Source organism: Molothrus aeneus, chromosome 7 (genome assembly GCF_037042795.1).
Source record: "Molothrus aeneus isolate 106 chromosome 7, BPBGC_Maene_1.0, whole genome shotgun sequence".
In the NCBI taxonomy this organism is placed as follows: Eukaryota; Metazoa; Chordata; class Aves; order Passeriformes; family Icteridae; genus Molothrus; species Molothrus aeneus.
This window is the reverse complement of record NC_089652.1, coordinates 4191048-5309304: the sequence shown is the minus strand read 5'-3', so window position 1 is coordinate 5309304 and position 1118257 is coordinate 4191048. Positions and strand designations below refer to the sequence as shown.

The following is a 1118257-nucleotide window of genomic DNA, read 5'->3' as shown; positions in this document are numbered from 1 at the left end:
TTCCCCTTTTCCCCCATGCCTGTGTAGTACTCCAGGAGGATTCAGTTTCAAACAGTAATTTTGACTTTCATGGCTGGGGAGATCATATTTTTCCAACCCCATTAGCTTCTCTCTTTACAGCCCTTCTCTCCCCCTCTGCTTCCTTTTTGTTCAAGGAAGTGTTGCTCAAGCAAAGGCTCTGAGTGTTTAAAAATAAAGCAGACAAGTACAGAAAACACTGCAGTACCTTCAGCCAAGGCATCTCTCCCTGACCTGACCCTGGGTGTCTTTCAGCTGTTCTTACTTTTCCTTTCCATCACATTAAGACTGTGTTTAAAACTGAAAACTGCTTCCTTTAATCTTTTTCTTTGATCTTCTTTTTCCTCTCCTAGGGTTAAGCTGTGCCCTAATGGAACAGAGATCAGCTGGATGTTATCTTCCCACACTGAAAGGTTTCCCTTTGTAATGTATTTATTACTGTAAACTAGCCATCAGGCAATGGAGGCAATTCTGTTTTCACCTGTTTCACCTGCTATTCTCAGTCCCTTGTTTATCTTTCTACCCCTCCTGGATGTCCCTGCTCTCCATGCTCTCCAAGAGACACAGCTTTCAGGAGAAGGTGGCTTTTATGTTTTCAATAGACTTTTTCCATGACAGCAAAACAGCTTCTAACTCTTTAAACTTGATGATTTCCCTGAGTCCATATGATTGGGATTTTCCACAGAAAAATCCTGGAGCACTGATTGTTCCTCCCTTACTAGCAATCCCTCTCCTATTTACTCCACAGACTCCTGAAGTTTTGTGCTAATAAGTGCAAGGCTTTTGATGGGGCCCATGTTTCTGTCTCATGAACTATAGGTAGAGTGTTTTGTACTTAGAAGTTAAAAGCTTGAAGGCCTGGACATCCAAAATCTGGCAGGATATCCAAGCACTTTCCTTTTCAATTAATGTGGTTTTTTAGTAAGTTTACCTTCCTAGGTAAACTTACCAAAAATATGCATACCAAGAGGAGGGATGGAGAGTGGCTAAAGGTGTACTCTCATGTAGGATCATGCTCAGATCTCTTCTTTGCTGCAGCCCATGACCTTGAGCAAGGGACTTGTTGGAAGTTCAGTCATCCCTTTTGAATCAGTAGTCCTGTACTGATGGATATAATTTGAAGTCTTGGCTTAGTCTCTGCTTTAGGGAGCACAGATTTAGGAAGGGCTTTATTTCCCATTTCTCTGCCTTTAAGCCTGTAATATATAAGCTCTGCTGGCTGCCTCCAAGATGCTTTATGGAGGGATTCCTACCCTGCTAAACTGTTTGGGAAAGTGTTAGCATGGACTCTGCACTGCTGCTGACAAGCAGGAGCCTGTGGGCATCTCTAGTGATTCTGATGTTTTACATTGCACAAACCAAACTTCTGTGAATCCACCAGTACAATGAATTCCAGAGGTGTAACTTGGATGGAAATAGTCTAAACAAGTTTTATGCATCACTGCACCTGTGAGAACTTTCATTGCAAGAAAGAATTGGTGATAATCTAATAATTTCTATGATCACCTGTGATTTGCAATAAAATAAGCCCCAAAGCCAGCACCAAATATATTTTTTAAAGGAAGAAAGGATTTCAGGAATAAAGAACAAGTTTAATGGCTTAGTGGGTTTTTTGCACAATTGTGGCCTCTGTAATAATGCAGATGTGTCTGGATATGCTTCATTCTGCCAGTAAAGGTGATTTTGTGATGTTCTGACCCAAAATAATTGTATATTGATTGGATGAGAAGATAAGACAGGTATGGGGGAGGAGGAGGATAGCAAGTCCTTATTTCAATTGCTGGGTTAAGGATTTGGATCCAGTCAGTTCTATGTGTTGGGACAGGACACCACAGGTTTATCTGCTTGGCAAGCTTGGATGTGTCCCAAGACATTTCTGGGAACACATCAGCTATCTCCCTAGGGAGCAAAGTCATTCCAGGTGATGCAGAGATGTGTTCCTGTGGCATGCAGCTGTGTCAGGAGAGGATTAGGTTGGGTGTTAGGAAAAGGATTTTCATTCAGGGGGTGGTCAAGCACTGGCACAGGCTCCCCAGGGGAGGGGTCACAGCACCCCTACCCACAGAGCTCAAGAAATGTTTGGCCAACGCTCTTGGGCACAGGGTGTGATTCTGTGCAGAGCCAGGAGTTGGACTCAGTGATCTTTGTGCATCCCTTCCAACTCAGGATATTCTGTGATTCTGTGATCTGGCATGGGAGCTGAGGTTTGCAGTTCTCTGGCAGTGCTGTGCCATCTCACCCTAGGCTGTGGGTTCCAGGGGGCTGCAGCAGGAAGGCTCCTTTTTCACTTTTAGCAGGCACTTTTTGCAAGCAGGATTGCCAGAGCAAAATCCAGAGTCTCCCTTGTGCTTGCTAGGACTTGCCAAGATCCATGTCCCAGGGAAAGCAGCAGCAGCTGGGAATGAGAATTCATGGGCATCTGCCTTCTTGGGTGCCCAGCTCCTGGGCAGTGCAGGGATGCTGCTCTCCCACAGAGGAGCTCATGTTGAGGGGAATGAACAGTGATGAAGCTTCAGCTTTCCCAAAATTCAGTAGTGAGAAAGGTGTTGGGTGGAAGCCGTGTCCTGTTAGCCCTGCCACTCACTGACACAGGGGGCTTGCTTGGGGCTTGCCTGGTTTTTATTGGCTTAATTGATGAGGATGCAGTTCTGGCCAATGCAAAACTTCTATCCATTTGGGCTGGATTTAGTTGAACTAACATAAGGGAAGTATGTTTTACATCCAGATCATTGAAGTGATTCATTCTGACACTTCTCAAGTGGAATGTGTTCCTTTTGTCAGGCTAAAGTCACAGAGAGGTGGTATCAATTGCAGCACCAGAATGGAAATGGGAATACCTGGGCTGCACTCCCTGTGTGCTTGCTCTGAGATCTCTGTCTTTCTGGTCCAGTTTTAAAAGGAGAGCTCTGTTTTGGGCTTCCTGTAGCCCAGGGAGTCAGGCCCCTCTTCAGGAGGAGGGAGCTGATGGCTTAAATGCATACTGTGAAGCAGAAGGAAAGATGTTCTGTATTTCAGGGGACTGTGCAAACCCTGGAGCTGTTGGAAGAAAAGGTGAGTGCTGTTGCTTCTGCTCTGCTTCATAATGAACTCCCATTTGAGACTTTTGCCTTTTGCTGTCTAAAACACCTGAAAATGCAATTAACTTCTATTTGTTTAGTGGAATTGTTAGTGAGTTCATGGCAGTATACCAGATTAAGCACCCCAGGAAGTGTTGGTTGCTCTGATGGGAGTTTGCTTTCAGACAAGATGTGAGAATACAGACTATTTACAAACACCTAAGTGCAGTCAGCATATTCCACTCTTTTCCTGGAGATTTTCTCCTGTCCCATGCACACTTACTGGCTATAATTTCAGCTAATGTGTTTTCTCTTTCCTGTGATCAGCTCCTATCTGACACCTGTTGCTGTTAAATATTTGCTGTGTTCCTCTTCTGAAGGCTGGGTGCCTGCAATGTCAGCAGGAAAAATTACAAGTGTACATGAACCATTTGGCAGGCAGCAATCTCAGAAAGATTGCAGCGGTCTGGAGCTGTCCCATGGCACAAACACATATTTGATTCAGCCCATAAGTGAGAAGTGGTCTCATTTTCCAATGTAAATAGAAAGATATTCATGGAAGAGCCTACTGAACACAAACAAGGGAGGTTCAGTGAAATTTAACATTAATACATGCAAATGGTATTTTTTTCCAACACCAATTTAATTGTATACCTTGGAAGACTGTTTGAAGCCAAGAACCTAATAAAATCCAGGAAGGAACTGGGTATTTAGGCAGTTATCAGGAATGTATGACTTACCATAATTCACAAAAGATTTTGAAAGAATATATAATCCATTTTACTGTGCTTGAGCAGTTCTTGACCTGATAGAGACTGGGTGCATTTTTCCACACCAAGATGCTGCAGAGTTCCTTGCGCTCTCTTCAATGTGTGATTTTTGCCATGAGAGAGAGGGACTGCTTGTCTGGTTTCATTCTTGCATGTTTCATCACTGGCTTTAAGTATTAAGCCAGGGATCCACTTCCAGCAAATTTTAAGGTCTCAGCTTTAGCTGTAATGCTGGCTGTGTGCCTAATTAATCTGCTAATGATTTGGCTTTCCAGTGCTCACAGCATGGAAACCACTTTCAATAAAATAGCAAAGCCTTTTGCTATCCAGGATGCTCAGAGCTGCAGAACATCCTAATAAGATGTAGAAACTTGTGTAGAAGAGAGTCAAGCCTGGAAAATTGCCTGGTCAGCATGTTTTACAGATCCTGGTCACAGGAGCCTGTCAGGAAGGTGAGCTGGGAGCAGCATGGGAGGAGATCTTGAGCTGACTGCACGGTTGTGCCCAGCAGACAGCCAGGAGCAGCCCCAGGGGATTTGCAGGTGGTGGGAAACAGGGCAGTGATGGGTAAGCGCTGCACACAGCTTTATAGAATGGCACAAAGATTGGATTGCATGGACAAAGGAAGGGCTCTGTTGGCTCCAGGGAAGGTTCGCCTCTTGGCTCCTTTGGGTGCTACGTAAGGTGTTGCTAGCCTGAATGCAGCCAGGGGCACGTAGCAGTCACAGGGCAGTGCAGGCTGAAGTCAAACCTTGCTGAAGGAGCAGGCAGAGGAATGAGCACCTAAAGAAGGGGAAAGAAGGCACCAACTGGTGAGCCACATATAGCACATGGCTGACTTAGCACTTGTGTCCTTCTGCTCAAGGTTTTCTAATTCTGTCCCAGACGATGTCAGCGTCCCCCAGCAACTGGCAGCAGCACATACAAGGCGTTCCCTGGAGAGCTGGGGAGTGGCTGTCGCTCCCACCCTGCCCCGGGACTGTGCCTGCAGGGGGAGGGAGCAGCGTCCTGGGGGTGTGGCTGCTTCTCAGCCTTGCCCAGGTGACTTGGGAGCTCCCTTCAGCCTCACCTGTGGGCAGCTCACCTTCTTCATGCCATCGTTCCCTGTGGAAGAAAGTGTCACCCGAGTGCTCTTTGCTTTCCACTGTCCTGTAAAGCTTCCAGACATTTTCTTGGCACCTCGGGTTCCTCGGCATGAGCACCAGCTTATGGATCACTGAGCAACCAGGCTCTGAAATGCCAGTGCCTGGCTAAATGTAACAACAGTGTGCATGGAGGCAGAATGTGAGCATCCAATCCCACCAGGAAGGACTCTCCACCAAGGAGAGCACTAGCTGGCAGGCCTGGAGGGTGCTGTGTACTCTGAAACAAAACCATCAGGCACTGGATAAGATGTTAAATTCTGCATGCTATCTCACACTGCACAGGATAAAATTCCCTTGGTGCTGCTTTGGGCAACTGGGATTCCTGTGTCTTCAGAGCTCCACAGCCTACATGTGAGCTGCAGAGATTCCCTTGCCTTTTCCCTCCTCTCTTTTCCCTGGAGCATGCAGCAGAGGATTTAAATTACTGCCATTTAGAACGATCTGTCTTTCTTGGATCCCATATTACTCTACTAGGAGATGGAGTGACTTTAGTCTTGCAAAGATGGCTCAGTGTCTGGGCCAGGCTACCCACATACCTGCACTGCCTGGAAGGTTTCATTGTGACTTATGGGGCATCAGCCTCTTTTCTTTCACTTTTTTTCTTCTCCCTTGCTTTTGACGTGAAGTGCTCCAGGTCTTGAGTCAGACCAGGAACTAAAGGACTGACTGGCTTAATGTGATGTGGTTTAAGTTTTGCTGATTTCTGTTAGGGATCAACTGAGCTTGAAATCTAATAAAACTCAAAGGTAATATCTGTTTTTAGGAAATCTGGTGCTTTCACAATCTAGACCACATTTTCACTTCAGTCTCAATGAGGTATGGATAGCTTTCAAAACAAGGAGCTTGGAGATATGAGCATCATTCTCTGAGTTCATATGTTCTCTGTCCTTCTCACTGGAATCCTGTCTTTGCCAAGCACACAGCCTGCATTTGCTTAAATACTGCTAAAAGCCCAGACACTCCAAAATGTGTTTAGTACACTGGAACAACCTGTTTTCTAATTACCTTCATGATTCTTACTGTTGTGTTAGAATTTAAGTGGTATATAGCTCAGTCTTATACAAACTTTGAGATGGCCCAGCAAGAACAAAGCTGTAGAAACCAATTTTTTTCAGCTATTTCCATGTTTAGCAGTAAGTACTTTGTATTTATGAAACCTGTGTAGGTTTCAGGTAATATCTGGCATTTTGAATCATACCCATGAAGATGATCGTCTTTGGGGAGAGATGGCCATAACTACATTATCATATAATCATTCACATTATACATATCTCAGAAAACTGTTTTAAGAATATAAGTAGCACTGTCAAGGCTTATGAAGCCCTGATAGAGGTCCCCACAAATATCTAGAATGTATCTGTACCACAGTTGTCTGAGAAGACACAAATGAACATAAAGCATTTGATGAGCTCCCCTTTTCTCATGAATCACTATGATAATGTTGCTAAGCATCCTGTGTAAAAAGTGTCCGTATTTAGAGAATGGACATGGAAAGATGGAGCTGACGGTTTGGTTTGGGGGTTTGGGAGTTTGAGGTTATTGTGTCTGGTGGCAGCATTCCCTGTGGCACTCCCAGCTGTGGCATCCCTCTATAATTGTTGCTGTTCCTTTGGTCCAGCCTCCCAGCCATCCCAAGTCAATGCTCTGAACTGACATTGTTCTGTACCATTAACAGGTTCTTTCTGGTGGCACTGTACCCTCTTGTCCCAGCAGGATTCATTCCCAGTGCTAAGCCCATGGCTGGAGAGATGTCTTCCACCCAGCAGGCAAAGGAGGCTGCAGGCAGGGCCTGGCAGGCTTTTCTTGCACTTCTCCAACCAGTCAGAAGCAAAGAGCCTCCTCTCAAAAATGTGACAAGATGACAATGTGGGTCCCTTAGTGCTTTTAGTGGGAGAGGGGAGACTCAGAAACCAGTCATGCTGCAGTCCAGGGTGAGAGAGCACACAGGAAGGTCTCACTGCAGCCAGCCATACAATGGATGAACCTGGCCAAGCTGTTTAAAACCAGCTGTGATGGAGCTTGGCCACTTGTGCTGTGCTCTCAATGTTTGTGTGTTCGCTCTGTGCGTGAAAACAAACTTGGTGAAGCACTGCAAAATCTTCCCAATGAAGCTGCTCCTCAGTGCAAGCCTGCTTTTCAGGGAGCAGTGATGTAGATGTAAGAAATGTCTCTCCTTCAGGGTCTGTCAAGAAGCTGTGCTGGCTCTAAATAGACTGCTGCCACTGCACTCCTAATTTAGCTGGAGGCAGGCAAGTGACATGGTAAAGCTCAAGAAGTCACTTTGCTTCTTGTGTGACCTATGAGATCAGAGGTTTTTAGGAGATACACAGTGACTCTTGCTGAAAGTGCTGCTGGATACAGGAGGTGGAAATCGTGTGGGACTGGGCAAAATGTCAGAACATAAGGGATAAAGGATCCCCTGGGAGGGTTTCTGGCTGTAGGGAGTGACAGCACCTTGAAAACCCTATAAAAACTTTGTGCTGCCTGGAGTTTGGCAGCCAGTGCAGGCTGCCTATGCCTCTGCCTGCAGCCCTTGCAGTTATTACCTCTAAAGTTGCAATTTCATATAAGACACGTGTAATCAGTGTTTGGTGGTCTCCTAGCATGCAATATAAATCAGGCTTATATATCAGCCACTTCTGTTTGAATAGCTAGCCCTGAGAGCTTTTCTCCTGCTTGTTAAACTTCTGTCAGAGTCAGATATTTGCAATATGAGATGCTTCAGAGCTGCCACCACGAGGCTGATGACATATTTTAGAAGACTGTTACTCCCAAAAGTAGCTCAAAAATGCCTGGTATTGTTATTGAATACTTTTCCCCAAACTCATCATCCCAAGCAACTCCATTAAGCTGATAGAACTGCAGCAGTTGGCTGTGGGTTGCTCTGTGTGTCTGTGCAGGTTTTCAACACTTTGTTTAGGAGGTTACCTCTACCTTTCTGCTTGAGAGATATAGGTCCTAGAAGTGGGAACAGTAAGTGCAGCTGAACACTAAGTGCCAAAGCTGATTTGGGTGATTGTTTATAGCAAAGACAGTTTAAGTCCCAGTGGTAAATACAGTGGAAGGCAGCTTCACTTCTGTAGTTTTAGAGGCTGTAGAATAGGTGGGAGATGGGGTCCTGAAAGGTTATGCTGCCATGCAAGAGTTGTCTAGCACAAAACACAATGTCATGGCTTCTTTAAATTAGTTGTGCTGCAGTGAATGCAAGCCAGTTTATCTCCTTCAGAATAATCTGTGAAATTGTTTCATGTGTGTTCATTTTTGATTTGTCCTTGTGAATGTTGCATACAGCTAATGACTGATTAGGTTCTTTTATTAATTTTTATTGTGTTTAAGTGAGTTGGCAGGGACAAAGGTGATTGGTTGGATTTAAATTGCAAGCTTTTGGGGACTTAGTATCTGTACAGGAGTTTTAAAAAGATACCATCTTCTAGTTTCAATGCTGTTCCTTGCAATGAGTGTGCAGGTTTCTTATTACAGTAAATTCATATTGAGATAATTGGGGGATGTGAGAATCAATCTGGTAATGTGGCTGTGGCTATCTAACTTTTCCCTTGTTGGATGTGTCTTCCAAATGATGGGAAGTATTGTAATGTTAGCAGCCTCCTGCCAGTGCGTCTCTTCTTCCTCTTCCTGGGTTGAGTGTCAGTTTAGCACAGCCTTTATAAGGTACCTTGAAGTGGGGGCTGTTCTACATTTAATAATGGCATAATAACCAGCCTGAGAGGCGTGAGGCTGGAATATCACATTTGTGCCTGCTGTTGTTGGGGATATCTGTCTTCCAGTTGTGGCTTTTATGATCTGAAAGGAATTGAGACTCTCAGTCTCTTGTAAAATTAGATGGACCTTATGTTTCTTCAGAGCATCACTGTAGTCTCTTCCATTTTCTCTTTGCATCACCTTTTCCTCTTATTTTCTGTTTTTTAACCTTCTTGCAGTTGTAGTTCCCTTTTGTTGCCATTATGGAGGCAGATTTTTTATCTATCCCTTTGAAAGGATATTTGCAATTTTTACAAAGATTTTTTTCTAGTGTTTTTATAATTTTAGCAGTAATTCTAGAACCATAATCAACTCTGTCTGCTGTGGGTTTTAGACTTAATACAAGTATGCTGGTAATCCTGGCTAGCGTGTTTGCTTCTCTGTCTGAGGGTGGTGAATGCTGAAAAGCACTTTGCCCCCACTCCCAGTGCATGAAATTTAGCAGATCTGCTTGCTTCACAGCAGAGTTCAAAACTAACATTCCTCAGTCCCTAATTAACTTGACAAGTCTTTCTCACCCCACAGTCCTGTCCTTTCAAAAGGAAGGAGAAACCTGAAGACACATCACAGTTGTGAACCCTTGTGCTCTGTCTGCTGCTGGGAGGGGAGGAGCAATGTGTTTGCTGCAGAGGGATTAAACAGCTGAAGAAAACAGCCCAGCAGAAAGTGGCAGGGGCAGCTCCTGGGAGAAGATATCTGCCAGGAGGAATGTGTTGTTGGCAGCTTCAGCCACTGAAGGTCTGTTTTCCCTCTGATGCAGAGCTTCTTTCCCCGACAGCCTTTGCTCAGTAATGAGGATGGTAATTGTTATTTATTGGACAAGGATTCCAGCAGTCATGAGTGATTTTGAGAGACTTTGTCTTAGGCTTTCAAAAAGTGATGCACCCTTTCCTCTTAAAAACAAGCCAAACCACCCTGTGGCCTCCTTTCATGGATTTTTAAGGTGAGCATCCTCCAAATCAAAATGTCTCAACTCATGTCATTTTGAAAATCAGTTACTACAGATGGATTTCTAAAGAGCAAGGGATGGCTAAGTCTGTTTCTAATAACATGTCTGGAGCCCCAAGAAAATGAATTATGCTGTACATTGTGTGTTGCATGATTAGGATTTAAACTAAGGAGGAAAGGATCCTAATGGGAAACAGTGCTAAGAGGAGGTTACAAGCAGACACAAATACAGGCAGGCAGTCTGGTAAGTGGGCTCAAGGGAGATGTGTAAACACAGACTTTTGGTATCCAGTACCTTGAAATTGTGTCATCTGCAAATACTGGCTGCTGAATTGATGGGAACAGTTAAACAAGGGTCTGGCACAACTTATTCTGTTCTGAGTTTTGGGGGCAATTTAAGTCTGCACAGTGGCCAGATCATGGGGCCTGAATCCCCAACCCCAATCTCCTGCAAGCTTCCAGGGCTGGGCATTGCTGCTTGGGAGCCCTGAGGTTTTCTACCCAGCCTTCTCCCTCTAGCTGCACTGGCAGGCCTGGCCAGAGGCAAGGAGAGAAGGGTTCTAAAGGGCTGGCTGAAGTTCTAAAGGCTGGCCAGCTAAAGGGCTGGCAGCTGTTTGAGATTCACAGAATTCACAGAATGACTGGGTTGGAAGAGACCTCCAGGATCATTGAGTCCAACCCAGCCCCAATACCTCAACTAAACCCTGGCACCCAGTGCCACATCCAGGCTTTGTTGAACACACCCAGGGATGGTGATTCCACCACCTCCCTGGGCAGAACATTCCAGAACTTTATGAACCTTTCTGTAAAAAACTTTTTCCTGATATCCAACCTATATTTCTCTTGGCACAGCTTGAGGCTGTGTCCTCTGGTTCTGTCAGTGCTGCCTGGAGGAAGAGACCAACCCCACCTGACTACAACCACCTTTCAGGGAGCTGTAGAGAGTGATGAGGTCACCCCTGAGTCTCCTTTTCTTCAGGCTAAACAACCCCAGCTTGTGGGGTTCCCCCAGAGATGTGGGATTCTACCTTCTTCCTGAGCCCTGTGAATCCAGCCAGAGCTCGTCTTCTTGCCATGGTAGTACTTTCCTGACTTTATTAGAGGGAATAATCAATGGTAGAGCATGATGATAATGGGTTAATCAGATGAGAAATTATTCACACATTTCTTCATTTGGGAAATGAAGCACTTTTGTGAAGACTTTTAGTTTCCCAGACTCTCTTTCACATGACTCAGAAAGGCATAATATTGGAATCATACCATTAATTTTGCATTGCTTTGTTCTATATTTCTGTATTTGGAGTTTTAGGTACTGATTTCTTCCTCAGCAGCTTTTAAGCATTTTCTAAGTGTAGTAAAAATGTTACTCTTTGCAGTGTGACAAATGGAAAAGAAGCATCTTCAGATTTCAAGCTCTATTTGGTATCTCTCTGTGGTGTGCCACATCCAGAAATAATGAGAAACTCTGCATCAGAGATGCTGGAAAATGAGCAAAAGAAATGAGAGAAAACCAGAACAGAGAGCAGCCAAATGACTCATTGGAAGAGCCCCAGCTTGGCTCTTCTGCTCATTTGCAGAAGGCAGAGGAAGGAGACTTGTCTGCTGAGTCCAAGGCAAGGCTGCCTCATCTGGGCACCTTTCAAGCCACCTCCAGACCTCTAAGCCTAAGAACTAAGTCTAAGTCTAAGAACTTCTCTAAGTTTCTTTCCTTTTGATGAAATGTCAATGTTTAGGGAATTGTCAGAGTGCTATGTAGAGATGTTATAAGCTTCAGTCTAACCTTCAGTGGGTTAGACCTCCCTCAGCCCTAAGTGGATGGAGGCTTTCTCCTAGTTCCTAGTGGAGTTCTCAAAGCTGCCTTCAAAAGTGCTGTGGGGGCACTGTCTTGAGCTGACTGGACAGAGGAGACAGTAGGATCCCATCTGGAAATGATGTGTCTGCATGGGGATTTTGATCAACTTGGTCTAGTGGAAGGTGTCCCTGCCCATGGAAGGGGGTGGAACAAGATGAGCTTTAAGGTCCCTTCCAACCCAAACCATGCTGGCATTCTGTGACCTTCCTCTCAGACCAGAAGTGGTGGCAGGATGGCACGTGAAACTTCCATCAGCTGAAATCATTAAAGGACTCAGCTCTGCATGGGGACAGCATGAGCCATTTACAGTTGAAAATGTGTTGAGGGTAGTAATGTAGGACAGATTTCTTTTTTCCAAATGGTGCAATTCATTGGGGAATTTGTCCATCACCTATCTAAGGAAGATCCAAGCAGCTTGTGAATTGTTAAAGAGTTTTGTTCTGGTATATCTAATCTATTTTCTAACTGAATACTTTAACTGCAACCTCCATAGTCAGAGTAATGTGATTCACTCTTCTTGGCCTGGTTTCCTAAGAAGGTGAGTCTTGTCCATATTTCTGTATTCTCTCAGTGATATCTCTTACTACCTTTTTTTTTGGTGGGTTTTTTTTTTTTGGTGTTTTTTTTGTTTGTTTGTTTGTTTTGTTTTTTTGTTTTTCTCTAGATCCAGCAAAAAATAGAAAGGAGGGAAATTTGTAGGAAGTTGATTGTCTTCCTTATAGGTTTTGTGACAATTGCAGCTGGGAAGAGTCCCATATCAGGCCCTCTTGCAGTAAAATAGCTATAATATTTAAACCACAAAAAGCATGTCAGACTATATTTCTGTTATTAAAGAGAAAGTCTATTTCCCCCTTGCTGACACCGCCTGTCCCAAATCTGGGGTATAGGGAGTAATACTAATATCATTCTCCCGGGGTTTCCAAGGTAGCAGTAATTCCACACTTGAATGCACAGACTGTTCAGTGGAAGGCTAAGTGATTATTGGAATGAGTCAATGAGATTACTGCTGCTGAAAACCAGGGAACTGGTGCTGTGAATATAATAAAAGAGGATGATGAATGATGTTCTGTTTTAAAAAGTGTGTTCCCAAACCCCAGATTCATGTGTACTCATTTGGGATCCCTACATTAAAGTGTCTTCTCCATAGGCTTGTAAAGCCTGGGGTCAGCCCTGCTGAAACAGGGTATTTCTCAGCCTTTGGGGGGTATAAACACCTTGGAGTTTATCCCCTGTGATGATGAACCACCAGAGCTTCCCAAAAGCTTCCACTGGCAACTTCCCCCTTCCAGTCTGGAGCCCAGCTTCTTGCAGATGAATTTGTCAGGCTTGCAGGTATTAACACTGCAGTCTAATGGGGTGGTGAGCCCAATTCTGGGAACTGCTGTGCTGGTTTTGGATGTGGCTGTCACCCAGGTGGGGTTTGTCCTCTTTCCCACGGTGATAAATGAGCTTTGAATTCCCAACAAAGGTATCCCTGGATTTAGGATATAATTCTATTCAAAGTTTGTATTTTATGGTGATTTTCTTGGAGTGTCTTAAAGTTTGTCTCTGGAGGTGTGTGTCTCTCTTTATTTTTTCAGACACTCATAAAAATCTGATCAATCTGTTGCTGTCCACTACTGGGAGTGTCAGGTTGGAGGCAGAACACCTCATTTACAAAGAAAACTGTCTGTTCCAAATTTCTTCTGGGAATAGGGGAAACCCCTGCAATTAAAGGCTGCTTTGCCTGTCTGCTGTGAGGAAGCTGTTTGGCACCTCTGTGGTCTCCCCCTCACCACTTAGGGGTATCCTTCAAGAGGAGGATCTATAATAAAACTTGACAAAATGGTGGAAATATGATCCACTCCTCAGTGTGATTAAGGCCAGCAGTCATTATGTGGAACATTTGCTCTTGCCTTGTATGCAGCTCTACACTACAGTGCAACTATTTATGGGCCTGGCTCCAATGGGATTTATGGAAAGCAAAATCCTCCCAGTGGATTCGATTACAGCCTGCCAACACTGCAAATGCTGCAGCAAATTGCAACTGCTGCAAAATGAGCTTTCCACAAGGGCTGCCTGACACGTGTCCTGCTAGCAAGAAATTCCCCAGCCATGAGGAGATGGAGTTAAATGGCTCCCCACAGTCCTGCTCTTTTTTCCCTTCTTAAGGCTTACAAGTTGGTTTTAGTGCTGCCTGTGTGCCTTCTCCATTGCTGTCTGTCTTCCTTGACACAGAGCAAGCAGAGCAGTGTACTGTCATACCCATGGTCAGTCATTAGAGGGTCTATTGTACTTTTTTGGCCAAATTTATCATCTTTCACCCTCTGGGGAAAATGAAGGCATTGCAGGGCATCTGAGGGTGAAGGGTGGCTGCAAGTTGTCCTGTCCAGAAAAGAGGGTGGCAAAATCAAATGGCTTTTGTGACTCTGAAGTTGAGGGATACATGAAAAAGAACTTCATTCTCTCCTTTCCTTGCTGCTGGTACTCTTAGCATCCAGAATGTCCAAATACTGGGAATGGGGTTGTTCTTGGGAGGTCCTGGACTTCCTCCCTGTGAGCTGAAGGAGGGTTCAGGTTTCCTTGAATTAAGGAAGGAAGGGTTCAGTTTCCTTGTGTTTCCTTGGTTTTGCCTTCCCCCTCACACTGCGTTTTGCCTTCCCCTTGCTGTGCTGCTGTACACTGGATTTGTGAAATGATCCAAAGTAAAAGCTACCACCCTTGCTCCCCAAAAGTGGCAGCATGGAGACAGAAACAAGTGGGTGACTGAGGTAGGGAGAGAGGTAAAGCAGAAGTGTCAGCAGCAGAAGGGAGTGGCAGGGACCACCATGCTAAGGGTGACAGCTGGCTTGGGGAACACTTGGGAATACAAAGCTTTGGGGGTGAGGCAATAGCAGACTGTCTTGAATCAGCAGCTCTATTGAGAATTTTTGTTTTGTTCTGCTTTTGAGGGAGTGGGTTTGATACTGACCCAGGAAAAATCCTGCAGGATTCAAAGATACACCAGTTCTCTCTGGGTCTGGTTCTCTCAGAGCTGCCATGCATTGTACCTACCCAGGAGACAGTGCTTTGTGCTCATCCCCTGTTTGAAAGGTTAATTGTTCCAGTGGGGTGGCATGAGGGTGAAGGGCAATGCTCATCCCCAGACTCCAGATGTCATGTTTGCAGTAGTGCCAGCAGCCTTTATGGGCTTGCAGAGCATTCCCCAAGCCAAGCAACATCCCTGATCCTTCCTCCAGAGCTGGGAAGGAGCTCTCTGAAGCCCAGCTGGTATGTTGTGATATATTGTAATCTTTGGCAAAGACAGGGAGTGTAGAAGGAATGTAAATACATTTGTCCTAAAGGGAGAGTGCTGATGTATCTGTTTCCAGTTCATGGTAAGGGGATGTTTGATCAGCTGCATTCTCACTCTTGGAAGAGTTTGCTTGTTCTTTTAAAAAACCACAAACAAACCCTCTCCCCACCCCCAACCCAAACAAATAATAAAAAAAAGAAGCAACAAAAATCTACCTGTCAGATATTGCTGGGATCCAACCAAGACTTGGTTTTAAGGTCAGGCACAAAGAAGTTTATTAGCTATGTCTGAAATTTGACCAACTGTTTGAAGTTAAATAATTCCCCTCACTCCTCTGTTCAGCTGTTGCAGAGGGGCTGGATCCTAAACTGCCCTCAATCAGTTGCAGCTCCAGAACTGGCCCACATAAAGGTAAAAAATACCTTTTGCCAAGGCAAGCAGCAGCTGAAGGGGGACCGAGGTTGCTCTGATCAATCCCTTGCTATCCACTACTGGGAGTGTCACATAGAGGTGGAACACCTCATTTACAGAGAAAACTGTTCCAAATCTCTTCTGGGAATAGGGGAAACCCCTGCAATGAAGGGCTGCTTTGCCTGTCCCCTGTGAGGAAGCTCTTTGGCACCACTGTGCCAAACTCTGTACCAAAAGTCTGGCCTGTTGGGCAGAGAGATAGCACTGCAAGCCCATTTACAGGAGTTTCAGCTCTACCTTAGCTGGGTTTTTCCCTTGACAAATACCCCAGTGGTGAGCCTTGGTACCCTTACACATATGTCCAGTTGGATTTTCTTGATGGTCTTGCCCTTCTGGGATGTCCCAGTCCCTCTGGCATTCTAAGGGGAGGTATGTTTGGTGCAGCAGACTTCAGAGTGAAGGGCAGCCTGTGGAAAAGGGACTATTTGGCTCTCTATTCCCTGCAGGCTGGGAGTTGGTGGCAGGGCTTGTGTAATGTCTGTAAAGCTGATGTGGGGAGATAAAGTATTGTCACTCAGTATGTGCAGGTTTCCTTGATAACCTGAGCATGAGCTGTCCTCCCCTATGGGAAGCTTGTGTGGCTTCAGGCAGGACTGGGAAAGATTTCCTAATTGTTTTTTTTCTTTTCCCCAGGGGTGTATATGACTCAGAGGCCGTGCATTTCAGAAGGGCTTTCCTGATTCTCACACGTCTCATCCCCCACAGTGCACAAATACAGTACACAAATACAGCCTGTCTCGTGTGGGCTTTTTTGTGAGTGCCTTTCCCAGGAGCCGAACCCGAGCTCTCCCGAGGTAGGAGCGAGCAGCTGAGGAGTGCGGTGTGTGCTACAAGTGACAGGGTGGCCGCTGCTGTCAGGCTGCATTGCCACCTGCTGGGGACACCAACGCCCTTCTGCGAGGGGTCCCCTGGGGCATTCACATCCTCTGAACAGAGACATAATTCTCTCTCCTAAGATTTTTCTTGGGGAAGGTAGTGAGAACCTCAGAGATAAGGGAAAACAATTCTTATCTCTATTCACTACTCTTGTCGTTTTACACATGTAGAATGTGCAAAGCTGTGTCTGACTGTCTGGAGACAGTCACGGATTTTTCTTTAGTATATTTTTAGTATGGAATTTAGTATAGCATTAGTGTAATATAATACAGCTTAAAAAACCATTTTTTCAGCCTTTCTGAATCATGGAGCACATTATTCCCTGCACTGGGGTTGGCCTGCATTGATAGTCCACAGGCTAGCACCCTACAGGGGTGGGTCTGGCTGGGCTCCAGCCTTTTTCCTCAGGTGCTTATTTTGAGCTCATCTGCTGCCTCTTGGTTTGCTGGAGTTTGTCTTCAGGCATGAATAACGAGCAAGTTGTAACTTGGGGGTTCAGGTTTCTTTCACAGGTGCAGCCAAAGGAATGCAGGGGACACTTTGACCAAAGGATTTGGACCTTCTGGGCAGGAACAGGTGAGGAACCTGTGCTGTTCTTCTCAATGTGAAAAAAGTAATATGTATTTTTAAAAAGCCCAAAAACTCTTGCTACAAGTTATCTGTATATGCTGGGAACTGGCCTGGAGCAGGACTTTGGGACTTGTTGGGACCCAGACACGTTCCCTTGGGTGTTGCCATCAAAGAATCCCACTCAGATTTGGCCAAGCTATTACACTGAGGTGCAAAAACAGGGACAAAAAAAAAAAAAAAAATAGGGGAATTAAGAAAGATGAGATAGTGGTGCAGTGAGGTCTGGCTGCATAACTCAGGTAAGCCAGCAGCTTTGGGGCCCACTGGCTGCTTCTCCCAGAGCTGCTTTTGTGTACTGGATGTGGGATGTGCCACCCTTACTCTCCACCTGGCTCAGCTCCAAGCCTGTCAGGTAGAAGCAGTCTGTTCTGGGGCAGGGGAACGAGCTGAATGTTGTGGAGGCTGAGATCTCTTCTGCTGTGCTTTTCCCCTATTAACTCTAGGAGAGCATCTGCCAAGACAAGCCAGCAGCCTGCTCCAAAGTGGTTTCAAAGGGTGCATCAAATCCCTGCAGTGGGAGTTCATAAATGGATTTATCAGCTCAGTGTGTCTGACTGCTAAGGCTACAGGGGCTGAGGACAGCTCATGGCAGGATTTTTTGGCAAAATCTTTAAATAATGGTAGTCACTGATTTAGTGTCTGTGCTGATAGCTGTTAGTGGGCATTTAAAAAGTTAATATGTAGGAATGAGAAATGAAGTAATTCAGGCAGACACAGCACTACCTGTTGCTCTCTTGCACTGCCTCTCTGTCACATCTTTGATAGCTGAGGCTGCTGTCAGCTCCTGAGAGCTGAAACCACGCTGGGCTCTCATGGGACATGCACACATACACATGGCATTTGGTTAACAGTCTTGGGGATGTTTTTCATCTTGCTGATCACACTTGCATACACAGGAGGTGAACACAAACAGATGATAAAGCATTCAAAATATGTTTTTACTTGTTTCTTGGGAATATAGGTTTTTTTATATGTTTTTTAGTTTTGGTTTTTTAAACAGACCACCACCATGGACAAACACAACCAGCAACAAGTGTCAAATATCTCTACACTTCTGATAAAGTCCCTCTCAGGTGGCTTGTTGAAACAGGACCAGTTGAGTTTTCAAACTTGGTCCTGCTCCCTCCCCTTGGCACAAAGGTGAGTGGAAATGGGCAGCACCACACCAAACCCCTGTATGAGAAAGGGTAACCAGAGAAACTGCACTATGCTGTTTCCTCATCCTCACTGCTTGACTCCCTTTCTCAAGACCTTTACCACAAACCTGAATAGAAACTATAGAAAACCAGGTTGTGTAGGATCTCAAGCAACTTAATATATGCTTGTGCTGGAGGGCAGGATCATCTCTATCCATCCCATTCCTGACAGCTTGATCTTAAATTAGCCTCTGCTGCTAGACAGCCTCCCTGAGGTGCCCTGTTCCTCCTTTCACTGAGCAGGAGGTGCTTTTTTAGGAGGATCCACCTCTTCCTTTTGGTGGCCAGCACTGCAAACAGGTGTATTTTGGTGCAACCAACAGTAACCTGCAGGACTCTGGTCTCCAATCGAAGCCACAGAGGCAGGGTACAGCCTTGGATGGAGACACCAGTGCAAAAGGATGCCCTGGGATGAAAGCACAGCCTGCAAGGTAAAGCCCAGGACTGGCCTTGATGGACTGGAGATGAGGGAAAAAAGTGAAATATACTTAACACTCAAGGTGGGTGGAAGGCCACTGAACCTCCAGGAGCTCCCAGCAGAGCACAGCTGTTGTGGGACATGTTGATCCCTTCAGACATGAATCCTGGTCACAAAGCAAGGGGTAGAAATAACCCAAAGCTTGGTTGTTTCAGCATTTTTATTAGACAAGTGCTCCACTCAACAGTTGTACACATGGCCCTGATGCTCCCCTGATCAGTGCACAAACCTTGGGACATTATGCTCTCATGCCACTCTGACCCAGGCTGCACAAACCATCTCCTTTTACAGAAGTGGTGCCCAGGAGAAACCCAGGCTCAGAGCAGTGTCCCTGTACTGCCAGCACACCAGCCAAGCTGGGAGGTAACTTCAAGTGCTGTTTGATTAGGCAACTCCTCTCTGCTTCCCAGTCACCTCCCTGTGCTGCTCAGGTCCTGTGAATGACAGGGGATGCTTGCTGCTGTGTCCACATGAGCCTGAGCCTTCTGACAGGGATGCCCACCCTCAAGGAGATGAGCTTTTCTGCAGTTCAGGCTGTCTTCTGATGGACTTTCAGAAACCTATGAGGGCAGCAGGAGTGTGGGCTTTGAGGAAACAAATCAGCATTCCAGGGCTAGTTTCTGCTCCTTGCCTACCCAGGAGGTTCTTGTGGAGCTCCCTGTGCCACTGGGGCTAAGCTGCCCTGCATTCAGGCACGTGTGAGTGTAACCCTGCCAGCTTTGGTGGCCCTGATTTGCCACTGCTGGCCCAGGAGAGTGGCTGTGCTGCCCTGCTATTTCTCCCCTGCCCTTCTGGGACTTGAGGCCCTCAGCAGCTCAGCCCCTGAAAGATGAAAACCCACAGCCACATTGGGCAGGCTGAGGAGCTGCTCTCAAACAGCACAAAGCTGTGTGGCTGCATCAGTAAACTTCCCTGAGCTCAGTGTTTAGCTCATGCTCAGTGCTAAGAAAGTGGTTTACAGAGCCAGGCCCCAAATTTCTGTGAACTGGTGCAGCATCAGCTAAGGATGGAAAAGCACATCTACTCCCTGCAAGTACCTGATCTGCCTGACACATCAAAGCCAGTTAAGCCAGTGCAGATTTTCCAGGTGGGTAGATGAGTGGTTGCAAATCAAACTACAACAAGCAGTAGCAAGGCAAACAAGTGACTCAAATTATCCAGGTTTGGGAAAGCTTATAAAAGAAAACATGTAAATAACATCCATACAGCCAATAGCTTAAGCACTGTCAGATCTCAGTGGCTTACATTTCTTTTCCCTTGTTCCTGCTGGTGGGCCCCTGGCACCACCTAATACACACATTTAAATAAAGACTGCAAAATAAACACTCAAAGCTAACAAGAAGAGACCACAAAAGCAAGCATGCTTAGCTCACTTTTGGACTGGAGTTTGCCATTGGATGACCAATGGAATAGCAAGGTTTAATGTAAGATGGCAGTGGATTACTTGTCTGTCACTGGAACAAATGCACAGAAGAGCTATATATAGCCTTTGCCTTTAGAGCAGATAGGTGCAAACTCAGGACAAGCCTTTGGCATGTCAGTCCCAGCTCTGCCAGTTGCAATATGATATTAAAAATATACATAAGACTCCACAGTCCATCACATTCACTTCACGTGGCACAGCCCAGATACTGAACCATCTGCTCTCTGGGTGCTCAGAAAGAAAACACTTGAAAACAACTTCCAGGGCAATAGTCTCAGTTTTCCATCTGTTGTTCTCCAAAGGCAGCTAAATTCCTGCAACTATTTGTTAGCACAAAAAGAAAATAAATAGCCCAGGTTACATTCAATAGAAAACTTCTTCCCAGGAAATGGGATACAGGAAATAGCAAAACTCTGTAGCCAACAAAATACTCTACAGTTCTCCCTGCTCCCACCTGCAGCCCTGAGTTTTTAAGGGACACCAGCAAAATCTGCATTCTGTCTTTTAAACTAAACAATGTAATGAGATAACTAGAAATGTCAGAGAACTCAGCATGCCCCCAGGAGGATGGATTTACGTTCAGTTAGGCGAACAACAGTGAGTCTGGAAAAAGGAAAAAGCAGCCTTGAACTGCATTTCCAAGTGCAGAAGGACAAAGGGCAGCAAACTGCCAAGCAGGATTCAGATTCAGAGTTCAAATGCAGGGAACTTGGCCTTGGTAGGCACCAGCAGGTCAGCAAGAAAGTAAATTGTTCCAGCCATTCCTGAGGATGAAAAAAAACACACTGTGCTTCAGAGAAATTCCCTTTAGGCACCATTTTTCTCAGTTATCCAGGGAGGGAATGAGTTATGAAGACAGGAGAAAAGGTCCTAAATACTTTTCAAGGTCTGAGCCCAGGTTTCCCAAGCAACTTTGGTACCTCAGTGTGGAAAAGCATTTTGAAATTAATCAAATGTTGAAAAACACCTGGCAAAATGCCATGGGTCTTTTCTCCACTCCAGCTCCCTCTCTTCTGCTTTACCCATTCACAAGTTCAACACTGGACAGCTTTGTCAAACTCTTGACAAAGTCCTTGAGACACTGCTGCCCAAGGTCCTGACTGATGGAACTTTTCCTGTCCCTTGGCCTGCAGCAGCCTGGGGAGATCAGGGCAAGCTGGGGGGCTGGTTCCTTCAGCAAATACCTGCTGATGGCACATTTGGGGGGAGCTGTTAGCAGGAGGCACAAAGTGCCATAGGAGCCACCAAGGCCCATAACAGCAGCTCCATTTGTTCCTCACCTTTAGAATCGAACTCATGAAGGATTTCAATCCTTAAAAATGTACAGAAAAGAGAGAAGCCTGGCTACAAATACCCAAAAAGAGCCATGAAAGAACTCTCCTTGAGATCTGTGTGTAAATCTGTGTGGGAGGCCTGAGAGGACAGACAAGATGCTCCACCTAAGACATTATCCTGTGCTACAGGGAGACTGCTTCTGGGCAAGGGTAGAAAAACCCAGTGGGCACAATTTTCTTTCCATCCTCTACACTGAGTTTTGCAAAGACTCCAGTGGAGCTTGTATTCTGTTTTCCTTGGTGCTAGAACAGCTTAGATCCAGGAGCAAAACACAAGGATATAGACTGAGATTACCTTCAAAGAGAGAGAATGGTGTGTCTGGAGTCCGGCACCCATGCTGCCCATAGCTTAAACACCACTCTGCAAACTGAGAAAAGAGGTACAAAAAGTGTCCAAATTTCATTAAAGGCAAGTCTTGAGAAGAAAATTCTATCCCTTGTCCCCACACTACCCCTTGCAGAGCAAGGCTTCTGAGGGAAATCCCTTCTGTACAGGCTGTAAGACAGTGACTGCACTGTTGAAGAATTACTCTGGTGCAGCTGGTCAGATCTAGCTGCATGTCTGCCCCACTAGAAATTGGGTTGCAAAGGCAAAGGCAGTGATGTAGAAGGCACACACACTCTTACCTTGCAGGCCCTGTAGAGGTATTTCATGTTCTGAGTGAGGTTGTACAGTGCCAGGAAGGCATAAGCATTGCCAGCTGTGCCATGGCACAGCCCATAGCCTTTCTTCAGTAACCCATACTGCCAGATCACTTCTGCACACTGCAGGGCATCATTCAGGTACTGCTGCTCCCCAAAGACCTGTGGAGACAAGAAACTGTTGTCCTTGCTGAGGCAATGTCCTCCAAACAAAGAGCATCCCTGTGGGATGCAGAGGCTTGGGTGTCCTGCTGAAGTGACTCTGCTGTTTACTTTTTAAGGAGGGTATTTTTGATATCATGAGTGGGGATGTAAGACCATTACTTCACACACAACTAGCTGTCACCATCCATCACCTGCAGCAGGGCAGCCCACACAACTGATGGGTATTTTCAGAAATGTTTTCTTAAAAGATTAATTTCTATATCAGAGGTTAGTGTGGGGTGATTTCACTGTAACAAGCCATCCTACTTCCAAGCAAAGGGGGTGTCCCAGCATCTTCTCCAGAGGAAGTTTCACATGTAGGGGTCTCTGAAGGGTCTTTGCAAGGTGTCTGGTACCTTGTATGCCTGGAGAAGCATGTAGATTACACCTGGTGCTCCATGGCACCAGTGCACGAGGAGGTCTCTGGTGTCACCGATGCAGGGAGGGTAATTGCCAGATGGGAACTTGAGCTGGCAGACATAGTCCACACTGGGCTTGACTGTGTTGTGCAGCTTTACTTGGCTCACTCCAAAGCCAGGCTAAGAGACAGAAAACATTTAAATCAGGGAGAATTACCATTCTGTCTGTCCCCAAGAGACCCAAGGTCTGCCCAAAAGGTGGAAACAAAGTCAACTATGGCTACATTCCCTCTTGCTCCTTGTAAATTAAGTAATTTCTTTGGTTTGGCCTTTCATACTTCACAATTACCTACTCAGTCACTGGTTGTTCTGCCTTTTGGCAAGAACTTATTTCTAGTCCTACCCTTGCATCCCAGAAACAAAGACTGTTCCTAGCATGTCACCTGGTCCTCTAAGCAAGAGAGCTTGCTGCTGCTTTTCCTAAAGATGAGCAGAAATAGCTTCAGGTACCCAGAGCTAAAGTAAAGCACTAACAGTCTAAAATCAGTATTAAGGATGATTCCTTGCACCTAGAGCATCTCAGCCCTTAGCTGCTGGGCCAGCCCAGCTGGCAGGCTGCAATTCTGAATCTTCACAGATGCTGCTGGGTGATTTCAAGAGGCTGACTTCACTGCTGACCTCAGATGAATGCAAGGGAGTGGCTTCAGTGTCCCAAAGACACTGCCCCACATGAAATCTGTGCAGCTCTAATTTCCCATGGCAGACTGCAATGAACACTCTCATCTAAGGATCACACTGTTCTCAGGCTGGGAACTGGAAAATGAAAAATCAATACTTGTGCTGTAAAACCATTAGAGATGAAAGATGTTTTCCTCTCCATATTTCACATTCTTGCTTCTTCCAAGGCTTTTTGTGCATCATGCTTGGCTGATCCAGGCTCCTTTTACTTCATATAGCAGAGAAGCATAAAGCCTATGCAGTATTTTATGGGAAACTAAAATTTAAACAGCCACTTGGGAACAAGCTCAGGGACTTGGTACAAATTGAGGCTCACAGCACATTGCTGTCTCCCCTGCTCTTAGCTTGCTATTCTGTGCTTCTGGGCAATAACCACCTTGCATCCCCCTCCTGCCAAATCTTCTAAATCTAATCTTCTTAAAAACCATCAACCACCTCTTCCTCCCTGAGCAACAGAAAAGTTATATTCACAGGACTTCTACTGATCCTGTATATGGACTTTAACTTTGACTGAAGGAAAGCTCAAATCCTTGAAAGCTGGTGGCTTCCTTTTCCACCTGCTCTCAGAGTTATATCTAATAAAATATTACAGACTATTTCTACACCAAAATAATTTGTGTTGCTCATGGGTGCTCTTAATGCTTTAAGAATTCAACGTTATTTTTGCTGTTATTTTTCTGAGTGCTTGAGCACTGTAAATATATGCACAAAGGGACCCACACAGGGGAATTATCACCCTCATTTTTTTCAGAGCCAGTACAGGGAATATTGACAGAACTCAGTGAGTTGTGCAAAATAGTGAGAAAGCACCAAAGCAAAGGGGTACTGCATCTCCCAGCTTCTTGTCTCGCTCTGCCTGCTTCAGGCACTGCAGAACTCAGTTCCTTTATGAAAGTCCCACCTCTTTCAAACTTAGAAGCAGGTTCTGCTTTGGATACAAAGGCATTTCCCACTTTCCTACTATGAGCACAATTTTTTTCACCATGCTTTTCTCTCAGAGATTCTCACTCTAATGATCTGACACTGCTCCAAGTAACCACCTCAGAAAATGCAGGGAGCCAACAGATACCAACAAATGTGAATAATTTAGAAGCAATTTACATTAACATAAGGGAGAAACTCAGACCCAGCTGAGCTACAGGCCTCCATTATGTGACACTGCTGGTTAATGCAGGTCACGTTTCTCCACAGATCTCCAAGGTCAGAGATTCAATCTTAGATTTGAAGAAAACCTTTACAATTGGAACCTAGCATGATAATCACATGGCTAGGTCCATCAGACAAGGTATCTTTCCCAGTTTGACATTACCAAGAGCCAATTCAAAGGCTGTTCCTTGTTCAAAGAAATGTGAAACAGTGCTAAGGGCCCATCCCCTCATGTTTCTTACCTGCATGAGATAGTAGTAGATCCCAGCCAAACCATGGGCTGCTCCTACATAGTACTCCTGGTACCACTCAAACATCAGTGGGCTCTTTGCTGTGAAGTTCCTCTTTTTGGCTAAGTTCTCTCCTGAGGCTACAACTGCTTCACAAACCTGTGAAGGGATGAGAACAAATGTGGGTGAGGGAAATGTTGCTGTCCTGGACACAGCACAGTGAGTATTGTGACACAGAACAAGATTTGTTTTTCTGCCCAAGCAGAGGGTGGAATGAAATGTATGCCAGTCCAGTACTGCCTATGGATTTACATGGACAGCAGTGCTTTGTCCCTTTGGAAGAAAAGCAGGTATACCATGATGTGGTTTCTCCCTTATTGCCAGAGTTCTTTACATCTAGCATTGATTTTTACCTGCCCCAAGATGAGTTGCATGGGAAGAGACAGACAAGAAATCAGCAAAAGGCACAGTACCTGCTGAATGTGACTCTGAGGGATCTTTTCCTCTCCGAAGTGCTTGTTCACAAATATCAGTGCAGAGAGATAGCCCATGCGCCCGTAGAGGAGCTCATCTGGCACTCGGGGGTCAGCCTTGTGCAGGTGCAGCAAACTGCAATGGAACATCCCCATAGGGGAGATGAGAGGGAAATGCACTCAAACATTACACTCAAAGCCATAGACAAGCACTAAGGCTGGAGCTCAAAACTCAAACCCATGGTTTGTTCCTTCATGCTGCTGTATCGGAAATCAAAGCGACCCTCGTGGCAGGGAGAAAGACAAGGAGGACTCCATCTTGGCAGAAGGCTAATTAATTACTTTATTATACTATCTTATTCTGCACTATGTTACACTATAATATACATTACATCTAAACTGAATCTGCACAAGCACCCAACTCAACTCAACTGCCCAGAATCTTGTGACTGCCTGCTGACCAACAGTCTGGACACACGCTTGTCCCTGATAGGCCAAGGAAACAAATCACCATCCCTCTGGGTAAACAATCTCCATATTGCATTCTGCTTTGGCACAACACAGGCACTGCAAATGAGGTAAGAATTGTTTTGATCATTCTTTTCTCTGTTTCTCTCACTGCTCCTCTCAGGTTCAGAGAATGTGAATCCCACACTGCTGTGCCCTAGGAGCTGTCAGGCCGGGCTCTGGCTCTCAGCCTTCCACTGCACGAGGTGTGGAATCACCTCTCCCCTTCTGCCTTTTGTTTGGCTGATTGCTTCAGTCTGCTCTGCTCTTCACTCATACTATGTGCTTGGGTTTTAGAGCACCAGCTTGGAAAGCTACAGGAGGGGGAAACCTGGGCTGAAAGAAATGGTCAGCATAAAGCTGCTGACTGCTCAGGAAAGACTGCCCACCATTATCTCCTTGTGATGTTATTGGCAAGGGGGACATTGCCAAAAATCACCACTTTCAAATTATAGGGCTATCCTTTTAATTTGGCTGCCTAAGGAATATTTGAAAGTCAAACTAGTGCTAATGGTATGTGGAAAAATCTCACCCCTAATGCTCTCAAGTCCTGATAGAGAAGCCCCTTGCTCTCCATGCCTACAAATAGCCTGGGCTATGCTGTCAGGTGAGAAAGAGGTGTCTCCATGAGCTAAAAATTTAGGACGTGGAGCTACACATGTTGTTTAACATCAAGCTGCTGTGGCACATGGAAGAAATATCCTCTAGGGAGAACTGAGCAGCAGTGAGGACAGCTTAGCAAAGTGGAAGTGCTGGGGCTGGCTGAGGACAGCTTGCCTGGCACCAGGCTTTAGCCCACAAGTGCAGAGTGAGGTCTGCTGCAGTCAAGTATTTTCTTTGCCACTTTTGTATTATGATATTGCAAAGCTGGTGATGTTCCTGTGGTGCTAACAGAGATTGACAGCACTTCACACTGGTGCTTTGTAGCCCAATTCACCCTTGATGCAATTTTTCCTTTGTTTTGTCTCTCATCACACTTCCAGAAAGACTGGATGTCCTTTCCTGTCAGGGCAGCAGGTAGCAGTGTGTTTGGATTTGGCTTTATCTTTCTGTTCACCTGTAAGACAGCAATCTGAAAAGTGCCATCACTTTTAAAATATCAGTGTAAGTGGCTTTAAGGCTATTCCCTGACTGTTTCCAGCTGTGAAACCAGCCAGGAAAAGCTTTGTGTGTGCTGATGTTCCCTGCCACAGAAGAACAGAAAAGGTGCCTTGACAGCCTTGGCTCCCTGGGCTCCAGGGACTTTGCAACACTGAGTTGCAAAGAAGGAACCAAATGCCTCAAGTAGAGAGGATGCTGGGCTGTTACTCCTCATGGCAGGAGACTTTTATCCCCTTGGCACTGGACTCAAAGTGAGCAGGGATTTTGAAGGAGAAAGGAGGGAGCAGTGTCTCAAGGTGGATGGGCTCTTGTACCACTTGACATGTGGACTGCTCCATGGAGGAAGTTTCTTTAAACCCAAGAGACAGACTTTACACTCAAGGCATGGGTTCTTCTCTCAGCTGCAGGAGCTGAAAGGAAAGGCCTTGTGGCACCTGTTGCAGAGTCTAAGCAAGGCAGATGAAGAGGGTTTCCAAGGAGCTATCTGGACAAACAGACTCTGCCTAGCAGCAGGCTGGCCAGAAGGGAAGCTGGCTGGTGATGTTGTTCAGCTCTGAGATGTCAGGAAATGTCAGGTGACAAAGAAGGAATGGATGGATGTGTAATTTTAATACCAATGTTAGGGATTTTCTCAGTTCTGGATGTGATATCTTCTTTTTATGGGGAAATCTGGAGCAACTGGACCACTTTTCTTGTTCTTTGTGCATTACTGCTTTACCTCTAACTGCTTTTCCAGCAGGATCATCAGGAGAGGAAGCCTGCCAGGAGTTTCTGCTGTTTTTGAGAAAGAGATGCCTGGGATGCTGCTGGACTGATTGCATGCAGAATACATTTCTCAGGTGTGTGGGGTAAGTTGTGGTCTCTGAAAGAAAGAGCCACTCCTATCCACATCATCAGCCTATCACCTCAACTGTCAACAATCAGTGGTTTCTGCACAGAGGGAAATCAAGGCAGCTGTACAGCAAAATGGGATTTTTGTACACCATTGGCTCTGAAAGCAAAGCTTTGACCTTCTGAATTGGTGGGAAGTGCCAGGAAAAAGAGGGCTCCTAGAACATGGCTCAGATTTTCACAGGCTCTTGGAAAATAGGCTGCCCTGAAACATTAGTGTCTCTAGAGCATAAAAGCATATTTTTTGGTCATGAACTCATTTAGGAAAAAGCAAGCTTCTCTCTGTTCCACTGTAGGTAAAACCTGGCTGATGGATTCTCTCCACTGGCTCTGTAAAGATGAGGTGCTTTAAAGGATAGAGGACAAAATGCAGAGAGGCCCTTCTTCTCCAAGAGCTCTGATGAAAGTGCTCTTTCTGTGCACTTGCACTGCACAGCTTAGCAATTGCTCTGTAACTAAACAGCATACTCAAAAACCATTTAAGAGTTTTGATTCAGGGAGCTACTTCTCAAAGAAATACTCTATTTTAAAGGAGCATGGTCAGGCTAACTGCTCTGGGAATTGGTGGCAGAGTAAGGACAGTAGAACTGTACATTTGAGAAAGCCACATTTTTCTGTTTTCCTCTTGCAGGTGTATGAAGAAACCAATTTCCAGTGTTCTGACTTTATTATACCATTAGATGGCAGTGCAAAATCAATCACGAGATTCCATTCTGCCACCAAACCACAAGCAAAACAAGAGGGATATGGGGAGGGGAGACCTCAGCAAGAAAACATGAATTAGGGACTGTTTTTACAACCTGGAACTTATGCACTGACCACAACTGACCAGTACTGTTTGATAGATTAATTCCCTTTTTGTTAACAAATATGTTCATCTCAGTGAGACTTACCACTCTGTCAAAGTAAAATCTAACCCACAGATTATTACCAGAACAAAGAAAGAGTTCTGTCCTCAGACAGAGGACGTTGTATCTACATATGTGATTGTATCTGCATAAACCAGAAGCTATTCTTAGTTAACGGAGTGGAACTTGGTGTCCAAACCATACAGACACCTCTGATTCCCACCTGTGGCTTTTTTAATTGCTATTATGCATCACTTTCTCATGGCTGTTTAAGGGCAGTCAGTGCTCTGAAGCATCAGGGGTTTTGTCTATCTTTGTGCTGATCAGGTAGAAGTGGAAACTCTCTACAGGGCTGTTTCTCTCCTTCTTAAAACCCATCTCCCTTAACTAAGAAATGCTTGCAAATACATCTCCTTAACTATTTTCCTTCTTCTGCCACATGCTGATCTATGACAGCTTGTTTGTCCTTTTCTTGTCTTAAGTACCCAACAAAAATGCATCTGAAAACAGTCGAGGAAAGACAGGAAATAGAAATAAATGAATCATAACCAGCTGCATTCTGCAGTTGAAAGGGATGCTGTCAATCTTAGGTTTAAGTCAAAGACAACTAATAAACAGCAAGTGGAAGCAAGTACCAAAATTAAATCTAATAATCTTACCACATTTTTCCTTTTCATCAAAATGACTGCAAAGCTAAATTAAAATGTTCTCAAAAACCACCAAACCCCACCTTCTGGGGTTTTTTTTGTTTTTAATTTTGGCACTTTTTTTCTTCCTGTGTTTATCAGAATTATTTTTAAGATGGCAGTAGCAGCTGAACAATAGAGGCTTGCAGGCTGCCATGCAAACATCTTTGTCCTTAAACCACCTCTTTCACCAGGGCAGGAAAAGTTTGTGCTGCCTTGCTAACTGACTGGACTATTTCTCACACAAGACTGCAACAAAATGTCATCACATTTGTCAGAGAGTGCCTCATCCAAGCCCAGAGCAGCTCTGTGAGCAAGAGGAAGGTCAGGACAGAGACATAAGCAAGGCTTTTACCGGATGATGCAGTCTTCTGCCTGCTTCTGGTTCTGCAGCTTGTGGTAGACAACAGCAGCCACTGCCAGGGGCCCAGCATCACCACACAGGAATGTGATGGATCTCCTGGTCAGGCACCTCAGGCTCTTCTTCACGTACTCATGGGCCACCTGAAGGTAGGCTGGGTCTCCATACACATCAAACAGGTGCAAATACAGCAAAGCAATGCCTGCAGAAGGAACAGAAAGGTTGCATCCACTAGAAATGTTTGCTCTGTTACTTCAGTGAAGCTAAAAGTCTGGCCTGGCCCTCATCTAGGGTATAAGCCTGACAGGCTTCTCAGGGACTCAGCTTCCTTTCCTTGTAACTTGCTGCTGCTTGTGAGTGGATGGCAGGTCAAGACAACAGCAGGGTCTGACCCAGGAAGGCCTGCAGAACAGAATTGCATAAAATTTTATATACAATTACATACAATTTTCATATACAATTACATATATATGTAATATTGCATATTTTAATATACAATATACATACAATTTCATATACAATTCCTTTATACCCAACTACATAGAATTTTCACAGCAAGGAGCAAAAGATGAGACTTAGACAAACCCACCTAAATCCATACACTGTACCTGTGACTTTTGCTCAACAGTGAAAGGGGAAAAAAAATCATCTTTGGGAAGATAGTATTTGTGAGAGAGCAGAACTGAGTTGTCACCTCTCCATCTCTTCCCCATGCTTAGGGGGTAAAGGGTTGGGTCACTTAGCTTGGACTGGATTTTAAAAAAGTGACACACCATCAGCACTGAGAAACAGCATCCTTAGGACATCCAGACATCCTACTTGACTCTTTTTTAAAATTTCCTTCTATTATTCTTTTAAAATTCCTTTCCACTGGGAAGCACCAGCAAGGTTGTTGCAGTTCCCTGGACATCATCTCCTTCTGTTGAGCACGTCCCAAGCCCTAAAGCAAGGACTGGTGCATCCTAGAAAAAAGGGACTGCCCAATTCTCCTCTGCAGCAATCACTCATGAGATCAGCCCTTGTCTGAAACACAAACAGCTGCCTGGAATACTGGAAAAGGCTGCATGGTCCTCACTAGAGGTTTCCAATGGACTGGCCAGCTACAGAAACGGTTCTGCTACTGAGCAGTGTCATCAATTGCTGCCCTTTGCCTCTGTGTGCCTTGTCTTCAGCCAGCTCTTGAAGCTTTCATTTGGTGAATGAGGAGCTCTCAGTAAGTCTGTGCCTGACAGGTCTGTCACACTTGAACCCTACTTCTGATCTGGGAGCCATCCTCAAACCTGCACTTAAGAAAGCTACTGGCCTACATCACTTTGAGAAGAGCTTATTTCTCCCCTTCACAATAACCATTTCTAAGAAGACTCAGGTCCTGCATTAAGCCTAAATTAATAGAGCCAATCTCTGCAGATTTTGATGTGTTAAGGTCAAGGGGGCAAGCGTGCTGCAGAATTACAGTCCAAGGTACTGAGGACAATTTCAAACTTGGATAATTTTCTCATTTTGCATGGGTACTCTCCAAAGCTTCATGCTACAGACAATTCAATTCCACATGTACATTATGTATAAAATTTCCATTTCCTGCTGAAGCTAATAACCTTGTTCTCTCTCTAAGCAATTCAGTGCCAGCAATTCTAGAGAGAGCTCAGCTGTACAGTGGCATCACTCAAGTCTGTAAGGATGTGGATATGAAGCCCTTCTTTAAAGGGAAACCCTTCTTTTCCAGCTACAAAATGTCAAGTGACTCTCCTTGATTTATTTAGTACCCAGCACATCTTCTAGACTCTTATTAGCCTGATAGCTGTCTGAGCACAACTTGCACTCTTGACTTATCTGCTTTAATACAGAACTTTTAGCTTTGTAAGTAGTTTCTATTCCCACTGCCATTATACCACCCTAATTATGCACATAAGTATCCTGCCAAGACCACTGCAAGGATTGAATTCTTAGAAAGTAAATCTCAGCATTGTTTTCCTCTGATTTCTTTGCCTCTCCTCTTTTATAACATTTCTCAGCCCTTATCCTCTCAGGCCCAAGCATCTTTGGAAAGACTCCAAAAAACCAATGACCTGTGCTAAAGGATGAAGCTGCTTTCCCAAAACATTCACTTTTCCTTTTTATTTAAAACTGTAAGATCTTATAAACTGCATCTAAAGCCAGTTTTCTCAATTTATTCCTGCTGTCATTTGATACTGGCAATAATCCAGGTACCCATGAAAGCTGTTTGCTTACCCTGTTCTGTTACAGTTGGGCAGAGAAGAGGAGAAAAAAATTAACAAAGGGCTCATGGGATGACATAAGGATTGGGAGAAAAAAACACTCTAAGGGAAAAACAGGTTCAAATTTAAAGGTATAAAGTAAATTTATTATTAACAGAGTTAGAGGAGGATAATGAGAAGTAAAATAAGCCTTTAAAATACTTTTTTCTCCCCCAGGCCCTCCCTCCTTCCCACTGACAGCAGAGGGAGACAGGGCATGAGGGTTTTGGTCAGTTCATCACTCGAGATCTTCTTCTGTTTGCTCAGGGAAAAGAGTCTTTCCTCTGCCATGGGGTCTCTCCCATGGGCAAAGTCACTCCAAAACTGTTGTGGCAGGGGTCACTTGTCCACGGGGTACAGTCTTTTAAGGACAGGCTGCTTTAGTCTGGAAGCAAGGGCTGTCTCTCTATCTCTGGAAGCAGGAGCCCTCTTGCTCTATTTGGGTCTCCCACTGGATCACAGCTTGCTCTGGCATCCACCCTCTCCAGCATGAGCGCTTCTCTCACTGGCTGTGAGTGGATCTATGCATCCCCTGTGGACTTCATGCATTACAGGGGCACAGCTGCTTCCCCATGGTTCTCACCACGGCCTGCAGAGGAATCTCTGCTCTGGTGCTCAGAGCACCTTCTCGCTCTTTCTTTCCACTGCCCTTGGTGCTGCCATGTTTTTGCCCACATGTCCTCACTTCCTCCTCCTTCCTGACTAGAAGACAAACTGCTACTTGTAGTACCACTGTCAACAACTCCCACCAATTCAAAGACTCCTGCAGGATTCTGTAGCACTGAGAAGTTGATCTCATCTAGGTTCCATGCCAGGGAATTGCCCATCCTGTTTCTGTGCTGGCCAGGCAGTCCTGACACCATCGTGTGGGCAGTGGCAGCCGCTGGTGCTGTTTAATGCCTCTCATGTGGAGAGGTGTTAAAAATAAACTCAAGGTGTGCAGGTCCCACAGGTACATAAGGTGTGATCTGCAGTCTCTCTGGCTCATGTCTCCGTACATGTGGGGTGCAGGGAAGGAGAGGCTGCCAGCCCAGCCCTACCCTTTCAGCCACAGTGTATTGCCACAGGCTGTGCCAGCATGGCGGCGGCCACGGGGCCTCCCCATCCCTGGGGAACAAACTGCTCTCTTTTGATCTTCCTCTTAACTATGTCATCATAGAGATGTTACCACCCTCAGCATGTCCATCTTCAGAGCCATCAAAGATTGGCTCTGTAGAACATGGTAGAAGCTTCCAGCAGCTTCTCACAGAAGGTACCCCTGTGGCCCTCCCCTGCTACCAAAAATCAGGCTATGCCAAATCAACACAATTCCTCAAGGAACTCCTTCCTCCCAAACTGATCAGAAGGGTGCAAGCAGTGCTGCCTTCAGCATTCTGGACACTCTGTTGCCACCTGTGAGCCCCAGAGGGGACAAGGCAGCAGAGGAGGGCAAGCACAAGCATGAAGAGGCAATGTTGACAGGCGTATGTAGAGGGATACAAAACAAAGTCAGCTGGGTGGGGATATCTGGTGTTAACCTGTGTGCCAAGGTGCAGGCAGAGCATTTCAGAGGCAATGCAGGTCAGAGACAAGAGTATCCAGGCAGTGAACTTGGTTCAGTTAAGGCAGCGTTGCTCTGCAGAAGCTCTTCCACAGCTCTGCCCCACTCCCTCTCCAATGCCCTCCTCACCCCAACTGACTGGGTAGGTTTGTGACTGACTGGGTGTTTGTTTGGCATGCTTTAAGTGGTATACAAACACAGCATCACCAGACACATGGAGCTAGGTAGGCTGTGGATCTGCTCCATTTCTGTGCGCCTTGGAGGTCTGGTGTTCAGTGTTCCACTTGGAAATGTGATCTAATTTTGTGACCTCTGACTGTTTCCAAGCAGAATGCCATACAGTGGCTGCCTGTGGCCTGCTACTGCCAAAGAGGTCTGGGCTTTGTTCTGTTGATTTTTTACTACTGGACCTTTTTCTCTGTAGTTTCTCAGATGTCCATTTTTTTTTGCTTCTAGCCCCTGCTGCAGATCTGAATGAGATGGGGAATGCATCAGGGAGTCCTTGATGGTACAGGGCTGCACTGAACACGTGCTGCTGAAGGACCAACAGGGCTCTGCTTACTGAAACAGCCACTCCAGCATGCAGAAAGCCAGTACACAGGAGCTGAGTGTCAATGCTTGCTCACCGCAGGAAATCAGAAGGCCAAAGTCAATCCTGTGTGCCTCACAAAGCCTGCTTAGTCAACACCTTCAGAAGGACAGTAAACAGCACCTCTCTCCTCTCACCCTCCTGCAGGGTAGGTAGAGAGTTTTGCATTAGAGATTTCTTTAGAGTGAGGCAGTGGAGTTACAGACTATTGTGCCAGTTACAGCCAGTTTGTGCTGATGCCCTGACTTCAGCAACCATTGCTTTCAACAGAGCAGGCACTGCTGGAAATATCAGGGAAGGTCTTGCTTGTGAGCTGAAGCTCTGCAGTAGGCAGAAATGTGAGCTGAAGCTCTGCAGTAGGCAGAAAGAGAATCTCATCCATATGATCATTCTGTTGATCAAAGAGAAGCTGTGCCTCAACTTCTCTGCAAGTTTAGACTTGCTCTTTTGTTGGCCTGCAAGCAGTTTGCTTTGCAAGCAAGTTATGCCCTTAGACAGTTCTGAACATGCCTCCTTACCCAGCAGGAGCTGAGCTGAGCTTCTTCTACCAAGGAAAGGAGGTTGCCACAAGAGGATATTTTGTTCCAAACCGACCAACTTGAGTTTTAAAGATATCAGAGATCTTGCATTGACCCAGGGCAGTAAATCAGCCAGCAGCCTCAAAACAGGAAGTCAAACACAGAGGAAGAAGCAGAGTCCTTTCTCTGCACAGTGATGAAGCCCGATGGTTTCTAGTGAGACAGCTGATGTAATTTTATTAAGTCAGGCATGGGGCAAAAGAGCAGGGATGCCCAGCTTTACTGCCCAGCTCAAAGGATAATTAGCATTTCTCCTGGTGCAGACACATGGGATGCTACCTTGCACTCCTAAATGCATGCCAAAGCCACACTGCATGCAACAGTGAGACATCTCTAGAAGTCCATGTTCAGAACTGGCTGGGGAGTCAGTTTGCAGCTTCTCTTCTGACTGCATGATTGATTATCCAGGACACCTAAGCATTTATCCTGCCTTAAAACCTGGGTAACAGAGCTTCTTCTGGTAAACTTTTTACCCCATCACAAAATCCTACAACAGGTTAGGTTAGCAGGGATCAGTGGTGATGTGCTCCAACCCTCTGAAAGGAAGGTCAAGCTCAAATTTGCATGCCATTGCTCTGGGCCTTGTCCAGTCAAACACTGACTATCTCCAAGAACAGAAAATTCACAAAAACTACCTGCCAAGCATTTGGCAGGAATGTGGTTTATGTGAGTGACCCAAGGCACTCTATTATCTCTCAGCAAATGCAGCCTCACTTTCTCTTGTTCTGTAGGGATTATCTGAGGATTTCCATTATTCTGAACAGGACTAAAAGGGACATAAGTTCTCTGGGTTCTGGGTTAAAATGAACATATTGCACTAAAGTGAATGAAAAGTGTTTTTCCAGAAGTTTTTCTGAACTGGTTCAGCTGTAATTTCATTCTTACATGGCTTTCCTTTCGAAAGACAACTGAGCCCTGCTCCTTGTCCCTACTTGCCAGTGGGCCAGCTAAAAACTATGGATGGGGCAGGCCAGCTGAACTCACTGGGAAGTTTCAGAGGCCCTCTGTGACTAAGACATTGCCAGAGAAGGGGATGCTTGCATGGGAAACTAATTCCAAATGAACTACCACAGTGTGGAGGAAGGTGAATCTCTCCCTTATATACCTCATCACCCTGGAAGGATGCAATAGTCCAGTAAGCACTGGACTCAGGAGCATCCTGGCTTCTGCAGTCACTTGGTGACAGGAGTGAACTCCTTCCACTCCCTTTCCATCAGTTATGCTCCCAGTCAAGACAGTCTTTGGAGCAAGAGCAGGGCCTTTTGCATTATCACAAACACCAAAAGGCATCCAGGTATCCCTCAGTGTCCTCAGGCTAATCTGTCTGGAAATGGATGAGGCTGCTGTGCTTCTACCAGGATTTGAAATATTTCTGATTCAGAATTAGCTTAGAGCAGTTCAGCTTCCCTCAGTCAACACCATGATACCAGTGAAACAGATTAGGGAAAAACCTCTTCCCCTAAGCTGATGAAAAGCCAAAGTAGAACACAACAGCTGAGGCTGGTCTGTACCTAGGCATGTACCAGGGGCTGCCTATGGGGCCCTGATCTCCATGGGGAACTGAATGAGAATGTAACAAGCTGATTCAAATATGTTTTGAGGGCATTCAGCCATTCACTGGATAATCTTGATCCAAAGTGTGTTTTCAGTGCCTCTGAGCTGAAAACCTGAGTCCTTCCTTCCCTCAGCTCCAACTTCATGTGCCAAGAAGCTGTGGCTTCCCTGGCACGAGTGCACACTGGGGGAACAGGGCTTTGTCAAGTGTGGTGGGAAAGAAAAGAGCCCCAAAGTAAAATGCCAGCATATGCTGTGTATTACTGAATGCAGTGTAGTACACTCAAGCACGTTACATTTCACAGAGTTTGTGCCAAGAGAGCCATATTTCAAATCTCCCTTATTAGCGGCCACGAGAGTGAGGGTTGATTTCAGACTGCTGGGCAATGATTCACATGAGGAGATACTCAACAAGCCTTTCCTACACAAGCAATTACAGGAAAAAGCTGCTGTCTTGGCCCAATTAATTTTGTCTCTGGAAACCAGCTCTGAATAAATTAATATAGCTAGAATTGGAAAAGAATAGGGTGACAAAGTTATAGTGTAACATCTGCAAACTTCACCATGCTGGCTGTGACTTCCAGGAAATCTGCCCATGGATTTTTTTCTATTAGCCAAGGCAAGAAGGCTGTATGCCCATTGAGGAATGATCTCTGGGAAGAAAAAAGAAGAATCCCTCTTGAGAAACTCCCTTCCAAGTGAAAGCAAGCTGAAATCCTGAACCAGAGCTCTCAGCCACTGCTTCATAACTGCAGTCTCTTTCCAACACAAAGTACCTTAGGAGCACCTTCAGAAAAGGAACACGGCCTCTGGGGAAAAGTGTTTTCCTTCTCCCCAAGAGCAATCCTCACATGAGTACTCCTAACATCAACTATCCTCCTGCTTTGTCTCCTGAATTTTCTGGCCAGAGGCAGACTCTGCAATCATCACTGAAGACCACCCTTACCATAGCAGTGCTTCTCATCAGAGGGGACCCCAGCGCAGGGTCACACAAACTGGAAAACTGAACATGTCTGCCAAGGTGAAATCAGCCAGCACTCAGCAGAAATGTATAAATTCACTGGCAGCAGCAGCAGAGTGCTGCCAAGACAGCAGCTGATGAAATCGATGTTCTCCCACGCTGGAATTTAATACTGGCATCCTAGCATTTCTTATGAACTGCTCTTCAGTGCTCTCAGTGCCTGTCTGCCTTACTAAAATTTTGAAACAGGCATTTCTAGCACTGCTGTCATCAAGCTGCAACGTTAGTTTAGCACCAACACACTGAACACCACTCTCATAAGCAAACTGTTGGCATTAAGTTCCACAGCACCCACACACAAGCCAGCCACACCCAGATTGTACTGTAGAAAGTTGCCATTTATGATTGCAGTATACTGCAAAAAGAAAAGCAGCAGCACCAAAAAAATCTTGCAGCAAGCATGAGATTGATTTCAACTACCCTAGGGTCTCTGAATAGGGCCTGGCACAGCACAGAAGGCAGGAAAGATGTGAAAGCACACAGCAGCAGCTGATGTTGGGGCACACAGAAAGGTGTGTCCTCCCTGGCACCAGTGGGCAGAGACAGGGAGGCAAAGGCAGGGCACACTTCCAAGGAAGAAAACCAGGCTGAAAATGCAGAATAGGAGAAAGACAAGCTCTTGGAAGCTTTGCAAACAAGTTAGTATGAGGAAGGCTTCCACACCTTGTTATACTCACATTAGTATTTCTGCTCCTTCTGGCAGGAACTGGAGCAAAGCTAGCGCTCACTAAGTGGAGTGGCACTACCTGGGGAATAGGAATGGAGCAATCTTCCAATCAGACAAGGTCATCAGATAAATTACAGCCCGAACAAAAAAGACAGACATTATCTCAGGCCATTAAGCTCACTGCTGCCAGATGCAAGGGCTCCTTGCAGGTAAATGACTTAGCGTGTACACCTGCCTACTTCATGGAGCAGTGGATGAAGCACTGGTTTTGTGGTCATCATCGCCACCATGGCTAGATTTGGAGCATGTCCCTTTGAAGGCTCCCATGCCTACTCTCAAACAAGTGCTGGCTTTCTCCGTGGTGTAAGTCCAGTGCTATTAACCGAGACTAGACCCAGTCCTGCCCTGTGACAATGTGATCTTCCCTCTGCAGCACAAAACCTTCCTCAAAAATGGGGAGTCCAAAGAAAGACATCCCCTTGTTCTAATGGACTAAAACATGCAGAACAAGAGCCATTCTTGACGTGGATCTACCGTGACCATTCCAGTGGCCAAAAGCCAGGGTCTGCCAGGACCTGATCTAGAGGTGACCTCCAGGCAGCTCCTGCTCCATGGGTCCGACCCTACCTGTCCAGCCAGTGTACGCGGTGCAGTCATGCGGGTCGGCGGACTTGAGGCCCTTCTCCATCTGCTGCAGCAGCTCCCTGATTTTGTTATTCAGCCGCTGCGTGAATTCGGGGGTCAGCTGTGGAGACAAAACCCACCAAACATGAAGGCAACGCGGGTGGGCATCGGTACACCGGGCAGCCCCGGGGAACCGCGTTTGGAACCAGACAGGTGTCAGCTCTACACGGCCTGGGGGCAGATCCCCGCGGCAGAGCCTCCTCATCCCAGCCCCGCTCACCCGCCCGGCCGCGTCGAAGTAGCCGGTGGCCAAGGACTTGTCATAGTCCGCGTAGGGGTTCGGCAGTGCCCGCTGCGCCATCATCGTCCCGCTCGGCTCGGCTCGGCCCGGCCAGGCCCGCCCCAGCTCCGCCCCGGAAGGCGCCGCTGCCGCCGCTCGCTCCTTCCCGCGCCAGGGGCGGGCTCGGGGCCCGCGGCTGCTGCCGCCGGCGCTGAGGGGGCTGGGGGTGCAGTCCGGCCGATGCTATGGGGTCACAGCTTGTTGCCCCAGGTTGTGTCTGTTTTAGAGAGCCCTGTGGAGCTGAGGTCCCTTGCAGCTGATCATGCAGGGTTTCATGCAGCTGATCATCGAGGGGCCGAGTGCAGCTGGCCCTGTGGGGTTAGGGTCCCTCTGCTGCTGGGTCTCTGTGCTTTAGGCAGCCCTTCGGAATGTAAGGTCGCTCGCAGCTGGTCTTGTGGGGCTTGGGACATTGTAGGGCTGAGGGTATTTGTCACTGTCTGGCTTTGGGAGCCCTGTGAGATTTTGGGCCCCTTACAGGTGGCCCTGTCGTGTTTAAGTCCCATTCAGGGGTCCCTGTGGGGTTTGGTTCAGTTGGCTGTGTGGAGCTTGGAGGCCCTGTGGGATGAGGGGCCCCTCACACCAGCCTGGCGTGCATGGGCACCACATGGATTTGGGGCTAAGGTGGTGCTGACAGAGGGTCAGCCCAAGGAAAATGAGCTGAGCAGGATTTCCTCACTTGGGGTGGACCCAGCCTGGATGGGGGACAGGGGCTCTTCTTTGTTGTACCTTGCTGAGCTGCTGCATCTCATCTGTGCTGGCTGAGCTACATCTTCCTCATGAAGAGGTTAGGTCCCCATGAGTCCTTAGCACTCCTTAGACCTGAGGAGTGCTTTTCCTCCCAAGTGCAGCATAACTGTGCTGCCATGCTGCTGGGGGTCTCCTTGGTGTTGTCATGGGGCAGTGTGCCCCTGTGCAGCCACCCATGAACAATGTCCTTTGTGCTGCCAGGTAGCATTCATTGGGCTCACATGTCCTTGTGTGCTGTGTTCCTCAATCCAGGCCTTGGTGTAACACTGTGCCCAGCTCCCTTTCTTCTGACCCCGTGGACCTGGGATGAGTTGTGATGTCCCTGCTTGAGGTGTGGTTTGCTGAAGTGTGTGACAGGTGCAGCTTTGGGGGTCCCCAGCACTTCTAGAACTGCAGGTTTGCATGTGTGTCTCTGTTAGGGAAGCACAAAGGGATGTGGCTGAGCTTGAAGCTTTTAGTGGCTTGTCAAGGTCTAAGTGTAGTTGACACTGCCCCTTGTAGGAGCTGAATCCATCTGGGTGGGTTTAGGGGAAACTGTTGCTCTAAGAGTTTACACACTGGTGACTGCAAACATCCTGAGAATCTATTAGGCTGCTGCATTCATGTCTGTGACAGTTGTATTATGTAAGGATTCTAGTTTTCTGTCCATATGTCCATTCTTTATTACAATCAATAAAATTAGACCTTAAAGAAAAAAAGTAAATTATTTCACGATATGGCAAGAAACAAGCATAAAAGAGGGAATTGCAATTATGTTTGCTTTCAGTTCGTTTTTCACTCAGCTGTTGCTTGTTTAGTGAATTTCAATCACGTAAACATTGCCTTGCATTCAAGGCAGGGAGATGGACTGCAGTTTTAGTATTCAGGGAGGTGCCTCTAGCATCAGCAAAAAATAATGTGGAGTCTTCTGCTTAAGGCCAAATCCACAGCCCTATATTATGGTCTTCCATCTGCAGGTCAAAGCAGTATTCACTGCCCTCCTTCCCTCAGGCACAGTTCAGTATTAACTTCCAGCATAAAGCACAGCACTTCAGCTTCTGAATCTTTCTTTGATTCCTCACATTATTTTTTTTTCCTGATCACTTAAAGACAAAGATGATTCTCCCAAAATTATCCTGCCAGGGAGTTATGTTTCAGTGTATTATTTTCTAATTGGTCATGGTCACTTTGGCTTTGATGCTGCCCAGGATGAACTCAGAAATCCAGGCTGCAGCTGTCACTCAGAGCCCAAGGAAGAGACTCATGATTCATCCTTAGTAACCTGCCCGTGCAGAATGGGGAATGAAAGAAGGGAGTGATCTTGAGAGGAAAGCTGCTCCTGTGTTCTTGTAATCCCAGTCCCTTTGGGCTGTTTGGTGGGCCTGGTTGTTTGCTTTGTCTGGAAAGGGTCACGCTGCGTTCTCTGAAAAAACCAAAAAATTAAAAGCTGTTACTGCAGACCTGTTCAGAACACATCTAGAGAGGAATTGTGTGTGGATGCAGCTGTGAGAGCACAGGGAAAATGGTGAGAAAAAAATCTCTAGTAGCCTTCCTGGCAGTCCCATCACAGTTAGCCCCACAAAATCTGTCTCTGAAGTGACTTGCAATCAGTGGTTGAATAGATGTCCCCACATCTTTCTACAAAACTAAAGGATATAATACTTTCTGCTCCACAACATTGTCTAAAAGACAAATCCTTACTAACTTTTAGCAACATAAGAATCCTGGCTGTTGGTGGTCCCAACTGTAGCATATCTGTGGATTATGTGAATGAAATGGATGTTTCACAGTCCTCATTGAAGAAAACCTCAGCGTGCCTGGGTGTCTGCTCCCTCCTCATTCCAGCGAGGATATGAAACCAAAATCTCTGACAGATGTTACAGCTGCTTGCATACTACATGGCATCCTGCCTGAGGGCATACAGAAACATCTTCCTGAGAGGAGCTGTCTCCTGCTGGAGACTGTCCTTCCCTGCCTCTAGGCATCCATCAGTTCTGTAATCTCACCTGCAGCGAATCTCCATGCAGCAGGTGCCCAGTGTGGGCAGAGTGGATGCAGACTTACAAGTGGCCTTTCCAAAATGGTGCTTTGCCATCTGCCCTGCCTCCACAGCCTCCTCTCAGGGTCAGAGCAGCCTCACGCAGCAGGCTCCATGCTGTGAGCCAGATGGGCTTGGCATGGTAACCCCACAATAGCAAACGTGAGGGTTGCTTGTTCTCCTTTGCAGTTGCATGCTGTATGTCAGGGAGGGCAGTCAGCAAGGGTACAGTGTCCTTTGTAGCCTTGTCAGCTAGAAAAAGGAATTTGAGAGGCTGTGTGGAAGTGCTCCACAAAGCATGGCTATCCTCAAGGAGTGTGAGAATGTCCTGGGAAAATGTGCTGGCAAAGTACTTGGGCGGTGAGAGGGGTTTCATCTGCTGAAAAATTGCCCAAGGGATGTCTCAGCAGAATACTACCTCACAGAACTACTGCAAGACAAGATTTTTGTGGACATTTAAGAGATGTAATCCAAGTTGTGGCATTTATCTCCCCATCTCTGCTTTGGTTTGTTTCTTTTTGGTGTTGGCTTCTTTGTGTTTCTCTTTCAGACAGCACAGAGTAAAAGTGAGAAGCTTCCCAGCTGTATTCATTAGCCTCTCTTACACATTATTTATTCAGCAGCAGCAGCATGGCTGAAGATACTGTATACCTAAGATTGATGTCCAAAGTGTCCTAGGACATACAAAAGATCAAAATCAAAGATGCCCTTTTCTTCATTTTAAATAACAGTTTTGAATATCAGATGTTGTTTCTGCCATGGTGCTCTGTGTAAACTAGAGATAACTCTGGAAACTTTGCCATTCTTTAATATTAGAGCCACAGCTCCCCATATTCAATCTCAGTAAAAATGCAAACTTACATCAAGAAATTGAAGATCTTAATGCCATTCTGAAGCTAAGTAGCTTGGATTTGGAAGGTGTGGCAAGTGTTATATCTTAGCATTATGAGTGGATTTTTTTTTTCCTTTCAGAGGGATATCCAGGAGAAGGGAAAAGTGTTTTATTTTACTGTATTTTTTCCTCTTTACGGATGGCATTGGTAGTTTTTCTTTTAGCAGCTTGTGTGAAGAGATCAAAGGCTAAGTGTTGGTCACAGAATTTGACCTATTCTAGTTGATTCTATTGATAGTATTTCTGGGGAGCAGAGCTTACCTGTATCCTGCCTGCAGTTATTGTGGCCAGGTTATTAAGCCAGGCATTCAGTACAGAGAATTCTGACTCCATGCACAAACACAGTGGGGAGCTTTGAGCTAGTGGTTCCCACTCAGAGCTGTGTAGGTATTTCTGTGAAAACACTGCTCACAAGGCAAAAGAAAAAAAATTAAAAGCGGGAAGGGAGGGGAAGGGAAAAGAGCACAAAACTAGGAATGCTGTTAGATGTGTCTGTGGCTCACCTGCATCTCACATACTGTGTTATGTCCTGATCTCACCTCAAACAAGACAGAAAACTAGAAGCATGAGGTACAAGTCGTAGGACTAACAAGGCCAAAAGAGAGATCATTGCCTGTGTGCAATGACTTAGGTGCAAGGACTGAGTAGCTAGGCCAGGACTATTCAGGCTGGAAAAGAGGTACCTGGAAAGGGCTGTAGTGGGTGTCTGTAAAGCCTGGAACAGTGCCATGAGTATGAGCAGGGTTCAGTGACCCACAGGCTCTCAAAGCTAGCAGACACCAGCTGCAGCAGCTCTCAGAGGTGAAGGTTATCCATGGAGCTACGCTGTTGGAGGCCGTCAAGCACAAAGGCACAGGGAGGGGCCGAGCCTCACTCCCACTCCTGGAGAGTTTGGCAGCTGTGTGTGTGTGTTCCCTAGCACACTGCCTGGGCATCCAGCACAGCCTGGCCTCTGGGAGGGCTTGCTCTGGAATACTGGGCCTGGTGCCATGTGTTTATATTTTGCTTTATGCGAACCTGGGCAGAGCAGCTAGCAGCCGAACAGCTTTGTAGCAACCTGTCTGCGTGTCGGCACCAGCGGCAGCATCCCACTGCAGCTACAAACACATCCTTGATCGGAGGGTGGCGGCTTTCGCCGAGCTTTCAGCGCTCAGCCACTAGGTGCCTCTGTCCCACAAGGAAGGAGCCGGAGGAGCCGGCTGTGCCTGTGCCCTCCGCCTGGCACATCGGGAACGCATCCATGCCCTGCTCAGGGTGGGACGGGAGGTGTTACTTGCTGTGTAGAGACCAGTGGTTCTGCACGTAGCAATCCTCTGTGACATTTTAGCATTTTCTCCTCCTTGTGGACCATAAGATATCGATATCCCCCAAAGCAGTGGGAATCCATTCTATTTTAGCAAATGAAAGAGAGAAGTTGGAGAGCAGAGTTGACTGAGAAGAAGTAATCAGTAAGGGTACATATGGTCAGGAGCAAAGAAAACCACTCAGGAAACTGCTGAAAACTGAACAAAGAACTTTGTTTTGGTGATGAGATAATTTGGAAGACAGTAGGGATTGTTGAGACTGATAGAATTTGGTCCCTGGATAGGACTGACATCAAGTCAGATTTCTTTTGCTTTGCTATAATGACTAAAGCAGTTCTGTGTAGGGCACTTTCATTCTGAAACCTCTCTTTAAAGTTCAGTGAGAGGGTTGGATGTGATTGCCAGTGAGTGGATACCACTGATTGCTCACCCTGACTCTGTGCTTGACATCTGTCTGAACCTCCATTCACCTTTGCATATGTACAGGATGAGCTGTGGTAAATATGACTGCAGACTTGTTTGCTTAGCTGTGTGAACAGTTTGGGGTGGCAGTGACCAGAGTCTCTGTGACACTGAGCAATGCAGTTAGGCTCTACAGGTGCTCTAAGGACTCTGAGGGGCACTGAGAGGACCTTATTTTTCATTTGGTACCTTTTACCCCTTCTTTAGAGTGGAACCTGCTGTTGCTCAGAGTGTACAATTCTTTTTTGTGGAAAACTTTTGAGTGTCATGTTTTTAAAGGACCTTCAATCCCAAGTGTCTATACTATCAACAATGGGACACCCAGGCAGCATTGCAAAGTCTGATCTGATCCAGCAATGATTTGGCACCTGTGCCAGTATCTTGATATTTATTATCCACATCCACCTTTATAATAATAGTTTTGTCTAGGTTTGTCTTGGTCAGTAAATATGTGCCATTAGGTCCTGGGTTTGCCATGCTGGTAGGTTTAAGGTATCTGCTATTTCTCAGAGATCCTGTTAGGCAATTCTCAGAAGATCACTCCTCCTGGATTTTCCATTGAGTTTGCTCACCTTGGTTCCTGTCCCTTGCTCCTGCTAAGCTTTGTCTGACTGTTGTTTCTGTGGCCCTTCCCATCACTGGAGAGGCAATTGGTTGATGGCTCTGAGGAGGAACTTATTCAGAGCTTCTCATCTCCTTCAGGGACATCACAGAATCACAGAATAAGCTGAATTGGAAGAGACCCACCATGATCATCAAGTTCCACTCCTTGAGAGCCACACCATCTGCCCAAGGGTATTGTCCAGACACTTCTTCGGCTCTGTCAGGCTTGGTGCCCTACCCAGAATTTTCAGCCTTTAGGTCCCAATGAGGAAGGCAGCTGGTGAGGAAACAGAGACTCATTCTGATGCAAAGCCAGTCACAGCAGGGAATCCACAGTCTCCAGCTTCTCAGAGATTGGCTATGATAAAATCTGTGGCTCAATTTCAGCCCAAAGTGTTTTCTGGCAACTGGTGTCCTAGAAGTCTTCCTGTAGCTTACAGTTCCCCTTCCAACCACTCTCCCCTCCTGCAGGTAGTCAGTGAGTCACACACCTACAAGGCACAGGTATACATTCATTAGCATCATCTAGCACAGCCCCTGTGCTGCTAATAGCTGTAATTAACAGTGTCAGTGCTCAGATGCCCCCTGACACCTAAATAAATGACTTTAAATCCTGCCCCCATAAATGTGTGATGCCATGTAATCAGTCCAATTTCTTATAGACTCCTGTCTCTTGTGGAATAGAGGCTGTAAACTTATGCTGAACCCTCACATGGTTCAGATGTTCAGAACTGCTCTTTGCAAAGACTTGGGGTGTCTGCAATGCCTCAGAGGCAGTTGTTGCTTCTTGGAGTGAAGATGGGTTTGGAGTTACCTTGAAAGCAGAGGATGGATCAGACTGTCCTTTCTGACACAGTTTTAATTGTGTTGATAGTTTTATGACTGAGCAGGGACTGGAGAGTTAAGAGTTATTAACATGAGAAAGCTGAAGTGGTGGTAAAGAACCTTTGTGGGTATCTCAACAGGCAGCTGTGGTGAAGGTCCTTTTCTTCAGCTGTGGTGCTGGGTTTGGTGCTGCTGTATGCTCTTTAGGCACAGCACAAAAAGAAAATGGATCAGCAGGGTTTTTCCCAGATGACCCTCAGAGAGCTCTGCTGAGACCAGACTTCACTGACCCTGTCAAAAGAACTGCCCCTGACTAAAACACTACAGAAAAGCAGGCTTGGATATGCACCTGAGAATATTATTTCATACATCAGATGTGCCCCTGACCCCACAGGATTAATTTTTCTCTTTAAAAAGCTAGCTGCTGTGCAAAGGCTTTTGAAAAGAGGGCTCATCCCACCTGGCACAGGGCCAGCACAGCTGCCTGTCACTCAGCCACAAGCCATGCTGGCCCTGCCAGGACACAGCACCGCTCTTTCTTCTCTGGGAAGTGACATCTCTTGATGGGTCACTGCCTGGAACACAGGAACAGAGCTTGCTCTGTGTCAGGGAGCTTCCTGCTCTTCTTACATCTGAGCTATTTTGCCCTGGTTTTGATTTCAGAAGGGCTTTTTAAAGCGTAGCCATTAGGGATTGAAAATATTTTTCCAGCTCATAATGTTGCTTAAAGCAAAGGGGCAGTTTCTTCACTACATTCTCAGCCTCATGGTTTCCTACCTTCCCTATGCACAATTATAGGTACATGGAGGGGGGGATAAGGGAATGCAGAACACAATAGCATTTCCAGTGTGGTGAGCTCGAAAACTGGCAACTGTCAAAACATATAGAGTTTATCATTCCTTATTTTGCTTGGATGATTTTTAGTTATTGCTTATTTGCCCTTTGGAGAAATCTAAAAGGGGTTCATTGTGACTTTTCCTGGGGGATGCAGGCAATGAAAATATGAAATTTAATCTCAGTTCCCCACATGATCCTTTGCAGATTTGGAAAGATTATATGGTAGCTGACTGGCAGTATGGATAGAAATGTTGTTAGGGACCTTTATTAGAGAGAACTGTGGCTGATGCTATCAAAGTGGGTCCTGTCCCATCAAAAGGGACATCATAGCTTGAAACAGATTTATTTATGTCTTTAGTTGCATCTCTTGGAACCCATTTCCCTGGAAAAAAGGCAGAACTGGCCTAATGCTTAAACATAGGTCTCCATATTTCTTCCACAACATTCTGCCTTTATTTTCCCCTCTGGGTTCTCAGCAGCCTTTTCTGCCTCTCCCACCCAGTTCCTGACTCTTCTTGTGCCTGTAAAATTACAGTCCATCTGTTGCAGGAAGCTGATAATGAGAGGATGGTGGTAAACAGAAAACTGGAAGCATTCACAATGTGTCAACACTGCTGTTCTACCTGCTGGATTGCACAGGTAACTGTATTAGGGTCAGAGTCTGATGAAAAAAACTGCATTGGACTGGGTAAAGTGATGTGGTAATGGTCAGGAGAGGAGAAGGGCTAGGGCAAAGCCAGAAATTTGTATGGATAAAGGCTTTAAGCTTCACAGGAATCAACAGAATAAAAAGTTTGAATCTTTTTCAAAGCCTTTTCCAAAGTCATGGCTCGAGACCAATTTCTTCTGCTGTTGATGCTGGAAATCAGACCCAAGCTGCCCAAAATGAGCATCTAAACTCTTCAAAGCACACTCCTGAGTGTGCCACAGCTGCAGGGGATTGTTAAGGGGCAGAGGGGAAGGAGAGGGAGAATTCAGCTCTCTGGAAATGTTAATGTTAAATGTGATTGCAGGAGTGTGTGACTGGCTGACTCTCTGGCTGGAAGAGGAAAGACATAATGCTTGGGTAAAGCATTCTTGGGGTCTGTGTCCCTGTAACATTTCCACTCACCCTTTTTACCAGCCAATATTTGCTTTCCACTATACCAGTATTCTGTGTTTTTCAAGCCATATTTCCTCCCTCAGGTCAGAAAGGACAAACTAAAGCTCTTCTTGACCATTTATGGCCTATATAAATTAGGGTTGTGGTAGTTTATGGTTGCTTTGGTTACAATGGATTGTAGTGTGATGGAATCCATAGGAAGAAGAAATAAATTAATTTATTTTTGTTTATTTATGTCAGTGGATAAAGATGGAAAAGTGAGTGTTTAAATTACTTTATTCAGTATAGGAAAGTGAACAAGCTACCTTTGCACCACTCTGCTTTACAATTTGATTTCTCATTTTACTAAAATCTGGTATAATTCCAACCACATCTGTTCATGGAGTAAACTATCTGAAACTATCTGAAAACTAAACCCTGTGTTTATGGGTTAAGACCCTCTTAGTCAAAGTTGGCTCAAAACCTCCCACATATATTTGATATATTCAGGTCCCAGCTTTGACTGTTGTGGGGCTGAGTCAAATCCACAGATGTGCACGTTTGGGGTTTTTTTCTGATACTCCTGTACCATGTTGACACTCCTGACTCTGGCAGTGCAAGGAACTTGATCCAGGAAGTTCAGAGGGCAGTTGTCAGAGCATTACCCAGACAGGCCTTTCTGTGCTCAGTTCCTGTGCTCCTTGAGGTGGAGGTCTGCACGCTTAGAGGAGAAAGGAAAAGCCTCCCTTGGCCTTTTCAGTGTGAACTACAGCTCCCTAGTTTTCCTCAGTGATCACCTGCTTTGTCTTTACTGAAGCTGAAAGAGACAAAACTGTTCAGTATTTGAGATCCGGTCTTCTTCAAATGAATGAAGAATTAGGACCTGCTGCATTGGGATCTAGAGTGATGCCGTGGGTTGGTTGATTTAAATCTTGCTGAACATTTTTAGGTGTCAGAGTGAAATGCATGACAGGGACAATACAGTGTAGAATATCTTCAGGGAAGGGACAGCCTAACTGCATCTAAAACCTCAGCACTGCTCCTACTCACATATCAGCCAGTGCTTTGTGCCCTCTTGTAAGATGTGCAATGAGAGCCCTCACTCAAAAGCACAGATTCTCTTTGAGCCAGCTGGTTATTGTGGGGAGGAGACTGTTCCTAGGGATTTTGCTAAGGAAAATGCTGTGTTTCTGAAAGAACAGCAGTATTTATTAACCCCATGCACCTCTACATGTAGGCACAGAGTTTGTGGTGATTGGGAGTGGGGCTGGCCCAGCCTCATCCCCAGTGGGCACAGCTGTGCAGGACAGGTGAATGCTATTGAAGGGAACGAGCCATGGAGTGCCCAGGGGCACTGAGCAACCACCAAAGGGAACAGAGGGCACACAGGTGCAGGGCATCAACAGGAGGGGATAAAAGGTTGGGCTGAAGAACAAGAAGGGTAGATGCTTGCAGCCTGCTGAAGAGGTGAGGTGTTGCTGTGTGTGGGTTGAAGCTTTCTGAAATTGTGTAGTGATTCTCTGTGTATGGTGGCTGTCTCAACTGCTGTATGTGCTGTGACATTTACAGGCTAGAAATCAGCTCTGTGGAGAAGGACCTGAGTGTCCTGGTGAATATCAAGCTGTCCATGAGACAGCAGTGTGCCCCTGTGGCTAAGAAGGCCTCAGGAATCCTGGGATGCATTGGGAAGAGCATTGCCAGCAGGTTGAGAGAGATGATCCTGCCCTTCTACTCAGCTCTGGTGAGGTACATCTGGAGTATCCAGTTCTCAGCTTCTTGGTACAAGAGGGGACAGGTAACTCCTGGAGTGGATCCAGTGGAGGCTGCAGAGATGAAGGGGAGGGCCTGGAGCATCTCCTGGACAAGGCAAGGCTGAGGGAACTGGGGATGTTCAAACTCAAGAGGGGCCTTCATCCCTGTGTGCAGGGAGGGCTCAGAGCAGGGCCCAGGCTCTGCTCTGTGGAGCCCAGAAATGGCACACAAGGAATGGGCAGGGACTGATGCCTGGGAAGCTCTACTTGGAGAGGAGGGGGAAGAACTTTTCAGAGACCAGAGATGTGTGGAGTCTCCCTCACCAGGCATATTCCAGACCCATCTGGACACAATCCTGTGCTCTGGTTGACCCTGCCTGAGCAGGCAAGTGGGACCAGATGAGCCACTGTGGTCCCTTCCAGCCCGACCATCCTGGGATTCTGTGTCTTGCTGGGTACAAAACTTTATCTAATGTCTGCCATCCCCATGGAGCATGATACAGTCTTATGGCTGACTAGCTCCTAAAGCTGCCTTGCTATTACAGCAATGCTATCTGGATAGACCATGCTGGAGTTCTGAGGTTGAAATCCTGAACACTTACCTGACAGCATCAATTACTTCTTCAAACCTCATTGCTCTCCAGCCCTAAAAATGTTTTTAATCAGCTAAAATCATATCCCTTCTCAAATGACATTACAGATCCATATAGCAAGACTTTGCTGTGCTGTTTGAAGAGAGATCTGTATCCTCAGGTGTGTATCTGCCTAATGCCTGTATCTATGTGTAAGTTAAAGAAAATGCTTCAGTGCATAGCCCTGTGTGCAACAGTCAAAGCTTTTTATCTTTTCTCCCCAGGGTATCCACAGGAAGAAAAAAAAAGTAGGAGTGAGGAAAAGATTGAGACAAACAAATTTTGCAAATCCTTCCAACCTGGAGCACCAGGCATGAAGCAACAAGGAAAATGCTGATTGATCACAGATTCTGTATATAAGGTGAGAGGCCAAGGCCATATGAAGTAACTCCTATGAAATGTTAACTCTCTCTCTCAGAACTAGTACAGCTAGTACTGCATAGGTACTAAAGGGTAAGAAACTGGACTGGAGAGAGATGTTGTGTATATCCTTTCCAAAGGGTAAATATTTTTATACTGGAGGGATGATTAATTCATTTTTGATTCTCAGGAAATTAGGGAAGAAGCTTTCTGTAGAAAACTTTGTTTCCTCTTATATGGCATATTTCAGTTGGGAGGGACCTACAAGGATTGTCCAGTCCAACTGCCTGACCACTACAGGGCTGGCCAGAAGTTATAGTGTTGTAAGGGCCTTGTCCAAGTGCCTTTTAAACACTGACAGGCTTGGGGCATCAGCCACCTCTAGGAAGCCTGTTCCAGTGTTTGACCACCCTCTCAGTAAAGAAAGGCTTGCTTAATGTCCTTGCTGAATCTCCCCAGAGGCAGCTGTAAGCCTTTCCTGTCACTGGGTATGACATCTGTTGTGGTAAAAGATGTTAGGACATGTTATTAAGAGAGTATTTCTTGCTCAGACAAGGCTAGGAGAGGACACTTCACCCAGACACTTGAGGTACAAGCCCATAAATTAATCATTGAGGCTGATCATGTGTTACACCATTTGAGTGGAGCTGCTTTGCTTTTTTTTCCTTAAATTGAGGGCAGCTTTAGGCCTGACCCACTAATGTGCTGGGAAGAAGAAGCCTGTTTTATCTGGGTTTTGTTGTAGTCCAAGCAGCAGCTGTCCTACCAGTGGCAGTTCCTATGAATCCCACTTCAGAATGCTGTGAATACCTCTTGTTCTAGGAAATATAAATGTCTATAACACACATTTCTGTTGTGGTGCTTGTATCTTCTGATGGATGCTTTCTCTCTCTCTACTCATTTCCTTATTTCTCTTCTGGGTTGCCCTGGTCGTAGACCCAAGATCACAGATCACAGGGTTATGTGTGATGGGGCTGGCCACAATTTTCTGTACATGCCCACCAAGAAGGCTGGACCAAGGGGTTCCAGGTCAAAATATCCATGAAAATGGTTCAGTCATAGAATTTTTTTATTCAGGTCAAAATACCCATGAAAATGGTTCAGTCATAGAACTTTTTTATTTTATTTGGGGAAAGGATGATGATCAAGTCAAAGAAAAAAGACAAAACTGCCCAATGAACACTGTGTGTGCCTATGCAAATGCACATAAACAGTTATATGCATAAATTAGCAGCTTGGGGACAGTGTATATTAGGCTTTTATCTAGGAGGAAGGCTATATCTATTTATAATATAATCAACAGCAAGTCAATTTTGTTTTTCTTTGATACACCAAACACACTGGGGTATGATTACTATCACATATTCACCCATGACAGGGCTGCTGCAGAAGGAAGCAAGTGTAACAGGAGTGTTGAGCAAATGTAGCTAATCTTGTATTGTAAGATCATGTTATTTTTAGACTCTGTAAAGAATGTTTAGCATGGGGGAGACTGGATTTGTGTAAGCTTTTCCTAAAGCCATTTTGGCCTTTTTAATGATCCACAGTAACAAGCCAGTGAAATGTCTGAGCCTCTAGAATCACAGGGGAAAAAGGATGACTGCCAATCCTGGCCCCTGTTTGGAAAGTGTCTATTTAGAAAATGTCCGGGAATGAGAATTATTGCTCCTTACGTCTTCTAGTAAATGGAATTCAGCTCCAGCCTGCAGTCAAACACTGCAGACACCTTCTGGGTATCTCTCAGATTCCACCAGCCTCCCTTGGTGGCATCACCATGGAAATAGGAGCTGTGTCCAAGGCATGGTGCTCCTTGTGGCTCTGGGAGCAAACTGCACTTTGTGTTTTCCTTATCACCCTCCAGCAGTGCTCTCCTGCCAGCTCTGGGCTTTTGCTGGCTAAGGACTTTGTGAAATCGACCTGTTGGAGTAATGTCAGTCATTTCCAGACACTGCAAGGGTTTTCTCTGTTTCTTCCAAGTCAGCTGATCTAAGAGGAGCTGCTAATCTCAGCAGCTATGAAATTTGACCCGTTTTCAAGATGTTGATTCTTCTTCTCTTGCTGAAGATAAGAGCCTTATCTTTGTCAAGTTTGGGTGAAGCATGGGCTCTGTATCCCAGACAGAGGAGTGTACCCATGGCTCTTCAAGCCTTAATAAAAAGTGTAATCTCCTTGAAAATAATTTTTTCTCTAATGTGGGAATAGTTATTGTCAACCCTTTTATAAACTTCCTTTACTAATCAAAATGCTGTCTTGGTTTTTTGCTTAAAGACAAAATTTGGAAGAGAAGGGATGTGCTAAGTTAGGCAATTCAGAATTAGCAAGAAATTTTCTATTTTTTTCTTTTTAGAAAGCTCTTTCACATGGTATTGATTTGAGATTTTCAATGATGTTGTTGCATTATTTTTCCTTACAAAATGAAAAATCTTTTTTAGCTTTTAAAACTATCATATAGGATGTTAATTGAAACTGTCACAGGGCCTGTTGACTGTGAACATGTTTTTATCCTGAATTCCTGTGGGATTTGCTGCCACCCCTGGATACTTTGGTTGTTTTGAGGCATGTTTCTTTCATTTTATGAAACTGTGAATAGGGCATGAGGGTCTGTTTCCAGAACAAACTATTTACCTCACAGAACTGAATTGCTCTTAGCTGTCAGCTAGACTGAACTAATGTTTTTGAAGGAAGATGACACGGCATCTCAGTTTGATTCTGATGCTTTTTGACATTTCAATTAATATATCAAAATGATACTTCACTTATTGTACTAACTGAAACTTGCTTTTAGGTTTGTTTTGGAAAGTTTGTTAAAAAACAAAGAGAAGGAATTTTTTTAATTTAAAAGAGTAATAATAGTATCTCTCTAAAAAAAAGTTCTTCTGTAGTAGTGAAAATAACTACTTTCAGTACTTAATAAAATCAGATTTTGAGCAACTCAATTTAAAACATTTCTTTATACTTCTTTGTTTGTTTGGACTCCCAAACAAAAAGTGCGATTCAATCAGAGTTAGGAAGATGTTTTGAGTTATAGGTACTGTGTTTTCCATCCCTAACTATGAATGAATCCATGTTTTCTTCAGACTGGGCCTCTGTCAGCCAAAGATCACGAGGAGGACAGCCTGAATTTTGGAATTATTTTCTTAGGCCCTCACTAACATGAAGTTTGCATGTCCTCTTCAAAGCACCTTGTGTTTTTGATAAATTTGCATTGGCTCAGGGCTCAGCTTTGTGTGTTCTCCTTTACCCAGAAACACCTGTTTTCTACAAATGAGGGCTGCAAGGTTGGGACTTAGGAATAAGGTTTAAATTGTGCTATTATAACAGATTTCATACTGATTTTCATATGGATTATTGCCTTCTGCAGGAAATAGTTAAGGTTTTGTAGGATTCTTGCTATTTCTTGGCTTCTGTCCTGTGAAATGTACTCAAGGGACAGCAGCTCTAGAGAGTCACACCAAAGAGCTGGGAGACTGTTACTCATGCAGAGAAACTGTGGAAGGAAGCAAAGAGCAAAAAGTCAGGGGTAGAAAGGACTTTGGACTGAAGAGAACTGAGCACTTTGTATCTCAGGGAGGCACTGAGTTGGATGGAAAACAAGCTAACAAGCTGCAAGCATGAGTACAGTGGGCAGCTAGGAGTAGTCCCTTTTTAGTTACTATTCTTGCCTTGTCACTTGGAATTGTTTCCATCTGAAAAAAAAATTCATCTGAGTTTATATTGAATCATTCCTGGCACAATCATGTGAGTTAGTAAGACTGAATCAAAAAGCAGCACCTGAATCTGAAGATCTGCTAAGAACCTCTCTTGTTAAAATTTAAAATACTTTTTTCTCCAGACCTCCTCTTGATGCCTTGTGAAAGCTGACCCAGAACAGAGGCCAGACAGAGCTAAAGAATAAAGCAGGGATTTATTAAAAGGCCTCAATGGATGCACCTTGGGCAGCACAAGAGCCCAGCCAGGGCTGCACCCAAGATGAACCCAAAATGAACACCTGGTCACAGGGTCTCTCACTTTTATAAGTTCTGGTCCATTTGCATATTGGAGTTCATTGTCCAATTATAGCTTTAGGTTACCAAGTCCCATCCTTCTTGTTTTTCTCTCTTCAGTCCACATTGTTTATGCTCTTGGGCCTGAGATTTGGATCATTTGTCCTTGGTCCCCAGCTAGAGAAGGAATTGTTTTGTCTCCCTGCTCTGTGCAGAGAGCTCACCATCCCCTAATATGAAGCTCAGAAATACACACTAAAGCAGCACAGAATGTGAAAACTATAAAAGCTAAAACCTGAGGCATCACTCTGAAATAGAGTAAACCATGGAAAAAATCCCCTGTTCTGGCTGTGGCTTTAAACTACAGAATTCAGGAGAGCTGAGGGATAAGACTTGTTCCTGGTTCTTATTCCTTTTGGTTTCTGTCTGTATACACAGGTGAAGATCAGCCTTAGTTTTGAAATTCTCACCTTGTGTTGTTTTGCCATTTTCCATACATTGTAGGGTTTTCTTGAAATGCTTCATTTGTTCTGAGACAGGATCAAAGCAGCTTTCTCTCCTGCAGCAATCCAGGAGGACTGGGAGATGGGGCATATCTGGATGCTGTTACTTCATTTGCATGTGAACAAGAGAACTTTGTTTATTCCCCCACTATATACTGCAGAAAAAGTAAGTTATTGTCTCTGAGGTAATGGGGTTTGATCAAAAATTGCTACCTAGGTCTGCAGTGATCTCTCTTGATAAACTAACACCTGATTAGGAAATAGATCGGAAATCTCAATATTTTCAGGTGCTTTCAAAACTCTTCATTATAAGTTCCTTGGGAAGCAAGTGTAGCTTGCCTTGAAATGGAAGAGAGAGTTTCAAAATCACTTTAACGGATTTTGTGTGAGCTGTAGAGGTAGAGGAGAATATTTGTTTTCTTCCCAGTGGTGGCAGAGAATTGCGATTTTGCTGGAACTTTCAACTATTCTGCTTTTCCAGTCAATATTTTCAAATGTAATTTAGTGGAGACAAGACAGGGTGGTCAGGTATTAGACATAATCTGAAATATGGCAGGAGAGAGTTCCAAAAGTATCTGAAGGACATATGGAGAGAAAAAGCTTTTCTCTGGTTTCACCCATAAGAAATAAGAGTCCAATCAATTTATGTGGGCTGCTTGTTACATTTGTCCCAATTCAGGGGAGACTTATGCCACTTGAAGCTCCACTGAGCTGGAGGCAATTACTTGGGACTTGCACTGATGTGAATCTGGCCCAACATGCTCACAGATTTGCCCTGATCTCTTGTCTCTCAAGCAAGACTGGAACTATCTTGTGCTTTTTACAGAAAACTTGAAAATGAAAAACCTTGCTTAGCTTGGTTGCTTAAAGTAGAGCTTCCCAGCTGTGACAAAGGGCTTTAGGTGCTCCCATTTTGGGGCACCTCTTCTGGGGCATCTAAGCAGGGCCCCATCTCCTCTGAGCACTTCTCAAGATCAAGCACTTTGTTTTAAACCTCTCAAAATGTAGGCACTTGCCATTCTTTGAATCTGTTGTCCCTGGGGATTTGCAAAGCCACAGACCACTGATTTTGTTTCATTTTTAATGGTCCAGTGGGGCTGTGTGATGAATTTTGTTTCTGGGGTTTTCCACTTGTAAATAATAACAAAAAGTTCCTTATTTTACTGAGCCTTTTGCTCTCCTTCCCCCAGTCTCTCTCTCTGTACAATAGTGTAACTGAATATGAAGCAAAAGGCACTCTGCCTTCCTGTGAGACAGAATTGCAATTTCCCACCTTTCTCCCCCAGTACCTGAACTATTCTTGTCTGAGTGAATCTTCTGCCATTCCTGATTTCTCTGATTGACATCCTTCTTCCAGAAACTTTCTGTAGGGGTGCTACAATTGGAAGTCATGTCCTGGCTGGCAAGTTCTAAGCTTAGGCAGTGTGATTGCATTTTCATAAAACCATGGGTCTCTGCTCTTTTTCCACTATTCCTTAGTTGTTTTTTATTTTTGTTTTTTTCCCTTATTGATTCCATCTCCTAGTGATTCTGCCTTTTCTGGTCTTTAAAAGTGCATACTTTAAAATCTATCCATATCACAGGAGGTTTGTTTGTGTGTTAACAGGTTTTCCAGAGCTGAGGCTTCTTTAGGGAATGTATATAAACTTTCTGGCCTTAAGGTGTCAATAGTTTGTGACCTTTTTTTAGCATGTTGGCAGGGAGACAAATAGCTTGGATGTTTTCTTTTGGTTTTGGCAGAGGGAAATTCCTTTATCATGGAGGAGGCTTTAAAAATCTTATACTGGAGTTATAACCTTCTTCAACTCAGAAGGTCTGAGGTGGATTTAATCAATTTTGATAATAAAATAGGGAAGACAGCAGGGTCAAATATAGAGCAGTAATCAGTGGAATATCCTTGCTCTGTAGGTGATAAAGGAAACTCTTTTTTCCCCAGTGGTTCACCCATATAACATTTAATCCTTATCATACAGCTGCCACATGAGGTGTGTATGTGTCCAGCAGATCCCTGGCACACTGAATACAGGGTGCATGTGGTTATGCAGCTGCACAGTGCCACTCTGCCAAAAGGTATGGTCCATTTTCTGATCATTCCTGATGCCCTGTGCTCATCAATGGCCTCGTGGTGGAAGGAAGGGGTGAGTTTTTATGTGGATCCAGCAGCTTCGTGGTGCAGCCTCACTGCAGCACCCATGGTGGGAGAGGGAAGTTAGGAATTAGCAGTTAGGGTGCTGAAACTGTCAGCATGGTTTGGTTCTGGTTCAAACATGTATCCCAGGGTCCAAAGTCACTCCCTGATGTTGGCAGAGAGTAAAATGGAGTGTGGAATTTCCTGTTCAGCACAGCCATAACAAAAAACCTTCCAAATGCTGTGTATTGTACTCCTGGCAGTTTAAAGCTAGCATAATGTGACTTTGGAAGAAAGCTGAGCTGCATGTGTGAGCTCACATGAGTTTGGATATTAAGATGACCTTTCTTGTTCAAAGTAGAGGTTTTTGCAGTCCAGTCACCTATAGGCATGGCTTTGGCTTCTGGATCACTACAGACTAGAGCCAAGCAAATGCAGGAAGAGCTAGCAAATACATTTTCCAGTCCCCTGTATTTATTTGGTTTTGTTTGCAAAAAGTAAAATCTGTGCCTTTCAAGCTCCTTCAACAAATCAGAATGGTTGCCAGATATCTTCTTATAGAAAAAATTATGTCCTAAACCACAGTTATCAGGAATTACTGTTGGCTTGGCTCTCCTGGCCCTGCACACCTGCAAAATGTTGAAGCAGTGAGCTTCTCTACACCCAGGCTGTTTTCTGCCCTATTTCTGTCTATCTTTTTCAATCATCTGGATTTGGGCCTTTTCTATGTGTTTCTCTTTCAAATATGCAAAAAGCTTTTCATGTGATGCAGGGTACCCAAACCCTTTCCCCTCTCTTCTATCTTTTATGCTGTTCATGACTGTTCAGCCTGGTGAATATATAATGAGCTGCACAGGAAATATTTTTGTGTGGTACTGGTGTCAATTTAGACTAATCTCAAACCACTGCATAAAAAGAAGTCATGACTATTAATGCCACTGACTAAGTCACCTAAATCCTTTGCAGAATCCTTTACAGCAGAATGTGTCCAGCTGCACAAAGAAATTTGGGTGTATATTGCTTTGAGCCAATTAAGACTTTGATCACCTGGGCTTCAAAAGATGCCTCTTCTTTTTAGTTCCTGAAGAATAATAAATGGGCATACTTCTCTCCCAGCTTTTGTCTTAATGAGGCATTTTCATCTCTGGCTAATGAGGAGTATTATTCTTTATGAAGAGTGAAGTGTTATAGGCAAAATATTATAGTCACAAAGATCTATAGTTGGGGAATAACATGTGGAAAATTTCACCTTTTTTCATGTGTTGACCCGTTGAAATGTTACCAAAAGATGTTCTTCTTTTGCAACCATTTATTTATTTGTTGTGAAAAATTTTTTATTTATTTGAGGACAGACAGCACTTTGGAACCTGGAACAAACACAGCATAAAGATTTCATCTTTCCATGGGATTTTGTCTGCCTGCTTCACATCTCTGTGGCAGCCACAGGCTGTCCCACAGCCAGTGTGCAGACCCCACACTGAGAGCTCTCAAAACCACACTGTGCACAGCCTGTGCTGTTCAGCATCATAGAATGGTTTGAGTTGGAAGGGGATGTTGAAGATCATCCAGTGCCACCCCCTGCCATGGGCAAGGACACCTTTCACTATCCCAGGTTGTTCCAAGCCCTGTCCAATGTGGCCTTGGACATTGCCAGGGATGGGGCAGCCACAGCTTCTCTGGGCAAGCTGTGCCAGGGCCTCCCCACCCTCAAAGGGAAAAATTCCTTCCTAATATTTAATCCAAACCTGCTCTCTCTGTTTGAACCCACTCCCCCTTGTCCTGCCACTACATGCTCTTGTATTCTTGGGGTGATTTCTCTTTCAGGCTTTGCTATCTTCCAGGTGGGGTTAAAACCCCTGTGACAGTGCTCAGAGAGCAGCCTGAGGAGGAGAAGTGTTGCAAGGGTGCCTAAGCAGCAAGCACCCCTCTGAGGAGGGCTGGGAGGAGGTGGGGCTGCACCTGGGACTTTTAATGGCAGAATAAATGGGAGGTGGAGGGCAGTGCTGTACAGTCACTTCAGTGCTCCTGCTGTGCCTCTGTGCTCTTCCCCTGTGATCTACAGGAGTATATTGTCAGCACCAATTCTTGAAGAAATCCATACAAGCAGATTTTTGTTTTCTCTTCTGTGCTTTAAACTTTAGTTACCCATCAGCAGCTTTCAAGATGACAAGAATTTTGACAGCTTGCAAAGTGGTGAAGACTTTGAAAGGCAGATTGAAGTTTTGCAATGTGTCTGCTGATCACTGGAGTTTCTCAAGGACAGGTACCAGACTGTTGAGCATCAAGGTAACAGTGAACTTCTGTTGTTTAATAGATGTGTTTGGCATGCAGAGATAACTTGCCTGCAGATAACAGGGCTTACCTAGAGACATGAACCAGAGGAAATTTGTCTGAACCCTAAGCAAGGGGGTTGCTTGGCTAAATGGTCTTATTAGCTAAGCAAACACACTTTTTGTCTAGTCTGGAATGGAAGTTATGGGGCAAATTACACCAAAAGGTGTAAGTTCAAGGTTTCAGTTAATTATTATATGGTGTTTTCTTTAGAAACACCTCACCCTTCTACAGGACTGATAGCTAACAACAGATGTTTCAGTCCATATGAGAATGAACTGGCTGAATATTCAAAATTGTGCATCACTTGAGGCATAAAATTCTACTGAATCCATACAGAATCCATTTTCAATGTATTAGAAACTACAGTGGCTCTGAGGTTAATTGCAGAGGTAGACAACTCTTGTGAAGGCATCAGCGTATCAACTCTGGATTTACTGGGGCTGGACCACTCAGTTGATTCCCCCAGCTTTCTAGTGCTTTTTGCTACAGGAGCTGGAATAAATGGGTGAAATGGGACTTTGTGTGGCAGTTCTGTAGCACTGAAGTGCTGGGTGAGTTCTCTCAGCATGCACTTTGCATGGAAGAGGCACTTTTGCAGAGGTGTTGTGTTGAATGAACAGTGCAATAGAATTAGCGCCTGGAGGAGTGGTGTTTCAGAGTGGTAGGGAAGAGCACAGAGAGACTTGGACTGCAGGTGCTGCCTTACCTGGCAGGGTGGTCTAGGGGGCTGATCAGTATCACTTCTGTGCACTGGGGTTTCTCTTACCTGCCCCACAGCCACTCATTAATCAGGAGTCCTCTGACCTCCTTGCAACAGACCAGTTATTTGACAGGACAAAGGGGGAATGGATTCAAACTGACAGAGAATGTTTAGATTAGATATTAGCAATAAATTCTTTATTGCAAAGGTGGTGAGGCACTGGAAACAGGCTGCACAGAGAATCCAGTGGAAGGTGGCTCTGCTCATGGCAGGGGATTGGAACACAGTGATCTTTAAGGTCCCTTCCAACTCAAACTAGTCTATGATACTTTTAAAACAAAAATTCCTCTTCAGTGGAATTCAGGGTAAGGCAAGAAGTGTTCCTGCTAATACACCTTCCTTCAGCATGTGAGTTCCCAGTTTCTTTGCATCAGAGTGTGGAAGTTAAGTCTAGTTGTGAGCAAAGTGAGCAAGCAGTGACCTGTGGCTGGGTTTGGTGTTCCAACCAGCCCTGAAGATAATGGGTGTTTTTGAGGAATTTGAGGAAAGAGTGAAATGTAATGTAAGCATGCTGGAGTTAAAGAAACATTTGCATAACACTCTCAGGCACATGATGGGATTCTTGGGGTTGTCCTGTGCAGGGACAGGAGTTAGATGAACTTGATGAGCCTTGTGGATCCTTTCCAACTCAGGACATTCTATGATCCATGGTGCTGTGTATGGACTAATGGCAGTATTAGGTAATGGTCTCATTCTTCCATTGTTGCAGGCTTAAATGAGCATTTAGTTGCCTTTAATTACTTTCTCTTGCTGGGCTATTTTAGGAAACATAACAAAATACAATGAAAACATCTAACCTGTATGTAAGTTAAGTATTAGACAGCATGAGGGAGAGGTGGTAGTTTTAGAGAAATGCTTCTCCCAAGTTTGTATTCTGTCCAGTTTAAACTCACCCTGTGTGGGGAAACACCATTGTAGGTGAGTAGTGTTAGATGTGGGGACTCACATGTCCATATTTCTCTCTTACATCCCATCCTTCCATTCTAAAGAAGAGATGGGCATCCATGAGTGAAAGAGGAGCAGGGAGCAGAGCAGAGACCCCGCAGGGCTCTCAGTAGGGATGCTTAACATCACTGGTTTCAGGTTAATCAAGCTTGTTTAAAATTCAGGAGAGGCAGAGAGTCTGCTGGCTGAAGTTCTTATTGTTTAATGCTCTTCTGAGGCCAATGTAGTTAAATGGGCATGTAAAGGTAGTGTGAGCAATAAATAGGTGGCTTGTAACAGTACAGCTGGCTCAGTAAGGAGAGGTTTGGGAGAGCTATAAAAACCACCAGGAATGAGCTAAAATGTAGTCAGAAATGAGGAAAATTTTGTAGAGTGCTGGCTTTAGAAACTATTTCACATTACTGCAAAAGGACTCTTCAAATGCATTTGAGGCAGGTGGAAAGAAATGGGACAGTGACTGCAAGGAGAGTAGAGAGGTGGGTGAGGAAGCCAAAGATGAGTCACAAGGTACTGCACTCCTTGTTTTGGAGATGAAGGGGATGTAAAATGGGGCCCATTCCCATCTAGATGGGGGAACTTTGTGAATTGTTACTGTGGGGGAGAAAAGGGGTGCCCATTTCCATGGGTCCTCAGCAACTTGTGCTAGGTACCTCATCTGGCTTGGTTCACTCTTCTCCTTTGAGTTTTGTGATGGACAAATATTTGTGGCATTGCTATGAACAGCCTTGAGAACAGTTCAAGTTGTAGAAACTGTGGCTTTGTCTTGGATTATAAAGGAATTAATCCAGTGCTTCTCCCCAAAAAATATTCTAAGTGTGAAGTTTCTTTGGTGTATCCCAAAACACTCATCTTGATTCATTCTTTTTTATTTCCCTGTCTTCTTGTCTCAATGTTAGCCAGGAACAAATGTGCCAGAGCAAAATCAGATAGATACAGATAGTTATACACAGGGTTGGCAAAGAAAGTCTTGACTGTTAGCCATGCCCAGATAGATTTCCAGCCTGTGATGGCATAGTACTCACAAGAAGAGTGAGAATCAGTTTGATTTTTCTATCAAAGAGAAAATTACTCCTTTTTTGCTGGCTATTGGTCTTGGGAGAGTGAAATGTAGCTCAGTCCTGGCACTAGCTTTTTATTGTAGAAGGAATCTTGGAGATCTTGGATTCTTCTCTGCTTCTGATATGCCAGCTGTTCTGTAGCCAGCCAGGTGTGAGCCAAGAAATGTGGCAGAGAAGCTGGGCTGTGTGGAATTGTACTGAAGATTTTTTGAGATTTTGCAGATCTTTATCATCCACTTTTTAGATAGGAAGGGCTGCTCCAGCAGGGAACTAATTTCATCTGCTTTCTTACTTTCTTACTGGGTTTAGATTTGTTTTTATTTTAACTTCTTAAGTGCTTTCTTTACTTGATGTATGAAGTGGGACCTGAACTAGTTGACTCTTCAAGCTGCTTTGACAAAATACACAAAATCTGTCAATGTGACATCAACATGACCCTGTTAGCCATCTTCATCCTCAAAGCTCTTGAAGAGTTCTGCAGCCTCTCTAGAGCACAAGCCCTTTTGCTAAAGGTGAAGCTACTGATGTGTAGGAAGAGGAAATCGGATTGCAAGTGGCATATCTTATATTGGGTGGGTGTGGTAGAAACAATTTAGTTGAAATTACAACAGAGATTTATCTGAGGCTATGTGGGGATGCTTTTGAGAAGAGTGAAGACAAAAGGACCTGATGGAAGCTCTGGGGGGCTGTTTATTTCTTGCTTGTTCTTTTTTTGAAAGGAAGTATTTCTCCCAACTGATCCCTGATTGAGCCAAGAGGCTTTCTCTGTAGCCTGTAAATCACATTTCACCTTAAAAACAAAACTGAGAAAACAAGGTAGGCTGGCAGCTTAGGGATAAGGTAACACCTCCACTGGAAATGTAAGCAAGAATAATTGCTTTGAGAATGCTCAATGAACCAACCACTTAATTAAGAATAATAAATCAAGGAAGGGAGGGAAACACTTGAACATCTATTCCCTGCTATAGCTGAACTTGCAGGCAGGTTATGGTTGCTCAGGGACATTTTTCCCCATTACCTGAACACTGTGTAGGGGCTCTACTAGTATAATAAGGGCTTCTGTTCAACAGAAATGATTTCTGTGCTCTCTGGTTTAGAAGGGAGATGGGCAGTGGTGGGAGGAAGGCCATGCAGAACTTTAGTGAGGGTGAGGCTCTGAAGCTCACAGTGATTGCTCTGGGGTTTGGCCTTCAGCACTTGGATGAATCTTAAATTTTCTGGTCATTCCACCATTGTGGACTTTGTTTCCTGAAGGATTCTGCCAGGCTTGGTGGCAGTTAGGACCACAATTGAGGTAACTGCCCCAAGGTGTGCCCAGTGGTGGGAAGCCCACAACCTCATTTTAATTTGGTCTAAACCTAGGGGATTTAGCCACAAAAATTGTGTTTATAACTGGGGAGGGAGGAGATTTTTGTGTTGCTGACTAAACTGTCCAGTGGTGTGGGATGGTTCCAAAAGTTATGGCTAAATCTTTGGAGAATGACTGGGTGTTTGACATTAATGAGGAAAAAATGGCAAGGCTAAAAGCATCCCAGATGCACAGAATTCAATTACTTGGCATCTCAGTTTGATTTTTAGTGTATTTTGCAGTACATTAGTAATTGATCTGTGTGGTATTTGTAACTGCAGAGGGGCTGTAAATGAATGTTTGGCATGATGGTTACAAAATGTTCAATACTGAGAATGAAATTTCTCCTTGCTGTGATTGTTCATCTGATTTACAGCTAATGGGAAGTAGCTCTCCAGCTCCTTTCTGCAGCAAATTGATCTTGATTTTTCTTTTAAAAATCCCAGTAAGAGGAATAGTTCTGTAAAAGAAACCAATATGAAGCTAAATCATGGTGAGAGCTGCTTCCTGTGGACATGCTTGGCACATTTCCTGTGGCACAAACCACTGGGATTTTTGCACTGGTGGTCACTCTGCCTGTGCCTAGGAGACAGCTGTGCTTGCCTTCCAGAGGTGGAGGTTTATCAGGGCCCTGGAAGTTCATAGTCAAAGTTCTTTTAAGCCAGGAATTCATTGGCAAATTTATTTACAGCTTTGCTTACCCTTTCTCCTCCTCTGCATGTCACCAGTGATCCTGCTGAGGGAACTCCCAACTCATTTTGTCATTTCTGCTGTGCATGTAGTCATTATTTATTTGTCAGAAGTTGGAGTTCTCTGGTGGTTTCCCATCCAGTGCCTGGACAGAGTAAGAAAGCTTTAGTTTCCAAGTGGGACCAAAGAGGGTGGTACATTTAGTCTGATATGTGCAAAGACCCAGTTGTGACAATGAATCTCTTAAGGACTTCTGTAAAACTCACTCTGTCCCACTTGCCTGGCTGTAAAATAGTGATGAAGCCTGTAAGGGATCCCTCAGTTAGTGTGGGACTCAGTTCTGCTGAACCCTCTCTGGAAGGGGTATGGTTTCCTCTAGGCTGCTTGTTTCATAGCTGCTTCTTCTGGCACAATTTATGCCTGTCCCTGAGGTAACTGAGACCATGAGCATCCATCTATGATCTATGAGTTCCTCTGGTCCAGTGTCCTACAGCAGAATACACTGCTATTTTGAATTTTGCTGTCTGACACCAGTTCACTAAGCACACACACCTATTTTAGTGGCGTTGCTGTATGGTTGCACCAGAAGTTAAGCACCTATCAAAGGTCAGAGCTGGATGAGAGCCAGCAGAGTCAGCAGCAGGCCTTGAGCAAACATTGAGGAGGGAAGTGATCCTTTCCCTGCAGGGTTATGATGTTGGTAAATTACAAGATGTCATATGTAGAAAAAATGAGCTAAGGCATGGGAAAGGGTGATCCCACAGTAAAAGCAGCACATGCTCTGCTTGCAGGGAGGTTTGCCAGCTCATTAGGATAACAATGTTTCCTAAGAGTCAGAAAGAAAAAAGGCATCAGGCTGGTAGAAGAGGTAATGTCTTGGCAACTGGGAGTGGGAGAAGGGCAGGAGTACCTAACAGTGCTAGGCATGAAAGGCAGGTATCCTGGGTGCTGCCTGTATAAACATCAAGCCTTTCCTCCTGTGTTTGAGTCTCTTCATGTGCCTTTCTCTAGGTGCAGACAGCAAACTTGGTGCTGGAAGATGGGATGAAGATGAAGGGCTATTCTTTTGGTTATCCATCCTCCACAGCAGGAGAAGTCGTGTTCAACACGGGGCTCTCTGGGTAAGGCAACAGCAAATGGCATCCGGGCATCAGGACTTCTCTGGAAGCTTGTTGAAGTGTGAAAGCTGCTTTTTCCAAGCTTGTAGGGTTCTGATCCAAGCAGGTGGTTTTCTATATTTATTATATTATATTATTATATTTATTTTTCTATATATTCAATATGTATTACATTGTAGTCCAGAGGTACAGAGAGAGATAGAATTAATGAAGATGTTTCAGGCAGACCCCTTGTGCCAAAGCATTTGTGGTGATAAGCACCTTAAAGACTGATCTAATGATGATAATGAGATACATAGGGTTCTGATCACTTCCTACTGAATTGCTGAGTCAGAGCAGAGAAGCTGTCTGTTCTCCCTCTAGTGCCCAGATCAACTATAGAGGTTTGAAGCATGTGCAGCCTTCTTGGTAATGGAAGTTGGCTTCTGAGTGCAAAATTTTTAAACCCCAGGTTGGTCACCTTTATGACCCATCTCTTATGTAATTTGTTGGCTCACACCACAGGTAAGGATGTTTTTGCGTTCTGTGCCTTTGCAGCTAAAAGGCAGGATCAGATTGATGCCTAACCTAGCATGATTTTCTCTCTTCTCAAGTGGTAGAAACCTATGGCTGACTTAGGTTGGCAGCCAAATGCTGCCAGTGCTTTTGTTGGACTGCTTGAGCAGAGGAATGGGGCTTTTGGTAAGGACAGGGAAATGTCCTTGGGGATTTAAGACATCTATGGAGTTGTTAATGCTTGAGCTGCTTCTGCAGTCATTCATAGCTGTCTTTGCTCATCTGCTTTGTGCTCCCCACATTATGCTGTCCTTTGGAGATCTCAGTACTCACAGGTTGAGTTTTAAAATGATACCTTTGGTGAGAATGTTAAATTGCTGCAGAGGGGAATCAGTTTGCAGAGTTTTGCGTTAGGAGACAATTATTTAAGCATTTTGACAGCACTAATTACTGGCTGTGTTAATATACCTGCCAACAAGCCACTGTTTAATATAGATCAGAATGATGGAGGGCACCAGAGTTCTCTTCTCATTGATAGATTATGGGCCATAAATCTTGGCACATGACAAAAGTCAAGTAGGACCTGAAGGATTAATTTCCTCTCCATGTGTTACTGTGGCAGTAGAAGTTGTGTTTGCTCATTGTCTAATCATTTGGAGAGGATGCTGTGACAGAGATCTCTTCTGTGCTGGGCAGCATATGGGCATGGAGAAAACACTAAAAATGTAAGGAAGTATCTTCAGAGCCCCCTGTACAGAACGTGACCTTGATTGATTCAGAGAAATGGAAAACAAGAGTTTGCAGCATTGTTGCAGAACATAAAGGTGGCAGATTCCCCTACCAGTCCAGGGATTGCTGTCTATTGAAAGGAACCCTGTAACTGTACCTCCTGCTCCTGATCCCAGAGATCAAGATCTGGGTATCCAGAGGAACCCAGCTGTCCCTTCTCCCTGACACAGGAAGAGGCTGTGCCAGGGTGAGGGAGGTGCCAGGCTGCTGGGGCACGGAGCAGTTTGTCATGATAGGGAGCAAGAGGTGAGTGCAGGGGTGCTGATAAGCCTCAGACCTGCTTTTTGTGAAGTGGGTGTTTCTGGGTGCTGAGTGGGGTCAGCATGGGCTCTCTCTGGGGTGATTAATAGGCTGCTCTGCACTTTATCTCCTCATCTGGACCCCCATGTTCTGATTCATGGTATAGAAATGGGAGGCAAAGCACTTTATGTGCATACAGCTCTCAGGCCTGAAGTAGCTGAAGCTCGCTGAAATGTCGACGTGTTGCTCTGGACTAGAAGGCCAAGAGCACTCTTTCAGGGATGAAATGTTGAATTTTTGATAGAAAAGCAAGAGGATGAACTTTTCAGAAGCATTTGCTGAAAAAAAACTAAGCCTACTGTTGCAGCTGTATGTTTGGCATAGAAACAAAAAGAGGAGGTTTCTCATTAAGAAAGAAGATTTACAACCCATGAAATGTCCCATGTTTGAAATGGCTCCATAAAGGTGTTTGTCTCTAATAAATGTGTGTTTCCCATGATGTTTTAGTGAGAGAATGGGTTGACAGGAGTTTACTGAAATTAGGCAGACCTCTGGGCAGGCACAGCAAGGGTTAGACCTTGCAGCACGTTTGGAGCTGGTGTTTCCATCTGCTCCTCTGTGCTCCACACAGCATTGTTCCTGCTTAAAGGGCATTGTCTGAGCTCTGCCTGCACACCCCACCCAGAGCCATGGCTCTCTGTCCTTGTTTGCTGGTCACAAATGACATCAAAGGTCAATGACATTAGCTTTGTCAGTAACAAGTAGTTTTTTGGAGGCATAACCAATAAGCTCAGAAGGAGAGAACAGTGCCCAGCATGCCCATGCCATGTGCCTCGTACCTGCTGCAGTTTTGGGATCACACTGCACTTTGTGTGGTTGCTTACCTGCAGCTGCAAATACAGATTTGAACATCAGGAGAGGCTTACCTGAAAATATTTCCTGGCCAGTGTTTATTCAACCTGTCATTTCTCAGTGCTGGCTGGTGTGCTGTGTTTATATCTGCCAGCAGCCAGTCCTGCTTTTGTGAAGATTTTCCCAATGTTTGACAATTAATCTTCTGGCAGTAAGTCTGGTGTTCCATAAAAATGTCTCTTGTGACTTGCTGATATCTGGTAGATGACTGGAGTTGCCAATTAGGTACTGTTTAAACAATAATGACAAGAATTTATTATATTTTGTACAGGGCAGATTCATCCCAAAGTCTCTTTATGTGTTTGGCTCAATATTTGTGGGGATAACTTCATCTGTTGCTAAATTGCAGCTGCTTTTGGGTTGAAAGACAATAATTGTTTAAGGGAGATTTGCATGAGTATACTATAGAAGAAGGGAAAAAGTGAGGGGCTGTTTGTTAATTTGGAGCTGAAGAACAGGAGCATATAGACCACATTTACCCTGTCCCCCTATATATGGTTGAAAGTGGGACTGGACCTACTAGTTGCAGAGATGGTACTTTGTGGAGTCCTAGTTTTGCTCTTCTGCTGCAGAAGAATGTTCCAGTGTGCTTTTAGCACTGTCCTTGCTGAGAAGGGCATTCAGGTGCTTCACAAACTGCCAGGCTTCTGCTTTGGGGCTATGACAGGACATGTTTTGGGGCTGTGTGACCAGGGGTGCAATGCTGAATCCCAAAGCTTTGTCTTGAACTTTTCTTCTGCAGGAGTACACCAGCCAGCTTCCAAGCACTTAGGAGTCTTGTCAGGTGAAATGGATGGTGCTCTGTGGCTGGGAACATGGAGAATGCCAGGGAGAAACTTCAGAAGTGGGACCATGGCAGGGTTGGTGGCAGAGAAGGACCCAGAGCAGTGAGGAGGAAACCCAAAGACTTGTCTGTCCTCTCCCACAAAAAGAGCAATTACAGCCCTGAGCATCCCAAGACAAGCTCCAGAGTGTGGAAGGGACAAAACCTGGGCAAAACCAGCTCTGTTGTCTGATGGTTTTTCAGTTGGAGCTTTCTGCTGCCGCTAAGAGGGGAGAGCTCCTACAGCACATGGAGGGCAAAGCACTGCCCAGGGATGTGCCCAGGGAGAGGCCAGGCCAAGCTGTTATCAGTGATACTCTGTGCAGGGCTGAGATCTGCCTGCACTCCCTGTACTTGATTCTCATGTTAAATCAAAGGACTCTGAGTTTGTTGATGTGCTTTCCTTCAATGAAACATGAGAAGCCAAAGCATTTCCTTGTTCTCCATGTCAAATGTTTAACCACAAATGGCAAAGTCTGGGTATATTCACAGAGGTGTTTGCTTTTATTCTGAGAATATCTTCACATGAACATCATCTGTCTTTTTGGGAATTCAGACCTGTCTTGTTTTCACTGGTTCTGTTGTGTTACTTTTGACTCCAGACCTATGTACTTTCCTTCTACTGTTTCTTCACCTAGATACACTGAAGCCTTGACAGATCCCAGCTACAAAGGGCAGATTCTTACCCTGGCTAACCCCATAGTTGGGAATGGTGGAGTGCCTGACACGGCTGCTTTGGATGAAATAGGCCTCAGGAGATTTCTGGAGTCTGATGGGATCAAGGTAATGGTGGGAGAAGCAGTGCTGATCAAAGGGTTGTGCCCAGTAGCCTGAGTAAGAGTTTACTGGCTCCCTCATAGAAGAAATCAGTGATACTCAACCTTTCTTTTTCTTCTTCTGGTATTTTCCTGTGAAGGAGTGGTAGCAAAAAATACTCCATCTTGATTTCTGTACTAAGCCATGTGCCTTCTGGAAGTATCTGTTCTGAGGTGAAATAACTATTTTACACACTAACTCCATTGAAAAATTGAGCTGACTTTTGAAATGAAAGGTTACTTAAAAGTGATAAGTTTTCTTACAAAAAAAAAAAATTTTCTTGTCCTAAATTTCCATTTTCTTTCTTTTGACAAGAAGTGTTTTGTCAGCTCAGTGCAATTTGCAGCTTTGGTTACCAAGGCACATTCTTCTGTGGATTTCCTGGTAAAAATGCCCAGGTACAGCAATGAGCTAGCCTGAAGTCTGCCCATGATATGGTTTATGGTGAGTGCAAGTTGAAGGTACAGGGTAAATACAAAAGTGATCCTCCAGTGCAAAATGATGTTTCTTCTCTCTACAGGTTTCAGGTTTACTGGTGCAGGATTATAGCAATGAGTACAGCCACTGGCAGGCTACTAGGAGCCTGGGAGAGTGGTTGCATGAAGAACAGGTGAGCAATACTAGATGTAACAGCACAATGAGAACTGACCTGGATGGAAAGATGAGCTCTTTATTGTTCCAGAACATAAAGGTGGCAGATTCCCTACCAGTCCAGGGGTTGCTGTCCATTGAGAGGAACCCTGTAGCTGCACCTCCTGATCACAGAGATCAAGATCTGTGTATCCAGAGGATCCCAGCTGTCCCACTGTGCTTTTTGGAGCAGAAACTAGATTTGAGCATCTTAGCTAATTATGAGTGGGAACAGGGAGGAGAAGTGAAGAGCTGCAGTGAGGCAGCCTTGTAAGACTGCTGCTGAGAGCCTGAGCTCCTAACACAGGGCCAGGCTGGATGGGGCTGTGAGCAGCCTGCTCTAGTGGAAGGTGTCCCTGTCCCTGGCAGGGGTTGGAATGAGATGAGCTTTAAAATCTGCCAAACCAAACTGTTCTATGATTCTGTGACATGTTCTCATAAAGGTGATCTGGGTGCTGTCTTCCTCCAGTTTTTTAGCTGCTTATTCTCTAACTTGTCCTTGGATTTTCTTCAGGTGCCTGCACTGTATGGGATTGATACCAGGATGTTGTCCAAATTAATTCGTGACAAGGTATGATCTGCTTCCCTTGATCCAGTTGCATTAACCTTGCTGGGCCCTTTCCAAACCTGGAGTAGCAATGGTACTGCTGGGCTGTCTTGACTTCAGATCAGATCCATGTGCTCTTCCAAAGGCTTCTGTGCTGCTGGGCAATGCTCTAATCCCAAGGAGCCCCCTCTCCCTGGCTCTGCTCTGGGTTTCCTGTCCTGCACAAGTGAGCCAGCCCAAGGTGATGAAAATGAAAGGCCTCGGGTAGTGTCAGACACAACAGGTTTCAAACACATCTTAACTCAGAAACAGTCAGAGAGAGCAACAAGCCTGTGAGATATTGTGGATATTCGTTCACAGACAGTGGCACCTTTGGTCAGTGGAAATTGTCCTGCCCCTCTGAGACAGAGGAATGCCTACAGTCATCCAAGATGTATTCCTAACCTGGTTTCTTTTGGCTGAAGCCTGCTATTATTTTCAATAGTTATTACTTTTCTCTGTTTTCCAAGAGCTGACAATTGAAGGTCATGGGTAGGATTATGTTATGGAGTGAAGGTTAATGTGAAGGTACACTTCACACTGGCTGAAATGGTGATCAAAGCCAGTCTGAATGTAAATTTGCCTTGGAGGGCTTTCTTTCCTAATGGATTATTTGAAGCTGCTCTTTTCTTTAGATGATCAATTTTCAGTCTGCAGCCCAACCCTATGCCCCCTTTCATTCCACAGCACAAAACAGGAATGGGCCATCTTGAATAAAGGAATATTTGTAGAAATGAATTCTATTAGGAAGATGTGGCATTGTCCTGCTCTTACAGATAGCATACAAGTACAATTTAATAGAAAATGGCAATGTATTTTCTGCTTTCTTAAGACATAATAGATCACCATTCCTTTTATCCAAAGTTAATACTTTCAGTGTTTGTCCTGCAATTTAGCAGTGTATGGTAGTGAGTCCCATTATACCATGACTTTGAATGGTATTGGTGTATAGCTCTTAAAGTGCATAATGTCACCTCTTCACCCAGTTCTCTCAGGCTGAAAAAAACCTACTTAGTATTTCACTCCCTGTCTCTGTAAAAACTGGGGGTGAGAACAGGGCCTCCTTATGGTACATGCAGAAATAAGCAATGACTTGTTAAACTGGACTGAAAGTAAATGCAGGGCCTCTCAAGTACCACTCAGGGGCCTCATTTCCAAGAATAGGACTTGCTGAAGATGATGATTTTTTTTTTTCCATGTAAAGCAGCTTGGAGCAGCTTTTGGTGTAAGAAAGAAGACATAGAATGTCAGCCACTGTTAAGGGCAAAACTGTCCTCAAAACTTGCCCTTATTAGTGTGCATGGCAGTGCAAGATATTGGCTGTTGCTTGCCCTAGAGAAATGGCAAGGCTACTTCAGGTATGGCAAGCCAGGGCAGTATCTAAAAGGAGAATCACTGAATCCAAGGAGCAATCCCAGTGTGAATACTGGTGTCATAGCCAGAGGAAGCTGAGTTTAACATGTTTGATCATGAAAACGGGATGTGATAAATTTACCACAAAACCTTCTCTGTTTTACTTCCCCTTTCCATCCTTGAAAAGTTCTGTAGTGCACACTTTGTTCCCATGCTGAGAAGAGCATAACCCTAGATTAATCCCACTAACTTCAGGAGTGGGGCAAAGCCAAAGCAGGGATTCTTTTTCCAATGAGAAGAACAAGAGTGTCCTAGCTTCTGCCAGGTGGTAACAGCAACACAGAGCAGGGCTTGCTGGAGGTGATTTTTATTTTTAACAGTTTATTCAGAAAACAGCTGGGCTGACCTGCCTCCTACATAGCTTTGCCTTACACCAGTTCTGCTGCCTTGTAGCTGTGCACAGGAGGCAGCTGAAAACCTCACAGTGGGTTTCCAAAACCAAAAAATCTTCAAACTGCTTTGTGGGTTACTCCCAGATCTATGTGACAGTTACGTGGGGATCTGAATTCTGATCTTCTTGGAAGACAACTCAATTTCATGTCACAACACAGCTTGCCAGACTGCCTATTAACAAATATTACTGCTGATAATGTCTCTCCCCTGAAGGAAGGGGTTTAAACAGATTTTTTTATACTGAGGAAGGCTCATAAACTTCTGAAAATGCTAAAAATGGTTATAAACTGCCAAAACCCCATATTTAAACAGCTGTTCTGGTTGCTGGGCCTGTCAACACCTCGTCCCAGTTTTCACAGCTTCTCCTTTGCTCATGCTTTGTTTTTTATGGTGTATTTCCACAGGGCACAGTACTTGGGAAGATTGAGTTTGAAGGTCAACCTGTGGAGTTTGTAGACCCAAATAAGCAAAACTTAATTGCAGAAGTTTCAACAAAGGTGAGAACAACTTCTATAGTACACACCAGGTAGGGTGGACACACCTGCTAGTAACTGCTCCTCATTTGCTCTGGGGATCAACCAGTTTTTCTAAACAAACAATTTGGAGATGTTTTTTAAACCATGCACCTTTCTAGATATTTGATGGACTGTTTTCTCAATATCCCTGTGGCTCCTTAGGTGCAGTGTTGGAGATAAAAAATGGTTTGTGTTGAGCTGAATGTGGTCTGAACCACACTCTGATCAGAGGACTGTGTGTTACAAAGACAGAGAAATATTGGGGATACAGTTAGACCTGGTATGTGGTGGATGTTTTCAAACATAAAAAGAATTTACAAAAAGAATAGTTGCTTTCCTTAAAAAAATTTAGGAAACAAACTCACAATAGCGTTTGATAATCTGTGATGGGGTGTAATTTTGTTGGGGTGATTCCGGAAGAGATTTCTAGATGTCAAAACCAGACCACATTAGGAATCCTCTATATCTAACGTTTCTGGAATTAGCTGCTGTGTCCATAGATCTGAACAGACTGCAGGTGAAGTTTTTACTTTGGTAGCTGGGCATGCGAACAGTGTTCAACTACAAGCTGAGAAGAATGTTAGAAATCATGGGGATGTGCAGGCACACAGTTTGTGGTGATTGGGAGTGGGGCTGTGGCTGAGCCTCATCCTCAATGGGCACAGCTATGAAAAGCAGGTGAGCAGCACTGACAGCAATGAGCCATGGAGTGCCCAGGGGCACTGAGCAACCACCAAAGGGAACAGAGGGCACACAGGTGCAGTGCATCAACAGGAGGGGATAAAAGGCTGGGCTGAAGAACAAGAAGGGCAGATGCTTGCAGCCTGCTGAAGGGGTGAGGTGTTAACTCTGTATGGGTTGAAGCTTTCTGAAATTGTGTGGTGATACTCTGTGTATGGTGGCTGCCTCAACTGTGACATGGATGTAGGGAAACCAGGCTCATACTAAAAATAGTAACTATTCTTGTACCAATGCAACTCCCAATGTCTTAAACTGTGGCCCCTTTGGGGGTTTAACTGGGGGATAAGGAGTGCCCTGGATGCTTAATTCCATTAAGAAGTGAGAACTGAGTATATGAGTCCCTTTTGCAAATTCCATGCTTGTTATGGTGTTTGCACTTCCCTCAAGATCAGTGAGGCTCTGGAAGAGCTCTGCAAATAGCTGCTTGTGTACTGTTCTGTACACAAGCCAGTGCATTCATGGTGTGGGTGAAAAGCAGCCCTGAGCTGAATGGTCAGGAAGCAAGGGGGAGCTTGAAGCACTCTCCATCTCCAAATCTTGGGTTTACAGTAGTAACTGGCATCCTGGGATGCCACTGCAATACAAAGGCTGCCCTGCAAATCTCACCCTGGGGGATCTCCCCAGCTCATCCAGCACCTCCACTGTGTTTTGAGTCATGGCCTTGGTGCTACACAGAAGGATGGGAATTGCTTACTGAGGTTGTGATCTAGGATTGCAAGGTACAGGGGGAGCCATTTTGTGTCAGTAAATCTCAGAAACAGGTAAGATTGCTGATGCTAAACTCTGCAATTACTGAGACAGAACTACTGTAAAGATGCTGAAAATAGCTTCTTAAAGGGAGATAGAATAAGATTAACAGCACTTTGGCAGTCTTGTTATGTTTATAACTTCATTTTATAGGCTTAAAAAACAACATCACATATAAAGCTGTAAATGAGGTAAGCTGTTTAATGTTGGTAATTACTGGACATGATAATCCATCTGTTGCCAAATGGTGATTTTCATGTAAATCAGCATACAGTATGATCTGGACTCTGCTTATCTATTGTACACTAGGAGTGATTGATTTTCTTATTATATCTCACCCACCCCCTGCCACCTTGATTAAATGCTAGTGATACAGACTGTGCTTGCTAACATTGTCTACCCAGGGCAAGGAATGTAGAGAACTGCCAGTGTTCTGCAAGCACTCTTGTTGGAGATTTTTTTTTTTGGTGCATGTGATCATCAGGGTTGCAGAGCAGATGAGATAGGTAACCAGTCCAAGCTAAGAGGTCATATCTCTCCACACATGCAGGTCCATGTACTGCTTTTGTTCTCAGCACTAGTACCAGCAGGAGCTTGTATTCTCCCTAACCACTGGTTTGCATCCCTCTCACATAATCCTTTCAGACTGGGACAGTTTTTTATGGGCTGTGCTGCCAACAGATGAGGGAAATCCTCTGGCTTTAGAAGGAATGGATTTTAACAGTTCTCTGATCCAGCTCCCAGTCTAGTTTCTTGCCCAGATGCAGGGGACAGGTCAGGTCTCTGCAGGACAGAGTGTGACAAATGGGTTGTGGAGACAGCAATATCTAAAATCAGTCTTGCTGCTGAAGGAAGTGTTGTAACAACTCATAGCTAATTAATTTGAGCAGGAAGAGTTTTGAAAGTAAGGGTAATTAAAGTACTTGAAGTAGTGTTGCCCCACAACTCTCTCTGGTCATGAGAACAACTGAGGAGAACCTTTGAAAGAGATCTTTGCTTCATAATATTTTGTTGTTTGTGTTTTTTTTTTTAAGTATGGATTTTGTGAGAAATTGAGGGATCTTCAAGAGCCCCTTTTGAAAAGGACAGTGACTTTTTCTTAGGGGTCTCTGACACAGGACACTAAACTCGTTTCTGTGAGAACTGAACACCTTAATATTCTTGGGATTTTTGAAACCCATCACCCAGAAGCTTGAAGGACAGCATGTAGAGGACCCTTAAAATCCCTGTGGAGTGATACAGTTCCACTGTGGACTGTTGGAACCCGAGTCTGATTATGTGCAACTCACTTTTATTTATACTTTTCAGGGTGTGAGGCAGTAAGGTGTCCTTGAGTTACAGGCCTAGAGAGGAATTGTTTTGTCTGAATAAAACAGGAGAACAGTAGCTGACAGGCTATGGAGTTTTAGAGTTAAACACTAAAGCAGTACAGGATCTGAAAAATAGAAAAGCTGAATCCTAAGGCATCACTAGAAACCTCTGCATTTCAATCTCTGCAAAGATAAAAGTTCAAACAAGAACTGAGTTAGTGTAACACATGGGGAGGAGTTGGAATATTCTGTTAACAAACTTCATCTTGAATTATCTGCTGAGAGGATGTCTTTCCTTCTGGCTAACCATATTTCTCCTTTTAAAAAATTCAGTTTGTCACCCTGCACCAGCCATATTGGACATGGATTTTAGTATCTTCTCATCAGGAGGTCCAGATGTGAGATACAGATGCCAGGGAAGTTGATTAAAAGGGAAGTACTTGGTGTAAAAGAGGAAAAAAAATTGTTTTTTTCCATGATGCCCAAGAGAAAAGCCACTTTGGGCAAAATACATTTGTCAATATCAGCTTTCAGAAGCTGAGTGTTACTGAAGGTAAGCACAGAGTTTGTTTTTAGGAGGAGAAGGCAGCCTTATGTGCTTATTGATGAATAACATCAATAACTGCTGCCTCTGGTCATGTAGCAAGTAAAATAATTCAGCAAGCTTCAGAAAGAAGCTGTCCATAAATAACTTTACATTAGTGCTAGAGCTGTCTGACAATGGCACAGTACCAAGGCCATATAACATAGATTGGTTTGACTTCACTTTTTTCCATTCTGGCTGTGACCAGTGGATAACTGGGTGTACAAAGCATGATGGTCCAGATTTGGAACTGCTGACAATTTATTTTGTGGAATGGGTTAAGGAGCAGCAGCTGGAAGAGAAGGTGTGAGATAAAACTGCCAGGTCCATATGAACATAGGTGCCATTGTGCACAGAAGGTCACTCCCAGCTGTCCCCAGCTGTGCTGTGCTTTGCTCTGACTGGGACTGGAGGGCTGGTGTGGTGTTTCATGTGATGGAGCTGTGGCTTTGCTCCCCTGGCATCAGCAGGATAACTGCACTTCAGCTGAAAATCTCTCACTGGGTGTCTGGCCTGTTTCTCTTGAGTTGCAATAATCTGTGAGAACTGGCTTTTTGCTGCACTGCTAATGAGGTGACACACAGGAAAAAAGCTTGTCATGAGCTGTGGAAACAAGTGATTGCTTAGGAATTGCATTACTGCTGTTGATGCCTTAACGAGCTGGAACAGAGGCTAGACAGAGTTAAGAGGAATAAAGGGGACATTTATTGAAGTGCCTTCAAAGGCCACACCCTGGCACACTGCCCAGTAGGCTACAAGATGGAAGCAAAAGAGGGCTTGGTCATGAGATCTCACATTTTTATCAGTTTTAGTCAATTTGCATACAGGAGTTAACTTTCCAATTAATAGCTTCAAATGAAGAAGTTTCATCCTCCTTGCTTGCTTGCCTGCCCTCCTCTTTTCACCTTTTTTGTGCTTTGGACCTGAAGTTTGAAGAGATTTTCCTTGAGTCTCCAGCTAGAATAGGATTGTTTTGTCTTCACCACCCTGTGGAAAGATCCTAGTAACACTTAATATAAAACTAAAAGTGTGCACCAAAACAACAAAAAAAACTTAAAGGTATCACTGCAATCAACAGTATATAAAGCAGCATTCTAACTTTTACTTTCACAGAAAGATAAAGGAAGCACTAATGTCTGCAGTACTCCTGGAGATTTCCACATAAATTAAGTACCAGTTGCTGCACATTGGTGAAAAGTTATTCTGCCTATCTTCTCTGTGTTTTGGGGACATCTGTCATTTACAACATGGTTTGTCTTTTTATAGGAAGTCAAGATTTATGGCAGAGGGAATCCAATTAAAGTTGTAGCTGTTGACTGTGGGTTGAAGCACAACATTATCCGTCTGCTGGTAAAGGTGGGTCAGTGCTTGATGTTCCTTGTCACTTGTTTGGCTTTGGCAAGAGCCTCAGCTGTGCTCACAAGCCTTCCTTCCACCTGGACACTCATGCATTTTAATGTTAGTTGCCCTCCTGAAGTGAGGCACAATTTTTAGGATGATTTTTATGCACTGGGAGGTGTTTTCTGCACTTGGTATAGTGTATTGAGGGGATAAGGAAGAGAACCTGTACAGCAGCCTCTCAGCCATGGGAAGAACCCCCAAAGATGAGTTTTTAAAAAATGAGGCAAAACTTCTGTAAAGAACAATGGAGGAAGGTCAACCCAACATTGTTAAAAATAAATAAATGAGGGGGAAAAATGCAGTGATGGTGGTGAATGGTTGAAACAGGCCCCAAGTACCTGTGGAATGTTCATCTTTGAAGATATTAAAAACACAGCTTCCCAAGGCTCTCAGCAACCTGCCTTAAAGTGGAAATTACCCCTGCTTTGGTCAGGGATTGGACCTGATGGCCTCATGAGGCTCATGAATCCCAAGTTGTTGTTTGATTCTAGAATTCTGTGAAAAACTTCTCCTGTTTTTAGCACAGTGATGGAGCAGTTCTTGCTTCTTTAGCCACATAGGAGGACAGAAGGCAATGTCCTCATATTCTCTAGATACACAGGGTTTCCCTGATTGATTTTTTAAATTAGTGTGGATGTTTATCTCAGTTTTGATGTGTAGGACTGCTTCTGGCATGCCATAGAGTAAGGATGTGAAGCCCTAATTTAGCATTAGGATGAATGCACTGTGTAAAAGTGAACATATGTTACATGTTTACATACACACTTATTTTGCTTTCCATCAGTAAATTTTGATCTCATCAGTGAATTTTGGAGTCACTTGACAAACACTGAGGTGGCTCCAAGGGGCCAAGTCTGTCAGTTTTGTGAAGGTAGTATGGTCAGATAGTGGAGAGAAGCTGATAATGGGAAAAGGAGATGACTGAAATACAAGCTCAGGCTCTGGGACATGAGAGCATAGGAAGAACCTCCTTACAAAAATTTGTTTCCCTCTTCCCTTCATTTCTGACTCCCTTACTTGTTTTTTGTTTGGTGTTTTTTAGCGAGGTGCAGAAGTGCATTTGGTTCCATGGGACCATGATTTCACTGGCATGGATTATGATGGACTCATAATTTCTGGAGGTCCAGGGGATCCTATGAAGGCCCAGGAAGTGATTCAGAATGTCAGAAAGGTACAGTGCAATGCCTATAGGCTGATTATACTTTTTAATTTGCCTTTTTTTCAAGTGCTTGAAGTAGAAGTTGGTTGTATTAACCTGTCATGGGCCAAATGTTACTCAGCCATTTCAGCTGCCTGGAATATTCCTCATCTTGGTCTGGTGGGATTTGTCTCCAGCCCAATAGTTACAACAAGGCTTTATAGACCTTGGTGAACAATACATGGCAAACATGGTGACCACAATTACCATACCAGTGCCTTGAAGTACCCTGGGCTCTTTCAGGTCCTCTGTGACCTTAGGAAAGAACAGCACTGATTTCAGAGCTCCCACTTGGAATAATGTCACTAAATGTCTGTAATGCAGTGTCATTGCTTATTCTCTGTGAGTAGTCTGACACCAGGCTGTGCTCTGAGGCTTCTCTCTGAACCAGAGGAAAGGAGGAAACTTTCCTTCATAGGCTGCTGCCACTCTGGCATTGAGCTTTTTCCCAAGTCTGTGAGGGAACTGGCATGGTTTATGCTGGAATTGCTGGACAGAGACACTCCAATATCCGTTGAAAACCTTTTCATTTTAGGTCCTGGAGAGCAATCGCCCAGAGCCCCTGTTTGGAATTAGTATGGGGCATTTAATCACTGGAATAGCAGCTGGAGCTACCTCCTACAAGATGCAGATGGCCAACAGGTGAGGCTCTTCTTGCCAGACAGAGCAGCTCAGCACTGGAAAGGGCTATGGAACAGCAGTGCTCTGCTGCTGAGCTGCCTTAGGAGCAGCTGGCATCTCAGTAAGATTGCTCCTTCCTCCCAGCCATTCTCCTTGCCTTTCATTTAAACTGCTGTCTTGGTTTGAAAAGACAGGTGTCTGCTAAGGAAGGCAGGAACCTCCCCTGAAATGGAAAATGTAAACCCCCTCCCTCTGAATTATTATAATTTTTGAAATTAAGAGGCTCTCAGGCAAAGATATGGGAATAGGAATAACAGCTCTTTACTAGGAAAAATAAAAATATAAATGCAATAATACAAAACACCACTGCCAGAGTCAGAACAGGAGCTGACCCCCTGTGTGTCAGGGTGGTGGCACAGTCCCATTCCATGGTGGCTCAGCCCTCCTGCAGTGCCAGCTGTGGTTCTGCTGGAGCAGGGATCCTGCACAAGGGGGGAGTTTTCCTCTGAAGCTTCAGGGTGCTGGAGATGGGCCTGGTGTCCCTCTGGGAATGCAGGGGAGAAGAAAGCTGCTCCTCTGGGAGTGCAGGGGAGCAGAAAGCTGCTCCTCTGGGAGTGCAGGGGAGCAGAAAGCTGCTCCTCTGGGAGTGCAGGGGAGCAGAAAGCTGCTCCTCTGGGAGTGCAGGGGAGCAGGAAGCTGCTCCTCTGGGAGTGCAGGGGAGAAGAAAGCTGCTCCTCTGGGAATGCAGGGGAGAAAAAAGCTGCTCCTCTGGGAGTGCAGGGGAGCAGAAAGCTGCTCCTCTGGGAATGCAGTGGGCAAAGGCTGCTGTGGTGTTCCCAGGGTCAGATTGTATCCAGGTAGGAATGCTTGGCTCCTCCCCTGGGTGGAGCATCTCCCAGTGGGATGATGGAATTTGATCAGCCATGCAGGGACACTCAGTGGCCATGAACAGAGGAGATCTCCTGGAGGGAGGATGGGTTGTGGAAGAGATAAAGAGAACTGCCCCATGAACAGAAAAGACCTGCCCCACCTCTGACAGATGAGAAGTAGATTACACACATTGTCTTTCAATCCAGGACAACTACCATGTGATGCTCTGCTTTTTTGAGTGTTTTTGAAAGTATTTGCTGTAATCTATCCCTATCAAGTGGAAGAATATCAAAGTTTCTCCTAGGATTTATAATTTTGAGATTGGCTGCCAATATTTTACTGCTACTATTGAACTGTTATGTATAGTCCCACAGTTACCAGCTCCTCGTAATTGTGGCACTTGAACACATTTGGCACTTGTGTCCTCTGATCCCTTTTTCTTGCAGAGGCCAGAACCAGCCTGTCCTGAATGCAGTGAGTGGCCAGGCTGTGATCACTGCTCAGAACCACAGCTATGCCATCGATGGCTCCTCCCTCCCTCCTGGCTGGAAGCCTCTCTTTGTGAATGCCAATGACCACACCAATGAGGTGAGCTCTGCACAGAGAAGCTTTATCTCACCTCCTGTGAGCCTGCTCTCACAATATCAAGGCCAAATTTGTTGATTTGGTCATCTGCTTTACTTGGAGCCCTGCTTTACAGCCAGGGTAAGATGAGTACCCCACTGTACCAGCCCCACTGCACTGGATTGCAGCAGTGACTTTAGAATTTCCCCAAACAGAAGCCTTATTCATTTCCATGATTTCCCCACTGCTGGTGGTGCTCACTTAATTACCATTCGTGGTATTTTTGGGGTCCCCTGTCGTGGTGAGGAAAGATGACTCTGACTCCATGTTCTTAGGGGGCTAATTTATTATTTTATGATATTATATTAAAGAATATATTTAATATACTAAAACGATACTATATTAAAACTATACTAAAGAATAGAGAGAGGATACAGACAGAAGGCTTAGCTAGATACTAATGAAAAACCTGTGACTCTCTCCAGAGTCCTGACACAGTCTGACTGTGATTGGTCATAAAGTAAGAACAATTCACATGTTGGATAAACAATCTCCAACCACATTCCAAAGCAGCAAAACACAGGAGAAGCAAATGAGATAATACTGTTGTCCTTTTTCTCTGAGGCTTCTCAGCTTCCCAGGAGAAGAAACCCTGGTGAAGGGATTTTTCCAGAAATTGAGAGTTGACAACCATTCTCTTAGGGTTTGTGCCACAGCTGTGCGCCCCCTGTCACCAGTTTGTTGTGTTGTTTCTGTGCTGCCCAGCACAGAAAAGGGATAGCATTGTTATCTGATTTGATCTGTTATTGTAAATATAATTCCAGTTACTGAAGTCATGAGGAAGAGGGGCTGCCCCTAGAGAATAGCTTACATGATCTAAGATAAAAGTCCAATGTCAAGTAACATCCATGTTTGTGATCTCAGGTTTCTCATTGCCCACATCAAATCTTTTCCATGATGCCCAGTGTTGTGCAAGTTTGTAACTTCTTGTTAGTTATCAGGAAATCAATGAGAAGAAGGTATTTTCAAAAGCAGTTTCCCTCATGGAAATATGCCTTTCTCTCTCTTGTTTTGAGAGTTGAATGCTCACTATCAAGTCTGGCAGATTGAACAGTGCTGTACTGAGCTACCCATCTGATGATTTTAGAATAGGTTTGGTTTGTCATTTGGTGTTTTCTTTATCCTTACAGAAGGATATCTAAACACAGAAAGGTATCTAAACATAGACAAATTTTACCAAACAAAACATTGATGCAAAAAATTTACAGCTGTTCAACTCAATTTTTGAAATGAGTTTATTTTCACTGTCTTGACAAACTAAACCCATTCCTTCCCAGGCCTTTCATGTTTGCCTTAGCTGGAATTTGGAGACAAAGGTGATAGGGTTGGACAGAAATCTTATGGATCTAGTAGAACGATGTTCTTTCATGTGAGCTAAAAAACCATTTCTGTGAGCCCCAAAGCAGCAACAGTCTCCTAAACCTTCATAGATGGGGAGGGACAAGGACTGTGTTGGTTTAGCATGCAAAAACAAGGTCAGGGCTGGGATACTTTGTCATGTGGAGTCTGTTGCATTCCTCAGCTTGGAAAAGAAAGCATTTTTTGGGTCTGACCTGACCTATCACAGCTGGACAGGGCCAGCACAAGTTTCCAAATACTGACAAGGCATGGAGTGAAGACTTTTAGAAGTTTTTAAATATATTTTTTACATTTTTACATTTAAAAAAAGATTTTTCATACATTTATATGTAAATACAAGGAACATGAGCATTTAGGGAAAATGTGACAGACTGATGAAATTCTTTACTCTGCGAGCAGAAACTCATGGCATAATGTTGTGGTCAGTAGCTCAACTCTCATCCCTGTCCTATCCTGGCATCCCAGCCTGAAGCTCTGGATGGCACTGTGGCTCTATGTGAGACTGTTTGGGCTCCTTTGTCCATTTCTAAGGGGAGCAGGTTGGATCAGGGCTGCTTTTCCCTGACTTTCCTCTTGAGGGACTTCTCTACCCCTGTCTGGAATTGGGGCTCATGAGCAGTGACACCTATGGGATGTTCTCCCAGTGGATCTTGCTTCTTGGTGCTATCAGGCCACTCAAATGAGAAATCATTTTTTCCTGGCTCCAGCTGAAACTACAAACACAGTCTCTAAACTCAGTTTAGGTCCTTCATAGCTGTTGTTTGTCCACAACAGTGGTCCTGTTCATCACTCTGCCCAACCCTGTGTCAGCATTTAAAATTAATTATGGAAATCAGGAGTGTGACCAAAATTTTTCAATGACAGAACCAATCAGCTTGGCATGGTTAAACCATTCATTGTCCCAGGTGATCTTTTCTTGCCAGGTATGTTTTTCTTCTCTGCCCTGTGTGTGCAGGGAGCCTTGTGTAGCTGCTCTGTCAGATGCTTACAGCCTATCAGTGTTTGGTGTTGCAGTGAAAGCTCCATCTCAACTGTGCCCCCCAGTCCATGGACAGCTGAGCCTTGCACAGCCCCTGCAGGGTTAACAGCAGAGCAGGAGGCTGGGAATGAAATGGGTGTCAATTTGACAGCCCCTAGAAACACATCAGTCCTTTGGCCTTCAGTGCTTGCAGAGATAAGGTGTGGCTTTCTGTTCACTTGCTTGTCAGGAGGCGTCTAAGAGAGTCCCTTTTATTCCTGCAGGGAATTATGCATGAGAGCAGATCGATTTTCACAGTGCAGTTCTATCCAGATGCAAATCCTGGGCCCAGGGACACAGAGGTAATGTATGGGGATGATCTGGGCTTGCTTTCTGAAGGCCTTGTGAGTGCAGATGTTTATCAGCTGCTGTACCAGTTGGTGGTGGCCCTAAATCTTGGGTCTGGAAGTGTCAGCATCCCAGTCATGCATGGGCTTGTGTCTGCTTAGCTTGATCTGGAGCTAATTACAATCAGCAGCAAGAGCTCTATTGACTTCTTAGTGCTTTGGATCAGTGATTCCATTCATATCATGTGTATGTATTGAGTCCTGCTGGGATTATCTGTGTTGGGAGTTACTAAAGTGTTTAAGCCTTTGCAGGATCAGGCTAAAATCTCTTGCAAAAGAGACTGCAAAAGGAATAGGATTTTATCTTAAATGTAAAAAAATACTAGCCAGATGCTTTGTAATAAAATCATTAGCTTTCTAATATACTTTAGTTCCACTTTCAAATTTTATAATTACTGTAGAGTTATGTAAATGGATTCATACTTCCTCACTCTGGTTCTCCTAAGTGAAATGAAATTTTAATCCCCCATCTGTGACTTCACACAAATTTTGTAACAACTGGTTGCATAGTCACAGAATATGACTAAGCAGCATCAGGGGATGTGGAAGGCAGAGGAAGCATGTCTGAACATAAATAAACTATTTAGCATTTCCTGAGAGACAAAGATGGAAGAATACCTAGAAATGCTTATGTTAATCTTAATTTGATGATGTTGATTAAATCTGCAAGTAAATCTCTTGATATCAGGAACTTTTATAGCAATCTGATTGACTAGTGTATATCAGAGAACTCCAAAACTCAGCTGTGTGTCTTCTCCAAGTCTGTGCTCTCCCACTGCTGGGATGGTTTGATGAGATAGAGCCTGTCCTGACAGGCTTGCAGGATCCATACATACTCCTTCCACAGGTAATTCCCAGCAGTCAGGCAGCCTCAGGGCTGTGTGGCAGAAACCTGGCAGGCATGGGGTGAGTGGGAAGCCAGTCCCACTGCTGTAAGTGGCTGATCCCACTGAGAGCCCTGCTGCCTGCCCTGCCTGCTTGGAGAGCCCTTTTCTGGCACCTCCTCTGGAAGGACAACACTGATTTTGCACAACTGATGTTTAGCTGTCTCTGCTCTGTAGTAGGCACCCTTCCAGATGGTTCCCTGAGCTGGTTCAGTGTGTGCTCCTCTGTGTTTTAGCTTTTGGTTCCCTGAGCTAGTTCAGTGTGTGCTCCTCTGTGTTTTAGCTTTTGGTGCAAGTTCACTCCTTGCACCGGCAGCCACAGAGAAGCAGAGCACACAGACATGATTGATGTGTGTTTTCTTCCTGATTATGACCTCACTTTCTTGAATGCAGCTTTGTCAGATATGTCAAAATTGTTATATAAATTTCAAATAATGATTTCCTCTCTGAGATGGTGTAAATCTGCCTGCTGAAGGCAGCAGAGCAGAGCTGATTGCATTAATTCACAAATGGCCTGGTTTTTTCCTTCTTTGCTTGGTATATATTGAGTTCAGCTTTGACAGTAAATACATGTGTTTGTTTTTCCTAGTTCCTATTTGATTCATTTATTTCCCTGGTTAAGAGAGGGAAAGGCACCACCATTCCCTCGGTCCTCCCCAAGGCTGGAGTGACAGCTTCTAGAGTGGAGGTCAGTGTACAGATATTTTCATGCCTGTCAGTGAGCCTGGGAGCAAGTTAATTCCTACTGAACTGAATGAAATAGCACATGGAAGTCAAAGGAGGCTTCTCTTAGAAAAGTCCTGACAGCTGCTTATCTCACAGTCATCTGGCCTCTCTTGTGTTATTAACTCTCTTTTCTTTGAAAGAGTTTTAAGTTCTGATGTTTCATGTATTTTCTTTGCAGTTCTCCTGAGAGAGGTGCTCTCATAGCAGTATAATGAGGTGCCCTGGGATAATCTGGCCATGAGATTTCATGCCAGCAGTATAATGTTGGTGCTTGGTTGCTTAGCAAATAAGTCTGAAATTCCTAACGCGAGCTGAATTTCATACAGTTTTTGCTGTCTTAGAGCCAGCAGGATTTTGTGGGTAGCCAAAGTGAGGCATTGTTGTCTATAAGCACATGATACAAGTAAAATGTTTATTGTATGCTCTATCCATGAGTCACACGTTTCTCCAAATGGAGATTTATGGGCGAATTCCAGTAGAAATACTCCAAAAAGTAAAACTGGGGTGATTTTGAAAGCAACTTCTTTTCTTTTGAAAATGTATGTTCTGTAGTTTAAGACTGTTCAGTGCTGCACAGTGTCTGTTCATTTCAACATCCACCACACTGGGACTGATTGTTTTCATGCCATTTGCCACTTGCAGGTCTCCAAAGTTCTCATTCTAGGATCTGGGGGTCTGTCAATTGGCCAGGCAGGGGAATTTGATTACTCTGGATCACAGGCTGTGAAAGCCTTGAAGGTAAGGAGATACTGTGAAAATACACAGAGTTCTGTATGTTTATAACCTCATCTTTTCCTTCTCACAGCCAAGCTGATTCCTCCAACTGTGGATCTGAAGCTAGTGAGGATAAATGACTATAGGAAAAATAAGCAATTTTTGTTGGTGAACTTGCTGGTTAGTGATGTGAGCTAACCACTCAGAATTTTCTTCCAAAAAGAGATGCTCATGGGGTTTCCAACACAGTCTTAAAGCAGTTTGTTATTTGTGATGTGTGCCTGGTTGCTCCAGGCTTGTCAAACTGAATGGAAATGGAGGAGGAGGAATATGGTCAGATGTACCTGAGCTGAAAACCTGGAACTTTTGTGGTCTGTCAACACACTGCAGGGCAGACAACCAACAACAGCTGAACAGTTGGCTACTGCCATACAAAAGAACCCCTCATCAAGGCAGGTTTTCTAAACAGTATTTCTTTTAAATGGGATGAATTTTTTAAAGGTCATTTATGCCAAGTTTTGCTTCCAGAACAGGTCCTAGAAAGGTTACTGGGGGAAAAGCTCATGCTAGGAGAAGGTGTAGAAGGGTAGAATGTCCTGTGATGGGGTTATTACTGGTAATGTAAGAGTTACCTGGGTCCTGAGTTCATGTCTAACCTCGGGAAGAGGGAGCCCTGACAGAGTCACAGCAGAAGTAGTAGCTGCCTTCAGATGAGATGTGATGGTTGTGAGCAGTTCTGAGGCTGTCCTGATGCCACAAACATTCTATTCCTGTGCTGGCCCTGGAATGAAGGAACAAAAAAATCAGTTTTAGTAATGTCAAATATAATCTGGGCTGCTCTGGTTTATCCCCATGTTGCAACACCTCTTGTATTGCATGTGTGTTGTTTGTGTACTGTATTGCTATTGCTGGCTACTGGTTCAAACTGACCACATCATCAAGAGACAATTACAGGCCAGGAGTGGAGGATCCCAGAGTTGGGGAGTGTCAATATGACCCATTTGGAAAAGAGATATCTCCTTTATTTTAATGTTTGGGTTGTTGTTTTTTTTTTTTTTTTTTTTTTTTTTTTTTTTTTGTTGTTGTTTTTGTTTTTGGGGGTTTTTTTTGGTTTTTTTTTTGGTTTTTTTTTTTTCCCTCTTTGGCCTTTCAACTCAGTTGGGGTTGTGCAAGAAAGTAGGTTTTTTAGTGATAAACCTCCCCAGCTTGACTTCCCCTTCACATGGCCACCCAAGAGCTGCTGTGATCTGTGGGCTGATCCAGAGGCAGAGCTTGCCCTTCCTGACCTTGCATCTGGCAGAGGCATTCAGGGCTGCATGGGAGAGAGGAGTGGCTGGTTAGTCCTGCCAGGGAAAGCTGCAGAACATGGCTGGGAGAGAACATCCAATTAACAGGATGAAATTTATTTTCCCTTAGACTTCTTCATTTTGTTTGATTTTTTTTTTGTTATGAATCAGCACTGATTCTCAGCGCTGATGTTCTGATTCATTCTGCTGTGTCTGCTGCTCTGGCTTGGCTCTTGGATGCTCATTCATTATAAGAAGGTGCTGATACTGATATTTAGTTCTGGACAGTTAAATGGGTGCTTCTTTTAAAGACTAAAAAGTCTTGAGGAGATGGGACTTCCACAGTCAGTAAATGTGTATCTGAAAAAATATTCATCAAAGGCAAGAACTTCCCCTGAAGAGCAAGGCCTGGAAGCATCTGTGGACAACAGACTGGCTTGTGGTCACCTGGAAAATCTTCTGGAAAACTTTCTGTGGGGATTATCCCAACTCAGCTGAATACAGGTGGATATTACACAAAAAGAGAAATGGAGCCCTCCTGGAGTATTAATAATCCATTGCTTTTAATTAAGTTGTAACAAATGTCTCCATCAGGGTGGGTGGCCGTGACACAGAGTTCTGTATGTTTACAAAAAACTAAAAAAGGCAGAAGTTGAAGGAAAGGGTTGCAAGAGGAAACAGCATGTGGATTAAAATCCAACATCCCAAGCAATTGGGCCAGAATGATGTGCTATCAATGAAATTTGTCTCTCAGCACAGGGAGAGACATTAATTCTCTCATTAATTCTCTTCATCATCACTGCTAGTTGATCTTTAAGATACCTTGTCCCAGATAAGGGATGTGCAGATAGTCCAGCTTGTTGAAAAGTGATAAACTTTTCCCATTTGTTTCAACAGAACTGTAGCCATGAATTTCTGAATACATTTATTAGTATAGAATTTATTAGAAGAATAATTTGGTTTATTAGAAGAATATTTTGATCTTTTCCCTCACCATCACCATGAAAACTACGCAGTTAAGCATCATTTGTCTAAATCCAAAATATTTTCCATACAGATTTTATATGTTCTTTCCCTCCCCTGTTCCACACATTTCCAAGGAAAGTGTGCTTCAGTGAAAAAAAATCCAACTTGTCACAGGGAAAAAAAGCCAGCAGAAATTTACAGCCAATCTTTAAGGCAGTATTTTAAGTTATCAAAGAAAGGAGAGGAAATGTTATCCAACACCCGAACCCTGAGAGCTCTGAGTGAGAATCCTGCTGCTCCAGGTGAGTTATATTTTTGTACCCCCAAAGCAGTGAGACAAACAATCACAAATTTTAAACAAACACAGAAAATCCTGTGGCATTTTCATGCCTATTGTGAGCTGAGGGAAAATAGCACTTTGTCTACTGATCCTAGCAACACTTCCATAGCATTTTTTTCCAGTTTGTTTCTTTATAATATTTTTAAAATATTGTTACTCTTCCTCTTTTCAATGGGAATTGCAGTTTTTTAACCTTTTAACAACTTCCATATATATATTCAGAATTACATTTTGATTTGTAATTTGTATCTATAACTAGCATTTTTTGAAAATTATGTTTGTTTGTAGTTTTTCACCCTTACATGAATTTGATGGAGATTAGAATGAGCTCCTGTAAAAATGAGGCTACACCCTTTGCACTTTACAGTCTATCTTTGCAACAAAGCAATAGAACAATTTTCTCTATCTGCAGGTCTACTACATGTGGTTGATGTGGGGTTTTTTAAGCTTGGCCACACATCTTTAGCAAAACTTGGTTTCCTCATTAGGTGCTGATATTTCAAGAATGAGGGGGATTGATCTGCCCAGCTCTGACTCAGAATTTTCTATTAATGAGCAAACTTAGTGCATTTCTGTCTGTAGCTAAAGAGTAGCAAGACTGTTAGACCAGGAAACAGATAAACTTCATTATCTATTATTACTCTATCTCAGTTTCTCATCTGTGACAGAGAGCAGTGTAAAATTTTGGCTAACCTTCATCTTGCATAGAAAGGCAGTTTGTCTTTTAATATGTACAGTATCAAATGCAAAAAGTTATGGGATGAGATTTTTAAACTGATAATACCAGGACAATAAGGTATTTCTATGGAAAGTCAAAAAAATGTGGTTTTGTTACTATTACTAGTTGGTACAAAAATCTGAGAACTTCAAAGACCTACTGCTTGGCAAGAAAATATTAGCTTTTGATTAAATTTTTTGCTTTGTCACCTTTAATCTGACTTCCAAAGGCAGACAGACATGAGTGAGTATGCTGCGGTTTGTAGCTGTCTCTCCTATTAACTCCTAAATATGTTAAACAGTTTCAATCAAATTTCTGAGTCGTAGGAATCTCCATTCCCTCAAGATTCACAGGCACAAAAGTAAAGAATTGGCATTGGCTCAGCCTTCAGACCAGAAGTCTCTTATAGGACAATACATAATTTTTAAAATTCTGCTGTTGGTAAACTGCTTGTTGATGAATCCCATCTCTTCTTGCTGGTGCTGCTGCTGCTGTTAACTTTTTTCCCCACATGTGCTTATTTTTAACACAGATTTTAATTTTTCAGGAAGAAAATGTGAAAATTGTCCTCATGAATCCCAATATTGCTTCAGTGCAGACCAATGAGACTGGCTTAAAGCAGGCTGATGCTGTCTACTTCCTCCCCATCACTCCTCAGTTTGTCATTGAGGTCATCAAGGCAGAGCATCCTGATGGATTGATCCTGGGCATGGGTGGCCAGACTGCTCTCAACTGTGGTGAGTGTGGTACAGGTGCCTTGGCACTCCATGAAGGCTAAATCATGGTTTTTACCACATTAGAAGTACACTAATAAGGGACAGGACCAGAGGAAATCACCTCCAGTTGCACCAGGGGAGGTTTAGATTGATATATGGAGAAATTTCTTCACTGAAAGGATGGTCGGGCATTGAATCAGTCTGGAAGTGCTCAAAAGATGTGTGGTTGTGGCACTTGGGGACATGATTTAATGGTGTGCATAGTGCTGCTAGGTTAACATTGGACTTGTTGATCTTAGAGGTCTTTTCCAACCTGGATGATTCTATGACTCTACCACATGTTCTGCAGGTTTTATTTCTGCAGGCATCCAAACCTCACACATTGGCCAGGCTACTGGGGGACAGAGGCAGAGATTCCAACCATGGGGGTGTCAGTCATTCCTAAGCTGTGAACTTAACATTTAATTGCTGGGTTTGGTACTTGAAAGTCATTCATATGTCCTGCTTTTCATCCTGAATCTTAGTTATCATAGTTGGATTTGGGATGTTTTGACCACCTTGAGGCAGAGATCAAAAGGAAATGTTACCTTCATATAACTTCTTGCTCCAATATTCATCTGTGCTGCTTTGCTCTGTGTTGCAGGTGGTGGCTAACTGGTAACTGTAGTATTATCCCAGGTTTCATGGATTTGAGGATGGAAAATTTCATGTTATGGTTATGAGTTCTGACAAAAATAATAAAATTACCTGTGGATGAGGCCAGACAAGTTGTCAGCTAATCAGATATCTTTTGAATACTATCTTTGTTCTAAATTTTCTAAATTCTTCTCAGTGAGGGTGGTGAGGCCCTGGCACAGGGTGCCCATGGAAGCTGTGGCTGCCCTTGGATCCCAGGAAGTGTCCAAAGCCAGGCTGGATGGGGCCTGGAGCAACCTGGGGTAGTGGAAGCTGTCCCTGCCCATGGCAGGGGGTGGAATGAGATGAACTTTATGGTTCCTTCCAACCCAAACCATTCTGTCCTCCTGTAATTCTATGATTCTTCCTTTACTCTCAGTCCTCAGAGCTGTGTCTTGGTTTCCTCTGCAGGAGTGGAACTCTTCAAGCAAGGAGTACTGCAGCAGTATGGTGTGAAGGTCCTTGGTACCTCAGTAGAATCCATCATGGCTACAGAGGATAGAAAGCTTTTTTCTGACAAACTAACTGAGCTAAATGAAAAGATTGCTCCCAGCCTTGCAGTGGAATCGGTAAATCAGATAAATTTGAAGATGTGATTGCTATTATTGCTGCCCATTTGACTTAGTAAAAATATTTATTATTTTGTAGAGTGAAAGCTGAATGCAACTGTGGATGCTGGAGTGTGTACAGCACTCCTTGGTGATTAATGCTCGGTCACCATGATTTAAAATGAGTGAAAATGCAGTTAAGCACTGCAAAAACCTAACCTAATTTACCAATTGGCATGAAAAGTAAATTATATTGGGGTGACTCCTGTGCTGCAGCACAAAAGTATGTGGCATGTCAGGGGTACTTTTCTTAAATCATATACAAGACATTTAGAATTAGGATTGGACATCCCCAAAATCAGCATGATTGAAATCTTTCTTGAGGATGGGAGTATGAAAACATAAAATTCAGTTTGGTGGAAAGGTCTGTTCAAGTTTGGAGGAAACCAAACAGGTTTTAAACTGGGATGCCTTTAGGAGGAGGGGTTATTTCATGCTGGAGTCTCTGTAGACAGATGATGTAAGGACATTGTCCATGCAGGTCAGCAAGGAAGTCCACATACAGCTAAGGGCAGAAATCACCTCCTTGAGTGCATGTTCCAGTTTTCTGCTATTTGGCAGAAAAAGGGAATATTATAAAGTGAACTTCTATTATTTTAATTTTATCTTCAGACAGTTTAGTGTCTTACTGATGGGATTTCCAGTTAACCTTGTAACCAGAGTTGAAGGCTTTATTTATCTGAATTGCTATCTCTTTCTGAAATGCATTCCCCTCTCCTGTAAGGTTGAAGATGCTCTGAAGGCAGCTGAAAAGATTTGCTACCCTGTCATGATACGTTCTGCCTATGCCCTTGGTGGGCTGGGGTCTGGAATTTGTCCTGATAAGGAAAGTTTGCTGGACCTTGGTACAAAGGTATGTCTGGAACTGCAAACTTGGGGAATATCTGAAGATCTGATTTTCTTAAATATTATTCTAATGTCATAGACACTGGGATTGTACATACCTTACCTTTCATCTTATCTGTAAAATGTTGCCCTGTAGGAACTGCCCTCTTTTCATCATTCCTGCTGACAGGTAATGAAAATAGCTCAATGACAGATCTTTTAAATTCAAGACAAGACATAATTTGAGCAAGTTTTTCAGCAGTTTTGGTCTTAAAGGAAGTACCTTGGTCTATATTCACCTACTTCCAAGAGTAAATTATTATGAACTGTGTCAAGGAAGTGGAAGCATTTGAAGTGCTGTGTGATAATGTGGTCTTAGGGACCGAAAGCTGGAAGGCTTGGGCCTCTTCTGTGTTTTTGTCAGAAGATGGTAATTCTCCTAGGTCAAAAGCTCATTTAGCAGGATGACACTTCATAATTTGACAACAACCAGCTGTCTCTGGCTAGGAAGACAGGTCTTTTTCTCTAGACAATCCGGGATTGTTTAAACATTGCTGTGAAAAGTTAACAGATAATTGGGGAAAACAAATCAAAAGCTTTTTTTCCTTGTCAAAAATGCAGAATTTCATGAATTAGAACTATCTCTAAGGGTCTCCAGAATTCTTGGGTTTGTCTTTCCCTGGTTTGCTGAGCCTCTTAATCTTTCACTGATCTCTAGAAAGAAATACTGCAGATGTCACTAAGAGCTGTATGTGCAAATGACTTCTTTGTGTTCCCCACCTCTGCTGTCATGCAAACAGATCCTGGGTCTGGTGTGCTCAGTGCTGAACAAACACTGCTTGGGTAGGGTCAGCTCTGGGGGGCTCAGGGGGCAGGACTGGCACATGTGGGGGAGGCAGGAGGGGCAGGAATTCCACCTTGCAGATCCATGGTGAGGCTGGAAACATGTCACTTGCTCAGGCTCACTCATGGGCTGTGTTTAGAGGAAGCAGAAATTCACCCATAAACACTGGGAGTGCAGCTGTCTGACAGATTTATATCAAAACCTTTTTCAGCAGGAAAACCTGATTTTGATCACCACATTGTGGTTGTTTATTTTATTTTTTTTAAGTAAGCCTGCTGCCTACCAGCACCCTCAGGTTCCTGCCTGCAGGGCTGTTCCCAGTTACTACTTCTGCCAGGTTGTGCTTCATTCTAAGTTTGAAGTCTGGCATTTCTACTTGTTAAATGTCATCCCATTAATCATGGCTTAATGCTAAAATTGATCTGGATCTCTCTGCAAGGCCTCCTGTCCCTCAGAGAGTTTACACCACCTCCCACTTCAGTATTGATATTTCAAAATTTACAGTGAAAAGCAATTTGGGTCTTGTTGAATTAACTCGAATTTGGATGCTCATTTCCAGCCTAGCAGTTATGATTTGTAGTAATTCAGTGAACTGGACTTTCAGGCACTGGAATGAACTGTTTATAACTCAGATAACTGAGCACTGGGTGTTTGACAGCACAGCTAGTTCAGCTAACCTGGGCCTTGAGGTTGTGTCTCCTGAGTCTGCTCATTGAGTGGGAGAAGGATACAGGAGCATCCAGGGCTGGTTTGCAGCAGTGGTTGGGTGCTCCTGCTACATCCCCACCAGGTCAGTGTCTGCTTAAGCCAGTGTGAAGTGCCATTCCAATAACCTTTTTTCTTTTTTTATGTGTGAATTTGGCACCTGAGCTAAGGGCAGGGTTTAAGTAACAGCTTGAGTTAAGGACAGATGGGAACAGACTGAAGAGCCAATTCATGGGCAGCATTATAACAAGAAGCTTTGCTAAAGGATGGATTGATAATGTGCCCATCACTTTCTAGGGTTTTAAGCAAGTATTGATTAATGTTTTCTATCTGCTAATATTAAAGCCATGTATTCACTAGATTATGCTCATTTACCAACAAACTGTATTCTTCATTTTTGCCTCATGTGCTTGAGGAATACTTTCAAGATTAGTTCAAGAATAAATCATGACCCTTGCCTCTGGTTAGTATGCCAATGACAAGCAGCATTATTAATGCTATTAATTACATACTGTTTGCTGGCACCTACACTCCCATCACTGTCATTTTGCTTTTTGCAGTGCTCTCCTATTGAAGTCCTTGGGGCTGCCCACATAAAAGTGTGTCTGTTGCATGATTGAAGCCTTAAATATTCTTATATTCATATTTGTTATTTATATACTGTTGCAGGCACACACGCCCAGCCCTTTTTTCCCCATTGTATCACATACATATTTTCAAATGTGCCTTTCAAATAACAGTAAAGCAATTTTTAAGAAAGAGAGAAATAGAAAGTGCTTGTTCTCAATGTTATGAACTTATTTTCATCTTTCATTTGGTCTGGGATGTCTGGAGAGAAGTCTTAAATGTGCAATATAGTCTAATAAGGGGTTTGGTGCAGGCTTTTGGGGTAGTTGTGTGGTTTTTTTTGTGTTTATTTTCCCTAACCTATTCCCAGGCATTTGCAATGACTAACCAAATTCTGGTGGAAAAGTCAGTTGTTGGCTGGAAGGAGATAGAGTATGAAGTTGTGAGAGATGCTGCTGATAACTGTATTGCTGTCTGCAACATGGAAAACATTGATGCTATGGGAGTCCACACAGGTAGGCTTGGGCAAGGGTTGGCTCAGTGACTTTTTATATGCAGTCCTGTTCTGCCTGGTGTTATTGACAGAGCTTTGGGATTGTCAAGTGGGCTAGAAAAATACTGCTCAGGTCCTGAATACAGCCAGATAGGATTTGAAACAGATTAAACCTACACCTGTGATTGTGTTTTGCATAAGATTCCCTAGCCTGTCTCCAGCTCTGGGCTTCTGACTAGCTGTGCTTTTCATCAGCTGTGCATGCACAAGTGGTAATCTCTGGTAATGTCATTACTGGTAGTGGGTTGGTAGAGACAGTGACTTGTGTGGCCACAATTTCTTCTCATTTTCCTTCTCTGCTACCTTGTGACAAACAGGAGATTCTGTTGTGGTGGCTCCAAGCCAGACACTCAATAATGAGGAGTTTCAGATGCTGAGGGATCGTGCCATCAAAGTTGTCCGACATTTGGGCATTGTGGGAGAATGTAACATCCAGTTTGCTCTGCATCCAACTTCCCTGGAGTACTACATCATTGAAGTTAATGCCAGACTCTCCAGAAGTTCAGCTTTGGCCTCCAAGGCAACAGGGTAAGATTATTTAAAAAAAACCAAAATGTTCCAGAACAAACAAATAAATAAACAGAAAAACTGAGGGGAGCAGAACAGAAAGAGAGAAGAAGGGATTTGGATCAATATATTATTTAAATAAGTAGGTGACAGCTACCAGGAAAAATAGCTGCAGCATCTGCCTTCCATGTAGTTAAAACATGGAGTTGTAGCCACATTTTCATCAAGGAAGACTGAAGTTGGCTGTTAGAGAGAACTCTGGAGCAGTCAGGTCAGTAAGGTGCAGATTTCAGCATGGGAAGCTTCTAAGAACAGCTCTTGTCAGCATCTATTATGTTTGACCCTTGGAGAACTGGTCCTGCTGGGAGATGGAGGGGTGGGGTTAGTGAGCCCTCCAGGTCATTCCAGCCTGCTGATGCTGTTACTACAAATGGGGAAGCTCCCAGGAGGCATGTGTGTGGGAGCCTAATCCTTGCAAAGCACATCCACTGCATCCATATGTTGGCTGCAAATCATCTCTGGGACCCAGAGGGCAGAGTTATTAATGAGCTGTCTGTCAGATTGATGCAAATGGCATTGCTAGCTGCCTTTGTTTTGTTGGCTAATCATAAACTAATCAAGATAAGGATGGTCAAAGCAGGCTGTTTAAAAATTGGCTTCTTAATTGCACTTTGCAGATGCTGTTGAGAGGCACAAATTAATCTCTAATTTGCAGTTCTCAACAACTCTTATGGTTATTTAAGACCCATAGCAGGCTGGAGATAAGCAGTGTTGTTGGACAGTGGGCGTTTGATTGTTTTCTTTCTCGATGACAGCCTTGCAGCTAAACATCTGTTAGAGTGGGCTCACAGTGGATGTGACAGCTACTGAAAGGGGTGGCATGGTGGATAAAAAAAGCAAGTCCCAGAACTAGGGAGGTAGCTCTGCAATGTGTTGAGGTAGGAGGCTGGGTGGGTCCTGCTGTGCTTGAGCACGGGAGCCTTCCCTTGTGTTGAGGAGGGATGGTCACCTCACGTCTGTTTAACTGGATCCACCCCTGGGATTTGCAAACACAAAGTTCTTTCCACTCTACTGTTCTCTGCTTCTCCTGTCTGACAGGTATCCATTAGCATTCATTGCTGCCAAAATTGCCTTGGGCATTCCCTTGCCAGAAATCAAGAATGTGGTGACAGGAAAAACCTCTGCTTGCTTTGAGCCCAGCCTGGATTACGTTGTGACCAAGATACCCCGCTGGGACCTGGACCGTTTCCAGCACACTTCCAACCGCATCGGGAGCTCCATGAAGAGTGTGGGAGAGGCAAGTGCCATGCTCTCCCCTTCCATTCCACCACTTGGGAAAGCCATTTCTCTTACTTGGAAACCCTCAGAGTGTTTATCTTCAAAGACCTAATGAATTGGAGGATATATATTAAGCTCAAATTATTTTTACCCAGTACGATAATTAATGGTAATTAGTTAGGACTGTGTGATGTTGGATATCATGGTATGGTTTGACTCCTAAAGGAAGAGATCACTATGAGTCTTTTGGGGTTGACTTCATTCCTAACACTCACTCCAGGGCTCTGAGAGTTATTTTTTTTTTAGTTTGAGGTTCTGTAGTGGTGGTTAATTACAGTACAATTTCAGAAGTAGTAGTATGTTAAGATTTTCATTGGTGCCCGTGAGCCACAGCTTTCAGTTCTTCCTGAATTATTTGTTCTCTGTGTTAAAACTGTGTGCTAGATCTCAGCCTTGAAATCCAAACACAAATTGTCATCTTGCTCTCAAGTTTTGCCTTCTTTTAGAGATGAAGTCTCTTACATCAGATTTTAAGATGTCTGGACAGTAGCACTATTTTCAGACCATGTTTTAAGAAGGGGGAACGAGACAAAATCATTTAAATTACCCACTTAATAAGTTAATTAAATATCAGCTACCAAAGAAAAATAATTGTGTCTTTTTTCAGTTGTCTTTTCAAATAGTTGTTTTATTAAATTATTTTGACATGCAAGATGTTCTTAATATCATTGTTGTCATTGAGCAAGAAGCCTTCATCAGAACTGGAAAAATTAATTTGATCTTCCATTGGCAGGTTTGGCTTTTAATGGTAATGAGGTGGGTTTTTTGTTTTCAGTGAGATGATATTAACCCTCTCTGCTTAGGGGTTTTGGGGCTGTTCTGTAGAACTGGAGTTCCTAAATACAGTTGCACCATCAGCTGTGGAACTTCCTGGCCATACACATTTGCAGAAGGAGATGTTGAGTCTTTCCAGTGTTCATTTGTCACAGAAGAGCCTGAATCTGTGTCCTTTTCCAGGCAGGACAGAAATACAGGGAGAGTCAGTGCTCTAACAGGGCAGGTGAGCTGAAGCAGGGATGGAGAAGCCCAAGGGATGCAGTTTGCAGCTGGTGGGGGAACTGAGCAAGAATGTTAATCTGCAGGACCTGTGGGTAGGAGATGGAGTCTTTGAAGCACAGAGTTTCTTACCCCTGTGTCTCTATTAGTATGGAGCAGTCATCTCCCCAGGCCTGAACTTGAAGCCAGATTGCAGCACCTACTGCATTTTTATTAATTGAACAGTGTGGCCTGGCTCTTTCTGAGCTCTGTTGTGCTGGGCAGTGGGCCTGGAGCTGTGAGAAAAGAGAAAGCGATGTTATTTTTTCTTTTGACATTTTTCAGCATTGTGTTTGAGAAGACTTTTATGCTGTTAAGGTATCACTGCACTGGGAAATAAAAATGTAAAAGTTTGAGAAGGAACTCTGTTACCTCGCAGATTTCTAGACAGAAAAGCTTGTTTTCTTATTAGATATGTTGTCAAGACTGAAGGAGGGAAACCCCTTCAGTGCTGCTATGCCAAGGAGGAGGAATCATTTAAGAGAACCCTCACAGGGGAGAGTTACTGTTAAATGTAATTTAAAGGAAGCAGGAGAAGGTTTCTCTTGAACTTTAAAATTCACACTGTGAATTTCTATCTCTAACAGGCTGTTAAACAGAAATATTCTTTTATATTACTATACCCATGCTGCTGCATAATGTTTCCCTCGACCAGAGTGCTTCCCTTAAAGCAGTTTACAGAGGAGAGCAGATTCTCCTGTGTGTTACAGACAGGGAAATGGAAACCAAAATTGCAGTCCACCAAAACCAAAAAACCAACCAGTCACTTGTCTGGAACTCCCCATTGATACCATGAGCACAGTCAGATCTAGAAGTGGGGTTACCAAGGCTCAGACAGCAGGACTATCCTAGGGAGGAGTCCCAAGGCTGCCATATCTGTGTGTGCTTGTGTTTGTGGCTGGAATTCTCCCCACCCTGTTGCTCAGGGCACAGCCAGGCTTGGCTCAGTGTGGCTCATGTGGATGTGCTCTCCCTTTCAGGTCATGGCTATCGGCCGCACGTTCGAGGAGAGCTTCCAAAAGGCCCTGAGGATGTGCCACCCCTCAGTGGATGGCTTTGTTTCACAGCTGCCTATGAATAAAGCCTGGCCAGCCACTGTGGATCTCCAGAAGGAGCTCTCTGAGCCATCCAGCACTCGGATATATGCAATAGCCAAGGTAACAAAAGATAGAAAGACCTGACATACTGTCTTGGTTTGAAAAGACAGGTGTCTGCTAAGGAAGGCAGGAGCCTCCCTTGAAACGGAAAATGTAAACCTCCTCCCTCTGAATTGTTATGATTTTGAAATTAAGGGGTTCTCAGGCAAAGATATGGGAATAGGAATAACAGTTTTTATTAGGAAAATAAAAATATAAATGCAATAGTACAAAAAAGAAAACAAACCATTGACAGAGTCAGAACATGCCCTGACCCTCTGTGTGTCAGGGGGGTGGCACAGTCCCATCCCATGGTGGCTCAGCCCTCCTGCAGTGCCAGCTGTGGTTCTGCTGGAGCAGGGATCCTGCACAAGGGGGGAGTTTTCCTCTGAAGGTCCGGGGGTGCTGGAGATGGGCCTGGTGTCCCTCTGGGAATGCAGGGGAGAAGAAAGCTGCTCCTCTGGGAATGCAGGGGAGAAGAAAGCTGCTCCTCTGGGAATGCAGGGGAGAAGAAAGCTGCTCCTCTGGGAATGCAGGGGAGAAGAAAGCTGCTCCTCTGGGAATGCAGGGGAGAAGAAAGCTGCTCCTCTGGGAATGCAGGGGAGAAGAAAGCTGCTCCTCTGGGAATGCAGGGAAGCAGAAAGCTGCTCCTCTGGGAATGCAGGGGAGAAGAAAGCTGCTCCTCTGGGAATGCAGGGGAGAAGAAAGCTGCTCCTCTGGGAATGCAGGGGGCAAAGGCTGCTGTGGTGTTCCCAGGGTCAGATTGTATCCAGGCAGGAATGCTTGGCTCCTCCCCTGGGCAGAGCATCTCCCAGTGGGATGATGGAATTTGATCAGCCATGCAGGGACACTCATTGGCCATGAACAGAAGAGATCTCCTGGAGGGAGGATGGGTTGTGGAAGAGATAAAGAAAACTGCCCCATGAACAGAAAAGAACTGCCCCACCTCTGACAGATGGCAAATAGAATACACACTCCCACCAACATCTTTCAGCCTAAGATACCTATATCCCTTGAATTTGAGCTACAGGATTGGGTCTCCTGAGGTGACAGAGGCTGAGTATTCTTCATTTCCTTGCTTCCCTCTGTCAAGCTCACTGGGACCACTTTGAGTAGGATTCTTGCTTTTGCTTTCTGCATCTTCCATGGTCAGGCAATGTGTTTGCCTTTTGGTGGTACAATTTGAGCCTGTGCTCACTGCATTCAGTATCAGGGGCATTCTGGTGTCCTGTTACTTTAGTTCATATCTAGGTGCTGGTGGGCACCTGGATCACTTTCCTCTTCTATGAGATTGAATTTGTCTGCTAAACATTGGCTAGCGTTCAGCCCTGATTTATACCAGTGTAAGTGCCAAAATAGGTCAGTTTTGCAGATTAGAAAGGAATAAATGAAGATCCTTTTGAGAACTGAAACCAAGGATAAAGAATGGCAAACTGCAGTGTGTGAGAGCAGTCTCATTACAAGTCTTGTCTACTTGCAATGGTTGCATTGGTATGGGTTTGAAACGAAAAGAATTACATAACTGTATGTTAAATTTCACAGACAAGAAAACCCCTGTTCTTCTAAACCAGCTTAGCTTCCTGTAGCATTCTTTTGACCCCTCTCCTGTCACACTGGTCAAATCACTTCAGCCTTGAACGTGCCTGTGTAACAGGGAGTGTTATTATAAGGGGACTTGGGTACAAATTTATTTCTACTTTCATCTTCTCAGCGTTTGCCTGTGTAAATAATGTGGTAAATGTGGGGTTAGTTACTTTAGAAGGTAGGTGCAATTTAACACTTTGGTTTTGCTGCAGGTCACATGTCCATCTGTCTATACCCTCTACGAAGAGAAGGGCACAGCTGTGTTTTACAGCTCCTGCTTACCTGGATAGCTTGATTTTTATTTTTTTTTTAAGATTGCAAACCTTCCTGGCAGGGAATGCCCAATTGCTTTTTTATGCCCCAACTTTGTGTAGTGGAGTCTTTAAGACCTTTGTGCTCATGTGTGGGTACATCTTGTTACACCTCCACATGAGTGAGGAGCTGAGCCTGTGCTGTGTTAGTTAAAAGGTTTTCACTTGCTGTTCCTCTTATAAATGGCCTGAAGAAAAATCAGAAAGTGTTTTATAAATGTGTGGCTTGTCCAGCTGTTCCCTCTTGTTTTTCAAGCTGGGAAGTGCATGTCTTCATCCTTCAGCAGCTGTGTTTGGTCTTTATTACAGCCTTTTTCTTGTGACTGAGAGAAAAATCTTACTTCTTGAGTCTCTGAGTGGTTCAGAGAGATTTTATGAAAGATTAAAATTAGACTCCTGTTAACCTAGGGCATCTGGGGAGATGAAGGTGAGCTTGGGTCCCACTGAACACTGGGTGTTCCCAGCTGCTGGTATTTTCACTGGGATCTGTTGGAAAAAGCAAGAAAAACTCTTTAGTCCTGCCTTTATAAAGAGTTGCCTCTGCCCAACACAAATTCATCCCCATTAATAACTGAGGCAAGCAGTACAAGTAAGAGGTGCTTCTGGCACCTGGGGCTGTCTGCATGGAAATCCCTTCCCAGCTCGTTGACCTTTAAAAACCAACAGTAAGTCCCCATTAGCCATCAGCTCCATTTGAAACAGGATGGACCTTTGTTATATTTTACATGTTTTCTCCTCTCCTCCCCACTAGTCAGCCCTCCAAGGCTTTTTGCTTTTTTTACTTTTTCTCTCTCCTTTGCCTGTTGGATGATGACAACAGCAAGTGTTCAGGTGCAAGGAGAGGGAGTTCAGCTGCCATTCAGAGCTATTGCTGCTGTAATGGGGCTCCCTGTTGTCATGTAAAAGAAGGCACAGGAGAGAGGCTGACATAGATGAGACTTGTTCCTTGGCTAGAGTGGGAGTGCTGCAAGGATGGAACAGCCTGATGAGCAGGGATGCTCAGGTTGTGTCAGGTGTTTTCTGCTGCTCTTAACTTTATGTACAAGTGGCCTCAGAAGGCTTAGGCTGTGGAGTTGGTGCAGGCTCTGTTTCACACCAGGGCCCTGGTCTCCAAACTGTCCACACTACAGATGTGCAGTTTGCACTTGTGTTGCTGTCCACAGGCAGCTAAATATTCCTTTGGTGAGAAGCCAGGGTGGAACTGAAGCAACAAAGGTGCTGACCTGAGAGAAAGCATAGGCAGCTGAGCTGCCCTTCATTGCTTGGTCTGGAGGCCAGGCTTGCTCCATGGCTCCTGGTGGGAAGGCAGTCCTGTAAACCTCAGTCCCTGCTGGATGGGATGCTCTGGATGTTGAGCAGGGCTCCAAAGTCCCACTGTCCTGCTGGGTTTCTCCCCTCCTGCTTCCATGGTGTGTTTTGGCTGTACTCCTTCATGTTGGTTTGAAGAGAGGAAAGCCATTGGAGTTCAGGGCCTCCCTGAGCAAATTCTACACAGTTGCCTGGAAACCTGATTTGCCCTTGGAGTGTGGTGATAGGGAGCAAGAAACGTCTGCAAACTCACTCTTCTCTCCCAGTCTCCAGATTTATGCATCAGGGATGAAGATGATTAATTTTCTCTGCCCCTCCTCTGACAAATGAGTGGAAGGGATACATTATTTTTCAATTTCCTTTGAAGATCCCTGGGACTTTATTAAAAAAGTGTCCTAACCAGCTTAAGAATATATGGTCATGCTACCTGTGTGTGTATGTGTGGCTCAGGGACCATTGACTGAGAATTGGAGATCCTGAAGATGTGCAAGTCTGCATGTGTTTTGTAAAAATAGATGGACCTAAAAGGAAAAAAGATCTGCTCAGATACCACTAGTGTGGCAATGTGACCTCAAGCACTAAAGAATCAGGATGGGAAGGACTCCTTACCACTTGCCTCATACCAATAGTGTACTGAAGACTTGGTATGTGCCTGGGTACTCTAAAGGAGCAAAGCATGTGTTTAGAGGCTTTCCCCACTGCTTGGGAGCAGAAAGGAAATCCCAGTGAGCCGTTGTTACCTCTCAGAACAAGAAGATAATTGCAAGAGCTGGCTGGAGTTCTTTAGGAAATGCAGAGGGTGGTGTCAGTATTTTGCAGAGAGATGCCACCCATCCCTTGTCCACTTGGTGGACAAAAGGTCTCCCCATTGCTGAAGCCCATGGTGATGGTGCCAACATTGTGCCCTCCAAGTTTTGTAACTTGGAGGAATAATGCTGGGGTGCAGTGGACCAAGCTTTTTCCTGGATTAATTCTGGAATTTTTTTCAATGGCATTGCTCTGGCTTTGTTCCAGGGATGCTGCCCTACAAGAAAACAATTAAACATGGTAAGAAATTAATGAACCTGATTACTTTAGCTCAGCAAAGATACCGTGCTGGCATTATCATTATGGTTGATTATAGTTGCTTTGTCAGGAGAGTTGTAACTGTACACTACTGGTGAGACCCAAGAAATTGCATTGATAGAAAATACATCATATTGAGGGCTCTCTGAGGTGCTGGGTTTTTTAATATTACAATGTTTTGTAACCCATTGTCTTATGTGAGTAATATCTCTGTGGGGTTCTTTTTTACCTCATAGCTGTAAATAATTGATTTTTAAAAAGCGCATCAATAACCCCAGCAAGAAAGAAGGGAGATTTGAATGGTCTTGGTCTTGGAAATTTGAATATCTTGAGGCAGAGTGAGAGAAGCTAGAGCTGTGCTGTAGCTGCAAGCATCACCCAGGACCTGACTTTGCCTTGCTTCAGAGGTAATGCAAGGCCACACACTTTGATTCAGCCCTGTATTTCAAGGCTATATCAAAATCTATGCTCCAAAGCAAAATGTTCCCTCACATCTGAGAATCCAGAGCTTCTTGTTTTACATTTGCAGTTAGGATGTTGGCAGTGGGTTTGAGATTTAGGCAACCTGAATGGTAAGAGGTGCAGATGGAGGATTGGTCGCTGCGGCCTGAATGTGGCTCCCTGTAGTTAGCTGAGCATGTTCTCAGTGGCCACCCAGCCTAGGTGCCATCAGCTTGCCTGGCTGCTGGCTCTGTGAAAAGCAAATTGCCTCTCTCACTGAAACAGAGGCCAGCTTTTGGAACCAGAGCACAGGGAGAAGTGGCTGGAGCCTTCCTGCCCTCCTCATGGGGCACAGTTACTGTTGCTGCAGGAGATGGGAGGTAGATGAACATTTGATTGGTACAGCTTGATCTAATAACTTCTTTCTGCTAGCTGTTTTCAGACTAGATGTGTATTTGTGCAGTGTGTTAAAGGAGCTGTTTGGTGCTGTCCTGTTTTTGGCAGGCCTTGGAGGATGAAGTCCCTGTAGATGTCGTTCACCAGCTCACAGCCATTGACAAGTGGTTCCTGTACAAGATGCGCAGCATTGCCAACATGGAGAAGATCCTCAAGGAAGAGAACAGGTAAGAAAGCCTTGTACTAGGACACAACAATTCTCCTAGGAATCCTGCTCAGAAACCTATGGTAAGCACAGATGCAGTCCATGCTGAGAAGTTTATTCAAGTGCTTGGAATAAATGATGGTGTCTTAAAACTCAGTTCACTGTCTCAGTCAGCAGAAATTTTGGAGCACACTCTTTTTGGTAAAATAGCTCCTTGGATTATGGAAGTTTTGGTTTATTATGGAAAATCCTCAGTATCTCTGAGGCTAAGACTGGGAAGGTGGATGGCCCGTGATGAGTAACTCATGTACCTAGGACAGAGTTACCTTTCAAACTCAACACTGAACTTGTCCTGACTTACTGCACCTGAGGGTCACATACACTGCATTTTATTTCCCGCCTGGACTATTGATTTTTAAGCTTTTCTGCTTTGCTGTGATCATGCAGCATGTGAGAGTATTGCTTTTGTACCACTCTTTCAAACACTTATGGTTCCAGACCTATTTAAATATAAATCTTCTTCCGTCAAGAAAAATGACCATATAAAATCCAACAGGAAAGATAGCAGTAAATTGAAGAAGTGGGCTATATTTCAGTTCAGACTCTTGCTGACTTGAGCTTTCCCTTCATGTTTTACGAGGCTGGGAGAACCTCCTTGCTGAGTTATTGGCCGAGTGTTGTTGGCTTTTGTGCCTCGGGTACCCGTTGTGCTCACTGGTGTCACCACACGATGGCACTGGGAGCGCAGCGGAGGCAGCGAGCTCTGAGCCGCTCCTCGCTTCACCTGTGACATCTCTGCTTTTAATTGAGCAGCTCTTGCCTTCCCTTGCACCCGGAGCAAGCGGCATCTGGAGCCAAACAAAAATAAATGTGGAGAGAGAGGTGGAAGAAAAGGAATAACGTGATTATTTGCAGAAATCTGTTGTTCGGCTGCAGGAGTTTTTGTCCTCTAACATCTATGTCACATGGCATTTCTATCTGGCCTTTTAAACATGTGTGCAGCTCCTGAGGGGAAAAAACCAACATATCCACAATCAGTTTGTCACCATTGAAGTGGCATGCTCTGGAATGAAGCCCCAGAGGTTGGCTGCATCCTCAGCTGCTATAAATCCACATTTATATATATGTATATATATAGATAAATAATATATATATATATATATATATATATATATGTATATAAATCCTCCACAGAGGCTAATCTTCCTGAACCCTCCTATATCCCTGAGCTTGCTTTCCCTTTCTCTGCCATGGGTGGCAGGTGATTGTGTGACCAGTGAGCAGTAGGTGGTACCACCCTACCCTTTTTTCATCCTCGTGGTGCACAGGCAGCCTGCTACAGAGAGCCCTTGGACAGTATCCAGCCTTGCATTTTTATCAGACATGAGCAATGTTGTGTCCCTTGGAAGTGGATTCTTGCAATTCAAATCAGATTGTGGGTGGTATCATGGAATCACAGAATGGTTTGGGTTGGAAGGGTCCTTAAAGATCATCTAGTTCTAACACCTTCCACTACACCAGGTTGCTCCAAGCCATGTGCAGCCTGGCCTTGGGCACTTCCAGGGATCCACGGGCAGCCACAGCTTCTCTGGGCAACAATGCCAGGGCCTCACCACCCTCACAGGGAAGAATTTTTTTTAATAGCTAATCTAAATCTTCTCTCTGGCAGTGTGAACCTGTTCCCCCTCGTCCTGTTGATGCCTTTTTTGCCCTAAAACCATGAGCCAGACATAGTTAGGGTGATAAAAGGGGTTATCTTTATAAGGATCCTTAGGTGCACAATTTCCCAGGTGGAAAACACCGAAGATGCACATGTAGCATAACATATATACAATTTATATAGGTTTTGCAAATTAGCATCTGACAAGAATCCACAATTAGAGATATAAGTAGTAAGGTTATTCCCCCTGGTTCAATTCTCTTTGAATTCTCCCTCTTTTAGATAGGAATTAAACTTTGTTGATGAAGATGTCTCAGCAATACTTTCACCTGTGGCTTTGCAGAGAATCTAACCTTGGCCACACAGCTTGGAGCTGCTGGGGAATTTATTTTGTCTTATTGTCTAATAGAGTAGGTAAAACACTAGCTACAAATACTATGATAGGCTACAGAGCTACAAATAAATATATGAAGAATATAGATAATATGTAAAAGAAAAAAAGGCAAAAATCAAGTTGGCATCACTGCCATTCCATGCTCTTTAAAATAGTCTCTATCTTTCTTGTTGGCTCCCTTCAGGTGTTGGAAGGCTGCAGCTAGGTCACCCTGAATCCTTCTTTCTTCCAGGCTCAACATATAAATTATCTTACCCTCATTCACTTACCAGTGCAGATTTTCACTCCACTATCAGTACAGATTTTCACTGCTCAAGAATTGCTCACACTTTTGCAGGAAACCTGTCTTTCCTCCCAGCCAGCACAGGAGGGAGGGGATGGACTGTCCAGCTGCATTACATTGAAGGCACAAAGGCAAAGAGCCAGGGAAGAACACTTGGGACTTGAACTAAGAGGCCAGTCCAGTGAGGCACATCAGGACCAGATCTCTGCCATAGCCAGGGGAAAGCTAATTGAGTGATGCAGATGAGACTTGGCACACATGTGCTCTTCCTGCAGCCAGCTGTTTCTAGTCCCCAGCATGCCTGGCATGAGTTCTACCTGTGCTACAGAATAATTTCCAACAGAAAAGAATGGGGTTTGATGCCATCAGTGCTTTAAATCTTTCTGTTAGGGTACAGTTCCCAGAAGCAGAATGCCCTGTTCCTGGGCATTGCTGCTGGTTACAGGCTGTTTGGATGGATCCACCCCTTCCTGTCTCTGTGTTGGTTTGGGGGCTCTTTGCAGAGAGGTTTTGGATGCAGTTGGAGTAACAAAAGTCTTGATTTGGTACCTGCAGAGCTGTTGAAGAGACTGGTAACAAGGAGCTGGTCTCTGCCAAGAGGAAATGAAGAGCTAGGACAAGTGGGGGTGAGACACACAGATGGGGAAGGGGGATCAGAGGCAGGGGGAGGCCTTTGAGAGCAGTTCAGGAAGCAGCTCTCACACACCACATGCTGCCTTTGCATCCTTGCCACATGCAGGGATTCGGTGGTGAGCAGAAAACCTCACTGATCCATGCAATGGATCTGCTTACCACCTGTGAGAGGCTCTGTGGGATAATGCAGTGCTGAGGGGAAAACTTCTGCCCTGCAAATGTTTGTAAGCATAAATTGAGGCAAACAAATTGTCTCTGTGGTGTAGAGGCAAGGACAGCCATTTACAGGCACAGTAGGGACTGGGAAGGGCACCCTCTGCCTCATTTACTTTTGTCCCATTGAACTTTCTTCTAAAGAAGATTGGGCCTGGTGCTGGATGGGACTGTATAGCTCTGTCATGCTGCAGCAGTGGTTCCATTTCTGCCTCTGGGCCCTCTAGGATGGAGAAAGAGTTGTTTCAGATATGTGATGTGGCTGCAGGAAAGCAAATGGCCTGAGTTGAACTGGGAAAAGAAAGCCATTTTGAGTGTACTTGTGAGAATAACAAGTAATATCACATGTCAAACATGTGCCTCTGCTGGTTCTCCTGTGCCCTTACATATTTTTTATTTTGGAATCTTACATTTGAGGGGGTTATTGTTGGTGTTTTAACTTCAGCCTTCCCCACCATGCACATAAACAAATAAACCCACTTGTGCACACTCACATGGAAGGAGCAAGCACCATGCCATGCTGTCAGTGCATTACAGGTGATGCTGTATGAAGCAGCGGCAGTGCAGTAGGATGTGCTATTATGTGGGAAGTATTTCCCTAGATTTGGCCTTGCCAGTCCTGTGAATGAAAATGGCAAAAAGGGCCTGGAGAGACCCCACTGGCTTTTCATCACACTGAGAGCTCATGTAGGAGGTGGGAGTTTGGACAGACCATGCTCAGCTGTCTGAGGCAGCAAGGAGTGAGATGTCACTTTTAGGCCATGGTTGTGGACCCAGTCCTGAGCAAGTCAGATTTGAAGGAGGGTCCAGTGATACCAAGCATCCCCAGGAGGACAGCTGAAACCCAGGCTTAGAAATAACATCTAAGGCATACTGGACTAGGCAAAGAAAACCCTCTTTTGGAATCTACATCTATTCTTTGACTGTTTGTAGTGAAGATTTGTTTGCATGTAGCCACGATTATTTTTATTTGTTCCTCACTTTGGGATCCTTGAAAACACTGGCTGTGTGCAAGGAGAATGTGCAAACAACATGATTAAATAGAGGTAAAGAGGTAGGCAGCCATGGTGAAATCATCACTTAGGCCCAAGTGACATGGGGACAAAAGCCTTGTTGAAAATCAATAGGACTTGTATTCCTAAGTCATTTAGGTATCTCTGTAGCAATGGAACCTGCAATTAATTGTATTTGCCATCACTTCAGAGCTCCTGGAGATGGGGGAAAAGTAGAGGTAGTGGAGTCATGTTCACTGCTGGAGAACATCCAAGTAAAACCCAGGAAAGCCATCTTGCAGCAGACAGAATGTGAGTATATTGCCCAAAGAGGAACATTTCAATATTGATTAAAGGCTGTAAAGTAGAATTCAACTGAGGAAAGAGGAGCATTGTAAACCACCATTGTGAAGAGCAAAGCACGGAGATGGTGAGCTTGCCCAAAGTCTCAAAGACAGTCTGGCTGTGCAGTGACTTGAACTCTGTCACCTGAAATCTCAACTCTTCAAATTAACCTTAATGGAAACAGCAAATCACCTTTTTGGCAGATACTGAACTAGCCAGCCTGCTAACAGGGGCAAATTATGGCACTAATCATATTTTGATAATTTTATGCTTTGGAGCTTTGCTTTGAAGGAAGAATATGTCCTTGCTCTGTGGGTGTTGTGAGAAAACACCTCCTGGCCTGTTGTGTGCTTGAAAGGAGGAGATGGAGTCCTGACTATCACTAACCCAAAAAGACTTGGGTTAATAAAGGGGAAAGACAGAAGTGGGAGGGTGCAGACCCACTTTAGCTCAGCATTTGTAGCTGGGTGCTCTGCTCAGTTATCCATGGGAGAATTGTTTATTGCAAAGGCCTTTTGGGAGCCCATGTCCCTGAGTGGGTACCTGCAAGCTGTGCTTTGAAAGCTATTTGTTGGAAGCATGACTGTGGTGGAGTAGGCACAGAAATTACAGGTGCTGGAATGAGCACCCTGCACCTGCAGGTGAGCTGGGAAGCACTGCAGGGAGGGAAACTCAGATAGGCCATCGATAACCTGGGCTCTTCAACAGGGTCTTCTGCATCCCCACTTTTCTCAGCAGCAGTTTCTGCTGACCCATGTGCTTTGGGGACAGGTCAGTGTGGCACACAGGACTTGTGTGGACATCAAGCAGAGCAGGTGCAGTGATTGGAAATGAGGCTGTGCTGGTTTATGCAGTTTGAGGAGTTGCCACTGACATGTTTGTAGTGCTCCTCTCTAGCTAACTGGAAAGATTACTTTTGTCTTCTTTGTCAACTCTAGGGCAGGAAGGGCTTGGGAACAAGTTCAGAATGCAGTACATGAGGATAATAAAATACAAGCAGCTATTCGGCACTGCTGTTTGTGCTTTGTGTGGATCTAACATAAGATACTTTCTATTTGTCTTGTAGAGCCACTGGTAATAACTTCACAGCTGTATTTTCTTCCAAAACAACTGAATGCTTGTGAAAATGCAATATGTATGTATTCCTTGATGCAGGGGATATCCAGACATTGCCTTAAAAAGCCATTGGGGAGCCTCTGTAACCAGTATGTGCAATGCTAGGAGCAGGGCAGTCTGTACTGTGGCATCCCAGCAAAGACCTCAAAGCTCCCTTTTACCAGGGATGGAAAATAGGCTTTCAGGAAACATCTACAGCCCATTTCTTGGCTGTGTTTTGGTGCAAGCTGCTGCTTTAGCTCACTTAATCTTGTGAGTGAGTCATTCAGGTCTTAGGGCACAGTGTGAGGCTCATGTTACTTAAATCAAGATGTCCACAATGAGATTTATTAGCCCAGGGACCAGGATGTTAAAGGTGCAGAGAGCTGGAGTGACAATTGCTCTGTGAGTGAGATTTGTTGGTTTGCAGCTCCTGCTTCCTTAAACACTCCTTTGACATCTTTTTGTGAGTCATCTCATGAGTTTTGTAGGAGGGGAAAACTGGTAACAATCTGTCTCCTTGAGAAGAGAAGCAGGGAGAGAATTTATATTGTGATCTCATTATTTTAATTGTAACATGTTCAAAATCTTGTAAAACATCAGAAGTAATCAAGGAAACCACTAGGATCCTTGAAGCAGAGCAGGACAGTGAGGAAATGAGAAAGAATATGCTTTTGTATATAACTCAGCCTGAAATTCAGCAGGTTTTTGAAACCTTCAGGCCTATGACTACTGAGAAAGGAAGAGCTCTCTCAGGACTGGGTATGATGCACTTTAGTCCGCTCTGCTTGCTATAGCAAAACTGGGCTTAAAGTTTAGTCCGGGCTTAAATCAATTCAAATTTGGGAGGAGCTGAGTGCAAGACCTGTGGGCTGAGCTGCTCACCTGTGCAGCTCCTCTGTGCATATCCAAGCCACATTTGTAGCTCCTGAGATGAGGCAGGGAGGAGTCTGTGAGCTTACAGGGCTCATGGTTAACTGGGACACAGCTCACAGAAGTCATACCCCAAATGCTCCCAGCTCAGGCTGTGGCTCTCAGCTCACAAAATATTCCTTATCCTTTTGATCCATACCCATTTACATGGGCCTAAGTAATGTGTGGATGGGCATAAACTTGACAATATACCTGAAAAGACTCAGAGGCTGATTTGGGAGACAAAAAGAGTGTTTCTTCTGCTGGCATCTTTATTAGTGGGTCAGGTGAAAGCTGGTCAAGTGGAAGAGAGGGCTCTGCTGAAGTGAGCAGGGTCTCCTGACAATTTCAGTGCTGTCATTGTTCCTCCAGTCAGTTAATAGATTTCTCCAGGTTCTCTGTGCCAGGTGAAAATTTCCTCATTAAGCAGAATTTATTCCATTTTCTCTTATTGTTTGTTGTCAAAGAAGTGAGTGGATGGAATTCCAAAGATGACAGGGTGGAATTTTCAATTAAAAGCAACTACAAATCAACACTGGAGGCTGAAACAGTCACAAGCGAGGTTGGAGAAAAGCTTATTTTGTTTATAAACTGCAAAATGAGCAGAGGCCTACAGCTTTCTGAGGAGGTGAACAACCATTTAATAATCATGGCAATGCACAAAAGTCTAATTGTCTGGATTTGAAGCTCTAAAACTCCTGTCTGTTATTTTGCAAAGGCAAATGTTAGGAAGAGGAGCATTATAGATGTCTGAAATTATGGTCACTTCGTCTTCCCTCATTTCAGAATTGATTCTAAGCCTGTGAGGGGGTTTAATCTTTGGAAGACTTTTTGCTCTGTGTAGGAAAAGGGAGTGATGCTCCAGGGCAAAGTGGGAGGGAGTGATGTAAGACTGGGTCATGTGATTTGGTGTATCCAGGACTGAGAATTTTTGTCTTTTCTTTTAGTGCTGGATTTCTGATGAGCTTGAAGGGTTATTTGCTGTTCAATATTCAGAGAGATCAGCCTGATTCTGCTCTTGCTGACTTTAGTGTCTCTACCTTGTCTAAAGGGCTGTCTCTGAGCAAAGGGGGAATTGCTCCTTAAAAATTGTCACCCCTTAACCCCTCTGCATGTCTGTTTTGCTATCTGCAAGATAAGCATAACCCTACCATAGTGTTTGCATGTTTCTTTATATCATTTCCATGAAAGTTGAGACAGAAATGCTAAAAATTACCATGATTAGTAAATGGAAGTTATTCAGTTATGAAAATGTGTGTCCAGTACATGTAGAGAGGCAGCCTGATTTCCATAGCAGTGCTGAGGATTTGCAATTCTCTGATTCAGTTCCCATTAAACATGATTGACCAATTCTGCTGGTTTCTTCTATCATGCTTTAGGAGCACCAGAAGAAAAAGTGCATGGAAAAAATGCATAGTTCCATTTCCCCTCTAGGAACTTGTCTTTTCTCTTTTGCATGCTGGTTTTCCTGTAAAAAACTAGTTACCTTTCTGCATGGATTAGTGAGTGGCCTAACCTAATTTAAGCTGCTAGCCCAAGGCAAATGAATCATGGTGCAAAATAATCACTGCTTTTGTTCTACCCTCCCAGCTGGGAGGGAGGGTGACAGTGAATGATATTCTTATAATGAGATACAAGAAATGGAATGAAAACAAGCTGCAAATGAAGGCAATTTGCTGTCTCTGACAGTAATCAAATGACAGCCAGCTATGTGTGTTCCTGAGGCAGAAGGGAGGGAGGGCAAAGGAGTAAACTGCTCAGAAAGAGGCTCATTTTCTTGGGGTCATCAGGTCTACTCACTCATTCTAAGGAGGCTGGGTCCTTAATAGCCAGTGACTGCTAGCATCAGTTTTGACAGAGAATTGGTGGAGTTTGCTGTGTTTGCTTCTGTAAAAGGCACATCTGTGCCCTCAGTTCTGGTGTTCATGATCTGTGCAGGAAGTCTTGCCTCTGAGCTGAGATCAGCAAGCAGAATGGGCTGAGAAGTGGAGTAGTTTCTGGTAGAAGTATTGGAGCATGGAAACCGTTTTTCATACAGTGGGGTGCCACAAAGTGGATCTCACTTTGGGAAATCCAAACCTGGAAAGCTCAGCCTGCTGGATTGGGCAGGACTTTTTCACTGAATCATAGAATGGTTTGGGTTAAAAGAGATCTTAAAGCTCATCTCATTCCACCCTCTGCCATGGGCAGGGACACTTCCCACCTGCCCAGGTTGCTCTGAGCCCCATCCATCCTTCTCTTGAACACTTCCAGGAGCGGGGCAGCCACAATTTCCCTTCTGACCCTAAGGAAGAGGAGGCTTTGCTGGGGTAAGAACAGTGATGTGGTGCAGGTTGTAGAGGAGATCCAGGGTGTAGATGCTGCTCTTGCCTGGAGTCCCCTGAGGGCAGAGCAAGCTGTTTGTGAGGCTAAGCTGGGCACTGTGTGGAGGAGAGGAATTACTGTAAATGCTTCTTTCCTGCAAATGTTCACCAGCTTTCCCTTTCTCCTGTGCTGGTTGCAGGAAGCTGGAGTGCTCTCTTTGCATACTCCAGGGCAAGGAGAGAGGTGGCATTGGGAAAATGGACAAATCCTATCTATCCAGGGATCTGAACCCAAGAGTTTCTGGTTCCCAGTGCTGCTCTCAGAACAGCTGGTTTGACACTTGTGTGACTCTCTTCTGTTTCACACTAGCCTGACTTTACTGAGGGAAGCAGAGCTGCTCCATGCCTAAGCCAGAGTGGAAAATCCAGTCCAATGACTTTTTTTCATGCTTCAGCTTCCTGACATGTTCCAATAAAATGGTCTTACCAGTTTTCTCCCACACAAATAAAATAATAGTATTTATTTTAAAATACTGTCAAGCAAAGGACATAATTCAAAAACTCTGATTTAGGAAAATTGCTTGTTTGTTAATCATTCCATTTTCCTTATTCAGAACTTGCTTGCTTGTAAAATATTGATTTATTGGGCAGGCAAGAATGCTCTTGGCATGAAGGTGTAAAGAAGTAGTGCTGATAAAAATACAGGCTTTTTTATGTTTTTGCAAAAGCTAAGCTTAGAAAAGGTAGCTTAGAAAGAGAGGGAGGCAGAAACTATAAGGGTGGAGTCAAAACAAAGTGGGATGAAGAGTAGAAGAGAAAAGAGTAGAGTAAATGAAGAGGGAATGGAGAAGATGAAAAAAATGAAGAGCAAAATGGACAGGTAAATGTTGATTTCAGAAATGGCAGGGGGGAAGCAATGTGTTTCAAATAAACAGCAAAACCAGGACTTCTGAAAAGCAAAACCAGGAGAACAAAAATGTATGGAAGTATTGAGAGACCCTGGTTGTAAATATGAAATCAAAAAGGTACCCCTGCTTTACCTGGTCAATGCCCTCTCCATTTGCCTAATGCAAGAAGCAACACTAAGATATGGAAAAGGGTTTATTGAGACTGTTACAAGAAAAAAAACCTACCTTGTGTGTGAGCATCTAAAGGGTATTTCTGCTGCCCATGTCTGAGGTGAGATGCTTTTTGGCCATTTCAGAAGGTAGGCACAACATCTTCAACAACAGAAAAAAAACTTGGTTGGGATAAATTGTGTTTCCCAGCTCAGCACCATGGTCACAGGGTCAGGGCACAGTTGTGCCTCTAAATGGCTCCATCCCATCCCAGAGCTTCAGGAATTTCATGCCTTTGAGTGGAGTGGGCAGCTGCAATGAGAGGCAGGAGGTGGAAGCACATACATAATGATTGGTCCAGCCCAGTCTGGTCAGGCCTAGGTTTAAAATTTAGACTAAGAGGATGTAAGGGAGATATTAAGTTAAGGTTTGGGCACTGATTCCAGTCTCAAAAATGCCAGGAAAGTAAATGTTTTACTTCCTACTGCTTGCAGTCTGCCTGCAGACTTTACCACAGAGGTGTTTGTGTGGGGCACCAAGGGCAAAAAAGATGTTTTATGTTGGGTCTTCTTCCTTTTCTTGCCTTCACATGCATGATCCTATGGCAACTTTATGCAGTGTAGAGACAAAAGCTCTCATGTATCTTCTAGTTATTGCTGTAAAGCCTCATTTTCTTATTTAATCCCAGCAAAACAATTCCAGAGGAGACACTGAGGAGAGCCAAGCAGATGGGGTTCTCTGACAAGCAGATTGGGAAGTGCCTGAGGCTGACTGAAGTCCAGTGCCGTGAGCTGAGGCTGAGGAAGGATATAGTGCCCTGGGTGAAACAGGTATGTGAGCAACATCACTGGCCCTGCTGGGGGCTTCCAAGAGTGACAGGGGGACCTCTCTGTCTTTAGAAACCCCTGGTTCTGTTAACATCCTCAGGAGTTCAGGTGTTGATGTGAGGAGAGCACAGTTCACCCATGTAACTGCTCCTTCTGCACTGCAGGCATCAGTGTAATGCCATGAACATTCCCAAGGAGGCACTCAGAATATTCTTGTTCAAATTCTTTGTGGCTGAGGGGGAAATACATGTGGCTTCAGCAAAAGGCTGAAAATGCTGGCCCACCATGGCAGGACCATGGAGAGCATATCTCTTCTCTCTTGGTAGTAAATTTTTACAGGCTAATACTTTATTTGAAGTGTGCTATTGTTATGGGTTCATTTGCTATTCATTGTGATAGCATGAGCCTAATGAGCTCATCTGGTATTCATGGCAGTGTCACTAGGTGCTGGCTGCTGCATTTAAGGTATGCTGGTATTGAACTGTCACCAGCTGGTTTTCTGTCCTTAAAGATGGTAAAAAAAAACAAACCCAAACTACTGAACGTTTCTGAAAGAGTTCATTTGTATCCTCAGGCCCAGTTCGAGGTGCCAAGTCTTTTTCTGTTCTCCAGCTGCTGTTTTTCTTCTGTGGCTCACCTGGCCACAGAAACTGCCTGGTCTTACACTGTGTTCTTTCTGCTGCATATGGCACTGCAGTGCTGGATTGATTTTTGTGCCAAGGTTCACTTAATAAGGTCATTCTACTTGTGCCTGCCTGTGTGCCTTCAAAGCATATGGAGCCATGAAGTACAAGTCACAGTATTAGCAACAGTAATGAGCAGCAGACACCTGGTGCTAATGATGTAAGGTCACATTCTCCATGATTCACAAGGCTTTGGACAGGCAGTGGGGATTCCTGGAACTGCTTGAAGTTTGGATAGATTTTTAAATGGTATAGCACATAAAAATTCATGTCAAGACTGCTTTCATATTTTTCCCTGTTCAGTATTCTCTGTAGAAATGTTTCAGATGTTCATTCAGGAAACTTCAGCGGTTGCTGGTGACCCAGATGGACTGGGTACCAAGTATAACATGCCATGAGTAGTTGACACAAATAGTTTGTGAACTGCCTCATGGGCAAAATATTCTTCTACGTTCTCTTGTGACTAATTACATAAGAAATTGTTGATAAATATATATAAAAGGTGGCTTAAAATCACTCTTGCTTTGTGTACCATTTAATTAGTCTACATATACATTTAAAGTATACATATGCACATAAAGCATGGTTTAAAATCACTCTTGCTTTGTGTACCATTTAATTATCAAAGCATGAGTTATATTGTAACATAAACACACAGTAATTGTGCTGCTGCTCCACAAGATTTCCAAGTGACATTGTGTGTGTGTTTGTGTGGGAGTCAGATGGGGTCAAGAGTAGTCTGAAGATTCCAGACAGTCTAGTTATAAAGGGCAGAAAACCTGGTGGAATCTTTGTAATCTGCTGCACAAACTAAAGAATGAGGGCCTTGGCAAGCAGGGGAGAGTTCCTGGGCTGTGTAGGTGTTTCACCCAGGAGGTGCAGAGCTAAAACTGCAGCTTAGAAAGAGAAGGTTGTGTTGAGTGAACTGTAGGGTTGGGGCAAGGCAAAGCATAGGCTGTGTTAACAGCACAGGACAGTTCAGGTCAACTCCTTTTGAGAAAAGATATGATGGGAAAATAATAGGAGTGAAACAACAGTAGGAAGGGAAAGAGGCAAGAAAAGGACCCAAAAATCTGCATTTAGGAAAGATCTTGCACTGGCCAAATCACAATCCCCCTTTGTTTCCTGTACAGATTGACACCCTGGCAGCAGAGTACCCAGCAGTGACTAATTACCTCTATGTCACCTACAATGGGCAGGTAGGCACCCTCAGAAACAACAGCCTCATTGCTGTTTGCTCTGATCTTCTTTCCCTATTCCATGTTATTTCTGGAAATCTTGCAGATACCTCGGTCTCCATAGCAATTCTTTTGGATGGTTTTACATAAAATCCCCTTCCAGCAGGCCTGGAACTTGCTCTGGCTCCAATCCTGATCCAGTGCATTTACTGTTAATGCCACTGTGTTGTTAAGAGCCTGTTATTTATCACCTGTACATGCACAGGTAGGTGCTGGGAATGCAGAAGTCCTATTTCCCTCATCTCATCCTAACATTATTTTTATATGAAGCTTCTCAGGTCCTTAGGTAGCTTCAACAGCCATATTAGAGGTGCTGTTTGTCTTCTGGTCTGGGTGCAGCACTACTAATTCCAGGAGAGATGCACTTGATTTACACTGCAGTGAGCAAGATCACACTGGAGCCCTGAAGGATCAGATTGCTGGATTTGGACAGAACCCCAGAAACTGTTTATTCTGAAAAGCACAGAGTTAGGTGCTGTGGAGTACAGATCCTAATGACTCTTTTGTCTCCCTCCCCAGGAACATGATGTAAAATTTGATGACTGTGGAGTGATGGTGTTGGGCTGTGGACCATACCACATAGGTAAATCTTCCTTACAACTCCTCTGTTCTCCTTGTCCCCTCAAGCCTTCTTCAGGTATTCTTGTGGTTCCTTTGTTCCTCTTTTCATATGGTGAAAAAAACCTCCAGAGCACAGTGCACAGGACAGCAATTCCTAACAGAAGGTTTGTATTTTATACTTGGAGATTTTATTTCACACCCTGAAGAAAGAAGGAGAATTTTATTACTTTTCACTTGGTACTTAGTTGTGATTTCCACAAAATTTTACAGAATTTTTTAAATCTCACTTTTTCACATGTTGAGGTCTTGAGAAGCTCATACCTTGTATAGAAGCTTGTTGCTCCCAAACCTATCTTATATGTTTACTGCCAGCTCATGGTGATATTGTGACTATGCATTTTACAGCTGTAAGTGTAGGTGACTCTGAAAATATTTTTATATCTTCAGCTGCTTTTGTGTGAGCAATTCTCTGTATGTTGTTTTTTCTTCCAACCCACTCAGATCATTATACAGAGTAACAGTTTCCTCGTGGCTGTGAGTATTGGGTAGACAGACTCCTGAATTCTCTATGTGATGACTTTCACTTTTTCTTTCCATGGATCTCTCCAAATAGCTTGCAATTATTGACAAGGAAAAAATTGCTTGTTATTCAGAAATATTTCTGCTCTGCATCTCCCAGAACTGGTGATGGGTTATGAAAGCTGGAATTGAAAACTCCATCCATTTGCTTGGCTTGGCTTGGAGAGGTCACATGCTGCACTCCTGTTGCTGTTTGTAGGACATGTCTTTTTGAACTCCTTTTCCAGCATGAATGTTGAGATGACTGAAATCAGGAGCAACACTCCATGATTAGGCTTATTTTTTGTGAATGATTCTGCTGTTCAGCAGGCTGGGCGGCATGGCTACAAAAAAATGAAAAGGATGGCAGTGGTATTTCACAAGTTGATAGAATGTATGTGAATACATTTTGCACTGCTCACCTCAAACTCCTCATTGCTTAGAATAGACATGCAGGTCTGTTCTCATCTGCTCTGCAGCTTTGATTAGATCCATCAAGACCATCTTTGGAAGAAGTTGTAGCTAAATAAAGACTGCTAGAGGAAACCATTACTTGTAGCTGTAAAATATTTCCTAGATGCAATAGCCAAGTTGTTTTTTTGGATTTTTTTCACTTTTTTATCCTTTGAAGGCAAGTAAGTGTGGCAGTGTTCACAGGGGTCCCAGGACGAGGGAAGAGATGAGAATCTTGACTCCACGTTTCAGAAGGCTGTTTTATTATTTTATGATATATATTATATTAAAAGAAAATGATATATTAAAACTATACTAAAAGAGTAGAAGAAAGGATTTCATCAGAAGGCTTGAAAGGAATAGAAAGGAATGGAATAACAAAAGCTTATGACTCTCAGAGAGTCTGAGACAGCTGGACTGTGATTGGCCATTAATTAGAAACAACCAACATGGACCAATCACAGATCCACCTGTTGCATTCCACAGCAGGAGATAATAATTGCTTTTCTTTTTCTCTGAGGTTTCTCAGCTTCTCAGGAGAAAAATCCTGGCAAAAGGATTTTTTATAAAATATCATGGTGACAAGTAAACAGTGTGCTTTTCCTTTATGCTTTCAGTATTGTAATCAGAATTCAGTGGGATCAACTCAATGTTCTCTTCCAGGTTAGAAGAGGCTAAATTATTTGGAATGCAGGTATTGATGTAGCAGTTGTGTCCTGAGGAGCAGTGTCTGGTTATGTTACAACAGTCATTACTAGTATTACTATTTATTTTCTGTCTCCCTTCTTCCCATGTTTGGGTATGATCATTACCATTACTGGCTGTGCCTGGAATACACTTAACAGCTGTTCAGCTGTTTTCCCAGGTTGTCTCTGAAGCAGTCAGATGAGGGCTCCAGATGACCATTGTGTTCCTAAGCTGTGGTTTCTTATACCTATAAAAATACCTGTGTAATGGAAGTGGAATACAAATTCTGAATGAGCATCTGGTGTCCTGTCTTGGAAACATCCAGGTTCAGATTTGATTTTCCTTTTTTTTAATGTGGAGTTTAACTGAAGGCATGTTTTGAGGTTCTTGTTTGACTGAAGTGAGGAAACAACTCATGTGCCTGTCAGAGAGTGACCTGTGCCAGCCATCAGTTTGTGACTAGGTGGTGGGGGCAGCAATTAAGCACAGACTGAATTTCTAACATATCTTGTCACACAATTAAATATAAAAGTAATATCAGTAGTTAACAATCATGTAATAAATGAATGCAGCACGATGAGGCCAAGGTTTTCTTGTAGACTGTGAGCACAACCATTTAATGATGTTCTTTATGCATCATTCTCTATTTGTGGTACCTGTTTTAGATGTTTGAGCACAGAAATGTGTGGGGCAGTAGCTGTTTGCACAAGTCTTGATTCAAGTGTTCCCTGGAGCCTGCAGCACTGCCCAAGTCCTGAGAGCTGCAGCTTGCCCAAGGCCAGGCACCAAGTCCTGGTGCTCACCCAGGCCCCCTCTGTGCCTCTTTCCTTTCAAGATGGTCACAGTGCCCACTCAGGGTTTGGGACAGTAGGATGGTCACAGACCATCTTTTCCTTTCAAGATGGTCACTCGGGGTTTGGGACATTAGGATGTGCTTGTCCCACAGTGTTGCCACAGTCACTGTAGCCTTTAAAGCAAGATCCAGGGATCACAGAGTGGCTGTGGAAGTGTTGTTCTTCTCATCTGCCTTACCTGGAGTCACTGTACAGGAATGTCAAACCCACTGAGATGTAATTATTTTCTTGTTGGTTTGGCTCTTCTGGAAGAGTAAAAACCACCTCAGTCCTCTGTTCTTCACATATGCTTTGTGTTTCATGGAATAAGCAGTTCTGTGTTATAATAACAGGAGCTCAGTTTATCCCAGTTTATCTTTATCATGGAGTGCATTGGTTGGGAAACAGCAGTGATTGGATGGAAAGCAAGAGCACATTGAAGTGCTTATGAGCACAGGATGATAGACATGTTGGAGAGGTCTGTCACTCCTGAGCAGCTGAGCCAACTTACCTGTTGTGCTTGGAGCTTCACGTTTTGTGGATGATTAATTTCCACGGGAGGACAATTACATTTCTGACTCTGAGCTGACAGGAGGCATTGCTGGCTTATTTTTTTCTTCTTTAAGCTGGAGTGCTGAGAATATCTATTTATGTTTTCTTCTCTGCATCCTTCTTTTCCTTGCCCCCTTTTCTGTCTCCTGGCAGGCAGCAGTGTGGAGTTTGATTGGTGTGCTGTCTCCAGTATCCGCACACTGCGTCAGCTTGGCAACAAGACCGTGGTCGTGAATTGCAACCCAGAGACAGTGAGCACGGATTTTGATGAGTGTGACAGACTGTACTTTGAGGAGTTGTCACTGGAAAGGATCCTGGACATCTACCAAAATGAGGTAAAGAAAAGCAGAAGCACTATAAAAAGCCATGAAGCAACCCAAACTTTTCAAAATTCCTGTCACTAGCTTGCGAAGCAGCTGGGGGTGAGGGAAGAGAGCAAAAGCTGTTTGCTTTGGATCCCAGTGTTGCATTTTACACATCACTGATGCTCCTAGCAGGCTGCTCAATAAAGAATGCCAAATAAATATGAAATTATTTTGCAAGATGCCATATTGTGCAATATTTACAAGCAGGCTTAATTTGCTGCACAGACATTTATTGCACAAACTGTTCTGCCCTTGCACTGCTGGGCCTTAGCAGTTAAGCACACCCTTGATTTGAAGCACAAGTCCTCCACCTGGAGCAGTTGAGGGAGTTCTGTGCATCACAACATTGTGGGCTCAAGAGTTTGTAGGCTTGGCTTTGCAGTGCAGTTGGCAAGTGGATGTGGTCCAGCATACAGGCAGGCAGACCAGGGAGGGGCATTGGAATTGCCATCAAACCAGAAAATGTTCCAGCTCTTGATCTGGACTTTGCACTGGTCTTTCAGCAATTTTCAAGTGTCCAGAAATGCTGATCTAAGAGATGGAGTACTGTATTTGCAGGGAAGCCCTGACGAAGGCAGGACTGATGCATCTGACTCCATGTTCTCAGAAGGCTAATTTATTACTTTATGATACTATATTATATTAAAGAATACTGTACTATACTAAAGAATACAGAAAAGATACTTAAGAATGCTAAAAAGATAATAATGAAAACTTGTGACTCTCTCCAGAGTCCCAACACAGCTTGGCACTGACTGGCCAATGAGTGAAAACAACTCACACCAGAATGCAATGAAACAGTCACCTGTGGGTAAACAATCTCCAAACACATTCCACATGAGCACAACACAGGAGAAGCAAATGAGATAAGAATTGTTTTCCTTTTCTCTGAGGCCTCTCAGCTTCCCAGGAGAAAAATCCTGGGTGAAAGAATTTTTTCAGAGAATGTGAATGCCACAATGGAGGAGAGTCCCAGACATATGTGATGATGTGGGGTGTATAATGTAAACAGTTGGCCCCAATATTGAAAATGTTGATTTCTAGCAGATAACACAGTCATCTTGGATTTGTTGCTGAGGCTTTTAAAGGTGCTTTCAGGAACTTCATCTACACTGAAATTCAGCATCAGTTGGCCATGTAACTTGCTGAAGCAACTTTGCAGAACTTGCTGAAGAACTTTCCAGAAATGTCTGGAATCTTCTCTAGATCATGTTAAACTTGTGATTTTTCTTGACTCTTTTTCCTGGTATATGAGGATCTGAGCTCATCTCCTTTGTGAATGGGTGCAAATTTCTAAAATGGTTTCACAATCTGGCCATGTTTTGATCATTCCCAGGTTTGGAACCAGGCCAAAGCATAGCAGAAATTAAGTTCCAGTCTCTAGGCTCTGTTCTTCAGCCATTTGCAAATTACTGTCTATGACCATTTTTAGATTGCATGTTCATACTTTCCTGTTTGTACAGGTTGTTTTAAATTTTTGTAAAAACAGAGACTGCTACTGGAAAATATAGATTTTTCAAGAGGCCAAAGAGTCTGGTGGCTCTCTGGACTCTTAAAGGCTGATTTTTGGATGCTTTAGGATTTTCCATGAGGCTCGGCCCTAAAAGCACTGAACTCTTGTTTACTTAACAGAACTGAACTCCTGAGCAGGGGCATGGAGGAAACTGGTGTGACAGTTTGTCAGACAAATAACACTGATGAAATACAACATCTAATTACTTCAGGATCAAAGAGAAGGTAGAGATAGGTGATGAGGGAGCTCATTTCCACATGGAGTGCTAGTAATTAGCAGGTTGGGTAAGAAAAATATGTGCAAAGAATACTGAATACATATTGAAACTTGCATTATCCTGCTTGTCAGAGCAAGGCTTGGCCAGTTTGATGGGGGGCAATGCAGATCTCCAGGTCTAATAACAGCAGCATCATCCTGTCATACCCAGGGTTTGCAGAGGACTTTGCTACTCTGGTGTGGGTGTCAAAACAACCAACTTGATGTTTGTGCTGGAGGTGTGAAAGCCATCAGAGTATGAGCCTAAACATCCAAAATCGGTGTTGTTCTGTCTAATAATTCCAAAGGTGGATAGGAAATACAAATAGTAAAACCACTTTTCTTCAGCAGTAACATAAGGTAATGGTATGATTATGCCTAATTTGCAAGTAGGGAGACTGAGGAGTAGATAGGCCTGCACAGAGTAATGCAAAAGAACCTGGGCAGAGCTGGGGACAGAGCCCAAACCTCCAGGCAGTGTAGTCTAAGATACATTTTTTGTTATATGTCATTTCTTTAGAAAAATGAATAAGCCAAATGCTAATGTGCTGTTAAGAGAATACTTCCTCAGGCAAATGCAGTTGGAATTCAGCCCCTGGGGAAAAGATCAAGTTAAAAATGAATCAGATTCTGAGATCCTTCACCAATCCTGTAGGTAGCCATCTCTCCCATCTTCACATAGAGTATGAACAGTGTCATGATTTCAGACTGTTCTTTTAACCTCTCCTGGTCATTGCCTCCTCTGGTGTTCCAATGGACAATGAACTGTTGGAAATGACTGAAAAGTCATGGATCATTGGCAAACTGCATCTAAAACCATCAGCAAACAGTGGACACAGCCCTGAGCCCTTTGTAGAGATGATTTTCAGCTCCCTAAACATTGTTAGGATTAGCAGCAGAGCTTGGGCAGCTGTTAAGGCCAAGTGATTAGGTGCACTGATTTGTCCCTGCTTTTCTGATCAGATAAATTAGGCTGCTTCAAGGAGAGAGTTTACCAACAGCACTGAGACAGCTGCAAGCTGCCCACCAAGAAATGCTCACAGCTCCACACAGCCCTCTCCCAGGGATGTGCTCAGCTGTCCCCCCTCTTTCTCTTCCTTGTGTCCTCTTTAACCTCCAGGTGACATTCCAGCTGCAGTGACTCACCAGTCTGAGCTCTGCATAACAGAGCTGTTCATTGGAGGAAAGTTTAATTTACTGCAAGCATGCAGAGTTAGGTGGTAGTCTGTGAGGACAATAATTTTAAAAAATAAATAAAATTCCTTCCCTCAGATTTATTGGCTTTTTGTTTCCAGAGAAGATGTTCCCTTTTTATTTTAATATCTATCTGCTTGAGGGCCTCTACTGATTCTTTTTTCTGTTTTGGAGATTATTCTGAAACAATTCATAAAAGTAAAGGAGGCTCCTAGGTACAATTTTAATGGTCTAATTTGTTTTCAAACTCAGGGAAAAAGAAACCCCAGCTCTATTACTAATGACATAACAGCAAGGTAGTAATAAAAAGAGTGATTTTTGTTATAAAGGAGAAAATAATTCTCTCTAGGCTTCTCTCACTAGATTATGTATTGCGTGTATTTTAACGATATCTCATGGCAAGGATGTTATTAATTTTCTTTATAATTAAAATATGGCTGATGACAAAGTGATAAGCAGTGGGGTCCCTTTCTGCCTGCCCACATTTCTCAGTGGAGCAGTCGTGTTCCCTGTCAGGACAGTGGTTGCTCTTTGGGTGGGAACATGCTTTGGGAAACAGCAGCAGAATTTTAAAGTAAAGAAGTAAGCAGCAGCTAGATTCAATTTATGGTTCTCCTTGAGTAAAAATGAGTATATGATTCTTTGCTATCTGCTTGAAAAAGGAATCTCCTGTGTCTCCTTAGGGCTGAAGTCCCTAATTCTATCCCAACTTTGATGTAGGCAGTATTTGCATTTTAGATGTGCACTTACTAGAATTGTTTTAAAGGCAGAAATGAGCAGCAGCTGAGGAGAAGCTGTTAGCTGGGACACTTCACTTTTCACATATGTCGAAAATAGATTAAGATGTTGGTTAACCTTGGAAGCAAAGCTACTTTGACTTGTTACTCTCCTTCCAAGCTGCAAGGAGGGGTTTGCTTATTCACACTCTGGTTCTTATCCTTGTGGGATAAAGGGGTCAGGGACTAGAGGGAGTTACTCTGGTTTGGATGGGTCTGGAAGCACTAAGGCATGGATTTCTCTTCCAAGCTGGAGGTGGTGAGCTCTGATGTCATGAGACAACTGCTTTTGGGCACAAAACAGCCCCTGTCCTTTTTCACTGCCTGTCCTAAGCTCTTTCACATGGTTGCTGTTGGCCAGCAGCATCATGGCATCCCATGAGTGACTGCATAGGAAAAGGGGAAAAAAAAGAAAAGAAAAAAATAATCATCTTATGCTGTGTATTAGCCTGCTGAGCAAATAACCTTGGGCTAGTAAGTGCTGCTTAAATGCCAGCCTGTTGGATCTTTATTATGGTAGGAAATTGTCACATCAAAGCTGAGTGGGGACTGTACTATCATTTACCATCTATTTTTGCCCAGTCACTTATAGTCCATTCTGCTCTCAGTTTACAGTTTTGCCACTCCAAATCCATTTAAATCCCTGAAGGAATGCCTCTTCCAGGAAGGCCAGTGAAGCTGACCTGCTTCAGGAAAAACACACTTGTTAATTAAAAGAACACTGTTCCTCTATCTTTTAGTGCCAAACCATGGATCACTTGCTTTATGTTTCTCATTTGTTAGAAGTAAAGGATAAAACTTCTAAGTTTTTGTTAGGGTAAAACTATAAAACACATTTGGTTCAAAAGAGTACTTCACTGGAGCTGTTCTGTGGGCCAGATTGTCCTTTGGGCAAAGTTTCACCATCTTTAATTTGAAAGTAATGTGCTCTTTGTTGTAGGTACTCTAAGGCCTGTTCTTCTACTGAAAATTTTCACACCTGACTAGATTCTGCTTGAAAGCATTAGGGATTCTATGGAAAAAGAAGCCCATATTTGCACCTGTGGAAAGGTGTGTGTTAGCAAGCAAGATCACCTGTCTCTTGTTATTTACTGTTTATTATTTTCTCACTTAAAATGCAAAGCTGCCCAGTGACAGACATGAAATGCTCCACTGTGGCTGGAGGATGCTGTGCCACCTGTTCTGCCCCTTCTACCTCTGGAATTGGAGTGTTTACAAATAACCTGTGTGGAAATGAACACCCAGGACAGTTTGCTGAAATACTTGCTACTATCCAGGGCACTGCCAGAAATGAGAAGCTAGTCAGGAATAAGGAGCATTAATTAAAACAAAGGGCTAAGTGTATAGCTTTGCATAGCTTTGCAGACTGTATGAAGAGTTGGGCTCTGATTTATGCTCTGCTTAGCTTTGTTACCCTCCTTAAAGCCTGGCTTCTGGGGCTAGCAAAGGTGCTTTGCTTATTGAGTAGCAGTGCTGGCAAGAAAAATATCCAGTAATTCCAGTTGTTTCCCATTGCCTCTGTGCTGGAGGTTACTGCCTTGCATCTCTGGAGTAAAAAAGATTTTGCATGAATGTCTGCTCCTCTGGAAATCTCTGACCATGAGCATGGAAGAGGCTGTTTTTTCCAAGAGTTAGATTGAAAAATAGAGACCTCAGCATCTTGTTTGTTTGTGCTGCTGGGTGCAAAGGCTACAGCAAGGAGGGAGGGTTAGGCTCAGTTGTAGTGAGAATTTCCATGTCTACATGGGTAGGAGCACATGGGAAGGAAACCTGACCCCACAGGGCAGAGTGCTGGGGTTTGTTGGTGTGCAAAGCATGTTCCTAGTGCAGTGCCTTTCCCCTGGAAAGCAAGGCAATGTGTGTCAGCTCAGTGCTTTGTCCCCACTGAAAAGCAGAAGCACCTAAACCTGACACACAGACAGAGTAACAGCCTATGGTTCAAGCAGAACTTAGGGAATCATGGGTTGATGGGAAAGCTGCAAATTTCCCTGGTTCTCTAGGGAATTTGACCTCCAGTTTTTGCTGGGTTTTGAGTGATATTGAGGAGGGAATTTCTGGTTTAGGGAGGATACACACTGCAAATCACACTTTGCTGCAGCCTGGGTGCCACTGGATCAGCACAATTATGATAAAATCATAGAATGACTTGAGTTGGAAGGGACCTTAAAGATCATCTTGTTCCACCTCCCTGCCATGGGCAGGGAGACCTTCCACTATCCCAGGTTGCTCCAAGCCCTGTCCAGCCTGGCCTTGGGCACTTCCAGGGATGGGGCAGCCACAGCTGCTCTGGGAACCCTGTGCCAGGGCCTCAGCACCCTCAGAGAAGAGAATTTCTTCCTAACATCTAACCTAAATCTCTCCTCCTCCAGTTTAGAACCATTTTTCCTTGTCCTATCACTATCTATACATGTAAGAAGTTCCTCTCCTCTTTTTTAATAAATTCTCTTTAGGTTCTAGAAGGTCTTCCTGGAGCTTCTCTTCTCCTGCAATAAGGTCTGAAATAAGATCTTCCTGGAGCTTCTCTTCTCCAGCCTGAACAACCCCATGTCTCTCAGCTTGTCTTCACAGGAGAGGTGCTTCAGCTCTCTGATCATCTTTTTGGCCCTATGATCTGTCTTTGTTCACAGCAACCTGAAAAGGGACATAATCTAAATATTGGAATTTTGTTGTGGCAGCTCTTCCTATTAAGATAACTCGCACATGACTGTGCTCCTTTCTGCCTTCCAACAGGGATGCAGTGGCTGCATTATTTCTGTAGGTGGGCAGATTCCCAACAACCTGGCAGTGCCACTGCACCAGAGTGGAGTGAAGATTCTTGGCACAGATCCTTTAAAGATTGACCAGGCAGAAGATCGTTCCGTGTTCTCAGCTGTCCTGGATGAGCTGCACGTGGCCCAGGCTCCCTGGAAGGCAGTCAGCACACTGGTAAGTTGGGATGTGCACCTGGGAAATGCTGAAGCAGCTGGGGGTTGGGATGTGCATCTGCTCATCTTGATACATTTCACAATTTTGAAGGCATTGGACAGTTTTCTACTGCCCTTGTTGAAGAACTTTTTGATCCCTGGAAAGTGATGCTGCAGCAGCACTGGCAGAGGATGGAAACTGGAAGGGAAATGTCTTTAAAGCACCTCAACAACCTGTGGTAAATACCCAGCAGAAGTTAGCACCACTGACAGGCTGGTCTAGGCATCCTGCTGGGCTTGAGGAGCAGGATAGAGATTGCAAAGGAATAGAGATGTGTTGGCATTGCTCTTTTTGCCCAGTGAAGCTCTGTGGACAAGGGAGGTCTGAAGGTGCCAGCTCTGAAACCAGGGAGTTTCATTCAGTGTAATGTGTGTTAGATTCAGCGCAGGCTGCAGCCTCCAGCTTCTTTCCCCTCATCTTTACTTTGCTAGTAAAGTGTAAATGCAGTTAGAATTGGAATTTTGGAATGACTTTAAAATATTTTCTTGTTCACAGCATGTTTTTCCTCCCTTTCTTTAGAGAGATGCAGTTGAATTTGCAAGGTCTGTGAGTTATCCCTGCTTGCTGAGGCCCTCCTATGTTCTGAGGTAAGGCTCAGCTGTCAGAGCTCAGCAATGTGGGGTAAAAACTCCAAAAACCTCTCTGAGACAAGGCAGAACAACTTCAGGGAATGTGTGGGAAACTCTGTGCTAGGTGTAAGTGGCATCAAGTTGCCCATGAGACACTTGCTCCAACCAATTAATAAAGCCAATGGAGCCCTGAAGTCCATCAGGCACAGATCAGAGGTAGAACATAATAATAAAAATCTCTGTTCAGCTGTATTACCTTTTGCATATCTCAAGGCCAAAACCACAAACCATCTGGGATATTCTTTCAGGTTCCTGAGATTGTTACCTTTACAATTAAGTCAGAAGATTGTTTGCCACCAGGAAAAAGAGAAGGGAACCTGCTGAGGCTGTTTATTGAGATGGGCATCTGTTTTCAGAAAATGACAGTGCATCTTTTGAGTTCAGCTTCTTATTTGCCAAGCTTCTCTGCTTACAGGCATGTTTTATGTCCCTCCCCTGTGGCAGCTGCTTCTCATTAAACAGACATTGTAGAGAGTCCCTCATTTCCAGCAGCCAGACAGACTTTTTGAGGAGGTTACACCAGCACATGCACACAGCAAACTCACAAATTCTGAATGATTGCTGTTCTCTGTGAGAAGTTTCTTCATAGCTGGGTGACTCAGTGCAGAGAGCAGTTTGCTGGGCACAGTTTACAAGTGAAAATAAATTGGAGACAGGATCCTTTTCATGTGAAAGACACACATATCAAAATGAAGCACTTAATATCAGTTTTCAGGGCTGGGGGACAAGCACATTTTTTATTTTAAAAGAAGAAAAGGAGAAGGGTTTATTTGGCCCTGAAGGAAATATCCTTTAGAAGCAACTCCTGAGTGTGACTTTTCTATCTGGTATCTAAGACTTGCAGTAGGGTTTCAAGAGAGGTCGAAAACAGCTCTCCTGTCAGGAGTAAAGTTGGGTATAGTCAAGTATAAGGTAACAACTGCTCCTGATGTCATTCTGCAGATATTAAGGAACACTTCTTTTAGCCTGTTGTTTCCATCTGTATTAAAGCCATTATAGGCCCCTTCTGTGTTAAGTATTTGCTAATGTGTGTTAGTGCAGGGTAGGGGGACTCCAGGGAGAAAGATGAAACTTGGAGGATGTAAAACTTGAGGAACAAGAGTGTGAAAAGTCCTAGCACAGCCCTCTGCCTGGCCTCTGTCTGCAGAACAGCAGCAGTCCACAGCTAGATTTCTTCATTTTCTGAGCAGATATGACTAATATTGGCCAGTTCCCCTGGAAAACTGAATGCCTTTCCCCACCAGTTAGGTACTGTGTACACCAGCTCATGTCCTCAGTGGTACTATTGACACAAATTCATGGATTTATTGAACTCAATTGATTTACATCAGCCCAAGAGGTAAATATAATCACCTAGGTACCTGTGTCTATTTATCTTAGGATAAAGTGACTGATTTGTGGCATAGATCCTTCTTCCACTTTTCCCCCACAGCCTCTGTGGACTTGCCCAACAAAGCAAAGGGGAGGCTCAGCATCAATGGTAGAAATGGGAAAAAACATTTTTTTAAAATAAGATTCTTGTCTTTAAAAAGGACTTGAATCATACTCTGGACCCATGTTCTCCTAGATCCCCTTCTCTGATAATTCTGGCAGTTACAATGAAAGCAGCTTTTAGGTATCTGCTGTACTGTGCTCACTCCCTTAAAGAATGAGACGTTAGGGGAGGAGCACAGTGAAATGGCCAGCAAGGAACAGCCTTGAATCTGGATTTACACTGTCACAACCACTGCCAGTGACCCATGCAAGCTTCACTTCATGTGTCCCTGAGGAGCAATTGGGCTGAAATCAGCCAACTGTGTTTGGCCTGAGCTCCTGGGGAAAGTCTGGGCCTTACTGGGGCTGGATGGCTCAGGAGCCATCTCCCCAACTTAGGGGCACCTTCAAGGGCTTGGCTCAGGAAGGGCATTTGGCAGCAGTGCTAAGGCTATGAAAACACAGTTCTTGCTTTATTTCTCCACTGTGCTTCTGGAGATCTCCTGTCTCCTCTGGGAAGGATAGTGGAAGGTAATTGGGTACCACCTCTGCCTCTCTCTGAGTCAAGAGCAGGGCAAGTGGCTGGAGCCAGGAGCTTCCTTGGCCAGTCTGCCATGCAGAGGTGGTTGGTAACCTTGTGAGCCCTGTGCCCTGGTGCCCCACACTGATCTCTCCCTAGAATTGACAAGGGAGGCTGACCTGGCTTCTCTTCTGTTGAGTTTGTGAGGTCCCCAGGACAAGATGAGAGATGAGGAATCTGATTCCTTGCTCTAAGAAGGCTGATTTATTATTTTATGTACTTATATTGAAGAATGCTATACTAAAACTATACTAAAGAAAGAGAAAGGATACATCAGAAGGCTTAACAAGAATGAATAATAAAAACTCGTGACTGACTCCTCAGAGTCCAACACAGCTGATGGTGATTGGTCATTAAGTAAAAACAATTCAGATGAAACCAATCAAACATGCACCTGTTGGTAAACAATGTCCAGACCACATTACAAAGCAGCGAACACAGGAGCAGCAATCAGATAATTATTATTTACATTTTTCTCTGAGACTTCTCAAGGTCCCAGGAGAAGAAATCCTGGCAAAGGGTTTTTTCAGAAAATGTGACAGTGACTCTCTTCTTTCCTATTCTCACAGTGGGTCTGCAATGAATGTTGTATTCACTGAAGACGAAATGAAGAAATTCTTAGCAGAAGCTACCAGAGTCTCCCAGGTACCTCTTTGTGCTGCAGTTCCTTTTGTGTTCCCCTTATTTGTTTCATCTCTACTGTGGTTTATCTCTTTGTTTTCTTTATTGTGTTTATCACTCTTTCCCTTCCTTGCCTGGGGAGGAGACAGTTGGACTCCTCAGTTTGTTCCCTGACAGATGATATCAAATATCCTTACTGACCCCACCAGGATGCCTGCATGGAGTAGGAAGAGCTGTTTTACCTGCATGTACATTTCTGACCAGTTAATTATGTAAATGGATGTAGTCCTGTGAGCTGGGACCCTTCCAGGCTTGCCAGTGGCAGGTTATGCCAACCAGCATAGAAATGGCAGCATCTTTTGCTTACTTTTTCAATTGTTTTGCCTGGCTTCCTTGAACAACTAAATACTTCATCTTGGCATCTCTTCTGAAGGTTTTTTCTTCTTCTTCTTCTTTGTTTTTTTTAATGGTCACTGTTCAGAACAGGGCTGTGACACCATAAACACTGCTAAAAAAAAGTAGTTAAAATAAATGAATTAAAGATGAGCTCCCTGAAAACACAACTGGCTGGGGAAGTCAGACATATTGCTGCTTTCTCAGGATTCTTAGGTGGTTAAAGCTTGAACAAGAATTAAACCATGAGGTCTTTAAGTGTATGAGGCAAATGGTGCAAGTTTAACTTTTCAGCAAGGAATGGTGGCATGAAAAGAAGATACCTTTCACAATAATAATATCCTGAAGGATAGGTTGGTGTGGAGGCAAGGAGACCACTTATTACCATCTTGGACCAAGTTTTAGAGGGATAGTGCAGCTGTTACTTCTATCAGAAGGAATTCTTTCACTATTCTCAGAAGACTATGGGGTCATCCTGTGGTAGTGTGCAGGTTCTTAGCAGAACCTGCTGAGAACCTCCCCAAATGGGATTTTTGGGCCTCCCAAAATGCCAAACTTCCCTTTGTACTTCATCTGAAGCACTCTGCTTTGTGTTTACACTCATAGAAGCAGAGCAGGCAGCAGCCTTAAGCCCCACTCAGTGGGACACATCACTTTTTGGGTGCTGGGTGGCTTTGTGGTGGCCCTAGAGGAGGCTGTAGCCCACCAAAGACCCCATGTCACTTCATTTGTCACAGCTTGGCTGACTTGAATTGGGCAGTGCTGTTCTTTGGTTCTGAGATATCTCATCCCTGGTGCAGGAGACATTTCTGGGAGTTGCATTTGTTGAGCCTAGCCAATACATGACACATTCCTAGGGGAAAGAGAGGGTGTTCCCATGGGATCCTTATGCTATCCAGTTCTGCTGCACACACAGGGCACTGCTGCTGACTGCATAATGACCAGTTGCACACCAGGAGGTTTTGGGTACTCTGGTTCTCATCTTGAAGAGACTTACCCTAGATTTACATGCTGGTTTTTAGTCAGACTGCCAAGGGAAGAATTTCTTCCTTCATCCAGTGTTGTGTATTGACAAAAACTATGCTATAGTTGAAGCCAAGCTAGCAAAAAGCAAACCAGAACAAAATTAGAGTGTTCTGCTTCTACATTAGGGAGGATTTTTCAGTCTGGCCAAGGCTTTGTGGCCTGTGAGTGGTTCCACAGAAGCTCCCAGTGTTAATAGAGCTCCTTTGTGGGACATAGGCTCAGTTTTTCTGGTTCCAAAGCCTTACCTAGTTCTGCTTCATCCAGCAGAACTCCACCAGTTCTTGTTCTGTTGTTTTAATGACTTTGCTGTTTCAGTGCTGTGTCATTTTGACATTTATGTTGTCAATAATGTTCAAAACTTCTAATGCAGGTTCAGACAGATTGAAGTAAACAAGGTTGTGTGCACATATAAAATCTTCAGGTGAAAAACTGCAGCAAGACAGAAAGGAACAGGACACAAGCCACTAAATTTATGAAACAGTGTAGGCTTCAGCATTGTCCTTGCCTGTGAATTTACCCTTGCACTGATAAATGGAAGGAATTGTGTCTTGTAACTTCTGGAGTTGCTTGGATTTTTTCAAGAGGAGCCTTTAAAACATGCACAAACTGTCATTTATTTCATTTTATTCTCTAATAAATAATAGGCAGTTAATAGTGGATGGGACAGGTAAAATGTTGAGATACAAAGCTGGCCAGGAAGAATGTAGATTAGAGTTTTTTTGGAGAAAGTGTCTGGCAGGAGAAAGTATTAGAGGAGAGTGGAGGTGTGTGCTAGCCATCCCAGAGACAGGCAGGAAGAAGAGGAAGGAAAACAACTACCAGAGAAGGTAGTGAGGGTCAAGGCCAGGTTGTTCCTGGCCAGCTATAATTAGTGACAGCCTCTCCCTGGGAGACTTAGGAACCAGGCAGAGAAACTAGAAAGGAATGGATTGGTTGCATAAAATATATGACTCAAAAATAGCAACCAACCACTCTAGAAAGTCATTGAGAATGGCCAGGACCAGTTCCTCTGTGAAGCACCATGTGCAGTGAGGTGGTTGGGAGGCTCAGAGCAAGGAAGAATTGAAAACCTTGGAGTTAAGGGCTGTCTTTAGGAGATGGGATTAGAGGTCAACCATGAGTTTCTTGCTGTCTTCTTTGTGCCATAATCTCTGTGGTTTTGCCCCAAATTTCCCTGTCCTGGTGTTATAGAGAGCTCAAACTTTTTTGCATCAGTGGTTTTGGGGAAATTGTGCCAAGTTTCCTGCACTATATCTTTACAAAGTTCACTTATCTGTGTAAATGAGGATATTAATAGATTGTTCTTCTTGTCTTTTGCTTCCAAAGGGTCCTAGGTGGTCTACAAATACTCTCTTACAAAACCTTTTTAATTTTTTCTTGTCTTGATGGCAGGATTACCCTGTGGTACTCACTAAATTTATTGAAGATGCCCGTGAGGTGGAAATGGACGCTGTAGCCAAGGCAGGAAGAGTAAGTACTTTGCTTTTCTTTAATATTAAACTTGTTTTTTCGGGATCTGAGATCTGCAGAAATGTGTAATTTGAATGATTTACTACAGAGCCATGGATTCATGCTGAGGAGAGTAAAGAAACAAGAAGAATTCATCTTAGGCTGAAAAATGTGCTTGAAAAGCTCCACCTCTCTGATTGTATACATCTAACCAGTTATTTTTTAAGCATTGCTTATCCATGCAAATGAATCCTTTTGAATATATTTTTACCAGATTTGCAAATCACTACCTTCAGAAATTACTTTCTTCAGAACTTTATCATGGGTTATGGAATTATCACAGTTATTCAATTTTTTCTTTTTTTTTTTTTTTTTTGCAATTTTGTCTTGCCTTTCATTACTCAGCAAAGGCAAAAAAACCCACAAAGTTCACAATTAACAGAAAATTTTTTTTTTTTCAATTTTAATTTTTAAACAGCAGACACAATCACTTTTTTGGTATTGAGGTTTTATGCCTTGATGCAGTTAAGTCAATTTAAATCCTTAGGCCTGGATTTCCTCTGTTTGCTTAGAACACCACAAAAGAGGGGGAATAAAATGATATACCAGTGATGTTATTTCATGCTTGTTGTTTGTGTTCTGGCAAGCAGAACTTTAAAAACGTGGTTTAAAGCCTCCTTAGCTTTTACCTTCTGAGCCCACATGTGTTAGAGAGAGGAAGGAAGCCCCAGGATCTCCAGGCTGTGGCAGGTTTTATCATATTCATGATTTGCTTAACCATGATAGCAAAGACTCTGATGTGGTCTCCTCGTTCATATGCCCAGTGTCTGCTTCAGGCATATTCTCCCCAAAATTTTAGGAAATTCACTTTTTGTTCCTCCTCCATCTGTATCCTTTTTCAGTTCTGCTCAGGAGGCCGGGCTGTGCTGGGGAGGAAGGAGCAGTTTCTGAGAGGGTGAAGTGACCAATTCTTGTATTTGCAGGGTGCTCTGATGAAGGCAGGAATGATGAATCTGATTCCATATTCTCAGAAGGCTATTTTATTATTTTATTATACTATATTATATTTAAAAATACTATACTATACTAAAGAATACAGAAAGCATACTTACAGAATGCTAAAAGGATAATAATGAGAACTCCTGACTTTTTCCAGAGTCCTGACACAGCTTGGCCCTCATTGGCCAAAGAACACATTCCACATGAGCACAACACAGGAGAAGCAAATGAGATAAGAATTGTTTTCCTTTTTCTCTGAGGCTTCTCAGCTTCCCAGGAGAAAGATCCTGGGTGAAGAGATTTTTCCAGAGAATGTGAATGTGACAACCAATGAGTGCTCTCTCCTTGCTGTGTGCAGGTCATAGCCCACGCTGTTTCAGAGCATGTGGAGGATGCAGGGGTTCACTCAGGAGATGCCACCCTCATGTTCCCCGCACAGAGCATCAGCCAGGAAGCCTTGCAGAAGGTGTGTGTTTTTCTAGCTCTGAAAAGAGAAAAGGAAATGAGGATTTCCTTTCCCTGCACCAACAGTGGAGAAATCAAATCAGCAATGATTTTTTAAGGCCAGTGTGCTATGTGCAAGTGAAGGATGTCAGTGTTCCTGTGATTGGCTTCATTATCTGAACTGTATCCCAGTAATTTAAACAGTGCACACTTTTAGACCCATAGGATTTTTTGTTTCCTTGGTTTAGAACCAGCTTCTGTAGCAGTAAATTATTGCCTAATTTATACATAAGCCATGGTTCTCTTTCCACTTCCTTTTCTCCCACAATACGTAAAGTGATTTTGTCAGATGTATGACTTTCTAGCTGCCTGCTTTTCCAAAAATAATATCAGGATGAATGAACCTCACCTAATCTTGACTTTTTCCCCTTTCAAGAATAAACCTTGTGATACAGAGTTAGTTGTTAGGATGAATTTTTTTTAAATGAAATGTGCCATGCTCCTTTATGTCATCCTGTTAGGGGTTTGCTTGGAAGCCAGCAAAAGCTGTAATGCAATAATCTGTGCTCCAGCTCTGTTTCCAAGAATGTCCAAAGTCTTGTTTCTGAAAATAGCCATCTCCTGGAGCAAAGCTATTCAAACCCTTGTATTGACACACCTGGGAAATAAAGCTTTCTTCCCACTGTGTTCCTACTCAGACACCTCCCTCTGATCTGTGATGGCACAGGCATGTTGGTGAAAGATTTTCAGGACACTCCCAAAACTGATTAGTTATTCTCAAATAATAAACCGTTATTCATTCTATCACCAAGAAAGGTATAAAGACTCCAGAGTAGGAATTACTACAGGGCAAGGCTTTGATTCTTTGTTTTTCTCCTTTTCCCCTCTGCTTTCTCACACACACAAAAACCTGGTTTTTACTTCTGCCCTCAAATACACTTCAGGCTCTAAGTTACTAGGGAAATTAAACATGTTTGCTTCTGAAATAGTGCTATTGCCAAAATGTGGGTATAGAGAAAAAAACAAGGCAGAGAGAGATGATGTTTAAAGAAATCTACCAGTCTAGTGATTTATTGCCATGACCCTCTCTATTTTGTGGAATTTAATTGTTTATTCTATATACACACATTAACACTTTCTAAATTTGGTTTTTTATAGGTAAAAGCTGCTACAAAAAAGATTGCAAAGGCTTTTGCCATCTCGGGTCCATTCAATATCCAGTTCTTGGTGCAAGGCAGCAATGTGCTGGTAAGAGCTGCTGTGAGTGTGGCAGGGCCTGTGCTGAGCTCTGTGGGTCCTGCACCTCTGCTGGGGACATGGTGGCAGTGGCACCAAACCTGCCCTGGCAGAGGGTGTGGGCTGGTGCCACCCTTGGTCACACAGCTCTCCCTGCCTGTGTGGCAGAGAGAATCCTCCCCTGCCTTCACACTGAGGGTGAAGAGAGTCTGCTTGCTTTGTCTGTCAGCTTTGTTTCATTCTGGGCTGCTGTCCTTCCCAAAATTGCCAGTTTGGAATAGGATGGGCAGCACTGGGACCTGCACCTCATCCCATGTACTGGGTAGCATGGCTTTTAGAGCTCCAATATCTTCTCTCATCTTTAACTCTCAACATCATCTTGATGTTGAATTAAGCCTTCAAAGGGATTGAAAAGAAAGCAAGACAGTGTAAGTGTTAAACCTTTACTCTAAGCTATTAGGAAGGTTATCTGAATAGTCCTAGTAGCTATTAGCAGCAGAAGTACAGCAATGTCTGACCCCTTCTGGGTAACAGTTGGCTTTCTCTTGCTAATGGAAGGAGGTCAGAGGAATGTGAGCAGAGAATGACTGAGGATACAGTGGATAGGAAAAAAATCTGACAGGAAACAGAAGAGATGCAATATTGGTGAAAATTTCTGTTTGGGCTATGAGTTGAGTAAAATGTACTTACTGTTCACCTTTTCTCTGTTTCACACATGGTTATTCAGAAACTCCCCAGAGACAGAGAACAGAGTTTTCCCTTCCTTGCTTTCCCACAGTGGTGCCTTTGTACAGCCCCTGCTTTTACTTGTACCTTCACTATTCTCACCCCCTTTCACTCCACTTCTTTCTCACTTCCAGCAATTCCTCTTCTGCTCTTGAGCTCCAAGAGAAGAACTTCTGCAGAACTTCTGTGGTACTTCCCTGCCTGGCTGAATGCCTGCCACATGTGGGTGGGGGAGGTCAGCAAGGACAGTCTGGCATTCAGGAAGTGCCATCACCATGGGAAAAGAACAGGTTGGACCTCTGGAGGTTGTTCCTAATGCCTGTGCATGTGTTCCTCTTGCACATTAATTTAGGATATAGTAAAGCACATTTTCTGAGTGAGGTCTGGCTCCCCTCAGCTCTGATATTCAGACAGTAGAGATGGACCTCAGCTGCTTGTATCTCAGGGTGGCCATTCCCCACCCCTCTTCCCTCTTTTAATAATGATCACAATTTCTATGTTTCCTATTTGACAGTCTGAAGAATATATCTGCCAAGAGGACTCAGGGCTGCTTTCAAAAAATGTGAATCAATGTAATTTTTCCCTGCACAGTGCCTGACCCTGCTGTTTCTCTTTTTTTGATCCCACCAGGTGATAGAGTGCAACTTGAGGGCCTCACGCTCCTTCCCCTTTGTATCCAAGACTCTGGGGGTGGACTTCATTGATGTGGCCACTAAAGTGATGATTGGGAAACAGGTTAATGAGTCATCCCTCCCCACAATGGAACATCCCATTTTCCCATCCAGATATGTTGGGATTAAGGTATGGTTTCCAAAAGAACCACAGGAATCCCACCACAGAGCCAGCACACAACACATTAATTTACAATTAGTACTTTAATGCCCAGAGAGAATAATTTACTCATTGGCCAAAGGTCAAATTGACCTTTTGTAATTTTTGTCAAGATAATCTGTTTGGAAACTTTAGAGAAAAATCAGAGGAAAATTATCCAATGAAACCAAGTCTTCATTTATTTTTAGCATCTAACCTACTCTGAATCCTGTTTATGAACTGCATAATAAATTTACACTTGCAGAGTTGAAGTACAGGCTATTTCATGATACTATATAATACACATGTGGACATGCAGAACTTTGTGTTGTGGGTTCCCCCCACATTTTATCTGCAGGACCTGCGATGTGGGCTGTGAAATCCACATCATCCCCTTTATATACACCAGTGGTTAAAATAGGGGTGGTAGCCTTGCATCCTTTGATTTCTGTAAGGCCAAGGTTTTACTTTCCATAATTGCTAAGCTTATATAGGACCCAACAGAATAAAATGGATGGTAGATATTTTTGAATGCTTAATGGAAGAAAAAAATAATGTCGTCATAAAAAAATCTAAAGCAGTGGTGCAGAAAATCCAAAGGATAATGAGAATTGTTTGTACAGAAACTTTCAAGCTCAAATAGTTTCCATATAAAGTGAAAACTGAGGAAGCAGAAAACACCTAACATCTTTCTAATAATAAAATGCTCAGAACTATTAAAATGCAAGTCAAATTTGTGTCCCAAGCTAGCCAGTATAGATATATCTTTACATTTCATTTTGATGCCACAGATAGGCATTATCCAAAATTCAAAATTGAGACTTTTTTTTTTTTGTGAGCCTAATTTATTTTTGTACATTCCTACTATTTAGACCTGGGGCTTCTGCACTGTTGTTAGCTGAACTGCCAAGAGTTTTGTCTCTCCTGGGAATGCTGGCTACAGAGCAGAAAACCCAGCTTTATTCTTGAAAACTTCCCTACAAAGCTTTTTATACTGCTTGCATCCTGAGTGGATTTGTCAAATATAAAAACCTGCTAACACCTTTGGAAATGCTAAACTTTGAAAAACATCCCAGTTTAGCCTCTTTGTTGTTATTCATGCATCATATTTCCTATCCTCTTACAATTTATTGCTAGTAGTATTTGCATGGACACAGGATCTTTTTTCCTTAGCAGTTCTTAAGAGAAAATATAAAACTCTTTTCTTCTTTGTCAACATAGCTGCTCCTTTGTGGATCTGAGTACCACTGTTTAGGCTTTAGTGACTGAAATACTGTCTTGCCATGTTTGCTCCCAGACTGGTGCAAGTATCAGGGCCTGACCAAGATTAAATCCTGGGTAGAAAATGACTAATTTTTAAATAGGGTTTAGTTGCAGTACCAGAGTCTGCTCCTGAGGATGCATTTTCATGTTCATGGCAGATAAAAATTAGGGAGGTGGTGGGAGGCTTTGCTGCTTGTTAGCTTGCAAGACAATGTACTATATTAATCCATGTATTAAATTTATTAAAACAATCCATTTTGACTGCCATATCTCTGCTTGAGTTGGCCACTGTAAACATTTTCTCTTTACTTAAAGTGGAAACAAAACTGATCTAAAAGTCTCAAAGAGACACAACATTTTTTGAGAAGCCTTTTGAACTTCTCCTGTCTCATTTTAACTGGTCACTGTTAGGAGTCATGAAGCAGCAGCTGTATTATCTTCAGTGTTACCCTTGGGGACCTCCAGGGACAGAATTATGGCTTCAAATTTTAAAATAGATTTGTTTCTTAGCAGAAATCTTGCTGCCTTTATGCAAATGCCATTAGTAGTTTAAGATGTGGAGAAGCTCTCCAGAAAATTTCTTGGTAGTAAGAAATTTATTCAATGTTTGTTACATGTGGTCATTGGTTCTTTAACAGAGACTTTCTTTTCCTCTCTCCCCTCCCTGTTTCTTATCTTAAGATTAAATGAGACAAGAGAACTCAGTGCTGTGATCTAAGTCCTCAGATGATGATGATAATGATAACAGTGATCAGGGGGCTTAATATTAGCATATAAAGAGAAAAAAATTACAAATGGATATTTCTGGATGGGGAGGGGGAAAATACAAAAATAATTTGCAAAGTTTCATCTTGTTTGCACCAAAAAAAGGGTATTCTTATGGAATAGTTTTATTTCTGCAAATGAAACATTTAATGGAGAGCAGCATTCTCTGGAAAACCAAGTGGATTCAGATAGTGTCTCTCCTTGTTCCATGAATTAAGTGCTTCACGGCCTTTCTGTTTAAAAATGTGTCCTTAAAACCATACTGATAGTGGGCTACCACTGATTGAAAATCTACCACTGGAATGTGAGCAGGATGCCAGAGTTGGATGATTGATTTATTGGTGGAATAGATGGGCATTTTTTTCCACTCCATCATCAAGATGCCAAGGGAATTATTTTACCAAATAGTTCTTTGCTTATGAGCCTCCACCACTGCTTTTTTTGGATAAATTCATGTCTCTTTCTGTCACTCCTAAGTGTAGCTGGAATTTTTATATTTTTTTAAATGATCCAGTTTTTATTCTTTCTCCCTCCTGCCTCTTTCTTTCACCAGGCCCCAATGTTTTCCTGGTCCAGGCTGAGAGATGCTGACCCTGTTCTCCGGTGTGAAATGGCCTCTACTGGGGAGGTATGTTTTAGATTTACTTTTTTTTTTTTAAACCAAGTTGACTTTAAACATCATGAATCTTTGAAAGTGATCTTATTACTGCCTGAATCATGATGGCATCTGTTGCTTCTTCAGAAAATTGAAAACATCTTTCTTAGCTGCAAAACCCACAATGACCTGGAAAAACCAGTTTTTTCAGCCACTGGATGTCCCTGTTTACCTGCATGTCAGCTCCCTGAGTAGGACCTGGTTGGTGTGATAGCCTGAAATGAGTTTATCTGAGAGTTGTTGGGTTCTGGGTGGCTGTTTTATGACTCATGAGCTTCTGAAAAACAAGTGGTGACAGCTCCCAAGTCCCATGGACACTTGCTGCAGCACCAACGTGGAGACCCCTGGGCATGAGTGGCTGATCTTGGGATGTGTCAGTTGCTTAAAGGCAACAAAAATGTGTGGTGTTTTCTTGTTGCCTGATAAAAAAGTGAAAGAAAGAGACAATAAGATGTGGTGGCGGCAGGGGCTGTGGGCAGGATGAGCCTGGGCAGCTTTGCCCACTCATTCTCTGTGCAGCCAGGCTGTGAGGTGCTGCTGGAATATCTCCTGGTGTGGTTATGGCATGCTGTGAGGGCACAGGGCTGGGCCAGGTTCAGCATCCTCACCCTCACAGGCACAGGTTTCCATCCATATCACCTGCCTCACATAGAAAAAAAGGTTTCTTCATGAATTATTGCTGAGCTGTCAAGGGTGTCCATAGGTACACCCAAGTGGTCTTTAAATTCCATGTGTTCTGTTACTTCTAGAATGAGTTGCAATAGCAAAAAACTTATTCTGGGCCAGAAAACCCTCTTGGAAAATGATTAAACACTCAGACAATTTGATCAGGCTTAAGTCTGCTGCACCATCACTGGGCAGGTGGCAGATCCTGGGCTGCTCTCTTGGATGTGAACTTGGGTATGTCCAAAGGAAACATTTACCATTTTAGAATGGAAAAGTACCCAGATACAAAGTAAGAATAGCCTCAGGTCTCCTACACCTCTCCAGAATGACTTTATTTTACTCTTCATAATGTGCTGGAAATCAGTATTGCAGAAGATTTCCTTTCTGTGTAGTTAATGGGCAGAAAAAAATCAAGTGACTTCTGTGACTTCCTGATTTTCAGAACAAAATAGGATATAGAGACAACCTCCTCACCAAAAAAAAGCATAAAAATGTAACTAGGGACAAGAATTATTTTTCTGGGCTTTATACAGAGTTAGAGATTATCATGGTCATAAAGGAGGCATTATTAACTTTTATGAGTTGGAAAGATCCATATTCACAAATGCCATAAAGTGTGACAGTTATGAAAGTCTTCCTTATAGTGAAGTAAGGATAATAACTTGCTTTGGGTAAAAAGCTCAGTTATTCCTCACAGACATTTTTCACACACATGGCTTGATCTGGGCTTGAATTTGTCACATCTGTCTGGCAGAGATTTATTTTGCTGGAAGCCATGGTTCCCACAATAGGAAAAGACAGTGCTGGGGTCCCTTTGAGTATTGTGGCTGTGGACCATGCCATAATGATAAACCTCTCCTGACAGGCTGGGAGCCTACAAGGGAGGGTCTGTCTGTCACCCTGAAAAGTCCAGGAATATAGAACACATAGAAACATATAGAAAACATAGATTATATCATGTTGTCATGACTTTTTTTATCCCTTCCCTTGTGGGATTTTTGTTTGTTTAGTTTTTCTTTTCTTTACTTCAGTAGATCTGGCAAATCATAATTTATTTTTAGTGAAGTACTGTTTTCTGCTCACCATGGTGAGATCAGGAATGTGAGGGCTCACTCTGAGATGGGAAGGACCATAAGTGAAAAATGGGAGAGCAATTCTCAATCAGCTCTTTAATCCCATCTGTATATGTTGGTAGATTTGTTATTTCACAGAAAAATCAGCGACAGTTTCTGCTTCTGATTGTTTTTCAACAAGTGTGGAGCTGACCAGAAAAAGTGTAGGTTGGTTGGTTGGTTTTTATCTTTTTGAACTTTCACAAAAGCTCACTCATTCCTCTTTTTGTCACCAGAATTTGAAATTTTGGTTAGGAATGCTGTTGATCTCTTTCAGAAGATTGTTATCATACAACAGTCTGTCAGCAACCGAGCTCCACATCCAGTTCTGAGTGCTGGAGAGCTGCTAAATGATTCTTACTGGTTTCTTTTTCTTTAAAATTATAATTTATCTCAAATTATTATTAATTGTCCTGGTTGCTTTTTTCTTAAGTAAATACTAAAATTTACTTGAATTTTGTTAATCTGTGGACTTTTAGTGGAAAAGCATCTTTATATCCTCTGATTTTCCTTCACAAGCAATGCCAGGAGTACATGGGAGCACAAACCCTGCCTTACCCTGCTTTGCAGGCACACAGAGGAACATGCCTGTGTGCACAGCTCTCACTGGTATCTAAGCCTTCTCTAATGTTAAATAATTTGCAGTGCAATCCCAAACACTGGAGCAGAGGCTGTGTACAGCATCCCAATAACTTAGCAGAATCAATTGTTACTCCCCAGTGTGCTGTTTGAAACTAAAGCATTGCTTATTCCTCCATTATTGCTTCAGTCAAATGATGAGATTTGTCTGCAATGATTTTCTGATTTATTCTGTTCCCCATGCCTGCAGTCTCCATGCAGAGCAGTCTGTCTTCTTCACACAGAAGCAAAAGATCCTGTTTGAAAATGTCATTCCTGTTTCTTTTTAAAGCACTGGTTTTGGGTTGGTTTTGGTTTTCTCCTCATGCATTCTTTGTGCCTTTCTGCAGGTTGCATGCTTTGGGGAGGATGTGTACTCTGCCTTCCAGAAGGCTCTGCTTGCCACAGGGTTTACATTTCCTCAGAAAGGAATTTTGCTTGGAATCCAGGTGAGTCCTAAAAATCAAAGCTTAGAAAGGGCCAACACAGAGGAACTCGGTAGCTTTTGCCTTGCTTTCATTCGTGTGGCTTTATGGCTTAAATGTGTTTCTCTGCATTTCATCCTGAAGTGCAGTGGGACAGTGAGGAGCAAACAGCATGGGGAGATCTTTACTGCATTCAGCAAGGCTGGTCTGGTGGGGTTTCCCTCTATCTATAACTATCAGGGTCTCCTGGCAACTACAGAAGTTTTTTCTGTCACACAGAGCAACTTTCAGTGGTGACAGCAAGAGATGAAACCCTAAAATCCAAGCTCTAGTGTAGCATGGAGTCAGGGCATCTGCAGAGTCTGCATCCAAGAGGCAATCCCTTTGAGGAGGTAGAAAAACCAGAAGTTTGTGAGCCAGAAAAGAAGAGCCAATGCCAAATTTTAGTAGTGATGTTTCTGGTTTCCACACTTTGTCAGAACTACCTTCTCAAAGGGATTGCCTCCTGGATGTAGACCCTGACTCCATCCTAGGCTTGAGCTTGGATTTTTGGGTTTCACCTCTTGCTGTCATCACTGAAAGTTGCTCAGTGTGACAGAAAGTTCAAATGATGTTGTGATGGGAATGCTCTCCAGTGCAATGGGTTCTGCAAAGAGCCTTTACATGAGGAAATTCCTGATGAGTTTTCCTTAGGAACAGCCCTGCCCTTTTCACAGGCCTGGGTCAGCAAGGAGGGTGTGTGTTTCAGGATGAAAACGCACAGAAAAGGAAAAAAAGGTCTTGGTTCTTTATCAAGGAATAGTTACTGACGGCATAAGGCGCTGAAATCAGAGACACTTGTAAACTTTAGGATGTTCCTGAAAAATTCATGCACTTCCAATGCATCTAGAACATTCTTGGACCCCAGAAAACCATCTGATTGCTTCCTGCCATTTTCACATTGTGCTTGCAATAAGCTGATGCTCTACATGATTGCATAAAGCTGATAAAACAAAAACCAAAGAGATGAATTTTCCTGTCAGACAACTGGGGTGTGAAAAATGTCTTTGGCTGCTTGTGCCAGCAGAGGATGTGAGGGAAGTGTGTGAAAAGTGGCCAGAAAGGAACATGACTTCTGCTAACAAGGATTACTGCTGAGTCCTTAAATGTCAACATATATACACACATCTGGGGATGGAAACAGTTGCTTTAAGTTATCTCTAATTAGCAGAAAAATTGCTTGCTTCCTAGGTAAAGTTTAAAAGTTCAGTATGAAAATCTGGGAAGTTGGTACTGTAGGTCTGCTGTATATACTGCATATTTTAAACAGCATTTATGAAAGGAGAAAAGCAAAGACAGGAGGAGCAAAAAGGAGAGAGAGCACTGTTTAAAATTTAAGTGTGTTTTCCAGATAGCAGCTAAAGGGGAATGGGCAGAAAAAGAAGTCATTTTAGCTATAGAAAGCATTTATGTAAGTTCTGTGTCAGTAGCTGTTAAACTGAGCCAAATGTTCTTTGTACAAAGCTTTTAAGAAGAAAAAAAAGAAGGGAAAAAGAAAAGATAAAACAAAGCCCAAACCTCAACTCCACAAACCTTTTAAAAATAATAAGATTCTGTCTTTTTAATGAGTGGTTTACAGTTTATTTTCTTGCAAAAGAAACTTAAAAACAACAGATCAATCGCTTAAAGATCTCTCTGCATCTCAGCATATTTATTCTATAATTAAACTCCAAATCAAGAGGTGTAAATTTGATTCTGAGAACCAGGCATTGCCCCCTCCCCAGTCTGGAGATTGTCACCTATGTACTTTTTAATGGTCTGCTTTGAAACAGAGGGGCAATAAAGCCCTGTGGGAAGGGAAGGTTGAAATGTTGACCTTCACCTGACATGTGGACTGTAAATGATCTTTGAGTATTTGGCTGGAAAAAAGGAGACCCCCTCACTGCAGAAATAAGAGGCACGAGGAATGAGGCATCAGGCAGGCTGTGAACACCAGCACTCTTGTTTCATTCACAAACATGAACCCACCTGCCTCATACAGGCAAAATTATTGGGGTATCATCACAGGGAAACACAGCCTCAGAAGGACAGATAGCACATAGCCTCTCTCAACCACCACTGAGTGTTTTCAAATGCCAGGATGGTTTCTGCAAACTGTTCTGGTGCACAGAGCACACACACAAGCTCCCCTGGTTGTCTCTGAGGAAGGTGCTGTGATTCACCTGCAGTAAATGGTGAGCTCCAAGCACACCCCAATTTTGAAGGCTTCATTGCTTCATGATTAGCACCTTACTCTGATTTTTAGAATGAATTTTTATCTCTTGCAGAGAGAGAAATAAGAAGCAAAGTGGTCTTGAATTCTGCTTCTCTCCAAAGCAGCTAGGCTCATATTTCAGTGATTTGGTATGCTGCACATTTATACCTTTGCTATTAATCATGTTGAGGTTAGAGGACACTGCTTCTTGAAGGTAAAAGTCAAATGGATATAGTTACCAGGAGGAGAGAGGGAGATCTTGGTTTCCTTGCAAATGTTTCTGGGGTGTTTTGCAAATCAAGATCAAATGGTGCTGCTGTGATCTGCAGTCCAAACTGAGCCCAGTGTGCCCAGGCAAGGAACCCTCCTTGCTGGGAGCTGCCAGGCTGGTGTGCAGTTCCAGAGGTCACCTCCTGTACCATGCTGAGCTGGGGATAGCGCAGTTACCACCCAAGCTCAGGCAGGGAGTGCTCCTTGGCATGCAGGGCACAGCACAAGGCAGGTTGGGCAGCTGCTGGGGACTGTGAGCCTGCTGGGATGTCCTTTAGCTGAGAGCACTCAGTGACACTGCCCAGGGCAGGGGTCCCCAGGATCTGAGAGGTGTGGTGCTCTCCCAGGGGAGATGGAGTATGACTTCCATGGTAGACCAATTAAATTCTGCCAGCTTATGTCAGCTGTTAACCTACCTCTTCCCAGAGTCTGGAGAAATCTGTGATGCTGAAACCCTGACTCAGCCATTAAATTATTTATATTTTATGCAAAAAAGTTCAAAAGCTAGTTTTTTTCTTTCCTGATTGGGCTATTCAATGATATCTCGGGGATGGAGTGCATCTGTCTTACACACAAGATGCAGAAAGCATTAATAGAGTATTTTATTTTTAAATCCTGGCACTCCAAGTCTGTTGTCTCAAGGTAACCTTCTGGCTTGGTTTCTTACCAGAATTTTTGCATCCTCCACTGTGGTTTGGATACAGATCCCAGATTCTCACAGGAGATGGGTTGGCTTCATTTTGAGCTGGATCTCAGTGAGAACTGATGTAACTGTATTGAATGAGCTAAGGATGTGGTCCTTTACAAACAGCAAGGCTTGCTGGAAAACATGAGGCGTTATAAGAAATGGAACTTTTCAGATAAAGGAAAAAAAATGCAATTCTCCTACAATAAATACCTTCCACTAAGTAAATCTGCTTGTACTTTTCACCTTTAGTAACTAATGCTTTCTTACACAGGTTATTTCAGCCAGCTTGTAAATCTGAGGCTGCTCCAATGCAAGCTGACAGCTGTAATTTCTTTTCATAGAGAGGCTGTTTTATGTGTCACAAGTGTTCAGTACTTGTTTGATAGAAGTTTATAATACTGTTGTGAAAACCAACACCCCTGACCAGAAGGCAGAACCACTCTCTCTGACTGGGAAGCTGCCAACCCTGTCACACTGTATATTTATATTTTCTAGCTAATGTACAGAATGAGATGGCTTTCAGAATGAGTGCTCAGAAAAAAAAAACAAAAACAACCCTGTTTAGTCCTTTTCTTCTTAGGAAATTGTTGACCCTTCAGGATATTGCTCTCTCATCCATAAAGGTTAAGCCATCAGTAGCTCCAGCAGGAACAAGGGAGCTTGTAATAATCTTACTTGCAAATGTGTGTAAGACCAGAGCAGGCTAAAGTTAAAAGCAAGGTTTGGCTTGCCTTGGGAGTGAGGAAGGCATGTGTTGCATGTGATATTTGCATTGCTGTACCTTCAACACCCCAGAAATACTTAGGCTGATACTGTCTCTCACCTGTTACTCTTTAAACAGCTTGTTCAAGTGGAGATGTCTGCAGGAGGTGGTTGTACCTTTCTACATGATGTTGAGGCTGGAAATGCATTATAAGACAATCTTTCAGAGATGCTGTAAGTCAGGCATTCAGGTCCTCCTGGGAATGTGGCATCCCAGCCTCCTGACTCCATTTCCATATTCCCATAGGACTTAGAAATGCACTCACACATGCACAAGCTCTTATTTGTGTGAATGTGCAAACAGAGCACTCAAAGGCAGCTCAAAACCATCCATATATCTTATCTGCCAGAAGTGAAAGCAAATGTTTGAGCAATGATTGAAAATATCTTTAATTAAGAACCGAGGAGACTCTAGTTGGTGTATTTGAGAAGGAAATTGCCCAGATATTTAATATAAAGTAGCAAATCTTTAGTGGTTGCAGTCTGACTTAGTATGGGAACAATTACTCTGGTGTAACACAATATGTCTCAGTTCACAGTCACTTGGGCTTCAGGATCCAGACAGTTTTCTTGGGAATGGTGCTGTACATGCACATGCAGACATTTCTGTCCATGCACACACTCAGCACAGAAAGGTGAATTTGTCTCTTAGCACGGTGTGGATGAGCTACATGTTGCCCAAAAATGTACTGTTCCAAATCCTACCTTTGGTGCTATATCTAAAAAATGTCCTTTTTCAGGAGTCCTTCCGCCCCAGGTTCCTCAGTGTAGCAGAACTGCTGCATGAGCAAGGCTTCAAGGTAGGTGGTTCCACTTAGTTAAAGCTGGAGAGCTTTCAAAATCTCACATGTCCCCAGCCTGCTACAGGAACGTTGGAATTCCTTTGGAGATAGAGGAAAAAAGGGTGTTTTCAATGTACAACAGGGATTTTTAGCTGAGTGATCCATAAAGTTAGCAGGTACCACCCATTAGAAGTTTTCATGTTTGTTTAATTGAGAATATTGTTGTGAGGGAAGGAAAGAGCTTGGCTCTGCAGCCAAAATGACATTATACACTCCCCCAGCTTCTCCAGGAAATAAAAATGCCAATGGGATGCCATGTGTAGCAGGAGACAAGGAAGGAAAACCTTTTGTATGGAATATATCTGTACAGTGCTGCATTTTCAGTGACACTCAGGTTGCAGATACATGAACTTTGTGGTGTTTACATCCCTCTTGTAACTCCTCTGTATTATTTTGCACCCATATATCTATGGAAAAAAAGCAGCACAGCCACAGAAGACTGGTGAGAGTTCTGCTTTTCAAAACTTAGCACTAGGCATTAAAAAGAAAATAAACATGGCAAAAAAAAATTACAAGTGATTGAACTTAAGCCCTATTGAAAGTCACAGGGATTTAGGTTTTCCTAAGCCGCTTCACTGCTCTGGAAGTGCTACAAGCATTCACTATCATCCATCAAGAAATCACAGATAACAGAGAGTTGGGAAGGTTGTTCTGTTCCCTGTGTGTCTCTCTATATGGGGAGACACCCGTTTTATGAAAAATGCCCTTCAAAATCAGCTCTGACAACAAGGCTGTGTGTTGGGGCCGGCCCACATGAGTTCAGTGAAGAGTTTTGGTATTTGAAGTACATAGTAAATATCCCTTTTTCCCCCTGGGACAGCTTTATGCCACAGAAGCAACCTCAGCCTGGCTCAATGCTAATGGCATCCCAGCAAATCCTGTGGCATGGCCATCACAGGAGAGCCAGAATCCCAGCCTCCCTTCAGTCAGGAGGTAAGAGACCAACCCACCTTGTCCAATGTGTGTTTACAATCCAGGACAGCAAATGCAAGGGGCAACTTGATGGTCCTCTTGAGATCAATAGTAGGGATTTAATGGGGCTTTGAATTCAATCCAAAAGTTTTGGTTTATCTGATTCTGTCTGGAGTTGCCACAGCAGGGAGGTTTCAGCTTAATGAGCATCTCATTGCACAGTCCTGTTTAGTATGGCTTACATGTATTGCTCCATGTTATATTTTCATACAGGTATACATGAAATCTGAATATTTAGCCTTTTAATGACAGTCAGTCATGCCTTTAACTGAGGTCATGCCTAAACATCCCAGTTGTGCTGAGCTGTATCAAGGCTGAATACTGCTTTGCATTGCTGACTAGAACTGAAATAAATCCAAAATCCTAAATAAAGCTTAGTGCCTTAACCCCTCCACCCTCATTTCTTGAGCAAAGACTAAGCTCAAAGGGCATTTTTCAGGGTTGTTCAGCTGCTTGCCTGTGCTATTAATTTGAGGTTTTTATTAGGAAGGACACATTGTCACACTGTCTTGTGCCTTGTCTCTTCAGGCTGCTGAGGGATGGGAAAGTAGATCTGGTGATTAACCTGCCCAACAGCAGCACCAGGTTTGTCCATGATAATTATGTGATCAGGAGGATGGCTATTGACACTGGGACTGCTCTGCTCACCAACTTCAAGGTACTTCCCATATTGTTCTTTCTCCTCTTAGACATAAGATCCTTCAGAGCTTCCAAGCCCTTGTGACCAGTCTGTTTGGACCCTCATTGCCTCTGACAAATAATGTATCTGAAAATCATGACAGCACAGTGGTTTAAATATATCTTCTTTTTGCTACCATATAAAATGACACCAATGACAACCCAACCAAATCAAACCAAACAAAAAAATATAAATTCTGAAGTCCTGAGTCCTGCACTGTGCAGCTGAAATTGTTGCTGCATCATTTTCACTTCAAAGCAAATATCTCACACAGGGTTGTGTGTAACATCTTTGAATTAGGCATGGGAAGTGCTTTTTAGTGGAATATTATCCTGGTATGGTCCTTAAACCTTACAGCAGGATGTAGCTGTGCTTTCTTGAGTGATCCTTGGGGCAGTCCAGTTCAGAAGTGCCATCCAGGTGGAATTGCTGCTTGTCCTGTTGCAGTCCCAGTTCCAGTCACTGTGGGTTTTATGTAGCTCCTGACAAAGCCCTTCACACACTGATGGGGAATAAATATTAGGTAATGCAAGGTGGGACTCCTGCTGCCAGCAGTACCTTGCCTTCCTTTGCAAGGGGCTTTGACTGTCACAGAAGAGCCTCATCTGGCTCTCATTAAGCACAGCAGCCAAACTCCTTCTGATTTTGGTGGGCACTGACATGGAGCCCAGTGCCTTGAACTGGTGTCCAGCTGTTCAAAAGCTTCTGCTGTGGATGGAGTGAATGGAGGCAGGTAGAATAACAAGCTGAAGGTTCACAGGATGATGGCCAGGCATGGCTAGCAGGAATGGGGAATTGAAGATGCATCCTTTGCCTACTAGCAAAACACCTTCTGACAGCCACAAGGGTCCCCAGCCAAAATTTATTACCACACCTGCTTGATGCCTTTCACTGAACTGTTTGGATTGTAGAGTTTTAATCTCTGAGTTTGAGAGAAGAAAACAAGCCTGGTTCTCTTTACATTTGAGCTGTAAACAACAGCTCTCATGGGACAGAGCTGTCTTGCAAAGGAAGCCTGGGCATATCTGCATCTCTGCAGCTGGACACACAGGCTCCAGAGGGCTGCTGTGCCCAGCCACCTTGAAATTGCTATTGATTTGGATGAACTCAAGGACTGGACCTGCAGCAGGAAGTTTCAGGGTGGCAGAGCAGAAGTGTGGAGCCTGCTCTGTCATGCAGCCTTTGCAATGCTCAGTCCTCCTCTGCTTTGTATTGACAGGTGACAAAGCTTTTTGCTGAAGCTCTCAAATACTCTGGAAAATTGGACTCCAGGAGTCTCTTCCACTACAGACAGACTGACAATGGGAACACTGCATAGAACTCTCTCCAGCCTGCAATCTTACTGCTTCTGGTGCCTCAAAAGAGAGTGGATTTCAGATCATGCCCCTAACCATCTTTCCATGTATCTTGCTTTTGTTTGGTCTTTTTCAGCCTGCACATTTGATGGGAGAAAAAGGCTGCATGTGTGTGTCCTAGAATTGCTCCCAAGTTCTGCTCAGTCCTTCAGGCTATTATCATTACTATTTTTCACATTCTCATTCAATATTGTGAATTCAGGTGGCTCTCCCTGTATCATAAAGACTCTTTCTCAGCCTTGTTTCTTCCTTCAAAAGGGGAGAACTCCCCAAAGACTTCCCATATGTTGCTGTCCAACACTTTGTGCCATGATTGTGGGCATTAAAATCAAATCTTTTGAAAATGAAGTGAAAGTGTTGCAGTGCTTTACCCCCTCCCAGTTCAATGACCCTTTCATTTCCATTCTACCTTCTCTGCTCCTTTTTCAGCTCTGGCAGCACCTTCAGTCTGTGGAGCAGATCCCTGCTGTAGCATGTGGGGTGTGTTATCCTTGGCTGTCTGCAGGGCAGAAGATCTCAGCAGCTCTGTGGCCAGCAGCACATGCAGGAGGGCCTTCTCTAAACCTGGAGCAGCCAGGAACATGGGCCTGCCATGCTTGGCCTGCAGGGTGCACACAGCACACCCAGGAGCTGGGAGCATTCAAAGCTGGACAATTGCTCTGACACTTGCTAGAGTAAGCTGAAGTGGAATGCTTTCTTCCAGCCACACTCTGCCTGCCTGGGATTCCAAATCCAAGGCACTGCTGGCCTTAGGTACCTACCTCTTACACACATCCCTCGATGCCTGCAGGCCCTGCCAAGAACTGCTGCTGCCTCTGGTGCTGGGGATCTGGTGGTGGAGCTGGCTGCCACCTAGCAGGGCTTTTTGAAGCTGCAGATAGTGCATTGAGGGTGGTGTGGGTGAGATCAGCAAACCTGAGATGACACACACCTTGTGTCTGCTCCCAAGTTCCCTTCAGTCCCAAGAAGCTTTGAGTGTGGAGGAGAATCAAGGTGAAGAGATTTTCTGTTTCTTTGTTTGGTTTTTTTTTTTTAATTAATGCTGAAACCATCAGGAAGGATATAAAATCTGATGAGAGCTGTTCCTGATAGGAGCAGAGTCTGTGATTGCCTTTAGTTACCAAGGGACTCTCTGAACACTCGGTGTCAACTGCCAGGACCAAATTTTGAGCCAGACTTTATTTGTAGTTGCCATCCCAAGTGCTCATTTCATGATATTTCTTCAGTACTGTATTTTGTGATGAACACAACCCTGCCTGCTGTGCACAGGGAGAGCTTTGCACTTTTGAGTAGAGATGTTATTAGAAAAACTCACAACAACAACATAAACCCTCAAACCAACCAAAACTCCAGAAGAGCCCAAAGGCATCAATTGTTCACCCATTCAGTTGTGAAATGGGTGACTAATGGTGGTTAATGAAGCAGCCCTCCAAAGGCAACCTGTGCATGTTTTTTCAGTGGCAAAAATCCCATTAACAGCTGGTGTCATCTCACATCCACCCACCCTGCTTTCACCCCTAGTAGAGAAAAAAGCAATATCTTAAAACATCTGTATTCTCTTGTTCTTCTGCTTTTGTTTTGTCACTCACCTTATGAGTTGAAAATGAAATAAATGCCTGGATTGTGACAGCTACTCATTCTTAAATTCTGCATGGCCAGGATTCTGCCCTTTTTTTTGAGTGTTCTTTTTAAAGCATTGCTGAGCACTGGTGTGTTAGGAAACCATCATTCTTATGTGTGACAGTGACCACATCATTTAGTGCAGAGCTTCTGAAATGCCTCAGAGGTGAGGAGGTGCTGGGAAAAGAGCAGGAGGACAAGGACTCCAGCTGTGTGTGTTCCAGAGAAGGGAGAAGCCATGATCCCCTGAGACAGACCTGTGAAATACAAGTGAGGAGACACAGGATAGAGCAGTGGGCTAACAAATATTGGAGAGATGGGAACTTTTATAAAGGGGCTGCCAGTTCTGGAAAAATAGGGAAACTTTGCTGTTAATTCAACTTTGTGAAGCAGTGTTGCTGTGCCAGTTAGCTGACAGTGTGGCTGTATCCATGTGTACTTGTACACACATTCCTGTGGCTGCAGCACCTGCAGGTACTTCATCCACAGCTCCTTTAGTGTCCACACAATTGGAGTGGAATCCTGAAAAACACACCAGGGCTGAATACACTCTGAGTACTGTGTAATTATGCAGTAATGTTAATGTTTTGCTGCTGGTGCTAAACTCTGAGCCCTTTCCCTCCCTCTATCCACACCAACCCCTTTGCTGCCTTTGCTCCATTTCTTTTTGGTGTCTCCTCCCCTCCCTCCCCATTGCTCTGACTGATGCAGAATGAAACTCCAACTTCTGTCATGGTCAGAAGGAGTCAAGAAATCATCCTCCAGCTTACTTCAGGCCGACAGTGATGCTTGGCTGAACTTTTTTCTTGATGTGCCTTTCTTTTTTTGTGCGGACACTATAGGAAAAGATTTTTAAGTATCTACAGCTGTTGGGATCAATGCAGAGCTAAAAAAAAGTTACAATTAGTATCCTTTGTACCAAGCTCATCTCTGCTCTCAACAGATTCTCTCTTACAAATGTCTTTTTCTTATTATTCTTGGGGAGGTTGACAATGACAGATAAAAGAGGAGGCTGTTCAGAGTTAAGAAATATCCTAATCTATGAGCACTCAAATAATTTTACTCTTTTTTACTGTCTTAAAAGAGAGCTGATAAAAGAGATTCATGAAGGTATAAGAGACAGTACAAAGCACAACTTTTGAGATAAGCACAAGAAATGGTGACAAGAGCCCTGATGAAATATAAAGGGAACTAATTTTTAGGAACAGTGGGTTTTTTTTTCTCAGTAGTCAGTCTGCTGAGCACACTTTGGAGGATAGCTCTCCAAGAGTGCTGAATGATGGGAAGCTCTGGAGGCTTGATTTCCCAGGAGACACTGTTGAATATTGAAGTCAGGCTCTTTCTCCAGTTGATCACCTTCCTGACTTTACTCTTCTGAAGTTAGCACCCTTTAAATCACTTGGGAATTGCTCAGGCAGCCCATGCACAGGTTAGTAGCAAGGCTGGGATAGTTCAGCTTGGTGAAAGCAAAAAGAAAAGAATGTAAGAGATTGGACAATTCAGCACTACCTCTTTCTGCTTTTCTGTAGAGCTCTTAAAACACAGCAAGATGAAGTTGTATTATTTATATAAATAAAAGAAAAATTCTTCTGAAAAACTTTAGGAAAGCTCTTTGCTCTGAGACCATTTAAAACAGTCAAAGTCAGGTTTGTGACAGTCCTAGGAAACAACCAAGTAGAAATGACTCCATGGTCTGAAAGAGCTCTGGGCAGTGAGCAGAGAAATGAGTCTTGCTTGACTTGCAGGTTGCTGGATTTCCTGGACTGGATGTTGCCACCAGCCTTGAAGGCATCTTCTTCTCCTTCCCCCACACACCACGTATATTTTGCACTCCCAAGGTTTAAAAGTCTATTTGTGCTTGCATCAGAGACATCTAGGAGTCTGTCTGGGGCCTCAGCATCTCTGTATCTTTGTAATAAAGGGCTCTATAACGGTAGGGAAGGATTGGAAGTTGTCACAGTACCAAGTCCCACAACTGCAGCATGGGCTGTGCTGAGTCTCGATGCACACCTGCTGCCTGTGTGCCAGTCTGATGCCAGCAAACACTGGCAGGAGGGTGGGCTCATGCCACAGCCCACATGAGGGGGTCAATGAGAGAGGACCTCTGGCTCCTGCTGTTGACAGTGTTTCTAATTCCAAGCCATAGTCAGAGCAGCCTGGACCTTGGGAAGCTTCCATCCCATGGTGCTGCCGCTGCCATCTCTGCATGGGCAGGAGGTGCTGCCATGCCATGTGAAGCATATGAACACTACTGCATTAGCCATCTGCAGGACATGGAAATCTGCTCTGCTGCACCAGTCAGCTGCCAAACAGCTCCCAAACCCTCTGTTTTTCTTCCTTCTGCATCCCAATGTCTACCACTGCATCATGTATTTTATAAGGAATAATCTAGTGTCGCCACATTTCTCTTCACTGAGAAAAGCAAGGCACAATTCTTCCCAAGAATATTTCTGGGTTTCACATTCTCCGAACCTCAGAGAAAGGAAAAACAATTCTTATTTGCTGTGCCTGTGTTTGTGCCAAAGTAGAATGCAATATGGAGATTGTTTACCCAAAGTGATGGTGTTTTGTTTCCTTGGCCTGTCAGGACCAAGTGTGTGTTGGGACTGTCAGCAGGCAGTCACAAGATTCTGTGCAGTGTGTGCAGAGATGAGTGCTTGGCAGATTCAGTTTAGATGTAATGTAATATAGTGTAACATAGTATAGAATAATACAGTATAATAAAGTAATTAATTAGCCTTCTGATAAGATGGAGTCAGATGCATCATTCTCTCCCCCTCATCAGGGATTTCATATAGCATAACTAGATTTCAATAATCTAGTTATGCTATAACATTTATTTCACCTTTACATTGAAGAGAATTTAAATATGAACCTTTTGATGTGGCCTAATTAAATGGAGAACATTTTGTCATTATCTAGGAAGGCTCAACTCTCACTCATCCTCATAATTAAAATATATTGAATTCTGCAGGCTGATAGTACCACTTGAGATAAACCCTTTTAATTTAGGGAAGTTTGTAACGATGAAACTGAAAGACAAAAGCATTTGTTGCAAATCATGTTCAAGCTTTATGATAATGAACTTTTGGGAAACAATGAATAATTGCTAGGGAGTAATGCGAGTGCTTTGGGATTACCGTAATCTTGGATGAATGCTCTGGATTGTCTGAAACAATATCCAAGGGTGGCAAGTGCAGCTGATTTGCAAGGAGCTGCAAGGAGTGCCAAGGGTTTGCAGTTCTGTCAGAATTCATCCTTCCAGGGAATGTTTCCTGTTATTAAAAACCAGGTTTTTTACTCATATACTATTGTATTAGCAGGGGATGCCCTAACGAAGGCAGGAATGATGCATCTGACTCCATGTTCTCAGAAGGCTCATTTATTACTTCATTATACTATGTTATATTTAAGAATACTGTACTATACTATATTTAAAAATACAGAAAAAATACTTACTGAATGCTAAATAGATTATAATGAAAACTCCTGACTCTTTCCAGAGTCCCGACACAGCTTGGCCCTGATTGGCCAAAGATTCAAAACCACTCACAGCACAATCCAATGAAACAATCACCTGTGGGTAAAAAATCTCGAAACACATTCCAGACAAGCACAACACAGGAGAAGCAAATGAGGTTAAAATTGTTTTCTTTTTCTCTGAGGTCTCTCAGCTTCCCAGGAGAAAAATCCTGGGCGAAGGAATTTTTTCAGAGAATGTGAATGCCACAATATACTGTGAAGTTTCCTATGGATATGGGATTTCAGTAGTCTCTATGGAGTTGCTTGCACTAGTGCAAAGCCAGCATAATATTGCTGTGCTCATTTTACACTACTTTTAGCCTCTGGGGTGAATGATCACCCAAGATATTAATATGGAGAATTCAGTAGTCTCTATGGAGTTGCTTGCACTAGTGCAAAGCCAGCATAATATTGCTGTGCTCATTTTACACTACTTTTAGCCTCTGGGGTGAATGATCACCCAAGATATTAATATGGAGAATCAGGTGCCTTTTCAGGAAAAATATTTCCTCTTCCAGCTCTAGATAATCTTGTTCTTTTTTCTGACTTCCTGAGCATTACTAAATGCTGCCAAGCTCTTCTCCTTCAAGATCTCTTCTACTAATGAGACCTCATTCTAGCTTAAAGTGTCCCTCTGCTATTCACTGTCTTTGAGAGGCATTACAATCCATCCCCTTCTGACAGAAGCATTGGGAACAACTCTTAGAAAAGTGGGTTATGTTCTGACTAAGCATCGCGGGGCATGGCCTGAAGTGTTTGCTGCCTCTCAAGATTCATGGGAGGCAAAATGGTGGAGGTGAAGTGGTCAAAATGTGACCTTTTCTGAGGGTCAAACCTGAGCCTATGGTTAAATTTTGAATTCATTGATGTAGCCAGCTGAAAGGACATAAATAGTGTGTTCTTACTGCCAGCAGGGCTGATTTCCTAGTATATCCTGAAACAGGCACTGAGGTTTTTTTTAGTGCTTTTCCTAGAACGATAAAGATGCCAGAATTTATCTGGTTTGCAGCTTTGCTTATTTGGATCCCCAAGCACCTGGTGCCTCAGGAGCAGTGCTGTGTGAGGAGCATCCCTGTGCAGTTTTCATACAGAAAATAAAACATGGCTGTGAGCTTAGCAGGGTAAGCAAAGAGGTGCTGCCATGGTGCTGGGGAGGAGGTGTAGGCCTGTGTTATCCTAGACACCAGTGACACACAGAATAGTAATGCCATTCACCATCTGATACAGAAAAAGCAGACCCTGAGGACTTGGGCACGAGCCCCAGAGGGCACAGAGTCTGCAGGGGAAGATGGATTGACATTAAACTCATTAGGGAAATTCTAAATTTTTTAGCTTATGTTTCCAGTAAAGGCTTTTCAGTAACTCCTTGTAGAGAGGATTGCCCCACATCCTGTTAGATTTTGAGGGGGTTGGAAGCTACTTCAGGTGCAAGAGCAGTTGTGCTCTGTAGCTAGTTGGGAGAGAAACAGATGAGCAGGACATCAAAATGAGAAATACCAGGGATGGTCCTTCTCCAGCCTCATGCTGTCCTCATGTAGCTCAGCCTGGCTGAGACAGGCTGCTAGACTGAAGGAGAGTAGATATTTTTCTGTTTGAAATTGAAGCAGCACCTGGTGTAGGAAGAAAGTGGATGTGGGCCACAGCTACATTGACACAGAGCAGGAGTCACCTGTTTGGCTGTGGTCTGGGCCACACCTGGTACTCCTCACCTAAACAGCACCTAAATGTTTGCATGGCAAAACAAACACTTGTAACTTCCATTCTTACTACCAAGAATGTGCCTGAATTGAAGCTGGAGATATCCAGCTGTTCTGAGCTGAAAGAAACCCTGAACAGATAATAAAGATCTGAGACCTCAGCAGAGAGGAGAATGCCAATTATATAAAAGCACATTGAGGAGTTCCTTGAAGATTGTTTTTCTGTCTTGTGGGATCTCAACTTAGCACAATAGCTCTGGTTTATATATTAATGTAAGCCTAGGCATACATTGATAACTGAAAGCTGTTTTTTTAAAAAAATTAACTGCAGGAAAACCAGCCTCAACAAATTCTGCTCCCTATCTGCCATCAAGGAAAGCCTATTAAGAATAATTGTTGGGTTTTTAGTTTTCAAAGAACCCATAATTAAATTTTATTGTCTGGTAAGTGATTAGAATTAATTGCTTTCACAATAGCTCTGGTGCTCATTATCTACTTTAAATTGGGAGTGGCTTTTCAGCAGAATTCCTTCGTTTACCACAATTCCTTTCTGTTACATTCCTCGCCAGAGAAAATCCATCACAAAGGCTGTTCCCTTTGAGAAATTACTGAAAACTCACAGGTGTTGATTTAATGTATCATCTTCAGCAGATCAGGATTAACTCAAAAGAAGGGTTTCTCCCAGTATTGAAACAGAAATGTGAGGCTAGAGAAAGCCACTTCCACACTGGTTAGATATTCAAACCCATGTAATAATGGGCAGTACTGTATATAAATTTTTAAAATGGTTTTCTGGTGCCAATCTGAGAACTCATTCTGTGTAGAGGGGAGGAGATATTACAGATTTCCCCAGTCAATAATGGTAGTTGTCTTTAGCTGCTGTTATGCTGGTTGAAGACCCTTTTCTGACTCATTTGCCTGGCTTGAGTTTGATTATCCAGTCATTTTAGCTGTGACTTATATTAGGCTTGATTTGGAAGCATTGGGTTGATGCTTGGAATTCCTACAGAATTAAAAAGCCAAAGTACACCTTCCTGGAGACCAGCCACCCCTCATTCTCTGTCTACAGCCATCCCTTGCCAGTGGCATCTCCCCAAGCAAAGCTCCTGATCTCTAGACTTGCAGTATCATACCTCCCTTAAACAAATGTTTTCTCCAAGGGCCTTTCTGAAGCTTCCAGGACCTGCAGAGCTGTGCTCAGCAGCACTGCCCCTGGGGCTCAGCTGAAGAGTAAAGCTCATTGCCTCATGGCTCTTTGTGGGTCATTCTCTGAAACAAATCCTGCAGCCTTTCCATGCCATGCACACTGTTTGGTTTTTCATCTCTGAATTAACCCAGAGCAATGGGCAGCAGCATAAAATCCACTTATGCAGAGAACCTAATCCAAATCCTGCATTTCCACTCATGTGTGGCTGTCCACTGGTGAGAGGATGACTTAGAGGATGCCTGAGTCCTTCAAGGGCACTGCCTAAAGCATCTGCTGAATGGGGTTGCATAAATACTGTATAAAATAGAAAATTATGGTTGTGACTTCACTTTTAGGCTGTATTTTTAGATTGTTAGAGTGCTTCAGAGGATGTATTTATAATAAGATGTTGTCTCTCAATGCAGGATGCTGCTCTGAGAGGAAAAATCCTATACAATTTTCATACACTTGTCATTATATAAATTATATAGAGTATTAGGCCCTGTGGAAGTTCAGCTGACAAAGACTTCCTCCTTCTGAATTCTGATAACTTCTGGAACTGAATGGATTTAATTGAATTATCTGTTCCACAGAAAGTTATCACTGTCTATTCAGTTCCAGGGCATAGCAGAAGGTAGGAGTAATTTGCTCTGTAGAAATGGAAGAATTAAAATATAAGGAGTGTAGTAACAGGTGACTTACATGGACAGTTTCCAGTCCAGCTGAATTACTATATTAATATAATGGGTTTCATTAAAATGTGCTAATAGCACAAGAAATGCCCTCAGTTGCTCAGTTCACTCTGTAATAGGTGCTTGGGGAAGGAAGAACCTTGTCAAGACCAAAGTTTTGCTCTGTGGTGAACCTTGAAAGCTTCACTGTGTTAGAATCCATAGTTAGAGCATTCTGTGATAAGCAGCACCATGCATCACTTTGATCTGGGCTGGAGAGGGTGGCAGCCTGGAGCTCCTCCTCCAGGATGTGTTACCCCCTCTGCAGGGCAAGCCTCAGGGGAAGCTGGGCAACCAGCCTGGCCCATCGACCCAAAACAGCTGCCCAGCACTTTCCTCACATGGCCCCTGTGGTGGTTTGACAGGAAATGTGTTTTTTTGAGATGCTGTGTTTTTGGCCAATGGATATTCAGACTTTAATATTGGCATTTAACCTGACCATTGAGACATGGACACGCCTCTGAGAACACGGGGTTAAAAGCAGAGCTCTCCCCTGGGAGGGCTCTCTTGGGTTTCCAGTGGGAAAGAGTTCGGGTCTCTCCCCCGGCCCAGCTGCTGGCTGGGCAGGGGGAGGGGAAAGCCATGAGGCCGAGAGAGGTAGGCCTGAGCCCCGGGGTGGAAGGGTGGAAGAGAGAGAAAGAGAGAGAGACACCGGGAGCCATCGGGCAGCCCCCCCTGAGAGACACAGAGAGAGAGAGAGGGAGAGCCGCTGCCTGGGACTGTAACCTTGAAGCTTGATAAACATGGGCCTGCGCCGGCAGCACGGCTGGGACGGAGAAGAGGGGGGGGTTCAGCCGGCCGCTTGTAGGAGCTTTTAACCCCTTTTTGGAGAATGAGAACTTTACAGAACATTGACCTTTTCTAGAAGATAGAGTGGAAGATGAGGAAGGAAATGGGCCAGTGTGAGAGAAGTCTGGGCGAGTGAGAGATAGTAGAAGAATAGAGAAGAATCCTAGTGGGAAGAGATGATGGAGTGGCTTTTGCTGGACTCTTTTTGTATAGCCATGGACAGAACCATGTTCCTTGTGATACAGAGACTGCATTCTAGGGGGAGGCAATGGCCTCAGAACCAAGAGGGTTCAGTGTTGATGCCCCTCGGCCCCAGGGGGTGAAAATATGGGGGGGACAGGTGTCCCAAAGGAGAGATTGTGGGGACAGGTGTCCCAAAGGAGAGACTGTGCCTTTTTGGAACGGAACAGAGCATCCTTAAAAAAGACAACCCTAGAAGCAGTTCTGGTCCATGTTCAGTGGTGAGAGCACTGGACATGAAAGGAAGAGGTCACGACGGCAGATGCACTCCGGGCGGTGCCACGAGTGACACAGAAACACACGAGGCTTCAGCTGTGTTTCCAGGGGAAGCCCATGGTACAAGAAGGACTCCTCTCCTCTTGATGAACTGAGGATTGATTGTCTAAAAGGTGGTGCTGGACCGAGAGTTGGTGATTTGAGGAACCAAATGTATTGTGTTGGAAATTTGGTGGGGGGGAGGAGGGAATGCACTTGTGAAGTTTTCATTTTCCCTGTGTGTGTGTTCCTTTTTATCTGTAGTTGTAGAGTAGTTAATAAAGTTCTGGTTCTTTTTCCCTAAGTAGGAGCCTGCTTTGCTTATTCCTGGTCACATCTCACAGCAGAAACCAGGGAGAAGGTATCTTCATGGGGGCACTGGCATTGTGCCAGTGTCAAACCATGACAGCCCCCAAGCACAGGCACTGCTTTGTACCCTAAGGAAGGATTATTTCTTTTTGTCAGGGATGTAAATTGTGCCACTAGTAGTGATTCACCTTCCCTGCAAACCCTGCCCTGGGCTAAGGGCTGCTGGCAGTGTCTTGTAGGCACAGAGTTTGTGGTGATTTGGAGTGGGACTGGCCCAGCCTCATCCCCAGTGGGCACAGCTGTGCAGGACAGGTGAATGCTATTGAAGGGAACGAGCCATGGAGTGCCCAGGGGCACTGAGCAACCACCAAAGGGAACAGAGGGCACACAGGTGCAGGGCATCAACAGGAGGGGATAAAAGGCTGGGCTGAAGAACAAGAAGGGCAATGCTTGCAGTCTTCTGATAGTGTGTGGTGCTACTCTGTGTATTGTGGCTGTCTCAGCTGTGACATGTACTGTATGGTGACCCTGACATGATTTGGGGGTGAGGTACAGCCAGTGATGGAGCCCAGCGTAGCATTGAGAGCAGCAAGGAGACACTGCCTGGTCTGGACCAGACTGATTTTGACACCTGGGGTACAGGTGAGCTGCTGGGGACATAATGGAATAATGGGAAATAACTTAAGTGAAGAACAGGGTGTAATTTTTTTACTCTGTGTATTGTGGCCAGCTCAGCTGTGGCATGTGCTGTGACAGTGTCTGAAGGAGTGATTTGCTGTAATCGTACATTTACTGCAGTAAGTGTACCCTAGGCTTGGGTGCTAATGAGGGGTAATCTCTTTGATGATCTGGCTGCCTTAGTGAGGTCAATGGTCGAAATTAGTACCTGCAGTCAAAGGGATTTTTGTTACTCTAGATAAGGATCCAAGACTAAAGCTGCTGAGAATTGTTGCTGGCTGGTTCCCAGGTGCCCTGGGCCCATCTCTTTACCACCTCCTCCAGGCTGCAGTACTGGATTGCCTCACTGAGAACTTGATAAGGAAAAGTATTTCCACAAAGAGACCTCCTTCCTTTCTTTATTTAAGTGCTTCTTTTTTTTAAATGAAGCAAGTTAAGAGAGAAAATAACTTTGGTCATCTTTTCAGGACCATTTTTGTTTATGCTTGTGTTAAAAAACATAAAGGAAAAGCTTCTAAAACCAGACTCTTCACAGTAAAATGAGTAGTGAATAGTGCCACTTCGGTAAATGTTACCATTCATTTTTCAATAAATTACCAATTTATCCTTCTGAATGTAGCAATAAAAAGAGATAAAAGGACAGAAGGAGGAGGAAAACTTAGGAGGTTTATGTTTATGGCCAAGCATTTGGTTTTATGTTTACCTCATGGGAAGTAACTCCATATATCATAATAATTGACTTCACCAAGTACCTTTGAAAAAACAGACTTTGCTACAAAAAAGCATCTTGTTTCAGAGAAGCCTGTGCATGGTTTTCCACTAAGGAAATCATTCCTTTTTGAATCAGTGGTTTAAGCTTTTTACAATGTTTATATGTAGTGGTTCATTTGCTCAGTTGGTGGCTGAGAACAAGCAAGATCATGGCATAAATATAAGGAAAAGATTTATAGTTTGCTTAAACCCTAAACAAATAATCACTTATCCACCATCACTCCAGACTGATTCCTAAGAACTTCCTGTAGTGAAGGCTTCTCCCTGCCCTACACACTTGCAGATATTTGCTTGTTACCATTTTGACCCCAGTGATTCATGGGCAGCTCTTCCACAAACCTGAGCAGGGATTTTGATCTGCCAGACTTCTGAGGGGTCACTGGATTTTTCCTTGGCATTCTGGCACAGGAAACAAGGACTCTCAAGCTGCTGAGCTGCTGAATTTTTCCATCATTTAACACAACAGAAGCAAGTTTTGTTGCTGATCTGTTTAGGAAACAATATTTGTGGCAGTTCCTCCCTGAGTCAGAGAGCAGAGGACTGGATTGTGGTGGGCAATAAAAAACCCTGGTGTTCCTATAAGGACTTTAATTACTCAGCTTGTTACAAGTGAGACCAAGGGAGGTTGGTGGCAATGCCAGTTTCAGAACAGCTGCAAAGGATTTATTTTTCCTTGGTGATGAGTGGAAAAGGCTGTAAAAATACTGTACAAGGTTGGCTAATAAACTGTATTTTATTAGCCATTCTTATTATGAGTGTTTACAAGCTAGTGTGCTGATAGGCATTTTGATGAGATAGTATTCCTTAACTGTAATCATTCTGGAATTAAAAAATAAAGGACAGAAAGCTGGAAAACATGGCATATGCATATGTCAGACCCAGATTTATAGCCAGACAGTGAGAAGCTGGCTTGGCAGCAGGTTACTTTGGATGGTAACAGTGCTGGCCTGGCCAAGTCCCTTGTGGCTTGCTCGAAGTAGAGAGATAGTGTGATTTGTGGATGTTTCCTTGGAACATCCCAGGCCCCTGAGGTGTGAAAACAGACCAGCAAGCTGATGGCACCCCTGTCTTCTGCCCCTTGTTCCCCTTGGTGTCTGGGGTGGGCACAGAGAATGAACAAAAAGGCCTGGGCAGCCTCCCCAGCCTGTCTCACAGAACGAGCCCTTTGCAAAGTCAAGACTTAATCCTGGGGATTTGAGTCCCATTCTATCACCACTGAGCTCCATCATGGTGTTCTTTGTGTGCAGTTAGGATGCAATTTCCTGCTCCCAAAGTGGCCTCTTCCAGGCTGGAGCTGTTTTCTAGCATGCTTCCTTCCAGTAGGAGCAGTGCATTCCCAGGAATGCTGCCTGGCCAGGGCTGTGATGCACTTGTGTGTTGGCAGCATTACACCTCAGGCTGTGATGCACCAGCAGTAACAGTCCCATAATCACAGTAATGACAAGCTAGTGGGAAATTGAGTTTAACCTGGGAAGAGGCTCTGTGAAAATGTCCTTGTGGTTATTGTCTCTGGCTTTCTGTTTATTGCTGTTCAGTCACACAGCCAAAAACGTGCTCTGCTTGCAAGAAGAAAGGTTTCACTGTCTGTTTTTTCACTGTGCTTCACTTCTGCCCTCCTCTTCTGCTGGCAGTCCTGCAAATCTACCCTGGGTTGCCAAGGTCCTGCTGGTTTCTTTACTTTTTATGCCTAATCTCCAATAATAATTGCTCTGGAGGAAAGCCCCAGTCTTGGTGGCAATTGTGAGTCTGCTGTGGGCAGCTGGTGTGCCCTGGGGCATCTGTGTGACCCTGGTGCCTCAGCTATGGTGATCTGCTGGTCCTGTCACCTAAACAGGAAAAGGAGCTGTGCAAAGCAGGTAGCAGTCAGAGCAGCAGTCACCTAGGGTCAGATTTTTTAGGAAATTAAATACATAAAGTTGCAGGTCTGGCAGAGTTTCATGGCTGTGTGTTTTTGTGAGTCATACTTTGTACCAGTGGTTATTCCAGGTCTTGATCAAATTCAAACCTTGCCTGTTATCTCAGTTCCTCCCTGAAACAAAGGAAATATGCCCTGCTCTGTTAGAGTACTGTAAAAATACACCTGTGAATATCTGTGATGGGGATGGAGTTTCTGACTTGAAGCTCAATCCTCTTGGGAGACCTTCCATTAATTTCTTTGGGGTTTTGAAGATCCCAGAGGATTATTTCCCCAGATATTAAAGGATCAAAGAGATTTGTAGCTTATCCTCATCTCTCCACGGACTGATTCCCTTTTCACTGTTTGCATCTGGGAAAAGAAACAAGAACACATATATCCTAATATTTTAGGAAGCAAGCAATGGCTGCCAGCTGTCATGGGAATGTGATGCATTCACGAATGGCACAGTAGGTGCTCTGTGTGTTTTGCTAAGAACCAAGTAGCACTGGTGAAGCAGGCATCCAGTTAAAGATGTGGCCATACCACCAGACATCTCCTTGCTAATACAGGACAAACAGCACCCCATTTCTTGAGGTTTAGGTGGTGGGGAACTTTGTACAGAGTGTATTATGCTAAGCAGATTTTTAGCAGAATGCTTCAGCATCCACATGGCCAGATAGATGTGTTCTGAGATTGGGTTTTTTTGATGTAGTTCTGGCAACATCTTAGAAATTGCACATGACTATTCTTCTATTTTGAAAAGAAACTGCTGATCTCGTTTAACTTCAAGAAGGTTCTTCAAAATGGTTTTGTTTTTTCAAATACAGCAGAAAGGCCCTCAAATCTCTGAGTGCTGTGAGAGTGTTTGTTAAAAAAAAAAAGACCATTTTTAAAGCTGGTAAATTAAAGACAATTTTAAACAGCTTTATAAAGATAATTTCCTTTGTGCTCAGTGCTTTGGCATCAGATTGTCAAACAATACAAATAGGCAGAAGAGCTGGACCATGTCACTGTCACCTTTCCAAAACCAATCTCCAGCCAACTGCAGAACTGGATGTTGCTTACCATTAACCCTGAAAGGAAAGGAGACACTTTATTCAAAGCCTATCTTTTCCTTAAATATCACCTATCTAAATATTGAGCAACTACAACCTTATGTAATTGTGGGGCAGCTGGAAGATTTTTTTTTTATAGAACAATGCATAAAATAAAGCACTCAATTCCTAATGAACAATCCATGTGCTTCTTTTTTCAGGGAGTCCAATGTTCATTTGTCCATCTGAACAGAGAAGAAAAATTATCAGGGAAACTAGCATCAGTTGTGTCAATCTGTGAGTACTTTAAAGCTGAAAGTTAGGAGCAAGTTGGTCTTGTGTGTTTGAAGAACATGATGAATATAGTGGCCATATGTGACAGCACCTGCACTGGAAGATGGAGGAGTAATCATGCTGCAGGAACAAGGCTTGAACAAACACAATCATCTCCTTGCATATGCTCTGTGTAGCACTGCAGGTGACCATTATGATGTGGGAAGGGCCTGTGATCTATGAGGAAGAATCTTCCCAGATCTTAAATTTGAGGCTTGAGTTTAGGAGCAGGAAAAGATTGAAGGTAAACCCCAGAAGGTGTATAGCTATCCTGCAAGCAGAAGTGGGAGCTCCACAGTCACTGAGCTGGTGTCAGTAAATAGCTGTGTTTGCAGAAGATGCTGTACTGCCTCTTGTGCGTGTTTGCAATCTTAACAATGAGGGAGAAGGGAAAGTCTCCCCTTTGGGGAGACAAAGGACTGAAACTTGTGCATTTAAAATTCTTCTCCAATATAATTCTAAAGCTAACTCTGCTCTGCCATTAATTGCAGACCCACTTTTTGAACTGGATTTATAGAGGGGCTTGACATCACAGAAGCTTTCTTATGCCTTAGAGCTTTGTGAACTCAGATTTGAGCATTCATCCTGCTTAATTTTTGCTGTCTAGAAGTCACACATCTTGTGGAGAAAAAGAAACTTTCACAGCTTGCTTATCTGAAATGTCTGTCTTGGGAAGATACCAGTCTCCCTTTGGAGGAGCCTGTCTCTGTTCTGGTGGTACAGAGTTCTTCAGGGTAGGGGATGAAGCCTGTGAACATCTTCAGGAGAGGCAGTGACTGAGTAGTGAAGTGTGAGGTACAACACAGTGTAACATGATGCCTTTAAGAAAAAAAGAAACCTAAGATCTTGCTGGAAACAGTGGGCTTTGACCTGTCCATTACCAATGGAGAGATGAGGGCTGCAATGGAAAAGTGTCATGAAAATATGGGCCAATGCCTAGCAAAAACCTCAAAATCGTGGCAGGATTGGGAAAGCAGTAGGGGTCATCTCTCAGTGAAGGTGTACAAATCCATGGATGGCCCACACAGTGAAGCCTCTAGGCAGTTCTCATCTCTACATCAGATAAAGCATGTAGGAGATAGGAAAAGGACACAAGGCTTATCAAGAGTTAGTTTTCATAGACTGAATAAGCTAGAAAGCTCTGATTCTCTGTGGTGGAGTTTAAAAACCTGTGTGGGGAAAGAGAGAAGGAATGGGCATCAGATGGTCATCACAAGATTATACATACTAAAGGAGACTTGGAACATGCTCATGAAAACGAAATCCACTGCATTATAAATGCAGATGCATCACTTCAGGTGTGTATGACCTGCTTGGTAGCAAATGTGTGAGGATAAGATTTACCTGTGAGAAATGAAATGGTCGAATGCCAAAGGGCAGGGGATGCACTGCTATAAACACTGTGAGTTTGCAGAAAGTCTAAATCAGGTCTGAACCTGGCCCTGGGCTGCAGCAGCCTTCTCCCTGCTTGTACTCCTAATTTCACACTGGGTTTGGGACTGCTTAGAAATGTAAAAACGGATGTTTTGGTTAGATTTGAAATACCCCTCCCCCCAGCACTATCCCTGCTTAAAATTCCTAGCTATCAAACAGCTACTTCCTCACAGATTATTGGCTTTTCATGTTGCTCAAGTGCAGCCTTTTCATCAGACCGCATATGTTCTGATCACTTTCTGGCAATTTTTCTTATTGTAAATAAAGCCCATTCAGGCACAGTTTATATAACCACTATCTGGATAATACCCTCCTAATGACCAACTTTCTCTGGAGAAACACAATCATATCTCTTTCCCCATTTCTGCCAACTGCATTTGAGCTGGCCACAGAGCCAAGCGTGGCCCTGCTATTGTATTAGTGCAGATGGGTGGGAGTCACAAAAGCCTGAATTGGAAAATTCCCAACCTGTGGGCAAGAGCTTTGGTTTACTTCTTTCTGTTGTAGAGGTTCCCACTGATTGAGTTGGATAGAAGTTTTCTGTACTTTGAGGCTTTTTCACAGGGCTTTTGAAGCTTGAGGCTTTTGAAGGGACATGCTTTCAAAAGGCTTGTGGAAAATGAGAAGGATTGTGTTTGGGTAGGATTGCAAACAGGAAATATACCTCATCTCTTGTCTGATGGAGTGTTGTCTGCACGTAATTCCATGGGCCCCCTCTTGCCATAGGTGTGCACTCTTCTCTTGTAAGATGATTGGGGTCCATTTAAGCTGCTCCAAGTTCAGGCAGCCTGGGGATCCAGGGCAGGGGAGTGCTGGAGGACAAGTGAGAGGTTCTCACAAGGTGCAGCCAAGAGCTTTGCCACCAGCTGGCAGGCAGTAGCCAATTGTGTAGGCAAACATAGCAGCAGCTTGCATTGTAAGAATTGCCAAAATCCTGCTAAATTAGATGGTATTTGGAAGTGCTGTGTTCCCAAAACCTAGCTCTGACCCCAGTGCAGCTGGAGTGAGGAGGGGTGCTGAACATGGTGCAGCTGGCAGTTGCCTTCTGCAGGTATTGATCCCAAAGCTAACATGTGCTAAGCAAAGACTTCCTCTTTCTCGAGCTCTTTGTGTGAGTAATTTGGTCGGCTGTGTTTGCCTGACCTTTTAAGCTGAGCCTGGCAGGGAAAGGGGCAAGAATGTTCTTGTTACTGCTTTTCTTCAGGCTTCCCTGAGCTCTGTGACATGTGGAGATCTCAGGGAAAGAGTTACAAGACCACAGATGCCAAATGAGCTGTGTAGCTCCAAGCCAGGAGGCCAGTATCAACCCTCTCCACTGTCTCATCTTGTGTCAGCTGAGGCCAGTGAGGAATAGGTCTGATGTGCCTGGAATTTATTTTGGGTCAGGGAAGCAAGGCAAATTGTGCATTTTTTTTTCCTTCACAAATAACTTAGGCACACCCCAGAAAGGAAACCAGCTGGTGAAATGCCAAGACATGCTTTCAGATTCAGCAGAACAGAAAGAAAAAGCGGAAACAAAACATCTTTCACACACCTTCATGTGAATCAGACAGACAGAAAATTACTTTTCCATGTGTCTTTTCTAGTAAAACCAGCATCATTTGTTGTCCTTTATTGGGAAACTCCATCCCCTTTGCAGCCCCCCTCGTTGTCCATGCTAGGAGAGCAGTTTGCTCATTTTGTTTGGAAGCACAGTGGCAAGGTGGAGCTCCTTGGCTCAGACTGGATGCATGGCCCAAGGCTCACAGTTTAGCCAGGGACCCTGTGTGCAGCATGGACTGACAGCCTGGCTGGAAGTAATTCATGGCAGAGGTTTCCCTGAGGCAATGAAAGGGAGAAAGGGAATCAGTTCTTGATGTCTCCAGTGCCTCTGTTCATCATGAAAGCCCACCCTTGCATTGCTCTTTCTCATGTTTTTTTCCCAGCATCCATTATCTGCAATAAGCCCAATGCCTAAGCATCAGGGGTGGGTTGTGGGCCAGGAATCTGTTGGGCTACATGCCCTACATGGACCCCAAAGAAAACCATCACTGTCCACAGCACTTGGGCAATGACACAACTTGATAAATGTACCCCAAAACTGAGGAAAATTAATCACTCATCAACTGCATTATGCTACATCAGGACGTTTGCAAATTGTTAGCAGAGAATTTGAATGTAAAATATTTATAAATTCTTTTCTATTTTTAATATTCTGTGAAGATTTGGCTGATATAGCAATTCTTGAAATTGCACAGAAATATGATATACAGCATACTGCAGAATATATCACCATGTCTTTCCAGATCCCTGCCAGCATACTGGGGATGATTTCAAGGTATGTCTGGATGAGAAAATCACTGCTGGCTCAGTGATTAAGCAGCAATGCCAAGTCCTGTGACTTTGGATCTCAGCTTTCATTGCTTCCAAAAGGCCTGATTCTGCTCTGTTATAGTGCCAGTGATGCCCCTGTGAACAGAAATCGAGTCCAGAGCTCATACTTGGGCCAGATGGCCTCTCAAACCTGCAGGTCAGGCTGCAATCTCACTGACAGGAGGCTGGATCTACCTCAGAGTCACATCACCTTTCATCTTGCTGGAATCACTCTGGTCTGATGTGGGTAAGGGGCAGAGAGCCCTGGGTTTGCCTGAATGATCAACAAGGCCTTTGTGGCTGGCTGCAAATTTTTAAATGCCTCTGTGGGTCTTGCAGTGGATAAAACTGGCAGAAATTAGCTCCAAATGTGGCTGGCTCAGATAAAGGAGTCAGCAGTACTCAGACTCAGAGGAATCAGTAGCAGCTTTTTGGCCCAGAAGAGAAAGGGAAAGTGAACCCCAGGATTCAAAATAAGAATCTGGCAGATAAAATATAACCCAAAGAGCAACTGACTTAAGCAGATGAGCTGATTTTGCTGCTCTCTCGTGTTGGTGCCATCTACCTATTGCTTTATTTTTTTATTTGTAAGGAAGGGATTTGCAAAATAATGGCTGAGCTGTAGAAACTCCCAAAACCTGCTCACAGCAATGGGTCCCAGCAGCTGGATGAGACAGAGGAGCACTGGAGCAGGATCTGCCCTCGTGTTGGCTGCCTGCAGAGTGTAACATGTGGCTCAGGGATGCAGGGCAGACTCTCACTCCTTAATGCTCGTTGCTGCATGAGTGCTTGTGAAACCTTCACACAGCGTCTCTCACAGGATCTGTCCCTAGTTTTGGTTCTAAAAAGATGCAGTGAGAAATTCTGAGTCCTAATATTGCTGGAGAAACTCCCACTGGCCAGATCTATCCCTATACAGGTGATTTGAACAGAGCCATTGGTTAGCACAGTGACACTCTGGAGTCAGACAGAAGATGCCATGGAGTGTTTTCTGATCATCTCCAGAGGTGAGAGAGCCTCTTCTGTACACACATATCCCCATGGCAAAGGAGGTGTGTCTGCACCTCCCCTTCAGGCATTCTCAAGCCAGCTCTAAGTTCCAAATTCAGGCATTGCTGCAGGTTAACACTGCAGCCCTGTAACTGCCTGAATGAGGTTTAACCTTGATTTACCCTTTATTTTACAAAGTTTAGCCCTTTTTCAGAGTACAGGTCCCTGAGTACAATACCTCCAATCAATCCTGTTTAAGATAGGCACCTCTTCTGAGCCCAGCTCTGGCTGTAAGAGAAATGGGTAATGATGAAGCCTTGTGTTTGTTCAACTCTGTTTGGAATTTACAGCGCTTTGTAAATGATTTATTGCAGTCATAGTAATTGATGCCTCTGCAAATGGATTCCCGTCAACAATACATTCAGACCCAGGCCTTCATTTCAGGCTCATGGGGACAATATACATTTAATGGGAAAACTGGTCTGGTTGCTTTTGGCTCTTATTTATGTACTACAATGAAGTGCTTATCTGCCTGGTGGTGGTTCTTGTTTCTGTAAAAGGAAAACTGTGGAGGGAGCAGGCCCATCATGTGCAGGAGCTGGGATACACGTCCTACCTGTGAACAGGAAAGATAGATCAAAGACAGATCTTTACCTCTCACTCTTCCCTTCCCCTCAACCCAAGATGGAGACTCCTCCTTGCTGTTCTTGTCGAGACTTCTAGAGACCATGTAGTTTCTTCCTTGAACTCCTTTATGGCCGTATGTTTGATGCTAAAGAGATAGGAGAAACCTCTTCCACCATGCAGGTCACTTTGAGGTTTTCCATTAGATTTCCCCTTTCTTTTTTACTGGCTGGCTATGAAAGTTTCTGGGTGAGAGTCCTTGTCTTGCAGGTCCTGTTGCCCTCTTGTTAGGTTTATTCTCATGTGCTTCCACCAGTGCAAAGAGCTTTTCTATTGATAGGCACTAAGTGCTCCCTGCCTCTGTGAACACAGGGCACTTTGGGATTGTGGAGAAACTGTCAGTTTCCTTGTAGCTGCAAATGCAGGGAAAATATCCGTGTGGAAAACACCAGCACAGAAAATATAGGGATATTGCTGTTACTCAGTAGTGTCTGTGAACATACCACCACCATTGAACTGACTTGGAAAGGAGGAATTCAAGGAAGAAATGGTTCCTTTAGCAAGACCTGCTGAGTATGTTGTCCATGTCCATTGACTCCACTCTTGGAGTGTTGATATCTCCACTCTTGGAGTGTTGATATTCTATCACTTCAGCCACAGTCACCTGTGGTCTCAGCTGTGACAGGGAATGTCATTCTCCAAATCACACTGCTTATGTATTTTTGAAGTAAGGATAAAAGCCCTGTATGGATTTGTGAATAAATACAAGAGAAATATAATTCAGCTCATCGTTTAGAGTCAGTAATCCCAAATAGCCAGAGATTTGTGTTTCACCTAGTGCCTGATTACTCCTTTCAGTCATCTCATTAAGTGCCTCATTTCAGGGTGGCTACAACACAGTATCTCCATGGGGTTCAGCACAGAAGAGTAATTGAGACCTTGAGATCCTACTGTCACAAGTATCAGCAGAAAGGAGGAAAAAACTGGTATTTTTTTAAACAAGGTACTTCAAAGCAAGGAATTGCCTTCCAAAAATAGTAGCCAGCACTTTCAGAAGTCAGTTGTGGTTTTAAGGTGTTAGCTGCTCTTTGGTACATCTTTAGGACTGCAGGTTTTGGAGAAGTGATGTCTGTCTTCACTGTACTGAGTCATGTACAGGGACTGAAGAACAGTGCATGGGGAAAAGATTTCCAACTCCTATTAGAAAGGCTGAGCTGAGGAGGGATGGAGTCTTTTCTAGGTATGACCCATGGGTGTGGTGAGCTGGCCTAATCCTCTAAGATAGCCCCATATCATGTCTGGAGTTCCCTGGAACAAGGTGGGACAGACTTGATGTTCCAGATGGCTTTTTTGCTCTTATATACTGGTCAAGTATTTTTCCTGGTCTTTTTGCTTGTGGAGCAAAGACACATTAGAGGCTGTGGCATAAGTGATAGAATAGTTTGGATTGGAAGGGAGTTCATCTATGCCAACACCTTCCATTAGTGAATCAGCTGAGATGTGTTTGACTGGGGCTCTTTTCCAAACTAACTCTACCTTTGGGTAGTCTTCTGGTTGATCAAGATCCAATTTTCATTATCTTCTGTCACAAATTGTGCTGGTGGTTTTTGTTGTGATTGCAAGCAGTCTTTGCTCCCACAAGGAAGAAAAGCTGAGAGAATTGGGATTGTTCAGCCTGAGAAAGAGAAGGCTCTGGGATGTCCTAACTGTGGCCCTCCAGTACATGGTGGAACTACAAGAAAGTTGGAGAGGGCCTATTTACAGGAGCGTGTAGCCACAGCACAAGTGGGAATGGAGTCAAACTTAGATATGAGGAAAAAAATTCTTCCCTGTGAGGCTGGTGAGGCACCATCCTGGAGGAGCCATGGATGCCTCATTCCTGGAAGTGTTTAAGGCCAGGCTGAACCAGGCTCTGAGCAACTTGGTCCAGTGGAAGGTATCCCTGCCCATGGTGGGGGTTGGGACAAATGAGGTTTATTTTCCCTTCTAGCCCAAACCAATCTCTGATTCTATGACTGAGACATCAAGATATGCTGCTAAAGTCTTAAAATGCACTCGTATTTCAGAGACCACACAGTAATTTAATTAGACTTCATCTCATGTAGTTTGGTTCTGTCTCTGCAGGCAGGAAATGTTGGGGGCATTGGCAAGGCAGTGCAGCAGTAATTCCAACCTGACGTCAGCAGGGATCACCTTCCATGCAGTGTCTTGGCACCAGCACCAGCTCTCCCCCTTAACTCCCTCCTTCCCAGTGAAATAAAAAGAGACATATTGGCTCCTCTCTCCTCCAGCAAACACCCTGACAATGGAGGAAGGTTTTCCCTTCCCTTCCTCTTTCCTATTCTTTTGCCTGGCATAAGAAGCACTGGCAAATCCAATTTCTTTATCAATTTTTCATTCCTGGTGGTGTGTTTGAAGCAATAACTGGTGCCATGGGAAATGAGCTGTGGTAGAAGCCCACAGGGAGGCAGGGTTGCACAGACACTGATGGATTGTGCAAGTCAAGAGAGTAAAGGAGCTGCTCTGTTCATATTTAAGGCTACCACATAACAGACTGCCCAGGATGACTACACCCTCAGGGGTTTCTTGTTAGAGACACATTTGTCTATGTTACCAATATTCACATCTCCTTGTTTTGAAAAAGCCTTGCAAGTTATTTAAGAACGGGGTAAAAGAATTTCACTATTCATTTAAACACTTGTTTCATGCATATTAATTTAAACACATTAGTTTAAATGTTTGCTCTAAATCCACATTTTCCAACTCAGGACTGCACTTAGCTTTACCCACTTCTAGGTCATGGTTGTGTTGTTGTTTGGTTTTTGTTTTGTTTATTAATTTCTAGCCAATTAGCCTCTTCCTTTTCCTTCTAGCCTGGAGATACTGACCTTGTATGATAATCTTTTTCATGTTGTTTGTTAAACACTACTGTCTTGGTTTGAAAGACAGGTGTCTGCCAAGGAAGGAATGGAAAGCATGACCCCCTTCCCTTCAAATTATAATCACTTTGAAATTACAGGGCTTTCATGCAAAGATGTGGGGAAGGGAATAACAGATCATTACTAGCAAGCATTTGTATTACGAGAGAAACAAAAAAAGCAGCAACGAGCAGGAGCACAAACCCCAAACCGGCTCCTCGTGCCCTTCAGGTGCAGTTCCTGTCACGGCCAGCAGGGGCGCTGCTGGCTGCCAGCCGGGCAGGGCGGTGCGGTGATTCCCGCCCAGCAGGGGGCGCCGTGCAGCGGGCCCTGAGGCGACCGGGCTTGAGGGGCGCCCGGGTGGCAGCTGCTGGCAATGGCCGGGCTCCTGCTGAGGTGGCCGCTACGGGGACACCCCACATGTCAGCTCTGAGCCCCCCAAATGGCCGGGAAACAAAAAAAGAACCAGCAGAGAAAGCACAGCAGAGTGGGATCTTTGCAGGGGCTGCACTGGCGCCTCATGGACAGAGGGCCCGGCAGAGCCGATCCTGGCGCCTCACGGGCACAGGGCCCAGCAGAGCCAATCTTGGCATTTCGGTGCCTCACAGACACAAGGCCTGGCAGAGCCTATCCCAGTGTTTTGGTGCCTCACAGACACAGGGCCTGGCAGGGCCGATCCCAGTGTTTCAGTGCCTCACAGACACAGGGCCTGGCAGATCCTATCCCAGTGTTTCAGTGCCTCACAGACACAGGGCCTGGCAGAGCCTATCCCAGTGTTTTGGTGCCTCACAGACACAGGGCCTGGCAGGGCCGATCCCAGTGTTTCAGTGCCTCACAGACACAGGGCCTGGCAGATCCTATCCCAGTGTTTCAGTGCCTCACAGACACAGGGCCTGGCAGGGCCGATCCCAGTGTTTCAGTGCCTCACAGACACAGGGCCTGGCAGGGCCGATCCCAGTGTTTCAGTGCCTCACAGACACAGGGCCTGGCAGGGCCGATCCCAGTGTTTCAGTGCCTCACAGACACAGGGCCTGGCAGGGCCGATCCCAGCGCCTCACGGACACAGGGCCCAGCAGAGCCAATCTGGGCACCTCACGGGCACAGGGCCCGGCAGAGCCCATCCCGGCGTTTTGGCGTCCTGAGCTCCGAGCGACAGGGAAGCAGGTAAACGGCTCCTCTGTCCCCTGATCCCAGAAATGGGACTGAGCAAAACCCAGCCAAGCCTCCAGGGGAGCCCCCTCATCTTTTTCATGCCCCCAGCCAGGGGGAATTTCAATGGAAGGTTGTAGCACCCAGCTACATCTTCTGTTACCCAATTGTCCCATTTGTCTCTCAGGCAATGCCATCCCACCCCTGTATTGTCCTTCCCAGTAGCAAATGGGAGAAAAATTCACTGAAAAAACCAAGCCCAGAACAACTATTTTTGAAGCAAGACACTTATGACACAGGTTATTAAACCTCACATTTGAGGATATGAGGTGATTGTTGGCAGACTCTGGATGGTTTTGTTCTCTCCCTGCCTCCACTCTCCCTGGCCATTGTGGTGCACAGGTACCAAGGGCCAGTGTGAGGGTAGTGTCACCTTGCTCTGGAGCAGTGCCCCTTATGAGAAAGACAAGGGCTGTCAGGGACCAAGACACACCCCTGCCCTGTCCCCATGTGCCAGACTTCTGGGTTTCCTGAAATCTCAGTCTGAGTTCTTGTGTTCAAGATGATGTGCAGTTTAAAAATTTTTTATGTAACTTTAATCAGTTTTCACATAATCACAGAATGAACTAGGTTGGTGAGACCTTTGAGACCATGAATCTATGTTTGCCTTTGCATAGGGGGAAAGGATCTGAAATTTCTTTCCAGGGTATTGTTCCATGAGGTGAAGCCTGATGAGCTTGAGGTCTCAGCAGACTGGGAGTAGCTCAGAAGATACACAAAAGATAAAGACCATCAACTCCAAACATCATCCCTGGCATGGTGGGGGACACCTGGTCTGGGAAAAGAGTTAAGAATGAGGACCTAATTAGCGCCTAATTAGCATCAGAGGTGAAGAAATCCAAATCCAATAAAAAACCAAATACTAAGAACTGTGTAACTTGGGATCAATGAACACTGAACCAAATAATTTCTGTGGGGTTTGACTGGGTAAATATCTGAAACACCTAGTAAAATCCATGTGTTGTGGAATGATTTTCTCTGCACACCTGGGCTATGTATGAATGAAATTATTTCTGTTGCACATCCTGGCCAGAGCAGCATCCTGGGCAGAATAAGTAATGCCTTGATTCTATAACACAAAAAACGTTGTTGGAGGGTTTTGTTGCTTTTTGTTTTTTTGTAGTTTTGGTGACACTGGCAAGGGGATGCTTCTACCTGGAGTGAGTTCCATATGCTTAACTGCCAAGAATCATCTTGAACAGGCCCTTGAAATTAAAGGGTTGGTTTTCCTGTGTGAACATTAGGAGTCATGAGGAAATCCGCATTAGCTGGAAGGGTCTTGGCCAAATTAATGTTGCTCCCAGATAGCACTTGACCTTGATGTGTGGTTGGATCTGCTCCTTCCTTTCCTCATCCTGCATAGACATATAGTAGGCCCTGACATGTCCCAGAAGCAGCCATGCACAGATCAGGGATCAGCTGTGACTTTGCTACCTAGACCAGAGAGGTGACAGTGGTGAGAACTTTTGAAAAACCTCACTCTGGAGCTTCTGTATTCTACCCTCATTGTTCTGAAATGAGAAAGAGGAGTTCCCATTTTAAAATATTGCTTAATAAGTGGGTAGACATCAATTCTTATCCCACCAAAGGTATAACTCCAGTGGAAGCAAACAGCAAGCTGTTCATTAGCTGTTAGAGATATGGTAAGTTGCTTCCTGCAGAAAGCAATAAATTTGTTTTCTTGCACATTGGCACACTTTCCTCCTACCTTCTGCTCTCCTTCCCCAGACAGTAAAGACTGTTTAAGGGCAATTTCTGTCACCCAGGCATGTCACTGCCCTTTGCTGGCATGACCTGATAAGCCCAATGCAGCATATAATGCAATGGCTGATTTTTGCCAACTTCAGAGCACCACCACTGCACTTGTGGGGTACCTGTATAAAGAGGACATTATCTGTAGCATCATTTAATTGTTCAAAGCAAAGAGAAAAGCATGGAAACAAAAAAACAAGGGGAAAGATACAGTGTAGATAAGCTTATGTTTTCTATTCTGAACAATAGATGAGAGACCTGATATAAGAAAGACATCAGCATTTATTGTATCTCTGGCCCAAAAGCTGCCTGATAAATTCTACCTAATTTCAGACTTGGTTTAGAACAAAGTAGCAATCTCTTCTGAGCCTCCTTTATATGCCCATTTTTATTGTAAAGCTCTGGAGTGATTTTATTTTTTTTTTTATGATTTGCCTTTTAATGTCCTCCAGCATTGTGCCTTTGCTCATCCATTAGCTCCAGCATGGGCTGACATACTGCAGCCCTCTTAACACCAAAAGGCAGCTCCTTTCCTGTGAGTGGCTGGAGAGGCTCAGGCTCTGGGGTGAACTGTCTCACCACAGTGTGCACAGCTTTGTTCAGCAGGTCCTTAGCAGCACTGATAACAGACTTTCCTTGGCAAAGCCCTTCAGGCCATACCTCCAAAGATACAGCCTGGAGTGGGAATTTATGTACCCTGTGTAGTGTGCATCTCCTGGACTGAGTTCTGCCCTAACTAAAGCTGCTAGGCACTGTCCTCATAAGGACTCAATAATATTGTCTAATAAAAAGAGCTGCAGTTCCATCTTGTCATTATTTCATTACAAGTGCTTGCAGCAAGTATTTTTAGACCATTCCCATAGTTTGTTATAAATTTTTGCTTTTAACTCTTGTAATGTATTTTCTTAAATTATTTTGACTTTCACATTTATATGACCTATGTATTTGGATTGATATTATGATTTCAGCCAACAATTCTTTACCAAACCCTGTGTTTTTATTGTGAGCCTTGTGTCAATTCCCAGATTCAGGAGCCAAGTGACTTGGAGTGTTGCAGCATAAGTGATAAAGTTCCAGAAGCTTCCAGTTTGGCATCCACCCTCTTTTTTTTTCTGATTTTCTATGAGAAACCCCACTAGGAGCCCCCAGTCTGAGCAGAGACCAAAAAGGGGACTTCCCTGGGAGCAGAAGTACCAGCTCAGCATAGTGCTGACTTCTTTCAGGGAAAGGATAGTGATTTTGGCTGCCTAACAGTGCCCTCAAGAGTGGGAAATGCAGGGACAAAAATTAGAGCCCACTGGAATGAACCAATGAATTATGGTCTTTCTAAACCCCAAGCCTGCAAGCTGGTTGTTGGCACTGTTGTGTCAGACATTTCCAAAAGGCTGCCATCTAAAATGTAAAATATGTTCTCCTCCCCTCTATGCCCACACAATCACCAAATACTTTCACAGGGGAAAGCAGAAAAAATAGAATAAAAAGATGAGCCCTTTCAAGGTCTCTGTAAATGTTCCAGGGACTGAGCTATATCCCAGGAGAGGGAGCTGTCTGTCTTATACAAGAGCTGCTGGAAAAGCACATGTACCCAGGAACATGTTCATTATGATTCCATTAAGCTCTTCGGTGATATGCTTAAAGATATGGACAGAGTCAGGCTAATCATGATCTCTCTCCCTTTCTTCCCTCCATCCTATATTTCAACAGTCTTGTGGCCAGGTCTCTCAAGTAAAAATATATCTCTAGAAAACACTTTTCTTCCTCTCATTGTCCTGCTTGTTAATATTCATAGCAAATGGAGATGCAATTTGAAATCATTTAGGCTGTTATGCCATCATCAGTGGTGGCTATTTTAGACTGGATATTAGGAAAAATTTCTTCACTGAAAGGATTATCAAGCCCTGACACAGTGTTGGTGTAACCACCTCTGGAGGGGTTTAAAAGCTGTTTTCCTGTGGCACATGTGGGAAATGGTTCAGTGGTGGACTTGGCAATGCTGGGGGAACTGTTGGACTTGATGGCCTTAGAGGTTTTTTGCGGCCTAAATGGTTCTATGTTTCTATGACAGTAAAATGGCACATGGTTGAGGAAATCTTCTCTTTTGTAACATGGGCTTTGGTCTCTAAGTTCAGGAAGGTAAGGCCAACTCACTGGCTAGCTCTGTGTGTTGTGTGCATTTGGAAGAGGAATCACTGGTGTGGTATTTCTGATGGAAGCCTTTAGCTATGGATAGGTAAGGAAAGGACAGGATGAGGCCTCAGCTTTGGGGGATGCAATTTTGCTTCAGGCCAAAGCTTTGTGTGTTGCCTGAAGCAGACTTACGACCAAGTCTCACCCAACTGAAACCTCCCTCTGCCTTAGCAACCTCCTTCCCCTCCTGGGAATGATGGATGCAGTAATCTGTGGTGTGGTGCTGCTGGCTAGAAGGCTGTAAATCGCATGCATGTGCTTCCAGAAATATGAGATCCCACGGCGTCTTTTACAGAGCTGCTGCTCCAGGGACACTGATGGAAGGTGCCCCTCGCAGGGGCTGCGCGCTGAAGCGCAGCCCGTGCCCAGACAGGCCCATGCATCACTGGGGGATGAGCACAGCACCCAGCAGCAGCTGCTTCCCTTCGGGGCTGCTGAGCCCAGGGAAATAGCTCTTCCCAACGTGTTTTGTGGGAGCTTGGCATGTAACTGTACGTGAGCTATTGCTGGAGCGATTGCAGGAAACCAGGAGCCATTTAGAAACAAAATGAGAATGAAACAAATCATAGAAGAAAAACCCTTTCTGATGCAAAATGATGCCTCTGTCCCTCAGCCCTGGCAATGCTGTGGGTTGGGTCAGTAGCTGGTATTGTTGTCCCTCTTTGCAGCAGGTGATGCCGGTTTGTACCAGGTCAGATATTCACATCAGCACACGACAGAAGTCACAATGCAAGAGCAGCAGACACACTATTATCATCTTCAACACCTGCCTGCCAAGGAATGGGCTGTGGCTCTGAGTCTGTGCTTTGTGCTGATGCTGGCTTGCTCTGGCAGTAAAAGTGATGTTTGCTGCCTCCTGCTTGTTGTTACCTGAGTAATTGTTGGGGCTACACTTTCCAGTCAGTGCCATGAGAAGGGTTGCACTTTCACAGGCTTGGTGGTTTTCTGATTTTCACAGAATTCACAGAATGACTAGGTTGGAAGAGACCTTCAAGATCATCGGTCCAACCCATGCCCCAACACCTCAACTAAACCATGGCACTGAGTGCCACATCCAGTCTTTTTTTAAACACATTTTGTGGGATTTTACTGTCATAGAAGCATAGAATAATTTAGGTTACAAAAAACCGCTAAGGCCATCAAGTACAACCATTTTGTTTTGTTTCAGTGTTCTGGCTAAAGCAAAGCTTTGCAAACTCTTGTACTGGTACAGCTTGGGGGTACAGGGATGGGTGTGCCATGTCCTCCAGTGGCCTGATGCCAAGAAGAGAACAAATTATTGACTTGTGCCCAAAGGGTAAGGACAAAATCTGTCTCTCCCTGTAAACCTGGGTCCTTGGATTGCAGTGTGCAGTGGCTGTAGGTTGCCTTGCATTAGCCCACATGAAAATGCTTGCATATGAAATAAGCTCCTCCTTTATAGTCTCCCATTTGAGTTGCTTATTCATGGCTGTAGCATATTATATCCTTCTTCTTGGTCTGTTGTGTGCTAAACACCATGTATTGCCCACCTGCTCAAAGACTAGCTGGGGCCAAATTCATATTTCAGAGGGAAAGGCAGCAGAAACCCAAAAGTGCATTTACAAGGTGGGATGTGATTGCGCTCCTCTTGAGCTGATGGAACTGTGTCTGAGAGCTGCTCATCTCAAATAGAGCCAATTTTGGAGTAATGATTCTGATTTTGCTGGAGAAGGTGTTTAGGACTGACAGCTGTAGCACTGTCAGCTGTGTGATGGCAAGGGGAAAAGTTCCTCCTGGCATTTATTTCTGAAGAAAGTGCTGCAGGGCTCTTCAAAATGAAAAATAAAGTCGTAGCTTGAGCAGAGATTGGCTCTAGTCTAGCTCACAGTCACCCCAAAACTGTTTGTAACCAAGCTGCAGCTTAGAGAAGGCAGTAGGACCTGGACTAATGGGAAGAGGAGGAAACTGCATACTCTGGGGATTGGGACCATCGTTTCTATCTGCTCGGGACATGAGGTTGAACTTCACCTCTCCCCTTGGGAATGGCTCTGCTGGGAAGCGAGAGCCCCGGGTGGAGGCTGAGCGAGCTCTGCTGCAGGCTGGCTGCCAGCTCTCCCCCGCCCCCTGCTGCCCCTTCAGTCCCGTGCAGAATAGCCAAGCAGCCTGGCAAATGCCGGTTTTGCAACACAGCCCAGAGGGGCTTGAGGGAGTCCAAGAGATTCCCTGTTTGCATCAGCAATGCAATGAGAGCGTGGCACCAACCCCACTGAGCAGCTCCTGCTGCTGCCCTGTGCCTGGCTGCTCTGCACAGCCACTGCCTGCTCCATCCAGCCCAGAGAAGCTGCCTGAGCACTGCTACAGGGAGAAGTGACAAAACTGCAATATAAATGTGGCTCTTTGAAGCTCTGTGAGTGACAGAGAACACCTGACACACTGTGTTGGGGAACGCTGCCTTTTTCTTGGTGTAGTCTTGACAGGGGCATTAAAATGTATTTATATAACAGCTGGGGATGGCTTGCCCTGAGGAGTGAACTTAATTCTTAGTCTGCCAGGCACTCCTTTGTGAGTGACAGTGATTTGTCCCCTGTGTGTTCATTCTCCTTTTTGCCCTCTTGCTTTCCCTGTGCATTTTGTAGAGCTGTATTTGACAGTCTAATTTCATATAACTAATAACATTATGTAGTGAAATGAGCTCAAATGTCCGTTTATCTCTCCAGTGCTGAATTATTTGGTAAACACTCCTTTTCCCATCTCTCCTCTTGAGCCTCTGCCATGGTTCAGTTTTCTAGTCTCCCCTTAAACAAACATTTTCAGGAGAGAAGTGCTGCCACATCTATGTTCCACGTGACTAAGCCAAGGAAGGGCTTTATACAGCCAAGAGAGGCTCTTTGGTGACAGGATGACACAAGTTACTAAACAAAAAGCTAACCTGAAATTGGCTATTTTAATTCCTCCAGTAAAACTCTTGACAACACATTTCTACACTTCCCCTCATGTTGACATTGAAACAAAATGAATGCAGAAATCCCAGCTCTGCCAAAATCAGGGAGAGTGTCTGTGCTGACTTTGACAGCATCAGTCTTTGCTCCTGCAGCTTCTGTTTTCTGCCATTCCCCCTTGATCTTCAGCCACAGAGATTTGTGTTGTTTTGCCCAGCTGAGAAGAAGCTTTCATGTAGAGAGGACTTGGGCACACATTTTACAGCCCCCTCTGTGGGGGATGGTGGGTGCAGCCCTGGAAGTGCAGTGCTGCAGGTCAGCACAGGACATGTGACAAATGACATCTCTGGGTGCCTAATTAGAGGGATTTCTTTAGTAAGATTCACCTCAGGATTTGTAGCTGAAGTTACATGTTGCTGTGAGTGCACACAGGCTGCAATCACCCACAGAAGTGTCAATAGGTTTTGCCACATCTTCCTAAAAAGTTTCTGCCATTGGCCTCCAAAAGATCTTGGGGCAATCCACTCCACTGGGTAAATCCATTGGGAGAATCTTTGGAGCAGGCAGGTGCATCTCCTGGGTATTGGTTGGAAAAGGGGCAAAGAAGAACCTATGTGCCATCATCAACTTCTTTATTCTACACTGGATCTTCAAAATCTTGTTATCTGCTTATTGTCCCCTTCGTGTATCCCATCTGCATCCCCTGTTCCTACAAGGAAGAATCAGATGCAGGTCACTTTGAAAAGTCAAAGTTCCCAGACCTGTTTCAAAACTAATACTTTTAATCCCTTTTTTCCCCCTGAATATTTGCCTTTTCCATCATGTTACACCTACAAATAATTTGGTTTAGTCAAATCTCCTTTAGCCAGGTGCAGCACACCCCTCTGATTGAAAATGGCACATTTTACAGCGAGGCCCCTGGCCTCATCTTTTCCCATCCATGAGTCAGCCTTGGTTTCTGATGTTTGCATGGACTTTTGTGGAAAATAAATTCTCAGTTAAGGGAAGGGTAGGGGGCAGGCACAGCTCAGATCCGGAAGCTTCCCATACCTCATCCATTCAATAGAGCTGCACAAACGAATCTGCCTGTTACCTGCTTTGTGGAATATCACAGTACTTCCTCCCAAAATGGGAGAAACTGATATTTTCCTACTCATTACCTGCACTCCCACATCCCCTGTGGGAATGGGACAGGCAAGGCTGGTGATGGAGCAGCAGAGCCTGCTCTCTGCATGTACACTCTGTGTCCTTAGATAACAGGTATGGACAAGGTAGCTCAGATCTAGGGCTGCATCCAGCACACAATAAAACCAGTTAAGTGTGGAGGCAGCTCCCTCAGGCAGTGGGGCCACCCCAGCAGCAAACCTGCTTGCTCTCTGCCTTGGTCTTTGCTCTTTGTCCACGTGGAGACACCTGCTCCTGGTGAATTATAACTTCGGGATAAAAAGGAGAAGACATTTCCTCTGTTTATGGTGAGGAAGCAGAATGCTTGAGACAGTAAATGAGTATGGACAAAGCAGTGGCTCAGTGACATATTTTGACTCAGCTGTTAGAGTGCTGGATCCTCCACAGGTCTTTCAACTTGTGTTTTGCCTTTTCTGTTCCTTACTGTGCCATGAAAACAGAAACCAAACCAGGAACTGTGATTCTCCTTCAGGATATAGGAAGAGGGAGAACATCACATGGATATCAAGTGGGCATTCCTCTATCTCTCAGTTCATATGGAGCGCAAACTCAGTTCTGAAGAAGCCAGAAAAGTATTTAATATTTTATTTTTAACAAGAAATATGGCCATGTGGAGCAATTAAAAAGATGGCAAGTGCTAGACTGTACAGGAGTTGCTTTCTGCTGTTTCCATTGACATCTGTTCTTCTGGCTGGCCTCAAAACCACAGTTGATATGCCCTAAATTAGCAGAACTGAGCTTCAAAACTGAGCAAAGCTGCAGATCTTTATTTTTTCCTCTGTTTTAACATTCTCTACAAAGTTGGCTCAATGGGTTTTTTCCTCTCATATTTATTAATATACATTTTAAATGCTTAATTTAGAAACGACCACAGTCCTTGATCACCTTCCTGTTTACATTTTGATGTTGTACTCAGAGCAAAGGGACCCCTCTTGTACTTCTTCTCCCTCCTCCACTCTCCAAGCTTTGTCCCTCTCCTTTGGGATCTCTTTTCAAAAGATCAAGAGGAGAGAAAAGGCTTCAGATGCCATAAATATTGCAGGAACCAGTGTTCATCAGAGAATGGCCTCCTTTAAGATCAATATGTCTTCCTGAGGGGGCATTCAGTCCTTCAAAGTAAACAAGCTGGGAACATTAATTCAAATGCTTTTATACTAAATACATATACATGAATTAGACCGTGTGGCTGTGATAAATAAGCCTTATATAAGTAAGGTTTAAAGCAAACCACACATCCAAAAAAAAAAAAAAAAAAGAGCAAACTCTGCAAATTTGCAAGGAATGAACCGATGCCTGCTGCTGATCTTGTGATGACCGAGATAATTTTGTTAAAGGGCTAAAAGGAAGTTCTCTTCACCTTTGTGAATAGATTGATCTGGGCAATCAGAATCTTTTCCTGAGAGGAGGAGTACCATTATGCTGATGTGTAAGTCAAGATATATTTGAAAATGTGCTGAATCTACATTTTGCAGTCTGTCATTGCCTGGGTTTGGAAATGTGGTGTTTTCTTGGTGGGGAGAGAGACAGAGACAGCGTTACCTCCATCACAAGGAGGGAAGGTGAAAGCAGTGTGTCTTCATTTCTTTCCTTGTCAGACACTGAAAACTGGATCAGGCTGCTGTCAGGTGTTTTGAGTGGGTTTATAACCTGCCCTCCTCTTAGAAAGGGGCAAGTAGCAAAGCTGTGGCTTGTACTGGAGATGGAGAATACCCACCTCATCTTTTATGCTTCTGATACCAGCTTCCCTCCTTACAGTGCCACAGGGTACCAGGACAAATGAAATATTCTGGAGTTTCATTTGGAAACTGAGGACAATTGGGATTTTTGTGAGTGAACTATTTGGCACTGTTCATGTTCAGGATAGCCCCTCTCCCCCAGTGAAATCAGAATCTCCTGCAACCCTGGAGGAGGTAAGTGTTCATAAGAACATTTGAGTCTCTAGTTTATTAGATCTGGACAACAGTTCTAGAGAAACCCTTCCCTTACAAAGCATAACAAGGCAAAGAAGATAGCAAAAAAACCCCAACTTGGTGGGAGCATAGGAGAGGTCAGTCACAGAGAAAATGCTACTAATTGTGACACATTTGAAAAACATATCAGAATAACCAAGTGGAAGGAAGGGTAAGGAGAAAGAATCTAAATGAGTAAGGGAATTAGCACAAAAATATCCATGTGGTAATTTTTTCATGTCTGGCACAGCTGGACATTCAAAAGAATCTCTTCATACATTGGCCAACTGGTGGCTAAAGCTTGGAGTAAGGTGGGTGCTTGTGTCTTCTTTCACACTGCTGTGGTCTGGGCCTTTTGTGTACTTAGACAACTGGAGCATTTCCTCTTAACCCATAAGTTCTCTAACTCAGCATGATGGAAAAAATCAGAGACTTCAGCATGATTTTGCCAAACCCGGTGATTGTGCCAGTCACTGAGACAGCAAAAATATTATCTGGAGCCTTGCAGACTTGGAGTGTTGCAGACATGATACAGTATCAGGACCTTGATGTCAGTGAAAGTAGGTACATTTTCATCCTTTAAAAGAGTTTAGGCTGTCTAAATAGTTGATCAATTAGCTTTTATACACTACTTAATTCCCTTTCTGCCAGGTTGTTATGTCCAGAGTCTCTGATCTGGGGTGGTGGTGAGTGAGAGGATTTATATCATGGCATGGTGTGTTGAGCTGCTCTGACACCAGGACTTTTTTCTGAGCAGTTTCCTTCTGAATCACAAAGTCTTCATGTCACAGCCCTGGGTGCTGTGAGTGAGACTTGTGAGGAGACCATCCCCAGGACTGTGTTCAGGGCAGGCAGTAGGAGAGAGCTTTGGGAGGTGAGAGTCACAGCAGGCAGCTGAAAGCTCACAGCTGAGAGGCAGTCCTGCTATTCTCTGTGCTCTGGGCGTTGAAGGATGAACTCCATCTCTTTATTGCAGAAGGACAGGGTTGTAAATAATTCTGGTAAATGACACTGCCTGCTCACAGGTCCTGAGGCACCCCCAGTTAGCCACTGAAAGGGAGTTTCCATTCATCTTACTCCTTACCTTTAAAATAATGGGCTGGAATCTCCAAGCAGTTGCTTCTGATCTTTCCAGCTTGGGGCCATAATGGTCTGAAAGGAAGACGAAGTGGGTGCAAAACTACCAGCCAGGAGGGTCAGTTTTCATATGGGCAGCCTGGTGCTGACATTCAGGAGATACAATTTAAAGGAATGTTATATAGGATGGATGGAGAAACACACGGTAAACCCAGCAAGTCTGGGAAGGGTCCTGTGAGTTATTCTCTGACCTTAGGTAGCTCCACAATATTTATGTTCATTTTGTTCATGGCCTTCCATCTCACAGATTCATCTTTGCTGCTGTAATGGGGATAATAAAGACTCCTGAGACATTTCTCAGGATCTCTGATACAAAACATACAAAATCCTCTCCATTACCCTCATTCAACACTGTTAGAATTCGTCTGTTTGTTTAGGACTCTGCTCACTCCGTGTTCTTCTGAAAGTGTTTGAGATTGTATTCCTCTGATGAGTGTGAAAACATGTGTGCAAATTATGTGGAGCATCAATTAAGACTAAAATCAGTATGAATGTATATATTTAATCAATATTTGTAGCATTGTAAATAATTGGGAGGTGATGTTTGACTGGAATTTGGACTTACTGGTTGGACACATTTTCCACGTATGTAGATGTCCTGAATTTATGTTATTCTCCTTCAAATGAACTTTGACAGGAATCAGAGTTAATCAAAAATATCCAAACAACCTGGAAGGGAGGTGCCTCCTGCACAACACATTGTGCAGGGTAAATGTGTGTATCTCCTTGAGCAGTGCAGCATAACTTGTCCTTTCATTATCTCTAGCTCTAGAGCCCGAGTCATTGTTTCACTTCAGAGAAAAAAGTCTTGATAGGTGCAATTCTCCCCCTTCTTCCCAAATCAAATTGGGATTCAAAGTTTCCTCTAGGCACTGCAAAGATTCTCATTGACTTCAAGTTGTTTTTTTTTTTTTTTTTCCAATCAGACTTTATTCTTTTTAGGCAGAGAGAAATGCAGTTACAACTTCTCCATTCCAATTGTCACCTATTTTTTCTCTGGGCATCTGCAGGTTCTTTACTGGTGTGAATTTTTCTTTCTAAATGTGGGATTCCCTGTGCTCCATACCATATGGACCATATGTCCATATGGTCAGTGTCAACACAGGAAGCCAACTCTCTGCCTGAGGAATGGACTAATGTAATAAACCCCACCTGTCTAGAAGTTGTGAAACAGGTTGGGGTGGGCTGTGCTCAAGTGATTTAATTTGCTGCTAAAAATCTGTTCCTCAGGCTTAGCAGAGCACTGGGGTACTGGTGCCAGTCAAGCAGAGAGCACATCAGCCAACTGGAGTTATGCAAAATGAGGCTTTGGTGTCCCTGGGAGCTTGATGAGAACAGGTCAAATACCTGCCTGGGTTAGCTCTGTGCAATGCTTCCCTCAAAACAGCTTTGTCTTCTACAGCTTGGGATTTCCAAACTCTAGGGAGCTGGGCTCACCAAACCCTCTGAGGCCATGTGAGTCAGGCTGCTGCTCCACAAACCTGGGAAATAAATTACAACAAAGACTTTCTGGAACTTCTCATTCTGTTGTAGTTCTGGTTTATTTAATTTGTCTCCTGACACATCTAAAGGTGAGGGAGACATGAGGCAAGCAGTATGAAAGGGTAGCTCCAGAGAGGGCTGAGGGAGGTGAACAAACAGAAGCTGACACTAAAAAAGGTCAGCTGTTTAAATGGCCTGATTTAACCAAGGCACGTGTCAGGCTGCATGCCCCCAGAGGAGATTCCTTGTGTGCCTTTATGAACTCTGGGAAAGGGGCCAACTTAGCTCTAATTATATTTTATTTAATCAGCTATTTAAATACTGAACTGTTTTCTTGGCTCCCTTCCCCATCGAGATCACATCTTTATACTCTTGACCTTTTTATTTTATGCAAGAGGCTCTCTCTTTGGTTTGGACTGAAGTAACTCAGCTGCACTTAGCTTGTTCTTGCATCACCCCTCTTCTTGGAAGACAGAAAGCCCAAGGTTATTTATTTCCCAGGTTTTCAATATGAAGGAAATACAGAAGTTAATTTTTTCCATTTTCACTATGCAAACTTAAGAAGACCCTCTGAAATAAGGGGAAGTATATTTAGTGATGTAGCATAAGTAGATTTCTAGACAATACCAGGAATATTTTGTAGTTTTGCTTTGAGAAGTGTTTGGAGAAAAACACAGCTCAGCTATCTTGAACACATCTATTACTCTCCTCTTCTAAAGCTTCATTTTCTGTAAAAAAATGACAGAAGTGCAGGGGAATGAACTCTCTGAGACAAGTATGCAGTGTGTTTCAGAGCAGTGTTCACCACAAATAATGACTTCTCTTAAAATTCCACAGGATTTGTACATATATTGGTCGAAGAATAGAAGACTGAAATGATGCTCATGCCTTTCTGTGCTGGTTTTGCACAGCCTGGTTTTTGATAGTGGAGGGGGCACAGAGGTGGTTTCTGTGAGAAGCTGCTGGAAGCTTCCACCATGTCTGACAGAGCCAATCAAAGATGGACCTGCTGCTGGCCAAAACTGGGCCAATTAGAGAGGCTGGTAACACCTTTGTGAAAACATATCTAAAAAGAAAATCAAAACAAAGTGGGGCACAGTTTTTCTTCTAGTCAGAGAAGAGGAGGAAGTGAGAACATGGGAGAGAAACAACCTGGAGACACCAAGGGCAGTGCAGAAGGAGGGGCAGGAGGTGCTCCAGGGGCCAGAGCTGAGATTCCTCTGCAGGCTGTGGTGAGCCCAGGGTGAAGCAGCTGTGCCCCTGCAGCCCCTGGGGATCCAGGGGGGATGCAGAGATCCAGCCCCTGGGGATCCAGGGGGGATGCAGAGATCCAGCCCCTGGGGATCCAGGGGGATGCAGAGATCCAGCCCCTGGGGATCCAGGGGGGATCCAGGGGGATGCAGAGATCCAGCCCCTGGGGATCCAGGGGGGATGCAGAGATCCAGCCCCTGGGGATCCAGGGGGGATGCAGAGATCCAGTCCCTGGGCATCCAGGGGGGATGCAGAGATCCAGCCCCTGGGCATCCAGGGGGCATGCAGAGATCCAGCCCCTGGGGATCCAGGGGGGATGCAGAGATCCAGCCCCTGGGGATCCAGGGGGGATGCAGAGATCCAGCCCCTGGGGATCCAGGGGGGATGCAGAGATCCAGTCCCTGGCGATCCAGGGGGATGCAGAGATCCAGCCCTGGGGATCCAGGGGGGATGCAGAGATCCAGTCCCTGGGGATCCAGGGGGGATCCAGGGGGGATGCAGTGATCCAGCCCCTGGGGATCCAGAGGGGATGCAGAGATCCAGTCCCTGGGGATCCAGGGGGATGCAGAGATCCAGTCCCTGGGGATCCAGGGGGATGCAGAGATCCAGCCCCAGCCCTGGGGAGGGGCCCATGTGGAGCAGGTGATGCCTGTGCTCCAGTGGCAGCCCCAGTGGAGCGGGGGCCCTGCTCCCAGGCTGGAGCAGCCTGTCCTTGGAGCACTGCACCCCGTGGCAGTGTGGGGAGGAGTGTGTGCCGTGGGAGGGACTCACACTGCAGCAGTTTGGGCAGGACTGCTGCTCATCAGAGTGGATCCAGGCTGGAGAAGTTCATGGGGAACTGTCTCCCATGGCAGGGCCCCCACGGTCTCACAGGGGAAGGACTCCTCTCCAGAGCAGCAGAAGAAAACCTCAGTGATGAACTGACCAAATCCCCCCTGCCCTGTCTCCCTGAGCTGTCAGTTGGAAGGAGGCAGGGGCTGGGGGAAGAAAAGGTGTTTCTAAGGGCTTATTTTACTCCCCATTATCTTCCTCTGATTTTGTTAGCAATACTTTTTACCTTTGAGTTGAGCCTGTTTTGCCCTTGGAGTGTTTTCTCCCACTCCTTATTTCAACTCACAAATCCTTCATTAATTTTTTTCCTCTCCTCTGCCCAGCTGTGGCAGGGAGGGTGAATGAGTGACTGTTGTGGGTGCCTGGTGTTTGGCCAGTGTCAAACCATGACACTTTCCCATCTTTCAGTTTGCAACAGAGTGCGATCTGAGCCATGTAGACCCTCCTTCCTGAAGAGGTCATATCAGGAAGCCACCTGCTGGGAAACCTGATGGAAATATGTGTATTACCTTTGCAAGAGGGAGACAGCCATATCAATTATTGTTGTAATTTCCTTGGATTATTTATAAGCATTTCAGTTACTTCTCAAGAACTTAGAAAAGAATTTATTCACGGTAGTGGATTTAACATGAACAAGATGCTATGGAAGAGCAGCTTGTGGATTTTGATGAGGAACATGCTGGCCTTACAGTTTATCTTGTAGCTAGACTCTGGCTTCCCAAGTGGACATGGAAGTTTAGGAGCAGTAGCCTCATTTGCCTTGGCTGGGAGCAGCTCTTTTAGCTTTCTCCCTTTAATTTAAAAGGAGCATCCTCATATTTCAGTCCCTGAACTAGCCCTCTCCAAGAAAGGTCTCTGCTTTCTCACCTCCACTATTGTGTGTTTATGGCTAAAGAAGTTTTGCAACTAGGTTTGTCACAAAAAGGGCCATTGGTGCTGTGGAAACCTGTCTGATTGGACCCTGCTCCCTCTCTCCCTGTTTCCCTCTCTGCACAGATCAGGTGCCAGGCTCCTCTCTGTGATGGGCACAGTTCAGATTGCCATGCTCCAGCCTTGAGCTCCTCTCTGGACTCAGTACATCCTGTGGGATGATCCTCTCTGGAGTGCTGGCAGGAGGTTGAGGGGTTGGTTTTGTCTTTGCTCTCATAGCAGGATGGGATTCTGCTTGCTCAGAGCAGGAGCATGGGTCAGATGGCTCAGGTGTACACCGAGCTGATCCATGGGCTGAGAAATACCCAGGCTTTCAAAGATGCTTTCAAAGCATCCCCATTTCACTGCTGAAACACTGATGTGCTTCTGGTGCAAATTCTGCTTTCTCCCTACTCCTCCTCTTGTGCACCCAGGAGTGCTGTTTCAAGGGAAGCTAATGTTTCTGCAGTGCTGGTAAAGGCAATTTTTCTAAAGGGAGGAGGCCTATATTTTTTGGCACCAGGTGCATCTATCCCCTCACCCTTACACAGCTCACTTACTCTCTGGTCCAGAGGAAACAGGCAGACTGAGTTTTAATGGCAAACAGGCACCCAGATTTCCTTGGCACAACTTGGCTTTAGGAGGAACATCTGATAAAAAAGGCAACTTTTGTCAAAGAGGTCCCTGTGCATGGCAGGGAATATCAGTAAAACCATGTGCTTTTGAAAACAACAGAATTCCCCCTCTGCTGTGTATTTCCTTTCAATGCCTCTGTCTCCCAGAGGGAAACAGCTCCACGCATCTGAGATTGTGAGAGGCTAAAGGAGTCAGATGTCCCTTTCCTTCTCAATAAGGTAGGGCAAGCTCCAGGATTTGTTATGCATCTGATTTTGTATCTCTAATAAACTAAATGTAATTAAAAAATAGAGCAGGGCCATTGCATTTTAACAGCTTGAAGCTTTCCCTGTAGAAGGATCATCAAACAGGGAAAGAAGATGAAGATTCAGCTCCCCAGCACCTGCTGGGCAGCCTCTGTCAAGATTAACGGCATCTCACCAGGTTATTAAAGTGAACATGAATACTTTGGGGGCTCTGTGGGTAGTTATGGTATCACATTTTATTATCTTCCACTGAAATGAAATTACTTATTGTAATTGCTTGTCAGTCACAGACCAACAAATCTGACAAAGAAAAGCTTTTTTGCTGCTAACGGGGAGCAGGAAGAGAAGGGAGTGGACAGACTGAGCAAAATTCTGCTTTGATGCTTCTAGGGGGAAGGTAGAGGAAATGAACCAGAGAGGGAGGGAGAGAAAGGGCTTCAGCTTTGCACAGTGCCTTGAGACAGCCAATTCTGGCCAAATGACCTAAAGTGAGTGAGCATCTTTCAGAGCTGCAAAGGGAGTAAGCAGCTGATCCAGGGTAGTGTGTTAGGCTGGGTGGAAGTGACTGCTTTACAGGCAGTGTATCAGACACAGCAGCTCAGCAGTTTCTTGATAACACCAACCATTAAATCTCTTGGAGATACTGCTGAGGTTTTATGCCTGGGGTCCACCAGTCAGCAGGAGGTGTGAGCTTTGCACAGTGCAAAGATCTGATTCAGACAAGAAAATGATCCATTTGGGTTGTTTACTTTTGGGCATCTCAGCCTTTTCAGTCAGATATAAAGGAAGAAGAATAGCACCTGGGAATGAGGGTGCTGGGAGCAAAGGGCACAGCAAGGGATCTCTGCAGGTATTTGGAAGTGAAGATTGCTGTACCAGATATGCTCCTCTGAGAGCACCTCAGGAAGTGCAGCTGGCAGGACTCAGCAATCAGAATTGCATAACCTGTCTGGTGGAGATGAGCTGTGCTTATTTTACCTGTGGGCAGGCAGCAGTTCCAGCCCTGTGAGGAGAGCAGAGCTGGCTGCAGCTGTCGAGGCAGGGGTTGCCTTTTCCATCTTATGAGGATCTCTCATAATTACACCTTGATAATTACACCTTGAGCTTTGCAGCAGCAGAAGGCAAAGGGCTCAAGGTGTAATTAAAATGGAAGCACACCACAGACAAGGCAACCGGTCTTGGTTTTGCCATTTGACATGCAGTTATATGTGTCCACCAAGTAACCCTGCTACTCCATTTGAAAACCCTGTAGCAAGCCCTCTTAGCACTGACTGTAGAGGTCACTGTAGGTTTTCCTGAGAGAGGAAAAAGAAAAAAAGACAGGTGCAATCTCAGAATCTCCAATTAAAAGAAGAGCCTTGAAAGGACTGTCTCATGTGCAGCCATAGCCAGCCTCAGGCAACAGGAATGGGAAAGACTGGATGAACAAGAAAATCATTCCCTATTTCCTCAGATTTTATGCTGTGTTCTGACATTTGCAGTTCCAATTTCCAACTCAGTAGAGTTTTATTTCCTTTTGCACCCATGATGCTGGTATGTCTTCACTTTTGGAATCACTGTATTTTGTAGCATTTGCAACTTTTTGCAGTATTTGAAGTAAGTAACTTCATGTATTCTGAGCTTGTCACTTCCTGTCTTCATTTGATGCCACCTCACTGCTGCTTGAGAAGAGACTGTGAACAGCTGCTGTTTATGCTCTGGCTCATCCTACTCACAAAATGCTGACTCAGGGACCAGTTAAACCAAACCAGTTATGAGAAAAGCTTGGGAAATAGCAGCCTCTAGCTTCGCCAGGGGAGTAGAAGTAAGCCATGGCAGTGAACATCACAGGTCAGGCTGGAATGAAGTCCCACATCACAGAGCTCACCAGCCCCAATGGCTCATCCATGTCACAGCTGAGGGATACAATCCTGTATTACACACCTGTAAATGTACTAGAACTTGTTAGAGAACCAAGTATGTTCAGCTCTTTAATTATTGTTTTGTCTACTGTATCTAGTTTCCTAGTAGATGAATCCCTGTCTTGAGATAGTTTTTGTTATGTAATTGGTGTTAACGATTAGTGTTCAGCATTAATTAAACAGATTGGTTTTCATTCTCAGACATTTCACTTAAGATGCCTTCAGGCTACTAGACTGGGAGGGAGTTCTTTTTTTTTAAAGCATGTCTTCATTAGTGCTTATGTCTCTTTTATCTGCAGATGAGGATTCTCTGCTTCCTTTGTACTGCAACATCAACCAGGGTACTATCAGCTTTTCCTCCTCTCAGCAGCAGCTAAGCTCCAGTACTTTATTAGAGGCATAAAGGATGCCTAGTGATACAATTACAGCTCGTACCTTTTGTTATTTTGGTTCCTGTTCTCCTGGCTGGTTTTTGAATCATGAATGATAGATAGTATGATATTTACATACCAATTTTACAGCTTAATTTTTATTCTAGCTGCATGTCGTGTACTAGTGATTTCAGCTGAGCTCCAGGGTTTAGCAATATCATTTCCTTTTTAAAAGTTTATTCTATGATAAAGTATCCAAATGTGGACAGGTAACAACTGCAAATTTTGTTAACAGTAAAGGCAGGAGGAATCATTGCCATTGTTTGGACATCATGTAAAACACAAAGTGGAAAATGTCATTTAATAACTACTGCTTTTCTACTGCCTTATGTGTGAGATACAGTAAACCATTGGGAAAGTCATCCAGAGGAGGTGAATCTATCACCTTCCTGTGGTTAATTGTCTTCATAACCACAAATGTGAATCCTGTTTTGCATTAGAGCCTTCGCATTTTCAGGTTTTAGCCCCTGAATCCTGTAATTTTTCTGCCTCATCTATGTAAAGTGCCCTAATCTAATGGAAATCTTCACTTCCATAAAGACAATTACAGGTGCCCAACTGTTATGCCTATTTTAAATTTCAGAATGGAACTGATTAAAACTCTGGTAATTATTAGTGAGAAAGATTAAACTGTTCTAGATTTCCATGGGTTTAGAAGGTAGGATGCTTTTGTAACAAGTTAATCAATATCCTTCCCTAAGAGGTAGCAGTTGGTTTGTGGGTCTCTGATCAGAAGATCTACCCAAATGAGCAGGGTCAGGTAGATTTCTGTGCACCAATGCTGGTTAGAGTGAAAGAAGTGCCATACTTTTCCAGGAAGGGAGTCTTCTGTTATTGCTGCTTGTTACCTTCATTTCCTATCTGGTTTTGGATTACAGATGATGAAGTTTGATGGGTCATTTTGCACTGGGTAAAGTATATAGCAATACAGAATTCTTGTGAATGACAGGCACTCCTTTCTGAGGTGATCTGATCTTCAGAGAACTGACCTCTCAGCTGTACTGTGCCTGCCATTTAGAACCATGGGCTTAATTCCCTCTTAAGAGCTTGGGTGGGACTGAGAGTGTAGAAAAGGGTCCAGATTTTCTGCATTTAGCAGCAACAACTCTTCAGAGTTCCCCAGCTGACACCTATTACCCCAAAAAGTGCCTTAGGTCTCGAGGCCCAGAAGTTAATGAGGAAGGAACAACATAAAAGCAGCCACAAAGTATAACCTTGCCTTGGTTTTCTCAGTATCAGGTGACAAGAGGCCAGGAAGAAAAAAAATAAAAGAGCTGGCAAAATACTCCTGATGCCATCGTTCAGCCATTTTCAAAAATGAAGAATTCTCCTCAGCACGGCATACTTGTAAGTGTTTCATATGCTCTTGGATCTCTGTAAATGCTATAACAAATTATTCCAGCTCTTTATTGTTAACTTAAGCACAAATGACAATCTCTATTTTTTTTGGTTTCAGCCCTGCTATGACACACACACCTTGGTCACAGAGTGGGGTTCTGCTAAACACTGGTGTTTACTTGTAGCTGTTTGTCAGTTTGAACCTTCTTTTTAACATCTCCTTGGGCTTCTGGTCCTGACCTCTTTGAGGAGATCATACCAGTCCAAGGTAAATGTTTGGTTTGGTTTTGTGTACATGGAACAAACTGCAAGGCTGGGTTACAATTTCACCTCTTTCATAAATATCAGTCTTCACGTTCACACCTTCTTCTATTAGCAAACAAAGGTGTGATACAATAAAATGGAGAAAGAGTCAGGCTGAGGTTCTGGTCCTTGCTCTGCCCAAACTCTGTGTCCTGGGCAGCCTTCACCTCCACATCCAGCACCAGGGGCCTTTTCTAAGGCTCAGCTGAGTCAGCTGGGACCATTGATTTAAAATGATAAATAGACTTTTCATTGCTCATGTGGGAAGGTGATTCATCTGCTTTGAAAAATAAAGTCCTCTGGATGGAGGAAATGGCCAGGAGATGTAATCCCTTCCTGATTGCCCAGTATATCTCTCCTTATTTGAAACTATTTATGTGTTTTGTTTTTTTTTTTTAAATATAATTTCTCTCAGAAATGAAATTGTAACTAAATACATTGTGGTGCAGATTTCAAAGCTCATTTCCTTGGTGGATAATCTTAAATTTATATTGGTCTAACGTTTTAACACTTTCAGAGTCAGTAGATTACAATTTGGTGACAGCAGTTTTTGCTCAAATATTTTTCCCTCTGTAAGGTGTCCTCCTAACAACGGGTCTGCAATAATATTATAATTGTGTGGTATTTTAAACTGACTGTTTAAATGTGCTTTACCTCATATTAAAGTCAGTTGATATAAAGAGTGTTCTTTCAAATGCTGCTTAAAAGGACATATTTAAAGCTTCTAGAAGTACAGCTGGTTTATTTTTCCCTACCTAATCAGATTAAATATAATTTACAATGCCTTTCTGTAAAGGAAAGTAGAAGACACTTTGCCTTAATTTAAATACTGCCTGTAGCAGTATTTAAAAAAAATTAATTAGAAGTTGTTCACTTTAGAGGAGTCAGCCTGAAGCATAGATCCTCCTACATGGGTTTACATTTCTAAAGCCTGCCTGGCAGACAAATATGTACTTCTTCAAGATGCTCCCATCCAACTCCTTCACCCTGGCAGTTTATGGTGTTGGCTAAGTAGCCCAGAAGAGCAGTGAGGGACTGGGAACACTCCAGAGTTACTGGTTTGATATTTATGATAATGCTCCAGCCTATTTTCCATCTTGGATCAGGAAACTTCATCTAGAAAAGTGTGAGCATTTTAATGCCACATATCATGTGGGGCTCCAGGTGTTTGTTATATCATCCCAGCAAATGCACAGCAGATCAGGCAGAGTGGAGAGAAAAAGGCCACACCACAGAGCAAGGTGAGTTGCTGTATCTGAAAATCCAGAGGGAATTTGAGGGCCTGCATTGCTTGTCTCAGTGCTTTTGGACAAGGGCAGAGGATTTGCTCTCACTGCTTTGAGTGATGCCTGCCTGTCTCCCTGAAGGTAATGAGGAAACACTGCTATCCTGTCAGCTGAGCTGGAAAAAAAGGGAAACAAAACAAGTAATTCTTAAAAGTGGAAAAGGAAATACTGCTCTTGCAGGCAGCAGGTGGTGATTAAGAAACAGAGCCTGTGTTTTTTAAGGACTCTATACTCTTTACTTGCCTGAAGACTTTTTTCCATTTTTTTAAAATTTTTTTTTCCTTTTTCTTTTTGCAGTGTGAGATTGTGTGGTTAAGAATGCCTGACATCTCACTGCTGAGCATGAGGGGCAAAAGCTGTGTCTGGGCCATGTTTTCAAGCAGACAATGCAAGGAATGGATGAAATGAGAGAAATCAAACAGCTGCTCCATCAAAACTCTCTTGGTCTAGTGGGGGATCCTGCATGGATGGAAGGGAGCAGAGTAAGGGCCAAAGTAGTCAAGCAGCCTTGGAATTGCTCCATACTCTTCCTGTTCCTGAGCCTGGGGACAATACATTTACACCAAATGGTGTTCTCGCTAAAGGAAAACTAAATGGGCTGTGAAGAACAATTCAAGTCCCTGGGGAAATACAAGGAAACTAAATCAGATTGAGCATGTCAAAACCATCTCAGGTGATAGAATTATAGGAGAACAAGGAAGGATGTAGACAAATATGGGAAGGAAAAGTAGGTGCTGAGTGCTTTGAAGCCTCCTGCATCAATCCAGCTGGGACCAAGGGCATCCTGACCTTCTCAGGAAGCTGCTCAAGAGATTTGTCCTCAGGGTCTTCAGAAACCAAAGCTGAAAAAGAGCTAGACAGTAAAAATAAGGGTTGAGTTATTCTGACTGCATACTAAATGATGCTCCTAGCCCAGAATTTGGTGAAAAAGCAGATGTCATGTTCCACTATGGGAAAGGTGATGAGTTCTTTTAAATGATCCAGAACTGAGATCACCATCATTTGTAGCCCTGACTGGGAGCAAATGGAACTAAACAACTGTAAGAAATGAATTGTCAGTGAATTGCGTCCCCTTTTAGTGGAGTGTCTCAAGATCTACGTATATTTAAAGTACCACTTCTTTTGTGGTCTTAGCACTGGTGCAAATTTTCTAACAGAGCCAGCTTTATTATAATTCAGAAAAAAAAATGTTTTCTGGGGAATGCCACAGAAGCCAAATACAGGGAGTAAGAGTTAGAGAAAATAGATGAAAATAGTGGGGTAAGGTAATGCTAAAGTATCCCAAGGGACACTATTAATGCTAACTTTTGGAGATGTGAATGGAAGGAAGAAAAGGAAGCTAGTCTCTCCTTGGGAAGCTACTTAGAGATGATATTTTGAAGAAGATTGCCTATAATTGAAAGAGACATGAAGAAAATGAGCGTGAAAAAGGAGCATCCTGTAGGTGTAACCAAGCAGGTGTAAAATGAAAGTGGCAAAACTCCCAGTCTCTCCTCAGTTTCCTCCAGCTGCAGATCAGTTACAGGATAAATTGTTTAGAAGGGAATTACAGACGTGAGGCATTAAAACAAAGTAACAAATACTAGAAACACAATGCATGGGACAGAAAATGAATCCAAAATACACCTGACTCCTGCTGTGTGAAGATCAAGATCTGTCATCTAATTACACTCTCCTGTGCTGTGGAGAAGGCATGGTACTGGAGGTGACTCCCCAAGTTTTCAGCCTGGTGTCTGTGTTCAGAGCTGATAATCATCTCTTGCAGCCAAGAGCATCTGTGAGTGTATGTGGGACAGATAATCTTTTCTTTTCCATATGTATTTGAATAAATTGTATGAACTATTATTAGAATAGGGGGGATTTGCAGAAAAGAGAAATCGTTTAACCTGAACTGCAGGGAGAGTCCACAGCTTTTATGGGTCACTTTCTCTTCTGTGGCTCTAGACCGTATGTGAGCAAACCTTCTCCAGATTAATCAAAAGGTTGTCACAGGAAAGCGAAAAATAATTTTAAGCAGTTACATTTGGAAAACAAACAAACAAAAGAATAAATTGAAATAAGGCAGGAGAAGCTCTTCATTCCTGAGCAGTCTTGGCCATTTTTTCTATTCAAACTCAAGGCAAGAGAAGTTCAAAATCCAGGGAAGAAAAGATTGGTTTTCTCTGTTCAGGACCCAGCATGCAAAACCTACAAGAAAGGCAGAGAATACATATGATCCCTGCAGGATAAAGGTCTTGTCTTGGTCAACATTTATTCTCTGGATGAAGGAGATGAAATCATCCCAAATGTACACAGTGCTGTTTCTCTTCTTTATCCTCATTACCTGAGGTGCAATCTGAGGTGTTCCAAGCTGCAGTGGTGGAACAGGATTTCCCTGTGTTTCCTTCTCCAGCAGAGAATCTAGGCACAGAATTTCCCTGTGTTTCCTTCCCCAGCAGAGAACAGCAGGCCATCAAGTAGGTTGTTTCAAACACACATGAGCTCCATAATATCCACACCTAATGCTGCTGAAAAGGGACTCAGAAGACAGTGAATCCTTTGCTTATATTCTTTGTCCCAGATGGGACAAATTGATTTATGAACATGGGAAATCACAAGTCCCCCCAGTGACAGCCCAACAAGTAGTTTGTTTGGTTAAAAATAGAAGAAGCTCAAAATTACCAGTCTTCATGTTTATAGGGATTTTTTTTTGTTAAATATTTATGTCAGATATGTTATCCCCTTCTAGAAAAAAAATCAGCTGTCAGTGTGATTGAAAATAGCAGGGGACTCTTGCTTTTAACTGTCAATTTGGTTAAGCAAATTCAGCAGTAATTTTTTTCTAAGATGTCAGCTTTTCATTAAAAATGGCAAGTAAAGGGTGATGAAATCCTGCAGAACTTGTCCCTGGCTTAGCTGCTGCATTGCTTTTTTTCTGCAAATTGAAACAAAAAACTCTTTTGGAGCCCTCCAGCCAGAGTGCCTGTGTGTGTCTATGTTCTTCTGGAGCGCTTGGCTAGGAGAACTACTGGACTGAAAGCCATGACAGCATGGTTAGAAGAAATTAAGTTTTATATGTTTGCCATAAATCAATGAACCAAACATCCTTTCAAGTACTGTCAGGGTGTTTTAATGCTCCTCCATTGCATTTGCAGGTGCAGAGCAGTACCTTGCAGCTTCTCTATTGCTGTGCCTGGCCTGAAGGCAGGGTTAAATCCAGCACAACCCTTTGGCAGTGTGTTGGGATGTTGCTCGTGTCCAGGAAGAGAGAGCAAACATTGCTTTCAGAAGGGTTCCTGAGGCTGTGTTGATTACATATATTTCAGGCCAGTTCCCCATCTAAAGGCCCAAGGTACATGATGTCTGTAAAGCATTTTCCATTTTTTGGACTGTGACTCCAGCTGTGCCCAGTCTGCTGCCCTGGGTGCTTAGTAGTTTAAATCATTGTACTCTGGAGAGAAAACGTGTTTCAGCAAAGGCTGTGGTTTTCTTAAGAGCCTTGGAATTACATGTTTAGTCCTTTCAAATCTCAGTGAGACTTTGAATACTTGCAGATGCATTTCAAAACACCCCCCAAAACCTCTGTCTGAATAATTCCCAGGTTTGCTGCTCCCCCCTGGTCTGTCTACCTGTATCTGCACCTGCCTGCACACCATTGTATTTATTCTAGGAGCTCTTCAGGCTTTATCCAGAAAGAATGTGTCCAGAAAAAGCTGAAATATTTTGGAAAATGTGCTGAGACGTTCAAATTAGGATGAACCAGACCAGGCAATAGAAGTTACTTACAAAAGATGGCTGCTGTCTATGCTGAGATCACTCAGACAGTGAATTTGGAAGTAATGAGGTAATAGTGAAATTTATTCAGAATTAATGTGTTCATCTAAATATTCTACAGTAAATTATTTGCCAAATAACATTCATTACTTTGCAGCAGAGGTCATATAATTGAGAAAATGTATTTGTGAATAAATTATTCAACAATTAATGTAAGATGTAGCTGCTAAATTATTCACAGAGACTAATTCACCCAGTTCTAATTAATTTCCACTCTGAAAGTGTTTTTGGGTACATGTGCATTTGTCCCTGCCCATGGCAGGGGGTTGGATTAGATGACCTTTAATGGCTCCCTCCAACCCAAACATTTTAGGGTTTCTGTGATATGAGGGCATGGCTCCTGCAGCCAGCAGTAAACACCATTTACTGTCTCCCTCTGCAGCTGCAGTTACTGAATTTCATCCTGTGTGGAGCCTCACCTACAGAAATCCATAAAAATGCTTCTTTTTGTCTCAAATTAACCTATTGCTTGCCTGGATCATTTCTCTCATTGTTGACTACATTGGTATTAGAAAAAAAGAATACCAGACATGCAAATGATTTTTAAATTGAATTTGATTTCAAGACCAGCATCACTGGAAGTCATTATGCCACATCCCACCAGCCCAAAGTTTTTTTTAAGAACCCAAACCCTCTAAGGTTACAGATCTTAACATTCTTTTTCTGTGAAAGAAGTGGTTTGACCTCCAATCAGCTTCAACCTGTAAGATCATGATGTGATCCCTCAAATCATGGAACTGGAACTCTGGTTTGTTCAGGCTGAGGGCAAGCAGAGCTCCATGAGCTTTTTGATTGCTAGATTGACTAATATCAAGAACCTGGTGCAGCAGCATTGCTTCTTCTCACCAGCATGTGCTTTTCTTTTCTCTGAGGTAGAGAGGATCAGCACCACTTTGTGATGGCCCTGAAATCTGTCCCTTTGTGGAGGGCCCCCATCTCAGGGTGGGCTTGCTGGGCTCACAGGGCAGCCCCAGTGTCAGAGCTCCAGATGCTGCTTGCAGGACAGGGAAAAGGCTGGGGATTCTCTGTGGCTGCTGCAGTGCCAGACAAGTTAATCAAAGTGCAGGAGGGAGATAAGAATTATTACATGTGTATTAAGGAGGTTAAGACATGACAGAAAAGACGAGATTAAAAAATGTCATTTTTTGTAGCTAATTGTAGTCTAGGGTAACAAAAAATAGTGTGCTTCCTGAAGTAAAATGTGACTGCAGAGAAACACCAGAGACAAGCATAATAAATGCACATAATTCAAGCCCTCATGTTTCCTCTGTTTGAGTGAGGGAGCTGCTTTGCCAGCCATGCTCACCAACTGCTCCAGAAACATGGAGTGGGCTCCTTTAGGGAACAGCCAGGGCTCCTTTAGGTGACAGGCAGCTGGGGAGTGATTCCATCCTTGGCAGAGGCATCCCATGGCACACAGGGGTCACTGATGTTCCCTAGTTATGTACCTTGGGGATGGCTTTTTCTTGGATTTCTGGGTGCATGTGCAGGGGTGTGATGAGCTGCAGGTGCAGTCTTTGCCATTGGCTGTTTTGCCCAGCTGGTCTCAGGTGTGCTCCCCTCCTGCCCAGCCCTCAGCCCTTCCAGCAGCTCTTTCCCAGCCAGGATGTGTCCATTGGAGGAGGTAAAATCTCTCACTTTTGAGTGGTTTCCTACCTGAAGCAGCAAAGTGGATGTTGGATGCTTTGCTATCAGCAAACTTCATTTTTCTTCCAAGCTATGTTTGAATCAGTCTTCTTGAAAGTGGAGGGGAAATGTCCTCCCCCAGAAAAAACATTTTAACCCAGCCATTTTTCCTAAGAGCCAGATCTGCATGTTTAGGAATATTTGGGAATCAGACTCTTGGTAAATTTACAGCCCCTGATGAGGTGTTAGGGGCAATTTAAGAGCAGCTTCAGTGCAAATGGGATATGACAAGGCACATCAAAAATACATGGACTTCCAGAAGCTGAACCTATGGTGTTTAGCTTCTGGATTTAAATCTACTTTTGGAAGTTTAACATAGTCTTTATTTGATAGAGTGGAAATCTAACCTAAAGTGAGAGGACTTTTTTGTTTTATTCTCTATTTCAAGGACATATTATTTTAAGATAGCTGTTGTCTGTAATACTCCTTACTTTATTTAACATTTTCTCCCATATATCACGACCAGAAATTTGGAACAGATCACTTGTTCCATTGACACAATTTCTTATTCCCACTGAACCAGAATGCCCAAATTTGCAGTATGCATTTACAATTTCATTCTGTGCTGCTGAAGTGTAATGAATACATAGATGCCTCAGTAGGAGACCCTGATGCCTTGCAAAATAATCATAAAAATTAACCAGCCCGAGCATAAAATGTACTCTTGCCCTTACCATGATCATATTGGTATTAACCAGAAGGAAAAGAAGCTATTTACTGAGTCACAAAGACTATGAAAGAAATTACTCATTTGCAGTGAGTGAAATGCTTGAGTTTTCACAACAAAACTTTCTTATGCTCTCCACAATCACCATGGTTGCAGCTGCCCAACTTGTACCTGCCTGTGAAAGCTTTTTGACAGGCAGGGCTGGGCTTGGTGGCTTGGTCCTCAGCAGTTTTTGCCCCCAGAACTGTCTCAGGATGTGCTGCTTTGCCCTGTGTTTTTGTGTGAAATTTAGCAACAAGTTCTGCATGAAGGAAGCATGTTAGGCTCTGGAACATGTCACACTGCATCTCTCTGTGGTCTCCCTGAACTAAATGTGCTTTGTTTTTATGGTTGGTGGCAGGAGCAGCTGCTGATGTGTCTGGTGCTACAGCAACGAAACACCCAAATCGTGTGCTGAGAGAAAGGAGATCTGGCTCGACAGAGCTCAGGCTCAAAGGTGGGTTAGTGCAGCTTAATGAATTATCCTGTGTTAGCTGAACAGCGTGTGCCTGTGCCCAAAGGTGAGTCCAAGGCAGGTCAAAAGACCTCTCTGACAATCTGGTTCCACACAGCTGAGTGTGTGCCTGGCAGGAGATCAGGAGGTGGCAGTGTTCCTGTGCCACAGCACTCTTCCTGCTGCTGCCTCTTCATTCCCTGCTCTGTCTGACAGGAGGGCGTTCTGACTACACAGAAATATACTTTTTATAATCACCTCTAAGAATATTATGACAGGCGATTAATAATCTGACAGCAAAGTGACTATTTTTAATGGCTTTAAATGAAGGCTTTAAAGCAATCCTCACTGTAATCCCATTACTGCAGGAGACGTTTGGGTAGCTCAATATGTGCTGCCTTTGCTCTGCCTTGGTGAGACCTGGGCTACCACAAGCAACACAAAAGCTTCAGGGCAGAATTGACCTGCTAGGGCATGTAAGTGTGACAGCAACTTGGTTATAAAATGTAGGTGAAGAAGAAGGGATTAAAAGTGACCTCACCCTGATAAGTCACAGCTGTACTGATTACCAAAGAAGAGCAGCCCTCAATGGGTTGCAGCTGTGACTAATAAAGTCTGATAAAAGGGGTGGGTTGGCCGGCCAGGGAGAGCTTTGACAAAGAGGACCTTGGGAAGAGGACCTTGAGGAAGAAGGAATGATCCAGAGAGACACAAAGAAGAACAAAACAAGGGAGAGAGTTGCTGCTTGGTAAGATCAGCTGTGAGGTCAGCCTGGGTCTGATGAAGCTCCAGCTGCTGTTGGAGCCTGCAGTCACAGCTGAGCCAGGTAAAAGCCTGTGGTCAGAGGCAGCAGGGAAATACTTGCAGTCATATTCCAGCAGGAATAGCCAGCAGTCAGGGTCTGTCAGAGAAGCCAACAGCAGGAGTTTGCTGTTGTCAGAGTAAGGATGGCTAAGCTGTAAAGGAAAGTTAACCAGGACCCTTTTCATGTTGCTAGATGAGAGTCTGTGTCTTGGCTTATTTCTACCCCTAACAAGAGGTCTACTGCAACAATGAAGCATCTCAATTAGCCCCAAAGGAGTGTCTGTTTGTAGACAGAATATTATGGGTCTGAGGATAGACACCTGGTTTTTAAAGGAAGACACTGAGGTGTGTGTGGCATACTACAATACTGATTTTCCTGTTACACAACATAAGGTTTCATCCAGCTTCTGCTGAAAACTGAGTTAAAATAGTCTGCAAGGTGAAATTGGAGCATTCCCAGCAATATTTGGGAGCTTTAGATGAGATTTTGCACAGGTGACAGTGCTTGTTTGTACAGAGGCATCCTTGGTAAGACCTAGCCTGATCATAGGTACAGGCTTCCTTACTATGGGATTTCACCTCCTTCAGTTTTCATTTGAGAATCTAAAACCTGCTGTTACTAAAGCCCAGGGGAAAATGTGCCTTAGTCTTAGATGGAGCTTTTGAAAAATAATAAATAAAGTGCCTCCTTGCCTTTTAAAGCTGTTTAGCTTTCAGCTAAAATCGTAGTGCTTTAGCAAGATACTGAACAGTACAATAAACTGTTTTTTCCTGTGGTGTGTGCCAACACACAATGTGTGTATTTAAAAGAGGTTTATTAAAATATTTTGAATGATCATTGGTAAATGTTACATTGTACGTGGCTTAGGTCCAGGCTGTGACAGATGCTGCAGCTGGCTGTGATTCAGGTAAGGAACATGAATGATTCACAAGGTTGGTGGAAGTGGAGTAAGTAATTCTTTCATCTTGATAATTTCCTCCCTGAAGCAAAGTATCTCACGTGCAGTGACAGCTTTGTATAATAGTGTGATGGCCAATAAGGATGAGGGAGCTCAGAAAAGACCTGCTAACGCAGATTTGATTTGATATAAAGGATGGAGCCTATCTCTCTGTCTTTTTAAAGTTTGGGGTTTTTTGGTTTTTTATTTTCCTCTTTCTCTCTGTGTATGTAGAGAACTGTTAGGAATGAAAAGTAGCTGGTCCAGTACACTAATATATCTGCTTTAATAATTCTGAGAGCTGTTTTATTCAGGAAGAGGATGCAAAGATTTAGAAGAATGTACTTACTCGAGTAATTTGAAAACCTTGGAAAAAATCCTGAGGGGCGATAGCCTGAGGAACAAATGCAGTTTACTTGTCTGGGAAAATATAGCCAGATATAGCTTTTATGTAGCTTTCTGATGTGGCTTTATTATAAAATACCCATGTAGTTTGTTTTCAGTTGGCTGTTTTCCAGATAGAGGAGCCCTGAAATGCACTTAGCATGTTTCAACTGCTGCTGTCTGGGACCTTCTCACTTGCTTTAACAGTGTCCACAGAGATTCTAATCTCAGAATCTGGTAGGGGTGGGATGCAATCTGTGGAGGCATCCTTGCAGCTGGCTGGAGGAGGAAGAGGAATCACTTGTGCTGCTGAGCACAGGTAGAATTCATTGGCAGAAGCTGCATCTTGCCAAAGATAAAAAAGGAGGACAGTCCCTCTGCCAGGCATAGCAAAAATGGTCAGAAGCTCCTGGTTTCTATGACCATGATCACCTCAAAATTGCTGCCAGGCTAGGTACTCTTGACAGAATGATTTAACATAGAATTGACTTCAGTCTCTGTTTCTACCTTCTTTTTCTCTGCTTCTCTTTGTCAGTTGGTTCTCGAGATATTAATCCTTCCTTGTTTTATTTTTCCTTTCTTCTCCTGTCCCCCTGCTCTCCTGAGGCCTAACTGCAGGACATCAGCACAGTGCTTTGTGAGCCTGTAGGCTCACAGTTTTGCATTTATTTATCAAAATGCTGCTCATGTGTTTTATGAAGATGGTCAGAAACTCGGGTTTTATTTTGTACAGGGGAAGAAGTAGAAGAGAGACACTGGCCTTTAAGGTTATCTTAGTCTATCCTTCTTATTGTCTGTAATCATAGAGCTTTGTGAACTGGGGTGAAAGCCAGCCTTACTGGAGAGAAAACAATGTTGCTCAGCAAATCCACTTGCAAGAAAGCTCAAAAGCAATTACACTAGGTAAACAAGAAAGGATGTGGTAGATCTTGTCCCTTTTTCTAGCTGGGTACTAAATATAAAGCTGATGGGATTATTTGATTTCACATTCCCAAATCCTACTGTGTGTTATCTTTGCCAAATGACTTTCATGTAATCTTTAGTGTGCATAAGTACGTGTTAACAAAAAAAAAAAAAAGGCAATGAAAGCAAAAAACATAAAAATTAAAGTATCACCATGTGAACATTGTGATATCAGGTTTGCCATTTGTTGTGTTTTGTTGTGTTGGGATTTTTTTTCCTGTGAAATGTGAGCCTATTGTCTTGGATACTGTAGGAACTCCTTATGTTTTTTCTCCAGAGTGCAAATTCCTAAAATACCTGATGTGGTATGGAAGCTGAACATATCTTATTTGTTAAAGGAATGAAAAAAGCTTTGTGTAGTGGTTTTCACCTGAGCTAGTTGCATTTGTTTTTGCATTTATTGGTTTCTATCAGATACCAATAAATTGGAGCAAAATGGAGGGATTCCCTCTTTTGGAGATTCACCTGTTTTCTGATATCTTTTTGTCCTTCTGAGTTTTGTCAGCATAGACCGTAAATCTCCCTGTCCCTCCCCTGTTTTAGAGGGCATGGTGAGCACTTCAGCTTGCCACCTTGTCTTCAGTGGGTTTCTGAGCAATCAGCAGTAGAGAAGAAATTGTACAGAGCTGTGTAACAACCATAATGATTCTTCATTTCACTGCAGCTGCCATCCAGGGGGGCTGTTGTCCCTAAATTCACAGCCCAGATGGTGCTGTGGCTTCTGTCCTGAAGTTTTAAGGCTCTTTAGCACTCAAAGCTATTTCTGAAGGAAGTAAATTACATCCTTTGTAATCAAATGTACAAGAGGAAATCAACTAGATCATTTCTCCTTTCTGTGTTTCAGGGAAAGCAAAGTACTCCAAGAATTTTAAAAAGAGTTAGAAGCACTGATTTCATGCTGGCTGTCTGGTGTGTTGTCTATTGAATATGCCATGCTGTGTGTCCAGCTTGTGCCTGTGACCTGCACTGTAACACAGTGGACATGAAATCACTTCAAAACTCTGTTGTTCACATACCAGCCTGGCCTCATCTCCCCTGTCTGAAGACCCAGGGAGCAAGAGCATCTACTTTGATGATGTGAAATTAGGGATTTTAGATTATGCCTTGCATTTCTGATTGCAAATTTGCTTATGTTTGTTAAATATATTGAGGTTTAAAGGCTTGCAAAACTCCCTCTTGTCCAGATTTGATTGCACATTCATTGCTCATTACCTACTGGCATGCTGCTTGCTCTGCAGTGGTGCTATCAGTAATATCCAGTGAAATAAGCGCTCCAAGAGAGGAGCTCTGGAATCAGGCCACACAAGTCCAATTCTACACCTTGGAAATGATGAGAAGGAAAATGGCACATGCCTGAAACAATGTCACCTTAGGCTTGGACAGTTTTCTAAGGGTTGCCATGATGGCCATTCTGCTGTAGGAATGGGTGGGGACTGCAGGTTCATCTTCTACCCTTACAGCCAGGAAAAAACAGGAGTATCTCAGTGCAGGAATGGCATCTCCATGGGCAGCACTCCTACCATTCATAACTGTGCTGTGCAATTGCATTTCCATTCAGTCCTGCCTGACATTTAGGCTTTTTGCAATAGGAAATTCCATAAGATGCCCACGTGCTGTGTGAAGTGGCACCTTTCATTTATTTGACACTGGCGTGCTGGTAATTTCATTGCTCAAACTCCTGTTCTCATATTATGAATCAGTAGAAAAAGGAGACATGGATCATTTTCATATTATGCCCTCCACAATCATAAATAGCTTCATAAAATTGCTTCTAACTGTACTGTAAAGTGAGAATGCAGATTTAATAGTGTTCTATGAAAGAAAAAAAACCTGTGTCTTTTTGTTTTAAGTCCTTTAGGATGGTTACAGAAGAGGCGAAAGGATTGGAGATGCAGTACTTCTTAACTTAATTGTAGTTGGAATGAAGTTAGAGAGAACACTGTAGGTAAAGTAGCTATTCAGTCAAAATGTTATTTTATCAAAGCTGGAGGGTTCTGTACAGGCATATTTATTTCTGGGATCTTCTTGCTGGGGACTCTTGGGTCTGCGGCAGAAAGCAGTGTTTTACACGCTGACCTCTGCTGCAAAGAACTCATGTTAAAGTCCTTTTTTCAGATAAGAGAAAGCAAGAAAAGGAAAAAAATGCCTTAGAATTTGTAGTCCTTGGGACTTTGCACACTGCAGATCTTCATATATGTTCTTATAGAAAAAATGTGCAAATGTATCTCTTCTACATTTGGCAGGAAGGCAAATTTTGTCATCTTGGCTTTTACCTTGAAAAAAAAATTGTTGCTTTCTGCTTAGAGTATTTCATCTTCTCTGACCTTGCTGGGGAAGTCTAGGGAGCCCTGGGGAATATCTGCAGCACATTCCTGGTACCTGGCTGGGAGGAGGGGGGGACGGGGGGAAGGATGTTCAGCCAATTATTAGGAAATATTTGTATTGGTATTTGTTTTAAAGAATCACCTAGGGAACCAGTCACAGCTTGGATTGCAACATAGAGGGGTTCCCTTTTTCTGAGGAATCAGGCTTGTAAAGTAGGTGAGGTAGAAAGTGCATGGGAGGAGGGAAATGCTCTTGTGGGTTTATGGGCGGGGGGGGAAAGGGATGTGAACTGATCTAGATCTTGATGGGAGCCTGCAGTAGAATTAGAGCTGTAGGTTAAAGACTGCCCAAGGTGCAGAGGAGTCCTTTGGCCTCTCCTCAAGCCTGGGGGGCTCCTCTGCCTCCCCCTGTCCCAGGGACAGCCAGGAGGTGCCTAGCAGTGAGCCAAGTCAGGTGATGGGTATAGGAAATACTCCTTGTGTGTTCAATAATGTGTTTGCTTATGCCAAGTGAGGTGAGCAATGCTGGCTCTCATAAAGCTCCTAATAAAATACATGGGTGATAATTGTGGTCTTTGTGCCTCATAAACCCTCCCAAGCACCAAGGCCTTGTTTTACTGGGTGCTGTGCAAATGAAAAGCTCGATCTTACAACTGCCCCAGCTGAAGATGCTTTCTGAGCACCTTCTTCCTCAGGAGAGGACGAGGAAACATGTGCAGTGATCCAAAACTATGAAATGAAAAAGTCTTAGCTTGCACCAATTCCTGGTAGTATTCCACCTCTTGCACCAATTTCTGGTAGTATTTTGTAGACACTTGCCAGACATTGGAAATGAATGCAGAAGGATGGTGTTAGTATGACAGTAAGCTATGAATATTATGCAAATATAGTTCATATATAAACAACTCCTACAATAGAAGGTAAAGACTCATTCATAAATCCCCAGCCCCTTTTTTACCCCCAAATAATGGCATACTTAGGTTCTTCCACCAGGAAACACCCCCTTTCCTCTCTCACATTCCTTGGTGTGGAATTTTGTTCTGCTGCAGTTAGTGAGACTGTCAGTGCTGATGCTGAGATTTCACCCCTGGTGCTTTCAGGGTGACTGAGATGGTTTCTGTGCAGAGACCTGAAAGAACTGAGAGCTGGGAGGAAAGTCTGCAACCTGCTTCCCTTCCCTCCTTTCTATGGGGTGTGAGAGAAACTGCTCCTTCTCAAAATACCAACTCTTCAGATTCATTGGTGCTTTGCTTAACATGAAATAGTCTTGACTTAAGGGATATTGAAGCAGCTGGAGTCAGGTGGTTTTTAGACCTAACTGAATTGTTTCTTAAATGTAATGTAAGTTGCAGTGAGAAATTTACAGCAGTATGAGAACAGGCATTTCAAAATGTCAGGTTGTGTCTGTAAATTGCCATGCCTGGTAATAAACCTGCCTGTCAAGTAACTGGCAATCTCAGCCTGCTGGTGAATCTGATTTTGCTGTGTGCTTTCTCCCAAGTGAATCACAGAGAGAGAAAAACTGGTGATTCTTTCTTATGCTCTTAACTTTTTTTTTTAAAATCAGATGAAAGCTAACATGAACTGTGAAGTTAAGTGAAACCAGTTGAACGCAACTCAAGAAGATAAAATTTTTAAGCTGTAATAACGTTAAGTGTTTAAATCAGGAATTCTTTAAACTTGGATTTGTTCTTCAAATCAGCTCCTTAACATGGTTGTATGCATAAGAAAGAGTAACCTGAAGAAATCTTCCTTTAAATATTTGGTTCACCATATATTGGGTATTATCCCTAATGAACATTTTGAGCAGACATATGGTATGATGTCTGATGGGCTTTAATTCTTCTAGCTCAGCCATCTGATCTGAAGAAGGAAGCAAAATTATAGCCATAAAACTGTACCCTCTGATTCACCTTCCTGTTCTATTTATGATTTTTGCAGCCAGGATGCATAAACTCCACAGTCAGCATTCAGATGGGTGGGTATATAGTTAGCTCATTTCTCTACACGTGTCCTCAGAACGGAATAATAAATCTGGTTATTTTTGAGAACACTGTTCTGTAATGGTGTAATTATAATTCTTTTGGCATTTTTGTATTTAAATGTGGTATATGAGAGGAATGAGACCATGTTCTTGGAGTGCTATCCCTGAAGGTCAATACACATCAGTTGTATTAAAACACTGAAAAGATACTAGGGGTGTAAAGCCTCTGATTGGCACTTATCCAAAATTCTTTGCCCATTGTCTGTTATTGCTTATTCTTCCTCTTACCAGCACACACAGAAAGTTGTAGCAAGGAGAATTTACAATGGGGTGTGTTTTTAATAAATACTTGTCTTCCAAAGTGCTTGACTTTAGGAAAGTACATGCCTGCCTCTCTGCTTTAATGGTTGCTGAAACATATTCAACTAAATTGCAAAAAAGATACACTTTGATGTTGTAGGCACACAGTTTGTGGTGATTGAGAGTGGGGCTGGCCCAGCCTCATCCCCAGTGGGCACAGCTGTGCAGGACAGGTGAATGCTATTGAAGGGAACGAGCCATGGAGTGCCCAAGGGCACTGACCAACCACCAAAGGGAACAGAGGGCACACAGGTGCAGTGCATCAACAGGAGGGGATAAAAGGTTGGGCTGAAGAGCAAGACGGGCAGATTTTGCAGCCTTCTGAAGTGCTATGATGTTCCTCTGCATGGGCAGGTGCCTGAAGCCTTCTGAAGAGGTGAGGTGTTACTGCGTGTGGGTTGGAGCTTTCTGAAATTGTGTGGTGATGCTCTGTGTATTGTGGTTGTCTCAATTGCACCATACCAGCATGAGGAAAGATGATTCAGAGCGTCATATCCAAGGTCTAAAGGAACATGAGGTTCCTTCTGAAGCACAACCAAAGGCAACTAAAGAACCAGCAGCCAGAAAACAGAAGTTCCTGTGAGCTTTGCTGTCACTGGGGTTCAAGGGGTTGCACAGGGCACATTTCCCTGACCATAATGTTGGACATGCAGACCATGCAAGTTTGTGGGGAAGAGGGGGTGGCTTTGAACCAAAGACATTGGGATATCCCATTGTTTGTAGGCACCAAGTTTATGGTGATTTGGAGTGGGGCTGGGCCCAGCCTCATCCTTAATGGGCTGCAGCTGTGCAGGACAGGTGAATGCTATTGAAGGGAACGAGCCATGGAGTGCCCAGGGGCACTGAGCAACCACCAAAGGGAACAGAGGGCACACAGGTGCAGGGCATCAACAGGAGGGGATAAAAGGCTGGGCTGAAGAACAAGAAGGGCACATGCTTGAAGTCTTCTTTGGTGGTGGTTGTGGCTCTACTGTTGTCCTGAAACTTTGACCCTGAAATTGTGCTGGCATCCTAAAATGTATTTGATATACAACTTCCCCAGTAAGGTGAGCATTTGTTTGGCAGCTGAATTCTTGGTAGTTTTTAATATTTTTTTTTTTTACTGAATTTATTTTCATGCATGTTCAAGCTCAGGCTAGAACAGTTTTGGTATCTCTTCTCTGCAAGGAAAACCAGTGCAGAACCTGTCCGTAGCTGGGACTCCCAATAGCTGTGCTTTGGGTAAGAGGAGCTAGAGAGGGTTAGCAACATAGTGTGGTGGCTTCCCTGTGCTTGGTGACTCTGATGGTGTGTGTTAATTATGTGGTGGGGAATGGTTCAGTCTCTGATATGCAAGGCTCTGTGTTCTCGTAAGTATTTTGGTTTCAGCATGTTCAGTCCTGGACAGTTTTCAAAAAATTGTGTGACACTTAGGGAATAATTAATTTTAGCCTCCAACTACCCCTAGTTATGGGTGGTGATTGTTTCAAGGGGTCTTCAAATTTCTATTAGTATTTCCGTTAGTATTTCCACAGTAAAATATTGCTCTGTGGTCATATCTCTGTATAAGTAAGGAGAAAAAATTTGGGGTCTTTTTTCAAACCCTTTGCAGCTAATTTGGTAAAGAGTCTCAATGTTTAACTGTGCTTTAGGTAAACTTATCTTCCCCACCCAAGCTGAGGCAGATGTTACAGTGCTGCAAATATCTCTTGTGCAGTGGGATGAGGGTACCTGAGTACAGGCAGATCAGGGATGGTGCAGAGACTTGATCCCAGGTCACCAAGAAACAAGCTAGATGTCAACCCTGTTTGGGTGGCTACCAAAAAGGATGCTCATTTGGGCAGAAGAAACATCAAGAATGTGGCAAACACAGAAAACAGGGGCTGGGGGATATAAGCAGATAGTATCTTGTATAATCACTAATTACAGTACATCTATGGCCTAATAAACATCCAGATTGAGCAGGACTGGGAGAGGTGCCAGCTTGGGGCAGTGCCAGAAATCAGCCTGGCATTTTAAACCCCTTTCTGGTCATTCTTTTCCACACGACAAAGCACGTCTGCAAATGTTTATGAAATGCTTTGTTGCTGTGGGGTGTTACTTGCCCTTGGTACATCCCTCTCTTCCCTCCTGTGGCTAGTGCTTAACCTGGCTTGGTGTATAGCAGAACAGCTTTAGCCCTGGTGTGTTGCTGCCAAAGGGGTAAATCTGATTTCCTCGGGAGTGTTATGAAAGCACAGAGGACATAGAAGACATTCCCGAAGCTCAGGAATTTGCACAAATGTATTTGGGATATTTATCAAGTATTCTCTTATGTCCTCTTGCTCCATCTCTTTTCAAATGTTACTTGTCCCAGGCCACCCTTGTTGTTAGAATTTACAAAAGAAAATTGATTTTTTTCCCTCTTCATGATAAAGCCTGATGATCCAAGTCACCTGAGGAATGCCTATAAAATCACATAAGCTCCAGACATCTGAAGTTGCTCAGGTTTTCCTGAGAATGCAAAATACTCTTGTGAAGCTGTTTTAGTTGCTCTAAGAGATTAATTTGATTAGGTGAGAAATGGCTGATATATGTTTGTAATGGGCCATGTTGCCATTTCCTATAGGAAACCTCATGGGCAAGGGACACAGGAGAGGGATTCTTTCAGGAAGTTCCTCTAGGAAAGCTGCTGGTCCACAAACTAATAATGTCCCTTGTTCATTAGCCTGACAGAATACTCTGAGTTAGGAAGTCACAGGACTGCTGGGAAATGGTCACTGTACCAGAAATGATCATGGAGAGTGTCCTAATTCTGAGAGGGTGCATTAGGCAGTGCCTCTCCTGAGAGCCACAGAGTGCCCCTGTCAGACACACCACTAGCTGGGGTGTGCAGGATGATACTGAGTGCATGTTGACAGAGTTGTTAGAGATTCAGGCTGGTGTGGATACACAATAAAACAGATAATTTCTTTAAGCTGTTTTTATCAGTAAAGAATGAAATAGCTTTTCCTCTTTTGAGTGACTCCACTTTAATCCAGTTAAGAAACAATGCCAGGCTTTATTGGTGTAAAGGGACTTGCTTTGCTCTCTGCATGAATTGTTACTGTGCTACAAATCAAAAAGAACCTGCAATATTTGTGACATCCCAAAATCCTCTCTACAAAAGCTCACTCTGGTAAAAAATACATGAAAATTCCCTCCACTTGGTCTATTAGAGCCTTCAGCTGGGAAATGTCAGCAAAAGACAGCTCAGCTGAAACATGACCTGCGGTTTTTCTTGAATGGATGAGACATTGGTGATGCAAACTATTGATGTCCTCAGAAAAGTGCAGTTAAAGAGCATTTTTATTTATTTTACAGCATCAACCTCTGTTTCCACAAATGAAGTCATCATTTACAAATAACTTTAACACAGAAAAAACCAGCTCCTGCAGCAATTTTTACCTCTAAGAGCTGGAGAAGGTCTGTGTTACTCTCCACTGGAGTAGCTCCAGGAAAGAAAATGGGAGGTTTCTTTGATTGGGTTTTACAGGTACAAAGCTGGATTTACTAATCACTGCCATGTGCTCTTTTAAGATTTTTGTTTTGTCATATTCTATGTCTATTACCTCATTCCTTCTTTAATTGTGTAAATTAATATTAACTGGTGTCAATTCTACTTTTTATTGAGACATACCCAGAAAAGAAAGGGGTGGCAGAAACCCCTTAATTCTGTGCTTGACTTAGCCCATTATTTCTAATATTGTAAAGTAGTTTTACTCCTAGATCAGATTCAGCAAGCAGCATGTGAAACATGGCTATTGCAGAAGAGAGGCATAATATTCCTGATTGTTCTTTTTGCATATAGTGTGGCATCTCAATTAAACAGGATGGTGGGTTTTTTTTCAAAAGCTGCTGAACAGACTATTTTTAGATGAAGAATCTGGCACAACCCACTAATGAGAAGTTTATTCTTTGCTGCTGCTAGCCACAGTCTTTTTTTTTTCACCCTTGACTTTGTTTAAAAGCCAAATAAGTAAATATTGCTGGGCTCTTGCCTTTTAAATCTGAAGATCAAATCATTCCCATGAGGAGCTTCTGTCTCTTCTTGTACAGCTGTACTCCTTCATAATCAAGGGCCAGCATTTTAAAGTGGCTGATAAATATTGAGTGCTTTAAATTCTGGGTGCTCAGTTTGATATGTTCAAAAGGGCTGATTTTCAGAAAGTCCCCTGACACGCACTATTAAAATCTCAGTATTTTCTAGCTGGCTACACAGAATTCCTGGCCAAACACCAGTACTTTGTAGTGGTATTTTAAAGCAAGAATCTTTATCAGGATGAGTGGTGTCTTGTGGAAACAGTGCCATGGGTTTGAATTTACCTTTAGGCTGAAAAGTAATATGGGAGCTCAAATCCAGGATGGATCCACAGGATCCATCTCCTGTGGATCTGCCTCCTTGATGCCAGGTGCAGGTGAGGGGAGGGTGACCCAGAGACAGGGCTGAAGGCAGTGGCTGTTGGTGGCAGCACAGAGACAGGAAAGGATCCTGAAGGGTCCTGCAGAAATCAGAGTCAAGCTTGGTTAAAGGCAGCTTTGCTCCTCTTATTTAGGTCTGCTTGCTCTCTCCTCAAGCAGATGAATCACATAAACTTGCATGTGTGTTTGTTTACTGCTCTGCTGCTGTTCTTCCAGAAGCTGGAGGAAGTTAATCACAAACTGCCACTCAGCAAGAGGTGGTCTCAAACAAAACTTCTTTCTGAAAGCAGAGCACGCAGGTCTGTGCCAGTCACTGCCTGCTTTGCCATCAGCTGCTGGGGCACATGGCAGAGATTTCAGTGGAAGAAATTTGGTTTTAGCCAGCTGACATTCTTCTTCCTGGGCACCTCTCTTTGCAATGCTAAAGACATCTCTTCCAACAAGATCTTCACCTGTACTTCCATGAAAGTTAGCTGAGCTGTGATTAATGCCAGCTGAGCATCTGACCTTAGTAGTCCAACTTGCTGAATTCCCTGGCAGCTCCTCAATCCTCAGGGGGCATTCTGCAGCTGCAGAAGATGAAGGATATTGCTTATGGTCTGTCATAAAGAGTTCAAACCTTTCCAGGGGAAAGTCCTTCATTTCAAACATCTCATAATGGAGGCAGCCTCTCACAGGTGAGGCTGTCTTCTAGTCTCTTGCCATGCCGATCTAAGGAACGTGGCTCTTAAAAAGAGGCTTCTCCTATTATGCCTTGATGATTTTTCAGCCTGGATGTGATATGATGAACACCTTTTAATTTGTCATGGAAATTAGTAATTTAAAATACATTTTTTCATAGCTAAGTGGACTAACTCAGTGTGAGTCACTGCCTGAAAAGCTTTGTTTTGTGCACCGTGTGAATCTGGAGCAACACTCATCAACATCAGTAAACTTAATTTAAATAGAATAAATCTAGTGTGAATGAATCTGAAATCATGTCCCACGTCTTCAGACATCTGTGGTAGTTTCAGGCCCTGCAGGAAGCTGTTGAGAGACTGCCCCTGGGTGATTTAATGCCCCCCAGGAGGGTGCCTCTATGATGGAGTGGCACTACTCATTAGCTGCAGGCTCTGAAGGTGAAATAGATAAACCAAGAGCAAGAGAAAGAAAGCAGGTCTGCCAGCTGTTAGCAGGACACATGTGCCTGCACAGCTGAGGGTGAGAAAGCAGCCTCTGAATTTTCTGTGTGCAGACAGTGTCAGGGTGCTGTGTGTGCACAACCGCCCTGCAGGCATGGGAGGACAACACTTTCAGATCCTATACAGCATGGCTTTTAAAGGCAGTTGAGTGATGCTGGATGACAAGCTGGCATTTCAAGTAGATTAAGTGATCTATGTGTTGTGCATAATTTTTTGTGTTTCCTCTGGACTTTTGGGTCAGTCCCCATTGCCTCAGAGTCCAGCACTGGCAGTAGTGGGGTTTAAGTTTCCTGATCAGTGCATTATAGCTGGAGAGTGCTCCTGTTATGTGGCCAGGATTGGTGACCTCCAACATCTGTGGGGGCCTTTGATACTTATTAAATATATAACTTTCAGATTTCCAGATTCCCTACAATACTCATGCCAAAGGAGATTTTCCAGTTACTCCACACTGAGTAGGGAGATGGCCCTGCCCTGGGCTCATCCCTTGGAGGATTTATGAGGATGTCCTTGGGGATTCTGCTGAAGTGCAAGGGCCCAGCTTACTAAGGGCTGTGAAGGAAGTGAGAAAAGTAGCTGGTTATCCAGACAAGAGCATGCAAACTTCAAAAATTTGCACATGAGTTTGAAAACATTTTCTATCCCTTTATCTCTGCATAGTTTCTTAGCTGTTGCTTGGCCAGACGGCAAGTTGATTAATAGCCCAAGCAGCTCTCGTGCCAAGAGCTTGCTGGAGAAGTGGTGATGTGGATCTGTGCTCCTTTTTACCTGCCTCTGCCAGGTGCAGCAGTGAAAAGCTGACAGCAAAGCAAAGCATGTGCATATGTCCCATGCAGAGCCCTCAAACTCTGAGGTTGAGGTAAAAAAAAGAAAATGCTGGGTGTACATTTCTCTGCTCTGGATGCTGGTGATGAGACTGTTAACCCTCAGCACTGCTGAGTTAATGACAGGTTTCTGCAGAGTGAAGTTTGCATGTTTTACTGTTCTTTGGTGACCCTCTTTCAGAACTAAAGTGGCAAAGATAGTTGTCTTCTCCTCAAACATGGCTGTCTCTCAGCATGAACAGTCGACCTTGGTTTGCTTGGGTGATTTCAGCAAGCAGTGAGAGTCAGCTTTTGACCCTGGATCTTGCACCGGTTTTTCTCTGTTTCCATGTTCAATTCCAGGGCTAAGGCAAGAGCTCTAGGGAGAATCAACTTTTCTTGATTTTCATCCCCCTCTGTTAAAAAATTAAAAGGCTCTTGAAGCTTATGATCCTGTAAATGAGAGCACTGCTGGGAATTTGAGTGCACTATAGGCTTTATTAGAGCTAGTGATGAAAGTAAATTTGCTTAGGTGTGGTAGTGTTTGTGTGAACCTCCATGCAGGGGGAGAGGCCTTCCCAAGTATTTTGATAGATAGGAAAGAGCCCATAAATGCACCTTTAAGCCAATTAGAAGCTTGTAATTTTTCTTTAGTGTTAGCACACCTTCAGAAGAGTGAATTTCCTGTGCACTGTGTCTGACAACACTTAATTCTGAATCCAGTTAAAGGCAGCTGGGAGGAGCTGGCTGAAAATTTCAGCTCACAAACTGCATATGTTCCTTTCTGTCTGGATATTGCTGACATAAATATGGATCATCAGAGTCTCTACAGCTGTCAGTGTATTTACCCCAGTGCTAAAGCAGTGTGATAAGGCTGCATCTGGTGTCTGTCATGAGTCATATTGCTTTGCTTTTTCATGTCAGTACTTTTTTCTCTTTTTTCAGTTTGGTATGACAAACATTTTAACATATGTAATTTATTTTTAAAAAACCCCAAGCCTTGGATGATGAAGACTTAGGTGATTCTGAAGTCTGAGATACAGCAAAACCAGGGTTAACTGATGCCTAAGATACTTCTGATTCTTCTGGGTCATTGTGTTATTGGGAGTTACACGTGTGCTGAAATAACACAGGTGTTTAATTCATTTTTACAAAGAAATGACAGCTTTAGTCTATAAATACAGTGCAATTTATAATCTAAACAAAGCTGTGAATGGGAGAGTTGGCCAAAAAAAGAAGCGGGTTGACTTCTGCAGCTCAGTTTGTGGATGTTATTTACCTAGACTTTAGTAAAGCCTTTGACACTGTGTCACATGGAATTCTCCTGGAGAAACTGACTGCTCCTGGCTTTGACAGGTGCATTGTTTGCTGCTTGAAAAACTGGCTGGGTGTCTGGGACCAGAGTGGTGGGAATGGTGTCACACCAGTTCATGGCCAGTCCCTGGTGCTCTTCTTCAGAGCTTAGCTCTGAGGATCAGTGAAGATCCTCTTAAATTTTGAAGAAAAGGGTTTAACTTAAACTGTGTTGGGCAGCTTGGCAGTCACTTGTCCACTGTGTTTAGGCAACAGGGAGAGGAGATACAAAGCTCAGCTTTAAGGAAGAAGCAACTGTTTGTGTTGGGTTCATGGGTCTGTTCTGAGGAGTCAGCAGAAGTTTGTGCCCTTCATGTGACCCAACTGGTTCAGTCATCCTTGAAATACTGATGTGGCTTCATGCAGGAGAAACCACTCTGAGCTGCTCACAGGTTTCCTGATCTATTGCCAGGGAACTCAGTGCATGTAAAAATCAATCACTTAATGTGAGAATTCACTTGTGGGGAATTTGGGGAGGAATTTGAGATGGGACCTCTGAATTGTTTTTGGTGATGTGATTTATTTTTCTTATCTTCTACATAGGCAGGAAGGGTGAATTTGGCTCACGTCTTCACTGCATGGTTCAGAAGGTCACAAGACCTGTAGTTACAAGACCATTTAAGGAGTTATTGACTAATAAAACACTGCCAACAAGGATATTTATGTTTTTGACCCAATTCTTAAATGTTTCATCTTATGGACTCATGTTACAGTGTAAGCTTTCTTAGGTGATCACGTTATGACACACAAACCTACAGCACTGCAGTCTACACTTCTTGTTTACCTTTGTAACTACTTTTATTTTTTCATATCTTAAACTCTAAACTTTCTTCCACGTAACATGTCTCTGCTTTAACCTGTAAATCCACATTTTTGCTTCTAGCACCTAAGTTTGGAAGCCTTTCCCAAGGTCTCAGATCAAATCCCGTGTTTAATTCTAAACTTTGGCTTACAGACCCAAAGTTCTGAAAGTTCCTTGCTTTTCAAATTCCAACAACTTAAGATAATTATTGAGCTTCTGGGGAAGACAAGAGCTGAGATCTTACTTGGATCCTGCAGTGAGAATACATGGCATGAACTCAACAAGGCTCTCTGGTAAAGATGGGTGTTATGGGCAGCAAGAATGCCTGTGACAGGTATTTCCAGTCCTCCATTCAAGGGGGGAAAAAAAACCCAAAACTTTTTAGAAATGTTGTTCTTGGAGTTTATCCATATTTGGGTTCTTTACATGACTTTGTACCTTGCTGTGGTTTTGCCTGTCTTTTTTGCCGAGTGGTTGAGGTTCAAGTCCAGCCACCATCTGAATGAGGCAGTGAGGAATGGAGGGACCTGCTTATGGGCCAGAAAGAACACAGCTCTCTAGCAGGGTGCAGTGATCAAAAGAGGGATGTTTCAGATCCTGGCACCTGGTCCATCCCCTGAGCACTGCGGTGATTTTCTTCCTAGTACAGTAAACTAAGAGGATTTCAGGCACACTATTCTCTTATCTGCAGAGGGGGCATTTTTATGCAGTGGGTATTGTCAGTCAGTTCTCTCCCTCTTGTCTACAGTTTGTCTTTACCTCATGAATTTTCTTTCACTTTCACATAGCATCTTCAAAGTGTAAATACGATTTCTTCTTGGTCATGGTTTTTCCTCTCCTTTCCTCTTCCTTTGATAAAACTACGATAAAAATACGATGGCTTCTGGGTTGAATCCTTTGTTTGAGTCTGTGAGCTTAAGACTCAGGGTTGAATTAAGACACTCAGTTGAATCTTTTGTTAGAGTCTGTGAGTTTAAGGCTCTTGTTACTCCACAAATGCCAAAATCATTACTTTTGTGCAACTGGAAACAGAATCAAGCTTCTTATCTATTGCTGGATTATGGGACACCTGTCAAAACAATCTGATTATTTTTTAATATATTGCTATTCAGGGACAAATTCTGGGAGTTTTTGGGTTTTGTTACTTTCTCTCTTGACGACCCCAGGGACAGAGGGTTCTGACTGTGCAGAGCATCTCAAAATGGTGCTGTGGGGTGAGTGGCTCCTGCCTACACTGGTGCTGTGCTTGTGGAGAACACTCTCAGCAGCCTTCACAGAACAGAGCTGAGCAGGTGGATGTTCATGTGAGGCCATGCCTGCCTCCCTTTCAGCTCTTTGTTGCTGGGCTTTACTCCAAGGATGTTTCCTGTCATTTTCCCTACACTCTGACCAAGTGTTAAATGGTGTTCCTTTGCCTTTTTTCTTTTAATAGCCACTTTTCCTTTCATCAGTGCTGCCTGAGGCTGGGCAAAATAGCTACCCTGAGAACTGTTAATATGAGGAGGTATTACAGCTCCAAAATTATTTTCCAACATTAGTTAATATATTTTAACCTCATTCTAATTTAGTTCCATCTTCCTCCTCCTTGCCTTCCCTCCCATCAGCTCTCTTTTTACAATCTCTGATATTTCCAATACACAGCAGAATGTGTGTGATCTCGTCATAGAACCTATATCTTATTTTTGCACAGTAGAGTATTAACTTTTCCCTCTATATCTGCAATAGTAACATAATTAGATAAAGTAATAATTCTGACTTTTACTGTGCTATTATGATGGTCATTGCTAGTGTAATCACCATGAAAAATTCTCTTGTTAGTAGTAAATATTTGCAGTTAGCACCACGCTCTTGTTTTTTCCAGGGTTTTTTGTTTTGTTTTCCCATTCCATGTTACTACTTTTTTCTTTTACTTTTTAAATTTTATTTTATAAGAAAGAGTCTCCAGAAAATTTTAACTTCATGTTGCCCACTCTACTCACCCCCTGAAAATTAAATTCCAGTCCTGTTCTCTCTGTCTGTCATGCTTGCTGACTGTTCTTGGACCTCTGTCATGGGAGTGTTTGGGAATTCACCACTGAAATTTGTAATGAACAGCTTTTACCTGTGGATGTCCTGGACGATTGTCTCTCACCAGAAGGCTGGAGCCATTTGTGGTTCATATGCTCCTCAGGGGACAATTGTGTGTCTGCCTAGGTCTGATTTCCAAAGATGGTGGCTGTAAAGGTTTCCAGCAGTGCTTTCCATGGGTGCTTTAGTGGCTTAAAAGCCTTTCTGAAATCATCAACAGCCCATGTTTCTGTCCCATTTTGCAGGAGAGATGAACTGCAGGATGGGAAGGGAGTGTTTCAGTGGGATGGTGGGAACAGGCAACAGGAGCCCAAGCAGCTTCCTGCCACCCCCCTTTCTCTGTCCCCAGCCCTCCATCTGAGTGCCAGGGCTGTGGAAGCAGCAGTCTGGCCTGTAATTAAACCTCAGCTAGTGTGCAGTGTTCAGGAGCACATCCTCCCAGCCCATCAAGAACCCATCACTCAAGGGAGATGCTGTTAATTGCCCGTGGAGATAAGCAAGAGGCAATTGCAGCAAGGCGTGTCGAGCTTGCTGCTCCCAGCCCACCAAAATTTGCTTTCCGAGGGCTGTGTTTAGTCAAGCACTTGTGAGGGGCCCGCTGTAATTTGCCCCTCCTCGCATGATTCGAAGGTAATGGGATGAGATGTTGTGGCAGGGTATTGACCTCGCACTGCCACAGTTGCTCTGGCACGGGGAGTAAACAAATGTTACGGTGGGGGCGGTGATTCTCTTGGAAACAGAGAACAGGGATGCTCAGATGCTGTTTCTGACAGTGAATAGCTCACACTGAAAACAACAGATGCTGATTTCAGGAAAATAATAGCATTTTCAGGCAATGGTTTTCTGCGAATTCAAAGAGCTTGGTAGGCTAGAATTAATAAGCTGGTGTTACTGTGAGATGTTGGTGCACAGCAATAGACCTGTTTCATTTTCAGCTAAGCCCCTGTTCTTCAGTTAAGAGTAAATTGTTTTTGTACAGAAGTATATTAAAAAATGTAGGACTGGCTTTTATGAATGGGCAAAGCTTCGAATGATGAGAGGTTTGTGGTTCATTTATCTTACCAGTTACTCAGTAACCTGCCTGGTGGACAGCCCAGTGTGGGGCCAAGCATAATATACTTATCTGCAATTAATAGAGAGGTCTTTTTCAAGCCCTTGCAGTTAGAGAACACTGACTGTTCCAGCCCTCTGGCTCAATCTGTAATCTCAGCACTGCTTTCAGCTGGGTGAATTTGTGTACTGAAATGTTTCCCTACCCTGATTCACTATTCCAAGATCTCTGAATCTCGGGCATTCCCTGAAGAGCAACGAAAAGCTGAAATGCAAAATTGAACAGGACAGTGGACAGTAGAATACAAAATGAATATATATATATTTTTTCCTGATAACAACATGGCAGCAGATGTATTTTTCTATTAAGACAGGAAAGAAACAGAAGACCCGTTCTTGTGGAGTTAGGCTCTAAATACACTGCTGGCTGGAAAACTGTTTGGTAATTAGGTTGGAACAAAAACCTGGTGGAAGACAAATATTTTAAAGCTGTGTGTTAGCGCAGGAAAAAAGCACGTCAGTAAATATCTCCTGGTCCGTGCTCATGGTGTGGAAGCCATGTAGCTAGTTATTTTCCAATGCTAATACTGCCTAGTAAGTGAATCTCCCCTTTCCAGGGAATGCCTTCTCCTCCCAAATCTCTTCTATGATGCAAACATTGCATGTAAAAAGATAGAGAACTCATGAAGATGTTTTGGGTCACCAAATAGAGATTTTTGTTAATACAAGCCCTGTGTTTTGCAGTCCCTCCTCCAGGAGGTTTCTGATTTGACCCTCTCTGGGAGGCCATTCCAGATCCTTGTTGCTTCAACCCCAGAGATGTTTTCCCCTTTTTAACTGACAAGTGCCATGTCCTGCCTTCCCTAAATGATGATGATGTGACTTATCAGATGATCTGAGATCAAAATTAACTCCTTCCTCTCACTTCAGTGCTTTGAAAGATCTCTTTCTGCTTGGTGTAGTGACACCTCTCTTATCTTACTTTTGCTGCTCAAAGAGTTTTATCAGCTGTAGTAATTTCCTTCAGAAGATGTGACCTGCTTTATTTGTTGGGCAGTGCATAGGGGGAGTGCTCTTTCACCACTCCTCCACGGCAGCAACTGTTTTACTGCTTTTCAAATAAACGAGAGTCGTGAGTGCTTTCCGAGCCCTGCAGATGGCACTGCCTTCCTGGGCTTACCCGAGTGCCCGATGCATGCCCCTCTGGTGGGCTCCGTGCAGTCTTCAGCTGGAACAGCTCTTCTTGCAGCTGAATAAATAGTTCAAAAGTTCTGGCTCTGAGATGGTTTTAGTGAACAATGAAAAATAATATGGAAATTGCTCAGACCCTTTCCCTTTACTCCTCTTTAGGTGGTTTTGTTTTCTGGACATATGTTCTTTTTGAGATTTATCTTCAAAGGGCTTTCAACACCTTCACTGTACAGCCATTTTTTTCTCTCTCTGATACCTCCCCATGCCAGTTAGGTACTGAATTGGCTGCAGAGATAATTGCCATTTCCTAGGAAGACACTAGTGGAGAGAGAGGGAGGGAACAAGGTTTCAGTGTTCTCTTGGGGCAGACATGCCCCCCTTGTAAGGAAATGGCAGCATCGATGACACAGTGGTAGAGATTCATCTCACAGTGTTGTTGCCCCTTTCCCACTGCAGTAGGAGGGATTTTTGCATATACTCTTCAGTTCCCAAGGCTTTTCCTTAGGGTTTGCCAGGTGTTTGGGATGTACCTGCCCTGTTCTGCAAAGGTGGAGCACTGCTGGCCATGTGCTCACAGCTCCCCAGTCTGCTGGGGCACTGATGGGAGATGTTTGTTTTCTGGGGTGTCTGCACAACCCTTGGGAACCTACTGCCTGCAGCCACCAGGGGCTGCTTGTCCAGTCCCTCTAGGACTCTTATCTTAGGCCTTCCAGATCATTTTTATTTCATCTTGTGTCCTATACCAGCTACAACACAGAGAAATGACTCATTCAGAGCCTGATGATATTGCATATCACTGACAATTAAATGGAGATCTATTTTTTTATGGCTGTTCTCTCTGGGTTTTCACAGCAGGCCAAACAATTTGTTTGCTGTTGCAGCATTAAATGGAGGCAGCAGCTATCATATGTGAGGGATCTGCTGCATTTTCAAAGAGTCAAAATAAAATTCAGCCATGGTGAGGTGTTCTGGGTTGCTTCCTGTCCATAAATCCTCAGCTCCTTGCCTTCAAGGTCAGTTGGGTATTTCATGCCTCAGACTGGGTAGCAATGCTGCCCAGACATATTAAATCTCTTGATTTCACTGCTTATATTTCATCTGTATGGAAACATTGGAATTGTGGTTTGCATCATTGCCTGTGTGACTAATCCCACGTGCACCAGGAGATCTGGATAGGCTCTCAGAGGATAATGGCTCTGCCACCCTTGGTAGGGCTAAGATATTTTGTGTCCAGCTGCCCAGGGTGGAATGGATGACTGGAATGCACCATGTCCTGGGGATCTGTTAGCACTCACCTCTTGGAGTATTTGAAACCAAAGTGTTGTGTCTCTGTTGCCAAAAAACTTGGCTAAACTGGCTTTTATGTTGAGACATTTAATCTGCAGCTGTATGGGAAAGCTGATGCTTCAATAGTTTTCTTTATGCATAAGTATATTTTTAGAGTGGTTTTGTACATTCATACGTGCAAAGTCTTGTTAGAGACATTTTTGTGCATCCCAGCTCCCAGAGACAAGTGATCAACATTCAAACTTCAGGCTGGGAACAAAAGGAAACAAAATCTCTGGGCTACAAAGAAAAGCCTGACAGCCACTGAATAGTTAAAAGTCCAAAAGGTAGTCAGGTGTAAATTCAGAAACATATTTTAGTCTGAGTGCTATTCTCCTGATGGCAGGTTTTACATGGTTGTGACTGCATATTGCAGCTCAGTGAGGACTGGTTGAGGAAACACACACTCTGAGCTCCTGTCTTTGGGCTTTAGCAAATTAAGCTCTCCATCAAATGTTTGAGATGAGATTAATTAGGCACAGCCATCATTCATGTTACAGTATCAGTAGCATAAAATGATTTAAAATATTGCTGTTGGACATGGGTCTCTTATGTAGCTACTTAGTTTTTTTTATTAGAGTTGGTCAGGAATTAGAAGTTAGATTGCTCTGAAATCACTGTGCTTTATTTCTAAAACTTCACCTATTTTTGACAAATTTAGGTAGGCTGTATGTCCCTGCCATATTTGCAGGATATTGAATCCATATTCTTTGGTATGGTGATGACAGAATTTTCTGCAGGGAAGAGAACCATCTCCTCACTAATTGCTGTTATTTTTTAATCCTTAAAACAGTTTTCCTCCTACCCCCACTCCATTTAATTCTGAAAATAACCACACTATTAAAACTGTAGTCCCCTTTCTTCCTCCAGACAAGAAGGTTGCTGTGTAGAACAGCTCTCACAGAAGATGTCAGTCTGAATAGGGATAGTCTGACAGAGCAAAAACCAAACCTGAATATCATCATAGAGAGGGAAAATTTTGAGTAACGTTAATGATCAGTGAATATTGCCAACACAATTTCTGGTAAAAACTGGAATACTTTTTAGTTGCTTTGGCCTCTCAAAAAAAAAAAACAAACCTTCAAATACTTTTGTTGTCATATTTTTGAGAATTTCTGAGCATTAGAATCCAGAGATACAGAGGGAGGGTAATGAGTGAAAGACATTCCAAGCATGTGCAAATATGTATGTGAGAGTTCTGGTGCCTTGATTTTTTCCACTCTCCCCCCATTAATCTCACTCATTCCATCTTTATTTGTACATGACCAGGGACTGGATCTTGTCTTATCTATGCTCAGTGTGGGCACAGAAATGTGTAGAAATTTAGTGTTGGAACAGTAACCACAAGATGTTCAGCTTTCCACTGCATCTTCATTGTCCTTTCTGGTTTTTCTGGGGCACACAAACCCCCTCAGTACTCAGGAGTCTGGTACTGCAGCACCTTGTAGCCCTCCTGCCACATTTGCTTCCTATCAAAGCTGCTGCACAGAGGGCTCTGACTGCTCCCTTGAGGACATGGTTTCCCTAAAGTTGTCCATGGCACATCCGCAGAAATGTACCTGCCACGGAGAACTTTCTTTTTCATTCTTTCCAAGTTTTGGAGACCTTTAGCATGTTGGCAAATGCCAGGTAGGGCTTGATGGTGGTACCACAGACACAGATTTTCTCTCCCAGTGCTGAGCTAAACCCAAGCAAAAATATCTTTTGAAGGGTAACTAGGGCCATGCTCTGTTTTTATATCTGTTTAAAATCTTGACTTACAAATGAGTTCCTATTATAGGCCTCTCTAAATATTAGATTTTTTTTAAAAACTGCTGTTTGAAGTTATTGACTTACCACTGCTGTCACTAAAGCAGAATTGAATCAAGCACTTCCTGATTGTTATCAGCTGTTCCTGGTTGGCTACAGTGCATGATTGGTATTGATTTTGTGGGAATAATGCTAACAATTTTTCTGGTTTTGCATCTGGAGACATATTTATCTTTTAATCTGTAACTATCATTTTCTATAAAGCAACATATCCAGGTTTGTATGTTCACGTTACAGTTATATATTTTATTTTTTTACAGTGATTTTAATTGGAAATATTGAGCAATATGCTGGCTTTCTGTTGTACAACTTTTCACTCTGCTCTTTTCTGGTAATGTTTGTGGGGGCTAATGGATATCAATATGTAGGGTCCTGTTAGATGCATTGGGTGGAAGCTTTTGTCAGCCTAGGTCTTCATAAGCTCTCAGAACTATATGATCATTTAGATTTTATTGCATATATATTTCACTTGATATTATATTTGGCTCAGATGCACAGCTATTTAATGAGGATATTGATTATTAGCTTTACAAACCTATCAAAAAGGGAGGAGAGAGAAAAATGTAATAAACAGTAATTTGTATTAGTTCATCCTATGCCATGATGTTTATGAGATGGGTTTTCTGCATTGAATTTGACCCGAGAACAGGAAAGTTGCCAGAAAAAACATGGTTGGGAAAGTGTTCCTTTGCCCCCTCTGATGCCAGGGCAGGAGGCTCCTGGGGAACAGAGCTGCAGAGGGGGATCTCAGACCCCTCCATTTGACAGGTTTGTTCCTCTCACACCTGGCAATCCCAAACAAAAGGATGTTTCAAGAATACCTTGGAGCTTTGGTGGATGAGAACCAAACAAGGCATTTCTTCACCTGCTGCTTTGCTCTCAGCCTGGCTGATTCATTGGCAGAGATGAGCTTGCTGCTTGCCCTTGTAGGAAGCAGCATGCACCTCCCTCTTGTGCAGGGATGGTGTCACAGCAGGTTTGCCTCCTTTCCTGCAGCCCTGCAGGCTCAGCCACAGCCCAGCATCCATTCAGTGCAGCTGTTATTCCCCTAAAGTTCATTGCTGAGCCAAAATCCTCCTGGGAGCAGTGAGCTGAGAACGCAGCCTGCTGCCATCTTGCCATGTCATGAAGGCTCTCCTAAAAAAAGCTGTTCCCTTTTAGTTTGGATGTGGAAATAAACCAAGATGTGCAGAATTTAATGCAGGGAAAGAAGTTTGGGATTTGTACCCCTTTCACTCTTGAGGTTTCGTAGCAGTGGTATGTTTGATTTAAAATTCTTCATGAGGAGCCCATCCTCTGGGCAAACAGAGCTCTGTGAAACCTGCAGTGATTTAATGGGATGGGTTTGGGTTTTCCTTTAGTTTTTCCTGTGTGTTTTTTCCTTTTCCTGTGTGTTTTTTCCTTTTCCTGTGTGTTTTTTCCTTTTCCTGTGTGTTTTTTCCTTTTCCTGTGTGTTTTTTCCTTTTCCTGTGTGTTTTTTCCTTTTCCTGTGTGTTTTTTCCTTTTCCTGTGTGTTTTTCCTGTTTTTCCTTTGTTTTTCCTGTTTTTCCTGTATGTTTTTCCTTTTCCTGTTTGTTTTTCCTGTTTGTTTTTCCTGTTTGTTTTTCCTGTTTGTTTTTCCTGTTTGTTTTTCCTGTTTGTTTTTCCTGTTTGTTTTTCCTGTTTGTTTTTCCTGTTTGTTTTTCCTGTTTGTTTTTCCTGTTTGTTTTTCCTGTTTGTTTTTCCTGTTTGTTTTTCCTGTCTGTTTTTCCTGTCTGTTTTTCCTGTCTGTTTTTCCTTTTCCTGTCTGTTTTTCCTTTGCTTTTCCCTTGTTTTTTTAAATGGGTTTTACTTTGTTTTCATTATGATATGCACTGCTTGTAAAGTTTAGTGGTTATTTATACATCACTAAAGAATAGGTTATCTCTAAATTAATTAATGTAATTTTAAGTTTGTACATATGTAATAAAAACTTTTTACTCATCTTGTGCCATTTACAAGGCAGTGTTTAAATAGGAATTTAAACACTGCCTCACAAGTTGTCAGAGGAATTTGACTTGTTGACTTGAAAGCTGTGTGTAGAGAGGAATTAAATGCTTTGTGTAAAGAGGAATTGTAGGAAATGTTTTTCTAAAACTTCTTTCTTTAAAAAATAATGAACTTTTGTAAATAATTTATTTTCTGAAAAACTACTGCATCACAAAATTACTACTGAAGTCTCAGTGTCTTGGAAAGGTATTTTTTAGAGCAGATTATGAAAAAATACTATGTAGTGATCTTAATAAAATAAAAGCACCTTCAAAATGTGCTCTTTTGTGGTTCAGATGAACAACTGTACAATTGTGAGCATGCCAAGAATTGGCTGGATGTGCCCTCTAATTTCTCACTGCTGAAGGCTCAGTAACAATGGAAAATAAAGACCATGCTCCCAGTTTTTTTGTGCAGGCTGAGATAAAAGTTTCAGAACACCTCTTGGAATTGCTAATTTCTTTTGTTTGTTTGCGTGCACGGGGAGGGCTGGTAAAACAAGACAAAGTCATCTGAATAACTGCTGTGAACAGAAGAACACACAGGGAGGAGATATAATGACAAATAGATGAGACATTAGTGTGTAAGTCACTTATGTTATCCAGAGGTTATGTTCAGCTGCTGGTGCAGGCAGATATGAAATGTGTGTGTGTGCAGGAGAAGAAAGTAAAAAAAAATATTCAGAGTTCCTGATTTTTCTGAGCTTTGTGTGTGCACTTTGGGAATTCAGAGGACTTTCCCTGTGGGAGAGGTTTGAGCAGGAGACAAGGCTGCCAAGAGAAATTCTGAGTGCCGGTGATGTGCTCTGCTGTGAGCACTGTGAGGTGATTTGTGGGATCAAGCTGCTTTCATTGCCTTTTGGTGAACTTCTTGGGATAAAAGATAATTACATTTCCAGGTTTTCCTTTTTAATGAAAATGTCATTTCCTAATGCTGTGAGACTATGAGCTGAAGTTTCACAACTTCTTGAGAGCCGTCATTAAAGTTGTGGCAATCAGGCCCACTGATTATCAGCTGTGACCACTGTGTGTGTGTGTTCAGCTCCTATAAAAAACAGCATGCTCTGCAAGGGAGCAGCACAGTCTGAAATATCTGACATATCTCATAGTACTGTCTGAAAAAACTAGATCTGTCCACACACTTAAACATGTCAATCTTGGGCAGCAAAAAATTGTCTGGCAATAAGGCAGTAGAAGAGGCCAGGAGAAAGACCACACATTAGCTGATGTTTGGCATAATGGCAAATCTTGAGGTGCTGGGTTTTATTATTTTTTTCTTCCACTGAGGAAGACCATCGTGTCCCAGCTGTGGCTACAGCTGAGGACTGAAGTCAGCAGTGACAGAGCTGTGACTAAAGTTTCCTGGGAAATACGAGCTTCCCAGGGAGCTGTCAGTGGCTTGCCTGAATGTTCTAGTCTCCTGACACTGCTTCCTTTTACAGGGTTGTGGCTGCATGTGCCTGTCTTCCTGTATTCCTTAGAAATTGCCTCTCACATGGATTTTTTTACTGTGGATTTTCAGCAGGATTAAGTGACTGCATAAAACAGGTTGACAACCATGGTCTGGGAAAATGTTAAGTGCAATTTCAGCCACCCCAAAGTTGAGTTTGATTTTCTTTGACAGAGACACACAAACTCCTACAGTGAATACCCTGCTGTGAGGTTTAGAAGTGTATTGACTCAGCTGAGCAAGTCTCAGGCTGGCTTCTTGCTTGGCTTAAATGTTTTGTTTGTGATCACTAGCAGAGTGATACCTCAGGTTTTAGCTTTTATATTTTTCAGATTCTGTGCTGCTTTAGTGTGTGCTTCTGAGCTTCATATTAGGGGATGGTGAGCTCTCTTCACAGAGTAGGGAGACAAAACAATTCCTTCTCTAGCTGGGGACCAAGGACAAATGATCCAAATCTCAGGCCCAAGAGCATAAACAATGTGGGCTGAAGAGAGAAAAACAAGAGGGATGGGACTTCATCATCTAAAGCTATAATTGAACAATTAACTCCAATATCCTAATAGACGAAAACTTATAAAAATGTGAGACCCTGGTTGTCCATTTTGTGACCATTTTGGGTCCATCTTGGGTGCAGCCCTGGCTGGGCTCTTGTGCTGCCCAAGGTGGATCCATTGAGGCCTTTTAATGAATCCCTGCTTTATTCTTTAACTCTGTCTGGCCTCTGCTCTAGGTCAGCCTTCTCAAGGCATCAAGAGGACCAAAGAGAATGGCCTGAAGCTGTGTCAGGGGATGTTTACGTTGGACATTAGGAAAAAGTTCTTCCCCAAAGGGTGCTTGGGCATTGGAACAGGCTCCCCAAGGAACCCCAAGGTTGCCAGAGCTCCAGGAGCATTAGGACAACACTCTCAGGCACAGGGTGGGATTGTTGGGGTGTCTGTTCAGGGCCAGGAGTTGGCCTCAGTGATCTTTGTGGGTCCCTTTTATGTCAGCTTGGGCTGTGATTCTATGAAGTTGATTTCAGGTGAGGTGTCCCCAGTCTGTCCCCCTGGCTCTGTTTCTCCACCAGGTCAGTGGGCACTCACTTCCCTAGAAGTGTCCTGTTTGCAGTGCAGGGTCTTTCTCACTCCTTCCCTCCTGGACTCTTCACACAGCACAGAGAAATGTGGTGGCTGTAGGTACTGAAGGTCCTCCCTAGCTCCCTCCTAAAGAGTGCTGTCACCCACACAGAGGTCAGCACTCCTGGCTGAAAGGCAGGTTTCCCTGGGCTGCTCCTTTATTAGAGTCAGTATTTCCTTTCTTTTGCACACAGGCATGCGGAACAAAGCATTTCATTACAGAGCAAATGGAATGTCAAGTGAAATGATTTGGTGGGGGGATTTTTTTCTGCAGAGAAAAAAATGTTTGATCCAGGACTCTTTGTCATTTTTATTTTCACTCTGTATTTTTGTGCTTCAGCGACTGAACCAGAAAACCCATTGTTCCCACAGCCCCTGTGCAGAGAAAAAATACAGATACACCTAGAACCACGTAATCCAAAATTCTGAGTTAGAAGTGGCACTGGAAACTTGGGAGGTATGCACATGTCTAAAGAGAGTGATAGAAATATGAGTGTTTGGAAAGTTGCAACTTGTTCATAGATTTATTGCATATAAAAACAAGGCAGAAGTTGTATTTTTTAAATGGCAATTATGACATTTGGTCCTGATAATTTGGTGAGTGGAACTAATTTCAATTATCTGCCTTGATTGTGATCCCATGCATGGCTTAATCCACCCAGTAAAAAGTTGTAAGTGCTGAAATGAGGTGTTTCTGCAAAAAACTCTTTTATTTCTATTTTTGCAACAAATGGAGCCCAGAGACCAATCTGGGATCTGCTTGTGTAGGCTCAGAAGAGGACTGCTGGCCAGGTAGAGAGTGAGACTGTTGAGGCAGTGAGACTGTTTAGGCTCCCTCCTAAAACTAAGGCTGGGAGCAGTGTGGGGTCCTGGAAAAGGGATGGAGTTGGAAATGTCTGGAGTTTTTCAGGTTAGGATGGGGCTACTAGGATTAGCTTGCCAAGCAGGATCAAGATTGGCCTTGTATAGATTTTGCTGTTAGTTTGTAATTGTTCTGCAATTATTACAATATCATTAATATTATTGCATAATATTAATTCATAAAATCCTGGTAACCTGAAGAAGTAAATGATGCAGCCTTGCAGCAACCTTGGAGCAGTGGGAGTCAAGGCTTACTGATCCAGAGTTTCCAGAGGCACAGGTTCTCTATTAATCAATGACAAATTGATTTCACAGCATCTGTGGCTCCATTACAAGTGCACAGATATTTGTTTTGCCACCTTTTACAGCCACTTCATGAGTGGCTTAGAAGCTGTTCTCTTCACACTGTTAGTGTAAGCTCTCCAGAGAGGATCCTCCAGAAAGGAATTTGGGTCTGTGAGTCATTTTCAGAAAAGAGCTAATTTCTGCCACCTGGCAGTGAAAATGGCCTAAAGGAAAACATCATCAGGCCAAGAGAGCTCTTCCCAGAAGCACCTTCTGCTGCTCTTGGTTGAAATTCTTTTCCACTACCTTTCATCAGCAGTTTTACCACTGAAGAATAGAGCAGTCTCACTGGGTGTCAGGTCAGGGTACTCAGTTTTCATACTTTTGTTAAGTGTTTTGCTGCCAGGGAGAAGTTCACATCTTTCCCAAAGGGAATTAGGTTTTAATTGTCCTGACCCTCCCTTCACATAGGTACCAGTGACCTCTGCTGATCCCAACCACTGATTTGGACTTTCTGGAGCTGCTTGTAAGTGTTGATCCCAAAGCTGTGCAGAAACTGAGATTTTTCCTTAGTTTAGTCCCTTTTGTTCATGAAACACAAATGGCTAGTTGGCAGAGACCTCCAGAAAGTGTCACTGGGTGTGTGGTTGTGAGTTCAGCAAAACTCCCCCCTCTTCTTTTTCAGGAAATGAAAACTTGAGCAAATAATTGAACATAGTTCCCAGCTTAAGCTGAGCAGCTGAAAGGAAACAAATGTGGAGAGGAACTTTTCACAAGGGCATGTAGTGACAGGAAATTAGGGGAATGGCATCAAAATGAAAGAGAGTAGGTCTGAATTAGAAATGAGGAACAAATTGTTCCTTATGAAGGTGGTGAGGCCCTGGTGCAGGTTGCCCAGAGAAGCTGTGGCTGCCCCTGGATCCCTGGAAGTGTCCAAGGCCAGGCTGGACAGGGCTTGGAGCAACCTGGGATAATGGAAAGTGGCCCTGCTCATGGTAGGGGTGGGACTGCGTAGCCAGACTGGATGGGCTTTAGGCTCCCTTCCAGCCCAAATAATTTCATGATTCTAGAATTCCATGTCTGAGGAAAACATGAAACTCTGCTGGTGTCATAGACAGGTGGCTTGTAGAGGAACTTGAATTAGGTTTTTCATCTGAGTCTAAAAATGCTTCTTTAATTAAGTATTCCAGTGCAGTTTTTGACATCTGTAAAGGCATTTCCTGCTTGCGAGATATACTTAATGTTATAGACTATTTCTAAGTACAGCAAAACTCACTGTAGGCAAGTCTTAACTTACAAAAGGATTGTGTTCTTTTAAAAATCTTTCATTTGTGTCTGTCTACACTGGAAGAAAGTAAAATCCATCTCTTAAAAATTGCACTGTATTTTAGAAGAATACCCTGTCATTTATAATGCTTTGAAAGCCTTATTATTGACTCACAGATATTCTCTATTAAAATATTAAGCTGTAGAGCCTGTCTAAAAAAAAAAACCCACTAGGAGAGATCCATTAGTTCTGAGTATTTAGATGGGTCAGTGTAACTTGGTTATGTGGTGGGTCACTGTAATCCTGGTACCATCACATGGCTCTTGGTGACGGCAATCCAGTTCCCACATGAAAGAAAGGAAAATTTCAGTGATACCAAAACTCTGAACCCTTGGGAATTTTACAAGGCTTAGTGAGTTCAAAAGTCAGCATCTGTTCTGCCTAATTATTCCATAATAATTAGTGATGCAAATTCCACTTGGGGAGGATCTTCCCTGTGCTTTTGGAAACTAACAACTAGAAGACAGAGCCCTCAGAGCTGAGGTTCAGTCCTCAGTGAGGTGATTATGCAGTTATGTTAGTAAGGATTACAAGGAGAGAGCCAGCTGCCTCTGCCACTCCTGATAACACAGGAAAATTGTATTTTCTACTTGGTGTGATTTTTCAAGACAAAATGCAAAGTATTATCTGATGCATCAGTGATTTACAGCTGAGCAAATCTAGATAGACTAAATAAATTATCATTTTTGTTTTAAACCCAGATTCCTTCTAAAATATTTATTGCTTTACCATTAAACAGCCAATTAGAATGAATTCAGATGGAATTAATTTCCAGTTGGTTGACAAAATTCCTCTGATAATTCCCTTTTCAGTGATCTTATCTCACATGATGTCTGTCAAACTTGGCTGCATGGGAGGATTTGGGCCTTGTGATTTCAACTTTTTCTCTATATGTTTATCTCAGCTTGAACATTCTTCTTGTAAGATTGAAAATTAAATATTTTTTTTTCAGTTACAGTAATTACACCTTCAGAGATTGTGAGTCATTCAGGAAAGGATTTATGCTGTCTGGTAAAAGTTATTCTTAGGCAGTACAAAGTCAGAATAACAAGGGCAATGCTGAGAGACCACACGTTCTGGATCATGAAATACAGAAACTTTGTGATCCCCTTGTTCCTATTGCCAAGAAGGCTTTGATTTTGTGCTAAAACTTCCAGAGGGGTATCTGCACTGTCCTGTCCCCAGCATCATGGCCAAATATTTCTCTTTTTCAGAGGCAGCTGTTGGGCTTAGTCATATCAGGCTACCTCTTAAGACCCTTTTACTGTGACTCTTTTTAAAATTGTCTCTCAATAATAGGTAAAGTGTGATTAGCCCCAGAAGTGATAAACTGTCTAGATTGCATCAGGAAATTTCATATTCGTTCAATAGTTTAAGCAAGTTTCTTACTTCCTTGTTGAGCTTTGTGTGGATTCCTTCAGCCCACTCCCCAGGCTTCTCAAATTTGGTAGAAACAACAGGTCTGATCACTTCTGCACCAGTCTCTGATGGGATGATATGTGATGTCTATGCAATATCATGTGATGCCATGTATTTATATCTCAATTGAGGGAAGCCACAGCCACCTACATCTGTGCAAAACCACATTATTTATTGTCACGTAGAATGCAGGGCAATAATTTTAAATGCTTATTTTGAACTCATGGAGGTTCATCCATATGCCAAAAAAATGCTGCCTTTTTGCTGAAAATCTGCTGGCTATTGCCCTTGGCTTGTTTGAAGGACATCTGAGCACCATGCCCAGTGAATTATGAGCCACAACACAGTCAAACTACAGAAAAGCTGGTGGTTGTTGCTGGATGCCCTCCCAAAATGGGAACTATCGCTTTAATTTAGAAAGAAATAAAGTGGACACCCACTCCTTTGACCTGCTGAAATTACTGGACAAGTAAGTCTGCTGTTGTTTTTGGGTTTTGGTCCATCTCTGCATAAGAACATCACACAAGGGACTGGTCTTCCATTTTTGTGACTTACTAGGATTTAGGAAACCCTCTAATTCTGTATGCAGAGAGCAAGTGGGACACTGTGCCTTTTCACTGATCCTGAGCAAGATGCCACTGTGGTACTGTGGCAATGTCCTTTGTCTGCATGCTACACACTGAAATTCAACTTTCCTTCTTGCCTGGGTCAGCTTGAGCTCAGCATCCTTGTCCCTTACACAGCAGGCAAGTGCTTTAGCTCCTGGTTCTACTCTGCACCCCTCTTGTTTTTGACCAGAGGTTTCACTCAGGACCTGAGAAATCCAGACAAAAATAAACACCACTCAAACTTTTAGTGGTAAATAACAGATGTGGTTTTGATGAGTCAGCACTTTCTGACAAAAGCAAAATATGATCAGGAAATCCCTGACCTGATCTAAACCTTACCAGAGTCTTAGTGTGTAAATTTTCTTCACTGAAGAGTTATAAATCATGATTTTTATTAGAGACATTGAAAAATTCTGCTCTCCTGATGCAGAAACAGTGCTTCCATCTCTTCCAATTAATTTTCATCAGCCTTCTCCTAGTAAATGATGTTTTGAATTTCCTTCACCTGAATTCCTTTGAATATTAGCTTGCTTTTTGTCTCACTCTGCTACATCATCTGCCTCTTACTACATTGATGTTTTATTTCCACATGTAAATACTGTGATGTCTTCCCTCTTGTTGCTTGCTGCTGGCTGGTTTTGTTGCATAATTAATTGCAGAGGTATTTATTAAAGGGGGTTTTCTTTCAAGAGGGTCCAGTCTTTGCTGTCCCTGCTTCTGTTGCAGTGACGTGCACTTCCAGAATTAACAGTTAAGTGAGGATGTAAATTAAGCTGTTGGACTTATGTTGGATAAATGAATTTGTCACATGTGTAATTGCTAGGCAAAGTGGCTACAACTTTAGCTATTTTCATTGGCCTATTATGGTAGCTTTCCTTTGCTAAAGTAATAAATCTTTTTTTTTTCTGTATAAAGAGGTATGTGCCTTTGAGAGAGAGGGGGAGAGCCACTGCATAAGCAGTAAGGTAGGATGTCGGGAGGGGTTTGAGCCATCCTGTATAGGAGAGCTTTAGCAAGATGGACAATAATAGTTTAAAGGGGATGCAGTGCTGTGCTGGCTGCTTTGCCAGGGAGCATGAGCAGTGTGCTCCAGGGAGATGCTGAGAGCCAAGCACAGGGTGTAGGGAGCACCAGGCTGGGGCTCTACCAACATGTAATCCATGGTGGTGCCCCAGAATGGGCCAGGAACTCCACGTGAAATCAGTCTCTGTCTTGTCTCTTCACCTGGGAGCCTTTTCCAGGGACCACATCTCACCACATGCAAATGCCAAAGCTCAGTCAATGTTTAGTTCAGGGACATAATGCAGCACCAGGGTAGAAAACACAGCCAATACCTTTAAAAAGTATTGACAAGCTTTCATTTTTTCCCCCCCCAAAATAATTCTTTCTTAACGCTTGTTTCCCTTTAAAAGGCACTATGTGTGTATTTGATAATTTTCATTATTGTACAACATCCAAGAGACTTGCTCATACGCCAGATGACTGGAACTCAGGAGGGAAATGGGAACAGTTTGGTACATGCTTTTGATGTGTTTTTCAGAAGGCTCTGTGTAACCTGAGCTGTCTGTTATTTCCTGGGTACTTGGAGCACTCAATGGTACTTGCTTTGGTACATCAGCTGGATGTTTTGATTAGCTAAAACTTTCATTTGGGGAAAATGCAAGATTAGAAATTCAAGCTTTATTAACTGTGCCCACGGCAGAAAGTCATTGGAGTTTCAAGACTGTCTCTAGAGCCTGAGAAGCTATAAATCATTCAAGCTTGTTAGAAAGTTGCCTAAGCTCCTTTGTTTACTATCTTAAAATTCTCTACTATGCAGTATTTCATTCTATATATAAAATCCCTACAATGCCTTATTATTATTATGAAAAACAGGTGTACAACCCTGTAATTGCTTGCTCAGTTTTCATGGAAGAAACTTTGGAGATATTACATGAAGGATAAATATTGCACATTAAAAAAAAACAACTACAGAAACACCAAACCAAAAAACCTTGTGGCATCTTTTGACAAAGCTTCTGAGGCTATTGAATCTCTCCAAGATATGGTGGGTAAGTGATGGAAGCTCCATTTGTAGTTAAACCACTCTAAGGTGTCTCTAATGGGTCACTCAGGCATAATGCCTGTTACTGAATATAATGACTCAGTATTAATCTTTACCTTAAAATTTATAAGTAGCACTGACAAAGGAACCCTATCCAGGGCTGAATTTTCTGCTTTTAATTTGGGAAAATCATATTCTGTAGGCTTTGCACAGGTCATGCACAGTTGCAGGTAGAATTCAATTTAAGGAAGGTGTTTGGTTTTTCTGCAATTTTCCAATATTACAATTTTCCCAGAAATATTAGCAGATAAAGATAAAGAAATTTTAGCAATTCCTCTGTGGCAGCCTCTGTACTGATTCCAGGCTCTTATTGAAATGCTAATATATCATCCTCAGTGCTGTATTCTTGCAGCCTGTTCCCTGAAGGGGATTCGGATTGCCTTCTCAGTAGCAGATTATTTTCTGATCACATTTCTCATATTAGGAAAGCCTTGAGACAGCAGTGATCATTTTACAATTTAGCTTTATCTAGTCATCTATTAGCAAGTCATATGATATATCAAGTCATTTTTGCTTTGATGAGGGAAAGAGCTTACCAAGACATTAAGCACGCAGTAGTTTGTATACAGAGCAAATCGGTCCCTCAAAGCATCTAAATAAAAGCATCTAAAAAATCAAAATATATAAATAAAATACTGCCTCTTTGCCTAAAAAACAGATATTCCTGCAATCAAGGGCATGGGATGATGTTTACAGATGCCTTCATGTGTCTGTTTTGCTGGACCATTTAATGCTAATCTAGTGTTAGATTACCTTTCTGAAACTGCTAATAAAATCTGTTACATTACCTTGCTCAGGCTGAGGCCCCAGGGCTTCAGAGATGAGATTTCTATCCACTGACAGATCATGCCTGGCTGAAAACTCAAAGCAGCTACTTTTCTGCATCAGGTGTGCAGCACCCTCACATCCTAATCCTGCCAAAGGACACCATAATGGAGAGATGTGTAGAATGCTTGTTTATTCCACAGAAGATATTTCAGCTGGGGATGAGGGCATATATAAGGGAAGTGTATATTTTTAAGCTACAGGCAATTGCAATAAGGCCAAAGTGGCTGTAAATGTGCTGTTTGGCACCCAGGGAATGTAGATTTTAAGGTCCAAACACAGTACAGAGTGTTAAAGGCTAAGATCATGATTTCTTCCCAGCCCTGCTGGTCTCACTGATGAAAACAGTCCAGAGAATTCAAGAACACCTAATGCCTCTCAGTGGTGAGGGGCTTGATAAGAGATGTTCAAGCTGGCATAAATCCTTTCATGTCCCAGTGTAATTATGGCTATTAAATTTTTTAGGGAGGATACTGCAAGAGTTAGTGAGGAAAATAGGCCTGGAGAACATGTCTGGAAGACAGATTTTTTTCAAGAATAATGTGGCCCATCAGAGTGTTGTGCTCACGTAATTGCTGAAGTTACTCTACCGCATTTATTGCCCAAACATCTTCACTTTCTAAAAAAAGACAAACTGGTTTACAACTGTTGGTATTCTTGGATGATTCCTTTGGAAAACACTTCACATTCCTTTGTGCAGAGAGCCTTTGGGGGTCTTTAATGTTTTGGATGTATAGCACTGACTAGTGCCCAATAGGAATGCAGTTGAGAAGGAAGCTTGAGTTTGATTTTTCACAGCATTGTGTCTTGTGTAACCCTTGAAATCTGGGCACTGGTGGAGGAGATAAAACATCTCCCAGAGAAAAATTTAGAGACCATGCTGGCTTTACTGGCTTTGTTCTTTCTGTACTGCCACCAGAAACAGGAAACCAGCAGGAAATAAAGCCTTCTATTTCTGCTTTCAAAGTAATGAATCCACTTCCTTCTACTTCAGATGGCAGCAGATGAGCTACTCATCCAGGCTCTCCTTATAATCACTGCTAAGGAAGAGGCATTCCTAGAGCATGATTCATGTGAGCTGTTTCACATGCTGGCACGAGGAGGAGGTGGGATGCACAGCTTCCCTCTGCCACCTGCAAAGAGAGGCTTTCCATGTCTGCTTCAGAAGTTGGTGTCTCATTTTCACTGAAGAGAACCCAGCCCATATGTTCAGCTGCTTCCCCTGATTGTCTTAGTTAGCTCTCCTAAAGAAAAAGACTTTTTCTGAGCCAAACTCTGTGGTTTTTGGCAGCAGAGCAGTGCAAAACCACAAAGCCTGGTGCAGGGATGTAATTTGTCCTCCAACTTAAAACAGGCAATTCCCAGATGAAAACCTCTGTGCTTCCAGGGCATGGTCCTATTGGAAGAAGTGCTTGTTGATGCCCTTCCACCAGAAGCAGTGGACTCTGCAAGGGGTCAGTTACACTTTTCCAAGGCTGGACCCCCGGCTTGGTGAGATGTAGGTTCCTTTTGGCTGCTCATAAAAGAGAACAGCAATTTCCTTTCAGAAGTGAGTACCAGTAGAAAAGATGGGGCTTGACTCCTGCCTCTCTGCCCTTATTTCAGTAAGGATAGCCTCTGCAGCTGGCTGCCTTCTGCCACACCTTTTCCTTCAGCTGCCTCACCCCTCTCCTGCAACATTTTGCCAGATTTTCAGACTTAGACCTAGTTATGAGTCTAATGGGAGAAAAATGAAGAATGACTTAAAGGCCCCAGCTGAAGAGTGAAATAACTTTGCTTATACAGGGGAAAAATATTAAGAGTTGGCTTGAAAAAAAAACTGGGAGATGAAATGAAGATAAACTAGAAAACAGCAAGCTGATGGTTGACTGGATGGTCATTTTTTGTGCTTGAAAACTCTTACAAATACCAGTGACCCTTGAAAGATCTCTGATTGATTGGACAACTCTGGCTAAGTGGGGAACACAGCAGTATATTTTTCATATGGACATGTCCTAGAAACAGTCCTGCTAGTACAGGCTCAGTAGCATCTTTGATAGCTTTTTCCTAACCCTTTTGCATTGCCATGACAGATTCTGCAGGCTGCCAAGGGAGGAACAACAAAAATCAAGCCAAGGGAGGTCTAAAAACCCTGCTCTATCAAGTACAGTGTCTGCTGTGTGAATTGTCAGGAAAGGTTTAGATATTGGCACAAACTTCTCTCCTGGAGGCAGGACAGTCAGGCAACTGAATTATCCATAAATTTTCCTGTCATTCATCTGCCAGGAGTATTTTTCAGAAATGCTGCTGTTCCATCCAGGAACTCCCCTTTAGTAATCGAATGATGATTTATTATCCAAGCAATGAAGAAAAATATATTACCTTGGAATTTTTGAATGTGTAATGATATGTAAGCCATAATAATGAATCACTCCTTTCCCTCCCCTCCCTTCCTCATGTATATTTTATATATAAATTTCCATTTCTGTCCTCCGAAGTTCTCCTTCACGAAGAGGAATTCCAAGTTAAAGTGTTGGAGAGTTTGAGATACCTGAGTTAAAGAAGAAACAAACAAACAGAGCCATGTGTCTTTCAGCTCTCCACTCCCACATTTCCTTGCTTTCCCCATGCTGGGTCTCCTTGTGAGAGCCATTTCTGTCTGTGACTGCTGGATTTGGCCCTTTTCTGACCCAGAGATGGGGCAACTGAGAGGCATTTTAAGACATTTTGCTCTGTTTTCAGTCTCATGTGAAGGGTGAGATAATACAGATGTTATAATTCATGCCACCACGATTAGAAGCCAACTATTTCTTTATAAACATTTCTTGGTCTTATCAGCTTTTGCCACACCATGCTGTAGATGCCTTAAAGCTAATAATCTAAAATTCTCCCTCATGGGTCCTACTACAATGCATCTTTCTTAGTTCTATTTCTCCAAAGTATCCAGTCTTATTTGTAAGGCCATCGTTTGAAACTTGTTTCTAGTTCCATTTCTCTCTCAACAATGTCTCTCCTGTTCCATGGCATTTCTAAGTCAGCATTCCTTATCTCAGAGTTAGCATACAGATGCACACTGTGTGAGCCTTCAGTCAGGCTTTGAGAACTCTCTACAAACCCATTTCCCACATTTCTTCCTCTCTTGAGTGAAAAAATTTTATTTATGGTCTTGTTTGTTGTTTTCTGTGTACGGTGAAGTATTGACATACAAATACATGTAAACCTTCTATCAAGCTTTAAAAATTCTCTACAAATCCATTTCCCACATATGACTCCCCTGCAGCAGTGTTTCTGGTTTGGATATCAATGTACTGAAGGTCTGGATGAGGAGATTTGCCCAAGTCTGAGCACAGGCTAAGGTAAGCCAAGGTCCTTGACCTCTTTGCTCACAGTGCATGGTTCAAGGAGGACTAGTACAGAGTCAGAAGGGCTCCATTCCCTGCAGGTTGTTGTGGTGGGAGCAGCTTAGGGGGGACCCCCAGGACAGCAGTGTTGTGTGTCCTAAAGCCTTTCTCTACTCCGTATTCTTAGGTTTTGCTTGTATTGAATTAACTCCTGTGTATGCTGCTCTCATGTGTTGAAGGGGCCATTCACTTAAGAGCTGGGTTTGGTCATTCTTGTGGGTCCCTTCCAACTCAGAATATTCTCTGATTCTGTCTGCAAAAAGAAACTTGGCAGTCATGATGCCTGGCTTTGCCTGCAGGGTTATTTCTTTCACTCTAATGCATTGCTCCTTCTGGACCCATTTGGGAGACAAGGTAGTGACACACATGATGCAGAGCCATTACAAAGGAAGAAATTGGTCTCAAATTACTTGAAAAGTGCTCGAGCTTTATTCAGTGGTGTAGCCTTGGCCAGTGCTGTGCTCCATCAGATGGGGTGGGTCAAGAGCACTTTCATGACAGTCAAAAGTGACACCAGTAAAAGAATACCTTATTTCCCTGCCACATGCTCCCAAAAAAGCTCTCCTACTGCTTGCCAGGGAATCCTCTAGGCTGAGGCTTGTGCTTATTTTCTAGGCTTCTTTTCAGGGATTTATTTACAAGCGTCCCCAGTTGTTTACTGTTATTTTTTCTTGAAATGTAGTGGGCAGAATGCATTCTTTCAGGCTGGAAATGTCAAAAGAGCTTTGTGGCAGCTAGAAACCCAGATCTACTGAAATTCAGGAGCACCTGGTTGTCTAGCACATAGACATTTCATTGAAAATCCCCTGCTAGACCTTTTGCTATGCTTGGTATATTCAGATCATGTCACAGAAAAAAACAAGTTGCCCATAAGAGCTGTAGGGAACAATCCCACAGTTTTAGATGCTCTGTTAAATTCCCAGAGGTCAGGATAGACACTGGAGCAGGCTTCATCCCTCTGGGGCCTACACCAAGTGGTTCTGAAGGGATTAATAAACACTGTCCTTCAGTGAGAACTCACACAAAGTGGTAATGCAGGAGTGGCTCAAACACTGAGTAAGACTTCAGCCATGGGCAGGCTTTTCAGGGTCTGGACCTGAACACACAGAGGCACTCATCTTGCTCAAGACTTAGCTGGTCTTTAGCAAAATGAAGATGTTGATGGAAAAACATAGAGCTTTGTCCATTCTTACAGGCTGCATTTGCATTTGAATGCATTTTATTCTTTTCATGCTCATAAAGTGTTATATTAATGTGGTATTTTCCTTGTGTTACTGTACACCTTCCAGACTCCTGGAATTTAATTCCATTGTAACCAAAACAACCCCCAACAAAGGACAAAAAAACCCTCTGTTTATACAATGAAGCAATATGGAAGAGTTTCATTTTTCCACCAGCCTGAAAAATTCCTTGACTACTATCACTAAAAACATAGGCATAATTCTCTCTATGTTTCTTTGTTGTTAAAATGCAGCTGAAAAATAGGGGATGCAGTGGTTGGTAAAGAAAAAACTCATTAAAGACAGAGAAGAAACTTATTAAAAACAGATAAAATACTTATCTTAGGGCGTTTTATTCTCCAGAGGTAAATCCATATGACAGTGACATGTTTGACTTGAGCTGCGAGGTGTCACCCCTGACATTTTGCAGGCTGGGACATGTATTTGTTTGGGGGGACATGAGATGGGAGATGACAACACAGAGTCCCCTGCAGTGGCTGGTGCCATGAAGGCACACCAGAAATACCCTTACCGATGGTGCTGTGAGCTCAAGGGCAGGTGGTTGCCTTTGGTTCTGGTGCAGTTCCTTTTGCCCTTACACTGTCTTGGGCAGAACTTGGTGCACTTGGCCCCCTGCAGCAATGCCTGTGCTCTGATTGCTTTCCATTCTCTGAGTTAGGTGCTGAGCAGGATGTGAATATGTGAACTTACACTTGAATTTGAAGCACCACAGAAAAGGCAGAAGGGAATTTTCTGTAGGCGTAATAGACTTTAGACACATGATATCTAAAGCACAGTAATTACAGTTTCATGGTCACAATATGAAATCTACTGAGGTATCTCAGCTGCAGTCCCTCATTAAGTTGCTATTTTCTCAGGAGGTTTGTCATGGAAACTCCACGCCAACTTCAGCTCTAAGGATGAAGCCTCTCTTTTGAGGAACAGACTGATTTGTTTAGCCTTGCTATACTTAACTGCAAATTTTTCCTGCTAGTTGCTAGTGATTAAATTTAAAAAAAAAGGAAGAAAGTCCCTCCTGGGGTTCTGGCTGACTCCATGTTCCAGCCCAGGTGATTGGTGGTCTTATTGGACTGGCCTCCCAGAGAATGGAGGAGCTGAAAGAGTCAAGACCAGCCCTGCCTGATAAGACAAGGCCTGGTGACTCTGCTGAGCCAAATGTTTGAGTTGCACATGCTAAGCTAACAGACTATATTTACAAGGCTTCACTAAACACTTAAATCTGTTTTGTGGACAAAAGGATTTTGAGTTAATTTATTTTGTTGAGAGAATAATTTAAGCAAGTTAGCATTTTGTTGACAGAATTATGATGAAATTCATTTTGTCTACATAACTGATTGGACAGTTAGCTGAATGCATTTTCTCCACTGAATCAAGTATGTGCCAGGACTGTCAAACAGAGTCTCCTCCATGATTTCAAGACAGTTTGTCAACAAAATGAATACAAAATCTTTTTCTCTACAAAATGAACTTAGGTGTTAATTGTTTGTCCATAAAGAGCGCAAAGCCAAATGATTCTCTGTTGAACACTGATAAAAATAGAGGAGAGGATGGGTGTGTGTGTGTGTGTGTGTGCAAAAACTACACAGAGCTGTGTACCTTGCTTTGTTGCCAGAGTCCAAGTGCCTGGCAGGGGACAGTGTCTGATCCAAGCTGGGATAAGACATGGCTGGGATATCATGTTCATGTTGAGAGCATCACAAGGAATTAGCTGGTGTAGAAATGCAAAACACGGGGGCTGTGTGTGAAAGAAAAAGAAAGCTGTCAGTGTTGTTTCTAGCAGGGATTCAAGCCCTCCCACTGTGAGTGTTGATCACACTTCTATTGGTACAGGACAAGCACGTGTGGGATGCAGGGGTTTTCTGGCCCTAAGAATTGTGTCATAAATAGTCATGGCAGAAGAGGAGCAGGGGGAGGATGTGCTGTGATGCAGGTGATGATAGCTGGAAGCTGAGGCTTAACAAAGCAAATGCATTTGTTTCATGCCCAATGGGGAAACACCTCTTGCAGACCAGGAATTCATCTGGGTTTTCTTGACCATGTAAAGCCCACTCTCCTTCTGGACAGATGCTTATTAAAGCAGTGCAACGTGAGCTCTCTGCCTGTACAAAATTAGTGTTTCACTTAATCCTTGATTTTAACCATGATTGGACTCCTCCAAAGCCCACTGATAGCTTCATTTTCTATTGTAATGTTCTTTTTTTTCCCCCATATTTTTGTAAGTACACTGTGATTGTAAGTATTAAGGGCTTAGTTTAGAAGAGAGAATCGGGGGTGTCAAGTCTAATCATAATAGAAAAAATGCTGTGAGTTTTATTCTGAAAATATTGCACTTTTGGAGCAGTCTCTGCTTAACATTAAATATCTGGAAAGGAAGAAGAAAAAAGAAAAATTCTCATTTAATTTGTCATAAAGTTGCACAAAATATTTTTCCCTTTTTCTCTCTCTTCTTTTGCACTTCTAAGAGCATTAAAGTCAATCAGGGGCAGGAGAACTATGAAATAAAGCTATGAAGAAATAAGATAGTGTCACATTGCAAAACAAAAGTTCAGCCCTCTAATGTGGTCTTGTGTTCATTAAACAACCATCAAATCCCCAAGTTAATTTATACTGCTCAAAGTTCCCTCGTTTTCAGTTTTGCTAATTGTCAGCAAACCAAAAGAAGAGAAAAGCCACCCATTTTTAGCTGTGGTGTCTCTAAACCAGAGGGTTGGTGTCACAGCCAGAGAGTTGAAATTAAGGAGAGGTACATTGAGTATGGAGAGATGAAGTTAAAGGAACAGAAGCAGTTTCTCCTAATGCTATTTGTCATTTACAGGGGCATAATCTTCTCTGTTTTCTGCAAGGAACCTTTATCAGGAACCAATGGCAGACTCCTGTTTTCATGTTTTTTCAGACTGTGACCCTTGGGCAAATGCAGCTCCATACCTGAGACACAGGCCAGACACAGCACACGTTGCAGCAGAGCTTGTTGGAATCTGAAATGCAGGGAATTCTCAGAACTTTGGGGCTGTGAGCCAACACTTAGAATTAAACACAGGATTTGATCTGGGACCTTGGAAAAGGCTCCCAACTTAGGTGCTAGAAGCGAGAATGTGGATTTATAGTTTAAAGCAGAGACACATTAAGCTGAGTTGAGGAAAGCTTAGAGTTTTAGAGTTAAGGATATGGAAAAAATAAAAGTAATTGCAAGGTAAAAAGGAGTTTAGAATGCAGTACTGTAGGTTTGTGTGTCCTAACATGATTACTTAAGAAAGCTTACACTGTAGCATGAGTCCATAAGATAAAATATTTAAGGATTGGGTCAAAAACATAAATATCCTTGTTAACAGTGTTTTATTGGTCAATAAATCCTTAAAAGGTCTTATAATTAGGGATCTTGTGACCTTCTGAACCATGCAGTAAAGATGCAAGATGAACTCACCCTTCCTGTCTATGTAGAAGATAAGAAAAATAAGTCACATCATCTAAAAACCTCAGAGGTCCTGCCTCTAACTCATTCAAAATTCCTTCAAAAATCCCCATAGAGCTGAAAGAAGCTTGGCTGATAGCAGGGCCTTCCAGCTGACACTGGGCACAGATTGCAGCTGGCCTCACCTCAGGATGTGCCAACCCTGGCAGGGGTCACAGGTGCATTGCTCTTTATTTTGTGCATTCTTTTATAGTGTCTCCAAGATGTTTCCCTGCTGCTCTTGCCTTTTGCTTTCTGCTCTGAACAGTGGGTCTGCATGACTGAGAAGGAGCAACAGTGGGGTTTTGCACTTTAATTATGCCATTTATTCCAAGTGTTTTGGTTGAGTACGTTGCTCGGTGTCTTTTGAAGAGCCAGGACTGCTCTTGCTGCCAAAGGTAAAGCAAATCTGACATGTCAAACTCCCTTGTTGCTCAACAGTCACTAATGGCTGCAGCATATGTTGCTGCTTCCCAGGCCATGGGGTGTTCAGGACATCTGTTACTGCTCCAGGATGCAAATACTGTCAGTGCTGGGATCCCTGTGCCCTTAGTTCCAGAGGGACTGTGCTGAGAAACCTAGGGACAATTAGGCTACAACTGCATGGTAATGTGTAACACATTAATGATGTAAGTATCTTGCAGAAATCCCAACCTGGAAATAAAAAAGTTGCAAATTGCAGGTGCTGTATTAACACAGGTTCATAAGGCACTCACTAGAGGCTGTGTGCATAAATTGTCCAGACAATAAAGACCTGCAGTGTCAGTGCTGAGGGACCTCTCAAAATCCAGGAGTGTCAGATGGAATTGGTACCTGTAGTGAGAGCTGTCTGTAAATCTGGCCAGTGTGCTCTGAATGCAAAGGCAGGAGATTGCATTTTTCAAACAGCCTGGTGAAAACAAACTGAGCAGAAAAGGCTTTAGTCACGTCTGTGTTTCAGATACCTCTTCCCTGCTCACCAGCTCTCCTCTTTGCCTAGTTCCCAGCAGATGACATTGCATTTCCATTTTACCCTGAGGTCACATCTGCAGTGTAGGCATTCAAAGTCACACCTATTCATAAAACTGATTTTGCAGCCTAATAACTATTCAAGGCCGAGGAGAGGAGAGAGGGTTTTTAATGCAGGCAAAGGCAGGGCACTTGGAAATAATAAAAGGTCTGTATTATGTGCTGGAAGAAGGAGAGAAGGGAGTACTTGCCAATAAACTTAAAATGTCATATCTTATAATGAAACCAAAATTTGGGCCATTAGAAAAGCCAAATCCTGCTCTTCTATGTGCATTTTCTTTGCTAATGTAATTTCTGATGCTGGCTATTGCACGATCATATCCTAAATGAGTTGGCCAACATAACATGCCTCTTCCTAGGGGAAAATGTGTCATTTTAGTAGGTTGAGGTAAAGTAAGAGACAGTCTCAGTATGTAAATTATGATCAGCCTCATTTAAAGCCCTAATAACTGAGTGCATGAATGACTAGAGATTCTTAGTAAGGTAGGTCTGCAAAGGTCACATGGGATCTTTTTTACTGTAAACTGCAAAATTGGTTTTTGGGAAGGCTTTGTGATATTTTGCCCATAAGTGGCTGTAGTTTACTTCACCTGTATCAAGAGATGTATGTGGTTTGCAGCTTTGTGTGAAGTAGACTGCAATAAAGGATCACCCTCACTACCTGCAGACCACTGGAGGTTCCTGCTGTTCAAGGCATTTGTTCCTCTTTCATCCAAAAAATCCCCAACAAATGGAGCTGTCATTGTAATCTGACAGGTAGCTAGCATATAAAGGAGGGAAGAGACATGGCTCAGAGAAGCACTTGTTTGGAGCTTTTTCATTAGTCACATGCAGGAAATCATTCAGAGGGCAGTGGGGCTCCTGTAATTCAAATGAAAATAAAAGGTATGTTTTCTTAATAGCCTGTGCAGGTGACTGAACAGACATATAGGATCTATAGGTACTCTCCAGCCTAGAGGCAGGGCAGCCAGCTTGAGAGGTCTTGTGGATGGGCAATCCCAAGTCTTAGGGACAGACTGGGATTCAGAGCTGGGTTGTCCTTCTCCCATGGCCACAGAGCCAAATCCTCATCAACATGCTGGCATCCTCCTGCACATCCAGGATTCTGGGCTGTGCTTGTTCCTTTTGCTGCCTCTCAGTCATCTCCTGGTCTCTTTGTGCCTTAGTCTCCCCCTTGAGTGGAGCTCCATGGCTGGTATTAAACATTCATGGCACCCATCAGGCAGATGAGTCCCTCTCTGGTCTACTCAGCATGAGTCCCACCATGAGCTCCTGCCTCTGAAAGGAGCAGGCAGAGGTACAGACCTGGCAACAGAGGTACCAAAGGTGCATCACATTAAATTCTTATCTTTAAAAATTGCTTTTACAAGCTCACTTTTAGCCTGATTGAGGCCTCAGGATACACATTTGGGGAACGGATTTCACTCATAGTGGCCAAAGACAAACTCCACTTTCCAAAAAAAGAAAGGTCAATAATGTCATCTAGAGAGGCAGCAGTATTATCTTTCTTCTCTTTTTATAGCCAGATGAAAAAGCATAAGAATGATGCTTACCGATAATAGGGTTGACTCATAAGGACTGACTGTACATGACTCATAAAATTTAAGTTTATTCTAGAGACTTGAAGGATGCTCCAGAGACTTGAAGTGCACATAGATGCACTGAGACTTGGGCTTGGGAGGTTGTTTTTCATACCTGGAAGAAGAATGCTTGCTTTTTGTATTGAGATGTGCATTGCCATTGTATATGTGACTTATGAGATTCAGTGGCCTTTCTAAAACATTCCTGGTCTCTGAGGAAATCCAGCATTAACCATGCTTTCCATGTGATTTGCTTTAGCCTGGAAGGCTGTGGCTACCAGCTGGTACAGTGGGGGCTGTAACTTTCTAAAGAAATGGAAATCACCACCTTTTCTAAGAGGGAACCTGGCAAAGTGGGTTGGCCTGTGAAGACCCCCAGGGTCATCCCAGGATTTTGCACTGATTGAAGCCATTTTGCTTTGAAATACTAGAAAAGCCTCATGCAAAAATACCTGTGCAAGGGACAGAAAATCTAAGGATTAATGACCTGTCCCCTTCAAGCAGCACAATTAAACACCAAGTGTCCCTCAGATGTGTACTTTCCCTGGTACAGCCTCTCTGAGCAGCCCATGTGATCCATCAGCTGTCCTGTTCTATTAGAGGAGATGTCACTTGCCTTCCCTCTGCCAAAAGTGTCCTCACAGTCAGCTGGGCACAGGAATAACCTCACCCTCCCCCTGGAGCAAGGCTTGGGGTCACTTCTGGGCAGTACCTCATTCCTGGCCAGGGGAGCTTCACTGGTTTCCCTGCCAGAGAAGTTTTTTCAGCTCTGCTTTTCCATGTGCTAGCAAGGAAATGCAGGGTGGTAATCATGAATGAACCTGCTTGAATGGGGCTAGAAGCTATCAAGGAGCTTCCCTCTATATCTACTGTTCTTTTGGATTGCAACCAAAGTTACTTTTCCCTTAAAATGAAGAAAAGTCTTGGGATTGCACCTGCCAGTATTATTTTCCACTTCTGCAATATGTAGTAGCATTTTGTCACATTAGTTTGCAACTTGGAGAATATAAAGAAGAGCTCACCATAAAAAGGGGTAGTACCATAATTGGGTTGCAGAAAACACTTATTTCAGAGGAAAAGACTTCTCTTTGCAGCTTGTTGGCCTCCTTTATTTGGTTGAAAATAGGAAAAACTGTAGTTTTATATCTTTCTTTATATGCACTTAGGTCCTTACTGCCCTTGAACTCTCTGCTGTGCTTCAGTTACTGAAATACTGAAACGGCTGAAGTAAAGAACACCTTTGGCATACTTTTTATCTAAAACTGATTATTTTGTTGTGCATTATGTGCTACATGTAATTGTATATGTGGGGACACCTGAGAAATCCCAGCAGCTTCACAGTTGCTAGAAGGAGAAGAGATCCTTCTCAGCCTTCTCACTTTGGTTGGGTGAGGTGTAAGGGAAAATGCCAGCCTAGGTAAGCTGCTCTGTTGGACTTTGCATTCCAAGTAATTGTTTTTTCCCAGATTATATGCTCATCTTGGGCTGAGCACATGCTTGGGTGGGAGAGAGGTATTCAGCCTTTTCCTGCACCACCAAAATCAGGGGTTGGAAGATTCTATTGGGCAACTTGCACCCTGAAGAGGCCCACCCTGCTGGAAATGGTTCTAAGCACACTGTGGGTGTGTGTTCAGGCTCTGATCACCTCTCTGTGCCCTGCTTGCAATTGTTTATCAAAAGGAATGTGAAGAAGCTGTCCCAAAAATGTGCTGGGCTATAAATAATGACTTTTCTGTGCCAGCTAGGAGCCATTCAGTGACTGAGCACAGACAGCTACTGACAGAAGGCTGAATTGTTCAACACCAGGATTAAGTGTGAATTTTGGAAATGGCCTCATAACTTGCACAGGAACGTTAATGTGTGACATCAGAGACTATTGGTACTGTCAGGCATGCATTCTCACAGTGAGCTCGCTTTGGGCAGGGTTTGCCTCCTGAAGGAAATAAGAACACAGGTTTGTGTAAATCTTTCCAAATTCATAGCTTTCTTTGAAGATATGGTTTGTCACTCCCCTTTATCACATGCAGCCTTTCTCCCAGTTTTAGTAGGGAATCACTCAACAGTGTTTTTGGTCAGGGGAGCACATAACAGCTACAGAGAGTATTGTAAAGAACAAAGTGTCTTCTAAAAACCTTTTTGTGGTAAATTAACCCTTTTGGCCACATGCAAGTCCAGTACCAGGCATGTCCAACAACTACATTTCATATGCAGGAACTGTATATGAATCTGGGGCTGGGAATCTGTCAGCACCACACAGCTCAGTACACTCACCTACACTTGCCACCTTTAGCAGTAGATGAGTTGTCAATGTGATATTTTATGAAAAATCCTTTCACCAGGATTTCTTCTCTTGGGAAGCTTCAGCTTCTCCCTGTTTTGCTGCTTTGGAATGTGATTTGGAGAATTGTTTAGCCAGCATGTGAATTGTTTTAATTTAATGACCAATCCCAGTCCAGCTGTGTCAGGGACTTGTCAGTCCCTGGTTTTTATTATTCTGGTCAGTCACGGGTTTTTATTATTCTTTCTTTTCTAGCCTTCTGATGTATCCTTTCTCTTTCTTTAGTATAGTTTTAGTATATAATTTCTTTTAATGTAATATAATATAAAATAATAAATCAGCCTTCTGAGAACACAGAGTCAAGTTCTCATCTCTCACCTCATCCTGGGGACCTCACAACACCACAGTGTGCATGTGTTAGAAGGTGAAAAGTTTTTCATGATAACTGTGGTTTGGAACATGTGACTAATACTAGATCCACATACTAAAAAGTGCAGCACTCCAGCAGCTTGGTAGCTGGGGTGTGGGGTTACAGAACCATTCCTTCTTGTGCCAAGATCAATAAGCAAAGTCTGTATTAGCAGTGGAACAGAAGCTTGGCAGCAGATCCAGAATCTTGGCAGAAGTTTAAAAAAGACCAGATCAGAGTGAATCCACAATTTTTTTCCAGGAAAGGAGTAATTTTAATTATGCCTGATCATGTAATTTGGCATCTACAGTGGAGGAAAAGCAAACTGTTTTGTTCTGGTGACACTGGCACACAGTGAGGGTGTATCTCAGCATGGTTCCTGGCCATTGCAGACAAATGTTTTTTGCTGTAGTGTTTGAGACAAAAAGCAGGGCTTTTCCTGCTCCATTTGAGAGGCACTGCAATAGATTTGGGAGATGTGAGTTGCACAATGGGTTTCCTGATATTTTTCCTCTATTTTCCCTGACTCAATTCCAGTCTAATTTTCAGCATTAGAATTGGCTAAAGTGGGGAAAGAAGTTCTTTATTTTAGGGACTTTGTTGAAAATCCATACAAATCCATCCCTTTTTAAGGGACAGATGCATAGTTGGCAGCATCAGAGGTTTTGATGAACAACTTTGTTGGAAGGATTAAACAGATAATGGAACCTTCTTGCCCTTCTTCCTCCCTCTTGACTGGAGACCCTTATTCTGGCAGATACTTGACTATGGGACTTTTTCTGTGTGTGAGTGTGGTTGAAGAGCTTAGAAGTCAGAAACATCAGTATCATCTTCACTAAAGTGCAGTCTGTTGTCCTTTTACAAGGCATAGACACAGAGAGAATAGTGAGGAATAAGCTACACAGGTTGAGAGTGGGCTGAAGTCTTCAAGGATTCAGAGAAAAAAGAATACTGCTTAGGAGTTTCAGAGATGAGTAATTAGTGTTTTGGGAATGAAATCTCATTTCAGTGTCCCAAATAAATACCTGATCACTGCAGGAGGAGGGATTAGCCATTTCCCTAAAATATCCTCCCAAATCATTAGTTTGACCAGTTTTCTAACTGAAATGGTGATCCAATTTTTCCTGGTCTTGTGGTAGGCTTGAAGTCAGCTGCCTCCTCCTTACTGGTCCAGTGAATGTAATTATCAGAAGATGATACTGCAATGTGTCACTCATCACGTGCAAAACAAGAACATCAGGATAGGGATGGTTGCAAATGGATACTAAAAGCACATCTCTTCTGAATGGCTTGCCTTAGCCTCAGTGACTGTGTACCTCCCTGTTTCCCTGGTTTTACTGGATCATCCTCTGCTGGACCATGGTTGTTGTGTCTCAGCCATTATTCCTCTCTCTTTAATTCCCACATCAAAGCACATCATCCTTTGCTGCTTCTTTTGTTTGGAGTTTGCCATTATAATTCATAATCCCTTGATGGTCCTCTCTGAAGGAAATACTCTGAAATACTTTTTGAGATTGTATGAAGCTGGAAAGCAAAGCCACACATATCTTTGTGGGTCTTAAAGGCAGAGAAATGTTTCATGTCCCATGGCCTGCATGGGTCATACTCCTGTAAGCAGGACTTCAAGGGAAGTCCTTCCCTCTCATTGTTTACAAGAGCTCTCAGTGCTTTCACCTTGTGGGAAGCCAGGAATCTACCATCTACACACAATTCATGTGTTGGGTGTACAAAACCATGAATGCATTTAATTATGTAAGTAACAAAATATTTTTGAACCGTGATTTCCTTCCTATTAAGCAGCTATGCCTCTATATAATGATATATTTGCTGTGTGAGCATAAATGAGCCCTAATAAGGCCAGATGGAAAGGGAGGTGAAATTTGAACAGACAAGCTTAGTGGGAAAAGTGCAAGTGGTAGAAGTACAAGAGGAGGAGAGGTGGCTCTGAAAGCCTTGTTAGATGTGCTGGTTTCAGTCACACATGTGCATTATCAGCACATCAGCTGGAAATATGAGGAGAAAAACAGAGATCAGGGAAAAAGAAAATTTAATTTCTTTATTTTCTGAAATGAGATCAGATTGCACCCTGAGAGGAGGGTGCAGAGCCATCCCCCTGGAGAAAATCTCCCCACATGAAGTGACCTCTTAGTCCCACAGCTGATTCCCAAGGCTCCTGCCTTCCGCTTGCAGAGACAAGTTAAACAGCTTTGATCCTGGGCAGGGCTTGACACTGCAAGAGAGGATCAGGGCTGCTGTAAACTCATTAGGGACTTGCTCGTGCTTTTTCTGAAGGGTACAGATAAAGGCAGTAAGAAAAAGCCTTGCAATGAGGGAGAGGAAAGATTAGGCTGTTGCTTAGGCAGCAGTGGAGCCTGGGAAGCGGTAGGTGCCAGGGAATATGTTGGGAAGTAGCGATGGAGCAAGGAGGAGGATCACTACCTGCTGCCCTGTGCAGAGAGGTACTGCCCCTTTCATAGCTCTTCTCCTTTCTTTGACACCAACATCATTTAAGGACTACTTTTTCCCATGGTAAAGCCAAACAACTGTCCTTGTGTCAGGAAAAATTGCATTTACAAGCTACGCAATTAAGCTCCGGGAGATGTGATGTGTAAGGGAGCTGTTTTCTTGTTTTCATTGCAAAATGAGACAGCCACAGCTAGGTAACAAAACCTGTGAGCAAAAATAGCTTTGGTATTTATCCAGGATATGAAGAACACTGTGAACAGCTGTGTGTGGATTACAATAGATGTGTCAGATAGTGGTTTTTTTACCTCAGTTTCCTGGAAATTGCGAGGCTGTATTTAATTGCTGATAATTTTTTCAGTCTTTAATTGCTTGGGTTCATCTTCTGTACAAACACAGCTGTAAGGCTGACATTGTAAAATTGCTACTATTTTAGCCAAGCCTGTTCACCTGTTTTTGAAAACAAGGAATGGAGAATGCTGCTTTGATCTGTAGGTGCTAAAAACTCTGAAAAACTTTTCCTCAAGTGTTTGAGCAGTAGTGGCTGTTGCATTCAACATGTGGATTTCTGCTCTGTCAAGTTAGACTAATGTTGATGAGGTGTTTGAGGAAAAAGGTTAATACATGATGAACTGTTGGTTTATGGTGGAAAAACCTCCAGTAAGTTGAAAGTCTTGAAGCATGTGCCATCCTCTAGCAGTGACTGATGGGTGCAAGTCTGAGATGGCTGCAGCTTTCTGCTCACACTTTTACACCATGTGATTTTGCATTTATTTGTGCATCCTCTTGTTTGCACAGGGCTGGCTGGGGCCTGTCCTGTTCAAATGCAGACTGGATGGGAGGGCCATAAAAATGAAGATGTACTGCTGGTGCTCTGTGAATATGATGTTATAGTACCAATAATGACATTTATCAAGATTTAAAGCTTGTGCACAGAGTTATGCTGGATTGAGAACTTCATCAATGGTGCTGAGGTTCCTTTTTAAAGCAACTGGTGATAGGAAAAGGACTGTCTACCACTGCTTCAGCAAAACCTTTCACTTGTAGAAGGATTCCTTTGTATCAGGAAGAAAAAAATTTGAAGTATGTAGTTTATTTTGAATTACAGATGTCTAAATCCTGCAGAAATGAATGAATCCATCTCTGTTACTTGTGTGTACCATCAGATCAGAATGGCTTCTGAGTCCCCAGAAAAGGTCCTGAACACATATTGCTTGCTTTTAAAGAGTTCAGAAAGGTGGCCAGATTCTCTGTCTTCTTGCTTCCATTTGTTATTTATTTGCTTGTTAACACTGGCTGACCTTTCTGTCACCCCTGTGCTATGTCCCAAGTGCCACATGCCTGCACTGGGATGAGTTTGACACTCCCTGCTGCATGCACCCAGCTGATGTCTGGTTGTTCCACATCAGCTGGTTGAATTGAGGAGTGGCCTCACCATTTCTGAATCTGGAAACCCTCCTCAAAGCAGGAATATGCAAATCATAATCCAGGGCATCTGTTGAGAAGTTTCTGTGGAGAGAGGAGGAGGATCACTGCCTGCTGCCCTATGAGGAGAGGTACTTACCCCTCTCATAGCTCCTTTCCTTTCTTTGACACCAAGATTTAGGATTTACTCTTTGCTTTCCCCTGGCTCTGTAGACCAGGAGAATTTTTCATTCCACATTGTGGCTAGATGGGAGCCACCAAGGCTCCCCATTTCTCCAGAGATGATGAGAAAAAACTCATCCCAGCTTTGTTTCATCTTGTGAGGAAAGAGAGTTAATTAGTTCCTGGAAAGCATGCAGCATGGATGAGCTGAACTGAGCTGAGCAAGCTCATCCTAAGTTGTTGCTGACCTGCTTGTGCAGTACTTGCACTCAAGACCTCCTCAGGTCCCTTCCAGAATTAATTATCCCATGATTACTACATGCACCAGCTGCTTCAGAAATTCCTGGCACAGTTCACTCACCTTTTCTGCCACGGGTTTTGCATACAGAGATGGAATCGTACTGAGGACAGCTGGAATTTCAGCCAAGGCATAAGGGACTTTCACCAGGTCCTGATTGTCCTGGCACCCAGAGCCACAGGAATTTCTTGCAAACTGTGGTCATTCTTCAGCCTGGGCTTCCTTCTAGTGCAAATTTTGGGGAACCATGGGAAGACTCCACTTCTAATGTCCTAGGTGGGAGTGGGTTTGCTCTTCAGTACAATCCTTTCTTCCTGCTCCTCCCAGGTCTGATATTTGTAATTCAGCTGGGCCAAAGCCTGTGCACTGTTGTTGATACCTGTGATTAAACCCTGAAGGAGCAGGACAGCTGGGAAATATGAAATTTTCTGTTGTGAATAACAGGTAAATGGATTTATTCAGCAGCAAAATAGTCTGGATATTTCTTACCATTGTTGAGCAATAAATTCTGGCCCTGTGCCTGCAGTTTATTCTATCTTTCAGTCACTATTCATCTTCCCTCCTTCCCTTTTTTCTATTATTTTTCAGATGCCTAAATGAGAGGCTTTGCAAGATGCACAACCTGTTTTCCATATATTCCTGTCCAGTCTAAGACTAAATTATAGCTTAAACTTGGGAATGCTGCATCTGTCACTAGTTGTGAAGTGGCCTCGAAGAATTTTTGCCTTGGCAAGACTAATTGCTGATAACTGCTTCTTTTATGCAAATCTGGGTGCTCACAGGACTGCTAATTTAGTGGTGGGCTCAGGGAGGCAGAGCTGTGGTGGGCAGGGTGCCTTCCCAGGCACTGCTCTGCATTGCAGTGGGATGCCCCAGGAAGTGGGTTTTTCAAGCATCATTAGTTTAGATACCTGCAAAAAACAATGTGGTATTAAATCCAATCCCAAGGAAAACAACTATTTAAATTCCTGCTCACCCCTAAATTAGTCTTCAGTATTTATTCCTGAATAAAAAGAAATTGCCTCTGGTGGTACCCACAGCACCAGTGTGATCATGCTGCCTGCCAGCCTGGCTCATGGCACTCTCTCTACATTGTTCCCCCATCTTACCTGCTCCTTGCTTTTTGTAGAAGCATTTTCTGCTCAGCAAAAAATTGAGTTCATGAAGCTGCTGGCCCCATGCTTGTCCTCCAGGTGTGGCTGTGGTGCTGAGCAGCCTCACACCCACGTGTGCCTTGAGGAAATAAGGTGACTCACTCCTTCTGCTCCTTCAGCAGAGGAAAAACAGCTAAAGGGGGTGGTAGCTGAGGAAGGATGTTAATAAAAGGCAGCATACTTTGCTGAGCATCCTATGGAACAGCCTCTTCTTGCTGTAAGGCTTTGCAGGAGCATATTCTCCTCACTGGGAATCTGGCCACTCACTTAACAGTCCTAGAGACAGGTGCTGTCACAGCACCAACTCTGAGCATAATGTGCAAACTGATAGCTAGCTGGGGTTTGCCCTCCTGAAAATGGAGTGATTATAGAGCACAGTGGGGCTCAGTGTCACGGGGAAGTGTGTGCTGAAAGCTTCACAGCCAGTTGTGCAAATTGCAGTGCCTGGTTTACCTGGAAAGGTCAGCCAGCACTGCAGCTGGGTGGCTGTCCTGTGGCTGCCATGGCTGTCTCTCTGCAGCCTTTTCTCCAAGGATGATTCCAGCACATCTCCCCCAGTGATTCCTCCACTTTTCCTATTTTTTTTTTTTCCCCCAGGGTACAGGAGAGGTCCTGAGTGCCAGTGTGATACAGGATGCAGAGATACAGAGCCTGGCAGGAGAAGGAAACTTTCATTTTGTGGGGTTTTGGTTTTTCCTTGTTAACAGGGAGAAACTGAGGGGTTATTTGTGCAGAAGTGGCACTTCCTTAGATTCTGGTCTGGGAGATGTAAAAGGATCAGCAATGCCCCATTCATGTGAGGAGGCTTGGTGCTGTCATCTTGGGAGCATGTCCTGCAGTGGGGACCTGCTGAGCAAAGTTTTCATGCCATGTAACCTTTCCCATGCAAGTGTAAGCTGGAGTGCAAGGAAAAGCTTAACATTGTGCTGCAAATCCACATGCAGCAGCTGCCACAGTGAGAGAGGTGAGGAGCTCACAGAGGAAGCCTGAAATTAAGTATCAGCTAGACATTTTGGATTAAATCTGAGTTACATTGCAGTAAACCCTTTAAAATACACCAGGAGAGATTTCCTTTCTTTTTACAATAGTTGGGTCGATTTCCTTGAAAGGTGTGCTGCCTTTCTGAGGGACAGGAGGTAACATTGGCAGGAGGTGAGCTATCAGCTCCCATATCTGGGATTTCTTATCAGATGACACCATTTGTGTTTCCAGCAGCTCTCAGAAGCAGAGGCAATATTTTGTTGTGGTGTGAATTTGGCAGGTGTAGTTATCACTGCCATAGACTGTGTGTCCTCTCATTTATCCCGCTGTTTTCAGGCTCCTCCAACCATGTCACTGATTTTATTTGCTGAAAAAGAAAGAGGACTTGATTGCATAATTCAGAATGTACAGGGATCATATTAACCTGGAGAATTCCTGCTGGAATTCTCTGTCTCTGTCTATCACCTTTGCTACAGAAAGCTCAGGTTTGCTGTCACAAGCTTGTGTGACACCATGCTGCAGACCAAGCTGGGGTGCAAAAGCACAAAGGCTGCAGTAAAATGCAAATAACACACCCTACTTTTCCATGGCTCTTTGTTTCCTTGTGGAGGGATATTTCTTCCCTGCTTTTTTATGAGCACTTTGGGGCAGTCTTGCTGCATGACATGCTAGAGATGAGGATGGAGAGCACAAGCTCCTGCAGCCCTCATGCTCAGCACCATCCATGGAAGGTGGAGCTATCGCCTGAAGAAAATATTTGATGGAGGATGGAAAGTGCTGTGACAGGGTTATTTATTTTTTCTCTGCTTGAGATTCTGTGGCCTCTGCTGAAGAAAGGGGCCTGGGAGGAAATCTTTGGTCTGAGTTTGTACTGGATCTTCTTTTGCTCTTACAATCAGTGATGTCAGCCTGTGATGTCATTCCTCCATGCCTGTGGAGAGATGGGTTCAAATGTCTGATTTGCCACTTCCAGGTGATTTGTGCTCCCTGGTCACTTTCTTCTCAGGAAGCAAAATCCCCTTAAACAATGGCTTTAACAGGGGTGGTGGAATATAAATTTTGCAGCAATTCTTCTGCAATTTATTTTTTATTTGTAAATATTATATGCCATCTCAGTGTTTCCTGGCAGAACTCAAGGCCATCAGATATCTTGGCTACCAAGTGCATAGCAAGATAGGAAGAATAACCACCTTTTAAAAATTTTTTGTATGAGTAAGAAAATGCTTAGTAGAGAAAATGGGAGGACCTAGGGAGATATTAGAGGGACAGCATTCATAGTTTAGGCAACAGAACAATTTGGCAAAAGAGTACTTTAGTAAGGAAGAAAACTTCCTTGAAGAATCTTTCTCTGCAGCACTACTTTTGCTGTGCTCTGGAGAAGGTGGTGTGTACTTGCCCCATAAGCTTTTGTTTGAAGTCTCAGTTGTGCTCCCTGTCAAAGCCTTGTGTGGTTGTCCTTTCAGCCCAGGAGAGACTTGCCTGGAGGAGACCAGTCTATGGCATACACTGAAATGTGACCCCCAAATTTAATATTGTCAAAGACTTCTGCAACATAAAACCAGCAAAAGTAGTGCATCTAGTCTGTCCCAGAAAAATGCAGAGTACTTGACTAGCAGCTGGTTTGGACAACCAGGATGCTGGAGCTCGATGGGTAGTTTAAAAGTCCCAGTGTAGCTGTTGATTATTCCCTTCAGACAGCTGTATTCAGACAAGGGCAGCCATGGCATCCCAGGAAAGGAGCTGTTGCCTCTCAGCATGGAGTATCACCACAATCCTTACTCACAGCCCAGTCCTTTTTCCTTCACTGTCTTTAATGAATAAACTCCTGCAAGCAGGACAGAGGAAAAAGGGGCTCTTAGTGCTTCAGGTCCATGACTGTCCTAGCACATGTAATTACCTGGAAACAAATATGATTACAGACATCTCCCATAGTCACAGGCTATTGGAATAAATCACACAGACTCCATTTTCTTCATGGTGGAAAAGGTCCCCTATTTATTCACAGAACTCCTTTTTATACAGTTTTACAGTGTGTGACTGCAATTGGTTAGAGGATTAGAGTTATCTTACCAATTACTTTATTGGAAACAAGTTGTTACCCTGTATTGATTGGTCACTCAAACCCCTAGTGTGTACATGCAGGAAAGGTTGATTGTGAGAGAGAGTTTTCATTTTTCCATCCAAAGGTGCAAAAACAGTTTATACAGGTGTTAGTTGTTTTAGGAATAGATAGTTATGTTAATGAACTGCTCACACCAGGATTGCTTTCACATGGGAACTTGCAAAGGGCTAGCCTGACAAGGCCAGCCATTGATTTTAACAGAGCAGGCCTGATTTTATAAGGCCTTTCTTTATAATTTTTCTACTTACTGCAGCAACAGGCAGTGTTGAACAAGTCATCTGCTTAACAGGGACTGTACATCTGAAACTGCTACAGCTCTGTGGATGACTGGCTCCTTTCTATGTGCATAAATCTGTGAGTGTGTAGTAGGCTGTAAAATTTATGAGCACTTTAGCCCTTATAAATTTTATCCAGTGTGGCCTTTAAAATCAAGGGTTGTTATTAGTATTAAATGCAGATTTTCATTATTGTTAACTCTCTGCTCACCCTTTGTCTTATGCGGGGGGAAAAGATAGGAAATGAACATTAAATAAAAAGGAAAGAGAAGATTTAGTTCATTGGATGAAAGTAGTGAAATCACTCTCAGGTCCACAGATTGGCAGACTAAAGCTTGGTAGTAAAGATTATATAATCCAGATGGGAAGAATTTGAAGGCGGATATTCCCATTAAATTTTAACTGCCTAAATGCAGCATTGCTAAAATAAAATATGTATGAAATAAATCACCATTCACTACAGCTAGATGGGAAATCAAATGGTTTTCTTTGCAGAATTTAACTCAGTTAAGAATGGGAGATATAGTGCTGTTGAAATTTGTTGCACTGACATTTTGAGGATGGAATTGGTAACTGGAACCTTGAATTTACACCTCTGTGATCCTTTTCCATTATTTGGCTGCTGTCCTGAGGAGCCATGTCCAAAGCATGTCAATGGCTGGAACATGCCTGGGAGCAGGGGAGGGTGAGGCTACACTGAGCCAGGCTGCAGGGCAAAGCTGTTTTACAGATCTGCAAGGACCTGGGACTGTCACAGGGGGACAGAGGATGTTTGGTCCTCACAGTCTTCTTGGTGGGCTAGAAAAACTTATCCCAGATCAGTGTAAGGATATCCACATTGCATTGCAGGCTTTGCACCAGCCCTCACTACTATCAGAGCAGTGAATATTCTCACTCCTGTATCTTCTTCTCTCCTTCCATGCTTTCCTTTTTATCATGGCAGGAGGTGTTTTTGTCTCTTATTTTTTTAAAAAAGAAAAACTGGTGTAAGGATTATGTCCTATTACTTAAAGTGCTTGTTCTGCTAGGTGTACACATAAATTTGATTACACTGGCCATATGAAAGATGCATGAAGGTTCACTTTTGGGAAATATGCCAAAGAGATCTTCTAAATGTGTAGCTGTTTGATGTAGGCATGTGCATAGTAATTGAATTACTGACCAAGTACTGTATCAGTGAAATAATCTTTGTAAGTTCTGTATGCTTAAGTAACTACAGCCTTGATGTTGTGGTAAATGGAGTAACCTTTGTATTGATTTTTTTTGTTGTTGTTGAATATGCATATTTTATACCTCTTAATAAGGCCATCCTTTTCTAGCTGTTTCTGTGTCCTTCAGAACTGAGGCTTTTCTTTCAATCACTTGTGAAGGATTTTCCTGTCACTGCTTGTACCAAGGAACTTCTCAGATGTCCTTTTCAAGGCCCCTTTGCTGCCTCCCTCCTCAGCAGTGAGGAACTCTGCAATGCCACTCCAGTGAATCACCCTCTGCTCCCCCTTCCCTCTCCTGTGGCCCTTGCAAGTAGGACATTCTCTTCTATTCCCACTGCTTCCCAAAAACCCAAACTTGCTCTAATTTTGTTGCAGTTTTGTGGGAAAGTTCATTTTTATCTTCTTCCTTATCTACCCTTCCCACCCTACCCCCCTCCCTACCCCCCTCCCTACCCTTGATATTTTCAGGAAGACTTAAAGTCACAGCATGACAATAGCAAATATAATCCATCCCTGGGACATGGGACATTTTGTTTCTCAGGGACAACAAAAGTGGGTCCATCAAGACCCTATAATGTTGTGGATTTAAAGTTAGTTGCTTGTCCATCACCTCTTGTGTGTTTTTTCTCCTCTGTTGGCTGCTCCATAGTTAGTCTCTGGTCCAAGGGGTAGCTAAATTGGTGTTCATGGTGTTGGCATCAAATTGCAGAAAAAACAGCTGAAGAAAGAGTGAGCATCATCCTGGGATCATCTTTTGCAACAGCTGTGGAGGATGCTTCAAGGCAGTGTAGGATGGCAAATATAATAACCCACAATGCAGTAATTCCATGAGTGTGTGACCCAAGGCATGGATGGCATGCAGTGTGGGAACTTGAGGAGAAGTTATTTTGCAGACCTTTATTTTGGAGTCAGTCTGGATCCCAAAGTGAGATCTGGGCATGTACTTTCCATACAGCAGAGCTGTTTAGCTCCCTCTGGTCAGGACTAGACATGACTTATAGGTGACAACAATACAAATGACTGATAACAGTAATGTAAGCTCATTTTGGGATGTAGACATTACAGATAAACTCCTAAAATATGGCATCAGGAAGAAGCACAGTTTTAAAAATTGACCATTGCTCTGTCCAAAAGAGGATCTCACCCCTCATCATGAATGTTGCCAATGGGTTTATTCTGGCAGCTGCCAAAACTCAAGGGCCACTTTTTGCTGTTCTCCAAGATCTTGTTACATTGGTTCCTTCCTCCTGCCCTTTTCTAGTTAAAGAAAATTAAAATCAGAAATTATTGGGCATTAATATATTTCCACTTCTTGCTTGTGTTCACACAGAAAACTTCAATGGACATCTGCCAGCAAGGAGAATTCATTGTTTCCCAATGTTTGTTCTTACTAGGGCAGATGTGTGAACTAATGGAAGAAGAAAAATTTGGTTTTCTTTAACTCAAATGACCATAGAAAAGAGAAACAATAAATGATGTGTCTTCACTGGTAAACAGAATCAAAATTATGTAAATGCCTCTGAACATGAGTTTGTAGATCTGCCAGAATGAATCCTGGAATACTGTAAGTGTTCTTTCTTTGATGTTTGAGGTGGGGAAAAAGCCAATGTTTTGCATCATGTTCATAAAACCAATATCCTATTTATTGTCACTGATAGCAGGTGGGACAGGAACTGAAGCATCCCACTCTTCTTCTTCAGAAACCTCTCTCTGAGGCATTCTGTCTCAATGTGATCAAACAAGAGTTCCATTCACCTCTGTTTTAAAGCTTTTGCTTCCTGCAAAATAAAGCTGTCAAAGGAAGTGGGAAAGGGGCAAAAGAAGATGTTTGAAGCTTTAGAGTAGAGTTTATCACACTCTGCCTGTCCAATGTGCAGAGCTCCTGCAAGGGAGGGGGACTGTGCTGTCACAGCCCCCAGCACTGCACAGACCTGCTCACTTCCATGGGCTGGGGCGGCAGCAGCAGTGTATATTGATAAAAAGAAAGGTTTGAAGGCCAGGTTTTGATCCTGCAAGGATGCCTGATAAGGGAAATGACTTTTCTCTCTGCACTTTCCCTCCCTGCTGTATTAATTTGATTTGGAGTGGTAAGGATTTTGTTTTGGAGACTTAGCTGAACAAGTGGCAGAGGGCAACAGCAACGAGGATGCATTTATAGCTAGTTTTGTACAGGGCCTTGGCCAATGAAAACTCTGAATGCTCCTGGCCCCTTGTAATTGATGTACAGATTCTCTCAGACCTTTAAAATCAGGAATTAGAAATGAGATTTTTTTTTTTCCTTATATGGACTGGAAACTCAAAATTCATTAGGTGATGTAGGAGTTTTTGGGCATTTCTGCAGTAGTAGGACCCATAATGTTGGGAATAAACATAAAACCTGAGGGCTCTGTGACAACTCATGGACATCCTAAATGGTGTTGAGGTTCATCTATGCTCTGGGCCCAAAAGCTTTTGGCTCTATTTTGTGATTTACCCCTGAGCTGAGCTCATTAAAGAGCTGAATAATTTTCTCTCAAACCCATGGATTTAAAATGCTTGGAGCTAAGCTGAGCTCCAGGAGCTGCTGGCTCAGATATTGCAGGCAGGAAAATTGAGAGAATGGGATGTCAAATGGACTGGGGCAGAGCAAAGGTGCCTGTCAGGGCTGCAGTTCTCTGAGGCTGGAGCTGGGGGAATGCTGGAAAGGAAACTTTGCGGAAAGTCATCAGTGGGACTGCACTGCAAAGTAATTTTTTGTGCTGCAGGCTGCAGGATCTGAGTGATGCTTCATCCATCTGGGGTGTGAGTAATTACTTGGAAAAAAAAAAATCTGTATCTTTTAGAGAATGCTACAGGCAAATGTAAAAATGGGGAAAAGTCTGACAGTCAGTAATTGAGAATGAGAGAGTTTGGTGGGACATGAGCATGGTGGGGTGGACACACAGGGTGAGAGGTACCTGGACTCTGTTCTCTAACCCCAAACTGCCCTTCCTTTGCAGAGAGCTGTCCAGCCCTGCAGCAACATCTCTCCACTCTCACTGACTTACACCATCCTCTTGTAGTCAAAATGACTTTTTGGAAGAAAAAAATTAATTCTAGAAGCATAAAGGCAAAATGTTGAACAGCTTCCAAACATTTGTACTGTGCTGCATAGGAGGATTGATGCTCTCTGGCTGATGTTTACGTTCTGTTTTTAAATTTGATTTTCTGATTATATGAGCAAGGTGTGACTCTTGGGAAAATTTGGTTTGAAACTTTGAGTGAGAGGCGCTCTCTGTGAGCAGCAGGAGCACTTTCTGTTCTGGTTGTAGTTTGTTTTAAAGATGTAGTTATCCCCAGTCATCCCCAGGTGAAGCAAGAACTGGTGTGGCTGAATTTTCTTCAGAGAAATCTTTCCTTGCATGTGGTTGAAGCTGTGGATGGATTTAGTCATGTAACACCTTCATGGAGGCTCTCCTGTTTTAGCAGTTACATCCCCTAGGAGCTGCAAGAGAGAGAGAAATGATAACATAGACACTGGCTTCAATTGGTGTAAGGCCTGGCTTATAAACTCAGATAGGAACTAAAAGCAAACTTGGAGTATTTTAGGGTGTTCAGGCCTATGGTTTTGCTAAGAAGCTCTGTTTGTGCCCTACTTTCTGAGTGGTGTAATCAAGGGCCTAAATTGTCAAAAAACCCCTCCCTCTGCCCTCTCAGCTCTACTATTTTAAAAGCTTCTGAAATGAGGGTCTCAGAACATCTGAAAAAGCAAAGTAGTCAAATTCTCAGTTCTGTTTTGGTCATTTTAAGCAACCCCAAATGTCAGTGGTGTTACTGGTGCTCTGGTTTGTCTCTGATTCTCCAGACTCAGTTACTGCTGATGAATGCAGTTTGTAGTTCTTGTGGATTGTTGTGCAGAGTAACACCACTTCAGGACTGCACATGTCAGTTCTTTCTTCTGGGGATTGAAAAATAATACAGCTTTCCACTCAATAAATGCTGTCACCACCATCTAGTTATCTGTTTTAAGTCTCTTACTAGGGTAGGATACATGCAGACATGTTACTAAAAATCTGGCATCTCTAAAGAGGTAAACAACAAATATAGTGACAGTTATAAATATTTGAGTTACAAATAAAACATTCATAAATACACCTCTTAAACACCATTTTGCTGGAAATCTGTAACTCATTGTGAAGTGCAAAGTTCCCATCTCTTTTTTAAGTGATAAAAGGAAAAGAAAAATGCTGATTGGATCTAGTATATTGTAGGTAAAATGTAGGTGGTGTTTAAGCTGTTTAACAGATTAAGTTCCATTCATGAAAGCCCACAGGCTCCTTCTGCTTTTACCTTTTTTTTCCCTTAAAGATCCTTATGTCATTTAGCCATAATGGTACTGCTTCAGCAAAACACTTTTGAAAATATTCAAATAGAGAAGTCTTTAAGCAGTGTAAAAGATTCAGTTATTAAGCAAATAAAGAATAGGTGAGGAATAATCTTCAAGGACCACACATTGTTCTGTGCCATGGCCTGGTGCCTTGGGCACTCCTCTGTGTAGGGAGAGCTGCACCTGCAGGAAACAGAGATAAGATTTGCTCTATCTGTTGCAATATAGCAGATTGAGAAGTCTGGAGGAAAAAAAAATCACTGTCCATGGAAAGCATGCAGCTGAGGAAGAGGCCTTTGCAGAGTCTGGTAGCCTTTCTTTATGGTACCAGGCCTGAGGTGTGCACTGCTCTGCCAAGAAGTAACAGACACTGTTTCCAGTCCTGTTTGCACTTCCATTGTCTGCATATACAGACATATGTGGATTTTCTTGATTGCTTTATCTAGTGATGGTTAGTATTCTTCATTCCTCTGCCATCTGATCTGTTGGGTGATAGCAGCAGATGTCAGAAGCAAGGATTTTGTGTTGGAAACCTTATCAAGGACAGCACAGGCTTGATGTGGCAGAAGCAATAAGCTCTGCAGCTTCTGGTGTGCAGTGAGATTTTTCTTATCAATTAGCCCACCACTCACAGGTCTGTGCCAGCTTTCTGGAGATAACTCTGCCTTCTCTACTGGGTAAGCATGTTTTTCCCCTGTAAAAAAAATCCCCCTCCATTCTTCCCTGCAGTTGTACAGCTCTGTGGACACAGGTCATTGCTGAATTGTGCAGATCACATGCTAAGACCTGCATACAAAACACTCTGGAGGAGCCTAAACATGTGTGGATCCAGGTCTCAATTAAGCAGTCCTGGCCCTTTCTTTTTCAGCAAACTACCCTGGACAAGTGATGATGCTTAATGCCTCACTTGGCATTCCTCCTAGGCACAGGGGTTGGGCTATACAGGACTGATTCTGTTCCTGATGGGAATTGCAGGTCTGGACACAGACTGAATAGAGGGTGGGCTCTGCCAGGAGCTGGCAGGTGGGGCAGAGGCGGTGTATGGTATCCTCAGAAATAACTTATTCCTACCTCTGGTGCAACTCCCTGGAAGTTGAAAACCATCACTTTCAATGTTACTATATATGAAACAAGGGGCTGCAGGCTTGGGACTACAAACTACTTACAATGTGTTTAACTTACACCATGTGCTCCCTTGAAACGCCATATTTTATAGAGTTGGTTATAGTAGAAACAGGTGATCCCCCAGCCAGGGAATAATGTGCTCTGACTCCATGATTCAGAAGGCTGAACAACTGCTTTATTAAGCTGTATTATATTACACTAATACTATGCTATATTACATACTAAAGAGATACTATGCTAAAAGGATACTAAAGAAAAACTCATGACTGTCTGCAGACAGCCAGGACACAGCTTTGACCCAACTGGCCAAGGAATCAAAACAACCTTCACAGGTATCCAAATAACCAAATCACTTTGGGTGAACAATCTCCATAACACATTCCACATGTGCCAAACAACAGGAGCAGTGAATAGAGATAAAAATTGTTTTCTCTCCTTCTCTGAAGTTCTCACTGCCTTCTCCAGGAAAAATCCTTGGGAAAATTGGGCCTGCTGCAATTTGCATGGCAGAGAACTGCAGCCATGTTGGTCAACTCTATAAAATTATCAATTAAAAAATTAAATGATCAATTATTAAATTATCAATTAAAACAGCTCCAACACAACAGGGTTAACTGCAACTTGGAGTTGAAAACCACGGGCAGCACTCAAGACAAGTGTACATGCTGCCTCAAATCAATCTCATTCAATTCCATGCTGGTTCTTATAGTTTCTACAAATTTATGTGTTCAAATCCTTTTTCAGGATTTAAAAAAACCATCAAACTCAGCCTCAATGAAGGTAGACAGAGTTCTCACTAGAGGTTTTAGGAAGAACATTGCTTTAGCTTACAGGCCTCTCTATGGGTGCAAAGTGCTCAGCCAAATGTTTGCAATAAAAAAAACCCATGGGCAGATATAAACAATATAGCAATATAAATGTGCTTCTAATAATATAAACATGCTTGGTTTAGGATTGTCATTGTCCTCTTGTTCCAGGTAGAGGGTCCAATCAGACCAATGTTCTTGTTTTCTTCTTTACATCAGCAAGAGCTGTTGGCACAAAATACCTTTTTGGTTGGCCCCCACAGTGTGATGGGCAGGCTCAGGCTGCCTGCCAAAAATCCTGGGGCTAAAGTCAGAAGACACTGAATCAAAACACCTCTGGCATTCTTGTTCTGCATAGGGTAATGCAGGTTGCCCCCACGTTGCAGCTTGGTTTGATGGGGAACTTCAGTCAAAATGTTTGATGCTGGAATAAAAATATTCTGATACAGGTGCTGGTCCAGCTGGAACTACTGACAGACTGAAAATGGCAGACAGTCAAGGGAAAGATCACTTTTATTCCCTGTGTGAATGCACATTAAAGATGTTCTGCTGGCTAAAGGTGTCTGGTGAAATGCTGGACATTCCCATGACAATTAGCAGGATTTATATAACCTTTTGTTTATTTAAATTTAATATCTGAATTTAGTTTCTATATATAATATCATTTTGAATAATGTCTCTGTCTTTTTGGGTTTTTTTGTTTACCTATTCCATGATGGTGAAACTATTTCAATTCTCAAAGCAAGCCTCTTCATTAGAGAAGGCATTTGAGGAAAGCCCTTTGGCTCTCTTTGTCCTTAGCCCACACAATTCAGCAGTTCAGCCCATACTCCTGGCCAAGCTGTGACAAAACCTTATCCAGCTCCTTCATGAGCTCCTGCAATGTCCTCACTGGGGAGCTGGGGTGTGGGCAGTGCTCCCAGAGGAGCACCAGTGTCTCTTGTCTTAACTCCTACCAGAGTTGTTCTTCCTCTGCTGGAGCAGGTGTTGCCTTCTACCTCAGCAGGTGTTGCCACTTAGCTCTGTGACCAGAGCTGCTGCAGAAACTCTCCATTGCTTTAGGACTGAGAAATCATCTTTCTGGGACAGTGTAAAGTGCTGCCTCAAAGGCGAGCTCAGATGGTCACCTTCTGGTCATTTAAATAGGAACTGGCAGAGTGGGAGAGAGCTCCCTGCTGGACACTTTGAATTTCTGTGCTGAAAACTGCAAAGTCCTGCTAATAAAATATGTTGCACCCACTGGCAGGAAAAATAAAAATATTACTTTTGAACTAATGTTATTTGACTCATGTAACATGTGCTTACAAGCTCCTTTATTTCTAAATACCCAAATAATGGGTAATTTCTCAGCAACTAGGGCAATTTTCTCCAAAAGTTTTCATGTCCTTCATATTTTTCACTTTTTTTCCTTTTCCCCTTCAGGCCTTTGTTCTTTGCCAAACCCAGCATTCTGCAGAACTTCTCTGTCTGATTCTCTGAGCTCTATCAGTACAGTTGTTTTACAAGCACAGGGTTTGTTGTGGGAGAAGCTGAAATGTTTTCCTGGTGTAAGAGAAATCTCTGCCACAAGGAGTTCAAAGACTAAGACTAGAAAGCCTGGGCTAAGAAGATAGCAGGCCATTAGTGATTTGGGTATTACAGCCTGACTTGAGTGAGCAGATAATATTCTTCCCACAAGCACAAACCTCCTCTTTGACCTGGGGCACACCATGTGGACCCAGACAGTCAGAGATATGCAGGGAGCAGTGATCTGGGCATTATGTAACTCCTACCTCTGTGGAGTGCTTAAAAAATAAATGTATTAAAGACATTAAGACCCAGATACCAACAAGAAAGGGATTAAGTGCATTAGCAGGGATCAGGAAAAGGGAAGCTCCAGCACAAAGGATGATCATTTGTTACAAACTAGAATTAAATTTGAAAGCACAAGAGGGGTGGTTATACTGAGCTCTCTCATGAAGTGAACTGGCATGTGCTGAACCTCTGCTGGCACAGCTTCCTCCTGAAGGCATTCCTACCACATCAGCAGGCTGAACAGGAGGAATACCCTGTGTTGTTGTTCTATTTCTAGAGTCACATACTGTTGTTATCAGATTTCTAAAGTCCCATACCTACTTGGTGTGTTCTTATGGCTGCAGATCTTCACAGCACAGACTCCTTCTTCTGCATGTTGTCCTTTGTCAGTTCAGGGCTCCTTGAAGGATCTCCCTGACTGGCTAACCCACCCCCTTTTATCCCAGTTATCTTTATTAGTCACAGCTGCAGCCCAATTAAGGACAACCGGGACCTCCTGGGGCAAAGCCTGTGTACAGATATTCAAGTGCAATACTTCTATTTTGCTAGGACTCAAAGGCCACCTCTACTATATTTCCCCCTTTTCTTTTACTTACAGAACCAGGTTTTACATACAATACTTCAAGTGCAACACACACACATCCCCCATGACTCAAAGGCCATGTGCAACACACACACATCCCCCATGACTCAAAGGCCATGTGCAACACACACACATCCCCCATGACTCAAAGGCCATGTGCAACACACACACATCCCCCATGACTCAAAGGCCATGTGCAACACACACACATCCCCCATGACTCAAAGGCCATGTGCAACACACACACATCCCCCATGACTCAAAGGCCATGTGCAACACACACACATCCCCCATGACTCAAAGGCCATGTGCAACACACACACATCCCCCATGACTCAAAGGCCATGTGCAACACACACACATCCCCCATGACTCAAAGGCCATGTGCAACACACACACATCCCCCATGACTCAAAGGCCATGTGCAACACACACACATCCCCCATGACTCAAAGGCCATGTGCAACACACACAGCTCCTTTGCTCAAAGGCCATACTCTTTCACAGCTCCTTGACCCAAAGGCTACATTCTTTTGCAGCTCTTGGCTGTCTTATCTTCTACCAACTATCACATCGGGGTCACCAATTGTTTTTGTTCTATTTCTAGAGTCCCATACTGCTGTATTGTTGTTATTCTATTTCTAGAGTCATATACTGTTGTTATCAGAGTTCTAAAGGCCCATACCTCCTTGGTGTGTCCTTATGGCTACAGAGCTTCACAGCACAGACTCCTTCTTCTGCATGTTGTTCTCTGTCAGTTCAGGGCTCCTTCAAGGCTCTCCCAGACTTGCTAACCTGCCCCCTTTTATCCCAGTTATCTTCATTGGTCACAGCTGCAGCCCATCAAGGACAACTGGGACCTCCTGGGGCAAAGCCTGTGTACAGATATTCAAGTACAATAGATTTCCTCTACTATAACCCTGTACAAGAGTGGCAGGTGTATGAAGCAAAAAAGTTAAGATGTGAAGTTACAAAAATGCTGAGATGGAAGATGCAGTGTTGACCTGTGATTTTAACATGTGAAAGGGATTTGTGAGATGTTCAAATATATACATCCCATGGTGTATACTCAGTACAAATCCTTTTTTTGCAATTTTCTGCTGCTCTGTGCTTGCTTCACTGAATTGTGGGTGGATTCATTGCTGCATTTCCTGCCAGTCAGCCTGGAATTTCCCATATATCCCATGGAAAATGACACAGCCAATGGCATTGTCTTTTCTGCCTCAGGTTTGAGTTTGCATGGCCTGAAGATACCCATGTCTTTATCAGGAAACTTCAGTTCCTGATAAACTTCAGTGTGAACAGGGTAAAAAAAAAGCCAGATATCAGGGAGGGAATAAATTTGTTTTCTGTGGTACTGTTTGTCCTGTAAACCTCTTATGGGGATTGATGGATAAAACTGGCCACAGAGTTGAGAAGGAACTATTTAGCCAAAGTGAAATAATACCATAAATAGGACCAAAACTAATGCTCTCCACTTGATATACAAAACAAGGATGACACCCTCAGGACCACTAGGACCAGCATGCAGAAAGTGGAGCAGGATTTCAGTGTTCCTTTGAGTTTCCAAAGACAGCATAAATGGGGCGGGGAGACACTGTGCTGAATTTGGCACTCTGAAATTTGTCACTGAGAACCTGTATTTCTAATGCACTGTTCTTTCTTGCCCTCCATTCAGCAGATCTGAGAATGAAAGGGGTTTAAGCAATCTTCTGGTCTAAAATATGGATTAAACATTTATTAAAGTATCTATTTAACATGTATTACTACATCCAAAACCATTTATTGTGGGGCTGCCAGAGCATTGTGCAGCTGTGCTACAGTTGCTATCCACGTACTCCAGGACATTTCTTTGGGACTTAAAGATGCACAGACGACAAAAAAAATCTTATTTTATTATAGTCCCTAAAGCTTTCTTGGTTTTCCCACTGCAGATGACTCTGGTTGGAGAACAGGGTGGTTCAAGGAATACATGTCTGCAGCAAAGTGCCTCTCAGTTCATCTTCCAGGAAAAGGGGCCTTCAGTTCTTGTTTCATTGTGGACAGCAGATGTGTGCAATGCATGAAATAATCCTGTGAGCTATGGTGTATTTTAAAGGGCTAAAAGAGGCTAGCAAATCAAATTAATTTTTTTTTATTGGTGATGCATGCTGCATTTCTACCTTGTGTTAATGGATTATGGTGGTTTTGCTGTGCTTTTAACTACAAGTCACTTCATCTCATATAGGAACCTTTGGAATATCCATTGGCAAAAACCTGATGAGAAGCAGTGATGCCCTTGAAATGGAAATTGGAGAGCAAAAACTGTGGATGTTGGAATGAGACACCAAGGAAGGGTCAGAACCCAGATTTCTCTACAAGGAGGAACAAGTGGGTAATAAGCCATGAATTCTGGATCCTGGTGGAACCAGGAACACCCTGCCTTGGTCCTGTGCCTCTGGGAGTTCTCTGCTTCTGTTGGCAGCAAAGAGCAGGTTGGTTTAAAGTGTTTGCCTTTCTTAGAGCTCACTTGTGACTAACAACAAAATACTGAGTGACAGCTTCTCTGTAGTTTTAGTTAGGGTGGACATTTGCATAGAAATGGGCAAAATATCCTCCAAAACTTTTTTCTGCCCATCTGACAGCACAGTGTGGTTCAGGGATAAGAATTCCCAGTCACTCCTAGACCTGGCATCTTTCAGCCTGCTGGTCCCTTATCTCTGTCCCCTTCCTACCCTCTCCTCCTACTCAATGATGACTGCTTATCCATGAAGAAAACCTCTCCCTGCACATCTCCTGGATTCCCAGGGGCACCCCCCAGCTGTCAGTTTAAGTGTTCACAAACCCACTTCCCTACAAAGTGTCAATGATTCCTCATATTCCTGCAGGACCCATGCCCAGAGATTGGCAGTGAATGTCAATCTGAGGGCTGGGCTTGAGAATTTTCTTGAATTTATTTCTTGCATGTCTCTTAGATAGTTTAAATTATTTTATGTCATAATGTCAGAATTGAGATATTTTTATATCCAGCTCTCCTCAGAGAACTGTAATTTAGTGATAATTGCAATATTTAATAGTAGCTGCCCAATTTCTTTTTTAAAGATTGTTTATATGGTGTATAATTTTTTTCCACTGAAAGATGCCAGTAATTGTCAGTGTTTTCAGAGGAACACCTCCAGGTGCTCTCCCTGTCCATACAAGGGTGCTCCTTTTGCATGGAACCAGCTGGGCTGAGCTCTTCGCTGTCATACCACCCCAGGGACAGCTGCAGGGAGAGGTAAATTTAAGGATACAAGGCAAAATATATCACCTGCTCCCCTAGAACTTTATCTTAATCTCTAACAGTGACTAGACTGAGTTCAGACTTTTTGTTTGAAATAATTGCTATAATGCAGAATAGTCTCCTTACCCACCCAGAAATCTGTCAGTGTTACAACTGAGTCAGTCAAACAAAGTTAAAAAAACTCAACAAAATTAAAAAAAAAAAGAAAAAAGAAGAACATCTCTCTTCTGCTTTATTGTAAATAAGTTTTCTTCTACATTTTCATCCAAAGGGTAGGGGTAAGTAAGATATGAAGTGCAAGGGAACAAGAATTTCTTTGCATTCCCTAGGGCATTCCAAAGAATTCCCTTCATGGCTCTGCTTGGAATGACTGTAGGTGGGTGGGCAAAGCCTTGGGCTGTGCATCCTCCCCCTGCATGTACGGGGCTGTCAGGAGTCACCCCCACTCCTCTGGGCAAGAGTGGGGGCTCAGTCAGTTTTAATTAGATCTTCATTAACCCTTGTCACTGTAAAGGGGTCATTCCTGAACTTACTCTTTGACTTTATTCCGCTTTTCTTCTCTGAATTTCTTTGACAAAAGTACAGCTGAAAGCCAAAGGATTCTGGGTTTGAGTCAATAGCAATCTAAGTTGTTGGAGTGCAGCCTGTGCTTTGTGCTGAGGTTAGCAGAGACATCTTCACAGGTTTGAGGTATTATTACTTGAAGCTTTATTCAGGTAGCTCACTGAGGGAAGCATTCAGAATCTGCATGAATTTCCAGTGCAACCAATATAAAAATGAAAACAAAAATGGAATCAGAAGTAATTAAACTTATAGTTAAACCCAGACAGAAGGAACTGTGGGGTGCAGAAAATCACATAGATTAATTTTTTAGGAGTATGCCTTTTGTTGCCTTCTTTCAAGTGATTTCAAAGACTTTTCAAAGGGAAGATTCGTGCTGTTCCTGAGTTAGACTCCAAATCAGAGCAGTCATGTGGGATTTGTTTCACCTGGAGTTCCTTGCCCAGCCTTCCTGAGTTCAGGTCCTCTGCCCTAAAACCTGCTGCACACCAGGGCATCCCCTGTGGCACAAACCTGTCTCATTATCTCCCTATTTGTGCCTGGGCAAAGGCCAAGTATGTGAATATAACATGTTCTGGTCATGTGTCTGTCAAAGCAGCCTGAAAACAAATTATCACCTTTTGTGTTTTGGAGTCATGGAGCCAAAATCCTCCTCCAGCATCCTGGGAATTTTCTTTAGCTGTAGGACTCACTGTGCTCTCAAAGGAATAAAAAGCATCAGGAAAGCAGGAAGGAGAGTTCACAGCATTTGTAAGGGTGATTTACTGAGTACAAATTAGCCATTGCAACAAATATCTCATCTGGTTGTGTTGTCATGCACTACCTTTCAGTGTTGCTGTTGCTGGTACCAAGCAGGAAATAAATGAAAACAAAGATGCAAAAGGAACATTTAGGTATGAATTAATTCAATTGCTTTCAGAGCTAAGGTTGTTCTTATTTTTCATATCTGCAAAAATTACCTGAATTTTTTTGTTTTCCTTTCTTCTACATGGTCATTCAGCTCCCCATTTTTTTTTCCCTTTTCTCTATGTATGAGTGAAGAGATAACTGCTTGATCAGTACAGGGGAGTGTAATTCTTGCTGGAGTGAACTGGGGAGAAAATGGTGGGATTTTTCTTCCCTGCAATCAAGTATTTTCCATTGGACCAACAACTTTTTATAACTTTTTGGTGCCAAAGAAGTGGAGAACTGGTTAGGGGAAACCACAAAACCATTAGCAGTCTCTCAAGCTATGGAGCTAAAAAGTTTCAGAGTTTAAATGCTCACAAACCCATTTCCCTATGAAGTGTCAGTGATTCCTCATATTCCTGCAGGACCCATGCCCAGAGATTGGCAGTGAATGTTAATCTGAGGGCTGGGCTTGAGAATTTTCTTGAATTTATTTCTTGCATGTTTCTTAGATAGTTTAAATTATTTTGTGTCATAATGTAATAGAATTGATATATTTTTATATCCAGCTCTCCTCAGAGAACTGAAATTTAGTGATAATTGAAATATTTAATAGTAGCTGCCCAATTTCTTTTTTAAAGATTATTTATATAGTGTATAATTCTTTTTACACTGAAATATGCCAGTAATGGTCATGTATGTTTTGTGGAATGCACTATTCAATATGAAAGTTAGAGAGAAACATGGTACTCTGAAACTCAAAGTCTTTGAATGTATTTTGCCAGTGTGTATTGGAAAGAAGACAAATGTTGACATATTTCTGCAGAAATCTTGTCATCTAGCCAAGTGTACTCATTAAAAATGACAGCAAAAGAGAAAAATTAGAAAGCAAGAGAGATTGAGAAAAAAACAAAGTCTGGGGAAAGACAAGAAAGAGGTGACAAGATTTTTTAAAAAAAATTATTTTCAGACTTAGGCAAGTCAATGAAAGAACAGCATGTTATTCCCAGAATACCATGTCTCTGTTATTAGATAACTGGAATCAGAAAAAAAAAAGAAAAAACCTGATCCCAGGAATCAGAAGTTGTTCAGTTCTGGTTATTGTATCTTTTCATATAATCATCAAACTAGGTATTTACAATTCCTATTAATTTTTTGTTAATTAGTAATGTCTGCGTCGTGCCACTCTCCTCTCACCAAGTGAACAGCATTCTGAAGTGGCTTCTTGCTGACTCTAAGGTCAACCCAGGAGACCAAAGCTTTGCATAACTTGGGTCCACTTTTAACACCATCAATTTTTTGGTAATAATAATTTGGGACCCAAAAAACACGGCTGAGGACATGGTTTAAGACCAAGAGTCTATTGCCTGACAAAGAGTGTAAAACAGTATTAAGGACAGGAATTCAGTGTCCAGGAGTTTGGGGTCTGCATGGCTCAAGGTCTCAACGCGTCCCCAAGAGAAGATGTTCTCATGGAGCAGTGTCTGAAGAGCCCTGTCAGCAGGTCATCCTTTCAAGTTCAGGTCAATATAAGGACTCACAGAACAATCAAATTAAAGTAAAAATAACTGCTCTTTTTTTAGTTTCAGAATTTGGAGCAAAAATTGAAGTAATTTACAAATTAACTTGACTTTTTGTATCCAGTTGTCCTCATTAAAGACAAATGAATGGCTCTGCCACAAGGAGCTTTCCCCCGCTCATTGGAATGTGTCCGTGTGGCAGGTACAGGAGCAAAACTTTGTGCTGATTTCTGCCTATTTTTCCCCTCGGGGGAAGCACTCAGGTGCCTTTTCCAGCTTGGAAGAGACTGTGCATCCAGTGGGAGGCAGTTTCAGGCTGTGATCTTTGATATGCCAGTGAGCAGCTGCACCCTGGTGATAACAGCACCATTACTTAATGCTGGGAAGAGGCATTTCTGGATGGTGTTTGCAGGCTCACAGCTTCTGCCTGAAAATCTCAGGGTGGTGTGTGGTCTGTTTTACTGCCTGGGAGGAGATGAGATCCAATGACATGTTGTCAGAGGAGGTGATGGAATTATTGTGGATGCAAGGCGAGTGTTCTGTGCCCACTCAGTGCTCCCTTCCTCGCTCTCTGGACTGCCTTTCTTCTTCATACTACAAATTAATCACAAGATCCACTTGTTTCAGCTGAACTTCACATCTTTCCATCTGATGGACAGCAAATAGTGGTCAAAACAGGAAAAAAAGGATTAATCTGAGCAGCAGTGGAGTTTCTTTTGTGTTCCTTAGGCTGGAATTTAATAAGGGATCTGACCCTTAAAACTGAGTGAGCTAAAATAAAACACTTCACTGGACCTTAAGTGTTGTCAATATTACACCCTTGGAAAAGAAATTCAGAGCCTGAGTATGAGGAAAATACAGAGGAGTGTGGTAGGAACTGGAGAGGTATTCCATTTAGCATTTGTGCCATCTGAGTGATGACTGTATCTTCTGATAAAGGCATGAAAAACAAAACAACAAACTTGTTGCTCCTTTGCTCTGAAGGTAGGCAAGTAGGCATCATTCATTCAGGGAAGGAATAGACCCTGAAGGCTACAGAAAGCTTCAAGCACTTTTTTTTCCTCTGCAGAAATGTAAATTTATTGTGCCTTTACATCCTGTGTCACAGAGCTCTCAAAAACTACATTTCTGCCATCCCTTTCCCTGGATCTTTGCTCTCGCTCACAGCTTCCTGCTCTTGGGAGTACATGGAGAAATGGTGCCTCCTTCGAGGCTGCTGCAGCTGAGGCTCTAGGTGGGGATCCAGGGCAAGTCCAGTCCCCCAGGATATCTGGTGATCCTTTAAGTTTTAGCTTTTATACTTTTCAGATCCTGTACTGGATTAGTTTATAACTCTGAACCCTGTATAGAGTGTTAGTAAACTCTCATCACAGTATGGTCAGACCTGAGAACCAAGGCCATCATCACAGCCTCAGGCCCAAAAAGTATAAACAAAGGGGAGAGCAAACTGGGGGAATGTGACTTCATTACCTGAAGCTGCAATTGGACAATTAACCCCTGATATGCAAAGAGGCCAAACTTATATCTGTATAAAAACTCGTGTCCATGGTCCATCTTGGGTGTAGCCTCAGCCAGGCTCCTGCACTGCCCAAGGTGTACCTGTCAAAAGCCTTTAATAAATCCTCACTTTATTTTTAACTCTGCCCAGCCTCTGTTCTAGGTAGCCAGTCCAAGGCATCACTGGCACAGTCTGTCCTGGCTCCAGGAGGGCTGTGGTGCTCCTGCCTCCCCATCCTCTCATTCTCCACAGAACCAAAGTCTGCACAGTAAAGTGACTGGGTTTTATCAGCTGCACCCAGCTGGATGTCTGGCCTTGTACCAGCCAGCCATGGTATAACTCAGACCATTCCATTTTCCCCAGCTCTCCTTCCATGAATTAGTAGCTGTAAAGCACAGCTATGAGCAGCAGCAAATCTTCCCATAATTTCTGCCTTCCAGAGCCAGGTAACAGTCCAGGTTTCCATCACCACTCTCTCCCCCTCTTTCTTGCTGTCTTTTAGGGACAGGTAACAATAATAGTCCATATTACACATCCTCCTTAGAGCTAGATAACTAATGATTTTCACTGTGTGTCTGCCAGAATTAGGTAACTGCAATACTCCTCATTTTATATCTGTCTTAAAGGCAGTAACAGCAGTACTCTAAATTATGTACCTTTCTTCCTTTTTCTCTGTCAGATATTGTTATATTCATTTTATGTGTCTTTCCTGGAGCTGTAATAGTTTTCATTGTATTTCCTCAGAGCTTATTATGGTAATGTTCCTACTGCATATCCCAGAATCATAAGTGGATATTTTTGAGTCATCTCTGCTGTATTTTACCTGCAGTATTTATTGCAATTTGAGTAATTAAAATAGTGTCCTGAGGTTAACAGCTCTCAGAAGGGTTGTGCTTTTCCTTTCTGCAGCTCTCCATGGACTGTCTTGGAGTTGGAAGTGTTCTGTGAAGAGACCTCTGCCCACTCTTGATCCTGGGAGTGGCTGGTACATTCTGGAATTTAGCAGTGCTTTACTGATGCCTTGTATAGGCTGATGTAGAACAGAGGCTGGACAGAGTTAAAGAATAAAGCAGGGATTTATTAAAAGGCCTCAATGGATCCACCTTGGGCAGCACAAGAGCCCAGCCAGGGCTGCACCCAAGATGGACCCAAAATGGTCACAAAATGGACACCTGGTCACGGGGTCTCACCCTTTTATAAGTTCTGGACCATTTGCATATTGGAGTTAATTGTCCAATTACAGCTTTAGCCCATGAAGTCCCATCCTTCTTGTTTTTCTCTCTTCATTCCACATTGTTTATGCTCTTGGGCCTGAGATTTGGATCATTTGTCCTTGGTCCCCAGCTAGAGAAGGAATTGTTTTGTCTCCCTGCTCTGTGAAGAGAGCTCACCATCCCCTAATATGAAACTCAGAAATACACACTAAAGCAGCACAGAATCTGAAACATATCAAAGCTAAAACTTAAGGCATCATTACTGCCAAGTCACCAGGACTGTGGTGCTGAGAGGGGCTTGGCCTCTCCAGGTTTCAGAAAGAAGATTTTCCCACATGCCTGCATGTTCATGCCCAGCATTTTGCCAACTGAAGTGCTGAGCAGGTGAGCAGACTGCTCCTCCCCAGTGCCTAATGCCCTCATTCTTGGTTTTGATTTCAGCCCTCTTTCCTAGCTCACAATATGAAATTTGCTGAGCACGGGCAGCTGAGACAAGCTCCACAAATTCAGCTATGACTCCTTGATTATTCTCTGGGATTTCATTTCTTGCTATACATTTTTCTTCAGACAGTACAAGTGTCTTCTGTGAGGCCCTGATGGAGCAGAAACAATACTGTGTGTTTTAAGTGATCTTCCTCTTTGCTGCATGTATGCTAAACAGGGTAACAAACCAGTAGCTGTACCTCAATTTATGTAAAATAACTCCAAGCAGCAAGACCAACCTGAAAATCTCTTAATAAACTATTCAGTAAATGGATCTGTGTAAATAATACACAGGAATAAATTGGAACTGGTTTGAAAGCAGAGAAGGAGGGCTACGTTTATGGCATGGTTCAGAGATTATAAATTAAATCACACCAATTTTGTCTCCTGTTCCAACTTTTATTAGAGAATCAAAATTCAGATCAGGCTCATAAAAAGAGTTCCTTGTACTGCTTGAATCTCATAAGTGAGTCTGACTCTACTTGCAAGAGAACACTCTAAAAAAAAATTAAACTGCTGCCTGGCCATGATACCAGCAAGAAAAACCTGAAAAGTAAAATACATTATAAGAAATACTTTGTTTGAATTTTGAGATGAAATGAAGTAGAAGCTGCTTAAAAAACCAATGTGATGTGGCTCCAGGTTAGGGGCATAACATATGGAGAACTCTTAAACTTCATGGGAAATTAATAGAGATAACTGAAGAGGGTAATTTCAGGAGTGTAGCCATAGAATTGATGCAGACCTGTGAATAACATTGCACCCAAAACTGTGTTATTAAAATTTCCTGGCATGGACATGAACCACAGAGGAAATCAGTCAGAAGTATAAAGGTCTAATCAGGACAAGCCAGTGAAAATGGAGAGCATTCTGCAACTTGGAAAGAAGCTGCAAAGTTCATTGCACTACATTTAGGAGAAGGGCTCCTAGCAAAGCTATTCTAAGTGAAGTTACCTTCAGCTTAGATGAGAAAAATATGCTGGCCATATTTTTTCATATAAAAGAAAATTGAATTCTTAGCCAGAATAAAGAGAGAAAAAAATATTGGAATCTAGTGTGATTGTGAAATTCCCTCTGTGGTAATCTGATCTACAGCCCATCAGCCAGGGCAGGCTTTATCTGTCATTGCCTGACAAGGAGAATTTCTAAAGAAGAATATGTGGCCACTCCAGCCTTTGCCAGGTGTGGAGGGTGATGGGCACTGAAAGGCCACCAGATTGCATCCTGACTTTACATGTCAAATGTTCAATTTATCAAATTGAGATAGGGTGTCAGTATTAATGTGATTTCTGCCACAGAGTTTTGCACAGCCCATCACAGGCTGGCTTTAGGCTCCCTGGAAACTCAACAAACCATGAGTTCACCCACACTTGTGGCCCCAAGATCAGGACCAAATAAGCAGGTTCCCTCTCCCAGATGAAGCCTTTTGAGATGACACTCTGACAAAAGTCCCTCCCTGGTACTTGCCTTGTTGCATTGAGTAAGTTAAAAGAAAGATTTCTACCTACTTGCTAATATAAGAAAAAATTTAAAATAGCTATTCTGGGTGTCTAACAAGGTCTGCCTGTCTCAGATAGCAACATTTCAGCACAAGCAGCTGTAATAAAAGCCAAGGAATTTATTGAGGAGGAACTGAAGAAGTTAAATTCTGATAATGGAAAATAATTTATATTGAGGTAGTTTTCCCATTTGTTTCAAACAAGGCCCTATCACTCAATTATTTCTTTATAAACCTGATAGGTTTTTACAGATTTAATGTGTTCAAGTAGCTTATGCTTTTCAAGAGATCTGCTTTCAGTGATCTGCAAATACTTATGTTATGATGGAGGTGGAACTAAACAAAGAAAAGTTACATAAATGCCATGGAGCAGAGGCTTCATGTGTTAGGAATATTAAAAATAGCTCATCAGTGCTCACAGGGTCTGATTTCAGTAAAGCAGGCTATGTTTTCCATCCCTTTATGCATGACTTCAACTAGAAAACCATTACAGAATTGAGAAGTATCTGAATATCCAAAGCACAATGCCCCTTGGCAGAACTCATGAGAAAACAAGAGGGTTGAAGAGGGGAAACACATTTAATATTCATATATTAATTGACTGTAAAGTCAGTACATTCTGTTGCCTTTTTTGCTAGGTCTTTAGTTAGGTGTGACTGTTTTGTCTGATTTTTATCAAGCTCCAGTGAAGCAGCACACAAAAGAGAAAATTCCTAAACAGAATGTGAAAAAAGTGAAAATTGGAGTGGGATGATCGATGGTTTGGGGCTTTCTCTGTTCAGATGGGGCCCAACTTTGAACTGCTGGATCCAGATTCTGTAAGGATTCAGGGAGGGTCTTGAAGTCAGATTCCTTAACTCTGCTTTCATGTTTTATGTGAATCCACACCAAATCTCTTCCTGCTCTTTTAGCCTGGCTTCAGATATAAAATTTGTCTCTGGAGGGAATAGTCTGTCATTCTTTCCACAGTAACTTTGAAGCTGTTTATTCTAACCTTTCACAAGAGATCAGAAGTCTCAAAATACAGTATTTCCATGAACATAATGAAGATAAACAGCTGGATAAAGTAGGAAGAGTGTAAAACTCTTTGCCCACTACAAATGAAGAGGTTGCAGTAGACTCTTCCTCATAGCCATCCAGAAGTTGGGAACCAGAAGAAAACCTCAGGAGAGAGCATTTTTCTTCTTAGGTTTCAAAAATCTAATCAAAAAACAAGGAGCCATGGTATTTTAGGCTTTTAGTATAAGATTTTCTCTTACCTGGGACTAGCAAACTGGATTTGCTGTGGTGGGATACAACCCTATTACCTCTGAAAATTAACTTACATACTCAAACCAGTTCAAACACACACTTGACCCCTGATTCACAAAGCGTGAAAGAGTGATTGCAACCAGATTGTAGTCCTGGAAAAAAGTGAAATAATTGAGTGAAGAATTATGGGTTTAGTTTTTCTGAGGTTTTTTTTTTTTCCTATTTTATTCTAATTAATTTGGAGGAAGAGAACAAAGAATGTGATCTCTCAGAATGTTTCACTCCTCTTCAGAGAAAAGGAAAGAAACCCCAAGCAAATAAAAAAAATCTTGATTATTTCAAATAATTAATTCAATTTTTGGAGTTGTCAGGATGTTTGAATCCCATCAATTACTTACATGCAACAGGAATTCACCTGTGTTTATATTCACAAAGGCCTTGGAACTCATGCAGGAAACTAATTTTTCTTAATCTCACTCGCAGTATGGAAATCAAAGGAAGAGCTGCTTTAACAGGAAACCTCTGATAAGACTGGAGTGTCTAAGATTTCCCAGGTGCCTTCCTGGGAGGGTTTCTGGCTGTTTTCTTTTCTAGCTGGGGGCTAATGGCAACCACCCAAATTTCAGGCCCAAGAGCATAAACAATGGAGACTGAAGAGAGCAAACCAGAAGGATGGAACATCATAATTTGAACCTGTAATTGGACAATTAACTCCAATATGCAAATGGACCAGAAGTTATAAAAGTGAGAGACCCCGTGACCAGGTGTCCATTTTGTGACCATTTTGGTTCATCTTGGGTAAGGCCCTGGCTGGGTCCTTGTGCTGCCCAAGGTGCATCCATTGAGGCCTTTTAATAAATCCCTGCTTTATTTTTGAACTCCATCTGGCCTCTGCTCTAGGTCAGCATGCACAAGGCACCACTGTCAGCCTTGGCACTGTGATGAAAATAAGAAGGGGCACACAGCACCCAAAAAATGTGTGGGTGGAGAAGGAGCCACTGCAAAGATGCTCTGGCTTGTGCCAGAGAAGAAGAGGTGCAAACATTTAGTGGCATGGCTTGGCTGGAAGCAGGAGCTGTTTGTTATTAGGACTCCAGATTGTCTATTGACTCCTGGATTATTGACATGGGCAGTGTGGCTCAGTGCCCCAGGGTAGCTAGCAGGGTCTCTGTGAGAGAGCTGTGCTGCCATTACAAAGCTTAGAGCTAGTAACACTTCTACACTGGAAGTAGATTACAAAAAAGACATCAATAAACAAATCCCAAACCCCCTCCCCTGAGTTTACTCTGAGTTTCCTGTGATTACAGCACAGTAGCATCAATATGTGCTGGAGGGAAATGAGATCATTAAAAAATAGCAGTAACTGAGCAGCAGCAGATGTGTCAAGCTGGGGAGCTGCAGGAACTACAGAGAAGATGGACAGGGTGAACTGGGGACAGAGCCTGGGGTCTCTGGACCTCTCACACCCAGGAGTCATTTGAAATAGGACTGCTGGAGCCTGGTAGCATCACAGCTTGTCTTTTCCAAGAAAACTTGGATAACTAATGTTATGCCCTGTTTCTGAAGAAAATGACAATCGTTTCCCCTTTGGAAAATACTTCCTAGAGACAAGTTGATGATTGAGTTTTGCAGAAATTAAAGCATATCCAGACTCATTCAGCAGGGCTGCTGTGCCAGTGAACGGAAGGAATAAATCCCCCAGAGAAGGAAAAGTGCAGGAAGACTGGCAGCCCTATGCAGGGCATGTGGCACTCAGAAATGTACAAACTGAGTCCAGAGCTCTCAGCATGGCCCTTGGAGTCAGAGAAATTCCTGAGGATGGAGGTAGGCAGTGCACTAGAGCCTGTCAAAAACACTTCATTACACTGGCTGGCAAGGGTCAAAGAGCACTGCAAAATACCTCCAAGGGGAGAAATCTGAGTAAGGAGCTGAGAGGCAAAATATGTCCCATAGAGTCTGTGTCTGAGAGAGCCCTGGGGGGCAGGACCCTGCTGCCCAAACCTGGGGCTGGGATCTGCCTGCCTCAGGGCTCTCTGCTCCCATGGTGTGGGTGCCCTGAAGGCTTTTGATCCCCCCTAGGGAAAAATCTCATGCCACAGAACCTGCATTTCTGCTTCCTGCTGCATGAGACTTCCTAGGCTCTCTGGAAGGTGATGTGCTCTTTCTGGGGCTGTGCCTCACTGTCAGAGGGAAACACAGCCTGTCCTGAGGTGAGCTTCTCACCCCTGCAGTGTTCCCTCCTTTCTTATTACATCTGTAGCCATGATATTTTATGAAAAATCCTTTCATTAGGATTTTTTCTCCTGAGAAGCTGAGAAGCCTCAGAGGAAGAGAAAAACAATAATTATCTGCTGCTGTGGAATGCAACAGGTGCATCTTTGATTGGTCCAAGTTGGCTGTTTCTAATTAATGCCCAATCACAGTCCAGCTGTCTCGGACTCTCTGAGAGTCACAAGCTTTTGTTATCATTCCATTCTTTTTCTATTCCTTTCAAGCCCTCAGATGAAATCCTTTCTTCTATTCTTTTAGTATAGTTTTAATATAATATATATCATAAAATAATAAACCAGCCTTCTGAAACATGGAGTCAACATTCTCGTCTCTTCCCTCATCCTGACACCCCTGTGAACACCACCACACACCTGGAAAATCCTGTTAGCCCTCCAGTGTAGCTCATTTAAGGGTTACAAAAGTGCTGAATGCATATGCAATCTTAATAAGTGGTGTTCCTTTCTTGTGATTTTATGTATTTTAATGGCAATTTGCAAAGGCTGTTCCAACAACACATGAGCAAGGCATCTAAACATGCTTGTGATTTTGTGTAGCTGCTGCAGTTGGTTTGCTGTAGAAGTTGGACGTTATATTGGATAATATTATTTGTGTTCTTTTGCTTTTGAGACTGCCAGGACTTTGTAAAATCACACTTGTGTGAAATGAAGTCCCTCCTCTAAGGCTATAGAGCACCAAGGAAAGAAAAGATATTCATGCTTGTACATTTCTCCACAGAGCTGGAAATCACCTTGTGGCTTTTCTGGGTGCAAAGCCCTTAAAAGTGGCTTTTTAAGGCCAAAGACAAGTCTGAAGGACAAGGACTCGGCTGCCCAATCCATCAGTTGGTGGCTCCAAGGAGAACTTCCCACAGCAAAGCCCTGCATGGTCCCCAGTATGGAGTACCTGGGGACACTTTGTCCTGAGTTGTTTTGCTCTGTGCCTTCTCCAGGACAAACACAGGTGAGGCTCTGGTATGTCAAGACTCCACATCTATCAGCATATATGGTCTCAGCCAGTCTTTTTGGAGGGGGAAATATTTTTTATGTCTGGATGGATAACTCTTTTAGCTGTTTTTTGAAAACTTGGAAACTCACACATAATGCTAAATTTATTAGTTACACATACAGCCAGTTTATTTCCAAGTAGTCTCATTTGGCTATGATCATTTGGGTAACTGCTCTGTAATATGTACCTGAAGAGTCCTAGAAAATCTTTTATTGGCAAATAAGAAATAATTCTAACCTTCAGTAATTGTGAAAAATGGAGAAATAACCCTTAATAAATATGTATCTTTCTGGGGTTTTACATTGGTTCCCTTTTTATTAGCTTGGTAAAGCAATTTTCAAAATTACATTTGAGGGCTTTTAAATGACTGAAGTCTCTGGACATATTATCTTTGAGCTATTCAATAAATTTGTACTGTATTTTTCTGCACAGTATACATTTTAGCTCTCTTTTCTTCTTTGTGAGAGAAATATTGATTCATTGATTGAAAGTTAGTTAATTTAGGGTGGAAATCATCATCCACATGGACACAAATACATCTGATCTTCCCCTGATGTCCATCCACATGGCAGGGCACAGTAACAAATACACCATAGTGAAATGCATTTGGTGCCCAGTCCACTCAGCTGTGCTCTTCCACGAGGAGTTCCAGGCAGTATTTTAGCAAATATCTTGAGAAGGAAGGAGTTAAGAACAACTTTCTTAGGCAGGTCCTTTGCAGGCTGAAGTCATGATGTGCTGAACTGCCAGTGCCTGATCCAAAGTGAGAGATCAGGCACATTCCACACATGGCACCCCCTCCAACCCCTTGGCAACCTGGCAGCTTGCAGGTGGAGGCTGCTGGTTTGGGGTTATTCCTTGGGCTGTTGTGGTTTGGTGTCACCATCATATTTTCTGAAAAATCCCCTTGCCCAGGATTTCTCTCCTGGGAAGCTGAGAAGCCTCAGAGAAAAAGGAAAACAATATTATCTCATTTGCTTCCCCTGTGTTTTGCTGCTTTGGAATGTAGTTGGAGATTGTTTATCCAACATGTGAATTGTTTTTATTTATTGGCCAATTATGGCCAAGCTGTGTCAGACTCTGAGGAGAGAGTTACGAGTTTCTTGGTAGTATCTTTTAGCCTTCTGTCTGTATCCTTTCTGTATTCTTTAGTATAGTTTAGTATAGTACACTTTAATATAATATACATCATAAAATAATAAATTAGCCTTCTAAGAACATGGAGTCAGATTCATCATTTCCTCCCTTTGATAGGGGTCTCAGAAAATACCACAGTTTGGGATGGAAAGGATGCTGCCAGGAAACTTGGGAGAGGCTGGAAGCTTGGTTTTGCCTACACAAGCTGGATGTTGATGTGTAAAAACATGCTAGGTGCAGGCAGGTGGCTGAAGTGAAGAAAGCAACACAGTGTTATTAATCTGAATAATTGTTAATTCATACTACAGGGAGAAATCTACACATCTGCCTTTATGTATTTAGTATACATATTTATTTATTTTGTCTGCATAATCTCAAATTTGTGTCCAGCTTGAAGCTCACAAAGAGCTAAAAAGTTTCCAATTTCTCACTCCCTGGACTTCAAGGCTCAGCTGTAAGGAAGTTATGGGAAAGGATATTCTCATTTCATTTTCTGAAGCTTTTTCTTTATTTTATTTTATTTTATTTTATTTTATTTTATTTTATTTTATTTTATTTTATTTTATTTTATTTTATTTTATTTTATTATTTTATTTTATTTTATTATTTTATTTTATTTTATTTTTTCATTTCATTTCATTTTGCTAAGTTTTAGTATTTGTTCTGTTATTCCTCTTTGAGGGGGGAAATTTATTCTGGTGGTGAGTTGAGACTTGACATGTTGCAATTAACAACCTGTGGGTTAGATATATTTAGACAATTATGAAAATCTTTCATGCCACTTGTAATTTGGAACAGTGTGGGGTTAGCAGAGAGCTGAAAGGAGTGCTCACTGCACACCAGTGACCACATTCAGCTTGCCACAGTGACACCAAAACATTTTCAAAAACAGTCTTTTGATGCTTTTATGAAGGTGACCTAAACCCAAGCCTCATGTTCAGCTGCCTTAACCTGCACCCTCAGTGCCTTTCCCTGGGCAGCCACTCCTTCCCCAGCCTGCTCAGAGTTGTTGTGACCCCAGTCCAGGACTTGCCACTTGGCCTTGTTGAATATCTGTTGCTCTTGGCCCATTCATCCAGCTTAGAATGAAATAAAATAAAAAATCCCCCATCAAAAATAATATAGAAGCAGCCTAAGGGGGCTATCTCTGCAGTAAATTTAATTTTACTCTTTGAATCCAAATAGGATTTTTTTTTTTACTGTGACTGCTGGAGCACACTACAAAAATGGGGATAAATTTTATCTTCTAAAGGGCCACTATAAGGTCCTCATTTGTGTCCAGAACAGCTTTCCCTACAGCTGTCACAACCCTGTGGACACATTGTCACAGGTGACTCAAATATTCAGTGTTTTGCTTACATGCAGAGGGTTTTAATTCTTCTGACTCCAAACCAGCACCATGAGTGCCCCGTGTTCCTCTTTTGAAGTATGGCTTAGAAATGTAAGAAGAAAGAAAGAACCTTTTTCATTCCCTTAGAGAGATTTCTTTAAAGTGTCTTGCTCCAAATGGCTCCAACTAACCTTCCCAGAAACAATTAAAATAGAAAGAAAACTAGCAAAAATTTTGAACGACAAAGGCTAAGGAAAATAGAAAAAAAACAACAAAAAAAACCCCATCAGCCTATGCAAAGAAACCTTGACACAATGCCTAAAATGAGTTCACAAGATGTACAGACACTGTGCAGTAGTAATGAATTCATATCATTAGTGTGATGAAAATAGCAAATTATGTTAATGAATATGGAAAGAAACAAATGTGTTTATTGGGGACTTCTGGTGCCAGGCTTGGAATCCTTTTCTAAAAAAGTGATAGTTTTGCATTTACAAACTCTTCCATTTTCCACTCTTCTGGCTTCTTTGGTAAATTTATGTAATTAAAGGATTGGAACAGCTTTTGTCTGGCCCATAGGGCAAAGCTGAATATTGGAGGTGTTTGGCACTGCCAGCACCCCACAAACCTGGCTAGGGGTATTGGAGCATCTCTCCCAATGCCCTCACATCTGCTAATGCAAAACACAGAATTTGAAGGATGGTTCCTGTCTGTGGTACCACCTTTGGAGTTAATCAAGTCTATTCCTGTTCAAATATTCTTAAATCCTGTTTTTTTCCTCTGGCTCTGTTGAGGTAAGGCTTGAGCTCCTGTTTGTGGAGGCTTTTTTTCCATATGCTTTCCAGCATGGCATTTTAAAAGCGCTTTTTTTCCTCCCTCCACTTCTGTGATTTTAAAATGGCCAGATAGATTAGAATTTGGGCACACAGAAATATATGGCCTTCAAAATTCACCTCTTAGGAAATAGAGCTTAGTGCTGGATGTGGAGGGGTCAGACAAATTTGAAATCACATACAATTGCTCACCTCGTTCCCCAGCACATTCCCTGCCCAGATCCAGAGTCCAGGTATGCAACAAAATTGAATAAGAGGCAGAGAGAGGAAGGAAAACAAATGAAGCTTTGCTCCTGTCCCTTTAAATGCTGCATGTTGCCTCCTAAAAATACTTATCAAGAGCTAAAAGGACAAAGGGGGTTATTTTCCTGCCTGGAGGACCTTACAAGGGCCTTCTTTAACTTGCTGAAGACCAGCAATGATAAATAGCACAATGTTCTTTTAGCTGTATGGCACACTGCATTTTTCCTGTCATGGGTATGAGACAGGAGAATGCTGCTCTGCTCTCTGCACAGCAGGAATTCCCTCCAGTGACTGTCAGGAGTAACTAAAGCTTCTCCTCAATGAAAAACATGGATTAATACCTAATAATAATGCCTAATAGTATTAATACCTGGGAATACCTAATTAGGAGTGCTTTTGGAACAGAGAGGATTGTGGGGGTACCAGTCAGTCTCATAATCTGAAGGTTGTGATCCTCACACGGTGTCACCAATTGTGGTGGTACCAGTTGTTGGTGTCTCTGGGTCTGGATTGAAGGCACTTGAGACAGTAGTTCATGTTCAGACTCAAGTGTTTATTATTTCTTATCAGTAAAACAGTCTCACTACTGTGAGTTTGGCAGCTTTTCATTAGAAGGCACAAAATGGCTCACAATCTCTTGGTACAAGGTCTTTCAAGACTAAACTCTCCAATTAAGAACTGACACCTAGGTTATTTTCCCTTTTAACCCAATAACTGATCCCCCACTGAGCCCATAATGGGGATTTTTCTGCCCAATTACAAAATGCCACCCAAACCCATGATGAAGAAGGAAGAAGAAGCATGAAGAAGAAACCCAGGATGACACCCTGTGCCCTCCATCTTGCTTCCATCCACAACATACTAAAAATCCCAAAACCTAAATTTCTCACCAAGTGATACACCTACACTACTCTCTATAATCTATTCCACACTTTTGTGGGTTCCTTGAAGTCCAGGAAACTTTCTCCATGACTGAGGGTCAAAGTCAGTGCTACCCTAGGGGTCAGGGCACCCCAGAGCAGACAGAGAAATATTCCTGGTGCCCTGGGTTTCCACATAGAATGAAGGGCCTGATGCTTCTCATCCTCCCAACACAAAGGTGTTCCTCTGGGACAGAGTTTAATCTTCATTTCAAATCTCCTGCAGGGTTCAATTCTCCAGCAGTGTTTTCAGTGTGGGAAGCAGCGTCAGTTGGGACTCTCTTGTAGGAAAGGATGGGATTTGGGTGGATGTGATGGCCCACATCCCCTTTCTCTGTGTCTAGGAGGCAGCAAATCCAGCATATCCAGAGCATCCTGGCTTCCTGCAATGCACACTTCCCTCTCACTCTTAAAAAAATGCAGCACACCCCTAAAACTTCCCGTGCTAATTGCTGACACAACCAGAATTACGTAGTCATAAAGAGAGAATTTTACTGTTGCATGGGGAATTATTTAGAGTAGAGAACTATGTGAATGCCGAATTCTCTGAATGATTTCTGTGTGAATTTCACATTTAACTTATGGTAAGTACCTTGATAAAAGCCCTGAGAGAATAATTCCATCTTGTAACTTTTCCATGATTGCTATTGTATGGGTTATCAATCTTACACTTTACATTTAGATATGCTAAATAGGGCTTTTCTTCCATTAATAATCAGAAAATTTCCCTTTTTTGTGTACTTTTCAGAATTAAAATCAGTATTAACATTATTTGGCTATCTGTTTGGACAGGGAATTTCAATGATGAGAGAAAGAAAGTTAATTTCATTTTTAGATGAAGATTACTGGGTGGAGAAGAGTCACACAAAGGAGAATTTATAAGATGACTCCTCTCTAGTAGGTTCATGAGCAGTCTGAAATGAGTAAAATTCTTTTATTTTTGCAGAAAATAGTTTTACAAGCTCCTCCCTGCCTTAAAACTAACATGCTTATTCTGTAAACTCTAAAATGTGGGCTGCCAGTGTAAGCATGTTTTGTAGGCTCTCAGAGCCCTGGGGTGAATGATGCTGGCAGCAGTTTGCAACCCCCAAATGGAAGCTGCAATTCTGCAATTCTCCCTTAATTTTGAGCCTTTTCTGGTCCCAAACTACTGCAGAAACCTTTTTCCTCTGACACAAAGCCTGCAGCAAGCACAAACATGTTTACAGGTGAATTACTATTTACAGGTGAGGTATTTCTAGGGGCCAACTTTATCTTTAAGAGGCTGATCTCACTGGGAGAGTGCTGTATGGTCCACAGAGAGAGGCTCTTTCCCAGGGGAGTGAATTGTTGGGATAATAGTTACTGTGTTAGTGCAGGGCTAGAGCCTCTCCTCTGCTCCTGAGCCCTCCTCTGACAGGTCTTATCCTGGCTAGCACAGAAGCAGAAACCAGAATTTTTGCCATAGCTGAAGGATGCCATTCTTTCCTGTGTCAGTTTTCTTCTTTCAGGTTATTCAAATTCTTTCAGTGTTTTCCCCAGTGGTTTTTTTTTTTTTTTTTTTGTTTGTTTTTTTGGGATTTTTAAATTTTTTTCTGGATCTCTGATTCTGTTCAGGGCTCCAATCTAAGGACATGGCTTCTGATTTTTTGGAAATGCAGAACCTGAATGTTGTGCCTCACCAGTTCCTGACAGATGAGAGAGGGCCGGGACTGGGTTTATGCTCTGTTTGGTGTTGTTTGTTTGCCTTGTTATACATATATATATTAGCAAAAACTGTTATTCCTTTTCCCATATCTTTGTCTGAAAGACCTTTAATTTCAGTTATAATAATTCCAAGGGAGGTTCCAGCCTTCCTTGGCAGACACCTGTCTTTCAAACCAAGACATTGTTCCACTTAGTTTTTTTGCTTTTCCCAGGATTTCATTTTGCTTCTTTCTCATTTTTCCTTCCAGAGGAGCCAAACCCAAGGGTGTGCACACATGGACACTGCTACCACCCATCCCACATGTGACTGCTCTTTCAGGTAGGGCAGAGATGCTTCTGTGTGTGGAGCAGAGGCAGAAGAAGTTCTCTGCATTAGTCCAGGGTGATAAATGTTGGTGACCAAAGGCTCTTTGCAGACGGTTTGCAGACAGCCTGTCCCAGTTCACATAATTCTCATTATTCTTCTGGGAGGTTTTTTTTGCACTCACATTGTGAGTCTAGGACTTCTGCCTCTCAAGAGCTCAGAACAGACCCTGATTTTTAAGAGTGATTTAGTTTCAAATGTAAACTTTATACAGGCAGTTAAAAAGTGAAAGCTCTCTGTTACAGAAAATGGTGTTTATTCTCTTTTCCTCAATTCCCTCTCCTGTAAATGAGGTCAGGAATGTTATGAATCCAACATCATTAGTGGTTGCAAAGTGTTTTGAGATCCCTGAATGGAAGGACTTATATAAGTGGGAAAGTCTTATTAGGATAATTATAATTGCCAACTGTACTGGCACAATATAGATCACTTAATGAGTTATTTGGCTTTTCCTTTCTCTCCTTTTCTCCTTCTCAGCTCCCCTAAGCCACATAAATAGACTGATTTTTAATTGGCAACTTTAATTTCTAGCAACTGGATTTCTCTCCGAAGTTCAGAGTCAGCAGCAACGTTTAGAAAATGCAAGTTGGTTTCAGATCAATTGGAATTTGCAGGGCCACAGTAAAAAGGAAGGTCTCTGTGCTCCTTGAACTAGAGAAGCACAACTGAACGTGCCTTTTGAATTCCCAGCACTTTTCACTGCCTTACCCTGGCGTGCTCACCATTCACGGGTGCTTGCGACCAATCTCTTGAAGGGAATTGGGGACTTCATGCTGCTGAGTCACAGGGCAGAGCTAAATGGTCTCTGCGGGGAAAAGAAATCCCCTTTGTACCCTGGTCTCCCATTTCACTTGTGTTGGTTTGCAGAGAAAAAGAAATCCCATTTGTACCTTGGTCTCCCATTTCACTTGTGTTGGTTTGCAGAGAAAAAGAAATCCCATTTGTACCTTGGTCTCCCATTTCACTTGTGTTGGTTTGCAGAGAAAAAGAAATCCCCTTTGTACCTTGGTCTCCCATTTCGCTTGTGTTGGTTTGCAGAGAAAAAGAAATCCCCTTTGTACCCTGGTCTCCCATTTCGCTTGTGTTGGTTTGCATGTGGGGTTGTCTGGAACTGATGCAAAGATGGGATGATAAGACCAACTCTTGTTGAATTAGGACATAAAATACTATTGATAACCAGGTAGCTTCCTCCCCAGCTTTTTCTCTCAGCTGCAGCAACCACTCATGTCCATCCCTGGGAAGCAGCTGCTTGAAGCTCTATTAAAGTAGATTAGGACAAATATTAACAGTTAAGGAATTATCATCTCCTTGTAGCTATCATTACCTTCCAGGCAGTAATAGCAATGCTTAAATCAGTAGGGGTTTATTTTTTGTTGAGGCCTGAACATTTGATCTAATATGAAATGTGGACCCATTTGGAAATGGCAGGAATGGTGACTGTATGCCTTTTCTTTCCTTCCTTACTTCTGGTCTGTTAGAAGTATCTTTAGAATTCCTCCACTTGGTGTCCTTAGAAGTGATCCCAGAGGTTGTTTGCCCATGCATGGGAACACATTTTATATAATTGCCATAATAAAGGCCCAGTGCTTTATTATCATGCCTGATATACAGCATTTAGCTGAAACTCACACATACAGATCTGTCCATTTCTGTTAAATGTCTCTCAGATATGCAAGTCCCAGTCTATATTAGCTGCTGCATCAAAATTTTTCTCTGTTATTAAATCAAACCACTTAGAGAGCAGCAAGACAAAAGCACAGTTACTACTCTGTCTAACTTTCCTCAGTAGCTGATACTTTCTTGCTCTGCTCTTTAGGATGTAATGTTTACCTCAGAAGACTCAACCATACTTTTAAACATGGGGAAGGCAGATGTATGAATACTGAATTGTGCCTCAGGCTCCTTCTGAAGCAGCAAAATGGCCTGAACTCTTCCTCTTGCCCTCCTCACACACCTTTCACTTGCTGGAGAGAACACCTTACATTGTAAGAGCTGCTGTCAGGTTTTTTCTTGGACAAGGTAAGAATTTGCATCTTCCTGCCATCCTCACTAAAGATAATGCTGATGTTTACAACCCCTGGAAGCCCTTAGATAAATGTACTGTGTCCACACTGCCTGCCTTGAATCCAAAATGTTCTGGCAGCAATCACAGCCTGTTCAACACTATCAGCTCTAGCAGAGACCTGTTGCATGTCTAATTAGCTCTGAATCTCTGTGTATAAATAAATATCTGCATGCCCAAGTCAAAAAGCACTCGACATGAAAGCCCCAGAACATCACCAGGGCTCTGAGGGAATTGTGCCTCATCTCTGCTCAGCCTCACAGTTCCCACCTTGTTCTTGGTACTCAAGACAATGTTTCCAGTGCTCTGGGGTTGGAACATGCTCAGAGTTGAGCTGGTCAGGGTGCAGCTCTGGGGTCTGGCTGCAGGATCCATTTTGGGTCTCTTGCTTTGTGTGTTCCTGCAGTGCTCATGATGCTTCTTTTTTTAAATGTTATTTTTAAAGGCCATTCACTTAAAACAGAAATTGCTAATATTGAAGGTATGTTACAGTTTCTGAAATCAAATGGAATAAAAGTAGAATGGCCAGCAGTGGCAGTGTGACCAGTGCCACCAGTGTGTGTGTTGAGCAAGTTCCCATTTAATGCTTCACTTCACGCTGACAGCTGTGCTTCTGGGGACCCATGTGGCAGAGCAGATTGCTGTGCTTACAGGTTGAGGCCATTCCTGGGGCTCTGGGTGAGTGACTGAGAGCAAGGAGGCATTTATAGAATTCAGGAACATTTTGTCTTTCCTTGCCATGGAATATTCCTATGCTATTAAAATACCCCATAGTTCTTGCAGTGAGTACTGAATGCTTTGATTTCTGCTCTTCTGTGGAGGTGATGTATTCTGGGATCTCTCCTTGCCTCTTCCTCCCAGATTTTGTGACTTTCAGAGAAGGAGTTGGACCAGGACTGTGTGGTGGGTCACAGGTCCAGGCATTCCCATCTGCTGCTGGCCAGAGGAGCAGTGGGAAAAGCTGAGGACATATAGTGAATAAATCAGTAAGGAAGAAAGAAAAGATAGAATTTGCTGGCTCAGTGGGGACCTGGTAAACCCTAATAGTCCCTAAATGGAAAAGAAGATAAAAGGAAGTTCTTAGCTAGTTTACCCTGAGGTTTGCAAAGAAAACTTGTTTAGCTTTTCTCTCAAAAATGCATTTCTTTATTTAAATATTGACCTACCATTTTAAAAGGAGAAGAGATTTAGGAAAAGGATCAATAATCTGAGATGAAGCATTTATTTTGGAATGAATGGAGCATTTATCCAAAATTACATTTTGAGGGGTTTGTCCTTCTTTTTATTGGCTGAAGGATATCTTTACTTGGACTGGAGTTAATTGTTTTGTTTCAGCATTACAAACTGCTGCATCATTTCAGGGTGACACAAACAGGGGGGACTCAAATTAGTGTTTATTAGCTATGGACAGTGATGCTAAGGGAATTAATTCTTGGACTTGGGATTTTTTTATGCTGTTTTACCATGCTTTATGAATTTTGGCTAATCCTTACTTGCTGCCTGCTTGCATTAATCTTCTTTCTTTAAGCATCTCTTTAAATGTGAGTCTGGTAGCATTTTTTTAGTTTGGGGTTTTTTCCCCTTCTGTTTATTTGTTCTTTTTTAATTGTTTCACCTACAGAATGTTGAAGCTCTTCAGATATCACAAGGGGAGAGGAAAATGTGGATCAGGACTGGGCCAGGCTCAGCTGCAGCATTCCTGAAGGTGTAGCTAACAGGAGACATGGACTTTTAAAGAGAAATGATGACCAATAGGTGTATTGCTAGGTCACTTCAGTGCCAAAATTCAGTCTAGGACAATTTTATGCCAACCACTGGTGCCAGAAGCAATCCTTGCTGTGGGCACCTTAGTCCCACAAACTGAGGCACTGTAGTCCAGTGTCTCAGTTTGAAAAGACAGGTGTCTGCTAAGGAAGGCAGGAGCCTCCCTTGAAATGGAAAATGCAAAGCCCCTCTCTCTGAATTATTATAATTTTGAAATTAAGGGGCTCTCAGGCAAAGATATGGGAATAGGAGTAACCGTTCTTTATTAGGAAAACTAAAAATAAAAATGCAGTAACGCAAAACAACAGTAACAGAGTCAGAACAGGAGCTGACCCCCTGTGTGTCAGGGTGGTGGCACAGTCCCATTCCATGGTGGCTCAGCCCTCCTGCAGTGCCAGCTGTGGTTCTGCTGGAGCAGGGATCCTGCACAAGGGGGGAGTTTTCCTCTGAAGCTCCAGGGCTGCTGGAGATGGGCCTGGTCTCCCTCTGGGAATGCAGGGGAGAAGAAAGCTGCTCCTCTGGGAATGCAGGGGAGCAGAAAGCTGCTCCTCTGGGAATGCAGGGGAGAAGAAAGCTGCTCCTCTGGGAATGCAGGGGAGAAGAAAGCTGCTCCTCTGGGAATGCAGTGGGCAAAGACTACTCTGGTGTTCCCAGGGTCAGATTGTATCCAGGCAGGAATGCTTGGCTCCTCCCCTGGGCAGAGCATCTCCCAGTGGGATGATGGAATTTGATCAGCCATGCAGGGACACTCAGTGGCCATGAACAGAAGAGATCTCCTGGAGGGAGGATGGGTTGTGAGAGAGATAAAGAAAACTGCCCCATGAACAGAAGAGAACTGCCCCACCTCTGACAGAGGGTGATAGAACATACAGCCCCAGCCATATCTTGCATTTCCAACCTAAGACATCCAGGTAAACACACTGGGCTGAATAAAAGCAGAATACTGGCCAGGTCTCAGGTTGCAGTACGACCCATCCTTTCAGCAGCCTCCTCCTCAGGAGCTGGAGGAGACTGCTGAGAGGATGGGTCTGTCTGTCCTCAGTGTGGGTCTGGCTGCACAGGCCCCAGTGTGTCCATAGGGAGGGCTGGGCACTGGAAGGAGGTAGCAGGAGATCCCTGCTGCTCTCACGTGTTGCAGGAAGGAAAGCCAGACGGCTGGATGCCATCTCCTACAGTCAGCCTGCTGTTATCCTGATCTAGCATGACAAATTGGTGTTCCCAGGGTGGCAGCAGAGTAATCAGACTGTGACAAATGGTTTACTTAGAGCAATTTGTTTTCATTTTACTGAAAATTTCCGCAGTCTCAACAAAAGGTTCTCTCCTGCCTCCTCACTCCCAACTGCCTCCCTCTAATGTCATTTGCATGGTGTTAAGAGAGGGACCTGTGCCCCAGAGGGCAGTGTGGCAGTTGGGAGACCACATTTCCAGAGATCCTGGGCTTTTTGCAGCTGGAAGCTGTTGCTGGAAGCAATGTGCTCGTTGAGTGTGGAGTTAACCTCCATTAGCTGTAGACCGTGCTGTGCTTTTGCCTCATTTCTCACCTGGGAGCTGAGCTACCTCACACTTTTGGTGGATGGAGCGTGTGGGGTCAGGGATCAGTTCCCTTTGTCTGCAAAGGGTGAGTGTCAGTCTGGCACCTTTCAGTTGTTAAACCTAAGCCAGGTCACTAAACACAGCCCTGTAGCAGTGATGTGGCTGGAAAAGGGGAGCAGTGCCTACCTGAGGTAGTGCCAGCCATAACTGCCCTGTGGATGACAGGACAGCTGTACAGCCCCATCCTGGTCCTGGCATAGCTGGATCCCTCTGCTTCAGCACATTGGCAAAAGTAAAAAAGTACAGATAACAGGGAAAAACTGCCAGAAATTAAACAATGCCAAAACCAGCGGAGGAATTTGAGAATGCTCAGGTCCCTGCCATGGGATGTGAACCTCATGGCCTTTTCCTGCTGAAGTGTCTTCTCAGTGCTGTGGTGTCACTGCGAGGTTAAGCCTGGGATGGTTTGACCTGCTTGGCTTTCATAGAAGAGAGGTGAAAAATAGGTAAACTCTCCATTGCCTCTTCAGGAAATTTTCCCTGTCCTATGGCAGAGAAGGAATTGCCATAGGACTGACCCAGGAGGCTGCTCAACGTGGGCTCCTCCTGTTCTGCTTGCTCCTGCTGCTCTCATTTATAACAATTACCTGTTTCTTTTAAGCACAATTCTTGCAGTTTCAGCAAGTAATGCTTTCCATGGGCTGCAGGAAAGGGAGACCAACACCTTGTGTAAAATAAAAATACAGTGGCATGAGGGGACTGGAGCTGGGAGCTCTGTGCCATGGGGAAGGGGACATAAGAGCGGGGAAGAGTCAGGCTGGTGGCAGGGTGCCCCGGTGCCATGGCCTTTTCACAGGGGTTGTTGAGATGAATATTCTCCAAAATCATGCCCCAAGATGGGCTTGGTGCTGTCCAGCTCTTTCTTCAGTTCTGGCTTCTTTCCTTCTTGGTCTTTTTCAAAAGTGCATCACTGCCCAGGGCAAAGCACATGGGGCTCTGCAGGTGTGACATGTGCCACTGCAGTTCTTTCAGTCCTCCCCAAAGCCAGGAAAAATTATTGGAGGCCTTCTGGGGTGCAAACGTTGTTTCTGGACATGTGGTGAGTCTGGAGCAGTAGAGAAGTGATGGAGTCAAGGCTTTTCTCCATCATGCTGCCTTGTTCCTGTTGTGTACCTGCAAGCAGCTCTGTAAGGGTACAAAGTACAGTACCCTCAGTACATTACCCTCAGTACAGGCTCATGGGATGAAAATCTCAGGCCTGTCTCATATGGGAGTTAGATGTGACAGTCCCAAGACTCCTTTGGCTCCCAGGTCTGCCTGCAGCCTCAAGGACTTGATTTGCCAAGCTCTGTTGCATCAGTGCTGCTGCTTCCTGTGTCCTTGTGCTCCTACACAAATACTCCATGGTGTGATGCAATTTACTGCTGTGTTCCCCCCTCCAGGCACCAGAGACATCCATCATGGGCTGGGGGGCAGCCAGGACAGCTCTCCTCCTGCACTTTGTCACAGTGGCAGCTGGGGCTGAAAAGAGAGCACTGCCACTTAGAGAGCCTGGCAGTGGAACAGCTTCCCTTAAATGAAATTCCCACTCTCTTGGCAACTTGGCTCTGCAGAAGCCCCTGGAAATAGCAGAGTGGTGTGTAACTAAGTGGTGCCCACTGGAACATGTCCCTGGCCTTGGCTGGAATGAGCTTTCTGCTGTGTGCTCCTACAGCAAAATGACTTAAGCAAGAGTATTATCACAACATGGTTTTCATAATGTATTAGCAAACATAATAAAGCAATGGAAAATTACTTGCACTAATCAGACATCCATAAATAGATTCAAGTCATAGGTTTGACTCTCCATTGAAGTGAATAATTTATCAGCTGATTAAATCTGATCATTTTGTACAACGTGCCAGTAGTTTTCCAGTGCATGTTTTTAGTGCCCATATATCTCCATTAGATTGACAGATTTGGCTGGTTCAGAATGGTAGTGGTCAGGGAAATGCCATGTGTAAGCAAATAAAGCTGGATTTATAGCATCTGGGCCCCATTCTCAGCCCTCTAACACAAAAATGGGGTGCTGTTACATATTTAAATAAAAGCTGCTTTGCATCTCACAGAGGCATTTAAGTTACTCACTGGTCTCTTCTGCTGGTTGGATATGGGACATTTCCACAGATAACAGAACAAAGTCTATATTTGGGTGCAGAATCCTACATGGCTGCAAAAGTTCCAAAAAGATTCAATTAAAAAATTACAATTGTGCTTAAAATGAATACTAGACATCTGGGGATGTCTTAGATAAAGTCTCCAGGGAAGTGCAGCATCACTGAAGGCCAAGAACCCCTGCTCAGACTGCAGTGGGCCACTGCAGAGCCAGCAAAAGGAGGTGGCTTCCACACAGCTCCAGGAGGAGCAGCTCACATTTGTGCAGAAGAGACAAGTCTAAAAGGGTGATGAAGAAGCTGAACTGCTTTTTCCTCTGCAAACAGTTGAGGTGTGCAGAAATCCAAATACAGATGCTCTCTGGATTTTTTTGGCTGTTTCTTTTGCTCAGAGGGAATGTGGCCTGTCAAGCCAGGGAGCTCTCAGTGCTTAGTGTGATAGCCCATTTCTGCTCTCCTTTGAGAGCTCACCAGTGAAAATTGTGCTGGCTTCTCTAGGAGGAAAGGGAGGAACTTGGCATTGAAAAATTTGCATGGTTGCTTAGCTGTAATTGAAAAGAATTAAAATGAAAAGCAGCAGCAGTTGGTATGGGAGCATTTGTAGGGCTAGCTGTATGTGAAGAAAGGATAGGAACTGTTGCCTTTTCCCTTCAGATTTGTAGTTTAAATGCCCCTCTGATCCCCCAGAGGTGATCAGTTCAGTTCCTGACTAAAGAAGAAAGAAAACTGAGAGCAAAAGCACAGATTTTCTGTAATGGTTCAATACTTCAGGCAGATAGAGATGTGAGTATAGAATAAGTATAAAAAATTAGTACATCTACCAGCATATGAAGCTAAGCATATGAAATATACACCTTTAACAAGAATAGAGTTAGTGCTGGTGCTGTTAGCTTGTACTGGAAACATGTCCTGTGTCTGTCTCAGAGTGGTGGCAGATTAGAGCCCATTTTAACAGATTTAATTGATCCATCCATTTAATAGAGACTAAAAGGCATTTTTTCTCTATTATATTGTTGCAAGACTTCATCCCTGCTGAGACTGACACAGAACACTCACACCTGGAGAGTACCTAAGAAGACACAGTGTTTTTTTAAAGGAGAGGGTATCTACATACACCAGAAACACAATTACATTTTTTAACTAATTTACAGTGTTGCTTGTTATTTAAAAAAATTGAAGCAGTTTCTCCTTCTGTCACTCTTCAGTCCAGACTGGGCTAAGCATGGTGTGAGTGAGGGATGTGGCCAAATAGGAAGAACAGCCAAAGTTTTGGATTTGGCAGAGCTTTCTGCTGCTCACCTTTCTTGAGTAGAGCCCCTTGCCTTCAGCAGGACTGGCTTTTGTCCAAGCTGCTGTATAATTAGCACCACTGGCAGCATTAGCCTGCTCAGCCAAAAGCAGTTTTGTGGCTCTAGGCTGGCAGGCTGGGATATGCAGGATTGTTGTTCAGAGGCTGGAGCTGTGTTTTGCCACTTGCCAGTCTTCTCACAAGAAGAATTAGCTCAGTTCTTGGATCAGGTCTTCTGGGAATGGACAGAAATGTTGCTCCACCACAGTTTCTCTTCTGGCTTCTTTGGCTTTCTGCATCATTAAATCAGCCATGAAGATGCTCCCTGGGTTTTGTTACTTATGCAGCATTGCAATTTGTCTTTCCTATTTGAAGGGTCAGATGTTTGGCAAAGCTGCTGAAAAAAGCCCCCAAAAACAACTGTTCATCAATCAGTGAAGAACTAGTTAGTGATAAGGAGCTGATGTTCAGGTATGTGGCCCAGCATGGCCCAATATTTTTTGCTGTGTTCTTTTCTCTTTCAAGCCTGAACATGACCATGGATTTGCATGTGCCCCTTCTCTTACTGAATGAAACAGTGGGATCAGGATCTTCTTAATCAATGTTTCCTTGTCATCATTTTGAAAACTAAGTTTTGGTAGTGCCACAGCTCTTCCTGACACCTTTTTACACAGCAGCATTTGTAACTGGGAAGGAGGATAGCGATGGGAGGGATAATACTAGCTTTTACTTTTCTACATCATCCCACCCAAAGAAGATATTCCTTTTGAAACCAACTCAAAGAAAATACTGCTACAGCTGTGGAGCACAAATCCTGAGCCATTTAGCAAGGCCAAAATATCAGATTCTCAGCACTGAGGCAGAGAAAGGTCCAACTCAGCTTCCCTCCCCCAGGCTCTCTGAGGGCTGTAGAAAGATGGACCAAGGAAGGGGGATATGGAAAAATGTATCTTATCCCAATTACACCCCAGTTACCAGTGACTGCAGCACTGCACTGATGTGTTTGTGCTAAGGACAAAAAGCAAACCTCCATTCTCAGAGGGCAGCATTGCTTTTCCCCAGTGCTCACCCACAGCAGGGCTCTGGCACATCCCTGATGCAGGAAGGGCTGGGAGGGTAAACTGCTGTTTATCTTCATTCATGGCCTGAGGCTTAAAATGAGTTCCTCAGCCTTGAGTATTTGTCCAGCACATAATCTACAGCTTGGTGCCTCCAGTGAGCTGCTCGTGCCCCACTGGCTCTAGCACAGCTCTGGCATCTTTGAACATTGCTCTGAGCTCCTGGCTGCAGGAAGCAGCACTGGGGAATCCCACCAGAGGCTGATTTCCAAGAACTAAACAATATATTATTGGAGAGCTCTGGAGGTAACCCTGGTCAAGCCTGTCAGTTTGCTGTTTGTGCCTTTACCCACTGAGAGGTTTGAGTGTTTTCAGCAGGGAGAAGCAGTGGCTGGATGGGAAGTCAGGTACTAAAGATTCATGAACAAACTAACCAGCAAATCCAGAGGAATATAAGTAGTGCTGGAAAATCCAGACAGATATTTACCTTCAATCCCCCCAGAGTGGGGAGGACCTACTGTGTGAAATTTTATCTGAAAGAAAAACCTTTCATTTTTACTATGTATTGCAAGAAAACTGAAAGCAGACTGCAGTGGGTCTGAAATGGGAAGCATGGCCCAGTCAGTATTGCATTTTCCTTCTGGATGCAACAAGATGACCTTCATAGCTCACTTGAGGCTCTGTCCCTTTAGAATTATGGGCCATTCCCTTGTTAGTGGTAATAAGCTGCATTATATTCCTCTTCACACTGATGGTTCTTTCCTGCATAATGCCAGGGAACTTAAAATAAAGAAGGAAAGAATAAAGGTCAGTGAGTTTCAAAATGTGCTTTACTGAAAGGGATATAAAAGGGAAAGGGCTTGTATCACTTCTGTGGTGACATATGTTATATTAACAAGCCATTATGGTTAAGCACTGTTTGTAAGTGCTGTGCACACACAGTTTGGGATGGTATTATGGTGTCCATGTGGGTCCCAGATGTTCAGAATTTAGGATGGAGTGGGACAAAAATCAGGGGGAGGCACAGAGGGGGTGTCTCCTGAAACTATTGAGCTTCACCATCATCTGGATCAGTGGCAGGTCCCATTATCTGAAGCCCTCCCAGATTTTTTGGCTCAACTTTTGGATAACCCAACCTGAATAACAGGGACCAGCACAGTGCATCACTGTAAGCCCAAAGCCCTTGAAGTTGATGCTGTGCCTTTAAATACCCATCAGAAACCCCCTTATCTTCCCTCTGTACTTCTGACCTCCCAACAAACCTATAATTAGCCCAGATCTTTCACATCCTGGCTAGATTGGAAATTTGGAAGCACTTAATGTAGAAGGTCAGTCACCTTGGCTGGGCTGAAGTTGCAGTTAGAGGACATTTGCCTGCATATCCATGAATATTAAATTAGAAATGCAAACACTGTGGGGATGGATGCTGGGATAGGACCCTGCATTCCATGTGACATCAGCCCTGAGGGATTTCTCCTCCTTGGGGGCATTTCCTTCTAAACCTCCTAAGGCAGGGTTTGCACATTAGGACATGACTCCAGCTCCAGATTAACTAGAAACCCAGGTTATCAGCCTCCCATATGATTTGAGCCAAAGACCAGGTCAAAGTCACATAATTCTTGCATGGTGGTCCAGCATCTCATCCCCCACAGTTTTGGTGGTAGTGCCAAAGCCTGTGTTCCCAGTAGCCTTGTCTTGGGAAGCTAGTTTTTATAGGAGACAAGATGAGGTTTTGATTTGGGGTCAGGACCAGGGCATCAAGAATATTCTTGAAAAAAGGAAATACAGGAAACATCCTGTCTGCAATCTTGTTGGCATTGGGGTGATATAAAAAAATTACCATGAATACAAGAACACCTTCTGAATATAGAAAGGGAGAGCCTCTGTGTCTGGTTTTGCTGCATCTTCCTGGATGGCTCCTAATTGATGTTTGTGGGCTGCAGGATGGCAATTCCAAAGCCTTACATCCAGTCTGGGAAGTGATGAAAGGAGTGCTGTAGAAATTGAAAAAGACTTGTGAATCATTATATGATTTCCTGTCTCTCCCTGCAGATTGTGAGTGTAATGCAGTTTTCTATGACACTGGACAATAAGTGCATAACACATTTTTATTTATCTGTTTCAGATATTTCTCTTGTGTCTCTTCTTCCAGATGTTTCTCTTCTGTTTTAGATTTTTGATATTTATCTCTTTCAGATATTTATTATTTCAGGTATTTGTTTTTATTAATCTCTCAGACCATCATTGGCTATGACAGAAGTAAAAGAAGGAACACACAGAGCAAATTCTTCAACCATTAAGTTAGGAAAGCTCAGATTCTTTCATTTCTGGATCTCTTAGGTGCAGTTAATATATAATGGGAGAAAAAAAGTTCCTTGTAATAATTACACAGTTTGAACTGAAGCTTAGTGTACCAGTAAGGATTCTTTCAATAATGTGCAAAGCATCGTGTCCTATATTTAAAAAAAAGTGCCTTTAAACATTTATTTTTACTGAGTGTGTTTAATACTAAAAATTATTATAGCACACAGCTCTTCACCTTAATTGTGTGGCAAATGTCATGTTGTAAAAGCAATTCCCTCTCTTGCCATTAGAATGGCATTGTCATGCTGCCAAGAAGCCCTGCAAAATGCTTAGGAGAGAACTTCCTCTGTAGCACAGTTTGTGAGCATTTTGTAAACCTTTCATCCCTCAGAGATGAGTGGGTATTTTTTATTCCTACCTCTTTGCACCTGGAGAACAGAAGTACAAAAAAGGCCCAGCTCCCCTATGGTGCTTGGGTGAATAATTCCCTCTGAGTTATAAGTTCATCCCACCAGACTTTCAGGAAATGACTGACAGGAGGCTTGTGCTGGAAGTTTAGTTATCCTTAAAAATCAGTTCTCAACCAGACCACTTTTTTCTGATTTCCCTTCCAGTTCTCTAGAGCCCTAAAGGTGGCTTGCACACCAAGTGCAGCACTGGGTCTCCAGCAATGCATGGCCAGATTTCCAAAAGCCATCAGTGCAAGTATTTGAACCTGCCACCACTTGGTTGCAGTGTTTGGTTTCATTTTTACTGGGCCAAAATGGTCCTTTCCATTGACTCCTTTTATTCCCTTCTAAAAACACCTGACCAGGAGGAGAAGTCAAGGAGGGTAAATATCTCTCTGTTCTTGGTAGCTGTGGCCAGCCAAGCCTTGTGCTGACAGCCTGGCAAATGATCCTCTGCCAGGATCCATGACCAAGGTGAGGGGTTTTGGCAGTGCTGTTGTCAGACTCAGCACCCATGGGGGAACTGGGACCCTTGGGAATGCCAGGAGTGGGCCCTCTGCTTGGGGGAGAAGCAGGACTTGTGTATGAATTCAGGAATTGTCACAGACATATTTTATGAAAAATCCTTTTGCCAGGATCTTTCTCCTGAGAAGCTGAGAGGCCTCAGAAATGAAATGTGAACAATAATTATCTGTTGCTCTGGAATGCAACAGCTGCATCTTTGATTGGTCCATGTGAGTTGTTTCTACTTAATGACCAATCACAGGTCCAGCTGTGTCAGGACTCTTGGTCAGTCACAAGATTTTATCATTCCATTCTTTTCCTTGCTAGCCTTCTAATGAAATCCTTTCTCTTTCTTTAGTTTGGTTTTAATATATAATTTTCTTTTAATATAATATATATCATAAAATAATAAATCAGCCTTCTGAAACGTGGAGTCAAGATTCTCATCTCTTCCCTCGTCCTGGGACCCCTGTGACCACCACCACAAGGAATGATTAAAATTCAGAGTGAGGTGACCAGGACATCTGTTCACAGCCAGGAGAAGCCCATGCATTGCACCTTTGTCAGCAGTTCTGAATTGGTCAGGCAGCCACCTGGGCCTGCCTGCTCAAACACAGAAATTGCACAGTTCCATCTTCAGCATCCTCCTTCTCACCTGGTGCACCTTTTCCCTTTCCCCAGCCCCATCCTCCCCTGTTTGCATATTTCTGTCTCCAAAGAAATCACTAAGGGAGAGAGACCTTTCTTTTCAGCATTGTGCTGACCCCCTTTCTCCTCCCCTCGAGCTCTGAAATTAATTAAATGATGTCACGCTTGATTTTAACTGATTTGGAAGCAATTCATCACCCTTTTGCTTGTTCTATTAGTCCAAGCGATCAGCACATTAATTCATTTGTGAGACTAAGCTCAAGGGTAATTACAGTGAGGAAGCTTAATGCCTAAACTTGTTAATGTCTGTAATCAGAACTATTTCCTCAGTGTGGAAAAATTGTTAGACAATTACACTTGGATATGATTGCTCTGGTAGGCAGCAGAGGCTGTGTCAAGAGAGGAATAGCAGGAGCCAGAAGTGTGCTATCAGCAAATCCATCTCTTTGCAATCTCTCTTCAGGATTCTGCCCAGCTCACCCCTTCCTCAGGTTTTGCATTATTAATCAAGTTGAAAAGTCATCATCCTTCTCTCTTTTTCAGGTTTGGTTCTGTGGGGCACAGGAAAAGAGAAAAGGAAAAGGCTTTTTTTCCTGATATAAATGTCACTAGCTTTTGCTTCTGGTGTCCTGGTTAATGAGCATGGGGAGGAATAACTGATGTAATAGATGGCACTTTACTTCCCAGTAGACTCAATATTTTTTCCTGTTCAACAATCAGTGCTTTCCAGTGAAGAGATATTTAAGTGATGGACTTTAAGACCGAGACTTCCCCTGTTTTGCCCATCTGGTGGACTCTTCATTAACCTCATGGTGGGGAAGTGTCCTGACAGGCTGATTCTGGACTTACTCTAAAGGAAAAGTAGCTGTTGATCAAGGGATCCATGTGGGCACAGTGGGACCACATAAGCATAGCAAGAGGGCACAAAGTCTTTCTGAACAAGGACATTTTCTCTCTTGTCTCCCCTTCTGACTGAGCTGTCAGTGCCCTCATCTGACCAGAGAGTTTCTAGTGTTATGTCAGGTATCCTAAATGTGTCTATTTCCTTCAGGTCATGTTCCAGAAGGAAGTGAGACTGTTACAGCTACTTGTACCAAGTCCAGCTGTTAATGAAAGGGCAGCAGAGTGTCAGGAGATTCCCTGTCTGTGCAACAGCCCTGCCAGCCCCTGTGATACCCTGCAGTGACTTCTGGGGATGACAGCCTGGTGTGGGACAGGCAGACATAGTGCACACTGCATGGATCTTCCACTGCTGCTGCATGAATCCAAGCACTGGGGAGAAATTTCATTCCAGCTCAGCCTAGAGCTCCTCCAGTACACAAGGCACTGCACCTTGCAGAAATTCTCATTTGGGGTAATGTCCCATGCACTGATGCTCTTGGAAAGTGTTTTTCTTGGTATTTGAAGGAAACCCTCTGGTTGTGCTGCAATCTCAGAGGCCCCTGTGTTAGTTCTTCACAGCAGTCTCAGCCTCCTGTCACAAATGGGGCAGGGCAGGAAATGAGTTTACAATGATGTGTTTTGCAGATGTGGTGAAACTGGTGCCAGTCACAGTCACAAGAAGAACTGTCTGCTCTGGTGCCACAAGAAGAGCCACAAGAAGAGTCACAGCCACAAGGAGAGCTGTCTGCTCTGGTGGTGTCAGAGGCTGTCCCCACCCAAAGGAAGGTATGGTAAAGCTAAAGTGTCTGTTGTCATTAGTGGTACATGTGAAGAACAAATATTTCCTTTTCCTCAAGAGAGCAATGCTCTGCTCTCCAGCTGGACTTGCAAGGCAGCTGTGGCTGTGAGCACCTCCTGTTTTCACATCTGATGTGGCAGGGCTGTATTAGAACCTCCCTGCTCTCTCCAAACCCAGCACACAACAAAACCAGGCTGGGGTTAAGGTCTAAACCCTCTCTTAACAGGGTCTGTGGCATGTTGATGTGTAGGTTTGCTGTCTGCCATCCCAATGCACTCTTCCACCTTCTCACTGCCAGCTTGCCAAGCACATCAGGTGGATTTTGAAAGGATGGTATGAAAACCCAAAAGAATTGCCTCTTCAGTGAGTTAAAAACTAATGTAATTCAGGGCAGACCCACATACCTTCTCAGCCAGCTGTCAGATCTGACAGCAGGGAGTGTGAGCATAGCAGAGTGTGTCACAATTTAACCCAAACTCAGCTGCACACGATGGGCAGGACAGAGATCAGAAAAGTAATAGGGAGGAAAATTGTGAGTTGAGACAAAGACAGTTTAACAGGTTAAGCAAAAGCTGCCACAAACAGGCAAAACAAAACAAGGAATTAATTCTCTCCTTCCCATGGGCAAGCAGGTGTTCAGCCATCTCTAGGAGAGCAGGGTCCCTTCATGTGTAGCAGTAACTTGGGAACACAAAACACTCTGAATGTTCCTCCTTCCACTCCCCCTGCTTTATATACTGAATATGATCTGGTGACATGGGCTGGGATATCTCTTGGGTTGGTTGGGGTCAGCTGTCCTAACTGTGTCCCCTTCCTGAGCAGCTCCATGTGCCCTTGCTGGGCTGCAACACAATGTGGTCACCTGCTCAGTAGGTCCCTGGCCTGGGAATTAGGAGGTCAGGGTTTGTTTGTTGGCTCTATCGCTTAGGAAAAGCATCTCCTGCTATCCTTTCCTGCCTTGTGGCTTTAATCCAAAGTCTTCATTCTTCTGTTAAGTTCAAAAGCATTTTAAATCTGTTATTCAGAAAGGCACTGAAGCCTGGGATGGCTGAGCCCATGGTGCTGTCCAAGGTTTCCTAATTTTCCTTGTGTTGCAAGGAGCAGCCAGAGACTTAGCCCATCTCTTGTGTTATGGATGTCACTCCTCAAGATTATTCCCAAATTACTGTAGATACCATTAGAAACTATTGAATAATAGCTTCTAAAATATCCACCTACTCCTCCTCTTTTTGTCTTTATTAAAAGCTAAAGAATATTTCTAATGTGACAGGAAACATGCTCCATTGTTTCTCCATTCTGTTTGACTGAAGTGAAGCAGCTTCCCTGCACAAAGGTACCCACGGAATAATTCACTATTCTGAGCTCTGATAATTTTGGAGCCTAACTTATTTTAACTATTGCAGTTTCAGAGAGCCACCTGGTAAAATTCTTCCATGCCATTAGAGCTCAGTGAGGTTTTGCCCCACTTACCTAGACAGACTCAGAACAGTATGTGGATTCCAAAGAAATACACAATTAAATCAGCTGAATCATTAATGAGATTAATGTTTCCATGATCTCTCCCACATTTGGTGGTTGGATGCAGGGGATGGAGGCAGACCCCTGCAGCGCTGGGGTTTACAGCCTCAGGTGTTTCAGCCTCTGTGCTGGGACACAAATAGGTGCTCTTAATCACTTACATTACAAATGCCTGGCTTTGATCCACCTGCAGACTTCTTTGTAAATTTGTGTGACATCAGAGCCATCAGAAACTCCTTGCTCACAGATTTTGGTTGCCACAGCTCAAAGAACAAAAAGCCAGCAGGATTAGTAAAGCCCCTGACACTGAGTTATTTTTCCATGCTCCCTTTGTGCTGAAGTGGTCATTGGCATTGGTACAGAAACAGAGTTAAAGCCAGCTGGAGAGCACAGCACTGTGGGGAGGGGAGTGGCAGCACACCTGAGGTCTCTGGGACAGATGCTGCATCTCTCCAGCCTCACTGGTGTGCACAGCTGTGCTCTGTGCCTCCATGAGCACTCCCACAGCCTGTTTGCTGTGCCTTATCCACGTGTCTGCCTGGTCTGTGCCCATCCCCTGGGGCCAGTGAGCACATGGGGGCTGTGGGTGCTGACAAGCCAGGGCCTGGCAGGGTCAGCTCGTGGTTCTGCTGCCCTTGGGACCTGGGAGACAGCTCAGGCCATGGTTTCCAGTGCTCTGGACCAGCACTGGAAACCTACTCAGTCATCAGTCCTGCCTTCCATGCACAATCATTTTCTCCCTTGAGGCTAAGAGATACCTTCAATCAAAATGAGAATGTTTTACTGTGCTCTGGAAACAATGCAAATGCAGTACAAACATTTCACTGTCTGATGCTTGGTATTTCTGCATAAGCTGACAATTCTGCATAGAGCAGATAAAACAGCAGAGAAAGAAAGTTCTTGCCTCATTTCTCTCTTCTGACCAAGACAATACATCTAATGGCATGACATGCAATCTGTCTGCCCCAGATACACAAACTATTCCTGTTTAACTCTGGCTGATATCATATGTGCTGGGGTCCTCAGAGGCTTTGTGGTCCCCACTTCCTTCCACAACTCCTGGCTCCTGGTTGGAAGCCACCACAGCCCCACCAAACACTGGTTTTAGCAAAGCAGCAAATTCATTCAACAAAATATTTCTCAAACAATTCCTTTCCTGCCTCCCTGCTCTCTGTTCAGGTCACAGCATGGCAGTGCTGGGGTAAATGGCTTTGTTCATGGGCTGGTGCCCCTGCCTCTGGTTTTTTGTCACTTTAGTCAGGGCCTCCAGAAATGCCTTGTTCACAAAGGCAGCACTGACAGGGACAGGCTCCTGCTGGGTTTCTCCTCATGTGTAAATCACTTCTTACAGACAGCAGTGCAGGCAGGGTGGCTTCAGTGTTCAGTCATATTGGCTGTGTACCCCTAACTCAGGTTTGTTTCCCTTGCTTTGGCAGGATTCAGGGTTCAGAAAGCAATGATGTGGCACTCAGCACAACTGGAGAACCCAAATGTGCCATTTGCCATGTTAGAAGGTAACAGAATAAGGAAACAACTCCTCAGTGGAAAACTACTACCCTCCCTGGCAAAGGAGGAGCCAAGGGCAGGTGTTTCCATGCCCAGGGGCTGCCGTGTGTCCCTCAGAGGCAATGGGGTGCAGGAGCACTCACTGCTGACTGACCTGGCTTTGAGTAGCTGGATCCTAGCTGGATGTCACTGGAGCTGTGTCCTGTGGCTTTCCAGGCTGCCTTCCCTGTGCCAGGCTGCAGTGTGTGATGGTTCAGCTGCTGAGCAGAGCAGGGGCAGTCCTGCAGTGCCCAGCTTGGCCAGCAGGCTCAGAGGCAGAGACACAGAGGGAGACACAGGTGCCAAAGCAGCAGGGCATGAAAAAGTTCAGATGCTTCCCTCCTCCCCTCCCCTGGGCCCATCCCCTCCCTCATTTGGTCCTTGCTTTGCCAGGAACACATGCTGGTAAAGAGCTCTGAAAAATCATGGTGATTTCTGTTCTGTGGGAACAAAATATTTCCTTTCTTGTTCCTCCTTTGTGCAAGGCTCTTGCAGGGGGCACAGCAAGCAGTGCCCTGTGTGACAGGGACAAAGCAGGTTTCTGTGCTCATGGCTGAAAGGAAAATATGACTTCTTCCCTTGTTGCCACAATCTTGTTGACTTGCCAGTGTGTTGCATGCAGCAGCTTATACAGATCTTCTTTGCATGACAGGAAAGGCTTTTCTTGGTGTGGAAAAAAGCAGAGAGTAGTGGGGAGGATTTAGCATAAGGAGAAGAATAATTTTGCAGTTGTGCTGGCTGTTTGTCAGCTGTTCCTTCTGGAGCAGTGAGCAGGCATGACAGGTTGGAGTATGGAGTGGTTGCTCCTTTGGAATTGCTGGTTGTGCCCTTGAGCAAAGGCTTTGGATAGACTTGGGTGGTCAGGGTTAAAAACCCAGCAATGCCTTGTTCTGGTGGGGAAGATGGGCTGGAATGGACAGCTGCAGACAGCATGGAAAAAGTTTTCTATGTATAATAATTCTTTTTTTTTTCTAAATAGTCACCTGTAAAGACTCATGGCAGCTCCCTGAGAGTGGCTGTGGCCATGCTGAGGACTTCACCCACCTGTTCCCAGCAGTATCATCTCTTGGAGGATGTGGAGGCTCCCTGTGGTCTCAGGGGCAAATTATTGTCACAGGTATCCATGAGTGCTCAGACAATTTGCCTTTATGTGTCATAACCACCATGTCCCATGCCAGTTTTCTCTGTGGCTGCTGAGACAGCCTGGGTGCTATGTGGTGGCCACAGACTGGGACATCTCCTTGGTGGCTTCTCTGGAGGCTGGAGAGGGCTTGGACTCAAACAGCAAAACCCCAGGTGAGTGAGGAGCAAAGGTCTGAGCTGGTTTTGATGGTTTTGCCTACTTTCTGGCCAACTTTTAAAATAATCTTTGCCCCAGGAAGGAACAAGCTTTGACTGCAGAAGAGCAGATTAGCTATTTGGGACAGGCTGGAGGGAGCAAGGAATGCACTGGTGCTGTACCAAAACTCCAAAGCATCTCTAGGAACCTTCTTGGGAGGAATCTGTGTACAAAGCTAAAGAAAAAACCCAAATGAAAGCTCCCCCAAAAAGCACCACTGCCCTTACACCACCCTGCATCAAATTTTCAAAAGGACCAAGCAAATGTTTTGGTTGACTGGAGCCAAAATTCTCCCAGCTGTTCAGCTGGCAGGCATTCAGTGATGTGGTCTTGAAATGCCTCAGGAGGACCCATTTCAGGCTCAGCCAGGAGAGGATTTGCCAAAACAAAGGGACCAGGGAAGAAATCCAGCATTTCAGGTAAGCTCTCCACTCACTGCCCTTGCAGCACTGCTCTTGGCTGTCTCTCAGAGCCCTGTGTTCCTGCCCAGCCAGAGGCAATGCCTGGTACAGCCTGTCCCACCACCAGCATGGGCTCCCTGCCAGCCTGGCACAGAAATTAGGCTGAGCAGTGTGTTATAGGCAGCTTAAAGGAGCCAAAGGGCAGCTTGGTTTTCTCCCTCCTGACTTTTCCTGGCTTCTGGCAGCAGCTTCCAAATTGTTTGCTGGCCCAGTTGTTGAAAGTTGCTGTAGGAAAGGCTCCTGAACCTTGCAATAGCCTCAGCCTCATCAGTGCAGCTGAGCTGATTTTTACCTGCTGATGGTTTTTTACTTTCCTGTTTTACTTCACGTCAGTGCCTTGGAGAGCTTGTTTGAAATGAGAGGCTCATTTGGCCTCTTCAGCAGCTTTACAGTCCTTGTGTGGTTTGCAAACTGAGTGCAAGCTTTAAAGAGATTTGTCTGAATTCTGGGGCTGTTACTGAAATTGCTTAAGCAGCCTCTCCTGCTGGGAAGGTCCCAGGCTTTAACAGAGGTGTTACAGTGCTACCAATGGCTGCTTGTTTTGCATTTGGAGGGAGCAAAACCAATTTCTCCAGTGCTCAGGGCACAGGCTTGTTGCTGTGGTCAAAATGTGCCAGCTGGCCAGTATTGCCTCTGCAAACCTCAGTAAGCTGAACACTGAGCAGCCATGGGCCAGACTGATGTATGAGGGTACAAGAAAACAACTTCATCTCTAGTAACACAGCATGAAACTGCTTGCAAAAGCTGGACTGTGCTTTCCATGCCACTTTAAACACCTGAACCCCATGGCCTTTGCCAAGCTACTCTGACTGAGTAGCAGAGGGCTTTAAATTAATGTATTTCACTAGAAAATAGGTGATTGATTTACCCTTTCCTTCATATTATGGCCAGTTAAGTAAAACCCACTTGGGGAAAAGGGGGTGTGTGTTAAAACTTGTATTTCTCATTTCTGAAGCATTTCTGGAGTTCTGTCGTGGCCTGTTTTATTGTGAAGATCTCAGTGATGCCAAATATTTGCACCAGGCATTTTCCAGCATGTGGGGCTCCACCAGTGTGTGTGTGTGTCCCTGGGTGTGCTCCAGCCTTGTGGTGTGTGGCTGCACATGGACTTGCAGCAGGGCTCTTTCACTTCCCCTTCCCCTCCTATGGCAAACAGACTTTATATTCCTGACAGCTCTGAAGTGGGAATGCTTTATTCCATCACCCTAACCAGTTCTGAGTGAGTGGTGGTGTTACAGCTTGTGCTCCTGCTCCCTGGAGGCAGCAGGGAATGCTCCAGGATTCCAGCTCTGAGAATTGTGTGGGGAATGCTCCAGGATTCCAGCCCTGAGAATTGTGTGGGGAATGCTCCAGGATTCCAGCCCTGAAAATCGTGTGTGTGTCTGCAATGACCTTTCCAGGCTGCTGGGGAGAAAATGTTGAGGCCATTTGTGAAACAAAGAGTGGCAATCCAGGGAGACTGGAGTGTTTTAAAATGTGCCTCAAAGAGCCACATGACCTTTATGGGTTTCTAGGTAAATTTAAAATGCTTTCCAGAGGCCTGGCAATGGGGGCAATGCTCAGCAGCCAGCAAGGCAAACTGGGGGCACTGGGAGCAGCTGTGAATGAACCTGTGGCACTGGCAGGGATTCAGTTAACTCACTGGCCTCAGTTCAATCTCACAGGTCTGTGTGTGAATCGTGGGTTTGAAATGAGCCACAGAGTGGGCATTGCAGCTCCTGGGGAAGGAATCTTTTAATTCACTCTCAGAGCATGGCAAGCATCTCCAAGGTGTTTTCCAACTCGATTTAAAGGTGCAGCTTGCCCTGGCCAAGCTGTGGCGCTGGGTGTGAGATGAAGGCATGTAGGTGTGGGGTGCATGCCCAGAGGGTGCCTGTTGGGATAACAGGTATGAGGTGCTTGGGGTTAGATTTTATGTATGCACTGAATTCTGTGTCTAAATACACACAGGCACAATTCCCCACACCACCCTCTACTCCCTCCAGCAAAGAAGATGGGCAGATGAATCAGTGAGTGAGCTGGGGCAGAGGACACAGGCACCAACACGTTCATGGGCTGTGGTTTGTTTTAAAAGGAATGAAAAGCTCAGAACTGCACAACCCTGGGATTGCTGGGGTAGGGTGTGTGGCTGCCCCAGGTCAGGGCCATGCCAGGGCTTTCCATGGACATAGAGATTCTGTGGCACTGGCAGCACACAAGCCACCTTCTGAGAGATTTCACTGGTGCACAGAGACTTTGTTTCATATTTTATTGAATTTCATTTATATTAAATTAAAAATATATTTCTGACAGATTCATGTAACAAAAAGGCAGAACAGTTTTCAAATTGTTCAGCTGGGATGAGCGTGGGTTGATGCAAGGTGGGTCGCAGTCTACATTTGCCTTAACAAACAGATAAAGCTCTACCCCAAGGACCATGAGGAGAAACTCTGGGCTGCACACGGGAGTGGGGAATAGAACCACACAAAGAGAAGATCCACAGGTTTCTTCCCAGCTTCCAAACAAGACAAAAGGGAAGGGAAAGGAAAAAAAAAAAACCAAAAGAAAAAACCCGAGAAACCATGAAAAGAAGGGAAATTATGCTAAAATATGTACCTAATATTAACCCAGGTCAGTAAGTATTTTAACAGTGTATAATTCCCAACAGCTAAAATATGAGAAAGGAAAGGTTAAAGGAACATTACGCCACACACGATTGGCATACCCTACTGTGTAAGCAAGTGCAGAAAGTCTGAACACACCACAACAGTGCTAAAACACAGAATCACACAGAATGCTGAAAATGGTACCTCTAACCAAAACCAGAGGGTGGGGAGGGAGAGAAAGGAAAGGGGAGGAGCGGCTTAAATCACAAGCAAATTACCTATATACAAATCAACCCTAAGGACAATTATGTTCCAAACAATGGTGTCCACAAGGAAAATAAAAGCAACATTATCCTTATTTACAAATGCAACTAGCTGTGTCTTTAACAAGCTATAAAAATACTATTCACATTTTCAAAGTAACATACAGTAGGTATTGAATTTCTTTTTATTTTTGTTTCAGAAAGGCAGCTAACTCTGAATGCATCACTTTGCAAGAAATGAGTGTCTTCCCCAACTTGCTGACACTTCTCTCCTTCTGAAGGTACTTCATAAGGCAGAAGTATTGTTGTTTGATGTTGTGGCTCTTTCAGAGCGTGGAGGACTGACAGGAACCCAGACCACCCCACCTGTGTGTGCTGCTGGTTCCTCTGGGCTGGGCCATGCTGGCACCAGGAGCCCAGTGCTACCCCAGTGTCCCCTGCCAGGTGGGAGCCTTTGATTCCAAGGGGACACTAATGTCATACCCCGGGCCTGAATTGGAGCTTCATCTGAAAAGTCAGTGGTTCAAGACCACCAGGTCAGGAAATGAAATTTGGCTATCTCTGCTCTTAGAGACTTCTTTTCCCCTCAGTTTCCCTTCCCTGATACCTATTTAGCAATTCCAGCTTACAATATTGGGGAAGTAGCAAAAACTGAGCAAAAGAAGGGATTAAAACCATTGTGAATAATGTATCAAATGGGTACTGATTTCCATCTTTAAAATCCTTTAAAAAATTCCCAGTTTTCTCCTTGACCTGCATTTCCCTCTTGCATTACCCCACCATAAGTACCCCCACAAGCAGCCAGTACCTACCTCCCATCCCAAATCCAGAGGAACAGTGATTTCGTGCATTCAAAGTTAGCTACCCCCTACACAGCTGCTCAGTTAATAATCGACCCATTTAACAGCAGGACCAGTTTATGCTACATATGTCAGAGTACCTTACCTCGAAAGAACAGCATACATATCTACACTTAGAAAATACCAGTCACAGTTCCCTACTGTGGTTATCCCAAAAGGGTTTAGTCTTCAGACTGCTATGGACAATGCAGTGTTTCCCCCCTAGGAGAGCTCAAAGGTTGGGCTGGGGACCAAAGTGCTGGCAAATGGCGCTCGGTGACAGCCCATGGGTCCTGTAGCTGTGGCCCTGGTCACACCTGAGCCAGCAGCCTGAGGGTGCTGGCCAGGATGCACCTCCACAGCAGGTGAAGGGCTCATCCACAACACTGCTGGAGGGTGATTTCATGGCTTTTTTATTGGTGAGGGGAGAAGAACTGGGACAGAACTACTCACACTGCCTAACGCCTTACAAAACTCCCCTTGAAACCCCTCTCTGCCAAGGTCCACAAAGCTCACTTCTAAAATGAAATTTAAAAAAGGGGGGAAAAACTACCCAGCTTTGACTCCTCTAGTTCCCTATTGGGATGTTCCCCCTCACACCTTTTCCTCTATTGCTGCCACAGTCCCCAGCTGGAGGACACCCTGGGCAGAAGGTGTCCCTCTGGTTCTGGTTAGGAGATGAGACTGGCTACAGCTCAAGCCCACCGAGTCCCACCACCAACAGTCAGACCTGAACAACCACAAAGTTCCCTAAAAAGTGCTCTGCATTGTCCAAAACTACAGGCAGATCCCAGCCATCACTGCAGCACCACCACCAACCTCAACTTCACCTGCCTGTGATTTCCTCAAGAGCAAGGAGCCTGCCATTGGAACAAACCACTATTCCACACAAAATTGTGCTAAAATAATATTAGAACTAACATGGAAACATGATTTTTGGACATTTTAGAGTGGTGCTTCTAACCACATAGATTTATTTTTGTTATTTGTTCCCAGCCTGAAAGCCCCATTTGTAACAGTGACCTTTTCCACCTTTATAACTTAATGGTTAGCAACAGGCAGAAAATAAAGAAGAGGGAATCCTGCACACACAGTGGTGCTTCACTGAGGCTACTCTGTGGGACAACTGGACAACTGCATCTCCCTGCTTGATGGAACATAAGCAGTAGAGCCAGCCACCCTACCTAGAAAAACAATCTGATCCAAATCCAAGATTTTTACATAACCACAGATGAGCTGTTTTGTCAGCAGCAGAGGTCCAAGATCCACAGGAGTGAGACTACAGCAAGTGACAGCTGGAAATGAGCAGGTGCAGAGACTTCATGTGCCACCACCTTTTGAAAAAGCCTTGCCAAAGGGACACTGAGGTGCCATCACCCCCTCTGAGGTGTCCTTTAAGAGCCAAAGAGGTGACTGAAAATGGCAGGCCTGGCTCCCATTATTCTAAAGCCTCTTTTTCACCAGTCACCCTCAAGCCAAGCATCCTTCCAAGCATGTAAACACCTCTGAGCTCTATAGTTCTGAAATGCACTTGGGAAGCCAGGGTGGGAGCAGCCAGCCTGACTCATGGGCACTGCCCAGAGCACCTCTGGGGCTCCATTCCTTCCTCCCCACAGGGCTGGCAGGCTGCAGTGGGAGTGTCCCTGTGTGTCCCTGTGGGTGCTGTCCCTTCTCTAAGGACATGCCTGCCCAGGGTTCCTGGGCTGCCAGGGAAGCACAGCTCATGGGGATGCCTCCAGTTATTCTGGGGAATTACATGACCCACAGCCTCATTCTGCCTTGTCTCCTCATCTCCCAGATGGAATAAAGGAGCTCTCACAATCCCACCATTCTGTTAGCTGCCACCATGATATGCAACACCTACACAGAAACACCATTAGACAAAATTAGATTTTTTTTCCTTAATATTTGATTTTCCATCCCAAGAAGCAAGCTGTATTCCTAGGCTGGCTCACTTCACAACTCATACTTCTCCCCTGTGCTGCCCAGCTCTACCTAAAGCTATGGAAAGAGTGGATCCACAGGGTCAGGGTGAGCTGTTCTTCCAGAGCTGCCACTTTCCTTCCTTCTGGGCTGACATTGGTGGTGGCTGAGGGTGAGATCTTTAGTGGGAACAGGTGGCAGATCATTGCAGATGAGCCTTGCAGTCAAGAAGCACATTTCCTACTAAGTAATGGTACATCCAGCATTTCTTTGTACACAGAAAAGGATTTCAGGGTACCTCAAACAGACCTACATGGTGGCTCCTACTGCAGATTTATTTCCATCTCTTGCTACCTGAGAAAGACAACCTGTTTAAAATATAGTTGTAAATACTCTGCTACATCTGAGCCAATGGCCATGTAAAAAAATCCCTCCTGGTTGTTTTGCAGAAAAAGAAAAATCTGAAAAAATCTGAAGAAGTAAATGAAAAAGGAGTTGGTTTCAGCCAATTATGTTACAGTGAGTCAATTGGCCCCAGCATCTGCTCGCAATAACCCTCAGGTAGGTAATAACAGCTAGGACAAATTACACTGAAAGAGATCAGGAGAAAATAATAAATGTTTTTCTCTTTCCTTTAGCAGGTTGCTTTGTGCCTTGGATAATGGCTGATCCACACTCAGGTAAAAACGTGCCCTTGAAAAGTTGCTCACTGCTCTCCTGTGACACAGGCCATGACAGGAGGAACCAGAACATTTTAAACAGGAGACTGCATTCTAAAACCCACAAAACATAACCAGGTACTTCTGTAGCACTAGAGAGTGAATCACAGCCCAAGTACTTCTGTTGACATCCTCACCTGCTGCTTTGTGCTGACAAAACACAGTTTGTGTGTGGATTTATGTGCTTTTCCCCCAAACCTGTCATTGTGCATTAAAGACCATGGCCCTCATCTTTCATCCCCTATGAATCCCAGCTGAATGCTTGTCATGATTTTGCCATGTGCACTTGCCCAAGTTCTTTCCCCAAGCCAGGAGCAATACCCAGTAAGGCAAAGATGTGAGTTAGGGACAGCCAGGAGTGTCTGCTGGAATCAAAGCAGCCAAAAAGTTCTGCTCTCAGTTTCCCTTTCTTTTTTTCTTTAGCCATGATTAAACCATCTGTTGCAAACCTGCCAGCTAAGCTCAGAACTTCTCTTGCAGAGGAAAGGGGCAGGGTTCAGATATCTGCTGCTCTCTGGGTTGGTTCACCAGCAGCCTCAGCACCACACAGGCCCATCTGTTGGGCAAAGGGTGGCTGGCACAGCATGGAACTCAAGGGCCAGTTTTGGCCACTGCAACTCAAACCAGAAGCTCAGAAAATAATTTTAAAAAATAATTGAGAAGCTGCAGTGTGTGGAGCTCTCCCCTCCACCTGAATCAGTGTGTTCATTAAACCTCTGCCATCCCAGACCCCACTAGCATGGCACTGCATGGCTCATCCTGGCTGCCAGGCAGAGCCCAAGCTCCTCTTCCAGCTTTCCTGCTGCCCCACCTGCAGGAACCTCTGCATTTCCATGCTACTTAATATATTATAGCACACCCACAGTCAACAAATAAAATTAATAAATAATTCAAGCCTTGTAAGAAATAAAATGTTAAATTGTTAAACCCCACCAGTATTTACATTTGGATTACTCCATGGGCTTGTTTCTAACATGAGCACTACTTCATTACCAGAGGAACAAACAGGCCTCACCTTGTGTGAGCAGCTCCATCCCTGTGCCTGGCTCTGGAGGTGTGCCTGCCTCTGCCCCAGCAGCCTCTGAGTTCAGCTCTCAATTCAAACATGTGAGCTGAGCCAGCTTTTTATATTTTTTTCTCCATCAGGAGTTATTCTGTTACAAGACCTGTTCGGGGACAAATCAACCTTTCTCCACCTACCTAAGGTCCTGCTGAAACAGGACACCCACCTTGCTGTGCTGCTCTCTGTCCCAGGCAGCTGGGCAGCATTGTCCCAGCCTGGCAGAGACACCCTGTGAGCACTGCTGTGGGCAAACCTTCCCTGGAGCAGCCACCCAGGGCCTTGTGCCAGCCCCTGTGCCCCAGCCCCTGCCCAGTGTGTGCCCCTGTCCCCTAAGGTGGTGAGGAGCTACCAGAGGCACCAGAAGAGGTCCCTCAGTGCAGATTGTGTCCATCTATGCCATGGCAGTGGTCATATCACCACAAACCACCTTGTTACCACTTGACCCAAGATCTCCTTTACCAGCTCAAAGATCTGTACCCGTTGTTGCTGCTTTCAGAACCTTCAGCTTTGTACTTGATGCACACCTGGGCACACCTGGTGCACCAACAGCTGAACCAGCCTTGTGATCACAGTTTGTTTACCATCTACAAGGGAAACAACCAAGCCAGGTTTAACATCTCTTCACACCTTTGTCAAGCTGGCCCACTAAGCTTCAGGTAGCTATTGCTTGTTTCTTACTCCCTTCCTCTGCTTCCCTAAGATTAAAGGTGGCAAGGTGTTGAAATGGCAGGAATTTAGAGGAGGGTGATGCCATTTCCAGACCCCTGGTTGTTGCTGGTTTTGTTGCCAGGTCAGGTCACCCAAAAGATCTCAGCCCTAACAGAGCTGAAGTGCATAAACTGAAATATTGTTGCATCACCCAAGATTGCCATCCACCAGGTATTGTTTCTTCCCTTTAAAAGCCTTGATGGATAGAGACAGGCAGATCTCCAAAGCTTCCTTAAGATGTTTGGTGGGAATTAGGCTCACAAATGCTCTCACACACACAGTGTTGGTGTGCCAGGAGCAAGCCTTGGTGTCTCCTTTCCCAGTTCCATCTGCCCCAGATCACTAAAAACGTCCAGAACTCTGGTTTGAAAGACATTTCCAAAGAGGAGCAGGTCAGGGGGTGTCTACCTAAAAACTGAGGTTGATAAAAGCAGAACTAAGCGCAAGGAGACTGACTCATACTTATTTACATTTTTGACAGAAAGCTCTGCAAATCATGCACATTTTGACTTCTCAAACCTCATATGCACTGTCTTCTGTGCCAGAGTAATCCTCCTTTTAGAAAAATAGTATTCTGTACTGTGCTGCAAGGCAGAGCAGGACATTTGCCTCCCCTGATCCTTCCCAGGGCTTGCTCTGCTGTCCTTCATAGAGCAGCAGGAAGAGCTGGCTGCTCTCTCACTGTATTCTCTGAAGCAGTCACTGCATCGGCCTCTCAGGAATGGCAGACATTGTTCCAAAGACTTGATTTGCTTCATTTTGGCATTTCCACAGTCATCCTTTACAAATAATTTATATTTCTTTTTTAATTTAAAATTATTATTTTGTATTTTGCTGGTCACTTCCATATTGCTTCATTCAAAATCCAGAAAACAGTTCAAATAAAATCAGAGGTTAAGTGCAAACTAACTTTCCAGTGAACCGCTATGTGCGTTTTCTCCAGTCCAGTGTCTGTCTTCCAGTTTAAAGGACCCTTCCCACCCCACCCCACAGAAAATCAAACTCTTCTGTTCTCTGTCTTGTCCTCAGTGTTGCCTGACAGCATCCCCAGCTCCCTTCATGACCATGAAGAAGAAAAAGAGGGAAGAATTAGTGACAATCTTTTGAAGTGTTTATAGTCAGCAGGTATAAAAGAGGAAAGCAAAACTTTTGGCATACAAATCTTCATTTCTTGGCCTGGTTTTTAGCTTCAAATGAACATATTGGAGGTGTGGTTTTGTTACTCTCTTCTGAAAGGTATTTTGTGTTTAGAGTGATTGTTGTGTTGGCACACATACAAAAATGGTCATGTCAGGGACCAGTTCTGAGCAGGAATCTCTGTGGCTGGGAATTGGCACAAAATCACGGTGTGGCTCGGAAGAGGGGCTTAGCTGTATGTGGGAGTCACATCATCATTTCTTGGAAAGCCACAATGAAGATCTGAATGTTTTTGAAAAGCTATGTTAGCTATTTTCAGTTGCTGGGATAGAAAGTGTTAGAGAAAGAAATTGGATTCTCAATCTCAATTACTACACTATCACACAGGATATAAAAATTGTCCATTTTTCACCCTGATGGAAATTGCATGGAGATTTCCAGGAATGCTGTACAGACTCTCATCAGTTCCTGCTGAAAGAATCAGCCTTTCTGTGGCTTTCCCTACAGTTGAATCACTGAGAACAAGCTCGACAGCAGCACTGCCACTGGCCTTTGCTGGTACCACCTGGCTTCTCTGGGCATCCAACCCCCGCGTCCGCCGAAAGTGGGAAAGGCCAGGTTGTACACTCCTTCTTTCAGTCTCTTTCCTTCCTTCCTTCCAGGCTCCCAACCCAATCTGCAACCAACTCCAAGACATCCTTTCACTTAGAAATATCAAAAATGAGTGAACTGGCAAGAAGAGGAAGCTCATGGGAGAAAGAGAGAGAGGGAGGGAGGGAGGAGGGGCAAGGGCAGGGAGAAAGGGGGAGTGAGAGTGAGGCAGCTAGAAGGGGTTGCCTTTCCACTTGAGTGAGAGCACAGCCACTACACCACGGTGTTCCGGTGTCTGTAGGGCGGCGGGGGCAGCACAGTGCCAGGCTTCAGGGAGAACTCAGAGAGGTATTCAGGATTCTCTGCCACTATGGGCCGGATCCGTCCGTTCTGTTTGTAAAAGTATTTTGTGCTGTACTCTTGCAGGTAGTCCGGGTGTTGGAGGGTGCTCCGTGGGGGCAGGCTGTGGTTCCAGTAGTCTGGGTTGTCAAAGGCCTTCTTGGCTTTCTCTGGCAAATTGTTCTTCAGGTACTCGGCGTTTTCCAAGGTGTTGGCGAAGGTGTTGAGGTACAAGGGCTCGTTCACGTACTCGTCCTCTGCTTTGGGCTGCCCATTGGGAGCACTGTGGTACTCCGGGTTGTCCACAGCTTGGAGATCTCCGTTCTTCCGGCGGGAAACAAATGGGTTCTCTTCCACTGGGTTCAGGTAATCTGAGGAAAGATTAAAAATAAGTCAGCCTAGAGTGGTAGCAATCTGTCAGCGATGGAGAGAGATGGGGAGACTGACTCGGTGATCAGGATCCGACTTTATTGTGGGATACAAGCACTTAAATACTATTTTAGGGAGACTAGTAATGTGTACTACAATGATTAGGTTAAAAATCACATACATAAACTTATGCATATAACAACATCTCTTGCTTGCAGAGTTTAATGGGGTTTTCTTTTTCTGGTAAACCTGTTTGATTTCTTGCAATCTAGGTCTAATTTTCAAAGTTCTGTTTGCTTTTGCTAAGGCATCTTGTTATCAAATCTCTTATGTTAACCAGGTCCAAAGTCTGTCTTGTGTCCCCCAACATTCCAACAGTAATCCATCTGTGTAGCAGCACTTGGACTAGAGCACCCTCCTCCACCTCAGCCATTCCAAGAACTCCAGATGGGATCAGGAGCCAACTACGTTGAACACACACTCGTGAAAAATGAAGTTTTCCACGCAATGTGGGTTAAAACATACACCTTGGAAGACTGACAGCAGCACTGCCACTGGCCTTTGCTGGTACCACCTGGCTTCTCTGGGCATCCAACCCCCACATCTGCCAAAAGCAGGAAAGGCCAGGTTGTACACTCCTTCTTTCAGTCTCTTTCCTTCCTTCCTTCCAGGCTCCCAACCCAATCTGCAACCAACTCCAAGACATCCTTTCACTTAGAAATATCAAAACTATTTCAATATTGTGATATTTTTATCAAATACACTGGCCAACTAAGCTACAGCTCTTGCTGAGCCACAGCCCATGTGCTCCCTTGGACTTCCTCTCAGTGTATGATCTACAGACCCAAACACACTGAGCAACATCTGCCTCTGCAACCTTGGACCTATTAGCAAACCCTCTGCTCTGCAGTCCTTCCATCCAGAAAACTCTATAGGAATCTTAGTTAGGCTCTCTGCACAAAGCCTATCCCCAAGGGCTAACTTTTAAGACAGCTTCATTTCTAACAGAACAATTTGCCTGATTAAAAACCTTCCATCCCTGAAGGACAAAGGGCCTTGAAGCATTATGAAAAAGAGGTTGTACAAATGCGCCCTGGAAAGGGAACAAGAGAGCCTTAGATCAGCTGCAAAATGGGACTTGGAGCAGGCTACAGTTGCCTCAAATCACTTGCTGTGGATTAACACCCCAATTCCAGCAGCATGGTGCTGCTCAAGGGCTCTGCACACACCTCCACAGAGAGTCCTGGTGCAAGGGGTCACCTGGTTTCATCTAGAACGGGGCCAAAACTATTAAAGGCAAAACTTCAAGACCCAGTGAATAGTTTTGAGCCCACAGCTGTCACTGAATATGAGCTGAATAGTGGGGACGTGGTTTTTTTAGTGATGAGAGCCAAGCAGTGCTTTGGTTTGAACCCTGCAGCTGGCATGGAACACACAGTGTGTGGCCACACCATGACAACCCTGTGTCTGTGCCCAGGGGGTCAGGAAGGAGCTGCTGCTCCCATATCCCTGAGGGCTCAGGGGGCTCCTGCAGAGCTCTGAGGATGCCCAGGGTGCACTGTATGGGTACATAAATGTGGGCTCACTCTGAAAGTAAATCACTGCAAGAGAGACTCCCACAACTGCTACTGCCATGGGTCAAGCCCCAGGGCTGCTCCATTCCTCCATCATGCAACACAAAGGACAAATGGCGTCCAAATTCTTAGCAAACACAGTTGTGACATAATTTACATTTGCATTTATTAATTTCTTTAAAGCTAATGGAAAGCTTTGGAAGCAAATTAATAATGACACATCCCCTTACATCTAAACGACTTATCATTATTTAGAGAGGAAGAAATGAATGAGGGCAAACTGGGAAGTGCAGCACACTGAGCAGGCACAGATTTAGGCAATCTTCCCCTTGCAGTGATGCTCTCTTTAAAGCACATCTTGTTCTTTCAATCCTAGACTTCTCTTGGGTATAAAATGCCAGCTGTGTGTATCAGTTCTGTGATAGGTTCAACATGACATTTACCAAGCACAATGCCAAGAATAAGAAGATCAATAAACAAAGCAAAGTTGGGACTGTGGCTGGCTGAAGATATTTCCTTGGAAATAACTGAAGATTTGTGTTTGGCTAAGAAGGGGGCTTGGCTTTTTTTTCATTCCTCTTGTTATTTCTCAAAAAATAAAACGTGAAAGGGGGACTTACCAGCTTTGACATACTGGCACATTTGAGTATTTCAAAGTAGAAAATTAAGGAGAGAAAACCAAATCCCCATGTAAAAGATATTATCCTAGTCAGAATGGTTCAACCTGACAAGTAACTAAATAAAGCCATTTTTGATGAAAAGCTGTGATGTAAAAAGAGAAGAAATGCAGCCAGGCTAGACCAGGAGCCTCTCTGGAAAGGCAGCACTTTACCTGTTTTAGGTTTGTCTCTCATCGGTGTCATGTACCCATCCTCATCCAGCTCTCCCCGCACGACGCGCTCGGGAATGAAGACGGTGGGGTCAGCGCTGTACCTCTGGGTGCTGCTGTCCTCCTTTGCCAGGGTTGCCACCTGTTTCTGCATCGTGCCATTGCAGCAAGAGTCTTCAAAGATCTCTGCTGTGGCCCCTTGGGCAGCTGGGGCTTCGGGAATGATGCAGCCTGGAGCCCTGTATGGCATCGGCACCTCAGCAGTGTAGCCACCATCCCGGTACACAAACTGGTTCTGTTGGAACAAAGGACACACAGCATGGGAAACGAGGATCCCAAGGGGAGAAGCTTCAACAGCAAGTCATGGCTGAGCCTTCTGTGCCTGCCCTGCCCATCCTGAGCTTCCAGGCTTCCACAAAGCATCCATCTGCCCAGCAGTGCTCAAGAGATAGAAATGGGGCAGGAAAACTTATCTTCTACCAGGCACGTGGAGGCTGGACACACACAGCTGCAGGAGGTGAAGGTGGTGTTTTCTCTTCTCTTACTCTGGCAGCCTCCCATGATTTCTGATCAAAGCCCTTTAAACCTCATGTTTGGGAAATCTCCTCCTGACTTGGAGGAAACCACTCTCCTCTCTGTTTATCCTGGGGTGATACTTTGAGTGTGTCCCATGGTGGGAATCATGGGGTCACCCACACCATGTGTAATTCCATCAGGGAGTGCATTTCAGGCTGGTGGACTGTGTTTGTATTGGCACCTCAGCTCAGTGGTTTAACTCAATCTACCATTTTGCTTGTCAGTACAGACATGCAAGAAACTTTCAACATCATGACCTACAGACAGGAAGGAAAGATGCACACATCCATCCAAGCCTTCCACCTAAATGCTGTTTCAGAAAAGTTGTCAGAGTTATGGATGTGGCTCCCTAGAGTCTGCACACGAATCCACAGATCTTAACTATTTGATTCCTTATATAAACACTACATTACCTGGTTTTGAGTCATTTATGCAGGAAAAAGGAGTTTGAAAAAGAAAAAGAAAAAATAGTGAAGAAAGAAGGTAAGCCTGAAGAATAAAGGCTGAATGTGAAATACTTACTCCTGACATAGGGGTATAGGCAGGAGGAGGGCTGTGTCCAATTTCACTCTAATAGGAAAGAAAAATGGATGATGGATACATAACCAGAGGCCACATGAATGAAACAAGTCACATGAGCTGTATGAGCTAATTTGGAGAAACATGCACATCAGTCAGGCTTCCTAACTGGACCCAAAATTCAGATTCAGTCAGGGCAAATGCCTCACCCCCAACAACAAGCTGTGTGTCTTAGAAAAGCAAGTCTTTTGCCAATAGGCTTGACTTCTGTACACAGGGCTGTACCCCTCTGCCAGTAAAAGTTTAGAAGATTAGCAGCTTAAAAAAATACTGTTCCAGGATGGCATTGTATATCTGTGAGCTCTGCTCCACCCTCAGCACAAAAGGCTAAAGCCACTGTCCTATCTTTAGATCTTCTTGGCTGTGACTAATATTTAAATACATCCTCTGCAACTATAACACCACAGTAACAGGCCCTCTTAGCACAGCCCTGTCCCAAGATGGCAGCAGACAATGAACTGCCATTAATGTGTTTATTGCTATTTTTGCTGACAAGAGCCTTTCCAGTCAGTGGCCTGCCAACTAAAATCACTATAATTGTGGTTTTTTAATGCCTCCCCTATAGTGCTGTACTAAACATATTTGTCTTGCAACACCCCTTACCATAGAACCTTACACATGGCTCTCCACCACTGCTGTCTGCACTTTTTTTTACTTCTTTACTGTTTTTCCCCATGAGCTGATACCCTATGGCCACTGCTCCATTAGAACAGGAGGCAAAGAAAACAACTGTGGTGCCATTAAGTTGGCTTGAAAATTTAATATTTAAAATTTAATATAATTGTTTAAGTGTGCTTAAATTGACTGGTAATTGCAGTGTGAGGTCATAATTTTGTAGGCTTCCAAGATTATCCTCAAACAACTCTTATTAGTCTGGACATGAATCACACTGTGAGAAGAAAATATGTTTAGATTTTACCAGGTAAAACATTTTGTTTTCTATGTGAAATGCAATTTACTTTGTTGAATTTTTGGTAGAGGGGGGTGGTGTGGTGTGGTGTTGGTTTTGCATTTTAAATACTATCTTGAAAAAATCAGCAGGTGTTGCTTTACTGAAAAGCTCTAGAATTTTGGATTTCTGATTCCAGAAGTCTCACTGGAATTATCATCTCTGCCTTTTTGAGATAGACATTAGTGGCTGGTTGCTCGAGGACCTTACTACATAAGCCTACTTAAGAAGTCTCAGCTTGTATACAAAAAAAAAAAATCAATCCCAGCTCCCTTTTGATGCTGTAATGTGAGCTATCCCCATTAGCTGGGAAGTGCACACATCCATTGACAGGGGAACTCATCACACTCCAGAAGGAGCCTCACTCCTTTGCATCACACTCCATGGGCAGCCCTCCCCAGAAATGCCCAAGATTTCATTCTGTACACCACATGACTGAATTTTAGGCAAAAATATGACAAGGTGGAGAAAGAATGAAATCCAAGAAAATGTCTCCTAAAGCCTTTTTCCAAGGTCCTCTGGTACAAAATACCAATGACACATCAGCTGTTATAACAGCCAATATTTGTGTAAAATGAGCCCTGATCCAAGAGAGGTAAATAACATTTCTGTGAATATTGGCTTGTGTTATTGCTTTCTATTCATTAATTTCATTTTCCAATTCCTTGCTTCTAAAATCTCCTGAAGGTAAATATCTCCTCCTTTATAGCAGGGACATAATATTTTCTGGCTGCCTCTTAAACTGCAATGAAATCAAAGCCTTGTTGGGTCCAGCCCCCTTGGGCTGCAAGCTGGTTTTCCTGGGCAGCCACAGAAATGTTGACAAGGTTGCACAATCACTGCTGTTCCTTGCTCTTAATCAGCCTGCTGAACTCACAGGACAAAGATTTCTCTCTGCTGAAGGCAAGGCTTTGCCAGCATGAATGTACACACATGTTTGAGCCCACTCTGATACTGCTCAAAGTGCATAAACCCAGCTCCCTCCTCCTCTCCTTCACAAAAAAGCACCAAAGCAGGAGTAAAACACTCCAGCCTTGCCACTGGGATGCTGTTCAGGGGTATCCTTTGCTCCAGGCCTCAGGCAACTCAATAATTACCTGCTTTGAGCAAAAACTGGCAACACTTTGTACCACTCATCAGTCCTGGGCTGTGTGCCCCCAGAAACAACTCACTCTCCCTCCTTCCCCTAGAAACTCCTGCCCTAATTTTAAACTAAAGGAGTATCCAGGCTCCAGTCACCAAAGCAAGGCATCCTAAGATAAGAGACCTTGCTGCAAGCACCAAAATCTCAGCAGTTCTCCAGGAAGGACAGCTGATTGGTGGGAGTGGATCTGAATAATATTGGGGATGGTCTGGTGGGGCTGCAGGCAGAGCACACAATGCAGAGTGTCCCCCCCAGCCCCCAAGCAAATTCCAAGGGAGCAGCCTGGTATTTTACAACAGATCCAAACTGAAATTCAAATAGGAAAGACCATTCCAAGAAAACAGCCACCTCTGCTTGGCTGCTGTCCTGCTTCCACAGAATTTGCAGATTTCTCTGCCCTGCTCCAGACAGCAAATATTTCTGAGATGAAAACCAAAGGGAAAAGCACACACCATGAGATCACTGTGCAATGTTCAGTGGAAATGGAATGCTGTTTGTACAGTAATTGCTGGAAGGCTTTGCAGACCCCTGGGGGTTTCTGGTCCCAGCCCCTGCTCAGAGAAAGGCCACATAGAAATAGAAATATAAATAGAAAGGATTTGACACTGGTCTGTTAAGGTTCAAGCATATCCATCCCTACAGCTCACAGCACCTGATACAAGTCTGGCATTCCCTGGCCATAAAGTTGGGGACTGGGGAATCTTTATGGGAAATGATGACATCCCAGCCCTTTTCCAGCAGTACCTTTTCTCAGAATGTCTCACATGTTTAACTTAAATGTTGATCACAAGTATAGAAACAGTGTAAGCATCAGTTTGCTCCAGTCTCCAACAACTGCTGCTTTCACCATTGAGACACAAAACATCCAGCTTAGATCAGAGAAGGAAAAATAAATAGAATAAACAAAGATGAAGTCTTTTTCTACATCTGACATTTTCCTGGTTGCTGTTAGCCAGAGGACAGATAGGATTTGCAGGCATCCTGGGCTGTAACTCAGCTCCCATAGGCTGAGGTATGCCAGCCCGTGTCCTGGCAGAATGGAGGGTTTAAGACATCCCTGAATCTGTCCAAAGTCAGTTTGGGTGTTTCACTGACCCCTGGGTTCAGCTCAGTACTGACCAACTTCTCAGCTAAAGAAAAATCTTCACCACCTTCTCTTGCATCATTTTCTCTTATAACTGTCTGTTTTCATACTTGTTAACTCTTTTAGAGCAGTCCATATGGATTGGGACACCCAAACTGCCTTCTAGGATTAATTTAGTCTGGATTGTGAACAGTAAATAGCATACATCAAAAACAAAATCTTGGCATGGGAAACAACATACCCGTACACAGCACAGAGTGTTTGCTGTGCTGTTGCTGGAAAATCCCAGATATAAACCATATATTTTCAGTCTTCACCAAGTAGAGAAGTCAAAGATGACAAGCCCACCAATTAAAAAAATCTCTTAAGAGATGCCAAATTTGGGCACAAAACTCAGTATCCAGCTACACTGACAGGAGAAGGTAGGGGAAATGCTTTTCTGTAGCCTCCTCTCTTTGTGCCTGATACCCAGACTGGAAATAAAAGCATTCTGCTGCATAGCACCAAAGGCTTGGAAACCCAGCTGTTCTCTGGAGCTCAGAAACCTGCATCCATCCTCCACCCTACCTTCAGAGGGGCTGGCAAATGGATTTCAGCTGGCACAATTTGCACTTTGATCTAAGCATGACACAGGAATGGAGATGCAAGGTTTCCCTTTGCCTTTCAGTCTGTGTTAATGCATCTGAGTGTCAAACAGAGAGCAGAGCAGGAACAGAGACAGCTGGCATTGCCTATCTCTTCCTTCCAATCTCCTTGACTCCCCCATCCTTCCTGTCACCCATGAGTAGCTTTCTGTCACTCTCTTCTTTAATACACTCTCCAAGACACTTTACAGTAATGGCACCTTTTAGCACTGAGCCAATTCTCCACGATTTGAGAGGGATGAGGTGCCATTTCCCACCTGTTCCAACAATTCCCTCTGGGACAGAGGGGTCAGCACTGCTCTTGCTCTGTCCAAAACACAGGACCAGCAGCATCTTCTTTTCTGTACAAACCTCAAGCTTCAAATCCCAAAACAGGGGAAGGATGGAGAATAAGACCAAAACCACAACACACCCATGATTTTTTGATTGTGACATGGAAGACAAAAAATAAAAAAAAAAAATTAAAAAAAAAAAGAGAAAGGCACAAAAGAAAGTTGATGAGCGATGCTGGGAGCAGCAGCAGCCCCCTCCTAGTGCATGCTGCACTGCCATCTTGCCCAGCCTTTTTTATACAGTAATCAAAGGATATTCTGAGCCTCTCAAAATGCCATCAACCCTCATTGAGAATGAAATAGAGCACATCTCCATCGAAGCCTTTACAGCAGTAATCATTGCCACATGCTGGCCTGAACAGGGAGCTTTTACAGACAAAGATGAGTTTTAAAAATAAAATAAAAAAGCCTTCCTAAAATCTGAATAGAAACTTGATGATAATCTCCCAATTTTATTATGCAAGGGGGAAAAGAAACCCATAATTGTGCACTCTTGGTCTCTTAAAGCAAAGAATAGGCTTCTTGATGAAATGCTGAGTTGATTTAGAGCAGGGCTGAGGTTCTGGTGGCAATAATAGTCTAAAAGAACTAACCATCCAGCTGATTTGGATAAAATAATCATTTCTCAACATTCTAAATCTACACTTCATCTGTGCCTCCTCCCACTTCTCCCAACTGCATCTTTTGGAGAGTCTTTTTATAGCTTTGAAAATTATTTTTCCCTCCCCTCCCGCAGCATTCAACAAGAAAGGCAGACTCTTTACTCTGGCTAACAAAGGGGGCTTTTTAGGCTGTGCTGGCATTTAGCTCCATTGCATCTATGTTTAGAAAGTATAGTATTTAGTATTTATTTTACAGGATGCTCTCTAGTCCTCCTGCCACCTGGGAGTCCTCCCAAAGCATTATCCCAGGAGTCCCACTGCCCTGGGACACTGAGCCCTCTCCACCTTGGGGACCAGGCTGCTGTTTAAGTTGTTAAGCTGTAGCTCCCTGCAGCTCTGCTTGGTGCACTTGCAAATCATGCCCCCTGGTATTTTTCAGGTGCTTTTACTATTTTAAGAATACCACAAATAGTGTTCCTCACAAATGGATATTTTCCATTAACAATTTCTGCTTCACATCTTGTCACAAAAGAAAAAATTTTCTCCCGGCTCTCATAATTATTTCCTGACTCTCAGTCCACTTTTCCATCTACTGAATTATGTAGAGTTGTTTAGCTTGCTGTTTTCTAAGAATGCCTCATCAGTGCAGTGTAAAAATATTTATTACTTACTCTTTTTGTATCTATTGGCTTTTTCTTTTCAGGATAGAGAAGAAAATGGATCAGCTGTGAGCTCTCTTTACTGTTAACACAGCCAGCAGCTATTCATGGATTAAGCAGATGCTGCCTGATTTTAAACCAGTTTATATTAAAGCTCAATGAATTTACATGTCACACATGAAAGATGGAAGAATGTACAGCTCCAGCCTCTCCCACCAGATCCACTGAGCTTACAGAAGGTACTGTGACTGGTGGTTTTGTTTTTAATCCATCTTACCATTTGTAGAAGCCAAAATACCATCCAATTCTATAGCAAAGTCTCTAACTCTTTATCCTTTTTAACTCTTTATCCTCTTCTCTGACTCTAAAGCTATATGCCTGAATAAAGAAGCCTGACTGTGACAGAAAACAGCTAATGCACTAAAAAATTCCAGTTTTAAGGCAGTTCCCTGCAAAATCATGAGTTAATTTGACCAGTTGGTCCTGATAATCAGTTCAGGCTGAGAAGGGTTTACTCCTTGAGAGCCATCACTGATTTCAGCCAGCCTGGCTGCAAAGCAAGAAACTAATTGCAATAAAGCACTTTCAGAGAATTCTCTCTGAAGACCCAGGAATTATCTATTCCATTTGAGTCCTCCATAGGAATTTTCTGCCTTTCTCCTCTAGCAAGACTAGCACATTTTAAAAAGCACATATTTAAATAAAAATATTTAAATACCTGTTCTAGATACACATATTTTGTAAGAAGCTTTCCTTTTTTATGTAAAATATTAAGACCAAAATAATTTTTCATGTAATGTATTTTAGAGTGTATTTTTGCATGCTTATTCTCAGTACCTCTTCACCCTGAGCAATGAAATTACTATTAGTCTGGGTTCATCTCCTGCTTTTCATGGACAAGGTTGGCCTGGTGCTATCCACACTTTCAACAAAGACTAGAAACAGACCCAGAAGAATTTTCCAGAAGAAAAAAGGAAAAATACTTGTGGTGGTGTGCCAGACACCAACTAAACACCAACAGCTCTGGGGAAGTGCTTAATGCAAAAGGCAGAGCAGAACGGACAGGAGCCTCCTATCACTAGAATAAAACTTAGGAAAGCAGAAAATGGGAATTGGAGCTCTTGAAAAGGAGTTTGTTGGACTTGCAGAATTACCCTAAAGGTCTGAAGGCAGTAAATTGCTTAGACTCTCCTAGGGAAATACACAAAATGGAGTGTTTAGCAAAAGACATGCAGAAGGGCTTCATACAAACTTCTCCAAGTAATCATGCAGTTCTAAAGAAGCAAGAGAGCTGATCTAGAGTTACTCAGTGTAATCATCTGAAACACTGTGAAATGCTTTGAATCAATGTCTAGTTCATTTACAAGACCATCTGTTCTGGCATTGGAGATTTTATTCCCACACTTGCATAAGGAAGTGACAGAGGCAAAATAAATGACTACTAAGATTTTCAGAAAGTGTTTGATCACCTTTCAAGGAGCAGCAATTAAAGAAAAGGGATAGAAATAAATAAAGAAGACCACAACCTGACAGACTGCCATAAGAGATATCAAATTTAGGGGAAGACTTGGTCATTTTTGGGACAATCCTGCAGAAGCAGAAAGGTGGCAAACACCACAAACAAACCAAGAAAAGGACATCTGTGTTGTCATCATTGAGCAGCAAACACATACAAATGCTAACATCCTGTTTAGCCTTTTAAGCAGAAGAATCAGAGAATCACAGAACATCCTAAACTGGAAAGGATCCCCAAGGATCATTGAATGCAGCTCCTGGCCCTGCACAGGACACCCCAAGAATCACAACATGAGAACCAGAGATTTCTGATAGCTGGCAGCTCCTTAGATCTAGCACAAAAAAGTGTGCATGGCAGGCAGGAACAGAATCCAAACCCTGCTAAGGAGTCAGCATTAATTGCCCAGTGAAACTGTGATGTATTTTCCACCCCACTTGATACAATCAAGACAATCTTTCTAAAAGACAAACTCCACCTCAAATAGAATTTCTGCACCTGATGCAGAAATTAAGAGACAAGAGACTCTTGTCTATGCCATACCAGAAGGCTGGACAAGATGCTTTTAATGGCTCCATGTGGTATTTGCTGGGTCCCCAGGATGAAGGAGGAATTGAGAATCTGCCTGAATGTTCTTAGTAGGCTAATTTATTATTTTATGTACTTATATTATAAAATGCTATACTAAAACTATACTAAAGAATAGAGAAAGGATACAGACAGAAGGCTTAACAAGATACTAATGAAAAACTTGTGACCTCTTCCAGAGTCCTGACACAGCTGGACTGTGATTGGTCATTAAATAGAAACAATTCACATGTTGGATAAACAATCTCCAACCACATTCCAAAGCAGCAAAACACAGGAGAAGCAAATGAGATAATATTGTTTTCCTTTTTCCTCTGAGGCTTCTCAGCTTCCCAGGAGAAGAATTCCTGGTGAAGGGATTTTTCCAGAAAATACGACAGTGACATTGCCACACAGCCTGGAGGTCTATTCACATACATTTTGGATTAACTTCAAGATGAAGCAGTTTTGCTGCCATCAGTCCCATGTGGCCAGGACACACCTGGAGGAATGACTCGGGCAGGAACACCTAATTCCCTTCTCTTACAGGAAAAGCAATGGGGAGCAGGTGCTGCTAAACCCTGGACACAGGAGGAACCATGGTCAAACCACAACTCCCTCCTGGCTTTGCCAAGGGGCAAGGATGCTGCACTACCAGACCTAAGGCCACACCAGGTCCTGCTCAGAGAGCTGAACACTTGCTCCCAGTGTCCCACAGGCTGCTTCAGCCAAGCAGGACAATCTCCATGGACATATGGATTAGACATCTCTGTAAAAAAATAAAAATTGCTTGATATTTAATTGCAGGGTTGGCAATTGGTGCTTCCATGATGTACAGTGCATGGAATGAAATTACAGGGACAGCATCAATAAACAGTATAGACAGTTTTCATCAGGAATTAGCCAAGGACTTAGAGCAAAAAGCGTCGTGGGGCACACAGAGTGCTTGCTGTATTAGCATTATCTCTGCACACACAGGACAGCACTCGTTACAAATACCTGAATGAATCATCTAATGGATGGGAATTCAGGACACTCGAGCACTAGCTGGGGTCCTGTGCTCATGGAAACACTGCTGAGGATTCAGCTTATCTCTCTGAAGCACAGAGCTTCTGAAACTCTATTTTTCTGGAGTATCTCTGGACAGTGGAAAATAAAAATTGGAAAAAGCCAGAGACAAAATTGCAGCTGGAGAGTTTCAGATCCAATGAAAGAATTCAATTTAGCTTAGGATGCTAATTTTTATTTAAAAGCTGGACTTCACAAGAGAGGCCAGGGTCAGAGCCTGTGCAGGGCTCCGCTCCCAGCAGCACAGGTAGGTCCCAAGGACATGCCAGCAGGGAGTCAGCATGGATGTCATGGAAATGCTGGAGCTGTGTCTGAGCCTTGCAGCTTCATAAATCTGTGTAACCCCTGGAGGAGGAAGGATGTGAGACTTCCTGGGGAGCTGGCAACTTCCCAGAAGCCTTCCCTCTCTCCAGTCTTCTATCCAGGGGCTGCAGCGCTGCAGCGCTAATGCACATCCAAATAGCTCTGTTCTTCCCATGGGTGGGAGTGTGCCTCTCCCACCAAAAACTGCAAGGATTTAGATCTCAGATCACCACAGGGAAACTTCAGGGCTTTCCTGAGAAAGTAAATGCTCCTGTTCTTCCTTTGTTCCTCTGTGGGAGTCAGAAAAACAGAAACTTCTACAAATACTGAAGAGTTTAATCTGCAGCCTTGGAAGGGGCTTGAATTGATTTTAAAATAAAGTACACAGACATTAAGTAGAAGAATCATAAACTTATGTTTCTATAGTTGTAAGTAAGAATATACCTTAAGGTAGAAATTGTATTGATAAGATAGTGAAAGGTTTATCATGTAGAGGTGTGATTGTACAGAGTACAAGAGAGTTCTGAGAACTCTGTTAAAATTTTCTTGTACTTATAGTTCTTAGAGAGTACTATAAGTACAAGAAAGTTCTAACTTCTAAGAGTTTAGAAGTTATAATTGAAGCATATGTGTGTAAGTGTGAAAAAAGCCTATTAGACAAAAGTACCCACAGTGCAGTAGGAATAAGTAAAGGTGATAGGTTAGAAAAGCAAAATACACCTTGTGGCAACTGTTCATTAGAGTAGAAAGTTCTATATTGTCTATTGTAACAAAGAACTTGTGACTACTTTGAGCTATGGCTGACTTCTTGCTCCCTTAAAATCCCACAGCCCCTGAGACTGATGTTTATCTGAGCAATAAATGGTTCTTAGCCTGAAAATAGTCCCATCCCTTTATTACTAGCAGCAATGATGATATTCCTTGACTTCAAAGCTTATATGTGAGAAGGTTTATGATCTCCTTGCTTTCCTCCTGCCCACCTCTGTCCCCAAGGAGCTGTGCTGCTGGAACATTGAACCACCACTGCCCGCACAGAGAAAGAGCACGGTGCCCTGATGGACTCCTTGGCCACTAAACCTGCACTGGAGCAGCTAAGGTGGGAAATACAGTATTTTCCATACTTCTTATTCCCTGAAAATGCAGCTCTTGTCTGTGTGTTTAACTTCACCAAGCTGCCTCACTATCTCCCCATAAATGCAATTTGCCAGAAATAGTGAACACAAACTACCTGAGCTGTATCCTTTCATTTGGTGTCCATGGCTGCAGCAGCACCCTAATGAGTTTGTGCAATATCAATATGCACAAGCATAAATCAGAGACTAACCAAAGGAAACACCCAGACAGAATCAGACAAGTGCAGACAGAGAGCTCTGACAGCATTTCAATTCCATGTGACTCCTGTAGCTGACATCCATCTGTACTGAGCTATGCACAGCAGATGCACTATTACCTTAAAGGGGTGATTGTGTTTTCTTTAAATCAATCTTCACTAAAAGAATAGTCAATGTACTGAGAAACTGACTGCTTCACAGAGGCAACAGAAATGTATGTGGCTTTCTGCACACATGTATTACACCTCCAGAAAGCACCTCTGCAGAGGAAGCCAGGAGTGCAGGGCTTCCAGCTCAGCCCTCTCGGACTTCTCTGTCTGATCTGGGTCAGAGACAGCTTGGCTCACAAACTGCAGACTTTTGGCAAAAGGTAATTCCAGCTTTGTTTAAAAGTTAGATCGTTGTACAATGCCAGAGAAAAACTGCCAGCAAGTTACTGAAAAGAGGATACAGTCTTGTTACTGTCATTAAATTGAATTGCAAAGCAAAGCTCCCACTGTCTTCAGTGGTACAAATCACAGTTTCAAACCAAGATGGGAAATTGTGAGCTGAGGAAAGGAGATGTCACGTCAAGAATGTGATGGAGTCTCTCTGTATGGCAAAAATGAGGCCTGGGGTCTCTTTCTGCAGTTCTGCTGAGTTCAAGATCACATGTGTGCAAGCAACTGAGATGGTGTGCTTTGGAGTTGGTAAAAGGCATTGTGAAAGTTATTTAAATTTTCATGTAATAACAACAACACCTCCACTAATGATAGTATTAGAAATAAATGCCTGTGTTTTCATTCCATGACTATCCCAGTGACCATGCTGGCTGCCCAAATAACATGCTGTAAATAAATCTTTCAGAATATTAAATCTAGGATTTTCACTGGAATCCCCTCAGCTCTAGTGGGCTCCTCAATTGGGCTGGTACCAAAACAGAGGGCAAAGGGAGCTGTTGTAAAAGCAAGTACATTTTTCTATTAAGCCTTTCTCCTTTAAATGTGTCCCAGTGTTTCCAGCAAACATGGGAGAGGTATGAATATAACAAATGCACTGTGTCAGACCCTGCCCTCTCAGCCCTGTGCTGGTGTAGAGGCAGAACTTCACTGGGGCAAACCAAGCTCCAGTGATTTACATCCCTGTGACAGGGAGTGCCTTCCAGAGGTAACTGCTGCCCTTCCCTTCTTTGCTCAGAAGCTGGCAGGAAAGGAAACAACCTCTCCAGAGACAGCTAGTAGTAAACCTGATGTATTTCAGATTACCATCAATTAACTCTTGTAGTCACAAAAAGAAAGTTTCTCACTTAGTGCTAAATTGTGCTTCATCCCTACTTCACTGTCATTCAGTGATGCAGCAGAAATGCTACATGAATCCAGACATCTCTAGTTTCCTTGCCTTTAAAACAGCAGCAATTTCCTTTCAAACTGGCTATTAAACCCAGATTTTGTCTTCCTTATTCCCAGAAAGGCCTGATTTCCTCAGGAGAGGGCAAGGAGCTTCCTGCAGGTATGGCCAGAGCATGGACACTGGCTCAGGTTATACACTTGGCTCTCACTCACCTCTTCCCTGTCTCACATGCTGTATTCAGTTCACACCTGGGTGTGAATTTGGGACTATCTCAGCGAAGGATAAATGTCCAAAAGATGTCTAAACCATGAGGAATAACAGCAGCATTTCAAAGGGACTATACTTAGTATTTAAACTGTGACTCTGGACCAAAAGGAGGCTGGAGAGAAAACAAGTGCCTGGTTAAAACACAGCTGATGCCTGTGTGAATGCCCTCACATGATGAATGCATTTCACCAGCTCTCAGTTATGTGAGAAGGGTGGCAAGTGAGATGTTGAAAGGCTGGAGCCAAGCACAGGAACAGGCAGAGGAGGGAAAACAGATTCCAGACATCTGACTTAGCTGCTCACCTGCAGCAGGGCACAGACATGCAGGACAGGATTCAACACCCCAGAGCTCCCACAGCAGGACTGACACTGCTCTGCAGCTGTCAGGAGTTAGGGAGTAGAGAAAGACACTTCCAGAAAGGAACTTATTCCACTGGAAATGCCCCAGAGAGGCAGCAACGTTCAGTACCACGGAATGAAGTCTGGGGGAAGAGCTCAGATTGTATCCCTACCCCTCAGATGGCTGGAGTTCTGTGAGCTGAATTCCCCTGAACACTCTCCCAAGTCCCCATGTGCAGGGAAGAGCATTTCCTCCCCTGACAGGGAGGGTGCCCAGCTCAGCCTGCCAGCATCTGCCATGTGCCCAGCACAAACACACATTTGGGAAGGGGGGCTATGAAAGCATCACATGCAAACAGGAAAAGGGGCTGGCTTGGAAATCTGCCTCCATTCACAAAAGCTCCATTATCTGCATATTCCAGCTGCCCTCAGTTCGTTCAGTGCCAGCCCTGCCAAGTGAACAGGATGGCAGCACCAGGGCTGTGCACTTCCTGGCCACATCACAGTGCAGATGCAGCCCTGCTTGACTTCAGCAGCCTCAGCTGTGCTTTCAGGACAGGCAGCTCAAGCTGAGCCTTTGTTCACTCAAGGCTGGGCTATTAATTTAGAATTCACTGAGGCACAATGAACAGGGAGCCCAGTGACAACATTTTTATAGCCACTCTCCTTACAAAGGGAGCTTGTAATTCCCAAGGCAGTGCTGGCCTCTGTTTGATTGGTGTACTTAAATCTCCACCTGTGCTTTTATAATAACCAATATTTTCTGTCAGAGCTTGCTCTTACCCTGTTGGAATCAATTCTTGTCCTGGAGGTGTAGATGGGAGGAGGAATGTTGAAGGCTTGAGGAACAAGATACTCTTCAGCATCCATCATATCTTCCAGGTCTTCCTCATCAAGAAGATTTTGGAAGAACTTGCTGTCATTTGGGCTTGGGAGCTTCATACGATCATCTCCCTGAACAGATTGTATTGAGAGAGGAAAAACATCAAAAGATGGATTAACTTCCCAATGAGAGAATTTCAGCCTTCCTAATGCCCTGGCAGCCAGGCTGCAGGGACCACACATGCTGCTTTGTTTGTTCAAAAGCTCTATATCCACATAATTTGTGGGTTTGTTTTGTTGTTTGTTGGTTTTTTTTTCTTACTGGGAATATGATGACAAGAAGGGAGTAGCTGCATGAATCAAGCAAAACCATGTTTTTGGCATTCTTGTGATAGAGCTTTTATTCTTTCTTCTCTCTTTTTCCCATACAAGATCAGTTTCTGACCCAAGTTCTGACATATTTTGTCAAATATCTCAGCTATTTAGGCTCAGATAGGAGGGGTGGGGAGTAACACTTCAAAACATTCAAAGCCAACACCCCTAAGAGTTGGGTGCTGCAGAAAGAATTGTTTTCCCCACCCCTGTGATGCTGCAGGGTTGCTCACCTGAATCACCAGGTATCTCTGAGGGTCTCGAGCCATTCTGGAGAATTCAGCAGCCAGCTCCTTGAATTTTGGCCGACTGTCAGCATCAATCATCCAGCCTAGATGAAAGATGAGAAAGAAAACAGTTAAATGTCAAGGATGGAAATAATTCTGGTTTTTTCAAATGCACAAGTTTGAAGTGCTTGATAGCTCTGGCCCAAAGAAAAGTTGCAATAAAGAACCCAGAAGAATGGAAAGTTAGAATTCTATGATTCATAAAAGGGGAAACACCTGGTTTTGGCCAGACTAGATTGTTCCTTACTACATGGAATTCTCCTTAATTTGCTGGGCTCCTCTCTGTCCCACAGCCAGCAGCACCACCTTGCAATTTTCTCCACCTTGCACACTTGGATATCAGCCCTGACTGACCTTTATTAAGGATGTGTCTCACCACATGGGACATTTTTTGCACTCAACAAAGCCCTTGCACAATTTAATTCCCACACTTCCATGCACAGTACAACTGTTTTCAGAAGATACTTAATTTACTTCTAGTTGTCCTTTCTTTTTTTTTTTTTTTGCAGGGCTTTTGTGTACAAAGCAAAAGGGAAAAGAGTATATATGATGGATGAGATGTCTGTATGTTAATCTCACTTAAATTAAGCCAGAAATATCAGAGAGATATTTCTAATTCTTTTTAAATTAGAAGCATAACCTTGGAGGATACTGTCATTAGAGGGGGTATCTTCGAGATAAAAAAAACTTGGAAGAAACCATGTGCAGACTTTTTTTCCTTTTTTACTAGAGTAAAAATATTCATAAATTTTTATACTGGACTAAGAATGACAAAAAAAATAATCCTCTCTGTAGCATTTCTTCTATTAATTTTACTTTTTATTATTACTATTTCAATCATCATTCTTTCTACTAACAATAAAACCTTCGTGATTTCTTTCCTCAATATTTGGAAATGGGGTTTCTCCTCACAGCCTTCTCTGGCTGGGTATCCATGTGCCATAATTATTTTTAATCCTATCTTTTTTACATCAGAATCAATTGTCATGGAAATGACAAGGGTTTACAATAACAATCAGACAATTTTGACTTCACAGCAAGAATATGAGATAACATCTGACAGTAATAAGAGGCTGAGCTAACTGGGCCCTTCATAGCTAACAATTGCAAAACTGCAGAAGATGTGCAGACAGTGTTAAAATGGAATTTACAGTATCTTGGGAAGCTTTTGTTTGGCTGCAGTACAGCTTGCCCTGTTTCCCAGCTCTGCCAGAGACTACCTATGGAAATGTTCTAAACCAGGGTCCCCCCTGCAGCCAGCACAGAGGTATCCAAAGTGACAATTCCTTACACTTCACCACATAAACATGCCAAACTAAACTATACTAAAAAATACAAAAAGGTTTTAGACAGAAAGCTAGAAGATAATAATGAAAACTCGCGACTCCTTTCAGTCTCGACACAGCTTGGCCGTGATTGGTCATTGAGTAAAAACAATACACATGAACCCAATGAAACAACCACCTGTTTAGTAAACAATGCCCAAACACATTCTAAAACAGCAAAACACAGAAGAAACAAATCAGATACTTGCTGTTTTCATTTTTCTCTAAGGTTTCTCAGCTTCCCAGGAGAAAATCCTGGGCAAAAAGATTTTTCAGGAAATATGACGGTGACAATAAGAGGCTGAGCTAGCTGGGCCCTTCATAGCTAACAATTGCAAAACTGCAAAAGATGTGCAGACAGTGTTAAAATGGAATTTACAGCATCTTGGGAAGCTTTTGTTTGGCAGCAGCTTGCCCTGTTTCCCAGTTCTACCTATGCAAATGTTCTAAATCAGGGTCCCTCTTGCAGCCAGCACAGGGGGATCATAAATGACAATTCCTTGCACTTCACCATCACCATATAAACATCCTCAACTCAACTATACTAAAAACTACAAAAATACAGGGGTATCAGAAGTGACAATTCCTTACACTTCACCATCACCATATAAACATCAATAGTGCAGATTGGGGGCTGGGGCAGGCGCTCTCCCTTCTCCAGCAGGTCGGGGATCTCTCGAGTTGGGATTCCATCGTACGGCTTCCCACCAAAGGTCATCAGCTCCCAGATGGTCACTCCTAGGCAGAAGAGAGAGTGTCAGTGTTTGGGGTCACATTGCTTAGATTCCCTCACATGGGCCAGCAGAGTATCCTGGCCCAGTTCTGGACTACAAGCTCTTCTTCCTCACCAGGCCTGAAAAACACTGAAGTTTGGACAGGGGGGACAGGAGGAGTTAAACAAGTGGCTACACAGTGCTCAGCTGCCATCTGGCCTTAAACCATGACAGTCTGCCACTTAACTCTGGAAAATGGTGAAACAGCACCTTGTGGTAGTCTTCAAGAGCAACTTCCCTCATTTTTATTGGTGTAAGAAATGGCATGATAGACCTGAGGCACATGAGAAAGGTCTGAGGCAAATGAAGGGTGGTAAAGTAAATGGGTGTAATAACAACAGAATGCATCACACTCTTTTATCAGAAAGGGAAATGAGTGCCTGATGTACTCTATTATTTTAAGGGGAAAATGCACAGATGTTCTCTAAATTAGAGCATCAACTTCCCATGAAGGTACAGCACTGAGTAACATGAGGTCATTGGCTTTGCCTTGCAAGCCATTCACAGCCACTGCTACCATGTCTTCCCTTAAATCACCTCATGGAGCTGAGTTTATGATAGTGCTGCACTGCAAACCCAAGATTCTCTTTTTGAGAAGCCATAGGATTTGTTTTGGCTTCAGAGCTGGAAATAAAGATCATATAGCATAAGTAAAAGAATTTGTGCCTGAACAGAATCTTAAATATTGAAAATGCTGCTCTCACACTGTTTTGTTTAACTTTTATTTGAATTGCAAAGGTCATTTTAAGCATGCCTCAGATCAGTACCATATTTTGACAACTGTCATGCTAATGTGAAAAGTGATGGGCAAAATTACCACATGAGTAAACCCCATTTATTTCACCCTCATTCTTCTCCTTGCTGATATTAAATAACTATTGTTAATATTGTTGACTACTGTCAATTGTTTATGGTCTTTTCCTTTCTGATTACAGATGTTCTGGGCTTCCTGCATTTAAAATAAATTCCATAAATGAAGGCATATTTTCTCCTGAGTGATCCAGGGTATGCAGAATTTGAAGAGAAAGAGCAGCTTCACAAGATCAAGTGAACTCTCCCGGGCTCTTTTCAGCTGACTAGGAGAGGGCAGCTACCCAGCCACAGCAAACAGTGTCTTTTGCTGCTACCCACAGGTAAAAGTGAGTAATGAATAGAGCTGCACACCCTTTTGGCTCAGAATAATATGGCAACAGGACATGCACATAGGACTCCATAGCCCCAGATACTGCTGCAAATTTCCATTTACAAAGGTATACATGATTTTATTAGTAATAGCTGTACCAGATAAACAGGCAGAGACCTCAGCAGATGTGGCAAACAGCTCATCTGAATCACCATTAGCAACACTGAAGGAACACCTCATTTCTCAAATATGACTTTCTCTGTGTGTGTAGCTCACCAATTCCCAAGTTATCTGTGAAATTAAATAGATGCTTGTTCTAGTTAGTTTGGAGAGCTTGTCTCTTCCTTTTCTTTCTCTTGCCATATTTGCTCTGTATTATGACAAATTCCCTTTTATCTGACTCTAGGTAGAGAAAGTCCCATAAGCCTGGAAATGTTTTTTGACATTCTTGGCTTTTAGAGTTGAGCTTTTCAAAGACTGCTGAAAATTGTGACCTGCAGCTGTATTTTTATGAATCCATGGCTAAGCTGAAAGAAGTCTTCTTCTGTCATAATAATCAGCCAAAGTGCTACCAGACCAGACCTGGAGGTACTCACCCCAGTGGGGAACATCATGATAATATATTTCAGTGAGCAGGGCAGTAACACAGGAGACAGTAACAACTGCTGCTTAGAGTTACACATTTAAAGGAACAAAAACCCCAAAACCTGAAGAGCAAATGCCTCTGGAATTAACTCCTTTAAGAAAAAAGATATCTTTAACATACTAACACAACTTGCTTTAATGCTTTTAAAAGACACAACTTTTGAAACTAATCACGTGCAGATTTACCATAGCTCCACACATCACTCTGATGGGTAAATTTCCTGTAGTGTATGCACTCCAGAGCCATCCACTTAATTGGCATCTAGGGAAGGACAAGAGAAATTCAACCTTAGAAATACATTATTAAAACAATACAAACAGATCCTGTATGAATACAACTTTTTCTCCTTGCCTCCTTCAATGTGAGATTGAAAAAAACCCAGAGGAAATGGCTGTTCCTGACCTCTAAAATGGGGCTGTGCCTCATAAAATGTGGAGGTAGGAAAGAAGAACCAGGTACCTGCAGAACTTGTGATATTTACTGATTCAGAAGTAATGGAACAATCTGTGTTTTCATCAAACCTTCATAAAGAGGGACCAGTGCAGAAATTGCACGTAATTCCCCTAAATCTGAAGTGCAGCAGAGAAGGTGGAATGCAGAACCTTTTATTCCTTTACAGTTTGCAATCTCTGCAATCTGAGATAGCAACACTGCTCTCTCAACTGCTCTCTGATGAGGCCAGGTTACAATGCAGGGACCAAAACACTTCACCATCCCCATCATCATCATCATTGTGATGGTAAGCAGGCAATGAAGAGAATTTGCAGTGCTTTCTTGTTAACTTCTAATATTTGTTAGAAACCATCCCAGGAGCCATCCCAGCTCTCTGTATGAGCACAGCAGTGGGAAAAGTTGCTCCCCAAACTAAATCAGCAGCCCTACATTCATTGCTGTGTCAGTGAATCATCTCTTCTGACAGAAGGGTGTGCAGGCAAACCAAACCTTGGTTCCTGCATTCCAGCCCATCCTCTTGAGTTCCTGTTAAAATGGGATTCATGGTGATTCCCATTCCTGAGCTGGGCCCAGCAGGCATAGCTGATGCCTCAGGTTTTAGCTTCTGTAGTTTTCAGGCTCTGTGCTGCTTCAGTGTGTAGTTCTGAGCTCCATAGTAGGGCATGGTGAGCTCTCTTCACAGAGCAGGGAGACAAAACAATTCCTTCTCTAGCTGGGGACCAAGGACACATGACCCAAATCTCAGGCCCAAGAGCACAAACAACTGTGAACCCAAGAGAGAAAAACAAGAAGGATGGGACTTCACAACCTAAAGCTGTAATTGGACAATTAACTCCAATATGCAAATGGACCAGAACTTATAAAAGTGAGAGACCCTGTGACCAGTTGTCCATTTTGTGACCATTTTGGTCCATCTTGGGTGCAGCCCTGGCTGGGCTCTTGTGCTGCCCAAGGTGGATCCATTGAGGCCTTTTAATAAATCCCTGCTTTATTCTTTAACTCTGTCTAGTTTCTGTTCTAGGTCAGCCTTCACAAGGCCTCAGAGCCCTGCAGTCCATGGATTTCTGAAGGACAAACATTTAGGAGATTTTTACCTGGCAGGGACACCTATAGGTTGCCTCCAGTTTGGAATTATGGAAGAGGTACTGGAATAAACCAAAGGGATGAGTAACTGCAGGCAAAATCTGAACAGATGGTGGGTGTAAAAGCAGAGGATGTGTCTTCATTCAAACCTTATGAAACTACCTTCCATGAAGTTCACTAATGAACATAACCTATAGAGTTAAGGCAAAAATAGCACCTTGTAATAAAGGCTGCCTTAACTCTGGCAAAGACAGTTCATCCTACCCCACTGAACTCTGCAGGAGTGCACTGCTTTCATTCCCACTGTATCCCAGATGTGAACAGGTGCTGAAGGAGCAAAGCTGCCCTGTTCATGGTGGGATAACTCAGGTTGGAAGTGATTCAGGAGGCCTCTAGTCCCACCTCAGGTTCTCAGCAGGTTCAGGCCAAGTTACTCAGGCCAGAGATTTGTCCAGTCTGGACTTGAAAACCTTCCAGGATAGAAACTGCACCACCTCTGTTGACAACTACTTGACTGTCCAGTCTGAACCTCCCTTAGCATGCTCTCAATACTGATTTCACAGGATGCTTTTCTGGACCTGGGAACTGATACATCTGCCCTAATTCCTGCTCCAGAGCTCTCAGCAGGCTAACAAGTCCAAGACACAGCTGCCAGGGAACAGCTGGTTTGCCAGGGAACTCTTATACTGTCATTCACTGTCAGATGGAGGGAAGAGGATGAGGGGTTACCAAGAAGAGGATTGCAGAAATGAAGGAAACCAGAGGAAGCTGCCAAAATCTCACCTTCCCTGCCAGGAGGTATCTTCCCATGGGGGAATGGGAAAGCACTGGTGGCTCCTCTCAAGCTCTTCACCTCCCTGACTGATCACCTCCCCACACCTGGCCAGGTGATCCAAGGGCAGCAGGCACACAAACAAGGCAGCAGCTCATCCCAGAGAGCAGCACACACTGGAACAGCTGTTTGTCCCAGACAAGGGCATGAGTGAGCCCAAAAAACCACAGAAAGCAAACTGAACATCCAGGAAAAGGAATGACAGGTGAAGCAAATCCTTTGGGATTCTCTGACAGATTGAAATGGGGAATTTCAAGATGTTTAGGGAGCAGCCAGAAGCACCATGTAGTTACTGCCTCCTGAATTTTATCATGCATTAATCTGAAATTGGCAGAAATGAGGTAAGGCACTACATGGCCATGGTGTGGTTTGCTGGAAAGTAATAGGAGAAAAGATCTGGTTTGAAAATTATCCTCAGGCTGGCTTTTAGTGGCCTGGCATTCAGCACGGTATTGGAGAGGTGGACACAAGACATAACTACACAGGCTCTTCCAATGTGATAGAAGAGCTAAATTCTCATGTTCTGTGGCTTTCCCTTTTGTTTTCACAAAAATTACTTGTCTGGGAAAATGGGCCTGCATGTTATTGAGGTGCCTACTGGCCAGAGAAACAGGCTGGGCAGGAATGCCCCAGAACATCCACCAGTCATTGAACCAAAGTATTCAAAACACACCTGGAACATGTGGAAAAAACCCCCTAATTCTGAGTGTGAAAACTGCTTTTGATATTATAATTCAGTGCCTGGAAAAGCTCACTGTGCAAAAAACGAGCAGCTTTTATGTGTGCTTTCACAACAGAGTCCTTCTGCAAGGCAGGGCTTTGCTCAGTCACTGACAAGACTCACACAGACAACAGTCCCACAGGGGCACATCAACCTCAGGAGGACCTGCAGGAGCTTTGTCACAGCATGGCAGATTTACCTGCAGACATGTTCAGTGCTCACCTTGCCCCCATCAGCATTGTACTCCTTTTCATCCCCTTCCAGGAGCCTGGCCAGGCCAAAGTCAGTGATTTTCACGTGGTTTGGTGATTTCACCAGGACATTCCTGGCTGCCAGGTCCCTGTGGACAAGTCTCCTCTCTTCCAGGTACATCATTCCCTGAAGGAAGAAGAATAGTACAATAATGCTAATTAGCCTCACATGGTTTTGGAGAGCTAACTTTCACTGGTGACATGCAAAATGGCTGGTTCAATTATGAGTATTTACAATGAGAAAATGGCCTAGAGGGGAGAAGTTCAACAGTTTTCTTGCTCAGAACAGAGGCAGGATTAGATGACCTTGAGTTAGTCCAGTATGAATGATTCTGTAAGATTCAATTACCAAAGAGAAAAAACCCAATAAAATAATATATAGATAGCTCTTTTGCTTCAGCAAGCTTAAAACCTGGAAATGTGAGACAAAGAAAAGAAATATTATGGTCCTTGTTCTTCAGACAGGAAATGTGATGACCATAAAAAAGAATCAATTTAGCCAAAGCTCCCCAGAAATCAGATCACACTGGGAAACAATCCCAGCTCTGTCACATTCCAGACAAGTGTCTTTAATTCAAGACAAAGATTCTTGTCCATCTTCAAATGGTTTTTCAGTTGGTCACAAATTTTCCCTACCCTCAGTGGATTAGAAGGAAAACAATTCTTTATTCCAAGTGCTGCAACTCCCTCACCTTTTCACTCCCTTAAAATATTGCCTGTAGTATTATAATAAGGCATTAGATCAATGGCCCTTTTTTATGAGCATATATATTCTGTTAGAAGTATATTCTGTTAACAAGCCCATCCAGCTGCCTTTAAAGATAAGGTAACATATACTCAAACTGCCTGGCCTTAACCTTATTCTTATTCTGATGGGAGACTAACCATCCACCAGCATATGGAAATTTGCACCATGCTTTGTGACACTGAGATCAACACCAAAGCTTGGTCTGATTAATTATATAAAACACAAAGGATACTTGGGCAGGGTTACAAGCCTATAATTTCATTAAAAGGCATTTATGACATTAACCACCATTATTAGAACTTAGAGATGAAATCACACACTTGACAATTGCCTTTAAGGTATCTCTTAATATATTAGCTCTGTATAATATATATGATAATTTTTAAAAAGTCATTGCTGAATTCCAAAGAGATCATATTATCCCATAATACAGATGATAATTCAGAGAGTCACATGCAGTGATTAAAATAACCAGATTACTCAGTGCCATGGGCCAGATTTGATTATCCCTCCGCAGCCTGAGGAGATCACAGGTACCTGTTCCCACACAGGCTGCCTCCCATGGTCTGTGGACCCAGCCCTGGCACAGGGTGCCCAGGGAAGCTGTGGCTGCCCCATCCCTGGAAGTGCCCAAGGCCAGGCTGGATGGGGCTTGGAGCAGAAAACACCAAAACATGTTTGGAGCAGCCTGGGATAGGGGAAGGTGTCCCTGCCCATGGAAGAGGATGGCACTGGATGGGCCCTAAGGTCCATTCCACCTCTAGGACTCTATCAAAGTGCATGTATCTGCAAAATAGCATCAAATAGAACCCTAAACTGGTTTTAGGTGAAAGATTTCAATGCAAACACCAGTAAAAGCTTTGAAAATAAGTGGGAGAATGTTTGGCATAAACAGTATTTCATGCAGTCAACGTGAAGGGCTGTTAAAGAGGACACAGGGGCTCTTTGGCATAAAGCAACTGAAGTTATTCTTTAGAAGCACTGCTACTCACAGCAAACACACCCTCCTGCCAAGAGTAAATCAATATTTTTGGCTTTTGACCATCAGAATTGTAAGTCTTTAAAAAAATAATGGTTTTTGACATCAGGTTAAAAGACAAATAAATCTCATGGGCTAAACAACTGTGAATCACACAAGAATCACACCCTCATACCAGCTGATCAGGGAATTCTGCTGGCATCAGAATATATCAGGCCCAAATAAAATGATACTCTTTAATAGATTAACTTGTACCTATCAGCATTGAAACAATATGAAAATGCTGCAGATTGCTTTTGGCCAAAAATGAAAACACAGGATTTGTCTTGGTAAAATCAAAACAGGTGAGCTGTACCAAGGCTTCAGTCTCCTGTTTCTAGTTAATGATGGCAGGGATGGATGGTGAGGTGTGCAAAACCATCCTTCATTGAAAAAGTTAAACAACCAAACTCCTAACCATGCCTCTTTGGTCTTATTTCACTGTCTCTAATTTCAAGCATTTTTTCAAACCTATAAGCCAAAGCTTTAGGATGTTTCACTGTTTATTCTATTCATTCATTTCCATTTATTCCAATTCTGTGCTATCATTTAGCATCATTTTAGCAAGATTCTATTTTATTCATCCTAACCTCACGCTTTTTCAAGAACTAGAAAAATGTGTAACCTCCAACACTTTCACTGCTGCTCAGTGAAAAACCACAGCTGCCCAGAAAGAGGGCAGAAATAACTGCCTGTGGATCATTGCAGGAATAACCTTCTTGGGGCTGCCTCCCACCTGTGTTACCTAAAAGCCAAAACCAGCCCCCCTGTTGGGTTGGTTGGCAGCTACAAAATCCTCAGCAGGGCCCATGGTCTGCAAAAATGTAAATCCTCTTGGGAATACCCAGTGGAAACATGCTTGATTTCCTGATAACCTATCAACAAGCTTCAAATGTGGGTGGCAGAAGTATAAAAGAATATATATATGTATAAAAATATATTAAAAGAAATTATATATATATAACTTAAAATAAAATATAAAAATTATATATAAATACAAAAATATATAAATTAGATTATTTATAAAATAATATTATATATATATACACACACACACATATATATATATATGTAATTCCAATAAATGAGACTATCCAAATGAAGGAAAAGAATCTAAAATAAGGGAATCCTACAGTATTCACTGCAGCAACACTGTCTAAACATATATTGTGCAGAGAAGCACTATCTGAAGACATTTTTGAACCTGGCAGGGAAAAAAAGCTCTATGTGAATCTTTAATCTTTCAATATGATACCAAGGTATGATAAAAAAATACACAGTTGGTGGCATCCCCACCCAAAAAAGCCACAAGAGAATACCAGGAGGACATTTTATGAGTTGAACAGAATAAAAGTTATTTGTTAAGAGCCACGAAAAAACATCTTCTGCGATTTTATTAAGGGGTGTTTATAAGTTTTCTGGCACTGTGACAGTTTTGGAATGGTCACTTCAGGTACAGTCAGGTTTGGGCTTTTTACAAGAAAAGTATCAGACCTGAAAATGAGAAAATGTTCTGGCAATAAATACAAGTGGGACAGTGGAAAGGAGACTTTGTGTCAAAAATCCCATGGCACAAGAGAAGACAATGATCTGGGACAGCTTCCTGATCATCTCAAGTGCTGAACAGTGGAGAAAACATCAAATTAAGTTCATAAAGCATTAGGATTTCCAGTGCTGTGGAAGTATCACCAAAGCTGGGCTGGTGGAGGAAATAGGAGAATAAAAGGATTTTTTAAAAAAGGAAATGAAGTTTTTCTGGCAAATCATAGCTTTGAGATCTGCCTTGAATTTGCTGTTCCCTTACTTTATTATAACCAGTGTTACCTCCTGCTACTGCTGTAATTTGCCTCCCAGTTTCTGGGGGAAGCTCTTGAGCAGAGCCTCCATCTGTACAGCTCAGAGTTTGAGAGGTGTGAGCACAGACTATTCCAGATGCTGTAACTTAACTTCCTCCACTTTCCTGGACTTTTTGGAGTCCCACCTCCCTGCTGAGGATGCTTCTAGATTTGTTTCAGAAGTGGCAGCAGCTACTGCGCAGGGAATGCCCAACTCTGACCTGCAAGTCCTGCCTGAAAGTTCTTTCCCTCAAGTGCCTGGATTTCATCTCCAGAAAAAAAATACATTCATTACTCAGGACAGAATTCAAACAGGTATGTAAGTCATTAAATCAAAATCCTTTTGGGATAATTGCTAGAGATGAACTCAAGTGTGTTGAATCACTAACTGAAGTTTAACATATGTCTTCTGTCTTGCACGACACATCACTTTGCAAGAACAAATCAAATTTAAAAAGTATAAAGACCTTCACCTGCCCCAAGATCTTCAGCAATACTAGCCCACAGCAAACCCCCTATAAATACTCTTTCTTCATTTGTATTCTACACTAAATATAATTGCTTCCCTAAATTGAGAGCATGTTGATCTTATCTCACCCAGGAATTAAGAGCAATCTGTTTTTTTTAATAATAACTTCCACCCACTAAAGCCAGCACACATGGCAGACTCATCAAATTCATTCTTCAGCTACATGAAGGAAGAAAATTTCAAGCCCAGCTCAATTCTCATGGACATTAATCTGCAGCCTTGGAGACTGCTCTCTTACCATCCTAATACCTCAAGGCTTGCTTAACAATCTGAGTCACTGCAGAAAGCCTCAAATGATCATCTTTTCCCCTGCCCACCCCATGGAAAAGGTGTCATTTTGCTTTGGGCTAAAAATACACTTTCAAGGAAAACACTGTGCCCTTGGTTGACAGAAGCAAGCACACTGAGGCAGGCAGCTGCTCCTCCAGGGAGAGCTGTGGGACAGAAACACTGACACTGCTCTGCTGCAAGGCCCTGACTCAGCTGCAGAGCTGGGATGTCCTGGGCTGGCCTGAGAGCTGGCACTGGAAGGTGTGGCATTCACATTCTCTGAAAAATCCCTTTGCCCAGGATTGTTCTCCTGGGAAGCTGAGAAGCCTCAGAGAAAAGGAAAACAATTCTTATCTCATTTGCTTCTCCTGTGTTGTGCTCATGTGGAATGTGTTTGGACATTGTTTACCCACAGGTGATTGTTTCATTGGATTCTGCTGTCAATTGTTTTGACTCTTTGGCCAATTGGTGCCAAGCTGTGTCAGGACTCTGGAAAGAGTCAGGAGTTTTCATTATTAGCTTTTTAGCATTCAGTAAGTATCCTTGCTGTATTCTTTAGTATAGTACAGTATTCTTTAATATAATATAGCATAATAAAGTAATAGATGAGCCTTCTGAGAACATGGAGTCAGATGCATCCTTCCTCCCTGCCATGGGAGTCCCTACAAATACAACAGGAGGTCACCTCACAGCCCAGGGGAGGGAAGGGGGATGCTGCCAGCCTGAGCTGGGGACTCACTCACACCTTGTGCTAAGCACACATTCTAAATGAATCCTTGCCCATTTGGGGCACCGTTTGTGTTGGCTTGTGGGGTTTTTTCCCCTTTCACAGGACAGGACTGCTGGGGTTCATTCCCTGAGCTTTTATTGCAGCATCAGCCTCATTACATGGTTGAGACAGTTGGAAGATGGCAAAGCTCAAATCCTGCCAGCAGCAGTCAGAGATTTCTTTGTTACAGAGCATTTAAAAAACTTCCCAGCCAACAGCACATTGCTAAAGCTCACAGACAGTTGTTTTAATTAATTACGAAAAGCACAAACACACCTGCTTCACACAATGCTTGCTTGTCTGCTCTCTATTAACAACACACAATACTTCATTATTAAGCTTATAACCTTCTACTATCTCACTAAGCATATATTCCTGCAGTCTTAAAGTATCTTAGCCAAGCCTAAAACTCAAACTATTTTCCTGTCCTTGCTTGCTGTACTATTTTAACGTTTCTACCTTCAGACTTTGCAGCTGCAGCTGATTCTAAGTTTCTCTGCTCTCTCTGTTTCTAAGGCCTGCTTTCCCAGCTTTCTGGAAATCATCTGACCTTTCCAATTTCCCACAGTGGGATGTCCTGGGTGGGCTGGGAGCTGGAACTGGAGGTCACATCACAGCCAAGGGGAGGGAAGGGGGAATGATACCAGTCTGAGCTGGGCACTCACTCACCCCTCGTGCTAAGCACACCTCCAGAAGCTCACCTGCCAAGGGCTCCTGAAAAGGTCTGCAGTTCTGCCAGCCCTGGTGGAGCTGGCAAGGGAGAACCAGTCCTGAAAGCCCAAATATTCAGGAGTTTAATTCAGTTACAGAGGGTGAGTTATTCTCTCTCTCTTTGGTAAAGGGCAGACAAAGAAAGCTGATGTGATAGTCATGTATTCCTTCTCATCTCGTGCTCACTTGAAAAGCTCTCAAGGTTTAATTTCCCTTCAGTCTGAGTTTGAAGCAATGTGCTAAAATGCGTAGCAAGCTGTATCTCAGGGTAAAAGTGCTTTTATCTCAAGCTCTGGCCATCTTCAGATGCACAAAGCTGATACAGCTATCTGGATTTGCCTACAGTTGCTTTGGTCCTGTCCACCTGAGCAGGACAAGATGACAGAAACTCTACCAGGTATGCCATCTGAGCAGTTGTGACATGAGCATTTTCCTCACAGTCCTGCTGTGACTTTGCTAAATCTTTTCAGACTAAAGAGTCCAGAGTACACAGAAGATTATCTATACTTAGCTCAAGAGATGGGCTCCCAGTGCAGCTGGATGATTGTCCCTATGGAAAGGCAACCAGAGAAAACCCAACTCCTGCACGAGTACCTTGAGCTAGGAAAATAGCAGTGATGTTTGGAACCCAGGTCAGTCTTACATCTCTCCATGTGGCTCACCCAGAAATACAAATTCTCTCTTGCTCACACATGGGCTGGCTCAGCTGAAGCACAAAATTGGGATGAGTTGGCTCCACACCAACCACAGGAGAACACACACTACCTGTGGCAATATAAAAGTGCCAGTTGCACATCAAAAGAACAAGTCTGGATAAAAAGAACTCAGCACCAGATATTTGCTTTGCACCATGCAAGTTTAGCTGTTCCAGAAATAGGAGTGCAAAAGCCTGATTTACTCCAATACTAAACTCCATCCAGGACACAAAATAAAGATGGTGCTAAAGCACAACAGGTCGAAACAAACTCAAGAAGCCAAAGTGAAGGGAAAGAGGCTATGAGGCTGATGAGATGAGAATTACAGGAAAAATGCAGTCTATTCCAAAATGACAGGTGATTCACAAAGGGAGAAAGAGTGGAGAGAATTGAGAGGAGAAGCAATTTCATAAGCTCATGACATTTCAATGCTTAATTGACTGGACTGAGCAGACATCTTGATGGGCCCAGGCCCACTCCAATCCTAAATTAACATCTCAGGAATGTCATCTCACCCCCTCACAGCACAGATAAGTGGGTCACTGCTAAATTGACTGGTTCTCAATTCTGAGCTTGTGGGGCCCTTGAAATCAAGTTCTCAGTGCTGAGGAGGTGCTGGAGCTCCTCAGGCAACACCAGGAGGGGAGTTTGTTCCACTGCAGCATCAAACATGTCCTTTGAACTCCTGAGGAAAGATGAGTTATCTCCCAGGCTCCCTGAAATGATGCAGCTTTCTGGATTAGGTGGTGCTGAATATGACGAGTCTCTGAAGCACTTCACCTTCTTCTAATGGAAGATGTCACATAAATCTATTAAGTAGTATAAGCAATGAGATGCAGGCCAGGTTTTTATTTCAATGCTGGTCATACTGGACATGGCTCTGAGTTCTGGTCCCATCAACAGGCACATCTGTGCAGCTGCTGCAAAGCTCATAGCCAAGTGTGGGATTCCTGAAGGAGGGAGCTGTGGAGCTGGGTCTGATCTCCATTTTGCAATGATCTCAGGTGCTTTCTTCAGACAGCTGGGTGCAAGGTGCTCTCCTGTGCCAGCTCCATTCTCCATTCTGGAGGCAAATGCTGGCTGTGCTAGCCCTTCAGCCAGCCCAGGTGGCCCAGCCTAGGTTACTCCCCCTTATTCCCAAGGAGCTGAAAAGGACAAGGATGCTCTCCCATCAGCTCTGAAGAAAACCACAGCTCAGGGGGCTGCAGCCCAAAGAGGAGAGAGAAATTGCAGCTGGTTCACAATAAGTGTAGAGAGCAGTGCAGTTCTGGCTGCAACTGCACCAACAACACCTTGTTTCTGTGAAAGAGGCCTTTAAACAAGAACTAACTGCCTAAATGACAAACTTACTGCTGCAAAACTCTCCTTGCTGGGCAATAACATTTACTGCAAAGCAAGTGCAGTTCAGAGACTGGCAGGATCACAGCCCTGATGACAAAGGCTGTTTCAAATTGCTCTTTCAAAAGCAAATCATGGCTTTGCTACTCATGCCAGCAGAAGGAATCTCTGTAGTAGAACCATAGAGATTTAATGGAGAGGTCTCTGGAGGAAGTGGCCTGAAGAAGACAGCAGAAATCCCATCTGTGTGTTTGTACAAATAATTTGAATGCCATTTACAGAAAACGATCTTCAAATCTATCTAGCTTTTCCTGCAGATTATTTGTAAACTATATGAATTACATGGACAGTTTCACTGAGCATCTGAAATACAGCTGTGTTTAAGTGGATTGAATCAGGGTTGGGAAGGAGTGAAATAAAGGTTTTCAGGAATACCTGACATCCAAGTCCTGCAGAAATTTATCTATTTCTCACCTGTCCTCTGATTTGGGAAGTGCTCAGAGACTTCAGGTTTCAGCCCCCAGTTGATCATGCACTCCTGGAAAGTGTTTGATGCTTTCCCAAGTGGCAACCAAAGAGAGCTATCCATTTGAACAGGCTTTTTGAATGCCATTCTTCTCCCTCCCATTAATTGCTTCAGTCAGACCAGCTCCAGCTCCTCCCAACAGCAGCCCATAAAGGAGTTCGCAGTGCAGCTGGAACGGGGGAGCTGTGAGCACTTTCCTGATCCTGCAGCTCCAAACTGCCCAGCAGGGAGATCACTTGGCTCTCCTGGAAGGAAGCCCACAGCAGCAGACTTGAACAATGGGCTGCTGCTCCCCCAGCCAGCCCCTGACCTCTTGCCAATGCAATTACAGTCAGGAGAGAGCATTGTGCAGTGCATTCAGCCTCTCCAAGAAAGTGTATTTAAAATGGATTACTTCTGCTCCTTAGGCAGGCAATCAATAGAGATGTGGACTGCAATAAGTACAGAGATGTCTGTGGGCTGCAGCACTTATCCTCTGTGTCTCTTCAGAAATTAATTAAAAATCAATGAAGTGTGCAGCCTATTAATAAAGAACCTCCAGATTAACAGATACAAGCCCAGCCTTCCCTCAGGTTCAGGACAAGCACCGCCCCAGTGCAAACACTGCAAACTCTGCAGCGCTCCAACCAAACCCTACCCTGACCTTTCATGGCCATGCCCAGCACCTGGCTGAACTGCAATATCCCCAACTTTATGCACCCTTCACTCATTATTACATGCTGTGTGTTTCCAGTGGGCTAAACAGGAGGAATTTTGGGAAGCATTCAGAATTTCAGAGAAATGAAGCTTGGGCCAAAGCAAAACCACCTGTGTGAAGGTGGGATCCAGCAAACATCTAACCGAGGGTCCAGTCCAGTGTCTTCTCTTAATTACAAACTATTTTTTAGACAGCTTTCTTGGGAAATGACTCCTGACCCTGTAGCAAATAATTTTCCACTGGAAGTGTGCTGATAAACTGGCATGTCCTGCACTGGATGCAAGGTTTTCCAATATTCATCTGTTGCAGTTGCATGCTATAATAAAATATGTGACAAAACAGGTCTTTGCTGCACCCTGTGCACTTGGCTGGTTTGGCTGAGACAGTGGTTTTGGACAGGGGAAATTACAGTGCCCTTCTCTTGGGCAGTGCCCAGGGAGCAGACAGGGAACACTGGTGGCACTATCTTGTGTGTTCAGACAAAAATCCCCCAGGAAGAGCCCACAAGAGCTCCCTGCTTTGCCAAAGGCAAATAGCTACAGAATTCCACTGAAACACTTGAGAGGTGAAATTTTTTACCTCAAGACGTGTTTCATAGGGCACTCTCAGTCCAACTAAAAGCTGTTAGGACTATCCTGTGCCCTCATTAAATTAAGCATGGAGGATTTTATTTTCTTTTTGAGCAAACAACATGATTGGGGCTGAGTTTCTGAGGCAGGCACCTTTATTTGAAAGATGCTCCCGCAGCTTCGGGGCTGTGTATTTTCACCACTTTTAAAATCACCATTTCAAGGTAAATAGGGAAACAACAGGACAATGGAAGCAGTCTTTCAGAAACCACCACTTTCACAAGCTATTCCAGTGCCAGGGCCAGCAGGCTCTGCAGGAGAAAAGTGGAACAAGGGCACATTTACCCTGTCCCTCTCCTATTTTCTTCTCACGTGAGCAGAGCAAGCAGTCAGTCTGTACATGGGACTGCAACACTGCTCCACAAAAGAAAATGTTCTGAATCTATTCTAAATGCTTCTGATACTCTGATTCAAGAGAGTTCTTGAATAAATTACAGCTTTGAACTCCCAAACTCTGTTGCCACGAGGTTTCTGAGCACTTCTTAAAAACCCACATCACAAGTAACCATAGTTACCTATTACATACATGTTTTTTTCCTTTTTCTAATTGACTAACTTATGACAGTGACAGAACAGGAGAGGCCAGCCACATAAACAGAGTGTGCTTTCTGATAATGGCTGGAAAAACCTGCTAAATAATCCATTAACCTTATTCAATAAACACAGATGAGTGCTGGAATGGGGTATGTAGAAGGCAGGAATGTGCTTTCAAGAGACACCTATTTCCCCCAGCTCAACCATCCCATTATTATCAATGGCTCAGAGCATTGCTGTGCTGACAGTGAGAGCCCACAGAGTGTAAGTCAAGCTGCCTCCATGCCCCACGAGCTCCCTGCCATGCCTGAACCCCCTTCCATGCCTGTGTGGGGATCATCAAACACCTTTCCCTGGGGTTTCAGCACCTGCCACCTTTCCCTAGCCACCTCAGGGTGCTGGGAATGCAAAGCACAGCCAGAGCAAGGCAAAGGACAGCAGAGCACTGGGGTGCAGGGTGTGTCCCCCCCTGCTCCCCTGTCCCTCAGCTCAGCCCTACCCAGACACTGACCCCATGGAGATATGGGGGCAACACACCCAAAGCAATTTAAACACTGCTTTCTTACAGGATTCTCACAGAAAATAAAGTAGAATCCCACCCCTTGAGGTCTGGAGCACTGACTGCAGGGATATTTTGTGCCATATATTGGTTCACCATCCTGTAAAGGGGCTCTGCAGATCTACCAAGGGACCACAGTCCTACACAGGGGAGAAACTACTTCTAAAGTAGTAAATATCAAAATAAAACTTTCATCGTGGCCTCTAAACCATTTTTTTTTCCCTAGATCCCAGAAATATCGGAGGTTTGGCTCAAGCTTTTGAAATCCATTTATTTTGAGGTGAATCCCAGCATTGGAGGTCTTAGTTCCCAAACCTGAAAAACCTCTCAGTGAGCATGAACTGTTTTAATTGATCTCTGTACAGTTCCCAGCTACAGCAAATACTTTAGTTACAGCTCCTTTTTTTTGTTAGGTTGTCTCCAGAGCCAGGGATGCCATGACTTATTTGAAAAGAAAAGAAAAGGACTCATCACTTTGACACCTCGAGATCTGAGCATGTGGGTGGTGAATACATTGGAAATTTTGAGAGCTGCTGAGCTGAAACATGTGACCTGAGTGGTGCACAGAGCAATCAGGGCAGGTGTATTTCCACTGATAGTAACATTTTAAGTGTCTTAACACTCCATTCCTGATTTTCTGAATTTAAAGGGAGTTTTTCCATTAATTACAACTGAGACAGGTTCAAGCCTTGGGTCAGTGCTGCTACCACTGCACTGCACCCAGATGGAATATACAAATCAAACTGAAATGGATTTTTCACTGGGGAAGCAGAAGAAAGCCAGCAGCCCTGGGCTTCTCTAAAATCCCATGTTTTCTCATACTTGAGCTTTCTCCCCAGCTATGACCCCACCCCCTTTTGCCTCTCACTCTGATCTATAGCCACGATTTTTTCTATGATTTACAATGTCAAACTGCTAGCCCTGGCTATGGAATTCACACAGGATCTGGCTTGGAGTAGCCAAAGGGCTTTTAAGAGGATTCAGCCTCTTCCTCTAACCTAGACCTTCTGGGGACCTGGCTAAGAAGGTGTCCCTGTTCCTCCTGTGATTCTGCAGCAGCATTTCCATGATTCAGGTTATTGCTCCAGCACTGCCAAATTGCCACACAGACACAGGAACCATTGAAATGAGAGGATTCCTAAAAGGGTCCGCAAATAGCAAAATCATTGCAGTGAGGAGAAAAGTCTCACACCGGTTTTGGGTCATTTGGATCAGATCCAAATCCCTGAGCACAGTTCCCACACTCTCTTGGCTGGCATTTTTTCAGCTGTTCCCCCATCTCTTGGCTGCTCCATTCACAGCTCTTCTCTCTCTCTTTAAAACTGCTGAGATCTTTCAAAGGATCAGCTGTAGAAATTCACCATTTCCCCAAGGACCCAATCATGCTGCACTTTTTCTCCTCTCCAATTAAAACTAACATGCACCAGCTTCTAAATATTTCTTTACCTTGACTGAACCACACTGATTAAAACACAGGCAGAGGCACAACATGACCCCCCAACAGAAATACCTTTAAGGAGATATTTACAGTAAGGGTTCTTTAGGGAGAATCAAGCTGTCTCTGAGGGCAGGATAAAACAATCAGGTCAATAAAAGCTTCCCAGCAGTCCCCAGGTGTTATGGACTGTGATGGAAAGAGCTTTTCTAGGGGCACTGAGGAGGGTGAGAATGCCTGGGCTCTCACATGGGCTCCTGTGAGTTTGTTATGACTGGATTATAACACACCCATGTGTAATTCTGGCTCTGCCTCTCCACTAAATTTGCACAACCTCTCCAAATCTCACTGTAATAAAAATACTTCTGGCACATAAGGACACACTGAACTTCCAACCCCAGATTCCAGAAATATTCATAGATAAATTCCTAGCCAAGCACAGACAGAATGAATGGCAGTGAGAGCTTCTCAGAAGCTGCACCTCATCTGCTCACACACGACCATTACTGTTTTCACTGGAATTGACATTTATTTTCTCTTGCCGCTCCATTGCCATGCTTGGCTCCCTAAGAAATCAGGCTGATGCACTGTGACATGCATATTTATTTTTCTGGCTGTCTCTGAGAGTTTATGAGTGTTTTCAACATGATTTGGAAGCTTTGTGTTCCTATAAGTTTCCTGAAAGCAGGTAGCAAGGAGAGGAGCAAGGCTCTATTATTTTCCTGCTATTGTGATCACAGTCTTTCTTGGGCACAAGAGACTCCATGTAAGGAAAGACATTATTGAGGATACTTTAACTAGCACTAGGAACATATTAAATTCCAGATAAGCTAATCATGAGATATAAATCACAGGCAACCAGCTCTCAGCAGCTCTACTGCTCACAGAACTGCTTTTCCAAAGAGCTCCAGGGGGCCTTGTTGATCACAAATGCATGAAGTTCTGCTGGAAGGAAGAATGCAGCCCTATTTACATCCACTTATCCTGAACAAAAATTAGGGCTTCCTGCACCTACCCTGGGGAGCTGCACCACTGCCCATGAGATGATGGATCCTCTTTGCTTGAACTGCTGAATGGCAGCTGCTGTGGTGCTGCTAAAGGGGTCAGAGAGACCCTGTCCTCAGGAAAACTACTGAGAGTGGGAAATCCTGTGGAAATTCCTGTGACATTGCTTCAGACAGGCTGAAGATGTCCTGGCCTCAAACTTGTGGTACCCACGGTCCCCTAGGGACAGAAGGAGCTCAGGAATGGGAACATTTGGTGCTTGCTTCTTGTGATGTACCTGTTTGTTCAACACATACCAAGACTCTGCTGTTTGGGTGTTGCAAATGCAAACACAAACATTAATATTGGTCTGGGATCGTGTTTTCCTTGGCAGATGAAGGCAGCCTGGCACTGTGGGGCCATGAGATATAAATTATCCATTGACACTGTGAATACTCTAGCAGATATTTGGATAGATTGAAAAGATGAACTAAACTTTTAGATCTTTCAGAAGCAAGTTTGAGAGTCAGAATAGATTTAAAAGATATTAGAATAGATTGAAAAGATGAACTAACCTTTTAGCTCTTTCAGGAGCAAGTTTGAGAGTCAGATATTAGAACAGATTTAAAAGATGAACTAAACTTTGAGATCTTCTAGGAGCAAGTTTGAGAGTCAGATATTAGAATAGATTTAAAATATAATAGATTTAAAAGATGAACTAAACTTTTAGATCTTTCAGGAGCAAGTTTGAGAGTCAGAGGTTTAGGGAATGTCTTTCCCTAAGTCTTCACCTCCATCCTGTTGCCCATGGTTGTGTTGTAAACCCCATTCCTCAGGGAACTCTGAAGTCTCCAGCTCCATGAGCTCTTCTGATTTCATTGGAAGCAAACCCAGAGAAGTTTTCCCTCTTCTGAGGGTGGAAGTACAGCGTGGGTCATGCACTTAGGAACACCTAAGCTGACTGCAAAGGTGGGTGCAGCACAGATGTGCCAGGCTCCTGTGTAGCCACCACAGCAGCGAGGCAGGAGCCTGGATGTGCAGCCAGCTCTGAGTGCTGTTTGGGGCACTGCAGGGTCCCACAGGGAGGTCACAGGCTCCATGGACATCCATCCCAGTGTCCCCTTCCACCTGCAATGGGCACTGACCTGCAGAACTGGCCTTGCAGCAAGGATGATATCCCCAACCACAAAAAAAGCTTACCAGAGACCAACTTAGTCCTCTTTGAGGATCTCTACCAATCCAAAGTCCCCTGTCAAGGGTGGAGGGCTGGGGAACAGCTGGATTTGAGGAATTTAGATCCCTTTCCAGCACTCTCTGGAGGTCCTGCTGTGCCATGCTGATGCTGCAGGTGCACTGATACCCTGCTCTAAACCCTGCTGCAGACACATCCAGGACAAAAGGCTCTTTTTACTTGGCTGCTCTCAGGGCTGGGCAATCTGTGTGGCAAAGGGAATGCAAACAGGAGCAGCCAGACTCCCTGAGACAGCCCAAAGGCAGGTTTCCCCTGGCAGGCTCCCTCATGGACTCTCAGCTGTTTAATAATGTCTTGAGCCTACAGTGCCTTTTCTGCCTTTAGTGGGAGCACTAATCACAGCCTCATCTATCTAGATGCCTATTTTTATGAAACTCATGCAAAGATAATATCTTTGAGACCTTTTCTCCCCTGTCCAATCTGAATAAATTCAACCAACATCTTGAAAAGCTATTGCAAGGGAAACTGAAGAGAGACACAGAGATTGCAATGAGGGTAATTTCCATAGAAAACCAGCCTAAGTCCAAAAAGTTCTAAGAAAACTCAAGCCCTTACACATATCTTTCTTTTACAGGAAATAGCTTCCTTTCCATTTTTAAAAGGAGATTTAAGTAAAAATCCAGCCCTGTCCTGAGGGGGAAAAACCCTGCACACTACATAAATCCACTTTGGGCCTTATTTTATGGATTGCAAAGCTGACATAGCTCTGACAGCTGCCACTTGCTTCTGCTGAGGTGTGAGCTGCTCTCAGGAGAGACACTATGCTGCAGCACCTTCATGCCACAAACTGGACCACTCTGCACATCCAGGACAGCAAGCCTGGACAATCTTTCTAGTATTTTCTGGATGAGCAGCAGTACTGTAACAGCAGACTGCCACAGAAGTCAGTCCCTCAGTACTCCAGAAGGTTCACCTTTACACACACAGCTCCATTTCATGTCTTGGTATGAACTGGGATTACAGCCAACATAACAGGCACAATACTGCCAATGTCAAACACTGAAACAATCAAGGCCAAAGTCCATTTCTTAAAAAAAAAAAAAAAAAAAAAAAGTTATAAATACTTACTGTGTTCTGTTCTTATTTGCCTTTTGGACTTCCAGACATCAGGTGTCTAACTCTGTGTGCATGCTCACCATTCTTTGATTTTGCTTTCAATAAAATCAGAAGAGCTCATGGAGCTGGAGACCTCATAATACCCTGAGGAATGGGGTTTGCAACACAACCATGGGCAACAGGACGGAAGTGCAAGAAGACTTAGAGAAAGATATTCCCCAAATATCTGACTCTCAAACTTGCTCTTGTGTAGCATTCACATTCTCTGAAAAAATCCTTTTGCCCAGGATTTTTCTCCTGGGAAGCTGAGAAGCCTCAGAGAAAAAGAAAACAATTCTTATCTCGTTTGCTTCTCCTGTGTTGTGCTCATGTGGAATGTGTTTGGACCTTGTTTACCCACAGGTGATTGTTTCATTGGATTCTGCTGTCAGTTGTTTTGGCTCTTTGGCCAATCAGGGCCAAGCTGTGTTGGGCTCTGGAAAGAGTCAGGAGTTTTCATTATTACTTTTTTAGCACTCAGTAAGTATCCTTGCTGTATTCTTTAGTATAATATAGCATTCTTTAATATAATATAGCATAATAAAGCAATTAATTAGCCATCTGGGAACATGGAGTCAGATGCATCATTCTCTCCCCTTGTCGGTGACCCTGCATTTACAACACTCCTGAAAGATCTAAAAGTGTAGTTCATCTTTAAAATCTATTCTAATATCTTTAAAATCAATTCTAATGTCTTTTAAATCTATTCTAATATCTGACTCTCAAACTTGCTCCTGAGAGAGCTAAAAGTTTAGTTCATCTTTCCACTCTATTCTAATATCTGCTGCAATATTCAGTGTCAATGGATAATTCATGTCTCGTGGCCACACAGTGCCTTCATCTGCTGAGGAAAACACGATCCCAGACCAATATTAATGGTTATGTTTATATTTCCAACACCCAAACAGCAGAGTCTTGGTATGTGTTGAACAAACAGGTACATCACAAGAAGCAGCTGGCCCAGCAAGCACCAAATGTTTTGGAAACATCCCAGTGCACATATTTTAAGTAGGAATTTGGGTTGCATATTTCTCATGAAAGAATTAACAGCAGCAAAGGAGAATGAAGAATATTATTCCAGAAGCTGTGTGAAACAACAAGGGACCAGATGGGAGTGAAAAGCAGCTTTCACTCAGCAGGAGAGTGAGAAGACATTCAGTCTGCCGACTGGATTAGGTGGCTGAGGAAGGGGGGGATTTCTCCAGGAAATGTCTCCTGTGGGCTCAAAACACAGCCATGGAAAAGGGGAGGACATAAAGCCAGCTGGATGTCCAAATGAGACAATGACATGCAGGAAGGACAAAGGTAGACCAGGACTTTGAGCATGGCTTGTAGGAAAAGCTGAGAATGATGGCTGCTGCACTGAATCCAAGGCAGAGGCAGGTCAGGATCTGTCTCAAAAAAAGGACTTGGCCACCTATTCTTAAATTAATGACAAATCATTAAGGAAAAATTTGTAACACATTATCCACCTGCTAGGCTCGTTAAAACAGCACAAGAGATGTCAATTTTTGGCTGATCATGTCAGTCAGAAGTTACTGACTTCCCACCTTTCCATGTCCCTGTGCTGCCAAGGCAATGTGACACAATAAGAGACCTTGCTCCAGGAAGAGTGAGGCACAAAGATTTCCAGAAACAAAAGGGACAAAACATTAAATACAAACAGCTTGAGCTGCCAACATTTATGGGATTTTTCAAGCACAAACCCAGACTCTGAGGGAGCTGCAATCCCTGCCCCTTTGCCCCGCTTCTCTCCTCTCCTAGCCCTGGCTCTGCCATCACTGCTGGCCAGAGGGATGTGGTTCAGCAAAGCCAGCACAAGTGACTAACTTTTGTTTAAATATTCCTAGGTAAAGTAAAAAAGAAGGAATAAAACCAGGGAAAGATGAATTTTGAAAGAAATTGTCATATTTTCTCATGTAATTAGCTGAGCATTAAAATCAAAGCTATTCTACTTAGTTGCAGTGTGTTTACTGTTCTGGGTCGTGATTTTTTACATGCCTAATACAATTTTAATAGTTACATATTTTACAACAGGACTTAGCTCAGACCAAAATAATGACTGTATTAACTTTTTTTTCTTAGACACAGAAGGCAGTCCACTTCATTACTGCAGAAACAGCAAGCCTCCCCGGTCCATCATTAATTCTCACTGTTTTAATTATGAGAAAGAAAAAAAAAAAAAAAAACCAACATTCTCTCTGGAAGAATTTGTGTCTAATGACACTGTAAATACAAACCTTAACACAAAGCTACAAGTTACAAACCAGACAAGTCAGCTGCTAAAGGCAGGTTCTGGTAAAGATCAGATTTGGTAGGAAATTAATTTTTCCCTCTGTCAAGCTGGTCTTATGGTGCTCTAAACCCCCTGAAATTCACTGGATCACATCTGTCTGCATAAGAACGAAGCCCTCAGAGCTGTCCTAACAATGAGTTCAAACCACATCCCACATCCTAATTTGAAAAAGTTCATGGAAATGTCAGCTCTGAGTATCTAGAAAAGAACTCTTTCTATAATGAGCATGAACTGGGATTCCAATCCCAAACAGCTCTTCAAGGTGGGGAAAGTTTTGATGAAGATGCAAACTTGGTCTCATTTCTAGTTTGGGCTGGTTTCTTCAGCTACTTTCACAACAGAAGCTGAATCAATAAACCCAGAGCTCATCTATAGGAATACAGATCTATGATGGATGGGATTGCCAAAGGCATGAACAGCCTTAATTAAGAACATTTCGACCCCACGGCTTTTGGATCTCAAACTGAAGCATGAGACAAGTGATACAACACAGAAATTGCATGTCCATGTTCCCAAAATGGAATATTTGGAGTCCAGCCTGTGCATATGTGGCACCTCAGAGATAACAAGTTTGCATGTAGATTAGGAAATTTAGGAAGCTCAAGGTGATGTGGTTGAATGCACTCCATATATATGTATATGACTGAAAGGCTGAAAGGCATTTTTTGTTTTAATTTTAATAATCAGTGATATAAACTGTGATAGTTCACATTTCAAACTGGTGAGAATTAGCCAAAAGGAGATAAAGTGAGGGAAAAAATCTAAATGTAAACCCCAACCTTACCATGAAATCTAAAGATTCCTCCAGGCTGAGATTTTGATAAATATTTTTGATAAATAAATAAATTTTGGTTGCATTTCTGAGAGAACATAAATGACCACAGCCAGCACCCAAGTCCAAGAGATGCAAACTGAGAGAATTTTTGTGTTAATTCCTAATCCAGCCCCAAAACTTTCTGTTTGAGAGCTGTGCCTGACTCAAATTCATTTGCTTCCAAGCACTAAGTCTTCCAATACTGGGATAAATGGGATTAGACAAATAGATAAGATACTCTAGGGATCTTGTTAATGGTCAAAGTTTCCTGCTTACTCAGGGCTATTTTAAAAGAGTATTAACAGAAGCAAAGAGGACAACAAGAACACCTGGCATTCAAGCAAAATCAATACACAAGTTAAAGCAAATCCAGAACCAGAGAAATAAATTCTACTAAAAGAGATAAATTTTTTCTTCTATTATTCATTTTTACAATTAATGGCTACTTGCACCAGGACTTTTTATTTGTTCACATCCGGGTTACATTGCATTCAGTTCAACTCCTGAAAGATCTAGCAGGTATATTATAAGAAGTAATACAATCTTCTACAGAACACAGAATGGGAAAAGCTTCTTGCATCTATCTTTGCTGATTAACAGATACTAACAGTGACAACTGGAGCAACAGCGGCCAACCCAAACAACTCAATGAATAATTATTTTCATACACAAAAAAACCAACAAATATGAAATGGTTACTCTGTACTCTGATACAGAAAATTTCTTGAGAACCTGACCTGTCAGCAATGACACATTTCAACTTCTATGGCCTTTGGATTAAAGTGAGTAAAGTGAGAAACACAGAGAGCTGCTGAGAGGAAGCAAAATGTACCTTCACATCCTGCCTACCTTCAAATACTGCATGATTATCAGGTTCAGCTTTACCTCCATCCTCATCCTCATCCCAATACTGTGACCAAGAGGCTGACCAGACCCAACTCCTGAGACTCCAAGAGAGGACATGCAACTGCATTTCTAGCATGGATTGAAACATGGAGCACCTATTGAAACATCTAACACCAACTGAAATCATGGAACAAACCCATCTCCTACCATGGAGCACCTATTGAAACATCTAACACCAACTGAAATCATGGAACAAACCCATCTCCTACCATGGAACACCTATTGAAACATCTAACACCAACTGAAATCATGGAACAAAACCCATCTCCTACCATGGAACATCTCTTGAAACATCTAATGCCAACTGAAATAATGGAACAAACCCATCCCCTACCATGGAACATCTCTTGAAACATCTAACACCAACTGAAATCATGGAACAAAACCCATCCCCTACCATGGAACATCTCTTGAAACATCTAATACCAACTGAAATCATGGAACAAAACCCATCCCCTACCATGGAGCACCTATTGAAACATCTAACAGCAATTGAAATCATGGAACAAACCCATCTCCTACCATGGAACATCTCTTGAAACATCTAACACCAACTGAAATCATGGAACAAAACCCATCTCCTACCATGGAGCACCTATTGAAACATCTAACAGCAATTGAAATCATGGAACAAACCCATCTCCTACCATGGAACATCTCTTGAAACATCTAACACCAACTGAAATCATGGAACAAAACCCATCTCCTACCATGGAGCACCTATTGAAACATCTAACACCAACTGAAATCATGGAACAAAACCCATCCCCTACCATGGAACATCTCTTGAAACATCTAACACCAACTGAAATCATGGAACAAAACCCATCTCCTACCATGGAACATCTCTTGAAACGTCTAATGCCAACTGAAATCATGGAACAAAACCCATCCCCTACTGGACAGAAAGCACAATTCTGCAGCCCAGACAGATCACTTTTCATGGAAGATGGATGATAGAGTTAATATAGAGATTTACTCCATGAAGAGCAGGAGGTTGTACAATGAGGCCACCTCACCAGGAGAGAAATAATTCCTTTAAAGAAATAACCTCGTTCTGGCCCTGAGCTGTCTGCCTGCTCTCCTGGATTTCGAGCAGCTGCTCACCTCTTTCCATGGGCACCCTGGTTCACAAAATCCAGTAAGGCTGCTCACAAATAAGCAGCAACTGGGAAAGCTAGAAGGGAACAAAATTTAAAAGAGGCTACTTCAGAAACCCTGAAGCCTGAGGTATCAAAAGGAAAGGACTTATTTCAGAGACATATTTACAAAAAGCCCACAGTCTTGCAGCCACAGAGCAAATTAGCAGAAGAGCCTGTCATGACTTTATTTATTTTGTATTTACTAAAGTACAAGTCAGGAAAAATGTAGACTTGCTTTTCACCTTTCTCCTCTAAAGTAGGTTTTTCTTTCTCATTTTGTATTTAACATCTCAGGGCCCATGACCAATTTTCAGCAATACAAAGAATACTACTTGGGCCTTTCCTTCCCCTCTCCTTTTCCCTTTCTCCTTTCCTTTCCTTTTTAATGTTTTCCTGATTTTGAGCTGCCAATAAACATGGATACCAAGAATTTAAAGGCCAAGCAAAGGTAATGTACCAGGAATTACTTATTCCTCTCAAACAGCTTCCCCTTCTGTCCTTGCCCCTCTTCTGATCAGGACCATGGTAATTATCATTATTTAGTGGGAAGGGGCCCTCAGGAGCCCTGGGAAGTTTCTCATGGTGACTGGCAGAAGTAATCACTTTAGCTGGTAGGCAAACAAAACCAGGCACCAGTTCTCACAGGGCTTCCAAGCCCCACATGAGCTGCTCTGTCCCCTTCCTTTGCTTAAGCTATTTGCTGACTGGCTGGCAGAAGAATGACATCAATGTTTGCTCACTGCCTATAAAGCATTTTTCTAAAGGTGAAAAAGCATGGTTCCTTCAGGTCTCCCCTGCCAGCCCAGGCTCTGAACAGGTTGCAGCTCTCCTGCCTGCTCACTTCTCTCCCACCCCTCTGTCTGCCTCTGTCACCACATTTCTCCTCACAGAGAAAAGCAAGGCACAACTTCCCAAGAATATTTCTGGGTTTCACATTCTCTGAACCTCAGAGAAACAAAAAACAATTCTTATCTCATTTGCTATGCCTGTGTTTGTTCACAAGTGGAATGTATTGTAGAAGAGCGTTTACCTGAAGAAAATTAGTAATTAAATTCTAGTGAGAATGTTTTCATTCAGTAACCAATTAAATCCAAGTGTGTGTGTGTGTGTCAAAAGTGTCTGCTGACAATCATGAGATGCTGTGCAGTGGAGTGCTTGATAGATTCAGTTTAGATGTAATGTAACATAGTGTAATATAATATAAAATAATATAGTATAATAAAGTAATTAATTAGCCTTCTGAGAAGATGGAGTCCTCCTCATCATTTCTGCCTGCCATGGGGGTAATCTTGATCCAATATTCTTCTCTTAGACTGTTTTAAAAACCCCCTGTGGTGTGTTTCCTTTCTGCACTGGCACACATTTTAATGCCAGTTCTTAGCCTGTCATCAGTGAACTCTGCCAGCTGAACAGAGCTGAAGCAGCTCACAGTTGGCAGCGAGGATGTATTGAAGTGCAGGGTAACATTTTTTCAATAGCAGCCTTTCATGTAAAATACCCAACTCCAGTGCAGTCTTTGTGCTACAGGGTGTGATTAAACTGTAATTCCCTGATAGACTTATAGCCATGATTTCCTACCAGCTGGCCTGGGAAATGATTGCAGTACTTCACTGGGCAGGGCTGTTCTTCAGAGCACACAGACACAAATGCATGTTTGGATTGCAGCCCCCGGGCTGGGAGGGCAGCAAGGCTGCAGCTCCACCGGGGACAGCTTTCCACAGTAGATGGCAGCACCCAAAACTCTGAAACTTCCCAGCTGGCCAAGCTGCTCCAGAGGCTCCCAGCTTCTGTGGTCTTACTGCATTTCCACTCATTACCCACAGTGGGGACATTTCCTCCTTCCCTGTCCTATCCCTGATTGTAATAACCTCGGTTTCCTTCCAAAAGTCTTTCCCTACACTCTGATGCCTTGTGAAGGTTGACCTCGAGCAGAGACCAAAGAATTAAAGAATAAAGTAGGGATTTATTAAAAGGATTCCTCAATGGATCCACCTTGGGCAGCACAAGAGCCCAGCCAGGGCTGCACCCAAGATGAACCAAAATGGTCACAAAATGGACACCTGGTCACGGGGTCTCTCACTTTTATAAGTTCTGGTCCATTTGCATATTGGAGTTAATTGTCCAATTACAGCTCCAGCCCATGCAGTCCCATCCTACTTGTTTATCTCTCTTCAGTCCATGTTGTTTACACTCTTGGGCCTGAGATTTGGATCATTTGTCCCTGGTCCCCAGTTAGAGAAGGAATTGTTTTGTCTCCTTACTCTGAGAAGAGAGCTCACCATCCCCGAATATGAAGCTCAGAACTACTAAAGCAGTACAGAATCTGAAAAATAGAAAAGCTGAAACCTGAGGCATCAGAATGAGCTCCAAGCAACCATTCTTGGCTTTGAAAACTGAGAGCACAGCATCTGCTGTCTCTATTATTCTCCCACTCTGGCACAGAGATGTCCCATTACTCGTGGACAGCAGGGAACAGGGCATGTTTCCCTCTGTGCCAGCTCTGTGTCTCCTCACAGAATGGTTTGGGTTGGAAGAGACCTTGAAGATCACCTATCTACAACCCCCTGCCATGGGCAGGGACATCTTCCACTGTCCCAGGTTGCTCCAAGCCCCGTCCAACCTGGCCTTGGACACTCCCAGGGATGGGGCAGCCACAGCTTCTCTGGGCAACCTGTGAAAGGGCCTCAACACACTCACAGGGAAGAATTTCTTCCCTAATGTCTAATCTAGACCTCCTCTCTGTCCTGTCTGAAAAGTCCCAACTCTCTCTGCCTTTCCAGCTGCCAGCTGTGTCTCCAGCCTGCCTTGACCTGTTTCACCTGTCTAACTCACAAAAATGCCCCCAGATTTCTCTCAGGTCCCAGGAACAGAAACCACCACCTTCCTAAACTGTTCCAACTGCCTTGGCTCATTCAGCCCAAAACCAGCACAAGGAGCAGTGACAGTCCCACAGGCAGGGAGCTCTTCAAAGAGCACAAGACAGCCAAAGGGGACTGTGTGCCCCAGCACCAAGGTCCTCAGAAACAGAAAGGGATGGAGGAAAAGGCTGCAGAAGATCTGAGGATGTGCTCTCACTTGCAATGACACAGGAATCACCAAGTGCTGCTGCACTGCAGTTTCTGTTGGCTATGTCCAAACCACAAACCACCATGGCATGGCTAGCAGTGGCCACTTTGGGAGGCAGACCCAGTTTTAACCAAAGAATAAAAATACCCAAATCTGCAATTTAAAAAAACCCAAAAACTCTTTATTGTGTACTTTTCCTATTACTGCCTTTTCAAACCTCATTGCTTCAGGTTGTGCTGATTTGGCAACAAATGTGTTGCAGAGATTTGCAGTGGCCCTGATGTGGATGAAGCAAAACAGGCTGGATTCTTCTTCCTCCAGATTTCTCTGGCAGTGTAAAGCACTTGAGCAAAGTACAGTGAGACAAATATGGGTGGGGAGGGTTAGTACTACCTCTAGTACTACCCTGCAATCACATTTTAGTGTGCATAAACTGATTTCTTAGTGCAAATGCAGAAGTCATTGCTCCTGCAAATAAACTCCTGGGTTTGTTTTCCTGTTATGCACCTGATAATTTAATTTTAGGCCCTAATTTTTTGTGGGGTGCATTTCTAAACCTTGTTTTAAGTGCCCAGCCCCCTCTGTTTTGCCTCCTACATTCAGAGGTTTCAGTGGCCAAGGACAGGGAAGAAAGGAAAGGCAGCACTGTTTGCTGTGGCTTTCATTCTGCTCCATTCCCTTTCCCAGATGAATGCAATAACTTTCACTGCCACTTTGTCAGCAAGACAGAAATATGCAGCATCAAACATGCCATGTTAAAGTGCTGTCTGGGATATGAGCTGAGGGAGCTTGAGCCTTTGCTTGTGTCAACAGCATCTTTCACATCTCACAGGCATGGGGAGATGAAGGTCACTGAGGAAGAGCACTTGAATCAACACAAACCCAACTGACAGTGGTAAGCTTGAAAGGAAAAATTGCTCCCTATTTCTAGTTCTCATTTTTGACCAAAAATAATAGGAGGAAGGTATGGATTTTAAAATATCACACTGCTAGCAGGCACTCACCCCCAGACCACCTGCACCTCTAAGGTAATTATAGCACTGTGCCCCCCAGCAGCAGCAATGTGAACCCTCCCAACACACTCCAAATTCCTGCCTTTGTGCAGCACTGGGACTAGAACCTGCTTTTCCTACTCTTTAAAGCCTCTATCAAATACCAAATGGATCAGCAGAAAGTGACAGAAGGGGACAGAAATGCACATTCAAGTCTGACCTGGGCACTAATTCAAGAGTGTGAAGCAATCTGAATGAAAGGACAGCAGATAATTCATCCTGGCAGCAACACTCTATTCCTAGATTGTCTTCCACAAATGAACTCAGAAAATATGAAAAAACCCAGTAAATTCATCACTTTCATTATGCTTACATACCAATTAGGTTAGGACTTCCACTGGCACTGCACAGCAGGGAGTATGAAATGCAGCAGAATTAGGAGGCCTGCAAAAGGTGGGACAGAAAGTCCCACAAATGTGGTTTATCACAAACATTACCCTCAATCTTGTGCTGTTATTATCTGAAGCCATCCCACACTTCCCTGCTCTTGATACAGAGTGATTTTAACAACATCAAATCAACAGCAGGGATGCTGGTCTCCCAAGGGACTGGGAGTTCAGTCCCTCTCTTCAACAATCAGCACAACAGGCACTCAAATGCAGCTGCAGGCCCACTCAAAAGATGGCAAATCTACCACATTGTTTCAGGAGATGGAGAGATCAAGGCTAACAAAGAAACAAGCCAGGCCATGGATTTTTCAGGTTCACAAGATGTTTTAGCCACAGCTGGTTCTGTGGCATTTGGCATGCTGTCAGAGTTTAGCATGGAAATGAATAACCTGTGATCCCTGCCACATACTCCATTTAGTACCCATGCTAAATTTTTATGATGGGAGTGATGTTTGCATGTTTTTCCATGATGCAGTTCTTCAGAAATAATAAGCTCTGTACAGTGTTTCCCACAGAGCTGGAGATTTCCTTGTTGTTCTACACTGCATTCTCCTGTGAGATCTGGGCTGACTGGAAGGACAGACAGAAAGGGATCACCAGCCAGAATCACAGGCACTCCTGCACCACTAGACAGAGGAATGCCATTAGAATGAGTATTCAAGCTCCATGGCAATCCCAATCTCTCTGGATTCTCACTCCCTTTGCCATAGGAACATGTGCCAAAGCACAGTTAATCTCACTTTTCCCTTTTGTGCTCCTTAGCTAAGCATCAGATGGAGACAGGAATGCAGAAAAGGAACGTGCTGCCAGTACAGTTTCACTGTCAGAGCTGTGTCCCAACATTATTTATGCTCCATCTTCGTTGATGTTCTCCGCTCCAGATGAAAGGAGAGCAGATACAGCCTCCAGTCATGAATTCACAGTCCTTCCTACATTCTCACCTGAGGGAAAATTCCCACTGCAAAGAAATGCCAAGCTGGAAAACAGTTGGGTTTTGGAAAAATGCTCAGTTCAGGTGGTAGGAATGTGTAGTGTCCATTTCAGGACAATGTTGAACAGCAGCCAGCAGGGCACTCTTGCTGTCCTGAAGACTGGTCCCATACTGAGCTGTACAGCAAGAAATAACCAGCAGCTGGTCAGAGGAGATTATTCCCCTCTGTTTATTTGAAATTGCATATGTAGTAAAAAAGAGATGTCAGCAGACCAAAGAGAGCCCAGCAGAGGACAGAGAAGATGACTAGGGAGGGCAAAGAACCAGACAAAATACAAGGGAAGGGTGAGGAAATGGGGTTTGTCCACCCTGGAGAGGAGGTAGTCCATGTGGGAATCTAACTGCACACTTGCACTGCCAACAGGGAGCTTACAGAGCCAAGAGAGCTCTGTGCAAGTGGAGAGATTGGGAAGTGTCACTGTGCAGAAGGAGGCACCGTGTTTGCAATCCTGTGCCACCTTCCCCTTACACATGGCTTTAGTGGTGAGATGAGGGGGCAGAAATGTTTAATCCAGGCAATGCCATTTTCTTATCAACAGAATGTCCATCACAAAATGAGGAGGAAAAAACCAGACAAACAGCCAGAGCATGGCCCTCAGATGGAGCAAGGAAAGAACCTGTCCTTCATTTGTGGGCCAGGCTGGGCATATTTGTCCCCCAGAGCCAGGGCATGGTATGGCACAGTGCTGCCAGCTGGCAGCAGAGCCCTGAGAGGGATTCTTCTACCTGCAGGGCTACCTGTTTTTAACAAGTTTTTCAGGTGATTTAGAAGAAATAGGTATTCCTATGCCTCCCCAAACCTTTCTGTTTGCAATTCAAGCCAACATGGACACTTCCTCTGAAGCATCCCTGGCTGTTCTGGCTGTCAAACATGGAGGCTGAGAGCTGTCATGGACAAGGGATCATGCAGGCTTCTTTGTAGTTAAACCCACCCCAGTATTCTGTGTTTACTCACCAGCTGCCATTAGAATAGACCATCATCCTGGGGCTGAAACAAGAGGCTGGCTTTTGTGGTATTCACATTCTCTGAACGAAGAGAGACATAATTCTCTCTCCCAGGATTTTTCCTGGGAAGGCAGTGAGGATTTCAGAGAAGGAGAGAAAACAATTCTTATCTCTATTCACTGCTCCTGTTTTGCACATGTGGAATGTGTTATGGAGATTGTTAATTGGACACTGGTGAAGGTTGTTTTGATTCCTTGGCCAGTTGGGTCAAAGCTGTGTCCTGGCTGTCTGCAGACAGTCATGGGTTTTTCTTGAGTATCTTCTTAGTATAGTATTCTTTAGTATGGAATTTAGTATAGTATTAGTGTAACATAATATAGCTTAATAAAGCAATTGTTCAGCCTTCTGAATCATGGAGTTAGAGCACATTATTCCCTGACTAGGGGATTGCCTGTTTCAACTATAGACTTTGGTATCACTTGAATTACAAAAAGAGAAATACTGCAATGCCCAAGTAATTGCATGTGAGGAAACTGCAGATAAATGATGGCTTCTGACACAAGGCAGTGACAGTCAACAGGAACCTCTACGAGCATCAGCTTATCATTCTTATTATCAACAAAGCACCCACTTCCCACTTTTAAGTCACATGCTACTACTGAAAATGAACACAAAGATTACATTTAAATCAGTGAACAGTAATGAAGTACTTCAGAGAGAATCTGTTAGAAAGCTGGACCTGTTAAAGAGTTACTGGAGAGGTCAGATGATGGCCTGTTCTAAGAAAATGTGAACTCTGCAGTGCACTTCAGTTTTCTGCCTCTGAGGAAGAAGATTTCTTTGATATGTGAATATTCTAAAGAGCAATGGGGATCTCCAAAAAGCAACATCAAATGAAGGTCCTGTCACGACAATTTCAGACTTGACTGTTTACAAATCTAGCTTCAGACAGTAAAGGATGATCCCATTTTCCTGGGAACCCTGCCCCACAGAAGCACTGACCTGTGCAAAAGTGCTTTTCATGACATTTGTCTGAAGACTGAAAGTCATGTACAAGAGGATGAGAAATTGTGGAAGTGTGTGTGGGTTACTTCCAATCTTTTCATGAACAAAAAAAAAAGACCAACCCAGCACTACAGCAAGGCAGGTTTAGCAGCCCTTGGGAAAGATTTTATAAAACCTTTAAAAGAACTGTTTTCCCTTTGTGAGTCAGCATTGTTGTTTAACACAATGTCCTCCACTTAGCAGGAGCTGAGGGTCAGCAGCCCTCCTGTGAGAGGTAAAAAAGGTGCCCCCATGCACTGAGAAGAGCTAAGGAGATAAAGTATCTGAGCTGAAAGAGAAAATACCTGCCTGCAATAACACGAGTGGTTTTATGTGCTGCACTTCGTGTGCAGCTGTAATGCAGCTCTGAACAAACCCACCCAGAGCCTGGGGAGGGAAATGCTGTGCCTGCAGCTCCCTGGTTTCAGGAGCTCATCCCAGCTGGGCTCAGGATGCTGAGGATGCTGAGGCAGAGAGCAGTGACTGTGGTGCGGCCAGCTCTGCCTCCTGCCTGCCCCTGCCCTGGCTGGGTGGGAGCCATCACCTCCTTGTCAGTGACACACATGTGACAAGGGCTTGGTTTCACCTTCTCTTTCTCAGCAATTTTTCTCTTTCTACATGAAAAATAATTGATGAAAAGCACTTATTTTGCAGAATCAGGAAATGGAGAGGCTGAGATCTTCAGGTCCTAATCATACTCACACTTAGGGGGAGAAGAGTGCTTTTTTAGCTCATATCCCCTATATAAACTTCCAGTAAAAATGTAGTATAGCATTATAAATATTATAAAAGTCTGTCCTTTTTCTAGGAATAAGTTGGCTCTCTGAACAGCTGACTAATCTTAAACAGTTTCTGAGTTTTGCTTCTGGAAATGTGAATAATTTAAGTAATTAGTTCTGCAAAGCTACAATGTAGACAGAATCTACATTTCTACATTTTTGCCTTCCCTTCTCTTCTTAATTCCTGCACTCGAGTCCCATGCACCTGAACTTTTGCAAACACCCACAGAATAACTTGCCTAGTAAAGAGTTTGCTTAAACTACAGATATTGTTGTAATTTAATGTTGTAGTTTAAAAAGTTGTCTGTTAGCAACTCAGGTGATGCATAGCAGACAAGACTTCCCAAAGAGAGACAAAGGGCTATTAATTCTAGTTAGCTGCACATAGGAAATGTGCAGCAAACAACCAATATCCACAGCACACACTTTTTTTGTCCCAGAGGACAAAACTCAGAAGTAAAAACCAGGAGTGACAGAAAACAACCCTGCAGTATTGCTGAAAAGCATTCAGCTTTAGAAGTAGAGATCAAACGTTTGCCTGTGAGAATAGACAAAAAAGATGACAACAGGATCAGAGAACACCCTGTTGTGAGTGGGATTCCTGCCACGGTATGAGAAGATGTTCAAATAATAAGGTTATTTTGACAATAAGATATATTGTGTTGGTAGGCATTTTGTATGAATGAAAAGCAGAAAGTACTCCCCAAATAACAATAATAATAATAACAACAACTTGAGGTGTCTGGCTGCCAGCACTAGCATTCCTAGGTGAGAAGGAGCAGAAGGATGTCTGCTTTTATGGTTATTTGTTGGACAGAAGGGGTATCTGTGATACTCATAGATAAAAAAAAAGTATCCTGTAAGAATTATCATTATACACCAATTGACTAGGAAGGTCAATGCTAGTGACTGACTGATTAAAAATGAGATTTATAAAAAAGAATCAGCTGAATAGCTTGCATACATGAAATATTGCAAACAACAGATAATGCACCAGGGGATTTATTACTAAAACCAATTTGATTTGTAAGTCTTAGGTAATTTACAACCTGCAGCTGAATAAGAAACAGGCTGTTCTCCTCTAGAAAACAATTCTCTTGGCAAAAAATAGAGAAAAAATCCAGCCAGAGGGGGAAAGAGGAAAAACCCACAACCCTTAAAGGTGGCAGAGCTCTGTGCTCCACAACTTCATGTGCTGCATTGTCAACCAGCCTGGCAGAGGAGAAAGCTGACAGCTCTCCAGAGGGGCTGTGCAGGAGTCTGGAACAGCACAGACCTGATCCTGCATATAATGAGAGAGAGAGAGCAGAGCTGGAGGCAAAATCCCTCCCTGGCTGCAGGGGAGGCACAGCCCGGCTGCTGCTGAGCCCTGGCACACACACAGCCTCACTGTGCTGGGGGAGCAGGGAACCAGAACCTCTGGGCTCTGCTTGCCAGAAATGCACCACAAAAAGGCATTCAATTGCACTAATAAAATAGGAGATATTCAATTATATGATTAAAATATTATATTCATATAATACATTATATCATTGTTATATATTATTATTATATAGTCAATATATGATATTAGCCATATATTATATTATTCAATTATATTATTAAAAAAACCCCAACCTGCACTCAAAGTGTCTTACTCAAAAATCCAGAGAAGAGACAGCTAAATCAAGGGCATACTGACATATCTGTGCTCCTCTTTTATGCCTCAGGTTAAGCACGCTGGAAAATCCTCATTAGCTGACAGTTTTAGCTGAAGGTCTTGTGCACCAGGCTAGCTGAGAATATTAGGCCTCATTAAATTAAAAAAAATAAAGAAAAAGGAAAAAAAGGAACAAATATAGCTGTTGTAATACTCCAATGGGTTTGTCTAATTCTGCATTAATTGGTACCCATGTAACAGACCTCTTGCATTCCTTGTGGAACTGCACCAAACACAGACACTTAACTGAACACAGCAAACACAATCAATCCTTTATTTTGCTCCTGCCAATGCTGTCCCAAAAAGGCTCTGAAGGAAGACAGAGACTTTTTATGACTTCCCAGCAGGTGAGGCAAGCCAGAAAATGAGGCTGTGGTGGCAACTTGGACTGGAGCATCCCCCAGCTGAGGAAAGGCTGAGGGAGCTGGGGCTGCTCAGCCTGGAGAGGAGCCCCAGCTGAGAGGAACCTCAGCCCTGGGTGTCCCTGAGTGCAGGGAGGGCTCAGAGCAGGGCCCAGGCTCTGCCCTGTGGGATCAGCAATGGCACACCAGGAATGGGCAGGGACTGATGCTCTGGAAGTTCCACCTGGACAGGAAGGGAAGAACTTTCCCTGTTCAATGACTGAGCTCTGAAACAGAGACCAGAGAGGGTGTGGTGCTTCCTCACTGGACACAATCCTGTGCCCTGTGCTCTGGGATGCCCCTGAAATCTTCCCTCTCCTTTCTGGCAGCAGTGCAGAGGGTAGAGGGTGTTGTGCAGGATGGTTGTACCATCTCCACATAGGTTTATTATAGGCATTATATCACCTATCTTATAATGCCTATAATATAGGCAATAATAAACACAGAGCTGTATATTAAAACACACACATCTGCACAGACCTGGAGAGCATTGACATGAGAGAAAGAGAAGTGTCAGACAAATTTTGTGAAAAATTCTTTTGTTAGGATCTTTTCTTCTGAGAAGCTTCAGCTTTTCCATGTTTTGCTGCTTTGGAATGTGATTTGGAGAATTGTTTACCCAGCATGTGAAATCGGTTTTACTTGATGACCAATGACAGCCACAAGATTTTATTATCATTCCATTCCTTTCTTTGCTAGCCTTCTGATGAAACCTTTTCTTCTATTCTTTTAGTATAGTTTTAATATATAATTTTCTTTTAATATAATATACATCATAAAATAATAAATCAGCCTTCTGAAACATGGAGTCAACATTCTTGTCTCTTTCCTTGTCCTGGGACCCCTGCAAACACCACCACAGAGAAGGAACACACAGTTTATTCTTTGCATAATATTCACAGATGTGATTTGGGGTTTTAACTGTTCTGACACGTGATCTCTCCAATGGCATTGCAAAATAATGATACAAAAACACCACTTGAAGGCACATGAAATCCTTAGGAAAGGCAGTTGTGCCAGTCAGCATTGAGTGGAGATGCTGCTGGCATGCAGATTTTTAAAGGCAAGTATCTCAAAGGCATTCATTCCTTTGTGTCCAGTGTGCCTCAATTAAAATCAGTCACTGTGCAACAATTCAGAAAAAGAGAAACACCAGCAGAAAACCAAAGAATGATTTTATAGCCTCATGCTTGTGGTGAATAGGATGTGTATGAGGATTATGATAATTGTGACAAAATTAATGGGTATTTCATGCTGTAATCTGGGGAAAGACAGTGTACTAGAAGAGAAAGGAAGATTGTGGCCTCTGCTTCTCCTCAAAGCCCCCAGGTTGTGCTGCAGGACACTCACACTGGCCCTGCTGACAAGGGCTCCTAAGCCCTGGCACCTCCTCCTGAAGCTCCTCTATCCAAACCCTTTACAGGCAGCAGGATGAAGAGTCATCAAGAGTTTAGGCTAGAAAAGGCTTGAGAAAAGGAAAGGATGCAGAGCTCCACTTTTTAAAGTGCTGAATGAGATCCTTTTACTTCCATTAGCAGCAGTGCAAAATGACTTGAAATAGGGGAGGAAACAGGAAATTTTACCCTGTTCTCAGCCTGAAAGACTTAACTAAGTTAGGTGACCTAGTCCATGCTTTTTAGTGCACACCATGAAAATAAACGCCTCCGTTTCCATTCTCATGCCCATTCTGGCTCTGCTCATTTTTGCTAATGTGCCATGGTCTCTCTTTCTGCACAGTTCTACCACAGTGTTGTTTCCCTTCCCTGGATATAATTCATTAATTCATGAACTACAGCAAAACTAAGCAATCAAAATGCAACCCAAAAACTGCACTGGAAAGATGAAATACCCCTTTTAAACATCAGTGTGCATGCCAATTTAACTTTCCCTGTCCAGAAGCAGTTTGGCCCCAGACCTTGGTTCAAGAGGCCACTCCTACAGGACAGATGTCCCCTGGAATGCTCTGCATGGGAAAGGCTGCCAGTGCTGATGATGTCTGGACAAAAACACCACTTCCATGCAGTCAGCATCCCCTGACACCCACCCTCAGCATGCCCCAGACAGATCACACAAGCTGTAAAATGCTTGTCCTCACATCCACGGCATCCAACCAGATCACCTCTTGCACACAGGAGTGTTTGGGCTATTTTCAGTGCCATTCCCAGCCTGGGGAGATCATGGCTGATTCCTCAGCACCACATGGTTCTCTGCATTCTCTTGGCTTAGCAGGCCACTCACTGACAATATCTTCCAGTGATTTCTGCCTCTTTGCTCTCCTCAAAGCCAGAAGGGACAGGCATTGCTCAGAGCTCTCTGTTCTCTTCCTGCCCCTCTGGAATTATCATCTCTGTTGAGATGATAAAAAGGAGGAAGGGAGCTCCAGGCCCCAGCTTGAGTTCCCTTTCCTGACCCCTCCTGGAACCTTTGGGAGCTTGCAGAGCTTTGAACACTTGGGTGCAGCTCTGCAGGCTCCATTGGCCCATACTCTGGCATGCACACACACACACACACAGACACATCCAAGCAGTCCTAGGGCTTCCTTCCTGCACTTCTGGCTGATAAACAGAGCAGCTTTATGAAAGCCCCTCTGAGACTGACTGTTCATCCTGCAAAAAGGCCACTACAGCAAGTAAAAAACTAATTGTGTGTCCTCGGTTTTGATTTACACTGTAGTTTCCTTTTTAGTAACTCTTTGCAACTTCACTTTTTAGTAACTTTTTTGTATGCTTTCACAGCATGTTCACTGACCCAACAGTATTTAATAGGAGGCTTATACACTATTTTCAGGGGATTTCAATTATGAAGTAAACTGAAAACTTATTTGTCTCTTTATTTTTTAGTTCCTCTAACACTTTACTATTCAAGCTCCTCTTCAAAATAGAGGTACTGCCCCAAATTTTTACATTATACTCTTCTTGCCTGACTACTGCTCCCCTCATGGCATCAGATTAAAACCAAACCAAACAGAACAAAACCGTGAGCTAAAAAAAGCCCAGGCACCAAATAAACACTGACCAAGATGAATCCTGAGCTCCAATTATTCAATGTTCCTTCATCTTGCTACATACAGCATATTTAGTTGAAATAAATAGAAACACTTCTATTTCACAGTCACCTCTGTCCATTTAAATGGCAAAACACATTTGACTTTGTAATGAACTGCAGAGCTGTTTAAATAGCTCCATGTTTTGGAATTAAGCAATAGGCCCCATGAAATCACTCATTACCACCAAGTCTGCTGATTAGAGCCTCAGGCAAGTGTAAGGGCAGTTAACTCTCTCACACCACAGCTTCCAGGCCCAGAAATTACTTATTCCCAGCTCTTTCTTCTGTTAGGTATGCCATCCCTTCCAGAACAGAGCTTTCACAAAACTGCTTTAAAATCTCTGACAGATCATTCATTAATAAATGTGGACAGTAAACACACAGGTTCTGGGAGAAGGCTGTCTCCTAGAACAGCTAAAAACCAGGACAATCTTCATTTACAGTCACTAACAAAAAGCCTGGCAGGCCTGCAAAACTGTACCCAGGATCCACTGAATATATCAAATGTCATCTGCCTGTGCATAGGAATCTGTTCTTTGTTGAAGGAGTGACAAAACTATTTTTTGTTTCTTCAAAAAGGAAAAAAAGCTTAGAAGTTTCTTGTTTTAATTAGGTAAAAAGACACTTCATAAGACCTAACTCAACAAAATCACATATCACCTGTGTTTAATAGATCTCATAGACCTGTGAATACAACACCTCAATACATGAGGAGAGAGGGACATGTCCTGGACTCCAAAGAGGACAGCTGGGACACCATTCCCTTCTTCAAGAATGGCAGGACAGAGACTGATCACTTAATTGTAAAGCAAATTTTGCACCCCAGATTTACAAAATTACCCTCAGCAAAGGATCACAGGCTACTTAAACATGGCTCTAAGCAGGGAATACATTCAATAAACCATTTTGCTCATTTTATGTTCAGTTTGTAAGTGTGTATATATATATATATAATTACACCCAGTTATGTAAATATTTGAGTACTTATAACCTACGGATATTTTGTTTACAAATCTGTTACAAAACCACCCCAACTTTATTTATTTAAATCAAGAAGACTGACTTGCCTTTTTTACATAAATTCAAAATTGTTTTTTCTATTAATATAACGTCTGATGGACTGTGATGGTGGATGTCACAGCTGCCAAGTTCTTAACACTCTGGTTTTGTGTCTGCAACTACCAAGCTGTTAAAGGCTGTGCCTCAAAGCAAGTCTATTTTCAGTTTTTCTGGTGTACACCCAGAATCAACCATATTTCACACAGAGCTGATACTAGTGCTCAGACTTCTTTATCAACTGGAAGTTTAATATCACACGATAGCATCACAGTGTGCTGTCAGTGGAATCAAAATGTGGATTCACTGCTAGAGAGGAGCAGGATTTATTTTCATGCTCTCTAACCACACACAGCCACAGAAATATCTATCTGGGAGACAGGGAGGGAGGAAGGGGGGGAAGTGAGGTTTTTCGAAGGTATAAAGATGAATTTCTTGCTGATTAGACAATATATAATTATATAAGGTGAAAATATAGCTATGTACTTCAATGTTTTAGAGATAAAGATACACATAACTGAATAAAAAGCTACCTGTAACACTTGCACTGGCTACTCTATGCAACCACACCCCTACATTATAAACCCTTCACTATTTTATCAATACAGTTTCTTGCTTAAGGTATATTCTTCCTTACAACTATAGAAACATAAGTTTATGATTTTTCTGCTTAATATCTGTGTACTCTACTTTTACATCAACCCAAGCTCCTTCCAAGGCTGCAGATCAAACCCTCCTGTATCTGTGGAAGTTTCTATCTTTCCATTTCCCACAAGCATGTTCAAACTTTTCTCCGTGGAAATGAAACCGAGGCAGTAAGTTGAAAAAAATTGCCTGTTCTTGTTCTACTCTGGCCATGGAGAAGAAGACCTGAGAGCAGAAATGAACCCAAACATGTTATGTGCATTTTAAGGCCAATTCTTTGAAGATGTGCCTTTGGGACATGGCAGCTCCAAGGAGTCCCCAGCACTATTTGATGCTCATGTCCTTCCCCAGGCTCAGAGCACAGCTTGCCTCCCACTCCAAGGCTGTTGGTCTGGCAGCCAAGCCTGACAGGAGGATGACAGCAGCTCTGGAGCAGCCCTGCTCCTGCAAATTACCCTGCCAGCCAAGGGCTGCTGGGGGAGAGGGGCTAAGCCCTGCTGCTCAGGCAGCAGGAGCTGCAGTAATTAGCTGGTGTAATGAAGAGTGAGGGAAGGAGAGGAGCAGTGCATGGTGCAGGGCTGTTCTGTCAGCAATATCCTCCTCTGAGGCTCTGCTGAACAATGCCCTGCTGAGCCCCCAGTAATCTCTACACATGGCTACCCATGAAGAGAGTAATTAAGAAATGTCATTGCCTCCTTGGGAAAATACCACTGTGTCTCAAAAGAATGATGATAATCTCCATAACAGCCTTGTTCTCTCTCTCTCTCTCCCCTCTTTGTTTTGGTGGGGACTAAAATGAGTTACAACGCCAGGCTTTTGTTCTTCCCTTTGTCACACACCAACCCAAACAAAGCTGTGCTGGCTGAGCTGAGACAAAGCTGCATTTAGAATTGAGTGCAGCCCCTCCCAAAATATCTATTATATTGGGGAAGACACATCTGCACTGGGCATCCCTGCAATAAAGAGTATTTGGAAGCCAAGCACAAGGCAAGTAAAATCTTATAAACTCATATAAACTCAAACTTCCTGTAAAAGCTTGCACAAAGAGCAAGGAATCCTGGATCCATCACACATCCAATGATTTGGTGAGAGGCAGCATTACAGCCAGGGAAGTTCACATAGGATTGCTGCTGAAGAGCAGCATTCCTGCAGAGGTGTGCAGCTGTGTCACCTGGGAGAAAGGCCAACACCCCCAGGCCAAGGGAAACCAGACAAGGCTTGATCTTCCAGCACTGGGCCAGGCTGCTGTCATCCTTCCCTGAGTGACCTTTGAAATGGTCATTTTTCATATGAGAAATACTCATTATTTATCCATCAGCCAAAACTCTGTCCCTATTAATTGATGTCCTGCCTGAAGACATGGATCTCAAACTGATCTCAGTGGCTGTGACCTGCAGCTGTCCAACAGACAGACAGACAGAAACTAAAGGTTTTTCAGAGAATTCCACACTGCTGGGGAGCAAAGAGTATACATCACCAGAGAGCAATGCCAGGAGTCCTGACAAACATCTCTGCCATTCTTTCTGTCCCTGCCTCCTTGATATCTACCACTGGGATTGCATGAGAGCCAAACCCTATCTTGCCTGTCACAGCTGTACCTGTATAAATACCAGCAATCCCCTCTCACAAGGTGTGAATAATTACACTGCAAAGATTTCACAGGAAAAAGGGTGATTGCAGCAGTCTGCTAATGAGGCTGATCAATTCAAATACTTTCTTCCTTCCCCAAAATTTCATTCCAGGTTGTTTACTCTGCTCTCTGAAATTAAGCAGTTGTGTCTACACAGCTAGCACACCTTTGATTCTCCAATTCACTGAACACTTGGATTGTACTAGAAGCAAATATTTGCAGCTGGAGGGTAGACAGTCGAGAGTTTAAACATAACTATTGCTATTTCTATTTATTCCAGCTGATTCTTTCTGCCACAATGGAAGGGATAAGACAAGAAACTTCCATCTAAAAGGTGTTTTTTGGGTTATACAGTGCTAAAGGCCCAGGTTCCATACTGAGGGTTTGCAGCTGCCAGCACAACACCTGGTCAGTATCAGGTTTTGGCACAAACACTGGACACATTCATGTGTCCTGAGATTCTGAGCAATTTTTTCTGCAAGTAGGATTACCTACAGAATGTTGATGCCATGGAAAAGTAATACATGAGGTAATAATAATAATAAATTATAATAAATAATAATTTATATATTATATAAAATGTATAAACATGATGAATAGATAAATTATTATGCAAACATAATAACAATGAAAACAATTTAGCAACAATAATAATAACATTAATAATATATTTAACATATATGTTATATAATGTAATATATATTCTATAAAATATATAAATATGATGGATATTTTTATTCTTATCATCATCATCCTCATTTTCCAGCCTCCACTGGTTCTGGTGACTGTCATTCTCCAAAGCAGCCTGATGGGTCCCTGTTAACTATGTCTAACTTCCCACTTTCCAGACATTATCTAGTGACACTGCTGGTTTTAGTCTGGCATTCCCCCTCAGGATATAGCTGAAACCAATCAGGTAAGTAATTAGGCAAAAGATGATCACAGTGAGGTTATAAATATAATGGGAAAATGAATATTTAAAAAGAGCTGAATACACAGTTTGGCGAAAATTGAATGGATGGAAAATGACAACTCCTCATGGGCAGAAAGAAGGGTAGAAAAAGTAAGGGTTTTTTAATGGCTTTTGGAGGAAGGGCAAAGTATTTTTAATTTTTACACTGAATCATTGCAAAAATACTAAAAAAAGATTAAAGTCTGTTGAAAGTCCAAATGGAGAATTACCTCTGCAGCAGACACATAACCTAGCCTGATAAAGTTGCTATCCTTGCAAAGGCTATATTAAGAGTTTTGGCTTCCTCTCTATCTCTTCTTTGCCTCTTTCTACAGCAGATGCATTTTTCTTCAGCTAGGGGTTGGTGGGTTTGTACAAATACAAAGGGAATTTTCTACATGTGTCCTAAACTTTCAGTAATGATGTCCCCAAATCTTTCATTCTGAGTAAAAGTTGCAGAAAAACAGAAGTATTAACAGGACATGTGTAACTGAGACAGCCTGCAAAAGGTGCAAGCATCCTAAATCTCCTTTGGATTCCAGGTACAGAATCAATTCTGAAGCAGTGGGCTGTGCCCCTTCCTGCCCATTTATATTAATCTTGTGTACAAGGGTCCTGAACCAGGTGCTGGCAACAAGCTCAGGTAATTTGGATGACTACTTAGCAGGTATGGCTGGCCAGGAATCCTTTTTGAAAGCTGTGTCCTTCATAAAATGATTTATCACTACTGCTACAGCTGACCTCCCATATTATTTTTATTTAGCTTGAACAAATCCCCACAGATACTTTGACTCCAATGGCTTTTTTGCAACTAGAGGGGATTTGCTCACCTATTTTCAAAGGGATTTAGAGTAAAACATGAAGCTTTGGGTCTATACTATTTTAGCTAAATACCTGACTGAATGGGGAGATACAGCTTCATCAAAAAAGCCACTCCATATTCTAACAGGGCTCTCCTGAGGACAAAGAACCACAGAGTTTCAAAGCACTGGAGAAACACTTGGCTGAGCACTCCAGGCCCCTGTAAAACATTTCTTTTGTGGGCTACTTCGCTGTGAAGCTGTAAAATGGGAAAAGAGAGAAGGGTAAAAAATGGACATGTTGGAGAAGGGGGGGAAATTACATTTAATAGGGATATAAAATTTCACCTGACTCAGATCAAATGCTTCTGTCATTGCTGCCAGGCAAAATTATGGCATCAGTATTAACAGTGCATGCTTTTGAATCTGTAGCCCTACTTTTCATATTGATTTGTGGCAGAGGGTCAATACAGAATCTCCAAAGAAGCACATATATGTGCAGGTTTGGGTATGAGTGGCAGGCAGCAATGCTAGGTCTGTGTGTGCAAGCACGTGCATATTCTGTTTCATTTTTCTCCCATTTGCCACATGAACATCTTTTCAAACACATTCATTATTGTGACAACAGGTTGAATCTGCAATTCACCATCTGCCTAAACAACATTAACCTTCATGCAACCTTCTATTATTATTGTTTGGCTTTGTCTGAAATTCAAAATCCCCCTAAATAGAAGGTGGAGGGACAACCCTTGCACTTGGCATCATCTGTTCTATTATACACACACATATCCACCTGGAAACTTGCATTTCAGATGGATTTCCAGCTCCAATTTCTTAATGTCATTTGGGCACAGTGTCTCAAACACAACCACAGAGGGTACAATAAAAGATGCCCATTAACCACTTCAAGGTTCATTTCATGGTTTCACTTATGAAACTGCCAACAGGAAACTGAAGCAGTTTTTCTCAGACTTCTGCAGATGCTGAGATTATTATTTCTGCAATATTAAAGATATCTTTTTATAAAACATAAACTTTTATACATTAAACTGTTGCTTAGATAGTTACAGTAACTTGAATTTTTTCTTAGCTACATACTCAGCATACTTTAATCCAGAAAGGAGAAATCTAGAAGTGCTTTCAAAAGCATTTTCAGAGACAATACTTGGCTTCATTTTCTTATTGCTGAAAAGAACATGCTGGGCCTTGGCTTTGCACAAATGTACAGCCTTTAGCTTTTTCTGCTCCATGCCATCAGCTCAGCTCCAAACTGACCTTTCCCCTGTTGCTACCAACATCTATTAGCAAAATATTTTCATAAATACTGTACCACTCACTTCCATCATCCACTAACTCTGCACTTGACCTTCAGAAATTAGGTTGGCAGTGACTGGTCTCTGCCCCAAACACCTTTAAAATCTAACCTTGTAGGAAGGAGGTATGAGTCCACTTGCTCATATTTTACCCTTTTTTCCTCCCTGTGTAATTGCATTGGCACGGGATGAACTGATATGGAATTAAAATACAAGGCGGCCACTATAACCAAGCCCCCAAACATGCCTAGATCTTTGGGAAGGCTGGATCTGGGTTGGAATTCTGAAATTTCTGCTCCTCTCTGGTCATGACTAAGGACGTGAGCCTTTAGACCTCCAGTAGGAAGTGCTGCTCTGGGAATGTTGGAGTCCCAGTCCCACACAGGCTGAATGAGAAATCTGAGGATTTAGACACCAGCAATGGCAAAAATGTGTCACTTTGAAAATAAACATCTTTGTTTTGTTTCTGCATGCTTGTTTGCTCTAAATGCCTTAGCTAAGCCTCAATAGCAATATTTCACTGTGAGAACATTATCTCCTGACAATTATGCAATTCTATTAACATCATTGCCTTTTTAATCTATGAAAGGTTACATTAAACAGAAAGAAGACACACAGGAGACTAGAGAAAGGAAAGTACCTAGCCTTTCAGGATAAAAAAAAAAAAGAGAAAGATTATTCAAATGATTATCCTGACATTTATTTTTATATGATGAAAAACAGAACAAGAAACATAACACTGTTTTGGTGACCTGAATGCCAGCAGAAAGTAAATTAAAACTCACAAAATAAATGCAAATGACAGGACAGATCCTTCCCTCTGTTCAGATATGTTTACAAGGATGGGGTGAATACAATTTAATGGGAAATAGCTATTTTGTGGACTTGTCTGCAGCAGCCATTACTGAACTGTCTGAAAAAGCAGATGGAAGAGGATGATTTAAGGTTTGCTACCTTACAGAGACCCCTCACTGCCTAAAGAGTCAAGGAATACCAAAATCAACGACCACTTTGGAAATATTAGCAGTGTAATAGCCTTCAGTACCATGGGGTGAAAAACCAACTGATATTTCTGCACTGCCTAGCACAAAATGAATATTCCAACAAATTTTCCAGCAGCCAAGCCCCTCCCACAGTAGAGCCTCAGGAACATTCATTGCAAACCCCTGAGCCCAAGAGAGTTGCCTGCAGCAAAGAGGAGCTCCTGGCTTTCTCTGCACCTTGGAGATGCAGCATCACAGCGATGAAAACACAACAGCTGCACAGAATTTGCTTATTTTTCTTAATTCACAAAGCTGGGGGGGGAAATCTCCTAATTAATCTAATAGGTTATACATTGAATTCTTTGCTCAGTTGTCTCCAGAAGGCTCCTAATCTTGGCAACAATTCAAACTCCTCTCAGTGTCCAAACATCCCCTATCGCCGGCTGGGGGCTGTGTACAAATCACAAACAGGACAGGACTGCTGGGAATGTGCCTTGAGCTGGTTTATTTTCCAGCATCACTCTCATTATATGCTTATGACAATGGGAAGGTGCCAGCAGCTCACATCCCAGGCAGTAGACAAAGAACTTAATGCTACAACTCACTTTATAAGTTTTTTGACCACTCACACAAAGCAAGAGCACATTGACAATAGTTCTATCCAAGCACTGTAAGCACATGTACCTGTTGTCATCTTATTGCAAAAGTGCCATACCTTCTTGGTGATTTCTCATGGGCATCTCCTCACAGCACTGACTCCTTCTTCCTCACAGCACAGCCAACAAACTCCAACTCTCCTCTCAGCCAGCTAACCCACTCATTTATAGCACTCATCCTCATTGGATACAGCTGTGCCCAGTTAAGGGCAGGCCTGTTCCTAATCCTAACCCCCTCTTTTATGGCACTCACCCTCAGTGGACACAGGTGTGCCCTGTTAAGGGCAGGCCTGTTCCTAATCTTTGGTGATTAGTACACCTGCAACTCGTCAGGGGTGAGATGACCTTCTGCACTATCTTTATTTTCCTACATTCTATCCCCCCACACGTACCTTTGGTTAAAACAATGCTTGCTTATTTTGAATACAATACCTGCTTATAAGCCTTAAAACACAATGCACAGAGCTCCATTATTAAACTTAGAACTTCCTAATATCTCACTTTTCTGCAGCTTAGGCAGTTATTCTAGACAAGCATTAATACACACACCATTGTTCTGTTTGTCCTTGCTTTTCTACATTTTACATAATTTTCCTGCTGACCTATCTCATGGCTACTGCTTAGCTCTAATCACAGTTCTGCTGTCTCTGAGGCCTGCCTTTTGCAGCTTTCCCACAATCCCACTGCTTTAGTTCATCCCAAAGTGCCACCTTCCAGCTGGGGTCACTGGCCAGCAGCACATGAACCTCTGGGAGCTCACAAATGCTCCTCTGACTCCCCAAGCACTTGTGGCTTGTGCTCTTGAAATAACCCTGGGAGAAGGTAGGCAAATGCAGGGAAAAAAGGAATTGGGCATTTTTCTTTCTAAAGCTGAAATAAATGTGCACATGTGGTTTTTATCAAGTATGGGCAGAAGACATTTGAGACAACAGAGAATTTACTGATGCTCCACTGCAATGGACTGGCTTTCCTGTCTCACAGATCCCACTGGTTATTATCAGAAAAATCTGCTAATGGCCATTATCTGTTCAAGTACATATGGAATGGCTTATGACCTGTACTTCAGTGCTCTTTGCATGGCTCAAGGACTCTTTATCCACCCTTCCCAATGCCACTCTGCCTTTGTACACAGTGTAGGAGGGATCTGCAACCACAGTCCCACAGGTACAGATGGGGGAGTTTGCCTTCCCTGTGTTCTGTCTCTGCCTGAGAGGTTGGACAGTGAATGGAGGAGGCAGGAGAAGAAACTGGAGGGCATCTTGCTTGGGAGCTGGCACTGTTTCTGCAGAAGCTAAACAATGGCAAAATTGCTAAAGAATTCTGGAAATTGCACCCCTATTTGCCATTGGGGCAAAACCACTAACAGCCAGGTCAGGACACAATGCACACGTATGAGCAGAGCTGTTATGAGCTGCTCCTTGGAATTCAAACTGCTACCAAGCAAATCACATTTCCTTTGAAACTCTGTATATTCAGCTCTTTAAACATTTTCAGTGTTCCTCACCTCACACATGCTCCTTTCCAAATTCTCACTTGGAGATTTGTGCTCTGCACATGGCTGCTGTCAGACAAAGGTAAAGCAATGCTCACAGTTCAGTATGCAGGGCCAGCATAAGGCAGGAAAGTACAAAATATCAATTATAAATAAAAGTACTTTTCAGACTTTATTTTGTAGTTCTGATAATGTGCCTCACCATTTCCATGAATTGGAAATTTCTAATTTTTTATTTCTAATGATGCTACTGACAGAAGTATTTGCTTGCCCTTTACTAAACAGTCAGAATTACTCAGCCTGGAACTCTATTTTCTTACCTTTCTTTAGTTCATCTCAAATAACTGTATTTATAATAGAAGTAGAGGGTAATACCTGTTGCAAGTCACAATCAACAAAGACCCAACACAGAAAAGCCCTGTACAGAATGTTACTTTGGTTGTTAGTGGACATTATCTGGCCTTGGAATACAGAAGTTAGACAACAGGGAAACTTATACCAGCCCACATGTTCTCTGGGAAAGGCTGTGAACAGACACAGAAATGTCAGAAGGACCTCTCAAGGTCACTACTTCAACCCCTTTCTCAAAGCAAGATTATCACCAATGCTGAGTCTACTATTAAAATATTTAGTGTGTTTTTAAAACAAACCAGCAATTGGCAAACATGTTTTCTAAATGATTCATTTTTTTCATGGGCAATGAGTAAAGAGCTATGAATAAAACCATCACACATCTCTCTCCAGCTTTAAGAAGGCCTTTCACTGGATCTGTAAGGTGACCAGTTGTAACTCAACTTACACTGAGCTCAAACCATGAAAAAATATCACCCCCACTTGCAGTCATGGTTTTCCTACCCAAATCTGCTTGAAATAAAACTGAGCACTTGGCTGCACCAAGACAATAGAGCAGCATTTGAGAACACCACATTTTCTCTTATTCCAGGCTGAGGTTTTCACAGAAGTCTCAGCTATTTAGGCACTGAAACTTTGTTGATATTCCAACAACTATGTTACAGAAGTGTCACACACCAGCATCACCTACATACACCAATGGCCAATAATGACACATGTGGGCAATATCAATACAGCTTGTTTCTGCAGGAAACATAAATTAGTCCCTGTGGGGACTAGTATTATGGGCTGTAATGTCAGCCCAAGCTTCTATGACAATACAAGCCAAGAGACTGTAGTCTGAACTGTGCTGAACCTAATGAGACATGGCAGCTTTGGAAAGCCATCTATAGTTCTCTTTGTAAATGGCATGGTGTCCTAATAAATGAAATGGTTTTACATGCCTTTTACCAGTTTCCACTAAGGCTAGCTCAATTTCAGAACTCTTTCTTTAATTGTGATGTTATCTGAGAAGAAGCCTTTCCAAATGCCAAGGTAAATGAGCATCAACAAGGTGATGGATGAAAAAAGGAATGTACTCTGCAGGCAGCCATCAGAATGTAGAGACAGATTCAATTACATAACATTTTCCTGGGCTCTTATGTTCCAGTCCTTCTATTAGATCACCATGCTTAAGCCCAGACACTTTCAAAAGATTGTAGCTGGCCAGGAAAATCTGTTTGCTGGAATGGAAAAAGCTTTGGGAAGGTAAACATAGTTTTCCTCTGGCTGCTAATTAGCATGAAGAGAAGAACCATCCAGCTCCATATGGCACCCAAGTACACTGGCACCCTTGAGGCAGAATTACCTGACTCATTATTTGTGTTAGACTCTTCTGGAGATTGCTGATGTTCCACACAAAGGGCTGGCTTTCCTTTGGGTTCTCACTTGTTTGTTTGGCTTTTTTTTTTTCTTTCTTCCGAAAGAATTACAGGAAGTACCTGGCAATAAGCCAGGGATTGTGTTTCAGAAACTGTAAAGAAAACAACTACAGAGTTGTTTTTTCTGTTATTGAACCTGTACTGACTATTAGGAACATTAGAAAAAGTCATGTGTTACAGATCTGCTGAGGTTAAAATACCTGCTGTTTTTAACAATCTCCAATTGCTGCTGGGCTCAAAATACCATCAGCTGGCTCTCTTTAGGGCAGTGAAAGCTCATGTTATCAATTATAAAAAGACGACTACTTGTAAGTCTCTGCTTTTCATTTCTGGTAAGTTTTGGTAAAAAACTTACCAGAAATGAATAAATAAACCAACTATGGGCTATAAATGATGTGATGTCTCATGTCAACTTATAAACCAACCATGGGCTATAAATGATGGGATGTCTCGTGTCAACTGCATCTGGAAAAGCAAAGATTTAAATTACACAGTCCAGGGCCACAGACACATATCTGTGTTCCTAATCATTCTTACTCATGGTATTTGTGACTATTTTAACTGGCTCAAACACTTTTGACTTAGCCAAGTTATGTTCCTCCTGGTATGAATAGAGAGATAATGATGGTTTTTTTTTAAATGGTTGAGGTGGAAATAAAAGTATGCCCATGTAACTTGAGAAAACCAGCTATGAGGTATATTCAACACAACGATTTCATCCTGACTTTTATGCATATTCCACATGTATTGAGACAGGCATTGCCACATCTCAGACCTGCCACCTGCCAGCTCTGATTTGATAAAACCCCTGTCAGTGCCCAGCAGAACTGGTTAACATAAACCACCTCCATCTAAAAAGTTTACCTGAAAGGGAGCTCACACAAGCACCCTGTTGGTACAGGCCAAAAAAGCTGTAACATATAGCTGCATTTATCAATTTGCACACTCTCAGGGAACCAAGGTGAATGCTGGGTCTGGAAATTGGAATCTGACTCCTGCACTTCAGGCTGGTGTAAATAAAGAAACTGGCAGGTCTGGAACACATGATCTTATGAAATTCAATTAGAAGCAGCTGAGCAGTAACACTTGGTATGTGTGTAGTGCCTTGCACTAGATCCTCCAAATGCTTTATTTCATTGAGGGTGCAAGCCCATTTGCTGAAAAGAGTTCAATTCAGGTGTCTTAACCTCATTAAAAAAAAAAAGGAAATAAATTCTATGAAACATCCAGGAATAAAATCCAGACCTTTCTAGCCTTGTATCTTGTCTTTTACCATAAAGACAGAGTCCCATTTGAATCATTGCCTTCTGAATGACACTGGGTGCAGGTGCCACTGAAAAGCCATGTTAGGCTAAGGGAGGTTTGAGCTCAGGAATCAGTGCATTTTGCTGTCTGCTGCTTTAAAATATAAGTGACCTTTTCTTCACCTTAATTTGTTCTGGGGCAAAAACTCAAGATTAAAAACGGTGTCTGTTTTCCCTGTGTGCAGCCCAGATGGAGAGCAAGGCCATCCATTCATGGCCACCACGTGGAAGCAGAAGGCAGCTCCTGACAGGTCTTGCACACAAACTGAGTGTGAAATGAAAAACGCTCCCAGGTGCCTCCAGTGCAAGTGCCAGGTGACTTCACAAGCTCCACTCTTTAGCTAGAAGCCCCCAGGCACCTGCTGCAGCACAATTCCTGCACTGCATGGGCAGGAGACAGGCCCGGGGCACTGCTGCAATATTCCCTGCAATGCTTCTGCTTTCTAATTCTCATTTTGTGGATTCCTACTTTAGATAAATTCATCACAAGAGGCAACACAACACTGAACCTTACCAAGGAAATCAATTCAAGAATGCCATGTATAGTTTCTGTCTTTTGTTTGCTGGGCAAAACACCAAGAGCCCTGATACTTTGCTGCCAATACAAAACCAAGCATGTGCATGCACTAAAAAAAGGGCTTTTAACATTTCTCTTAAAATTTCTCTCCCTTTCCTCAAGGAACTGTACATTATTTTAAATTATTATGACATGTGACATCCTGTAGTCATAATGTGACATCATTTCATAACAAAATACATAGTGGTAGTATCAGTTTCTTTTGTGTACAATTTTACAATATTAACAAGCATTAAGAGCATCTACTACTTAAAGAAAATGGACACATCTTATTTCTTTGGAAGCATCTCTGTTTCTGTTGCAACAAAACAGGCCCTAAGAAAGAGTATCTTCAAAAGCTTTTAAATTTTATTTTTCTATATATTCTGTCAGAAACAGATATGTTATCATATGATCCACCTGACATTCCATAGTGCACCTTCCGGGAAATAAAGTAAAAATTATGAAGTTATGGATGTATTTAAAACTAACTTTCTTGAGTTTATACTTCTAGATGAAATCTGCCAAGTGCATTTTTGCAGCTTTGTTTGGAAAGTATAATCTTGCTCTCTATTCAAATGTAAAGTTCGGATCAGTGGCCAGCTCTGTCAGGCAAAAGGAGCCTCCTCATACGTTTTACATCAGTTATTTTTAATCCCATTCATGCAATGGCCAAAGCAAAGGCTGGCAGTGAAGCTGAAACCTGCTCCAAGGAAGCCAAACAATATGCAAACAACCCTTGAGGTTTTTACAAAAGCACAAATCACCAGGAAAACTGGGCTAAACCACAATTTTCATATAAACACCCAAAATCTTGGACATGATTCTGCCCTGTAGAGGAAGCCTTCCTAACTTGTGTGGAGGAGACAGAGAGCACAGGAAATGTGCATCATGTTAGACTGCACAGAGAAAGGGCCAAAAGCCTGCTCACTTTACAGATCATTCATTTATTATAATTTTCTGCAAATTAACCCTAAAACAAGTGTGTTTCATGCAATTCCTGCCTGACCACCACTTAGCTCTGCCATGGTCCTTGAGGAAGCACTGTTCTAAACCAATTTGCAGTTTTCTATGTCCAAAATAAAATGCTACAAATTAAATCTATGCTTATCCCAGTTGGGAGGCAAAGCAAAAAAAAAGCCCACAACATAGTCCCAATATAGAGCTGTCAAAACAAAGTTCTCCTATCATTTCTATGATTAAACTTCCTTTCTTTCTGACATTCATGGTTTTAAAATGAGATGTAAAAAGGTTTATTATTAGTCTTAGTCTTATATTTCAAGATACACAGATCTGTATAGAGCATAACACCATTATTAAGATTTTTGTCTCAGAAAGACAGAACAGTGTATGGGAAAGAAAGTCAAGTAAGAGCAAAATTGGAAAGATTACAGAGAAGGAGGTAACAAGCTGTACTTGTACCAAGCAGAGTAGAAAAGAATTTATAACTAATGGGAGGGATGCAACAATGGTGACAGACAAAATGAGACATTATCCTGTGACTACTGGTAATCCAAAAAGATGTGTAGGTCTGAATATCTCACCAGAAACAGTGAGAGTTGGAAGGCAAGATAGATAGGGAAAGATTGGGAAAACATAGAATAAATTCCTTCTTCACTAAAATATTGTCCAGGTGGGTGAGCTCTTCACCATAATGAAGTGCTTTTTAAATGTAGCCAAAATTGGAGACACTTATTTTATCTTTTCTCTGAGCTGCCAGTTTTGCAGAGTGTTTTGAGTCATTAGTCTCCAAGACAAACTAGAACCCTTATGTTTAAATGCAATAAAGTCTTCATTAAATAATTCCATTATGTGTTTTTTCCACCTACTGTATATACAGTTATGAATTACTGATAGCAAGCCCTAGGCAAAGGCAAGGGGAAAACAGAGATGAAGTGAAAGCTTCATTTTCTTTCTTAGGGTGAAGCCTGCTGAACACACAAGATTGATTCTGATGTGTTTACTGACAAGAAGAGCATCATCATTGCATGAATACCCTGGTTGATTTCAATAAAAACTGAGTGATGCATTATTCAGTTCAGCTAACAGAATGAGAATCTGATTTAATTTGAATTAAGAAGGAGTAAGGTGAGAAAGTAAGAAACAGAAAAACAAGAAACAATCCAAAGTGCAAACCACAGCTTGATCTCTGTCTCCTGAAGCTCCAAATTCCAGAGCTGAGCTGTCTCTGAGCAGAGTGTGGGTACACATTCTTTCATTGTTTATTCTTGTCCTGTCACTATTCAGCTTTAAAAAAGGGAAATAAAAGCAACTGTGCCATCAAATTGTGCCCCTTGAAAGCAACTGTGCCATCCAGCCCACACTTGCCTCATAAACTTACCACTTTAAAATTCATTGATTACCTTGCATTATTTTTACTGGGTTTGAGCACCTTACCACTTAGAGTGGCTAATAACCTTCTTCTAATCTCCACCCTAAATTTATTCATAGCCAGTCAAGACTCATTCATTCTCATGCCACTGCTGTTTTTTACCTTACACACTTGTTCTCCTCTTGGGTATTTAACCATGCTAAATTTATGGCTAACACTCAGCATGCAAAACTGCATTTAGCTCAACTAAATACACCCAAACATTGAAACTCTTTTGTGGTGATCTCACATACCCCAAACCACTGCACCTTTTACAAGCTGACTTCCTTTTTTTGGGTATAAGTGGATGCTTTTCCCTGTTATCTAGAGGAGATTTAGTTAGAGTTTTATACAGTGATGACAACACACCTGTCTGGTGTATTTTAGACTTACAGTTACCTCTGTGTGAGACAAAAAGGTTTGTATTTAAGTCCAAAAAGATGGGAAAAAAAAGCCCCAACCAAAAAACCAAAACGAAGTCATTGCAGAAAGAGTCACCCTCCAATTCAGAAACACCAAATTCTCTTTGTCTTGTATATATAAATAACATTTATGACTTGTGGAAAGAAAAAGTTGTTCAATGGATAGGAAATTAACCCTAAGCTGAGGAAAATAAAGGCAACCTTATTTTCCAAAATAAATAAGCCCTATTTTTCTAATACTGATCTGGTTTCTTCATATGAAACAACCTGACAAAAATATCATTTTGGAAAAAAACAGCTCAAAAATTTTTCTGAAAGACAGCTGCATTTTTCTCTTTCTGAACAATTTTAAACATTAATTAAAAAAAAAAAGGTCATACAAATCCAAAGACTTTTCAAAGGTCTCGGAAAAAAATCCTCATTTGGGCAACTCAGAACTGCTCCGAACTGTTTCAGTTCAGGGTAATGCATTCTTTTAATACTTGGTATTTTCCATGGGACACATAACCCAGTTTTATTTCCCCTCTAATCAGGAGATATTAATGTGCTGCAGGAGTGTGGAATATGATCCCCTCTGCTAACACAGACAGTGAATAAAAACAGAAGCAGCAAGGATTTTATTCTGGCTCATCGACTAAATAAATAAATAAATAAATAAATAAATAAATAAATAAATAAATAAAATTATATAATATTTTAGTATAATAATATTATAACATATATTGTACAATAATTCCTCTTGTATAAAATAATACGTAACATATATAATTACTCTTTATCCAAGAATTTTATATCATAATAATAATAATACACACAATATGCATATTTTAAATATATATTTCTCTGTGTGTGTTTTCCTTGGCCCTTGTTTTTTTGTACTTATCCAAGCAGCATAAGTTTTGTTATAAAATACAATGTTGAGAGAAAGGTACTCACTAGGGAAAACTGCATTTTAATTTATGGCTGTATAGAGAGAATAACCCAGCTTTTGTTTCTGAAGTTCTGCAACTTAAAAAATAGCCAAATACATATATTTCTGGAATAATAATAAAAGCTTTGGGCTGAGACATTTTATGCCACGTCACAGTCCTGCAGAATTTTATGGCTGAGTTATAAACCTGAAAAATATGTGCTTATAATGGAAATCCTGACAGACCCTCATAGGGGCTCCTGTAATATCTTGAATTTGATTTAAGAGTGGTTTGCAATAATGCTTTCCCAAGCCAGTCTGCTGGGGACTGCCAGGGAAAATGTGATGTGGAGAGTGTCCCATGTCCCCAGATGCAGCTCAGTGTGCTTGATGAGAACGCTGGGGCACCAAGGAAAGCCTGCAGAGCTTCTGTAGCCTGGGGCTGTCAGGTCTCTAATATCAGAAACCCCATAAATGTCAGGGCTAAGTGCACCTTTCATTTAACAAAACAATAAATTGTCTGTCTCTGTGCAATAAATCGCTCATTGCTGTGCCTCCACAAGGCCTGATGTGATTTGTAAATGACTGGAAATTCTGCTTTCGGTTTTTTATTTTTCCCCTCACAATCATGAACCACGCTTCTGGGAACACTGGATTTTTAGAGAGAAGGGAAGAGGGAACCTAGATAATCCATGAGTCAGATTAAGACTGGAGAAATTAGGATTATAACCTACTATAAACCCATCCCTTCTCCCACTATAAAACCTCTTCAAAACCTTTATTACTTATGATTATGAGAGAAATGAAGGAACTGAGTCCTTTCCAAACCCAGGAGTGAGACAGGAGAGCATAAGAGCTCTGATGGGTGGCAGACATGATGCTCCTGAAGGGAGCCAAGCAGCCAGGGACTGAGAGAGAAAGAGAAATGGTGACACTGGAGAAAAAACAAGAAACAGGTGCTGACACAAAGCACTGTTAAAGCAGGGGAAAGATAGAAGTAAAGAAAATAAAAGAAAATTACAGCAAAAGAAAGACTGGGAATATGGTGAGTGGACAGTCCATCTGAGATGAAAGGAGAAGGGGAAATGAGAAGAACTTGGTCAGCAGATAAGCTGATGAATTTCCTCAGCTTGCCTTCATTTTAATCCTTTCCATAGGAAACCTCTGTGGGCTACTGGGTTTGGCAGAAAAGCTACTAAACCAGTTCAATACTCCAGAAGAAATGACTGGTGAGCAAAGGGGAAGAAAACTGCACAGAATTTTCTAGAAATAGGTTCATAGTTACGCAGAGAAACATGCCCTGCATGGAAAAAAAATATCTGAGAGGGTCAAGAGAAACTTGCTCATCATCTCTCATAAACCCAAGACAGCCCAGTTCATCAGAGCAAGAAAGAAATCTGAACCCTTCCACCACTTGGAAATTAAAAGCTGGGATGAAGAACTTGGCAAGATGCACTTGAAGTTTGCTGCAAGGGCTTCTCATGTTTGTAGGAGCTTTGGGAGCCACCCAGCAGGGTACCAAAAAGTCCCTTGGCATGGGCAAGGTTGGGTAATGCCTCTCTGGGAATCAATGGCATCGTGTTTTCTGAGAGTGAGAACTCTCCAACAACACCAGAAAAGGATCCTTCCCTTCCATCTGTGAATATCCAAGCTTTCCAGCTGAGTGAGAAAAATAGTCATGACAAATAGGAAGAGAAAAAGGAAATTGTAGAGGGATTCAAGAGAGGAAAATGACACTTTCCCCCATGTATTTCAATTTTGCTCCTCTACAAAATTAAAGCCTTATTTCAATATGCTTTAATTTCATAGCCCTTGGTTTAGATCCCTCTCTTCTGTACACTGCACTTCCTCATGGAGCACTGCATTAACAAACTCCATTTATGCTAATGGGGCTGCTTGGAGTGATAATTATGCCAGGCCTTGGCCCTGCTGCTGGCCAGTGGCAGCACGGTGTCAAGAGGGGCTGAAGGCCATTATCACTGTACAATTAGCCTTGTCAGGCCAACAGCTCTGGGAACAGACACATCTTGAAGCTTAAAATGTGGACAGCTGACAGATGACTGTCATTAAACTCCTTTGCTCACTCCAGGATGGAATAGCCACTGAGCTGTGGGGTAGGATTCTTTAATGAAAGGCAAAGACTTTGAACTGCCCTCCACCTCCTCCCAGCCCGTCCAGTTACCCTGACTCCTCTTGTTTCTCACAGCTTCTCTCACCCCATCTGTGGCAGACTAACAAAAGCTGTCTCTAACATTGGTCCTAATCCATCAAATCATGCTGGAGAAGAAAGAGTCCTCAATTCACAGTGCAACCCCACAGGCTCTCCCTCTCTCCAGACACTTGGAGTGCAGGCGCAAAGCCACTACACTGAGGATGCTTCTGGATCAGCTTCTCAAAAATCAACAGAGATCCTTTGAACTTCATACAGCCTGTGAGCTCACACCCAGCTGAGAAGGGCAGTGATAAAAACCCCTTCCAAAAAGTCTGGCATGGAGAGAGGCCCCTTCAGGACAAGCCCTCCTTGGCCAAGAGAGCTGCAGGATGGCACAGAGCCCTGGCACCCACAGCTGCTAAACAGGACAGAAAGAAGCACCAAGGAGTCTTTGCAAGAGCCTTTGTCTTGGTGGCTGTGAAAAATGCATGTATTTTATGATTGGCTTCTCACAAATATTAAAGTGAATATTATATGTGTTGTGTTAGAAAGTGATGCTGTATTAATTCTCTTAAGCATTGTGTTAAATATAGTTTTAGTTTATAACAACATGTTAAAATAGAAACTATGCTATGTAAGATACTTTTCTTTAAAGAAAGGACTTGCAGCTAGATAGCAGCCACAGGACACCTGAATCTTTCAGAGAAAAATAATTTATTGCCCCATTATCAGAAGAAATTAACTTCTTCCTGCCTCGAAGACACCATCAGAATTAAGAGGAAGAAGTTGACACTGCCCAGACAGAATCCTGTGTTTGAATGGAATTTATGCATCATGTATGAGGTGTATGAATATGCAACAGGTTATTGCTTTTAAGGCTTAATCCTCTGTTAATGTGGGTCCTTTTTTGGGCTTGTGCTGCCCAGAAAAAGGTACCCGGATGTCTGTATCTCTTTGTTTCTATTGTCTCATACTGTCCTAATTCAAATTGTCCAAATTATTATTACTCTAATTGTATTACTATTAAACTTTTAAATTTTTAAATACAAGTGATTGGCATTTTTCACAGACTCCTGGAGGCTTCCATCTGCAGCTCTGTGCCTCTGGAAGGGAATCCTTAGACACAGCAATGACTTCATGTGGCTGCAGTAGCACTCAGCAGAGTTGAAGATGTGCTTCTGCTTCATTAAAATTTGATCCCCAAGTTCCTCTCTCTTTTTTCATTCCTAGAATGTTTTCAAACATTGTTTTCCTGCATACCTGGATAACTGATGCTCTGCAGGGCTTTAGTAAAGGTAATTTGAGAATTCTTTTATATTGAAAAGGTATAAAAAGTAATCCCCTGAAGTACTTGGTTTTCCTTCCACAGCATTCCATTGTAACCACCTACTTCTGCTTTACCTCGTTAGTATTCTGAGGGGTTTTAAAAGAATTATTATAGTTTAGAACACAAAAACCAGGTCTGGAAGCCCCTGGGGGATACAGGGCAGAACAGGATGGGGCTGAGACCCAGGAGAGCTGAGCTCTCCTCCACAGCCTAGGTGATCACAGGCAAGCTGCCTCCTGTTAGGGAGTTTCCTTCCTGACTCTTCCTCTGCCTTGACTTTAGGGCAGGAAAAGTTCCTCTGCCCTTGAACAGTGCTCAGCAAAATGAGTGCAGATGCAATGCAAATCAACAGCAGCAGAAAGAAACCATAATTGTAACAGGGAAAAAAAAAAAACCAAACCAGTAAAAGAGGAGATGGGACTGCCCAGGTCTATGTGTTGTATGCAATGTTACAGAAGCAGAACTGCATTTCTGTAAGCCCCTGAGAGAGACAGAGAGTTTAGCACAGCACAAAAGCCCACTATCATAATTCCAACAGAACTCCAGCTTATTTTCCACTAGAGCAAGAGAGAGAGAATACAGCCTCAAATACAGGTCCCTTAGATAACCTCACCCAGTGGCAGAGGGAAACCAACCTTTCCTGACTAAAACCCTCCAGATGTGTTTTCCCTTCTTGAAGGCATTTCCATGAGAATATCCTCACCCTCACATCTCCAAGTTGTGTGTGTGGGTGTGTTGGGGCAGCCCTAGCTGAGAGAAACTGCATCCAACACATTGAAATATCAATGCACACAGCACTTTTTTGTTTGTTTGTTTTGTGGAATCTTCCTGACCTGTCACACCCTGGCTGAGAAGGATTCAACTGCCTGGAATTCCAGGCTTGTGCCATCCATACAGAATTGGAGTTTCAACCCACTTCTCAAGGAGCCAACACTAAGGGTGTTCATGGACTATTATCCCCTCCTTCCTGAAGTCACCAAGGTGGACACTCTTGCTCCCACTACAAAATACCCTGATACATGAGCACACTTCACTGCTTTACTGGACAGCAAACTCTACATAAAACTGCTGTGCTGATCTCAGAGCTAAAAGGTTAAACATTCATTTCCAAGTAAGACAGTCCCCATGGAAGTGAGACACCAGGAGAAGCCTTGTGAATCTGCAGAGCAGAAGGGAAGAGCCCCCTTAGACACAGCTGCTGTCTAACAACCATGTTTTATGCAGAATGCTTGGGGGCTACTCTATTTTTATAGCTCTCATCCATAAAATAAGAAGCTAAAGCCTCTGGAAGGAGAACACAATTACCCTACAATGATGTAACATCAGAATAAATTCAACACAATCTGTATAAGCAAAGAGAAAAAGCACCCAAGCCTTTTCCAATTGGCAGTAGATAATGCTTTATAACTGCCCTGTCATCAACCTTCAGAAGCTATCTCCAGAGCCATATGTGGGTTGGCAAGCAGGCATTGTGGCTAACTAGCTTTGCATCTAGTTGTACAGAAGTAGAGACATATGGAAATGAACAGCCTGGCAGAACAAGTGAGCTCCGAAGCAATGACTTCCATAAATAAGTGCCTGCACACTGGCAGATGGAGAAAAGCACTGTTAGGGAGGGACTGTGTAACAACAGCAACTTGATTTTAAACAATTCCTAAAAATCAGCCTGAACTTCAGACCTGAGGCGTTTCCAGTGGTTTCAGTCCTCTTCTTACTAAGGAAAATCCTCTCCACAAAATAGGGAAGGTGAAGGTAGAACATGCATCTAGCAAAAGATACCAGGAGCTGCTTCAGGAAGCAGAGAACAGGACTGGGAAGTCACTGATGATTTTTGCCTCTTACTACTCTGCTAATCATGCTTTTGGTACCTTGCAGAAAGACACAACCAATCATTCCCCACAGCCTAGGAAAGCAAACGTGCAGAAACACTCCCAAGCTGTATGACAGCACCTGAATCACGGGCACAGTGGGGACAGGAATGTGGGACACACACGTGCACCTTCCTGCAGTAAATAGGAATTTGTGCCTCTTGCTGCCTTCTGCACTCATTCCTCTGGGGATCAGTTTATTTCAAGGCAAATGGTACCTTTCCTGTTTCCTAGTCACTATTAAATGTGACAGATTAATGGAAAATTTGTATTACTTTCATTCTACTTTTTGGAAACTCCTTGTCTGGTGATCTCAAAGATTTTTCCTCTTACCATAGCTGGAACAATTTTTTGTGCACACCCTCTAACCACACTTGACATTACTACTGTGATGTGGAAGAACATAAATTTAATTAGATTTCAATAAACTAGCATAAATAAACTTCACTAAACTCATATCAGTAACAGGCCACCTTTTATCATAAAGGAACTCCTTTTCTCTTCCTGACACTGCATCAGTTGATATTACATTTCTGATCTCACTTCTTTGCACTGTTTGGTTACCACCCCAGATCTCTCACATGTCTGTGACACCTCATTTTCTCCTCCCCCATCACAGGGGTGACCAAGAAAAGCAGCAGCAACAATTTCCCAGGGAATGTCCTTAAATCCAAACCCCACATTAGGCTGAAGCCATGTACAGTGGCAATAAGTTTAGAAGCTGCTTCACAATGTGGGGAGTAGTAAAGTTAAAAAGATTTCTAGAAAGCTGTAAAAGTAGGCTTTAGAAACAGAAAGAATAGAAAACTTAGAGCTAGCTGCAGCTGTAAAGTTTGAAAGTAGAAAAAGTACAGTAGTATAGAAAGCAAGGGTATCAAACTATAGCTTGTGTTTTTGGCTTGGCTAAAATCAACTTTAAGACTACAGAAAAATATGCTTAGCAAGACAGTAGAAGGTTTTAAGCTTAATAATGAAGTATTGTGTATGATTAATAAAAAGAACACAAGCAAGGATTGTGTGAAGCAGATGTACTTTTAGTGATTGGCTAGAACAACTGTCTGTGAGCTTTAGCAATGTGCTGTTGGCTGGGAAGGTTTTAAAATGCTCTGTAACAACGAAATCTTTGGCTGCTGCTGGCTGTACATGAGCTTTGCCAACTCTCAACTGTCTCAGCCATGTAATGAGGCTGCTGCTGCAATAGAAGCTCAAGGAATGAACCCCGGCAGTCCCATCTTGCGTGTGAAAAGCCACCAACACACACTTTGCTAAGAACCACCATGGGAAAGCCAGGACCTGCCTTCCACAGGCCCTCCCAGAGATCTGCCAGCTCTGTAAGCTGTGGATCAGGCTGTCTGCACCACTACAAGGCTCACAGCAAAGCCAGCACAGCCCTGGCCCAAGGAGTCAAGGGCCATATGCACACACAAAGTGAAAATCATGGAGGATTACCTCTGCAGGGATGGCACTGTGTAAATGTTTTGCATTAAATAATTACAGCCACCATCAATCAAATAGTGGAGAACAGATGGGCAGGAGGCTGTGTGGAGAGAAAGACTCAAACAGGAACATGGATTTTGTCTCCCACCTTCCCAGGTCTGGTATCAGCCCTAAATAAACCTTTGCACGTTTCCACACAGGCAATTCCCATTGGCGTGCTCCTGTACTCCCCAGTAACTCTGGTTGCTTTACCACCACAGCACAGGACATTCACCCATCTACAAAATGCTGCAATGTCAGATTTGGGTTCTGCCCACCTCTCCCGAGCCCTACAGTCACTTGATCTACTTTCTTCTTCAGCAAGGTTTAAAACAGATCTGATTTGGAAAGAAAACAGTCCCTATTCATGATGCTCCCCAAAATTCTGCTCCTCCTGAAGAACAAAAAAGGGCTAGCTGGATTTCTACATTTTCTTACTTTTATAAGAACATATTTTTGTATTTAAGTTGTTAAAAGAGGCAAATGTTTACTTAATATTGAGTCCAGCAAAACAATTGCTGAATCTCCAGGTTTCTCTTCCAGTGTTAAAAGATTAACATTACAACTTGATTACAAAAGATTAACGTTACAACTTGAATTAAGATTTTGTAATAAATGTTGTAGGAAATTCACTTAAGGCTGCAGATTTAATGTAAGATAGCAGTCTGCGGGCATGTGTCTATAACAAGCATTTTCTCCAAAATAATCTAAAACTTTAAACAACTTACAAATAACTCAATGCAAAAGGCAGGCTCCAAATTGCCACTTGTAGTAAACAACCCTAGTTGTTCAAAAGCACCTTTAAAATGGATAAGTTATGGTCTTCTACACTGAAAGATCTTGTTATTCTTTGCAAATAATTTTGTTAGTGCTGAGTACTTGTTCTTAGTACAACAATGAACACCTAAACATGCCTAAAACCAGCTGTAAAACATTGTGCCAAGGATAGTTTGTGACCCAAACATAGCAGGATCACCATGTGAGGAGTGATATGAAGGACATGTTTATCTTCCTGGCAGACAACTGATGACAGATCTGGCAATGCAGACCCAGAAGAGCTGAAAACCAGTATATGTATTAACAGTGAACAACAGAGGAGGCTGAAAAATCACCTTGTGTCCAGCCCCAGATTTCACAAAGGGGCTTCTTTCCTCACTCGCCCTCACCTCGAGAAACAACCCCTCATTAAGTTGGAAAGACAGTTGTCCTGGGTTGTAAGATGTGCTTTGGGGGTATTCTACCACCATCTGTCAGAGGTGGGGCAGGTCTCTTCTATTCATGGGGCAGTTTTCTTTATCCCTTCCACAACCCATCCTCCCTCCAGGAGATCTCTTCTGTTCATGGCCACTGAGTGTCCCTGCATGGCTGATCAAATTCCATCATCCCACTGGGAGATGCTCCACCCAGGGGAGGAGCCAAGCATTCCTACCTGGATACAATCTGACATTTGGGACACCACAGCAGCCTTTGCCCACTGCATTCCCAGAGGAGCAGCTTTCTTCTCCCCTGCATTCCCAGAGGAGCAGCTCTCTGCTCCCCTGCATTGCCAGAGGGAGCCCAGGCCCATCTCCAGCAGCCCTGGAGCTTCAGAGGAAAACTCCCCCCCTGTGCAGGATCCCTGCTCCAGCAGAACCACAGCTGGCACTGCAGGAGGGCTGAGCCACCATGGAATGGGACTGTGCCACCACCCTGACACACAGGGGGTCAGCTCCTGTTGTGACTCTGGCAGTGGTGTTTTTTGTGGTTGTTTTTGGGTGGTTTTTGTTTGTTTCTACTATTGCATTTGTATTTTTAATTTTCCTGGTAAAGAACTGTTATTCCTATTCCCATATCTTTGCCTAAGAGCCCCTTAATTTCAAAATTATAATAATTCGTAGGGAAGGGTTTTACATTTTCCATTTCAAGGGAGGCTCCTGCCCTCCTTAGCAGACACCTGTCTTTTCAAACCAAGACAACAGGCAAGAAAAACACTTTGGTTCACATATTTACAAGTCATCTATAATACTGTAAAGCAGCCAAAATAGTGTGTATTTCAAGAACTACCCAACCTTCTCAGAAACAAAACCAGGCCTGAAAAAAACCCAATGCAAACAAAAAGTCATGTTTTAAAGTTAATTATGAAAACAATAAGAAATTATTCAAAAACTCCAACATGAGCTACATACCTTAGCTATTTGAACACACCAGTTCAGCAGGAGCTGGGAGCCAATGTTATCCTTATGTTCATGGACATAATCCAGGAGGCAGCCATGAGGCATCAGCTGAGTGACCAGCTGGATGGTGGGGCTCAGGCAGACACCCAGGAGTCTCACCAGGTGTGGGTGGTCCATGCTGGCCATGATGAGAGCTTCCTGCAACAATAAAAGCGATCCAAAGGTTACCCCAGGGTGCTCAAAGACTCAATGCACTCGAGCTGTTGTGGTAAGGTAGGAAAACCATAAAGAAAGGTTTCATAAAATCAAACCTGCTCTCCTTGTCAGGCTAGCCCTTTGCAAGTTCCCATGTGAAAGCAATCCTGGTGTGAGCAGTTCATTAACATAACAATCTATTCCTGGGTGAGAAACAACCAGCACCTGTATAAACTGTTTTTACACCATTAGATAGTTTTCCCTTTTCTATGTCTCACAACTTTTCCTGCACATAGACATTGAGAATTTAAGTGACCAATTAATACAGGGTAACAACTTGTTACTAACCAATAAAATAATTAGCAAGAAAGCTACTAACCAATTAAAGTCACCCACAAAGTCTATAAAACTGTATAAAAAGGAGTTATGTGACTAAAGAATGGGCTTTTTCCACCATGAAGAAAATGGAGTCCCATGTAATTTATTCCAATACTCAGGTGGCTAAAGGGGATCAGTGTCCCCTGAGCACGATGAATTCCTGTCTGTCCAGTGGTAGGCATTCCAAGGGAATCTCCAGGCTGATGTAATGCCAAGTTGATGTTCTGAGTCCCAAAACCAAGAGTCTGCACAAATCTAAAACTCTGCACTGCCCCACATTCCCTGTCCCACTGCAGCCACAGAAAAGATGCAGGTGTGACACACTTCACTTAAAGTCTCCTTGGTCTTGTTTTAATGCCTTTTTGGGACTACCAACAAACAGAGGCCAGCCAAAATTAAGGGCATAAAAAGCAGCTTCATTTATTGAAGGGCCTTCAGGTACATTTAGGGCAGAGGAAACACACCCAGGGGCTACACCCAAAAACTGGACACTTTTATAAGTGTGGTCCATTTGCATATTGGGAGTTAATCTTCCAGTTACAGCCACGGGTAATGAAGTAATTTACACCATGCTTGCTCTCTAAATCTGAGCCTCTTAGCTCAGCATCTGATTCTTCCATCACCTCTCCCATCAGGTCTTGGATGAGTTCATTTTTGTTTTTCCACACTAAAAAGACTTTATTTCCCTTTTCCAGACTATGAGAAGTTTTCAGCTACCATGCTAGGTTTCAGCTACCAATCTTGGCTGTGCTATTTGACCCTAGAGGTCACACCCCTGACCAGTAGCACAGGAACTCCTTATAAAAACCCTAAATAACTGTTCTTAGAGGTAATGCAGCCATCACAAGCAACTATTCAAATATAGCAAGGAGAAAGCTCTTCTCTCTCATTCACTGAGTCCTCCATTTCAAGACCATTTCATCATGGCAATGGAACAATGAAAAGTGAGATGGAATTGTGGCTCTGTAAGGCTATTTTGGCTGTCTTCTTTTTTTTTCTCAAAAAAACCCAATATGACATCTGACAGCTTACAGAATAACAGCTGTAACAGTGCCAAGGAAAGAAAGAAAGAAAAAAAAAAGGATGAGACAAATTTGCCACCAGAAGAACATAAAAGTTGGGGGTTTTTTCCCTTCCTTATATTAATGCAAAATTTAAAAAAAAATAAAAAATGGTTCTGGCAAGTAGGTTGAGTTTGTATTAAAGGAAATTGCTCATCATAGTACAAAGAATATTTGAAACCAAATTGCAGATATTTGCATAATAGTTCTTTTACTTTCTTTCCCTCTCTTTTTTTTTTAGTAAAACAAAAAGATGAACAAGACACTAATTGTAGGGTTTTTTCCCTCCCAATAAGAAAAGAGCAGATGGTCCTCACTGGGGGGAGTGACTCCTTCCCTTTTCTTCCTCAATGTATGTGAAGAAAGAAATAAATGAATAAATAGAGACTATTTGATGGGATAATGGAGGAGCAGATCTGAGAAAGATTCTGATGCAACAAATTAGAAAAGGGATCTGAATTTAACTGATTTTACTCACATTCAAATGAATACAGTTCCCACTCACTTAACTCTTAAGTATGGGGACTCCTTGAAACAATTTTAGCATTTCTTCTGCTGTGACTTGAAAATGTTCCTAAAGAATAAATACCTGTAGACAGGTGAATTACCCAGTCTCCAGAGCAGAAAATTCCTCTGCCTCATTTTTTTTCCTTCTTACCCCATTCATTTTTCTCCTGCAGATGCATACAGGGACAGCACCTGCTGCCCACTCTGCCTCTGAGTAAAGGTAAGAGGTTCCCCATGAGCCTGGAGCTGGAGTACTTTTCTTTCTAACCCAGACTGATTAGAACAAAATTGAGATTTTTTTTTTTTTTTTGTCTTCCAAGGGCCCACACAGAAAGCTTTGAAGCTTGTGTCCATTAGTCTCCAGCTACTTTCCATTGCCAAGTCCATCTGTGTCCAAAGGAAAACCACTTCTGTACAACAATAAAAGCAAGCAGTGCCATTTGTCTCATTCTGATGTTACAGGAAAGCACCTGCTTTTCCAATAGTTTTGGGCAACAGTTTCAGGAAAAAAAGTCAAAATGTCTTTTATAAAATATAATGGACTTCTCTGTAATGAATTAAGACATACACAGAGGGCAAGGAAATCTTCATTATATATCTAAACCACTAACAGATACTAATTTAGCATGAATCCTGGCTTCACATAGTTATCCTCATTAGTAAAGCTATTGTTATTTTTATTGAACTTCCATCTACAGAAGAACTAAAATCAGGGCTATGTGTATCCAGCACAGCAAAACACAAAGGAAAAGAGATTCTGCTAGAGCCTAATTAGACAAAACAAGCAACAACAGAAACATTATGACTTAGGAGCATTTTAAGAAACTGTTCAGCAAATAAGGAATACAAGTCTCCATTTTCAAACCTGTTTGGACATGAAAGACCCTAGAGCTGTAATCTTTGTGGCACTTGGACACTCAGCAGCCTGGTTCCTAATGTAACTGTCTAAAACATTTTAAGCAGGTGAGGTACCTACACTCAAACTTGGCTGGTGGTGCACTGGCATCTCTCAAAACCAGCCTCTGCAATATTCTGGGCCTTTTTGTAGCTGTGGGTCTGCAGCTCTTCTCTCTACACTCAACTGGCACAATTACAGGCATGAGTTTGGAATTCTAATTTAATGGAGAAGAAACTGAGGTACCAAAAACCTTCTATTCAAAGTCACATGGGAAAGCTGGAGCACAAGTGGAAACAGTGCCCCAAATCACTTTACCCTTCTCTCCTGAAAAAACTCACAACCATCATTCTCTCTTTATCCCTTCTCAATGTGATTATTACATTATTACTCCATTAAGCTCAACTCCTGTGATTTATACACACAAGCCTGTATTAAACAGTAACATTAAACAACCACATAAATGTTATTTTAATGGTTCACACTTACCTGCCTGCTGTGTGCACTAAGAAACAAGAGAGCAGCCCAAAGAAGGTTGAGTGTGCAATGAGCAATCACCAGACCTATTACTGGTTTCTGTCAGCAGAGCTATGTCAAAAGGGGTCTGGGGTGGTGAATTGTAATTTGGAAATCTCACCTAAAACTGTTTCCTGATCTATCCATACTCTGCAGTCATGTTTGAAATACCTTTAATTTGGCTGCTGCTTCTGGAAAGTAACTCCAGCTAAAGCACAATTTTCATTTTGACCTACCAGGATGGGGAAAAAAGCCCCAGTTCTGAAGACTGTGAGAAGAAAAAGTGCTCTGAGTACACCTACAGCATATCTTATAAGATGGTATTTAACTTCCCCCTTTCCTACTTTGACATGGTATTGCAACAATTACAGCTGAAAACAGAACATAAACATTAGCCAGCATGGTGGTTGCTGAAGAACAGCCTTTGGTACTGGTTTTGTTTCTCTGATCATGCAGTTTGCAAACCAGGGGGCTCAGCAAGGTGCATGTGTCAGCAGCAGTGAGACAATGCCATGTTGAACATTTATTTCCACCCAGAGCAGCCCAGGGCACAACTCTCTTCAGCTCATGCCCTTATTCATTAGTACACCACATCCCCTTGTTCAAGGGGAGCATCACAGATCTGCTTCCCCACTTTGGCAAGCCTAGAGTAAATGTTACTGCTCCTCTTAAGCCAAATGAAGATATTTACCTGATAAAGAGTTAAGTAAGCACAAAGTCTGAAAAATCTCTTTTCCTGACCTTCTGCTTCTAAATGTTCCTGCCATAAAACACCCTCAAACAAAGCAAAACAAAAGATGAAAGAACAACTCCATGCCTGTTTTTCCTAATAATTGTTGAGTAATAAATGTATTTAAAAGCTGACTTCATAGTGCACTGTGCATTTTTCTGAAAGCACAGCTGAGCTAACAGGAGAGATACTACACTGAATACACTGCTTTTTTACATTAATTTTCAATTCCTCCAGTGGCTGGGGCAAACATCTCTCTGGAATGCACCTTTGACCTGCTGCAGGGCAGATCCAATCACAGCCCAGCATTTACTATATTTCAAAGCCTTTTGTTTGTCTGCTAGGTCTTACCAATTGTTTAGGTGGTAGCTGACTCAGCCTGTGTAGTCTATGGCTAGGAGACAGAACAAAAATTCATTTAACAACACACATGCCCACACTGGTGCTATGACCGTGACACCCATTGCTGTATTTCCTCTGTACTGCCCATGCAGGATGCTGCTTTCATGGTTTTCCAGCACTGCTGTGCTACAAACAGTTTTTCAGAAGGCAGCTAAACCTGCAGGCAGCTTGGCAGGGCCATGGTTGTGTGCTCCAGGCTCACCACTGGTGACTTCAGTTGAACCTTCCACGCTCAGCTCAGTCCTACCATTCTCAGACATGCTATTCTGTATAAAGAAATTATGTCACATGGATCATTTCTCTCCTCTTCCCCTTCTCAGTGTGGGTGTGCTACTGCTCCTTTAAGCTTAATTCTTGTGATTCATACACCCAAGTCTGGCTTGGGCCAGTATTCCTGAGGAAACAGGTTTCTGTGACGCCCAGGTTGTGCACAACATTCTCTCAACTTCTCTCCGGAGAAGCAGGACTCAGGAATTAAAATTTATTTTAATAAATTAATAATCTTTCTGTACATGCACCTCCATGCTCCAAGCATAGGGTAAGGTGAATGCTTACAGAAGTACAGGTTCATCAGAGGTTGTTGCATCAAGTGCAGCAGTGCACATCCAGATGCTGAATTCACACTCACCTGGCCAACTGCTTTTCCTACAGGGAAATGCTGAATTTGCCTGGCACAGCAGGAAATAACTAGAGGTCCAAAAGCCCTGTCATTGAGGGGGTTTAATGAGCTGTTAGCCAGAGTTTTGCACTAACACCATCTCCTTGCAACTCCCTCCATGCCTGTTTTGCTTTAGTGTGAAAAATGCGTATTTTATGATTGGCTTTTCACAAATATTAAAATTAATATTATATGTGCTATGTTAGAAAGTTATGTTGTATTAATTTTCTAAAGTATTGTGTTAAATATAGTTTTAGGTTATAACATAATGTTAAAATAGAAACTGTGCCATGTAGGATACTTTTTTTAAAGAAAGGACTCGCACTGAGATAGCAGCCACAGGACACCTAAATCTTTCAGAGAAGGAGAATTTATTGCTCCATTATCAGAAGAAATGAACTTTTTCTGCCTCACTCAGCCCTGAAGATACCATTAGGATTAAGAGGAAGAAGTTGACACTGCACAGACAGAGTCCTGTGTTTGAATGGAATTTATGCATCATGCATGAGGTGTATGAATATGCAACAGGTTATTGCTTTTAAGGGTTAATCCTCTGTTAACATGGGTCCTTTTTTAGGCTTATTTTGCCCAGAAAAAGGTACCTGGACTGTCTGTAACTCTTTGTTTCTATTGTCTCGTATTGTCCTAATCTCAATTGTTCCAAATTTCTATGAGTCTAATTATATTACTATTTTTATAACCATTTTATTACTATTAAACTTTTAAAATTTTGGCATTTTTCACATTTAGGAAGCCTTGTTAAAGAACTTCTCTGTGTAACCAAATAGAGAAGGTCACACTACAAGCCTTGCTTGCATGTATTTCCTCAGAGCCAGGACAAACTCTCAGGATTAAGGAGGCTGCAGGTTTTGAAGGGGTGGTTTTGGACTTCATATTTTTTGGATGTGAGAGATTTGATCTTTTTTTGGTTGAGTTTTCAATGAGGACCTTAGGCAGAGCTTCACAGGGTAGTCAGTGGAGTCACAGCATACTTATACTGGAGTACAGCTGTGCTGCACCCTTAAATGGTGAGACTAACTTAGTTCAGAAAGTTCTGGAAACTCATCTGTCAGGTGAGCCACTACTCTAGGATTAAAACTGAGAATAAAAAATAAAAATTCTACTTCAGGGACCACACCCTGCAGCCTGTTCATGCACAAATGTGATGGGAACAGCCCCAGACAAGTGCCACTCACTTGACTCCTATCAAGCCAGTGCCATCAGGAGAAGCTGGCCCCAGGCCAGTGTCCTGCAGCCTGGTGAGGAGCCAGGCATGGCACAACACTGGAGCACTGTGCTCTCCCCTGCCCACCATCAGAGCTGGCCTCTGGCTGCTCTCTCACTGCTGAGAGCCTTTTCTGCAGCTGTGATGTGTCTTTAAATGTGCAGGCAAACCCCCTGAGACTGCCCTGCCTGTCACAGCACTTGCACAGCACCCAGGGCACCAGTCTGACTGACTGCTCACAGGCACTGCCTGCCTTGTTGACACTGAATTCAAAAGCCAGCCATTGCCCCATGTGACTCAAATGCATTAGAGAGATGCCCCACTTTCCTCCAAACACCCAAAACTAGCACGAATCAGGGATGTGAAAGCTCTCTCTCTTGAAGGTCATACTTGCAGACTGCTGGGTGAAACCTTCCTGCCTACATGAGAGAAGCATTAAGTCCTATTCATGCAGGAATAAACACCTTCATGCACTTACAGAAGCAATGCTGGCTCACTTTGTATTTTGGAGCAACATAAAATAAATTAGGAAAAGAAAGCAGCACTGTGATCCCTGTCCTGCAAACACTGAGGGCATGGACCACTGTGCTGACTCCAACAGGGCTCAGGTGCTGAGAATTAATGCTCAAATGCTTGGAAGTGTAGGGGATAAATTTTGTAGAACCCCCACAGCACATGCTCGCTCCTTCTCCCAGCTTTGTGCCAGTTAAGTCTCCCAATTCATCAGAGCCTGAGTTAGCAGAGGAGGAACATCAGTTCTAAAACAACAGGCCCCTATTGCACAACAAACCAAGTGTAGATTTTCCATCAAACATCTGATCAGAGACAGCTCCTGCCAGCATTTCTGTGAATCTTGACCTGAAAAAATTATCATGGTGATGAGAAAAGCAAAATCTAGCCGATTTTCAATTCACTTTTATCCATAATAGCCAAAGACCTCAGCAACCAGAATTGTTCCCATTGAAAGTTGTCAGGACAAGTAACAGTGGGTTTCATTCTGGGGATTCCCACCTTGGAGACCAGAAGTAGATGATTTAACAGCAAAAATATCATGTCATTGTGACAAATGCTTTACTTACAGCCTGTGACACACATCATTATTTCAGAGCAGTCTGTCCAAAGTGATTTGTTTCTTACTATTTTGATGCAACTAGCAAAAATATTTGAAGTTGTAACCATGCAGTCTAACAAAGCCATAATTTTAAAGAGGAGGCTAAACAGACATTACCACTGAGCAGCTTAAAGGTATTGTCAGCCTTGGCTGCACATACCTTTCCAAAGGAGGGAGTTATTGCTTTGGTTTTTGATTTAGCATGAGTGATGGCAAGGTCTCTAGAATGAAAAAAAAAAATCATCAAGTTCTCACTCTTTTCTGAACAGTCTTCAGGCATTGCTTTGATATTTTCTGGTATCACTGAAAAGCTTGACTTTATAATCACACATTCCTTCTTCAGGATCAATTTAAAGGGATAAAGCATCAGATTAAAGCCTAATTTCATCAAGTGTATAATCAACGCTAAGAATTGTTTTAATCAAAGCTACTTTTTGCCTGGTATTTAATTTCTCACAACAGAGAATTCAAATCAGACTCATCTCTATCTTTCCCTCATCTGTATTCAGCTGCACAAGAACTCCACACTCAGGACCTGGGTACTGCACAGGGATGGTATTTGAACATGGGAAGTTTCACTGGACTGTTTGGTTCACTGGCAGATTTTTACTCTCCTGACTCCATCAGAAGTCCTCAAAAGCTGCCTCCTGCTCCCTGTGTCACGTCCACATTCCTCTGCCTGTGATTTCCTCCTAAGTTTCTACAGCTCTGCCTCCACCTTTTCTTCCCTACCTTCTTTTACCTCCTGCTGACCTACTCCTCTCCTGAAGACAAGATTAAAACATCCTTAAAAAAACTTTTTAAAGAACCCAGGGCCCTCAAAGGGCAGGGTGGGGATGGCAGGGGAGGGGCTGGGGCTACCCACACCTCATGCAGGTGTGGGTGGCAATGCTAATACCTGGTTAACTCTGAAGTATTTATGTTCCTTGGCAATAAATTCAGCTAAATTCCCCCCTGGATTTCCACAAGATTTGGGCACCCTGCTGTCAGGGTAATACATATGTAACATTATAATCATAATGACTCTTTTTTTCATGTTGATAAAATGTTGGCATCTGCAATAACCCCCAAAGCAACTACAACATCAGACGTTTTATGTATGGCCATGCTCAGTCCTGGCATCCGTCAGGGCAAGCCACAGAACTCCCAAACCAAACATGTTTCAATGAGTGGCTGCCTGCTACCAATACAAACACCTCAGTCAAATCCATAAACACAACTGTATTTAATAGTTTTTATTTCTGCCTGTGTGGATGCTCTCAAAAAAGAAAAATCTCCCTCAATTTACAGAACCCAAGCAGAAAGTTGTAGACAAACACCATTCAAACTTACAGTACTGCAGGAGGGAGTGCCTATTTTATAAGTGATCTAATTTGAAATGCTCCAAAGAGGATGAAATAATAATTTATGTCATGTTTTTATTCTCTTTTGTGAATTACCACAATCTCAAGATCATTAATTATGCTCATAAGACAGCCTAGTATCACAGATCCTGTATTTCCAAAGGAACTATCCAGCTAATAGGACTCTACAAATCAAAACCCAAACATTTTTTTCCTAGCATTTCCTACAGCAAACTTTGACAAGGCCAACTGGGGTGAAAGTGCTTTTCAACAGCCTTGCAGCTGTCTGGGAAAAAAAGTGAAAAAGACTCTTTTTAAGTGATACTGCCAGGGAAACTCCAGGCACAGGAAGAACCAGTGGTGTCCCCGAGAGATCAGTTCTGTTTAATATCTTCACTGATGATCTGGATGAGGGGATTGAGTCCTCCATCAGTAAATTTGCAGATGACACCAAGCTGGGAGTGGGTGTCGATCTGTTGGACGGTAGGAGGGCTCTGCAGAGAGACCTGGAACAGTTGGATGGATGGGCAGAGCCCAGTAGGATGACATTTAATAAGTCCAAGGGCCAAGTCCTGCATTTTGGCCACAATAACCCCCTGCAATGCTCTAGGCTGGGGTCAGAGTGTCTGGACAGTGCCCAGGCACAAAGAGACCTGGGGGTACTGTGACAGCCACTGACCATGAGCCAGCAGAGTGCCCTGGTGGCCAAGAAGGCCAATGGCTCCTGGCCTGGATCAGGAATGCTGTGGCCAGCAGGAGCAGGGAGGGCATTTTGCTCCTGTACCTGGCACTGGTGAGGGCACACCTTGAGTGTCCAGTTCTGGCCCCTCAGGTTGGAAAGGACCCTGGGACACTTGAGGGCACTCAGAGGAGGCAACAAGGCTGGAGAGGGGCTGGGAACACAAACCCTGTGAGGAACAACTGAGGAGCTGGGGGTGCCCAGCCTGGAGAAAAGGAGACTCAGGGGTGACCTTATCACTCTCTACAGCTCCCTGAAAGGTGCCTGTGCTCAGGTGGGGTTGGGCTCTTTCTCCAGGCAACAACTGACAGAATTGAGGGGACATGGCCTTAAGCTGTGCCAGGGAAGTTCAGGCTGGACATCAGGAAAAAAAAATCACTGAAAAAGTGATTGGGCATTGGAATGGACTCCCAGGGAGGTGGTGGAGTCACTGTCCCTGGACGTGTTTAAAAAAGACTGGATATGGCACTCAGTGCCATGGTTTAGTTGATAAGGTTGTGTTAGGTCATAGGTTGATGATCTCAAAGGTCTTTTCCAGCCTGTGAACCATAAGGAAACCTGCAAGCTCAGGACACACTCAAGCTCAAGACCACTGTGTCGAAGTTAGTGCTGGACATATCCAGAGCAGCTGTGTGCATGTGCCATGCCAAGCTGACTTTCAGCTCTGAGGGAGGGTCCATTTGCAGCCTGATTACAAAGCCCTAATCCCACCCACACTGTGGAGATTTTGTCTGCCAGCACCTATTTTGCATCTTACTGCCAAGATCAGCAGTCAAGAGGCTGACATTTAATCAAGAGCAGGAAGAAGTATCCATAGCTGTTCCACCATCAGCCTTCCTAACCAACACAATTACTTTTGACATGACTTATAAAGCAGAAATATGGTTACATATCATTAATCCATCTATTCCCTGTTCCATGCCTTCACATTTTTGTTTCTTGAAAAGACCTAACACCACCATGGTGTGATCACTTTACTGGGATCAAAGATGATGCTGCACCTCTGAGGGGCAGCTCAAAACACCATCACTTGTCAGTTCCTTGGTCACTTTTAGTGGAATTCTGTGCCAGTGAAACGCCAAAGCCCCAGAAAGCTGCAGCACATCACTGAGAGAAATACCACCCATGTTTTTGCAGAGGGCTAATCTGCAAGTTAGAGTGGAGCTACCAACATTTAGAAGGTGACACAGTGTGGTTTAAGGCGTTTTCTGGAGCTCCAGAACACTTTGAGAGCCTGCCATTAACACTGGCATCAATAACTTTCTTTTTGGGCTGGAGTTTCGCTCCCATCTGTGCCCCTCAGCTGATGAAAAGGTTTATCACACAACAAACAGACACATCTCCCACCCTTGCTGAAAACAAGGCAGGACACAGCATTCAGATCCTCAGAGATGGCCTAGCTCTGGAAAATGGTTTCCTGCTGTCCACAACTTAACCACAGGCATAAAATGTTTAACATTGCAATTTGGATTTGATAACATTCTTGCCTAATGAACACAGTCTGAATTTTGAAACAAGGAATGACTTCAAAGAAGGAATTCACCTGAATTCATTCAGAAAGTGATAAAACCAGGTGCTTCAATCACTATCACATTTCAAAACACATCTTCTGGCTGAGGAATTCACTGGAATATATCTCTCATTGAAAAGCTTCAGCAGAAACTCTTCCTTTAAGTTTCAGCAAGTTAATAAATGTTTTACCAAGAAATATTTGTTCAATATTTTGCCAAGTAAACAATCCCAACAAGGAAATTAATTTTCTCTCCTCAGTCCAAATACCGTTTTTTCCAAATGCTTTGGTTATTAAAATAGCTTTTCAGAGGGACTTGTGTTTTTAGCTGGTGACTCTAGCTATTTATCTAAACCAACAAGACTTCATCTAAAAAAACCAAAACAATTTGCACAGCTTCAGAAAACAAGAAGCTAAATTCTGCTTCTATGCATACTAAAACCACCACTGAACTCTTTCAAAGGGCACTGCCCAGCCAGGAAAAGCATCCTTGACACTGGAGAATGTTTCCAAATGGATTCAGCCCAGGGGCTGCCTCTCCACTGACATGGCTCAGTCAATCACAGCCCTGGGAACTGCCTGTAGCCAGGCCCTGCCCCACATTCCCCTATCTCATTGAGATCTCACATTTCTATCAGATAAACTCATTGAGATCTCACATTTCTATCAGATAAACTCAGATTATCTCTCAGATAATCAGATAATATAACTCAGATAATCAGATAAACTGTTCTTTGTACCTCAGCTGTTTCCTACCTTTGCCCTGCTCCACGTCTCAGAATTTACCTGAGCAAGCTCACCAAGGAGAGCCTTCCAAGCTGCAATTTGTCAGCACAGCTCAAAAATCCACATAACCACACTTCCTTAAACATTCCTGTGTCTTTTGTCATGTAAAACATGAAGATAAAAACAGGCCCTGGCCTATGAGAAATCTATGCAATTCTAGTTTGAACCATGCTTATTCACCTCTGTAATTAAAAGCCTGGTATTCTAGATGAAGCAGAAACCTTCAGGATACACTTGTATTCACCTTGCAAGTAACTAAGAGGGAAAAATACCTATTCTCCCTCTCCTGTTGCTAATAGACAATTTGCTTTATGTATCAAGTGCCATTCAGCATTTTTGAAACACCTGATCTAGGAAAAAGCTAATGAAAACAACATTTCAGACACATTCTTAACTGATAAAACAGCTTTGTCTGAAAAAAAAAACCTCACATAGTATTTGCTTGTCTACATAAACATCCTAAGGTAATTTAAAACCTGAAGATAATTAAAAATCAATTTAAAAAATTAAGTAATTTTCTCAGAGGTTATGGGATCTGTGTTGCAATTCAGAGTTCCATCTTTAAACTGCTATAGTAATAATTACTCCTCTCTTCTTCATCTGTTGTGTCTGTCTTGACTGAATACCTTCCAGGGCAGGGACAATCTCACCACACTTCCATCAGGTCCAAGAGATGCTGCATTACCACAACAAGAAGCAACACTATCATAGTTAGTATGGAAAATATTGCTCTGCAAAATCTCCTTATTTTTGGAGCTACAGCTGCAGTAGAGAAGGACCAGGCATTTCCAACCAGCATCTGCTGCTCTGTGGACTACCAGCCCCAGTGTGACCTCAAATGGATCTGTTTATCCCAATTATTACACTGATATCTCAAAAGTCTTGGCAGAATATTATCAGCAAGTCAGAAACCACCTTCTTCTGTCTTATTTCTTCCATCACAAGCAGCAGTAGGAATATCTGATTGGCTCTTGTAAACAATAGGTACAATATTAATGCAAGCAGATGTTAATAATTTTTATAAATCTATGACAGTTGCTGATGCATCAGAGCTGTCTGGATCAGTGCTGAGGCACAGAAAACAACTTTTGAGGGGTTATTTGCAACAAAGCACTGAGGGAGAAGCACTGCAAACTACAGTATTTGGAGGGAAAATGTATTTTGACAGTGATACTTGAAATTCAGCTCCTATAAGCCTGTGCTTCTGTACCCTTACATTCCTATTAAAAATGGTCACAGCATGATCATTTGTGTGTATATATGGATTTTTTTTTTCTCCTTACAACATAAAAAGCCTTGTTCTCCCTTAACTTTAAGTTGACTTGGCAGCTCATTAGATCTGCCATTAACCTCAAACCAGTGATGGCTTGTTTGGGATGCATTACAGTTAAGCTTGTGGAAACAGTACCTCTCTTTTATTAACAGGGGTCCCATAAAACCCTGCATTTTTTAGCAGTTTGGCAACATTCTGGCATAGACAGTGCCCTTTAGGAACTTAAACATTAACGTGTGCCTGTTTTATATTGCTAATAGGAGCTGGAGGCACAGAGAAAGAATGTGAAGCTATTTCTTAACTACAGGTTTTCCATTTTAGTGATAAGGCAACACTTGTCACCCCGTTTTTAGAGACAAAATCTGCTTTAAAACTGGATATCTGTGTCACCTTCTTCTCGTAACATATCAAGCATTATTAAAAGACCTTATTTTCCTTAATTTAATAATTTTACCATGTTTTGTCACTTTTATTTCTTTATTTGCACTTTGCATCTGGATCTCAGCAAGACTGTGAGAAGAATGCCAGTATCTCCAGACACTTTGCTGCTGTTTAAGGAAATCTGTTTCTCCTGTTTGTAATGACAAGCCTGTGAGCTACAGCCTTCCACTCCAGCAGGATCTGTGCCTGCAGAGGAACATTTCCCCTCTGCCTTAAATACCACCAACCACTGGCTGTGCAGATGAAAAGCCCCACACCTGCAGGCATTATATCCTCTTGGGATAAGTCCCCAGAATTCATGGCTTTACAGCATCCAACAGAAATTTTTACTGAAGCCTGGAAGATTACTCTCCTAAAAGCCCCATCTAGATACAAGCATGTAAGTCCAGGATGATAAGAAGCTGGAGGAGAGCATTCTGACCCAGGCCCAGATCTAACCCATGGTAAAGGGTGGAAATGTACAGCATAGTGCCAAGAAAAAAAAAACCAACAAAACACATGGTATTGAGACCAACAGAAAACTCACAGTGGAAATACAAATCCCATAAGCTCCTGATTAAGTCCCCTAATTAAACTATTGTGTACCACTTATGATACTCACAGCACCACCTCTCTGCATTTATTTTTTTTTAATATTCCCATCCTTTGCCTGTTCAATTTCTAACACTTTTTCAAAAGACCTCTCTCCTCCTGTGTCCTGATAAAACACTGGCAACTCTGATCCTGACCTTCAGAACAATTACATAAACAACCAAGCAAATAACTCACTTCATGTTCCAGTAACCAAGCCCAAAAGTACATACCAAGGAGAAAAGTATCAATCCTGTTATTGGGGTGCCTTATACATTGAAATACAGAGTGTAATACAACATCTCAGTTCAAAATGTTTCCTTTACACATACACACTTTACAGCTAAAATATTTGCATTTGATATTGCAAATTCAATATTTGAATTTGATTAGACCCTTTAATAACTTCAGTTAATCCACAGCTATATTTCCTTGTGAAGAAATAAACACTCCCACCTCATCTTCTTCCCATGTACAGATTTACCCAACCTTATGCAGGGTTTCCACATCATAGAGCATTGCAAAGCTGAAATAAAGAGTTCTGCAACTGCCATAACAAAGAGAATCTGAATGCACTTCCTGACTCATTTAGGAATAGCTCCTAATGTCAGTCCCTCACTAAAGCATGGGATTCTTCCTTAAACCTGTGGCAGACTTCTTGGAAGGATTACTCTGAGGTGAGGTCCTGGCCCTGCTGAATTCACTGGCCAATTCCCAGCTCCCATGGATTTCAGCAGGGCTCATATTTCTCCCACCACCAGCAGCAGGCAAACTCAACTTTCCCTCACTGCATTTTCCAGTTAGGGTGTTATGCCAGCAGAATTGTTTCCAGGCAGTCTGGCTTGTCTGTCTGTGCTTGTAACCCATCTTTTCTGTGTATGTACTTTCACCACACAGCCACATGCTCCTGCATATGGAAAATTAACCCCCCCTACACACACACCTTATTCTCAAACACTATGAAGGGGAAAATTACTGAAGCCAATTTTAAAGAAAAAATATTGCTTGAGATGGAAATAACAGAAATGTAGCCTTGAAACAGTTAATCTTCAGATGACTAAAAGCAGCTAACCTTCATCAGAGCTCAGATTTCCAGCTTCTGCAGAGGCTGAGCACTCTGGGGGCCTGTGCATGGTATGCAGCATTCTCAAGGACAGCTGGATTTCTGGCATCTCTGGACAAGCTGGAAATGGTAATTGCCATCCCAGTGAGCTCCTGTGCCTGGGACTGATAGGGAGAGCTCCCCTTGAAGTGTCTCTGCTCACACTCAAACCGTGCACCAATGGGGAGGAGGGGCAGGTGCACAAAAGGAGGTCTAAAATCACAGGAGTTTTGTCCCTAACTCCTACAATCACAGGGGTTATGTACATAACTCCTACAATCACAGGGGTTAATGTCACCCCTTGCCCCCCACCTCCTGCAGCTTGACATGATGGAGTGAAAACCTGTTCGAGCTGCAGTGGAGCACAGAGCCAGGCAGTGCTCACAGACAGCTGGAAAGGAGGATGTGCACAGAAATGACAGCAAAAGAGGATAAGGAAAAATGTCTCACTGCTGCCATAAAGGATTTCCTTTGATCCTAAACCTGCCCTTTCAACTGAGATTCAGGATTAACTCTGTTGTATTTCCCAGCAGGAAAAAGCAGCCAGGCAGGCAGTGGAATGTCTGGATCCAGCTACTGTTGGTAGCAATGTCTTTTCAGACTTTCAGGAGCATCTGCATGGTCTGTTGAAGACCTGGATCAAACACTGGGCTGGGCATGAGCATGATGTGTACACAGAATACTAAAAAATATTTAACTTATATTACTATATACTTATATAGTAATACTAAAAGATATGTAGCTTTATTTAATTTTTGAAATACTAAAAATTGTTTAACCAGTCACCCTCATAGTCACATAAGGCAGGATCTTACAAAGAGGCCGAGGACAAATGCAGATGTGTCAGCTGAGGAACTGTGTATCACAGAGTGTCTGTAGCCTCAAGGGATCTATGAATGCCACCATGGGCCAAGCAAAGAACCAAAAAACTTCAGCCTAGAACCTTCCTATGTCTGAAGCCAAGAGTGGACACCAAGAAAAGTGAAGTCTTCTCTCACCTTCTTCACCTGAACTTCCTCAAATATCTAGACATACTTGAAAAAACAAAGCAAGCATCTAGGCTTATCCATATCTCTGTGGGGTTTCAGCTGAACAGGAGAAAGAATTCTCTAGTCAGCTATATAATTCTTTTGGTCTTCAATCCTCTGAACTGAAGATAAGTTTGATATTGATATCCTCAAGCTAAGGGCTTGTCTTTACTGTAAGACAGGCATACAATTTAGAAAAAGCTGTTTCTGCAGCACATCTGAGTGATTTATTCATTTAGTTCATTAGGCCAGACATAAATAAAATATGTGGGTGTCAGTCCCCTACATGCAGCTTTAATTTGCTTGCTACATGTCTGGTGGAGGTCACTGTCACTTACCACCTCTGCACTTGGTGTGACAAATGTCCTCCCACACTCCAAGTGCTGCCACTGCAGACAGCAGCAACTGCAGTGAGCACAGGACCAAGCCAGGAAGCCTCTAGATCTTAATTATAAAACCATAAAAGAAACCAACTGCCTCTGAAGCTCTCTTACTAGGAAACAAATGAGAATGGGAAATTTATTTCCAACCATAAATCCCAAAGCCTTCAGTTTAATTTTTCCCAAGTTAACTTTCTCACCTAGCTAAGCAGCACTGCCTTCTATTATTAGCTTCTGGCCCAATATCAGCTGACCACCATCAGTCAAACTGTCTTCATCTCAATGAGCTCAGGGACTCCCAAGGAACTCTGTGGATGCTGACTTGTGCTTGCCGCCTCTAATTATATTCTAACAGATAATGGAGCATTTAAACTCAAGGAGGATAGATTAAACTTGTAAGTGGATCAAAATCCTGGACACAGCCACAGCTCATAGGATTACATCCTGGAAACATCAAGCTTAGAGGAAAGGCCCTCACCAGCTGGCTGTTTCCCCATGACAAGTTTTTTAAGGACCTGTTTTCAGCCTCAAAGGCTGTTTGCTATGCTTTCCAACTGCAGCATGTCTCTAGAATTTATTAAATTGTCAGTTGAGTATCTGGGCTGATGTTAAACCATCTGACCAGGCCAATGGCTACTTGACTTAGCAGACAATCATAACAGTAAAACAAATGGAGGCTGAGAAGGTGAAATTGTTTTCCCAAGTGAAATTGTAAGTCCCTGTTCAGCTATAAAGCAGCCTCTCAGCTGCACATTTGCCTGTTTTCCTCACTGCAAGATTCTCTTCCCTCCATAAAACTCAGGACCATGATAAATTCTGTTCCCAGCCTTAGGGTGAAGAGCAGGACTGAGCTTCCTCCTGATGCCCCTGGCTCTTGCTGGTGACCCCCTGCCAGACACAGCTGCAGGCAGAGCACTTGCACTCTGAATTCAAACTCCAGCCCCTTTTGGGGACCTGCCAGAGCAGAAACTCTGCCCTGCAACTTAAGCACATAACCATGCTGAGGGAAAAATCCTTTAGACATTATCCCATATACACACTCAGAAGGATGTGGGGAAATGGGGTAAACCTATATTTGACAAAAGAGTAACAGCAACCTGTATGTGGTGAAAATAAATCCAGAGAAGGCCTCCTGTGCAATCTGGCTCTGCCCTGGTCCAGGCTACTCAGCAGATTGCAGCTTGTATTGCTGTAGCAGACACAGACCTACTGCAGTGATAAATCCAGGGACAAACACAGGGAGCAAAGGGAAAGGGCTAGTTGGGAATGGGTGGAGAAAACCTGGAAAATTAACTCTGGTGTGGCTCCCTCAAAAGAAAAATCCCAAATAAGGGCTGTGCTTTTGGATGATGGCCAATCCACCATCTCCTGATGGGAGGTGCTTGGCCAGAGCAGCAGAGCTGCCATCAGGCATTATATCATTGCAGTCATTACTGCTCCATTAGCAGGGCTGCAGGCTGCTGAAGGGACAGCCCAGGAGCCAAATTGCTTTTCTTTACTCCTTCAGCATAAAGTTTAGCAGAATTTCAGGAGCTCACAGAGCCCTTTTAGACTCACATTCTTCCAGCATCAGAAGTTTTCAGCAGGTCTATGGGCAGTGCCACTAACATCCACATCCACTGAAGTGTCCCAAATACTCCCCCTGCACCCAAACTGCTGCTTACCAAAGGCTTTCCATTTTCCAGAGCCTTTTTAAGAGGAATGCTAACTTTTATTTACAGGTACAAGGACTTTCCCAACCCAGGAAGAACTGGTGACAAAAGCACACCTACAAAGCCAAGGGTGTGACTCATGTAATGACACCTTCCCACCAACCTCCTCTTCCCATTCACTGCCAACACTGGCAGACCCTTTTTAAGAAAGAATTAACCCCACCTCGCTCACAGTGGCATTTAGCCACCTATATACCTTTCAAAATATGACACAAGTGCTTTTAACCAACAATCATTATTCATAACACTCTTTTTACTGAAGTACAACTGATGCATTCTGCTTTCAGATGTACATTTGAATATTTCCCTATAAAATGAGAAAAAAGTATCCAGTTTTATACTGACTAAAGCCTTGAAGTGACACTGAGTAAAACACATTTTTTCACTCTAACTCACATTTCAGTGAAAGATATTTAGGTTATGTCCTCATAATTTAAATTTTAGCTTAAATTTTTAAATGTTTAAAACTATGTCTTTTTTGGGACAGGGAGGAGTAGTTGCATTAAAACAATAAATAATGCTTAGGTCATTCTCTTTAAAAATGTATTATTTCAGAAACTAAACAACTGGTTTAGGAGGTAAGGATGGCAAGAACCTCTGTATAATTGGATGAGCAATTATTTCACAAGAATGAAATTTAATCATCTTCATCAATGCAGTACAGAAAAGGATTACAAATCACTGCATGTATATCAAAAGCAGCACTGATAGAAAACATATTATTTCTCCTTATTACCATTTGTATCAACTAATGATGAAGTCTAATTCTTTTTTATTATGATTAAAAACAACCTAAGGGTTATTTTTAACCTCAAGAACTCAAAACAACTTTAACTTTTCTCTCATCTTGCAGCCACTGGGTCAGAGACTTGGGAGAAACTATTAATTTAAAGAGAAACCTTTCCTATTGTAACTGTAAAGCCAAAAATCTCCAGAGTTCCCCAAAGTCTCTTCATTTCTGAGCCATTTATCAGATGTTCTGATGCAAACAGTGGGGGGAAGTATGGTCCAGTGAACTAAACTGACCTAAGCTGAGCTGTGAAACCTCAGACAAGCAACTCTGCCTTCTGCCAAGGACCTTATGTTTTCTTTGCTTCGAGGTTAATCAGTATCAGAGGAGGAGCTATTACTGCTATTTCTCTATCAGATCAGGGGTCAGATCCTGATCTGGTACAAATTGCTCAGTTCCACACAGTGATAACAGTACCTTTAGGCTGGCATCTGTATCACTGACTGACCACTGACATCCAGTTCACCTCTTCTCTTTGAGCAGCTCTATTATTAGCAAGACTCTTTGTCTATTAAGCAAAAGTATCTAATACTTGTTATCCCTTTAGTGCAATTAGTTCCTTTTAAACAGTGCCAAAACTGCCTTTTTAAATTTATTATTTGTGCAAAATGATTACTGAATGCAACAGAACCACAGAATGACAGAATCATCGAGGTTGGAAATGATCTAACCAACATAAATGTGCAGCGCTCTGCAAAAAACACAGGAAATTCCTTCCTTTCCACAGCCTTCCTTCAACTGCCTAAGAACTCAGACATGAACAGCTGTCTGGAACACATAAATCCATAACTGCACATTTCTGTTCACTTCTAGGTGGAAGAATAGACTATACAATAATGGGAGTGCCTTCTCCTAGTGGCTTACAGTCTCATTAATGCTAACAAATTAGGCCTACACAATGAACAGACCAGCAAGACTTAAAAGTCACATGCAATTTTTAAGTTCACAAGAGGGACCTACAAAAAGAGTGCAAATTTCTATGACTTGTCAAAAAATTGTCACTGAATAAGACATAAAGATTCATGGTGTCAGTAAGCCTTGATCTTGACACAGAGCTGAAAACTGAGTGCAAAGCCTCTGTGATCATAGAACATTCATAGAAATTACCATCTTGACCTCTTATCCATGGTATTTCAGATTAGTAAAGCAAAAGGACTTCTAAATCCAGCATATTTTAATTTTCCCCTTCTCCCTGTTATGCTTTGCTGCTGCTACCAGCTCCCAGAGTCTTGGAACACCAAAGTGGGGGAAAACTGAGCTGAATTTCTGTTCCTCTGAGTTCTACACCAATACAGACCTGCATGCATGGTAAGATCCTCCCCTGCAACTCCTGCTCTCTCTTCCATGGCTTTTCTGCCACAGAAAGATACAATATCTGGCCCATGAGACAGAGGAGTTTTAGTCTGATACTGACAGAAAAACAAATTATTGGAAAACTCCAAGTATCTTGGGGAACGTGCAGTAGAAAACCCAGCCCTGCCAGGCACTGTGTACAATTAAATATAAAGAAATCAAACTGACAGGAATTTGTCTTTAAAACCTCTGTGGGCTACAGAAAGACACCACCCCTGCCAAAACCCCAAAATCCTGCTTGTGTCTTACTTACATCCATAAATTCCACGTTGGCTTTTGGACCAGTGGTCTCATTAAGGATCTTAATGGCCACAGGAATCTTTACTGTTTCTCCCTCAGGGACCCAGATCCCCTAGAGAAAGAAAAAAATGAAGACTAATAAGACAACAATCAGAAAAACTTGATTCAGAGTTACAGTTCTTTTTGACACATTCTATCATATTATGCAGATCACAGAATGGAGAATACACAAAAGTACAAAAAATATATATCCATGAAGCACTTCTTACATCAAAACTAAACTCTGATATAAAATGAAACATTTGAATTTCTTGTCCACAACAGGGTTTGTAAAGAGCAATGGCAGCATGGCATGATGCACATTTTCTAGTGACTGAAATAAAATTCTGATACTGGTTTGGATATAATTAAACAAAAATGTGTATTTTCTGTCTGGATTCTGATGCTCACATTTGAAGCTATTAGTAAACTCTCAAAACTGATTATCAGCAGATCATAACATCATGAAGTAACAGAACATCCTGAGAATAATAGATTTAGAGTGAAAAAATTATGGGCTGTTTGTCTAATTACTAAATACTTGAGGATCAAAAACTTAGGTGGCTAAAAAGGAAATTTAAATTTAAAATTCACAAACTGTCCTGGGCTACTTTTTCATCATTCTTGACTATTGCTGTTTTCTTGTCAACCTCATGGCTTCCATCTCTATCACTTTATTATCACCTAAGTATAGTCAATCTCATTATTTATAAATCTATTCCAACACCGTGTAGCTATAGTGACCTGCTCTGTGCTTCCTTCCTTTCCTCCCCTGTTTGAGGACACATGCAGGTGCTCTGACCTACCACCTTGATTTAGCAGCTTTGGGCTGCTCCCAAAGGGTTGGGGAATTGCTTTGACCCCTAAGCCCAAGTTCATCCCTCTGAGATCTGGACATGACCAACAGATCATAAAAAATAAATACTTCTTTAACTGAAATACTTTCTCCATTGTGGGTTCCACTCTCACATCCCAGTTGTTAAAGGGTGCCCTGAAGTAACTCATCTTTTCTGTTTAAATGGAAGAAACAAGAAGTTTAGGTAATGGCATTGTTTTTACTAGGTATTATTGCTGTTGCAAGACCCAGGTGACACTTGTGAAATGAAAGACAGCATTTATCCATCTTTCCAAAATTTGGAATATGATAAAAGATGTTCTAAGGTAAGAACAGAAGGGCAGACCTTGGAGCTGCACTTTGCCAGCAGGACAGTCCAGCCTGGGTAGCCCTCTGGCACATAAAAATGACTGGGGCTGACATGTCTTTGCTCACCAAGAATTATATTTGCGTGTCACCATTTGATGCTGAGGATGAGTGTGGCATTCACATTCTTTGAAAAAATCCTTTCGCCCAGGATTTTTCTCCTGGGAAGCTGAGAAGCCTCAGAGAAAAGGAAAACAATTCTTATCTCATTTGCTTCTCCTGTGTTGTGCTCATGTGGAATGTGTTTGGACATTGTTTACCCACAGGTGATTGTTGCATTGGATTCTGCTGTCAATTGTTTTGACTCTTTGGCCAATCAGGGCCAAGCTGTGTCAGGACTCTGGACAGAGTCAGGAGTTTTCATTATTATCTTTTTAGCATTCAGTAAGTATCCTTGCTGTATTCTTTAGTATAGTATAATATTCTTTAATATAATATAGTATTATAAAGTAATAAATGAGCCTTCTGAGAACATGGAGTCAGATGCATCATTCCTTTGTTGGGACATTTCCCTGCTAATACAACAGATGAGTTCCTTGCACACAATTCCAGTGTCCTTGCTCTGCAGGGCTCAGGAGCCACCCCTGGCACAGGCTGCCCTGCTGCAATGCAGAAGTTGCTTGCTCCAGAGGTAAAAGAGGGCACTCACGGCTGTGTGGGGAAGGCTCTCACCTTGTACACTGTTCCAAAGGCTCCAGAGCCCAGGACTTTGACTCTCTTCAGCTCTGTCTCCTTCAGGATGCGGAGCTGGGCTTGGTTGGGTGCCGTGCCGCTCGGGGTCAAGGGTTCCACCAGCTGCAAGGAAAACCAACACTCCCAAACACTGTTCATCATGGAGACCCATCACAAGTTCATATTGAGAGCCATAACCAACCCACGGAAATTCTGGGATAAGACAGCGGAGGAGATCTATTGACCTCTGCCCTGCCAACTCCTGGAGGGGTTTTTCATCTTCAAAAGCCAACAAGCAATGCCATGAAACCAAGAGACCTTGTAAGAACCATGTGTGGTAGTGCAATACAACAAGACCTGATAAAGCAAGTCCTCACTCAAAAGCAGTAATTTCCACCAGAAACTACATGATGGAATTATGAACTGCAAATTGAATTGGTGTCAGAGTAACACATCCAAGGACTTTTGATAATGGAGGCAGTATAAATATTTTCTACATGACAGAAATATAGCATTTATTATCAGTGTACCACATCCTATTTTTGCCCATTTTAGTGTCTTTTAAGTTGGCCATATTTCTTTTTAATGGCCTGGACTAAACGGCTCATCACATTCTTATTCTGTCTTGAGGAAGGGATGGTTTTTCTGAACTTCTGTTTTACCACACAGGAAGACCGCTTTAGGGAGAAAACACCTTAGAGCAGACAACTAATTTATAACAACCACTAATTTACTGCAATTAAACAATTTCCTCAAGATGTCCCAAGAAGCTTTGTAAATGAGCCACAATGGCACATTCAGTTAAAAATGCTCTTAGACCTCATACCATCTCTGCCAGAAAAACGTTTCTTTAAAACTAAATTAAAAATACACGTAGAGCACAATACTCAATACAACACATGAAAAACATTTTGTTCCTTCACAGGATGAGGAAAATAATTCAGAGCTTCTCCTACTCAAATAGGTTTGAAAACAATGCAGCACTTCAAAGCTGCCTATTTACAAGGCTAAATGCACCATGCTCTGCAGTTTGAGAACTACTTCTACAGCTCTTTGGGCACCATGAACTACTTAATTAGTTGACCAAACTAATTAGTTTTGTTCAAGTAAAAATACCAGTACCTGGGAATTAACAGGTAAGGAAAGAACAAAACCAAACAGCAACAAGTTGAGTGATTTCTCTTTCCCCCTTCCCACTTTAGATGTTCAGTATTTATACCATGAAAGAAAGGTTTGCTTTAAAATAAAATTAGGCATACTGGCAGCACACTTCTGTATTTTCAGTTTGTGAAGGATGAAGAGAGGTTCTGTGCCACAGTCCACCAGCACAGGAATGGCAGGGAGAGGTGGGGACGTGTTGTGGGGATCTAAAACCAGGCTTGTAGGGTTTGATGGAGAATGATCTATGGGAAGAGTAAGTCCTGTTAGAGCCTTCAATTAGAAAGAGAGACTTCAACTAAAGCTAATTGCTTGTGTGTTTATTTCAGGATGCTCCTGATTTAATCTTAAGTTTCTCAGCCAAAACAGCAGCTTCCCCAAATGTTCAGTAGGAGGCCCTGGTCCCTCAGGACTATTGCCAGCCACAGCTTTTATCTGACCAAATGAAAAATGAAATCTGGACATCAAAGCAAGGAGAACCACCTGCTTAAAATAATTTATGCTTAAGTATGGGCTGATACAGTGGCAAGATTTATTCATTTAAAGGCACTGAGTATCGTTAAGCTTTCTATACAGCTGAACAGTGTTTAACAAGCAACACAAATTCTAGCCAAACATGGAGATACTTGTGCAAACAGACTGGGGATGCATAAATCATTTACTTCCAGGCTCTACAGTGGAGTTGAGTGGGAGCAGACCCTTGGAACAGAAGAGAAAACAGCACTGTTAATAATGCCTTATCAAACAGTCACTAGCTAACAGCATTTCCAAGCTTTATTATCTCACAAAGGGGCACCCTAATTTAAAAATACCATCACCTGCAAAGTGTCTCAAATATTGCATTGAGGAGATTGCAGTAATGACCACTGCAGTAGCTGATAGACCTACATTTAATGTTATATTTAAATATACTTCCTAGATTGCCCCCTTCACTGGTGACACTTCAAAGAGCAGGATGGAGCCATGACAGCACTCTGCTATAGCTCTGCTACATGCTTTTGCTAGTAGAACTGTGGACTTCAGTTGGTTAAGCTCTGTGGAGTATCTTGGCTTAATAAAATACATTATTATTACTGATCATTATTACAAGGCTTTGACAAAATCTGCACTACAAAATCTGAAACTACAAAATTTTGTCAAAATCTGGACTACAAAGGTATTGTAGGCACTTGGAAAAACAGCAAGTTACAACATCTGCCTTTAAGCATGAAGTTTGTGCCAGAGCTTGCTGAAGGAACTTACTTTAGCCTTAAAAGTCAATCTAAATATGGCCAGAATGAAACCCTGTAATAGTTAAGCATGAGAGCTGCTAAATGTACTGATGAACTGGGATAGAAGTTCAGTGGAGAGCAGGATGGGAGTTGAGAAATCAGGTAGGAAACTTTTCCTGGTCTTCAGAAGCTACGAATCAGTACTTGTGCAGAAAAGCAGCATCTTGAACCAGCTTAGTCTGCACAGGTAAGCAGAAGGATTTCTACAGGTAAGGGAAGACCTGAACATGTCTAATATAAAAGCAGAGCTGCCCTGAATACCTCCCCAGACAGCCTGTGAGGAGCAGCCCAGGCTCACCTCAGTCTCCAGGAACCTTCTCAGTGCTCTCTTCTTCTTGATGCTTTTGCGCCGTACGTACACGGCGAACGTCAGGCCCATGATGACGATGATGAAGAGGCCACCAATGACTCCAGCAGCAATCAGGGGGGTTCTGGCAATCAGAATCAGAGACTTTACTTCCACAGCTAAGGGTGAGAGACCAAAGAGTGCTTGGGTACATAAAACACAGTCACGTGGAAAGTTCATTAATTGCCTTATGAATTCCAGCCCAGATGGAAAGTCAGGGCAAACACATTGACACATGGTAGGAATTTGCTTGTTTTTCATCATTATGCCAATTCCATTTTTCTTTACAAACCCCCATGCACATGTGAGGAGTCGTGTGGACAAGGAAACACAACATGCACTTTGATGGCAAATGCAAATCTGCAATGGCAAAATGAGGACATAGGTATCTGCAGGTTCCTGTGAGAGATCTGCCTGTGCTGACTTTGGCTCCACCCCCATCAACTCATGGGCTCTTGCATTCAGGGGAAAACAAGCCCATGAAAAATCCCCAGAATAGCAACACTGTGCCTTCCTGAGCATGGAGAAAGTGAGAGGGAACTTCACAGGCAAGATGTGGAGATCACCTACACAGGCAGTGGAGAAATCAGGCTCCCTCCAGAGAAAAACTCATAGCAGTACCTTCAATTGAGCATTTTCACAGCATACCAACAACTTGCCAACAATGAACACACTCAGAGCATTTAACATCCCTCCAACAGTGGCTGCAGAGTTGCTGAAAAGATGGGTAAAACCCCAGCATGCAACTGCAGAGTACAATGGTGCTGAAACCATTGCCTGGTAAGTGCAGGACATAGATTAACTATTGTCAAGACTGTGGAAATGTCACTGCTGTGCTCTAAAAGCCTCCCTCAGTTACATCTGAATGATGATGAAAGGTACATTACAGCCTATTAATAAAAATGTACCACACAGCGACAGAAAATTTTAGAGTCTCCCTCAGAAATACTAAATTGTTTTATATAACCCTTTCTTTATTCTTCTTTTTACAACCTTTCCTGAAGCAGTGCCATCTCACCTGGTATAGTGCATGAAGGCGTGTCTACATTACCACTGAGAAAGCCTCACCCTCCCACATCCATTATTTAAATTTAGTTATTTATATCCACTTTTTCCCAGGGTAAACACATTACCACAAAGGCCTATTGCATTTCACAGACTTCATGATGGAAACTCTAAGCTTGCAAATAAAGGAAAGGGAATGTTGTCAGGCTGGGAAATGGGTTATGGTGTTTGGGGAACATGAGTCCAGTACCACCTTCTCCTCCGTAAATACATTGTCCTTTCTAACCCCAGTGGTTACTCTGTGATTTTGAGTGCAGAGCTAAAGAATCTGGAATATCCACCCCAAACAATGCCCCTCTTTGTTAACATGTCTTGCTACATTGCAAGAAACTCTTTAACAGGCAATTATGAAAAACACTGGCCACCAAAAGCCTCCTAGGGAGCTTGTACTGCCTAATGCTCTTGAGCAGAGGAATTTTTTAAATTCATTTTTATGCTGTATAAGCAGTCATATAATTTTTAACAAACACCACCAAACCACAGAGTGACTAAACAGGCAGGAGAACTCTCAGCTTTAAAGTGCATATTAATAACTAACATAACAGTTGTCAAAGTAAGTAATTGGAGTTTTATAGTACTGTGTACTCTAAAAGTAGTCCAAATAATATTTACATGATAGACTATAATAAAGAAATGGTTCTAAAGGGGACATAATAAGTAATGAAGAAAATAAAATCAAGTTTGTAGCTCTTCTATTGTTATAGAGTACAAGGGGGGTTCAAAATGGATCTTCATGATTCCTCATGTGAACTCTCACTGACTTTGAAACAATGTCCTCATTTTTAGCAGGTAACTGAAAAAAAAGGAATAATTTTCAATGACTTTACCAAACAAGCATTTTAGTTGCTAATGTGAAATATGCTATATTATACCTGAATTTTTAGGAGGTACCACCTAAACATATTATCAAGCAAGCTTAAAAAAGAAGCGTGAAAGGGATAGTACAATGTGCAATGCACTAATGTATTTAAATGCTAAACAAATCAGTGGAATACATTAAAAAAAGCATTTTCCACTCAAATAGTGATCAATTGCCTTGACTCCCAAATCCACTACCCTTGCATTAAATCCTGTAAGTCACAAACACCCCAGCCTTGGATGTGGTCACATACCCAGCAGCTTCTCCTCTCTCTGCTACTGAGCTAAGCCCCAAAGTCAACAACTCAGGTTTATTTGCTCCAGGACCAGATGCCAAGTCTCTGCAGCCACAGCTCCCTGTTATCACTTCACACTGCTTTCAACCACACCTGGATTATTTCCTAAGCCCAGTTTTCAGGGTGCCACCCCCTCACTGGGGTTATTTTCACGTGTTTGTTGAGTTGCCTTTGCTTTTTCTCTCTGTTCTGCTAATATCAGTTCTCCTGCCGCAGTTCTCTGCTTATTTTCATGCTTGCAGAGCCTTACCTGTAATACCTTGATGAATTCCATTAAGCTGTTTACCTTTCTGCTGGGCCACTGCTGGGGTTTTCAACACAGATCCCTGCAAGGTGGCACTGATCAGAGCTGCTGCTCAAGTCACAAAACCTTCTCCCATTTTGGTTTTTTTTTAATCCAATCCTTTTTTGCATATGCACCTAACAAACTGTTTGGCTTCACAGGCAGCTGGGCACACAAATCTCCTTTTCTCTAGTGGCATTAAGGGCTTAATCCAGTTACTTTTGTTACATGACTGTCCCACAGCCACCTCCATGACTGCAATTCCTGACATTTGCCCCCTCAGACTGCTGCCCACTTAAAACTAATGCCACGAGCAATGCTGATGAAAAGACAAAAAACGCACTATCAAAAGCCCCCATCATGTTAAAGTAATTTTAAAAAGCATGGAGGTCTGAAAAGGCTCAGAAAAGCTAAAGTTCCATGTCAGTCCTGCCTGCCCAGCATAATTAATGGACAGCCAAAAGTCAATCCTGGCTCACATTTCTTAGAGCTCCACCACTAACCCACCAACAGGAACTCCTGATACAGCCACTGCTTTCCTTTACACACTGGAAATCTACTCCAGAGGATGGAAACAATCTCTGCTAGGTGTTTCTGGATTTTCATGCTCATCAAAACAGGCTTAACAGTCCAAGAAACATGGCCCTGAATCATAGTTCAACCCCATATAATTAATTTGCTATCCCACATCCCTCCCTCAACTGAGGACAGAATACCAATTAATAAGTGGAAAAGGCATCAGCTGGGGAGGCTGTGGGAGGGAAAAAAACCCCATAACATGAAAATCCTGCCTCTTAAACTAGAAACTGTGTATCTGTGGCTGAAAGTTGAAAGAAAGATTCCAGTATTCCCTTAGGAGAAATGAATAATATATATGTATTTCTTTTCTAAAGGGTACCGTGTTTTCACATTTAGAAACACCTAACACCCACTTCCACACACCAAAGCTGACACTGAGTTCAAAGTTAGCATTCCAAGATGGACAGGCATGCTCTGCAGCAGGGCTCACACCATTCCATGCACTCCACAAGATCAGGACACCTGCAATTCCCACAGTGCCCTGAGATCAGATATTAAAGCCTAATTACTGATTTAGATAAGTACAGGGTTGGTCTCACACTCTTGACTGCAGAGTGCTGCAGAAAGGGGAGAGGAAATGGAGCTGTGGTCCATGGAGTAAAGCTGACAAACACCACCTGCTTCTCCATCCTTGGCACTGACCCATCTGGTCTGAGATGTAAAGAAACTGAGCTTTGAAGCCAAGCTCTTAGAAGGCTCCAAGTTCCTGTATCAGCTTCCTCCTGCTGCTTCGAGTTTTTATCTGTATATCCAAACAGGAGTCATTACAACCTTGAGTGTTTGCTAAGCAGTTCCTTCTCACAAATCCTTGTTTTATCAAGGCATTATTTTCTCCTGATGGATGCTTCCCACACTCTGCATTCCTCACCACTTCCATCAGTGGGGGTTCAGCCAGCTTTGAAGCTGCCCTTTCAGAGATCTGATGGATTCTACTAATCCTGTAGTGATAATCTCAGTATTTAAAATACACAAGATAAACAGCTGGGCTGGGAAGCAAATTTGTGGATGTTTCACCAGGCTCTCTCTGCTGTGCTAAGTTCCACAGCCACAAGGTCCAGAGTGCCTGGTGTTCACCCAGGGGTGGCAAGGATTCACCTGATGTTATTCTCACCAGGACTGCTTTGCTTTATACTCTTTTTCTAGAACAAGGCATCCTCCCCTCTCTCCCCTCCAAATCGGAGGGTGTTTGAATACTGATAAATGGCCCTATTTATGTGCAGATTGGGAGTTTTTATCAGGAGTAAACACAAATTTTAACTCACAGCTGATCTCACAGTTACACAATTACTACCAATTCCACATTTAATCCAAAGATGGGCAAACTGTCAACTAGCCACGACTTTTCAATATGGAAAATCACCTGAGGGTTGCAGTCTGTGTCTGGGTGCACTTAGCAGTTAAATATCACTAAAGAGGAGACACAGCTTTCACTTTGGCCAAGGCTCATGTGGACAAACATGTACCTGTTGACAAAACTGCTTTTTTCTTACCCATACTGGTTCTTGTATCAATGCCTGTAAAGGTATGTTCTACTCATACCTCTTTTTTAACAATGTAGGAGTCCCCATTTCACTCAGCAAAGTAAATGAGGATAAAGAAAGAAATATTAAGTAGAGCTTTGAAAATTATTACAGCCTAACATTCTGCACATTAGTATGTATTGATTCAAAATCTGTGACATTTTTATTACCACACACAGTGCACAATGGATGTCTTAAAAAATGGTTTTAAATCTGAATGGCATAATTTAGAACTACCACTCTGTTACATTTTCACTCTAAATTACTAAGAACTCTCAATAATAACTCCCTTTTAATACATCTGACTAGGAATAACTACTGAAATCTCTGGGATTACAGCATCAATATCAAGGCTTTTTATGAGCTTCTCCTCCTCTAAAACTGAAAAGTCCCAATACAATCTCTTGCACCTTTGCCATTTTTAGGCTGAGAATTTTCTTTACTGCCTGAACTTTAAAAAAAATGTTATTGTTAAGAGCTTGCAGAGTGACTCTGTTTTGAGGCTTGTGCTTTAAATAAGCAGATTAGCATTCTTTTTAAAATATGCCAAGTCAGGCCCCACATAATGTAGATTGATTTATCTGTGACACAAAGCCAGTTAAATCCACTAGACTAAACTCACAGGTGAAGCCAGTTCAGCAAGTAAAAGAGCAATCTGCTTTATAAAGTTGTCATATTTCCCATTTTCTTTGCAAACAATATTTTGCATTAAATAAAGGAAACTAGAGCTGTAATGACCATGGATGCTGATGGACTGCTCTGAAATCAAAACTATCAGCATTAGCTGCAGGAGTTTCTCCCTGCATAAAGAATTCCTGTTAGAAGCAATCAACTCAGCCTGCTGCTCTGCAACCAGTGGCAGTCAGTGGCTCATCAGGCCTGTGCACATGAAATTATTCATCCAGAAAACACACTTTTCTCCAATAGAAACATGGCCTGCTTTGTGGCACTGTTTGCTGTTCATTCACTGTCACATCCAGAGGCACCAGTGAGCAGCACAACCCATGGCAGGGCCTGTTAAATTCCTGGAGGAACACAGGAAATCTGAACCCACATCAAATCTGTACCAAAACAGCCAGTGGGAGCTGGGGCACATGGACAATACACACCATAGCTCTGTCTTGGGCTGGAAGATGTGCCTGGGGCTGTGTATTCCATCCCCATCTGTCAGAGGTGGGGCAGGTCTCTTCTGTTCATTGGGCAGTTTTCTTTATCCCTTCCACAACCCAATCCTCCCTCCAGGAGATCTCTTCTGTTCATGGCCACTGAGTGTCCCTGCATGGCTGATCAAATTCCATCATCCCACTGGGAGATGCTCCGGCCAGGGGAGGAGCCAAGCATTCCTGCCTGGATACAATCTGACCCTGGGAACACCACAGCAGCCTTTGCCCACTGCATTCCCAGAGGAGCAGCTTTCTTCTCCCCTGCATTCCCAGAGGAGCAGCTTTCTTCTCCCCTGCATTCCCAGAGGAGCAGCTTTCTTCTCCCCTGCATTCCCAGAGGGAGACCAGGCCCATCTCCAGCAGCCCTGGAGCTTCAGAGGAAAACTCCCCCCTTGTGCAGGATCCCTGCTCCAGCAGAACCACAGCTGGCACTGCAGGAGGGCTGAGCCACCATGGAATGGGACTGTGCCACCACCCTGACACACAGGGGGTCAGCTCCTAGTCTGACTCTGGCAGTGGTGTTTTGTACTATGGCATTTGTATTTTTAATTTTCCTAGTAAAGAACTGTTATTCCTACTCCCATATCTTTGCCTGAGAGCCCCTTTCAAAATTACAATAATTCAGAGGGAAGGGGTTTACATTCTCTATTTCAAGAGAGGCTCCTGCCTTCCTTAGCAGACACCAGGCTCAAAACTGGAACATTCTGCTCTGCAATAGGTTTTTATAAATACAAAGAATAGAGATCATGAAGGAACGTTTAGGAGTATTTTAAATAACTATCAGGAGAAAAATTGTTTGAATATTGTGCTCTTCCTTTTGTTATTTTTTTAAACACTTTTTTAATTCCACTAGTGGAAAGTGCTTGTAATTCACTTAAGTTCAGTTAAGTGTTTGCTGAAATTGAGCTATTCAACAGAAGAACTATCCAAACCCACACGTGACTGTGCCTGTAGACTGCACACGAGGATTGTCTACCACTAAGGAGCTGCAAGAAGGTTTCTCTACCTCATGTCCTTCAGTTTTACTTTATTTTCCAAATCAACTTCTTTCTTCAGAAAATGCATTTATCTCTGTTTTTATATGTGCCTGATTTTTGGCATGCCAGTCTTTCCTGGAAGTACTCATTCAGAAGACTAAAGGAGCACAGAGCAGATATTTTGTTTAAGTGGTTGAGAAGACTGGACTGCTTCCTGTTCCAGCTTTGAGTATTTGGGACAGCAAGCATTTGCTTTCTCAAGCTCCAGGAGTATGTCACAGTAGAGAGCCTCCAAAGACTGTACTTGTGGACCAAGTCTGACATTCTGAACCAGATTCCTTTCTCTGAATTCTTTATGACTATGTTTCTCCTTTATGAAAAAAAAAAATCTGTACATTGAACAGAGCCCCAACCTCTGCCCAAGCACCCCTCCAAGGGGAACAAGCCCCTGCACAGAAGGGAACAGACTAAGGTTCAGCACTGGACACTGGCAGAAGAAAAAAACCAAAACATCAAAACTAAAAGTGGGGAAATTTAGATCATATATATGGAAGGAATTTTTCCCTGTGAATGTGCTGAGACACAGGTTGCCCAGAGAAGTTATGGCTGCGCCATCCCTGAAGTGCTCGAGGCCAGGTTGGATGAGGCTTGGAGCAACCTGGGACAGTGGAAGGTGTCCCTGCCCATGGCAGGGGTGGAACAAGGTCATCTTTCAGGTCCCTTCCAACCCAAACCATTCTCTGATTCTATGATAACAAAATGGGACATGACAAACAGATGAGAACAGAACTATCACACTGTGTTCCCATCTTCAAGTTTTTTGTCATATCCAATAATTTGTTCTGTAATAAGAGCTTATGAGGGTTTCAGCAGAGGTTTTTTAACCAGTGGTGACTTTGAAGCATCTTTTGGACCTATGCTTGAGATGAGAGTGCATGGAGGATTTGTAGCAGGATGTGTTTGGAAATATGCATCCATATCTTTCATGTATTATGTACATTCATGCACACCCACAGATAAAAATCTTTCCTTCAAAGCCTAAATCAAAACAGTCACACTTCACACTGCACTGGCATGTTTATATAAATAGAGTATTTGAGGCATTTATTGGAACACTAGCAATGGCCTTGATGCTGTTAGCTTCAACACAGATTTTAGCTACTCATCACTTGAGTTCTAAATATGCAGAATTTATCTTTGTGGAGCATAGCAGGGAAGAAATGCAGCCAATGCTCATAAATATGGAGGAAAATTGAAGGCAGATAAAGAGCAGAGTATAAGGAATTTCTTTGAGTATGCCTGATGCTGCTTTTGGATTTATCACTATTATTTTACTGGAATACCATACTGTCTAAACATCCTACACAAATTACATCAATCATTAGAAAACCCCATTTGCTTACTGGGGAAAAAGCTCATATAGAACTGATATCCTGTTCCTGACATAGGTTTATACAGGATCACCTCCTATATGATACTATGCCCAAAAAGATTTCTCTATGTTAATAGAGAAACCAAAAAGTTCTTCTATGTTAATAACTTATCAGTCATTCTTATATTACCAAACGAAGCAGAGAGAAACTCTGGAGTATTTTGCAACTCCTCTTAATTCTAGAGCCAGCATTTCCCCAAAGGCCATTCTAAGAAGAAAAGTTGAGCACAGAAGCTCCAAACTCACCCACTGTCACTGTTCTCCTCCATATCCACAGCCAGCCAAAGGAATCCCATCCTCTCCAGGGGCTGTAAAGGAGCCAGGGGAAACCTTGGCCCCTTTGTGAGTATCATCTCAGCTCTGCCGAGCATGGGGATGGGGTTGTGGTTGTGCACACAGCAGCCTCCCACCACCTCCACAGTAACAGAGAGAACTGAGTTAGGAAAGCAGCTCATGGTGAGGGTCATGCTAAGAGCAACCCCGACTCTCCAGCTGCTCTTCTATCAGGATTGTTTTGCAGCAAAGTACAGCCCACATTGAGATAAATAAGAATTTAGTAAAATAGCTCATCCTTCCCCCAAATTTCTGTATAATAGAACATTCCAGAACTTACTGCTTTATCTGTGAAGCTTTTAAATGTTAAATAAACTCATCTTCTGACAGCTGCTAAAATTCCAGAACAGAACAGGCCAAGCATCTGGGGAAATGGTGATCCAGCTTAAAAATCTCTTTTTCCTCTTCCAGTCACAACCCCCTTCCTTTCCCCATTCCACCAAATCCCCCAACCTAAGTACCAGTACTCTGGCAGGTAGTGGATCCTGGTGAGTTTTTGTGCCTTTTAGATCTCACAGAATCTGAAGCTCATTAGAGGTCACTAAAATAAAATAAAACAAAACAAGGAGAGAGAAGGCTTCAATACCTTTTTTTTTGCCCCTTCCTGTGTCATGAGGGAGAGAGGGATTGCTTCTCATTCCACTTCAAAAATATATGTATTTGAAGTATTTAAGTACTTTGCAGCACAACAAGGCTGATGAAAGCTTGGGAGAACATATCCAACCATATTGATACAGCTGTAGGTTTTGGCTTGCTTTCTTAGTGATACCCTTCTTCTCACTGGAAGTTTCCTAGAAACTGCTCCCCTATTTTAAAAATCCATTGATTAAGAGTTGACTCAAACACCCCCAAGTTCAGAATATGCAGCCCTGATCCACTGGTTGATCCAGGAACTGGAAGCAGAAAGAATTCACCCAGAGCTGAAGTGAGACAGCACTGAACTTCACCAAGTTATTCACATGCAGAGGACATCCCTGCCACGAGGGAGGGAAAAGCACATCCATGAGAGATGGGACACTTTTAAAGCAAGGATATTATCTCCTCAATCTGTTCTTTGCCTATTATCCCTGCTGTGATTGAGACTATGCATATTAACAACTAGTGGTCCATTTTAATGCAGGAATACTTTTTACCTTTTCAATTTTTCCCTTCATCAGTCCATTAGGGGCAGGGAAAGATGTGATTTACTTCTCAAATTTGCACATATTTTTTAAGGAAGGCTATTCACTCAAGCAGAGCAATGTCTCTGTCTGTCCATGGATACAGACACCACTGGCATGAACTGAAAACATCCCCATGGCTGATTGCAGCCTGCTGGGAACTTGGAGGAAATGGGTTTAGCCACTGACATGCTGCAGCATTACATGTGTAATTCTGGAATTACACATCTTCCCTCCAGTCTACCACATCATTGCAGTTTCTTTGCTTCTGACCAACCAGCCTACAGGATCTGCATACCCTGGTCTGTGTTCCCAGCATCATTTTCTGACCAATTTATTACCAAAAGCAGGGATTGCAGTGTCTTGCCTCCTCTTCAGCTGACCTACACTGACATTAGGCCTACAGATTCTAACCTTGCAGGATTAACTTGAGCAAAAGAAATGGGAACTAATAAATCTACATCTTCCATACTTTTGCTTCCTTCTACTTTCTGCTATCACCACTTCTTTTCACCCATGTTATGGTCATTTACAGCTTCTGTGCCTTCTAAGACATATCTGTACTACCTAATTTCAGTGACACATCTAAACATAATTTGATTTACAAGTAGAGAACTCTGAGTTAAACTGGAACAGTGAACACAGTAAGAACATGTCATAAAAATCCAGGTGAGCATTTTAAGAGGTGCCCAACAGTGGTGTATTGCTTTGAAATCCTGTGTTTCCAAAGGACATGCTATGTCACAGGAAGAGTAATGGGAGTTCAAGACAAATTGTATGAGGAAAAAGTTCACACTTTTCATTAAAAAGCTTGATTGCATTTCAGAGAGTTTTCCTTTAGGTATTACTAGAAAAACTTCATATCATTGACAAATCAGGGATTATGTCATGACTGGACCATGTTTAACCAAAGCTTGGCCTTTGTCCTGAGGATGAGGTTGTATTTGTTCTCAGATTTCTTCATAAATGCCACAACTCTCTAGAATGAGAAACTACCAGCTCTGCTGAGAAATGTACACAACAGGCAAATACAGAGCCACCTCCTCACAACCCTCTGCCAAAGAAAAGCTCAATCAGAACTAGCCAGCACCTGCTCTTCACATTATCCCATAATCTTTCCTTGCCTGTTTTATCATTTGTTCAATCTCAGATAACCACAGAAATGATTTTCAACATTATCTTCTATTGATGAAACAGCCAATATGTCTGCAAAAGATCTTGTTCACCAGCAAGTGAAAATGGTGTCATTAAAAATTTACATCAGATTGGAAAAAAAAAGCATGAAGCTTTTTGACAAAAGTACAGATAAGATCTGAATGAGTTTCTCATCTCTCCTAGAAAAGGACAGTCTGAAAACTGAGAATTTTACCTGACCTAACTGGTAATGAGCAAGCATGTGTGAACAGAACAGAAATCTTGTGTAAAGTCATGTGGAACTCTGTGCCTCACCCACAGCTGTCAGGAGCCAAAGCTCAGGATTCAGCAGCTGGATTTGCTTGTCTCTGTCCAACTCAGTACTCGGAGTCAAAATTTAAAGGACTTTGTAGCTTAGATCATGAGCTGATCACAGCTGGAAATTATTGTCACAGACATTGGAGTGTCCTGTCCCATGGCAGGAGGAGCCACACCACCCTCTGCCCCCAAGCTCAGCACAAACTCATCGTGCTAGCAGGGAAAAATTCCCAGTCTTGATTTCACAAGTCTAGTGCTGGAGAAGAAAACATTACCACAGAACATCATTCCAGGGATTAATAACCTTCATTAGAAATGCACCGGCATTTTGCTGCTCTGAATGTCTCTCAAATTTCACCCATCTTATATCTGACAGGCACCCAACTCTCCTTTTCCATCTGCTAGACTTAGTGCCATCCTCAACAAAACTTGGTCTTCTTACCTGGGTACTTCTAGAGGAGAATCTCCCTTCACTTTCAGCCAAAATAACCTTTAGCTGTTTGAGCTCCTAAACTTCATTCCAAGACACAAAGTACTATTTCCAATGGCTCCTCTCTAAAGCCTCTCCAACACACATTCCTGGGAAAACAGTTTTTTGAAGGTACAGGGTCTACATTCTTGTTCAACTCTCTCCACTACCCCTGTAACCAGGGAGAAAAGAGGCAAAATACCTCTAATTTACAGACAGGAGATGCAAAGGAAGCTGAACTAACAAAGAGAGGGCAGGCATAGGGAAGGAGTTTAGTATTAGCTCACATTTCCCATTAGAAATTGAATTTAGTTTTTTGAAACTACTACCCAAAGGTACAGATAATTTACATGACATTTTCCCAGTCTTTTACTTTACTTTACAGCATGGAAAAAATTATAGTAAGAATAAGTAATTTTGTCTGATGGCTTGATTTCCTAATGCTCTCTTCTTCCTGAATGCTTGCTGGTATTTGTGGTGATGCTTCCACCTTTGGTAAATGTTGAGGTACAACTTCCTATACACAGCACCAAAGTCAGGACTTTGTTAATTCCTTGAAACCTACAGCTTGTTTAATTACTTTAACTCATGTACTGTTTGCTACACACTAGTAAAGTATCAAATTCAACACTGGTATTTCCATTCCTGGAAAAGGACTGACAGACAACTATACTATCATCATTAAAAAGTTATCTGCTAGTTTTAATCCAATGCCGGGAAAACCGTTGCAATTTAACTGAGAAGTAAACGTATATTTTAGTGTGTAAAACAAACAAAAAAAGGTAATGTTAATGTGCAAATTTTCATCTGCATTACATGTTCTATGCTCCATCATTCCAGAAAACTGATGCTAAACAGGCAATGAAAAGCAAAATGTTCCAAAGAACCCCAGCCAAGAGCTTGCTGCTTCATGCAGGAATTGCAGCTCCTTCACACCTGAGTAAAGCCACAAGGAGTAAGCCAAACTGCAGAGAATTAAGTCTGGGCTGGGCTCTCAACTCTAATACATTTGTCATGTTAATTTTTCTAAGAGTAACCAATCCTACATTGCACAGGTAGATTGGAAGTAAGACCACAATATTTAGTTCTGATTTATTATGTATTAAATATTAATGAATTATTAAGGAACCATTCACTGAGGTTTAAACAACCCTACATCTTCCATATTTCTAAAGCTCTACAAATGTATATTTAATAATGGATAATTAATTTATAACAACATTAAATCTAAATTAAATCCTTATTTCCAGCCATGAGAGAAACCCATTGGTGAGCGGTGAGATATATACTGTTGCTTTATAATAAGGTCACTTCTCCATGGCACAATTTTATTTCTGCATTGTGTATTATTTGTGTAGCCAAATCAATACAGACCCACAACATAAGGATGATGAGAAACCAAAGCAATCACCTCTGCAATGGCACTGTGTGTTTTCCATTCTAACAAACCATTTATTAATTTGCACTTCCTATTGCTTCCCTTTTTCCAGCAGTGACCTATCACATTTGGCCTTCATCACTCATCATTTTTTCTGCTCATAGTTTCAGTAAAGACCACTTAGTCAATTTTCCAAACAAATTATTTTCTTATCAAAAATGAGCACAGCTGCTGGGAAACTTAGTCAATGAGTATCAAGATCCTGCAGGAGTTTATTGTCCACCTTCTATTCCTTGTACAACAAACTTCTAGGAACATCAGATTTCTGACCTTACTCTACCCTACGCTCTCTCAACAGGATCCTCAAACCACTGGAGCCACAGAAGAGATTTTAAATAGCATTGTGTGAGAATTGCTTCCAGTTCTTTCACTCTCCCAACCTTACCAGTTTCACTTCTCTCTACAGCAGCATACCCTACTAAGTCCTTCCATACCATGAGTCCATGCCAGCCAACCCTGCTGAGTAAAGCAGATGAAGCACAAACCCTCACTGATCACAGACAAATCTTTCTGATCTGTGGTCAAACCTCAAATTGAAAGAGGGGAAATTTAGGTCAGAAATGAGGAAGAAATTCTTCCCTGTGAGGGTGGGGAGGCCCTGGCACAGGCTGCCCAGAGAAGCTGTGGCTGCCCCATCCCTGGAAGAGTTCAAGGCCAGGTTGGATGGGGCCTGGAGGCTCAGGTTGTGGAAGGTGTCCCTGCCCATGGCAGGGAGAGCTGGAACTGGATGAGCTTCAAGGTCCTTTCCAGCCCAAACCATTCTAGGATTCTGTCTGTACAACAGGAAAGAAGGAATACCCACCTACACCCTTTGACAAGAAGGCCATTCTCAAAATGTGGAAGTGGTAATAAACGGGAGGAACTCACAAGATCACTGACCACAGTGACTTTCATTCATGTCCCAGGGGTACTCCAAAGGTACTCCTCCTAAAGCTCCAGGCAGGGAAAATGCCATGGCAAGAATTAAAGTACCCTCAGCAAAGGTCTGGCTTCAGAACCAGCTCAGAAGAGGCAAGGTCACCCACAGAACTGGGATTTCTCTATTAATCTCTTTCGTGAACCTCAAAGGAGGTTGTGGCCAGGTGGGGGTTGGTCTCTTCTCCCAGGCAATGGGACAGGAGGACCCAGGGGAGGTTTATGTTGGGCACTGGAAGTTCTTCACAGAAAGGATGATTGGGTTGCCCAGGGAGGTGGTGGAGTCACTGTCCCCGGAGGTGTTTAAAATCAGACTGGACATGGCACTCAGTGCCATGGTTTAGTTGATAAGGTGGTGTTAGGTCATGGGTTGGACTTGATAATCTCAAAGGTCTTTTCCAGCCTAGCTCATTCTGTGACTCTGTGAATTTGGCCTGTTTGATGACATGTAAGATACATACAACCCACGGAGGAAGTATCTGAAACTGTTTTTTCTAGTCTGGATTTTTAAAAAATAAACCTGTTTCTTCAACTGCTCTGCTCTGATACAGCTTCAGAAAGCTCCATATTAAGAGTCTTTTGAGAGCAGCATCTTTTACCAACCAAGTAACGTAGCTTAACTGGTACTCACAGATCTTATTTTCCCTCTTATTTATACAGAGATCCTCTGCTCCTCCAGAATAATATAATTATTCTATAAAAGCAGAGAGCATATGGAGTGCTTTCCTCCAAGCAATGGAGCTGAGCACTGTGAAAACCATGAACATAAGCATTTTATTAGAGGTGGTTTCCCTTCCCCACCAACTACTGAGAGCTGCTGTGAAATTCTGTTGAAGTCATACTGTGACAGGGTACAAAACAGCTATGAAAGGATTTGCCTGCATTACACAGGGTTTACTGTTAATTAGCTCTTGTACACATAAGCAGTAGATAAAAACCAGCTTTTTTTGTTGTTGTTGTTGTTGAGGAAGTGATGATTTGTTGAGAGGACATCCTTTTTGGATACAAAACTAGCAACAGCATTGTAATTAGAGTTAACATCTACACAACATTCTATTGAAGCACTTGACAATACTGGGCCTGGCTAATTAGTTTCTGTTAGTTAAAAGGGAAATGTAAATGAAATTTTCTCGGGGCGTAAACAGAGACATCAGCTTACTCAGACCAGGAACATGAGTGCTGCTGCTGGTTCTTTCCTATCACATTTCTAGATGTACAATCTCACATGCTCCAGAAAACAGAAACCTCACTCCTCCTTTGATGATCTATTCTCTCCTAGTATTAAGGCGAATGAAGCCTAGCAAGGATAAACCAATTAAAATTCATACTTTAGGTAAAAGCTTTGTCCGCAGTCTCACTGAAATCACTGCACTTAGCCAAATTTTTCTGGTGAACCTGAAAGGAGCCAGCCTTTCCTGACTTCCAGAGTCTTTTCTTAATTAACAACAGAGCATTATTTTTATAGTTTTAGAATCATCCTTTTAGACAACAGTTATGCCAATCTAGGGAGCAGACATACTCATCTTTTTGCTGATTGTTCCAGAATATGCCGGAATGTTCTACGGTGTGCTATTCCCACCGCAAAAAACACTGAATGTAACTGCCAGAAGGTAGCAAAAGGAGGAGTGGCATTGTAATAAGAGCCAGGAAAGGAGGATGGGTAACTCCTTTGGGCATCCTGGCAAAGTCCAGCCTTCTTCTGCTTTCCATCTTTGGTTTGAAAATTTCTAGGAAAGTCTGGTACAGAAGATGGAACCAAAACCAAAGCCCTACAGAAATAATCCATACAGGAAGCTGCATGACAAGCTGTTCTTTTGGACAGAACTCCATTGAACCTAAAGGTTAAAAAAAACCCCAAAACCAAACCATGCAGAAAGAAATGCATTGCCAAAATGTTTTCCCACAAACTTGAAGGGACTAAAGATAAGCAGAAAAACTGAAGTTTCACCAGCCATTTGGAAAACAAGCCATGTAATGCACATCTGATTCATCTTGATTAAACATGACAGAAAGAATTCTTTGCTATTCTACCAGACTCTTACAAAAGCCTTCAAGTCAATGAATCATGGCATAAACAATTTGCAAACTAAAAAACTGGAAAGGAAAGCAACACTGCTATGAAAATGGAAATAGGAGAAGATGAGGAAGTTCTTCTTTGGGTTAAAGCCCTGCTCTCACTTTTAGCAGAAAGATCTGTCCCCTTCTACTCACTGATAATTCACATCAATGGACAAAACTCAAGTCAATAGGTAAGGGTCAGACTGATTATTAATTAATTTAAGATTTATAAGTCTCAGGTGGGTGCACAGCTGTTAAAGAGACATGAAGAAGGTTCTATCTGAAGTTAAACACATCCATTTTGGATTTACAGCCCTACTGTAAGAAAAAGTGTCACTTTGCCAGTGCAGTTTTGCCCATTTTTAGACCAAATAGAATGAACCATTTTCACAACAAAAAAAAAAAAAAAAAGCACAATTTCACAAATCTATTATAGAGGTATAAAGTTTCCTTCTTTGCCTTGAAAGTGAAAGAATACATACTGACATTTAAACACAGTGCAGTAGTTTTCCTAGAATAAATTCAGCAAGGCTGAAACAAACAAAAAAATATCCATCAGATCCAAAGGAAACAGGAAACATTTGAGACTGAATGGAGCAGGAGTAAAACCACTGAACAGAGTAAAACAATTCCTCTCATTTCTGTAGTTTGATAAGGCCAATAATAATAATAATAATAATAATAATAATAATAATAATAATAATAATAATAATAATAATAATAATAATAATAATAATAATAGTTTTTATTATTATTTCTTTAAGTTTATTATTATTATTATTATTTCTGTAAATGTGCTTTAAGCAAAGATGATGAAATTGGGGCCTTTAAAACTGGGGCAGCTCTCTTTGGACGAGTCCATCTGAAAATGAGGCCCCACAGAAGTATCTCAAAGTGGATATCCCAAATCAGAAAGATTAAAACAAAACATTAAAATATTGAAAAATTCATCTTCTGCTGCTTATTCATTGGTTAATGAATTAAGTCAGAACTGATACTGATTTAATAAACAAGTGAACCATCTGATAGCATTTAGAGTGCACTGTTTTTCAAGTCCAAATATGTTCTCCCTCATAAGCTAGAAATAGGTATATTCACATTATGTACACAATTAGGAAGGAAAGGCAACCTTAAAACCTTTTGAAAAAGACAAGAAAAAAACTCAGATTGAAAATCTTAATGAGGTGGGTTTGATTGAATTTATGCATTTTTCATCTAATCTTAGCTCAGGAGAGTAATCCCAAAGCCTAGAAGTCATATTAACCAGTTTGAATTTAAGAATGAACAAACTCAATAGCAATGTAGGGCTTTCATGAAAAAAGATTGCAGAATAAAGCCTACATTAATTTGTTTCAATTGTCATTATTGAAAAATAAAATTGCTGCAAGGTTACAATTTTTCTTTTAAACGGAAAATGAAAAAAACCATCAAATAACAGTTTCATGTGAAGTAAGAAATAAATTTTGTTTTGCTATAACATTTACATTTTCAAGGGAAGGCATATGGAAAGAAAGAGGCTCTTTTGCTTTTTAATTTTGTCTTAAGCAAAAAACAACACCAAAAAAACCTCAAAAAAGAGAAAACATGTGCATTCCAATTTTACCAGAATTTTTGCCATCTAATAAAATTTAATTTGGAAATTCAATCTGTAAAATGAATACCAACAGGAAATTTCAGAATTTAATCCTTATTGATTTAAGCTAAAAATAAAAACACTTTTAAAAATCAGCTTAAATGAGCAGAATGCCTAATTTGCTTCCAAACAGAAAGCAAATTTGGATGCAGGGAGGCAGATCTCCCAGCATACAAGGTGTGTGTGTGTGTTCAAACTGGCTGCTATGACATGGCAGGTGTGAAGGATGGGGTGGGGATGTTACCTAGCGTGCTGGGGCAGAGTGGACTGCCGTGTCCATGGATAGAAAATGCAGTCATGACTAGCTGGGCCTCTACACCTGCAGGCAATTACAGAACAAACCACGTCATTGCCACGCCCCAGGACATGCACACGCATGCGCCCTTGTCCACACGTGCAGGATGGAGACACACAGGCAGCCAGCAGCCAGCCAGTACCTATCCATCAGCCCAATGCAGTCCTCCAGGTGTGGCCCTATGCACCTGCAGCAAATCCAAAGTGGAAACAGGGAGAGAAAGAGAGACAGCTGTTATTTACACACCCAACGAGCAGGAATCCCCTTTGCGTTCTTAATTCTAGCTCTTCTCTCACTAAGAGAGACTTATGTCACCAAAAAATTATAGCTTGTGACAAGAAGAACAATAATAGAAACAGCATTCCAAGGCAGGCCACATCTTGGCTCAAACAACACTTTCACCTGTGTAAGTGGGAGTCCTGACAACAGGGCTGCTTTTCCCGTGTGTTTTTATGAGTCATCAAACCAGTGATTACTGCACAAAAGCTGTTAATTTACAAGTAGAGATTTCCAGGAGCACAATCCAAAACTTGCTTTTCTTTCTGTAATTGATGCAATTGTTCCTTTTGTTCTAAGCTCCCAGCCAGGGTAACTGAAGAAATCCTTTTTTAACAGGGAAACTCAAGGATCAACTTCCAACAAAAGCAACAAAAACCACAGCAAAATGGTGTCTGCTGATTCAGACATTTTATTCTGCTTTCCTTAGATGCTGCCAAGAGTTCTCCACCTGCACAATCAGCAGGTGCTCACCAAAGGCACTGGAAATGCAAAGAATCCAGCACCACTAAAACACAGCCATGGAAAAGAGTTTGCAGAACACGTGTGGCAAGTGTGGATGTCCCTTGCCCCCATGAAGAGCAGGACTGGTTTCCTGGTCCCCTGCATTCAAACAGCAAGTCAAATATACATCTACACAGCAGTCAGGATTCTCAGAGACTAAAGTTGAGCTCTTTGGGTTAAAACCACCTGAGATCCCCTTCAGTGCTGCATGCCCAGCTAGGCATTCTAGCCATGGGGAGTATCTGGCCCTTGGCATTTAAGGAAACCAAACCATTTATTTCCACTCTTTAACAAGATCTCAGAGCACTTTTATTAACAGGCCCTTTGGCTGTACATCTGCTACAGGCAGCAGAGGTGATCTGACACATCACTAGACTGCAACTTACTTCTGCTGAGGCATTTTAAATTTAAGGTGCGTTCCCCAACTCTTTTAAAGTTTGATTTTTTTTCAGGTTGGCTTTGACGGAAGGATATGCATGTCAAAAAACCTGAGTTGAAATAAGCTCCCACGACATCTTCTTTCTGCTTCACCATCACTTGCCACTCCTCAGCTTTTGCTGCATTTAAATTGGGATCACTCTACCATTAGAAAATGAATTCAATTTCCCTGTACCTGCTCATCAGGGAGAACAGACCAAGCACACCTTACCCTGTGTTTGTTAACTTGAATTCTTCTTTTTACATAAGACATTTACTCTGACATGCAAACACAAACTGGAAGGATTTCCTCAATGACTGCTTCCTCCAGCATATGTGCAGACATCAAAAAGATGTATTAAAAATCCAGATAATGCATAAACTTAAGGGTTGATTTAAACACAGTTCAAAAACTTAACAGAGAGAACTCTTGGAATTTCAGCTGTCCTGGGCATCAGCACTTCAGAATTCAGGACTGTCTGAATTCTAACTCATCTCAAACACATCCAATGATTCTTCCTTTCATGGCATTCTCAGCAATTTGGAAAAAACAAGCTCAGCAATGAAGGAGGCTGAAGAATTGCTCAGATTGTCCATTTCCTACCATGCTAAAAAAAGCTGAGCTCAGACTCTTGCTGTAAATAAAAAGAAGAACATCTTCAAATTAGAGGTCTAAGAGCCTGCTACTGGTTTAGAGAACTGGCAGACTGACGTCAAGAGCTTGTAGTCTTGGAGTCACTTCACATGTTCATTTGGAGAATAGGACTGAATCCAAACTGTACTGCTGGACCTCACCCAGTGCAAGTTGAAGTGTCATTGATTTCTATTTCAAATTGTAATCTTCTTCAGTGGGCTTGGCTTCCCCAAAGAGAGCACTCTGTCCAGGTGCAATTCCATTACTCCTAGTGAGGCAGTTCCCAGGTTCCTCCTGAGTGGCTGTCCTCATTTCATTCAGGGAGTACAACACTGTGTGAGTCATGGCAGTATTTATTCACAGGGTATTGTGTACCACCAAAAAAGCACCATCAGGTATTTTTCCCCAGGAGGGAACTCCCTTCATTCCAGGCTTTTTGACCCATATAAGCCTGACACAATCATACATGCTGTTCACACCCAGTGTTCCTTCTGCTTGGACTCTGGATGATATTTTCTTTTCCAAGTTGGCTCTGTAAAATGAACTGGTTAATTGAGACATGCCAATTCATTAATGATATATTCAGTACCTTACAAAAGTTCAATACAGCTTATCCAGAAAATTACACTTGGAACTCATCCTAGCTTAATAGATAATAATCCTCTGAAAGGAAATTTGGGGTTTTGAAAATTGCAGTAACAACTATTTTTTTCCAGGAACAAGCCAGAAATATTGTCATTTATCAACCTTCTTTAAGATTGAAAGGTGGGGTTTTAACTTCACAGATATGGGGTGACAAAGCCATTCCACGCCAGATGAATTCTAAAAAATCTTGGTCACTGCAAACAAGCAGAACTGATTTTACAATGGTGTAAGTGGATTATCTCTGGGCAGGAGAAAACCTTTTTTTGATGGTCACACAATTATTGTTAAGGATAAAATCAGGCAGCTCTGCCCAAGGGCTACTGAGGTAACAGGTGAGAGGAACAAAGCTGAACTGGAGCAGGGGCTGGGAGGAAACTTTGCAATACAAAAGAGAGACAGTTTTTCTTATCCAGAGTGTGTTTTTCAGTATCCAGACTGAATTCCAGTCCATCTGGAATTAAAACTTCCTTCCTAAAAATACATCAAAGCTTTAGAGACAACATGGTGCTTCTGCCCTCCAATCCTTTCAGGGCCACACACTGTTGCTGGAGCTCCCCTGACTTCTCTGGTCATAGCTTAGAAGGAAAAGAGCATTTTGGTGAGGAGTAATGCCCTCCCTTCAAAAAGCTGTGTGACAAAACACATTTGTGTGACAAGGGGAGGTGTCCAGTGAGCTCTCCCATTTGTGTCCTGCCCAGCAAGGAAGCAGGCTGTCACTTGCTGTTGTGTTTTATTCCTGTGCAAGTGTTCAGTTTTGGCTGGCTCTGCAAGAAGAGGCGCCAAATGCTTTCCAACTCTCTTGAATTGAGTGGGATGGCTGTCCCACGTGCCTCAGATCTGCTCCAAACTGGCTGCAAGCAGCTGATACTTATCACAGGCATACCAGGGCAGGAGCACAGTTGTTGCACCCAAGGAAGTCACTGTCTGACACTGCTTCTGGTGAAAGTGAGATCATTAACAGGGCTGGATAATTACATGCCTATTAAGAGAAACAGTCATTATGCTTGAATAAGGGAGGAGAATGGTGCTAGCAAACCTCACTAAAGCAGTCCTCTGCAAATGCCAAGATGGAACCTGTGGCAAAACACAGGAAACAGAGGTGGGACAGATCCTTTCTTGGTGACAACTGGTGGGGATGACTGGAAACACATCACATGAGAACTAAGAACCTATTTTATCAAGCAGCACTGCAGGAATGAGGTAATACCATCCTGGGAAGCATTGCTCTGCAGCAGCTCAGCCCTTCTGGATGGGTATCCCAGCTGTACTGAGAGGGCACTGCTGTAATTCCAGCACTTGATCTGGCAGCCAGGAGAACAGATGTGGGGAATGAAGCAGAATTAAGTTCTCACTACCTTTCAGCCATGAGCCAAATAACAAGCTGTGTTCTCTCCACAACCTATTTCAGTGAAGAATCATGACCAAGAGGAATTTAGACACTACTTTCTAAAGGAAGGGTATGAAACCAGAGAATTTAGCCTTGAAGGAGGAAAGGAGAGCAGAACTGATTTCCCTTTTCTCTATGGGCATGTTCAGGCCCTGACAATGTTGGCAAGAAGATAGACAACCCCAAACATCTTGGACAGTCATTAATAGCTTCATTAACATAATTACGTGCCACTAAGTCCCTAGGAACACTAAAAGGAATAATAATCCATGCTTACCCAGGCTTGGGGAGAAGAGAACATTGTTTTTCTAAGGGATAAAAAAATACCTAAGAATCGACACATCAACTTTTTAATAAGAGGACAAAGACTTCCACAGGGAAATTAGTGTCATGGAAAAGGGATAGTTCCTCATCTGGGAGATGGGAATATCATGGGCTTTGTGTTCATAACTGGGGGAGAGACCTTTAGCCCTTTTACTTGTCCTTTCTCTGGGGATGGGTACACTGTGGGACATTCTTTCACCTAATCAGGAGGAGAAAATAAAAAGGAGGGAAAACCAGAAATCCAAGGATTAAAAGGACAACATAACTTGGCATAAGGGAACCCAGTGCCAGCAACAGTTGTCAATGAGGGCTGCCAAGGTCAGCTAGAACTGCCTAATGCCCTTCATATTTGTGCATGAACTAGAATGTCACATTTTCAGCACAAGACATAAAAACCTCCCTTCTCAATCCAGGCAGATAAAAATAAACAGCCACTTGCAAAATATGAATGCCTATGAAGAAGTGGAAAGGCATGGAAAACCTTCTGCTCCCTTCCTGGTCTAGGAGAAACACAGCTGGGCCACAACTAGAAATAGCTGGGTCAGTGAGAACTCCTCAGGAAAGAGGAGGGAATAGGAAGAAGTGTTGCTCCCTGGAGGCCAGGAGAGCTGCAAGGCACAGTAAATCCATCACACATCCATGGTTTTGTCAGATTAGATCAGCATTGGCACCTTCTCCATCTATGAAAGCCAGGACCAGAGCTCCTGGAGTGAGCTGGTCTTCTAATATTATTTCTTCTTACCCTCTTCTTCCACAGTAGCAGCATTTTTCTTATTGCATAACTGATTTAAAGGGTCTGGGGGGGAGACAAATCTGTAACAGATCCTGGCTGTGTCTCTGTGATCTCCCTCTCATTTCCCTAATGGCTCTATTGTAATTAGATTTGCAAAACCAGCAAAAGGTCTCATTTTGAATGGCAACAGCTGTTGACATCAAGATTACATTGAATAATTTACTGGTTTAATTTTAGCTGCTAAACAATAAGAGCCTCTTGTTGAAGATTATTTCACTGGCTGATGTTTTCTCTTTTTCCCATTGCTGCCTCTTCCTCTCCTTGTATGCTGGACACTGAATTGCCCCATGGAAAAGGCAGTTGTAACTTAGATAGCCTGTGCAAAACTATAGGTGTGCATGTGACCATTGTTTTGTTGTGCAAAACAAGTTCTTAATTTTGGCTCAGATCCATGTGCTGTATTATTCCAAGTGTAACAAATTCCAAGTGTAACAAATAATTCTGTGCACTTTAACAGGACTTCAGAAATTGATGTACAGGAGCCTGAGACTGAGCAAAGTCTGTTTTCAAACTCTGTGCATCAGTCCCTGTAGGGAAAGGAGAGCAGTAACACTTTTGTCTCACAGTAGTACTGCAGGCTTAGTTCACCAATACCAAGTAGAAGAGATTCTGTCAAGGAGCAAGTACTAAAAAACAGTCATTTTACAGGCCTAAAACTAAATGAAAGGGCAGAATTTGCTACAAACCAGTGTAGAAGGAAAGCTGAGAGCATTGCTGTGGAAAGTTCTTCTCTGTGCTCTTCAAAAGGGTTTTTTTGTGATAAACTTCTGGGCGTTCATGACTAAAACCTGAGAGACTGAAAATCAAAGGTTAAATTCCTACTGCACACTGTCTTTTCAGGAGTGGGACAAATGCTTTACTAAACCAAACTAGCTGTAAAGCACCCTGTGCTAGGAGCAGTGCATGGATTGGAGGGCTCCCTGCAGAGCTGGCACTCACCCCTGGGTGCAGTTGGGATGACACGGATGGCACTCCCGATCCTCATCGGCGTACTTGAAAATGAAGCTGTTGGCCCCCTGCAAGCCATCAGGGCATTTTTCCACACAATTTGGACCATCCTTAAAATGGAAACACTTTGTGCAGTGGTCAGGTCCCTGGAGAGCATGGAAGAAAGAAATGTAGAGCATTCAAGTTACTCTGTCCTTTCCTGCTGCACTAGGGTTGCCATTGGCACACACTCAGCAACACCTGCAGCAGCTTCTCTTCCCAAGGAACTGGGAATTACCTGCATGGCTCCAGCCTCTGTTAGGGAGCAGCAGACACATAAATCCTGCTGCTTTTGGCCATCTGGCCACTTCTGTAGAGTGCCAGACCAAATACCAGCTTCTAGATGGGCTTCTTAATATTATTGGTGGGCTTAATACAGTGAAGTCGGTGCCCACTTGAATGCTGAGAAACTTTCTGCTACACTATTCAGTACTGAAGCAGCTTTGCAAAGCCTTCAGTGGGATGTCCTGCCTCTGCACCCCAAAACTATTTCCCACAAGCATGCTGCACAATGGCATCTGGTCACAGCAACAAGGAAAGAATACAAGGTTCTTCATTCTACAAGATAAATGACTACAAGGTCTCCTTAATACACATGAAGATCAAATTGTTAAGACCAACAAACCAAGATTCCTGGGCAATGTAAAAGTAAAATTCTAAAGCTGTGATAAGCCAGTTTATAACTAAATCAGGTTGAGCATTGGCCTAGGATTTTATGTCAATATACCCTGCTACAAATCCAGATTTCCCTGATGGGCTGAACACTTGTAACATTTGCTACTTGCCTTATGGCTGTATGGCAGAAAACCATAGTATTGTAAGAAAAATTATGATGCCTTCCTTTTTTCCATTCAGTAAGTAAGTCACAGAAATAAGGAAATAAATCACAGGCTATATTTTCTCAATTATGAAGAGCCTAAAATACAACTCCTCATTTCCAGTATACTTGTGACTTTTAATCTTGGTAATACACAGCAAACTAGAAGAAAGAGACAATTTCTATCTCCCAAATGAGGAGTAATCTTTGAAAGAAAAGTTACTGGCCATTATTAAGGTGAGAAAGAGTTAACCATCATTTAGGATGCATGAAAAATGCTATCTATCAAAAGAACTTAAAGGCTATCTAAGTACAAAAAAAACCCCAGCATACTGTTCAAACTGAGGGACTGAGACAAATTCCAGCACTTTTTTTTTGGCAAGGGGTTGGTGTATAAAGAATGAAAATAGGGATAAAAGAGGGCACTTAAATCCCAACTGCATGCTGTCAGTCTGTAAAAATTGCATGCACCTGAACCACTAAAGCATTAAGACAACTTAAGAAATAAAAGGAAAACCTCCAGAATCACTTTCTTAAGGAGGCAGATGCAAGGCAGACCCCAGCACCAATTTAGCACGAGCAGAATTCCTTCCCTACAAGCAGAATATGTGAGTCTTCTGCTTTTGTTTCACTGATTTTTTTTTCCTTCAGCACATTTTTACTCTAAACCATAACAAACCAAGCAAACCAAACCCCACAAACACGACAGGCTGTGTCCTTACCGGCCCGTAGCAGGTGATCATATTTTCCTCCATCTTCTCACACTGGGGATCACACTCCACGCACACAGAGCCGTTTGCAAACTCTCGGAATTCCCTGAGGAAATATTTTGCAGGCAGGTTAGGAGAAATCTGACTCCAAGGCAAAACTGAGCTCACCTGGCTGGGTCTTCACCTGATGGAATTGATCTCAGGAGCACTGAGGCCAGCAGCCTGTCATGGCCACCACCTCATCCACAGGCATCTGAAGCAGAGACACCTTCTTCACCAACATAAAATGTGGGAATTTATAAAGTCAGAGCTGCTGGCATGTTCCCATTGTCATAACCATGTAGTGAGACAGATGCTGGAAAATGAAACAGCTCAAGACACATTTCTAGCAGTCCCATCCTGTTGGTGATTTGTACAGAGCCCTTGGCTGGCAATACAAAACAATAGTGAGGGCCTTCCTCTCATTCAGAAATACAGACTTCATTAACAGGACAAAACTGTTGGTTCCTTGATTTTCACCTACAGGACTGTGGCTCAGATTCAGGAAGCCACTTGCCACATGTGAGCACTGATAGCAGAGCTGCCCTTGTTGCAGGTAGGTCTCTATGAACACATGTTTTAAAGCCCGTTCTCCAAAAGGCTCAATGTTTTCAGCAATAATTCTAGACTGAACTCCCAATCTATAAACTGTCAAAACACATCCTTTTACTCATTTATTTCATGTATCCACAAGAAACTACCACTTTTTATTAACCACTTTTAAGGGGAGGGGGGGAAGGTAGGTTGAATTTCTTCCTTCAAATATTTCAGCTGCCAGTTTCCCCTCACCACAAACCTGCAGCACTCTCCCAACACAATACATCCCACATTGTTCTAGGCCAAGATGAATTCACATCTGAGCAAGTTCTTTCTCCCCCACTAAAGACAGACTCAATCTTTGTAGTGGGCTCAGAGTGGACCAGGCCAAGCTTTGCAGGGGGATCCCATCTTGCTGCATTAACCAATTACAATATTTGCATTAACCAGGTACACATGTGCTGCACACTCATTTCAGGGGGCTCCAGAAGCATCCAGGTCAAGGTTCTGAGCTCAGGTGATCACTGCTCATTTCATTCCTCTACAGCCATTAGGATCTGCTGAGGACATCAGGATGGAGCTGGGGAAAACCTCACTTGAGCTCACCCTTCGCTGGCTCTGGGAGTGGATTTCCTCTGCTGAGGACTAAAAGAGATGTCCAATACAGCTTGACCCCACCCTGAAGAACTGTTGCTGCCCTACAGCGTCAACATGCAGAGCTCTCCCACAAACAAAAAGTTCTCCCCCAGCCCAGGCTATAAATATTTTCACATATTTAGGACAGAACTGAGCCTGTGGAAAGTGTCAGTGCCATTCACTGATGGACAGAGAACAGAACATACTGATTGAGTCTCATCATGCTCTCACTGTGACAGGCTCCATGGCAGCAAAAGACGCCAAGGAGGGACCAACTTATTCCAGTACACTGACAACACAACTGGGGTCTGCAACTCTCCTTATTGGGGCGTGAAGGGGGAGGAGAGAAGCTTTTAAGTACATAAAACTGTGCTCTGACAAAGAATTTTTTGCAAGCCTTCTCCAGATGGAAGAGTTGAGAATATTTTCATGCATTTGTGGGAGTTCATTTGCTCAGTTCAGCTTTATTTTTCTGTCATAAGGCAGATTCAACCACCTTGTGCTGTGGAGGTATTCCCCCAGTATAAGCAGCAATAGAAAAAGGGGCAAGAACTCCTACTGGTTTTTAAATTTATATTTGTGTGTACAATTACACAGTGCATTATGAAAAAGAGAGTGAGTTTTTCTACTTCGGGTCCTTATTCAGAGAATTTCTTTATCAGGTGGCTGAATCCAACTCATCTGAAAGAATATAATTGTATGGTTCTGAAAAAGAGTATCAAGTAGGGAAAAATGAGGGATTTTTGGAAATTTTTCACCTAAATCAAACTGTTCACGTTACCAGCAATACAAAAGGTGCAAGGTGATGATGCTGCATGAGAATTTTAGTCAGTGGAATACCAGGGAAAGCATTCCACAAGTTCAGATTTAGAAATCCTTAAATCTTACCCCATGACATGTTTCACCCCAAATCAGTAATACTGGCAGGGGAGCCAGAAGCTGATTAATGCAAACCCCAGATGACTTGCTCATTGAAATCCTCAGCAATGCTAATTAGCAGCTTTGGGGAGAAGCCAAGGGCAGTGTCTTACCCGTCGTAGAGGTTGCAGGAGTCGATGCAGGTCCTGCCCCGGATGAAGCGCTTGCAGGACAGGCACTGGTCTGGCCCTGGCCCCCAGCAGCCATCACTGGAGCACAGCTCGTTGCACACCATGCCATCAGCAGCTGCAGAGACAGGGGTGCTGTCAGGAATGCACACAGCCCCCCAAACCCAGGGCAAAACACCCCGGGGCATCCCACGCGCTCTGAAACGTCACCGGGGCGTCCCCACTGCCCAGGAGCAGGTGAGACACGAAATTCACTTTGGTCACAAATCCACTGCAGAGTTCGGTGAAGTGTGCTGTTTGCAGTTGTTTAACTTGTTTAATTAATTTACTGTACTTGTAAAACACCTGTATTAATTTACTAGAAACCTAATTAATTTACTATACTCGTAAAAAACCCGTAACTTACAAAACTACCTAAAACAAAATAAAAAGAATGTAAACTTCCAAACTAGAGGAAGACAAGAAGAGACACAGAGACCTTGAAAGAAGAAGCAAACCAAAACTGAAACTACATTACAAGAAGCAAACCAAAACTGAAACTACATTACAAGAAGCAAACCAAAACTGAAACTACAAGAAACAATCAAAGAGCTCTCTCTGTACAAGAACTGATAGGAACAAATTGTAATGTGAAATTACTAAATAGATATAAAATAATATAAATGAAATATAAATTTATATTGCATTTCTATACAAATATATAGAGTATATTTATATATTTATTATATAAATATTTACATAATAATAGATTAATTCATAATAATGCATGTATATCTAATGACATATATATATTTTATATATATATGTCATATATATATTTATTTTATATTTATATATAGAATATTATACTATCCATTATATTTTATGTAAAATAATAGAAATTATATAATATAAATATAAACCTATTGTGAAACTTAACACATAGACAACAAATTAAGAGACAAAAAAAAGAAACTAGACTCCCAGAGAGTGCACTTGTTCTTTAAAGAACTATCCCTGCATGCACCCAGCACTAAATAAAAATACACACCTACTTCACAACGTGTACAAGTTTTTTATATAGTTTTTTCCACAAATCATAGGACAGAAAAAAACCAAATCACCATTGTGCCACACAACACAAATACATAGAGCACTCAGCTGGAATATTGTACACACTCCTGCTCTGCTCCCTTCAGAAAAAACTGAGCAGGAAAAAAATTTAAGAGAGTGCTCCAAGGATGATCAAAACCAGAGAAGAGCTTCTAAACCAGGAGTAAACAGAGAGGTAGGGGAGAAAGGACATGATTAAAGCTGCTAAAATCCTGAATGGCAAGGAAGAGGTGAGTAAGCATGAAACAATTGTTCACTGCTGCTTCCCAGTCCCTCGTGGGCATTCAAAGAGACAGGAATCCAATAGGGCTAAAATCTGAGATTTTTCTTCATAGAAAGTAAAGATCAACCTGTAAAATTCCCTGACACATGACATGATAAATGGCAAAAATTTAAAGGATTCAAAAAATCAACTGAATCCACTAAACTTCTATTAAACTAAAATATCAAATGCTACCTACGAATTGAGGACTCCCTGAAATAAAACTTATGGACAGTGGGGAAATAACTGAAGGAAAGACACCATTAATTGTGATTTTAAAATTGTTTACAGCAAAAGTACCTGAAGAGCCAAAGAGCCTCTTAAAATTATATTAAAACCCTCAAGCCCACATGAAAATACACAATAAACTAGGGGTTAGAGGCAAAGTTTGTTTCAAACAGTGTAAGTCTGTATTTTTATTTTATATAAATCATTCCCTATGTAAATATCTAGATGATGAGACAGATGGAGAAAATGAGCAAAGAGCAAAAGGAACATATTATCTCTCCAGCATCTGAAGGAAATCTGGGTGCACTTTCAACCTAACCCTGGCACATGAAAGGACAGAAATTATTTGAATTTATTTTTGCACAATGCAATGTTTTACACAGATGGATTACACTCTGGACTGTGTAAATTAAACCCAGCAAGGACCTGAACTATCAGAGATGGCAACAATACAGACACTTGTTTGCTTTTCAAACCATTGGAAACAGCTTAAGAGGAATAATAAATGAAAAGGAGGTGCACTGCTTGAGTTCTACCACCATCTCCAATACTTCCTTGCTCAATACACCACAAATAACCTCAAGCATGAGAAGTCTGAACATGTTTTATAAAGGCTGGGATTTAGATTTTTTCTTTCTATATCACATATAATTTTTAATGCTGACATCCAAAAGGTACTCAGAAGTATCTTTTTGGATTTTCTTTTGCCTCAAAGCTCAAATCAGGAACAGGTAACAAAGTTATTTCATTTAGGAGTCATTGCAGGTGCTCAGTCTGCTTTAAAGTGTATTAATTATCACAGATTTCAGCACAGCAAGAGGGACTCAGGGGGCCATTTCAGAGAGATGCTTTGTCCTCCTTCCCTGAGCTCTGCTGCTGCAGCCAAAGGAGCCAGACCAGCACAGCCAGGAGGAGTAGAGACACAAAATTCAGCTTCCCTTTACTGTCCTCACCTCACTTCCTTTTAAGCATATTAACATTTTTATATTAACTATCAGATGTCAGTAGTTCCACTATGCTGCCACTGCCTGAACCTGCAGATAAAAACAAAAAGAAAAACCACAAAGCCAGAAATTCTTCTAGTTACAATTAAACAAACTTTTTTATATAGTTTGATATGGTTTTCGTTTTCTAATCAATCAGTCATTTTAAATCTTTGTCATGCAACAAAGAAAAACTTAACCTGGTTTGGAGAGCCCTTCATTTCACATTTTTAATTTTAAGAATATTGCTAGCTTTTCTGATTTTGTTTTTCCACACTCATTACAGAAAGGCAGTTCCCTGTTTGCTTTCTCACCTTCTTTGTGACTTGAAATTGTGATTTACTACTAGTGATTTCCTTTCTTTTCATTCTTGTCCCCCTTCAAACTACTCTGGGATCAGAATTTATTTGCACAGACAGAGTATTTCACTAAAATATCTGCCCAAATAACAAGGGATATTATTACAAGATAGCTCCAAAAATACAGTGAGTAACTGTATACAAATAAAAAGAGAGTTTTTCAATAAAGAAAATCATGATTACCCCATTGAAATGTAGCCAACACAGTGCCTGTAGTCTTATGAAAAAAGCAACAGAAACAAAAAGATTATGATTTCCTCCTGAAATGTTTTCATAAAAGAATCTTGGCAAGGAGGGAGTGGTTGTTTTGACAACTTATAAAAACTCATTTCTCTCGCCTTTCTCTTCTTTAATTGTGGGGATGGCTAAAGAAACATTTCAATTTCTGACACATTATTTGGCAATTCCATGGGCTGAGCATGTTCTGCAGCTCCAGCACATCACATGGCCTTACGTGTAAAGAAATAACAATAAAGTTCTTGACAGAAACTGAATTTTGTCAGGAGTTTTAGAAGAAGGACTCATGCCTTATTAATGGGGCCACAAAGGTTAGAAGCAGAGAGTTTGAATGTTTTTCCCCAACCTAAATAGAACACAAGAAAATTAGCTACTATAAAAAGAAAAATTATTTTTATTTGGCTATATGCTTCTGGGCCTGATCCAAAGCTCCATAAAGTGAATAGGAAAACTCCTGCAGACTTCAATTAGCTTTACATCATGCCTGATAATGAATGTAATCATTTATTCAAGTTGTTAATTGCTGGCTAGATTGATATAATTCATAATAATCACATCTCTAACAACCTTTGCCTAGAAGGGTTTCACCTTACACTGCAGGTGTCACTAAAGCTGAGGGAATTGCTCAAGTAACTTTGGATAAAAGAACATTTTTTTCCTGCATTTATTTTTTGTGCACTCATATTTCACATGACTCACCTCTGACCGTTCCAGAAAAAAAAAACCAAAAACAACCCAAAAAAACCCAAAAACATGCAGGAAAAAAAGGCAAACATGCTGGGAAAAAAGGCAGACTTTTCACTTCAGCATGGAGCCAAGGTAAAATCTCCCTACCCTTTTCTTGGTGGTTTGCTCCATTCCCTGTGCACATGAGCTTGGATGCTGATATTCCCTCACACAGATGTGCAAAGAGAGGAAACCACTGTTCCTGTTGGGATTGCATTGCCCTCCAATTGGAGAGAAAAAGCCACTGTTCCTGTTAGGACTGCACTGCCTCCCAGATGGAGCCACTTGACCCTGGCCTGTGTTCATTGTCCATTTAATGAACACAGGTCAGAGTCCATTTTTAAAACCAGCCCCTTGATACTGGAGCTTGCTTTGTGACTGTTTAAAAAGGAAACAAATGAAATATGCTTTCCTCTTGAAGATTTCCACAGTGTTAAATCTCTTAAAATGTCTTTAGGAGTGTTTTTCTTCCTGGAAAATGGTAAGTGTCTATTATAAAAAATCCTCACCAAGCTAGAGGGGAAATGAAGTTTGCATTTTCTCTTTGTGTGCAAATGTAGTGACAAGACATTGCATGTGAGAGGAAGATGTGACAGCACATCCCAGTTTCCATTTGCTCTGGAAGCCCATCTTTCAGTAGCTGTGGCAGCTTCAAAGGGATTCAAACTGAGTGATCCCAGGAAAAGGCAAAGAGGTTTTTGACAAAGAAGCCCTGACAACTAATGCAAGATTATGTTCCAAACTGCTGTGTTCAGTTGTTGTGTCCCAAAGCTCTCAAAAAAAGTGAAACAACTGGGACACTGCTCCATGAAGGGCAAAAAGCACCTTACAAAACTCACCTGAATGATTTCCCATTGTCTCATAACATGTGGGGGTTACAGAAACCTGAAGCAAAGAGGAATCATTCCTGTATGAGACATGAGGCCTGTGCTCCACCTTATTACTGCTTAGTTTCTTTTTATATTAAATGTCTGGGAATGAAGGAAAGTTGATTGTTCTTTCATTAAATGCTGCATGAAAATCAGACAGCTAGAGCCAATCTGATGTAAGAAAACAGCAGAGCACAAAGACCATGGTTTTTCTCCCATAGTAAGCAGTTTTTCATCTGGTAGAGAGGAAACCTGTGCTATCCAGGAGGTTCACAAGTTCATCTATCTCCTGGCTAGGTGGGACCTAGTCAGATCTGGGAATGTAACCTTAGTGACTCTTTCATGGTCAAAAAAAACCTTGAGCTTCTTCCTTTTTCTGTTCTGTCAGCCCAAAAATTGCATATGGAAGATCTCAGAAGAGCTAATTCTTTCTTCATGCCATACAAAACACAGTTGTTAGAGAGCACAAGTGCAGAACTCTGTGGTTCCTCACCACATGATGCTGTTACACTGCAGGGGAAAGCAAAAAGCAGTGCCACAGTCCTGGGCAGATGTGCCATCCTTCTTGGCAGCACCTCTATTTTCCAATAAACACTCTATTTATAGCTGGCTTTCTATGTAGGGGCAGAAAAAAACCCTACACACTCAGGCACAGCCACAGTAGAAACTGTCTGCAGGGACAGCAAGCAGCATTTTCTTCAATTTCAGTGTTTTAACTTGTATGTAAAGAAATAGCCTAATAAAATAATAATTAAAATGCCACACAACCAAAACCATGTGGAGATCAACCAAACAAGACTTTGTACTTCCTGTGGCTCTCCCATGGTAGGAGAGATTAGAAAAGGAACTGAGCAGCACAGACAAAGCTCCAGCTGAATTTCACCTAACACTGAGGGTACATTTACACTATAGTGATGAGCACAGCCATTCATTCTCTCAAAACAGAGCAGAACAGCACTTCAAAGGGAGGGGAAAGGAAAAAAAGAAATTAAATCCCTCAAAAAATAACAAATAAAACCACCCTCAAACCAGCAGAAAGAAAGAACTTAAGTGCAAGTCAAAAATACGACCACAGCTTGAGAAAACCCAAAGCAAACATTTTTGGCAGGTCAGAGCACAAAAACCCAGCAATATCACTTAAACATAAAGCAATTTAATGAATCTCCTCTCCTGCAAGCAGTCTAACAGATGCTTCAAATGAACTCCTTTGCTGCTACAATATGTCTGTATTGATGCAATTTGCTGCCTGATTTCTATATAAACAAGTTATTTTATCTGCTACAGAGCTTTCTTTGGCTTTTCAGTGCTATGATCTCAGCCTAGGTACTGGCATGTAAGCTTTCCTGAAGTAGTATTTTTTATCAGATAAGTCAAATATGAAAAAGAACAACTTGGTGACCTAAACCAGTCCCAAAATCACCATTCTGGATTAAGATAGGGCCACTTGGGGGGGAGGAAGCAGAAGATGCTAATCCCAACTCTGTCACAGACATATTTTATGGAAAGTCCTTTCATTAGGACATCTCCCAGCTTTTCAGGAGAAAAGGATAAAAATCCTTTTCTCCAGAGAAGCTGGGAAGTTTCAGCTTCTCCATGTCTTGCTGCTTTGCAATGTGATTTGGAGAATTGTTTACCCAGCATGTGAATTGTTTTTACTTGATGACCAACAACAGCCACCTGTGTCAAGGCTGTGAACAGTCACAAGATTTTATTATCATTCCTTTTCTTTCCTTTCTAGCTTTCTGATGAAATCCTTTCTTCTATTCTTTTAGTATAGTTTTAATATATCATTTTCTTTTAATATAATATCTATAATGAAATAAATCAGCCTTCTGAAACATGGCATCAAGATTCTCATCTCTCACCTCGTCCTGAGACCCTTGCAAACACCACCACACCACTCCATAAGGAAAGGGCTGTAAAGTCATGAACATTCCAGTGACAGCCTTTGGAATTCATATTTGTGAAACTGGAACATTCACATCATGTTAAGGAAGCAGTGAATTCTCTCTGTTCCCTTTCCTTTGTCTACACCTTAAAAAAAATCATTTTCCTGCTCAGACTGGGCCAAATGCCTGGATGCTGCAAGTGAGGAAAGCTCCCCTGATGCCCAAGGAGCTGCAGAAGCCCACAGGTGAGGTGGTGGCAGTGAGCAGCAGGTACTTACTGCAGTTCTCTGCCTTTTTGTTCCTGTGGATCACTGTCTTTTGGCTGGGGGTGCTGAACAGGCTGGTCCAGTTGACAGTGTGGTAGTAGCACAAATTGCTGTTGTCTGTGATGTAGATGTTGCCAGCACTGATTTGCTTCAAGGACTGGAACTGCAGGGAAGTGATGCCTTGTTGCTTTAGGATGAGCAAGGAAAGGCCACTGGGATGAGAACAAAAGTGAGAGAAAATAGGAATTAACTTCAGAGGGCACAGTTTGTTCTATCTGGTAGGGAATTGCCAACTGGAATTCGTTCCAAGTGTCGAGATGATCCTCCTGGAAAAACTGAGAATTGTTCAGAAAACTTTTACTTTGTGGTAATGTTTTATGAGTCAACATCCAGTTCCATTGGCTAGGAAATGATGAGTCCTGTCAGGAGTGAGATACCACAAGCTCTGATGCTCATAGCACTAGGCCAAGTAAGCCAGCAGAAGTCCTCAACCAGTTTCATTTCATCCATTAACAGATTTTTTTGCGATAATGTGGTGATAGGAAATCTGAATATAATTCAGGTTTTTCTTTCAACGGCATTAATAGTTTGAACAGCATTAATACTATTAATACACCACATTAATACTAAACCACCCTATGATAGTTTATATGCTAAGGAAAATATATTAAAACATCTTCTGTCAGGCATCAAATTAATGCCATTTCAAGTTATACAGGAAGAAATTGTTATTTTCATGGATTTTTTTTTCTAGCTCACTCGCTACATTTCATTTTTCTTTGGTTGTAAGATGTGGTTATCGCCTTTGTTCATCAAAGGAACAGTAAATGATTGTCTGCACAACATGAAAATGACTGCACATATTTTATGACTGAAGATTAGTGAAGACAATATCCAGTTTCTGGGCATCCTTTAAGTTATTGTATTTTAATGATGATAATTGTTTTCCAGCTGTTCCAAATAAAAATTGCTGCCTTGGAACAGAATGCAGGGCTGTAATTCAACCTCAAGGTTTCACTGCTGTTCATATTCTGCTCAGGTTGTTTAAGATGCCAGCAGAATCCCATGTCTGATTTACTCCCTCTCCTAAGTGGGGATCCAGAGGTTGCTGTATAAATTACTCAGGTACCTGCTTGGGCTTCCCCCAGCATTTCTTCTGTTCAAACCAATTTCTCCATCCGAGTTTCCACACAGAAACATGAAACATCTCTGGTAAAAATGGCACTACAGAGCTCGTGAACTCCTCACCTGCAAGGTGCCTCAGTGATTTCAGTGTTCTTCCACCTTTTACCTCTTCTTAAAACCACTTTGTTGTTTGGGCATATAAGCCTGCACACCTAATCAAAACCATATAAACTCCTAATAATGAGGCTAAGTTCTATTATTCATTCCTTTTGAACTATGGTTCTTCACAAGGTATTTTAAACAATAAATGTAAGTTCCAGTCAATGTGATAATAACTACAGCCATGAAACCGAGACTGTGTTTTTAAATAATTATGTTGAGAAGGTATTACCCATTACAAACAACTGATTAGCAAAGATACTGATAATGAACACCTTGGTAACAGAGGAAAAAAATGTATCAATTTACAATGTCCTTCCCAAGGGATGTTGCATTCTCTGCTACTGAACAAAGAATCACAGAAAGCCAATAAAAAAATTATTCCACCAACAGAGAAGTACCTTACCTATAGAGAGCTCTCCCACCAATGGTAACCAAGTTAGAAAACACCCTGAAGTCTGTCATATTCTCAGGCCAAGACTGTATGTTCAAATACCCTGAAGGAGGAAAAAGCAAACATGTGAACACAAATTATTTCAGCCACGCGTGACTTAGGACAGGCTTAGCCTAGAAAGGAAGGACAGTGCCAGCTTGAGGAAAAGAAATAAATAAGGAAAGCTGCAGTCTCTCAGGCTGCTCACCACCATATCCTTCAAAAAAAAAAGAAGGAAAATTGTCCTAATTGCCAAGGTGAGAACTTGGAAAGTCCTCAGGATGTGTTGTGCTGCACAGACCTCCAGAGAGGACAGCTCCCCATGCCCTTGCCTCAGCACTGGGCTGAAATGCAGTACATAGAGTTAAGTAATTACAGGGGTAATTCCTCTTCAGCAGCATGGCTGAGACTGTCCATTATTGTGTTTAGGAATGGCAAATAATATTCCCCCAGATGCCAGATTATCCTTGATATTAATTAGGAAGAGATTAAGAGTTTACTTTCATTTTTAATCCCAGTGGTTTGCTGAAATTCACAACTTTTGAGAGTTGTGAAGCACGCTGAGCTCCATGCATCAAGCTGTGCTGCCCAAAGGTATTTTGGTGGGTTTTTTGTGCATGAAATAGAACAGGTTTTTTGCATTTCCCTCCCTCTATATAATCAGACACCAAATGAGAACTCAGAGCTGTATTATCTCCCTCTGTGTCCCCCTCATGGTGAAACAAGAACACACAGTACTGAGTACCCAGTTCTATGACCCCATTGGAAAGTCACAAAAAAATGGGACACACTAACACCACTCACAATCCCATTACACGTCTGTCTTTAAATTACAAAATCTAACTTGCAGCAGCATCCTCTGTTAGACCAAGGGAAGGAGCTGTAAAAGCAGACTAGAACTTCCAAATGCTTTCAGGTGAAGAAAATGGTTTCCCACATTTCAGCACCATTGTCCTCACATTTCCCTCCCATTTCCCTCCCTTGCAACACTAGTCCTACTTTGCTAACATGGGACCAAGATCCTTTGTCTACTGAGCATCTGCCATAATGGGCATCCTGTATTCAAAGGACAGCACACTTGTGAAAATCAACTGATACTGAAGTTTTCTGTATTAAATTTTCATTAAAATGACAGCATGGTCAGCTTAATGAAAACAAGTACCTGGTGTTCTTCAGAAAACCCAATACATGACAACTATAAATGCAAAGTGAGAATGAGTTCATTAATTAATGCAGATTATAGGAGATCAGAAGTGTGTTACCTGTTATCTCCCTCACTGTTTGGAAGATATTTAATTTCTCTGGATTGATGGCAGCGATCGTGTGATAGGGGTCTCTGAAAGATTAAAATCACACAATGTGACACTCTAAATAAGAAAAGATCAGGTTCTCACAGCCACACCATGCAGGAAACAGCATTAAGGTGCTCAACACCTTGCTTTTATGAAGATATGCACCAAGCTTCTTCAGCCTTTTGTTCCTGCAGATGTGTCTAACTTCTCCCACATCATCTTGAAGGAACATAAAGCCTATTCATGTTTTAGCAAATATTTATGCTATGGAAAAAAAAGGAATTCTAAACAATCATGAGTGACCTTCCTAAAGGAAAGATGAATTTTCAGTGTTTTTTCCAGGAATCTATACCAGGACTAACAAAGCTGCTTCTGAAAGAAGTGACAAGCTATGAGCAAAATTAATCTAAGAGCATGCCAGCAGTTCCTGACACATTGCATTTAAAGGGCACACTTTTTAGAAGGTGTTGAACAAGGAATCTCTAAAAGTATGGATCCTTGTCAAGCAAGTTTGTCATTGAGAAATGAAGCAACCTCCAAAAATTAAAACTTTAAACTTAGATATGTCAGTGTAAAAAGATGAAGATGACCTCGATTTTGAGAGTGCTATCATTTAGTAAATATGTTACATTCCTCTCCTATTTAAAAGTTAACTAGAAGATTAAACCAAACCAAAATTCCTCTGGAATAGCATATTATGGTATTTTTGTGTGTTTTCTGAGAGCAGGAAACATCCCCAATAAATATGGAGCACACATTTCCTCCTCTCCTCCTTCTGCTTTCCAGGACATGTGATTCTTGGAACAGAAATGTGCAGGTGGATCCACCTGGCTGTCTTTGGGGACAGGAGTCACAAATCTGTGAGGTGACACACGGGTGGAGTCACCTCTAACCACCCTGAGCAGCAACAAAAGGATTTCTAGAGTGTTAACAAAAAAGCCCAGTGGGCCACAGAGGCATCAAACACATTTTAACAATGTGGGGCTCTCACAAAACTAAATAACAAGTTTTGACTACCTAACAGAAACACAGCACTTGGCTTTCAAATTGCATTACCATCAAAAAAGGAAAAAGCCTTGCCTGCAATAAACATGAGGCAGCTGAATTTCACCTCTAAATTCTGAAGATAAAATAGCTTTAGAGATGTAGATATACAATTAAACCCCTTAAACAGCCAAATGTCTGCTGTTTTATCAACAGATAAAACTGTAGAATAGTGTATATCTTAATGACTTTAAATAGATGTGTAGAAAACATTCATAATTACATCTCTATATATTTACATAAATTAAAACAAAATCACAAAGAATTGAAGTTCAGGTGCTCAGGAAAGAACTAGGCTACAGAACCACAGGATCAAAATATAGGACAGGATCAACTGCAACAGCACAATTTCCAATGGAAACTACAAAAAAAAATTTTCTGCATTTTTCATTGAAATTATTCTCTGCCACACCAAAAGTCTTCCAATTCCCCAGAGAACCAGATTTTACGTCCCTACAATCTAAACCAATAAAAATTCATACTCTAAAATTTGCAGTTCACTGTGAACAAATGAATTTGTGACAAAAGTTGAAGAGGAAATAAGTAAAATTGTTGTTTCTCTATACTGCCCATTTATATAAAAACTACTTGTGTAGTCAGTGTCATTTTTTAAATCTCCCTTTCATATTGCTGGTTTGCAAAATGCCATTGAAACTTTAAATAAAAAAGTTGTTCCAGAATTCTAGATTTTTTCATTCATTCTCAAATCTTCTCTTCTTTTAACCTCTACTAATGTAATCCATGCTGTAGAAAAATTTAGGGTTGCAGAACTCTGCCCTCATACTTTAGGCTTGCTGAAGTGAGTTTTTTTCATCAAGAATGAAACACAAAGTGCTACATACTTTCAACATTACATGTCCTACTCTCCTGTAAAACAGAATAGAACATTCTAACTTTCTGCTTATAGTCCAAATTTAGATTTTTTTTCAGACTAGTACAATTTTATTCAAGGTTGGGTTTGGTTCTTTTAACTTAGAATTTTGAATTAGCTAATATAATTTTTCCTGCAAAAGCAGTCCTTATACTCGAAATTAAATTTCATGTAATGCGCTGGATTAATCCACACAAAATTGCTCATGGGCTCTAGCTGCTTGTTGTGTATTTACTTGATTTACTTGATTTTTTCCCTGTCCTGTGAGATTTAACAGATTCCCATCCAGCCTCTCAGTGGGTCATTTGGCCAGAGTAGAGCCATGTGACACTTTGAGGAGTTTCTGGTTCTATTACAATGAGCAAAATTGAAACCAAAATACTGGATCTATACACCAGTGAATTCTAAAACTTGAATAGATTCTTCAAAACTCATTGACAAGAGGGCAGCTTTCGTGCATGTGTGTGTACCGATTATGACAAGCTATGCTAAGAGAGGCTGCCTCTCTGCATATTCTGCATATTATTGCCATACAAAATTTAAACAAACTCATGGAAGGTGACTTCTCTCCCTTCTGTTCTCTGATCAGCCTTTATTCTAAGCCAGTATTGAGGACCTCATAAAGTAACCAGAGAATCATAGTCGTCTTTTCTCTTTTTAGTGCAAACAATTAATCCATCCTTTCTTTTCCTAGAGGATGAATCTTAAGAATCAAGGCAATGCTTTTTTTCACAATGGAAGGCAGAAAATGAATTGATCCTGGATCTGCTATTGCATAAAAGAAGCCTGCAGCCATCATTAAGAAGTGGATGCAATTGGTTTCAGCTGGCACCATGACATAATATCTTAACATTTTGTCACTTACCCATGAATCCCAGTGACAAGGAAGATAAGGTTGCCATTGATCTTGGTACAGTTTACAAACTTGTCAATGTTGCTGGAATCCACTGTCTGAGCTGACACCAAACTCCCTGTCCCAATGCCATCACATGCTGCCAAAACAAGGAGCTTGTGTAAAGAACTGGGGAGAACAATTACTGAATCAGAACACCTTGGCCTTACAGACACCAGTCTTCATCTCATTCAGCAGAGAGGGGATCAAACAGCATCCTTGACACATATTCCCAAAGAAGCACATCCCAATTTAAACCAAACAGCACCCTGGCACACAGGTTAAGGTATTTCACATGGGATCTAAAGGTGAGTATCAGCCACACAAATCACAGCACACAAAAATCCCACTCAGCCCAGCCTTGCCATTTATTGGTGCACCAGGCACTGCAGAAACTGAGGGGCATAACATTGCTGGGGGAAATGCTGCCTCAGATTTTAGCTTTGATATTTTTCAGATTCTGTACTGCTTTAATGTGTAGTTCTGACACTTTAGGGGTTGGTAAGCTCTCTTCACAGAGTAGGGAGATAAAACAATCCCTTCTCTAGCTGGGGACCAAGGACAAATGATCCAAATCTCAGGCCCAAAAGCATAAATAACATGGGCTGAAGAGAGAAAAACAAGAAGGATGGGAGTTCATAACCTAAAGCTAAAATTGGACAATTAACACCAATATGCAAATGGACCAGAACTTATAAAAGTGAGAGACCTCCTGACCAATTGTCCATTTTGTGACCATTTTGGGTCCATCTTGGGTGTAGCCCTGGCTGGGCTCTTGTGCTGCCCAAGGTGGATCCATTGAGGCCTTTTAATAAATCCCTGCTTTATTCTTTAACTCTGTCCAGCCTCTGCTCTAGGTCAACCTTCACAAGGCATCACAGAGGTCCCCTTCTCTGGTGGATTTGTGGACTTAACCATCCATGCCACAAGGCCCTTTAAATGTTGTATAAATAACTTGTTATTTATCAGCTCAATCAGCAAGTTAGTGGTACCTGGAGAAATGGGCAACCAGTGAGGAAACTTCTCTGTGTAGCCTGTCTATGTAATTTACTGCATTTCTGGGACACAGGATGCATTCAGGAACAAATTTCTCATGACTTCAACCACATAATCATGTAATCTCTCTTCCTGACTGGGATCCTCTAATGGTTACTACCAGCAGAAGCTTTTACAAACACGTGATAGCTTTCTTCCTGAGAAATTAAGGAACTCCATACCTGGGTTTTCACGTATAAAACTCTCTATTCAACAACAACACAAATTATTTACCACAATTAAGGCAAATGTGGCTTCCATTAGGACTGAAAAGTGGCATAGGGCCATGTAGGAAAACCTATGACGCTTTGCTGCACAGAGCTTCAAGCAGGGAGCAGGAAGTCTGGACTCTAGAACAGCAAAGTAACCTACAGATTTCAACAGAACATTCACTGCTCTGTGTTTGAGACATTGAGAAAGGGGGTAGAAGATTCTGGGAAAGCAGAGACACAGCAAGGAAATGGAAACCTAATGTTGTATTGACAAATTGAGACATCCCAGACATTGGAGTCAGGGTGTTTTGTATGGCCCCCTTCGGAATGACAAAAGGACAATGCTAAAACACCTCCAGAAAATACTTGTCATTAAAATAACACAATGAGGAATTCTTGCAGATTTCTCTAAAACCAACAGAGAAATCCCCTTCATTTGTATCTAATAAAAAGCAATTGGTTTGGCTATATTGCCATTTCAACTTAATAAATTTTCACTCTATTTTATGTGCTTGACACACAACCTACATAGTTTAAACTTTTGTGGGTATTCAAAGGCTATTCATATCTTACAACACACTCAAGAAGGGCAATTCATGCCAAAATAACACCCTGTGTAGACTACTTTCAAGTAAATTTATACTGAACCCCTGCCTACCTTTAGGACAAATGTCAGTGCAGGGCTTGCACATCTTAATGCCATTTTCTTCAACTTCCATCTTGGAGCTTGGACATGCCCGGACACAGGAGCTGGAATCTACCACAAAGTTGTCTGAAAAGAAAAAGGAGATGTTGGCAGAAGTGAATAAAAACTGGGTGTGTTTTGGAACTATTGCTACCTTAGCACTTTCCCAGTGACATGAACATTCAAAGTTCTGTGTTTTCAGAAGTGTATAGGCAAAATAGGCACGTTATCAGAGACTTATAAAAATTCATTTTTGTCAGGCCTGATCCCTCTTTCTCCCCCTATTTAGCTTTATTATTATTTGTAGGGAAAAAAAATTACAGTAATTGGAGAGAAATAAAGCAAGATTGTCTGTCCTGTGTTTTTAATGCACACAATAGACATCTGGGATAAAACAGTGCACAGGGCGATGATAAGTGTTTCAATTTTTTCCCTGTAAAACAAAAGCCAAAGGGAATATAGACTGATCCTACTTTGCTAAATGATTAATGCTGATAAGAAAGGAAAAAATAAAAAAAAGTAAATGTTCAATGAAGTATTTGGGCAAAGAATTATAACCCTTATAGTGCATGATATCAGGTTCTTAACAAACCAATCTTGCTTCAGCAAACCCACCACTATTAGAGGCAGAACTAAGCCCTGGTGGTCACAGCCCCTGGCTGCTGTCAACTCCTCCACAGAGATGCAAAATTTGGAATTTGGGCTGGGTTGAATTATGGCTCCATTTAATACAGATCACCCATCCTTCTTGCACATAATTTATGGACAAATAATTAATGCACAACTGTAAACCTTTATGGAATGAAAGGGAGAGCAAGAACATTATCTCCTTTATTATTCTTTCCAATTAAACCAGCAGATCCAAAGACTGTGTAAGTGATGACCCTATAATTTTTTTCTGTTACTTGTCATCATCTGGCTGGTATCTCAGAAGCATGTGGGTTTTACATGCATGGGATTCTTCTTTTTTTAACTCCCTCTTCCCCTCTAATTTTACTCTGCAGTTTTAAGACTGCATTCCTGTCAGTATTACAAGTTTATTCCTCATTGGGACAGAGCTGCTCAGGGTAACTTTCTGTCAAATCATCATTACTCCAAGCTAGGGCCATCAATATCATGGAAGCATTTGGTACCAGGTGCTGGTGGTGGACTGTTATTTTTCTGAAACAAAAATTCATACCGTTTTACAACCCCACTATTTTAACTACCTATTTCCACTATTTTGGAATTTACAAATACTGATGTAAAGCATGAATGTAACAAGCAGTTGACCAGGAAAACAGAAACCACCTTTCTTTAGGAAAATCACTCCAGGACCCTTGGGAACTGTTAGAATCACAGCTAAAGGTGATGTCTTTAGCTATCACCTGAGTTATTACAGGCTGCAAGCACACGTGGAGTGATTGGAGAGGTGGTGCTCTGCACTCAGCTCTCATTCTCTCTCTGTTTTTAAGGCTCCTGAAATGCAAGTGCAGCTCCCCCTGAGAGAAGGCAGAGAGCAGGGCAGGTGAGAGAGCACTCACGTGGGCACTTCTTGACACAGAAAGCCCCGTAGGTGTACTTGGCGTTGTGATTGTGCTCCAGCTGGAAGGTGGTGGGGTTGTACACAAAGGTCTGGGGGCACTGTGTGACACAAGCACCACTGTCATTGAAATTCATACAAGCCTGCAAAACAAGGGAGGAAAAAAAAAGGAATTAAATCAGATAGCTGCTTTAGGGTTTTGGTGGGTTTTTGGTGTAAAAGATGGCTTTTGGATGGTCTGATTGTTCAGACTTGCTGTGACAGTGAGGAATGTGATACAGAGCTCTCTAATGCTCATTCATTGTGGCTACTTGGATTTTTGCTAGGATCTTGGCAAATATGTGACTTTTTTAATTAGGGAGTTTGGTGAGCCCCTTTAATTAGCAACAGTTGCCTGTTACAACACTTTCTACAAAACCAAAACAATGCTGTAATTTGTTTCATAACGACTCACAATCAACTAATTCTCAACTTGATAGGACATTCTAAAATTGCCAAGAGTGAGCAGCTATTTATCATCCTCTAAGCAAATGCTAATGACTTTTTCAGAGGTCCAACCCTTTATATTTCTTACAGTGTGAATACATCATCCAGCTGAAAACTGTAATTCCCAATTAGGAGGCAAGAGGGATAAGAACTTCTTTTAAGCAAGCACAGGAGGGGGCCATTTCCCTAAGTGGCAAGTTTAACAAGGTCAGTTGCTTCACATGCTGAGAGAGGAAAATAGGACTTTGTCCCACTTAGCATTCAGGCTCTGCCACACACAGCTGACAGAGGACAGGGCCCTGACAAATGAAGAGGAGAGTGTGTGGATAACAAAAGTAATGGGATGCAGGGAAAACAATTGACCATGCAAGGTTGGCAATTAGGAGTAGAAAGCCCCACCGATTCTGACATTCCTTATCAGCACACATCATGTCTACAGATTTAACTGCAGATTATAAGAAAACTGTTGGAGTAATTTTCACAGAGCATACCCTGAATGAAAATTTTGTATGAATATGAAAGCTGTAGCCTGACTTGGATCCCTCTAGCAGTTTAAGCAGCCACTGTTACTGGGTATTGCCTCCTCACTAACCTGTAATCCAGGCTGCTTTAGAAGTGTTAGTCTAGGAGTGAATCTTTCTGGTCTTTTTCCATTTTACTTTGTTAAAAGAAAAGATGGTTCTACATCTTTAAAGAGTGAACAAGTATGACAATAATATTCACGTCCTGTCCCTTGCCTCCTGGGCTGGGACTGAGAGAAAAGAGAAAAAGATTCCTCCCTTCTGCTGATTTTACTAGTAGTCCTTATCTCCATTTGGATCAGGACCAGCAGGACCCTGGGACCTGCCATGCCAGAAGATTACAGAAAGGAGAGGCTAATCATGTATCCAAGGACAAAATCTGCTGCTGAAAGGAATGAGCAGGGAGATCTTTGATTAAAGCACTGTCCTGCATGGAGCATGTGCTAAGCAAAACTGCTGATCCTGCCTTTCCTGGTCCTTTACAGTGCCTAATATAAAACCTGCCAGTTTTTGTCATAGAAACTGATTTTTTTTTAACCCTTACAAAGATAAACACTTTACCCAGGACTGGATGGCAAGTCCAGCCAAGAAATAGGGTTGTGTGACTTTCTGGTTCTCTAGGCAGTCAGCCAGGCCCCCCTATGCATTTTAAGTTCTAGACCTAGTTTGAATCTGAGATAAAAACATCAGTAAAACTTTGCCTTAGCATGTTTGCTTGCATTTATGTCAGATGATGATTACTGTCTTGCTTTTAGAACTGAATATGCAAATGAGTGCATGGCAGCAGATGGAGGAGGATGGATGAATTTTATCTACAGATATTAAAACCGTATTTAGAACAGGATGCTGCTGCAAGATGCCATAATGCTCTAAAGGATTTGTAATGCTTCATAAGCTGTACTTTTGCTTATTAATAAATACTAATTTAGTTTGTTTCCTCAACCCATTTCTTACATGTTGACTTCAAAGGTACTCCATCATGTACATGACAATTCTCTGATAACAGTTTAGCAAATGCATAAAGCACACCAATACTCCTTGGAGACAGAGCAATTTTCAGGAAAAATTCATCTAGAAGATCTGGAAACTTTTAATTTATGACTGAAATGTTTTATATACATTTGTAATTGCTTCGATAATATATGCAAATTTCTAGCACTTTGTGCTAAATGCTGCTAATTTGTGAATAAAAGCACAGGAAATACACAGGGAAAAAACAAAGTTATGTGTCTCAGCTGAAAGCTAAGCACAGTTGTCTATAGCCTAAAGGGTTACACTCTTCACTCACTGTGTCTAAGCAAGTAATGACTAGGCCTGAAAATTGCCAGACCCCTGCTGAATTTCTTTTACATTGCTCTGGGGCCAGAAGGGAATGAGAATAAACCCTGGATGCCTCTGTGCTGTACCAGAAAAAAACATACCAGTTGATTTTTAGCATGTGTATATCCACAGCTGCCACAATTCAGACAGTCTAACTTTCAGGCTGCAGCAGTACACAACTTATGCTGCCAATAACTTGAACTTTGTGGGTGAGGGTCCAGAGTGATGCAGAGTCCCCAGGCAGGTGCAAAGGAGGGTTACTTATTGCAAAAACCAGGCCTTTTTAAGCAGTTAGGCCCTTATCAGTTACATGGCTTCAAATGATAACAAACATAATCCAGCCAACACCACACACCATTATAAGAACACATGATGGATATGTAAATTGTTTTTCTACCCCAATTCAGCTGAGTCTCTCCTCCTACAGTCCTTTCCTACTTAGCAAAAGTAGTAGGCCTGAGCCATTATTTTACAAGGCTTTCCTTTTATAAAGTTTTACTTACTGGTAACAGTCCTTAACTTTTGAAAGCATCAACACATCAGCTCTGAGGATGTTTCTCAATGCTCATTTGGACCCAATGACTGCATTTTTCCTCTTCCCTTTACCTATTTATATTGTCCATGACACAAGAAAGACTGGTATTTTCCTGTCTCTCTAGTTCAAAGCCAACAGAGAACTTCCAGGCACTGTTGGATCACCCACCCCATATGTGCTGAGCATCTACTTGTGAAAGGCCACAGAGAACAGCTTTAGCAAATCCTCTTGGTGGCTGTCAGGCCACCACTGCATTTCATCAACAGCCAAAGAACAGCATTTAGAGTGTGGTTTTGAAGCACAAAACCTATCACTATCAAGCAGTTAGAGCCAGCCAGGGAAAGATGCATTTTTGCCAGTTAATTATAAGTTACTTGCCCACAGTTTCAAAATATATGCAATTTTCCATACCTTCCTCCCAACTCACCTGGCAGTCAACTTCACAGGTTTTGAGCACATGGGTATCTTTGAAAATTCACCTCTCTGTGCAGATTCTGACTCTACTTTAGACCTAGGTTTGCTTTCCCTGAAACCATTAGTAAAACTTGTCTCATCGACCCAGTGTGATGAGCTACACATTTTTTTGAGATCAGTTTTGGGTTCTAAGGCTGCTAAAACTCTTAGAAATAATGGATTAGAAACAAGACAGATTTTATAAAGACCTGGATATTTAGATTGTATTTCTTTAAAGAAAAAGCCATTTCTTCTTTCCATCTGAAGCACACATGTAGTAATATGCACTTGAGGGAGAGCGTTTTGGGAACCACTTTCCTTCCATCTCCACAAAGAAGCACGCCCGGTAAAAAACCTGAATTTAAATTAAGTCTGGCAGAAACAGGGAACACCTTGCACAGAGAATCTAAATAGTACTCTTGCCTTTGATATGAAAAGCACACAGAGCATTAATAAAAGCCATGTTCAAATATAATGACAAATACTTTTAAAAATCTGCTGTCACCTCTAAAAGCTAATTTTGGAAAAGAAAAAGATAAAAATCAGAGATAAGCATATTAACAGTTCCCAATCTGTATTTACAAATCTCATAGATCTGTTAATGAGTAATATTAAGTAGATAAATGATGTTAATAGAATATAAAAAATCCTAAAAGCTAAAATTTGCATCCTGAATCTGTGAGTGTGCATGCAGTACATTAGAAGGGTGAAACTGTGAATTTCATGGATTAAAGCATTAAGACTCTGCAGAGTGATTGGCAGGAAGAAGAAAGAGGAATAAGAACAAGGCAGACGGCACGTACAAAGCAGTCGGTGTCCTTGGGTCCGTAGCAGCCGCCGGCGCACTCGCGGTGGCAGCAGTCGCTGACGTAAGGCCCGTAGCAGCGCCCGTCACACTGCTCTGCACACACGGTCTTGGTCACTGCAGGGCACAAAAAGGGACAGCGTCACACACGGGGCCAGGCACAGAGCTCTGCGACTGCTCCCCGAGCAAAACACCCACAGCGCACTGGGAAAACCACCAGGGAGGGAGGGAAACACCTCAGTGGTGCTGGTGCTTGGACCCAGGACACCTGCAGGACACTTGGATCCAGAACACCAGCAGGACACCTGGACCCAGAACGTCTGCAGGACACCTGCAGGACACTTGGGCCCAGAACGTCTGCAGGACACCTGGATCCAGAACGTCTGCAGGACACCTGCAGGACACCTGGATCCAGAACGTCTGCAGGACACCTGCAGGACACTTGGGCCCAGAACGTCTGCAGGACACCTGGATCCAGAACGTCTGCAGGACACCTGCAGGACACCTGGATCCCAGAACATCTGCAGGACACTTGGATCCAGAACACCAGCAGGACACTTGGATCCAGAACGTCTGCAGGACACCTGCAGGACACCGGGATCCAGAACGTCTGCAGGACACCTGCAGGACACCGGGATCCAGAACGTCTGCAGGACACCTGCAGGACACCGGGATCCAGAACGTCTGCAGGACACCTGCAGGACACCGGGATCCAGAACGTCTGCAGGACACCTGCAGGACACCGGGATCCAGAACGTCTGCAGGACACCTGCAGGACACCGGGATCCAGAACATCTGCAGGACACCTGGATCCAGAACATCTGCAGGACACTTGGGCCCAGAACGTCTGCAGGACACCTGCAGGACACTTGGGCCCAGAACGTCTGCAGGACACCTGCAGGACACCGGGATCCAGAACATCTGCAGGACACCTGCAGGACACTTGGATCCAGAACACCAGCAGGACACTTGGATCCAGAACGTCTGCAGGACACCTGCAGGACACCGGGATCCAGAACATCTGCAGGACACCTGCAGGACACCTGGATCCAGAACGTCTGCAGGACACCTGCAGGACACTTGGATCCCAGAACGTCTGCAGGACACCTGCAGGACACCTGGATCCAGAACGTCTGCAGGACACTTGGATCCAGAACACCAGCAGGACACCTGCAGGACACCTGGATCCCAGAACATCTGCAGGACACCTGCAGGACACCGGGATCCAGAACGTCTGCAGGACACCTGCAGGACACTTGGGCCCAGAACGTCTGCAGGACACCTGCAGGACACCTGGATCCCAGAACATCTGCAGGACACCTGCAGGACACCTGGATCCCAGAACATCTGCAGGACACCTGCAGGACACCTGGATCCCAGAACATCTGCAGGACACCTGCAGGACACCTGGATCCCAGAACATCTGCAGGACACCTGCAGGACACCTGGATCCCAGAACATCTGCAGGACACCTGCAGGACACCTGGATCCCAGAACATCTGCAGGACACCTGCAGGACACCTGGAGCCCAGAACATCTGCAGGACACCTGCAGGACACCGGGATCCAGAACGTCTGCAGGACACCTGCAGGACACCAGGATCCAGAACGTCTGCAGGACACCTGCAGGACACCGGGATCCAGAACGTCTGCAGGACACCTGGATCCAGAACATCTGCAGGACACTTGGGCCCAGAATGTCTGCAGGACATCTGCAGGACACCTGGACCCAGAACATCTGCAGGACACCTGCAGGACACCTGGATCCAGAACATCTGCAGGACACCTGCAGGACACCTGGATCCAGAACGTCTGCAGGACACCTGGATCCAGAACATCTGCAGGACACCTGCAGGACACCTGGATCCAGAACGTCTGCAGGACACCTGCAGGACACCTGGATCCAGAACATCTGCAGGACACCTGGACCCAGAACACCTGCAGGACACCTGGACCCAGAACACCTGCATCCAGGATGCCTACAGGACATTTGTATTCCAGAATTCCCAGAAGCACCAGGTTGGAAGTGACCTTCAAGATCATTGTGTCCAACCCATGCCCCAGCACCTCAACTAAACCCTGGCACCCAGCACCACATCCAGGCTTTTCTTAAACACATCCAGGAATGGTGACTCCACCACCTCCCCAGGCAAACCATTCCAGAACTTTATCACTCTTACAGTGAAAAACCTCTTCCTAAAATCCAACCTATATTTCTCTTGATGCAGGATGTCTGCAGAACACTTGTATTCCAGAACATCTGCACATCTGTATCCAGAATGCCTGCAGGAGACCAGTATCCAGAACATCTTCAGGACACCTGTATCCACAGTATCTGCACAGTATCTGTATCCAAAACGCCTGCATGATCCCCTCTTTATGGCCACACATATTGCTCAAGGACTGTGGAAAAGGAATTTTTAGTGTGCCCTCTTACCCTTGGAAATTCCTAAGGAATATTACTCTCAAATTATTAGTTTTTTAAAACAGGTTTTGACATTGTCTCCCCTACCCCCAGAAATAACAGAAGAGCCCACCAGTTGCATGAGTTTTCCACACCAGGAACAGCAACACAGAATAAATGAATGAAATTCAGAGTGAGACCACCAGTGTCACAGCTAAAGGCTGCCCTTGGTGGCAATCCCTTTGGCAAATGGGAGCAGAACAAACTGCAACCTTGGAGCACATTTGGAAACACCGCTTGCTATTTCTAACTAACACAATCCTGCCTTCATTCACAGAATGGAGCAAGGACATCTACCAGCTGGATTGTTCCACACCACTGAGAGCTTAACCTTGTGCAAAGAATGGTCACCCAGTGGCCCATCCACCTCCCCTCCCTCACTCGGCTGAAATCTTTATTTTATGGAAAAAGAAATTAATATTATCCAAACTAAACCAGCCACCACTGCCTACCATGCTGTCAGCTGTCTTTTGATGAAAGCTGGGATGATACACTTCTGCAATTAACCTTCAACACCTATTTTTTTTAAAAGCATTTAATTACTTCTTGATGAAAAACACTTTTCAGGAAGTAAGAAAAAACAAAATTCCATCCAACTTTCTGCTCTATTCTACTATTTTAATGTATAAGTATCAGCTTTATAAGTACGTTCTGATCCAAAATCCCTTCACTACTTGCCAGAAATACTTAAGGTAATGCTGAAAGTTCTTGCTACATATTTATTTAGGACATAAAATGTAAATAACTAAAGAGAAGGGATTGTTTGTGATCTACAGAATAAAACAATGCACTTTCAGAGCATTTTCATCTTGCTGATACCAGAGGAAAACCCCCAGAGAGAAAGAAAAGGCTTTTGTGGTTTTGCAATCTAATTTGAGGAATTTGGGAAATTCTGTGAAGGCACTTACTGTCAACACTGCCAGAGAAGCACATTAAAAAGATTTGTTTATTTAAGTGACAGTATTGATAAACATTAAGACAGATGTGAAACAATGGCACCTGTGGCTGTGTGCCACCAGCACACTGTGTGACAGTCTTGGCTCATGAAAATGAACAAATTCCTTCCCTAGTCTGTGAGTGTGTCTTGTTTTCCACCAGATCAGGATTTGCCCTGGACTGGGCACTGTGTGCCTCACAGAGAGGCAAATCCCAGCCTTACCCTGACCTGAAGGAAGGCCCAAATTCCCAGTGGAGGGCACAGAGGCCATTCAGTTCACCCCAAAACCCAAACCCTCTGTGGTCACCTGTGCCACTGCCCAGGGAGCAGCTGCTCCTGGAGCCAAGGGCCACCACCCAAAGGCTCTGCCACCCCCTCACCATGGCACTTGTGTTTTGACATGGCCACAGACACATTTTACCTCGTGGCTGTGCCTCAAGGCCATGCATGGAGCCCACTGCTAAATGCAATCCTTGCTGTGCCCCACAGCTCTTGGACATTCTACTTAAACCCCAGGAAGTTTTGGCGTAAAGCCCCTCTGTGTGGGTAATCCTGAGCCACCAAATTAATCTCTGATTTATCTACCCAGAACCAGCTGCTATTGGGTGTGGGCCACAACATCCACCCTGTCCATGGAGCCACTGATTCCTCCTGGAGGAACAGCTCAGTTGGCTGGACCACAGTGCTGATAAAATCAAGGTTTTGGGGTTGATCTTGGATGGGCCATTCACACCAGGGCTGATGTGGGGGAACACAGCCCTCTCTTTCCTCTCTTCAGCACAATATTTGAACTGGATGCCTTCAAAAAGCACATTTTGCTTCTGGTTAGACACCAGCTCAAAGAGGGCCTCTACCATGCTGTTAAGGATAGGGAACACTGTGGGTTTTCTGAAGCGAAATTAATTAAAGCAAAGGTTTTTCGCTGTTCTTCCCTAGTTGTTTATTTTTCAGGGAAAACAAACAATGCCCACAGAAATGCCAGTGTGTTGTTCTAGGAAAAGGCCAGAAGATATCCTATCTATCTCCTGCTTCACTGTGTGCCATATTTGCACTATAGCTGCTACTGAAGGCCCAGGTCTATGGAGAACCTGTCAGGTGTCTTCAGTGGCACCACACACACCAAGACATTAATGAGCTTGGCAGGCTCTGGATCTTAACGACTTAAGGTCTTTCCCCAAGCCAAATAAACACAAGGCAGTTCTGTCTATTTTCTGAAGGCCTGAAACAATCTGATTGCTCAGATGCCAATAAACACCACTCACCACTTCAGCTTCCTGCAATCATTCTCAAGGGGTAACCCCTAGCTGCACTGGTTTAAAAGAGAACAAGCTTCCCCCCCCCAATACAATAAATTGATTTCATAGTTGTAACTCAAGACCTATCTGAATTATAAATGTTTCCCAAAATGTCAAACTATTTGGCATTTCAGGTGCCTGGCACTCATATCTTCACCCAACACAATAGTGAGGAGAGCTTCACTAATCCCAGCTGAGACCCCAAGCTTCAAATTAGACTTTTTGAGGGTCAGCACAACTACCTGCCTGGATTCCTACAGATCCTGTGCGTGATCCCAAGGATTTGGAGGGTTCAACTGCACAGAACTGTCACAGTCAGGGCCAGGACCAAAGGATAAACACCCAAGTCCTGAAAAATTTGCTGTGCATTGAGATGGATTCCTGGGTGAGACTGTCAACTTCTACCAACATTTCATTGCAATAAACTGTGATGAAATGACCACTTCATGTACACGTGCAAATGATCAGTCTCCTTTATATTTTCCCCTCATCTTTAATTGTGTCAGGACAATACCAATCCATGAGTGCAAAAATGGGAAGTAACTGAAATCAATGAAAGTGTTCCCAACATGCAAAGTTACTAAAGCAGTACAAGGGTTTTAATTAAAGATGCTGGCTCCAAGCAGAAGTGTGGGTTTCCCTGATTGATCCCAGCTGCTGGTTCAGCTCTTTCTTCGTGCCCCACCAGGATCCTGCTTGCCTTTGGCTGCTCTAATTTGGCACCTTCTCAGCAACACCAGCTGCACAAGGACAATATAAATACAGCTGTGCCCTGACCACACTCCTGTGCCTACACAGAGTCAAGGTGCACTTGACACTTGCTACATGTTTTGTGTTTCAGGTTTGATTTATAGGTTATATTTGGTTTTTTGCATTCCCTTAGTTGGGTCTATATTCTAATTTAGATTGTTGTGTTTTCAGTTACAGTCCTCTGGGAAAAAGTGCATAATCTGTCACTTTAATAATATATTGAATTGTAAAAGTTTTAATTTCTGCATCAAACTCTTAATAGACATGAACAGCAAAAACTTTAACAACCTAACCATAGATTTTCAAATTTAATTAGTAACTTCCAAAGGCATTTGTTATTATTTTTTAAAGTGGTTTGCATTCTATTCAGTGTGTGCCCAAAACAATTTGAAAAACAGAGTCTTTTTTAAAGTATTTTCATATTAGATTTTCCTGACACTGAAACAAGTTATATCATCTCAATTTCAAATCCCTCCTATTAGCATCTACTAATATTTTAATTATAAAAGTAAAAAGGATTGCTAACTGTGTATAACAGCATCCTGAATTTTATCTTCTCTATCTTCTAACAGAACAGCTTGGCTTAAATTTCCTATTAATTGTCTTCTTAAATACATGAATTTTCTTGTCACATTTAGAGAGACATTAGAACAGAGTTAGATGCAGGTGGTGTTTCAGACAGACTTAGCAACAAAGACATTGCTGGAAGGCAACATAAGCAGCTAGGTAGATGATATTCATGAAAAAAACAAAGGGATTTGGTTTTTTTCCATATGTAATTTGAAATGAAAGACACGGATTAAGATCTTTCATTTTTTATCCTTTCCCAGGAAAATAATTTAAATCTTATCTTGGGAGGGGGGCTCATTAAATTTTTTTGCTTCAATCCTCAATAAAAAAAAGAAAGAAATTATCAAAATGAAGCTCTGAGTTGTTTCTAGGATCAAAATGGTTTGGCACTGGATGTAGCACTGCTGGAGCATTTTCCTACATGTGTTGGACAGAAGTGCATCCAAGGTGACAGGGTTAAGGTAGACACAGTGTGCACAACACAGCTTGTATCTAACAACATTTGTGAGCCCAAAAGCCAGGTATGTCTTTTAAAATCATACATTAAGGCAGAAAAAGCATAATCCCACTTGCATTTTTATGTTTTGAGCCCCTACTCAAATTCTCTCTCTTTGCTTCACTCATTTTGAAGGAAAACATTGTGCAAAAACCCAATGAAGAAATACCCTTTGCCAGCCTCTTCCTTCAACGCTGCTGCTTGTCCAAGGTGCAGCGAGGCCATGGAGGCAGAGAAGAAGTCTGTGATGTAAAACTAATTCCTGTCCTTGACCCTCAGAGTGGGCTTGAAGGTTGTGGAGTAGCTACTCAAGAAGAAGAGTGTGATCTGTGTATCTCCCTGACACTTGGATGGGTTATGGCTTTTCTTAATTTAATATTTTAACCCCACGGTTGTGCCTTAGCCTGTCCCCCCACTGTTTGGATTTGCAAGGGCAGCCACTGAGAGCTGTCACTCCTGGAGCCAGCCTTCTGTGCAGCCCTGCTGAGCTCCTGCCTTCCCAGCCCTGCAGACAAGCTCTTCCCTCCCTGTTAATTCCACTTTAATCCACCAATCAGCTCCCTTATCTGAGAGCAGGCTGAGACCATGGGAGCTGATCCTGCCACATGGACCTCTGCAGGAACACAGCTGGACTTGCCATGAGGCTGGAGACACAGCCTGAACCAGCATCATGGGCTCCTTACAGAACATAACTGCAAAGAACTATTTTAAACTATTCTTGGATACGATAACCACAGAAGGCCTGAATAAATCTACCCATTTGGATGGGTTATGCAGCTTCTTACAAAGTTACTAGTTTTAACAGAAAAACAAGTTTCTCATCAGGCCAGAGGGGAAAAAAAAACCAACACGAATTAATTCTAATCATGATATAAAACAATTTGGTCAGGTAGGGTTTAAGTCCCTTTCCATTATCTACTTAAGCACACAACCCAGAATCTACTTCTTTTCCTGGTTAAGGAACACTGACTTCCTCAGTGCCTTCATAAAGACTGCAAGCAGAGGAAGGAGATGTCCCAGCTCAATTCAGACAAAGAAGAATCTGCTCTGCATCACTCTCTCTTAGTCCTAGAGTATGTCCTGAGGGGGTTTTAACCATGCCTGCAGATAAATATGAAGCATTGATACAAGAACACAGCTGTAACTGTGAGCAACTTCTCCAGCAGAATCAGCTGATGCTCCTAAAGGGAAAGCAGCTCCTGGCAGGGTCTCTGCAGGTACTGGGGCAGCAGGGCAGCTTGGATTTCCTGCTCAGACTCATCAGACATTCACCTCAAGCTGTCTGCCAGTTCTAACTCCATCCTATCTCTTACTCTAAGACACTAAAAACCAACCAAAAAACCCCCAAAAACACCCCCAAAAGCAGCATCTCTGCACTGTTCCTACCCAGTCCCAGGAAAGAGGCAGATGACTCTGGGCTGACTCTCCTTAGCTCAGAGCTTACTTGGGGTGCTCCCCTGGGAGTGGCTCATTTGTCACAGTCCTTCCTCCCATTTACAGCTCAGCCAAGGAAATAAGCTGGGAAAGTGTTCTGTGGGGGAGCTCCCAGCAACCACTTCATTTCCCAGGGAGAGTGATTCCAGTAAAGGCAACTGGTTTTCACCCTCTTGTAAGCAGGAAAAAGAAAAAAAACTTGTAGAAAAAACAGCCCTCAACTTTCTCCTCTTTTATTATTACCTGCTAATATTGTGACTGTACTTCTGGCTCTTTTGTGCCTATGTGAAGGAACTTAAAGCTCCTTCAGGAAGGAAGAAGGAATTCATTTTCATGGTCTCTAAATTCACAAGGACAGAAACACAGCATGACTGACCCTTCACTTACTACTTCTTTCACAAAAAAACTATTATTCTCTCTTTCAGTACAATTCAAATATATTCTGAAGTTATTATAAAGAAAACAGTTCTGCAAGATAATATTCCCAGGCTACCATTGAAATTAACAGAGTATTTTGGCATCAGGAACACTGCCATGTCAGGTGGTCATTAAAGAGCTCCAAATCTGCCATCAATATTCTCAAGAGCCATGCTACATGTTGCCACCCAGTACTGCAAAGAAAATTCAAGTTAGCATAAGGAGTTTTAGAAATCCCAAGGGAGGAAAGAAACATATCATTCACATGGGTAGGGAAAAAAAGGCAAATAATCTATTGATAAAAATATATGGGGGAAAAAAACCCTGGTACATTTTAGAGTTATACTGAACCCAGAATTTAGAGTATCCCTTCACAACTGAAAGAAAAAACAAGTAGGATCTCTGCTACATTGTTTTCCAGCCCTTTGTTCCTCACTCTTACACACTTACAGGTCTGGCAGTGATTCTCTGTGGGTCCCCAGCACCGTCCTGTACAGGACTTGTGGCAACGACCACCTGCAGGACAGACAGAAAGAGAGAGATTGGAAATGTGCCTTCCTTTCATTCCTTCAACATCCAGCAAATGAAAAGATGAGAGTCCACCTTGTCTTTGAAAGGTTTTTATACTACAGCAAGGTTGAAACAGTGCCTATAAAAAAGGCCCAACTAAAACACCAGACCTGGTGTCAAACTTTTATGAAATACAGGTACTTATCTAAATGCTTTATACTCTAAATACCTTTTTCTATGCATAATGACACAGACATTTTAAACCAAAAAGAAGTATGAGCAAGTCTGGAGGACTGAGGAACAATGTCATCACTCAGTGCCATCACTATTGCTTTCCACAGCCTATGTAAAAGCTGCTGATTCCTTCACAGGAGAGGAGATGCAGGAGAGGCTATGCAGGAAAAGCTATACAGGTACTTACCTCCTGTCCAATTTCATCTGAACAATTGTCACAGTTGAGACAGCCACAATGCACAGAGCATCACCACACAATTCCAGAAGGCTTTAAGCATTTGCCCATACACAGGAACACCTCACCTCTCCAGAAAGCTTCAGGCACCTGCCCACACACAGTAACACCAGGGCACTCAGCAGGCTGCAAGCATCTGCCCTTCTTGTTCTTCAGCCCAACCTTTTATCCCCTCCTGTTGATGCACTGCACCTGTGTGCCCTCTGTTCCCTTTGGTGGTTGCTCAGTGCCCCTGGGCACTCCATGGCTCGTTCCCTTCAATAGCATTCACCTGTCCTGCACAGCTGTGCCCACTGGGGATGAGGCTGGGCCCAGCCCCACTCCCAATCACCACAAACTCTGTGCCTACACTGACAGGTTTAGTCCCTGAAGAAAAAGAACTGTAGGTGCTTTCACTGTAAAACACAGCTGTAAGAAGAAGCATTAGCAACAGAAGCTTTTTATGATCTACCTAGTAATTAGTGACTGAAATCCACTTGGACTGAGGTGGGAGTTCAGTTCATGTGTCCATGTCATGGCAAAATGCTGACCCATGTGAGAGGGACTGGCAAGCAAGGAGAAGAGCTGGAATGTTCTCCTCTGGCTGCACTTCAGCACCACAGGAGAGAGCACTCGGACAGTCCCACACCCGTCAGGGCTGAGAGGGAAGGGAGACCCCATTCCATGGCTGCCATCTGGACATGGCCAAGGTCCAGGCACACTCCCAGGTGTGGCAGTGCCTGAGGGGCAGGCAGGCCTGCCCTTCACAAAGCCAGAGCTGATGGGGTGAGTGAGACACCCAATGTAAATCTTGTGGAAGACTCTGCACAGTCCTTATCGCTGCGCTTTTGATCGCAGGAAGCCAACCTTGTGTTTGATTAAACTTTTATACATCACTGAGTACTGCTGAGATTCTGTTAAGTGAATTTCCCCTTTGAACCTGATCCAGGTTCAATCCTTTCAATCGTGTATTAACAGCTGCTGCTGCTAACACTGCTCCATTACACTAAATCAAATACTTGCCATGTGCCCTGATGGGAGTTGGCGCTGGAGAAAATGCAAAATGTCTCTCAGCTGAGGCTGGATCACCCTAAAGATAAACACTGCCCCTCTTACAGCAGCGTGCCCACACCTGTGAGATGTTACAGAGCTGAGCAAACCCACCCTGATGGCCATGTGAAGTCAGACTCTCTGTCACTAATTTTTCAAAGCCAGCATTCCTCCCCTGGCATTCCTGGTGCTATTGATGATGCTGCCTGGTAATTACCACACTGAATGCCAACTACCTTGTTAAAGCTACCAGCTCCTTGTTGCATTCATGTTCATTTAAAGCAATTATACTTGGGAAACATTGTTGCTGATATCACCAGCACATAATTCTCTGTCACCTTCTACCATCTGTTTATTTAGATCACAAATGTACTATAACTACATAAATGCAAACTCATTCTGGCTGACAGGGAGGGCACTCCATCTGGCATGAATAATGCAACTTTAATCAGTAATAACGATTATTATGATTATTAAGAGACTACTGGAACCCTGCACAGAAAGCAAATATATCCACACTGATTTATAAGAATGAAAGCTCAGAATAGTGAGGTAAACAGCAAATTAAAGGAAGAATTTTAACAGATGAGCCTTGATAAGATACAGGTTGTTAGCTGATTTTGGGACTTGCTGAACTGAATAGAAATGTTCCCCTGGAGGTGGGTTTTATTAACTAGCTACTCCTGATCAGCAGGAGGAGCAGGATGGATGCACACTCAGGGAACCCTCCCATCCCTGCTGGGGCAGCTCAGGAGCCACAACCCACTCACAACGTGGGCTCCTCAGGCAAGGTTCTCCTCTATCCCAGTCCTTCCTTGAGGTCCATTCTCATCCCTCTCTGGGCTCAGAGGTGTGGTGCTCAGGGAGGAAGCTGGAGACCCTGCACACAGCACCATAAAGCACAGGTCACTTGTAAATACACATTCCTGAGGCACAATAAGGCAGCAATTTGGCTGCTCCTGCCCCTTTTTGTCCCAAAACATTCTGTAAACACTTGGCTTTCCACTGTAATACTGCTGTGGGATAACACAGAAGAAACTTCAGCATCCCTCCAAGTGATCCCTAACTAGAGAGCCTGCCCACACCTCTGTAAAAGTTGTACTTAAAATACAAATCCTTATATCTGAAGCACCTATGTGCTGAGCCTCGCCTCGCTATGCAGCCAAAAATTTATTCAGCCACCTCTATTCCTCCTGGAAATAAAAGCAATTCAGCATCTTCAAAACATCATTTTAAAATTTTTTTTAACTTGCATGCCTGCTGCTGTTACATGACTTTGTTTGGCAGTGTCAGATGATGATTTGCATTTAAATAGAGATATTTAACAATAAAGCAAGAAAAGGCTGCCAGTTTCCTTTTTTCTCACTGGGAACTAAAAAGTGTCTGTTTCATTGTTTTCACTTTTCTCAGCTGTACAGACACTACCAGGAGCTGAGCTTGTAGGCAGCACACCTCTGAAATGCATTGTTTTGTGTCCTTTTGAAGGTCAAATATACTGAGAATTAAAAACCAAACTCCCTCCAAATAGTGTATCTATATTGGCTTGGTTGTTTTAAAGAGAAAAAATAACTTTCCTTGCTCTCAGTATGAACTGATCCAGATTCTGCCCTCACATCCTTCTGTATTTCACCAGGTTTTCCCCACTAAGGGAAAATCTGTCCTGTAATAAGGACAGATTGAAACACATTAAAGACCAGCTCTGCAAAATTAAGACAGAAATAGTCCTGTGGAAGTCAACATACACACTCAGGAGCATTACAACCACTCATGTGAGGAGCAGGTCTCACAATGAGATCAGTATGTCAGGCTTAAATGATAATAAATGTATTGGCCCTAAGGTTGACAAGGCCCTTGGAGGAATTATACCACTACTCACAGATCTTCCTGTATATATTTCTTAAGATTTTTAGACTGTGAGGCAACAGATTTGAAAAGAAAAAACTATGAAACAATTTGTGGTGTAAATCATTCCTGTTATTCCTTGTGTCTAAAATATTCTAAACATACAGCAGAAAGGGCTAAAAGAATTTGGCAAAAAAAAAAAAACCCTCTCTGCAGGGCACAACCTTGGCCCATTTACTTGATTCTCCACATTAGTGAAGGCACATTTTCCTTTTCCAAGCAAGATAAGGAAGGAAAGAACCTACAAAAATAAACCTACCTCCCCATTACAACTGGGACACTGGAGTACATTTCTGCTCATGAACAGTAGCATTGTTTTGTACACACAGTGCCAGTTTGGAGACTTCCATAATTTTCACAGGTTTTGTAATGAAATCTAGGTTAAGAAAAGGCAGATTCCCACTGGAACATGAGAATTAATTTAGCTTTGGCAAATTGCACAGAGAAAACCAATGTTTTGTCTCCTGGGCTGTCTTCCCTTAGCTAATTATCTTGGCCCTTGGCTAAGATGTTCCCAGATCTGAATTATGGACTCTGGGCAGAGCACCTTCCTTGTCATTTGCAGGATAGAGTTTTATTTGTGGGAAATGCTTCTGCTTTCCCAGCCAGGGAAAGTCACCAGCAGAAAATGTTTGCTCACTAGCTTGGGAAAGACCAAGGTTACTTCATCCTTGTATTTTCCTGAGAATTGAGAAGGGCTTCCCTTTGACTCCAGACTGACTTTATTATTTCAGAAACAGTAAAACCACAAAGGACTAAGCTGCTGAAGAGACAAGAAAAATGAAGTGCTCCTCTCAGCTCTAAGCTCAGTGTCAGACAGAGAAGAAACCTTGCTTCTTCCCTATCAGCTCTGCCAGCTGCCTCGAGCAGACCCCTCTCAGTAGGAGAAGGAAAGCAGAAATAAGAGAAGAAATGTCTCACTTTGCACAAAGCTTACATTTACAGATGGTTTCTATCTGGTTGTAAATCAGCATTCAGTGTTAGGATACCTGCAACACACTGATACTGAAGTGCAGAAAACACAGACAAAATAAAATGGCTTAGGTGGTTACAAGCCACAGTTTTAGGCAGTCTCTTTTTGCCTAAAAAATTCACTCCTGCAAAAAGGCTAGAGATGCCAGAGAGATGTTTCTAGATATAACCAGCCCCAAAGTCCAAGAAATTCCAGGTATACTCTGTGGTAAGAGTCCCAGGCTGTTCTTTGCATGGCTTAGGTGAGTCACAAGGTTTTTATAGGCCTGTGTGTTGTTTTTCTAGGCAGCTAAACTCCTTAGTTCTGTGTATGCATAGATAACAAAATCCAACTGTAATTCAAACACTGCAACACAGCATTAAGGAGAATTAAAGATACTATTGTTGTGATGGATTGTTCTGCCTTTATCAGGCCATAATGCTTTCCCTGTCCTTGTCTAACTATTCCTATTGTCACATGTTCATTCATTCATTCACACTTCTTTGTTAGGTAAAAATCATTTTGCATTTCCTACCCGCCCTGTGCTAGCCTTCAGATCTCTGCTATTGATTTGGAAGTTAATTACCTAAGAGAGTCTCACATTTCCCAGGATTTCCTTCCCTAATGGCAGGAGAGACACACGTTGCAAGAAAAAGTAAAACTTTCTGTAAAAGAAGAAAATGTGTTATAGAAATATCTAGTGCTCATTTTCTCTTCCTCTGTAGAAGCATTATGGGATGCAGAAATCTAAGGGTCAATTCTTCCACTGTTAACAAACTATATGCTTTCACTCATGTCAAATGAATTCACCTAAGGATCTATCACCAAATAGTTTTCCAAAGAAGGATTAGTCCCATACAATTGAGATATTTCTTTAACAAGCTGTATCTGCATTGGTATTGTTGCTTTTATTGTAAGAAACTGACTTTGCTGTCTCCTCTTTGTACTTTTGCTTCTCCCCTGAAGTCTCCATGCCCTGCACAAATATGAATGGGATCCCTTTACAGAGAAAACTCATGTAGGGTTTAATAAACAAGCACCTACACTGTGGAAAAGCACAGCACCTGTTGTGGATCCATCCATCCATCCATCCATCCATCCATCCATCCATCCATCCATCCATCCATCCATCCATCCATCCATCCATCCATCCCTCCTTCCCTTAGATCCCAACCCTGTGAGAAATGAATTTGTAGAGAATTCTCAAAGTTTGACAGAGGACTTATGTAGTATGTATCTGTTTGTAAACCTTGAGATAAGAAATGCTGACTTAGAAATGTTATAGAATAATTCAGACATTGTTGGGAGAGAAACAGAATGAGAAATAAGTTTTAAAGGATGGCCTAATCTGACACAACCCCACCTGGCAGAAGGATGCATCCAGCCAGGAGCTCTGTAAGGGTGGAAGCAAACTCCTGCTCACGATCACTTCCAACAGGGAGTTCCAGTTCTGCCAGTCAACACCTCTATCTCCCCCTCATCTTCCTCAGCAGATAAGAAAAGAGACAAACACAAATGGAGAGGGACTCAGGGACAAGCAGCTGAAAAGAAACTGGCCTGGGAAACAGGTCTGGGAAATGAAAACAATCCAAGAGATAGGCCCTGAAAGACAGGCACAGAAAGAGATACAGGGACAGCGTGAGGGGGAGCAGGGAAAGAGAGCAGAGATAAAATTTAGCCAGCACTAAAGAAAACAAAAACTGAATACCAAAGAGGGATGCATTACCTTGAGTAATGTGGGATGGAGACGAGCCTTGTGTGTGCACAGGGAGCGAGTGTGTGTTGAGAACTGCAAAATCACAGAGTATTGCCAGATCCACTGGTGGCAGACAGTTTTGATTTTAAGGGAGATTGGCCACCAGGGGTAAAGGAATAAATGGAAAGTCAAGAAGAGCATGTCAGCAGCACCGAATGGGCTCAGGCTGCTGGATTCATATCTGCTGCTGACAGCTCTGAGCTGATAGGGAGCTCACTGTAACGTTACTGCAGCTGCTACAGAAAAATGTCTTCAGGCCACAGTAATGACTACAGAAAGGGACCTGAGGGGGGTAATGAAGACACTGGTTATTTTTCTCTGTCTGGAGCAGACAGCGCTGGTAAGGCTGTGTGACTCGATGCATTAATTGGGGGTTTAGTCATCCACACAAAATAAAAACCTTCACATATGACATAGTCTAAAACTTTACACTGATTAAGCAATTAGGAGCTATTAATTATCACTGCTTATAGCTGTTAGCACAGAGCAATGTAAGTGAATTCCCCCCACTGTGATGGTGAATTAGTTCCAATCAGCATCAAATGCCTTCCTGAACATGCACACAGGGATGCTGAGCAAATGGGGAGACACAGCCAGAAGGCTAAAAGGATAGGTCAAGTCATACCTGCTGTTGGCAGGCTCATCAAAAACAACAAAGCCTCAGGAATCCTTCCGTTGTAATCACTATTGTTTAAAAAATCAGCCACAGGTAACTGCCCCTCCTCCCTCAGCACGGCAGGAGCAGAAGAGCAGCCTGGTCCCTGCACACTGGGGACAGAGTGAAACACATTCCCTCCAGTGGACCATCCCCAAAGCACACAGATCACAACCCCAGGCCCCTTCAAAATCCTGGAGTAGCTCTTATTTCCTCTGTGGGGAAGGAGAGGGTGCTACTCCACCACCTGCATGTGAGCTCTCACCCAGGGTGCTGAGTTACTCCTCTCATTCTTTTTCTCCTTTGCTTCCTGTGATGAAGGCTCTCCCCTCTCGGGTGAGCAAGCCAAGAAACACTCTAGGGCTGCCCTCTGGAAGGGGAGAGCACAGAGCTGGCAGCCATCCCTCTCCAGGACAGCTCTCCAGCCCAAAGGGACAGAGCTGGGCACAGCACACAACCATCCCTGGGCTCGTGCTGCAGCTCGGTGGCTGTGCTCACTGGGGAGCCATGGATCAGAGCAGCCCTAGGATTATTTCTGTATTTAAATTAACGGTTACTTAATACTCAGAATTTCAACAGATAAAGTAGAAAAGATGAAAACTAAGACCAGCCTGGGGTAGTTTCCATTGGGAGGTGAGAGCCAGGACGTACAGATTTTCAGGGAGGAAACTGAGCCCTGCTCCCCCACACCCTGAAGAACCCCAGAGGTGATAATAAAAGAAAGAGAAAAAAGGGGAGAAAAGCCTGTCTTAAGGAGGAAATTTGAGTGCGAGCAGAAGACAGGTCTGTGAGACGAAGCCACTGCAGATTCCAGCAGACAGAGACCACAGAAAGCCAACATCTTCTATGCCTTTATATTCAGCTCAGCATTTCCCCCTGCATGGGGCTGTCTGGAACTGCCTACATCTCCTGTCTTAGCAGCAGTGACTGTGATGCCCAGCACTGACACCTGCAACACCTGCATCCTTCCTACCTGAGCTCACTGCCTCTCAGACCTGGCACTTTGCTGGTGTGACAGCACAGGAAATCCAAGCCCACAAACAAGCCAAGAGCAGGGGAGCACATGGGCACCTGTAGCATGTCTGGAATAAATCTGGAGCCAGGTCTCTGTCCATAGGAGCTGCAGCGCTTATTGCTTGATGCACAGCTCAGCTGAGAAGTTGCTGAGATATAAGTTGCTTTTTTGGAGGGAGAGGATGTGCAGCGCTGTGAGAAAACTTCCTGCACCATTAGATGAGATTTTTCAGAGGAGGCTCTCAACAAACTCAAACACAGCTCAGGGTGATTTTGTGTGGGTTTAATAGAAGCTCCTCAAACAGGTCAAGTCAGTCAATGCCACATCAGTCAAAATACTGTCCTCTTATAATGTTCCTGTAATGCAGCCAAAGTAGTAAAAAAGTTCCAACAGAAGGACATAAAGTTTTCATTTTTTAAAGAAAGTAATAACCTCAAAGAAAGAAAATCAAAACTTGAAATTGAATTGGCTTTTAAAAATAATTTTATTCTTTCTAGATCCCGTGTAGTATTCCTAGAGTCTGGCAGGGTGTATTTAGAACTGCTAATGTATTAATCAACTTCTGACTCAATTATATTGAATTCCTCACTCCCATGAAATCTGGAGTTCAGTTTTAGGGCAGTTTTTGAAGTTTGGATAAGCCTCTTAATGTGCTTATCAAAAATATATTTCTGGCTATTTGAAACAAAACTGATTACTTCAAAGCAATACTTGGATCACAGAAGCCCCTTCTCTGTTGGAAAATGATGGCTGGACATATATTCTGATATTTAGATTTAATGTTTGCTATTCACAAAAATTTAATGAAAATGATCATACAAATTTCAAACAATTTCCTGGACAATTTTCAGTTATCAGAGATCTGCTAGGAGGTGATGCTTTGGGCATGATGGGACTGTCACAGAAGGAAGACTCTGAAGCTGCCCTGGGTTTGAGCAGACCTGTGGACTGAGCCCTTTAGCCAGGCTGTCCACAGGACAGTTCTGAGAGTTTCTGCCAGAACAGACAGAACAAACAAAATCCTTAAAAATCACCGATGTGATAGCAACAAAGACTTGGGGTGGTTTTGAGTTTGATGAAGGCAGCAGGGTGTTGGGAGAAGCCACCTGGGTGGTGCCAACACTGCGCCCACCAAGCCCATCTGAGGACATGCAGGGTGGGAGGCAGACAGCAGCTTCCAGATCCTGCAGACACTATTCAGCAGCTGATTTTATACTCTTTCTTTCCTTCCCCTTTCCCTAAGCAGCTCTTTGAAGGCAGGTTGTGAGAGCAGCTGAAGCTTGCTGTGAGAGACCAATCCCAGCCACCCACTTGCTACAAATCTAGCAATCACCATGCAATTAGGCTATTTTAAATATTCTGAGTATTTGGGGGTTGTTTCCCACTTTCAAGAGACACCAGTGCTTGTGATAAACAAGCTGCCTGAAATGGAGAGGAATGCTTTCATTCAGCCTGAAAGTCTCTCCCTTGTGCAATACCCTGCTTGAACACCAATCTGCTCATAAACAGGTGCTGTGCAGTAATACATTATGCACACACAGGTTGCCATTAACAGATAAGCATTTGCTACACACCACCACGTGGAGCCCTACTTCAGTTCTGTTCCTACAGAACCACTGCAATATTTTATATATCAGCATGGTGACCTCTGCCATGGGGTGAGTGACTCTCACCCTGCAACTGCTAAAAGAGGGAAGGGGGATACTCAATGAAACTGCTCAGCACTTTGGCAGGGATGGGGCTGGTTCTGCAGCTGAGTATTCTTTGTTTACATTTTTGCAAAATATGTTTCTCAGTGCCAAGGGATGCCCACGCCCGAGATTCTTCAGAACCTGTTAATGCTGGTTTTCTCTGTGCCCATGACTTTGGAAATCCCCATGTCTGTAGCAGTTACTTTGCTGGGGTCTGGCAGCATAAGGAGTTCTGTCCCTCACAGCATTATTTTTTCTTATTTGTGTTCATTACTTCCTTTTTATTCAGTAACTCAGCTGTGAGAGGCGTTGTATTTCCATTAGATGCCACGTCTGCTTGCCTTTCAAATCTCTTTCAAGGGCAGTCACCAACTGACAAATCCCTTCTGAAAATGCTGGCTGAAGGTATTTACTAGAAAGCTAAACTGATTCCCTTTATTTAAAACACACTGTTCTGGGCTGAGGAAAAAAAATTACAGGCAACTTCAAGCAGTTCAGCTTGCCACTCTAATGTAAATCAAGTTCATTGTAGCACTAGATTTCATGTATTCCTCCATCTTCGGGTACATCTGCTTGGCAAAAACTATTCTTTAAAATCAATTTTTTCTGTTACTGTATTTGCCTTTCAGTTCCACGTAAAGAAATAAATTATGTCTGGACTAGAGATTCCTTAATGGAAGGAAAAGCAGCTTCCATGTAGCCTGAACAAAAGGCAGATGTGGGACTTTCTGTCTATCTGATACAAATTTTCTTTCCAGCTGAGATGCCCATGAAACCATAACTGCTGCTGAAGTGTGGTGCTTTAAGCCTGTGAAGCCACATGGAAGGAGCTTTCACAAAATGTTTGTGGCTTTTTATGGAAAAGAACAGCTTTTCCTCCTGGCTTTGCTTTGCCATGGTGATGCTGGTGGCAGGGAACGTGTTCTGTACCCAGACCACCTGTCTGCTGAGGCCCTGTTTGCTGGTCTCCAAACATACATTTAAAATGTTAATTGAACTCCAAGTAATAACCTCAATGAAAGGCTATAATTTAACAAACTCTGCAATAACAAATGTCTTCAGGGTGTACTTTCTGCAATGCCATTTTCTCCGTAGGTAGTTTCCAATTTAGATGTACACCAAAAATGATACACTAGCTATTCTGAAAGGTGGCTTTAAGCATGAATTAGTCACTTCCCTCTTTTCTTTTCACCAGCATACATAAATAAATTGCTGTTACTCTGGCCTTCTGCAGAGCAAAATCCTTGTGTTTGGAAAAAACACAGAATACCTCGCAGGGATAACTGGACAAAATGCGGTTATCTCATCTGTGTCCTGGTACTGAGGGCTGGGGGGTTGGTTTACAAATACTCAGGATTTACATGTAATTGTCTCCTGTTACAGAAGCAACTGGTCTGAAGGAAAGCTTTCCTTGTACTTTTATTTTTGCTGCATTCACCTCTCCTCAATCCTCACTGACCAATGGCTTTTTTACACCTGAGGGAAAGGACTCCATCCTTTTCCTGCTCTGATTCAAGATTCCATATTTCACCACTGTGGCTGTGGCTTCCCAAGGGCAGCAGGACTGGTCCTGTGCAGAAAGCTGTTTTGGGTGGCCCAGTTGAAAACACTGGTGTGGACATGAACAGCATTTTTAGCCAGTTTAGGCACAGCACACCTGAGAACTGGTGCAAGGTCAGGACCTTTGGGAGAGATGGCAATGATCAGACAAACCCCTGTTCTTCATAGCTATCTCATCATTACTTCAGAGTTAAACACCCAATGGTCTGACCTGAGTATAAATTTCCAGATGAGTGTAAAAATGATTCTTTTGTAATATCCCACCTACTGGTACAAAAGCTGAGTTACTGTGCTCTGTGAAGAATTACAAGGTCACCACTGAACATTAAATCAAGGGGCTGCCCACCTGTCAGGCCTCATTCTGTAGCTGCAATAAACACCTGCACACAAATTCACCCACATCCCTTGCTGGCAACTCCAAACAGAGACTCTTAATACCCAGGGGAGAATATAAAGCTTATCACTTGTACAAAATTCCATGCAAATATCAACCCATGCTCCTTGTGAAACACAGTACAAGAATATAGTACATATGTTGAAAAGATTGTACACATACCCACATGGCTGATTTTCTCCTATAATAATTTAAAAATTGTAAGGGGCTTCTTGCCTTAAATTACTTTGACATAAAAACATATCTGCTAAACTCAGTTTCTACCAGATTGTTCCAATTTCTGTAATATTTGAAAGAAGTGCATTTTAGAAATCTATTACTCCTTTTGCTAGCATGTGGTAAACTGGCAGCAGAACACATCCCAACTAAAGCTCAGTTATCAGGGCTGGGGGGCAAGTTAACCTGAAAAAGCAACTCACAGTGTGACAGAAGAAACTAAGAAAAGAGAAAAAAAAAAAAAAAAAAGAAAAAAAATTACAGAGCCAGCACTGTTTCCCATCAAGCAAACAGAGGGATAAGGATGTCAAACTGAGCTGTAATGCTTCCGAAGACACCTGCTCCCAGGTAAGGTCACTGACAGCTTGGATTGCCAGGAGCACTGAAGGCTGACTTCATAAGCAGCTATGCAGCTGGGAAGTCCATTTTTTGTTCCTTTAATTAAAGTGCAAGGCACTGGCTAAATGGTAAACATTTCATTAGATTTGTCTCTATGTTTCAATATTAATAAAACACATGAAAAATGCATTAAGACCCAGTTAAATGGGGACTCTCCAAAAGTAGCTGTAAATGAGCAATTATAATACAATTGGGGTGTTGCTCCCAAGGGATCCCCAGGACTGACACTTCTTAATATTCCCGACAAAGGTTTGGAAATTATTAAAATATGCCAGGCAATAAAGTGTACAGGTGACAAGAAGAGTGAAATCCCAGCAAATTTTAGTGAGGAGCAGCCAGTATCAGAGAGTGAGCCAGGCTGGCAGCTAAGCTGGACTCACTCACACCAAATGACTTTTACAGAGCAAAACATAGGATTGCATATTTCAGAACAGAACACACAGGCTGTATTTGCTGGGGAAAAAAAGGAGTCTCTAGAGCACACAGATATCAGAACTGCCTGAACACCAAATTATTCACATGAAGCTGAAACACAAAGGGTTTAATTTTTACTTCTATTGGTTATAAGAGGAATAAAATGCCACACATGCTTTGGCTTCAGCCTTCTAAAAGCAAACTGAAAAATACACAGTTTACATTGATGAGCAATGAAAATTCCTCTGGGGCTGGAAAGAAATTCCTCCTTGTGAGAGATGGGAGAGCCTCATCTGTCCAGCTTCTGGAAGAATATCAGGAGGTGAGCTGATGACACAGTACACAGAGAGAAAAAGCTGGCTAGGAGAGCTCTTTGAGCCAGCCACAGAAAGTGCAAGATGCAACATAAAAATTGTGCTCAGGTTAGAGATAAAGGCAGCTGCTATTATTCCTTTTAATACTGGCAAGTAACCAATTTCTGGAGGGATGGCTGCACTTCTGCAAAGCTCCAGGGCAGTGCCAGGAGAGTGCACAGAGCACCAGAGGCCACGGCCACTGGGACCTCAAAGCCAGGCTGGAAGATGAGCTGTGCTCAGAGAAGTCACTGAGCTCCACACCGGGCAAGCTGCTGATACTCCAGGCCTCTGCATACAGGAAATAGAGCTAAAAATGTTTCAAGGCTCCTTTTGCTCTGGAAAAATCTATGAATCAATAGGCAAAGAAGAGCCAAGTTTTGGAAGAGAGTTTTCAAGCAGTGTTTCCCTGGAATACACCAAGGGATTTATTGAGGCACACCCCTGAAGACCAAGTCTTTTCTCCTTTCTCACAGCTCAGAACTGGGCTGTTCTCACTCCACAGGCTGCAATTAGACACAAAGCAATGACAGAGGAGTACCACGCTGTGAAGAGCAAGGAACTGAAGTTGTTCTGTTTGAAAAAGTACCTTGCCAAAAATTCCAGCTTTATTCACAGCTGACAGGCACTCAGTTAAAAAGCCACATCGACAAAGGGAATTTTTTCCAGAGATCTCACTACACTTCAGTCTGAGCAAAACTTGGTTTCAAGAAAATACTTGAATCAAATTTCAAGAAAAGTCCAGCATTTTTTAAAATAACTCCTTGAAAAGCAACTTAATTTTTTTTAAACTTGAAAATTTTAGAGTGATTTTTGCATCCATATTACCCAAACAGTCACCAACTCTATCATGAACAGCATCTACAGTTTCAGTATTTTTAAGAGCATTATTGATTGATTTGAACATGCTATTGGCTATGGAAGTGACCTCAATGCAACAATTCAAACTCTACAAGCTTTTCTGCGAAACAAAAGCTCCAAGTAAAGTTCCTCTGAAAATTCTCATTTAATACTACGGTCTTGGTCAAATGGCGTAAAAGAGCTCACCTGACAAAATGTGAGGCTTGTCCAGCTCCTGCTAACAACAAAACTGAGGAGAACACTGAAGACACAGATGAAAGCAGCCAGATTTTCCCTGGAGACTCTCCCAAAAGCTGCTCAGAGATCTCTACTAATCTGGAGGCATTTTAGGCAAGAAGCCTAATTCTTTGTCCCTGCTTTATTTATTTTCCCTGCTAGGAGCTGCACCCTGGGTTTCTACCTCTGAAGAGCAGAGCTGCAGCTCTTCAGTTCAGGGACTGAATCCAAAAAGTGGATGTCTGACAGGGGAATAGTCTCTTGCAAAGCAAAGCTTCAGCATGTTTGGTCAATGCTTGAATTTATGACTGATTTGTGGAAGGAGAGAAAATAGATTTTCAGTGTTGTTGCAGAAACTATTTCAATAAAGCAAACCTAAAGGGAAAATGTGGTTCCTTGGAGAGTGAAGTGCTTTGGAGATTCCCATTGCGATGTGCTCAGCCTAAAACCCCAGGCTGGCAGCACAGAATTCAGGTAAACACAAGAGAAGGCTGCTTTCAAGTTAGCACTAATTCCAAAAGCTTCAGCTACGAGATAGCAGAATGGGAAGGGATAGGAATGTGCCCCCTGTTGACAGAGTAACAAAACTATCCTTTGTCCCCTCGAAAAGGAAAGAAGCCCAGAAGTTTCTCTCCTCAATTAGGTGAAAAAGGCATCTCATAGGCCTGGGGGACTTCACCTCAAACTTAAGGATAGCCAATTGGACAGGAGCCAAAAAGTCCCACCCGGACAATTTACTAGAAAAAGAAGAGAACAAAGAAACCAATAGCTTTTGTGAGGGGTTTTACCAGGAGCAAGAACCTCTTGAACCTGGCTCGGTTTTTCTCTGTTTGTTATTTTGCCCTTTATTAAACCTTTTTGTTCCCAACGCTGCAACAGAAGCCATCCTGCTGATTTTAAGCCTCCAAAGGTAGCTGAGCTATCTTGGGTGAGTAATAGACCCCCAAGAGCTTATGAGACCTGGCTCGAGGAGGCTACTATTACTGGGAGGTGTAAATATTTCAGTGTGTGTGTGTGAGAGAGTCAAAATGCCAGGCACAGAGGCTGTGTCCAGGGCGAGCTGAAGCACGTGTGGTCCCTGGTGCAGGGTTTGTTTATCTGAGCACTGAGTCAGCAGCCACTGAACGGTGACACTGTGTCACTCAGAGGCCTCCAACATGAGCTCTCCTGCATGCATTTGATCAGAACTCGAAGAAAAAAGGAGAAGCAGCACTCAGGATTCACATGTCTGCAGGATTTCTGTCAGTGTTTAAGACACCATGGCCTTTTCAACAGGCTCCTCAGCACTGATGTGACAATGAAAGCCCATGAAGAAGGGAATCAGAGGAGCTTTAGCCACAGAGTTCACTGGCCATATTCCCTTCTGTTTGGCACTGATGTGAATGAAGGAGATTGCCAGTGTGATAGATGAGTAATGCTGTGATTGACTCTCAGAATTAATGGACAAATATCATGTATATAGGTTAAGAAAAGTTTTATAGATTTATAGTTATGTTGTACCCCCTCCCATGGTTATCAAGGGACTGCTGGAGCTGGGACATCTGGGAGGGCTGGCTTGCCACTAAGGTGACATCTGATCTCCAATCAGGATTTGAGGAAGAGATCACCACTGGACAGCAAAGAAGGGGTTGATGGACGGAACTTTGAGAGGGGTTAAAGGGTTAAAAAGGATAAAACCTCCATTGTGAGGGGGCTGAGCACATGGTGGGGAAAATCTTTTGCTCCCAGCACCATAACCTTTTTTCTTTATCCAGTCTTCTGTTGTATTTTTGATAAGGTTTAATAAACCTTCCTAAACTATGAAAAGTGAGTAGCTATTTCTCACACCAGAATTGGCAGACCCAAGGTATGAAATAGCCACAGAGGCAGGGGACTGATTTTACTTCAGAGCCTCTTCCTTTCACTCCACCCTTTTGCCTTCCTCTGCTGATTGCAGTGGAGCAGCAAGAGAGGGTTCAAGTGAAATTATCCCTGAAATCAGACCATTATCAGCTTTCCCAGCTGGCTGGGGAAGGGAACAGCATGGGCACCTGCAGTGGCAGCTCCCTGCAGGGCTGTGCCTGAGCTCCCACACACGCTGGTGCCCAGCTGTGCCTGGTGTGACGCTGCATTCACATCAACCTGCTGCAGGCACTCTGGCCATGGCAAAGCCCAGCAAGCATGGGGGTCTTCTCTGGGCTGGGCACTCCTCTTTTGGACATGTAGGCACCTCTGGGCAGGTTTGTTTTTTTTGGAAACAACACCAGTGATGCCAGAGTGTCAAACTGTGTTTGGATGAGGTAACAAATTCTGACACCCATGGCAGGTCACAGCCTCTGTCCCTGCATGTGGGAGCTCTGTGCCAGCTGTGGGAGAGGTTTTACAGCAACTTCTGTGAGCCAGAGAGAAGTCTGATAAGAGGATCCATGTTTACCCCTGAAAGAATTTTCTACCAAGGTTGTTGACATAGAAACCAAGAGTGAAAGAAGGATAAATAAGAGAAACCTGCAAGTGCCTATTCCAATGAGCACTTTGTTTGTCTCTGGTGACCAATGAGTAAAGCATAAACTTATGGGTTTTGTAAGAATGTATAAAAAGCATGCATGCTATAATAAAACTAGGTTTGAAACCTTCTGAAAATGGAGTGTGTTGCTTTGTATTGTCTCTGTCTCAACTATGACAGTGAGGGACCACTGCCCTCACAATTCCTGGGGTAAAAGGTGCCCTCCAGTCCTGCCAGTCATGGCTAAATGTGATACATGATGCTGCTAGCCAGGTCTTAAAGGATGTCACAGATTTCCCTAAATTACTGCTAGGATGGACTTTGCTGAGCTTCACACAGCAGGTTTGGTTGGTTCACATTCCCTCCTACAAAGGTTTGTAGATAAACAGTAAAATCCAGTAGTTCTTTCCAAAATATTTTGACATTGGGATATGCTCAATAATGCCAAGCAACACGTACTTCTGTATTCCAGTGGATTTAGCCAAGATTTCTGTTGGAAATTAGGAGACACCCAAGACTTAAACAGTAAATACATACACATGCTGGATCCAGAAAAGCCTGAGTCACAGTCTGTGCAGAAAAGAACTTTGTAATGCACTGAGCATCATCTGCAGCAGTGGAGAAAAGCAAGGCTGGGCACAGCAAGCACTCACATTACTTTAGCAGGTAGTGAAAAGTGACAAGTGAACCAAAATTGAGAAGCATATACATACCTTATTTAATGAGATTCTATACCAATTTCCAGGGTTAAAATTCAAGGTTCATTTCTCCAAGTCCTATGTGTGTGCACAGTACATGCATGCACCCACACATAGACAGGTATATAATTACAGACTATTTTAAATGGTGATTTCTGTACCTGAGTTCTTTGCTACCCAAAGCCTTAGGACCTTTTTAAGCATTTGCTGTCTTTTTGTATAATGGGGTTTATATTTTCACCTGTGCAAGCTGTGAAGACAAATGGTTTGGATTAGCTAATTTAATCAAATTTCACGGGACTCGTGAATTGTATTGAGATGGGATCCAGTTTCTCAGAAGATTCTTATGTTTATTAAGTTAAATACAGTCCAGTTGTGCACTGCTTCATCCCAAGTAAGGAAAAACAGAGTAAAATTTGTGTAGATATCTTAATGAAGCTGACTTGGTACATAGCTCTCCATCATCATTGAAAAAAGGCTGTTTATCTTATTTATCAAATACAAATGGCAAAGCACAAATTGTTCCTTCCCTATATTTCAAAGCAACTCAAAAGGAATAAAAAAAAGTTTGAAGAAAACTGGACTTTGCTACACACACCCTTTCATCTAGCTGTGTGTGGGCACTAACATCTGCCTCCTTTGCTTTCAGAGTGCTTTCTACAAGTACTCAGAATGGATCTTGTTCCAGTTCTTCTGGAGTCACCTGTAGAACTTCTGTTACCTCAAAAGGATAGTATTGATCTTGGTTGCTTTTTTAAAAGAGCAGAAGCATTTGTCTTGAAGAACTGGGAAAGGTTAAAAGAAAACCCAATAAGAGAACAAAACAGAGTAAGAACCAAGTCTTTTTCTTGAAGCAATGATTCATAAAAGGGCACAGGCATTCCCTCACCTTCAAAGGTTTCATCAGCTCTGCCTAGAACTGATCATCAGCAGTGATGAGGGTTTTTAAGATGCAAATAAAGAGAGCTGGCTGCATTACAACTATGTCAGGTTTCCAGCCAGAAGGGATGAGGCTCAGCTCTGGAGCTGGGATGTGGAGGAGCAGTGCAGCTTGGCAGGCTCCTGAAGGAAGCTTTATCACAAGTACCTGTGCTCTGGTATTAAGGGGAGCAGATGAGATATACAAAAGCAAGGCAGCCTTCTATAAAATCTATTGCACCACAAAGCACCTAGTTAAAAACAAGTTGCTGCTTAGAAATTATGGGGACTCATCAAATGGTCCCTATCCAGAGTCTCAATATTTTATTTTTTTTTTGAGTTGCCACCATACAACAGAAGAAATGAAATGTTTCTTGGCTGTAGTGAAATTTAGAGAGGCAATGTGTCATTTATACATCCTCAAGAGACACCTTCAGATATTGAAAGCAATCCAAAATGTCCCCAAATCTGGAATGCTCAGAACAATATGTCTGCTGTGGTGCCACCTTTGACATGTGATATAAACTTTTTCCCAGCCTGACTCTGAATTTCAGTGTTGGTACATCCTGAGGGTACTGTTTAACAGCACAGCATTCATTCTGAATGCACTTTACTCCATTATGGAATATTTTGCTTAAACACTCTGTATCCCTGTCACCACCATTCACTACAATCCATTATTGCTGCAAGAATCATAAGAATGATTCACTCAAGGCAAATAATTCTTGGGAAGGGAAATAGAAAAACTCTAAGCACACAGATATTTCAAGTTTGGAATGGAAAGCATTAAAACAAAGAAAATGTAGTAAAAAGCAGAGAATGATTTATTATATTGTGAAGAACACCCCATCCTCTGCAAATTCTCTCTCTTCAGCAATATACACACAAGAAAACAGGATAACTATTTCTTTGAGGTTCACTTCTCATCTAAAGTCAGAATATCCATGAGCTTTTACCATAATTACTCCAGCAGCTAATTATGATGCCACAGAGAGACCATTGTGGCTCAAGGACCAGCCTGAGCAGCAGGAAGAAATGCAAAGCAAACAAGACTGTCTGTGCTTCCACAGCACCACAGTGGCTTTAGCAACAAAGAAGAAAAAGAAAACGCAGAAGAAAGAAAACAGATGAGAGAAAATTCAGAAAATCTATGATGTTCACAAATACCCTCTACGGACACTGTTTTTGAGAACAGACTAAGTGGTCCTCCAAGAAGTAAACAAACTTAGGAAAATTTACCATCATAACTCTCCGTAACAGAGGATCAGGGAAAACTTGTGGCCATATTTATCCAGTTTCATGCTGAGGGGATGACAAGGCAGAGAATAAAAGCAGTACTTACATCCTGAGCTGCCATTGGTTGGAACCAGAGTGAAGTTGGAGGCCCAGGGGTTCCGCACGATGTCTTGCCAATGAATGGTGTCTGCAAAGCAGAGGAATTTGTTCTGGCCAACATACACCCCTCCATTCAGTATCTCTGTGCACAAGAACAAGAGAACAACATACTTGTAAAACTTCAGACAGCTGATTCAATCTACTGCTAAATGTGTGTTGGAGAGAGGGCATGAAATTTAAATGCAAAAGAAAATTCTGACTGTAATCTTATTAAATAATCTGCAAACTGGAGGATAAGCAGCTCACAGTATTGGTAAACAGGAATCCTTTATTCACATACAGAAGAAACCTGATGAAGACTGACACACAGTTGTTGACTTTTTGTCCCAGTGTGATCATGTATGGAACAGTTTTGTATTTTGTAGGTAAAATAACCTTCAGCACTTAAATGACTTGAAAAACACAAGCAATCAATCACACTATACTGCATTTCATTAATTTGCAGAAAGGCTTAAAACTTAAAATAAAGAACTATGCTGTGATGAGCCCACAGGACATGAGAAGGGCCAGGCAGCATGAGGTCTGGAGAAAATGTTATATAAGAGCCTGGGCTGCTGTAATACCATCATCCAAAACACCCCAATACTCCAAGCAACTGTCCAAATCTCATACACTATGATCCAAACCTCTTATGGACATGCCTTGCTGGAAGCTTTGTGCTACAGATGGTTTTTAAACAGGTAAACGTTTGTGGTTTCTTGTTAGGTTGTGGGGATTTCGTGTGTTTTGTTGGGGTTTTTGGATTTTCTTCTTATTTTCACATTGATAGCAGTTTGTTTAGAAACCTGCTCTGCTGCCCTGTCTCTGAAGACTTGATTCATCAAATCTCAACATGAAAATGATCTTACAGTTGTTGGCTATAGCACCAGGCTTTCCTTTGGATCAAAAACTTTTTTTTTCTTATCCCCTAAACCCTTGTTCAAATTCACAATTCCTCTACTTAACCTGTCTCTTTTATTTCCAAAGCAGCAGACAATGCCTGTGACTTTGATGAAAGTTAACAGGAAATGTGAGTCAGTGTCAGAGCTTCCAGCCTCAGCAGAGAAATGCTGAAGGTTAGTTACTAATGACACCTTGGAATGACATGAAGTGGTGCTGCAGAGCCAGGAGTGCCACACACAGACATTAAGAATAATTCCTGACTTTGGTAGTAGCAATTAAGGTAGTCTGAGAATCCTCATCTGCCAGGAAAACGTTTAAAAGCGGGAGTGGGAATGCAAAACCTTTACACACATCACTGTGTTCTATTTCTTTTTTAAATTTCAGAGTTTCCAGGTCACAGCATGTAAATGAAGCAGCCCCCAATCAAGGAATGTATTAAATAAAGGATCATCTGTAAATACATCTTCCCACCATATTAATCAGTATTACTATTTCTTAGAAACCTCTGGTTTAAAAGCTTGGCTTTTCATTGAAAAGGGGCTTATAAATGAGAACAATGATCATAATCTGCTCCAGAAAAACAGTCCAGATTAGAGATATAGCAATGATCTGTCTGTATAATATTCTTATGATCACAGGAAAAAACCATACAGCATCTGTTAACAATTTTGCTCTGGGGATAAAGGGGGTCTTAGAAGAACACCTGAAATCATGATCAGTGGTGATTTCTCTGTGTTGTCTCAGCTATACTGGATTACCTAATCCATTATGGCCCAGATTTTTATTAAAAATAACATTAAAACAGTGAAAAACTGTAAAATCTGCATTTATTGCTTCTTGAACACACGCAATTGTTGGATTAAGTTTTTTTTTTACTTGGAGATGGGGTAACTGTGTTTTAAAAACTTTTATTCTATTTTCAATCTCATGTGAAGGGTGACATAATACAGATATTCTAATTCATGCTATCACAATCAGAAGCCAACTATTTTCTAATTACAATACATTATAAGCTTTGAAAAATCTCTTCAAGCCCATTTCCCACACACAATTCTACACAGTTCCTCTGTCAGCTGGCACAATTTCTGGGTTTCAGAGCATCCCCTCATGACAATGCCTATCCAAATTTCTTTCCTGCTAGGAACTTTGATACATTCTTGTATAGCAGGATCTCAATCTAAAAGTAATTCTAATAGTTTTAATTTGTGGAGAAAGATCTTTTTTTCAGCATGAAGGTAAGCAGGAAGTGTATCATATGCTGTATTTCAGGGAAGCCACCACCTTCCACTGTGATTTACTAAAAGTAACCACAAAAATGCTCTGACTTGCCTCATCACTGAATAGCAGGTGCTATTTCTGCTGCTTTTTCCCAAAAATGGGATACAGTCCCTCCAATTTCCCTGCACTGCACCATTTTTCACCAGTGACAGAATTAAAGTTTCCAGGTTATTGAGGTGCTGAGGTGCAAACACACCTGACTAATATCAAAAGTGGGTTCTTGTGGATATGAAGTGACACTGAGTTCAAAGTTTAGTACAATCTTTAGAGCACTTGTCTTTGACTCTTCCTGCTCTCTGGGCCCCAGATTCATTTCCACTCCACCTTCCCAATCCAACCTATCCTCCTTTTCTTTACACCAAGTCCTCGGTGTGTGTAAATCAGCACAGATGCATTGGCTTCACTGACTTCAACTCAAAATGCATTTTGCACTTCTTTGCCCTCTCTTAGCAAGAACAATGCCTGGGAAGAGCTAATAAACTCTGTTACATGTTAAGCAAATGAAGCACAACTGTAATCAATATACAATAGAGCTGCTGTATAATGAACTCATCATCATAAAGTCATCATCTCATTTTAATTTACAGCCCTGAAAGTGGGAGATAAAGTTAAACAATGAACAGGAGGAGAAAGGCAGGATCTCTGCCTGTGCAGGCAGCAATGGAAGCCAGACAAAAAGAGGATTCTTCTCCTGTGTGCAACACCTGAGGTGTCTCTGTGCTCAGCTCTTTCCAAGGCTGGAGCAGAAGAGAAAATGCCAAGTCCCTGAGTGAATTTTGTGAACAAAGAAGCCAGTTCCTGCCAGAGAAGCCCCAAACCAGACTGCTCAGAGTGAAACATTTTAAATACCATTTGGGGGTAGTATTTTTGTCTTCTAAAACAATTTTTTGTGACACTGGAAAGCTGTTAGTGCAAGTATGACCCTGCTAGCAGCAAGTGCTACCCTTGGGTTTCCACCCTGCTCAGGGACATCAAGGTACAAAAGGGGATTTCTAAGCACAAGACCCACTAGCTTTCACTGGGAAGAGTTCCTAGAAGTGCCTGACAACTTTGGACATCTTTCTGGAAGGTGTAACTCTTCAGAGTACCATGATCTCCTAGGCTGGCACCAGGGCTGCAGCCCCGTGTCCTGAGCAAAGGAGTAGCACCAAGGGCTTTTGCCACTTGATTCTGAAGTGAAGGACAAATCTTATCTTCCTTATTAGAACTACTCTACTGGCTTAAAAGCAGTATAATTCTGCAGCCAAAGTTATACAAAAATAAATCAGCATGTGTCCTTGCCACTGAATTCTGTCATTATTTTGCTTATTACTCTCAAATTATTATGGGGAACTTTGATCTGCATATTATTAAAATTCTCTTAAATGGTTATTTACTCAGGAAGATAAATCAGAAATGTATTATCTGCTGCTATAGCTGCTGTTTTCCTGCTTTCATTAGCCTAGTAAAACATTCCCACAGACTTTGGTAACCTACCATACAATGCTAACAGGAGAGATGGAGAGGTACAGGTCTCTGGCAACCAAGAAACACAAGCACCTCACACTGAAGTGCCAGGAACACACACACAGGTACACCACACAGGTCATTCTTAGTGTGGCAAGCTCAAAAAGGGGCTCAGAGCTTGGCTGAAGTCACTAAAAGCACATTATCAGCCACCAGAAGCACACAATCACTGCAAACGGACACTGGCTCTGCAAGGGTGGTGTCTGCTTAGACCAGAGAGGAAAACCACTTTTCTTCTTCCATCTGTTAAAAGGGCATCTTATTGAACTGGCTTTTTTTTGATATACAGTGTAATCCCTCATGGTCTGCTATGCAATTTCTAACGTGGGTTAAATTGGCAAAACATGTTTTCATTCTCTAATGCATCCTGGAGTGAAAGTTACTCATGTATGTTTATATACAGTGGGAGTTGTAAACATCTATGTAGCTGCAGAATCTGTTTCTAAAATTGTTACAAAAATGGTTATAAAATGGCTATTGCTATTCCAGGTTGCAAATTAAAAGCTCTTCTCTGGTGTTACAAAATCAGCTGGCACTAGGAACTGGAAGATGGCATGGTGAGAGGGAAAAGAACTAGCTCTGAAGTGGGCAGGCAAAGGGGAGGGAGTTAATTAGGACAAACTGTGTAGGTCCACTCTAACCACTTCAAAAGCAAACCAGAATACAGCTTACACCTTTCAAGCTGGCTATGAAGGCAGCAGCTGTCTTTTATACCCCACCATATAGAGGAATATCCTGCATGTATGTTTTATATAACACATGCTGATGACACTGAATTCCCAAGGTCAGCCTCACGGGAGCTGAAGCACCTTTGCAGGGTGATAGTGCTGCATTTTTACCACAAACACCCCAGTGATGGGGATCTCTTCTCCTGTTTAACCCAAGATGCTGAATGCATCATCTGAAAACAGCTTAGGCCTGGAAATTTCATGCCAAACCAAGTCTTTTGAGCCCTCACAGCACAGTTCATTGCTGATGACCCACTGGGAAACCCACTTCAGGTCCATCGTTAATAAGCTCTGTCTTAAAGGGTAATGAGAACTGGGTGCTTCAGGAGACAATAGCTCATCCATCATCAATCAAGATCTGAAGTTTTTATACAGATGATTTAAGAAGAGTTGGACTGTGCAAAATTGAAATGTCACATTTGTATTGGGAGATGGGGGTGTTTGGTAATGAAAATGAGAGTTTTAACCTTCTCCATTTCAGCTCAATGACCATACTCAAAAGCTCGTGGATGTGGAATCTATATCCCAAGCAGAAGCCCCAGACAGCCTTCGATCTCAATTATACAATTTCAAGTACAGTTTATTTGGGTCATTAGCTGGAAGTCAGTTTCAAGGCTTGATGGAAACAGCAAGATATTCTTTATTTCTATCAAAAGCAATCAGTGTTATGTGCAGCCTGTGGGTTTGTACTTCCAACTGCTCAATAACTAAGAACACTGGGTTGTAGAACCTGAGCATAATATTTATTTCTACTTATTGTAGAACCTGAGCATAAATCTTCTAATCCTAGCTCCCTGTTTTGCTGCTTAAATAAAAATTGATCATTTGATTACCTTCCACTGAGCTGGATGGGGTACCCTCCTCACCTGAGGTGTGTGAAGACAGGCTCACAGGGCTCTTGCAACCATTTAGCTACTTCATTAGAGGACAGCAGGCTCTGGGCCACTCTTTTGTAGCCATCTCCCCAAAGGGAATATCTATTTCATGAACAGCTTCAGCCAGAGAAGACATTTGTACTTGCATTATTCCTCTGTCTGTGCATGCTTGAATTCTGCTTTCTCACAGCCTTTTTAAAATAAGACACCAAATCATTTACCTGGTGTCCTGGTTTTGCCAGGTTTTGTCTGGTTAACTCTGTAGAAAGAAAAAACAATGCAAAATACCCAGCCCTTTGGGATGAACACCCCAGATGTTCCATGATCACATTTTTCTTTGGGAAGTGCCTGTATGTGTGTGCAGGGCTGTGTCAGGCATGGACACTGTTTCACCCTATGGCCACTGGGCACAAGATGTGTCAGACACATGGCCCTAAAGGGTTCTGTGCATGGACAAAGAGATCCCAAATACTGCAGAAGAGAATAGCAACAGCTGAATCCAACGAGTAACACAAAAGCCCTACACCCAACCAAAAGGGAAAACACTTGGGTGTGAACTCAGTTTAAGATGTGCTTCTGCTCATCAGAAACAGGCCTGTTGTGAAGTGTAATTTTTTTCACTCAGTATGCTTGGCTTGTGCTAAAGGAAATGAATGGTCTGTGTCCCCAGTCCTGCTAGATTCTATGCAGTAGGGGTTGTAAACATCTATTCAGCTGTAGAGTCTCTTTCTAAAATTGTTACAAAACTGATCTTAGTGCTTTCTCCCTTTACTTCCAGTGACCACAGCAGCTTCTGCCTACTTGGATCTTGATTCCCTGAAGCACCCAGCCCAGGTTCACATTTAAATCCTTCCCTTCCCCTCCACTCTGGAGGAGGGTCTCTGCTCTGCAGTAATTACTCTGCTTTGAGAAGGGAGCTTCAAATCAATGTTACCTTTGTTAGCCACACCCCTGCCATCAGCATTACATGTCCCTGATGTTAAATAACCAGTCAGACACTCTGACCAGCCCCAACTCTGCCCTTCCCTTTGCAGATGGGAACTGCAGGAGCAGCACTACCTGTTTACAGCTGTACCCACCTCATTCGTTTCCTATCATGAGCTTTTCAAAAGCTGTTTGACCCTGTTGACTTTGCAGGAGGAGCTTTCCTGTAATATATTGGCTCTGTTACAGGGATATTAATTTTCAGGATGAGATGCTAATTGCCTCACTTTGTCCAGTCAAATTCTGAACCTGGTGTTAGAAGCCAAGTGCCTTGAGTTGCTGTTTACTCAATATAATTCATGGGCTTGACAGGTAGATTAACAGATCTCAACCTTACAACTGGAACAATCCAAGGGACTTCCTGTGGGTCCTTCCAAGTCAGGGAAAGAGGCTGAACAAGCCTGAAGAAGTGATGATTGGGAAGGGGGGACCTCTAATTGCAGCCTGCAAGAAGACTAGAGGGGAACACAGACTCTTCTCAGAGGTGCCCAAGGACAAGAGGCAACAGGCACCAGCTTCAACAGAGGAAACATTGATTGGAACTGAGACAATATTGTTCCCAGCTGGAGTGTGGTTAAGAGCAGACTGATCAGAGAATTGGTGCTATCTCCATCTCTAGAGATTCTAATAAACAATGAACAACCTGATTCTTGTCTGAAGTTATCTTGCTCTTAGCAGAAGATTGGACCAGATGACCTCCAGATAGTACTTCCAACACAAGTTATTTTGTCCTTTTACAGTTATTAATCATCTGCTACCACAGTACTCACAACACTCCCTCAGCAATCCATTCTCTCAATTTTTATGAAAGCATACTTCATTTTAAAATTTAACCTACTGGTGAGCATTAGGTGATACAAAACACCCACCTGGAAGTTGACATATATTTAAAAGCACATCATGTGCATGTATTAAGAAATGCTCCAGTATTTGAAATACAGAGCCTGTGTCACTGTCCCCCATTGCATGCAAAGGGGACACGTGGACTGAGATCAATGACAAAACTGCTGCCCTTCAATCTTCTGATTCTTGGTTAGCAAAAAGAAAATTGCATTTATTTAAGTCACTGGAGAGAATCAGTGATGAGTTTCGAATTACTGTCTAGGGAGAGAGTGACACATGGCTGGCTCAGCCCAGAAGACACTCTGGTGCTCAGTGAGAGCAGCAATATTCCAACAGCCAGGAAAGAGCACTCCTCTCATTCCCAGCAGCCATGACTTCATCCTCAGGTATCCCAGCCCTCCCTGATGGGGATACCTGAGTCCCAGTTACAGGAGCACACTCATGAAGAGGTGAGCTGGCTCTGCAGGGTACTGCTGTGTGCCTCTTCTGATTACACACCACTTCTGGGCAGTGCTTTCCTTCCAGATGCTCCAAAAAACACACCTCTGAGTGTAGATTTCAGCCAGGACACCTGAGTATTCAAACATCATTAAAACCTTCTGAATCCAAACCAAATCATCTTTCCTGTGCTGTGCTCACAAAAGGAGCAGAAGAGGTGATGATGTGTTCTACACTGGGTGCACCAACAGGGCAAAGTCTGCTTGGTATCCCAGCAGGCTCCAGAAAGCCTGGAGGCTCTGACAGATACCCCAGTAGTGGAATTTATTTCTGCTGTCAGGTAATCTTTAACAGTGAGCATCCTACAGGACGTACTCTGGAGTAATGACCCAAAGCAGCTGTATCAGCGCTTGCCTTGCCTGCGCCTTTCACAACACAACCCTTGTTTTCTGCATCAGGCACCCTCCAAATTTGTTCAGTGAAGGCTGAACAGATCTCAGTGTCACTTTGTGTGCCCTCTTGAAATGCCCTACAGCATCACACTGATCAGCTGACACACAACCAAACCACCTCTCCTGACTCACCACTGTCGTTTCACATTCATTTTTCCTCATCATTTCTCCAGAGCTTTTGCTGTGATTGGAATGTTTCTCCAGGTGAGTGGCCCTACAACAACGTGAGTTGCTGCCAGCAGAGCTTCCTAATGCCTCCAGGGCATTTCCACCAGCTGCAGATTCCTCCACAAACTCTCCAGTGAGCCACCAGTCCAGGTGGCCACGGGGTAAGACTACAGGTGGATTCTTCAACCACCCTCCTTCACCTCTGACTGCTCAGAGTGCAGGTGTGAGACACAGGAACCTAAACCTCAAAAGGGACTCTTCCACTTCCTTCTTTCCCTGATGTCAAGGGCAGGCAGACAACATTCAAGAGAGTCTGAAGAAATATGGGAAAGCAGTGGAGAGAGTCCTGCTCCAGGACAGAAAAAGAGGAAACTGTTGCTTGGGTTCATGTAATAGATATGAGGTCCATTGAGCCAAACAGAACCCATAAAGAAACCACCTCTCCACTGAAAACTATCTTACATGTCACATCATCTTTGTGGGCCAAAATTGAGAAATAGCACTGAGAGAACTTACTTTTCTTTTTTCCCCTGAAGTTTTCACAAAATTCCCTCAGTAGAGCACAGAGAGGATCATGATCTCATTTCTTCAGCCAGAATGAGTCTGCATTCTTTGACTGAATCACTTTTGTATTGCCAAGACAGACCCAAGCATTTAAAAGCCTCTCCTTGCCAGGACATTTGTATATAATATCTTGATCAAATGATCACATTGTGTTTCATGTATGCTGGTGGCAGCTCTCAGTCTGTCCCATCAGCTGAGATATGTGAGACTGCTATGTCACTTCTCTCCTGCCATCAGCTCTGTCTGTGAGAGTAAATGCTGCATGGCAGTTTGTCTGGCATTGCTGCTGCATCCAGGCCAGCTTTCCACATGGAAGTCAAGCAGCAGTAGGAACAGAAACCTGGGCAGGGCCAGGGGTATCTGAAGGCAGCAGAGCTTCCCTGCAGCACCCCCAGGAGTTTCAGCTCTGCCATTATCTGGTGGTATATTCACCTTTTTTCTGACAAACTAAGCAGGCTGCTTTCTATCCCAAGCACATCTGGCACTCAGGCCTTCAACTTGGCAAACAGACTGATGGCCTTCTGTCTTGGAGTGCAAGTGCCTCAAGTACATCCTGATTGGCATCAACAGGCAGAAATTCCTTCTCTCTTTGAAAAAAATTGTCAAGATCTGGATGTAGTGGTACTTTCCTCCATTTTTCTGAAAGGCTGTAAAAAATTACTGGCTCCATAGAGCCCTTCTCTTTCAAAACTGTCATAATGTGGCTGGGAATAATCCTGGAAGGGTGCCCAGAGCCACGTCCAGCTGCATCCTGAGTTTCAGTACAAGTATTTGCATACAGGCTAGTAATTGGCATGCAGCTGGTTTTATGCCAGCTCCAGCAATTGCATAACCCAACTAATCTTTTCTCTGGGCTCCAAAGAGGAGTCTGTGTCTGCAGAGCTTAAAATTTCTGGATGGGATCTGTTCAAGTATGCTCTCACATTTCTATGCCACGCTGTTAACCTCTCCTGAGATACAGTGCTGACTCTTCAAAGAGGAATTTTAATTGAAATTTGTCTGAGGTAGGAGGCGCCTCTGCCTTTCCCTGGCTCTCCTGTGCTGAAACTGGGTGAATGACATGAACATCCTCCTCCTGCACAGAGGGCTGTGGAGGGACTCCTGCCTCCTACAGGCTGTAACACCTTGGATTGCACTTGCCCTCCCAGTGCTGTGGCTGGGGACAGCCAGATAACCAAAAGAAGGACTGTAAAGTGAGGAACATGCATGTTAATCACAGAAATCAGTAAGGCCTTCTTTGCAAGTTCATGGGTTTGAGGTCTGAGCCTCCACTATCCCAACTTCTACTTTTTCCCCTTCAACTGTAATAATTAGTAAGAGGTCTCTGTCAGTCCTGCTTCTTGCTTCTGAAGGGACATTTCAATCAGGTTTCAGATCTGCTGGGGTGTCGGGGAGCCTGTCTACGTGGCTGAGCCACAGAGCCTGTGCTAACACAGATAAAATGCTCCTGCTAACAGTTTTCCATCCCCAAAATTCACATGCCCTCTGGGATGGTCACATTCAACCACACCTTTTTGACCTTATTAAGGTGTTTTAAGGGCTTATTTTACTTCTCATTATCCTCCCCTGACTCTTTTAGTAATAAATTCACTTCATACCTTTTAAGTTGAACCTGTTTTTCCCTTGCAGTATTTTTTTCCCAGTCCTTATCTAAACTCATGAACCTTTTCTTCTTTTTTTTTGTCTCCTCTGCCCAGCTGTGGCAGGGGAGGGTGGGTGAGTGACTGTCATGAGTGCCTGGTGTTTGGCCAGTGTCAAACCATGACAAACTATTAACCTTGAACCAGATACTCGAGTGAAGAAAATAAGCACGTATGAATTCATGCCAGAATAACCACTTTGGATACAGAGAGCTAAAGCAGTGGGTGACAAAGTACTAAGCACAAGAGATAGTTCAGGGTGAGTGCATTCCCTGTTTTAAGACCACCATCACTCTCCTCAAGTGTCCCCTAGTTCTTCCAGCTGCTCTTAAATAGGAGCCCTTCTCATCCTCCACCAATCTTAATTTTAACAACATTTTGCCCCCCATTCTGTCTTTTTAAGAGCAACAATGAAAACCTGTCACAGTAAATGTCACAGTTGTGACAACCACAATACACAGAGCATCATCAGACAATTTCAGGCGGCCTTAAGCATTTGCCCATACACAGTAACACCAGGGCACCTCAGCAGGCTGCAAGCATCTGCCCTTCTTGTTCTTCAGCCCAGCCTTTTATCCCCTCCTGTTGATGCCCTGCACCTGTGTGCCCTCTGTTCCCTTTGGTGGTTGCTCAGTGCCCCTGGGCACTCCATGGCTCGTTCCCTTCAATAGCATTCACCTGTCCTGCACAGCTGTGCCCACTGGGGATGAGGCTGGGCCAGTCCCACTCCCAATCACCACAAACTCTGTGCCTACACCACCCCTGTTCTTTCTTTCTTTCCTTCCATCATTATTTTGATGGCTACAAACATTTATCCAAGACACCCCTTTCTCCCCCCAGCAGAGGAACTGCAGTGAACCCAAAGTGCTCTCAGTGAGGCTGCAGTAGATCAGGAGAGATGCTGTGGCCTGTTGTGACACAGAAGTAAAACTGCAGTGAGATCTATGTCACCACTAATAGGATATACTCAGCTCTCAGTAGTGGCATTTTCTGATCCATTCCTGTTCTGTATCCAGGAGTGTGGGTTACCTTCCTGGTCACATTTGATAGCAGAATGTATTTTCTTCCTGGCAAAAGAATCAGTTTGCTTCCAGTGTTTTACTGCAGTTAAACCAGCCCAAACAGTCTCTCTTTGCAGGCAGCAAATGTGTGGTTTGTCCTTGTCTATACTCCTGCTAAACTGCAGCTGGCACTGATTGATGGTGTTTGTTTCAGTGAGATCATTTTTAATAATGTAGACAACAGGAGGGAAGATCAAGTGCCCTGACCCACCAATTCTGCTGTACTAACTGCTATCCTGAGCAATGAGAACAAATCTTGGTAATACTTTTGCCAAAGGCCTTCCCAAATAACCCTACACATGAGAGGGGGAGCAGTTGAACAGCCCATGGGGTGTGAGCAGAGGTGCTGAGGGGGAACCAAAGCAACTCCTCTCCCGGGCTCGGCTAAGTCAGATTCAAGCCTGAATCTCTTCCCCTGCACTGCCCAAGGTTATCTTTGTGGCTGCTCTTACCACAGCCTTTAAGATCACAAATTATAAACAAAGAATTCGGCAAGATCTCTTGAATAATAATTTCATTCTCAGTTCACAGAGCACCATGCCCAGAACTTAAAAAATATTGGTAAAGGGATGGGAATATTCATCCAATCCAGTATAGGGAGGGAGGGTGTTCCTGGAATTATTGTAACCCTTTATTTGTCTTTAATAACCTGCCTTTCTCTTGAGCTTCAGGTGTCCTTGTTCAAACTGCATAGGCAGTGTAAGGCTGCAGAAGTTACAAACCTTGCTACGCCTGGTCTTCAAAGGCTACAAAACATCTGCTGGCTGGCAAGAGCAATTAATTAGCAAAATTGAAAAGATGGTTCCTTTGTACAAAGGCTTGGATGAATCAGGGGAGGGGGAGGTGACTCCAGGAAAGTGAAGCCTAGTGAAGGCCTGTAAGCTGTGTGCCTCTGGGCAAATTCCCAAGGCTGAAATCTCAAGGAATTTAATGCTTCTTAATTCCACAGGATCTTTAATTACAGCCAAGAGAAGGCAATGAGATGTGATGTCAATGTTTAAATGAAAATAAAGATAATAAAAAGCCTGTCAAATTTACCAGCCAGTCTCCCAGACACAGTCCCACACATGCTGAGCACCTGGGTGGGTGCTCAGAGAAAATAACCAATTCCATGAACACAGTGACAGGAGAGGAAAATAAAAAGGCTCCCAAACCACCCTCCCCACACCTTCTTAGAGGCTGTCTCCTCATTTTGTCTGAGTGATCTCAGGAAACGACAGTGCTGCTACATGTGCATTTTGGGAAGAGCTCATACTCTCACATGAATTGGACCAACATCCACTTACAAACCATCCTAGTAATTATGGACTTAATTACACGTTTGGGTGTTTGCAAGACACTTTTTTTTTGGAAAGCAAAGCTAACCCTTCTAACCCTTCTAGTTTAATACCCCCCAACAGTTCAACAAAACTCCCACTGGGCCACTGCACAGGGTGCATATGTATTGCCAACTCCTGTCTGCAGTTGTCAGAAGTTTGGTTATTTTTCACCCAAAAGCTGCCAGGTACTTCCCAGGGGAGCTCAGGATTGCTGAGGAATTTTTACAATGTTCCTCCTGTGCCTTTCCCAAGGTTGGAGAAGCAGCACTTAGGGATGGGACTCAGTGCTCAGGGCCCCAGCTGAGGGCACCATCTCCCTCTGAATCCATCTCTCCTGTGAATTTGCCAGGTGTGAAACTGTCTGGGAAGGGAGAGGCTGGTTCACCTGGGAAGAAGAACTGGGTGACAGCAAGAATTTGGATAAACAAGAGTCACCCTGTTCTTCTAAGTTCTTCTAAGCCTTCTGATGTTTACATTTTTGTAATGGAGTTTCCCATGCGCTTTTATGTAATTAATGATTGTTTTGCATTCCTTTCTGGAGGAGGAGAAATTTGATGGACTGTTGGTTTGACCAGTGTGGCTGGAGAGGTGGCAATTTCATCCTCCAATCCACGGTCACTTTTGAAGGTCTATAAATACTGGAGCCAGAAATAAACCACACTTTTTTGCCTTGGATGTTTCGGCATGTGCGTGTCATTCATTTCGTGCCCTATTGCGACAAACAAGCCCAGCCCAGGCTCCTCCCCCTGCCAAGCCCTTCCATAAAATATCTTTTATACTATACTATAAAAGATATTCTAGGATTTGCACTAACACTTGCCCTACTCGTCCCCCTGGCCCTATTCTCCCCCAACCTCCTAGGAGACCCAGAAAACTTTACACCAGCCAAGGCTCTAGTTACTCCTCCCCACATCAAACCCAATGATGCTTTCACCCTGAGCCAGCTCCTGTCCCTTTGCCTAAGGTGAACAAAGGAGAAATGTCCCTGACTGCATGCCAGCACTTGGCACAAGAGGGACCAAGTGCCCAGGGGCTCCAGCAGCCACTCTGAGATCTCTGCAGTCACACTTGGAGAAATGTCCCCTCAGTCTGACACCTCTCTTGCAGTTGCTCTTCTGCACCTGCTCCTGAATTATGGAAGAGGTGCTTTAAGTCCAAGCAAGCTTGAACCTGAACCTGGAGTTCAGTTGCCCAACTCTGACACAGAGATGATGGCTGGTCAAGCAGAGGAATGCAACACCAGGCACCAGCTGCTTCTCCCCAGCAGGCCACAGGTAGCACCCTCACTGTAAATTAAAATTAAACCTGCCAGATGCATAGTAAGGACTCAGAGGGATCTAAAGAAATTTCTGTTTAGAAAAAAGCCCCATAAAGAGACTCACTGCACTCTCTTAAAATAAGACAGAAGAAGAATAATGTGGCCACATATCAAATACACAGGAGAACAACCTTAAGCTGATAAACAACTAACTATAATTAAAAATTAAGGATTTTTTTTTTCTTCAGTGACTTTGATTTCTTTTCAGAAATAATTAACCTTTCCTAGCATATGAAACATTTCTGCCAAACAAGAATAAACAGAAGACTAAATATGTCTCAAGGCTGAAAAAAAAAAAAAATCAGATCTGTGCAGTCATGGGGTTCCTGTACATTTTCCCTTTAAACCTATAACTCAGTTTTATATTTACTTTGTTAATTAAAACTGAGATTTATTAAATTTGTATCTTAAAAATCCAATAAAGAAGAAGCCACCATAGGCAAAAGCATTTCCCTTGATACAGCTGTTAAAGTGGGCTATCAATCAGCCATGAACACAGAAACACAACCAACTGTGCCTATCAGAAAATTATAAACCCACATCCCACTGATGGAGGGAAGTTTTGATTATCAGCAGCATGTGCCACTATCCCACAAAATACAGAACTGTGTTCCATACTGGCAGCTTCAAGGTGATTTTTTTCCCTCTGAGGTATACTATGCTTTATTAGTATTAGTATTATTAGTCCTCCAGTAATACCGAGTTCAGAAATTAATCCGATGCAAGTATCCTGGATGCAGAGAAGCTGGAGAGCAGACAGGGCTCTATAAGTAAGGGATACCAAAACCATGCTGTTCTTTTCCTCAGAAATTTTTCCCAATGATTTTGAACTGTTCATTAAATAACCAATACTCTTCGCCTAAGCAAGCAAGACACTGAACTAAAAAGCAGACGTGCCCTGAGAGCTTTCAGGTGCTTCCCCTGGCTGAAGGTTATGCTGAACTTTACTCAGGGTGAATGGATTGCCTGGATTTTGTGAAGTGTGTTGGGTCAGACAGGAGGCACAGCAGAAACTGGATGGGATGGTAGCATGAATTTCTTCTGTGCTTCTCTCTCACTGCTTGACAAAATACATATTAAAGAAAGAAGAGTCTTGAACTTTTAACTTGGCTCTGGGTTTGCAGAAGGATGTACTGACTTGAGAAGTTTCTGTTTGTCTGTTGATACGTTGTGTAATTAACCTTGTGACTGATGAATTTCCAGAAAACCCTGTGTATGTGTCAGCATCCTTCTAAATAAAACACATCCAGTCTTCTTACATGGTACTGTACTAACAGCTGTAACAACCAAAGCCTAATTATACAAATTATTACAGACAATATTTTGGCCTGAGTGTGGCTCCCGGTGGTGCCAAACAGTTGTAATATGTAAGGGGTGAAACTTGTAATGAAAAATTAACTCTAGGCTTTGAGTTTCTTCACTCTCCATGCAAGTGAGATTTCTCAAAGACTACAAACATGTTTTGCTGTTGCTCTCAAATGTTTCCATGTGTTTGCACATGTGAATTCCTTGTGTATCACTTAAAACCAGAAAAATCCATGTGGATGACCTGAAATGTCTTTCACTGCCTCCCATGGCCAATGAGAGTTTCTACCAAGGAGCAGAAGTTAAAGCCATGAGCAGCACAAGCAGCCCTTCAAATAACAACTAGATTTAACTCCACTGCAATGCTTTTATCAGCACCTTCTGCAGAAATACCTATTGTGTTAATTGGACTGAATTGCTCTTTGAAATATTTTCATTTGGAACAAATATAAAATTATCTTGGGTAACCTGAAAATATTTCTATCACTACTGAACCTTATATTTGCAGAAAACCAGTGCTCATGTATATTATTAATATATTACTAGTACAAAATGGAGTGACCCATTTTAAGGCAAATCTAATGCTCAAAAAGGCAAATAAAAATACAAGAGACTCATGTGGATTTGAAATTAATCAAGGCCTTTAGGAAAATTAATTAATACCCAAATAACTGGCATTCCTGAGCTGTTTCTTGGTCAAGATAAATCAGTTATCAGCTCCCAGCCTGGCAATTAGGAACTGGAAAAATATTTGACTGATACAATAACAGTATTTAAATTAATGAAGCAGATAACACTTATAATCAATGAGAAAACACTATACACTAGATATTATACTGTAGATATATATATATAAAGAGAGAGAGAGGGAGAGAAACAGTATTTCGTGTTTAGGTTTAGATGCTTATTATTTTTATTTCTATTTCAAGTTGTGAGTTAAGAAATGACACTTAAATTATTTTTAATTTTCACTTAATAACTAATTGAAGTCTGTAATGTTGATTTTTCTGTCTAATTACAAAATACTACTTAAACACATGAAGAGGAAGGTGAAGTAGAATAGTTAGTTACTGTTCTAAAACTTTTATTTTGCTCTATATATATTGTTATATTCTAAAACTTAAGTTTTTTACCTAGTGATATTACACACTTTTAATTAAACTACATATTTGTCATCTTAGTGTAATTAATAAATTTTGGAAGGTTTTTTTATGGCCTCGGGTTAAATATAGTACTTTCTTGTGGGTCTGTGCCCTCTAACACAGGAAATTTAAAATTCTCAGTATCTAGGATTCCAACATTATACCACAAAAGATTTGGTTTCTTAGGATTTCAGTTTGCCTCAGTTTACTAAACAAGCCTCCTTTTATAGGGATTTCATCTCTTTATACACACAGAAGTTAAAATGCCAGATGATCAATCCCAAAGATTTTTGCAAGTTTATGGGACACAGAACTTAGAGGAAATTTCAGTTGCCTCTCCCAAAGAGCAATTGCTGACTACTTGGAATTTTATCAGAATCATTATTTTCTGGCAAACCAGAATTTCAGAACCACTCAGATCTGGGGCAGATCCAGAATGCGCTGCTGGGTTTTGGAGTCAAAATGAGGTCCCTGGAAAGTGTCCCCTCTTCTCAGTGAGTTCAAGTTCTCTTTTCTGACCCCTCTTTTCTTCACACCCTCAATCCCATGGAAGCATGCAGTATTTTCATTTCTGACAGATTTTAAGCCACACTTAGTGATGTGCAACCCTGGTGCCTCTTCTCAGGGAGGGGAGCTTTCACTCATTAATTACAGAATATTCCAGGGCTTACTGCAATTGGCCTTTAGCCAGCTTCCCACAGAGAAAGCCAGGGTATCTGGAAGATATTTCATCATACCCTGACACTCCATATTTCTCCATCACTGACAGGACCATCATCCTCCAAAAGTCCATTTCCAACTCAGCTGTCTGAGAAGCATGAAAAATTATTCCTCTAAAAAGTCTAAGCAAGGGAAAAGAAAAAAAGGATAAATAGATTGGACCTAATTTAAAGTTGTTGGGAATGGAAAATGACATGAGAAGACACAAGCAATAGTTTATTTAGGACAACAGCCTCTGGCATGGGCTTAAATGCCCATTTTTGGTTAAGGCAGGAAAGTGGTCTCTTCCAAAGCTTTGCTTCTCTAGGGGATTCATATTGTGGAGATAATCTCGGTACAGATATGATGTCCTTTGCTCCAGCACTTGTCACATACCCCCTTTCTTGTCTTGCCAAGCTCTCAAGGGGCCATGCCTGCACTCTGGAGTACCAAACAGAAGGCATCTGTCAGAGTGCCAGGGGTTGTCATTAAAAACAAATGGAGAAATAACAACAAAATAAAGAAACACCCAGTGCTGGGGAGCCTCTGCCAAAACCTCTCCAGTTTAAGATGTCACTGTTGCTGTAACAAAAGGACTGGATGAAATGCACTTACACAGTGTTGCTACCTTCATAAATTCCTGCCTGTATGAAAAATTTTGTGCTCTCCTTTATTCCAAGAGTAAATACCACTGCTCAAAAAACCCCCACAACCAAAAAAATCATGAGCTCTGCTAAAAGTATATTGTCCAAAGGATGCAAGCCCATGCCTTCTATCAAATATGACACCCTATAAGCCTTTGAAATCAAGTGTTACCATTTTCTTTGGTTTATTTGATATCAACAAGCAGAAAGAGCAACTCACATCTACCGTAAGAAAAAGAGAAAGAGAAAAGGGCAGTTGTGCAGGGAACTCAGAGTTCTGAAATACTCTGTATTTATATGGCACAGAGAGGGAAAACCCACAGGCTGAAGTTCCAGAATGAAGTTCACATTGATTCCTACTTCCTACACCCTGCTGGATCAAATACCATACCCATTACTTATGACTGGAGGTTCTTAAGTAATAAAAACCCCATAAAACATCCCATTTTTTCCTTCTCCCTTGTATATACACTCATTTTGCAAAATGAGTGTGTTCTTGCTTCAGCCTAGGGCAATCTGCAATGCATCCCATTACCACCCAAGACAGCACATTTAAAACAGAAAGCTACAACTATAGTATAAGACACTTCAAGGCTCTTTGCTTAATACTGGTTTTGGCACACCCATGAGGTTTCTAGGCCAGAAAACAAAACTGGCAGTAATCTGCCATGGTATTTCTGGTGCAAAGGCCACACAAAGAAAAGGCATTTGGTCATAAGAACCAATCCAAGGCAATTCCTAGTATCACCAGCTCTCTCGGCATTCTTCTTTGCATAGCACACAATGATGAACAATGAAAGAAGGCAGAGATCATGAGAAAACACTCAAAATCTAAAAAAGTAGCTTCCACACAGGATTTCCCTTCTCTCTCTTAAAATTCAGATTGAATTTTAAAATTTAGAAAAAAGGAACTAAAAAATTAAAAAAGCCTTCTGAAATGTCAGCAGTGCCATGAATATGGGGTGGGGGTCTATAGCCAGGAACTCATCTCATCACAGCAAGGCTCTTGGAAAGTTTTCCCAACAGCTGAGGTACAGCATTTTCCTGATGTTATCACTGACTGAAGGAAATAAAGCTGATTGTTACTTGTAAGATTCAGTTTCTTGACAAATCACAGGGGTAAGTAGTCGTGGATTGCACACTGATTTTAGCCTTTCTTTAGGACTCTGTCTAAGGGGTGGCAACATGAGAAATGAGTAACTTACTGCAGCTCAGAAGGAGGTAAAACAGCTGATGCATTCAAGGAACCAGATGTTCTTGTGAATACTTGCAAAGCTGAGTTGAAGCCATCTGGTCTCAATGCTTTGGCACTTGGAAGATGTGATACTGCATTCTCAATTTCCTCTGTTGATATTGCTGATTCTAATTGAGGTTTCTTTTCCTCTGAGGGTCACGGGGCTTTTAAGTTTCTCCCAGAAATTACACCCGGATTCAAAAGTGACACTTTTCAATGTGAAAGGAAGTCTAAATAAAACAGAATAAAGGCTCTGTCCCTTATTCATTCCCCATGTGCCCCAAGCATTGGAAAGGGATAATTAGGTATCAGTAACAGACTGAGTTCTCCTCCAAACCTCTCCTCCTTTGCACTTCAGGTACAGGTGACACTTTGTGGTCCTGACACCATGAGGTTGGGGAGCAATGAACTTTGGCTTGCAAAGCCCAGGGAGTTATTTTAAGACCTTCTGCTCTGTGTCTAGGGCACCCTTGAACACTTGTGCCTGCCAGGGCTGTCCCATGGAGGGTATTATCTCACACCAGATGCCTGTTTCACAGGGATTTCTCAGGTGGTGCAACATTCCCAGGGCAGCCCTACCCTTCTCAGTTTGGGAAGGACTTGGAGATGTTTGAGCACATCCAGAGGAGACAACAAGGCTGGAGAGGGGCTGGGAACACAAACCCTGTGAGGAACCTCTGAGGGAGCTGGGGTTTTTTAGCTTGGAGAATAAGAGACTCAGAGGTGACCTCATCACTCTCTACAGCTCCCTGAAAGGTGCCTGTGCTCAGCTGGGGTTGGTCTCTCCCTCCAGGCAGCACTGACACAACCAGAGGACACAGTCTCAAGCTGCACCAAGGGAAGTACAGGTTGGACATTAGGAAAAGGTTTTTTACAGAAAGGGTGATAAAATTCTGGAATGGCTGCCCAGGGAGGTGGTGGAGTCACCATCCCTGGATGTGTTTAACAAAGCCTGGATGGGCACTGGGTGCCAGGGTTTGGTTGAAGTGCTGGGGCTGGGTTGGACTCAATGATCCTGGAGGTCTCTTCCAACCTGGTGATTCTGTGTTTGGATTTACCTTTCCATGAGCTTCCAAATTCAAGGGTCATCACCAAGTAACAGGGTTGGTGGCTCACTAGGGTTTGGCTACACCTGGCCCACTGGAGGACAGCAGCTTAAATCAGAGCATCTTTGAAACCAGAAGCATCTAAATGCCCTTATTTTATCAGTGCTGAGGCCTTTGCATGGCACTCCAGCCCGAGTGATGCCTCAGGTTTAGCTTTTATATGTTTCAGATTCTGTACTGCTTTAGTGTGTGGGTTTGAGCTTCATGTTAGGGGATGCTGAGTTCTCTTCACAGAGCAGGGAGACAAAACAATTCCTTCTCTAACTGGGAACCAAGGACAAATGATCCAAATTTCAGGCCCAAGAGCATAAACAATGTGGGCTGAAGAGAAAAAACAAGAAGGGTGGGACTTCATGAGCTGGAGCTGTAATTGGACAATTAACTCCAATATGCAAATGAACCAAAACTTATAAAAGTGTGAGATCTCATGACCGGTCATGCATTTTGTGGCCATTTTGGTTCATCTTGGGTGTAGGCCTGGCTGGGCTCTTGTGCTGCCCAAGGTGGATCCATTGAGGAAATCCTTTTAATAAATCCCTACTTTATTCTTTAACTCTGGCCTCTGTTCTAGGTCAGCCTTCACAAGGCATCCTGAGGAGCTGTGCTTATTTACAGTATTTTCAAATCCTGCCCTATATCTGAAGCTCTGCCCTTCAGACATGTTCTTTCTGCCTTCCCCTGTACTCACCCTCTCTGTGAGAGGTCACAAGTCAGCACTCAGGAGAAAGAGGCTCCATCAGGACAAATGCCAACTGTCCTTTAGGGATACCTGCAGCAAAGCTGCTTTTGTGCTGGATGGTCCCTGGGTTCCTTCTGGAAGTCTGGAAGTGGGCTCTGCTGCAGGACTACCTGATGCCACACCTGGACACATAGGCAGTGTGAACACATGGTCTATTTTCAGTACAGAGCTTTTGATTTCTGGGTCTTTGGAGGTTTGTTGTTTTTTTTTTTTTTTTTTTAAATCAAATGGGCTACATAAAGGAAATGTCAACTTAATGGTTCATGAAAGCACTTTCCTGGAGAACAAACATTAACTGTTCAGCATAACTGAACATGAAATTTTCTGCTGTGGAACAGGCTGTATATGCAAGTTTGCACAGAAAGGCCATCTAGAAGATGGAGCTGGCATAACACTGATACCTGCAAAACAATCTGAACAGTCCCTTCCCCAACTGCTTTCTCTGGGCAAATTCAAGTAAATCAGGACAAAGAATTTTTTACACTTCTGAAGTCCGCAGCATTACCATTGGAAAAATGTTCCTATCAAATTTTTTCTGTGCCCAGTTTATTCTGTTACTTCTAGTAACAGCTCATTCCCCATGTCTGGGCTTTCTCTTTCAGAATTAAAGAAAATAAAGAAGTCAGGCTTTTGTTGCTACAGCATTCCCAGCCCCCCTCCGCAGTATTTCATGCAAAATTGAAGACCTTCCAAATTTGCATTCTTTCTTACTTGGAAAAATCCTACCAAGAGGAAGCAGTTACTAATATTCCCTGCTGCAACCCCATTTCTGTAATGGCAGGTTGCTTGCTTTGTAGTTCTTTATAACAAGGCAGAAAAACCTCCCAGCATGTCAGGAATAGAAGTGTGCCCATGTACTGGGAACATGCTTCTGTTCCCATGTGAATGCACATTGTTTCAGGAGAGCTTTGATGACATGGTGTCAGAAATAAACCAGCAGAGAGATTGCTCCTGTCAAGTAATCACAAACACCCAATTTTAGTGCTGCAGGATGTTTCAGCTCTAACAAGGACCGAGCAGAGGGAAAGCTGTACCTATCCCTGCCAAGTTCAGGAAGAACAAGGTGAAATCTGAGGTGAACTGAGGCTGCTGGTGTTGGAGACTGAAATATTGTAATTTATAGCTTAAATATCTTCATGAAGGACTTTTGCCTGTTATAGCAAAACTGTATTAAAGCTGCAAGAAAACCACCAAAATCCTGAATGGGGTCCTGGACTGCATGTTGATATTTAACCCCTGTCACACTCCCCCTGCCACCCCCTCCAACCCCTTTCCTTTCCCCTTTCCTTTCTCCTTTCCTTTCTCCTTTCCTTTCCCTTTCCCCTCTCTCTCCCCTTCTTTCTTTCTCACCTCTTTTACTGCTAAATAAAATATATCAAGTTTTTTGGCACCAACATCTACTCTTGTTTAGTTTTCATCACATCTTTGGGTGTATTTCAAACCTTTCTGGGTTCAATCCATTTGATTCACAGAGGCTTAGTTTCCTTTGGTCTTCTGTATTAATTTGGATTGTAACAGCTGGTAGAAGGGGTGTGCCAAAGTTTTGGCCTCTTGAGAGTCAAAAACCTGATGAGCATCCCTTGAGAATGCCATGCCTTGTGCCCAGCTGCATCTTCTTCTGGGAAAGTGGGTTGGGGAGGTTGTGGTAAAAGGGCCTGACATTAAGGAAATGCTTTTCTTGAGTTCCTGTGGAATTTAGGAGAATCTTGCTAAAGCATTGGGAGGTGCAGGCTTGGACCTGATGGTCTGTCCCAGTGCTGCACCATGTGCTGCAGACCCTCAGGGAAGGGGAGGTTTTACCATCACTGAGCAGTTCATGTTTCACTTCTCACAGCAGAAGAAGCACATTCCTCATTAAAATTTCCAATGTGACATCACAGAAAGCTCAGATCTAATAAATCACTCCAATGACAAGCCACCTTGAGATGACTAATTCCTGAAATCAATTATAACACTGGGAAGAGGAAAAAAAATGTGATGTAGGAAACTTCAAACTCTTTTAGAAGAGAATGTCTCTCCTAAGCCAAAAAATGAAGGCAGATAAGACAGCATTTCCAGGGTCTCCCAGGCTGGCCACAGCAGCAAGAAAAACAAGTATTTGTTAGTTTTACTATCACTACTGCAGTGTAACTAGCCAGGGCTCACCCTATTTAAAAACAGTAGGAGACATTGTTTTTTTGGCTAAAGCCCCAACAAACTTCAGTGGTGCAGTATGAGGACCACAGCCTCAAAGGAGTGGGAGATTTTATCATTATTATGTATTTACAGGCTCTCCTGGCAAATCCTGCTGCATCTAGAGAGTGCCAAAATAGCTGTGCTAGTTCTGCTGGCCCAACACTGTTTTCTGCACTGACTGCTTTGGCCAATGAAATATCTCCACCACCCAGGACTGAATTGCTGCAGGAGAGAGATAAATTTGTAAGTGATATTTTGATTTGGGATTAAATCATTGGTATTATCTGGCCTAGTTTCCTGAACCAGTAAGTGAAGACATGTTGTTGTAGATGAGAAAATAATCCAGCTGTAGAGCTGCTACAGAGAGAAAACATGGGAAATAGTTTCATAACCATGTTAGGTGAAGCCTGCAAGTCCTGGTTTCAGGAGATTGGAAATTCTGAAGTCTGACTTCATTGTCTTTTAAGCTGAAAGTCAAAAATTTAAATTCCCCTAGCAAAAAAAAGATTCCTTTTTCAGATCACTTGAAACATTTCATTTCAGCAAATGTAAATATTTCCCTTTGATTTGCCCTGAGAAAAATTTAATATATATTACAAAGGAAAATATTCAAAGCAAAAAGTATTTTTTAAATAAAAAGCTGAGATAGTGCATCAGCAGAACTGTCCTGGGAGAGTTAGGAAATCCCCAAAGTAACTTCTACTGAAACAGCCTCCCCTACAAAATCAATCCAGTTCTGAGAGAAGCACATATTGCCACTGAACATGATTCACTTGCAGCTTTGCCAGGGTCTCATGGCCCAAAAAAAGCCCAGAGGACAAGCCCTGAAATGATCTGTCCTTCCACCAATTAGGCTCAAAACACTCTCTAGGGCATAATGAAGAACAGAAGAGCATGTTCCCAGCTGGGAGTGAGAAAAAGGGATAACTGCTAAAACAGGAGCATTACTGCAAAGGGAATATTTAGTATATTACTTAATAAGAAGGGTATTTTCTTCTCTTTCTTGCTAGTTTACAGCACTCAAAATGTCTTGCAAAAAGTGGAGTGCATGAAAACTGAAACAAACAGGTTTTACATTTTCATCATGTTCACAACTAACTCTAATTAAGATCTTTTCTCAAAATGTGCAGAATCTAAAAAGAAAGTGTGCATTATCTTGGGAAACTAAAAATATGGTTCCCCAGGCAATAGTAAGGTTGTCCTGTCAGAAAGCTCCCTGTGCCTTGAAATTTTGACAGGAGAATATGATGATAACGAGACATTAGCAGTTGCACAAAACTAGCAGAGAGGACTGAAATAAAACATACCATGAGAGAGTGAACTGCTTCTTCTCATTATCATTTTGATTAGAAATGCATAAAAAGCCAAGAAATGTTTTCCTCATTACCTTTTCACAAGAAAGGTCATGAAAGGGCTTCCTGATGTCTTTAAGACAAGGGATGACAGCACTGTGTCATGAATACTTATTTTCATGATATTTTCCTGAAACTTTCAAATCTTTAGGAAGTTTGGCATGCTTACTCTGAGTGAATTCCAAGCCACTTGTTAAAGATAATACACAACAATTTTACACAGCAAGCTTTCAAGATTTTAAGGAGACAAGACAAAACAGCTGTCAGGGCACCTAAGAAAAAGTTCCTAATGTGATGATGCCTTTTTGGCCCTAATAACTTAGAGAGTAATTTGTTCTCACTGTCACTGAATTCACCTCCATTTTTACTACAAGAACAACATCTGGAGCCACCTGAGACACTTGGTGGTACCTCCTGCTCCCTGCCTGGGCACTGCAAAAGCAGGGTAATTAATGGGCAGCAGGCTTTGTGGAATGGATAAGCATTTACTCAGAAAAGCAGAATACTTTCAGGATTCTCAGCCGGTTGTCTCCTCCCCAGTGTAAAACAAATGCCTCACAAAGACAATGCTAAGAGCAGAGGTGTATATATTTGCAGCACTAACTGAATGGGGATTGGGCACTTTTGGAAGGTGACCAGTGTGTCTATTAAGTACCACAAATGTCTGGCTGGGACATGCCAGTGGCCTGGCAGTCCAGTCCATATGGCAAAAGGGATGGTCCTCAGGGAGAGGAGGTGGCCTGGCTTCTCCTTCAACACCACCTCTATCCACAGATGTTGCTCTGGGGATGTCCAGTCCCTTTCCAGCCATTTATGAACCTGTCCTCACTGAGCTTGGCCAAACCCTTTTGAGCCTGCTGGCAGTACCTGTCTTTCCAGATTTACAAGGCAGTGACTGTTCACCACCAGGTGTTCAGCACCTCCTGTGCAAAGAAATCCTTGGTTTTATCTCCTAGAAATCAATCTTGCACTTATTTCACTTAGTGATCAGCAATTCTAAATTCAACTCATCCATTGCCTTCCTGATTTTTCAGATGATAATCACACAGCCTTCAACTGTCCAAAGTGAAGTCTCAGACTTTTCAGACAGTCCTTATAAAGCAGCAGCTCCATGCACCTAGATCAGTTGCCTTTCTCAGTACCTGCTGTAATTTTACAACAGCCTTCTTTGGATGTAAGACCAGTACCACAGGTTTGTGTTCTTAATTATAGCTCTAAATGGTCCAGTTGAATTAACTTGCCTCTGAAAAAGTACTGCACATAGTGTATCATGGAACATCTCTCAAAGGAAAATAAGTAACATGTTTCCTGCATTCCTGGTCTTCATCTGCTGAAGCCAAACCATCTCTGATCTTTACCTGATAAAGAGAACCCCATTTCCCAAGTTAAAACTCCAGTTTTTCCAGAAGCCCTGTGGTTTATTGACCACAATAACTCACTATTACCTCTAATAACTTAGAGAGTGATTTGTTCTCACTGTCACTAAATTCACCTCCATTTTAGTCAAAAAACAACATCTGGAGCCACCCGAAACAGCCACCAGAAACTTGAGTCACCTGATACACTTGGTGGCACCTCCTGCTCCCTGCCTGGGCAACTGCAACACTTCTGCCAAAGCAAGGTAAAGGCCTCTTGTGGTTTTTTTTAAATTTACCATATACCTGTAATACAGTAACTCTGGACACCATGCTGCAACAGGAGGGGAGAGCTATAATTCTGAGAGCAGAATTTGTTGGTGGCTGCAGCAAGATCTGGGATCCAGAAGACCCAGGTGTAATTTTCTTGCTATGCACAAAATTTTCTGCTCCCTTGGGCAGGTTATCCCTATCCTGGCACTACAGACACAACACCAAGTCTCTGACTCCTGAGGGTGCTGCACGGCTACAGACACTGACAACGTGAGATCCTCTGCCAGCCAAAACCAGCAGACAGAAAAAGAACAGCTGCTGCAAGGCAAGCAGGGGAAGTCTTGAAGGCTTCCATTTGAAATGCTTTGTCAAAGGCTCCCTGGGGCCAGCAGAACAAAGAACATTATCTTAACCTCAAACCATAAGGTGCTCCTTTACATTGTGGCTGGGGAAGGGCTGCTTTGCAAGCTACTGTGGAGCTGGAAGAAGAAAACCACTTCACCCTGCATGCAGTGGTGGGAGGGGAACTGTGGGGCCTGTGGGGTGCTAGGGGACTTCCTGGGGTATGCCCGGGGAGAATGTCCCCAAAACTTTAACCTCTCCCATGGACTCCTGTGACATGCTGTCAATCAACCCCAGTGCCGCTCCCCCTGTTGGCCCATTGGCCGTTCAACCGCCTGTTAACCATGTATTGTCAAGGTTCTACAAGTTTCTTTGTTCTTTGTACCCTCGTTGGTCTGTACCCCTGTCTGTTTACCCTTGTTTCCCTGTTGGTCACTGTAATCTTTTTCCCACCCACACCTTCAGGTGATTGGTTGCTGCTGTTGGGTCCCGCCGTTGTACCAGTATATAATCCTGGACCCTCTACCTCTCCCAGTCTTTGTTCCTGGATTCTTTTAGTCTGTGGGTAAAATAAACTACCACAGGACACCTGCAAAAAGAGCCTTCCTGCCTTCACCATCTTAGATCACCAGAAATAAACTACCACTGGAACCCTGCCCAAAGACCCTTCCAGCCTCCTCCATCTTAGATCACCGGAAATAAATTACCACTGGAAACCTACACAAAACCCTTCCTGCCTCCCCCATCTGAGATCACCAGAAATAAACTACCACCAGAATCCTAAACAACAACCCTCCCTGCCTCCTCCATCTGAGATCACCAGAAATAAACTACCACTGGAAACCTACACAAAGACCCTTCCTGCCTCCTCCATCTTAGATCACCAGAAATAAACTACCACTGGAAACCTACACAAAGACCCTTCCTGCCTCCTCCATCTGAGATCACCAGCTGCTGCCTGTGAGTGTGGTATTTGCTGGGTGCCATTTTTGCAGTGCCAGCACACAAAGAAATGCAAGTTCAAAATGCTGGACTGGAAGTCTCTACATCAAAAGTTCAAGAAGTCTCACTGTGGAAATACTTAGGATGGAGAATCACAGAGCAAACAATTAGGCCGCAGAGAATACAACTCAGAACCAATGCAATGATTTACAAGATTAACAGCGGCTTTTGGATCAGGCCAATTTTAGGAATCATCAATAATGAACTTGCACCACTTTTCAACTTCTTGAGAGGAGTCTACAACACTGAATCTCCCAGAGCCCGACAGCTGAGGCCCAGGGTATTTGCTGTGTGCTTGGTGGAGCTCTCTCCTCGTGGGGACACTTCAGGAAGGTTGCAGCAATCTGCCATCTGTCTGGACTGCAGCAGTGAACAAAAAACACCTCCTGTTCTCTGAGAAGCACGGGGAGATGTGTGCAGAACAGGAATTAGCTCTTGTCCCCATTCTGGAGGCGCACGTCACGGCGGCTCTGGGGAGGATCTTTCATCTTGCTGCTGCCTGCTCTGCCGAGGGACGGGGCTCCAGCACCGAGAGGCCTTGGGCCTCCCACCACGGCAGCACAGCTTCGCCTCCAAAACAGAATTATTAAGTGCTTTTATTAACTTGCAAGTTTGCTCATTGGCTAAACAGCTAATATGCACCTTGGCTCCTGTCTTCAGCTCCCTAAGAAATTGGTTTATTCATACCCACATTGTCCTGTGGAAGGCAAATGTGATTGCTTTTAATATAACATTAATGTTTCGAAGTTTTGATTAAAGCTAGCTACCATTATGGGAAAATCACTGAGGTTTTGTTTTGGTTTTTTTTAATATGTTGATTACTCATCTGTGTGCACAGCCTATGAAGAGAGTTAACAGCAAGATATTTTCAAAAATAAATATCTATTTCCTCTTGGTAAAGACTTTATCGAATCTTAAAAATTAAAGGAGAAAAAGCAGTCACCATCCTTAAAAAAAAAAGAGAGAAAAAACATTTCCACAAAGTAGCAGACACAGCTCTTTCCCAATACCAAAAATGAGAAATAATGCACTACTTGCACTTTCAATTAACAAGCAATGTCTCTTTTAGCTTCCTCCACCAAACAGACATTCACTGTTGCACAGGCTTTCTCAAAAGCTGATTTACACCTCAAAGCAGGCTGCAATCCACTATATGCAAAAACATTTGGTTTATGAAGATTTTTGTACAAGATGTGGAGAAATGCGGGAGTATTTACAGGAGCAAGAGGTAATGGAATAAAAATACACAAGAAAATATTCTGTGTATAAAGATGGGTTTAAATTAGAGCTGCTATGTTTATAGCATTCCCTACCGTCTTCTACATTGAACAGGTTTTTTTCCTTGAAGCTTTTGAGCTCTTTTATTTAAAATAAAAAAAAAGAGAATGATGATTCTGATATTCCCACTTCAATGATTCAGTCGAAAAAATACAGAAACTTCCCTTGGGAATTTCAAAAATTTTTCTTCTTAAATTGAAGACAATATTCTGTAGCTATCCTAGGGGCTAGATTTTGATATTGATGCTTTAGTCTATTTTTCTCCAGTTCTCACAGAAGAAATGAACCAACACCCTTAACAGTGTAAATCTAAAATGTTTTTATTAGTATTATTTTCATGCCTGTAAAAGAAGAAAGAAACAAGAAGTCCTATATTGCTGTAACCTTCAAATAAAAACTGCTAAACTTACTATCAGTGAGCTAAACCAGAATTTGGAAATAGAGGAATGACTTTCAGACAAGTAGGAATAGAGCATTAGACTGACAAATAGAAATTGCTCATACAACACCTGTGTTATAAATAACATTATTGACTTGCCAACCTGTAATTAAATCCTATTGTTTTGATTGTTTTAATTCTGCTGCTGTATACACAAAATCCTCTGCTGCTTTTTCAGTAAACCAAGAATAAACACAAACAGAAAATCTAAAAAGCTCCTCAAAACTAGAGGAAAGAAAAGCTATACAAACTTGGAAAAGGGGGAAGGGTGGATTTTTCCCCTTGAAAGGGAAAAACTTCTCCAGTGAAGGCTGGCCATCATATTTCAACATCAGGCCAGGGAAGGCAAGGCAGCACCATGCTGGAGGCTCCAGAACAATTCCTTGATCCATGAGAGGCAGCTCTTCAGAATGGCTCTCCTGCACCATCCCACCCAGCACAGATCCACACTGCCAGTGAAAAAAGCTACACCAGCACCTGCCTGGAAGCAATGGTCACTCTACTTCCCAAATCAGGGATGTGATGCCACAGACATTGAAATTACTGGTCCAAGGATGAAAAAAATTAATAATAATAAAAAAGGAGTAATTGTGTTCTAGACAAATAAACCATTTCAGAATGCAGCTGCAGCACGTAGAAAAACTTGAGGCAGCAAACTCTAACTACTGGCTGATCTCCATCACTACTTCCCAGTTTCCTTGCTCAGCAGCTCCCTGAGTACATGATTTCCTTTAACTTGGTGTTGACAAATAACATTTTCATACACAAGATTAAACATTGAGAAAAATCCACTGCTCTTGGAATGGGCTGATTTTTACTCAAACTATTCTGACCCTTCCAAATAAAAACTGCCCACCTCTCCTTCCCACCTGCTCAGCACAACACTCTGTGTTTAACCTCTGCCCGTGCTGGGGTGGGTTCTGCTCCAAGCAGAATTTTGGGCCGTGCAACTGAACTTGGGGAGTCAGAGACTCTCAGGAGCACAGACTCTGTCCAGCAGCAATACAGAGACCTACAGTGTCTGCAGAAAACCCCTCAGCAGAGGATCTGTCACAGAAGGTGACCAAAGGACAAGACTTTAGGAGTAGACAGTTCACTGTCAGCAAGGCAAAGGGACACAGCAGCCAGACCTGTGGGAGCCACAATTCCGACGCCATTCTTTGCAAAGGTGTGCCAGTTGGGATGTACTGGAAAAGGTAAATTTAGAGGCCTGCTTCATATATCTCAGCAGGGCTAGAGCCTCATGGGGAAGTACCATACTTTGTTCCTCTAAAGAAATGCAGCACTGATAACTTCCCCACCAAAGTAAGCAAACAGTTTGCAAAAGCAGGAATTTCATAGATCAAATATTTTCAGCTGCAAACATTTTCTTCTAATAGTTACACCCAGATGGTGAAATTAGCATTGCACCATTGTCTTAGGTGCAGTGCAAGATGGAACCAAAAGTATGGATTCTATTCCCAGCTGGTGCAGTGTTCTTTATCTTTTCCATCACTCATCCCTTTAAAACTCTGGGGGTATCTTCTGTTCATGGGCCACCTGTTAAAACCAGGTGTGGCAGTTTTCTTTATCTCTTCCATAACCAATATTCCCTCCAGGAGATCTCTTCTGTTCATGGCCACTGAGTGTCCCTGCATGGCTGATCAAATTCCATCATCCCATGAGGAGATGCCCTGCCCAGGGGAGGAGCCAAGCATTCCTACCTGGATACAATCTGACCCTGGGAACACCACAGCAGCCTTTGCCCACTGCATTCCCAGAGGAGCAGCTTTCTTCTCCCCTGCATTCCCAGAGGAGCAGCTTTCTTCTCCCCTGCATTCCCAGAGGGAGACCAGGCCCATCTCCAGCAGCCCTGGAGCTTCAGAGGAAAACTCCCCCCCTGTGCAGGATCCCTGCTCCAGCAGAACCACAGCTGGCACTGCAGGAGGGCTGAGCCACCATGGAATGGCACTGTGCCACCACCCTGACACACAGGGGGTCAGCTCCTGTTCTGACTCTGGCAGTGGTGTTTTGTATTACTGCATTGTTATCTTGATTTTCCTAGTAAACAACTGCTATTCCTACTCCCATATCTTTGCCTGAGAGCTCCTTAATTTCAAATTTATAATAATTCAGAGGGAGGGGGTTTACATTTTCCATTTCAAGAGAGACTCCTGCCTTCCTTAGCAGACACCTGGCTTTTCAAACCAAGACAAACATCCACACCAAAACAACCCATTTTTCCTACTAGGAATAAGTGCAGTAGCAGCCTGATGCTTCCCTGTGCTCACACAGCCTGAAGTGCCACTTGAACACAGAGCCAGCATCTTGATTTTCTGATAGACACTACAGCCTTGTGAGGTTGGCCAGTCTTTCATTTTGTGTTCCTTAACGTTCTGTATGACACAAATATTTACTATGGAGAAGAAGCCACCACGTGAAAAAAACATGAGGTGGATTTATGCTGCCCTGAGTGCTGCAGCCTGGATCTGTGCTTGCAGAGGTGCCTCAAAGGCTCTCAGCACAATCCCTTTGGAGAAGCCTGGTGTCCAGCCCCATGTATCCCTCCCCACACCTGCAGCTCTGCTTTTCACACAGACCCAAACATGAGCTCCTTTTGAGGAGCAGCAGCTCTGTCCAACCCCACTTGCCACCTCAATTGGAATGGCTGCTCTGTGGGAGATCAGAAGCACCAGTTGGGAATCCATGACACACTGCCTTCTCCAGCCCTGATTAAAGCATTTCTATTCTCTGCAGGTGCCTGTAGGAAGAGCTGCTGGGCCTGGATGCTGCCTCCCACCAGCCAGCCCAGCAGGAGAGCATGGAACATCACAGAGGTGCTCACATCAGGAGCCCCTGGCTCACTGCACAAGGCCAACACTTCAAAAAACCATAACATCTTTCTAGCAAATATACATTCTTCTACTCAAGATGGAATGTCAGGTTGCCCTGCCTAATACTCTTACAAGCAAACTATGGAAAGACAGTCTTGGGAAAACTTTGGGGAAGGGGGGTAGCTGGTTGAGTAGCTGTGTGCAGGAAACAGCTTCTGATGTCTTGAGGTCAAAATCAGAGTAAGGATCCTACAAGGACCCTTACTCTGATTCTCTACAACCACTGCCTGAGGGACAGACAATAACATATGCTCATACGTTTCAGACAATGGGAAGGTGTAAAAAAACCTCAAATATAGAGTGGAATAAAATTAGAATTCCAATGGCCCTGATATATCCAAAAAGTAGTCTAAAAAGAAAAAAATTCACAGGGACATGTGTCAAGGACTGTCCTTAAACAGAAATAATCCACTGTACAAATACTGAATGAGAAAGAGGAGAAAAAGAGAGTTCTTCAGGAAAGCATTTTTATCCTCAGCCTTAAGATATGATCACGAGCTGTGACACCTTGTCACAAGAATAGGTGAACACCCCTCTGCAGTGTGCAGAGAGGCTGCAGTGGCTGAGATAATCCTTTCACACTGTTCAGCCATTGCAAGTCACCAGCTGAGTTTCAGCACTGCACTTCAAAACAAGGGGAACCCAGAGAAAAAACCCAAAGAGAAAAAAAACAGAGGTAAAAAATAAGGGCAGGTAGAAATAGAGTTGCTTGGTCTAAGGAGAAGAGGATGGAGGAGGAAGGTGATAAAAGTCATTTGTGCATAGAGAGAGGGAATGATCTCCTTCCCTGACCATGCTGAACAGACATGGAGCTGCAGCAGGAGGAGGAAGGGAACCTGTATTAGAGCTAAGGTTTCAAAAGAATTCTTATTTATGTCACTGGGCCAAGATTTTTCATGAGCAATAAATAGTACCAGAAGGGGGTAAGTTGCAATACTGAGAAGAGGGTCTTATTTCTAGTGGGGAAAATAGCCACTGCTCTTCAAAACCCAAACTACTTTGAGGAATGTCAACTCTTACCTCCAAAAATTAAAGTACCTTATGAAAACAGAAGCCCAAAGTAGGTCATTGTGTTAAGCTATTTGAAAAGACACATTTTCTGTTTTGTGACAGCAGAGGTTTGCTGCATGTTTCTGGGGAGAATAACTGTTATTTATAAGCTTAAACAAGGCAGGAAATATCCTACAACCTGCTATCCTGAATGATGAACAGGTGGCATTCCAGGTCTAACAATTTGAAAATCACACTTTGGCAATTATGCCTTTAAACAAGCAGCCTCAGGATAAGTGGGGCCACAGCCAACAGTATCAAACAATATCACAGTAAGACTGAGGGAGAGTAATTAAATCAAATCATACAGAATTTTTTACCCACTATTATTTGCTTTTCAATAGTTTGCAATGAACCCTTTTAGGGGATCAAGGCTATATCCTCAAAAAACGTGGGCGCAGCTGCAAGAACTCCTCTCCCTGTAGCAGGGTTTTATCTTTCCTGCAAACTGAATTACATTTAGGACTAAAATACAGAACTTGTGGAGCTCTTACAAACCCATTTTGCATTAAGGCAAAAGGAGCCTGAACATAACATGTCTGATTAATGGTATCTATGTGAACCATCACAAGCTATAAAAGAGAACCATTTTCCTGTAAACAGTGACTGGGACTCCAAATATTGTGATTCCTGGACATTCTTATTTCCCAGTAATTAAATGCTTTTCATTCTTTTCACCCTAACTGTATTATAACTTGTGACACAAAAAGACATAAAAAGGACAAATACTGCACTGCCTGCCACAGCTGAGGAGTAGGAAAGTTGTTTTAAAAGCTGACATTTTGAGAAATTCAGACTACATTTGAGGGTAGGCATCAAATCTGCAGAGAACTGATAGGCACTGCTACCTCCTCCCTTCCTAGAGAGGCTGTGGCTTCTGTCCCTTTTCCTACAGAGCTGCTCCTCTGGCCTGCTTCACTTCCTCCCTTCCTGCTGAACAAGATAAGCCCAGGGAGCACCAACATCCGTTAACAGGGTTAGCAAGGCCAAGCTTAACTCTTCGGTGTAAGAGGGCCCCAAACTCCCACAAGTGGTTCAAAAATTTGAAGGGTTTGGCTTTGTTCTTTTTTGTCTTTTCATTGAAGATAGGTTCTGTTTCTTGCCTGGTTTTTGAGCCTTTGAGATATATGCTGTGCTGTTCCTTCTGTACCAAAAAGCCTTCTCTTTCTTTTAATCCAAAAGCTGAGCATCATCACTTGAGCTCCAAAACTGCTGCCTGGGCTTCACTGACCAGCCCCCATTTTATACTTATGTAAAATCACAGGGTCCAGGCAACAAGGAAGGGGAAGACCTTTCACAAGCATTTTGAGACCCCACTCCACAGTTCTCTTACAGCAAACTTGGACTTGAATGTATATCACAGTTTTTTAAAAACTGCATTATTTGGCCACCCTTCCCATGCTATTCTCCTGACCTCTATGTTCCCATATGAAATTCATAAAGTGCATTCACTGACTTCAATGGTCTGTGACCCCAAATTATACATCAGGTTTGCTTCTTGGTTTAACACAAACATCTAATTACATTTAGGAAAAGTTTAACATTAGAACATTAGCCTGGGCAAATCTTGGCTTTTAATAAGATGCCACAGTGCCCACTGTGCATTCTGAAACTAATAATGATTATTTCACACAGCACTGATATCTATCACTGATCAGTAGGATCAGCACATTATTTTGAATGGCAAAGCAGTTAGTTTGATCAGGAGATGTTGTAAATTGCTTATGACCAGCAGAGTGATGGTGGAGAAATTGGTCATTTCAAAAGCAAGTATGTCTGACCCATCAGAACTAGGCCATGAGCTCGTTGCTGCAGAGTGAAGTCAAGAAGCAGCTCCAGCCCTTAGGAGGGGAATCTCTAAGCTGGCTTTGCTCTGAACATGACAGGGACAGCTTGGTTCCCTCATTCTGACTGCCCAGTGTGGGGCAACACCCTCAGTCATCTCCCATTGCTGCCCTTTCCTTCCCATCACAGCAGAGCAGAGGTCAGGGAAGCACAAAAAGGTCACTACAGAATTACTGCCAGAGGACCCAGGAGATTTCCTTTTGTGACTCCTGCTAGCACTGAAGGGATGGCAGGATTAATGTAATTTTTTTTTCTGGGCAAAAATAACTATGATCCTGTATTATTTCATCCTTTAGCTCCTATGAATTACATGAGTTCATTTCAATACATGGGGCTTAAGGGTCTTTTTCTTCCAACAACAACAAAAAAAAAAGATGCTAAGCTCCATTTCCATAAGCATTCTAATCATAAGCAAAGCAATGACAGACACAAGCAAATCCAACTAGGAATTACTAGAGCCAGCAGAGGACTGTGGCTATTCTCAATTGCATTCCCAATGACTTGTAGAGATTTGACTTCACACTGCCTTATCTTTGCAGCCTGGTCAGTAAAAACAAGACAGCTTCACCCCTCTGCTGGAAGGATGTAAAATGGGGAGGGAAAAAAACAATGAAAAAAACTACCAATTTTTTTCTTTTTTTTTTTCCTTCTTTTAAAATCTTTGCCCCATTTGGCCATAAGAAAGACTCGTGCAGGAGGCTAGAAGGGTTTATCCAGGTGTTCCCACTGGCCCTGGAATGGGTGGCATAGCATTTTTCCCACTCAGTTGTTGTCCTTTACATGTGACAGCTAAAGTTTTCAGAGCTGATTGCTTCCATCCACCAACAACTTCAAAAAAGAAGACCATAAATGCACCCAGAGTGCTGCTTGAACTGGATCCTCCTGCACATCCAGTGGGAACCAAGAGGGCTGAGATGGCAGAAATGGGATTAGAAGGTGGCAGCTCTTAGGCCATCACAGCTGTGGGTGAGACTGGCACAACAGCCAGGCCTTTTACTCCTGCCATTTGGTGCAGGGCTTGCTCTGAGGAGTTTTAAAGGCAACCAGCACTCTCAGCTGTACATAGATAAAAGAACAAAATCCAAGTGCCAGTGCACTTTATCAAACCAAAGTGATCTGGGTAGGCATAACCACACCTGAAACACAATCCCAGCACACACAGAAAGACTTTTTAAATTCCTGCACTTGGCTTGGACAGTTAACCAAAACCAACAACACCACATGATTTGAGAATTTCAGATTTCAGTTACAACCAAAGCAGGCTGTTCCTTTTTTCAGGGCATGTCTTTCTGCTGCCAGAAAATGACAAACAATCCTAAATAATGTGCCTGGGAATATAAAACTTGCCCAAAGGCAAGTGTATATGGAAAGTGTATTTGCCCAAACTTCAAACCTAAACACCTCACAGGATTTTTAAGGGAAAAAAAAGGTGGAACTGACATGAAGCTGCAACTCTGGCCACAGGTTTTAGCCCAATGTGAACTGCGCAGAAGACTCAAAATGCTTTACTTCAGGCTGGTTTTAAACCAAGCCAGAGGTTCACCAAGGCATCAGTTTTCCTCTTGAAATGTTTCACTGTTCTCTAGGTCTAATGAAGATTTTTACCCCTGTCCTCATGCCTAAGGGGTTTCTTTTCCTGAACAAAACCACTTGGGACTTTACAATGTTCTCAGGGGATTTACCCACCTCCAATTGATTTGGAAAGTCTGGCATTTAGAAATATCTGCAAACCTCATCCACCTACTCCAGACTTGGAGAAAAAAGCCTCCCCTCAGCCCCACATTGTGTGTATAATCAAAAGCACTAGACAGAAGAAATTAAAATATTCTTTCCCTAGGCATTTTTTCCAATGCTCCTTTTGTTGTTCAGCTCCCTAGTTCTGTCCTCACTTTCAATGTTTTGTGAAGCTTTGACTGGCACAGAAATTATGCTAATCATATTTTAAAGTGGTGCTACCAATAAAATATGAAACCTACAGTTTTGGAACACTAAAAATACTACTGCTTGTATCGTTTCAGAGCAACAAAACTATGACATTTTACTTTGTTAACAAATTCAGCTGCAATAGACATGGTGATCTCTTGCTCTCACAGATCAAAAACCACCAGCCAAAAGTCATTCCCCATCAACACTGCTGAGCTTGCCTTTTGCTTATTGAGTGCCCTGATCAGGCTTCTTAAGATTTGCTTTGAGTTTTTGTTCAGCCAGAAGCAGCTTTCAAGAGGCAGCCAGCATTTGCTGAAACACACTGTAGATTTGGGAGAGCCCAGTAAAGCCTGGAGGGCCTCCCTGGATCTCACAGTGCTTGGTAGGGTTTTATCTGTCCTTGGGAGATGATGACTTTGCTCCTGTGTGCAGCCAAATCAATGTGGCATATTTGCTTTATTTTACATGCACATGCAGTGGCCATTTGGCCCTGATAATTAGGGGTGTTTTGCACAGCCAGAGTTTCACAGCTCCCCATAGCTCTGTGTGTATATATAAAGCAAAGCCACTTTGCTCTCTGCCTGCCTGAAGACACACCCTGACCCTAAAAGACTTTAATGATGTCCTCTGGGTAAACCTATCACTTACACTCTGTGCTGAAGGTGCCTGCTGGAGCCTTCTCTCCTGCTAAAGCCACTTTTTTAAACACATTTGTTGCCTCCATGTGTCCTGCAGGAGGAGCCTTACTTCCAGGGGTTAAAGGCTGCAGCACTTTGCCCACACTCCCTGCCACTAAGAGAGAACAGAAATGAGTAACTCTCATAAACTGAGTGTACTGCTCACTCTTTCCACCTCATCAGAAAATTAGAGAGAAAAAAAGCCTCATCCTCCCCCATAATCATTTCAGATGAGTTCTTATTTCAATTACAGCACTGTTTTGTTCCAGCTTTTGCTAATACCCTGCAGTTTGTTCACCTGTAGAAGCAATTGGCCCTTACAGCTCTTCTCCCTCGTCCCCTTTCCCCTGGGCTTTTTGGGCTTGCTAGAATAGAAAGTATTAATACAGGTTTCCCACCAAATTTCAGCAAGAATATTCAGATGCTTTAGCAGCTGCCTTGGCTTCTTAAGAACTCAGTAATCCTTTAATCTCCAGACACTTTTTCCCCCAAAAAAAGATTCACAAGCAAAACAAATGCAATATGGATCAAAAATTCAATCAGAATGCTTAAAATGCAATTACATTCATCAGGGTGTTCTGTTAGGTCAGGTATTAAATCTGGGGTTTATTCAATATCCTCCTTTTATTATAAAGCAGTATTTTTCCACTCTGTAAATCATCTGATCCCTAGGCTAAAGTCCTGTTTTCCCAAAACATACACAAAACATGGTGGGAGATAGCTGGTTAGAAATTCCTGCACAAGGCCACTCCTGTGGAGACATAAGAGAGGACAAATAAGACAGGGAGCAAAGACATTTATACTGGAGCAGGGAGGCTAATTTCAGAATTGAAGATTCCACAGTTATGGCTTTAATAAGTAGTTGTCAAGTGAGTTCCTTCTTGAATTCCATTTCCAAAGCAAATCCATGTGTCTGCCTGCACGTCTCTGTGAGCTTCCCCCCCCCCATCTTGCAGTGTTAAAGGAGTTCTGAAATTTAATCACCTTGTTTTGCACCAGAGCTCTCTGGAAATTTTGACACCCAATGGATGTTTCTTGGGGGAATGCCAGCTAGTTCAAACCAGAACCCCTTGAGAAGATGCTTCTTTTCTGGGGGGTAAGGGGCAGTAACACACCCCCTTTGCTCCCCCACCTCCTCCTGTTTTCAGACTGGCTTGGACAGCACCTAGCAGAGCACGAGTGGGATTGCCCCTGCAAATGCATGAAGAATTCCATGATCATTTGGGTTGCTCCATGGTCCAGAGGCAATAACTAACCAAGCCTTCATAGCTCCATACACTGCCCTCCCTGATGCCTCAGGTGTTAGTTTTATAGTTTCAGATTCTGTACTGCCTAAGTCTGAGCTTCATATTAAGAAACGGTGAGCTCTCTTCACAGAGTAGGGAGACAAAGCAATTCCTTTCCTAGCTGGGGACCAAGGACAAATGATCCAAATCTCAGGCCCAAGAGCATGAACAATGGCAGAATGAAGAGAGAAAACCAAGGAGGATGGGACTTCATAAGCTAAAGCTGGAATTGGACAATGAACTCCAATATGCAAATGGACCAGAACTTATAAAAGTGAGAGATCCCATGACCAGGTGTCCATTTTGTGACCATTTTGGTTCATCTTGGGTGCAGCCCTGGCTGGGCTCTTGTGCTGCCCATGGTGGATCCATTGAGGCCTTTTAATAAATCCCTACTTTAACTCTGCCCAGCCTCTGTTCTAGGTCAGCTTTCACAAGGCATCATCCTCATCATTTCTTCTTTTCTGTGAGATGCTTCAAATTTGCTGTCTTTTATGAAAATTCGGCACAATTGTGTACTGCTACAGGCAGCAGTGCACAGTGGCATTTTGCCAGCGGACACTCAGCTGTTGGACTGACAGCTGTCACAATCCAGTGCCTGGAATACCAGAGCTTGGCAATGTGGAAGGGAGTGGGATCTGTGTGAAGCAGCTGTGTCTGAGCACCAAGCTGCTTCCATTCCAGCAGTGCTTCCCTCTCCAGTTTGCAGGCACAGGGCATCAGCATCCTTAAAGGCTCTTGGTGTCCTTCAAGGGTCTTCAACACCTATAGAGTCAGATTTTTGACTCCTCAGAGGCCCTCTGATGCACCCTCTTCCAGCTGAGACAACTGCATTTCTCTTCTGACCTGTTTACGGCAGCACACCACTAGCTGGGAATATTGGAAGAGAGATTTCTGAAGATTTTAGAGTTTTCCCAAAAATACATATTAATGGAGTTAAAGCCCAACTGGAAGATCAATTTTGAAAAAAATCTTTTTGAGATAATGATACCAAGTGTTTTGTTAACTTCAATTGAGAGTACTGGCATTTCCATTCCATCGACTTGAAGAACTTATTTGAAAATAAAGGAAATTTTGGGTGATGTTTATTTCCTTAATTTAGAGTATTTTTTTGTCGATGATGCAATTCCCTCAATTAAATGAAAGAAATCCATCAACATCAGCCTGAATCTACATAAAATTTTGATTTGATGGCACTGACAATTTTTGGGGGTGCAGGGGCCACAGGGGCACCCTGTTTTCAGACACATTTCTCTCCTGGCTGCAGAGAAGGCAGCCCAGCCCAGAGCTGCCCTGAAGCCCTGTGAGATCTGGGCTTTCTTGTCAGCTCTTCTGATGAGAAGAATGAGAGCATTCTGCACAAGGGAATTGTGACTATCATTTCCAAATGAGCAATAAACCATAAAAAGGTGTCAACGTAGCCAGATGGAATAATTGGTACATTGCTTCATGTTAAAGAAACTACTGCTGTTGTGTAATTCTCTTCTGTTTTGCTTTTCATTTTCCCTGAATCAGAAGGAGAACTTAGGTTTCCAAGCAAATAGGTCTACAATGAGCATATTAAAACCACTTTTCTGATTTCATAGCTGAAACCATACATAGAGAAGATGGAGAATGTTTGCTTTCCAATACAGATGTATTGGTGAGCAGCAGCAGTGCAAGCAAAATGCAAGAAAAATTTGTATTAAAAAAAATATATATTTATTCCTGCATGTTTATAAGTGTAAAACAGAACATATATAAAAATCTGCTAAAGATAGAAAGAGTTCTTTGATAAACTGGTTCCATATAGCTAAAACCAATAGCTCAGAGCCTGAATTCCATGCCCATGATGAAAATTTTAGCTTTTTCAGCTGCTAGGTTATTACTGTCACAAATGGAAAGGGCTATTCCTAGTTTATAGACACAGGAAAATACTTCTTACTGCTAAAAATTCCCTTGCAAAAATAGTGATTTTTTTTTTAATTAAAAAATTAAAATATCTCATGAATTTAACTGAAGAAGGTTATAGACTTTGGAAAACCATATGTAAAGCAGTCTGTCAGAAACATGAAGATCTCATTAGGGCTTTTCGATTAGGTTGGTGGATCACTTGTATAGCACAAGGGATTTCAAAGCTTTATTAAATTTTTCAGGGAGATAAGGGTTAGCTTAATTCCCTGCCAGCCAAAGTCACTGAATGAGAAGCAGGAGAGTAGCAGTAAAGTCAGATTAGTTGTTTTGGCCATAAAGTCCAGGGGGGAAAAGTGATTCTTCCATGCCCTCAGAAGCTGGTCTCCAACAGCCTCATTTCCCTGGCAGAGATGTTTACAGGACTCAGAGGTTTTAGACAGACAATGTGGGTCAGGGAAAACAGCCTTGGTTTTAATAACAGTTGTACTCGTTAAGTTCAGTAAGCAGATGAAGAATGAAATCAGATGCTCCCAGGAAACACAACTTGCTTAGATTTCACCTTCTGTGGCATCCAATTTACAAAAGCTTCCTTTATACTATGCTTCATTTTCACATTCCTTGCTTTCTCCTGCCTGACTCCTTCTCTCCATTTCCGTCAGGGGCGTTGCTGAATTCCAATTAAATCATAATGACGAGTGAGAACAAAGAGAAGAGCCACACAACCAAAGCAGACCTGGGCAGGTGACAATTGCACACTGCTGCTCTCATGGAAGGTCGTTTCAAAGGATCTCATGTCAAACAAATGAACTAATTACAACATGTCTTCAGTGAACCTTGACTAGGATTTCATAGAAAAACTCTATGTCTAACAGAAATCTAAAGACAGGAAGAATAGCTTGTACCCAAACCCCAGCTTCAGTCAAAGGGGCACTCTCTGAGCTTAAACTCAAGCAAATGCAAAAGCTTAAGTCACAAAGGATGAGCAGTAAAGGAGAACAGAAACAGTCAACACAGCTCAGACTAGGTTTCCTCCTATGTCCTTCCCTGTTCTGTTGTTACACAATGCTGGAAAGGAGTGCCTGATTTTAAAGGAAATGCATTGCTGCCAGTGGGGAGTTGCAGCAGATTCATACTTGGAAGAGCACTATGGAGGTGAAGCACCAACAGTACTGGTGCCTGCTGCACCCCTGACTGCAGCAGGCACTTCCACAGACCAGCCAGCAGTCTGCAAATGTATTTATTAGTCCTTGTTTCATGCCTGTGCTGTTAGACCTTCTCATCTGTGTGATGAAAGCCATGAGGAGGGGAGCTACAGTGAGGATTAGTCTGTCTGCTCACATGTGCCATCACTAAATCCACCAACCAACTCAGTACTCACTGGAAATCTCCCTCAGCACCCTTTCACCTTTTCCTTGGGTCTGCTCAGTTTGTAGTGCAAAAGGGAAAAAAATACAAATCTTAAGTCTCTGTGCCAAGATTTGTATTGGCTTCCTGGGACAACACACCATTCCGGGGATGAGTGAGCATTTTGGGATGGTACAACTGTTGCACAGCACCATGAACAGCTTGTTACAGGAGGGGCAGTACTTTCTAAACTATTTCAATTGTTCTTCCTTGTACACATGTCTATATACTTCTTAAAACGACTTGAGGGGAAAAAAAAAGCAGATGTTTTCAGTGAATTGTTGATCCTTTGATAACAAAGCAAGCAATTTCTGGAACAGCCTGAGGGGAATTCACATTGGGTTTTAAGCAATAAAGCAAATTAGCACCATAGCTTGAAAGGTTAACAGACAGAATAATCCCTTGTAATAGTAGGGGAAGAAGATGAAATGATTAAAAAAATCAATTTGTTGCTATCTTGTGGTGTTGCTTATTATCAATGATAGCATAAAATCACCTCCTCTGCATTCCATAAAGAATTCCTGCACACAGAGTATGCATGATTGCTTCTGCCCTGGGCAGGTGGTCCAGAAGATGGACAAGGCAGGTGAAAGGAAGGCATGGAGACACAAAGGGGAGTGGGACAGAGTGGCTGTGGGGACACCTGCAGAGCCACAGCCTTTGAATTCACAATGTGAGGCCTTAACCCGTGACCAGGGAGCCTCTCAAACACACCCAGCAAAACACAGAACACTGAACCCCCTCCCCCAAATGCCCATCTCAGGCACCTGCAGAGAGCAGTGACGTGGAGACCAAAGCTTTTGCTCTGTCAGACAACATCAGAAAAGATTCCTTGGTCCCCAAGCACGGCAAGCCCCCCTTCTCCTGAGGGCTGGTGGCCAAAGGAGAAGGGACCCGCTCGTGGATGCTGTGGGTTGGCAAGCTGTCACACACACACAGGCATTGCAAGTGGGGCAATTCACTGTGCTTGGTGGCTGAGCTGACTCACTTGGAGCTAGTTAAGTACCTTTCTAAACAGATACTGCTCTCATACAGATGAGCAAGCTTTAGCCAAGTCCCCCAAGAGCTCTGTATGTGCTTCAGTGAGTGCTAGACCAGGGCTAATGCATTCTGACACAGGGTGTTACTGAGCAGAGACAGCTCAGCCTCAGCTGTGGGCACGAGCAGAGCAAACTCACACAGACCTGCCAAAGGCTGCAGACACAACTCCAGCCACCCTGCAGTTAGCAGTGTAAGCACATCTCCTCCAGAGCAGTCACGTCTGATTAATCCTCCAGCACTCCTTCACTGAAACACCAGGCAGAAAATGAGCCTGAGCCATTCTTCTCTGAAAACCATGTAACACCCCATCATTACTCAAAACACCTTCTGAGTTATCACCTCCCACTTCCTGTCACCACAGCCTTTCAGAAGATAAGGCATATGCACAAAACCAAAAACGCAGGAAAGCTCCATTTTCCCCAGAGCCCATCAAACACGCCCTAGAGCAGATCCCTTCCATCTTCCCACCACAGCTCACAGGGGTTGTCTGACTGTCAACACAACACTGAATTCACATCACCTTTCCCTCCCCTGAATCTTCCTCCCCAACAAGCACTTGAAAGGACAATGGGTATAGCCACCACAAACCCTTTCTCTCCACCACTTCCCACAAGATTTGGCTGAGCCACCTTTCCTTGGAAGCTTTGGGCAGCCAGGATGAAGATAGAACAGAGGCTGTCCTGTCTTGCTGCTGGAGCTGTGGGGGACCCTCACCCAGCACCCTGCAGTGCCTGGCACAGCTCCCTGTGTGCCCTGACCACGCTTCAGCTCCTCTGTGATTCCAAGATATCAGCTCAGCAGCTTCAGAAATTCCTACCAGTGCTGATTTTATTTCAGTCCCTTGGTAAGCAGCTGCAGTTCAAATAATAGAGAATATCTTCATCAGAACCTGTGTGACACAATGGCCTTTTAAGGCAACAAGTTGACTGTCTTTGCCTGCAGTCAAACAACTGGTGGTCACAGAATTACTGGATATTTACTGATCCCTGTGCCAGGGTTTGAAAAGCTATCTTGTCTGGAACGTTTAACAGTTTGGTTTTCCACATGATGATTTTACCATATCTGAAACTGCTTGTTCCATCATCCCACAGAAGCTTGCAAGTCTCCATGTGAAAGTTCTCTCTTCCTTAATGGATAAAATATGATTGGCCTGATGAATAACACAAATTTTCTCAAACCATGTTTTTGGGTTTTTTTTTCATTTTTGGACTTATTTTTTAGAATGAAAAGACTACAAACATTGCCTCATATGATGGAAAGAGGAAAGAATTTTAAAAGGGAGGCAAAGACTACAAAAAACTCTGCAGGTTGGAGAAGAGAAAATGTTTCTTTTGGCAAAATCCAAGACTAAGTGCAAATACCAAGAAAAAGATGAATAACACATCTCACAATGTCACATAGCAGGTGTGGTGACACAGGTTATGGACATTGGTAGCTTTAGAAATGGGAATCTCCCAAGAGTTTTGTCCAGTTCTGCACATAAGAATGAAGAGTTTGAAGGCTCACGGTGGTTGTGGGAGCTGGACCTTGCTCTGTCAGGCCCCTGTTCTGCCTGTGGTGTTCACAGCTGCACTGGGCAGGGAGGTAAGGGGTCCCAGAAAGAGAGAAATCCTTGAATAAAAGTGTGGGGATAGTTTTAACCCTGCCTCTTCCCCTCCTTGCTTTGGGCACCAGGCTGAGCCACATGGGCAGAAGAGACCAAAAGTGAGCCTATGGCAGCTGACTCTCATCCAAAGGACTGTGTTGCCCTGAAATATCTCTTCCTTGGAGCAGGACCACCAGCCAGCCTGCTGAGAGCAGTGCCCCAGCCTCTCTTCTGTCCTGGTTGTACTGGGGCCAGTTTGGGATCTCACCATTCCTTATTTCTTTACCTTAAGGCTGTTTGTAATGAGACTTGCATATTTAGTGCTCTTGTGTGGGGGGTTCCTGCATGAAAGCACGTGGCTTTATGACTACCTGTTCCCCTAGCACATCTTCAAAGCCTTGCACATCAAAAGGTGCAGGAAGGCTTGTTCTGAGCAGGGGCTGTGAGACAAACTGGCTTTGTGTGCCACTGCCCACATTTTCATTTCAGCTCCTGTGTGGAGTACAAAGAAAGCAAGCAGCACTTGGATTCCTCTGGCACTTTGAACTCAGTGGAGCTGAATGTCCTGCTTGCACTCCTGGTTTGTTACGGAAAGACAACGTTGTGATTTCTAGTATGGAAATGAAGGTAAGGCCTTCCCAGGTGAGAAACCATGTCTTTGACAATCTGCAACAAAGAGCCATGCCAAGTGCTGGTCTAGTGCTTTTGTTTTAACATGGAACAAGCACAGGTGTTAGCAACTAAAACACTACAGGAATAATGCAACATTGCTAAGCTATCTTTTTGCCATCTGTCAAGTTTGCAATATTTTCAAACTGCTCCCGAGCGAATCGCTAAATCATCACATCTCTCTTCCTATGACATAAGCAAATAGAATACAATTGCTAATGCAGTACATATAACCTCTATCAGGAGTTTGGACATTTGTGCAGAACCATAAACCATTTGTTAGTGCTTGCCAGAAGACTTCTGGCAGTCTTCCTAAGGATTTGTCAAAAAACAATTAGGATCCCTGTTGCAGCTAATGTGGAGCCACAGGCCAACTAGAGCTGGGCATCACAACCCTGTCACCAGCAGCCTTTGCAGATAATAAGGATCCAGAGCTGGGGGATTTATTGCTGTGGACAAAAGCATGGTGACTTTCTTTCCTCAGCATCTTTGTCACTTGATGAGTATCATGCTTTTCTCCTCACTACTCAAATTACCTCCTGGGCTGGGTGCTGCTTGCTTTAGAGTGACCAGGCAATGTTGTGATTCAGAGAGCCCCAGTGAGGCCTGAATCACAGAGTCAAACAATCAGCTGGGTTGGAAAAGACCTTTGAGGTCATCGAGTCCTACCTATGCCCCAACACCAACTTGTCAACCATGGCCCTGAGTGCCATGTCCAGGCTGTCCTCAAACACTCCAGGGACAGTGACTGCCCCACCTCCCTGGCAGCCGGTTCTAATGCCCCATCAGCCTCTCTGTGCAGAACTTCTTCTATCACATCCATTAAATCTTGAGTGCGGGAATTAAGCAGGAGAAAACAGCTGAGCTCATCATTTTTTGTTTTCTCTCTTCTACATGAAACCAATAGAATCAGTGCATCCTGCTTTCAATTTAAAAAAATATTATTCTTTTTAAGTGTTAAGAAAGCAAATGTGGAATGAGCCACCCTGATTACGGTTAACTGTGGATTTTACACTGTCCTACCCATCTTAGAAAAATATTAACTAATTCTTTATTCTGTAAGCTCTTCGCATATCTGCAATTTTCTGCTTTTCTGCCCCCTTGCTGATACAAGTTTATTGACAGTAAATACCACAAATTTTTATCTCCTCAGAAGAAAACTCTGGTGCTTTGGACCCTGCTAAAGCTGTGGCTCTTCAGGCTTTGCATAATGAGATGCTATTGAATATTAGCAACTGAAATATTAATAATTAAAAGAATGCAAAGCAATAAGAGCATTTTCCAGATTATGACCACCTATGGCTCACCACCAATTAGAAGGAGGTTTGAGCAGAAGCTTGCACATAAGCAAAGCTTTGAAAATAAAAAAGGTGGAGAAGTTAAGAAGGGAGAAAAAATTGCTTCAAAGTAATAAAAGAAAAATCTGGCAGTGTGATTGAAGGAGAGCTACAAGAGCTGATTTGATACAAAGAATGCTTCAGGCTTGCTTTAAACACTCTGAACCATAAGGGCAGGCCTTCTTTTGGTACACCCCCAAATACTTTATTTCTCACAGACAGAGTAACTGCAATATATTGCAGGTTATGATTTTAACTAAGAAAGATATTGGACTGACAGATGAAAACCACCTCTGACCTCTGGACTATTGCAACAACAAGGACTGTTCCATCAGAGAGATCAAGAAGAGATGAAAATAAATGTGCCTAAAGGGCAGGAGGTGTTAAAGCCAAAAGAGAGTGGAGCTGGAAACTGAAGCAGCACTATCTTTACTGACAAACTGGCAGAGGATAAGAATAGCTAGTTTGAGGAGTAGGAGATGGGCAGGAGGCTCCTGAGGATCAAAGCCAGGCCTGATAATCAAAGAAGAAAATAAAAAATTATCAAGGCAGCAATAGAAAAACAGTGGCTACCATGGGTGTCAAACATTAGTCCACTGCTTTCAGTCAAGTGCTGCTCTCATCGGGTAACAGTCTGCTTTGGAATTTTGGGGTGCAGAATCAAAATAGCCAAATTCATGCCCACCCACAGTGCTAAAGGGCATCTTCCACAGTAATGTCACCTTAGCATTTCAAAATCTATGCATGAATGTGAGTATCACCACCCGTGTCCTAAAGCAGCTTTTTGGTCCCTGGTAGCTCAGGTCTCTCTGCAAGACTCCTCATCCTGAAGAAGAGACACTCTGTCCCAGTGTTAGCAGGACAGCCAGCATGGCACAGTGGCACCACCAAGAGAAAGGCCACTTGTTCAAAGAAAACCACTTTACATGGACTAACAAAACCCCTAAGAAAATAAACAAAATTCTGTTACTCTTGAGCTCTTCAAAAAGCTTTTTAAATGCACTTCAGGGCTCTGGTAGATGAAAACTACAATATATTTTCAAAAGATATTCTCCCTGTCACATCACAATGGAGTGCAATGTGCAGGATAGATGTCATGGCACCAGAGGGGCTAAAACCAGAAATGCAGAGGTAACATTTCATCCTTCAGCAGCAAAGGGAAGTTCTGCAATGGAATTTCAACAGACATGGAACTAACACTTGCAAGAGTACATTTGGGAGCTTCACCCCTGGGGCACAAATTAGTGCAAAAAAAAAAACCAAACCCAAAGAACACTTTGTTTCTGAAGAGGGCCAAGAGATTGTGTGATTTTGTGTGTGTTAATGTCTGTGGGCTCCTGAGCTTGTTACCAGCCCTGTCATTATATCACACTACCTGCTTGCTGCTCTCTCATCAATAGAAATTTTTATATTTCAGAAAGGAAAAAAAAAGCCAATTAATAAACAAGAGCAACTTTAACTTGTAATGCTTCACTACTCCAGCTAAATGCCTGTAGTGCTACTCACTGCCACTTTTCCCCCATGTTTTTTAATGAGCTCCAGGAAGAAATGAGTCCCAGCCAGGATGGAATGTGTGAGATAGTCCAAGCTGAGGAGCAGAAGTTGTCACTGCTGCCTCCACAGTGACTTGTCCAAGCCACAAAAAGGTGTTGTTTGTGGCAGCAGCCTGAGCACTAGTGATGCCAGCAGGGACCTTCCTGCAGCAGCAAATCCTAATGGAGAGGTTTGGCTGAATGGGGTGATGCCTTTGGTTTTAGCTTTTACATTTTTCAGATTCTGTGCTGCTTTAGGGTGTGAGTCTGAGCTTCATATTAAGAAATGGTGAGCTCTCTTCACAGAGCAGGGAGACAAAACAATTCCTTCTCTAGCTGGGGACCAAGGACAAATGATTCAAATCTCAGGCCCAAGAGCACAAACAACACGGACTGAAGAGAGAAAAACAAAGAGGATGGGACTTCATAACCTAAAGCTGTAATTGGACAATTAACTCCAATTTGCAAATGGACCAGAACTTATACAAGTGAGTGACCCCATGACAAGGTGTCCATTTTGTGACCATTTTGGTTCACCTTAGGTGCAGCCCTGGCTGGGCTCTTGTGCTGCCCAAGGTGGATCCATTGAGGCCTTTTAATAAATCCCTACTTTATTCTTTAACTCTGTCCAGCCTCTGTTCTAGGTCAACCTTCACAGGGCATTAGGGACAGTAAAGGTGTGGGGCACCAGCATGGACATCCTGCTCATCTGGGGTGAACCTGGCATAGCTTCTAGAAATAAACAGCTCTCTTACATTTCCTTTGGTTTCTAAATGCCTTGGAAAAAAAATCCGTGGCCTGCATTCTTAGGAGATAGATATTTACATAGCTCCCTTATAACCAGTGAACCATGTCTATTGACACCAGATGAACATCTAGTCCTACCATTTCAATGGCTTTCCCATTTTAGATGGTCTGGAAAATTAAGATTTCTCAGTTTTGAATGCATTCCTGAACCTCTCTTCTTTCTAATTTGCCTACCCTCTCCTCCTTCTCCTTTCCATTTTAACCCACAATTTTTCAGGTCATTTAGTTCAGAATGCAAACACAGATGAGTTATTAGGAGTTGAACATTGCCAGCTGTGCATGTAATGTGACTTTGTTTCACAAGGAGTAACAATCTTATCCACACTAACAAAAAGTAAGGACTCACAGCTCACAGAGACATGATACAACAGGAGAGGCCTCAGTAAGTGCTCTTCTGCCTAAAAACTTTTTCAAGTACTTTTGAGCTGAGAATATAAACTGTGAGTAGCTAAAAGGACTAGGACAGTGGAATAACCTATAATTTTATGTACAACCACCAGGAGGAAAAAAAATGGATCATCTAGAGGGGAAAGGGTAATAATGAGTGTTCTTCAACATGTCAAATACAAAACACTACAGAAATGTTGAGGTCTGGAAAAGGGCTAGGTTAAAAGAGAAAGGGCCATGGTCACACAGGATTGGAGAAAGTAAGAGCTGACCCCCTAAAAAAAAGTGTCATTTTTCTTAGACAAGCTGATTCTCCAGGCTCAGAATTTAACTTGTTTTTACTGCTGTTTTATTAGTTTTTCCATTTTGCCATGACAAGTTAATGATTTTTGCAAAAAGGTACCATGACAAATCTGCCCCTGCAGGTGGTTTTACACACACTACGTTCATTAAAGACTTTGATCTCTCTTCTCTTTTTAGTTTTTCTCCTTGTGTTATATTTTCATGGTTTTGTTTCTTTGCCTTCCAAGGAAAGAGTAAAGGACAGAAATACAGACACTGAGAACTAGTAGGTAGAACACCAACACCATCACCATCCAATATTGTGCCCCTGAACCAGAAGACACATGGATAAAGGAAGGTTTGCAGCTGATTTCTCTCATATTCCACCTCCTGCAACTGCAACTTTATTACTCTGAATCACATTTCCTAATATAATTACTACCTGATACCTGTGAATGGGAATAGCAACAGCTGTTGCACAGAGGCTGGGAAGAGAAGATTGGGGGTGAGATGGACTTTATAAACACTTATAACTTCTGAAGATTATTCCTTTTGAAGCTATACATACATTTTAATCAGCTACTTTCATCATTATACATGAATGAATTATTAATTAGTCCTCTTGACTAAAAATATAATTTCCAACTTGCTGCAAAAATACACACACGCACACACACAGACAAACATGAAAAAATAATACAAGAAAAGGAAGATATTGCACATCATTAGCACCAGAGTGAAGGCTGAGTATTTGATCTCAGTTTAATTATGAATGCCTGGTTTGAAAGAACATTTCCACATCAGCAGTCACTAAGGCTGCTGTGTGCACTTGGGTGTAAGACAAGTGAAGAGGCCGTACTGGCAACAGCTTCTTTTTTCAGCAGCTCCACTCCCTGTACCACTGGGCTGTGTGCATAAGTACCTGCCCAATATATCCCTTGCTAAAATGCCTTTTGCCCTGTGGCTTCATTTTCAGACCTGGGAAAAACCCAACCACTCAAGCTTGAGGCTCTTTCTGGTTACAGGGCAACCTAAGGCTTCAGAAACCCTAAAGGGAGGGACAGCCTTTGATCCCAAACTTGTGTGGGCACAAGGACAAGAAAAGGGAAATCCAAAGAGGAGTACCACCACTGAAAAAGAAAAGGGAAATCCTCAAAGGATTACTGCTGGTCTGCTTTACAGATGGAGAAACAAGGTAAGAGCAGTAGAGGCAACTCACCCATGCCAAGCCCAAGATCTCCCAACCTATTAGGCTACATGACTCCTTTCACTTATCTAACCATCTAGGAGGGAAAAACCCTCCAGAACATGCACATTCATTCCCTCTCTGACCCCCCTTCCTCAGACTGTCACCTACAGGTAATCTGGCCAGCTGGAAGTGAAGTTTGTCCATCAGGGAAGGGGACTGAAGGCAGTATCTGAGAGCCAGCAGCTATGGAGGACTCTGATCAGCCTGCAGGGTCTTTTTTTCCCCCCATAACAAGAGAGAGACAACGAACAATTGTGCCTTTTTGTTATCTGAATTGGTTTCCTTGATGAGCACGTCCCTTCAGAACCCGCTGCAATGTTAATTTCTGAAATGATCAAAAAGCTTCTAAACTAAGGAAATGCTGCACACTCAGGGAAAGAGGAGAAGGGTTCAGAGGAATTGGAAATGACTTGTTATTCTTCAGAAAACTGGGCCATCCTCCCAATGCTGTTATTTTTAAACAGTTTGTGTTTTAAGTACATGGAGGTACATAAACAGTTGCAGAGCTAATAAGGTTGAATGACTCCAAAAAGCTCTTGTTTTACCAGAGGCTTTGCAAAAATTTTAACTAGCAAGTTTCACAAACCCTGTTTGAGCTATTTTAACTGTTACTGTATTACACCTCTGCCTCAAGCCTGCTCCAGGAAGGCTGCAGTTTCTTTACATGTGTTTCTCATGACCAGGACAAACAAACTAAGGTTACCAATGGAAAAGAACTCCAAGACACAGCTTTCATCTCAACTTACCAGAAGAGGCCAAAGTCAAAGATGTCCTGTGATAAATACACCAGGGAAAGGGCATTTGGCATCTACTGCAGAACAACAATGCTGCAGTAAGGTAGAAAAATTTTAAAGAAAGGCCTCCTAAAGTCAAGCCTACTCTCCCAAAATCAGTGGCTGGCCTTGTCACTAGCCCTTTGCAAGTTTCCATGAGAAAGCAATTCTGGTGTGAGCAGTTCATTAACATAACAATCTATTCCTGGGTGGAAAAATAATTAGCACCTGTATAAATTGGTTTTACACTGTTAGATAGAAAAATGAAAACTCTCTCTCACAAACAACTTTTCCTGCATGTACACACAATAAATACAGGATAACAACTTGTTACCAACCAATAAAGTAATTGGCAAGAAAGCTACTTACCAACTGGAGTCACGCATGAGGTCTGTGAAACTGTATAAAAAGGAGTTATGTGAATAAAGAATGGGCTTTTTCCACCATGAAGAAAATGGAGTCTTGTGTGATTTATTCCCATACAGCAATGGGGGATGGATTTTTAAAAAATCAGGGAGGTGCTCGCAGGGGTATCTGCTGCACTGGGATGCTTTTGTTGTCCCAGGACCAAGAGGGGCTTCTCTGTCACTTCCTCTTCTCTGCCAGATTCTCTTGGAATCATGTTTCCAGCTGTGTCCTGTTTCTTTGCCTCCAGACCTCCAGGGAGATTTTGTTCACTTAGGCCCAATCTTTTCGGGGGTGCTCTTTGAGCTCATTTTTAGCCTTTTCAGCTCAGCAGGTTTGTGGCTGTTGCTGCAGTGCCCACCCCTGACTCTGATTTACTGTGGATGCCCACCTGCTCCCCCAGGAGTGTCCCTGGAGACACTGGGCTCACAGCAGGCTCTGTGCTGACTTTCCTGCTCATGGAGTGCAGAGCACATTCAGGTCAGGCTTCTCCAGAGTGCAGTCACACACACGTCACTTGGGTTGTTATCAATATTTCATTAATTTGCCAGCTACAGTAGTTTTCCCTTGAGAGATCATTAATAAAATACCACCCAAATAAGCAGGATAACAGGCAAAGTGGCCAAACTACAAAACAAGTTTAATTACCTTGGTGTTATACCTTTGCAAGCGCCAGCTTTAAATTGAAGAATTCTATAAAGTAAAGCTTTGATGATGCTAAGGCCTATTGCTTCCTATGTCTTGGCATCTTAATTACTTCTCCAATTTCCCACACACACTTCCTCTGTTTTGTTTGCAAGAAAAATGAAAGTCCCTGTGGGTGTTAATGGAGGGTTGCTGGGAGGATTTGAGCAAAATTTCTCCAGCACAGATCACTATGGTGGAATCACCTCGCTGATATGCAAACCTCACCTTAAATTCAATGCTACACAAAGTGGTAACTCTTCCATGGATAAACAAAAAGATGAGATTATTCAATTAGTTGAATAAACTTCCTCTGAAGCTAAAATAGAATTTTTTTCAATACCCAGCACATGAGAATTAAACTAACCCAAATAAGAAAAGAGCAAATCACATTTCAAATGAGAGCTACCCATCACTGAAGAAATGCATTTCTGGCTTTTACACTGGACACTTTTAAACCTAAATAGGACTTCTTGTAAGTATCCATAAAATTACATGCTCTGTGTATGCATTTCTTGGTATATACTAAGTTTATTTTACATAAATTCCTATTGAAACTACAACAGAAATAAGCATGTAATGCTGAGGCAAATTCATGCCTGCCTTAATTCTCAAAAAAAAAAAGGTGCATACACAGATGTGTATCTCTTAAAATTTCTTTCCTGTTGAAAGAGTTATCGGTTTCAGACTTGAAATTAATTTACTGCGCAGTAGGCTGTACCAAACTGTACTCTTTTTAATCCTAACAAAGGGAAAATGAAGTAGATTTCCTATACAGAGAAGAAGCTGAAAGGTAAACACTTTGTCTGCCAAGACAGAAAGTCAGCCAAGAGCTGATTCTTTGAGGGTTCACTAAGAAAGCTGAATCTTTAGTGACAGAACAGTGAAACCATTTTGAAAATGTACAGATTTAAAATAAGACAGCCTAGAACAAGGAACAATAAGAGACTGACACATCAAATAAAGAAATAATTGTTGTAGTCTGCTCTAACGCTTAGTGTGACTTTGATCATCTTCAGTAACTCTTGTGATGCACAGCAAAATCAGTTCCAGAGCAGATTTGCATAGAGGAGCTTCTTTACAGTGCTCATGATGCATTTCTCGAGTCACAGCAATTTCTTGAGGCACTGACCAAGTGTACAGACACCTGCATGGAGCCCTCTCTGCCCTCCTGCCAAAGCAACACTAAACTTGGGAATAACCAAAAGAAAATGCAAATTATGGGGCTGCCAAGTGCTGAACCCCACCTGAAGAGCCAACACAATTATTAAAATGGTTCAGGAAACAGTTTCAGAAGTGCCAGGGCTGTCAAAGTGCCAAGAAGCCAGGCTCTGTGCAAATGAGGCTCTTAGCAGGGCTACCCAATGCAGCACCCTGGAATGTTGTGTCTGGTTTTACTGACAAAATCTGAATAAAATGAACTGAATGAGGTTCAGAAATGAGCCATAATGACTGGAAATCATGATTTATTGTGAAAGGCTTCTGAATCTCCATCCACTCTCTTTTCTGAAATAGAGCTACGTGCTGGCTTGATCACAATCCACCCATACCATGGCAGGGAAGAGACTCTGGGTAGGAAAAGGCTCATCATTTTAGTAGAAAAATATGCTGGACATGAGCAGTAACACAACAGGAATTCAGGCAAGAATACTGCATGTACTCTGAATGGGAAAGGGTACCAGCCAGCCCAGCAAATGGCCAGGGCTGAGGCAAAGCTCCTTGTGGAAGCCTTCCTTCAAAAACCAGAGAGGCATTGCATGAATCAGTGGCCATTTTTTGAGGCTGTTTCATGTAGGATATGTAACTGCACAAATCACACCTTTCCCAGGTTTCACAGTGAGATCATCTTTGGAAACTGGTGTCACACGAGGCTCAGCCCTCTAAGAGCCTGAGCATTTGAAACTAAAATATGCAAATAAGAACATTGAAGTCTACGGACAGCTTCTAGAGGAAAGTCTTGACTAGGACTGTGCTCATACCCTGCAGGGCTCTGGGGTCAGCACCTCTGCAGCCCCACTCTGTGTGGGCAGGGCTTTCAGCAGGGATCTGGGGAGATTTCTCATCAAGGACTTCAGTGACGCAAAATCCTGCCAGAACACCACCACCAGCGACTGCCTCGGAAAATCCTGCCCTACATGCATGAGCATTCATTTGTTTCATCCCACTTTTGCTATGTAACATGGCTTAAAACATTGCCTTGGGGAGCCTGAAAATGTATTAAAGTGATTACACAGAAATTTATGCAAATTACTATGGTAATTTTGAAATTACTTAATTCTATATAAAATGCCTGCAGTTTTTAGTGTCCTGTTCCGAGCTGGCTCTTGAAACAATCCTTTGAAACAAAGGAGGTGTGAACAAGCAAAGGTGGAACAACTATTTTTCACAGAAGCACAAGGGAAGGAAGCACACACCTTCAAAGAAGCCCAAAGCCTTTCCAGAGGACAGGAGGCAGTATCTCCTCATTAGGGCCCAGATGTACTTGAGCAATGAAGAGGGACAGAAGCACATGGGGCTCAGTGACTGCTGTCCTCACATGACCACCACCCTAAAATTTATCTGCACCTCCTTCCAATAATTTCCTGGCTCCTCTGGAGAACCAAAATCACCACTTCCTAATTTGGACTGGAAGTCAGTGAATGACAAGAGTTTGCTCCTCTACTTTCCTCAAACCAGGTTTCATGGCCAACTCCACAGCAGGTAACCCAGGAGGAGGTGTGTAGGAAACTGGTTAAAGCAATGCAAAGGGATCTACCTGCACAAAACCTGTTGGCGTTTCTGATATGGGGTATTTCCTGCTTACATATCACAGTTCCCATCCCTGGACATCCTGTCAAGGGTTCCTCCTGCTTTCAGACAGGTTTGGTGCTAGCCATGGTTCATCCAAAGGTGGCCTGTTCTTGGGGAGCAGTGAAGCAGGATGGAAGGAGGCTAAGAGTCCTTGCTGCAGCACAGGGAAGCCACGGAAGTCCTGAGGGAGTGGCACTCACTCAGAGAGGAGGAAAAATGCTGGACTGCTTTCAGGGAAGGAGGAGGAATGAATGAGGATCCCCCAGTCTGCTGCAATTCTAATGATAGGTCTTAATAACTCCACATCTCTTAGCCAGAGTCCAGTGGACATAGCAATTCCCTCTGGCCTGAATTTCTGTGAAGTCCAAATTCTGACTAACAGTGGCTAAATTATGAGCTCACCATTTATGGATACTTGGTCATGATTCTCCTGATGGAGAAGAATCTAAGAGATATTTACATGTTTTGAATAAATCAGTTAAGAAAAGAGATTTTGTAGAGCAGCACATTAAAGCAGATGGGCACAGTGGAATAAGCTTCCAGCCTTAATTAGTAAGGAAAACAGTGACCTTTTTTCAATTTAAAAAGTGTACACAGTAATAATTTACAGGACACAGAACACCCTGTGGCCTCAGTAAACTCCAGGTCTGGCTGACTGTGAACCACCAGTTCAGTACGTCTTGCTAATGCTCAGAGTATGCTTTTAATATGCTAAATGTATCCCTAAAAGGATACTAAAAGCCTTACATTAGCATATTCTGGATGAACTTTGAATATAGGAGCAGTGCAAGAGAGACAGAGATTCACTGTCATGGCCTAATTAAAAACAGATAGTGTAGCATATTGACCTAACAAAAGTAATGTTTTCATCTCAGCTTACTTCTGTCCTTGTTTAGTCCTTTGGCTGGAGCCAGCAAACAGCTGAACTGACCTCCCTTTAACAGCCTTTGGGGTGCTAGTTTTTCATCTCAAGCTACATACTTGGCTAAAAATTCCTTTAGGCTCGCTCTATCTATCTATCTATCTATCTATCATGAGAAAAGTAAATTGTTACATAATGTAAACCTTTCTATTGCTACAATTAGAATTTTTAAGTACTTTCTCTCCATTTTTCTTTTCTTGCACTTTTTCAACTTGCAGCCATCCACTATCATCGTCATTACACACCTGTGGTTTAAATTCCTGCCCTTAAGAGAACCCCGGCAGGGTTGTCTATTTTGTTTTTCCTACACAGAGCCTCAATGCAGAGGTGCATTACACTCATAGATGTCTTATCAGTCACTGGCACTTCCCATAACCTTATTTTGAAGTTCAGTTCCTTTCAAGGTCAGTCTTTTCACTTGTACCTAGTGATTTTTAAAAAAATAAAAACCCCACTGGGGTGAATTCTGACAGGCAACATAAGGGACAAAACACACTGTCACAAACTTATCATTAAATTACTATTATATACTAGTCTGCTTAATCAAAAGCAAGTCACCACTTTGCAAAGTGACTTATTTGCCTTCCTGCTAAGAACAGTAAACCTGGTGTGTCCCATGAGGTGTGCAATTCAGGTCTGGCTGTACCTCCTGAACTGCTCACAAGCTGCTGCCACTGTGGTGTAAACTTTCAGGGATATTCTAGAACAGATCTCAGGTATCAGAGCTGGCTGAGAATGAAATGTTCCCTTCACAGCTCTGAACTATCAGACACAGAAATCACAGGCAGCTATAATCTTCAACCCCTGGCACAGAAAACCACATTTTCAATTCCTGCTTAAAGTACTACTTCTTGCTCTTATACCAGAAATGTCTCTGGCAAATGACAGTGGCTTGCCTACACTGAGCTGCTTTCTATTCTATTTTAAAATAATAATTTTCCAGTCTCCAGTGAGAAAATAACACCTTAAAGGGCTCTATCCCGCTCCAGCAAGGCAAAATGTACATTGGATTCAGCAAGTCAAGAACGCACCTGTAATATTCAGGTTTATATTCTGCCTGGGGATGTAACTGTGGATTGGTACCTCAGGTTTTTTGTAGCCTGAAGCCTGAGGACCTGCCAGGCTCCCTGAATGCTCTACAAGCACACCCTTCAGTTCCAGTAACAGTGTTCCAGTTACACTTGAGCACCTTCCCATACTTACATGGTTTTACCAAGACAGCTGATTCCACTTTCAGACTCAACCCCAAACCTAATCCAGCCTTGCAGGCATAAAAATCCCTCTGGGTTGCCTAAAATTACAGGTCCAGAGCTGAGCTTTGTGGGCATAGTGCAACACAGACACAGGGATACAGAAGACAAGCAGTGTGGCTCTTCCCTCCATGGCAGGCAGCTATGGCAAGCAGTGTGCAGATGCACTGCTCACCACAGGCACTGACCAAGGGAAACAGGCCCTTGCTGACTTACACATTTTCCAGAGGCTGTTTTTGATTCTTGCACGTAATGCAGCAGCACTCAACACGAAATACAGAGAATAACCCATGTGATGAGGAGCAGGGAAGGCAGATGCATTGTCTGCAAATGCCACCCACCCCCCAAAGAATGAACTTATAATTGTGGAGATTTTTTCCCCTTCTCCCCAACATAATGAGTGTGCCCTGGCTGGTTTGAACTTAACAGGATCTGCCACTGAAGTACACAACTGCTGTTCACACTAGAATTGCCTGATAAGTGATTAGGCTCAGCATGAGTGATAAGATGGGGACACAAACTACGAGCAAGACGCACACTCCATGGTGGCAGGGATGCCCACACAGCGGGACCATGCTGGATTGCCTCCAGCTGGCCTTGGGGGAGCTCCCTGTCCTGGCCTGCACAGACCTTGGGTTTTGTGAGTGTGGGTTTGTGCTGTCCCCTCCTGGACCACTGTGGTGGAGCTGCCTGTGCTCCAGAAGGTGCTGCTCTCACCTGCCCCGAGATCACTGAGCTGAGGCAGCCACAAGTGTCCTTGGGCTCAAAGTGATCTCCAAACAAAAGGCTGTGAAGAGTGGGAATTCCTGAAAAAGGCTCTTCTCTTTGCTTCGAGTTCCTGTTAAGTGGTGTCTATTTCTGGACAGATTACAAACACTGAAGACAGTTGTTGCCACATTTAAAAATAGCCTTGGAGTAAGGCTTAACTGTTCCCTGACCAGCAGCTAACTGTAACTGCTATTCCTAGATCAAAAAAGGCAATTATTTAGCAAATCCTAAAAAGGAATTAAAGGATCAGGAATATCTCCACATGGCATGACTTCAGAAGTGTGACCCCTACCCAGCCCTGAGTCTGCACCCAAGTAACTATTCCAGCATTGGAGTCCTGGAATCAAATCGCCAATTTAATTTATTACAGTGCTATAACAACACTGACTGCAGTGGAGCCCCACTCACTTATGAACCTGTGAAAGCAGCAGGAAAATGTCCTTGTGTTTGAAGCCTACAGGGATTCCTATTTACCCTGTATTGAACTTTGCAGCTCGTTTAAGCTGTGGCTCTAACACCAGGCATTTGTTTGTAATCCCCGTTTACAAGCAGAAGGTGTTACCTGCTTTAAAAACTAACGCCCATTGGAGCTGCACTACAGCAAATTCAGCAAGGGCAGCACCCTGACCAAGGGCTTGCACACACACACGTTGTGATAGCACCACTGAGGTGTGGGTTTAAGGTGGTGCAGTCAGACCACATCAGCATCTCTGGGGATGTTCTTACACAGGTATGGATGCAGTGCCTCTCACTGCATGCTTGAGAAATCAGGGAAAGTTTTCATCTGTTAAAGAAGCTCTCCTGCTGAAATTTAAATGCTGGCAGTAGCCTTACGCAAATCTATCTTCAATGATTTAAAAGTTTATCCAAGTCATGCTGGCTGCTGTTGTGAGAAATTTCACTTCCGAGCTCAGTGTCAAGTGCTGGGATCACTTTTCCAGCCGAGCTGCTCTGTGTGTACAGTTACACACACAAGTGCATCCTCCCAAGGTAGGAACCAAAAGGAAGCATCTCCCAGCCTCACGCCCTCAGAATTCCTGTCACTCACATGGTGCCAAGCAGCTAAACCCAACTCCCTTCAGCCTCTAGTGAGAGCAAGCCTAGCCTGTGACTACAACACTCCATCCTTTCTGCCTCTTCATATTAAATATGGAACCTCTCCAGATTAAATGGGACTGTATGCTTAGGGACTATTTAAAATACCTTTCCAGGAATAGTCTCAAAGAAATGCTTCCCTTCCTATGATCACATTTTACAAAGGCCTTTTTGAACCGTGGGGTTTACAAGCTTAGTCCTGCCTAACACCAGGGGAGGCACGGCTTCGTGGCATGTGTAGAGCCACATGCATTCCCAGGTACATCCCACCCTGCAGCTCCCACCCCAGCCCTGCACAGCACCTGGAAAACCAGGAGAAGCAGCTTCCTCATGGGAGATTTGATGAGAAATATAGCAGCAAGAAAAAAAGTGGTGAGGACACCAGCTAGCTGTGGGGCACTTCAGCCTTGGAAAGTTCAGGTAGACACCCTTTCTGAGCAGGTCTTTATTTTGGATGCAATATACCTGTGGCTTTCAGTAAAATTCCAGGGGATGTACTACATATAAAGCATTCATATGCTTTTAAGATGTATATACTTTTTAAAATTCAAGTATGATCAGTAAGGAAAAGAGTTTTAAAGCAAACTCTGTGCCTTTAGGTTGTGTGTGCAGGTACAGAGACACAAACCTTTCCTTTGGGCAAATGCTCATCTAACCTGATTCATGCTGTAATAATGTGCAATCTTCTTGGAGCCAAGCACTGAAGGATGTGATATTGCATAAGGAAATCTCTCATCTTCACTTTAAATCATTCTTTTGTCATGGGAAATGTAAAACAATTTAAAAATTAAAATATATCACAGACTAATGACAGAAGGTCTCATCCAAAACCAGTGTAAAAAGCCAACAAGTGTAAAAAGCCAATAATTTTATTTTGGCTTTATCTCAAACATGATTCTGATTCAGGACAAACTGCCTTGCCACAAACAAAGGACCAGAGGGCAGGGCAGCACTGGGGCAACAAGCCCAGCCCAGGTCTCATGGAAGGAACTGCCAACTGGATTCAGGCAATTCCTGCCGGCAAGGGAGCAGGTTCCTACTCAAAACCTGACACAGCTCAAGCTGGTTTCTCCAAAGGAAAGCAATGTAAGCACAGCAACCTGTAAGGTAAGGAGCTCATATGTAAGTCAGGACAGAGTCCCAAAGACTGTAGGAACATAAAGAACCCTATAAAAGCAGGGGGAAGTTTAAAGCAATAGGTGCAAAGAATCTTGAAAGCAAGGAAGTCCTTTGAACACAGAAGTGCTGTGGGCAACCAGATACAGATTTACTACCCTGAACACAGAAGCAGCCTGTCTTTAGTATCAGAAGAAAATCACATCTCTGACCCCAGAACACCCCCTTCTCTCTTAATATCCACACAATGCCAGGCTGAAAGTGTGCAAGCAGCCTGCTTTATACCAAGTGAAAGTTGAAAAGCAAGCTCTTCTTGAACATGAATTCTGTAATCAGTAATGATAATGAAATACTGGGCTGGGACTCAATTCCTCATCCTAGAAATACTGTCAGGGACTGCCACTGCCTTCCTCCTCCCACAGCCAGGACAACATTCCACTCCAGGAGATCAGGAATGAGGAGCTGCCCTTACAGAGAAGAGGAAAGGGAAATGGTAGGCACACAGCTACAGGTGTTTGGAACTGCAACACAAGCAAGAGACTTAAATTTCTTCTGAGCAGCTTCAGTGCTATTCTGGGACAGAGTGAACTGCTGGGTGGTGGTGACATGCAGGAAATGACTCCATGGCAGTAATCTGAGCAATCCCTGTTTGAGCAGGGATGCCACTTTTGTCCCTCTTTTGAAGATAAGTCCATACTCTGAGATACCAGCATTAAAATACATTAGGCAGGGCCACAGGGCAGCACTGGACTGAACTAGTTTGGGTCCATTTGTGAATTTGTAAACCCTTTGAGAGTGCAGTATTTATTCTTCGCATGCTGTTTTGGTAATTGATTAATTAACATGCTTGCAGGAATAGGCATGGCAGTATGAGTTCAGGAGTGCCATCAAGGAAACATACCCCTGTCATTAAATACTTGCCCTGCAGGAGGGTGGGCAGGGCCCACAAGAGACTGGTAACCTCTTTGTCTCAGGTACCTCCCAGGAAATTCACGTTTAGTGACTAAATGTATTCCACTGGCCAAAAAAGGGTGGAGACACAATAAAGAGGGGCAACTTGCCAAAGGTCATTCAGGAAGGGGGTGCCTGTACCTGCAGCCACATTTCCTGGGCCTCAGGCCAGTGTCTGCCACCTGGAAGATGCTCCCTGCCACATCTGATCTGTACATCCCTCTGCACAATTTTTGACTGCAGATGAGACGAATAGGCACAGCACTCTGAAGTGGCTATGAGCATATATCGAGGCTTATTGAGCCATAAATCCAGGAAGCCATGTGCTCAGGTGATTTCCAAGTTCACTTAAGCTTTATGAAACCTATTTTTTAGCCAAACAACTGTAAATGAGCAGTGTCTGGTGACATTTTATTACATTTTCCCTTATTATGCCTTAGTGGTAAATTGTTCTCGCCAATCAGTGTTGCAGTATCAGAGAGACTCTTACAGAGAGTCACCTAAAGAAAGCAGAGATAAGAGATTTGGCTGTCTGTCTCTGCAAAATGGGCTTCTTTTCATTTTTCAGTGCAGGTCAGAGTTCTGATTAAAATAATAAACCAACACAATGATCAATTAAGAGAGTGGAGAAGCAGGTATGCTGTCAAGACTAGCAGCCATCCTATAGGAATAAATCAAAGTAACAGCAGCACTAATTAAGGAACAGTTTACACTCAATGTTACACCAACTACTGTTGAGAATCATGTTTTACAGTGATGCTATTAAGCATATTTACATCAAAATGATGAGGAAGAGCACACCATCAAGGACTTTCCTTTTCCAATTACATTCAAAATAACATGAATATTTGCTATCTTAATTTACAATTACGCCACTATGACAGCAGAGTATCCGCCCATGGAAACACCCATTTTTTAATGGTGTTATTAATGAACAGCACGTTCATAAAGTTTTCAAAGGCTGGTAAAGAAAACAGGAGTATAAAACCACAGATGTTTACATCTCCTTCCCATACATTTTGGTTAAGACTGTTGTGAGTGTAACTCACTGAGAGCCAGGCAGAGGAACACACCTTTTATTTCCATTCCTAAGAGATTATCAAGGGCTCACCCACTTTGCCATTTGGGATTTCTGTGGGTTTGCTTAAAGAATACCAGAAACCTCTTGTGTCCTCCTTCTCTCTCAGACAACACTTATGAGCTGGCAGGCACCATTCACCATTTGGAAAGCAGGCCTGGCATGAGGGTAGCAGCTCATTAAATGCTGTTCCTCAGGGCTAATAAACTCCCATTAGCTGAATCCTACATTGCAAGTGACTAGCAAAGCTCAGACCTCCCTGCTGCATTCCCTGGTCATCACACAGCACGGTGCACTCCAGCAACTCACAGGGAAACTCATGAGAATTCTGTTGATATTTGATAGAGAGCTGTGTTGCCACAGAGTGGTTGTCACAACCGTGTTTGCTGATAATAAAGAGTTCCTATGCAAGTGAATGAGGCAGCCTGCAGTCTTGGTGTTTATTATACTGCAATGTTAGGGACTCCCAACTCTGAATATTCATGCTGGGGAATTAAGCCCTAATTTTCAGATGCCAACAATAGCTGATGTTTAGTGTTACTGGCTTTTGGTAGAGCTTTAGGTTCTATGAGAAATAAAAGGCTAGACATATAAACCTTCTTTGAAGTAGCAACTGGAAGGAAAGCTCTTTAAAAGGGCACATTTAAGCATCAAAATGAAAGATTCAAACAACTGCATACTTGGAGGGTTTAGAAGCAAACAAAACACTCTAGGCCCTAATTCTGCAAATGTTCGTACATATGCTTCTCTAACTGGGAGATCTGTATTTCAGTAATTTACTAATTACTGGTTTATATCAGTGCTTCACTTTCAGCATTTTTCTAAACTCCAGGCTCAAGGCCTGTTGAAATACTCCTAAGCAAATAAAACAAGGGTAAGCTGGTTACTCTGGGGATGGGTCTGTGCCCTGTGAATAAATCGAACCTTCCTCCAGCTTCTGTTTGTTAAATGTTCTTAAAAGCCTCACTCATTGTTTTCAACAAACTGTGAGAAGGATGAACAGATTTGATGCCTGAAATGTCCATCTGGGACAGAGTAACTAGGGAGGAGGATGGCACACAGAGCTGCAGTTCCTTACAGTGCTCAGAAGCACAGCAGGGAGGAGAATTCTTGGGAGAGGGGCTTTCCCAGCTCTCCAGAACATCTGAGAGAACAGAATCACTGAGGGGCTGCTGGCTGCCCCAGCATCTTCTGAGCACACACTGTGCCTGCAATGAGCCTTGATCTGTTTGTGTCAGTCACTCCATGACAGCACAAGTGCCACAGCCACAGAGTAGCAGAAGGCAGCACAGACCTTGAAAAGCCCAGAAAAAAACCCACAAAAGGCACAAAGTCTGCTGTACATTTTAAGTGCTCCATCAGTTCACTGAATTGTATGCTACAATATCATTCTTTACCAATAGCCAAACAGCTGTTAAAAGTAGGAGACTGAAGCTTTTCATAAAGCAGGCTCTTGGAAGTCTATCCTACCCCATCTTGTTCTCCTCCCTGGTCCTCAATAACTAGTTCTGAACACAGTCCTGCTTTGCAGAGCTTGTTGTTCTGGGGTTAGCCCCAAGTCATCAATCTGTGGCTTTCAGGTGCTCTGTGATTTTTAAATGTAATCATGGAGTCCTTTCTGGTATTCCTGTGTTGCTAAGGAATGTGTAGTTCCTATCCCAGGCTGAAGTTCCTCACCACAATCCTCTATTCCCTTGGATGAACACATTAATTAAAATGTCACCGTGCCACTTCTTTCTGCATGAGACCATGGGTTTTTCATTTTAAGAAAGCAGCAACAAGGTGGGAGAAATGCACAAGTGGGCTGTGGGAAGGTAAGAGCATTACTAATTACATCTTCCACCTGCCTGCAGTCCTGAGATACTAATGAAATGTAAGAGTGAGATCCAAGGCAAGCAACAGGCTGCAAATGGGATCCTGGGCACTTCCCAGCTCCCACAGAACCAGTCTGGAAGATTTCAATAGTTGTGCGTGCTTTGCAGCTCTCAGTCACAAGGCTTGGACAAAAAACAAAAATTGATTTAACAGAGAGTGAATGTAATGCTCTGCAAGTAGCTTAGACTGCACCAATTAATCAATTACCCAAGTACATTCCACTTTAATACATTCATTACTATTCCAATCTTTAATCAACTGCTTGTTCCGCATACAATGAGGTTCCTGCATTTCTGTGTAAGGAACAATATTCACTTTGCAACAGACAAACACCACTTCCAGTGCCAAACATGAAAAATCAGAAGTGTGTTGATGGCTGTATGATGTGAACAACCCTGTAACTGGCTTACAGGCTGTGCTGGCACTTGCTGTGGCTTTGTTTGATATACCCACTAAAAATATTTATTGGAGATTAGGAGCAGGAACTGATCTGAAGGATGTTTTTGCCTTCATGTCTCAGTTTGGCATGTGCAACTGAGCTGCTACCAGCTACTGCATTTCCTAGAGTCAGGAGCTTTTCAAGCTGTGATTTTTTTAAACTTCTTTAAAATCAGAAATAAATTTTGAAAACTGTGTGCAGCACCTCCAAGCCTTCAGCTGTATTGCTTCCCTTGCTCCCTCTCCTGGCTCTAGCTCAGGGCAACTCCATTGCCAAATGGCTCCCTAAAAGCTGCAAAACCTCTTCCCTGACTTTAACTAGTGTTAGAGTACATCCATAACAATTCTGTTGGTAATTTTTTGATTCACCTTATCTATAAAATGGGCTAGCTGGGTGTGACTGCTGCAAGTCTATCAGTCCCTTTGACTGTACAAAATGTCACCTATTTGTTCCCATAGGGGAGAGTTTCTGCCCAAAATCATTCTGAACCTCCTTCACCAGTCAGGAGCTCAGGAAGGTCTTTCTGTAAAGCCCCCTCTTCATCAGTGAGGAGTCCTGGTGACAGGGGACCAGGGTGTGGGGTGGGAGAGGAAAAGGGAGATCTCTGATTGAAGGTAAAAGTGGATCAAAAATTATCTGCAGGAGTGAGAAAAATGTGTTTGTTGATAACAAGTGCGGTGTTTGATGTGCAGACATACTTCACTATCAAGCCTTTCATCAAGAGCCAGAGGATTTATCCTTCAGGCATGAGAGATGGAACAGCTTAAAATGGTTAGTGACCACAGAAAGGATTAGCACATTATTATCTTTCTAATCCACAGCATTTACTTTTTTGGGATTTATTTGAGCTAATACAAAAGTGATTAGTGCTCTGGTTTTGCCAAGGTAAGAGGTTGTTTATGACTCCATTCCTACACATGGCCCGTAATAAACAGATAGTGCTGCCTGGAAAGTGGCCAGCAACAGAAAGTTTCATCTTCTACACTGCATTCACAGAAATAGAAATTACTTGTACATTTGTCAGTAAGTCCCAATGAGGACTTTCTAAAAGTAAAGCAAAAGTATGTTACACTATTCCACCCTGCAAGCACACAATAAAAGGTGGTGTGGAAAGTTCTTCAGCTTTTTTGCATTTGCTAGACATGCTTTTTTGCATGTGCTATTTTTACAAAAGTGGAATAAACCAGCCCCCAGCATTCCAGAATCTCAGCCAGCCCATGAGACATCATGACTAAAAAATGTTGAGATGTTAAAAATAATCAATGTTATTTTTTGTATGTGCAGTCCATCTTGTCAGAATTTAGGATTCATATTTTTCACTTCTGCTCTGCCTTTGTGATGTCTGCAAATGGGTTTATTTGGTTTTAAATGGAAGCTGAAATTCTCAGGCCATCACAAAATTTGAGCATCTAAGGTTTTCAGAAGAATCCTCAAACTGACTTTCACAAACCTGCCTATGCAACTTAAGCTGCTCAATCTCTTTTTCAGAATAGCACAGGAACCTGAGACTCCAGGACTGTGGCCTGCCCTTTCCAAACTGGATTTATGTTCCTAGTCCATACCAGTTTAAAAAGTTCTTAGATGGCTAACTCCTACTAATGTGAGTTACATGCTTCTCTATTTTTAAATATGTGGCCATCACCACCTTTTGAAAACAGGGGTTATTATTTTAGATCTTTAGCTATAGAAAGTGACCCTTGTAATATTGCCACAAGAATAAAACCGGTAAGCTGAAGGGATAGACAGACACGTGCAGAGAAGAAACAAAGCAGAAAACTTTCTTTTCCCCATCTTATTCCTTTGCAATGAGTATCTCTACTAAATCTCTCCAGCATGTAAATGCTCCTTTAGAAATGAAGATGCTAAAATGGAAGGAGAAGAAATCTAGCTGTGGGTTGATTCCTTTAGTTCTTCACTCACTGCGAGGAGAGGTTTCTTTTCTACTCCTTGGTTTGGACAGCAGCTCCAATGTGCATTGCTGCAAGGCTCTGGATCAGGTCAGGGTTTTTCAGGATGTCTGTTTTCCCTTAAAGGTTACTCCTGTGTTGCAATCATGGTGTCTCAAGTGGATGTTCTGGGCTGGCTTCAGGCCACTCAGCTCTCACCCTGTGACCAGCATGACTTTGGTAGCATGGGGAACGTTCCTGGCCTGCAGCCCAAATGTTTGCTCAGTGCCTGGGGAAGCCTTTGTGGCTCATGCCAGGTTCCTCACTCCACCTCCAAGGGCAGCTGAGCCAGGAGGCAGCTGGGATTTCCATCCCTGGGCTCTGTGCACGAGGCAGAGCTCACAGTCACCCTGCACCCTCAGGCTGCAGAATTACTGACTTCTTCATGTGCTGAGGTTGCCACTTTCCCCTGTGCCAGCTCACCCCACTGTGCCAGAGGGGCTAGGAAATGCTGGAGTTGCTGCAGTACATCTGCATGTCACAAAAGTTATAAAGAACTTAAACTGCAGTTTAAATTACTTGTCACTCTCCTTCCATTCCCTGTATTCACTGCATACCCACATCTTGGTTTCCATTAGGATTGTTTCTTGCAGAGCAAGGCTTTTAAAACAATACTGGGAAAACTCCCACAAGGATTCAGGTAATATACTTCCCAATCACACGGCAGACAGGTGGAAAACATGAAAGGAAAACAGTCAATAGCTGCTTGCTATCTCACCCCCTCTGAACTGCAAAAATTTCTTAGGGAGCTGTGAATTACTCCCCTATTGTTCTTGCTACATTATTATTTTGAAGAGGCTCATGCCTGTGCTATTTGGCTGGCTGCTTTGTTTGCCTTATCAGATTGCTGGGTGATGTATAATTAAAAAAAGCCCCGTTTTACCACCTCACTCACAGATCCCTTTAGATAATACACCAAGTGTGCCAGTAAGAAAAACGCAATGTGAACTTCAACGGCTGCAGCTTCCTTGTGCATTTACTGAAACCCTCCCTTCTGGGATCCCAGTCTCTCCTTCAGAATGGGCCTGTGCTACAAAAGCCACTATTTGTTTCCTGGTGACATCTGCGAGCATGACAGTGTGTTGACACAAGAAAACACAGCCTCTGGTGGCAGGGGAGGCTGGACAATCCTCCCCAGCTGCTCAGCATCCACCACTCCTGACAAAATCTCCCAGGAGGTACTTGGAGATACACCTGGAGATGGCAGTGGCAGATTAGAGCTAGACAATACCTTTCTAAGTGCCAGGCAGATAACTCTGTCACAGAGAACAAACTCAGCCCTTCCTTCAGCCCCAGCCACTGCCACCTGCAGCCCTTTCCCCTCCCACCTCTTCTTCAGAGTCTCAATCTATGTGACACATTTATGCCACCTCTGTTCTAACACAGCCTTTCTTTTTCCATCACTGAATCCTCAGCTCCTGTCCAGGCTCTTCTCATGTCTTGATGACAGCACCTCTCCTTTAAGAAGCAAATTTCACCCTTCTCTGTTTCCTTCTGAATTCCACTGTGTGACAACTTCCCTAGCTCACCACTCAAAACAATCCTTTTTCTTCTCCCTGCATCTCCTGTCTCCTCATCACATCAAATAAAAGCAAATTTTATTCACTTTCAGGATCTTCCAGAGCCTATCATTCTCTCATAAACTATTTATGCCTTCTCCCACCTTCAATAGGACCGTCATGCCAGCTTTCATCAAACACCAGCTACATTTTCAAACATCTTTTGTTCTTTCTTCTACGCTGTAGCTCAAAGATGCGGACATGCACCAAGTTATCGCACTGACCTTTCAAATCCTTCCCCTCAAACCCCCTTTCCCTTCAAACAGAAATGAAACGTGGCTGTCTTGGGAGCTCTGGATGTGCAGAACTGATGCTCCATGAGAAGCTGCTCTGTCTCTCTGTCCTTGCTTTACCCACCTCTCTGGCTCCACTGTTGGCCTCCTGTCTTGGTCACATTGAGCTATTTGGCAGAAGGGCATTTTTTTTCAGTCTTCTCCTATGAGTTTCTCAGCTACAACTGCAAAGTGCTGCTTACAGATGAGTCTGCTGTAAACTGCTGACCCTTACGTTCTAGGAAGGAGCTCAGGTCTATACATTACCATTTACAGAAGTTTAGATTTACTTGCAAAATCATCACCTGAAACAGGAACACAGCCCCTACTTTTGAAGTGTCAATGCAGAAACACTTTTCATAACAAGTAAAAGAAAGCTCACTGTTTATTGAGGAGATTTTGCTGCTGCTGTTTAACACTGTCTCACCATCTAAACCTTGCTAATAGGCCCAGTAATCCTATGTAACAATCAGGCAAACCACATTTCTGTAATCCATTGGGGTGCAAAGAGCTCATACAGCACCAGCTATTGCAGCTCAAATGCTGAGTGATAATTTATGAACAAATAACTCACAGAATCTGTGGTAACTGGCACACCTGAACCATATCCCACATGCTGTCTTTGTGTGGAATAAAGGGAAACCGTGGCCCTCACTGCCATGCTCAGCAGGATGGTGGGTTAGGCTTCAATTCCTCTCCACACTGTCAAGTGAAGCAGAGGCTTGGCCACAAGTGTCAGCTTGGGCACTTGAGATTAGCTCTAGGTGGCTGAGATAAAAAGAGCCTGTCAGCTTAGTGGTTGAAGGGACTCTGGTATGAGGCACAGAGAGACACCAAGATTAGCCAAAGCTGAGAGGCACTGTCTGGAAATGGAAAGAAACCTTTGCTTGAGGGCTCCTAACTGTTGTTTGGCTGGGGGGCATTAGGCAGGACAGTAGAGAACTAGGTCTGCAAGCCTTTTGTTTCTCTTTCCTTCTCCAGACACCAGGGGACCAGGGGACAGTATCTTGGGGAAAAAAAAGGATTGAACAGTCTTTTTCAAACAGCTGCTTTGCAGAAGGAAGACTGCTACTGTCAGCTCAAAGTCAGATTTAGGGACACAGTGAGTAGGGCACCCCAGCATCATAGTTAACAGGGCAAAGACACCTTTTCCCCCAAGGTGTCACATTGCTCTTGGCCAAACCAGTGGCAACAAATAAGAAAGGCCTATTCTTCACACACAGCTTGCACTGCTTTAACTGCAATCAGTTTTGAAGTCAAGTCAGTTTGCCAGGTATGAAATCCCAAGAGAATGTACTTAACTTAGTGCACAGACATCAATTTAGCTCATCTGAGTTACTGAAGTAGGCTAAATCAATACAAGGCACTTGTAAATGGATTTAAAAGAACATTCATGTGGGGTTTGTTTCAATTTAACAAGTCACATTACAGAGCAATTTTATTTAAACCCAAGCAAGGTTTCTTTGTTGGCTATCCTTGAACCCTAGATTACCACTCTAATTACCTACCTAAGAAAGCAGAGAGCAAAGCAACCCTTCCCTGTATCTCTGAGAGAAATCCCCTGAGCAGACAAACACACAGGCAGCACTGCCACTTCATCCTCAGAAACAAAGCAGTAAGGTTGGATAGGCTCACTGACAAAACAGTTTTTTCTATTTATACCAGAGGGTAAATTAGCAGATTAATATTTACTTCCAGCCGCTGCCACCAGCCTGAAGGGGAAATGGAGCAGAATGAGGCCAGCAGAGGTCATAGCTCATTCAACCCATCAGTTGTCATCAAATTTGCTCAGCAGAGCTTTTGATTCCTTTTCCAAACTTCAAGGCTTGTTTGTGGTAAGGCATTTTTCTAGAAAGGGAGAAATAGAAGGCTTAAAACTAAGGCCATGTTAACATATTAATAAATCTCTCAACTAGCAAAACTATTATCTTTATTTGGGCAGCTGAATGCTTCTGAATATTAAATCAAAACCACTAGCTCTGAACATCTACAAGTCTTGTTCCTGGATGAGATGGGGGCTGCAGGGAGGTTTATGGAGCTGTCACAGGGCTAACTGCAGAGCCCATGGGATTAAGCTGTTATGCATTCAAAGCCATTAAAATATCCCTCTCAGCTCTTCTGTGACACACAAAGAGGAGGATGCTGCCCTTGCAACCTCACCCTGTGCATACTTGAGCTCTGTGCCTGCTTTTAAGACATCAAACCTCACTCACAGACCAGCACTCTCTCAAGCAGGAGAGACTCTGAGCCTGGCTGTTGCTGAAGTGTTTCAGGACTGCCACCTTCACCTGAAGCAGCCCTGCAGAGCACACCTGGATCAACACTTCAGAGAGCACTTCTGGGAGCAAATGCCAGCCTGTGGGATGGGGGCTTTGACATCCAGCTCAAGAGTGCCATGGTGGGGGGAATTAAAAAAATTAGGGAGCATGATATCACCATTTCAGAGCAAAACACAATTAATTCCTGCTTGGTCATGGTGAGACTGGCAGGACATGGCCACGCTCTTGATACTCCAGGCTTTGGATGTCCTGCCAATGCCAATCAATGTCCAGCTCTCCCAAACCACAGCTTGTACTTACTGATTCAACATGAAGGAAAAATCTTTTAGCAGCCCTTGTGGGCTCCTTCCACAGCCTAGGACACGTTCAGCTGTGTCCAGCCCAGCTTCCCCACCGACCACGTTTGAGACAGGGTGCTTTTCCTTCATCCTCCCTGTATTTGCTTTGCCCTTTTCTGCACTATGACTTTTTTGTTGTTATTATTCATGGTTGACTCACCTCCACATCACATTTTTTTATTAGTGTTTGTAGCACTGTGCTCAGGATAATGGATCTTTAACTGGCTGAGGTTTGTAAAGAATATTAGGGGAAGATGACTATTTAATGTTAATTCCACCAGAGATGAGAAAGCCATCTCCTGGGCTACACATCCCCTCTGCTTCCTGTACAATGCTAGTCAAGAGTAATTTCAGCAGGATTTGGCCTGGGCCCTCAAGCCAGGGAATGAACTCAGTCATGATCTAAAGTTCACCACTAGTTCAGGTGCACTTATTTAATGTTGCTTTGGCTTAACAAGAAGGAAGCAGCATGCTTTTATAAAAGAAAATTCAGTCTAAACCAGATTCAATTATTATTGTTCAATTAACATAATTTGTTTGATTGAAAATGCAAGTTAGTTGTTAGGAGAAAGCATGAAAAGCTCTTAAATAAGCCATACCTTTTCATTTTTAAAAGACAGGTGGTGCCTAGCACTTCCAGCACTTTCCCCCTTGTTGTTCCAACTGTTCCTTTCCCACAGAAGGTTGCCCTGTCAGTCGTTTTTCAATTTTAAAAAAGCTCCCTGAGAATCTTCCACTCACCCCAAGTCTACACCATGAGGCTGAAGGGGAAGAGCAGCAGTTTAAGCAAGAACATCTTGAATCTCCCCTGTAAATACTGCCCTTGGATACCCATAGCCCAGAGTCATTTTGGAAGGTGACTGACCTCCCTTCTGATGGAACCATCACCCAAAGTTTTCACAGCCTGTACCATCAATCTGAATGCATGTCCAGCTAACCAGCTAAAAAAACCACCAACAATAAAAAAAGCCCCAAAGCAACACCACAATCTCCTCTCTCCACAGCGTGGCAGACAGGGATGTCTTTGATGCTGCCCTTCCTCCTGTGCAGCTTCCCTCCAAATCAAGAGTTTCAAACCCAAAGCACGTGGCTCTGCTATTTCTGACAGGCAGAAGCAGAAGTCAGATCCCCAAGGAATTCCAACGTGAGCACAGCATTTGTACAAGGGCTGGATGGACGGATGTGCTTTCACTTCTAAGCCTTAAAGTACATCTATGAAAGTTTCACCAAGGAGAAAAAAAATAAAATAGAAAAGAAGAAAAAAACACAAGGCAAAGGGGTTTCAGAGAAGACAGCCCCTTGAGCGATTTCCAAACATCAAAGAAAAAGGCCTCCAGCGTGTTCTCCTCATCTGATACCTTTGTTCCCCCACTCCAGCCCGCAGGCGCCTTCCTCGCGATGCACAAAAGGCTCCTGCAGCCCCCGGACAGCTCCCTGTCCACACACATTACCTGCCTCCAGCTCTGACTCCCTCACGCTGGCACTTCACACCAGTCTCAGCTCATTTTCCATGGCTGAAGCCAGGTGGGACTGACCCAGAGAACTCCAGCAGCTCTGTATCCAACAGCCTGGCTGCTCCTTCATCCTCTGTGCAGGTACAGTCCAGCTGAGCACTGCTGTTCCCCCTGGGGCACCTGCTGGGCTCCCCTACCTCTGTTCACTCTGATTTCCCTTCTGCAGGGCTGCATTTCTGTTTTCCTCTATTTGCCCTCGAGGTTACCTTTTCCTGCCCATCCCTGGCTTGCCCCAGTGTCTTTGCAGAGGTGCAGGGCAGATGCCTCCTGTCTTTCCCCTGTTTCCAGAGCACACTCACACCCAGCTGCCTGGAACTGCTGCCCTTGGACGCATCCCAGGGCAGGGAGTTACATGATTCAGGTCAGGAAGGGTTGATGGCAATTGTTATTGCAGTTCCCTTTACTTTCCCCAGTCACAGAAAGAAGCTCCTGGCAGCAAACCCCTTGCTCCCCACCAGGGACTGCTGTTACCTGTGTGCAAATTCGGATGCTACCAAGAGTTTTCCTCACCCTGGACACTGCAGGCAGGACTTGTCAGTGCAGAACTGCAGAGGGGCTGAGTCTGTTGCAGCTTCTTTTGCACACCAACACCCAACACATGCTCGAGGCAGCAGTGGTTCCCTGTCACATCCCAGCTGACAAAGCTTGTGTGATCAAACTCTGTTTCAGATAAGTTCTAATGACCTGCTGCTCAGTGCTAGCCCTGCACTGCTGCACATCCCCAGGCTACTGCAGACCAACCCAAGCTGTAAATACCCCCTGGGGGCTTTAATGAGACTCATCCCTGTGCTGGCAGGCTGAGATTTTGTGACACTGCAGCAAACAGGCTTCTGTGCAGCCAAGGAACAAACAAGCTGTGCTGGAGCCTTGCCTTTGTCAGCCTACGTGACACTCACCCCCTGTGCTGAGTGTTTGGAGGCTGCCCTGTGGCCCCTGTCTGCAGGGGCTTTCTGGGAGCTAAATGCAGCAAAGGAAAGTTTTTGGTTCATTGCCTCTCCAGTCTCTCCACATAGGGTTTCTAGGGAATTTCTCTCTGCAGCAAATGACATGAAAATTAACAGGCATGAAAATATCCTAGGGACACCAGCTAGTTCCAATATGTAAACCTAGGGGTGTGATCCAACCTTCTTTGAACTCAGGACTTTTTGGTTTTTTTTGCAATGAATGGTGACCTAAACCCAAACTCATTACTTCTATAGTAATTTCTTATTTTTTATCCTATATATTTTATATATATTAATTTCTGTATTACTTCTTATTACTCCTATAGGCTGGCAAGAAAAGCTAGAAAAAGGAGCTCATTCTTGGACTTGGGTTAAAATGCAGGTCTGTGAGCATATGCTGCTTTCCAGACCTGTGTACTCAAATGCTTCTGCTGAGCTTTAGGGTAAGGCATTGAATTGACACCTGATCCCTACAGTTTCATGCCATTTTCAGCCCTGGAAGTCAGCAGTTCCACAGGCCTGGAGGTTGGCCCCTCTGCCCCAGCAGTGGCTCACAGCTCATGTCCCCACTGTGGGTGGTGACAACTGGACATCATGCTCTGCAACTTGCCTTTGGCCAGGGAGTGCAGATAGATTACATTCCCCATGTAACACAAGACTTTAATTACTTTACAAAAGCACAAAATTCCTTGTCAGCTGTAGCCTGTCAGAAGGAAATGAGAAAATCAATGAATTCAGAAGACTGTAGAGAGAAAGGGGGGAAAGCATAAAAAAATAAAAAACCCCAAACCAAACAAGAAACACTGAAAGTGATGCTTCTTTCATTCATCTGAAGAAGATATACTACTGGAGCAGCAATGTCTAGAACACCTAGTCAAGACTTAGCCTAGGCTGGGGAGAACAACCCAGCTGTTCCTCTCTTTCCCAAGCTGCTGGGAGGCTGGGATATCTATTTGTTCAGCAGTGCTGTCTCTATAAACTGTAAGATCCCTCCTGACTGTACGGCTTACTGCACTTTACTGAAGTTATAGTGCAGCTCAGCACAGATCTGTCTGCCAAAGTTGGATATTTTGAAATGTCTCCCATTCCTGACCCGTGTGATTGAAATGGAGGGATTACTCTGTTCAGATGTTTAACTCCCTGTGAAGCATGCAGACAGAGAAATCCCTATGCTGCTGAAGCTCTCGAGTCACAGAAGCCAGGCACAGCTACTCCATTACCCCAAGGCTTCAGTATTACTGGGTTTATCTTGATTGCCCACATTTCCAGAAAGCTAAAGGGTGTTTCACACCTCCAGAACTGGGAGAATTTCTTGCTTCATAATTGAAAAATGCACAGATAGAACTACTGCAGAGAGGTGAAAGAGTGAAATTGCCACAAAAAAATAGAATGAGTGGTGTTATTATTTTACATGGCATTATCAGGTAACAATGGCAACATACCTGGATGCATTTTTTAATGGCATTTAAACTAACATTTGACAGTGTTAAAGTTGAATCTCACATGAATCCAAATCCTCTCTGAATAGAATTTTCAATGACAGCCTCAAAATTGGTCTAATTAAAGCAGGCAAGCATTATTTGCTCTGTTGTAGAAGTGGTATGATTCACCAAATAAAGCAGCGGATGTGGAGATTACTGCAGGGCTAGCAAAGATTTCTTCCATCTACCCTAGACCCAAGTCTTTACCTGCAGAGCCTTCTTTAGCCAGCAGCCACGTAATTAAAACTCTGAAAAACCAGGGGAAGGTGCTTCTGTTTGCAGAGACCATAGTTAAGCAGGAATGATCTGCTGGGTTATTCAGAGCAAGCACAGGGCCCAAGTGGTGTGGTCAACACCATTCTCAAAGCCAGCAAGGCTGGATGCTGGCTCAAGGAGGAGCCAGAGCTCCCAGGGCAGACATGGCTGGTATTAATCCTGGCAGAGCACCCTCTACACAACATCCTTAAAAGGTCTTAAGTGGATGTTAGGCACTAGTTAACTTATAAATTAAAGTATGAATTAAATTATCCACTGAAGGAAGTAAACAGCAATTTAAATTTCAGTTCATTACAAAGTCAAAGCAAGTAAGCCAATTTACACCAGATAAGGATTAGGCCTCATTTCACTTCCCCTTGATTTTAAACTCTGTTTTGTTGCAGGAGAGGCTGTGTGACATGAAGTTATCCTGCTGCATGGCAGCACTGGCTCATGTCAATGATTCTGTGCATTACTTTCAATAAACTGGTTTAGACCATTTGCAGTAGATGTGATCCCTAGTTCATGTGAAAGCATTGGGGGCAAGGAAAATACCAGCACACATGGGGGATCCTTTGAATTTCCAGTTAAAAACATTTACCACTATATCATTATTCAGATGAGCTTTTTGCCTAAATCCTCGCCATAGTGATTCCAAACAAGGTTGCACATTTCTAACACTACAACCAGATTTGAAAACAGTGAAGTGCTCTGAAATTAAAAAAAAAAAAAAACAAAACCCAAAAAACTGAGCATAATTTGTTGATCAATGAGTTGAAAAGAACTACAGACATTAGTTATACTACTTAGGATGAAAAATGCATATCCAAACCCTTCAGGGACACTGCACAAAATTCTAGCCTTGCTGAAATTTAAAACCAATGTCCCACCTTTGTTACTAGGCAAAATAAACTCACTAATATAAATCTCGCAAGGCTCAAAATCATTACTTATTTCTGACCATATAAAACACAGTTTTTTGCCTTGCTGAGACCTGAGAATAATTTTCTGCCAGCTGGAGGCAGTTGCTCCTCAGCCTGCAGGCCCCTTATCTGGGATTCCTCAGGGCCACATCTGCAGCTGAGGAGAGGCTGGAAGCATTCCCAGGCATTGATGCCAAGTGGCAGGGAGCAGCCTGAGCCCATGCTCCCACTGCCACCAGGGATGGGTCCTGGGCACTCCCAGCTGTCACATCACACCTGTGATGGCTGAGGAGAGCAGCAGCTGGAATAGGATGTTTGGTTTTTTTCCTTGGGAAAGAGTCTAACAGGGGGAGAAAAGACAGACATGCTCTAGCAGGCACACTTGCATTTCTGAGCTTGGGGGCAGCTACAAGCCTTGCTCCCTCTCTCCATAGGGACAGGATGAGCAAGGGAGACTCAGGGCTGGTTCTCTGCATGTCCCTCAGGTCTGTGGCTGACCCAGAACAGAGGCTAGATGGAGCTAAAGAATAAAGTAGGGATTTATTAAAAGGCCTCAATAGATAGACCTTGGGCAGCACAAGAGCCCAGCCAGGGCTACACCCAAGATGAACCAAAATGGTCACAAACTGGACACCCGGTCATGGGGTCTCTCACTTTTATAAGTTCTGGTCCATTTGCATATTGGAGTTGATTGTCCAATTACAGCTTTAGCCCATGCAGTCCCACCCCTCTTGTTTTTCTCTCTTCAGTCTGTGTTGTTTGTGCTCTTGGGCCTGAGATTTGAATCATTTGTCCTTGGTCCCCAGCTAGAGAAGGAATTGTTTTGTCTCCCTGCTCTGTGAAGAGAGCTCACCATCCCCTAATATGAAGCTCAGAACTACACACTAAAAGCACTACAGAACCTGAAAAATACAAAAGCTAAAACCTGGGGCATCAGTAGCACACAGAGAATCCTCCACAGCCACGCTTCCCTTGTTCCTCCCTCTTCTCCTCCCCACTGGCCAGCCACAAAGCTGTGCTGGGATACACAAGTGGGCAGGGCAGCTGCCAGGATCCAGGAGAGGAGCACGCCTGGGCAGGCACAGAGCCGCTGCAGCTTCTCCTACAGAGCACTCCTGCGGCAGCGCAGCCCCGCACGCAAAGGGACTGCAGGGATTTTTAAACCAATTCCTCACGCCTCCATGTATCCTAGCAACCCCTCTCCGAGGTTACAGATGTGATGCCTCCCCCACCTGTTGCACAGCCAGCCTGAGGCAAGTTACACATGGCTGTCTTCCCAGCTCATCCCGATTAAGGAGTGGGGGAATGTGCCACAAGCAGCCAGTGGGTGTCACACACAGGCACCCCTGGACACCAGGACTGGCTCCTGCCTGTCCTCTGAGAAAAGAGTTTTGTGATCAAGGCAAGAAAAAGGGGGGTGGCCTTCATCCCTGCCACAAAAATGTGCCATCGCTGCCTGATGTGCCATCGCTCAGGTCCTGCGCAGACATCTAAGCAAGATTTCCAAAAGAATTTTAGGTCCAAAAGAGGCACAGCAAACAAAACTTGACTCCTCCCATGGCCTTCCCTCCAACCTGAATGAGCTTCATTATAATTACAGTAAATGAGTTTGTTAAAGGAAAAAAAAGGCAAAAAACTGCTCGAAAAGCAACCTTTTCAAGGAGTGATGCTACTCCAAAGTACCATTTAGCATTTTCAGTTTCCTGTGGGGGGAATACTATAACCACCAAACATAAAAAATTTGCTCTGCAGAAAAATAAAAACCAAATTTAATCAAAAATTAAAAGGTAGAAAAATCAATTACACACATCTGTTGAAGGGGAAATTTGCAGTTTTGCAAAATTTACTTTCTATACCTGTGAAAATGGTCCTTTTTTAATGATTCTCCTGCTCATAAAATTAGATTTCCTTTATTTGGCTATCACTGATCAAATCATTTAACCTGCAATATCTATTTCTCACATGAACCTCAGTTATCTTAATTTATCACTTAATTTATCTGCATTCCTGAAAAACAATGAAAACCCGTAAAGCTTTTGCTGTGTTTTTTTTTTTTTTTTTTTTTTTTGTGTTATTGCACTTATCACTGCTAAATCCACCTCATTCTAATATATCCAAAGAATTCAAGGGATGCACAGACCCTTCTGTCCCCAAGGCCAATAAGGAAGATGAGGTTGTCACTGCTCAAAGACAGATAACTTGCAGTAGAGCTCTCTTATTCATCTTCACAGAGGAAAACATGGGATACTTTTGTCCTAGGTTGTAAGGTATGATTTTGGGCTGCGTATTGTATTTCCCATCTGTCAGAGGTGGGACAGTTCTATTCATGGGGCAGTTTTCTTTATCTCTTCCATAACCAATCCTCCCTCCAGGAGATCTCTTCTGTTCATGGCCACTGAGTGTCCCTGCATGGCTGATCAAATTCCATCATCCCACTGGGAGATGCTCTGCCCAGGGGAGGAGCCAAGCATTCCTGCCTGGATACAATCTGACCCTGGGAACACCACAGCAGCCTTTGCCCACTGCATTCCCAGAGGAGCAGCTTTCTGCTCCCCTGCATTCCCAGAGGAGCAGCTTTCTTCTCCCCTGCATTCCCAGAGGAGCAGCTTTCTTCTCTCCTGCATTCCCAGAGGGAGACCAGGCCCATCTCCAGCAGCCCTGGAGCTTCAGAGGAAAACTCCCCCCTTGTGCAGGATCCCTGCTCCAGCAGAACCACAGCTGGCACTGCAGGAGGGCTGAGCCACCATGGAATGGGACTGTGCCACCACCCTGACACACAGGGGATCAGCTCCTGTTCTGACTCTGGCAGTGGTGTTTTGTATTACTGCATTGTTTATGTTATTTTTATTTTCTTCCCTAATAAAGAACTGTTACTCCTATTCCCATATCTCTGCCTGAGAGCCCCTAATTTCAAATTTATGGTCATTTGGAGGGAGGGGGTTTACATTTTCCATTTCAGGGGACGCTCCCGCCTTCCTTAGCAGACACCTGTCTTTTCAAACCAAGACACTTCCTAAATGGTTCTGGCACCTGTGAGTTATCCCTCTTTCCCTCTCAGGCAGTAATGAGATGCAGCCATTAGGTTCCCTCTCTGTTTGGAGTGCTCCAAACACAAGCACCAATGGTGCCCTTTCCCTGGGTAAGCTGAGGCTGAGTGCCTGGTGACCTGCAGTGGCTCCTGGGCAAGGGCTAGAAGAAGCTGGCACACCTTCTCCCTCAGCACCACCTACTCTGCTCATCTCAGGCTGAAGATCACAGCCAGGATGTCAAACCCTCCTTTTCACTGTGAGGCTATTTGGCAGCTGAATCTGCACACGGAGATGAGTCCAGCTGAGATGGCAGCAGCCACTTCATTAGTTCAGTGTCAGTTCAGTTTTGACACATTTGTGGAACCATTGACTAAGTTTTTGTAAAAAGTGAGAACAGCATTTTTATAGCTAAGATTTTTTGCAAGTGTCACATGCATTTTAGGACATGGTCCTGGGCTAAGCTATACAAACAAAACTCCCTTGTGGTTTGACAGACATTATGAGTGAGAATTGGATCATGTTTTCTGTGTGAGATAAAACTAACTGCCTTCACAGCTGTCATTTTTTTTATATTGCAAGGGAGGAAATTCAAGCATTTAAAGTTACATTTAAATATGAAAACTTGATAGACATATCTGGCAATAAAAACACAGCTGTTAACAACACATAGAAAATACTGCAGTGGTACAGCACAGGAGGCTGAAACTCTGTGTCTGAGGAGAAGCTGCAGGTGAGAGCAGCTTCCTCATTTATTTAACACAGGGAGTAGGGCTTGTGTTTGTACACTGTACAGCACTAGGCAGAAATACCCTCAGGAGCCTATCATCCAGCACTGCACGAATAAAAACAGAATTTCCCAGACTCTGGTGAACAAGGCATAAGCCCTGGAATGACAATGCTTCACATGCAAGACAAGAGCCATGTAATATTTTACTCAAATGGAAGAGATGCACGACTCAAAGCCAGTCTCTTCAAATCTGCAGTGGACTTGAAGAATGTGAGCCCATGGGGGCTGCTTCCTTTTCAGTTTAGCAGCTCACCCATGGTTTCTGGGGTAATACTAAAGAATAGCTTCAGATACTGCTGATCCATCACTGCCTTGCAACACCACCAACTCCCGCATCCACCAGTTATATTTATGCAGCTCCTAGTGCTAAGGATGTGTCAGGAAAATTAATGAAGGATGAGCATGCTCTGGGAAGAGCATGCACAACAAGAGAGGGGTTGTGGTTAAAATAGCCCAGTGCATCTTCACCAGTGCACAAACTGGTCAGAGAACAGCTGCTGCAGAGACTCATGAGGCCCTGCCATGGCAGCTAGAAAACATTAAGAGTATTTTCAAGCACACATTGGCTCACTTTCAGCACCCAGAAGCTATTTTAAGTGCTCCATGGAGACAAGCTGGTGTTATTAGGGCACTTTTCTTCCAGAAGACAACAATTCATTTTGAGTCAAATAATCCCATCAGAGGCCTTTGTGAACACCTAAATCAGAAGAAGTGGCTGTGATGATGTCATGTTGGGAGAGATTCACAGGCTGAGCTAAGGCCAGTTTTCTTAGACACCTCAAAAGAAAATGAAACCACTTGCTGGGCAGTTTTGGTGCCATGTCTGTCTCGTCACAGCAGCTCCCAGAGGGCACATCTGGAGCCTGAGGAATTGCCAAGTAGCACAGGAAAGCTGGTTCAAGACCAAAATTGGAGCAGAAGCCTACAAGATAAGTTTTTTTACCCTACTGAGCAGTGAAGCCATATCTAAATGAGCCCTAGGAGTAAAACTCTCACCTGGCAGAACCACCTCAGACCCAAGAGGAAAGACTTCCATAATTGTCTAGCCTTGACCTCACTTCACCTCTCTTAGTTTCACCCAGCCCAGTGTCCTTACAAGGCATTTTGAGACCCAAATACCAGAAAACATACACAAAGAAAGAGATAATGCTGTTGTCACCCAATGCTGTGGCTCTGTATGATGTGAAGGCATAGACAGTCACAATGAACTCCCTATATCAGAGAGGTGGGAAGAAATATGGGAACAGAAGAGGAAGAAATTGGATTATGACAGTGACAAAGTGAAGAGCAGTAGATGGCAGGGATTTAGAGACATTTGGGAAGCACTCTGATATTGGCATGATGGTCTCAGTAAAGAAAATTGTCAAAAATATGACCAGAGCAAAGAGCCTAATCAGAGTCATCCAAAATTGGTTTATTTTATAAAATATTTCAGGCCTTCTTTTCCCTCCTGTTTTTAAAAGCCTTGCTCTACAACCTGGTGAGGCTGAACAGGGAACTGTAAGCACTCGTGCTACTCTGAATACTGACAGACAGAAGAAGCAGAGAGAGGAGGGTGCCTAAATATAGCTCAGAAGGCTCCCACCTCTCCATACTGAGGTTCAGCCTCCACAGCCAGCTCAGGTCAGTGATTATCAGTCAGCTTTCAGCCACCAAGAGATACAAGGCCACATCAAAATTACCAAAGTTTAGGGTAGAAATTATCATAGTTGATGAGGAACTAGGTATAAATAAAATACTTCCAGCGAATTCCCTAAGAAGAGCCACTGCCTGCTCTTTATTAAGTTTCAGTCCACTGATATTTAGCAAGTTTTAATCTCCCAAACCACTGACTCTGGATCCTCAGATGGAGGAAATGAATGGCTGATCTACCCCACAGCATGATCCAGCCCTGAATTTTCAGGTAAACATGAAGCTGTGGAGTTTGCTTACATTTCTGTCTCAAAAAAAAAAAAAGAGTACTTTTTTCATTTTTCTCATTATATATAATTGACTATTTTTGCTTAGAAAAGGGAGTTATACAATTAAATAATCCAAAGATACAGAGGCACAGGGGATGCTAAAGCTGAGGTAACCTGGCAGAAAATAGCCAGCACCTGAAGGAACACATGTGCAATAATCAAGGATCACAACATACTCATGATATCAACACACAGAACTGCAAACTATCATTCAACAACTGGTTTTGTTTCAAATATAGTCTTGCTCATGGATCATTATGGAGAGAAGTACTTTAGTGAACCAAAAAAAGACTGAACACACAACTGCCAGGCTCCTGTGGTACCTCAGTCTCCTGCAGAACGCAAGTGACTGATGGCAGCGGGCAAATACTCAACAAGCTCCTTTCTTTCCTTGCAACTAATGCACCACACTTCCAAGTTTCACTTACCTGTCAGGTTCCTCAAGCCAAGTTCCCTGAGTCCAAAGTTGCCATCCTTCCTGTAGTTAAGGAATATGGCCAGAGCGTATCTCTCCTCGTAGAGCTTGGTCCCACGAACGATGCGCAGGTTCTCCAGGGGCAGGTACTCAAACTGGTTCAGAGCCACCAACACATAGCCCGTGACTTCTCGGATAGACTGAAAGGCACAAATGAAACAAGCACATGAGACATGGCCCATCTTTAATTGTCCTGGATTTCCCAGGCAGTGGATGCTTTAGGACAAGACAAAAGAAATCAAATCATCTGAAAAACAAATTCTGTTTCAACTTAATGATTTCAAGCACATTCCTGTTTTAATTTTAGTGAGTTTACTGGAAGCAGTTGTTTAAAAGGTAGAAAATAAATAGGTAGCCATTTTTATCAGTTTATTGGAATGAACAGAAATTCACTGTGAGGTATTAAGGTGTCCCCCTGATTTTTTAAGATTTTCTAAGCCTTCTGATGTTTACATTCTTGTAATGAACTTTCTCACACACTTTCTGTAAATAACTTATTGTTTTTCATTCTTTTATGGAGGAGGAGAAATTTGATGGACCGTTGGTTTGTCCAGTGTCATTAGAGAGGTGGCACTTTCACCCTCCAATCCACTGTCATTTTTGGAAATATGTAAATGTTGGAATCAGAAAACAAACTTCCCTTTTTCACCTTGAGAGCAGTGGTGTGTGCGCTTGTGTTGTTTCATGTCCGATTAAGGACATTAAGGATTCACAAAACGATGACTTTGCACAACTCAAAGGAGAGAGCAGGTCAAAAGCCTCTGCAGTACATGAACAGAATCCACTGGGGCAATGCCACAGCTCAGATGAGATTGTCTGTCTGCAAGTAACTCTGTGTTGTAGTGTATTTCAGGGTGGGGCAGTAGGGACATAACATGGAAAACACCTCTGGAAGAGCTCACCATCAAACAGGAACAGATGGGAGACATGGGGGCCAGTTTGGACGACAAAGCAAAGATAACACACATCTGTACTAACACCCATTTTGTGTACTTTCAAATGGAACTGATCACTGAACATGTGCAAAGATTCATCTCCAAGTTTCATCTGGCAGTGCTGGAACCATCCACACCCATATATCCTAGTTTTGGATCAAAACTGCAATCCAAACCTTTAGCACAATGATTGCTGCACCTTTGAGTTGGCTGAAATCTTTGCTGGCTCTACATGAACTGCTCAATAACCCTCCTGCTCATATTTGGGAATTGATTGCCTGGGCTGGAAAGAGGAAAAAAAACCCCAAAACCCAATAACTAGAAAAACTTTCTCAAAGTCCAAAAGATTAACAGAACTAAGATGTTGTTAGGAAAAAAAATACAGAACACCCAAACCCAGAGAAATATACTCCCTTAGAAAATAAAGTTCATTCTAAGGAACTGAAATAAATGGCCTAGAAATATCTTTGAAAAATGTCATTTCAACACTCACAACAACCCCACCATCCTCAGCAGGACTTGGCACAGTCTGAAGGATGCTCCTAGACAGACCCTCGAAACAGAATCTCCATACTGGAGAGAGTCTCTTGAGTCTGTTTTTCAGAGCTCACCTCACCCTGTGCCTGCAACCACTGCACAGAGTGGTGTGTTTGTGTGCATGTGCATATTTTAATGGATGGGAATTGATACCACTACTTGTGTGCTTAAGTGGCTGCACTCCCTTCTCCCTTCCCTTTGGCAAAGTCGATACCTTCAACAAAACACTGAAAAAAAAATCCTGCTCAGAGTAACGTGCCCAGACTACAACCAACATGAGAGGGACTCCAGTCGATGCTGTAATGAAACCAACCTGACAAGCAACAGCAGGCAGAGAATTCAACCTGTCCTGTATGTATCATTAATAAAGAAAGGCAGCAATGGATTTGCAGCACCAAGGACAGGATCCTGCTTTGCTGCTTCAGCGCTTTGCCGTGATTTCACATTTAAGTGTGCACAAGCCTTTTAATTAGGCTTATAAAAGCCTGCAAGGTTGTTAATACGTGTGGCAGTGTACATAAGGAATGATTTCTAGGCCACAAAATCCAGGCACTAGCTATCCTGAAGTCAAGCACTTGTGCTCAGCTGAAGCTGCTGAAAAAGCCATTTCCAGGCTTGCTTGGCATCTAAACAAAGCCCACTGTCCTGACAGGACTCTGATGAGAACCCAGCCAGTGGAGGTAGGTTGAGAAGAAGGGTTCAGCAGCTAGGTATTAAATGTAGAGCTACATTGTACCCTGGGACACTGATTCCATTATAATCAGAAGCTTTACAGCACTTTCATGATAGCTCGCTGCCTTCAGACATTTGAGCTTAGCCAGTTTGGTCAGGAATTTGCTTTTCATCATATGCAAAAATTTCTTTAAGCTGCCTTTTTTAGCATCTCCTCAGAATTCAGGAAATACTTAAATTACAGCTTCAGTTTCTCCACTGATATTCTAGGGACACTGTGATTGCTTTAATTAATTTAAATGGATGTTTAACTTGGAACTGAGTGGAAAAAATTAAAAGCAGTTCCAAAATTGCATCTGAACAGGTCCTCCCTGCCAATTGTTATCACTTATAACCACATTTTCTATTTTTAGGGTATGTCTTGCTGCCAAACAGCAATTCCACCTGAAAGGGCTGCAATTTAGAACAGGACTAAAATGCCACACACACACACAGAGCAGCAAATCTTCATTCCAAACTTGGGGGGAAAAAAAAGCCAAAAAAAGTCCAAAATAAAACAACAGCCCACCAGAGAAAACAACAAAGCCCTGTTGCTGATAATTGTGAAGTGTCTCAGAAGCCCTGCACTTTTTTTGTCTTAACCAGCTGAAATGACAAAGTATGGCAAGTATTCTGACAAACCAGAAGGTTCCTTGCAGTCCCATGGCTTCCACCATATTGCAACACACATTTAATTGCTGGAGACATTGCCATGTTCATGCTCGCAATACAAAATTATTAAAATAAATCCAAAAGAGTTTTTAATTTATAGGAAACAACCACCTGACCAACCAAATCTAGTAGTCTGATATATTTAAGACAGGGTTTCATTTTGGGTTTAAATTCAAACAGGAATGAAAAATGCAGAACAATAACATGGTTTTGTAGGATGTTTTCTGACTGGTCCATCTTGAAAAAAAATGTACTAGCAAGGCAGAAGGCATCTCACATTTCAGCCACTTCTGGCCAACACTGTCATTTGGCCAGGCACTGCAAGTTTTAACATGACTCTGACTCGGACAGACCGAAAGGCACAATTTCTGACTGAAAATGGACACCTGCCCACTTGGAGCTCACTCCCAGCCCTGCTGGAGTCACTGCAAAGATGCCTGTTGGCTTCTGACTCCCCAGTCCTCATGCCAGATCTCCTCCCCTGCACCTCATGCCAGGGTCAGGCATGATTTGAACCTCTCATCCCTTGAATTCAAGGCCTGACACTTTCCTGAGCAGGTATCCTGCACTCAGCTATCCTAATGCTCTGTTTCAGCTGCTACATTCCAGCTTCCATCTGTGTTCCCAAGAAGGTGGAGTGGCTCACAATGCTGAGTGCCATCTCCCAGTCTGATTCTCCAGCTGGGGCTTGCAGGCACTTACAAAAAACATATTTCCTGTGAGTCTGTCCCTCAGGAAAAACAAAAAGGGAACTGAGACTATCAAGCATCAGCCCCTGGGTAAGGACAAGCTTCCAGCAGAAATCAAAGGAGTGTCAGGGGAGGTAAAAGTATTAATCCTTGACTATCACAGTTGAAAGGGCCACAATACACAGAGTATCATCATACAATTTCAGAAAGCTTCAACCCACACACAGCAACACCTCACCTCTTCAGCAGGCTGCAAGCATCTGCCCGTCTTGTTCTTCAGCCCAGCCTTTTATCCCCTCCTGTTGATGCACTGCACCTGTGTGCCCTCTGTTCCCTTTGGTGGTTGCTCAGTGCCCCTGGGCACTCCATGGCTCATTCCCTTCAATAGCATTCACCTGTCCTGCACAGCTGCAGCCCATTAAGGATGAGGCTGGGCCCAGCCCCACTCCCCACAAACTGGGTGCCTACAAACCATGGGACATCCCACTCAATGTCTTTGGTTCAAAGCCACCCCCTCTTCCCCACAAACTTGCATGGTCTGCATGTCCAACATTATGGTCAGGGAAATGTGCCCTGTGCAACCCCTTGAACCCCAGTGACAGCAAAGCTCACAGGAACTTCTGTTTTCTGGCTGCTGATTCTTTAGTTGCCTTTGGTTGTGCTTCAGAAGGAACCTCATGTTCCTTTAGACCTTGGATATGATGCTCTGCATCATCTTTCCTCATGCTGGTATGGTGCAATTGAGACAACCACAATACACAGAGCATCACCACACAATTTCAGAAAGCTCCAACCCACATGCAGTAACACCTCACCTCTTCAGAAGGCTTCAGGCTCCTGCCCATGCAGAGGAACATCATAGCACTTCAGCAGGCTGCAAAATCTGCCCGTCTTGTTCTTCAGCCCAACCTTTTATCCCCTCCTGTTGATGCACTGCACCTGTGTGCCCTCTGTTCCCTTTGGTGGTTGCTCAGTGCCCTTGGGCACTCCATGGCTCGTTCCCTTCAATAGCATTCACCTGTCCTGCACAGCTGTGCCCACTGGGGATGAGGCTGGGCCAGTCCCACTCCCAGTCATCACAAACTGTGTGCCCACACTTCACCTATCTAATGCCTCATGAGCTGCTTACAAAACATACCAAACCACAGGGTTCTGATATATTTACCAGGAGAAAAGCCCTTTATCTTCATTTTCAGACAGGAGATGAGCACCTCTACTCCACAGTTTGCTGTGCCTGTGTCCAGCAGTGTCCTGCACCCCAGGAACAGCCATGTCAGTCTATAAACCAGTCTCTTAACAGACTCTACATAAAATATAGCCAATTTTTTGGTTTTTAAACCTAAAAATAGGTACCCTGAGATAAGAACAGAGCTAGTGAAGGTTCTGCCCTCCCCAGGGATCCTCCCCAAGATGGGCAGCCCTGCAGAGGCTGAAGAAGAAACTCAAAATGACACCAAAGCAAAAGGGTTCTTTTTGGAGACTCTTTTTCAGGTGATGAACTAAAACTGAGCTCTAGACAGCCCATTCCCTTAATTACAACTAATACTAGCTAAGCACAGATGAAGCACTTGAAGCTCCCAACAGCAAAACCAGAATTATCCTGTCAGCTGGGAGTAAATGAGAGTAAAATTGTGCCCTGCCATCTTAAATTGTCCTTTGGTTTGAATCAAGTGAATCTGAGTGAAGCAGAGCAAAATAACAGCGAAAGCTTCATCATTCTGCCCAGAACAACAGATCAATGAACGATTAGGGAAGCTGATGTTTCTTATAAACACTACCAAGGCTTCTTAACATCCATCAGGAAGGGTGGGCTCTGGCAGAGGCACCGAGGAGAACTCTATTGTGGGGTTTATTTCAGCTGCAGACACATTTATCCAGTTGCTGAACTTGATCTGGTAATGTCCCTGCTGCCTCAGCTGATCAGAGCAACAAAATCCTGCCACAGGGCTCAGCTCACACCTGTGGGACCACTGACAATTAATTCTCTTTTAGGGTGTTTTTCCCCTTTTTCATAAAAGCTAAGAACATTTTGATCTACTTCAATCTCACTTGAAAGCATCAGTAAACTCTAGTGCAGGAGGGAAGGATCACCTGAAGAACAAGTGTGCTTAATTCACAAACATTAAAAAAAAAGAAGAACTTTTCACATCTCAAGTAGACTTGAACAGAGTATCTCCCATTTCACTTTTTTATGCATTTGCATCTGGTGAGAAATTCCCAACACCCAGCTGGCTAAATTTTGAGAAAACAAAATTTATTACAAGAAAAAAACCTACAATGCAACAAAGTCAACATCTGCCTAACCTGAAGTTCAAAAATTCAGTTGGGCATGTTTGTGAGCATGCTGTTAACCATCAATTAATTTTTTTTTCATACATTTGTATCCATGCAATGCAACACACCTGTCACTGTCACAATTAAAAAATTAATGTTTACTGAATAACCATAAAGTAGTCTCTAAGCAGCTACATCACTTGCAATTCTAACTCCGGGAGAAATAATAGCGACCAAAATGCGGAAATAGCAATTTATGGAGCTCAATTAGCTGTTCCATGCATTGCTCATTGAGAGTTATGAATTTCTAATGACATGAGAAGCTGAGATTTTCAAAGCAGCTCAGGTATTTACAGGATCCAGCCTTTGTCAGCTTCTCTCAGATGAGAAATATGTGGCACACACTGACATTTCTCCTGTCTGAGAGGACACCCCATTTAGAGACTATGTCAGAGCAAACATGGCATTCATGTAAGGAATTTCTGTCCCACTACAAGCTCCTGTCTGGCATCCTTTAATTATGTCAACACCTGTGAAAGCAATTGTGATGTTAAGCCCTCCTGAGCACCAATGGTTTTCCAGGTATTCTCTACCAGCTTCAGTAAAAATCCCTTAAGTTTGAGCACACTGATCCATACCAGAACACAGCTTGTAGAAAACCTTTCCTAGTGCCTGGTCAGGAGCAAGCAGTGTATGCTAACTAGAGCTGCCTTGGCAGCTGCAGAAAGATTACTGTCCACAGCACTAAAGATGCAGTTTTTATTCAAATTGGTTACTAAAGAAAGAGGATCTTCTGCTAGTCTTTCAATTTGCATTAACAGCAAAGGAAGGGCTTGGATTTAATGTTGTTAAGAGCTGTACTTGCACTGCTGCATGCTGCAGGATTGAAGTGTGATTCAGTTATTTATGACAGTTGGTAGGAACTTTAACTCATACTCTTTCCCTCACAGACATCTGGTCCTCTTTGGTAATATGCTTACAAAACACCCTGAGCAGCAGATCAGTGAACTGAACACAGCACTCAATTCCCTCTAAAGCAGCAGTTAGTTAGATGCATCTTTTCTTAAGGCAACTGGAAATTTGTGCAGATTTTGCTACATAATTTACAGAACCCACCTGGGGAGTTGTTCAACTAAAGCTCTGTTTTCTGAGTGGCTGGTCTTTATATTGCATTATTCCAAGAGTGGGACTTTTCATACATTAAAATGGGAGGATTAGCTATGCAGTTATTTATTTACTGAGCTTAACGTAGGAAACACATTGTTGCTGATCTGAGGGATGTTTGGCTGGGTCTGAGCTAATATACATTACAGTAGGGTCTAGGGAGGTCTTGGAAGAAAAACAAATTCCAGTCTAGAAACCTTTAAACTGCAGGACAGTGTCCAAATCTGGCATTTAGAATGAAAGGTGAGGGGTGAAAACATGGGGAGCCTTTGAAATATGTATCTTGAGTCATTTTTAAAGTACTGATGACAAAACAATTTGGGACTTGAAAAACAAAATAATAACAAAATAATAAAATAATGTGGGAATGGGAACATTAAGTAGAAATAGGCACATAACAGGACAAAAAATCCCAACCCTTTTGCTTTCAAATTTTGAAATACAGTTTCTAATGAGGTACCCAAGTATTCTGCCTGCCTAATACTTCTTCAGCTGAAGCTCAGGTGTCAGCTTGCCCCACGTGTCTCTGCCCACTTTTCAGCTGAAAATATCCTCTGAACAGAGAAACTGAGCAGGGTTACATCAGTATCTGAGAGTCTTCCCAATGTTTCCAGTCTAAAACATAGTTCCTCTGTTTGTATAACTGCTTAGAAGTGTCTGCTGAGAACTTTGAGGTGCCCAGGCTGGCTGAGAGCACACAATAAATCCCAAGCTGTTTATGTTGAGCCACATTATGACCTAGACAAAGCCTGCACTCTGTTACAAGCCCATCCTCACAGCTAACATCTGTCTGTCCTGAGGAACACTGTGCAAGATACATGTTTAGCCAGCCAGTAAGACTTTTGACATCACACTGTATTCCCTGACTGGCTTCAACGTATTTGCAGCGTGGTTTCCAGGAGAGTTTATTGTATCATCTCCCAAGGGAAAGCTTAGTCCTAAATGAGATTGAAAAGACTACAATGAGAGCATTATGCTGGTACAAAATGCTTTACCACTCAGGCCGTTCAGGAGATGCTGCATTTTGCAGACACTCAAAGCACACCAGCTTATAGCAGCACACCCAGTTACAGGATTTCCAACAGCACAGATTGATGCCTTTTGCTTTCTCTGCTTTTGGGAGCTTCAAATCGAGTAAATCACAGTTTCTTTCAAGGCAACATAAAATTGCACAAACTGCTACTTCATAAACTAAATAATATCAACACTCAGGAAGGGTTTTAGGAAAGTAATAACCATGTGCAAACACATCCTTTTTTATCAATTTCCCTCTGAGAGCCACAGCCCAGGAGAAGCTGAGTGCATCCAAGGGTCTCGGGACACTTTCACTGAAAAAGCCAAGGTGAGGGCTGCACTGTCAAAACTTCATGGTCACATTTACACTGCCTGCACTGCCTCAGGCATCCTGAGATGGCAGTGGGCTGAACCAAGGCGGTGTATTGGCAGAATAAGGCATCCCAAACCTGTAGAGAGCATTTTAAGCAGACACTGGATAGAAGCAAGATGCACAACCCTGCTTGGGCAGGGTTGCACAACCCTGCCTTGGGCAAACAACATAAAGAAGTTTGCCAAGATGTACCCCAGGAAAAGGGATGTGAAGCAGGATGTTTTTAGGATGTGAGGAGAAGATATGGGGCAGTATTTCTGCTGGCACCTTTGCCAGTCTATGCTATGTGACCAAAGATATGTTAGCTCTTTGTCTTACACATAATACTCTGTAACCAATTATATGTATCCTCACGTAGCTGACCCCTGTACTACCATATAAATGTACCCTCAGATTTGCAATAAATCGAGCATTGATCATTACCTCCATGAGGATTGATCTCTGACTCCAAGGGGCTCCTCTCTCTACTACCCCTCTCCTTTCCTGCCCTTCTCTCTCTCCCGTATACTTTCTTTCTTTACGTACCAAAGAAGAAAAGAGCATTAAATTCCTCACTGTCCCCTCACGTTTTGGCTCATGTCTAAGCTGAAGAAAGTCTTAGCAGTCTGCTTCCTTGGTGCTCTGGCTCATGAGACTGCTTGGAGCACCACAGGGAGCCCATCTATCCATTCCCAAGTCTTCCCAAGGGCAGAAAATGAAAGAAAGGGAGGAGGAGGATGGATGCTCAGTCTCTCACAGCTCAGAAGCACTCCCAGCTTCTCCAGCTTACAAACTGAGGCAGCCTATGGCTGAAGAGAACAAAACACACAGGGAACAAAAGGCAGAGGCGAAGAAGGATGCCTTCCCCAGGATGGGTTTGGAAGGTGAAGTGTCTGATCTGAAGTCAGAGTACCCATGACAAATGCAGTGCAAGCTCTAACAAGGTGTCCAGAATTGCACTCCATGGTAAGCAAGGTGCCTGTGAAACTCCTAAGAATGTTTTGTGGTCATTTAATGGAACAAGGGACCTTTATTGGTCCATTTGATATATGGTGAGTGACTGGTTTGTACATCAGATATTGTGATTGCTTTTTTCCTAATACACAGCCAGGCTAGTTGGTATGAATTACAGGAAAATATATAGTTATACAAGTAAATTAAATGCATTTATTAACATTTCTTCAGTGGAAGCAACAGGAGCTCTTGGCTGTTGCAATTCCTACTCTTTAGAATAATGCAGAAGGAAATAAACATCCCAGAGATCTGGTACAGAGGTGGAGCTGAACAACAGGACTTTGCTGTTTTTTCTATTTAAACTGCAGGTGAAGGTGCGCCACCACTCCTGCAAGCAAAAGGCTGTTTCTATTTCTGGACACAGGAACTGACTACACATAGTGAAAATGTGTTAACCTTGCCAAATTTCAGCTCAACATTCTCAGTCTACATTTTTGCAAAAAGCAAATAGCTGGCTGTCCAATCCTAGAAAAGCAGTTGGCTTATTTTTGGAGAGCTTTGCTTCCCTTTTCCAAGAAAATAAGTTTCTTAAAAACCCACTTTCTGTTTGTTTCATATGTGCAACATCCACTTTTTAATGAGTATTTTAAAAGCGTTTCCTGGGAGGAACAGATTTTATTGGTGCTCTAGGACATTTTTGCACACTGAAATTAGTGAGTATTGGAGTTCTTAACTGTCTGGTTTCACTGAAGAGGAGAATCTTCATCCAGATATTGGATTTTAGCAACTGTTACTTCTAGCTGAGCATGTATAAATACAATGTCTGAGCTCAACATCACACCTACCTATTGAAACTATTTCAGCCTTTTTAACTCTAATCTTTTCAAGAATAGAAACCCTGAAGAGATTCATTAATAGCTGGCTTTTGATTTGGCTGGCTGGCTTTATTTCCATTTAGATAAAAAGTGAAGAGGCTTCTTGTTTTTAAAGCTGTGTTTTTTGTTTAGTTTATCTGCAAGCTGGAGAATAACTGTGTTACTCAGGCTTTAATAGATTGTTAAAATCTCCTTCAAGGATAGATCCATAATTTATAAGATGAGAGCAATTAGTAAATGATCTGATTTTCAAATGCAGAGGTTTACTTTAAGAAAGAAATGTAAACTCCACTTTTTGAGGTTATGCAGGGTGCCACGAACCAGGGGAACCATCATTAATCTGCAGTGACTGCACTGGCCCTAAAATAAGATTTTTCTCTGCATTAATTCCACTACTTTTCTTCAAGGGGGCACACTGAAACTTCTCCCACTCATTGCATTTTCTGTGTGGTTTCTGAACCAAGTTGGATGCACAATCCTATAGGAAACAGGAACTTTTAAATCATGTCCAGAATGACCAGACCTGTTAAATGTACCATTATTACTACATGCAGTTACTGCACCAATGAACAAATGGTGGCTCCCTCAAGGTGTGCAAACACCTTTTTTTGAATTACAGGTGAGTTTATGGAGGGGGGTGTTGGAAAAGTTGTGGAGAAAATTATTTCTCTCTTTTTGAGACACAAAAGCAGAAAAAGATATTTGGTCTTGACATAAAAATTCTAAAAAGATTAAAATTTAAGACTTTTGGAGAAAAGGTGATTTTATGAAAAGAAAAAATGGGGTACAGAGCAAGAGATAAGAAAGGGGAAAAGCTCATGATCAGGAGTGAGGAAGGACAGATCCAGACACCAATCATGCTGGCACTATCTAATTTCTGAGTGCCTGAGTTTGCAATCTTACTGCTTATTTTTATATCATTTTGTTCTTTTTTTAGGGGAAGCATGGCAGGAAAAGTGTAATACTCTCTACAAGATATAATTTCTTTCTTTCTTTCTTTCATCACCAGCAAATGACTGGACAAGCAATCTTTTGCCAATAACTTAATTAGAGGAAACCTCTATAGTTAAAAATGTTCCTTAATGTGCTCAACCCCACAATAGCTTGCTGAAGGAAAAAAAGCAGAGTGGTTATTGTCACAGCTAAGGATGGAAGAAAGGCTCAGTCATTAAAGTCATCACAGAAACAATGTTATTAACTACACAGGAATAATCTCAAGGGAGTTCTGTGCTGACTGACAGTAATGAAATAATGCAGGAAGCTAAAACCAGGGCATCTCTCCTCACCTGTTTTTATTAATACCCTTATTATCTTTCCCTGAAAGACAGCTTTTCAAGAGCTATTATTGTGCTTAATATTAAATTAAATTAAGCCTGGCATATTGTCTATTATGTCTTCTGAACCCCAAAAGAGAGGGTGCTCACCAGTGCACCCCTCAGCTGGGATGTGCCCTTCATCAGGAGCAGTCCAGCGGCCAGACTCCCAAGAGTCAGGGACATCAGAGGAAAAAAAATGCTCAAGAGAGAGAGAAAAGGGAGTGTTCAAGGACCCAAACACATCAAAGGGCCAGCAGTGGTATTTCATTGATATTAATTACTTTACAGTCTGTAAACTCTGCAGAAAGTGCCAGCTGCTGTGAGCCAGGACCATCAAAGGTCAGATTATCATGAAATCATTACAGGAGAGGCTGTTTTTAGTTAGCATATAATTGCTAAACCTAAGCACACTCCACAGAACCAATAGGAAAATGAATTATTTAAATACTCTTCTTTTTAACAAATAGTATTACCATTTTAATTACATCAGTATTAATTTAACTCTAAAAGGTGCCTGAGGATTTTGCAGAATTAAGCTTTGCACCTGTGGACTTTTCAGAAATATCAGGACTTCTGCACAGCACAGGTGTGTGAGTTTAGCTATATATGGCTTTTTACATATTTACAGATACACATATGTTTTTTAAAGAGTGCTTGTGTGTTGTATTCCTGCAGAATTTCTTGTCTTTGGATTTCTTGGGTGTCTAAAAATGCAGTCCTTAGGTAGTTTCCTCACTGCATGCTGCTGTGAGATAAGGCAGAAATCCTGGCTCAAGTGACAGGTTTTTCTCAGTTCTCATTCTCCCAGCACCCTGCCTGCCTTGAAAGCTCAACTGGCAGCTCCAGCACCAGGTTTAAGTTGCAGGCATTTCTGGCTCGAAATTGCTTTTCTTTTTACCCAATTCTCTTCTACTTGTAGCTACCAGTGCTTTTGAGAGGCATCTGGGAAACCAGAAGATAGCAGGCCATGGGTGTTTTACTGCTGGAGATGGAGCATCCACCAGTCTGTGCTCAGCACCAGCTCCCTCTCTGTCCACACACTTCCTAAAGTCCCACACCCTTCCACATGGTGCAGCTCCTCTTTCCACATTGCTCCATGGCCTGCTCACCCAATTCTTTTTCTCCTCCTTATTTCTAACCTGGTGCCAGACAAAAGAAGGCACTTGGACTTTGACCAGCTCATTGTTTATTCCCAGCTGCTCTGAATTTCAGTTACCTCCCTGCATGGTCCCATGGATTAAAGTGCTTGCCCCTCCTCCCAACCCAGTCTGCCCAACCTGAGAACTCCCTACAGATACACCAAACACACCTTTCAGGCCACATAAAGATCTTCCTGAATGAATAAATCCATCAGTTTTTCTCAATTCAATAATTTCATTTTTTGAATAAATTAGTTTTGTGAATATTAAATTGGATAGTGTCGATCCTGATCCTTTGAAGTCAATAAGCATAATTTTACAGGCTTTGAACCATGTCCTTAAACAGGCAGGGTATTCCCAAAAAAATCATTTGGTCTCACAAAAACCCTTCGCAGATACCTACAAGATGTCTCAAACCTGAAACCCACGAGATCTGTCCCCTTTCTGTCCTTAAACCCATGAGATGCAAAAGACTTGTTCAGTGCAGAGCACACTGAATGTGCTGCAGAATTTGGAAGAGTTTGGATGTGTAACTGTATAATTCTGCTTTGAATTCTGTGTGTGAGCTGACACAGCCCGTGCTCTGGCAGTTCCATGGGTCAGGGGAGGAGTGGCTCATGTTTAGCTCTGAGACTCACAGATGCAGGAAGTTATTTACAGTATTTTTCCTAATGGGTTTCCATGGATGACTAACCTTTAAGCTGAATTCTTTCTCATCCCACTTTGCCTATGCCTGTTACAGTACTTTTCTATCCTCACTTGACCCTGCCAGTCCATGAATATTTGATACTAAATTAAAGCATTACAAACCAAGAGATAAATTCTACCCAGGGTGCAGCCCTCGCAGAGCTTAATTACATTTGGTGGTGTGAATGTTAAAGACCTGACACTGCAAGAGCTGTGGGCTTTGGCTTCTGTTGAACCAGAGCTTGAGAAAGAAGGGAACTGTCACCTGCCCAAGCCTTCTCCAAAGCCAAGGGGGCTCATTTTACTCGGCATGTGCCTGTGTGCTGCCACTATCCTTTAGCTTGAACTACTCTCAGGTATTGGCAGCAATTAGTTGACCATTTAAGCTTTTGTTCTCTACACAAAACAAGCCAAGCTCAGCTCTTCTCTTTCCTCTTCCTTTAGAGACTCCGTTCTCCTTCCACCAGCCCATTAGTTCATCTCTCTGCTTTGCTGGTCCCCAAGAGAGGATTAAGCAATTTTTCCTTTACCTTCAGAAAACTGCCAGCCTTCTTGCCCTCTCTTGTGCATTTAGACTGTATGCTTTCCAGAGAAGGGAAAGGTCTGTGTCACACAGTGCCCTTACACTCTGTAATGGAATTCTTTAACTGAAATGAAGTTGAAAAGTCAAGAGTAAAACACAAATTATCAGCAGTTACAGAGAAACAGCCATGATCTTTGCAAGCCAATGCTAAGAGCTTAGTGAAAAGAGAAGAAAGTTGATGCTCTATATAAGAATTACTTTCAAATTACTCATTAAAACAGAGCCAGTGGTAAGGTTTGCACATCCCAGCAAGCCTGCCATTTCCAGGCAAGGTTCACTGGCCTATCCACGTTTTCCTTGCCAGCAGATCACATTGGGCTTGCACTGAGCCAAGGTTAGTGTGTCTCACCAGCACCTAACTCTCAGAAGGCACTCCTCTGTCTAAAGAGATCACTGCAGCCCTAGGACTCTAATGCTTTCCTTGCCAGAATATCTGTCAGAATGGGACAATGGCTACATGGAACCCAAAAATGCTAACAACTGGGTTCACAGCAAACTCCAGGGAACAAAGAACTGGCTCTCAATTCAGCTTTGCCTCTAAGGAATAATGTTAGCTCGAGAAATTTCACTATCATGGCCTTGCCACTCTCCCTGCAAGTATGAGAATGGAGACACAGGTGTGAGACGAGGATCTGGAAGGCACATCCTCATATCTCTTCACACGTTGGTATTTCTAATAACAAAGCAAACTGAATTTTCCTTTTCTTTTGTAGTCAAAGTTAATTCACAGGACACCTACAACTTAAATTAAATTAAAGTGTCCTTTGCTTTGGCTGTTCTTGATGAGATTCATAACTAAAAGTGAATCCATTAAAACAGACAGAACTCCTACAATTTCAGTATTGCTCACCAGTGGCCACGAAGTCAGGGGAGATACCTGAGGCCAAATTCATCTCATTGTTCCACGAGAAATCCTCATGTTTAATCACAGGCTATTTCACAGGAACTCCCAATAGTTTTAATTAATTATCTTCATGCTATATCCTTTCATGGAACTGGAGGTATCTTTGCCAGCAAGCCATCCCTCGCTGCACTGCAGGACACCCAAGGAATGGGACCGGATAGAGCTGCTGATGGGATTGCATGTGTGTGTGCCCACAGAGGGAAGGGCTACAGAGCAGGAGGACAGACAAAAAGATTTGTCTCCTTCCAGGGCTGCTCACAACAGGTATTTTCCTTCTAGGGAAGTTGTGCTGGGATTAATTTCAGCTGTACCAACAGCACTGAGTGTTTATTTCAATATTAGCAGTTATGCAACAGGCCAAGAAGAAGGAAATATTTTCCTTTCAGAGAAGAAAACAAGCTCAGGACTAATCTGGAGAGCTGGGATAACACCAGGAACTCCCTTTGGTGTCACCAGAGGCTTTCTGTACTTATCACTGCAGTACCATGTCCTCCTCCATGATGTCCATCTTCCCTGGCCAAGGCTCAGCCTTGGTGCAGGCAGGAGGACAAAGAGCCACGTCAAAGTCAGCTTCAGCCTGAGGACTTCAGCTGAGGGACCACTGAGGGCTCTGAGCCACAGCACCAAACATTGTGCTGGGACACCACCAAACAGGATCCTGAAGCAGATCAAGGATGTATGATGAAATTTTGCTATGGGTCAAGATGTTAATATTTCCAGAAAGACAGTGTTATACCAGGCATGTGTGTTCATCCTTTACAGCTACTGGGTGACTTTCCTAGGCCCAAGATTTAGTATGAATCTCTCTTGCAGCTGCTGAAGGGCTGATCATGCACAGTGGCCAAATACCCTTCCTGCTCTTCATATTCTCATTGAACTTTTTGCCTCAAACTACAACACTTGGCTAATCAGCATCATTTACATTTCCATATATATAACATTTGCTATTTCTGAGGCACAGCTAAGGAAGCAGCTCTTCAAAGCTACTTCCATACACAAGAAAACTCAGTACAAGGAAGACAGGCTGGAGTAAGGAGGGAGGGAAGGAGTGCTGCCTTCTAGGTGGGCAAAAATGCTGACATGAAAGATCTTCTCCCTTAATCAACTTAATTTAACTTCTTGAAAGCTCATGATGACAAACTACCTGGACTGGAGCGCTTGGAGCTGATATCCCTCAGCGTCCACTGCAGTAAATTATTACCTAGCTCTGCTGATGGAGATAGAGAGAGGTGATAGTGTTCCATAACAAAGGATAAATGGAAATATCCACTATTTCTTTCCACTCTGCAGCCAAGCTGCTAAGAGTGCTTAGATTATGAAGTCAGTACTATTAAAATAAAATGTGTATCTCTTTTTTTTTTCATTTTCTCCCTAAGGTGAACAATGGCTATAAAACCCCCATATATTTCCTAATAAATAGTAAGCTGTGCTAGAATCAAATAACTGAGTTTATGCTAAATTCTAAAATGCATTTTTTTTAATACAAATAGTCATTCAGATATCAATAAACATTGTGCACTTTATCATCATCCTGCTGGGTTTTCATCTGGCAAATGAGCTGTTTATGTTATGTATTTTTAATTCCTGATTTGTCAGAATCCCACTGCTGCTATTCCCACCCTCTCCTCGTCTTAGAGGTGCATGTGTGTTGCTACTGATGCAGCTTGCAGCTCTGCTCCTTTGTACTTGTACATTTTGCTCAGCAGAGAAGCTCCTGCTCACCATACCATGGGCACAGGCTGGGGACAAAGGATGGGACACCACGGACAGTTCCTGCAGCCCTGTAAACAGAGAGGTGACTCGCGGTGACTCCATGGTGTGTGGTTCACCATCAGCAGCTCTGGGTTTAATTACTCACTCCAGAAGGACACAGCTTTCCACATATGCATGAAATGCAGTGCACAGCCTTTTACCAGAGGTCTGGAATTGCTGCAAGGTGCCAAACACGGCTCAGGGACTGGGACACGAGGGAAGGAGGTCAGGCCCATGTAATATGGAAGTAGCAAATAAATGAGAGCCAGGGAGAGAGATGCCCCCATTCTGCACTGCTGCACTGAGGTCAACACAAGAAACAGGATGCCAGGAAAATGTTGATTAAAAGCAGAACATTGCTTCTCTTCATGAAATAAAAAAACAACCCTGGTGGTTTGAAGGAGTGAGCCAAGAATCTGCCTGTTTCCATAATGCAGACAAGTGCAGAAGTGCTGGAAAACCTTTGATCCTGTGCTGTGTCACTGGTGAGCATCCCCTGAAGCTGGCAGCTACCCTGGCAATCCCCAAGTGAGACACTGTCCAGCACAGCCCTCACTTCTCACCACCGGAGCCGCGACAACTCCCTTCCCACCACCTTCAGCTCTGCCAAGGCTCAGCATGGCAGCTCCTGGAAAACCCACAGGAGGACTGTAGCAGCTTCCTTTTGGGAAGCACTCAGACTCTGAGTGGAGGGGAAAGGCCAACACAGACTGCCTGCTTTCCACCAGCCCTCTTGAGGCAATGGTGTTTGCTGGGTGCTGTGGCAGCTCCTGCATTGTCAGGACCCAGGACATCCCTCTGGCTGTCCTGAGCAGCCAAGACCCCTGCCAGGGGTCTCAGAGATCCTGGCACAGAGCCCAAAATGCCTGTGGTTTTCATTATGACCCGTGGAGCAAGTTACCAGCCTTAGATAAAGATCTGCAAGCCACAAAAAATTAAGTAGAATGATAGTGAACTTATCATGAGGTGAAAAAGTAGATTTTGGGGTTTTTTAGAATGGAGGTTCAGGGGGCAAGATGGAAGGATCTGGGCCTGTCCAGCCTTTCTCCTTCTTTTTCTTGGCCTCCATCTTCTGCTGTGATGTTGGCACTTTTAGATTGGTTTAGAGTAGAAGCTCACTGTCTAACATAGGTGATAGGCATTGGAAAGTAATTGTAAACATTGTATATGTAGTTTTTAGTATAAAGACACAACACTGCCCCAGGGGCAGGCAGAGTGCCTCTGACTGTCCTGCTGAGTGGACCTCAGCAGGACAGGAGAAAGAATTTTATAGATAAGATACAATAAACAACCTTGAGACCGAGAAATGAAGAGCCCTGACTCCTTGTTCAAGCACCAGGCTGGGAAAAGAGACTTTGCAACTTTTCTCGAGGTCACTCTGACAAGCTGAGATCCCGACACTGCATCTGCAGTTCCTGCATGGGAAATAATCCCCTGAGCCACCAACAAGCTCTCCTCCCTGATCCCCCATGGGCTGAAAGGGCTGTGTTTGACACTGGCTGGCACCAGCACAGCTCCTGCACAGCCAGGTAACCACAGGCATTTATTGCATTTTTTCACTTGGCTAGGTATTATTAGAGCAGCACAAAGTGCTGTTGCCTCCATCATTCATCATAATCACATTTCTTTTCTCTGAAAAGCCTCAGATCCTGGGCGTTTCAGCAATGGCTAGATTTGTGGCACTGGCCTTTCCCCCTCCTCCTGAAGCCCATTTGTCAGTGAACATTAGTTCCCAAGCTGCAGACATTGACTCAAACAGCAGACATCATGCCTGTTTATGAGGTACTAAGACACAACCCACAACTCCTACCTTTCTCCAGGGTTTCCTTCATCAAAGAAAAATCTATTTAAACTGTTCCATTGGCATCACCCCCTCACCCACTACAACAAACCTCTTCTGTGAGTGGCATGGAGACAGATAAGAAAAGCTGGGGAGACTGCAGGGCTCTGCTCAAGATCCAGAGGTGGGGGAGAGCAGCAGGTTCATGAGCAACAAAAAGCACAGCTGCTGGTTTCCCCTTCTTGAGACTAACAGTGTGGTGAAGATGAACTCCAGTAAATCTCTGTGGGGAGGCCATAAGTATCCCATCAGATATCAATGAATTTGGGTCCCTGCCATCTACCCTGTGATGATTTTCCAATCCTTGCTGGAACACGCTGGCACTGGAACCTGATAAATCTGTTTGAAACCAGAAAATGACAGTCAACAGGGAAAGGCACTGAGTAACAGGTACACAGAACCCTTGGATGCCTCAGGAACCTGTCTGGGTAAGGGAGACAGCACTAAAGAACCTCTGTATGAGTTTATCTGCCCATTTACCTGCTCCCTCCTCATATCTGAGCCAGAAGTCAACACGTGCTGGCTCCAGCTGACTCAAAGGAGTTCACTCATTTATGATTCTAACCACCAGTTTGCAGTGAAATTCAAGCACTGGGGACACCACATTAATGATGCAGGAATTGATACCTTGAATCTCCTTGGACAATGAGGATCAGCAATCCCAAAAAACTACTGAAGGCAGGTGTAGATGAGCCAAGCTAGGACTTTGAACAATCAATAACATTGATGATGGTGGGATTACGTGATGGAGATCATTCAACTCTTTCTCCAGAGGCTTCAGACAGCAGGAGCCTGGGGAAACAAGGCAGGACAAGGAGGACAAAGACACCAAAGGTGTTCCTGCCTTAAGTGGCTGGACACTGCATCCTGGGTTTCTGATGATACATGGGCCAGCTCACCTGCACAATGAAAGCATGGGACAGGAGTGGCCCAAGGAGCCAGCATGTCCCCAACCCTTGCCTTAGTGCCAGGGGCCCTGTGTGGAAAGGTAAAACCATCACTGCTGAACATGGAACAACACAATAACCCAACATTTCCCATAAGACAAAGGCAGAGAAAGAGACAGCACCAACTCAAGAGCCAAAATGTCAGTGTAACAACAAAATGATCACTCCCAGCCTTTGCCTGCCACTTCCATTCCTCAAACACCAGACTCACTCAGATGCATTTAAAAAGCATTGGCAATTAAAGATGTCAGCGTGATTGACTGACCAGAAAAACATAAATAACAGAGCCCTAAATTGCATCATTTGGGTAAATATGTATTTATACAGTTTGGAAAGAAAAGCCTTGTTATTCAACTGTTGGACAGCAGCAGCGACACAGGAGCTGTTCTGGTTTATAATGCAAATCATGTAATTTGGGACACCCATTATGGGCATTAAAAATGCAAAGTAAGATCCATGTGAAATGCTGTTAATTTGCAGTAGCCACTTTTCCAAGTATAATTTCTCGGGCATTTACATATTTTTTCAGTAAAAAAAAATAAAATTGAACACTATTTAGAACATTTGCTACATCTTGTTTGTGGGATCAAGATACTTTTGAGCTACAGGAACAGGAAAATGGCCATGGAAACTGGTAAATTACTGATTTTCTAATTTTAAGAAAAAATCAAATATAAATTAAATATAGGATTCTCATATTTCTAATAGGCCAAACGTTTTTAATTACAATCCAATATCAACTGAATTATATTCTCATCTTTGACAATTTGTGGCCCCTGGAAGAATGTTTATGCTGAGAAAAGAGAGGCACAGAGCATTCAACAGGAAGAAACTCCAATTTAAACCAGACTTGCACTCTGCCCCACACAGCCTGGCCTTGAGCAGAGATCAAGAGGGACAAAGGACCAGTTCTAACCTCAGTGACAAGAACGTTCAGCTGAACCAAGGAAGAGTTTCACAGCTGCTCCAAACCTTTGGTGTAATTCTACATGTTTCAGCTCTATCCCGCCCATTCCATGGGCCCCAGAGACAGATTTTCTGGGGACAATGGCTAGGAGTAGCACACATGCACCAAACATGATTGCCTGCACATTTGTCCTGTCCTCAACAACCTGTGAACATTTCCACACCAGGGACTGCTGTGTCTCCTAGAGAAGGGGAGCTGCCTTCTCCCTTCCTTCAGAGCTGGCAGATTCAATCTCTAATTTGCAGATCCTTAGAAATATCACAGATACTCTTCGTGGGGATTCAGAGGATCACACTGTGCCTGTGTTTGCAATGCCAGCTTCACCAGGCTGCTCTCCCTCCAAAGGAAGCCTGAAATTGGGGTCTGCTCCCCCAGCAGCTTCCTTGCACAGTGAGAAAAGGGGTATCCAGAGAAACTGAAGGACAAACAAGTAAAAAAAGTATGTTTCCACTACAATGCCACTCCAGCCAACCTGGTATTTGGGAACATAATCTTGAATGGCCAGAAAATGCAAAAACAATTTGTACATAAAGTCAGAAAGTGGGATTTTATTTGTAGGTCTTTTTCTTTGTTTTAGTTTCTCTGGAATTGTCCCAAGTGCACACCTGAAAATGCCGTGGCCTGGCTAGAGCTGCTCTCAGCTGTGAGCATCCCTCTCCTCTCACAGGAACTGCAAGTCTGTCCTGCCCAGGGACCCCCTGCAGTCACAGGCAGGCAGAGGCCAGCAATTTTCCTTCATGACGCTAATTCCCAGAGCTGAGCCAGAGCACAGAAACAGGATCTCTGTGTGGGAGCCCTGACCCAGCTCTGCCACGGCAGTCAGCCCGTAACCCACGGCTAGACATTCTGGCATGTGCTCCAATTGCTCCTCTCCAATCCAAACCCCATCCTACACTGGGGAGCAGGCAAATCCACAGGCTCTGACGGTATTTGGATGATGCCTAGTAATACTTGCTAGCACTCCTGGAGGTTATTGCACAGAAAGTATTATTTAAACCTGGCTACCTTATTATTTTCCCAGTGGCAAGTCAAACTTCACCACTTCAATAACCCTTGAAGTGGTGAAGCCAAGCCACAGTCTTTGTCAGATTAACCTTCCTAGAGGCCCTCTAAAATCAATTGCAAATGTTGGCTCTGAAGGACCAGGCAGATAAAAGTTCTACCCCCTCCCCTAACTTTCATTTCAAGTTGCAAAACCAATCCACAGTCCCATTACAAATCAGATCTGAAAAATGCTGCTTGATTATTTTTTAAAGAGCTCAAACTAGGTCACCAAAAATAGAGTCTCTAATGGGCTAAATGCAGAAAACGACTGCTCAAAATTAACAAGTTCCTGGGCTCCAGGACCACACAAAAGCTTTTTGAGTTGATTGCTTGCAACTACACAAACTGTATCCTCTGCCACACATGGCAAAAACCCAGCCTGCCAGATGCTAGGCGATCATTTGTGCAAAGTGTAAAGTAGTTTTCAAAAAACCATAAAGGGATTTTTATTCTTAGAAAATAACTCTCTGGCTTCTTTTCCCTTCATTAGGAAGTGCTTTATAAGCACGGCTCCCGAGACTGGCCGTCTGGGCCAGCGCAAACACAGCCTGTCAGCCTCTGCTGCTGCTCTCACACTGTTCCCAGGCACGTGCCGGGGGACAGCAGTTGGTTCCTGGACTAACAGACCCACAGGAAGGTGTTCCCAAGGATATCCCTCCATGGGCAGCAGCAGGGAGTAGATATGGAGCAGTTTTGCTGGCTAGCTCTGCCCAGAAGTCCCCATGAAATGGTCAGAAGCCCTGTCAGGCTTGATGCCTCAGGTTTTAGCTTTTATATTTTTCAGATTCTGTGCTGCTTTAGTGTGTAACTCTGAGCTTCATATTAAGAAATGGTGAGCTCTCTTCACAGAGCAGGGAGACAAAACAATTCCTTCTCTAGCTGGGGACCAAGGACAAATGATTCAAATCTCAGGCCCAAGAGCATAAACAACACGGACTGAAGAGAGAAAAACAAGAAGGATGGGACTTCATGGGCTAAAGCTGTAACTGGATAATTAACTCCAATATGGAAATGGACCAGAACTTATAAAGTGAGAGACCCTGTTACCAGTTGTTCATTTTGTGACCATTTTGGTTCATCTTGGGTGCAGCCCTAGCTGGGCTCTTGTGCTGCCCAAGTTGTGCCCCTTGAGGCCTTTTAATAAATCCCCACTTTGTTCTTTAACTCTCTCTGGCCTCTGCTCCAAGTCAGCCTTCACAAGGCATCAGGCTGCCTTGCTGAGCCGGCCTGCTGAAGGGCAGGTGAGAATCTGAACACAGGGGAATATTCACTTGTTTGTAATTAATATCCAAAACCAGGATGGTCTCAACAATAATGAGGCCAGTGACCACCAAGGTCCGTGGACCACAGCTTAGGGGCTGTGGCATCAGCACTCAGCTTTTCCATAAGTCACAGCAATGCACGTGCAAAGCACAGGATCTTGAGGATTACAGGAAATGTGCTGGTATTTTCCAGAGCCATCATTTGACCATACACACACACCCCCCAAAACCAGGGGCTAAACCCCAGATGAACAAATAGGTTCTAAGAGTACTTACCTTGGGCACCCTACCCTGCCATACCTCCTGCTCCAAATCCAAGGAACAGGGGGCACATCACCTCCACTCCCTGCAGCACTGCCTGCTGCCCTATAGTCAAACTCAGCAATATTTTGAAGGGAGATAAAGCACTGGGAGACATCCTGCTCTGGGGACAATCTCTGGTTTCACTCGTATCCGTGGGATACTGTGCAGCACCTGCCCCTCTCCTGGTTGCTTTCTTCCAACCTAAGTGGATTAAATGCATAAAACTGTGATAAAGACTCTCAAAGTCATGTTGCATAAACCTCTGATAATAAGGGGGAAAAAAGGTTATGTCCCTTGATTGCTTTCTCTAAATAACCTTCCATCTTCTGAACAAACATGGCTATGGATAAAAGGAAGCTCTGCCAGATTCACAGAAACAGAGAAAACACCCTTCTGTGAAGTACACACAGGTCTCAATAGTAAACAGCTGTGCTCATGTTTTGGACATGAGTCACCCTCTGCACAAAGCTCATGAAAAATCGATCAAAGGCAAGGAGGAGGAGGAGGCCAGGGCACGTTGGAGACAGCAGAGCAAGAAAATGTCTGAAAGCCAGAAAGCTGAATTGGTACTTCATAGCCCCACCTTCATCAAATGGTCAGTCAGAACATTTCATCTCTGCCTGTTTACTCTCTGTAACATTCTGCCTAACACCTGAGGATTCTGCCTAACACATGAGACACTTGCATAAGGGATGCTTCAGTACATGCCAGGCAGGATCCCAACTCCTCTGAAGCAACCCCTGTCACCAGGAATGTGACTCGGAGATCTTCAAAGCTGAGTGTGTATACTCAAGAGCACTAACAAGGAGGATGTGGTGTGGTCTGCATTTCATTTTTTCTGTACATGCCTACTAGATTGTGTTTCTCACAGAAATGTCACTTTTCTGCAGACAGACTGACCTTTGCAAAAAGTGAAGCATTAAAAAAACCTAAAAAAAATCCATGACTGAAGCCCAGCCATATATCAGAGAGAACTCCCTCCATCTCTTCAGATTTGCCATCTCCACAGTGAGCACATAACTGCACTTGTCCTCTTACATCATGCTACAAAACAAGATGGAACAACACAGTGATAATTACATGAAGTACAAAACAGAACAAGAAATTTCTAGACATATCCTTCTTTTAAAAAATTGCACCTTTTTTTTTGCAAAAAGTGTGTAACTTGGAGTACCCAGACAGGGGGACATTACTGACTTCTGCATAGGTGACATGAAAATAACACAGTTTTGCTATTGGTTTTAAGGTGCATCATTAAAATCCGTGTTTGTTAGCTCAGGTCACAACTTAATTTTAAGGAGGTCAATAGAAAAAGAATATTAACATTACAAGGTGTGTTTTACACTGGCATATTCCTGTATTTTCCTTTCAATCCAATCAGCTGCCTGGCACTGCACGGTGTGTGGGAGTCTGGATAGGCTTTCCCCACACTAAAGATGAGTGTGGCTTTCCAGCGTGGGCAGAGGTCTGCACAAAACCACCACAGGTTACTGTGATACAATTCCACCAAAAATGTCTGTGGGACTGACATAGTTTAGACTGTAGGCACTTGTGCCATTGCAGCATACTTGTGTGTGTGAGCACTGTTCAGCTGGCATTCCATTTCTGAACGTGGACGTAGGAGTTGGTACAGGGGGGAATTAATTTTGCAGGACCATAGCCAAAAGTCTTCTCCCAGAGAGAGGATTGTCAGATTTTTAACATTTTTTACTCAAAGACCTCTCTGTCTTTATAAGAAGCTGATACCTTTTAACACACACTGCAATATCCTTGTTGTCACATAACAGAACTTCTCAAGCTTTATAACAACAAGAGCTTGTGAATGTGATACAGTGAGTCTAAGAGAAGTTATCAGGTGAGGATTCAAATCCCCATTCATTAGGGGAGTTAATTTGTCAGAGAAGACACTAAATTGCCCAAATCTCAGCTCTTCTCTTCTTTCCTTCCATCTCCCAAACACAATTTCCCTTCCCTTAAGCCTTAAAGAGACCCCCAACGCCTCCCATTTAATGGCTTTGGGCAAAAGCTGCAGCTTAAAATCTCAGTTCAGACCCATGGCACAGAGAAGAGCGAAACCACAGATTCTCAATCAAGCTTTAGCAAAATTCCTAATTCGTACCCTGACTTCAAATTGACAACAACACACAGCATTCCTATGCTCAGGCAACCAGCCTGGTGTAGCCAGGTCATGGACCCAGCTTTAGGGAGGAAGATGGACTTGACTTTAGCCAGATGAAGTACACAACTCATCTGGCAGCTCCACACGTGGGTGTTACAACTGGTCAGAGCAAAATTGTACAAGTCTCTAGAATCAGGAATTATGAACCAAAGTGCTCCTAAACAACACATCAGATGGGGACCCATAAATACACAACAATGTCAGAATTGCTGATGAGACATGGGGCAGGGTGAATTTCAGCAACAACCCTCCTCTTTCAGCTGGAGGGAAAATGAGCAAGTTTTCTTGTGCCCCCAAGGTGTGGAGCACAGATTCTCTGAGGGAGCCACAGCTGCAGCAGGAGTGCAGAGGGTTTAGGAGAGAGCAGATTGCTGTGGGCAAGGGAAGGATGGGGCAGCCAGGCCCATGAATACCCAAAGCCTTCCAGCCATTCAGTGCTCTGAAACAAGCCATTTCTAGCACTTAATACTTGAAAAATGCAAGTTTTTACCACACAACACCAAAGAGCACTTGTGAGCCCTTCCTTTACAAACGTTCAGCAAAGCTGCAACTTCCAAGTCTCAAAAGAGAGGCACAGGGAGGGTGTCAGTGCTTTCATTAGCCATTTTACTCACTGGAATGCTCATCAATAGCTGCACAGTCAGTTTTGAACTTCAGCAAAGCATGTTCTCTCCATAAAAGAGTAAATAAATTAGCTTTTCCATCAATGCCTCTTGCTTTTGCTTGACAAAGAGCAGTTTTTCATTACTCAAATTGCTTTGTGCATTAGTCAATGAAGCCCCAAACATTAAATTCTGCTCATGAGTTTGAAAAATTTAGGCCAGATAACTTTATCTCTATTAGGCACATACATTACAGCATTCCTGCATCTCCCCACAAAACCCACCCATCCTCTGGAAGCCCATATCCATTTCTCCTGGCTGCCATCATTAACCAGCCAGCAAATCATTCCAAAAATAAGATACCAGCATCCAAACACCTGCATGTTTTTGCCACACACCAGACATCCAAATCCTTTTCTAGACAGCAGTACAACATCTTCCTTTCTAATGCAAACTTCCACCCACTCACATACCCCACATAATGACTCAAAAGCAGAGGCAGCGGATTAATTATGCCTCTGATGTTCTCCAGGTTTTGTTCTTGCCATTATCCAGTTGTGAATGATTGGTGTCCCTGAATTCCCAGCAGCCTCTTTCAGCTGTGGCTCTCAGATGGGCACAGCACAAACCCCAGGAATGCCAGCAGAGCAGTGCTGAGTTGTCACCCTGAGATCTGGCCCTGAATCTATTACATACCGCCCCTTCAATCACAATCCTACCCAGATACTGCCACAGAACTGATTTTTTTTTTTCATTTGCTTTCTTATCCTTAGAATCCTCTTTACTCCAAGACACAACCAAAACTACTGAGAGTTTGTTTAACTGCTGGTGCAGAATATAAAGCATGCTTTTGTTCAAGGGGTGATTAAGTATTGAAGTATTGAAGAACTATTCCCTTTCAAGCATCACTTTAAGCACAATAAGCTAAACACTGGAACACAGTGATTCTTTTATTTTTTTTTCCTTTAAATGAAGATGAAAATTACCTCAGAAACATGTAGATAGCTACAAAAAACCTAAAGCTACTAGTGTCCTTTTCAACTTCATTCATGACCACAAAAAGCTTTACCCTCCCTCACAAAGAAGCTTCTGCTTTCATTTTTTTGCTGTGGGCTCTTATTTTTTAATAAAAATAACAACTAATTCAATCTCAGTGCTGAACTGTTTGGGGCTTCATTTCTTATTAGAGACTAACTTTGGAGTTTTGCCACAATTTTGCTGTGTCCACAGTTTATCTGATTTTTATCGACTCCTTTAATTAAAAATGGGTTGCAGTACAATATTAATTGATTTTGTGATAAAATAATTAACAGCAATTAATTCATTTTGGAGTAATTAGCATATGTAATTTTTTCCCTCCAGCTGTCATTCTGTACCAGTCAGAAGCCATGCTCTTAGGGCAGGAGAGGTAAAACAGCAATGCTCCTTTTTCAGGGTGTCCACAGAGGATGCACACTCTCATCCCCTCATCCCAGTGCCTCTGGGAACAAGGTTTAGTATTCCAGTCACTCCTTCATTGCTCCAGACTACTCATGTATCTCTAGCCAGTCCTCACCAGGAAAGTTACACAATCTCTCCCTGAAAGAAATAGTTTGGTGTTTCATGCAGGCACTACCCAGGAAATACTAAGACATTGCATTTTAATTTAATTATAATCTTAAACTATAATAATTTGCCTACTGGGAGCATCATGCACACTCAGTAAAATTAAGGAATTTTTTCTCCATTCCCAGTAGCTCTCTTTTACAGTGAAATCCTCAGATTCAGCACACATCCCTGTGAAGTGCATGAGGGTTTCTCCAAGGAGAGCTCACACAGTGCAAACTCATGTCAAGTGGTTACTTTTTCCTACAGGCCTAGAACTAGCAGGGGCCTCATGTCTTATTTCAGAGAGAACTCCATAATTACAACTGTAATAACCTTTGCCTTCCAGCTGAACTGCAGAGCCCAGCTCCTTTGGCAGCAGGGCTCTGCACATGCCATGGACGTGTGGGGGCAGGCCAGAGGGGGCTGCACGCTGTGTGCTGCCAGAGGAACAGGCACAGAGGCGTTTTGTGGGAGCTGCCAGTCCCAGGGCTGTCCCTGGGAAGCAGTGACCCCGGGGCACAGACAGCCTGGGAATGCTGTGCTAGGAAATTGCTTTAGAGGCACATGGCAATTCTTAATACAGTGTCAAACACAGGGAGAGACCCTGGCACAGCAGGCACTCAAGGACTGTCAGGCTTCCATTTGAGAATCTTTTTCTGAGGCACTGCAGCATCTGAGAGAGATTATGCTGCTGGTGGATGTGAAGTGGAGCAGAACAGATTTTATAGCTTTCATAATCACAAAATGGTTGGAATTGGAAGGGACCTTAAAACCCATCTTGTTCCACCCCCTGCCATGGGCAACTTCCACTACCCCAGGTTGCTCCAAGCCCTGTCTAGCCTGGCCTTGGAAACTTCCAGGGATGGGGCAGACGCAGCTTCTCTGGGCAACCTGCACCCTCAGCACCCTCACAGGGAAGAATTTCTTCTGCATACCTAAACCAAAACTCCTCTGTTTCAGTTTGAACCCATTCCTTCTTGTTTTATCACTGCAGCTGCTGAGGAAGAGTCTGGCAGACCCTCTTGAGACACTGCAAGGCTGCTCTTGGGTCTCCACACGACCTTTGCTACCGAAATCTTCCAGACTATGGAAAACTGACAAGAACCCACCCCTGGGAGCTCCTCTGCATCGTATCATGAACACTCTAAGGCAAGTATCTCACTGAAAAACTCAGCAACAGCATCCAAACCTGACCCCAGGCACATCACAGACCTGGCCCTGTAGGATGAAGCAGGATGTCTAAAAGCAAAGCAAACTGAACACCGAATTTAGCTCCTGTGGTGGGGACATCAGGAAGATTTATGAACAGATTCTTCTTTTTAACTGTTCTACCTTACTAACCTTTTTTTATTATAGAATTATGTATATTCTAAACATTGGTTTTCAAGCTGCTACTTTTTCATTGTCAAAACAAGACACATTTCTATCTGTTGCCAAGATCTAGGGCTGTCTTTGCCTCTCTGTGAACTTTGGACACCTCAGAGGTGAATTATAATTGCTCTGGGAATTGCTTTTCCTACCAGCTCATTCTTTCAACAGAATTGTAAATCTTTCAGTGCTTTTCTCAAACCTTCCTTATGCTTATGTCCACTGTTCAGCACCTGGTAACAGCTCCCTTGGACATACAGATGTTTTCAAAAGGTTCTCTCCTCCTGCAAACCACTTGTTATTTGCAGAAGAGTGGCCTTGGAGGACGTTGCCAGTGATCCCTGATCTATTACACAGAAATTCCCAGCCCAAAGGATTTGCTTGATGTTTTGTGATAGGCATACCCCGGAATTCTGGGCATATTTGAACTAAGCCATCAGGAAAGGAAGCAGTTTCAGAGAAAATCCATTGCCTTTTGTGGCACATGTTTCAGACTTTTTCATTATTCCCACTGCCCTCCTTAGGAGGCCATAGGAAACCCTGGCAATGTGCTTGTCTCTTGTCCTGATGGGGGAATGAATGATGATGTCACCTACCATTTCTTACCTGTTTCTGCTCAGTTTTGATTCCCACCTAAATGTTCCTCTAAACAATAAGGATGAATAAAATCCATACCTGCTCTGTTACAGATTACGTAAAATAGGACAAGAATGATGACAAAAACTCATAGCCTGAAATTGCAGCAACCATTTCACAGTTGTTCAGCCCAGAAATGACAGTCACAGCTTCTGAAAAGCAGGGAAAGGCAACAGAGATGGATTTCAAGCTTTGAGCCAGAAATGCTCCACTGACCCAAGCCCAGCTTCCTGGCAGTGCCTCTTTCTCTTCCTTTTATCAGCTTATTTAACTGATAATATTTTCTTTTTCCCTAATGTTTTTTTTCCTTTGTGGTAATTTTGAGAATCCCGAAGGAAAGCAGAACATTTCTGCGAGCTCAGATTGAAATATTTCTGAGGAGCTGAGTGGAGTAACCTGGTTCAGTTCAGCTCATCCTGAGCTTGCCAACGTGTTGCTTCGTGGCACTTCTGATTTCCCACTTTGCTGATTTGGAAGCTGAGCTTGCAGCTCAGACAACGCAGCGGCGGGCTCGTGCTGTCACATCTCCCAGCACAATTCCCTCTGTCACTGCCAATACATTTCTGCATTTTGGGCATTTAGTTCTGCCGAATTTCTGGATGCTTTAACTTGTCATCCCACATCAGGGTTACCACAAATGTTGAAGGAGCAGAACTTTCCCAAAAGGCAGGAATATCAATGCTGCATTTATCTTTGTTTTATCCTGCTGCTGGTAGTAGTGGGGAAGTCTTCTGCTGCTCTTCAATATCCAAAATCATTTGACAATGACTTAAAATATATTTTAAAAGCCTTAAACCTTCAAAATAACCCTGCCAAGATTGAATGATCGAAGAACTGAAAGACAAAATACACTTGGACTCACTGACCCTGCAGCTAGTGAAAATCAACACCAGGAAGGGTGGGAGGAATGAGCTGTGACAAGATGAAAAAGCACCTCTACTAACCTTATAAAAGGAAATCTATGAAATGCTCAAGGAGATAAATAAAATCTGTTTCCTGCAAGAATAATCAAGGCCTTATTATAACAGGAGGAATAGTAATTCCCTTCTTGTCTCCCCTCTTTCTTCACCCTGACTGCTGAACCTATGGAAACAGAAACTACCGATTAACTACCTGAAGTGGAGAGCTTTTGGTCAGTTCAACAACTGCAATTATTTTAAACGTAGGTAGACTGATCCAAAGTAGGTATTTTCTTTTCCAGCTTTCCAAATTAGTCTTTAATGAGATTCTGGGAAATGAACAGATTTTAGACTCTGTCCACGAAGCAGAAACGGCACTAAAAAAGGAACCAGGACAATCACATGGATGTTCTGTCATCCTCCTTTAGCACAGCTCCCCAGTGAACAGATTCCTCACCAGAAATGTGTAAGTACCTAATAAAAATATAATCACCATTACTGAGCCTTCCTCCACCATCATCCTTCAAGAAAGCCCTTGATGAAGTCACCAGGGAGCCCTGGGCCGGGGCCCTGTGAATGTTCCATGCACTGGCAGAGGAATGTTGCATCTCCAAAGAGGAAGACAAAATTTTGCATAACTAGTCAAAATATATTGAAATAATTAAAAAGGGCTTGTTCTGGGTTTGGTTTTTTTCAGTGATTTTTTCTCCCATCTGCTACCGGGAAGAAGGACAATGCAGGGGTTGGACAGCATTGCCTGAGAGACAAATGGAACAATTGGGAAACAGAAAATGTTCCATTGAAATTCCCCCTGCTTGGGGGCAAGAAAAAGATGAGGGGGCTCCCCTGGAGGCCTGGCGGGGTTTTGCTCAGTCTGGGGTCAGGGGACAAAGGAGCTGTTTACCTGCTTCCCTGTCGCTCGGAGCTCAGGACACGCGTGAGGTGCTGAAACGCTGGGATGGGCTCTGCTGGGCCCTCTGCCCGTGAGGCGCCGAAATGTCGGGATGGGCTCTGCTGGGCCCTGTGCCTGTGAGGCACCCAAACACCAGGATTGGCTCTGCCGGGCCCTGTGCCCGTGAGGCACCCAAATGCCAGGATTGGCTCTGCTGGGCCCTCTGCCCATGAGGCACCCAAATGCCAGGATCAGCTCTGCTGGGCCCTCTGCCCGTGAGGCGCCTGGATTGGCTCTGCCAGGCCCTGTGCCCGTGAGGCACCCAAACACCAGGATGGGCTCTGCCGGGCCCTGTGCCCGTGAGGCACCCAAACACCAGGATGGGCTCTGCTGGGCCCTGTGGCCGTGAGGCACCAAAATGCCAGGATCGGCTCTGCTGGGCCCTGTGCCCATGAGGCACCCAAATGCCAGGATCAGCTCTGCTGGGCCCTCTGCCCGTGAGGCGCCTGGATTGGCTCTGCCAGGCCCTGTGCCCGTGAGGCACCCAAACACCAGGATGGGCTCTGCCGGGCCCTGTGCCCGTGAGGCACCCAAACACCAGGATGGGCTCTGCTGGGCCCTGTGGCCGTGAGGCACCAAAATGCCAGGATCGGCTCTGCTGGGCCCTGTGCCCATGAGGCACCAAAATGCCAGGATCGGCTCTGCTGGGCCCTGTGCCCATGAGGCACCCAAATGCCAGGATCGGCTCTGCTGGGCCCTCTGCCCGTGAGGCGCCTGGATTGGCTCTGCCAGGCCCTGTGCCCGTGAGGCACCCAAACACCAGGATGGGCTCTGCTGGGCCCTCTGCCCGTGAGGCACTGAAATGCTGGGATTGGCTTTGCCAGGCCCTGTGCCCATGAGGCACCCAAACACTGGGATCAGCTCTGCCGGGCCCTGTGCCCGTGAGGTGCCCAAACGCCGGGATTGGCTCTGCCGGGCCCTGTGACCGTGAGGCACTGAAACACTGGGATTGGCTCTGCCGTGCCCTGTGCCCGTGAGGCGCCCAAACACCAGGATCGGCTCTGCTGGGCCCTCTGCCTGTGAGGTGCCGCCGCGGCCCCTCCTGAGCGCTGGGCTCGGAGACCCTGCTCTGCTGTGCTTTCCCTGCACTGCAACTCTGCTGGTTCTTTTTTTGTTTCCCGGCCATTTGGGGGGCCCAGAGCTGACGTGTGGGGTGTCCCCATAGCGGCCACCTCAGCAGGAGCCCGGCCATCGCCAGCAGCTGCCACCCGGGCGCCCCTCAGCCCGGCAGCCTCAGGGCCCGCTGCACAGCGCCCCCTGCTGGGCGGGAATCACCGCACTGCCCTGCCCGGCTGGCAGCCAGCAGCGCCCCTGCTGGCCGTGACAGGAACTGCACCTGAAGGGCGCGAGGAGCCGGTTTGGGGTTTGTGCTCCTGCTCGTTGCTGCTTTTTTTGTTTCTCTCATAATACAAATGCTTGCTAGTAATGATCTGTTATTCCCTTCCCCACATCTTTGCATGAAAGCCCTGTAATTTCAAAGTGATAATAATTTCGGGGTCACAGTTTCTGTTCCAAGAGAATCCTCCTTGGCAGACACCTGTCTTTCAAACCAAGACAGGACTGGAGGGAGAAAGGCTGAAAGGAAGATAATGAGCCAAGGCACTGGATGTCACTATTGGTGGAACAAGACAAAGGCAGAACAGCTGTGCAGGATGATGGGATTGCTACCAGCAAGCTGGAAAAACATAAAACTAACAGGTCTATAATTTACTCATCCTTTGAATGTTAAGATTTAGGTTCAATATTACCAAGCAGCAACAAAGGAATGCCAGGCATTTATTTATGTCACCCTTCAATATGAAGCTTAACAGATTGATTTACAGAAAAAGCTTATACAACCTAATTGTGACAGCACTTTTTGGGGAAAAATAACAAGCTTGTACCCAACAACACAGAGTCTGTAATGCACTAGATGATTCCAGGTATTTGAACTTAGATTTACAGGCTCTAGAATGTCACTGAAATGTTAAGGACTGGAGCAATCCTAAAAGCTATTCAATTGCATATTTGAGGCTCAAGATCAATCATCCTGTGGGAGCACTGCTAGTGGTGACTGTGCCCATTTCAGATTCCTCAAAGAACCAGCCTTTCACACACTCACACCAATAAAACAGCATATTTACATGGCAGAAAATGTCTACAATGCAAAGCACAGCTACATCAAAGCCACATGAGGACAGAGTTCCCACTGAAGGCATTCTCAGAAATTCTGGTAAACTGATGCAAAAATGTCAGATTTCTGACACAGGCATCCAAGCCAGGAGCTGCAGGAAGGGCAAAGCACAGGAGAAGCTGGTCACAGCTCCCTGGAAACCAGTTTGCAACTTGGCTCTATGATTTCTATTCCTAAGAGTGGGCACAGTTTAAATACATATTGTGAGGTTCACATGTAATTTTGTGAATCATAACCATAAGTTTGATTCACCTTCATTTATTGAGTCAAGTCTTAGGAGAATTTGAATTCTGTCAAAAGAATTATTTGCATATTTAATAGTTACATAGTTTTAGCACAAAAACTCCATTTGATGATTCATAAGATAAACATTATTTGTCTTCAGTAACTCATGAAAACAATTTTAAAAATTAGCTCCAGTCACCCAGTAAGAGAACAGAAATTATTAAGGATGATGTATGTAGATGGTAACAAAGACTGGTGTGATTGAACACAACTTATTAGCAAAAATATCCCTCAGAATAGTTCAGTGCCAACTCATGGCATTTTTCCAAAGTACAGTAGATGGATAATTCTTGCGAATATTAGATGTGTGTGAAGAATATGAAACAGGCCATCAGCAGTTTGTTAACCACATTAAGAGAAGAAACCTCATGCCATTAGAAAACGATCACTTTAAACGAGCAAGTGCCTAAGAGTTCATCTGTTTTTAGCAAAGTGAAGCATGTACTTGAGTCCTGCAAGCCAAAGACACTTACCCACATGCTCTGAGTTAAAGAGCTTTGCTGGATGGTCAGCAACAGACTAGAAGTGGGAATGGAGGGTTGATGCATCTACAAGAAGAACTCCAGGCACGATCAGTGATGGGAAACAGCAACACAGTGACATTCAGAAGATATAACAGCATGCAAATATGCTGTTCAAAAGTCAAAGGTGTTGGATTAGTTCTTGGCAATCGACACAATCTGCTGCATGCCTGGTCCAGAGGAGAGATTTTGTGCAGCATTCCAAGAAGTCTCACAAAGAGCATTAACTTTCAGCAGGAAAGTTTAAACAGCAGGAAAGTTTCTTGCTTTAGAGAACAAGTTCCCCAGGAAAATAAGCATGTGAGTAGAAAAGTATTGCATCTTCTAAGAACTAAAAAGCTTATTTTGAATAGTATTAAAAATGCCTAGTATGACTCCATACTGTACATTCCCCAAAATCTCTAGGATGGAGCCCATCTCCAAGTAGGAATGAAGTCCTAAAAATATAATCCACTAGAGACTATTGCCTAAGTCCACAGTAGTTCTTCAATGCTTCAAAGTATCTCTCAACACTAAAATTTCCCTCAGGCACCACAAGGGTCACCAGCACAAACAGGGGAAATGTTCACTGCCTGCAAGTTCTTTGAAATATTTCAAGGCACTAAATTTGCTCAATGAATTTCCTTTCTGGCTATTTTTTAATCTATGAGAAAAAGAAAGCTCTTAACTGGTTTTGTATTAAGTACACAAAGACTGTTTATTCATGTCATTACAGCACAGTTTGAAGTCTTTGTAATTTTTATTTTTAACTTTTGGGCAGGGGAGAACCACCACCAACCAGATTTATGAGGCTGGCATGGATTCAAAGCCAAATTTGATCAGAAAAAGCTTTGAATGGAAGACACAATAACTAAGCCAGTGCTGTGAAGCTTTTGATATATGTGGTCTTCCCTCAAACCATGTAATCCTACCGGAGAAACTTCAGCTTGTCAAACTCTTTTTAAGAAACATCCAACGGCTCCCCAAGCCCAAATCTCTTTGGAGTGATTTGAGAGCATCATCCATGCTAAGTGTTATCATCTTCTCCATGCCTCAAACTCGAGCTACTTGAAGGTTATCTTGGCACAGCAAGAGAGGCACTCAGAGAAGAACAGCAACCAGGAGGTAAATGAGCTCCCCAGGACACAACTTTTGAAGCTTCACTGCAGGTCATGTCAGCAGCAGCCAACTCCAACTCCCCTCTTACAGTTTTAGGGCTACCACTCACTTCAGGGCTAAGACACCTTTAAGTGCCAAAAACTAGGTCCAGTCAAAAAAAAAATAACCCAAAAGCCAGAGCTGGGTTAATTTGTGTTGATTTATGATTATGTACACCAAGTCCTGACCTAGACCCACTAGGATCAGCCTAAGCATTGCTGACATCAGACCAAAGCTCTCTCCCCTGAGCCTTGCCTTAAGGTGTAGAGGCCCTTTTCTTTGGAAAGGAGCAGATTTGATTTTAACCACAAACACTTTTGCATGATTCACTGCCACTTCTCACAGCCTCCTAAATTTTTCACTAGTTTGCAAAACAAACAAGGGTAATTGCATTTTATTTTGTCTATGGCCTTGTTAACAAATTACAAGAGTATAACAATGAACATTGGCAGCTTTATCTCAAGCTTAAAGTAATAGACTCTCTAGGTCTCAAGGCCTCTTCTCACAAGTGAGACAAGGGCAAAGTCTCTCATCTCATTCATCTCTGAAGGGACTGACCTGAAAGCCCCTCCTGGTGCCCATGTTCAAGCCTTGACTGAAAACACCACAAATATTCTCTTTTCACCTTGGTGGGTCACTTCCAACTGACAAAACACCCATATGAGGGTAAATAATCTCACTTTGCAGCATCCCCTGGAGAAGTTTGGCTTGCACTCAGATTAGAAAGGCCTGGCCTTCTCTTGCCTGCCATTTATCCAGCTCTGGAAGGGTTCTGCTGTGGCTAAAATCTCCTCATGGTCCTCTTGAAGACTTGCTCACTGTTCTCTCAGAACACAGACACAAAATAAAACAGCTCCTGTGCTTCCACAAGCAAAGCAGTTCAACCAAGCCCAACAGAGTAAGTACATGAAACTACAACACATTTTGGGGCCCTTTTAACTCAAACACAAAGCCAGCTCAATTGCTTGCTCAGGAAAAGGGAAAAGTGTCATTGACATGGAAATCCTTCCCAAAATACTGTAAGGCTGGCTCAAGAGCTGGTGACAGAAGACATCACAGAACCCTCTGCAAAAACTCACCAACAGACTTGATACAAATATTGAGGCAAGGATTAGAGAACTTAGAGCCATTTTTTTAAAAACCTATTAATTAAACATTTTTTCCATAGCTGAAGAGGGGTTTTGAAAAACTATTTTTATTACACTCCAAGAAAATTCCACCTGCCTTAGCAATCATGGTCTTTGGGCCAGGACACTTTAAAAAGATGAAAAAAAAAACCAAACCACTGGATAAAGCTGGGAGGGGTTTTACTTATATTTATACTTATATTTCTTGGCTTCAAAATCTGTGGAGGTTTGAGTAGTAAAGTTTACAAGGTTTTGATTGGGTTGGTGGTTTTTTTTGGTTTTTGGGGGTTTTTTTGAGGGGGGGCTTATACTTTGCAGATACAGACTGATTCCCCTGAAATTCCTCCCCCAGTCACTGCAATTGGCACAAGTTCCAATCTGTCCTACACTGTGTCATACTTCAGAGATTTTGTCTCACCTATAGGGACAGAGACTTCAAAAAAAGACTGGAGACTCCTTGAGTGCCACTATCTCTAGCAGATATATTTCCTACAGCCCATAACAGAGGATTCTCTATGGATCTGACACAGAGATACACTGTCAGCATTTATAAACAAACCTTTTTGCACCTACACAAGGCTTGCATACAAAAAAAAGTGAGGAATGTGAAAATTGGTCTCTATAAAATTAAGTTAAAGTATATTAAATCCTTCAAGAGACATTTCTTTATGGGTTTGAAGGCAGGCTTGAGTTCAGGTGATGTGACTTTGTGCCAAGGGAATGGCTGGGATCCCTGCCTCTTGCTAGCCAGAATCATGATTTCTAACATGGCAATTTCATAAGGAACGGTGAGAATTCCCTCACCCCACCATGTGAAAAAGGTTCAAAAAGGGTGAGAGCAGTATCCAGCCAGGGGAAAGGAGACACTGCCAGAAACATGGCTGGCCAGGAAACAGCAGTGTTAGAAACAACACACAAAATTATCAAAGGCAAAGACCTTCAAAGGAATAGTGCAGTATTTCCTTAAAAAACACAAAATCTGATCCTAGAGGCAGTTTTAGAAACCTCTGCTTTCTTAAGGGGAAAAAAAAAAAAAAAACTTGCATTGCAAACATGGAGGGAAAAAAAATCACCCAGGTGGGTATTGCTTATTTTAATCTTGCTCACCCAAGCCAGGATCACTTGATCAGCTTTGAAGTGCATGAACTGAGCTATTTTGGAGACCCTGAGCTATGCTGCAGATGATGGTGCTGCCTTCTACCCCTCCAGCTACCTCTGGGACACCTGTAGCTAGGAAAAATTGAAAATCTGTTCTCTACTCTTTAGCTGAGGATCATGGAAAACATTAAGCATCAAATACAAAAAATAATAATTATTGGAAAGTGCTGCCTGCACTATGAAACCCTGTGATACCTTTCCCAGCTGCTCTGCATCAAAGTGCATCCTCTGCAAGCAGAGAACTTGCACTTGCTTTATCTGCTGCCCTGAGCCTTTAGCTGACTCCCTTTCTGTGACTACTTGCTGTTCTCTTGCAGGATCTAAGAAAAATAGAAAATGCATTGTATTTAGTAAATATTTTTTGCCCACCAAGGCAAGACAGAAGTGCTTGGAAGAAAAATACAATTATCTCATTACATGACACCTCTACAGTGTTTTTTCTGACTGTTTTCTACATCACCCAGCTTTCTGCCTTTGGAAAACACGAGATTTTAAATTGCACCTTGTCTGCAATTACCAGGCTCTTGTTTTATACTGTTTTGCAAGACATAACCCTGACAGAGGAACATTTTCTAAAGCAAGAGAAATCCCACCTGCCCCACTTGTAGCAATGGCCGCTTAGCAAGTGGCTGCTCACAGCCCTTCCCAACTTTTCAGCTCAGATCTCCCACAACGAATAAAGATCCAAAAACAGTCAGAGAGCAAAAACACCAGGAGTTATTTAAGCTGGCAGTGTTTCAGGTGAAGTGCAGCACAATTTACCATTCACTTGCAATTACTGCCTCACAATTTGGGCAGCTCGAAGCTCGTCATTGCTTCTATCGATTGTTTTCCCCCAAAAAAATTTGTTGGTGCAGCTTAAAAAAAAAAAAAAAAGCAAACTTGCAAGAAGTTGGAAGCAGATGCCTGTTTAGGTACCAGCCTGTCACTGAAGGTAAATGAATTTCAACTGGCTCAGTCACAGGCAGAGGCACAGAAAAGGAAAAGATATCTAAAGGCACAATGGAAATTGTGGAGTAATCCCTCCAGATGGCTCCAACACTGCCACATTTCCCCTGGTGAAAGTGCCACACCAGCCCTTATCATAACCATGAAATGGGATAGAGTAAGAGCACATCACCTCACTCTCTGCTCTCCTTTATTCCAGCACCTCTAAATATTTATGAAAACTGATAGCCCAGGCACTGCTCTATGGCCAACTTTATCATGCTTTTCCACACAGAAGGATGCTAATAATTAGGAGCCTTCCAGATTTTGGAAATAATTGCAAATCTCCAGCATACAGGGCTAATCTTAGCTTTAAAGAACCAGTCCTAAACTACTGCTCTCATACCAGGGATGAGTTTACTCTGCTGAAACCTGATGTAGGCTGATTCACAGGAGTAACAGGAAAGCTGCAGCAATGCTCAAAGTTCAGAGAAATCCTGGTGTTTTAGATGCTTTCCTAAATCACCCTGGCCCCTTTTGCAGCAGAAGTTCTTCACAAGCAATCTTTGACAGATTTTTGGTACTCCTGATACTTTTTACTATATCTGCTGTATTTCTTTTGGATACTCCTGATACTTTTTACTATATCTGCTGTATTTCTTTTGGATATTACTTATTACCTGCACTGCAGTAGAGGCTGGGGGCAACACTGACCCAAAGGGCAAGTTCCTCCCTTTGCCAAACTCGCAGGCCATGAGAAAACCATGAAAAGCAGCAATCTCCTGTGAACAGCAAGCAGAGGGCTCAGGTATGAAGCTGAAAAGCATTATCAGCTGGGGAAAACACGTTCACACTTACTGTGCTGAGAGAATTGATCTGGCAGAGGTGAGTGTTCAAGGGAGTTGAAATTAAGGTCAAATTGAAGTTTTCTGAGCTTTCATGAAGAGCTCTCCCACCAAAGAGGTGGGAGGCAGCATCTGAGGGACATCTGGATGGAAGGGCTCATAGGTTACACGGCATAAAAATAAAGTGAAAAATAAGGGAAAGAGTGAGGTTAATTAAACATTTCTGAGCCTTTAAAAAAGGGCAAGGCTCCCCCTCAGCTGAGGCAATGTTTTGGGACAGAGTGGATGGCATCTCCTCTGCTAACAAGCTGGTTTTCAGCCTTCTTTAGCTTTCAAGTGAGTTCATTTTCCTAAAGCATTCAGCTATGCAGCAGCACAGGCACCTTCTCACAAGGCGTGTTGTTCTAATAGATCAAAAGTCCATGTTTTCAAAATCTCATTAAATACATATTCAGCTGTCAGACGTTAGCACACATTACAAAAAGGAAATTGATGGTTGACTCAGAAAATCCAGCCTGATGTGCTGTCCCTGCTTTACCCCAGCCCTTTCAGCACACTCTTTGGAGTGTGTGATCCATTACAGCGCGCTCGCCGTAATACCCTAACACAAAAACCCGGTGAGTCAAAGACAGGATGTCAGATCACATTTTTCAGGCTTAACTCAGGATTTAATTGCATTTAGAGGTTTAAGTCAGACTATTACAACTGTCTTTAAGGTAATCTCGATGTGTAGGAGGGAGTATGGATGTCCCACACCAGCATTTATCACTGGATACAGCTGCAGTGAGACCAGACCCCTCTTTTCCCCATTTTCTACTGAATATTTTCTACTGAATATATTCCCATTTTCCACTTGCACTTTAGCCTGCAAGTCAGGAGCCATGGGCATTGCTGGTGTCAAGGCAAGGGGCTCACCTCCTCCTCAGAGGAAAAAAAAACTGCTATGGGGATTTCTCAAAGAGAGGGGCTTGGAAACCATCACTAAAGTCAAAGCTGAAGTTTACGGGAGCAAGGCACTGAGAGCCCCTTTCTGCAGGATTTTGTGTGTCTAATTAAAAGTTAATGGTTAACATCAACATGTTTGAGAGCTCAGCCCACATGGAACATGAGAAATGTGGCTGTGGGTTCTCCTTCACCAGAGGGGTATGACTGAAAAAATTAAAGCTGTTGGGCTTAAATATTCTTCCAAATGCTTCCATGGGAGAGCAGTGCACTGGATTTTTAAGCTAATCCCAATCCCAGTGCAAAGATTTCAGGGGGAAGTGAAATCAAATCTGCCACTGGAAAGAAGAAAGTGGAGATGAAGGCACATGGAAAAGCAGCAGCCTCCCTGGGACAGCAGGCTTGGTTGCTGCCTGGCATGTCATACAGAAACCATCACCAACACCCCTCTAATGGCTAAAATTTTCAAATTATAAGCCAGACACCCAACAATGTACCTCAGTGGGGATGTACCTGTCCATCCAACCCTAAATCCCAGTCATCATAGAATGGCTTGGGATGGTGGGGACCTTAAATATCATCTACTTCTAATACCATGGGCAGGGACACCTTCCACTATCCCAGGTTGCTCCAAGCCCCATCCAGCCTGGCCATGGACCCTTCCAGGGATGTGTCTTAAAAAAAAAAAAAAATCTCAAATTATTGAACCAAAACCACTCCAGGCAGCTACAGCTTCTCTAGGTCAGTGTTTCATCACCCACAGTCTCTCCAGCCCCTGGACTGTTTGAACTGAAACACCACAGAGAAGAACTCCCTCTTCTGAAATATTTTTTCCTGTCATGATACTCAGGTGAGGTTTTTTTGGACTGTGTCATCATGCAAATACTGTACAAACATTTTTAGACCCAAGACATAATTTTGCGCTCTTTTTTCAAATTTAAGAATCAAAATTATCACAGCCAAGAAGAATCATCTTGCTTGCTATAATCAATCTTTTTAAAAGAAAATACTGAGCTGTGTTTGGCTGCTTGGACCAACTAGTTCAGCAAAAAGTGAAATTTCTTCTCTTGACTTTCAGATAGCCTTTGAATTAAATACTTGTTGCAGCAGGAGAAAGTTTGGGTTGTTTTTGTTATCAGATTTGAGATCAAGCAGAGATGAGATGATCTAGGATGAAAGGCAGAAATGCCAGACGAAGGGATGAAACCCAAGGATTCAAAATAACTGCACAAAGGTGCTGCAAGTAAAGCATGGACAGCTCCATAGCCACTTTCTCTGTGGCCCAGCTTTTACTCCTAAGTTATTTTCTTTTGGTGAACTTAAGCAAATTCAGCCTGGCTGCAGCAGGATGCTGCAGAAACAATTATGCAGACCTGATAACATCAGTGATAAAACATGCCCTGTCACATTTTCTGAGCCCAGATTTATAAAGGCAGCACAGCACAAATGGTATTTCATTGCTGAATGTTCTTTTTATGGAGAACACTCTCCATTTTGGGCAGGAGGGAGGGTGTGTTTCAAAGTTCATTTTTCAATTTACAAGCCCCCTACATACTTTTCATCAGGATCACATCAGGGGCACCCTTGCATAATCAGACAGAAATGGGTTCAGCATAGGAAGAGCTCTGACAATCTGTGGGAAGTAGGCTAAAGTCCATAATAACTATGAAAAACAAACTGAAATCAAGGAAAATCAACAAAAAACATAATGGAAAAGGTGCAGATTAGAGATAATCAGCTATTTTTCCAGTGAAGCAATTTCACACCAAAGAAAGAAAGAAGGGAGTGCATAATCCAACTTCCAGCCTCAATTCTGTCCACGTGGGTTAAGCATCTTCACAGCTGACAGAGATCTAAACTCTTCCTCAGTCTGGAAAAATGCTGGCTCGGGTCTCCAGCCCAACAGGGGCAGCTCCAGCAGCAGGCAGGGGCTCTGGGAGGGCTGAACTGGGGTGCTCCAGATAAAACTCAGGTTTATTAATGGGCATTAATGACACTGAAACACCTTGTACATATGTTTTCCATCATTTGATTTTTATCAACACCAAAACCTGTTGCTCTGGAATAACCACCAAAAAATTTCCTTCTAAGACACCCCACCACTGACATTTTTCCTGTGTCTGTGCCATTACCAGAATGGTAATGTTGTTAAATACAGTGGATTGCCTAAGGTGCTTCAAATTGCAGTTGAAGGGGTGTGAAAAAAAAAAGAAAAAAAAAAAAAAAAAGCCCACACTTATTTCTTGTAAAACCCCACTAGCAGAGAAAACAGCATGTCTAAGAGCCCACTCATTCAAATTTAACTAAAGAAGTAAAACAGCTTCACAGCATCCAAATACTCTTAACTTATAAGCAAACAAACATTATAGAATTAACAAAGAGGTGCCAATCTAATTAAAATCAATCCACAGATATCTCTAAACACCAAGGGAGCCTGATTAGAAGCTGTTTATAGTGGCTGCTTAAGCAAATCGTGAAGGAGTAATAATTCTGATGTTGTCACTTGCCAGAAAGATTTTTCTCACCTCCAAAACTTTCCTTCCACTTCAATTTATTTAAAGCTCACACTTTAACATGAGCCACATCTTTTGTGCCATAATTCCTTATGTAGAGGGGTTGGGAAAATTGAGAATTATAGAAGGGACTGATTCATGTGTGCTGCCACACACTTGGGAGCATCCTCACATGCTCATGAGGCTGCACAAAAAGGTAGAGAAAGGAACCTTTTGGGGTGCTCTGCTCCTCTCTCACCCACCTGCAATGCCAGACACCCAAGGAAGGAGCTGCAAGAAAATAAAATCCTGCTGCTGCTCCAGTTGGATGCTAATTATTCCCAGGAAAATGCCCAGAGAGATACAAAAAGCAAATGGGAATCTGTCTCCCAAGACACAATGCTCTGATCCACTCCTGTAACTGAGTGGATTTATTTACAGGAAAGGCTGTGGCTGAGCAAGGGCACAACCTGAGCACAGCTGGCTCCCTGGGAGCACAGGACACATCACTCCCTAAATAAGGAAGTTTTTTTTTTCCCCCAGCTTCTTTCCAGGTGTTTCAAGAATGCTGTTTGAGATTTTAAGCCAGGCACCCACCCATGTAGCTCAGTGGGGATGTACCAAGCCATCCCAAAAGAAGACAACAGTTCACAAAACGCACAGTTCTGAGAGAAGAATGAAACTGGGGCTGAGAGAGAACAGTTCCAGAAAGAAAAACTGGTTTTCAACAGTTCATGCTGGTTGCTCTGTAACTCAAGAGGAAAATTATGAATCCCAGGTAAACTTTTGGACACCTTGAAGACTGCAAATCTTGAAAACTCCTCAAGAAAAGCGCCATGGCTTGAGCTTGGGGAGCAGGTGTTTGTCCCCTTGCATGACTTCTGTATTCCATGACTAGTCTGAATCCCAGGCAAACTTTCAGACATCCTGAAGATAGCAAATCTTGAAAACACCTCAAGGAAAGTGGCAATGCTTCACTTGGGGTGCAGCTATTTGTCCCCTTGCATGACCTCTGTATTCCATGACTAGTCTGGAGACAGGTTTTATCCAAAAACCCTCCTTAGCAAAAGCACCCAAGTGGGTAAAAATTGAAACAGGGGACAGAGGTTGTGCCAGCCACTCCTCAGAACCAAGAAACCCTAAAAAAAGATGGGGATCAAAACACAGCAGCCCCAGGATTGTCTGGTCTGGACTGCCTGGAGATGTCCCAGGGCCAAGCTGATCCATGGGACCTTCTGGGGCTGTGACAGACACGAGATCACTCAGACCCCGGGTGCCCTTCCTGCTGACTCCTTACGGTCTAAAAAGCCAAAGGGAGGAGATGGCAGAGCTTCTCCAGCCCCTGGACTCACTCTCACCCCTGTAATTATGTATTTGTGTCTGAACTGTTTTATTTCTCAGCCACCCCTGGGAGATGTCCATCTCCACCCTGCCACCTCCTCCTCCTCCCTTGGCCAAGCCCAAAGGTTGCAGGAGCAGAACGTGCAACCTCAGGCTCTGCAAGGACATCTGCAGCTCCCAACAAATCCCTCCCTGCTGCTCTTTTAGGCTCTGAGTGGGGAAAAAAGCACAGTCTAGAGGCTCAATCTGCGGGTACCACCCCTCCCCTGCCAATGGCACAGCTGCTGAAGAGCATTTGTTTTTAGAAAGGGTTTTTTCGGTATCCAATTCACAAAGCTTTGCTTTTTCCTTTTTCCTTTTTTTTTTTCCTAATGTGTAAAGTGCTTTGTGAATGGGCCAACTAAAATTATTTATAATGAGCTAATTTCCATAAAATTGGGCTAATTAATTTCCATGCTGCCTGATGAAAATTGCTAACATTGGCTTTTTAGTGACAATCAAGGTCCTGCAGGCAGTTTCACACCCATCTGACTGGAAGGAGGTCCAGGATGGATCCTTAGCAAGTGTAAATCAGCAGATATCTAATAAAACAAGCAGAGCAGCGTGCTCATTACACAGGAAAAAAAATTATTTTGGGCCACTTCACAGTTTATATGGGGGTAACGGTGTGTTATCTTTAATTAAGTGCATACATAAATAGAGGGGCACAACATAAAGTTACTTCTTCAAGTTCCTGAAAGCCAAGCAAAGGCTCAGCTCCAGTGAAATACTTTTTTCCCCCCAGTAGAATTAGGGAGGATATCAGGCTTGGTACAGCAGTGAACTGGAAAGCATCAGGAAGGGCAGCTCAAAGGGAAAAGAAAAAATAACCTTACACGAGTTCTTCAGTGCCCTGAGGGTTTACAAACAGCCGGGGGATTTGTGCACTCCTAATGGATTTGCATATGAAAATTGCCACTAAAGGGATTAATAGTACCCTTTAAAAAGCCATTTCACACAGTATTAGTGGACACAGGTCCAGCTATGGCTAATCCTGCTGGGAACAGCTGACTGGGCAAAACAAAACTATCATGTCCTACATCAATGGGGTTTCTCAGGTACAATTAAAGACAGCATTCTGGAGGGCTCAGGAGCAGGAAAGTGTCCCTTGTACCAACTTTGTGTTGTGGGCTACACTTTGATAATATTTCCTACATCATGTTAAGCTTTAAGTACCTAAGTCCAACACATTGCATTGTGATACATACACTTCATACACTGCATTTTTAACATTTTAATAGCAGTTAAACACTCAGTTTCCAAGTATTCACAGCATCCCCACCACAAGGAAATGCAACTCCATGACTCCCACGATTTTGACATCCAAGAATCAGCATCCCTTGTAGCAACTTTGTGTTGTGGGCTACACTTTGATAATCTTTCCTAAATCATGTTAAGCTTTAAGTACCTAAGTCCAACACACCACCAAAGGCAACTACTGCTAGCATCTAGAAATGTATGATTGAGTTGTATCATGGGCTTCTTGGACTCCTAGGAAAAATTCCATTGATACTCTCACATCATTTTGACTGAACTCTTGCCTGTGAGCCCAGAGGTCTGAGTTTGTGACTGTCACACCCTCTGTAATGTCAACATTCACACCTCCAGCCTCCCTGGTAACAGAAACCATCTTTCCTAGAGAGAAAAACCTTTCAGGCTAACACTCTGGATCCCCTTGTTTGCTGTGCTACAGAACACCTACTCAAAACAAAATGAAACAACTTGTTTTTTTCATGTCTAAATACTGCTAAATGACACTGTCTCGAGCTAATTTTGCCTTAGGCTTATTAACACAAATTGAATTTAGTGCTAATCAGATACCATGTTGGTATGCAATATGGAAATGTGTGATTTGCACTGGCTGCTGTAAAATACAGTAATTGTATTTGTGCAAGACATGGATCTTGTAAAAGACCCCACAATTACTAATAGTCACACATCAGCTGTAATTTATTTGGTACAGCCTGAGCAATTTATCTGTTCTTGGCCTCAGGCCTACATTTTCAAATTATTACATGAATTAGGGGAAGATGTCTCAGCTTTTGAATATAGCCTGTGTCGTCTCACCTTTAACACGTGTGCTGAAGGCTGAGATCTCTCCTTCAGCACAGCCCACCATAACTGGGGTTACTCTTGTTATTGACATAAATGCCAACCCTTTTTTGCAAAGAGCAACCCTCCCCATGAGGACCAGAGCTACCCACTGCATTGTGATGCATGCACTTCATACAGAGCATTTTAAACATTTTAATAGCAGTTAAACACTCCGTTTCCAAGTATTCACAGCATCCCCACCACAAGGAAATGCAATTCCATGACTCCCACGATTTTGACACCCAGGATTTATCTTCATCTCTGTCAATTGATGGAAACTCTTTAGGAGTTCATTCAAAGGCTTCATTTCTATGCTGTATCTGTGTTCCCTTATTAGTCCATCACATGCTAGTCACAACTGCAGTGAATATACATCTAGCTAAACACTGATATATGTCAAGCTAATCTCTCTTTCTCCTTTCATTTCCCCTCTTGCCCTTATAAAGACACTTCATTCTAGTGAGATATTAATTATGATTTTTCTTTTCCTGGATGTGGCTTCATTTGTCTTTTGCCTCTATTTACTGCTTCATAACAGCTCATGAAAAGACAGTCAATAACTCTCCACTCCCAGGAAATCTGAATGGATGACTTGCAAGAAAATAAGAGAAATTAAAAAGCTGCATGGTGCTGCATGGGGAGGAGGACATGAGCATCAGGCCCTGGTGATGCTGGGTGACATTTTCCAAAGGGACAAGGGGACATGGGGCAGGCTAAAGAGGAGAGAGGCAGAACTTCCCATCTGCCACTGAGTCTGACCTGGGGCTTAATTCCCTTTGGCAAATGTGAACCAAGCACTTCTGAGCAGGGCAGCCCTGGCCACAAGCCCAGATAGAAGTGCTTTAGAACAGAATGCAAAATATTGGGAAGATTAAAGGGCAAGTGAATACCAGGGGGATGCTGCAACACACTCTGTAGGCAGTGGGACATGGTGGTTACTACCAGCAAAGAGAAAGCCAAAATAAAGAAGACCACAATAAAAGGGTGACCACTGAAACAGAGAGGAGAAATGATAAAAATATTTCCCAGACTAAGTGGTGGAGAGGAGGCAGATTGCAAAGTTCTGTACAGCCCCACTTCAAACATATAACCAACAATGAAAAGATGCAAAAGCCACCAAATTAAACCTGGTAAATTTATCTAAAAAATTAATTCCAACACACTCTGTAGGCAGTCCAGAACCACGTGGGACATGGTGGTTACAACCAGCAAGGATAAAGCCAGAATAAAGAAGACCACAATAAAAGGGTGACCACTGAAACAGAGAGGAGAAATGATAAAAATATTTCCCAGACTAAGTGGTGGAGAGGAGGTGGATTGCAAAATCCTGTTCAACCCCACTTCAAACATAACCAACAATGAAAAGATGCAAAAGCCACCAAATTAAACCTGGTAAATTTATCTAAAAAATTAATTCCAATACCAGGTAGCTGTGGCTCTTGCCAGTTTAAGGAACCACTGAATTCATGCATTTAGGAAAGGATTCCAGCCAGGATCCCAAAGCTGAAGAGACAAGCAGAGTATTCTCAGCTATAAAAGCAAATCTTTTGAAGGTATAAATACAAGAGCCAGGTCGGGGGCACTGAGCTGTGGCTGTGATCAGGGCCAAGAAGGAGCTTTGCCTGGGGGGAAGGAGTCAGTGCCTGCATGGCACACCTCTGGCCTCCCCTGGAGAACCACCTCTGACTTCCTCTGCTGCTCCTGCTGCTCCCTGCAGCCACCTCTCCTATTTTCATTCCCACATTTCAATTGCTAGGTTTGGCCCAACACCAGAACTGCAGAGGTAAAGGAGCTGAATGATGAGTATTTCAAAACCAACAAGTTCACCTCTCCAGAAAGAATCCCATCAAGCCTGAGGACCCACTGTGGGTGAACCAACAGGATCACTCGTCCTGGTTGTTCCCTGGCAGCTTCACCCTGGTAGGATTTTGGGGACCCCAGACTAAGAGCAGATCCTCAAGCTGAGCTGAGCAGTGCCAGTTCTTGAGGGGCTCCATTTGGATCAGATTGCCATGACTGAGCTGGAAAGGTAGTGCTGAGGAAGTCCTGAGCTGTTTGCAGAGTGCCAGCTGCAATCCAGCAGGAGATATTCTACATCCATCCATCAGTGCCACACTGAGCTCTCCTGTTCCACTGAAAAGAACTTTTCCTGAGTGCTATTGATGTTACACTCTGAAGCCTAAACAGACAGACTTGTTAAGAGAGAACACATCTTCCATGCCTGTGACAGAGGTTCTCACAGAAATACAATTAAATCCCTTCAAGACAGAGAAATGTGCTTTTTACCAGGGAACAAACTTCCCCAGCTTCTAACAGCAAAGGGCCAACCAAATTTAATATATCATTCTGCTCAATAAAAGGTTTTTCTTCTGCAGAACATGGCAAATTCAATTTAGAAAAATATTAAAGTGTATTAAAATGTGCCTTTTTTTTTTTTTGATCCCATAGCCTTATTCCATTTTGCCTACAGTTGGTTGCATATGAGGCATGTCGTTATAACTGTATTTTCAGGCTATTTTTTTCCCAGAGATATTCAAAATACATAGGTGTCTGTTTTTCATTCATTTTGAAGAGTAACTGAAGCTGTTCTCAGGCAGACTGGGTTAGCTGCACTGAAACACAGCCTACTGCTAATACATGACCTTAGTAACATTGTTCTGAAACAATTGTGAATCAAGGTGCTAAACTATGGCATTCCAGATGAGGATATAAGAGATTTATATAATTATATTTGTTTATATAAATTTTTATATATAGATTTATATTTTTTAACATATTTAATCACATTTATTTACTTCACTCCCAAGGCAGAGTCAGCTTAATGCACCCACATATCCCAGGGCATGGTCAATGAAGCCACAAGAGCCCCAGCTCCTCTCTCTCACCCCCCTCCAAACCCCTCAGGATGTACTTAGGTTGCTCAGGATCAAGTGGAAGGAGGTGCTCCTGCTGGCCTTACAGCATGTAATCCCCCTTATGAATTTAACAACCTCCACCCTGAAATTCCCCTCGCCTTTATCATCATGTGGCTGCTCCAAAGCTTCTGCTCTCTGATACCTGGGCATCTTTTTTTAACCTAGAACTCAGCTCACCCTTATCTAACTCTGTCCTTTTAGCCATCATACTTCTTTTTGCTCTTTTTGGGTTTATTCTTTCCCTACCAGCAATCCAATTTCCTTTCAGCCCTCTTTTACTGCACTTCAGTGATTTCAGCTCATGATCCTGAGGGCTCTGCACTGGCTGCCTTTGCAGGCAAGCTCCTTGCAGCTCACCTCATCCAAATCCCATTTTCTTACACTGATCCCACCTTTCTGTTACCATACAGTATCTGATTGCACCCCTTTCACCACAAGAACAACATCCTCCTTCCTGCTGCATGACACAATTTACCTTAAAATAACATTTTAACATTCAATTTTTTCTAACTGAGCAGACACTCTGAGCACTTAGGCTGGATATAGGTCTACACATTGCACCCAGAGAGACTGAAGTGGGATGCAACACTTCAATAAACTGCAGCAAGGCATCAAACTGACCTGAAAATCAGCACATCACTAAATGAACCCACCACTGTTGCCCTAATTTCATTCCAAGTTATGCTGTTAGCCATGACAATCAGCTGTGAGGTGGTTTGATTTTCAATAGAAACCTGTGCTGAGGTGAAGGAGGAAAGTTCAAAAATTGAGAAATGAAAAAGTGCTGCCACCAGTATCATCATCAGCTGTCCAGGAAGGTGTGCAGAGTGCAGGCTGTTAAAAGGCAGCAGTGCTGGGATGTCCTGATGGAGCAAGGACAGGGAACAAACCCACCCTGTGCTAGTGCCACAATCTAAGGGTAGGCTTGACTGGGAGACATCCTGACAAAAATTACTGATCTGACAAAATCTGCCCACCAAGGTGGAAATAAGATCTTACAGACCAGTACAGACAAATAGGGAAGTAAATGTTCATGGTTAAGTGCATCCACATGTTTACAGCATTGCTCTAGCAACTTTAACCACTCCTTAGCATTACTGAAGTAATTTAAACATTACTTAAGTAATTTAAACATTACCCAAGTAATGTTTATGTTGCAAGTACTTGCTGCCCAAGACACAAGGGCATCCTCATTAGCTTTGTACAAAGCTGAAAACAACCTGCTCTGCTTCACCAGCAAATGAAAAATCAAACCCAGATATATCACCCCCTCTCCAGCACTGTTCCTAGATCCTGAGCAGGTTTTTCCTACAGCCTAAGTCAAATTGCACTGGCAGGATAGACCTCACATGTCTCTTTGGAACAGTGATCAATATGAAAACCCTGATTAGTCCTTAAGTGGTTCCCCCCAGTGTTGGCTGCAGGCAGGGCCATGCCAGGGGCAGCCCAACACCTTCCCCACAGTAGACCTGACTGGGGAACATGTTGGATTTGACCCAAATAAGCAAACCCCCAACATGGGAGCTGTGATAGGAGATCTCTTCTGTTCATGGCCACTGAGTGTCCCTGCATGGCTGATCAAATTCCATCATCCCACTGGGAGATGCCCTGCCCAGGGGAGGAGCCAAGCATTCCTACCTGGATACAATCTGACATTTGGGACACCACAGCAGCCTTTGCCCACTGCATTCCCAGAGGAGCAGCTTTCTTCTCCCCTGCATTCCCAGAGGAGCAGCTTTCTTCTCCCCTGCATTCCCAGAGGAGCAGCTTTCTGCTCCCCTGCATTCCCAGAGGGACACCAGGCCCATCTCCACCACCCTGGAGCTTCAGAGGAAAACTCCCCCCTTGTGCAGGATCCCTGCTCCAGCGGAACCACAGCTGGCACTGCAGGAGGGCTGAGCCACCATGGAATGGCACTGTGCCACCACCCTGACACACAGGGGGTCAGCTCCTGTTCTGACTCTGGCAGTGGTGTTTTGTATTACTGCATTTGTATTTTTAATTTTCCTAGTAAAGCGCTATTATTCCTGTTCTCATATCTTTGCCTGAGAGCCCCTAATTTCAAAAATTATAATAACTTGGGGGAAGGGGGTTTACATTTTCCATTTCAAGGGAAGCTCCTGCCTTCCTTAGCAGACACCTGGCTTTTCAAACCAAGACAAGCATAAACAGCTTAAAATACCTTTTGCCAGGCTGCTGGCCTGTTTGGCTGCAAGCACCCCCACTCAACAAAAGATGTCCAAGGAAATAAGAAAATCACAGTATCAATAGTGAGTATCACCTCCTGCTGCAAGTGCGGGGAGCTGGGGAGCAGGGAAGGCATGTCCTTCAATATTTAACTTCTTCACTCTTTGTTCTCCATCTCAAGTTGAACAATACGTTAATTACCTGATGAAGCGCTGTAATTACTCTAACAGCTCTACTCTTAGTTATAATTACTGCATCAACACTTTCTTTTTCATATGCTTCAATCTATACCTATTACATTGTCATGATGAAGACACATTAACATTATAATACCGTATAATTAGCTGATGAGCAATTAAATTATTCCACTGCTCTTGTTCCTCTTTGCCAAGAGGTTGCTTTCCAAGCACTATTGTCTTTCTTTTTCTCTGGTCTGCTTCAGAGGTTGGGGTTTTATTTGCTCCATTTTATAAAAAGGACCTCATATGCTTTATTCAAACAGATTTGATTTAAAATTCTGAGACAGCATGGTAGTTAAGGTCCTAGGAGAAGTTAATTTGCTTAAAATACTTCAAACTTCTCTTCCCTCAAGTTCAAACTGAGTTTGTTTTCCAAGAGCTAACAAGAATAGAGAAGTATTAGAGGAATTTTTGTGTAAAAAATAAATGCATTATTAATTACTTCTTCAAAACCCTTCCTAGCCACAGCACAAATCTTGCTAATAGGGAGGAAATGGCTAAACCCCTCAAAATCAGTTTTATCCTCATATTTATTTATTTTATACCTCAGTGAAATAATCATAAGCACTTCTGCACTTTTTTCTTTAACACCTTAAAGAAAAGCATAGATAATATGCTCACTGTATTTGAGAAGCCTGACTCAATCTAGACAGCAGCACCAGGACATTCTCAGGGCATTCAGGAAATCCAACAAGCACTGCACAGCACACAATAATGTTGTCTGGACTTCAGCATTTATCTTGATTCTTAGATGGTCTTGTAGGACTCATTTGCTTTGTCCTCTCACCTGATTTCTGTGGCTGAAAATTGTCCATTTGATTTTCAATCAGTTCAAGCAAGTTGTATTATTGTACAGCCTCCCCCCTGTCTCTCCTGGCAGAAATCCTTTCAGTGCAGTTGTGAGATGCCTCCAGCCCTGTGTTGGTGGGAATCCCAGACACACCAGTTTTAGGTGGCACTGCTTTCCATCCTGGGGCTTTCAGCCACACCTTCTGGCCATGTTCTTCAATCAACACTTTGTAATCAAAGAGTTCTTTTGATTTAGTAACACAGAAATATCAGCAAAACACCTCAGTACAAACAGCACAGCAGAGCCTGCTGGTGCCATCTGACCAGAACAACAACACTGATTTTTTACAGCCACCTCCCTTATGGGTCTTTTTCCTTCTCTCTTAGCTCCACAAACCCTTCATTCCCATTTGAAGATAAAGACAAGTGCTTAAAATCAAACCCATCATTTGCTATGCTGAATAAATTCCTCAATTTCAGATCTACCCACTGAGTCTTCTCATTGCCATCTAGCACAGCAAAGCCAAATTTCTCGACTTCAGGCTCAAGCTGTTACTTGGTCAAAATTTCTCATTTCCTGTAGGCACCTGTCCTTGAAGTTCTCATGGGCTGTGCCTACCTTCATCTCTACCCAAGAAAACCTTGAAAGAGCTGACTAAATTTATCCCAGTGAGGATTGCTAAAAATGTATGTCATCTGAATAAACAGCCAGAGGATGGAAGGTTGGCATAGAGGAATTTGCTTTGACTCTTTGCTGAAGGCTCCCTGTCTCTGCAACACCTGCACCCACCTCACTATTATTAAATAATGCCCTTGTTGGTGTTTGGCATCTGTCCCCTAAAGCCTGGCTTAGTCCTGCCCCCTAGCTCTGCAGCCCCCAATGCAGGGACAGATTTCCATGTGAGCAATCTGCTCCCAGGAAGGGTTGGAGTTCACTCCCCTCCTGCCTGCACTAGTCCTAACACTTCTGAGTGGAGTGTGAGGGTCTGAAGGCTCTGTCAGATGGAAAAGCCTCAGGAAAACCAGTGTTTATCCTCTTTGATGCTAGTGCTGCTTCCCACAGTGCTCAGGATAAACTGAGTTAATCCCAGGCAGAGGGACAGACTGTTCAGCTCCTGCAGCCACTCAAAGCTGAGATCAGATCTGGAAGTTTCTTTGCATCTACTGGCAACTCTCCTGCATTTAAGTTATTTTAAAATTACACAGATCAGTGATGTGTCATTTGTTTTATCACCCTCTTTTTTTCCATGAAAGCTCCTATTGGTTTTCCATCAGGTTCTTTGCAGAGATGCTGTGAAAGCACAGGGCAATGCTTGAAGACCTCAAACTGCTGAAAAGAAGCAGGTGGGGCTGATGACTTCCCATCCTCTGATCTCTGATACCCCATCCCTGCACACACAAGTCCCTCTATCTCTGCCAGTGCCAAAGCAGCCACAGGCTGGTGCTGCCATCTGGGCACCTGGAAGCTGCCTAGTGCCTGAACGAGGGGAAATAGGAACATCCCAGCAGTGCTTTGTCTTCCTGGCTATCTCTATCTGCTGGAGCAAGCACAGAAAGCTGAACATCTTGGATGCATGATGTTGTTTTGGGCCTTTTTTTGGCAGGGCTCTTCCCAAAAAAAGCCATTTGGCAGATGTGGCAGGCAACCAGAGCCAGCCAGCTCATTTGCTCAGCCTGGATCCCTACACTTCCTCCAAGGACTTCCCACGAGCCACAAGCGTGCCTCAGGCAGGTTTCAGCACCACAATTGCACTTCCAGCAGAGCCCCAGAGACTCTCCTGGCACAGGTAGATGTGAACACCAGGGCACCCAGTGCCTTCATGCAAAAACACCCCCCTAGCTGTCTCCACAGGAATTACAGAAGGGTTTGGGTTGAAAGGAACCATAAAGCTCATCTCATCCTACCCCCTTCCCTGGGCAGGGACATCTTTCACTACACCAGGGAGCTCCAAGGCCCATCCAACCTGGCCTTGGACACTTTCAGGCATGGCAGCTCAGCTTTTGAAAGCTTTTCAGTCTACTCCTGCAGTGATCATCACCCCAGCAATGCTGGGGTCCTGCTCTCCCACAGGTGGCTTTTCTTACAGCATTGGCCAAACCCAGAAGAAGATTTAAGTCACATCCCAGTGCCTGCTGGGGTCACCACCCAGGGAGGAAGAGCTGGACTTTACACTTCATTTTTTGGAAGAAGGGTCAGCCCTGGGCTTATGCAGCAATGCTGGCCTGATGTGACCTCTCTCCCCCACTCCCCAACACGCCTCCTTCAGCACTCACAGATTTTCTGCTTTAAAAAGCATCCCATCGTTTTTGCCCATGCCATTCATTTCCCAATGTTGTTTCAAACTGTTTGCACATGGCCCCTGGTATCTCAGCGGGTGAGCACTTTACAAATAAAGTGATGAGGGGGGTTAAAAGAATGAGACTTGATAATTCACACTAGGAGCAGCCAGATGTCTTATTGCCTTGGAAAGAATCAAAAAGGAGAAAACAGATCATCCTCATGTGGGTTTAGACGTACACAGAACACTTAAAAAATGAAAGCAAAATGACATAGCAGATGCAAAAGCTGAAAAGCTTAACACAAGTGAGATGAAAACCAAGTATGCAAAGAAATGATGGAACAAGTGTTTACTCATGCTCTTCTCCTTCACTGGTACCCATACTCAGTAAGGGCTTGGTAGCCTTCACCTCTCTTCAAGCAAACAGCTCCTGCATACTTTTTTGCTAAAACAAGACAGATTTTTTTCTAGTTCCTACTGAAAAACAGAGCTTGCACACTAAACAGTGTGATTTACAGGAACAGGGCATGGGAAGGGCAAATCCTGCCTTGGTGCACTTTGCTGATGCGCCTGCATTACTGTAAAAGCTGAGTTTGAAGCTTGTCTTTGCAAAGAAAAAGCAAGACAAAAAGCCACCAGCTGGCTGACACAGTGCTGCTCCTACAAAACAACACGTGGCCATACTATGGTGCCTAAAATAAAATTATCACACGTGGTATCAAATAAATCCAACCCAGAGCAGGAAGGGAGTGCAGAGCCTGTCTCTCCCTCACCATGCTGGGAGGAGGATACAGCAGGCACCCATGCAGGGCCTCTGGGCTCCAAGGAGAGGAACCACAGGGTCCTTGGTGTTTTTACACAACCCTCCAACACTGAACAGACCCAGAGCAGCAAGAATTCTCCTCTTAATATCTCTTAATTCAGAATGACTTGATAAAACAAGCCAAATGATTCAAAAGCACCACTCATCACTTCCAACCCATAGCAGAGCTGCCACTTGGGTTCACCACACAATGCCTCAGATTCTGGGGCTCCCAGCCCCACTGGCAGACTGGGAGAACTGAGATCCAGTTTCTTCTTGATTTGAGTGACCATGACTCACAAGAATTTTTCCTAATTTGTTTCCTAATTTCTTTCCTAATTTTATTGGGTGTCTAACAACCTCAAACCCAAAACTAGCCATGTTAACTCCATACAACCTAAATACTTTCTAGAACTACAAAAAATGCATATCCTGATTTTGTTTGGATGTACCAAAACCTCTGCCCTAATACTGGGCACACAAATTCTGTCCACACTGAATGATTTCTGAAATTTCAGTAAATACCTTTGGGTGCTGAAGGCTCTACCTGCTTCCAGTATAGTTGACTGATGCTGTGCAAGGTTTTATGTTTTATTTTTTCTTGGTGTTGGCATCCCACAAACACAGCCCTCAGTGTGGTTTCAGAGGGAGCAGAGACCCTGTGCTTCTGTGTAGGAGCCCCGTGGGGGCTTCGGACAGGGGCATTTTTCATCCAGTCCTCCAAAATCCAGTGGAGGATCTTGAAGGACTGGACGAAAAATGATCCAGTGGAGGATCTTGGAGGACTGGACAAAAAATGATCCAGTGGAGGATCTTGGAGGACTGGACAAAAAATGATCCAGTGGAGGATCTTGGAAGACTGGATGAGAAATGCCCCTCTCCAAAGCCCCCCACGGTCAAGTCAGAGCTGGCCATGACCCCTCCATGCATCCCCGGGTGCTGGGGGAAAAGTTCACTGCCATCTCCCTTGGGAATCATGCTCAAGGCTTTGCAGAAAAAGATCTTTTCCTTCAAGGAAACTGTGGAATTCCACGGAATTCCCACATCTGAGTGAGCAGGGTTTAGCTGTGAGGCATGGAAGGGGAAAGAGCCCTGCACAAATCTCAGCACTGTAAACGTGATCACCTTCTAAAAACCAGCTGGAGCCTAGAATTAAGCCTAAACCTAGCTCTGTCTCAGAATCAATAAATAAAATGATGAAACAGTCCTGGTAGTGGACAAATTCAAACTTGTAGGGAAAGTAAAAAAGTGACTTTAGTATCTAAAGGTACTCTTTTTCCCTTTTTTTGCCCTCTCTCTTAATCAAGAAGAAAGACATTCACTGAGAATCTGAGTTAATGCTCCTTGAAGCCAATTTTCCACTGAATTTCACAAAGCTGTGGATTTTGCTCCTGGTGAACGTGGTGGTAGTTTCAAGGATGATCTCTTCAAATACACAGGTTGCAGGATTAAATACGCCTCTGTATTTACTTAACCCTTTGACACAGCACTTAGGGAAAAACTTGGGCACAGACTGACAACACTCACAGAAGCACAGGGTCTCTGCTCCCTCTGAAACCACACTGAGGGCTGTGCTTGTGGGATGCCAGCACCAAGAAAAAATAAAACATAAAACCTCCCACAGCATCAGTCAACTATGCTGGCAGCAGGTAGAGCCTTCAGCACCCAAAGGTATTTACTGAAATTTCAGAAATCATTCAGTTTGGACAGAATTTGTGTGCCCAGTATTAGGGCAGGTTTGTTTGATTGTATCACCTCCAAATAAAATCAAGATATGTAATTTTTGTAGTTCTAGCAAGTATTTAGATTGTATGGAGTTAACATGGCTACTTTTGGGACTGAGGTTGTTAGACAGAGTAAAATTAGGAAACAAATTAGGAAAAACAATTAGGGAAAAATCTTGTGATTCATACCAAAAGAATCCTGATAAAATAGTAAGTTTTGGCTTATTGTGGCTTTCACCCTGGATGCAATACCTGCAACCTGCTCTGCTTCACCTGCATTAGCTGGAAATTACCCCAGATGTGGAAACTGGCAAAATGGAATGCATCCTTGTGCCAATTCTTCCTCCTTTTATGTCCTGGCTGTGATTCCTTCCTTTAGCTGGAAGGACTGGAGCTGCTAATTGGGTTTCTTGGTCATGTCACCATTTCTTCCACATTGTCAAGCAAGGAAGTGCCATGGCAGACCCATTCCAAGATTAAATAAGTTGTAGTTTTCAAAGATGGCATGTACATATTCATATGGTCAATTGTGAGACAAAAAACAGAAGTCATGTTGAAATGGCCTTTACCTCTTATTGAAAAGCTGTAACTGAGGAGCAAAGTAAGTTAAACTGCCAGCAGTGACCCTGATTACTTCTGTGTGCACAATTCCTTCCAATAACCAACATGGGAAATGGGGGGGATTCCTCACTCCTGCCATGCCAAGGGAATTTTTTTTTCACAGCACATCCACATCTCTGTAGTCCTATTAAGCAGAAATCTCATCATTTACAGGAAAAAAAATAATAAAAAATCTCAACCATCTTGTCAGTCATCTCCTGTACGACTTCTGTCAGATCAAGGCCTCACCAGCATGGCAGACAGTGCTGTTTTCTGAGGCAAAGGAATTCATGGCCCTCTCAGCCTGTGAGGCTGCACAGAGCTGGAGAAAGAGGCAGCTCTTGGACAGCTCTTTCTATCCCCACCATTCAACTCAAGGCACCACATCTTGGCCAACACCAGAGCTTCCAGCTCCTACTGCAGGGCCCTCCTACCACAGGAGGCCTAGAGACAATAAATGCTAAAACCAGTGGGGACAAACACTGCCCCTCCTTTGGGATAAACAGGAAAAGCAATTGGGCCAGTGTTGGAATCAAAGAGCCCCAACAAAGGCAGGAATGATGCATCTGTCTCCATGTTCTCAGAAGGCTAATATATTACTTTATGATACTATACTATGTTAAAGAATATTAAACTAAACTATACTAAAAAACACAGAAAGGATACTTACAGAATGCTAAAAAGATAATAATGAAAACTCCTGACTTTTTCCAGAGTCCCAACACAGCTTGGCCCTGATTGGCCAAAGAGTCAAAACAACTCACAGCAGAATCCAATGGAACAATCACCTGTGGGTAAACAATGTCCAAACACATTCCACATGAGCACAACACAGGAGAAGCAAACGAGATAAGAATTGTTTTCCTTTTCTCTAAGACCTCTCTCTCTCTCTCTCTGTCTTTCAGCTTCCCAGGGGAAAAACCCTGGGTGAAGGAAGTTTTCAGAGAATGTGAATGCCACAGCATGGCAGATCCATGGGAACAAAAGGCATGGCCATGCCCTGGGTGTGTGGGAATGGGTGTGGGAATTCAGAGACCCCAGAGAAACAGAGGAAGGGGCAGAAATACAAGAGCCCCATCAGTGGAGAAAGCCAGGCCCCGTGCAGGGCTGGGACAGCTGGGCTGAGCAGTGACTGCTGGGTGCAGCTTGGAAGAGCAACTAAAGCAATTAGCTCCCCTGATTCTGTAAATCCCTCTGCCTTCAGAGGAGCAGGGCTCTGGGCAGTGACAGATGGTCCCCTGTGAGTCTTGCTGTGCTGGTTTGGGACTTTGGCCATGTCCAGGTCTGTGCCTCAGGCCTGCAGCAGCAGCAGCGTGGGCAGGAGGGGACAGAGCCACAAACACGGAGCTGCCATCGGAGCTGGGCTTGCTCTGAACCTCCAGACTCTGCTCTGGGCTCCATGGCCAGGCTTGGTGGCTATGGGGCTGCCATATGGGGGTGGCTTCTGTGAGAGGCTGCTGGAGCCAGAACCTGGTGGCTCCAGAGATGGACCTGCTGCTGGCCAAAACTGGGCCAGTTACAAATGGTGCTGATGGCTCTGGGATAACAGATTCAAGGAGAAAGAAGAAAAAGTTATTGCACAGTTGTAATTGTAGCCAGGGAAGAGCGGAGTGAGAACGTGAGAAGAACAACTCTGCAGACAGCAGGGGCAGTGCAGAAGGAGGGGCAGGAGGTGCTCCAGGGGCCAGAGCTGAGGTTCCTCTGCAGCCCTGGTGAAACCAGGGTGAAGCAGCTGTAGCCTAGCAGCCCATGGAGATGCACAGGAGTGCAGAGATCCATGCACAGCCCCTGAGGGATGCAGAGATCCACCCCAAGCCCCTGGGGATCCAGGGGGGATGCAGAGATCCATGCACAGTCCCTGGAGCAGCCCCACACCAGAGCAGGGGGATGCCTGAGAGGACGCTGTGACCCTGTGGCAGACCCATGGAGAGAGGAGCCCACTCTGGAGTAGCCTGTCCTTGAAGAATTGCATCCCATGGGACAGTGACCCATGCTGCAGCAGTCTGAAGAGGGCTGTGGACCATGGGATGGACTGGTGTTGGAGAAGTTCACAGAGAAGTAAGAGAATGAATCTCAGAGAACTGTTCCTCCATGTGGGAGGAACCCCATGGTGGAGCAGGAGAGTGACTCCTCTCCCTGAGCAGCAGGAGAAACCACAGGTTTCTGACCATAACCCCCATTCCTGTCTCCCTGCAGCACTGGGGCAGGAGGTAGAGCTGGAAGGAGGGAGGGAAGGGGGAAAGGTGTTTTTAAGGTTTTATTTAACTTCTCATTATCCTGCTCTGACTCTGTTTGTAAAAAAATCAATTCATATCTGTAACTCAAGCGTGTTTTGCCTGTGATGGTGTTTGGTGAGTGATCTCCCCAGTCCTTTTCTCAACTTAGGAACTCTTTGCTCTATTTTGTCCTGTCCCCCTGCAGAGGGGAGTGAGAGAGTGCCTCTGGTGGGTGCCTGGAGCCCAGACAGGGTCACCCCATTCCTGTCACCAACACCAGAGCAGCCACATCTTGAGCCTGAGGGGTCAGGCAGCTGGAGGTGGGCCAGTTTTAACCCAAACAAACAAATGTATCTGCGAAAGAAACTTTTAAAATGCCTGTCCTCAAAATCCACCTCTTTTCTTGGCCAGAAGTATTGCTAGGCACAAGTGTGGGCAATGGAAGATCAGGAAGGGCAGCAATGTGAGGATTTACTGCAGTGTGCAATCAGCATTGCCCAGGCACAGAGGAAAAGAGAGCTCCAGGGGGAAAAGTGACAGTGCTGCAGGAATTGCATTGCACCACGCTGCAGACCTGAGAGGGAAACTAGAGCTGCAGGGTCACCTTTTTGTGCCATGGCCAGGCTTGAATTCCTACCCAGGGCTCCTGAAGCAAGAGCATGTGGACTCCTAGAGGTGCACACACAGGACAAGACTTACTTTCAACCTGGAAGCCTCTGGGAAGTGTTTTAAGCAAAACAAAAAAAAATTCCACTTAATAAAGCCAATAGCCAGGCACTTGGCACCTCTTTGAACCTGTCCCATCACACCCCAGCCCAAGTGCCCCTAATCAGCATTCCTACTGACAAGTTTATACTCTAATTGATAAATTTGGAATAAGTCCTATTGTGCCAAAAGGTAGTATAATTTCAATTCCCTCTATTTAAACAATTGCTAGCTCTCATACAGAAAGTACAGCACTTGAAATAGGCAAATTACTTTTAATTCCCTACTTTTCTACTGTGTCAAGTATTTTCTTGTGGATAAGCAGACACCCCTGCCTGTTCTGTAACCCTTCTTTCATTCATCATCATCAATCTGAAATGAGGCCCTTGAACACCCTATTACTCAACACAGCATCTTTGTTTATGCCTGTTTATGCTTTTAACCCCCAGCTATCTGCAGAACAGCCTTCAAGGAGAACACACCAGCACAGGCCTGAAACTGCAGCAGCAGAAAACAAAGAGAGAACTGACAGTGCCCTATATCACAAGGCAAGAGGAGCAATCCTATTTCTCCCCTTTAATTCCTTCTAAAGAATCCTATTTAAAGCACTATTTCCCTGAGAAACACAGCAGAAATGTTGCCTCTGCCACCAGCTTCTAACCAAAGTGATGCTTGTGCTTTCCTGCAAGCAAAACTTTGCTCTGACACTCAGCTCACCCATAACAAAATTTGCACTGGGACTACCAGGTAAAAAACAAGCAATATTGAGAAGTGGCAGGCCAGAAAAACATGTCCCATATAAAAAATGCTTAGCTGTACACCCTGAACACTCAAATTTTATACAAAGAAAAATGTTAAAACCTGCCCCAGATTTTAATTTTCCTCCTCAGTCAGCCACCTGTAGTCTTTCCTATAGTGAGAAGTAGGTGGTTTTCATATCATGCATGCTAATAACAATGTTGGAAAATCTACCCAGCACTTCTCACTGAATTAACTTTTACAGCTTTTTCTTGCATTTCAACACATTTCAACATCATTTACCACAGTGTTAGTGCTGCTGTGTTCATACAGGGAGATGTGAAAAGACCTAGCTGGAAAAGAATGGTTTTATTTTTCAAACCCTCAGAGACAAAAAACCAAAACAAAATAAAAAACCCCAAACCCCCTCCCCCCAAAAAAAACAAACAAAAAAAAACCCCAAAAAACCTCAAAAAACCCCTCAAAACCAGAAAAAGACCCAAAAAACTCAAACAAACAAACAAAAAAAATAACCCAAAAAACCACAAAAACCCTAAAAACCCAAAAAAACCCAACCCAAAACAAACAAACAAAAAAACCCAAAAAAACAAAACAAATCAGTTTTCAGTTTGCAAAGACACAAAATCCTTAGGATTTTTTTTTTGAGGGAGTGATTTTTGAGATGGGTAATCCTAGAGGGGTGGGACACATAAGCTGCTATCCTATAAGATTTATATGTAGATACTTTACAAACAGGTAAATATTCCCATTTTCAAGCAAACCACTGTTGTACATAGCTCAAGCATGCATGGCTGGGGTCACATATCCATGGCATCAATCACAGCATTTGGTCTAAGCCTTCCCAAAGTTATGCATCACATTTAGATTTAGTAGGAAAAACTGACAACTGTTAGAAAATGCTCATTTTCACCCTGCTCACTGAAACAGCCATGTCTTTTCTCAAAGGTATAGAGAAAAATAATTGAAGTCAGAAGGACAAAGGTGACCTGGCTTTGGCCACAGCAAAGGCCATCAAAGCAGAGCTCTGGAGCAGAGGAAGCACACAGTGATTTTCTTGCCTCCCTGATGGTTACCAGCCCTGGTTTTAGGGGTTGTGTATGCTGAGCATGCACTACCCACACACACAGCATTTCCATCCTACTTCTCTAATTGGTCTAATCGTGCATTCCATTATTAAGGTAATTTCTAATGTCACACATTGCATTAGCCAAGTCCTTCAATTTGTTTTCTTGCCCACTTTTCTCAGCTAATAAAGGAGAGCAAGGAGGAAGATGAAAGAAACTCCCCATGTCCAAAACTGTTAAAACTTAACCGAGCTCTGTGCAGGCTTTTGAAATTCACCCTTCCCAGAATTAGGGTGGGATTTTATCTTATTTTTTACTACTGCTGCTGCAGACTAGAAACAATTTCTCTAGAGCTGGGTTTATAGGGCATTGGGACACTGTTTTCCAGCTGGACAGCTGCAAATAGGTGGCTGGGAAATGCCTGCATCCTCAGCAGCTCCCTGCAGCCCTGCTAGGCTGGATCCCTGCCTTTCTGAGCCCATCTGAGATGGATGAGTGACTCAGTTGTCACTCAGCATCAAGAAGGGGATCCTAAGCCACGGGGCCGATATTTTCCAGCCTGTAAATCCACTAGAAATATCTCCCTCACCCCTCCTCTCCTCACCACCTCCACAGCTTGCTTTGTTTTAAATGCATTTGGCCTGTTTATTTGCTGTCAGCTGCCACCAGCCTGCTTCTAGCAGGACCTGAAGTGAGCAGAGGACATTGTCCCGCTGGCTCAGTTCAATTAATCATTTCACCTGATGGCTGCTTAATTTAGTTGGCAAAACATCAGCAACTACACTGCTAATCCAGACAAAACCCAATCCCCAGGGCACAGTGTCAAGGCAGGGTGTGGGGGGAAAGGTGGGGGGGCTGTGATCAGATCTACTCTGGAATTGCTCCTGAAGCCCTTCCACACCTTTGGAAAGGGCCTCAAGTACCACAGGGATGTGCTGTAAAGGCAGGGCCAGGGGCAGAGCAGCAGAAGAGGACAAAACAAGCACTTGTGAGCTCCCAGCCCAAATCCCTGCAGCAGCCCAGAGGCTCTCTGAGTCACAGAGGGTCTGGGTAACTCTGCTTTACCCTGAGCTTTTTGTGTTGGTGGCTTTTCACAAACAGGATGGGACTGCTGGGGTTCATTCCTTGAGCTTTATTGCAGCATCAGCCTCATCACATGGCTGAGACAATTGGAAGATGGAAAAGCTCATGTACAGCCAGCAGCAGCCAAAGATTTCTTTGTTACAGAGCACTTTAAAAATTTAAAAATTTCCCAGCCAACAGCATATTGCTAAAGTTCACAGACAGTTGTTTTAATTAATTACTAAAAGCACACACACACCTGCTTCACACAATGCTTGTCTGCTCTCTATTAACAACACACAATACTTCATTATTAAGCTTAAAACCTTCTACTATCTTGCTAAACATATTTTCCTGCAGTCTTCAAGTATCTTAGCCTAAAACCCAAGCTATTGTTTCCTGTCCTTGCTTGCTGTACTATTGCAACTTTTCTACCTTCAGACTTTGCAGTGCTAATCTCTCTGCTCTCTGTTTCTGAGCCCTGCTTTCTCAGCTTCCTGAAAGTCTTCCCACCTTTACCACATTTCCCACACTTTTTGTGTGGTGCTGACAGCCAGGCACCAAAGAAAGCTGGAAAACAGCAATGTGCTCTTTTGTAATCTTGCTGTCTCCCTTGGGACACTTCACCCTGAGTGATAAGACCAGATCGGTGGTGATGGCATCCATAACTCAGAGCAAACACCCACTATCTGGATTCCAGTAGCTTCCTTGGGCTGGCTGCTCAGTTTCCTAATAATACCTTTAAAGACCTCACATGGGGATTTCTGAAGGAATTTTGAATGAGTTAGAGACAGGACTTCTGAGATTTTTAGATCATGTGATTTATTTTCTTATTTTCTACATAAACAGGAAGGGTGAGTGGCTCACATCTTTATCATATGGTTTAGAAGGTTACAAGATTCTTAGTTATAAGATCTTCTTAATTATAATGCTTTTTAAGGATTTATTAATTAATAAAACACTGTTAATATTGTTAACACTGTTAATACAATTTATGTTAATTATGTTTTTGATTCAATTCTTAAATATTTCATCTTATGGATTTCTATGATAGTGTTAAGCTTTTTAGCCAATCATGTTATGATATCCAAACCTGCAGTACTGTATTCTAAACTTGTTGTTTACCTTTGTAATTACTTTTATTTTTTTCTGCATCTTAAACTCTAAAACTCTAAACTTTCTTCCACTTAACCTGTCTCTGCTTTAAACTATAAATCCACATTCTCTCTTCTAGCACCTAAGTTTGGGAACCTTTTCCAAGATCTCAGATCAAATCTTGTGTTTAATTCTAAGCTAATTTAGATGATAGTGTTAAGCTTTTTAGACACAAACCTGTAGTACTGTATTCTAAACTTCTTTACCTTTGTAATTACTTTTATTTTTCTAGATCTTAAACTCTAAACTTTCCTCTTAACTTAGCCTGTCTCTGCTTTAAACTATAAATCCACATTCTTGCTTCTAGCACCTAAGTTTGGAAGCTTTTCCCAAGGTCTCAGATCAAATCCTGTGTTTAATTCTAAGCTCTGGCTTACAGCCCCAAAGTTCTGAGAATTCCCTGCATTTCAAATTCCCCACAACCTCAGACCCATTTAAACTAAAGACACTATTTTAAGGTGCTAGACACGGTTTTGTCATCAAGAGGAGCCTGCCTGACACCACACAGCAGCTGGTGGAAGGCTTTGCCCATTTACACTGGCCACAGAACTTACTGAATAGCAACTCAGTTTTAATACGATGAAAAAAGCTCCTAATTTCCAACTAAAGTTAGAACTTGATAGATTTATTTAATAAGCAGGTGATTTGGAAAAATACAGGTGTCTCCAGAGTGTCATGCATGATCCTGCAGTGCCACTCAGGCCCCCTCCCTTCTTCCCTGGCCTTTGGTGCAAAAACCTTCCCAAATGCTAAATGTTGCCTAAACACAGATAAATTTAGCAAGTTGGATTGACTGCTTTTTGCCACAGCATGATTGACAGCTTGCAGAAACTAGGGAGAGAATTAATGTGTTTAACAGTGCCACAATAATCACAATATATTTACATTTTTCTGACACATTAGTCAAACATTTATCACTTCTTAAAATGCAGCTATGATACTTTGTCTAAACTGTCATGAGTCACAATGTAATTACATGGTAATCATATGGCAATTAATTTATATGATATTCATTTGAAACAGAGAAGAATTAGGCTTGTGATAGCGTGCAAAATTAACAGGCACACCAGACAAGGAATGAAAATCACACCACTGAAAAAAAAAGTAGGAAAATAAATCTTAAAATCAATGTTTAAACAAATTGCTCCAAGCTTTAGGGAAAAGATCTGAGACTAAATGATCTTAATTTCATCTTTCTGAATTTCTTTATGAAACAGTCTCTCAAAAGTTTTCTTTTTAAACTTTAGTTTAACCCCTTCCACCCAAGAAAAAGGATTTTTTTCATCTCCCTCCTTCACAGTTTCCAAACTGAACCACATAATGAAAACAAACAAAACATGAGGTCAACACACACTAATGCAGAGCTCTCCTGTGTCCCTTTCCAGGATTTCAGGTCTCCAGGTCACTGCCAGAGCTTACATGATGCTCACGTGCCAAGAGACAATGATGGCAATACTGAGCTCTGCTTCCTTCAGAGGTCTCCAGCCCTGCAATCTCTTTTCTCATCTACTAGAAACTCTGGCCACCAAGCTGAACCCTCTGGTGATGGGAAATTCCCAGAGAGACAAGGGAGGGAGGCAAAGATGGTCCAGTCACAATTACAGTATTCCCTCTGTCCAAAATCTGGGAGCTGGATGACCGGCTGACAAAAACACAAGCTAAAAAACCACCAAAGACAAAGTTCAGAACTTATGAAAGGCCTTGAACAGCAACATTTTAACAGCATCAGAGAGTAAGTTGTAAAAAAAGAAAAATATTTCACAGTTAAGAAAATTAAGATGCTGTATGTGGTAAATTATTCCATTTACATCTTCCTTTTAAAAAGTCATACTAATTAATGACTTCAGCAAATCTCATTCTTATTCACAAGACAGCCTGTATTTATTTTGCAAAGAAAATGTTTAAATGGAATAGCCTATTGAGAACTTCCTAACTCATCTTCAGCAGTTGTCTTGGGAAACAGCATTGTAGTCATATTTAATACATGCACTGTGTACAGCAACTTTGATGAAAAGGGGAATGAAATTATACAATTATTGCATTAATTATACATTATACACTTTTGCTCAGTGGCCCTTAGTGCTTTTCAGAATAGCTGGGTCACCTGGAGGAAAATTGCACTGCAAAGCTTTTTCATTAACACCCCAGGCAGCTGTAAGAACAAAACCCAACAGTTACTTCAAAATAAGCCCCATGGAGGAGATGAGGTGGGGCACGGGGGTCATGCAGCATCATATTCCCAACAATCCCCTTCTCCTGCTCTGGTCTTAGAAAACACTCAGCCATTCTGGCTCCTCGCCTTGGGATGCTCTTGAAACACACCTGGGTTTTGTCCAGCAGTTTAGGTCCAGCACACAGGGCTGCCCTAATTCCCCCACAGCCCTTGTCCTCCTCACCTGCTCTCAGCCATCCACTGCACCTGGCCCAGTAGGTCCCATGCTCTGGGAAATGGGAAGCACCATTTTGGTGGCCTCCTTCACTAGAGAGCTCCCTGTAACATCCCCCTGCAGGAAAATGTTCCCTGCCTCTCATGCAGGTCAGGGACCAGCAAATCCCAAAGCACAGAACCCAGTCTGAGAGGCTGTAGGTGCAGCCACCATGGCAAATGTGGTGACAGGAATGGCCCTGTCCCCACTGCTCTGAGCCCCCAAGCCTGCTAGCCAGCCAGGGCACCCACTGCTGGTCTCATCTTGGCAAAATCACCAAATTCACAGAATTCACAGAATGACTGGGTTGGAAGAGACCTCCAAGATCATGGAGTCCAACCCAGCCCCAACACCTCAACCAAACCCTGGCACCCAGTGCCCATCCAGGCTTTGTTAAACACATCCAGGGATGGTGATTCCACCACCTCCCTGGGCAGCCATTCCAGAACTTTATGACCCTTTCTGTAAAAAAATTTTTCCTGATATCCAACCTGTATTTCCCTTAGTGCAGCTTGAGACTGTGACCTCTGGTTCTGTCAGTGCTGGAGAAAGAGCCCAACCCCACCTGAGCACAGGCACCTTTCAGGGAGCTGTAGAGAGTGATCAGGTCACCCCTGAGTCTCCTTTTCTCCAGGCTAAACAAACCCAGCTCCCTCAGAGGTTCCTCACAGGGTTTGTGTTCCCAGCCCCTCTCCAGCCTCGTTGCCTCCTCTGGATGCCCTCCAGCATCCCAAGGTCCTTCCAAAGCTGAGGGGCCAGAACTGGACACAGCACTCCAGGTGTGCCCTCACCAGTGCCAAGTACAGGGGAACAATGCTCCTGCTGGCCAAATGAGTCAGTCTGAATAAAAAAAACCAAACCTGTTTCTGAGGAAAGACCAGAGGAATGGTGGCTGGCATTGCTCTGGGAAGCTCCAGCCACAACCAGAAGATGGTGCAGGTGACACCAGATGTGAGAGGGGATGCTAACAAAGATGCAGGGGAACCTGTGCAAAAGGGTTAAGCTGAGGGGTCACAGCTCCTCGGGGCCTTTCATGTGTTGATTTATAACTTCTTGGTGCCTCAGTTGTGAAATGGGGCCCAAAACGACCCTGCCTGTCCAACAGCACAGAACAAAACCCATCTCATTCAGGACACAGATGACAAATGACACTTGACAGCATCCCATGGCTTCTTATATATCACAACTTCATTGCCAACTGTCATACTGCAGAGCCACTCTCAGGCTCCTCCACTCAAGTATGGGGAAGAAAACAGTTATTTCAAGCTCCTGATCCCATTTACTGGTGGCCTTTCTGTTTGTGTAGTGTAAATACACCAAGGCTTAGGCAAATAATGAAAAAAAAATAATGACCTAATTAATTCTCTGATTGATTTGATAAATGCTCTCCAAACAGAGAGGAAAATGGAATCATAAATAATGTACTCTTCCTTTGATGGAAACAGTTTTGAATAAACTTGCACGTGGTTCAGCGTTTGCTGAGACAGCTCCAGTCCATCCACAGGTACCTGCCAGGAACTGCCAGCCTGAGTTCTGATGTGCTGTTGCTTTAGGAGCAAGGTGGGGGCTGCATAAAGGAGCTGAGGCCAAGAGATGCCTTGGTGCAGAGACACAAGGCAGTCACCCCTTTGACCCTCCCTGAGTACGGTGCGTGCACATTAAGCTGTACTCACAGTCTGTGTTTACAGGTGGGCAGGGAAAAGCTTCAAGTGGTGTGGCCTTTCCTAAAACCCAAAGTCCCATCTGGCTCAAGCTCCAACACAACAGGAAGCTGCTGTGCCCAGGCAGGAGCTGGTAGCCCTGCACAGCACCCAACAGCGTCCCCAGTAGCCAAAGCCTTCTCCAGGCTCTGCAGCAGATCCATCCTTCTCTCCTTGGCACGTGCCTGAGGCAGCCCAGGCCACAGGAGAGGCTTCAGCTGAACTTTGGGTTTGCCTACAGAGCTAACACACACAGCTCTCCCAGCACATCTCTTTGAGGTGCACAGAGAGCAGGCTGGGCCAAGTGTCAGCAGATAAATTATTTATCATATTATTGAGCGGGTTGGGCAGATCAATGTGAAGAAACCCCCAAACGCACTGAAATGCTTAGCAAAGCAAAATCCTCGCATCCACCAGATCAGTCTTTGCAAGGACTGGATTATTTGGAGAAGGATTCCCGATGAATATATGTAGGCAGTCAAACCCTAACCCCACTGCCCAGGGAGTCACCAGTCCTTGGGCCACAAGACAAGCACGTCCAAGACTCAGCAGAACTATCTTGCTCCTGCTTTATATGCTTAAATCAGTTTTCACAGGTGACTCTTGATAAAAAATGCCTTGGTGGACTATAAATTCTGCCTTCTCTTCTATGCCTGCTCCAGGCTCCTGTTAAAAATGGCAAAGACAACTAGTTGTACATTTATAAATTATCCTTCTATGGATAAAGCCAGTCAATGTGGGAGATCAGATGCAGCTCAATTACTGCTTCCGACACAATAATGGGAAAAATACTCTACCATGACCTATTGCAAATCCAAGAGAAAAGGCTCCAGCAGGGACTGAGCAGTTCCTGGGATAATTGTGCAAAATTAGACAATCTAACAGCATCATTTACAATAATTTCAATGAAGTTCAATGATACACACATTTACAGATTTTATTACAACTTCTGTGATCTTCATTTTCTTTCATTTATAACAATTCTTATGGAGGCAAGAACTCTTTTCATTATAACAAAATCTGACCTGCATTTTTATGAATAGCTTGTTTCCATCAAATTTTAACCCAGAAAAGAGAAGGCAGATTTGATAAAACGCCATGGAAAAATCCATCCTTATTAGTTTGGAGAAAGCTTTCAAAGAATAAACATTTCAGCACGAGGTGGGGGGGAAAAAATCAATTTTTGGTTGACCAAAGTAAAATGCATATTAATCTTGAGTGTGGCAAATAGATCTGCCTGGGAAGGGGAAGGAAAAACACACTTGAAAAATCCAGGTGCTTATTGCTTTGAAGTTTACTAGGACACATTCTTTAAAACAAATTAAGAGCCTGGAGATTAACAAAAAAAATTCAATTCTTGTAAAGAAACGCTTTGCAGGACTTTTGGTTTGATGAGTAAAATAAAAAGATTTGTCACTTAGGGCAACCACAATTGACTTTTCTAATTCTTTCCCTGTTCAGCTGAAGCATCAAATATTTCTACAGCTTTGGATTTTATAGAGGTTTGTTTTTCTTGGTCACAAATCCTCCTCTTTCCCACCTCCCTCACCCAGGTGCTGTGATCTACAATCAGGTCTCTCATAGAACATCACCCATTACCTTTTTTTTGCCCTATTGCAAAAGCTTTAACATCAACAGCAGGACAATGCTCATGAAGCATCCTTTCAATGCCACCAGAACAGCAGCCACAGCCCAAGCTCCACTGCAGTTGACCAGGATGAAATCCCACCCCTGAGATGCCAAGGAGCCACGAGCAGCAGTGCTGGTGCTCATCTCCCCAGCATCTTTGTCTCCAAAGGTTCTGGGCTGGGCATCACCTCAGTCTGGCCTCAGTGATAACATTCAGAGAACAGCTCTGACAGGGGAGAGTCCCCCAAGGCTTTGGTGAGTGCATAAAGAACACATTTTTAAAGCTAAAATGGAATAACCCATTTAACTTGTACCAGGGGAGTGGGATTCCCCAGTCACTGCAATACCTGGCTGCTGTACTGTGTCCGTGTTTCAGCTGTCTGGCTGCAATTTGCCATTGCTCCAGTGGGAAACTTTTAGAGATTTGCTGAGGAAGACTTTGAAAATAAAAAAATAACAAGGTGAAAATCCTGAATGAAAACATGATTTAGGAATCTTAGGGTGATGATATGCCACTGGATCCTTGGGAGAAGTGTCTGCTGGGCCATCATTGCACACAATCCATGGAGTGATCCAGTAAATGCTCTTTGATAGGGGCAAACAGGTCTCACACTGACAGCCCCAATAGGTTTCACCCTGACATAGGCCCAATACAAAAAATTGTGGTTTGCCCCTCCTGGCACTTCGGGAAGCAGCACGTCCGTCCTACCTGTCCTCCTGTTCCTCCCACCAGCCTTGCTCCACAGCCTGCCTGGTTTATTGCCTCTCTTTGAAGAAGGCAAACCTCTGGGGAAGCGTATCAGCAACAAATCACAATCAGTCTTCATAAAAAATAACTGCAATAAAGGAAAAAAGCGTGGCTGCCCACAACAGCTGGCAGCTTTGCCTCCTCCGGTTACCTCCGCTGGCCGCTCTTCCACGCACCCTCCTGATAGTGCAAAGCAAGCCAGAAAAATGAGGAGACAAGGAAGAGGAGGAAGGAGAACCTCAGAAGCAATAATAACCTATGAATCTGAAATTTGAACAGTCTCTTTTTTTTTTTTTTCCCTCCTGGTAATATTGTTCCAAGCAGCATGGGCTTGTAAAAGTCTAATCACTTCCCATCTGGCTCATCAATCACACGAGGGAGCCAGTCCCTTGCACAACAGAGTGAGCCTCAAATTGGCTCCCACCAATAATAAAAGATAGTGGAGAAGGACAATCCCTTCAGAGGATTGTTTAATAAATCACTTTCAGACAGGGAACACAAGAGAAATGGAAAAGCCTTAGAAGACCAGGGCCGTTCAGTCCCACGCGGCTTTCAATATTGATACCCGCTTGCTACGACCAATACTCCTTAGTGAATTTCCATATTTTGATTCTTGTTATTCAACATCATCCAAAATTAAACATGAAACTTTAAATATTTAAAAGCAGGCCAAGGTAGTAATTGGAGCTGATGGAAATTGCACGCTGGCACTGTTCCTGCTGCGTGTGCTTGCCTGGCTGCAAAAATGCCAGAGACACACTGTTGCTACTCCTCTATTTTCAGCAGTTGCTGACATTTTACTGTAATTTAGTCTCATTTTATCCTCTCCTTCTTAAAAATAACAACAACAGTACTGTCCTAATAATAAACCAACAGCTCTGACGTCCAAAAGACCTTTTGGCAGAGGACTGGTTCTGCCAGCAAAGGGTGCCCAAGCTCAGCACGCACGGATGTCTCGCGAAGCATATCCCATCTTTTAGTCCCACATTTTCCTTCCAGTAGCCTTTCCTTTCCATTGCAGGGGCACAACTGTCAGCCACCAGCAAGATCCCATTCCAGCCTGTATGTGGTGCATTTTTTGATGGCCTCCTCCTCCACTTTTATCTGTCAGAAGCACTGAAGGCTCCCACAAGCCATAAAGTCTTTCTGACATTCATGGCTTTCAGATCCTGGGTTTCAAAGAACTGCTGAAGGTTATGTTGATTAAGCCCAAAGACATATTTCTAGAAAGCTGTAGCTTAAATAAAAAAGGTGTTTTTTCTGTCACAGTGATCAGCCAAAACTGTTACTGAAGCAGAGCATATGGGAGACATAAGAAAACGTGTGATGTTCCAGGCTGCTGAGGTTTGTTCTCTCCAGCAGAGATCAGAGGCAGAGGGAAAGCAGAGGAGGCATTTAGCTCAATTAAAAAATAAACAAACAAAAACAAAGCCTTGTACTGAACCAGATGATGGCTGATTACCTGACAGTTCAGTGAGGGGTAAGAAAAAGCACTGCCTTTTAAGAGTGCTGTCAGACAAGAGTCCTTTTTGTTTCCTGAGAGCCCCAGAGGGGCACTCTGAGAGGCCTCTGGAGGATGGAGCTGGAGATGTTTATTTAAGGAAACAAGAGAAACCTTTACTGGGAGCTTTTCTGAAGCCAAGATGAAGGCTGGCTCCTTTTGCTTCTGAGAAGTCCCTGCTAACCACACACACAATGGGATTCATGCTTCTGGCAAATTAACATCCAGTGGATGCTGTCTGCAGCAGATCTGATAAACATTTGCATCCACTATGAATTCATGCTATGATGGAGCATTAAAATTTCATGGGAGAAAAAGAAAAATTGAAAATTGTTTAAGGAGCTGTTGGGTTTAGGCTTCTCAGAGTTGCAGGGATAGTTCAGTCAGCAGACATTGTAAAACTACCAGTTGCTTCACCTAGAAAAATTTCAGCCCTTATTAGATATAAAAGAATATGTGATTTCCTTCCACAAGGAACAACCCAACACTTTGGGTACAGCAAGGGCTTTACCCAACAACTGAAACTTTAAAAGAAAACCAACCTCACAACCTGAAGGCACATTTGGAGAAAGGTGACCTTTTACAGGAGGAGCTGAGGTGCAGAACCACAACCAAAATGATTTATTTTTAAACTGAAATCTCAGGGAGTAGGTGAACTCTATTCAAAGTCATTTAAATAAATAGGATTTTTATAACTCCTGGCTGCAGGCTTGGCTGGCTCCAACGTGTTTGTGCACGTGCAGATTACCTCTTCTATTAAATCAACACTGCACCTTTTGGTCAAATACCAGGCTCACAAAGCCAAAGCAAAAGCAGCATTTTAGCATTTTACCATCATTTCCTTGGTGAATACTTACAGCCAGCTCTATTTAGCCACCAGCACGAGCTGAATTGATCCCCAAGCAGGGGATGGCAGGACTGCTGTGAAAGATGCCAACATATCCATGCTGGTATAGATTTACATGTGCTGGACCTACTCTGCCCAAGGAAATGCTGCCTTGCCCACTAGGAATAGCTCTAGGTAAGTCATTATTCCATGATTTTGGGATACTGCTGCTTCTTAGTACAGTCCAGGGCTGTGCTGGCTGAGCTCACTCCACATTGATTTGCAAGGTGAGGGGGCTTCATTGCAAATGAAGCAAAAATTCTCAATTTCACTGAGAAACTTTTGCCTAAAAGGCCAACAACACAAGGAAAAGCCTATGTGAAACACTTCCTATGCAAGGACTGATCTCCTCCCACACAATATGCACTGCTTCCCAACAGGCTCTAAGCAGATGTATTTGACTATACATTAGATCACTTTGAGTGATTAGGGTATCCCCCAACCAGGGACACGCACAGGAAGCGCAGGAAATAAATGCCCTTTTAAGCACAGTTCATTCTTATCTATGCACTGTTCTGCTGAAATAATTCACTGCCTCCTAATGAAATGAGCAGGACTGGCCCCAGGAATGAATGAATTCTCACTCCCTGGTGATGGGTATTTATGTGCAGGGACAGAGGGTCTGTAATACAAGATCCATCCTTAATGCCTGAACCCATTTTATCTTCATTTCACACGATACAAGTGAACCGAGTGTTGTTTTGGGACATAATTGATCTGTAGCTGAAACAAATCAGCTCTGCAGCTCCGTGAGGAGATGAAATAGTGGATAATCTGTAGTCTAAAACCAGCTGTTCTGCTGAGATCAAATTATTGCCTTGGCACTGGAATGATGAGCTGACAGGGGAGCGCGTTCCAGCACCTGCCGTCATTACCGGGCACCGCTGCCCCGACCTCCGGCCATGCTGCTGCCAGGCACCAGAGATAATTGACAGCACAGGGGGTCAGCTCCCACTTCCCAAACTGATGGACCTCACCTGCCCTCAATTCTGAATGTCAGCATTTCCAGGGGAAAAAAAAAAACAAAACAACAACAGGCAGAGGAGGAGGGCAAGGAGGATGCCCAGCACCAGTTGTTGAGCTGGGACTGCAACCAGCACCAGAAAAATGTTGCAGGTTGAAGCTGAGCAGCTGCTTCCAGTCTCTATGGTGGGTAGAACACAGCATAAATACCTGCAAAGATTTTCTTTTTACACTATTTTTCTCTGCTTGAGTATAGCTGACAATTATCTGGAACTGAAGTTCATCGTGTCCCTTCTTGCAGTGCCCTTCCACATGAATCCAGGCATGTTTTTAATACATTTCCCTGGTTTAGGTCAGGTATCATGTGCTCCTGAGACCATCACACAAATGGGACAGAAATGAAGGGAGAACATTGCTTTTTTCTTTTTCCCTAGTGCTTCCCTGATATTCAGAGTGAATTCTGCTTCCTTAGGCCATCACTCTGCATCACAGTTTTGAGGCAGAACTGTAATTATTATTCCCAGGGTACGTATTGCACCAGGGGTTTATTTTTTGGTTTACAGAATTTAAGCCAACCCTGCTGCACATCTCAGGCTCCCCTGTCTAGAGGCAGCAGTTTACAGACACTTCCACCACCACCATTGTTAAACTGAATTAGACACCTATGTGTAATATTGCATTATTACACCAATGTGTAATATTGGTTTTTTGCTGGCACTTTAGGATCTGAGTCAATCCCAAAACATCAGAATCAGAAATAAATGAACACTCCAAAACATAAGAAATCAGAATAAGTGATGACATCAGGGTCTGGCCACCACTCAAGCCCTTGGACCACTTGGCTACAAATCTCCCTTTCACCATATTCAAAGTGAATGGCATTTACTTTGGGGGTTTCAGCTCCACGTTGTGCTCATTAAGGTTGTTTTCTTAAAGCATGAGCACAAACTCTCTCACAAAATTCATTCTTGGTACAGCCACTCCCCAGTAAGCAGCATTAAGCTATCACTATTATTTTCCCCTGCACCAAGCAGTGCAGGTTTGTCAAAATCAGCGTGATATTTCTGCCTTGCCTTTTGACATTTTCAGGTTTGTTATGTTCAGACATTACCTCAAAGCACTTCATTCTTTCTCTCTGGAAGGACTAATGACCACCAAAGGGGGAAAAGAAACACTTCATGCCATTCAGTACAGCATGCAGACTCTATCAGCCTTTGAGTTAACTTCAAATATTGAGCACCAGTGGATGAGACAGCTTGTGCTTACCCTGTGGAAGTACTGCCTTGAACCAGGACTAAACCCTTGACTTTTTAAACTAATTTTCCCCATTCCACCTTCCCATCATGATGTATGACCCCAGGCACATCTCCACTGACAGGTCAGTGGTACCTGGCTTCATTCCCTGCAGAATTTCTCAGAATTTCTCAAAATTCCTCAGAATTCCTGAGCTGCACAACCAGCTCCCACGTGGTTAACAGAGATATTCCTATTTTCAAGGAGGATGCTCAGGAATGCCGACTTCACCCTCTTTCCCAGCCTTTCTGGGCACCTAGGATCTGCACAACTGTGGGGGCTGTAATTTGCAATTAGTGGCCAGGTTTGGGGTGGGAGCATTGCTGCTGAATTCTGCAATCTGCACAGTTGTGCTGACATTTCTGAACCATAAAAGCCCTGCGGCTGGCATCTACAGAGGAAACCTTTAAAATTGATCCAGTTTAGCACAAAAAAACTGTTGGCTAAGCCTCAATCCATCCCTCTGCTCCTCCACCCCTTGACACAGCTTACAGCAAGACTTTGTTTTTCTTTTTATATGGATTTTAACAGTAATTCAAGCCCATTGATCCAGGACTCCGAGTTGGTGTATTACAATGCAAGATTATGCAGCTCTCTCACAGTTGGTTTGTCTAATTTCATTTCATTCCATAGTAAAATGGGATTGGAGGGAGGGAGGCTGAGAGGAAAAACTGGCAACGTGCTGCAATGTTCAGGAAAACAGAAGAATGTTACTCAAAGGAAAGTGTAACACACTTGCACTTGGCACAGCTGCTACACCTCAATTACATAGGTAGCTATATCCCTCTCCATACCCCACCTGTGCTCCCATCCCTGTTCCACTGGAGGATTTGAGAGGGTGGGTGGACAAAAAGGAGAATAAATAAGTCTCAATGACATCTGAGCAAAGCTTGTCAGTGAACAGAGTGAAATGGTAGAGTTTATACCATCTTCTAGCTGGGGTTAAGACTTCAAATCCCATTACACTCACCATTTACACCACATAACCTTTCCTTCTATGCTTGACAGAAAATTCCTCATTTGCTTTACAACCTAACAAATCCATTTATAGTTTAAAAGTGTTTGCAACCACAGTTGTTTTGGTTTTTTTTTTTTTCCATTGGCTGGTTTAACTTTACTCTGCTGTTTGTTTTTCTCAATTTCAGTAAGGCCAGCATTTCCAATCCCATTTGTAGGGGAGAGGTTTACATTTAAAGAGTAAGATCATTAACAACATAAGGTGGTTGAGAGAGGGTATAATTGGTTTCACTGGCCTAGAGGGAAGATCAACATTGAAGAGAAACAGCACCTAATTAAGAAGGTTTGCACTGTTTTATTTTTAATAATGTCCTCCTCTTCACTACCAACATTTTTTATAGTACTCATCCCTGCAGCTTCTATGGTCTGGCTTAGCCACATGTATTTTACACACACCCAGGCATCAGACCCCTTCATGGATGGACAGAAGGAAGATTCTAATCAGGCACTAAAGACTGGGAAAATAAATAAATTGACAGTCTGTATTTTTTTTTTGAAAGTAACAAGCCTAGACAGAGCCACAAACCAAAAGAGTTTTGTTCATGTTAAGCATTTGACTCCTGGTCTGTATTTTCCCTCTCCACACGTGACCCACCCAGCATGTGTACCTCTGCAAAACTGGGAAACACTCCACCTGCAGCAGTGATCCTTATGTCCTGGCCATGTTTTTGGTCCTGGAGACTCCTGCACCTCATAATTTCCCAGCAAGGTGTGGGAATGCTGTGGGATGGCACACTGGCACAAGCAGGAGCACTGCCATGCTATGCATCCCACACCTGCCTGGGCACCCCAAAAGCTGCCAGAGGGGCCTGTGAGGTTCCAGAGGAGCAGTGAGAAGGACAGACTTCCACCCCCCAGGCATGGGGGAGCCACCCCACATCAGCTCCCCAGTGCTCTGCTCTGCCTAACCAAGGGCAGCCTCACTGCAGCACAAAAATGGGATGGAGTGAAAAGGACATTGCTGATCTCAAGCATGTGTGGGGGTCTGGGCTACTCTGAATTATTTAAGTCAGGCTCCTTTGATCTCTCTCCTGATCCAGAGTGGCTGCTGCTGCTGCCTTGCACATGAATCAGATAGGCTTCCCAGGCAGCTGGGCATGGGGTGCCTGCTGTACAATAGGAGCTGAATGAAAAATGCTGAAAGACAATTTAAAGAGACTCCTTAATCAAGCTGGACTTCAAATCTTGACCTCTCCTCTCTACACATGATACAGCTGAAGGATGCTCCTGCTTGTTGAAGGAGACACAGGCAAAGAAAGGCTGTGGGAGAGCTGGGGGAGCTCTTGGCCACTGCCAGCCCAGAGAAGGGGCAAAACAAAGCCCCATGGTGGGATCTACCCCCAAACCCCCCAAGAGCTCTGGCAGTGGAGCCTCTGAGCTCTCCCTTCATGGGGGGATGAACAGCAAGGGGCAGACTGATATTTGTCACCCCAAGAGAATGATGGCCTGAGTTTTACACAGCAAATCAGCCATGGGGACATGGACACAGGGACGTGGCTGTCACTGCCCCAGTGGCTTTGGCAGCACCCACAAGGGCACCCTGCAGCAGGTGGGATGTGAGGAGCAGCCCAGTGCCATCCCCATTACACTCAGGCTATCCCGGAAATCTGCAGCCAGCCTCCATAACAACCTCCCCACCCCAAAAAAATGATTCCTGGGGAGCCTCAGAGCACTCAGCAGGCACAAACACAAAGCTTCACTCCACAGTTCATGGCTGCACCAAAACAGGAGCCTGCATTCCCAGAAATTCCAGCCCTGCATTCCCAGAGATTCCAGCCCTGCATTCCCAGAGATTCCAGCCCTGCATCCCCACAGCACCCAGCTCTTTTCCTAAACACCACTGGTAATTTCAAATGTACCTTTCATACCAAGCCACCAAAAATAATTGCTAAATAGGATATGCTACAAATTTGGTATAACATTTGCTAACAAATTTGGCTACAGCTTGGCAAACTCAGTTTGAGGATTAATTGTGTATTGACCCAGCTTTTTAGGGAGAAGGAAGGGGAGGTGTGGGCTACAAAGCTGCACCCAGCAGCAGCATCCTGAGGCTTAGACCAGAGGCTTTGACACAAAATGATCAGCACCACGTCCTGTGCCTACAAATTTGGTTGAAACCATGACAGGCAATGCTAAAAAGGGGATTTTGAGCATCCAAGGGAGCCACAGGGGCTGCTAAGGCCAGCCTGCAGAGCTACAGACACATACCTCAATTACACACACCTGGGACAGCACAGGAAAGTCAGGACAACACAAGAGGGATAAGCAACAGCAGCACAAAAATAATCTAACACCTCTGAAGACATTTAGGTCAGGAAGTGCTGGATGCCTTTTCCCTACCAGCTTGGGGGCTCTGGGAGTGGTGGGGTCAGGATGGAGCTGGCTGACTCTCTGTTAGGGACGAGAAGGAGTGTGATATCTGTCAATACAAAGGGATGGGGGCCATGGGAACACCAGTTAACACAGCAGTGCCTGGATTCAGCTACTCACTGTGCCTGCAGCATTTCAGAACCCATTTGCACGGGACAGGCCTGATTACAAACCTGTGGCATTCCCTTCCTTGCTTCCTAGGCATTTTGAGAAGAGTTTAAACTGCTGTGATCATTTTAAGCTGCTATTTCTACACAAGTAATGGGAAATGGCAGCAGCAGCCTAATTCCTGAGCAGCAGAGCTGTATCACACATGCCTTCTGCAATTAGCCTTTGCTCCCACTCCACCCTCTGAGTCTGGGATGCAGCTCACTTGAAACTCAGCTCAGGTTCAGCCAGCACAGCTGGCAGCTGATCACAGCCCCTGAGAAACATTCTGTCCACACTAGAAGCATGGTCTGGCATGCAAGCGGTCCCCTGTAACCCACCCAGCACAGCAGTTGTGCTCAACAGCAAGTTGGAGGTGTCCCCTTTCCACCCAGATTTGTGTTGATGCCTCAGGTTTCAGCTTTTATACTTTTCAGATCCCGTGCTGCTTTAGTGTGTGGGTCTGGGCTTTATGTTAGGGGATGGTGAGCTCTCTGCACAGAGCAGGGAGACAAAACAATTCCTTCTCTAGCTGGGGACCAAGGACAAATGATCCAAAGCTCAGGCCCAAGAGCACAAACAATGGTGGAATGAAGAGAGAAAAACAAGGAGGATGGGACTGCATCACCTAAAGCTGGAATTGGACAATTAACTCCAATAAACAAATGAGCCAAAACTTCTAAAAGTGAGAGACTCCGTGACCAGTTGTCCATTTTGTGACCATTTTGGATTCACCTTGGGTGTAGCCCTGGCTGGGCTCTGGTGCTGCCCAAGGTGGATCCATTGAGGCCTTTCAATAAATCCCTGCTTTATTCTTTAACTCTGCCCAGCCTCTGCTCCAGCTCAGTTTCCTCAAGTCACCAGTGTGGCATGCACAGCTCTGACCATCACACCTCTGTTGTCCATGTTTGGTTTTCTAACAGGTAAGGTCCTGGGAGGGCAATCAGAAACACATAAATAAATGTGCTCAATGTCCATGTCTGCAATGACCTGGAGGCCACTTTGCCTCTTGCCAGCCAAGGACAAAACACACCCTGGCAAGTGATGCAACTCACTGCATGACAAATGCCACAGCAAACCCCTCCTGGAAATCCCCATTCTGGGGTAGGGCCACACTGCAGTGCTCTCCTGGCACTTGTGGGGAAAATCCCCCTGCACAGAGCCACAGCCACCCCAGAGCCCTTGTGGGAGCTCCTGACAGGCACAGAACTGCACAGCCCCTTCTGCTGAGCAGGGAATGACTGAAGCCTGGCAACTGGGCAGTCAGACACCATTTTGCTGCAGCAGGGATGCAGGGCTGTGCAGGAACCCCACACAGCATCACACTGCTCTGCTCAGCAATGCCCTCCATCCCTGCACACCCCTCCCTGTTGTCATCTTATCACAGGGGTTCCACATTGCTGTCTCCTGATCACTAAAGTTCCATACCCCCTTGGTGTTTCTCCTGAGCTGCTCCTCAGAGCACTGACTCTCTCTTCTTCACAAAGCAGCCACTGACTCCAGTTCCCCTCTCACCCAGCCACCCCACTCTTTTACAGCCCTCTTCTGCTCACTGCTTACAGCTGTGGCCTGGGAAAGTCAGGCCTGCTCCTAATTTCTGATCATTAACCCAGCTGCAGCTCCTTAGGGGTAAGATTATTTTCTACACTATCTTTATTTTCTTATATTCTATCCCCATATACCTCCCCAACACGCCTGTTCTGATGCAGCCTCTCTCTGTGCCAACATCTCCTCTCAGCTCTGCCACCAGAGCTTGCAAAAGGCTCTGCTTAGCCCTGATTTGCTCTAAAAGACCAAAAAGGGTTTATTAACCCCTCCAGTTCTGTTTAATGCCATGGGGCCAGGCAGCATTGGCAACCCAACTCTTGCCCTGGCTCTCTGGCAGTCCTCACCCTGCAGAGAGGTCTGTTCCATCAAAACTTCCTCCAAACATGAAACACAATCAATAGCAAAGGACAGAAATTCCAAATGGCCAAATCCCACCTGCCACAGAGCCTAAATGTGATGTAAGGAACGGGCCAAGGTGGGGCTGGCAGGGCTTCTCACCAAGCATGGGGCCATGAGTGCTGACAGAGAGGAGATGGGCCCTGCATCTCTGCAATAAATGTAATATTCACCATGAAACAGCCACCCAGACAGCTGCCCTGCAAGTGTGGCTGGAGGTGCTACACAAGCACTGCTGAGGTGAATGAAAAAAAGAAGCCATAAAGCAGTGGTAGATAATTTTTGAAGACTGCTGATGGTGGTTAAAAATGAGTTTCATAATCACTTGGGGGAGTTATGGCAGGGAACAGCACAGAACTTTGATCATGTCTTTAAAAATAAATAATCTGAATTGGTTAAATAAAATCTGGGCTTGAGAAGACAATTTACTGACTGACTTGCTAAAAGCCAGGGGATTAGTCAAAGATAACTCTCATTTACCAAATGTGTTTAACAGAAGCACTTGCAGAAGATTGGTATGTGATACACTAATTGTGTATTTTATTTTGAAAATTGAATATGGAGATGTTATTAAGAAATAAGTACAGCCCACAATAGGAACTGCCAGCTCTGCCAAGCAAAACTAAAATAGGGTCCCCCTTCTGTTCTTCAAACAGTTGTTTGAACCAGTGAACAACCTGAGCTTTTCTCAAGGATTTTTTTTCCTCAAGTCCAAAGCAGGGAAGTAAATCTCAGCTCTCTCCTAGACCAGACTCAAGACAGGGTCCAGCAGCTTATCTGGTTTCATGGAGCAGATCCCAGTGCAAGAGCCTGGCTGTGCAGTGAGGTGAAGCATGCTGGTGGCTTGGGAAGCAGGGGGAGATGGAGCCTGACCCTTCCCACTGTTATTCCTGACTCCCTGGGCAGCCTGGACACACCACAGGGACAAGGCAGCTCCCAGGGACTGCTTCCCACCCCAGTATTTGTCCTGCCCAGTTCAATCACACTCTGTGGCAGTGGAGAGCCTGCCTTGGCTGCCACAGGGAGGTGGCACTGCAGCAGCCATGGGCTGCATTAACCTCAGCCTCATTTCATGCCACAGCTAAGACTGCAAAAACTGAATGAGCCCTTGAACATTTTCTGTGAGTAGGATGAGCCTCAGAAGAAGGACAAAGCAAGCCAGCTGTCAGACAGATGTCAGGAATATCTGTCCTTACCCAGCACTCAGGCATAGACACAATTTTTCCTGCTACTGAGTTCTCCTTTCCTCTGCCATGACTCCATTGTGGTCACAGCACAGGGAAGCACCAAGCAGCAGGAACAGAGCTGGAGGCAGCACATGCAGAACACGAGTTCATATTGCAGTTCTCACAGGAAAGCAATAGCCAGACTATAACACAACCAGGAACCAAAATAAAATAGATATTAAAGGAACACAGATGACATGTCCTCCTGCCCTGCTCACATATAAGAACAGCAGGAAAAGGAAAAACTGGCACATGCAATCAGAAATCCAGCTCCTTGTGAAGTGCAGGGCTGGAAGCTGAAGTGGCTGAGCACTTCATTCAGGTGACAGACAGCCCCTCTTAGTCTTCATCAGCAGATATCCAGAGAGCTAACTCACAGACATAAAGCAAATCTACTTAGGGAATAAATGTCTAAATAAATATGAGAGATGGGAAGCTGATCTGTTAATGTTCCTCTGCCGGGTAAATAAAATTATGGGGTTTTTTCACTTCAATTCATTTATGCTATTTGTTTATTATTGCATGATGAAAAGGCTCAGCATGCCTTTTCCTCTGTGAACATCAACATGCCTTGGGCAGGTCCAAAGTGGTGGAACTTCCAGGATTTCTCTGCTCCATGCCACTATCAGAACAGCTCAAGTTCTTCTACCTAGTTTAGATCTGGGTAATTATTTAGAGTCACATGGATGTGCCAGTGCAAACTTTACACATTTTTCCTAGAGCTGTCTAAAAGCCACCTGAGGTACCAAGTGCTTTGCAGGTGACACACAATGTTCTGTTTCCTGTCACATTTACTGACCCACACAGGTGAGCACATCACTGCTGAATTTTGGTGCTGTGCTCCCAGCTCAGTTTCACACATTCATCAGCCAGATAAGCTGCAATCTTCTCAAAATTCTAAGGGAGTAGTCGCTTAAAGAGAAAGAAGAAAGGTCCACCAAGCATCAAACTCACTTTACACCTACATCCCTAACCACTCTCTTCAGAGCTAGGCAGTGAAGTCAATGAGGAAGTGAAGAAAAAATGAAGCAACAATGAAGCCTACAGCTTACCAGGCCTTCCCTCTGCCCTGGAGCAAGAAGTTGCCCAGCTAAGCTGAGCACTGCAGAGCGGGCAGGTGGGCACACAGAGCCATCCATGGCTGTCATCAGCTGGGGACACAGATAAGCCAGCATCTACCTGAAGTGTTTTTGGTGGAGGAAGAGAGCAATTCCTGCAACAGGGACTAAAACACTGGAGCAGGCTGAAGGAGCGTGATGTTGCACGGAGAGTTCACTGCATTTAAGTCTGAGAGAGACAAACAGCCTTTCTCTTAGTTATGTCCCATCTGCCACCTTCATTTGGCCATTAAAACCATTTTTAATATGATAAAAGGAGTAATACTGCCTGACTAATGAATGTCGAATTATCGGCGTAAATGTGCCAACATTTATTTATTTATTTGCCTCGCCGAGAACATGTTCTCTTCTGTTTGGTTTTCTTCTTTAATGACTACAATTTATCATACTAACTAGGCCTTCCACTTTGCTGAGTTTTGCTTCAAGTTCTGCTTTTTTTGCTGAGACATCTGTGAGGGAGCAGATGCAGGTAAAAGAAGTAATAAAACTAATAAAAAAGCAATAGTAGCTGTCACCCAAAAAGCACAGGTGACCAAACCACCTTCATTTACTGAACAGGGCCTTTCCTTCTTGATCTCATCTGATGATTTGACTGCCTTCTTTCCACCAATGTTTCACACTGCTTATGGCAGCCCTCTGTGAGGAACACTAATTCCTAAGTTCCAAGTAATTTGCTTTCCCCACCTCCCAGCAGGAGGAAGGAAAGCTGAAGCGGAAGGACTGCCTGCCATGAATTTGAACCAGCAGGCATCTGACACTGCAGAGATGCCCCAGTCAGAGCAAGGATCCTGCCCTCACAGAGGAGGATCTGCCACCTGTCCAACGCTGCTCCAGCTGCACCAAGGCTGTATCTATTTCTATTCAAAGGCATATGTGCTTTCCCCACCTGTCACAACTGTGAAATGTACGGACAGCATCCACTTCCGAGGCATTTGGCACTCAAATTATCAGGCAACCTGTTAGTCTGGGTGCAATTAGCACCCCAAACTCTACTCCAGACGTGTCTGGTAGCTGAGTTTTGCTCACAGATCTTTCAGCAGCCTGGTGTACACATTGAGTAAATATACACCCATGGATGGAGTGGCAAGGCTGTGAAACCCCAAAAAAATTCAACATGAAGCAGAGCTAAACACACTGTCTGGCTGTGCCTTTGCTAGGAACTGTGCTGCAAAGTTTTCAGTTTCACAGTTTCACAGACTGGAATTGAGCACTCAGCTCACCCAGGACCCAGCACAGGGAACGAGTGAGTGTAACCCAGCCAGCTGGGGCTGCCTCCCACTGCCTCTTCCTGCTGCCAGATTTAATCTCCAGCACTCCTGCCACGTGAACGTGCCACTGACACACAGACACACATCCTGCAGCATGACAGCAGCATTTTTAAGAGGTACAGGAGAGCAATATGAGCAGTGTAAACTCCTATCTGTGTCATGGGGAGTACAATCACAGCACAGACTGCAACCACACTCGCACAGGCTGCTTTTTCTACCCTGGCCCTCAGACCTACCTTCCATATTACAGCCACATCACCTGCAGCATCCTCAGATGCCCACCTGGATCACTCCTTTAGTGGGATATTTCTTTAAACACAAAGAATGTGAAATGCCAAATAATGATGGGCTTAAGTTTTTTTAACTCAATATTCACCTTTCCCTCTTGTGGTTGCCAGCAGGGCAACAGGGTATCTGCAAACCATACTGAAATGTTCTTTCAAAATTCCAAAATTTGATGCAAAGAGGACTGAGGGACTGCACAACCAAGGTTCCCCAAAAGCACTACAGCCTTCATCTATCACAGACTTCCCCCGGATGCTGGAGATTTTAGGCTCATAGCTCCAGTCTTCATGGTTATTCAGCAATCACTTTTTTCTTTCTCTTAAATGCTCCACAAACATTCCCCAGACTTCTTCCCTTGCTTAGTCTATAAATCAGTCCATATCTAGCATTTTATTAGGATTAGCTTCCCCAGTCCTCCAGTGCTTATCTGCATGATTCTCTGACCTTCCCAAACCCCACCTAACCCGCCCTGGGGCAACACAGAGTGAGAGACCTGCGAGGTAGAGGTGTCACCTTCCAGTGGCACAGCTTTCTCCCCCACATCCTGGATAAATCTAAATGACTCACACTCAGAGCACCTGTCACAGCAATGACATTGCTCTTGTTCTCTGCACTTCCCTGGCATTTTATCATCCTCTTCCATCACAGCACAGGAGCTGGCTGGTCTTTTCCAGCCCAGCACCTATGGCTGCTCCCCTAAAAAAAGAAGCAGAGGGAAGGAGGGAGGAAGGAGGAGGGGAGGAGAAGAGCAGGCTGCTTACCCTCAGGAAGGAGAGGTCCCTGTTGTGCTCGATGCTGGTGATCTCCAGGTTGCCCATCACCACCTCACAGTTCTCATAGTACTTGCGCAGGGCCCGGTACTGCTGCTCCAGGTCAGACAGGGAGCTCAGCTTGTTCTCAGTGCCAGCACACACTGCAAAGAAACACAGCACAATCCATCAGGACTATGGAACAGGGGCACTGGAGCACAATAAAGTCTGTATAAACTGATACAGGGAGTTGCAACAAAAATCTGTAATGATTCACTTGAATATCAGCAGTGGAGAGAGGAACGTGGAAATACAGCCTGTGATCTTCTCTGCAATTTAAACACCTCTCACCAAATGGGCTGAAGTGCTGGTATTTACCACCAAATGCAGAAAGGCTGAAAAAAGGCAGAAATGCAGGAAAAAGGCCAAGCAGGTTGACCCCAGCAGCCAAAGGGTCAAACTCAGGTCTCAGCAAAGCCCCACGAGTTCCACCAGTGGCAGAATCAGACATTGGGCAGAGCCAGTCCCATCATGGGCTGAAGGACACAAGGCTGGAGAGACTTGGGTATCCAAGCTGACCTGGATAATTCAGCATTTTCACTATTCTGATTAGAATTTTGGACAAGCCAAGAGCAACCCAGGCAGAAGACCTACACCCAACATTGTTTGCCCTATCACTGTCCTTAAGACCCCAGCTCTTCCCAGCTTTAAGCAATCAAATAGAAGAAAAACAACAGTAAAAAAACACATTGTCTCTCCACAAGTCCCCAGGCTGAATGCACAGCAAAGAAATGTCAGGAAACACCATCTTAGTACAGTTTCCAAAGGACACTCTTTAATATTACACCGCTCTGTTTAACATTTTGAAGCCCAGTTAAAATCCAGCACAAAATCCCAGCTCAGCTCAGGGTATCAGCCTGTTGCCATCATGCAATGGCAAAAAAAAAAAAAAAAAAAGAGAGAGAGAAATAAATCCAGAAGCAGAATTTTACATGATCACCTTTTCACACACTGCTCAGCCTGCTGGGACAGGGATGCTGCTTAAATGGTCAAGTGTGGGGCTGGGTTGGTTTTGGTTTGTTTGTTTCAAAGAACTTTCTTTTCCTCTTAATCAGCACCTTGTGGGTTGCTCTTATCTGTGAGCAAATTAATCTGGGTATATCTAAACTTTTGAAATGGCCATTATATTATGCAAAACAGGAGACTGACAAGAATGGCATTTCTGGAGCCAATCCCACTTCTGGATCAGATCAATACAAACAAAACTCTCCATGACTGCAGGCATAATCAGTAAAATTGGCTAATACACACTATTTTGAATGATGCAGGTCCTTTTTATAAATACCAAAAGTAATTAGGTTTCAGAGTACTACAATTATTGACTGTTTATTTACTACACTCCCTTCCCCCTTTTTTTTTTTTTCTCACTAGAAGTGGGAACAATTCTAATCTGTGCTCTCTCTGCTGCAGAATTATTTGCTCTTGTTCTGGGTCAATTTAAGCTTCCAGCAGCCTCTTGGCAAAGGGCTTCAGGAGGCAGCCAGAAGCCCATGACCTGCTCAAGGTTTTCTCCCAAGGAATCTCCCTCTGCCCCAAAAATGGCAGCAGAAGGCTGTTCCTGTGACCAGCTGGGCTGGTTTCATTACAAACCATTCACAGGGTGAAGGGTTGATCAGACCATTTGTGGGTTGTGTTTCCAGGGGCTAAAGAGCACAGACCAAAGCTGAACAGGCACTGCAAGGGCTGCTTCTCTAAACAGGCACACCCACCACAGGAAATGCTGGAATATTATTTCTTTCTATGAGCTGGTAAAAGTAAAATTTCAAAGTTCTTGCTACAGTTAAAATTTTGAACTATTTGACCTATGTTCATTATACTGTGTTGAAGAAAAACAGAACTGCTTGATTTGCTCAGGTTTTAAAACAGAAGTTACCACCTCATTTTGAGGCTTAACTTAAAAGCATGAACATTCCAATTTTTAGATTTTCTGTAAAACCTTATCACTTAGAGTAAACCATACCAAAACACAATTTCATTCATAACATTTTTAACAGCTATTTTGGGAGATGGAAAGACATGGTCATACTGGGACCTCACTTAGCTCTGGTGGACTGGGAACACTGGAAGGATTAAGCACTGCAACTGGGAGATGGCACATCTTTATTTTTGAAATAGAAAGCCCTGTCCTACAGTTTTATTCAGAAAACCCTCAAGACCTGCCCTTGTGTGCCAAGTCTTCAGGGAGACACATCCCTGTGCCTGCCAGGGCACCTAAAAATTCTTGCTGAGCAGTTCCAAAATGGGTTTGTGTGTTCCTTCCTTAAATACAGCAGTATCCATTACAGGACTGATCATATTTCCAGCCAGGTAAGTATTATTCTGTCTCAAGGCTCCCAAGGACTAATAAATACCTTCCCTTCCATTCTGCAATCCCTGCTAAGGACCAACACAGCTCAGAAAACAATTCCTGCAGCTCAGCTAATAAAGCCATACACTGCAACACTGATATTCCATGTTGCACACCCATTAAACGTTTCCTGAAAGCTAATGCAGCCATTTGTTTGCTGTGAGGAGGCAGGAACACCTGGAGCCTGTTCTTGCAAGAGGATTCAGCAGGGCTGAAGCCAGCCCAGATGTGAAGCAGGGCTAGGAGTTATATCTGAGATTAATTTTGTACAGCCAAACCACTGCAGCAACTTCTCCCAGTTTTTGGTATGGCTAGTAATCAATTCTTTTGGATTTAAAAAAAAATACAAAAACCCTTTAAAGCTAATTTAGAATAAATCATGCTTTAAATTTATCTCATAGCAATTCTAAGCACTTAATGTCTATCTTAAAAAGAGAAGTTTCCTTCCACAAAAAATTGTCACAGATGGACTCAAATCAAGTCACACACCAAAACTGATTATCCTACATCAATTGAGGGGAGCAGAATTCACTTTTTTTTTTTCCTTTGGTACCCAACCAGCAGTGGAAGCTGATGCAGAAACAGAACTCAGAGCAGGAGAGAGCTCTGACCTGAACAAGCTGAAGTCACAAAGCAAATGTGGGTATAATCATGGATCATTAATAATCCATTATTACAGCAAGTCATTAATCTCTCTGTCTCAGCTTTGCAATGCATGCTTTTGATGCACCTAATAATTATATCACATTCAAAACACAAAAGAGGAAACTCTGCCAGTATTTAAGAAAAGCAGGTTAGGTCCTTCACTTGCAGGAGGAAGGGCTGGGCCAGCACCTCCCATCCTCTGCAGAGAATCCTTTAAAACAGAGAGATAAGAGATGCTCTCAGCAGGGTTTCCAAGGCAAATCACCACCAAAGGGGTAAAAAGAGGCATTCTTGTCATGAGAGAGATGCTGCTGCTGCCAGGGACAATGACACAGGTGCTCCTCTTGGCCCACTGATGCCAGGGAGCCAAACCTGGGAGGGACACCAGCCAGAAAGCAGGCTGTGAACTCCTGCTTTGAAAGTTTTATGCCCCATTTTGAGCCATGTGAGGCAATTCCCAGCCTCTCCAGGGCAGAAATAATTGTTCTGGGTGTGATTTGCCAAGTTAAAAAGCACTGAAGTAACTGTGTGTGAAGTGGGAGCTGAGCAGGAGTCACACAAGATTCCCAATCCCTGTGTCCCTGAGCTCAACACAGAGCAGGAACATATCCCACTCACCTCCTGCTCCTCTCCTGGAACAGCAACAGGCATCTATGTGTTGTAGCAGCTCTTTAAAATTAAGTGCTAAAATAATATGTATTTGCAGGGATGTTCCAGCTGTAAACAGGCATAAACACAAGCACAACAAAATTTCCTTGTCACACCATGCAAAACCACCATAATCTGTATTTCATGAACCCTCTTTGAAGCACTTTGTTGTGTATTGTTAGATGTGAAGTCTTACAGAGCCCCAGAAATGGATGAGCAGAAAAAAAAAAAAAAAAAACCACAAAAACTCAAGATTGTGTGTTTTAACTGTTCCTCTGTTCCTGCAGCAGAACCTGTGCTGGTTAATAAAAAATATTCATCCTCTGTGTCTAAGACAGGGCAAAGAGGAGCAGCTTTAGATGTGCCTCCAGTGTGAAGCTGCTCTTGTTTTTGAGCATCTCTGGTCATGTACTCTCTGCCTTGCTCAGGGGAGGCATCTCCATGAGGGAAACCCTCCAGTGCACAGCCAGAAAAATCAGATTTCCCCTACATTTTGCCCAAGTCTGACCTGATTTCCTGACACACCTCAAACCCATCTCTCCACCTAAAGGTGCTCAGCCATTCCTGCTCTTTCCACACTCTGACAACAAACCTCACAGAGTGCTCATGTGCAGAGTCACCCACTCAGGTTATCCCAAAGCTCCAGGACATGCCTCTTCCATCTGGGAAATCCCAAACCAGCAGTGATGGCACCAAGCCAGCGGCCACTTCTCACCTGCACCCCAGTCATGGGGGATTTGGGGTGGGTGCTGGAGCAGAGCACTGCTTGGTCATCACAAAAGTGGATTTCAGGCATTGCTCACACATTCACACTTCACAGTCAGTTGTTTACTCATCACCACCTACCTAAAGTGACAGAGTTTCAGCTCCTAATGGCCCCAATTACAACAGTAATAATCGTCTGCATTGAAATGATGCTTTCCATCAATATTCATGCACATGACTCGGAAATTAATTTTCCATTGACATTTTTTCATAAAATAGCCAAATCATTCAAATGCTCACTTAAGGGTGGCAAATAATGGAGACATTTAAAAATGTCCATTAGATTCTGCTTTTTAGCCCATTATTTTGCTCTGCTCTGTTGATGATAAATCTATACGTTAAATTAAGAAATCACACTTGCCTCCATCTCGTTCTGCTCCTTCTAATACTAATGGATTTTATAATCCTCCCAGATTAACTTTTGGAAGGAGATCATTTCTTATTCAACCCCCTTCCAGATCAGCCCACATCTGGAGTACTAAAGAAGAGTGGAATCCATTATCTCCACCACAGTCACCCCCACCTGAAATCCTGGTGTCTCACTGCTCTCCCGAAGCACACTCCAAGAAGCAGTGATGAGGCATCCTCCTCTCTGACTCCAAGGGAGTTATCTCAAGCATCTGAATATATTTTCCTCTGAATCATAAAACATTTATTATTATCTCTTTGGCAAGGATGCAAGAGAGCAGTGCCTTTGCCCTGCACCAGCCTCTGCCTGGAGGCAGCACAACCTCCCTTTGTCAATCAGTTTGTCAAGCGGGCCAAAACCACAAAGGGAGCCTTAAATTCTTGGACTAACTGCTTTGAGGGATGTCTTTATAAAAAGGATAATCACAGGTTCCTTCACCCCATAAAAGATGAGCCCAACAACAGTCATCATCTCTTTCTAACACATTCTTCTCCTGAACTTCCCACTTATTTACTTAATTAGCTGTGTTTTTACAGACAGCACCATTATCAGGCTTTCTTGAAAGGCAGCTAACAGAACTGTTTATTAATAATTGCAAACACTCGTGGCAATTTGTTAAGACCCCCCAGATGGGGGGAATACTCCAGCCCCTTAAGGAACAGCTAATTACCAGCAATCCCCATTCACTTCTTTCTGCTCCACGCTCTCAGCAACAGCCTGGGCACCCTGGCACGTAGGCACACAGGAAGGGGAAACACACTTTTAATCCCTTCATTATTATTTTACAGTTCTCCTTGAATGAGCTGCAAAAGCCCTGCATTTTCTTGCAATTAGGCACGTCCTAATGAAGCCAGGGCTGCCTGCACTTAGAGCCTTGCAGATGTTTCCCCTGAGAAGGCAAAACACTCCTGGAGGTCACAAGCCATTTTCCCAGTGGTTTGGGAGAGTGCTTTAGAATTGGAGGCTTTCTTTCCCTAGGTGGGAGACTGCAATGAAGGAGAGCATAATTTTCCCTGTACTCCTAATTAAAAGCTCAGCTGGCACAAGTGTTTTCCTTCCGCAAGGTCTGCTCTACACTAGAAAATCATCATCCCATTTGAATCTAGTTGCATGCAATCAACCCCTGAGAGTGCCACCAAGCCCTGGGCAGCCACATGGCCACAGGAGGAGCTCAGCATGGCCACCCAGCTGCTGCCCAGCTGTCAGGGTGTCACTGGGATGAGGTGACACAGGACAGGCAGCACCAACACATCCTCCAGAGCATTTCTTCTGCACAGCGGTCCCTGTGTTGGATAGTACCAGGGACCAAATAATTAATTTCCCAAAATTTGGTCACTAAAATCTCAAATATCATTTTATAGAGCTTTGTGAAAGCATTCCAGCACATCCAGAAAAGTTGCAAGGATGTGTGTTACCAGGCTGGTCCCACCTCCAAGAGAAGCTGATCATGTGCCACCGACAAACGGAAGCTCATTCCCAATTTTATGAACAGAAACAGCTGGGCACAGTAGAGGCTGACAGAGATTGTGGCTCCATCAAGAAGGATTAGCTATGTGTGATAATGCTTTTCTGAGCTGATGGAACCTCCTCCTTGTGCCAAACTCTCCAAATCCCTTCGGTGGATGGTACACAGCATATTTTACTGATTTGCCTTCCTGTTCATACCAACCAAAAAATACCATCAAAATGTTGACCAGACTGATACAGCAACATTTCATGGATATTCACTTGTACGACCATATCAAGCCATCATTACCAGCTGGTTTTATGCCACTGTTTCCAGCATTGTTTCTCTTTTAGTTATGTCACATCTCTATAACGGCACAGCAACTGGAAAGGAATAAATAGGAATAATGTTAAGCAGGACCTGTATCCCACAGCTACCACTGAGAAAAGGCAGAAATGAATACAAGAAGTTTTAACAATGGTTCTTCTGCCTCAAGCCTTGGTACCAAATTTTTTTCTCTGTGTACTTCTGCACTTTTGCTCCCTACTCTTCACAAACAAACACACACACACACACCTCCTTTCCACATTTTGTTCTGTTTGAGGGTAAATAGTCACTTCTTAACTATAATGTAGGTACTGGACTTGACAAGCAATTAAAGCAAACCATTTCCACTCATCTAACTTTGCCAAATTAGTCATCTACCATCTGCTCTGTCATCTGTCTCTCCTTGAGGTCTTGCTGTGAATCTGGAAGCACTCACTCTGACAAGGAGGCAGCAGATAAGCCTCCGAGCTGGTGGGGAAGCCGAGGGATGGAGGTGACACGGGGGTGACACGTGGCAGCATGCTGCTGACCCACCACCCCATCAGGATGGCTTTGAGGAGCTGCTTGTGGCTCCAGTGGTCAAACTGGCAAGCTACCAGCATTCATGTTGTGATAGGAAAACACTTAAAATTAAAATACTTTTTTACAGCCACTTATGCAGCGGGGTAGCTTAGGAAGACTGTGGGATTTTCATAGCAGATGCAAAAAAAACCTTAATTTATCAAAATATCTTCAGCATTTGGGAGCTTCTTCCCAATGAAGTACATAATCCAAACAAGCAATTAGCATACATTAGCTAAGGAAGATTTGAGTGGTCTCTGCTCCCAGCACCTGCCTTAGCTCAGGTAAGGCTGCATTTTGAGACAAGAAAATCATTTTCAGGTAGCTCTGAAATACAACACTGGTCTCCTCTGCCCTCCAGCTTCTTCTCCTTTTACCAGGCGCCCATTCTGGGCTCCTTACTGGGCCTCCCAGTACAAAAGAAGTACCACCAGCATCCCTTCTCCAGCTGACCTATGTTTCCTCCCCAAGGAAATCAACTCCAGAGTGAGAGTTGGTCCATGCAAACATTGCTGCTCTAAACCATCACACAGTGGAATCATCCTCCCTGCTGCTGCAGAAGAACATTACAGACTGACAATTCCTGCACTAGTCAGGCACTTGAGTGCCACACCCAAAATTAAGTGTTTGATTAACCCTTAATGCCACGAACCAAAATTCCACCTACAGCACCAAAGCACAGACCATCACCAATACCATCTAAGACTAATAAGCCTGCAGATAAATGACCATAATGCAAGGCCATGTGCTCTTCCAAGTGCCAAGCTAAAGGTCCAAGAGTGCCCAAATATTGCTCTCCCTGCTTTCCAGCCCTCACTCTTCCCAAGTCCTGCTCCAGTACAGCAGCAGGGGCAGCCTGTGTCCCTCTATCCCTGTGTCACGGTGTGTCCTGGCTCCCTACCAGGGCAAAGTGGTGGAAATCTCTACAGCTCCCAGCAGTGAGAAGGAATTGGATTGTCTTTTCAATGCCAAGGGAAGCAGGGGAGGGAATGCACCCACAAGCACCAGGGGGGCACATCCACAGGTGGAAGCAGGGGGAGCACAGGAGAACTGCGCAGTTGGTCTGGTCTTTCACGCCTTCAACAGAAATAAATTTCGCAAAGGCTGCCAAGTAAGTAAGATCTGCTGTGAGGCTGGACCAAAATCATTGCCCAGCTCCCAGAGGAGGCTGCTTTGCTGGGACACAAAGGGCTCTCTCCCCCTGGCAGGGGTCTCCAGGGGTGCCCAGCTAGCACAGAGCACTGCCCTGGTGCTGCGGTGGTGGCGCGTTCCCCAGTGGCAGCTCCTGCCACTCCACAGAGCTCCTGACAGCCACAGGTCTGTCTGCCTCCCTCCCTGCTCCTGCCTTCCCCAGAGAGCCCCCAGACACCACAAGCACTCACTCAAATGCATTTTAATTACCATTGTGCAAACACAGGGGAGCGCGCTCATTCCGCCTCCGCGATGGGAACGGGATTGCAGCCCTGGCTGCCTGCACTGGATTGAAAATACAATAGCGAGATGCTCCCAAAGCCCTCAGACAGATCCCCCTTAGTAGTATTTAAGCATCATTTATGTAAGAGCCGCAGCTCGGAGCGGGTGGGTGGGACAGGTGCTGTTATGTCTCTCCTGCAGCACGGGTAATTAGTCACCACTAAAGCACACAGCAAGAGGCGCCTCATTACAGCTTAAGCACAAGCCACTGGTGACATGTAAAAGGTATTTCCCCAAGATCACCCACAGAAATCTTCCTGGCATTACATTAGTAATTATCACATAACCCAAATACCACCTAATAAAATGATTCAAGGAACTGTGAAATTTCAACGCCTAAAGAAAAGAACAGCCTTCCCAACTTCTGGCAAACCAACAAGGCAAAACTGCAGGGGGACTTAAAACAGTCCCTGGAAAAACACCTGGGAGTTAAAGAAAAGCAGTATCTCACACCTGAAATGGCCAAGGCAGGGTTTGGGTGTCCCCATTCAAAGGCAAGAACAGAGCCAACACTTCAGAGCTGCTTCGCCCAAGTGCTTCAAGGTGACTGTGCAATGCAGGAGAAGGTGCTGACAGAAATACCCTATTTGAGCCAATACACACACATCTATTAAATTGAGACTGAATGCAGTTTATTTTTCATTAATGAAAATAACAGGTTCTCAAGCAACACGATAACCTTGTCAAGCAGGCAGGAGAATCCAGCTCACGTAAGACAGCTGAAATGGAAATTACTTGGACTTGGGAGTACTGCAGATGAGGGGAAGGCAGGGCTGTGCTGAGGTTCTCTGGACCCCCAGGTGGATGCCACACCTCATCTAGAGCCAAAATATGCTAGGCTAGGAAAAGAGACCACGTCCTGGAGTCTGTGGGGGCTGTATATGCAATGGTCATCAAGTCAAAGAAATAATGTGCTCTCTTACACAAGACTTCCTTACACCAAAGGTTCTATTTGCCTAATTGCCCATGGCTGCACTAAGTAATAAACCCCATATGTTTTATTAAAACAGGTGCTTTCAGACAGCACTTTATAGGCAGGAAAAACAAACTTTCAGTACATAAAGTCTAGGCAAGAACCCTTTTTTTTCCTCAATATGCTGTGCATAAGAACATGCAGCCCCAGTGTGGAGGCAGCCTCTTCTGCACAGCCCATCCCTGGTGTGCTGATAACCTCCCTGAACATGAGCAGAATATTCAGGGCAAGCTCCTGCAGCACTGAAGCCTCTGCCTGTTTTACACCTGGGAGGGGAGGACTGCGTGCTTGAGTTCCAGGAGCTTCTCAGCGTGTCTCACAGATTCTTTAAAAACTGGCAAGGCAGCAGCTGAAATCACAGACTGGCTGCTCTCTCTTCACACAATTCCTCCTGAGCCTTTGGCAATGGTTTTGGCCTCCCAAGGCTGGAGGGAGCATGGGGGAGTCCAGGCTGCACCTCAAATGCAGTTTCCCTGTAGTTCAATCTCACAAAGGAACTTGAACATTTCTAATTGCTTCCCTCACCCACCTATTGCTGCACTGCACCAACCTAAGGCACATTTATTTCTTATTTTTGGTTTTATATACTTTCAGAAATCATCTCAACAGCTAAGTTTTAACTAACCATACTTAGAACCAGGTGTTATAAATTCTTCATGAAACAATTTGTTCAACTACACTCCCTGTTAATACTTGCTGTTATTTCTGCTGGGCTTTTTAAAACACACTCCATATATATTTTATAAATGTTTGGGTTCATTCCTTCCTGCCTCCCCACCTCAGAGACTGCCCTTAAACTTCTGTCCATTGATTGTGACGGTATCAATTTGTAAAGGTCAACAGAAAGCTTCTCTGACAGCTGAACTCAGAAAGTAATTTTTAAATGTGCTGTTTCTCTTCCCCTACAAAGCAAGATGCCAACACAATCAAAACCCAAGGCCTTTATTTCACAGGCCTGACCAGTGCCTTTGATAGGCTTTGGATCCCTGATGGCCACTGAATACTCCTTGGAAATATGAGCTTGTTTGAGGGTCTTAAAAAATAGCAACATCTGAAATAGTAGGTTTACAAACAGAAAGGGAAGAGAAAGGTTTATTAAAAGAACAACATTAATTTGCTGCTTCTCTGAAAGCCTCTGCAGACCCTGGATAACAAAGCTCCAGGGATCACCCCACAAACATCACCACTCTGTGTTTGTGGCCTCATGCATCCTTTTATCTATATGAATAACTTACATTTTGCACTAAAAAGCCCCACAACCAGCTGGCTAGTCAAGAAACAGACTATACTAACTTATTTTGATGCTTGCTTCTGATTTCTTTTGAGAGAACAGGTTATTTTATTTGGGATTGGGGTCAAAAGCCTCTTCAAAAGACATCCAACCCTTTCCCCCATGCCATAGTTTACTGAATATCTCACATTCATAACCACTTAAAAGAGGGTTGTGCAATTTATGACATTGTTACACATGAAGAAAACCTGCCATAAATCAAAGAAATCAGTTATATAAATGAGCATAAAAGTGCAGGGAAATGTCACAAGACAGCAATAAAGCATCTTCCAAATGGTAAATCCTGGGAGCAGAAGAACCATTAGTTTAGAATCCTCCACTCAGCAACAGCAGGACTAGTTTATCACAGGAGCCACAAACAGCAGCCCTGGGAGGAAGTTATAAGTGCAGGGTGAGGGGTTTTACCCTGAAAACAGCCATAAAGCCTTTCACTGACTTCCAGGTTCCATCCCAGGCTGCTAGCTGAGATTTGGTCATTTTTTCTGCACACACCACCAGCAGAAGAACAGACGTGTCCCAGCAAAATGCCAGGGAATTTGTAGGGATAAAAGAAATGCAATGCCATATAAAACTCTGACCCCAGAAAAGCGGTGGCAGCACCAGGAGGATCCACGGGCAGATTAAAGCTTCAGTTCAGTGGCATGTGGAGGGAATAGCAGGAGAAAATCTGCAGGATTTTCCAAGACTAAGCGTGGTGCAGGAGATTCCCACCCAGCCATGATGATTCTCCAGGGATTCTCCCTTTCCACCCTGCTCGCTCCAGCAAGGCTTCAAGTGAGGAATCTGGAGCAACCACCAGACTGTGCCCTTGGGCTTCTTTCTAAGGTCTGCACACAAAGCCATTCCCCATCCTTTTGGACTTGGAGAAGTCCCAAGACTATTCCTGACCTCTCATCCTGCACAGGGTAACCATTATCTCACTGTTAGAATAACAGCCTGCAGCCATTGCCAAAATCATCTGTTTTCTGGTTCTTAATGCAAGGCAAGGGGGACAAAAGGACAACAGGCAAGGATAAAAGGACAAAAGGACAAGGCAAGGGGGATAAAAGACGTAACAGAGGGCAGGTTGCTTTTTTTGGATGGCACAGAGCAGAAGCAGCTTCCCATTGCCACCTCTCACATGAAGATGACATTTCTGCCCAACGTCCTCTTCACTTGACTTTATTTTCACAAGCAAACACTAAAGAAGGCAGATGAATGCCAGGTGCCTCACTGCTCCTGAGAAAAAAACCAGGAAGCAATTTTCCCAATTTTCCCTCTGTGAGGAGGCTGCTCCCGGGGTCTCCACTTCATTAATCCCTTCCTCTCACTCCCTCCACTCCACAATCCCGTTCAGCTGAAGCTGGGAGAGCAGAGGGAGGTGGCAGGGGGGCCACAGGGCACCTGCCATGTGATTCCTGGGCAAACCTTGTGCCGGGGGCTCCTGGCCAAGGCCTTGTGGTGCTTAAGTGATGCGGGAGCACGTGCGGCCGGAGCGGCTCCATGCAAACTCACCCGCTGCAGAATGCCCTTGGAGCTGCCTGCCTGTGGCTGGAAACACAGCCAAGGGCAGCAGAGCTCGTGGGATGGAGCCTGAGCTGGTGGCCCCATCCTTAAAAACACCCAGACCCTCCCCAAAAGCATCTCAGAGAGATATTCCCAGGAGCAGGGCTGTCTTGTTCTTCCCACCCTCCCCAAATGCCGTGCTTAGTAAATGCCTTCGCTTTTCATTACACGCAGAGAAAAGCACAATCCAGCTTGGACTGCTAGGAACAGCTTAATTAATAACAATTAGCTGCAGCACAATTGTGATTCAGATGGCGTTTTGGAGCATGAAGGAGAAACTTGACACTTTTGCTTGTGTGCACGGACATAAGAAATTCCAGGCGAAGTTAATGGGAGCTGAGCGGCTGAACAATGCCAAAATTCCAATGTACTGTAAAATTACTGAATTATTTCAATGTCACAGGAAGGCGTCGCGCTACTTCCAGGATTATCAGCCCTTGCAGAGTTTTAATAATATTTGGTCAAATACCTCAGGTGCACATGGCTGGGATGTTACAAAACCACTGAGATAATACAAAATCCTTTTATATTTTAGCAAAGGGTGGGGTTGAAATCCCCGATTACAAAAGACAACAGGTAACACCCTGGGAAAGCTGGGTGCTTCCCTGAGGCCACCTGGTCGTGGATGCCTCAGAGGGGGCCTGGCTGTCCCCTCCTTGTCAAGGAGAAGGGGAAGGACACTTTCTGAAATTGCTGTTGTCTAAAGTGGTCGAAACAGCTGCCAGTCACGGCGGGTTTATTGGCCACGCTCCCCGCAAGGGGGGCTGCATCTCAGTGCCTCCACCTCCATTAGTGTCACTGCAGTCAGATGCAATTTATGTTTAAATATACATGGGTAATAAGAAGACAGTCCAAGTGACTGCTTTCAAACAGCAGCAAAAAGGTGGAGGCTTCAAAACTTTCTGTTGCAAATCAAGAGAAATTTGTAGCTGGAGAGTTCATTGCCCTGCTATTACAGCCTTTCCCAGGCTGGTGTCATCTTACTTTAAAACAAGCAAACAAAGCATGAAGTGACTGTACAGGATCATGTTTTGAGAGCATGAAAAAGCACAGAAATGTGCACCCAGCATGTTAAATGTGAACACATGAGGGCATTTGTGCAAGCCCATGACAACCAGTGCGAAAACTGCACCCGCATGCCGATGTTAATTTTCACAAGGTTTCTTGTGGCTTTACAGGAAGCCATCACCCTGATCTCAGGAAAACAAATGTCCTGTATGGACCAGCAAAGCACACTTATTTTCTGGCAAAAAGAAAAAGAGCATATCACAGCCATGTTGCAGGCAGAGGGAATTCCAGGTGGTAATGCCTGGCCTGGAGGGAGTAAGTTTGGGAATTGTTCTGATACAGGTGCAATGCAGCTAGAAAATCAAGTGTTTCACACTACGTACCAACAGTAAGACAGGCATTTTCTAGAGTAGGCAGACCAAGAACATGTGGGCAAACACTGGGAATGAAAACAAGTGGCTCCTGCCCCGAAGACTTGCCACAAATCCTGCCTGAGCTGAGCCCTAGCTCCCAGAGGAAAATCATATGCTCGGTAATGTACGCCTTCCTTATCATTTACAAAATCTAAGCCATATTGTTGTAAAAATATGTCTGAAAGTATGAAAACTCTTCCAGGGCTTCTGGCAGAGCCTGCAGATACATGGGCCAAAAATCTGCTTCTCCCAGCAGCAGAAATCCACCCTGCTTGTCCCTGGCATCACCACCCAAAGAGTGCACGGCTGCCTCAGTGCCACTGGTGCTGATGTTCAGCAGCCAAGGAAATGGAAATCACCCCATCATGAGCTTGCCAGCTCATCTTCATACCTGCTTTTGTCAGCTGCAGCTAGAGCATGGGACTGGACTTTCTTTTTCTCCTAGGTCTCTGTAAGAGTCCCTCACTTGACCACGACAAATTTCCATCCAACTTGCATTTGATAAATCTGATGTAATTAAGAGAACTGGTTGGTATCAGTCTCTTTTGCATTGGTAGTGCTGCACAAGAGAAAACAGTGTTTGATGAACAGCTTTGGGTCCTACTGTGTTACCCACATCAGGCTGAAAGGCCTGTAACTCTTCACAGCCACAGAAAGGAGAGAATGGGAAAATACACATCTTACAGGTCACTTGGACTCAGTGAAAACCTAAGAAAACACCTCAAGCGCAAACCACAGCCTTCTGTGAATATATTACTTATCTGTAGTCATTAATGCAGGTAATATTCCTGGGCTTAAGAAAAGCACAACTTTTGGTTTAGCTGCCTAGGTTGTCCTCACTCAGGTTCCTTCCCCAGGAAGGTAAGGTTGGGTTTGAACTCCAAACAAATTGCCCCTGTAGATTTGGTTCTTCATGGCCCCAACTCTGATGCCCAAAATTTGAGCTTTTATATTTCTCAGATTCTGTGCTGCTTTAGTGTGTAACTCTGAGCTTCATATTAAGTGTTAGCAAGTTCTCATCACAGGGTAGGTAAACAATAGATCCTTTTCCAGCTTGTCCAAGGACAATTGTTACAAGGTTCCAGGCCCAAAAAGTATAAACAAGGCGAACTGAAGAGAGAAAAACAAGGAGGATGGGACTTCATCACCTAAAGCTGGAATTGGACAATTAACTCCAATATGTAAAATGAACCAAAACTTATAAAAGTGAGAGACCCTGGGATGGCTCATCCATTTTGTGACCATTTTGGGTCCATCTTGGGTGCAGCCCTGGCTGGGATCTTGTGCTGCCCATAGTGGATCCATTGAGGCCTTTTAATAAATCCCTACTTTATTCTTTAACTCTGCCCAGCCTCTGCTCTAGGTCAGCTTTCACAAGGCACCAACTCCTCCTGAAAGGTGGCAGAAATTCCCAGTACAGAAATACCCACCAAGCTCTGCAGATTTGCCCCTGGGGAACAATAAGCACTTAGTGCAATTAATGGTTCTCTGTGACCTTTGTGTCCAGGTGAAAGGAGGCAAACCTCTTTCACTGGGCTTGGAGATAGTGGCAGCACCACCCAGAACAATACAGGATCTGGAAAACTCACCTGAGTGTGGTACCCCAGTCTGGGGGTGCAGGGGATGTACCCAGCCTGGGGAATGGGATGAATGGGATACTCCTCCCCTGCTTCAGCAGGAAACACCTCTCAGCAGTCATGCACCTGCTGAATCCTTCCTCTCCCTCTCCTCCCTGTGCCCACTGGTGCTGTGTGATTAATATCACATCAAATTTGTCTTTGTAGACTATCCCACCAATCTTTCTTTGTGTAATGTTCGCTTTACACCAGGTGACAGTTTTAGTGATTCCTCCTTTATTTGCATGTCCCCTTGAAGAAACTTCATTTCTCCTTCTAATCAAGTCATTAATTTTCAAGAAAATCGTTCCCACCCTGAGATGGCTGGATTCTAATTTGTCTCTGTCACACAAATGACAAGTATCACTTCATTGTCATGCTGTGATGTTCCTCCACATACCTGTATTTGAGTTGGAAAAGCACCAAAATTATTTTTCCACAGCCACATCTGCTTTTCTTTGTGGCAGTTTGATTCTGTCATGATCCTTCCTTCAGGTACTTTGTAGCAGTATTATACAACTGGCTGCTTTTTATTTCAAAACACATCTTGTTCCTAATTTCTTTGTAATGGGAGAAGTAGAAATGATGGTGCCAAAATTACTTTCTTTTCTATCTTCTTTGCATCCTGTTTACTAACAGAGCTGACCACCTGGGATGCCAGTGCACACTCTCCTGCTGTCAGATTGATGCTTCTTTCCAAAAGTTCTTCCCCTGGTGTTGTCAGTACATGGATTTGCACATAACAAAAGCCAAATGCATCATGGCAGAAACAGAATTTATGCAATCTGAAACCACACCTGGCATGTTCTTCCCGTTACATCCCTTCCTTTCTCCTGGATCCTAAAGTGCCCCCCAGTAATTCTGGGCCATCAGGAGAATCAAGGAATGCTTTTAGGAAAGGTAACCTGTAGTGTGGCTGTAGAGGAAGATGGAGGACCCCACAGTTTGCAACTCACATCTCTCTTTTTTTATCAAAACACCAAAACTACATCTCTGATTACTAGAGCACTTGCACATCTCAGTCTTGAGTGTACCAGGAATATTTGGCAGAAAACAAAGGCTGAGAGCCAGAATTGTGGGCCACTGCACCAACCTCACTCTCATGTCCATGAAACTTGCTTCCAACAAAGCACTGTGCCACAAATGAGCCTGCCTGAGCACAAACAGGGGCTTTTCCAGAGGAAAATCTTCCTGATTTGCAGAGTAACTGGGATTTTTCTTGTGCCATTTACTATAAGGCACTAACTTCATATTTAAATTTAAAAGCTGGCTTCTCACAGATCTTTAAGAACACTGATCAAATTCTTTCTCATCTCATGCTACTTCTCCTTGAACCTGAGCCTCAGAACTACCCCTGAAATCATATTTGAAAAAAGGCTGGGGCTGCAACTCCTTCACCAGCTATTCCCAGCACACAGGTTATTAGATATTAACACATTTCAGTCCAGTATAATCGAATAAATAAAATCTTTCTCTTAAAGACAGATTACTTTTGCTTCATTAAAGCATCAAGGTTGTACACATTCCCTTGAGGATCATCCTGTCTTTTTGATTTCCTTTCTGTTGTGCCTGCTGTACCACCTGGTGGAGAACACCACCAAAAGCGATGGCAAAACAGAAGTGGGAATTATTCACAGAGGAGCCAAAGACCTTGCAAGGGTTTCTTTCCTTATTACTGACAGTTCAGTAAATAATTTCTGCTGATGGGCCTGGATTACCTGGTTATACATTCACTTAACACCCCGAGTTCACTGAGCACAGCACCCCAGGGAGAGGGGCATTCACCAGGGAAGCAGCCTCATCCCTGCCCTCAAGGTTTTCCTTGGCAATGCTTCTCTTTCCTTATCTGTCCTTCTCCCTTAGCACCTTTCCTTTTTCCCCTCTCTCCCACAAGTGCCTCAGCAGCAGGTTCATCCCTTCAGCAACATCCTCTTGCTCACACCCATCCCCTTTTGGGAGCCAAAAGCAGAAACCTGCAAAGAGCAGCAGCTGAGCCAAGAGATCCCAGCCCTGGGGGTGGGAGCACCCTCCCAGCAGCCCCTTCCCTTGGGAGGGAATTCCAACAGCCCTGGGCTAATTGCAGGAGCAAGGGCTAAGACTGAGCAAATTCCAGAAGCCCCTGTGCAAGTGTTGAGGATTCAGGTGAGAGGAGTGAACTGCGACTGAAAGAAATTTTGTGCAATATCATCTCCCTCCCTCTCCCCACTCCCACAGGCTGTTGCTGCATTGTGTGCAAACTCTGGACACATTTTTCCAACCTTATAATTGCAAAAATCAATGGAATTCTCCACCATAAAAAGACAAATTAGCAGAGGAGGCCCCCGACACATTTCATTGTTGCTGAAAAAATCCGAGTAGATAAAATGAATCATTTTGTTTGGGCACCATTTCAAAGCCCAACTTCAGGGAAGAAATTAATTAAATGCCTATTTTAACCTCGGAATTAAACTGACAACAAAAGTTGTGGTTTGCATTTCCACTGTGAAATTCTCCAAATGCATTTCAGTGTTTGATTTGAGAGGCAATGCGAGAGATGTAAAGCACGTGTGCAGGAGGAAAGCATGTGTACTTTTTCATCAGCCTGAAATAAAACCTCTGCAAGTGACAGCTCAAAGAATAGCAGACAAAAACCTATTTCTAGATCTGGAGGTAATGCCATTATTTGTAAAAGTTCAGTTGGAGTTGGGGGGAAAAAAGTAAATGTATGAACTTAGGGAAATCTCTTTTTCTCAGCTGGGAGAAATTGCTACAACTCTTATAAAGTCTTACATATATAGCAAGATATATACACAAAGTAAGAAATAAAGTAAAGCAATATCAAGCACCACTACCCAGCAAAAATTCAGATTCATTTGATTTGGTGAATTTATCCAGACAAAGAAAACTTGTCATTCAGTTCTAATTTACCCAACCAGGCTCCTGATGTTACAGACACGCAGCAAACTCGACACAAATAAATCACCTTGCAAAGAGCAGACCTGGAGCACACAACACACCTTAAGCCTCTGCTCTGGTGTAAAAGCAAACAGGAAGAGGGATTTCCACTTTTGCAGGTCATTGCATTTCATTAAAAAGAAGCTTAACTGAAAACTCAGGCATCTTCTCTTTCTTTCCCAGAGCTATCTCTTTTGTTTCCCCAGCTATTGCTAGATCATTTGATTCTGAAGGAATCTGTAACTTAGGGAGAAAGTAACCTTGGCAGCAAGTTTTTTTCATTTTAGGATATTCTGGGTGTAACAATATCTGCCCATTTTGCCTTCAGTCTCAAAAAAATACTAAAGAGAGAAAGCTCCTGCAAAGGGGAGACTCACAGATCCCAAACCATCACCTGGGAAGAGTTCAGAGATATCTGGGATTCTCAATACCAGATAATCAAAAATATGGGATGTGCCAAAACAAGGAGGAAAATAAAAGCCAGTGGAGGAACATATGATAAGGAAGAAAAATGGTTTAAAGTCAGGAAGGTATAAAGCATCACTAAGTCTGAAATAAGAGCATTTTCATCACTGCTTTTGAAGTTTTTAAATCAGTTGCCTGGCAATCAGTAAGAACAACAGGGTTTCTCTTCTTATTTTAAACACCATCAACTAAATTAACCTCCCTGTAAGAATTCACATCTGATTTTAAAACTTCCAAGTCTTCTTCCATGTACTTAAGGACCAGGCAGGCACTTAATCACTTCCTGGATTTCAGGCAGTTCCATGGATTTGCTTACCTGAAAATACATTTTGACATGAAGCATGCCAAAATATGAATTTTTAATCCTATATTTAAACTAACTATCTTTAAAGTATTAAAAATGTGTGTGTGTGTGTGTGTATATATATACACACACATACATATATATATATATATATATATATATGCATGTGATGGAAAATCTCAGCAAAAGAAAGAAGACCTCTGAGAGCACCTGGGTGTCAACACATTCCTGAAATGAAAAAAGGAAAAACCAAAAACCCCCAGCCTTACAACATTAAGTGTTACTCCCTTTTAGGAAAGTAACAGAATTAAGTACATTCCTGGAAATATTCAGTTTGCTGAAATTAGTGAAAAACCCAAAAAAGTCCCTCAAAAAAAAAATCCTCCTTGAATAAAAGCCATAGCATCATGTGTTCAGGTCTGTAAAGTGTTTCTGGGGGAATTAATGTTAGATTTTACTTTTTGTTGTGTCAGTTCCCTGTTGTCTATGGTATGCACAGCATTGCTGCAAACATCAGATAAGCAGGACCCCCCTATTTTATTTTAACTTCAGTTTGCCTGGTAAGTGGATAGAATAAGCAGTTTTTCCTCCACTGAGGATAATAATAAGGATACACAAGTTCTCATCTTTGCTTGTGTCTGCATTTATGGTTTTTCACTTGCTTTTGGGATGGCACAGCAGTAACACTGCCAGAGATGAAGTTGCAAGTCCTTTGTTGCGGGTCATGATTGATTTTTAACTCCACCAACTTCCACATTCTCACGCCCTAAAGCCACAGCTTTTATGTTTTCCTCTCTTCCTGAGCAGAAGCCGTCTGGGGGGAGAGAGTAAGGACTGGATTGAGATTGATCATCCTCCCAGTGGCATTTGAAGATTCAAGCTGTGCCTTATCAGCGGGCACAGCAGGGAGGACGCAGCAGCAGCAGCTCTGCAGACCTCAGCGGGGGCTACCTGTGCAGTTATTGAGTTTCCCAGGGGCTCAAATGGCTCCTGAGCACCACTCATTAGCAGAGCAAGTGCCCTGCCACCGCAGCCCCTCGGCAGGCAAATAAAACCTACAACTCAAGGAGAGACCCTGCAGCACTTGCTGCCTCCCACCTGTATAGGGGGGATGAGCAATAGTGATTTGGGGACACTGACGATGCTGGTTTAGGCTTTAAAGGAAGGCTGGACACCAAATACACTCAAATAAGGTGATAAGCTTGTCAAAACTTGCTCCCAAACTGAAAGTGCACGTTATTTTCTGCATTTGCAACTGAGAAAAGATCTTTTTCATGTAGTTAGGAATGGGCAATGCCTGAAGCCAATCTTGGGTCATACACCTGACCCCAAGCGAGGAGATGAGCTCCCCTTACCAGACACTGCTCAGAGTCTAAGGGGAGGCAGGCTGAGAACAAATGGAACACAAAGTGCATAAAAACTTCCCACTATCAGTTTGCTTCAGATTATTTGCTCATAAATCACAGCTCCCACTGCCTGTCCTGTAACTTTATTAAGCAAAAGGCTTTATCTAGCTGGCAGATGTCCACTGTGAACTGCCAGACCCAGGGCTGCAGCGCTAGTCTTGAATAAACTGCACATCTCCCATCTCTCTTGTACTTTAAAACAAAATGTTCCCACACCATTTCTAGTCAAGGATACAGTTTACAGTCAGCAACAATAATTCCACAGCCTCCAAGTCAGAGACACGAGAAAATAGAACCTCACTCATCTCTGCACCAAGGACAGAAGTCAGTTTGTTTTGGAACAGCATGTATTTTCATTTTGGGAATGTAACAAAGGTGAGCACCCTTGAACTGCCGTGAACAAACCCTTTCCATTTTGAAATTTAGATTCAGACAAAAAACAACGTGCAAGATTGCTTTGTATTCTGAAAAATTCTAAAGTTCATACATACTTCACAAGAGTAGGAATATCTCAGCCTGTGGCTCCTTGAGCTGGTACCTTGGTAAAACAGAGTAGACAGAGGCACTAAACCTAAAGCACTAAACCCAGACTCAGCCCTAAACCTAAAGCACTAAACCCAGACTCAGCCCTAAACCTAAAGCAGCACTAAACCCAGACTCAGCCCTAAACCTAAAGCACTAAACACAGACTCAGCCCTAAACCTAAAGAGGCTCTTTGGGTGGACACAGAAGTGCAAGTAAAGCAGTGAGACAAACAAACCAGGGAATTCTGCAGCAAAATACTATGAGAAAATTTCTCATCACAGAATCAAAACAGCAGGTCCAGAGGAAGCCCTGGGTGGCCACAGACCCCTTCTCTCTGCCCAGCCACATAATCTTACCTAATATAATTTCAAATTCTCTGTGTACTCTCATATACTGCTAAAGACTAAGACAGCTATTGGATGTGGGTGTGTCATGCTCACAAATTCCTGAGTTCCTGGTCAAAATGAACATTTATGCCCATGCATTTCTGCTGGAATCCTGCCACTTTTTCTGTCTCCTTTATCCCTATTTACTTGTTGCTGTCCAAATACTACCTTTGAGATCCTGAGGACTTGTACTTTATCTACATTATTTGCATAGCACCTGTGACACTGTCAATCAGATTTTAATTTTTCCTTATTCAGAGGAACAGTAACCAAAGTGATTCTCTTCCTTCTGGAAATGTGAAGGAGAACACCCTGCCTGTTCCTCCCCACACCCTCATGGCTTTTACACAGCTAACTTCTTACCAGTCAGAAAATAACTTCCTCCTGCATCTCCCATCCCTGGATGTTGTACAGGTGACTCATTACTGCAGGTCACACACAACAGCTAAGGAGAAAAGGTGTCACGTGCTTTTCACTGATGGTGTGTGACAGCATCTCTCACCTCCCTGCAGCCACCCCAGCTGAACACTCAGCATGACAATCTCTTCTGCAGGGTCAAGACCAGCTCCCTGCTTCAGGTGGGTAACAGCAGCAGGGTGTACACCCAGCCCTACATGCCCAAGTGCCCTCTGATGGCTCTAGGGTCCATCAAGTGACAGTTTTGTGGTCCAATATAGTGCAGAACAACCCCTTTTTTCCCCTTCTATTTTCAAACGGTTTAGGATTTACTAGCTTCAGATCCACACTAATTAGATTAAATGCTTATTTGCCATTCAGTGTCAGCCCTACCTGGGGTCACCACTGGGGTTTAGACAAGGTGAGTTCAGCCTGTCCCAACAGCTCATCCGTTTCTTTCCCTTCTATCCATGGAAAACCAGAAAAAATAATCCCAGGTATATAACATTTGGTTTAAAGGAGGGATCAGCAGGGTGTCTCAGCATAGCTATACATGCCTCCCAATGCAGCCAGGTGCAACACTGACACAGGTAATACCTGAAATTCCTTCACACACAGTTTCCCAGGCTGGATCCTTTTTAGGGAGTACCAAGGGTGGGGAATCTCACAGCTGACACTCACTGCTGTTCACCCAAACCACCTCTATCCATCACTCCCTGAAATAATGGAAAACTACTCCAATCACCTCTGCCTGAGCTGCAGGAAGACAAACTGACAACAAAAGCAAGTGACAGGCCACATCCAAGCAAATAACCTGGAGCCAGATGATGCCATGGCATTGCTGGGGGAGCCTCTGGGAACTCCCTGGAGGAGCCTGTGGTGCCTCCATGGATGCAGAAGGTGGAGGCTGAGCTCTGAAGGACACAAACAGTGACTGTGCCTTCCCTGTGCAGGCAGCAGGCGGGCAGGGGGAGCAGCAGGGACACGTCTGAAGCTTTTCCCAGATAGCCAGGCAGATAAAAGAGGACAACTACAAAGCATGCAGCCTGAGCAGTGAAGGTTAAATATGGGCTCCCACTGCCATCATTTATCCCATGAAACAGCTGGGAAACTTCCAGAGCAGTTAATATATCACAGGAAGGGAGGAAGCTGGATAAACACACCTCGGGGCCTGCTACTGTTCCTGCTCCTGCTGCCAACAAGGAGAGTTCTGCTGTTTGCCAGCCTCCTGTGCAGGACTGAACACTGCAGGAAGGCAAGAATTAGGGTGAAACACCCTAAAAATGACTCACAAGAGCTGTTTCAGGACAACCACATTCATGTGGTGATTATGGGAGGGGCTGTGGCCACTCACATCCTCAAGCCCCCCAAGACTGACTGGATAACCACACCTCAGGGCCTGCTACTGTTCCTGCTCCTGCTGCCACCAAGGAGGGCTCTGCTGTTTGCCAGCCTCCTGAGCAGGACTCAACGCTGCAGGAAGGCAAGAATTGAGGTGAAACATCCTAAAAATGACTCACAAGAGCTGTTTCAGGACAGCTAGATTCATGTGGTGGTTACGAGAGGGGCTGTGGCCACTCACATCCTCAAGCCCCCCAAGACCGACTGACCTCAGGGCCTGCTACTGTTCCTGTTGCCACCATGAGGGCTCTGCTGTTTGCCAGCCTCCTGGGCAGGACTCAACGCTGCAGGAAGGCAAGAATTGAGGTGAAACATCCTAAAAATGACTCACAAGAGCTGTTTCAGGACAGCTAGATTTATGTGGCGATTATGGGAGGGGCTGTGGCCACTCACATCCTCGAGTCCCCATTCTGTCCCCCTGCAAACTGCCCCTGTCACAGCAGCTCTCAGAGATGCAGAACAGGATGCAGTTGTGCATTCAACAGGAGGGAAAACACCATCCTATTCCAGGAAAGCTCAATCTGCCAAAGGCTACAGGGATAAAATCAAATGGTAAGCAATACATTCGATTTCACAGCGGACGCAGGTGAAAAATTACCAAGAGCTGATCTCCTAGGGGCCACAATATGTCACCTAGAAGTGTGCTGAAGCTAGAAATATATTAGGAAAGTTTTATGGGTACAAGAATCTGAGACAGCTGAAATACCCTTTTTGGTGTTACCATCATAATGCCTACAATGAAAGGGGGGCAAAGCTTCAGAGCAGCTCTCAGTTCAGCTTTGCACAAGAGGAGAGATAACACTCCTGCATGCTGGGGCTGCAGACTCAATCACTGAAGTAAAGCGAGTTTTATGTCCTTTAGGAAGGAAGCCTGGAAAAATTATTGAAAATTATCTATTTTGTTTCATGCCATAGTCTACAGGAGGTATCTGGTATCAGCAAAAGTGCTTTTGTGGGGTTTTTTGTACCCCTCTAAACTTTCTGTTGAAGAGTTTCAGGACAAGTGAGCCCATAGGTTCACTTGACCAAAGTACTTTACAGAGACAGAATGCATGGTAGTAATGTATTTAAGAGAAGCAAAATCAAATCAAATGATGAGTGGAGATGCCACAGCTCTCTGTCTGTCCAGCCCCTTGCCCTGGGCAGCTCCCAAGCAGCCCAAACCACAGAGCCTTAAGCAAGCAGGTCTATATCCATGCCAGCTCTCTTGAGAGCAAATTGGCAATTTGACTTGCCCAGAAGAAATGCCTGAAGCAATTCAAGCTAAAAAAAAACCCGTGCTATGGCAAGGTTCAAAGTACTTGAAAGGAGCAGAATCCTCCCTCCAACCTTAACAACCACTGTCACTGTTATCTTCAGGAGTAAAATGTAATGCAAATGGTAACACAACGAGGGTGCCTCAGACAGATGCCTTTGAAATGAAGAAATGGTGGTAATTACAGTGCATAAGCAAAAAAAAATTGGTTTTACTGTTCAGAAATCTTCTTCCCTTTTATATGGGGGAATGTAGCATCTGCTCCTAATATAATGCACCAATAATTGAAGCATATAGTGTATACTCAGGGGAACCATAAGGCTGTTTTATTTATTCTTGGCCAACTGCGAGGATAAACAGATTTCACCAAAAGCGGTGCATATGGAATCCTCTCTTCATGGAGAGCCCATATATTTCTGCAGGGAGACTGAAATGCAAGAGAGTCTCAGTTGTGAATGCTAATGGGACTGCCAGAAAATGAGGCAGTACCATCAAGCTTGACCTTGAATCCTTCCCTCTGTGTGGAGGAGGGCCACCTTAGCCAAGTACCTCTGGGGGGAATGGATTTTAGGGGGAGTTCAAGCTCACTGAAACAAAAAATGAAGCTGCAAAGTCCAAAACTACCACGGGCCCTTGTTTGAAACATAAACAGAGGTATCTAGATTAAAGGTAAACAAGCAAAGAGTGACTACAACTCCCATTCCCTGCCACAACACCTTATGCACAAATAACATATCCACAGACTGCCTGACCCTTACTAGAGATGACCCAGGGAAAAAAGAAACAACAAACAAACCACAAACAGGTAATAAATACCCACACACACAAAGAACTGCAAGTTCCTAAAGCCTGGCAGGTGGTCAGGACCACAGACAACCAGTTAGCACTCATCCTCATGAATTTATCTTGCACACAGGTGTTTCATTTTGGATTTGACAGCCAGCCAAAAGCAGACATATTTTGGGGGGTTCCCTCACAGTTGCTGTGTGGAGAGACTGGAAGGGAGAGCTCTCCGTGTCAACCTGCATTCATTACAATAATCCTCCTTCCTAATGGCTTTAGTGTTGCAGCCAGAGAGCTCACTTTGCACTCCTGCAAGGTGATTATAAACAAATCAGCCTGCCAAGGTGCACAGATCTTTTGGAAAATCAGCCTAACACAGTATTTGCTCCTTCTCCTCGCTCTGCTCAGTTAAATCCAGCTGCCTCCATCGTTTAGGGAGAGCTGGAGATGATGACAGGAACTCCATCAGGTTCAGCCTTTTGATTAACTCCAGCACGTAACATTTAGCTTTTGGTGCAGTTTGTAAGCAGAGGGGAAAATGGCAACTTTGCCTAGGAAGATGCCAGATAAAAAAAGCCCTAAAAAACAACATTTCCATTGACTCCATAAAAGAGCTGTTTGGCTTTGCACAATCTTGAACTCCACTGAGTGCAATGAATTGAAATCTGTGGTAGAAGCTTTCCAAGTACACACAGGAGAATATCTATTTCTCTTCCTGGGCTGTAAGCAAAAGATATATATCAGCTTGAAGAGGAAGAAACTGCATCTGTTTATGAATGTGAACAGATTACAAGCCAGGGGTTTTTCAGAAAATCCTAACCTAGTAACTCAGCTTCTGTCACCAACCAGCTGAGGGAGAAGTAAATCCTGTCACCTAAAAATGTTCACTGGCTACATTAGAACAAGCTCAAAATTATTTTACTGACTTGTGGTGACTCTTAAGCAACTTGAAAATGGTGAGGCTGCTTACCCCTCTACAGGTTTCTGACACAGACATGCTGCATCTCTGAGACAAACACACAGCCCTTTGGAACCACTTCTGTTCCCAGCACCTTCCTGTGATGCAGAACATGATCTCTCCATTTTATTCATTGCAATGCTTTGTCATCCTCAGTGATACAAAGATCCCCCCTAATTCCTGCCTCGTGTCCTCCCTGCTGGCATTTAAGACCATGACTCATCCCATGTCCTTCTCTGCAGCACTTTTTATACAGTGATCTTCCTCTGCCCCAGGTCTCTTCCACACCAAATTTTCATCTTTCTTCTCTTTTTTCCTTCTGTCCAAAACTGGGGGCAATGCCAAGGAGCAGCTTCACATCCCCTGATGAAAACAGTAATTTTGTAACACCAAATATGATGCTAACTACCTTCACAGGAACTCATGCCTGGCTTTCAGATTACAATCCTCATAATCCCTGCATTAATGATGCCTGTGATAGGGAAATTCTTTCCTTCTGCATCCATCCCAACACAACCTGCTGAATGTTTTACAGCAAGGCCCTGCCACACACAGGATTAGACTCCAATTCTGAAACTTGCTCTGTGTAATAGCTTTTGCTTCAGGTTACATTTGCTGAATGAACTACTTCCATTAATGCAGTAAAGAACAGGGGACTAACAGTTTAACAGATTAATCCCCCTGTGAGTGCTCCAAAAATGAATTTGAGCTGCCCAGTTTAGAGTTTTTGGTGCATTTGTTTACTCCAGCCTCACTGCAAAGTCAACAAGTTCCCTGTTGCCCACCAGCTCCCTCCAGCAGCACTGCCTGATTTACTGATCTGTTACCAATTTATATCAGGAGCTTCTCCAGGACAAAACTGAAGCCTGCATCTCCATGAAAGGCTATAAAGAAACCCACACACATTCAAAATCATTACAGGGTGATATTTTACTCTGTTAGCCCATTAAACAACAGATGAAATATCAGGCTCCTGGAATCACAGCAGTGCTGTCATTTCTAAGACACAGCCTTTAAAAGACCACATAACTTTTATTCTCAGGATTCTCAGAAACTGTATTTTTATATATATATATATATTCCAGAAGCCATCATCTGCAGAAAAGATTTTATCTTATTGCTTGGCAATGGCAAATCTATTTTCAATAAAGAATGGGTGCTCAGAGGCTACTAGTATCACTCACAAGTGCTTGCAAATGTTGGCATTACAACTGTAATTCATTCTGAGTGGAAGGATGAATTACATTTAGATTAATAACTGCTAGCCCAAAAAACTTTGAAATGTATTTACCAGGCATTAGTTCCAAACTGTGCATGCAGCTTGGATGTTTTCTCCAGTCCCTGGAGTTGTGCATCAAGGTCTGTCTGTGCTGAGAAAGCGCTGCACACTAAAGTAGAAATAATTTAATGCAGCCTAATTGTTTCATGAAAGCATCTTTAAAATGATGCATAGTTTGTTTCCCAGAAGTTCTGGGAAAAGAGCTGAAGATAAATTGCACTGCTGTTGTCAGCACAGAGCAGGCAGGCCCTGTGCTCCCTGTGCCAGTCTCACTTGTGCCAGGGCAGGGACAGCCCCGAGCCCACGGGGCATCACCCCAGTGCCTTCCTGGGGATGCTCAGGGGGACCCACAGAACGCACACAGTTCATGGAGCCTCTGAAAATCAGAGCAATTTTGGCTGTGAGCGGCTCCAGGCCTGAAAGAAGGCCTAAATCTCTCTCGGGGATGCCTCAGGTTTTAGATTTTATATTTTTCAGATTCTGTGTTGCTTTAGTGTGTGGGTTTGAGTTTCATATTAGGGGATGGTGAGCTCTCTTCACAGAGCAGGGAGACAAAACAATTCCTTCTCTAGCTGGGGACCAAGGACAAATGATCCAAATCTCAGGCCCAAGAGCACAAACAATGGTGGAATGAAGAGAAAAAAACAAGGAGGATGGGACTGCATCACCTAAAGCTGGAATTGGACAATTAACTCCAAAATGCAAATGGGCCAAAACTTCTAAAAGTGAGAGACTCTGTGACCAGTCATCCATTTTGTGCCATTTTGGGCTGTGCTGCCCAAGGTAGATCCATTGAGGCCTTTTAATAAATCCCTACCTTATTCTTTAACTCTGTCTGGCCTCTGTTCTAGGTCAGCCTTCACAAGGCTGGCACTCCACAGTGGGCACTGAGCTTCTGTTAAAAAAACATATTATAATACTGGCTTTTCACAAATATTAAAAATGCATTCTATAAGGATAATGTTTAAGTAACTTTGCTATAAAGATATCGTTTTTATTTCTCTTATTGACTAAACTTAGTATTGAAACAGCTGATACAGTTATGTTTGTAATTAAACTATAATAGATAGTTTAATAGATAATTAAACTGCCTGCTTGGCTGGGGTAACATGCAATGAACATATGATGGAGACCCCTGCTACAGACATGCCAACTATCAGCACCCACCTACCTGTCTGCAGAAAATATGGACCAAAGCCCATGCTGGAGGTGATAACAAGAATGGACTAAAACCACAGCCAAAAAATGGGCATGCTCTAAAAAGGCAGACCTGAGGAGGAGCCATGCTAAACAGTTCTTGGCATATGTAAACTAGTTTAAATATGCATAATTGTTTATGAATATGCAGCAGGCTGAAGCAATAGAAAAGGTATGTAAAGGGTGTCTCCAAAATAGCAGGTGTGCTCTTGGCTGAGTGCCTTTAAAACTTTGCCTTATTATCTTTGTTTCCTATTGTCCTTTATTAAACTTCTAAATTTTACCAGGAGAGTAAACCTCATTTTTCACAGCCTCCAACAAGCTGGATATCTCTGCCCTGCTTGGAAATTGGAAATATTTCCCATTGAGGGCAGGACTGGTTATATCCATGGTCAACCCAAACCATAAATACATCACTTGCTTCACCAAGCTCTTGCCAGAAGTCCTGAAGCTTCCAGGCTGCTGGTTTAACACACCAAACAAGGCATGTTCAGGAATGCTTAAATACCTCTGAGAAGGATTTATTTCAAGAAGTTTCTGTACAAGCAACCTTTCTGCATTTCTTATCTCCCTGCCTCCTGGAAACTTTTGTCTGCTTAGATATGTTACAGCAGTTATGTTTCGTGACTGACAATTATCTCATAATGAAAAACAAGTCACAATTAATAAAGCTCAAAACTAATACCTGCTAAACTCATTTAATGATTTAATGAAGTAGGAGAGAGTCTTATGAAAAGATTTGAAAAGCAAGGGAGTCAATTTCCAATTACAGCCCACAATCATTGGAGAGCCTGCAGGCTCCCAAGGTAAGAGATGGAGAAGAAAGGAAGGGGGAAAAACCCAAACAGACATTTTTCTGCTGTTTCCCTTTGTATCCTTCTGAATATAAGGCTGTCCTCTGCTGTTCATGCTGAACCAGCCCCTGCAGGTGCATGTAACTCCAAAGACAACACAAGTTCAATTTACAGCCCTAAATTTGATTCTTGAATGATGACGAACCTTTAAATATTTTTGCACTTGACCAGCTCTGCTAATAAGCCTAAAACTAATTTAATGTTGTGCTATTCATTAATCACTATTATGGAAGAAAAATGCTGAATGTGGGGGACACCTCATAGAGGAGTTTTCACAGTGTCAGACTTCTACCAAGTGTACACCACCCCAACAACAGCCCAAATCAAAAGTTAGAATATTTTAGAATTTAGATTTAGAATATTAGAATAACATTTAGAATTTAGAATAATTTCTAAAACAAAAGGCTGGAGGAAAACACCACCATCAGCCTTTCAAACAACAGGCAAAACAAAAAACAAGTCTTTAGGGAGAATGTTTACTCCATCCAGTTTTCACACAAATTACATCAGACCCCAGTTTGGTTTATAAGGCACTTAAAATTTTCTTGGGGGGAAGAAAGAAAATTCACAGCAACTTCAACAGGCTTTGCCAGAAGCTGACAACTGCAGGCAGTGAAGAGAAGGGCAGAGAGGCAGCCTGAAGTCAGTGGATGTGGAGAAGTCAGACCCAGCTCATGCACTCAAATTTAATACAAAATGGGGTCACTTCCCTTCCCAACCCATTGTACCTGCAAGATCTGGGATCTGGGATACCCCTTTTGCCATCTGCAGCAACAACCCTAGCATTTATCTCATTATTTTCCCCCAAAACTGGTCACTAAGTAGTCCTGCTAATTGGATGGTAATGTCTCATTTCTGGACCCGTCAGGCGGCACCTCTGTGACATCTCCAGCTCTGGGGAGAGTGACAATTTCCAGCCAGCCTCCAGAAAGCTCACCTGAGGCTGTACACCCACAGGACTCCCCTGGGATTTCAGAGCAGCTCAACAGCTGAATCCCTCCCACTAACCCATGAAACGCTCTGCTGCTGAGGGTTTTTTAGGTGAAAAATCCTCTAGGTGATGCCCAGCTAACATAAATTTAAGTCCAAGAGGATCTACAGAGGAACTGCAGGATTCCACAATGCTGAAATAATGAATACACAAATCTGCAGAGAGTTGGGATCAAATCTCACCTTTCATTGTGAATACACTCACAAACACCTCTCTGTTTGCAGTTTAATGTTGAGCTTATGCTGCTGTCATCCACGACTGCCACAGCTTCTCCCACTGCCACTCTGAGCACAGCACCTGCACCAGGAGGGCAGGGACAGGCAGGACCACATGGCACAGACAGGAACAACCTGCAGGGCTGTTCACACTCGATTTCTCCTCTCCTAATGATTTTCAGCACTGAAACTATTTGATCTCCCTCAGCCACGGGCTCCCCCACAGTCCATGGACACACACTGACACAAGGAGCAGCTGACAACCACAGCGAACTCCAGAGAGCAGCTCTCAACTGGCCATGTGCTCTTCACGTGCCTTATGTCTGGGAGAGTCCTCTACCCATCACAATATTATATTTATTAGCCACCTGTATTATATATAAAACTTAAAAAATCAAAACATGAAAAAAATCGTTCAACGCGCCTTCATTTTGAGACTGCTAAAGGTCACCCTGCCATGAGAAAATTCTGGAAAGTGAGATAGAAATAGCAAGTACAGCACAAGGTCCTCCCCCTCCTGCCCCATCCACATTCACCTTTCCTCATTTAAAAAAAAAAATAAATTCTAAGACAGCAAGACAAAGAGCAGCTGAGCCACCTGCACTGCTGTGGCAATCACCAAACCAAGGATGACAGAGCTTCTTGCACACCTGAGGGTGGCCCAACTGCTGCTGAACTGAGCTGCAAATTGCCTGTGTAAAGCCACACAGGAATTTTATTTTGTTTTATTTTACTAGACCTACAGGAGTATCACATACCTAAAAATAAAAATCCTCCCATAATTTTGGCTGATGCCAACGTATGTTCAGCTCCTGAAAATGTGCATTTCCAAGGCAGTCTGTCTCCAAATACAAACCAAACTGTGAAGTTGGTATCATTTTGCCCATTATTCCCTCTTATTATTACATATATATGTAAAATATTATATATTATATATAAAAATAAAATATTATATATTATATATAAAAATAAAATATTATATATTATATATAAAAATAAAATATTATATATTATATATAAAAATAAAATATTATATATTATATATATTTTTATATAATATATACATATTTTTTTTTTTATTATTTTTCTCCATGCTCAGGGCTCTCACGAGGCTTTGCAATCTAAGAATTTTGGCAGAGCTGCCAAAAGAGCAGATTTAATTTTTTTCAGTTTCTGGTGTCCAGAAATTTCACAGTGAGACCTTGCAACTGTGCACAGAAAATGCACGTCAGTTCACAGCAAACCTCTTCTTTCCCTTGTGTTTTATGGAGCTCCTCACAAAATGCACATGGGAGCCTAAGATGACAGATGACAATTTTCAAATCCTGTGCTGGAGGGATCCTGAGCTGTTTGCCAGCCCCTGATATACAGACTGCAGATCTCACATATGTAACTTTGATGCAAAGTGTTTATATTTGTATCTAAGGCCCCAAACCCCACTTTCCTCTCCAAATCCAGGTGCTCTCCAGAAGAAAAGAACCATAACCAAATTCAAAAGCTGTTCTGCAAAAGCCCCATGAACTTTCCCAGCTCATTCAGCAGCTCAGCTTTGGGTACAGCTACACTGGGTGGTGACAACACCAGATATCTTGGACCTCTGCAGCTCCATGGGAGAAATAACCTCAGCCTGTGAAAAATAAGACTTTTCCAAGACTTTACATGGCTAAATCACATCCTTATTTTACACACAGCAGAACAGAGCCACAAAACTATCCCTGACCATACCAAGGGACACGTGGCACACTCCCTGTGGCACCCAGGAGCATCTCAGGCTCCCTTTGCCCATCCAGGAGGGCAGGTGTGCTCACAAATTAGGAGCTCAAAGGGGCTTTTGCCATGGCTGCCACTGAACACACCAAATCAGTGCCACAAACCTCATGAGCCCGAGACCAGCATCACCACACCCCTTCATCTGAGCCAAGCTGCTTGGGTGGGAGAACTCCATGATTTTAAACTACATTCCTGCAAAATATAGGTGTAACTTAGCCAGTGCTAACTTCCAGCTTCATTGAATGGCTGAAGCAGGATTGATTTAAGCCCTTACTTACACTGCCTTGTTTAATCTAGGTCAGTATTGTGCTGGAATTATTACAGAAGCACTTCTGTGGCACCCAAACCTCCTGAAAAAGAAAAGCACTGCCTTGATCTCCCTGTCCTCTCTTCCACAGCCTGCCTGAGGAGCAACAGGAAATATTTTAAGAAGTTATTCTCCTTCTCTTTTTAATAAAACATTCTCTCCCTCTACCCCCAAATCAAATTTAAATACACAATAAAACAGGCATTAGTCTTCCTGTCAAAAATTGCAACCACATCCCAGGTAGAGCACAGCAACTCAGCCCCAAGGCTGTAGTTAGCCAGGTTTCATTTGACTATTATGTTCTCCAGGAAAAACAGAGAGAAATCCATCTGTGCTGACACAATCAAGATTGCAACAGCCAAAACACCACAGCTGTTTGAATATTTCAGATGATGCTCTGCCATCACTGACAATACCAGCACTGCCTGCCTCTCCCTGTGCTCTGCTACAACCACCAGCCTGCCAACAGGAATATCTGCCACCCTCCCAGCTGCACAGCAGCCTCCCAACATTTCATCTGGGCTATTATTTCCTCCCTGCCAGGCTGGAGTTCTGCATCCCAGGCACTAGAAAGAGAGAAATGAGGGATTTAGCTACCCCAGTGGAACTCTAAGGGCAGGCAGCTCTCAGGACAGCAAGGTGTTCTACCACAAAGCTGTGCTTTTGTTGTTTGCTCTGCAAAACCCTGGTCAAACTGAGAAAATGCAAAATTTAGAAGAAGAAAAGAAAGAGTTTTAAGACCTCATTTATTAGGCTGCTCTTCAGTAACAAAGGAAAAGTCAGGGAAAATAACATTTCATGTTTTAACACAACTCTAAGAAAACTAGGTCTTCAAGATGAGATTTCTTTACACCAGGCATTTTCAAAAGCCCAAATCTTTGGGACATCACTGGCATTTATGGAAGTGCTGCCTCACATACAGTACATTCCTGAATGGCATGCAAAATTTAACTGTGGAGCTTTCTGAGGTGTAGGAAAGTCTGACTTTTTGTCTTGAAATACCATGCTGTAGTATTCAAAAATGTGCTGACAGCATGGACAAAGCACACATGACAAAAGAAATAAATACATATATTTAAAGAAACAGTTGTGTAAGATGTCTTTTTCAGATGCAAACCCTGGCAGCTCTGAGTGAATGATTCTAACTTGACAAAAGACCATTTCCCTCAGCTATTCTCTACTGCACAAATGCCAAGGAGCTCTCTGAACACATAGCAGGAGAATCCAATATTTAAGCATGGCTTGAGAAACCACAGAAATCCTCTAATATATTATTATTGTAACCCATAAAGATTCACTAAAGGGGTTAATTAGGGATTAAGCAGTCCTGTCTATCTTTAGCCCAGTGATTCTTAAAATGCAGTAATATAGGGAGATCTTAAAAACAGGAGGAGTGGGGTTCCTCCTGTGGATTTTTAGCCATCCAAACATGGAATATCTTGCCACCAGTCAGTGTTGCCAGCAGTCTGGGACACAGCCTGCTACTAAAAGGGGGCAATGACTGCTCAATTCTACTGCAAATGACTGCTCTTGTTGGGATTAAATCATGCTTAGAGGCGCCCATTTATAAATGAGGGATCCTGGCATGGATCTATCTTGGTACTCAAGCAAAATTATATTTCAGCATCTTTTAAAGCTAATTGAAGCCAACCTCTCTAGTTTTTGTATATAGACTTACTTAGATTTGGGTTCTTTTGCTTTAAAGAGCTTATCAGGGTTTTCCAGCAATTTGTAATTGATTTCACCCTCACTGAGAACCATTAATTAGTGTCCTGCAAACAGGGTTTTCCAAGTTGGACTCGCAGCAAACAAGGATAGTTCCCCCAGAAGCTGATTTAATGCCCTGGTTTGACATTCATTGCCAGACTGGGAGGAATCCTGTGCTCAGAGGACTGGCCAGCAACTGCTTCAGTAAATAAACTCTCTCAGACATGTGCTCAGCCCACAGAAATTTACTTTTTTAGTCCTGGGATGCCACAGTTTCTTTCTTGGTCAAGACAAAGATGGCTTTCATCACCCTGATGTTTTAATTTGGGATTCTACTGGCAAGCTAAAATACCAGTTAAAATAAGTAGCAGATTCAGTATTGACAAGCTAAGATAGAAATAGAACAAGCCAAACAGTCAAAAATTCCTCCTTGCCTGGAACTAACATGACACATAGGAAAGAAACTTCAGTTTCGGTCAGTTATGGTCCAGAAAAGACAAAAGCCCAGGACCCCCCAGGTGATTCAAATTTCTTAAGACACCTACAGCTGCCTACATTGATTCTCAGGAGCAAAACTCATGCAGCAAAACCAGTGCTGCTGCTGCCCTAGCCTTGCTGCATTTTCCCTGCAAAGCAAGCCTGAGGGCTGGGAAGGAATGTAACAGGATCTGGAGTTACCAGTGGAGGGCTAAGCCTTGCCTTCATAAATCATTCATTAATAAATAGCAGCAAGCAGAGCCACAGCCCTTAATCCCTGCAAAGCCTGGTGAGCGCCACGGCCGTGATCCTGGGAGGGCTCTCCCCACACTGTGCATGAAGAGTGCACAAAAACCAAGTGTTAACAGCCCCCACACAGGTTCACAGGGCAGCTCTGCCACACATGGATGAACGGGCACGCTCCAAATTCCCAAAATTCCATTTCTCCAAAACAGCTCCCAAGTTCTACACCCCTCCCCATATCAAAGCAGGGAGGATGTGCTGGCCAGGGCACTGATGCCCTACAGTCACTTTGGGGGTGAAGTTTGCAAGGAGAGAAGGGGAAATGTCTTTTGTAGCAGGATGTAAAAAGTTTAACCTTGACAAGTAAATAAGAAATGAAATTGCCAGAGATTATTTCAGACACCTCAAAGCCAATTATCTGAGAAACATTTTACTGAGCCCATACAACTGCTCCACATATTTTAAACAGCCAGAGGGTCACTGTCCTTTTTTTTTTCCCCAGCATTTTTCCTGACCTGGGGCTAAGGCTACTGGTGTCATTTCAGCTGGGGTTTCTCTCTTTTTATCACCTGTCCTGTGCTCATGGGTAGATTTCTTCAAACTTGTGACTTCCCTGAGAAATCTTTCTGATCGGAGAGAGGGAGTGAGATAAAAAGAAAAACCATGAATGGCAAGAGAACTGCAGGGCTGTGCTGGGAGAGGCATCCTCAGGCTGGCACTGCCTCTCTCCCTGCTCATCCCCCAAAAACCAGCCACTGTCTCACTTACAGCTGGTCCCAGGAGGGCCAGGCCTGACACAGGCATGCCTTGCAGAGAGGCTCCATTTATATTCCCAGCTGGTTCACCTGTTTTCTGCAAATTTTGCAGTTACACTGCAGACAGATCAATGCTGTGATTTGCTTCCAGCAGGGTGGTGGGAACCCCCTCTGGCACTTCCTATTTTTAAACAACTGAAGTTGTTTTGTATTTCCTAAACCATATTGATCCACGGGGCTAATGACAGTTTTTCTCAAAGCTCTATTTTGTTCGCTCTATCACAGAGGGAGCCCTGGAAATTACAATTAGTGATACAGGAAACGATTGAAATCTATTTTACTGCACAAGTCTGCTCCTGCTATGTGCAGAGCAGAACAATAACCACAAATTCAGTGGCTCCCACATAGAATCACGGATGGATGACTATACAAGCAATGAAAAGGGCTTATATGGGGTGCAACATCTTTAATTTACACCATATTGTCCATTATATGAACTAAAAATACAAATAACATGGGCACAATACCACAGTTTGAATAGACTGAAATATATGCACAGCTCCTCCCTCAAAGTAATTTAATTTTTAGTGTGCCAGTGGAATGAGAAAATCAGTTTTGTTTTTAAAATAATTCCATGTCCTTAGAGGGGAAAAGTCAGTCAAAGTATCTTGTTAACATAAAGGGTATTTATCAAAATAAACCTATCAGAAAGGGACCTCATGTCTGACAGACACACCTAGGAAATAAACAAAAAAAGAAAATCCCACCCAACCTGAGTTTGGAAGTGGCCAATTCTGACAGAAAGCAGAAGGAATGAGCAGGTTTGGGTCACCAAGAAGCTTTTTGTCATTCCCTCCCAGCACACACACAGTGCTCCTGCCTGCCCAGGGCTCTGTCAGGGATCCCTGCTGGAAAGGATGACACCAGGTGCCCACTCCTTGTCACCTATCTCTGTCAGGAGGAATTGTAATGCTACAATCAAACAGGCACTTTTGGAGAAATAAAAATGAAGAATCATCCCCCCCCCCCCCAAAAAAAAAACCCCAACCAACCAAAAAAAACCACACCTCTGTATTTTCATCATCCAGATCTAAATCACTGTTTCTCCTCCAGAAAAAAAAAATTAATTCACATTTCCATAAAATGGTACTGCTGGGAATTAACAAGCTAATAAAAAGGACTTTAAGGATGCATTAAACTTGGGTTGGGGAACGCTCTAGTACTTGCAGCATAAATGCTAATAAAATTATAAATCTGTTATTAACTTTTTACATCCGTGCCAAGTGATAAAGACTTTTTTTCTAAAAAAAAGGCATTAAAAAGGCTAGAGATGTGCATTTTACAATGAAAAACCAAGCAGTCCAGATGACACAAACATTTCTTACACCATATGAATTCTCTGTACAGCCCTGAAAAAACACACACCTGTCTCCCCAGGGCAATCCAGGACTCATATCTGATATATTGTGAAGGAAAAAACAAAACAAAACAAAACAACAACAACAAAAAAAAAAAAAGAGAGAGAGAGAGAGAGAGAGAGAGAGAGAGAAAGAGAGATCCATTATTCCCATTATTCCTTTAAAATCTGACTAAAACAGGATTCCACCATTGTTTGCCCCAGGGGTTGGGCTTCCCCAGGCTTTGATTAGCTGACAATGAGATGTTTATGCCAAGCCCTGGCTGATGCCTCCTCACTTTCACCCATCAGAGCCCTATAACTTTGCTGCTGTACTCGATTCTCCAACCTGTTCAGTGCACTCATTGTTTCAGGCACAGCTAATTGCTACACGTGGAAGGGAAATTAAAAGGATGGCCCTTGGAGACTGCTAGGTCTGCTTCCAAATGAATACAATTAGCAGAGAAAGGGAAGAGATTGTAAATGCTTCGGATTTAGCGGTGTAAGGAAAGGATTTAGGGATTAATATTTCGGGGAACAACCATTGTGGCAGCTCAGGATTTGGGAATGCAGAGCAGTGACAGGCAAAGGGCCTTACACACAATTCATCAATCCCACAATCCTGCAGGATGGAATACCTATCTCTGATGGGTCAGAGATAGGAGCAGAGGTGAGATGACCTCCAGGCACTTCCAGGGAGCTGACAGGAACCAAACACATCCCAGGGAGCTCCCTTCCCTGGCAGAAGCAGATCTGCCCCATCCAGTACTACAAACACTTATTGTCACAGGGAAAACCACGAGTGTCCCTTCCAGAACTGAAGGATGCTCATGAGGTGGCACAGAGATGGGCATGTTCCAAGCTCAGGGCAGGGGCAGATCCCAAAGTTGTGCAGCAGGACAGCAGTGGTTTCAACCACCAGCTCTTTTATAGACAGGGAACTCTGGAGCTGCCTGGGCTTGCTCATGGCTCATCCCCTTGTGCAGAGTCCCACAGTTCAGGGCTCAGCCTCCAGCAGGACCTCCCTCACTGTCTGAGCCACTCATCCCACTCCAACCCATTACAAGCACATTGACTCCCTCCTGTATCATGCTGCTGGGGGAAAAAACATTTGGAACATTCTCAGATGAGATAAATGCCTGTTCAGGCATTAAAATAGAGAGCTCTGATTTCCAAAATCTTTATTAACAGAGCCTGAGAGCCATGCAATTTTCAAAATCCAGCTCTTGTTTAAGTGAATTAATGGGAGCTGAGTAACTGCTCAGTCTGAACTGGGCACTCTGTGCTGAGGTTTTCAGCTTCTGCCCAATACTAAACACAGCAGTACCTTTAATAGGCTGACTCAGTAGCAGGAAAAAAGGTAGACAAGCAGTTGGAAAAGGAAAGCACAACCCCAAAGAGCTGTGTTCATTTTCTCTCTACTGTCTACCTTGAAATATTATCCTCTTCCACAAGATGTGCTTCATTCACAGCCCTCAATCACCACAGTTCACTCCATAGTCTCCATTAAAAACAGCACTTTCATTTACTCAACACAAAAACCACTTCAGTGAGATTATTTTACTCTGCATTTCCCCTCCTGTGTCCCTTGAACTACAACCCAACCCCAGCAGACCCTTGCTGCTCCCGGGGTCTCTGCCTCCGTGTCTGTCATGCGGTGTAACTTCAGAGCCAAGGGTGCCCCAAGCTGACTGATTTTCTACCTGCTTCACAAAACCCATTTTTCTCCCAGTCCCTCACAGACACAACAGGTGTCACTTCACTGTGCATCTCAAGCCACACGGGGGATGTTGCCAAGGAAACACGAAACCAAGCGAAACAGGCAATAAACACTCACATGGCTACAAGTCCCCTGCTCCACTGGTCCTTCCTTCACCTTGCCCTCCTTTTCCAAGGCAGGGAAAACGTGCTGCCAGAGTGATTCAGCCAAGCATGGATACCTAGAGGTGCTCCTCTCTCCTCCCAGCTCTTCAAAATGCTCTCCAAACTCGCCTTTAGACAAGTTTACATCAAGAAAGCACAAGCAGCATTCCTGGAGGGCTCAGTAAAATGCACTCTTGTCCTCCACAATGCATCTCCTGAAGGCAGGACATGCACCAAAGTCTGCAAAGCACAAGGCTCCAGCACCTCATCCCACCACTCCTTTGTCCTAACTCAGGCCAGGACTGTCCTGCTGGGGTATTTTCAGGGTCCCCCAGACAAGGGGGAAGAAGGATGAACCTGACTCCATGTTCTTAGAAGGCTAATTTATTATTTTATGATATTATATTATATTAAAGAATGCTATACTAAAGAATAGAGAAAGGATACAGACAGAAGGCTAAAAGATAATAATGAAAAACGCGTGACTCTCTCCTCAGAGTGTGACCCAGCTGGACAGTGATTGGTCATTAAATTAAAACAATTCACATGAAGCTAATGGAACAGTTACCTGAACCTCTGCTTTGGATGAACAATCTCCAACCTCATTCCAAAGCAGCAAAACACAGGAGAAGCAAATGAGATAATTATTGTTTTCCTTTTTCTCTGAGGCTTCTCAGCTTCCCAGGAGAGAAATCCTGGGCAAAGAGGATTTTTCAGAAAATATGCTGGCAACAGTCCTGGTTGGAGATCCTGGTCTGTGGGTGGAGGTCCCAGGTGGGGCTGCTCAGGGCACTAAATGCTCATTCTGTTCTGGTTACTGACCTCCCCCAGGTGAGGAAGGGATTGTTGGTCCCTGCTGCTGTTCAGTTCCTTAGGAACAGTCTCATTCCCAAAGGGGCAGCACAAAAGCACTGGCATGCAGTTCTCAGAAATGCCTCTGCCCAAATTAAGGTGCAAATATGCCAGTGACAACAGTGTGGGTTTTATTTCATAGTAAATATGAGAGACAGAGAGAAAAAAAAAAAAACAAAACTAGAGAAAGAAACAGAAAATAGGTGGGTAATGGATAAATTTCACTTACACTAAGATGTAAATCACATGAGAAATCCAGAGGCCACTGAGACCAATGGGACTTTCTCCATGCAGTTGCAATGTCACCACCCTCACAGCAGTGAAGCCTGCTGTGCTTCAAGACATTTCAAAATGTCTCATTTTCTCCCTTTTGAACCACACCACTGAAAAGTGTCACTCAAACTCAACTTCTCAATTCAAAATCTTTGTACAAATGCACAGCTAAAGAAAGCAACAAAAGTGACACAACTAAGCCAATAAAGGATTGCTTGATCTGTTTTTATGATGTGTGATTCTAGGTCATGTTAAACCACTGCTTTCTTATTAACAAAAACATACAAAAGCCCAAAAATTACTTCTCTCCTGCTGCCTACTCCCTGCTTGCTGATTGCACCATCTTGGTTTTTTTCAACAAGCTTTGAATAAAGCAGGGTCTAGCCCCAAAATGTTTGAATGTCTAAAAACACCATTATTTTCCCTCAAGACTGAGTAAATGACAAACCAAACAGCATTTTTTAAAACCATGCATTACCTACACAGAAATGGTAGATTACAATTTGGAATGCATCAAAAACATGACTTATACAACCCTCCTGGACCTAAATAAGGAGTGCCCACTGTGGCATCTCCTGTGCCACTCCCTGCTGTCCCCACAAACAGAAATGTAAAAAAACCTAACCTCTCTCTGGGATTAAATTAACTGAAAAATCAGAGCTCCCCATTGGGAAATACTAATTGCTCATGGATGTTGGCTTTAAGGGGAATATGCAATATTTTTCTGCAATATGCACAAAGTAGACTTTCAGGTTTGTATGATTTTAATTCAAACTAGTCTCACCTACAATGTTTGTTTTCCTCTCAAATAAGCAACTACAGGAAGCCAGAATTAAAACAAATCCAAAAGGACAACAAAAAGAACTCTTGATTTCCTCCACAAGTTGTCTCTTCACTTGTTATAATGTTTAAGTACCTAATAGGTGTTGATTAATTCCCCTCTTTATCATCAGTTGATCAACATGCAGCTCCTACTACATCAAATTACCTTAAAATGATAAAAACCAACAGAGTGTGTTGTTTTCCCCCATTAGAATGTACGAAATCATACTTGAGAACAATACCAGAATAACCATGGAAGACACAGGAGATGGCTGCTCAGCACAGAGATTGACAGTACTCATTTTGATTCTAATCATCTTTTGAAAAGTCCTTGGACCAAAGTTCTCAAGAGCAAAAAAGTATTTGGACCAAGTTTTTCAGACTGACTTCCTTTTCTGTTTTGCTAAGCTCTGAAGCAAGACAGGATCTGCTATTACACATATCATTCAGATTCAAGTGTTTCCATTAAGTTAACGAGAAATAAATACACTGATGTTAGGAAACTCACTGCAAAACACCCAAGAACTGAATTTCCTGGTGGTTTTGCTGCAAAGCAGCTGCAGCATTGCAGAGCTCATTTTGGTACCAGATAAACTGACCACAACTAATTTAGCTATTATGCTAACTCCTCTGTTTTAACTAACTCACAGGAAGAGAGAAGGAACACAACTCCAACTGGAAGTTTGCCTTCTATCAAACTGGAAAGGGAAGGTGTTTATATTAATGGGATTTTGTGACAAATACATGTTCTTACACAGCTGACAAAGTACAGAGACATGTTTCAAATTACATTAAGGTTATGACAACTAAAAAAAGAGAAAGCAATACTCAAGACTCTTGGAACTCCCTTGTGGGGTTCAGCAATGCAGCACGCTCTGTGAGCACTGTTCTGATGTGACAAAGGGACAGCTCTGAAAAAATCCTTCTGCCACTGATCTTCAAGGCAAAAATGGAAGGCTCTAAACTGTAAACATGCATTTTTCCTAACATACCAGAGGTTTCTCTTTCTCTCTCTCTCTCAGGGAAAGAATGGCACCAGCACGTGGCTGGCTCTGCCTTGTGCTCACCACAGCTCGAATGAACACATGGCTGGTGTCAGACACATTCTTGGAGACAAAGCCCTGAATTTCCTCATTCCTTCATTGCTTTTGTATTCCAGAACCAGCAAATGTATCAGATCAATAAACAGCAGAGTATTTCAGGACTGGTTTCCTTTAGAGTTCGCAATTCAGTATCAGATGATCTGGCTGACCTGCAGAAACCCACACAGATGCCAAGCACTCTTCCAAGACTGCTGGTTGTTCATCAGAACCAGAGCAGAGTTATTGCCATAAGTTCCATGTTTCTAACCCCATCTGATGAAAAGAATATAACCATGGAGATTTCTTAATATACCCCAACAGCATATATTGCATTCTGTTGTTCCAACAAAGCCACAGAGAAGTGTTGTGGACATGGCACAGCACACACCGGCACAATCCACTGGTCTTAGGGACAGCTACCTATGTCTTTTTTTAATAAACACTGATTATCTTAGGAGAAAATTTTAAATTAACCTAAGATGTTGTTTACAGGCAGCCATTACATTTTTATTTCCCCAGGCTTGTGATTTAATCCACTGTCACCACAGACCTCATTAGATAAGGAACGAGAACCTCCATCACACAGATCCTGTGCTGGGCTGCCACTTCTGCAGCTCAGCTGGCAACAAAGCCTTGTCCAGGATCTCCAAACCCAGGCCAGCTTTACTAGTGGGTGCAGCAGTTTTACACCAGGTTTTTCTCCTGAGAAGGTGAGAAACTTCAGAAAAGAAATGTAAACAATAATTTTCTGATTTCTTAGAATATAACCATCAGAAGAAGCCTGAAGTGCCAGACAAAACTTCTCCCAGGAGTTCTCCTGCCCCTAGACTTGCATCCTGCCCAGTGTCTGGTCACAGATAATTTCCCCACCTTGCCAAGTCCACCTCAGCCTCCAGAGCCACTAAGCCAAGAGGAAAGCAGAGTAACAGAAACCAGTAAGAGCTCCAGAACCAGTAAGGGCTCCATCACACAGCTCCTGTGCTGGGCTGCCACTTCTGCAGCTCAGCTGGCAACAAAGCCTTGTCCAGGATCTCCAAACCCAGGCCAGTTTTACACCTGGGTGCACCAGTTTCACACCAGGTTTTTCTCCTGAGAAGCTGAGAAACCCCAGAAAAGAAATGGAAACAATAATTATCTGATTGCTCAGAATTTAACCATCAGAAGAAGCCTGAAGTGCCAGACAAAACTTTTCCCAGGAGCTCTCCTGCTAACAGGCCTGCATGTTAAACCACTGCTTTCTTAGTAACAAAAACATACAAAAGCCCAAAAATTACTTCTCTCCTGCTGCCTACTCCCTGCTAGCTGATTGCACCATCTTGGGGTTTTTTTCGAACAAGCTTTGAATAAAGCAGGGTTTAGCCCCAAAGTGTTTGAATGTCTAAAAATCCCATTATGTGTCTGGTCACAGATAATTTCCCCACCTTGCCAAGTCCACCTCAGCCTCCAGACTGAGCCCAGAGGAAAGCAGAGTAACAGAAACCAGTAAGAGCACAGATGACAGAGGAGCTGTAAATGGTGCCAAGAGGTTTGCAAGCACAGAGTCCTCATCACTCCATCATCCCAGCCCTGAGCTGGTCCTTGTTTCCTGGCCTTTGGTGTCCCAGCCAGGTTATTTTGGCAGCACTGGCTGTGGCTCACTGCCAAGGCATCACACAGCCCCAGGATCAAGGCAGAATGATAACTGCTTTCCTGCCATGCAGCACCAGTTAAAAAAATACCCACACAGACATCATTTCTGCCTTTTTCTTACACATATAAAGAAGCAAAATGCCCATGGAGATCCCATGTGAGACTTTGTGTAGATTATTCAAGACTTTGCCTTCTGTTTTGCTTTTTTAAGCTTATTCCATTTAGTGAAAACGTCACCTATGTCAACAGACTTTGGCCAAAAGCAACCAGCTGCACAATTCTTGCCAATTTCCTTTTTGTTTTCAACAACATTCTTCAGAAATTACCTTGCTAAATGGGACATTCAGTCCCACTTACTGAATACTACAGTTAAAGAGCTGCTGAACTCAAGGACCAGGCATTAAATGGGAAGGCGCACTTCTTCCCAAGTATAAATAACTCTTCCCACACACCTCTCCTCTGAGAGATGTTCTAATGCATTACAACCCATAGAAAAATAAAAAGCAACATCAGTTTCAGCACCAACATCATCTGCTCAACGTGGAGGGAAGAAAAATTCGATGGAAAATGCAAACAGACATGGTGTGTTAGACACAGAAACTATTCCTGCAACACCAGGCCTGGCAGAAAACACCTTGCTGCCTCTTGTCCTCACAGTTTGCAAGCTTGGAAATTCATTATTAATGGCCTAGGAAAGGTAACAGGCAATTAAAGACATCAGTATAATTTTTTTAAAAATATCTTAATATGTTTAAAGGAGCAGCCAGGCCCTGTATGTTGCATATCTGCTAAATTGTGCCATAAAATTGCAGAGGGGTGAGAGAAGAAGGGGAGATGGGGGGTCAGGGCAAGCAATGGCAGGGGCTGCTGTTTGGGGGTTTCAAAGTCCATTTCTAATCATTCCTTTGAATGATTAGGTGGGCATTTTGTGCACTTTGCACCAAAATCAGCCAATGGGTTTGATCTTGGGACTCTGGAAAGCACTGGTCAGCCTGGAGGTCAGTGCCTAAGGGCTGGGAGCTTCCCATCAAAGGTCCTGAGTGCTCCCAAGCTGGATCTCCCCAGGGAGCTGTAATACACTCACCACTCCTTATTTCCTCCATATTCACCAATAAACCACTGCAGCAGCATGCTGGGAGAATAACTACCCACTTGCAGGCCCCCATTTTTGCTTCAGGCTGGCCAGAGTTAGTTGAACAAAGCCCTGACATTCACTTGAAGCATCACCTGGGAATTTCTTAGGGGAACGACAAGCTGTGTAGTCCCAGAGAATAACAAGTCCCATTAAAAGCTGCCATATCAGGCAAACTGGAACCCCAGTCCCTTCTACCCCAGGTTACAAAAGCACATTTACATCCCAAATGTTTTGTGAAAAATCTGATGGCTCCACCAAGTATTTAAACTCAAACAAACTGACAGATAAAGAGACTCCTAACTACACAAGCCTGAGGAACTTTTGAAGGGCTGATGAAAGGTTGTAAAAGAGACAGAAGAAAGCTTTATGGCTCAGAGGGATGACATCTACAGCTTTTCTGATGCCTCAAGTACAAGACAGCATGTCCTTTCAGAAGTGACCAAATCAGCAGCCTAGTTTAACCCATCAACCAGAACCAGGGGGTTTTTAATCTGACAAGTGGCAATGCTTTATTTGACTGATGTTAGCTTTTACCTCCTAGTTTTGGCAGAATGCAGATTAAATAAATCTTGACTCCATCTCGAGTTCATTGCAGCTAATGACTTTGAACTTAAGGGTCTGTTAACACTAAATTGCTATCATTATGCAATCATGCTAAATTACCAAGGGAAGCAGAAGGTACCTCAAAAGAAAGAACTGCACCAGCTTATGCCAAGAGAACTGGACATCAGTGAATATTGTTGGCCTGTTCTCTGCAACACCAGGTTTCTGGCCCAGACATGCATGTTTCTCATCTACTGTTGTTATCTCCTGCCAATATAAATCCAGCCAAACTGGCTCCATCTAATTCTCACTCAATATGCCCTTGCAGAAACAAACACATAAAAGTGAAGTCTTTATCAAGTGGCAGTCCTGCATAATGCAGAGAAAATCTCCTCCTTGCTTGCTCCAGGTAATTATCTCACCTTTTTTGATACTTGCCTTTCAGCATCAATTTTAGAGGCTCTGCTTATAGAGGAAGGACTGATGAAGTAAGGACTAACCTAACAGATTCTCTAAAAATCAATAGAATTCCCTGGAATCTGGATTTTTTTTAAGATGGCATGAAGAGTAGCCTCATTCAAAACATCAGAAACCCTTCCTTTTTTTTTAATTGAAATGAAGCTTTCACACACAGCTCTTGGAAGAAGTTGAAAATCTTGTGGATCAGGAGAGGAACACATCATATTTTGCTCTCTGGTGAGTGCAGCTGGACAGACAGCATCACACAACTTGCTCAAAAGAAACACAGCACAAGAAACACCGTGGACAAACCTGAAAAAGCTCCATCAATGCCTGAAATACATCTGCAGGACATTGGCACAAATTGTGTAGCAGTATTTACAAAACACTAAATGAAAGTTAATGTTTCAATCAGTTGCAAACCCACACAGCACATGACTTGTGGATGCAGTGAACGAAGTGGAAAGGCTGAGCTTTAGAGGAGATTACAGAAGTTTTACTCTCCCCAGCTCAACTGTGTTTTCCCAAAGCTGAATCCCTAGATTATGAGAAAGAAGAAAATACTGAAACCCTGTCCATGCCACTGAATAACACAGGTTTTATTTTTATTACTCTTTGTTAAATAGACTCATGACCAAAAGATTCCCATCATTAAAAAAGAGTAACAAATTAATCCTTTGTGGATAAACAATCCAGCCACAACAAGAAGCAAACAGAAACTGCAAGTTCAATAAAATTACTTCCTCATGCTCTTTTAGATATATTTTTCCCTCAGTGTTTAAAAAAAAATAGATTAGGCTCGAGTTTTACATTCTTTGTCTTATTAAATCCTCCCAGAGCAGGTAGAATTGGCAGCACACAAATAATCCTGCATGTGGCAACATCCTTAATTATTCTCAATATTGAGGAAGTATTACTTGCTCAATTATCCCATGCCCAAGACCACAGCCAGGATTTGGGGACTCAGATACCTCTTTTGAAACTATCACCCACATTAGTAATTTGAACTGAAATGACAACAAGAGTTCCTCCTCAACTGTGGGAAGTTAATAAATATTTGCTTCCAATTTCTTGTGGATGGGTGGGTGTTGCCTCTTCCTACATGGACACATTCAGTGTGCTCTTTGCTGTGTTCTCACTAGCGGGCCCCTGAGAGGCTTCAGGATCCCAAAGGTTTGGGAAAGACTGGATCCATGTTCATCCTTCATCTTGCCTGCAAGCTGCAGTCCAATGTTCCACAGGACAAATTTTGATAGCAAACACAGTGGGGAGTGAGCCCTTACATCACCTGTGGTGCGATCCTGGCACCATGATATTTTCTGAACAGTCCCTTCACCAGCATTTTTCTCCTGAGAAGCTGAGAAACCTCGGAAAAGAAATGTAAAGAAATGGAAAAAATAAGTATCTGATTGCTTAGAATGCAGTTTGGAGGTTGCTTACCAACAAGTCCATCTTTGATTGATTCCATGTGAATTGTTTTTAATTAATAACCAATCCCAGTCCAGCTGTGTCAGGACTCTAGTCAGTCACAAGTTTTTATCATTATTCTTTTCCAGCCGTCTGGATGTCTCCCTTCTCTTTCTTTAGTATAGTTTTAGCATAGCCTTTTTAATATAATATCATATCATAAAATAATAAATCAGCCCTCTGAGAACTTGGAGTCAATTCTTATCTCTCACCTCGTCCTGGGGACCCTCACAATACCATCCCATGACTCCAGAATGATGACAGCTCACTGCTCCCAGGGAAGTTTTCTGCTTGCTGGCTCTGCTGTCAGTGCCCTGGCTGTGAGGGCTGCTGTGAAACCCTTGGTGAGTGGCTGTGATACATTCTGGGACACGTACTAGCATTTGCTTCTGTTTGTGGAGAGGCAAACACAATTTGTCTGCTGGAGTAACGCTTGGAAGACTTCCTGAAAAATCTAACAGCAATTAAGCTAATTTTACCCCTGCCAAGCAGATGCCAGAAATTAAAACTTGCAAGAATGACAGACTTGTATGATAGCTAAAGACAGAAGAAAATTGCAAGATCCAAGATTATGATTCTCTTGCCTGTATAGAAGTGATTGTAATTATTGTTTGGTTCTCAACTATTCTGGGGCAGGCATCAAGGAAAGACATCTATCAAGACATTTGGATTCATTTAGGCACCCTGCTCAAAGGGGTAATAAATGCTGGGCTAAAAATACCATTGACATTTCAATATTAATAAAGATGTGCACTCAAGTATCACTGTAGTGATCCTCCTGCAGTAGCTTTGCCATGTCTCTGCTCACTGCTGCCTTGCCTTTACCTTCCAGCCTCCTGAAGGTGATCTGCACACTGCTGGAAGCCTCAGCCTCTGGCTATCAAAAATCACCACTTGAGCCAATTCCTGAATATAGAAGCATCTTAAGTTTCCTGTTCCCAGAGTCTGTATGTTGCATTAGTCATGTGCAACTTTATAAGAAATTAAAAACTGATTTAACAAGACGTTGAAGTGGTTGCTAACAAGCTTGAGATTACACGAGAGAAAGCAAAGATCCCAGTCCTATTTGGTGCTGAAAACAACTTCCAAAAACATCTATGTTTTATTCAGCTTTCCCCAAGCTTAGAGGGAGCAGTTGGAGGATACTGCAGAAACTAATTTGAATACACATTCCTTGAGCACTACATGCTATTAAAAACACCCACAACCAACCTCTTAAAAAATTAATTTCACTGAGCCCTCTCACATATTGGCCAGCACTCAGCAAGTAAGAAATACAGACACAAATACTCAACAGAACTTGCAACCAGGGCATTAAAAAAAGGGCAAACATATTGTTTTTAGAGCTCCTCATCTTTGCCAGCTCTGCAGGGTAAGCACATGGACAAGAGAGCAGGACAGACCTGATCCACCTGGGATGAAGCATCTCCTCTACGGAGGAGTAGGAGGAGAGAAGAGAGAGAGAGAGAGAGAGAGAGAGAGAGGAAAGAGAGAGAGAGAGGAAAGAAAGAGAGAGAGGAAAGAGAGAGAGAGAGGAAAGAGAGAGAGAGGAAAGAGAGAGAGAGGAAAAAAAGATAGAGAGAAGAAACCAAGAAGAAACAGAGAAGAAACCTCACTCCTCCCTTCCAGAATCCCAGCAAGTTTGGCACACTGATTGTTAGGAAATAACCAACCTGGAGCTTGACACTGCCACTGCCAGGGTGTCACTTGTCCCCTACATCTCTCCCTAATGAAGAAGTCCCTGGACTAAATGCAGATTGAAGAGTTTCTAGAGCAGGGCTGACAAAAGCACATTTATTCACCGGCACCTCATTTGAATCCCTGCGTTTCACGAATTCTCTGTAATCATGGATGCGCTGTTGCTCTCTCCTGGAGTTGGGAGCATATTAATAAAAATAAATAAGCCTGGCTTGCTGAAGGAGTTTTAAAGAGGTAGATGTCCAATTAAATTCCCGGGCTCCTTTGAAAATCCTAGCATTTTTCACTGTCAGATGCCATTAGAATAAGAAAGGTCACGGGCAAAGAGGATCTTTTGTAATTCTCTGTGAAGAGCACAGACTGCAAGCACACAGCATCGGGGGACAGGGCAATGAATGCTTCCCAACAGGAATTCAAAGTTGGCTTTGCCAAAAATACACCCCATTTTGATTATAAATTAGGTGAAGAGAACAAGGAAATTTTTTTGTATTTTTTGAATATTTTCCTAGCTACTATTCAAAACCAGACCAGCACAGCTGTACTTTAACTTTTGTATGAATGAGCAGAAAGCGAGCATCATTTCAGCACAGCACACGCCTGACAAGCGGGACAAGGATGGAAACAGAGACAGGAAGACAGATGTTTTGTGTTTCAACAACCCCAAGAAATGCTTCATGCAACCTGATCAACAAAGCCCTGTGGGCTGTTTTTATAGTGTGGATCAATCTAGAAGGTTAAGTGAGAAAATTAGCTGCAGAAATATTACATATCAGTGCACTCTCACAGAGCAGCTTCCGAGGAGGATTATCCTAGGCCAAACAAACAAAAGGAGAGAATCCCATTAGCAACTGAAAACCCAGGGCCTCGGCGTGGGTGTCATTTGCATACATTACAATTGCACAGTGTTTAAAAACTGCAAATTGGATTTCGTTTTCCCCTGGCTACCTGCCCATTTTTCTTTAAATTGATTTATTAATGTCCACTGTTGCTTTGCAGTTTTATCCTTTTAGCAATAATAGATGTAATATATCACAAAACCAAATTTTTAAGAGTACATCATTAGAGTGATGTAGCACTGGTAATAAACCCCTTCACACTTGGATGAACTTAAATCAGTTTCTCTTTATTGATTTTTGGTCATAACATAATTTTGAAGTTCAACTTAGTTAATAAAAAAAAGATTTGCGCTGCTGTTGTGTGGAAAACACCAGTGCTGTAAGTTTTCATGTCATCTGTTGCAAAGGCTCTCGTGGTTTTATATATTCCCTCAGAAGGTGGCTTGGCATTATATAGCCTGTCTTATCTCCTCTGCTGACCTGCATTTATCTGTCTATTTTTATTGCCACACGACTCACTGCACAATAGATCTTTACCCAGTGACCATCTATCCCAGCACAGGCAGTCACTTCATCTTCCCAGCAGCTTTTTGAGGAATGGTCATTTGCATTTTACCAAACTCTCTTACTTCAAGGGGTTGACAATACCATTTGTGTGAGCATGCTTTTTACTGTCTTCCAGCAGAAAAGCAGTAATTCACCTTTTCCACTTAGGGGTTGGCATGTTTTTTAATATATATTTTAAAAATGTATTTGTGTGCTTGTTCTTTCATGTTGGGTTTGTTTTTTTTTTTTTTTAGTACACTTTTTAATCTTCCAGATGCACAGAGTTAATGACAGCTAAGCTTAGGGATTTATTGGTTGGAACTGCCTGACAAGGAAGCACATGATTGAGTTGGGTAAATAACCACTCATGTCCCCTTCTCCTGCCCCACAGAAAGGCAGGGTGATGGCTATGGCAGAGACTGAAGATGTGGCTCCACTGCCATCCCATCTCCAAGGACAATGCAGCTTCTCCTGGCTCCTTTGGCTACCAGCACATCTCCACAGCATGAGGACCAGGGACCAAAAGCAAGGGCCAAACTCAACAAACAAGTCAAAAATTCCCCAGGCTGAGGTGTCACCCCTCTGAAGAACACAAACTGCTCAAATCCTTACATTTTCTTACAGTCCCATTGAATAATTTTAGAGATGAAAGACATGAAAACCTACAAGTTCTCAACCTTCAAGCTTGGGTGCTAAGATACCGCCCAAGTATTTTATTTAATTGGTTTTCCTTTTCTCTCATTTCATCTCCACAATGATCTCCTACAGACATAAAAAGAAGGAGATTGGTCCTGGGGGAGTTTATAAAATTGGTGAAGGCTGATAAAATACACAGTGGTTGGAAAGAAAGATAGGTGAGGCTGCAACCCCAGATCAGTTCTAGAAGATACTCTGCTACAAACTTATCTGCCCAGCAGCTAACCTAATCCAACACAGCCTACAGATACCTCTGTGCATTGGCTCATTCCAGAAACTTCAAAGAAATGCACAAAAATGAGATCACTTGGAACTGGTGGCCAATAAGGAGCCTCTGTGATTAATGAAGAGAACAGTTTGCTTCTGTCCCAGACACTGAATTAGTCACACACACTCATTCAATAAGGAACTTAGGGCTAGTCAAATCTGTATTTAGTGGCACATCACGCATAAAATTTGTGCTCCTAAAAATCAAAGACATGAATAGGGGAATCATAACATAAATCTTACATGCTGACCACCAAAAAACCATTATTCTTGCAATAACAAGGAAATTCTTACTTTAATACATTATCCTTGGCTTTGACTCAAGAAGAATAATTCACTTTCCAGCAAGCAGTTATTTCTGGTTTTCTGCTAAAAGGGCTGTTGGTGTGTGTTCCTAATAAAAACATGCCCTTGCATCCACCACACTGAACAGCTGCAGGTAGGATTTGATTTGCACCAGCCTAGCCACTGACACACAGGGAAACTCTGTGAAAGCAAAATACATAAAGCAAAACACGTTTTTGTGACTAAGTTGCCTTGACTGGTTAAACAAAGACAAGAAGAAAAGAAAGAGGCTTTAAGTTTTATCATTTTCATTCCTTGTCTGTCTTATCTATTTTTTTTTTAGAGGATTTAAGATTCATTCCTCTGGCTCTGTCCTGGAAAATTAGCATCAGTAGCTACTTACAAGAAAAAAATACTAGTCCTCTACCTGATACATAAAGTACAACAAGAATAAGCAGTTCTGATGTGGCCTGAGAAGGGATATACAGGGCACAACTCAGAGAGTGACCAAGCTCCCAAAAGCAGAGGGGTATTTGTTTTCCCAGGCCCAGCAGCTCATTCCCAAAGTGCCCTGCCAACAGCCCCATTCCTTCTCACTCTATTCCAAGCCAGCTGCTAATGAGGAAATCCATAACCTTTTTACAACAGATGCTGTGAAATATTCTTTCTTGATATGTAATGGTGTATTGATTTTTAATTTCAAAATATGCAAACATGACATTTGCAAGAGTGACTCCACATAAACAAAAGCTGTAATTTTTTTTTCTACTTTTCGATCTGCAACACAATTTCAAGCACTTGCCATCAATAAGTAGGCAAAAAATCCAACCCTCACCACGAGGGGCTCCTTGTCTGTAAAAATAGTGCAGTTATGGATTTCACCCTGAATAAAACCTCTCATAAAAAGCCAATGTAAACAGCTGCATGTAATGAACTTGTGAAACCTCAAGGTTAATTTAATGCCATGGTAATAGAGGTATTTCCAATGGGGCTGCACCTCTACCTTGACTCTACATTTCCTGTTCTAATCCAAAAGCATTTCTCAGGCTCCCAACGTCCCTTACTGGATGTACATCCCTGTCTCCTCTTCCTTTGCAAGGGTAATGGTGGAAACTCCAAAACAGATTCATCATTTGTACAAATAAGATTTAAGAAAAATATGTTTTCCATGTGTAACAATAATTCTTATCCCTGTTTCACTGAGGAACTGGGAAAGTAAAAAATGTGCAGTGCATCCACTTTCTGTCACAGGAGAGGAGGGAGATCAGAGTGGTCCCTGCTGCTTCAGCAACACCTTTTTAATATTAAAATAAAATGGTTGTGGCTATGCTGAGCAGCACAACCTGTGCTCACTGGAAAGGGGATTTGAGGGAAACTTCTGAGAGGCTCAGCCTGTCCCAAACCAGCTCCCAGTTGAAGCAGAAATGGGTGATGTTTTCCATAGCAAGGTATTGCTGGGAAACCACTGAGGAAACAAATACAGAGTCATCAATAGAGGAGGAAATAAATACACAGTCATCAATAGATGAGATGATCTGAAGATTTCTTAGGAATGATCATCAGTTGCAGTCTCTGCCTGTTTTGGAGGGGCAAACATTTAAATTTAGAGTTTGCTCACAATTTTAAATGCCTGAACCCCTCTTCTATTCCTCCTATACATTTAAATTTTACCTGTGGTGGCAACACCAGCTCTGTGCTATGGGACAGATGGAGAAAATAACCACAGGGCACATCTCCATCTTGGACAAACTGGCATGGCTTTACTGATTTCCATGGAATGACATTGACTTACACCAGCTGAGACTCTGGTCTTACATTGAGTTTTGAATTCATTACTGATGTACTCAAAATATCATCCTGGAATTGCTGTCCTGTAATAAAATATCATCCCAAGAGTGCACACACTGAGTGTCAAGGAGAGGGAAACAAAATACATCTTGCATAGACTTATGCCATGTTCATAATCATTATCTTAATTTTTAAGCAATTCAAAAGGAAAAAAAATTGCTGAATATTTCTTGGGATGCACCCTATAATCTTGCAACATATTTAGAATAGGAAATCAAAGCAGAGCTAAACTACCAATTGTGTCAGCAAAAACAGCCTTTCATGGCAAAATGACAATTTTCTGTCTTTGAAATCAGGCAAGAATGAAAAGTGGTTTGCTCTTTTATTGTGCAAACCAGCAAAAATACATTCCTCCCTGCAAGACTTTTTCCAAATTAAATATGTATTTTTTACTGTAAGCCTCTTTGAGATCAGTCATTTGGTAGCAAAAGATTAAAAAAAGCCAGCATTTAACTAGACAAAGACAAATAATCAAGCCATCAGCATTTTGAGCAGCTACAGGTTTATCCAAATATTTAGCGGGTTTATTTTTACCTCCTTCTAAATGCTCTCCCCATGGGCAATTTTGACCCCATTATGTGAAAGAGCACCAGAGCTCAGCCCACATCACCTCGTGGCAAGTCACTGTCCCTCACCACAGGACCTTTCTGAATGCTGCAAACCAGGAGACACCAGTGTGGCACAAGCAATTTAAATTGCAGGAGCGTGTGTTAGGTGACCTGGTAAATCCCTCATTATAATCCCTGCCTGGAGTTTCTGTGCCACTGGGGCCATTTTGGTGCGCACCTTTAGGCTTTTGTGATTTAGGGAATTTAGGGTTGTTTTGCCCTCCCAAGTGGTTCTGTAGGAATGGAGACCTCCAACCCCCACCACCCTCCTCCAGGCACCTCGGGAGGAGCTGCAGAAAGGGTCAAGTGCCTATGGGCAAGGTTTGCTTTGCATCCCAATGCCCTCTTTAGGCACCAGAGGCTTTAAGGCACACCCTAAATGCAAGAAGTAAAGGGGACACCCAGATATTCACCCTGAGCAGCCCATATTGCATCAGGGTCCTGTAAGACCTGAGCAACACCAATCCTACACCATGCCAATGCACTTGACAAAGCCAAGGTACAACCAAAACCAAAATAGCTCAGCACAAGAGGCCATAAAAACTGAGGGGAACAGACACCCCACTGATATCCTCTGCCCAAGGAATAATAAGATAAAAAGATGTGGCAAAATGAGATCCAAATTTTGCTGGGAGAGTTGCAGCACGGAGCTCTGAGGCACCAGTTAAACTGGTGTTTTAACTGGTAGGAGAGGCAATGACCATGGAGAGAAAGCTGGGATCCATGGAGGGATCCATGGAGGGATCCATGGAGGGATCCATGGAGGGATCCATGGAGGGATCCATGGAGGGATCCATGGAGGGATCCATGGAGGGATCCATGGAGGGATCCATGGAGGGATCCATGGAGGGATCCATGGAGGGATCCATGGAGGGATCCATGGAGGGATCCATGGAGGGATCCATGGAGGGATCCATGGAGGGATCCATGGAGGGATCCATGGAGGGATCCATGGAGGGATCCATGGAGGGATCCATGGAGGGATCCATGGAGGGATCCATGGAGGGATCCATGGAGGACGGAGCTCTGCGGCACCAATTAAAGAGCTGTGGTAGGAGAGGCAATGACCATGGAGAAAGCTGGGATGGATGGAGGGGTGGAGGGATCCATGGATGGATGGAGAGATCCATGGAGGGATGGATCCATGGATCCATCGATGGAGGGATGGAGGGGGATTTAATTGGATTTAATGCCAATTAAACAGCGGTGGTAGGAGAGGCAATGACCATGGAGAAAGCTGGGATGGATGGAGGGATCCATGGAGGGATTGAGAGATCGATGGATGGAGGGATCCATGGATCCATCGATGGAGGGATGGAGGGGGATTTAATTGGATTTAATGCCAATTAAACAGCGGTGGTAGGAGAGGCAATGATCATGGAGAGAGGAGGGATGGATGGATGGATGGATGGATGGATGGATGGACGGATGGATGGATGGATGGATGGATGGATGGATGGATGGATGGATGGATGGATGGAAGGAACTTCCTGCCTTGGAACAAGACACAGCCCCATGCAGAAAGCAGCAGTGATGGAGGGATCCCCTGTGCGCTTCGCTAGGGCAGACTGAAATTCAGCAAAGCACTCGGCTCTTCCCTTCAGCTTCCAAGGGTTTTAGAGTACACCAGAGTGCCACACTTTGGGAAACTGTGACCTCCTGAGCTTCATAGAGGGCTACTGGATTTGCTGCCACATCTGCCCCATGCTGGGCTGGCACAGCTTCCATGGCAATGCAGAAAGGGAAGAGATTGGAACCTGGCTCTGCAAGGACTCCCCTAATTCAGGGATGGGTAGGTCAGGCCCTAATAAAAAGAGATATTTGAGTGGCATTTACTCCACTCCTCTGTCACCACTTTAGGAGCCACAGTTGAGACTGGGAAGCATTACACAGGTCCTGAGTGCACACTAGGCTTGAACTGCTAGAAACGGTAGGAAACAGCAGTATCACATTATTGCTTGGGATAGACTCTGTTCCCAGCATTTTCCTCACCTTCCCAAATGGGTAGGCACACAAGTTTGTCTGTTCTGCTAGCTGCACTTCAAACATCAGAAATTCAAACATCAGAAATGCCAGAGTGGCAGATGACAGAAAAAGAAAAAAAAAAAAGAAAAGCAGTCTCAGGCTGTTGTGAATCCTGGAGTTATTTTACTGACTTGCTAAAATTTGTAACACTGGGGAGAAACAAAGTCACATCGAGGGAAAAAATACCACTCTGAAATTGCCCAAGTGAGCTTCACAATCATTTGGCATTTATTGAAAGAAAAACCAAAACTCAGCTGAGTGTAAGTAAAAATAAGGCTGGCAAACTGAGTACTGGTTTTACTGGTTTCTGATGGAAGAAAAAGGGAAAGAAAAGCCAACTATCAAGGGCAAGTGAGCACTCTCCTCTCCACAAGCCTGGCTCAGCTGTGCTCTGCCTGCTCCCCATGGGCAGCCCTGTTCCCACTGCTCCTCCATCAGCTCCTTCCCCATACCCAGCAAACCCCTCAGCCTCCAAGTTTGCCCACTGTAATCAGTTTTTTCCACCCCTCCACGATGTGCATATGAAAACACAAATTAAAGAGCAAAAGGCAACTTCTGCTGCACCAAAAAGCATAGTGAAAATTAAACTCACTCTGCTGTGTTTGAGCCACCTTACTCAACAAATTATCCCAGAGTCCCTGTTCTGCTGAACACTTTGCATTTAAAGGGGGAGATTTGCCTCTGATTGGATTATAAAGAAAGTGAAAATTCATGTGTATTAATGATAAAATCCTTTATTAGGGGTAGAGATAAATGTATAGTCATGGGGCATATTAGTAACTAACTTTAAAAGAGAGATTATTTCTCCAAATAAAAAGGCAGAAATAATCCTTTCTAAACCTGCTTCATTTTTAATACTTGCTGCCAACAGCTAGATCTGCTTTCTTCCATTCCTGATACACCATAAAACCTTACAGCTTGTAATATCTCCTCTGTGTGATGTGTCACATCACTTACTCAACAAAAAAAAAAAAAAAACCCAAACTGTAAAACTGAGAATTGGAAAAACAGGGGATGAGGAGAGATTGCTGACATCTGGGAAGGACTGGTGCTCTCCCCATCCCTAGGGAAGGGAGGGCAGTGGGTGAGTCACCCATCCTCCTGACATCCATCTCCAAGCAGTGAAGGACAAGCAGGAAATGGCACCATCCTCAGAACACCATGTCCTCTGCAGGTCATGGCAGGTGACAACCTAAGGAACAGCTGAAACTCAGCACTAGAGGGATCCTGACAAACCTGTGGGTGGACTCCAGCAGAAGCCAAGTGGGGTCTGATAAGCCAAGGCCCTAAATCTGCTTTCTTCCATTCCTGATACACCATAAAACCTTACAGCTGGTAATATCTCCTCTGTGTATGTGTCACACCACTTACTCAACAAAAAAAACCCAAACTGTAAAACTGAAAATTGGAAAACCACTGGAAAAAACTGGGTGGACTCCAGCAGAAGCCAAGTGTGGTCTGAGAAGCCAAGGGCCAGTTCCAGCCTCGGGGTGCAGCCTAACACCATGCAGTGGCCAGAGGATGTGGCCCCCAGCAGGGCCAGAGGGCCACCAGAGGCACTGGGGTGTTTTTGGGGCTCCCTGGGCTAGGAAGGAAGTAAGCAGCTGCCCACACTTATCTTCCAACATGAAGAAGGGCCCCATCCCTGCCTGCAGTGATGCTCCTTGGACCAGCCTAAGTCACCCACTCTGGTGCTGAGGCTTCCCTGGAGCTGGGTCATCTCCAAAGGGCCACTTGTGTTGGCCTTCCTGTCCTCCTGCAACCCTAAAAACAGGTAAAGGCTTTAAACAGCATCTCTGCAAACTACTTATCTTACTTACTCTAGGACTTAAGCTCTCTATCAGAGCCAGGCAACAGAATGAATAAATTTGCCTTCTGTCAGGCAGTATCAAAGATATGAATAAAGCATTACAAGGCAATTTCAGCAACGCAGATCTTTGAACTGTGCTCTGCTTTACACCCCCAGCCACAGCAGCAGAGAGAAAAATCCCTATTCAGCACGCTGGGATCTTCTTTTGATGTTGACTAGAGAGGGAAGAGACCATGCTCAAACCCTATGGATTATTGGTCAGTGGATAAAAAAATCCTCATGAAAGATGAGTCCTGCCTGGACTCAGGCACGCTGGTGCAGCATAAATAGCAGTGAGGAGCCACTCTGTCCTTTGACAATGCCCTGTCTAAGCAAAAAACAACTGAGACCCAGTGGCTCCCTGCCAGCTAAAGGCCATGCCACACCAGTCATGTCATTACCCTGATGAACAGCTTATATGAAAACAGGGATAACTGTCCATCACTTATTTCCATCTCTGAATAAAACCATTTACTCATGCTAGCTCTTTATTCCTGGCATTTTTTCCCTATTTATTCTCTTTATTCCTGGCATTTTTTTTTCCTATTTACTCTCTTTATTCCTGGCATTTTTTTTCCTATTTACTCTCTTTATTCCTGGCATTTTTTTCTTTTTCTTCCCCATCTCCTTTTTCTTTTAGCCAGCATTTCCAGAAATGGCTACTGGCTCACAGTCCTTAGGATTACACATTACAAAGCTGAAGATTCAGCTCACAATAAGATCAAGGAGCTCCAAGGTGGGATCCTAAAGATGGGAGTTGGCCCAAATCACATCCTTTGACAATGCCCTAAGGAAAAAACAACTGAGACCCAGTGGCTCCCTGCCAGCTAAAGGCCATGCCACACCAGTCATGTCATTACACTGATGAACAGCTTATATGAAAATAACTGTCCATCACTTATTGCAATTCTGAATAAAACCATTTACTCATGCTAGCTTTTGCTCCCTTTATTCCTGGCATTTTTTTCTTTTCCTTTCAGCCTGCACTTCCAGAAATAGCTACTGGCTCACAGTCCTTCCTTGGGATCATAAACATCAACAAGGCTGAAGATTCAGCTCACAATAAGATCAGGGAGCTCCAAGGTGGGGTCCTAAAGATGGGAGTTAGCCCAAATCACATCCTTTGACAATGCCCTAAGGAAAAAACAACTCAGACCCAGTGGCTCCCTGCCAGCTAAAGGCCATGCCACCCCACTCATGTCATTACCCTGATGAACAGCTTATATGAAAATAACTGTCCGTCACTTATTGCAATTCTGAATAAAACCATTTACTCATGCTAGCTTTTGCTCCCTTTATTCCTGGCATTTTTTTTTTCTTTTTCTTCCCCATCTCCTTTTTCTTCTAGCCAGCATTTCCAGAAATGGCTACTGACACACAGTCCTTGGGATCCCACACATCAACAGGGCTGAAGGTTCAGCTCACAATAAGATCAGGGAGCTCCAAGGTGGGAGTTACCCCAGATCAAATGCTGCTTTTGAGTACACCACTTGGGCTCTTTCCTTCCACTTTTTAGAGCCTCATCCTACAAGAAAGTTCACCTAAAGCACCTACTCAGTGTAACAGGATCTCTGGCAGAGGAGGCAGCCTCAGATTCAGGTTTTCTTGGAGGGCTCAGTCCTGTAAACTCCCAGAGCACGTGAGCAATGCCCTTGAGTTCTGGGAGCTGCTCACGTGTTTTAAGATGCACAAATGCCTGGGAGCTGGACGTGCACAGGCATAGAGCAAGCTTTTAAACATGGAGAAAACTGTCCAGTTAATAAATTACTCTTTAACTGATTCTCCAGTTTCAAACAGAACAACTCCAGTGAGAACAACACAGAAAAAAAAAAACAACCAAAAACCAAACATTGTGAGTCCAGCCCTGCAGAACTCCCAGCTCCTTCTCCTGCCAGGGAATTCCAAGAAGGCTGCATGAGGCTCCCAGCCCAATGCATGAGCAGGCACTTCATGCCAAAGAGAATCATCCTTTAATTTTCTCAATTACCTCAGTAACCAAAAGCACACGTCCAGAGCTCTGCTATATTTCTGTCACTAAGTAATGCTTTCCCTGCAGTAAATTCACTTAGTTATTCTCCACAAAGGAATTGTTTTTTAAGGACATCCTGCTACAACTCTGTGCTGTATTTGTGAGAGGAAAAGAACTTGTGACCTGGAATTGCACTCAGTGAAACATCTGTAGGCATCTAAAATAATTTATTTCCTAATGTGAAGATGCTGCATTTGAAATGTGACATTTTTAATGCTTTTAATTTAACCACATCAGCATCACCATGGAATGGACTTCCTCAGACTCATTTGTTATACACATATGCACACAAGATATCTATCTTTGTGTATGTATGTATGTGTGTGTGTATATATATACACACACGTATACAGATATATATTCAGAGTTTTCCTTGGTTTTATTAATTTGATACTTACATTCTGCCACTTGCTTTTTATCAAAGCTGAAATTCCCATAAATCACAGCAATTCTGGAGTTTGGCTTTCAGGAATGCAAAACTCCACAACATCGATTTTGAAAGGAAATAAAACTGGAATTAGGGGAATCTGCAGATAACTCAGCATCTGAATATTAGACTGGATGCTTTGGTATGGCGAAGTCACAGCTTAAACAATAATTTTGCACAGTTAAAAAAAAAGAGAGTTCATACACTGTATCTGGGAAATAAATTTAAAATACAAAAGCAGCTGTTCTGCTTCATGGTTGCTTAAAGTTACAGAAACTTTTATCATCATAGCATCCAAACCTTTCCTTCCACAGTGAGGAGCTTTTCTGACCATGAAATGACCATGTCAGCTCTGCTCCTGCACTGGCAGGATCTAAACTTGCCACTTCTTCTAGGAGACAGAACCTCCAGCACACAGCAAAGCAACCCAACCATCTCTGGCAGTCAGTATTTCTCCCAATCTCTTGATTTTCATCAGAATTCTTCCTAAAATCCTTCATTTCCAGTGACCACTTCTCTCATCAATAACAGCTCAGGGCAGATTCCCTTGCAAGGGAGATGGTCCACCTTGGTTTTAACATTTTGACACGCTGAAAGACTTTCCTGAGGGAAGGGAGTGGTAGGAGAAACAGCCCCACCAGCACCCATATCTAAAAATAAAAGCATCCACCAATCCTTGGGGTAAACAGCAACAAAATGCTATTGAGATTAAAGCCATGCACTCCCCAAGCAGCTGAGTGCCTGCCAGAAACCCAGGCAAGAGCACAGTGCAGCATTATCCAGCCCTTTGCTGAGCTCCCCAGAGCAAGGGCAGCACCCAGCAGAGCCCCCCCTGAACCTGCCCATTTCCATCAGATCAGAGCAAACAGCCCTTTCTGCCCAACCCCTGCAAAGAGCAAGGGCTCAGCACCAAATTCTCAGCTAATGGCAGCTTTTTATCTGAGCAGATGGATTGAAGAGTCAGGACCCCACAGTATCAATGATTAGTGGCATCATTCTCCTGTGTCCCCCTGTCTCTCAAGGGAGCAGATGGAATGAAAAGCTCCTTTTTCAGTTTCCATTTCTCATCCCTCACCCCTCCCTGCAGCCCTGCTAGCTATTTTGATGAAGGAGGAATGTGTCTATGCCTTTCAGTAGAACCTGAGAATTTCCTTCCAAAACAATTCCCAAAATTTGGGGTTTTTTGCCTTTAGCCACTTACTTCTTATTTGGATAAAAATCTGAGACGTGTCCATTTGTACGTGAAATTAGGATTTTGAGAGAGAAGGAATCAAAAGACTGAAGGAATCAAAAGTAACTCTGCCATGTGATAAGCAGAGTTAATCCTTCTCAGGGGCACAGGGGGGCTCTTTTGTCACCCACCACACAGCAAAGGGACAAGGCACAGCAACACCACAGCACAGCAACACCAGGTGCAGCTGGAAAATAACCTAAACAAGGTTTCTTGCTACACAACCACATTTCCTAAAGTTTTCTTTGCCAGAAAGGACAGGGTTTTTCTGGCTGTGTGGGTTTGGTTTTTTAGTTCACTGTGGCACCTCTCTGGGATGATATAAATGATGATGAAATGACTGCCAAATTCTTTGTCCCCATCACCTGAAGGACCAAGAATATTGCTCCTCTCATTCCTTCAATTAAAAAAAATGCCACTTAAGGATAGCATCTTACTGGAGTTCACAGTCTCAATGCCTGATAATCGAGTACAAAAACATAATATTCAGCCTTAAATAGCCAACCTTCATTTGTGAAAAGCATTGCCAACAATAACTGGAAGATTTTGTTTTCAGAGCAAGCATTCTTGGCAATTATTTGTGGTAATTGTGTCTCAAGCTGGTGTGATTTCATAAACAGGGCAATCTCACACAGAGCTAGGAATAACACCTTTTTTTTTAATATTCCTCATGCAAACGCAGTGAAGAACTACAAACAATCTCTGAGGGGCAGACTAAGCAAAGATAGTAGAAAGATGCTGGAGTGGTAAAATACCTGCATTTAAGCAGAGCACGTTTTTTTGGGAGCTGTACCAAAGGCTCTAGTTACAAACCCCATCAGCATCAAAGTTTGTTTGCTGGGGGGTGGCAGGGTCAGGGCTTCTTAAGAACTTTTCAAGAAGAAGTACAGTAAATTTCCAGCCACAAAGACAGCACAGAAGACCTTGTCCATCACTGCTATATTTTTCCACCCACACATCTGAAGGTTGACAGCACAGTGAGAGCCTGACCCCATGCAGCAGCAGCAGCATGCAAGTCTCCCCTGCTTCTCCTGCAGCCCCATTCCTGTCTTTCTCTTTCACCCTTTGTTCTAATTTACCTGCTGAAGATAAGAGAGAGCATCCAGGAAGTTTCCTGTGCCATCTTTTGACAACTCCAGGAGCTGGAGCATCTCTCCCTGCCATCCCAGAGCCACTGGCAAGGCAGGATGAAAGGGTTGCTGTGGCTCCACCATGGCCATGGGACACCATCCATGAGAGAGAGAGGAACACAGACTGCTGCCCCAGCCCAGCTGGGGACAAATACAGACCAATACAACCCACTTTGCAATGCAGCTATACAGCCTAATGAGCCTTGCTGCTCTGCTCCAACACTGATTTTCCATTTAGCTGCTTCAGAAAGGAGGTGGCATTGCACACAGAGTCCTTTAGCTGCTTACCAAGTCCCCAGAGGAGCAGGTATTTTTCCATGCATCTTTAAAGTAATGTTAATTACATTATACACAGTTGCAAATATGCACAGGGGACAGTAGTGTACCTTTTAATTAAGTGTTACTATTGCTCCCACTGTCTCCTACCCTCATTCTCACCAGAGGATGAGGAAGCAAGGTCCCCTCTGAGCTTGTCAAGCCTGTCCTGCTGCTGCACCTCTGGGTCTGAGCCCCTCCAGATGCCTGTGTCTGCCTGACACACAGCAACAGCCTTTATGCTGCTTTGTAAAAACAAAATTAACCTCTCAGACAAGAAAAAAAAAAACTACAACATGGCATCTCAAAAATGTTTCCTGGGAATGGCTGGCTGAAAGGGGGACAACCTTTCACCCAGTGCCTCTCATCTATCAGCACTCATTGGCTCACACACCTTACCAAAAACACACACCAGGTCCACAGCTGACACCCCCTCTGCTCTTTGCTGGGCTCACCAGTTCTCATTCAGCTGAGGGTGCCTGGAAATCACAAGCATTTTTATTTATCTGGCACTAAATTGTGAGAACAACTTAAAAGGATGTTCAACTCAGTCAGTAAATACTATAAATCCCACAGTGAACATATGCAGCCATACATACATTAAACAAGATCATGAAAATTGATTTGCAAATGCACATACACAAAACAATTTTTTTCAGGGATTGCTCCTGTAATTCCTTTATCAAGCTGGAGACTATCTCTTATCCATCATTGTTGCTTTAAATTTATTAATTCAAATGCCTACAACATATCAAACAAATATAACAAATGTACATTTATAACAAATGGGTTGTAAAGCCAAAGTGAGGTAAATTTCACTTAAAAAAAAATCAGAATACTTAACAGTGCATTCTTTCCATGGGGGTCAAGCCCCTCCTGAACTGTATTTCAGCTTCTCCCCTCCACATGCTGCTGTAACACACAGAGCTACAAGAGCAGCCCTTGATGATTTAGCTCATCCACACAGAGAAGCTTGAAAAATTGCTCTCCATGTTATTGATCTGAAACAGTTTTAGCCTGAACTGCAGACACAATGGGGTGGTGAGTCCAAATTAACCATTCTCTTAAAAAAAAATTTAGTAAGTCTGCAAGAGCAAAGAGCTAAATGAAACTATCACAGTCATTTATGAGGCGAGCACAATAAGCATTCTTTCAAGTAAAACACTCTCTTTATTCAATGTGTGTTTATGCAATGAGTGTCCAAGTTCTGTACAAGTCTCAGAAGACCAAGAGCACAGGTACTGCAGGACTGATGATAACAGGCTCCAGTGGTTGTGTTACGCTCAACAAATTCAACACTGCATCTTGCCCATGTCCAAGGGACTTGGGTGATTTTTTAAAAACACAACCAAACTTCTCCTAAGCCATGTCCCCCCTCACTGTGCGCACACACAATGGATAATTTAACTTAGGGTTAGCACGCTCAAACTGAACATTTCTGCTCAGCACAGAGGTTCTGAGGCTGGCATGGCCACAGCACACTGTCCTTCAGCTGGGGGGAGTGTATGGCAAACAGGCAGAGGGCATTACTGTTCAGTGGAAATGGTAAAACAAACTAACACCAGCACAAATCCATTCGCATTTTGGATTTCAAGAGAGAACCAAACTGGCTGGTTTATCTTCCATATGATAAGGGAATGACAAGGCAATGAGGCTCTTTCCCTTTGAAATGAACGGGAATTAGGCTCACACCACCTGGGTTAAGTGACAAAGCCCAGGCTGGAGCATGGAGCAAGTGCTGCGGGATGGAAGTGACAGCAGGAGGGAGGCAAGGCCAGGCTGCTGGAATGGAGCTGGCGCTCCAGCCTTCCTCCTTCCCCCCTGCAATATGCATGCATGCTTTGGGGGCAGCAGAGCCTCTCACTGCAAGACAAATCCCGAGCTAAGAGGATATGGCAGCCCTCCACACCGTGGTCTGATTGCATTAGACTGAGCACAGCACAAGAAATAAATATTTAGACAGGGTAGATGGCACCCTGAACACATCCAAGTGTCAGCTCTGATCTGCAGCGAGCGAACAGCACCCTCCTCTTCCTCCTGCTCTCACGTGAAGCTCAGCACCTCCCAGTGCCTCGTCCAGATGGTGGAGCCGGCAGAGCCCCTCTGCCTCCTTCCCAGACCCCCAAAAGCACACACAGCCAATCTGCCACCTGACTGCTGCCTCATCCATCACTGCCCCTGCAGCCACTGCTCCACGCACTCCTTGCTGCTGCTGTTTACAGGCAGGAAGGAAAGGGAAAATTTCCAAGCCCTACATTACAATCGAGCCTCGCTTGCACAGTAGGCAATTAAGAAATTTGGGAGCTTGCAACTTCCCAGGAGGTGGTGGACTTAATTAAACTTAAAGCAGTTCATTTGAAGAGGGTGGTGTGACCCTCTTTCTGCCAGACTCCGGGGCCCATGGAAACCCCTCAGTGTTAGCTCGGAGTGTTAGGATAAATGTTTTCATATGCAAATGGAGCAGCATTCCTCAGTGCCCTGCCTACAGAGCGGCTTTATTGCTTCTCCCACACAGTTGTGCCCAGCAAACAACAAAAGGCAACCTGTGTTTATAGGGCACTGGCCTGACATTCAAGAAATCTGTGCTCAAAATACTCAGCTGTGCCAAATGTCAGCAATGTGATGTGGGAGGTCAAACACTGCTCTGTCTCACAGTTCCGCCATCAGGAAAAATGGAAACAATTTGTACTGCTCTCACACTTGAACCCAGGGAGCTCTCAGAACGGGGATGGGCTCAAATTACAGAGAACAGCCCTAAAACAAGGCAGGTACCCTCTCCACATCGTCACTGCCATCTCACATGAGAAGAGAAGATCAAAAACACTGGGCCAGGTGCTGCATCCTGTCCCTCCTCCTTCTAGGGCTGTCATAAAACCAATTCACACCGGGCAGGTCTGGTCAGCACCAGCCCTGCCGGGGCTTGGCAGCCACCAGCTGCTCTCTGCCACCTTGGACATGGCACAGGGGCTGTGCCAGGGGGAATTGGGCAGTGCAGGTCCCCTCTGGTGGCACAGGGGCTGTGCCAGGGGGAATTGGGCAGTGCAGGTCCCCCCTGGTGGCACAGGGGCTGTGCCAGGGGGAATTGGGCAGTGCAGGTCCCCTCTGGTGGCACAGGGGCTGTGCCAGGGGGAATTGGGCAGTGCAGGTCCCCTCTGGTGGCACAGGGGCTGTGCCAGGGGGAATTGGGCAGTGCAGGTCCCCCCTGGTGGCACAGGGGCTGTGCCAGGGGGAATTGGGCAGTGCAGGTCCCCTCTGGTGGCACAGGGGCTGTGCCAGGGGGAATTGGGCAGTGCAGGTCCCCTCTGGTGGCACAGGGGCTGTGCCAGGGGGAATTGGGCAGTGCAGGTCCCCTCTGGTGGCACAGGGGCTGTAGGCAGTGGAAGTGCATCCCTTGCTGAAGTGTTTGACCCAGTGGCAGCTGTGGCAGCAGAACCAGAGGAATCAAAGTTAAGCTGCCAATTTGTGCCAGCAGAGCTTCTGCTGGATTCAGACTAATTGCCCACCACTGGCTGGAATTGGTGCATGTTTCACCAATGCAGGGAGAACCTCAATTTGTTTTAGGAGAAGCAGCCATAGCTTCAAGGGGCAAAGCACCAAGAGCACATTCCCTATGGTAACATAATTTAGGGCAAGTAGAGTGTCCCCAAAGATGCTACATCAGAGCCAGCCACACTCCTGCTCCACCCACCCTCTGGAGGGCTTCACCACCCACAGCAGAAAAGGCAGCAGCAAGTTGTACCTCCCAAAAATATCAATTGTGATGGGGAGCCAAAGAGATAAACAGCTCAACACATTGTCCAGTGATGCAGGTGAAGCCCAGAATGCTCATCTGGACAGCCCAGAAAAGCACCAGAGAAGGGTGCTGGGTGCTCAAGGAACCAAACATCTTGTGCTACAGGGTGTATTAAGAAGATGCCACCAAAAAAAAAAAAAAAAATCAGAGGCTGTAAATGACACTAACAAGGTGCTTGGAGAGGGATTTTCATAAGGCATCCTGCCTGTCTCAACATGACACAGCCTGAAGTGAAAGCTGACAGCACAAAGGGAGGAAAAATTATCACAGTGATACAACCTGAGGTTGTAGCTGCCCAGATCCTGTTGTGACATCTGAAAAAGCACTGGCCCACAACAGTGAACCAAGACAAGCTAATTGCTGGTTCATGATGATTACTGTTGGTTGGCTGTTCTTCCTTCAATCCACTTCAGCCCACCTGAGCTGTCAGAAGTTCTGTTTGCACTCTCCTGGGGTATCTAGCACCATCCCATCATATCTTAGCTAGAACAGGGTCTCCCAAAACACATGGCAGAACAACAGGATCAAGCAGTGCTGAAAACAGTGGAATGAAGCACCCAGAATCCATAATAATTTCTTCTGTGCTGCTTTTGAATGTTGCTGAACTTTCCTGGCAACTGTTCAAGCATTCTTGCTGCCCAGCCACTGCTGTGCAAGAGACCAAGGCTCTATGGAGGAAAGCAGAAAATACTGAAATTGTCTGAAAAGAGGTCAGGAAAGTTCAAGTGCACTGAGGAAAAAAAAAAAGAAACAAAATCAAAACACACCAAGATTTGTAAAGGTGAATGAAAACTGTTAAATTAGGAGAAAAAAAGTGCTTCTGTTTAAAATGTGGTCTCTTGCACCTGTGATGCCCTGTGAAAGCTGACCTAGAGCAGAGGCTGGACAGAGTTAAAGAATAAAGCAGGGATTTATTAAAAGGCCTCAATGGATCCACCTTGGGCAGCACCAGAGCCCAGCCAGGGCTGCACCTAAGGTGAACCAAAATGGTCACAAAATGGACAACTGGTCATGGGGTCTCTCACTTTTAGAAGTTCTGGTCCATTTGCATATTGGAGTTAATTGTCCAGTTACAGCTTTAGATTATGAAGTCCCATCCTTGTTTTTCTCTCCTCATTCCACCATTGTTTGTGCTCTTGGGCCTGAGATTTGGATCATTTGTCCTTGGTCCCCAGCTAGAGCAGGAATTGTTTTGTCTCCCTGCTCTGTGAAGAGAGCTCACCATGCCCTAATATGAAGCCCAGACCCACACACTAAAGCAGCACAGGATCTGAAACAGATAAAAGCCAAAACCTGAGGCATCACCTGGCAGAGTGCACTGCACAAACCCCACCAGTTCACATCCCTTCCCAGCAGCAAGACATAACCAGCAGAAAATTTGCCTTTCTTATGGGTAACCCAATGCATCCTGCCTGGCCCCAAAAATCCTTCTGCAAGTCTCCATGGATTCTTTGGCCCACTGCAGGCTTCTTACCCCCCACAGCTAAAGCACAGTGGATTGGCAGCACCAGTGGACATCCAAGCAATGAGGAGTCCCCAGACAGTCATTGCTTCTGAGGGATGCACCTTCTGTGTGCCATTACACAGGGCAGTAAACTCAATTCTCACCAGGAAAACAGCAAAGTTGCCTCTTCTTTGCCAATAAATTGCAACTAATTGCTGAAGCTGCCAGGAATTGAGGCAGATTCTACACATTTGTTTTATGCACCTTAAATACACAGGAAGGCGTAGGAGGCTGTGTGAAAACCTGCAACACAGGAGTAGAGAAAACAAAGAAAAATGGCTAATTTATTCTAATAAATTCATTCAAGCCAAGCAGGTAGCTGCCAATTGCTCTGTTTAAAAAGCTCCTATTAACAGTGGCAGTTTTTCATGTGAAGTGTTTTGATTGTGACTATGCACACTGTCACCTGAATTACTGCAAAGATGAAACTATTGATTTTGCCAGTGTCTGTGTGCAAGGGAAAAAAAAAACAAACCTTAGGCTTTCTATCAGTCTATCCCCACTCACCCAAGCACTACAGAAGTGTTTCAGAAGCACTGAAGTCCTCTTCAGTCTTGATTAAACCTTTTTATTCAGCCAAGTCCTCAAGATTTTTGGTGAGAAGGCTTTTCCTGCATCGTGTTCTGCCTTCAAAGGGTCGCACAAGGCAACCTCTGAGAAACCCTGCAGTGGCCTTGCAAGTCCCCAGCACGTGGCAGAATGTCACTGTGCAGCAGACACCCTCCAATCCCACGTTTCCAAATGCTTCAGCACAGGTGGGGTGTTTCCATGCTATTGTTTTTCCTCGCTGACTGAGGCTGAAACAAGCACAAATCACAAAGCAAGGTGCCTGGCAAGGCCACGTCTTCCATTTGGGTCTCAAAGCAGTTCATATGAAGCAAATTTGACAAAACTGCAGTGGGAAATCTGAAACTCATCCCCCAAGGTGCATCACAGATGCAGGAAACGTCCAAGGACAAATTTCTGACAAAACAGAGCAGTTCTGCCTCCTGTTTGCAGGTAGGTTTCAACAGTTGTCTGCAGAACTGCTGCAGGGCTGCTGGAACAGGAGATTTCCGAGCTACTGAGCCAGAGGGAAGCCTGAGTGAATAGCTGAGCAAAAGGCAGGGATTTATTTCTTGCCTAAGGCCCACTTGAGCCCTCCAGCTGCCTTGTTTGTCCAGCTCTTGGCCTCCTCTGAGGCACTGGAGGCAGTGTCTGTCCCCACGGGGCTACAAGCATACTAAAGAGCAAGAGACAAATTGCTAACTAGTGTTAATCCTCCTTACCTGCTTAAAATTAGGAGAGTTTGCTTTAGAGAGATAAAAGGAGCTGCTTTAAGCACAGCTCTGACTGAGATCTGCTGCCTCAGACTTGATCTTGATGATCAAAATCCCTAAAATGTAAGGACAGACTGGGGACAGAGAAATGCAAAACCTGGTCAGGGGCTCATTTACAGGGATGCTTACTTCAAATCACCCCTGGCCCCAATTAGCCCACAAGCAGAGGAAATGTCTTCAGAGAACACATTCTTTTATCCCTGCCTCCAAAGGAGCAGGATTAAAAGAGTTCAGGGTATCTTTGACTACAGTGGGGGCATCAAGTCAAATGTGAAATGAGCAGGAAAGGCAAGCAGATCACTTATTTCCCCTGAGAGAAAATGATGCATGCTGACAGGCTGATAAAACCACTAAAACCTGATCCTGCTCATCACATGGCAGGGTCAAACAAATCCCATGCAAATCTCTGCAGAGCTTTCCACAGGCTGCACAACAGGCAAAGCAATGCCAGGTGAGCACTAAAAGGAGAAATGAACTCTCCAGCAGTGCGCTGAACACTGCAACACTTTGGAAATCTTTGAGATTTCCACCCGAGTCTTTAGAGCCCAAAAGCCCTCCCCAAGGAGTAAGCTTTAAATCTCACACAAGAATGCAAAGAGTGGATGAAATCACCACACACGAGGTCAGTGTGAAATATTGAATAAAGACACCACTCTTCAGAGGGAGATGCTTCATTGGTGGCACTGAGCTTTCCCATGGCACCCATGACCACAGGAGCACTCTGGCAGAGGTCTTGAGTACCTGCAGGGTATCCAGGATCCAAAACCCCCACCCAGACATCAGATGCCCAAACACTGCAGGCAGAATTTGCCCCAGGATGAGCCAGATTGCCTGGACTCTGTGCCTCTGGTTTTTGGTTCGATTCCCAACTAACCCATGCTGTGTTTGGGATGGAGATCATCTCACAGAATTCACAGAATGACTGGGTTGGAAGAGACCTCCAAGATCATCCAGTCCAACCCAGCCCCAACACCTCAACTAAACCCTGGCACCCAGTGCCCATCCAGGCTTTGTTAAACACATGCAGGGATGGTGACTCCACCACCTCCCTGGGCAGCCATTCCAGAACTTTATCACTCCTTCAGTGAAAAACCTTTTCTAATATCCAACCTATATTTCCCTTGGCACACCTTCAGACTGTGTCCTCTGGTTCTGTCAGTTGCTGCCACATCTCCTCCTGCACAAGGATCCCACATCTCAGGGTGCATCACTGCTATTTTTAAAGCAGATGATAAATTAATTGTATTTTGAACTCTGTGTATTTATCTTACCATCATACCAAAGCCACTCTTGACTTGTTAAATGCCACATATGTGAATTCTACAGACAGGCACCAGCCATCATCAGGTCTGCAATGAAGAAGAAGCCCATCCACCAGCTTTCAGGTTCCAGCTCTGCAAGGAGCAGCAGGAAGGCAAACCCCCCTCACAACCAAGTCATAGCTCTGCTGTAATCTGTGACACACACTCAATTTTCAAGGAACCAAACTGGCTGAGAAGGCTGAAAGCCAAGGCCTGCAGCTCAGTTGGAAGGGCTGCAGTACTTGGATGGGAGAGCCCATATGCACCCCAGGGTTCCTCAGACTGCTCTCATTTTTCATAGCCAGGCTGCTGGGCAGACTGGACACTGGCACTCTGTGCACAAGCTGCCAGGGCAGGCTGTGGGCTTGGCCAGCTCCTCAGCACCAGCAAAATGGCACTGCCCAGACAAGAATCAACAAAGAACAATTTAAAATGGGTTCTTCTCTTGAAGAGGAGAGGTTCTCTCCCAGCAGCCCTGCCCACCCCATCCCTGAGTGCTCCTGCTCTTCCCCTTGCTAGGAGGAATGAGCAGGAGCACCCTCCTTTTGGGCAGATGCAAAGCTGCAGGAGAGGGCAAGAAGAAACCTCCCCTGAGTTCTTTATAAGCAGGTCCCATCAAACCCTTTCCCACTTGACCTAACCTCCCTAAAAATCCTTTTTAATTCACACACCCAGTGCTCTGTGGCAACGTGGCAAAGAACTAATAAAAACGAGCAGAAAAACAAACCCCGTTTCAATTAAATTTTTATGACTCCTTGAAAACCATCTGTGTAATTTTGAAGCATTTCCTTTTAATCCCACTGACAGAATTATGTTCATCTGCCTGAACCACTGCATTTGTTGTGACTATCACAAGACCTCATTTAGTGGACGTCACGGCCCATTACCTGTTTTTAATAGGGACTCACTGTCTCTCCAGTCTGTGTGTGCTGCAGCAGGCACTGCAACTGCAGCCCCACATCCCCAAGCAGCACAGAGCAAGGAGGCTCTGCTGGCACACCTGGCTGCAGGTGTTTTGGAGTCCTGTCCCCTGGTTGCTTCATTACAACGAAAATGGGAATGAAAATTGAATTCTGTGAACACACAGAGGGCGTGCTCAGCATTTTGCACCCTTCTGGTGCAAAACATAACAGGACCACAGCAGCCTGGCACACTTGTGAGTACACCTGGAGCCCTCTGAGCCTCACCAAGATCCCCTGGGCCAGGGCAGGGCCCAAGGGAGGGCTGCAAGCTGGTGGCCACTGGCAGGGCAGCCCCCCAGGCTCTCTCCAGGTGTGCCAGCACAAGGGCTCAGTGTCCCCTCCTCCTGTGCTGCTCTGGGGAGCCAGGGCACAGCTTTCTCTTCTGTTTGCTCCAAGGCTGGATTTGCAGAGCCCTCAGCACTCTGTGTCCCTGCAGTGTAAGCAATCTCCCCAAAAATGTTGGAGAACTGGGCTGCCTCCACTGCCTTCAGCTTTCCTGCTCAAAAGGCTTCACCCTCTGATTTAGCACAGCTGCTTTTCACTTTCAGTCTTCTGGAGGGTTTTTAGTCTCTTTGCAAGAGGCTAAGAGCAAGACAATAGTTTTGAAAGAGTATTATTGGGGCAACTGCACAGAGCTTGTCCAGCAGCTCCAGGAAGCATTTTGAGCATAAAGAACAGGGATGGCAAAACCACCCCTGCTCAAAACCCAACCTCCAGCTGACAGAAGGAGTTAAATTAAACACTGATGAGGGCCTGCAGCAGGTTATGCCTGTCCCCAAGGCTGCCTGACACCCCCCTCTCCCAGCAGGTCTGTCTCAATCTGCCTGTCAGAGTAAATATTGCAATGGTTCTTTCAAGTGTCTGTCTCCCCCACTGTCATAACCACATGAAGGGCTTACTCACCAACAATTAGGTAGTGGTTGTGCTGCACTGTGTAAATATTTGAAATGGAGATTTCTTGGGAAAGTGAGGGGTTGGGGTTATTTTCTTTCTACGAATCCAAATGCTGTCAGAATGGTATGTGATAAAAAAAAGTGATAAAAAATTCATAACACCTCCTCCAGGCTAGAACAGTGGCTGCTTATTGTATTTACTAAGCCACTGCCTGGGAGCCTAAAGCCTGATTTCACACCAATCCACTCATTAAACATCTAGATCAACATTGTACAGATTAGGGTGAAATGTAAACAGCAACAGATCTGCTGCAGGGATCACAGCACAAAGGAAACAAGCCCCATATGTGGTTTTTTTCTGAAAAATCATCCTTTCCTCAGCACCAATCAGCACCTTGCTCCTCCTCACTGTGCTCTCCCTCACCTGCTCCACTCCCCAGGTTTTGCTGAGGGATCAACAACCCAGACCAAAGCATTGGAACCGACTGGTGACACGATTTCTCATGAATCCACAATCTCATTTATTCCATGGTGCTCTCCTGGGGAAAAACACACCATTCTATTGACTGGTTTTTAAGCAGTTTCCCTTGCTAAAGAGGAAGGACTGCTCTCTGAAAGATGAGCTCTGTGTGGTCTCCCCTGTGTATGTTTTCTCCATCTTAATGAGCTTACACAGGAAAGGTTAAAGCTAATATCAGAGATACCAATTGCTCAAAATCATGATCTGATAGGGAGAGATTATCACTCTGAAATGGCTCATTTAAAAGGAGGCAGCTAATAGCTACACTTAAACCCTGGAAAATCTCTCAGAATATATAGTATCCCTACACTTGCAATGGGCTAATTTAGTGGGGTTTTAAAAGAATTAAAAAAAAAAAAAAAAACCAAAAAAAAAATCACAAAAAAAACCCTTCAGCTTGCAGCTACTCACTTTGAGGTTCAGAGGGTATCAGTGCTCTGTCTTACATTCATGGTTCTGTGCTTTTAAAGCATTTTTTTTTCCTCCTCCATATTACTACAAAAACTGTAAGAAAAACCAGACTTGCACAGACTACAAAAAGTGTAAGAAAAACCAGCTTGGCCAAAGTGCTTGCACAGAGAAGAGAGAAGCCTTCTATACCCAAGGATCTGCAGGACTCTTGTCCTATTTTGCACAGAGGGGCCACCCCTGTATAACTTTTGCATGTTTTTCTCATGCAAGAGGAGAGAGGAAAGTGGTATTTCCATTGCAGGAACAGCTACACACTTGATGGAGGTCATGGCTCTTCTGTGTCAAGTACACACAAATACACAAATGAAGTCCTACCTTGGAGAGCCTAAAGGGTAACTATGGGACGAACAGGTAAGCAAGACCTTGATAGGAAGGGATCAGTCCCCTGAACAAAACTCTGCCCCATCAGGCATCAGGACCACAGCCCAGATGAGATAACACAACAGGAGTCTCGTGCCTTAAAAATAAATAGATCAATGAACACCTCAAAGAGCGCAATAATAATTAAAATATTAAATTCATTATAGTTATAATAAAATAATATCTGGAATCATAATCCAGGTTTCCTGGAAACCCATCTCAGAGCCAGTGCTGGCAGAAGCATTTCCCACAGCCACATGGGCAGCTGCAATCCAAGGAGTCACCTCTGAGGGAGCAAACCCCTGCCTGGTGGCCATGGGCAGCTCTCTGCAAAGCCTTGTCCTGGTAGCCCCTGTCCTCCTGCAAGCTCCTGCTGCAGCTAGGGAAGGACAACAGGAGAGCCAGAGTAAACAAGGGGTTTATTCCAGCCCTCCCTGCCACTCTCTCCCACACCACCATTTCCCTGAAAACCAGGAGCAGCAGCAGCTGTCCTCTGGAGAGGCTCGGCAGCAATCTGTCTCATTTCACAAAAAAAGCTCAAGCCTTTTGATTCACAGCACTTGCTGGGGGCACAGCCCAACAAACACTTTACACAGAGGAATCCTCCTTTTTCAGACTTGGATTTCTGAAAAAAAAAAAAAAGACAACAGGCAAAAAAAAGCACAGAGTCCACCATTGCTTTAAACTGCAAAACTGAGGCTGTGATGGAGGGAGGGCTCCATCTCTTCCAGGTCCCCATCTCAGGCACTGCTCACAGCAGCTGAGCTTTTGTGAAGACAGACAGACAGACCTACCCTGGCTGTGTTCCACAGGCTAGCAATGGACAACTGGTATGGTCTGAAAGAGCAGGAGGAGGACAAGGGGCATCTCCTCCATGGTAGCTTGCTAGGTATTGAGATGCAGGCCCCCTCCATGTACTGCCAGAGGTAAAATCCCTGTTTCTCTGAGAGTTCAGCCTCCAGGATCCTCCTCCTTCCCTAATGGTCTCATTTCTACATTTGTGCCTGTCTGAAGAAGTGTGAAACAGAACTCATTATGAAGACAAATGAGCTAAAACACAAGATTCCACAAGTGACAAAAGCGATGGTCACACAGTGCTGCACAGAGCCAGAGCACAAACCCAGGTTAATCTGTCAGATAGGAGAATTTGGGGGCAAAACCCCAAATCATTCCATCTCTGGTGCAGAAGAGTCTTGGGACTGCTGCTGGTCACAGTGACCCTGAAATGTGTTACAAAGTCTCTTTTCCTAGCCCAGCTGTCAAAGGAGGAGTCAGAACTCTGCAGTTCTTGTTCTCAAGGTTCTTTATTGTTTCTAATCTATAAAATTCCTTCTCTGGCCTGCCAAGGTCCATTCAGCAGGTCAGACAGAGGCACACTGACCACCCTTGGGGTGGTGTTATCTTTTTATACTAAAAACTACGTGTACATTATTTACCATAATTTCCCAATGCCTATCACCTGTGTTAGACAGTGAGCTTCTACCTTAAACCAATCCAAAAGTGCCACCATCACAGCAGAAGATGGAGGCCAAGAAGAAGAAGGAGAAAGACTGGACATGCTCAGATTCCTCCATCTTGCCTCCTGAACCCCCCATTCTAAAAACCCCAAAAATCTATTTTTCACCCCATGACAAACTAATTATTATTCTGCTTAGACTTTTGTGGCTTGCAGATCCTCATATAAGGTTGGTAATTTGCTCCATGGGTCATAATCAAAGTCACAGGCATCTTGGGCTCTGTGCCAAGGTCTCTGAGCCCCCTGGCAGGGGCTCAGGCAATCCAGGACAGCCAGAGGGATGTCCTGAATTCCCACAGAAGAGCAGTTGACATGGAATCCTGCAGACTGGCTGACCAGAACCAGCAGTGGGACTGCTACCATGAACCCCTTCCCTACCATTGCCAGGGGAACAGAAGCAGACACCCTTCTGCTGAGCTTGATACCCACCACAATCACTTTTAGCCATCCCAGCCCCAGGCTGTCTCATTAAGTGCAATCACAAGCTCCTCCTATTCCTTCTTGTACAGCTCCAAGAAATGCAGGAGTGCCTGGCTTCTAAACATGCCACTTTTTAAACCCCAAGCTACTCATGTTTTTAGGAAAGCAGGGGTGCTATTGGTTAGGCAACCCAGAACTTCTGCAGACACTGTTGAGGTTTACTGCTATTTGCCCCAAGAAAGAGAAAAAAAATAAATTAAGTGACATCACCAAAAGGAAAGATGACAAGTTCTCCCAACTCCAAAGTGAGGGAGGCATCAGGTGGAGTAAAACATAAGGCTTTGTCAAAGCATATGCAAATTTTCCCTCACCTTCCTACTCTTAAGAATTTTATTTGAATTCTAGAGAAAACACTCTCTGGCAGCACAAATACCATTTCCTCCTTCAGGCTTTTTGGTGCTACCACGAAGACTTTGGCTCCCTGATGCATTTGAAGAAGGGTATTTTCCTTGGGCTCTGCCAAGGCCATGGCTCACCTTTACACTGTGTGTCAAGGCTCTGCTTGGTGAAGGCAGCTTGGGTTTCCCCTGCACTGGTTCACTATCTCTGAGGAATGAAGCAAACCCACGCCACCCTTCTACCTTACAAGTCAGTGGAGCTCTAAATTGCCTTTAAATCTGAGCTCTAGTCCAGCCTGTGCACAGCTTCTCACAGAGCCTGCAGGGGCTCCAGCTTACTCCCACGTTGGGCTGCTCCCAATTCATGTCCTGATTAATACCCCAGCCACAGCCCAGCCTGGATCCCTTTCAGGAGCACCCTCCTGCTCCTCACAGCAGCTCACACATTTTCTCACTGATGGTGAACCTTTGTGTGTCACTGTTATATTTTCATGAAAAACCCCTTCACCAGAATTTCTTCTCCTGGGAAGATGAGAAGCCTCAGAGAAAAAGGAAAACAATAATTATCTCATTTGCTTCTCCCTGTTTTGCTGCTTTGGAATGTGGTTTCATGTGAATTGTTTTTACTTAATGACCAATCACTGCCCACCTGTGTCAGACACTGAGGACTCAGTCACGAGTTTTTCAATGTCATTCCTGTTAAGCCTTCAGTAAGGATCCTTTCTCTATTCTTTAGTATAGTTCTAGTATAGCATTCTTTAATATAATGTAAGTACATAAAATAACAAATTAGCCTTTTAAGGAAAGAGCCACAACTTGGGATGTGCAATTTGGGATTTACACATTCCAGCAAAACACGAGCTAAGGAGAAGACAGCTGGTGACAAGTGACAAGTTTCCAAGCACAGAAAAGACTCCCTCCCTTTACTCTGAGGGAGTCACCCTTCACCTGCACCCCCAGGAACAGAGGTGGTGGCCCACCCTGGGATGATGCAGGGCTATCTCCCTGTCACTGTCATATTTTCTGAAAAATCCTCTTTGCCCAGGATGCTTCTCCTGGGAAGCTGAGAAGCCTCAGAGAAAAAGGAAAACAATATTATCTCATTTGCTGCTCCTGTGTTTTGCTGCTTTGGAATGTGGTTGGAGATTGTTTATCCAACATGTGAATTGTTTTTACTTATTGGCCAATCACAGCCAGCTGTGTTGGGACTCTGGAGAGAGTCACAGGTTTTTCATTAGTATCTTGTTAAGCCTTCTGTAAGGATCCTCTCTCTCTTTTAGTATAGCATTCTTTAATCTAAGTACATAAAATAGTAAATTAGCCTTCTAAGAACATGGAGTCCGATTCATCAATTCCTCCTTCATCCTGGGGATCCAGCAAATACCACAATTTCCCTGTGTTTAACTCCCTCACAGGATGGCTCTGCCCACCTTGACTAATTCTGGCAAGGGTTTGCACATTAAAAAAATCAGTACAAGGTCTGAGTGAGAAATTTTAAGCCCTGATCTGCAGCTACCAGTTCAGCTGGCTGCCACTGGGGGTGGTGGATGCAGGAGGTAAGTGCATGCATCCATGAATTCTGGGCTAATGTGGTGGGAGAAAGAACAGGAGTTTGGGCTCAACACCAGCTTCTGGGGACTGTCCAAGAGGATCCAAGGCTGATCCCTGCCTGCAGTGGGGCTGGACAGACTTAGTGCTAAAAATTATCTGCAGAAAGCAGTCCCTAAATCATGAAAAAAATATAATTATAGACAAGACCCAACCCTTCTTTTCTTTTGGGGTTCTTTTCTCCCTCTGTGTGTGCCCTTATTTGGCATGAATGCAATGACATTCACGTGTTCAAGTCCTGAAGGAATTAGGCAAACACAAATCTTTTGGTTCACTGGCTATTCTAGAGACTTGAAGCACTGATTATCACTGCTGGAACTCCATGAATTTCCCTGCCAGGTCTCGTTATTAAAGAAATTTTACACACTTGATGAAGGATCCCCCCCACCTTCCAGAAAAGATGAAATCCTCTCTGCAGCTCATGTCATTTACATGTCTAATCTTTTCAGTTCTGCCCATCAGCTCTGCCCAGCATGCCCTTTAGAGCTGAAACCCCTGATCTGAAAAGCCAGATGAAATACATTATTTATGACTTAGAAAAATCAGATCTCAAACCTGTGGCTTGCCTTGAGATGCTTTTTTCTTGCTTGTTTGGATACACAGCTTCAGTTCATAATCTGCCGCTTGCCCTTTATACTTTTTATTGTAAGTGGAAAGAAAAAAGGCAGTAAGAAAAAGTCTTCAGTCCTACTGCCTCAGATGTGATTGAAACATTGGCCAGAACAGTGCTGGCACGTGTTTTGTTGGTTTGGGTTTTTTAAATAAACAATACTATTGAAGCTAAGCCATGACATATGTTTTGTTACTTTATTTTTGTGAAGGGTGCTCATTGTAGCAAAGTGATGAGCAAACCCACCATCAAAACCAGCGCCCATGTACCTGATCACATCTTCCTGGGAACTCTCAGGAGTTCTGAGACTTACCCAGACTCAATAAAGGGTTAAGAAAGTTTAGTTTGGCTGCTTGATGGAGGAATAGAAGCACATATGTGTATTTGTGCATAGACAGCACATGTAAATAGATGAGGAAACAGCCCTTAGCCCCATGCTCTCCATCACAGGCCATGTGTAAGCAGCCTGAGTGCCACTAGCATGTTTGTGTCCCTCCTCCAGCAGACACATGAATACACTGATGTCCAGTCAACAGCATTAAATGCCTAACTGAACCAGAGCCTGCCCAAGGAAAACCTTTTTCAGGAGAAAAGAACATCCAGCTGAAGACTGCCTTGCAGAGCATCTGAAAAAGGCAGACTTAAAGGTACATGCTCAGTGCAGTTCCTCAGGTGTTTTCCAAATGCTCACCATCTAAAATGCTCTTTTAGTAAGGTTTCTGGGGGGTATTTGTTCCATTCAATACCTTCAATTTGCTCAGTTAAGTCAATAATCAAAAACCATCCTGTGCCGATTGTTGAATCATCAGCCTTGGTTAGACTGCTCAGTGAATATTGTGGGACCAACCCTAATAATCTAATACCAGCTCTAATAACCTAATAACCAACACATCTGACATGTCTTTGCTCCAGCAGGGCAGCCCCCAGGAAAGCAATGTGTCAATGTGGAGAGCAGGGGGTCAGGACAGCACTCTGCTTTTTTCAGCCAGGTGCTTTTACACCTGCAGCACCTCCTGAAGCCTCACAGTGACCTCAAAGCACTTTAAGGCTCTACATCTGAATCCTCCTTTGCTTCAACAGCACAAAGCTCCTCACCCTGTCCCAAAATGTGGATGGTGGTACCAGTTTGCAGCATACAAACATTCCAGAGCACAAGTTTGCAGGACACATCACCGTTCCCCAGCCCATTTGTCATGGAGGAAAGCACCAAGTTTCTCTGGAAGGTAACTGCAAAAGTGGGATCTGTGGGAAAAGTACTGGCTCCCAGAAATACAGCACAAAGTGCTGGGGACAGACTGACTGTTGCCAGCTTAAACCAGTGAGTCATCTGTTCTGGTCCTGTCCTGGGGAAAGCTGCAACAACAACAATGATCTCCATCTCTACACAGTGTTCCAAATAGGAAAACAGCAAGGATCACTGGAGTTCTTTATAAAATTCAAATATTGTTTGTTTTCAGCAACTGTGACTCAGCCAAATACCCCTGAAGTTATTAAAGCTGGGTAGCAACAGGGCTCATGCCATGTCCAACCACACATGACTGAAAATTAACTTCCTCAATGGATAATTTTCTTTAACCATCAGACCAAATTCTATATATTACAGAAACACAACAAAAAAAGATCAATAGGTCCACTGAGGTAAGGGAGTGAGATGGGATGACTTCTCCCAACATGTTATCAATATTCAGACAAATTAGCACTGTGTGCTTCAGTAGGACTGGCTCTGTACCCAAGAAGCAGAGTGTGACCCATTGATTTTGAAACTCCTGGCCCAGCACGAGTGAGGTCAAGTCCACTGCTGGATGCTGCCATTCTCTGCACAGTGCAAAGCCTCATCAATGCAACAAACCAAAAAAGGGAAAAAAAATCATATACTGGCACAATTCAACCAATTCCAGCATTAGTGTAGCAGCACCATGACTTATTCTGGAAGTCTTGCAAAGGGCTAAATGTAAAGAACATCTCTGCTAGGAAATTAATATTCAGAGAGGTATTAAAGCAGACATTAACTATATACAGCAACTCCCCCTGTGCTTATCAGCACCATTCATCACGAGGCAGGGATGAGAAGTTGCCTGCAAACAAAGCAAAGCAAGCTGGTGCTGCTTATGATCTGATTTGTTTTGACACAAGAGCGTTGTTGAACATTTGCCATTGTGCTTTCGCAGGACGAGGCATTTAGCGCTCCCCCACACTCCCTCCCTGACATTACACTGCTGCTCAGCCACCAGCGAGCACTCTCTGAGCAAAATGTTTAATTTGCAGGCACCTAGATTCCCTTTTTGATTATCTATCTCCCCACACAATAAAATCCAGCTGATGCAGAACTCTACAAGTGCTGCCAAGTCAAACTGCAGGCAAAGGTTCATTTAGTGGCGCAGAAACTCTGAAATTCTCATTTATTGGATTGTGCTGCCAATCACATTAATTCCAACACAAATGTCAAAATAAGACTAATAAAAAGTTGCCTGATTAAACGAGTGAGAAACAAGGATGACTTCCTATTTATAGTTTAAAACAAAAGGTTCATTTAAATGAAGCAATTCTCTTCCTTTTCTGCACCTGCAGGCAAACACAAACTCTCTAAAACGAGAGGCAAATATTGAACTGGGATAAAGTTGGCAAGAACTCAGTACCAAGAACTTTCCTTCAGTCTTTAATGAAACAAACCTCTGTCTCTCCAGGCAGATGTTTGATATATTCACCTTTTACACCTCCAAGTCCACTATAGCAAAACTTCAGGCATTTAATCATGGAATGGTTTGGGTTGGAAGGGACCTCAGGGATCCTCCACTTAAAACCCCCTCGCTTTTCACTAGACCAGGCTGCTCCATCCAACATGGCCTTGAACATTTCCAGGGATGGGAAGGCCACAACCTCCCTGGGAAAACTGTTCCAAGCCTCACCAACCCCACAATAAAGAATTTCTTTCCTAATATCCAATATAAAGCTGCCCTCCTTCAGCTTCAGGCCATTTCCCCTTGGAGTCTTAGCACTACACGCCCTCATGAGAAGTCCCTCTTGTGACAAGATCTCTGTCAAGCTTTATTTTTGACACATATTTGGCCAACGAAGCACAAGCCAGAGACTTGGCCAAACTGGAAGCAACTGGGCTGATTGAGCTTAGTGAAATAGGCACTCACTAAAATGTGAGGAAGAAAATTGCAAGGGGAGGGGTCTCTTTTACTAAAAATTCACTTATTTCAGCATGTTCTGGACAACATTTTACTCATACCATCATTTTATTCTGTACAGGTTTTCATTATTTTTAACATATATTGAGTCACTGTCTTTGTGACCTGGAAAATGCAAGAAATTCTATTCCTGAGCAGAGACTGCTTGTTTCTGTGACCCTAAAATCTGCAAGAGACAGCCCATAAACACAGCCCACCCAGCATACACAGAGTGTAAATAAGCATTGGAGGGATTTTTTCCCCTTCTGATATATAGATACACATATTTGGTTTGTGTCTCATTACTGATGTCTTTGGCATGTCCCTGGCATGGCACATCATCAGGCTGCACAACCTGCCTCACATTTCCCAGCCCAAACCTGCCAGGATGCCTCTTCCCAGTGCCCCTGGCAGGAAACTGTTCTAGCACTTGGCTCTCTGGCCAGTTTACCCTCTCTATTTCCCAGCCTAAACCAAATCATGAACACCTTGAAGTGGGTTTGCCTTCTCATAGGTATTTCTCAGCTATCTCTTGCTTTAGGATCAAAGGGAGATCAGATTTGTGTTACCAGGGATGAAGACAAAGGGCTCACAGAAAATACATGAACAACGTTCCTGAGCTGAGTGCCAAGTTCCAAGTAACAGGTGTGCTTGAGGCAGCTCTAAAACAAACACAAATAAATAAATAAATAAATGCAACATAGGCCAGGAAGGGCAATTCTGATCTCCTCAAAGGAGTTAACAGTGATAGTGTGGCCCTAATTTGGAATTATCCAATTTTGGGATCCTAATCTGGGATTATCAAATTGTTCATGGGCTGAGGGTTTAATTTCAGTACCAGGGTGAATTGAACCTCAGCCTCTGGAGATTGTCCAGTGCCACCCCTGCCCACAACAGATGCAGCACCTTGCACTCACAGATAAAACCCTGCTGCCTCTGCTCCCCCCTCCAGCCTGCTCAGAATTAACCCCCCTGCCCTTCCTTTTGCCCATGTGCAGCAAGGATCAAAGCAGGCCATCATCCAGACAGTTTTGACTAAATGCATCATTTCAGGGGGAAAATGAAGCTTCCTCTGTCCCAGCTGCACAGAAATAGCTCAGGAAGGTACAAGCCATCCAACCCAAAACCCCTGCCCTGAACTGCCTGATGGATCCATTGCTGTGCATAAAACCAGAGCTTGCCCATATTTTAATGTGATGGTAACTGTGAATCACAGGGGCTAGAGCAATTCTTAACTTCTCTCACCTTCACATCCCATCTCAGAGCAACCACTGAAGCAGCATTTACTATAAAAGGCACACAGAGCCAAAGTGCTAATCTGTCCCTGCAGACCTTATGGTGCACTTTGCTGCAAAAGCAATTTTCATTTTTTAACTCCAGCCCCCTCAAAGTGAACAAAGCATTTCCAAAATTGTCTCTCACCTCAAAACACTTGGAGCTGGTGGGATTTTACCCCACCCTTTTCCTTAAAACACACATTTTTCACTCCATAGGCCAAAACAATGCACCATGGTCTGCAGCAAACTTTTAGGCAGGTTCTCCACCCCAATGTTTTCTTTTTAAAATAAGGATGTGGCACCTGAAAAGAAGCTGACATAATCCCCGGGGTCTTGGGTAACAGGGAGAGCTCTTGTTGTTTGCAAGGGCAAGGAGCTCTAAAAAAATCCAGTCACCAATCCAGGTGATAGGCAAGGAAAAGAGCCAGACCCACCCAGCCTGCTCACAAGCTTTTTGACACAGAGATAAACCTTTAGTTTAAATGAAGCAATTTTCTTCAGTTAAACATGCAATTACTGCACTCAATCAAAGTAATAAATTAGTTGGGTAAACACAAAACCCCCAGAAGACTGAAAAATTCCAGTGAAAAAGAGTGGTGTTTTAAAAGCACATCTGTCCCCACTGCATTTGCCACTTGATTGTTAAACATTTCACTTCTGACCAAAACAAGGCAATGCACTATTTCATTTTACATCTACATTCCCCAGCTTTTGCCTTTACTTCTTAGAAATAGGGGTCAGTCAGGCAACAAAATCAATGTTTTTGCTGCAGCCTTCCTCCAAGGGCCATCAGGATGGATGTTCACACACTTGTCAATAGTCCCTGCAGTAAAGTCAAGAGTTTTGAAAAGACAAATGTATCCTGCTCACATTTCTGGTGGTCAGACACAAGGGTCTGCTTTCTGTGGGAGCGCTTAGCCCTAAACCCACCCCCAAAATATTTTTGCAAAAAGGTTACTCACAAAACCAAGAGAAAGCAAAACAAAGCTAAAATTGAAGCTGTGTACAAGCATGTTAATTTCGGATTAATAGCTCGCTTTATAAAATAAATCTTGTGCCATTAAGAGAAGTTGGTGGTGCAAGACCTTCCATGCTCTGAAATGTGCCATTAGGACTGGGTTTGTCATGGCTACGGTTTCTTCTCACAGATATTTTAGAGGAAGCCATAGGTGTGTTTCCTACTGTGGTGACAGGAATTATATTCACTATAATGACAATGCACCAGCACAGATCATTACTAGATAGCACATTCCCAGTTATTGTGGCTGGGAATAACCAGCAAACTCTGCTGCAGACAGAAGCTTCCACTGCAATTACACCTGTACAGAGGTGCTAAGACTATTTTCAAAACACTTTCAGCTATGTTGTTTGCACATACACTGCAGGAGAATTTAAAACAATGTCTGGGGGTTAAAAATAATTATAAAATAAATTATAAAAAATAATTCTTCCATGGATAGTCAACTATAGAAAGGCTGCTGGCAAACAAAAAAAAAGTTAACAAAATTATGTTAATAAAGTGACAGCAGTGATTCCTGTGCCACTGGTAATTGCTGACATCCCATGCCTATTTTATTGACCTTATGCTTTGACATCCAGGTGACAGATCTGTGCCTTGGAGCCACCAGCAGCTGGTGGAGTACCCAGTAAGTGATTTAGGACTCTTTAAGATTGTCTTCAGTAATTTTAGCTATGGACTGAATAGATCAGTTTTGATGTATTTAAAAACATTAAACCTCTGCACTTGCTTTTTACAAGGTCAAACTGTGCTTTCTTTCCCTGCCAGCAGGAAAACACCCCATGGTGTTAGGTGTGGCTGTGGCATTAATTCCCAACAGCAGGGAAAGCAAGGCAGGGAGCTCAGGGTCCTGTGGTGGCTCTGGAAATCCAGGCAGAGAGGGAGGTGTTGGTACACAATTCCCTGCACACAGCAGCAGCCCTGAGACAGCAGCTTTGTGTACAAAACTGAGAAAAACTCAGATTGTTCTCCCACCTCTTCACTGGGTCCTTGCCTTGCCTTGGTGGGCCCTGTGTGCTATTCAGAGCATGACTGCTTTGCCCTGCCTGCATCTCTGTGCCTCACATAAGGCCCTCCTCTGTGAAGAATACTTTTTCTGTCCTTTTTAAAAGATTTTTACAAGTATTAGGTAGGGAAGGGAGCACGACACTCTGATCTAGCCTTGGCTGCAGAAATGGGGACCTAGGTACTCAAAACATGCGAATCAACAGAGAAACTTGTCACATCTGCAATCCCCACGTTGATTTTCAGGAACTGCTGGACAAAGTAAGAGTGAGCCATCTTAGAACATCACAGAGAGCTGACACTGAACATCCCAGACCCCTGATTTCTCCTTTCTCATGGCAAAGTTTCAGACTGCCCCAGTCTGGCTACAGCCACCAAGCAGCTCCCACCCAAGCCTTGTTCAGGCCCTTTGGAGGCATTTATTCTCACAGAAATGAAAACTGGTCCATCAGAGAGTCCTTTCTGCTTATCTCCAAACTCTCCTCCCTGCAAAGCCAGCAGGGGATGCTCAGACATGAAACAAAAGTCTATTTCATTGTGACCATAAAACACAAAATAAATAAAACTAAAATCAAGGTCAGCCTTTTTTCCAGGCTGCTAAACAGAGCCTGCAGATGGAAGGGAACAAATATCCAAGAAATATTACTCATACTGCCCCAAATGTAGGAGGAAATGGTTCCCTGCCTTAACAGGAGCTTTGTTATGGCAGGACACAAAGCTCAGTGCCATGGGACTGCTGTCCCCTGTCCCCTTCCCAGAGCTCAGGGAAGAAACATCCAAGGTTGGTTTGAGCCTCAGGGAACCCCTTCTCAACTGATTCCTCAAACAGTGCAGTAGAGGATTTTTAAATTCCAAAGGGAAAAACAAAAAAAAAACCAAAACCTAAAACACACAAAAAAAAAAAAAAAAAAAAAAAAAAAAAAAAGAGGGAAAAAACCCCCACAATAAAACAGGAAAACCAACCCCCCAAGCTTGTAGCCCTTCCCACTACCACCAGACACAAAGGTGCATTTATACCCCTTCCTTCTGCCCTCCTTCCACCAACAGCCTCCTTTTCTCCTTAATTATTTTTTTTTTGTTTTGTTTTCACTATTTATTTAATTTAATACCTTAGAAAAGCTAGGTCATAAGGCACCTGATGACTTTGTAAATGCAAAGGGCCAATGTTGTGGAACAGACAATCTAATGACATAGTGTTTAGTGTTCCCTAAAGCAGGAGACAGATGAAGAGAAACGGTGAACCAGCAACCTTAGCATAATTAAGACAAGCCTGAGTGCTTGCTGGAGTGCCATTACATTAATCTCACATCACTGGCACCTGGCTAAAATTTATGAGATATGTAAAAAAGGGCCTTTCCCACTGACCTTGATGAGACACTGTTATTTATCACGTGGGGGAGCAGGCGAGGATGCTGGCTGGGAGGGGGTGGACAATGAGCAGCCTGGGCTAAAAATCTGCTTACAGCTGGAATTTGAAGCCAGGCTACTCCTGTACAGTAGTTGCATCTGGCAACTGTAATCAATCAATAGACTTTTGTATTACTAGAACACCACAGAAGAAAGCAGCAGAGCCACCCAGGCTTTCAGCACAGCCTCATGAAGCTGAAACTCAAAGAGGGCAGATTTTTGAAAGGGGCAGGGTTTTACACCCAAGAATTCACTCTGAGCTTTCTAAATTCTCCTGCCATTAAATAAAATGAAACTTGCACACAAAATTGTTGGAAGAACACCACTGCACTAAAATTATATTGCGTATGTAACAGCACAAAATTAACAAAATTACATTATTTGATGCATTTTATGATGTTCTAAAACTACCAAAAACAAAAAAAAAAGAGGGGGATGAAATTTTAGGACAAATATTTGCTTCCTACAGGAAAAAAAAGTCCATATAAAAGCTCCAAGTAATATAATAAAACCAAGTGAGAGTGCCCTGCAGGCTGGAACAGCCAGTGACTGTGACTGCAGACACTGGCTATATGCAAAGCTGGACCCAAGACTTCAAATTGGCACCTCCCTGCCAAAGCAACACCTCTGCTCCCATTTCACAGAATGAACTGCAGCCAGGGCTAGCACAGGGCAGGCAAGCAAAGGATTCACTGCACCAAGCTCAGAATGGTCATTTCTTCTGAGAAACTCTCATTGGAAACTCCTCCTAAAAATCAGGAAGGAAAGCCACCAAACCATATTTCTTTAGCACTAATATTTTTATTTCTGTTTTTTTCCCAGAGAAACAAAGGAGATCTATTTGGGGCTCTGTGTGTGCAGTTGTGGTGAAACTCCCTCACACATTTCGAGTTGTTGCTTCGTGTTCTTCAGCTGAAACCCATGAAACAAGAAAATAATTTGTCAAAGGCTCTAGTGTGACTGAAAGCAGGTAAAAAAGGTGTCTGCTTTTATCCTTCTGCCTTCAATCACAAGCTTGGTGCCAGTTACCAGCAAAGCAGTAACATATGCTCAGGCTTGTGCCATTTACACTGCACCACTGCTGCTGCCTGCTATTATAATCTATTATTATTATTATTATTATTATTATTACAGCTAGAGATCTCTCAGATTCATGGCAAGTTTGGCTTCTTACCTGCAGATTCTTCCCTGCCATTTGAGCCATGGGCACCCTTCTCTAAATAAAATTTCTTCAGAAGGTATTGCCAGAAGATTTGGAAAAAGTGCCTTCAGAGACTTCCCCCTCAGTCACCAGCTCACCCCCCAGCAAAAACATCCCATCCCTGACAAAAACCTCTCAAACACACCAGCTCTCCTTCCTCTTTGCATGAGGCACCAAAGAAAGGGGATCCAAAACATCCCCGTGCCTTTGTTGGCAGAGCCCAAAAGCAGAGCTTTCATTTTTAAAGTGCAATCAAACAAACGTGAAAGTCAATGGTTTCCCACAGACCTTGTCAAACACAGGGATGCTGCTCTGATGAAGTAAAGGCAAAGAAAACTGTGACCTATACTTGTAAGAACACTAAGCAAGCAAAAAAGAAAAATGTAATTGACTTCTGATGGGTAACTACTACACCCAGGCCAGTTTGTTGTGGTTTTATTTCTCCCTGGGGAATGCATCTTCATAGATGAAATAAAATTAAAAAAAAAAAACAAAAAACCACATGATTTTAATCCTTGCAGGAGTATTATTCCAAGGAAAGGAATAAACTTCAAGCAGTATGGATTTCCAGCATCCCAACAAAAACCAAGTTATGTCAAAAATGAGAATGCAGGAGGATCTGCTGGAGCCAAGTCTGCATGGCAAAAACCACCTTCCCCATGCCACAGCTCCAGGACTCAGCACAGGCTCCACCTTGCTGGCACAAGCCCAGATGTCTTTCATCAAATAACACCCCCCAAGAGATAAAATCATGCTCCCTACCAGAGTCAGCATCTCTGAGCAAGTAAGACAAGGCTTGGTGTATTTCTGTTGAAACCAGAGTTGTCATACACTTCACACAGAGGGTTCCTATCTGATCAGGCTTTCAGAGGCAGTGGATTTGGTTTCAGACAGAAATTTGAGCTCAAATTACAGGGAAAGGTCCTTAGACATGGCACTCCCTCTTGCTTCACCAACCCCTTGTGGCAAGGCTTTATGGTTCCCTCTGAAAAATGGCATTTTCTGTCAGAGAAACCAGCACAGCTTCTCTGCTGTTAAAATAGCAAAATCAAATGTTAAAATGGCAATTCTCCTATTAAAAAAAAACCCAAAAACCACAAGAGTTTTTCTGATCCCCTCCCAGTACAAACATCAGCGTGCAAAATTCAGCAAGGCCCATCTATTTACAGCTCAAAGGAAAAAAAACCCAACAAAATAACCAAACCCAGACTAGGATTTGCCAAAGATGATAATAAGGGAAATGTCATGGACTGCCCTGAATAAGCCTTCTATAAATATAAAATCACAAAGTTAACACATTATTTCTAATTCGGAATTTCTTAATTTCAGAGACTTTCTTAGGGTAGGTTTGAAGAAAAGTTATGAAGACTCAAGAAAAATCATTTAAATACCTCAGCAATGGATTATTAATGGTTCTGCAAGTTCCCTTACAACAAATTTATTTTGATCAAATCCTGTTCCTGTTAAATTCAGGGACTAACCCTTGTGAAATAAATATTCACAGGGTTTTCCTCAAACAAATCTTGCTTCCTTCATGTGGCAAGAGAAGTCTGCACAAGGCAGGGGCTGTGCCAAATGGTGCAATCATGGCAAGGACAGCCCAGCTGATGGCATGGCAGGCAAGCAGCATCCTCTACATGCCAGCTTCATCCACTGTGCCCTTATTCCACAGCATCACTTCATCATTTTCACCTGATGGCTCCCTGCAGGGGTGCCTTCCTGCCATGCACACACCCCTGCAGGGATCAGGACATACCTAAACTCTCTCCTCTGCCCTGGTGCTGCTCTCTGGAAATATTTTGGCCAAAGTTTTGTTTTTAAACTGGTGCCTGAGAGAAAGGCTCAAATGGAAACATTATCCTGTGGAAAAAGTGTAGGAGAGGAAGATACCAAGAATAGCAAACTGCAACAAAGAGGAACTATTTGCACATAAAAGGGGTTATCAAAGTTGCCATTCAACTTGTATTAATCAACAGGTTCAGATAAAAGTCCTTCTCACGGGACAGGCTCCATCAGACCTTCCAATTTAAATAACCTTGTTTATAACTCCTTTTCATCAGTGCACAAAGGCTCCATTTTCTCTCTTTCTTGCTCTCCCTCTCTCTTTGTTGGTGCTGTTTACTCCCAAGTCTGTCTCTGAACTCTCTGTCTAATTAGCTCTTGATAGATCTGCTGCCCTGTTTCCACAAACATTTAATTCTGCCGTCAGTCCCATTTACGTTACAGCATGTTGCATTGTCTTTTACCACCCTAATTTTGTTTGAGAGAATGTAAATCCCATTAAGCAGTCACTATATACCTATTAGACTGTGGCATATAAACTCAAAACCCCTCCTCATTTATAAGAGTGAACATAAGGCCCAATTCATAAAGGATTTCTAGGACACTGCAATTTGTGCTTTCTCACAAACCACAGAAAACTCTTAAAGGCTGCAAAAACTCTTTTCTTCAAGGTGATATTGTTGAACTGGCCAAAACTCGACATGTTCCAGCCACTGCATACCAACAATAATGCTTTTATAATTCTAATGAGTCCCCAGGAAGTGCTCACTAATTAGAGCAGTGATTTAAAGTTGTCATTATGACTTGTTCTACATCTACACTGCATTTCACTTCTTTTTTTTTTTTTTTTGAGAAGAATACTTGGGTAAAGTGTCCAACTGTAACAAAACCAGCTCTGACACATCCTCCTTTTTCCTAAACTAGCTACCACAACATGAGCAAAGAAAAGTCTGCATGAAACTCATAGAGGTGATCAAAAAGGTCTTGAAATTTCACCTGGAGTGAACTTTCACTCAAAACACCATCTTCATTTTGCCAAAAACCTTAACAGCTCACATGGAGTCCACTCTTGACTGAGTTTTTCCTCGGGAAATCTTCCCAGCTCACACAGGGCAGCCCAGGACACTCCCAAAGTGCCAAGCCCAGCCTGGTCATTGCCATTTCCCCTGTTACAGGCCAAAACCAGCAGGACTATTTTGAAATGGGTCAGAGCCACCACCTGTGCCCCACCTCCAGCTGCCTCCTCAGTCCTCCCTGCCAGTCTAACACAGCACTAAGTGAACCAGGGCTCTTTTTGGCATTTTCAGAACATGGATGCTTGGTGCTGGATCATATGGATATGGCAGCAACCTGGAGTCTCCAATTTATGGAGGAGTCTTGCCCAGCAAGTGCAAAGCCCAAAGAGCAACACTGCTCCTGCCAGAGCAGTCTGGGAGAGCTGGTTCCATCAGCTGACACTCCTCTCACACTGCAGCAAAACCTCCAAGCGAAAACTTGGAGGGGCAGCAAGAGATAAAAATACTCCCAGAGATAACAAACAGGCACTGGGAAATTCAAAGCACCAGCAAACAACCTGCTCTTGAAAATGAAGTAAACTTTTCCTTAGTCACTGAAGGGATATTCCATTACTCATCCACTTGTCCACTTGGGTGCTGTCATGTACTCATTTAGCTGCATGGTTCTTATCAACCATAATGCCTTATCAAGCACAGCTCCTTTACTGAATAAAAGCTTAGGACAAGGGCTTTCACAATCTCTCTCATTACACAGATGATCTGAAAGGATGAAACAATTACCAGCATGCCAGTGAGCACACACAAGTGCACCCATTTACTAATAATTTTGCCTATGGCTCATATGCAATCAGAAGTGCTGTCTGTAATTACACCAAATGGAATATATAGTTTTCAGCGCAGTTAAATTTTTTAATTTCAACATTACAAATAATCAAACAAGCTCAAATAGATGTTTTTTTTTTCACTCCTGTCCATACTTATTTTACCCACAGCTTAATTCTGAAGCCAAGAACACGAAAGGGAGATAACACCTCCAGGTGTACAGTGCAAACCTGCCTTTCTGTGGCACGGTGCAAACTTCTTTGCCACATATGCTTTAATTTCAGCACTTCCCCACTGTTTAAAGGGAAACAGGCAGCAGTGAAAAGGAAGGAAAAAATTATAGGGAAGGTCATTCCACTTGCAGGATTCTCAGCCTAAAGCTGCTCCTCCAGCCCTCACAGTCACCTGCTCAGCTTGGGAACAACCAATTACTTCTTAATTCCTACCTGGGGTTAACAAGCCTCCTCTCTGTACTGAGACCATGGCAGAGTGTCATCCTCTGCTGCACAAAGGTCTTCATCTGCTCAATGAAATTCCAGGACTCTGGAGCACATCAACATCAGTCCCAATGCTAATCGATCCTTAATGTCCAACCAGGCTGGTGATTGGCACTAATTGGTTAATTATAGATTACCAAATCCCTTGGGAGGCTGAATCAGTGTGATGTACTTCACTCTGTTACCGTAGCACAAAGTCTTTCAAAGGTTACCTGACTCTGCCACAGCCTTCAAAATTGTTATTCTTCAGAGACAGTTGGTCAGTCAAGTAATACACACAGCACAGAGTACACTGGAAATCTTACAAATCTATTCCAGTGCCTCTGAAAGCAAATTTAAAAGGCACTCTTACATGTCACCTGTAAGTGACTCCAGTGCAAATGAAATTTGACACCGTGGTCTCACACCTAGAGCTGCACATTCTATGCTGAAATATTCCAGATTCCCTGAAAATGAAAGCCTGCAACTTCTATGGCAGTTCTACAGAGGCATTTAATAAACAGCTCAGAGAGATGTCTTTAATACTGATTTTGTTTAAAACAGAACTCAACTACTGCTCTCTGCTTCCATTACTGTTAAATAAAGAGCTTCATGATATGTTTAGGCAGCTTTCTCCACTAAACCCAATGAAATTCTCACCTTTGAGGGCAAACCCTAATGAAAACAGCAGATAATATTGTAAGAAAAATCCAAGGCCTTGACCTTAGTTTTAATTTAGAAAATAAATTGAATGGTTCTTCAGTCTCTCTTTTGTTATCATGAACCCCTAAAACAGCACACAATTTCTATAAATAGCACCTAGAGAATCGGGGGCTCCAGTTAGCTGAAATTCTGCAAGATGTGACTGGGATCCCTGGCACCCCCTGCATTCCATGAGCATCATGCTGCACACAGACATCCATCCCCATGTTCCTTGCTCCAAGACAAACCAAGCTGCTCTCCAGGCACAGACAGTGAAACTCTGCTGACAGCAGAGATCAGGGATAATGCAAGTGGATATTTTCCCAGTGCTCCCCTGCAGGGTGATGTTTCCTCCCTCCCAGTTCCTGCTTGTTTACCTCTCCACAATCCAAGACCACTGTTCCTGTGATAAATTGTCTTCTGCCTTATTAAAATTGTATCTTTAAACACAAACACAAAACTCCAATGTTTCTGGTCTAATTCCTTGGCATCAATAAAAACTCACACTAATCCCATCACCTCTTCTCGGACTCTATCTGATGCTGTAAACCAAAATACATTTTAAAGGCTTTCTGGCACAGCAGTTTGCAGCAAAGTCAGTGAAGCTCTGATAGAACAGCAAGAAATTATGGAAAACCTGTTTTACTTTTATTGGGACCATACCTTGAAATACTAAGTTTCTGATCTCAGAAATGTGTTTCATCTGCCAACAAACATAACTTTCAGCTTTCCACCTCAGACCTTTCCTGCCTGTGTTCTAGAAAAAATCTGGGGTTAGATTTTTTCTTTCCAAAAGCATTTGAAGTTTTACTTCATCCTCTGTTCTTTTTATCCTCACTATCATCTACACATAATTTATACTATCACTATATACTGTATTATATAAATAATACATGTCTTATTTTTTCCTTTTTACCAAGTATTAAAGATACACCTTTCAATACAGCCACCTTCCAGTGATCCCTTATTTCCTCACATTAAAGAGATTCATGCTACATATGTGTGTTTTGCCTCTTGCCTTTTTGTGTTTTCAAATGCACATTTGTGCAGATGCAGAGTAGAGGACACTGCAAGGAGAGAACCACGCTCTGCAGGCTGCACATGTGCACACTCCAGCACCAGAAACAAACTCTGGTTACGCTCACGCAGCTGAAAAGAGGGAGGTCAGCAAGTGAACAGCCAGAAGGGCATGGTGGGGTGCTAAGTCTTGGAAAGCTCTTGGAGGCAAGTCTTTTAGCAGATTGATTTTCATGTGCCTTCAGGCTGACACGAAGCCACGCGTGAGAACCCCTCTCGGTTACCCAGTGAACTGGGTCATGTGTGACAGTATTAGTTAGATGGTCCTTGGATGTGACAGCAGAGAGGGAACCAGCTGTCCAGGGCTAATGTGCCATCTGTGCCTAAAATATTCTGCCAATTGTCTTGGCAGAACATAAAAAGTGTGTCCCTTTATCAGGCTATAAATCAGAAGCAGGTCTTGTACGTTGTCAATTAAGCACTGATATACTGGGTGGCCCGGATGCTTCTCTGACTTCCAGCTTTTTGGTTCCATCACCACTACAGAGGTCATTAGCTACAAACTTAAAGCCCCCAAACACCCTGAACAACTCCACAAGAGACAGTTCCACAGTTTACTGCCACACAGGATAGTGTTCAGCAGCTGCATTTGGTATTGTGCTTAACTATTTGAGACAAGGGAAAAAAGAAGCACTCGTGGCAAAAGAAATTATAACAGATTTCATTATGGTATTTGTCATACTTCTGAGAGACTGATTTGAGCATTTTTCTGTTTCTCTAGTTTAGAATCAAAGGCAAAGACTCACATCCTGCCTTCTCCCAACTCGAGCTGTGGTGGAACAGCAGGCAGTGAGTTGGCTGGACTCAGCTCCTGGGCAGCTGCCAGACTCAGGTAACAGAGCTCATGGGCTCCATCACGTTCTTCCACCAGTGCTGAGTCCATGCAGGCCCCCACACAGCTTAGACAGTCCCACGGAACAGCTCAGGGACAGCAGGGGCCAAGCAGCACCAGCTGCTGGAAGCACCATCAGACAGCAGCCCAGCCTCTGCCTGCAGCCCAGCACAGCTGGAGCAGATGCCTGCAGAGAACTAAGAGTGTGCCATGCACAACCACCCCCCCTTCACAGCAGCCTCCCAGCAAACCTCTGGAGCCTCTAGAGCCAGATGTGGGTTTGCACGTGTCTTTCACTGCCATGTTATGGTGCGTGATCACCACCTTGCACCCAGTTCCCAGCACATAAATGCAATATCTGTAATATGATGCACAGGTCTTGCAGAACAGACAAATGCTGTAGCCATGGAATCGCCTGGGATGCCAATGCAAACAAAAAAGAAGGGAAGACTGAACACTGAAATCAGTTTCTAGAAGACAGTCTCCTAATAAACAGCCACTGACTGGGGGAAAGGAACAGGACACTCCTATGTTTTCAATTGCCATGCATGGTACTTTAGATAGATAACCAAACAACATTTAAATTGAGGATGAGCTACATTTTATGGCATTCTCCTTGCAATTAACAGTGCCACAAAACCCTGATCCTTAAATTAAAAAAGTCAGATTGGCTAACCAGGCAGATATCCATACTTTCTTTATTTTCGGTTTAATTTGCTGATAGTACAGTGTCATCTCTTTCCCCTTTTAAATAAGAGAGAACAACACAAAGGCATTCAAAAGAAAGTTTGCTGTACTACTTAAGTTTGTCTTTTAACAGCAAGAAATAGTTTGATGTGTCTTGTGTAACTGGTTCCCTAGTCCTTGATGTCATCCTGCACACAGCAGTGAGAGGTGATCAAACTCAAACACAGGCATTTTCCTTAAATCCAAACAACTCTGCTGCAGATTATTACAAGACACCACTTTTATGGTGCTTTGCCATGAGCTACTGCTAAAGGGAAGTAACATCAGTAACTGGAAGCAGCTTTGCTATCTCTTGAGAGAAGCCATTTATCTTACATCAAAATAAACACAATATGCTAGTGCTTAAAAAAATAAATCTTTCAGGTACAATAAACACCTGTTGATTCTGATCACATTTTTTTCTGGGAACTGAATCACCACAGACCAGGCAGTCTCTTGCCCAAGCAAGAGGAAAAGCAGGGAGTTGGGCTTCTATGCACCTGAGGGAAGAACTCTGGAGAGACAACTTGAACAATGAAATCTCAATTTGATCCATAAATGCACCTTTTGTCATTTTGGTGAGAAGAAAAAAGACAAGAGGAAGAGCCCTTCAAAGCCCCTTTCCAGCTCAACTGCATCTGCATTCACCTGCATATTAAATTCAGAAATCTGAATGGAGACAGTTTTTTTTTTTTTCCCCCCTGGAAATTATTGCACCACTATCTCTGAACATTTTCCAGTACTTGTACTGCAAGAAAAATATGAAGACAAAATCATTATTGCACTTAACTGTGCTTTTCAAAAGCATCATCACCACTAGGAAAATAAGTAAGGATAATTTTCCAGGTACCCATTGCATTCATAATTCACTGTTGTCCTCCACTGTCTGTCTGTGAACAAAGCAGTGCTTTGTAGCCTGAGTGAAACTCTCTTCTGCAAAATAAGTTACTTTCATTGAGTTAGCCATTCCTAAGGATTTTTAGTATTTCTAAATTGTAGGGCCACAAAAGGAAAAAAAATGAAAGGACAACAAACCAACCAAACCAACAAACTCTAAAACTCTCAGTCACAGACTTGAAAATAAAGAATAGAAAATTCAGTAAACAACAATTCTTGAGAAGATTTTCTTACCAAATAGACCAAGGGAAAGTCAGAGACATGAGTGCATAAAAATAAAATTTATAAAATAAAAATTCAAAACAAAACCAATAATAAAATCTATTAACTAGTGGTGGAAAAGTCATGCTATTTTAATTTCATTTTTTTCTTTACACCTGTGCTTGAGCTATTTGCACCAGAACCACAATTCCTGTTGGACTGGGCAGTGAACCACAGAACAGGCACTTTGAATCCATCTCTGTCTTCCTATCTTATTCTGAGAGCTTCCTGTTTTTCTCACAGACCTAACTCCAAGTTCTTTGCCAGCTAATAATTCAATTGCAAAAATGAAACGGGAGGAATGGGATTAGGGATGAGCTTACAGAAGGTAAAATCCATATGGCCTTCAACACCTCCTGCCAAAAATCACTGCAGAGCAGAATATCACAATGCTGTCTGGCATTCCCCACCTAGGCCAAAGGCAGGGAAATGTGTGAGAACATCATCTGCTGGCAAAATCCAAGTCTTTAAGTGAGAATTAAACATCATGGAATACTTCAGAGGCTGCTGAGAGGTCATCATCATCTTCAGTGTGCCAGGAGGTGGAAGAAACTGGGTTTAGCCTGAAGCAGAACAACTTTTAAAGGTTCTATAACATTAAATTGGCATCTACTTTCTGGTTTTTCATGTGCAATTCAGCTAAGAGAAGGAAAAAGGGGCACATTCATATTTGGCTTTTCTAACACTGAAGCAGAAGCTATGGCAAGCATTCATCCTGGGTAGCTTTGCTCTACTTCAGAAAGAAACAGATATGCATGAAATTTTTATACAGAAAATACATTTAACCATGGAAAACAGAAATTCTAGCATTACTAGTTTTACCAGAGGATGGCATTAAAAAGAATTCTGATTATAGTTATTAACAGCATTAATCACTGAAATGGAAACAGTCACCAAAACAGCTAAGCTAGAGATACTGAAAGCCATTAAAGTAAATGTCTTTTTCTGAAAAAGGTGATCATTTCAAGTGAGCAGATCTCACTTGAGGATAGTCAATAACCCCAGGGAGGTGTCTGCATTAGTATGAATGGCACCTCTTTGCTTTATACCCAGTAGACACACTAATTTCTAACAAAACATTGTGTTGAAAGACTGAATTATTTATCCATCAGGAGTCTCAAGTGCATCAGATAAAATGCTTGTTTCTGTCATTCAAGCCCAACTCCAAGAAAATCAAAACTACATGTCCAGATCATTTTGTAATGATTTATTAAGAGGACAAGCCAGACTACTCCTCCAAAAGAACCTTCACTTGACCAAATTAAAAACAATACCAGATTCATCTACTATAAAGCACTGTTTCTATGGAACAACTTCTTTTAAAAGCAGAGACAAATGGCAGCTGGGCACTGAGTTCCCACTGATACTTGAGCCTAATTCTCAGCAGGGCATATGGAAATCTCCCATAAGAGTTTTTTCCCTGCCAAATACTCCTTCTGCATTCATTTTCAGATGAGCACATGGTTCTTGCATTCGCTACAAACAAAAAGCACACGACGTGAAAGGAAAGAGCCCACTACAGACAAGTCACAATCACAGGTGGCTGAAAATGCTATAAATGTGTACCTCTGCTTTTGTCAGGCATGGATAACCAATAGCACCTGCCTAAAACATGGGAAACATTCACTTATTTTCAGGTGCTCTGCAAGATCCTGAGCCATTTCTCTGGAGAGCTCAGAATGCAGATGGATCATTGTTATTCCCCACTTTATTCACTTTTTTTTTTTTTTTTGGATAGAAAACATGGGAGGAAAGCATTCAGCATTTGTAGAGAGATACTTGTGCTCTGTTTGAGACACAGCAGTAATGATCCTGCATGATTCTCAGATCACATCCCCCATAATATCTGTGCCCTATCCCTTGCAAGCCACGAGGATGAAGAGTGGGCTGCAGGTACACCCAACTCAGGCACCAATGAGCAGGGTTAGCTGACAGACATTTGTGCTGTGTGAGGAGATCAGGCAGTGGTTGGGTAGTCCCCTGCTAACCAAATCCCCAGGAGTTACGCTGATCTTCAGGCAAGCCAACTTTATTGACAGTAGTTTCCTTACACACAACGTAACGCCTTTGTTCCTGGCCCCACCATTTCACTACAGTAGGTCCTGGATTAGATCAGCCTGGTTGCTACTGGCATTTGATTTAGAGAAAACAGCTTTTCTCCTATGTGTGCATGGCCTCTGCACCTTTTATCCACATCAGCTGCTGAAGCCAGTTGGGGGATGCCTTTTCATCAGCAAATTGTTTCACCTAAGCAGCAGCTTCAAAAAGCGGGTTAATTTGCACTCTTCAAATATAATCAGTTTAAAAAAGGAAAGGACTCATTACTTTAGTGATGTTTCCTGGTCCATTGCACCATTGTTGGAAACTCTGTCAGTAAACAAATTACATCTAACACTGTGCCCTTCTGCTAAACAGATCTCCTGAGAATATCTTGTTATGCATAATGCTTCCTTTCACGCCTCTGTATCTGGCAGAAGAACACAAGTATCTCTCTACAAATGCTGAATATTTTTTCCTCCCATATTTTCTCTAAAAAAAGAGTAAATAAAGTAGGGAATAACTAAGCTCAATACTGTAGCTTGCCTTTCAAGTTGCAATATCAAAGAAAATGATTTTTTCCTATAGTAGCAACCACTTGTGCTACTTAAACCCACACAGAGAAAAAGGATCAATCTTCAGAAAGCGCTGAGGATCCCCCTGCCTACAAAACAAATAGAGCAAGTACTTTGCAGATGTCCCCACCTTTGGGTGTTGCAGTATTTGTGACTATTCACACACTAACTAGGTCCAGCTACCAGGTTTTACCTGAGGAGGAAGATAAACCCCAACATTATGGGCAATTTTCCTGTTAATTGACAGGAAACAGATTTGTTTCTGGGAAATCACCACTGCAACACCGTTTGAATAGGATTTTAAAAGGACAGATGGAACTTGCAAAGCATGCTGAAAGCCTTGCTGGCAAAACAATAATTCTTATGAATGAAATCCATCACTAAGTTGAAGGCTTCCCCTCCCCAAGTAAGCTCTTTGCTCACCTCGAGGTTTCTTCAAAAATTATTGAATTTGTGTACTTCTTGCTGTATCAAAATTATAGCAATTAGTGAGAATTATAATGGACAAACAATTTGCTTTGACTCCATTGGACTTGGACCATGGCTGCGGTTATGGTAATTTAAAAGGATTATCCCACGTGGAGTTTCACATCAAATCAACCATCTCCCCAGAATGTCACCAGACAGATGCTGCAGCAGGAGGTTAACACAGCCCATACCCAAGGCAGCAAGAGACTGCCCTGGTGATCCTCCTGCCTGCCACAGCAGGGCTCACCCTCTGTGGGCACAGCTGTTCCCCACAGGAGCTGAGGGATGCCAAGTGCTTTTGGACACTCAGCCCTAAGATCCATCTCTAAACCACAGGGCACTTGAAAATGTGAGCCCTGAAGAGTCTGTGAGACAAGTGTATGATAATAGCACTTCCCAGGACAGCGCTATTTGTTTCCAAAAACAAACATATTGGAACCCACCGCCCAGCCTTTGCACAGCATGCTCAGATTTCAAATTAATAGTATTTACCTTCAGCCACTGCTGGCATCACACAAAACCAGAGTGTATGCAAGGCAGGGATGGGGGAGAAGGGAGAAATCTCCTGAGGAAAGATATTATACACTGGAAAACAAAATGATTAATGCACAGCCTAGGTAAGAACAAACTTACTAGGAAGAAAAATTATAGAGCTTACAGAATCTTCACTACACAACAGGAAAACAGTCCCATTATTTTGTTTCCCCATCCTGTGAGGGGATGTACAGAGGGAGAACAGGCATCCCTTGAGTAACCTCCCAGACCTGGAAGAAACCAGGAGGAGCTTGGAAACATGATAAGCAATTCTAGACAGAAGATCAACATCAGGAAAACTTGAATTTCATCTGAAGCCCTGCTTCAGGGGTTTGAGTGATACCCAGCAATAGGTCTAATGTATGGAGGGGAACCCAGGCGACTTCTGCTGATTAAAGGAGATTATTTCAAGAGAAAAATCAGTCATCAACAAAACAAAAGGTCAAAGAATTGGAAAGGACTACCAGGAAAGGAATGGAAGAACAGCAAAGGGCTGTCTGTGTGGCAGAAAAACTTGGCCATACTTAGCAAATAGGGCATCACCAGAGTAAGCATGGAGAGAACAATGAAAACACCACTCAGCAGCAGAATGCTCCCATGGAAAGAGCTAGAGAGACAAAATAAAACTTCCAAATGGCCAAAGGAACCTGATAAAAACCCCTATATTTAGCTCCTATTTATTATTGTGAGTCATCAAGGACATCCATGAAACGTCAGCAGGTCTTCACAGTTGCTAGCAAAGCATTTTGAGTGACCCTTCAAAGCCCAATGAAATCTCTGGGACAGTTTGTTTGCCAGCTGTCCTTCAGTTCCAAAAGGGTAGCCCATGGTAGACTTCACAAACACTGGCATGAATTCTCACAACTTCAGCAGACCCAAAACCCTGGAAAAGTCAGCACCAGAGTGACAGGAACTGCCAAGGCCCTCCAGCTCAGAGGCCAGCACAGAGCTGCTGAAGTGAAAAGTGATGTTCACAAATCACTGTGCAACCATCTGAGTGTGATCTGTGCTCTGGTTTGGGAGGCAAGCCCAGGGCTTTGGAGAAACTGAGCTGCTAAACATGATCATTATTATTATATCCATGTATCTGTTATTACACCCACTATATATCTGTTACAGGGGTGAGGAAGGAAAAGGGAGAGACCATCTAGGACAGAGACAGAAAGGAAAGATGGAATTATGCCCCAAAATGACATTTTTAAAATACAAATATTTTTAAAATAAAAATAGTGTTTTGCCTCCAACTTTTCAAAATGAGAGTGTAGCTTGAGAACAGGTTTTACAACAAAACCTACCCATGCTAAATGAGGAAGGGGTTTCCTTCCCACTGTTTTCAATTGAGTGGTTACAGGATCAGAGGCTGCTCTCAAAGCCTGTCAGGATTCCATCCAGAACATGGAAGCACTGGGCTTGCTGACCTGCTCTTTCCTTTTCCCTTTTTATTTTTTTCTTGATGTAAGGTCCCATCTGGATGAACTTTTGGGAAAGACACCTTGAAAAGACACTTTAAAAAGGAGCAAAAACGGGGATATGCAGCAGATGAACATTTTGTCACGTTGGAAGAGACAACACAGGAAACAAATGCAGCATCACACAAGTGTGCCCTGGTAGTTCCTAGATCATCATCATTAACAGCTTTGTTCCAGCCACAAAAGGTGTGTTTTGGAGATGGCTATTTCAAGGCAGGCACCAATCATTTTTAATTGCACCAGGCTTATTTACTGACTTTGTACTTCATTTTTCCCTTGGACAAGTACAGCACTAAAAACAAGAAGAATTAAAAAGTGTGGCTTTCCTGCTGCAGTGGGTAATACTGCATGTACTCCTAATGCCTCCATTCAGTCCTTCTGACAAGACACATTGATGTAAGAGTAATCCAAACACACCCCGTGTCCCTTAACCACTGTGACACCAGCCTCAGTTACAGCTCAATATGTTGTGAGCCAAAAATGATGAATGCCAGAACTATGAATGCTGAACAGGATATCTAATACTAGTAGTGAAAAGCAAAAGGCATCTGAATATGAATTGGTATTCTCAAATTAAACAGCTCTGATTTTGATAGCTAGTAAACATATTTATAATCATTCAGATGCTAAAATATGTGCTTCTAGTCCTCGGATGAATAAACACAAAGCTGTGCCTGTTGATAAGTACTTACCCGTTCATTTCTTTAGTTGGAATACAAATCATACTTTTAATTAAAAGAAAAAAAAAACAAAGAAAAAGAGTTAAAGAGGCCTAAGACTCCTTCAGCAAGTCTCTATCATTGTAACACCACCACTGACTATGAATGGTGCATGAAATCATGATATACAATTCCACTGGAGTTTTTCTGACAGAAGCATTTGACACAGAGATAAACCCTCTTCAGTGCATTTGCCACTTGGGTTGATCAATAGCCTGGTTAATTTCTTTATATATTTTTAAATGCAGATTTATTCCCAATTCAGCATTTTGTATATGTACTGTATTTTAATCATAGCCATAAATAATACCAGTTGGTGTGGTTAAAAGCTTGGGGAGGGCAGGAAATAAAAATAACCAAAAAATAGAAAAACCAAGGAAAGAGGTAGTTAATCACAATTTTTAACGGACATGTTTTCAATGGATAAATGGCAGAGCAGGAAAAAAGAAGAGACTATGCAGCAATTTAAACCTAAAAGCACTTGGAAAAAAGATCACTTGGCATGAAAACACCTTCCTTGGAGTCTGAACAGCCTGAATTTTACCTCCTGTGAGCTTTGCAACCAACAGAGCTGACAAGGGAGGCAAAACATAGCAATCTAAGTATGCATTTGAACACAACAATTTATCTAAAGAGTAAAAATGCAACTGCTCTTACAATTGGTTCCAAGACCCCGTAGGAAGGCGAGCAGGGGAGGGAAGGTGTCCCTGCATGGCCACCAGCTGGCCAGCAGCACTGACACTGCTGGCAGTGCCATCCCAGGCACTGGGCAGAACCAGGTGGTAAGAGGAGCTGGTGAGCACTCGCTGACAAAGACCTGAGAGGCAGAAAAGGGCTCTCAGCCTCAAAGGTCAGAGGCCCATCACTCAAACAGACCAACTCCAGAGGAGCTAAAATCCAATGGTACTTTACAGAGCAGCTGAAGGATTCTCCAAGCACTGCAATATTTCTTCACCACTCTCACCAGAGCTGAGGTGATCTACCTTCCTCCTCAAGCAATTAAGGCACCTCAAACTGCCCCAAAATACCTGGCCCCATCTGAATTCCTCAGTCTTTGGAAGGTTTGTGCATGTTGCTTAGCATTATGTATTTAAGTGTGGTACTACCTGGAGGTTTCCAAGTCAGTCTCACAAATACACACAGTATGCAAATCAATTGCTCAGAAATAAATAAAACCATCAAATTGCCTCTAAAATAATGAGATATGGGGAAATAAATATCAATCCCTGAAAATACTGTTTAGTCCTTTCATTATTTTTTTTCCTTTGCCATATGGTTTTGGAGCCTTTCATTTTTACTTCTATTCCCCATGAATGTGATGTCCAGAAATTAACTTCAAAAAATGGAAAAAAATATTCAAGCACAAAGATTCTCAAGAGAAAACTATCTAAGAGTAAGTGAGAGTCATTGACTAGCTAAGAGATATTGGAATAGGAATGGGAAACACTGACAGCTGAACTAAAATTCAGTTGTTGCTGCTTTTTGCCCCACACACACCACTCATGCACATGCCTGCAGTTGAAAAGTATGTGAATACAGCACAAAGGGGGAGAGCACTTCACAAATTTAAACTGAATTTTTCAGTCCATGCACACCAAGAGCAGACCCCTCTGCCAGGAAAACTCACACCAGCCTCAGGTCTGGCCCCAAAGAGGCTCCTTCCTTTAAGTAAGAGGCTCAGCAGAATCAGAGCTGATGTAGAGACAAGGATGCTTTGCAGACTGGCTCTTTTTTTCTTCAAATTGCATGATTAATATGAACATGAATGCAAAACTTCACAATCTGAATTAAAATTCAAGAGGAAGAGGGAAAATGTGACACCCTGCATTTTAAAGCATAATGTTATGCACAGACCGGACCACTTTTACCAACCAAGCAAGACATGACATGAAGTTTAATAAATATTCAATAAAAAAAAAGGAAGAAATATGAATTTGATGAAGTTTGCAGGCAATTAGAGCAATTTATTTCACTATTAACATGACAGACTAAATGGAAATCAGCTCTGGGTGAAAATGCAGTTTTACTGCCCAGCATTCAGATTGCTGTGTAATTAAATAATGAAACGGGTGAGGGGCATCCACGACCAGCAAGGCAACCATCCATCAGAGCCCAGCCTCCTGCCAGCCCAGAGCACAAACAGAGTGTCAGGGGATGTGTGTGTGCCTGCCTGGGTCTAGCACTGCAGGGAGGAATTCTTTCCACTCTGTAAAAAAGCATTTCCCACATGGCCAGCTCTCAGCCCTGCACTGAAAATGCCAGCTGCACTTACGGCCTACCATGTTTAGCTCACTGCTTGTTTTCTTCATTAAGGAAAAAATATTAATCATGTATTAGGAAAGTCAATATTTCCTCCAATTTCAGGCTGAAACTAAAAAGCCATGACATGACATTCCTTTTCCCCATGAATGCTCATTAAGAAATTAGGATTCTCATATATCAGATCCTCTAGAAACAAACAAACAAACAGAAAAGAGTCTGTGCTTAATTCACCACATGCAGCTCTTCAACCTGCCAGGAGATCTGAGGAGGACAGGTGCATGCTGATACCTCAGAACATGAAGATTGTTCTAAATTTGAGCATTTGTACTCCATGATTTCAAGAAAAAAAATCTTTATTTCTGTATGTTAACCGATGCCTAAATATTTCCTTACCCCTTTGACAGCAGGTGCTGCTTTCAACAGCTCCAGCAAGTCTATCTCAGTTGTCAAATTGCTGTTCCTGACAGACTCTCCAGCAGTCGTGTTTGACAGATTGTAGATCTGTTGATAAAATACTTCCTTTCTAAAACAGCCACAGTGTCTAGCAGCACACACAGCCATAGATGTACAAAACATCTGCTCTAAATTATTCCTCCTTTTGACTAACTTCCCTCAGAAGCTGCCTTTTTGCAAGAGAACTTAAAAAAGAAATCAAAACAAAGCAAAACTGAAGACATCAAATATCTCTGTTTGCAAGCTTACATCATCTACAAGATCTAAAGCAGGCAAGTTTGGAACACCTGATTTATAACAAGCTTTAAAGGAATTTCCTTTCAGGACACCGCAAAGAAAATTTTCTTCTAGTGGCTCCAGCTGGCCACCAAAAATGGCAGATACTTTTGAAAAGTTATTACTAAATTATTCTTAATTTGCAGCATACAACATACAGCTTGACTAGTCCTACAGCTTCAGAGCTGGTCCATCCACTAACAGCCATCACCATGGGAACAAGGAAAGAAGCACCAGCAAAAGGGAAAACATTTTCTTAGTCCTGGAAAACCTAGTTTGGCCTACCTTCCCTCAGCTGCATTTCATCCACCAACTTAGGGAACCAACTGGGACTTGGCCATACAAAAATCAATGACATTCCATCTAAAATTAAGAACATTTTTATGGATCAGAATTTCAGTTCGAATAAAGATACCCATCTTTGTTCCAATTTTAGGAAACAAGCTGCGCAGATCAATTTCAGGCTCAGTTTCAAAAGGAAGAAAGAGGGCCCTAAAAGCTTTGATCTGGTAGAGCTTGAGACAAGTATTCCGTAGTGTCAATATTCCCACTTATCTCACCATACGACTACAGATTTTCTGGAAAGAAATCAAGAACAAGAAGGAAAAAAGAAAGCTATCCCAATGAAATCTAGTCCAATAAGTTCAATTACAGCTATGCATGTAGCAAATTCACTTATATAACAAGAAATCAAGCCAAGTCAGTGCAACAACTCAGCTTTTGAGCAGTCACAGTGGAGCACCATCGGTTGACATGGCTGATTTAATATATGTATCTGTATATACTTAATTAATATATCTATATCTATATATATAATTAATTTATGTATCTGCATATCCAATGGTGAAGAACTTGCAAACAAACCAAAAGGCACACTTGAACAGCACACTATTTTGTATGAATACATCAGGCAACATCCTGCCCCTACTCAAATCAGGTGAAAAGCTTGTCCCAGTCCTGAGCACAGCCACAATCACAGCCTGACATGTGCTGCAGAGACCAGCACAGTGTAAAACCCTCCAGCATCTCCTGAAACTAGACAGGCTCTTCACAAGGACCACTTCAAATAAACTCACTAAAGGAGCAAGGAAAGGATTTGATGCACAGAGAGACTTGGGCAGGATCCATAATGCCGATTTTAAAATTGTGCTAAATTAAGTACAAGAACATGAGAGGGGCCAGCCATCCTCTGCATCTGTAGGAATATCTTGAGCCTGACTTGCAGCTCCACTGCCTGCCAGCTGGTGTGTGGCTCCCCTGGTCAGGGCATCAGGAGGCTGCCTCAGGAAGGAGAGGGCTGTAGCTATTCATGTTTCATGGGGAATACGCATTGCCGCAGCATCGTGAGGAGTCATCAATAAGAAGAAATCAAAAAGCAAGCACAGCATCTTTAATCATCAAGATTTCCCCCTCCCCACACTCCCAAGTTGAAAAGGGAAAGTTGCTCATTAAGACAAAGGCCAGAGGGCACAGGCAGGTTCTTGCACCATGCCCACCAATTCCACAGTGATGGACACAAATTCCACAGGCGTGGCCTTGAGGACACCACACACAGCCCAGCACAATGCCATGAGCCATCACTCATGGGAGCCTAACAAAATGCTCTGTCTGCAACAGAACAACAGGAACCTGCTCTCCAGGGTCTAAACAAATCCTTCCTCTGCTTACCAAATATTTAGAAGACTACAAGGGAGCAGCACAGCAAACCTACCCACACTGCACCTTCTCATTCCAACTGTGTATGAGCATAACTCATCAGAAATCTCAGGAGTCACCACCCACTGCTATTAACAGAATACATCAATAACAACACCATTCTAATGCTCTTTCAAGTTGCATTTCTCTGTGTGCCAGCCTGCTAGGCAGCGTTAATCACATGGTTTTGCTGAGACATCATGTTTACAGTAGCATCTGTTGAGCTGCTAACATGTGAGACCTGGCACATTTGAATTCTTTTCTGATAACCATCACACTAAAGAGCTGATGGTGCTTCACTGGAGCCTCCACAAATTTTCAGGGACTTTGTGGCTTCTGCTCTGCATGCACCCCAGGTTTCCCAGAGCCACAGGGACATACTATGTGGAGACTAAGTTTCTTTATGTGGACACTAAGTTCCTTCTTTCCACATCTCTATTTTTTTTTCTAATTTGTTCCATGTATGGTTTCTGGAATGGACTCACAAGTTTCTTTTTTCCCCAGTGGATGAGCACAGGTGGTTTTGTTACTGATGTGCAGCTTTGCCTGCTACAAACCCACCCCCCCAGAGCTGCCCCAGCCCAGGGGCTACCCATGGCCACTCTGTTCTTCTCAGGGCAGAAATGCCTCAAAAGCACCAGATCCTCCAGGGCTCTTTGTCACAGCAGCATGTGGCTGCAGTGATGTTCCCCTTTAGGAGAAGGGGGCTGAAAAGTGACATTTTGTGCAGGACAGAGCCCTGCTGATCCCTCCAGAGCAGCCCTGAAGTGAGGGTGCAGCCAGCTGGAGAGCGGCCACCATTTCCTCTGAGGTCCCACTGCCCTGAGCAGCTCTTTCACAGGAAAAACAGAAGGAAAAGGACAAGCAAGACACCTGAAGGAGATCCAGAAAACTCTATAAATGTTCCCAAAGGCAGTGGAGGGTCCTGGTTGTGCCCAGACATTTTGGTGGTTGTTGCTGAGGCAGCAGTGAGCACCTGCAGGGGCTGCCCAGGAATCCATCCCAAACATAAACATCACCTGCAAGTCTGGCAGCACCAGAGGGTTCAAACCTCTCTCTCAGCATTTAGAGCTGAAAACACTTCCTGAGGAGACCCCCAGGCAGCTTCCCAGTGAGGGACCCACCTCATTGGCCCTCAGAAGGACCAGGAGGCACCTCTGCAGTAAAATGGCCCAGGTCAGGGTCCTGGGAGCTGGAGATGACAAAGTCCCATTGCCAACCCTGCTCAGGTTGTAGAGTTTATTATGAAGAATAAACTCCCTCGTCATATGGATAAGAAGGACCTCATGGGAAAAGAGCTAGCATGTCTTCTGCAAAGGGGAATCCTGCCTTGATAACCTGGAGCCATACAAGGTAGTCAACTGGTGTGTGAATAAAAGGGATTTTCAAAATAATTGGATTTTCAAAAAGCCTTGGACAAAGCCCATGCAAAAGATTATTCAAGAAACTAAGCTGTCATGGGCCTGAAGAAAAGTATCTTTTATGGACTAAAAGCTGGTTAGGAAGCAAAAGGGTTGGGAATCAAGAAAAGCCAGCACCAGGGTCCCCCCAGGGGTACATATTCATAAAGATTTCATTCAGTACCTTCATCACAGGCCTGTAGAAGGGAGAAGTGGTAAAATCTCAGAGCCTGCAGGTAAAACTAAGCCAGTGGGGGGGGGGGGGGGGGGGAAGTCAAATGCTGCAGCAATGGTGAAGAACACCAGCACAAAGTCAAAAAGCAAGGAGGAGGCAGCTGAGCCTCACTAGCTGAGCTCACATGTAGGGGTAATAACCTAAACCCTGCCTATGCCATGCTCAAGTCATGGGAGTCACAGCTTCACTTCTTGGAGTCATCACTGACAGTTATCTGAAATCATTTCCTCATTGTGCAGTGGCCTCCAAAAGAAGAATCACCCCAAAGCTGTGAATCATCTGGAGGGACACTGTGAGAAGGACAGGTGCTGCTTTGCCGCTTCACAGGTCCCTGGCACGTCCCCATCCCGTGGGCACTGCCAGCCTGGGCAAGGCTGCAGCTCTTGAGCAAAGCCAAGGAACACCAGAAGGGGATGGAGCTGCCCAAGGGTTCACACTACCCAGTTTGTGGGCAGAAAGTGAGGAGTTTGCAGTTCCAAAACATAGATGCAGTGGATAAGCTTAAAGAAGTGCAGTTTGCCAAGTGCTGCAGAACAAGAAGTAGGGACAACTGGTAAAATTAGGAGGAGATTGATTTAAAAGAGACAAAATTAAAAAAAAAAAAACTGCACAGGAGGTGGTGAACACCTTGCTGTTGGCACAGGGCTGGGGAGGCAGGCAGTGCCAGGGGACTCAAAAGACACTCATGGACAATAGGTAGGCAGGACCCTCACATCCCCAAAAGAACTGTGGGTAGAGGGAGATGCTGCAGGAGAGGCCAGGCTGCCTCTTCCCCCTAAGCACCAGGCCCTTTTGCCATGCAAAAGAGACAAGAAGGCGAAGAGGCAGAAAACTGTTCTCACTCAGCAGGCTCAGTGACATTAACACAACATACTACATTGAAAAACCCTGTACAGTCCTTCAAAAAGCTAAAAAAAAAAAAATTTCTTTTTAAGTTACAGATTTATATATTTCCATTTCAAAGACTTCCCTTCTAAACAACTCTTTCTAAAGCCCTGGAACATTTTCCAGTGTTGATGTGTGGACAGTACACTAGTGTGCTTTAAAACACTTTGTGATCACTGGGTAGCAGGGGGTAAAGGAAAAACAATAGGATAAGAAAGAAGAACAATGTCCAAATCATTAGATTGTTCCAAATGCTCAGCTGAAAGCTCCAGCCAGGTCTTCAGTGCCTTGAGTGTATTCCCCATCCTTGGTGTGTCAGTATAAATTATCATCAACATTAATTCTTTTGTTTCTTCCCTTTCCTAACAGATGTAGTAATCGCACATTTGGACACTGGCAATATTTCTAATTGTGTAATGGGGGCAGAGATAGAATTAATTAATGATCCAAGTTAGATAGAAAATCTGAGTTAATTTCTTACAGGTTTTTGAGGGGTTACTTATGGCTGGAGGTGTTCTTGCAGACTTCCAGCTTTGTCACAGGACGCAGTCGTGCATGCCAATGAGAAAATGGGCATTTTTGGGAAAAGAATAGACTGGATATTGATGCACCCACTGCCACAAAAACTACTTTAATTGTGGCAACAGGCCTCAGATAGTAGCTGGAGTAAATGCAAAGCAGTCCTGCCAGAAATGAAATATCCCTGCTGGGTGCACAGCAGAGTGATTCCATTTGAGTGTTTCTTCCCTCCCACCACCACTAAACCCTGTTTTTCCTTGTCTGCTCACCTATCTGAATACCTCCTGCATATCAAAATACAGCAGAGAACAACCTAAAAAATCACATGTGCACAAAACCACAGAATGTTTCAAGGAGAACCAAAACAATCAAGGCCACCCCAGCGTGCAGTCAACCACAAAACTGAGATGAGCTCCAGGTCTGATGTGGATCTGATGGCCTGGACCTGTGTGGGATGAGCACAGAGTACACTGCTGGCTTTTACAGGTACTGTGAACTGCCACAATGGAAAGGGAAGCACGACAAATTGGAATAAAGCTTGTTCACAATCAGGATTGGGATCACAACCCTAGTTCTACTCTGGAAGTTTTAAAACTTGTTAAATTAATCCATCATAAATTACATGTATATAAGGTTAAACATCCAGCAAAATGAGACTATTCAGCTAATAATGCAGTCTTAGATGGAGCTGTTAAGGGCCATAATTCTCAATGAGATGATTGTGTTTCACAGCTTTTGAGATTAATAACAAGATTTACATTTCGGTATCTAGTTATTTTGGGTGGCTTCAGTGTGGGTATGAAACCTACTGACAGAAATGTACTTTTCCCAAAAAGGCCTGGTCCTACCTCTGAGTCTAATCTAAAATCTAGTACTAGAGTCTAAATTCACTACCAATTTCTTTTTCAAATGCCTCCTGCTGTATTTTTGCACATCTTTGCAAAAACAGCTACCCAAGCCTTCTAGAAGAGAAAGATGCACAAACATAAAACACTGCAGTGCTAATAAATGACCCCACATCTGTGGTAAAATTGATCTGGTATAACCAGGAAGAACTCAGTATGATCCCCTCCCACTGAAGCTGCAGTTGTTAATCAGTCAAGAACATTTAAACAGGTATTGGAGCTACATAAGACCAACCCAAATGCCATTTTTCCATGTGACCAAGACAAGAAAGGATTATCTGTAGTACCGGGTGCTTACACAGCCCAATCTGGCAAGGCACAACCATCACACAAGAGATCAATCCCAAGGTCTCCTCCAGCCTGCACAAGAGCAGGGAGCCTCTGGCCAAGCTGACCTCAGCTCTGCATCCTGAAGTCAAACCAAGCTCAGGTCTGTCCTCAACCTGAGCCCTGGGAAATAGCATTTAACCCTGCTAACACTGTGCCACTTGTGTACATTGGCCAGCAACAAACTGAATCAGCTCTCAAACTGCACAAACCAGCTGGCCTCAGCTTCTACAAGAGATGCAAAGTCCCCCGAGGCCTCTGTGTATATTTTAGCATCCAACTTCTCTAGTTGGGGTCCTGAATTCCTATTTTTACTGTCATGACCATTTTTTCAATAAGCAAAATCTGTTGACGAACACTGGGCTCACAGCCTTGCTCAGCAAAGGACTGCATTTAAACTTCACCATGCCTCACCTTTGAGGAAAACATGACTCAGACACCAACACCACATGTGTGGAGGGAAAACAGCTGGCTGGCTCGCTATGACAAGCATCCAGGATCCCCAAAATTACCCTTTCACTAGATTTAACCCCGTGCAACTGCAGCAAGCAAATACCAACTCCAGCTCCCACTTCACTCTCTGTCTCCCATCATCAGATTTCCCCTTCTCAGTGTACACAAGCTGCTGGTAGCTCTCTCTCATGCTGAGGAAAGCTTTCCAGCAAATTCACCTCACAGTCCCCACTGACTCTGAGCAGGGGCCCCATCACTCTTACCCAGAATTGTACCCACACCACCCCTGGCATTCAGATAAAAGTGGTTTGTGAATTTAGTGCTGGAAGAAATTCCCTGTTTGAAGTATGGAGTGCCAGATGATGGACAGGAACTGAGCAACAAGTTTATATTAACAAAAACAGGGTAATTTTTAGGTGACAGGAACAAATTCAGACCCAGATGGTTTATTTTTTAAAACACCTGTAAAAAATTAATTTTTCATTCAGTATTCCAGCTTGGCCTCTCTCTAATGAAGAACAGGATATTTTTCTTTTTGGTTTGAAAGTGGATGTTGATGTTTAACAGGTTGTATAGCTCCAGGCATTATTATTTTTCAAGCTACCAACAGCTTGAATATGCCTTCTTTAACTGTGGCATTCCAGAAACTCCTAGCTCTAACCTTATATACCAAGACAAAAGCTCTGTGTCTTGGCATTAACCCCAAGTTACAACTGCTGAGGATCTACAGAGTCAAGGAGTGTTAAAAATTAAGGTTACCATGTCATCTGCCCTAATTAGGCTTGTTGCCTCTTTATAATTAGGTCCCTTGCAGGATACGTTTGGTTATTTTTTTTTCTTTTTAATCATCCCTTCATTTATGTTACATTTATCGACACATACATAAATAAGGTATGGGCTCATCCACACCCATTTGTAAAGGTGATATTGTATTGTCAGTTTTTAACACATCACAGCCAGGATCTCACTCATCCTTAGGCACTTGCCTCTGAGAAGGTGGTTCCACAATGAGCACTGAGGTGTCTTAGGTAAAGCAGACAAATGCTGGCAGAAATGACATATTATATACCTCTCCAAGCTGGAAAAGACAAATACACAGCTACAGATTGAGCAAGATACGACTGAAAGCATCAGACCTCCAAGGAACAGCTGTAAAACACAAGGCTGAAGTGGGAAAACTTCTAATGCAAATAAAAAGAACAAATCTGAAGCTAACCTGATTTTAAACCCCCCTGAGTCACCTGAGAAAACTGAACAGGGTTATGTTTGCACACCTCGCTCCAGGCAGCAACGTCAGGACAAGAGCAGCCACCAGGATTTACCTCCTTAAACCCTGCAAGATTCATCCCACTAAAGCCCATTTAGCCAAAGCAAAACCAGCAAATTTTTAAGAGTGATGAGCACTCTTTCAAACCCCCACCCAACCCTGTCCTTCAGGTTTACTGCCGCACTTCTCTCCATCACTCTTAGTGTGCCGACTGGTAGAAAAATGGAAAGCAAGCAGTGAGCTAAATCAACAGCTACCTGTCGTTGTGGAGCTCAATGACACTGCCTGTCACACAAAAGGAGGGACAGAAGACATCTCCATGGCCATCCTTCCGCCCAGCAGATGCCAAAGGCAGCAGATGGCTGGAAGGATGGTGTCTCAATTCGCTTTTGATCACGGATGTGGGCTGGGAAGAGCAGCCATGCCCAGGCTCTCCTGCCATCAGATAGGGGAGCTTTGAACACTGCCTGGTTTGACAGCACTCATCTCTCTCTCTCTCTCCCCTCCAAAGGATGTGAAAAGATGGATTAAGACAGACCTGGTGCCAAGCTTGATAATGCAATTCTAATGACATACGCTAGAAATCAATGCTCCTCCCGTGCCCTGCCATTTCCCTGGACTCGCCAGCAGAGTGGGAAGCAGCTACTCAATACTTGACACAGATTACTTCTGAATGCCAAAATATATTAACAACTATATTCTGTTGGTGTAGGCTACCTACACAGTTTCTGGTGTTTGTTATAAAAAACACAAACATTGTGTTAAAAAGAGAGAAAGAAAAAAAAAAAATCCAACAAAAAAACCCCAAGCAGCCAGCTGAACTCCACAGTCTATTGTTAAGTTCAAGTGTTTTATCCAGAGGCCTGACACAATCACAGATGACATCAAGGAATTTGTGGCTGGCCTGATTCAACTTGTTAGTCCCTTTATTTCAGCACATGTAATTTGTTTTTCTCTCTCTCAGTCATGCCCCTTCCTACATGACATGCTTTGTCTCTCTTCTAAGAACAAGGCAGAAGGGTTTTTCTTTGAAAGAATGCTGCTGCCAGCCCTAAGGACAGCTCATCTACCCTCTGGGGACCAATACATCAGAGAGGGGATGAAAGGAATGTAAATTTTCCTTAACCTATCATCCCCTCTGATTCCACAAATCCAGAATGTGCAAACCTTTTCACTTCTCTATTAATTTGGGGATAGAGCCACAGGAGTCCATCAGATAAAAGCAAAGGCAGTTTCTCCAAACAGGATGCCAACTCCCATTCCAGCATGAGGGCTACATCAGGAGAACTTCTTCACACTCACTGGGTTTTGAGACCACTACTGAGTCAAAAGCACAAACAAATGCATGTGCACAACGTTACAATTCACACAGAGCAGAATTACCCCATCCAAAATGTGAATTCACAGAGAAGTAATGGGCAAGGAGGGAAGCTGCTGATGGCTGCTGTGGGGAGAACTCTAAGTCCTCCCCCAAAACTATTTTGTAAAGATTGGTAGCAATGAATCTTAAACACCCACAGGAAAGAGATGTGGAACATGGCAAGAAGAAGATCAGCACTGCTGACAGTAGGAACTAGGGAAAACCCACTGGCAAAAAGAGCAGCTTGGCTTCTGCAGCTTACCCTCTGCTTTACATAAAATGCCACCTTCAATAATAGTTAAACATTTATGGTTCCACATCAATACACATACTTAGGAAGGCACAGGTAGCTTTTTCAACTATCCAATAAACTGAGGCAGGAAAAAGAAAATAAATATGCCAGGGATTGGTTGGTTTTTGTATATATAATAAATGTGCTTTTGCCAAGGATATTTATATCTGGCAGAAGGGGAGGCATTACAGAAACTGAGAGTGACTTCACTGACAGAAGCAGAAGAAAAGTGCCTCAACATTCAGCCTCTTGTCATTACATCCCATTAAGCCAACCTAGCAAGTGGAAATGTAACAGCAAAGGTGTGGCTTGGTACATACATTGTATTTTCCTTGGTTTTATATATTCATATACAGCTAAGATCATAAGGAAGATCTTTCTTTGGCATTTCTTAGCATTTTTCACTAGGAAAATAAGACTCTTTTGAAATAGTTTTAGCTGATCGGTATTAGTGGGAGAGGAAAGGAGAGGTTCTCAACAGGGCTTTGCACTTCCAGTTTTCCTTGGAAAATCTGACATCTGAAACATCACTCATCTGATTGCCAGGAAATAAAGGTTCTGTTATGAAATGGTGCAGCTGTAGGATTACTGTGTAAAAACTCTACAGCAATTCCTTGTAAATTATAAAAAGCTAACACCACTGTGCTCTGTAGTAAACCCCATGGACCTGGCTAAGGCCCCATGGAGAATCGAACAATAGGAACTGCTGAGACAGCAACATAAGTTCCTGTCTCCCTGACCCCCGCCCCAAAGCTTATCTCTGTAACCCTATAGGCTATGTTACCTAACCCTTACTATTGGTCAAGTCTGGATTCCCCTTAACCCTACAAAAGGGGCCTACTTTAGCCCATTGGCCAGAAGAAGAGCTGTGGCTGGGACCCTGCACAGACTCCCCCAATAAACATCACTGTGGAACGCCAGGACCTCTCCTTCTCCTCTCTTGCCCTGTGCTGCAGCCTCAGCCAAGGGCTCCCTACCTAGCAAGCAAGAGCTGAGATCCTAAGAGAGCTTGCAATCACTGAGAGCTGATAATCAGCCAGCTCGCTAAGGGGGTCAGCCCACGGCAATCAGCCTCGAGCTAGCCCAGCTTTGGGCACCCTGTCCCCCTGAGGATTGGGCTCCCAGGCTATCCTGCACTGCTTGATAATAAGGCCAGAATGGAGGCTTTATTGTAGTGCTCCATAACTGCTGACATACTTTGACTATTTATGGAGGCATTCATCTACAGGTTGTGCTACCCTTTATGGAAAGGGGAGGGTTGCAAGTCTGAAAAGGAAAGATCTTTCATTCATAACTAACTCTGCATCCCCAGAATACTTCAGCCCCACTGTGGGACACATTTCTGATGGCTTTTCTCTTATGCTGATTCAAGTCATTGCATCCTTGGGCCTCATTAAGTCCATCAAACTGCTGAACAGACATGGCAGGAAAGCAAGCCCAAAATGTGTTTGGGATCTCAAGGTGTAAGACTCACAATCCAGTCAGCTTCAACAGGAGCTGGGCACACAGACCCTCTGGAAATGCCAGACTATGCCACTTGACCCTGTTAGGGGAGAAAACAGAAGTCCTATCTGGAAATATAAGACAAGCATGAATTCCATCTCCATATGAGGGTTCCTGCTATCACCTCAATTATTTCATCTTCTTGACATCTTCTCTTATTTAAGCATTCAATTCACAAAATACCCCAGCAAGTGAAACAACAAACAGTAACCATAATCATTATAATAAATACTGAGAGTAATTCCATGAAATCTGAAACACAGTAGGCCCACCATCCACCAACTTCCAGCCCAGAGCTCAAAAGCACTAATTAATAATGTTTGAAGGCCATTCTCTAGACACATCTCTCATGATAATGGCATCTGCTACTTGGTGTGAACATACACAGATATTCCCCATGGGCAAACCCTCTAAGAGAAAAGGTACTGGACAACACCCTAAACTGCAGAACTAGAACTACAATTCCTGGTCAAACTATAAACCAGACAAGGTGATCACTAACAAGCTCAAGGTTTATATTTGTTGTCACCAAATCCCAACCACATTGACACAGAGGGCTGAGGCTCCTGGCACTAGGGGTAGTCGTCCCTCTGCACCTGTTTTCTGCTTTCCTTTGTTTCCCTGCTGAGCTATCAGCTCTTTGTAAAGGCCTCTAGTCCCTTATTAACTGTTTGCCCTGCATCCCATGACCAATGCCCAAGCAGAGAACTCAACTTCATCTCCATTTAAAGACTGGAAGATAAACTTTTATTCCCCTGTGTGTAGATGTATACTGTACATGCATAAATCCTGCAGGCAGAAGGAGTCACTTACTCTGTCACCCTGATTAAGATTTTCTAAGCCTTCTGAAGTTTACATTCTTGTAACAAACTTTCTCACACACTTTCTGTAAATAACTTATTGTTTTGCATTCTTTTATAGAAGAAGAAAAATTTACTAAACTGTTTGTCCAGCATCATTAGAGGGGTGGCACTGTCACCCTCCAATCCACAGTCACTTTCAAAAATCTATAAATGTTAGAGCCAGAAAATAAACTTCCTTTTTTGCCTTGAGAACAGCAGTGTGTGTGCATCATGTTATTTCATGTCCTGGAGTGACACTTCTCCTCTCACACCCCTTCTCATACCCAAAATTCATCATGAAAAGAAAGACAGAATGGTAAATACTTTAAAAATTGATCTTTAAACACTTACAAAAAATATAAAGATATCTTGCAATGTTAGACTTAAACCCAGTTGCCCATGCAAGCACACACATGCAGACCTTAGAGCTTGTATCACATTCATGGCATGCAGCATAACCACCAGGGAAAGCTTTATTAGATGAAAATAAACCTGTTGTAAGAGATTTCCATGCAATTATTCTGCTGCCATTGTCCTGGGCAGGCACTGATGCAGCTTTTCAAATTAATATGCTTCGTTTTCTGAGCAGGAGATCAGAATGAGGGAATTCTAGGGGGAACTCAATTACCAAAGAAAATGATTGCTTGAGCATTCAAGAAATTGGAACTACATCTAATTGTGAATAGTAGATTATTATCCAGATTATGGACGGCAGTTTGAAATCAATTCAGACACAGAGCTGTGTCTGCCTCCAGGACGGTATCTGCAAGATTTGTAGGGCTCCTCTCCAGCTCAGAGGGGCTCTCTAACACAAAACTGAACTAGCAGTGTGGGTTTGTCAGCTTCCAGGCAGGAATGCAAAAAGCCTCTATCCCTGCTGAGAAGTTAAAAAGCAGAGAACAACAACAACAACAAAATCACCAAGGGAGCTTCCCTGGAATTTGTTCCTGTGCTGTTCTGTATTCCTTTGGTGTGGATGAACATCAGCATGTTCCTGCCTGGTTGGCTGTCCTGCTGCTTGAAGATTGCATTCAGGTGGTGGCTGCACATCAAGAGTGGAAGGTGAAGGCACCCTCCCTGCCTTTGAGCTCTGCTATAGCAGAGAGATGAGCTTAACTGGTGAAACAGGAGGGCAAGAAAAACAGGGCTTAGGCCCAAGAAGTTTTGATTCTTCAGAAATCAAAACAGGACATTTTCTTAAGGGAAACAGATCTGATGATTTTGCTCGAATTCTCTCTGACTATAAGCAAGCACTACAGGAGAAAAGGAGATTACAGCACTGAGGAAGCATTTGAGAATTACAGCAAACATGAAAGTATATGGGATCTCTAGGATGCACACTGAGTAAATATCTGCCAGAAATGATGCACAAAGTACACCTTGAAGAGGGGCACCAAAATGATACAAAGACTAGAGAAGTTTTTGGGAAAGGTGCCAGAGTTCAGCCAGAGGGAATGAGGTTGTAACAGCAGACAGGCAGCATGGACAATTCAAGACCCACAGGCACTTATGTGCAGATTTCACACAAGAAAAATACATCTATGGCACCAAAAAAAAAAAGTGAAAAACAACCCAGGAAATTAGAAATTGATTGGAGGAGTAAATTTGCTGCAGAAGAGAGCACAGCAAGAAAGCAAAGACAAAACTGCAAGGAAGAAGTGAAGCAGCAAGCGCTGTTTGGAGGTTTTTTGTTTGTTTTGAGGATGTTGTTTGGGGGTTTTTTGGTTCTGTTCTGGTGATTTTGTTGTTGAGGAGTTTTTTGGTTTGGTCAGCTGGCTGGGTTTTGTTGATTTTTTTTCCTGAAAATACCATGAGGCAGCTGGGCAGCTTTGCAAGCAGGGGCTCTGCAGAGGTGGAGAAAGACCTGTGTTAGTGCCTGGTGAGGGAGCCACAGAATTTCCTTCAGAGAGATGGTTTCAAGCAGAAAGAAGCTGAGCTACAGGTATGCAGAGTAAACACTGAGCCCACATTCTGCAGGTAGACTCAGGAACTTAACTTATTTGGATTTAGAAAGTAAAGTTTAACAGGGCATTTACTTGTTTCCTACATATACATTACCAAAGAGATAGAATAAATTTCCACTAAACAAAGAAACAAAAACCACCAAACTGAACCTGCTAAATACAATGCTGGCACCAGAGAGAGAGCAATGTAGGCAATGAGGGGACTCAGACTGGCAATGAGAGTTTCTTAACCCACAGCAAGAGGAAAAACAAAAGTGTGGCAACCTAGCACTCTAGAGTAAGGCACAGTAAATTCTGCAGAAGGGATTACACAAGACAACAGTTTGCTAGAACTGAGGAGAAAACTGGACAGCCTTCTGCTCCCCATCAGGTGACAGCTCATATTTTTCCCAACAGAAACACTTCTACCACCACCATCCCAGTGTTGTTCAAAGAAAAGGGAATGCTGCCTCGTAATGTGGAAACCCTCAATTCACTGCTCACGCTCCTTCTCCTTAAACATGCCTCCAGGATAACCCTTCCTACACCACATTTCCCCATCCACAGCCAGGAGTTCATCCACAGCAGGTCAAGGTGCAAATACACTTCAGGACAGAGTCAGTGACCCTTGCAGCTGGCAGGTAGTGAAATACCACACAGCTGCTCACTCACTCTGCCCCACAGTGATGGGGGGAAAAAGGTAAAATTCACAGGCTGGGATAAAGACAGTTTAATAGGACCCAGAAAATAATAATAATAATAACAACAAAGATAAAATAATAATATAGAAAACAAATGTTGCACAATGCAGTTGTCCAGCACCTGCTGACCAATGCCCAAGCTGGCCTTGACCAGCTTTCCCCCTGGTTTATACATTTGATCCCATATGGTGTGGGATATCCCTTGGGTCAGCTGACCTGCCTCCTTCCACCTCTGTGCTCCCCCCATGCAGCATGAGAAGCTTCTAAGACCTTGATTTTGTGTAGGAACTGCTCAGCAACAACTAAAATGTCAGTTTTAGGATGAGTTACTCTCATCCTAAATCCAAAACACAGCACTGCACCAGCAACTAAGATGATGGACCCCATCCCAGCTGAAACCAGGACACTCCCCCCTTCCAGAGACACTTTCCAGACTTGCCTTAGTAGCACCAAGACAATTTGTCAGGAACTCGCTCCACCAGCCTTTAAAACCCTTCAGAGGGAGCTCCATTCCTTTTACACCCCTATAAAAGGTGAGTTGTGACCAAGCACATTTTGAATGCACTCTGACTCCGGGTGCTTTGGCCAAACCATTTCAGCTATATGGCTTCCTGACACAGAACTGGTGGTTACTCACATGTTCTGAAGGTTACTGCACTGCCTGCCATTTCTCACTGCAGAGAAAAATTACTTGAGCCTTGAGACTTCAAACTGAGTGCCTTTTCTCCAGAAGGAGAGAAAAATCTGTCCATGAAGTTATTCCATAGCAAATGTGCAGTTTGAGGTTGGTTTCATTTGCTGGGGTTTATTTTCTATTTAATTGCTGATAGATGGCAAAGCTAGAGACCACAAAAGGATTCCTCAAGTTCTGCTTTTATTTCTACCACTGCCCCCAGTTTCATCAGCCACAAAAGGAGAAAGAAAGGCTTCCAATGGGTGCATAACCAGCTGTGCGACTTCGGAGCAATCCCACCAACATGCCTCTTTTTACTCCACATTTAATTTTTAACAAGTTATAAATGTGCCATTGTCTGGCTGGAGCTTAAGGGGACCACAAAGGAACTCACTGGCAATAAAGTGCCAGCTGCTTCCCTGTGGCTAAGTTTATCACAGTTTAACAACAAACACTTTTTTAATATAAGTTATGGCCTCTTTATGTTAATTCTCTTCAGGTAGATACCTCCTGAAGTAGACAGTTCTAGTTCTCATGCACAGAAATATAAGGAGGAAATGCTGTTTACCAGAAAGTAACAATATATATGTATTTATACACAGATGTTTATGTAGATTAACATGTGCAAATCAATACATGTGCAAAGTATGTATGCATAAACATATACATATATATGCATACAAAACAAATATACAAATAATAAATATAAATAATAATCTATAATAAAATATATGAGTAATAAGAAATAACAAATAAAAATATAATTTTTTTTGTAAAATACATAAATTTGCATAGATGGCAGCCAAGAGCAAGTTTGTGGCCAAAAGTCCTTCATGCAGTGAGGGCTCCTCACTGGTGCCACTAAGACTCAAGACTAAAGAAAATCTTTTTCTCAGGTGGCCACAGCCTCTTTGAGCTGAGAGAAAAGGCAGAGTCTGGTAGACCAATAGTGGGATAGAGGGCATTTGCCATGGGTGGGAGCCACAGACATCACATCACAACAGCTGACTATGGAAAAGAAACTTGTGGAACAAAAAGAGTGGCCTTTGAATCCAGGTCTCAGCTGAGCACACAGTTCAGCAAGAGTTAATTCCCACAGGGCTCAGCTGGATTTACAAATACTCTCAGAGCTGAGCAGCAGCCCAAGTGCATTCCTGAGCAAGAAAGGCAGAAGATCCATTATGGGAAGGTTAATAAGAGGTTTGAGGCAGATATAAATACGGGATGCCACAGTCAGACATCCCTGAGGCTTCCAGCATCCATTGTCACTGTCTTTGCCAGCCATGTTACAAGGGTTTATGCAACAGCTTACACTGAGCTCCCCTGACAGTTACAATTGCTCAGGAATTACAGAATTAGAAGCTGGAGTTCAGGCCTGTTACACGGTGATCATCTCATGACCAGAGCAAAACTACAGCCGACACAGGTGCTAGCCTACACAAGTTGCTGATTTTTAATTTCTATCCAGTTACATTATTACTAAACACTGCAGAACTCCACATCCCACATGCAAAATTTCCATTTGGCTCTACCCAAGGTTTGCTTTTCAGCCTCTCCTATTCAGTTACTGTAAATTGAAGGTCAGTTTTGACTTAGACCCAGAAGCACAGACCACAACACCCAGGGATAAGCACAGCTTCTCAGGGGAGAGGAAGAATGAGGGATGCCATCAATTGAGGCTGCTACCTCCCCAAGAGAAGCCTTCAAACCACAGCAGGTGGAAGCTTAAACTCTACTTTCAAGTCATTTAAGCTTTTGCCTCTCTTTTACCTCCTAGCAAGTTGTCTTCACAACTTCAAAACTGGTTTACCCTCCAAAACGACTTGATCCTTGCTCTTACTCTTCTTGCACTGGTAGACAGTAATCAGGGACAGGAGGTTTGCACTGTGGGTTCCACAAACACAGAAAATAGCATTCCACAGTGCTCTGTGACCCTTCTTACTTTCTCTGGTGACTGCAGTGGGTCAGCAGTGGGCAAAACATACACAGGTTGTTATGAAGAAAATATAAAGGAAGGACTACCAAGGAGTCAACATCATTTTTTATGGCACTGATAGGTAACAGAAGGAGCTGCATCCTCCAGAAACAAATTCAGTGGCATCTGTTAAAAGAAGAGTAATTTTTTCCCCAAGTTGAGCAAGCCTGAGCAGCTGCACTCAGTTTTTGTGGCATTTCACAGAGCAGCAGCGCAGCACAAGTGAAGGAGCTCTGCCTCGTCTCACTGCAGCTGACAGAGCAGGAGAATTAATGCACTGAAGGAACTGCAATCTCCATGATGCCATGAAACTTCTGGTTTCCAGATTATAAACACTGTAAGCCCTCAGAGTGTCCCTAAGATGGAACAAGACCCAGGATTTGGTTCCAGAGTCACAGTTAATGACAGCACGTCTCGGGAGCGATATTAAACTGTAAACCTTGCTGGGAGAGGCAGTCTCTCACTATTAGAGCTCAGGGTGAAGCCTGTGGCCATATTATCTTTTACGTCAGCTTCACAGGTTTAACACTTTCCTCCAAGCCTCTGGTATTCTGTCTCTGAGAGATACAGGGGATTTAACAGACTTAAATGAGATACAGGCTGGCAAAAATCTTATAATCCTTTTTTTTTTTCCTAAATAAAAGGAAAATACCTAATAAATAACAGAACCTTGGTACGAATCTTTGAGGAAGATGCTAACAATGCCAGGTAATTTCCACACAAATAGACTTCCACATAACAGCACACATCTATACATAATATTTCTTTACCTTATTTAAATGTATCCCTCTAAAGAGATTCCAAACCCAAGCTTACAAATCCTCTGCATTAAAACATTAACTGACTTCTAAATTTTTATTTAACTAGCAGATGATTCAGTAGTCTCATCAGAGTGCGTGGAGTGGAACAAGAACCATGTGGATTCCAGCAAGATGAAAGAAAACTAAGAGAAATAACTGATTCTTACTAATGCTTGAAAAATGGTATGGACCATGGCTCATGGAAGAAGGGCTGGCTCTTCACTAGGCTGCTTGTTCACCCCCATTTTTCAGTCCTCCCACTCCACCTAATTTAACTAGCAACTTTTATAAATTGGCCAATAAATTATTGTAAAAAGGAGACTCTACCTCCTGTCTCAATAAATGATAGCTGAAAATTTCCTAATGGGCCTTGTACGTGGGAAGAGGCTACCTTTGCACAACGTGCTGCATGGTTTGTTATCTCCAGCTTCTACATCTCAGGAAGAGCCCAGTGGGCAAATATAGCCCAAAAAATAATGGGAATGTACGTGGTTGTTTTAACTCTCAGGAGTATTGGGGGAGAAAGTGAAAATTAATCTTGCAAATGCTTTCACACAAGTTACCTTGCATGTGAAAGCACACGAGTTCCTGAAAGGAATACATTAACCAAGCTGAGAAAAGTCTTTCATAAGTAAGAAAGAGTAAGAAAACAGAAATGCTGGCAATTAGCTGCCTTTATTTTCTCAGCAGACCAGATACTACTCCAATTGCACTCCACATGACTTAGCACCAGCAGAGCCCCTCCAAAAGCCCTGCCTTTTTCCACATCATTAATATCCCCCACGTCATGTGCCAAGGCACAGCGACCATCGCAAGATAAACAACGTTAATGCAACGCAACAGCCACACTTAAAATACACATTTATTGTCAGATCAGCCCCACTCCCTGCTTGAGTCACACACGATTTAATCTGCCACAGCAGCTGCAGACAGTGCAAATGCCACAGGAGCCAAAGTGGAGCATGTCACAGGGCACTGACTTTTAGACTTACAACAGGCACAGACATTGAAAAGTTTACTGGAAAGTGGTCAGAGACATTTGTGTGATTGCTGCAAGGTACAGCTCCTCTGATTACATCACCAATCCCACACTCACTGAATTAAAACCTCCCATTTGCAACTAGGCAAGCAAGATTCAGCAGACTCCACAGAATGCACAGTGGCAGTAAAGAAAACCTACAATTTTAGAGCCTCCTACCAGGACCAGATGTCACTCTCGAGAGATTTGTAAAAAGCATCTGCAATTAAGAGAAGGGATGAAAAGAATTACTACACCCCTCCTATTGATGTCAACTGGAGGCAGCTTAAATCTCCATGCACTGTCTGTAAGAGCTACTCCCACAATTCTTTCTGAATTTGTATTTTTCTGTTGCCTTTAGTAAGAGTATTTGTTTGAAAGTCACAACAGCTCTGGGTTTATACACGTGCTGAGGCTCCAACACACAGAAGGGACGTACTCACCCAGGCAGGGATGGTATTGCATCACCTTGTCTCACTTCCAAGTGGCCTCACCCATGACCACAGACCTCCAAAGTGAAACAATCACATTCCAGTGCCAAGCACTCCCAGCACTTCATTCCTGCTCTGGGTCAGATTTGACAGCAGCGTGTCCCTATACCCTGAGCTCCTTTATTGTTCAGTGTATCGCTTTCCCTGATCAGCCTCTCCTCTCAACCTTGTTCTCAGGCCTTCACAACTGCTTCATTAGCTTCTCTAAAACAGAAATAATACAGCTGTTCACCCAGTCATCAAGCTGTGTCAACCTCCCAAGGCATGCAGCCAGTGCTGGCCAACAGCTCACACAACATGACCTAAAGCCAGGCTCTGAGTTTTACCTCAGAGACAAAAATAATCAGTGGCTCAGGCAATTCCACTTCCCCACATCGTTGAATCCGTTCTCTACTTTCTTCCACCAATAAAATCTACTTTATTCCTGAGATGCCTCTTCTCTGACTTTCTTACTCCTTTCAGTCCTTACCTAACCTTTGGCACGTTCCTGAAATAATCATTCTCTTTTGAGGTGCGCTGCTAGAAAAAGATTAGAAAATAGGTTTGGAAGGAAGAAATCCCTACATACAACTGTATCATCACATAGCAAAGTGCAGTAACAACTATGAATGACTGGGGAAGGAGAACACACTCCTGCCAAATTCCCTAATACAATAAGAAAATGGTCTTTTCCTAGGTGTAAAGACAAATGACTTGTCAAAAACTGGAATTCCTGCCTAAAATCCTATTTTGGAACTTAATGAACTAGAAATGCCAATGTTCCCTGGAAAGAAAAGAAATGAGCCCCATCCTGAAACAGCATCAGTGTCCTCGCTTTGCTGCGCTAATCAGAACCACCCAGGCTCCATCTCCTCTTCAACCCTTCCTCCACTGTTCTGAAATACAAAGATATTGTAAACACTCAAATTTCATGTTCTTTCATTAGCAGCCAGGAACTGACAACAATTAAAATTACTGTGCCATGAGTGATACTTAGAGGGTCTAAAAAGTTATTTCATTTTCTACTGAAAGCAACGGGTGAATTTCAAATTGAGTGAAAAGAATATTACAATGCCAGCAGCCACTTCACAAAATGATGGCTGCCTCCAAACCTCTAACCAAAATTCACCATTTAATCTGTTAATGGATGTGTGTGTCAAAAGGAAACTGAAAAACTGGCTCAGTAGCATTTGGGTGAGAAAACAACCTTTTTCCAGATACTGTCCAACCCTGCAATTCACTTTCTGTTATTAGAAACTATTTCTACAGGGCTCCGCTTGGAGGATAGCACAACTAGGAGAGGGAGTGACCTGCATTAGAACAACAAATATACCTGGTGTGAAAGCAGTAACTTTAAAAGCCTTTCAGAAATGCAGAGTGTTATTTAGTAAATCATACACCACAAAGCTGCCCCCCAGAGCTGCATGTCATTTTGATAAATTAACTGGGAAAACTTGAAGCATAATCAAGTCAAAGGCAGACCCCAGACGACAGCAATCATGCTTGAATGCCACATGAAATACTTCCCACAATAAAAGTGGTGCTTGCTACTGATTAACGTTTAAGATAATTTTGAACCTGATCAAGGTCAGCAGTTGCATAATGTGTTCAGGTTTCTCTGCATTTGGGTGCTCACAATAGGATTGATACTGCAAGTGTAAATCTCTGGGGAATACCTGCCTCACACTGCCTGGGATTCAGCATCTCTGCAAGCTGGCTTGCCAAAGAAGAAGGGGTAACTTGTTCAGAGAGAATTTAGGCAAAACACAGCATTTTGTTCCTATGAATTTCTCCATAGATTAAAGTAATGCTGTACAACACGTGAGAGGCCAAGATGTGCTTGGTACCAATTTAACCTGGGGACAGAGGAAGAGTCCTGCAAGGAGAGCACATGGCTCACCTACAAATACCCATGGTGGTCAGAAGCCCTCCATGCACAGCACCCTGTTTCTCTCCAGGGGCTGGTGAGCCCAGAACTTTTTGGCAGTCAGAGATTCACAAATCACCCAGTCCTTGCCCGGGCACCTTCCCCTTTGCTCTGACTTCATTTACTTTTCCATTGTAGCACTTTTCTCTTACAAAGAAATCCTTCCTAAAGTCCAGCTCTGATGCCACCTCTCAATCATTAATTTAACACAACTCCCCAGATGTTGCTGGTGCTTGTCAACTTCCAAAACATATTTTTCACATCTGAGCAAGGTTTCAGACCTCACTGCAGCACTGCCTCATGAACAGGGATGTGCTGCCATTCTCCAGAGTACCAGAGGGTGGGTGGGGACTCCTGCTGGAAGCCTCTCCAAGAGCTCAACTGGTTTCCAGTGACACATACAGGCATCTCTAACTTTCTGGAAGATGGTATTGCTTTGCCTTCTGTTTTTGAGTATTTCTTCAGCAAAACCAATAAATAAAGCACGTTACTCTGAGTCTAATGGGAGCTGCCACAGCCAGCAGTTTCTCTTCCCATCCTTCTTTCCCCACTTGGATGCCAAGGGTGCAGCACAATGGGAGGCCATCAGAGGGGAGAACGGCCCCCACCTCCTCTAGCCCATTCCTGCTGGCACATTCCCACGCCCCCGGGCCCAGGAGGTGCCAAAGGAGCCAGCCATGCTCACGCACTGCCCTTTGTAAAAACATAACCCCAGGGAGGGGAAAAGAGAGCATTACTTTTCACAGAGAGTAAACACCGTGACTCAGTTTGATTTCCCAGGCATCCTGACTAATTCAGTCCTGGAGGAAAGAAAAAAACCACAGGAATTTTTTTTTTCTACTAACCTTTCTAAAAGAATCCAGTATTCCATCTGCCAATTTTGCTTTGCCTAGGTAATACCTCTGACAGCAGCACCATTCATCTTACATGAACCCCAGCAGTTCTTGTAAGACCAGGCTGGAGGACTCTGCCCATCATAAGCAGCTGAACTTCAGACATGTAAGGTACATTCAAAACAGCACAGCCACTCTAAAGTCTACAAAAATTCACTTCTCCTGATCAGCATCCTTGTTGGAGGCTGCTGAGCAACCTCACTCAGCTCCCCTCCTGAAGGCAGCCCCAATGGCTCCACCACACAACCTGGAGCCAGGCTCCTCTTGGGTTTGGCTCAGATGGGCCTTAAACTGGAGTCCCAGTTATCTCATTTTTCCACTTGACTGTGCAGCGCAATCAAAAACTGCTCTGTTTTATTTTGCATTAGACTTTGGGCATTGCCTTCCTGCTTCTGGTACCATAAATTAAAAAACAGACGGGGAAAATAACCATCACAGCTCTCTGCAGAGCACTTGTGGCAGGCAGCTCTTAGTAGGCATTGAGTTTTATAGTCCTAATGTTCACTTCCCTCTTTCCCAAACCCTCAAATACTGCACATTGCTCTGCTTTCCTCAAACTCCTCTCAAGAGTGCTGCTTCTCTCCCCCTCTTTGACCACCACCCCTGCCCAGCAGACCCCACAGGCTCTCTGGGCAGCCCTAAATGGAAATGATCCTTCCCAGCCTCCGCATTTTAATTGCTTTTTGGTTCAAGGGTCCACACTGTGCTGTTTGCTTCATTTAAGCCAGTGCTTACTCTCCTGTTCTCTGGACTGGAATGTTGTGGACAGTGAGCAATGCAAATCCTACCTTCTCCAGCTGGTCCTGTGCATCCTTTCTGCTGCTGGAGGCACCATCAGCATCTTCCTAAGGCAGCAACTTCCTTCCATTCCCCATCACCCTCAGGCAGCAAAACAAGATCCTTGCCCCCATGTGCTTACCGATATCACAGAAGCAGCCAGGGAATAATGTGCTCTGACTCCATGATTCAGAATGCTGAACAGTTGCTCTATTAAAACTATACTATATTACACAAATACTATATTAAAACTATACTAAACTATACTAAAGAAAAACCCTTGACTGTCCCCAGACAGTCACAACAGCTTTGAGTAATTGGCCAATCACTCAAAACAACTTTCACCGGTGTCCAATTAACAGATGACTTCAGGTAAACAATCTCCATAACACATTCCACATGTGCAAAACAACAGGAGCAGTGAATAGAGATAAGAATTGTTTTCTCTTTTCTTCTCTGAGGTTTCTCACTGCCTTTCCCAGGAAAAATCCTGGGAGAGAGAATTATGTCTCTCCGTGTTCGGAGAATGTGAATACCACATACAGAAGCCAGCCCTAGCCTCTAATTAACCTCTGCTTACACCAAAATTAACACCTGAGCATTGTGGCTTTTGGTTATCCACAAAAATAACCAAACCATCTCAAATAGCCTTAAAGCACCGTGCAGTGCCTACAGGGCCCTACAATAAAGCCAAGGGGAGACATTTTCAAGAGCATGGAGTGACAGGACAGTGGGGAATGGCTTACACTGACAGAGGGCAGGTTTAGATCAGCTATAGAAAAGAAATCCTTCCTGTGAGAGTGCTGGCACAGGTTCTGGCACAGGGTGCCCAGAGAAGCTGTGGCTGCCCCTGGATCCCTAGAAGTGTCCAAGGCCAGGTCGCACAGGCCTTAGAGCAGCCTGGGACACTGGAAGATGTCCCTGCCCATGGCAGGGGGTGGAACTGGATGATCTTTAAGGTCCTTCCAACCCAAACCATTCTGTGATCCTATGATCAATCTATGAAAATAGCTCTCTCATCTTTTTTTGGAAATATTTTCTTTTGGTCCTATGAGCCTTATGTGCAAGGAATATTTCCTTAACATAAATACGTATCCGAAGAAAGAAAACTGATTTTTTTTTTTAAAAGGCACATGCACATCTGATTGCTTTTCTACCTCCTTGTTTTTCTGTAGCCTGGATGTCAAAGCACCTAGGAAATGAGGTTGATATATCTTCTCAGGTTTCCTGATGCTATTTGTGATAAAAAAATAAACACAGGGGATTATTTACTCAAAAATTACTCAGGAAATGCCATTAATCTCTGGCTTCCAGCAGTTGCCCAGTTTAGATTTTTGCAACGGTTCTTGGTCACAACTGAGGCTGTCTGAAACACCTGACACAGCATGAGCACAGCCAGCAGCTTCCTGAATTTTGATTTAATGCTGCCAAATGAACTAGTACAAGGGGTGGGAGGAGGAAAAAAAAAAAAACCAAACAAACAACAAAAAGTGAAATTAATCCGCCCGGAGTCACACAAACTCCCTTCTTGTGCACTCTTAAAACAAAAGAGTGCCCATACTCGGGTTTCTGTTCCCCAGCCCCTCAGCTGGGGTTGGATACACAAATGCCTTTCAAGTGGCCCATTTTTCTGCAGGGGAAATTGTTCCCTGCCGAATCCCCAGGCAGGGGTGCTGCTGGCCAGCCCCTTGCCCGTGAATCGGCGTCTGTGCCCCCAAATCAATAGCGGTCTGTGCACACACAGAGCTGCGTCAGTGCAGGCCCAGCCTGGCCAGCCTCAATAGTCTGCTTCACTCCTCAAAGGTTTGCACTCCCCACTGAACCCTGAGCAGGGTAAAATAAACCCTGGTTCAGGCAGGGAGGAGGGTGGAAGGCACTACACAAATTTATGCATTTCTGGAGCATCCTTGGCAGCAACAAGGGCTGTTTCTCCAGGGTTATCTCAGTTGGAGAAACCCAGTTTGCAGAGATCTCAGCCAGCACAATCAGCAAGCTGTGCCTAATATTATAGATGTGGATCTGCTGTTCTGCTTCAGAAAGGTCAGTGCTATATGGTGTGTCACAATGAGCTCATTGTTCTGCTAGCAAGTACGGGCCACGCTTTAATTTTGGTATCGATGAAATAATGAAAGAACCATTTCCATAGGAAACCACAAGAATTAATCAACCAGAACACAAGGACCCTCATAACCTGCTTTCAACCAGAGAATTCACTTTGAACTCAAGGACATCCTAATTCTGGTACCTGGAGCACCACATCTCTGACAAAACAACCCTATTTTGGGCCTGCATGCAGGTAAAGGCAGCCATGCTCTGCATGCACATTGCTGTGCATGAACTCACATGTACTTATTAATATGCATCCCTTCCCCAAGCACACTCCTTAAAGGTCTTCCAGATACACATTGTAGTCAACAGGTCTTATCTTTGCTACCTGCCTGGTGGATTAGGCACAAACCTCTCTGTCAGACAGAAGCCAAGTAACCATGACTACATGTAGAAACAGGTCTGCAGACTTTTCCACCAATCTGAACAAGGCTGCTCTGGTTTATAACTTTTAAATTGCATTGCTGTCCAAGTCTCAAGTGTAATTAATTTACAGATATGACCTTAATTTCACCTAAAAACAATTTTAAAAATGTTTCTTAGGCAAATGTCACGTGAGCCTCAGGATGCAAGGATGTCTCAGCCTGTTTCCCTAAGAAAGCAAAAGAACTCCTTCCAAATATTTTTGAGCACAAGTCTCACTTTGGCTTTCAGGGATCCTACTCCCCTGTGTAATAATCATTGCCCCAGGACTCCTCTGCCTTGAAGATGGTGAGAAGAACAGCAGAAACAGCTGAATTCGGTCAGCAGCAGAACAATCTTGTTCTTCTCTTCAACCACAGGTGAAGCCTCTGAAAGGTCTGAAGGGAAAAACATATTCATGCTCTTGGAAACAAGAATGAGATGGAGATCACTTCCCCTTGTTCCAAACAACACAGAATGCTGAGTGCTGTGGTGCTGGAGCAACACACAAAATAAGGCTGGTAAGTCAGGATTTGAAGGCTGACTTGGCTTAAGCTCCTGAATAGAAAAATATTATCTTTAATAAGCTTTACTGAATCCCAGCCACATTATTCATCCATAGAATTTGGGCTCATGGCTTTAAACCTCTTTAGCAGCACTAAGATCCCTGTATTTGAGCAACAGCTTTAAAAAGCCAACATTTGTTTGGGCTTACAAACATACTTAAGCCTGTTCTTCAAACAGCAGTTGATGAAAACAGTGCTTCTCAATTAAACCAGCATATATTAACATTTATTAATTTCCTCTCCCTCCTTTGGCTTAGTCTCAGGGTGACAAATAGGCCACAAAGACATCAGCTAGCTCTTGATGCCTGAGGTGCAGAAAAACACCTGCCTTCTGCTGGAGCCAGGTTCAGCCAGGACAGAGGGAATTCTGTGTCCCCCAGCAATGGGATGTCACCTGCCCTAGCACAGGCTGACCTCTGATGCCCTGAAATGCAGAAAGCTGGCTGTCACACTTGGAAAACCAGAACTGGCACAAGAGGCATTAAGACATTCCTGGCAGGTAATGAGGTGCTAGAGCAAAAGCCCTCCAGATACAGAAATTACTCACTTCCACTCCATCAGGTCATGGGAACATGGCAAAGTTGGACGTACAATTTGAAAACAGCAAACAAAAATCCAGTCTGTGATGTGCTTTAGATCATGCCTCACACATTAAAATACAAGTCTAAATTTGGCTTTTCCTTTTCCCAGTGAAGAGCTTCAAATCCTGCCCCAGTGCTGTCTCTGGTTCACTGTTGTCTGCAGAACAAAGATGCTGCAGTGTATAGTACCAGAAATGCCCCCACAGCATCAAGTGACTGAAAGGAAAAGGTTTTTCAGGAGAAAAGGGGAATAACATGTTTATTATATAATGACACAGTGTATATACACTGAAGAAAAAAGAACTGAAGTGCTGTTTTCTTTCTTTCTTCTAAAGTCAAGGAGGACAGAAACCCTCTCTCCATCAAAGTGAGCAGCCTTGCTTTCCAGACAGCACCAAAAGCTGCTGCCACTGAAAAACACAGGCTTGTAGATGACCAGAATATATCTTGTCCTCCAGGAAAAGAGAGTGTCAAAGTTTTAAGGCCTTGTTGAGAGTCATGAGATCACATTCTCCCTTTCCTTTAAACTATCAGGAGAACTGTAAGCCTGATATAAAGAGTCATCTAAAAAAAAAAAAAAACCAAAGGCTTCCAGACATCAAAAGCAGTGCAATGCAAATTTAAATATTTTCTTCCTAGAAGCAGCCATATAACAAGGTAAGGAAACATACCTATGAGTTGCAAAATAAACTCATAAGTGCACCAGTTATAATTCTGCCCCTGAGCCCCTGTATTTCAATATAAAACCCAGAAAGATAATTTCCATATGCTAACTCTTCAGAACTTAACAAAAAAAAAATGTCAGAGCTAAATGAATGCATTTTAGAGCCATTTGCTGGGTTATTTGCTATCTTATATTGCAGAGTTTCTGGAAGTGGTACTTCCCCATTCCAGCTCAATCAGGGAGGTTGCTGGCCTAGAGCCCCAAAATCTCCCTAACCATTATACCAACAAAGAGGAAACATTTTAGCCAACTGGCACAACTGCTCACCACACAAATGGGACAGGAAGTTATTAATGAAAATTAAGAAGCAACACAAAATTAGAGGGAGCAATGCCTTGTCCCCAGTTAAGTCAATAGCCATTTTAAAACTGACAATGGTGAGATAAGAACAGAAGTAATTGCAAGTAAATACTTTTTTCCTTTTTGAAGTTTGGGCTACAACATATTAATTTACTGTTCATCTGACAGGACAATCTGGCCGAAATTTATTTAATGAGGAGAATAAGAGGGAGAAACAAATGAGGCAGGACAGCAGCAGAAGGTTCATGGTGGGTTGAAAAGAGGAGAGAAAAGCAGGGATGTAATTATTTCTCCATATGTCTGCAAGAACTATTGAACTTGAGCAAAACGAAAGATTTTACAAAGCTGATGGAGCCATAAGATGGGAAGCAGTTTGTTCCCCCAAATAAAATCAGATCAGGTGGATTAAGTATGGAGGTGTTCCCAGGATCTCAGAGAGCAGAGAGGAAGTCAGGCAGTAAAAGGCTGTCCAGCATGCAAGGAGACCTCCTCCCCCATCCAACACTCCTCATCCCATTGGATGGAAATATCCCAGGGCAGGAAAAGCAGGGACAGCTGTACCCACGTGTACAGCAACCTGCTCCAGACACCTTTCCCTGCACCCACATCGGCTAAGAGAGCTCAGCACTGCCAAGGGACCTGGAAAATGGAACACAGCAGCACCCAGGCCCCAACATCCACAGTACATGCATTTGGGAATTTCAGAGCAGACCAGATCCAACCAATCCTGTGGATTAAAGGCTTCTGAGCCACTCGAGAGCTTTAGCTGCTCTCAACTACAGCTGATTTGGAGCACACCATCCAGTGGAGTTCCAGCCCAAAGTATTTGAGTACAGGTACCACAGCAGAAAGCCAAACTCAGTAAGTGGGGACAGCAAAGTCTCGTCAAAAACACACTCCAGATGTGATGTGACCCAGAATAGTGACAAGAAAAAACTTCTCCCTAGGAAAAAGCACAAATGCATCACAGGGAAGCCTAACTGCAGCATGCGGCCCGGCGCTGACCTGTCCCAAGACCAAATGCAGCTGCAGAAAACTGGCTGTAACTTTTAATTCCAATGAAGAATGCCCCATTCACAGCCATGTGAATAGTGCCAGCCTGGGCAGATGATGGCACGTAGCAATCAGCAGACCAAACATCCATCCCTGTACAAGCAACCACAGTCATTGACCAGCTTGGACACTGCAGTGGCAAGCACTTTCCATTTGGAGGAGTCCAGAATATACCAAAATTTGTTCTTTTCTTCTGCAGTGTTGAGCTGGGTTACAATAACAGGCAGAGCTGCACCAACTCCTTTTACTCTCAGATAATGTGCCCTGCACTGCCGTATCAGAAATGGATGTGCTATTCAGCTCTTGGATTTATTCAGGTAATATCAATTCAAGCTGATTGCAACCTATTGAAATGGCAACTGCTGGACACATGTTTAAATTAAACTATCTGTTGTGACACTGTGATAAATTTAGACTGGCTCCAGGACCAGTGTTTTCTCCATACGTCACTTCACAGCAATGCTCTATGCCACTGAAAACCTCTGGCAGTCCTTAAATTGCTGTTGTGTCACTTTTCCCCCAAACTTAGCCTTTTGAAGAGCACTGGAAAATCCCACAGAGGTGAGACAAAATGTTGCTAACACTGCCTGGACATGCAGAGCAATTGCTGCTGGCTCATCTTCCACTGCCCCAGTCAGAACCATCCCCACCATTTTTCTGTAAAACACACACATGCTCTCAATAAAAAGTAACAAAACCAAAAAAAGGGCACCTAATGCTACAAAACCAATACCTACAGAAACTCTAGATGGTCTGCAAGGCTGTCCATTTAATAAAGTGAGCACCAGAGGCTCAGAGTTCCTTGCTGGGGATTTGCAAAGGGCTGCTCCTTCCATCTGTGCAGTAGACAGCTGACATCACATGGGTGGTTTTTGGGAGGCAGTGTGCTGAATTTGCACCCTTCTGTGACTCAGGTATGAACACCCTGGAAAATTAATTTATCCTTAGACATTTGTCCCCAAAGGCAAACTGTTTTCCCTGTGAAGCTCACAGAGCCACCAGAACACCACATAAATGAATGTTCTCCATTATGAGGGCAACTAACCCCATTTAAAAAAAATAAATAAACCAACACAAAACCTGCACCTTACATTTCCTGCATGTGTTTTCACATATGCTACTGCTCTGCATGTTTAAGCAGCAAATAAATCAGTTCCTCACACAAAGCTTTCAATGCAGGAATATACTAATTGAGAATTTAATCCATTTGTGGTCTGTGCAGTCAAAAAGGTGTAAGAAAAGCTTCAATTTCTTGATTCCCCAGGTTTGCTCTTCTTGGGAACCAGCAAAACACAGCAGTGAGGAATGTGGCAGCCAGGAATGCCAGGATGCTATCTGGCAGTATTTTGTGAGCAAGGTAAACACAGACACTTCTGCTTGCCCCTGTAACAATGTGACCAGCTCAAAAATCACATAGGTATAGGAGAAAAGAGAATGAGCTTGTGAAACTTTCCATCTCATAGCAGCTCAGAAGTGGACAAAACTCAAAGCACCCCCTATGAGACATTTTGGATGATAGTTGGATGTCATTTTGCCTTTCACACTGGAAGTTCACAGGGGATTTTCACTATAAAGTTTTCTGATACCTGCACACTGCTGGTGCAAGAGAACATGCATGTCAGTGCTGTGCCCATGAAACCAGACACACAAAAATTACAATAACACACAGTAAGGAAATACATCATTTCAGGTTGCATTGAAAATATATTTAGTAACAGAGTACTAGATGGGAAAATCTTCCTTGGAGCAGAGTAGATGAAAGGTTCATGCAGTGATGCATAAGAGATAAGGACAGTTATTGCCTGTTTTTCCATAAAACCAGAGTCCTTGCTCTGGCACTATCACCTCAGCCAACCTTTCCTCTCAGCTGGTAGAACACTTAACCTCAGGGTGGTTTCCCAACAAAGAGGGGAGGAATAACAAACACAGAATGCTTTGGAGGAGGTGCAGTGCAGTAGGGGGCTAAGACCAACCCACATTCAGGCTTTTCTCAGCTGTCATTTGTCTGTGGAAGGTAAAGAAAACAGATGAGCCATCCCTCCATGCTGCATCTCGTGCAGCAGCCCCGAGGGGTGGCCTCTCCACAGCAAGGTGAGGCTCCATCCTTGGGCAGCCTCTTTGGGATCATCAGGGGCAAAGGAAGTTACTGCTGCCTTCAATTCCTGCTGGCTACAACGAGGATCAAACAGGCAGTGACAGGCTCACAGGCAAACACATGTGGGGTTTGTTATCTCAGCAGAGATTCTCCACATCGCACCTGAAAAATTATCCTCGGGACAGTCTGCCTTGCCAGGGTCTCTCAAATGTGTTCTTCTGCCTAAACAACCCAGGTCTGCAATGGAGCAGGAAGAATACCCTTGGCCTGAAAACTCCTCCAGATCTTAGAGATTTCCCCTTATGCCTGAATAGTGTGCAAACACAAAGCCAGAAAGGAACCACTTTGTCAGAAGCAAGGACATCCCTGGCTGTCCTGGATGGCTCAAACCCCTGCCAGGGGGCTCAGAGACCTTGGCACAGAGCCCAAGACACCTCTGCCTTTGATTTTGACCCATGGAAAAAATTATCGACCTTATATGAGGAGTTACAAGCCACAAAAGTTTAAGTAGAATGATAGTTAGTTTGTCACAGGGTGAAAAGTAGAATTTTGGGGGTTTTTAGAATGGGGGCTCAGGGTGCCAAGATGGAGGAATCTGGGCATGCCTTGTCCTTCTTTCTCCTTCTTCTTGGCCTCCATCTTCGGCTGTGATGGTGGCATTTTTGGATTGGTTTAAGGTAGGAACACACTGTCTAACATAGGTGATAGGTATTGGAAAATGGTTGTAAATAAAGTACACGTAGTTTTTAGTATAAAAAGGCAACACTGCCCTGAAGGTGGGCAGTGTGCCATGGACTGACCTGCTGAATGGACCTCAGCAGGTCAGGAAAAGAATGTTATAGATAACAACAAATAAACAACCTTGAAAACCAGAAGAGAAGAATCCTGACTCCTCCTTTGGTTGCCAGGCTGGGAAAAGACTCTGACACATCTTGGGGTCAGCCAGGACCACAGAGACCCCCGAGACCACTTCTGAATTCTTCTTGAAAACCATCATGCAGATGAATTCCAAGAAGGAAGAGGACCCCACTGTGCACTCTGCAGCTGCCAAGTGAGAGAAAGCAAAGCTCAGGTAGCAAAAGCAGCACCCACCACACAGCACAGCCAGGATATTCACACAGCCATGCCCTAGGGATGAGACCCCACAGGAGCCCCTCCCAAACACCACACTGGCTTTGTCATGGAACAAAGGGGGCACCTATCATTAGACAACAGCAACACCTGGGCTTTGCCCATTGGGAAAGACTCCATCAGGAGATGAGAGCTCAAGGCACCATTAACTCTGTCTGTGCTGGTCCTCACCTGGAAGGAGTGGGAAAGCCCTTCTGGAGCTCCCCAAGTGACTGCTCCAGCACTGTGGCTTGCAAAGAGCAGCTCAGCCCAGCCCATTGGCTTCACCTGGCTGCTCTCATGAGCAGTCTCTCTCCCATTGCTAAATACAGGAACTGTGCACAGAGCTGTTAAGTTGGCTTCCTGCTCTCTAAATTAGTAAAGGAATAAAAACCAACAAGCCAGTCACTTAAGAAGAAAAATGCCCTTTATACAGTCACTTAGGGAGAAAAAGAGCCTCTAAACTTTGGGGACACAGCTAGATGCTGCATGAGACAGTGTCCTACAAGTTCTGAGGGACCACATGGATCACCAGCTACCTCCAGCACCACCATCATCAGCTTCTGGCAGCAAACAGACCCTGGGTGTTGTGTTGCTTCAGGCTCCAGCCCAGGGCACCTCATCTCCTCTCTTCTGCACTCTCCTCACTTCACTTTGTCCCTTCTCTCTGCTTACCCTCCATAGCTTTTCTTTTTTCTCCCCTTCTTCCTTCCCTCTACCAGCTAATGCATTTCCCTCACCCAAACCCCACTTTCTGCTCATTAGGAACACGGGAGCAGCTCCCCGTTATGCTGTAGTTACTTTAATTCTATTATTTAGCAACCAGATGTCTCTGTGACCTCTGAATTCTTCCATGCAGACTATATTCCTTGATAATCAAGGGAGAAAAAGTTGCAACTCCAGCTGTGACTGAAGGAACTCAATTTGCTTCCATTGGTAGGTGCTTATTAAACACCTCCTTACTAAGGAAGCCTCCAAATAAACATATGAGTACATTTATTTTCATTGCTTATGGGGACATCTGAGTGAAAATAGGATTTGGAGAAGAAACTACAGCCTAAGATTTCAGTGCTATACCACAGAGTTGCCATGGCAAATGATCCTAACAGCTACCACCGGGAAGAGAACTGCTACATGTAATCAAAAACTAACACTGAACATTGAATCTTTAAGTTAACTGAATATTGACCACATTTTTTATGCTATCATTAAACCTCTTGAAGATACTGTAATATCATTTCTCAGCTCCGGGAGAGCACCTGCTGCCAGGGAGGTGATGTGCAGAGGGATTACCCCCACAGTAGCTCATACCTGCTCCAGGCAGGTGACTGCTCACTTGTTCCTCCACGTAGGGACAAGGTACCCCTGAACAAAGTGAGGGGGGAAAAGTCTCCTCCTGATTTGGGTAACAGACACAGGCTACAGAAAAAACTTCCACCTGATGCACTCCACAGCTTCACACCTGAGCTGAGCCTTTGGATGTTCCCACTGCATTATTGCTTTCACAAAAAATGTCTATTTTTATTGAGATCAGATCCTGATGGCCTCAGTTCGCTTTCTTCAAGAGTTATTCTGTGCTTCCCTGGTTAAAAAAATCAAGATAATTCCAGGATCCAGCCTCAGACATGGCCAGGGGCAGCAGCTCTTCCTGCCCAGAAGGGATCAGAGTGGTTCTGGGCTGGGATCAGCCATGCCATGGGCACATGGAGGGATCAGAGTGGTTCTGGGCTGGGATCAGCCATGCCATGGGCACATGGAGGGATCAGAGATTGGCTCTGAGCTGGGATCAGCCATGCCATGGGCACATGGAGGGATCAGAGTGGTTCTGGGCTGGGATCAGCCATGCCATGGGCACATGGAGGGATCAGAGTGGTTCTGGGCTGGGATCAGCCATGCCATGGGCACATGGAGGGATCAGAGATTGGCTCTGAGCTGGGATCAGCCATGCCATGGGCACATGGAGGGATCAGAGTGGTTCTGGGCTGGCATCAGCCATGCCATGGGCACATGGAGGGATCAGAGTGGTTCTGGGCTGGCATCAGCCATGCCATGGGCACATGGAGGGATCAGAGTGGTTCTGGGCTGGCATCAGCCATGCCATGGGCACATGGAGGGATCAGAGTGGTTCTGGGCTGGCATCAGCCATGCCATGGGCACATGGAGGGATCAGAGTGGCTCTGGGCTGGGATCAGCCATGCCATGGGCAGATAAATGGAGCAGAGAGTGAAGCATCCTCCATGCACCAGCCATGAGCCAGGCAGCCCTTGCTCACCTGCAGAAACAGGCAATGCAGGGCTTTGAGACACAACAGACTTTGAATAAGCTGGGAAGAGAAGGAAAAGCACCCAGCTGAAGGGATGGTCAAAGGAAGAGGCAGCAAAGATGACAACGGCTGCTGTGTGAGCACATGAGCACCTCCTGGAGCACTTGGCTACCAAGTCCAGCACAGCTCCCTGCAGTTGCCTTGCCTAGGCCTCCATCAAGAAGCTTATTTACCAAACCAGTGAATAACACATCACATGCAATGTAATTTACTGCACAATTTCACAGCTGGTCTAGAAAAACTCATCCTGGTGTCACTGTGATTACCAGCCACGACCTCTGCCTGTCTTTTGAGCTGGATATTTTGTGCTGCTTCATCCATAACTGTAGCAGGGGATAAATCAGTTGGCTCTTTTTGTTTTAAATCCCAAAAGATAACATCCTACTACCCTTCCCCATAATTGAATAAATCAACTCACAGTATGTTTATGATGATTACATTACATCACATAATGATGCCCTTTTTTTTTGTTTTAGAACAGAAGGTAAAATAAACATGACCTACAGTAAGTTGGGCAATCTCGCCTCTACCTGGAGGTTTTCACAAGGCAGGTACCCACACCCATCAGCAAGGATTCACTAACAGGTCAAATAAATACACCAGATCAATGAACATGGATTTCCAGGGTTCCTTCTTGGCTGGCACAAGCCCTTGTTCCCCATTTTCCAGCAATGCAAGGAAGAGCAGCAGAAGGCTGGAAAGCACTGCTTTAATTATCACCATAAGTCTCCCAGACAAGGTGCTTGAGATATTTAGCTAAACACTCCCCTGATAAGAGGTAAGGAATCTGCTGAAAGAAGGGGGTTTTGGGGGAAATTCAGGGGTGTGGAGGTGAGGCTGGGGAACACAGAGCTGCAAAACCAGCCCAAAAGGCAGCAAGAGAGCACATGGAAAACCTGAGCTGGCTTCCTCCTGTTCTGATGAAGGTCCACCAGGGATATGTTTGGAGCAGGTACCATCATTCATCTCTCCATATTTCTCAGAATCCTCCCCCAGTTCCTAGCAGCTCACAGAGCAGAACTTCCTGAACCACAGGTTGTTTCTCTGCCTTTAATGACTCCTTGTGGAATTTTCTTCCACAAACGTGTTCCTCACTGTATTTTAAAACGTGTCAAAGATTTTAGTGGTGTTTAAATGAACTTGGGAACTTGGGCTTAAAAGCTGTCACCACCATAAACAAGTGATTAATTCCCGCAGTGGGTTGTGCCTACTGCTGCTAGAGATGAATTTGGCTCCCCCCACCCAATGCACACAGAAAAGCCAGCTTCCCTTGAAGGGTTTGGGCTGGTCTGGTGACTGGTCCCATGTTTGGGACCAATTCCCCACTCTTGGCAAAAGCATCACAACAGATTCCAGCCTCCTCCTGCTCCCCTCTCTAAGCTCTTCACCCCTGGAAAGCTACAAGGCTTCCTCAGGTTGAGATAGGGAAGGAGCCCCAACACTGGCTCCACTGGAGGAGCTCCGCTGAAAAGCCATTTCCTTGGAGATCTGCATGGCTACATCCCCACACCTCGGCACATAAAACACCAGCTTGACAACCAACCTTGCATTACAAGAGCAGGAGAAATCTTTGACCAGCACTTTGGACCTACCACTGAGTCGTCTTTTGCACATTTCAGTACAACACTGATGCCTCAGGTTTTAGCTTTTATATTGTTCAGATCCTGTGCTGCTTTAGTGTGTAGTTCTTAGCTTCATATTAGGCATGGTGAGCTCTCCTCACAGCAGGGAGACAAAACAATTCCTTCTCTAGCTGGGGACCAAGGACAAATGATCCAAATCTCAGGCCCAAGAGCACAAACAACATGGACTGAAGAGAGAAAAACAACGATGGGACTTCATGGGCTAAAGCTGTAACTGGACAATTAACTCCAATATGCAAATGGACCAGAACTTATAAAAGTGAGAGACCCCATGAGCAGTCATTCATTTTTGCAGCCCTTTTGGGTTGTGCTGCCCAAGGTGGATCTACTGAGGCCTCTTAATAAATCCTTACTTTAGCTCTGTCTAATCTCTGTTCTAGGTCAGCCTTCACAAGGCATCAACACAACATCCAGAGTACAAAACCCACCAGCAAGTCACCAGGTTAAAGAAACCCACCCCCAAATCTCTACCTCCCTGCCCACTTCCTTCTTTTTGCACCTTTGTTTTAATAATTTATTTATTAATTAAATGTATTTTTAATTAGCCAACAGCCTGCCAGTTTGTGTGCCAGCAACAAAACAGCTTTTTACCAGGTGAACACCACAGTGATAGAGGGCTTCAAAATATCATCTGTTGAGGTTTTTATGCTTGTGAATCCTGAACAGAAGCTGTGTGAGCATTATGTGTGCCTTGGCCTCTCCTGCAGCATGGTAGCACGTGTCTGAGTGCCCACACACAGCAGGTTTCAGTACAACAGCAGCAGCAGCTCAGAGGGCTACTCTGAGCCCTTTTTTTCTGAAGGCAAGCAGGTGGAGATGAATGATGATAAACAGAAAAGGGGGAGATTCCAGTTCATGCTCCTGCTAAACTGCTCACTGACCCATTTTTAATGATTTAGAGGATCACACACAGAGCTTGACTCTTTATACAGAAAATGCTTAGAACAGTTAAACTATGCACAGAGACTCTAATGTAAAGGAGTCAGGGAAATCCCTGGGAGAATCTTGAAGGAGGGCTGAGAAACCAGAGCCTGAGCTGGAGCTGCTGCATCCCCAGAGCCACCCTCAGCACTGCTGCCTCTGTTCCCTTCCCAGGTACAGGCTGTTCTGCCCAAGAACTTGCACAAATGCTCTTTCCCAGGTGTTTCCAACTGGACCTCCTACTTTAATGTATTAGAAACTACATGATGCACTTCTGTCTCAAGCCTCTTATCTCCTGCTACTAAAACAGCCTTGGTCAGCACTCTTACAGGCTGCTTGTGAGGGCTAAACAGTGCAGAGAAGAACTAAGAAAGCTGCTGAACAAATACACACTGTCCCTCTGTAAACTGTATTTGTATTTCAAATTTCTATTGTATTTGTATTTCATTTCCCTCCTCTAAAAAGAAGGAAAATAAGAGAACCAACAAAACCAATTCTTTTTTCTTTTCCTGCAAAGGCAGTTAAATCAGCCTCTCCACCACTATTTCATCACCCCAGTTTTATTACAGCAAAATGTGCTGTAGCCATTTAACAGGGCCAGAAGCACTGTGTGGGCTTCTTCCAGGATGGAAATGGCACCAAGACCACAAAGGCAAAGCTGGGAGCAGACCATACAGCCAAGGACACACCAGTCTGGGAACGCATGGAGAGGTCAGTCCTTTTGGAGCAATTCAGCAGCTATCAGCCTGATTTCACTCCTATGTAGCTTCAGAAAACATAAATGTGATGGTTAACTTCCCAACACAGCATCCCACCTCCCCTCTTTGTTCCCCACTACACAGATCAGAAGACACCTCAAGAGGCACCTGTGAGTCACTAGGCAGATGCACAGGGTGTAAATGTTTTGTCTTATTTTAAAATGCACTGGTTTACCCCAGGGAGTGCACCCCAAGAAACAACCACCTTATTCTTGTACCCTTCTACCACCTCTCTGAATTTATTAACCCCCAAACAGCAGGAAGAGCAAAAACATCCTCCAGGTGTGCTGGGATAAAAATCACCTTAGCTAGGCCATTTCCATACTGTGCAGCTGTTCTCACTTTGCTGAAAATGTGTCCAGCTGCTTCAGAGGCAGCATTTCACAGGCACAGGTTGCTCCATAAAACCAGCAGCAGGAGCTCTCTAAATCCCAGGCTCCTGCCCAGAGCTGTGTCCTGGGTGCCAGCACACTGCCAGGCACTAAGCTTTGCCATAAACCTTTGGGAAAAGCAATTCTTCATCTCTGATGGAAAACACCTTCCTTCCTCCACTTTCTCTGATAATTTGATGCTGGACCACCACACAAGAGCATCTCAGTATTTTATAGAGGCAGCATAAAAAAAATCACAAGTTAAAAGACCCCACCTCAGCGGCAGAGAGATCTCCAGTTCAACAAGACTGGTTTAACATTTCCCTGCTTTTCTACCAGACCACATAATCTCTTTTGTTCTTTAAATGCACCCGGCATTTCATGCTTTAAGGACTAGCACAAGGTAAAGAGCTTCCCCCTTTTAAAGCACTTTGATGGGCCATCAACACTCAGGTGAGAAATGCTGCTGGGTGTTACCTGCAGGAGTTATTTAATCCATTTTCTAAAGGTTAGGACAAAATTAAGATCCAAGTTTCATGCTCTCCACACTTCCTTTTGTCTTTTTTCTAACGGTATTTTTAAGAAATTATTGCTGCAATAAAGGAAAGGACAACTACATGTCAGTGCTAGAAAACAAATTTATATCCTTGCTGTGACAAATGGGCCGTGCCACATTGTGTCCCTGGTCAGAGGGGACACCCCAGCCTGGCCTCACTTAATGGCAGCTTCTCATCCTCTCCTGCCAGGCCAAGCTCCCACCTGGAGATTTGATATTTGCCTTCATGGCCGCTTCTTAATCAAATAGGGTACTTTTAGAATGAAATTACCGTGGCTGAATTACACATATAAGACATCTCACTTCAAGGGCATAAGCCAACCATTAAATGATGGACATTAGAAAGAAACTTTTCCTTCTGAGCAAGTTATTACATCCCAACGGTGCCACTCACATTTCTGATGGAGAGCAACACTTTTGCCCCACACTGTCCCTCTCCTGTGCACCTGCATCCTGCCTGGCACACGGGATTTGCTCCAGTTTCCCACAGGGGAGGTGCTGGAACCTGAGGCTTGCTGACCTTTCCTGCAAGGCCTTTCCCCTCGCAGAAAGGAAAGTGGGGGCACCACAAGGACCATGGCAGCAGACAGGACTATTGATATTTAGCAGCTGCCCACAGAGGCTGGGGTTCTCCAGCCCTGACCATGTACCAAGGAAGCCCCAAGAGCTTCACCACTGCCTTCAGCCACATCAGGATGACATTCATTTATGGACCTCACAAGCATCTGATTTCCATTCTAGGGGAATGACAGGGCTCCCCTTTCTGGAGAACAGCACTGTGGCTCTTTGTGGAGTGACAGCAATTTAGGATCATGAATCCACCCAAAACTTGCCCCAGCAGCTGCCCAGCAGCCCATGTGCCCACCGTGGGTTGGATCTGCTGCACAGTACCCAGAACTGCTGTGTCTGGGGCAGATTTGCCAAGATGAGACAAGGAGAAGTGTCACAGACATGTTTTATGAAAAATCCTTTCCTTAGGATTTTTTCTCCTGAGAAGCTGAGAGGCCTCAGGAACAAAATGTAACCAAGGATTATCTGCTGCTGTGGAATGCAACAGGTGGATCTGTGATTGGTCTCATGTGGTTGTTTCTAATTAATGGCCAATCACAGTCCAGCTGTCTGGACTGTCTGGTCAGTCACAAGATTTTATTATCATTCCATTCTTTTTCCTTTCCTTTCAAACCTCCTGATGAAATCCTTTCTTCTATTCTTTTAGCATAGTTTTAATTTAATATATATCATAAAAAATAAATCAGCCTTCTGAAACATGGAGTCAGATCCTAATCTCTTCCCTCATCCTGGGACCCCCATGAACACCACCACAGAGAGGCCCCTTCCCCAGGACTAATTCCATTCAAAATACCTGGGAACCTCCACACTGTGACAGGCTCCCAACATGCTCCTATGGCATGCACAAGGTAAAAGAAATGCTTCAGCTGAGGAGGCAGAGACTGAGATCAACTCATGAGCCATCATTTTTAGTGGCATTTCTGTGTAGTTACTTTCAAATTATTCATTATCCCAAGTTTTCTTTTCCTCCCAGCTTGAAGATAATACAAAAATAACTTGATTACACAGATTTCCCATCAGTGGCAACAGTACTGAAGTAAAAAAAAAAATTTCCTTGTTACTGTCTAGTGCTCAATTTTCTGATTTGATTTTTTCACGCATTTAATACAGCTTGTTAAGTAGCAATATAATCAAGAATGGCAAGTATGAAGACCATTTTTACAGCAATTAAATCATCTCTAAAGAAACCAGCAATAAAAAGAGTTGGAAAGAAAATCTGATCCTACTGGAAATCCATTTGTTTTAAAAAGGATAGACTTGTTAGAAAGAGAGCTGATTAAATCAGCTGAGGCACTGTATAAAATAATTGAGTGGGGGGGAATTGGGCTGGTTAATTGTTGTGCTGTAAACATTATTACTGCAAACCTAAGTATTTGCAGAGCTTATGGTTGGGTGTTTGTTCTTCCAGTAATTAATCTGAGATTTCTGTCTGGAACAACAGGTGTGTATAATATAATAATACAATAATGTATAGAATACTTAAATATTGCAAAATTCAGACACAGCTCATCTCTTTCAGCAATAGATGTGTTGGGGAGCTATTTTGACTGGGCAGGTGAAAGCTACAGGAACCATTTCTGGGCATGAAGCAGACTACAGGGGAATACAGTATCATCATAAAATCACCCTAAGACACACAGACATACACATTCAGGCACACTGAATCACTGCATTAATTCTGGGGATCATTAAAAAAAAAAAAAGAAACAAGATGCAGCCTCTGAAAATCCCAAATGACACAAAAAAGGCTTACAAAAGGGGGATGTCATTCTTTCCCATGTTTTGCATGGATCTTCCAGGACTACTGCCCCTTAACTCCTTTGGGCAAGGGGAGAGGAAAAGCTGGGAAGCAGGAAGAAGGGGAAAGCTGTCCCAGTCCAAATCCACAGCAAACTGAAAGGAAAGACATTTAAAATAAAGGAGAACAGCAGGAAGATAAGGGAAGGACTGCAAGGTTTCCCACAACTTTCTTCCCTCTGGAATTCCTCTCCAAAACATGTGCCAATTTTTCACATTGTAGCATCACTTCTACTGCATGGCCTCCTCTCCTGGTTTTCTGCAAGGCAACACCTTTTCCCAAATGGAGTGGTTCCAAAAGGAACTCCAGTAGATTGTCAGAGTGGAAGTTAATAGGTGTGGTGGTGGTGATGCTTTAAGTCTTGACTTTGATATTTTTCAGATTCTGTGCTGCTTTGGTGCTTAACTCTGAGCTTTGTGTTAAGTGTTAGCAAGCTCTCTTCACAGGGTAGGCAGACAGAACAATCCTTTTCCAGCTTGTCCAAAGACAGCTGTTACAAGCTTCAGGCCCAAAAAGTACAAACAATGGTGAATTGAAGAGAGAAAAACAAGAAGGATGGGACTTCATAACCTAAAGCTATAACTGGACAATTAACTCCAATATGCAAATGGACCAGAACTTATAAAAGTGAGAGACCCCATGACCAGTTGTCCATTTTGTGACCATTTTGGGTCCATCTTGGGTGCAGCCCTGGCTGGGCTCTTGTGCTGCCCAAGGCGGATCCATTGAGGAAATCCTTTTAATAAATCCCTGCTTTATTCTTTAACCCTGCCCAGCCTCTGCTCTAGGTCACCCTTCACAAGGCATCAATTTGACTGCTCAGATGTGGTGAGATGCTCACCTGGAGGGAAAATTGTTCCAGTGACACAAAGCAGTCACTTTCCTAGTAACACAAATATATGTGTGTGTGTTTCCAAGAGTGTACAGCCTGGGGTAGCCCACATGCCAGTGACTCCCTGTCTGGAGGTGCAGGAACCATGCTGGAACCAAGCAGAGATGCCCCCAGGGATGCTGGGGGTGCCCAGCCTGTGGCTCTCCAAGCTGCCTTTGACAAGTTGCCATTTGCACACTTCCTCCTGCTCTCTATCTCAGGCATGAATTGCATTGAGGATAGGAAAAAGGGTTTATAAGGAAAATAAACACATCTTTGTTTGCTCTGAAAATGGAAGCTGCAGGATTAAAGGCATCTGTATGAAAACTAATATTACAGATGAGCTGGAAGTTGGTTTGTTTTTCAAATCAAAGAAATGAGGACCCAAAGGTATGCACTGTGCCCCATTAATCTACCAGCTACTTGAATACCCTAATCCTTTGCTCACCCCTTTTCTTTCATTTTCCTACCCTGATTACTTACTGCCTCTTCATAAGCAGCCATCTCCACCTACAGCAGAGAGCTCCTTTCCCAATGATGGAAATATTCACCTTGCACCTTCACAATGCTCCTGATTAGCTGCAAAGATAGTTCTGGGCCTGAAATCTGGATAATTGCAGAAGACCAAAGGGAATGAGCAAACCCTGTGTCGGATTGCTCAGGAGGGCTCATCCTCACACATACTGGAATCCAGCAGTGAGGGGGAACCTTAGGGACAATTACTCGAGTCCCCTTCACCATTTGACCAGCATGTTGTTGTCTTCCAGGTCATCAAGGCCTGCTACCCATCCAGGGAAAGAAAAGAAGAGTCACAGGTCCAAAGATATTGTGCTATGAAGCTGTTACTCCAATTTGGAGTCTGCTGCCTCCTTTCCCTGCACCTTGTTGTTGTGGTTACTCCCCCTTCAGTCATGTCACAGTGAGATGCTAACAGGCTGCCAAATAAACCCTTTGGAGAACATAAGGACGTTACATGCTTCGTGATTCCTAAAGAGAACATCAAGTGCAGTGTTAAGGATTTTACAGAGTTCCATTTAACTCCTGTGTGCTGGCACTGGGCTCCCATGAACAACAACTCCACACAAAGCTGTGCCTCCGCTTTCTGCATCCTCCACTCAACCCCTGCCAGGGCAGCCACAGGAGCATGGATGTGAGAAACACTCAGGATACCCATGAGGAACAAGCCAAGGGCCGCCCCTGCCAGAACTCCTCAGATTTTTGCCTCAAAAACAGAATATTGCTTTGGGAGCCAGGCATCTTAAAGGACACAAAACCAAGCCCTTCACTGAACTCACAAACAAACACTTGCAAGTGGCTACTATTATTTTTTTAATAAACTACGCTTGTCCAAAATGGCAGGAGGTTTAAGAGAAAATGACACTAATTTATGCAAAAGTCAGCAAAATAATTGCAATATTCATTTCCACCTCAAGTCAATTTCCAAGGTGGTAATGGAAACCAATATGGATTGAATGGGAAACATCTGGCAGGGAAATCCAAAGAGAGGCTCAGGAAATGTGAGAACTGCAAAGAGACTTGCTCACTTCTGCTGCCAAGGTGAAGGTACATACCATCACCATCCAGCCACACTCCTGGCACAGGCTCTCCAGAAAAAAAGGACTGTTCTCCCTATCCAAACTCAACCCAAGGAGAGAGAAACACAACAGAATGTTGCAAATGTGGCACAGCATGGCAAACACCCCAAAACACGCCCTCAGAGAGATGCATGACTGGATAAAGATCACTAGTGGCAGGAGAAAATTTAGGCAGGAAATGTTGCAATTTATTAACCACCAATGCATCCCCCCATCTTCCCAATCCCTTTCTGACACTGAAATACATCCTGGTAACACAGATAAAACCTCCTGCCACAGGGCTGGCTGACAACTAAAAGTTTACTTGAAGCACTTAGCAGTTCCTCATGTGAAGCAGAGGAATGGGACACTTAATTCCTTTCATTCCTAACCCTTTCTGTGTGTTTCTGCTGCAAAACCCTCATTTCCTTCAGTCAATAATGAAAGCCTGGGTGGAACCACAGAACATTTCTGACCTAAAAAAGTCTGCTCAGCTACCTCTCTTTCTGCTCTGCTGGATCTAAAGCAGAGTGCACAACTTGCATGAGAAGCATGGGGTACCAGCCTAAAATCTGAAAGAGGGCAATTCCTACATGGCTTCAGGAAAAAAAATGCCTTTCTCACTATATCACTGCATCTGTCTGGTGCAATGTCAAGAGCATGAACAAACCCCACAAAACTGCCCCATGATGATGATTGTCTCCTCTTGGAGAGATTTAATGAAAAGAACTCTTTCTTCTGTATGTAAAAAAAAATCATCTAAATGATAGCTAATTCCCATAATAGCTGCTAAAATGAAGAAGAAAAACAGCAACAAGTTACATTAGTGCTCCAGATGGGTTTTTTAGAGGTTTTTTCCCCATGAATTACCCTCCAAGGACCCCAGATAACCAAACAAACAGCATTAGACAGAACAGGGACATAGAAAAGACCTCACCACAATGAGGGAAGATTGCTGCTACTACATCCATAACTTTTTTATTTAAAAGGTTGCTGGAAAGAGAAGTCCTGATGCCTTTTGTTGAACAAAAGCCACTTTGTCATTAGTACAGTGCAAGCAAGGTTGAAGAACAGTTTGGCCATTTGAAACTCTGGACTCTGAAGTATTTTATTACCAAGGCTAGTGAAAGCTTGGATGAATCAATATTCTTTGTGCATCCACTGCACAGTTCAAAGCTGCCTGTCTGCTGATTCCATGGCTGCACATATGTCTGTCAAGAACTCTCAAAGCTGTATGGGGAATATGTCCATTTGTAGAAAACAATATTTAAAAGAAAAAGCCTGCATTAGTTTTCCTTCCTTTCTCCCTTCAATTTTCCATTTTCTTCACCATCTCGAGTATTCCTACAGCACTCTCTTCACACATCCAACAGTTTCTATCTATCTAACAGTTTGCTTCCTTATAATACTGAATATTGAGCATGTATCACTCGTTTCAGGCAGGAAAATGTATTCGCTTAAAACACAAAACACCTGAAAGTCACCAAGAGTCCTTCAAAGTGATGTACAGGTCTGCTCTGGCAGGAACAGCAGCAAAAAGGATCCTTGTTGGCAGATTCCTTTGAATCATCAGTGTCTGTTACCTGGTGTTGATCTGCAGCATCCCTTCAAAGCCCTTGTTTTAAGTTAAACTCCCCAGGTTAAAAGCTGTTGAGGTATAGGTTTCATACAGGCATGGAAATTTAGAGTCAAGAATGATTGCACCTAAAAAAATGTGAACTCTTGGGACTCCCAGGTATCTGAGAACAGAAAGCAGATCTTGTGGATGACAAGATGGTAAAATTAGAACAGCTGCCGTGGTAACAAAATGGGCAATTAAATGAGCTTTAATCCTTCCACAGTAACTTAATAGGACCTGTGGAAATGTTACACTGAGATTCAACTCAGCGACAATGCCAGCAAAACATGGTTTTGATTAATTGTGAGAATGAGTTAATCAGTCTGGTATGATTCAAAAGGAAAAAATGGACATGGGAACACAAAGGTCTGCTCTGCTGTGGAGCAGTACCAGGATACTTGCACTTCAGAGCAGGCTCCTACATCACAGTCTTTCAGATGACGTCAGTGTTAGCCCAGCCTCTCTTAAAAAAAAAAAAAACCCTTCATTTTCCTGCTCTCCAAGTACACAGCAAAACTCCTGACAACTTTCACACCTTGAAAATCATGCCAGTTATAAACCTGTACAACAGAAAAAGTATCAGTATTTGGAGTTTCTGAGCTTCCTGTTTCCTGGGGCAAAGCCTAAAGCTCAGCCTCAGCCTCTGACTTAATGGCATTAAAAAACAAAGCAGAAAACATGCTGCTTTACTTCCCTTAGCAAAGCACAGGAACTAATGACTGTGCTTACAATACACCAAAGAGAAGCTGAATTGTTTAGGTAAACAAAGACCTAACTATGGAGAGCTCAGAAAGGACATGATCAGCAGTTCATCATCTGGGACTGCTCAGAAAGCCCAGTACTGATCACTGGGGTATTCCAGCAGAGACTGGAATTAGCAGCACAGGATTTGTGTCTTCAGCTAGTTTTTAATTGCACAGACACTCTATAAACATTTCACTACCTGGGAGTGACCTTGGTGAGCTACACTGAGACTCACAACATGCCTTTGCTTATTGACACCACCAGTGCAAGGTCTGGCACCAGCCCAATGGTTCCCTCACTGCCCACCTGGGCCAACAACCCCAAAGCCATCAATCATTTGTGATACAGCATAAAAACCAGGCTCATTTTTGTCAGCAAACTACTCAGCACAAGGTAGTGATGATGTGTCTGTTATGCCTTCTGAGGAGTCACTTTGGGCTGGACACATCCCCAGCTCTGCCTCCATCGCAGCAATCAGCAGGACCCTGAGCACAGCCCCTGTTGGCCTCACCTGGGGCCAGGGCTGGCCCAGACCACCTCCATCCTCCTTGGGTGGGGCCACCCAAGCTAAGCTGACCATCTCATTGATGCCTGTCCACAGGGGAGGGAGGAGAGAGCTGATCCCTGCTTGAAGAGCCAGCCCTGGAAGAAGACACAGCTCCAATATTCACACTGCTCTCCACACAGTGCTTGTGCAACTGCAGCCTCCATCAAGTGTTGTTTTGACAGCCTGAAATGAGGGACACCATTTCTCATGAAGGAATTTGAGCTGTAGCCACTGACTCAGAAAGTACCTCGTTCACACTCTGCATCTGCCAATCTCAGCAGCCTGCCTACGCTTCAGGAATAAAGGGGGAAATCAAGGTAACGTGACACGTAGGGTATTCTTGAATATTAAATCATGACACATTGTTGATTCATTTATAATTCATCACAAATTGCAATGCAAATATTTGGCTAAAGTGCAATGATGTTGGGAAAGACAACCTTTTTTATTTTTTGTTGTTCATCTATAAACAGAGACGAGAAATAACACATCTCACTTAGTCCCAGAGTGAGTCCACCTCAGAGAAGACACCAAGAACAGCCAAATCCCAAATCCTGTGGACTGGGGCCAAGAACTAGAGGGCAAGAAACCCTCCCAAGTAAGGAGGATTCCTCCAGAAAATAAATGTAACTGGTATACATCATTACAAACAGGGAAATGCCTTCACACATCCATGCATGCCATTAGTACAGAAGAATTAATTTGCTGAAATACCCTGTGAAATTGCTGTGTGGCTAAGCAAAGTGAAAAAAAAAATACAGTCAGGTCCCAAAAAATATATTTACTATATATTTAAATTTTTAAATTATATATTTAATTTAAAAATTATTTTTCCCCACTACTTCATTCTCTCAAGTCAGTCATCCAGACATTTACGCAGTTGGTTTAGGAGGAAGTTGAGGCTTGAATGCAGCAAGAAAGCTTCACCAGAGTGATGCTGAAAGCCATTTTCCAGACTACAGAGGCTCAAAGGTAGGCAGAGAGTGCTTGTTTTCTGTCTTGAGAGATCAACACCTGGCAGCAAAATTTTGACACAATTATCTGCAGCCTACAGAGACCTCCAGTGACACCAACCACCAAGAGGAAACAGAAGCAGTTCTAATCCCTTGTCCCCTGAGGAACAGCATCCTTTGGTTTTTAAGCTCCTGTAAGTTAGATTTTGCTTAATTATGATTACTATCAGTCTTTGTTATCCTTTGGTTCTGCTGAGGTGATGCAAAGAAAGAACAACAATAACTTGAAAAACAAGTAACATCTAAAAAAAAAAAAGGTCTGTCTTAGAGGTCTAGTGGTTCACTTCCAGGTCCAATTGCACTAGGTAGGAAAGTACAGGGAACAAAACATAAGGCAAACATATATAATTTTTTTCTTGTAAAAAGAAACACAAAAATTCTATACACACCACTCTTATCTTGAAGTAGTTGTCACAACTTAAAAGTCCTGTGGCTGAGATGGAGAAGATATTCAGGGACACAGCTATGATTAAGCATTTGAAGAAATTACTAAGAGATCACTAGACATCACTCACACTAAATTCTTATTTAAAATGTCTGATGGGAGATGTCTCTCCATCAAGAGAATAAAGCAGATTCAGACAGTGTTAGCTAGAGGCAGCCACAGCTTAAAGATGTTGCTGTGTGTGCTGAGAGTGCAAGGGCAGATGTACAGCCAGCACCAAGAGCAGAGCTGGAACCACCGGGCTGAACGCGGCCACGGGAGCTGCCTCTCGAATGGCATCTGGACATGAGCAGGGCTTTGCCACTGGACCTCTGCCAACAGGACAAGGCTCCTCCCGCCAGGGGGAAACGGCAGCAGGGGAGAGCAGAGGGGAGCCCTGATTGATTTTCAAAGCCTTGCCCAGGTGCTCCAGCTCCCTCTGACAGGCATCGCCCAGAGGGGCTCACACCAGCTGTAACTGCAGTGAAATACTAAGAAGAGACTGTCCCAGTTTTGCTTCAGACTGAAAAGTCATCGGTTTTTTTACCGTGCATTCTTAAACAAATGACACTCTTAATTCAACAAAATCAGTTTCAGATGCTGAGGAACTACTTCTTCTCCCAAACACTAAACAAACGAGATGAAAGCTCCACTGATCTCATCACAAAAAGCTCCCACGAATTTAACAGTGCAGGGATTCCCTTTCCTGCATTTCCAGGATTACCATATTACTGTGGTGTGCAGAATGGTTTTACACCAGCCTTGCTAATTCAGGCAGGCTCTGAATAGCAGCGAGGCCAGCCAACGAGCCAGTGCCTTTTATTCTTCCCCTGCTGCTTCCTTAGTATGCGCCCAAGCACGCGTGGCACCGAGCATCAGCCTTTTCTTCGCGCTTCCGCGCAGGGCATGGCTCTTGTGGCAGCATCCCCCAAGTGAAGGCTGCCTTCATTCACAGGGGCACACAGGTGTCCTCCCTGCCTGCCAGCAAGGGCAGCAGCTGTGCCAACCTCAGCCAAAAACCCACACTCCTAAATTGGGTATCCTCATGCACAGCCAGAGCCCGACGCCTCGCCGGCCCCCAAAGCTCATCCAGCTCCAGGGATGCCCAGGAGGAGCAGGAGAGGCCTGGGAGCTGCTGGATGGTGACAGAGGACAATGATCTGTGTATCTGAGTGCATCTGCTGCCCAGCTAATGTGGCCCTTGGTTATGGGAGAGGCACTCAGTGCTGGGTTTGGTCATGCTGGGGATAGAAATCCTTAATTAACCCAATGCGCTATCACACATCACAGAGAGTTGGTAATAGTAATTACTATGATTGACTGAAGAGTGGTTTTCACAGGGTGCACCAACAAACCAAAAAATAATTGAATGCCTCTCCTTTATTATTTAACCCAACTGAATCTTATTTTCATAAGCACCTTAGCTGGTGGAACAAAATACCTCCCATTTCCTGGGTGCCTGACTACAGTTTAGTCCTACAGGTGGCCAAAGTCCCTTTCTGAAGATAAAACTATGTGCTGGCACACAGATGCATACACATGTATTTTACATATTTTTACACTTTACACAGTATTTTAAATATTGTTGGTATCATTCCCTACCCCATTGTATGCCCCAACTACCAGGCAGTGCCAGTGCCCCTTTGCAGAAGGTATCTGCTAAGAAAATAAAGCCTTTAATAGGTAAGGTCCCAACAACCCAGGTACCTCCTGCAGAAACCATACAAAGCACAAACCTTGTGCCATGTACTTGGCTCAAAAGAGGCAGTGCCTTTTGTTTTATATAGATATATGCATATATATATAGAAAAATAAATATAAAGTGTGCTTCTGGCTATATAAATATTACTCTCATTTTTAAACCAATGCTTAAATAAGGAATATTTGCTTTTGCCTGCAATTATTTGTCAGGTTTTTTTTTCCTCACAGAATGACAGATGAGACTGTCTTTTCAAAGTGACAGAACAAAAGAGATTACAGTGATAATCAAGTTACCTTAGATAGAAAGGAATGAGAGATTCAGAGCTACTCTCCTACCCAACAATACTCAGACTTCATATTTTCATCTGCTGGGTGAGCACTATCTCTGTAAGGTTTATTTAAACATATAGCTTTCCCACTAAAGCATTTTCTGGCTCCTTAGACTTCCTCTAAGGATTTTCAGCTAAAAACAGGTTATAGTTCCAAAGCACAGTCATAACAGAAATTGGAGAGGATATATCACCGTAATTGTGTTTACCTTATAATGAAAGAAAATAAGGAATATTCCACCTACTTGAACTAGAATTCAAAGAATGAACAAAAAAGCCCCAAAGAATAAATCCACTAGGAAGAAACAGAACAATTTCTGTCCATCCCCAGACAGTCTATGAGCAAACAATGCCATAATTATCCTAAGACAAAGCCAGCAGGAGAGATTTACTCTCCTGGGGTGTACAGAGAGCCCACAGCCCTTTGACCCCTGCAAAAGGGAAGCGCCATAATCCAGAGTGAGCACAATGATCCACCTCCAATCCCCCAGCCACAGAGCAGTCTTCATTTCCCATGCTGCAGGGGAACACCTCCAAGCTCAATCCTCCACAGCTGGGCTTCTATTTCCCCCTATTCATTTTTAATAATCAGCGTGGAAGACAAACCACAACTTGTGCCACAAGTTCCCCTCTGACTGCATTTGAGGATGAGAAGGGGACAGTGTTGGAGCAGCCCTATAGTCCTCTACAACTGGGTTAAATCTCAGAGCACAGAGGGTTCAAATAAATGCACGTACCCAATATAGCCCCCAAGCCTCTTGGTCAGTGTGTCTGAAAAAATTCTTTCACAGAGAGCAAAGAAAATGCAAAGCAATAAGAAAAGCCTAGTTTTTATATAATCTTTCAGCAGCTAAAGTCTGGATTTAACACTAAACTAGGATCAGTTTAAGCTTGGGCTTTTCAGGCTGCTTTTTACATCAGCTCAGCCAGTTAGCAAACACATTGCTAAAATGGGAGGTCTTTGTTGTCATACAATTAAAAACACTATCAGGCAACAGTGGGTAAGTATCAAGTTGGCTTTTACCCCATTTTTGAGATTTCTATTTAATGCCAAAACACCAAACCAGAGCCATAATCCAACCTGAAACACACAAGGGTGAACCTCAGGGCATCTCTCTTTGGCCCACCAGGCAGCAGCTCTCTGGGAAGGGGCTTTCACCCACAGGCACTCAGAGTCACAGAAATGTCCAACTCTTCATCTTTAATACTCCTTTTCCTCTCTAAAACATACAACATCAGCTTCCATTTTTTAGCTTACCCATTGTTCAGTCATGAGCACAGTATTTGCATTCATAAAGGCTCCCTGCATGTGAGCATTAGAAATATAAACCTAAATATTTATGGAATGGTCCAGCCTCAAAAACACCACCAAGGAAAGTGTCCCAGGCCTGCCCATCTTAAATCTGCAGCTCTAAATTAGACCGCGCAAGGAATCATTTTTTGACAACATTTTCTTTTTCCTTTGCTGCAAGAGCTGTTTCCTCAAAACCCAACCACGCTGGTATTGAGGAAAGCTTTGTTCGGAAAAACACATAATTTCAATACCTCTGATATTTTTGGCCTTTGAAAGTCAAAAAAAACATTGTGGGCTAAGACAAAGTTATCTGGGTTACAGGTGCAAGACCGAGACAGAAAATGAAGTGACAAGACAACCCCTAAGCCATGTGTTCCCTGTGCTTTTGGGATGCTCATTCCCAAAGCCTAGAGATTTAACAAATGGCTGTAAGTGCTGGAATTACCAGCACTCTTCTGTTCCAGAGGCTGAGCCTTCTGCCCTAAGAAAACCTCTCTTCTTCACATCCAGCTGCTTTTAGAGCCTTTGGTGAGGCAAGGGCAGCACTCTAAAGGCGACCCAGCGATTTCCAAACAAAACATACAGCCATGGTTCATTCCATCATCTGAGAAACACGGCTTCAGCTGGAGCCAAACAACCAAAAATATATTTCTTATTGAATTTTGTTTTATATTTCTTTGCATGGCAATTAAAAAGCTTATGGCCAAAGATATAAGAAGCAGTAAAAATGATGCATATGAGAAGATCTTACTGAACTTAATGCAGCATGAAATTATCCAACAGGCTGCTTTAAATACTCTGCTGTAAAAATACACACCATAAGAGCATGTCTCACTGCTCTTTGTTTAATAGTGGAGTTAATTAAGAAAAAAGACAGTATTTTCACAGATTAAAAAAAAAACCACGAAAAAAAAAATCAAGTATTTATGTTCTCACGGAGTTCCTAGACATACAACTCTCTGAGAGCAGCAGCACTAGACATGAACATAGAAGGACTCACTTCTCTTTTTTCATTCCCTGGAATCACTTTTTCAAAGCAGTATGAAATACTACAGGAGTCATTTCTATTCTGATTGACTTTTCATTTTACTAGGCTCAACGTGTTTAAACCACTATCTTGACGTGACCTGAAATATTCCAGGGTTACAGTTATTTTATAAATGATTATCAAGAGCAAATTTACAAATTAATCCTAAAGTAGCAAGGAAAAAAAAAAGAACACTGAATAATTTCAGCAACAGTTCCCAATATTTGCACAATTCTCTGTTTAATTCCCACTAGCCAAACGCCTCTGCTGGCACGGAGTGCTGGAGATGTAGCACTGCATATTCTGGCCAATTAAAGAGTTCTAATTTTTTTTTTTTCTTTCACCTAATCTTATTAACTCTTCCAGTGCTGACACAAAGACATCTGTCCCATTAAACTTCCTATTTTAAAAGTTAATGGGACTTTCTTCAAGCAATCCACTGGGGTGGCCTACTACATTCAGGGAAAGACCCAGAGCACCCATCAATGTGGGACCTCGTGTATTTTGACGGCAATGGTTGTAATTAATTTCTTCTCTTGCACCATGTCAGGTGGCTGGTACAGCCACATGCTAATTCTCCTCCCTGCCACTTGAAATGCATCCCCTCCTCCTGAGGAGATCAGCCATGAGAGCATCTGAGATGAAGCAAACAACATTGCTAAAATTCAGCAGGAAAGAGGTGGATACAAAATAATTTTAAAAAACAAATTAAAGCAGAACGTGAGTTTTGCCCACCAAGCGCTTCAGCAGCAATTTCAAATGCAGTCAAAAGCTGTCAAATATGTTAATCTTAATTTCTTTTAAAAACCTTGCAGTTGATAGAATGCTGAGGAAGAACTTTTAAAAATATTGTTGGTATCATTCCACACTCCACTGAATGCCCAAACTACCTGCTTGGTTTTAAACTATGTGCTTTTATATTGTACTTTTTTTCCTTCCCCCGCTAGGCCAAGGAAAGAAAATAATGCTGAGGATACTTATTTTCTAAAATACTCTAATGAAGTCAGTGGAGACTCCAGGAGCTCAATGCCATAAATAGAGAAAAGAAACAGAACATATCAATCAAACCAACCCAGGCTGAATTGCATCTATAACAAAACAAGGAAGAAAACAACAGCCTGTTCAGCAGGGGAATAACAGAGAAAATATTGACTTGTTAAACTATGGACATATTTTGAGCTCTGAGGAGGCTGTAATTGTTTCTAAATAAAGCTAAAAGTCCAGCAGTGTGGTCAGCCTGCCCCTGGAAGGATTCGTGCTGCTGCACTATGAACAACAGGTGGGATTTTTATTGTCTTTTTTTTTTTTCTTAAAATAAAAATATCAACACCTGCTTATTTTCAAAAGGGTGGGCACTCCAATACATACTTTTATGGCCACAGAAAAACTTCTGTATTTATATCACACTTTGCTGCTGTTTTTATTGACCTTTCAGATGGCCCTTGAATGAGTCTGAAGTGTAACTACAGCTGTGGCACAACCCCAGGGGCATTTTGAGTGACTCAAGTTGTGCCTAGGTTGGAGCTGAGGTGGAAGAGCAGCACCTTGAAAATCCACAAGGAGTATTCCTGGACCACTGGGGAACACGGATGCTCCTTCCTGGAGCAATGCTTCCAGGGTTTTTACACATGCAGCAGCCACAGCTGCTTCTCTAACAAATCTGGCTCAGTTTTCAGCAGGGATTGTGTTTGTTACTGGTGGGACAATTGCTGTGGGCCTTGCTTCCCCTCTTGACACCAACTCTCCTGCAGCCACGTGCCAGCCGAGAGGCATAAAGCCCTCTCCTTTCTTCAGTGGTAATTATATTTCTCCTCGTTACAATGAAATCCTTTCTGTGATTAAATTTCAATCTGAGCAGGCTGATTTCCTCATTTGCAGAGATTTTATTAGTTTGTGGGAATGCCCGCTTCCCTGCCTTAGAATTTATTCTTAAATTACATTTCTTTTTTTCTTTCTTTTTTTCCCCTCCAAAATCCCTCTCTTTCAAGTGACATTTGCCAACATTAGTCTGATTTAAGACCTTTTATCCAACCCATTGCCTTTTACTTAACTATATTGCTTCCAAGACCACTGGGATCTCCAGGCATTAATCATTAGCATTCAGGCTGGAGCTGACTTTAGGCAATGAGTTACCAGGCTTTGGGGAACACCGTGCACCACCAGCTGAAATGCTCTGAACAGTCTGCCCTGGTGAATTAACTCTCAAGCAAACTCTCTCCCCATACCTGTCCTTCTTCTTCAAACTCCTGGTGTGCAGCACTGAACAACAACTCCAAGGCTGAGGCCAGCACACGCCATAACCAACCTCATCTCTTCCTTCAATTTAGACTAAACTTTGTCACAGCACATGTCACAGTTGAGACGGCCACAATACACAGAGCATCACTACACAATTTCAGAAAGCTTCCACCCACACAGAATAACACCTTACCAGTTCAGAAGGCTTCAGGCACCAGCCCAGAGAAACAGCACATCACTTCAGCAGGCTGCAAGCATCTGCCCCTCTCGTTCTTCAGCCCAGCCTTTTATCCCCTCCTGTTGATGCACTGCACCTGTGTGCCCTCTGTTCCCTTTGGTGGTTGGTCAGTGCCCTTGGGCACTCCATGGCTCGTTCCCTTCAATAGCATTCACCTGTCCTGCACAGCTGTGCCCACTGGGGATGAGGCTGGGCCCAGCCCCACTCCCAATTATCACAAACTATGTACAGAACTTCCCTCAGTCAAGAGAAGAGAGGCCCATGGTCCAAGTTCAATACTATGTGTTGAAGAAATAGGCCAGATCCATTTGAGTTGGCCAAATCAGTCACTTGTGCTGGTCAGCCATTCAACAGCAGACCAAAAGCTGGATCACCTCGGTTGGAGCCCACGATGAAGTCAGTGAGAGGCAAAAGCTCCCGCATGGTCAGCCAGAAGGGCCACACCCTATGGATGCCTGAGAAACACCTAAAATTTGTCAGTTTTTCTGAATAAGTAACATAACAAAGTGCCCTGTATGAACCAAAAACTAAACCAACAAACCAACACTCGCCACACCTAAAGCCACCTTGCACTCAGTGTTAGGGCTGCTACCACAGCACAACCTCTGGCAACAGGAGCTCAGCCCAGAGCTCCTGCCCTTCCCAAATACTCTGCTCACACTGCATCTTGCAGCACTTCCTATACACACCTATAAACTATTGTCAGTGAGAACCTGCAAAAAAACCCATTATCTTCAACCATCATAGCCATTACATCAAAGAGTTTTTTTGCATTTTGCAGAAGTGCCTCGACCCTATCATCTTGCACAGTTCAGGGTGCACTCAGCCCACTGTAGACACTCCATATTAAAACACTGCAGCATTAGTTTCTCAAAGCACATGGAAACTTTCTTCTGCTTATTTTGGGTAGCACTGGGAGATAAAATGGGAGCAACACACTTCAACTTTAGCTTTACTTAAATTCAGTGACGTCCCATCAAAATAGCCAGGTCCTTGCTTTCAGTTTTAAGTTGTATTTTGCATAAATCCCAACCACAATTTAAGACTACATTTTCTTCAGGGTGTCCAGGAACATCCTGGGAGATTTCCAAGGTTCCCAAAGATCTATCATGCTTCCAGAAGGGTCCCCTGATCCCAAAGAGGTTGCTCTTCCTGAAATACACAAGCCAATTTGCATTGTTTTTATTTGTTCTGTTGGTATTATAGTTAGAGAGCGGAGGTGACATTCCCAGTCAGAACTGATCAGTGGGAACACAGACATTTCCAGGAGGGGAGCACTTAGGTGTCGTCCTCAGGTGCCCTTCCAAAGGCATTGGGGGCACAGGGGCTGCCAGCACGTGCCCAGCAAGTTTTCCAAATGGCAGGAGTAGGTCTGGTGCCTCCAGTGCCCTCCACGAGCTCTTCCAGAGGGTGGAAGGCTGGTTTACAAGGTGAAATCAGTGCAGAGGAAGTCAAAACGTGCAGACAACATGCATCTGTGATTCCCCACAAACTGCCCATGTGAAGAGATTTAATCTGCATTACAAATGCCTTTTCATGGCTGGAGTCGAGGCAGAGCTCTTCTTTCAAGGGAGGGGAAAGCTGAAGCTCCTCTGTTATTGTACATTTCATCTCAAGTTTCTGGCATATTTCCCTTGCAATGCGTAACTAATATTCTTAGGCAGCACCTAATAACACAACTCAGACCTGCTACCTGTAGGACTGTTTTTTCAGATCACCCATCAGAAGGCTTTGAACTGTGTCTGTTAAGTTTTTGTGTCTTTACCCTGTGATTATGGCATCGGTTTCAAAGCAGCTCTCAGCAAACTCGGCCGCTTGTCGGAAATCGGTTGTGCAGGCCAAATAGCCAAACACACACGCACATGCAATTAAAATCAAATGCCTAGATGATCATTTCAGTTTTAATTAGATTTTACCAGGACTATGAGTTAAGGCTGCAGGCTGAGATGTTGATTTAAAGCTGTAGCTAATGTGTTTTATTGCCAGATTTGCTCATAGTCAAAGCTAATTATCCCTATTATGCTTACATGATTTTTCAAACAACCAAAAAAGAAAAGGCATTAAAAAAGTGAGTTTGTAGCAAACAGATTGGCCTGCCAGTGTCTGGGTGTGCACATTCATGTGTGTATTTACCAGCCATTTAAAACCCAGATCTTCAGTCATAGAGGGGAAAAAAACCCCAAGCAATTAGCAGATGAAGTGCGGGACTGTTAAACAAACATCTCATTTCCAAGACCCACCAGGAAACACCGAATGCAATACAATCTTAGGCTCTTCCTAAATTCAGTGATGTTGTGGAAAGTAAGATCTTTAGAAAGAGAGCTAAGAAATGCTGAAGAGTTTACTGAAATCATATCTTAGAATGTAAGGGGGTCTAAAGGGAATTTTCAGTGGTTTTCAAGGGGAAAAAAATCAAATGCGGTTTTTGTTTTTTGTGGTTATCTTATTCTTCTCACTATTAACATTCCTTAATTTTATCTCTGGGAAAATGAAGAATGGAAAACACTGAGGAAAAAAGAACAAGAAAATGTAAATCTAAAGATTTTTTACATTTTTAATTCCTAAAACTGCCAAGAAATTTCAAAAGAAACAGCAATTGGGGAAGGAAAAAAAAAGGCAACCCATAGCTACTCCGTTTGAAGTAAAGCCTTGCCTCTTTTCCTCAGAAAGAGTTCAGATATGTATTGAAGAATCCTTCCCCACTGCTCTTCCCTCCTCCTTGAGCAAGGACCCAAGAGTGTTTGCTCTTGCTTTCATCTCTCTATCCACTGCCTCCACCCTGAACGGGTGCTCAGGGTCAGCTATGCTCTTGTTCTTCTAGAAGGGAGCCTCCTGTGATGTGCAGGCATTCCAAGGAAACTCCAAGAAACTTGTCTTCCATGAGTTAAACCAAAAACAGCACACATACAGCCAGCCAATACTTCCTCCCTCCCTCCCTGCTCCTGTCAGAACAGATTGCATTTTGCTTCTGTTTTGATTTTTAAAGGAAAACATTCTGGACAGAAAGAGAGTATGTTTTCCCACTAGAAAATGTTAGTTTCCTTTGAAAAAAAAGAAGAAAAACTCCTCCAAAAACCAATCCTATTGGGTTGCAATGCCTCAGTGGTTTCTTCTCGAGGCGAGTCCCCCAGAGTGGCAGGACCAGCAGGGAAGAAGAGTCTGAGTGTTCACTTGAGTCAAAAAGTGTTCCATTTTCAAGTGTTTTGGCTCACCACTGGAGCTGCTGGTCACCTCTCCCACAAAAGTGATATAGTCTTCCATGCTGTTTCTGCAGGAATGCCATGAGGCTCCAGAGGCACCTGCCGTGGCTGTGAAGCTCAGCATGGTGGAGAGGCGACGTAAATGGTGCATTTTAGGGCAAAAAAATTCAGGGAAAGGAGATGTTTCACCCTCTCTGAACACAATGCTGTGTTGCTGAACATGCAGATGGATTTTCACTATAAGCAGGATGTCTCCTATTTCTAACTTTAATTCTCTGGTAGTTACTCTGTTGTGGGAAATTACTCTTCCCTAATTCTTTGTGTTGATGGAGATGCCTCCCCAGCTGCTACCCAGCCATGCCATGGAGCTCATCACACTGGGATGAGGAACATCATCCCCAGCACAGGCAGATCCACAGAAGGACCTCCTCCAGTGAGGAGACCACTGCTCATGGCCTGACAGCTCACCCCTAACAAGCCAGGGAGGTTCTTGGCAACCTAAGCACCACTAAAGTAGCAGTCTGCTGTCACCAGATAAGGAAACCACTTTCTCAACATTATTGATAGAAAAGCAAAGAACTGACTGCCTGTACCTCCCCAATGCCTCACGTGCACAGCATTAAAAGACATCCAGTAGCAGACTATGTAAAATCTCACTGGAAGGTTAAAGAAAAGAAAAAGAGAAAGCTGGCTTTAATACTTTAATTGCCATTGCATTTGACAATTTTAGGCTTTGGCTAGGGCATGGATCTAACAGAGATTCCTGCTAATAATTGCTTTTGCATCTACAGTTATAAGGCTCTTAAAACAATTTTTATGAGCAGTACTCTAAAACAACTCCAGATTTTCTGACTTAGCCTTGTAAAAAAAAGCCAAAATACTGGAGTAGAAAAGCACTCAAACACCATAGATATTTTGCTAAAGCAAACCCCTACATTGTTTCAGGTCAGCTATGCTGCTGTTAGATACCCAGCAGCAGAACCAAGGCCAGCCAGAGCACCTCTGATGCTACTGTGCATGTGACACCCCAGCCTGGACAGACACAGCACCCAGGGCATGCCCACAGAATTGCTTCCACCTCTTTCCCCAAGGTGTTCTGGGCTGCCCTCTGGTCTCAGCATGTCACCATCATATTTCCTGAAAAATCTCTTTGCCCAGGATTTTCTCCTGGGAAGCTGAGAAGTTTCAGAGAAAAAGGAAACCAATATTAGCTCATTTGCTTCTCCTGTGTTTTGCTGCTTTGGAATGTGTTTGGAGATTGTTTACCCACAGATGATTGTGTCATTGGTTTCTGCTGTGAATTATTTTGGCTTATTGGCCAATCACGGTCAAGCTGTGTCAGGGCTCTGGAAAGAGTCACGAGTTTTCATTATTATCTTTTGGCCTTCTGTAAGTATCTTTTCTGTATTCTTTAGTATAGTTTAGCTTAATATTCTTTAATATAATATAGTATCTTAAAATAATAAATCAGCCTTCTGAGAACATGGAGTCAGATTCATTCCTTCCTTTGTCTGGGATACCAGATCAGCAGGTTTGGGGATCCCACAGCCACCCCCAGGAGGCTGTACCAGCAGGTTTGCAGGTGTGTGCTCATACCTGTGTGCAGCAGATCACCCATTAGTTGTATCAGGTCTTTGCTGCAGTAATTTTACTGTCACTTGCTTTAAGGGAACAGCTGGGCTTGCTTCTTTGGTGTGTGTATTTCCAAGCAAGTCAGCCAAGACTGGCCTGTGAATGCAGCAATGAAAGGCCCCTCTCAGAGAGCCTTTCCCTGGGCATCCAATAAAGGGGAAGACGAAGAGCTAAGCCTGGACGAGACCCAAAGAGCTCTTCATATGAATAACTGCAAATGGGAAAAAGATGCCCCAAGAGACAGAGCTGGAGGCAAGTTGTGACAATGGTTAATAACTCCCAAGGCTGGCAGGGCTGAGGATTATTTAACAGCCCAGCATGCCAGTGGCACTGGATGGACACCATCACCCTCTGAAGTCCTGAAGGATTTTGTTCAGTCTGCTTCGAAGTGACAGCTGCAGATGAAGACAGAGCTTTTTGCTTTTCCAGCATTGAACAAATTGCACTTTTCAGCAAGACCTGGCCAAGGTTTTTGCTTCCGTCTCGTTCTCCTCGTACCTTCTTAGTCAAACAGAATCCAGCCATCATTTTAACTTTCAATCCACAATGGAAAGGTCAGATCCCGTGGACAGAGGCCAAAGCCTTTGTTTGCAGCCCCAAATAGGATTGCATTAGTTAAGCCTTAGCTGCCGTTCTCAATTTTCTTCATTCACAGTATACACTGGCAGCCAATTTAGTTGAAAGAAATTTGGCACCTGCTCTTGGACCTTCATCCTCCACTGTTGCTTTCTCCCCCAGTTAAACCAACTATTTTCCTTTGCTATTAATGACAGACACTAAAGCATCTCACTAGTGCCTAGGCAGAGCAAACAAATGTGTGCCTGTTTCAGGAATGACTTGGCCCAAACCATGAGGATCTGATAGCAATTAATGCCTACGTACAGAGACTTTTTTCTTCCTATTGAAGCGCTTCCATATATATCGCAGAGCACACCACCACCCAGCATGCAAAAAGTGACAGCATGCACAGAATGATGTATCTATCAAACTGAACAAAAGAGGAATTCAGACCCCTGAGGGCTGCAGAGGGATGACAACAGGATGTGAAATGACTGGAATGGTGGAAGCCTAACTAATGGTGGATTTTCTCTACTGAACAACTTGATATGGTGTCTGTAGGCTTTTATGGTTTCAAATACATAGCACTAGCAGTACTCTTTAGGAAGAACTAAGAGTGTGAAGACCCTAAGACTTCAAAAGTAGCCTTCAAATACTGCTTTTCATGTAATGGACCTCTCTCCTAATACAGCTCAGGACAGGTCTCAATCCTGACATCACCAGATGCAATGACTTGCCAGAGGAAGGAGGCAATGGATGTGTCATCTCCTGGCCTGCACCACCAGCATGCGCCTTTCTGTGGTATTTGTTTCTCATCAGTAAAATGGAACCTGTATGCATGGGCATACACATTTAACTCACAGCTGGCTATGCCATGGAAATCTGCAGTGTGAAAGGTGCTTGCACCCAAACTCCTTAGCATACTGGAGTCTTCCAGTGGTTCTTTCCCAAAATGAGTGGCCATGAAAGGCAAGTATCACTGAATGCAATCAGGACTTTAATTTACTATATTCCATTCAAAAGCTGCCTCCAGTAAGGTTAATCAAGCTCTGCCAGCATAATTTCATACATTCCCCTGTTTTATTTATTCCTCTGATACATTAAGAGGAGAAGATACTGAGTTGTCCATGGGTCCTGGCTGCCAATAAATATCAGGACTGGAAGTTGCTTTGTTTGCTCAGGGCACTAATGAGAGGTTTGTAACAAAATCACCCAACACTGGCACCATTTATTGACTTTGCAAAACAACCAGTTTCCTAACTCACCATCATTAACTGATCCCATGAAAGTCAGGCTTCAAAGAAACAGAAAGTCCAATGCCATTAGCATAGCAGGGTTTCCCACTGGCAGCTCACTGAGGGACTGCCAGTCGGATTACTGCCAGCCTTAACCCCTGGAGCTCACAAATCCCTTTGTACTCTGAACTGAAGGGGAAGCTGAAATGTGTTGCTACGTGCTGTCTTTTTCCAAAGCTCACCAGCACCAGCTCCCCCTTCTCAGGATGCAGCAGCAGCAGCTGGACTGGAATTTTATTTTTCTTTTCTGTACAATGAGGGTAGTAAAACAATGGCACAGGTTGCCCAGAGAAGTGGTGGGTGCCCCATCCCTGGAAACATCCAAGGTCAGATTGGGCAGGGCTCTGAGCAACTCTCATGTCCCTGCTCATTGCAGAGGAGTTAGACTAGATAATCTTTAAAGGTGACTTCCAACCCAAACCATTCTGAGATTCTGTGATGATATTCCTGACTGAGGAATGTCTGGACTCCTGAACACACCTTAACTTCTTCTTCAATTGAGAGCAGTAAATGAAGAGACAGGTGAGAACCTTGATCCCCATTCCCCAAAACACAACTATTCCTCCAAGTCTTCACTTATGTCTAACACTTCTTTCAACCTGAGAAGACATCATTGGTGCAATAATAATTGCATTTCATGTTTTACAACAGCAGAGTCTCACTGGTTATCCTGCACAGTTTTATTCTATCAGTGGCAGGAATTTTAACATGCCACAAAGGCATAATTTCCTACTAGTGGGTTTGGATTTTTTTTTTCAGTCAGGATCGTATATACTGCAAAATCCCCCTTCACTGAAATAGGAGTATTTAAATGGATCAGATAATTTTCAGCAAAAGTGTAATGGGTAAAAATGTAGGATAATTGCTTCTGCTTTTTCACTTCAATACTGTCAAAACATGTCTGTTCAATAAGCACAGAGCAGCTGTGTTTCAACTCTGTCATTATATTTAGACACGTATATTAATTGAATTATATTTCTATTTATTTTACTCAATGCCATTCTGTTTATACACACAAGATGATTCATTATTTTTAAATTATTTTTTCAATACTGGCCATTCCATACAATTTTAAAATACTGCCTTTCCTTTCCAACTCTGAAGCCTTGTTTAATGTCTAAAGACAAGCTGCAGAGCAGAATCAACATTCCTCCACGAGTCCTGGCTCCTACGCCTTATAGACCACATCTTTGGAATAAATATAACCAACTGGGGGTTTGAGTCAGGAAAAACTGGCCCTGTTCTGGATTTGACAAACACTGAAGATAGAGGCTACTAGAAGGAAGAAATATATAAGAACCAACAACAACAAAGAATGCAAAGACCTTTTTAAGGGTCTAAAGAGAATGATGCTCTCCAGTCAGGGTGCTGCATCAGATGTGGGCAGATGGCACAGTGTCTGAAGGCACATCCCCAAACCAGCAGGGCAACTGCACCCTCACACAACAGGACTGGGAATTTCTTCCTCTAATGCTTCCCAGCACCAGGCCAGGATCCAAAGCCTCTGCCCAAGGGCATCTGCTCATTTGAAATGAGTGCACTGTGCTCCTTCCCTCCTTACCCACAAAGCTGGACATGAGATTTATGTCGGGAGGAGGAGCAGAGTTAATGCGTGAATGACTTCACAAGGTCGTTAGAGATTAAAACTGACACAGACTAAATTCTGCTGAAACCAACAGAGGGATAGGGAGGGGCTTGGGCCAACACTGGGACTTCTGGACACAATAAACAGGTAATTCAGACTCAGAAAAGTCTGAGAAACACCACGGGAAGCAGTGGGTCACTCACTGCCAAATGTCTCCTGGGAGAAGGGGGAACCTTCCCCCCCAATATCCAACATCCAAAGCCTGAAGGACAACTAAGGGAGCTTTCATTCAAAATCCAATGCATACAGAAAAAGGATTATTATTTTTCTTGAAGAGGGGGAAGGTCAGAGTCAAGTATGCTTTTCTTCTTTTTTTTTAATTTCAATGGGTTTACAAGTTCCTGAAGTCACTTAGGCTACAGAAATGTATTTCTATCATTTTCATTTTGACCAGCAAAGCAAGTGGTGTGTACAAAGGAAAAAAAAAAAGAAGACATGCACACAATATCAACCACAACACTGACATGAAATAAAATACTTCAGAGATATTATGATGTGTTGAGGCACCCTCCTGGCTACTCTTAAAAGATGTCAAGTGTAATTCAGATTTGATTTCTTCCACTGTGGGTAACCCTGGCAGCAGAAAACTTTCATCAATAAAAAAAAATTTCAGCTACATGACTTAAAACTCCCTGTTTATAAACACTAAGAGGATGTGTGAACTGCATCCTGAATCTGGTGCTCTCAAATTCCAAGTGCTGCAGCCAGCCAGCCAGACACAGGGCATATATCCTCGATCAAGACAACAGTGTCAAATTAGCCTAATTATTTTCTTGGAACAAAGGTTCTGAAGAGTTTTTGTTACAAAATGTTGAAGTTTCCTAACCCTGTGACAGCTCATTGGCCCCATGCCGCCTGGGAGAGAGAGAAGGCTCTACCAGATAAAACCTTGCCTGGTTCTAAATGCTTTGTTACATTTATATTAATACTGAAAAATTCTAACAGCACACACAGAAAATTTTGCCTTGTAAAGCAGATGTGAGGCAGGACAGAGGCTGAGCTTTATTTTTCTCCTCACCATTCTTTTTATTCTGCTAAACAGACAATGTGGCACAGCAACTGCAACCTGGGAAGGACAACCTGAACAACAGAAATTATGCCCACACAATAAAGTAATTTGATGCAAGAGGAGGAGCAGATCAGTAGGTCAAAACCATCTACTACCAGAACTGGTTAGAGTTCTAGAGGGAGGGTCCAGGGTGGTCCATGAGCCCACCAGCCAGAGTCCATGTGTGCACTGGCAGTGCCTGCAGGACTGGTTCAGACTCTTGGGTCTGAAAAACAGAAGGAAAACCAAGCCTGCTATCACAGTACAGTGCCAAGACAGATTTACAGCTGCACACATTAAGCCATTAGAGACCTAAACACATTTAAAAAGCAGAGAGTCAAAATTACTCTCTGAGTAATTTTGTACCTTTGTAAAAAATTTGTATTTATAAATTTACCCTTTGTAAAAGGGTATCTTTGCTTTTTTGCTTTACTGAAAACATATTTCAGTTGCTGTTTCTTTCCCTAAGATTTGATTTCTGGTTTTCTGGTCCTGTAGAGAAAAAAATTCTCTCTGGATACAAATACACCTGTGGGAGGGAGCTCACACATGAGCTTGGGTCTTCACTTCATTTCCTTTGCCATTCTGCTCCCCATGAAGCCCAACCAAAGGATGCAACTGATGTGTTTCATTCGTTTGTTTGCTGTCAACTAAGATTTGGTTCCACAGGGGGGGTTTGTCAATTTATGAAGACCTTAAATTACTGCTAGAAGTATAAATGACAGCCAAATATGAAGGTTTTACTTTGTGTTTACCCAAAGATATGAAGGTACTCTTTGGTGCTAAGATCTGCCCTGGTACCTCCCAGGGAGCTGATACCAATTCTAGTCCTGAGAATGAGTTACAGCCTGCAGCACTGGGTGGGATGCCCACGTCAGGGAAAATGATCTCCAAATAATAGTTCTCCATCAGCTAAAAAAGAGAAAGCAGTGGTTAAAAGAAACCAGCAGTTAAAGGCAATACCCATAAAAGAATCACTAAGTGGGATGCTGAGACCAACCAACACCCAGCTCTTCATGCCCTGCTTTCCTGCACTCACACCTACACAAATAAGAAAGGAAGATGTAAGGAGGAAAACGCCAGCATCTGGGAAATTCAGTTCCACGTAGAATGTGGCGCGTTTCCCCGAGCCGCCAGCAGTCAAGTTCACTAATGATATCTGCTCACATGAAATGTCACCAACGAAACTCCCTTCCTTTAGGGGATGTTTTGTAAAACTTCCTAAGCTACATGCTCATTGTCCTGCTCAGAAAAGATCATAAAACCCTGCATTCTCATTTCCCACTGCTCTCACCGACAGCTGTGATTTACAGCAGCTCTGATTACTGCCACAGCCAGCCAGAGGCTCGCGCCCACCGATACCGGCACTCCAATTTGGCAGGCTAAAAGTCTCCTAAAATCATCAAGTGCTGCCATAACTTTATATGACTTCATTCCAAACCCTCAGCTATTTCTAAAATAAAGCGTTTAAAGACATTTCAGGGCTCCAATTACAGCCTCTAAAAGGAAATGTACTGCTGGAGACCTCGCGGTGCTCGTGCCCAAATCCTCCCGCAAATGTGCACTCAAATGCTTCCAAATTGGTTCCCGCAGAGTAAAGTTACTAGAAATCAGTGCACCATTTTTCACTTCATTTTCCAACGACTTTATAAGGCTGGGAAGCAAGAAGCATACTGAATGGATTTACATTGATGCCCAGGGATGCTGTGATGCAGGGTTTTATGGGGCTGTCCTGCTGCTGGCAAACCTTCACGGTGCTCAGCCCCTTCTCCCATGTGCCTGCTTTGTTCCATTTTAGAAAAACGAGTTTAAAAACAAAGAGGCCAAAAGCTATGGCCTGGAGGAAGCTCCACAAGCTGGGAGTGACCTCTGGCTCTGTCTGAACAGTCAATTTTCCTGAGCAAAACCTTCTACCGAAGGTCAGGCTTCTGGCAGATCCTCTGCCAAGGGAACACTCCTCTTCAGCCTCAACCTCCCTTCAAGTTTCACATATCTATTCTAATCCCCAAGCAGAAATATCTACATGCATGAAGCTAAAAGCAGGAAAAATACCGAAATCCTTTGTTGATACAGATTATATAAATACTTGCAAGGAACTTACAGCAGGTATTAATTTACCATAAAATATAGATACTTGAATGAAAAGAAACATTTCCAGCGAACCTTTCATCCTGGAAAAGCACTCATAAAACAGAGGGGAAAAAACATAATAGTTCAGGTTTAGCTGAAAATATTTGGCTCCTAAAAAAAAGAGCAGAGTACAACAAGCTCTAAACCAAAAGTCTGCCATGGAAAACCCAAAAATTAGAAAATGTGTGTTTGGAAGGGGTTTTTAATAGCGGAGCAGGTAATATTTCATGTTGAATATTTGTCTTTCCATCTTACTGCCTCTCAGATGTGGTCAGCAGTCTTAACATTCGCTGCTGGGCTGAGGAATACAAACCAATGAACAGCAGGAAATCACCTGCCAAAGTGCACTATGCAATGGGCTTAAAAATATCCCACTAACCCATTACCACGCTGTTTTCCAGTACTAAGCAAGCACAAACCAGTGTCCAAAGGCAAAGGGCCCAACAACCCACTCTGCTATTGGCTCCTGAACAAAAATTGCCAAGTTTGGATTCTTGTTGGTGTTACACCTTTGGCACAAAGAAAAAGCTCTGTCCCTTTGAGCCTGGCTGATATGGAAGAACGTGGTGCCTAAATAGTGAGCCTTGAGCCTCCCTTCCCAGACAGCCCCAGTCAGGATGCACAGTTGCAGTGGAAAGAAATGCAGCTCCTAAATTACAGCTGGAAAAGAGTGCTTTTTAGCAGCCTTTCTCAGTTTCTCTGATGTCCAAGATAAAAATCAGCACATTGGCATTCTGAGTTTCGCTGAGTCCGACCACAAACCGTAAGCTGGATTTGTTTTGGGTTCCTTTGGTCCACGCAGAGCTTGGAATAGTCCTGATAAGATTTTACTGCAGATTATTTTTCCTGCAGGGAAAGCAGTGCTGCAGGGGGAAAAAATACAGCACTGCTTGTGCTAACAGGAAAATTAAAGTCCTTGTAATTCTCACATGACGATGTCGAAGGGACTTACTCGGAGGCACAAAGAGCTGTGCACTGTGTTGGGAGCTCTTTTTGTAGCTTAAACAGCCAAAGTAGCTCCAAGAGTATCTCATCTTCTTCCTCTGGTGGCTCTGGAAAGACAGGCATGTGAGCTGTAAGTGGCCCTGCTGGCTGGCACTGCTCCCAAGATGCGAGCCTGCCCCCTGCTCAGGCACAGCCCGAGAAGAGCATGGCAAGGCATAAAGACACAATGGCAATTCATGGATTATTAAACCTGATTGGATCTGTTCTTCAGTATCTGACAGGACTGAACACACAGCATCCTCACTCCTGATGTCTGCAGAAGGAGTACAGAAGTACAAGCTGATTATTTCAATGCACTTTTTTGAAGGTGCTGCTAAATAAACCCATTAAACATGCACAGAAATGCACAAACTGGCCTGGAACAAGCTCCAAGGGTTCCTCTTTTGCAAGTTCCTGATTGTTGAGACTGAGGTGACTTTTGCATCACATTTGGCTACTACAGTTGACAGTGGGGAAATGCACATGAAGGCGAGTCCTTACTGCCAGGCTGCTCCAGAGGAGTGAGTGATGAGAAGGTGATGGAATACACAGGGTTTTTTGACACATGGATTGTGCTTTCCCACTGAGATACGGATGCCTTCCTCTTCTTTACTGCACATTTTCCACCATATAAGCTGTGTGTCTGGAGAACAGAGACATTCAGGGTACCAGGTTGTTTAAAACTTCTTATCTTGAAGTTATTTATAATCAGCCACTTTTCACAAGGAACTGCAGCTAAAGCTTTCTTCCAGAAAGGAGAGATAAGTTTAGCAGTAACTATGGGAAAGCTTTTAGTAACAGAGTTGAGACAGGGATGAAGGAAAGTGAAAGCTGTCAGAGTAAATCCTAGGTGAGATGCCTCACTGCATCTTCATGCTGTAAGTTAGCACCAGCTCTCCATGGCAGCCTGCAGCTGTTCATGCTGTCATTTTGGACTTTTTCATCACACATCTTCCTTTTTATTAAATGGTGCAATTTGCCTTTTCTTCTTTGGCACAATTATTTAATTAATCTTTCTCCAGCATCCTGCTACCACAGAGGGCACCATCCAGATATTCCTAGAACCAAATTTTTAGCTGTCTTTTTTCTCATATAAAAATTGTATACTAACAGGTGGGAAAATATTTCTTAGAAAAATTAATCAACTTTCAGCTCCTTCTGATAAGTAAGACTTATGTGTATTTAGCAACTCCATTTAAGGAAGGCATTTACTTCCCCCCCTCTGTTTTTAGACCTCAGAATTTATAGTGCAAGGCAGCATCAGCATTTGCAGGTTGATATTTACCTAATTAGCCGTAGTAAATGGAACTTTTTACATAAAGCCCTTTCCCAGTTCTGGGAAACAACAACTTCAAATCTACCTGTTTAAGAGGAGATGAAGCAAGAATCTACAACTCCACCCAGCAGCACATCAACTTGTTAAAGCAACTCCCATGCCCTATGCTCCACACATCAATCATCACCCCAAACCACTCTATGAAAATGACTTTTATGCCCAACTTCTTTTAGTCCCACACAGATCAGACATGACTGCTCCTCAATGGGTACCGTCCAAACCAAAAATGTGCTGATGTCCAAAAAATTTGGTCTATGCACTCCTGCACCTTGAGCAAAGTCTTCTACAAGTTCCACAAATGATCAGATATTCTACTGCAGAAAAGCTGCTGATGGATGCTGTACATCTTGGAGTGCTTAATGACATAAAACCTGCTCCTGGCCTTTGCAATGGCAAGCAACATTTCTGTACATGCCTTCAAAAATACACCCGTGTGGTTATACCAGAGGACAAATGCTTATTGATACTTCAGCTGTAGTCTACTGGATTTCTTAATAACCAAGTGTCTTTATTCTATTCACAGGAGCATTCAGCCTGAGTAATTGTCTTCCATTCCCAAAAATGGCTGTGAAGCCAAATGTGGAAGAAAAGGGAAGAGCTCTGCACAGCATTTACAATAATTGTAATAGCTGTCCTGAAATATCTATTTGTTCTCTGTTATTTCTCTTCTAGATCATTTTCATTTCAAAATATAATGCACCCATCACATTTGGAATATACATATGTAATTTCTATGTTTTGCATCAAAACAATGTAAGAAGTATCAACCTGTAATAAAGGCAGCCTGGGATCTTCAGGAAAGTAACTGAACTTCTAAGTGGCAACCACAACCTGTGCCTCTTGAACCTTACCTACCCACACCTCCTGCCCAGCACCAGGTTTGCCCACCAGTTCCACTTTGAGCTGCCCACTCTGTTTGTGGTCTGGGGAGCCCATTTTGTTACTCCTTGCTTCTTTGTTCCATTTGCAATTGATAGCTGTTAAATAATGGTGACTTTTCCTGCACTGCTGCCAGCTGCAGTGACTGAGACATGAGCAGTTTTCTGCCTGGCAGCTCAAGCACAAGCAAGAATGTGCTGTCCCATGCATGAAGTGCTGCAAAACTCCCCATGGCTGTGTGCTCAGAGCAAACCTGGAATGTGTCGCACTCCCCAGCTCAGCTCCTCTTTCACTGCTGTTAACATTGGGATCCATTCTTGCTCTGTTAGCAACTCACCCCTCCAGTTTGGTGCCTCACCTTTCCTCAGGTGCTGGAAGCATTTCTGTGTAATAGAGTGCAATTGTAATACCAAAATTCTGCAGAGCTCTCTGTTCTCACACCATTACCCAACTCCCTAAAAATAGACATGTACATTTCTTTGTGGTATTCCCTTCTATGCTTAAAATAACAAAAACATGGAGTAAGACAGACCTGGAAGGACCAGCAGTGTCTACAAGCCTAATCCAAAGTATCTGCAGGAGCTATGTAACACAGGGTCTCCCACTTGTCCCTCCTCCTTCCAACAGAGTGCATCTGTAACCTGACAGTCTCTTTCTACTGCTCCAGGCTACATCTCTTTATCCTGCCTGATGTGGGTACCTGCTTCTCCCTGCACATCCTGCCACCTCAAAGCTGTCACCAGGCCTACCTTCTACCTCCTCTGTAAGCTAAACAACCAGCAGTCACCAAATCCTTTGTCCCCTAAGCTCCCAATCATTCTTGATGCTCTGTTCACACTCTTCCCAGCTCCCCTTTCCCATCTGGACACTCAACATCCATCCAAGAACAGTGCTCAAGCTGAGACTGCCAAACAAATAAATAAAACAAAGTTTCAGGAGGTGGCAAGGTGCAGTCCAAGTGCTGACATTCAGCAGCAGTCCTGGTGCACCTCTGTGGGCAGACTGTCCCATCAGTCCCATCTGTCACTGCCACGCTGACACGAGTCTGACAAATTCATGAGCTCACCACCCTCACTAGCTTCACTTGTCACAGCATCCAAGAGGGGAAAGGGTTGGATGGACTAATGTTGTCAATTGTCAGCTGACATTGACCTCTTAGAAGCACCTACTCTGACAACCTCTGCCCAAAGAGCAGCACCAGGTCTGTTCTCCACAAACCTATCACTGCCAGCTTCATGTTTAGAATTCCAGCCACCTGCCACTCAAAGCTTTAAAAAACCCAAACAAAACAAGTTTTGATGGCCATCTCTTGTTGACTACCAAGCACAGCAGGAAGATCTCAGATGCTGGTATGGCTACAAAGCAAGTCCTTCATTGAAATAGTTCAGATGCTCAACTGGTAGGAATCACTGCCACTCCAGGGAAGTCAGAAGGCCAGAACCCTGTTCATATTAAAAATAGACAGATCCCCAGAGTCCCCTGCTGACGTTTATCTGCTAGCAACCTAGAACAGTATTTTCTGACTAATCCTTCAAAGTCGTTATTATTTTCAGCCTCAAACTCCTCACATCCACTGCTCCTGCTGGGATTTTGTAACTCACCCTGAGACTTATATACATGATTTATCTGCAAGAGCCTTTTCTCCTCTCCTGTCTGGTTCCTCAACAATTCAAGGCAGTACCTAAGACAAACACAAGGCTTTTCCATTAGCCGGTCTGGGTAAGTACTGTCCTGCCATAAGTTTTTTATTTTAAGGCATTGGTCTAGCAGGAGGAATTGATATGGAAATGAGTGTCATTACCAGCATAAACAATCTGTTACTGTCCATACAAGTCAGAGTGCTAAATCACCACTGGTCCACTACATTACCATCTGAATAGCAGGAGGTAGCTAATGGGCCATATGTTAAAAAGCAGGTTACCGGCATCTTCATTTGCAAATGAAAAGCAAGAATGACAGCTGAATGGTGAAGATATGACCATAGATCATATTGCCATTCCCAGGGCCCCCACCAGAATACCCAGTTATGAGACAACCAGACAGTTCCTCAGCTCCAGATACCAAACACTTCATGACAAGGCTCCAAAAATCGACTAATGATACACCAAGTGTGTCACCCAGCCTGCTTCCAGCTCAGCACAGGAGGTTTCCCAACTAAAAGTCACCTATCACAAGAAAATATTTGGAGAACTGCACCACAAAAGGTCCACATTTGCCTTCCCAAGTAGTGACACACACCAAAGGACCCAAGTTTCCCAAGAGAGCTGCAGGGAAGACGCAAAACAACAACTGTGCACCTGCAGGAGTTCATCATTCAAACCAACCACAGGGCAGAAAAACCCAACCCTGCCCCATCTCCAGTTTTCAGTCCCAACCCCACGAGCTAAGGGATGAAGTCAGCAGCTACTATACAAAGCTGACTTTGTACCAGGAAGAACACCAGGGAGCCCTTTAGGCAGGAATTAACCACCAAGTTCCACTTTCATAGGTAAGGCAGGCAGAGAAGAGTCTCCAGGTCTGTGCTGGGGAGCACTTAATGGAGTTATCCCTCCCCACCCACAGCTGCTCCCTCTCAACTGTGGCCACAAAAAGATGGAGAGGGGGGAGAAAGGCATCTTTTTACTTGGTGGGATCATGTCATGCCTTGCCTGCAAACTCATTTACCCTCCAGCAAGGGGAATGGCTGTGCAGACCACAGGGATGGCACACAGCCATAAACTCCCTGACTGCTGCCCAGCCAGAGTGGAAATAGCACCGTGCTCTGCCTCAGCAGGGCTGCTGCTATTTAATATATCCTTGCAATGATATTGCTTTGCTCTTCAGGAACAGGACTTACCTCAGTGTCCTGGTTTTCCCCCTGTCCTCCTACAAATACTCTTGAGCCAGTGGTAAAAAGGAAAAAAAAAAAAAAAGAAAAAAAAGAAAGGAAAATTACATTGAGAGGTCAAGCTGCTCAAATGCATATGCATTAGAGCTCCCAGAAAGCAAACTAATTACACTGAAAATGATGAGCTATACAGAGCCAGTGTGACACCAAAAATGACCATTTAAGATGTGATAATAAGCTCTAACACATAGTTTCTCACTCAAAATAAGTCTGGGAAGCTTGAAAAAATCTGATTTGTTTTTGCCAAGTGATGGCATTCATAATGCACCTTGCATGCCAAGCTCTGGCAGCCCTGCCTTGGCTTTCCCACCCCTCCATCATCCCCATGGGAATGAATGGCAGCTCTCCCCTCCCCAGAACTGCATGCTCTGCAGGATGCTCCAGAGACCCTTCCCAGAGGGAAACTTTATTGATAACCCTGGGAGAAAACTAAAACTACATACATACCTCGTGGTGTTTTTCTCTTACAGGAAGTTTTTCCTCAATCTTTACCAACTTCAAAATTTATCTAACACATCCTCTTCTGGTAAGGAAGAATGAGGCAGTTAAATCACAGCACCCTGGCATTTGTAGCAACTAATGGATATAAACAGCATTTTCAAATCCCTCAAAATAATTTACTGCATCTCCCAAAGTTGCCTTTCAGTACAAACAGTTGCAGAGTTAAAAGGTTTTACAACTGCAAATCATTTTTGGGAACAGTGTACAGAATGAGGGTATTCATCAATGGGTTTATTAATATGAGTAGAAAGAATAATGGATGCAATATCTGCTAAGGGGACATCACATTATTATACATGCTTTAACTAATTTGCAATCTGGAAAAAAAAAGTATATTGTATCCCAGGGAGGCTCTTATCATTTGCCTACTGCTCTCTTTAGGCACTTACAACACCTGATTAATTAATAATTGTTGCTTGGGTTATGCTGCTCCACAACTTCTGTACCCTGGCTGTGAATAATAATCTGGCACTAAAAATTTAATAGGTGCATTGCAATGCTAGCCAAAATGCACCCCGGTGAGTGTTAAATAACTTATTTTTGTAAATATAGCCCTTTTTCTTTTTTCAACCTGAAAGCAGCATTACACTTGGATAATTCCACCTGTCACTCAGAGCAGTAATTAACACTTGCATCGCTTCACTGTGAGATTACCTGAGAGAATCCCATTTGGAATTTTCCTCCCCCTCCTTGTTTTTTTCCAAAGCCATCATCACACTCAGCTGAGCTGCATTTTCACGCTGTGCAACCAAGTCCCTGGCACACAACTGGTCAGCTGGGGGTGGGTTTTGGTGCTGTTTGAGAAGAATGAGCCCAGAAAAAAAATAATGGAAAGGAAGGAGAAAGGGGAGGAAAGGGAGAGGGAAAGGGAGAGGGAAAGGGAGAGGGAAAGGGAGAGGGAAAGGGAGAGGGAAAGGGACAGGAAAAGGGACAGGAAAAGGGACAGGAAAAGGGACAGGAAAAGGGACAGGAAAAGGGACAGGAAAAGGGACAGGAAAAGGGACAGGAAAAGGGACAGGAAAAGGGACAGGAAAAGGGACAGGAGAGAAGAAGAGGAAAAGGGAGAGGAGAGAGGAAGAGGAAAAGGGAGAGGAGAGAGGAAGAGGAAAAGGGAGAGGAGAGAGGAAGAGGAAAAGGGAGAGGAGAGAGGAAAGGAGAGGAGAGAGGAAAGGAGAGGAGAGAGGAAAGAGTAAAGAGGAAAGGAGAGGAGAGAGGAAAGAGTAAAGAGGAAAGAAGAGGAAAGAAGAGGAAAGAGGAAATTAGTTTCTGGGACAAACAGCAACAGTGAGAGGGACAGACTGGCTGTGGTGCCACTACAAGTAAACAGCAGCAGCAATGGAAGCCAAATGTCCCTGGTGGTGACACAACACTCCCAGAGCAATCAGGGAGATCCAAATGTTGGGATGCACAACAGATCTCTTGGACATGGAAACCTGCCCTGGACAAACTCTTCCCTGAGAAAGGCACAGGGAGAGCCAGACTGAGCCAGGAAAAGTGCAGGAGGGCCAGCAGAAGTCATCAACCTGCAGAAGGCAGCCCCCTTTGTGCAGCAACTCAGGAGGGTGTCTCCATGGCCAGGGCTGGGTGAGGGATGCAGAGCTGCCTCAGGAGCACATTCCACGGCCATGGAGGGCAGCAGTGACAAACGAGGTAACTCCGACCTTGCACAGCTCTCCAGTGGCAAGGACATCTGATAGCATTCACAGGGGAACCCAAATATAGCACAAAACCTCAAGGCAAGCTGGAAATCTTGGTCAGGGAGGGCTGAGGGCCACAGCAGGCTCAAAGAGAACTGCATGTTTGTCCCTGCCCCCTGGGAAAGGCACCACTGATGCCCTCCAGCAACCATGGCCAGTCCCCAGGCACATCCTGGTCCTTGCCCTGTGCTCCAACAGCAATGGAGGTAATACAGAAATACAGTAAGGAAAAGAAGCTGAACCAGGCCACTGACCAGCATGGATCACCGTACCTTGCAACTTTAAAAACCATCTCCTTTCTCAATTAATTTGCACCCTGTTTTTCTAGTATAATGCAAGTTAATTTCTGCATAAACAACAGCAATGGGAGGTTTAGGCAGGATGTCCCATGAAGGATGATTTTCAAAGTTTTAAGCTCATGAAAGTAGATGAAGGAGAGGAGCAAGTGGGTGCACTCCAGGTTTACAATCTCCCCCAGCCTCCATCAGCAGAGCCTGGACCAGATGGGAGAGCAACAAAAATCTGTCTCAGAATGCCACAAAACAGGCAGCAGTTACTCTTTCACTGGGTCTGGGATTTTTTAATTTTGTTTTTCTTTTCTTTTTTTTTTCAGGCTTTTGATTGTTTGGCTGTTTCTTTTTAGTTCCTTCATTTTTGGGTAAGAACAACTTCAAAGCCTTACAGATAACAGACACTGCTAATCTATATCTAACAAGCTTTTTGGGGGAGGTGGGGGGAACCCCTACAAACAAGTAATTCACTTGCTAAAATAACCATAACAGCAAATTCTTTAATAATCTCAGCCCACTCCCTGGCACAGATACCATTTGTCACAGCTTTTCTGGGCAGAGCTGAGCACTTCAGAAGTGCTGGCTTTTGGGATTACAAAGAATTTTAGAGATGCTGACAAGCTGTGCCAGGAGGTTTGAAAAACAGCACCTTCTTACAGCACTCAGGATCACAAACGTTTGCCTTGCTATCACTTTCAGGGAAAGGGAACAGGAAAGAGTAATAAAGCTTTTAGTAGAGCTAATTAAAATTAAATTACTCACAATTTACAATCTGCTTCGTCTATATCCCTAAAAATAAAGCCAATAAAGAGACAGACATTCTAAACTCTCAAATAAAAAAAAAAAAAATTGGCTCTCCCTTGCTTTTATATGTCAGCCAAAATATAAAATACTGCATCTTCACCAGCAATAATTCTGGACAAAACCATTAATCATGCAAAACTCATTCAACACATTTTGCCTTTTCTACCACATGTGAATAATTCACAAATTAAACGGAGACCAACTAGGGTTACCACTGCCATGATTAAAAGCTTTGCAAGAAACACAAATCCTTGTGCTTCAGGGTGTGCACTGACCTCTGGTTCAGAAGAGCTGAACCAAAGCTGCAGCAAGTGAAACCCAAAGTGCCTTCAGGAGAAAGGCTTCCCCAAACACGGGAGCACAGACTTCTGAGCCTTTGGGGCACACTGGGGGTACTATTTGCTGTTTCATTTTCTACCTTCCTCAATCCCAAAGCAGCACTCTGGCAATAAGGACAGTGGGAATCTTCAGTGCCAGCAGGTCTAGGAGCCTCACAGAGGATCCCATAAACCTGCAAGCCCCTCATTTGTAGGTACACACCCACACCTGCAACTGTGGCACTGCCTCAGTGTCCTGGAGCCTGGTCCATCCATGGGCTCCTTCCCAGCCCAAGCAATTCCCCATCCCAGCTTTGGTGCCCACTTGCCTGTCAGACAGCATGGAGCAGCTCACACAAGGCACCAGAGATGCCTTGTCTACAGGTGACAAGGTAAGTGTGAATTTTGGATAATTGCCCTTTTTTAAAGCCAGGAGAGAGTGGGAGGATGGAATCAAGCACTCAACAAAAAAGCATCTTGCTGCATTTTAGAGACAAGCAAATGGGTGAAAAAGTGAACTCTCATCATCCCCAGGAACATTATTCTGACTTACAGCCAAAAAAAACCCCACCAGTCTGCGATACATGAAAAACTTGTAGAACACAAAATTCAAAGAATGGTACAAAGCCAGAAAAATCCCCAGGACTTTGGGAGTGCTTTTCAAATCAGCAGCATCACAAGTAACAAGTACATGTAATGAGACTGAATTAAAATGAACTTAAGACAAATGCTAAATATTGATGTAATAGTCAAGGACCAAAGCAAACACAGAAGAAAAAAGGGCGCACGATTAACAGTCCTACATCTCCTCCTCAGATAGAAAATTCCATTAATGCTGCAAATATTGTCACGTCCCTTGCAGAGAATTAAAAAAAATGTCTTTTCAGGAAATCAGGAAATCTTTTCAGGAAAGGCACAACCACTTTCCTGAAGGCATGTAAATTTAGCTTCATTCTCAAGAGAATATTTGCTTAACTCCCAAGTGTTTCCTGGGCACAGTCAGGTATCTCCCCAAGCCTTCCTGCAGCTTTTTAGAGAAAGTATCTCCAAACACATTTCATGAAGAAGCCCTTCCAATAATTTTAAAGATAGGGAAACTGAGGCACATGTGCTTGCAACAGTAAACCCCCAGACATCAAGCCATAGGTTTTCTTACTTTCAGTGTTTCCCCTTTGTGGGAAATATGAGCAGCCCCTCATTGCTGAGGGATTTTACAGCTGGTACACACACTCTGTGCTGCATCCTGGCACAAAGCAAGGACCCCAGATCATGGTTTCAGAAAGTGAGGCACTGCTCATCACAGCTTTTAAAGCAGACACTAGCTGATCTCTTCAGCAGCACTGGAGTGTTTTTCTCTTCTGTCATACTTGCTGCACTATTCTCTTCCTTTATTTTAAGTCCTGCTAAGCCCAGTGGAGAGGGTTTGCAGTTTATATTGCACTACACTGATCCTCCTCCTGCTTGTTTTTTTGTAGCATATGGCCATTGAGGTTATAGCCTCTCTTTCACTTCTGTGTCTACACTGATTACCTTAATTTTTTTTAATACCAAAATCTATATGACACTTCCCTCTGCAGGCATCTCTCCTGTCTGAACTCTGATTGTATCTCCACCTTTTTTCCCTTAACTACTCTGGATGGGCACAACACATAAGTGCAAAGCCTGTATCACCACCAGAGGGTTCAGATGCAAGGAGGAAAAATTTGTGCTTGTGCTCAGATTTTTGTTAGCTCATACCAATTTACTATCAATAACACTGCCCTGTTTGTTAACTGCTAATAATTAGCTAATGCTAAACCTTAGCAATAACAGCAGTCTTGTCTTCTTTTACCCCCACTCTGTATCTTGTCACCAAAGAAACACCCGCACAATTTTCCATTTCCTTTCCTGTTCTAGGTAATCTTCCTCTTGGTTTCTGCACAAATCATTCATGGCAGGTCTTACTGCTGTGTCAGGCACCTGGTTTTCTCACAGACCAGGCAGTCCTCCTTGGCAGAAAACCCATGTCTAAACAGAAAGGGGAAGGACCACAGGCCAATCTGTTCAAAATATTTTGACTATGAACATTCCCTAAGAAATCAACCTTTCCAACTGAAATGCTGAGTTTCACTGAGAACTTGTTCAGTTTTGCTTTAGATGCTACCAAGCACGCTGTTGTTTTTGCTAACATGTTTGTACCATCCTCATGGTCAGCCCCAAACCACTGGCACCTGAGCCACCTTCATGGTACAGTACCAACCACTCACCTCAGACCTTGAGCTGGAGATGGCTCTGACAGTGAAAAGCAATTCATGGCTGAGTACTATTTTTTAACTAAAGTAGCAGAATTAAACAGTTAAGGCTTGATCCTCAGGTAACACAAATCAGATCAGATACATCAAAGTAAAATCTATTTATACCAGCTGTGGTTCTTTTAACATAATTTCAAAGCATTTTTATCATCTGCTACTGGCTTCACCAGGGGCAGAAGGCAGAAAATTTACCAAAAGCCAAGAAAAAGAGATCTCTTAGTGATGACTGCAGAATAAACATGATGATGACGGAGACTAAATGACTATGAATCACATTGTTAAATCTAACTGGGCTGCAGGATAGCAGACAAACAAGAAAAACAACCCCAAGTGACTCATCTGAGCCCCATGGCTACTAAACCTGTGCAGATGATGTGGTGCTGCTCCAAGTGCCACATCACCAGGGTGCCAAGGGCCGTGCCAGCCCTTGCAAGCCCCAAGCTGGCACAGCGTGCCGTGTCCCCGTGCCTGTCCCGCGTCCCTGGGACAGAGCCTGCCTTTCGGGGCTGGAGGAGCTGCAGATGCCCAAAAGGGTGACAGAACAAGGGCAACATTGTTCCCCCTGCACTGCCTGGGCTGCCAGAGATCCCAGCACTGCTCTTCCCCACAACTTTTCTGCAGGGCGCGGTTCCATCGTTCATTTCGACATTCAGAAAAATAGCAGTGCAAATACAAGGGGAGGAGAGAGAGAGAGTGCCCAGCAATGACATGGGCACAGAGATATGCAGGGAATGGCTGCCCATGGCCCATGAATCTCACCAGCTGGAGGATGACCTTTGGTGTGCTGCCCACCACTGAAGGTTTCTGACATGCAAAGTCCTCCTCTCTGCTCTGCAAGGACAACAGCAGCTCAGGAGTTATTAAAACAGGGCCTGATCACAAGTCAGAATGAATAAAACCACTTGGAAAAGAGAGAGACAAAAGGTACAAAAACTTTACATAAGCAAGGATGCAGGTCAAAAATCTCCTGAAGGGATGGGTGTTTTGGGGCACATCTATTTTTGTCTTCCCAGGTGCCACTGCTGCAGAGGAGGGCTGTTAACATCAGCTCCAATGCTCACACCAAGTCCTGCAGAGAACAATAACTCTTGGTTGGGTGGATATCAGTTTGCAAAAAAAGAATACCATGAGAATTTCATTGTCACTTCATAGGACATCATTTCTGATCAGAAAAAGAGCTGAGGCAGTCACTTTCTCCTTGTCTTTGCCACCATCACCATCAATTGTTTCCACCTGTGCCTTGAAAAACATGAAATTTTGAGACCATTGGACCATAAAGCCAATCATGTTCCTCCTCTGACTAAACAATTAAACACTTTTGGTGCCAAACCGAAGAGACTCCAGCAAGAAAAACTTTAGTTTCTTGTGCAAACTATATATTACATACAGCTTACACACACACAAAAACAGACTGATGGTCACAGTATATATATATACAGAAATATATACATACAATTCTAGTCTAAATGGTAACATTTTCATTTCAGGGCAAAACACAAGTTTCCTGGATTCTTAGTTTTATTTTCATGGGAGGGAAGTTCTCCACAGACCATACATCCAGCTGATGGCTTCTTGTAGGAAGAAGCCAAGCTTCAAAATGGAAAGGGCTGAGTCCATTCATAACAAACAGATGGGCACATTTTTTTCAGAACTTTCAGCTTGGACATAATTTTTAAATGTGATGGGATCACTGAGATATGATATAGTCATTGTCACACCATGTGAATTCTTTGCCTGCCACAGATCAGGAACTGTAAATAAACTCCCAAGGTAACCAATACCCTCGTGTGGGCTTTAATCTATCAAATATGGTAATTGTTAGCACAATCTAACAACTTGCTGGCTTGCAAATTAATCACTCAGTATTAGCAGCAAGGTGCATCTTTTTATAGCAAACCCTTGGTACATGAAGTGTGGCTAATAAGATGTCTCTAATTTAAGAGTCTCACAACATCTCCCTTCAGGAGATAATTGCTCACACTGAAGGCCTTGATCCCAAAAAGGCTGCAGGGAACCACACTCAGCACTGCTCACCAAATGCCCCCTCTCACTGGAGGGAAGTGGGAGCAGCCCACCTCTGGCTGGAGAGCCAAGGAGGGCACCACAGGACAGGAAAAAACCACTATGGGATTGCAACTTACCAATATACACACAACCTATTGGACCAGAAAGGTTATGTCCATGTAATTTCACCTGTGACCCTGATTATTCCCAGATTTTTAGTAATTTTGAGTTAATAAATGTGAACAATATAGGTTCAAAACCAATAGGCTTATGTCTCCTTCCTTCTAGCAGCGCCTTATCCTCTTGCTGTCCAGACCTACTCAAGCATCAAAGTATTTCCTTGTTCAAAGCCCTCTTAGTCCTGTAACCAGTGTTCAGCTGTGACCATGTGCCCTCACTCCCTAATTCAGCCAGTCTCTTACCCACTTGCTCCTCAAGGAGGTCACCAAGCTCTCATGGCCTTCAGCCTCAGAGCTTTCCCCCAAAGCTTTACCTGCACTGTTGATCAAATTGACTGTGCCCTTCTTGGTGCCTCCTTGCAGCCCTTCTCAGACATGAATCTGTTTTTATGACACCATAACATTAATGAAAATTATTAGGGCCAGATAGGACTTCAGGCTTCTCCAGAAGAAAACTAGGAAAGAAGGGAATTTACTGTATTTCCAAAATTGGTTAGTAAATACATGTGTTGATTTAGCACAGCCTGATTTTTGATAGCAGGGGAGGGCCACAGGGGTACCTTCTGTGAGAGGCTGCTGGAAGCTCCTACCATGTCCAGCAGAGCCAATCTCTGATGGCTCTGAAGATGGACATGCTGCTGGCCCAATGAGAGAGGGTGGTAACACCTCTGTGATGACATAGTTAAGAAGAAAATCAAAACAGGGCACAGGCCGTTTTTTTCCAGGGGCAGGGGCTTCTCCTTCCTGGCACCCCACACGAAGAGAGGCTTTGAACAGCACCAGCGCTACCGCAACAGCAGCAGAAACATGGTGAGCAATTCCCTGACACAGAACCTAGACGAGATCAACTTCTTGGTGCTGCAGAATCTTGCAAGAATCTTTGAATTAGTGGAACTTTTTGGCAGTGGTACCCACGAGCAGCAGTTTTTCTTCTAGTCAGAGAAGAGGAGGAAGTGAGGGCATGTGGGGGGAACAACATGGCAGCACCAAGGGCAGTGGAAAGAAAGAAGGAGAGAAGGTGTTCCAAGCGTCAGAGCAGAGATTCCTCTGCAGGCTGTGGTGAGAACCATGGGGAAGCAGCTGTGCCCCTGTAATGGATGAGGCCCACAGGGTTGCAGAGATCACTCACAGCCTGTGGGAGAAGTGCTCATGCTGGAGAGGGTGAATGCCAGAAAGCTGTGATGCAGTAGAGTCCTGAACAGAGAGAGAGGGCCCATCCTTCCAGAGATACAGAGAGAGAGAGGGAGCCCTTGCTTTCAAACTAGCGCAGCCTGTCCTTGGAGCGCTGCACCCCGTGGCAGAGTGACCCATGCCACAGCAGTTTTGGGAAGACTGTTTGCCTTAGGGAGGGACTCACACTGCAGCAGTTTGGGCAGGCCTGCTGCTCATCAGAGTGGATCCAGGCTGGAGAAGTTCACAGAGAACTGTGTCCCATGGCAGGGACCCCACAGCACAGCAGAGGAAAGACTCCTCTGCCTGGACCAAAAGATGACCTTGAATGATGAACTGACCAACACCCTCGTGCCCTGTCTCCCTGTGCTGTCGGTGGGAAAGAGGGAGGGGCTGGAAGGAGAGGTGTTTTAAAGGCTTCTTTTACTTCTCATTATCCTCCTCTGACCCTGTTAATAATAAATTTACCTTAAATTTGGTAAATTACCTCTAAATTTGAACCTGTTTTGCCCTTAAGAGTGTTTTCTCACAGTTCTTATCTCAACTCATGGGCCCTTCAATAATTTATTTTTTCCCTCTCCTCTGCCCAGCTGTAGAAGGAGAGGGTGAGCAAACTGCTTTTGTGGGTGCCTGGTGTTTGGCCAGTGTCAAACCATGACAATCCACCATCTGATGGGACAATCAATTGCCTGTTCACAGAAGTTCATTCTGGTAACAAAATGAGGTATTTTCATTAAGCATGAATCCCCCTAAAATCACAAGGATGGAGCAGTGCATCCTGCACCTAATTCAGGGATGTGACACCAGACTAAGCAGGCTGAGTCCCCCACAATGTGAATTTGTGAACAGTTCAGAGATCCCATCTGCCAAGCACTTTTATCTCTGAAGTTAGTAAGCAGCACAGAATCACTGTGTCTCCACTGCTTCATATAAACTAGACTTGAAAACCAGCAAGGCTACCACAAGGCTTCACCAAATACCTGTGAAACCTGAAAGGAGGTAAAAAACAAGTCCTTTTTCTGATTTACTATGCCCAACAACAGAAGAAACCCAATTCTCCACTTCTTTGAATCTTTGTGAACACAGAGGCATCCAAAGCCAGCTGGGTAGGTGGCACATCCCTTATACTCTCAGGTCATACAAGTGATGAGCAGCTGACAAACAGCTTTGAAAGAAGTTTGCTGCACGTACAAAACAAAATCTAAGGAAACCAGAGAAAGATCATCCAAGGCTATGGTCAGTATCAAAACATTCCCCCCACAGCAGCTTGAGCACTTTTGGTAACTGCACTGGAGACCAAACTATACAGTATTAACTAATAACTAAAATGTCCCTTTATACCACTTTTTTCTCTTCTGTTTTCTGTGGAAGACATCAAAATACCTACTTTGAGCACAACAGCAAATCACTGCCAATCTTGTGAGACTGAGCTACTTCTAAATTGGGAACTGTGACAGGAGAGTAGCACAGCACTAAGGCCTACCTAAGGAAATGAGTCACTCAATTAAAGCAGCAGCTATGGAATTTAACAGAATAAATTCATGTCAACTAATTAACACTTATGATCTCATTATCAGTGGTTTTATAAAATTGTAGCCTTGATATCACTGTATGAATGTATAGTTAATTATCTGATGCACAGGATCAAACCCCACTATACTTCCTCCTGCCAGTATATAACTGCTTGTTTAAGAAAGGAATAGTTGACTGAATAATCAATTCTAAGTTGCAGAGACCAGCACATTATCAGAAGGGCTGACACTGTATTGAGTGAGTTGGCACTCGCATTTTTAATTTGGTATTCCATTTCTTAGTTAAACTTCACTGCCTACCTTATTTATATAAGCCTTTCATCTTCTTGGAAAGCAGGAGGTACCTCTCCAGTAAGATCTATCCTTAGAATGCATTCACTTTTACTTTTTCTTCACATCCTTCTTTCTAACATCACCATGGCCCAAACCTCCCTTCCTGCTGCACCTGCTGTGCAGGAGCACAAAAAAGGTGTATAATTGTTTAGCCTGTGCTCTCCTCACACGGTAAAAAGTGGGAACAAAACCTGGCTGTTCCCATATGACAAATTTGCTTTGCTATTTCCAGCCCAAATGATACAAGAAGAGGAGCACAAGGGTTTTCCCTGTACAGCTCCAAGTTTTATGGCTCAGCATGGCAGCACAGTAAATAAGCTTAGAAATTGCAATGTCTGGGTAAAAACAACCAGATGAAATCTGCCTCAGGTCTCCTCTCTCCTATAGATGCACAAATCACACAGGGCTCCCCTGCACACCCTCCTGCAAATATGGGAGTAACTGAAGGAGTTTCACTCTCACCAGTTTAAAAACTTCCCACTCATGTGTCTTCTCCAGGATTAAAGTTTTACAGGCTCTGGGAGCAAGGGAAAAGTGTCAGCACAGTTTACAAACCAGAGGATGATAGTCAGCCCACAGGCACTTGGCTTGATGTCCTCAGGGGTGGAGCAGCTGGGAAATGAGCCCCATAAAGGCCAGGCAGCAGTGACACTTCACACTGGAGGCAGCAGCAGCACCGTGCCCTGTAAGAGCCATTTCCAGCCGGTGACAAAGCGGGTGAGACAGCGCACAGCTCTCCCCCAGGATGGCTGCAGCCCCTCATTGGTACTGACAGGAGCAGGCAGCCTGCCACCACATCTTACCTGACCTCCTGCTTGCCCAAAAGCTGCTCCAGGTACATCTGACAAAGGAAACAGCCGTGGTTTCTGTCAGGATAGGATCCCACCAAGTCAGTGACCTTTCCAGAAGCACAGAGAAAAAAGCACGTCCCTCTCCTGCTTGCAGTCCAATCCCATAAAGCTTTTTACACACACTTAAGCTCATCTTTCCACATTAAAGCACTGATGATGAACTTTAAGCACTATCTTATGTACCATGGAAGTTTCTTAAGGTGCCTCTGGAGAGCCTGGTCCTTGCCAGCTTGCTGAACTGGGCTGGTCTGGCATTAAAAGAACAATCTCCAGAAGGATTGTCATTAGCTGAACCATTCAAAATCATCTAAACACAGCAAATCAAATGCACTCAAATGCACCTGATCAAAATTGTTTCCAAAATGAACTCCTTAAGTCTTATTTCAATCCTTTCACCACCTTTTAGCACAAGTGCTCCACACAGGCTAGACTCCAACATCCTGCATCCCCACCCCATGGACAATGATGCAGTCCATCCACTGGAGAGGGTAGGAGAGGCCCTCAGTGAAGACACCCCAACACGTGTTTCTCTCAGGTACATGCTCAGCCCTGAGATCAGGTTCTCCCTTTCCAGGTGGGCACACCACCCCCACAAGAAAAAGCAATATGTAATCACTAATTGCTCTAATTTATTACTGTGTGCCAGTTAACTCACAACCTCATTTAAGCCCAGGATAGGAGCTAGATTGCTAAATAAGCTTTAATCACAATAGTCCTCAAAGAACAAAAGGCAGGCAGAGAGGAGCCATTTTGCCTTCATCTGTCTTCTCTTGTTGCCAAAGCCCTCTCAGATGGTTCCCCCATTTATCACTCGGATAGCGATCGTTAGCTCTTCTCATTCCAGCTCCTACAGACTGATGATGGTTGTTAGACTTTTTATTTACTTTTTTCTCTAACTACACACAGAGTTAGGGCTGTAATAACTCCTAGTCTTTTATAAAACTACTCACTTATAAGGGAAGTACTGAAAATCATATCCAATGCCAGACATGCCCCTGGATAATGAACCAGCAAGGAGATTTTTAAAGCAAAATGTAAGCACTCAAGTACTCCAAGTCCTGTTTACAAACAGTGCATTCTACTCTCATGGCATTTAAATTATCTTATAAAATACACACCTCAAACTAGGTCATTCAGAGTTAGAAAAGCAGCTGTTTGCTCAAACATAGAGAATATGAAGCTCCAAAGAACATGTGAAACGTATAATCTGGACCACAGGTGACACTGACTATCCTCCCTCCTCATGGGATGTAACTGTTACCCCCGGTAGCCTCTGCATGACCATTTCAGCATCTTAAAATGTTTCATTTCATTTCCGTGTAAAAAGAAAGATACAAAGAAATGAGATGAGAAGAGGGGCAGGGGTGGGGAAGAGGGAATTAACAGTTTCTTTAAGGCAGTGTGAAAACTCAGCTGTTAGGAGAAAAAAAAATAAAAACACAAGAGCAGTTTTCTCCTAGAGAATTTTGATTTAAACCAAACATATTCTTAGTGGAAACTTATTTATGTGAAAAAGTTTGAGCAGCTCTAGATATAACAGGTATAACTGGCCTAAGTGAATGAACAGGGAAATCAGAATTTAAATTCAGATCTCTGACACTAATTTATTCAAAGCCACAAAAATACAGGAGCTGAATGCTCACCACCTTTAGCATCCAACCCACCACCTCTCATCAAAAAGCATTTAATCTGTCAAAAAAATTTTTAAAAAGAAAAAATACTCCATAGACTGAAAACTGCTGACTTACACTTGTTCAGCTAATGTCCAATTAATATTACATGAAACTCCACATGGAAAAAAGTAGACTAATAAGAAAGCTAATGAAAATTGAGTATTTTACAAGAAAGTCACCTAAGCATAAAGTCAGCTGGATATTACACTGGTATTCAAATCCAGGGGTACCAACAAGGGAAAAGCTGGCATTCACACAGGAATGAGTGCTCACACATGGAGGAAGAGAGCCAAAATCTTCCAGAAGTCCATTCTCATCATGCTAACTTTAGTTTTTTTCCCCAAACATGCATTTTATCAGAACACCAAGCTTTCCATACAGTATTTGTAAACCATTTCCCTGTGCATCACTTTGAACTGCAACTTTTGCAAATTCATTTTTGGGATAGGAAATAGATATCTGTGGTGGGAGAGGGGGAAATGGGAGCACGAGGTGCAGTCCCCCTCCCTTGCAGACTCAAATTGCTGAGGATTAGAAATGCACAAGAACCAGGGCTCAGCCTCCCTGCAGCCTCCTGTCCTGCACAAACTAAAGGGGCAGCAAGTTGTGACATTCCTTACTGTGCATGACTTATTTAATTTTGATTTTTTTTCCCTCCATTATAAGGTTAATGAAAGCCTCTGCTGCACTTCAGCACAGAGAGATTCCACTGTTCCTCTCTTCACCGATTTCAGCCACAAAGCCACACTAATTACTCTGACAGGAAAACGAGGAAAAAAGAAAGGGATACAGGGAAACACACACATATTCCTAGTGAGCTGTCATGGGTAAAAGAGGGCTACAGCCCCTGGGCTCAGCCAGTCCTATTGACACAACAAAGGAGCTCCTGGGCCCAGCAGCACAGAGCAAAAACTGTGGATGCAGGGAGCAGAAGGGGGAGAGGGGAAAAAAGGAAGAAAGAAAAGGAAGTAACACTCATTCTTCTTGTGAGGTCCTTACTATGCGAAGCTTTCACTGCAAAGAAAAGTGCTATTGAGAGAAGATGCAGGGGACCAAAATGCTGGGAGGCAAACAAGCAAGCACAGCATCCTCTGCAAGGGGCCTGGGACCCCTGCAAGCACAGAAATCAATCAGCAAGCCAGATCCTGGGAGAGGCAGCTATTTCAAATTAATGAAATAGCCACTTTTTGACAGACTTGGTCTATATTCTGCTGCTAACAGCCTGCAGGTGCACACCTGCACCTTGCACAGCTCAGGCATGCTGCAGCCACAGCGAGATGGATCGTGCATTCAGTTTTTCTGTGCACACTGTAATGTTCAGGCAGTCACCAAAATTACACCTCTTTTGCTGCTAAAAGAGGAGAGAAATTGAATTGTGAGTGAAAACGCTTCAGCTGGACAGGAAGGAATGTCGGCAGGGCAGCCCTGGCTGCAGCCAGCTCCAGCTGAGCCCCCTGTCAGAGGATTTCCGTCTGGCTGGCTGCAGACAGAAACCTGTCCTTGCCATAGTCCTGCGAAATTGCCAACTCTAAACACTGCAATTTACCACAGGCACTGACAATAGCTACCGGTTATCTCCCTTGCCAGGAGGAAGAAGCACCAGTAATTCACTCTCCTCAATTTGAACTCACATTTAGAGCCCCACCAACACAGGTGAAAACATCTTTGCTCACTGTAGGTGTCCCTGCAGCAGTGAGCACCAGGATGGGATCTGTATCTACCAGGAGCTCCCAATCAGTTAAATAAAAAATAATTTCATTAGTTGTATACTTTTTTTTTTTCCTTTTAGATAAAACATTGAGAAAAGTGAGCCACACGTTTTTTCCTGGGTCCAGCTCCCAGTGAATCAAAAGCATTTCACTCAAGTAAGGAGCACAAGCCTTATAGCTGAGACCACATTTGTAATGAGTACTACCTGGGTTATGAAGAGTTTCACACATAAATCTCAAAACATTTTGCAAACACAAGGAAACCTCATTTCTATCACTTCACAGTTTGGCAAAAATCATTAGGGAAAGTGCAAAGGAGAGATATCATTTTGGAGAGGAGAAACCCCTCAGCTGTGGTCAAGAAAATGAGACAAAATTCTAACCCAGGTCTCCTCCATCTTGCCACACTCTCACTGGAGCCTCACCACTCCCTAAGCCCCACCTTTGGATCACTTTGGAAATGCATTTGGTATGCCCCCCACGAAACAGCATTATCTCCCCGCTCCTGAAATCCTGTTATCTTGACAACTAACAATTAGTCACTTTCAGCACCAAGAAAGAAAACATATTTTCTGGCTCTCCTGTTAATTATACCTTTAAACATACCTAAACTGTAGTCATGGGAATAAAAAGGGGGTAATGGGGAGAGGAAGCTTTGTTACAATAGCCACACTCTGACAACCTAACAGACACAAACTAAATTATTTTGTGTCTTTCCCAGCAAGTTTTGTTCAATTAGCTTCACCACTGAGTTCAAGAGGTGATTACTTGAGACCTATTCTAGTTTGTGGAATTACAGTCCCTCAATGATGCATGCAAAGACATGGAGAAATCTATATTAAAGCTCAGCTGCCTTGCCTAAATATTGAAAGAAGAAAAGCAGGGAAGTAGGGGAAGGAGGAAGGCACTTGGCATTCAGGTCTTCTCCACAGTGGAACAATTAATTCTCCACTGTGTGACGAGATGACCGACACAGTGGTGCAGCACATGCATAAATACTTGTCTATCAGCACTCAAAACCTCAGGCAGGAGAGCACCAAAACAGGTCCTCAGTAATACAAGTAATACACTGTCAGTAATGCCTGGAAGTCCTTGAGTGGCAACTGCTGCACACAAAAGCTGATCCTTTTTGCCACATTTTAAAATCACTATTCTTTTCAGACCAATGGCTTTTCCCCCCTGCTCTTAATGCTTTTTTTCATTTTTTAAATTTTTGTTTGTTTGGTTTTTTTTATTGTTGTTTAACAATGTAACAAAACATTATTAAACAACGTAATCTTCTTCCTTTATACATCTCCCTTGACAGGAGGGGAGTATACACTTCTGGGTGCTTTTCAGCAAATCAGCCACTTGGGATGCTTAGGGCACTCCTTGATCCTGGGCTGAGGAACAGAAGGACAATAAATATAAATGGAAAACAAACTCAGGAGTAATGCTCCCAACCCTTTTGCTGACCCCTTGCAGGAGGCTCGTTCTGCCTGCCCACACAGCTCCAGACCCAGGCAGGAGGGAGCACCAGCACCTGCCTCCAGCACTGCCCCGGGGTCTCTGACACTCTGCCTGCATTGGAGACATTTCTGAGTACTCAGGAATCATTTCAAGGGCTCATTTGGTCTGAAATATCAGCCCCAATTTGCAGACTTCCAAAGAACTCTTGCCTAAAAATGGCAAGATGTATTTATCTGTCAGCAAGGACAGCCCAAGCAGAACGAGAATGAGAACAATGAAAATCAAGAAGAAACCCAAGACAAAACAAACAAACATAAAACCCGCTCAAAACAAACCTAAACCCATTCAATCCTGACTATATCTTGAAAAAGGCAGTAACAAAGTAAATTTTCAAGTCCAGGCTTCACAGACTGCCCCTCAGGTAACACTTGGTGCCTGCAGATACAGGTTTCCCACTGGATCCCCTCAGCACCTTCCACATTTTTTTTGAGCAGCAGAGTTCAGACCTTCAGCCACATTCAGACCCACTGCAAAACATCTCTCAGGCACAAGAGCCACAGCTGCCAAGAGCTGCTGTCCCAGAACAACACTCCAAGCCCAGCTCTGATTCCCACCCAGAGGAGCACCCCTCCTCAGCTCAAACCCCCAGGAGTTTTGTAGGTTTCTTTAGGCAGGACTAGCAAGGCAGCTGCTTTTACCTTTCAGCAGCTTTGCTCTGCTCCTGACTCAACCATGCAACCTGTGCTTTTCAAGATGTCCTTGCAGTTACACCTGGAGAGCAACGGCAGTGCACAGCACGCACCGAGAGGCTCAACAAACCAAGCCCATCCACTTCAGGAGGAGATGTCTGTGTTTCCCACTTACACTGTGATTATCCATAAATACCCACAGGTGTGGGATGGCACTCTGGGGAAGCTGTTTCATCATCCAGGGGCTGCCCTACACATCCCCCTTCTGTGAGGGCAGCACAGCCCTTTCTATTTTTTCTGTGCTGTGCACATCACCCCAGAGCAGGAGTCCGGAGCCTTGGACATGCTGCACATCACAGCTACTTGAAAACAGTAATTAAAATTAAACAATCTCAAATAACCAATACTAGCAGAGTTGTCCTTTCATTGACTCTCAATTTTCTCACAAGAATGCACAGTAAGCACACAGGTGAATAATGCACCAACTGCATTTCAAATGGTCTCTCACCCAGAATATGTAACTACTAGTATAAATTGCAAGACTCCCACAAATTCTTTAAAATGTGAACAGCTCATCACAAACATAGCAGTCTGACTCAACAGCAGACACACTTTTCATTTATCAGTTCTGTTATAGCTCATGCAATGTTAAAAGCAACAGATAATCACACAAATGAGAGTAACACCACACTAGGTAAAAAGGTGTCACTTACTGTATCACTAATTAAAATTATGTTTCCAGTATCCTTGTATTACAGATATCTTTGCCTTTGTAGTTTCTGCCTTTTGTAGCAGTTTGTTTCTACTTTCTTGGTTCAATGTAAGAAATTCAGCATCAGATAATCAGAGAGGGAGAAAAAAGCTTTAAAAATACACCTGCTTAGAGATATTTGACTCTACTACCTGCTCCCACTTCTTTCCCCTGGAAGGTTGTAAATTGGAATAAGCATAATAATGCAATTTTCATTGCAAAAAATATCCCTTATCTCATTGCTACCAAAAAAAAAAAAATCACCAAGGTAACAGATATGTCAGGATTCTTACCATGGCAAACAGAGCATTTGTAATCCCCACTGCATCCAAAATGTCCCCTCTAATTACATCTGCCTTTCTTTACAGCACTTTGCTTACTGAACTAGCACTGCACTTTTGGGCTGGTGCACACTCAGGAGCTTTCCTGAAGGAACTGGGCCCACTCAATCCAAAAGTTTTCTTTCACACTTACACTTTATAAACTGGATGAAAACATTAAGTAGAACTGGAAAGCAAGTAGCAAAAGGTCTAGAAAGCCATCTCAAAGCCACCAGCAATAGCAATCTATTGAACAGGCATCTGTAACAAATGCAGAAGGTGGAAAGCTTAGGGAAAGGGGAAGAAGCAGATGACATGCAGTCCACTGAGGGAAGTTGGTACTACCTGAACACATTTCAATGATCATCTTGCCAGTATAAATACAGAGCTTTAGTAATTGAAAGAGAAACTTTAAAATTTTTAAATTGTATTCTAAATTCTAATTGTAGTTCTAAAAAAAAATCCCTCATGTGAGAAATGCAAGGTGATATGAATAAAACCCATATATGGCCTGGTAGCATGCAGGGTACTGTGAGTAATGCAATAGTTGACTCTTACAATTAAAAGACAAATATTATGTAAATGCTAAGAAAAATTTGACAGATTTATAGTTATGTTTTACCGTCTCTTGCATTGTTATAACAGGATAGCCTGGGTAGTCAGGGCATTTAAGAAGGTCAGCTCGTTACTGTAGTAACATCTGACCTCCAATCAACATTTTAAAAAAGTGATCTCCAGCACTAGACAGTGAAGAAGGAGTCTATTGACAAAACTTTAAGAGAAACTAAAAAGTTAAAAAGCAAAACATCCATTGTGCAAATGAGCACATCGTGAGAAAAAATCCTTTACTCCCAGCACTGTATTATTTTCTCTATTCAGTCTTCTGTTGTGTTTTTGATAAGGTTTTAATAAAACTTTTAAAATTTTTAGAAGTGAGTATCATTTCTCACTGTACTTATATTACTGCCTAAACACTTGAGAGTTAAATGGAAATGGAAGCAGACTTGGAGGCAGCTTTTTCTAAAGTGCAGCAGAACCATGTGATGCAATCATACATGGTGAAGGACACATTAGGTCAGAGGCAAAGGAGAAGAAATATCTGCACCTGCCCACAAGGTAACCATTTCCCTTCTGCAGAGAGCTGCAGGAGAAAGCACCTCTTGAAGGATTAAGACATCATTAGAAACGTTTAGCCCCCCTGAGTTGGTAAATTCAGGGAGTGACTGCTCACCTGGACCAGGTGACTTCCACCCTGGGGACCCAAGACATAAATGCACACAGGGTACAAAGTAAAAGCCAGGTTTCTCCCCCATCTTTAAGGCTAGACTGCACTGTGCCAGGCACATCCTGTTTGTCCACATGGGAATTTTTGGAATGTGCAGTGTGCAGCTTCGCTCAAAGCTTCCCAGTGACCCCAAGGGCTACAAGGAAGTGGCCAGGTACTGCCCCACACCAGCTCTGGGGCACATGTCAGGCACCAGCCATTAAGGACTCTCCTCAATCCCTTCAGCAGCATCTTCAAAATGTACCCACATATATCTGCATTAGAAACAAATGAAAACAAGAAAAAAACGTAAAAAAAACCCCAAACAAACAGAAACCCAAAACAAACAAACAAACAAACAAAAACCACAAAAAACCAACAAAAAAACAAAACAAAACAAAAAAAAACCACAAAAAAACCCAAACAAACAAACAAAAAAAAAAAACCAAAAAACACAACAGGGAAAAATACATACATATCTGTGTAAATGCAGGAAAAACTGACAATAGGGGACCCCTGCACCATCACCAGTGCCCAGGCAGGAGCACAGACAAGAGCTCAGAGATGCAGGAACGAGGCATTTCAGCTGGCCATATGTGCAGCAAGGCATGCTGCACAGAAAAGGAACATTCACAGCCAAGGATCTGTAGAGAAATATCGGTGCAGTTCAGTATGCAAATATTTTGCTGTTGACAAAGGAAATAATAGGGTACTTTTTCACTGTTTTTGCTTGTGCCTCTCTTTAAAGACATCACAAGCCTCACCATCACCCTCACATTTGACACTGTAAAGCCACATTATACACAAGTGCATGCATCCCAACATACTTTTCCCCTATTCAAAAATGAAGTGCCACTTTTAAATATTTCCACTTTACTTGCTTTGAATTGCCGGAGATCAAATGAGTCAATTAAGTGCTGTGTCTTTTCTGTGTGGAGGGAAGATGAAGGTAATTTGCTGCTCAGTGCATCTGTTTCCTCATCAGCACAGTAAGGACCAGGCTAATTAGGGGAGGAAAACAATATGGTCATATGGATAGGCCAGATTGCCTGTCACTCAGCTATTCAGCAGCCAGGCTGTTCTATGAGGACAGCAAACAGATGAGGAGTCTTCATCTCCTTCCTCACCATGCCTTGGGAAAAAAAAAACAAACCTACTTCAAGCGCTCAGATGGTTACCTGAATATTTTTAGCATTAATTCCAAAGGCTCCTCCTCAAATCCTGTTGTTGGTTATCATCAGGATGAATCCAAGTCAGGATCCAGGGCAGGAGGTGCCAAGGGCTCTCTCAGGGGCTCACAGCACCATGGAAAGCACAGGAGAGCTGCAGCATTGCATGGTACCAATGCATGCTGCCAGTGCATCATTCCATGCCTGGGAATCTGCACTACCGGGCATTGTTCCGCTTCCTGTCAGAAGTTTCCCTGCTCCCAGACCTCCACATGCTGCAGCACATGGGAAGGGCCCATCTGGAGGATGACTGGGTTTTAATGTACCAAAATCTTCACAGTCTCTGCCTCCCTACTGCCTCCCACACTGACATTTTTTTTTAAAGTACATGTTTGGAAAACAACTGAAAACTGTAATAAGCAGTACACCATCAAGAACCATCTAAAAATCTGTCGTTGCTACTCCCTTTGCTCTCCAACACAGAAAATTCCTAAATACTTTCCTTCATTTTTAGTTTCTATAGATTCAATTAGCCATTTGACTTCATTTCCAAAGTCCTCAAATTCTGAAACACTGCAGAATCACAGACCCCCAACTCAACAATCATGTGGGGAGTACCCTGATTCTGCTTTAAATCACCAATCCTAAATCTCATGTCAAAAGTTATTTTCTTGGCAAACTGAAAGCATGCAAGTGCATGAGAAAAACAACTTTAAGGAGAGAAGGTAGAAATAAGTAATTCCAAGTCACTCACACGCAGTCCCACTGCAGCATTTCTGTTTATTAGGAGAAGATATGGAATATCAGAGGAAGTTCATTTATTCACTGGCCTGTATTATCAAGCAGCAGCAGGCATTACATTTACCACATCCAAGTTTTATTTGCTACTACAAAATGAAATGGTAGAGGGTACAGAAAACAAGTTAACTCAGATTGAGCATATCATGAAGGCAATCAACCTAAGCAAGGGCTTTTACATGTCCCTGTCAGGCACAGACCAAGTGCCCCACGCTGCAAATACAGCTTCTTGTTTTAAAAAAAATAAATTATTCACTTTAGTAGAGTATTCCCTGCAGATCTCTGGTTTTGCACTGATCAGAAACACACCAATAAAGGCTGCTCCTCAGACAGGGAATAATTTAGCAGACCATACTAAAAAAAAAAACCAAAACCACAAACAAACAAAGAAACCCACCAAAAAACAACAACAAAAAGAAAACCCAACCAAAACAACATCCACAAAACCCAGAATACATGTTGAATGGAGTCCAACCTTCTTTGCACAGCAGGTTCACTCACAAACCATCTAAAAATACTGCCAGGGAGCATCTTATTGCCTCAGCCCAAAATGAAACAACTTTCATCCCACGTTTTGGCACACATCCCACACATGGCTTTGACCCAAAGGCTTTGCTTGAAACAAAGGAGCTCTTTGCTCCCATTCAGAGGGCTGCAAAGTTTGGGATTAGTCACCAATTCATCTAGATCCATACACAGACATCTAAAAACATGGATCAGACTGCAGAGCTCCCTCTGAACTTCAAGTCTTTACCCGTGCATCCTTACCAGACTTCACAGAAATCGCATTTCTTCCTTACTAACTCTTCCCATCATTATTTACTGAAAGCTTACAACAAATCCAACCTCTCAAACAGGTGAATGTTATCTGATGATACACGTCAAAGGACAGGGGACAGTATTTGAGTGCAGCTATTATTATATAGAGTAATGTAAATGAAAATAAATAAGCAACTACTCAGTATGCCATGTAATTCCTTTAACCACAGCTTATTCCACAAAATTGAGGGGTGAAACTACAATTCATGTCTTTCCACTTCTTGAAACCACTTAAATTGTTCTAAGAGTGTGTAAGTACAAGAACTTGTCCAAATGGCATAAACAAATTTAGCCAACTATGCAGAAAATGCCAGTGGCTGGAATGGCAAACCAGGATATTTGCTTCATTATGCAAATCCAGGCAATTCTCCATGTCCTCCCCAAGAACAGACACTTGACAGGGCAGCCATGGCTCAGATGAATTGGAGGACAGGGTGATGTGAAGGACAGGCTCGTGACCAACAGGGACCCTGCTCTGCTCACAGGGCCCACCAAAGCTTTGCCATCAGTGTTTTGAAAAAACCAAACCCAAAAACTCCATCAGGGCAACCAGAGGTTGATCCCACCTCAGCACTCAACTCTCCCCTCATTAATTCCCTGCCCCAAAAAAGCCCCACTGCAAAGGAGCAGGCACCCTAATTCCCAGGGATAGGTGTTGAGTGGTGAAGCTGGGGGCTGGAATGGTTATAAATACTTCATCACAGTAATTATAAAAGACCTCAAGCACCCAGAATGAGCAAAATCAGCCACAAAGTCACTACATTGTGGTTTTGGCTAGAAAAAAATAGAAAATCACCTCTACACTAAGTAAGGAAAAAAAATAACCAGCTCCACGTTGGCAAACTATTACATCTGAAAAAACAGAGATGAGCACATGGCTTCATTTTGGCCAATTAAACTGAGGGGTCTAAAAGTCTTGAGTGAAAACCTTGGAAATTTCAGCAATGATATGCATTAATCAAAAAATACCCCAACTGCAAATATCAACCCACCAAAGGGAGAGCATGAGTTTTAAGAGACACCTTAAGTCCAGCCAACACTGAAAACATTTAAATTCTGGCAGCTTCAGAAGTAACTGCCAGCATGAATTTAGATCCCTGGATACATTCAAAGTCTTTCAGTTGCAGTTTCACTAGAATATAATGAAACCATACACAATCAAATCATTATAAATAAAGTTTTTTTGAGCTCAGTGGAAGACAGTACTGATGGATTCATGATCTGTGCTGCTGTAATAGAGCTAGCAATAATTTTGATGTATTGATTTATTTTTTATTCAAAAAAAAAAGGCAGATTTCTGTAAAGAATGTCTGCTCAGGAACTTCAGCTGAACTGAACACTGTATGTTGCTGACATTGTTGCTATGCTTTAAGTCAATTAGTAAGACTGGAGCCAGATGGCTGAGAACGACCAAAATTACACAGTACATTCTGTTTATTAGTTAGGATTATTATTCAGGCCATAATTGCTTTTACCAGATTATTTATCATTATTAAGATTACAATGATATGCAAGAAAATTACAAAGTTAAGAAAAACATGATTTTTCAATTGCATCGGTCCCCCACTCTGTTCAAAACTTTTCTTAAATATCTGAACTAAAGAGTGTAAAAAAAAAAAAAAACCACCAACCTAAAAATACACTCATTTAATCAGCCAGACACACCTATTTTGGGACATGACCAGAGACTGTGGAAAGATGCCAGCAATGGGAGGTTTCCCAAAGCTGATTTTTGCATTGCTGCTCACCTGAGCTGCTGGGAGCCTCTCCCGAGGTAGGAAGGATGCTCAAGTATTCCAAAACTGCTTGGACCTCACAATGTTTTTCAATAAACCCCCTTTGGAAAGGACACCTTGAAGTCCTACCTCTAAAAGAAGCATTCCTCCTGAACTCCATGCAAATGGGAAAACGGGCAGGTTTCACAGTGAATAATAACAGAGAAATCAACTGGAACCTCTTTTTTAAACAGTGGCAAGCACATTGCTCCAGCAAAGACCAGAGCTTAGCAAGGAAGTAATCAGTTGTTTATACCATGGATAGCATCAAATCTGATATGGACATGGATGCCACCATGGATACCAACAAATCTGGCTCCATCCTTCAGCAGCTGAGATGGATCCCTCTGATGAGTTTTCCTACAGCACTCCACTTCCATTATTTTTTTTTTTTTTAGTTACGCACTCATAGAGACCACCACGTCAAGATAAAGATGGTTGAATCCTTCCAGCCATGAGAGATCCACCACTCAGGAAAAGGCTCCTCCAAAGTGCCTCCAGCATTGCCAGTTTGGGATATTCGAGTCCTACAGCTCTGAACCCTTAAAAACATAAATCCAGGTGCCATTTGCTGGAGATCAGTGATATATTGGGACTGAGAAAAAGGCAAGTACTCCTAGCAGAGCTTACCCTTCAGGGAAAGAACACAGAGAAAACTCAACAGCCTCATGTAAACAGAAGTCCTACTCCTCTGATGCTGGGAATATTAAGCTGAAGAAAAAATCTGCACAAAACAGGTCTCTTCCTCTGCCACAAATTTTAAGTTGATAACTGAAGTCAAAAACAACAAGAATTCAAATTGTGTGCACCCAACCTCTTAAGCCTCTAACTTGCTATATACACAATATGTTATCTGAAGGTTTGTCTTTATATCCTAGAGCCTTTGGGGGGCAGTTAGGTCTAGCTGTCCACCAAACCCCCAAAATGCTGTCTGCCACACTGCAGCTGCACTTCAGCTTTGAAACCCAGTCCTTTTGCTACAAACCCCAAGTGCTTTGACACACTGTAACATTTGCACTTAGCCAACCTGAAGGTTTTTCAAAAGCACCAATCTTCTCCTTCCTATTCATAGAGACAAATCAGCATTTATCCCACTGAGCTGTGGTATTCTCAATGCTTTTGGTGGCTGCTAGGCTGGGTTTTGAACACTCCCTCTTAGAGGAAAAAAATGGCACTAATAATATGCATAAAGTGTCCTCTAAAGTGGACCAAATACAAGGCACCATTAAGAAAAAGGGCACCAGACAAGAAAAGCATCATCCTTGCTCACCCTGATCCTCGCCATTAAGCTTTGGACAGAACAGTGAGGAATGGAGGGAAGGAGCAGACTGGCTAATCAACAAGTACATCATGCAGATACCCATTAAGACCATATTACATTTTCCAAAATCCATATACCTCCTGTGTTACTTCATCTCCCCCCACACCTACCTCCTCATTGCCCTCAACTTCTAATAGCAGTAATGACCTTGGCACATGGCATTTTCTTACAATTATTAGTTGGCTGGTGTTAATGGCCCTTGGCTACACCTTGGGCCATCAACTCCTCCCAGACAGTCATTAATCCCAAGGAAATACCCTGCACCTCAATCGTTATTACTTAATTACCTCCACACATAATCTGCAGAGCTGTAACACCACACCAAAGGATTGACTGCTGAGTTATGACTGAGGAAAAAAACTTTCAAGTTAAAAGACTAAAGATACTGCAACTAAACCCAATTAAAGGCATTTAAACATGCTCATAAATAAAAGGTAATTATTTTGGGCCTGAATCCTGCTTACTGAAGTAAGCAAAGCAACTGCTTTTGACTAAGTTGAGAGTTCCGAGCGGCTCCCCATTTACAATGTAAAGCCAAACAAAGCTCAAACCCAATCTTGCACTTCAGCAACAAAGTGCTGCCTTTTAATAGGCCATAAAGTGCACCAAGTAACAGGTTTTGCTCATCTGGGGAAGACTTCAAAGAAGGTGCACGCTCAAAGGCTGCACACAGCAACAAATGGAGAATCTGTGACATTTGCAACAACATCCTGTCAATTAGGGCTGCCCCAAGTAGTGCTGCATCCTCCTACACAAATAGCCTGCCCTGCTAGAGCTCCTCCTTCCAATTTGTTGCTCCTCTCACATATTCCTGCCATCTTCAGTGCAGGTGTTTTTCCCAGATTAGACACCTTCTGCAGAGCCAAATATGATTAACTGTGTTCTTACATTATCAGAGTCACCCAAAGTGAAGACAGAGCTCATATTTCATGATGCTGCATTAATGTCTCCATCCCAAAGGACACCAAACTTCATCACTGGCTAATTCAAGCCCAAAGCCTCTTTCATCTCCTTTCCTGGTCCTTGAGGACAATGAGGAAACAGGTTTGGGTAGCAGCAGAGCAGAGGGAAGATGAATGGTCTCATCAAAATAAAATACAATAAAAGCCCGATCCACAGAGGAAAATAAGCTCGAGGAAACAATTCAGATTAAGAGGAGACCTGATGATTTAAACCAAGACTCAAAGTGAAAATGAGATGTTGATAATTATGAGAGAAGTATCTTTTCATTGCCTGGATTGTTATTAGCTGGGATAGGAAGGAAGATGACAATCAGAGACTTCATGAATTGTCAGCAGCACGTGCTGCTGCTCCTTGGCATTAAGCAAACATCTGCCCTCACCTGCACCAGCACGGGGAGACAGCAGGCTCCTGCAGGCTGCTCGGGGCTGCCTTTCCTCCTGGCTTGTCTCCTTCAACCAGTGAACTCTGCTGAGCTAAAAATAAGCATACAGCCTGCAGACAGCATCTTCCAGACCTCACCTTTCCTCCCATGTGCTGCAGCCACCTATGTGCCACAACCTGCCAAACAGGCATTTCAAAGCTATTTATCAATGCTCACAGTAGCAGAAAAAAGACTTGTGCATCATGCTGCCCTGTTGTGCACCTCCTCCTCTTTCCCATCATGTGGTTTTTCAGTTTGTGTTCAGTTTTATAGGTTTTTCCTAACAAGGATTTGTCTATGCCACTGAGTTCTCCGCTTCTTCCCCTAGGCTGGCCACCTACCTGCCCTAATAGGTGCATAATTAAAAAGAAAAGCACTCCAGGTAACTGGCAAGCTCTCCTAATTGAAAACCAGGGATGTAATCATTTGGCCCTGGGAAAAACCCAACTCATATGCCATAATATGGACCACCATCTGTTTGCTAAATTAGCAGCAGTGAAATATCAGCACAGAAATGACTGACACCAATTAGCTTTTAAGGAGTTTGCCTTTACACAGAGAACACTTCATCACCTCACTGAAGCCCTCTCTCTGATGAGAGGCAATTTCTGTTCAAAAGGGATAAGACAGAGATGCAGCCAAACTTTGCTGAGCATAAAACCAGTAGCTTAGTGGGGATGGTTTTTCCCAGCATATTCAATTTAATGGAACCAGCACACTCAGTTCTCATTGCCTCAAGCAAGCACTCATCCTTCTTGCAGGGGCACTCAGATCCTCCTCTCCAAAAAGATGTTCAGCCTCACATATGCCAAAGGCAGCCCCATACCTAGGGTAGCTTCCTAATTCACTGTGATTAACCAAATTTTGGTGGAGTAAGGAGCTATCACAAGCTCTGCCTGGCTCATCCAGAACAGTGGACAGAAATACCACCCCTGCTTTATGTCAGATCAGAAGGCTGCATCACCTGCTTCCCTTGGCAATTCCCACTCAAGCCAAATCCTCCCCATCTGGGGTGGAAACGTGGCCACCTGTCAAGCCCCACTTTCTCACACCTCTGGAAGCAAACACACACAAGGAGCACCTTGTGGTCAGGACTACCTTGGGCATGCACATCACACTGCCCAGCAGAAAACTGCAGCAAACACTGCTCCTCAGCTCCATCTTCATGAGACTTACCCTTGTATAACCATCATGGCAACTGTCTCCCTAATGCTCCCACCTCCAATTGAAATCCGGGTGCCACTGTGCACAGCCACGTGGGGGAAAAAAACAGTCCTTGCATCCAAAAAATCTCTCCATAAGAAGAAAAAAGAGAAAGGAGTGGGAACCAAGGCAGGGAAGAAGTGGGGGTATGCCAGTAAACCCTAGGACCAGTTTAGAGCATCACTGCAAAGCCCTCTTCAGCTGCCCTGTCCAGAGCCACAGTGAGAAAATACAGCTGAGGAGTGGGGCCCTTCTTCCTCTCCAGCCTGCATGCATGGAGGCACATCACAGTAAATTAGAACAAGGATGCTACTCAAGCAAGGAATCTAATTTCACTAACTAAAATTGTTACAATGGCTGTAAAACAAAACAACATTAAAGCACGCAATATACTTGCAACTTACAATTTCCCATCGTATAGCAAAGGCCTTCTTTCCCCAGCACTGCTTATTTACCTAGGGGTAGGAAAACCTATAAATACACGTATATTTCTCCTAGATTTGTATTTTCCCAGTGCATCCACAGCTTCTGTGGCACACCCTGTGCGGATGACTCAGGCTCAATAGCATAAAACACCCAAAATCCAGACCCCATCACTTCCCCTGCCTATACACAGCACTGGGGTGTTGCATAGGTGCACACACATGCTGTACAGTGACTGTAGAGATGTCCTGCATACAGAGCAGGACACAGGAAATTGCAGACACATTGTGCTGTGCATTTTCAAAACCCAAACAAAGCTGTGCTGCTGAAGCAGCAGTCAGAGGGGCTCCTCTGCATGCCCAAAGCTCCTATTTGCACTCATCAGTGAACTGCAGGAGGCCCAGTACTGGCTGTAGCCCTGCTAGCCCACACATCTTCAACCTCACATGGCCTTTGAATGCACAGCAAGTGCACTTTTAGGAACTTAGAGTCACATTTTAATTCTTCACTTTGACACATGATAATGTCAGCAATTAGTACTTCGAGCAAACTGCTTCCCTCTCTCTTTGATGTTTGTTATTTTTACACTGATTGTTTTGCTGAGAGAGGAATTTCGATTTCACATTATTCTTCAGGGACAATGGAGAAATACTTAATGTAAAACAAAAAAAAATTTTAAAATCCCCCACAAAGCCTAATATGATACTGAGAGCTATATCTGAAAGCCTTTGCATCACATATTACCATTACAAGGGTCACTTAACCATCTCAAACATTCACTTCCCCACCCACCCCTTTTGGAAGAGATCTATTTTTATTTTCGCTTAAGCATCAGAACAAGTAATGGGGAAAAGTTTGAGGAGAGGCTGTACAAAGTTCCTGAGGCGAGAGCTCATTAGTGACTCACTGCAATAATTAACAGTTAAGCTGACCCTGTCAGGAGTCAAAATGCATTTTTGTCATGGAACTGGAGCGCATCTCCAGAAACCCCATCACAGCAGTTCAAAACACACACACACACACAGGTGGCACCTCAAAAAACACAACTAACCATTAGGGAACTTCATTCGGGTTAAGACATAAGTACAAAACAACAAATAACAAAAATAATATCTGTCTGATGCCTTGATATATTTCCCTCAGATATTTTTCAGGTGTCAGCTGTAATAAATGAAGCGTTTACTGGGTGCAGATGACACTTTAAACAAATCAGCGCAAGTCCCTAAAGGAAACAAGCAGCAGCATATTCGGTAGTATTTCATCATTTGGGAGCTGGCAGAACGAAGCTGACAAGTACACAAGATAAATACTTTGTTCTGTCACGCTGTGTCATGTTGGAGAAAACATAAAGTGTTATATGACCTTTGGAGGCACAGCCCATGGAAGCCTTTCCTCTCTCTTCCACGACGCTGTTTGCAGCGGGGAAAAGAGAAGATAAAATAGAAACACCCCTCCGAGGGGCTGCCTGGCAGCACGTGGAACTCAAGGGATTTCACAGCCACCTTCCTGGCAGAGGTTATGTTGCCAAAGCTTTAAGAGTGAGGAACTGTTGGAGCAGGAAGCAGCACCACTGCACCTCCGGCAGCTCTGCAAAAACAATAGTAAGGCACTCCTCACAGAGGGAAAAGAAAGAAGATGGTGCAAGTTAATTATTATTGATCACTATTTTCCACCAACAGGAAAAGCATTCCGCTTGTTTCCTTCTGGACAAAAGAAAATACACCCTTTGGATCTTGGTAGGATTTAAAAGCAGAAACTGGGCTGAGCAGAAACCAGCCCTGCTGCTTTCGGTGGAGGAGAGCAGCTTTGGCACAGCAGCTCAACCCAAGGGCAATGCCCTCTGCACAAAACCAACTTTATTTAGCCAGACAAAACCATACTGGGACATTACTCCTTCAGCAGGATGCAATGGACCATGGCATGCCCCAGCACCAGCACCAGTTCAACCTAACCTGCACATCCACACTGACCTGTGAGCAGAGCAAAGCATAAGATCCATGATGATGCAGTGAAGCCTGAACCCTGCACAGACACCCACAAAAACTCTCAGTAACTTTACACTCATTCTAGCCAGGGTGAAATTGATTTTCTAGAAATTTCTAACTTTATTTTTCTTGCTGTTCCAGAAACATCCCCCACGCTCCAAGTTCTAAGGCAGGTAGGGCAAGCAGTGGTGTGAAAGACAGACATGCTATCTCCGTCAAATTTTTACATACTTGTAGCCTCACTGCAACTATTTTGTGATCAGGGGAAGGAGAACACTGAAGTGTTTTGGGTAGGTGAACAAGTATTAATAAACACCTTTGAATCCTGAACCACTGTGCAATGGGTGTTTTTAAGCAATAAAGATGCCTGACAGACTACACTGTCCTCCTATCTCACAGAAATATGCTTCCTCCCACCACTATATCTCACAGACATTAGGACAGTGATTTTTTTTCTTTTTTATTTCAAGAACTCCTGTTCTGAAAGTGCAAGAAAACTAATCCAACAAAATAAATATGGCTGCGAAGCCATAAAATACAAGCTAGAAAACTCAGAGCTGCGTTTAACACAGAAAACTGGTTTTAGGTATTTTGTGTTAAAACCAAGAATCAAATATACAGTTTCATTTAAAATAAATCACTATGTGTTGTCAAATAAGAGTAATAAGAAACCACAGACGTATTAATCACAAGTGTGACAATGTTTGACGTATTTCCCCTCCCCTTTCTCCCATGAAAGACAGCAAGCAACAGACCATCCTCATTATTTACATTGTCACTTTTATGTAACAACATACAGTTACAGAATCTCCAAAATAAATTACATTTATTTACATCAACTTCCTGGCTTTCATGCTGTATCTAATTACTGTGAAAGACACGAACAGATAATTAAGCTATTTGCAGATAAAGCAGACTGGCATTACCAGTGTAAAAAGATAGGTAGTGAAAAGCTGGCTCTCTGGTCTACATAGTAAAAAGCAATAATACTAAAAGTGGATAAGGTAAAAAGCACATCAGTAATTATTAACAATATGCCTAACATTTTAGTGTCACACTATTATGAATTAATTTGACACTCATTAGGGTTGCTCTGATCATAATGAATCTGTATGCCAATTGCTTTGCTTTCAGATAAGACTCCCATGGTTCCATCATAACCCAGTAATTAAATGTTAATTAACAAAAGCTTTACAATGAGACACTGGAAAGAATAGTTAGATAACAAAACAAAGTGGTTTGACCTCCTAAAAACACTATATTAAAAAAAAAAATGGGCAGACAACTTCTCCTATTCATTTTTCACCAAGTTCCTTCAGAAATTAGATTTTGGATGGCTGCAAAGCAGGTTACATCTGTCTAAGTGCTCCAAATCCTGGCACTTCTGGGCCAAGTTCAACTGCCCAACCTGATGCTGAAGTTACCACAGGTCTAACTGGGCAGAAAATAGGAGCTACCCAGAAAGGCTGCCCAGCCATGAAGTCAAGAACAGAAAATATCATCTTCACATCCAGGGGAGTTCAGCACAACATGGGCAACTCCTTCCCAGGCGCTCAGGTGAGACAAAGAGCAATGACCACCTCCTCATCCCAACCCAAACCTGGTCACAGAGAGGGGGCAGGCAGCATCATGCCAGCAGTACACATGTGTATTTGTCCTTTTCCCTCTGAAAATTACACTGCACAGTGTGTCATGTGCCACATTAACCATCCACTACAACTGTGTGGCACTCTATGTTAAAGAAGAAAAACACTCAGTAGAAAGAAATGAGAGGCAATCCAAGTGATAGTTTATTGTAAGCATCCATTAACTAATGCTGAAACACAACAAAATACTTCCAGAAGTACACAGGGTATCTGCAGGAATACTAAATGGCTTAATTATTTTTACTGCTTATATGCTGAATATCAAATGAATTTATAATAAAGAAACAGCTGCAAAAAAACTTTGTCCCACAAAGACATAGAAGCAGCATGACAACTGCTTTTACTGCACATCTTCCCATTCCCTGGAACCCTACAGAAAGAAAGGGTTAAGTGTCCTACTCTTTTCATATTGAGGCTTAAATACAAAACAAGCTTTTTTTTTCCTCCCTGCATTTCTGTCCCAAAGCCTCTCTGGTGCAGAGCCACCTGAGGATGTCTTCTACCCTGCTCCCCCAGGTTTCACCAGACACCCTCTGTGTTGCTGTGACCCCCACTGAAGTTTGGGATGGTGCCAACTCCTTCCCAGAGAGCATCTCTGCTCCTTGCCAGCAGGAAAGGATGTGGCTGGTCAGCACATGCAAAATCCCAGCTGGAGGTTTTGTGTGGTTTTTGGGGACATGGCACCACTACATGAACAGGATGTACTTCACAGAGGCATGCAGCCACCAGTGCAATGCACAGGTATTCCTTCTGACAAGCTCACAGGGTCCAGAACCCTCCCCAAAAGTGGGAAGTGAGTTTTTCCTGCTACAAGAGCTGCATTTTCTTACCACGAGGAGCCTTGAGCAGGCACACTGCTGGGGGAGATAACTGAGTGCAATTTGACCAACCCCTCCCCTGCTCACCGAGGGGCAGGGCCAATAACTGTATTTACTGCAGGATGACCCCAGCAGATGATGATGCTGGGCAAGCGAGGCTTGCCTGAAAGGGCTCCTAAAAAAACACCAAACAAAACAAACAAAAAACACCATTAAAAACTCCTAACCATAATCAAACAAAACTGATTTGAGTATTCTCTCTCTCCTGTTGCCCTCTTCCTGCTGCATCCTTCCACCTTCCTCACCTTGCCATGGGAAACCACACCTTTGTAGGCAAGAGATTTTCTCTCATGTCTCCAGTGCAGGCCTGTGCAGCCCCATAGAGACAGCAGCCAACAGACAGATGGACACACAGACACACCAACAGGAACACCAGCACTGTGCTCAGCAGTAGCCTGATGCTAAAAGAGTGTGCCAGCTGCCATTCCCCCTTCCCAGGCAAAGCAAAGGAGGGGTTTAGCCATCCCAACCTGCTGGATCCCACAGCCAAGCCAGGTTTCTATAACAGGGTGAGCAGCTCCCATGAAAAGCTACCAGGAGAGGGGATGGGGAGTGCTGGATCCACACCCACAGCACCCCAAAGCCAGTGGAGCTTGCAGTCCCCAATCCCTAGAAACTTTCTGGCTATCCCAGCACAAACAGATGGAGAGTCCACACAGGGAAAGGGCAGGCACCTGCTGATATAAAACCCCAGCACAAAACAAAAGTAATTTTTTTTTGGTAGAAGTTTTACAAACTTCAAAAATCAAACACCTGAATGAGAAAGTAATAAAGAAAACCATCCACAGATTTAACAGCAAGTGTTACAAACAGAAAGATGTGCAAAAGTACAGCCTGCTTTCAACCAGTGCTCTTAAAGGTCTTTACATTTTCCCCCTTTTATTTAGCATATACTCTTATTTGCAAGAAAGCCTCCAAATTAGCTTAACATCACCATAAATTCTGACAAATCCAGGAGACGAAAAAATAACCAATTGCAGAGAAGTGGTCTGACTACACCGCACCTCAGTATTGTGTAAGCCCTTCTTCCTGCCCTCCCCACCCCTCTGTCAAAATACTTGAGGAGCCTTCCAAAGCACTTTTTGCCAGTTAAGAGCTTGGCTGATTACACTTGCAGGCAGGAGGAAGGCACAGGCTGCACTCTGGGCTGCACAGTTTGCAGTAACACAGGCAATGCCCCTGCAAAACTTCGGTGTCTCACTGCTTCCCGCTACTACCAGAGCAACTGCAAGCCAAGGTCAATTCTTTTCTTTAATTCCCTTCTTTCTCACTTTTCTTTTTTTTCTTTTTTCCTGTGGCATGGGAAGAGAGCTTAGTTGTTTCTGCATGGATGCAAAGTGAATGAGGCTGTCGCTTCTCATTGCAGTGCTATTTATTACAGGTCGCTGACATAATACAGCTTCCCCCAATGCCAAAAAAAAAAAAAAAAAAAAAAAAAGCAGGCAGGAGTTCTTGAGCATTGTCTCACTTGCTTCTTCAAAGGGAATATATGAAGAAGTTTTATTTATTTATATAGTGATCTTACAATGGAGATGCATCTGCTTGTCTCCAGCTGAAAAAGGCAAGTTTCCTTGGCAGTAGGAGGTTTAAAGAATCCACACACACAATAGAAGAAGAGAAGAACACGTCAGGAAAAGAAACTGCAAGATTAAGAAGACACACTGATGAAGAAAGGAAAAATTATACTGAAATCAAGGGTGCGGAGAACAGGGGGAGTATTGCAGGCTTGCTCCTGCATAAGCCAGATTCACTGTAAGGAGAGAAGCAGAGTAATAAGAATTAAGCTCCACATCCCTGGCTGGTGAAAATCTTGCTGCAGCAGAAGACCCATTCCCAAAAGAACGCCTGGTTTAAGAGTTGGTTCTGGCCTCTCATCATCAGCAGTTCCTCCCAATTTAATTCATAGTTTCAGATGAAAAGATTTTATAGATCTCTGTTCTGTCTTGAGATGAGCTTGCCTAGAGCTCCATGCAATAAATTGATGATGAATCAATTTTCCTGCGCTGTGCTTTGTAGTGTGCTTTGTTTCATACAGCTCTGAGAGCTGTGTATAAAATACCTCGTTCCTTACTTGTTTTTTAAAGATAGGCTAATGTCTCTAAAGATCAAGAATATCCACAGTCTATTTTTAGATTGCTCACAGTAAGCCAAAAGTGCCCTAATAAAATCATCTTTTAATTCACCTGTAATATTTTATTACATGGCCAGATTAAGAGATAAACCAGTCTGTACTGGAGGCTGTGGAAGTTGCAGAGGTGACTCAGGAGGAGGCAGAGTGATACAAAAACGAGTGTAAAAAGGCTTTGCAAGTTCCCTGTGGGACTGGCTTTCACCCCCCTCTCCCACCATGGGGTCAAGCCTGCCAACCCAGTGACCCCACAGTGCTTTCAGTCACACAGCTCCAGAACAAGAACTGGGAAAACAACAGGTCCTGCTGCTCCTGGATAACCTGATTTAACCCTTTCATCTGCCTTCTCCCACAGCAGTACCTGTGACAAAGCACAGCAGTTGCTATGGAGCAGAGAGAGCTATTAGCTCCTCTGTACTAATGTAATATAATTAGTATTGTAATTTCCACAGCGCATTTTGTTATCCCTTCTTATCCTGGAATGCTTTATGGGTTTATATTTTTACTCAGAAGGCTGTCCATCTCATGAAGCTGAACTGACACCATGGATTAGAAATCCATGGCTTTGGAGAGCTTCAGGACCACGTTTCCCACAGCAGAGAAGAGAGCAGGTGGTCATCAATGGCCTCAAAAACTTTTCCAGCAACATCTAAATGCTCTGGGAAGTCCAGCAAGGCCAATCCCACATTTAACATCACAGAGCCAGCAGCTTCTGCCCACAAACCCCCTGTCCAGCTCCCACCTTCCCCAAAGGCTGACGGGTCCTACACAGAAGAATAAAGAAAATGCAATCACCCACACTGGAATTTGAAAAGACTGCCTGTGCATCCCACAAAAAGGATTTTCAATTTATCAAGGCTGCCAGGACAGAGCTCCAAGAGCCTCCTGTGCTCTGACACCACTCCCACTCCCGGCTGCCTCTTTCAAGCACCCTACAGGGGCAATCCTCCACCTGTGTTCTTGGCTGCAGGTCAGCTACAAACTCTGCTTTTCTGACACCATCTCCCTCACCCTCTGTGGGTGTATAACCCTCATCAAAGCTACTGGGAAGGTGCAAGGAAGAGTTTTGCAACCTCTGTTTTATAAGCATATAAGACAGAAAAGATTTTAGTTTTGCATACAGCAACCTGCAATTCTCTGTTTTCTCCCCATAACCTCCCACAAACACCAGCTAAAATGAATTAAATGCCAGGCAGACATAAACAAAATTAAAATATATTGCTGGTAATTTTGGAGTTTTGGGCTTGAATCTTTCCACTGTTTTTCCATCATTCATGCTAATGCAGCGTGGAAAGGAAAAGCAGCTTGTTAGCTTCTGCTCTCTCTTCCAGCTCAATTGCCGAGGCTACCCAACACACTAGCACTCTTATTTGCTCTCCTTTCTACCATATCTCAAGCTGTGAGATTAATATGCACAGAGGACATAAACCTCTAGCTCAGGAATAAAAAGTGACCTTAATATGCTCCTGCTTAATCCTTCTCGGGCTCAGCGTAGCATCGCTTCGGGAAGACAAGCCAGCACGAAACCAAGGTGCCACCTCGCCCTTCAGCCAGAGCTGAAGCACACTGGGGGCCTCCTCACAGAAAATCCCTCCTTGGGAGGGAGCAGCACAGCAGCAGGAGCTGCATGCACACTTGGACCTCTAGCAGCTGACCCAGCAGCATTGGGCACTTTGCACAGCAGCAGCCACACAGGCAGCGCCCCACGACACCACTGCCATTGAAGCTGCGAGGAAAAACTCCATCCAAAGCATTTAAAATAAGAGAGATTTCATTTATAATGCCCTCTTGCACTCCCCACTGCCCCAGGTCTGGCCTGAAGGCTTTGCCTAGCCTGTGGTTTCAGCTGTTCAGAGTTTCAAAACTCTGGGGTCCCAGACAACAACAACTGAAGGTTTCTGCCAAATTTAATTTTTCAGGCATGAGGCAGTGCCACACTGAGCCCTAAAATGTGCCCAGTCAGATGATGCCATGGGCGGCAGCAAGGCTCCCTGCTCTATGAGAACAACAGTATTTCCTGCATCCCAGTCTGGAGAGAAACACAAGCACACACCTTTCTCTAAAGGCACAAACAAGTACTCCCTCCTCAGAAACAGCACCAAATTTTGATAACAAATTGCCACCACCTCTCTCTGGAGGTTAAAGCCTACACACATTGAGCCAGTTACACAATTATTCTGGATTTTCAGGAAAAGGAGAATCAATGTTCAAACACATGGAGTGGCAACAGAGAGACAAAAAGCCTTGCCCATGTGAGCACCCAGGGACTGTGCCAGAGGAACAAGTGCTTGCACTAACTGCAAAGTGATGACTGTATTTCTACAGATTCCTCAGCTGTTGCTTTGAACTCTTTCACTGAAATGTTTTGACAGCATACCAGATAAAAAAGGAAAATAAAAGTAACTCTGAAGTGTATGTGAAAATATACACATAAAAATATACAAATCAAACTAACTTCTTTTGCCACTGTGAAAGCATCACATTAAATGTCATCAAAGCAGTAAATTCCAGAGCAATTTGTTTGTGTGCATTTGTGTTTATTCTTAAATTTAATACATGCATGGGTGTAACACACACATTCCCCTCACTATCTTTTCAACAGTTGTCACAGATCTGGAGCACAACAAAAGCAGAGCCCAAGGGTGCTGAACTTACTCAGATTTCTAACACAGGTGAAGACTAAACCACATCAGTCCCATAAAAAGAAGACACCAATGGAAGGGCAAGGTGTGACAATCCAGCCACCTCCAGAAAGCCATGTTTTCTACCATGAATATTCCAAGTCCAATCTGCAAAACAGGTTAATTTTGCATGCAAATGGACAGTTACACATCTAACTGACCATTTGTGCAAGCAATTACATGTGCTATTACCTGACTGCATAATTGTGTGGGCCTAATTTTCAAATTGGGTCTTACATTTTCTGTTGAACACAAATGCTCTGTTTAATAAATAGATACTGAGGAGTTTTGAAGCCCAGACATCCAGGCTTACTGATCCCAAACCAAATATTGAAAAAAAGATGCTGAAATGTGTATTTGCCCAAAAAAGAGCATCACATAACCCTGGTGTAATGCAGTACATGACCACCAAACTGTGCCACAAGTTTCTCTGCTGAAACTTCTAGTCCTTTAAATTGCAACTGAGAGCCAAATATCTGTACAAACATGCCAGGTAACTCCATCAGAAGCACTGTAATGTTCCTTATTGTAATTCCTTCAGTGAAAGACATCTGGGGCTTTCTTGCTACTCAGGATGTATTCTAGGGAGGAAAATCAAAGCAAAAACACATTAAAAGAAAACTATTCTTAGCAAGCTGGTCAGCAGCTCATGAGCACAGTTTCTTTAGACAAATCCTGAAGATAAAGCAAAATCCAGCTTTGAAATATGAGGTGATGCAGGATTTTCTGCACGTGATCCAAGCAGTTGATGTCCCAGGCCTTCACATTGTGACCTCTAGGGAGAGGTTTTTATCTAAATTTAATCATCGTCAACTATTTTCAGCCAATCGTAAGGAGTATTTTTCTTTCATGGAATAATCCTAAATACCGTCAATTTTCCTGTGCATGTCAACCCCAAGTCTCTATTTTACATGTCAAGCAAAAGCTCTGTAAGATTAGCTGTCAGAGCCCGTGAGTTTTGGCCAAATATCAATTTTCTGTGTGGATGACGCATTAAATTTAAGATGCTTGTTGCTACCGGGGGCAAAGGAATGTAGCAATTACCAAGCTATTTCTGACTTACAAATCCATAAGTAATCATACTGCTGGAAACCCAAACTTGGTGGGAAAGAAATTAACTAGAGAGTTAAAAACAAAGACTACCACTGAAGTAGTCACTGCCACCTTACTCAAGAAGCATATCAGCAGGAAGACTTGATAGCACAGTCCCTGAGCCACAGACACTTTCAGAGATCCAGGGAAAAGCAGCTCCAGTTCCCTCAGAGACCCAGGGAAAAGCAGCTCCAGTTCCCTCAGAGATCCAAGAAAAAGCAGCTCCAGTTCCCTCAGAGACCCAGGGAAAGCAGCTCCAGTTCCCTCAGAGACCCAGGGAAAGCAGATCCAGTTCCCTCAGAGACCCAGGGAAAAGCAGCTCCAGTTCCCTCAGAGACCCAGGGAAAGCAACTCCAGTTCCCTCAGAGACCCAGGGAAAGCAACTCCAGTTCCCTCAGAGACCCAGGGAAAGCAACTCCAGTTCCCTCAGAGACCCAGGGAAAAGCAACTCCAGTTCCCTCAGGCATTTTCATCATTCATTTCATCCCCCTAACTATAGCCAAAGCAGAGAGGATCTGAGGTGGCTTTTTCTCCTCTCTGCCCTTCCCTGATACTTTGGAGCCTGCCACTGATAGTTTTCTTTATTACATCTCCACAAGACACTAAAGCCCTGTGTTGTGTGGCACCCAGATACACCTTCCTTAACATTACTAAGCCAGGCTTGTGTGATCAAGAAATGATGTTGCTGTAGCACCTTATACTGATGAATCCCAAGGAAAGCTTTATTTTGCCTGCCAGAATAAACCTCAGACTGTGCCATCAAATAAACAGGGGCTTTATTCCAGATATTCCTAGAAAAACAGGCATGCTGCAGATCATGCTAGTTCTCAGGGAATTTAATCAACTGCTGGTTTAAGGAACACACATAAGATGAGCTTTGGTGATCTTCTGCAAGAGTCAGCTGGGCCCCCAAGAAACCCTGGCACCTGGGCTCACATCAGCACTGGCCAAATTGAGGAGTAACAAGGTAGGTAGCAGTGCATCCCTCCTCCTTGCTGGCATTGCTCCAGTGCTCATCCTTCAGCAGCCTGCAGCAGCACTACCTCATAAAGCACCGAAACACCATCTGTGCCCAAGGGAAACACCAGGATTAAAGCTCAGGACAAACAATGAAAACCTGACACTGGCCCCAAAAGGCAAGACAAACAAATCTGAACCTGACAGGGGCTACCCAACACAAGGACCCAGTCACCACTAAGCCAAAAAAGATGGACTCCCAAACACCAATGTTAGGAATGTACCAGGAGTAAATGTCACTTCATCACATCACTGAAAAACCAGTCAGACTAGATCCAAAAAAAACCAAAAGGGAACTAGTGTCACAGCAATTCTCACACAGCCTGGAACAATTTGGACACTTCTAACACAGGAGAAGCCCAAGGTACAGAGTGTTGGAGCAGAAGGTTTACGCCCACAAGGACAGGATCCATCTGGGCCAGAGAGGACCTACAGAAATCACACACACTCTGCAGTCTTTTTTTGGAAAGAGCCACTATTTGCAATGTTTTGTCTCATTTCCATGGGCCTTCAGCAAGAGTGGGATTATTCAAATTGACAGCAACAGTCTGGCAAGATTGTTTTCCAGTATCAAAGGACACCTACCCAGTGATTGCTGTACCATAGCATGAGGCATAGCCCACACATTTTAATGCCTTAACCACATGTCGTGGCAGCAATTGGACCAAAGCTATTAAGTCTTAATGAACCCACGTTTCCATTGCCAATTTCACCAGCAATATTTGCAAGACACTGCAAAACCACAATTCAATCAGCCTCTGAATAAAATACTACAAAGGGTTTTAAAAATATGGCTTATAAAAACAATCACTGGAATTTTTCCCCCATTTCTTAAGCTACACGAGTTTTGACTTTTCTCTGCACACAGAGGAGCTAAAGATTTTTTCTTCTTCTTTTTGTGAAGACTCAGAGTCTCACAATCCAAGATATTGGATTTAAATTAACACGAAGAAATTTGCAGCAAATAACACTGTGTGAATCTGTTTGCTATTTTTCCTTCTGTTTTTGGAAGATTAGCAATCTCTTCCTGTCCCCAATCTCAGGCTACCACAAGAAAGTAAAAGCTTCTTAAATAATCTTTTATTAGCAATTTTATTAAAGGTTCAAGCTGAACACCAAAACCCTTGGACAGGCAGAAACATTCAGCACAGACCTGATTTTGTTTCCTTTCCAAGAAGCTGGACCAAGGCAGGGAAAATGTGAAGCATCACTACAGTTGCTGGCTGCTCCAGAAAGAACTCCCCACCTGTGCTGCAGGCACCACATTACTTACACAGCAGCTGCTTGTTATATCGTGATATAATGAAGTTTCACAGTGGCACGTGAAGCAACACTAGAAACAAACCTAGCCCAGGATTTCAGCGTGTTATGCAGCACGAGGGCGACATAAATGCTGTACAAGTTATCACCACTATTTATAGGCTCTAATAATTCCACATTTTTCTAATATGATCTTCCCCACACACAGTGCAGCCCCAGGTGACACCAGGGCCACACAGCTGCGTGAGCTGGCAGCAGTTTAAAACATGTTGCACGAGAGGATCCAAGCATGCATGATTGTAAGAGGAGTTCAAAACTCCAGGAGACAAAGAAATACTCTGCTGAGAAATCCAGGGAGAAACTCGCAGTGCTGGCACAGAGGTCCTCCTGTGGCTGAAGAAATAGACAAAGGAAGAAAGAAGAGTGGCAATAACTTCATATTTGTTTTGAAAATTTCCATTTGCCCTGAATGGGCTATTAACTCCCTTGTTCCCATGAGCTAAGCTGGCTCTGGGAGGAACAACTCCCAGCTTCCAGCACCAAAGCCCCCTGCAGAATGGGGTCCCCACACACTGCACCGGGTCTGAGTCAGCTCATGGAAGAAGAGAAAGAGCAGGGATCAAACCTGAATTTCCTAAACAGAATGAGCTGCACAGCACTCTGTTTGCATATCGGTTTCTCCCGTTCCCAACGTGCTAATTCAGGCAGCAGCCGCTGCGCTGCAGAAGGATGGCTTTCAAATCAAACAGCTACATGCATTATTTCTGCCTCCGTCCTACACAATTCCATGGCTTTTTCCATACACTCCAATGCCTATGTCCTCTGAGCATTATTAATAGCTACTGAAGAATATTATCTGCCTACCAATCACTTCAGCTTCCTACTTAATGGCAAGTACATTTTTAGAGCATCAAATATATCAACAGGGACAATGGTTGCTAAATTTGAAGTCAACAACAACTGGAAAACGTTAGCTACTTCATTGGTATTTTTACATGCTTGCAGAAATATCTCTTGAAATAAATGAGCCTTTTTTATCCTTTCAAAGAGATAATAAAATAATACTGAATTCTAAATACTGTCACATATCCTCAGCAAACAGCAATTTAAATTTAGATAAATACATTTTTACTGCCAAAGATAATGAGCAAAAATAACTACAATTCAACTTTGCATAGTGGATTGGATGACAAAAAGACCACCTTAAAATGACAGCTGGCTGGCAGGCACAGCGCAGCCGATGAACACTCACCAGAACAGGGACAATCTTGCAAAAGGGGTTAAAGCAAAATAATTCTTAGGAACAAATGCTTATCGTTGCATCTGGCTGCGACATTAACCTTAAAAGACTACTAAAATATTCCATTAGCATACTAAGCACGGTACATAAACTTTTATGTTTAAAATGTTCAATATTTCAACGTAATTTCAATTAATGGAAATTGAACATTGGGATATGTATCAAGTTAAGTGTAATGGTTTTGCTTCCTGTGCGTGCACCAAAGCAGCTCCAACCTGCCCGTACCAGCTCCCGCCACGGGAGCCATGTCCAGAGAAGGTCCTCAGCAGCTCACAGGGCTTCAAATGAGCCAAACACCTCCACAAATCTCTTCCCTGCACATTCAGCTCTGCACACCAAGGTTATTTAAGCATATGCTGAAATGCAAAGTGTGCAAGCACATCTGCAATATCTGCTCAGGGACTTCAGCAAGAGGCAGCAATCGAGAGGTGCCTGCCCCCTCTCGAAGGAGAGGCTTTCTTGGGAAAACAGGAGACAAAGGGGTGGAAGCACCATTTGGAGAGTCTCAGTGGAACAGAAAGAGCCAAGCCACAGCTAAAGTCAGTAAGACAGGCATAGGTTGCAGAGCTTTATCCAGTGTATCATCACCAACCTGGGACATTGAGAGTGTCTTGCTCTCACAGCCAAGGCTGTGCCGCTGTTTCACAGTTTTGGGCTTTTCCAAATTTTCCATAACCCAATTTTGTTCAGAAGGGGTTTTTGGCTTCTCTTTTTCTTACAGCATGCAAGCTTTTTTATTCAACCTCCCTCTGGCACGATCCATTTCCTACATGAATCACAACTGGGAGGGGTGAGAAAAAGAGAGAGGTCAGGTATCACAACTCTATTTAATAGACATTTATTAGGCAGTTTAGTCAAACAGCTGCAGGCAAAGGGTCACATAATGCCTTGCAGTGCCACAGTAGCCTCTGCACATGAATTTAAAACCCATCAGCAGCACGTCCCACAGCCCAGCTTCCTCCTCAGCTCCTCTGGGAACACAGCCTAGGAGGGAGACCATGGGGCAGCTCAGACCCTGGCACCACAGCCAGCACTGCTCTGAGCTCAGGGTGGTCCCAGTGAGATTTTGGAAGATTCTGCAAGCTCTGTATTTCTGTAAGCTCAACAGCAGCTGGTGATGAGACACAGGAGCATGTCACCATGTGACAGGAGCCCACGTTGCACTGCTGACTTATTAGGAGATTAAGAAAGATCAAGCTATAAATGCCCATTCAGTTATTGTACATGTAGCTGCACAGACACTGGGAGAGAAAGGAGCTGAACATAGCATGAGTATAATCTTAGAAATCACTAAAAAGGACTTTACAGGAACACTTATACAATAACTGATCATTTTTTTATAGTTCAAAAAGAACTGTATCTGCTAAAAGTCTGAGGCTTACTTTGCCTTTTATTTACTTGATTTTCCTGCCTCCTCCTTTGTCAAAAGCTAGAGTTTATAGGCTTCAGGCATGGAAACAAAAAGCAGTTCCCACCAGAAAAGTAAAATTTTTTTAATACTCTTTGCAGTATAAATTTCTATTCCTCATATATATTTATATTCTTGGTATTCAGTACAAGCCTATGGTGTGACCAGTATGTACTCCTGCAGTTTGAAATACTGACTTTGCTGCCCAAACATCAGCCCACATCAGACCCTCACGAATCACTGATGCACAAGCAAATATTCATCTGCCCTGGACTTTGCACACCCTTTATACAAAGTGGGAAGAAGGACAAGTTTCCCTGGCAGGCTGGGGGAAAAAAAAAGAAAATAAGGAGATATATATAGCAGCAGCTGTTCAAAGACTTCAGGAGGCTTGGCATGTGCCCATATGCCCAGCAGAGGTAGCGGACAGTAGAAATGAGACCATTTATCACGTGGACACACAGCTCATCACAAGGGAACTGCCACCGAGCACGGCTTAAACCGCTCCTCCAAAACAAGAAGTCGCTAAACAAACATTAACTAAAGTTGCTGAAATGATGAATCTCTCTGGCAGATTGCGTGCTCCCATGGGATAATTCAGCTTTGGCTACGTGGGCACACATAAAATCCACCAGCAGCCTGCACTTGTTTGCAAAAGCAAACCCTTTAAGTCAGTGAAAATCAGAGCCTGTTGCACACCCCGAGGACTTGTCAGTACACAAGTGATTCACGGCAAACAGCCCAGCTGCACTCACCTCATCCTGCCTTCACTCCTGCCACAGTAAAAACCAAATCCCAGGAACCAGCCCCCTCTCCTTTCCCAGCAAAATTGCCTCAGTGCATTGAGAGTGTGTGGAGAGCACAAGAGCAGACCTGGCTTAGCTGTTTCCACGGAGCTGCCATCACTTGCCCGTGGCTTTAACAGCATAAATGCCTGGCTGCACAGCACTAAACCCCAATCTGCACAGGCAGGACACAAAGTTCAGAAGCTTCCAGGGAGCCATTCTATTGCCCCTCACCAACCATCATGTACTGGCCCACCCCTACCGTCCTAAGGAAATCAGGAGGGGGTTGTTGTCATGTAAAAACACAAAAAATAAATGAAACCTTTGGGCTACATCATCTTTTTGAGCAAGAAGGACCATCTGATCTGAGCCCATGCTGCTGACTGACCGTGTATCTTCTATTTTCTTTCCTAGCTTATCACAACAGTTCCTACACTATTAGGACCAAGCACTTGATTCCCAGTTTGAACTCATTCACCTTCAGCACCCCCAGTCATTGGTCTGGTACTGACTTAGTGTTTATCTCAACGAGTCACCCAGAGCAAGTCACCTGAGCTCCTCTGGCTGCTCATATTAAGCACTTCAGTGTTTGGGTCACTCTCCCAGTGTGCTCTTACACTTGCCCTGTCACACATGCAGGGGCACGAGAGGTGGGGACAGGACTCCAGGGATGGCTGGTTCCCCGTTAGCCAACTGAAAAGCTTCTCCTCGGCCTGGGAAAGGGGTGTGGAGGAGAGCTGAGCAGGAGGACCAGCGCCTGGGAAATCAGAGCCCCAGCTCCGGGCGGTTCGTCCTCATGCCGGGAGCTCCTGGGGGCTGCTGCCATCTAGAGATGCTCACAGAGCCAGGCTGCGGGCTGGCCACTCTGCAAGCCCTTCCACCATCACTGCCCAGGAAACACTCAGCTCCCACCCCAGCAGCTCCCCAGCTCTGACCAGTGACCCACAGAAAGGTGTTTCTCCAAAAAGCCTTTGGAAGATGTGCATGCTCTGGATCCAGACGCAGCGCAAGCCAACGTGCTGCGGTTTGCTGAAACTGAATTGAAAAACAAAACAACAGAAAAAACCCAACCGAACTAAAACCCTCTGAAAACTAGAATAAAACATTCATTCCATTAGGGTGCGTGGCTAGAAAACTGAGGGCACATTTCAGAACAACCCAGCATTACGGCCAGGAGTGCAATGCAGCACTTGGGGCTCAGCCAGGAGCGCCCACAGGGTGCTGGGCCCTTTGCTGCCACGGACAAATGTGCCTTTCTCTGCTTCCCAGCCCACTTCACTACCGTGCAGGCTCAGGAGAAAGGCTTCCCCCTTCACGAGCTGCTACTGCCAAGTCTCATTTGCTTTACTCATAAGGCATGTATTTCAGGTCCTTATTATTACTGTTTTCATGTTAATTACAAGCACAGCTCCTAGTGCCAAATTCCATACACATAAACATCAATTACCATCTCTTTTTTTTTTTTAAAAAGCAAAGTCACAACTCAGTCACTGGGGCATGCAGCAGTGCCGGTCTCGGCAGGGCAGGTGCAGGCACAGAGCCTGCGTGGCGCAACTCCGTGCTGGAGCTGCCCCAGGATCCCTGGGGACACCCCAAGAGCGGTGCCAGAACCAGGCTCCTCTGCCCTGCAGCAGCGCTGGCTCGCAGGGGACACGCAGGGACAGCAGCAGGCTGTCCTGGCTCCCATGCAGAGATGTCCCTGCAGACACCTGAAGGGCTGTGCGGCACGGGAGGGACACCAGGAGAGTGCTGAGCCCACAACAGCACCCGCTGCCCTTTGGTGAAAGGCCCAGACAGAACGACCCCCGTGCAGGGGCCAGGCCCCCTGAAACTCCCAGTCAATATTTATCGTGCCTTTGCAAAGGCACTCAGAGCTCAGCCTAATTTTAACCATCAAATAGACATCGTGGCGGGATAAACGGGAGAGGTGCCAAGGAGGGCTGTAGCAAAGGAGAGGAGCTGCATCTCTCTGAAGGCGTGTGGCATGTCCCATCTGACATGGCCCAGAGAGGAGTAAAGGCATGAAATTAAAGACTGCCCATACATCAGCCTGAACACGCTTCTCTCACTGGGAAATAAATTAAAAAAGGAAAAAAAAAAAAAAAAAAGAACTGCAAAAATATTTGAAGTACAATTACCCTCAGAACAGCTGAATACTTCAAACAGGACTAAGTTAATTTGGCTGTAATTATTGAACAACTCACCAACCCCACATATCAGAAAATGGAGTTAATTTATCAGCTATTTTCAAGCAGAACAAAGACTCGCCAGCTTCCAGGTAACAGCCCAAGCTGTTTGGCTCACGTGACCCCGACTGAGCTGTGCACTGCAAACATTATATGCCCAAGCACGGAGACAGAAGAAATCAGAAAACCCCAACGTGTTTACATATTTGCACACAGGATAATGAGATCAAAAGTTTGGCCAACAGCTTGCTTGCACGAGCAACGGCATCACCATCTCTCTCGATGCACCGAAAATGAGGGTGGCAGCCAAAGCCCCATCCTATTGCCCCCAAAAGCCAAGAGAGCCCAAATTCTGGGGGGTCCTAAATACTTGCAAATCATGGCTCCCTGTCCAGCCTGCCTTGCTATTCCAGCAATCACCAAGTAGCAAGGCTTAATCATTACTAGCTGCCAGTGCCCACAGCAGTGCCTAAACCCCGCCAAATAGGAAATGTCATTCCAGCCCTTCTATTTTAATAAACGGATTTTCTGTTTTGCACAGTGCAGGGCACAGAGGATTTTCAGCAGCACAGATCCGGGAGGCTTCCCCAGAGGCGACAGGAAGGCAGGCGAGCAACCCTGGACCGATGCTTTTTATTTTCACAGGGGTATAAATCCAGCAATGGAGAGGCTTTTGTGATCCTCCACGCCAACAGCCCGGTCCGAGAGGTGGGAAGGATTGCTGGAGAGCACGGGAGCATCCCAGTGGGGACGGCTGCTGCCCAAAACCGGGGCAGGCTACGGGAAAAGTGTGAGACAAGAAAAGTATCAAGTGAAGCGAACAGTCAGGCTGCGTGTAAACAGGGAGGCAGGCAAAAGGTACAGAGAAGCAGCGCCTGTGAAACGAGGAGTGCCATTCTTCTTCTTCAGCGGGGATTTACCGATTCAAACGGCAGGAAGAGAATATACAAAAGAAAGCAGCAGCCCAGCATTTCACCCCTCCCGATTTCGAGGGTTAGGAAACAATCGCACAGCGAAAAAGTAAACTGCGTCCCAAGATCAAAAACCGCCTTCAAAGCCCAATCAGGCAGGCAAAGCCAGGACACGCTCCTTTCGCTTCTTACCAAACGTATCCTTCCTTCTCTCTGTTACATAAAGCCCCAAAATATAAACTAAATTGTGAGAACGAGGAGCTGTTGCACCAATACCGCCCAAACAGCATAAATTTTGCATCACCGGGGAGGAAAGGGAAAAAAAAAAATAAAAGAAGAAAGCGAAGTTACAAAGACGGAAGAAATTTCCTTTTAATGTTTTATTCACAGCAAAGGGGCGATGCAGCGGGGGGCGATCCCCGTGCCCTCCCGGGGCGACTGAGCCGGCACAGCTCGTACTACGGCGGCGAGAAAGCGCCGCTCGGATGCCAAAAGGAAAACAAAATTCAAGCCAACGCTGCAAGTTTCCCTCCAGAAACTTAAAAATTCCGGGCAGACCCTGCCGGAGGAAAAAGCGCCTTTTCCAGCGTTAACTTCCAAGCTGCCCGCTCGCCCTCTCCGGTGAGCGAACACCTGGGCCCGGTGTTGAGGCGGCGGGGCCGGGACGCGCGACGCACACACACGAACGCACAGGTGTACGGGCACCAACGCTGCCGCGTCCGCCGCCACGCCAACTTCGGCAGCGCAGCCCCGTCGGGGCGGCAGCGGCACCTGGGGGGACACGCACAGCGCCCGCCCGGGGCTCCCCCGGCAAGGGCGGCCCCGGGGCCGGGCGGGGACACGGAGCGGGGACACGGAGCGCTGCTGCGCGGGCGACCCGCGACCGCCGGCTCCGCTCCGCTTCCCGCGGGGGGTTGTCGCCCTCTGGCCGCCGCCGCTCCGCGGGACCCGCACGAACTCCCGCACCCCGCACCGGGACGCGGAGAAGTTGTGGGGAAGGCGCCGCTCCGCCGGCTGTGCCGCGCCGCTCCGGCCGCTCACCCACCTGCCTGCGCCGCCGCGGCGGCCCGCGGGGCCCCGGCCGCCGCCGCCAGCACGCAGCAGCTCCACCACAGCAGCCCCCCGGCCGCCGCCGGCATCGCGCCGCCGCCGCTGCCTCAGCGCCGCCGCTGCCTGGCCGCCGCCATCCCCCGCGCAGCCTCCGCGCTGCCGCCGCCGGCTCCCAAAAGTTGCCGCCGCCGAGCCGCCGCCCCCAGCGCCGCCCCTCCGCGGGCGCGCCGCGGCGCCGACGGGGCGGCCGCGCCGCTGCCGGGCCGCGGGGCGCTGCGCCGCCAGCACGCGCGGAGCGGAGCGGCGGGAGCGCGACGATGAGGAAGAGGAGAAGGAGGAGGAAGGAGCGGAGGGGGGTGAGGGAGGAGGAGCGGCGGGACGGAGCGAGGGGGCGGGCGGGGGCCGGCGCCGCGCGGGACCGCCCCGCGCCCCCCCCTCCCCACACGGGGGCTCCGCACCTGCGGGGCCGCGCGCGCCCGTGTGCGCGAGCCGCTCCCGCCTTTGCGCCCCGCCCCGCCCGGCCTGAGGGGCAGGTGCGCCGCCCGGGCCCTGCGTGAGGGCCGGCCGCGGCAGCACCGCCGGGAGCGAGACCCCGAGGGGGCTCTGCCGTGAGGTGGCACGGGTAGAGACTCTGCTCCGGGGAGACATCCCGCTCCGGGACACAGGGACACCTCCCGACACTGCCCCCCGAAATAACAGAGCCCAAGTGTGGGCTGAGCCCGTCCCAGCGGCGGCCGCACCTGAGGTGTGAGGAGCATCCTGGGCAGCTGAAGCGCGCCCGGCTCCTCTCCGCTGTGGGACACCGCCGTACGCCTGATCCGGACAAGGGCATGGCATGTCGCCCTGCTGCCTGGGTTGTGCCCCAAAACACCCGTGAATGCTCACAGCCCCTCATGCAGAGACGAGCATCCCACCTGCACTCTCAGCGCCAAGGTGAGTGTAGGGCTTCCCAGTGCTCAGTCGAGGCTGTTGGGAAGCTTTAGGGTGGCAGGGCTGGAAAGGAGGGAAAGAGGTTGTAAGGGCAATAGGGCAGGTTGACAACACCTTGGAGATCACTCTTCAGTGTGATAGTGGGTGGACTTGGCACTGAAGCACCTGATGAGAGCCACGTTTTCCAGCCTGCCTGCAACTCTATGGGGCACAGAGGTGTAATGGCATCTCCCACCAATGCATCCCCTCCTTGATGTCCCCTGCCAGCCTGGTGGCACCTCCTAGATGCTCTCAGGTGGGGACAGCTGCAGTGCTAGGGTCCTGCAAGCATCAGCCCAGCATCCCACTCACTACCACCCACCCCAGCACAAGGGTGAAATGCCAACACAGACACCCTCCCTAACAGGTCCAGGGGACCAGAGTCTCATCAAGATTTGTCTTGGCAAGGCACAGACTGAAAATCTCAAAGTCTCATCAGAGGTGGGAGACAGCAGCTGCCATTTATTACTCTTGATGAGTTGATTGGCATCCTCAGTCACAACTGAACTCTGCAAGTGCACAAGAGAAGAACACCTTCAGTTCTTCGCTTCATGTCCCCAAAAGGTGTGCCCTAGGTTTCGAAGCGTGCTCACCCCAGTCTGGATCTCACCAACATGAAGGAACCCTCCTTATGCCTTTCCAGCTGGTCTGTGAAGTACTTCTTGGAGTGACTTCCCAGAGATGCTGACAGCTTTCCCTGACACCCCCAAGCAGCTTAAGTGAAGACTGCAGCAGCAAGTGGAATGGTTTTCCCATAGGAATTAACCTCAGAGGAATAGAGGAATAACCCCAGTCCCTCCAGCCAAACTGCCTCCTTTCCAGGGAAGCCAGAGGCTTGCAAGCCTTTCAAAAAAAAAAAAAAAAAAAAAAAAAAAAGAAGAAATAAAGTCCCCAAATCAAAATAGTATTTTGAGTCGGATTATGGCTCTTTGGCCAAAGAGCTGGAAGTTTAGCTGGAATGAATTAGCCAGGCTTTGCAGGAAGGAGGCTGTAAAGAAGGAGGTGTCATTGCCCTCGGTGCTGCATCCCACTGTGGTGGCATCAGCAGCGGCAGAGGGACAGTGAAAATGACAGGCAGAGGCAGGTGAAAGAAAAGGCAGAAAGGGAAGCAGAGCCCTGACATGCAGGGTGTTCAGCCTCTTCCTTAGGGTTTTCCCTGAGAACACCAGCTGGGTGAGGCCAGCAGGAGAGGCTGGGAGCCAGCCCGTGCCCTTGCTGAGCAGATTAGCAGCAGTGCTGATCATCCCTCCTTGCCACCCCCTGGAAGGAAGCGCGATCCCTGCCTGGCACAGAAATGGATCCAACGGGAGGCTGTGAGGCGAAACTCGCTCAAATATTGAACTAGAAAAATTTTGCTCAATCTGCCTCTCAGTAAACAGTGACTAATTGCTCTGGCTGGAGCTGCTGTACCTTCTAGATTGGAAGGTGCAGATGGAGCAACGATAGCGAAGGCTCCTTACCTGACGCCGGCTGTACATTAATCACAAATGTTTGCTATGCAAATCTTGTCATACAAAGCAATTATTGCTGTTCCCATACTGACCTCATGTTTATTTATTACATGAGCTCTTTATTTGAATCTTGCCTGGTCTCTCTTCCCATATAAGCGTATTAGTATGTGGCTTCCAAAGGCACCCAGCTGAGAAATTGTAGATATATTTGTGGCGTGGAGGGATGGCACACGACACGCTGACTGCAATGCAGAGCTGAGAGGCTCAGCTCTTTACACCAGTGGCTCTTCATGCAAAATATTCTCACCCCGAGGTCTCTTGCTGGATTGAAGGACACTTTCTAACAGCACAGGGCTGCGACTCTGGCTTTGCTCTGACGCTGCAGTATTAACCGATGGTTAATGGAGACTGTCAGCCCGAGGAGCCGTGCAATAAAACTCTGCTTGGGCTTCTTTAGGGCCCGCTCAGTACAAGTAAAATTTTACACAGTGCTTCGTCCTTGGCTTTGTCACCTTTGCCTACCTCCAGAATGATGAGTTGCAAATAGATTTAAGTGTGCCACCAAGGAAGTTGCGAGTGCGTTTTTGAGTGTGGTGGTGTTTGGGTAGCTGGAGTTATGGGTGTCTTTAAGCACCAAATATTCTCTTGCCAGAGGAGTTTTCTCCATGTGATTTAATGTTGGGCAACACTGGCATCCGGTGGGCAGAGGGTTCCCTCCTTAACAGCTTGTGGCAGCTGACTCCCTTGATTTTGTCCAATGGCTTCTCAAGATGATCATTAAATGCAATTTCTACATTAATCTGGGTTCTGTTTTCCCCCTTCCTTCAGGCAGAGCAATGTATTGCCTTTTTAGTGTTTTCCTTTAAACACACTCTGCTATACTGTCTGGGGTCTTCTGAAGTCAGCTGCCCCTCCATGTATTCAGTTTTGTTGTGCCTGCCTCTGTGACTCTGCCTGCCTTACACCACATGCAAGTCTCTGTTCCTCCCTTGAGGGTGACAGGAAGGGTCTCCATGGTTCTTGCTTCAAACCAAACCCTCCTGTCTGACATCTGTGGGCCCCTTCCTTGTCTACAAACATTACCGGTGCTCTTTTACTGGGGGAAACTATAGAAAAGCCCCCAGAGCCTGAATGAAATCAAATCCTTCTTACACCCCTCAGCCTTCCCTGCCTCTCTCACTGCACTTTCTTCTGCTCTCACCTCTGCTTTCAGCTCTTCCCAATGTAGCATCATTTTCTGATGCAATTAACACTTCTTATCGCTTCCAAATCATTAATAAAGCCAGTAATTAACAGCAGGCCTGACAATGAACCAAGCAATGCCACACTGTGTACTTTTGCCCCTCTCCAGCATCACCCCTTCCTTAGGATTTTGGCTGGCTTTCCATCCATTCAACAACTTGCATGCCCCAGTCAATTTGAAATATTCCTCCCCCCCAGTATTTCTCTTTTATGGTGCAGCTGTAGCTTTTGCTAATTGTTCATGAAATGACTTTCCTTATTTTTTTTTTTTCTAAAGCAATATTTTTCTTGAGAAGTTGAATTTAAAAGGGGCCATAAATGACTAATAGTAATTAATAAAAATGAAGAAATAATTGGGCAATGTCTTTAAATGTATATGCCTGGAGTCAAACTCCTAAATCCCTGCTTCTCTTAGATCAGCTTGGGGTTTTTATTCTCCCCTGAAGGAGCAGCAGTGCCCAAGACTGTCAGGGAATACTCCAAGTGATGGAATAACTCTCCAACAACCCCAGAAAGCTGAGGGCTGGGAGATTGTGGTGGACCATGCTGGCAGCACATAGCTTACCTGCTGCCCTCCTCCTTTGCTGTGCCAGGGCAAGAGGGGCTTTGGGGACCTGGTGGACAACTTGATCCTCTTGAAAAACACCGCCTTGAACCCATGGAGAGCCCTGCCACTTCCACGAGACTGTTAGAAAGGGATTAGACATTTAAGAGCAAGACAGTTACATTAAAAAAAAGAAAGCAGCAATAAAAGGCTTTTGTGGTTCAGAGCATCAATCAGCCTTTTACTGCTTCCCCTTGCAGGGAGCACAGCCACAAGAGCCTAACTCAGGGATTTTTATATCTGCTTGTGAAATATCTGGGGGACAGCAGTGCCAGGGAGCAGGCACGGGACCCTGGGCCTGAGTCAGCACTGCCCAGCCAAGGATGCTGCAGCATCCTGGTGCCTTTGGGAGGGTGGCTGGCTGTGATGGCATGGAGTCAGGGACACAATCCCGTTGTGCAAAGCAGGACTTGGAAGTGCACAGAGATGGTTTTGAGGGCCACTTCACCCCTGCTCCCCTCTCCTGATGATAATTAACCACTGGTGGTTTTCCTTTGCCAGTGTAGACTAGCACAGACTCAGATCCGCCTCCCCAGCTCATTAAAAGGTCACGTTTTACAGAGTAGCACAGCCACCCTAACCAAATGTGTGTTGGCTAATTGCCTTCAGTCTGAAATTAGGTTTGTGGTTTCTGTGGGATCAAGTGTGGCTTCCTCCTCTCCTCCCCAACCTCCTTGGTTGTGTTCCCAGTTGCTGATGAGCATCTGATCTGCAGAAAATACTCCCCTTTGCAGCCAGAAACACACACACATTCCAAACCCCTGGCTTTGCTTGCACCCAGGATGGTGCAGAGACAGGAGGGTTGGAGCAGCTGTGGTGTAGCAGAGCAGAAAATGCCACATGGGGCTGAACCTCAGCAGGCAGTTTGGGACCTGTCAGGCAGGGCAGGGTGGAATGCCCTACATGTAGGGCATTAGGTCAACACCTCACTTTGCTTCCACTGCTCCTTGCAACATCTGGGGGGACAGAGCTGGCCAGGCTGGGACACATCTAACCAGCTCCAGGCCCTCCCGCTCGCTGGGGCAGAGAAGGATGTGGGCAGCACAGTAGTAAATTGTTTAGCTGAAAGCATGGGAGAACTTGTGCCTTGCACTGCAGCATCTCATGTCACTTAACAAAGCAAGTGTGTGTCAGCTGTGGTGACAGAGATGCTCCTCGTCAGCCGTGCTGAACGAGAGGCCCTGGTCCATTAGGCAACACGTGCCAGAGTGCACAAAGCTGGAAGCAGGCATCTCTGCACAGAGTGGGCAACCCTGAAACAAATACAAACACTTGGTGTGAGAAAAATATTCAGTTGGGTATCCTCTTGCCTGCCAGCACAGCCTCACACTTGACAAGCAGCCAAAAGCCCATGCAAGAAGAAAACTTGTGCAAGAGAATGATGACTTCTCACCTGCAGACAGGTGAGACCCTTGGAAATACCTACTAGCCCACCTCAAACTGATGTCAAGACAATTATGGGTGTTTCTTTATAGGTGCAGGCTCTTCATTTAACACCTGAAGAAGCAGAACAATAAATACACTCTTTGGAAGTCCAAGGCCTTTGCAGATACCTGTGGTGAACATCTGTGGGAAGAAAGAGTGGCATGGAGGTGTCCCCACCTCCTCCATTGATACTCTGCTGCACGGCTGAGATCCCCAGCTCCACATTTCGAGAAGTGGGACCCACAATGGGAGCAGTGTGGAGCTCAGCTGTGTTTGCAGGACTTCAGAGATGATATCATAACCCCAGAGGCAGAGCAGAGTGGAGCTCCAGGCAGGCAGAGAGATGTGAGCTCAGCCACTCACCAGGGACAGTTAATCCAGCATCAACACTGGGCCCATTGTGGGGTGGTGCAATGCACTACTTTGTCTTTTTTTTGTGTGTGGGTTGTTTTTTTTTTTCAGAATTATTGTTTGAGGAGTAACAAAAATTCCCCTGAAGCACAAAGAAGAGTACTCTGGGAACCTGAAAGAAGCCACCCAATTAGATAATAGAAAAAATATCTTATAAAGACAAAATTGCAGCAGCAGCCAATACAATGCAGGCTTTCTAATTGTATTTTCTGGAACTAAAGGCTGATCTCAAGAAAACATTTTAGACCTTACTTGGGTTTTAGTGGTGTTTATATCTCATTCATAGCAGAAAGATATAAGTACACTCTCAGTTATTGTAAAAGTCCTAAAACAGGCCTATGTTGTCCACTCTGAATTAGAGTATCATGTTGTTTCTTTTTTTTTTTTAATCTTCCTCCTGTATATATCAAACTCCTTGGCAACCTCCTTTCCCAAGGGCCTCCATTACATTTCACAGAATCATAGAATAGTTTAGGTTGGATTTAGAGGTACTTTCAAACCCCCTGCAATGAGCAGGGACATTTTCAACTAGATCAGGTTGCTCAGAAGCCCATCCAACCTGACCCTGAATGTTTCCAGGGCTGGGGCATCCACCACTTGTCTGGGAAACCTGTGCCAGTGCCTCACCACCCTCATTCAGCCCAGTAGAAGATGCAGTATTTTTCCCATCACCCACATGCAAAAAACATGGGTGTTTTTGTTTTCTTCCCAACTCCTATATGATATCCAAATACAGCAGTCTCTTACCTAGTCCTCTCTCACTCATCCTTCTTTCCCACCTCTCCCCTGCCTTCTCTGTGATCCTGGTGGTGTTTCTCACATCTGAAGCCAAACTCCTCTCAGCTCAGTGATTTCCTGCCATAGTTCACGTCTTTTTTCTTTTTAAAAATAGAGGAACATCCTCCCAAGTGGCACTGAGCAACATGCAATAAAGAAAATATAGAGGTTATCCACCTGATACCTTGAAGTTTCTGCTTCTTTCTTCTTCTTCTTGTTGGATCATACTTCAGTCTGGTGCTGACTTCTCAAGCCATACAGTACAAGCACATCAACATATGAATAATATCTGCATTTGCTTATGGGTGACTCAGTTTTGCAAGATGACACAAGGCAATACCAGCCATGGTTGTGTCAGTAATGGGGCTGGGGTATTTCACACATGGTCAAAGCACCCCACTCTTTACAACAGATTCAAGGTTGCATCTGAAAATTTTTAAGGGGGACTAAAGGATGCCCACCCATTCTTGAAAGCACATTTGAAACTCCCAGTCATAATTATTTACCAAACACTTTCTCAAGCCTTTTTTCTTTTTCTAAAAAGTCTTCCTATGAAAAATTCATTTATACAGCACAAACTGTGTCTATAAATAATAGACACTCCAGCTCACCTGCCTCTTTACATTTCTATAGGCAATGCAAGCTCTACTTACAAGAAAGCAGAGCAAATTAACGCTGCCGTGTTATCAGCACACATCCCCCGTCTGGCACAATTGGCTGGATGGTCCCGTTTGCCTGATAATTCATTGTTTCTATAGCAATCCTGACAAGAAGAGCTTCCCATTGTGCTCAAGGAAAAGGGCACTCCCAAGACCACAGCAGCTTTATTAGCTCTAAATACCTTACAAATAGAGTCTGGTTATCAAAATTGGTTTCCAGAAGTCACCATTATTTCAAGCTTTGCGGTTAACACGTCCAGGACAAGATGTTCGGTCGCTCACAGGGGACCAGCCCATTGGCTTAGAAGCTCACACTGGATTGATTTGATGGAACTGCACCAGTCAGATCCTTCCAGGTCGTTGTTGCCATGTGAAATAGTTCTGTTATTCTAAATTTTCCATGTAGCTGTAAGAGTCGTGAAGCTGTAGGTGAGCGGAAGCACTCAGTAACTTAGCAGACTGCACCAAAGAGCATTTACAATCCAACTTGTTACAAACTCAGGGACTGGACTCACTTGTCCTCATGCAAGTGGCAAAAGCAGGAGCGATGGGGCTGAGGTGGCACCTGGGGGTGCCTTTCCATGCAGGCCTGCCCTCCTTGCCTTGCCCACCAGGAACGGCAGCACAAAGCCCAGTGGCATTTCAGGGTGCTGCTGCCAAGGCAAGGGCAAAGCTTCCGCTGGCAGGCCAGGAGCAGGCAGCAGGCCAGTGGGTCGCCTTGTCTGCAGGCAGCCATGCAAATCTCTGCCCAAATTTTCCCTTTTTTTTTTTTCTTCTTTCCTGGAATCCAGCCATTTGCAAGGTGAATGCTTTCTTCTTGCGCAACTTTTTCTTTTTTTTACTTTCTAGAAGCATGCATAGAAAAGAAACTTTCAGCAAGTACTAGGTACTATATAAATCTTATTATTAAGGTTTAAAATGGATTTTCATGTTTATTTTTAACCTCTGTTACTTATTTTCTGAATATTTGGTGATCAGGAAAAAAAAGAGGGCTACTTCAAATTATGACAAAGGTCCCACCCCCCTGACAACAGTAAACAAAAGAAGAGATTTGGCATGAACACTCACAGGAATTAATGCTGCTGCTTTTTGGACTTTTTTCGATGTGCAGAGGGTTCCTCACAAAGATGTGATTTGATAGCTCTTATCACTGAAAAAGGGCAAAGGAAGGTGTAGGAGAAATCACAGTACTTTCACATTTCTCCATGGCTTCCCAGCTTATAAAAATACTTGCAGAAGGGAATAAAAGGATTTGTTTTATTTAATTTTTCTCCCTCCAGATTTTTTCCCCTATCATGCATAGTGTATAATTTTCTCAGTAAACTGAGATAAAAATAAAAGGTACTAGTAGTTGATTTTATCTTGATAGACTAAAATTGATTCAAATTCAGGAGTTATCCCTTTTTCAGGTAAAAATAACAATACCATTGGAAGATCACCCATGGAAAAAAAAACACCTATCCCCAGACACCCCATTCTAATTTGGACTAACTCTCATACAAAGGGAAAGCTCTCATTTTTTCACCCCACAAGCCTTCCAGTTCTCCCATAGCACCTTCTTAAATTCCCAGCCACAGAATGGTTAGGGTTGGAAGGGACCTCAAAGTTCATCTGATCCCAAGGCCAAAAACACGACACCTTGACACCTTCCACCAGGTCAGGATGCCCAGAGCCCCACCCACCATGGCCTGTTTTGACCACATGAGAGGTGACTTGAATCCAGATCTTGTCCCATTACCCATGACATGACCACTTGACCACTAAGTGGCTTCAGCACAGTTTTCTGAGCTTTCCCCATTTGAGTGGTTTCCCTCTTCTGCCATAAAAACCTGCCACAAATTCCATCCATCCTTGTGAACAGGAGTGGATGCAAGCTTCCCTCCTAAGGTTTTTAAATTAAGACTTAATGAAGACTCAGAATTTAAGATTAAATGTTCAGCCCCTGGCTAATTATGTTTGTACAGTTCAATTTCCTTGGCAAGCATTTGAGATAAAAAACAAAACAAAACAAAACAAGCCCCAAACAATATTTACACATTCTAAAACACAGCAAATCCTTCCTTGAAAAGGCACAAGAAATCCCTGTAGAGCACTGGTACACTTTCAGCCAGCCTCCTGTCCAATTTCCTGGGGAAAAAGAAACAAAACCAAAATGCAAGTTCACGACCTTGGGATTTTAAAAAAGTGAAACATCTTAAATATGTGCATTTGTCTGTTCTGGCTGCTCAATGTGCATTATAGCTACATATGCAATTAGCTTCTATTCCACACCTCTGCATGGGTGAAGATCTGAAGTACAGATCCCCTTTGCAGCTATTATACATCACTTTTCAATAAGTGATGTATAATAATTTTCTTTTAAAGTGTTACATTAGGTTGCTGTTTACCTTCCACTTAGGTCTTTCATTACAAATCCAGCCATTGGTTGGATCAAGTTTTTATTTCTATAATTTTTTTTTTCTCCCTGTAGCAATGCCTTGTAAACAGCTTCCTTATGTATGACTATGAATGAGATGGAAAAGCCAGGGAATATCTTGTGGTATGAGGAAAAAATTGCTGTGCTTACTGCCTTATAAAATACACTTGATAAATTTGAATAATCTGAATTTTTATTGCAACAGTCTTTAAAATAAAGAGGTACAATTTCCTTTTTTTTTTTTTAATTTTAAATAATGCACCAAAATCTTAATAAACAATTTTGTCTGAACCACAGGGAGAAATGAAAGGCTCTTCTATGTAGTGACTCACTGGATTATTGAAAACAACTATGTGGCTGCAACTGCTTTGCCTTCCTGATATATCTTTTCCCTCTGTTTTTAATAACGAGATCGCTGTAGAGCTTTGATGAAAAATGAAATTTCCTTCTTTTCCAGATTTGATTTTTTGACAGGAATATTTACGTGGGTTGGAGAAATGCATCTAAAATGACACAGCTCAAGTCTACCAGGAACAGATTTTTACATACACGAGTCATAGAAATCTATCTGCCCATCTTAATTCTCATAATTTATCCCCTTGTGTGGTTTTTTTTCCTTCTGCGGATCGGACAATCAATTTTTCCTCCCTTTTTATGAATAAGCCTCTCTCAGAAACGAGACACATGGCTTTAACTTCTGGAGGAAGCGTTGCCACTGCTGCCAAGGAAAGGGATGTGAACTGACGGGCTGTTCTGCTCTGGAACATTAACCAGATCACATTCCCACTGCACAGTGCCATTGTCAACATTAAACCCACTTCTTAATAGCCCACTGCTTTGGGGGTTTTTTCTTTCCCTTTTCAAGTGTATCTACAAGGAAAAAACCCAAACAGCAAAACAGTGCTGAGAAGGGTCTCCCTCCTAAATGGTGGCACCTCTCAGGTAGATGCTTTAAGCTCACCTCTATAGGTATGAAGCAGAAGCGTGGCTGTCTTAATCCATCTCCAACACCATTACTGACAGTAGGTAATGTTTAAAAAAAGGAATGATTTGCTGTGGGATTCAGGAGAGATTGTGTGCTTTGGTACTGCTTGACGTGCTGATAAGCAGTGGGAAAATGCTGCCCAGTAAATCTAGTTGTCTCTGTTGATTGAGAGATGTCTTATGGAAAGGTGTTAGTCAGTGTAAACCCCAGGATACCCAACAAAGAGGGATTTCAGTAAAAAGATAGAGCCATTAAACTAGCTCATCTTCTCTTCACAGGCTCAGGTGTAAAGAGCGATGTTACCTATGCACTTCTGTTGATCTCCATGCTTAACAAAGCCACGAGCACATAGAGCAAGTAGCATTTCAGATGTCATCACATTCCTTTCAATTAACCTGGAAAACCTGTCCAAGGCTGGGCCCTCTCCCAGTGAAACTCTAGTTTAGCATCACTGACAAATATTCCCTCCATTGTGCAATTTGGGGTGGATTTTTTTTTTACTATGCAGAACAAGTGAACCACTTTTTTTTTTTTTTCCCTAGGTATTTACGAGACTTTTTAAAGATCAAAGCAACCAAGCAACCAGGTAAAACAAACTGCACCTGCCAGCCACTTGGACCACTGTAAAAGTCAGTGCTGGAAGGGACTTTCTGCAGAACAGCCTCCTGATCTTTACAAGGTATTCATGTTAGTCTTTCTAATGACATCTCTGTGCTGAGCTCTATTGGCAGAGCAAGGCTTGGGGAGCCATCAGGGGAAGGTGATGGTACAAATGGCCCCACCTTTGAAAATGAAATCTCTCACACAATACAGGGCTGCCAATGGTTGGCTTTCTGGCTCCCACACATCTCCTCCTCTTTTGGGGGAAGCTGAGGGTGCAAAGGGAGCAGAGCCTGCAATGCACCCATCAGCTCAAAAGCAGGATTCAGACCTGGTGGTTATCCTTGTCCTCTCTAAACTTTAACCTAAGGGAGCACAAAGGGAAATGTAATCATCTCATGTTGGTCATTCCCTTTGCCCACCATCACAAATATCACAGAAAGAGAGGCCCTCAGCAGGGTTTGCTTTACATCAGGAATAACTGCTGTTCCAGCCATTGCTGGGGCTGTTTAGTCCTTCACGTTTTTGATGTATTGAGGAAAGCCTTGACAACACAGACAACTGCAGTGAAATAAGAGGCTGGCTCAAAACATTAATGACCCACTGATTCTATGTGAGGCAGAGATGATCATACTGTCTTGACAAGACCTGTCTTGTTCCTGCCCTGGCAAGACCTCTCCCTTCACCCCCTCTCTGTAGGCATCCCTTCAATAACTGCAAGGGGCAGAGCTGGTCCCTCAAAATTTTCCTCATTCCCCCTCACCCCCAACTCCTATCCTTGTCATACAGAGTAGGAATCAAAAACAAACCTGTGGCTTTGCTAGCATAGCAGAAGAAAAATCAATCTCCTTGTTAACCTGGTGAAAGAAAGGTGGAGTACCTGAAGCTCTGCTTTCCCATCTCCAGGTGCCACTTACACTGATAGGCAAAATTTCATGGAAGAAAGATAGTAATCTGCAAGTGCTCTGCTGTAGTGTGGAGTCATCTGTCCCACAGCAGCAGATAAAGGTGAAGGCAGCTCACTACCACACTCACTCAGGTGCAATAGTTTGCATCTAGACAAAGTTTTGGGGGTTGGAAAAGAAAAGAAGATAATTTGCAACCATGAAAAATAAGATAAAACAAAGCAGTGTAGGGAAAGGTGCAGCTTTGCGCTGTGCAAAGCAAAATAACCAGGAATATTTTTACCTGTTTAGGTAAGATTGCCTTCACCAAGGAGGCTTTTTATTCTCTTCAAGCCAGGGAAAACCTGAGGTGTAACCTCTCCTCCAGGGCTCGATATCCAGAGGGTCACCTCAGAGAGCACATGGCAGAGGTGGCCGTGGTGCTGAGCTTTGGCTGGGAGCCCGCTCAGGACCACGTCAGGTGTGGGGGGACATCAGGGAGCTCTTGGCTGTGCCAGCTGCTCACCTGTGATCACAGGGATGCTCAGCTGGCAAAGAGTCACCCTCCAGTGCTGGAGTGCTTCATAAACTGCTGGAAGGTCTGGGAAATATCTCAAAAGGAGAAATAGGGAAGAGGAGGAAAGGAAAGAATACGGAGAGAGAGACGGAAAATAAAAAAAAAAAAAAAAAAAAAAAAAAAAAAGGAGATTTTATTGGAACGAATCTCTGCTGCAAAATACCAAGGCCTGAACACCCCAAAATGCAGCGCAGACACTCCGGACCCGCCAGGGCCGGGCGCTGCCGGCGCTGCCCCGTGCGGCCGCCGCAGCCGCGGTCCAACACCGCCCTCTCACGGCTCCGCTGCTGCCAAAACCCGGCCTTCGCGGGGCCGCACACGCAACTCTGGCTAAAAATCACGGGGTTCCACCGTGCTACAGCTCTGCCATCGCTGAGGGTGCGCCCCGTGTCCCACGGGGGCAGAGCGCTGCAGGGATCCGGCCAGCCGCACCCCGCAGGAACCGGGGGAGGTGGGAGGGATTCCTGCCCTGGAGCCTCTCATCATTGACACAGGGGGACATGGAATCAGAGGGGGAGCTGATTACCCAGCCCTGGCTACACCCTGCATCCACAGTGAGCCACCTTCACCCAGGTGAAAATCCCAGAAGAGCACATCACCACATCAACTGCTGATGACACCTCACACTCTCCTTGTTTTGACTTTGGCAAACAAACTGGAAAGAGATTATTAGATTACATTATTAGATTAGATTTTCCTTCTCAACATGGAAACATTTCCATTGGTAGTATCAAGCTGGTTTTAAGCCCAGGTAAAGCAGATAGTTGCCCAGAAGCCTCGATAGATGACAAGGCAGCAGGTTTGCTGCTGCAGACACTTGGAAAAGCTGAGCTGGGTGCTACCCCGAGGCCCTTGAGGATGGCTCAGGGTATGTAGGCAGAGACAGCTGGGATGAAAGGAAAGAAAGAAACAAAAGTGGTTCTCCCCTGACCCTTTAGTCTGGCACTAAGAAGGGATGAGAGGTCCCCAGGGCATTTCTTATCCCTCTTCCCCACTATCTGACATGTCCTCTGGCCCAGGCAAATCAACTGTGCCTGTACCAAACGAGGCATTTTCAGTTTAATGTAAGCAGTTCCTGGATTCACACACCCTGGGCACCTCAAGCATTTTTATCTGCCCTCCCTACCCCACCCCCCCACAAAAACCACAAGATATACTAGAAATGGACAATGCATCCACTTCCCTTGCAGAGCTCATGCTCCTGAGCTGGAAATACAACTGGCTGGTACAAACGTGAGCTACACTTGCATTCTGACAGCCTAACAGTAAGCAAAAAATTTCAGTCTATCCACTCCAGTTTTCTCCTGATCTGCATCTCACTGAACAACTTTTATCTTCCCTCAACATTTACCTTCCTGTTGCAGACCTGTGGCCTCCAGCTCTGCTCCTTTCCTCTTCAGGTGCCATCACTGTCCTGCTCCTCAGTGTCCCCCCTGGATGGTGCTTAAACCATGTTTTAACTGAGAACATCACAGTGAGCTGAGGACCAAGGCCTGGAAAAGCAGGAAAAACTACCAGCATGGGTTTGCTGAGAGATCAAGGTCTGCAGGACTTCTCCCTGGTAAGAAAAATAAATGGTAAGTGAAGAAATCAAAAGGTGATACTGCACTGCTCAGGGTTTTGTTCAATATTAGCTACAATGCTACCGTGAGATGTGCTAGCAGTAAAGAGATTGTGGACTAAACTTTGTGCAATAAATAGTCCATTACTGAATATATACTTCTCAAATTAATCACTGACACAAGCTAATGACATAGTCTCAAGCCAAGAGGCTTGAAATGGCTTTGCAGAGGCAACCAGTCTTGATCTCTGCTGGCTGCAGAGTCCTCCTGCTCTTGTTTCTTGCAATAAAACCTATTTTGCAGGTGCAATTATTCAGTGGCTGGGGTTAACTCAATGCTCTGAAGGATGAAGGGAAGGTAATCGACTATATTCATCTTGGTATTTCTTTTGCATGCTCTGGGATTGTAATTACAAGATAAAATATTAGTGCAGGAGGCTGATATTTAACAAGGTATCAGCCAAGGGGACAGCACTTTAAATGCATGGGGATTCTGTGCTTGAGAGTGTGACTGTTGGGCAGCCCCAGACAAGATGCCAGGTTGATATTAGTTGATTTCATAATCTCTGCCAAAATGTGCCACATCCCGGGCTGTCAATGTCACTCCCAACACCACAGGGTTTTCCCCTTTCCCACAGGCTGGAAAGAAACTGGCCCTTATCTTCTTCCTCACTCTACCCTCCCCACCAGGGTCTGATCTAGAGCCCCCAGGTCCTGCTAATGAGAGCACTTACAGTGGGAATATGGACACTTACCTGCAGCCTGGGATGAGCTGTGCATCCTTACTGCAGAGGACTTGTTTTCAGGCACCAAATTCCCTTTTGCCATCAAGAAAGGAGGTTTGAAGAGCAGCACCCCAAAGGATGGTTTGTCTCCTTGGTGTGACATGTAGGTCCTGCAGACCCCTGAAATGAGCCCCCCTTCATCAGTCACACTGATCCAAATCATCCCTCAGCCTGAATTCCCCTGCCTGCCCCACTGCTCACCTTCTGAGTTTGGTATTGCCCTTGGCCTCCTGCACAAACACAGCCAGGAAAGGTTCCTGCCTCGTGGCTCTCAGGCTAATTACACAGAGGTGAGAGGTGGGTGGTGCAGGACACAGTGCCAGGTTCCACAGGGACTGCCAGAACAAATGTCAGCACAGAGCCATAAGGCCAGCATCGAAATCAGGAGCATTCATAGGGGCAGGAGAAAATCTACAGGTGCAATACCTGCACTCATTGTGGGCATCATCTGGCCCTCTATGCAGACCTAAAGAAAAAAAGATAAAATTAGTTTTAGTAATTTTTATCTCTGCAGATCTCCAGAATAGCTTCGAGTCAGGAAAGGGGGAATTTACAAACAGGATTTTCAGCAAAGTCCAGTCCTGCCCCAGTCCTACCTGGGGTACCCTTGCTGCATGCCAGCAGGAAAGCAGCCTGGGGAGATGGCAATGCTGGACTTTCCCACTAGCAGGGAAATTCACTGCTCCCCTGGGAGATTTCCCATGGGGAAAGGAAGGGTTAGAAATGCTTTACAAGTACAAAAAGGGATTATAGCCTCCAATGCCTGCATTTAATGTTAAGTGGCTCTTCAATTTATACTCATCACCCACTCTTTGTAAAATTCTTGGCATTCCCAAGGTTTTCCTTTTTCTATAGCTCCAGTTAAAGCCCATAAAAAGTTCAGAGGCATTTCTAACCCCAGAGATACCAGAGCACTCTGCCTCAGTGACACCAATCAAGTGCTACGCTCCAAGGTCTCCTCAGCAGCTCCCTCCTGGCAGACAAATCTCAGTCTTCAGTTAACCCAGAGAAAGGTCAGCCAAGCCATCAAACGTTTCAAAGCACAATTAAGACCCCAAATGAGTGAAGTGAAAGTTTAATGCTGAAACTTCACTGCCTGTGGATGCTCAGTGATTACAAGGGTCACTTGAAATGCCATCAGCAGGAGCACCATGTGTGTTAGGAACCTGGCCCTGCCCTGCTGATGGGCATTAGTGAAACTTTGGGCAAGGCAAACAACCTTGCTGTAATATGATTGAGAACAATCAGAAAAATTAAATTAAAAATTAAAAATTTAATTGAAAAATTTTAAAAAGCAATTCAGGCTGTAGCTGACAGAGAGGGAAGCTGTTTTGAGTCTGAAAATCTGAAGAATTTATAGGTGATATGTTTGAATCCCCTTAAAAGAATTCAGCTCCCATATAAGCATGGTGGACCAGAAAAAGTCAGAAATTAAGTCTCCATCCCAAAAATGTAGCATTTAAAGATATATCAAAAGTCCATAGGGACAAAAAAGGACAACATAGTCTTATTCAAAAATACCAAATAATTTCTTTCATTAGAAAGCTGAAATTTTATACATAAAATCCTATTTCCCTATGTTATGAAATTTTTGCAACATCCTATATTTAAGGTTAAAACAAAAGAGAGCACAAAGTCAAACCTAAATTACAGAAAGTTTGAGCCACACTTTTCAACAAAAGAGTGAACAGGTAACAAATAAAATCTTGCATCTGAAGGGATCTACATTACTTCATTGTGTTGGAGTGCGACAAAGCCCATATTTTCCAACAGCAAAACAATTTTGGGAGCCTCTTCACTGCCATCCTACTCATGCCTGGCTAGGCTTTATGGAATGACACTGTGGCATGAGAAAGGGGGAAAAGCAAAGGATGGAGGGAGACTTTAAACTAGGGACTATCAGCTTGAAAAAGGAAGGGCAAAATGAACTTCAGGCTTTTCCTGTCCTGTCTAAAAGATGGCATGAGGAAAATCACCAGTACCCATGTAAAAAAATTCACTAAAGAGCCAACAGTGAAGGCAAAAGGAAAATTGAGCTTTGCTAACACTGTTCCTATTGATAGGAAATGTGTAAAATACCTATGCAGAAAAATTGAGTTTTGCCCCTTTTTGGCGAGACAAAAATCTGGCTAATTTATTTCATGTTCTCACATATGTATTTAAAAAATTATAACTCTCAGCTGAAATGCCACCTTGATATATTAGCTATCTACTTTCATTTTATTCATCCTCATATTTGGTGCAGGATATGAATGTGTAATCTAAGTCATAACAAAGGTTTCTCTGTGGTAGTAAGAGGTGTCATTATCAGACATTACATGGCAGTTTATAATGCCAGTGGAATAATTTTGCATCAATGTTACAACGAAATTCTTGATAGAAAAAGATGTTATGGGAAGTAATTACTTCTCTCCCCCCACTAGCTATTAAACTTTAATAGCTCAGATATGATTTCAGGTTTCCTAAAAGACAGGTTGGCATAGAACTTCATTCAGCAATTCCTATATTTTTGTAGTCAGAATAAAGCAAAAGTATCTAGAACATACTCACACTGTCATTTTAGACAAGAAATGCACAAAAAAAAAAAGGTTTATTAATGGTAGATTGAAAGAAATACTGAGTTTAGATCCCAGATACCAAATCTCATCAGCCTGTCTGCTGGCTAATCCCATAAATATAGTTATTTAGAGTAGAAACCGCAAATGACATATAACAGGAGAGATAGGAAGATAAATCTAGGAGATACTTAATGGATTATATAAAAATGAGCAAGAAATGCCCTATAATTATTCCACACTGTTGAGCTGGTTTCTTAGCTGATTTAAAGGCTTAACTACCTCCTCTGGAGAAATAAGACGAGCCAGCTCTTGGTATATATACATGTTTTAATAGCCCACTCACTGTGGCTCCCAGCCTGTGCTGTGGGCTTGTATTTCTGCTTCTGTTGTCCCATCAGCACAGTGTGGCAGGAGCAAAGTGAAGGATCTTTGTAGTGTTGCATCCATGAAGTCTGATAAACCTTTTTTTTAGGAAAGCATCTACCCCAAACCAACTTGGCTTCATTCATTTTTGTACCTGAAAACATCAGAGTCACCCGTAGAAATAACATGAGTAATAATTAAATATTTGTCTCACTGGTTTCTGCACATGGAAATTCCTGACAAATATTTTATTTCTTTGTTTAAAGACATTTAAGTTGGTACATTATCAGTCTGAATGTGAATTTCAAACACTTTCTTTATGATCTGAAGAAGGATAATGTGTTTTGAACTGGTCCAGTCAGCAAAGCCTGACCTGCAGAAATGAGCCCTGCAACATTCACTGCATTTTTGCTCCCCCTTGGAGAAAAAATGCACAGCTTGGCAGCCCTAGCTGTGCATGCCTGCACTACTCATCCTGCAGAATGACTGGAAAAAAAAAATCTGATTAAGCATTAGAAAAAAAGGGAATTGGGGTTAAGGGCATGAGGGGGCAGTGGTAGCAAAGCAAACCAGAGCTTTCTTCTGTCATCTTCAAAATGGCCTAAAAATTATTACTACAGATAATAATAATAATTTTAAATGCCAGTTAAAAATCAGTAGGTAATCCTGGTTTAAGAAGATAAAAAGAAGCATAAGAAATGGGAGAGTAAGAAGTTTTAAAAATCCATTTAGCAAGAATAGTCTTTTAAGCAGACTTTACACTGACTTCTTTCTTTGTAGTGGGGGAAAAATTATCAAATCTAGGGGGATAACCATGTTTAAGAGGGTTTGCTTTTTTCTTGTGGTTTGGAGTTTTTGTTTAGTTGGTTGGGGTTTTTCTGTGTTTAAGGGCAGCCTAAAGAATAAAGCCAGAGAGACGAGTCCTATTGCCAGGAATTGCCAATTGCTTTAAATTTTTGTTTTTGGACATTGTGGGTCTTTGAGATTCTTTGAAATCATTTCCTAAAAGTCATCATTAAAAGAGATCATCAGAAGCAGAAAGAAGTAAATAATTCTAAGCACCTGTATGATAATAAAGGCATAAAACGTTAAGTAACTTATTTTGCAGCTCTGCTGACAGCAGGAGTCCATCAGCTGGAAATTGAGAAGGGAAACCTCTGATGGCTCATCAGGGATCTCTAGGCTGCCTCTGGACCACCAGCATGAGACTGCTACAAAAAAAGGACAAAGAACCCTCCAAAAGGGATCAGGAGACCTTTTTTTTCAGAGGATATAGGCAAGTACAAAAGTTGTGGTGAGACAGTTCACTTGAAGGAGTTGTTTCTCTCAGCTGATATTTGGCTCAACTTTTCCTCCTGTTTCCTGGAGAAAGCCATGGTTAGCAAGGACACAAGAGCACATCAGCCTAGATTGCCCCAAATGTGTCCAGTCTGAACTTAGCAACATGAATATAATACCCATAATATACTGCAGTCCACATTATTATTGAGCAGTTAAACCCAGCCCAGGAGGGCTCCAAAGCAGGAGTCTCAGAGCATGTTTGGCTGCTTGGTTCCAGGCACTAGATGTCAGTGTTTTACCTACATTTACAGAAATTTCCAGTCATTGGGAAAGCAGAGGTAACAGTAAATAAATAAATATATAAATAAATAAACAATGTAAAGCATCTGCAGTACCAAAGCCAAACCTCTCCTTCTCTCAGGTGCCCAAAAGGAAGCGGACTTTCCCCTTCTCCCCAGTTTGTTTATACACAGAAACATTAATTTAAGAAAGAGCTGAGTCAAACACGGGCATTACACCAAAAGTACCTTGCAATATATATACACTATATATATATATATTTTTATATAATATAAAATATTCCTGTGTTTTCTAAGAGCTGCAAACAGACCTGGCCAAGAGGTTTTAATATTCAGAAGGAAACACACCCATTTCTTTGAAACCTCTTTTTCTACACTGTATAACATACAATTCATCCTGAAAAAGAAACTGAGAAAATGGGGTGTTTTAGCTATTAGAAAAAGCTTCAGAATTTTGTCAGAAGCAATTTTACTGAGTTCTTAAACTGCTTTTAAGTCCAGGTAACAAAATGGGATCAAACATGTTCACAATATGAACTAAAAATGGTATCTTCAACATTTGGTTCATGTTGTCTCTCCTTTAGGTTTGAATTAGAAAAAAATCAAAAATGTCTCAAATCAAGCTATTAAGAAAAATTGTACCCAGGGTTGTTGCATTCCACTGTCATCTCAATATCAGATTAACAGTATGTCACAGAGTTCAAAATACAGTCTTACCCCTACTCCTTGTGCATGCAGTCTGTCTGCACAAATCACTTGTAAAAATACCATTTACAGTAGCACAAATACAGTTTAAATTAGCCCATGCAAACCCCTGAGACAGCAATAACTGCAGGGATTAGGAGTTCCCCTTGCCTTCCAGGCGGTCCTGTCTCTCATATATCACGTTCCTGCTCCTCTCCCCAGACCCCCTTTACTCCCATTCCTTCCCCAACACAGGGATGAAGGAGAGCATCCTTTCACCTCCCTCTGACTCCCACAGGTGCTCCATGCTGGACAACCACAACTTGTTTTCCTTGGCCCTTCAGAGCACTCATACATCAGAAAAAGTGAAGTTAGACTAAAACAACCAACACAGTGAAAGATGAACCCCATCTACAAACTTTAAGAATAGAGCATATATGTAAACTGATGGACAAAAGACAAAAACTATCTCACTTTCCATATGTTAATTGAACAAGAAATTGTGCTCCACAAAATAAGTAAATCCTCCTCTTTTATTTTTTCTCCAGCCTGCCTATGCATTACAATCAATAAAGAATTCCAAGTATGAGGTGGTAGCTGTACCCAAGAGCAGCCTGTGGGTCTCGGGGGAAAGGTAGGGGGTGCCTTTGCTACAGAAAGGTCAGTGTTAATCTTGTTATGTCACTGTTCATAAATGAAGTGTTGCAAAGATCACACAGATTCCAAGCAAGTCTGGAAAACTAGAAAATGTCACTAAAAGGAAGGGAATACACTCCTAATTTAAATAAAATCTAAGGCTAAGCTGCCCTCTAGAAGAATCAATCACAGACCTTTGCACTTCAAATAATAACACAGCCAAATACAACGCTACATTTATGGCTTATTTTTAGACAAAGCCTGGGCAAAATGAAAAAAAAATACAATTTTCTGGTCTATTTCCTGAAGAATAAGGAAAAAAAACCCAACAGAACCAAAATGAAACTATCAGTGACCATCTAATGATCCATCCTATTCCATATGCTGACAAGTCATTAGTGCTGCCTCAGCCTGAAGAATCTGTGTTGAATCTGTGGTTTGAATGAGTCAAAGCAAATCTAATGGCTGTGGGCTACATTACATCCCAACATGTGCTGAAGAAGACTGGCATCTGCTACTCACAATTAGGAGAGAGGTTTGCAGGGAGGAATGCATCTGTCAGGCAGCTCCAGAAGCAACAGGATGGAGCAGGAGCAAGGAAACAGGAATTTCCTCCCTTTTAAACATGAAGCACAGGTTTTTATTTAAAAACCTTTTCACACACTTCAGTGGTTTCTCCAGAGAAAGAGGTGGAAAGCAGAGTGGATCAGAGCTTTCAGAGTGTCCCACTGTCCCAGCAGGTGACTGGAGATCTCTCCCAGATGTCTTTTGTTCTGCTGCTTTAACAGTGGCTCAGAGGGTCACTGTTAATATAGGTTTGGAGGGAAGATAACAGAAATTGACATTTCAGCTGTTGATTGGGTGGAAGCAATAAATCATACAATCAACCATAAAACAACTTTAAAGCACAGGACAGAACATCAATTTGTTGTGGTGAAACCCAGTCTCTGTTGAAAAGCCAAGTCAGCTCACTGAGAGGGAGAGAAAGGAGAGCCAGTTGACAGACACTGCAAGAGTTTAACAATCCACAGCAAGTTTATTTTTAAACTATGTCAGGAGCACTTGTCAGCACCTAATGTGTGGCTTGCCACAGCTCCTGATGACATCAAAAAATGCCCCATCAGAACAAAGTGGTGCTGAAGCAAAACTGTGACTGTGGCAGCCTTTCACTCCAAAGCAGAAGCACCCAAACCTGTCAAGCCTTGTGAATGAGACATCAGCCATCAACTTTTGGGTTGCAGCTGCTGCCACCAGGCAGAGAAGAATGGATCTGTGTCCTGCAGGCTATTCACTCCTCAAACTTCTCCTTTGTAGTCACTCTAGTTTGGACACGATGCAGCTGATGGAGAGCCCTCAGACATCCCACTGTTGTCTAAAGACATGGTTCATAAAATGGTCTCCTTGTTTGGAGACCACAAAAGCATAGAAGAAATATGAGCCTTGGTATCAGAGGCAGGCAGAAATCAGTATTGCCCTGTGCAATTCAAGGTAAAAAGAGGTAGATCAGCCCTAGGGTTTTACTCCCTCCTTTTTAGAGTTGTTCATGATTCAACTACAGTCTCCAACAAATAGAAAATATTTGCCTTCTTTTCTGGTCCTAGGAAAGCAATGCCAGAACAGTTACTGATACTCAAAGGGCTGATTCTCAATCACTCCATATAAAGCCATTAATAGGTGTAATTTCAGCCAACAGACATGTATTTGCTAGTGGTTTACATTTCTATTTTAGCTTTAAAGGTTCTTCCCCTTTCTATCACATTCAACAGCATCTCTCTTTGTGGCAGAACTTCAGAAAGGGGTCACTTGCCACTGAGCCACACCTAAATAACACTGGATGAGCAGCCAATTTTTCACCTGCACAGTAGCAAAAGAAATAAATCTTCCTGTCATTAAACCTGTCTGCTGAAGAACCTCCCACCAATGACACAGAGAAGGCAGCAGTGGTAAAGGATGCTGAGCCAGGAATAGCTGGTGTGGGCTTCACATGGGGTGGGAATGGGACAGTGCACAAGCCTCAGGTAAAAGTCAATATTTGTAAAGTTTTTCATTTGCTTTATATTCAACACAAATTGACTGCAAGAGTCTGAGATTCTGGTACTGTTTGGACTGGGGGAATCTCTGTTCACTCCTTTTTCCCTCATCCTACTACTAGACCTTCAAACGCTCATATGACCATCTAAATTTTAAGACTACTTGAACATAAAGAATTTTATGCTGAAGCAGTTCTGCATTTGAGCAAATTTTCAACCATTTGAATGGGGCAAAATGAGGATGCAGACACAGAAGTCTGTCCAGGATTTGGGGCAATATTTTTGTCCCATGCTCACACCTTTGTGCCCAAGGCAGCCCAGGAACCAAGCCCCAAAACTCAGCTCCCCTCCCTGGGAAGGATTAAACCAACTCCTTAGAGCATCATACTGTCATCCATCAATTTCCTAACAACTAACATTTGTCAGCTCTAAGAGAGCCATGGAGTTTCTCATTTCCTACATCACAGGCACTCAAAAATTCAGAGAGCAAATACAGCATGTTCTACGTTCTCCATCAGCATCTGTGACTCTTCTGAGGAACATGGAGCATTCTTTGGTGCCTTTTGGTGTCTGGGGCAAGTAATTTGCTAACAGCCCTCAGAGCTACACATCAGCATCCTACACTGAAGGCAAATGTTTTTGGGTTTCTGAAAGGGTTTTGTGAGGCTATGTAGTGAACTACAATTAACTTTGAAGAAAACAGAATGGATAATTTCATGCCCCATTAAACTCATAATTTCTTTCTGCATTTCTGGACTTGGACAACATTGTTCCTATATCTGCTCAGCCTCCCACAGCCTCGCACCCAGTCCTGCAGGGCAGACTTAATTAAATACAAATCTTCTCCTTGTCAAAGCACTGACTAAGGTGTGTCAAATCCTGTCTCCTCAGACACCACAAAGGGACCATTAAGCTATCTAAACACTTCCAGAAAGTGTTGCAAATACACCCCAAATCACAGCGGTGGCAACAGGCACTCAGGGTGCTCATATCCCCAAGTTCCCAGTGGCCCTGGAAGCCTTGCTGGTGTGTCTCTGTAAAATCTCAACAGCATCAGGCCACACCACACTATTTCTGCCCACCTTTGAGGCTGACAAGGCACAGAAGAGAAGTCTACATTCCCATGGCATAAGACCTTGTACCAGATAAGGAGATATTTCCTCTTTCACAGCTGCACCTTCTGAGCAGGCTGCCAGGGAAAGCCAGTCCTCATCAGCTCATCCACTTCTACTGAAGGGATACAATGGGAGGGCAAACATTCAAGAGCTGAAGGACACACATTTCAGAGCATTATATAGGAAAAAAAGGACAGAAAGCCTTAGGTCACAGCCACAGAAAGGTCCCCCAGCTTAAAACTCACACAGACAACTAAGAACAAACAGCCCCACCTGCTCCTTTTAGGCACACATGACATTTCCCATCAGATAACTTCCAAATCACTTTCACTTCCAACCAGTTCCTAGCCAGGGGTCCTGACCTTCCCTCTTCTCCTACCGGAGGTCTCACATCATCTTAGAATCACAGGATCATTTAGTTTGGGAGAGATTCTTGAGATCATTGAGTCCAGCTCTGCCAGGCCCACCACTAAACCATATCTTCAAGTGCCACATCCACACATCTTCTTGTGTGGCATATCAGCAAGGACCATGTGGAGCCTCCTGAAGCATCCCTGGGGAGAGTGACACTTCAGGAGATTTCATGGAGAACAGAAAGTACCTCTGGTAGTGCAGGAAAAATACTATTAAAAGAGAAAGCCAAAAGAAGAAACCCTTGAGAATGTCATTTGCTGAAATGGCAGAGTTGATGAGCAGCAAACCCAGCTCCTTCAGCATGAGAAGTTTCAGTGGGAAGGCAGTCAGCCCTGCTTTGGGCTCTCAGAAACTCCCCAGCAGTTCTGCAAGGGGCTCAGGAGCACTCCTGGCAGGAGGATGGGGTTTTTCCAAACACCTGGAAGGGAGGGAAGCTGTAACCATTTAAATCACATTAACAGCTCTTTTAGCCTCCTTATTGGGGAGCCAGGGCTGCCTCTCCAGCAGGTGAGAAACTTCTCAATACTTACAGGGAAATACCACAGAAAATTTAGGGTCTCATTCCCAGGAAAATGAACCCATCCCTTCTGTTTGCCAGAAAAATGCACATTGAAGGGCATTTCCCATAAACCTTGTGCATTGCTACTGAGTCGGTGAATGCCAGGAAATCTTACCAGCCTTTGGTCCTGAGCGCACATTTGGACCCAAAATTAGTCACAAACCTCCTTTGGTCCCAGTTTGCACTCAGCTCCCTTTGAAATCAGGAGTAAGCAAGATTTCTGAAGTGGGTTTCCAGTTTCTCCCACACTTGCCCCTTTCACTTCACATGAACACCTAAAAACATCTTTCTAAGAACACATTTCTGTAAGAACAAACACTGCATGTCCTGAGAGCAAAACCAATTCCTAGGATTTTCTGTTTGATAATGATGGCAACAGCTCCTCTGACTAAAGGCAGATGGTTTTTTTGCTACTTCATGCCAACCTTGATCTTCTTTTACCCTTTGTGTAGAGGAACATGTTAAGGGAACCACATCATGGTGTTTTCTCCTGCCATTTATCATTCAGCCAGCTTTTAGTTGAAAATATTAATCAAAAAGTGCATCCTCACTGTAGTCATGTATTTTCACACCTGAAAGTTGTTTCAAGTCTCCTTTTCATTTCCAGGGGTGATTTTCCAGTTCTTCCAGGATGTTTTTCCCACCCTCCTGGAGCTGCACGTGCAAGCTTGCCTGTCTCATCTCCTTCAGTTCAACCAGAATTTCATGTCCAAAGCTTGACAGTCAAATTGAAAACCTTGTGTCCTCTTCCCACTCCCAAAGCCAACGTGGCCCATGAAACCTTACAGAAGGAGCAACTGGGAATAAAATTCTCCTTTGAGAGCCCCTCCCTCCTTCTGAAAAGAATAACCTATTTTGTCAAGATTTGAGAAAAAAAGTTCTTGTCTTTTCCAAAGAGAATTGGACAAAATTTCAGTCTTTTCCCTCCAAGGGCATGGACAGTCTTTGTAGGTAACAAATCTATGGACCTGCTTGCAGGAAACCCTATAAATTACTATGGTAGCAGCATCCCATACATCCCTTGTAATAGAGCCCCTCAAAAAGGCTTTGTTCCTTACATCATTTCACACCATCTGACATAAGAGTCATTCTTGATGCCATTTTTAGTAAACTAATCTGTGTTTGGAGGCAATTTTCCCCCTCAAATATTTATGTGTGTTTGATAACCAGCACAGTCCCCACGAGGTGATCATTTGTCATCCTATGTGACCAGAGAAGGTCACTCATGGCCATTTTAGCACCTCCCAGTACTTAACTCTCATGGAGACATCATGGTCCTTATTGAAGTTTAGTAAATAAGTTGGAAATAAGTTTCCAAGACAAGTTGTCCCAGAATATTGGTTTCATATTTGGTCACAGGCAAGAAATGACACCTGCTTGGACTTTGGAGCATGCTGAGGTGCCAAGGAGCAGGACAAGCCTGTGAGAAACCAGGTTCTCCTGGATCCATGGCAGATAGAGCCATTGAATCCATCTGCCAGGATCTTTATCACACCACTAGGAATCATGCCTTGGAATCTGTTCTGTTTTCTACTACAGCTTAGAGAAATTCAGGAGTTCAGCATCACCTGGTTTATAGCAAGGAAATGGGGCATGTCTGGATTGGGTCCATATTTGTACTCCCAACCAAAGCATGCCACACTCTTAGAGCAGAATTTCTTGCTCCACATCACTTTGTTGTCAAAAAAACACTAGAAAAGTTCCCAAAAAATGTTTGCTGTGGCCTCTACAAGCCTCTGTCCTTCAGGATCAGAGCTTCTCTCTTGGCTGTTACATGGCACTAACTCCTAGGAATGTGATTTCACACTGCTCCCCAGACCTTTAGAGATACCTTGAGACCTTTCTAGTCCTGGAGTGTCACCATGATATTTTCTGAAAAATCCTCTTTGCCCAGGATTTTCTCCTGGGAAGCTGAGAAGCCTCAGAGAGGAATGAAAAAAAAAATTATCTGATTGCTGCTCCCGTGTTGGCTGCTTTGAAATGTGGCTTGGACATTGTTTACCAACAGGTGCATGTTTGATTGGTTCCATGTGAACTGTTATTAATTTATGACCCATCACCATCAGCTGTGTCAGACGGAGGAGTCAGTCACAAGTTTTTATTATTCATTCTTGTTAAACCTTCTGATGTCTCCTTTCTCTTTCTTTAGTATAGCATTCTTTAATATAATATCATAAAATAATAAATCAGCCTTCTGAGAACATGGAGTCAGATTCTCATCTCTCACCTTGTCCTGGGGACCTCACAAACATCACACCGGAATCCAGATGGAGGATTTGGAAGCTTCTGTAGCAAAATTGACACAGAAGGCACAGCTGCTGGGTCCCAGGGGCGTGGGTCTGCCCCAGCCCAGATGGGATGGACATGGGATAGATATAGCACATTCTGGTCTGCACCCACAGCTCTGGCATCTCATCTTAAAAAGCAATCATTTAAACCCCTGCAAAGCTCCTGCCATTGTACTTCAGCCAGTCACAGCAACTGGAAAAAGCTCCTAAATTATAGCTTGGCTGCCTCAGAATGATGGCATAACCCACCTTGATTTACAGCTCTGGAGCAAACCTAAGAGGTTTGATGTTCTTGCAGTCCTTCAAACCTCACCATTAGAGTCTCCATCCTATTTATCCTCTGAGTTTGTCTAGCAACTAGAAGAAGTACTTGGACTATTCCTGAGCATTATTTCATGTGCTGCAAAGAAATTGGCCCTGTAGCTATAATCAGATTACTTCTTGCCAAGGACTCTGTGTAAAGCCTCTATGGCACTTGCTGTTATTCCTACAAAATACCCATTTTACTTATTTTCCTGCATCCAAAAAAACCAGACAATTTTAAATATCCATGTTTAACTTGTATACTTTTTTTTCAGGATTTTAATAGGATTTGTCATCATCTGTAAAGCACCATGAAATGTAATATTTTCCCCAGAACAGGGTGTGAAATTTGTCTACCTTATCAGAAATTTATATACAACTTGCTTCTTGGATTAAGTGCTTGACTCACTGAATAGCTTCTTCTCACACTAAGTGGATCCAATTGGCATGTTAGGAAACACATGGTTCTTTTTTCTTTTTCTAATGGTAGTCACAGCCTCAGAAAGGATGCATGACATTTTATTGTGCATGCATATGTTTATACTTAATTGCTGGAGCTTAAGGAAGAACATTATGTCTAATTCCCTGACCGAGTGGCTTTATTGCACTTGAGGCACAGGCACACAGCTACAATACCAACACATCTAGAAACCTTGAATACAGCTCGAGATCCTGAAGATGCACAAACCAGATCAAGGATTGTGGCCCCCGATCAAGGATTTCATGGACAAAGGAAAAATAAGGACAGTGACTGGCATGGACTAGGAGTTCCACATCAGTATCTGTGACCAGGAGCAATGTCAGAGCACCAGTGACCTGTAAATACCAGATTTCCTCTACCCAGAAGGTTCCCAAATACAAAATACTGGGTTATTTCTAGGTTTGGGGTTTGTTCTTCTGAAAGTGCAACTTCCAGGAAAGTAAAAACAAAAAAAGAAAGGAAAGAAAGCCCCAAAAAACTCAAACGCAAAGTGTGTTCTGATGATTGCCCCAGACTATAATTTAGTCTTGTGCCTGCAAGTTTTGGGTTTTGTTCAGGTGCATAATGGGGTGGTGGAATGCTTCCCAGCAGTCCCCCAAAACATTCTCTGTAATAACAGAGAGATCATTTATTGGAGAGAATGAGCAGATTCTTGCATAAGCCTCTTTTGTATGAGAAGTTTCAAGGATATGAAAGCAGCAATTATTCTCACCTTGGCTAATGCAATTAAGACATTCTGAAGTACTCAGAAAACTGTGGAGCAATTAGACTTTGAACACCACCTAGCTATGAATTGTCATTTGCCAGGGAGCTATAGTTAGATCAAATGAAATTGGAGATGAGGGGAATGATCTGGGAGCAGTCAGAGGCAGTGGGGCAGGGCTTTCCCTGCAGTTTGTTACCGAGCTGCATCTGAGCCCTGCCAACTATGACCATGAGTTATAAGCACCCAGCCAGTTTTTAGAGCACTAATCAGGTATTTTTTTTTGCTAACTTATGCAGAAAGATTACATTATTTTAGTGATAACTGCAGAACTAATTCTACTCCCAGTCCAAAGTTAAAATGTGTTAGGTAATAGGAAAAGTGCTGCTTAACTTAAATCTCTCATGCTGACTGCAGCTTTTGTGATAGAGGAGGCTGGTTCTAACAAGAGGATCAAAATTTGAACAATTTGCCTTTGATATGAGGTAGAAGAAGCCCTTGCAGGATTACTGCAGCTTAACTGTCATCATTAAGAAACAAAGCAGCCCTTGGATAAGTGCTGCATTTGCTTTAAGGCAAAGGTATGGACTGCAGAGGAGCACAGGCAAGAGCACGTGTCCAGAAAACAGGGCCCAGGAGAAGAGAGTGGAAGATCAGACCAGAGGAAGAGGAGACAATATAGAAATCACTTCTATTGACAGGAAGGAAATTACTTCTTGAAGATGCTCATGAATGATGGAAGTATCCAGAGGTTTAAGCTTAGATCAAGAATGAGATTGATGATGATGAGAGTGAGAAACACCAGGTGGCTGGGGAGGGTGAGGAGCCTTCTTTGGACCCACCCCTGGGAGATGTTTGACCTGACAGGTTTTGCCTCAGCAGAGAGGGAGTGGGTGACCCCTGAGAAAACTGATTGCAGCATCCTGTTTCTTGTGAGCATGATACTCCTGAATACTCTGAGAAATCTGTTGTTTCTTCTGACCCTGCCCAGAGTAAATCCAACCACCTTCCCCTGAACCTACCAAGCAGGACAGGGCAGCACAGGGGTGACCTAATTGTGGCTTTCTGAAGGGAGCTTAGAAGAAAATTGGGACAAGATTATCTACAAGATCCTATAGTACCAGGACAAGGGGAAATGAGTTCCAATTGAAAGAGTAGGCTCAAATTAAATATGAGGGAAAAATTGTTTACTGTAAGGGCAGTGAGGCACAGGCTGCCCGGGAGGCTGTGCATGCCACATGTCTGAAAGTGTTCAAGCCCAGGCTGGTCAAGGCTTGGAGCAATTGCTCTTGTGGAAGGTGTCCATGCCCATGGCAGAGGGGTGGAACAAGATAATATTCAAGGTCCCTTCCAGCCCAAACCAATCTTTTTTTTTTTTTCCTGTGATTCTGACTGGTCAGGGTCCTAACAAAGAAGATGCAAGCAGCAGGGGTCATGGAAGTAACAGGTTCATGTTTTATTCCTCACCCAGACTTCTCCTGGCCTATTGTGACTCAAAATGGTTTTTATAGAGTCACAGAATTATTTGGGCTGGAAGGGACCTTAAAGATCACCTTGGTCCAACCCCCTGCCATGGGCAGGGACACCTTCCACCAGGCCAGGTTCCTCCAAACCCCATCCAACCTTCAGTGACTCCTGCACTCAGCAGTCTGAGAAGCTCAACTCTTTCTTCTTACTATTAAGTTTCCCATCACTTACTCCTCCTATCACACAGTCAAACCTCCTCAGGGGATAAAGCATAGGGATAAAACTCTTGCCATGCCTCAAGCACTTTGAAAAATAATTTACATCCACAGTGTAAAACAAACAGTACTTCAAAATCATTTTGGAAAGACAATTCAGTGACAATCCAGATGAGTCCTGTCTTTCAGTTGGCTTAGTCATACTTGATTGCATTTGCTAGAGCGTGGATGCAATTGCAGATTTTGCTGGGGAAGTTCACAGATACAAAGCTCCCTCCCTGTGCCAGGCTGCTCAGCACAGCCCCTGAAAGGATACCCTGTCCAGAGGGCACAGCCCAGCCAGAGGCTGCTCCTGTTAGCTCAGGATAGCTCTCTCCACCTGCTCCAAGGTCTACCAGCATGGACAACTTGATCCTGTGCTAACCCCAACTTTCCTTGGAATGGAAACTATTTTTGTGCATAGAGAACCCAAAATGTGGGGATATCCCTCCATCCAGATCCCCCACCCTGAGAGCTGCTGATGCTGAGCTCCTTTCCCAGCTTCCCCAGGGATCTCAGTGGTAACACAACTTGGGAAGAACATTACTTCATCATCAGCAAGAGAGACCCAAGAGGTCAGCAAGTTTGTCCTGGATAATCTCCCTCCTTATTAACAGCAGACTGACACAGACATTGATCCACCTGCAGTTAAATGGGTAAACTGTTTAATTTACAACAAGGGATTTATCCAGGAAAGAAGGAAAATAATTTCATGCCTCATTGGGTTTCTGTGATCCCATTACACCAATGGATGATTTTTCCTTTATATCAGTCCAATATGAAGTAGGAGCTGGGGAGCAGAGAATAGAGTGCTCGTGCACTCCTGCCTGGGGAAGGATGGAGGATCTGACCCAAGCTTAGTCTCAGTGCTATCTTCTTCCTTTTCCCAGAAATCTGAGGATCTTCAGATTACAGTCACCACAGCTGACAAACCTGTCGCATCCAAGCACAAAAAAGGTCCCTCAAGCACCTCCTTGTTCCTGCTCCCTGAGAGTGAGGGCTCCAACACTTCCAGGAGGTCACCCACAGCCTTCACAGAGGCACACGTGGGCGGGCAGGCAGGAACAGAGCAGCATGGAAGACAAAGGAAAGGCACTTCAGTAGCCTGAGGACTACCCACCTGCTCCAGCATCAAAGGCATGCTGCAGAGGGGAGGTGTGAGAGCTTTTCACAGGAGAGGCTGTCAAGATCTTTTTATAGATGGCAGTCAGCACAGAGAGGCTGTGAGAGGGTTTGTCCTCCCGTGCAGTTGTACAAACAGCTCAGTAGTCAGTTCCATGAGCAGCAAAATGACTCAAGTCTCCTCTTCTCTGCTTTAATGTGCTGCTGAAAGTGTTGGGAAATAATAAAAGGTGAACTTGTACCCAGAGCTGATCCCTCTGTGGGGATTTACTCTGGGGAGTGTTCCTTCTGCCAACACCTTCTCATGAGGCTTGGAGGAACCACAAGATGGGACAGAGATCAGCCAAGGAGTTCACACCTGCCCAGAGAGGTCTCATACAAACACAAGACCTCTCCTTGTTCACAAAAATCCTACCAGCAGCTGTTGCACAAATGCTGTACTCAACAGACAACCTCTCTCTGATGTGAGCTGATGCCTTCTATGTTAGCACCATTTTGTGCATCAATTAGCAGCAAACCCAGCTCCTAAAGATCTATTTTAAGAGATTAAAAATACACGAGGGGTTTCACACTTGACTTAGTATGATGAACAATGCCATCCCCACCTTAAAATAGTTCACAAGTACTTCACTTGGGGAGTTTTTGATGCTGCACCCAGGAAGGCATCTTCTCAACAAGCATGCCAGGGTCAGCCAAGCCCCCTTTTGCTCCTCAACACTCAGTGCACTTACTCACAGCTTTACTTCTTGCTCTCCTGCCTTCCTTCATTTATTTCTCTGCTGCCCCAAGAGAAAGCCTGAGCACTTGTGGACCTCCCAGCACTGTTCTGAGGTGGCCCTTCAGCTGCTGTGAGCAACAACACTTCAATCTGCGGGTGCAAGGGGAAAAGAAAAATAATTTAAAATAAAAAAAGGAAAGAATCACACATGTCACCCACCCTTGCCCCCATCCACACAGGCACTGGAGATGACTAAGAGCGATCCAACTGTCCTTCCCAGTTTCAGTGGAAAGGTTTTAGCCTTCAGTGTGGGCAGAGTGAAGACACAGTATTGGCTTCTCAGTGCAAAGCTATTTCTACTCTCAATCTGTGCTCCCTGATTCCCCAGCAGCTGGGCTGTCTGTGTGCAGAGAATCAGAAAAGGAAGGTGACACAGCTGACCTTTGACATGCTGCATCCCCAGTATTATCTCAGCCAATCCACTTTCTGGGGTGAGCAAAAAATCCCAGAATTGTTTGGGTGGGAAGGGACCTAAAAGCCCACCCAGCTCCACCCCTGCCATGGGCAGGTACATCTTCCATGAGCCCAGGCTTCCCCAAGCCCCATCCAACCTGGCCTTGGATAGTTCCAGGGATGGAGCAGCCACAGCTTCTCAAACATCCTCAGTGAAAACCAAAGAGCAGAGGGAGCAGCCATGGCCATGGCTCTTCCCCTGCTTTGGCCAAGGCATGGTCAGGCAGCCTCCAAAAAAAGTTTCCATACCAGGATCTGATGGCAGTGCTGACTTACAGCTCCATGACACAACGTCACCTTCAGGGCTGTGACAACCATGCTGGGAAAGGCTCACAGAACCAAATATTCACCTCAAAGACTTGATCTACAACCCAGGACATAGGCAGGAGCCCCTTGTCTTCTGCTCAGCACCCTCTACTCTGAGCTCCACAAGATTCTACAAATTAAATTATACAGACCCTTTTCCAGTCCAGCAGAGGAAGATTCAGAGCAGCAAGCCACCTGGATATATTTCTGAATATAATTTTTATTGCACTACACGCAAAGAGGACAACCCTGGTCTCCATTTTGAACCTGCATGAGAAGATATTGAGGCAGGCAAGGTTTTTCTGAGGTTTTTTTTCTTTTCTGTGAAATCTCAGCAGATTGAGATGTGCTGTCACAACACTGAAAATGGCCTCTGGGAGAGGAACATTCCCATCAGACCCAGAGGACAGGCACAACTGTGCCTCCTTTCTGATGGAGTCCAGCAACAAAGCCCAACATCACAACAAAAATCATAGAATCTGATGGCTCCACAGGCATCCAGATGGAAACACCATCCCTTGTCTACCATTCTTTGAGCTGTGACACTGGGTTTTGGACAAAACCAGCGACTTTTCTGAAAATCCTTTTATTACACACCTTCCATATCCTAGAGTCCTCTATTATTTCCTGCAGACTGTGTTTTACCTGACCTACAGGCCAAGATCACTTAATCTGGCCCTGGAGCTAACAGCCTTGACTATGGGAGGCAACAAGCTTCTTCTGATCAGAACAATTTGGAAAACTCAGTGATGGAGCAGATGGAACCTTGCAGCTGGTTCAATACCCGCAGCCAATCCCAGAAGTTGCTCCAAAGTGAATAACAGGTCAGATAGGAACTTGTCAGGTTTTTTAATTCATTTTTGAGGCGCTTCTTCCTGATGATCTATGAACAACATGGGAAGGATATATTTGATATCCTATCAGAAATATCTGATATTCCCTAAAAAAACCAAACCAAAGTCAGTGAGAAAGCCCTCACAGCCATGTAATGGCATGGTGGCTCTGTAGGCAGGTGGCCTGGGTACAGTCCTGGCTTTCCTTTCAGCCTGGGTGCAACAGGCACCTCCATTTCCACATGAAAGAGAGAAGCTGGCATCACAAACACATCAAACCACAGCTGCTCTTTTTTTTTTTCCCTGCAGAGGTGCCCTGCCAGCAGCCCCATCTCCCAGCTGGAGGTGACCTGGAGGATGATGAACACATCTCAATGGGCTTTGTTTTGTTCTCCAGTAAGTTCTGCTGGATGAATTTCAGTTCCTGTGCACTGTCCCAGCTGCAGCAGGCAGACCTGTCCCTCCAGGCTGGGGAATGGGACACTGAAGGTGAAGGCAGGAGCTGCTCCCTGTCAACCCTTCAATGCAGGCTAGGATCCTAAGGAGGACAGGAATGTAATCCTGGGCTCTATCAACAAATACACCTAAGCCACAGGAATTAACTGTAATTTACAAGTCTTTAAAGAGGCCCACAAGAGGCCAAGCCTTTGAAAAGCACCCGAGGCTGTTCTGAACAAAGTCTCATTGACTTTGGGCAGCCATTCTGCTGCTAAGTGCTGCAGGCATCTCCAAAAATCCTACCCAGGGACTTAATGCAGTACAGGCCAGGCAGGAGCTGCTTTCTGCTCATGGCTACCAAAGCACAGCAGTTGGATGCTGCAGAATTTCATGCCAAGGTTTTTCTTTATTCCTGACACATCTTGGAGCATGGCCTCCCTCTGGCAAGCTCTGCCAAGAGGCACCGATGGGCAAAGACAAAGCTTCAAAAAGAAATTCACCCACCACTGCTCCAAAGCTGGCTGATTTGGCATGAATTCAGCACAAACATGGTCACAATTCAACCAGGGTTACAGCTGAAGGGTCTCAAAAAGAACTGTCCATGTGGTGGGCTGGGTTGGCACCTCACTGAGGCTGCTCTTGGGCAGGGGTGAGGCACCAACCCAACCTGCCCTCAGAAACCTTGAATTTTGAGTCCAGGGTGCAAGTCTGGAGGAATTCTGGTGCAGAGTGGTGAGGGATGGGTATAGGGCCCTTGTTTGGGACAAAATGCCAGTCTGTATCTTTAAATGGGTCTTCAGCCACAGTGATCCTCAGATATGACAGAATATTTGCACTAACAAATGTCTTGCAAGAAGAAAATTAAATGTTGCTGGTGTACCTGTTACCTGCAGATGGGTGAGGCACAGCTTTCCACAGAGCACTCAGGGGATATTCCAGTGCTTTGCAGTGATGCCATGGCAAAAGAATAAAGGAAAAAGAGAGTGCAATGCACAGAAATTGCTTTTGTAGCCTTTTTGTACCCTTTTCACTCCTCTTCCCTGCCTTCTGCTGCCAAAATCCTGCTCTGACTCTTTGCCCTGTGGACAAGGCTCTCCCCCATCTGTCGGCTCCATCCCCCCTCCACAGTGGGGACACCAGGGGGACAAGGGGTTTGCACAGCTGGGCAGGGGGACAGGAGCAGGAGCAGCACTCGGCTCTCCTGGCAGGCACACGCAGCCGTCGCTGTGCAGCACAAGGTGTCGTTGCTGTGCTGATTTTGTCCCTGCTGCCCATCCCTGCTTCCCTCGCTGGGAAGAGCTCCTCCTTTGCCAGCCAAACCCCAGCAGGAGCGCTCCAGGCTGGAGGAGCACCCTGCACCTCCTCTGACAGCTCTGCACAGGTTTCCCTTGCTAAAACACCAGCCTGGGAGAGAAGTACCCACATTCTGCTCCCACCACTCCTCTCCCTGTGTGACCTCCCTGCCATGGACGCAGCCTGGACATGCAGGATTTGAGACTCAACTGGGCTGTGTGTGGATTTTGTCCTGCCTGGACCTTGAGAGCAGGACTGCCGACACAGAAAGACTGCTTGGATGTGATCTCTGGGATGCTGCTCCATAGGGAAAGCAGCATTCAGGAACAAAACCCCACCTGTCTCACTGCTGTGGCTGGGAGCTGTGCAGCACCACTGGGGAGGGGCACAGCAGGGCTCTTCCCAGCACCACACTGGAAATGGAGATTTTTAGAGCTGTGGCTAATTCTGTCTTTTTATCAGCCTCTGAATTTCACCAAGCCAGGAGGAGAAGGAGAAGAGGGACCTGCAAAGGTCAGCAGCTGGCCCTCAGAAGAGAAGACAAGACAGGATTGTTACAAGGGCTAAAGCTGAACTTAGAATCTCCTGTAGCTGCCACGGGGCCTTTCACACCCCACCTCTGGATACAATCCTTTTTTCCATGGTGTAAATTTAAGTTCATTTGGCAATGCCTAATTTAGCAGAAACTCTGTTGGGACTGCAGAGCCATGCTGTAAATAACCAGACACAGGCCTCCTGCATGTGTGGCACTGACCATCCTTGCAACATCTATTTGATTCCAGAGGCATTTCACACACTCCAGGACAAAAACTGTGCTGCTGATTGGACAATATTTGGGATATCTATTGCTCAGACTGATGTTTTCCCCCTTTACAATATTCATATCTTTCAATGTTCAATTTCTTTGGCAGGAGCACCTGTCCAATCATATTATTTACTTCTAAAAGAACGTGTGCAGCAGCTACAGTAAATCCCAGAAGGAATTTTCCCACAAAGGGGAGTTGATTAATGAAAACCCCATTTTTTGTAGGATTTCAGGTCAGGGAAATTTTCCTGCGTGGATCTAATCCACAGCCCTTCAACTCCAGCCCAAGAGCTTGACCACATGATGGTGTTGGACTACGCAAGAGGTTTGGACTCTTGGAGACACCAAGAGATTTTAAACAGTTTTTCAAAATTAAGTGCTGCTTCTAGGACATGGGGTAGAGAACTTTCCCTGAGGGCTTTCATGGTGGTTAAGCCTTAAGGGCCAGCACATGGTTTGGATAAAAAATAAATTTAGGTATCTTGGAGTTAGGCCTTTGACTATCTAGAATATCCTTTAGTAAACTCCCTGCCAAACTTTTAGTGGTGCTACAGTCCACTTATTTGTAAATCTTGCTTATATCTGGTGACTTAAAGAGTGAAACATCAGCATATTCTCTTCTGGAAACCCAGAGGTCCTTTACACAGCAGGAGGAAGATCCATAGCCCCTCCTGATTCCTCTGAATCCCCCCTCACATGGAACAAGCATCCTTTTAAACAACCTGCCGGAATCCCAGAGGAACTTTACCCCCCTGCTCCCCACCCTTGGGCAAAGGGCACAAAATAAAACTGCCCACAGTCCCAGCATGACAAGGAAGCCAGAGCCCCTCTCAGGTTCAGCACTGCACTGCTGGCAGCAGCAGCCATCTCTGAAAGCTTTTTTGGAAAGAAATGAGATTCCCTTACTTGCTTTGCCAGAAGCAAGAGAATCATGGCATCAAGAACAAGAGTGCCTCTGCAAAGGCACCCAGCACAGAGGGGACCCTGTGGCTGTCCTGGAAGTGCTTTTTATTTTAAAAAAAATCATGTAGAAATATGAAATCACACCAGTGCCTGTGTGATGGTCTCCAGACCAGAGGAGAGTATGTTACAAATACTGCCAGCACCTATTAAGGGGTTTCACTTTACTGGATCTGGCAAACACAAATAAGCACTTGAGAGCTGAACTAGCTCACAGAGCTTTAGCCTTTGGATTACTTACTAATGAACTCCCCACAGTCCAGCCATTTAATTTCATTAAATTGCCAAGACGGTTCCAGTTAAAGGCCTGGGTCAAGTGACACACTGCTGTTTTTGCAGAGACCTCATCAGGAAAAGGCACATTCCTCTGTTTAAACAGATACCATTTTATAAATATCTGCATTGTGCAATTAACCTAAATGAACTGTTTTCCCCCAGTGTACCACTGGAAAACCCAGCAGGAGGCACAAGCAAGGATCATGCTCTTTGATTTTGGAATTTTCTGCTCCTGAGGCCAGGAGGTCCTGTCAGACCCTACTGACACAGAAGTACTCTCCCAGCCTCAGTTACTGGCCACCTTCTCCTCTCCTTACATACCTGGAGCTCAGCTCACAGAGCTAGGAGATTGTAGTGGAAATTTGCACCTCAGCTCAGGAAGGGACACTTCAAACTGGGGCTGATTGCAGCCCCCTCCCATTGCTTCAACAAGAGGTTTTGGGCTCCATAGTCCACTAGAAAACAAGCCAGGCAGGCTCCAGGGAAGTACTACCTGTCCTGCTCAGAGCAGCAGGACACTGGGATCAGCTCCTGCCTCCCAGAACATCCCATGGTTTATGGGCTGACCTGCAGCCCTCCAGCAGCCCTCCAGCAGCCAAGGAAGGGCCTCAGTGTCATCCCACCCTGTCACAGCTGAGACAGCCACAATGCACAGAGCATCACCACACAATTCCAGAAGGCTTTAAGCATTTGCCCATACACAGGAACACCTCACCTCTTCAGAAGGCTTCAGGCACCTGTCCACACACAGTAACACCAGGGCACTCAGCAGGCTGCAAGCATCTGCCCTTCTTGTTCTTCAGCCCAGCCTTTTATCCCCTCCTGTTGATGCCCTGCACCTGTGTGCCCTCTGTTCCCTTTGGTGGTTGCTCAGTGCCCCTGGGCACTCCATGGCTCGTTCCCTTCAATAGCATTCACCTGTCCTGCACAGCTGTGCCCACTGGGGATGAGGCTGGGCCCAGTCCCACTCCCAATCACCACAAACTCTGTGCCTACACCACCCTCATGTTCACATGAGCTGTCCCCCCCCTGTCCTGGAGTCCCCAGCTCCTTTCTGGGGCTGCTGGAGCCTCTCTGGCTGATCTCACAGCTTGGGACTCAGCCTGCAGCAATGTGCACCATCAGCAATCCTCCATGGGAGCGTGGGGCCGCAGGCCAGGCCGGCTGAGGGAGTGGAATTTCATTAATTTCATTTCCAGGATGGATGGATGGCTGTCAGTGCCGCATCCTCCCGGCAGCGCCGCAGGACTCCAGCCCCAAGCCCACTCACTCCTAACAATGCTGGCTTGTCTCCTCTCACTTCTGGCTTTGAGCCTTTTCCTTCGAACAGATTCATTCCTCCCTGACCCACTTTGTGCCCACCACGTGTCAGTGGCTTTCAGAGAGGGGGCAATCACCTGGCACAGCCCCTTTGTGCCTCAGATTCCCCCACAGCCAGCAGGATCTGTGCTCTGCTCTGCCTACAGGGTGCAACCTTATCTGGTCTGGATGCTGTTTCCTGCTGGCAGCTCCCACTGTGACAAGCAGAGTGAGTCCTAGAGCCTGGAGCCAGCAGGAATTACCCTGAGAAAAGGAGCAGATTGATGTTGCAGCTCTCACCAGTGCCAAGCACTGAAAAACAGAGCTGAGTAGGCTATCACTAAGTGTGGACAATACATAGCAGAGAGGCATTTATCCCCATGCAGTAAGGGAACTACTAAAAGACGTGGTTTCATAAAAGAAAAAGTACAGGTGTGAATCCCCAACAGACAATTTCCATGCTGGGATCGATCTGTAGATTTCATATAACCAGAAAGTCAAAGACACCAAGAGCAAAGCCAACCCCAGCCAGACCTCGCCACTGATGCACTGACTTAGCCAAGCTCCCTTGCTTCCTTGGACTGGATTTTGGTTAAAACCAAGCCACCAAGCCAACATCACTGTCAGAGAGCCCTCTGCAGGTGCTCATCATTCTCAGAGCAGTTATTGCTGTGCAGATTGCCCTGCAGTGTGGAAATCAGAGAAAACAAGGGAAGGTCAGTAATAGGTTATTTTTTTTCTCAGAGATATGCCCTAGCTCAGCCACAAGTTACTTGGCTCTGTGCAGGGATCACTGAGTAAAGCTTTATGTCCTGTGTGATGCAGGGGGAGAAATGATCCCATACAAGACCCAGGGTCTGTAACCAGCATGGGACTGCTGCCAGTGATGGGAGAAGCCCTGTGCATCCACTCTCAGGTGTCCCAGATGAGGAGCTGTCCCTTTCAATTAAAAATGTAGTGAAAAAAAGGAAAATAAAATTTAAATACAAATACAAATTAAAAGTCCCAGCTGTTCCAGATGCATCTGGAAAATGAAAAATCAAAAGCTTGTTTAAAATAAATCGAGGTGAGATAGAGAAGCTGGTGCTGCTGCATCCATCTTCCATCCCAAGCCCCAGCATGGGGATTCTCACTGTTGTGGAGCATTGTCAGTGATACCAGAAACACTTCTTGACAAGTATGGCTTTGGGCAAGTCCAAGCACAGAGACTGGTCTGGACTCCTTCACATCTTTCAGTCCAGTTGAGGGGTGTTTTGCACTGATTCTTATTTGCACCTTTCAATTATTCCTATGGAAAGTGCAAGTGTTTGATGTCTGAAGATGACCATTCTGTATGAATGCCATGTTTGCATTAAGAATTTCCTGAAGCTCTTGTGTAAGTCACACTGAGCCTCTGTATAAAAAGTTTTATTCAGTCAACTTGGAAGGAAAACAGCAAAAAATGAGGAAGTTTGGAGACTGCTGGCAATAATTATTTCTCCCAGGAAAGATTTCCATACAGAGACATAGTCAGGCTCTCTTTTATTGCAGTTGGAGATTAATACCCTGAAAAGAATACAATAAATGATCAATACACTGGGACTTGGCTACTTGCAGCAAAGGAAAAACTACTTACTGGGTTTTTTCTGCCTCTTCCTCTCTCTTTTTCCCTTCAAAGAAGGCAGCCCTTTAAGAAGGCACATCCTGCTCTCCATGCAGCATCCTGGTGTGCCTCTAGCCTAAGAGCAAAGGGAAAAGCCTGGCTTGTCCATTCCAGCCTAACAGAGCTGTTTAACCAAGGTCCAGCTGGAATAAAGAGATTTTCCACTGACACATGTCTGTATAGCAGGCAAATCCTGTCCTAAGTCCCTAACCTATCGTTCACTCATCTGGGGCTGGATTTACTTCATTAAAAATAGTTAATGGAATGTTAATGGTACTTAATTGTATTCACTGCACCAGTTCTGCTGAGATATTTTTTTTCCCCCTCAATTCACAAAGATGGGACTAAGTGCTAATGTATTGCAAACTTATAACCTGCGGTCATGATTTTAAACACATGTAGAGGTGCTAATTGCATTCAGTTGACACAACTGTAGATGGGAAGATCATTTTTCACACCTTATCAGCGCTGGGGAGGTGATAACTGCATTCAGAAGACACCACTGCTGTTACAAAGGTAATTTCTTGCACTTCATGGGCGCTTAACACATGCTCAGCAATGCAACCGGCCAAAAATACCACACCATCGGAGTTAATGAGGTGCGTGCACGCTTCTTAACAAACAGGAATTATAAGAAAAAAAAAAAAAAAAAAAACAAAAAAAAAACTTCCCCAGTTTCTTTTTAATAAAGAGTAACAAATTCCTGCAGCTGCCGTGTCGCTGGAATTGGTGTCTGCCTACCTCAATGGGATTTCTGAGCATGTTCCAAGTGGATGGATCCCACCGGGAGCAGTGCCCTGGAGTGTCTGGGACCTGCAGGACAGGTGAAACACAGCTCCAGCCCATCTTCAGCAAGCCTTGCTGGTAAAAAAGATGAATTTTCCACATGGCCAAAGGTAGTTTTGAGATCTGAAGTCACCATTCCATGCAATTTTGGTGTGTGTTTGACTGTGTTATAAATGGTTCTCTTTCCCTCCTCCTGTGCTTTGGGGAGCCTTTGAGGCTTCCCCAAATATGCCTGTGGTCTTTGATGGGAAATCCTGTTTAATGCTGAGGTTGTTAGGCTGTCCAGAGTAATCTGGACACGCAGCAGATGTGAGGCAGGGCTGGTCTGAGGTAAAAATTCCTACAGAAAGGAGCTTCCCCTTTGCTTTAAAGAAAGAAATATATTCTAAACCCTTCTGCTGGAATAGAACTGGATGGTGGGGGAGCATTACAAGGCTTCTCTGGCAAAGCCAGGCAACTAAATACCTAACCTGGAGAGAAACTATTTCAAAACAAAGGGAAAAATGCATTTCTAATCCCTAAAACATCTGCTTTTGGTACTTGCCTTGAATGACATGCTGAAATGATGATAACAAGAAGAGAAGACTTTTAGCTAATAGAACCATGAATATTCCTCCACATTACCTCCACAATTCTTGAGTAAATAAAGCTAATCCATAGACACAAAGGTAGATTAGCAAAGCAAATTTACCCTGGCAAAACCCACGTGTGGCTCCTGGGAAGATGGGGGCAATCACCCCAAGCAGATTTCCTGGGACCTGAGGCACTGCAGCTCAACAGCACTGCCTCCAACCTATGCCTTCTATTTTCTTACATGCCTTTTTATTTATTATTAAAATGAGACTTTCTCAACCTCTCCCTGCAGAGTTGGTCAGCTTGTGATCTCTTTCTGTGGTTTTCTTCTTCTTCTTCTTCTTTTTTTTATTTTTTGGTTGTTGTTTTCTTATTAATAGCTCCTTTCCTTTACAGAAAGAATCACAGCTTTTTGTTAATTTAATAATAAGAACCTCACTGCTTGCACATTAAAAGCTGGCTGCCAATCAGGCTTTTATGGCTGCCCTACTGCAGTTACCAAGCTAAAAGCTTGAGCCCCAGTTGGCAGTGGCAGGAAATGGGGTGACTTTCTTGCTCAGAGTGGCTACTTCATGCCCATTCCTTTCCCCACCAAAGCTCCCTTCTGTCCTGTGTCCTCCCAAAAGACAAAAAACCCCTCAGCTTTCCCAAGCTCTGGAAGAAATAATAACTTCAAGGGAAATAAGGAGAATGTCTTAGAGGCTTCATTTTATCATTCCCTGTGATGAGTTCCCAGCAGAACAGGAGCGGGTGGCTGACCCTGGCAATTTTGATGTTTAGGAGCAACCCATCCCCACATTCTGCTCTCCCAAGGGTCCCCTCATCTCCACATTCTGCTCTCCCAAGGATCCCTTTATTCCCACATTCTGCTCTCCCAAGGGTCCCCTCATCCTCACACACATTTTGCTCTCCCAAGGATCTCCCTATTCCCACATTCTGCTCTCCCAAGGGTGCCCACACACCCTGGACCATACCAGGTAGCCCAATCACAGCATCCCTGAGTGCTTCTCAAGTCTCCAGCCCATTATGAATTGTACACAATACACAACAACAGCCCAAAGACTGTTTGAGTGAGGTTTGAGTGAGGCCACGGGTGGGTCAGGGTTGTTTTGGCTTTGTGTGCATGAAGCAGATAGAAGAGCTTTGCTCTGCAGCATAAATTACCATGATCTCAAGGCAGCATTCATTTGCATTCAATGACACACCTTCTCAGGGAAATGCTTTTCACATGAAGCATGTTTTGGGTGGCAGAGCTCGACTAGCACTGTGTGCATGACTCTCAAGTTCAGATGCAGATGGGAACACGCCGGGAAAGTCTCTGCTGAGCCTTCCCACAGTGAGACACGTCGTGCTGCTGCTCATTTCTGCAGGAGAGATCGCACTGATGGGGAACCCGTGAGTCACTGCCTGCCACAGCTCAGGGGGCTTCCCTGGCTCCTGAAATGAAAGGTCACTCTTCTGCTGGGCAGATTTCACTCCTGAAACGAGGGGTGAGATTTCACCCCTGACAGCCACAGCCTGGCAGGATCCCTTGCCTCTGCCCTTTGTGGTGCTCCCGCAGGTGATCTCGCAAAGACTTTTTCTTTTCCTTTTCCTTTCCTTTCCTCTCCCCTTTCCTTTCCTCTCCTTCCCCATTATTAACCTCATGAGAAAAGTTGTCTTCTGTGCCACAGCCTAGGAATTACACATTCAATTCCCTGGGAATTATGCACTCAATTCCCTCCTCTGACAGCACCTGGGCTCTGGTTTTGGGGCAGCCACCCAATTTGTCCGTGATTCTTTCCCCAGCTGTAAAATGGGAAGAAACCTACTTCCTTCCTGTTGCCTCTAGCCACAGCTACATCTTCACACCTATTCCTTGTCTATTTGCAGTTCAAACCAGAAAGCAGGATTGTTTCTGAAGCACCTGCAGGCTGTCTGGGCAGCCTGACCTCTTTAGGATAATTAACAAGGCCACCACAGAGCTGTCCATGTCAGTGGCTCCACTCAGGGCCTGCCAGCCTTCCCTTAGCACCAGCAGGAACTAATAATGCAGGGGGAGCCAAGGACTCCTCCTCTGGGGGAAGAAATATAACCCAGCTGACTGCAAGATGAAAATTTACTGCAATATGAAGGGATCACCATGGAAACCTCTTTATTTTATTTCAGCCAATCTTTCTGCGCTGTCACAAGCAATATCACCTTCTCACTAGCCATAAAGAAAAGGTTCCCAGAGAGGTTTGTAATCCCTGCTGGCTGGCCAAGCCATCTGCCAGAAGACATCTTTTCTCCAAGAAAACCATTTTGTGGATGGTTTCCCTCCTCGCCAGGTGTGACCCCACCAGTAAAGGATGAGGCACTGCTCAGTCCTGCATTGCTCCTCCTGCAAGGATGGTGGATTTTAACTTTGAGAATAAGAACTGGTGCAAGCAGGAAAGCCTGCTGTGCTACTGCCACCATTTTTGCCTATCTCCCTTCCCCCATTTCCAAAGGAAACTTCTGTTTTGCCATGCAGCTGCCCCTGAGCAGCAGCCTTTGAGGAGCTGCAGGTTTTGAATGACAGCCCCATCCATCAGCCACGCCCTAGTGCTGCACCCACCACCTTGGTGGGAATAGGGAAGCAGGAAAAGCCCAGCAGCTCCATGGAAAACCTACAATGACACTGAAGTCCCACCAAGTGAAGCTCCACTTTGCAGGAACCTAAGACTTGGAAAAAAAATGAAATAATCCATTTTGGCTTCAGGTTCTGGTGACAAAGATGAGGAAGGAAACTGCTGTCTCTTTGGAGAAGCTACATCTACCCAACAACTGCTTCTCACAAAACAAGCTCTTGGCATGACACTCCCACCCTAGTCCTGTACCTGACACAAGCAGCACCTTCAAGCTCTGCATGTCTGAATGAGAAGAGCTTTGCTTTTGGAAGATCACCATGACCCGAATTGCAGAGGGACATAAATAGGTCAGGCTTTTCAGGCACGCCACATCCGAGTTTCACTTATATCCTCTACAAAGAAAACCTCAATTTGCATTTACACTCATGGGTAAAAAGACCTGAATGATCAGGGTGGTGATTTCAAAGGTGTTTCTAAAATGCTCAGTGCTTTGAGGACCGCTGGTGCTGTCTGTGGGATGTGTGACAGCCTCATGTGGCTCTGTTTCCCCTCTGCGGGTTCTTGGGACACTGTCAAAGTTCACCTACCTTTAAGCTCTGCTGGCAAGAGAAGACATCTCCCATTCTCTCCTCACACCTGGATGAGCACAAGCATCTATTTGCAAATGAGCAGCCTGGCAGAGCAGCTCCCAGCCCCTCGCTCTGCCAGGTGGGCAGGCAATGGCCACCTCGGCCGCGCAGGGTGCCCGCGTTCCCCCGCCGTCAGCGCTGCCCTGCTCCATCTCCTGGAGCTCCAGCTGATTGCTTTAGCCACCAGGCAGCTGCACATCCTGCTGACCTGATTTGCCCCAGCAAGCACAAGTGCCTGCAGCAAGCAGGGCTGTGTCAGCAGGCACAGCACAGAGCAGTGGGGAGAAGGCAGCGAGCAGCGAGCAGCCCCTGCCTCCCGCTGCACAACTGCCGTGCCTCCAATTACCTCATGCCAAGAAATAGCCTCTGATCCACCCGAGGAGGCAGAACCCCAAAGACAGCTTGCAGGATGGCAAAGCCCTTGCACACACTTCAAAGAACAGCAGCTACTAAAGAAGCACCATCTTGTCTTTTAGGTGAGGAAATATTATTTGCAAACTCTATATATTTCCAGGAATAAAAATGGCAGGGAGATTACAGCTGCAAAATGACCCCAGGCAGAAGAAATTGATGTCCAGAGGAGTCTCATGGAGTGGCACCTTGAAAAGGGCACTAACAAAGAAATTAGCAACACAATTTTCCAATTAGCTTTGGAAAAACTGTGCATTTTCTTTTTTTTTCCTTTTTTCTTTTTCTTTTTTTACCCTGAATAAATAAACTACAATAGACACATTTAAACAAAATGAACCTGCAAGCCAGCTTCCTTTCTGAGTTTCAGGGTGGATGACCTCCTAAAGGACCAGCCTGACTAGCCATGCCTATGAAATGGTAACTAAAGGGCAGGTTGGGCAGCTGGACCCTCACACCTTGCAGGCAGGCATCTTTTCAGATGTACAAGAGGATTTTTCAGTTTGTATTTGCTAAATAGCAAATTTGATAGCCCAACTTTTTATGATGGATCAGTCATCATGGTTTTTGCAAGACAGGGATGTCCACCCACTGACTGAACAAATTTAGTCATCCTCATTGCCTATCAGCTCATCTTCAACTGAGCCACAAGGTACAGCCCGGGACATTTCCAGATCTGCTTCCTTAAAAAGCTCGTTTCTCACTACAAACACTGAAGCAAAGCATGAATTTTCTACCTCTTTTCACCAGGAGCAAGTCTCAGGCCCATCCTGGCTGCCAGAGAGGAAGGATGGGGAGGAGAGATGAATGAACAGAAAATTCATTTTCTGGGGATTCTCGGGGAAATGGCTCAGGATTGCCAATGGTATTCCACCACCACTTCTGTGCAGCAGTTTTAGGATGCTCCATTTGTCCTCCTTCAAGAGCTGGTTCTTCAGTGGAAGGCCATCTCCCAGCCTAGCTCCTGATGCAGGAACAGTCTGTTCTCAGGCAAGGCCATTCAGCACTTCAGCAGTATAAATAACAAGATCTCACATCTATTTTTGACACCATGTTTTTGTGAAGGAAGCCAAGGAATCATTTTTCCTGATGAACTGCAGTTAAGTAATTTTTTAGAAAACATTGCAGTATCACTCACAGCAAACATCTGGTGGAAGAGTTCCTGCCTTAAGAATATGGCAGGCATAGGCTTGTCCTAAGATCAGGTGGAAAGATCTGCCCCCAAACCATTTTTTCCAATAAAATAAACCTTTCAGGAATAAAAATACAAGCAAATCATTTTTAACAAAGAAGCCCAAACAAGCCTTAACAAATCTGACATTTACAAGAAACTGCAAATTTCCCTTGTTGTTTTGTGTCTGAAATTTGTGGAATTTTGCATTTTTACACCCATATTCATCTTAGATTTTGCTGCAGTATCACGTAGGAACTTTTACAATGAAAAATGAATACTGCAAAACATGGGGCAATGTAACCTTTTAGGAGATTCTGACATAAATTTAGATCAATGGGTCTTGGAAAATTTTAAAATAATATTTTGACTCCCTGGTTTAATATGTGCTAAATGATTTTCATATACATCAATCATTGTTCTACAGAGGCTTCAGAAAGAGAAATCAGTAGAATGAAATAGAGCCATATAATGCATTTACTTACTACTGTACTTACACAGTGGATTTATGGTGCTGTTACTATAAGCTTATTTTGCCATAGGTTTCTTTCTGCCTTAGAGTGTAGAAGTTCATTGGGAAACAACCTGAGGATAAAATCTGCAATAAAGCAATCCATAATAATAATAAAATATTCAAAAGCGTGCTTTAAAATCAGAAAGGATTGAATATATTCATGAGGCCTTCACACTTTTTTTAAGATGGAAAAATGGTGGAAATGTTATTTGTTAAATGTTTTATTTTAAAAATATTTGCTAAATTATGCCATCACAGTTAATCTATCATCAGGAATCTGGATGCTATAAATATTAATAATTATTCTTCAATAAGTGAACTGGTAACTCAATAATTGATGGGAACCTTAATATGTATGAATATTTTTCATCATTTTGCCCATTTTTCCATCTGTCTGGCTGTCCTGCACAAAGCTCCTGCAAAGCAGGTGAGCAGGAGCCTGAAGTGATGCATTTCCTGAGGGCAGAGCACAGGATCTCCAATCTACTCCTGTATGCCAGCACACAGAAATGCTCAGCTGTGCTCTTGACTCCAGAGCAGGAGAGCTGCCCATGTGCCTTGGGGAACGCTCCTTCTGCTTTCACAACGGCAAAAATTTGTCTGAAATACAATTTTGGGGTGCAAGGGTCACAACCTCATACAAAAGCTTGCCCAGAAGTGTGGAGGGGAGCGTGCAAACACCGTGCATCCCTGACAGCCATGTCCCTACTTTCAGTCTTGCCTTTGCTGCCTTCCCCTGCCCATTTAAGGGCCACTCCTGAGACAAAGCAGCTGAAAGCTCTCCAAATGGCTCCTGGGTGAAGTGCTTGCTAAAGGGAGCTGTCACAGAGGGCCTTAAGTATTTGCCCAGTCCTCTATTTTTTTTTCCCTGTCTCTTGCACATTCCAAGCATTGCAGTGGAGATCAAAGCCTCCAGATGAGCTGCTTTCCCCGCAAAGCCAACCCGACTGGTTTGGTTTCCCAGCTAAATTCATCTCAGGGATTTGCAAACTATTGGGGGAAATTTGTCAAATTTCTCATAGGCCCCCCTAGAAAAGAAGAGGAAGCCACAAGGAAGCTCACCAAGCACATTAGGCCAGGGAGAATCTAAGAAAAGTGAACTCTGTCCCAATGTTTTTCCAGTGCTGCCCTGTCCCATCTCCAGACAGCTTTCCTGTGGATGCCAAACTTCAGGAGGAGCTGGTGCAGCAGTCCAACACCTCCAAATGGGGCTAGGCATGCCTGGAAAACACTCCTTTCATTTATGAAGTGGAAAAAGCAGTACAAAGCTGTCCAGAACAAGGATTATAAATGGCTGGCACCTTTCCCTCAGGAGACAGCCTCCTCTCCCGTGCTGCCAATCAATCCTCTCCTGCAAGTGTGCCCATCCCGTTTTCTCTCAGCTCCTCCAGCCAGACATGGGGGAACTCAGCTTGCACTTAGCACTGGGAAGTGCAGGTTGTATTGCCAAGCTGTTCCTGCTCTCTGCTTGCTCCAAGCAAGGCTCCTCTGTTTCCTCCTGCTGGCTGTGGCAGCCTGCTCATTTCACTGCCTGCTCTTTCTGTATGGGCTGTTCAATTGATGATATTTATGAGCCCCTCCCAGCTCCAAATATTCTGTCATTCTGTGAAATTAACCTTAGCAGAAGCCTCTCCCTGTCTCTGCATTGCCCATAGGACTCAACCCTTGATGTTAGAGAGGTGCTTCCCATTCAAGGCATCACCCCACAGGCATCTCCATATTCCCAGGGGTATCCTGAGTACCAGACTGGCCAAAACATTTCTGAGATTTACCTGTAGAGAGCTTTGGAAGCACCTTGCACCGTGGTTCAGCCTGGCTGCAGCTCCAGTCTGTCCTTGCAGCACATCATGTCCTCTCTGGGAAAGGCCAAGAACACCTTTCCTGCCAAGGTCAGTCTTTCATCCACAGAGACATGTGGGCTGCAGAAAAGCAGAAAGACACAGAGGAAAGGCAGAAAAGAAACAGAAGAGAAAAATTAACACAGTGTGTAGTTAGAGAGCAGACAATCATTTAAAGGATATCAAACATTGGAGAAGAGAGATGTCATCTCATCATGTGCAGCCACATGGGAGCTGCCTGCTGAGTGAAAGCCAAGCAGAGACCATGGAGAGGGCTGGCCACAGTCAGCAACAAGTAAGAAGCCCCCCTAGGAGAGCCACAGCTCCCTGGGACTAGGGTGAGGTAAACAGCCACAGGTGGTGCTAAGAATGGCAGCTTGTGGGTTTGATTTCTGTATGGGCCCCTCCCAGCTCCAAATATTCTGTCATTCTGTGACATTAACCTCAGTGGAAGCGTGTCCCTGTCTCTGCATTGCCCACAGGATTTAACAATTTGTATTTTGTACAGCTGCCCCTCCTAAGACAAGGTGAAGCCCATCTGTCAGGGCTTTGGGTGAGATAGGAGTCCTCTAGCTTGCTTGCCAAGGCAATATCCAGTTATCTGTAACTATTATCTCCCTCCCTGTCCCAGGTTGATGTGCCAGACAGACAACCCAGGAGCTCTCCCCTTATGGCCAGAGCTTACTGGTCCCTGTCACAACACAGCTGTTGTCACCATAAGATGAGACAGACAATCAAATTCATTAGCAGGTGCCTGCTTTGCACCCAGTGACTCATTTTTAGGCAGTACAAACCACTCCACCTGCACCACTCAAGGCTGAATCAACCCGACAGAGATGCCAATGCAGCATTTCCATCCACATCACCAGGTAAGAGATTTCTCTCTGAAACCCATCCCAAACATTTGATTGCAAGGTGACAACTCGAAGCAAAGACACAAGGCACACACAGGTTAAAGATGACAACAGTCTTGCCCTAAGCAATGAGGAGAGGGCAGCCAGGCTGGGTGCAGTGAACACCAGAGTGATGATCTGAAGCTGGGTTCCAGCAAATCAGTAGGAGATGGACATTGAGGTCGTTGAAAATTAAATTTTGTCCTGGCTTTAACCCTCTGTTGCTGAAGACCATGTGAAGCCTGCACAGCTGAAGCTGGGGAGTCACCTGACAAATTTATTAAAAAGTACCCACATCAGTCCCAACTTAATGAACAGATTATGCATTAGCTGGATGTATACATGGAGGTACAGTCCCCTGTCTCTCCAGAATAAACAACATTTCCCACTTTTAATTGTGCCCTGATGTTATAACGATCACAGCTAAACTGGGTAATCATTCATTAAACATGAGCTAATTCCATGTCCTGTTATAATTATTATTGTTTCCTGAAAATATAACGTGCAGTAAAGTACAATAAGTGCAAATTGAAATATTGCTTTTGGAAGGTTATTTATTACTACCTTCAGCTGTAAACATTTATAACTGAAATTTATTAGTCCATGGCCTCTTCATATAAATATTTTATGTTCAGCCTCAGGGATATGTATCTTCTCCTTTAAACGTCTCAGTCTTGGTGTCTGCACCAGCAAAATAATCACAGGAGAGAAAGTTTGCTGTCCTGTATTATTTGGCCACCCTGCTGATAACATAAGGCAGCTTCCCATTACCTGCCCACAGGTACCTGCAGATGAGAGGCAGCAGCACACGTGCAGCATCACTGTGGTTTATAAATTCCCTGGTGTAGCACATGGAGGGTTCCTACATGCCACAGGACAGCTCAGAGTCAATGGAGATGTACAGAGAGAGATAAAGAGGTGTTTCTTCAATCCCAACCTCTAAATTATAATAAATCATTTGGGTTTCCATGGCACCCGTCCAGAAAAGTTGAGACTGAAGTAGCTGATCTGCTAACAAAAATAATATGTGCTTTTCAATGATAAATTATCATTTCTACAGTGGAGGCACTGGAAGAAGGCCAGATCCATATCAATCCTTTCCAAATGAACTAATGGTTCTCCCAAGACTCCCAGTCCCTCCTCACACTTCCAGGAAAAAGCACAGATCCTTAGGGAATGCAGCAGAGCCTCTTGATGAATATAATGTGCAAAGGGTGAGCCAGCATGAGCCTGCCACGGGAAAAAAAAAAAAACAAAAAAAAACAAAAAACAAAACAAACAACCTACCCTGTCCTAAATAATCAGGATTTACTGAAAGGAGGAACAAAGTAATGGCTGAGGGATAGGCAGGAGATATCATGTGGGCTCTCCAAGGAGCTGGGTTTAAGTGCCCCAGCAGAGCATTAACCCTTGGAGCATGAAACACGAGCGGGTGCTTCCAGCACTCAATTACCTGCACCCAGGGGCTGCTGAGCCTGTTTGGAGCCTGTTTGCCTCTGGATTCCCCATTGCCACAAGCAGATAGAAACACACATGGCTGCTTCTTCCCATCTCTGCCTGCTCACTGGGATACTGCCTTCCGTCCAACTCACATCAACCAAGGAATAAAACCAAGGGAATAAAACCAAAGAATAAAACCCAGGGAAACCTGCCTGAAAGATCACCGCCAGCTCTGCAGGTAAAAACCTCCGTGCAACAAAATAGGACTAAGTCCCTAAAAACACAGTGCAGCGTTGTTTATTTATTTTTTTCCCCCTCTTGTTTGATTTCTGAGCAGTCGTTCACAGGGTTTTAACAGCCCTTGAGTACTCGGTGCTGCATCACTTACAGTATGTAAGGGGTATTGATCTCTCCAATTTTATCCTTTTAAATGGTTCCCATCAAGTGCCGGGAAGTCAACCAGTTTGAGCTGTGTAGCTCATCTACAAAACTCAGGATGACACAATTGAGTCTGCTCAGAAAATGGGGGTTTATTTGGGGTTTTTTTCCAGAGGGAACTCGAGTGTGCCTGTAGTCATTAAAACACGATGTTTGCATGCCCTTAAAAATCATTTTATAGCTGTACTGAGTGTCTCCAAACATTAAATATGTTTTATAAGTAGCTGGCTAACTAGCTGGGTGTGCTGTAAAGGCAGTAGTAAATAAAACAATAAGACACTAAATATCAGCTGTATTTCATTGTCAGGGATACTTTTCCAGCCATGCAGCAATTCCCAACGTTGAAAACCTTGACTTTTGTTTTTCATGCTACATTGTGACTAGAATTACACCTAACTCTTAAAGTTATGCAAAATACCTCTCACCTGTTAATCTCTCCCATAAAGTGAACATGACTAATATTGAGCAGGTAGAAACTATGTCTGAGCCTGGAAATTCACTTCCCAGGCTTATACATACAATTCAGTAATGTTGTTAAAGCTGATGCTACTTGGGTTAGGCCCAGGTGACACTAGAAATCCATTTGTTGTCACTGTAAGATTGCAAATACTGAGGTGGTTTTTGCCTCACCACACTCCCTGGACAGAGGTGATTTTCCTGGCAAACTCTTCCCACACAGCTGGAGAAATGTGTGGTTTGTAGTTGGTATAAAGGGCACCTGCAAGGAGAAGGGGAACTGGGGCCGTGCTCTGGGCAGCTGCTCAGGTTAACCCTTCCTAAATGTTTATGTTTATGGCACAGAAACAGAGACAGCAGAGGTCAGAAACAGAACTATGCCCTTCACCCACTTCCACGCCTCTGAAATCTGCTGGCTTAAAACAAGTGTGTGGGGAGAGGAGAGAGAATAAAGAAAAGAGAAGATAGAGAAAATATCACCTATGAGGTATTTTTTTTTTTCAATTTTCTGTAAGTATTTCAGGATTTTCCCTTTTATTACCACAGGATAGGATGAGATCTTGGCAGGAAGAGGCACATTGCTCAGGGAGTGAAGGCTGTACTTCTGCCCATTGCAGTGCCTATTCTCTGGAACAGGACACCCAGATGGAACAAATCCCATTAGCAGGAGGAGCCCTTCTGCCTCCTGCACCTACACTGAGCATCTCTTCTTTGGCCATCAGAGATACCTGCTGGTGAAAGATTTCAGCCCACGAGGGAATCCCAATCCAACTGCCCAAAACAACTCAAAACCATGAAGCAATTCTGGCAATCTTTCTACAGATAATTTTCTTTTAAAATCATAGAATTGTTCCATTTGGGAAGGATCATCATGAGCAGCTGTGATCCCAGCACCACCCCACGACCCCAAGTGCCACATCCTCCACATCCCTCCAGGGATGGTGACTCCACCACTGCCCTGGACAGCCCATGGCAGTGCTCAACAGCCCTTTGGGAGAAGAAATATTTTCTAACATCTGATCCAAACCTCCCCTGTGCAACCTGGGGCTGTCTCCTCATGTCCTGTTATTTGTCACATCGGAGAAGAGACCGACCCCAGAGTTGTAGGTCCACCTGGAGCCTCCTTTTCTCCATGGTGCACGCTCCCAGCTGTCTCTGCCCTTCCTCACCAGACTTGTGCTCCAGGCCCTTCCAAGCACCTACCAGCTCTTTCTGCTTCTTCCAGCATCAAATGTGTTCTTGCCTCCCCAACAAAGCAGAGCTGACACCTGGCCACCAAAGCACCCAGTGAATGTGACACTGGTGTGGCCAGATGTGGCTGAAAGGTGCCAGCTCTGCTCAGGAGGAGCTCTGTGCTCCTGGGATGAGTCCCAGCACAGCCCTGCTGAGCTGCCCTGTCACAGAGCTCTGCTGCTGCTGCTGCTGCTAAACCCCATCCATTAATCTCAACAGGAGGATTGAAACCAGGATGGAGAATGACTGCAGAGTGCCTGGTATCTGAGATCAATATTAATTTTACAAACCTCTCCAGAAGAGTTCTTTAATTAATTGTTGGAATTAAAATCAAAATTGACCCCTCAATTTGTTTCTGTGGCCTTTAAATCAATTTTCTTTTCTTTACAAATCATATTTTTCAGACTGGAGAATGAAACAACAATTTCTTTTCTTTTTTTTTTTTATTGAGACACTCTGAATATATTCTAAACAGGACTCACAACCAGTATCTCCCTTTAATCTAAAAGAGGGGAAATATGTGTGGCTCATCCCCAAACCAAAAGAGTCCCCTGTCTTATGCACCTGTATACCTGCCACAGCTTCACACTTTTACAGAATTTATCCTCAAGGCAAGGAAGAGTGGAAATAGGATTCAGGGGGGTTTGCTTAATGTCACTGACCTCCCAGTTTGTGCAGGCTGCAATTTCCCTAACTCCCAACAAGGGCTTTGGAATCTACCTGCTACCTTTTTCTACATATTGTCCTGCATTCCCTTATTCCCATTATTTTGCTTTCAAAGAATTGCTAAAAATCCCAAATTGGACAAAAGTGTGTTGTTTTCCTCAGAGCCGGCACACTGAGTGCACCCTCCCAGTATTTTACAGCTTGGTCCTTACTTGGCATTTTTCCCTGGGAGTGCAGGCAGCTCCCTCCAGCCAGCTGGGAATGCTCTCTCCTGATGCTGCCCTGTGCTGCAGCCCCAAAACTGGATTAAACCATTTTATTTCCCACCCGGTGCACCCCAGCCAGGAGATTTGCCTGTAGAGCCCCACTCAGCATGGCCAGGATGGTCTCTAGAGTGGCACTGACACCAGGAGCAGCCTCTGCTGGATCACACACTGACAGCAGCACCAAACTTCCCCGCTGACCTTCAGTTCCACGTGCAGGTGGATCACAAACTCTCAATTTTGCTCTACACAGGGCCAGGGCACCCAAAAGCCATCTAAAACCCAGCAGGAAAGGCATGTGAGCTCAACATAAAGCATTTTCCTCTGCAGGAGTGTCACTTGGCAGAAAGACCATTGCAAATCCGTCTCTTGGATTTCAAGGAGATTATTCAGAATACACTTAGCTGCACTTCCTCGCTGCACTTCACAGAATTAGGCAGCAAACAGAATTTTCCAAGACACATAAAATTTTCCAAGGCTGCAGTGGGGATGCCAAGTGGACTCTGAAGCCACCTGGAGATGTGGGCAGGTAGAGCCAAGTCACCTGGCCAGGCAGCACAGAGAAGGGCAGTGAGACTGGGCAGATATTATGTCTGCATTCTAATGGCTCACTCCCGTGCAGTTTTTTTAAATTGGTAGCTCTGCACGGCATTCACAGATGAATACCATCTGGTGTGCTGATTTATTGCCCCTGAATTTCTCAAGTTACTTTTTTTCTTTTTTTTTCCCCCTTTTCTCATCTTACCTTTTCCTTACATTTTCCCCCTACAAAAACATTTTCCACAGAAATGCAGTTGAGAGAGGCATTTCCCTAACATGCTGTTTTATCTTAAGATAAACAGCAGCCTGTCACTGGACAGACCAACAAAAAACTGATGTATGGGATCTATTTAATACCTCTGCAACTCCAGAGCCCTCCTGGTCATATAGGCTGCTCTTTTCCAATAAGAGATGCTTATAGTAGGTCATATAGAAAAATGAATATATGATGTTTGCACTAAGGATGTGTTTCAATGCACATGCACAGGGAGTTAGAAAACAGGTTGTACAAACCCCCTAACCTGGTCCCTCCCACCTGTTTGATGACTGATCTGGAAGAAAAAAGAAAACTTACTTTGTAACATTGTTCATTGTGTCTTTTACTGTAATTTTAGTGCAACCTTTCTAACTTTTACACTGTGTTTCCAGGTCACATCTCTCCGTGTATGTGAAGTCCATCACCATTGCTGCCAAGTTCTCCAAGTTCTCTTAAATTGACTTTTTTTCCAAGTTCTCTTAAATTGACTTTTTTTTTTCTTTTCCATCCTGCAATCATACAAAGAACAGACTCCAAGCTATCTGTGCAATTGTTTTTGGACACCTCGTCAGACATATCTTTAAACCTCCCTACACATCCAAATCACACTTTTTACTCACTAGGAGGAAAAGTTTCCCTTGTTTAAATAAGTTTGACTGAATAGAAACCAGACTGCAGATTGTCTGTCCTTTTACTCTTATGAAAGCATAATTAAAAGTCATGTTAAAGTTGGGAGATCAAGAGGGTTTATGATAACAGCTTAGATAACAAGCTAGGAGCTGTCAAAGCTGTCAGGCCATTAAGAAACTAAATAATTCACACCCCAGTAATTGCTTTTATGTGCATTTTCCTATAAAATCCAGGAGACGTGAGTCACGGGGCCTTAAAAAAGAGCCTTGTTTATCAGCCTCCAATACAGCACACTGCACTTTTACTTTTTGGGAGTTTTGGACACAGGTGCGTTCCTCTGAACATTTAAAGAGAGTGAAAGCAGTGCTGGGTGTCACTGCAGTGTGCCTGGCTCCTCTGGGCAGCAGCAGATTTGGTTCTGCTCACCTGTACCATGCTAGAGAGAAATGTTGGCTCTGCAAACAGCACAGGATGGTTTTTCTTCCTCCCACCCAATTCTGAGATTCTTTTTAAGCTGAGATATGTCCGAGCTCAATACATCCCACCCCCAAAACTTGTGCAGCAGCAGAGGGCCCCTCCAAAGAGCTGTTTGCAGCCAGGGAGCCACAGTGATGTGTGCAGGGTGCCACTGTCACTGACATCAGCGCCACAGACACGGCACAAGGAGGGTCGATGCCACCTGAAAAGTTCCAGTTTTGGAGAAGTGCTGCTCCTCCAAAAAACTTTGGGAAGCGCTGGTGGAAATCTTTTACACGGAATGACTGGCAGCATTTCTGCAGGTGCTGGCTGTGGGACAGCCCCTGTGTGCGGACCTCGGGCTGCCCGCATCCCTCCTGCAGCATTCGGCCGCTAGATGCCCCTGCAAGCCACGCAGTCTGCCGGGCAGCGCCGGCTGCCGCAGGCAGGAGAGACAAAGCTGAGGCAAAACCCAAGGAAAAGATGGAGCCTGCTCTTTGCCAGGGGCTTTGGCAGCAGGTGTTACCTCTGTAACCAGCATTGCGAGGGACACGGGACGGCCCAGAGCAGTGATGGATGAAATCATCATCATCATCAATCATCATCATCATCATCATCATCATCTAGCACCTCATCCCTGCAAGCATTCACAGTCAGGCTGGGCTGGGCTCAGAGCATCCTGGTCTAGCTGGAGATGATGCTGGACTAGATGGTCTTTAGAGGTCTGTCCCAACACAGGCTAATCCATGATCCCATGGGTGTGCCAAAGGGCTTCAGAACCAACCCAAAACCCGCTGGCCCTTGATCTGCCCCTGTGACCTTGCACATCTTTTGCACTGGCCAGTTTACAGTGCAGAAGAGCCACACAGGGAGACAGAAAAAGCCAATAAATGCTGCAGAATTCAAATGCTGCAAAAGTCAGGTATCCTTTCTTGCATTATGTAGCATCAACTCATCCCCACACATGCTCTCAATGCTGCCTGCCCAGGGAGGGGGATGTCACCACATGGGCAGTTGATTGCTCCCAGCTCAATGCTTCTCAGGCCCCCATTTATTTTACCTACCATTAGTAGGGTAATGAAGGCCCTTTGGCTTTTGCATTCATCTTCCCTTCTCAGGAATTGCTGGCTCCACTCTAGAGAGGGAAAAGAAAGAAAAAGTAAGCTTCCACCTGCGTGCACAGGTATTTCTGGCCCTAGGTGCTGTCATTTTTAGGAGTGAGGCACTTGGGTTTTGTGCAGCTGTGGCCATGACCAAGGTCAGGGTCAGAACACTTTCCCTTCACAAAGCCTGTTTTGGTGGGGGGCTTGGGTTTTATTTTTTTGGTGGTGCTGTTTCTTTTGCAGTTCCTTTGCAGATCTGTTTCTTGCAGAGGTTGTCCAAAGCCGGGTTTCTGTGTGCATTGCCCTGGGAGTGAGGGAGCTCCGGGAGCTGGAGGGGCTGGGCAGGAAGCACCTCCTGGCTCCCTTGGGCTCTCCTGGTGTGCCCAGGATGCTCCTGGAGGGATCACCCATCTCTCCTCGGTCCCTTTTCCCTCAGTCCCATGCTCGGAGTCGCTCTGTGGCACTCGGTGGCACTATTGTGTCCTTGTCCCCAGCACCTCGTCCCTCATCCTCTGCTTCCCTCTGCAACCTGTGGGAGCACGGCCACGTCTCCCCACCCAGGAGGGTGGCAGGGGACAGGCTGCAGGGACCCCAGGCCATGCCGTGCCCCCCACTCTGTCCTTGCCCTCCTTGGCTCACTGCCCCCTCCGCAATGCAGCCGCCTGTAAATATTTGCCAAAAAAAAGATCCTTGGGGATAAGAGAGCCAGAGGCTGCTGAGGGTGGCTCTGCAGGGAGGATTAGGGCTGTCAGGGCAGGGATGGGAGGCTGTTTCCATGGGGAGCAGGAATCCGGCTCCGCTGGGGGCCAAAGGAGCCGGGGATCCTGCTAAAAAGGGAGCCTGCTAAAAAGGGAGCCTGCTAAAAAGGGAGCCTGCTAAAAAAGGGAGACTGCTAAAAAAGGGAGCCTGCTCACAGAGACACGGGGATCCTGCTAAAAAAAGGAACCTGCTCACAGGGATCCTGCTAAAAAATGGATCATGCTCAAAAAGGGATCCTGCTCACAGGGATCCTGCTAAAAAAGGGAACCTGCTCACAGAGCCACTTGGGGCCATGGGGATCCTGCTAAAAAAGGGATCCTCCTCACAGAGCCACCTGGAGCCACAGGGATCCTGCTCACAGGGCTCCTGCTCAAAAAGGGATCCTGCTAAAAAAGGGATCCTGCTCACAGAGCCACTTGAAGCCACAGGGATCCTGCTAAAAACAGGATCCTGCTCACAGGGATCCTGCTATAAAAGGGATCCTACTCAAAGGGATCCTGCTCACAGAGCCACTCAGAGACACGGGGATCCTGCTAAAAACGGCGCCCTGCTCACAGGGATCCTGCTAAAAAAGGGATCCTGCTCACAGGGCCACTCGGAGCTACAGGGATCCTGCTCAAAAAGGGATCCTGCTCACAGAGATCCTGCTAAAGAAGGGACCCTGCCCACGGGGACACACGTTCGCCTCTGCTCCACCCCAGCCGGAGCTCCAAGCAGAGCAGGAGCCCTATCCCTGGGGATGCCACCTCCAAAGGGAGCCCATCCCGCTAAATCAGGGCTCCCAGCACCGGGAGCTTGTCCCCAGCCCTGCCCGGCACATCCCCCGCAGGACCATTGATTGCCAGGCTGGGCTTGGCAGGGACGTTTCCCTTCCCGCTGCCCTGTGCCGAGGACGGGCACGGAAAACACGTCTGGAAGAGGAGAGCCTAACCCAGGTTCCTTGGCCCGCCCTCTCCCTTTGTGTGTTCTCTGTGATGCCGCTGCCGGCAGGAGCTCCGCTCCCCTCTCCCATCCCGCCCTGTCCCGGGGCTGCCGCTGGCGGCTGCGGGAACAATGCGGCTTTGAGGCTCCCGGTGAGCGCAGCGGAGGGAAGGGACGGGATGCCGAGCTCCGGAGCGGCTGTAATCCCCCTTTAATTGCTGCATAAACACAACCAGTGATTTCCATGGATTGGAAATAGCTGGGCGCATTGTTTTCTGACTCCGGCAGGAACTTTGCGGCTAAAAAAAACCAGCCCCGTTTTCTTCTTAGGCGGACTAGCATACACCCAATTATCACTATGTCAGTGCTATCATTTACAAAACTCTGTTAATGCCAGAAAGCCACTACTGTGGCAACAAATAGATTTTAAAATTATCTTTTTTTAAAAAAATGAAATTTTAAAAAGTTCCTTTTGGTGTGTTTGTTAAATCCCACACAAGCCAACTATTGTGAAAACTTCCTTCTTGTTATAGGAGTAAACTCGACTGAAATTAGGAGGAAAAGGTATTTTCCTTCAGAAAGTGCTGATACACAATTTTGGTTTTATCAGAATTCCACGCAGGAGGAAAAAAAAAATTTCAGCAAAATACCATGACTCAAAAAATGTGCCCAAAACTGGGCTTCAATTTTTGTCCCTTAAAGCCTTTAGGTTTTCCACCTAAGTTTTTTCCACCCAAATTAATAAGAGCTTGAAATCTGAAGACTTTCCTTGCTTAGCACAGCCACTCTCTGTCTGGGAAAGCTGGGAGCACACCCTGGGAGCTGCAGGTTGCAACAAAAGTTGGTCCTGAAAGGAGAATGGAAGCAGAAGGTACTGGAAAACCACAGTTCCCATGGGAAATGCTAATGCTTTTTGCACAAAAATACTTTGGTTTTCAGCCAGAACAGCTTGGTTGTCAGTAGCCTGATACATAAATCCCAGGATCTGGGGTAGAAGGCAGATGTGCAACATGGAAAAGGTGATTTTTAGTGAACTCTGCACCAAAGGAAAAGAAGAAGCTACACCATAAACCTGACGAGCTGTATTTCTGGAAGGGTCCTGTGAAACCTCAGCTTCATGGGGACTCTGCCATTCACCACAACAGAGTCAGGACTTCTCTGATGGTCCTCGAGGGCCCCTTCCAACACAAAATATTCTGTTTCTGTGATCCAGAAGGGCATGCATGGATATGGCACTTGGAAAACCTACAAATGTTGTGCCCAGGATCTCTCTCAGGCAGGATGAGAACGCTGGGTTTGCTCCAGGGCTGTAGCAAGACCAGCACAAGCACACCAGGCAAGGTACAAGGTGTTCCCTCTCCATTTGAGTTATTCCAGTTAAGTGCTCCAAAAGAAGCTGAAGGCACACCCATTTCCATGAGTCATGGTGAGGAAAAGCCATTGCATGTCTGGTGTGTGTGACACCAAGCCAGGCTGATCCAGGGTTTGGCCCTCAGACCCTGCAGCACCATTGGCTTCTGGGCAGCTGGGAAGATGGAAGAACAGAGGGATACAGGCTCTCCAACAGTTAAGGATGCAGCTGGTTTGGTATGAAAGGACAAATTTTGGCTCCCCTTGCAGAAAGTTAAAAAAAAAATTGCATTTTTCCAGTTGCTGCACCGAAGTTTCACTTATTCTAAAAGGTTTAAGGAGATTGCTGGGAAAAAAACCTCGGTGAATTCCTGTTTGTGCATATGCACATAAAATCCACCAGAAATTCCCAATTCCTGTGGAGGAGCAGGTAATTAATTACCTACTGGGGATTCACAGGTTGGCCCTGCACTGCCTTTGGAGACAGGGCTGGGACAGGCTTTGTCATGCAGGTACAAACAAACAGCTGCCATGCCATAGAACCTGAGAGCAAAATGTATTTACTGTCACCCCTGCCTTTCATGGAAATTGCTAAAAGTGACAAGTATTACATCATTCTATATCACTAAACCATAAGGAAGCCATAACCATTGAGCCATCAGACTCAGAGGGGTAAAGGCCTCTCTCTGGAACCCCTGAGGTGCTGCAGGTGAAGGCACAGCCCTGACCACTGACTGTGAGCTGAGGGCACAAAGGATCCATTGGGGAATCCCATGACATGATGGGATCTGGGCTGTCTGCACCTTCCACAGCCATGGAATCCCCTCTTTTCCAGCAGGTTCCTCTTTTTTTTTTTTTTTTTTTTTTTTTTTAATTTTTTTCCCATTAAACAAGCCCAAGCTTACAGAACATGCTTTGCTGAACTCAGACAGATTCTGTGGCTGTTGTGTGTTGGAGATTTTGCTCCTCAGCACTGCCACAGCCCCATCCAGCCCAGAGAAGCCCCTCTGTGTGCCCCCAGTCCATCCCAGCAGCCACTGCCCAGCACACATCCCAGCCTTGGGGTGGTCTGGGACTGTGCCAGGCAAATACAACTGACAGAGTAATTGGTGGGGCTTTTCTGTGGAGAAGGTGTTGCTTGTTTCTGGGTTTGGGTGTCAGATCACTGCAGCTCATTTCACTGGTGCATTATCAAATTCCTTTCTTTCAGGGAACAAGGTGCAACCAAACCAGGGAGGGCTAAGAGGATTAATGAAGGTGTGTGGCATCTGAGCCTGAAGTAAGCTCAGGTGGGAGCAAACAAAAATTCATCATCTAATGACCAGATATCCACAAAGGGCTCCCTGTTTCCAGAAGAGCAGCCAAAATGCAGTGTCAGGTGCCATCAGCAGCCCATATGAATCATCCCTGCTGTGAGGCTGTAGAACAAGGTGTTGGTTTCCTGTGTTCTTGCTTGATAAATCACAACCTTGCAAATCCAGGGAAGGCAGGAAAATGTCAAGATTTTATAACATAGGGATTGGGGTCTGACCTATGGAACGTGTCTTTCTTTAAGCCCCAAATGGAAAGGTTGGACAGACTAAACAGGAATGGGGTCCATGAGTCCAGTCTCACCCACAATGTATCCCATAACATGGAAAACTGAATTCTTTTTATGCTTTTCCTGTGCAAATGGAGACAAATCCTCCACCATCTCAATGATTAATATCTAATACTGACCACAGGGAACCTCGGTACCATGGTGACGTGTCTGAGCAAAACACAGGATGGAAGAAAGATGCTAAATAAACAGACACAGAATTCAGTCCAGGGAGAAACAGAGTTCTGGAAAACATTGGGGGAGGTCACTGGAGGAGCAGCAAAACTGTCAGCTGGGCTAGGGCACTGGTCATGAGGAGACTGTCTTGCTGGCTTCCAGGCAAACAACTGACCCATGGATTAGACAGGCACGTGTGGAATTAGGAAAAGGGAAGACAGCTGGGATTTTAAGAGGGTGAGACCCTTGTCCCCATGAAGCACCACCTCTGCAAACAAGGAGGCAAGAGGGGCCAGAGGCACGGGGGATTGGCCCTTGCATTCATTCAGGGTGATCTGAAAGGCTGGGAGCTGTGGATGAGGAAGGAGATTTTAATTCACCCTGAGACTAGCAGGGACCCACCCATGAAGTATCAGGTTGGTTTTCTGAAGGGATTAAGGAGTCCTCACCCTTTTGGGAATTCTCTGTGCTGTTTTTGTTGCTGTCATCCAACAAAGGTGTGGCATCAGAGAGGTCACAGCAGAGGTGAGCAACTTGTTGAGTGCTTTGCTTCCCCCAGGATGGAGCAACACAGAACAACCAGACCAGGTGAGTCAGGAGAAGGGTAAGATAATAGGAGAGACCTGGAATGCGCATCAGCACTCGGTTCTTTGTAATCTTTTATACTAAAAATTGATGCCAATAACTTCTGAGTTCTCTCTCTTCAATTTTGGTAGAATAAGCCACAGGGGAAAACAAATGAACTTTTCTTCAAAGAAACAGTTTGCCCTATAGATTTGCATGGATTGGACATTCCCACCTCTTCTCAGCAGCCTGGAACTGCTCTTCCCCAACTGGGGAGGTCATGGCCACAGGAAACCCCTTTCTCCTTCAGCAGCAATGCCAAGGAGTGAGTAAAAGGAGTGATTCCTAAACACAGAACCAGTAGAAAAGGGAAACTGGTGCCAAATTCTACAGGTTCCTGCCCACTGGATTTGACAGGGGATTGCAATGATGAGAGGGCCACTCCTCTTGGTATTGGCAGGTAAGGGCAATGACCACATATTGTGGTTTATGAGGTTCAGATTGGATATTATGAAAAAAAAATGGACCAGAAGGGTAGACAAACCTGCAACAGGTCACCCAGAAAGTGGTGGCATCCACACCCACAGCAGTGATCAGGCTTTGGGCAGCCAAAGCCACAGCTGACATCATCTGGTATTGGAGAAAGTCCTGCTCCAGGTGGGAGGTTGGATTGCAGAGGTCTGAGGTCTTCCCTAGGGAAAGTAATAAAGAAAAAGTGGCATAAAAAGAATAATCCTACCTATTTTGAAGCCTCATGGGATTTTGAAAGTCACCAAAAATGTATTTTCACACAAAATACATTTTTTGTGTGAAAAAATGCACTTACCAGTGGGTAACTGCACTTACCAGTGGGTAAGTGCAGCGTGGGCTGCCCATCTGATATTAGGAAGAAATGGGGGCAGCTCCTTCCCAGTGGGCAGAGACATCTCCTTTGATAAGAAGATTGTGCCTTCTGGAGAACTGCTGGAAGGGCCTCAGTAGCCCATTTTTCCTACTGACAGGTGAGAGTTTTGGGTGTTTTGATTCATTATCCATTATCCTTTTCTTGATCACCTGCCTGGAGCCTTTTCATGTGGCACTCACTGACAGAGGTCTCACCAGGCAACTGGGAACAAGCCCTGCTCAGAAGCACAAGATGACAACCCAGTTTTGCTGCTCCCATGGTGACACTCCAGATAACCCACTTTGTAACTTCTCAAGATGCTCCTGTGTTGCTGCCACCAAAAAGCCACATTTGGAGCCTTCACATGACAGGGAAAGAATGGTTTCATGATGAGAAAACCAGTGCAAGCAGCAACAAGTGACTGGGCACACGCTCAGCTGTTAGCAGCTCTGCTGATGCCACTGGAAATGACTGTGGGATTTTTTAAGGACACATCAAATTGATTTGGATCTGTTAAAACCCAACGCCTTGATCTCCATCTGTGTTTTGAGTGTCCCTGCTGGAGGAGCAGAGGGAAGGAGGCAGGCGAGCGGAGAACAGGATTTTCCTTGCCTCATCCCCACCGAGTGTATTTGTTTAAACAAGATGGGTGGAACCAAAGCCATGCATGGCTGAAACTAAAAGGAGGCAGTCTCTGTGCCTGAACACTTCACACCAGCACATTTGCTCAAGTGTGTTTCCCTGCAATGCAAAAGCCACTGGAGTCCTAGTGGCTCACCTAAGGCAGCATCTTCTTCTCTCCAAAATTTTTCCTTACCACCCAGGCTTCTAAATTTACTCCTTTTTTCTCCCCAGCTGCTGGTTTACTTCTCCCTGCCTCTGGTATTCCAGGCAGTGGGTTTACCTTCCTCACAGCACCTTTTAAAAGTGGTGGGATGGGATGGGGATCCCAGTCTGTGCCAGCACTCCCAGGTAACAGCCCGGCCCCAGCCCCATTTCCCAGCCCTCCCTTAACTCTGTCCCCACAAAGAGGACAAACAGGTCTGTAGCTCATCCCCTATTCCACCATAGCTCATCCATTACTCCACCACTTTCACAAATTCCACCTAATAGGTGGGTTGGGTGGATAGAACCCTTCACACATTATTAGTGTGCTTATTTTCAGCAGTAAAGTAATTCTGCAGGAATTCAGCCACATGCAAAACGTCCCTGCCATTCCTTTGCTGTCTGTGAGCAGATCTCTGCACCACATCAGGCACCTGCTTCACCTTTCCTGGACTGAGGCTGGAAAAGACACTCAACATCCCCTGCAAAGGGCAGCTCAGATGGTATTTACAGTAAGAGCAGATCTGCCCAGTGCTGCTGGATTTGGTTAGACAGGAGTAAATCAGAACTTTTGAGGTCAATGAGCCCAAGCTGAGCCCACAAGTAACCGAACCAAGGCAGACACAGCTTTACTGAGACTGGAGAAACTGCCCTGGAATAGTTTGCTAGTAAATGGGTGAGACATGGCCATCAGGAGTCTGACAGCATTGCTCCAACTCAGAAATACTCCAACACTTGCATGGACCTCCACTGCACATCTTACCCCAGCCCTGAAGAGCCTTGCTCCCAGCCCCAGGCAGAGCTTTACAGGGATCTGTGATGAGACACCAAAAAAACCAGGACTGCTGCGAATGGAGAGTTTGGAAACATGTCCTTGGTGAGTAAACACTCTTTTCCTTAAAACAAAACCAACAGCAAAACAACAATAAAACAATTTATTCACACTCTTGGGAAAATGCTAATTAAAGTTTACTTTAAAATACTAGCAGACACGAGTGTGGGCTGTAACAGGAACATACTGTGAAGTGACAGGTCTGCAATAATCCCATCCCTCAGCCAAGTCTAATTCATTCCCATCACACGAAGGTCCGAAATCCAGGGAGGCTCTTGGAGCCCAAGCATGTGCACTTGTGGGAGGTGCAAGAAGTGTCTCTGCAGTGAGAACAGGTGTGAGAGCAGGGGTTCATGGAGGGGGGTGCCAGGAGCCCAGCTCTGCAGCAAGCACAAGGAAAGCTCTGCCTGCTCTGCCACGGCAGCTTTGCAGAGCCTCCCTCAGGCTCCTTCCAAGCTTTGCTTTAGTCTGGAGCAGCCTGGCCATGGAGAACTGGGAAGAGCCATGGGAAAGGCTTTGCAGAGCCTCCCTCAGGCTCCTTCCAAGCTTTGCCTTAGTCTGGAGCAGCCTGGCCATGGAGAACTGGGAAGAGCCATGGGAAAGGCTAAATGTGGCTTGGTGCTGGAGGATGAGGTGCCATGACTGCTTTGCCTCTGAGAAGATGGGCACAGAATGGAATAACTGTCTTTGCCTCTAAGGGCTAACAAACCCCGTGTTCCTCATGGAGTCCAACACTGCCTTGAAACTCATGAACCAGGCAAGAAAGGTTACTTGTCTCCCACTTTATCAAGGTTTTCACTCATGCCAAGTGATGCTGCTGCCACCTGAACAAACCCAAGCTTTTCAAATGGGAGCAGAAATCTTCCATGCCTCATAAATTATCTGGAGCCAGGTTTTAGGTGAAACACCAGGCACGGGCAGAGCAGGAAAATACCCTGTGAGGGCAATACTGAAATGAAAATTAGCTTGCTCTAGTGATGCCCAGCTCCCCTGTTGCAACACCATGGCATTTGTGCCCAGATAGGTAAAGGCTGCTGAGGAAAAGGCTGATGGACATAATTTCCATGGCTCCACACCATGTGCTTCCCTGTTCCTTGAAACTCCTATAATGTATTCCAATTTGAGCAGGGGAAGCTACAGAATGAGATGCTTTTATGAGGCTATTTCCTAATTTACACAGGTCTACTGCTAAAGGACTCAGCATTGCCTTCATTTCAAGGTCCTTCAATAAAAGAGGTCAAGAGCACTGCAGCACACACAGGTCACTGTCCCTTGAGCAGAAAGGTGGCAAAACCACATTTGCCAGCTCCAGGAATGGCTCAAGGATCACATCATGAGTGCAGCACTACCCCAACCCTGCCTCAATGAGGAGAGGCAGGCTGGGTGTGACAGGAAACCATTCCCCCCATTTCCTGCAGCCAGAGTTATTTATCCCATTTCACTGGGATCCCACCTGCACTCACCACAGCACTTTTCACTTTTCTCCTCATGGAAATTTTTCTCCCACTTTAATTAGATGGGACCAATAAACCATAAGTCAAATGGGTGATTTCACTTCTAATGACATTTTCCAAAAGGTTATAAATAGTTCCATTAAAGCACACACCAACCACCAGGTGCTTGCCTGTCAAACCTGGGGTCACCTCACCTCTTGCAGGTCATCCTCCTTAGGGCCACACCAGATTTGGGAGCCCATGTTGCTCCTCACAGCCTTCTGCCCACCTGATCCTGTCAGGATCTGACTCACAGCCCTGTGTGGCTGTGGACATGTGGCACTCTGCATTTCAGATGTGGTGGCTGCTCCTGCTTTAACTCACTGACCATCTTACTGGGCACCAAAAGGAAAATGGGAAACATCCCCTTGAGTTATCATAGGATTGAAGTGGAAATGATGAGTCTCTCAAGTGCTTGGGAAAATTGTACCCTCTATGCAGGCTTAGGACTGGTGACAGCACCAGAGTGCTGACTGCCTGTCATCCTCTCCACCACTGCACAGAATCCCAACTGTGGATGATGTTTTTGGGAAACTATCACCACAGACACTGAGGGGAGAACTCAGCTCATCCCTCCTTCCTCATGCAGCACAAAGGCTTTGACTTCCCTGCGCGTGGACCTGAGGTCCCACTTCACCCTCCTGCCCCATTCATCTGTGCTCTGGACACAGCAGGGACAGATCTGTGCTCTGTGGTACAGCACAGAACTGGGAGGAGCTTTCTGGGCCCCCCAGGAACCCCCTCAGCTGGCACTGAGTTCCTGTCCTAAACAGTGTCACCTGGCACTGAAACCCCTCACCTGGCACTGAGCTCCTGTCCATGCCACACAGAAGTGCTCTGAGATAATTCCCTGATAAAGTTTCCTGCCTGTGAAATCCCTGAGAGATGAATCCCTGTGCTCCCTGAGAGATGAATAAATCTAAACCCTAAAAACGAACCCAACAGATGGGAAGCAATATCATGAAGGAGGATTATTTCCTACAGAACCTCCAGCTTCCTCCTTGGCCCTCAGAAGAGTTGAAAAACAAGGTCAGTGTAAATACTTCTGCATCCCAAAGCTGTTTAATAAAAACATCCCTAAGTTTACCAGACTGCTGCTTAGCTGTGACATCTTCCTAATTGGAGAGCAGGAACTTCAGGGCAGCTACTTCACTCTAATCAGAGTTTCTGGCCAGAAATCTGGGCCAGATCCACTGTTGCATTTGGTGGAATTTGACTTTTTACATATTAAGGGTCTCCTCTTTCTGCTGAAGTGTTGCATTTGAAAATAAGCAAACATCAAGTGTGAACTGCAAGCCCTGAGGGATCCTCCTTTAAAGTGTGGTTAGATATCAAAGAAACACTCCTGCACAAGCCTTGTGGCCATTGGGTGACATGGACTGTCAGCACCAAAACCCAAAGGAGCCTAATCCATCAGTGACACTCAGGGATGAGCAGTGTGACCACTCAGTTCAGGCCACAGCCAGACCAAATGGCCTGGCTGCACTGATCTTGCACAAAAGAAGCAGCATTTGCACCATGATCCCTGAGTCAGACTGGAAAAGCTTGAGAAAAACCCAGTCTTTAAGAAGCAGATGTAGTGTCTAGAAGCTGAAGAAGAATGTCTGCATCCTATAAGCAGAGAGTGGAGAGAGAGCTGCCATCAGCATCCATGGATGCTTCCCACTAAAATACCTTTAAATAGCAGCTTCTGTTCAGTATCCCACAGAAGACAACAGAGCTAAAATATCTTAATAGAAGGGGATTTTGTTTTGGTCCAAACATCTTAATTGCAGATTTAGCAAGTGGCAAGCTGTGTGTCAGATACCACCCAGACAAAACCTGTCTTAATTTAGAGTTGACACAACACTTCCAACCTCAGGAAAAACAAAATCTCCTCACTTACTGCCAGTCTGCATCTTCAAGACCAATGGCAAGCACCTGAAAAGGTGTGCAGAGCCTCTTGCTGGGGCCTCAGAAGAGGATGTTGTGTTTTTAAGAGCACTGATGGGGGAAAAGCTGGGCAGCCTGCTTGTCCCTTCCCACAGGAGTTTTACTGACATGCCATAAAATAATGACTGTGACCACTCCATCCTCCCCAGCTGCTTCTGGGCTGCAGGGAGCAAGGAGCTGCTCCCAGCCTGGGGAGAGACAGCCTGCCTGTAGCCAGTGCTTGTGTTTTCACATCTACTCTGCAGCCCTGTGGCCCTTGCTGTGCACTCAGAACAGCAGTTTGGGGACTCATTTATCACCTCTCCCCTCTTCCCTGTCAGCCAGCACAGTGCAGTGTCCCAGGGACACTTCAGATTTGTCAGGCAGCCCAATCTGACCCACAGTGTCTGAGTTCAGCCTCCTTGTGCCCACCTCAAGCTCCAGGTTTGAATTGGGATGAATCCACCACAGGAGAGGAGGGAAGGGAAAAAAGAGACCTATGTCCCAAACTTGAGACCCCTTGGAAAGGTGTGGAGGAAGAAAAAGTAAGGGGCTGCTTAGTGCCAGACCCCACATGCCTAGTGCAGGGCAGGTGAGTGCAGCACAAGGATTTTTCAGGGGAAAGGAGCTGGGGACTGATGGAGGGGAAAAAAATCCCCACCTCCCAGCCCTTCACAGATTCTACATGTGTTATAAAGCTACAGAAACTGCTGGCCAAGGCAGGGTATCTGGAAAGGGATTCATCCCCCAAACTGACACATCCTGTCCCCCTCCCTCCTTGCCCTGAGACAGAGCTGTCAGCAGCTGGTGAACAAACACCCTGCTCTCCTTAACAACAAAAACCAGCCACCCTCACACTCTGCACAGCCTTGAAAAATCCCTCCAAAGCTGACACAAACCCCCAAAGAGCAGCAAATGAGCTGGACCCTGCTGGAGCTGGGCAGCAGCCTGGGGTCAGGGCAGCAGCACCCTGAGGCTCCAGCCTCACACCCTCTTCTCTCCCAGCTCCCTCTTCCCCTCCAGCACATCCCTGGGTACCAGGGCAGATGTGGCCCTAAGCATAGACTCCTCTTTCTGCCCTCCTGCAACTTTTAATCCTTCCCCCCTCTGCAGTTTTTAGTGTATCCAAGTTGTTTATGGCTACTCATAGCTACCTGTAGTTTATGATTAAATAGCTTATGACTCTAAGGACAGGTAGTGCACACACCTTCAGGCACTTCTAGCAATGAGGGGACAGGATTTATTTCAAGGCAAGGCAATCTCCAGTTTCCTTGAGCAATATTATTGCATTCCAGTGTGGAATTTTTGAGTCTTAGTGAAGGAACACATGGAGAAATGCCTTTGGGTAAAAAAGTAATGAGTTACACACCTGCATGGATTTCTGCAAGACAGACATCACCACTCCAGGCTTTTAAAGGCTGTGGTCTTCAGTTCAAGAGCAGATTCCTTAGGTAAGGGAAAAAGCCCTCATCCTCTCCTTCAAAATCATGGACTGCTGGTTCAGAGTTTCGGTATAAGCCTTCAGATAAAGGTTGTGTCCTGGAAATTCAAAGGACAGAGCAAAAGCTGCAGCTGACAAAATACATGAGCTGAACTCATGCAAACTGTGGCATTTTTTCCTTCAAAAAATTATCTGTACTCTCCTTCAAATTTCATACCCATTAGTTACATGCAGTATTAGCTTCAAACATACAACATTGCTCAAATTCCAATTATTTTACATATTAGAAGAAAAAAAAAACCTTTGCATGCAACCCAAATTATGCATGAAAACTCATAGCAAAACTAATTTCTTAGCAGGTTCAAACAGCTTGATGGGGAAAAACAGGCAAAAAATTGCCATTTTGTTTAATCTGTGGGTAAATATTCTTAGTCTGCTTTTAACCATTTGTTTCCAAGATTTGTAAAAGGACTAGGAAAGTGCCCACATGCCTGAAGTTTGTATTTTTTTCCGGTGAGAAGGTCATAGTTTTCAATCTTGTTTTATACACCACCTTACCTATTTGGTCATCCAAACAGGTACTTGTCCTTTCCCTTTCCCAGAAGAAGAGGACAAGCTCTGTAAAGCTGAAGCTGCAGTGGCACGTGAGCATGTGGAACAAAACTCTACAACTGCACAGCCCACACATCATCCCCCTCACAAACATTGCAAAAATATTCCTTGCCAGTGCCACAAAACCTCCAAAACTCGGGTTCTGGCTTTATTTTGGATCAAAATCCTAATATAGTCTAATATTCCACATTTTCTAGCATGATTTTCTAGCTAATTTCCCCAGCTCAGGTATTTCCTTGCTGAGATTTGGTGAAGGCTTACCTGGCCTCCCACTGCCTTTTTCAGAAAAGGATTGGTCTGCTAATTCCAGTTGCCATAGTCAGGAGCAGGAGACAATATTTCTTCAGAAATTCGCTTCCTATGGCAAACCTTTTTCCTGAATATTGTCTCTGAATATTGCTGCTGGCATTCTGTGAAACTTGGAGGTCCAACCCACTGTCTGTGCTCAGCACCCAGCATTCCCTCTTGGAGAAGCACAGGAAGGCGGAGGAGAGGGCTCTGCAGATCATACCCTACAAAGGAAGCACAGTTAAATGCTGATAGGAACAAAAGCTGCTCTCAGAAGGACGTTCTGCCCTCAATTCCATCAGAAAGGACTGAGCAAGCAGGGTTTGACAGAGCAAGAGGAAAATCAGGATCATCCAAGTCAGACAGAAGTGTTGGCAGCTATTTTCTTCCTACTTTTGATGGCTCTCAGCTATTGTCATACCTGGAACCAAGTCAAAAGCATGCTTATCCTGCTGTGCAAAGCTGTTTCTCTCAGCCTCTCTAATAAATCAGGGGCATTAGCAAACTTCTTAGGCAGGTTGCAAAAAAGCACCATCCCATATTTAAAATGTACCAACTTCCAGCCGAGGTCAGTCGTGTTTCCTTTTAATTTTGATTGCTTAATTTTAAGGCAGCTGAGCGCTCCCCTCTTCCAAGACTGCTCGTGCCAAGCAGTGAATTCCCTGCTCTCCTCCTGGCCTCAGCAGGATGGAGAAAGCTCCCTGAGCAGCAGGCCTTCAATGGCTCTGGAATGTCACCTGAGCATCTGCTGCACAGGGAACTGGTCTCACCTGGGGTTCTCTCTGCACAGCAGAGACCTCACAGCCATGCCACAATGCTCCTCACCTTAACATCACAGGAAAATTAAAACAGGAGCAGTGTCTAAAAGAGGCTACAAATCTTCCTCTCTATTGACAGTGTCTCCATGAAGTGCTGGGCTTCATTTTTATAGATATTTGAAACAATATTTCAAATCCATTTTCAGCCAAAACAGCTGTTTACACATGCCTATACCTCCCTACCAGTCATGCACTCTGGAGGTAAATTAGTTCATCAGGTCTTCCAGTCAAGTTTAGAAAGTTTGATCAAACCCTTTGAGGGAAGTAGAAGAGTTCTGCATAATTTGGAAAAAGCCAGAGAAACAAACAAAAAAACCCCTGAAGTTTGTAATTTCTGCAATGGAGGAAAATGTGGTGATCCAACACCAGCTACGAACAGTCAAGAAAATGTTGAGCAATTCTGAAAAATGGTGAGGGATAAACCTTGGACTGCTGTTGCAAGAGGCTGGTGAACACTTCCCCTTGAGATGGGGGCAACCATCCTGTGCTATTGCTCAGACCTGAGTAATTTAAATGAGTAGAGAAATCTACTGCTCAAAATAAATTAGACAAAATGGCTGAGGAGAGTCTTGACCTTTCTATGTCCGTTTTTCTGTGAAATTTGTGAACTTTATTGGAGGCCACTTCCTGCATTCACAGAACGCTACTTTTCTTCATTAATACCCCAATAAGTCTGCAGAACCATGTCAGAACCAGAGCTGCTAAAGACCTGCTTTTAACCATTTCCTTTCAGATAAATGCCACCATCAGCTCAAAGCAAGTTATCAGAAATCAGCTGATATCTTTTGCCATCTCCTCAAGGGCTTTTCCCCCCCATGAGGAGCAGCACCATGAACAGTCACGTAACCAACTGCTGACAGAAGGAGATGAGGTCTTTGAATAGATTGGCTATGTCATTCCAAGTCCTAGCTCCATAGCACTAACTTTAATTGCCAGATAATTTCCACCTGCTCCTCTAAAATTTTGTATGAATATACAGGAGATTTCCGCTATGAAGTAGCTTTCGACACCATATGGGAGACTAAGTTATTCCCATTTCAAAGATGAGTTTGTGAGACCAAGAAAAACAGCTTGTTGACACTTGAAAATTGACTAGAGGAACTTTTCTGGATGCTCTTAAGCTAGAATAAAAAAATGTATTAAGTCAAGTTAAAATAAATCAGCTTCTATTCCAGAATGAGTGCTATTCTATTTTATTCAGCGCATCAGTTTTTATGGTTCTGTTTTATATCTGTGAGAGTCCAAAGGCTCTCACAGGCCACTTTAATTGACTTTCCTAGGTCAGGCTGTTGAAAAGAGGCTGAAGGGCTGCAGTCTTGAGACTTACTGGAGCTCCCAAAAGGCTGATCCCCTTAGCAAAAACCTGTGGGGTGGATGGAGTATTCCCTGGGCTGTGAACAGGTAGGAAGAGCTGCACATCTCAAGACAAGATAATTTTAAGCACCACACTGGAGGGGCAGTGGCCCCAGCTCAACAAGGAAGCCATCACTGAATGATGAGGATGGAGTTGTCTTATCTTACCTCCTCATAAGTCTGCATTCACTCCTCAGTTCAGCACTTTGATCTTTCAAATCAAGAACTTGGGTACTGAAGAATTTCTGCTTTGAAAAAGAAAAAAAAGGAGAAGGAGATAGTAAAACCAACAGCTTTCATTCAGTATCTCATTTTTACCCAACATGAGACCTAATTTCAGCCTCTTTCAGAAGATGAGGTGAACTCAGAGTGAAATTGTCACTTGAGACTATCTCATCCAGGAGAAAAGGCTACTTTTCCTGTGGTGCCACCATCCCTCAGTGATAGTCAGTTATTTAACATGAGGACTTATCATCCAGACAAACAATGGCAATGTTTGCAGAAGGCTGAGAAGCCCAAAGCTGTCAGAAGAAAATGAGTGAGACTGTGGTGGCCAAATCCCTCGGACACTCTTCTCAGAGGAGCAGCCTATGGATGCCAGAATGGAAACACCCTATGGATGCCCATAAGCATGGCCCATGAACATTCTGCATTTTAACCACCTGCTTAACTAAAACCTTTGAGCACATTCCTCTTCAGACCTCATTTGTGTGTGACCATCCAGCAGAGTCTGTGTTGATGGACTCTAGATCTTCCTCTCTCTACAAGGGAAATGTGTGATGGATTTTATCCCAAGAGACTTAAAGTCAGGTGCTCCACAAGCAGCAGAATCCCTAGTCACATCCATGAAGACCTATTACCTCTTCTTTAACTGGCTTTTTTTTTTTACCAGTCTGACAATTACCCAGGCATGGTTTTCTGCACATGCCTGGACCAAAGCTTGGCCTCTTCAGCCCAGCCATGGCAGCTTCCCTGCCCCATCCACGTTCCTCCGTCCCCAGCCCAAACTGCAGCACCCAAAATCTCAATGAAGACCCCCTCTCCTTGGCTCTTCTCCTCCCAAGGGATCCTGGAGGAAAGCTCTCCCATGGTTCCAAGTGATGCACAGCCCTCTCTCCACTAAGACACTACACTGCCATCCCTTGTCCAGGCCCTTCTGCAGTCATGTCCCCCATGTCCCCCTTCCCATCCTCGGGAAGTCTCCAGCCATGGCAGGGAGCACCACACTGTATTTTATCTTCAAAGTTACCTTCAGACCCCAACCTTGGCCATTCACACCCACCATCACTCCTGCCACAAGAGAGACTTGGAATCTTGCTAAGCCCAAACAGGACAACGCTAATAAAATGCCAATAGTAGAAATGAGTGACTCTGTTTGGAGCCCAGCTCCTTCCTCGATAACCACCTAAAATATTATCTCCTTCCAAGGCCTGTGCTGTGTTTCCCCCACCCAGCACAGCTGACAAGGTGAGTTCATAGCTGTCAGAGCTGGGATCCAGTGCCTCGGACAAGGCACATCCCCTGGGCATGGTCTCTGCAGACACCTCTGACTGCAGCCATCCTCATCCTTACCATCAGATAGGGGCCAGCTCAACAGACACCCCAACCTCACAGGTACCATTTTTGGGGAGGGAAACTTGGGGATAAATCTTGTTTATCCCCAAGATTCAAACTTAAGAGTGCTTCTCATCTTTCTCCCTAACTGAACTTTTTCTCTAAGTGCAAAAGGGCTGGGGAAACCCATATTGTCCCTTGGGTTGCGTCAGATTTTTAGCCCTGGCCCATCTCTCCTGGGCCAGGAAAGCCCAGGACAGCATCTCCTTGCTTGAAAACCTGGCCAGGAAAGCCCAGGAGAGAGAAGAGAGGTATCAGCATTGTCTCTGGACATTGTCTCTGCAGACACCTCTGACTGCATGCAGCCATCCTCATGCTTACTCACACATACAGGCTAGCTCAACAGACACCTCAACCTCACAGGTACCATTTCTGGGTGAGCAACTGATTCTGGGCACCTAAATCTTGTTTATTCCCAAGAATCAAACTTAAGCAGTGCTTCTCATCTTTCTCCCTAACTGAGCTTTTTCCCTAAGTGCAAAAGAACTGGGGGAAACCCGTATTGCTCCTTGGGCTGTGTCAGATTTTTAGCCCATCTCTCCTGGGCCAGGAAAGCCCAGGAGAGCATCTTCTTACTCAAAAACGTGTCCAGGAAAGCCTAGGAGAGAGAGCAGAGCTATCAGCACCCTGATCTCCCTCTGAGCTGTCAGTCTGGTGGTATTTCCTCCCCGTTTAGCACTACAGCACCGCTGACATATTTCACATGACACACTCTACAGCTAGATGCCTCAGTTTCCCATTTGCTGTCACCCACAGATAATCCCCTGAGTGAAAAGAAACTAACAGAGGCTAGGGGAGAAATAAGCCAGCAAAACCTGAAAAAAACAGAGCAGGGGGTGCCTGGGGGGAGCAGCCGGCAGCAGAGGAAGGAGATCACAGAGAAACAGAGGAAACACAGGTGCAGTGGGACTGCTGGGATGGCTCCATCACTGTGCCTTGGACAGCAGCAGCCCACTGAGCCCCCAGAGGTTTTCGAGCAGGATGATGCTGTCCTACAGCCTGGAGCAAAGCTCTCACGGGCAGGAGGAGCAGCAGCGGTGCCGCAGGTTCAGCGCCGGCCGCGCTTGCCAACCCGGCTGGGGAAATTCTCGCAGAGAGCGCCTCGCACTTTGCCTGGCTCCAGGCAGTGCTATTAGTCTCGCTGCTAATGAGCATTAACCACCGGCACACAAACAAACACGCCAGGCGTTTCCATACAGCCGCCAGTCTGATGGAGCAATCAACGCGAGCTTGAGCTGCTCCTTACATAAGGATGCGTTCTGGGAGGGGACCAGGTTCTGCTGCTGCAAGAAATTCCCTGAGAAATTACGGGTGTGCTTCTGCTGCTCAGAAAAAAGAGTAAGAATTTAAGTGTTCCTGAGTTAGGCCAATCGTTCATGCATGGGGGTGGGGGACAAAAAAAAAAAAATTAAATTTAAAAAAATTAAAATCTTGCCCAAGAAGCTTCTGCTTGAAACAGAGGCAGGTTCTTGACCAGAAAGAGCAGCTCGTGTTAGAAAGGAGTCAGGAGGTAAAAGGAAGCTCTTTGTTTTTTGAATGATTACTTTTTTTCTCTTACTTTTTTTTCTCCAAGACGAAATCCCAGGGATCCTCAAACCAGCTGCATGAGGGGTACAACAGCATCAGCTGAGGGGTTCCCGTGGTACAGCCAGCAAAGGATCATTTCTTTGCTACCTACACACAAAGCAAGGCAGTTGCTGTCCTAGCAGGAGGGATGGAACATTATTTGGAGGCCTGAAACTGGAACATCTCAGGGTTGGTTTTATGTTTTACCTTTTCATATCAGCACAGCAAAGCGTAGAGGTAGCTGGAAAATATTGCATTGCTAGTTTCGTTGCCCCTTTTGCTTCACAGGGATCTCTAAAGACAGGGAAAACACCAGATAGCAAGCAAAAAGGAGAAATAAAGCCATGGAAGGAAGCAAATCAACAGATCTGATTAGGCTTTTGTTTGGATTTTTTTTTTCCTTTTGGGGTGAATGGGAAAAAAGAAACCTCATAAGTCAACATTTTTTAACAGTCTGGCCTTTTAAAAATGCTGCACATTTCTGTATCTGCAGAATGAAGCACCAGTTCGAGCCAACCACAAACTAGTCTGATACGATCTGCAAAATTATTTTTCTAGTTATCTTGATGAGTGCTGACTAATTAGCATGACAGCAGCTGAAAGTACGGGTTTGTGTTATCCCAGCCCTTCACAAGGCCCGGGGCCAGGTGGGTGAGCCAGCCCTCCTGCCCTGCAGCAGTGACCTTTGCTGGGGCAGGATGGGGAGACACAAAGCAGGGGACCAGGGGTTCTTCAGGGTGCTGGGGAGATGAACCACACTCTGCCAGAATGTACTGTCTCCACCTGAGCCAGGACAGGGTAGGTGGGTTTCACCTGCCTCGCACACTAATATGTGAATATGATCTGCATGAAGACTTGAATAAATATTACCCTGATTTAAGCTATTTTTTGCCATGTCAGTTAAACTTGTTGTCTCTTTGTGGTGTTCTTAGACTGCTTGGTCTCCCACAGCCCATTTCAGGTCTGTACCTCTGTGCTTCTAACTTATTAGTGCAGCTAGATAAAGCTTGTGTGGGGAGTGAAGGGGGTAAAGTAATTTTTTTCACCTTTTATTTTTGGGTCAATCAAGTTATAGAGTGACTTTACTCAAGTCAAAAACTCCCCTGAGCCAATGTGGGCTCCTGGCTGGTGCCTGAATCTCTGTGCATGTAGCAGCATTTCCCAAACGCAGTCACTGCTGTGATGCCTGTTCTCCCCGGGCACAGAGCAGGTTTTTCCCCTGGCTCCTCGCTCCCTCGATGACTTTCATGACACATTCCCATGCCATCACCTCTCCTCACCCCTTCCCCGGTGTGATTGCATGCCTGGCTGAGTTAGCAAACCCCACCCAATGTGCCTGAGCGCTCCCAGCTGTTAACTACCCATGGCTCTTAGAGAGCTTTGGGAAATTGGATGGCTTTACTCATCTCCTCAACTCTCTTTTTTTGTCTTCGTGTGCCTACACTAGAGATAAAACCAAGAAACACCGATGTCCCCTCTGATGCTCAGCAGTGCTGCAAGACCCCAGCATCCATCCCAGCACCCGCAGGCACTGGGAAAACCATTCCTGCTCCTGCCCCTCAGTGTCCTCATCCAGTGACTCACTGTGGGGCAGAGCCATGCCCAGGGCCAGTCTGGGGCAGGGTATCCCGAGGGATGCTCTCACTCCTGTACTCTGGACATCGGGATGCTCTGGGATGAGCGGCAGCTGAGGCACAGAGGGACGCGGGGAGCATCCGGCACCCTCCCCCCTTCACCGGCTTTACCTGCGGGTGAAGGCAGAGGGGAATGATTAATTGACACAAAAACCAAGCCTTCGTGGTGGAGGCACACAGCAGATGATACTGAGTGACAGGAACAATAATTTACTTCTTTATATTTGAGGAAATTGAACCAACTTTGGCTCATCCCTTAGATGGTGCATCTCAATACCACAAACTTGCTCAAGCTTTACAGAAGCTTTAAAATGGCAACAGAAGCTTCAAAACCTTTACAGTTTTGTGGGGAGTTTTTTTTGGGGTTTTTTTTTGTTTGTTTTTTTTTTTTAATAGGGATATTTGTTGTAGACCTACTTGTCAGTAGCAATGGGGTACCTGCTTGGTGTCAAAATGGGACAGTGAGATCCATGCCAGGTCTCAGGACAAAGGTGTCTGAGTCATGATATAGAGACAATGACCCTGCACTCGTGGCATCATCTCCTTCCAGCTCAGATCTGGGAGGCAGAGGAGAAGAGGATGCTTTACAGGGATGGGACAACTTCAGCCTCAGATGCCTTTCTAGAATTATTAAAACAAAAGTTCCCATTCGCTTGACGAAATAAACAAAAATGTAACGTTATTTCTAGAGTTGAACCAAATTCCAGGATATTTCAGCCAAAGCCCTGAGCACACCACCTGATGGGGAGGAGGAAGAAGAGGGCCACGTCCTGTAACAGGAATCATCACACATGCTCCACTTCCTCTGCTCTTCTCTGCCCACCAGATCTTTATCACAAGAGATCGCTCGTGTTGTGCTGTTTCCTCTTCTTGTTACGATCTCCTGCACAACAGGGACTTCTCAGAATTTTAATGCTTAATAATGTATTTGACCTTTTCAATACTCCAGCTTTTGGTTGGTTTTCATGTTAACTTCATGTTTTTTGGGTGGCACACATCACATATTGAGTAGAAACATGCACCAACACCAATTCATGTTAGAAAACAGCTTAAAAGCCAGATTAACATACTCTGCAATTAGGTTTCAAAGAATTCAGGAGTCATTACAATTTGGGTAACGATACTGCCTTTTTTAAAACAGAAGTAGTGCCAGATATGCCAGAGATGACTAAATTCTGAAAAAAAACCCAAGTCATACTTCTTATTTATTGGTAAAATTCACAAAATTGAATATAACAGTATTATTTGGCATTGCTGGAGACCGAGCTCTCTCTGCTAGTGCTGCAGAAGTTCAGGGCAAACAGCAGCAAAACTAATGTTAGTGTGTGCTGGGATTCAAACACCACCACTTCTCAAATCAGCCTTTTTGACATTTCCCAAGAAATCAGCACTAACAGTTACTTTGCTTTTATATCTCTGCTGCCTGTTTTCATTCTGTGATATAATACCCTGTAGTGGCCCAGGATAATCTGAATTTATCTGACAGCAGTATTTCACTCACTGGTGTATCAAAATGCTTTCTGAGAACCTTCTGAAAACAGATATTAAACTGGAAGAAAACAAGATACATTTATTGTTGCCATTTGTATTGATTCATACCGATTCAGGTGCTTGTTTGGGAGCAAAGTGAATCAATTTCATTTGGAATTCTGCAGCTTTTTATATGATCTCATTCCACCTGTGAGGGATTCTCTGGCTTCCCTTCCTTCTGTTCTCCAGAGCGATTCAACATTGAGTCCCTTCTTTCAAGGAGGATGGCAGAGACCAGCTGTCAATTACCTGATCACTCACCAGATCACCAAGCTGCCACCTGAAGAGCCCCTTCTTCACCACGCTTTGTGTTCTCTGGGCACCTTGTGACTCTTTTGTTCTTCTGCAACTCCTCTGCAGGCAGAAGGCCTCCTGTGAACTGAGGAAGGTGCTCTGGTACAAAGGGATTTGGCTTGAGGTCAAACATCAGCCAAGCCCATCTCTGGGCTCCAAATGGTACCTGAGATGAACCACATAACACAGTAGGAATCCTTCTGTAGACTCTCCTGGCTGTGTTTCCCCAAATTGTGCACCAAAAATCACAATTTTAGCACGTCCCACTTTGCCAGACCATCTACATATGCATACATTTAAAAATAGGTGTGCATATACATTGCATTAGGAAACAAAAGAGCGAGGAGAGCTGTGAAAGAGAAATGTCCCTGTTCCACCACATCCTGAAGGGAAGGGATTGAAATTCCTTGGACAGGTACAGAGAGTGAGCGGGGTGCCTTTATCTTGTCATCACTGGCTCACAGCTACAAGGGCCTATTCTCCCCCCACAATGTTTCCTCTGGGGTGACAAAACTCTGTTTCAAAATGTTCCCAGCTGTGGTTTGAGGCTTCCTTGCTGGGGGCTGGCAGATGAGGTGGCTCCTCAGAGCCCAGAGGCCGGCCAAGACAGGGAGGAACTCTGCCCTGATCTTATCCACCCTGCTCCACACGGGCATCCTGTTTCCCAACAGGAGCTTTGCACCAGACAAAACGTGTTTGCAACTCGGGGTGGTCACACACCAGCATGGGCTGCTCAGGGAGGTGGCAGTGACTCCATGCTTGGAGGCATTCAAAACCCCTGGGCAACCTGCCCTAGGTGGCCCTGCTTGAGGATGGAGTTGTCCCAGGTGATCTTTCGAGGTTTCTGCCAACCTCAAGCATTCTGTGACTCAGAGCACAGCTGTAAAAAAGAGGGAGAGTGACTTTTTACAGAGGCAGATAGTGGTAGGACAAGGGGGAATGGTTTCAAACTGAAAGAGAAGAGATTTAGATTAGATGGTAGAAAGGAATTCTTACTCAGGGCGTGAGGCAGTGGAGCAGGTGCCCAGAGAAGCTGTGGCTGCCCATCCCTGGAAGTGTCCAGTGCCAGGTTGGACAGGGCTTGGAGCAGGCTGGTGTGGTGGAAGGTGTCCCTGCTCATGGTGGGGGGTGGAACTGGATGGGTTTTAAGGCCCCTTCTAACCCAAACCATGCCATGATTCTGTGATTCTACCAGAAGTGACTCAGGCAATGGCACTGAGAAGATGGTTACCCTTGCATATTACCATGATTAATGCCAATTTCCCCCAGTCATCCACCAAGAGCTGGGAGTGCAGTATCCCACACAAACTTGGAAAGGAAGATCTTACTCCTTTTGTCTTTCTGTTCTCTTGTATAGAAAAACTGCACTGTGGTATCAGAGAAGCAGTGCCCTGACCAAAGAGCTTCATTATTCATCCTGTTCAAATTAAATTTTGCATATGGGACAAATTAATTCTACTGGTTCACAGTGCAATTGTCAGCCTTTGTTTGTCCCTCCCTCCATTCTCCCCAAATGAAGCATCAGGTGGTGCCTTGCAAGTAGAAGAATCTGGGTATCGTCTGGGTGGGGTAAGTGATTAACAATGAATTAATTTGAAAGTGACAGGGAATAGTGAGAACATGGGAGATGACAAGCAAAAGATCTGTGACACATGGCTGCAACGCAATATGCCAGCACAGTGAAATCATAGCTCCACGCTGGCCAAGCATGGCAGGCTTCACTCTTCCTCCCTACCTGTGAATGAAGGCATAGAAAAAATTCAAAAACCAGAGGAGATGTGGTGAAACTGTCCTTGGGAAGCAGCAGGTGTGACAGTGACCCCTCACATAGTGGCAGCAAGGAAGGCAGAGGCAAGAGCACGAGAGGCCGTGTGCTTTGTGAAGACTTCCATTAATTGATTTGTTTGCTGCTTTGCCATTTCCCTGTAGCAGAACCCAGTGACAACTCTTGGATGTGGGAAAGGGATCACACCCCTTTCTTGGAGCTGAAACGATAAAGTCAAGCAAGAGTCTGGTCACCTGTCCCTTGGCAGGGCTCAGCCTCTCGAAGGCACTCACCAGTGCCCTAAACTGGTGTGGGGAGGAGGAGGAAGACCCTTATGTCAGTCCCACTTCCTGATCATGTTTGCAAGTGCAGTGTCCATGGTGTCCTCTCCAGAATTCCATCCTGGAAGGTCCAGAGTCCCCACATTTAGCAATCTTACTCACAACGATCAGAATTTTTATCCTTCTGTGTTTCACCAGACCATCCAGGGGCAACAAATGAACAGGACTGTTCACACCAATGTGTTGTTCACACCAATGGATTTCTTTGCACACAGCTTCAGGGAGAAGAGCACTTTCTGAGCAGTCTCTGCCACACTGGAAAGAATGGAGGCACTAAAAAAAATAAGATTCAAACAGGAAACTAGACTGAATTCTGTTTAACTACACACATGCTGGTTCTCCAAGAAACTATCTGAATGAACATCAGTCAGTTCCAGCTGATAAAAACATTTTGATAGATAATCATTCACTAGGAAATGGCTTAAAAGTATCGGCTTAATTCCAAATAAATTAACAAACAAGCTTGCCTTGGCTGTACCTGCTGCTGAAATTGGAATGTAAGAGGCAACACGTTCACTGCTTTAACTGCCTATATTCAGTCTCTATCTAATTTTTGAAGCTCAAGAGGCAAGCATTAGCTTATTGCTATGCTTGCAAAAATATTGATTTTGTAGAAATTATTTTGGATTTGGAAAAGAGACAACACAGTCTTGGGTTATTTTTTAAACAGGCAAAGAAAAACAAGGTGACAAGTGTCAAATGATATCATTAAAGTTCTTTTCTTTGTCAGGAAATTCTGAAACATGCTTAAAACCCAATAACTTATGTGAACCAAAGCTACCTGAAATACATTCTTAAAGGTCTGCCCATAGATAATTTATCAGCTGATTAAGAATAGAGATTTCTCTCCTAATTATATGAGCATGGACCACTTGAAGAGTTTTCACATTAGAAGAAAGTGAATATTATTCATTAATCAAGTCTCCCTGCCCCCAGCCCAGCTCTGCTGAAAGCAGAAAGTTAAGTGGGTCAGGAGAGGGGTTATGGGTGATGCTGCAAGACCAGAGATAAGGCATCAGGCAGTTGGAGGGGAAAGCATTTTATCTAGAAGAACAGGCTTGACTTTCGTTCCATTGAGATAAGCACTAGAGCTTCTCTCGATGAGGGGAAATAGCCCAAAATAGCTGTTGTGGAATACTCCTGCCCAAATACCTCCCAAAACAGACAGGCAGTGCCTGCACTGAACCCTCTGCTCAGGAATAAGCCAAGTGGTGCAAAGGCTCTGGGAATGATGAATTAGAGGGTACCCTGTCAGGGCAGCGATGCGAGAATTACCATGCTGTGAAAATCCCCTTTTGGCTCATTCCACCACTATTTTGCCCTAAAAAGAATCTCCAGGTTAGGAGATTGTGTGTGCAAGCTTGGCAGTGGAATGGGGCAAATGACTAAAGGTAAAATTACATCAGAGGTCATCTGTGGTTTATTCAGCCTTGCCTAGGCATGCACAGATCAGCCTGAAATAACAGCAAAGGTTTCTCTATTGACAGCCTGGGTCTCAAAGAAGTCTTGGCAATGCAGTAATTTATGCAATGAAATGAAGTGTGTGAGCAGCCTTACAGTCATCTCAATTTGGCAGAACAGGTGAGCCAGAGATCACTAAAATATCAGCAATTTCATGTGAGGCTGAAGCAACTGGCTAGGGATCTTCAAAACCTCCTCTTCCTTAAGAGCTCAGGGTTTCTTCTAGAACTGAGTCTGTACCAAACACTGAACGTCCTTTACATGTACTCCTACATACAATTGTCTTCTAAGAGCAGCTGAAGTGTCTTGTACAGGGTGTATCACACCAGCCTCAGCCTAGAAATTTCCTTTCCAGCAGATATGACCAGGGTAAAATTGGTATCTGTTTGACACTGTTAATGCTTTCTCCCTCTCTTTTGCTTTTGGAGAAAACAAAAAATCAGTGCTCACATATTAAAAGGATCAAAGCCCATCTTTCTACCAGTGAATTTCACCTAGGACCTACAACTAGGACATCATCCAGCTGCAGTGTTTTGAGCAATGCAGATCTGGTTTAGACCCAGATAATTTAATATCTTATCAAAAGATCTAACAAAAAACCCCAGAGAAACAGAGCCGGTAACATTCACAGAGGAGGCAGAGCTGATAAAGATCAGGATGTCAGTTATCCAAAGCCATCCGGATCTGCTGGGCAGCTGGGCTCATTTGGCCAGCACATGTTTCAGCACATCCCAGCCTCAGATCCAGCACCCCAGGCCCAGTGATGCGGGTTATGGGCTGGGAGCTGTGTTCTGAGAGTGGGGATGGAGCTAAGGCTCAGAGCTCAGCTACCACAGGGCACAGCTGGGAGCTCATCTCACTGCTCCACAAATCCTGTGGAGCTGCTCTGGGGACACAAGGAGATCCATCTCTGTGTACAGCCACATGGAACTACACAGGGAATAGTCTCAAGGAGCAGGAAAATGCCAAAGGGACAGTTACTAGAACACTGTCTCCAAATCTGATAACCAGGCTTGGACAAATAAAAGAAAGGTCTTTGGACTTCTGAAACAGAGAAGAAGCTTGGTTTCTTTCTATAATTAGATGTTAAACACATTAGTGCGAGCCAGGACTTATTTTTGCCCAGTGCTAGAACACCACCAAGCTCAGAGGGGCTTCTAGAAACAAACATCATGCAAATAATTGGTATTAACCTGCCTTGACTTAAACCTTGCTGTGTTCTAATGTCTAGTGACAGCTACTGTTTTCTTAATGGAAGAAATGGGGAGGAAAGCTGAAGGCAAAAAAAGAGAACACTTGACCAAAGAAATAAATTTTTGTAAAGAACTCCCAAGAAAAAGCACTTTAAATGCCTCCTGATGGCCACAGAGCAGCAGCATAGCACTCAGTATGTGCTGCAGACATCCCAACCATGCACTCACTGCTTGGGAAATGCAACCTGTGCCCAAACACTGCACACTTCTGCCACTTCAGGGAAAGGAGAAGCCTTTCAAGCTGCAAGGACATGGGCTGTTCTCAGGTCAGCCTTCAAAGTATCTTTTTGATAGAGAACAATATGCAGAGGGATCCAAGGACAACTGTATTCCAGGCTTTCTGTAGTACACTGGCCTGAATGGGCCATCAGCTTTGAGTGTGCAGCCTGTGACACCTAAACTTCAGTTTTCACAGACACCATCAACTCTTGCTAGTCAGCCTCAGGCACAAGGATGCTACAGGTCTAAAGCTACTCATAAAAAAATGAAATAATTTTAAAAAATCAGCAGTGATTGTACTCCTAAATTCCAGATTTACCCCAAAATGAGATAGACTGAACTGACAGCTAGAAGCCAAGTTGCACTAACACAGGCAGAAGCTGTGATAATGGTTTTGGCTATAACAGCTGTTACCAGGACAGGTAATCAGGAGGGGCTGGGCACAGAGGAGGCACAGCCAAAGGAGCTCACACAGCAGCCCTAGGGACTGAGAGCAGCACTGGTGATGCCCTGTGAAGGCTGACCTAGAGTAGAGGCCAGACAGAGCTAAAGAATAAAGCAGGGATTTATTAAAAGGCCTCAATGGATCCACCTTGGGCAGCACAAGAGCCCAGCCAGGACTACACCCGAGATGCACCAAAATGGTCACAAAATGGACAATTGGTCATGAGGTCTCTCACTTTTATAAGTTCTGGTCCATTTGCATATTGGAGTTAATTGTCCAATTACAGCTTTAGGTGATGAAGTACCGTCCTTGTTTTTCTCTCTTCAGCCCACATTGTTTATGCTCTTGGGCCTGAAATTTGGATCATTTGTCCTTGGTCCTCAGCTGGAGAAGGAATTGTTTTGTCTCCCTGCTCTGTGAAGAGAGCTCACCATCCCCTCATATGAAGCTCAGTACTACACACTAAAGCAGCACAGAATCTGAAAAAAATAAAAGCTAAAACCTGAGGCATCACTGGCATCTCTCAGAGACATGGGGCAGATCAGCTCAGCTCCCACCAGGCTGCTCAGGCCATGCAGATCTGCAGCAGCAGAGGGTTGGGTACATGGATGAGATACCCCTGGTGCCTGACCCAGCAGCTCCTCCTTCCCAAGGCAGGAGCAGCTGGAAAGGCTTTGGAGAGCTGGAGCATCTGTGGCTGCCAAAAGGCGCTCACAGCTTGTGGGAAAATACAGCTGTGTTCCAGGCACGGCTTGCGTGGAGCTGGGAACAGCTTGGCATCTTCCCTTGACTCCAACAGCAACTGCAGAGCTGCCTGTGGTAGCTCAGCCCTGCTCCTCCACCACCCTGAGCTGTGCTCAGACACAAACCTTTTAACTTGTATTTTTTTTAAAGTCAGTTATCAAGAGGCAGCCAGTGGCAGGTTATCATGGGAGATGGGTTTGAAAGGCAAGGCTGGTCAGATTTTGCAACTAACTGATAAAAACAAATCAACCGCAGAAACAAATTCCTCAACTCATTTCAAAGAGGGGGGGAAAAAAGGCTTCAAGGATGATCTCTTCCCCATCTTGCAGATTTCTGGGAGTGCTTTGAATTATTTTAGCAAGGAATAAAATGTCCCTGCTCCTGATAGATTGCAGTGTTCTCTGCTCAGAAGACAAATCAATATTACAGATCACAAATAAAATAGTCAGAAGGATTGAAAACAGGATTTACAACTGAATAGCTACCACACCTACATGAAAATAATAATTTACATTCCTCACCACACCCTATCAACTACACGCAGGCAGCCTGAAACAGGAAAAGTAACAAAAATAATGGGAAAGAGCAGCAAAGAGTGTCTTGACATTATTTGAACTGATATGAAAACAGGAGTTGAGGGCAGGGAAGTATTTCCTCTTGAAACCAAAAAAAAAAAAAAAAAAAAAAAAGCCCAGAAAACCTTCCGAGGGTTTAGAGTTTCAGGCTTTCTTATTGAGGGAAAAAATCCCCAAATCTATGAAAAGCATACACTTTCCATAGAGAATGGGTTCATTGAAAAGCAATTTTCTGTTAAAAATCAGTTCTGACAGGGTAGTTTCATCCAGGCTTGGATGTTGGATACCACAGGAGCATTTGCCAGGAATAAAAATAGGCATTTAGCTCTGAAGGGCTGGGTTGCCAGCCTTTAAAGATGATTCCTTGCCTAGGGAAGAGGTTCCTCTGTCTCAGGGATGGCCAGTGACAGATCAGAAGGGATAGAGGTTCACGATTTGTGTGGGAGTCTTGAATAATCTGTTCCTATTTTAATGTGAACATGGGTGGTAACATGGAATTACAGCGTGTGGAGGCGGGCTGGTGTGCGCGGATTAATGAAAAATAATGAGATAATATTGAGCACTTCTGTAGTCTCATTACAAGGGCTCCGTTTCTCCACTGACAGAAATCCCTGGAAAATACCATACTCTGGGACTCCAGCCCTAATCTTTGTACCAGGAATTAACAGGAAACACAAAGGCTATTTCACAAGTATATTCCTTTGAAAAGAGCTTTCGTTCTTAGTCTAAAATTTTAGGCGACTCTGCATTTACACAGTAATCCTTTCAACTCATATTTCATTGAATCCAGAAGTCATTGTGGCTCCTGAGGTACTCTGCTGTGAAAAAACCCAAAACAAACATATATAATTGCATGCTGGAAGTTATGACAATGTTTATATGATGCACCCAGAAGAGACAAAAATAAGCACTGAAGGGCACAAGGGTAAAGCTGGGTTTATTGAAGGCTAACTACATTAGGATCGACTAAAAAGAAAGAAAAAAACAACCCAAGCATGTTCAAACTGCAATCCAAGCAAAATTTATTTTTAGTCCCTCGATTATTGCGAGTTTCATAATGGGATTTTGAGGCCCTGCCGTTGTGTCCCATTAACAAGGGCCCTGTTATATATTCCACAGTGTCATGGTGGGAAATGATTCATGACAGGGCTGGGATTTGACATTTGAGCAGAGGGATGGAGGAAAACCTGCTTTGATTCACCACCTTTTAAAAACAAACTCACCCTCAGAAGAAACTCCAGTAAGTTCTTGAAAGTACAGCATAAAAATAGAAATATTAGTGCTATAGAAGCCAAAGCCAGAAACCAAAGCTCGACCTTTCTTAAGTGGGAAAATGATATTGGTTTTGGTAAAGCTGGAGAAGGCCACTGGCAGAATGCAGGGCTGGAATGGCAGATCAGAAATACAGAAAACAGAAAAAGCTTACCTGGCTACAAGACTGATCCAGTTATCAATGTGAGGGGTGATGCTGCAGTTCAAAGACCACTGCAGGTGCATCATTTGATGCTGCAACAAAGAAAATAATTCCTTATTTTTGAACCTCTGGCCTCCCACAGACCAAAGGGAACTGGGTGATGGCATCATTGCTGACACTGATCACTGGAGTAATTTTTAAGCATCTGTTGCTTTGAAGAAGAAAAGGCTGTCCTTGATGCAGTAAGAGTTTCCCAGAAAAAGCCACGCAGAGGAGGGATCAGACATGATTCCCTGTTGCCTAGGTAAGAGTTTAACTGGGGAGATCAACCTGCCCTTTGCTTGCAGCTGCTGACAGGGTGATCTAAAGGGAAAGGCAATGGCCCCCCATGGTGTGACTCTTGCCCAGAGACAGGCACACCACCAGGCTGGCCCTGAATCAAGGCCAGGAGATTTCTAAGAGCCTCTTCCTTAATAATGTGAGGCCACACACAGTCTCACCCCTGAAAATGACTCAGCAGTCCTAAGGATTAGAAAGTCGTTTAATTTCTGCCTATGAACTCTTCCCTCATCATCTCAGACTCTTAGCTGAAGTCAATGAAAAGAGCATCAATATCTCAAATAATTTTGGGACAGGACCTTGGGTCCATCAAGCCAGTAATTTCTGTCCTACAATGGCACAATGGGATTTCTGCTTCATGCACTAAAGATTCAGACAGTCCCATTAGCTGAATTTTGAGGTTTTTTAAAGCAAAATCAGTAATCCAGCAATCCTGTGTGACAGGAATCAGGAAATTCTGCTCACTGAACAGAAGCATTCCTTGGAGACAACAGACATCAAACATGACTTAAAGGAAGATTAATTTTTATTCAGGTGATATCTTAAGGAATTTCCATTCTCATGTGAATGATGAACATTTTTATTATGGGGAGAGGCTGGTTAATCTTTAACCAAGAATTTACAAGAGATTTGTAAAACAAACAACAAACAATTTATGAAGGTCCATGAGATCTTCCTTTTAGTCGGAAGAGTTTGTACTGTGAATGCTACCGGGTCGATAGCTGGGTTAGGAAAGGAAGGACAGGCTGGGCAATGAGAACTGCCCAACAAATCCCTACATCACCTCTGGAAGGGTGAGGAAACTCAGTCAAAAACCCATGCTGAGGGAAGGGTTCAAAGGAAATGTGTGTGCAGTCCAAGTGTTTCCAGAAAAACTTAAGGGCACTAATTCATTTCAAAAACATGACAGAGTCATTGGCTGATGCCAGCATTTGACACAGCAGGACCCTTGGGGACACATCTCTCAGGGATGCTGAAGCTGATGGAAGGCATTTCTTTAGCTCCAATGATTAAAAGCAGATCTGTGCTCAACTCTCCCCTCTCAGAACCCATGCTTAGATCCCCAACCCATAACACACTCAATCTCTCTAACTAATTAACAGGATTTGTGAGCAGGTAGAAATGCAATTCCTGCCAAACCATCACGTGTGCTTCCTGCTGCAAGAAAGAAACATGCATGCATACACCAACGTGTCCAGAAAGCTTGAATGGAAAACCCTTTCATGTCAGAAGTTTATTTTTATTGGTAAAATATTAAATAATATACAGAATTAAAAACTGCACTTACACTTCTGAGAAGAAATAATTCTTGGACAAATTATATGCTTGTTCCTGAGATTCCCTACATTTATTCCAGTAGCTGTGCACTCAAGACAGTACAAACCTTTATAATATAATCCTTTTCACAAAGTATTACAAAGTTTCTGCAGCTTCTTTTATTTATACACGCACACACACACACACGGACTCCCACTCTCACATGGCTGTACAACACTCACACAGGTACAGAGCACACACATACAGATGAGCAACCATATGTATGCATGTATGCTAAGAAGAAAATAAAAATAACAACAAGTCCCATAGTTCAGTCTATAGCGGCAAAACTCTTTTAGCAGGGGGATACAGGTTTACATTAGGGTTGCTCACATGCACCACTGTCAAAGGGATTGTTTCTCAACTCCTTTTATAAGAGTACCTTCCAATGAACACATAAAGTGGGACAACTCCCAGTGTCTTCACTGGCTTTTGGAGTAAACTCTGATGACTTTTTTTTTTTTTTTTTTAATTTTAAAGATTCCTCAATTTGAGCTCGGCAGATCTATCGCAGAACTAAAAATTCTTACACCTGGGAGAAAAAAAGGGGTCACTTCCCAGATTAGCCGCCTGGCTGCGGTCAGGAAAAGAGGAGTGCGGGGGGCAGAGCGCAGCTCCGGAGCGGCCGGGGGAGATGCCGGGACAAGCGGCCGCACCCTTAGCCCGGAGCTCCGGGCCGGGCCCGGGTCCCGCTGCTCAGAGCAGCCCCGAGAGCAGCAGGAGCCGAGCTGCCCACGGGAGGCTCCCACACTTAGGCTCAAGGAGTGAGACCAGCGAGGACCGCCACAGCCGCGCACCGAACCTTGTTTTTCTTCAGCTCAGACACTGGGGGGCTGGGCAACGATTTTGGCAATCAATCAGAAAGGGATAGATACAGTCTCCTCGCCTTTGTTATTATTAAAAAGAAATCTCTTAAATACAAATTTAAAAGACAAAAGTGGCTACTGTGCATGCGCAGTAACTGCCTTTCCAAGAAGTCTCCATGGGATTTTATTCCTTTTTCTTTATTACGTACCTAAATACATATTTACACAACAGCGGCTTCAGTCTACTGGGGGGTGGGAGGGAAGGCATTAAAAATACACTATATATAAATACGTATGATATGTAAAACAAGTCCCATCTAAACTTATATAAGACAAGGACAACTCTAAAGAAGCTTTTCTGGTCTCTCAGGTAGATAAAAGACACGAGTCCTGTAATTCTTACGCAGGCAAATCTCTTCCCTAGAGTAAAGGGCAGTTTTGCCCTAGCTAAGAGATTAGGCCTAATCCAAAATCCATCCTCAAAGTCAACAGGAGTCTCCACTGAGTGGGTTTTGGATCAGACCAAAAGATCTTTTTATTTTTTTTTTGTCATTTTTAATAAACATCAATATTAAGTGCTTTTCTTAAAAAAGCTGCAATTAGAAAAGAAGAGGGAGGAAGAGTCAAGAACAGCTATGTCCTTAATTCTGGATGTGGATGTGTTTCGATGCCAACGACAAGCAGGAGGTAAAGTATGGGCTTTAGCCTTAATTTACAGTTTCTCATGTTTTGTCAGTCGCAATCAGTTTACGTGAACCATATCTTTAAATGCATTTAGGGCAGAGCACTTTGTTTCACTGATTTGTGTGGACTGAGGAAGGAACACAGAAACCACTGTACATTAATAAGATGTCGGGGTAAGTATTGCACTTGAACAGAAAAATAACCCAAATGTTGGCGATTTTTGCTTTTAGAATTAATACAAGCAAATCATCCATGTCTGCAATGATCATGTTTAGAAAGCAGGATCCAAGAATGAAGCATAAGAAGCAAATTTGGGGTTGGTAACCCCCACCCTGGAATATAACAGTAGTAAAACTTTTTTTAAAGCATTTTCTTCCAACAGGAAAAAAAAATTATATGACATTTTTTTTAACTTTACAATTTTAAATCTTTCTAAACATTTGCATTAAAAGTTTCCAGTTTCTCATAAAAAGATATATATTTTAGGAAAAAAAACCAAAACAAAACAGAAAATAAAACCAACTAAAAAGGAAGGCAAATATACAGTATTATAATTACATCACTGTAGAGTCATCTCAAAGGTACCCTAGATCTTTAAAGTGTTACAAAGAGTACGTACCTTATTTTTTTTCTCAAATTGACTTTTTTTTTCTGTTTTTCTGGTTTTAATAAAAAACTACACTTGAGTACAAAAATATGTAAACAGACTGTACAGCCAATGAACAAAAAAACCCCAAAAACCCCAAAACCACCCCCCCAAACCCCTAGACAGCCCAAAGCTACAGGAGATAAGAGCAGGCCCAGACTTAAAGCTCCAAGAAGGAAAAGGGGGAAAGAGAAAAGCACAGAAAGCCAGAGGAGACTGCTACATGGTGAGGAAGTGAACGTGTTCAAGCTCTGAGGACACTTGACAATTTGTCAAATAATTGATCACAGTTTCAGAATCTGAATGACTACAAAAACAACCAAAAAAAAAAGTCCTTCCCTTGTTACAGTGTGTTCAGGAACCAACATCCATTTCCAGTAAGCAAAGTGAAATCCCAGTAAGTGCATAGTAGGGACTCAGTGACCTCCACCCCTGCAAGAAGCTTTTCTCACTCGATGTCACTTGAGGTAAAACTAAATGGCCCAATTTACTGCAAACTGGCCCCATTGTGCCCATAAGGGACAGGAGGTCCCTCTTTATCCAGCTGGGTGACACAGACAGAGCCTGGGGGTACCCAGGTACCACCAAGGGCCAGGGATTAAGGCTGCTACACAGAATAAGGGAATGCCTCCAGCGCCACCACCCAGCCTGCCCAGAGCTGCTGTGCTGCACCCTGATCCCACAGATAATGGGATCAGGATAAACACAGCCAGCTGCAAAGCTCCTGTGCATGTCCACATCCAGCCAAAGGGATGGCACGAGGCTGATGGTGCTCAAATGTTTTCCTGGGCTGCAGTGCAGTCGCCTAAACCAACACCTGCTATGGAAAGGAAGTGCTGGCCCCAGCTTTGGACCAGGCTGCTCCCTTTCTCCCAACAGGAGAAACCAGCCCCTCTCAAGACATGATCTGATTAACTTCATTGTCATTCACTCTGTTGAAATACTTCACCTAGTACTGCTAGTCAAAATATCACAGTTTTTTTGTGGGGTTTTTTTTTCCAATGGTAAAAAAATATTAGTTTTACTACAACTATGCAGGTTTCTGTTGAAATGATGGTTGTTTCTGTCCACTGATTAATTAGACCCCAAGATGAAAAGGAGAAGTTTGTACAGAAGGAGATAGCATGGGAAGTTACCTTCAAAGATGAGGACCTAAGTGTGCACACTGGTAACCACCTTTCCAAAGGCTGGAAGTGAACAGGAACCAGGAATCTACACAATCAACTGGGAAGGTAGGTGAATTAAACAGAGACTGGTTTTACTGTTTCCTTGGCCTGTTAAGCATGCAGCATGGCAAAGCCTGAGCCCAGCCCTCCTCCTGACTGTCCTCTGCACATTTCAGAGCTGGGTAGAAGGACACAAGGAGGTCAAGTTAGCAACCAAATTGGAAAGCAGTGACGCTCTCCTTTGCTTATATCTCAGACCACATCAATGGGATAAAAGGGAATCGATTCACTATGAAGCAAATTCTAGCTCTTTTCTACCTAACTGCTCCCCTCAGCACCCCTCTTTGGGAGAGCATTGCCGAGGGGGTGGCTCTGGGCTGCTGCTGGGCTCAGGCTCTGCCCAAAGCCTGCTGGCCCAGCCACCTCGCCCACGGTGGCCCTCCTGGCACACTCAGCTCTGCAGCCCTGCAGGGGGAACAAGTGCACCTGTAACCAGGTCACCAACCCCTGGGAAAGTCCCAGAACCAGCACTGTGCTCTCACAGCAGTGCTCCAGCTCATGAGCCCCCTGAATGCCTCCTGCTGATGAGCTTCTCTGGTCTCTGTGCCAATTCCTGCGCTGGCAGCAGCCTGACAGGCAAACTTGCAAACCACTTCCAAAGGACTCACCACATTTGTTTTTCCAGGCTGAAGCAAGAAGGAAGAGCTTTAAAGTCTGCTCCCAGACCTAAGTGGGAACTCTAAAGCAGAGCAAAGTCCACTAAAGGGTGCTTTACTTAAAGAGGGAGGAAACAGGAGGTGCTTCCCTGGCTCTCTGTAGGGTACGGTGCAGCTGAGGGCTCCCACAGCAAGTCCTGCCATTGTGCTGGGAATGCTGTGCTCCCTGGGACCAGCTGCAGACCAGCTCTGGCTGGACAGCTGGAATGTACTTGGCTGGGGTCATTTTCAGCCCTTCCCACTCCTAAAAGCTGTCTGACTCCAGGAAATCTCACAGCAAAGTACTGACCAGGGTCCTCTCTCTGGGTCAAGCAGCCAGGGAGGGTGCAGAGCAGGAGGAGAGATGTTTCCTTTGGGTTGGTTTTTGTTGTGCATTCTGAAAGGGTCTGGTAGGATATCACAAATGACATCAGGATCTCCCAAAATGCATTTGGAAAAGGCACATATACAATAAAGCATACCTCTAACTACACAATACCATATATATATATATATATATAAATGTACTTTGTCAAGCTCTCCAGCTGCCCCAGACCTCAGGCCATCCACTTTTGTTTTTAAATGCTATTAAACCAAGCTAAGATGTGAATTACTGGCAGAAAAGCCAATTTCATCACCCTTTTCCTAAAATCCCACTCTGACTTTAGGTGACTCTGGCAGCCTCCCTCATTACATTAAAAAGCACAGCAAGAGTTAAGGAAAGGAATTTATTCAGTGAAGGAACTGCATTACTGTAGCTCCTGCCCTTGGCTGAAATAAGCACCTTTGCTGCAGTTATCTCCAAAGTTTCTCTCTGGAGGAAGGAGTGTCTGTTGTCTGGCTTCTTTTAAATCAGAACAAGCTAGCCCAGGACCTGGGCAACAGTAATAATGCCCCATGAAAGCCCAGTTTTGAAGGGTTGGGTTTCATTACTGACCTCCTGCCCAAAAGCACAAATTTAGGGAAGCCCTTGTAAACAGAAAGAAATTTGCAAACTCTGACAATTGAGAATTTCTTCACCTTGCAGTAAACATACTTTAGGTCCTCATGGCTACTTTGTGAGCTGGGTCCTAACACTGTAGAAACCAGTACCACTAAAAACCAGGCCCATTAACCCATTTTAAATCTTCCTCTCTGCTACAAACCACTACAGCTTAATGCCTAGACACCCTTCACATCACATCATAGATGAAAGCACTTTTTAAGGAGAATAAAATTATTTTAATCTCATAAGTTACTGAGTAAAGAGCAGGCTTTACTGAAAAATGCAATATATTTTGATGTGCCCTCCTAACTGATTACAAAGAGAGGTGGCTGTAAAATAAATCAGTCATAACTGCAGATATATAGATAATGCCCTTTGCTCCAAGGATATGGATCACACCAAGAGCAGAATAAGCAGTCACACTTCTCTTTAAATTAATAGGCTTGTAATCCTCTAAACTGAGTCAGAGTATTGCCATTTTTGATGTAAAAGAAGCAAAAGGGTTTACTGGCAGAGAAGTGCCCAGATTTTTTTTTTTTAAATGAAAATGGGGAATGCTCACGGGAAGCCAACTCCAAATTTGCAAATGTATGTTTCTAACCGGAAACCCAATTCCAAGAATTTCAAAAGAGTCGAATAAAAATCAGCCAGATTTGATTTCCAGCACCAAATACTCAGAACAAACGGATTTAGAGGCCAGGGATTAGCTACTGAAATTCCTAGTACACTATGAATGACTAATGAACTTGATGAAACTCAAGAGCTTTTCTTAGAAATCCAATTCTTGCAGAGAGCAAGCAAGAAAAAACACCCAAAGAAATCTCTGCTGCCCCATTTTGCTCACTTTTGGAAGGAACAAACTGCATTACATAAGGCTCTCTAATAATTTTCAGTAGGAATTGAATTCTAAAGTACACGTTAATTCAAAATTTTGTTCAAAATTTGAACTAGAATTTAATCTTTCTTCTTTTCCTAACTCTAGGATAAAAGTCTCCTGTGAGTGTTTAGAAAAGGACATTGATAATAAAAAAATCAATGTGACCCTTCAAGTTTCTTCCTCTCCAAAAAATGTGGTTTCACTAAGATAATTCCCCAGTACTTGTCCAGTTCCCTGTGCTACCAGGACATACAGACCTCATCTACTACCATTAGATCAAGAAGTTGGACTTAACTGAAGCCAGGTCCAAAATCAGTGGGTGTCCCCATGTGATCCTTTAAATTCCCACAGAATACACCTTACTGGAGGTAGCAGTGAGTCATCAGTGACCCCAAGTGCAGATGAACTGCAGATGTAATTGCAGCCAACTGATCTGTACATACACAAGAGATTCTCTACCTTTCCCGTATTCTGGTGCTTTCCCAAACAAAGGCAGAAATTTTAAACACTTTTCCCTAGTGCTAGCTATTCCAAGAAACCACAGCCCAATGTTCTTTCACTGACCACAGAGGGGAGAATGGAGTGTTTCCCTCAGAGACTGAAAGGATTTGCCGGCAACCTTTCTCTCTAGCTTGGGCATGTTTTTTTCTGGAGGCCCAGGAAAGCCCAGCAAGGCCCAAGAACCTTTTCCTTTCCACCTTGTTCTTAAATGACCTTTCCTGCCTCAGCAAATCACCGCCACTTTTTTCTTTTCTGTATTTCCAGGCACATCCTGACACGAAGCACAGCCGGCCGTCTCCTAAGCCCACCTCCCTCACTGCAGAGAATCAGCCACACAGAATGCAAGTGATGCCCTCCAGCATCTCCCTGCTTTTCTCCTGCACAAACAAAATTTGGCTGCACCAGGCACAAGACAATGAGAATGGTTCAGAGGATGGCACTGGTTCATTTGCCCCAGTTTCCTCTACATTAGGGTGAAGAAAGAAGGAGGGGGAGGAACCCAACGACATTAAGAACAATGTTGGGAATAGATCTTTAAATCTGTCTCTCCAAAGCCTGCATATTCCCAGCCTTGATAGGTCTCACATTACACAAGATGACATTTCTCTCCATATTGTATTATAATTAATAGGCTACTGCAAGACTTTACCAGCTCCTACTTAATAGCATTGCAGTGCTGGGAAGCAGTCATCAGGTAATCTGGCCATGATCTACTGTATTCTTTCTAAACACAGGTTCTAGCTGCCAAGAATGTCACCATAAAAAGATTTCAATCAATACCTTTCAGCTCCTACTTTCAAATGCTCCAGGTCTAGGAAGAGAAGAAGAAAAAAAAATCCAGTACCCTCAAAACGAACAGCAAACTGGCATATGCATCAAGTGCACAGATTGGAGGGAGCAGATGGGAATTCATTATGGCCTGATCTTGCTCTCTCTTTTATACTTTAGTAACTTTATCCTTTGGAAAAGGTCTCCCCAGGCGCATGGAGACCGTGTGTGCGGAGCGGGTTAAACCCATCCAGATCTTTCCATTCTCAAGCTGTGCTCTTGTTGCCAAACAACAACATTTCAATTGTGATTGGTACAAACAGTTGGGTTTCAATGGCAATCTGTCCTGTAGGTTTAAGCCCAGTTTTTACTGATGCAACTTGCCGGGTGCTTGCTGGCTTTGTTATTTACTCAGAGAGAAAGAAAGGAAACAAAACAGATCAGTGGACTTGTTTTCTTGTCCAGTCTGTAGCTCAAGGACTCTCTCTGGAGTGTGCTTCTCCATTTGCTTTCCCTACAGGGAAATTATTAAATTAGGAACAAAAAAGAAATCTTTAAGCCCAAATCAATACCCAGCACCTACATCTCCACTTATCCCTTTCTGAAGAAGCAGGGAAGATCATATGTGACCTGTTGGTTTGCTGGGCTTCTGTGCTCACCGGGAGCAAAGCCTATCCAGCAAAACCTGCTAATACTTTCACCCCTAAATTCAGCAGAATTGATGATATACAAACAAAAGGAAGTCAGTGGTTCAGCAAATTAAGAAGTAAGAAGTCAACAAAAGAAAAAACAGTCAAAGTTAGGATCCTGATGTAGCTGAAATAGTTGGGGCAGTTCCATTAAATTCAATGGAGCCAAGAGGATTAATGCTGGCCAAGGATCTGGCTCCTAACGCTTTCCCAGCTGCAAGTCTTAGTTTAGGCTGTTGCCAAGAGGTTAACACTGTGATAGTAGAATGAGAAAGTATTTACATAATTATGTATCTATATATAATTATATTTAAAGAATCCTTTGCTACTAGCACTTTTGTAATTTTTAAATCCGTAATTTTAACCCAAAAGTATTTCTGAAGAGCAGCAGAACCTCTTGAGTAAACTACAGGCTCTCACCCACCCCTAGGCCACTTACTGTCCTAGAAGCAAGTTTAAATGTTATTTCTAAATGTTCTTTCTTAAAACTTAGGGTGCAACTAAAGAAATAAGGCTCCCAAGGGTCTCTAAGAAGCCAGTGAGACAACACATAGGTATGGAGTAACAGAATATCAACAATTCTAAAAAAAGGTGCTTCATAAGTTAAGGAAAATAAAAAAAACAAAGCCTCAAACTTACCACAGAAGGCCCTCAGACTTATGAAACTAAACTGCTATAATGTGGTACAGTGTTAAGACATACATTTCTTTTTCTCTTTTTTCATTTATTTACATTCTAGAGGGGCAATACACACTGAACCCAGGAAAACAGCTCACCCTTGAAAGTAATTTTGAGAGGAATATTGACTTTGATTCATGCTCCTAACTCCCTACCAGTTTTGCTTTGAAAATAATTGTTCATTCTGCAGAACAAAGATCCCCCCCTTTCCTCCAGCCACCGAAAGCTCGCACCGTATCTTCACATTAGAAAAAGGCTCTCCTCTGAAATGTTTCAACCTATTCCTCTGAAATTCCAAATGAGTGGCATCTTGTTGGGACTTGAAAGCACCTGGCATGGTTGAGCGACATCCCAAAAGAGGACATGGTGTACAACTGACTGAGACGGACACAGACTGCCTTCCAATTCCCACAGCAAGCAAGGCGGGTCACTCCCCAAGAACTGATTGCCACAACAAACCCCTCTTTTTATCCATTCCCTTCCTTCTCTCCATTCTTAAGCTGGGCAGAGCAAATGAGGTTGGGTCCACAAAAAATAAGGTTAATAATAATAATTAAACAACGGCAACAACGACAACAGCAACAACAACAAAATAGGCGTCTCAATGTCTGAGGAAAAGTGGGATTGTAAGTGCAGTATTTCTTCATGTGCAGTTCTTGTACTTCATAGGAGTCCCCTTTGGATGAGAAGGCCTAGCGGAATGTGTGCTCCCCCCGGACTATGTGCGACGAGAACTCATAGCGGTCCTGGCTCCGGTAGCCACAGATGTTGCACTCCAGTGGGTCCCGGTAGCCGTGGCAGCCCATGTGGATGGTGTACATGACATGGTCCAGGAAGAGGACGCGACAGTGCTCGCACTTGAAAGCCCTAATCTGCTCCCCTTCTCCGTTGATCACCTTGTACATATCCTTTAAAGAGCCCTTAGAAGCTTTTGTGACATCCAAAGGCTTGGCCTCCTCCTTCACGTAAGCCGGGTTTGGCTTGATCTTGGGGGTTAAGGCAGCGTTTCCTGGGTAGGACTGGCGGTCGTCGTGGCTGCTGTCTGAGTCAGTAGAATCCAGGCAGCTATTGCTGGGGGAGCCCTCTCTATCCTGGATTCGACTCTTTGGTCTGATGAGGGAGATTGGGCCATCCATGTTGTTCTCGTGGCTGTCAGCTGTTTCCCTGCTGATGGGCCTCTCTATCCTGCTGGGATGATAGACCTGAGCGTAAGCTGAGCTGATGACCGGGGCCACCTCTGCAATTGTGCTCGGTGTGTGCTGCATCAGGGGGTGAAGTGCCTCAGCTCCAAGGTAGGTGATTGCATTGGTGATGGCTTGGTCCATCATGTGAGACTGCATCAGCTCAGCCTCCTTGTCATAGCTTAGGTTCATATCAAAGGGGATATCTGGATAGCCAAATCTCATGAACTTTTCACCTAAGAAATAAAAGCAAATCCATGAGCAAAATCAACACAATCACTGCAATGTTTCACTGCAAAAGAGACAGAAACCTCCTGACTTGCGGTGAAATTATTCCAGAGTCTAAAGTTAACCTCCTTCAATTTATTATTGACCTCCTAAAAAGTTCCTGTCCTGAGATGGATAAAACAGTCGCCTCACCAAGAGCTTTCTTCTTTTCTTTTTTAAATTTATTCCAGCTGGAACATGTGGCTGTAGCAACTTCCAGAGCAATTCCAAATCTTCAACTGAGCCTGACTGTGTCCACACTTCAAGTTAGGAAATACAGCTGGATTGAAATATTGAGGCCACTGAAGTTCTGACAGAGTATATCATTAGACATACTCTCCCCAAAATTCAAGGGACCATTTCACACGTGGCTCACAATCTGAGGTGCCTTGCACCTACCTAACAACAGAGCTGAACAGTGAGAAACCCAAACAACAGGTACAGGGGGCTTGTTATGGTGGCACCTTAAGAGCCACAAGATGTAAATCCTTTAACCAGCAGAAAAAAACCCCCAAACATTAAATGACAGCATGTGGCCAAGAATGAAGCCATTTACAGGAACAGTGGAGGCTGATTTTTGCAGTTTTCCTCCCTCCAAAAAAAAAAAAATTCCATCCTTTTTGGACTGAGAAAAAAAAAGACACACACACACTGCTCCCTTCCTAGTGTCTAATAAGGTAAGAAAACAAATAGAGAAACCAGGTGTATAGCTTTGTTTCACTTGGTAAAAGACAAAAACACCTTTCACTGACACAGGATAAATTTATACCTAATGATGCTGAAGCTGGCTGGTTCATTACTGTGAATCCTCACTCACATCCTTGTAAGCTTTTAACATCAATGGCATGACAGATGTGCAAAACCAGAACCACATGCTGGTACATTATGGCAGTCACAGGGCACCATGCTACACATCACAGCTCTCCTTGGAGGTGAACAAGTTGACCACTGCTTACACCAGGGCTCAGCTCAGCAACACTGCTTTTTCAGTGATGGCTTTGGAGAGTCAAAGCTCATGGAATAACTTCTTTTTAAACAGAAAAGGTTATATGTACATGATACAAGATGCACATGCTCCTATGTGTTCACACATGCAATTAGCTGGTTGTTGACAGCTAACTTTTAAAGCTGATTTTATGAAGTCTGATAAATAATACTGGTTGGTTTTCATTGTCTTTGTTACTTCACTTCCTTGGTACATAAAACCAGACTTTTTTCCCAGTAGCATAAGTTAATATATTCAAGAAGTCACCACTTACAAGTGGTTTGGCTACTCAAGAATTAAATTACTCAAGAAGCTTCTTCTATCACCTTTTGCCAAAATTGCTTGGAACACAGTGTGTATAAACCACTATAAGAAACAGAACTGTAATCCCAAATCTCTTCCAAATTGCATTAGTACATTTCAACACAGCTATCACTCAGCATTTTATTTTTGACTATAATAATTCATTCCACTCAGAGTGACTTATTCTAAAGTGATGCATAGAGAAGAACCATGATGTCCTTAGAGATGATGATGCATCACTTCTGCTGAGGAACTTAGCCCTGATTATCAAGGTAATTAAATATAAGTCTAAAGTGAAGCACATGAATATTCCTCCTCTGTTCAGCAATACTGTTCACATGGCTGGACACCATACCATGCTTGTGTACCTATGATGTGTACTCAGTGATGGTCCTGGGTAATCTGACACAACTTGTGGATGATTCTTGCCATCAAACATCCTCCTTTCAGTGTTTTGCTGTGGTCTGGCAAGCTGTGATGGCTGTGCTGCCACAGACAGGATGGACAGCTCTGCAACTGGACACTCTGGTGCCCACTGGTGCCTGTCACCTGCTCTGGCCTCCTGTGTCATTCTTGTGTTTGGATAAGAAGTAGATCTGCTGAGGGTCTGATCCAGCTCCCAAACACACTGTCAGTCCTTTGTAGGCTTTACAGATGAAGAAATATTACCCATCCTTTATGGGCTACTTGCATAAATGATGCAAACCTTATTTTGATTCCTTTCATCATCCATGTTTAGTTACTCCAGCACAGACAGCAAAGAAAGCTGTAAATTGCCAGTGACCTGAATTATTTATTCCTTTAATTATGAACCAGTTCCAAAGATGTCAGAGTCTGAGAAATGGAGTGTGACATAAAAAAGCAAAATAAATGATAACATGGGAAGGAGAGGGCGTAAAACACAGAGCTCAGAAGTAACCAATAAACGGTCCAATAGACCAGTACAATGTGGTTTTCAAATTAAATTCCTCTTTAGCCAATTCTGTACTTTAAATCAGCCCAATCACTCTGAAATTTCATTTAAACTATGCTCAAAGTCTATTTATCCTTGCCCTACATTAGTGAAGCAGAAGAAAAAACTTTCTCCCCTCTGGCCATATGACATTCAAATAAACCCCCAAACAGGTATTTGAAGCTAGATCAAAGCACACAGGCACAGCTGTCCTGTGATACCTGTAGTTCATCTCATCAAGTATCTAAAGCAGCTGCAGTGCTGGACACTTGGGAGAAAGCTACAAGAAACCTTGGAGGAAGCTGTTCCAGCATTTGCCCCTGGGGAAGTTTCTCCCTGACCCCCATTAACCAGAAGCTGAGTGTAATTTGGCAGCCGGCTGATCTTCATCTGTTCTGAGACGCCCGTGTATTTTTAATTCTTACTCTAACAACCATGGTCTTATCGTAAGCCACATAAATGTCTCCTTTTGCATCCTGCCAGTTCTTGACCTCAGTGACATTCTGAGAGGAAGCTCCAAATTCCAACTGAAAATACATGAATTTGCTTCACATGATCAGCCTGAAGATGGCTGCTTTTAATTTAACCGGTGTCTGCCTCTCCCTCATTGAACAAGAAGCAAAATGAAGTACTCACACTCCTGCACATCACAAATTTTACTTTCTCTGGAGTGTGCCTCCACTATTTCAGCTGGTTTGGTAAGACTAGTACCTCAAGAGCAGATATATAACCAAATCTCTCATGCAGAAATGAATTCATTCTATTTGCTGTACGCTGCTTCCTTTCCTCCTGAAAATTCAGCCATAGGAGAGACTGTGGTCCATAACCACAGTCCCTTGGAGATTGCTGATCAGAAAGAGCAGTAAAGCACTGATAGATGTAGCATGCAAAGATTTTAGCTTATGCTTACATGACCTTCTCATAAACACCATTAAGTTGTTTTGGACAGGTGCCATGCTTGCAGTATGCACAGGAAAATTTCCTGCAAGCAACAGAACCATTACACATTCTTCCTGATAGAGCTGAACAATATTTAATTGGGGAGAAAAGGGGAAGAAAAGTGAGGTCATGGTGGAGGGGAGGAAAAAAAAAAGGCAGCCAAGCGAAGACTGCTGTTATTTAATCTAAACACTGTGATGCCACTAAAGATCAGAAAAATAAGATATGGTAAAAATGAAAGGAGGTACTTTTTATCCTACATATGAATAGTGATATGTTACTAGATACTAGATAAAAAAGGATTTATCTAACAACCAAGTATATAACCTGCTGAAGAGAATAATGTGGTATAGCATCTCTCAGGCAAAGATTTCCAACCAGTAAATTTACCTCTGAACACAAGAACAACATATGGTCAATGGTGCACGAGTGGACAAGTAAAATCACCTTTCTGGTTTAAATAAATAACAACATAGGAAATACTGATGTCTCCCAGCATTCCCCATGTGGGATGCACCATTGCTGGCCTTACCTGGGCTTGGCACTGGTATTTGGGAATGGTCAGCTGACTGAGAGCAGCCAGGTCAGTGTGTCAGTCCCCCCAGGTGAGCTGCTGCACACTGCTGGCCCCCTGCTATTCCAAACCATGCAGCTTACTTACAGCCACCTTCAGGGGTGATTTAACTGATCCATCTGAATCTCCATTTACCTGAGGGGCAACAATTTTTCTAAATGGCTGTGCTAATTACTTACAGTCCTGTGATGCTCTCTGTAAGTGTCCTCAGAGCAGGCAGCATGAGACACCCTTAAGTTGTGTGTGACTGCCCTTCAGGGAGTGAGTGAGTGAGGAAAACGCCTATTATGTGACTGCAGAGTCTGACACTTACCCCAAACAATTCTCTGTTCCAGCTTCCCTCCTAAGAAGTTTTGCATTGCTTCAGTAGCAGTAAAAAGAAGCTTTAAGTTACAGCTAAACCCAAGTAAAATTCTCCATACTGTCACCTGTTACAAGCTGAATAATTTTAATATGTCAAGACACAAAGTAAAATATGAATTCTTGACCTAGGATTCTAAATCTGGTAACCAAAAGCCATCCAATGCTGTTTCTTATTCATGCATTAATAAGTTTATTGTGCGCAGAGTGCTGCACTAGGAGCAAGAACTTCTTCTTCCAACACAAGGGATGTGACTTACTTCCTCATTCCAGTATTATCAGACCAGTTGTTGCCAAGTGTCAGGAATTTAATACAAATTAGAAGTCTTGAGATACTTGTTGTTTGTTTTTTTAACACATATGGAGACAGATAATTATATGACAGTCTTAGCTTGTTTTTGTTTTTCTGGAGCAAGGAGAGGGAAGATGACAAATCTAAATCTCAAAAGGGCTAGAGAGAAGTTTAAAAAAAAACCCACAAACAAAACAGTGTGAAGTAGAAAACTCAAGGTTTTCTCAGGCATTCTCATGATAGTGGACTTCACTTTTGAATTCTCTGGACTGATAAAATGAATTCAATAATTATCATGATTTCTTGCTGTGATTTAACCACCTCCATTGCTGTATCAGAATCAAGTTGTGAGAGTGCTACTTTTCCCCTTGTTCTTCTGGCTATTACAAATACCACATAACCCATAGCCATGCCCTAAAAAGAATAAAAGACTCATTTCCAGCTTACCCACAAACTTCTGTGGGGTGGAGCTTTTACGCTTTCCCATGTTGCTTGTCAGCTTCTCTATAACAGCAGGTCTCTCAAAAGGCACCACAGAAATATTGTTGTCCATCACAGGCTCTTGTTCCTTACAATCTTCCAGAGCAGGTACTACATAAAACCAAAAAAATGGTATCAGACAGGTCTGGTCTACACTTCACAAAACACAAATAATTTGGGCCCTGCTGATTGTGCAACAAGTGCAGCACAACATAAAACAAGGTGTGAGAACATTTTGGGCATCAAGACAGCAATCACCTGTAAGCAGAGCCACATTCACAAAATATCTCTCCTTGGGAACATCTTATTTAGCAGAAATGCAAATTTAAGCATTTATAAAAGGGCTTATTTTGTTCTGGACACTCATTATACCAGTGAGGAGAGGACACTTTTGAAAACTCACTCTCTAGGCGACATTTTGTATTTCTCTCTCTTCAATATGGTCACCTGTCAACATTGTAAACCTTTAGTTATCATTCTTTGTGTATTCCCTTCACATATACAGCATAATCACTCTCAGTATTATCTTTTTGCACTAATCTCAATGATTAAAAATCACACACGGCATTGATGAGCTGTGTTTGCTGGGCCTGGCTGTGTGTTCCCTAAGACAAAGGGTTCTCAAATGAAGGATCAGTTTGCTAATGCATATTTCCTCTCTTCACACTGTAATGAGACTGTAAAATCAACACACACTGTACTGGAATTGCAAGATTAACATCACATGGAAATTCCCTTCAGAGTCAGACACAGAAACTACCCATTTTTTGATTAATATTTTATCCCCTCAAGCACAGATCTAACTGTCTGCAAACAGAGGTTTTCTGCATCTCACTTCACATCATCAGGAGCAGGGATCAGCAGGGAGCATTCCTGTGCTAACTACATCAGGGGGAATGCTCATACACTGTATTTGAGAGAAACCAAAAAAAATCAATAACTTCTTCTGTCTTTATTCATTTCACTCCTGACATTTGTCAGTTTAGGGAATAAGATGCTAGAGCTAAAATGTAGGAATTGCACAGGCTCCTAACCAGGGTAGTGAGCCACTTGCACAGGGTTTTATGCCACTTGCTGATACAGCCATTCTTAAGCACCTACAAAGTACTTTGGTTTTGTTGAGCATCCTCTTCTAATCATCCTCTTCTAATCAGTGGTACCAGACTGTGGATCAGGCCTGAAGAGTCCCAGTCATTTGCATTATCTATCAAGTGGGCAGCTCTGCTCTGCTGTTATGAGTTTAATACCAGGCCTAATTGTCCTGCATTCATCCTCAGAAGGTAGCAAGAAAAACCTGAGAGGGATCAGCCACTAGGGCATGTGCTAATGGGATGGCTGGGGTATAAAGAATGGATGGCAGAAAAACAGAAACTAGGGTGATGTGGCACAGAATTCCTCCAGTTTGTAAACTGAGAGGAACCCATTGCATTCTGTGTCTTAGATCAGGCTCCCAGCAAGGTGCTGGGTATTGCAGAGGTGGCAGAGAAGGCCTGGCAGCCTCCTGTTCTGCCAGCCCTCCTCCTGTCTCTCACCATGGCAGCCTTTTGTGTCACAGACACCTTCTCCCAGACAGTGCCATAAATGAACACCACCAGCCCACTTTCCTCCCATGGGAACTGCACTACCTTCAGGATCCTGGCATGGAATAATCACTCCCCTGTTCCTAAACACAGCTGTTTGCTAGCACATAATACTCCAAAAATGGGGTGATAAAAGCCTTGTCTCTGCCATCTTTCTAGTAAGGAAGAGCAAATACCAGGCACTTACAAAACAGAGTATCTGCTCAGGTGAACTTCTCAATTCAGACATTCATAATAAGAAAACATGGCAATTTATTCATTTGATTCCATTTGTGCCTCTGCTGCTATGGAAAGCTGAGTACTTTGAGGCTTAGAATCTACCATATGCTGTAAAATGATTTACTCTGCTGCTTTTTTATTTGTACAGGATGCTCCCCCTGAGAAACACAATGGTTTCTCATTTACAAGGCAGTCCTGCTGGCATCACTGAAAGGGAGGGGAAAAAAGCATAACTATGAAATGAATCTAATGTTGCAACAAAATGGGATGCAGTGTTGAAGTGACCTAATTAATGCCCAGTGCAGACTGGGAGGCCTGGAATACTTTAATAGCTAAGGGTAAAGTTTTAAGGTTAATTAAATACCATGCTTGGTCAGGAGCTATCTGCACTACTCAAGTATTTACCAAGGAGCATTGGGCAGAAAGCAAAGATGATGTCTGCTGATTTTCACTGGGAACTGGCCTCTGACTGTCCTTTTTGGCTTACCTAGGCTCAGTGGATGCACACACACAGGGTGTGAATCCTGGGATGTGACAGCCAAGGGCCATGTCCACTCCGGTGCCACTTCCAGCCCTTGGTGCACAGGACGCACAAGGCTGGTGGTGTGGTACTAGGAAGGTGCTCAATCCCTCCTAGGAACACCTCTACAAAGCATCCTGAACCAGTTCAAAGCTCCTGATTATTTTAAAAGCCATCTGAATAAGCCCCAAATGTAGTGACATTTGTATGGTCTTATAACAATTAAGTAATAATTAAATAATTCTGCTGCTGGGCATATGTGTGTAAAATTTCCTACACATAATTTGAAACCTTTCTTCCATGAAAAATGAATAGTGCTAAAAAAGACATCTGCTCTTCTCTAAGTCAGGCAAAAATCCTGCTTGGACTCATTTTAAAACTAAAATCATCAACAATAAAAGCATTTTGTTTTCCAGCTTTCATGCTGAAGGTACTTTTTCCCACGTCAGAACCCAAAGTCTATAATCCAGGGCACTTCTCTTTTGCAACAGAATCACTGAATCACACTAATATTTGTGTTATGATGGAAATACATTACCAGAGTGTGTTTTGTTATGCAGATTTCCTGGGAGAAGGGAAAGAAGGAAATAATCTAGTTTCTGAAACCATTTAAACAGCAGGCAAAACTGGACCAAACAGATGAGATATCACATTTCAGAAACCCAAAAAGTTAAATATCACATTGACAGTTCTAGATACATCAATTTTCATTTCAATTTAAAAAACACTCAAATAAAGGACACATAGTCCAGCCTGCTTTCTTTTTAAAGGAAAAACAAAATAAGAAAGAGGGAAACCAAAATGATCACACATAGCTACCAGCTCTCAACAATCAGCTGCTCTGTAGTAGAAGCTCGTGTACACATTTACTCAGCAGTAAATGCAATTCCTTTTTTGTTGTAGTACATCCTACTTCATTACCTTGAACAGCTGACAAGATATAACTAGCTCAGATACAGCAACTCATTTTATGCTGAGCATTTACAGTCTCAGCTGAGGAAGACTTTTTTATTCTAAAAATCCAACTTCCAGCCCAGGAAAAGCCCACGCTTGAGTATGTTTCTGTTCAGGGATGTTCTTCATCAGCTATCAGGGTGTGCTGCTGGACTGCCCATGGAAGAGTTCACTGCCTTTGACACTGTCAATACCCAATTGTAATTAATAAAAGTATTGTTTCTGAGCTAAACTCTAAATTCATAAACTTGGATAGTCTTCAGAACAGTCTTTCTTTTCCTGAAGACATTATTTTTGCAATCATAGTGAATATCTTTGACTTTTTACTTCTTAATTTTTAAGAAACCACATGAACTATTAAAATAGTTTATGCTGTACCAGTGAGGAAAGAACAGGGGAAAAAAAAAAAGAGAAGCAAAAAAATTACCCAGCGTGTGTTTTGCTGATAAATATTTTGTGCGCAGACACCAGACACTGGGCTAAGTCTCAGCTGGTATAAATTAGTATTACTCCATCAACCTCAATTTCCTTTCTGAGGCTCACAATATTGCTATTTAAAAGAAGTGTGTGTGTGCAGAGAAATGACAGGAAATATTCCCATGGACCCTGGTGGGAAGTGTCCTGTGGGACCAGCATTTTAACGATGTTTTAAGCAACTGTGTAAGAGGGAAAGACACAAGGCCATTGTGTGTTTTATGTGGAGCTGGCCTTTGAGCCTCACAGCCTAGGGCTAGGCTTCTTTCTCCTTCTCCTGAAAAGAGTACCCTTCTCCATTCCTGGAAGAATTTCTCTGGACTTTTGGCTTTGTGGCAGTGGAGAAGAAGATATACCCGGGTGCAAACCATAGCCAGCCTTCAACATTTCTCCCTGTTCTTTCCTGCAAAGGGCATGTTATTGGCATGCAGGGACTGTCCCTTTTGTCACCCCCAACACACTGCAGACTAATTTCTCCTTCCAGAGCCAGCACTGCTTAGGTGAAAAATTTCAACAACAAAATCATGGGATCTCTCTTGCAGCATCTGTCCTGCTGAGCAGGGAACAGGAACACAAAGAGGGGCAGTTCGACAGGCAACTGGCACCCTGCAAGAGGATGGAGCAAGACCCAGAGATTTGTATATTCCTACCCAGTCCCCAAAACCAGCCCTCCTTCCTCCTCTCTTGTTTCCCCTTGTGGCTTCAGTCAGGCAATCTAGCCATCTGCAAGACAGAGATAATTGAAAGCACCAAAGTAGATGTCTGCAGCATGCCTGTAAACTGATGGGCTTGAGCACAATGCTTGAAAAAAATCCAAACCCTCTAGGGGCTGCTTCCAGTTTTCTGGAACAATTAGTCTCTGCAGAAATAATCTGGATCAATGCTTAGTGTTGGCCAATGCTGGTGTTGTTAAATCAGGAGGAGCAGGATGCTGGTAGGGATCAGAAAATCCCCATGTCTCCCTGTTCTGTGTGCAGTGGTGAAGTTGAGAGCAGGGGTCACACCAAAACACACTCCAATGCTTCAAAATGCCCAGCAAAAAACAAAACATCAAGTATTTGGAAATAGAATTAGGAAAGCTCACCCCAGTGGGATGCAAAAGAAAAGTCTCCAAAACATAGTCTTAGTCATCCTCAGGAATATAATTTCCATGTGTGACATGGGAGACAAGGAAATGCATACAGATTTTTCAGGGTTAGTATAAGGCCTAAGATTAAGCTGAGTAAGCATTTTTGTACTCTTCCCTGGTGCCTTTACAGTCCCAGGAAAAAGGACTTTGCAGCAGACCTCTACAGGCTGGTGCTCATGACCCTCATGTTGAGCTTCACTGGTGTGAGTGGTGCTGGGATGGGAGCTGAGATTTCTGACTGGTCCCAGCTGAATCTGGAGCTCCTGTCACTGCCTGGCCTCGCTGTGCCCTCACTAAACAACTAAAAGGAAGACACTGGATCAAACATCCCCTTAAACATTCACCAGGGGAGGCACAGACATATTTGCCCAGAGGAGAAAGAGGCACTGGTTGAATTCAAAGTGCTGCTTTAAGCTAATTTTGTTGAGAAAAGTGAAGTGGTCGTGTGAACACTTCTATTTTAAGCCCAAGCAAAGTCAGTCAGGCTGTAAATAAAAGAACTGTCCACATGGGATTTGCACTGGTTTAACTTCAGGTGGTAGAAAAATCAATGCAAGGTCAATCACTGCAGCTTCTTTGGGCAGGCAAGGTTAAGGACTTACCCTTCTTGTCATGGCATTAGGCAGCTTAGAAAAAAGCTTTAGATTTCCTCAGAAATTTTAATTAATTTGATTTATTATTTTAATAAATAACTGTCTAATAAAACCAGACATGGAGCAGCATTTGGGAAGCTCCTCCACAAGAGGATCTCAAACATCCTGGCTGTCAGAGCTGTGGGCAGGCTCCTGTTATTCCCTAAGGAAAGGCTGACTGAAGGCATCCCTCCCTGGTTAACAAGACAGGCACAAGGAGTGGGTATTTTGCTGGGAATCAATTCAGTGGTTCAACTCCTACCTAATTGACCAAGCCCACAACAGGTACCTCCAGAGCAAAGCCCTGAAATCTGCCTTTTCACTGACTTTTACAAAAAAAAAGCCACCTCAGGCACATAATCACTCGTGTCAATATCTTTAAAACATCCATGACATTTTAAATGTTGACTTTAGTCTCCAGGGTGTCCAGAAAGAGAGCAATTACTTAATAGAGCTGTATGAATATTTTGGCAACATGTACTAAAACTGTCTAATGTGCCTTTATAGGCTTAAATTGGTCATGGGAAAGTACTATTTAAAAAATTTTGGAGATTTCTATCACCAAAATACAGCCTATAGTAGCAATGCTGAATAGATTTTATTTCAGCTTGCATTTTCAAGGTTTTAAAAATTATTTAAAAGAAAATATTTCCAGATTAAGCTCAATGTCTCCACTCAGTCATGATAAGCAAAATGAAAAAAAAAAAGGGAAGTGTTGTTTTGCCTTTTCATTTACCCACAAAGTTAACTTTTTTGGTATTGGTAGGTATATGGTAATTTTAAATTAAAAGGGAAAACATTCCATTTTTATATTTTTCGAATAGTAAAAAAAATTAAAGTCTTCAAGTATCAAACATCTAAAGACAACTTTGAAAAGTTAAAAGAAGTTCAGTTTTAGAAGAGTTTGTGAGACACTAATTTTGAATAAAATTTTAAGTGTTTTTGGACAGTTACCATTTAGCATCTAGTGCTACAGATAAGCCTCCAACCCTGCAGTCTGAGACATTATGCTCATTATCCATACTAATAGCTCCAGAAATTTCTGAAAACAAATTCACAGAGTTTGACATTTCTTGCTTTCAACAATCTTTTTGGCAATCTTCAGCCCTTATGTATATTAACACATGCAGTGTTAGTTAACATATTAATACCAGCAAATGTAAATGCATACAAACATTTTTTTTTGGTTACAATTACTTTTTACAACACTATTGAATTCCATTCTGCTCTAGAGAGTTTTACATCCATCCCTCCCCTTTTTTGGAGGCATAAGGGTAAAAATAATGACTTCTGAATACCTCTGCCATCCTTATCTTTTCTAATGATCACTCACTATCAGAAAGGAAGGGGCAGAGAATCATACATTTTATACATGGCTGCGACTCCCAGCACTAGAAGGACATGGAGCTGCTGGAGAGAGTCCAGAGGAAGTCTTGGAGATGCTCCAGGGGCTGGAGCTCCTCTGCTGTGGAGCCAGGCTGGGAGAGCTGGGGGTGCTCACCTGGAGAAGAGAAGGCTCCAGGGAGACCTTAGAGCTCTTCCAGCACCTAAAGGGGCACCAGGAGAGCTGGAGAGGGATTTGGGACAAGGGATGGAGGGACAGGACACAGGGAATGGCTTCCCATTGCTGGAGGGCAGGGATGGATGGGATACTGTGAAGAAATTCCTCCCTGTGAGGGTGGTGAGGCCCTGGCACTGGTTGCCAGAGAATCTGTGGCTGCCCCTGGATCCCTGGGAGTGTCCAAGGCCAGACTGGATGGGGCTTGGAGCAGCCTGGTGTATTGTAAGGTGTCCCTGTTCATGGCAGGGGGCTGGAACTGGAGGGTCTTTAAGGAGCCTTCCAACCCAAACCATTCTATGATTCTGTGACATGACTTTTTGGGTAATTTTGAACAGGTGACTTGGCTTTATTTTCATGTCTGCATATGTGCACATACTAAAAAGTAAAATACTGACTTAAACAAAATAAGCCCAAATAGGGCTGTTAAACTGGACAGAGTGAGGATTTCAGCCCATCGTTTTTTTCTCCTCCTGCCTCTCTGAGTGTAAGCAATCTCTGAGATGGAGGTGATGGAAAGGAAAGAAGAAGAAGAGATGGAAAGAAACCCGCACGAGCCGCTCCAAGTCCAAGGGAGCTCTGGAGGCGGCTTGCACCCACCATGGTGACTCATGACCTGCCCTGCAGCCTCCAGACTGACATTCTGCAGGTAGTTGTGGCAGCGTTCCTTGTGCTCCTCCAGAGAACTGCGCTGCTTGTAGCTCCGGCCGCAGTAGTTGCACTTGTGAGGCTTCCCCACTGCGGAAAGAACGAGAGCACGGGGTCAGATCCACGGCAGCCATCAGCAAAGCTCACGCCTCCGCCACAAACAACTCTTGTGATGGAAACACACCTAAGAAAGGTTACTCGAGCCCCAGGTCTCTCTCCCAGGCCCGTGTTCCCACCGCACACGCCTCCTCCCACCCGCCAGGTGCTTTGCCCCATCCGTTTTTCACACTGACGCTGTAGCAGCAGAAGGAAAAGGAGGCGGCCTCGGTGGCAAAGCAAATAAACAGATGCTGAGAGGGGGGAAAATACCAAGCAGCTGAATCACACCCCAGCACCAAGTCTCGTGGGAAAGAAACTTCTGAGGCCTTTGGCCCTTGGCACAGTTGCTGTCACAAAAATGAGCTGCCCCAGTGGCCTAATTCTTCTCCCAGCTGTGGGGAAACCTATTACATGGCTCAGAGTTCTTTCATTGAGAACACTTTGCCAAAATTACTCAGAGAGGGTTAGAAAATAAATTGAAAGTAACTTTGGTAACAGCACTGCTACGTGCCAGAACTGAAAAACCACCAGTAATTCAGAGACCAGATAATATAAAAAATATATATAGTATAAATATATATACATAAAAATACAAAAAACCATGTACAATGAAAATCAAGCCAGATGAATGCAAGACATAACTCAAGTTTTTAATCTTTTTCATTTTGCTCAGTAGCATTAAGCACAAACGGCAAATGCTTCTTAATACACGCAAAACCTGGCACCAAATTCTCATAAATTATATCCATTTCATAGTATGTCATTAAGAAACCACAAGAATGGCCTAGCCCAAGGCCAGAAAGCTAGCCAGAAGGTATTTTGCCAAGTGGTGCTAATAAAGGCTTTTAATATAATTTAAACTTGTAGAACATGAACATTTATCCTCTAATAACTAAAGAGCTATTAAGTCAGTGCTGCAAGTCTAGTAAAACACCATTGGCTGCAAACTTCAGAGCTGGCTGAGGGAAGGGGAAGGTCAAACTTCTTCCAGAGTTTTGAAAATCTTAGGTAAGAATTTTAGTTTCTGGCCAAAGAAGTTGAGAACATCCTCTGCTGGGTAATCTGCATGTTTCTATTGGGTTTGTCCCAATATTGAAAGCTTTTCACAGTCATTTACTTAATGAAATCTGAGCTGCAGGAATTGCAGCCAAACTGCATCGTCACCACTGGGATGGGGGAACACAGGGAAGCTGTGGGGGGACAGGCACAGCCAAGAATGAGCTGGGCAGAGGGCTCAAACATGAAAAAAGGAATTTGATGAAAAGAACATGCTTGCAGAAAGTTTCAGGTTTTCCCAAAAAGTTTGCATGCACATTTTAGTGGCACAATGAAGGGAAAAACAACCCCTGCTTTTAGTAAGTATGCAAACTGTCGATTTCTTTGTTTTGAGACAAGGCTTATCCTCAAGAAAGTGTGTCTTAGACCAAAGAGTTGTTGTGGCCCTCATTTTAGTTTGCTCACTTGCTTACACTGTTGCCATAACTGAATGCTGGTAATGGAATTCTCAGTGGAGGCCCAGCATGAGACTCATTATCATTCCCAGAATAATTGCCCTTGATGTGAACGATGTGGATCAAGCCCCAGCTCTTAAACATAAACCAGCCAGTTCATTTTGGAGGCACCTTTAGGAAAATACACCAGAGGTTCCCCAGGATGGAGAGGCTTCTATAATCACCATTACAATGCTTCATTGTGCATCTAGATGGCATCAATGTCTGTCACTCTGACACCTTCATTAGAAGCTAATGTGGTGTCTAATAAAAAATCCAGTGCAATGGAAGGAATTATGTTAACTGAGCTGAAGCAGGGCTGAATTAGCCCACCCAGTTTGGCTACACTAAGCTATCAAGCAACTTAGATAAACTGTAAGACACAAGGAAAAGGGGTGACTGCTTGCTGCTATTTTAGGCAGCTACAATTAATTACAATTTTATCATTTAACACAGAGAGAAATATTCTGCTACAAGCTCATATTATAAAAAATTAATAATTAACAGTCAAAAAGGAGGCTTTATTAGACCTCTTCAAATAGTTGCTCCCTGCATTGCAACCATTTCAGTAACTATTCACATACAACATGGCAGAGCTTTTCCAATGATATCTCGGACGGTCAGCTACCCAAATTCCATCAAATCTGAAGGTTAATAGGGAGGATAAAAGTTAACGATAAAGACATGATTTCTATAAGCAATATGGGATTTGAGGAACATAATTCCTCAAGGAAAGGAATAGGGGCTGTACACACTTTCTCTTCTCTGGGGAAAAGATAAGAGAATAAACAACATGTGGCAAATGTTGGTCATGTTGCTTAATACACAGCTGCAAAGAATGAAGTTTGTGAGCACCAGGTGAGTAGTATCAAGCACAACTCCCTTGGGTTCATTTCCCAACTCTGTCCCTGCTGGCTCTAGAGCTGCAATCACATCACAGCCCCAGAGGTGTAAAATATTATGCTATAAAATGACACAGAGATTTACACTATAAAATTACACAGAGTGACTGGGACTTGCATTGAAGAGCAATTGATCAGGTCAGACCACAATGGAATCAGTTCTGATAGCAGGAGTTTGTTTCACCAGCAATTCTCACAGCCCCTTTGCTAAGAGGTTCAGTGAGCTGAGGTAGCAATTACAGTCAACATTTTCGAAATTGTATCATTGTGACAAATGTCAAGCCACTGAAAGAGCTGCAAATATCCCCTTGTATTCTCAAAGAAGTTAATGACAAAAAAAAAAAAAAATTGGAAGTGAATGTTGCCAGTGGGTGTACATTTCTATGTATTTCATATTACCTGATAGAAAGCTGCAAAAGCCTTTTAGAGAATTCAATTTCAGTGATAATCTCAACAGCATACTTTGTTCCACATAGCAACCTGACATGACACCACATGACTGACGAAAAATATTTCAGCCTTTGTCAAATACTTGAGTGTAGGTAAACAGCAATATTCAAAATTTGCCCCCAAAACATGTAGCTCACACTCCTGGGCATAAGCAGTCTCTGACTAAAGGGCATTGAGGGGAAGGAGTCCACCAGCACTACATCTACCAAACCCCTCTCAAAACCCTATGAAACTCCTCTCAAATCTAAAGAGAGTTTCTACCACAGAGCAGAATGGCTCTTTATACCTCAGAGCCATTTTCACTGTGAAACCACTCCAAGTTTGCTTGATTTAAAGCTGCATTCTCCAAGATCCACACGGACACCACGTTCAGCATCACACACAACCATCTCTTGCCAAGCAAAGTCAGGCAGGAAATGCCTGGTTTGGGGTAATTATTCTGTTATCAGCTTTTCAGGATCAACAATCAGATAAAAAATCACCGTCACTTACTCTCACAAAAATGACACGGCACAGTCAATGCAAACAAGCCCAAAAAACTTGAGAAATCTTTGATCTGTTGTTGAACTGGGAAAGACCAGAGTGCTGGGCAAAACCCAGTGGCCACACCTATGAAACAGCCAACTTGAAGAACATAAAAAACCCACTTTATATTTCTTACTGAAATGTCAGAATTTCCACACATTTAAGCTTAGATTTGGACAGATGACAACATGGCACAGAAAACCCACGGTGGAATCTCAGCCTCAAATGGAAAATATTATGACAGTCACAGTGAAAAAGACATTTAAATTTGAAGCACAATTTTTGCCCTGGAAACAGGTGAACCACTCATCGAAAATGGATTTTGCTTGTGAAATTAAAATGCTCATGTGGAGGGAGGAGGAGGACATAAAAGCAAGGTGTTTCTGAGTTAGGAATACTTTGAGTCCTGTGGGTGAACTTTGATAGCTGGGAAGTCTGCGTGCAGCGACAATGAGATGGTGTAACTCTAAGGTCAATATTCAAGACAGAAAGCAGACTTGGGCCTAAGGAAACTTCTTTACAGTCATAAAAAGAGGTCAGTGAAAGAGAAAGAGCCCTCAAGGCATTCACAGAGCATTTTGCTCTCAAAAGAGATGGGAGTGAATAGCAGAATATAAAGTAAGTCAAAGGGAAACAACAAGGCATCCCAGGTCCCACCTTGCCATGAGCACATAGAGCAAGAAAGGCTTATGGAATGGGTTCAGAGCTGCAATGCACTTTAGCGAGCTAAAATCCTGCCTCCCTTAAGAGCACTGACACTACAGCGCCTGTTTTGGGCAGCACATTGTCCTGTGCAGCAAAGCAGAGCAGAATTGCTCCCTGTCCATTGGCTCCTGTCCATGGCCACAGCTCAAGCACTCACTGCTCAGGCAGGGCTGGGCATGGCTGCCCGTGTGACGTGGGCTGGCCCAGTGCAAGGAGCACAGGCTTGCCCCGGATTTCCAGTACTTTTGCTCTATTGCCTGTGGAAGTGGAGCCAGCCAAGACTTTTGCACTGCATGACCATCTAACACAGCTACTTTTGGCTCAGACCAAGAGACCCTCTGACAGCAGTGCACTGAGTGGGACTTAATTCGGTAAAACCTGAACTCCTGCTCAGCCCCCAGCACCCCAGAGCTAGGAGCAACATCAGTATTCTCCAACTGAAGCTTTCTGGAGCAGTGTTAAAGTTAGAATGTTCTTTTGAGCTGATACTTCACAAAATCACAGACTGAGCTAGGCTGGAAAAGAACTTTGAGATCATCAAGTCTAACCTATGACCTAACACTACCTTATCAACTAAACCATGATACTGGGTGCCACGTCCAGTCTTTTTTTAAACGCCTCCAGGGACAGTGACTCCACCACCTCCCTGGGCAGACCATTCAAATCCCCAATCACTCTTTCTGTGAAGAATTTTTTCCCAATTTCCAGCCTGAACTTCCCCTGGCACAGCTTAAGGCTGTATCCTCTTGTCCTATTGCCTGAGACAAGAGACTGATCCCCACCTGACCACAACCACCTTTCAGGGAGTTCTAGAGAGCAATTAGGTCTCCCCTGAGCCTCCTTTTCTCCAGGCTAAACAACCCCAGCTCCTTCACCCACTCCTCCACAGGATCTTGTGTTCCAGATCCTTCACCAGCCTTGTTGCCCTTTCCTGGATGCATTTGAGCATCTCAACATATCAGTGAGTCCCCCATCATAATCATAACCTTTATTCATTCACTAATTGTTTTCTTCCCTCAGACTGGAAGGTGCCTAAGTGAAGGGGACTGTTCTGCAGTCACACAGTGCCTAGAGAGCAGCCCTTTGCCTTGAATGGGACCTATCAGAGCACAATCAGCTTTAACACAGAGGTAGGAAATGTGATTTAAGGTGCTGGGCTGGGACTAGGAGTGTACAGTTCAACTCTTGGTTACACTACAAATTTGTGACTGCAGGCAAGTTATTCTGATTTCCTGGGCTTCAATTATTCATACATATGATTAAGGTAATAATTCCCTTCTTCACAGCATGTAAATGAACTTGTGCACTTTGCCAGATGCACAGAGGCTAATTTTGTGGAGCACTCACAAGTAGGGAGACACAGAAAAAATAGCACTGGTACCTCTACTGAGAAATTAAGGACTTAATAATACACTATGATTATATTAGATATGAGAGTGAACATTAAAGAGCAGGAGGAGATACTTAGGATGGCACAGAACAGAGGAACAATGAGAAAATCAAATCAGAAATAAAACAATACGTGGCATTGTGAGGCCATGTGCTGCATGGAGTCCTTCAGACTGGGAAACTGAGCACAGGGGGATGTCAAATGCCCCGAGCTTGATGCCATTTACCCCACATGGGACAAAAAAGAGAGGGTGCAATAGTTGCAGGAAGGTGGCAATAACAGCTGCTGTTGTCCTTGATGCAGCTCTGAGAGGCAGAGAGGGCCGAGGCAGAGCTGAGGCTGCAGCAGGAGGGCTGAGGCTCAGGAGATGCAACACGGTGGCTGTGCCTCGCTACTGTAATTAAACACTGCACCTCGGCTTGTCTGGAGCTGCCTGGCTCAAAGGCTCACACACAAAAATATTTACATGAATAACAGACCCCTGAACGAACTAATCACAAAAAAATTAGAGTGAGACCTAAGCCCATGCTGGCTCTGAGCAGCACGTAGCTTTGCAAAGGGAACTGCATCCCGCTCTGAAGCTGTGTCTCACTGCTGTGCTTAATGACTGTAAATGTGTTAATTGAAATTCATGGGGGCTCTTTGATGCGTTGCCTTTTTTCTTTTTTTTTTGCCTGTGAGATTACACACACAATACTCATATATACTGGACTTCAGAAATAAGGTCAAGTCCCACAGCCAGCCCAAGACTGTCCACAACCACCTGCATGCAAAAGTCACAATGCATAAACATCTGAAGTAAAGGCTGGAGGAGCACAGAAACACACGGACTGGAGACACACAGTGTCAAGTGCATCCTCTCCTGAGGGCCCAACCTGTGACATCTTAAAGCAATCTAATTTTCAGCAAGAACAAAATCTCTAGTCACATTATGAAAACTTCACATTAACTTTTAATCTTCCCAGTCCAAGAACAGGCAGCAATACCTGGGCTATGTTTCAAGGGATGGGGATACATTTCTGAATTCATCACGGAATTCTGATGTCTCCATTTCACAAGGACCTTTTAGATTAACATATTTTGGGCCAAGTATTAGAGTTCATGAGGCCATGAACCCTAATAATAATAGGGTCCATGAACCCTAATAATGACCCATGTAGTAAAGGGCTGGGTCACCAGATCATGTGGCACAGAAGTCACACAAGTAGATTTGTGCTTAGCAAGGTTTCTGGGCACCTCAAAAGGTTCAAAACTCAAAATGCAGCAGCACAACAGGAGAAGCCTACATACAGATCTTGACTTGGAAGTCACAACAGAGCACTTGACTGACTTCATGACCTCGTGGCCCAATGCCTCTCAGTCAACATGATTATCAATTGTAACTGATACATACGTGGCTCTTCAACAGCCACAACATTTTGTGAGGTTCTCAGCAAGTGAAAAGCAGCTTGTCCTGACTCTTTGCACAGTGGCAGTCAATGATAAGTGATTTTTGTTGACAGCTACCACGTCCTATTACAGCTGGCAGTGAAACCCAGCTGGATCCTCGTGGGACATCAGCACCCAGTAAAACAACAGCAAAACATCACACCTCCAACTCTGGGGTTCTCTAGACATACCTGCCTCTCCTACAAACACCTCCAGGGCACAAACCAGCAGCTTGACACCTGCATCCACCTGCCAGTTGTTTACAGCACTGTCAAACAAGCAGCAAGCAGTGAGTACTGTACCAGGGCTCAGTTCTCCCTCAGTATGTCACAACAAACAGTGCTCAACACCAGATTATACATAAACCCTGAGGACTTCATCCAAGAAGTAAATGCACTAGTCAAGAGAAACTTTTCCTATCCATACCCTGTCTATAAGAAAGACACAGCCAGAATCTAGAGTAAATCTGCAAATATCAGTGCTTAGGTACAGCATTTAAGGGGATGGGTCCTTATCTGTATCTTCAGGAGGTTCTGCCTGCAGCCTGTTATTACTTTAATAGATGTTTCAATTTATTTTGCAGCTATTAGTGGCTGTGTTATATGATTCATTACATTGTATTTATTTATTAACTAATCTGCAGAATTTTACAGATAAAACAATGTTTCAATCTGACACCAGGGTTATAAATACATAGGTGCCCTTTTTGTGCCAGAAGTTTAACAAATAAACAAACAAACAAACTCCTGTTTCATTGGCACAGTCACAGATTTACTCAAGTCTTCCAAATGGTCCAAATATTCACACAGCTTCTGCCACAATCTTGCAGCACCCATTCAAACCAAGAAAAAGCAAGAATCTTACATCCCATTTTTTTCCCATGCAGCACATTTTTTTCCTGCAGCACCTGTTCACTTTGCAGGTTTGTATGTTGTATCTGTGTATGTGCAAAAAACAAAGGAAAATGTACCTGTCTATGTGAAACCATGCAAATAAATTATGCACCAAATTAAGGAAAACACAGATAGGGACAATAATGTTGCATTTAGTTTTGAAAGAGATGAAATTCATGGGTGCTGTAATTCTATGTCTCAAGACTCACATATTACACTACATAGAAGCTCTCCTCATGTATTTCTCATGGTTTAACTGTTTCCTCCATTCACATCTGGCAAAAGGAACCTGACACTCAATTTTTAGTATACATTAATGCCAATAAAGCATTCTGATTTCCCTCCCCACTTGTATTTGAAAGTTTCAAGTGCAAATGCTCTGCATTTAATGCTGTGAGGCCACTGACCTGGATGCACTGTCCAAGTCCCACACCAACATGTCCCAGAAGGTCCAGAACCCCAGCACTGATGGTGTTACTAGGAATTCTACATGGATTCTGACATGATTAAATAATACTAGAACAGGACTCTGTTTAGATTGCACTCTGGTGCTGAGATGAACTAACACAAACCAGGAAGTCCACAAAATAACTGGTGTTTTATCACCTAGTTGGCTTCAAAGTGACTTACAAGCAGCCAGGTTTATCATCACTAACCTTCAAAAGGGGTAGAGGCCTTCCAGGGAATACAAGAGGTGACTTTGGCAAGTCCAACCTGCAATGTCTCCATGCTATCTGGATGTGGGTGGGAACAGGCTGAAGAAAGAGGTTAAACCTTAACTCTGTGACTTTCCACTCCACTTCAGACCTTTAACGTTATATAAAGTTGACTTGATAAGTGGAGTGTTAATTGATTCACGAGGCAAACCTTCCAAAATGTGCTTGTTGGCTACTCTTCATTTTAACCCTGCCCCAGCAACAGAGAGAGCAGGTAAAATACAAACACGTTTCGGTTGGGCTGTTGTTCCTCTCTGGCCTGTCCTGTGCGCTCCCTGGCAGTGGCACAGCTCAGCAGGAATGTCAGGAGGTGCCTGGAGATCCACACGTCATCCATCACGAGCCCAGCTTCCACTGCAGGTGGGGAGGAACAGCTCCCAGGGGCAGCACTGGGTGTGGGCACCTCAGTGCAGATCAGGAATGCTGCTGGACAAACACTCCCTTCACAAGAGCTTTTGTTTGGGGGTTTTTGTTTCCTCTTTGGGTAAAACAAATGTAGATGTTGGGCCAGATTTCTCTAGGAAGCCAATTCACATCAGCTCTCTGCAGTTTGCATTTATTTCAAGTGCAGCCCCTTTGCATATCCTGCAGAAGCCCCTGAGCATTACAAAGCCAACAGAACCTAAGAATTATTTGGAGCAGGCAGTGCCAGAGTGCCAGCAGGTATCCTATACTATACAAACAACAGGAGATAGAGACACACCATGTTTAGCTTTCACTATAACAATAGGTAAGTTTTCTCCTGTATAAGATCACTGAGCAAGCCCTTTAACTCATTTCTTCTCATTCTGTGGCAATGATTTCCCCTGTTCCACCTACAAGCTCCTGTGTGAGATAAAGCATCGTTAGCACCTGGCACCTTTCAGTTTTATGTCTTGTATTAGCAGGTAGGAAGAACACACTCCCTTCCTGTAAGTTTTCCCTTTTCTTGTCACTGTCAGAAACAAAGTTTTGGAAACAGACAATTAAGACCAAGCTGTCATGAAGATAACAGCAACTTGGGAAGAGTAATACTGACAGCTCCTCTTCTTTTCCTAACCACTGATGTTGGGAGTTTGCGCTTATTTTGATCAAGGCCAACATTGAAGGAAATCTTGTTTCCAAAAGCAGGTCAGGCTGTGAAACTAATGGGCTCCTTTGGGACATGAAAATTGTTATTCACACTTCTCTAACTGCCCAGGAATCAGTGTGGCCCATGCCTTCGTGTCACCCTCATCAAGATCTGCTGCTCAGGCATGCAGTTCTGCCATGTCTTGCACCAGTGTCAAATGAGGTCAAACAGCAGGAGAGTGACTGTCTCCTTCCACCTGTGCAGCCTTGCCATCCCCTGCTCCTTCTCTGCCTCACAACTCTGATCAGCTTTGGTGTGTTTAGCACCAACAATGCAGAGCAGCTCGAAATAAAGGTGGGACTTTTCTCACCGACACCAGTGGTCTTTACTGCTCCACAGTCAAAATTAACCACAGTATTTGGCAGGAGGAAATCATGAGCATTTTGTAAAAGCAGATCTCAGCACAGCAATATGAACAGCACAGGTATCCTTTAAAGGATGATAGGGTCCTTTCAAGGAGGAATCTGAGATACTGGGTAGCTTCTGTTCTAGCACAAACCTCTACATCAAGTATCTAGGTCTGATATTGAAGCTAGATTAATCTTTTCTAGGTAATAAAATTCTGCAATTCCTGCTAGCCTCACTATTTTTCCTAGTTTTTTGTTGTTGCTGTTGTTTGTTTGGGGTTTTTTTTTTGTGGGGGAGGGGATTGTTAATTGTTTGTTTCAATACAAAAAATAAAACCCAACAATATCAGAGTATTTCTTAATACCCAGGATTTTTTAGGTTTGTTCAGTAGAAAGAATGAGTAGAAAAGAAGGAAGGAAAGATTTGGGGGTTTAGGATGTTTCCTTTTTGGTGCAATTAGCTTTGCACTACAAGTCCTGGATAGATTCAGAAACTAATTGTGACTGAAAGGGAAGTTCACAAAATGTAAGGGAATTAAATATGGGTGTGAACCTAAACCAAAAGGAAGAAAAAGAAAATAAGAAAAGAAAAAGCAGCTTCTTAGGCTGAAAGTAAAGACAGAAAAGCTGAACAACAGAAAATAGCTCTATAAGCATCCAGAAATACTTTAAAAAGTTTTCCTATAAAAACAGGGAATTTAGGAAACTCTGAATATACTTAACTACATTCCCTGATGAAAAAAAAAATCACACTGAAAGCTACACTAAGCTCTTAGAAATAGGAGATTTCACCCAGAAGTTTGGATCAAGAGTGAAAATATGTAAATTTTCTTGTTCCTCATTATCAAGAAAAAATATTTTTTTTTAATATCTATTCTTTTAATTTGTGTGGAAAGTCTTGTAACTGAGTCAGCAGATGGGAATTTAGAACATCTGGGTTCATTCCCACTGTGACACTGATGTCTTGCCTGTGTCAAGCCCCATTTTGTTGGCCATCTGGGTTCCTCCCCTGTACAAGGTGGCTAGGCAATAAACCTTCCTCTCTCCTCTTCTCTTGGGCTGGAACTCAGAGAAATGACTGTGTCTCACCAAGAGTCATCTTGATGATCTGACACAAAGTCCTCTTGATCACCTGACACAAAATGGCCTTTGCTTTCTCTTCACCATGGTGTGATCCTGTCCCAGGGCCTGCCCTCCAGCACTTGATGCTGATCAAGGCAGAAATCTCGTGCTTCTCAGCCAGAGCTGTACTTGCAGCCTCTCAAAATTGGCTCATTTTTAGCTCTTGGAACAAACCCTCTGCTTGTAGAAGACCATATGAACATAATGGATACATTTTTCACAATATAGCTAACACGGACATTTTACTATGGCATCTAAAAGTCCAACAAAGCACTTTTCCTGGTGAATGATCTATCCTTTGCAGCTGAACAGCTTCATTCCAACAGAAGGTGCCAAAAATCAAGGTTTGATGCTGCCTGATGGAAATGTAGCTATGGATAGTAGACACACCTGGCCCTACAGCATTACCAACACCTGTAGTTTCACCCCAAGTTGGACACTGGCTTCCTGGAGTCAGCTGACCAAAAAGGAAAAGTTACCTTGCATGTTTGCTCACTCACTCCCTTCCCACTCATGAAATAAATATTGTAAGGTAAATAAAAAGGCCAGTTTATCACCTTGTGCTATTATTTGTTAGTATCTGATATGGGAACCCAGATTTGTGATGTTTTAATTCCTGGGGTCAGAAACTCATCAATAGTGTACACTCTGAGGAAATGTGGCAATATCCATGGAATTTATTTGGATTAGTAGAACTACAATTGATACCAAAACGTCAGTCAAAACCACTTCCGTGAACTCCCTGTTTTGCTACTTGAAATTTTCCATTCTTCCATTGCTTCAAAATTCAGAATCAAGATGGATTTTCTCCCCAATTTATGCCTTAAATAATCTCCCTGCTCCACCCTGGTGTTTTAAATGAATAAAACTAATATTATATATGAATCACAGAATAAGGTGTCTCCTACAAAAGGCATCACTCTGTTAGGAAGCCATTCTAGGTGGCACATTCAGTGTGCCTTTACCCTATGGGCTCCATACCCAGTACACCGACTGTATCAGTTTTTGTTTTCATAACCCATTCCTGACACCCAACAAGAACTGGGAGTGCTGCTCCAGGATTTGGCAAGAAGGAACAGGCTGTGGATGAGCAGGTTTCTCTGACTCACCTACACGGATCAACAAGGAAAAATAAAAGGGAGAGGGTGGGGATTGCAAAGGGAAAAAAAAAGAGAGAGAGAGAGGAGTGACGTGTTCCCTTGGATGCAGTGTGTAATGCTGCTGGCAGACTGCCTGCTCTGGTGCCACAGAGTTCCAGACATGCCAGTCCAGCTGACTCAGCTCTTTAGAAGAAGGAAAGGGAAGGGAGAAATTTGTCAAACGTTTCTGATACCTGAGGGACAGGGATCGCTGGGCTCTCCTCGAGGATCTTTGAACCCTGCTCTCACACCAGGGACTTCAGGGGTGTCCCCAGAGAGGTATTAGAGATGCCCACATGATAACCCTGCTCAGAGCTGCTTATGTCTGTACCAAATCCTGCCTCTGTGGTTGTTGGAAAATGCATCAGCACAGCTTTATCCCACAAACCAGAAATGTCAGGCCTTTCCCAGCCAAGGCTAACTGCTCTCAGACAAGACACTGTCTCCAAGGAAACAAGCAAAAAGCAGGCACATGAAGGGTATCCAAGTGAGAGAGAGTCTATGGCCCATGTCACTTTTCTATATAAAAATCTCAACATCAGATTCTCTGCAGTGTCTTCTTTGCATGTGATTTATTTTTTAGAAAGACCTTGAAGTCCTTAAATCATCTGGGCTCTGGCTACCTGTGAGGGCAGCTCTGTCCCATGAGGCAACACCTGTTGGGAACAGCCCCAGCTCTGTTTGGCTGGGGGGGACCCTGTGCTGTTGTCACAGAATAACAGAATGGTTTGGGATGGAAAATCATCCCATTCCCACCCCTTTCACTAGACCAGGCTGCTCAAAGCCCCATGCAGTTTGGTCTTGACTTGCACTCCAAATAAATGAGGCAGGAGGAAGAAAGTATCCACCTATTTCCTGGCAAAAGGAACTGGAACACAGGCTAGGGCTTAGGCTGTCAAAGCCCCTAACTCTCATTAAAATCAAGCAGACCTCACTGCTCCTAAAGATAAAAGCCACATGGAACTAGTCCCAAAATGAGCACTGGGATGAGCCTGTCTCAATTTTCCAGTCAGGATTCTCCCCAAGAGAGGTCCCTGGCTGTCTCAGAGCACATGAGAACATTCATGCCTCTTGCTGGAATAGAAGGAAAGGACATGTGCTTGGGGAGCACATTCCCTTAACAGAGAGCAGCTGGCACAGATCGCTTGCAGCCCTTCCCAGTGGCAGAACAACTCTGGCACCTTTGATACAAAGAGCCCAAACAAATTCTAGGTAGAAAATCCCTATTCCACAGGGATAGCTCTGTCCCATCCAGGTGCTCTTTGTCAAAGGTTCAGTAGTCAGGGCCTCACCAGCATTTCTCCAGTTCAGGAATGAAGATAGAGATCTCGACTGGCTGTTGCAAGGCAGGGAGGGAACTTGGGGCACCCTGTCTGAAATCAACACAGCACAGTTATGCAAAACATGTGTGCAACTGGCATCTCTTGTGTAATCCTGGCTGCAATCAACCTCTCTAACCACTCCAGAAGGGAAGGAGGGGCAGAGGGTGGAGAAAGTTCACACTTAGATCAAATAAAAAATGGGAAAATATCCAGAGAGCTTTAGTCAGGTAAAAACAGTTCCCTCTCATGGGAAACCTCCAGGACAAGTTTCCTTGAACTTCACTCTGGGTTATAAATAGGAGGAGAGTCACACAGAGTTCAGTACAGGTTCACTGTAAAAAAATCTAGACATTCTCATTTTCCTTCTTGAGTGATATCCATCAATATCTTAGCTGTAAGCCAATTCATAATTACAGGCTGCTGAGAGCTCAGGAGAATATATCAGTAGCAGCTTTCCTAAACTCTGCTGTGGCGTGGGTTATGGGTTATTTTTGTCCCCCTTTAGTTTCTCTTGGCTTCCTTTCCAGATGGCAAAAATACCTCTTTACACCTTAAAACATATGCTGTCAAAAATGTCAGGGGTGGTTCTCCCTGTCACACTGCCCTGTAGCACAGCTCTGAGATATCAATGAAAGAAGGCCTCACACCACTGTTGGGCTCCAAGCTCAAACATTCCCAAACTGAAAGGTTTCACAAACTCCTTCAAGAACTGACAAAAGCTCCAAATGCTGGGTCTCCTGTCCCCAGGAGATATGATATGCAGAAGCTTTTTTCCCTGAAAAGAATTTTCAGGGGGAAAAAGGAACAAAACACTTCTTTGCTCCTTAGAGCTGCTGTGATATTTGCTGCTCAGAAGTGGCCTTGGCTTTGCTGAGATGAGGCTTGCTCATGTCAAAACCAGGTCTGCATCTCAACTGCATGAAAAAGTTCTCTGTCACCTCTTGAATCTTTGTCTGCAAAACCCACTGCAGGTACCTCAGTGGCTGGCTCTGGAGCAGGAGGGCTCCTGGTGTGCTGCATCATGTCCCTCCAGCTTATCCTAACACAATGAGACACCCAAATCCCTCAGATGCAACACCTGCACCTTAAATCCAGGGTTTGTATGTACATGTGCTAACTTGAGCATAAAAATACCGCATTTCTGAAACAATCCCTGGTGACAAGAAGAACAAGGGAACTGTTTTTAGCTGGAACTGAAAGGAGCAAAGGACTACAGATCTTTAAATACCTGAGCTACTAGAGTCTCACCTGCCAGCCTGTCCGCAGCAGTTGTGGTGCAGAAAGACAAGTGATGCACACAAAGCTACCTTGGTGCTTAGGTCCCTGAATTTGCAAATTGGGTCTCATGGGGGTTTTCCTGTTTCATTTTCTCATCACTGAAAAACAGATAACAAGGAGGCAACAACTCATACCAACTTCACACAGGCTTGGGGCTGATGGAATAGATAGGGGTTTTTAAAGAAATGATGCAAAAATTGCAGGCTAAGTAGTAAGTCCTTTAGTATTATTAATAATCACCTTACTATTGTGTCTGAGATAATCACGCTGCTCTCGGGGTCTAATACCTCAGTGGTTATGGCAACAATACAAAGTTATTATTCCTTCCACTTTGTAATTATCTCGTTTCACTACTGCACAAAGGCTAAGTAAACCTAAGGAGATCATGTACAGCGCTGTGCAGCTGGGGCACCAGCACCACGGAGTACTCTGTGATGTACTTACATGACCTTCATCGCAGCAATACGTTTGTGCCTTGCCATGATTCCCACGTGCTGCCCTCTCACCATCTCAACTAGGTGGAGAAATGCTCTTTATTTCCATTTTACTGGCAGGCAGCTGAGGCAGAGATAAGGTTAAGGGGTCTGCATCTGTACTGGCCCCTGTTTCCAAAGCATCAAATGACTTTGTAATTTAGTTCCCTCATAAACGAGTGAATAAGGGTAGCAAAAACATTCAGAATTAGTAATAAAAAAGAAACTGGAGGATTGGAAGATAAAGACAGACTAGAACAGAATCAATGCTAGATATACAACTACAGCCTATCATAGTGTAAACTGAGCACAAGAATAACTCACAGTCACAAAAGACAGTGTTAGAAAGAGCAATAATCTACACCAAAAGAAAGAATAGTTAAGGTTAAATATCAGGATGAGAGTCACAGCTATAAAAAGCAGATGGGAAGTGGAATTGTCTCCCTAGGGAGGCAACAGAAACAGTCTCTCTGGATGTTTAAAAAACAGGTTAGACACGGTGTTTAGAAGCACTGCTGCTCAACATGCAGAAGTCTTACCACACTCATGCTTTTCTGATGCCAGTGAAATCCCACATATAGCAGTGTGGCAGAATAAAAGCCCAGAGGAAACAGAAAGCACTGTCTTGTTTGCTGTGCCAGAACAGCAAGGCTGGCCTAGGAATTGGCAGCACCCAGCAGCAGAGAGGGGCCTGTGTGTGCTCCAAATTGTAGCCCAGAAGGGCAGGACCAGGTGCTTTGTTCCATTCCATGTGGCCTGAGGCAACACAGAAAGGGACAGAATCCAGGTAAAGATGCCAGGATGTGCATTGCTAATATGGAGGGGAGACAGGAGACACACAGAAAACTGATGGCAGCAGTTCCATCCCAAACACAAACTTCCATCCTTGCATGGGTATTTCACCAGGAATGAACCAGTCACAGTTAATGAGAGATAACCCCATGTGAATCTTACACTGTGATGCTCCTGAGTGAAAAAGAGCCTTGTTACCTCCAAGCACTGCAGAGGATTTGCTGCTACATCTGGCAAAGCCGTGGTCCACTGGGAGAGGCAGCAGGAGGGACCTTCTCCCAGACACCAGGACAAACCTTAGCACCTGATTTTGCTGTGAACTGACACTAAGAATGACAATGTTCCCATGGTGTTGGTGCCTGTGATCTCTAGGAGAGGGGGAATTCCCTATGCAGCCAATTTACAGGGAGCACCCAGGCACTGGAAGTGCCACCACCTCCTCCACTTGCATTGGGACACCACAAGACACAGGCAGCTGCAGGACAGCTCCTGCTGTCTCAATCACACACTCCAGACAGGAGTGGGGGAAAAGAAAGTTGATACCTAATCCCTAAGAGAGGGATTCGTGAGTTGGTACACAGCCCATCTACCTTTGTTTGCCAGGACCACTCCTCCTGTTTCTCTGTTTCATCTGTCAAAAGCAGATTTCCTGCACTGAACAGTTAAAGACTGATTCCTAAATTACAGCAGGTAAGAGGTAATCTTTATGGAATTTCAAGACAAAAACATAAAAGTGAACATTCCTTGCTTTGGGTGGAACCATATCTTTTCACAAGTTGCCCTGAGAACAAAGACCAAACATGCTTCTCCTGGAATGATCAAGATCCTACAGCATCTTTAAATCAAAGATTTCTTTGATTCATGATTTCTCAGTGGTAATTATGCTCTGTAGAAAAGACCAAGCTTCTACATTGAGAGAATCCTGAGCATAAAAGATAACCTTTCCATATAGCCAATACCTTAATTGGTATTGGCTATAAATACCAGTATTTATTACAGTAGTTGCTCTGGAAATGAAGAAGACCCCTTCACTCCAAGGATCAGGTCCAGGTGGGGCTCTAGCAAAGCACGGAGTACAAGAGGGCTCCACACAGGATTGAATTTTAAACAGGGATCCCCAGGGCATAAAGCTCAGTCATAGCAAACTCCCACCCTGTACACATTCTGAGCTCACCTCTAAAAACTCATACAGAAATAAATGGAAGGCAGAATATCAGAGATTTTAGGCTCTCTCCAGCATGGAGTGAAGGCCTCAAGGTGCTGGAAGCAGTAATGAGAAGCAGAGCTGCTGCAGGATTGCGCACATGCTCACAGCAGTTTGGAACCCGCAGCCTGATAAGAAAAACCCCAAATGATTTTGTGACGAGGGTAATTCCACTGAGTTTAACTGAAACAGCGTAAGAAAACCTGAGAGGAAGAGCAGCTCTGCCTGATTAAATAGAGCTCCAAGTATCAGATCAACAGCATAAATACCCACCAGCTCATCACAACTGAGGGAAGATGCTGTTTGCTAACCTATTTGGAGAAATGGCATTTGTATGCAGAATATCCCCTTGCCTCTTCACATACACATTTGATTTTTCAGATTGTACCCTATGTGTCTGCTTTGATTTTTTTTCCCCATTCACAAAGTGTTTGAGTCAGTCCAGTTCAGAGTGTAATGAGAACTTCAGATCACAAGATTCATCTAATTATGACATTCCCATCCTCAAAAACATGGTTACAGAGCAGATACTGGGTCTTTTTAGAGTGGAGATGTTAATAGTGGCAAAAGTTCCCTCAAGATGAAAAAGAGCAGTTTAAAACATAGACTTCATTATTCTTAATAACCATCCTTGCCACTCTTTCAGTAATTCTCACTGGCTTTTCACAGCTGAGAACACATGGACAGCACTGTGTATTCCAGCATTTGTTCATCCAATTTTTCAGCCAAAACGAGCTGCTCAGAAGTGTTGCTCTCCCAAACATGCATTGAGGCCAGTGTGTCATCAGGATTGGGGAACAGGTTCCTTGCACCTCAGGTCTGCCATCCAACTCCAGGGGTGTGGGCACACCTGGGAGGGCTCACTGCCACCCAGGCAGGGCTGAAAGGAAAGTCCTCGTGGACAAGAAGACATGAGAAAGATGGATTTGCTAACCAATAAATATGGAAGGAGTTTCCATGAACAGGGTATTTTCTTTTTTAATTATAGGCGCCTTTCATCTTGCACACTGTACATGGTTTGCTAAGATTGTGCTTTTGGGAGTTTTTGCCTAAGCCTTTCTTTTCAAAACAAAGGCTTTCTGCTTTTCTTTTGCAAATAAAGGGGTACCATTAGTGCAGTGCTATTGGAGAGCTGGGCAGAAATAAACAACATGCAGCAGCAATGCAAGAGAAAGAGTGGGAAGAAAAATATTTCTTAAAAGCAAAAAAAATTGTTGGAGGGGACACTTTCTAGACAGGAAAGCAGTACCTTCAAAGCAAATTTTAAAATGTATTGTGAGGACAATCTTCTATGAAAAAATAATAATCTGACTACCCAATTTTTTAGGAAGAAAGAGACAGTAAAACTGCTCTCATATATGAATAACACTTACATACTCCCACAGCAACAAACATGACTGAAGCTGCCAAGTAAAAAGAAAAATCAGGAAATTCCAGAATTAATGTCCATGTGGACAGTTTGTGTGGACACACATGATGAGACAGCCTTTTAAGCACTAAACAATTGGCACACAGGACCATCCTTACTTAGTGCAATGGATGGATGATGCTCACTTAGTCAAAACCTACTCTGAGTTTTGTTTTCTCCTTAGCAAGTGATCCCATCCCTCATTTCTGACTTACTGCCCAAGTCCTGCTCTGCAAACTGAGGTGCCTGTGTTTGCTATGGGCTCTTCCACATTGCTCATCACTGCAGCCTTGACTTTTTCCAGCACTGTCAGAGCATTTATGTTTACAATAGCATTATGAGGGGAGGGCTGACTCAGCTCCATTTTAGACACAAGAGAAATCCATGCCAAAACCTAACTGCTAAGTTTATGTGCCCATATGAGGATGCCTGGCTTTTTGGGGTAAAAGATGATCAACATTTTGGGGTAAAACTGTCATACCTTTCAAAGTATGGAGGCCAACATCTGAATGGCTTTAACCATCAGATTGACCTGTCAGATTCTGCTGCCCTTCCTTAAAACTTCTGGGATTTGCTCATAAACTGCCTACAGCAGAAATTTTTTCTCATGTAGCTTGTCTTTACCATTCTTTTGTTGTGCAATTCCAGAGGGGATGGAGAAGACAGGCATGTCTCAGGGTGAGACAGAAGGTACTTTGTGGATGCCATCAGCAGACTGGCTTTTTCTGGGTGTTTTTCCCCTTTAAACAGCAAAAGCCAGGCAAGGTGAAGCCAATCCCTGCTGATTTATCCAGTGCATCCTGCAGGAAGGGGCCACCAACTTCTGCTCCAGCACTGCACAGCCTTACATTCCCATCCTGGAAGCCCTCTCTGGCACCTCTCTTATATTATCTGGGTTGTGGAAATATGGAGTTAATTCAGAAAACAACACCTGAAAGTCCTGGAAGTACCTTGAGGTACCTGCCCACTCTTAGTGTAATTCTAAGCATGAATCTCTCCCCAGGCATTATCCTACTGATGTCCTGAAGGCATCATTATATTCCTGAAACCAAAGCAGCTGCATGTGGGAGGAAAATACAGACATAAAGTTCATCAGAACTGTCTATGTCCCTAAAAGGTAAATAACTGCAGGAGTAAATCACGGCACGATAAGTCCTTAATTATTTAGGGCTAAACAGCAGTAGCAGCATTACAGATGAGAAGCAATATTTTGTTAACCACTTGGCCTGGGAACACTTGCACAGTAAGATAAGATTCTGCACAAGAAGAGGAGGTAAAATGTAGATTATGATGCTTAGAAACATTTTCAAACTAACAGGAAATAACATTAAAAAGCATGAACAAACATCAATCCACAGAAAAAAAAGTCATTATTTTTACATTAGTAGTAAGTATTGGCTATTTCAAATATCTCAGAGATGCTTCTGCTAATTTCTCTTTGCATCTACATTTCCTTATTTTTTTACCTTTTCTGTTGTACTGTATGAAAACTTCACTAAGCACAGGAAGAACTGACTAAAAAGCAGCAGTGAGACGATGTCACTGACTAAATGGGGACACAAGCAAAGTGCTTTGAAATCCACAAGTCAAACTAACTGAGAGGGGAAAAAAAAAGACAGAATTCTTCAATTCCTTCATTGCATAATTTGTCTTCCATAGCAGTTTAAACCTTCTTGGGAAGGAGAAAAGATTAAGGGGTTTTGCTTGGGTATTTTTCAATTTATACAGCTCTTATTTAAGTAGGAAAAGAATATACAAAAATATTCAGAGAATATCCAAAGAATATTCAAAAAAAGGGAATTGATGTTGCATTCATGAAATTGTGCACCAGATTCTCAGCTGGTGTAAAACAGAAGTATTTTCCTTACTTAGAGGATGTAATTCCAATCTCCATCAGCTGAGGATCTGATCTAAAGAGCTTTCCTCTTACAAAAATATATTCAGACTCACCTCAATTTAGACACTAGGTGTACCAGATTGAAACTGGCTTGAAGTCTCCTGTTTCAAAACAGTTTTCAACCTCTTCTTTCTGTATTTTATCCAATATCCTCTTTTCTGGTCAGAAATAGCAGAAGATGCAAACATTGACACAATCATACAATTATTTGGGTTGGAAAAGACCTTCCCTACAGCTGCTGGATCTGCTCCACCTTCCAAGCCTACTTAGAGACTTTCATGTGTACTTTATGAAAGCACAGCATGCTTGTAGAGCACACTGATATCAAACTGTTTCAAGTCCCTTGGGGACATCTACCCCTTTTCTCCATCATCCAGGTGTGCATAATCCAACCCAGCTTGTTTATATGGCAGGGACAGACCTTAACTTCCACGACCAGAGTGGCATTTCACCTTTGTGCAGGGGGACAGCAGGTTTTAGGGTAATTATCCAGGTTTTAACTCTTCACCTGTGAATGCTAAGAATTCTAAGAACTGCCTTGGAGAGTACTGTGAGAGCATTTGTCTGTTCCTGCCGGCCCTCTGCTGAAAGCTGCTGTACCTGAGTGCTTAGAGGGGTGACACTTTCTCCATTGAAAACAAAGCCTAAAACCACAAACTGAGCAGAGCTGAGCACTGCTAAGTCAGTTAGGGAAGGAGCTCCAGGGAACTCGTGCTAAGCAGCTTAGGTGCCTTCTGAAAATCCCACACCTTGACATTCCATCCTCACGCAAAACACAGAACTGTCAGCCACGTGTTCTTCACACAGAAAGAACAATCTCTGTCAATGGCAGGTAACAAAATCTATATTCATGTTGTGAGGAGGTCTCCAAGTGCAATGTTTGTGTTTGGTAATATGGGATATGTTTTTGTCACAACTCCCTTTTTGTTTCAATTGTGAACATTTCATTGTGGCCTGTTTTCTTGTTAAATTTCCAGTTGAAACTTCAGGTATAGTCAGATGTATGAAAATTGCAGCTCACAGTTCCACAGACATTTTCCCCACTGACCTTCAGATCAAATCCAGCTCAAGCATTTCTCTCACAACCTGGTCCCAACTCTTGTACTCCCTTGGAAGTTCAAAGCTTTCTTTCAGCATATGCCATCAATACAGCATCCTGCATGCTCCCAAATCTGCTTGAAGAAGCTTACTAGCTTACCCTTTCCTATTCTTGGAAATGCCAAAGCAACTCTGTATCCTAAGACCAATTCAATGCTCCAGAAACACCTACAGAAGTGAGGTTGACTCTGGAGAAGAAATACATATAAAGGGTCAGGAAACTCATGCAGGATTTCTGCCTGCAGTTGCATTTCCACCACTGTATTTCAGTAGTCACACATTTGCTAACACCTCAAAGAAGTTTACTCCTAATGCTGCCACTTGCCACCAGTCCAATTATCTCTGCTCATTCAACAATTAAACACACAGCCTCTTACAAATGGCCCAAACACACCAGTTGAACATTCAGGTGATAAGATCTTACTGGGAGTCCTGCACAGATGAGTGAGTGAGCAGAAAGCAGTCCCCTGGTGCAGGGAGAGGGACTAAAACCACAGCTGATCCTGACTGCTGGGGCTCCAACACCACACAGCTATGAGACAGGTATTTCTCATCAACTCATCAAGAAACTATATCAAGTAGAATTGATACAGACATGATCCTATCACTTAACAAGGAAAGAGAAACCCAGTCTCTCTTGACCACCTTCAGCTCTAGGGTGAGTGCCGTGGCTGCCATGAGCTAGGAGACTTTACAGCAAGATCTAACTGAATCAAAAATGCAATTTAGAGGGCTTTGAAAGATGAACAAGTTTGAACTCAACCAGCATATGGCATTTATTAGATGAAGAAATGGGTATGAACTGCAAAGCCGGCTTCCAAGAGCCCACAGTTATTCTTTGTGATCTCTGGAATTTCACAGCCACTTTGGGCCCCAGAATGTCAAAACAATCTGCCAGCGAAGCCGGGATACACCCAAGGAGACACTGAGAGGGAAATGCGATAGCATCAGCAGAGGAGCTCAGTTACACAAAAGGAGAGGTGTGGCTGAACCACAACTTTTCTGATTCACATCAAGGCTTTCCCAAAGCTGAGAGCTGCACTCTCTGAAGAGGACGGTACAGGCCCAGAGCTACGCTTTGTTTTCACTACCTGCTGCACTGGGACGGTAGTGATAAAGGAAGGAAGAGGTGTGAGGAGAAGCCGAGGTGGGCTCACCAGAGTGTGTCCTGAGGTGTCCTGTGAGGGCGTCCCTCCGCCGGCAGGCGTAGCTACAGAAGGGACATTTGAACGGTTTCTCCCCAGAGTGCAACTTGATGTGCCTCAGCAGGTTCCCCTTCTGGGTAAAAGAAGCTCCACATTGGTTACAGTGGAAGGGGCGTTCACCTGGAAGGGAAGGGGAAGGGAGAGAGCTGTCAACACACATCGGAGGATGCACAGAGGCCACTTTCCCACTCTGTACCAGTGCCATTGCACATGGGTACAGTCCCCACCACCACCATCACACGGCTCTTCTAAAGTCAGAGGCCGTTTCTTTTGCACAATGGGCAAAGCCTCCAATAGTGATTTGAGGCTCTTTCCTTGAGGTGATCAATGCTTCCTGGTTTTCTTGAAAGTTCTTCACCTCAGAGCTTCTACCTTCATAAAAGATGAGCTCTGCTGAAAATTTAGATCCATAGCTGTGGTTTTGCACTTATATTTAGAATAGGTCCAATCCATATGAGTATTCAGAACTGATCATAACAACTGGACCTTAGCAAAGGTGTTAAGGTCTTTGGTTCAAACCAAGCCTTCTGCTTGCCTTATACTTTAACTGATAGCCCTTTTTAAAGGCTGCTTTGCATTGCTAGAGTGATATGAAGGGCATGGATACAAGTGAGGATCAGGGTTGCAAGCTCTGGGCAGTACTGAAAGTTGAGAAAAATCTTACGCCATTAAACTGTAAACCAAGCAAATATGCACTCTACATGAAATAAATTTAAAAGACTGATTTGATGAAAAACTAACAGAAACCCTAGTCCTTACCCTATCACTTCATCCCATGTCTTCACACACACATATCCAAAGCTTATTTTTACGTTAAGCCTTCATATTTGCCTTAAACAGTGGGGATTGGGTCCATTAAAAAACCCCCACCTTTAAAAAAATTATTTAGGGGAAAACCCCTGATGAACTCACACAGGCTTTCTGGAAGATTATCAAAACCACACTCTATATCAACATTTGCTGAGGACAGTGAGACTGTTCCAGCAGTCTTGCACAGGTAGTCAGCTCTGATCACCTGCTTATGTCCTGCTGAGCAAATCAATTGAACACAAGCATATACTGGCGCTAGCCATTTATCCAAGTGCCTTACTGCATCTGGACTTTACATCACAGAATTCCAGAACAGTTTGGGTTGGAAGGGACCTTAAAGCCCATCCAGCTCCACCCCCTGCCATGGCCAGGGACAACTTCCACTATCCCAGATCGCTCCAAATCCCCTCCAGCCTGGCCTTGAACACTTTCAGGATGGGACAGCCACAGCTCCTCTGAGCAACCTGTGCCAGGGTCTCACCTCCCTCATAGGGAAGAATTTCTTCCATATATACCTGATTTAAATCTACCCTCTTCCAATTTAAAGCATTTCCCAATGTCTACACCAAGCAGGGCCCCAGCTCAACAAGGTTTTGATCATCAGATTTCAGATGTAAGCAACCTCATCCACATTTTTCATCGTATCATCGATTATAGAATCTTGGCCAAATCCTGCTGGGACCTTCAGAGTTTGGATTCAGTGGCCTGAAGCACCTTGTAAAAACAAACACACACTGTGATTTCTCACATCTCTTCAAAGCCTTTTACAATTGCTTTAAACCAATTACTCCCTCGCTGGACAAAATGAATGCTACCTTTGTATCAAAGTAGTTCACATGCCTGTCTAGGGTGAAGTCCAAAACACATCTGGAGATGCAAATGGAAGAAGAGGGAGGGACAGAGCTCTTACAGATGTCCACAAGCAATTCTTGTGTCAGTGGATCAAATCACTGCCAGGACTATGATGCTGCCAGGAGGGCAGCACAAGGTGTGCCACATGTATGCCATATTCTGCAACTTTATTTCACATGTGGGAGATGGAAATCACATCTGAGGCCGCCACAGAGGTACTCAAGGAGATACTAAGGTTCCTACAGTCTCACTGAGAGCATTATGGAGTAATAATAATAAAAAAAAAAATCACAGCATAAAGCTCTTCTTCCAATACTCTGAACACGAGCTCATTAGAATTGATAAAGAGGTTGTGGTTTCCCTTTCAAACTCCCACACTATACTTAAATGATCTGATTAGCCATTATCTTCTTTTACATCAATTCAAAATGTCCATAACAGAGATCTGTAAAGAGACTGCAGTAGAAAAATAGATGGGGTTTTTCTTTTTTTTCTTTTCTGTTTTGCTTTCACTGTCTGAGAAAACAGGCAAAACCCTTTCCTTTGACACATTTCTGAGTATTCTGGAATGATAGCTTCAGTTTCAGGATGACAACATGAAAGAAGGTAGCACGTTTCTTACCAACTCTAAAGTCTTTCCTTTTACTCCTGCTGTATTTAAAATTATGCAGCTACTGCGTTTTACCCAGTATATCACCCACTTATCTCTGACATTTTGGAGGCCACATATGAGCAGGTATTACTCCCCCAAAAACTGGCTGCTCTAAAGATGCTGAAAGCTTTCAGTCAGGAATTCAAATAGCCACTGCACCACAGTTTGATGGCAAAGACGACATGAAAACACTCACCACAAAATCACCCGTAGTCTGCTCCTCTCTTGCAACAGCCAGATCTGCTCCAATAGCACACTTTACCTTAAATAACCTTTGTATCTATTTAAGGCAGCCTGAATTCATTTCTCCTACTGGCTCCATTCCGGGTAAATAGCTGCTTTGATGTGTTTGTTACACTTTTGTCCAATCACTCGATTCCAGCTCCTTGTTTAAGCCGCAGGCTTGAGGGATGCAATTTTGGTCACACCTTCGTGCTATTGATTAGCAGCTTTTACATTTAGCACAGCTAATCTGAGAGGCCATTAGCCAATAGAAGGGTGCACAGAGCAGTAACGACTGCATAGCAAGAAGATTCTGTTGGTTTTCCAAGAATTGTGCTGTCTGATGCCCACCCCAGATACTAACAAACAAGCCTTTTTTATCACTTCAATGCCTTGAGAAGACTGTGTTCCAATTATTTCTCCTGCTGCCTTTTCCTGGTAGTTTTGTGAACTGTTCTCCTGAATTATTACTTACCAGTAACAACATAACAACCTTGACATCCTTATTCACCTCCCTCACTTTTCTGTGAAAACTCAGAGGTTTTATCCATAAGCTGAAATCAATCATACTTCAAACTAAACATCCACTCACAAAAAGTCTTTAAACACAGCTTTTCTCTACATGATGGTCCCTGACTGTGCTTAAAGTGGTTTTGGGGGGTGATGGCAACACAGCCATACCCAGAACTCTGGACCTATTAAAGGCAGCACACACGACTCCAAGAGAGTAATGACAATTATAAGCATGGTGTGCTTCTCCATCACTTACAGCTATGTATTTCCTGCTTGACTCCAGGTACTTACACTGATTTAATAAAATAAGAACTCTGCTGAAAGGCAGCTAAGCAAGCTTTATGCTTTTCAGCACTGGAAACTATGTGACTGCAACGTAACTACAAAAAACTTTTCATCTACTTTAAGTGTTAAACCTCTTCTCTATTATTGAGCTAAACCAGTGCAGAAATGCCTCCAACTCAGTGACTTTCAGAGTGGCAGGAGGGGGAGGGAGAGCCAACAGAACAAAAAAGATGTTTCTTTTCAACTCCAGATTTAGAGTCTGAAGCCAGACAAAACCAGGAATGCCTAAAAACCCTTGCTCTCCAGCAGAGGGAATTTAATTACCTAAGTTACTTCAGGAATGGACGAGGCAAGATAAGCCAGAGCTGCCAAGTATTATCTTTCCTAAAGGCTTTGTAAGAGGGGCTTGTGCCAGGGAATAATTAAATTAATAAATAAATACATCCATAGAGTTTTATCATTTTACAGTTAAATAAAATATTAATTAAAAGGTATTATTTCAATATTTGCCTCTAAGTTATAGTAATATACTGCTGAAACCTCACAGTTCACTGTTAACATGCATCCATTACTGCTGTGTCTCCTCCAGGAAAACTAATAATGAATAACAGCAATGAAATATTACTGCTCTTGAGTTACACAGGTATCTGAAGTGCACAGGTTAACTTGCTCTCATGTAAACAAATCCTGAGACAAATGGTGAGTGGCCCCCTTTAGACAGGACAGGCAAGGCATGGGCCTTTCTTTCACAGCATCTTTCATATCTGACAGCAGGATGGAGACTTCACTGCACGAGCTACGAGAGCTGGCTGGCTGATACAACCTGAAACCAGGCGAATGAACCGATGAACTTCCTACCAATAGATTTCACAGATGTCAAATGTTGTTTCACAAAGCAAACCAACTCCTTTTTCTGCTTAATTGGAAGCTTCCCTGCACAACAGCACTCCTTTCCCGCCTTGGCACGGAAGTGCTGTGCAGAAGTTTCAGTATGAGTGAACCTTCTTTGAATCTCAGACCAGTGGCAAAACACTGATATTTTCGCTGCAAAGCTGAGATATTTTCTGTATTAAAACAGAAATTTGTCTGAGGATGTAGAGCCCACAGACCTGGCAACCAAGGAGATTTAGATTTTCCTCCATTTGTCCTTTTGAAATCAAACGGGGAGTGACTCACAAATGAATGCACTGGTTCTCAATAACACAGTTAGGGAATTCCTACAGAAGCAGTCCTGCTACATAAAAACCAGGTCCAGAGGGGCTTCCACATCCCTCCTGGTTAAATGTGTATCTGGGAACTCAACCTTTTTTGTGTGGCAGATACTTTTGATATGCAAAGTACAGCTTAAGTACTTCTCAAACGGGATTTTTCCTTTCCAGCCTCTTAATACAAAATTACTGTGCCCATGCTGCCATCAGAAAGTATTTGCTCTTACTAACAATACCGATTTTCACCCTTCCACAATAAGCTTTTTGTTAATATTCATTTTGTTAAAATGAAACATTTCTCCTAATCCATCAGATGCTGCAACTGCTGTGATTCTGCTCTGTCCCAGGAACACAAGGGAATTATCAGCAGTGCTCCCAAAGCAGTGACAGCAGTCAGCTCCAACCTGCATTTACCCAAATAAGACACAGACCAGCAGACTTTGCTCCATTTCTCTGTTAGTTATTCCAGGGACCATAACTACCTCCTTACTGTTCTGATTCATTTAACAGCCTGTACATCACATGAAATCAGTGATTTTAGTAGGGGTTTTCTTTGGAAAAAACCCGCTTCCAGACAGGGCAATTTATTATAAAACACTAGTGACAAATCTCTCGTGAAAAATTCCTGGGAAATCCTGGGTGATTTCCAATTGTCCTCTGCACAAATTTATGATTCTTTATGATTCTGCATTCTTTAGACAGAAAAATCTTTTAAGTGAACTTGGCAAAACTATCAAAAGAATTTAGTTATTGAGAACTGCAAGTAAAACACATCCTTCTGCCCAGAGCAATTTCAAAAATCTCAGCTTCCCTTCCTTAATGCTTAAGTAGGAAAAGAGATGACTTTTCATAAAGTTAGACATCAGAACCTAAGTAGAAAACTGGACTTTCAGAAATTTAGCCCTAAAATTTTTGATTCAGCACCAAATCTATTAACATTGCAAGAGACAGGAAGGCTGCACTAGGTTACAAATTAGAAATTAAACCAAAAAAAACACTTTCTGCCAGCAAAATAAGAGAGGCAATCCAGTGGAGTTCATCAAAATGTGTTTACATGACCATTTGTTTAAATTTGCTCCTGGTTAGCTGCTTAGGCATACAAGCCTTTTACATAGAACAACACAACTGGGCTTTTTCCTCATTTATTACTTCTGTCCTAAAAACTTGAACTCTGCATGGAATACAAGTTAAATTTCATTCAGAGTTCCAGGATTGCATAAATTCAGTTGTAACACTAAGGGTGCTAAAGCAGAGGTTGAACATCCCCCTCATGGGCACACAACTCATTTCACTGACTTATGGTATCAAAAATCTTGTGGAGTCCAAGCAAAGATCTGAGACTATCCTGAAGTTAACACCCCCAAAAAAGCCTAAAAGAAACATACAGCAGCCCAAAATAAGAGTGGGGCAAGGCTGACATCCCCACTGTCTCTGCCCAGGCTGTGCTGCTGCTGCATCCACACAGAGAAAGCATTTAACCTCTGTGCTTCATAAAACAATGAGGATGAGAATTTGTGGAATCCCAGTCCCCAGAAGTGTCCAAGGCCATTTGGACAGGGCTTGGAGCAACCTGGGCTCATGGAAGGTGTCCCTGCCCGTGGCAGGGGGTGGAATGGGATGAGTTTTAAGGTCCCTTCCCAAACCATTCCATGATTCTTGATGCCAGCCTTCCCTTAGAAATACAAAGCATTTCCAAATCTAGCAGTGAACTGGATAAGGGACTGGATGCTACAGCAGAGGAAAAAAAGAGATTAAAAAAAAGGGTCACAATTCACAGCAAAAGGGAGAACAACACGTGGGCCTTGCAGAGCACAGAAGTATCAGCACAGCTAGAGCAGAATACAGTTCCTGCTTTACCAGAAACAAAGAGCAAGGAAATTTTAATTCAGGTCCACAGCAGAAAGAGTAAAGAGGTGCGAAATCACTGAGGTTCCTTCTCATGATCTCAGAAAACCTGGATTATTTGCCTCTTGTTCCTCCCCCCTTCCCTTTCCATCCCTAAGAACAAATCCCTGGAGTATCCAATGGCAATATTCTATGACAAAAACCTGATAGAGACCCTACAACTTAAGGAATGTGCTGTGGAGTATGAAATTTGGACCAAAAGAACACAGTATGGGAAAAGAGGGAAATAATTGCAGCTCATGCTATTTTTCTGACACAAGGATGTGGCACATGAGGGAGGGGGTTACCCTGCTCACTAATGCAGGGATTGCATCACGCTCAATTCCCACACCAAGCATTTTATTTATTTTCTGTCAGCAATGACAAATAAATAGAAAGGCCTTCTCCTGGTGCCCAGGCAGAGTACAAAACCACTTCACCTCAATTAGCAGTTTTTCAGAGAAATGCTGTGCTTGGCACAATCAGCAGTGCCACAGGCTCCATGATGGAAGGGCTGCAGCCCAGAGCATCACCTGGACCATGATCTGAGGGATGAATGGGCAATTCCCAGCTTGATCATCTACCACAGGAAGAGGTGACTGCACACCAGGATCTCAGATGGGACACTGAGCTCACCTACTCTGGCCTCACCCATGCCACAGATTATTTTCCCCATCCCTGTATCTGTTTGACTGAACTACCATAATCTGGCAGGGAACACAACTGCTCTTCAGGAACAAAGGAATCATGGCTGGAGAAATGCCCCTCTCTGTGCCTAGCACAGCCAGAGCCCACAGCACAGCTTCTTGCCAAGCCTCGATCCCCCGTGCAAGGAAAGCTGCACTCATCCCAGCACACACACAAATTACAGCCTCTGCTACGGACCACAGCATTTTGGGTGACTTACATAAAATGCTGACAGGTTTTCAGGGAAGGGAAAAGCACTTCAGTTTCTGCCAATGCAAACAACTGGCCAGATTATGCTCTGGTTGTGTGCAGTTAAAGAGGAGAGGAAAGCAGGATTCAGCTCCCAAAACATACTTGAGTTGGCTTTGAGAGGTAGGGATGTACATGCCACTTGGATTAGCTGATAAAGAATGTCATCTGTTTCCACTCACTAGGGACAACCTCCCTTCCCTCCACCATTCTCCCTTGGGCTGCAAAACCAGACTACCCACAGGTCAGGGCTCATTCCAGAGCTGGGGCCAGCCCATCACGCCCCACTGCTGAGGAAGTGGCAATATATTTTAAAATACTGCACTTTACAAGACTGATACCAGCAGTATGTTAAAAATATGCCTCAAAATCCAGGATGTGGAAATCCAAGCAAACTTCTCCTTCTGTTGTGGACAGCAAAGTAGCAGCATGTATTAAAAAACAAACAAAGAAAGTGGAGGGAAAAAAAATCCTCTGCGAAATTTGCCAACTGGTTTACTGAGAACAGAGCACCGAGCTGCGCATTAAAAGAAATGCCATTTCTATATGCTTGAAATCATCTGTATAGAACAGCACATCCCAGCTCCTCTGCTCTGATGGGAAAAGAGTCAGAGCTCTCTGAGGAACCAGCAGTAGCCCCAAGGAAAAAGCTACCAGTTATGCAATTGCTGCCCATGCACCCGCAGACGGCCGTCTCGCCCGCACGCAGAGGAGATTTTGTTTCTTTCGCTTTGAATTTACACATCTTTCTTTTAACATGAAAAAGGCAGCTTGCCTGTTTTTTAAAAGATGCACCAGCTATTCAGTATCTCAGAAACTCAGACCATTTAATTAAGTACCTAAATCTAAATTTAGCACAGCTAGTTTAGCTGCTTGAGTTCAAATACATGGACCCTGATGCACCTACCATACATATGCTCAGATACGTGCAAGCGCCAGTGAAAACTTTTTGGAAGATTGAAAGCTGGAGACTCAGTCTGGTACATTCTGGTTTCTCTTTCCCTCTTCTAGTAAGAGCATGTCAAATTGTTAATCAAGGTTTTGATTCTCCAGCTAATGCTTTTCCCCCTCTCATAATTTCTGTCTAAAATCATGAGTGCATCATAAATGATACTGCCACGCTTTGCATTACACACTTAGGTCAAGTTTTTATCAATACAACTCATATACAGGAGATTAACTATGTAATATATATTTATTATTCCTCTGTACAGAAATTCTATTGATTTCTTGCCCATCAAGAGCACACTACTGGACTACAAACTACCAGGTTTACAAAGGGATTACACAGTGTTTCTTACTCTAGATCTCCACCTTTCTTTTTATATCTTCACAGTGTGAGTCTCTCACGCCATTAAATAATAGCAAAGATAAAAAGCAAAATACCCAAAAAATACAAACAACAAACACCCACTGAGGCTCCACCACAAAAAACCTGTGCTTAACCTTAATAAGATTTAAGCACATATCCAAAGTTAAGCGTATCTTGAAGCCCTTCAGGTGACTTACATGTGCTTAAATCTCATAAAAGTTAAGCACAAGCTTAAGTGCTTTTTTGAATCAAAGGTAGACTGCTGCAAGACCAGAGAGCATCATCTTCTGGCACCACCTGTCCACTTCTGTTGGAGATGACTATTGCTCCCACCTGAGGAGTAGACAGCACAGGGGAGTGAGTACCAGCTTCCTGGGCACACCATTTTACCATTTTAGCCATAACATCCCCAAAATACCCCAGTTTAAGCTCAAGGCCTTGTTTTTCAAACCACAAAGACCCACCCAATCAGCATATTGCAGAGGTTCCCTGTGCCTCTCAAATTCTCAAACCCACAAGCCTGATAAGCTGTTTGAGACTCCAAATGGTAATAAAAATACAAGTGCTAGGAGAGACCAAGCACTGAAATCTGCCTCCAGAATGGCATTGAGGTGGTGTAGGGGAGCCAGGTGGGTGCCTCAGCTGAGGTCTCCCTTGAGGGAGCTGTCACACAAGCAGCAAGCCCTCCCTGGCATCAGGATCACTGGGTAATGAGTGTCCCCTGCAGGGTTTGCTCATCCCAGGCCCAGCCACTTCCAAAAGAAGTGTGAGATCCCCAGGAAGCTGCTGGTCTTGTCCACCTGTGAGCACCTCCAATGGAAGAACATTTAAGACTCCTCTTAAAGGCTCAGAAGCTTTGCACTGCACACACAGGAACAACACGAGCCACCCGCCCCCGTGCCAGAGAATGACTCCCACCATGGTGCTCCAGTCAAGAACAGTAAGAAAAGCAATTTCCAGACTTTTGTGCTGTTTTTATGAACAAAAGGCTGGAAATCAAAGTAAAGGCAGCACCATGCTCACCAGCAAGAGAGCAGCACCAGAGTTTGGAAAGCAGGAAGAGAAACAAAACCAATGGAGCCCATTTTCCCCCTCCCCAGCCTCCTGCTACCCCACGAATGAAAAGGGAAGAGATAAGAATTGTCAGGTAACATCAACACCGCCACAGATTTTCTTTCAGCTGCTTACCAGTGTGGCTCCTTTTATGTACCATTAGCACATTGGGCCCAATGCAAACCATGCCACAGACGTCACATTTCAGTTTACCATTGGGAAGCCGGATTCCTCCCTCGCTTGATAGCTCCTGCATCTTTCTGTTATCCACCATCTCGTTACTCCCAATGAAGGGATCTTCCAGGCTGCTTCCTCCATCGTGAGCTCTGATAATATCTTCATGAATCAGGGGCTTCCTGTCAAATTCCTCATCACTTTGCATTTCTAGCTTTACTGAATTCGCTGAAATTAAGAAAAAATAAAATAAAGTTAAACCTATGTATTTTCCACTTCCCAATATCATGATAAACTTTTTACTGTTATCAATATTAAATCAAAGCCTTGAAGCTCAAACCATCATGAGTCTCACAGTGGTGATGGCATCAGAAGTTAAAACTGCTTATTTCTTTAAGCCTTTGGTTGTTTTCTTTTCAATTCCTAATTTCTATCTTATTTTAAATCTTAAGGGGTACAGTATGACCCAGACACCTGCCAAAAGTTGCAGAGATGCAGGATTAAGAACTGACCTCCTGCTTCTCGACTTGGACCACGAGAGTTGCCTTCTTCTCAAGGAGCCAAAGGCAAAGCCAGAGCTGCTCCTTGCAGGCCTCTCCTGCCCAGTGCCCGGAGAGGCAAGGTTCCCAAAGGCACAGCACAAGGAAACAAAGCAGGACTGTTCCAAATGCAAAGATCTAGTGAATCCAGGCTTGTGGGCTGTGCCAGTAATCTCCCAATCACCCTGCCTGCACGGACAGGTTCCCTGATGGAGGGGAGACCAGTCTCAGGATGAGCCTCCAGTGCTTTTTTGCTCCCACCTTCTGATTCATGTCAATGGGACACTGCCAAGGCAAACAGGGCTGCAGCAAAGCCTACACTGCTGGATTATTTATATTTGCAAGCGAAAGACATGCAGTTGAAGAACTTTCACATCTGCCTGGTGAGACTGGCAGGCTCACTGCTGATTTCTGTGATCCTCAGGTGACAGGATAAACCTCCTCTAACCACTGAGAGCTTGTGGGATCAGCAAGCCTTTAAAGGAAACAAATGTACCGGGTTTTTTCACAAAGGGGTGTCAGTGCAGGGGTGTTTTAATCACCAAATGCCCCCATTTCAATGCCTCAAGAGCTGGTCAAAGCTGCCAAAAGGCCTGTCCCAGAGTCAGAGCCTCCATCCACAGTGTCAGCCAGAAGGCAAGCCCACGTGTCTGCTTCCCTAAGCCTTGATCCTGCTGAGGGGTTTAACAAGGAGGTGATTCAGCCTTCATATCTAAGCAGTCTTTGACCTCTGTACTAAGGCCATTGGCACGAGCGCTGGTGACAGCAGCAGAGCTGGAGCACAAATCTGTGCCCTGGCACTGCCCAGCGTCACCAAACTCTGGCCACATGTACTCCTTTGCAACTGCCAAGGGGCCCCCATACGTGAACCCAATGACAGAACTATAAGTAAACACTCTGAGGCATCACCAGTTCAACTAGCTGGCCTGGAAATGTCAGAAGAAAAAACCCTACTATTTAGAGTTCCTCCTTCATCTTCCCTTCTTCCCCTTCCCAGAAAACACAAGGCTCAGAGACTGATATTGACACTGCAATTCTAAATCACTGCTGTTCCTACCAGGGAAAGCATAATGAACAGAGTAAAGGAACCAGAGACCGAGCAATGGTAAGATGTTTCTTTTTAATCATAAAACTGTTGAAACATCTTCCACTACTCATCAAGGCACTAATGGGAGCTAAGAAATAAAAAGAAACTACTGTTGTGAGAAAGCCCATCCAGAGCAAGGACACTGCTGCATCAGATCACAGCAGACCAGTATCAGCACAGGCACTGCCATCCAAATGGTCTTTTGTAACTACAAAATATTTGAGTGCATCACTTAGAGAAGGGAATTAATTTTTTTTTTTTTGTTGTTGCCACAGAGATACATTTGTTGTTCTTAAAAGAGTAAAAAACAGCCCTGAGAGGTCTGGGTCAAAACAAACTGAGAGGTCAGCTAGGACGTGGCCACAGGCAGTGCCCTGGGATAAAAACAGGACAAGAGGAGGCAGTTTGCATGGGGGAGCAGGAGAGGACTAGCCCCACCATGGCAGCAGGAGAAGCCATGGGAAGCCATCCTGCCCTGGTGCCAAGCCCAAGGGGCACAGCCAACAGCCCTCTGCCTGGGAGGATCCACCCTTTTTGAGCAGAAAGGAGGAAGAGCAGGAGCTCTGGCAGCTCTGTGGGCTGTCAGGGAGAGAGCTGAGGTCCCAGACCCACCTCCCCATGGAAAGCACACACTGGTGATTTATGGACAGCCCACTTTCAGAGGGAAGGAATGGCAGTTCCCTCTAATAATAGCAGCCTTTCGGGGCATTCAGCAAGTCTGAGAATGAAGCCCAAAGAAACGGTTCGCTGCCTTTAGGAGCAGCATTTCATACACTCGGCCACACAAGTAGCTACAGCAGAGCCAGAAATAGTGCCCTGGGCTCCTCATCTAAAACCCCAGGTTGCTGCCACGAGCCTGCACGCTGTCCTGGCATAGTACTGCACAAAATATCCAAAAGCCACAGCCCAACTGTTCATATATACATGTACTCACAAGAGAAAGTCTTGGATCTTACATGTTTTCTTACATATATAAATTTTTGTCAGTTTCTCTAATTTGGATTAATAAACACTTGAGTGCAGAGTTAGTGCTGAGCACCACGACTTCCCATTCACAGCTGTGGAGCTCTGCCTGCTCAGCACACATGAGAACAAGGTTGGGAGAGCTTACAAATGGGAAGACCACTTACTTTATCTTCCTTCCCCTAGCAGTTCTTTCTGCTGAATGCTGCTTTCATGCAACAGGATGAGCGGCACAACCAAGCGGGCGCGAGCCGTTTGCTGAAGCACAGCCTCCCCACAAAGCCCAAGGAATTCAAGCTGCATCCTTCAAAACATCCCAGCTATTCCCTGAGCTGTGCAGTCTGCTTGTTCCTCCTCCTTCCCTCACCTTCATGCACACAGTGCACTGCCATTTTCAGAAACCCTCTGTAGCTGCAGAAAGGTTTCCTCCAGCTGGGACCAGGTCTCCAAGGAGGGGAGCAGGGATCTCCTCAGCTCGTTGCAAGGGCTTTGCTAATCAGGTCACCTCCTCTGCCTTACATCATTTGGCTGTATATATTAGGCAGTTTGCAAACAAACAGGCACTTAAATTGCATATAGTTTGTTTTCTCTGTTCTCAGCCAGCCTCGGAAGCTGCAATCATTTACTAGTGGCACTGTCTTTGTTTTCACAATGAACTCTGCTGCAAAGGAAAAATAAATGTTCGAGGGATGTGGATGGCTATCCTGCATCACACACAAGGCCCTACGTCAAATTTTACCCCATGTTCCCTTGCCTTTCTTGTTCACAAGCTTGATAAAAGCATAAATAAGTAAATGGATTTTGCTGGGGTTTTTTAAAGTTTTTGGGACATTCCTAAAAAAAAAAAAATTACAGCAAAAGAGATAGCAGGGATAAAACTGTAATCCAGCTCACTGCAAAAGCATCAACTTGAAGTCAAACCATTTCCCTCCAGCTAATATACGTTCCTTCTACTTTTTCCAGTCTGGCAAAACACCTTGTGGGGAAAAACAGATGACAAGCACCACAAAAGCTTCCACTTGGGAATATGAAGCTAATGGCACATATTCACCAGTCCACACATTAATGTTGCTTCCTTTTTCTTTATTTTTTTTTTGGTTTGGTGGGTTTGGGTTTTTTTTCTTTCTTTTTGTTCAGCACATAAATCAGCTGATCCTGAATCACACTTTATCCTGAGTGACCAAATTGAATACAATTATTGTTAATGTCTCATAAGTGCCAATTAAACTCCAATTCCCTATTAAACAGTTTCCTGGGAACTTTTCAGTACAAAAATATTTCCTTCACCCACAAATTAGTGTGGCTACAAACCAGCAGTTGGAAGGTCCACCTAAAAAAAAACATTCCTGGTATTTCATCCTCTGCCATGGAAATTTTTTCCCTCAAAAGTGAGATGGGGGAAAAAACCCTTCTGTCTTGCTGAGAGACTTGATCCTCAGGTGGAGTGTAAAAATAAAGCACTGGGTATCATCTTAAGCAAGGAACAAGAGTGCAATTCCCAGTAAGAAAGAGAATTCCTCCTGTCACACACCAGGGAGAAGGCAGGACTGTCTGGACTGTCCCCCTCTGTCTCCTCCACTGTCTGCTGTCCTAGGTCAATGCTTATTTTATCTGTGGCCTTGGAAAGCCAGGCTGGCCAGTGTCACTGGGGTTTGTGGTCTCCAGCTGGAGGCTGGCCTTTCCTGGCAGCAGCCATGCACCACCAGCCCCTTCCTGCTGCCCCCAGAGCAGCAGCAAGTCAAGCCAGACCCCTCAAGGCCTCCCACACCTCTTCCCCCACCGCCCTTTCTCTCACCAGCAGCAAACAAAGCTTCGGCCCTGCCTCAGACATTCATCCTTGAGGAGCAAAATTCAAACCTGCCGCCCCCGAGGAGCCTTGGATGGCTCCGTGGGCGAGCACAGCAAAGGACATTCACAGACACAACGTGCTCCCTAAGCAAAGGGGCCAGAGAGTGGCTGCCAGGGGGGGCACAGCAAGCCCAGGGTCTGCTCCAGGCTCCCTGTCCAGAACACAACAAAAAGCAGCATTCAAAGCCTGGATGATGTTGCACTCAGATGCAAAGAAATGAAGAAATTGTTGCTTTCCTCTGGAGAACGAGGCTGAGCCCTACCTACAGCAGCACAATGACAGGCAGCTACAGCACAGCCTTGTGCATCTTGTCCTGTCAGCGGTCAGTGACACTGTCTATTTTAATCATGCACTTCTCCTAGGCAGTGGATTAATGACATTGCTAATTGGCAGCTACAGACAAATAGAAAATGACCCAGTTTCTAACAGGTTTTGAACCCAATTCTTGCACATCACAAGCCTACGAGTTGATGTGTCCCTAAACTATTAAACTCCCTGTTTCTACACTATCAAAAGCACTCAGCAAGGGTGAGTGTAATACAGTTAATTTTAAGAACCAGAATGGCAAACCGATGAGTGTTTTGTAAGATGAAAATTAAAGGAGAAACGGGGAGAACCCTTCAAAGGAGAAACCTTTCAAAGTTCAAGGTAGAGAATGCCAGAAGTTGGAAACAATGATCCCTGGCTCTTACTCAGTCTAAGAGCTCTCTGGTAGCAAAAAGGGTCCTTAAAGAGGGTGTTTACATCACTCCACAAGTGTAGTGAGACTTTAATGCATGTTCAAACATACTTTCCTCCTGAAATAGTACAAAATAGTCTTGGGTGAAAGAAAACTTAATCTTTGAGTTTCTTGTTGCTGATAGAATTTCGGCCTTAGTTAACGACTCTTTTCAAGTTCATTTCAGCTTAATTGTGAGCTATTAAATGTGTAAACAAGGGAGCACCAGCAAGTCTCCCCTTTTTAAAAAGGGCACACACACAAGGGGTGAGAATGCCAGCCAAGCAGCAGCAGAACAGGGCACAGAATCGGCTCTGTTGTCACCTCATAGCCACAAAGCACTTAGCCAACAGGTTGACATAAAACAGCAAATAGCTTTAGCAAATACTATTTAGTTCCTGAGAAATGAGCAGGTCTCCCATTCTCCTGGGGAGCAGGCATCACTCCAAAGCTGTGATGCTGAGGAATAAGCACAGTGAGATCTGCTCAAGACATCTGCTGCTGAGGAAAAAGGAAGATGTCTCCTCAATGGCAGCTGTGGGCAGTGCTGTCCTTCCCACACTGAAATGGAAGATGTTTCAGCCAAGGGTTATGAAGGTGTATTTGAAAGGAGCCAGTTTTGCTCTCATGGTAGATTGGAGCTTTCTAGAGACCAAGAGAGAAGTAAAGCTGAATCTGGATGGAACAAATGAGGGTGAATGTCACCTGCAAAAGAGGAAATGACCCAACTCTTTTCTTGACTCAAGTACCAAAATGTGTGATCACGGACGTTCCCAATGCTGGATGTCAAATTTCTTTACTGAGAGCTCTAAAGATTTCGCTTTTGGCCACCAAGTTAGGGTGATGGTAGATGGTGATAGCATCTTGTCATGAGCGACCTCCGCAGGGTTCTGTTCGTTCACACCAGTTCAATCAAACCAAATAGTTCACAACTAATAAAAAAGAGGAAGGAATGCTTTAGGAACTTTATGCAGAGTCCTTTTCTGCATGCCACAAACGGGATTCTTCAAGCCCACAAGGAGGTGCTTAATGCGCCAGAAATTCAGTGAGAACTGATCGGCTTATTTAGGGATCCTTAGAAATTTTTAGTTTTCACATTGAAGAATCTCAGTTTAAGCCTGCTACCTCTGAAGTCAATTTAAACTCTCACTAAATGCAACAGAAGACTTATTTCATATCTTCTGGAGGTGGTATGTGCAGTAAGTGTAGACTAACAGGTCTGTTACACCCAAGTTTAGTTTAAATTAGGATGCTGTTGCATAGCTAAGCCAAGCTTCAGTCAGGTTTTAGCTGACACAAACTGTGGTTGCCATCCTCCCTCAATCCCCACCCCTTCCATCTTTTATACTGGCACCAGTGATCATGGAACTGGGTGCTACACCAATGTGGTTGAAAACCAATCTTCCTGAGAAAAACCAACCCTTTTCAGCTGGATCAGGCTCCTGACCAGCCCTACTGTGCCATCACAAGAAGCAGCTTTGGCTCACCCAAAGCAGCACCCCAGATGTCACCACACACTTTCAGCAGCAATGGTTCTAAATCACCAGGTGGCTTCTCCCAATGCAGCTCTCCAGGACCAGACACAAGGAATGAAGACTGCAGCACTATAATGTGTGAAACAACTTGTAAGCTCAAATGGCCATACAAGCTTATGCACATATGAAGCTGAAAAGACCACAGTTAAAGTTGGAAGGGCTCTGATTTAAGGAAACAGCATCCCAGCAAGAGCAGCATTAATAGCTGAGATCTCTTTTCTATCACAGAGCCCAATTTTGATGGTTTCAGTGACACACATGCCAGAAATCTTTTGAGCCAGCAATCCTTCCAGTCTCCCACAAGGACACATTCAGTGAGATTCCTGCTGAAGTCCAAAGGCTGGGACACTGAGTGAGGAGTTCCCTGGTGTAAGCAAGCATGGCAGTACCTAGCCCAGAATCTGCCCCAGATGCCCAGCCTTCAGGCATGACTGTTTGCTCACCACAAGTCACCCATGCTGCATACCTCCATCTGGCAAGAGGATGAAATCCTAATTGAATATATATGATTGCTCAGTGTCGCAAGATTCCTCTCCAGAAAGACCTCAGGCCAAATTTCACCCCCAGATGCATCGACGCAAGCGGCACTTACACAAGCCAGTCGTGTATTCATATCCCAGGGTAGGAAAAGTACTCCTGCTGACCCAGCCTCCCCTCCCTGTGTGCCTGCACTTCCACAGCCACACAGTGCAACAAATACTGTGCTTAACTTCATACAAGGTTTCTGCCAATTCCCTACAGGTGCAAGGAGGAGTTTCCCTTTCCCATTCCCCCCACCCTTTTGCAGGGCCAGAACCTGATCCCTTTGCAAGATGAGTGAACACAGCAGGACTCTCCTCCTAGCTGCTGCCTCCTCCACAGATGCTCAAGATAACTCAGATGATAGTCTTGGACTCATGGATTTTTCCCTAAGGTCAAACTAGGATCAATTGTTGGATATATCTTTATATCTAACACATGGTTCTCTTGTTTTTTTCCCCTGTTTTGACGGGGTGAGAGGCAGCAGGATGGTTCTTTTTCCTCTCCTTTTGCTGTTGTACAAGACATGTTTTTTTTTGAGAAATGTCATCTGGCAAATTCTGTCTTTACACAAGACCTGCCCAGCCCTTGTGCTCCCCTGCTCTCTCCTCCTGCATGCTGCAGCCATTGGGACTGCGTGCCTTTGTGTGAATGATTTCCCACTTGTTTCTGAGGGGCAGGTGATGCTGGGGGCAGTGGTGCCCAGCAGGTGCTCTCCAGGGCCCCTTCCATTGTGCAGTTCCATGTCACAGTGGCTGTGCAGTGCAGGAGGCAGGTTTGGTGCTGTGGGTGGTCTCTCTTTCCCTTGCTGACCTAAAGCAAGTCTCCTACTGTCTGCAATGTGTACATTCAATACTGTCAGCCTCCTCTCCTACCACAGCTCCTCTTTACTTCAGTAGAGCTATTTCTGATGCACACAGAAAAGCAGAGAGAGGAGGAAAAATAAAGGCTCAGTCCTGTAGTGAACCACGCTTTTCTCAAAACATGAAACCATCAACACTTTTTTAAGACCAGTTCAGATTCTAATGAGGGAGCAGAAGAAACACTCATTGAGGAGTGACACAACATTCACCCCTAAGAGGCTGCTGAGAGCTCTATACGGTACAAAAACCAGAAGTTTGTAATGGAAAATGCTGACAAACAACAGCTATATATGGATCATCCCTTAGAAACAAAAATAAAGTGATTGATAACATCCATTTGAAGAGACCAAAACCTTATTGGCTCACTCATTGCTGTCTCTGCTTCTTAAAAAGTGCAGGACTTCCTAAAATGCTTTCCAGCATACACAAAGGGTAGTAATTATAACAGTAATGATTATTTCATTTTAAGGAACTTTCCATTAGGAAATCTACACTATATTTGAAAATATACCTGAAAAAATTGTTTGAAGCCAGTGGAATCACTTCTCTGGGTCAGAACCTTGCTGCATTTTCTGGCATTTTTACCACTAAAGACATTATCTTACATCAGTGAAAGGCTTTCCTTACCAAGTTATATATCATCATTCACAGCTTTCAGGAAAAGTTTTATTTATTTCTCATTATATAAACTCTAAATCATCTTAATGCAACCTGACCTAGCCATGTCCTCCTCCTCTAAATAAGGCACCTCCCCAACTCATCAACCCATGGAAAATTATAGGATAAGCACCTGCCACCAAAATATTTTCTGTCTTTGTCATTATATTGTAAAAAGCAGACAAACAACAAAACCTGTTTTTGTTTGAGCCAAAGCCTTGTCTGCACCCTGGGAGGCAGGTGGCTGCTGCAAAGCCATGGGCAGCTCCCCAGGTCCATGTGCAGCCCAGGATCTCAGCAAATGCCTGAGCACAGGGACTTCTGCCCATGCACCTCACAGCCACTGCCAGGCTGGAGTCCTGCAGGAGTAAAGGAAATAAAAGTGAAACAGCTCTGCCTAAGCACACTATGGCTACACAATGTTGGAGGAGACCTCTTAAGAGCCAGTGTCTTTGTAAATGCTGGCTTCTGTCAGCGTGGTGCTGCCTTGAAACATGTATTTTTACCTGAGGCAGCTAAAGAAAAAAATTGTATGTCCTTACGTGGTTACTTTTTTGTTTTTAATTTATTTGAGATGGAAGATGAGGATGAGGATTTAGGGACCTGGAAATACCTGCTCACAGTTCAGAGATTCCAGCAGTACTGAGTTCAGCCCATTAAGGCAGAACTTAGAGCACAAAACTTCACCCACATCTCAAGATGCACATGAAAGGCTGCTCCAAGAGCCACTTATGATATGTTACAAGGATGGCAGCATCTGGTTTAGTCCCTTAACTTTTCCAAATGTAAAGGACTGTAGAGTTTATAGTCATTTTCCATTTTCTTAAGTCACTTCAAGAATCCAAATCTGTTTAAACTCAAATTTTAATATACTAAAAACAGGGGGAGGGTATCTCTGCTGCCTCCTTCCCACAACTTAAAACACACCAGCTATTAAAGCAGCAAGACATTTAAATGACTATTCATTCTGATTTTTTTTTTAAAGCAGTGCTAGGCTTTCACCTGTATCATTATTATGTAGGCAGTGACAGATGGCAATGGAAAAATATAAAATAACTCTTAGAGTATTAACTTTTTTCAGTACCGTATGTGTCAGATTCTTTAGCATAAATAAATGGCATTACACAGTCTCATTAAATCTATACATCTGTGTAGTAACTTGCAATTTATGGATATTTTCTGACACAATGTTCAAACCAACAGGTTTAGCTCACATGTTTCTTTTCTCACCATGCCATCTCCAAGTCACCAGAAAAGCAAACAAAAGCAAAACCCTACACTAAATATTCCTGAAGAATTCTATGAGAAGATTTGCTATTCATCATCTACACACATTTAAAGGAATGAGAAGGGAAGAGAATGGTGGGATCATGGAAGAAAGGGGATGAAGAGAGTTGGCAAGTAAAACACACAATTAGGCACCTAAAATTTACATCTTTAACGAGTAAGGAATGACTCCCTAAGTTAGATTAAAACAATAACAATGGGGACACAAACAGGGACATTTCCTGAAGCACAAAAAGCCCCCAGCGCATTTTCACCAGAGCAGCCAGGAGCCCCCATGGACTGCAGTGGCCAGACAGAGCAGGGACTGCAGGACTGAAGGCTGAGCTGGAAGAGCTCAGGCTGCTGAGGAGCTCAGGCCATCACCCAGCACACAGAAAAGGGCTGCCAGTGCCTCTGAGCACCACTCACCATTAGCCAGGGGAACCAGGAAGTCAGAGACAGAAGAGCTGCATACACTGAAACATCTGATACTTCCTCAGATGGCCTTTCCCAAGCATGTCCCATGAACTCAGCTGCTCCGTGGGACCCACATGTCCAACCACCCTGCAGAGCCACGCACACAGGCTCTGGTGGATGGTGGAAGGAGTTCCTGCTTCTGCAGCCCAGATTACAGGGGGACAGCAAGGACACTGCACCTCCCGGGACACAGAGCCCTGAGGAAGGTGGGATGGCAGGAGAGGGCTGACTTGTACACACCAGCCTTCTCCTGGGAGCACTCCCAGGCCTGCCTTCATTCATCCTTTAACAAGAGCAGGGCAGCTGTGAGAACATCAGTTAAAAAGACTCTTTTTGGGCAATAAGCTGTGTTTGGGAGCTCTCGCTTTAACACAAGAGCCCGCTGGTCCAGGCTGGTGGAACAGGATGCAGCACCACTTGCTGTTACCAAACATTTATTAAAGATGTCAACAAAAGATAAAAATCTGTAAATAGATAGAGCTGCAGTCACAGAACACAGAGAGCAGCAGCCCTGCAACCTCAGTCCCTGTGGCTGTGGTTCCATAGGTACCTCCCCTTGCAACTCCTTTGGAGATGTTCTCCCAAGAGCTGCAAAGGATTTGGGGAGCTGCTCACTGAGTATCAATGAACACTCCTGCCTGAACACCAAGTCACACCTTAGACAAACTCAAACCCAGGTGACACATTACCAGTGGAAAGATGAAATCTGGCATTAGCAGCAACTCCTGCACGTCACACCCTTTTGTCTGCTTGGGTAAAGGATCTGTTGGGAGCTATTTATGGACTGGCTCTTTTCCTCTAGGAGGAGCTGGTATTTCTGCCTAAAATTAAGATGGCTTGACACTTCCTACGATGAGGCCCTGTTTTTTACTTGCTTATCACTTTGCCAAAAACAAGTTAGGCTGAAATGTATAGACAATATTTTAATTTTGTGAGTGTGTGCGAAACTGCAAATCAAAACAGTTCAACTGGCTCTGACAAAGAGGTCAGAGAAACCACTACCTTCTTAGTTCTTAGTGTTCACGTCAGGTGATCCACAATCAGCCAAATAACAAAGCCTGCTTTCCTATGGATTTGTACCCACAGCCTCATTCAAGCCCCCTTTCCTTCCAGGAAGTGCAATTTGGGTACCTGCTGCCAAGGACAATGAGCACTTTTAAGTTCCACTTGCCTTTCCCCTCACTAATGAGGATCAGCAATCCCAAGAGATCCCCTGACCATCCAACTTCACCTCATGGGTACACTTCTACTGCATCAGTTCAAGGAAAGTCAGACCCAAAGACAAAACATCACTGACACAACTTTGGTTTTGAGGACAGGTCATGTGCATTTAAAAATCATTACTCACTGCAAAGAAAATAAGGGAAGAAAAAGAAGAAAAGGGGAAAGAAATTGGCATCCTAAGAGGCTCACTAAAGCTCTTTAAAGTGCATAATTCCATCATCATACTGTACATAGCACACGATCTCTGAGGGGTAATTATCCATGGATTGGAAGCCAGTGTGAATATACACACAGTCAATATGATGTGCTTGCTGCTGCTTCTCTTTTTTCTTTCCTTTTTTTTTTTTTTAAATCAATTTTAATTGTTGTGGATCTATTTCTGCTAATAAAAGAGAGTGAACTGATTCTGGTCGGATAGATTTCTGGATACGGAAAATGAGTGAGCAAAACATGTGAGAGTACTTACTGTATTACCAGAAATATTTATAAATGGCTCTTCCCTCCCTCAGCTGGCAGAATATCAAAGCACTGAGGAAGCAGCACGGATGGCTTCTGAAGGGATGGAGAAAGGAAAGGTCCACTCCTCCATCACCAGCCTGGGAAAACTGGAATGCCACGGAAGGCCAGGCTGGAACATCTCCCCTCTTGTTAAGGGGCAAGCACTCCTGTGAGTGCAAACTGTACCAGCAAGGATCACAAATGAGCCCCTACAGGGAATATAGAATGTGTCTACTGGCTTGGAACAATATATGAACTGGAGACCCAAGGTTTTTTGTAACTGTGATTCCCAGGAGTGTCAGTCATTCCAGCTGAGGACAATCATCTTCTCTGAAGGCTTGATGCCTCCACATAGCAAGCTCAGCCCAGACTCTTCGAGTTTGACAGTACTGAAACATTCCCTGTAAAACACAGCACTATCACAGTGCATTCATTAGCTGCATTTGTATCAGCATAATAAAAATGTGGAGGAGACAAGCACATTTACCAAGAGCACCTACAAGTCACCCCTACCCTTGCATGAGAACCTGGCTGAGCCAGGAAGGGCTCTATCCCCCAGAGCTCCTGCAAAGGGGGTTCCTGCAGAGGTACACACTATACACACAGCAGTACCCTGTAGATTCCTTGCAGGGATGTGTGCCTTTGTGAACTCCCACCTGCACACAGACCAGCTTGCTAGAACTGGATTAAGCAAACACACACTCTGAACTTTGTCTAACATCATGATTTGTTTCCATGTATCCCACTTGGGTGAACTGCAGGACTTCCTGGGGGACACAAGCACCCTGTTGGCTGCTGTGCTCCTGGCTGTCCCCAGCCTGCTCTCCATTCCCAGTGGTGGAGGACTACAATAAGGTGCACCAATTCCCAAGTTAGCCTGTGCATGTGAAAATGCCTGGGGGTCCTGATTCAGTGCAATACTTAGGCAATCCCTGATCTTTAATGGTAAAGTCAACAGGACCTGGGTACATCCATAGGTAATTACATGAATTCATCAGTGGGCTGAGCAAGCATGTTCCAGCTCACAAAAGCTACGAAAGGACAACGTGCAGGAAGAACGAAAAGCCTTCAGGAAAGGATTAGCAGTGTCACAAGTTAAACATCTCCTCCCTGATGACATACAGGATCGGGTCAACTGTGCAGGCAAGCGAGAATGCTGTAGCATGAAGTCACAAATGGTACAGCCTGCTCACTCTACTGCCTGTAGGAGCTCTGCAGGTAACGAATACAGAATACTAATGTACAGTAAGCAATACTTTAATAGCTCTACTCTGTAGAAGAGGTAGGCATTTTTCAGTGTTTAACTGCACATCATTGCTATTCCAGATCTCCTACTTGGCTGTTTTAACCTACCTAGCAGATTTAAGTGTAAGAAATAACAATAAACCTCTCTGTAATCAACCCCTGAAACCCTGTAACTCTTGCTTTACGGTTCTAAAAACCATAACCTAGAAGGGCTATAACCTAATAGTGAGATGCTGTCATTAACTGGCTACTGAATTACAACAAATAATGTGGAATGACCTGAGCAGCAACTCCACCCTACCATTTTTAAAATACATTGTTACCTATTTGGTGACAATATGAACACATCTCATTTATATAGTACTAAGCAACCTAACACTAGTTATGACCAATTTTGGGCTTTAAAAAAAAAAAAGGCATTATTTAAAAATCATCTTAATCCACACTAAATATACAAGTTCTTCAGATGATTATGTCTTCTCACAAGTACAGGAAATATCAAGAATTTACAGTAGGTCGTTTGAGTTGCCCTCATTTACAGCAGGCAGAAAGTAGTTCAGCACCTGCTGAAATAATTGCCAAGCAAGGAAAAGATAAAGATATAAACCAAATTTATTGGCTGTCTAGCAGACTTTACATTCAATTTTCCCTTGTCACATTCCCCTCACGCCTATGTACCTGCACAATTCTAGTTGTGAAGGCTACAGTCAGAGCCATGTTAGATTCAACTACCCCTATGCCAAATCTGATCTGAGGGGCTCAGGAAGGCACTGTGAGTACTCCCAGGAGGGATATATAATTTTATATATCACATGCCATGCTTCATTTATCTGCTTGCATGTGCACAGTGAGTTCACTGACTTCTTTTAAAGTTCTGGAACATTCACAACCACCTTTTTTAGTGCATATATGCTAAAGACTCTTTGCACTAAGTGACTTGCTCATATAACAATGCCTTGTTACTGTTTTGTTGCCAGGTTTCTGGCCTGGGGCTTTGGGATCAGCAGCTTCCTTAAAAGATACCATCAACAGGGGATTCTCACTCCAGGGTAAGAATAAAGCATCTACCATGAGGCAGAGCCTGAGATGTTTAAAACTTGGAGATTTATTTCAGGCAGCTGCACCCCGCACACACGGAGGTGGAATATTCCAGTCTCCAACTTGCAGTTCTGGTAGGAGACACAGGGAAAAGAGAGTTTTCACAATGACTACCGAACACAAAGAAATAATCATATGGGTCAGACAAACAAATGTTTCATTTGCAATGAAAATCATTTGAGGTGACTCAAGACATTTGTTTGGGCAAAAAGAAAATAAAACCTTCCTGAAGTTGTGTCACCACCCCCTTTCAAGTGCTGGCCCTTTTGAGCTGAAATACATATTTTTGAAGCAAACACAGAAAAATCTTCTACTTTCAAACATCAAAAGCCATTTTAGTGTTGCTGAAGCATTTTCTCCCCCAACATTTTCATCTAACTTGACTCAAATTTCATTCTGGTTCCTGCTTACAAGCTGCCTTTTCCAACAAATTTATTATTTGTCATTTCCACCTAGTGGTTTCCACAACAAGCTCATACCCAGCAGGCAGCAAGGAGGCAAACAAGTCTCAAGTCAGTCTTTTGCATCAGGAGCTACAGAAGGATTTCTGAAATGGGTATAGTTTAAATAATTATCTTTATAAAATTAAAAAATAAAAAAGCAAAAATTTGAAATCTCTCTCTGTCCTTAACTGTACTATATATGACAATTACATAATACTTTGGAGAGTGATACAGCTAAGCCTCCTATCCTGTTCTCCAGCACAGATGGTTAATTCAGAGGCCTCCACTTGCTGCCCAGGCATAACAGGACAAAGCAGCTCTGCAGCCACTACACCTCCATGGTTCTGGAGCTGCACCCTCTGCTGTGCCTGGAAACAAAGCATCTGAAAATTACCCTGGGGTGGGAAGGAGGCAGCGATGGAATGACAAGGCTGTGAACAAACAGAAAGGCTGTGTGTGTGAACAGCGCTGTCCCCAAGCACAGGGCTCAGGCTCTTCCAGGACCCTACTGCCCTTCCTGCCTACCTGCCACAACCCTGGCTTGATCCAGCTCTGCTCCCAGAGGTGAGCACATAGGTGAGACCAAGGAAGTCAGCACGAGGCTCCTATAGATACTCCAGTGCCTTACTGAATTTATAAATGCCTTCAATTCTCTGGGCTCTAAACTTCCACTCAAGATCAGTTAAGACACTTTCATAAATCTTACTTGGCATCTAGTTGCATCCTTAGGTGCCTAAACACATGTTTAAACAGGAATCTAAATCTCTTTGCAACTCAGTTCATCTGCAAAATAGAGATTGTAATTCTTTATCTTGTGGGGGTTCAGAGACAATAAATTGATTAACATTGGAGATTAATGTTCATGTGCTTAAGTCAATGGAAGCAGAAACAAATCCTAATTCAGGGTGACAGAGAGCACTTACAGGACTCCCAGCATTTGTAAAGCCAGTGCCTTCTCTGTCACGGACAAGATACATCTGCTTGCAAAGAAACTTGCACAGTATTCCCTCCATATATTTTGGCTCAAGCTAGAAGTAGCAGTCTGCCTCTTTTATGAGTCCTTCAGAAAATAATATCACCATACAGCCTTTAAATTATCTACTGTTAGATTCAATGAATTTGATGAAGAAAAGCTTGGAATATAAATCCAAGTGACAACTGAAGTTTAACACAGGCTTCAAGGAAGAGAAAGGCAGGACTTTGCATATGTTTGTACAATAGAGAAGTTGTTTGAGCGAATGGGAAGAAGTGTATAAATGTTACAAATGTGACCCCATGCCAGTTGAGATGTCTTTGACAAAGACCACATCACGTGCTGTTGATTCCATGACTCATTATTTCCAATGTTCAAAGTATGGCTGGATACCATACTAAGAAGGGAAATTATTTTGTAATTTTTTCTTATACTGCAACCAGAATACATTGATTTAAGCACGCAGAATCTGGACGTTAATTTAAGGGAAAATAGGTAATTAATAATAATTTGGAAAGAAGAAGAAACAACATCCACCAAAGTAGCATCTCTTTGAAGAGATGGGGAACAGAATCTAATATTCAATCCATTTTATCCTCTATAAACAACACGACAAGCACCAGCTTTAAAGAGGGGTTGCATGAACAGAAAATATCAATGTTGACATTGTGAAAGTCATGAAGAGGAAGCAGACCTTGATTCAGGTGGAAGGAAGAACCTCTGCCTCCCTTTGGCATCTGCCAGACACTCTTACTCAGGCTGGAAGAGCCTAAGCTCTTCGTGGTGCTGCTGCAGCCTCTGCCTTCTAAGCTGGCAAGGGTGTTGATCACACATCTGTTTTCATCACAAATTCCATCTGGATTTTAGAATTCTCAATTTAGATCTCATCAAGACTCACACACATCTGCAGAGAGCTTTGATTTCTAGACACCAAAGGCTTCCAGTGGGAAAAAGCTGCTCTGAATAGTTTCCCACCCACTCTCACAGTAAGGCTGATAACAGTGCATTTGTGCCAGTGCTTTTGATAGAAGAGGTACACACACACATATATATACAAATGCAGACACATGTGCTGCTGCTGGTGAAGCTCTGCTCTTTTCTTAGCTTGGGTTTGGATGTCCTTGATTGAAAAACATTGCAGCAGCCCGAACTCATCAGTCTGCCCTGAGCCCAGCAGCACAGGTTTTAATGAGGAAATATCTGCTGATAGCTTTTGTTTCTACTGTACCTTTAACTGCTGGCAGGAGAATTCAGGAAAGGACTCGGATGTCATTGGCTACTGGTCAATCATCAAGCAAACAGCAGGACTGAATGGAATGGATTTGACCCAGAGGTTACCAATTTTTCAAAATATTACATGTGATCACTTCTTAAGCAGATTAGATGACACATTCTCAGCCAAACACACACCAGAAAATGGGACTGTTATCCTCCGATTTGTTCTCTTTTCAGAAAAAAAAAAAACAGAGGGCAAACTTTCAAAACTTTCAACCTTCTTAAAAAGGCAGTGAGCTTTCTGCATTCCTGACCTTTCACTTGCAGAGGGAATGCTGATTTCTTGCTGAGCTCCAGCTCTGATCATCCCTGCCAAAGCTAAGACGTACACGAGCTGGCTTACCCTTGTTTCCACTGGCTGCTGGAGCACGCCAGAGAGACTCTGTGCCCTCCTGCCTCCAGCACCCAGCCAAGCAACGTGATACTTTTCAGAACCTTATATAGCACTTAAAGAGCTGTATAGAGGAGCTCAAAACAGGATGACACAGAGGGCAGCAGTGCAGGGAAGTTGAGAAATGTCTTCTACTTTTGCTCTCAAGCAGATCAAATGGTCAGTTCCAAAGTGGGGCATGATCAACTCCCTAACTTTTTGGAGGCAAAAGTTAGCTGAAAGACTAGAATAACACAGAGTAGGAGTGGAAGTGGATGTGCTCACCCACAGACAAAAAAAGAAGGTTTATTCAAGCATTGCAGTATGACAATCATGCAATGCAAATGCCCCAGTGAAGTGAAAATGTGCAGTCAGCCCTGGAGCCTGAGGTTTCAGCATTCCCAAGGCAGGGCAGTAAACTGCAGCACTCTGGGAGTGGCCTTTGGTCGTGCCATTTCTCCCAGTAAGCCCCACAGGAAACACTAGTGCTGAACAACTACTTCTGAATACCCAAGCTACTGCTAGAATATCAAAGCTTGTGCCTGCAGATCCCAAACAGTGCCAGGGGTTCCTTCCTGCCCAGTGCTGTTTTACCCCAGAGACAGAAGAAAGGTCTGTCAGGAAGTCTGTACCTGCACTGCCTATTCACCTATGCTGTTATTTACTGTAGTGCCTAAGATGGGCCACAGTCCTGTGACACTACATCTGAACGAAGAAAAAGGGATCAGTGTTTCATTTTACAACCATTGCAGCACAGATCTGGGGTGCTCCCCACCAGTATCATCACAGACAGGCTGCATCTTCAGGCCTGAGGAGAAGAGAATTTGGCCCAAGATGTTAAAGGGTTATTTTAAGGAATGCTTTTCTCTTTCTCCCTTCTCTCTCTCTCTCCATTTGTTTGTTTTGGAATTGATACCAGGAAAAAAAAAATGTAACTAGGAAACAGAATACATAACCGCCTGAGGTGATGTACAAGAAGTTTCTTAGCATTCTCTGACTTTTTCCTGGTTAAAACCAGTTTGCCTGGGGATGGGCCAGCTCGGTTTCGGCTTCTCCTGCTTTCCCAACATTCCACAGAATAGCATGACCTTCATTAACTCAACACAGCAACTGGATCCAGCTAACAAAATCCAACACATGTAGGCACTTGTCCCCCTCGTCCTCAAGGGTAGAGAAACACGGATACCATTGCTCCAAAACTGGCCTTGTCATTTCCAGTCCTTATCCTCGCACAACAGATGCTATCAGGACTGCTCCTTGCTGGTCAAAGGCTGCAGCAGCTTCTCTGCACCCTTTCTGCTTACTGGATTAACACACAGTTGCTCTCTTAACTGTGGATCTAGTGAGGGAACTTAGCAAAAAAATAGTTTACAAGAAATGGTACATGACCAGTGGCAAGGACTCTGTACTTAGTATTGGCTGGGTGTAATTTGTTACTGAGAATATGGACTTGTATATATTTAAAAAAAAAAAAATCAAATCCCAATCCAACAAACCAAACAATAACAGAAAACTTCAGAATTGGAGCAGTCTGGATGTGGTATGATGGATTAGGGGGCATGGGGGGGAGGAAAGGTCTAGTCAGCCTGCAATATTATGTACCTGGAGATACAACATGGATAGTGGGGAACACACTGATGACAGACTGGCCTCATATTGGAATATTTATTCAAACTTTCCATGTTTTCAGATGAAATTCTACGTTTAAAAAAAAATCCAATAGCTATGGGCAGCAGAAAGCAAGACATTACTATGAGCTAAAATTAAGCAAGCTCTCTACCATTCACACTCAGGACCAGCACTCACGAGCCCAGATTTGGCACTGGCAGGTCTTACACATCCCCTACATCCTGCTACCTTCAGTTTTTCTGTATTGTCGGGGAAAAAAGCAGCAACATTTTTAATGGGTTGGGGTGTTCGTCACACCTTTGGCATTCCATACTCTCCCACAAGTCAAGCAATCATTAGAACAAATCACACTCTGAAATCCCTCTTGGATAAATAGAAAAGGGGGAAGATAGAGGCAACGCCTCAGACACATTTAAATAAAGCTTTATATGTTCTAAATTTTTTGAACAGCTCTTCTGCAAGAGTTGTTCAAAAGAATGAGCACGTGATCAAGATGTGATCAAGAGAAGCTTCAGACCTAGTAACTCCAAAATTGGACTCTGCACCTCATCTAGGGCAGAGAACTGCACTTAGAGGGACTGCATCCTTTTATCCACTATGCTGTTTTTCAGGCTGTACTATCGCTGTGACAACCTCACAAATGCTAAATTGGCTCTTAACCCACAAAGGCTCCTCGAGTGAAGCCAGCCCTCTGTGAAGCAGCTGTGCTGCCCAAGGATGGGGCCAGAGGCAGCCACCGAAGCCTCAAAAAGCCACTGTGACTCAGCTGAGCTGCAGATGAGTATCTGCTCTAACCAAGGGTGTGATGCTGGTCCAGTCACTTCCGCAAGGAGAGGAAAGCTGGCACAACTCCTGCTCAGGGAGGTGTTCTTCCACCTAAGAACAAGGAAGATCCTTGACATAATTGTGACCATGATGTAAGTCAAAGCACTTTCCAGACTGAGATCCTTTTCCCCATTCCATGTAAAAGTCACACAAAACACCATAAAGTCCACAGACTAAGTAATCAGAATGGCGATGGGCAATGGGAGACAGAGCAATAAGCCTGAATGATATGTTGCATAAGCAATGTTAATGTTTCAGTGAGGTTGATTAGTTTAGTTTGTCATATCAGCAAAATAAGCAGAGGAAAGTGAAAGTGTTTCATATTTATGAAGTTCCATAAAAATTCTCAGGATTTTGCTCCTTGCTAAGGATTCCAGGTACCACAGTAACACCAGAAGGAATAAAAAGTACTATCAAGCTTGTACAGCAGTCACTATATCTCTGTTATTTGAGCAAACATACAGAAGTCTGTCATTTTTATCCCCCGTTTAATCTCAGACAGAATCATCTGGTGGTGTGTATATTTAACCAAATTCCTCACTCTAGAGCACAAGAGTTCCACTAGCAGACAGCACCCTGGATGCTGCTACAAAGATCCTGACTGTTATGAGCATGTATATCAAAACAACCACTGCATTTGAAGTAACCAACATGAGAGGTGGCCTCACCATAGTCAAATTCCAGAAAGGTTTTGGGCACACATTCCCACCTCTTTTGGTCCTTCCCCATGGGGAGTTAAACCATCACTTCACCATTTACTGCTGCAAGGGCAAGTTTATGCCACCTAGTTGTACAGATCTAACAGCTAGTTTATCCAAGTCCCTGCTAGCACTGCCTAGGTTCCTTGTGAAGTCAATCCAAAGAAATAAGCGTCTCCAGAGGGCAAATAACTTCATCCCACTTGTTGTGTGAGATGCTGGTTTCTGGAGAAGCCCACAGACAAGATGAAATTACTAGTTTGGACTAGATACCTCACCTCTGCAAGGCTGAAGTTCCTCAAAATGAACTCCACGTGGATGGCATTATTTGGTGCAGAACTTCACAGATCCTTCCACACAGAAGCTGGACAGACTTTTATCAGCCATTCCAGCTGAAACCATTTATTACTAAGACAATGGTCCTTAATCATCTTTAGAGCAAGTCATTCTTGGCAGATAACAAGTAAAGCTGGACCATATTGCTAAGGCTCCCCAGCTTGGGGGGAGGACACTCAGATGGCCCACCACCCCCCTGTTCTACTTTCTTGCTTATTTTGGTCCTTCAAAAAACCTAAAATTCCATGGCTTACCTGTGCCTTCATTTCCATGTTTTACATGTGATGTTCCAGTCATTTCCTTGCAATATTATAGGCCTTGTCTGGCATTGAGAAAGTTTTAGTCAAGAGTGCTTTATGTTACTGGAATTGCTTACACAAAATTCCCTTTTACAGATTAATTTATGAGAGAAGAAAATCCTGTACTTATCTTAATTACTTTATTGATTCTTGGAAAAAGAAATAGAAACTCAAGCTGGGAAGAGGGAAAGATAACATGCACTTGTCTTTCACATACAGTCAAAATCTTTCCATTGATCCTGGTTTATAATGCCCAAAATCCACTCTAAAAACTAAAAACTGACCCTTTTCTTTCCCCTATTCCCGTGAAAGAAACAACTACAGAGAAACAGCAGGAGGGGAAGGACAGGGAGAGACAGACTAACCTATGAAAGCTTTCATATCCTACAACTTTACAACAAGGTTACGTGCATTCACGCAGAGCATCCCACGGCAAGGCAGAACCTGCTGTTAACGTCCTGTGAAACAGCAAAAGGAAAACCACCACTAATGAAGGGGGGGAGGATGGTTTAAGGAGTGCAGAGATTGGCAGGATTGAGAGACATTAGGATGAGGAGATTGTTAGGACCTGACCTGTCCACCCCCATGGACTCCTGCCCATGGCTGCACAGAAGCCACAGCTTGTTGGCTGTTCCCTTTCCCTAAAGCACTGACACTCTCGCCACTGAAGACAGGAGCTCAAAGGTTTCTCATCAGCTCCTTTCACTGCCTAGTAAACAACAAGCCCTTACATACCCTGCTCTTCTGGGGACAGGCCTGAGCTCCAATGGTGTGACCACAGTAATTAACTCAGGACTTGTTACAGGCATGTTGTGATCTGCCCTGAAAATGCCAGAACACACGGCTGCACTCGGTCATCCGTCATGCAAAGCCTTCCTTCCCATCAAGCTTCCAGCCAGGACACTGAGCAAGGCCAGCTTTAATCCTAGGTTATGAGTGTGCATGGGAGCATACTGCTGGAAAAGAGTGAATTAACAGGAGCTGGAGCTCCTCCTTACTCCACAAGTATTGCTAGGGCTGAAGTCCTGCAGGCTGACTCACACAGCTCCTCACCCGCCCTGAAAGAAACAATCTTCTTAAAGACCTATGAACTGAAAGAGAAAAGAAGGTTTCTACAGGTTTCCTGAAACACAAAAAAGAGAAAAAGACAGACAAAAGAAAAGATTCTATAGAAACACATGCTTGGATATTTTCTAGGATTTTTTTTAAAGAAAAGTAATGGAGAAAAATCACTTTCTTAAATGTAAAAGATTCTTATAAGTAATTTTTATAAAAGCTGTAACTGCTCAAGAGAGATGTTATTGGTTATGTTCTAAACCAGAACAGCCACATAAAAACTAGAAAATTAAGAAATCCTCTTGCAGAAAACACTGTTTTAGCTTTTGAACTCTGGTTTTTCACAGCTCCAGGTTTTTACTTGATTTTTGAAGCCCAGCCTGTTCACACAACTCAACCAGAAGAAGAGGAACACACAGCCTCTGGTAGCAAGGACATGAGAACAAGCAGGCAAGGGATGAGGGTCCTATCATTTCCCTGCTGCCAGGAATGGGACACACCATGGGAACCTGGGTCCTTACCTGAGGGATGGAAAAACAATCACTTCTTCCTACAGCAAAACTGTGAAGGATCAACAGGTTTTTTTGTACTATTTAAAGAATTTTTAAAAATATTAAAAAAGCAAAGACTAGTTGTCTTTTATTAAGAGCAGCTGCTCTCAGGTTAGAGGTTACACTAACAGGCATTATCACCAATTGGTTTGAGTTCTTTGGTTGCTGTCTGAGCAGAACTGGAAAACAGATTTGTACTCCCTGCAATAAATTACATACTGCTATGACTCTCAGGAAGGCCAAGGTGTGGTCCTTGCTGGCAGGTGAGAGGGTGTTTGTTTGCCAGCCTTTCCCCCAACTGGAGGAAAGGTGCTCATAAAGTAAAACTGCAGAAGAAAAGCCAAAAACCAGAGGCAGGATTCCCGTAAGTGACTTCTTGGTGGTCAGTGGACACACAGCCTTTGACCACATTTAACCAGGGAAGTGTCCTCAGAGCACCAGGGCACCCCACAAGAAACCTGGGGGCTGGAGATGTCTGAAAATGCACAGAGCTGGCTGACCTTTGTGACATCTTCTCCAGAGCCACAAGTAAACACGGGCAGGAATGCAGAAGGCACAGATCACACAGAGCAAGCACACGGAAAGACCACTCTGGTTGTGCCAGGCCACTGGGAACAGCCTCTAAAGGACATTGCTGTCCTGGATTCAGGTGGCATTTAATCAACTGTCTGCCCACCACCCATCCTGGAGGCTGGCAGGGAAACATCCCTACCCCTTTACTTCCTTGGGGAGGAAAATAAAACAGAAAGGTGAAGTAGCTTAAGTCTGCTCGGTGATCCAGAAGTAGATTTCACCACCTCCTGCCTTCCAAGCCAGTTCTCATTCCTGCAGACCACAGCACCTCTCAGATCTGCTCCAGGTGGGCAGATAACACTTCTGTACTTCATACCCCAGAGGAGGAAAAGTCATAGAGAAAAGGGACTCAAGGATTCAAAGGTTTGGTGTGGTTTATAACCAGCACCCTGGGAATGGTAGATACTGTTATTATTTGAAAGCAAGCCAAGTAAAAGCATAAAATTAGAACTGGAGCTGAGATGCTGTTCTAAGTGTGATGACCTGACTGCAAACAGCAACTCCTTTCACACTTCCCCAGTGCCCTCAGAAGCCTTCAGACACAAGGCAATTTGGATTTCATTCATGATTCCTTGGTACTACAACAGTTAACACCTCAGCACCCTTCCCCCATATTTTGCCTCCTATGCAGCAACAGATTAGTTATAAGTTTCATGAAAAAAATCCCAATTTTATCAGTGCTATCATTCCATAGGTCAATGCCAGTGCAAAACCCCAAGGGATGTAAAATTGAATGCCTGGTGTCCTTAAATCTTGTAAAATATTTTTTAAGGGTTTTGGTTGCTGAAAGCTTCAGTGACATCAGGCTGTTCAGAGTTACCCTTCATGGGTGTTTTCATCATTCTGACCTCCTATTCTAAAATACAACTGCTAATTCCTCCATGTTAGAAAAGGACATTCTAATGAACCTGACAGCTCTACCTCGGATCATTATAAAGTAATGCTCCTTGCTAACTCCTGGCAGTAAAAAGTTGGACTTGACACTAAATTGTAGGCTCTGGAAACAAAAAAGATATCACAGCTAGACTTACAGCAGTTAGCACAAAAATTCCCAGGTAAAACACTCCATGGTCAGAAACTCTCAAAAAGAGCACAATGAACTTCAGAGCCCTGAAGTTACAGGCTAATTTCAGTACTTGGTGAATCTTAAATAAAGCCTCCATGTGAGCCTTTTTAGGATTGTGGCCCTCATTTGCTTCTAACTGAAGAAATGAAAACTATCATTACATAGCTCTGGAAAAGGCTTATTCCCAAATAGATCCTATTTACAGGTCAAAATTCTACCCTGGCTTGTTTACATGCAACTTCCATAAAAAAAAATGAAATAGCATCCCCTGACGATCATAGGACTGTGCAAGTGCCCACAGGCTGCTGAGCATGTTCAGCCTGGAGGTTCCTCTATCTGCTGCTCCCTTTCTCTCTGGGTGCTGGGGCACAGCTGCAGTGCCAGGGCTGCCTTGGGCTGGGAGGGTTGATAGCCAAATCCTGTGCACTGCTGGCCCTCCCTGCCTGCATACACCAGCTCATTTAGAGCTGGCCCAGAAGAGCTGCATTCATGTCTCTGACCACACAGTAGATGTGCTCTGAGAGGAGCAGAACAACCCCAAAAGCTTTTGAAAAACTAGCCTTGAAGTCTAATTTCCAAGTCAAACTTTATGCCTATCACAGGCACAGATAAATTAGCAGTTACAAAAAAATTAGTTTCTATAGAAATAAGAAAGGTGCAGCATTTCAGTTAATTTAAGAGTTAAGGCTTTCAAGATGATTGGCATTTTTCCTGTCTCCTTAAAAACACCATCTCAGCCATACCCTTGGTGGGCCAACACAGGTGAAACCAAAATATCAAATTGTTAAATCAAAATCACCTGTTGGGATGATGGAATGCAGCATTTCTTGCTAAAAATAATTTCCAGTTTCTATTGATTAAAAAAAGTACATTTTTTGTTTGTTTGTTTGAATGCTCCTTCTGAGGGAGCCAATCTGGCTGGCAGCCCCCTCCCTCTCCACGCTGCTGCTGAATTTTGACTGCGTGGGGAAGATGGGACGGCTGTTAACCTCTGTATCATCGGGTCAGCATCACAACAACATGCTCCTCCAGCCATCCTACACCTCCTGTCACAGCATTCCTCTACCTCCGCTTGTTTTCCCAAGTTTAATTAAAATCCACGGCAGTTTTTTTCCCCCATCTGCTCTGAGGGGTTGAGTGGCTCGGCTGTGTTTCTGCTTCTGGAAAGCAGCAGGAACAGAGGGGTTAATGCTCTGTATTCAGAACAAAAACCACAGAGCTGAGGCAGATCTGCACTCATCCAATCCATTCCCTGACAAAACTTGTTGCTAGTCCTGTCTGCACCATCCTAGATCTCCCAGGTTTCACTGGCTTCTAGCCAAAAGTGTCGTTTTACTCTCATAATGAAGGGGGCCAGAAGGATTTATCTTTCCCAACCTCTCCCTACATTATGTCCATCCCTGCAGAGCAATCTTCTTGTTTTTCCACATTTTCTTGCAGTCTGAAACCCTCCCAAGGGCATATCCCCGAGGATCTGCTGAGATGGAGGGCTTCTCAGCTTACAGCTTCTGCCTACAGTGCTGTATTTAGCCCATTAAAAATCCCAATAAGGTTACACATAAAAGCTCCTTCAAAGTTTTGGCCCTGACACTTTACTCCTCACCTTCTAAATCAAGTTATGCCTTATTTGAAAATCTTCAGAAATTGTTTGGAGGAGTGAATGACCTATTCTGAGGCTTTAAAATTAGATCAAAAGTATAAAGTTGCTTCCTCCCAAGCCACTGTATTACTAAACAAGGAAACGGTCACACAATAAAATTTCCACAAGAAGAATGGAGTCTGTAAACTGAAGCTGTCACAGGTGAAGGAGGAGAAAAAAAAAAGAAAAAAGCTGATGCTGTAGTATTTATTTTATTTAATAGAATCCTGCAAGCTAATTCAACAATATACAAATTACAGTTCCCACCTTGCAACTTGTGTCAGGAACTGCCTCCTCCAAAAACAACCAGCCCTCCCAAAAACCCAAACCTGCATGGTTGAACAGTCTCCCTAGGCACTAAGTCAGGCTAAGAGACTCAGGCTAATGGGGGAGATGCCAGTTTTGCCTTGATCTGCTCCTCTGCTGGAATCTGGGGCTTAGAGACAAGTATAAGATGTGACCACTGGATCTCTCTTTCCCCTTTCCAGTCTCTTCACTCCCTATAATATATCCTGAGTTAGTCACAGTATTCCCACTGACTCATGAAAACCCTCCCAAAGCAGGGAAAGCACACCTGAAAAGCAATCAAAAAAAAAAAATAAAATCCAGCCCTGCATAATGATATGTCAGGTTTCTCTGAAAGGTTTTTTGCCCTGGGCCTGGAAGACTAATCCAACAATAAATTGTTCTCCTGCTGGCCTGTGAAGAAAACTCAACAGTAAAAGATCTGCAGCTGGAACTTAACAAATAACCCCATTGACAAGGAACAAATACCTGTTCTTCTAACCTGGCTGCTGTGACTCCACTGGCTCAGTCACTACTGAAGTTGGAGTAGAAGCCTTCCTTATTTTAGGTGAAGTGAGCAAATACAAATTTGAAAGCAGAGGGAAGGATCCTGAAGCCTGGAAGCACTATTTTTACACACTAATTGCTGATAAAACCACACTTGAAGAAAGAATGAACATCCATTGTTCCCCATTGCCACGGTCTACTGAAGGGAATCTCAACTAGATCAAGCCTGCCTTGAGTTTTACTGTGTGTTTTGATTCCAGCTTTGATAAGGTCACACCTTAGAAGAGCCATGCATAGTGTAACAGATGGGGATAAAGCTTTCAGCTACTCCCAGACTCCGCTAATAGCGTTTCTAAGAGAAGAAAAATCAAATTTTTTTATATTTATATAAATAGGTATGGGTTTTCAAGTTACTTTGGCTCCCACCTCATCCCACCAACCCACACAGGGATGATTCTGCTGCAGTGGAGGCTGCAACAGCTGAGAGTGCAGGGGCAAATACCCACTCAGGCAGGAGGAGCACCTACAGCTGCCTGCCCAAGGACCAGGATCACACCCAGCCACAGCCCTCAGGGAAGCAATTCCAGCCCTGAGCTCTGTAATCCCCCAGATCCAACAGTGCCACTCCTCCTAGTTTGTGCCCAGACTTTTCTGGAATAAGCCAGCCATCCCCCACTGCTCTTCACACCTGGCACTAATTTCACACTCTGAATTCACCCCTTTCTGCCTTCAGGCCCTTCTCACTGCCAGCTTGGGATCCAATCCATATTGGGTGTCACTGGTAAGACAGCAGCAGTGTCAACTACAGGATATACTACAGAATTTAAAAAACAAAAAAAAGAAAACAGAATAGTGAGGTAATGGTGACCTAATTTCCTAGACTGGCTGTCTGCTAACCACAACTTTAAGGTTTCAGAGACTTTGGCTCACTATCAGCTAGCACTAAAAATGCCTTCTCTGCAAACCAGAAATAAGCCTATTACGTTGTTTTCAGATAATACCATCAAAAAAAGAAAAAGAAAAAAGAAGGAATGCCACAAACTTGCATCCCCATGAATAACAAACCCCAAACCTTTTTTATTTACATCAAACCTTTACAAGGAATATAACCTATTGTATAGAAAGGAGCTTAACTCTCATCTATCACAAGAACTATGCTGTCACATAATTTCTACAAAATTTCTACAACATAGACTTAATTTCCAGTGACTTGTATTAGAAAGGCCTTCAGTTTAATATCACTTTCTATCTGGTAAAGAGATAAGAGGAATATTTATTAGCCCTAATGCAGAAAATCAGCTGTGGTGGGAAAGTTTTGGAATCTGCATGCCACAGGAATGAAATGCTAGCATAATGTGGACAGCAATGTGCTTAAGACTGCAGCAGCTGGAGCGAGGCAGAAGAGGTCATGCTTAGCAAAGCCTCTGGAATTCCCAGGGATGGTACTGCAGTGACATGAAGGAATTTCATGGGATGTTGTATACTCAGAGTGCTAAAAAGCAGAAGATTCTGCACCAGACAGCAATAGCTAAGGCGAAACATTTTGGAGGAAGATCTAAGGAGGAGCCTGTAGAGTAAATAGAGATAAGGGCTGGAGCCAAAGGGTGCTAAAAGTGAAAATATTTCATGTTGGAATGAAATAACAAGATGACTCCACAAGTCAGTTTAAAACTCTATTTAAAAATATATAGGTAGTTATTTACTTAGAAAAGCTCTTCTTGTCTATTTATGTGTTGGACAGAAGTACAGAAAGCCCAAAATGTGGTTGTGGTCCACTTTCCCCTTACCATACTTGAGTGTATAACATTTGCACATCATTTTACAGTTGCTAAAAAGCAAAGTAATGAAATTAAATTGAAAGAGGACTAGATCAGTGAAGGAACAGAGCCATCGTATGTCAAGTGATGTTTGATAGAAGTGAGCTTGAAATAGCTTCATCAGTTTACAGCCATATGTGCCTACACTGCTTGGGGGTTAGTGTGCACAAGTGCTCAAAACCACAGCTCAGCACACCAGACAGAGCAAAAAACCCAGATGAGGGTCACAAAGATGTTTGTATGTAAAGATGTTTGCTCTAGAAACTAAAGCAGCTATAGAAAAGCTGCAGAGGAGAGGAGGACAAAAGTCTAGCCAAGTTTAAGATGGGGGCTTAAGGAAACTGAGACAGAGTTGCCTCCTCCAGGACTAGATTCAGTGAGGGTCCTTCATTTGTAACCGCAGATCATGGCAGAAATGTGGCTGAGAAATGCCAGTACCACACATGGGAACCAGGAAAGAAGCAAAGTATGGGGTTAATGCATCTAGAAAGCTTCATTCAACAAGGCTCTTGGGTGCTCACTCAAATCTGGTACCAGCCCAAGGGGCTTGCTAGTGTCTTCAGACCCCTGGGGAATGAGGAGAGCATTACTCCAAGGTAATGCTGGAGTGACATGGCAAGGGGGAATGGCTTCCAACTGACAGAGAGCAGGGTTAGATGGGATAATGGGAAGACATTTTTCCCTGTGAGGGTAGTGATGCCCTGGCACAGGGTGCCCAGAGAAGCTGTGCATAAAACAAGCACATAAATGTTCATGTAATCAAAAAATACCTTGTGTTGTAAGGGACCTTAAAGACCATGTGGCTCCTACCTCCTGCCATGGCAGGGACACCTTCCATTATCCCAGCGTGCTCCAAGCTCCATCCAGCCTGGCCTGGAACACTTCCAGGGATGGGGCAGCCACAGCTTCTCTGGGACCCTGTGCCAAGGCATCACTACCCTCACAGGGAAAAATGTCTCCCCATTATCCCATCTAACCCTGCCCTCTGTCAGTTTGAAGCCATTCCCCCTTGCCATGTCACTCCAGACCCTATAAATAGTCCCTCTCCATCTTCCTTGTCAGCTCACTTCTAGAACTGGAAGGCTGCAAAAAGGTCTCCTAAAGCTTCCCTTTCCTAGACTGAACAATCCCAATTCTCCCAGCCTTCCCTCACAGCAGAGCTGCTCCATCTCTCTGATCATCTTGGTGCTTCCTCTGGACTGGTTTCAAAAGGGCCATGTTCTTCCTGAGCTGGGCTGGAGGCAGCTCCTGCAGGTGGGGTCTCACCTGAGGGGGGCAGAGGGACAGATTCTCCTCCAACCCCTTCCACCCATGCTGCTTTTAGTGCATTTCCAAAATCAGATCCAAGACATTTGCTAATTCTGAAGAACTTGTATAAATCCCAATTCATTTTCTCAAGAGCATATTATTACTATTCCAGAAACAGTCCAATGAAAAACAATCAGGGAAATGCCAAATACCAAACCCTATACATTATCAAGAACAACTGAAGGAGGCAGGTTGATTCCCAGCAGAAGAGACAATTTTGAGGAGACCTTTTTAAGCTTTTTTATCAGTACAGGAGGGACAGACATCGTTCACACGCCAACTGTTTCACAGGGCTAAAAGGTCCAGAAAAAAGCAGCAGTGTAAAAAGAAGAACAGAAGTACACAGATTTGTTTCAATGCCTGGTTAACTCAAGCAAATGTAACTTGGAGAAGAAATCTCAAGTTTTTAACTGAGCTTAGAGCAGACTTACTCAATGGCAGCCCTGGATGAATCTGCAGAAGCTCCTGGATCTAGTGGTTTGTGTTGGACCAGTCGCTGCTGAAAAGCCAGCCAACAGCAAAAGCTCCACATCCAGGAGCTCAGAAGGAATAAAAGACAGTGAGCATAGGCCACCTGATACTCCTTTCAGAAAAGTGAAAAACAAAATTATTCCAAAGACTGCCTCCTTTCCCTAAAATGTCCTCAATTTTGCTAGTTACACCACCATCAAGCAGACAAAACCACCAACTTTGCTCATTTGCACTGAGCTAAGAACCTCAAATGCTACAGATCACTGAGAGGGTTTAAGAAAAACAGGAAATTTACCATTCTTATCTCTTAGCATGTCCTGTATCGAACAAAATATTAGCAAAGTCCTTGGTCTCTCAAAATATCCCATATCTAAATGGCAATCATGAGCTCCTCTCATGTGTCACAGCTGCTTCCAAAGTGATTATTCCACAGAACTACCAAGAGAACCAAGGAAGACACTTCTCTTCTTCCTGGCTTTTAAATATATCTTTGTCAACTCAACTGTTCTACTTTCCCCCAGCTTTACTGCAGAAAAATGCTGAAGCCACCAGGTCTGCCCAGTATTGCTCATGTGGTATTTACAGGATGCTTCCTTACACTGAGGTCTGTTTGCACACAGGGATACCAGGTGCCATTTTTCAGACTGCCTCCAGGAAACAAATTCCTTGATAAGAAGAAAAAAAAAGATATGTGCTGTTCAGGCTTCCATTCCAAGGAAGCAGGTAAAAAGTCAGCAATATTTTTCAACCAGACATTTCCTTCCTCTTGCCAAGCAGCCCTTGCAGTGATAGTAACCCAGCAGCCAAAGGAGGTGTAGGCATGGAAATGAATTTGCAAGGCCTGATTCCCATTTGTCACACTACCCATGAGATAATGAAGGATCACATTCCAAGAACCCATCTCGAGGTGAGCACGTACTAATCTGTGGTCAATCTTATGCCCTCAAAAACCCACCAAACCACCAAATTATATTCAGTGCATATATCCATGAACAAGTTTGTATTGTTCAGGTCTGACAGACAAGATACCTTGAGGTAAGGGTGGTTGGAATGGCCTCTCCTGAACGGCACTATAGATAGATGTTCCTACAGAAATACATCTCCTAGAAAAACCCAGCTTTTCTAGGCCATAGATACCAAAAATTCTCTTGTAGTAGCCTCTTTCAGTATGTACCTCAGATGTGATCAAAGCTGAGAGCATTGGCCAATTCCTACTCCTAGCAATTAAAGAATTCACTAAGTTTTAAATGTGTGTCCAGGAAACTGTTGACACTTAAAGTTATGTTTTCAAAGCAGCTCATGGGAGATACATGCATAAATCCCACTATTTGATCGCAGGATTAGTGAACTGTACTTTGAAAATATATCTCAGGCTGTTTTGGCATTAACATGGCACATTTACAGATCACAAAAACATTAAAACTTATTCCTTCTACGAACTGCTGTCTGAAAACTCCAGGCAGCCATCTCCACTTTATCTCAACTTCTACCTGGGCAGCACAGCTTGTTTGTCTGACAGAAATCACAGTGAAGGAATGACCAAACTGAATTTTGATCATTGCAGTGAATTCATTATTTCAACCGTATTACAGAAGAATGGCATTTATTTTCTTCTTATGATAAGCACATGGGAAAGGAAACAAAACCTTTTGTTTTATTATGGAGCTTTACATTAAATAAAAATGACTGAACATTTAAAAAAAACCAAAATCAGTAGTTAGCAAACTAGAATATCAGATGCTCTAAATGAGAAGCCCTTATTAGATCCATACTTAGGGCACTTTACACCAAATGAAAATTTGGCACCAGCTGAGGGGTTTTGATCTGTACAAGCATCTTCCATAAAAATCAAAGCAAACTTGCCAGCCTACTTAGGCAAAACTTGCAGGAGGTTTCATGAAAAATAGTATGTGGTTCAGCCAAAATTCTCATAGCCACGAGAACTTCAGTTAGCCAAGGGAGACTTAAATCTCCAGTGGTTCAGACATAAGTCTGAGCATTGATTGCTGCTGCTACTCATTCATCTGAAACACAGACTGTCTGGAGATTTTCATTTTTGTGCTACCTTGTGGCACAGCAAATGCAAACAGGAACAAAGTTTTAGTCCTCACTAACTCCAAGCTCCCCCAGCTCTGTAGTAAAATACAGAACAGCTCATCCAGCTAAAGGTAGTTCATAACCATACCTTCACCTATCCCAGGACTTCCCCCGTAGGCAACTGCAGGAAGAGACCTATGGCAAGACCTATGCATAGACCTAGCATAGGTCTTGCCAAGGAAAATCTTGGTTTTCCTACCGAAGCTCATGCCAATCAACAGGGTAGCAAACTCAAGTTGCACAAAGTCATGAAAAGAACATGGAGAAGACATTTCTGCTGCTGCACAACCGCGCTGTGATCCATGTAAAGGGAATGCTGGTGTACATGCACAGTCTTTGCAGGCCTTGGCTTGGACTTCAGAGTGGAGAGGGGCTGCCATCAGCCTTGGAGTGAGTATTTGAGATGAGGAAGGCATTGCCTAGGGCTCAGACAGACACACAATTGGTGACCCCTGCAGAGGTAAAAGGTGCCTCGTTGCCCTACGTGACTCTGAGCCCTCTGCCGTCAGGCCATCGTGCCATATGATCCCATTCAGAAATGTGTCAGACTGCTGCCCACATTCTGGCACAAGCAAAAGGGTAACTCTGCCTCATTCCTAGTCTGCTGCTTCTCGTGACAGTTGTGTAAGTTTAAATAACCTGCCACCCTGCCTGCTATATACCCCTTCCTGTACTGCTCATTAGGCCTGATCCCATGGCCTTGCTTTAGGTTTATTTTACCAGGTGGACTGGACCTGGCAGAACAGACCTTCATTTCCTGACAGAGAGGAGAGATTCCCAGACTAGACTGAAAAGGGAGCTCCTGAAACAGAAGATGTCTCGTGGCTGAAGCACAGACCTCTGCGTGGGCCACAAGGCTACCCCTGCTGCTCAGGCTGGTGAAACAGCATCAATATTTCCCTTCTCCACTGGAAACACTCCACCTGCAAGACCACGTCATAGCATGTGCCATTTTCCTAACTTTATCACACTGCTGCCTGAGAGATATCTCAACATCACCTAAACCCAGCCTATTCCTCCTCTCTCATTTCCAGGCACGCAGGTTACAGTGGAAATTCAGTCCCTGGCCTCCAACCCTGCACCACGCACTCCCACATTACATCTCATTTTCAGTGTTCCAGCCCAAATGTGACAACTCTTCCTGTACAATTTTCTGATTTTTTCATGTTGATATAGTCATTTGACGTGAATTAGGAAAGTCCTAAGTACCTCCTCATTTTTAATGGCAATTCCTTAATGAATATTTGAAACAAATCTGGTTTGGGACTGAAGGAGCTTGCCACCTCCTTGTAGCCTGATGAGTCCCATCTTTTATAGCCTTCCACAATCTTTCATTTAGACGTTTTCTCATTTAGACATACACTTTGAAAAACCCATATAATTTCTATCTTAGTTAAGCTAACAACTTTCTCAGGAATACAGAACCAAAATGCAGATAGATTGGGTATACTCTAGTCCTTGTTTCCAAGATAAATATATTTTATAAAAGAAGACATGGTGCATCAATTCATACTCAAAGCAATGTAATAGTCTTTTAAAGTTGCATTTCAATAAAGCAACCAGGAAATTTCAGTTTAAATACTGCAGCTACAAGTCCAAATCTTGTATTTGGACTTCTCAGTTGTTTTCTAAACAAAAACTATTAGCCACAGAGACCAGTGATTTTGCAAATAAATGAAAGCTTTATAGTGGATTAGGCACTTTTTATTACCTCAGGGGATAGACTGTGCACTTATTTAAAAAGCTTAACATTCATTTATTCACACATTTGTTTTACATGTTAATACATTAAAGATAATTAACAACTTTATTTTCTAAGTGATTTTTAAATTCATCACTCATGTCAGCCTTATCCTGAATGCAAAATGGAATTGGCCTCAACCTCTCAAACCAGTTTTTATTCACCAGCTTGCAGAGGAGAACAAATCTTTCTGCTTTTCCACCTACTAGCCGCCTTATCCACTTCAACTGAACTCTGAATAAAGTGAAGAAAATATCCCCATACCAACAGAAAAAGCAACAGCTACAGCAATAAAGCACTTTCAGCAACAAGCTCTGCTTTTAGGTGCTGATTTTGTGACATTGCCAATTTTAGTAGCTAGACACTCTTAACATTTCAGCGGCAAATATTTAAGCAGCAGTTTTGCTGTTATTTAAGTGATTTTTCTGTTACTGTTGATTTATGTTTTAAAATAGACCCTCTCAATTTCAAAGTTAAGCAGGGTTTAAAAAAGTTATTGAATCAAACCTGAAAATCCAATTGACATTTTAAAACTTCCTTTTTAAACGAACGGATATTTATGTACTCTGGTATTCAGCTGGCTCAGCCTGCCTTCGGACAACTTTAGTTGCACAGCTTCCTGAAGGCATCTTACGGCATTTTCCCCCTCATCCTCTCTCTTTTCTTCCCTCAATTCTCTGTCCTATTGAGGTCACACTAATCCAGCTATAGTTGTTCACATGACTTTTGTTCTGAGAGATGCCAGTGGCTACTGTACCATCCCGGTGAGTGGCACTTATTAAACTACGCCTCTGTAGACAGAGATTTATTTCAAAAAAAAGAAATCCCCAGGCTTGTGCAAAAGAAGTGTTAGCTAAGAGGAAGTACACAGAGTTTAATGGACAGGGACGGGCATGTTTTGCTAACTAGCTAATCAGACTCAGAAAAGCATAAAGCCATATAAAACTTCCTGGTAAAACTTGGGGCTGTCACAGCCAGCCAGGCACTGGAGTAGAGAGGAGTCGCGCTAGTATTTGAGGCACAATTTGAGGCAGCATGAGCCGCGCTCGGCTGCATCAGCCGGCCGGGTCAAACAGCTTGGCAGGGACACGCACCGGCTCCAGGCGCTACAGGATAATCCTGGAGTGCTGCCCAGCATTCCTGCTCCTGCTTTCATAATCACACACAAATTACCTGCCTCTAATGAAACGCTCATGGCTGTGTGTGGAATACTGTTGCGTGCCTAATGCCTATCTTCAGGTGCATAATTAATTGCTCTGCAAGGCACTTTAAGGCGGGGGAAGAAAAGCTCAGAGTAAATGCTGATCCAACAGTCTGTGAGGCCAGTGGACTAGAACAGGAAGGCCTCAGAGAGCAGGAGCTTTCAGCTACGGCCCCTGCTATCATTATGCTGAGGACTAATTAGGATATTATTTGTTACCATTTGGAGCAACAGCTTCTGAGTTTGGTTAGAGGTGAGCACTAATCAGCTGTTGAAATCTAAACTGATTATGTCTGAAGTGTCGACAGATGCAGAACTCCCTGAGTGAAGAATGAACATGTGTCAGCTTTTTGAGACAAGCTAAGGGAATACTTGTTTAACAGAAAAAAAAGAAAAAAAAGGCACATTATTTAATACTGTGCAACAATCATACACAAATAGACTGAATCATATGGAGAACAGCGGGATAGAATGTACCAGTCTAACACAAAAATGATTATGTCAAACGTCCTTTTTCTTCTCAATGTAACTGAACCCTCTTCCCACTGATGCTATTCTCTTAATTGAGCTGTCAGGGGTAAGAGAGGGACAAAAAAAGGCCAAACCTCCCAGACTTGTCAACAAAGCATCCTGGTTCACTGCTCTCTAGAATGCACATCAACACTGTTGTTTAAACAGGCATTATAAACGAGTTCTCCATTCCTCAAACACTTATCTCAAATCCTTCCCCGATCCCCAAGTGATCTGTGCGCATTTTCACATAGTAGCCTACCTCTACCCAGTATTAATCTGCACACAACAAAACAGCAATCTTTGCCCCAAGGAATTAAGAAGGGAATTTCATAGTAATACTTCCATTCCTGCTCCAAGGCAGTTCAGAAGTAGCAGAGAGATCATCGTTTTAACCAGGACAGACACGTTGGCAGCCAGGGAGGACTGCCTAATTTGGAAGGCCGTAAAAATTTTTTAGATTTTGCCAGAGGGACACTCCATCCAGTTTTCAAAATGTCACGGGACTGAAAGAGAATAAAACCCAACCAGTTTCCTTTAATCTTCTCCCCAAGAGCAGCGGGGTCTCATCCAATGTATTTAGTAGAGTCAGGACTGAACAGTTCAACCTCTAAGAGGAATAAGCATCAACACTGCACTGAATACAAGTTATGCAAACACATTAGTATTTACAGAACTGAGCCTTCAAAGACAAGATTTGAGAAGTGAAAAGAACAGAGGGATACAGAATCCAAAGTGGCACATTTCAGCATAATCACCTGCTCACACAATTACCAGACACAAGACAAAGCAGTCGCAGTCATCACACTCATTGCATTGAACAACTTGCACACTTAGCCCTGTCTGCACTTTGCTGGACCACATGGCTAAAAATGTGCAACAGTTCCAAATATTCTGTAATATGATGAATTATAAAGACACTGCAAAAGCATCTAAACTACATAAGGTGCTGAGCATATATATGGAAAGAGACAGCCCATATCCCAAAAAGCTTTAATCCTCCTGAAAATTAAAATCCAAACAAACGTGTGGGTTTGAAATGTCATTGTTTAGCACCAGCCAATGAGATATTCCAGTCTGAGTTTCTGAACCATCTGGTAAAGCATCACAACAGCTTTAAGCATCCAAGGATCTGTCAGGGGCTTTAGTTTAGAAATACTAATAATCCCATCATGTGCAGCTCCTGCTGAATGGAAGATATACCTACTCAATGATTTACTCCCCACTCCTTTACCCAACTGCGCAAGGGAGAGCCAGCCTGAACAAGACCTGTTAACATTTCTTCATCTGAAAGCAGCACTGCTCAAATTATATGAGAACTATTACCCAGAATCACAGTCCTTTAGCTTACAAGTCACAGTGAAGACCTTTTGTGGGTCAAAAGGGAAGAACAATTTCCAGGAAAAGCATTAAGGAAGTATTTTGTTTGAACTACTTATTTCTCCAAATTTCATGCTAGCGATTTCTTCCTTTCTTACCATTTACCTTGACTTTTATAGGTGACATTGGGGTCAAGGAAAAAAATTAGGGAGGCAGCTTCATTAAACACATTTAAGAGCTCTACACAACCCACAAAGCAAGAAACACTGGTCTGGTGAAATGAACTCGTAGATAGAAGACAGGCATTGCAGCGGGCGTGAGGCTTGGTTGCCTCACTGACCGAGCCGCTTGGACCAACTCTTCCAATGTCCAACTGCACGAATTCCTGATCAAATTGCTGATCAAGTTCCTGATCAAATTGCTAGCAATCTCTGCCATTTCTGAAAGTCAGGCCTACAACATCCTGAGGAAGGCATTCCAAAGAGACAGGTGGCTCCCGCTAAGAGAGAGGAAGCTCTTCTTCAACCTCCAGTCTCTGAAGGTTCAGAGAATGATGCCTATCCATCATTGAAGAGGGTTTTGAAAGCTTGGCTTAAAATACCCTTTTGAAAATGCATCCATAACCCGAGGGTATACTAATAAGGGGGTTTGGAGTTTTTTTCCTTTTGATTCCAGTAGGGTTTATGACACCTCTACAAGCATGAAGATGAACTATCAGTTTAGGACCGTTGTTCCCAACGCATGGCTTGTGGTCAATGTCTTGCACATAGGAGACTTTGATAAAGTTAACAGAAATAGAAAAATGAGGTAACACAGATGCCTGAATGCAGCACATTTGAAGTGCTGTTATTGCCCACAGGCTGAGAGCAGCTGCTGTTTTCTAGACCAGCAGTTTGCAGTCACTAGAACATGGGATACTCCTAGGGAGGCACACACTCAAAAAGGAAGAAATTAAAAGCTGTTATTAAATACTCTTATATTCGCTCAATGAGACCCATACGCAAGATGGCATTCAGTCTGGAAATTAGAAAAAAAAATTGAAAACGAGCACTTTTTTCGAAGAAACCAGCCTTTGAAAATAGCCTCACTAGAAAGGCACTCTAAGCTCAATACACAGACTCTTCAGGGAAGTTGTTTAAAAATGCTTTGTACACAGCCAATTAACTCTAACTTATTGATTGAGATGGCATCTCCTAATTGTTCAGCTTGTTAAATATTTCTCTTTGTAGAATTTTCTTTCCAAAAAGCCACTTACACCACTTTCTGTAACTTGCCATTCAAGCTATCAGTGGACACATAAGAGTTATATACATGGTGACGAGCTTTTAGCAGTTAAAGAAACCAGCAGCAACAACAATAAGAAAAAAAAGTGGTTTGTCTTTGCAAACCGCACTGGAAAATAACCACTTACAGGTAATTCTAAATAGGGACTTGTGAAGTAAAGACAAATGCAACCGAGAGCTAATAAAGCCCTATCTGTTAAACTCGGCATCCTGTGAGCTGATACTGGGCTTTTAGCACTCACTGTTCTGCAAACCACTGGAAAAAAAAGGTAATGGGTAAAACAAAAAGATGTGATAAAGTCTTCCTATTTCACTGAAAAGCCACATGTCATTGGCATGAACTCTTCAGCAAACCATTGCAGAAAAAGGTCAGCTGTCAATCAGCTGCTGCTTCAGTATCACAAGTTGATGGAAAGAGGAAAATAAAAGATATTTTCAAAATTAAGCGTTAGTGACGTATAAAAGCATTAATCAGTATGAAGACCAAAGAAGTGAAGCCAGTTACGAGGTATTGAAATAAGAAGAGTCAAAACCCATAAAGTGCCCTTGCTCCTTAGTCCTTGCTAAACTCGCATGCTGCCAGCATCTGAGCAAGAGAGAGGTAAATTTCTTCATTTTAGGTAAATGAAGAACTATTCTTTATTGAAAGTACCCAGTATAGGGTTCATGGCCTTACAGAAAAAAACCACTCCAATTTACCAGAAAAGAAGTCAATGCTGAATGAAAACCTACTGAACACAATTGACAAGATCTTTCTTTTGCTGGCATCTTTTCCTATTAGCATCCAACTTTGCACTTTCCAGTGAGAGGCAAGTGTCCCCATGGTCAAACCACGTGTGAAAGCTCCTTCCCTACTGGATCACAGTCAGAGAATTTATCATGACAATAGCATTGGATTATTCTAGAACAACTTACAGAGGTGAGAATCAGTGTTTGGCTTCTCAGTGTCCAGTTTTGTTCATCACCAGCTCACCCACACTCCCTGTCTGCAAACACTAAAATACATGTATGATTCTACCCATGGTTATTCCCAAACAAGCCAAGGCACATGTACCAAATCACAATCAAAACTCACACTTTACACTTGTTAGACTCCAGACAATCTGAGATTCTCCAATCTCAAAAGCAAAGGTATCATAAATACTGTTTCTTCTCCCTCTGAAAGCTGAAGAGGTGGTGACCATCCCTAAATTGGATGACAATGTTCTCAGAGGAAGAAAAGGCATATCTGAGTTACCCATACCAAGCCAAGCATGCTTTTTTCAGGGCAGATGACAAGAGGGAATTTAGCCCTAAATAACTATGATGGGTGTAAAAAACAACTCTGTCATCAACAAATGCCCCTTTTTTCAACCAACAGCAGAGCTGGCTAAAAATAATAGTAATTTAAACTGAAATGGAAAAAATTAGATTTTTTTAAAATTAGAAATTATTTTTCAACCAGCTCTAGCAAAAAGAAAGTAGAGGAATAATAAAAGTAAAAGACATGGAAACGTAATATTAGATGTACTCTGTGTGTTATGGCTCTTGCTACAGCAATAGCATCTCCCTGCTCCATCCACAATTTTCCTGGCAAGATCAAAACCAGGCTGACCCAGCACCTCACCCCATATAATTTATTCCTCCACAAAGAAACATAAATAATACTCCCACTCTTCCTCACTCAGCTACCATTTATCAGTTATAATCATCCTCACTCCTAGATAAAGTATGTTTCCAGCTCTCTGCATCAGGGGATAACTTACAGCAGCAATTCAAAAATGTGTTTGCCCAGCTAGGCAGAATTCAGAGCAAAAAGGGAAGTCCTGCAGGATGTGCTGGTCTCTGATAGCCAAACCTCTGAACTGTTACATGAAGAACCAAGTCTGAATGAGGAAAAGGAAATGTACACATACAACGACTTTGCATTTCTATAATACTTCCTCTCCACTGTTCTCTACAGAGGAACAAGGCATGAATCTTCATCATCCCCGTCTAGCAGGGATGAAACCCTGGCAGTGGAGAGGGAGAATTCCCCCAAGATAAAAAGGGTACTTTTGGTGGGAAAGCAAAGTTTGCACTAAGAAGTGTTACTGGCTCTCAGGGTGCTGCTAATACCATCAGCCTTATTTTTCCTGACAAAAGAGTCCCACCATGGAACTGCTTCTCCAGCACAACAAAGGGCATTGAACTTGGGAGTTCAGGGAAGCAGGAGGAGGGGGGTGGAGAAGGGGAAACCGGCAGAGTTTCAAATCTTTGGTGTGTACTTATAATGTTGTAGAGAAACTGCATTTGAGGATGGAATGATTATTGATTTCTTAATGGATTACTGCTGCACAAATTTACACTCCCCCCCCAAAAACATCAATCTTAGGATAATAATTATAAACCTATCACAGTGTATAGAGCATTCTGACTGAGTAGAAACTTATCGCTATCTGCCGGGAAATGGTCAGTTTTCTAATTTCTGCCACTCCAACCACATTACAGCATGGCAAGGAGCTACTGAAAAATACATGCTATTATAAAACTAAGTTTGTAATAGCCACAGGACATACTTCTAGTCAACTTTCATTAAATGGACTCTTTTAAACTACTGCCCTTAAGACAGTGCCTGATCCATTGGTGAACAAGTTAATTAGCTATTAAAATCCTTTTATGTTATTTTTCTCATTGTAATGAAGCACCCAGCATTGAGTGAGACTCCTTAATGGGCAACATACATTCACAAACCCACACACCCTCACTTTTTCTGCTTATCAGCCTACAGTCAAATGTTTCTGTAGCTAAGTAATTTTTTAGCGAAGGCATCCATAGAACAGCTTTGCTACAAGCAGCATCATGTTGCAAAAATGACTGAAATACCACCAAGACTCCCCTTAACTTCAGGAAGTGTCAGACCAAATCACTGGAGATGGGGCACTACGGAAATTTAAAAAACATTCTGAACCAAAAAGCTCAATCTGAACCCCAAAGTTTGTGCAAGGTGCAGGAGTGTGGAAGATTCAAGTCTGTCTCTGTTCAGTGGCTCCCACTCATACCACCAGCACTGTTTAACTAAAGGTGTTATATGAGGTTCCAGTCCAAATGTGAGCTGTGAGATAAAGGCAACCTGTGAAAGGGCTGGCTGTGAACCCAGCACCTCTGAGCTGCTGGCTCCATCCCTCTGCAAGAGGCAGCCACCCTTTGCCCTGGGTCAGAGGCAGCAGAAAAGCCAACTGCCCGCCTTGTTGACCACACAGTTGATGACCTGTGTGAGGTAGCAGCACAGCTCAGAGTGCCTTTGTCTCTGCAGAAGCAGAAAAAGAGCCAGGAGCTCCCATCCCTGCTCAGACACCACCCTCTCACTGTGTGAGACCGTGCACTAAACTGGATCAGCAAATCGATCCAAGCTAAAAATACCCCTTTTTGTTATTTGGCTTTTCTTTTTCAGAAGAAAATGCTGGCATTGCCACAGAGAACAAGGAATGCTGGACTCTGCTTGGAGTGCTTGTCTCAGGAATAGTCATCTCAGCTAGAAGGGCATCTGGGGCACCTGCCAGTTATAAGACCTTTAAACAGTCCTAACTAATGACAGCCCACACACCCGATGCAATTCAAAGGTGTGCAGGTTAAAACCCTGCACACAACAGATTGCCAAGCTCCTGCAGCACTGCTCAGCTGCAGACTGCTCCAGAGCAGAGCTGCAGTTACACCCTGCTCAACACCAATCCTGCTGTTCCCAGTGCTGGGCCTTGCTGGAAGCAGTGCTAATGGAACAGCTTGTACAAGCCAAGGGCTGGAATTGAAATGGAAAGCTGAGGTACAGCTTGCTTGTAATCTGGCTTGTAATTAGGCCTTCCATGCCTAAAACAATTTCAAAAACAAATGCAGCCAGCTGATGTTCCCCCAGACAGTGCTCGTCACTACCTACAGCTTGCCCCTGTGATAGGGGTCTGCTCCACAACTGTGTGGAATTAGAGAATCTCCCACAGAGTGCAGTGGGCTTTGGATAGGTCTTAAATGACTCATGAGAAAGCCTGCCAGCTACAGAGTACATGGATCAGCACCTTAACTCTCATTTCTCTAAGAGGCTCCAATTTACTTAGTGCAGCAACTTCTCCCCTTTTCCATAACCTACAATTCCATCTTTCCTCCTCCATCCCAAGAACTACTCATAGCTGCTGTAGGACAACAAACATCTCCAAAAATCCTCAACTTGAAAGGTGGTTAACAAAAAAAAAAAAAAAAAATAACAGCCAAAGCAAGCAGCATCCTCCAAGGAACAGAGGCCACATAAAATTGAAGCAAAGGACCCAAAATTCAACACTTGCCATCAGCTTCAATTAGCAGCAAAGTGGGGTTTGGGAAAACAAGGGCCTCTTCAGAGCTGCTATAGGGCAAATATGAAATCCCAGAATTAAACACAAAATCCCCACATGCACATTAATATTCAGAGGCAATTACCTTTCAGCTTAAAGTCAGCCAACATGCATCTTACTACTGCAGCTCTTAAAGCAATCTTGTTTACAACTGGAAATGGATTACATTATCTCAGCTCCACCTATCCACATAATGCAGAGCAAACTGTCAAACATAAAATTACAAAATGGTTATTGTAAGGTGTCCCCTTCAGCATAAAAATTAATTTGACCTATTTTATTACTAAATTATTACTCCCACACAAATTTTCTATCATAGATATCTATCAGCACTGACATTTATATTCCAGTGAGGCACTCTCAGATGCCTATTTTCTTCTTCTCCATCTCAAAGGTGTATTGAACAGATTTGATGTAAACAGCCTGCCAAGCTAGTTAAAATCTTTAAACTTTACACATACAATTAGATTGTGACAATAACCATTTGCTTAAAAAGAAAGAGAGAGAGAGAGCAAGGTACCGACACAGAGTTTCAGATTCTGAAACAAAATGCTTCACCAATTAAAGAAATGATTAATCTAAATTTAAGAAGGACCTACAGATATTTTTACTACAGCTCTGGCAGGTTCTTCTGATTGTCACCAAGAGACATGATTTGACACAATGGCCCTGATTAAGAATGTGCTTAAGTCCTATTAAAGCCAATGGAAGTTAATCATCTGTTTAAGAGCTTTGCTAAATCAGGACCAGAACAGGAGACATTTCCAAAAAATCTGGGCCTAAACTGAACACACACTAATTAGCTGCACACACCAATTACATGATTATGGATGAAACACAGTTGTTTAGCATTTACAACAGCACACTTTGTGTGGAATCATTTAGAAATAAGGTCTAATTATCATTCCATAACAGGTCCCACAATGCATTATAAGCCACATATAGCATATTAATTTTACTTAAAGGAATAGCTTGAAAAGGAAAAAGTAAAAGAAAAAAGCAGAAATCCTTCCAATAATATTAGTCCAAATTCTCAAGTGGATCAAGATCTGACCCTTTTGGAACTTGACTGTGTCCACAGGGAGAACGTCTGAGCACTCTTGCTCGGCCCAGTTTCCTTATTGCTACATTTTGCTTACAGAAAATATTCACTCTTGCATTTCAAAATGCAACATTTGAACTCGATGCTGCCTAATGACTTAAGCCCTGCACTCAGAAAACAAACAAATTGGCATAGAACTGCCTACCCAGGATAACAAATACCAGCACATTATTCCTAAAAAATATTTGTGCATACAAACCAAAAGTTGTTATAAGTTCATTTGTGAATGATCTCAATCATTTGAACTGTTTGACATTAGCCAGAACTGACAAGTCTCACATTTATGTCCCTTACACTGACATTTATTAGTTTTTCTTAGCAGCAAGATTTTCAGATATGTGACTAAAAAAAGTCTCTGCTTTCATTAAATTAAGGAAAAAAGGCATTCCCAAAGCCAGAGACTGCTGAAAAGCCATGCTTCAGTGCAAAACACAGCTCAGGAATGAGAAGATCCATGGAGAGTTACATTTATTAAACAAACACACATTAAAAATAAAAAAAAAAAAACCCTCATGGTATGTAAGGCAATCTTGGGATTTAAAACTTGACTCATGATTGTGAAAGTTTGGAGCTGGCATGCCAACTTGGTGAGCCATCTGCTCACCAACAATTTATAAACGAGACTGCTGCCAAAGCCACCCGATTACTCAGTTCTAATATTAGTGATGTAACTAAAACATGCTTGAAGGGTTTTTCTCCCCATGGACAAGGAAGCACAAAAGAAAAAAAAAAGCCTCACAGAGAAATAGTTAAAAATAAAACAGGTAAAATGTATTTATTCTATATTTTCTTCAAGTCTGGTAAGAAGGAACATTAGAGATTAAGTCGATGCTTTAGTTCTGTAATTCCCTCTAAACCAAGTCAGAAGGGAAAAAAATAAATCAGTAGAGTGATTACAAATGATAGGATAAGGAGAATAAGAGAAAGGTTTGGGTTGGAAGAGACCTTAAAACTCATCTCATCCCACCCCCTGCCATGGACAGGGACACCTTCCACTCTCCCGGGTTGCTCCAAGCCCTCTCCAGCCTGGCCTTGGGCACTTCCAGGGATCCAGGGTCAGTCACAGCTGCTCTGTGCCAGGGCCTCACCACCCTCAGAGTCAGAAATTTGTTCCTAATGTTCAATCTAACCCTGCTCTCTGGCACTGGGAAGCCATTGCCCCTTGTCCTGTCACTCCAGACCCTTGTGAATAGTCTCTCTCCGTTTTTCTTGCCACAATTAGGTCATCCCAAAGCCTTCTCTTCTCCTGGCTCAACAATGCCAATTCTCTCAGCTTCTCCTCATAGCAGAGGTGCTGCATCCCTCTGATCAACTTGGTGGCCCTCCTGAATTATGTATTCTGTACCCAATGCCCATTTGTTAATGATTGAAGTAGTGGTTGGCTAGAATCAAACACTGTGCTCATCTCATAATAGCATTTAATACATTTTGAAAACAGAGTAAAAAAATAATCAAGAAATTGTGCACGTGGCTAGAAGGTACAACTGCTGATTTTATTTGTGAAGCCAATTTTATCATTAAAACAGGGCAATTTAGGATAAAAACATTATCCTATTTAAACAAGTCCTTTCTTATTAAAATTCAACATTACAAATAGCAGCAAAACCATGCTGGAAGTTACTCTACAGTAAATAATCCTTGGGGCAAAAGATACTGAAATGAAACTGCATAGAAAATTACTCACTCAATCATTTTTAAAACGTTGAGTCACAATTCAGTTTTGTTGGCCTGAAACTCCAGATCTATCTCCATGGCAAGTGAGTAGCAAATCCCAAAGCACAGCCACCATTCCCAGAGCTCAGGCACGAGGATGTGCTGCTGCAGGAGCAAAGCCAGCAGTGCACAATGTCCTACACCACCACGGCCTCCTGTCTTACCTCCTGCCCACAGAGGTCACTAAATAGTTTAACCATTGGCTTCAGTGTGAGCACAATCAGGACATTTCCAAGCGCTCTGCAGGGGACACTAATTAGATTCAAAACACAGGCGGTCCTGGCGGCATTAATTAAGAGGACAATGACAGTGACAAGCACCGGGCTTCATTTCAGAACACCTTGCTCTATCACTGCCAAAAGGAGTAGCTTTTAAATCTGCAGTTGGAAATTAAATGCATCATCATTACCCAATTACCATTCTAACTAGTTTCCTCAACAACAGATCGGCTTTATTTACAATTAATTTTGGTTAATGAGCTAGTTGTAGTTTTATCTGACGGATAATGGGAGAGAATTAATAATTGCTTAATCCACACAAAATTTTGTTGTTCACATAGCACACAAAATTTTGACAAATATTTCTGAATTCCAGCCAACAACCACCAGCACATTTTCACCATCTGAAAGCAGCCAAAGCTCAGCAAATGTTACCATTTTACATTGTAGTAGGTTAAACTGTTTATAATTAGAATTATTATTATAAACTACAGTCATAATTATAAATTGAAATTTCATCACTGACTCATAAGGAAGCTTTCCACCTTCCAAAACACCTGGCCAGAACACTTGATTAAGGTCATCTCTTGGATGGTCTACAAAGATTTATTTCATCTGTAGTTGTACAAGAAAATGCTGCAGAGACTCAATATGGAGAATAAACTACTCTGTGCACATTGGCTGTGTTGTCTATATCACACCTTTGTCTATTCCCCTCCAACGAAATTAAGCCTGGTTCCAAAGCCATTTTAAGCCCAGTCCTATTTTTTTTGTTGTTTTATTAGGCATTGGTTTTAAATGGTTTTAAGCCATCATCTTCCGTTGCCACATCACCACCTCCTCTCAAAAATACTTTTCCTTTTCCAAATGCTGGGAAGGGCTGTCTTTGCCTCCAGCCAGTTCCATTCTCTTCTTCTAGCACAGCAGTCTCTGTCCGTCAGACATAGCATCAAACCTAAGGATCTCCCTGCATCCAGTCATTAAGGAACCTTGGGTAATTATATACCAATTATCATTCACATTGCTACTCTGAAAACACTTCTACCTTTTTCCTAAGGCTCCGTTGTTCTAGGCTGTTAAAAAGAACAGCCGGAGTTCTGGGGCAGGAGTGGGTGAGCTGGGACACAAATAAAACATCCTGACATGAAGATGAGGAAGAACATTACAGAGCAGCACTATAGATTATTTCCTGGAATGCACTGCAGTTTGCTTTGGTTTTGAGTACATATGTGATATATATTTACTTGAGCAAAAATCTCACTACTATTGATTTCTCTATAAATATTTAATGGTTACCAGTCAGAAGGTAAATTTAAGTAACAATAGCACTAATGACATTAAATGAATGAAGCACTTTAAAAGTGAGAAAAAAGCAAACACTTCTTTCCAGCATTTTAGACCAGGAGCAGTAAGACAGCAACCTGAAACCATGTTACATGCTGATAGCCTGACTCATGTCTGGTCTCACAGGCAGAGCAGAGAGGTGATTTTGCACAAACATCTCACAAAAAAGTAGGTTTTGCAAGCAGCAAACTTAGCAGAGACTGGCTTCCAACAACTTTTCCCCATGCATTTGACATTTGAAAAGGGTGGTGCTAAATAGTTTTTCCTTCAGCCAAGGCACAACTCACATACCTCTTTCTCCTCTTCCTGGCTTCCTCATTTCATAAGAATTGCACTTTCCTAGTATTTTTCAAGCCTGTACTTCTCTGTTATATGTGACTGAAACCCTCTCTAAGTGCCTTCCATTTGTATTACTGCACTGCACATGTATAGGCTTGTTAGCAACCAGGGCTGGACACATTTTCCTATATTTTTCTTTGGCCGCCAACCTTCTCTACTTGATATTAGGTAATTTGGGGGCAGCTGATGGGTCACAGCATTTAGACTATGAGAACACTCTGGGATTCACGTGTAGGTACACGGGATTTTAGAAAAATAAATTGTGCAATTCGTAGAATACAAATTTAAAAGAAGGCCAAGAATAAACTCACAGAGCTCTCAGCCTGCTAACGTTATGTACTGCTTGACCCTTACATACACAACTAGCACAACATTCTTCTGAACTCTTGAGAGCTACCTATACTCTAACAATTTGCAGTCACATACACAAATTATGAAGCTGACTGCCTCCCACCTACAGGAGCTGCATTCTTCTAAGATTAATTTCCCTACTTTTTCTCCACCTCTTCAGCCTAAAATTTTGTCCACTCATTTGTATCTCTTCAACTGGTATTCTTTATAATGCTCTTAAAGCTGAAAAAGCATGATATACCAAGAAAATATTGTGATATTATTTAGATTATCCAAAGGATAATACCCTACAGGGATAGAAAGACCTGTGTATCTAAGGTAGGGGGAAAATTTCAAGGAGGGGGTTTCAAGTAAAGTTGATACCCCAGATTGTTCCACACAGCTGCACAGGGATGTGTTAGACTCACCCAGGAACTACCTGTGCTGGTAACAAGGTCAAAACAACTGGTAAGGTTGACCCAATTTTGGGAGATTAAACTGTAAAACTATTACTTAGAACTGCATTTAGGACATGCCTAAATCTGAGAGGTGATGAGGATTAAGGCACTGAGTAAATTTAAGGCCCAATGGTGTATTCTGAAATATCTCTGTACTCAGGCAGACTCTCCAGGGCTGCAGGAGAGAGGCCCCTCACCACGACAGCAATGCACATGCAATACAAAGCCTGTACCTGGGAACGAACAATTAAAAGCAGTATGCAAAACTGCTAATTAATAAGATTTATTCTCCTTCAGGGGCCGTTATCTTGACAAGGCAAACCCTGCAGGATATCAATTTCTCAAGAAATAAGATTAAAAACCAAACACCATTTTATTCTTTGCCTGAGCTGCCTCCCTCTATCACAGATCTGGCTGCTAACCAGAACAAGGTCTTCAGTCTACTGCCACTCTTTCCTGGAAGCTTTTAAACCATCCACAACTTTAAGAGAATAGCTACTCTTCCTCAAATGAATAAACCTCATATCTCTTCTGGGTAAAGAAACTTGCTGTTTTCATACAGAAAGAAGCAATTTGTTTCATTTTCAAAAGAAGGGAACTCACACCATCCTGTTTGCTGCTCCTTGGAGTAAAGCAGATATTTAATTCACACTGCTGAAGTTTAAATGATGCACAGATAGAGTTACCAAAAACTTACTCAGTTTGTGTTTTATGGCTAGATCATTACCTAAAAAAGCAACTTTGCTTGCAAAAAGAATCATAAAATCTCCAAAAGCTAAGTTGCTGTCTAGAAAAGATTAGGTGTGAATTCTCACAGAACCGCACATAGGCATTCCCAAATCAAAGAGTAATTTTGAGAAAAATGACCATGGACTTGAGCATATCACAAGGCTCTGCAGCCAGCATTCTGTGCCACTCACCAACATCAATTTTCATGGACTGAAAGAACACATGCCCCTTGAGAAAAACCAGGACAACATCACCTTCTTCTGATGGAATTAGGAGGTTTTAAAGGCTGGGGGGGAATGCAAGGAAAACACCACTAAAAAGAAGCTGAGAAAACTCCAGCCTGATGCTGAAGTTCACAGCACAGATAGCTTTAGTTTTGTTCAAGTGGAAGAACAGAGGGGATAAACAAGAAAACCCTGCCATGGGAATGTAAGGCTTTGTCATGAGTGCGGTTTAACGGCCAACGGAGCATCTCTCCTGTAAACCCTGCCCAGATCTTCCACTGGCTGCAGAGGAAACCCAGCCCACCTCACCTCCTCACACCAGACGGTTTGTAACAAAAAACGATGGTAGTGGGGCAGGCAACAAGGGGAATGGATAAATAAGGTTTATGTACTTCAGGATTTCCTACCTCCTTTGAAAAACATTTGAGACATCCAACCCCCAGGACAAAGGGCCTGACAACAGCAGCACCAAGGTGTGGCTGGATCTTCTACCCCACTGCATGAAGTTTCCAGGTGGACAGTAACACCAAGTCCTCCAGACAGGGCAGGGACCTGAATATTCACACTGATCTTCTCCTTCTCTTTCCCTACTGCAGTGACTACACCTGTGCCCAGAACAACCTCACAGGAGGTAGGTACCAACACCACAGCAGGAAAAGAGGCTAGAAAAAACCAGTCCATGCAGCTTCTTCAAGTAACATGAAACCATGGTGGGGAGAGCACACAGGTCTTCAGTGAATCAGATTCCCTGGCTCATGCCTTGTGTAAAGCCCACAGTCTGCTAAGAAGAGGGTCTCCTACCTGTGTAGGAGAATGATACACTTCAACTCCTCTTTTTTTTTCACTACCAGCTGGTAGACACACAGATATTCACACCATCCACACTGGGGGTGGGAGCATGGTTTGGCCCTAGGACTGACCTCCCCCCCATATGTCACAGCATATGCCACAGCTGAGATGGCCACCATGCACAGAGCATCACCACACAATTCCAGAAGGCTTTAAGCATTTGCCCATGCACAGGAACACCTCACCTCTTCAGAAGGCTTCAGGCATCTGCCCATACAGAGTAATATCATAGCACCTCAGCAGGCTGCAAGCATCTGCCCTTCTTGTTCTTCAGCCCAGCCTTTTATCCCCTCCTGTTGATGCCCTGCACCTGTGTGCCCTCTGTTCCCTTTGGTGGTTGCTCAGTGCCCCTGGGCATTCCATGGCTCGTTCCCTTCAATAGCATTCACCTGTCCTGCACAGCTGTGCCCACTGGGGATGAGGCTGGGCCCAGCCCCACTCCCAATCACCACAAACTCTGTGCCTACACCTATACCTGAGAGGACACAGGGATCTGACCACCAACCTGAGCTTCCCTAAAGGGAAGACCAAGAGCCCTGTGACCTCTCTGGACAGGACAAATACAGAGAAACCATGAACTAAAGGATCTCATACAATGCAGGCAGAGCCCACTACCTCTGTGGTGCTATGCCATGGCCACACGGTGTTACAGGAATAAGTCCCCAAACTGGAAGGATTTTTTTAAAAATAAGAGGCAGAGAGAGAGCAAAAGTCAGTGAAGAAACCCAAAAAAGACATTCTAATTCACAGAAGTTGACATGACCTATCAGCATAGAAATGAGGGGGATCAATCAAGCCCATGCTTTTCCAGGAACAGTGCCTGCTGTTTTACGGTACTTTCCAATGTAACACCTGTAACAGCACTTGCAGGTGACCCTGCCAGCCAGGGCTGTGCTCAGAGCTGGAGCTTCTGCCAGCATCTCTCTGCCTGTGAGGGATTACAGTTCTTCAAAGCCACAGGCTGACACAGCAGTGCCAGCAGAAGCCGGTAATGTAGACCTGGCTCCAGATCAAGGGCACATTTTGCTGGGCAGTGTGAATAGGGGCTCATCCACACACAGACCTGGCAATGCTCAGTGGTGTGGGAAGAGTTAAAATTCCACACATACACCACAACAGGGTATTTCAGGACCACCACAATTATTCCTGTGCTGGACAGGAAATAAGCTGCACTGGTATTAAGGTACTTCTGACTGCGTCTCATTGTGGGGCTGCAAAAATTAAATGTAAAATAACCCCTAAGCAAAAAGATATTGTAAAAACATCCTACTCTAGACAAAGGCTAACATGTGCCATCCAAGTCTCCATCCTAAGTGATCTACAGCTTCTGTGATCCAGAAAATAAGAGGCAAGAGGGGGAAGAAAAAAAAAGGGCACAGAAACATGAAGGGACTCCCTACAATGACCAGAATTTGAAGAAAAACTGGGCCTCTGGTGACCTAGCCCAGAGCCTTATCTGTCACGTTCATTGCTTCTCAGTGATAACCCAGCTCTGCTTCCTTCCATTGGGATGCGGCAGTCGGCTGCCTTGACCCCAAAGAAGCACCCACTACCCTAGGGAAGGGACAGCATGCTGTGGCACAGGCTCCTCACCTGGGCTGGTAGCACGTCTTGACACTACACAGAGCAGTGGCTCAGCCCTCTCTTCAATTTTTTTACAGAATTTCAGAACAGGTCAATTTTAGACCTGATTCAAGGTGGGCCCTTCAAGGATTTTCATTCACTGGGATTACTGAAGCAAAAGGCAGAAAAGGAGGCTCTGTCTTTTCTCCCAGACAGAATGGCATCAGTCTTTCAGGGTGCCCCTCTTGGTACTGGAAGGATGAGCACTGCTCACCCTCAGTACTGCACAAAGGTACCACAGGCAGCTGCATTTCCACCTCTGAAACTTAGTCCTGCAAACCATCACTTAGCTGAAGGACTAGACACAGCCTGTGGCCCACAGGAACTAGAAACAAGCCTTTGAACCAATTTCCTGAGAGAAGATATCCATTGATTTCAACAGAAGCAGCACCTTCCCCCAGATTCAGGGATGGGAAACACAGAACACTCTCCTACAACAGGTATCTTGTCATCCAGCTGCCATCAAAGTGTGATATTTCATGGAAGAGGAGGATTGCTCTTTTCATTGGCATGTCTGAAAAGGAACTGAAATTCCAGAAGCAAACACTGAAAATTTGCTGACTACAAAGCTAGCAAGAGCACAGTGTTGTAACAGGGTGTGTACCAGGGAAAGTTAACTGAACCTGACAGTCCAAGAGAATAACAGAAGCTTCCCAAGGAAGGTGTGTGCTGCAACAAAGCCCTGGCAGATGACCTTTCAAGGGACTTCCATCAGAATGAATAAAAACCTATTTAATGAGATTAACTGATCATTTCACTCCACCCTCGTTATAACACTCACTGAGAGGGAGGAATGTTTTTGCAGCTGAGTATGCAGCTCCATAGGGAATGCCAGGACTGTGACAGAAGACAGGAAAAACACACAGGAGAGCCCTTCACCATTGCAGTGTGGGCTACAGATACTCAAACACCAACTCATTTCAGTGGCTACTCTGGCTTGGTTTACATAGAGTTCCTATCAGAGGAACTATGTCATGATTTTAACCACATCACTGTGAAAAATCCGAGCTGATGTGGATAAAGGTATAGCAATTCAAGGTACATCCCAGGAAATGCTTAATTTCCAGTTAACCCTTTCCACTGTTTGAGTTGTAGTTTTTTTCAAAAAACACAGTGTAACACTACTTTGCAGAGCTTTGGTTTCTTAGGTGTGGAAAACCCTTCTATTTCTGTTAAAATCCTGATGATTGACTTTCCATTTAATATTTTTTCTTCTCAAACTCCAAGAAAGCTAAATGGCTAAAACTTTGATTACCACCACTGCCCTGGCAATTCCCAGGAAGTCTGAGGATAAAAGACTGAAGCAAAGACCGTGCTCTTGTAAGTAAGTGTCCAAGGAGTTCACTTCTTACAGTTCCCTGCCACACTTTATTGAGCTCATCCTTCATGTCTGAGCTCATCTTGGCAAAGTCCATCTTCACTGTCCTTCAACCTGCCAAACCACAGGTACATCTGTATTGGGCATCACCGTGCAATTCCACAGCTGAGTGCTAAAAAATCAAAGGGTCAAGACTGCAAAGTCAGACACAAAGGACTAGAGGGCATCTCAAGTGACTGTGAAAAGTCCACCTCCCTGCACTGAGGCAGGATATACCCAGCCCAATAAATGCTGCCTTCCATACTCCTTTAAGGCTGCTGAGGAAAGAACAGTCCTCAGCATCTCGAGGTGATCAGGTCCAAGTTTTTAGCACTTTCCAAGATATTTGGAAGAAAAGGAGACCTGAATCCCCAGCTCAGAGCACAGTAGTTTGGCTGCCAGAATTCTTCATGCCCCAGTGCACACATCAGGGGAGTGACTGCCTCAAAGCACTGATTCAGTCCCTCTCTGCAGCCCAGCCTGGCCAGCTTCAACCACCCTCCCTAAAGGAAAGCCTCCATCACCTCATCCTACTGAAAAGCCCACAACCCATCCTGAGCCAGGAAAGAATCCCAGAGCAAGGTTCAGCCTCACATGCCTGGGAGTAAATTCTGGTGGTGACAAGGCTTGTTTGCCACGGAGCTGAGGCATGGAGCAACTTTTAACTTGATGTGGTTTCATTCCAACAGGAATGAAAATTCCAAAATCAGGCTCCAAAATTACATTTCTTTATACCTACAGATGTGCCGATATAGCTGTGGTACATGTAACTCTCTGCTCAGGACAACACAACTGTGACAAAACAGGAGTTGTATGACAACTCAGGCTTCAAAAATGAAAGTGATCAGGAAAGGTCTGAGGCTTTGATGCTACAAAAAAAAAGTACAACCGACAGTCCACCCTGATCACTTGTAAAATAGTATTGGCTACATTATAATGAAACCTTGCCCAAGTTCTCTTTAAACAGCACTGCTGAAATCATCCCCACTTAGTGCTGCTGTCCCAATTAGTGATCTCGTCAGACAGCACAATCATTCCCCACCACGGAGAAAACGCCATCGCCTCATTATTTCCAGCAGCAGAGTCAGCCGCCATGGCTTATTCTCTTAATGAATTAATTCTCATAACTTACTAACGCTTCCAGCTACTATAAACACCTCCTGAAAGCATACCACAATTTTAATCACTTTCAAACATCAGATGTTGGGTTTGATATTTATGATTGTTCTGACTCTGTTTCATTTAAGGGCTCCTTTTGTCTATGAAAGCAAAGATAAGAAAGTTAACTGGGACACCCACTGTCAGGCCTCTAATTTAAGGGGAAATTGCCTTTGTTGCTGACTGTCAGATGCTAATAGCTGCTGCTACTATTTTCCCTATGATACCAGGCCAGGGATCTTGGAGAAGTGTCCTTCATCCTATACAAAGCAATGATTGAGTCAACTAATTGAACAACTGTGCCCCTGCAGCTTCTAAAGCAGACATTCCTCTAAGTCCATTTTAACCTACAGGAAAAAAGTATCTCTAATAACTGTAGTAAGAACTCAGTGTGGCATTGTGGGGAGGTGACTGGGAATTATTTCTTTTTAAAGCCTCTTTTATAAGGATTCCCCATTAGCCTTTAATTAGCATGCCAGCTCCTATTCGGAGGTTTCTGATCACTCACAGCCCAGTTCAGCACTCACGGACAGGAACAAGACAGACTCCCTTGAACTCGGTGGGGTCTGTGGGGGGGCTTAGGGCCATGCAGGGAACTCTGTAGTACCAACACAAAGTTAATTGAGCAAGCCTGTGACACCCAGCTCTGCCTGTCAGCCTTTGTAAGAGTTTTCCTACAGAAGATCAAAAGAAAATCTGGACTTCCAGATTTGGGGCTATGTAAATATATCATCTGTACTCAGCAGGTGTAACACTAATTCATCTTCTGCTGTAGAGAAAAGTGAGATGATCTATCAACCTCTTTGGTTTGACTATTTACATGTATTTTAAATCTTTGCTTACATAAAACTACAGTGAAGTATTTTAGAACAGAGCATCTGCCAACACACATGCAGTGCTCTGCTAAAGGCAGGTATATGTAAGATCATCAGTTAGCTATGACAGGTGATTTAGTGTGATTCATCTTTCAGGATCATCTCATTCACAAGGAAAATTGAGTGTCATCCTCGTCCGTAACCTACAAATACCATCTAGATACTTGAAAATGACAATAGGTTAAAGGATGCAGCAGCCAAAATATTCGACCCAAACCCTTTTGGAATAGAACCTGAAAACATCAGTAATCCAGACAGAACTACTTACACAGATTGCCAGGGGCTAATGAACATAGAAAACTCTTTACCCAGCACATAATTTTGCTGTTGCTGGGAGAGCACTACTCAGTCATTTCAGCACAGATCCAAGAAATTTCCTTCTTTTGGTGTTTCTCCTTCTGAGCCAGACACGAATTCCGACTGAATTAAGAGCTGTGGCTCAAAACAATTCAGTGGAAGGCAAGAAGAGAACAAAGGTCAAAACCTGGATCTCTACCTTGCAGGTGCACATCCAGAGCACACAGCCATGTGCTTCTGGCAGTGACTGGCAACCAATCCAGGAGTGAAATATTTGGGGTCTGCTCCCTGTATCACCTCCTCCACTCCCAAGTCCTACCCAGCCAGGATGACATGCCTTGGGCTTTGCTGTAATGGCAGCCAACATCACTTAATCTCCAGCAACCCACTGGAAATCAAACCAGTCTGAAATAGAACACAGCCACTGCCTCTACCTAAAATGATGGATGATGGGTCAGTCCACTGGAGCTACTAAATTCATATAAAATATTTCAAACAGCTATTCCATCTCTATCTCTCCTTTTACAACACCAAAAAAATCCCAAAAGAGTTTTTAAAAAGAGGTGCAGGCCCCTAACTTACCAAACCTTTAAAAGGATTTCCTGTGCCCCACAAAACAGGTGGAAAGCTCTAAAGCCCAGCCTGGCGATTTAGCCTACACGTGCCAGATTCAAGATTTGGCCAAAAACCTTAAATGAACCAATGTAACAGCTGCCACAAAATCCCACAACCCCTGATCAATACCTTCCATGTTTAAGGCAGCACAAGCCGCCTCTCTGCAAAACAATCCTAAGCCTGCAAAGAGTAAATAAATTACAATAAATAGAAGAAGCTTGTGATTTGTTTGGCTTGGGAAACCCAGGCAGAGCCCTTAATTTTTCAACAGCAGCACATCCTAATCTCAAAGCATTTGAGACACCTATGATAGGCCAAAAAAACCCTCTAAAAATAAGATATTCACCAAGGTTGCAGATACATATGTGTTGCAAAGAACTAATGAAGTTTAAAAACCATTGAAAATGTTAACACAATGAACATGAAAATACTGAGTGTGTTAAAGTCTTTTGCATGACTTGATTCTAGATCTTTTTATTCCTAATTTGACTTTGGTTTTCAGTCTCGATTATAAAGAAGATTTAAAACACAGATACTTTTTTCCCTTCCAACGAAGCCTTCCCATTAATAAAAAGGAAACAAAGAAAATGAAGAAAGTGAGTAGTAAAACTTTTACAACATAATAAAGTATATCAGAATCCCAGTGCAGCACAATTGGAATTGTCTAAAGATGCTGAATTATGGGTGGTTGTCATATAAAGTTCAGTCCATGGCATTAGAAATCATATTCTGCAGCAACATGTATATAATTGAGAGATCTTCATAATAACCCTCAGTTTAAAGGCTCGTAAAAATGTGCTTTACCCATAATTTGCAAGCGGAAAGGATTCTTAAAGGGAAGTAACATCTTTTTCTCAGAAAGACTCTGAGAACAATACACTGTGCATTTTTAAGCAAGGAACCCTAGAAGCTCTCTCTTTGAGAGTTTTTGGTAGGGTATTATACTAACCCTCGGTTTAAATAGATAAATATGTATCTGTAGTACACACAAACCAGAAAGAAAATTAGTATCACATAGAGAGGAACACTAAGTATGTTGAAAGCAAAGCACACTACATTTTTTCAGGACTCTAAGTGCAGAGGTTACATTAAGGTAAATATCTTGATATAACACTGTAACCAGCACTTAAACAAGGTAGGGCACTCACACACACAGAAAATGAAGATTGTTGCTTTTATGAAATTGCGTAAACTACATTTATCCACCTCCCATATATAGCAGGAGAATAATTCTATAAATATTATCAGCTCTTGACACTTACTGTGCAGACTCACTAAACTCTCAGTTTCTACCCAACATTCCAAACCAAATTCCAGTTTGTTAAAATCAACTATAGTTTTGTAAATAAAACGTGTTTGTTTTCAAATAAAGCTATTTGAAGCTAAAACTTCAAGCTGTTTCAGGAAGCAAAGTAAGTAATAGTAGTAATAATAATAACAACAACAATTTCTATTTGGATTTCAGAACCTGAGGAAACAAAACTAGCACATGTCAACCCTAGTGTTTTCCTACCTGGAGCGGGTACGGACCAGCTCTCAAATGCCACCTTGGGATAGTTCAGACTAGTAATCCCATTCATGTTTAGATGAGACACCAGCACGAACAAGAACCAAAAAAACAAAAAGAAAATCTTCCCTGTCCTCCTCTGCTATTAGCAATGCCAACAGCAGTGGCTAAGACCTGGTAAGCAAAGCAAGGACCAGGAGGACCAAGCCAACCCAACCCTGAGCTAGAGAGAAACAGGCTTAAGAGGAGACTTACTGCCTGCCATGTGACAGGGGGAGGTGTGCTGCCCATTGGGAGTGCTAGAGGTGAGGTCGATGGCCATGCCGCAGTGCTCCCTCTCAGGCGAATAGTCATTGTCACCTGCGAGCACAACACAGGTCCCGTAAGTTTGTATCGTTTGTATCCCTTCTTCGGCACAGATACGCTAACATGAAGAACCGCAGCCCGCTCGCTCCCTTCGCCCCTGCCCTTCCCTCCTTCACCAGCGGGGTCTTCCAGAGCCTGTCACACCTCTACTCTCAGTTGCCCCAAGAAAGATTTGGCTGATTTTAAGAGCTCCCTCAAAGCTACTGTCTTAATAGCACCCTATTTATTACTCACACTCCTGTGGCAAACTTTGTCCCAGCTGTTGGTTTTAAGTAAGTTAGGATTACTTTTCCATTAGCAGACAGGGACAATCCAGGCTGGGCAAGGGAAGACTGGAATAGTAATTCAGCATACAGACCTTCCCCAAAAAGCTCTGGGTTAACTGACAGTTAAACAAAGCACGACCCCCCCACACAGAAAACAAGAGAAATACATAGGGAAAGGCATAAAAAGTTTTTGGCTGCAGTTTGAATTTCTGGAGAGCAACTCTCTCTAACTTGCAAAGTTCATTCACCCTCAGCAAATATTTAAACCTAGAGATAATCACCCATGCACCCATCCCCATGCATGCCTCAGTCATACAGAGAACTTATATTTAAATGCTACTAATTCAGTGTCAATGCCGACACTGTACATACGGAAGCTAAACTTTCAGGTTTCTGCATTATACAAAGGAGAGTAGGAAAAGAAAAGTAATTCAGAATAATCAAAATGACTACTTACATGTAATATATCCATCAACAGCCTCTGCTTCCATAGTCAAAGTGCAGTGCTGCAAGGCAGAAAAGTACACCCTCAGAGACGCCTGTCAGTATCAACCATTAAATGATTAAACTTACTTAAAGCCCTAAGTAGTTGCCCATTTTATTGCTGTTGCAACCACTGCCTAGAGAAACACACAAGCGCACTGCATGTGCTCGTTTTGCAAATCACTGAACTCTTCCTGTAAATTATGTGAGCAGACATGCAGCTGCCTCCTGGCCAGGTGGCACCTGGATCATCCTGGTCTGACCATACCTCTCTCTCTGTGCCCCACTCACATTTTTGCCTGATCTGAGAGTTTTTTTCCTGACTTTCTTCTTGTTTCTTCAAGCTGGGATGGTACTGCTTTATCAATTATCTGCAGCCAGAAGAGACTTGGAGTATATGGATATTACTAACAATTGCTCTTTTCACACACACTACAAGACACTGCCTCCTGGTCTAAACAAAATAAACCCTCCTGTGTCCGTTCCCCTTGGACACAGTTGTTCCAGCTTTGTCCCACACCTCTGTGTGCACACACACCTGTACACACACCTGTTCACTCTAACCCTATTTATTTGCCACAGCACAGGGCCAAACATCACATTTCATACTCCCAGATCACACATTTTGTGGTGTGAAGCAATATTAAAGTTTCTGGAAGCACTTTGCTGACACAGAACAAGCTATTACTTTCCCGAAACCCAAGTAACTGTATAGAATGACACCCCCTAGCTATCATTTGATATATATTGTGGGGGGGGAGAAAAAAAAAAGGAGAGATCAATAATCATAACTATGTTCTTTTAAGTAGAAAAGTTAAGAATCTGACATGACCAGAGGAAAATTTTATTTCCTCTCTCCCTCCATGGCCTCTTTTTTTGCCTTTAGTTTCAAAACTCTCACTGCACCAGGCAGCTAAATTATTCACAATGAGCCATTTCTGTATTGATCGCCAAGTATATTTAGCCCTGGCTCCTGGAATTTCTCCATTACTTACTGGAAAACAGGCAGCTTCACTTCTTGTCTCCAAAACCACTTCCCTCCCCCTCCCTTAACCCTCTTTCCTTCCCTCCCTCCCCACTCCCTGCCTTTCCCCCAATAAATAAATACTTTTCTGTGTGCTCTTCTTTGGTATAAAGCAGATCAAATTCCCAAGGCATTCAGCACATAACACTTAAATTTCAACCTGCCTAGCTGCTACCAAACTCTCTTCAATTACTGATTTTCACAACTCTTAAAAAGAAATCTAAAAAAAACCCAAAAAACAAAAAGCAAAAAAGTTTTCAGAACAGGTAAGCCACTTCCTCAAGCCCTTCAAAATTACCTTATCTTTCCCCTAGTCCAGGTAGGCAGGCACACACTGAGAAAAAGAAAGAAACATCAGAAGCAACAGGGAAAGATCATCCCAGCCAATGAAGTGGAAGGAAAGAAAGGGGAGGAAGGGAGGAGGAAGAGAAAGGAAGACAAAAAGAAACACAGAAACATCCATAACCTAAATGAAAACACGGCTTGAATTTTATTTTTTTATTTCTTCAATGGGAAGAGGAGGAGGAAGAGGAGAGGGAAAAGAAAAAGTTTGGTCACCATTTTTAGGCTGGTGATGGCAAATCCCAGCTGCTGAGCCTCTCCACAAGGAATGGAGGGAGAGAGTTTTGCTCGAGCTGAAGACACAGAAAGATGGAGAAAGTTTAAAAAAATGGTTTTTAAAGGCGGGGGCAGAAGAGGAGGGCGAAAGAGAAACGGGGAAGGGGGAGAGGGATAGGGGAGAGAAACTCGCCCCCGCCACTTACAGGTGGGGCATGCGGAGCCGGGGAGCCGGGAAGCCCCGGGATGAGCCGGCGGGGAAACTCGCTCAGGAATGGCACATACTTTGAAGGAAGATGAAGAACAAAAAAAAAAAAAAAAAAAAAAAGGAGGGAGAGGGAGGGAGGGAGGTCAGCCGGTGCTACAGCAATGCGATTAACTAGCGCGGAGAGAGAGAGAGAGAGAGGAAAACTTGATCCACCGGTTCCTTACGGATTCCACGGGATCGGGGGGAGCGGAGGGATTGCGGGGCGGGATGAGAAGAGGGGATGAGGGGCGGGATGGGAAGAGGGGGGCCCGGCGGGCGCACTCACACCCCGCGCAGCAAAGCCGGGCCAACTTCCCCGGAGCGCCGCTCCGGCCCTGGGCGACGCCGGGTTCCGCGCCTCATCCTGCCTCTCCCCGCCCCTGCCACAACCTGTCAAAGTCATGGAAGTCCTGCCTCGCTTGTCATTTTATTCCCTTTCCCCCCTTCTCCCCGCCGCAGGCCGCAGCCCCCCGGGGGCGCGCAGGTGGCGGCGGGCGCTGAGGGAAATGGCAGCGGGGCCGGGCTGGGTAACGGACCGGCGAGACCCGCCGCGGCTTCTGCCCCTGCTGCCTTCTATTCTTCGTGGGGGTTTTTTCGTTTCGTTGGTTTGTTGTTTTTTTTTTTTTTAATTTTTTTTTTAATATATATTTTGGGCTAACAGCAACAAGTCATCGGCGCCCGCGGGGATGCTGCACAGCCGCGCTCGGCTCGGGGACCCTCCGCACACACAGACCCGCACGGACGGACCGAGCCCCGCGTCCCGCCGGCCCCGGAACGGAGCTGTCCCTCCTCCCGCCGGGGAAGGGGGGACCGAGGAGGGAGAGGAGAGGAGGGGAGGAAGGGAGGGGAGAAAGAAAAAGAAAGAAATAATAAGAAGCCAGGCGCAGATTTACCTCAGCCGCGCAGGCAGTGAGTCAGTTCCATCCCCCTTTTGTTTGTGTGTTTATTAGTGTCGGCTCCCTCTGCCCAGTGGAGGTGTGTTTGTGCACGGCAGTTGGCTGTGGGGGGACTAAGGCGGCGGAGGAGCCGTAGCTAAGGGTAATCCTGTTTTTACTTCCTCCATCTTCAGAGAGCAGAGGGTTAGCCTGGGACAGCTGGTCAAACCCCGAGAAACCGATCCGGCGGCGGCGGCGGCGGCCGCTCTCCCTCCCTCCCTCCCACAGACACACACACGCAGAGACACACACTCATTCGCTCCCTCCTTTACACACTCCCTTCCCTCCCTCACACACAGATACGCGCACACCCTGCCTGAGACACACACACACACTCCCTCAGAGATACGCGCACTCCCTCACACCCATACACACCTCCTCCTTCACACACACTCCCTCAGACACACTGTCCCTCCCTCAGGCTCAAACCCACGCACACTCATTCACTCCCTCCCTCACACTTAATACCCCCTCACGGGCTCACACTCTCTCCCCTCACGCACAGCCAGCCACTCACACTCAACCCTGCACACGCACTCACTCCCTCACTCCCTCACACTCAGATCTCCCTCAAAGTCCCTCACACGGACACACTCGCTGCCTCACTCGCACTCAGCCCCTCACACACCCTCACACTCAATCCCACGGACACTCATCCCTCACACACTCACGCTCAGTCCCACACACACACACACACACACACACTCGCTCCCCCCACCACCTTCAGACCCCTTCCCGCCCCGCGGCGCCTCAGCCCCCGCGGGGCCGGCGCGGCGGGGGGCGGGTGCCCGCAGCCGGCGCGAGGCCGCTCAGCGCGCTCGGCAATCGATTACAGGACAAGTGCGGCCGCCGATGCCGCCGCCGCCGCCACAGTGCGCGCCCCGCGCCTCACGCGGGCGGGCGGGCGGGAGCGCGCGCCCTCAGGGCACGGCCGCGGCCCCTCAGGGCGGGCACCCCCCGCACCCCGCCGGCAGCCGCCGCCCAGGGGCTCCCCCCGGCCGGGTGGAGGGACCGGCGGAGTCATGATTCAGCACTTCTATTTATAACCGCCCGGGGGGCGGCCCGGCTTGTTGCTTAATTAAACATTCGCGGCTGATACGAGCGGAGTTTCCGCGTGGAGACGGCCCGGGTGCGAGTAAAGCCTCTATACAGCATTCCATCCCGGTCCCGGGAAGTCGGTGTGTGGGAAAAGTGTAAAAACCTGCATTCATGTCCTGAGGGAAGTCCTTTCGCTGCCCTACAGCCAAGGGTGAAAGAACGTCCCCGAGTATTTCCCACAGCGAGGCGACATCCCCACACTGAGGGGACACCCCCTCAAACCCCCTCAGGGGCTTGCCCCAACCCAACATTCGTGTCTGAGGGTGAATTTTTGCTATCTTTCTTCATGGAAGTTTTCCCTGCTTTCCACAGGTCCTGGACCAGGTGCAACAGCATTGTCCTGCTCTCTTCTCTTTGAGCTGCTGGGCGCTGGTGACCCTGGTAATGCCATCATGAGGCACCAGAGTTCACGGCCCATTGAGAAGCTGAGGTTGAAATGATGACATTTCAATTTGCAAAATTAAGCAAGTACGCACTAGAAAGCATCGGTATTCAGGCTGCCCATACACTCTGGAGCCTTTTGACCCAACAGAGCAACTGATGGGAATAATGGAAGAGTTATCCTTGATTTTCATTGGTACCAAAGGAGAGTAACACCTGAATTTTGCCAGTGAGTTTCAGACAAACGCCGATGGAAGTACCACCATCACTGCATACCCACATTCTTTGTATATCAAAGACTCTAGGAACTGGAAAAAATTGCTTGGAGGCAGAATCTTAACTACAAAATCTTGAAGCAAAAGCCTTAACTCTTGCTCTCACTACACACAAGCACAATACTGTTGTTAGACACAAGGTGAACCCCAGGTTTTATTAGCACTGCCACTTCACATCAAATGAGGTTCTGCTTTATAGGATAGCAGCAGAGCCACCCAACCCTGAGAGAGGGAGACAAACCCGACTTTGGAAAAGACACCAAATGATTCAGCCAGCCCAAGACTAAAGTTAATTGACAGCTCTCTCCCCAACACCATAAATTTGAGCCAATTAGTCACTACACCACATCTGTGAAGTGTGTTTAACTTAACTCTTCTCTTTTTGCATAGGAAGAAGGCAGAAAGGTCAGGGGACTGGCCACAGAGAGCACTCTGAGCTGAGCCTAGAAAGCAGACTTCGTGTTTCCCACGCCTACGTATCAACAACTAGACTTGGCTTGCCTACACCAGAAAATAGACTGGCATAGCCGGAGCTGGGTAATTACACCGTAACAGTTTATGCCGGAATAACTCTCCTTGCGGACACTCTCCTCCAGATGGAAAGTGACTTCCCAAAAGCTGTCCAAATGAAGTCACTCAACAGCACACACTTGGTGTTTTGTCTTTCCCCCCACCCCTCCTTCCCCTCTTCATTTTGGGGGGTAAAAATTCCTGAGATGTGGGTCTCGGCAGCAATTTGAAGCCTTCGATCACTTTTACAGACCATTAAAAGTGGGGACAAATGCAAAACATGTCACTGAAATGGTACAACTCTTGTTGTCAAGATTTTTATGGTGCTTTTCATCAAAATGTTGAAAACTGAAAGCTTCCAGCTGGCTCTCCGTACAGGTAATAACTTAATAGCTAACAGCTTTTCTCCCAAAGCTGCTGGAACCTGCTTGAGCCATGGAAGCTGATGGGAAAAGCCAGACCCATCCTCTACAGTAAATATTTTCTGATTTTTTAAATCAAGCTGCTCTGCAAGCTTTTGAAACCAAACGAAGCTGTGTAAACAAGGAGTGACCAAGGGAAAAGTACAGGGAATAAAGTGGCAGGACTTGGCTTTGTAAATCAGCTTGCTAACTCCGAGGGCCGCAGAGATGAGCACATCCTCACTACAGCAACACTGGGCTGAATCACTGTTTCAAGGCAGAACTTGGCAGAACTTGGCCTGTAGCAAGAGCTCCACAGTGATTCGCTTGCCCAGCTCAGCAAAGCTGCTCTGGTGATCTTGAGGGCCAAGTGATGGCTTGGGGATCAGGAGAGCCAGATTCACATCCATCAATGACCAGAGGGCCTCTGCATGATTTTGGCCAAGCCATTATTACCCGGTATTTCAGTTCTGCATTTCTGAAACACAGCAATTAAAGCAATGAGAGTGTTTCTTCTGCCAAGCAGTGTCCCAAGAGCAGTTCTCAGCTTTGCCACATTACAGAGGTCCCTCTGGCACACCTCTGAAAGAGCCCTTCCTGGAGCTCCTGGGCTTTCCATTGCCAGCCACAGGACCCCTGCCTGCCCTGGGACAGTGTCCTGCCACCCAAGTCCAGCTGTCCCTGGGATCACAGGCTGTGCCAACAGCCACCTGCTCAAGAGCTGTGATGTCCTCCTTGGCACTTGCTCACTCTCCATGAGCCTTGGTTCCCCTCCTGTGTGCTGCAGATAACAGAGCTCCCTGGTCTCACAGGAGGGTTTAATTTCTCATCATTTGACAGCAGTGTGCTTTGATAGGTTTGATGGGCTCAGCCTGTTTTCAGCTAAATATTTAAAAATTTTACCCATATATGTGTGTGTGTGTATATGCACATGCACGTGCGAGAATTATTATTCGAAACCTCCATCATACTTTTTATGTAAATTCTGGTTTAAAGTTTCTAATTTCCCTTTTTTATATGCCTGTATAAGGTCAAGGTGCTCTAGGAATTCACTCCCAAAACCTTCTGTATGTAAATAGTAGCTCAGCACAGTGTAAGTCCAGACTTACGTACACTTAGCAAATTAAAGGAGGCTGATGTGCCGCACTGAGCAGCAGACCCCTGCATCGGCTCTCTGCTGTTGGACTGAGCTCTCTTCCCTTCCCACAGAAGGGGCACTTTGAAGCAAACTGGATCCAGTCCCAATATACTTTGAAGAGGACAAACACAGACCTTTCTTTACTTAACTGTGCGTTGGGCAATCTAAAAACCATATAAGCACCAATCTTATTCGTTATTCCATCTCCTCCTCTTCCCTACAATGAAGCACTGTTTTATGCTTATATGTATCAATAAATGGACCTATAAAGAAAATAATGAACATCCTTGAATACCTTCAGAGCATACTCTATTAATTTTAAAAGGAACGCAACATACTGTACCCCTTGTATTTCACCAAGATAAAAGCCTATAGATTAATTCCTATTAAAACAGTTGGTATTTTCAGGACATGCAGATGTAATTTATGGAGAGGCATAATAGTCATATTAGCTCAAAGGCCACAGAAACTGTAGATCTGTGTCTGTTAGTGTAGTTGTACAGGCATTCATTGTACAGAGAGCAGTTGAAAAGGCAGAGTATGTAATCTGAATACTAAATTTGTGAATAGTTTCTCATTTGGGCTGGTTAGGCTTTTCAAGCGCAGCGGATGCTTTGTGGGGGACTTTGTAAAACATTCTGCTAATATATCACATGGTTCCTGTATTTTCTTCTCTTATCTTTACTCTCAGAGCTTTATTCATGAAGACACAGTATTTGATTCTTAAAAGGGCACCAGCTCCTGCTCTGTGCTCTCCACCTGAATTCAGTGTGCTCCGTGTGAGACTATTTTTACAGCAAATACTTCTTCCTTTCTCTATAAAGT

At 43.6% G+C, this 1118257-nt stretch overlaps 4 protein-coding genes and 1 long non-coding RNA gene across 10 annotated transcripts; 2 read left to right on the top strand and 3 right to left on the bottom strand.

The window, feature by feature from the left end:
* Positions 1-18619: 18619 nt before the first annotated feature.
* Positions 18620-38645, bottom strand: LANCL1 (LanC like glutathione S-transferase 1). Its single transcript, XM_066553458.1, has 9 exons — positions 38525-38645; positions 38248-38365; positions 29411-29618; positions 25023-25158; positions 24562-24708; positions 22433-22615; positions 21858-22034; positions 21526-21598; positions 18620-20660 (listed from the first exon to the last, which is right to left on the bottom strand). Exons 1-9 carry the CDS (start codon positions 38606-38608, stop codon positions 20584-20586), a joined length of 1203 nt encoding a protein of 400 aa, XP_066409555.1. The 5' UTR covers positions 38609-38645; the 3' UTR covers positions 18620-20583.
* A 20227-nt stretch (positions 38646-58872) lies between these two features.
* Positions 58873-150970, top strand: CPS1 (carbamoyl-phosphate synthase 1). The gene is made up of 38 exons (XM_066553616.1): positions 58873-58995; positions 64856-64965; positions 68860-69004; positions 69558-69647; positions 70182-70238; positions 72464-72556; positions 77222-77311; positions 78399-78527; positions 79090-79196; positions 80492-80633; positions 83271-83348; positions 84867-84965; positions 85646-85741; positions 89575-89764; positions 90830-90987; positions 91751-91879; positions 94338-94482; positions 94838-95048; positions 96126-96324; positions 98381-98557; positions 103750-103868; positions 114423-114564; positions 116378-116443; positions 117002-117065; positions 120280-120461; positions 126960-127154; positions 127713-127780; positions 130445-130520; positions 133308-133385; positions 134722-134829; positions 135966-136055; positions 137400-137570; positions 140161-140235; positions 143009-143107; positions 147777-147836; positions 148699-148811; positions 149379-149508; positions 150749-150970. Exons 1-38 carry the CDS (start codon positions 58873-58875, stop codon positions 150845-150847), a joined length of 4503 nt encoding a protein of 1500 aa, XP_066409713.1. The 3' UTR covers positions 150848-150970.
* A 9192-nt stretch (positions 150971-160162) lies between these two features.
* LOC136559027 (uncharacterized) lies at positions 160163-161228 on the top strand. Its single transcript, XR_010783953.1, has 2 exons — positions 160163-160237; positions 160506-161228. It is a non-coding gene; the product is annotated as an uncharacterized lncRNA (long non-coding RNA).
* Positions 161229-316206: 154978 nt separating this feature from the next.
* Positions 316207-906326, bottom strand: ERBB4 (erb-b2 receptor tyrosine kinase 4). Its single transcript, XM_066553839.1, has 27 exons — positions 906233-906326; positions 679671-679822; positions 593621-593807; positions 510722-510856; positions 491340-491405; positions 482526-482644; positions 478409-478550; positions 476859-476972; positions 474927-475053; positions 472117-472190; positions 470828-470918; positions 469150-469349; positions 462212-462344; positions 459981-460074; positions 458394-458548; positions 452424-452498; positions 434501-434633; positions 431774-431896; positions 429875-429973; positions 408929-409114; positions 348857-349012; positions 345731-345806; positions 343595-343741; positions 341625-341722; positions 340981-341151; positions 326915-327206; positions 316207-324510 (listed from the first exon to the last, which is right to left on the bottom strand). Exons 1-27 carry the CDS (start codon positions 906324-906326, stop codon positions 324074-324076), a joined length of 3876 nt encoding a protein of 1291 aa, XP_066409936.1. The 3' UTR covers positions 316207-324073.
* Positions 906327-1005486: 99160 nt separating this feature from the next.
* IKZF2 (IKAROS family zinc finger 2) lies at positions 1005487-1110888 on the bottom strand. Of its 6 annotated transcripts, none has more exons than XM_066553457.1 (7): positions 1110840-1110888; positions 1110006-1110113; positions 1051823-1052089; positions 1041913-1042080; positions 1018919-1019056; positions 1011220-1011363; positions 1005487-1006336 (listed from the first exon to the last, which is right to left on the bottom strand). In XM_066553457.1, exons 1-7 carry the CDS (start codon positions 1110871-1110873, stop codon positions 1005612-1005614), a joined length of 1584 nt encoding a protein of 527 aa, XP_066409554.1. In that variant the 5' UTR covers positions 1110874-1110888; the 3' UTR covers positions 1005487-1005611. The 6 variants fall into 6 exon arrangements, with proteins under 6 accessions (XP_066409554.1, XP_066409548.1, XP_066409550.1 ...); XM_066553451.1 differs by having other exon boundaries at positions 1110006-1110110; positions 1110840-1110884; XM_066553453.1 differs by having other exon boundaries at positions 1051901-1052089; positions 1110006-1110110; positions 1110840-1110884.
* Positions 1110889-1118257: the final 7369 nt, after the last annotated feature.

What these genes read in the sequence shown, in the direction of transcription:
- LANCL1 (XM_066553458.1), bottom strand. Translation starts at nt 38,608, where the DNA reads ATGATGGCGCAGCGGGCACTGCCGAACCCCTACGCGGACTATGACAAG. An exon ending in ACCTCTACAGGGCCTGCAAG is followed by an intron (nt 21,599 to 21,857) that starts GTAAGAGTGTGT and finishes CTCTTTTCTCAG; the next exon opens with TTTGCAGAGTGGTGTTTAAG. An exon ending in ACCATTCTCTCTCTTTGAAG is followed by an intron (nt 20,661 to 21,525) that starts GTAATCTCAGTC and finishes TTTCATCCTCAG; the next exon opens with GAATGGCTGGAACAATTTAC.
- CPS1 (XM_066553616.1), top strand. Translation starts at nt 58,873, where the DNA reads ATGACAAGAATTTTGACAGCTTGCAAAGTGGTGAAGACTTTGAAAGGC. An exon ending in TTGCAGAAGTTTCAACAAAG is followed by an intron (nt 72,557 to 77,221) that starts GTGAGAACAACT and finishes GTCTTTTTATAG; the next exon opens with GAAGTCAAGATTTATGGCAG. An exon ending in AGGCTGTGAAAGCCTTGAAG is followed by an intron (nt 85,742 to 89,574) that starts GTAAGGAGATAC and finishes TTAATTTTTCAG; the next exon opens with GAAGAAAATGTGAAAATTGT.
- ERBB4 (XM_066553839.1), bottom strand. Translation starts at nt 906,326, where the DNA reads ATGCCGGCGGCGGCCGGGGGGCTGCTGTGGTGGAGCTGCTGCGTGCTG. An exon ending in CTGTGTCAAGAAGTGCCCAC is followed by an intron (nt 476,973 to 478,408) that starts GTGAGTGCTCTC and finishes TTTTCTTTTCAG; the next exon opens with ACAACTTTGTGGTAGATTCC. An exon ending in GAGTGATGTGTGGAGCTATG is followed by an intron (nt 343,742 to 345,730) that starts GTAAATCTGCAC and finishes TCTTCTGCCTAG; the next exon opens with GAGTGACCATCTGGGAGCTG.
- IKZF2 (XM_066553457.1), bottom strand. Translation starts at nt 1,110,873, where the DNA reads ATGGAAGCAGAGGCTGTTGATGGATATATTACAT. An exon ending in CCCCTGTCACATGGCAGGCA is followed by an intron (nt 1,052,090 to 1,110,005) that starts GTAAGTCTCCTC and finishes TCTTAATTTCAG; the next exon opens with CGAATTCAGTAAAGCTAGAA. An exon ending in ACACCTCAGGACACACTCTG is followed by an intron (nt 1,019,057 to 1,041,912) that starts GTGAGCCCACCT and finishes TTCTTTCCGCAG; the next exon opens with TGGGGAAGCCTCACAAGTGC.